This window comes from Vulpes vulpes, chromosome 7 (assembly GCF_048418805.1).
Source record: "Vulpes vulpes isolate BD-2025 chromosome 7, VulVul3, whole genome shotgun sequence".
Lineage (NCBI taxonomy): Eukaryota > Metazoa > Chordata > Mammalia > Carnivora > Canidae > Vulpes > Vulpes vulpes.
The window spans coordinates 24,265,719-25,419,151 of record NC_132786.1 but is presented as its reverse complement, the minus strand read 5'-3'; the positions used below and the strand labels follow the sequence as shown (position 1 = coordinate 25,419,151).

Here is a 1,153,433-nt window from a genome sequence, read left to right as displayed (position 1 = left end):
ACAATGACCATGTGCTAGTGCTTCACATTGTAGGTAAACATGAAACCCAGATGGCTGAAGGAGTTATTATACTAAAAAGCAAAACGAAAAAATTACTAAAAATGAGATCCCTGGATGGCTCAGCAGTTAAGTGCCTGCCTTCAGCCCAGGGCGAGATCCTAGAGTCCCGGGATCGAGTCCCACATCGGGCTCCCTGCGTGGAGCCTGCTTCTCCCTCTGCCTGTGTCTCTGCCTCTCTCTCTCTCTCTCATGGATAAATAAATAAAATATTTTTTAAAAATACTAAAAGAATCTATAGGTGAATTTCTCTATCGTTGCTTGAGACAGTTCTTCCTAACCTTAAAGAAAATAGCTTCTTTTACCACATAGAAGTTCTTACACTGAACCACATTTTAAGGTTCTGCACATCAAAAAAACAAAAAACAAAAAACAACATACTAAATTAAAAGGCAAATAATAATATAGAAAAATACTTGCAAGAACTAGGAAAAGGACTGAATATTCTTTAGTTTCAGTCAATAAGCAAGCTACCAAGACTCCGTGATTATTTTAAAAGCTAAGCCACAAGATATAAATAAAAGTACCTAATAAATATGTGAAAAGGGTTCAACTTCACAAGAAAATAAAGCGATGCATTTTTATTTCCTAATACAATAATTTGTAAAGATAAATAAGTACTATTCCACATGCAATGTTACTGATAGGACTAAACCAGCCCAAAATTTCAGGAAAGTATTTTGGTAAATACAAGCAATAATTTCAAAAATGTTTGTGAACTTGGACCAAATAGTTTCACTTCTCAAAAATCTATCCTAAGCAAATAAACCCTGTGTTAAGCAAATATTTACGTACAAAGATGCACACATGGCAAGATCTTGAGAACAGCCTGAGGCTGGGAGGAATGGCTGGACCCCAGTGTGCCCTTTACGGGGAGATCATGTGACCAAGGACATTTACAAACTTCTAGTGATAAAAGATAATGCTTAGGAGGTTAAGTGGGAAAAACAGCACATAAATTGTGTATAGAATTCTTCATTCCTATAAAACACATTAAAATATTAAAAACAGCTAAGATAGTAAGGTGGCTCTTCTTGGATGTAGCATTCTTTCATGTTCAGAAATTCATGCTTCCTTGCTTCCAGCTAACGTGTAAAGTGCCTTCGATTCACCGGTCAGGGATCTTAGGGGAACACTGGGAACTCAAATCACCTGCCTCCCTGGCACCCACATCCCATCAGGGAAGAGAGCTGGGAGGAATAGGTCAGAGCCGACTGCAGCCAATGTCCTCCACACTTACTCTACAAATCAGGGGCACAGAAACATGTCCAGTATGGGGATGGAAGTTCCCCAGCACCAAGGAAAACAGAATGAACACAGTGGAAATAAAACTTCTAAAAGTCTGTTTTACCACAATTCCTTACCAGGTAAAGTGCCCAGAAGTGATATTCTTGCCGTTTACAATGGACCAATGTCACTGAGCACCTTAGCTCCCCTAGATGCGCACCACCTACCCCGCCTGAGGTGCGGCTGTGACAAGTAGAGACAGTGCATATAAAACAGGACAAGTTATTAATAAAATGCATGCTTGGGAAGTTATAGCCATCATCGTTCTGTTAAATGGAAATGAAATCTTACCATTTTGTTCAAAATAATTTGTTTCTTATGAAGTTACTCCCAACCAAGAGCTTAATTTCAGGCATTGGCCTTAAAATACAATCCTATGTCCACTTTGTGGCAATTCATCTTCATCTTCTCCCCTGGAATGACTGTCTACAAGGAACTGGCCTTGCTTGTAGGGGTGATGGCGTGGCTGCTAGACACTCCCTTCTTCCCGCCGTACACAGGAGGTCTACTCCTCGGCGTGAAGGGAGCTGCTGACAGTGAAGGATCGAGGGGCAGAAAGGGCAAGCTCTTGACTAACTTTAGTGATAAATGAATAAAGTATTTACTTTGCCTCCTTATTTACTTTTTTACATTGAATTTCATGTAGTATTCTATGCACATGGCTTTAAATAAAGAGGAAAGCTTCTTTAAGTAATGACAGATATGAATAATATTAATTTTTTTAAAAAAACAAAGAGCCAAATCAATAAATCATGTATTTTCTTGCGATTAAATCGCCTTTGCACAATTCAGATCATCACGATTGGATTTTGTGATAATTCGGATCAAAAGTATAGGTAAAGTATGTCCAGCAGTAGTAACTCAACTTCAAATTACTCTTCTAAATTATCTGAACCTTTTTTTGCAATTAAAGAAAACCTCTACAAACATTGAAACAAAGTACATATAAAGGTTAAAAACCAAGTGCCCCTCAAATTTCTTTGCAAAACTACATGTCAGATTTATACCCAGGGAAAACCGCCTCATATGTGAACTGGACAAGATAAACATTCAGAAAATATAAACTCAGATGTCAGCCAGGGACTCTAACTTACTCTTTTAATGAAGATGTTTGTGAACTGTTGGACAAAGAAAGAAAATGGAAAATTTCAAGAATGAGAAAATAACAATGTTTAAAAAAACTGTCAGCAACAAATCAGTTGATATAGAGACAATCTAAATAATCACATTGTGCTTGTAAAGTTAAATACAAATGTAAGAAAATCCTCAATAGGGATGCCTGGGTGGCTCAGCAGTTGAGCATCTGCCTTTGGCCCAGGGCATAGTTCTGGATTCCCGGGTTCGAGTCCCACATCGGACTCCCTACAGGGAGCCTGCTTCTCCCTCTGCCTGTGTCTCTGTCTCTCTCTGTGTGTCTCTCATGAATAAATAAGATCTTAAAAAAAAAGGAGTCCAGAAATCAAAAACAAATTTGTGTCTTTGCCAAAGTGGCAGCTCTGACCCAAAGCTGACGAGCTCTAATCAGAAGTTGAGAGTGGCCTGTGTGGACCTATGTCCATGGACAGTGCCCATAGGGCAGAATGTTCTAGAGTGGCACCGTGTCCAAGCTGCTGGCCTCCTGGAAGTCCTCACCGTGGCACAGAAGGCACCTTGGTGTGGGACCCTGACCTCTGGGTCAGGTGGGCATCCTCCTCCCTGAGTCCCAGGGCCTTCTCATGTCCCACGACACAGAGGCCTCCACAGATTCAAGGACAGGCAGCAGGCCCAGCCCTGACCCCACACACCACTGAGCCGCTAGCCTGGAGGACTTCAGACACGTAACCCAGGAGAGCGCGAGCCACCTGGAGGCAGGTGGGCCAGGCGAGGCTGCTCAGGGGAGCCGTGGGAGCTCCCCGGCCCAGGTCTGCCTGTGGGTGGCCCAAAGGATGAAGTGCCGTTGGAATCCCTCCCCGAAATGCTGGCGTGGCTCTAAAGGGGAGGCTTGGTCAACATGAGCATCCGTCCTTCATCCCTCACAAGGGCTTAGGATGGCTCACAGACCTGTAAACTCTTGGAAATCCAGAGATTAGCAGCTCCAGCAGCAAGCAGAGGGGTGCAGGGGGAACAGCGTGGGGTCACGTGGCACGCAGGGTGACCTGCCCGTGGGCACCCGGCTTCCTTCTCACGCAGCTCATAAGCTCACCCAGTCACACCCTTGGCCATTACCATGATACACTCTGAAATCTAGTGTGTGGTGCATCCAGCTTTCTTCTTCCTCCTCAAGGTCGTTTTGGGCTATTCTGGGTCTTTCCTGCATCCATACGAATTTTAGGATATTTTCCCTATTTGTAATAAAATACTTTATTCTTCCGAAAGCTGTTGTCAACGGGACTGTTTTCTTGATTCCCTGGTCAGGCGGCTCCTTGTTCCTGTGCGGGATGGCAGTCAGCCCTCGGACGGCCGCTTTACTGACCCCACGGTAGTTCCGACTGAGGGGTGGAGCCCTCAGGTTTTCCCACCTACAGAGTCACATCGTCTGCAAACAGAGATGCCTTTACTTCCTCTTTCCTGGGGTGGATGCCTTGTGTCCTCCTGCCACCTGCTTGCTCTGCTGGGATCGCAGCTCTGTGGGGACTGGTGCCTGCCTGCCCCTGGTCTCCAGGCCGTACTTCTCAGGGTAATGCTCACGGTGAGCTTGCCCCCATGGCCTGGGGGACTCAGGCCTCTTCTAGGCCTGCTCATTGATTATTCTTACCGGACTGGATGGCACATTTGCTCAAATGCTTTTTCTGAAAAGTAGTTCTGGTCTTTGGGGGCTTCTTTATTATTTCCATATGAACCCGAACCTTTTGAATGGAGGGAGCAAATGTCCTGAGGCACCTAACGCATCCCACCCACTGTGACACATCCTCGCCGTCAACATCAGAGATCTGGCATTTTCTGGGTTTGCCTGATTTCTGAAGACAGAGCAGTAACCAGCTGGGCCCATCGAGGACTCCAGTCACATGTGAGCAAAACGGCCAACAGTGCGATCTCAGCTTGACCCTGAGACAGGCGTGGGTGACCGTTCTCTCCAACTCCTCGAGCAGATGGTGGCAGGTCCTGAAGCTTCTCTTCTTAAGGCACTGGGAGCCTTTCCCAGGACACCTCGTCTTCCCCGCGATGCTCTGGCCACTCCTGGCCAGCAGCCAACTCCAGCGAACCACTTTCATCCCGCAGATTCCATCACAGGATCGAAATATAGATGGTTTTCATTTTTTGGAGACTCTGAACAGGCAGTGCACGACATGATCCCACTCACAGCTGACTGACTACAGTTCAGAGGGACAAAACCATTCAGGGCCGACGTTCACTATGTGCTCACACTTGGTGCTAAGGCCCCGTCGCCCTGAGAGAAGCTCTCCCCTTCACTCCTGACGCCATACACTTTCCCTCCCTATCTGACTGCTCTTCTCATGGAGACACAGGCCTGGGCACCAAGCCTGCACTGCCACACTTGCTCTGTAAGCCACAACGATGCCCTGTGATGGGCATCGGTGCTTCGTGGCCACCCCCGGCCCCAGCCCTGCACTCCCCCTGCAGGATCCCAGGACTCTCCATCCCGTTCTAACCCCCACAAGCCTCTGTCACTGACATTTGGATGTGCATCCAGGGCTGTTGCTGTAAGAGTGTGGGGCCACTGTCACTCATAGCAGCACATCCCATCCTGGGAGCCCCAGAGGCTGACTGTGCAAAATCCTAAGAACTGTGGCAGACAAAATCAGTGGCATTTTTATACACTAACAATGAGACTGAAGAAAGAGAAATTAGAATCAATCCCATTTACAATTGCACCCAAAAGCATAAGATAACTAGGAATAAACCTAACCAAAGAGGGAAAGGATCTGTACCCTAAAAATTATGAAACACTTCTGAAAGAAATTGAGGAAGACACAAAGAGATGGAAAAATATTCCATGTTCATGGATTGGAAGAGTAAATATTATGAAAATGTCTATGCGACCCAGGGCAATTTACACGTTCAGTGCAATCCCTGTCAAAATACCATAGACTTTCTTCACAGAGCTGGAACAAATAATCTTAAGATTGTGTGGAATCAGAAAAGACCCCAAATAGTCAGGGAAATATTGAAAAAGAAAACCAAAGCTGGGGCATCACAATGCCAGATTTCAAGCTGTATTACAAAGCTGTGATCATTAAGACAGTGTGGTACTGGCACAAAAACAGACACATAGATCAATGGAACAGAACAGAGAACCCAGAAATGGGCCCTCAGCTGTATGGTCAACTAACATTCCACAAAGCAGGAACAACTATCCACTGGAAGAAAGACAGTCTCTTCAATAAATGGTGCTGGGAAAATTGGACATCCACATGCAGAAGAATGAAACTAGACCATTTTCTTACACCATACACAAAGGTAAACTCAAAATGGATGAAATATCTAAATGTGAGACAAGAATCCATCAAAATCCTGGAGGAGAACACAGGCAACACCCTTTTTGAACTTGGCCACAGCAACTTCTTGCAAGATACATCCATGAAGTCAAGAGAAACAAAAGCAAAAATGAATTATTGGGACTTCATCAAGATAAGAAGCTTCTGCACAGCGAAAGAAACAGTCACCAAAACTAAAAGACAACCTACAGAATGGGAGAAGATACTTGCAAATGACGTATCAGATAAAGGGCTAGTATCCAAGATCTATAATGACTTTATCAAACTCAACACCCAAGAAACAAAAAATCCAGTCATGAAATCGGCAGAAAACACGAACAGAAATTTCACCAAAGAAGACATACATGTGGCCAACAAGCACATGAGAAAATGCTCTGCATCACTTGCCACCAGGAAAATAGACATCAAAACCACAATGAGATACCACCTCACACCAGTGAGAATGGTGAAAATTAACAAGGCAGGAAACCACAAATGTTGGAGAGGATGTGGAGAAAGGGGAACCTTCTTGCACTGTTGGTGGGAATGTGAACTGGTGCAGCCACTCTGGAAAACTGTGTGGAGGTTCCTCAAAGAGTTAAAAATAGACCTGCCCTACGACCCAGCAATTGCACTGTTGGGGATTTACCCCAAAGATACAGATGCAGTGAAAAGCCAAGACACCTGCACCCCAATGTTTCTAGCAGCAATGTCCACAATAGCCAAACTGTGGAAGGAGCCTCGGTGTCCATCGAAAGATGAATGGATAAAGAAGATGTGGTCTATGTATACAATGGAATATTTCTCAGCCATTAGAAATGACGAATACTCACCATTTGCTTCAACATGGATGGAACTGGAGGGTATTATGCTGAGTGAAGTAAGTCATTTGGAGAAGGACAATCATCATATGGGTTCACTCATACAGAGAATGTAAGAAATAGTGAAAGGGACTACAAGGGAAAGGAGGGGAACTGAGTGGGAAAAATTAGAGAGGGAGACAAACTATGAGAGACTCCTAACTCTGGGAAACAAAGGGTAGTGGAAAGGGAAGTGGGTGGGGGGATGGGGATGGGCACTGAGGAGGGCACATGATGGGATGAGCACTGGGGGTTAGACTATATGTTGGCAAATCAAACTTAAATAAAAACAAATGGAAAAAATTATTAATGGCTTATTTTCTTATGAACAATGGTTCAATATGCTTTCTGGGATCGACTTTAATGTAAAAACATCTAGGTCATTAAGGGAACCTTGGCTCCGGGGCCAAAATCCTATCCACAGAAATCTTATCGTTTTCATCTGTGGCTCACAGTTATGACTCACACTAGTGTGTGTGTGTGTGTGTGTGTGTGTGTGTGTGTGTTGCTGGTCGAGGATGAAACTTTGTGCAGGTTACCAGTCATGTGCTCAGATATAGTTCAGCAGCAGCTCTAACAGTTCAGCGTGCATATCACGAGGATCAAAGGACCCACCCCCCCAAACCCCCCAACCCCCACATTGAAGAGCTCTTGGAAGCCGAGTGAGTGCTCAGTGAACATCAGACACTCCCCTGCCATTTCACTTGGCAGGTCTCGCTTCTCCTTTTCGTGGTCCTGTGTTTCCCATCTTTCTCTCTTTACAGTAGAAAGCATATGCCTTATTATTTGTTCTATTTGCCAGAAAGAGCTTCGAATGTTTTCAATTTTAAATACAAATAACATTTTTCTGGTTAAAATGTTTAAATTTCATTGTTTTTAGCTTACGTGAACCACAATTTATTTGCGTCTCTGGTCAAGGTCATTCCAAGCAATGTGGTCTCTCCTGTTCTAAACAAAAAGCCTACAGACAGACCATGCACCGGGCTCCTGTGCCCACCCCGAGCGCCCACTGAGAAGGCCACTTGGCGAGTCTTATTCGTGAGAAATCTCAGACACACACCGTGGAGAACCGCCTTCCTTGAATCTGTCTCCGACCCACGCCTACATGGCCCAGAAATGCAAGCTTGAGGCTTTCTTGCACAATATGCTTTAACTCAGTTTTTCCACTTCTCCCTGGTAAACTAGGACAGAAACAATTGCTGCCAGCCTCCCTCCCTGTGAGAAGGAGGGACAACAAAGATTAATGTGATAACGTTCAAAGAACTACCTTAAGAACTTGGAACAGAAGCAGGCAGTACATGGAAAAATCCATAATCATATCTCAAAATTGGGCTTGTAGATGGTGTCAGAGTACATATTTTGCAAATGCTGTTTTTCTCCATTATTGGCATTCAGGGATCAAAATAGGACTGTAAATATTTGAGTTCATTTGTGAAAGAGAACGCATAGAGAAGAATGTGCAGCTTTCCCCTGATACAGGCTACATGTGTTCCTCCGCAGAGGTGCTTATAACGTCAGGAAGGAGACAGCTGGCAGACTTTGTCCCTTCACTTGCCCTCAGAGGGAACCCCAAATCAGCACACACACTTCTCTCAACACTTGCTTTTGATTACTTTCTATTTTAGTTTTCAGAAGATAGTTGAGATATTGGAGGACAGATACAGACTTCACCTTCATGAACGTGCTCATTTCAAAGCCCAGAAGGCCACCCTTAGCAAAACACAGGTTCCAGAACCAAAGTAGCCCCACCTTTGGCTACATTGCCTTGTTCCATGGCCTCACACGCTCTGAATTCTGACCAGGTACCATTCTTTACCACAAGGTGGTAGAGATGGGAGACTTGGATGGGTTTATGTAAACCCGCAACACACAATGGGTATGAAATGACTCAAGGCTCAAACCCTACTGGTAGACGAGCAACATCATCTCCAAAGGTGTCAGAAGTTTCTGCCCCTGTGTGAGTGTTAGTTTGTTATCTTGGTTTTCTCACAGTGCCTTTTTAATTCAAACAATTTTTAAAAAACTTAAAATAACAAGTCAAGTCCTTCATGATACCATCTTCCAGAGATAACCACATACAGTGAACAGTTTGGTTCATGTTCAAATATCCATACACAGAGTCTGGAAATACCTTTGAAAGTTTAACATAAATTATTTTTTTTATAAATTTATTTTTTATTGGTGTTCAATTTGTCAACATATAGAATAACACCCAGTGCTCATCCCATCAGTTCCCGTCACCCAGTCACCCCCACCCCCTGCCCACCTCCTCTTCCACCACCCCTAGTTCATTTCCCAGAGTTAGGAGTCTTTCATGCTCTGTCTCCCTTTCTGATATTTCCCACTCATTTTTTCTCCTTTCCCCTTTATTCCCTTTCACTATTTTTTATATTCCACAAATGAATGAGACCATATAATGTTTGTCCTTCTCCGATTGACTTATTTCACTCAGCATAATACCCTCCAGTTCCATCCACGTCAAAGCAAATGATGGGTGTTTGTCGTTTCTAATGGCTGAGTAATATTCCATTGTATACATAGACCACATCTTCTTCATCCATTCATCTTTCGATGGACACCGAGGCTCCTTCCACAGTTTGGCTATTGTGGACATTGCTGCTAGAAACATCGGGTGCAGGTGTCCCGGATTTCATTGCATCTGTATCTTTGGGGTAAATCCCCAGCAGTGCAATTGCTGGGTCATAGGGCAGGTCTATTTTTAACTCTTTGAGGAACCTCCACACAGTTTTCCAGAGTGGCTGCACCAGTTCACATTCCCACCAACAGTGCAAGAGGGTTCCCCTTTCTCCACATCCTCTCCAACATTTGTTGTTTCCTGTCTTGTTAATTTTCACCATTCTCATTGGTGTGAGGTGGTATCTCATTGTGGTTGATGTGTATTTTCCTGATGGCAAATGATGTGGAGCATTTTTTCATGTGTTTGTTGGCCATGTCTATGTCTTCCTCTGTGAGATTTCTGTTCATGTCTTTTGCCCATTTCATGATTAGATTCTTTGTTTCTTTGCTGTTGAGTTTAATAAGTTCTTTATAGATCTTGGATACTAGCCCTTTATCTGATAGGTCATTTGCAAATATCTTCTCCCACTCTGTAGGTTGTCTTTTAGTCTTGGTGACTGTTTCTTTTGTTGTGCAGAAGCTTTTTTATCTGTTGATGTCCCAATAATTCATTTTTGCTTTTGTTTCCTTTGCTTTCATACATGTATCTTGCAAGGAATTGGTGTGGCCAAGTTCAAAAAGGGTGTGGCCTGTGTTCTCCTCCAGGATTTTGATGGATTCTTGTCTCACATTTAGATCTTTCATCTTTGTGAGTTTACCTTTGTGTATGGTGTAAGAGAATGGTCCAGTTTCAATCTTCTGCATGTGGATGTCCAATTTTCCCAGCACCATTTATTGAAGAGACTGTCTTTCTTCCAGTCATTCCTGCTTTGTCAAATATTAGTTGACCATAGAGCTGAGGGCCCATTTCTGGATTCTCTGTTCTGTTCCATTGATCTATGTGTCTGTTTTTGTGCCAGTACCACACTGTCTTGATGACCCCAGATTTGTGGTACAACCTGAAATCTGGCATTGTGATGCCCCCAGCTATGGTTTTCTTTTTTAATATTCCCCTGGCTATTCAGGATCTTTTCTGATTCCATACAAATCTTAAGATGATTTGTTTCAACTCTCTGAAGAAAGTCCATGGTATTTTGATAGGGATTGCATTAAATGTAAATGGCCCTGGGTAGCATTGACATTTTCACAATATTAATTCTTCCAATCCATGAGCATGGAATATTTTTCCATCTCTTTGTGTCTTCCTCAATGTCTTTCAGAAGTGTTCTGTAGTTTTCAGGGTATAGATCCTTTACCTCTTTGATTAGGTTCATTCCTAGGTATCTTATGCTTTTGGGTGCAGTTGTAAATGGGATTGACTCCTTAATTTCTCTTTCTTCAGTCTCATTATTAGTGTATAGAAATGCCACTGATTTCTGGGCATTGATTTTGTATCCTGCCACACTGCCAAATTGCTGTATGAGTTCTAGCAATCTTGGGGTGGAGCCTTTTGAATTTTCTATGTACAGTATCATGTCATCTGCAAAGAGGGAAAGTTTGACTTCTTCTTTGCCAATTTGAATGCCTTTAATGTCTTTTTGTTGCCTGATTGCTGAGGCTAGGACTTCCAGTACTATGTTGAATAGCAGTGGTGAGAGTGGACATCCCTGTCTTGTTCCTGATCTTAGGGGAAAGGCTCCCAGTGCTTCCCCATTGAGAATGATATTTGCTGTGGACTTTTCGTAGATGGCTTTTAAGATGTTGAGGAATGTTCCCTCCATCCCTACACTCTGAAGAGTTTTGATCAGGAATGGATGCTGTATTTTGTCAAATGCTTTTTCTGCATCTATTGAGAGGATCATCTGGTTCTTGTTTTTTCTCTTGTTGATATGATCAATCACATTGATTGCTTTATGAGTGTTGAACCAGCCTTGCATCCCGGGGATAAATCCCACTTGTCATGGTGAATAATCTGCTTAATGCACTGTTGGATCCTATTGGCTAGTATCTTGTTGAGAATTTTTGCATCTATGTTCATTCATCAGGTATATTGGTCTATAATTCTCCTTTTTGGTGGGGTCTTTGTCTGCTTTTTGAATTAAGGTGATGCTGGCCTCATAGAATGAGTTTGGAAGTACTCCATCTCTTTCTCTCGGAACAGCTTTAGTAGAATAGATAGTGTTTCTTCTTTAAACGTTTGATAGAATTCCCCTGGGAAGCCATCTGGCCCTGGACTTTTGTGTCTTGGAAGGTTTTTGATGACTGCTTCAATTTCCTACCCCTTTATTGTCCTGTTCAGGTTTTCTATTTCTTCCTGTTCCAGTTTTGGTAGTTTGTGGTTTTCCAGAAATGCATCCATTTCTTCTAGAATGTCTAATCTATTGGCATATAGTTGCTCATAATATGTTTTTAGGGCAGCCCGGGTAGCTCAGTGGTTTAGCGCCGCCTTCAGCCCGGGGCGTGATCCTGGGGACCTTGGATCAAATCCCAAGTCAGGCTTCCTGCATGGAACCTGCTCTTCCCTCTGCCTGTGTCTCCGCCTCTCTCTCTCTCTCTCTCCTCTATATATTCTCATGTAAATAAATAAAATCTTTAAAATATATACATATATATTTAAAATCATTTGTATTTCCTTGTTATTAGTGGTGATCTCTCCTTTTCATTCATGATTTTATTAATTTGAGTATTCTCTATTTTGTTTTTAATAAGGCTGGCTAATGGTTTATCTGTCCTATTAATTCTTTCAAAGAACCAGCTCCTGGTTTTGTTGATCTGTTCCACAGTTCTTCTGGTCTCTATTTCATTGAGTTCTGCTTGAATCTTTATTAATTCTCTTCTTCTGCTGGGTGTAGGATCTATTTGTTGTTTTTTCTCCAGCTCCTTTAGGTGTAAGGTTGGCTTTTGTATTTGAGTTCTTTCCAGTTTTTGTATGGATGCTTGTATTGTGATGTATTTCCCCCTCAGGACTGCTTTTGCTGTATCCCAAAGATTTTGAACGGTTATATCTTCATTCTCATTAGTTTCCATGAATCTTTTTAATTCTTCCCTAATTTCCTGGTTGACCCTTTCATCTTTTGGCAGGATGGTCTTTAACCTCCACATGTTTGAATTTTCCAAATTTCTTCTTGTGATTTAGTTCTAGTTTCAAAGCAGTATGGTCTGAAAATAGGCAGGGGACAATCCGAATCTTTTGGTATCACTTGAGACCTGATTTGTGACTCAGCATATGGTCTATTTTGGAGAAAGTTCCATGTGCACTTGAGAAGAATGTGTATTCAATTGCATTTGGATACAAAGTCCTGTATATATCTGTGAAATGCATCTGGTCCAGTGTATCATTTAAATCTCTTGTTTCTTTGGAGATGTTGTGGTTAGAATATTGTCGTTTACAGAAAGTGCCGTGTTGAAGTCTCCCAGTATTGCTCTACTATTATCTAAGTATGTCTTAACTTTGGTTATTAATTGTTTGATATACTTGGCAACTCCCACATTCGGGGCATAAATATTAATGATTTTAGGTTCTCTTGTTGGATAGATCCTTTAAGTATGATATAGTGTCCCTCTTCATCTCTTACTACAGTCTTTGAGATAAACTTTAATTTACCTGATATGAGGATGGCTACCCCTGCTTCGTTTTGAGGACCGTTTGAGTGGTAAATGGTTCTCCAACCTTTCATTTTCAGGCTGGAAGTGTCCTTACGTCTAAAATGAGTCTCTTGTAGACAGCAAATAGATGGGTCTTGCTTTTTTATCCAATCTGAAACCCTGAGCCTTTTGATGGGATCATTAAAATGGCCCATTCATGTTCAGAGTTACTGTTGAAAGATATGAATTTGGTGTCATCATGATACCTATTCAGTCCCCGTTTTGTGGATTGTTTCCTAGGGCTTCCTCTTTCTTTTACAGGGTCCCCCTTAATATTTCTTGCAGAGCTGGTTTGGTGATCACATATTCTTTCAGTTTCTGCCTATCTTGGAAGCTCTTTATCTCTCCTTCTATTCTGAATGAGAGCCTTCCTGGATAAAGTATTCTTGGCTGCAGGTTCTTCTCATTTAGGATCCTAATATATCCTGCCAGCCCTTTCTGGCCTGCCAGGTCTCTGTGGAGAGGTCCGCTGTTAACCTAATCCCTCGCCCCATCAAGGTTAGGGATGTCTTGTTTCTTGCTGCTTTAAGGATCTTCTCTTTTTCTTTGGAATTTGCAAGTTTCACTATTAAATGTCGGGTTGTTGAACGGTTTTTATTGATTTTAGACGGGGACCTCTCTATCTCCTGGATCTGAATACCTGTTTACCTCCCCAAATTAGGGAAGTTTTCATCTATGATTTGTTCAAATACACTTTCTGGTCCTCTGTCCCTTTCAGCGCCCTCTGGAGCCCCAATTAAATGTAGATTTTTTTCCTTCTGAGGCTCTCATTTACCTTAACCTTTCCTCATGATCTTTTAACTGTTTTTCTTTCCTCAGCTTCCTTCCTTGCCATCAACTTGTCTTCTATGTCACTCACTCATTCTTCTACCTCATTAACCCTCATCGTTAGGACCTCCAGTTTGGATTGCATCTCATTTAATTGATCTTTAATTTTGGCCTGATTAGATCTAAATTCTGCAGTCATGAATTTTCTTGAATCCTTTATGCTTTTTTCCAGAGCCACCAGTAACTTTCTAATTGTGCTCTGAATTGGCTTTCTGACATCGAATTGTAATCCCAATTCTGTAACTCTGTGGCAGAGAGTACTGTTTCTGATTCTTTCTTTTGTTGTGAGTTCTTCTAGTCATTTTGCTCAATGCAGAGTGGCTAAAAACAAGTTGTACTGGAAAAAGGATGGAAAAAAGAGAAATAAAGAAACAAGGGGGAAAAAAAAGAAACAAGGGGGGTAAAACAAAGAAAGGAAGAACAAAAAACAAAAAAACAAAAAACAAGGAGGGGTATCCTCTGATTCTATATACTGATACTATATACTGTCTATATACTGTCCCTCGACTTCGCCTGGAGCTTTCCAACACTGCTAGGTCAAGAACTTGCTCTTCCCCTGTCCTTCTAGCTGGTTTTCTGGGGGAGGGGCCTGCTGCTGATTCTCAGATGTGTACACCTGGGAGAGCTGCCCCGCCCCTGCCAGGTGCACGGCTCAGTGGGAGCTGTTTATCCTGTGAGGTCCTGTTCCCTGGCAGCCCTGCTCAGTCCCAGGTACAAGGTGACACAGGGAGAAACAAGACTGGCGGTGGCCAGCTCTCCTGCCCTGCTCCCACAGTAACTACCGCAGTCTCCCAGTCCGCAGGGGCCTGGATGCTCCAGGGGTGGGGGCGCCGATCTGCACAGCTCAGGGGCGCCGGGCAGCAGGAGCGTCCTCGCTGTCCTGTGCTCTCCTGGCCTCCACCTGTCCCAGAGGGAACGCAGGATCTGGGTGTGTTCCTCGGTGTCCTGGGCTCCGGGGCCTGCACTGCTGGAATTGCACTCCGAGGGCCGCGCAGCCCCCTCTGCGGACCCGCCACCTGAGCTATTCCCAACGCCCTGCCGGACAGGCGCTCCAGCCCTTTACCGCCCTCAGCCCGCGGGGTGTGGCGCGCTCTCCCCCGGGGCGCCCCTCCTCTGTTAGTGCCCCTGGGACCCTGAGGGCATCCCTGCCCCTCCTGGGATCCTGCCCGAGGCAAGCGCCTTTCCGTCCGGGAAGATTGGTAAAGCTCCTGCTTCGCCGGGACTGGGCTTTCCTGTCCTGGAGGCTCTCCCAGCCTGGACCTTAGACCGGCTCCTCACCGGGGTGCCTTCCCCACTGGAATCTTTTTAAAATTTTTTCCTATCTTTCCTACCTTGATAGAAGCGCGAACTCTTCTCACTGTAGCATTCAAGCTGTTCTCTCTTTAAATCTCAGGCCGAATTCGTAGGTTTTCAGGATGATTTGAAAGTTATCTAGGTAAGTTGGTGGGGACAGGCGACTTGGGGACCCTACTCTTCCACCATCTTGCCACCTTTTACCTGCTACTTTACTTATTAGGTAATTTTGACTGCCTGTGACTATTGCCATTTGCATTACATATTATCTTTTGAAAAATCTCAGTAATCAAACTTGCCAAAAAGAAATGTAATAATGAACACAGAATTCAGCTCTGTAAAAATTCATCTCTTAAAATGGGGGAATGTCCACAATCTCCACTACTGGCCAACATCTTGCTAGAGATATTACTCAATGCAATTAGGTAAGAGAAATAAATTGAAGGCATAAAAATGAGTCAAGAAATAAAATTATCCCTACTGGCTGATGATATGATGGCAAACTTGAGCACATAGCAAGATACCCTCTATTCTTGATTAGGATGATTCAAAATTACAAAGTTTAATTTATTATTTTAACATAATTCCAACAGAAATACTGACTTATAGAGTTGGACATGTTGTTACTAAACAAGCATGTAAAAACAGCCAAGAAATCTCTGATAAAGATAAAGCTATGTGTAAGGACAGGCCCAAGCAGACATTAAAACATGCTTTAAAGATACTTTAGAGCTTCTGCAATGAAAGCACTTTACTACTGGCATGTAAATAGACAGATCAGTGAAATGGAAACAGAGAGAGCCCAGAAATAATGTAAGCACACATGGAAACTCAGCAAATGGCAAACGTGGCCAGCAGTGCAAAGATTCACTTTTTCATAAGTGGTGCTGGAACAGCTGGTTAACCAATGTGGAAAATAAAACTAGATCCATACCTCACACCACACACAAGAATAAACTCCCAATCAGATTAGAGATGAAATGTAAAAAATGAAATAATACAAAGCCCAGAAGTAATGTGTGTAAATCCCATTTCAACCATACAAGAAGAATTTCTAATTATGACTCAAAAATCAAAGGCAATGCAAAAAAGAGTCGATAAATTTGACTACAGTAAAATAATTTTTTAATTAAATGTTAAAAACAGGATCCCTGGGTGGCTCAGCGGTTTAGTACCTGCCTTCAGCCTGGAGTGTGATCCTGGAGTCCCGGGATGGAGTCTCACATCAGGCTCCCTGCATGGAGCCTCCTTCTCTATCTGCCTGTGTCTCTGCCTCTCTGTGTGTGTTTCATGAATAAATAAATAGTCTTTAAAAAATTAAATGTTAAAAATGTCATTTTAAAAAAAGCAACTAACATCCCAGGAGAAAATATTCACTGCACATATCACAGATAAAGGGCAGATACACATAATAGATCAAGAACTCTTAAAAATATGGGATCAGAGGGCCCAAAACCCAATAGAAACATGGGAAATTGCAACAAATAATTCAGGAAAAGAGATATAAAGATGGCCCTCAAGCATATTTTTTTGAAGTGTACAACACATGCCTTGGGTGAGGATGTGGGACGAAATGTACTCTCATATGTTGGTGGCAGGAATGCATCTGGTACAACCCTTCATGAGGGAGATCAAATCCTCACAAAACTGCATACACACTTACATTTGATCGACCCAGCAATCCCACTTGTAGTAAATCCCACTGAACCCTAAAATATGCCTCCAGCAATACAAAAATGCATAGACACAAGATTATTCATTGAAGTGCTATTTGTAGTTGCAAAATACTGGAAACCACCAATAGGCCCACATGAAGCCACATGTTCCAATCAATGGAGTGCCTGATATGATGTAGTGAGAAGGGAATATCACCTCTGCGATGTTCTTCTTAAACACACCAACTTAGTCTGATCATGGGGAGATATCAGACACACCCAAATCAAAGGAGGTTCTATAAGATGTGCAAGTAGTACTTCAAAGAGCATCCAGGCCCTAAAAGAAAAGGAAGGCCATGGAGAGTCACAGGCTGAAGACAGCTGGGTGGGACAGCGGGACCTCACCACATGACCCAGTGATCTTCAATCAACATCGTAACCCAGCCAATAGCACTGCACAGGGGGATGCCCTCCTTTGACAACTGTACAATGTCCATGCCAGATGTTCACATCAGACAAAGCTGAACAAAGGATACAGATGACTCTGTATTCTTTTTGCAACTTTTCTGTAAATCTAATATTATTTCAAAAATTTTCTAAAACTCGTAACTCTATAGACCCATCCAAAAAAAAAAAAAAAAGAGAGAGAGAGAAAGAACCAGAGGGAGCCTGGTTTTCTTGGCTTGCTTGTGTTTGTTCAGTTTACCCTTATCAGCTGTGTTAGCCTCCAGAAGCACCAGCCTCAAGGTCTCCCGAGTCTCTAATCCATGGAGAGGTGTTTGTTTGGCAGGCAGGGGTGGTTGGGGGGAGATGGGGCAGAGTTTTCTGTATTTGCTTTAAATTTTTGGTGGGGGGATTCAAATCCCTCAAAAACAGAAAGGCAATTTTTTATTTTTTTAAGATTTTATTTATTTATTCATAGAGACACACAGAGAGAGGAAGAGACACAGGCAGAGGGAGAAGCAGGCTCCATGCAGGGAGCCCGACATGGGACTCGATCCTAGGTCCTCAGGATCACACCCCGGGCTGCAGGCAGTGCTAAACCACTGCACTACCGGGGCTGCCCAGGAAATTTTTTTAAATCATAGAATTGACGCATATAAAAAGGAGGTGTAAGTAGAAATAACAAGAATTTTTCCTTCCCACCAAGGATGCCACCCTACAAAGGTTACCTCTGTCAACCGTGGGAGGGTGTTAATATTTAGATACATGAGATCATATGGTACAACTGCAATTCAACCTGCTGTTTTTCACTTAGCATATTTGGACCTTGTACAGTTCCTAATGGCTGGTTCCCTACTGACTGACACCTAAATTGACACACAAAATTCCACAACCATGTGTGTATGTACTTGTGCATTGCTGTGAGGGCAGCAAAGAAACAAAGAATCTAATCATGAAATGGGCAAAAGACATGAACAGAAATCTCACAGAGGAAGACATGGACATGGCCAACAAGCACATGAGAAAATGCTCCACATCATTTGCCATCAGGAAAATACACATCAACCACAATGAGATACCACCTCACACCAATGAGAATGGTGAAAATTAACAAAACAGGAAACAACAAATGTTGGAGAGGGTATGGAGAAAGGGGAACCCTCTTGCACTGTTGGTGGGAATGTGAACTGGTGCAGCCACTCTGGAAAACTGTGTGGAGGTTCCTCAAAGAGTTAAAAATAGACCTGCCCTACGACCCAGAAATTGCACTGCTGGGGATTTACCCCAAAGATACAGATGCAATGAAATCCGGGACACCTGCACCCCGATGTTTATAGCAGCAATGGCCACAATAGCCAAACCATGGAAGGAGCCTCGGTGTTCATTGAAAGGTGAATGGATAAAGAAGATGTGGTCTAGGTATACAATGGAATATTACTCAGCCATTAGATACCTTTCTTTTTTTAAAATTTTTTTATTTATTATTTATGATAGACACAGAGAGAGAGAGAGAGGCAGAGACACAGGCAGAGGGAGAAGCAGGCTCCATGCACCAGGAGCCCGACATAGGATTCGATCCCGGGTCTCCAGGATCATGCCCTGGGCCAAAGGCAGGCGCCAAACCGCTGCGCCACCCAGGGATCCCTACTCCTGGGTGGGATTAGAAATCAGCCATTAGAAACAACAAATACCCACCATTTGCTTCAACGTGGATGGAACTGGAGGGTATTATGCTGAGTGAAATAAGTCAATCGGAGAAGGACAAACATTATATGGTCTCATTCATTTGGGGAATATAAAATATAGTGACAGGGTAATAAAGGGGAAAGGAGAAAAAAATGAGTGGGAATATCAGAAAGGGAGACAGAACATGAAAGACTCCTAACTCTGGGTAACGAACTAGGGGTGGTGGAAGGAGAGGAGGGCAGGGGGTGAGGGTGACTGGGTGACGGGCACTGAGGTGGGCACTTGACGGGATGAGCACTGGGTGTATTTCTGTATGTTGGCAAATTGAACACCAATAAAAAATAAATTTATTTTAAAAAGGAGTTCTTTCTAAAAATTGAAATCATTGTTCATGTTTTGTAATGTACGCTGATGCTTTTTTTATTTAAATACATTTGCTGTCTGACTAAATGTCCCATAAAACCGTTAATAACAACAGAGGGTCCTATTTTATGGCTATACCACAGTCTAACCCAACAGTTCTCAAGCCAAGTCTAGCTCAAGGTCCATTTTTCTGTGCAGGCTAAGAATAGTTTTACACGTTTAATGGTTGTGAAATCCAAACAAGGAGGTGAAGCTGAGGCCCTATGTGGCTGGAGTGCTTCCTGTCTGGCACTTCACAAAGAGCCAGCTGAGCCTTGCTTAACCTGCTGGTCAGCACTTACCATGTTCACAGACTTCATTCCCGTGTGTGCTGCCCAATGACCATCTGATTCCAGCTCCACCAATATCATGACCAGGAGTCCTGAAGATCCTCTCTGCAAACATCTAAGATGCCATAAACGTGTAACCAGTATCCCTCGGAGCTCTCAAGAAAGAAAACCGCATGGACACACCTGAGAGAAAGAGGGGCTCAGGCATGGAGAGGGGGCGGTTGACAGGAGCTGCGTTCAGCTGGGCAAGAAGGGCCACTCCGCAGATAGCGGATGGCGGCTGTACCCACAAGCAGGGTGACAAGGGAGCTCTCTGGCCTTGGGAATTTGCAGGCCAGGTAGACGCCCTATGAGGCTGTGACACCTGAATGTCTACCACCGGTATGGAAAAATGTACCGAGTCCTCACTGCACTTAGTAACCTGGTTATCTGCGTTCTGCTGGCACAAGCGCACACCCAGCTCCACCAGCTGATGTCATTCTAATACAAGCAAAGAAACCGTTTTCGTTAACTCGTGCTGCCTCCTAAGTGTGACCTCCGCTGGACTTTGGGGATCTTGGGAAACAACCCTGGGAACCACCTGCCTCCAAACTGCCTTCAAATACAAAATGGTAGACAGTGATTTTGGCTTCTAGATGCCCGCCCCCCCGCCCCCCGCCCGCCCAACACTAGCTCCCTATGTGATTTTTCATTGCTGGAACTTCCTGTTGCACTGATTTTGCCTAGGACTTCTAAAATTATGTTCTTTACAAGAAAATACCCTTCAGGCAAGATCAGAAAAAGCAATGAAAATTCATTTTAAGATTTTATATTTTTTTATTTATTCATAGAGAGAGAGAGTGGCAGAGTCACAGGCAGAGGGAGAAGCAGACTCCATGCAGGGAGCCTGACGTGGGACTGGATCCCGGGTCTCCAGGATCACACCCCAGGCTGCAGGTAGCGCTAAACCGCTGAGCCACCGTGGCTGCCCTCAAAATTCATTTTAAAATATATTCACCAAAAAATAAATAAATAAATAAATAAATAAATAATAAAATATATTCACCAAGCAATTTGCTCTTCCAACTACATTCATAAACCTTTGGAACAGTGAACAAGCAGAAAAGCTGCCTGAGCGTGGGAGCGCCTGGCTGGATATTGGCTTTTCTTGAAGAGAGAGCTTTCTCGCCTCCCATGATCTCTGCCAGCAGCTGGCTGGGAGTGGGGAGGGGGCGTCCAGCCCTCCTTCGTGCGCAGTTCCCATGAGCAGGAAGCATGCTCGTCACACTGGTACATCCAGAGGCTCTTCTCTGCAGACAGCTTGCAATCATGGATCTAAGGATGGGGGTCTTTCTCCCCTCGCACCCTTTTCCCTATCTTGCAGGTGAAACCCAGGGGGTCGACCTGCAAAAGCACAGCTCTGTAAGGCAAGGAAAAAGGGAGGACCCTGATCCCAGAACCTGTAGGGTAGGCTCTTTCCTTTTTTTTTTTTTTTGGGGGGGTAGGCTCTTTCCAAACTGCTCACGAGAAACTGTCCCCACTGCATCAGAAAGCATGGTGTTGCCTTTGGGTTCTGTTATTGTTTTTGGAGCATCAGAATAGTACCCTACACATGGAAGTCTCTCCTAAGACAAAAGTAGTTCTTAAGGCCCAATCTCCCCTAGCCCTCACCTGATGGAAGAATTCCCAATGATTTCCTTGGATATTCTTGGCCTGGCAAGAGCACATCCCCACCCATCCTCAACAGGGGTCAGAGGGGGGCCCATGCCACCTTCTCAATGGGATGGGAATGGCCATTGTGTCCACTCATGGCATGAAGGTAGCCAATGCATTGCCTGTAGGGTACTGGGGTCAGGCCTGCAGGTAATGAAGCTCAGCAGGAGCTTTGACAAGACTTTGGAGACAAGGCCCTGCTGCATTCTCTCAGCCCTGTGCCCGGTGGCTCTTCTGGCCATATTTGATCCATCTCTTAAAATGGGCTCTCTTAGGGAGCTCTGTATGAAAGATCTCAGTGAAGCGAGCTGCCATGTACGTAGACATGGCTACCGACAATTTGCTGGGCTAGTGATTTGAATGAATCTGAACAGCCCCTCTGAGAGCACATCTGGCCAAACAGAAGCACTGGAAATCCCAGCTTTCAGCTCCTGGCTGCAGGAGCGAATCAAGTCTCTTCCATGATTGTATGTCTACACCAGCAACAAGCGTTAAACAAATACAAGATCGTAAATTCATGCCACTTTGGAGAATGAAGAGAATCTAAAATAATGTACCCTGACCACCAGGGCAGATAGGGCAGGAGGTAAGTCCCTGCCCTATCCACACTTCTGACTGAAACCCTTGAGTTCATCCTCAGAAAGAGAGTTCTGTCGCCTGAGCTCCCATGGAAGTCTCCAGGGAAAATTCGCCCGAGGTGTGGCGTACATGAAAGTGTAGCCATTTGCTTGTTTGGCAATTGTGACTTATATATGCAAAGTCTATGCTCATCAGTGAGAATACCCAATATGTTATCACTACATACCATAAAATTATCAAAAATAGCTGGTTTAGGGGTTTCCGCCTGTCCCAACAGGTAGAGCAGGAGACTCTTGATCTCCTGAGAGTTTGAGCCCCACGTTGGGTATAGAGATTACTGGCAGAAGGAGCATCCCTGGTGGCTCAGCGGTTGAGCATCTGCCTTTGGCTCAGGGTGTGATCCTGGAGTCCCAGGATCTAGTCCCACATCGGCCTCCCTGCATGGAGCCTGCTTCTCCCTCTGCCTGTGTCTGCTTCTGTGTGTGTGTGTGTGTGTGTGTGTGTGTGTGTGTGTGTAATAAATAAGATCTTTTTAAAAGACAGAGAGAGAGAAAGATTACTGGGGGGGGGAGGGTGCTTTAATAATCTGTTCTGATTCTCTGAAGCAATGCTTATAATCTATACGTTAATTTTTATCCTTAAATATCAGTGGAAATCTTGGAATTCTGGTGCTATAGAGAAAGAGAGTCTGAGGGTAAGAATTCAGAAGGTCAGCAGATCAAGTCATAGAGCCTCCAGGCACTTTCATGGGAAATGATGTGGGATTTCCTAGTTCAGCCTCTCCCTGGACAGATGAGGGAACGAGCCCCAAGGACATGGGGACTTTTCCACAGGCTCCTCTGAGGGGGGTCCAGAACTCCATGTATGAAGTCATATCAGTATGCAAACCCCAGCATCTTTGCTCTGAGGACAGGGTATTATATGGAGAAATTAATTCTGATAATATTCCATAAATAAGGTTAGAAAGGTTGTTTGGTAGGCACCTGCGTGGATCAGTGGTCGAGAGTCTGCCCTCAGCTTAGGGCACGACCTCGGGGTCCTGGGACCATGTCCTGCATCGGGCTCCCCATGGGGAGCCTGTTTCTCCCTCTGCCTATATCTCTGCCTCTCTCTGTGTGTCTCTCATGAATAAGTAAATAAAATCTGAGAAAGAAAGAAAGAAAAGAAAGAAGAAAGAAGAAAGAAGAAAGAAAGAAAGAAAGAAGAAGAAGAAGAAAGAAAGAAAGAAAGAAAGAAAGAAAGAAAGAAAGAAAGAAAGAAAAAGAAAGAAAGAAGAAAGAAAGAAAGGAAAGAAAGAAAAAGAAAGAAAGAAAGAAAGGAAGGAAGGAAGGAAGGAAGGAAGGAAGGAAGGAAGGAAGGAAGGAAGAAAGGAAGAAGAAAGAAAGAAAAGTTATTTGGGACAGCCACAGGGAAATGCCAAGAGGAAATGAGGAGGGAAAGTTTATCCGACAAGCCTGAAATGTAGAATTTAGTATCCAATAGACAGTTTGAAATCACTCTCTCTCACAGGAAGACATTATCAGTCACTGCCAGGCAGACCAACTCCCAGGACAGACACTAAAAATGCATATTATCCTCATGCCAAAAACCTGTCTGCTTCAAAATAGAAAAATAACATTTTCTGAGGTGCAGCAGGTGTGTTTGGAAAGAACAGCAACAAATCTCACTTGACTATGATGAGCATGGCCCCTTTCAGAAGCAGGGGAGAAGGATCTGAAGCAAGGACAGTGGTGTTTGCTGAGTGCCTGACATTTGCCAGGGGTGTGCAGACATGATGTCCTCCGCTTCTCAAAGCAAACCTGTGCATGAATAACCCCCTTTTGCCGATTAGGGACAACTGCAGCTCTGAGCAGCAGAGCCAGGGCTCTGAACCCAGCTCTTCCCCATCCAGGGTCAGAACTACAGGGGCCAGATGAAGTACGGGGGGATAGGGGGCTCTAAAGTTTGGATCTTGTTTCTGTGTGTGATGGCTAATGGAAAACTTATAACAGCTTGTTTTTAACCTTTTGCCTTTGCACCAAATTACCTGGAAACACCTTGAAAGGAAAGAAACCATTTTAGCAGCTCCCTGAATATTCACCCTGAACTCAGCACCATGATGATGTAAAATATCAGAGAGGCACAGGATGCCAGGCTTCCCGAGGTGGTGCTACTTCATCTTCGGTGACCAGCACGTACTTCCAGCAACACAACAGAAAAACAAGATACAGAAAAACTACCTAACCGTGGGATCCCGGCTGTCTCAGGCACACACCAACAGGGCAATGGACAGTTCATCCTAGTCTTTGAGAACACACCTGGTGCCAGCTGCCCTCCAATTGTGGAGGGCCGTGGCCTCAGCACCTGCACGCTCAGGAGCCAGCCCATCCAGAACCCGTCCTAAGACCAAACCACGGACAGTTGCCTTGACCATCACTTCATACTTAAGCCTCCAGATAGGAGAGTTTCCTTCCTGAAACCCTACTCCCCAAGATAGTATCTATCACAGTGTGGGTCACATAGGAACACACGAGTATCTGTAAAATGGAAAGATGAATAATAACATGAAGGAAAAATCAGAAAATGCTACTTCCAAAATCAGAAATCAAAACTAACAAGAATCCAAGCAAGAAGTCAGAGATCAGTCAGAGATTGCAGAGATGCAATCTTCCCAGGGGTTGTGTCCACCCCAGGGGACCACAGGGTGGCTAGGTAAAGGGAGGAATGTCTCTTGAGTGCCATCCAACCATATGAAATCACTGGACCTTGGGACTGCATCAGAGCACAGATTTCAGGGGTCACGAGCAGCATGAGGAGCACGGGACAGCCTAGGGTTTGCCATTCCCCGGTTTTGTGGTATCATGTGAGGAAGCCAGGGCATATGATACTGTCTCTTTGTCAGAAATATCTCCACAAAGAATTAATATTGTGAAAATGTCAATGTTACCCAAGGCAATTTACACATTTAATGCAATCCCTATCAAAATACCATGGACTTTTGTCAGAGAGTTGGAAAAAATTATTTTAAGATTTGTGTGGAATCAGAAAAAACCCCGAATAGCCAGGGGAATTTTAAAAAAGAAAACCATAGCTGGGGGCATCACAATGCCAGATTTCAGGTTGTACTACAAAGCTGTGGTCATCAAGACAGTGTGGTACTGGCACAAAAACAGACACATAGATCAATGGAACAGAATAGGGAATCCAGAAGTGGACCCTCAACTTTATGGTCAACTAATATTCTACAAAGCCAGAAAAGAGACAGTCTCTTCAATAAATGGTGCTGGGAAAATTGGACATCCACATGCAGAAGAATGAAACTGGACCACTCTCTTGCACCATACACAAAGATAAACTCAAAATAGATGAAAGATCTAAATGTGAGACAAGATTCCATCAAAATCCTAGAGGAGAACACAGGCAACACCCTTTTTGAACTCGGCCACAGTAACTTCTTGCAAGATACATCCACGAAGGCAAGAGAAAGAAAAGCAAAAATGAACTCTTGGGACTTCATCAAGATAAGAAGCTTTTGCACAGCAAAGGATACAGTCAACAAAACTAAAAGACAACCTACAGAATGGGAGAAGATATTTGCAAATGACGTATCAGATAAAGGGCTAGTTTCCAAGATCTATAAAGAACTTATTAAACTCAACAGTAAAGAAACAAACCATCCAATCATGAAATGGGCAAAAGACATGAACAGAAATCTCACAGAGGAAGACATAGACATGGCCAACACGCACATGAGAAAATGCTCCGCGTCACTTGCCATCAGGGAAATACACATCAAAACCACAATGAGATACCACCTCACACCAGTGAGAATGGGGAAAATTAACAAGGCAGGAAACCACAAATGTTGGAGAGGATGTGGAGAAAGGGGAACCCTCTTGCACTGTTGGTGGGAATGTGAACTGGTGCAGCCACTCTGGAAAACTGTGTGGAGGTTCCTCAAAGAGTTAAAAATAGACCTGCCCTACGACCCAGCAATTGCACTGCTGGGGATTTACCCCCAAAGATACAGATGCAATGAAATGCCGGGACACCTGCACCCCGATGTTTCTAGCAGCCATGTCCACAATAGCCAAACCATGGAAGGAGCCTCTGTGTCCATCAAAAGATTAATGGATAGGGCTTAAATTTTTCATAAGAACTCAGGAAAAACATGGGGAAACAAATATCTTCTGCTGAACGGTCTTCCACATGAAGAGGCTCAGGCAGGCCCACTCAGGGAGACTTGCAGCGATGGCACGGGACAGAGCCCTTGGCAGGGCGCCCAGGGCAGAGGGAGCCAGCACATGTTAGAGATGCTGCTGAAGTTGGTAGATGCTGTAAACACGTGGAGAAAAAGCACTTGGGCGACTGTAGGAAAACCTGGAGCAAGGATGACATAACTGACCTCCATCCTGATAGCCCTCTTTGCAGGATGTCGTCCTGAACCCAGTGAGACCCTGACAAGACTGGCATATGAATGCTGGCAGAAAACTTCATGGTACACGTTTGCCCTCCGGCTTTCACCCTCCTTGCAAAATTGCCAAATGAGATCCATAAGAGAATTCCATACACAAACCAGATTGCCACGAATGAACTGACAGTATCATCTGGGCTAATCCAGGGGCAGGCAGACCCAGGTGGGCCTGGGGACCGGCTGCCCAGGACCTTCCTGCCCAGGACCCCAGCCCCAAGTCTGCAATAGCCGGGATGGCAGATGCCAGCAGAGCCCGGTCCCCTCTGAGAGCCAAGCACCAGATTTGTGGTCTTGGGCCCTCTTCATAGGCAGCACCTCACTTTGGGCTCTTGTATTTACAGGGTTTTCTTGGCTTACAAGTCTCCATCTTCCCCCTTCTTACAGACGAGCCCTTTCTTCAGTTACATTCACCTTTAATCAAGTTGCACACAGGTTTCTGCCTGGGACATTTGGTCTATGAGGTCACTTTACATGTCTTTGCTTTGATCCATGCTAAGTTAATTCTCAGAAGGCCACCAAGTTCCTGCTTGAGGGAAGTCTATCAATATGACATGATAAACATACACATACAAAACCAACACTAGCGATGCATATACAGTGGAACAGTAACATTCATGAGGCTGTAGGAGTCTGGGGGGACTGCAGGTGTACATGGGAAGGTTCCAGAGGGGACACCTTGACACGGAGTGTTAAAACACAAGAAGCGGCTGCCCCGTGAAGTAAGTGGAATGGGCGTCCGAGGAGCACTTCCAGGCTGACCAAACAGTAGAAAACTTCCAGGGATCCACAGTAGTTCAACTTCTAAACTTCAACATCTTTAAGGGGAAGACTTGTATTATTCACCCCTGTTCATTGTAGAAGAGTTCACTTATAGCAGAGGCTCAAAAAATATTGTTGAAAGTTGAATGAATGGGTCCTAGGATGCATGTGGCATATGGTGAAAAATGAAGCTATGAATATACATAGCATTCATCCATAAAGCCACTTGTTTAACATGCCAAGCAGTCTGGATATTATGCTGGAAACCATCGGAGATTTCGAGCAATGAAAGTAACATGATCTAATGTTGCCATGGGAATCTGTGGGACCAATGAGAAGGGCCCAACGATGCAGGTGGAGATGAGGAGATGGATTCAAATGAGTGTGAGAGGACTTGTATGGATGATAAGTAGAAGTTGTCCAAGATGATTCTCTAACCATGAATGTGGACAGCTGGACAGGTAGCGGTATTACTCACTGAACTAAGAATTAAAGGCAAGAGTTCATTACCAAACAAGATTATATTTCTATTATCGATTAAGATTAATTTCTATTATATTATAATAAAAAATTTAGGCATGGAACTTAAGAGAAGAAAGAAGGGGAAAAGGGGATGGATGGATAGATGATGGATGGATGGATGTAGGACAGATGTTTGATGGATGAAGGATGGGTGGCTGATAGATGATGGATGGATGATAGGAGGATGATGCATGGATGATGGATGGGTGGATGATGGATGGGTGGATGATGGATGGATGATGTGTGGATGATGGGTGGATGATGAGTGAATGAGGGGTGGATGATGAATGGATGGATGGGGGATGAGTGGATGATGCATGGATGGTGAATGATGGGTGGATGATGGATAGATGACAGGTGGATGATGGGGGTATGACAGATGGATGATGAGTGGAGGGGTGGGGGATGGGTGGATGACAGGTGATGATGGGTGGATGATGAGTGGATGATGAGTGGATGAAGAATGGATGGGTGGATGATGGATGGATGATGGGTAAATGATGGGTGGATATGGGTGGATGATGGGGGGATGATAGGTGGATGGCGAATGGATGGGGGATGATGGGTGAATGATGGTGGATGGGTGGAGGATGGGTGGATAATGAGTAAATGGGTTGATGACGGGTGGATGATAAGTGGATAATGGGTGGATGATAGGTGGATGATGGGTGGATGATGGGTGAATGTTAGGTAGATGATGGGTGTGTGATGGGTGGATGATGGGTGGATGGTGGGTGAGTGCTGAGTGAATGGGGGGATAATAGGTGGATGATGGGTGGATGATGGGTGGATGATGAGTGGATAAAGAGTGGATGGGTGAATGATGGGTGGATGATGGGTGGATCCTGGGAGGATCGAGGGTGGATGAGGAGTAGATGGAGGGATGATGAGTGGATGATGGGTGGATGATCAGTGGATGATCGGTGGATAATGTGTGATGAGAGGTGGATGATGAATGGATGAGTAGGTGATGGGTGGATGTTGAGTGAATGAGTGGATGATGGGTGCATTATGGGGGATGTTGAGTGGATGAGTGGATGATAGGGGGTGATGGGTGGAGAGTGGATGGGTGATGGGTGAATAATGGGTGGATGCTGAATGGATGATATGTGGACGATGAGTGGATGGGGGATGCTGAGTGGATGGGGGGATGATGTGTGATGACGGGTGGATGATGAGTGGTTGATGAATAGATATGAGTGGATGGGTGCATGATGGGTGGATGATGGGTGGGTGATGGGTGGATGATGAATGGATGATGAATGGATGGGTGGGGAATGGGTGGATGACTGGTGGATGATCGGTGGATGATGGGAGGAAAATGAGTGGATGAGGGGTGGATGACAAATGGATGGGTAGGTGATGGGTGGATGTTGAGTGGATGAGTGGATGATGGGTGGCTGATGTATGGATCTGTGAATGATGGGTGGATATTGTGTGGATGATGGGTGGATGAGGGGGAGATGATGGGTGGATGATGGGTGGCTTATGGGTTTATGATGGGTGGATTATGGGTGGATGAAGAGTGGATGGGTGGATGATCTGTGTATGATGGGAGAATGAGGGTGGATGATGGGTTGGTGAGGAGTGGATTGGTGGATGATGGGTGGATTATGGAAGGATGATGGGTGGCTGATCGGTGGATGATGGGTGGATAATGTGTGGATGGTTGGTTGATTTGTCTGGATGTTGCATAATGGGTGGATGATAGGTGAATGGGTGGATGATGGTTGTATGTTGGGTGGATGATGGGTGGCTAATGGTTGGATGATGGGTGAATGATTAATGGATGATGTGTGGGTGATGAGTGGATTGGTGGATGATGAGTGGATTGGGTGGATGTGGGGGGATGTGTGGATGATGGGTGTATCATGAATGGTTGATTAGTGGATGGGTGGATGATGTTTGGATGATGGGTGGTTCAGTGGATGATGGTGAATGATGAATGGATGATGAGTGGATGAAGGGTGGATGTTGGGGGGATGATGGGTGTATGATTAGTTGATGGGTTGATGATGGTGGATGATGGGGGATGATGGAGGAATGATGAGTGGATGAATAGTGGATGGCTTGATGATGGGTGGATTATGGGTGGGTGATAGGTGGCGATGGGTGGATAATGCATAGATGATGAGTGGATGGGTGGATGATGGGTGATGATGGATCAATCATGAGTGGATGATGAATGTATGGGTGGATGATGGGTGCATGATTGGAGGATGATGGGGGGATGACTGGTGGGTGAATGATGAGTGAATGTTGGGTTGATAGAATAATCCACCTCTTTCTCTCCTCTACAAAAACCAACATGTGCATTTCTAAGCTGCCTTTTTTACCAAAGGTAAAGTCTCTTTCCCATATCACCATCCAAATAATTCCTTAGAATATTACTAGCAAGCAGTTTTGAGCTAGCATCCACTGAGCTTATGCATTGTTAAGCTTTTTAACAAAGATCATAATTCAAGTATAATTATATTTCTTCTTGAGAAAATTCAGTAAATATTTGTTTGCTAAATAGCAAGATGTCATTTCTGAAACTACTGGAGCAATTGGATGCTCCTCAGAAGAACATCAGACATGCTCCTAAATCTGCATAACTTGCTTACATCTGTCAGAAGAAAGCTGAAAGTACCAGAGTGTGAAATTTTGAGCAATGGGTCCCCAAATGCTCCAAGAGGTTTTCTAATTGCATATTCTTTATGAACACTTAATTAAACTTGTCACATTAATTTTTAATTAAAGAAGCACATTAACGTTTCATCTGCATGAACATTTGTGTGGACACAGTCCCTGGGTGATTAAAATCCAGGCTTCACTTGGAGGACACATGCACTCTGAGCTCTGTGCTAATGAGCAGGTGAGGGCAGGACAATCCTGAGAGCATGGCAGCATACAGGGAACCAGGAGCCTTTCTGGGTCTGGCAAGAGCTGCTCTCTGCCTTGGGCCTCAGGGACAGCTCTCCCCGTGGGGCCTGCCCTTTACTTTTTCCTAAAAACCCTCTCTTCTCTCGGGATGACCACCGTGCTTGGGCCTTCCACTTCCAACATTAGCCTCCTAATGAAATTGAGTTGCCATCCGGAGAGCAACCCTACAGAGGAAAATGCACACAGAAGATGCCCAGCTGTGCAGAGCCAGTGTGGAGAGGGCAATGCTGCTGGTCATGCTGACCAACAGGCCTTTGGCCCCTAGAGGCAGGCAAGGGTGCTACAGGGAAGACATGGATAGTAGCTGAAGTCAGTGTGTGCTTCAGCAGCCCGAACCCCGGGGGAGACCAGGACCTCTGGCCCCTGCACCCAGTGGGCTCTGTGAGCTCTGAAGCAGGCACGGGCCAGTTATAGGGCCTGGGAGCAGCTCAGATGCTAACGGGACATGCCAGAATAAGGAACAGTTTCTCCCCTTGGGGACATCCACCTCCCTGTCCACTCCAACTTCTCTTGCCTCCATCCAGGAGGGCAGTGGCGATGGTTTTGGGGAGTGGGGCTGTACAAGCTGTGTGGGGTTCCAGCCCCTCCCACATCAGTCCCTTGTACATTTGCCACTACATGCTCTGGGTGCTTGGAAAGATGCTCCGCGCAGACTCTTTCTCCCACCAGCATTATCAGAAATAAATCCTAAGTAGCATCTGTCAAGTGCCAGACCCCGTGTCAGCACTGAGGCTATGTCTGTAACCAGAAGCGCAGAGAGACTTTCATCCTTGAGGAGTTCTGTGGACCTCAGAGCCTGCCCCATGCCCCTTACAAGGATCATGCCAGCATTTATTTCACTCTCTCCTTAATGGGGGCCCTCAGATTCTCCCAGTTTTTCATTAGTATAAACAAGAAAGCTGTCAGTAGCCTGGTGTAGAACTTCGGAACAAGAAATCAGCCTCCATTCAGAGCAGCTGGACAACCAGCTGTCCCACTGTGTGGGACCCAGTGCCAGGGGCAACCTCTACGCAGATAGGGCCATGCACTCAGAGTTACCCACAATCTGGCTTCCATATCCTCACTCGAAAAACCAGCAAGTTACACCAAAATTCTAAACACTTAAGCTAACATCCTATGGTCAGGACTCTGCAGTACCTTTTTTATTCCTCCACAAAATCAGGAGTTGATGGTTTTGGAAAGGATACTAGTGGATGGGCAACGTGCACCCTTAGATCTGTGAGATTCTCCAGAGAATTTTCTTGCAGAAACCTCATGAGCCAGTTGGCCAACTCAGAATATCCACATGTGACTCACTCTGAACACAGGGCTCACCGTGTGACCCTGGGCACTGTCCTGGGGTATCCCTTGGGTCCAGAAAGCAGTGGGGGAGCACGGAGCTTCGGATGCACAGCAGGAGGACCACTTTGGTTGGGCAGACACTGAGCCAGCCTCTCCCCTCCACACCCCCGGCACCACACTCCCCCCATGACTTCTCCATGGGACCCCAGGCCCCAAGCACAACTAGCATAGCTGATGCCATGGGGGCATGAAATACTGTCAGGGAATCATGGGCAAGCAATCTGAGCTTCACCCCATATTGGTCTGGGAGGGGCCGTGGATGGGACAGATGGGGGTCAGCCTCACAACCTCCTCCTAGGGCTTTCCACGGGGTGGGGTGGGGCGAGGCTGTCTCGCTTCCGCCTGTAGAAACAGCTTGGGAAATTCGATCTCCCACAACCTCACCATTAACTACCTCCTGAGGCCCCTGTCCTAAGTGGGGTGGCACCAGACCCCCAGCCCTGCACAGGGGTCCTTGCCAGCCCCTCATGTCCTCACAGCTTGCAGTTCCCTCAAACTCCAGGTGTGGCTCATGCTCCCTTACCGCCTCAGGCCCCACATACATGCCACCATCCTGGGGGCTGCCTCAGGGGGTCCCACCTGGAAGAAGCAGGTCCTCCAGCCTGAGACAGAAGCTACCCCAAGCCCCCTGTGCAGCCCATGCCCTAGACTGGCCTCCCAGCCGGCCTGGTGGCACTTTTCTGCACTTCCTGTATGTGTGTCTCATCCCTATGATTGTAAAATCCAATTATAAATGGTCCAGGCTTGGGTGTCACAGTCCAAGGCTCGATGCCACCATCCACAGAATTACCTGGACACCAGGCCACCTGGTGGGAAACTGGGCTAATGCTTCTGTGGCTGGTGGCCAGGTGACCCAAAGAGAGCTTCCAGATCATCCAATATAACGCTCGGCTACTTCTCCATGGGTTTTTTCACCCTTGGCAGCGGGGCCTTACAGCGGCTGGCACACTGGTTATCAGCATGTCTTTGCTAATAAGAGAACACTGTATGGTGTTGCCAGGTCCAGCGGGTCCCCCATCCTTCAAGGACTCTGTCTTATAAGGTCGGCACCATATCAGCTTCGAGGGTGCCAACCACAGCCCCTTGGCCTTCTGGGCGAGCCCACTCAGCCATCCACCAGTGGCTGGGGGAACAGGTATCCGAGGCCCCTGCCCCACCTGAATGGACAGCCCATGCCCACAGTGCCTGCGGGTTAGGATCTCCCTGTGACATCATGGCTCCTCCCTCCTTAGATTTGTTTGTTTCCCACTTTGGTCCATGCTTTCTCTCAGAGCCGGGACAAGGAGCCTGCAAGGAAGGTCTTGGCAAAATACTTGCTTATAGTTCCCATGTGAACTTACACAAACCTTGGATGCCTGGCTGGCTCAGTTGGTCAAGCATGGCTCTTGATCTCAGCTCGGGTCTTGATCTCAGGGTCGTGGGATTGAGCCCACCTTGGGCTCCGTGCAGGGCGAGCAGCCTACTTAAAATAATAATAATAATAGAAATAATAATTTACACAAACGTCTGTGGGGTCACCCCAGGGCAGTACTCTGACAGGAATGTTGGAGGTAATTGGACTAATTATAAAGGTCCTTCCTATTGTTTGTCATGCTTTAGTTGGAAAAATCAAGCCAAGTCTGGTCACAGTGAGGGAAGTCATCACAGAAGCCTCCCTTCATTGTTGAGGCTCAACAGGGGTGCTTCCAATCACCCCCCCCCGCAGAGCTCCCTCCTCTGCCTGGATCCTGGAGGGGTTTGATAAGCTACTGAGAAGGGATGAAAACAGGGCGTCAGATGGTGTGATTCACACCTGCACACGCAGCCTGGCTGGAGGGGGTGAGGCGAGAGCCTCCCCATGGCAGGAAACCACTGTGGGCCAAGCCTTGAGCTGCAGACTGGAGCTCCACTCCTGTGCATGCTGACCACCCAGGGAACATTCCACCTCTCAGGACATCTCCCTGGAAGCTGTCCAAATTGACTTGTTACAGGAGGAGGGCAAGATTTGGTTCTGTCGGTGCAGAAACAGGGCATGTGCAGCCTTCACAAACATTCATTCCCCAGGGTGTGGAAACCCCACCACGGCGTAGGGGCCATGCAGACCATGACTCCCTACTGACCTGGGGGCAGGTGGCCCCCTCCACCCACTCTGTTCTCTGGGTCTCCCCTCAAGCCCACTGCCGCAAGCAGGTCCAAATGTCTGTCCCTTTGCTAACACTTCTTTACTCTTCAGCAAACACCTGCTGTTTGGGTAAATGCCACTTGATCTCATTGTGGGCTTTTCCTGGCTTCTAGCAAACGTGTATCAGGTTTACCAAGTGCAAGACACAAAGTCGCCATTTATAACTCTACTACTCTGCCATCACATGGGGTCCAAGCTTTGAGAGGTAACCTCTGTGTATGCAGGGATTTCTCACTGTGCTTTGACCCCTTACTCAGGGTAATATGTGGCCCTGGAAGTACTATGGCCAGAGATTTCACTGAAGTATTTTTTTACCTTCTGCTATAAAAAGAAAAATAGCATTTCTGTCATTTTAAAAGATTCATTCAAGTTGATGAATCTAGAAACATTGGCCAAGGCATCAAATGGGGATATGCATTACTCTTGCCAATGACTGTGACCAGAAATAATGGCAGCATCTGGTCATATAGGGCCCAAAACTAGAAAGAAGCACTGGACCATAAAAATAAGCCTCCAGGGCACCTGGTGGCTCAGCTGGCTAAGCATCCGACTCTTGCTTCCAGCTCAAATCTTGATCTCAGGGTCATGAGATTGAGCCCCATGTCAGGCTCTGTGCCCAGTGCAGAGTCTGCTCGAAATTCTCTCTCCCTCTCCCACTGCCCTTCCCCACTGTGTCTCTCCATCTCTATTTCTATAGTAAATAAATAGTATCTTTAAAAAATAATACACCTTCAACAATATATAAGGAACTCTAACAATTCAACAACAAAAAGCCAACAACACAGTTAAAAAACGGGAAAAGGACAGACATTCCTCCAGATAAAACATAAAGATGATGGAAAGATGCTCAACATCAGTAGTCAGTGGAGAAATGCAAATCAAAGCCACAGAAGATACCACCTCACACTCACTAGGATGGCTTTATCCAAAAAAAAAAAAAAAAAGCCAGAAAATAATAATAAATATTGGTGCAAATGTGGAGAGACTGCAGCTCTGGCACGCTGTTGGTGGGACCGAGGCTGGGAAGGGGGTCAGGGAGTCAGCACAGAGGGAGGACAGGGTTTCAGGTCGGGAAGATGAGGGAGTGCTCAAGATGGGCAGTGGTGATGGTCACACAACAGTGAGAACGTGCTTAATGCAACTGAACCGGACACTTAAAAATAGTGAAGATGGTCAGTTTGTGTTAAGTGTATCTTAGGGGAATAAAAAGGAGCCCTCATGACCTCGGGAGGAGCAGGTGGTGCCCAGTGAGAGATGGATGAGAGGGAGGCCCGTTGTGGAGACAGGGCAGCCAGGCACCCAGAAAACACTAACAGGATGCCACCCAGAACGAGGCATAGGAGGCTCCTCCTCACCCAGATTCCATCTCTGGGCACCGACTTGCCCAGGCCCGACCTCGGCAGTGTTTCTCATGAGAGGATGTCGGGAAGAGGGCTCGGGGGAGCAAGGAGAGGCCACATACCCAGGGCCAGCAGCCCCTCCACATCCTGCCCCTGACTTGGGCCCACCCTTGGCATCCTCTCCAGCTCCCACAAGGCTACTGCTCACGGAAAACCATGGCAGCAAACCAGGAGTTCCCGGGGTTGCCACCATGGACGCTGTAGGCAGCTGCACGAAGTGGAAGTTGCCAGAACCATTCGGGAGACATGAGTCTTGGACACAGAATTGTTTTTGGCCTAGTGACCAGGCCTGGAGCAAAATGGGGGAGGTGGTTCCTCCCCTGCCCGGCCCCTAGGTCCCCCAGCTTTGGGGTCCAGGTCCCTGCGGGGTTCTGCTGAGGAGCGAGGAGCTGGCTGCAGCAAGCCCAGGGGGTGGGCTGCGTGAGGACCGCGTGGGGGCTGCCTGGGGGGCTGCGTGGGGGGCAGCCAGGCCTCCAGGTGGGTGGGAACGAAAGGAAACGCCCAGGGTGTTCGGGTTGACAGATAAACTCAGAGGAGGAATGAGGAGTTGCTGCAGTAGTCATGTGACCCAGAGCAAACCAGCAGCCAGGAAAAATGGTCTTATTCCCAAAATAAACATCTCTTTTCTCCTCAAAGACTAGAACATGCAAGGGCCCGCTAATGACCAGAATGGCCATCAGCAGACTATGTCGCTCTGGACACAGGGTAAAGCTCCAGGGGCCTCGGGTCACTTGAACTCCGCTACCAGAGGATGTGCACATCGCCACACACAGCCCTGTAGAACCACCTAGAACCTTCTAGAACCTGCACCAGGGCCAGACTCCCACTCCCTGTCCTTTCCTGACGGCTCTGCATATGCATGGCCAAGTTCTACATTTCCTGCTAATGTGCAGTGTTAAAGGACGCAGACGCCAAGACGCATTTGTAAGATCAGATGTGAAGCCTGCTGCTGGCACCAAACCTCCCATGCCCGTGACTAATGACATTGGAGCAGCTGCCACTGCGCCAGAATGAGGGATGTGACTCTCAGAGCGTGGAGTTCACACGGCAGGTGACGGGTAGCTGGCAGAGGAAGGTGCATGGAGCTATTTCTGGAACCCATCACACGAGACCGAAAGTGCAAGTTCATGGGGTGCACGACGTGCCCTGATGCCGGCTTCGCCGTGTACCTGCCGTGTGCCCCCATGTGCCCTCCCTGTGCCCCTTGTGCCCACTGTGTGCCTGCCCTGTGCCAGCTCCCATGCAGGCATGCTCGCAGGAACCTGTCAGTGCAGACACCACATGGATGCCAGGGAGACCCCACCACCCTCACGGCTCCCCACCCCGGGAGACAGAAACCATGAGATGCTAAGCAACGAGCTAATCGCAGGCAGCAGTTGCGTAAGTGCCATAAGCGGGGAGCCCGGGCACACCACCGGGAGGGTGGACGGAAGGCCCCTCGGGGCAGGTGAGCTGCCAGGAGCCGAAGGCAGCAAAGGAACCAGCCACACCAGCAAAGGTGTGTGTGTGTGTGCAGGTGTAGGTGGGAGTGGTGAGTGTACACGCACGCAAGTGCTTATAGGTGGATGTGCATGTGTGGAAGGGTGCTCCAGGCAGAGGGATCCACACATGTGGATGAGCTGGGACGTCCCAGAAATGGGAAGGACTGTTGTGCCCAAGATCGCGAATCCGAGAAACCACCAGGAGCCGACACTGATGCAAACACATGAGGGTTGATTTACAAGCTCGAGCTTGGGTCCAAGTGTACCCGACACAGTGGAGCAGGGACTTGGACCCCGAGACTAAGAGGCGTAGCAGCTTTATAGGGGCCAGTGGCCAATGGGATACACAGAAAGTTGCACAGCCCTGTCGGTCCACACGCAGGTGGCCGATTGAATTACACCTTACCCTATAGTATCCACTTGAGCTGGCCTATTACTTTGGTCAGAATCGGCGCGCAGTTTTGGCGGGCACAAGGCGGGGTTACATTGTTATGAGCCGATTTCCGATTAGGGTGTGCCCTGGGCTTGACTAGGGTGGGGCAGCACCTTAAGCAATAAACAGGTCATGTGGGGGTCACACAGGAGGTGGCAGGTGTAGCACAAAATGGAATCAGTCCTGCTCTGCTTGTCCAGGGGTAGGAAATTTTTGTTAAATTTCCTGGGTCCCACAGGACGCCTGTGTGACAAGAATGCGATTTCTCCAAAGGCCAGGGAGGCTGCCAGGCAGGGCAGAAATGAGATTCCGCCAACATTTAGAACAGCTGCTCCAGCTCCGTGCGTCCAGGGCATCCCTTAGGGGGCCCTGCTCCCCCCGTGCCCCCCACCGCTCCCCTTGGCCCCCGCACCCTCCTGCTCCCCTGCTGCTGGGGCTCCCGTGTTAGGAGGGAAGGAGCCCAGGTTCAGGGTGCCCACCCAAGGGCCGACATCTCCGTGTCCCCTCGCCCTCAGACATCCCCACCTGCAGCTGCGCACACTGCTTGCGGGGACATCTGTAGGCAGCGGTCCAGGACGGTAGCAGTGGAGGTCATCCCAGGCCCCACTGGGTCCAGGCTGGGGAGGGGGCCCTGAGGAGCAGGGACAGGAGGGCCCTTCCCGCTCCAGGTCTTCGAATGGCCTGTCCGGTGGCACCAGGGCTGCTCGTGACACTGGGCAGGCTCAGTGGGCGAAGCCTGGAGGGGGCGGAGCAGGGCTGAGGGGCCCTGGGCAGAGCACAGGAACATGCCCCAGAGAACAAGGTCAGTGTGTGACCTGGCACCCCGTGATCCCAGACACCCTGCCACCGGATGAGAAGCCCCTGCCTTCCGCAGACCAACAATGACAAATGTGCTGCTGCAGAATCGACAAGCACCCAGGCTCCCACGGCACCCCCACCGGCTGCCCCCGCCCGCCACCCTCCAGAGACACTCGCCAATGTCTCCACCCTGAAAGTCTCTACAGCCCTGCTCTCCATGAGGACAGCATCCCTCCCCTGGGCTCCAGGGCCTGGAAGGCCAGCAGATCGCCCGGAGAGCGCCGCGGGGAAGTGTCCACAGTCCAGGCCTCTGTGTGGGTGAGGACCCCCAGAAGTAGGAAATGGCATTTTCATAAGCCTGGTCTTCTGCAGCGCCCACACCACCGGTGAGGTTGGTCCCATGGAGCCCATCGCAGTGACCCCAGGCACCCCAGGCCCAGGTGGTGGTGTCCCAGGCCCGGTGGACACAGGAGGGAGTGGTGCAGCGGCTGACATGTTGGAAGGGTCCATGCCAGAAGACAAGCTGCCCAGGGACCCGACACCTGTCCCTGCCCATGCTGGCGGCAGCGCCAAACAAGGGGTCCCTGCCAGCTGGCATGGTCCAGATCCCCCAGAACCTGAGCAGCAAGTGGCACCAGTTCCCACCACCTGCAGGTGGGCTCCCTCTGGGCACTCACCTGTTACCCTGGGACCTCAGGGTCCTGCAGCAGCGCCCTCATCCCCCCATGTCACCTGGCCACCTGTGCCCTCCCAGGCCCCTCCACCCTCTGCCTCCTGGCAAGTGGTGCAGGAGGGAAGCGCATCGGGCTGACCTCACTCCATCAGCTGCTCTCTTGTCTGACAAGTGGCTTCGATCCTTGAGGATCATCCCCAGGAGGCACAGTGTCTATGAAATGGCAGTTGTAAGCCAAGAACCTCTCAGATGTGGTGCAGGTGGTGCTGCCCCCAGACGGGCTCCAGGCAGCAGTGCCCTGGGGAGGCTGCAACCCAGCCGTCAGCCAGGCCGCATTTGGACAACGGGGGTAAGTGAAGCCCTGGTGACCTGGGGGATTGAGTCCTCAGTGTTGGCAATGTTATGGGTCATCCATGTCAGAGGTGTGGCCCCTGCCCTGGCTCCCCTATCCCTGAGACTATCACCCAAGGAAGGAGAAAGGGCCCCAAAGCCACTTTCAGTGGCTCCCCCCACCCTGGGTGACAGCCCTGCTCTAACTGCCCCGGATTCACCCCCTGAGCTCGGGGCTCCTCTCGGGGCTCCCCCTGCAGTGGGGACCAGGCCTATGGCATGCTCCCCAACTCCACCCAGCATCCCACCTTCCAGGAGCGAGGCTCCTCATTCCCAAGGCACCTGCCCCCCTCCTGGCAGCTTCCCTTTGCACAGAGGCAGCCCCTGTCCTTCCCAAGGCTGAACGTGCCATGGTTGGGAACATAGCAGCAGAATTCTAGGCTCCAGCTGCTCTGACCCTCTGTTTCCTTATTGAAGGAAAGCTCCTTTAGGACCACAGGCAAGAGTACAGGGCAACTGCATACCCTGCCTCACACGCAGAGTCCCCATGTCCTTCACCGTCAACACTATTTCCTGTCTCCACCAGCACGGCCCGCTCTTCCACCACCCGCCCTCCTTCACCTCTTCAGAAGCCTCAGCCTCGACCAGCCTCCTGAAGAGCAGCCAGGCTTCGCGTGTCCCTGGGTCTCCCCTTGTCATCAAAAACTATTCTAGATGTTTCTGGGATGGTGTCTTTGGATGGGATTGATATCTACATCAGTGGACTTGGAGTAAAGCCCTCACTACAGTGAATGGTCCTCATCCCAACAGACTAACGTCTCCATAAAGAGAACATGACTGTGGTCCCAGGAAAACAGAATTCAGGCGGCAGACAGGCTTTGGTCATGGCACAGTCTTGGCTCTCTTCCAGTCTGCAGCCTGCCCACCACCCTGCCGTACAGTCAGTGTTTGTCATGCGACTGAGCACATTCCCAGGAACACGAGGGTGTCACATGTGTTGCTAACTCCTCCAACATGTGCTTGTTGAGGGCTCACCACGTCTGGAGCACAGGACGGGAAACCGGTGGCACCATGGTGTGCTCCTGCCCAGGATGGGGCCATGGAGAGGCCCCAGACCCTCCCAGAGAGACCCAGACTGTGCTGCGGGCAAAGGGAGTGGTGGAGACCGAAGAGGAACATGAACCTAGCAGATCCAGACAGGAGCTCTGGCCTTCTGCCCACAGGACTTCCCACGCTGGGCCCGTGGCTTCACCTCCTGAGTTACAGCAGACGGGGTGACCCTAGGTCATAGGAATCCAGCAGGGGGCCTCGTGTGAGGCCTTTGGAGGGTCAGTCAGCTGAATGCTGACTCCCGAGCTTTAACATAGAGAAGCCACAGGGGAAAAGAGAAAGCTGCTTCAGTGATAAAATCCAAGTTTTAAACTCATGAAGAACAACCATCATCGCCTTCAGAGGTGAACACAGTAAATGTCCTACGACTTGAAGGAAGTGATTGGCCTGCCCAGGGCTGCCCTGCAATGTCCAAGCTGCTCAAGGACCCACTCGCATCGGCCTCTTGGGCAGCAAGGACGTAACACCACAGTGGTGCACAGGTGCTGCAGAGGGAGGGGCTGCTGAGCCACGGAAATGTGTTTCCCACAGATCTGAGGCAGGAAAGCCAAAGTCCGGGTGCTGGCAGGCTGGGTGTCTGGTGCGAACCTGGCCTCCTGGGATCGTGGGTGGCACCTTCTTGCTCTGTCTGCACATGGAGGCGGTCAGGTGGGCTGTCTGGGGTCTGTCTTACAAGCCACCGACTCCATCAGGAGAGCTCCACCCTCGTGACCTGGTCCCCCCTGAAGGGCCCCACTGCCAACACTGTCACCCTGGGGATTAGGAGGTCACCACATCACCCACATGAACTTTGAGAGGGACTCAAGCGCTCAGTCCATAGCACCATCACCTGCGTGGAGCTGTTAAAGAGAAGGCTTAGAGACAGTCTGTACCAACAGGGAAAGGTTTAAGTTGTAGCACTAGGTATGAAAACAAATCAGCACCCACAATTATAGACGAGTGCAGCCCTGAGATGCCCACGCCACCACCAAACTGTGAACGCACACATGGTCAGGAAATCAGTCTACATGAAGCACTTTCTTCTCTTTCAGCCATTCCAAACCCTTCATATTTCATGACCATGAACTATGTTTATAATGGAAAAACAAATAGTAAACCATTTTTTAAATAAGTTGCAATTCTGAAGAAGAAAAAAATCAAGTGGGTAAAGAAGTCTTAATAATGAAATGGCAGATTCCTCCTCACAGAGTGTTTAAGGAAACTTTTGATTTGGAGATTTTGTGGAAGAGAGTCACCAGTTTACAAGAAAGGTGCCTTCCAACGCTAATACTCTGAAATTTTAAAATACTTTATTTTCCATTATCAGAAGAATCTTCAGTCCTTGATGCTACTGTATAAATTAAAAATATCACTTGTGGGCCATGAAAAAATTAAGTTAGGGACATTGTTTTCAATATTATGTTGTTAAGTCTTCATTAATCTAGAATATAAATGCCTTTACTTTGCAATTTCTCTTCCAGCAGCTAATTTTCATTTTTTCCCACTGTAAGTGAGCATTTGCCTGTGGAGAGAGTTTACATCTGTTACCAAATGACAAAGACTTCATCTCAGATCTGTGATGAACTCGAGATAACTTAAGGGTTTTGGTGCCATTTTAATATGAAAGTTTCAATTATTGTTAGCAGGAGAGAACACATTTAAAAACATTAATGACAAAAAATAAGAAATAATTAAAAAAAACATTAATGACAAAATTACCCATCTTCTGCATTTCCTCTTTTCAGATCTCTGCATTGTTGTCTCTATTCTAAGCAAGACATCACGTCCCCATTCTGAATTACATGTCTTAAGAGCATGTTCTCTGGCATTTTAGGCCATAAGTGAAGAAACCAGTGTAATTGGTTAGTCAAGAAAATAGAAAATAGGCGTTCTTGAGTCAAGACTCAAGAAAATAGGCGTTAGATCCCAACTGCCTGAACTAGCTTCCTTGAAACGCCATGTCTGAGAAATCTGGGGGTAATAGGGAAAAGTGATAGGTGGTGTCCTGGGGCTTGAGGAATTTTACTTTATTACTTTTAATTTATTGTTTACATATAATATTATCCATGCACGTGTACATATAATTTATATATTATTTTGCTACTTTATTATTTTATTTACTTTGGAGATTCACACCTCACATTAACCTATTACAATCTCTGAGAAGTCCTGCCATATAATAAGCTCTTTACCTATCTTCAGGCCAGTATTTACAACACTCACTGTATTTCATCGAATCTAAGAAGCCATTGCCTGAAAACATGTGGCTGTTTGGTGTCCTAAGTAAGAAAGGACAAATAGGGGCGCCTGGGGGCTTAGTTATTTAAGCATCTGCCTGTAGGGGCGCTGAGGAGGGGCAGCTGTGGGGGGACCCGGCGGCCTTTGCTCCCCGCCCCTGCACGGCCCTCAGAGATATCTTTTAGGGACAATTTTATTTCTGACTTTCCTCCTATTTCTGGGTCAGTGTTTGTTGTTCTGTTGCTACGGAAACACTAAAATCTGGATCCCGCTTGACTGGGAAGCTGATTTCTTGGGCTTGGCGGTGAGCAGAACATGCGGGCAACGCTGCCCTTTACTCTCCCCGTGGAGCCTGACGCTGCGCAGAATTGGGGGCCTGGACCCTGCCCAGGCAGCCTCGGGCATAGCGAGGCTGAGCACTACACCCCGCAGGCCGCACCCGCACCCGTGCATAACCCCCACCCCCTCCCCTGGGAGCAGGCCAGGAAACAGGCCAACAAAGCCCAGGTGCCGAGTCCCGTGTGGCTCCAGGAGAAATGAGTGTTGATCTGAGGAAGGATTTTGTCCACTGACACCAGAAAGAAAGAAACGGGAAGGGGAGGTTGTTGCAGTCCCCGGGAGGGGGGAACGCTCTGAGGCAAGGAGATCTTACCAGGCTCCGCAGTGAACCCAAAACTGGGCCATTCCCAGCTGCCACCCTGGAGTCAGACGCATGCACACACCTGGACACAAATGTCTATCTATACAACTCTACACAGGTCGGGGGGCGCCTGGGGGCTCATGGGGCAAGCATCTGTCTCAGCTCATGGCGTGACCCCAGGTCCTGGGGGTCCTCCCTCTCTCTCTGCCCTCCCCCTGCTCGTGCTCTCTCTCAAATAAATAAAATCTTTAAAAAATAATAAATCTATAGCAAAGGAAACATCACGAAGGTCACTGGGACCAAGCAGGGTTCAAGCCTGAGGAAAGCGGTGGAACTCTGTAAGAGAAGACAAAGTGTCCAGATGGAAAATCTGCTAACTGGCTGATTGTCGAGGAGAATCTTGTCCATAGAAACTAGACAGGTTTAGTGGTCCCCACACTGGCACACACGCAGGGCCCCATACAGCACATGCGTGCAAGCCACACACACACATGCACACCAGGGCAGGGACCTGGGACTGGCTGTGGGGTGGCAAGGCTGCAGTGACTCGTCTCATCAAACTGCCAGGCCAGGGAGGCCCCGCCGTCAGTGCTTGGCTGCCCCCTAGCCCGCGCACAGTCTGGACCTCATGTGCATGTGGCCTCTTGGGGACTCACAGTGCCCACAAGTACGCAGTTCTCAGGGACAGGCCGATGCGCTGCCAGGGCTGCATCTGAGCACAAGCCTCGCTTGCCCCTGTTCACATCCATCAATCCCAGCTGCTCTTACATGGTCATATAACTTCTCCTGGAGAAAATGCTTGGTTTGTTGGCACAAAGCCCACCTGCCATTTATTTTGAGGCCCATCAATCATGTGTGCGCCACACCTGGAGGCTAAGCATCTGTTTGGTTTTGTTGTTTAGCTGAAAACCTGAGTCGAGGAGCACCAGTCATGCATGCCTTCTGTGACAGGGGCATCTGGGGTGACAGTGCTAGAGACACACTTGGGGCAACAATCTTGACTTAGAATTTATAGCAATAGGGCAGCCCGGGTGGCCCAGAGGTTTAGCGCCGCCTGCAGCCCAGGGCGTGATCCTGGAGACCCAGGATCGAGTTCCACATCGGATTCCCTGTGTGGAGCCTGCTTCTCCCTCTGCCTGTGTCTCTGCCTCTTTCTCTCTCCGTGTCTTTCATAAATAAATAAATTTTAAAAATTTTTAAAGAAAATTCAGAAAAAAAAAGAATTTATAGGAATAAAACCTCTCATCTCCAGCCCTCAGGCATAGGCCGAGTCAGAGAGGTGGGGGATTCTCTGAATATGGTGTGAAATGAGGGAAGGATCCTATTTTTCTGAGCTGCTTCTGCTGGAGACAGAAAGGATGACCCATGCTCCACGGGAAGGTAGCCACGGCAAGCACAAGCGCTTCCTTTACAAAACTCAGCTATGTCATGCAAACATGTCTAGAAACCAAATACATCTGCCCAGTTCGTGGAGAGCTGTGAGGCCCTATGAAAGCACAGAGACTCCGCAGGTGGGGAAGCTGCATCAGTGCACATACATGGGCACACTGACGAGGGCACAGTGACAAGGGCACACTGACAAGCACACGTGGGCACAGTGACGTGGGCACAGGAGAGAGGCAGCGGCCCAGGCACTACATGTCCAGGGAAGGCCAAGCTCCAGGTTCAAGCACTAATAAAAGCTCTTTTCACAGAGTAAAGACAGAATTGTCACGGGGGTGATCTCTCATTGCTCCAGCAACTGCCGTGGAAGCTCCCCTCATGTCTCCGCGGCTCCCCAGCTGCGCAGGGATGGGGTCTGACTGAGCTCTCACGCCTTGGGAAGTTATCAGGTGGCATTGGGCAGGCAAGTGGTGGGTGCAGCTCAAGCTCTCTCTGGCTGCTTTCAGGCTAGAGGAGGAAGCATGGACACCTGGCGACACACTACCAGCCACCCTGGCTGGGACCACCCGAAGCCTTGGCGGAGGCACCCGAGAGGAAGGCTTCTGCTGGGCAGGGCCAGGGAGGTGGGGGGCCAGGGAGCAAGACCAGCTAGGGGACGTGCACAGGGGGGTCCATGAAGGAGGGACACCCAGCCGGAGCCGCGTGAGCCAGCTCCCTGTGACGAGAGGGCACTGCATGCCCTGAGCCCAGAGAGCCCCACTCGGGCAACAGAGACCCAGCGGCCTGTCCAGCCTGTGTCCTGGAAGAACCAGAATCCAGGAGGAAGAAGAGGGGAGGAGGGAAGGCACAGACAGGCACCCCTGAGCCACCACACACTCGCAGACCCAGGCGGGGCCGAGCCAGAGGAGATGGGGCTTGGACTGATGGGATGAGACCCAGGTCAAGGTCAAACCAGGCAGCAAGGCCTGTCCAGGACCTGGAGTCGCCGAAATACAGCAGGATCCACCTCAGATACCTCCCAGGCCAGGGCTGACAGCCACAGAGCCATGAAGACACTGGGATTGCTCTTAAGTGACCTGCTGTCACAAGTCAGCAGCAGAACATTGTTAGGTTTTTTAGTCCATTTGTCAGTTTTACAAGAATACGGGCCTCGTGGCTTGATGTCCCCTCACCTGAAGGAGAACACGAATACCATGCCAGAGAGCTCAGAACGTTCGCCAGGCAAGATGCCAAGTGCATCAAACAAGCATCAAGGATCGTGGAGCGAGGGAAAGGCTCGGCAGCTGCAACCCAGAGGCTCCCCTCCTGCCTCCTCCTTACCCAAACTTTCATTCCTGAAAATGAATTCCCCACGTCCACCCCCTTGGCACCTCCCAATGCTGGGGGGTTCTCCTTTCCAAGTAAGACAATAAAAGCTGGAGAGGTCCACCATCCCTTCACGTGATGAACGAATGGTTCTCTGCTGACAGTGTGGGAGACATGGACTTGAGATCCCAGAGACATATTTAAGGAAATTTAGAATAATATCCATTCAGAAACCCAGGACCATTTGCATATATAATAAATCACAGTTAATTCAGGAGAAAAAGGCTCTATTTGTGACAGGTCACACACACAAAAAAACAAAAAACATAAGTTAAAACATGAGTCATCTAGACATTTGGCATGGGGCAAAGATAAAAGAACATTTTAAAAAGTCACCAACAGGGGGGAGGGGCAAGACGGCGGAAGAGTAGGATCCCCAAGTCACCTGTCCTCAACAAATTACCTAGAAAACCTTCCAATCATCCTGAAAATCTACGAATTCGGCCTGATATTTAAAGAGAGACCAGCTGGAACGCTCCAGTGAGAAGAGTTCGCGCTTCTATCAAGGTAGGAAGACGGGGAAAAAGAAATAAAGACACAAAAGGCCTCCAAGGGGGAGGGGCCGCGAGGAGCCGGGCTGAGGCCGGGGCGAGTGTCCCCAGGACAGGAGAGCCCCGTCCCGGAGGAGCAGGAGCTGCACCGACCTTCCCCGCGGAAAGGGGCTCCCGGGGAATTGGAGCAGGATCCCCAGAAAGGCGGGGATGCCCTCGGGCTCCCGGGGACAGTAACAGAGGAACTGCGCCCCGGAGAGTGCGCCGAGCTCCCTAAGGGCTGCAGCGCTCGGCGGGACCCGGAGCCGCTCGGAGGGGCTCGGGCGGCGGCTCCGCGGAGGGGGCTGCGGGGTGGGAGCGCGAATCCAACAGCGCAGGCCCCGGAGCACAGGGCGCCGGGACACAGCCCAGGATCCGGCCTCCCCCCGGGACAGGCAGAGGCCGGGAGGGCCCAGAACAGCGAGGACGCTCCTGCCTGGAACTGAGCAGATCAGCGGCCCCGCCCGGGAGCCCCCAGGCCCTGCAGACGGAGAGCCCCGGAGTTACTGCGGGAGCTGACTCCAGGGCTCCAGAGCTGCCCCCGCCACTGTGGCTTCCTCCCGGGGCCTCACGGGGTGAACAACCCCCACTGAGCCCTGCACCAGGCAGGGGCAGAGCAGCTCCCCCAAGTGCTAACACCTGAGAATCAGCACAGCAGGCCCCTCCCCGAGAAGACCAGCGAGACGGACCAGTTCCAGGGGAAGTCAAGGGACTTAAAGTATACAGAATCGGAAGATACTCCCCCGTGTTTTTTGTTTTTTTTTTGTTTGTTTGTTTTGTTTTGTTTTGTGCTTTTTTTTTTTCTTTCTTTCTTCTTGATTTCTGATTGCTTCCCCCACCCCACCCCACCCTTTTTTTTTCTTTTTTCTCCTTTCTTTCTTTTTCTTCTCCCCCCCCCCCTTTTTTTTTTCTTCTTTCTCTTTTTTCTTTTTCTCTTTTCTTTCCTTCTCTCTCTTTTTCTCCTTTTCCCAATACAACTTGTTTTTGGCCACTCTGCACTGAGCAAAATGACTAGAAGGAAAACCTCACCTCAAAAAAAAGAATCAGAAACAGCCCACTCTCCCACAGAGTTACAAAATATGGATTACAATTCAATGTCAGAAAGCCAATTCAGAAGCACTATTTTACAGCTACTGGTGGCTCTAGAAAAAACCATAAAGGACTCAAGAGACTTCATGACTGCAGAATTTAGATCCAATCAGGCAGAAATTAAAAATCAATTAAATGAGATGCAATCCAAGCTAGAAGTCCTAACGACGAGGGTTAACGAGGTGGAAGAACGAGTGAGTGACATAGAAGACAAGTTGATGGCAAAGAGGGAAACTGAGGAAAAAAGACACAGACAATTAAGAGACCATGAAGACAGATTAAGGGAAATAAATGGCAGACTGAGGAAGAAAAACCTGCGTTTAATTGGGGTTCCCAAGGGCGCCGAAAGGGACAGAGGGCCAGAATATGTATTTGAACAAATCCTAGCTGAAAACTTTCCGAATCTGGGAAGGGAAACAGGCATTTAGATCCAAGAAATAGAGAGATCCCCCCCTAAAATCAACAAAAACCGTTCAACACCTCGACATTTAATAGTGAAGCTTGCAAATTCCAAAGATAAGGAGAAGATCCTTAAAGCAGCAAGAGAAAAAAAGTCCCTGACTTTTATGGGGAGGAATATTAGGGTAACAGCAGACCTCTCCACAGAGACCTGGCAGGCCAGAAAGGGCTGGCAGGATATATTCAGGGTCCTAAATGAAAAGAACATGCAACCAAGAATACTTTATCCAGCAAGGCTTTCATTCAAAATGGAAGGAGAGATAAAGAGCTTCCAAGACAGGCAGGAACTGAAAGAATATGTAACCTCCAAACCAGCTCTGCAAGAAATTTTAAGGGGGACTCTTAAAATTCCCCTTTAAGAAGAAGTTCAGTGGAACAATCCACAAAAACAAGGACTGAATAGATATGATGACACTAAACTCATATCTATCAATAGTAACTCTGAACGTGAACGGGCTTAATGACCCCATCAAAAGGCGCAGGGTTTCAGACTGGATAAAAAAGCAGGACCCATCTATTTGCTGTCTACAAGAGACTCATTTTAGACAGAAGGACACCTACAACCTGAAAATAAAAGGTTGGAGAACCATTTACCATTCAAATGGTCCTCAAAAGAAAGCAGGGGTTGCCATCCTTATATCAGATAAATTAAAATTTACCCCAAAGACTATAGTGAGAGATGAAGAGGGACACTATCTCATACTCAAAGGATCTATCCAACAAGAGGACTTAACAATCCTCAATATATATGCCCCAAATGTGGGAGCTGCCAAATATTTAAACCAATTAATAACCAAACTGAAGAAATACTTTGATAATAATACACTTATACTTGGTGACTTCAATCTAGCTCTCTCTATACTAGATAGGTCTTCTAAGCACAACATATCCAAAGAAACGAGAGCTTTAAATGATATACGGGACCAGATGGATTTCACAGATATCTACAGAACTTTACATCCAAACTCAACTGAATACACATTCTTCTTAAGTGCACATGGAACTTTCTCCAGAATAGACCACATACTGGGTCACAAATCGGGTCTGAACCGATACCAAAAGATCGGGATAGTCCCCTGTATATTCTCAGACCATAATGCCTTGAAATTAGAACTTAATCACAACAAGAAGTTTGGAAGGACCACAAACACGTGGAGGTTAAGGACCATCCTGCTAAAAGATGAAAAGGTCAACCAGGAAATTAAGGAAGAATTAAAAAGATTCATGGAAACTAATGAGAATGAAGATACAACCATTCAAAATCTTTGGGATGCAGCAAAAGCAGTCCTGAGGGGGAAATACATCGCAATACAAGCATCCATTCAAAAACTGGAAAGATCTCAAATTCAAAAGCTCACCTTACACATAAAGGAACTAGAGAAAAAGCAACAAATAGACCCCACCCCCAGCAGCAGAAGACAGTTAATTAAAATTCGAGCAGAACTCAATGATATCGAGACCAAAAGAACTGTGGAACAGATCAACAGAACCAGGAGTTAGTTCTTTGAAAGAATTAATAAGATAGATAAACCATTAGCCAACCTTATTAAAAAGAAGAGAGAGAAGACTCAAATTAATAAAATCATGAATGAGAAAGGAGAGATCACTACCAACACCAAGGAAATACAAACGATTTTAAAAACATATTATGAACAGCTGTACACCAATAAATTAGGAAATCTAGAAGAAATGGACGCATTCCTGGAAAGCCACAAACTACCAAAACTGGAGCAGGAAGAAATAGAAAACCTGAACAGGCCAATAACCAGGGAGGAAATTGAAGCAGTCATCAAAAACCTCCCAAGACACAAAAGTCCAGGGCCAGATGGCTTCCCAGGGGAATTCTATCAAACGTTTAAAGAAGAAATCATACCTATTCTACTAAAGCTGTTTGGAAAGATAGAAAGAGATGGAGTACTTCCAAATTCGTTCTATGAGGCCAGCATCACCTTAATTCCGAAACCAGACAAAGACCCCACCAAAAAGGAGAATTACAGACCAATATCCCTGATGAACATGGATGCAAAAATTCTCAACAAGATTCTAGCCAATAGGATCTAACAACACATTAAGAAAATTATTCACCATGACCAAGTAGGATTTATCCCCGGGACACAAGGCGGGTTCAACACTCGTAAAACCATCAATGTGATTCATCATATCAGCAAGAGAAAAACCAAGAACCATATGATACTCTCATTAGATGCAGAGAAAGCATTTGACAAAATACAGCATCCATTCCTGATCAAAACCCTTCAGAGTGTTGGGATAGAGGGAACTTTCCTCGACATCTTAAAAGCCATTTACGAAAAGCCCACAGCAAATATCATTCTCAATGGGGAAGCACTGGGAGCCTTTCCCCTAAGATCAGGAACAAGACAGGGATGTCCACTCTCACCACTGCTGTTCAACATAGTTCTGGAAGTCCTTGCCTCAGCAATCAGACAACAAAAAGACATTAAAGGCATTCAAAAAAAAAAATAAAAATAAAGGCATTCAAATTGGCAAAGAAGAAGTCAAACTCTCCCTCTTCGCTGATGACATGATACTCTACATAGAAAACCCAAAAGCCTCCACCCCAAGATTGCTAGAACTCATACAGCAATTTTGTAGCATGGCAGGATACAAAATCAATGCCCAGAAATCATTGGCATTTCTATACACTAACAATGAGACTGAAGAAAGACAAATTAAGGAGTCAATCCCATTTACAATTGCACCCAAAAGCATAAGATACCTAGGAATAAACCTAACCAAAGAGGTAAAAGATCTATACCCTAAAAACTATAGAACACTTCTGAAAGAAATTGAGGAAGACACAAAGAGATGGAAAAATATTCCATGCTCATGGATTGGTAGAATTAATATTGTAAAAATGTCAATGTTACCCAGGGCAATTTACACGTTTAATGCAATCCCTATCAAAATACCATGGACTTTCTTCAGAGAGTTAGAACAAATTATTTTAAGATTTGTGTGGAATCAGAAAAGACCCCGAATAGCCAGGGGAATTTTAAAAAAGAAAACCATAGCTGGGGGCATCACAATGCCAGATTTCAGGTTGTACTACAAAGCTGTGGTCATCAAGACAGTGTAGTACTGGCACAAAAACAGACACATAGATCAATGGAACAGAATAGAGAACCCAGAAGTGGACCCTGAAATGTATGGTCATCTAATATTCGATAAAGGAGGAGACTATCCACTGGAAGAAAGACAGTCTCTCCAAAAATGGTGCTGGGAAAATTGGACATCCACATGCAGAAGAATGAAACTGGACCACTCTCTTTCACCATACACAAAGATAAACTCAAAATGGATGAGAGATCTAAATGTGAGACAAGATTCCATCAAAATCATAGAAGAGAACACAGGCAACACCCTCTTTGAACTCGGCCACAGTAACTTCTTGCAAGATACATCCACAAAGGCAAAAGAAACAAAAGCAAAAATGAACTATTGGGACTTCATCAAGATAAGAAGCTTTTGCACAGCAAAGGATACAGTCAACAAAACTAAAAGACAACCTACAGAATGGGAGAAGATATTTGCAAACGACATATCAGATAAAGGGCTAGTTTCCAAAATCTATAAAGAACTTATTAAACTCAACACCAAAGAAACAAACAATCCAATCATGAAATGGGCAAAAGACATGAAGAGAAATCTCACAGAGGAAGACATGGACATGGCCAACATGCACATGAGAAAATGCTCTGCATCACTTGCCATCAGGGAAATACAAATCAAAACCACAATGAGATACCACCTCACACCAGTGAGAATGGGGAACATTAACAAGGCAGGAAACAACAAATGTTGGAGAGGATGCGGAGAAAAGGGAACCCTCTTACACTGTTGGTGGGAATGTGAACTGGTGCAGCCACTCTGGAAAACTGTGTGGAGGTTCCTCAAAGAGTTAAAAATAGACCTGCCCTATGACCCAGCAATTGCACTGTTGGGGATTTACCCCAAAGATTCAGATGCAATGAAATGCCGGGACACCTGCACCCCGATGTTTCTATCAGCAATGGCCACAATAGCCAAACTGTGGAAGGAGCCTCGGTGTCCATCGAAAGATGAATGGATAAAGAAGATGTGGTTTATGTATACAATGGAATATTCCTCAGCCATTAGAAACGACAAATACCCACCATTTGCTTCAACCTGGATGGAACTGGAGGGTATTATGCTGAGTGAAATAAGTCAATCGGAGAAGGACAAACAGTGTATGTTCTCATTCATTTGGGGAATATGAATAATAGTGAAAGGGAATATAAAGGAAGGGAAAAGAAATGTTGGGAAATATCAGGAAGGGAGACAGAACATAAAGACTCCTAACTCGGGGAAACGAACTAGGGGTGGTGGAAGGGGAGGAGGGCGGGTGTTGGAGGGGAATGGGTGACGGGCACTGAGGTGGACACTTGACGGGATGAGCACTGGGTGTTTTTCTGTATGTTGGTAAATTGAACACCAATAAAAATTAATTTAAAAAAAATAAAATAAAAAGTCACCAACAAAATGTGTCTTTCTCCTCGTTTGGAATCTGCAGTTTACGGCTCCAAGACAGACACGGAACATGGAGAAGGATAATGAGCACACGGGGTTTTCAATAAACACTTGCTTAAAGGAGTGTGTCACCATTCTCAGCGAGCACCTTCATTCAGAAAACACACGCAGAGCTCTGGGAATCATCACTGCAACGTCCAGGAAACCACACCTGAGTAATCCACCCGGATTCCGCACACTCCGCAGGGAAAAGGCATTCATTTCCATGGACAATTTATTGCAAAACAGCTGAACAGGGATATTGGTTAAACAGAAAGAATTATGACAACAAACAGAGATACCAACCGGCCACTGATTCCTCGTCTACTTCCTGCAGCTACACAGGGTCAGGCTCTAACAGCCACCATTAGTAGGAGAGCCTTACAGAGAGTCTACTCTAGGGCCACCCCCCTGGGGCGGGGAGGCTCAGCAGTGAGAGTCAGCCTTCAGCTCAGTTTGTGATCCCAGGGTCCTGGGATCGAGTTTTGCATCAGGCTCCCCGCAGGGAGCCTGCTTCTCCCTCGACCTGTGTCTCTGCCTCTCTCTGTGTCTCTCATGAATAAATAAGCAAAGTATTAAAAGAGAGAGAGAGAGAGAGAGAGAGAAAGAAAGATTCTACTTTAATAAAACCAATCAATTCAACACTAGGCACTTTGCATGTAAATTGGAAGTATCATAGACACGAGTCCTCCCCCCAGCCCCCGGCCCCCATGCCCAGTCTGCTGCGGCTGGGGAACCCAAGGCCAGGCTTCCAGCTTGTTTTTGTCCCCCATGTCGTTCTCTTCCTCTGGCACATTTCCCGGGGTATTTATACAACTGCCCCCAACTCCAAGGTCTTATGAGTGGCCTTGCCATGCAGGCCTGGGCTGGCCGCAGCCCCTAGGTTATCCAGACCGGCTGCCACCCTGAGAAGCGCCCTTGCCCAGCAGAGAGCAGAGCCCGTGCAGATCCTGCCCTTGCTGCCGGAGCCAGGGCTGGAAAGCATGAAGTGGCTCTGGCATGGAGGACGCAGCTTCTGGCTCAAGTCCGAGAGTAGTCAGGTCTGTATGAATGGAGCGGCAGGTCTTGGCGACACCCGGGCAAGAGGCAGTGGTATGCACTTGAGTGGGAATCTGGTGGCCCTCCCCCATGGGGACGTGGCCCCTGAACCTGCACTCCTCTCAGATCAGTTTCCAGGACCAAGGAGAAACCCCAGGAAAGGGTCCCTTGAACCAGGAGCCACTCAGAACAGAGCCATCCTCCTGGCAGGCCTAGGCAGGGAGCCATTCTCCTTGAGCCAATGCCCGCAGATGGCTTATGACCTGCAGACACACCTGGCAGTCCTGTGTGGAGCAGCCCAGTCTCTCAGGGACCCCACCTGATGCTGTGGAGCACACAGAGCAGCTGCACTTGGCTCCTCCAGGGCTGACCAGATGTTGGCCTCATGAGCTGTGAACGTCAACCTTCAGAGTGACAAGGAAGTCTAACATCATCTCATTGCTCTATTCCACATGCACGGGGCTGAGTCTTTGCAGCAAACAGTCCATGAGTCTCTGACATGCTCCATGGCTTCACTCCCTCCCTGATTTTGCACCTATTGAATACCGGGCCCGCTGCTGAGGATGCAGCTCCCTGTAGCACCCCGCAGGCAGGCACAAAGGAGGAGGTCCCCCCACCACCCTGACAACAAGACAAAGGAAGGGGATGGAATCGCCCCAATGGTGGTGAGAATTAAGTTCTGAGCAAGTGTTAGGAGAAGAACCATATTTGTAGACACTGATGGGGGGTGAGGGAGCCTTTGGTAGAGCCCCACACCGGTCGGCTCCATGCAGGTCTTCAGGGGTGGCTTGGATATATTTACACCCACCCCCAAATTACCCTGAGCTTCCTGAGTATGTGGAGCCAAGATGCTGTAGGGAGCAGAGCCAGTCAGGAGGACAAGGGAGTAAACATTTGGTCCTGGTCAGCAGAGCACGGGCCAGAGTCCCCAGGGCTGCCAACGGCAGGTAGAGGCAGAGAACCGCCAACATGAGGAGGAAAGGGGGGCTGTGCTTGGGCTCTCTTGCCAGCAAGGGGCTGGAAGCCAAGACGTCAGAGTAAGACAATGATGTGCTGCCAAAGACAGAGCAGGTGCTCACTCGCATCTGACAACAGCGTGGTTGGTATTCGGCAGTCACGAAGCATCTCGTCATCAATGCCGACAAACCCACCAAGGCCGTGCTCATTGTGGGGGGCAGGTGCTAACCCCCAGGCTCCCAGGACCTCCGTCCTACGGCCAGTCCGGGTACTTGGATTCTTTGCATCTGTATAATTGTGATTTCAGTTCCAATCCCTGGTTACAATTGTAAATAGTTTCAAAACATACTCAGTTTGATGCTGTAAAATAAAGAGCAACTATGTGCACAGGTGACTGCCTATCACGGGCCAGACAATGAAACTTAACAGGAGGAATTTCCAAATATCTTAGACACACCACAGAATTTTTAAAATTAAAAGGGTTGGAGGGCATCTGGGGGGCTCAGTGAGTGAAGCATGTGCCTTTGGCCCAGGTCATGATCTCGGGTCCTGGGGTCAAGCCCCAAGTTGGGCTCCCTGCTCCGCAGAGCACCTGCTTCTCCTCTCCCTCTGCTCATCTCACCCCCCTCTCTCTCAAATAAATAACATTTTTTAAAAAATTAAAAGGGTTGATGTGACACATTCTTGAAAGAAGACGTTTCCCCCTCTGAGCAGTGGACGTGAACTAAAGCTATCTATCTATCCACCAATTCAGTCAGGGAGACACGTGGAGCTGCCTGAGAGACAGGGAATGCCGGGTGCGGGCCATGCATCCCACCTCAAGCCGGGCCACGGGGGCCAAGGGTGCAGGAATGGCTGCAGGAGGACAGAGGAGCCCCGGATGGGTCAGCCTCAACCGCAGGAGCCAGTGAGACCCCATGTCTGCATGATACCGAGGAAGAGCATCCCCTGGGGACCGTGACTCAGTGGCCCTCTTGGGGACAGGCTGGATTTGCACAGGAGGGATGCCAGCCTGCCATCACAAACCCTGCTGGAGGGAGACCACAGGAGGTCTCGCCGTCAGGGGCGACATTGGGGGCAGGGGACAGGCTGGGCAGAGGACACCACAGTCCCTCTCAGGGGCCCCTCAACTGTCTGGAACGTTCTTAGAACCACCGAAGGCCCGACACGGTGGTTTGGGTGCAGCTGGGGCCAGGGCACTTTCACGACTAGGTGCTTTGAGTAAACAGAGGCCCTTCCTGCAGGATAGCAGAGGGTCTCAGGAACACCAGGAGGAGAGGCTATGGCTGGTGGCCCGGGGAGGAGAGGAGTGGGTGCGTCCAAGCAAGGCCCACGGCCAGGAGGTATCCACTTAGAAAGTGCACTTGGTGGAGTGTGGCTTCCTTGGTCCCTGGAGGAGCCAGCATGAATTTCATGTGACCCTCACCCTGCAGGACGCAGGGATCCGGTGTCTGTGCCCTGGGCTGTTGGACAGCTAGCAGCCTGGGCTCCAGGTGCCTGGGGTCGTGGGGTCACGGGGTCCCAAGTGATGGATGCATGGTTCCAGCCCCGCCAAGGCCCTGACGTGACTGAAGTCATCTGTTCAGTGAGGATAAGGAGCAGCGACCGTCCCTGTGGATTGGTTCCCATGGGCACAACCAACAGGCGTGTGATGACCTCACAGACGCCCCTGCGCATCCCTGGATGGCCCTCCGACCTCAAGAGCCAGAGCCATAGGTCAGCACCATAGAAAATGGAATCTGAAAACGTGTGTCATATAAATCTGGACATGAGGAAGACAGTGGTGGAGCCCCCTTGGGGTGGCCTGTCTTACACAAGCGTAGACACCACAGATTTCTAGAAGCAGCAAACCAAGTGGTGTTCACAGAGCACAGGTAAGAAGCAGCGGCCTCAGGCAGGTCCGGGGGAGGCAAAGTGGCAGGCAAAGCCATGGAGACCAGGGCTACAGCGCAGGGTGGGACGACAGGGCACCACCAGTGGGACAGGTGGCTGCTGTGCTGCAGGGTTGCCGGCCCACAGACTGCAGGCACGCTGCACCCCCACCCCCGCTGTCCTGCGTGGGCGGGGCCAGGGCCTACGGCATCGAGCTCCCATGGCCACAGACACTCACAGGACGAGTGCAGGGACAATGCTGCCCCTGCTCTCATGCGCCTGGCAGGGCCGCAAGCGGACCGACTTGTCCGATCCCAGGAGTGGGCACCTCAGCCTCCTGACCCCAACCCAGCTTCTGCCCACCTGTCCCCTCGCGGCAGCACAGGCTGTGGGAATGGCAGAACAGGATCTCCCTGGCATCCCTGAGGAGCGCCTCTGCTGGGAACAGGCCCTGCCCTTCAGGCGGACGGCTTCCCCACAGCACCCCAAGCCTGGCTCCCATGGGGCAGCCGCCAACTGTTCCCACTTCCTCCTTCCCCTCCTGCTGCCTCAGCTGCGGCGGCGACGTAGGGGGACCCAGGGCACAGGAGGCCAGAGCTTGTCACCAGGAAGTCCTCGGTCTCCGTTGTGTCCTAGGCCAGGGCTCCAGGAACCTTTCCTGTGACCCTGAGGATAAAGGACCCCCACCATCCCCACAGCACTGACCTGGGGCCGGGGCTGTGCCTGCAAAGCCACCTGCCCAGGGGTGGGCTGCCCTTGTGGCCAGCCCGGCCCACGGACAGGAAAACAAAGCCGCTGGCCCCAGGTCCTCACAAACCCTACAAAGAAACCAAATTCGACCAGCGTGAGGGTATCTGTTCCAAAGCTATTGACACATTAGCAAAATGGTTTCAAGGTCGTGCTAGATGGACCCGCAGAAGGGCCCCAGCGCCCAGCGGCACCCGGAGCTCCCAGGCTCTGGCTCCTGGGACCAACACCCCCACTGCCTCTCCTGAGGTTGGGGCTGTGCCACCTCCATGGCCCAGGCTGGCTGTTCACACTGTTATCACACCCATGTCAGAGGCCATGGTCAAGCAGCCGCGCAGGGTGTGCAGGGATGGGTGGGGCTCCAAGGACCCCAGCCCCTGGGCAATCTCCAAAGTCAGGCATCTGGGAAACACAACAAAGGTCAAACACAAGGGTTCTGCACACAGGACCCTGGTGACACTGGACTTGGGCCTACACTCAGGCCTGTGTGCACACTTGCTCACATGCTCACACGCACGGACACACATGTACATAGCCTGGTACCACGGACAGAGGTGGTGGGCAGGCTGTGCCCTCCCATTCCCTCAGTCCCCTTGGGAGCACAGTCCCTGCATCCCTGGCCAAGACCTCCTGTCCCCTGAGGTCCCCTGGGAGCACAGCCTCTGCATCCCCAGCCAAGCCATCTCATCCTCAGGAACCTGCCCCGGGAGAGGTGGGTCTGTCCAGGGCCCCCATCCCCCCAGTCCGGGGTCTGGTGCCAGGAAGCCCATGGACCACAGTCAAAAGCCATAGTCTGGTCGATTTTCACCCAGTTGAGTCCAAACCCCATCAGGGAATGAAGGGGGAGTATTTGGTCCCTAACACAATAGTAGGTGGACACTCATATTTGAGCAGACAGTGGACCAGGCAGGTAAGGCCTAGATTGCAGTGTTCACACCCAAACCTTGGGGCTCCGTGTCTGCTGTCCACGGTGCCCTCACCGAACCCCTTTTATCCAATGCCCGGAGGAGCCCAGAGGAGCCTTTGCCTGGGCCCTACCACAGAGTCAGCACTCAGTAAGATGGAGTGTCATCCCTAGGGGAAGGAGAGCCCATCCTGGCCCTCATGGGCCCCCCACCCTGCACAGCCACCTGCTGATGGGCAGTGCAGACGCAGAGCAGCATGCAAACCCAGACACCCGGACCCCCTGCCTGTGTCCCAAAGCCAGGTGTTTCCTCGGACCTCATCCTAACTCTTCAGAGGCCTGAGACTGGCCATCGCGATAGCAGGGACGGGCCAGGCCTGCAGCTGCAGGCTTTCCTGTGTCCTGTCACCACTACATGCTAGGAAGCTCAAGGACAGAGCCACTCAGCCATAATCCACATACCCTGGACCTGGGCGCCTGCTGATGGGCCCCACTCCTGCGTCTTCACCTGGGCAGTGGTGCACGGGCCCTGAGCCTTTCAGTGAAGATGTTTCCTGGTCTATGCAGAACTGCGACCCCATCTCATCTGACTTGGATTCAGTCTCAGGAATTAGAGTATAAAAGACAATGAACACAGGTCTTTTAAAATTAAAAAAAAGAGGCGGGCAAGATGGCAGAAGAGTAGGGTCCCCAAGTCACCTGTCCTCACCAACTTACCTAGATAACTTTCACATCATCCCGAAAACCTACGAATTTGGTCTGAGATTTAAAGAGAGAACAGCTGGAATGCTACAGTGAGAAGAGTTCGCACTTCTATCAAGGTAGGAAGACAGAAAAAAAAAAAAAAATAAATAAATAAATACATACATAAATACATAAATAAATAAATAAATAAAAGGCATCCAAGGAGGAGGGGCCCCCCACGAGGAGCCGGGCTAAGGCCTGGCGTTGAGTGTCCCCGGGACAGGAAAGCCCAGGCCCAGGGAAGCAGAAACTTTACCAATTTCCGGGTTGGAAAGGTGCTCACAAGGAGCTCGGGCAGGATCCCAGGGGATGCCCTCAGGCTCCCAGGGGCACCAACAGAGGAGGTAGGCCCCGGGGAGAGCGCGCCATATGCCACCGGCCGAGCTCCCTAAAGGGCGGCAGCAGCTCAGGTGGCGGCTGAGGGGGCTGCACAGCCCCAGTTGTGCGATTCCAGCAGCGCAGGCCCCAGAGCCCAGGGTGCCAGAGACACAGCCCAGGATCCTGCACTCCCCCTGGGACAGACAGAAGCCGGGAAGGCATAGGACAGCAAGGACGCTCCTGCCGCTGGGCAGCCCTGAGCTGTGCAGATTGGTGCCCCCCGCCCCCGGAGCATCCAGGCCCCCGTGGACTGGGAGCTTCAGTAGTTACTGCGGGAGCTAACTCCAGAGCTGGAGAGCTGCCCAGCACCACTGTTGTTCCTCCTGGTGTCACCTTGTACCTGGGACAGAGCAGGGCCGCCAGGGAGCAGGAGCCTCATAGGGTAAACAGCTCCCACTGAGCCGTACACCCGGCAGGGGCGGGGCAGCTCCCTCAGGTGCATACACCTGAGAATCAGTACAGCAGGACCCTCCCCCAGAAGACCAGCTGGAAGGACAGGGGAAAAGCAAATTCTTGACCAAGCAGCACCGGAAAGTTTCAGGGGAAGTCTAGGGACTTACAGTATATAGAATCAGAGCATACCCCTCTTTGTTTTTGTTTGTTTCTCTCTTTTTCTCCTTTTTCCAGTACAACTTGTTGTTAGCCACTCTGCACTGAGCAAAATGACTAGAAGGAAAACTCACCACAACAGAAAGAATCAGAAACAGTACTCTGTGCCACAGAGTTACAGAATTTAGACAATTCAATGTCAGAAAGCCAATTCAGAAGCACAATTAGAAAGCTACTCATGGCTCTAGAAAAAAGCATAAAGGATTCAAGAGACTTCATGACTGTAGAATTTAGATCTAATCAGGCAGAAATTAAAAATCAATTAAAAGGGATCCCTGGGTGGCGCAGCAGTTTGGCACCTGCCTTTGGCCCAGGGCGCGATCCTGGAGACCCAGGATCGAATCCCACGTCGGGCTCCCAGTGCATGGGGCCTGCTTCTCCCTCTTCCTGTGTCTCTGCCTCTCTCTCTCTCTCTCTCTCTGTGTGTGTGTGTGTGTGTATGTGTGACTATCATAAATTTTTAAAAAATCAATTAAAAGAGATGCAATCCAAACTGGAGGTCCTAACGACAAGGGTTAATGAGGTAGAAGAATGAGTGAGTGACATAGAAGACAAGTTGATGGCAAGGAAGGAAGCTGAGTAAAAAGGAGAAAAACAATTAAAATATCATGAGGATAGGTTAAGGGAAATAAATGACAGCCTCAGAAGGAAAAATCTACATTTAACTGGGGTTCCAGAGGGCGCCGAAAGGGACAGAGGACCAGAAAGTGTATTTGAACAAATCATAGATGAAAACTTCCCTAACTTGGGGAGGGAAACAGGCATTCAGATCCAGGAGATAGAGATATCCCCCCCCTAAAATCAATAAAAATTGTTCAACACCCTGACATTTAATAGCGAAACTTGCAAATTCCAAAGATAAAGAGAAGATCCTGAAAGCAGCAAGAGACAAGAGATCCCTAACCTTTATGGGGCAAGGTATTAGGATAACAGCCGACCTCTCCACAGAGACCTGGCAGGCCAGAAAGGGCTGGCAGGATGCATTCAGGATCCTAAATGAGAAGAACATGCAGCCAAGAATACTTTATCCAGGAAGGCTCTCAATCAGAATAGAAGGAGAGATAAAGAGCTTTCAGGATAGGCAGAAATAAAAGAATATGTGACCACCAAACCAGCTCTGCAAGAAATATTAAGGAGGACCCTGTAAAAGAAAGAGGAAGCCCTAGGAAACAATCCACAAAAACAGGGACTGAATAGGTATCATGATGACACTAAACTCATATCTTTCAATAGTAACTCTGAACGTGAATGGGCCATTTTAATGATCCCAACAAAAGGCTCAGGGTTTCAGACTGGATAAAAAAGCAGGACCCATCTATTTGCTGTCTACAAGAGACTCATTTTAGACGAAGGACACCTCCAGCCTGAAAACAAAAGGTTGGAGAACCATTAACCATTCAAATGGTCCTCAAAAGAAAGCAGGGGTAGCCATCCTCATATCAGATAAATTAAAGTTTATCCCAAAGACTGTAGTAAGAGATGAAGAGGGACACTATATCATACTTAAAGGATCTGTCCAACAAGAGGGCCTACCAATCATTAATATGTATGCCCCGAATGTGGGAGTTGCCAAGTATATCAATCAATTAATAACCAAAGTTAAGAGATACTTAGATAATAATACACTTATACTTGGAGACTTGAATACGGTGTTTTCTACAATTGATAGATCTTCTAAAAACAACATCTCCAAATAAACAAGAGCATTAAATGATACACTAGACCAGATGGATCTCACAGATACTTAACAGAACTTTACATCCAAACGCAACTGAGTACACATTCTTCTCAAGTGCACATGGAACTTTCTCTAGAATAGACCACATACTGGGTCACAAATTAGGTCTTAACCAATACCAAAAGATTGGGATCATCCCCTGCATATTTTCAGACCATAATGCTTTGAAACTAGAACTAAATCACAAGAAGTTTGGAAGGATTTCAAACATGTGGAGGTTAAGGACCATTCTGCTAAAAGATGAAAGAAAGGGTCAACCAGGAAATTAGGGAAGAATTAAAAAGATTCCTAGAAACTAATGAGAATGAAGATGCAACCATTCAAAATTTTTGGAATACAGCAGAAGCAGTCCTGAGGGGGAAATACATCACAATACAAGCATCCATCCAAACACTGGAAAGACCTCAAATATAAAAGCTAACCTTGCAGCTAAAGGAACTGAGAAGGAACAGCAAATGAAACCTTCCCCCAGCAGAAGACAGTTAATAAAGACTCAAGCAGAACTCAATGAAATAGAGACCAGAAGAACTGTGGAACAAATCAACAAAACCAGGTGTTGGTTCTTTGAAATAATTAGTAAGACAGATAAACCATTAGCCAGGCTTATTAAAAAGAAGAGAGGAAAGACTCAAATTAATAAAATCATGAATGGTATTTTGATAGGGATTGCATTAAACGTGTAAATTGCCCTGGGTAACATTGACATTTTCACGATATTAATTCTGCCAATCCATGAGCATGGACTTTCTTCAGAGAGTTAGAACAAATTATTTTAAGATTTGTGTGGAATCAGAAAAGACCCCGAATAGCCAGGGGAATTTTAAAAAAGAAAACCATAGCTGGGGGCATCACAATGCCAGATTTCAGGTTGTACTACAAAGCTGTGGTCATCAAGACAGTGTGGTACTGGCACAAAAACAGACACATAGATCAATGGAACAGAATAGAGAACCCAGTGGACCCTCAACTTTATGGTCAACTAATATTCGATAAAGGAGGAAAGACTATCTGCTGGAAAAAAGACACTCTTTTCAGTAAATGGTGCTGGGAAAATTGGACATCCACATGCAGAAGAATGAAACTAGACCACTCTCTTTCACCATACACAAAGATAAACTCAAAATGGATGAAAGATCTAAATGTGAGACAAGATTCCATCAAAATCCTAGAGGAGAACACAAGCAACACCCTTTTTGAACTCGGCCACAGTAACTTCTTGCAAGATACATCCACAAAGGCAAAAGAAACAAAAGCAAAAATGAACTATTGGGACTTCATCAAGATAAGAAGCTTTTGCACAGCAAAGGATACAGTCAACAAAACTAAAAGACAACCTACAGCATGGGAGAGGATACTTGCAAATGATGTATCAGATAAAGGGCTAGTTTCCAAGATCTGTAAAGAACTTATTAAACTCAACAGTAAAGAAACAAACAATCCAATCATGAAATGGGCAAAAGACATGAAGAGAAATCTCACAGAGGAAGACATAGACATGGCCAACAAGCACATGAGAAAATGCTCCGTGTCATTTGCCATCAGGGAAATACAGATCAAAACCACAATGAGATACCACCTCACCCCAGTGATAATGGGGAAAACTAACAAGACCGGAACAACAAATGTTGGAGAGGATGTGGAGAAAGGGGAACCCTCTTGCACTGTTGGTGGGAATGTGAACTGGTGCAGCCACTCTGGAAAACTGTGTGGAGGTTCCTCAAAGAGTTAAAAATAGACCTGCCCTACGACCCAGCAATTGCACTGCTGGGGATTTACCCCAAAGATACAGATGCAATGAAACGCCAGGACACCTGCACCCCGATGTTTCTAGCAGCAATGTCCACAATAGCCAAACTGTGGAAGGAGCCTCGGTGTCCATCGAAAGATGAATGGATAAAGAAGATGTGGTTTATGTATACAATGGAATATTACTCAGCAATTAGAAACGACAAATACCCACCATTTGCTTCAACGTGGATGGAACTGGAGGGTATTATGCTGAGTGAAATAAGTCAGTCGGAGAAGGACAAACATTATATGTTCTCATTCATTTTGGGGAATATAAAAAATAGTGAAAGGGAACAAAGGGGAAAGGAGAAAAAAATGAGTGGGAAATATCAGAAAAGGAGACAGAACATGAAAGACTCCTAACTCTGGGAAATAAACTAGGGGTGGTGGAAGGGGAGGTGGGCGGGGGTGGGAGTGACTGGGTGACGGGCACTGAGGTGGGCACTTGACGGGATGAGCACTGGGTGTTATTCTATATATTGGCAAATTGAATACCAATAAAAAATAAATTTATTTAAAAAATTGAAAAAAGAATAAATTTTAAAAAAAGGAAAAGGACAAACATATGGTTTCATTCATTGGGGAATATAAAAATTAGTGAAAGGGAATAAAGGGAAAAGAAAGAAAATGAGTGAAAATATCAGTGAGGGAGACAAAACATGAGAGACTGCTAACTCTGGAAAATGAACAAGGGGTAGTGGTAAGGGAGGTGAGCGGGAGGTTGGGGTGATTAGGTTATGGTCACTGAGGGGGGCACTGATGGGATGAGTATTGGGTGTTATGCTATATGTTGGCAAATGGAACTCCAATAAAAATTTTTTTAAATAAAAAAAATAAAAGAACTAAGAACAATCAATCAATCAATAAAAATTTTAAAAATGGGCAGCCCAGGTGGCTCAGCAGTTTAGCGCCACCTTCAGCCCAGGCCCTGATCCTGGAGACCTAGGATTGAGTCCCACGTTGGGCTTCCCTACACGGAGCCTGCTTCTCCCTCTGCCTGTGTCTCTGCCTCTCTCTCTCTCTCTCTCTCTTCTGTGTGTCTCTCATGAATAATTTTTTAAAAAGATTTAAAATTTAAAAAAATTAAAAAGATGTCTTTTTCCCTCTCTCCTTCCTATGTTTTCCTCTTTCCCATATGTTCATCTGTTCATCTGTTTTCTAAGTAAAAGTCTTGAGTTTGCAATGACCAGGTGGTGCGTCCCAATACTCTGAGGAGACCCTGTTATCATAGGTTTATAAATGTCATATCAGCATGAAGCTGAACCATCAAGATTCCAAGTTCTTTCTGATGGTAGCTTTTTAATTGCCTTGGGGTTGTTTTGCTTGGGGTCTGTTTCCTGTTCTCGAGGCTAATTCCCCCATAAACCATGCATAGGGCAGGACCCTGCTCCCCCACACTACACCCCTGATCAGCACTCCAAGGGCAGACGGGAGACCCCTCCCCAGCTGCGCTCACCCTCCCCCACGTGTAGAGGCCTCAGGGGCATTCTTGAGTCAGGCTGAATGTCTGGCATGCTCAGAAAACCCAAGAACTGTATGGACAGGCTTTCTATAGTTCTCATCTCCATTCCTTATTCCATTTGGATTTCTTATAGCAAAGAAACCCCTTCATGTATATGGAATCAACAGTTTATAACATTTTCACAAGGCTTTTTTGGGACTACAGTCAATGATCAGCAACACACAATAGCGGCCCAACTCTCTACATGACAATCACTAGACAAACTGGACACCCTCTGACATGTGTACACATCTGCATGGAAAAGTACTATGTTTTAGACTTGGACTTGTGTACTTTATTTCCCCTCTCTAGTAATAGTAAGAAATGACCTGCACTTTAATTTGCCAAAAGCAATGCTTGTATTCTGGCAGCAACATGCTACTTCTATTACATAGTAAAGTGAATACCAGAACTACAAAGGCAGGAGGTGTAAGTGAATTTTTATTGGGAAGGGAAGTTGTCAACTTAAACAGCAGCAAATGAAGAATGAGTAAGGAAACTTCTTGTATGGAAACTTACTTGACCTGACTGTGGGTTTTCTGAGTATTTCACATTACTGCATATCAAAAATAGAAGATCTTTCAAAAAAAAAAAAAAAAGTAATCACCCCCTTGATATCACCCTGAACAGACTGGATCCTGGTGGGTGTCTTTAGAATCATATTTCTTAGAGGAGAGCTCTGGGTTGTACTCTCTTTGCAAATGTGTGTGGTTTGGGGATCGTACATGCAAGCTCTGCAGTGAAGCCCAGGAGGTGGAGTGGAGGGACGGCCGGAGATGTGCTGTCCTGCAGGGCTCACTCTCTCACAGCCCATGTGCCTTCTGCAGATGCCCAACCCAGAGCATCCGTGAGGAGTGCGCTTGTGTTCAGAGAGCTCCAAGCAGCACCAACAAGCCACCGAGGCTGGGGGAGCAGCAGCCTATGCCCACGTAAGAGCTGCAAGTACACACGTCCTCAGGCCCAGCCACGGGCTGGGGAGACCCAGGAGAGGTAGGGACCCGAGTTGGTGACCTGTGCCAGGTCAGGGGCATCTCTCCAGGCTTCTCTCCTGGACTCCTGCCCTGGGGACTGGCAGATGCATGGCCCTGAGACCATCCTCCTGGTGACTCCTGGTGCCAAGCTCCCCGGGGCTGGGACCTTCACGATGTCTGTCTACAGAACAAGCCTTAACCTGTCAGAAGGCACACTCTTCAACAGGATGCCTAAAGTCCACAAGGCAGGAGACAACAGGTGTTGGGGAAGACATGGAGAAAGGGGAGCCTCATGCACTACTGGTGGGAATGCAAGCTGGTATGGCCACTGTGGAGGACAGGGTAGAGGGTCCTCAAAATGTTAAAAATAGAGCTACCCTACAACCCAGCGCCCAGCGACGGCAATGCTGGGAATTTACCTCTCAAATACAAAAACACTGATTCAAAGGGATACATGAACCCCTATGTTTAGAGCAGCATCTACGATAGCCAAGATATGGATACAGCCCACATGCTCGTGGACTGATGGAGATGGAAGATGTTGTATGTAATACAATGGAATATCACTCAGCCTTCAGAAAGAATGAAATCTTGCCATTTGCAATGACATGGATAGAGCTAGAGGGTATTATGCTCAGTGAGATAAGTCAGTCAGAGAAAGACAAATACCATGTGATCTATCTCATATGTGGAATTTAAGAAAGAAAACAGATGAACAGATGAACATATGGGAAAGAGGAAAACATAGGAAGGAGAGAGGGAAACTAGCCATAAGAGACTCTTACTGAAAGAGAACAAACTGGGGCAGCCCAGGTGGCACAGCGGTTTGGCACCGCCTGCGGCCCAGGGTGTGATCCTGGAGACCTGGGATCAAGTCCCACATCAGGCTCCCTGCGTGGAGCCTGCTTCTCCCTCTGCCTGCGTCTCTGCCTCTCTCTCTCTCTGTGTCTATGAATGAATAAATAAAATCTTAAAAAAAAAATGAAAGAGAACAAACTGAGGGCTGCTCGAGGGAGGAGGTGGGGGATGGGCCAGACTGGTGACGGGATGGAGGAGGCACCTGTTAGGAGGAGCAATGGGTGTCGTATGTAACTGATGAATCACTGAATTCTGCTCCAGAAACCAGGATTGCACTGTTAACTACCTAAAAAAAAAAAAAAAAAAAAAAAAAAAAAGGACTCTCTTGGTACCCTCACAACATAAGGGATGATCATATAGCTAGGAGGGAAAGATAAAAACAGGGTCCCTGGTAGGGATGGGTGAAATAGGTGCTAAGTTCAGGACGTGGCCAGGAAAGCAGATCACCCCTGAAACGTGGTGCCAGGGCCTGAGGCAAGGCTCCATCAAGACAAAAACCTGAAGTCCACCCTACAACAAGTCAGCAAGCATCAAGCAACAAGTCACCTGCTGGAGGACAACAGAGGGAACCCCAGCTGAGGATGGAGCAGACGCTGAAGCAAGGCTCTCACAAACAAGCACTATCCCCCAAGACCCACAGGATCTATGAGAGAAATCGGTAGCAACAGCAAATCCCAAACACATCCAGCCCCGATGAGACTGACTCAAGCCCCAAGGGAAAGAAAGGCCTGGCAGAAGAGAAGGTCGGCCACTGCCAGGCCTTGGTCTCTACTGTCCTACACCAGATATGCCACTTCCAACAAAAAACAAGAGGCCTACACAAAAGGAAGAAAAAAAATATGACAGTGATGTGGCAATTAGCCGACTAGTTCACAGGGAGGGAACTTAAAATAACTATGATCAATACATTAAGGGTTAAAATGGAACAAGTGGACAACACACAGGATCAGATGGGTAATTTCTTTTTTTTTTTATAAATTTATTTTTTATTGGTGTTCAATTTGCCAACATACAGAATAACACCCAGTGCTCATCCCTCAGATGGGTAATTTCAACAGAGAGATGGAGACTATAAAAAAATTAATGTGATGTAAATGCTAGAAAAGAAAGACACAGCAGCAGGAAAAGAATGCCTTCAGTGGGCTCATCCTTAGACTCAACATAGCCAAGGAAAGAATCCATGAGCTGGAAGACAGGGCAAGAAAGTTACCCAAACTGGAACAGAAAGAGTGGGGAAAAAGAAAAGGAAGAAAAAGGCAGGATGGTCGTGAGATAATATCAAACAATCTAATGCATACATTCCTTGAATCTGAGAAGAGAGAACAGGGAAAAGAAATATTTGAGGAAATAATAGCTGGGGACTTTCCAAAATTAATGACAGACACCAACCTGAAGATCCAAGAAGTTCAGAGGATGCTGAGTAGGGCGGGGGGTGGGGGTGGGTAAGGGGTTGGGGGGCAAGAAACCCACACATCATATTTAAATCGCTGGTAAAAATTAAAATGGAAATCCCGAAAGCAGCTGAGAAGAGGCCTATTACTTACACGGGGACAAAGATGAAAATGTGGGCATCTTCTTTTCAGAACTGGCTGACAATGGGGGGACATCTGTACTGAATGAAAGCACCAAACCCAGGAAGGGACTGCTGCACTCAGTGGGGATGCATCTCAGAAGAGGAGGGCGCCTGGGAGCTCAGCAGGGGAAGCGGCCGACTGTTGCTTTCAGCTCAGGTCCTGATCTCAGGGTCGTGACATCAGGCCCTGGGTCGGCTCTGGGCTCAGTGGAGAGTCTGCTGGAGAGTCTCTCTTCTCTCATAAAAAAATTGTTTTTAAAAAGTGGAGAGGGGGATCCCTGGGTGGCGCAGCGGTTTAGCGCCTGCCTTTGGCCCAGGGCGCGATCCTGGAGACCCAGGATCGAATCCCACGTCGGGCTCCTGGTGCATGGAGCCTGCTTCTCTCTCTGCCCCCCTCTCTCTCTCTCTCTCTCTCTCTCTCTCTCTCTCTCTCTCTGTGACTATCATAAATAAATAAAAATTAAAAAAAAAAAAAGAAAAAAAAAGTGGAGAGGGGCAGCCCGGGTGGCTTAGCGATTTAGCATTGCCTTCGCCCCAGGGCCTGATCCTGGAGCCCTGGGATCGAGTCCCACATCAGGCTCCCTGCATGGAGCCTGCTTCTCCCTCTGCCTGTGTCTCTGCCTCTATCTCTCTCTGTGTATGTCTCTTATGAACAAATAAAATCTTTAATATAAATAAGTAAATAGTGGAGGAGAAATAAAGACTTTTCTAGACAAACAAAATTCTTAGGAACATTAAACGCCCAGGAGGAAGAGGGGGGTGGGTGCCCTGCGCCAACCACCGGGGGTATGATACCATCTGGGGCAGACTCCCGTTAAACACATGCATGTTGTAAGCCCTCAGGCAATCACCAGCAACTCATTAAAAGAGATATTAAGTGCTTAAGTCAACAGACATAAGATGGAATCATAACAAAAATGCTCCATTAACTAAAAAGGAGGGAAAAAAAGAAGAAAAATAAAATTTGTTTCCTTGACGCTGAAAGCACACTGATGGCAGACGCAAATGCTGACCTTGTTGCTGTCTGTGGAGCACCTCCCAGTGAGCCTTCTGACTCACGTAAGTAGGTCTTTTATCAACTCAGGGAGTTCTTCCTACAATTGTTTATTGTTACTTCTTTTCCATTTGTTCGTCCTTGGAAACACTTAGAATTCCTTGTCTGGACCTCAGGTCTTCCACTGTTTCCTCAGTCTGTCCCTCTGCACATTGCTGAACCATCATTCCTTGTGGAAAATACACACTCATCATCCTCAGTGTGGGTTAACTCTGCTTTTACACATTGTCTCTAGCACTTAATGTTAAACCTGGTTTCTCCTGTGGCTTTCTAGACCTTCTCACAGAAGCCATTTCTCCTCGTAGCCTATCATTTTGCCATTGTTTGCTGCTTGCCCATTTTTCTTCCTCTGGCTAACTGTCTGCAGAGCTCTGCTCTTTCTGAGTCCTCAGGATGAGATCCCTTCGTCTGCCGTGTAATGTATTTCACAACACTCCAATCATCACGAATGGTCTACCGCTCCTCGGAGTCTGGCTGCCAAGAGCAGGGTCCAGCGGGACCTTCCCTCCTAGACACTGGGGTCAAGTGTACACAATCCCAGCCCAAAGCAGACACACTCTGGCACAGAGCCACTGGAATCAGATGGGGCCTCCTCTTCTGTCCTTTTGTCTCCAGATGCTCTAAACAAGCTCTTCAAACAGCAGCTCCCACCCCAAATGGGCTTCTCCAGTATAACTGCTGGCAGGGCCCTTCCAATCCCCATGCCCTCAAGGGTAATTTTGACAAAATTGTATGTTGGCATTGATCTTCCTCTTGGTGTTTCCTCGATGTGGAGGGGAGAAAGGAGGTGCCACTGGTGGGCATGGGAGGGCTTCGCCTGTGGAAGCAAGGGCAGCCACTGAGGGAGGAGCAGTTCTGCAGGGATGCAGCAGGGTGCACACAGGAGTCTTGAGTCTAAGACCCAGGCTTCAACAGGAGGACCTTGGTCCTTCAATCCACTTTTCAGGCAGAGTCCAATGATGCCACATCTCAAAGCTGCTCCTAATCAGTGGGCCAGTCTTTGGTAGCCATTTTTTGTCTCTTCTGCATCTTCTTGAGCCTCTACTGGGATTTAGAAGAGTTAGTGTGTCTGCTAACTTGATGCCCTCTTACTCTGGAGGCCGCTGGAGGTTACTGGTTATCACTAGAGAAGCAGTTAGACTGCTCTCAATTCCACTGTAGGTCAGATTTCACAAATAAGGACCTGAGAGCTGGTGGTGGATGAGGGGCCGAGGGGCCGGGCCTGTTTCCAGGATTAAAATCTCCACACCCAGCTACTTCAGATGGCAATCTGACAGTACTCTGCTCTGCATTAGCGAGAGCCACATGGACCCCTCACCCAATGGCCATGCTTTCCTTTCTTCCTTCTTTCACCATAGGCTGAGCACCTACTGTGTGCGAGGCAGGCACACAGCCCTTGGAGATGATAGTGACAAGAGACAAGTATCTGTCCACAGAGCTCCCGGTCCAGTGAAGGAAGCAGAGGTCAGCCTCCTGGACACCAGTTCCACAGTGAAACCCTCATGTTGCTGGCCAAGTGGAAGCTCAGTGTGGCCAGAGAAGACAGAAGCCCTGCCTGGACCCTCGCTGACCATCCCACCCTCACTGAGCCAGGGACACTGGGGGTGGGACAGGGGCCATCCCAGACTTTCTTGGATCTCATCTCAGAATTCGAGAGAATTTATTTATTTGTGTTATTTTTATACATGGACATTTTAAAATACTAAAACATAATGTAAAATGTGTCTGACATTCAAATAATGTGAAAAAAAAAAAAACAAGAAAGTTTTAAGAAAACACGGTTGACAGAGGTTATTTCAATGACATCACTCCTTTAATTTACACCTGAGCATGTCCTTTTCTGTAGGACTAAGAAAACTGTTCATTAAAATACATTCATGGTACATAGTTTAAAACATAAATGTGCTAATATTTTAAAGCTATTCAAAGAATAAGTAAAAATATTCTCAGAGAAGAATATAATCGACATGACTATTTCCTCTCAAGTTCAACATACACTAAAATGTTTGTTGTTTGCGTTCAAAAATAGTGATTTATTTACTGGGAACACTGAGGTAACATTCTTATAAAACAAGTTACACACAGAATCCACGCCTTCTATCTACATCAATGTACATGCACTCAGATAGAGCTGAGGTCTCTCCACATGAGTCATCACCTGGCCCTGTCCCTCACCTGCAATGAGCACACCTGCAGCCCCTCCCCTACAGGGCCTCCTGCAAGAGCCGCTGCAGCCTCCTCAGCTCGTCGTGCACGGGGGCCACCCAAGGCCTCCTCAAGTACTGGATGTCCACGCTGCCAGAGGCTCTGGCCAGCACCAGGGCCAGGAAGCTGCCGCTGGTCTTCTCCGCTTCACCCACGACCGTCATGGCCACCAGTCTGAAAGCAAGAAGCACAGCTGTGTGACTGTGAGTCTCCCAAGTCATCCATCCTCCAGGGAGGGAGCAAAAAAGGAAGAGAATTCTAAAAATTTCAGTGTCAAATGAAAGGTTAGGCCAGAAATAAACGTATAAAAACCTATAGAAACCACTTAGAAAATGCACTTCTGCGGCTGACCGTTTGCGAGCTGACCGGCCACAATGAAGGACATGCCAGGTCAATGCCCCAAGCACTGGGGCCTTGTCCAGCCTATGCCTCCCAGTGACGGGGATGCAGGTGGCCCTACAGTGCCCGGCAAAAAGCCTGAGGCCAGCCTCACAGCCCTGACTTTGCTTCCGCCACCCCCTCACTGCCACCTTCTCCGTTCGGGTCCAGTCTCCAACCTCTCCCCTCCCAGGCCACCGGCAGACATGCAGAGGCGTGCACCCCGTGTGCACTAGAGGCCTGCTGGCTGGTCAGGGCCAACTCCACCCCAGTCCCCACACGGCTCCGATGGGCAAGACTCCTGGGACATGATCTCCCGTCTTCCTCTGGTCACTGAGAGGATAACTCTGAGACCTGGCTCAGTGGCATCCTCCCCACCCCGAGGTCTCCCCCAGCCCCTGACCGTGCCTGATTTGGTTGGGGGTCCCCAGCATCCTGGGAATGCCCGTCACACACTCATCCCACCTTACAACTCACCAAGGAGCTAAGGCCACGCCTGCCTCATGCCCACGCCAGTGCTCCCGCCTGTCGTCTCCTTGCAATGACCAGAGGCCATGAGCTGGGAGTCCATGGCTGGCCTACGAAAGGAGTGGTGAGCCTCTCGGGGGTGCCAGCACTCACGGGTAGCAGGGAACCCCGCTGTGGCCCCCCAGGGTCTGAGCGCCCACTGAGGTCCTGTAGACTTGCCCCACGGTGCAAGGCTAGCACGGCACATCCTGACGGGGACCGGGCCCCTCGGAGGCAGCTCAGCACACACCTACCCGCAAGCCAGCTCTGGAGTGCCCCACACGTTCAGGGCAGCTAAGCCAACCAGGAAAACTTACCATCACAGAGGGAGGCAAACCAGGGGTGACTCCTAATCATAGCGACATGCTAAGGGTCACTGGAGGGGGTGGGAGATGGGTCACGGGGTGGGGCATAGGGGAGGGCACATGATGGGATGAGCTCGGGGTGTTACAGGCAACTGACAAGTCCCTGACCGCCACCCCAACAATGATACTACACTGGCTGTGACTTAAATTTTAAGTGATTTAAATTTTAAAAAATTACAAGAGTCACCTGAACACTGTTCAACTACTCGTGTCAAATACAGGTCAAACTTAGTTGCCACAAACTTGGGGGCATGAGTACAGGTGACAAACACGAAAGGCCCCCACAGTGACTGCAATGCATGCCCAACATGGGCTGCAGAGTCCACGCGAGCACCAAGAAGACACGCTAAGAGCACATGTCAGCACCACAGACCTCAGTGGAGAGCAGGAGGCAACGCCCGGGCTCCACAGGCAGCCCAGCCCGAAGCTGTGCTGTCCCCTGCCCGCAAGCCAGCAGGCAACTCATCACCATGGGCTATAAATTCGCCCAAGATGCAACAGATTCTTCCTTGATCCTAAGCTCCTGCCTGAGATGTCTGGCTTCCTGTTGTTCTCTGCAGCCAAAGACAAACAGCCCCCCTCTCCCTTTACAAACAGAACACGGCCACTTACCAGAGACTAGAGAGGTGCATCTGGGGAAAACTTGCATGCCCCTCCCTGCTGCACTTTGGCAGCTGCCCAGTCCCCACTGCCACCGCCCCCCCCCCCCCCCGGGACTGCCAGCCCCTCTGTGGTAGGACCTGCCCTCCCCACTCCATCTAAACTCCTGACACTCTTCTGCCCACACGGGATCCCTCCCCATTCATTTCTCTCTGTCACGGGTGGTGGGACTTGCTGGTTCATGGTATTCCATGTGCCACCCACCTGGCCCCTCAGGACGTGAGCCCACCACTGGTTCACCACAACCCCTGGTGCCCGCACAGTAGGCACTTAGTAAACACTTGACTCACTAAGTAACAGGCAAACTTTTGGGAATGAACTGTGTGTGCATCATGTGCTTCTATGGGAATCACAGTCTGGAGTTCGATGATGTACTGGTCTAAGAACTAGAGTAACGTTAAGAATAATGAGTTCTGGACCTAAACAACTGCGGTTCTTGTTTTCCCAGGTCTTATTGGTGTGTCCCACGTTCTGTCAAACTGTGCCCTGGGTTTGATCATGGCTTGTCCTCTTTCTTCCACAAAGTGGAAGATGCTGGGTGGCCTCGTCCTCCCCAAGTCACAAGGAGCCTCCATTTCACAGCAGGAATATAAAATTCCAAGGAAGAAAATAGGTATAGAGACAAAGTGGGGACAAGAGAGAGCCCTTCATAGTGAAAACTCATTACATATTTCAACTTTGGATTAAACATAACAAAACGGAATTATTTAAAGCATCAAGAACTACTCACATGAGTGTGTTTCACATTAAACTGTGCAGAGGCTGGGTGGACTGTGATGTTGGTGTAGGGCCGACAATGACACTGATGTGAAATTAAGGGAATTACTGACTCCCATGGAGCATTTCTTTTTAGAAACTAGAAGGAAGACTCTGTATGTTACTCGGCCAAATACTGAATTTAAACATCTAGTAAATGAACATAACTAAGGAACTCACAAAAAGTGTTTTGTTTATAGAATGATGATCAAGGGAAAATATTAGAGTGTGAATTCTCTCATTCAGACTTTTCCGGATGGGATATGAAATAACATTTTCTAAAGTGGTTTTCAAAATATTAAATATGTAACTATAATAATAGTTAAATTTAAACATAAGTAACCATGTCTTAAAGCATAGTTACCTTACACATGAGACCATCCAGGATGCTTCTGAAAGGACGTGCCTATGAAGGCACATCATGGGACTCACCTGTCTGGAGAGATGAGCTGTTTGGCCACAGGACCCAGGTCACTTTCCAGCAGGTCCCAGATATAAATACAGGATGTTTCATCCTGGGCCAGGAACACAGCAGGTCTTGTCAAGGACCAGCGGAGGCCGGTGACCGCGTGGCCCTCGGTGCTGCCGTCCCACTGCAGGAGAGGGCACTCGGAGGTCAGCTGGTGTAACCGGATGCTTCCATCTGAACAGCCAGCCTGGGAACAGGGGTGGAGATGGTTGGTCTCCGTTCTCTCTTCCTTTTCACTCAGATTCAGTAGCGGCAGACACTTCAGAGCATTGGCTCTGTCCTCACAAACCGTAAGGTGAGCACTCACCCTCGAGATGCTGATACACTTTGGACCCCTGCCTCCTTCCCGAACAGTCAATACTGAACTCAGCAAATATAAAAACAGGTGTTTATCTTTAACAAAGTTGAATTTTGCTAATTCAACCATCAGCCATTAAGACTGGCCCTGAAGAAATCATTTACCCACCTTTTTAAAAAGATTATGTAAGTCTAAACCATTACTGTGGTTATATATTCCAGTTAGATTGAGATTTTTATAAAACAAAACTTGGCTGGTTTAGTAAAAGCCCAAATTTTTAGCTTAGAGAAGCTTAATTCCTATTTAAATCATTCTCTTTAATCCTTCACATCCTTCCTCCAAAACGGCAGTAGCAGGAGTTAACAACCACGAGATGGCCTGTGTGCTCTAGGGTCGAGCACATACACATACAGTGTGGGCAGAACAAGCCGGGCCTCCCGCTGCCAGGCGAGTGGAGGGAGCATTAAAGGTGCACGGCCAGCACTGAGTCTGTCAGTGGGTATGGAGCTGTGTCTGTCCACATCTTGGTTTCTTGGTATTTTTCTACTGACGGGAACCAGGACTGCTTGGAGAAGTGGCTGATCCCAGAGTCTGCTGTCCCAGAAAGCATAGAATGAGGTCAGAAAACACGAGAACCAGCCTGAAGGATGTGCCCAGGACAGTTTGGGTGGCAGGGCAGAGGATGTAACCCAGCGAGGAGAGGAAATAGCCCTGCGTCCACTTCCTGTCCTAAAGGCACACAAGCAGGCCTGTGGAGGACAGAGGGGAGGCCTTCCACAGCTGATAACGTCACACTAAGGGCAGGTCTAGAAAACCACCATCTGCCAATCACCCAAAAGACAGAGGCAGCCAAGCCTGGACGCCAAGTTCAGCAACGGACTCTGGGGAGCTGCGCAGGGAGCTCACACACACACACACACACACACACACACACACACACACGGGAATCAGACAGGGAACGCGGGGACCCCACATGGAAGATGCTGCAGAGAGGACTCAGCACAAACCCAAATCCAGTCGGGGGGAAACATCATGCAGACTCAAACTGAGAAGCACTGTATGCCCTTCAAAAACATCAAGGTCAGGAAAGACTGAGGCACTGTCCCACAGCTGAGTGAGCTTATGCCCTGGCTGTGATTTTATTCTAACTCAGAACATCATCGACCCACCCATCAGAGAGCAGGGGCTGCACCGGGCCTAACTTCCTGGTGGTCGCGGCCAGACTGCGGCTGCAGGACAATGACCCTGCTTTAGAAAACTACACCAAACCATTTAGGGACAGAGTATCATTTCTGCGACTTCCTCTCAGGTGGTAGGTAAAGCACGTGCATCCACACAGACTGGGAGGGTGAGGACAGAGCCACAGAGGTCAAGTGTGGTGTGAGGGGCTGGCGATCGTAACTTCTCTGTAAGCCCAAATTATGGGAAGATAAGGAATTTTAAAGCCCATTCTACAGCCACGTGGAATGACCTGCATGAGCTGCACAGAGGACGCGGTCTGCCACACCGCCCATTGGCACCAAAGTGATCGACTTTAAGAATAATCCCCAGAGATCACAGCCGAGTTTTGCTGCCCAAAAAGAAATGGTGCTTCAACCAACAGCTTCTTTACCAAGAAGACTGGTTCTCCAAATGGTGAGAAGTCAATCACGTTCACTCGGACGGGTCTCACATCGTGTTGCTGAGGTTTGTACAGTTTGGGAGATACTCTCAGATCTTGTCTGGTGCCGTGACTTATCAGACCCTGGGAGCAAAGAAGAGCAGTGGTGACCATGGAGAGTGAGGCAGGAGGTGGGACAAGCATCTGTTCTTGATACAATGGTACAGCATTGTCGTAACAGAAGCAAACAAGAAGTTAATTTTGATATTAATGAAGATATTTGCCAATGAAGATATTTGCCAAGCGACCAGGGAAGGAAAATGAATTAGAGTGAGATTTCAAGTCTTACCATGTCTGTGCCGACAATGAAGTGACTAGGGTCTGACGGCAGGAACTTCACATTCAGGGTTTGTGTGCAGCCCCAGAACTCACAGCCCTTCTGACACAGGCTGTAAAGTAACAGCAAAGATGAGCAGATGTTTGATCCTAACCCAAATTATGTGTCAAGCGACTAACGGTGATGTACAGTTTCAGCGCACATACAGATTCCTCACTACGACCCAGACCTTCTAAGAAGAACCATGCTAATACAACAAATTCTCCAAGGGAAAATCGTATGCTGGTAACCCCCAACAACAGATGGCAAAAGAAAAGATGCTTGGGAAATAAATTTACACGGAATATATAAATACCAAAAGCAATATACGAATATTTAATATTTGTGTCACATAAAGTGATAGGAGTAAAAGCAGAAATTAAAATTTCTGAATAAAACTTTCATATTGAGGTTTGTTTCTTGAAACTTACCTATTTAAGTTCAGAGTTATGTGAAAACTTGGTGAAAAATAGTCAAATTGTACCAATTTATAAGATAGAAATTATTTTAATCAAAGAAAATATCGTTAGCTCTATACCTGGGAACTGTATTTACTACAAGGACTCATTAATATTAAACTAATTTAGCAAAAATAATGTGAAAGGCTGGATTTTTCAGCACGCAGCAGAACATCTTCTGTTGATGCAATTACCTAATGTCACTTCCTTCTGTGGGAAATCGATCCTGTGAGAGGAGGGGATGTCCTGACCCAGAGCAGCACAGGCTTACCTGTCGCTCAGCTGAATCGTAGTGCTGTGCACCAGCTTTATCCTCCCTCCAGGTATCAAGCCTACGAACAGGAAGCCATAAAGAAATGTACCTCTTAATACAAGTTAAATCAGAATCCAACTGGAGTTGCCTGAAATTGTTTTTCATTGTTTAAATATCTGTGTTAGGAAAAGATGCCAAAATGTGGCCCATGAAGTGTTCCCTCCCTCAAGCAGGCACGGTTCCTGCAAACTGAACTAGAAGAAAGGAGTGTGAAATCAGTCAAGACTCCTCTACATTTTTAGATTTGATAAAGTAAAATAATGGCAGTATGCTAAGCAAAAAAAACCCTCCAAAACCCCAAGCCCTCAAGTCCCAACAGGAATTCGTTGCTGTAAATGCCCACTGGAGGCCCCACGCTGGTCAGAAACTCCCAGGACCTCCCTCCTCACTATGCGAGGCATGCCCCATGGGCCTGCTCCTCAGCACTGGCACCCCTTCCCTGGACTCCCAACCCCGACCCTCAGCCCCTCACAGGCTTTGCCTCCTTTGTCTGTTCTCAACAGACTCCTCCTTTTGTGTAATCACTGCAAATGAGGGAACTAAAAATTTATGCAGATGGAAACCCAAGTTCTGGGCAAGGTATTGCCTAGAACCGTAGGAGTGGGGAGACCGTAACCACACAGGTAAATTCCACTGGCAATGGGGCGGGGGGCGGGGTGATTCCTCACACGTGACCAGCTCCAACACAGTCTCGACTGTGATATTGAGTACTGCTGTTGCAGACTTGAAGCCACCCTCCCACAGGAGCTCCAGGGCTGAGTCTCCCCACGTCACAACCTCATCTGGGAAGCCTGCCCTGCCCTTGGTCCTCCGCAGAGCAAGGAAAGATGGTGAATGATCAGCTCTAATTGTGACCTGAGTTACACACACATGAGAGCTTGGAACTACCCCCAAACACTCCCGTGGGCACCTAATGGCCAGCACTCCTTCACTGAGTTCTGGTACGAATGTCATCCCCTCTTTTCCCAAAAGCAAAGTGGAAACATGGTGAGAGTTTGGGTAAGTGGTCCTGTAGATAAAAGGAGTTTTTATACAACAACACTTCACAACAAACTTTCCACATCACTACCAAGTATTTTTATGGAAAATGATTTTGTCTCTATGGGCAGATCACAAACTAACCGTGGAAGACACTCTAAGTCCTCATCACCATCTAAAATTCCTAAGAAACGCCCCGGTAATGCCCAAATTAGCAACAGCCGCGGGATGTGCTCGAAGGCCACAACGTCCTCGAGCCCAGGGCATACACCCGGGTGAAGGCAGGTGAGCCTGAGCCTGACTGTGAGCCCAGGGCCAGGAGCACCTCCTTGACACCCACCTGCTCTGACGCTCCCAGGGTCTGGGGCCCCCAGAGGCTCCACACACTCAGGACAATGGTCTTGTCATGAGCAGACTGGATGCTCGGCCTTACATGTGTTAGCAGTGAAGTCAGGAAAATGACCCCGCCCCGTTCTCATGGCCAGCCGGGGGCACAGTCCACTGGCACTGGTCCTGACATGCAGCACTGGCACCTGCTGCATCCCGTCTCTAAGTCCCTGATTTCTAAACGGTGGGAAAAGATGCATGTTGGCCAGGCTGGTCCCTGGAAAGCCAGCACTGACAGCTCACGATGTGAGGGCAAGTCAGGGAACGCCAGACCGGAAGAAGACTCAACAATTCCCCCAGATGCATCCTCCTTGGAGCGGGGCCTGGATGCCACGGCCCAGAAGCAGCAAAGTGCTGGAGCTGCCACCCACAACTGAGGCACAGCAAGGAGCAGACCGGGTCCCACCGGGGACTCCTCTCAGGCCAGGGCCACCTGATTTTCTAGCCTTTCCCACGGGAGCTGCCTGCTGCCAGAAACTAGGCAGTCCCCAGAAGCCACAAGCTCCCAACAAGCCCCCAAGACCCAGTCTGACCAGTGCACCCCCATCCGGCATCCCGGACCAGTGCTAACCCTTCAGCATCTCAAAGGGGAGTTCAGCTGTGAGAATCTGACCAAACCGCTGAGCCAAGATGGACCCCAGCACTGACCCTTCACCTACATCCGCCTCATAATCATACTGAAAATCACACCCAGGGATGGGGACATCACATGCTAACTAGACACATAGGGTATGTAGCAGCATAAATAAGCATGACCTGTGAGTGTGCCCTACACATTTACATGACACCCTTTCCCCACCAGAGTTTCTTCAAAGCCATGGCCAACAGCTCCTGGGAGCCAGCCTGAGGACCCTCCGCCATGCATCCCGATGCTCTAGCACAGGCCCCAGCAAAGCCCCGAGGTCCCTTTGGGGCTCCTGGCCATTTCTACCACTCTCAGCACACACCGCACTTCTGACATGAGGCCCTCCCAGCGCCCTGCCAGCACCACCTGCGCTGATGTCCCAGGATGAGGGCTCGGGCCCAGGGTGACTGACATGTCAAGAACCAGAGGGAGACAAGCCACAGTGATTGTGTGTCAAGCACTCAGGACAGAATAACACACACAGACAGGCAGGACCTACAAGCCCACAATGATGCGAAAGCACCGTGAGCTCCAAGGAAGGTCACTGAGTTATGTGGAGGTGTCCACCCAGCAGCAGGTGAGGTTACATGACACTCAACTGTGGCGCTCTTCTTCAGGCAGCTTTGTGCTTGTTTTCAGAGTGGTTGTTGAGATCTCTAACCTCCACTCACTGCAAAACACTAACTAAAATTAAGTCTTTATGTCACACTTACCTAAGTCACTCACTGAACCCGCGATATCTGCCCTGGGTAATTCTACCACCACCTAAAACAGAACATTGACATATTACCACGCGTCAGGGGTGACGAGGCCACAGCCTGATGATGTGCAGGAATAACCAGGGCCACGTGCTTTCATCAGTACTAAAACACTTCTCTGCTCCAGAGAAGAGACTGATCGCTGACCTCGGAACTAGTATTTTCAATGTCTTGAATCCCTTTCTTTGACCTCTTTTCACATCTCTTCACTCAAACCAGTGGCCAGAGCCTCAGTGCTACTTTGAGAGCCCCGCCCCCTCCCCAGGCCCCGCCCCCAGGAAGTCATGCTCTCTAGGCATGTCATCCTGTCATCAGGTCACCGTGTCATCGCAGTCCCACCAGCAGGTGCCAACCCGGCCTGGACTGCCACAGGGGCCGGCGGGCAAGGGGCGCAGGCCTGGTGTGAGCCCAGGGCATGGCCTACTCACCCAAACGTTGAGCACCCCACTCTCATCCAGGGAAGCAACGTGGAAGGACAAACCTGACATTTCTAGTGGAAACAGAAACAAGAATGGCTTATGAACAGGAATCCACAGTTCACAACCTGCTTTAAGGATTTTTACAGAAACGAAAGTCACATACCTTCTTGCATAGAAAAGGGGGAAAGCACAAAACTCTGTTTTTTGTAGACAGACGTGGAGATGGATTCTACCGCTTGGATGGGACTGCAGTGATTCACAGAGGTCAGGACACCATCTAGGGTTAAAGCACACAGGACTGATGAGGGAGTCGAGTCACAAGCACGACTAATGCTGCGTGGGGTATGGCCACCCTGACGCCGCAAGCAAACCACGTGTGATCATGGCACTTAGCGTTAACTGTGAGGCAGAGACCCCAGACCTCAGCACACCCGGAAGGAGACAAAGGACTGATCAACAGGTCCCAAGTCCACGGGCACCAAGGGCCGGAGGAAGTGAAGGCTCTTGTGGGGGAGGGGCCGAGGTTGAACAGAGATACTAGCACCCGCAGAGAGAAAATCCACCTTACCGCGCAGGCCCAGGGTGTGGGGGGCTCAGCAGCTCCAGAGAGGAATGGAGGAAGGCTGGCAAGGGGGTAGACACCCACCTGCCTGCCCAGGACAGAAACAGCACTTCACAAACTAACTTCCTGTGACCTACAAGAGCCATCCAGAAAATGTCCAAGAGGAGGGAAAAATCAAGACAAACCACATACAAAAGTGCAGAAAAAAGAAATACAGGATGCAAATCAAGACACTGAGATGAAAATTCTCCTCCCCCAAATCTGCACTTAGCAGAGCCCAGAAGTCACGACTACAGACGAAACCACACCTGTTCAGACACTACCTGAAAATGCTCTCAATGCAAGAAAACAGACACACCTGACACCAGACCCAGGACGGACGGGATGGGGGTGGGCTGAGGCTGAACCCCGGGAAACAGACAGGGGAGGACACACCTGATACCAGATCCAGGACAGACAGGGATGGGGGGGCACAGGAGGGGCTAGGGCTGAACCCCGGGAAACAGACAAGGGAGGACACACCTGACACCAGACCCAGGATTGATGGATGGGGGGGGGCTGGGGCTGAACCCCGGGAAACAGGGGAGGACACACCTGACACCAGATCCAGAATGGATGAGATGAGAGGGCTGGGGCTGAACCCCGAGAAACAGACAGGGGAGAACACACCTGACACCAGACCCAGGACAGAAGGGGATGGGCGGCTGGGGCTAAACCTCGGAAACAGGGGAGGATAAGACTGACCCCAGACCCAGGACAGGGGAGGGGACGGGGGGGGGGGGGGGCTGGGGCTGAACCCCGGAAAACAACACACAGGGGAGGATAAGACTCCAGTTCCTGGAGCTGGAGGAGGGGCCCTGGAGCAGCATCTGGGCAGCCCACGTACTGGGAGGAGCACAGAGGAAGTGAGCACAATGAGGGGAGCACACTGGGGGAGCACACCAGGGGGAATCACAGTGGGGGAAGCAGTGCAGGTAGCACAGTGGAGGCAGCCACCAGAGGGAGCACAGTAGGGGAAACACACTGCGGGGAGCACAGTGATCCATCAGGAGCACTTACAACCACACCATAAACGCAATCCTCTATGACAGCACCCAGCCCTAGGGTACCTCTAAACCCCTGTATCCTCAGCAGCAGCATGTCTTCCCCAAGGAGCCCCCCGTGTGGTGCATGTCACAGACCCTGACCAGAACCCTTCACAGGGACCCCAGGGAAGGATGGTCCCCGTGTCTCCTGCAGGATAGCCACCCCTGCTGCAGCTCAGCCACTGAGAAACTTCCAGGAGCCTGAGCCCCTGTGAGCCCCTACTTCTCTTCAGCGACTTCCCTTCAAAATGACCCTCCCACATCCTCCTCCTCCAGGAAATAACGTCCCTCCACTCTGCTTCCCGCACTTGCTAATAGATCCCACTGAATGCCTGTCCCGGGTTGCGACCCTCTGCCATTCCCAAATACATCCACCTGTGGTGGTACAATAACTGGCAGCTTTAAGGCTCAGTATAAAACACAGCTGTGCATGAAGTGAGCATTAAACACACATGCAGCAGATGTGTGCTGTTGTCATCGGAAGGGAGGATGGAACAGAAAGCTTAAAGGGCTACGAGCCACAGCCTGGGAGAAACACTCATCTGATGCAAAGGTTATCCAAAAAAAAAATTTTTTTAAGGAAAGAAACTTCTTAAGAAAGCAACAATGAGGCAAAAGCAATCACTCCTTAAAATGTGCAAAAGATCTGAAGAGACACCTCTTCAAAGAAGACACGCAGGCCTGGGTGGTGCAGTCTGTTGAGTGTCCGACTCTTGGTTTCAGCTCAGGTCATGATACTGGGGCTTGGGGTCAAGCCCCACGTTGGGCACCCCGCTCACCGGGGAGACTGCTTCTCCCTCTGCCCCTCCCCCAACTTGTGAGCGCGCTCTCTTTCTCTGTCAAATAAATAAAATCTTAAAAAAAAAAAAAACCTAAAAGTTATTTGACAGAGGACTTATTTAGAGTCCAGATATTTAAGGAGAAGGAGCATTCTAATCTCTGATGGCCACAAGCTGAGCACTGCCTCGTAGATCCTTGTTCTTACTATTCACCCAATGCTTCTTTTGCTCCTAGGTCAGACCTCCTCCTCTGGGGTGATCTGAATGCACAAATGCATACGCCCCTCAGCTCTGTCGCAGCTTTTCTACAAGATGCCTGATGAGCAGGTGGGCATCACTGACCAGTAGAAAATGTTGCCATCCTGAACGTCCAGAAGCAATCACCCAGCTTCACATACTGGTGTATTCTGGAATCTTCCCGTAGGTCCCACAGGATGATGGAGCCATGTGCTGTCCCAGCAAACAGTAAAAAGGCTTTAAAAGGGCTAAAGCAGCAGCAGGTGACCTAGAATGACACACACAGAGGCTGAAGGCCATAGTCCTAGGGGAACAGCCCTCCCACACCCCACGGTGCCCCATGTGCCCTCCACCCGGGAGCTATGGGAGTCGGTGTTGGCTCTGCGGGGAAGGTAGGGAGGACAAGCTACACCGCAGGACTGGAGTTCACAGATAAGAGTGCCACACACATAGCTGGCATGGGGTGTGCACCACCATCCCTCTGTTCAACCCACATAGCCAGGCCCAGGGTAGCACAGCCATGTTTGTCAAGACCTGATTTTTGAGCCTCAAAACCTATTACCTGTAAAACTTATTCTTCTTCTTTAGTGAAAATCAGTGACTCTGAGATCAAAGAACATATGAACAGGAAAATACAAATATGTATTTTCCCAGTCCAAAAGGAAGCAAACCTAGGGGCTGGAAGAAGCATGAGAGGCCTCTGAAGACCTTCAGGCCACCGAGAAACCCCTAAGATACCACAACTCAAGTCATGGAGGGCAAAAAGGCCATCCTGGGGCCCCAGAGCCACAGCAAGGGCGGCCAACCTCTGGACGTCTGTAGCTACACTGATGCCCACTAGTGCCCTCGGGCCCCCAAAGCTGTGATAACCCGGAGTTCTTCAGTCTGAGCTGAGTGTTGAACTAACAATTTCCAGAGTCACAGCAGATGGAACAGGGCCGAGCTGGGAAGTCCCTGGGGTCCAGCACTGCCATCGCCTGGCACCCCGCCCACCCCTCCCACAGCCCGGCCCCATCTCGGGGCCCCTGGACTCTCCTGTACCTTCGACTCACACAGCAGGACCTTCTGGGGCCCTGAAGGTTGTCGGATGTCCCACACGCACAGCACGTGCCTGCTGTCCAGCGCAGGGGCAAAGGCCGCTGCAGGCAGCCCGTGCACTGACACCACCATCTGTCTCTGCACCTGGGAGGCACATAAGCAGGACACTTTTCGATCTGGGGGTAGAAACGAGGAAAGTGTTTCTGCACGTTAGTGTTTGCCAGGAGCCATGTGATATTCACAAACTGAGCAGTCAGATACGTCCTGCTAATGACGAAACAAGCAGAATCCTTTCAGGGAAGCCTGGGCCAGAGGCAGGCTTTCAACAAGCGGCCACCACTCTCCTGGAGAAGCCGAGCGAGCCTCGGGGTTTTCGACGCCAGCGCAGGCTGCACCTCATCTACTAGCTGCTCCCAGAAGACCTAGTGGCCCGGACGCCGTTGTCAGGGGTTCCTCGATCCCATGGTCTTCACACAACGAGGCCTCCCCCAAGAGCCGAGAGCCCCCCACCCCCACCCCGTGCTGTCCTGGGAACACAAGCATGATGCACAGCACCCTCGCTGCCTCAGCCAACAGGCTCGCATTGGCCGCCCCCTCTGCAGCACGTGTCCAAGGAGGGCGGAAAAGGGGGAAAACAGGACCCAGTCCCCCAGTTGCAGGTGAGACCCACTCCTCACTCTGTCAGGCAACCTGTCATCTGATCTCATTTCCTTCTGTTACCTCAAAATTCATGTCACTGAAGGGGCACCTGGGGGTTCATGATCTCAGGGTTGTGAGATCAAGCCCCATTGGGCTCTATACGGGTGTGGAGCCCACCAAGGATTCTCCTCTCCCCTAACCCCTCCCCATCACCCTGCTCTCTCTGGCTCCCTCTGAAAATAAAAATGACTGTTACTGAAACACAAAACAAGCGCAGTGCTGACACAGGGAAGCCAAGCCCGCCTCCCAAGGGGCTGTCCCATGTCCTTCACAAGTGACTCTAGGTGCACAGACACCACCCAGCCCCCTCTGGTCTTGGGAGCTGTGCTTCCTCATCAGCGCCTGGAGGAGGGTAAGGTGGAGTGTGGGAGCAAACAGGCACACTGTGAGCTACAGATACAATCACCGCTTTTCTCATAGAGTAACTCCTATCTTTTGAAACTAAAACATTCTCAAAGAATACAAGTTTTTTAAATTAATAATGCCACATTTGTTGATGTCAAACACAGAAGGAACAATTGTGAATCTACATCTCTAAGCAGTGGGCAGCACAGAAGACGCAGCTCCAGCCAGGGCAGCAACACCTGGCTTCCCCCAGGCCAGGGAGCGGGTCGCAGGGGCCCTCGACTGGAACGCGACAACCAAACAGTCCCGTCCTCCGAGGACCACAATGTGCCTTTACTGAATTCAATCCTAATACTGTGTAGCTGCCACCATCTCACTACAGGGTTTTTATTTACTGTCAGTTCAGGCACTGAATACAGTTTCATTCTTCGTACAAGAATAACTCTCTCTGTACATACAATACAGCAAACAAGTTATTTAATAAATTAAAAAAATACCCTTCCTCTCCTTCCAAAGGCAAGCCAGTACCAGGCTGTGGCAACGACCTCACCAGCCAGAACCACAGCAGAGAGGTGAGCAGGTCAAGAAGCATGAATCTGACCATGTGAACATACTTTGCTCACAGCAATGTAAACGGTTGCATGGGGGGCATGTGGGTGGCCCAGGGGGTTGGGCCTCTGCCTGGGGCCCTAGGATCAAGCCCCACATCGGGCTCCCTGCTCCCTGGAGCCTGCTTCCCAGAGCCTGCTTCCCCCCTGCCTCTGCCTGCTGCACCCCCTGCTTGTGCTGCCTCTTAAATAAATAAATATAAATCAGGAACATGACAGGGATGTCCACTCTCACCACTGCTATTCAACATAGTACTAGATGTCCTTGCCTCAGCAATCAGACAACAAAAAGAAATAAAAGGCATTCAAATTGGCAAAGAAGAAGTCAAACTCTCTCTCTTTGCAGATGACATGATACTCTACATAGAAAACCCGAAAGACTCCACCCCAAGATTGCTAGAACTCATATAGCCATTTGGCAGTGAGGCAGGATACAAAATCAATGCCCAGAAGTCAGTGGTGTTTCCATACACTAACAATGAGACTGAAGAAAGAGAAATTAAGGAGTCAATCCTATTTACAACTGCACCCAAAAGCCTAACATTCCTAGGAATGAACCTAACCAAAGAGGTAAAGGATCTATACCCTAAAAACTACAGAACACTTCTGAAAGACATTGAGGAAGACACAAAGAGATGGAAAAATATTCCATGCTCATGGATTGGAAGAATTAATATTGTGAAAATGTCAATGTTACCCAGGGCAATTTACACATTTAATGCAATCCCTATCAAAATACCATGGGCTTTCTTCAGAGAGTTGGAACAAATCATCTTAAGATTTGTGTGGAATCAGAAAAGACCCCGAATAGCCAGGGGAATTTTAAAAAAGAAAGCCATAGCTGGGGGCATCACAATGCCAGATTTCAGGTTGTACTACAAAGCTGTGGTCATCAAGACGGTGTGGTACTGGCACAAAAACAGACACATAGATCAATGGAACAGAAGAGAGAATCCAGAAGTGGACCCTCAACTTTATGATCAACTAATATTCGACAAAGCAGGAACAACTGACTATTCACTGGAAAAAAGACAGTTTCAATAAGTGGTGCTGGGAAAATTGGACAGCCACATGCAGAAGAATGAAACTAGATCATTCTCTTACACCATACACAAAGATAAACTCAAAATGGATGAAAGATCTAAATGTGAGACAAGATTCCATCAGAATCCTAGAGGAGAACACAGGCAACACCCTTTTTGAACTCGGCCACAGTAATTTCTTGCAAGATACATCCATGAAGGCAAGAGAAACAAAAGCAAAAATGAATTACTAGGACTTCATCAAGATGAGAAGCTTTTGCACAGAAAAAGAAACAGTCAACAAAACTAAAAGACAACCTACAGAGTGGGAGAAGATATTTGCAAATAACCTATCAGATAAAGGGCTAGGATCCAAGATCTATAAAGAACTTATTAAACTCAACAGCAAAGAAACAAACAATCCAATCATGAAATAGGCATAAGACATGAACAGAAATCTCACAGATTTCTCTGTGAGAAATGCTCTGCATCACTTGCCATTAGGGAAATACAGATCAAAACTACTTTGAAATACCACCTCACACCAATGAGAATGGGGAAAATTAACAAGGCAGGAAACAACAAATGTTGGAGAGGATGTGGAGAAAGGGGAACCATCTTGCACTGGTGGTGGGAATGTGAACTGGTGCAGCCCCTCTGGAAAACTATGTGGAGGTTCCTCAAAGAGTTAAAAATAAATCTACCCTACGACCCAGGAATTGCACTGCTGGGGATTTACCACAAAGATACAGATGCAGTGAAACACCGGGACACCTGCAATGTTTATAGCAGCAATGTCCACAATGGCCAAACCATGGAAGGAGCCTTGGTGTCCATCGAAAGATGAATGGATAAAGAAGATGTGGTCTATGTATACAATGGAATATTACTCAGCCATTAGAAATAAATACCCACCATTTGCTTCGACGTGGATGGAACTGAGGGTATTATGCTGAGTGAAATAAGTCAATCGGGGAAGGACAAACAGTATATGGTCTCATTCTTTTGGGGAGTATAAAAAAAAATAGTGAAAGGGAACAAAGGGGAAAGGAGAAAAAATGAGTGGGAAATATCAGAAAGGGAGACAGAACATGGAAGTCTCCTAACCTTGGGAAACAAACAAGGGGTGGTAGAAAGGGAGGTGGGCGGGGGTGGGGGTGACTGGGTGATGGGCACTGAGGGGGGCACTTGACGGGATGAGCACTGGTTGTTATTCTATATGTTGGCAAATTCAACACCAATAAAAAATAAAATATATATATAAATCTTTAAAAAATAAAAAATGCATGGTCATGCATGTTAATGGCAGCTTGGCTCCCCTCGCTCAGCATCTGGTGCTCTGGGGCCAGCTGAGGTCTGAGGACCAAGACCCATTAAGAGCAGCTCTCATCTTTAAAAAAAAAAAAAAAAAAAAAGGGCAGCCAGGGTGGCTCAGGGGTTTAGCGCTGCCTTTGGCCCTGGGAGACCCGGGACTGAGTCCCACATCAGGCTCCCTGTGTGGAGCCTGCTTCTCCCTCTGCCTTCGTCTCTGCCTCTCTCTCTCTCTCTCTCTCTCTCTCTCTCTCTCTCTGTGTGTGTGTGTGTGTCTCCTGAATAAATAAACTCTTTAAAAAGAAAAAAAGCGGCTCTCATACGGCTCACTGGACACCCACTGCACACTCCCTTAGGCAGCTCCCTGGGGCCCTCCCCTCCGAGAAACCAAGTAATAGGACTGAGAAAGACACAGGACCTGCACTACCCACAGTAGCTCAGCCTCTGCTCCCTTCCAGGACAGCCTCCCCTGACCTTCGGCAGTGCCTGCAGCTCTACTTGAGAGCCAGCCTCACGCTTCACTGCAGACACTGAACGTGTTCTGTATTCAGTAGACCCCGTGACGTGGGCACAGGACGCAACAGGAGGGGTCACCACTTTACCATAGATGCCTGCTATCAGACAGACAGCACAGCAAGGACAGACCCTTACCCTGAAGGAAGGGCAGGCTGGTGTTCAGCTGGGAGGAGCTGTCACTGATGGCCAGGGTGCCGTCCACTGCCCCGGGGCTCCAGCTGGGCTCTGCGGCCACACGGTCCTCTTCCAGCAGAACCGCAATCACCTGCATTTCAAATACATTCACTTTGATAAGAAACACAAAGCATGTATCTTGACCTACACATCTCTCCATTCCTGACAATGGCCACTGACCTCCAGGACATCACAGAGATGGACAGAATGAAAGGATAATGTTCTTTCTGAAAGTAAGAGACTAACAGGTAAAGTTCCACGAACACAAACTCCACAACAGAGTCATTATTTAATGTTAAATGTCATTTTTTATAGTAAATGCTCTGCTAAAAATAACAGGAGGGGAAAACAGTCGACACCCCGGTTTCTTGATTAAAGAAGACGTATAGGGATCCCTGGGTGGCGCAGTGGTTTGGCGCTTGCCTTTGGCCCAGGGCGCGATTCTGGAGACCCGGGATCGAATCCCACATCAGGCTCCCGGTGCATGGAGCCTGCTTCTCCCTCTGCCTATGTCTCTGCCTCTCTCTCTCTCTCTCTGTGACTATCATAAATAAATAAAAATTAAAAAAAAAAAATTTTAAAGAAGACGTATAAACACTGCCAGGCACACACCAGCACCATCTTTCCCACGTGGCCACGGCAAGGACAAAATGAGCAGTGCCTCGCTAGAAGGGCTCTAACAGAGTCAGGTGCACCCAGGCAGGATGGAGGCACCAGCATGGGAGGCTGGGGCAGGGGAGGAAGTACAGCTGGGAGGTCGAGATCAACCCTGACCCCACTGAGCTCCAGGCCTCATTCATTCCCACGCCAGCCCCATTTCCCAAGCGCTGTCTCTTCGTAGCTCCCCAGGGACTGACCCTCCAAGGGGAAACCACGTCAAAGCATGATCGCTCCATAAAGTGCAACTCTCCGTGACACAGCACAGGGACGAAGGGGCCACCACGTGTGCAGAACATGGACAGAAGAACAGGCTGCCTCCAAATCCACAGGTCAGGGTCCACTCATTGCACACGGCAGACAACTGAGGACGGGGGTATTGGGAATGCTGATCCTCTGGACAGACACACGGAAACATGGGGGCCGAGTGTTCAGAGACAGCTGGGGGCGTGTGACAGGAGTGCAGGGCTCAGACAAGGCCGCAGCCACGAGGTGATAACCAGCAGCTCACATAAGGTTCCACAGCCATTCCCATTATCTTGTATTTTGTGAATTTACACCATCAGCTAAAAATCATGGATTTGCTCATTTCTAACGCCTGGTGCATGCCTGCCCTGACAGCATGCTACGCCTGTTTCTTAGTATTTATTTCAAGAATGTATTTGGTATTAAAGCACAGAATCCAAATCCACAGTCAGTGTTGTGGGCCGATGAGCGTGGACAGACATAGGGCAGTGCGTACCTGGCAAGCAGCGCGAAGGAAGCTGGTCAGCCTGGGCGTGTTGACCTTCGGGGCTGCGGCCACCTCACGGACATCTCCACTCCCGCTCCCTAGAGAGAAAGGGACTGAACTCACTGAGCTGACCCTAACTTCATGTCTTACAACACACCTCAGGGACCAAAGAGCTGTTACCAACTTTTCCCTGGAAGGAAAAGCCAGAGAATTTACACTGTACTCTCTAGATTTACCATGATGCTTCCAAAAGCAGCTACATCTTGTTTCACAGAAGGTCTGGACACAGAGCCCTACTCACAAGCACTAAGTTAAAGGCATCAATTCAATCACTTTGCAAGCGTTTGGTGGGGGTAGATCTGGGGATCTTCTGCGCTCAGGGTGTGGTCTCCCACAGGAAAAGGAGCGCCAGCGCCCGGGGCACACAGATGAGTCCTCAGATAGGCTGGCAGGAGGACGACGCTGTTGTGCAGCAGGATACCAAGCACTCCTGGGGTCCATTCTTTGCACAGAAGTAACACATCTGCAAACTGTGCCTGACACATGAAATTCTCTATTAATGAGCACAGGCCCATTTCAAAGTGCTTGTTTGGGACACAGACGCCTCTGTGTTCAGGAATAAAGTGTTACAAACCCCGGTCAAGGGGCGCTGGGCCTTTGGCTCCAGTCATGACCCCGGGGTCCAGAGATCGAGTCCCACATCAGGCTCCCCGCAGAGAGCCTGTTTTCCCTCTGTCTGTGTCTCTGCCTCTCTCTGTGCCTTTCATGAATAAATAAATAAAATCTTAAAAAAAAAAAAACAACAGTCAAGGGACACAGTGGGCCTCCTACTCAAGCTAACATGGGGGGCTCCTGAACACAGGTCTGCTCTCATGGAGAGTTTCGGGGGCCCCCAGCCTCACGCTAACAACCACATGCAAACCAAATGGGTACCACACGGTACCGGTGGGGGAACACACTCAACACCGGCACCAACACAAGGACGCTGCACTGTGAGTGCTCACCCCCTGACACAGCCGTGCCCTCTCCGGGGTGCTGCGTCCACACCCCCCTGGTCTCAATCTCTTCTGTCTGGATGTCTCGGTCAACATTATCCTCATTGTACTGAACATAGGCCTTAAAGAAGAGAGAGATGCAGGAATTAGCACCAGGTTTCAACTTCAGAGCAATTTCTCATCACTGGAAAGAAAAAAACAGTTAAAATGATTAAAGTTAATAATGTGTCTTCTTACCTCCATCAAAAGTATTGTGGTATAAATAACAATCATGCAAAGACCACTTGTCCTAAATGCTGATAGACAGAGGCCTAATTTTTGAAAGTCTTCAAAAAGTCACACTAAACTGTTGGGTAAAACCTGGACAGAGCAGTGGAGGGAGTGCGCTGAGGCCGAGGCAGACTCCCGAGTCCCTGAAGGGAACTGATCCAGGCAGGACTGCGACAACCAAGGCTCCACGTTAAAACCTGACGTGGGGCTGATGACAGAGGGCTGCGGGTACGGGGCCTGTGCCCCTCATCTCCGCCCCAGGGGAACCCCTAGACTCAGCAGGAGGTTCCAGTACAAACCCAAGGACCGGGGATGCCTCCCTCAGACAGCGCTCCTCCCGCCCCTGCATAGCCAACAGCATCCACCACCCCTACTCCAACTTCACAGACTCCTTGGCTTCACAAACTGCTTTACGCTTGCTGCCTTCCTCCTGGAGCTCTTCATCTGAGCACGGACCCCCACGTGAATCTTCTCATGGGGGATCAAGGACCCTGGAGACCGCCACTCACACAAGGCAGATGCTCCCACATCCCTGGTCTGAGAACACTGCCACCTCACCCCCCAGTGTTCTAGTCTCTGATGACACACTCTGGCTTTGCAAAACTAAACACATTTCTTTATTCTTTTTATTTTTTTAAAGATTTTATTTATTTATTCATGAGAGACATAGAGAGAGGCAGAGACACAGGCAGAGGGAAAAGCAGGCCCCATGCAGGGAGTCCGATGCGGGACTCGATCCTGGGACTCAGGGATCACACCCTGAGTTGAAGGTAGACACTCAACCACTGAGCCACCCAGGCATCCCAACACAACATTTCTTATCTCAAAACGGTACATGCTTCCATAAAGATGATTTTGTTACTAATAGCTCCACGATGAGGAACATGCGCAAAACAGCGAGGTAATCTTCCCTAGGCCAGGAGGACCAGCTCTGAAGCCAGGGCGTGTCGGCTTTTGGAGGTCTGCCCTGGCACCTCTGTCCTGCTGAGAGTCTTACACCCGCATTGGGGACAGAAGAACACTATACGAGAGGACTCCCGACTTTAGAACCTCTACGGTCTTGCTGGAAGATGGACAGCCATGCAACTAATGCCTAGGATACTATGGGGAAGTACAAAGTGTGGAGTGCCCCAATCCACCCCTGGGGGGGTGGGCATCTGCCCACATTCAAGCCTGTGTGGCATCTGTGGGTATGTGCACAGTCTCTCCATGTTCACGAGCACCATACAACCAAGGGGTTCTCTTTCCCTCAGGTCTCTACCCCCTGCACCATTCCCCGGCTCTAATATCCACAAGATGCAGAACGGCATAAGCACACCTTCCTGCACTTTACGTGCTTTTTGTCACTTAGTTTACACACCTTCCACTAACCTGCTTGGTGTTTTTTTTCCCAAAATTTCTGATGTACATGTCATACTCATTTACTGGCGGTAGATCCAAGAGAGAGAAGGTAAATGAAAAATCCAAGTCAATAAGCCGAAGCAGTTTTGTACTCCGCGTCCTTTAAAATAAATTGGAAACGACAAAAGTTAAATTAATACTATGCAAAGGAAAAACAAGGAGAGTGTAAGGAATCTCATGATCCAATCAGGTAATCGTCAAGGCCCACTGTGTGTGTGGGTGTAGGTCTGAGGTATTTAATAGTTGCTGACAATAAGACAGTCAAGCACACACTACAAAGCAATTATAGGATGAAACAAACTGTTGAGTATTCTAATTCCATGCACCTAGTAGCAAGTGCACACCTAGAATTTTCATGGAAAGCAACCACCTCACTTCATGGATTGACATCGTGGTCAGAGGCTCACATTCTGTGATGTCACCTGGGTCATAGCCAGGTGCATGCTGTTCTCTGGGCCGCTCCTCTGAGATGACGGGACAGGAAGTGGCCAAGCTGCCTCCGACACAGCTCATCGCCCCCTGCCCAATGGGCCTGCCCACACACTGCCTGCCCGTGCGTAGCTTTCCCGGGCCTCACACTGCTCCTCGGCCACTGGAGCTGGGCTCTCCGTCCTTCTGGCTACCCTGATGTGGCATGCCCAGGGACCTCTGCCTGGCCAGAGTGTTTTCTCTCTTTCATGGACTGTGATTTCCACAAGCTGGGGCTCAGCATGCATGTGGGCAATGGTCCTCCACCACTTGGGCATCTTGCAAATGGGATCTGCTCCCTCTCTCCCTGTGTTCGTTCCCATCCTTGGGTTTTACCAAAAATGCCATCTTCCCATAATCTTACTCTCTGGCCATTGTCACCATCCTCCCAAATCAGTCCCTTCAGTCCTCCACATGTAGTATAATTTCTGACCTGAAATAATTCACATAATACACATACGCACCACGTATCATAATATGGCAACATCCCAGGGTCTGCTGCCCAGCGCCAGGTGACCTGCACCCACAGAGGGCTCCCCCTACCCCTGACAATCACTATACAGAACTTGGTAACGATCATCTTCATGCTTTGCAAAACATGGTTTTATCTTACATTTATATATACCTAAACATCACACTGTGTGGTTCTGATGATCTCTGAGTTTATAAAAATTATGTTAAACTATATGTAGTTTCCAAGACTTGAATGAGGTGAAAGCAAAAACAAAACCCAGCCATAGAGGCAAAAACTGGTTTTGCTACCTCACTGGGAGGCCCAAAATATGAGGACAACAAAAATGATATGAAAACTTACTCTTATTATTCATGATTCATTTGTTCATTAAGCAAAGTTTCCTGAGGACCTACTAAGGCCACGTACTGAGCTACATGAAAACCATTTAATTTTTACATTTACTCCTAAATCATATTTGAGTTTAATATGGCAGACCCTTGACTCGAGACTGTATCCTTGACTTTTATAACCTTCTGAGCTGTAAGCTCAGACCATGACCTCTGGCTGTCCTGGCCCAGGACTCAGCTCCACTGCTCACCAGATGTGGACCTTGAGCCCACTCTCCTCATCTATGAAGTGGGGCTCTAGGAGCCTGGTGAGCAGCTAACCCAGGAGGCCCGTGCCCAGGGCACAGGAGGAAAACCGCATGTCATGTTTTCCCAGCTCCTAGTCCTCCTGACCCTTACAGCTGCCTCAGCTTCCTCATCGGAGAAACAGATACAGGGACACCGAGCTCATCCTGGGCTCACCCTAAGCTTGCAGGTGTGGAGCACAGGTGATGCTGGCTGTGCCTCAACAGGGAGCAGCAGCGAGATGCGGCGAGTGCCATGCTTGCTCGGTTCTGGGAGGTACGGCCCTGGGAGCCTGCCTCTGCCACCACAGAGCCTGATGCCTGGGCTGACTAGAATCTACAAACACTAAACACCACGCGGCGGGAGACAGCAGTGCATGCTTACACTGTTACACCATATCTGAACATGGACAAGTGTAGCACAAATTTAAAAATAGGGATGAAAATAAAAAGAAAAGCTCTATTTTTTAACCTACGTCAAAGTCTATTAAAACTCCATGATACCCCTCACAAATTCCTAACACACCTACTTTTGCTTCAGGGCCTGAGTCCGACTCTTCTGACGGCGTGAGGCTGTTGCAAAATCCACGAAAATTCCACAAACAGGGGCTCTGGAAGGGGAGCTGTTTGCATCTGTACAAAAAAGAAAGCTATTTTGTGAAGCTGAACTATTTCTTTCAAGCAGGAGCTGCTCTGGCTACAGAAACACCGGTTTCACTCTAAGCTGAGGGCACTCGCCAGCTCAGTTCCATTGCCCGTGCGGTAGGCACAAAGTCCAAGGGTCCTGGGGCACCCGGCTGCCTCTGCTGGAACAGGTGACTTCATCTCCTGGTCATGAGTTCGGGCCCCATGTGGGGCGTAGAGATTACTTAAAACAAAACTTTTAAAAAAATGGGCTAATAATCATCCTGCCTGATCTTTATTTGGATTATTATATCGTATTAATTACTAATCATCATTAGTTGTATTAATCACTATTTTACTAGGTAATTTAAAGCAGTGTCTTATATAGTAATATTTTTAATATTATCCTAATTGACGTTTTGTGCTATATTTAATGCTATTTTATCAGAATGTCATAGCTTTCCCTTTAAGCAACTTTAAAATACTCACTTCTATTCTTTTAATTTAATTTAATTTTTTTATTCATGAGACAGAGAGAGAGAGAGAGGCAGAGACACAGGCAGAGGGAGAAGCATGCTCCATGCAGGGAGCCTGATGTGGGACTCTATCCCGAGACTCCAGGGCCACACCCTGGGCTGAAGGCAAGCACTAAACTGCTGAGCCATCCAGGGATCCGCTACTCACTTCTATTCTTACACGTGACTTTATCACACCGCAATGCCAAGAATTTTTGAGAACACATTTCTAATTTCGTACAGGATATCCTTAAGGAAGGGCCCACTAGGGAGCGCTCATGAGACACGTCCAGTGGGTCACATTCCTCACTGCAGCCACGGCCCACATCTGCTCTGAGCCTCCCGCCAGCAGGTCCTTTTCCTTGTGAAACGCAAAAACGGTGGCACCAGAAAACAGGAGCACACAGCGCAGACGGACCGCTCCAGGGCCACTGGTTCCTGCGTGGGTGCCCGGGAACGATGTGTGCTCACAGCCACCTGCAGGCAGCAGGCATGAACCCAAGCAGGGAGGCCACGAGCAGCTTCTCCACCCTGCACACTCATTGCCAGAGTCCTCTCTAGCACCACTGCAGGAGCACATGAGGCCTGCATCTCTGCCCGATAACAGTGACTCTGTCCACAAGGACTGTGCAGGCGTGGCGCCCTCTGTCCTGAGACACAGATGCATGTACCTGTCTCTGAGCTCCTCTCACCCTCCAGCAGACCTTGCTTCTGCGATAGTCTGTAGGACAACTCGCCAATCCTTTCGTTTTCTGCATTAATGGCTTTATGAATTTCCTGTATCTCCCTTTTTCTGGCCAGAGGAAGCTCTTCAATCTTCTCTTTCAGTTCCAGCTCGTTAGAGCTATCATCATCTCCATCACAAACCTCAAAGTCATCTTCATAGTCCTACAAACAATAATCATATTTTTGGAACATTTAAGACAAACTGGCTTTAAAGCACACACATTTGGAACAAAACATACAATTTAGAATTTAAAACAGACAAAACACTCATTATGGCTAAGAAAGATTTTCATAGTTTACAGATGTCAACGCCACTGAGTTATAAATCTCTATAAGCTGCCAACTTATCCTCTAAAAATGAACCACACTGTATAGATTTATGTACACAGACAGCCATTATAACGATAAAGTGCTCACATTTTTGTGCTGAGGCTGTGACAGTGTGTGTATATATAAACACATTTACAAATATACATCTGGAGATCCCTGAATGGCTCAGCGGTTTAGCGCCTGCCTTTGGCCCAGGGCATGATCCTGGAGTCTCAGGACTGAGTCCCACGTTGGGCTCCCTGCATGGGAGCCTGCTTCTCCCTCTGCCTGTGTCTCTCTCTGTCTCTCTGTCTCTCTGTCTCTCTCTCTCTCTCTCTCTCTGTCTTTCATGAATAAATAAATAAAATCTTTAAAAAGTATATATACATCTGTTCCAACAGACACATACATGGTTGGATGCAGTGCCCTTAATGGGCTAAATTGTAAAACCATGTAATCACACCACATTGGTAATAACCCTAAATCAAACAGACATGGACTATTAAGAGCAACAAAAAGAGAGAAATATCAAGCTATGTAGTTACTATACTTAAGCAGATTGTAAGAACAAATTATTTTTAAACTTGGAAAAATTTTAACTTTTATACAGACTTCAAAATCATCTTCAAAACAAGCTGCATATTCGTCAGCCCCAGCATTTTCTGAATCAATGTCCTCCTTTTCAATTTCCTAGAGGTAAAAATCAAACACATAAAAAAAAAAAAATCAATCATAAATTTGAATCTTGCAAATAGGCTGGGAAAATGTTTTCCAAGATTAATTTAATATTGCTAATTTTAAAACATATTTATAAAACTAACATAACCCGGGACACCTGAGTGGCTCAGCGGTTGGGCGTCTGCCTTCGGCTCAGGGCATGGTCCCAGAATCTGGGATCGAGTCCCACATCACGCTCCCTGTGAGGAGCCCACTTCTCTCTCTGCCTCTCTCTCTCTCTCTCACTCTGTGTGTGTGTGTGTGTCTCATAAATAAAATAAAAAATAAATAAATAAATAAATAAATAAAATAATAAATAAAATAAATAAAATAAAATAAAATAAAATAACAACTAACATAACCCAACTTCAACTTCTTTAAGAAATCCCATGCCAGCTAGTAGATATAACCATAAAGAGAAAAAAGTTCATGAATTTATCATTTCTGACAAACCCTAGAACTCTGACAAAAGCTGTAACAGGAGGGTCTTAGCAAGGGCAGATGAGCTGTGCCCCTCAGAATCGGAGCGCACCCCCACCACCTCATTACTCCAGGCCTGGGGATAGCAGGGGTTCACTACGTCAGGCTCTGGAGGTGTAGGGAGGCTGCACGGATACCTTACAGCCATGTCGTGCAGGAGTTTTCAGCAAAACTCACAGCATCTTGCTGCTGAATCCTGTTTCAGTGACCCGGACCCCTGACACACACACACGAGGGGACTCTGCACCACGTCCAAGGCTGCATCCCCAGTGTGTGCCAGGCTCCCTGCCGGGGGTGGCAGAGCTGACACATCACCTCTTTGCAGAGCTATAGTCCAGGCAGGGATGATGACGACAAGGTGCCACCAGCAGCAGCTCAAGCACCCTTCCTCCGTGGCATTAAGCAGATTGTATACTGATTGGATCTGGTCTGTTATCAAAGATCTCCTCCTAGAAGTAGTGCCACTTCTGCAATCTCCCTGGTTTGGTGTATATTTCTGGAAATAATCTGCTACTTGACTCTGACTGATAACAAAGCACATGTTTTAGGATGTGTCTAGTTAGTCTCTTCAATTCTCCTCAACTTTCCTGAATTTCAATACAGAGCAATGATGAAAAGGTTGGTGAATCCCTCAGCTGGAACTATGTCCCTGCCACACTCCCTGCAAAACCTTCCGTGTCTCCACAGAGAATGGCTGTGGTGTCCCTGTGCACACAGCGAGTCACACCTCCTCCAGGCTGGAACCAAGACACCTTTAACACCACCCCGGACTCTCACATTACAATCTGCCTCCCCTTCGTGTCAATACTCTGCTGTCTACAAGGAATAATAACTACCCTGATAAAAGGTACGAGCAAAGCCAAGAATCAGGAGTAAAAGCGCATCTTTGGAGAAGAGCGCCAAAACACACTCTCCTCACCACCCTTTTTTGTCTTCCTTGCCTCCAAGCAGCTGGGGAGGCGCCAGTCAGCCAGCAATAACCCAGTAATCCAGAGCAGCCCCAGACCTCACCTGGCCCCCACAGAATTGCTGCCCTCAGTGGTTGAGGACTGGGATTTTGGCCCTGAGGCATACAAACACGGTCACCTAGGGCAAGTAACACCTGTGCCTCGGTTTTCTCTTCTGAGAAATGGGGACAGAACAGTACAGTGGTCCCCCCACCAGGGATGCAAGCCAAGACCCCCCAGCAGATGCCTAAAACTGTGGATGATACTAACTCCCATACACATTACATTTTTCCTACTCATACGTACCTACGATAAAATCTAATTTAAGGTGAACAAATAATAAAATACAACAGGGCAGCCCGGGTGGCTCAGCGGTTTAGCGCCGCCTTCAGCCCAGGGCATGATCCTGGAGACCCAGGATTGAGTCCCACATCGGGCTCCCTGCATGGAGCCTGCTTCTCCTTCTGCCTGTGTCTCTGCGCCTCTCTCTCTCTCTCTCTCTCTCTGTCTCTCATGGATAAATAAAATCTTTAAATAATAATAATAATAATAGTAATAATAATACAATTATGATAACCTGTAGTAAAAGTTCTATGACTCTGGTCTCTCTCTCTCTCAAAACATCCCCCTGTCCTGCACTCACCCTTTTCGGGATGATGTGCACTGATAAGATGCCTATGTGATGACATGAAGGGAGGCGAGGGAAGAAGGCATGTGACACAGCGCTAAGCTACTGCTGAGCTTCTGACAACGCGTCAGGGGAGCATCATCTGCTCCCAGACCACTGCTGACCACGACATCTGAAACTGTGGGGAAGGGGGCACCACTGGACCTAATTCCTAGTGACAGCGGCTGATAAAGTGACCCAGCAAGGGAAGCACTATTTCCATTCCTGTTGTGGTCACTGGCATGAGACATCAATACCCACAACTATTCAGTGGATAAAACTGGGGACACCATGGTACATTGCCATGAAGAAAATAAGGAGCTTTCCATGTATCCAGAAAATCATCCTGCATATTATAGGCTTCTCATAAGGCTGAAGACTTAAAACAAGATAAACTCAGTGTTGATGCTCTAAAACGTAGGACCTAATTATAAGCAAACGCGAGCTATCAAACACATTCAAGAATACTTCAGGGGAAAAATATATCACATATTTTCCTCTGCTGGCAAAAAAAACAAAACAAAACAAAAAAAAAACAATGTAAACTATATCTTATTGATATTTTTTATATTGATTACCTGTTGAAAGAATATTCCAGAAGAGCTGCATTATATAACATGTTATTAAAATGAATTTTGTTTCTTTTTGCCTTTTTAATGTGATTAGAGAATTTATAATCATAAATGTGGCTCACATTATAACTCTAGTTAACAGTGCTCAACCAGAGCTCACAAGAATTGGAAGACATAAGGAAAACACTATAAAAAACACTATAAAATCTATATATTTTCATCCAACAACTTCAGTTCAATAATTTATCCCCAAAAGGTGTGAGGCAGATCTGCATCATTTGAACAATGAATTGAGAAAAACAGGAGGCTGCATGGGGGTGGAGTGAGGGGGGTGCATGTGCAAAACAGAAAAAAGGCATCACTAAGTCCCAAATACATAGACTAACATACAGTTGTAAGTAAAAGATAGTATAGCAAAAAGATTACCTAGGAAGAAGCTGTTGTAAGGTTAACTTTTTTCCTTAGCTGCGGCTTTACCTAGATGATGAGTGATCCACCTCCCTCCCCCAAAACTGAATGAATAAAACATACCCACATCGGAACAACACATGCCCTGTGATCTACTTGACATAAAATTCCATGTGTTCGCATATAGAACAGAGATACATAAAAACATGGCACAAAATGTCAGATGATTATCTCAAGGTCACGGATTTCAGATAACTACCAAAGAAAATGACAGAACAAATTCTTCTTCAGAAGTAATAACCCAAAGTTGCTTGCCACATAATAACAAAACAACAGACGGGAAAATGGCTGGATGATAATTAAAACCTAAGGCCCACTACTTTGTAGTTCCTAAATATGCACCATGAGGACTATTGTCATGGTACTAATGATGATGTGCTCCGAAACACAGGGACTGGGAATGGCCCTCCATCCGCAGCAGACGGCTGCGGGAGGGTGGACCACACGTGGGGAGCCGGTGTTGGTAACATGTGGACAGAATGTGCCCACAAGGTCATCGGACACTGGGTTTCCTGTGGGAAGACTTTACCACAGAGGCAATTTCCTTACTTGCCAGGTTTCTGACCTCTTCTGGAGACAGCCGTGGTGATCCCTGTGTCCAGGAGCTTGCTCCTTCCCCTACAGGGCCTAGTGCACTGGTGGGAAATGCTGTCACTCTATCTCCTAGTGAAAGGCGGCCCAAGTCTCTACAATCATAGAATCTCCATTTCTCCCTTTAACTCTGTATTTGGAGGCTTTTGTTGGGTATGTGTTCATTTACAACTGTGACATCTTCCATCATCACAAAGGTCCTTACTTTCACTAACCTTCTGTCTCAGGGTCAATCCTGTCTCACTCTAGTGAAGCCACTCGAGCTCCAACACAGCTGCCACATGATGCTTTATCTTGTCCAGTTTTCTACTTTCAATCTATTTGAGTCTTTTAATCTAAATACGTCTACTATGTCCTCAAGTAAACCCATCTGCAGGCAAAGCCTATCTCAGGCTCTGCCTCCCAAGGGAATCACAAACTGAGACTCATGGCTAACCTGGCTGCATAATAAAATTGACATAAATGTCTTACCTTCCTTCTTGAGTCTTTATCTTTTCCATTATTTCTTACTAAATTCTCTGTATACCTAGAAATTATGATCAAATTCAAAATTAATTTTAAACAAAGACTTGAAACATGAAGCATTTTACATTTCAGTGAAGGCCCTTACCAATATCTGATGTGACTAAGGGCTGCAATAGCCTGACAAACTTCTGAAGCATGTCTCATTAGAACTGCAGACACTAAAGTCCTTCTACATGTTTAGTATTTCAGCAGCAATTCAAGAAAGAGAATATCCTCAGTAGAAAGAAGAAACTATGTGTTTTAACGAAGTTGTATGTATGTATGACTCTCTATCCTTATGAGTTCTACAATACTCCTGTAATTTTATTAGTCAATCCCAAATATTATTTTACATTTAACATATTTGTATTCCTAAGGGAAAGATTTAACTTAAAATACGTTCTATTTTTAAAAAATCTTTAAAGATTTTTACTTATTTATTCGTGAGAGACACACAGAGAAAGAAGCAGAGACAGAGCAGAAGGAGAAGCAGGCTCCCTACAGGGAGCCCGATGTGGGACTTGACCCCAGGACCCCAAGATCACACCCTGGGCGGAAGGCAGGTGCCAAACCTCTGAGCCACCCAGGCATCCCACATTCTATTTTTTAAATCAGATTTTATACATTGGTGAGGGCCTAAAATTTAGGCTCTCAGAATTCCAAACTGATTTTCCATTTTCTGAAGACACAGAGAAGTGAGAAGCCCTGTGCAGCCCAGCAGGTCTGCAGCACAAAGTCTGGGAACCTGCATCCCCAGTGTAAGTGCTAGCTTTGCTCAGACTTCAAAATTCAGGCAAAGTACTTTTAACTCGAGTTTCCCTGATCTGAAAAGGAATTATCAAATGTGGGTTGTCATAATAACAAATTAAAATCCAGAGAGTTTACACTCAAACTCTACTCTGTAATCTTCATCAAAATAAAAGGCTTCCTCACAGCAAAGGAAACAATCAACAAAACTATGAGGCAACCCCCAGGATGGGAGAAAATATTCACAAATGTCTTATCTGATAAAGGGTTAGTATCCAAAATATATAAAGAACTTTTAAAACTCAATACCCCCCAAAATTTCAATTTAAAAATGGGCAGAAGATATGAACATTTTTCCAAAGGACATCATATGGTCAACAGACACATAGATGGATGCTCAACATCTCTCATCATCAGGGAAACGCAGATGAAACCATGATGAGCTATCACATCACACCTATCAGGATGGCTAAAATCAACAACTCAAGAAACAAGAGGTGTTGGGAGGATGTGGAGAAAGGGGAACCCTCCTGCCTTGTTGGTGGGGATGCAAACTGATGTAGCCACTGTGCAGAACAGGATGGATGTTGCTCAAAATTAGAGATAGAGCTACTGTATGATCCAGTAATCATATGACTGGGTATCTACCAAAAGGGTACAAAGATATGGATCCAAAGGTGCATATAAACATGCGCCCAAAGTTTATAGCAGCGTTGTTCACAACAGCCACACCACGAAAGCAGCTCAAGTGTCCCCAGGCTGATGAACAGAGAAAAGATGTTTTATATATACACACTGGAATATTACCCAGCCACCAAAAAGAGTGAGATCCTGCCATTTGCAACCACATGGATGGAGCGAGAGTATTATGCTAAATGAAATAAGTCAGTCAGAGAAAGACAAATACCATATGCTTTCACTCATATGTGGAATTTCAGAATTGAAACAAAGAAGCAAAGGGGGGTAAAAAAGGGAAGCAACCAAGAAACAGACTGTTAACTCTGTAGAACACACTGCTGGTCACCAGAGAGGAGGGGACAGGGGTAGGTGAGACAGGTGACAGGATTGAGGAGTGGTGTATGGAAGTGCTGAATTCCTACATTCTACACTTGATACTGGTATTTCACTGTGTATTAAGCAACTGGAACTTAAATTAAAACTTCCGGGCAGCCCTGGTGGCGCAGCGGTTTAGCGCCACCTGCAGCCCGGGGTGTGATCCTGGAGACCCGGGATTGAGTCCCACATCGGGTTCCCTGCATGGGGCCTGCTTTTCCCTCTGCCTGTGTCTCTGCCTCTCTCTCTCTCTATGTCTCTATGAATAAATAAATAAAATCTTAAAAAAAAAAAAAAAAAACTTCCAAAAAAAATCTAGAGCTTATGTACAAAATGAGAATTTACCCACAAACTCTCATTTGTAATCTTCACAAAACAGGTGCTGTTATGAGACTTTTGCCAGTGAAGAAACCGCTCTGGAGGGCTGCCCAACATGCCAAGTAGAGGCAGGCATGCCATTCCTGCAGGTCATTAAGGCTGCAAGGCCAAAGAAAACACATTTCATTTGTTCTCTGACTTACAGACACTGGTCGGGGGGCACTGGCTGGCAGAAAGAGGAGCCAGGAGCCAACTGCAGAAACTGTACCCTCTCCAGCCATTGAGTTCAGCAAGGGCAGGGGCCGCCTCTCACATATGCACACCTCAAAGTGAATACTGATTCTCAAGTTGGTGTGAGCAAATATAAAAAAGGCAAAGTAGGACTAGTAATTTATAACAAGTTCCCAAGCTTCCCTAGTGCACCTAGAATATAACTTGGAGGGGCTGTATCAAGACTAAATGAAGTATATCTATAATTCACTCTCATTCACTGGCTATAATCAGGCCCAGTAAGAAAAACTCATTTTAAAGCATTCTATGAGAAGCACAGTGCACAGAACAGTCACCAGAGAGCGCATGTTCCTTCCTGGCTGCCGGCTGGATCTCTCCTTGAACTTGCACCCCGATTTCTGTGCTCATTGTTCTATGAAACAAAAAATTCCATGACGCTCATTAGTATATCATAATGAAGTAACTACTAATAAACTCCGTAAAACAAGCATGGACTCAAAATTTAATAAAAGCATCTGCACCACAGGTATCTTCTGAAATAACTGTTTTTACCAGCTATCTTCAGTAAATTACATAATGCAAGGAAGATGAGTAAAGACATACTAAAAGGTGATTATACATTACTTTAGTAAGTAAAAGACATCTATGCTTATCAATGTCTCATTACCTCAGATACATTTGACTAGTTCCTCATACTGCTTAAAATTATGAACTTTCACAATTAATGTGGCTATTTCATAGATCCACCTACCTATAGAAAGTAAAATTCAAACAACTGATCTATAAATTCTACTTCTGTAATTCTCTTGAATTAAGTGAATTTGTTTTTTTTTTAAGTGAATTTGTAAAAATAAAATTAAAACCATCAGATTGCAAAACAACATATCTAAGTAGGTCATTTAAAAAGAGAAGCATCGGGCAGCCCAGGAGGCTCAGCAGTTTAGCGCCACCTTCAGCCCAGGGCCTGATCCTGGAGACCCGGGATCGAGTCCCACGTCAGGCTCCCTGCGTGGAGCCTGCTTCTCCCTCTGCCTGTGTCTCTGCCTCTCTCTCTCTCCTGTATGTCTCTCATGAATAAATAAATAAAATCTTAAAAAAATAAAAAGAGAAGCATCTGTGAAGTAAGTGCTGGCAGGAAGCATAGTCTGGAGGAAGATCATGAGGCCAGAGTGTGACAGGTAAAGAGCCCAGGGGGACCAGAGGCATGCCTCCCAGGAGCAGAAAAAGCTCAAAGACCTGGGGGCCGATCCATGAAGAGTGCAGAACAGAAGAAAGTCAGTCTGAAGGGCATTATCAAAAGCTTTAAAAACAGTTAAAAATATTCAAATAGTTTCTTTAATCTATAAATACTTCTAGGAAGTTATTGCTATAAAACAATCAAAGAATAAATAAAATCTGTATTAAAAAAATGGGGGGGGGGACATCTGGGTGGCTAAGCGGTCGAGTGTCTGCCTTTGGCTCAGGGTGTGACCCTGGGGTCCCAGGATTGAGCCCTGGGTCAGGCTCCCTGCTCAGTGGGAAGTCTGCTCTCCCTCTCCCTCTGCTCCACGCCCTCATGCTCTCTCTCCCTCAAATAAAATCTTTAAAAAAAAAATCATATGAAGAAAATGAGAGAGAACCCAGGAGAACCCAATCTGCAGGACTGGTCCTGATTCATACCTGTGGCCTGGCATAGTTATTAGTAGTGCCCCCTTGTAATTTATGGTCCCCTCAGCAGCAATCACATCCATCACCAGGCTAACACACTAAGTTAAAAAGCGTATTTTGAGCATCTGAAAGTCAAGGCAAAGAAAGATGTGGAACACGTAATGCTCACTAGTAATTCCTCATATACTGCATACTTATTTATTTCCTTATCATATGGTTTCTCCAATGGAATATAAGCGCCACAAAAATAAAAACTTCTGGCCACAGCTGGGTCCTCAGCACGTAGAACAAACACTGGCACAGAGAGGCTACGCCAGAAATATAAACAAATTATTGAAAGAAAAGAAGTTTATCATCCATGAGATTATGTTACCCCTTATGGAATGAGCACTCTTGAGGGCAGTAGCTTTATTAACAAGGGGCCCTTCTTACATCCAGCCACAATAAAAGCTAAATGTGTAAACTGTGACAAGTCTCAGGAAGGCATTTCTGGGGGAAACCAAACAGGCTGTTCCTAGTGACTAAATTGGATCCAGGGAATGTAAAATAGGTAAGTTTAATGGAACGCTAGTGGTAGGATCTAGGTGGCAGAAACTTGTCAACTTTGCTGTATGTTTAAAAATGTTCATGACTAAAAATTGGGAAAAACACACTAAAAAGACCCTGTTATAGGGAAGGAGATTTAAAGCACAAGAGGACACATGCCTGTTTGTGAGGGTCCATTCTCACCTCCGGCCTCCCTGTGCTTGGTCTGGTGATAGGTCTCAGGTGATAGGGTGGGGGTGCAGCCCTGCCCAGAGGGAAGGATGGGCAAAGGCAAGGAGGTGGCAGGTGCAGGCATCATTTATCCGCTCGGCAAAGAGCCAGCCAGGGTGGGCACGAGGCCAGGCAGCAACTGCAAAGATGTTTCAGGACATCCTTAACAAACGCTCCTCAACACACAAGGACACACACTTTGATGGATGGCCCCACTCAATCAGAGGCCCCAGGCTTTGGCCCCGGAGGCCTGACTCTCCTGAGCCTCACGGCACCTGACCCTCACTTTGCTTCCACCTGAAAGGAAGCACCAGCAACAAACAGGAGAATGAAATCGCTTCCCTTCAGAGTCTGGAAAAACAGAACAGTGGAAGTACATATGTGAGCACGGAAGATACACCAGTAGAGGAAAACATCAAGCAACTGCAGAAATTACGTCAACATATGTGGGAGGAAAATTAGACCCTTTGCAATCAATAGTTTTATTTTTGTGTCTGTTGGTATTGCAAACTTACACTACTAATTCTGATTCAAACATTTTGCTATTTTGTTCATTTTTCCACTTAATATCATCTCCTTTTTTAATGGTTCAAAATTTCAGTATTATCATAGATTTCTGAATATACATTAAAAGTACATTCACAATATAATCAGAAAATCTGACTTCCTACTAGATCAGCAATTTCTTTACACTGATCACATTGCACAGACGTGAACCAGGTTTTTGCCCTGTGGTCTTAGGGGCCTACAGAGCCGAAGGGGCATCAGAAATGGTACCTTGGACTCCCTTTTCTTAGGCTCTTCTCTTGGCAGCCTCTCTCTTTTATCGGTGCTACTGTGGTGCCTCTCTTCATCAAAATGAGAGCCTTCCTTGTGGCGTTTATCCTTGTGCCTTTCTTCCCCTTTCTTGTCTGAGGACGAATTACTTTTTTCTTTGGCATACTTGTCTCTTTTTTCCCTTGTGCTGCTTTTTTCTCGATGTTTCTTTTCTCGATCTGGTTCTTTCTGCTTCCTGTGTCTCCTTTCACCTTCTTCTTTATAAAGCCAATACTTAAGAGGATTGTCTTTACTGTCGCCGTACTGCAGCTTTGAACAGGACATATTGAAAAACGCATGAGCATCCGAGCCACGGGTAGCTGTCCTTCACACGTGCTACAATCAAGGCGGTGAGGCTGCATCGCCCCTCACTTCACTACCCTGACTCTGAGGATGGCCTTCTGGAAAGAAAAACCCACTGCTGGTCATGCAACCCACAGGACGGTGGCCACGCTGCACACCTGCCTCCCCCCTGATGTGGAGAGGCACATCCAAAGTCCTCAGCATGGCACATGTGCCCCCTCCCCAACTGTGAATGCACCCTGAACTCCACCAACCACAGTCCTGCCTGTGAGATGTGTGGCTTCCGCGAGCAGAGCACCACGTGCCCTGCCAGTCCCTGATGTTGGTAGTTCACAGGGAGATTCTTAAAACTGGGCACCACCATTCAGTCATCTCTGTATCCCCGAAACCACCGTGGACACTCAGGAATGACTGGGATATCCACCCCACAGTGACACAGGGCTCTTTGAAGAACACGCTGCTGATACGTCACATTTTTGGGTCAGACTCACGGTTTGGGGAGCATTGCCAGTGTGCCTCAAGAGAATCCCAAATGGAACTGCCCTTTCCTTCCACCCAGGGCTTTCTCTACTCACAGCCAACAGTGGGTCTCTGCTCCCTCTGCAGCCACTGGGTGCTTACCTCCTCCTTGGCTCAGCACCCCCACTCCTGCCACTCCTCCTGGGGCCACCCAGCAGCCCTGACTCCTCTCCTGCCCCCGATGCCCACCCACCCTGTTCATCTCTGCCAGGATAACCTCCCATGCTGGCAAGCTCCATGGCCAAACTCCTCAGTTGTAAAGTCAGATTACTACCACACACTTGTCACCAAAATCAATTCTATGGAGATTAAAGATTGAAGTGCTAAAAAAATTTTAAGGACCCAGAATAAAATACAAGTGACCACTTACATTACCCTTATGGGGGAAAAAGGCTCTTTAGCATTACGTTAACAACCAAACAATAAAAGACATACCTGACTACTTCGTAACTTTAAACTTACTTACAAAACAAAGATTTCACAAGTAAAATTTGAAACAGAGATAACTAGCAGGGAGTTTATCTTGAAAGTACTCTCAGAATAAAATGCTCCGTGAGGAAAGTAAACAAACGTACAGGGAGTAACTAACAACAGGGCGGTAAACCCTTTCATAAAATGCTAAGAAGTACTTTGTTCTGAATCAAATTAACAAAGATTAAAAATTATGACCATGCCAGTGGCTGCTTAGCTCAAGCTTATCATCACACTCTGATGATATAATCACAGCTGGTCTGCAGTGCAAATGGAGTAAGTTTACATTTACTTTCATCCAGTAAGTTCATTTCCAGAAATTAATCCATAGGAAAATAATTATGAATGAATGCAAAAACTTTACCCCACAGATGTCTTTACAATAAAAAAAAAAAAAATCAGAAGCAACAGAAGTGTCCAACAAAAGCAGAGGTATCAAGAAAACTAGGACACATCTGCATCAGTGAGTGTTGTCTTGTGCAACCATTAAAATATTATCAAGAAAAAGGACTTAGAAAAATGCTCCAAGTGTATCCAGTTTAAAGTTTATAATAAGAGTAAAAATCCAAAAGTGGGTATATATGTACGTTTACAAAAATGCATACATAAAACCTACTTTGTTAGGATATATACTTAAATATTATCAATAATTGTCTCGGGGTAGAACTTGTTTTTATTTTCTTCTTCTTATTTATTCATATTTTCCAAATAGCCCAAAATCACCATGTATTTCTCCTGGAAAGAGAACAACATGTAAGGAAAGTGGCTGAGAATTTCCTCAGACTTTGAATCCTGTGTGACAACACTTTTCAAAAATGCTCCTACTAACAATGCGTGAATGGCCTCCACTCTACAGACGCCAAGGACCCCTCCAGCTTGCCCACGTACCTTTCTTTCTCTGTATCGTCTTTCTCTCTCCTCGTCCCCCCTCTCAGGGTCTTGATCTCTCTTCTCCTTCTCTTCTGTTCTCACTTTGCTTACTACAAAAATAGAACATTATTTTTAGCATTTCCAAACTTGACCACATCATGATGATCTTCTAACATCTTGCATTAACAATGTACTGTATGTTAGTTAACACATAAGAAAACATTCTTCAATTAAAACACATCCTCCAATATCAAGCATGGAAAGTTCTAGAATCTAATAAAATGGGCTAAAGAGGGAAATCACAATGGCAACAGCGACTTAAGCAACCTAGAAAATATAGAGTGACCCCCTGGAAACTCAAGCCCACACACACATGCCTAGTTCACTATGAAGAACCAGCTCAGTTGCCAAGTGCTCGGAGGCAAAGAAACACCTGCCTCGGAGACAACAGGGGAACTGCGCCAGCCCCACAGCCTCCTCGAGCCCACTAAGGGTACAGTAGGTGGAGGTGGCCCCTATGAGAAGGAGGCAAAGTGCAGCCCACCTGCCAGCACACACATCTACCCACAACTTGAGATCTCTCCCTGATGGTGAAAGGAGAGCTTCACTTTTGAATCTGTACAGACAAAAAAAAAAAAAAAAAAAGTCATTAGACTTAAAATGAAGAGAATCAACAATTTAAAAGATGAGGATGAAATTAAAGAGATCATTGAGACACAGCTCACTCCTTCACGAAGTGCTAGTGGAGCACTGACTGCTATTCTGGGAGCCTGGGACTCAAGAGATCAAAACAACAGGGCAGGGAGCAAAGGGCCAGGCTCTGCTGACTGCAGAGGAAAAGTGGGGTCCCACTGACCCCCAGGTTTTCCTGCCTGACAGAGGGAAGGATGTGGTTGCCATTGACTAAAATGGGGGAGGTTTTGGGGAAGCAGATTTGTGGGAATTCCAGAAGCTGTCCAGGACCCGCTAAGTTTGCAACATCTATCAAACATCAAAGGACAAGAGGATCTGTGAGCCCGGAATTCAGGGATGAAACCTAGGCTGGAACCAAAACCTGGAAGTCAAGAACAGATGACCAGCACCGCAAATCATGAGAAAGGGTGCAGTCACTGAGGGAGGGAGCAGCCACCGAGGTCCACAGAACAAGGCCACACGTCACAGCAGAGGAGGCTTGGAGGACATGCAAAGAGGCACAAAAACAGACAAGGAGGGGAAGGGACATCAGAGAGCCTAATCGTGTAACTGTTCGCATCAATGATGCAGTGAAGGAACGAGATCAGGTAGCAAAAAAAGAAGATCTGAGAACAAAAACAATTCTATTAGAAATACACATGAAGAACATCAAAATACTAACCCTACAAAGAGGCAATGTACAGTAAGAGAGATGCTGTGAAACATGCCAAGTGGTGACCCCGTGAGCCCACAATCCCACCCTAAGTCCCTCTAACCCAAGAGCAGTGCACACATATACTTTGAGAGCCTCACAGGACGCACACCGTGGACACACACAGGGCCCCCCCACCCAGGGACACACACAGAGCCCCCCAACCCTCCCCCCCACAGGGACACACACCTGCCCACGTCTTGCCCCCCCGGTCCAGGAGCGGCCGGCCCGGCAGACTCTGGCGGACAGCCGTCTGCCGGAGCTCCTCCTTCCTGGCTCTGCGGTCTCTGTCCTTCTCGCGGTCTCTCCCTCTGCCGTGAGACTTGTCTGCATCTGGCTCCCAGTGTCTGTCCTTATGTCTCTCTCGGTCCCGGTCCCTGGAGTCCTTCTTCCTGTCCCTCAGCTTCTCTGGGTCTCTCTCCCCGAGAGCGTTCTCCCTGTCGCCGGGCCGGTCCCAGGCCTTGCTATGCTTCTGATCTTTGTACTCGGGGACATCCAGGTCTGCCTCCTTATGCAGCCTCTTTTCCCTGTGCTTCCTGTCATCCTTGGGACTGCCCGACGGCACCGCCTATGTCAGAAGAGGAGAGTGAAATGCAGGGTACGGGTCCCCCTCCCCAAGGGTCTTCCCGCTCCCGCAACTGCTTCCCCCAGATACGTGGGCCTGGGAGGGGGGCTCTGAACACAGGGGCTGGCCCGTCCCCCCCAATGACCATGGGGCGCTAAGGCTGGCCCAAAGGTCCCAGCCCCACAACCTAGGACAGCACATACGGACTCCCGCAACAGTTTCGGGGGTCCTGGTCTCAACCAGTTAACCTTAAAATAAAACCGCCAGTGGCTCTATCCCGGGAACTGGGTTTGTGCGGGAATAGCGGAGAACTGCGGTCTGCAACAGCAATGCCATGGCACGACCACAGGTGATGCTGCAAAGACAGGAGGCTCTCGTACAGAGGGTAGGGGGACTCGGAGGGGCTTCTAGTGGCTACACGTCCACGAGTGTAAACCGGGAGCCAGGAAGCATCTGGCTTCCCACCACGAGCTGCTGCCAGGGCAGGAGGAACCTCCCTCTCTCCATGGGTATATAGCCCAGAGGCCTCCCCAGGAACACGCACGTTCCCCTTCGGGTCTGCAGCCTCCTGGCTCCAGTCCAAGGGGGCTTCTTTCACACGTTTGCACAGCCCAAAGTGCCTCCATGCACACCACACATGCACACACTCACAGAGACCACACGCGTGTGCACACACCACATGCACACACCCTCACACCACACAAGCATACACATGCACACAGAGACCACTCAGAGAACACACACATGTGCACACACCATACACACATCTACACATGCACACACTCACAGAGACTACATGTGTGCACACACCACACACACATATACACATATGCGCACACTCTCACCCCAGAGACCACATGCATGCACCCACACACAGACACACATGGCCCAAGCCCTGAACCAAAACAAAAACCTGACAGAGCTGTGCACCGCTAGGCTGAGCAACCCTGTGCCTCCACAGTTCTGACCTAGTAACCACAGGCCTTTATCTCATCTCTGGAATGAGCCACATATAAGCAACATTGAAAACAAGATAAAAATACCCAAGAAACCATCCAAGGTCCAAAGGACCCCAACTCAGATCTTTAAAATACGGTACCGAAAGATGTCTTCTGAGCTCATCTGCTTTCCAAGTATCATCTTTTGTTCTTCTCTAAAAAGAAAAGTATAAAGTCAGAATTTTTAAAGTTTAAAAAACTACTTTTGTACAGTCTAGTGAGCTGCTTTTTCATTAGGCCATTTAAGTCAATGGCAATTAGGTCTTGACATGCCAGAAATCACTACCTTCTAGAAGAAAAGGTAATAGTAATAAAAATTAAAAAAAAAAAAAGGATTCCCTAGTCCAAAATTACCTATAAACAGCTACAGAATGTGTTCCTCTGGCTACTTCATCAGTGTACATAAGCCACACTCCTGCCTCCCCATGTCACCCACTCCCAACAGTGCTTCCGGCAGCCAAGGGAGCAGATGCCCTTGGAATGTCCCTGCCTGGCAGGCCTCCCCCCACCCACCCCCAGGTACTGAGCACACAGCAACATGACTCCTCCGTCAGCACACATATAGTCCATCTGCCATGCGCAAGACTTATTTAGATAATGAAGGAGCTCATTAAGCAAATTAAGGATATTTCCTGTAGACAAAAGGCAGATTTATCCAAGTTCTCTCTTTTTCCCTTGGAGAAACACTGCTTTGAGGGTACAAAATAAGTAAAATTTTCCTAAGTTTCAGATTAAAAGCAAATGTAGTACAAATGAAAAACAAAAACTTATTCATGGATAAGCCACCAAGAATCATCCTCGTGTTGTAAAAATCCGGGAAACAGAGTTCGCAATAGTTCATAAATACACCTACTAGAAATAAATAAAAAGCCATCAATGATAAGAATCTAGCAAATACATACCATAACCACAAACTTTACTGTTATCTACTATAACAAGGAAACATATTTTTTGATAAATTTGTTGATTTAACAAAATGGGACCTCAGTAAGATACGGTATAAGATGATGAGCAATCAGCACAGCTATCACAGTTTCTGAAGATTGAAATTTTCCTTCTCTAATTCACTGCCCTGGGTAGAGGTTTTATACAGGACCTTTTCCAATCAAATGGTCCAGACCCCACAGGGAGCTCGTGTGCCATGAGAGAGACCCCTACAGCGTGGAAGGGCACCTCCAGAGCCCAGGGGCAGACCTCCTACCACCTGTAATTACATTACTTTTGCTGATAAGTAAAAACCACGAAGGCAACAGCTCTCTGATAGACCACAGGATCTTCCTTCCGCCTCTTGCAAGATCAGAACAACAGCTTTGCTCAGCCCTAAAGCTTTTTCTTTTTTTCACTTTTAAATGTTTTATGTTATAAAAAAAAATTGTTTTATGTTGTAAAATAACACACAGTTCTCGCATGTCCTATCACACTCCCGTGTCACACCTACCTTCAGGAATTCTATGTACATAAGTACTTCAGACAAGGAGCCTTTTGTCTTTTTCACCCTACACTTGGCCAAGGTTTTTTAAAGACCAAGTCCACCAGCATTTCAACCCCTGCCCAGTGGACCAGAAATTAATTGGTTTCTCCATGTACAGAATAGAAAGGCAAAGTCAGGAGAGCTGCCTATACATCAAAGTCTTCAAGCTACAGAATTACTCACTCCACACACAGACAAACCTGAGAGGCCAATGTCCACACCAGGTGACCCCGGGGTGCGTGTCTGCTGTGTGTAAGATAAGCAGCGACTCCCGAAGGAGCCCCAGTACAGCCGCCGGCACCTCACATGAGCCATCTGGTGAACGGGCTGAGTGAAGCTCTCTGGAGCACTGTGCAGGGAGTCTTGGACAGCCTTCAAGGTGCTGTCCATCTGCCCCTAGAGTATAGCAGGACTTCAATGGCATTCCCTGCTCTTCTCGTCCACTTCATGCTGACAGTCCAAGAGACCCAGGAGGAGGGTGTGGGAGACGGGCACCTCGCCCAATGTCCTCTCAGGAGGCAGGGCCTGCAGAGTACCTCCTCCTGGGCCATTGCCCTTTCCCCTCATTACACGATGTACTATTTATTCTTGAGCCAGACTCAGGTAGGAAAGCCAGAGCCTCATTCTCTGAGTCATGCTCCAGGCCTGTTATCTCCAGTCATCCCTCCAGCCCCACTTCCCTGTTCCCAAAAAGCAGGTTCCCCAAAGCACATGGATCCCAGAACACTGCGCCCCAACTAAACAGCTCAGCCACCTGGATCTGCCTCCAAACCCCTCAGTGGATGTAGTTTCCACCAGTTACACCCACCAACCCAGGAGCTTCCAGGGTGTCCTGGACGGGCAACCCTGTGCAGCCATCCGATGCCCTCAACACTCTGCACCATCTCAGTAGAGCAAACGCTCATGCGCTTGCCAAACATTAAAGCTAAATGTCAGTTGAACCAGTTAGTTGCGTGTTAACAAATGCTTAAAAGTGTTGTTTTGTTTTCCATAAATTCTTTGAAAATGGCTGCCCCAGCTCCTGATACCTGGGGGCTGAGCACCCCTGCCTTCAGTACACTAGTTGCTGGTTGCAGCGGCTGGGCTGTATGCCAGGACTGGTCTGGTGGGCAGGGTACCCACATTCCATTCTCAGGTCAGAGGCAACCCATCACCAAGTCCTACTATTTCTTCTTGTAACATGTTTTCTAAAGTGAAAGAAATCCATAGTCCCTGTCCAGTCCAACTGCCCCAAACCCAGCCCAGACCTTCACGTAGTAGAAGTCACATGTTGTGTATCTGCAGCACCACTCATCCAACCCAGGGGTTCTTGTTTAGAGCGCCCAGAGGTGATGTCCTTCGTGACATCAGCAGGAATGTCCAGAACTACAGGCTGGAATGAGCAGGGATACTGGAGGCCACAGAAGGGTGGCCACCCAAGCCCACAAAGTGACTGACTAGTGTATTTGCCTGAAGACCCAAAGGGGGGAGTTGGCTCTCACACAGCTCTGGGACTGAGACATAATCTACCTCTATCTTATTCAAAATTATCCCTTATGCTAGAAGATGTTTTATATTATCAAATTTGATTACTTAGGGGTGCCCAGGTCGCTCAGTGGTTGAGCGTCTGCCTTCGGCTCAGGGTGTGACCCCAGGGTCCTGGGATGGAGTCTCGCATTGGGCTCTCCGCAGGGACCCTGCTTCTCCCTCTGCCTGTGTCTCTGCCTCTCTCTGTGTGTCTCTCATGAATAAATAAATATATCTTTAAAAAAAAGAACTAATTCAAAGGGATACATGCACCCCAATGTTTACAGCAGCATTAGCTACACTAGTCAAATTATGGAAGCAGCCGAAGTATCCAATGATTGATGAATAAAGAAGATGTATATATACACAATGGAATATTACTCAGTCATAAAAAAGAATAAAATCTCACCATTTCAAAAGATGTGGATGGAACTAGAGAATATTATGCTAAGTGAAATAATGTCAGTCAGAGAAAGACAACATGATTTCACTCACATGTGGTATTTAAGAAACAAAACAAATAAGCATAAGGGAAAAAAAGAGAGAAATCAAGAAACACTCTTAATTATGGAGAACTGATGGTTACCAGAGGGGAGGGGTGGGGGGATGGGTCAAACTGGTGATGGGATTAAGGAGTGCACTTGTCTTGATGAGTGCTGGGTGATGTATGAAATTTTCAAGTCACTATATTGTACACTTGAAAATGATTTAACATTGTATGTTAAATACACTAGAATAAAAATTTTTTAAATTTTTTTTCACTTTTAAAAATGAAAAACAAAAAACGCTTCCTGTTCTAAGCCCAAGGGAAGACAGTGCTTCAAGAGCTATTTCCCTCTTTATTTAAAATAATAAAAGTTGTATGATTTCAAAATTAATTAAATTAGAAATAAGCCGATGAAGCTAACAATAAAGTTGGAAAAATCAGAATATAGAAAAAAAAAAAGTCAAGGAGATGGAAAACATGAGCCATGAATTCAACATCTAACAAGAGACTGAATCAGAGTTCAAGAAAGAATGGGGGGAAAAGAAAGAAGAAAACGTAGAATACAAAAAATGTCCTAGAAGTAAAAGCAGGCTTGAGTTTTCATTTTGAAAGGGATACTTAAGTGTTGAAAATAATGAATGAACAAAAGATCCACAATACACATACTGCCACGTATGTCCAGAAAACCAAGGACTAAATCTTCTGGAAAAAAAAAAAAGTTACTTTCAAAAATATCTTATCAGCCCAACTGGTTGACAGAAGATTAAAGAATGCCTTCAAAGGGGGATCCCTGGATGGCGCAGCGGTTTAGCGCCTGTCTTTGGCCCAGGGCGCAATCCTGGAGACCCGGGATCGAATCCCACTTCGGGCTCCCGGTGCATGGAGCCTGCTTCTCCCTCTGCCTGTGTCTCTGCCTCTCTCTCTCTCTCTCTGTGACTATCATAAATAAATAAAAATTAAAAAAAAAATTTAAAGAATGCCTTCAAAGTCCTGAGGTAAGTATGGGGCACATAGGTGGCCCAGTCAGTTAAGTGTCTGACTTTAGCTCAGGTCATGATCTCAGGGTCCTGGGACTGAGCCCCATGTCAAGCTCCCTGCTAGGGGTGTTGGCTTCTTGTTCTCCCCCTCCCTCTCTGTCTTCCCTCACTCATATGTGTGCGCTCTCTCTCTCTCTCTCTCTCTCTCTCAAATAAACAAATAAATAAATGAATTTTCAAAGTCCTGGAGAAATTAATTCTGATCCTAGAATTCTATGCTAAGCCAAAGTTTCAAACAAGTGTATTAGTATAATAAAAAAACTTTCTTAGAGTACAGTTTCCTCCCTACATATTTTAGTTAAAAAGGTACTCGAGGGAAAAAAAAAGGTACTCGAGGGAAAAAAAAAGGTACTCAAGGATTTACTCCAGGGAAAAAAGGGAGGATTTCAAGACTGCTGATGACAGTGGATCCAAAAAACAGTACACCTAACCCAAAAGTACAAAGAAAAGAAATTCCCAGATGATAGCTCTAAGAAGATCTAGAAAAAAAAATTAGCCATAATTAGAACAGAAAGCAAACTCTGGAAAGAATTTTTTAAACCAGATTTTATTAAACAGATAATAGGGCAGCCCCGGTGGTGCAGCGGTTTAGCGCCGCCTGCAGCCCAGGGCGTGATCCTGGAGACCCGGGATCGAGTCCCGAGTCCCGCATCAGGCTCACTGCATGGAGCCTGCTTCTCCCTCTGCCTGTGTCTCTACCTCTCTCTGTGTGTGTTTCTCATGAATAAATAAACAAGTAAATCTTTCTAAAATAAATAAATAAATAAACAAACAGATAATATGACTGATTAAAAAGCTAAAATATGTAAGTGGTAAGGTTAAGGAAAAAGGCTTACATTTTGCCAAAGAGAAGGCAAACACGACCTACAGGAAAATCAAAGGACCACTTAAGAAAGGCAGGGTCCAAATATGAAGTAAACTACATTAAGGTACAATTTATTGAAGGCAAGAACATCTGATCTATTGACTCTGTTCCCAGGAACATCCTTCCTTGAGCAACACAAGCTGAGGGATACAGGACCACATTTCTCTATCAGCCTATTCGCACAGCTTACTTAGTTTTGCACTGAATATTGCTTATACAACCAGGGTATCACAGTACGCACAGATTTTTTAGTTCAAAAACGTTACGTATAAAAAAGTCAGAAAACGCAAGTTAACAATGATTTTTGAAAACATAAGGGAATGGCACAGAAAGTGACAGAGGCCAGTACGGTGGAGGACTTAAAAGACAGACGGAGGGTGGTGGTACAGGGTAGAAATTTCCTGATCCTAACCAGCGGGAAGTTCAAAGATACTATCTAAAGTGGACATAACACAAAATAGAAACAAAGAACATTATCTAACATTGTCAAAGTAAATGATAGAAAAAAAAACAAAAATAATAGGAAAGGTAGGAAACGCAAGGGAACTAGAGCCCTCGCCTTTCAGTGTTCATCAATCAGTACACAGGAAACGGCAAACGGGTTAGCGAGCCTGCGGTAAGCTCTTTTTTTTTTTACTGATTTTATTTTTTTTTTGTTTTTGTTTTTTAAATTAATTTTCATTGGTGTTCAATTTACCAACATACAGAAAAACACCGAGTGCTCATCCCGTCAAGTGTCCTCCCAGTAAGCACTTTCGTACGCGCTTCTAAGACACTCCTGATTCGATCCTCATAAACACCCACGAAAGTCGCTACTGTTATTCCCGTCTCCAACCAGAAAAGCCGTGTGGTCAGTTTCCCCACACAGAGAAGCAAGCTCAGGAGCCAGAATTCACTCCGCCGCCGCCACTGCGACCTCCCCAGCCCACAGGGCCTCGGCCTGCAGCCGCCGCCAGGGGGAGGGCCGCTGAGCCCCGGCGGGGAAGGGGCGGGGGACCCGCACTCGGCCCGGGAGGGAGGAGGAGCCCCGCACTCGGCCCCTGCACTCGCCCCCCCCCCCCGCACTCAGCCCCCGCACTCAGCCCCGGGAGGAAGGAGGAGCCCCGCACTCAGCCCCGCACTCGGCCCCGCACTCAGCCCCGGGGAGGGAGGAGGAGCCCCGCACTCGGCCCCGGGAGGAAGGAGGAGCCCCGCACTCAGCCCCCGCACTCAGCCCCGCACTCCGCCCCCGCACTCAGCCCCGGGAGGGAGGAGGAGCCCCGCACTCAGCCCCCCCGCACTCAGCCCCCCCCCCGCACTCGGCCCCCGCACTCGGCCCCCGCACTCAGCCCCGCACTCCGCCCCCGCACTCAGCCCCGGGAGGGAGGAGGAGCCCCGCACTCAGCCCCCCCGCACTCAGCCCCCCCCCCGCACTCGGCCCCCGCACTCAGCCCCCCGCACTCCGCCCCCGCACTCCGCCCCCGCACTCAGCCCCGGGAGGGAGGAGGAGCCCCGCACTCAGCCCCCCCGCACTCAGCCGCCCCCCCGCACTCGGCCCCCGCACTCAGCCCCCCGCACTCCGCCCCCGCACTCCGCCCCCGCACTCAGCCCCGGGAGGGAGGAGGAGCCCCGCACTCAGCCCCCCCCCCCGCCGCACTCCGCCCCCGCACTCAGCCCCGGGAGGGAGGAGGAGCCCCGCACTCGGCCCCGGGAGGGAGGAGGAGCCCCGCACTCGGCCCCGGGAGGGAGGAGGAGCCCCGCACTCAGCCCCCCCCCCCCCCCGCACTCCGCCCCCGCACTCAGCCCCGGGGAGGGAGAAGGAGCCGCACTCAGCCCCGGGGAGGGAGGAGGAGCCGCACTCAGCTCCGGGAGGGGAGAAGAGACTCCTTCCCGGCAGCACCGCGGTCTCTCCGCCCCCCCACCCTCACCCCCACCCCCACGCCCGCGCCCGCGCCCCTCTGAGGACTGCAAGTTCATGGCCGCACGACTCCCGGGAACAACCCCGACACCGCCCAGCGCGCGACACCACCACGGCGGGAGGGAGGCCAGGACACCGACAACCGTGCGCCCCAGGCCAACGGGAGACCCCCGGGCCCGCCCCGCGCGCCGCCCGCTCGCACCCACCTTCCCAGGCTCCATGGCAGCTGGTAGGCCCCGGAGGCCCGCCGGCGTCCCCGGCTCCTAGCAACTGGCAGGCCCTGGCAGCCGAGCGCCGAACGACCGCTGTCCGGCATGCCGCGCGGCGGCCTAGCGCGCTCGCGCCACTTCCAGCTCCGTGCAATTGGCAGGCTCGAGCAGAAGAGCGCCGAGCCATCGCTGTCCCAGAATACCCCGCGGCCGGCTCCTAGCAACCGACAGGCAGAAGCGACGGAGGGCCGAGCCGTTGCTGACCCCGTAGATTACCCGCCTCCCCCCCGGGTCTGAGCGGCGGGCTGCGGGCAGAGACCCCTGTGGGCTGGGAAGGTGGCGGGGGCGGGGTGAAGCCCCGGTCAGCGCTCGGTTGGCTGGAGGCGCGGGCCTCCTCCGTGCGGGAACCGAGGCGGGCTGACCCTCCGGCCTGGCTGGGACGTCCGGAGTTACGACAGGGAAACTGAGGCACGGCTTCTGAGCCGCCTGCTACCTCAGCAGCTCCCTCGGTTCCTGGGTGCCTGCATCCGCAGAGCCCACCGACCGGGTGTACGAGCCACGACGGGGAAACTGAGGCACGGCTGCCTGCATCCGCAAAGCCCACGGACCAGGTGCACTCAGGTTCTGGAGCAGCCTCAGGAACCGTCTCTCGTCCCACCTCTTAGAAGCAAGAAAATTAGGCACCCTAAACTCGATTGAGCAAATACACAGCAGATTGGGAGAAGAGATTTTCCTCTCTGCGCTCGGCACCTGGAGTGTTTGCCGGTTTCGCTATAACGCAGGATGCTGCGGATCCCAGGTATCTGACAGCTGGACGCACGGCTTCACGGTTCTTTATCTAAGACGAGAGGACTGAGACGTTGAGAGGGCTATTCTGCATTCCAGGTTTACTTTACCAGAATTATTTTATTGGAAGGTTAATATAAAAGCCCCCTTGAGCCTGTACCAAGGCGGGCGGTGTGACCTCGGTTACTGTTTCCACCACCTGTATGGCCCAGTCACCACAAGTGTGACAGACTGCACTTGGGTTCTCAGGCACACAAGCAGAGTAGACTCTCAGATCATATTAACTGTCTGCCTTCCTGCAGATAAAAAATGTATTCTGCAGATGTGATCATTTTGAATCACATGGTATTTGGCCATTTACCTAGCTTCTTGCCTGAGAGACACGAATAATGGATACAAAGAGTGTTTGATATTCCACTGTACTCTGGTCCCTGGCATATCAGTGCCCCCTTTTCATTCTCGCTCACGAACACTCCTGTGTTAGGAAGAACGTAACAGAAGAGATCAGTTGGAAAGGCAGTTTCAGTGATGGCTGTGACACGGGGAATTGCATGTTACTGTTTTTCCGATGAGGAGATGGAAGGCCAGAAAGGTTAACGCACTTGCCTAAACTCACAAGGCCAGGGCAGCCCCCCTGGCGCAGCGGTTTAGCGCCGCCTGCAGCCCAGGGTGTGATCCTGGAGACTCCGGATCGTGTCCCACTCGGGTTCCCTGTGTGGAGCCTGCTTCTCCCTCTGCCTGTCTCTCTGAGTGAATAAATAAAATAAATCTTTAAAAAAATAAATAAACTCACAAGGCCAGAGGGTGGATGTTCTGATGCCAGAGTCCACACTCTTGTCAGCCCAGGAAACAGCTGACTCTGGGAAAGCCTCGGACCCTGTGGAACAGGAGGCTGTGGTCATGCACTCCACATGACCAACTTGGGTGTGGCCCTGAGACCCTGCTCTGCTCCCCCAACTCCCAATGCAGCCAGACTCCTTCCCAGATCACTCGGTGCTGACTCTGCAGCCCCCCTGTGTGCTCACTCCCTGCTTCCGCGGCCACCAGCTCTCCTTCATGAGCTCCTCAGATGCATCGTGCTCACAGGCTTGGTGGATGCTGTGTCCTCTGGCTCATGTCCCCACCACCAGTGCCCAGTACATGGCTACCAGCCCATCTTTCCTCACACAACCATCTTCTAAGTGATGCATTTGACAGTCCCACTGCATCCTGTAATGTTCTATTGTGTTTGTGTACTGGGTAGATGCCTTCCTAAGTTCATCTGATGACCTGGAAAGCTAGAGACAGGAAACTACATAAACACTGTCTAGACCTCTGGAGGCTCCTAATTGCTAGGACACAGAAACAGGCAGGCAGCTGCCCAGAAAATGCAAAGCAAGGGTGTGAGGGACGGCTGTCTGGAAGAACTGAGGTCAGGAAGGATGCATAATTTCCCAGACAGACGGGCTGGGAAGAACAGTCTGAGGGCCCAAACGCAGAGACAGGAAGGGCTCCAGAAAATAGGGTGACTGTACCTGTAACCGTGCTGCCAGTGGGAATATAACGTGAGCCACGTACATCATTATCAATTACCTAGCAGCCACATTTTAAAACGAAACACACAAAATCAAATTCAATGATGTATTTAGCCAAATACACACAAACATTATCATTTTATCATATTGATTTAAAATATTGACTTATTTTACATGTTTCTTACATCATCTTCAAAACCTAGGGTGTATTTTATTCTTGAGGCACAGCTCAGTTCAGACCAGCCACAGTTCAGGGGCTCACACCCCCATGTGCAGCAGGGCAGGTCTGGAGCGCAGGGTACATGTGTGGAGGTTGCAGGGTCCTAGAGAAGCATGAGGCGGGCAGAGAGGACGCTGAGAGGAGGACATGGCCATTTGGGGAAGGGCCTTGAAATGGCATGAGGTGAAGACTAAAGTGCTCCTGGGTGGTGGGAAGAGAATGCTGTGTTTGAGGCTGAAGGACAGGGCTGTGGCCAGCCCAGGGTGGGGCCTCCTGGTGGCTCTGCTCCTCTGCCCTCCCCCAGCCACCTGTGCCCCAGGCCCTTGGAGCCCCAGCAGCAGCACCTTGCACACCCTCCCCTGTTGACGCTGGTCCCACGTGTGTGGTAGATTTCTCCTACATCCTTTTTCTAGAATTTAAACATGTCTGTCCCTTTCCTTTGCTGGACTGTAAGCCAGTTTATGATTCCAAATTATGATAAAAACAGGACCTTTATTCACAGTAATAAGCAACTTTGTCACAAGAGTCAAGAACTTTCCTTTCCCGGCCTTTTTGGTTTTGGAGGTCAGGCAGAGCTGGTGTCACTCCCAACGTCCCATATACGGGCATGCTACAACACCTGCCTGTGGGATTAACTGGGATTAACTGTGGAGGACCAGCCTGCTCATGGAGTCTGGTGGGCCCTTCACTGGCTGTGTAAACCAGGTGGTGTGTTTCAGCACCTCGTGCTTCAGCCAGAGCCTCAGGACCTGGGGATCATGAGGTGACCCTCCTGTACAGCAGCCATGAGCATGACAGGAGCAATCACGTAAAGCACCCAGAACAGCACTGAGTGCAAATGCAGCACAGGGCCTAACAGGTTTACCACTGCTACCAACAGACTAGCACTGGAGTTATAAACACCTAGGGCAGGTGAAAATAGGTAGGTGCCAGATTCGGGGCCTTCCTTCACAAACATATAAATTACCTGCTACTGCCTGGAACCCTAACTGGAGCCCTTCCTTCAGGAGTCCTGCCCCTGGCATCCACGCCCTGCCCTTGGGTGTGAGCAAGACCTGTTGAGTGTGACGGGATCTACTCCCAGGGCCAGGCTACTGGTCAAAGGGGAGGTAATCCTATGTGGGCCACTCCTACTGTCTGGGAAGAAGATGAAGAGGCCAGAGGGGGCATATGTAAGGAACATAGGTGACCCCTGGCTGTCACCCAGCAGAAGTCAGGGACCTGTCCCTAGAGCTGCAGGGAACTGAATTCTGCCAACACCCTGAGCGAACTGGGGAGGGGATCTCAGATGACAGTCTGCAGAGGTGACCACAGCTCAGCCAACACTTGCTTTCACCTAATGAGACCTGAGCAGAAGCCCTCATGAAACCATGCAAATATCATCTGCAATATCGAAAAAAAAAAATGGAGTGGGAGGGACACCTGTGTAGCTCAGTTGGCTAAGCGTCTGCCTTTGGCTCAGGTCATAAACCAAGGGTCCTGGAACTGGGGTCCCCACTTGGTGGGATGCCTGCTTCTCACTCTCCCTCTGCCTGCCACTCCCCCTGCTTATGCACGTGCTCTCTCTCTAATCTTTTTTTGAAAAAATACATCATAAAAAAATCCTAGAATGTGGCTTGTGACTTCTAGATGGCTCCAAGTGGGTGCTCTAACATGTACCATCTAATTCAGACTCCCCCCTCCCAAGAACATCAGAGCTCCCCCTCACCTGCATAGAGCTGCTTCTGGGGCTCCTGAGGGCTGAGCTGTATTCAGCAAAAAGTGTAGTCATGGAAATATGCATAAAGTATACAAAGGACTAACTTGAGGAAGGAAATACCACAAAACGTTTCACAGAAGTGGAGATATACAAATTGTTTTTGAAGGATGAACAGGAGTTTTGCATCAGGACAGAGGGCGAAGGGTAGGCCAGATGGAGGAGGGATGGGCAGCAGTGTAGACCCTAGATCGGGAGGAGAGGTGAGAAGCAGGGTCAAAAGTGGACAGGAGCCTGTCCCGCACAGGAGCCATAACTTCACATTAGAGGCAAAGGAAACATAAGGAGGGAAGAGATTCAATCAAACCTGCATTTTGAATTGGCCATTTGATAGAAATATGGACTTTTACCAATGACATTTGAATTAATTTCATACTTAGAGAAGATATGCAAGTACAAAGCACTCCCCATCTCCGTTGCCCAGATTCCCACCGTGAACCTCCCGGCACATTCACTCCACTTGTCTATCATCTAGCATTCATCCGTCTACACATACACTTACCCATTATCGTTAGACTTGTTCTGAGTCATTTGACAAAGAGCTTCAGCTATGATTACTCATCAGTCTGAAATACTCCAGTGTTTGTTTTCCCAAAACAAGGACAGCCTCTGCTCCACAGCCCTCCCAGTCAGAGCGTCAACATGGATACAGGTCTGTTGTCCAGTCCACAGGAGCCCCTTGTTCACTGTCCCCAAAACATTCATTTTCCTTCAGATCCCACAGAGGAACATGCATTTCACATAGTTGTGTCTCTTCAGTCTCTTACGATCTGGGATAGTTCCTCAGTAAGAACACAGAGGGGGGATGCCTGGGTGGCTCAGTGGTTGAGCGCCTGCCTTCAGCCCAGGGTGTAATCCTGGAGTCCTGGGATCGAGTCCCACATCGGGCTCCCCGCATGGAGGCTGCTTCTCTCTTTGCCTGTGTCTCTGCCTCTGCCTCTCTCTGTCATGAATAAATCAAATCTTAAAAAAAAAAAAAAACCCACAAGGGGACCCACACTGTATCTGTCCCCAAGTCCCTAGGCCATAGTCAGGTCAAACTTTCTCATGCTCTCCAGCAAAATGCCCCAGAAATGCTGCTCTGCTCCTCTCCCTTCACAATTGATAAGTATCTTGTAGAAAGTATTCCAGTATTATTCCTCATCAAACTCACCTACCATCCTCAGCCTGTCGATGACTTGCTCTTGCACTACAATGACAGCTCAATGATGACCTTCCACTTCTTTCGCTCTTATGATTTATTTTCCGTGCATTCCTCACTCACTCATTCATCTACATCAGAATGGACTCATGGGTTCCTGTTTTACTCCCTGGCTTGTAATCTGCCAATCCCCATTGATTTTGCTGTTCAGGTTGTCCCAGACTTAAACAGTGAGAGTCCTTCACGTTGCCTCCATGTCCTTTGACAGCAGATGATTCTTTGAGCATTTTCTTACCTCCCAGCACAACAAGATATTCCAGGCTTGTCATGTACTTTCACTGCTCCAGCCCTGAAGTCAACTATTTCTCCAGAGATCTCTGGTTTCTTATTAGAAAATGGTATTTAGAAGCCAAGATCTGGGAGTTACTTTGCTTATTGGTCCTGGGGTACCATTGCTTCTGGACACTCTCAGTAGACAGCAATAGAGAACATATAACATAACCTATAGACACACTAATACAGACAATCTGAAACTATTTTTGGGTCTCTCTACATATATGTCAAACACATGAGTTCATACCTCCTCCAAGTTCAGCCCAACGCACAAGGGTTCTTTCTGGACTCTCCCTTTCCACACTTGTATGGTCTTCTCCAACAGCAAGAACCCTGGCTCTCATTATCCTCAACATTATGTGCTGACTTGCTAATATAACCAGGCTAAACAAAGTCCACCTGTCACCCCAGATAGGCCTGCCTCCTCCATGGTGGGGAGGGGAGTTCTCTGTGGACCTTTTAGAAAGGGCAGGATTAAAGGGCTACCAGTCAAGTAAGAGATTTTTGTAATGATCTGAGCAAACAAGAAAGGACCAAGCCTTTTTCGATTCTTCTGGTCACATAGCACAGAAGCCCACTCAAGTAGCTCCAGTAATGAATGTATGGTTGTGTCACCAAAGGAGAATCTCAGAAAAGATTGGCATCTTGGTGAGCAGTATGAAAGGAAGAGAGCAAAGTATGCTCCCACGGTCTACAATGAAACCTACGGGGAGGTGAGAGTGAAGGAGCTAGGGCAGGTAGTTGGTAAGGCCCAGACTCAGGCGAAAGGGGATGTGAAACATAGCAGAAAGGATTCAACTTCAACAGAAGGCAGCTCTTTCCTCTGAAACTGGAAAGGTTGAGGGCTGAGACTGACACTTTATAGTTTTCTTACATCACTCACAATGACGTTCTTTCCTCTGAAAGTAGTACCTTTCACTGGAGAAATGTCAGCACAGAAGGTAAGGAAAGAGGTAACGGGGATCCCTGGGTGGCGCAGCAGCTTAGCGCCTGCCTTTGGCCCAGGGCGCGATCCTGGAGACCCGGGATCGAGTCCCACGTCGGGCTCCCGGTGCATGGAGCCTGCTTCTCCCTCTGCCTGTGTCTCTGCCTCTCTCTCTCTCTCTCTGTGACTATCATAAATAAAATAAATAAATAAAAATTTAAAAAAAAAAAGGAAGGAGGTAACGTGGAGAGCTTGCAGGAGATTGGGAGGTTTAAAAATACTAGCAGAAACCCAAGAACCAAGCTGCACCTGTTGCTAGACTCTACAGAATGAGAGGGCTTCTGGCTCGCTGGGGTGATTAGGACAGGAAGGGGCCAGGCCAGGCACTCTTGGCCGTGAGGGCAGCTCAGTGCTGTGCACCGCAGACATGTCTCTTCAGGGCACCTCACATCCCTAGGCCACGCAGGTCAAATACTCTACTGCAGAGGTGCAAGATGTTTTACGTGGCTTGTGTTCCTTCAAATCTTTATAGGATGTGAGTCTACTGCTCTTTGCAGGAAAGACCGCAGGACAGAAAGGTTCATGCCCCTTCCTGTGTTCAGAAGGGAATTAAGGATCTGGACTTTTTTTTTTTTTAATTTTTATTTATTTATGATAGTCACAGAGAGAGAGAGAGGCAGAGACACAGGGGCAGAGACACAGGCAGAGGGAGAAGCGGGCTCCATGCACCGGGAGCCCGACATGGGATTCGATCCCGGGTCTCCAGGATCGCGCCCTGGGCTAAAGGCAGGCGCTAAACCGCTGCGCCACCCAGGGATCCCGGGTCTGGACTTTCTAACAGTCTTGAGTGAGACTTGGTGTTAGGACATTTAGCTGTTGCACAGGAAAAGGTTTGAGATATGCCATTTTCTACACTTACAATTTAGTGCAATTTGGGGACAAGCAAGAAAAGAGAACTTCTTCCCTTGCTTGAGGTTTGTGTCCCTGCCCAAAGTTGGGTGTCCAAGACCCCAAGGCAATGTTTCTGGTAGGAGCTCCATTGTCTACCTCTGTGGCCACCCGCACATATACATACGGAAGACAGGGCGGGGGTATCACTCACCCAGGCGCGAGCCAGCCTGAAGACAAGACAGACATGACACACTAATAAAACAGGCTGCTTGAAGCACTGCGGAGACGGCGCCTTGCCCTGGAGGCATGCAGAGGCCGCCTGGAGGGCTGGGCCGCTGCAGTGGTCCCTGACCATGCTTCCCCGTCCCCTCCGGGCACTGCGGCGGGGGTGTCCCAGGGTCGCCACAGACACCAGGGTCCCCACGGGGGTCTGGGCCGACCTCGGGGACACGAGGCGCACAGCGGCCAGGGCCAGGGCGTGCACTGGCCGGAGGTGTCCTGTGGTTTGTGGGGCCCCGCCCTCCCAAGGGTAGGAGGGCAAACTAGCTCTGCGGTACCCAGAGGGACCTTGGTTGGAGTTCATGCGCCGAGGACAACCAGCGGGGAGTGGCCCCGGGTTTCCTGGACAGTCGAGGACCCACGCGGTGTGAGTGCGCCTCCAAAATCGCCGGGGGACCGGCCTGCGGGCGGGCGCGCGCCTCCGCGGGGAGCCAACCTCCCCGGGACGCCGCTGGGTTCCAGTCCCCGGTCGTCGTGCTCTGTAGCCAGAGCGGATGGGAGCAGCCCACGGACCGCCCCACGGAAGGGGACGTGCCCCACAGAGGGAGAGAGGACCGCCCCACGGAGGGAGGAGGACGGCCCCACGGAGGGAGGAGGACCGCCCACGGAGGGAGGAGGACGGCCCACGGAGGGAGGAGGACGGGCCCACGGAGGGAGGAGGACGGCCCATGGAGGAAGGGGGACGGCCCCACGGAGGGAGGAGAACGGCCCCACGGAGGGAGGGGGACCGCCCATGGAGGAAGGAGGACGGCCCCACGGAGGGAGGAGGACGGCCCACGGAGGGAGGAGGACGGCCCACGGAGCGAGGGGGACCGCCCACGGGGGGAGGAGGACGGCCCCACGGAGGGAGGAGGACGGCCCACGGAGGAGGAGGACCGCCCACGGGGGAAGGAGGACGGCCCCACGGAGGGAGGGGGACGGCCCACGGAGGGAGGGGGACCGCCCATGGAGGAAGGAGGACGGCCCCACGGAGGGAGGAGGACGGCCCACGGAGGGAGGAGGACGGCCCACGGAGCGAGGGGGACCGCCCACGGGGGGAGGAGGACGGCCCACGGAGGGAGGAGGACCGCCCACGGGGGGAGGAGGACGGCCCCACGGAGGGAGAGAGGACGGCCCCACGGAGGGAGGGGGACGGCCCCACGGAGGGAGCGGGACCGCCCACGGGGGGAGGAGGACGGCCCCACGGGGGGAGGAGGACCACCCACGGAGGGAGGAGGACGGCCCACGGAGCGAGGGGGACCGCCCACGGGGGGAGGAGGACGGCCCCACGGAGGGAGGAGGACGGCCCACGGAGGGAGGAGGACGGCCCACGGGGGGAGGAGGACCGCCCACGGGGGGAGGGGGACGGCCCCACGGAGGGAGCGGGACCGCCCACGGGGGGAGGAGGACGGCCCCACGGGGGGAGGAGGACGGCCCACGGAGGAGGACGGCCCCACGGAGGAGGACCGCCCCACGGAGGAGGAGGACCGCCCAAGGAGAGGGGAGGACGGCCCCACGGAGGGAGCGGGACCGCCCACGGGGGGAGGAGGACCGCCCCACGGAGGAGGAGGACCGCCCAAGGAGAGGGGAGGACGGCCCCACGGAGGGAGCGGGACCGCCCACGGGGGGAGGAGGACGGCCCCACGGGGGGAGGAGGACCACCCACGGAGGGAGGAGGACGGCCCCACAGAGGGAGGAGGACGGCCCCACGGGGGGAGGAGGACGGCCCCACGGAGGGAGGAGGACGGCCCCACGGAGGAGGAGGACCGCCCCACGGAGGAGGAGGACCGCCCACGGAGGGAGGAGGACGGCCCCACGGGGGAGAGGAGGACGGCCCCACGGGGGGAGGAGGACGGCCCCACGGAGGGAGCGGGACCGCCCACGGGGGGAGGAGGACGGCCCACGGAGGGAGGAGGACGGCCCACGGAGGGAGGAGGACCGCCCACGGGGGGAGGAGGACGGCTCCACGGGGGGAGGAGGACGGCCCCACGGAGGGAGCGGGACCGCCCACGGGGGGAGGAGGACGGCCCCACGGAGCGGGTCCGCCCACGGGGGGAGGAGGACGGCCCCACGGAGCGGGTCCGCCCACGGGGGGAGGAGGACGGCCCCACGGAGCGGGTCCGCCCACGGGGGGAGGAGGACGGCCCCACGGAGGGAGGAGGACGGCCCCACGGGGGGAGGAGGACGGCCCCACGGAGGGAGGGGGACCGCCCACGGAGGGAGGAGGACGGCCCCACGGGGGGAGGAGGACGGCCCCACGGAGGGAGGGGGACCGCCCACGGAGGGAGGAGGACGGCCCCACGGAGGGAGGAGGACGGCCCCACGGGGGGAGGAGGACGGCCCCACGCCGCGCCCTCACAGCCCGCACCGCACCGCCCCTCGGGAGGTCCTCGCAGGAACAGGCGCACACGCCACCGGGACGCGCCCTGCTCGCGCCGCACGACCCAACCGCCGAGCTCAGCCCGCCCTTCGGGTGACGTCACTCGTAGGCCTCGCCCCGCCCCCGGAAGCGTCAGCAAGTCGGGCCCGCCCCCGCAGCCAAGGGATGTGCCCTGGCGCAGGGCCGCATCCAGCGCCGCAACGGCGCGCCCCGCCTCGCCCGCCTCAGGTGACGACTCTCCGGGCCGCCTCAGCGGCGCCCCGCCCGCCGCCTCCCACGTCGGCCCCACCCACTCCCGCCTCCGAGGGCGCCCGCCCCGCCCCCGTGATGACGCCACATGATGGCCCCGCCCACCCGCCGTGGGTACGCGGCTCGGGTGCAGAACCGCGTCGCCGGCCCCCCGCCCCCCCGTTCGACGCCCCACCGGGCGATGACGTTCACGTCGACCCCGCGTTCACTGTTGCCTCCGGGGATGGTGGGGGAGCGGCGCCCGCAGGATGACGTCACCCAGCAGGCCACGCCTCACTCCGCGTGGTGATTCCCCGGCCCGGGCCGGGGCCGCGTCCGCCGCCGGCCCGCCCACCGTGCGTGCTGACGTAGCACGCCGCCTGCGGGCGGAAGCGCGGGCGGGCGGTTGCGGCGGCCGGGTCCCCTCGGAGGGGCGCTGGTGCGCGGGCTGAGGCGCCGCGGCCGGGTCGGGACTTGAGCGCTGCGCGATGAGCGGCGCGGGGGCCCGCGGCCCCGAGGCCGGCGCTGCCCGGGCCGAGCCCCCAGGAGCGGGGCTGAGCGTGGACGTGGCGGGGCTGCTGGCGCAGCTGGCACGCAGCTTCGCGCTGCTGCTGCCGGTGTACGCGCTCGGCTACCTGGGCCTGAGCTTCAGCTGGGTGCTGCTGGCGCTCGGGCTGCTCGTGTGGTGCCGGCGGAGCCGCGGCCTCAAAGCGACCCGCCTGTGCCGGGCGCTGGCGCTGCTGGAGGACGAGGAGCGCGCCGTGCGCCTGGGCGTGCGCGCCTGCGACCTGCCGGCCTGGGTGAGTGCGCCTGGTGCCCCGTCCGCGGGGACCTGCGGGTGTCCCGAGCGCCGCCAGGCTCCCCGCCCCCGTTATCTGGCAGGTGTCCCCGCGGCCAGGGCCGCGCCCGCCCCTTCTCCGGGTCCGCAGACCCCCACCCGCATCCCCGGCCCGCAGCCCGGGCAGGCCCGCTTGGGGGCGGGGGGCGGCTGGCCCCGGCCCCGGCCCCGGCCCCGGCCGGCCCCGGCCCCGCTGGCAGTGACTCGCGCCTCTGGAATGCGCCCTGGGAGGCGGCGGCGGGTGCTGCGCCCAGCGTCCGGCCGGGTCCCGCCGCCCTGCCCAGCCCTGGGACCGTCGGCGCTCGTGGTCCCGGGGAAGGGAGCGGGGAGGGTCCCCAGAAGGGGGCTGCAAGCCCGTTTCACTCTTTTCCTCTGTAGGGTGGACGTGACTCCTGCATGAGTTTCGGAGGAGGGGTCAGAGCTCTTGGGCACTTGCACTGACAGCGAGAGTCTCGTTAATTGATTGCTTTTACCCGGGAGGTCGTGTGCAGGGTGGATTTCTGCAGTGAGCACAGGAATGCACTGGCTTCCCCCGTTTCTCTGCTCACTCCCAACTCTTAAGCAGGAGTTGCTGTGACAGCTTCAGATGCAGGGAATCGTGGTCATTTTACGATAAACGGCGGTCCCCGTAGGCTTGGGGTGACCGTGGCGTGACACGGCCAGCCAGTGAGGTTCGCAGGGGTGGTTGTTTCTTGGAGGAGCAGAGGGCCTGGAGAGGAGCGGCTGTTTGCAGCCCCCAGACCCTTGCGAGGTCGGGCGTGGGGTGTGAGAGCCGGGGTCAGCCGAGGGCCAGAGCCTGCTCGGTACCACCTTGCGGGGCAGACCACGCTTTCTGTTTCTTTCGCGTAAAATCAGCGAGTCACACGGTTTGAAGTGAGGCTCGACAGGAGGAGCAGCCTGCTAGGAGAAAGCGAGCATTCCTCCCATCTTGGCAGTACTGGGGCGTCGTTCTGGGGCTCCTGAACTTCAGGTGCTGCCCTGCTGTGAATAAGATGTGCGTGCACGTCTTCGTGGTGTGTCATTGACAGCGGTGATTCATCGTGGGGTGGACGCTAGCAAGTCATGAACCAGCGGGTACCCACTTCCTAACCCGCTCTGGTTGTGTGCATCCATAAAGTGATTTATGCAGGGTGTGGACGATTGGGGTAGGGTTACTACTCTGAGAAAGAGCATGTACACTTTTGAATTAAGGGGGGCGGGTGGGGGGGGGAGGGCTACCGGGGTATGGAACATGGATCTCACTTAACCCTGTGAAAGTTCTGTTAGGCCTTGATCCTATAGCTTGTATATAAACCGTGTTGTTACTCTACACTGTTTTCCCGGTCAACAGGGAAAATGCTTGACAAGTGTGGATCGGTGGATGAGGACTGGCCTTTTGTCCAACAGTGTTAATTGGGCCCTGTAAAATTAGACCAGGGGTGAAGGGAATATTATTGAAGAATTTTTATAGAAATGAACAAGGACAATTTTCCAGTGAGATTTTTAATTGGAAATATTAGAACTTGTATGGTGAAGTCTGCCCCTTTCCTGCTTTTACGGCTGTCCATAAATGCTGACTCGATGGCTGCACATAAGTAGAAACTCAAATCTGGCATATGCAGTACTACTTAACTGTTTTGACAGTTGGTCTTTTATCGCTCTCATACTTTGATGATTAACATTTAAAGCAGCCAGCTTCCTTATTAGGCAGTTGTGTACTCTTAATGTACAAGCTTTTCTTTGGGGAGAGTTCTTTTTCCTGTAGTTATTCTGGGAAGTCCAGGAGAATTTATCTCTAGCCAAAATTGAGTTTGTGTGGGCTAAGAAACGAACAAGAGAAAAGAATACACTTTGGTCTCATATGAAGGAGGACAAATATTTTTTATTCTTAGTGTTAATCATTGACTTACACTTTAATAAAATTTGGTGAATACTTGTAAAAAATAGTCACATAGCTATATAAGGAACCACGGTTTACCTCTTTTAAACTGTGGTTGCCACTTTATAGTTAGCTCTTAGAGCAATTATGTGCTTCCAGAAGATGTTAGAGACCTACCTCTTCATGCTGTGAAGGAGATGTGGATGCTGCTTTAGTGGTTTTTGTTTGTTTGTTTACTTATACTGGTGCTTCTGCTCTAATTTAAAAAGGAGGAAGACTGAATGTTGCTCTGAGTTATTTGGTCTAAATGCTTCATGAAGTTAGAACAGAATGCCTCAAGAGTACTAAACATAGAGTAGTAATGTCTGGTTTTTTTTTTTTTTAGTTTGAAGTAAAAAATGGATTTAGAGTTAGGATATATGTTAATATATCAACTTGTATGCTCTGGTTTTAATAATACTTGTTTTAGATTAATAGTCTGTATTTCAAGATGGGAAACTATAGAGCTAGTACTGAACTATAAATAAATTTAGGAATTAGAAATATATGGGATATGTTAAATTAATGTTATATTAAGTATATTTATATACTATAGCTCTCTATCTTGTAGAGAACCAAAGAACCGAAGTATGAAAAACTGAGTTAGTAATGTGGTATTTTTGTTAGGTCTAGTGAACCTTTTATCTTTTCTGTAGACTTTCATGATTTTTACACTGATCCCAACATTTAATTTAGAATGATATCACAGACGTTGTGAATATGCTAAAAACCATTGAATTGTACATTTTAAATGAGCAAATTGCAGGGTATGTACATTATATCAGTAGTGCTATTAAAAAGTATTATAGATATTGAATTTCTTTTAAAAATAAATGAAAAGGGTAATTAGTTACAATACAAAGTAAGCCACACATATGCCCTTGCTTATGGAATTTCAGCAGAAACTATTACAACTCTTTTTAAATTTTATTAAGCTTTTTAAATTCTAGAGTAGTTAACATACAGTGTTATATTAGTTTCAGGTGTACAATATATTGTAAAACTGCTATAACTTTTAAAAATTATTGTTCCCAGAACACCTGGGTGGCTCAGCAATTGAGTGTCTACCTTTGGCTCAGGTGTGATCCTGGGGTCCTGTGATCAAGTCCTGCATCAGGCTCCCTGCAGAGCGCCTGCCCCTCCCTCTGCCTAAGTCTGCTTCTCTCTCTTTGTCTCTTATTAATAACTAAATAAACCTTAAAAAAATTATTGTTCCAACTTAAATTTCAAGGCATTTACATTTTAGAGAATGTTTGATGAAAAGTGGGGGCTTATGAATGAAAACTAGCAAAATAAATTTTTTTACCTTAACACTCATGTTACCATAAACATTGGCTAGACAAACAATTTTGGTAAATGATGCAGAAATCATGCAGAGATATAGACAGCTTAAATGTGTGTTTTTCTGTGATTATTCTAGACTTTGATTCAAGGTATTGATACATAATTATGTATAAAATTTTAGGGTATAGATTGGTTTTATATTAGATTCATTTTATCATAGCATGATTTTAGAATGTTGTTGAGTCTTTATGGCTTTTAAAATATTTTATTGATTGATTGATATTTATCTATTTACTAGAGATACAGAGAAAGAGGCAGAGACACAGGCAGAGGGAGAAGCAGGCTCCCTGCGGGGAGCCCGATGCAAGACTTGATCCCAGGACCCTGGGATCATACCCCGAGCTGAAGGCAGCTCAACCACTGAGCCACCCAGGTGTCCCATATTATTTTATTTTATTTTATTTAAATTCAGTTGATTGACATAGTGTATTATCAGCTTCAGATTGTTATGGTCTTTTGTGTTTTACTATATTTTGTTAAGTTACTATCTGTTTTGGTTTCCGTGACACAGTGCTACCTCAGATGAATTTTTTTTCTCCATTTAAAGATCTGGGCACCTACTGTATGCAGAAGTAGAAGAGGTCATCCTGCTTTCATGTGTGTGCTGTCTTTCAGGTAAACACAAGGCAAGATGTGATGGCCCCAGTGCCCTAGCTGTCAGAACAGAGGATGGGAGGTGTTTAGTGGTGAGGCAGTGCATATAGACAAATTTTGTGGACATTTAAGAATAGAGGAACGTACTCTATGGAAGCAGCACAATAAAGGTGCAGAAGCAGGAAATCAGGCATATCCTGTGGCGGGAACATCAGAGCCCACCTGGACTGTCCCATCTGGAGGAAGCTGTTTGGAAGGAAGGTGATGAATTGAGGCTCAGGGGTGAGAAGCAGATGTGTTCCATCCAGCTGGGGCGCAAGTTCTCAGGGCAGCTCTCCCAATTCACAGGGAGCCTGTATTGGTCATAAATATAAATAACTGCTTTTTTAAATTCAGTGTTTTAGCATGGGAGAAAGGGGAGATAGTGATGTATTCAGAATTAAGCTTCTGAAATCATAAAGTAGAAGCCCCTGTGCAGTGGGAGTGGTGTTCTCTTCTTCCTTTAGCTGCCAAAAAAACAAGCCAAGATTATTGCTGGATTGTTGTGCTTTGCCCCAGGAGGTAGCTTAAAGTACCCAGCCACCTTCCCCCAAATAGACCATTCTCTTTTACCCTAATGATCTTATTGTGCTTATACTGAGTCACCTTGTGTTCTTTTGGAGTTGGGTGGGGCACAGTTCTTACATAAACAGTATCAGTGGTTTCTTTTGTGTGGAGTCATTTTTCTATTAAACGTGTTTTACTTGAGAGTTTTCTTGTGATCTTCCTCCTGGTCACTGACTTTTCTTCATTTTTCTTAGCTGTTACAAGAGTCTAATTTTTCTTTTAAGGAAACCATTTATTTTTTTAATTGTTCCTGGAGTAGATTACATTTTAAGGAAGTAGTAGTTCAATTTACATGTAGGGATTAGAAATGAGCCTTTATGGATTCATCGAGTTACTCAGCCCACATTTATTAGCATTTGCAATGTTCAGGTCTCTTGCTAGGTGCTAGAGATGGACATGTTTAAGACAGGCCTTAAAAATTCAAAATTTACTAGCTGGTAAGAGCACAGATCTGTGTGTAATTCTAGTTTTAGTCATAGTGTGCTTTTGTAGTTCTTTTTTTTTAAAAAAAGTAATACAAGCTCATTTTTTTTAATCCTGGAAAAAATCTATTAAAAACATCATAATTCCAAACCACCCATAATTGTAGTTTATGGAGAATTACAACAACCTTGAATGGAATTGTTATTGTGACTTTTTTTTTTCTGTTTGTGATAAACCATACTGAAAATAATTTGTTCAGGAAAATGTGGTTTAGATTTTAAGTTTTTTTTTTTTTACTTTTAACTGTGTATGGAAAAAAGAAAGGCAGGCCTTTCTTAGGTCTTTCTGTTGGTAAAGTGGTATGCTCATTTTCTTAAAAACTCTGCCATTTAGAGCATTTTGCACATTTTCTAAGGTAAATCTGGAGTTGTTTTTTTTTAAGATTGTATTTATTTATTCATGAGAGACAGAGAGAGAGGCAGAGACCCAGGCAGAGGGAGAAGCAGGCTCCCCATGGGGAGCCCGATGTGGGACATGATCCCCCAACTCCAGGATCACTCCCTGAGCCAAAGGCAGACGCTCAACCACTGAGCCACCCCGGTGTCCCAAATCTGGAGTATTTAAATCAATGCATTTGATAATTATTATTTTTTAAAATTTTATTTGAGAGCGTGTGTGCATGCACGCACACGAGCAGGGGGAGGGGCAGAGGGGTTCAATCCCAGGACTCTGGGATCGTGAACCCAGCCAAAGGCAGATGCTTAACTAAGTCACCCAGGCACCCCTAAATCAATCTATTTTAAAACAAAGATTTTATTGGTGAGGATTAAAACTTTATTCTAGGTTTTGTTGAACTAGCTATGCATAGAAGTCCAGTTTTACGCTCTTGCTGTCTTTGCCTGCTTTGTGAAAGGCAGTTTTATGATTATTCACAGTGGACACCTCTGTGAGCCACAGTTCAGCACCTGGCGGATTACAGCAGGGTATGCAGATGAAAGTATCAGTGCAAAATAACAGCACATTTTGAATGCACCCGCGTGTCAGGAGCAGTGCTTTGTTTCCTAGTGACTACATATGGGAATTGGCAACAGCCACACCAACAGCAGATGTGGAAATACTAACCTGACAGTTCACACTGTGCTTTCCTTTTTGTTATTTGCAAGATTGTCATTGAAGTTGAACTTGAAGTTCTTTTCTTTACTCAGTGAAGTTCCTCTTACCTATTTTTAATGAACACACAGTTGTGTTTTTATGTCCCCAAAACATACAGTCTTTCTAGTATGAGGAGAAAGCAACCTCATTGTAGAACATTTCAAGCTTTGGAGAAGAGTCAAAAGGAAAAAGTCACCTGCATCCTACTAACTAGTGATGACCACTGTTAACCTTTTGATGATTTTCTGAACCTTTAATGCATATGGATATGTGTGTGTGTTGTATCTTTCTTCATTGTGCATTATGTTGTGGACATATGTCATTATTCAGAATATGACTTCGGTTATTGCAATATTACCTATTTAATGGGGATGCTGGGTTTTATTTAAATGATGTCTGATAGATTTCAAAAACAAGATTGTTAGATATTATATGGTGAGAAAGAAAACTAGAGTTTGAGACATATCCAATATTCCGTTCTTTTCAAGTTATAAAATATTATTTGAGCTATATATCAGATCTGTTCTGGGACACATGAACTATTTCTGAACTCAGGAGAATAGCATGATCATTTTATATAGAGAAAACTCACTTTGGAGGACCATGTTTCATATGGTGTTGATGTTCAAATGCATAGTCGATTCATCCAGATGCCCTCGTATGTAAATAACCTTGAGAAGGAAAGCATTCCCCTCACGAGGAGTCACAACTTTTAAGTAGCTTTTTCTTTGCTGTGTTGGGATATTAGTTTGTTAACAGGAAGAACATTTTAAACTGAAGTAGCGGCTTCAGGTAGCACAGTGTCCTGATGGCTACTGGAAGGTTGCTGAGAAGACTCCCTGGGTTGTCACTAGCCATGTGACCAGTTAATCTGGCAGCCCTTGGTCACTGCGTGGTGTGTGGCACGACCATTCCGACACGTGAGGACATCACTACGTGGGCGCATGCTGGAGAAGCAGATTCTGGCCCTGGTAACTGAATCCAGTCCTTTCCTAACTGTGCATGTGGGCAAGTCGGCCACACCTCATAGACCTTAGGTTTCTCGTCACTAGGTAAGCATTGAAATGAGCTGTGAAATGAACATGGTGTGGCTATGAGACTGGAATGAGGAAAGGCCCAGGGAAGTGCTGGGCCTGGGAGGGCAGTGGCTGCCCAGGGTGCCCTTGAGCTGGTGACTTGAGTGGCTCCTGCTTCCTAGCAGTTGCCCTTGTGTTGCTGCCAGTTTCCTGCTGCCTGAGTCACTTCTCTTACCCACTTCAACTGAAAGGGGGCAGATGAGACCTAGAGTTTCTCTTTGTTTCTGTTTGCTGTGGTTTGTTTGTTTTGTTGCTAAGAGTTTATCTACATTAATGCTTTGTTATTGTTCACAGTGGAAAGTACTACTACTAATTTCTCTCTTCTCTGTACTTCTCTAAAATGATAACCAAGGAACCTATGTTATTAATCTGCTTCCCTCCTGGTGTTTCCTTACATGCTACCCTGAGGACGTGGTTCTGCTTGAAGCAACTGCCCTGATGCAGTAGATAACCATAGTTGCATTCCAACCGTATCATGTTGTAAAGTTGGTTCATTCTCACACTCATTCCCTTCCTCTTGTGAATAAGTGTTGGTTAATGACTAAAGTGGGGATTTGAAAATCTCCTATTTCTGGGTCAGTTATAGTATCTGTGGAGTCGTTCCCTTCTGTTAGCATCTGAGGGGTGATATGTGTTAGGTTTCCCTAAAATAAGGTAGAACTGTGCTAGATAAGCCTGATAATGTGGGAGGAGAACACTGTCCAACTTGTTTCATGCCATAAATACTGCACTGGAGTACATGTTATAAGCTGGTTTTCAGTTACGCTGCTTACATTCTAAGATACCAGCACCAAACTGCTAAAATTATTGATCTGAGCAATACTCTTATTTTCTATTTTCTTAATAAATGTTGCTTTCATATTTACTAAAGCATTTAGTTAAATCTGCTTTGTCCTGTACTTGTGTGTAGAATTAGGAGTTTGAAGACAAGGACTTTTAATATTCATTATAGCATCTAGCAGAATGCATTTATATATAATTTACTTGGTAAACCTAGGAAATTTTTAGAATAGTGAACTACTGGTTGCTTGTTTCATTAGGACTTCCTATACCCAGTTTGTACATTGTTATGTAATGTCCATGTTGCCATTATTGTACATGTTTGAGGTGAACTGTCTACTGAGCTAATTTATTAGCTTCTGCTATAAGTATTTAAATGGCTAGCAAATGAATACATGAGATCTGTTAATAGTTTTTAAGTTAATGTCTAAGTACTGGGTTTCTTTTTTTTAAATATTTATTTATTTATTTATTTATTTATTTATTTATTTATTTATTTATTTATTTATGAGAGACACAGAAGGAGAGAGAGGCAGAGACACAGGCAGAGGGAGAAGCAGGTTCCATGCAGGGAGCCTGATGTGGGACTCGATCCTAGGACTCTAGGATAACGCCCTGGGCCGAAAGCAGGCGCTAAACCACTGAGCCACCCAGGGATCCAGTACTAGGTTTCTAAAAGCAAAAGCCCAAGTGTAACTCAAACCATAATTCAAACCATTGCTTTCTGCTTTCCACCTATATCAAATCTCCCTAGGCTCCCTCTCAAAAGGATGCTGTGATTGTGTTATGGCATACCTGGATTATCCAGGATAATCTCCTCAACTCAGGATCCCTAGTTTGTCATGTCTTTTTTGCCATATAAGGCAACATTCACAAATTCTAGGGATTAGGATATATATATGTATATCTTTTGGGGGGCCATTACATACGCTGCCCTGTGTCTTGGGATACCCGGCAACCAGGATGGCTAAACCATGGTAATTGTGGCTCAGCCATAGTTCATCAGTTCTGAAAGACACTCCCAGCCCCACCCCCCACTTCCTATCTGTGGACTCAACTCATAACCATGTGTCATTGTTGAGTTCAGCATGCTCTTTCCTTCTTAGGGCATAGAAAATAATGTCTGTTTTATAATTGATCTCGTCTTGGATTCAACACTATGGCTATTCCTGTTCTCTCTGTGGCTGAGAATTATGTGTGGTCTTGAAGAGATGGTATAAGTAGAAACAAATGGGAGAAAGAGCTGAGCCTTTGGAATAAGGGTGGCCTACAAGTGGCAGTGTTTTTGCATTGTAGATGACGAGACAAGCACAAGAAGCAGGGCCTTGCACTGTGTCAGTGTAGACATTAGGGAAGCATCAAAACGTTTAAAAGAGTGGTGTGTCTCAAGTTTAAAAGGGGGCCTGTACAGGGTGATGTATGAAAGTGTTAAATTACTATATTGTACCCCTGAAGCTAATAGGACACTGCATTGGAATTAAAAACTTTTTTTAAAAAACTTTTTAAAGTAATTAAAAATACTTTAAAAAAACAAAAAATTAAAAAGGCATGTGTAACAAGATACATTTTGGAGTGATATCCAGACAGACCGAGAGGACAAAGACTGTGGTTGGTCTGAGCATGTGGAAGGAAGGAGTGCCTGAATCTCAATGGAATCACATTGAGAAGGAAGGAAGAAGAGGCCATGGAAAAGTGAAAGATGACTCCAGGTTACTTGCCTGAGCTCCTGGGAGAGGAGAGGATGTTGCCATTATGCCAAGAAGGATATATAGGAGCAGCAGTTTGGAGGCCTAGGGCTAGGGACAGGAGATTATTAATTTTGTTTTATAAATATGTCAGGTGTAAGAAGCCTAGGGGAATTCCAAGAGGTATTATCCAAACATCAGTCAATGAGAAGTAGATGAGATCAAAGAGACACATATCAGCATGTGTTCAGCTCACAGGTGATGGGTGGCTGAAGTCATGCTTGAAGAGGGAGATGGAGGAAGCGCATGTAGATAGCATAACAAGAGCTGATGGCCTGGGGCACACCCTTGGTGATTCTGGAGGAACGCAGAATGGGAAGGTAAAGAACATGGTTAATGCATTTAGTGCTTATACTGTGTGCTTATCTAATGCTCTATGTAGAACTCATTTAACCCCCACAGACCTGTTACCCTCATTTTACAGATGAGAAACTGACACCATGCTAACTCTTGAGAGGTTCTGTGACTTGCCTTTGGTCCCAGAATCTGAAGTGACAGGCGCAGAATTTGAACTGGTACCTTTGCTAGCTGTTGCTCCATTGTTTTTCTGCTCTCCACTTTCTCTTGATAATAGTGAAGAAGATACTGGGGATTAGACATTGTCTTATCTAGTCATTTTGATAATTTCCACTTTTCAGAGGAGGAAGCTAAGGCCTTAGGAATTCAGCAGTTACCCACAGTCACACAAGTACCAGAGTGATGCTGGGCTGCGAGGTCAGGTGTCCCTGCCTGCCATACCCTTTCCACTGCTCTCAGGGCCCAGAGAGCTGGGCCCAGGCACCTGCAAGGGTGAAGGTGGCCTTGCTGCCAGTAGAGCACACTAACACACTCTCATGGCCTGTCTCAGGAGCAGATTGGACCTTCAGTTTATATAGCATTTTTATTTTTATTTTTATTTTTATTTTTATTTTTATTTTTATTTTTATTTTTATTTTTATTTATTTATTTATTTATTTATTTATTTATTTATTTATTTAATTCAGGATAGACATAGAGAGAAGGAAAGGCAGAGACACAGGCAGAGGGAGAAGCAGGCTCCTCAAAGGGAGCCCGATGTAGGACTCAATCCTGGATCCCCAGGATCATGCCCTGGGCTGAAGGCGGCGCTAAACCACTGCGCCCCCTGGGCTGCCCAGCATTAGCATTTTTAATTATTATGTTAGGGGTAACAAGTGGACAGGGGTGTATATTTCAAATGTTTTTGATCTATGCAAGTATTTGGGACAAATAATAGAAACATTCTTCGTGGTCTTTGTTTCCTCCTTACATTTCCAAGTTTTTGTATGGGATCATTTTTCTCCTGACTATAGAACTCACTTTCATATTTTTTTTTTAGTGCAGGTCAGCCAGCAGTGACTTTTCTGTTTGTGTTTGTTTGCAGAAAAAAAATGAGCAAATAATGCAGAATTCTCATATTCCAACCTACATACAATTTCTTTTTTTTTTTTTTTTTTAGATTTTATTTATTTATTCATAGAGATGCAGAGAGAGAGAGAGAGAGGCAGAGACACAGGCAGAGGGAGAAGCAGGCTCCATGCAGAGACTGACGTGGGACTCAATCCAGGGTTTCCAGATCCCGCCTTGGGCTGCAGGCGGCGCTAAACTGCTGCGCCACCGGGGCTGCCCCATACAATTTCTTATATTAACATATTGCATTAGTGCCGTGTTATTTGTTACAATTATTGAAACTGTTGATTCTTTTAGCTAAAGTCCACAGTTTACACTAGGAGTCTCCTTATTTATTTTTTTAAATTAATTTATTTAGAGAGAGCATGCACACATGAGTGGGTAGGAGGAGCAGAGGGAGAGGGATCAGCTGACTCCCCCTGAGGGCAGAGCCCCTGCCAGACTCAGTCCCAGTTCCTTGAGATCACCACCCCAGTCGAAAGCAAGAGTTGACACTCAACCTACTAAACCACCCAGGCGCACCAAGAATCTCTCCTTATTTTGTAGAATAGTATCATTGCCCTAAAAATCCCTCTATTCCCACCCTCTTCCAAGCTCCTGCGTGGTTATTGGTCTTTTTACTGTCCATAGAGTTACCTTCTTCAGAATGTCAGGTAGTTGGAATTACGTAGTCTGTGGTTATCTTTATTGCAAAAATATTCAATAACAAAATTAACTTTTAAAACATGTGCAGTTCGGTGTCATTTAGTACCTTCACAGTGTTGTGCAACTATCACCTCTGTCTGGTTCCAAAACATTTTCATCACCCCAAAAGAAACCCTGTGCCCATTAGCAGTCCCTTCCCACTTCGCCCTCCCCCTGCCCCAGCAGCTGCTGATCTACTTTCTGTCTCGTGATTTTCCTATTCTGACTATTTCCTGTAAATGGAATTATACAATATGTGACCTTTTGTGTCTGCTTTATTTCACTTAGCATTATATTTTCAAGATTTTATCCTAGAGTATACACCATTTCTTTTTATGGTGAATAATACTCCATTATATGGATATACCACAATCTGTTTATCATTTATCATTCCATCCATTGATGAACATTTGGGTTGTTGCTTTCTTTTGGCCATTGTGAATTGTGCTGTGAACATATGTGGACAAATTTTTATTTGAATACCTGTTTTCAATTTTGGGGGGCGGTATATACCTAGAAGTGGAATTGCTGGGTTTGACTTTTTGAGGACCTGCCAAACTGTTCTCCACAATAGTGGGACTATTTTACATTCTCACCAACAATGCAAAAAAGTTTCAAATCCTCTACATGCCTGGCAACACTTGCTATTTTTTAAACTATTTATTCAACTTTTTAAAAAAAAAGATTTATTTATTTATTTATGATATATATATATATATAGAGAGAGAGAGAGAGAGTGTGAGGCAGAGACACAGGAGGAAGGAGAAGCAGGCTCCATGCTAGGAGCCTGACGTGGTACTCGATCCAGGGACTGCAGGATCACGCCCTGGGCCAAAGGCAGGCGCCAAACGGCTGAACCACCCAGGGATCCCCTATTTATTCAACTTTTAACCAGTGGGAACTTACAAAACTTTTTTTCTTTTTAGTAATCTCTGTGCCCAATGTGAAGCTCAAATTCAAGACTCCAAGATAAAAGAGTCACTTGCTATACTGACTGAGCCAGCCAGGTGCTCTGAACACTTGTCATTTCATTTTTTGTCTTTTTGATTATAGCTATCCTGGTAGATGTGAAGTGGTATCTCATTGTGAGTTTATTTGCATTTACATAATAAGAAATACCACCTTTATGTGATAATGTGCATTTCTTCCCAACTCCACTTTTTTTTTTTTTTTTTAAAGGGAAAGCACTTAACTCCACATTTAATGAGTTTTTTGGGGTAGTTTTATTTTTTTTTTATTTTTTATTTTTTTATTTATTTATGATAGTCACAGAGAGAGAGAGAGAGAGGCAGAGACACAGGCGGAGGGAGAAGCAGGCTCCATGCACCGGGAGCCCGACGTGGGATTCGACCCCGGGTCTCCAGGATCGCGCCCTGGGCCAAAGGGGGTAGTTTTAAAATTGGCTATGTTGAGAATATTTACATCCTAGAGTTGGCAATCTCAGAACTGGTCGTAAATGTGTAGCAGCATATCACTGCTCTGAATGATGTTCCCCTCTTCCAGACAGGGCTCACCTGTCCTTTAAAGGCAGAATGGGAACAGGTCACCTTAATCTAATTAGGTTCTGAGTTAGGCCCAGGGCAAGTTGCAGGGAAAAGCTCTATCTCGTCTGATCTCATCCACTTTCAGGCATAGCTCCCCAAATGTTGTAACTAGAGACATGCTGTGTTGACTAAGTCCCTCTTCATTTAATCTTAGGGTCCACATTATGCTTTCTCAGTATAAGGAACCTGCCAAAAGCTCTGTTTTGCTTGTTAGAGGCTAGTTCCTGGTCCTGAGTAGTTTAAGAATTTGGCAAACATCTCAAGGATAAAACTATAAGAGTAAGTTCACTTCCCTCTGCCAAGGATCTTGAACCTGGGGTCCTCTTGCTCAGCTGACCCCACCCAACTCCCCATTCTTGACTCTTGTCTTGTGGGATTTCCATTACTCTGGCTTCTCTGCTTCTTAGGCATGTTCTCAACCTTTTAGACCACACCCCTGGGGGAAGACAGCCTTGGAACGTCAACTCACCACTGTAGTGCCTTCTCCCCTGCATTTTAGCCCCTCTGGCCCTTCTTGCTTTGGCAGATTTCCAGCGTCTTCAAGTGCATATATGCATATGTGAGAATGTGAACATGTGTGCTGAGTTTGTTTTCATCTGGCTTCTCTCATTAGTCTGCTGCAAGGTACTCCTATCCTCATAGCTTGAAGCCAGTGTTATGTTTAGGGAAAAATGGGTTTGTGAACTCCTAGTATATTGCCCTGTGAAAATTAGAAAAAAAAGTATTTTGTTGACTGTGTGATTTGGAAGTGGGATGGGAAGATACATTCAGGAGAAACGGATTAGGGGTCAAGTTTTTTTATTTTTAAGATTTTATTTATTCATGAGAGAGAGAGAGACAGAGAGAGAGGCAGAAAGATACGCAGAGGGAGAAGCAGGCTCCCTACAGGGAGCCCAATGTGGGACTCAATCCCAGGACCCCAGGATCACGCCCTGAGCTGAAGGCACTCAACTGCTGAGCCACTCAGGCATCCCATAGGTGTCAAGTTTTATTCATATGATTTTATTTCAAAATGTTTCCCTGGGTAAATATTTTACATTTATGTGGGTTTCATGGTACTTTTCCCCTCAGCTTTTTATTTAAATTCCAGTTAACATAAAGTGTAATATTAGTATCAGGTGTACATATAACACCCAGTGCTCATTACAGCCAGTGCCCTCCTTAATCCCCATCACCTATTTAACACATCCCCCCAGTGACCTCCCTTCCAGTAACAGTTTGTTCTCTATATAGTTCAGTTGTCTGTTTTCTTGGTTTTCCTCTCTTCCCCTTACCCTACACTGTGTTCATTTGTTTTGTTTCTTAAATTCCACACAAGAGTGAAATCATATGGTTTTGTCTTTCTCTGAATGACTTAACTCACTTAGCATAATATTCTCTAGTTCCATCCATGTCGTTGCAGGTAGCAAGGTTTCATCCTTTTTTTATGGCTGAATAACATTCCATTGTATATGTTGAGCATATTTTCATGTGTCTGTTGGTCATTTGGATGTCTTCTATAGAAAAATGTTCATGTCTTCTCATTTTTAAGCTGGATTGTTTGTTTCTTGGGTGTTGATTCTTGTAAGTCCTTTATATACCTTGGATACTACAGAGTACTTTCTAAAAAATTTTTAAGTAGGCTCCATGCCCAGTGTGGGCTTGAACCTGTGACCCTGAGATCAAGAGCAACACGCTGTACCAACTGAGCCAGCCAGCCATTTCAATTTTTAATTGAAATTTAAAATTAATTAATTAATTAATTTATTTATTTTAAAGATTTTATTTATTAATGAGAGAGAGAGAGAGAGGCAGAGACACAGGCAGAGGGAGAAGCAGGCTCCATGCAGGAAGCCTGATGTGAGACTCCATCCCCGGACCCTGGGATCACTCCCTGAGCCAAAGGCAGATGCTCAACCCACTGAGCCACCCAGGCGTCCCTAAAATTTCATTTTTAAATGAAAATACTGTTACTGTTAGCACTAGGTGTGAGGCAACCTGTAAATTTTAAGTGGTAGAGCTTGAAGTAAACAGATATAGAAAAATCCAGTTTGGGCTTCACTTATTTTACCTGTGAAATGGTACCTGACAAGTTTGGTAAACTTGGGAAATACGTGTCAAACATGACCATTGAGTGAATTTATGTTTTCATGGGTCACAAGCACTGTTTCATTTATTTTATACTTTATAGTTTCAGGAGGAAGACAGGCTGAAGATACTGGTAATGTGAATTATAAGTAGAGGAGAAAAATGGATTTTTAAACCTTGACATGCGTCCCATTTGTTGTATATAAGGAGGGGAGGGAAATCTGGCTGCCCTACAGAATAGTTTGGCTAGCACTGCCTCAGGGGAGCTTGCCTGGTGTATGCTCTGGATGTGGAGTCAGGGTCAGAGTCCAGACCTCCATGGACCCCAGCTCAGTGGCTCTTGGCCAACATCAACCTATTGGGGCTCAGATCTTTCATCTGCAAAGTGGTGAGGAAGTGCATTGGTTGATCTGTCAGGTCCATGCACCCTCTTAAAAATAAAAATGTACCAGGAGCAAAGGATGAGAGTGGGAGAGTAAAGGGGTGAGGTGGTGAAGGAGTTGGGGTTGAGGAAGGGAAAGAGTAGGTTGTGCTGGGTAAGTATAACCATTGGTTGTTAAATATACAGCCTATGATGCAGTAAAACAATTTATTCATGTATCTTTATGGCCTCACCAAATAGCTCTGACATGTATACAAGTTTGTAACTTCAGAAACAAGTTAGGGCCATAGTGGCATGACAGTGTTCCTGCTTCACTAACGGTTAGGCCAGGCATCCAGTAAGGGCACATAGATCACTGATATGTCCTTGTTTGTTGGCTTATCCACTGACAAGGAACCTTCCATCAGGCTACTGTTTCTAGGCCTTTGGAATTACATATTTGGTTCTGGTATTATTTGGGGAAATATCAGAATAAAATATATGAAGTATGGTAACACTGTATATTCCAGGGAATGGAATATTCATTTCCTTTTTAACAGCTGTATTAGAGATATAATCCACATACCATACAGTTCAGCCACTTAAAATATACCATTCATGGTTTTTCCATGACTGTGGAGCTAAAATCACCAGTGTCTGATTTCCATGATTGTGGAGCTAAAATCACCAGTGTCTGATTTTAGGATGATTTCGTCCTCTGTTAAACTCCACACCCACAGGGCACCCAAGGGCCTCAGGTCATGATCCCAGGATCCTGGGGTTGAGCCCCACGTCTGGCTTCCTGCTCAGTGGGGAGCCTGCTTTTCCCTCTACCCCCCCCCCCCATGTTCTCTCGCTCTCTCAAATAAATAAACATCAGCAAATCCATGCCCACTAACGCTCATTCCCCGTTCCCTCCATGTTTCTCACACTAGCCCTAGGCCACTACTGATCCATTTTCTGTCTCTATAGACTTACTTGTTCTGGACAGCCTGAGTCCAGACGTCAGTACGTGGTTTTTGTGACTTGGACTACCTGAGTGATAGAGAGGTAGATAGATGATAGAAGAGTCAGTATGTGGTTTTTGTGACTTGGACTACCTGTGTGATAGAGAGGTAGATAGATGATAGAAAATGAGAGGTGATAGGTGATTGATAGAGAAGTGGTAGATATTATACCCAGTTCCTGATTTTGAGGGTGCTCTGTAGTTGTAGAAGATACACTCATTGGGGAAACTGGGAAAGTGCACACAGGACCTTATGGTGCTTTTTGCAATGCCTGTAATTATTTCAGAAGAAAAGAATGGGGTGCGTAGGGGGCTCAGTCGGTGAAGCATCTGCCTTCAGTTCAGGTCATGATCTTAGGGTCCTGGGATCAAGCCCCACTTCGGGCTCCCTGTTTAGCAGGGAGGCTGCTTCTCCCTCTCCTTCTGCCCCTCATGCTGGAGCTTGCGTGCTCTCTTTCTCTCTCCCAAATAAATAAACTAAATCTTTTTTTAAAAAGGTAGAAATTATTGAAGATGCTCTTGGGATCTAGTTATTATTTCTGCGTATAGTTACACATATAGAGTGAATAAACAGTGATCTTATCGTTTCTGTATGTAATGATGCACATATAGTGAATAAACTAGTGGGTTTTCTAGGGAGAATTGGAGAGAGCCCAGGATTTGATCAAGAAATGTACATTTTTTGTGATTATTTTCTCCAAGATTTCCATCATTAAGTCTCTTATATGGAAAAGAGACTGATAGAGTAAGCCTGTCATATTTCTCCCTGGGAAATCCTGTAACATCAAAATCGAAGGTGTGGGTTTTTGGGGTGCTGTTTTTTGTTTTTAGGTGTTTCTGTCACAGTTGATGACAGGCATAATGGGAGGTGTATCAGAATCTTGGTTTCAAACATCTAGTAAAAATGATATTTAGGAAAAAAGTCCTAATGTTTTCAGGTGCCTTATTATTTATTGTTCTTCATTGCATACCAGTAAGGAATAAAAAAGAGAGAGAACAAGTAGATTTTGGGTTTGTAAATGTCTTTGACTTAATTTTTATATTTTTAAATTTCATTTTTATAATGCTTCAGATATATAGTTTGTGTGAGAGAATAAAATTAAGCTCTTAGAAATATGTAAACCTGTTTCTTAAAAATGAAAAATTCATAGTAAAATTTCAAACATATAATGACCTCTGAGTCCATGTAGATGTTTGGTATTCCTGTCAGTTCCATACTCCAGGGGATTTTATTTTATTTATTTTTTATTATTTTAATAATAAATTTATTTTTTTATTGGTGTTCAATTTGCCAACATACAGAATAACACCCAGTGCTCATCCCGTCAAGTACCCCCTCTCAGTGCCCGTCACCCATTCACCCCCCCACTCCCCGCCCTCCTCCCCTTCCACCACCCCTAGAGTTCGTTTGATCAAGAAATGTACATTTTTTGTGATTATTTTCTCCCAGAGTTAGGAGTCTTTATGTTCTGTCTCCCTTTCTGATATTTCCTACCCATTTCTTCTCCCTTCCCTTCTATTCCCTTTCACTATTATTTATATTCCCCAAATGAATGAGAACATATAATCTTTGTCCTTCTCCGATTGACTTACTTCACTCAGCATAATACCCTCCAGTTCCATCCACGTGGAAGCAAATGGTGGGTATTTATCGTTTCTAATGGCTGAGTAATATTCCATTGTATACATAGACCACATCTTCTTTATCCATTCATCTTTCGATGGACACCGAGGCTCCTTCCACAGTTTGGCTATTGTGGCCATTGCTGCTAGAAACATCGGGGTGCAGGTGTCCCGGCGTTTCATTGCATCTGAATCTTTGGGGTAAATCCCCAACAGCGCAATTGCTGGGTCGTAGGGCAGGTCTGTTTTTAACTCTTTGAGGAACCTCCACACAGTTTTCCAGAGTGGCTGCACCAGTTCACATTCCCACCAACAGTGTGAGAGGGTTCCCTTTTCTCCGCATCCTCTCCAACATTTGTGGTTTCCTGCCTTGTTAATTTTCCCCATTTTCACTGGTGTGAGGTGGTATCTCATTGTGGTTTGGATTTGTATTTCCCTGATGGCAAGTGATGCAGAGCATTTTCTCATGTGAGTGTTGGCCATGTCTATGTCTCCCTCTGTGAGATCTCTGTTCATATCTTTTGCCCATTTCATGATTGGATTGTTTGTTTCTTTACTGTTGAGTTTAATAAGTTCTTTATAGATCTTGGAAACTAGCCCTTTATCTGATACGTCATTTGCAAGTATCTTCTCCCATGCTGTAGGTTGTCTTTTAGTTTTGTTGACTGTATCATTTGCTGTGCAAAAGCTTCTTATCTTGATGAAGTCCCAATAGTTCATTTTTGCTTTTGTTTCTTTTGCCTTCGTGGATGCATCTTGCAAGAAGTTACTGTGGCCGAGTTCAAAAAGGGTGTTGCCTGTGTTCTCCTCTAGGATTTTGATGGAATCTTGTCTCACATTTAGATCTTTCACCCATTTTGAGTTTATCTTTGTGTATGGTGAAAGAGAGTGGTCTAGTTTCATTCTTCTGCATGTGGATGTCCAATTTTCCCAGCACCATTTATTGAAGAGACTGTCTTTCTTCCAGTGGATAGTCTTTCCTCCTTTATCGAATATTAGTTGACCATAAAGTTGAGGGTCCACTTCTGGGTTCTCTATTCTGTTCCATTGATCTATGTGTCTGTTTTTGTGCCAGTAGCACACTGTCTTGATGACCACAGCTTTGTAGTACAACCTGAAATCTGGCATTGTGATGCCCCCAGATATGGTTTTCTTTTTTAAAATTCCCCTGGCTATTCGGGGACCCAGTCTCCTATAGTAGTAGTAGCTACTGCTGCTCTTCCTTCAATAGTAGAACAAAGCTGGATTGATTCCGTGTGGTATATAGAACATGTGCAGTTAAGTCAGTGCTATGATTACGTATGTATCTTCTGGTCCGTTTCAGTCAAAACATAAGCATATAAATTTGAATAGTAGCATTTGATTTGAATTTAAGACCAAAAACAACCAGATTGTCTTAAATGTGTTAGTGAAGGAGATGAGAAGACATGTTTCCTATTCTTAGACTCATTTTAGTTTGTAAGATTGATGTAATTTATGCCAGAACCTCAATTCTAAATCAAGATTATCACATAATCTGTCTGACTTTCTTTAACAGTTGCAGAAAGAAAGTCTAAATGACTTTAGAATTTTGTTAAATTATGCTTCTAACCCTTGAATAATATCCATGGATCTGCATCTGTATGTAAGGCATTACATAAATCTCTTGACATTAGTATTTTGATAAGGGGTATCTAATTGTTGTCTGGGTAGAAGTTATGAAGTGCCCCTGTTTTGACTCTGCCATTGAATATTAGCCCTGGCTTAAATTCTCCCATGCATGCACTGAAACTTATGCCCCTCTCATCCTTCAAAAATAAATGGATGAACAAATAGTTCATCTAACCAGGGCAAATAATACTATGTGAAATTACAGAAGGCTTCATAGTAAAATTTCTCTAATGTATATATTAGTGAATTAGAAATAAGAATTGGTTTTCAAATGATTTAGACAGCTTGGTTAATTATAAAAGATGTGCTGGGATAAACCTAGCTTTCTAGTTTGGTTTTACTTTTTCCTGATTTACAAATATAGGTAGTGATCATTCATATAATAACAATAGTAATGCATTATTGTAGATAAACATGCTTTAAGCAAACATTTATTTATGTAAATACTTCCCCTCTCTGCCATTGCTTGAGCCAGAAGAGTGTCAAGATCATGGAGCTGAGGTGTGGTCCATACTGTGGCTCTCCATTGGGGTTTCAACCAGACTTCCTTTGTCAGCAGCTAGTTCTTATTTCAAACTGTTAAGAGTTTGAGACCACAGAAGAAAGCAACAAATTTACTCCATTAGGTATGTGGTGAGCATAATAAAAAAGTGATTACGTTACTGCCTTTGGTCTAAGGTAAACACTGCAGGAATATTAGTGCTTCTCAGATTTCTGGTGAAATTTCTTGTTAATGTAAAAAGCACCAAGGAGAGAATTTTTAAAATGTTTCCTGGTGGGAAAAGGCCCTTAAACAAAGGTGGATTTTCCAGCATGACCATTGTATTTTAATGTCTTTGTGCAATATTATTCCTTCTAGTGTATGAAATTACACTGTTACACAGTAGTCCAGTCCAAATCCACGTGAAGTGGACCCAAACTACTGAGAAAGGTACAACTGTGTGGACTTTGAGAAAGGTTAATTGCCTTCTTTACTGCGTGAATTAGTTGATTGCCTCCCTTTTATGTAGACAAGGAATAAGTAAACCCAGTTATTTTGTAGTTTCTTTTTACCATCTAAATGACTAATTTGACCACTGTTAATATTTCATTACAGGATTGTTAGGTTTTGAGAGAAACATTCCTCTTTCATGCTTTTAACCTTGAATATTTTCTTTGTAGAGGTAGCTTTTAGGAGAAAGCACCCCAGTATCTTAGAGAAAATTATTGTATTAAGATTTCTTGACTCCAGTTTTTAGAATTTGCATCTGTACGGAGCCTCTGGGGAAGGTGGGAGCAGGGCAGATTGTGAGGAAAGATAGAGGTAGTTTACAATAACCCTTCTGGGAAATAGGTGAAGAAGTTCAAATATAAAAAGATTGGAGGGCACAAATTTATGTTGATACCAGTTTCACTGGAGTCATTTTCTCTGGTATGTTCAGCAGCCAATCTGTCAGAATGCTCGGAGCTCCTCACTGATACGTTTACCAAGAGGTAACATGTACACTGGAAGATACTGATGACTTACAGTTTAAAATTTTTGAAATCCTTTCATTTGGAAGTTTGTCCAGTGTTAGTACTTAATACTTTTTCTAATGCCTTTTTTTTTTAAAAGATTTATTTATTTATTCATGAGAGAGACAGACTGAGAGAGAGGCAGAGACACAGGCAGAGGGAGAAGCAGCAGACTCCTCACAGGGAGCCCGATGTGGGACCCGAACACGGATCCCGGGATCACGACCTGAGCTGAAGGCAGGCGCCCAACTGCTGAGCCACCCAGGCATCCCTCTAATGCCTTTTTTCCCCTTCATAACTATATAAGAGGAAGAAATTGTAGTTTCTTTCCCCCCTCCAGGTTCTGTGGAGAAGTCCCCAGGTCCCCTCCACTTATCTCAGCAGGCTATACATATTTTGTTGTCTGTGTCTGTCAGGACTGGAAAGCACCGGCATGGAGAATTGTACATGTCCACTTGATCCAAGGTCAAGAGAGTGAGACCAATTTCTGACACTCTTGTACTGGTGTTCTATACTTCCATCTTCATTGATAGCAGTTCCAAATCCTGGATTCTATACACTGGGTCCTTGGACTCCTTTTGGTTGGTTTGTGAGTTAACCGGAAATTTTCTGGGTAATTTTAACTTGCTGCAAGTCTTTTTCCATTTGCATTGATTTTAAAATTAAGCAGTATGCAGACAAGACAATATTAAACATTTGAAGATTTTTAGTTAGTATCTCCCCAGCTTATGAACTGTTTGAGTGCAGCTCAGATCTATTTAAGTAAACCTGCTGTGTACCCCCAGGCAAAGGTATGCGTTATTACCTAAAGGTTTTCTGAAAACAGAGTTTCTTTTGTGATATAATGAATAAAGTATAGGCATATCATGTTTTCTTAGAATCTGTGGTTGTCCTGTTATTGCCTAATTTGATCTTATTTTTGAGAGGCAAATGTTAATTTTAGATAAGGAAATTGCTGAAAAGTCTTTTTTCAATTTGTAGGCTTACGTAGAACTCATTGCATGGTGTAGGAAGGTTGGTGTTTTGGGACTGCCTATATGTGGGTGGCTCTCACTTGTGCTGGATGGCTGCTGAGGAAAGGCTGGCTTGGGTTTGTGCTGGTTGGGACCTCCCCCAGGTTCCAAAGGCACACTCAGAATAGCTGTATCAGAAGGACTGAATTCCTTTTTCCTTTGCCCCGAAGTAGTGAAAGAATTCTTTCACTAGAACCAGTCACTGCTCCAAGTAAGAATTTAGTAAGTTTTTGGTATTGGGTATGGTTTTGCTATTGGTTTTTATTAGTTTTTGAGTAGTGCCTAAAGGACAATGCAAAAATGAGCAAAGCTCAAATCTTTCTTAGGATGAGGAAGAACCTGAACGTAAGTGAATTTGATGAACTTAATTGGCCAGTTTCCTGTTTGAAGTTTAATGACATTTGGTTTCCAAAATGATCACTTTATTCATTTATTCTTTTACTTAAAAATATTACATCAATCATGCTTCAGGTGTCATAGATACATATCTTCATATTTTCCCAGAGTATGATTACCTTATTATAGATTCTTTTTTTAATAAGGGAAGGAGTCCACAGCACTTATACTGTATGTTTCAGTGCTGGTACCGTGAGTGAAGTTTAAAAGGACACCCCACACTCAGTGTGCTTCCTGTGTAGTTGCTGGTGCCCAGTCCTCTGCCAGTGCTGGATTGAGCACTCATGTTCCACACAAGTGCTAAGTGTCCACATTGTCTTCAAGGGGAGTACTGTTTGAAGAAAAAACTCAGTCCTTTAATTGAACTTCAATTTTAAGTGTTAGCCTACATTATTTGTAATGCTCAGAAATGGGGAAAAAGATACCGTGAGAAAAGTTTAACTGTGCTCCGACTTGCAGCACCCTTTGTACTTCAGCAGGTGGGACAAGGAGAGTCTCTTCCCTCCAGCCTGTTCCCCGGTGTCTTTGAACAAATTAGTCATCCTCTGTGAGTCTGTTTCATGACCTATTAGATGGAGCCACTGATGGTTCAAAGTGTTGGGAGGATTAAACAAGATACTGTATGTTCTTGGCACACAATGTTCTGTCTTTGTATATTTGGTTTAATTTTTTTTAAAACAAAACAACTTTGGTAATATCAACATCATATTAGAATCCAAAATATGTCTTTGTTCTTTTTAAAGATTAAAAAGAGATTTCTTGTGTAGTGTCAACTTTTAAATATAGTCAAAACTTAAGTAACCATACAATGATTCTTTCTAGTTTGTAGAGATAATATAAATAATAAATACAAAAACTTGTTTTTTAATTGGACTTAGGAAATTTAAGTGGCTTTTGTGTTTTTTAAGTTCAAAGATAAGATTTAAAACCAAATGATGTGTGTTCATAGATTCTTCTGTGATATAGGAATGTGTTTTCTATTTTCTCTGTACATTCCAGTTTTTATCTTCGATGTTTTTGCTACTTTAAATTCTGTTTGGTGGAACAGAAGCAAATGTTTATGAATATGTATTAGAAGCAGATTTTTTGACTTAGTAAATAGAATTAAAATTTGGTAACAGATTTACTTTCTTTAATTCTGATATATTTTTCTTTGACACTTTGAAATAATCCCTTATAAATTAGAAGTCTCAGAACTATTGAGTGCTTTGGGATCCTACTACAAGGAGATGGCTTGACTCTCAATGCCAGCTAGTTCACTTGCGTTGAGGGCTTATTTGTACGGGTGGTTTCTCCTTTCTTATATTTTCAGAATAGATTGGGGGTACTGCAGAAGTGTTTCCTTGAATGCTAATCTTCCATCATTTCTCTACTGAACACTCTAGCATTGACCCATTGCTTGTAGAATAAAATCAGCACCCCTTTGCACAGCATTCAGTCTGGCCTTGACCTTATTTTTCAGCTTCAGCATTTACCATTCCTCCCGTCTCCAAATCCAGCCAGCATAAATTGCATATGCTGTTATTTCTGCTTAGAATAGTCTCTTTACATAGCAAGCCCCAACTGATTTTTCCAAACCAATCTTACACACTGTTCTTCCCAAATTTCTTATGGACTCTTCCAGGCAGCATCAGATAAATTCCTTGGGTTCCCAGATCTTCCCTCACAGACCAGTGGTTACACGTTTCCACACCAGCCTACTCCACCACCTGTGAGCTTCCCAGAGACAGGAGTGTGTCTAAGTCTATGGTAGTATCCTTAGCTCTGAGGACAGAGTCAGAAGTTAACTGGTCAAAAAATGGCTGCCTCAGTCCATGCTTCAAAAATGCAGTCTATACGTGTGCAGTAGTTTGAGAAATAATAGCATGGTGACAAATGCAGTAACAAAATCAGAATTCACACTAGTCAAACTGTATTTCTGTTCTGGTGCATGATGGTGAGTTAGAGAAGCTTTATTACATAAATTTAAATTCTGTAGACAATTTGTGGGACTGTTGTGTGTTTTGCAGGAAAAGTCAATAACCTTATAGGGTTACTCGGTTTTGTTTTGTTTTTGTTTTTGTTTTTTGTAAAGATTTTGTTTATTCATGAGATACACAGAGAGAGGTGGAGACATAGGCAGAGACAGAAGCAGGCTCCATTCAGGGAGCCTGATGTGGGACTCGATCCCAGAACTCCAGGATCATGCCCTGGTCCGAAGGCAGACACTCAACCCCTGAGCCACCCAGGTGTCCTCGGTTACTCTGTCTTTAAGTACCACAGGGTGAGTAGGAACTTGTTAGCATACCATTGGACCCAATTTGAAAAATACCAGTGAAGTTAAAGAAACCAAATAATGTTAGAGAAGGCACATGACTTCATTGTGGAATGTTTTTTGCAGAAGTCATTTTGTATTTAGTAAGTTGCTTAGAAATGGGATTGCTGGGTCATAGGGTAAATATATTTGGGATTTTATCATTACTATTTAAATATCATCGCCCTCTCATGCAAATGTTAGGTAAAACCAGTCTTTAAATTGCACTTTTCTTAGTCTTGGGTGAAATACTGGGTCTAGTGATTGTGTTTTATTGTAAATTGCTATCATGCTTGCTGAACTTTGCTATCAGCTATTTCAGGACTTGTACTGTATTTGACATCTAGAGTCCAGATAAGTAGATCACTATTAAATACAAAATTTTCTACTTCTGACTTAGTACTTCCTATAATTTAAGGCATATAACCTGAGTTTTGAGCTTTACTCTTCAATGGGAGTCTGCCCTACTGAGAACTTGATGTACTCTGGGTTGACTATCTCCATGCCACTCTTTACATCCCTCAGTAATAGAGTGATCAACAGCAGGGGCAGACAGATCTGATTTTCCATCCCCTTTCTGTCACTTAGTAGCTATCCTGTACGTTGGAGGTATTAATGATTCCTATTTGTAGATTTGCTGTTTAGAATGAGCTCAGAGCATTAGAAGGAAAAGCTGACTGGGGTTGGGGAGTGAAGGAGAGGCAGAAATGGTGACTCTGAGGTTTCTGGTTTGCTCATTTGGGTGGATGGTTAGAAATAGTTCAGGTGCAAGGCAGGAGAGAAAATTAACACAGGTCCCATATATGTGACTTGGGAGATGGAAAGCTTCATGGACTCGTTGAGACAATTCCTCAGTCTACTTTGAAGGCAGTTGGATGAGGAGAAGGAAGAAACGTGGACACGTGCACTTCTGCAGCAAATATCTGAGGATAATGGGCATGGATCCATGTCCTGGGTTGTGCAAACTAGTTGTGTCTACCTTATAATCTACAAATACACACACACACACACACACACACAGAATTAGCTCAGATAATGTATTTTGATAGCTTACCACAGAACCTGCCACACACATAGTAGCACATAGTACTGCCTGACTAACCTGGTTACCAGTTACTTCTGTTATTTCCACCAAGTATACTTGGGTTTGAAAACTCATAATGCCCTTAACTCATCTTCCAGAAACACGGATGGACAGAGATTTATTATCTGTTCCTCAGCCGTCCAAGGACGGGGTCTTCAGCATCTGCCTTCCTTCACCTTCTTCAAACCTTTTATATGAAAGGCTTTGAAGGGACCTCAACCTTATTGACTACCTCATCATATGATCTTAGCTTTCTTGGATTTGTGGGCTCTAAAAATCTGATGATTTATCTTTAAGTAAATTTGTATACATACAGCTTTGTGTGTGGATTCCCAGACAGGACCCTAATCTTTGAGCTTTAAATTTGAAGTGGGTAGAAAATCTAGATTAGTCAAAGCTTTCTATGTGTGAGGCATTGTACTTAGGATAGGTGGTTATGGGCTTTTAGAACTTAGCAAGAATTCAGTTCTTCAAAGAAACTAAAGAATCCTAAAGAAAAAAGTGAAAACTGCTATAAACACATTTTATCTCTCAGTAGTAGAAAGAAAACCTTTTGCACCTACAGAGAACGTTTCTCTGAAGTATGTGTGATTAATAGATGGCTCTCTACCAGTCAATGAAAAGGAACTGACCATTTACCTCCTCCCTGCTCACTGGAGAAAGATGCAGCCCATCTGGCCCAGATGTGTCTGGGAAGACCTGAGTCTATCCCGTCTCCTGGTTATTGAGGGATATCCATCTATAGAGGTGCTGGGACCAGCCCCCCAAGAGCCTACCATGTTCTCAGTAGGGATGGACATTCTGATGTTTGCCTTAAGTGATGATTTGCGGCATCACAAGCTTAGAATCACAACAGGTAAAGTCATTGTTTTCACAGATGGTGTTTCACTTGTTTACTGGGGATAAGGTATAAATGAACATATCCTGTCACTTCCTAATATTTGGGAACAAAAAAAGATCTGAAAACAGGTAAAAGGAAGTCTTAAGTGACAGATTAAACTCATCTTGCTGTAACTTGACATTGGGAATATTTCTTTATGAAGCAGAGCAGCAGTTTAAGATTTCTAGAACTGAGGCCATACCTCCTGTGCAGGCCTCTCTCACTGACATCCTGGCATCATCTGCAAGCCCATGTGGTCCTAAGGATTATCTTGATGTGGATTGCTGCTATTTTTATTCAGTGTGGAATAATACAGAATTTTAATCTAAGTCCAACACTGTATTGTGGTTTTACCCTTCACATGACATTAAAGTAGAGAAATTTACAGAAGGAATTTACAGTAATTTCAGTAATATTCTAAATAGCCACAAATATAGATGTCTCTGAAAAAGCAAAGTCCACACAAAGAGTCAGGAGTGTTGTTATTAGGTGGAGTGTTGAGCAGTCGGTCAGTTCTGAGCAGCCTCTCTTTAGAGCATCTCTCTAGAGACACTTCTTTCCTTTGTACAAGTATGTTCTGCACTGGGCCAGAGGGAGGGGTTGGGTACACACAGAGTGATTGTGACAAATGCAGATTTCTGGACAGAACCTGAGTGTGACTGTGCCATGGGGCTGAGGAGTGATTGTGAATGGTGACATGTTTGCGAAGTTGTTTGGAACTGAGGTGAGCTGATTGTAAGGGGAAATGGCCGAGAGGGGAAGTTAGGAAAAAGGTAACCAGTAAATAAAGAAGAATATATTTCTGCACAAAGGAGCCATTATTGTTTGGTTGAATTCCACAGGGCTGTGATAAAGACAAGATTTGGGCATGGCAAGTCAGAAAAAATGATTTGAACCAGGTCTTTGATCTCCCGATTGATAAACATGTAGGAGTTTATGGCCTTCAGTGAGGGTAACTGAAATGGAGCTCCTGTGTTCCTAGAGTTCTAGAGCTAGGCAAACTAGCATCATGTGTGGCTGGGAAGCCGAGCAAGGCCTCCCTGTGAGTGGGTGTCAGCAGCCCGGCATCACCAGGAAAGGCAAGCCTGCCGCGAGAATTGCCGACTCTATCGTTTGCCCTGAAATTGTAGGAGAAACACACCTACAGTGAAGGGGTTCTGGCTCTCCCCTGGTAGGTGCTCTGCTTGTGCTTTTGGTCCTTCCTGTTGCCATTGTGGCTAGTTGGATTCAGAGGGACAGGGGCCAAAGGGAAGACCATCTCTGTCCTGTGAGGGAGCAGCAGAGCACACAGCAGAGCACACAGCTTCATTTTTGTACCCCGCCCAGTCACTCTAACACGCCCCCAGATTTTCAGCTTCTTTGCAGAAAGTAGTTCCACAGGGGTTTGTCCTCTGGATTTACACAGTCTTTGCCAGCTGTTCTCTTCCCTAAATCATTGCCTTCTTGAATATTATCCCTCCCAACTCTCCAGACTTTTTCTTAATTCTGGAAGGTTGCCTTCCCTTTGGTTTTGTCCCAGGATGGAGTCAAGCTAACTGACTTAGAAGGCATTATTTCCGTTCCCTCTAGCCCACCCTCATTTTTTGGGTATCCTGAGTCTGTGACATGGAGGGGTGGGCTGCTCAGGCACGTGGACAGACACACAGGAGGAGGAGGAACCTGCTGTCCCCTCTCGTGGGGCAGTGATGTGGCCTCCCCCCAGGAACCAGCTGCGGCTGCTGCTTTGCTCCTCAGGACGAAGCATGAGAGCACTGTCTTCCTGGGAACCTCCCTGCCCCCTGCCACTCTGTTTTTCTCTGGCCAGCTCCTCTGAGCTGGACTGTGGGGTGGGGGGTTTGTCTTTCACTGGCTGCTAGTGTGGCAGTTCTCGAAATCAGAATGTTTCTCAGACCATCTCTCAGTCATCCTTACAGAACTGCCTGTGACCCATTGTACCTCTAAACCAAAAATATGGTTTTCAGAACGTTGGTATGGCCTGTATGGTATTCTTTCTTTGAGGAAGTACCTAGCATTTCTCAGAGGAGAACTCCTTACCCAAAACAGCTTTAGCCTTCCTCTGCACAAGGTTTTTATTTTAACAGCAAAGAAAATACCTTTTCATCTTTTTTCTAAATAAGTTTGTTTCTCTATCTGCAAACACTCATTTTCTGCAGTTTACAGGCCCTACTCATGGAGAACTAGAACTATAATATTCATTTAGGAGATGGTGTGAGAGGAGCCAGTTACAGAAAAGCATCTGCTGGCTGGTTTGGGCCAAAAGAGGAAAGTAAGAGGGAAAAGTGGGTTCTTGAAGCCTGAGAGCATAGATGTTTGGATACAGATGGCACTGCTGGCCATGGAATGGAGAAATATGTCTCTTCAAAAGGAAGAGGTTACAGCGGAATACTCTTCCCAATGTTGAGCTTCCTTCTGGACCTCAGAGATACAAAGAGGGGACTGTGGCATTGGTGGTCACTAGACTTTTCTGCCCCAAAGTGGTGTTGGGACATAAAGAACCAGAGTGTGACACGTTTCAGTTTCTCCTCAGAAGCCATTGTGCAGAACTTCAGAGGGGGGCAGGTAAAGAAGCATTATCTAAACAAGCATGCAGTAACAATATCAAAGAGCCTGTGTGACATTTTATGTACAGTTCCTGGGAGTCCATAAGTCATGTGTATGTTTTTTTCTCTTAGGTTCATTTTCCAGACACTGAAAGAGCAGAATGGCTAAATAAGGTAAGAGTAGAATATACTAAATACCAGATTATCAACGGGAGTTAGAAGATGAGTTGCCATCTTTCCATTTTGGGGAATTTGGATGTTGACAGTATGTGAACTCATTTGGACTTAGTGGGCTGGCTCCTGCTCCCCAAAACACTGAGTCATAACTAATATATTACTTTCCTAAATGGTGAAAACTGTGTCTTTAATGTAAAAAATTGATTATATATTCATAGTTGTGTTTTTGGTCTTGTGTCTACTTCCCTGGTTGGCTAGTCCTCAAGTCTATTAATTTATAATAATCACAAGCACAATTTTTTGAAATACTACAAAAAGGAGTATAACTACCAAGAAACTTAGTAATTAATAATTATTTTTAAAGGTTATTTTTTAAGATCATATACTTTGAAGTAGATGTTTGTCCCTGTATTTTATATGTTCTTAGAGCTACAGAGTAGGAACTAATTGATGTTTGCCTTACAGCACCAGAAGTTAGTCCATTATTAAAGAAAACTCATTAATGTTTACTAAAAAAAAAAGCCTAAAAAAAAACAGATCTGTTTTAGGTTTTTAAAAATGAATTGAAACCACAAGGCTTTCTGATTTTTTTCCTAAGCAACTTTATTTATTTTTTATTTTTTATTTTTCCTAAGCAACTTTAAATGTACTTCTGAGTGCTTACCCAGAATAACTAATTTCTGTAGCATATTAGTTTTTTGTTGAGGTCCATTTTTGAAATTCAGATCATGTTATTTTGCGTAACAAAAGTAGACACTCCCCGCTCTTTTAACTTTCAAAAATTCTGGTAAACTATAGAGGTGTAATTTTTCATGATGACATAAGTACATTATTATGTATTAGAGCATTTTGTTTGACATGGGTTCTTTCTTCTTTACAGACTGTAAAACATATGTGGCCTTTTATTTGCCAGTTTATAGAGAAGTTGTTTCGAGAAACTATTGAGCCAGCTGTGCGGGGAGCAAACACCCACCTTAGCACTTTCAGTTTCACAAAAGTTGACGTGGGCCAACAGGTTAGTTTCTTAAGTATTCTCAGTTGTGCGTATGGTAGAATTGGTGTGAAAACTTAAAAAATATATATATTAAACTACTTTATGGGGATCCCTGGGTGGCTCAGCGGTTTGGCGCCTGCCTTTGGCCCAGGGCGCAATCCTAGAGTCCCGGGATCGAGTCCCGCATCGGGCACCTGGCATGGAGCCTGCTTCTCCCTCTGCCTGTGTCTCTGCCTCTCTCTCTCTCTCTGTATGTCTATCATCAATCAATCAATCAATCTTTAAAAAAAAAAAAAGGAAAAGAAAACTACTTCAAATTACTTTCTAGAGAAAAACCTGTTCCTGAGGAAGGCCTGGCAGGGTGTCTCTGCAGCTTGTCCCTGTGCTACCTCATGTGGGACACCCTCCCCTCACCTTGTACTCATTCTGTTCCTGCTGTCTGTGGCCAGTTCAGTCTCCTTGGGCAGTTTCTCTCAGTTCCCAGTATGTCCTTGTACCTTACAGCCTTCTGTCAGAATTACCTTTGCAGTTTTTTACAATCTGTCTCATTGGAAAGGGAGTTTGTTATGTGAATTCATAATAAAGGTTTAATAATTGACAACAAACTTAAAGGCATTTACACCTCAGGACATTTAAAATCAGCCATTAAGGACTCTGGTGCCAGGCTTGTAGAATCACATTAACTATGTGGATGAAGGGAAAGATAGATTTTGTTATTAGAATCATACAGAAAGAAAAACTGCTAATTCCTAAACTAGTGAAAGCCTCAAGACAACATCTAAATTAGTTGAGCATAGCTGGCTTCCTTTTTTATTTAAGTCAGTGTTTACAGTGATTAGCAACAGTGAAGGTAACATTTTTCTTAACTGAGGTATAATTGACATGTAACATCGTATTACTTTCCAAGGTAACATTGTTTTGTATGCCTAATGAAAATTCAGAATTCAGTATTACTTTTAAATACATACAGTTTACACACACTTAGTGCTCGTTCATAGAGCCAAACAATACACCATCGCCATGTGCTGTAGTTCAGATGTCCTTGCTTCACACCATTAGGGTTTTAATAAATGTGGCCAGGAGTGTCTGACCTGGTTGCGGTGTTATGTTGTCAGTGCTCCCAGGTCCATTCCCATCCTTTACTCCCTAGGCCATCTGTCACCTTCCTCCAACACCAGATGATTTTCTGTGTCTGGAGAATGCTCCATCTTATCTGCAGTTACTCAAAAACTGGGGTCTCCACTGCAGGCACATGTTGTACTTAGCCATCTTTCCTCTTGGCTATGAGGTGTCCAAATATATTAGAAGCCCGGGATCTGATCGTCCTCTTGTTGAAGCGCAGAAGTGCCTGCATAACCTAACACTTACCTTCTCTGACCTAAAACAATAACAGCAGATAGGAAAACACAGTTATAGGTAGAATGCTATGTGAGTATGAAACAAGAGTTGACACTTTTTCTGTAAAAAGCCAAGTACTATATGTTTTAGGCTTTGACAGCCACATGAAGTCTTTGAGGCATATTCTTCTTTCCCCCCATTTGTTTTATAATTGTTTATAAATATAGAAACCTTTCTTAGCCAAAGGCTAAATTTAACCTGCAGGCCATGGTTTGCAGTCCCATAATGTAAGATGATATGCTTGTGTTTATGGAGATTTAGAATTCTAACCCCAGCTGGATTTGTTTTAGGGAGAATTATGTTCATTTTCTATTACACACTCTGAGATTATCCTTGGGAAATAGGAAGAATGATAAGTCAGCATGACTTATCAGAGGCAGCATGGCATCGTTACCAAGTGCCCCAATATCTTACAAGTACAGGTGAACCCGGGCTCTCTGAGGAAGGAACAGGCTAGAAGGACATGCAGAGCCCCGAGCAGGGTGCTTTGTACACACGTGATGTCAGCGGGGTTCTATTGCCTTCAGGTGTTCACTCTGTTGAGCTAATGCCCAGTCATCTGGAGTGGGGTTGACCTTGCTGCTTCTCCTTATCTCATATGTCATGTTAAGGGGATAAAGGGAATATTATCTAATGCAGACAGTTAAACTAAAGGTCCTAAGCCCCTATACCCCATTTTCACTCCTCAGCATAATGATTTGAACTGTTAATTGTGATTCACTAGGGAAAAGGCTGGGAACCTAGGGCAGCAGGAAATGTAGATGCACAAAGACTTAGAGATTAGTCCTCCAGCTAGTTGAGGGGTAAGATGTTAGGGCACCTAAACCTCATAGTAAGCTCTAATACTCCAAAGGGAAGGCATTTCTTCAGCTTGAATGTTTGATGCTCAAATGTGAGGTTGAGAACCTCTCTAGAAGCAATCTCAAAGTGCTAAAATGAGAATAGGTTATTGAAATGGTATTAAAGCTGGGTCCTTGAAACATGGCGTGTATTATTATCTGCTGTTTCTTCTTACAGTCATGTGATTTTTGTCTCTGTATCATGTATTAGATTGTATTGATTAGATTAAAATCTTACCTACAGCCAGTATTTTTTATTTCATTCAAAAAGCCCCATTTTGTGAAAATTTTAAGAAATGAAAAATTATAAGACCTAAAGGGAAAAAAAGCTATGTTTCAAGCCATGTCAGGACAGAATAGAGGGAAAAGAGGTCTGACCTCTAAGCGCTCACACACCAGACACATTCCCTCTGTCCTTTGATTTCACAGTAGCCTTGTGAGATAGATGCCATTGTGACCCATACTTCACAGATGAAGACCTTGGAGAACGGAGGCCTGATAACTTGTACTTTGAAAGCAGAAGTTTAATTCCTATAGCCTAGGGCTAAATTTGTCCTCATTTCTATGCCATATTGCAAAGTTTGGGTTTTTTTTAAAATAATTTGCCTCTTGTTTCAGCCCCTTAGGATCAATGGTGTTAAGGTGTACACTGAAAATGTGGACAAAAGGCAAATTATTTTGGACCTTCAGATTAGGTAAGTTTTTATTTGTGTTATATTTATATCATAGGTTAATGACATACAATGTCATTTAGCTGTACCCATAAAGTGGAGGATATAATGAGCCCATTTCTTACCTGTTTGGTGGAATTTGACTAAATTGTTGAAGACCCAAATTTATTTACTTTCTGTGTCTTAATTCTTGAAAGCCTAGATAATTGCCAACATAAGCATGTTAAATTAAAAAAATTAAAGACAGGGTGCCTGGGTAGCTCAGTCGGTTAAGCATCTGCCTTCAGTTCAGGTCATGATCCCGGGGCCCTGGGATCGAGTCTTGCATCAGGCTCCCTGCTCAGCAGGGAGTCTGCTTCTCCCTCTGCGTCTGTACATGTGCATGCTCACTTGCCCTCTTTCTCTCTCACTCCCTCCCTCTCAAATAAATAAATAAGTCATCTTTAAAAAAAAATAATAAAGACACTACAAGAAACCTGCAGGCCCATATCTGATGCCAAATTCCTCATCAAAATACTAGAAAACTGAGGGATACCCAGGTGGCTCAGCGATTGAGTGTCTGCCTTTGGCTCAGGGCATGATTCCGGAGGTCCAGGATCGAGTCCCACATCGGGCTTCCTGCGAGGAGTCTGCTTCTCCCTCTGCCTGTGTGTGTGTCTCTCTGTCTCTCTCTCTATCATAAATAAATAAAGTCTTTAAAAAAAAAAAAAAACTAGTAAACTGAATTCAGCAGCATATTAGAAGAATTATATACCATGACCAAATAAGATTTATTCTCAGGGTGCAAGGATCCTTCAACATATGCAAATGAATCAGGCACTACATTAATAGAATGAAGGGGGGGAAACCACATGATCAACTCAGTTGATGTAGAGAAAGCATTTGAGAAAATTCAGTTTTCTTTCATGATAAAAACAGTCAACAAACTGGGAACAGAAGAATAAAAGGTATAATAAAGGGTAAGAGGTGTGTGGCTGGCTAGTTGCAGGAGCGTGTGATTCTTGATCTCAGGTTCATGAGTTCCAGCCCCACTTGGATGTGGCAATTACTTAAATAAATAAATAAATACTAAAAAAAAAAAAAAAAAAGGCCTATGTGAGAACCCCCCAGCAAACATTGTATCAGTGGTGTGAGACTAAGCTTTTCTTCCAAGATCAGGAGCAGGCATGCCCACCTCCATTTAACATGGCCCTGGAAGTCCTAGCCAGAGCTGCTAAGTAGGAAGAAAAAGGCAAGGCATCCAGGTTGGGAAAGAGGAAGTAAAATTGTCTCTGTTTACAGGTGGTATGATCTCATATGTAGAAAACCATAAGGATTCCACAAAAAAGCCTCGGAGAACTAATAAATTCAGCAAAGTAGCAGAATATAAAGATATAAAGTCAGCACACAGAAAATCAGTTATGTAACAATGCACAGTCCCAGAATGGAGTCAAGGAAAGTCTTGTTTACTTTAGAATCAGAAGAGTAAAATTTGTAGGAATTAATCAAGAAGGTGAAAGACTTATACAAAGAAAACTATAAAACACTGCTGGGAGAAATTATAGAAGACTCAAGTAGATGGAAGGCATCCCATGTTCTTTTTTTGGAAAACTTAATATTATTAAATGTCAACACTGAAAACAGTCCATAGAATCTGCACAGTCCGTATAATCACATGTCAGGTAAGGGTTTAATATCTGAGGGTGTAAAGAACCCCTAAAACTCAACAGCAACAAACAAGCTGATTTGGAAATGGACAAAAGGTCTTGAATAGTCATTTCTCCAAAGAAGATATACAAATGAGCAGTAAGCACATAAGATCCTCCCCTCAATACTAATCAGGGAGATGCAAATCAAAATCATGATCTACTGCCTCATACCCATCAGGATGGCTACTGTCAGACAACAGAAGGCAGCAAGTGTTAGCATGGACATGGATAATCTGCACCCATGTGCACTGTTCATGGGAATATAAAAATGGTGCAGTTTGCTGTTGAAACAGAATAGTTGTCCTTCAAAAAATTAAACATAGAATCACTGTTAAGGCCCAGCAATTCGGGATCCCTGGATAGCACAGCGGTTTAGCACCTGCCTTTGGCCCAGGGCGCGATCCTGGAGACCCGGGATCGAGTCCCACATTGGGCTCCCGGTGCATGGAGCCTGCTTCTCCCTCTGCCTGTGTCTCTGCCTCTCTCTCTCTCTCTCTGACTATCATAAATAAATAATAAAAAAAAAGACCCAGCAATTCCACTTCTGGGGCTATACCCAGAACCAAAAACAAAGTTTCAAAGAGATAATCTGTACACCCACATTTGTAGCAGTTCGTAACCATTAAAATGTGGAAGCAACCCAAGTGTTCATTGACAGATGAGTAGATAAGGAAAATGTAGTCTGTACATGTAATGGAATATTACTCACCTTTAAAAAAAAATCTTCATGATGAACACCAGATGATTAAAATAAAAACTTATAAAAGACTTTGTGACTTTGGGATATTGCTAATTAATACCATCCTAACGCTAAAGAAAATAGAAGGAAATTCTGACACCTGCTGCAACGTGGATGAACCGTAAGGACATTATGCTGAGTGAGATAAGCCTGTCATAAAAAGACCAATACTGTATGATTCCACTTAGATGAGTACTTAGGTTAGATGCATAGAGGAAGAAATTGGAATGGTGGGCATCAGGGTGTGTGGTAAGTTGCTTCACAGGGATATTCAGTTTTATAAGATGAACAAGTCGTGGAGGTGATGCTAGTGATGGTTGCACAATAAGGTGAATGTGCTTGATACCACTGAACTTAAAAATGAGTAAGATTGTACAACATACATTCTGTGTGTTTTACCACAATAAAAAGTAATTGAGAAAAAGATTGACAGTCTGCCGGGTGCCACACCTGGCAGATAAAGGTGGTTTTGTTTAGTTTTTGTCCTCATTCTTTGTGCACTTTCTCATGGCTTCCTGCATCTCTCTGAGGCCTTAAACAGCTGTGGAAGGGGAGCTGCTGAGGTGTCAATTGACAGACTCCACTCATAGCTTTCTTTCTTTTGTCCTTGACTGAGGATCCTTTTGTTTTATAATGTCATCTTTGAGTTTCTAAAGTATATAAATCTAGTAAACGTACAGAGTTTATACCAACGACCTTTACTTTAGAAAAGAGCATTGACTGCCTCTAATGATCTGATTGAAAAATCTGTATCTTTAAAGTATCGGGCATTACTACAGACACTGTTGTCATCAGTGGGATAAAAGGAAGCCCTATGTCTTCAGCTTGGCTGTACCCTGGGACTGTCCACTAGGCTGATAATGAGCTTCATGAGGATGGAAACTTTGTTCTCTGGTTCCAGCACCAAGGGAGGATTTCATACACATTTATTAAATAAACATTTGAATGTATCAGTTAATAGACGCCATTGTGAAGACGCAGTCTGGCTTTCATGGTTTTAGCAGTCATAACAACATATGCAGATTATGCTGCTCAGATATTTATGTCTCTAAAAAAAAAATCTGCATTCCACTTTTTTGTATGTTCCAGGCTGGAACTTTAATTAGGTTATTGGCAGTGGAGATGGGGAAGGAGTAGTTGGCAGATACTAGGAAATAAAAAGATCAGGTCTTAGGGTGAAGAGGAGAAAAGTTTTGAGATGGGTTTTTAACAGGTGATTTTATCAGCTAGATCCAGAATCATGCTCAGTAAGAAGAATCCATAGATGCTGGCGTTAACACCAGGACATAAATATTGAGAGAATTCATCCCAGATGCCTTTCATTAGTATTTTACTTGTGTGTTTATTTAAAAAAAAATTTTTTTTTAATTTATTTATGATAGTCACAGAGAGAGAGAGAGAGAGGCAAAGACATAGGCAGAGGGAGAAGCAGGCTCCATGCACCGGGGGCCTGATGTGGGATTCGATCCTGGGTCTCCAGGATCGCGCCCTGGGCCAAAGGCAGGCGCCAAACCCCTGCGCCACCCAGGGATCCCTACTTGTGTGTTTCGATATTCTCTTTACAACATCTCTCAAACTGCCCCATGTTCTCAGGCAGGAACAGGAGCATGGTGTGCTGCCTTTGAAGGTGGGAGTCAAATCAGAGATCCTGCACAAAACATAGATGATGTTTCATGTTCATACTGAGAATAGCAAGCCTGGCATTCAGCATCATACTCTGTTCTTGTTTCATTTGTTTCATTTTGTATTAATGATTGAAATTATTTAGTCATTGAGTAAAATTGGTGCCCCCAAAAGATTTATCATTTCTAACCTTTGATGTCACAGAGCCCTGGAACATTGTTGGTAGTTTTCTCACTACCAGGGAGCATAGGTGTAAAATTTACTTATGGTGAAATATAATATGAGATTTTCTTTATGTTTTAAACAAACTCAGTTGTTTATAAAACAAGTGAAAACTACATTCCATCAAGAAACAGATCCAGAAGTTGCACTTTGAGAAGTGACATGTGTAATTGGTGTGGCTGCGTCGAATCTGCTAGTGGGGATGCCTGCGATTCTGGGCAGTAAGATACTCGGGCATGGGCCTCAGGTCACAGTTTTGCCTGTAGGCTGATTTTGGTTGTTCTACTATCATTTTACTCAGATTATATACCTTGCATGTCTGTGGTGATTAAGAGACAGTAATACAGAACTTTTTCTTGCTAGTTTTGTAGGAAACTGTGAGATTGATTTGGAGATCAAGCGATATTTTTGTAGAGCCGGTGTTCAGAGTATACAGGTAAGGTTTTTAAAGTTTCATAGTCTTCTGAAATTCTGTATGCTCTGTTCAAAATGAAAACTGTCAAGTTTTTATTAACTCAATTTCTTTGAAGTTAAGTTTTTTATTTGTAGGTTATACTTGAAGTCAGATGCTCAGAAGTCACTGAGATGACCATGTGTCCTCTTTTTTCCATCAGTAGGTGGCCTGTGGGTTTGTCTTATGTGACATGTTCTGATTTCCCGTTTGAATTTAGATTCATGGTACAATGCGGGTGATCCTGGAACCGTTGATTGGAGACATGCCCTTAGTGGGAGCCTTGTCCATTTTCTTCCTTAGGAAACCAGTAAGTCAACATTAAGTTCATTTTTCCAATTAACTGACAAAGATATGTAAGGAGAGAAACATAGTTTGTCCTTCTCTCACTTTTCCCTTTTCTGTTACATGAATCCTGTGAGTGTTTTTATGCTTCTTTATGCTCTTAAAGGAGGGCTTCATCTCTTAATAGACAGCTTTTTCCCCCCTGATTATAAAAGTAGTATGTTTCTTACAGGAAATTTGAAAACTTAGATTTTTTTAAAAGTGTGGGTTGTAACTAACATTCAGCTCCTATCACTGAGTGTGGTTGATAGATATTTGCTCATCTAATCCTCATTAACTCTGCAGTTGAATACTAATGTAGGTTCCTTTTACTGACCAGGAACTGAGAGTCTAATTTGTCAAAGTTACAAAACCAGTAACTCCAGGAGCCTAGGCTGACAGTTGCTATTCTCATACTAACCCATAAATCTCCTTGGCAACTCCCACGAACAAAGGCTGCCATCATTCACATGCATTGTCTTTCTGTCGTGGTATGTTTAATGAACTACATAGTGCATGGCTTTTAAGATTCATAAAGGTTTTGGAGGGCTTTTTGACTGAAAAATATATATATATATATATATATGATATTTTTAAGTAGGCTCCACTACCCCTACTGAATTATATCCTAACACTTGGATACACGATAATAATCATCAGTTCACATTGTTAGGCATATATGTATATTCCACATTTTATTATAAATAGTCAATACTTATTACTCATTATTAATTCAAAAATAAGACAACAAAAATGTCTTTCCTGCCTAATCTCCTCCTCACCTTGGCCCCTCCCACTCACCTGGGTGGCTCCTTACCTACCAGGCTCCTCCTGATGTGGCCTCCTACAGCCTCTGACTGGCTTCCTGCCTTGACTCTGTCCTCAGTAGACTTCACTAGAGTTAACCTCCCAGCGTGCACACGGACCATAGGAACCATCTCTTTCTTGCAGACAAGCATCATAATCTAGGTGGGGTCTCTCTCCAGCCTCATTTCCTGGCACTGCTCTGATGAGCATCCCAATTTCCAGCCACAAGGAAGAATCATAACCCAAGGATTGTACTGACCCCCCTCATTGCTCATCACCTCCCTTTGTCTTTTCCTCCTCCCAGAACATTGTCTTCATCCGTTTGTGCAGTCCCTTCCAGAGACACAGGAAGTCAGCTTTCACCATATTCCCCAGTGCCATAGTGGCCTCTATGTTGTGGCATACTTCTCATGAACTCTTTGAAAGCTACAGCCAGATCTGTCTCCTACAGTTTAGTAAATGTCTGATGGATGAATTGATCTGTATCTCAGTTATCTTTTCATAATATACCCTTTTTGTAACTTCTGTGAGTCCTTTTCTTGAGGTACCGTTAACATCATGTATAGTTTAAAAAGGGAATATTAATTTTTATAATTTGATTTAAATAACTTAATACAAATTATTGTTAGGTTTTTAATATACAAGTTTGCTTAGACCAAACTACAAGTGGCATTTTTTTATGTGTAAAACCACAAGACTTTTGTGTCTTCACTTTGTTACCTCTAAAAGTATTACTCTGATTTGCTTTTTATTGTTTAAATAACAGGCTTATTTTGAATGTATTTTAACTACATAAAACACAGTAAAATTAAAAGGAATAAAAGAATTTCTTGTAAAAATTTAATTAAAATTTTGAGAAATGGAGAGCTTCATAAAAGATTTAAAATTCATGTTTCTTCCCCCTCACCTACCAGTTGTTTAAAAGCCATTATGCTTAAGAAACTTCCTTCAGGGCAGCCCCGGTGGCTCAGCAGTTTAGTGTTGCCTTCAGCCCAGGGCCTGATCCTGGAGACCCGGGATCAAGTCCCACGTCAGGCTCCCTACATGGAGCCTGCTTCTCCCTCTGCCTGTATCTCTGCCTCTCTCTCTCTCTGTGTCTCTCATGAATGAATAAATAAAGTCTTTAAAAAAAAAACTTCATTAATGAATATAAAAAACTAATCTTTAATAAATGGCTAAGTATTTTTGATTTACAGAGAATTTTTAATAGTTAAAGACCTTTTTTTCAGTTCAGAAAATAATGAAATCTGAGTCTTTAAATCTCCCTCAAAACTTAGTAGTACTCTTCCTTAGGTTGGGTCCTCCATAGGTATATTTACTTTAAAAATAACATTGCCATGTAACTTCCAGACAAAATCTTAGTGTCAGAAATGGATGAGGCTGTGAAAAGTTCAGAATTATTCATTTCCTTATATGGTAAGTAAAGTCACCACACATATGCTTTGAAGAGAAGGGAATTTTTTTTTTTTTTTTCAGTTATTTTTGACTGGAAAATATGAGAACAGAACTCACTACTGGTTGCCAAGAAATTCTTCCTCACCCAAAGGAAAATACAGCTACAAAGATTTGGGGTTTTTTGGCTATCCAGATGATTTAGAAATATAGTGTCAGAGACTCTTATGAAACCTTTGCACATTTTTGTTCTTGTTGATTTGTTTCAATTAGGTTTGATGATATGCTACTTGTAAAAAAAAAAAAAAATTCAAAAGTTACAAGCTTTCAGAGCACAGTAAAAGCAGTATATATGGTGGTTAAGTGACAGACTTGGGTTTCTCCAGCCTGGTCTTCCGCACCTGGATTTTCTCTTCTGACCATGTGCCTTGTGCTGTAAACAGTTTGTTTAATCTAAGACCAAATCTCCTCATCTGTGACATGGGGACCACATGTCAGTGGGCATCTCCTGTCTGTGACATGAGAACTACATGTCACTGGGCATCTCCACATCTGTAACACGGGGACCACATGTCAGAGGATGTCTCCCCATCTGTGGCATGAGAATTACTGTCTCACAAGATTAAATGTTAGTAGGTATAAAACAGTAGGTGCCTGGTGCATGGTAAGGCGTAGTAAGTCCTCAGGCTTTTAAGATATTAAGTATTTTCCTACACATAAGTTTAGCATTCTGGTGGGTCTTAACACTAGAAGTCAAGTTTTGGTTAAACAGAGAACCTTGGATAAAGGTTCTGGTAAGGGCCATAACAAGCCAGTGTCTCCCTTTGGGCGTCTCAGGGAATTGGTCACTCACTCATGCTAACCTGACTGTTGTTGAAACTGCCTCTGGCATACACTGGGAGAGATGTTTCAGAATCCTCAGTTACTTGTTAGGTCTATTCCAGGATTACAGATTAGCCTCAAGTAAATCCAGGAGGTTTCTTCCAGAACTCATTCAGAAGATGATCCAGGGCATGCCCATAATGTGTTTATCCTAAGACAGTCCTCCCGGCCAACAGAGTCTGAACCACAGATTGCATTTCTCCATCTGTAAAAATGGAAATATCTTTATTTTACAGCAACCATGAGAAGAACTTGAGTTCTGTTTGCTACACATCCAGCAACTGAGATACTTTGATCAAAGGACAGGAAAAAGGAAAGGCTTTATTTAAATGAAAATAGCATGTATTGCTCTCTCATGAAACCTACTGGAATGCAGAATTTGAAAGCCTTTGTGACTGTCACACAGGCCTGATATGCCCTTGCTGCATTCTTTCTTCCCTTTGAGACCAGCTTCCTCTGGTTCTCCAGTCCACATGCCAAAAACAGGGCTGCCAGTGCACTCAGGAGGTAGTGGCTCTTCCTGCCTTCCGTTCCCTGCTCCATTCCCCACTCCAGCTATGTCAGATATAGACTCCTAGACTGTTGGGAGGAGGAAGGTTGCAGTGTTTGGATCAGGCTCCCAGAAGCCAGTTCTACAACCCTATGTAGACGGCAGCAGTGAGTGGAGAGGCAGGGCTGGGCAGACAGGTCCACCAGGGCCTGCCAGACTGGGGAAGGTCCCAGACTTAGACCACACATTAAGTCATCTGGGAGCTTTGGGGGTATTTATCCTGCCAGGTATTTGGTATCTTTTATTATTTTGGATAGTTTTGCCCTACCCCCATTTGGGACCGGGGAGCTCCTCATTGCCCTGACCTGTACTGGGCTTCATGGCTGGCGCCCTTTCAAGTGACCTTGCCTTCTCCTTTTGCTTGTGTCTTTGGTGGGTCTTATGTAGGAAAGAGTCTGCACATCCACCTCTAGTAATACAGGATCTGTAACGGTCAGGGCTTGAGATGGTGTCTTCTCCTGTCCCCCAGCTGCAGTGAGCCTTCTCCTCTGTGTCCCTGTTCCCAGTGGCTTCTCTTCCTTACCATGGAAGGTGGAGTTTGTGTCCTTCCAGCAGCAGCTGTTCCCTCCCTGGCCTCACCCCTGCTAGAAGTGTTCTCGGTAGTCTCTGTAGAACGTGCTCGCTGCTCAGCCCATCAGGGCAGGGCAGTTGCAGATGCCCTGTGTCTGGATTTCAGAGCGCTTACTCTAGCTCACCTGTACTTGGTCTTTAGTGATGACGATCCAGCTGGAACCTCTCAGCTGCCCTGGGGTAGCCATAGCCACCCTGTAAGAAAGGGTTTGGGGCAGGTGGCCCTGTCACTCAGTTTTCCTGTGCATTCAGCAGTGGTGCCTTTCCAGTTTTCAGCATCCTAGGTGGAAGCTGGAAGTCCCAGGAGTTTCAAAATAAAAGCATTCTTGACCTTTACCACCAGTGAAAAGTGACTAATTGAAAAACTCTGGAGAAGGGTGGGAGCCTCTGGTCTGTACTGTACAACTTAATGTACCTTGAACACCGGGCGTATCGTAAGTGCTGAAATAAACAGTTGAACTGTCCATCTCCCTCCGTCCATCCAACCATGCATTGATGGAAAAGCAGAGAGGAGATGGGATGTCTGTGGTTTTCATGAAGTACACAGATTCATTTGTGTTGTTCAGTTGAGTTGTAACCACACTACTGCTTCCATTTGTCCTAGAAGAGCTGCAGCAGCCCAGAGGGGTGGTTGGGAAACATCTCACTGTCTCTTCAATTTGTCCCAGTGCACTTAAGGTGGGGGCAGGGGCTCTAGGGGTGCTGCTTTTCCCAAGCATTGCCTTGCTCCCTGCCCTCTCCTGGCTTCCCCCTCTTTGTGCTCACTTTCCAAACCTCTCTCACTCATTCTCAGGTACACACACACTTGTTCTCACGTGTGCTTATATTCATCCTCGTTCTCACACGTGCTCACTCCCACATGCTCTCACACACTGGCTCACACACAAGCTTGCTCTCCCTCCTTTCTCACTACCCCTCCTCTGTGGCTCTGGACTCTTCCTCCTTCCCTCCCCTGTGCTTGAGCTCCTCCCTTAGGCCTCCAGTGGCCCCTTCCCTGGGGGCTCCATTCTTGGATTTGGATCTCTTCTCAAACGCAGCTGACTCCTGTTCTAGCCTCCCTGGTGTTGTTTCTCTGAGCTTGGGTAGCATTTAAATGTATCTCCTCATTTTGACAAGGGTCATAAAAGGAAGCCCTCTTATGTTAACAGTTTGCACACCAGTCCTGGAATCACCTGCTGCTTCACAATCCCTTGGAAGATGTATTTAGAGATCATGATTAGGGTGCTGGCTGGCCAGTGCTGGTTGTCCCAGACTGCCATTGCTTCCACACCTGTTCTTGGGGGATGGGGGGGCATAAGGGCACCAATATGAGTTTGTACTGATATTTGCAATAAATTTACATTTCATTTCTCTTATTCTGAAAAATCTTAAGTCTTTTAGGACTTATTAAAAAAGAATTTCCAGTTTTGGTCTATCCAAAAGAATCTTGACTCTTCTAGTTTGTATTTATTTATAACTGTGTATTTCCCAAAGGGATTTGAGCAGTTTTATTACTGTAACTATATGGGTAATTGAGATCATGCAATCTCAGCATTTTTTCTACAAATATAAAGCACAAGTAATTTTATTATGTGTAATATACACTTTGACAAGAAAGCAGTGTTTCCAATCAAGCTTTTTTATAAAACCCATCTGTATCCAATAAATAGAATCTTATCTTAGCCAACTGTATAGGAATTATTCTAATACCCAAATACCTACTAGAAAATTGAGCAAATAAAATACATATGTTGACTGAATGGATAGAATATGTTCCACTGATACCAGGAAAATGCAAATTGAAACAGGGATAAAGTACCATTTTTAAACTACCAAATGGACTGATTTTTAATATGTTTTTGGTGAGAGTATAAAAAAAGGACGTTTTTACATTTAGGGTGGGAATATAAATCAGTACAGTATCTTGTTTATTAAGGCAATTGGGTAGCATCTGTGAGCATAAAAAAATGAACATGTACACAATGGAATATTACTCAGCCATTATAAATAACAAATACCCACCATTTGCTTCGACGTGGATAGAACTGGAGGGTATTGTGCTGAGTGAAATAAGTCAGTCGGAGAAGGAAAAAAATTATATGGTCTCATTCATTTGGGGAATATAAAAAATAGTGAAAGGGAATAAAGGGGAAAGGAGAAAAAAATAAGTGGGAAATATCAGAAAGGGAGACAGAACATGAAAGACTCCTAACTCTGGGAAACGAACTAGGGGTGGTAGAAGGGGAGGGGAGCAGGGGTGGGGGTGACTGGGTGGCGGGCACTGAGGTGGGCACTTGACGGGATGAGCACTGGGTGTTATTCTGTATGTTGACAAATTGAACACCAATAAAAAATAAATTTATTTTTAAAAAAATTAACATGTAAGGGCACCTGGCTGGCTTGTTTAGTGGAGCAAGACTCTTGATCTCCGAGCTGTGAGTTTGAGACCCGTGTTGGGTGTAGAGATCTTTTAAATAATCTTTGGGACGCCTGGGTGGCTCTGTTGGTTAAGCATATGACTCTTGATTTTGGCTCAGGTCTTAATTTCAGGGTCGTGGGATCAGTTTGAACGTCACATGGGGCTTTGGGCTCAGTGCACTCTGCTTGAGGTTCATTCTCTCCCACTCCCATCTGCCCTCTCCGCACACACACACAGATGTGCACTCATGCTCACTCACTCTCAATATCTTCTAAAAAAATACAATTTTTTTATTTATTTAAAAAATTTTTATTTATTTGAGAGAGAGCACAAGTGGAGCAGGGAGAGGGAAAAACAGTCTCCCTGCTGAGCAAGGAAACCAATGTGAGGCTTGACCCCAGGACCCTGAGATTGTGACCTGAGCTGCAGTGAGACACTCAATGGACTGAGCTACCCAGGCACTCCCAAAACAAAAATTTGTAAAAGAAAAAAAAAAATATATATATATATACACACACACATATATGCATATATATATATATATGTCTTTGACCAAAACTTTTACTTTTTGAGTACTAGTTTGCATGTGCTATAAGAATGTGTATATAAGAAGATATTAACTGAATCATTACTTATAATAAAAATTATAAATATTCTAAGTGTCCATTAATAGGATGAAAGGTATATAAATTACTTGATTTTATCAGAGGGACAGATGCTATCAAAAACACACAAGAGAGAACACTCTGCGCACCAACAAAGGACAATGACTTTGATATTTGACAAAGTGAAAAGGTGTAGTAGGACAGTGTTATGAACTCATGCATTTTGTTTATAAAGAAACCTGTATGATTTGATTTGATAATTGGAAATAATTTGGAAACTTAATATTTTGCCCTTTTCTTAAACAGCTTATAGAAATTAACTGGACAGGACTGACTAATCTTCTCGATATCCCAGGATTAAAGTAAGTATGATCTCATGCCCTAAGGTTAGCTTGTTGATGGTGTAATGTGCGTTTCTAGTGTCATGAAAACACAGAATGGGCACCAGGCAAAATCCATGCCCCTCAGGCTGGCCCTTGTGTACGACTCAGGTGAAGAGATATGGGTAGGCTCCACACTCTTGTCTGCATCTGAGACGCTGGAAGGAGAGTGAGTGAGGGGGTTCAACAGCATCACTCACCCTTCGTTTTACTTTTCCTTCATCATGAAGCATCTTTCCAGCTTTTGTTGTTTCTTTTCATTTTTATTTTTTAAGTAGGCTCCACATCCAGTGTGATGCTTGAACTCAGAACCCTGAAATCAAGAGTCACATTGTGAACTAAGCTAACCAGGTGCCCCAAGCATTGGTGTTTGAGAAAGGTGGCAGCCTTTTAATATCCTTCAAGTTAATTTTTAAATTTGTTTTTTCTTATTTTCCCAGAAAAATGGAACTTCAGAAGTGAATTTATGAAAAAAAATTTTTAATCTATAAAAAAATAATAAAAAAAGTGAATATATGTTTCAGAACAGGCCCTTTGGATTCTTTTCAGGCTGTGCTACTGCCTTGCATGCCTCCAGCAGCTCCTCACAGAGGGGTAAATGTAGGTACCAGACCTAGAATGTATAGGGTTGGCTGTGAGAGCTGAGAAACCTGGACTTTCTGCCTCACATCACTGGAGTCTCTTCATTATTCTGTTGGAATGTCACATCTAAAACATGAGGAAATTTGCCCATAATAAACTTAGGAGACCATGAAGGTCACATCCCTGCTGTGAGGAAAGTGAAATCTTCCTCAGGTCACAACCATCATCTCACCTGATGGAAGGTCCCTGTGTGCGGTGAACCTATTAGTTGTTGCCAAGCAGGAAATTCTGGAAACATGCTTTTGTGGTTTACTCTTATATTATTTGAAGGTTGGAATACATTACTTATTGGTTACAGTTAACTATGTTCCTAGTAGATAACTTGTCTAATTGGATTTTCTTTTTTTCTAAACTAGGTCAGAAACTAGTCTGTTTTTTTTCTGTTCCCATGTGTTTGTTTAGGTCCCTAAAATGACTGCTAGAAAGAGCTTTATTTTGTTTCATCATCAGGGAAAATTTAGGACTTTAATAAAATGAGGCATGGTCCTAATAATAAAAATATTTCTTAGATACTGTGGTTTAATGGACATAGAAAGTACTGTTCATCTTTAAAAGATCTTTACAAAGAAAGGACAACTTAAATTGTTGAAGTATTCATTAGGATACTTGGTTGCAAGCTACAAGTCCAACACAAGTAGTCTTTTTTAAAAAAAAGTAAATGAGCAGGGAGTATTTGGCTGCCTCAGTTGGAGGAGTGTGCAACTCTGAGATTGAGGTCCAAGGCCCATATTGGATGTGGAGATTGCTTAAATAAATAAACATTTTTAAAAAGTAAATGAGTAAATAAATACTATTTTTTATTCATTTATCCAACATGTAGGTATTGAGTGCCTGCTATGAGCCAGCCACTTTTCTGTGCTATGGTGTAGCTGTGAACAGAACTGTCACACCTGCTCTTGCGGGGCTCCTGTCACACTGGCTTCTTCCTAGCTGGTGTCACTGAGCAGTCTGGAGCACTCTCTGGGTGAAATCAGTCACAGGCAGGCATTGTTGTCCATGCGATGCCCTGAAGACTCCCTGCCCAACTCTGGTTTTCTCTGCGTGGGTTTGTTGTTAAGCACGCCCTTGCTGTGAATTAGCAGCTTCTACCTTCTGTTCTTCATGCTTAGCAACTTCAGTCTGAAAAGAACCTTCTTCTGCTAGTTCTGGCAAAAGTCTCAGAGCTGACTTGTTTGTCCACCCATCCTTGGACAAACCCTGTGATTCTGATGATTAGGTGTGGGTCTCATGCCCATCCCGAGGAGAAACAGGGGCACCAGGAGAAACCAAGGAGGAACTTTCACCATTACTTGCATCTGTGAGAACAGATGCTGATTAGCCGCAAAACAACAAACCTGCTGTTTAGTGTAGAAAATGTTTGAGGTGGCTCAGTTGATTAGGCAGCTGACTCTTGCATTCAGCTTGGGTTATGATCTTGGGATCCAGGGATCAAGCCTTACATCGGGCTCTGTACTCAGCAGGGAGCCTGCTTGAGGACTCTGCCTCTCCCCCCGTAGACTTTCTCTTTCTCAAATCAATAAATCTTTTTTTTTTTTAAATGTGTATGTTCTGCTTTCCTGTTGTATGCATCATGGGAGGACTGAAATAAATGCAAGCTTGTCAAGCAGCTACCCTGTAAATAGCATTATATTAGTTCCCTTAGAGAGTGAGTCAGAGGGCATATTTTACCTTTGACAAGCCTGCTGCTGGGGGAGTCAATCTCAAATCATTTATTTAAAAGAGAGAAACCTGGGTGGCTCAGCTGGTAGAGCATGCAGCTCTTGATCTAGAGTTTTTGAGTTCAAGCCCCATGTTGGGCATAGAGCCTACTAAAAAATACAAAATACAGTGAAAGGGCTCCTGGGGGGTCAATTAAGTGTCTGACTCTAGCTCAGGTCATGATCCCAGGGTCCTGGGACCCAGCCCCATGTTGGGCTTCCTGCTCAGTGGGAGTCTGCTTCTCCATCTCCCTCTGCTTTCTCATGCACGCTCTCTCTTTCTCTCACAAAAATAAATCTTTAAAAATAAAGTAAAAGACAAATATATACACACACTCGCACATATATGTCTATACACATAGAGAAACATATACACTCAGTTGTATTTAATGATAATGACAGATTCTCTATACAGTAATAGCTTCAAGCTATTTTATATATAGATTTCTATGCACATATATAAAATATATTTAGTATGTAGAGAATTATATATGTCATTAAAAATATATACTCATGTATATTATAAATGTAATATATACATTTGGAAGGAAATACACGCTAGTTCGAACCAGAGCTATGATATAAAAGGTATATATAAAAACATCCCCTTTAAATAAAATTATATATTTATATAGGATGTATATAATTTAAACAAAATTATGTAAAATTTATGTAATAAAAGATATTTTATATTTATATAAATGTTACATAATATATACATATATACTTAAAACTTGGGCTGTGCTTTTCTCACTTAAAGATTTTCTAGCAATCACTGCTATGGCAAATCTTACAAGAGTAAATATTCAGTAACTTTGAACCTAACACATTTTGCCCTGAGGGTTACAAAATGAGCATCTATTTGCTGTATTCATTGATTAAAAACAGAACCCCAGGGCACATGGGTGTTTCAGTGGGTGATGCATCTGCCTTCGGCTCAGGTCATGATCCTGGGGTCCCGTGATTGAGCCCCACATGGAGAACCTGCTTCTCTCCCTCTGCTGCTCCCCCTGCTGTGCACTCGCTCTCTCTCCCTCTGCTGTGTGCTCTCACTCTCTCTCTCTGTCAAATAAAATCTTTATGAAAAATAAAAACATAACCCAAGGTATTATAAAGTAGCAACACTGCCTGAATTACTGTACTTCACCATAAATTGGCTACCCCTATCAGTGAAGAGTCCTAAACTCCGTGCTAAAGGTATAGGAAGGGATGAGAATTATGGTAGAAACAGAAATAAGGGCAGCCCCGGTGGCGCAGCAGTTTAGCGCCGCCTGCGGCCTGGGGTGTGATCCTGGAGATCCGGGATCGGGTCCCACGTCAGGATTCCTGCGTGGAGCCTGCTTCTCCCTCTGCCTGTGTCTCTGCCTCTCTCTCACTCTCTCTGAATAAATAAATAAATCTTAAAAAAGAAAAGAAACAAATTGATGAACAGGCAGTTCTGAAAGACAGAGGCCTAGATACAATAGCTGTTCCTGACCATGACAGCAGCCAGGACCAGCAGAGGGGCCTGCTATATGTTGGGAGTGATTAGGAGCAGCACTGCAGCCCTAATGCAGCTCTGAGGAGGCTGGTGGATGTGCAGTAGGGTAGAAAGGTGAGCAGGAGTGAGGCATCAGAATGGGTCTGCTGCTGCTTTCCTGGGTGTTAGGCCTCAGTCTGTATGGCTGGGTGGTGGTGAGGTGGTTGGCCCAAGGCATTTGAAGCATATCATCATCAAAGGATCTTCTGTTCCAGCAAATTTTTTAAATATAAACAAACCCAGTATTTTGGGGAGGAAATGACTAAACTGAGAATATGCTTGATCTTGAAGCTCTGAAGGCCCACCTCACACTACTGCTTAATGGACATATCTGACTACCTGCCAGCTGAAATCCTCTCTGTCTCTTTTGAGTATTAATGTCTAATTAACTGATCTCTTCATAAAAGAGCAGTGTTTTCTGTGGGGTTTGGGGTATTTCAGTCTTTTTTCCATCTTGAACTGAAATGTCCTAAGTAAGGTAAGACCTCTTATCTTGTTACTGTGTTTGGATACCCACCTTCCAGTAAATGTTCAGTTATTACTGCAGGACTGTGCCTTTCACTCTGTCCCAGTAGGTATTTCTCTGTGTTCACATCTCAGAAGTATGGGCAAGAAGTAAGATTATCTTCAAACTTCTCAGTTCTGATTAAAAGTGTTCTTCTGCATCAGTGAAACTTCATTGATGTGTGCTTTCAGAAAGAGTGTCCTCAATGCTCACATTTACCCCAAAGAATAGCCAAAAACATGTTTATTTTCTACATTTTATTCATGTTACTGAGTTCTCTGTGCAGTGGTAAATAGAATTTCAAAATTGTGATAGTATTCAGTTCCCAAATACAGTGTGAAGAGAGAATAAACTAAATTATTCTACTTCTTTGGGAGCTGTGAATATATAAGGGGAGAAATTTAATGTAAGAAACATGGAATGAGTAGGGTAGATGTTTGTTACGGTATTCCTTGCAGTTTTTTGGACGTTCGAAATATGCTTAAAAAAATGTAATGTGTCTTAGTCAATATTAAGTCAATGATGAAGTTATGTAGGGATATATGAAACATTATTTAGAATATTATGAAATGTAGCCAGAATATTACCGCATGTTCTCAGCTATGTATGTATCCCACATAATAGTCATCGTAGCCGTATTGCAGCTAAAGTATTGAACTGCTTGTTTTAAATATTGTCTTTAAGAAATTAGACAATTCTGTCTTTGTAAATGGGGTGTTGTTATCATGTTTGTGCTAAGTTAACTGTTAAAAGTGTGATAACTAGTGTTGATATGCCTGATAGTTGGTTTGTTCTTTTTACTGCCCACCTGATAGTGGTCTGTCGGATACTATCATTCTGGATATAATATCAAACTATCTGGTGCTTCCCAATCGGATCACTGTTCCTCTTGTCAGTGAAGTTCAAATAGCTCAATTGCGGTTTCCTATACCAAAGGTAAGTATGCCTGAGCACTCATTAACACTTAGACATAGACACAAAGAAGCTTATCACATATTTGGGTATTATAACTTCCTGTGATTTTCTCTCTCTCTTTAGATTTATTTATTTGAGAAATCACCAGCAAGGGGGAGGGCAGAGGGAGCCCAACTCCAGACTCGATCCCAGGACTCTGGGATCATGACCTGTGCTGAAAGCAGACACAGTCACTCAAGTCACACAGATGCCCTCTCATGATTCTCTTAACAGTGACCTTGCCACGAGGATCTTGATATAGTAGTTTGTCCTATCACACTCCTTAGGAGGTTGGCTAGTGTGCATCTCAGAGACTTCAGGGCAATTCTTGAACCCAAACCGTGAACATCCAAGGTGCTTATAGGGATTTAATTCTGCAGATGTTACTGCAAGTCATGAAAGATCACTGTGACAGCTTAATTACCTCAGAAAACACGTACTATTTGTGTTATCAGAACATAACAGCTTAGTCTAAGTGATGGGCACTTTGTATAATGACTGTTTTCTCTCAGCTGTGAGAGTATGGTTTACCTCTGGAGTCATTTCATAAGCACCAGGGCAGAGACAGTGCTGGTGTTACAGCTGCCCTGGACGGGATGGAAAAGGCAAGGCGTGGATCTCAGTCACAGCCCTGGAGTCTAACAGCAGCTTTGCTTTTTGGGCATATTATTTGGCGTGTGTGAACCTCAGTTTCTTCATCTGTAAATTCGGGGTGATGCTTAGCACACACAATTAGGTCACAGATATTGGGGTTGCCTTCAATTACATAAACTACGTAGCCTCAAAGACAGAACTTGCCAGTCAGGGACAGAATTTCTTCCACTGGTCAGAGAGAAGGTGCTTGGCGTGCATGAACCCTCACAGGTTAGTGAGAGCATTACCCTTAAAAGTGAAACCCCCAGGGGTGCCTGCGTGGCTCAGTCTGCTAAACATCTGATCCTTGATTTCCACTTGGGTCATGATCCTCAGGGTTGTGGGATCAAACCCCGCTTCAGGCCTGCTTAAGATTCTCTCTTTCCCTCTCCCTGCCTGCCTGTCTGTCTCCCCCTCCTTCCCTCTCTTCCCCCGCCGCCTCCCTCTCCACTCCCCTTAAAAATAAAGGGAACCGGAGCCAGGAGGCCGCAGGGGGTTCTGGCACCACTGCCCCATGTCTGCTGCAGACCCAAAGGAGGAGACCCGTGTGTCCCTGGGGAGGCCGCTGGGTTGTCCCCGAGGTGGGAGGGAGGTTCCTCCTGCCTTGGCAGCAGCTGGGAAGCCAGCTGCTTCCCTGCTGCCTCGCTGATTGGGTCAGTACTATTACCTGGTAATTTTAAAAGGGTTTGTGGAGGACAGTGCTGCCCTGTGCTAATGTTACCGCCATTGTTTGCCCTGAAAGAAGTGTGAGTAAATATTTTTTATTTTACCAATTAAACATTTTAGGAAAAGAAAATTTTGCTTTAAACTCCATGAGTAGGGACGCGTGGGTGGCTCAGCAGTTGAGCGTCAGCCTTTAGCTCAGGGCATGATCCCAGTCCTGGTGGGGAGCCTGCTTCTCTCTCTGCCTATGTCTCTCTCTCTCTCTCTGTGTCTCTCATGAATACATAAAATCTTAAAAAAAAAAACAAAACTCCATGAGTAGTATAGTATGTATTTCAAAGTTTTAGTTTCCTATCTGTAAAATAAATATTACAACAGTACAGTTGCCCCTTGAATAACACGGGTTGGGCCACTGACACCCTGAGCAGCAGAAAATCTGCATATAACTTTCGATTCTCCCAGAACTTAAGTGGTAATAGCCTAGTTTTGGCTAGAAGCCATACCAATGACAGAAACAACGCATGTTTTGTATATTATGTACTATTCTGTATTATAATGTCAGCTAGAGAAAAAATGTTATTAAAGCTATAAGGGGGGGATCCCTGGGTGGCGCAGTGGTTTGGCGCCTGCCTTTGGCCCAGGGCGTGATCCTGGAGACCCGGGATCGAATCCCACATCGGGCTCCCGGTGCATGGAGCCTGCTTCTCCCTCTGCCTATGTCTCTGCCTCTCTCTGTCTCTCTCTCTGTGACTATCATTAAAAAAAAAAAAAAAAAAAAAAAAAGCTATAAGGGAGAGAAAATTTATAATTGTGTATCAAAAAAAATCCATGTGTAAGTGGATCTGTGCAGTTCAAACCTGTTTTGTTCCAAGGTCAATTGTTTTTCATGGGATTGTTGTAAAAATTGAAGTCATGAGTGCCTGTCGAGGGCTTAGTAACACCTGAGACTTCCTGTAGTGGTGGTTCTCAGTGACTGTCTTATTGAAATGGATGGCTGTTGGGTGAGCCTTGGGGCTCTGCAGCTCAGGCTCCTGGAGCACACACTCCCCTGGGCCCTGCCAGAAATCTCCCCAGGAGGCTCACACCTCACCCCCCTCCCTGGTCTGGCCTCCCAACTCAGGATCCTATTACTCGAACACTGTCATCTCACCCTGCTTCGTCTCCCTCAGCACTGCCACCTGACACATTGCACATTTACCTTATTGCTCCCTGAGCAGGAAAAGGGTCTTTGTTTCATTCCCTCTCTGTTCTGTGAGCATGCAGTCATTGTTCCACGTCTGTCAGATGACCCAGCAAACCATCCACACATTCTTCTCCTTTTCAGGGTGTTCTAAGGATACATTTTATTGAAGCTCAGGATCTTCAAGGGAAAGATACTTATCTTAAGGGACTCGTCAAGGGAAAGTCAGACCCATATGGAATTATTCGAGTTGGCAACCAAATCTTCCAAAGCAAGGTCATCAAAGAGAGCCTCAGTCCAAAGTGGAATGAGGTATATGAGGTAAGATATGTCCAGTGGCATCAGTTAGCTTCTCCGCACGTTCTGATTCCACTTCTGTGACACAGGAGTGTGGTTGGTTTAGAGGGTAACAAATCATTTTTGCTTTAACTTCCCATCTTTAAAGTATTGTACCTCTGTCCCTACCTTACAACGTTCTTGTTGTGCTAACACATAAACAACACAAATTTTAAACTTTAATTGCATTAAACTGTCACAGTAAATAATTGACAAAATGATTTCTGTGGTTGTTAACATATGTAACCATTTACAAACATGAGATTATGTTTTGTAAATTCTCATTTAATACATGTAGACATCTCTGTGTCAGTACATAGAGATGGACCTGACCTGTCATTGCCATTCACTGAGTAGATCCCATCATTTCTTTACCCAAAGAGATCCTGGCTGTCCATGTCAGCATTGGAACCACTGCTGTTACCAATGCGACGTGAAGGTAGTGTTCTTCACTTGACCACTTTTCTCCAGATCAGTCTCTCAAAGTGGAATTACCACCTCATTATGCTTTTTTTTTTTGCAAAATTTTTCCCAGAACAGTTATCCACTTTATACTTCAGCAGCTCCCCATCTTCCTGATTCTGTTTATTGCTAGATGTCTTACTCTCTAAGTGGTGGTAAATGGAGCACCACTTGTAGCTACCCCAGGAGCAGCACTTGACCAGAGCTGCTTTAGGACTACAGAGATGTGCCAAGCCTGTACCACTCGTGGGTGCTGCCTTGGGACTTCATTTCGGAGCAGTGGAGACGCAATCCCAGAAAACTGGAAACAGTAGAATGTTACTATGTGAGCACATATTTCATCATGATTTCCCATGTTGGTTTGACGATGATGTGAAAGTGCTTTACAACTACTTGCATGAGAGAGAAATACACCGTGCTGTTAACTATCATCATCAGCTGCTGCCAACGTTAGTAACAATGTGAGATAACTACTCATTATTTTTTCAGGCTTTAGTCTATGAACATCCTGGACAGGAATTAGAGATTGAGCTCTTTGATGAAGACCCAGACAAGGATGACTTCCTAGGAAGGTAAACCCTTGGGGAAGGACAACACAGGGTACCTTTCTTCTGAGTGATCACACATAAAACTAATACTGCTTCAAAAAATAGGCCTATGTATGTGTTGCATGTATTTTTACGTGGCTCTTAGGTAAAATATTTGTTTCACCTTAAAGTTCTTCAAGTATGTTTTATTCCTAAAACATCTTACATTTAAGGACAAGAAGGAAAAATTCTAGATCTGTGTCTGTCACAGCAGCTACTGGCCACATGTTGCTATTTAAATTAATCAAGTAAATAGAATTTTAAATTCACTTTTATAGTTGTACTGCCCCCATTGAAGTGCTCATAAGCCACATGTGGAGTGTGGCCCTGATGCCTATGAGGCTCTCCAGCTCTCACACCATGCTGGCAGCTTCACTCTAGATTGAAGAAACGAGTTTTTAAACTTTTTCCATTTGTTGAGTTATTTAGGGAGCAGGAGGGATAGTAATTTATACCGTGCCTACACATTGGAAAAATAAATTTGACTTGCTTACTTAGAATAACCACTACAGCTAAAAAAGAGATTTTAAAAAATATATCTAACCCTGATCTTTATTACTTAACTGAATTTCTTGTAGCAAAAAGAAAAAAGGATAGATGACATTGGACAGGTTTGGCCTCTTCAAGAATAGCCTGTGCTAATGACTTCAGAGTTCATTCATGAAGAGGTTTAACAAGGAGTGACCGAAAGCTTATAAGCAGGGCAGTGACAGATCAAATGTACTTTCTAATAAAGCCACTGTGTGGCCCAGAGGACCAGGGACTGAGACTGGGGGTTGTGGCGATAGCTCAGGAAAGAGGTGGGTGGGCTCACCTGGTGTAGGGGCAGGTGCTAGAGCAGATGGAATGCCATCGTCCCATCCTCATCTCCCACTTCTGCAGGGGGAGCTCCAGGCTTTGCGGTAGAGCAGGATTCTTAGGGGAAATGGAAGGGGCTCTCAGTGGAGCCAGAGGCCCCTGTGGGGCTCCAGAGACCCGATGGTCCAGGGCTATGGAGCGAGGATGGGAAGGCGGCCCCAGTGACTGCCCTGCAGTGACGACGAATGGCAGCGCTGAGGGGCTTGCAGACATTTTTGGCACATTGTAAATAGCTACATTTTGGGGCGGACCGCAGTTTTTACACCTGATCCTGGCTTTGCCAAACTGAGGGTCTTCACCTCCCAGAGACTCACCCTGGCTTGTTTCCTTACTTCTTTTCATAGTTTTAGGATAAGCATGAAGAGCTGGAAGAAGTTTTTTCTTGATAAACTGTAGCATTTTGATGCATTTCCGGAGCACTTTTTGTAGACAAATGTTTAAGGTTATTTCAGTTGTAAGAAGTGTGTTTCTATGTTCTAAAGTTGTTGTGTTGTTATTTCTATAGTCTTATGATTGATCTTATTGAAGTTGAAAAGGAGCGCCTTTTAGATGAAGTAAGTTTTCTTTGAGTATTATTCTATTTCCTGAGCATTGATAGACCTGCTGCCCCCACACAATGTTCTGAGAACTTAGGCCTTTTAGTAAAAACAAAGTGAAGAGAAATAAGTTCAACAGCTCAATCAGATAGTATGTACTGAGTGCCCCCCCATGTGCTAGAAATTCATAAGAGTACAAGCACAGACCTACTATTTCAGGCAGGCGTGTGCTTCCTTTGGGAGTCAGGATAGAGGCTATGAGAAGCCCCCTAAAAGTGGGCTTTTTAAAGAAAGCTAGAGTTAATAACAGCTAGCACAGTGCAGTTGGTGAGAAATGGTCACGTGAAAGCTGCCTATAAATACAGTGAGAATTGACAGTAAGCAGACACTACTTCAAGATATTGCTATCAGAATAAAAAATATTCTTAAAAAAGAAAATTTTGAGGTGGCTTCTAAAAGATGGATATAATTGGGATAAGTAGGGCGTGATTAACCAAGTAAGTGTTGAGGTCCACTGCTTTCAGAGTAACACATTTTCCTTCCTCTGCACTCAGGGCAATCTCTCAACACTGAGATTTGGGGACTATCTTTGATTAATTGCTTTGTGGTTTTTAAGCTGAAATAGTCGTGTGCTATTTTATTAAGTAGTATAGTGGTCGTTAAAAACAAGCATGTGAACTTTTTTGATAATGAAATTCAGTATTTGGGATCAGTGTTCTATTATCTCCTGGCCCATAAATTCTATTAAATCTATGCATGGAAGCCTGATAATACTGGACTGTACTAGAGGACATTTGAATCTTGTGTATAAATTAGGGATGAAAATAGTATTTACTCTACAGTGGTTCCCTTCATGTAAGTGAAGCATTGAGCACGGCCCCCAGCCAGCAGGCTGTCCTGGGCTGGTTCCAGCCTGCTGCTGCTGTGTCCTCTGGGGCCATTGGCTCATTGGAAGGACACAAAGTGAACTATGGTAGGCCTTGGTCCTTGAGTACTAATCCCCAACTGTCCGTGCCTCATGTGAGAAGCTCTTGATGTTTGTGGAAGCTGCTTGACTGGAAAGATTGACTCAGGAGTACTTGTGTGAACGTTTGCATTCTCTCCGCAGTGGTTCGCCCTGGACGAGGTCCCCAGAGGAAAGCTACACTTGAAGCTGGAGTGGCTCACGTTAATGCCAAATGCTTCAAACCTTGACAAGGTGCTGTGATGTGTTTCCCATGACAACCACCACCCTTCATAGCTAAGAGTAGTTTCTTCAGGGTATTTTGCTACTGGCTTAAAAAATAACAGCAGTAATTTTGATTACTGTGCTGTAAGTCACTACAGTCATGTCAGGGATAAAGATAATGGAATTTTTTTTGAAAGACAGATTTACAGGTCATTCCCACCTGTTTTATGAGATCTTCATGCTTTGTGCTTGATATATTATGGAGGCTGTGGAGAGCCACAGATTATCTTGCTTTCTTTAGTTGATTCATACAGATTCTTGTCATTAAAAGTATATTTATTGTGTTCATTCTCTTTGTGTTGCATGTATTGGATGATTTATTTCCCCACCCCTCTTATTTTCTTGAGCATTGCAGACATAATCAGGTAGAAATAGTCTAAAATCTTATGGAAATACACCTGCTGAGGCTTCTTGTCCTTTCCTCATAGGTGCTAACAGACATCAGGGCTGACAAAGACCAAGCCAATGATGGTCTTTCCTCTTCATTGCTGATCTTGTATTTGGATTCAGCAAGGAACCTTCCGGTAGGTAATGCCATGGGAGCTCCCTTGGGTGCTCCTTTCCTGGTAGCAGATGTTGCTGCATTCAGCCACACTGTGTCACCTGTTACTATTCCTGTGTTTTCACTTCACTCCCACCTGGAGAGCACCAAAGGGAAGGGATCAGTGTGTATTTGCTTCACGACTATAATTTATGTCTATACACTTTACTGATTTATCCGGATGTTCAGAATTATTTTTACTCTGACATGTTTTATGAAGACATCTCCGTCACATAGGAAAGGAATGTTCCTCGTAGTTAGAGGAGAAGATATTCTGTAGAAACTCACTAATTATTAAAATAGAGTTACCTAAAGATGGAAGCTGTCTCTAATTGTCATGAAAGTAAAATGAAGCAGCTCTGCCTACAAGCCCAGAGTCCATCCTGGCTGTAGCCTGGCAGGATGACAGACAGGCAGCCTGGAAGAGCAGGGCCGCGGAGTGCAGCCTCTGGTGTTCCCCGCTGGTGCACACTGTCCTGGTTATCTGTCACACTCAGCTCCTGGAGCTCAGAGCAAGTGCCCCTACTCATTTGCATCATAACTGTTTTGCTCTTAGAAAAAACTGTGAAGTACAGCTTTTGAAGGTAATGACTGTGGGGAAGAAAAATCATACTATTTTCATTCACGTGAGCACCATACTTTTTTTTTTTTATTAGAGTTCAGTTTGCCAACATATAGCATAACACCCAGTGTTCATCCTGCCAAGTGCCCCACTCAGTGCCCGCCACCCAGTCACCCCAACCCCCCGCCCACCTCCCTTTCCACTACCCCTTGTTCATTTCCCAGAGTTAGGTGTCTCTCATATTTTGTCACCCTCACTGATATTTTCACTCATTTTCTCCTTTCCCTTTTATTCCCTTTCACTAATTTTTATATTCCCTCAAATGAATGAGACCATATAATGTTTGTCCTTCTCTGATTGACTTATTTCACTCAGCATAATACCCTCCAGTTTCATCCATGTCAAAGCAAATGGTGGGTATTTGTCATTTCTAATGGCTGAGTAATATTCCATTGTATACATAGACCACATCTTTATCCATTCATCTTTTGATGGACACCGAGGCTCCTTCCACAGTTTGCCTATTGTGGACATTGCTTCTATGAACTTTGGGATGCAGGTGTCTTGGTTTTTCACTGCATCTATATCTTTGGGGTAAATCCCCAGCAGTGCAATTGCTGGGTCATAGGGTAGCTCTATTTGTAACTCTCGGAGAAATCTCCACAGAATTTTCCAGAGTGGCTGTACCAGTTCACATTCCCACCAACAGTGCAAGAGGGTTCCCCTTTCTCCACATCCTCTCCAACATTTGTTGTTTCCTGTCTTGTTAATTTTCACCATTCTCACTAGGAGCACCATACATTAAACTCACTATTTAGGATAGTGTGACCGTTATATAAACATATTGTTTTGATCATTTCTCCTGAGTGCCAGTTCACTTATTCAAGAGATGGCCATTCTTTATTTCATTGTGTCAACCACTAGTTTTGTGAAATTTGGTGAAAGAAAGACCATAGACTATAGCCATAAGGTACAGGTTGTTTTTCTCCCAAAATTATAATAAATTCTCACCCGTCCAGGTGCATTTGCATGTAATCTCCCCTTGTGCTCCCCTTGTTGGCATCTACTTGGTGGAGACAGACAAGAAAACAGTGTGTTCACTGCCCTTCATGGTTTGCATCTGAGTGTCATGTTGGGCTGTTTCTACCTCACCTCACACAGCTAATTATCTCCTTTATCTCATGAAATGCCCTAGTTTCACTTAGCACCTTTCAAGGTTTTAAAATTGTGTTTTACTTACATTTAGCTCAAAAAGAAATAAATGTACTTGGTGCATCTCTTTGTTTTAAAGTTTTTAACAAAATGTTAAAAATGATCATTTTTTTAATACCAAGAAGATGTAATTGAGCACTGTGTGTAATTATATGACTGTACTCTTTCAGTGAAGAGTACAGATTGACTGATTTTAACTTTGCAAATCCTTATTTTTTCTTAAAGTGTTACTTAACCTTTTGGCCTGTCTTCCAGTTAGAACTCTGTGACTTTTTCTGTTATAATTTCAATTTGGGGAAAGTTGTTATTTAATTTAACCTTCCTACAGAATTTCTCATACAGCAGAACTTTGTTTATAATCATAGTAATGTTTGTTATAAAGTCTTTTATAATGCCTGATGGAAGTGAATTTGTTGTATATTTTAGGATACAAAGAATAGTAGTAGTTAATTGGCAAGAAAGAATTAGGCCTCTTTCAAACTGTATATTTTGTCACGTTAAATTGAAATTTGAATAACATCACGTAAGCAAAACAAAAGCAAAAGTGAATTTATTAATCTATTAAGATGGCACTGTGTGCATGAAGTATGCTCTGGGTGTCAGAGGCAAAGGATCTTTGTGAAACCGCTGCCCTGTTGGGTGTTTGTTTTAAATGGGAGCATTTGCCCACCGGTCCTCCTGCGTTTCTGTGGGATGCTTTGACTCTGCCGTTGCACTCCTGTTTATTACGGCTTCCTGTGCGTTCATTGACCGCAATCCACCGTTCTTTGCTTTCTCCTCCTGTTTCTACTCTCCTAAGAGTATCTACGAGGGAAACTTTGGGTGTGGCTACTTAAAAGAGAGGCGAGCGTCGGGACTAGTGTTTTGTGAAAATACTACCTCAGTCTATAGAGCACTATTTGTGAGTTCTTCAGTGTTCTTTCTTCCTTTTGTTTTGATGGAGACTGCTAGAATGTGGGCTGGAACTTCTAATGCCATCAACGCTCTGGTGGAATGGTGTGGCATGCTTTTTAAACTTTCTTGCATGATTTCAGTTACTGTCCATGTGTTTCTTTTGTGCTTGTTTTGTAAAAGTAACACTGCTGTAGCCAACTTTGGTGACTGCATCTGATGATGAGATGAACAAACCTGGTGAGTCATGAAGAAGCCACAGTGGTTCATCTCAGTGTGAGATGTAAATATTTTTTTTGCAAGCTTTCAAAAAACTTCCTTAAATCTACTTTTTCCTCCTGACAAAACACAGGAGTGTCAGAACTTGGCTTTCCCTAAAGTGCAAGCCGTGGCCTCACGGATAGTCAGTGAAGACAGAAGTCCACCTGTCACCCTGGAAATTTACCTTCTCCCTCACTTTTTACCCAGAGCTTCTACGGGAGAAAAAAGCATATTGGGTTTGGGATTCAGCTTCTTTTAAGGAACTTACAGAATTTCCAGGAGTGGATAATTGAACATTTCTAACCCTTCTCTGGGAAGCTGATTCTGATCTCATTATGTCTGTTTCCTGGGGCCTTGATTCTCAGTACTGTTGGTGCTTTTAGCTGACAGTTATTCTTCCTTGCTTTGAGGTCAGAGAAGGTCACCAATGGCTTAGTCATCAGTCTAGAAAGTTATTCTTTCCAGACTGACTTAATTCAATAAATAGTGAGGTCCTTAAAATTCTTTAGCCTTTGGATCTAATAGTGGTAGTGCTTTGCATTTTTGAAAAATTTCCATTTCTATTTCCACGTGCATTTTCAGTTTATTCTTATTAAAAGAAAAGAAGGGTGGGGCAAAACTTGAAGACTAGGTGTTCTGTCCCATTTTATAGCCAGGGAAATAAAGACCCAGACCCTGAAGGCTTTGCTGCGCTGTGGAGAGTCACAGAGGCAGGAAATGGTAACCATGGACGGGCTCCTCACTCTTAGCTTGTTCCTGTTAAAGGCATTTTAAAAGTCAAAATGAGACCACTGATGCATATGGCAACCATTCTCTGCCATGTTTTTATAAAATGACTTTGTTTTAGGCATTTCTTTAGTGGAAGATGGTCCTGTGAGCTGCTGCTGCTGCTGCAGAAGCTCCAATCTACAGCAGCTTTCCTCAGTTACTTCTCATTCTCTAACTCTTAGGAAATATTTCTGACCTTGTGTCAGGATTTTTTAATTGCTTTACATGATATTTAGCTCCTACATTGCTGGGTTATCAAAACTAGCCCTCCCACATTATCAAAATCACATACTAGTACTGCCTAACTATTCAAATATAGGCATTAACAAAATGTTTTATAAAATAAATTTGAAATTATTTGATTGCCTTTTTTCTTTTTTAAACCCATTGGTGTTCAGTGTGAAGTTAAATCATTGCTTTCTCAATTTTCCCTCAAAGGCCTGATACCATTGGTATTTCTAATAAAGGCCAGCCCCATGAAGACTCTTAGCTTCTACCTATTGAGAATACTTAATTTCCAACCCCAGGCATGTGTTACCACCACTGAGGCCATCTGCAAGCCCTTAGTGTTACAGGACTTTCTCCTCTTGGAAAGAGCTTCTTGACAATATAGACTGTCAGCACTTTGCCTCTTTCTTTTGATGAAATTTCAGGCTGAATTTGAACCTGGAACATGGAGGGTGTTCTCTGGCTCCCAGTGGCTGGCTTTACAGCCTGAGACTTAAATGGTAGCATACATTTGCTAAGCACCTTCTAGGGGCTCTACCTATATGGCTCACTTAGTCTCAGGCCCTCGTGATCACTTTCAGACAGCACATAGAGTGGGAGGGACTGAGGACAGACCCAAGGTCACAGGCAGAATTTAAACTCAGCTGTCTACTCCTTCCTAGTTTAGAGTATATTTGTTATCACTTCAAGTTTGTAAGTTCATAGAGCTGTCCATGGAGCTTATCTGAGATGAGTGTTCTATATACTTTCTACTTACTATATAAATATGCTAGCTGATGTGAAGACCACAGGGTGTGATGATGCCAGGTGCCATCTCACTTTTAAAAAGTACAGGTGGTATTACTTAAAAATCTTTTAAAAACAAAGCAGGGGCACCTGGCTGGTTTAGTTGGGAGAGTGTGTGAGTCTTGTTCTCAGGATTGTGAGTTCAAGTCCCACTGGGGGGTAGAAATTACTTAAAAATCTTTTAAAAGTGCAGGTAGCTGTTACAGTGAATAGCCCAATGGCAGAATATGCAGTGACACCCAGGGCTCACCGTGGGCTCCTAGTGCAGTGGTGTGATCTGGCCTGCCTGTCCCTGAAGCCTATACAGCTTTACACGATCTCACAGTGCTCCGCTAGCACCCTGACCCACACCACGGCCTCTCTCCTCATTTTGCTTTCACTGATGCATGTTAGAATAATATATACACTTAGCCTAGATCACATCCATCCAAAGTGAAATTCAGAAAAGGTTTTTATGACACCTGAAGATGGTCAGTCCTCACACCTCAGGGCAGTGGTTCCCAGCCTCACCTACCCCGACTCCCGGGGATCTGATGGGTCCCATTTTTAAAGCTCCACAGGCCACCTCAGTGTTCTGGCCTTTATGTCACATTAATTCCTTATGGCCAAATTTTTTTTATCTTCTCACCTGGCCCACCTGGCCACAGGAGACAGGGAAGCCAGTTGTCCATCTTTCTTCATTATGAAATCTGTTTAATGAAAACATAATAAAAAAGCAGTTTGTCATATGAAGTCCATAAAGGAGCTTACAGAACAACTTAGTCACCCTCTTGAAGCCAAGAAATCAATTAATTTAAAAAGTCGATAAAAGTAGAACAAAAAACCCATAATAGAACTTTAAAGCCAGGACAAACTTTCGAAGTGATATGATCAGAAGATGCCTCTGCATTTGATGCTTAGGAGAGAATGGGAGTGAAGTGGAGAAGGCCCACACCTGCTGTGGGTTTGCACAAAGAAGGAAGTAAAGTTGCATCTGCTAGGGTAGGATATGATCTGACTTGCGAGCAATTTGGGCATTGACAGCCCATTCATTTGTAGTTCAGATAAAACCTGTAGTGTGTTTATGGTTGATATTTTAGGGTTTTATTCAAGTAAAGGATAGTAAATAGAACCCTTTCTTAAAGTGTAACTCCTGGATTTTTCAAATCCCAAAGAAGAGAGGGCTGGGAGTAAAAAGAACAGTGATCCTAAAGGATTGTAGTAATCATAGAGGAAATGTGTTTTGATATTTATAGATTAAAGGTTTATTCTCAGATAAAATCTTAGTCATAAAGAAGGATTTTATGTGCTAACAATCAGTTTTATTGGTTTTTTTGTGTCATTCTTGTTGGTGGTTTTCATTTAAAGATTTTTTTTGTTCTCATAAATTTTCATGTCATTAACCTTACAAAACTCATTGCATGTTTTATTAACCCTTGGTATATTCATTTTCTTCTGACTTGAAAGAGTAACCCATTAGAATTTAACCCTGATGTCTTGAAGAAGTCTGCAGTTCAGAAAGCTTTAAAGGTAAACTAAAGCTTCCCTTTGAAAAGTTAATTGAAACATATTGAAAGAGATGATGCTTTTTAACTCTCATGGGTCTATTGACAAATTGCCTCCCTACTAATGTAGTAGTTATCTAATTAGATGCTTTTTTGTTACCCAAGAGTTGTTAGTTAGAATTTGTCAACTGTGAAAATAAATTTTATAAAGTACCAATATGGTAAACTAGACTTCTGTCTTATTGGCCTTAGGCAGCAGTATCTAAGGTGGTTTTAAATCATCTGCATTTTATTTGGATTTAAATTTGTGAAAATGGTGAAATAGAAGATCTGTTTAAAAACTTAACCAATTTCTAGATTATGATTTCAAGATATTCCTTCCTTGTGCAGTGTGACTATCCATTTAGAAATCACCTCTTCCAATATGCTGAGTTAGGGCTGTCTCTGAGTTGGTTGCCTCATGGCTTTTGGTGCTGCTGGGTTTGGGTGACAGATCTTTTGAGAAGCTTTACATTTCGTTAAATGAGGTATATTGAAAACTAAGCTCCACTCCCTAAAACAACATGAACATGTATTTTCTGGCTAAATTGTTTTCTATGACTTACAGTGTTTTATTTCTCTCTGATTTCTTTGAATGTTTAAGGCTTAAATATTGGGGAGGGGATGGATTAAATGTAATTGTCTTAAGAAAATTCTATCCAAAGGAATCAGGAATGGCTTTTAATCAGCTTCATCTAGAAGAATAGTTCAGTTTTAAAAGAGAGGAAGACAAACAGTGTCTACTTTCCAATATAATATTTATTAAGCCCTTACCTACCCTGAGATGAGGTGTGGCCTAGCAGTGAATTACTCCTTTTCAGTACTAGTTGGCACAGCAGTTGAAGTAACTGCCCCCAGTACACTGGAAGGAATTAGATTGACAGTCTCTCTTCACCATTTCTGTGATATTGGAGGGTCATCGGCCAGCGAGACATTATGGTTGGAACGAAGGCTCTAGGTCATGTCTCGGTGTGAACACTTACCAATGTGACCTATGGCAAAATGTTCAATCGTCTGTTAATTAGAGACTGGTAATGATACGATCTTTTTTGGAGTATTGAGTAAGATTATGCATGTAAGAGAGCTTAGTGTAGCTATTGTTAGGACATCATTTCATTTAAACCTAACAAGGCTTTGGAAACTGTATTGTGTACATTTTTTAGACATGAAAACCAAAGTTCAAGTAGTTGAAATATGTATGTCTCAATCAATTGCAAACAGCTGAAATATAATTCAAGACAGTCTAACTTAAAAACTCATATTTTCGAGGTACCTGACTGGCTCAGTCAGTAAAGCATGTGATTCTCAATCTTGGGGCCGTGAGTTCAAACCTCCTTTGGGCGTGGAGCCTACTTAAAATTTAAAAACTAACAAAATAAAAATTCATGTTTTCATTATACTTGTATCTCTGACTCATGCTCATACATTTTAAATATTGAATCACGGTAGGAGACTTAGTGATTTAACCTTATTTCATGGAATCTAAAACATCATGCATTAAAAAATACACCATTATTTTATGTACTACTAAAAAAAGAGAAAAAAGGTCCAGTTAAGGTTTGATAGTGTTTATGTTTATTAGAAGAATTTTTAGGTTTAGGATAAATACAGATTTTTGTTACATCACACACAACAAAAGGAAAATAGAAGTAAAACAAATCAGTTAAAGTAAGAACAGCTGTCTCACAATTGGGACCTGCTCAAAAATAAATACATAAAGTTACCAATTGTAAGTTGCATTCTGTTTTCAAGAGAGGTTAGAAAGTAAAAAAAAAAAAAAAAAAAAAAAAGATGTGTGTCTCAGAATTGATAAGGTATAGTAACTCAGGAATGAATGCCTGCTTTTTCAGAGATGAAGTAACTTACATTAACCGTGAAGTAGTTTCTATATCAAAGCAGCTGATTTATCAGAAGGTGCAATAGCTTAAGTAAGACAATTTTATTTCCCTATAACAGAATCGTGACCCAGGGCTCTGCCGTCCTATACCTCTAGCCCAAAGTGGCACTGTGGAGGGCGGTCGCCCCTCATTGAAAGCCGGACTGTTATCTGGCCACATCCAGCTGCACGGGGAGTTCAGAAATAGAATTTTCAATTACAGAGCACTTGTGCTCTGCTGGAACTCCAGGGTTCCAGTATTAAAGGAAGGATTTAGGAGAAAAGTTAGTATTCTCTACCAGTAGTCTATAGCTTTGGATATTTTTTTTAACAATATTTATTTCATTTTGCAGAATTTATTCACATCAAAAAGATGAACCAGAAAATAAATTGTCACAGTATGTTTGGGCTAATAATATTTTATTTTGGTGATAATATTAATTCGATGCCTATTTTTATAATTGCTGCAGTGTTGAGGATCGACTCTGAAATTGTTTAAAAAACATTTTTATGACCTAATTAATTCCCACTAACACAGATATTTAACTACATCTTGTGGGGCTAAGTTATAAATAAACCTCATGTCCCATATATGTTGTGTTTTACCGTGTTCTGTCACCTGTTTGCTAAAGTATGCTTCTTACCATTTTTTCTCATTCTGGGATATTTCTCATATTTATATCTGCTTAATTTAATGCAATTCTAGATTGATGTTTATTCTTCCAGTCAGAATTAACTTAGGAGCTGGTAAGCAAGATTTAATACCTGATAGCTACATGTTTGCACAGAAGGTACTCAGTTAAAAACATGAAGAGGTCTCTGATACTTTGTAGTATTTTTATTATTCCAACCAGGGAACTGTTCTGAATTGTACTCTACCTTTGCCCTTCCTCATGCTTTTCTGTTTCCATTCGCTGCAATTAATCATCCTCTTATCCCAGTAAGATAAGTTTTGAGAACTGGAATTAGCATTAAAGATTTTTTGGCAGATTCTATTTTTCCAAAATAATTTGCTTTAAAAATGAAGGACTTTAACATTTAAAAAATGCATACAAACAGGAATTTTTTAAATTTATTTCATGGTAGATACAATTATGCTTCGGGATATACTCAGCAACTCTTTTCCAATTAAATTATTCCCAGATATTCCTTGTAACTGAAGTATCAGAAATAAATAGAAGTGATTATTAATATGAGCCAATAATCTCATTTTTAGTAAGCCCCATTTCAAGATGTATGCTTACTTATTTTCTCTTTTTTGTTTTTGTTTTTGTTTTTTTTTGGATAGTCAGGGAAGAAAATAAACAGCAATCCAAATCCTCTTGTGCAGATGTCAGTTGGACACAAGGCCCAGGAGAGCAAGGTAAAGCTGCCCACTAGTTTTCTGGGATGTCACTGTTGCCGGTCTCAGATGAGAACTGTTGTCAGCTGGCTGATGGTGTGGGCATGAGATCATTGATTTCCATATTTTCTCTTGTTTTCTCAAATCAGTCATCTCATAGTTAACCATACTTCTTTATTGGTCAACAAACACATTGTTCATTTTTAAAAATAGCATTAAAAATACATGTTTTTTGCTTAATTTTGTGAATGAATGACATAGGATAAATTTCTGAGTTTCCTTGGAATGCTCTTTTATTTTGTTGGAGAGATAATCAGCAGTCCTTAAAATTCAACAAACACAATTCTGCTTAAGAATTGAGAGGGCATTGCTGTTGCTGTAATGCCTTCCACTTTCCTAATATAAGAGAAAACATTTTGTGAATTATTTAAAGCTACAGGCTATTCACTTTTTTTTTTAAGATTTTATTCATTTATTCATCAGAGAGAGAGAGGCAGAGACAAGGCAGAGGGAGAAGCAGGCTCCATGCAGGGACCCTGATGTGGGACTTGATCCTGGGACTCCAGGATCACGCCCTGGGCTAAAGGCAGGCGCCAAACCGCTGAGCCACCCAGGAATGCCCCCATTGTTCACTTTTAAATGTTCACAATTTAGGAAGCTTCCTGACTTACCAGCATTTTGTAGTCCCTGGGGAAGAGGTAGGACAGCGGCCAGACAGAGCAATTGAGGTTGTCACTGGGATGGGCACACAGTTGGGATTTCATAACACTTCATTCCCCTGACCCACTCTGAAAACTTTGGACTGTACCCACCTTTGAACACTTTTCACAACTAATATGTAATAATACATGTTGAGTAAATAAATGTCTTGAAATTTAATTAAAGTTATCCTAAGCTTCCAAACACAGTAAATGAATAAACACAGTTTCAGTAGCCCTTTTCTGCAGAAAATATCACAGAGCTGATACTTGGTTATTTCTTTCAGATTCGATACAAAACCAATGAACCCGTGTGGGAAGAAAACTTCACCTTCTTCATTCACAATCCCAAGCGCCAGAACCTCCAAGTCGAGGTATTTTATTTGCATTTTTAAATAGTTTCATTGAAATATAACCAACATAAAAGTTGCTGCACAGATCTAAAAAGTACAGTTTAGGGGACCCATCACTGTAATGGACATGTCTTTGTCAGATTTATCCCTAAGTATTTCATACTTTTTGACATGTAAATTCTTTTTTCAAATTTCAACTTTTGATTGCTTGTTTCTAGTATTTGAAATGCAACTGACTTTTTGTATATTGATATATTATTGTTCTGAGTTGTTCACATAACTTATTATGGATACTTTAGGGTTGTCTTCAATCTGGCAGTCATGTTTTCTGCTAATAGTGTCCTTTCTGCTTCTGTATTTCTAATTTGGGTGCCTTTCATTTCCTTTTCTTGCCTGTCACCCTGCTGTGGCCCTCCCACCTCTGGAGTGAATAGTCCCCTCCACCTCCTTCCTGATCTTAAGGGGAGAGCCTCAGAGTTTCACCATGAAGTCTCTTAGGAAGTTTCCTTCCACTCCAGCTACTAACTAGTTTGCTGAGTGTTTTTTTAATGAATGGATGTTGAATTTTCTTAAAGGCTTTTCTACAGCTATTGAGATGATCATATGGTTTTTCGTTTTATGTTTGTAAATAGGGTGAAATATGTTGTTCATTCTCAAATGTTAAACCTTCCAAACCTATATGGGGATAAGCTCCACTTGGTCATGATGGTCATAGGCGTGGAGCCTACTTAAAGAAACAAGGAAAACTGTGGGGAAAAAAACAACCTAACAGGAATAGTACCTGTTACAGAAATAATGCTGAAAGATTATTCAGGAGACAGAAATTACCATGCATTTATTTATTTTTTTAAAAGATTTTATTTATTCATGAGAGACAGAGAGAGAGAGGCAGAGACACAGAGGGAGAAGCAGCTTCATTCAGGGAGCCTGACATGGGACTTGATCCCCGGTCTCCAGGATCCCACCCTGGGCCGAAGACGGTGCTAAACCGCTGAACCACCGAGGTTGCACATTACCATGGATTTAAGTGGATACTGTGAATTTTCGAAACAAGCAGGTAGATTTTGAATAGAGAATGCTTAAAAGGTACTTAGAAATGTTTTTCTCCAAAAGCAAGTATCACCAGTAGAAACTTGGTAGACACATCACTATGAATGTATATTTGTCATCCTTTTCACAGACTTTAAGACATTTCTCCCTAATCTTCAGATTTGAATAGACTACTGTCTCTTAACTCACGCTTCTAGTGGATTCCTTAAACACAGTATTGTCTCATGCTCATTGTAACTGTGTGATCAGGAGGTAGCAGGCACTTGGGCTTGGGCACATTGTAACCTCACTTGTCACAGGATTCTGAGGGGTGGCCATGGTGTCCGTCGTTTATGAGAACCTACTTAGAAATGGTGGAAGTGTTTTTTAAAGATTGGATTTTAGATATTTATGCATTTTCTGTCTTTACCTTCAGAGCTAAGTGTGTTGTGTCGTGTGTCCTGCAGGTCAAAGATGAACAGCATCAGTGTTCTCTGGGGCATCTGAAGATCCCTCTCAGTCAGCTGCTTACCAGTGATGACATGACCATGAATCAGCGATTCCAACTCAGTAATTCAGGCCCCAACAGCACTCTAAAGATGAAGATTGCCCTCAGGGTACTGTCGTCTTCTGCATCATGTCCAGGAGTGGATGGGCTCGTGAACACTGCTCCCGAGTGTGGTAACAGGCATGGAACACTCGTGGATGGTGATCACGCACTTGTCTGGGAAGCAGGGAAACCACTGCTGGCAGCATCTCAGTGCCCAGGGGACATCCACCCAAGTTGGTATTTCCAGATTGCTTAAGCAGACCAGGTTAAAATTTTAAAGGTCATTCAGGAGAGAAAATTTACTAAAACTCTACAGGGTGGTAGAAACTACAAACAAAATTTTTTTTTTGTCCAAGATAGACAGTGATTCTTGTGTGCCTAAGGAAATACTCAAATAAAAATGCTAAAACTCACAGATTTTTAAAATGCAAATTAAAAAGAAGAATCCACTTTTAAAAAAATTAAAGCAAACTTAGTCTGTGGAGAATGCAGTGTACGTGGTCTCTTTCCACTTGGCCCCAACCCTGGGGATCAGCACAGTTTCTCCAGAAAGGCCTGCAGTGTCTCCAGGACTTAAATCATAGAGCCCTTTGAATCAAGAACCCTTTCTCTGCAAATCTGACTTTCCGTAAGAAGAAATGCAGACAGGCCATGAACATAAAGCTGTTTGCCACAGCTTCATTTTATAAAACTGGGAAAAGGTGACACTGTCACAGTAATGCCAGAGTGCAGGGTTTGTGGAATATAGGCTCTGCTCAGTGAGTGTGAGTATTGCACACTTGACATAGGAAAGCCAGCTAAAGCAAAGGGTCCGCATGCTCACACGAGCCTATGAGCATGAGGCCTGCTCCTGCATTGAGGCTGGTGTGTATGGAGGCCACTGGGGAAGATGTCCTTGCCTCTCATCCTCTCTTGGGGGCACTCAGCTCAGGTTTACCCAGCAGGGACATCGCTTCACAACTGTGCGAAAATGCGTGCAAATGGAAGAGGCTGAGGAGAAACACAGAAATGACATTTCATGACGAAAGTGTGATCCTTTGATTAGATTTCCTTTTCTAAACTGTAATACGGCATTGCTTCAGTAATAAGAGTTGTTGAACGTACTGACAGGTATCAGGCTGTCCTAGTGTCGCTGATTTTAATTTCATGTTCATTTCCACCTCTAGGTACTCCACCTCGAAAAGCAAGAAAGGTCTCCCAACCACCAACACTCAGCTCAAGTAAAACGACCTTCTGTTTCTAAAGAAGGGAGGAAAGTGTCTGTCAGATCTCATATGTCTGCATCACCAGGTTCTGGTGACAGCAGCACGGCCCCATGCACACCAGTCATTGGGAGCAGTGATAAGCCTGGTGTGGAAGACAGAGCCCAGCCTGTGGAGGCCAGCCCCCAGGGGCCCCGGGACCTGGGCAGGAGCTCCTCCAGCCTCCAGGCTGGTGCCACCTGCTCCCCAAGCCACATCTCCGTCAAGGAGCCCACCCCAAGCATTGCCTCTGACATATCACTGCCCATTGCCACCCAGGAGCTTCGGCAGAGGCTGCGGCAGCTGGAGAAGTAAGTAGACACCCTCTTTGTTCTTGTCAAGTCAGAGTACATGTCTCTCATGCTGCAAGGATGGAACATCGTCTTAAGTTAAAAGAACCTACAGTGGCCTTGGCCTTTTACTCAGAGTCTTTGACTTTTAAAATAAACCTGCCATTTTCTAGGACCTAATATTTGACTCATTTAAGGATCAGGAAGCAGTGGGATGGCAGGTTCCATGAATAGGAAAGGGTCCGAAGCCACAGCATTCCTGTCCTCATACCAGGAAGGCAGGACCCTGAGCTGATGTTTGCTGTTAGCACTGCGATTGTATCTGTGCTCCCAGAAAGAGTCCTGTTTGCTCAGCATGGCGCCACTAGCCCTATGTTATCTAGTCTCTGGATGCATATTTAGGCTCCAGAGTCTTCAGAGGAGGAGGAAAATAGCTGACAGTTGTCACAGGCTTCAGACCTTAGCCTTTAGCTTTCAGCAGAAGGAATAAATGTGCACTTGGAAGCTACTATTTCTGTTTTTATTCTCAGAGGTGTGTTGAGGAATCAGAAATGGAGGCAGAGATAAAGGTTGTGCTCCTGAGTCTAGAGGGAGTATGCAGGTCTGTGATCCATACTCAGCACAATTTTCTCCTTCAGACTTTCTTGGGTTCACTATTTTGGGGGGGGGGGTAAAAAAAAAGCCAGTCCTTCCTCTCTTGCTTTAAAAGGAAATAGAATTTTAAATAAGAAAGTACTTTTTCTGGGGCACCTGGGTGGCTTGGTCAGTGAAGCACCTGCCTTTGCCTCAGGTCATGATCTCAGGGTCCTGGGATCAAGCCCCACATCGGGGTGGAGGGCTCCTTGCTCAGCATGGAGCCTGCTTCTCCCTCTGCCTCTGTCCCTCCCCCTGCTTGTGGTCTCTCTCACACACGAAGGCGCTCTCTCTTTCTCTCTCTCCAATGAATAAATCTTGAAAAAAAAAAAAAAAAGAACTTTTTCTCAGGAGCCAAATTTGGGGAGCAGCTGGGATAATCCTGGGGGGTGTTACATCTTGAGAGTCTGTGCCTCACCCCTGAGAGAGAAAGCCAAGAGGTGGTGCTTCATCCAGGAGGCTGCCCATAAAAATCAGAGCAAGCAATGTGTGTGGGGCTCTGAGAAGACATATGTAGGTTTGGGTACAGATAGGCCAGACGTTGCTTTGCGGAGACCAAGGAATTACTAGGGGACCTCTGAGTCTCATTTTTACCATGGGCCTTAACTGAAAATGCTGTCAATGCTGAATAACTCAGTTATGTTGAAACCTTGTTTGAAACGTGAGCTCAGCTGGTTGATTCCAAGTTCAAAGTTTAAATTATTTTCAAGTCCATGGGTAATTTGGTTCCTTTTTGTGCCAGAGACACACACCCCTCAGTCCTGAGGAGAGCTGTAATTCTCTGCTTTGCTTCCCCAGTGGGATGACCCTGGGGCAGTCGCCCCTGGGGCAGATCCAGCTGACCATCCGGCACAGCTCACAGAGAAACAAGCTGGTGGTGGTCGTGCACTCCTGCAGGTGAGCTTGGGCACTAAACAGGTTGCAAAACACTTAGTTGTAGCCTCACCAACTAGGTGAATTTATTTTATCTTTAAAGAACAAAGTCATGAGATTATACCATAACCGTAGTATTCAGTGTTGTGTTCTTGATATTTGTTTCATAAGTATTTTATATTCATAGCCATTTTGGTTGCTTTGAAATACATTCTTGAGCTGCCATCCTGGATGTTTAAATTGTCCTATTATGTGTAACAAAGTAATGAACATATGTTTCTCTTCTTTAACTGTCTCTTTAGGATTAACTTTTCAGGAATAAGTTTATATCAATTCAAAGGATCCAGAAAACTTTATAGGATCATGTTGGTATTGCCAGTAGTCTCTGTAGACTGTTTCTGGAGCAAACCAGTTGACGTTGGCACAGAGTGTACAGGCGTGCCTTTCCCACCCCCAGTCAGGAACAGTTCATTGTTCAGTGTACTGATCTAGTAAGTGTAAGGACATGACAGTGTTGCTTTAATTTGTATTTGATTGGGATGCCTGGGTGGCTTAGCCGTTTAGTGACTGCCTTCGGCCCAGGGTGTGATCCTGGAGTCCCAGGATCAAGTCCCACACTGGGCCTCCTGCATGGAGCCTGCTTCTCTCTCTGCCTGTGTCTCTGCCTCTCTTTCTCTCTGTGTCTCTCATGAATAAATAAATAAAATCTTAAAAAATAATTTGTATTGGATTAGTGATGATGATATGAAGCCAAATAAATAGTTCCCTTTTAGGAGACTTGTCCATCCCAGTAGAAGGTATGATGTTAAGGTATGACATAAATATTTGCATCTTCTAAAAGGCTCTTAGAAGCCCAGGAGTTAAAGTGAGTGACATTTAGAAATACATATATAAATGTAGAATTTAGTTTCATACCTGTTTATTGGCACCTTATGCATTCTTGCTATGAGATAATTTCACCAAATAGTCCCCTGACTGGATTTCCAAGGTGATCAGTAGGTGAATAATTTGAAGTAGTTGCTGATCATTAAATACTAGACTGTGTTTGGCTCAGACCAGTTGTCCTAGGACAAGAGCAGCATGAGCTGCACAAAGGAGGTGAGGGGTTCGGGTGAATGGAGGGTTTGTGGGCTGAGCAGCCCAAGCAGCCATACCCGTGGAATGTGGGTGTCCTTGCTGGGGTGTCCCAGCGGGTGCTTCCCTTAGCTGTGAGGCCCACCATTCTCCCTCAGGAGAGATGGCAGCCAGGGTAAGTACCGTGGAAAGGGAAGCAGCACATTCTGCTCTGATGCCAGCAGAGCTAAGTGTCAGAATGTCCTCCAAATAAATACTGGGCTCAAGAAATGGAGGCAGAAGTCACCTCCGCCAACAAGCGAGCAGAGTATGAAGACAGGAGCGCACTTTGCTCCTTTGTGCTGCTCAGCATTTTAGATAAATAGGAATTCAGAATAGTTAATTTGAATGTGACACTAATTACTATTTTCCTAGATTCTAATATTTAGTGTTCTCTGGTTTGTGTCATAAGAAATCTCATTGCCTTCTCTGAAGATGGCTCTGACCCATATGTCCGCATGTATTTGTTACCAGACAAGAGGAGATCAGGAAGGAGAAAAACACACGTGTCAAAGAAAACACTGAACCCTGTGTTTGACCAGAGGTATGGTGTTCACTGGTGAGGGGAGGGGGGCAGGAAGGCTGGATCAGTGCCTCTGAACCCCTGATGCATTCAAACCAGTGCTCTGTCGGGAAGTATCAATAAAAAGTCACACTAGCACCATGGCTAAGCTAAGAATTTAAAAATAAGTATATATTAATTTTTTTCTTCAGATTTTTATTTGATTTCTAGTTCATTGACATACAGTGCAGTATTGGTTTCAAGAGTAGAATTAGGTGGTTCATCACTTATATACAACACCCAGGGCTCAATTTTAAGTTTTATTATAAATAACAATAATTAACCTATAACATCTTAAAATATTCTTCTGAAAAACAGCTAGTTTCCAAAACAATAAAAAAAATAGTAAAAATAAATGGCATTATTTAACATTTTTGCAGATCTCTTTATGTCTTAATGAAGGTCCTATCTGCTTCTGCTGTCACTCTGATGTGCTCATCTCCAGAGAGGGCCTTGGGGGCTTGGGAGCCTCAGGAGCCACATTTAAATAAGCCTCAGTCTGTGCAAACTGGGTGCCTTACAATTAGAGTCTCCATAGCTAAAAGTCCACCAGCATTTTGGGAAATAATAAAGTCAAATGGTGTCAATATCTGTCACTTCTGTTTACATTTATCTGTAAAAGGACTGGTCCTTTATCATATTTTCATGCCAACAGCTCTGTTTAACCGACAGAGACTGACAGGTGTGGGGCACCTGGGTGGCTCCATGGTTGAGGGTCTGTGTTCGACTTGTGACCCCCGGGTCCTGGAATCGAGTCCTGCATCAGGCTCCCTGCATGAATTCTGCTTCTCCCTCCTCCTATGTCTCTACCTCTCTCTGTGTATCTCTCATGAATAAATAAATAAAATATTAAAAAAAAAAAAAAAGCTGACATGTGCACCAGATCCTGGTATGAGTGTGTCTTGACTGTGTTCTCATGAAGCCCCAGCATTTAAGGTTTCAGAAACCTGACCTGCCAGGTTCCTAGCTACTCTAAATCCGTGGACAAGCCGGCCACCTTCCAGCCATGTCCCTGTGGGGCTGGGGGCTCTTTGTCCCCTGGTTTACTAGAGACCCCACCTCACAATGGCCAGACACCAGCCAGCTTTGAGGACGTGGTTCCCTGCAAGCATTTTGGTTTGCAGCCTCTGACTTCAGCCATTAGAAAGTGCACTGGACATCTGTTCCCTTCTGTGAAGCTCTGTCACATAATACCTTCCTTCAGTTCACTCACCCAGGCTTTGTAATCACTGTTCTTTGGTTGTTAGGCCTGGATGAGAGAACTCATCTGCACTTCCTGCCGTGCCCTGTAACATCCACAGGCACAGCCTCCATCCATGATGGAGGCTCAGGTGTGGATGTTCCAAGAACACCCCTCCCCACACATGAGGGCCTTTCCCCTACTTAGAGCCTCACATTTGGAAAATGATGGGAAAAATTTGTTTTTGAGTCTTTATGAAATGCCAAATCCAAACATTGAACAAAACTCAATTGTATAATAAAAACCAGCATAAGATTCAGAACTGTCTCATAAGCAGAAATGTCATTTTTAGTCATAGTAAAATACAACAAAGTTAAGGGGAAATTTAAGGAAGGTCCTCTTTTTTCCATGTCAGCTTTGATTTCAGTGTTTCATTACCAGAAGTACAGAGGAGAACGTTGGATGTAGCAGTAAAGAACAGCGGCGGCTTCCTGTCCAAAGATAAAGGGCTTCTTGGCAAGGTAAGTTTGAAAACTATCCTTGGTTAATTCCTATTTTTTTATAAATAGTAAACACTTAACAAAAATGCATTTTTTTAGACCATACTTAAATAAGTGGAAAGGAGTGAGCTCCCTGTGTGATTAATGCTTATTTATAAAATAATAGACAATAAAAGACTGTTGTCTTAAATCTGAGTACATTTTCAAGATTATTTTGTTTTCAATGTTTTTACATATTGATAGCATATATTCATCTAACAAATTAGTGGCTTTATTTCTCTGAATTTATTCTAGTTTTTGTGTAAATTCACACGTAATTCTTACACAAGATTGCATATTCTTTAATATTAAATGTACCCAGAGGTCAGGTTAGGAAAGAGGAGTTTTCAGCTATCGATAGCAGTTACCGACTGTTCATACCAGCTGTGCTGCCATGAGTGGCATGTGAGCCAGTATCCCAGTAAACTATCTGCACTGGTTCTTATCTGCATTTGGAGCCTGCTGGATACGGGGTGCAGCCCTTGGACCCAGTGACCCAGGGTCTCACACACGGAGGAGGGGTTCCACTGCGGCAGGAGGAAAGGCCGGGAGGCTGGCGGAGGGTGAGTGGGGCTGCTCCACCCACTGCAGAAGATGTCGTTTGCCCCATAGGTCCTGGTGGGTCTGGCATCCGAAGAACTAGCCAAGGGTTGGACCCAGTGGTGAGTTCCCCGCACAGACAAGCCTGGTGTGTTTGCTGCACAGCACTCTCCCCAGCTGACCTCACTTCTGTCCTCATCCCCTGTGCGCCCCTAGGTACGACCTCACGGAAGATGGCACGAGACCCCACGTGGTGACATAGTCTGTGCTGATGTGAGGAGTCTGCTGCGCTGTGCCCTCCACCCTCCCACACGTGTATCAGGACTGCGTTTATAATTTCAGTGTATTTAGTTACATAAATCTTAATAGTTTTATAAGCCATGTTGACATTTTAGGCATATTTGGCCAATATTACCGTTAGATTTTGTATGTTTAATTTTCTGTAGTATTTCACCAGTTACTATAGTATGTAAAGGAGTAGCAGCTCATTACTGTGTCTCATAGAGCTGTGTGTCTGTCAGTCATGTCTACTAGGAAGCAGGTGTATGTACATGCTTTACTGTTGCCTTGTTTTGTACACACTGAGGTACATTATGCCATGTAAATAGACTATTTTTTATAATCTCTACATGCTGGTTTGAATTCTGAAGAAAATGGATTAAGGAAATATATTTTTTTCTTCTAAAATGTATTAAATTCTTATGACAGATAATCATTTTGTCTTTGCAGGATAAAGTTCTCAGTGACCAATTTTATGGTGTTTCTTTTTAAAAAGAAAAGCTGAAAGATTAAATATTAGTATACTTCTGCCCGTCATGAATGATAAAAGTATTCAAAATATTACCAGTTTTATGAATGTAAAGATGTATTATTGAGAGTTAGTTGAAGTGCTTATAAGGAAAAGTGTGTAACTGAGTAATACAAAATACTAAGAGCATTGTCATGGTTCATAAATCATGGTGCACTAATTTGAAATTCTTTATGTAAAATGAAATGTCTTAAGTTTATTTTTAATTGCTTGATATAACTTATTCCTAAATAGTACACAAATACATAATTATACTTCCTAAAATATAATACAGATTTTCCGTGTTAGCAGTTAGGCTGCCTGTAATAGTCGGTCATGAGCTTGTTGATTTTCAGTGTTGTCCCAGCCTGTGAAGACAGGCTCACGGGATCACCATAAAGTTTGTGGGCTAGATCTGAGGAAGCAGGTAGGAGGTGGTTTAAACACCAACAGCTCATTGATTTTCCATCAGTGTGACATCGTACATTGGACCCCCTGCACGGCGCTCAGCTTCTGGCCCCTGCACAGAGGGCCAGAGCGTTCCAGCATGGCGGCTATTGACTTGTAAATAACCTTTTCCTGGGTCTCCTCATTTATGCCATGACTGACCTCAGTATTGGGATATTGTTATATCGTTTTTATTTTGTAATTTTTTTTCCTTTTTTGGATCACTGTAGCATGTTTTATATACTCGAGTCCCAAACTTCTTGGGGGATGAGTTTCTGCAGCAGTGTTGTAAGCTGTGCACGTCTATGAGAAACGGATGCAGAAAGAGTTTTAAATATTTTAAGCTGTATGATGCAAATGACTTCCTTAGCCATAAGAACATTCTAGAATCATATCTGACTATATCGGGGGGATAGAGCTTTGTGACTGAAATTGGAGATCTTACCATAAATCGTCTCATGGACTCATGGACTGCTCATATGACCAAACATACCAAAGTGCCTGTGGTGGACGCTGATTGTTACTTCTGCACACTTCTGCCTTCCAGCAGATTTTTAGGTTTGTTTTGATTTACCCTTGGAGCCAGGGGTTTATTTATAATGGAGTCTATAGTTCACAACACATTTCATGTAATCATAAAGACTAGTATAATCTCATTGTTTCCTATTTAATGAAGCCTCACTATAAACCATTTCCAATGTTAATGTACAGGAGGAAGTTTATTAATATTGATGCACACATGAACATATATGCACACAAAAAATTTAACAGGTATTTTAGTAGCATGATAAAGGCAGGTAACTCCTTACTATATCTAGTTGCCTGCTCATGGTATTAGATTTATTGAAGATTTGTTTTCTTAATTTGGTCTGTTGAAAGGCTTCTGGCATAATTAAAAAGAGAACCACTCACTGAAATTCATCATACCAATAATTTTTAGCAACATCCTAAACATTTGGGTTTTGCAATCATATGCTCACCTATTTGGTACATATTTACATTATGGAATGCTTAATTTAAGCAGCTAGGCAAAATAAATACAACGGAAGATATAAAGCTAGTTAGCATGACCCCTGCCTTGTGACGCAGGGACAGGGAGTCTGGGAACAGACCTGTCTGCAGGTCCTGAGGCCTTTGGCAGCAGGCTTCATTCTGTTTAGAAGGAGAGAGAGAATGGAAAGGGATGATTCTAAAGACATAAAACGTTTCCAGATGTGATTCTGACTTTCGTGGCAAGATGAGCATTCAGTGGGGAGCTCTTAATGCTCTTTGGGGATGGGTGAGAACCCACTGTTGAGGCCACACCCAGTGCTGCAGGGTGAGTTCTCAGAATGTTCATCACTGGTTCTTAATCATTGCTTCATCCAGGAAAAGGGAACATTGACTTATTTATATTGAGCCAAACCAATGGGAGGAAAATTAAATGGATTTTAATTCTGTGAATGTGTACACGTGGGTGGTTTATCCTGTGCCTTAAAGTATGGAAGTGCTGGTGGTGTTTCCAAATCTCAGATCACAGCTGTATTCACTGCAACTTAATTGTGTACTTGGAGAACTCATTCTGCAGACATACTTCATTGGGAGGTCAGCTCTTCAAGGACCGCAGCTCAGTGCAGACCTGTGTGTGTGTGTGTGTGTGTGTGTGTGTGTTTATACTCGGGTTATCACCCGCTGCAAGTGGAGAACGGCAGAGGGTTTTTTATTATTATTAGAAAATGTCCTTTTTGATCAACTAATTTTACATGACAATGCATGTATTTATTCAATAAACTTTTGTGTTAGCTCACTTGGGATTTGTTTTTCCTTTGTGTTTTGAAATGAAGCTTTTGGTGTGGGATCTAATAATTTGAAAAGTAGATGCAGTATGTTATTCATACGTGCTAATTGTGAATTCTTTCCTTTTCAAAAGAAGGTGGGATGGTTGACATTAGCCCTCACATTCCCATCTGGAAGCCCTCGGCCGGCCCACTGGTGCCTGCGACCACGCCAACACATAGGCCTCCCCTCTGTGCTGTTGGTTGCCAATGAAGCTCACATACCACCTCCACCTTGTAAGTGTGGACGGACACATGCTTTGTTCCTGTCCCATTTTTGGGATTCACTCTACATTCTGCTTGTAGCACTGACATGCTGTGGTTTTGTGTATCTGCAGTGTATGCCGCCGGGCCTCGTGTGCCTTCCACACGGTGTCCTGTCCACCTGTCAGGTCTGCCTGGGAGCCTGAGATGGAGACCTCTGCTGTTCCCATGTTCAGATACTGGGTCCCTGCGTTCTGCTAGAGTGCACCCTCTCGGCTCCTTTCTCCTGCCTGTCAGCTCCGTGCAGCAGCCGGAGGGATCTTTGAAAACACGTCTCTGTTGCCAGAATAAAAACCAAGAGCATATCAGGCCATGGGAAGCTCTCACCTGTATTTCCTTCCACGCCGCCGCTCGCCATAACGCTTCCTCCCATTGCTGCACACGTCCACCTTGCGCTCCTTCCCACCTCTGTGCCCCCAGCGCATTCGCACGTGGGCCTGGCCAACTCCTGTTGCCTTTGGGTTCTCAGCCCAGGGTGCGTTTCCTGGGCCACCCCTCACAGCACCCCCCATTAGCCTCTCAGCACCTCATATGCATGCTTAATATAACCACCCCAGCTGCCTGTGAGCCCCAGGGGCAGAGGTTGGGTGGTGGTACATCCTTTTCCAGCTCTTAAACTGCTCTCAGCCCATGGTAAATAGCTGCTGGATGAATTACGTCTCAAGTTTGGCAGATTTGTCCTAAGTTTCCATTTAAAGAAAGACACCTATTGACAGTTCTTAGTAAAGCCTAAAGAGAAAGGTATGATGAACATGAAGAATAGGTACTATTGCAACAAAAAGCCAACAGTGTAATTATCTGAAACAATTGAGCACAAAGGTGGGAAAGGAGCGGAGAAGTCTGCCTTTAGTTTGTGTTCTGGAAATCCTGGGCGATACGCTATGAGACAAAAAAAAAGATGATAAATGGGAGAAGTTGTTTTCAAAATACGAGATTGTCTACCTGTAAAATCCAAGAAAATAATCTGAAAACTTATTAAAACAAGTGTTTAATAAGGAGCCAGTCATGCAAACATACAAATCTCTGCCTCATATACTATTACCAGCTACTAGACAATATAATGGTGGGCGCCTGGCTGGCTCAGTGGGTCCTGAGCTGGGGGTTGTGAGTTTGAGCCCCACATTGGCTGTGGAGATTATTTAAAAAATTCAAACGGAAAAAAATATAATGGGAAAAGTCATGCAGCAGCCTTGGGACTCTGCTAGTGGTGACCCCCAGGCGCCCTCCTCTTCAGGGAACTGCCCTCCATGACCTGTGTGGCTCCTGGGAAAACTATCAAAAACCCTCAGTGGCATTTATGCAACATGGTGGTTGCATGGGGCAGGGATATCAGTCAAGAAACATGAGGCCAGCCAAAACAAGGGAAGTCTGGAAAATGAGTTGCACGTGGAGGAGGGCGGGGTGCACCTGCCGAGCTGGGTGGGGCCCAGAGAAGCCCAGGGCCCAAAGAGTCACCATGGGTGTTCTGTCCTTAGTCAAGGAAATCCCTCCAATCCTTAGCTCCAAACAGCCAGCTGGGCAGACTTCAGAGCCAGCTTTTAGATAATTTGCCCAAGAAAGTTGTTAAACCAGAAACAACAAAGTCAAGGAGTGTTCTTACAGAGTTGTCATACTGTGTCCAGTTTTCTTTGTATTATATTTATTATTTTATTTTATTTTATTTGAGAGAGAGACACCGGGATAGTGAGAGAGCACCAGCGGGGAGAGGGAGAGGCAGGAACACCCCCACCACCGTGAGCACGCTTGCTCGCTCGCTCTCTCAAATAATGAATCCATAAATCTTTAAATAACTAGATCATTCTTCGTAAAGTGAAATGCCCTGACAGCCCGTTACATCAGTTATTCTTTTACTAAACTGTCCTATTATCACAAATATTTAGACCATCCTTTGCATTTAATTATGCAGTAACAGCCAGTAGGATGATAGTCCATTTTCTAGCTTGTAAATGGATAGGAAATTTTCCAAAAGAGTATAGGACAGAATATATGACACGAAGTGAGTTAACAAGTCAGCATTTATTTGGATAAAACAAGACTAGTCTAGGAGCCACATATAATCAGTACACTTGGAATTTATGTACCCAGAAGGTTATGAAAGGCAAATGTGACTTTTCCGTAAACAAGACATGGATGCATGACAGTAAGGGATCAGTGGCCACAGGTGTGATGACGCTGCTGTGGCTTCACCGGGGTGCGTGCCTTCCTGGGGTGGTGCAGGGAGGGCCACTCACCAGGGTCCCTGCCAAGCCCAGTGGATGCTCATCTTCCGATGCATTCAGTGAGTGCCTCCTGTATGCTGGAGTGTGGAGAACAGTGTGGGTCCTGCCCTGTGGGTGCACAGTGACCCATGCCAGGCCCTCACCCACCATCAGGGGCTCTAATCAATGAGCCTGCGGGACCCAGGGCACTCTGGGGGGGGCCGCTCTCGGCCGCCAGGGACGCCCAGGCAGCTGAGCCTTGCTGGGCCTGTGAGGGCAACGGGGGCTCAGGCCCCCAACCCACCCCAGAAGGGGTGCAGCCAGGCTGAGGACTGGCTGAAGGGGGTGGCCATCCACCCACAAGGTTTAAAAGGAGAAGGAAGAGGGAAGACATTTATAGCCAATCTCTGGTCAGTTAGGAGTGAAATTTTGGGTGCGAGGTGGGGGTTCGTGCTTTCCTCCCCCCATGTACCCAGGAGGCTTCAGCAGGGGACACTTCACCTCTGCACCCTCAGGGCTTCCCCAGAGCTCATGTCCATGCAGGCAGGTGTGGAGCAGAGAGGACAAGTGAGCGCCGCGAGGTCCCAGTTGCTACTGCTTTTCCTTCCAGGGTTCAAACACATCCATAGCCACGTTTCCCTGGTTCAACATTAGAGATGCTACAGCGTAAAAGCATGAAGAGGAAGGGAAGTTTCTGTGGCCTCCTGGTGAATCACCACCCCACCCTCTTTCTTGGAATCCAGACTCAAGACTCATCTGCGGGTTCCCCCTGGGCCGGTGTGCCCGGGATGCCTGTGAAATAAATGCTACTGGCGTCAGCACCAAGCTGATGATCTGACCAGTGGCCTCCTTCTCTTTAGATTATTTTCCCAGTTCTGAATATGATGATTAAATGACAAATCTTGTGTTTTCTTATGAGGCAGAGACTATTTCTGGAAGGATAACCAGGAAACTGGTAACAGTGGTTCCCACTGAATTTGAACAATGTGATATTTCTTACTTGCTCAATACAAAATAATTTTTAAAAATATTTTACTTATTCTTAAGAGACACAGAGAGAGGCAAAGACACAGGCAGAGGGAGAAGCAGGCTCCCTGTGGAGAGCCCGAAGCTGGACTCGATTCCAGGACCCCAGACTTGATCTTCAGCTGACCCGGGGTCAGCTGAAGGCAGGTTCTCAACTTCTGAGGCACCCAGGCATCCCTACAAAATATTTTTTTTTAATAAACCTGAATTTTATCTTCAGCCTCAGTTTATATTGCCTTGCCATGGGGTCCAATGTTAATCCTCCACCTCTTCTCATTACCACATGGTAAGGTTCTCAAAAGACAGATCACTCCAAAACTCATTCATTCATTTATTCTGAAAACATTTTCTTTAGGCAACTAAAATGGGGCGGGGGGGGGGGGGGGGCGGCGCGGAGCCTGGCTGCTCAAGCAAAGCATGAGATCCTTAGTCTTGGGGTGGTAAGTTTAAGCCCATGTGGGGCACAGAGCCTACTTGACAAAAACACACAGAAGCAAGGCTGCCAGACTCACTGCAAGGCTCTAGGGCTGAGTAGGCTGTGGTGTTGACACAGGGGCACAGACAGGGCTGTGTATGTGTGGGGTGCTCCAAGGGCTCAGGACAGATGGGAAGTGTCAAGGGTTTCCAGGAGGCCTGGCTTCATCCATGAGGAAAGGTCCACTGTGTGTGTGAGGGAGCCAACTCCGGTCACCGCCTGTCCCATCCCAGGTCATACCGATGGTAGTGAGGGGCACAGCTCAGTGCCCAGATGGTGTGGGTCCAGACCCCCACCCCAAAGTGTCTGCTGCTTCTTCAGGAGGCAGAGCCACCAGAAAGAGGTAATGGGGTGCTGTGAGATGGAGCGGAGATGGGGCAAGGCTTCCGTGGCTGGGAGGGGCAGCTGGATTTCAGGTGTGGCTATCGGCAGGTTGACCGAGGGGTGGGCAGTGAGGGGGGGGGGCTCCACAGCTCCCAGATGGCAGGTGGTGCCCGAGACAGGGCAACAGCATCAGGAAGGAGCCCAGGGTGCCCGGGGCTGGGAGGAGATGCTGCTCTGCGGTGGGAGTGGTGGGCCAAGGGGTTGGTGCTGGGGTGACATGGGGGCGGGGGGTGCACAGAACTTCCCAGGCTATCATCGGGCCCTTCCCTTTGCCTTGTGGCCACCAAATTCCCCACAGACCAGTACCCTGCCCCAAAGCCCAAAATTTTATATTGCTCAGTGCAATGATAATAGTTTTGATTCATTTATTCTTTTAATAAAGTACGTGATTAAAATTTGACTTTTTTAATAGATTTATTTATTTATTCATGAGAGACACAGACAGAGAGGCAGAGACACAGGCAGAGGGAGAAGCAGGCTCCCTGCAGGGAGCCCAATGCGGGGATTCTATCCTGCATCCCAGGATCACGACCTGAGCCGAAGGCAGGCGCCCAACTGCTGAGCCGCCCAGGCGTCCCTGCTTGACTATTTTTATTTTCCCTGGAGTGGCAGCTGGAGGTCTGCAGCTATGTCTGTGGCTCGCGTGGTACTTCCACCCGGCACCCCTGGGCCAGGACAGCCGCGGCCACTCGGCCTCGCGGCGGCTGCAGTCGGGACAGCAGCATCCCCTCTGGATCCTTCAAGCATGAGGGAGCCACGTCCTCGTGTGGGACCAGCAACGGTGGCAGCAGGGTGGGCTGGGCGCGGGGGCCCAGCTCCGGAGAATTCGGATGGCACTTCACATTTGTGATCATGGGGCCACCTTAAAGTCAATCTTTATTATCACGTTGAGATGGCAATCAGTTCGGCTGTGTAAACCAATGATAAAACATCGAGACTTCAGACCGAAGAGGCCAGACCTGCGCAGAAGCGGAGGGGTGTGGCCGGCGGCGGGGCGGGGCCAGGAGCGGGGGGGCGTGGCCAGGAGCGGGGGCGTGGCCGAGGGCGTGGCCGCGGCTCCACCCGGGCACGCCGGCCAGCCGCCCCACCCAGGCACGCTCGGCTCTCGCGAGAGCGGCGCGCGATGACGCGCGGGCCGGCAGAGCGCGTCCGCGGCGCGGGCGGGCGGGTTTGAATCTGGTCGGAGCGCGGGAAACGGTGGCCGTCCTGCACGAGGTGAGCGCCGCGGTGCCGGCGGGCGAAGGGCCCGGGCCCGGGGCGGGGGGCGGGGGGCGGGACGCGGCCGGAGCCCGGCGGGGGGGTGGTCCGCGTGGGCCGTGGCCCGAGCCCGCGGCTGGCTGGCGGCTGTGAGGCGGCCCCGGGCTGAGGGGAGAGGACCGTGGACCGGCCTCGGGGAGGACCGCCCCGCCCGCGCCCCCCGCCCCCCGCCCCCCCCCTCAGCTCAGTCCCCAGCTCTGACCCCGGAGCCCCGCTTCGGGACCCTGTCCGCACGCGTCTGTGAGGACCCGAGCAGGAACGGCCGGCTCGGGGGGCGGTCGGGGGCGTTGACCCGCGGTGACCTCGGCGCACGCCCGCCCCCGCGAGCCGAGCCCCCCGCGGTGGACGTGGCTGCTCCCCGCCAGCGCGGCGTCCCGCGGGAGCCCCGAGGGCACAGCTGGCGGGGAGGGGCGGTGTCCCGGAGAGCGGGCCAGAGTGTGGGGTTAGTCATCACCGCCGGGGCGGGTCCTCCCCGCCGCGGGGCCGACGGACAGGCAGCTCGCAGCTCGCGGAGACCGGGTGCCGTGCCGTGACCACGGGGCGTAACTGTTCCCGCCGGTGCCGCTTGCAGCCCCTGCCCCCGGGGGCTCCTGCCCAGTCTTGCAGACGGAGCGCTGCCAGCGGCTGTGAGTGCAGCAGAGCATCCCCCGGGGCCCCGGGCGGGGGCTGCACACAGGCCCCCCAGCGGGTGGGTGGAGCACGGCGGAGCACGGCGGAGCACCGGGGAGCACCTGCCGCACCTGCCCTGCCAACAAGCTCCCTGGTGGCCGCGCCGCTGTGGCGGTGATGGTCTTGTCAGAGGATGGCGGCCTTCAGGATCTAGCAGCGGAGGTCAGCCTCTCCCTTTGTGTTTTTTCTTTTTTCCTGTTAGTACCTTCTTTCATTGACTCTAACACTTTGTGTTCCTGTTCTGATGGGATCAGCCTCCTTTTTCTGAGCTGACTCAGACCCGCCTGAGCATCTTGGTAAGGAAAGGAGAGAAGGTGAGCCTCCTAGAGCCTTCGTTGGTCACGTCGTTAGTAATGTTATGCTGATACCATCCTTGCTTGATAAAGTAATAGTTATTTTTTAGATACGGTAATGTTTGTGTCATAATATTGTTAGAAGCCGTTTACCGTAGATGTTACGGGATCTTTTTTTTTTTTTTTTTTAAATTTTGGATGTTAGTACCAAATTACATCTTATAGGAAAAGTTATATTTGCAAATTCAAGTTTCAGTATGACTGTTTTCTGCTAGGGTTACAGAGTAAATGCCACATGAAAAACAGTTTCATCTGTCATGGAAAAGCGAGAGACATTTGTACAAGCAGTGTCTAAGGAGCTGATTGGAGAGTTTTTGCAGTTTGTTCAACTTGATGTAAGTTTTAAGTTTAGTTTTCTTATGATTTGGTTGTTTACATCCACAAATGAAATATAATCCTCTCAGTGAATCCTTAGGGACCAAAGTCTATTTAAAAAAAAAAAAAAGAACTATACTCAAATACACCTGCTGATGGGCAGCGATGCACACACTGTATTTCCTGCTTCTTTTAAGAGACTTGTAAGAATGCTAAGTGATGTAGCACAAGGTGCTTCTATTTACGTAAATATTTATTGATCTCTTGCTTTGTGCATGGCATGAGGAAGACAACTTTTTTGGTCCTCAGGTTATTTACAATGTTGTGGTAGATCCAGGTGTGTAAGTGTAGCAGAGTAACAAGGCTAAGCTGGGGCAAGGATACGGGAGGGGGCCCACATTCAGCCACGGACTGCTTCCTGTCCCAGTGGAAAGGGTATGGAAGCTGTGATTAAAGAGTAAACAAGTCAGCCAGTCAAAGAGGGATGTGGGGAAGGACCTCTCCAAGTAGAGGAGATAACTTTAAAGACCAGAGAAGATACACTGTGTTTGAGCTTGAAGATATTTGGTAGGGCTAGGGCATAGAAATGCCAGGTCAGGCAGAAGAGGCAGGGGCTGAGATTTGGATTATGACAGCCCTTCTTTACCATGTTATCCTGAGAGGAATGGGGGCTTGTATACACATAGGTGGAAGATGGCAGCAAGAGCCTGGAGAGTAGTGAAGAGGCTGTGCCCTGCACAATGGTGGTTGCATTAGGAGATGTGGGTGCCTTTGCAAGCTGTCAGGTTGCAAGGTGGTGGTGCTCTTGACTGGATGTAGGCCACGGTGGATGCCAGGTTCTGACTTGTGGTGCCTTTCAGTGGGAAGAAGGCAGGTTTTAGAGGACGATAGGCTCCATTTGGGACATTGTGGATGACTGCCAGGGGGATATGCACACGATGACCAGTAGGTGGATCAGTAGCTGTACCTAAAGCCCAAGAAAGAGGCCTGCATAGAGACAGATTTGGGTGTCCTCAGCGACACTTGGAAGCTTCAGTCATGGGAATGCAACGGGACCATCTGTAGTGTAAGAAGAGAAGCCTAGGACAGAACCCTGAGGAACCCCAACAGTAAAGGTATCAATTCTAAAACACTTGTGACTTTGGGTCAGAAGATGCATATGTCACTTGTCTTGCTCATGCAGTGAAAATTAAGTTAGTAGTAATTAAAAAAAAAAAGTAGTAATTAAGTGGAGAGAAACCTAGTAGAAAATTTGTTGCTAGCAACATTTATGAAGTTTTTTTTTTTCTTCTTTTTTAAGAGATTTTATTTATTTATTCATGGGAGACACAAAGAGAAGCAGAGACACAGGCAGAGAGAGAAGCAGGCTCCCTGTGGGGAGCCCGACGCAGGACTCTATCCCAGGATCCTGGGGTCACAACCTGAGCCAAAGGCAGACGCTCAACCACTGAGCCATCCAGGCATCCTGGAATTATTTTTAAGAGGGAAATGAATTATGATATGATTTCATATTGTAAAATAGTACCTGTACCTGTAAACAAAAATAGTCAGTACAAACTCACAGGCAGCACATCTCAGAAGTGTCTGTTGAGAGCACACTATTTAGATGTTATATAAACACTTGTTTTAGTAGGAGTGTAGATGATATGTGTTCTGTTATGTGTGCCATACACGTGTGTTTTAAAGTTTACAAGATTATTGTTGCAAACTTTTGTCATAGTATTAACTACTATCACAAACTAAATTGATGATGATGAAGCTAGTTAATATTAATTTAAAATCAAAAGGCCAAAATAGCAACATCTGGGTAGCACAGTCCCTACAGGATCAGGCTGATGTTGTAGTGACAGGGCGCCCTTTGATTTCCTTGTCCGCAGCTACCCCTGGTCACATGCCCTAGTGCCTTGGACTGTTGCTCAGCAGCACATATCTCAGGAGGATGCTGAGTTAGTCATTGTATTCATAGTCATTCCTTTTAGCTTATGAGTAGCAAGCCTTATTAACACTTAATTATTTAGTATCTTAATCACCGTGTAGCTATTAGTTAAACACGAAAATGAGAAGATGTAGGATTATGCATCACTTGTTTTCTTCGAGTTGAATGATATGAAATGCCATTCTGTAGGTCAGAATAGTTGAGTGTAGGCAGCTGTTTGGTGGCATATCCTTCGGTTTGCTCTTCTTTGATGATTTGGTTAAATTCATTTTATGCGTTTTGACAGGAGCTGCATAAGTGGTGTTTTGTCTTCCTCAGTGGAGGCACATGATGTCCATTTGTCCTGTTATTGCTGAGGTTAGTTTTAATCAGTCACTTAGGTTGGGGTATACCAGATTTCTGCACTGTCAAGCTGCTGTTTCCACCTTCATAATTAATAAGTGATCTTAATTGGGGAAGTAAGTTGAGATTAGGTAAATACCCTGCTCTTCATCAGACTTGTACCTACTGGTTTTAGTATCAATTGATGATTCTTGCCTGAAACATTTATTACTATAATGGCTATTATAGTATATAGTATAGAAAATTGTGATTTTCTAACCCCATATTCCTTCCATATTTATTCATTGGTGATCTATAGCATGCTGATGCTGTTTGTTATTTATTTATTTATTATCAGTTTCGTTGCACTGGTTATTGATTGGGTTATAATCCGTTACGGTCACTTGTTTGGTGCTCACGTTGGCTGCACGCAGTCCCTTTAAGATGAATGCTCTACCCCTTTGGTAATGGTTTCTATTTGCTGTATCAGAGAGTAAGCTCATCAGCTCAGAGTGAGAAGAAATGGTTGGCTCGGAGGTTTTAGGGATAGTTGAGAGGATCTGATATAATCTCACTGGTTAAAAGAAGAGAATGATGTCTAGAGATGAGTAAGAGGGGGTGTTGAGGGTCCAAGTTGGGTTAGAGATCAGCAACTTCAAGTATACTCAGTTGGCTTGGCTGTGTTGTTGTTATTGTACAGCTCCAACATACTTTGTGCCCTGATGATAGGCCTGGAGTGGTGGATGTCTGGATGGATTGATTTTAGAGAGGATATTTCTAAGTGGGTAAAGTTTTAAACTCCAAAGACTAGGTTACTAGGGCTGAATATGTAGATGAGAAACCTGCTACTTTCTTATTTTACTTTTTGAATTTACTTATTACACTGAGTGAGAGTGTGTACACACAAGTGAGGAGAGGGACAGAGGGAGAGAGAGAAGCAGGCTCCACGGGGCTCCATCCCAGAAACCTGGGATCACACCCTGAGCCAAAGGCAGATGCTTCATTTACTGAGCCACCCAGGTGCCCTGGCATCTGCTACTTTCTGTCTCATAATTCCTGTACTTTTCCACTTAGGAAAAGTATTTCAAAACTACAGCTCAACTCTTGAAATGATCATTAGCTTAGCACTTAATGAATGCACTTAATTTAGCAAAACTTCCTTTTGATGCCATTATAAAGGGGATAGAACTAATTTTTGTAATTGAAATATAACAATTGCTATTTATTTTGCAGAAAGATGCTTCTGACCCTTTCAGCCTAAATGAATTACTAGATGAATTATCAAGGAAACAGAAAGAAGAGCTATGGCAAAGGCTCAAGAATTTATTAACGGGTGTATTGTTAGAAAGCCCTGTGGCTGAGTGGCAGACGTTGGAAGTCCAGGGTGAAGACATTATGGAAACAGAGCATGAATCAAAAATGGTAGTAGTAATTTTTCAAATAGAAAACCTGTTACCTTTAATTTGTTAAAAAAAAAAAATATATTGTATGTAATTGAATTTTAAGTGATGAAAAAAAGCTAGAATTTAAGAAAGAATATTAGGAGTATGTTTATTATAGTTTTACTTTAAACAATCCTGCCCATTATTAATCTGCTATTCAATGTTGCTGTTCTCTTTGGACAACTGACCTGTATTCAAATTTAATTTACTTTTTTGAATAAGCTAGAAGTGTGGGTTAATTTTTATAAAGTTAGTAACATTCACATTTCTTTTGAAAATTCTATTTTAAGTTGATTTTAAGTCACTTGAATTTGAATTTTTTTCATTTGTAGAAAAACAGCATAGAAATAATTCATGCAATTACATGTGTGGTTCTTGCTTCTGTATCTGTAATAAATGAAAGTGAGAACTATGAAGACTTACTGGAATGTGCAGTGATGTTGAATGGTGAGTTGCATTTGTGATATCGTGGCATGTTTAGAGGTGGGCATCTACTGGTTCTCTGTGGAAGGAGCCAGTCTTCATGTAGAAGCAGATGTATTAAGGTGTAACTTTACTTTTAAGCTCTTTTACTTCAGCTAGAAAAAGAGCAAAGAAGTATTCTTTTTTTTTTTTTAAGTTTTTTTTTTTATTCATAAGTGACACAGAGAGAGGGGCAGAGACACAGGCAGAAGGAGAAGAAGGCTCCCTGCGGGGAGCCTGATGTGGGACTCAATCCAAAGACCCCGGGGTCACGCCCTGATCTGAAGGCAGATGCTCAACCCTTGAGCCACTCAGGTGTCCCAAGAAGTATTATTTTAAGGGCTATCCTGATGCACTGATTTAGAATGTAAATTACTGAAGAACTGACTGCTGTTCCCAGATTTTCCAGTACGTCTTTTTTGACCTATGGGAACAGTGGTAAGAGCTTATTAAGGAAAAATGGTCAGATTATAAATTCCTCAGTTGGTGATTACTGCCAGAAAGTTTCAGTTTAACCAAGCATTTGTGACGCTGCATCATTTTTTAAATATGTTATGAAAGTGACCTGAGAAATAGTTGTTGACAATTAGGGAAACTTTACTGTTAAAATTTGTATCATGGTGCTTTTCAGATTTTAATTAAACTGTGAAACTGTAGTTTCTAATTTAGGAGGAACACTAAGAATTAATGAGAATATCTAATTATAAAATACAGAAAACTATTTTACAGATATAAAAGATGCACAAATGATTTTAAGTAATGAGAAGAAAAATCACCTAAGTGTCCTCACTTTCACATTGTAATTAATTCTGTTTGACACACTTTCCCATCAGACTTTTCATTCTTAGTGCTAACACTTAGATGTATGTAGATGTTTTATTCAGAATTCTTGCATTGAAATACAATGTCTGATTAAGATGTTAGCCCTAATCAGTATATAAATAGTTCCCAGTGTTTTGTGAATGTAACCATAGTTTATTTTCAGTCTCCAAATAACTTTTATAAAATGATTAGTGCTGATATTGTAGTTGTTTCTTTTTTCTTTTTCTTTTTTTTTTTTTTATTTATTTATGATAGTCACAGAGAGAGAGAGGCAGAGACACAGGCAGAGGAAGAAGCAGGCTCCATGCACCGGGAGTCCGATGTGGGATTTGATCCCGGGTCTCCAGGATCGCGCCCTGGGCCAAAGGCAGGCGCCAAACCGCTGCGCCACCCAGGGATCCCTAGTTTCTAACTTCCCATTAATTCAGGAATTTAACGTGTATGTAATGGCATTCAGATATCTATGGGTTATAATTATGAACATATTATTAGTATTTTCATTTCATTCTTGAGCTTTTCAATTAATAAAAGCACTGCAGTTTTTGTATTCATTTTAATAATTCTTTTTTTTTTTCATTTTAATAATTCTTTTTTTTTTTTTTAATTTTTAAAATTTTTTTTTTTATTTATTTATGATAGTCACACACAGAGAGAGAGAGAGAGAGAGAGAGAGGCAGAGACACAGGCAGAGGGAGAAGCAGGGTCCATGCACCAGGAGCCTGACGTGGGATTCGATCCCGGGTCTCCAGGATCGCGCCCTGGGCCAAAGGCAGGCGCCAAACCGCTGCGCCACCCAGGGATCCCCATTTTAATAATTCTTTTACTGTTTTTCGCCAGTGAGCCAGAATTTGAGGCCAACTTATGAAGGACAGTTGTAGTGGGTTACTGGTCACCTGACCTGGGTTTGGTGTTGAGTATTACCTGTGGGTGTTGTAGTGGGTGGGTAGTGTGAATACCTGCCTCTCTTAAACAAGGGGTTTGGACAGTGTGACCCTTCTGAGTCTTACAGTACTAAAATTCTGTATTCTATTGGATCTGCTTTTATAACAGTAGTTAACAGTTTTTTAAAAGTTATTATCATTTGTATTCTATAAATAATGTATATAAATTTCTGGCAAGTTAGATGTAAACTAATGTTTGCTTAGCAAACCTTTGTGAGTCATGGTACTTTACACTATTGACTCTGAGCTAATATTAGTTTATAGTAATTTACTAATTGAGCATTTACTGTGCTCTGTTTTAGGTATTTTATATGCATTACCTGAATCTGAAAGAAAGCTGCAGAGTTCCATTCAGGATTTGTGTGTCATGTGGTGGGAGAAAGGTCTGCTTGCCAAGGAAGATATGGGAAAGACTGCTTTTATCATGCTGTTAAGGAAGAGCCTGGAGACTAAAACAGTATGTTTACTTTTTAAAATAGTGCATGTGTTTATACCAGTTATGAATTATGTTCACTCATAAGTGGCCTGACTGCAGTTGCTTCCCGGGTTAGGGTCTTTTTTAAGATGTTTGGGGGAGGGCAGCAGGCAATGGCTCCACATTGCAGTTTCATGCAGGCTTTCTCCTCTACCTTCCAGGGTGTGTTGTCCTTGCCCTCTCTCACCACTTCATGGTAGCAAGGCGGCTGCTCCACCTCCACTTTGTTGTGTGAGTTCCAGGCTGGAGGAAGAGGCAGGGAAGCAGCAAGGGCCAGAACTCAGAAGTTCTTAACCTGTAGCCACATCTATCTGCTGCAGATGGGATTTTGAAGGGTTACATTGCCACTGTTAGCAAAAGTGGATATTTTTAGTAGCGAAGAAGGGATGAGATAAGTAGGAATGGCTGCCCATGTTAGTGTGGTCCTCTGAGACTGCATAGGATTGGATGTGTGTGGTGAAGGGTGATGGGGCAGGAGTGGTAGAGAAAGTCCTTGGGCCCACGTGGAGTACATCCACACTTGTAGGATGGGGGTCGTGTCAGACTAAAGCCTAGACCTAAAGTTTTAGAGAGCAGGTTTGAGGATTGGATTTAACTTGGTGCATTTCTCAGCCGTTCATCTTTGGTGTGCAGTTAAGATATCCAGAAAGAGAACTGTTTCTGTCCCCTGATCAAGAGAACAACAGATATTTAATGTTCATCTTAGAAAATTGGACAAGTGAAGAAGGGAAAATGAGGAAAATGAAATCCTCTGTAATTCCACTATCTAAGGAATTTCCATTTTAGGGATATTTAGGAATTTCTCTTCCTCTTTCTTCCCCTCATACCTTTACTTTCTTATGACAGATTCTTAGAAATGAGATTCATGGTTAGTGGGTTTGACCTTGATACTCATTGCCAATTTCATAGCAAGCTTGCACTTCATCACACTCCCACTATCTGGGTCTGTCTCACCACGACCTCCAAGGAGCCGCCAGTTTGATGACAGAAAAGACTGTCTACTCCCACAGTTTGTCATAGGATTGTCATTGTTGGTTTATCTTTTTAAAAACTGTTTTTAAAAAATCATTTTTCCTGTCTTTCTGTTTAGCTATTTATTTATTTATTTATTTTCTGTTTAGCTTTTAAATCAGGACTTAATGTCTCTAGTGTTTTACACCTGTGTGGTAGCGTGTGGGCGCCACCAGCAGCACAGGGCTATTTAAGTTTCACTTGTAGTGAGGAAAACTAAACACCAGGTCCCTCATCGTATTAGGCACACTTCTGTGCTCTGTAGCCTAACAGGGCTGGTGGCTGCTGCACTCGGCATTGCAGAAACCAGATAGTGCTGCCTATTGGTGCTTCTCTTTGCTTTTGCCATGGTTTTTTCCTTTTTGATGAATAATCTAGAGTTGTAATTATTTATTACATAAAGTGTTTTTATTGTAAATTTGAAATGTGACCTTAATTGTTTATTAAAAAACTAACATTTTTCTTTATGTCATTCCTAGGGCACAGACATATGTCGGCTTTGGCGTATTCATCAGGCTTTATATTGCTTTGATTATGATTTAGAGGAAAGTAAAGAAATTAAAGATATGCTACTTGAGTGTTTCATAAGTGTTAAATATATCAAGAAAGAGGAGGTAACCAGGTTTTTCTCTTTTGGTGTTTTTGTGAACTGCTTTTTAATGGTTGTTTTTTCTCTGGGTTCATGTAGTTGCTCTTGTACCACAGTCAGTGTTCTAATGAAAGAGTCAGCTTAGCTCTCAAGAGTTGTTATATTTTTACCACATAGTAGTATTATGCATACATTTTATAAATTGTTGCTTATTTCATCATTAAGTCAGATGGTAATAGGTGGCTGTGAATCCTAGGGGAGCTGGGATTACACTTTAAATTAAGAATGATCGGGGATCCCTGGGTGGCTGAGCAGTTTAGTGCCTACCTTCGGCCCAGGATGTGATCCTGGGGTCCCAGGATCATGTGCCACATCGGGCTTCCTGCATGGAGCCTGCTTCTCCCTCTGCCTGTGTCTCTGTCTCTCTCTCTCTCTGTATCTCTCATGAATAAATAAATAAAATCTTAAAAAAAAAAAAAAGATTGGAAGATGGGCTAGATGAGTGATGGGCATTAAAGAGGGTACTTGCAATGAGCACTGGATGTTGTGTTTAAGTGATGAATCAGACCAGAAACCAATATTGCATGGTATGTTCACTAACAAATTTTTTTCTTAAAGATTTTATTTATTCATGAGGGAGAGAGAGAAAGAGAGAGGCAGAGACACAGGCAGAAGGAGAAGCAGGCTCCATGTAGGCAGCCCGACTTGGGGACTCGATCCCGGGACTCCAGGATCATGCCCTGGGCCTAAGCCAGGCACTATACCGCTGAGCCACCCAGGGATCTCCTCACTAACAAAATTTTAAAAATAAGGTTGAGAAAGCACTTCCCAGTGGATTGAACCTGACGCTCTGCCCTAATCCTGGCTAACTGGCATATACTCAGAACCATCATCACATAATATTCTCAGATTTCTTTTTTTCTGCCATCCAGTCAATCCAAAGAGCAGCTTCTGGCCACTGCTGCATGGTCCGTTTTGGTGGTCATTCCCACATGAGGCTACTGAGCATGTGGACTGTGGCCAGCAAATTATAAGCTTCATGGATTCAAAATTTATTATGAAAAAGAATGTAAAATAGCTCATTAGCTATTTTTATATACTTATTACATATTTAAATGGAAACAATTTGGCTATGTTGGCTTAGGTAAATATATTATTAAAATTAATTGAATCTTTTTTCCTTTTATTACTGTGGCTATTAGAAAATTAAAAATTGGGGATCCCTGGGTGGCTCAGCACTCTGGCGCCTGCCTTTGGCCCAGGGCGCGATCTTGGAGTCCCGGCATCAAGTCCCATGTTGGGCTCCCAGCGTGGAGCCTGCTTCTCCCTCTGCCTGTGTCTCTGCTTCTCTCTCTCTCTCTATCATGAATAAATAAATAAGTAAATCTTAAAAAAAAAAAAGAAAATTAAAAATTATGGAGTGGCTTGTATAGTTCTCTTGAACAGTTCTGACTTGTTATCTTAGGATTCGGATGTAGTCCTTTACTGAATGTGGACTATATTCCCATGCTAGAAGTGCAAAGAAGAATGTTTATATTACAGAAAATAGCCTTTGTTTGGTCATTGCCTCATACATACATGAGGCAAAAGGAGGAAGTCGCCACTCCTCCCTGAAGTAGGTGAGAAAGACTTCTTGGATTTGAGGTCCATAAATGAAGGTCCTACAGCTAGTCAGGAGCAAAGACATGGTTTGACCTTGCTTTGCTTACTCGAGCATACCCTCTCCAGCTAGAGAGGTTAAAAGGGCCATATGTGGTCACTGATCATACTGACCAGATCCCTGTCAGTTCACCTACTAGATGGTGGCCTTAATGAGACTACTTTGAACCTTTTGTTTCCTTCTGTAAAATAGGAAGCACAGTGGTTCTTTGTCACGGTTCCAGAGGGACAAAGTGCTGTGCATACATGCCTAGAGCCATTAGCATAGCGCCTGGCAGGTTCTGAGCACGTGGGAGGTATTCCAACTGCTCATTGCTGTTACCAACTCATCGTCGTTGGTAAAGATGCCTCAGGCCTGTGCCCTCAGCATCTCCAGGACTGTGATAGAGTGTGAGGCTCAGAGCCAAGCAGCAGAGGGGGCCAGACAAGTCAGTTCCACTTACAGTGACTTGTACATAGTGGGTGCTGACCTGCATGTCAGCCTGTGTGTGTGTGGAGGTGCAATTGGTAGTACAGGCATAAACGTATGTCTCTTTTAACACTCCCCTTTTTTTTTTTTAAATTGATGTCTTTTGAATTTATGATATCTAAACTTAGTTTCCTAATGAGTCCTTACTTTGGTTAGTTCATTCTGGATAAATGACAAATATCTTGTGCTATCATGGCAAGTACTTATAGTAAATACTTTTTAAGTATTTAAAAAGTATTACCCATGCCTTTGCAAGCATGGGTGCCCTGCTATTTATATCAAAGTGTGTTGCATTTCTATGGGATTCCAGAGACAGTACTGGTGGACTGGTAAGCAGTAAAGAGGTGAGGGTATTGTTTGCAGGAAAAGTTTTAGATATATTTTATGTGCTGTGTAGAGTGTAAGTATCGTATTACTGCTTTTTAGGGCCATGTGTCATCTAGTAGTATGCATATAAACTAACACGGGGACTGTGTGTATTTGAAAATTCTAGTTTGGCAGATACTAAGCCTCTTCACAAGTCCTCACTTTTCTCATTTATAAAAGATGAAATGAAGGATTCTTTGATTTTAGCCAATGTAGACAGAGCCAGAATGAAATGTTTGTGGAGCATTTACAAATTGAGCTACTGAGCAGCATGGCACATGTCTGTGCAGTCCTGTGGCTGAGCACAGAAGGAGGTCAGTGCTGGACCCTCCAGAGGGGAGATCCTTTTGCCGTGGCCCTGCTCCTGAGCTCTATCCCTCCGACACCCCCACTGAGGCCCTGAGTTGTAGTTATATATGCTTCCTTCACTGAGAATAACAGACTTTTCTGTTACTAACATCCAAGGAATTGTTTCCTTTTTAGTTATCTGAACTTTTTATTTGGTTGCAACATTGTATCTTATTTTTCTTTATAGGGAAGAAGATTTCTTAGTTCACTCTTCATTTGGAATGTAAATTTTATTAAAATGATCCACGAGACCATTAGAAACCAGTTACAGGGGTTACAAAAGTAAGTATTGAGGGCAATTGGTATTTTGTGTTGTCTTGATGATTTTAGAATATGCTATTTGACCTGACTTTTAAAGTTATATTAATTGGGACAGCTGGGTAGCTCAGCGGTTGAGCGTCTGCCTTCCGCCCAGGGTGTGATCTTGGAGTCCCGGGATGAAGTCCCACATCCAGCTCCCTGCATGGAGCCTGCTTCTCTCTCTCTGCCTGTGTCTCTGCCTCTCTCTGTGTCTCTCATGAATAAATAAAATCTTAAAAAAAAAAATAGTTATATTAATGTATTGGAAGCTTTAAAAATTATCTCTTAGATTATATTATTTGTGATGTACTGTTTTTACTATGTGTTGTTTTTAACTACATATTATGTATTATTGTATCACTGTATAGTTTTTTCCCCGCTGTAGGAAGTCATTTTCAGTAATGACATTTAAGTTAAGATTTTAACTCGTGGTTGTTCTTTAAATAGTCAAAATATTTACCAGTTAAATCTTAGTCTCAGTTGCAGTATGGACATGGACACGGAATAAATTCCATGTCACAAGTACTTCTGATACCATTTTTTTTTTAAAGGTTTTATTTATTCATTCATAAGAGAGAGACAGAGACACAGGCAGAGGGAGAAGCAGGCCCCATGCAGAGAGCCAGACGTGGGACTTGATTCTGGGTCTCCAGGATCACACCCTGGGCCGAGGGCAGGCGCTAAACTACTGAGCCACCCAGGGATCCCCTTCTGATACCATTTGAATGTAATGTCTACTTTCCTGTTTACTGTGGACTGAGCTATGTGGTTGGGTGGGAAGAGTCCTGCAGGCAAATAGTCTAGGGATGCATGCACAAGTCGGAGCTCTCAGCCTCTTGGAACCTCACAGCAGTTGGAGCTGTCACGGTGAATGTTTGAATGTTTTCTGTTTGCCAGGTGTAGAGTTCAGTGCGTAATCTGCTCTGCAGCTGAGTACTTAGTGTGCATTTTCAAATGGAATCCTTCAACTGTTGAGGTGGGCTTGGTTGCTGAGTTCCCTCTGTCAGGCAGCTAGCTTTGGTTAAGTACTGAGCTGAGATTTGACTCTGACTCTATGACAGAGCTCCTGCTGTTTGCTAGAATGCTTTCTCCTCCTGTTTCCCTACTGGCAGAATATTGGGGTTGAACTAAGAGATACCCAATGTGGGGCTCAAACTCATGACCTCGAGATCCAGGAGTCCCTGGCTCTGTCAGAAAAACAAAATAAATAATAAACTTAAAAAAAAAAAAGTGTAGTGGTTTGAACATGCATTAACTTTCTTTTCTTTCCCATAGAAATTTGATGGTATACATTGCAGAAATTTATTTCAGAGCTTGGAAAAAGGCCTCAGGAAACATATTGGAGGTATTTTCTTTTCATTTTATTAAATGTTAACATTCATTTTTGTTGTATTCTAGTAAATAATAAGTTGTCATGGATAGTCATTTAATATCTGTGTTGATGCTCTTTGTCAAAATAAAGTCAGATAATGAGACTCCATGGGATGGAGATTTCATTCCCATTCCCACAAATGTTCATGCTCAGTCTGAGACCCAGGATTCCTGCCACTCATTGAGATGTGTGGTTTGAGAGAAATCAAGACTTGCCCCATATCATTTTGGTAGGTTTATTAGATCTGTAATGTCCACCCACCTGTAGCTGCCATGCACGGGGAATGTGCCTAGTCTGAGTTGAGACGTGCTATAAGTGTAAGAAACACACCAGATTCTGAAGACATAGTGGGGGAAGAAGAATGTAAAATATCTCAGAATGTTTTAAAAATACTGCTTGCATGTTGAAATGATAGTGTTTGGCTATATTGGGCTGAACAAAATATATTACTAAAATAATTTTGCTTGTCTCTTTGTTTTTAATATTGCTATGAGAAAGTTTTTATTTATGATTTTATTTACTTGACACACACAGAGAGAGAGCACAGGCAGGGTGAGCTGCAGGCAGAATCAGACTCCCCACTGAGCAGGGAGCCTGAGGTGGGGCTCCATCCCAGGACCCTGCGATCATGACCTGAACTGAAGGCAGATGTCTAAATGACAGAACCTACGAGGCACCCCACCACTAGAAAATTTAAAATTGAGTTTGTGGTTAGGGTTCTGTTTCTGTTGGGCTTTTTTGCTCTGGAACCTCAAACTGCCTCTTTCAGTTACATTATTGTTGAGAAATTAAAGACATTTGTTTTGAATTTTGGCTAACCTTGAATGACTGTGGAATATCTGCATTATGAAGATGTGGCTGTGTAATTCACAATCACAGTAAGGCTCAAAGGCTCTTTTGGAAAAATATCAGCATACTTTTTGTCAATATCCTTTGTGTTTTTCTTATACGAGGCTGTCAAACATGTTTTCTTTCTGAGAGTAAAATTTTTAAACTAAGTCAGAGAGGGGAGCAGGCCCTGAGCTGGTGGGTTGGGGAGAGCTTTACTGATCTCTGGAGCTTCCTTCTGTCCACTCTGCTCCTGTGCAGCTTAAACTTGGTTTATCACTGACTTCTGCTTCTAGAAGAGAAAATGATCTCTCATATCCACTGCTGACAGCATCTACAGTCATTTTGCAGTGTAAAAGTTTTTGGAGGAAGGGACAAAACCAGGACATTGCTATACATTTTTGCAGTTTTATTATTCATGACATTTGTTCATAGGAAAGAATATTGGTCCCCCTTTTCTCTAATAGTGGATTTATTTGTTTGTTTACTTAAAGATTTTAGTTACTTATTCATGAGAGGAGAGGCAGAGACACAGGCAGAGGAGAATCAGGCTCTCTGCAGGGAGCCTGATGCAGGGCTGGATCTTGGAACTCCAGATCATGCCCTGAGCCAAAGGCTCAACTGCTGAGCCAACCACGTGTTCCTCCAATAGTGGTTTTAAAAATAAATGTTGGGCAGCCCGGGTGGCTCAGCGGTTTAGTGCTGCCTTCAGCCCAGGGCGTGATCCTGGAGTCTTGGGATCGAGTCCCGCATTGGGCTCCCTACATGGAGCCTGCTTCTCCCTCTGCCTGTGTCTCTGCCTCCCTCCCTCTCTCTCTTTCTCTGTCTCTCATGTGTAAATAAATAAAATCTTAAAAAAAAAAAAAAATGTTTGTAGGGGTGCCTGGCTGGCTCTGTTGGTGGAATGTGCAACTCTTGATTTCTAGTTGTGGGTTTGAGTCCTGTATTGGGTGTAAAGATCACTAAAAATAAATAAATCCCAATTTAAAAAAAAAGTGTTAATAGTTGCACACATAATTGATTCAATCTGTACTGAATTTTAGTACAGTTCTGTACTTCTCAGGCTCGGCTTCCCTCTTCCTCCCTCCCTTCCAGTTTTTCAAGCAAGTTCCAAATAGGACATCTGATATCTATGTGCTTTAGTATGCATCTCTAAGGAATAGGGTTATGTACGGCCTTTAACATACTTAACAAAATTAACAGTTTCCGGGTATTTTTTAAAACATTTAAATTTCTCTGCTTTGTTTCAAAAATGTCTTTTTTTTTTTTTTTTAATTAATTTTTATTGGTGTTCAATTTACCAACATACAAAAAAACACCCAGTGCTCATCCCGTCAAGTGTCCACCTCAGTGCCCGTCACCCATTCCCCTCCAACACCCGCCCTCCTCCCCCTCCACCATCCCTAGTTCGTTTCCCCGAGTTAGGAGTCTTTATGTTCTGTCTCCCTTCCTGATATTTCCCAACATTTCTTCTCCCTTCCTTTATATTCCCTTTCACTATTATTCATATTCCCCAAATGAATGAGAACATACACTGTTTGTCCTTCTCCGATTGACTTATTTCACTCAGCATAATACCCTCCAGTTCCATCCACGTTGAAGCAAATGGTGGGTATTTGTCGTTTCTAATGGCTGAGTAATATTCCATTGTATACATAAACCACATCTTCTTTATACGTTTAATGCAATCCCTATCAAAATACCATGGACTTTCTTCAGAGAGTTAGAACAAATTATTTTAAGATTTGTGTGGAATCAGAAAAGACCCCGAATAGCCAGGGGAATTTTAAAAAAGAAAACCATAGCTGGGGGCATCACAATGCCAGATTTCAGGTTGTACTACAAAGCTGTGGTCATCAAAAATGTCTTTTTATAGTTTTTTAGGGAAACAGGATCCAATAAGTCTATGGCATTTCCTTGTTATGTCATTTAAATCTCTCAGAGCATTCCTCCCTCTCTCCTTTTCTGTTTTTAAAACCTGTGCCCTGCATGAATATGTTGAAGAAACTGGGTCGGTTGTCCTGTAGAATGTCCATATTCTGATAGTTAACTCTAAAGGTTCAACTTTTGTGGCACAAATACTTAGTAGGTAGTGCCATGTATCCCATGTCAGCGTGTGGTTCCCCGTTGGTAGTGATGCTAAGATTAGTGGCTTCAGGTGAAGGAAGTATTTTCAGAGATAATAAAGGGGGGTAATAGTAGTAACAGGCTTTCCTGATGTCCTTCTCTAAAGCCATGGGAACCTAGGGCTTGGAGGCAGAGTCCAGGGTAACAGACCAGAGGATCTGCAGGGGATTTCGGCTGCTCCTGGTGGTTGGGTCTGCCTTATCTGCCCAGTTCTGGAGGTTGTAGGTGTTGTGGGCTAACTGAAGAGCTCCCTACAGCTAACTCCCTGCTGCCCTCCATGGAAGCCCTGAAAGATGTTGTTTCAGGCACTTTGGAGTCCTTGTCCCCATCTTGAGGGTAGTTCAGCGTCAGCTCTGGGGAGGCTCTTGGAACAGACTCAGTCCCTAGGTCGTCTGGTTCAGGATGACTCAGAAGAGAGGCCCTCAGGGCACGCTCAGTCTCTGAGCCATCTGGCTTGAACTAGCCTCAGGTGGTAGGGAGAAGCTTGCTGTGCCACCTGGCACAGATTTGGTATTTCATCAAACAAGGTAGAAGAAACCAAAGGAATATCAAAACTAAGGGGATTCCAAGAGGTATAGATTTGAAATAGGAATGCTCTGAGTGAGGGATCCTGGTGCTTTCCCTCATGATCTAGAGGACCCATGGAGCCACCTCAGTAGCTATGCTGCCTGTCCTGACCTCTGTCGGAGCACGTGCGCCAAGTACTAACACTGTGTTTGCCATTCCAGACCATTGAAAACAGGTGCATCCAGGACTTCATGCACCACGGGATCCACCTTCCACGCAGGTCTCCTGTGCACTCTAGGGTGCGTGAGGTGAGCAAACCATTGTGGTACTAGTCATGGATTTTTTGATAAAGCTGATAAGTCCTAGCTTTGTTTTTAGATTATTGTTTTTGTTAAATTTAAAAATTAAGTTAACCCCTCTCATGCATCAGCCTAAAAGACTTTCTCAGAGTCTTAGTATTTGGTATCTGGCAGTTTTAACTAGAAGAAAGGTATGTTATTGAGAGTCAGAACTTTTTTCAAATAATCTTTAAATTCTTTGACAGAAAAATGTTCAGAATCATTATTTTCTAACTGCCATACCACTTTTTCAAAAACAGAATATTTGGAATTATTTTTATTATTTATTTTCATACGTTAAATTTTCGTTTTGATATTCTGTAAACCAAATGGAATAAATGTTTGGGTAGTTTCTTGTGTGTTTTTAAAAGCTAATCTCAAGGGTGCCTGGCTGGCTCAGTCAGTAGAGCATGTGATTTTTTTTTTTTTTAAGATTTTATTTATTTATTCATGAGAGACACATAGAGGAGGCAGAGACATAGGCAGAGGGAGAAGCAGGCTCCTTGCAGGGAGCCTGATGTGGGACTTGATTCCTGGACCAGGATCACGCCCTGAGCCGAAGGCAGATGCTGTACTGCGGAGCTACCAAGGCTTCCCCAGAGAATGGGATTCTTGATGGCAAGGTCATGAGTTTGAGCCCCATCCATGTGTAGCGTAGAATTTACCCAAAACAAATTAAAAAAAAATTTTTAAAGCTAGTCTCAGAATTTAGATGTGAATTTTATACTTACATTGTAAATGATCTGACTAAATAAGGCTTTATTTTCAATGTCTTAATGACACTGATAGGTGTTTGATAATCATAATGATCTTGGCAGATGGAATTGGGAAATGTGGTCTGTTTAGGACACAGGGTCAGTGTCCTGAACCAGGAGTGATGCCTTGTGTGTTTGCTGTTAGTTTTGGCAACTGTGTATCAAGAAGCTAAATGAATAAAGACTTATCTTTTTAGTGTAGTGAAATTACTATTATTTATAGAATGTAAACATACATTAATTCTATTAAGCTTGAAAGGATAAGGAAACATTTCTTTACATTATTGATACTTTACTTTGAGTTATCCAAAGATAAACCCAGAGATAAATATATCCAGTTGATGCTAGACCTCCAGCCCCAACGACACACAATCCTAGTGTGGCTTCAGTAAGTTGTAGGTCAGCTTGGGTCATTTATTTGGTGTTTCAGATTCTCTCTCTCTCTCTCTCTCTCTTTTTTTTTTAATATTTTATTCATTTATTCATGAGGGACAGAGAGGCAAGATTCTCTTTAATCATAAAGAATGATAGCATGTTAAATTAGATAAATTTGTGATGTTGATTGCTTCCTTCTTGGTACCAAATAAGTTAAGACTTTTTTCCCTAAGGCTTCTTTTGATATTTGATTTTTTGCTCTGGTAATCTGAGTAATTAAGATATAAGTATAGATATCACTGATTGGTAAACTATGGGAAAATACATAGAATTAAAAGAAGAGCATTAATTATATTTCACTTTTTGAATGCAGTATGTTCCTGGACTTTTAATTCTTATTGTTGCTTACAACACATTGTAGCTTCTTCCTCAAATCCCTTTTTTGGGTAAACATCACATTTGTATAATAAATTATTTTACTGATATGTTGAAAGAAGGTTTAGGAAATGCTTCAGACATTTGAAAGTAAAAATCCCTATACTGTTGATGAAAATCTTCTAACATTAAGTATTTGGGTTTTTTTTTAAGATATTTTTTATTTATTTGAGAGAATGAGAGCACACAAGCAGGGGGAACAGCAGAGGGAGAGGGAGAAGCAGGCTCTCCGCTGAGCAGGGAGCCTGACATAGGGCTCCATTCTGGGTCTCTGGGATCATGACTTGAGCAAAGGCAGATGCTTCAGGCAGACTGAGCCACCCAGGCACCCCTAAAATTAGGTGCTTTTAATGGTTGCCTAACTCTGGGAATATATACTAAAGGCCACTGAATTATGTACTTTAAAAGGGTGACTTTCATGGTTTGTGACTTATAACAATAAAAATGTTTAAAAATCTTCCTGTACACATTCAATGCAATCCCTATCACAATACCATGGACTTTCTTCAGAGAGTTGGAACAAATAATCTTAAGATTTGTGTGGAATCAAAAAAGACCAAATAGCCTGGGGAATATTGAAAAAGAACCAGAGCCGGGGGCATCACAATGCCAGATTTAAGTTGTACTACAAAGCTGTGGTCATCAAGACAGTGTGGTACTGGCACAAAAACAGACACACAGATCAAGAGAACCCAGAAATGGGCCCTCAACTCTATGGTTAACTAATATTTGACAAAGCAGGAAAGACTATCCACTGGAAAAAAGACAGTCTCTTCAATAAATGGTACTGGGAATATTGGACATCCACATGCAGAAGAATGAAACTAGACCATTCTCTTACACCATACGCAAAGATAAACTCAAAATGGATGAAAGATCTAAATGTGAGACAAGAATCCATCAAAATCCTAGAGGAGAACACAGCCAACACCCTCTTTGAACTTGGCCACAGCAACTTCTGGCAAGATACATCTATGAAGGCAAAGGAAACAAAAGCAAAAATGAACTATTGGGACTTAAGAGAAAAAGCTTCTGCACAACAAAGTAAACAGTCAACAAAACTAAAAGACAATCTACGGAATGGGAGAAGATAATTGCAAATGACCTATCAGATAAAGTGCTAGTATCCAAGATCTATAAAGAACTTATTAAACTCAACAGCAAAGAAACAATCCAATCATAAAATGGGCAAAAGACATGAACAGAAATTTCACCAAAGAAGACATACACGTGGCCAGCAAGCACATGAGGAAATGCTCTGCATCACTTGCCACCAGGAAAATACACATCAAAACCACAATGAGATACCACCTCACACCAATGAGAATGGTGAACATTAACAAGACAGGAAACAACAAATGTTGGAGAGGATGTGGAGAAAGGGGAACCCTCTTGCACTGTTGGTGGGAATGTTAATTGGTACAGCCACTCTGGAAAACTGTGTGGAGGTTCCTCAAAGAGTTAAAAATAGATCTGCCCTATGACCCAGGAATTGCATTGCTGGGGATTTACCCCAAAGATATAGATGCAGTGAAAAACCGAGACACCTGCATCCCAAAGTTCATAGCAGCAATGTCCACAATAGGCAAACTATGGAAGGAGCCTCGGTGTCCATCGAAAGATGAATGGATAAGGAAGATGTGGTCTCTGTATACAATGGAATATTATTCAGCCATTAGAAACGTGCTTCAGTGTGGATAGAACCTGGAGGGTATGATGCTGGGTGAAGTGAGTCAATTGGAGAAGGACAAACATTATATGGTTTCATTCATATGGGGAATATAAAAAATAGTGAAAGGGATTAAAGGGGAAAGGAGAGAAAAATGAGTGGGAAAAATCAGAGAGGGTGACAGAACTTGAGAGACTCTTAACCCTGGGAAGCGAACAAGGGGTAGTGGAAGGGGAGGGGGACAGGGTGACTGGGTGATGGGCACTGATGGGGGCACTTGACAGGATGAGCGCTGGGTGTTATAGTATATGTTGGCAAATCGAACTCCAATAAAAAAAAATATACAAAAAAAAAATCTTTCTATAAGGAGCATTTGGGTGGCTCATTCAGTTGAATGTGTGACTCGTGGTCTCAGCTCTTGATCTCAGGATCATAGGTTCAAGCCCTGAGTTGAGCTCCAGGTTGGACATGGAGCCTACAAAATAAATAAATGAATGAATAAATGAATAAATACCTACCAACCTACCTTTCTGTAAAGTGAGTATACGATTGATACCAAAACTTGATAATATTTTACACACAAAAGAACTGTAGTCTAATATCACCACCATCAATAAAAATTTCTACATAAAAAATTAATCAGAAAATAATCCCCAGACTGTAGTTCGTTTAGGATAAAGTTGATTCAGGTTCAAACACTTAAAGTATAATCTATTGTTGGATAGCTTAACTTAGTTTTTATTTTCCACTTTTCACTAATAGAATTTTAATTCTAAAGAAGAGTGGTGAATTAAGGAATTTTGGCAAAACTGAGTTGCTGGAGACAAGAGTCTGAAGAGTTATGGGAAGACTGGCTAGTGAAGAGGGCAATAGGACAAAGGAGTGGAAGCTGAGTGTACAGCCCATCCTTTGATTGTTCCTAAGCTTGGGGATGTTCAATATCTAAGTTAAGCTGGTACGGTAAAGGCTCACGGAGCAGTAACACCCGTTTTGAGATATATGCATGTTTCAGATGCTCTTCAAGGTTCTTTGAACCAGACACTTGTAGCCAGCTCATTTTGGAACCAGAAGGGGCTATAGAAACCATTCAGGCTGACTCCTTTACACACACTCCTCCACTTCACCTTGAAGGTCAGAGGTCTCTGAACTCATTTTGAGGTTATTTGACTTTTGGTAGAAGGGTAGAAACTATGACCCAAAGTCATTGATCTTTGTTTCTTCATAGGCTTCTTTCATGTGATTTCTCTCATGTGTTTAGTACAGTCAATATCTATTGTTATATCTTCTCCTCTTAGGGAAGAGTTGTCAAGACTTGCGAAGCATGAGGGCCTGTTTTGGTGTAGAGGACAACCTGCCCTCTCTGTTCAAAGTAGGATCTTAAATGCTCTTTTTGAAAACATTACCTTTCTTTTTTTCTTTTCTTGGATCTCAGGTGCTGAGTTATTTTCATCATCAAAAGAAAGTTCGTCAGGGAGTGGAAGAGATGCTTTACAGATTGTATAAACCCATCCTTTGGAGAGGACTAAAGGTACACCTATTAAATACTCCATCCATGTTAAGAATGTGCTCATTATGCTTTTGAATTTATTGTGCTGTAATCAGGCTTGTGATAAGGCAGTATAAATGATACTGGAAGCTGGGGGCTTTTTGAAGTTTGGGACACATTTTTTTTTTTTTTTTAAGATTCATTCATGAGAGACACACAGAGAGGCAGAGACACAGGCAGAGAGAGAGAAGCAGGCTCCATGCAGGGAGCCCAATGTGGGACTTGATCCCCGGACTCCAGGATCATGCCTGAGCCGAACGTAGACGCTCAACCGCTGAGCCACCCAGGCATCCCTGGGACAAATGTTTTATTCTTGTATTAAAAACATTTTTAGGCCTATTAGACTGGGAATTTGAATTGGTTTAGTGCAGATTCCACAGCAGGAAGGGCATTTGTCATGCCATATAAACCAGCAGAGGTGTTGAGGTTCTGCATAGCTGAACTGGGCCATCCTGGCTCTCAGAACCTTCTGCTTATGACTGAGACACAGAATCACAGCTGTCGGGGAGTGATGGAATTAACATGAGTGATTTTCTACATGGTAAACCTAGTGTTGGAAGAGAGAGAGTCACTGTTTCTTAGTGACATAAGATGGGCTCTGAGATGAGGAATTGGGTCTTTATTTTTTTTTTAAAGATTTATGTATGTATTTTAGAAAGAGTGTGTGCATCTGTAGGGAGGGACAGAGGAAGAGAATCTCAAGCAGACTCCCACTAAGCAGGGAGTCTTACCCCGGGCTCAATCTCACAACCTATGAGATCATGACCTGAGCTGAAAGCAAGAGTTGGAGGCTTAACCAACTGCACCACCAAGGTGCCCCCAAAACATGTGGTTTGTACCCTCTTTCTGTCTTTCTTTTCTTTTCTTTCTTTCTTTCTTTTTTTTTTTTTTTTTTTTTAAGTAGGCTCCACGCATGGAGCTTGAACTCATGACCCTGAGATCAACACCTGAGCTGAGATCAAAAGCCAGATGCTTAACCAACTGAGCCAGCCAGGTGCCCCCAGGCCTTTTAATATCTGTCCTTACTGAGCCAAGGGTTTGATTTAGCCCATGGATTGTCTAAGTTTGGTCACTTTAAAGGTTGTAATTGTCTTTAATATGTAAGTAATTCTATATTGAGATACTTAGAACCATTTAGGAAATCTATACTGAAGCCTTTGAATGTTTGCTTTTTGGATTCTGAAATACTCTTTTCTTATTCCAGGCCCGAAACTCTGCGGTCCGGTCAAATGCTGCCCTACTGTTCATTGAAGCATTTCCTATTAGAGATCCAAATTTCAATGCTATTGAAATGGATAGTGAAATTCAGAAACAGTTTGAAGAACTCTATGTATGTATTGCATGTGACTGAGTCCTCTATGATGTCAGCTATGTCTGGGCCTGTTGTGGGTCCTGGCCCCCTCCTCCCCCACCCCCACCACTCCATAACTACCTGTGTGCTGCCCTCTGATGGCAGGCTTTCTAGATCTTGACACTTCATAGAAATCCATGTTCTTCCTGGTGCCTTCTCTCACAGTGTGGACCCAATAGTTTTATTCTTTTTGTCACCTTTGGAACATCTAATTATTTATTATTCTGTATAGTTTTAAATGTTTTCCCTGTCTTCTTGTGTCCCCAGCACGGAGGCGGTATAATATGTAATTATAGTAGATTCCCAGATTTGATGCTACTTCTCTATAATTGTTATCACTTTGGGCAAGCCACTAACTTTTCTGTCTTTATCTGTGAATCGGGGATGTTGGTATTGCCTGCTCTCAAGTTATGGGGTAGTGTGGATGAACAAACACTGGTGATGTTTTAAGGCAAGCCTGTGAATAATGCCTGCTGCAATAGATTTTTCAAATGACTGATTTTTTTTTTTTTTTTCTTCTGACTGATTTTTCAAATGAGACTTTAGAGCATTAGGATGCCACATTTATTTCCAAAGATACATGGATCTTCTTCATCTGGCTGGAAAGTGCTATCCTCTGTCTATTTCTCTACCTTCCCTTACATTTTCAGGGCTTCCTAACACAAGCTAAAAAACATTATTTATTGTCCTAGTTAGTAGAATAAAATTTTAGGAAGTAATAGCAAAAATGCCATGATAAAGGTGGTTAACCATGGCATTCCCAAAATACTTCCTTTTGTTGGTTTCTTTTTTAAGTTTCAGGATTTTTTTTTTTTTTTTTTTTTTTAAGAGAAAGGGAGCTAGTACGAGTTGGGGGAGGGACAGAGGAAGACAGAGAAGCAGACTCCCTACTGAATGCAGAGCCTGACATGAGGCTCAGTCCCAGGACCCCGAGATCATGACCCAGCCAAAGTCAGATACTTAACTGAGCACCTTGCTGCCTGTTTGTTTTTGATTTAATGAAAAATCTCAGACATGCAACAAGTTGAAATAATAGTATAATGAATATGTATAGACTTGGCTCTTTGTATGCACATACATATATACATATGTGCACACGTGTGCATATACGTACATACACACCTCCATACAGACACACATCTAAAATGAAGTGATTGGTATTTTGTGATTGGTATTTTGCTATAAGTGCCTTATTTGCATGTATATTTATGTAAAATTCCCCTTGAGAATCATTAAGTTTGTGGGGCTAATGTTGGTAGGCAAATCAAAGCTAGATTTTGGTAGTTTTTAGCCAAAAAATCTATGAAAACTTTTTCTTTTCTTTTTTTAGTAGAGATTTTATTTTATTTATTTGAGAGAGAGAGAGATCATGAGCCAGAGGAGGGGCAAAGAGGGGGAGAAGCAGTCTCCCTGCTGAACAGGGAGCTTGACTTGGGATTTCATCATGACCTGAACTGAAGTCAGGCACTTAACTGACTGAGACACCCAGGTGCTCCAACTTTTGCTCTTTTTAACTCAGGTGTCCAAATCTGTGAACCACTGTTGTTTTTAAATGTGTAAATGTCTGCCTTGGATGTGGTGATGGGGTGTGTGCTGCCAGTTTTCTACAGTACCTGCCATTTCACACATGCACAGGGAGGGTATGGCCCCCATGCTCCTGAGCAGAACACGTGCAAGCAGACTGTATAGATATCTTGCTGGGGACCTCCTTAGCCCTAGTGCTGGGCAGCAGCACACATAGCGATGGAGAGCATGGAGCCACACATTTTGTTTTGAATCCCACTTAATAAGTTTGGTCTTCATCAAATTGCATAACCTCTCTCTAGTCCTGTTTTTTCTTTAAAATTAGAAATAATATTCTGTAGGATTATGATAAGGTCTCAATGAAAAATTATAAGTGAAACATTTAGCTTAGTCCTAGCATTAAGATGACAGTGGTTATAAGTGAAAGGGATTTAGAGTACACTTATCTTTATAAGCACCGAGTAATATGTAGAATTGTTGAATCACTCACTATATTGTACACTGGAAATTAATAACACTATGTTAACTACACTGGAATTAAAATAAAAAAATATTGTATAAAAAATGACAGTGGTTGTTACTGTCCATAGGATCGTTGAAAATATGTAAAGTGATGTGATTATCCCATATAATATGAAGAGCATATTGGTGAATCCTATGTCTCTTGTACTAGAAACAAATGAATTTCTAGAGGTGTATAGGGAGCTGTTAGTCTCTTAGAGAAGTAGATGCCATCAAGTACTTGGTATCTTGGATATTCTTAGAATATTGGCTAGTGATTGGTGTAACTATAGCTCTTTCTATTCCATTAAAAATCCCTTATGTTGTAAGTTGGAGAAATCGTACTGTGAGAACCTCATAGTTGGTAGAAATATTGTTTGAATAAAAATGTTTCCAAACTACAGAGGTTCATATAATTTTAGCAAATGTGTGATATGTACATGTTAATAAGTTTAAGAGGCAGGACCTATGAAATAATTGTTTTACAATGAAAAATAAATTAGGGGGATCCCTGGGTGGCTCAGTGATTTTAGTGCCTGCCCTTGGCCCAGGGCACGATCCTGGAGTGCCGGGATCGAGTCCCATGTCGGGCTCCCTGCATGGAGCCTGCTTCTCTCTCTGCCTGTGTCTCTGCCTCTCTCTCCCCCTATGTCTATCATGAATAAATAAATAAAATCTTTAATAAATAAATAAATAAATAAATAAATAAATAAATAAATAAATAACGATGTGGAGTACTTTAAAAAAAAAAAGAAAAAAATAAATTATATATAGGAATGGAGATTCTTAATAGAGAAAATACCTAAAAGAAATGCCAAATCTCTGTTAGATTCTAACAGGTAGGCCGTATTAAGACTAAAACACAGTCATCTATATTCAGATTAATCATTGTTAATTTTGTTTTTGTTTTATTACCTATTAAAAAATAAAAATTACCTAATGTTAGGAGCACCCAGCTGGCTCAGTTGGTGGAACATACAACTTTGGATCTCAGGGTCATGAGTTCCAGCCCCAGGTTGAGTGTAGAGATTACTTAAAATCTTTTTAAAAAAATTATTAAATGATATTTTATTTGAATAGAAAGGAAGAAAAAACTAAAAGATGATTGAAGTTAAATGTTTTTTCAGAACAAGAATTAAGTTCTAAATGACTCCTCTAAGTTTAACAGATAGAAAACACCAGTGGTATAGTTTAAAATTATGTATTTCTGGGCAGCCCCGGTGGCCCCGTGGTTTAGCGCTGCCTTCAGCCCAGGGTGTGATCCTGGAGACCCCGGATTGAGTCCCCTGTTGGGCTCCCTGCATGGAGCCTGCTTCTCCCTCTGCCTGTGTCTCTGCCTCTCTGTGTGTCTCTCATGAATAAATAAATAAAATATTAAAAAATAAAATTATGTATTTCTTAGTGATGTGTTTGTGTATTTCAAGTAGCAAAACTTGGCAGTCTCATAAAAATGAGATATCAATGTCTAAATGGGTTTTTAAAATAATAGTTTCAAAATTGAACATAATAATAGTCTCTGCTCCAGCAGAAAAGGACTGGTGTGTGAGCAACATATCCTGTGGAGGCTGTGAATCACGTCTGGGGGTGAAATGAACCCGTGGGCAGTCATCAGAGCTTTAGGAGCTGAAATAGTTTCCATCAGCCCTGCTCTGCAGCAGGGTATTTTTTGGAGGCATAGATTTCTGAGTATTTGAATCCCAAAGTATTAATTTTTTCCCCTAACACCTAATTTGTAGTTTGGCCAGATCGAGAGAATTTTTTTATGTTCAAAATCATTTTTTTCTAGGACTGTTAAAATAGTCTCTATTGTTTTCTAGCATCAAGTGTTTCTGAAACTTTCAGGATGTTTTTCTCTTTTTTAAGAGATTGGACAATAATAGTCTCTAAAGTTCTTTTTTTTTAAGATTTTATTTATTTATTCATGAGAGACACACAGAGAGAGGCAGAGACATAGGCAGTGGGAGAAGCAGGCTCCCTCTGGGGAGCCGGATGTGGGACTCCATCCCAGGACCCTAGGATCATGCCCTAAGCCAAAGGCAGATGCTCAACCACAGCCACCCAGGCGTCCCCAGGATGTTTTTCTGTGTCTTGATTTTTTTCCTCCCCTCTGCTGAGTTTACCAGGAATCTTAGTCTATTCGTTTGAATCTTAGGCAAATGAAGCTTTCTTAGTGTAATCTCTTTATTTTCTTTTTCTCGTTGCCTGTTCTTTCCTAACTCCTTTTAGGAGGCAGTGCAGTATAATAAAGAGCAGAGTTGGCAAACTGTGTGACAGGCCAGATGATAATGAGGGTAGGTCCGTGGACCATGTGGTCACAGCCATGGGCTGCATAGAAGTGAGTGAGTGTGGTTTGTTCCAGTAAGACTGTGTTTGAGAACACCAAAATTTAAATTTCATGTAATGTTCACATGTCACAAAATATTATTATTCTGTTTTTTTAAGCATTTAGAAATGAAAAATCATTCTTAGGCATTGTGGACCACACACAGACGGGCCTGGGCTGGATTTGGCCTCCAGGTTGGCTGAGAGTTCGTGATCTTTTTGGATCAGGTACTGAGTAAATGGAAACAAGTTTTCGTGAGGACTGATAAAGGAGATAATCCAATACGTAAGAGCAGTGATCATTTCCTGGTGTCCTCCATGTGCCTTAGCTGTTCTTTCATACTTTTGTTCTGTTGGTGTTTCTCAAACTTGAGTAGTGTAGAGAGTTTCTTTTGAAGTTCAAATGTTGAAGCGTCCTGTGAGCGTGTGGGTGTTGAGACACAGTGACTCTCCTGGAGAAGCCACATCACAAGTGCCCACCCTGAGTGACTTTGGCAGTCCTGGGATTGTTTGGGGATACAGAGATGAGCCCAGAACTCGTATGAGACTGTGTGCTAATTAGCTAATTATCCAGAGTATATTTTTGAAGAATGACATTGAAAGTAATTCATAGGAAACAAAATCTATAAAACCTGTGAATTCCAAAGATAGTTCTTCAAATTGCAAAAGTTCTCTCTCTCTTTTTTACCCCCTTTTTATCTTGCTGTTTGTTTTTTCTCTGATGACCTATTACTTTTCTGTCCTTATTTTTGAGAAGAGTTGGGTGATGAGGTGGTTGGCAGGGGTTTTTCTCTAGTTGGGTAGGCATTTTCCTTGTATGGTAAGTGGCTTGTTTTGCACAAGTGGGCAGGGCTTGTCAGCAGATCGGGTTCCCTTTGGGTTCTGTGGCTGAGGGTTACTTGAGGCCAGTGACCCCAAGGTAGGGGAGGGGCCTTTCCTCCTGGTGGCTTTTTTGGGGCGGGGGGGGGGGGGGGCAGGTCTGAGCTCTGGCAGGGTATAGGAATGTCTGATCACAACCTTTTCTGCTCTTTCTATGAAATCTGTTTTTACTTTCCTTCTTGTAGAAATCTCTAGTTTTAGAGGCACTTGGGTGGGTCAGTTGGTTCAGCATCTGCCTTTGGCTGGGGTCGTGATCTTAGGGTCCTGGGATTGAGGCCCACGTTGGACTATGCTCAGGACTATTCCCACTCTGTGCACTCTCTCTCTCTCTCTCTCTCTCTCTCTCTCAAATAAATAAAACCTTAAAAAAAAATCCTTCGTTTTCAATGTTACTATCTCTACTACTTTGTCATTTTTGTCAGATTTGGGGAGGAGAGGAAGTAGGTGCTTATTCATCTTAACTTGAACAGCTTTTTTCCCCTGATTACAGAGTAAGAATTATTTGTGCTTTTAAACTTTTATAATAGAAAAATTTGCACATAATGGTAGAAAGCCTAGTATGATGAACCCTGTATACGCATAATACAGTTTCAGTAATTACTGGCCCAAGCCTAATCTATTTCTTCTTTGTTTTTGTTTTTTTTTAAGATTTATTTATTTATTTATTCATTCATTCATTCAATCATTCATTCATTCATTCAGAGAGAGAGAGAGAGGCAGAGACACAGGCAGAGGGAGAAGCAGGCTCCATGCAGGGAGCCGCCCCTATGGGGGACTTGATCCCAGGTCTCCAGGATTACACCCCGGGCTGCAGGTGGCACTAAACCGCTGTGCCACAGGGGCTGCCCTTCTTCTTTGTTTTGAAGCAGATCTGAGATACATCATTTTAATTCTTAAGTATTTCAGTAGAAATTACTTAAAGATAGTGATATTTATTTATTTATTTTTAAAGATTTTACTTATATATTCATGAGAGACACAGAGAGAAAGGCAGAGACATAGGCAAAGGGAGAAGCAGGCTCCCTACAGGGAGCCCGATGTGGTACTCGATCCTGGGACCCCAGGATCACACCCTGAGCCAAAGGCAGAGGCTCAACCACTGAGCCACCCAGGCATTCCAGTGGCTTTTTTGTTTAAAAAGGATAATCATGCCATCATCACAACTAAAGAAAAATTATTAATTGAAGTTATCAAATATTGAGTGGTGGCTTAGTTTTTTAAACACTTAAAAATTTTGTTTTTAATTTTAAGTAAACTCTGTGCCACATATGGGATTTGAACTGAGGACCCTGAGATCAAGAGTCACACGCTCCCTTGAACCTGGGCCAGCCAAGATTCTCCTGGGTCATTGTTTTTGAGTGATATTTTATACAGTTTTTCCTGTTTTGTTTGAATCTGTGTCTAAGACCCACGCATGTGGTCAGCCAATATATTGGTAAGACCTGGTAGCCTCAGGCTCTTTCTCCTTTTGGCTTGCTATTTTTGTTGTTGTTGAAGAAGCCAAATTATTCTTTTGTTTCTTTCATTCTGGGTTTTATAGAACATAGCCCTGTGGTGTTGCGTTCCTCTGCCTTTTGTCTTTCCTGAATGTCAATAGGTGTAGAGTTGATGGGTTATTTTTGTGGGGAGTTTGTTTATTGTGTCAGATTCTTCATGGGGCTGTTGTATACTTCCATTCAGAGATAAACAACATCTCGTTTATTTTTGTATTTTTTTTAAAGGGGAGGTGACGGGTAGAGAGAGAGAGAATCTTAAGCAGGCTCTACACCCAGCGTGGAGCCTGACGGGGGGCTCCATTTCACAACCCTGAGATTATGACCTGAGCTGAAACTAAAAGTCGGACATTTAACTGACTGAGCCACCTAGGTGCCTCCTCTTTTTGTATTGTTAGCAACCACTAATGACTGTTTCTTGGATTAATTCATTACAGGTAGAATTACTTTATTTTGGGCTTAGTGCATTACAGAATTTTGGAAATTCAAGAGAGTGGTTTACATGGGCTGTGCCTGTAGGATCGGCTGAAGTCTGCATACCTCACTGAATGTGGTATTTTAGGCTCTGCTGTCAGCAAAGTCCTATAGATGGGATTGACAGATATGGCACCACACATGAATGGATTGTCCTCTTTAAATGCTCAACTATAGAAATGATAGTTGATATAGAATGATAAATAGAAATGATATAGAAATGATAAATAATGTGTGAATCTGTATAGGACCAGTATTTCTGTAACTTGAAATGACTGCTTCTTTGTGAATGCACAGAGTGCTAATCTGTAAAGCCAGTATTGATATTAAGGAAACTGATTTAAGATCTTAAGTCTTTTTTTCCCCTCCAACTTATAGAGCCTATTAGAAGATCCTTATCCGATGGTCCGTTCTACTGGGATCCTTGGTGTTTGTAAAATAACTTCCAAATACTGGGAAATGATGCCTCCAACCATTCTTATTGATCTCCTCAAGAAAGTAACTGGGGAACTGGCATTTGACACAAGCTCAGCTGATGTGCGCTGTTCTGTCTTTAAGGTAGGATTTAAAATGATAAAGCAATATTAATCACAGAATAATGAAAAAATACAGAGAAAGAACAATTTTTAAATCACTTGTAATTTTGCTCTATAGATATAACTCTGGGCACTTGTAAGGAATTGTAAATGTCTTCTACAAAAAAGACCTACTGGAAATAATACCAGTTTTTGATGTATGGCCAGGATGGGTAGGCAGTGCTTTTAAAACAGGAACTGTATGTAGTACTTAAATTTTTTTTTTAATTAATAGTTAAAATTGACTTTTTTGGTGTACCATATGTACTTTTAACAAGAACCTACAAAACTGTCCTTTCTCCCATCATCTAGTTTCAACAGTTGTCTAAAATACATCTCGTCTTGTTTCATCTTAGGCCAATCCATTGTCTCCCACTATTGGTTACTTTGAAACAAACCCTGGACATTGTATCAGCTCATCTGTAATTATTCAAGTATGATGATTAAAACATAAGGTCTCGTTATAGTTAATGATAATAATATTGTATGGTGCAGATGGTAACTACACATTTTGTGGTGAACATAGCATATGTATAGAATTGTCCAACTACTATGTTGTACACCTGAAACTAATGTAACATTGTATGTCTATACATACAATGTCAGTCTATACAACTGACTATAATTCAAACAAAAAAGAGGTCTCTTTAAAAAATTGTTTTTCCTAATAAGTGGACAAGTGAAGGTGGAGTATATCAGATATCCAGATTGCTGCCTGGTCTGAGCTTGGGGAAGTCACTCAAACCACCTGTCAAAGGTACACATGTCTGTAGGTATGCATTATGAGTGCCCCCGGCGGGTGTTCTGTAATCTCTGGTTGTCATGTAGGATTGAGTCAAGAAATAGGAGAATTCATGGGCTACTAAAAAAATGTGAAAGGATTGTTGAATCCTAGCTTTGGACACAAATTGGCTTTGGAGCCCTCCACCAGCACTTGTTCTGTATTTCTTTCAACTCTGAAATCCTTTAAAGTTTGGCTAAGAGAGGTACCTGGGGAGCTCAGTTGTTGAGCATCTGCCCTTGGTTCATGTTGTGATTTCAAGGTCCTGGGATCGAGTCCTGCATTGGGCTCCCTGCAGGGAGCCTGCTTCTCCTTCTGCCTGTGTCTGTGCCTTTCTCTCTGTGTCTCTTGTGAATAAATAAACTCTTTTTTAAATCAATCAATCAATCAATCAATCAATAAATAAAATTTGACAAAGAGAAAGCATTTCAGAATTATTTCATAACTGCTTTAATTTTGTTTGGGTGGAACAAAAGATGAGCTGATTATCAGTGTTGAAACTATACTAATTCATTAAAAGTTTGCTTTTTATATGAAACAGTTTTATAAGTTTCCTGTCGGTATATTTATTTCACTAGTAGTTCACTAATAAAGATGGAACTGAGTATTTTCTTAACTTTTTATTGTTTATATTCTAAATTTGAATTGTTTCTATTTCTCCTTTTTGATAGTGTCTGCCGATAATTTTGGATAACAAATTAAGCCACCCACTATTAGAACAGCTTCTGCCAGCACTGAAATACAGTCTCCATGACAATTCAGAGAAAGTGAGAGTGGCTTTTGTGGATATGCTGCTGAAAGTGAAAGCCGTGCGGGCTGCTAAGGTAGGATAGGCAGGACTTTATCATCGAAGATGTGAAATTAAGAAGTATATTCGTTTTCATCAGCAAAAGACAAAGCAATTTTAATTCCAAGAGTTTTACTAATCACGTTTAAACTAGTGGATGTGTGGTATGTTCTGCCAATTTATTTGTGTCATAAAATTTTGTTTTGTGATTTTCACTGAAGTTTCTAGAAATATCATCAGTGTATTTTCTTTCTGAAAGACATTAATGTAAAACAACCCCCATCTTAAGTTTTATTTTTTTAATTTTTATTTTATTTATTCATTTATTTATTGAAGATTTTATTTATTTATTCATGAGAGACACAGAGAGAGAGAGAGGCAGAGACACAGGCAAAGGGAGAAGCAGGCTCCACGCAGGGAGCCCGATGTGGGACTTGATCCCAGGACTCCAGGACCACGCTCTGGGCTGAAGCCAGGCGCTAGACCGCTGAGCCACCCAAGGATCCCTTAAGTTTTATTTTTATCATATGCATAAAAGCTTTTGTTCAAATATTGAAATGCTTGCCACTCAGCAACGACTTAAATATTACTAGGAGAATTCCCTTCATTTTATAGAAGGAAGGAGTAATTGTGCTGTGGTGTACATTTAACATCATGTAAACTTTGACAGTGAGGGTGTGCTCCCTTAGCTTGAATCCAATTTAGCTTTTGTCTCAAAGTATTAGATTTTTTAACTTCATTTGTTAACGCTATGTCTTTTCTTCCTCCACATAGTACTTTTCTGATATTGACTTTAAAATGCTATTTTGTCCCAGCACAGAATTTGGGAAGAACCTGACACGTCCAGTAGTCTCGGGTTAACCATATAGACCTGTGCTGTGTTCACAGAATGAAAGAACGCTATGTTGCAAGCAGTGTAGCAAAGCAGGTGAATGGTGAATCCATGCATTGGCCATTTGGTCTTGGGTTGAATCTGCTTCTGTGGTGATTGTGAATTTGCACTGCATAGTTAGGTGCACTGGAGTGTGTTGGCAAGTGTTCTTTGCTGGTGGTGTTGTTAGCTACAGATGTGCTGTTCAGGATTACAGCTCAGTATACCCAATAGCCCATCTAGACTGACACGCAGGCAGAAGGGGAACAGGGAAGGTAAGGGAAGTTGTTAGAGTTGTCAGATCCTCAGACTCATCACCCCCCTTCTCTTAAACCTTGAAAGCACTGCCTCTCACCCTTGAGTAAAAGTCTCCAGTCACCTAATTGCCAGCCTTAGTTTTGTAGTTAGTTGGCTAGACGCTCCCCTCTGAAGCCATCTGGCTCTGTGGGGCAAGGGCTGATAGAGAGGTGGGCCACCATGCCATCCTCTCTGTTTGACTTACTGCTGGCAGCACTGTGGTGCTCTTTGCCTCCCCAGAACCAGCCGAGTAGACTGTGGGACTTGGACTTATTGTCTTTACTTCAATTACTTTTTTGGAAATACTGAGAGGTATGAGTGGAAGTATCCCAGGAGGTTTCCTGGGTAAGTAATCAGTAGTGTCAGATACTCAGAGATTTCCTGGAAGGGGAGGTATGAATATTTTCATCTGGATTTTCCATAGAGGCCATTAGGACTTTGGCAAGAACAATTTCAGTGAGAGTAGAAGCCATGCTACTGTGTGCTGAATTATAAGTGGGGTGAGGAAGTGGAAGTAGAGAGGCAGAGAGAGGTCCCAGGTGGAAGGAAAGGTGAGCTGCAAGGAGTCAGGAAATTGAGTTTTGGGGGAGTTTTGTGGGGTGGTTTTTCTTTTAAGAGTTAAGATGACCTGAAAATCTTTCATTGCTGATGAGAAAGATCAGTTGAAAGTCCTGGAAAGGAGACAAATTTTTAGAGCCAGGTCCTTGAGGAGAATGCATGTCAGTAATATTATCCCCATTATACAGAGGAGGAAACTACCCAGACATAGGTATTTGCACCGGATTGCCAGCTGAGAAGTGACTTAGGACAGAATTTGAACATTTCACCATTATAATCTATTTCTACTACTATTTTTCTCTTGTCTGAAGTGTCTTGCCTAGAAGTTTGGCCCTCTTCTTTAGGCAGTAGATGACTTTGAGGCTTTTGAGCAGAGGGATTATAGGACAGTTGTGGTCAAACAGCAGCTGTAAGGTGGGCTAGAGGAGGCTGGTGTGGTCCTCTAGGCAAGCTGGCCCTGCAGAGGGGGAGGCCACGCTGTGCCAGAGGGTTCCGCCCACTGTGGGATGCAGACCAGGTACCTCTGGGGGTCGGGAGTGATGTCTCTGTGTCTCCGACTTAGGGAATGGCATATCTGCTGTAGCTTTCTATGTCCAAACTGTTGTCAATTTTTCTATTCACTGTTCACATTAATGGGCCAAAGCTTATGGTGTTTTAGGAAATTTTTAAATTTTATGACTGATAATCACAGCTATCATTTGAAAGTTTACAGCAAACATGTTACTAACAAGTTGTAATTAACCCTCCCAAAAGTGTTATACTTAGGTACCTTCTAATGTCAGTGCTTCTTACGATATAAATTTATTCTAATTTCTTTACGGAAGAGTCACAGGTTCTGGTATAGTCACTTGAAATGAGTTCTCTTGAATATAAAAATTAGTTCCTTTTTTACTTTCCTCAGGAAATTTTGCTTAAAAAGTGTTTTTAAGACTGTAGGGACAATTGACTATTTCCTTCTGTGTGTGTGCTCCATACATAGTTTTGGAAAATATGCCCCATGGAGCATATTTTGGCTCGTCTGGAATCAGATTCCCGGCCAGTGTCTCGGCGCCTGGTGAACCTTATCTTCAACTCTTTCCTGCCCGTGAACCAGCCGGAGGAGGTGTGGTGTGAGCGCTGTGTCACGCTGATCCAGATGAACCATGCAGCCGCCAGGAAGTTCTATCAGCATGCCCATGAGCACACCGCCTGCACTAATATAGGTATGGGACACCTGCATCTCAGTGCTTGTTATGTTGTCTCCCTAAAGCATAAGCAATGCTATGTAACCTCAGCATTGGTCATTTTAATAAGCCTCGTGCTTTAGTGCATTTCTTAATGATTTCCCTTGAAATAATACTCTCGATGGTTTGGGATTATAATTTTACTATTAGAAAGACCATTTTTTTGAAGAAACATACGTTAACTATTGATTATCTTAAACATTTTAGCAAAGCTGATCCATGTGATTCGCCATTGCTTGAATGCCTGCATCCGGAAGGCAGTGCTTGAGTGCCACGAGAGCCATGAGGAGAGGGAGAAGGAGAACGTGAGTGTGGTCCGTTTTGCCCTGGCTCAGCCATGCCTGTGGCCATGTTACCTTTGAGGCAGACAACACCTCTGTGCTCCATGCTTAGAGACAGGCAGAATGCTAGATCAAAGCTGGCATTTCCATGGACTGTAATGTTGGCAATATTTTTATTTCCCATTCCTTTAGTATTGATAATTCAACTAATTATTTTAGAAGATCATAAATAGTGTTTTTGAAATAATTGTTCTGTATCCTTTGTAGTTCACTGTGGAATTGGGGCAGATTTAATTCAGAGGAAAATTTATTACTGGTAACACTCCCAAATATTCTTGGCCTTAAGCTTCTCTGTGTATTTTATTCTGACTTTGATGTAGCATACACCTGGATTGGATTCTGGATGTTACCAAATTTTATAATTCATGAGTGTTATTGTTCTTAAGGACTTACTCATAGCCACTATTGTGAGATTCTACTAGAAACATCTGGGGGTTGAATATCTAGGAATGAACTTTATTTAGAATTGCCTTTTAAAAAGTAATTAATTGGGGCCCCTGGGTGGCTCAGTCAGTTGAGGATCCAACTCTTGATTTTGGCTCAGGTCATGATCTCACAGTCCTGGGACAGAGCCCCAGTCTGACTCTGTACACTGGGAGGTCTGCTTGAGATTCTCACTCTCCTTCTCCCTCTGTCCACAAACATGCGTGTATCCTCTCTTTCAAATAGATAAATAAATCTTAAAAAAAAATAAAAGTTTAGAAAATAAAAAGTAGTTAATCAGAAGGACTGGTTAGCTGCTATTTCTTCAGAATCCAGAGTGACCACTTACAAGAAATTTAAGGCTTAGACATATATTACTTATAAGCATCGTAGTCCCTTTTCAGGAAGTTGTCTGTAGTGGTTGTTTTCAGGTTGTCAGACTGTCTTGGTACAGTCCCATTATAGGACTGGCTAACAGACCCCATCCATGTGTGTCTGAGCTCGTTGTGTTCTGGGGCTTATGTTCTGTGTAGAAGACTTGGCCAGAGCACATTTGTGGTTTAAGTGGAGCATTCAGAAGAACATAGTGATTATTCCTTATGGCCAGCATAACCTCAGATATGAATGCTATGTTATTTTAGAACAGACTGAGGAGGCCAGTGATTGAGTGGGAGTTGGTCATCATCAGCCCTCAACAGGCCTGCAGAGTGAAGTGGCTGGCAGACAGCCTGGGGTGATCTGATGGTCCAAGTGTGTAGCTGACTCTTAGTAGCAGTCACATCTAGGTAAATTCTTCCCTCCTCCCCCAGTCTGTTCACATCAAAGTTTATGGCAGGAAGTAAATCTTTTTTTTTAAAGATTTTTTTAAATTAATTAATTAATTAATTAATTAATTCATTCATTCATTCATTCATTCATGAAAGACAGAGAGAGAGAGAGAGGCAGAGACATAGGTAGAGGGGGAAGCAGGCTCCATGCAGGGAGCCTGATGTGGGACTCGATCCCAGGACTCTGGGATCACGCCCTGATCCAAAGGCAGACACTCAACCGCTGAGCCACCCAGGGGTCTCTAGAGATTTTCAAGTAGAGGATAAAGTCATTTTCATGAAATGAAAATAGACTTGATAATCTTTTATGTTTCTGCTTTAAGTCTGAAATTCTGAGATGTACTTTTAAAGATAGAGCTGTTGTCATAATAATTGTTCTGATTTAATTCTTTCACAATCAAATTATTTGTGTCTTAGGTTCTGGACAAAACACTGTCTGTAAACGATGTTGCATCCATGGCCGGTTTGCTAGAAATCATTGTGATTCTCTGGAAAAGTATTCACAGAAGTATGGAAAATAATAAGGAAGCCAGAGTTTATACCATTAACAAGTTTGCCTCTGTGCTTCCTGAGTACCTGAAAGTCTTCAAGGTAAGCCTGCTCACACTGTGGGTGGGTGTATTAAGATTACATTTGTGCAGTGTTAGCAGAAGTGTTCAACACACTTAACCTGGCAGGACCTGGTTGGTCATCTGTAAGGGCAGAATGCTGAGCCAGCACATACCTGGCAGGGTAAGTGGCCTCTTGCCGTTTTTGCAAGTGGAGGCCATGTGTCCTTCTTTTTTTTTTTTTTTTTTTTTTTTTAATTTATTTATGATAGTCACAGAGAGAGAGAGAGGCAGAGACACAGGTGGAGGGAGAAGCAGGCTCCATGCACCGGGAGCCCGATGTGGGATTCGATCCCAGGTCTCCAGGATCGCGCCCTGGGCCAAAGGCAGGCGCCAAACCGCTGCGCCACCCAGGGATCCCCATGTGTCCTTCTGTTCTATATCTCCAGCACTCAGAGAAACGTGGCGTTGAATGCTCTGTTTTCCTGTCTTCAATGGTCTATAACGCTATTTGAGAATCTAGTTTGATTCGCTGGGAATTGAGAAGGAAGAGTTTGCAAACACAATATCAGAGTGGCTAAGTTTCGTGGGCACTTTCAGGCATTTGATGGTGTAAGCAGATGGGCTTCTGTAGTGTTTGAGTTGCGTCTGCAAATAGAACCATGCGTGTAACTTCTATTTGGATGAAGGAAACTTGTTTCTTGACTTTTTACTTCTGAGAGAAGTTCATATTTCCAAAACAAATAGAAATAAGACTGAGCGAGAGATGAAAATGTACTCCCAATTATAAAGCAGCCATGGTTTAAGTATAGACTATAAGGATCCTAGGGTTTGTTTTTTTTTTTTTAAGATTTTATTTATTTATTCATAGACACAGAATGAGAGGCAGAGACACAGGCAGAGGAAGAGAAGCAGGCTCCATGCAGGGAGCCCGATGCGGGACTCAATCCTAGGTCTCCAGGATCACACCCCAGGCTGCAGGCGGCGCCAAACCGCTGCGCCACCAGGGCTGCTCAGGATCCTAGGTTTTATGAACCATCCTTCTCTTGGTGAATTGTACTTTGGGGCTCTTCCCAAACTGCTTATGTGACCTTGACCCCTTAGCTTTTCTGAGCTGCATTTCTGTGACTATCAAGTCTCTAAGCTTCATTATGTCCCTGAAATGCAACTCTGACCTATTCAGGAAGGTAAATAATCTAAATTGCCACTATTAGTACATTTAAAAGCTTAAATAATTACATTGGATTGAGAAAACAGCACTATCTCAAAATTGTCAGACCAGAACACAGAAGCCCGTGGTATATTGGATGAGATGATAGATGAGCAGTGTGGCCTGCAGGTGTCTAGGGACCCAAGGAAGGCCATTCATTTCAGATGATTCTGGCAAGTGGTCGTCTCTGCCCTCAGTTGCTCTAAGGACATTGTGCTCTTCTTTTTAAGAGAATAAACAGTCTATAACCCATACAGAGTGGAATTAGTGGTCATTTTCAGTCTACTTTTGTAACTATAAGAAAACATTTTCTGTATTGGGACTTGGGGCGGGGGGGAATGAGTCCACTCCAACCAGATGCAAAGTGCAGGTCAAATTTCAGTGTTGTTTCTGCTTTTGTTCCATGTATGTTTTCAGGAAGTTTGTAATTTTTTTTTTTTCCTGTTAGAGTCCACCATCTCTTCTCTTGCAAAACAAGGATATTTTCTATTAAGTGTTCTTGATTGAGCCTGGTTTACTCTTTGTTTTAATGGGGAATCACAGTAACACTGGTGTGGCTATAGCTTATTAAGTGCCACTGAGGATGGGGTGCTGTGGTGTGCCTCACTGGGTCCTTCCAGCTGCGCCCTCCGCGTTTGCAGAGGAGGAGGTGGACCTCACTGCTGCCTCTTCCTCAGTGCTGTTTCAGCTGGTAAAACTGTGGAGTCTGGTTGGACCTAGATTTGGCTTGGTACCTCCTAAGCCTAAACATTTTCCATTGAACTATACTGTCTTTCCAAAGATTTTCTGACTATTTTATGGAAAACTTTTTCTCTGACTAGTTCATTCTCTTGATATTTATGTTCAGGTTACCAAGTGGACAAAGTTCATTTTTTCCCCCTTTCATCAGTATTATTTCTAAAATAGGAATCAGTGCCTTGATAGCAAAGGATTTGTCTATTCTGTGTACGGATAAATTCCCCGAGATCTAGGTTGGCAATTCATACACAGTACATGCTTAAATATGGTCACAAATTAATAATACATCACACACAGTGGTAAAATGTCATTTAAAACTTTGAAACTGCTTCTCAAATATGAGGCTTCCCAGTAGGTTTAAGTGTCCCATGACCACTGACAGGAGTGCTCTAGTTCTTACTGGGTGTCTCTAAAGGTAAGTTATTAGGAAGTTAAATGGACATCTTTTGAAAATGTCATTGCATTGAAATACCTTTTTCCCCCTTTTTATGCTTTTAGGATGATCGCTGCAAGATCCCTTTATTTATGCTTATGTCCTTCATGCCAGCCTCCACGGTGCCTGCATTCAGGTATTCTCTCTCTCGGGAGGTAGTGAATGGGAACCCTGCATCCCTGTGCTTGGTTATTAGTGTGGCATTCAACAGATTGTCATGCTTCAGTTTTAAGTTCACAATGGTGGCGGGAAAGCAGCAGGATACATTTTCCAGCGGGCTCTGGAGTTGCTAAGGGATATAGAAGAGGCTACATGGAATTCAAGCAGTGTGCTTCCAAGCCCAGCAGGAAGGGCCTTAGGAGTCATGCTGCCTGTGCGTCTGGCATGGCGTGGGTTCAGAGTGTACGTGGGCTCGGGGCCTGGCCTGGAAGGAGGAATGTGAGGAGCCGGTGGTTTTCTGTCAGTTACACCTGAAGACAACATTGTGGAGACAGTGGGTTAGAGAAGATACATTATTGAAATTAATTGTACCTGTTTTTCTTTACTTTTTTAAAGGTGGCTACTAGAAAATTTTAAATGACATAAGTAGCTTGCTTTTGTGGCTCATGTTGTATTTTTTACTGGATGGTGGTGTTCTAAAGTGTTGGTTACTATCTCAGTAAAAATGGCTCAGTTTTATTCATATTTATGGAAAATATTAATGTTTTGATGCTAAGCAAAAATTATTCTCCAAAAAGTAGGAGTCTCTGCTCTGGAGTCTTACGCAGATGACAGAGAAAAGAAAAGCCAGGGGTTTTATGGAACTGGCATGTCCTTGATGACTTAATACTCCTATGGGACTGCCTTGACTTCCGTGTTCCTGAAGCTGCCTCAGATTCCGTATTTCCTGTTGGAACTTACCCTGTGTAGTAATTGTGGGGAAACTATGTTTATTCCTGCAGTGGAGAATATCCAGGAGTACCCTTAGTTTTTAGCTTCCTTATTTTTTTTTCACCTTTTTGCAATGTGGGAAATTGTTACTGAAATGTTAGATCTGATTTTATATATTTGACATTTTTAGCTGTGGTGTGATTTCCACATTAAGAAACCAGGAAGAAGAAGCAGCAGACAAGCGTTATTGTACTTTGTTGGACTGTCTCTGCTCCTGGGGACAAGTGGGACACATTCTGGAACTTATCTTTGACTGGCTACCAGAAGAACAGCCCCAGAGCAAGGTGTATTTCTGTTATGGTTCTTTAAAATTGCTGAGTGAGGATATGTGTGTTAGAAATCATATGCTTTCCTGAGAACATGTATTTTAATTGTTACTTTATCACTCTGTTTTTTCAGAGTAACTCAGCATCTAAACGGAAGGTGAAAATCCATGATACACGCCCAGTAAAACCTGAATTGGCTCTGGCTTACATAGAGTATTTGCTGACCCATCCAAAGAATCGGCAGTGCCTGCTCTCTGCTCCCCAGAAGAAACTTAACCACCTTTTGAAAGCACTTGAAATGTCAAAGGTAATTTTATAGAACAGATATGGACACTGTGAAAGTTGTCCATGTAGTTAGTAGGAGTGACAAAATAAGCTCTAAATTTTTCATACTTAAGAGTATAAAATTTTGGGGGATCCCTGGGTGGCGCAGCGGTTTAGCACCTGCCTTTGGCCCAGGGCGCGATCCTGGAGACCCGGGATCGAATCCCACATCGGGCTCCCAGTGCATGGAGCCTGCTTCTCCCTCTGCCTATGTCTCCGCCTCTCTCTCTCTCTCTGTGACTATCATAAATAAATAAAAGTTAAAAAAAAAAAAAGAGTATAAAATTTTTCCGTCTGGAAAGGAGTTAAGAGTTATCTATCCCTCCTCCTTCAATTTGCAGGCTGGGACGTGACACTCAGGTGACTCACTGGCGGGGCAGGGGAGGAGCCAGCTTACAATTTGGGCCCTTGGTTAACCCTGTTTCTCAGAACATGCCAGTCTAAAGGAAGACTTCTTCCTGCACTTCCCTTGCTGTACTCCTGCACATTGATGTGGGAATACTAGGAATCTTTGAAGGGTGTTTCCTGTGAATTCATCATCTCCTTCTTTCTTACTGGCTCTCTGGCCGTCTCCTCCAGGGCCAGCCCTCAGAGACAGCATCTGTGACTGCTGCTGAATTTGGTCATGCCAGAGGCAGAGTATCCAGTACTTAGCATCAGCATCAGATGGGGAAGGGGAGGGAGAGATCTGAAGGAGGAGAAGGAGGCTCACAACTGTCCAGGAGAGGAGATGAGCCAGGGCTGGCTGCCCCACATTTGTAGGCAGAGCTGGGATTTTGCCCATGGACAAGGCTGGGCACTGGCTGTGCTACTGTGCAAAAGTAAGGCTGCCTGTGGGTTTTGGGAAAGACGGATGGGTGCATTCCCATGAAGGCTTTGCTATGAGGGGGCACAGATGACATCCCTACCTACTAATGCCAGTGGGACCTCCTCCCTATCTGTGTGACAACCAAACACAGGCTTTCCCAACACTAAGGTGCTCCTCCTTTTAGGGTACAAGGTTACGGAGCCATGAGCACGCTGAGGCTCTGACCCTGCCTGGGTGGTGACAGCATTGTTCCTGGGAGGAACTGCCTTTCTTTCTCTTCCTTTTTTTTTTTTTTTTTTAAAGATTTTATTTATTTATTCATGAGGCACAGAGAGAGAGGCAGAGACACAGGCAGTGGGAGGAGAAGCAGGCTCCATGCAAGAAGCCTGATGTGGGACTCCATCCCGGGAACCAGGATCACACATGCCCTGAGCTAAAGGCTGATGCTCAACCTCTGAGCCACCCAGGCATCCCTCTTTCTCTTCCTTTGATGGTCTTCTTGCTCTCAGCCTCCTGACTGGGAGCAGGTCAGAGTTTGCCCCAGGGGCAAATACTTTGTGTGCTTGATCCTGATCAATAACAGGAGTTTTTATCTTGTTCTTTAGAAGGAAGGATCTGCTCCTGAAACCAGGAGTACACTGTAAACTAACTAGAATTTAAATAAAAACTCAAAACAAAAAAAAATAACAGGAGGATCTGTTGGGGCAGGGAAGGAAAAAGGGAAAACCATTTCTCAGATGGTTTTGTGGTTTAGTTAAATCACCTCCGATGGCAGCTATGTGTCAGGTTCTCCAGATGGTCCTCACTGTACACATCTCAGTTGGAACATGGCCACATAAGTGTTTTATTTTGTAGGCAGATCTGGAATCGATTTTGCTGTTGCCAGGTGGGAAACCTCACAACTTTAGTGAAGCCATGGCTCTGCGAGCCTTCAGCCTCCACTGCCGGCTGAGTGTCCACCTTCAGCACCAGGTGAGTCTGTCCCCCACTGCCTGACCACACACGAAGCATGTTGACAAAGCAGGGTCCGTTACTAATTTCTCTTTCTATTGTTATTGGACAGTTCTGCTCACAGGGGAAGGTTTACCTGTCTATTTTGGAAGACACTGGGTTTTGGTTAGAAAACAAAGTTCTGTCTTTTATCCAAGATCAAGAAGAAGAATATCTCAAGCTTCATAAGGTGGTTTATCAGCAGATCATCCAGGTTAGAAGTCTGACCACATGGAAGCCTTCTCTTCACCAAGTTTGAGACGTGCTTCCAGATTTTATTTTCTGTTTTAAAGTTATAACTTTAGATAGTAATATTGTTCTCCAATACTCACAGCATCATTCAACATCCAGAGCTTGTCTTTTCCCAAAACATAAGCATGAAATAGGTTTTCATTCATGTTTGTGGAATGGCATAAAATGAGTTTCCATATTTCTTATGGAAATAAAAATGAGAACTAATGTATCTTTATGAAAATTCCTTTGTAAAATATCTTTATAAATACCTGCTTTAGGAGATAATTAGTAATACAATAAGATATTAGAAGCTTTACCAGGCTGAATTTATTCTCCTTTCTTGGCTCTCAGTTTCTTGGTAAATCACACCAGCACATCTGTGTCTCTTACAGACCTACCTGATGGTGTGTAAAGATGTTGTGATGGTTGGCCTTGGCGATTACAAGTTTCAGATACAGCTTTTACAGTGGAGTCTCGGAATCATGCAAACAGGTATACTTCTTTCATTAAAGGACTCATTTAGAGCATTCAGTCATCAAACCAGTCATCTCCACCTCCTTTGCTTTGCTAATTGGGACTCTTGATTTCAGGAGACAGATACATAACACAAACTAGCTAATACCAACAAAGGAATTCCTATGCTGCTGCAGCTGGGAAGCCCAAGGGTGTTTCTGGTGTCAGGCAGTTCCTCTCCCAGATTCTCCGCCCTGTGCTCTGCCGGGTGGTGGGCGGGGCAGTGGCAGCTCTGAGCCTATCTGCTCACCATGTGGGGAGTAAACCCCCCTCAGGACCACTGGGAAGTTGCTGCTTCCCTGAGGGACAGGGTGATGGTGGGACCCACAGGAACGAATACCAAGGGGTCTTTGCTCAGTGTGGTGAGTGAGGGGTCACCTCCTTCCAGAGGCCCTGGGGCCAGATTCTCACAGCCAGTGGGGGAGTGATCCAGGCTTTGTCTCCCGTCTGTCTGCAGAATTCAGCTGAGCGTGTTGCCATATGACCCCACTCTCCTCGACTACCTCCCCCTGGGTATAGAACTATTTCTGAATTGCTCTCACTGTACATCCTGACGCTATGTCTGGTGGTTTCTGCCTGAAGAGGTTGAGAATGATGTCATCATTTGTAGATTCAGTGTTGAGGTTTGAACATAGAGCTCTTGAGTCGTGCGTGGTGGTACTGACCCCGTGCAGGCAGCCTTGGGGTCTGACAGGGGGTCGTGCTTGGGTGGTGCTGAAGCTTGGGTGCCAGCCCCTCTGCTCTGCTGTTCCAAATATGCACTTCTTGAAATGCACCTGAACTGCAGGGAAGATTGTGGATGAGTTGTTTAAATATCCACAGGTAGAAACTGAACAAATACTGTTTCAGAATCTGGCTTTTCTTCATTAAATCTTGTATCACTTTTACTTTTTTTTTTTTTTTTTACTTTCTGTTGTGAAACATTTTTGACTTAAGTTTAATGATTGAAACAATGAAAAATGATTTGTATTTTTTTAAGGTTTTATTTATTCATGAGAGACAGAGAGGCAGAGAGAGGGAGAGAGAGAGAGAGGCAGAGACACAGGCAGAGAGAAAAGCAGGCTCCATGCAGGGAACCCGACATGGGACTCCAACCCGGGTCTCCAGGATCATGCCCTGGGCTGAAGGCAGCACTAAACCTCTGAGCCACCTGGGCTGCCCTGATTTGTATTTTTTTTTTAACTTCTAACTTCATTTAGAGTTTAGGAGTTGTTTTCCCCTAAGGACTGAATCTACTCTTAGTATTTATAAAATTTGTAATTCCAAGCGTTAGCTGGAAGTTTAGATCTCTGATGTTGCCAGTTTCATTACGTAAGGGGTATCTGTTCCCCCAAAAAAAGACCGTAAGCTGCTGACTTTACCTGAACCAAACTGAAGTGAACTTTGCATTTATATATTCCAACATTTATAGGCTTCCCAGGGGGAATCAACTGTGGCCATCCTTTGTAACCCTGTCACAAAATAGGGTTATACTTAGCAACTTAACAGGGTGCCCCCAGAGTCTGTTGTTGATGGGGCTCTTTGCTCTACTTGACAGAATTCTAATAAAACATTTAAGTTATAAAACCAGTCACATTTATATTATTATTGTTATAATATGACATTCTCCATGCTAAAGTGCATATTTAGAGGAGGTGTCCTTGAAAGGAGCAGAGTCCCCACACAACCCAAATATAAAAATCTAAGCTCACACAAATGTAGGTGTTTCAGCTATGTACATTTTGAAAACAAACAAACAAACAAACAAACACCATGTGTTCTGCAAAATCAGTGACTAAAAAGTAATGGCTGGTGGGAAAACACAGTCTCGAGCAGGTTGTTAAGAGAATGCTGTGTGCCAGAGCACTAGGAGATGGTTATCCTGGCAGAAAGCCAGCCTGTTTAAAAAGGAAGGTTAGGGGGATCCCTGGGTGGCTCAGCGGTTTGGCACCTGCCTTTGGCCCAGGGCATAATCCTGGAGACCTGGGATCCAGTCCTGCATCGGGTTCCCTGTGTGGAGCCTGCTTCTTCCTCTGCCTGTGTCTCTGCCTCTCTGTGTGTGTGTGTCTCTCATGAATAAATAAATAAAATAAAATACAAAATGAAAGAAAGAAACAGTGAAGATGCTTGAGAAGCTTCCTGGAGGATGAGACCCCTGGCTCTGGCTTGTTTATTTATGAAAGAGAGAGAACATGCGAGTGGCGGGGGATGCACAGAGAATCCCAAGCAGGCTCTACACCCTTAGCACGGAGCCTGACATGGGGCTCCGTCCACAACACTGAGATCATGACCTGAGCCTAAATCAAAAGTTGGACACTCAACCAACTGAGACTCCCTGCCACACACACTCACCCTTCCCTGGCTCTGTTTTTACAACTCAACTTAAAATCAAGATTTCCAACTAAAATACATTTTTGAGAATGCTGATTTTGATTATATGTAGATGACAGGGACTTTATACTATACTTTATACAGTATACTTTATACTTTTCATTTCATCTGAAATGAAATTCAAGATCTCTAGGATGAACTGGGATTAAGCTCACATGTGGAAAATGCTTTACCAAATTGATGCAACATATACACACACGTAGTAAAGGAAGTGATTCAGAAGAGAAAATCAGTACTAAACTACAAAATGTTGGAAATTTAACACAGTTGGCCCATGATATTTGTAAATCACATTTGAAATCTCTTGGGCCATCCCTCTCAGGCTTGTGCCAGTAGAGCTGGTGTGAATATTGCCATTACCTAAGAGAATGAGACACCTTCTCTAGGCCCGGTGTTCTAGGGGCCACACTGTCCAAAAGGGTAGTAAGCCCACCAGTGATCAAGTTAAATAGATTGTTACTGTTGTTGAAGGTATTGCTGTTCTATTTAAAAGGAACAAGTTTTTAAATTTTATTATTTTAAAATTTGTGCGTGTTAAAATTTAGATTAATCTCATCAACCTGATATTGGCTTATCAGTAACAATTTAAGTTATCATGATACACATGTATTGTGTGAAAATGTAATAATTTAAGCTAACTTTTATGGTTAGATAACTGATGTTTCCAATATTCTTTCTAGTGAAGGGCTTCTTTTATGTGTCATTACTTCTTGGCATTTTGAAAGAGATAACTGGAAGTTCCTTGAAGCAGACACCAGATTCAGGTGAAGAAGTTGCCACGCTGTTTGATATGGTCCAGAAAGTATTTCAGAAAATGTTGGAATGTATGGCATGGAGCTTCAGGAAGCAACCAGAAGAAGGCCTACGGGTACTCACGCCCTCCCAGTCATTAGACCATGCTCACCCAGAAGGCAAGGGTGCATGGGGATGTGTCACCTCACACACAGGCTCAGCCAGCACTTGCTTGTGCCGTTGGGCTGTTGGGTGGGTCGTACCCCCGTATGGGAGACGATTACCAGGTGCCGACCTTCTTCAGTGTGTGGTGCAGTCAGAGAGGTGGTGCTGTCTGCACTGGGGCAGGATGGCTAGGCACCCACCTTTGACTCTTAATCTTAGAACAGGTTTTAATAAGCCCAGGTAAGCAGGCCTTCTGCCAGAGAGGACAGGAGACACATAACACATTACATCTGGCTTGTGAATGCTCAAATGTTATTTCATAGAGTTTTCCAACTAAAATACATTTTTGAGAATGCTGATTTTGATTATATGTAGATGACAGGGACTTTATACTACTTTCTATCATCATCATGTGTCAACTTCCCCCTTATTGGGAGTGAGAGCCACAAAGCTGGAGGGGCAATGATTCCCTTGCTGATCAAAGCTCCTGTGAAGTGGGACTCCTGAGTAGCCAGTTCATGTGGCAGATACTGACCCATGTGCCACATTTGCTTTCCTTCTGAAGTCATCCTGTCATCAGAGGGTGTCTGTTTTTTGTTTTTTTTTAAGATTTTATTTATTTATTCATGAGAATTACCCAAGAGAGAGAAGGGGGAGGGGCAGAGACACAGGCAGAGGGAGAAGCAGGCTCCATGCAGGGAGCCTGACGTGGGACTCGATCCTGGGTCTCCAGGATCACGCCCTGGGCTCTAGGTGGCACTAAACCACTGATCCACCGGGGCTCCCCCATCAGAGGGTGTCTTAAGTAGTGGTTTAAAAATGCAGATTAGCTGTTCTTTTTAAGTGAAGCTTTAAAAAATGATGAAGTGGGAGGTTGTTATGAAACATTGAAGACTTTCAATTTTTTTCTGTTCTTAGCTGATAGAAGGTGATGGAAGGTTGCTGGCCATGTTTTTCCTAGCTTACCAATTCATCTTTGAGTTAATTTGAAATGTTTCTTTTTTTGATGAGTTGGTTCAAGTGTCTTATCTATTCAGTTTGTGCCAGAATCTTTTACTTTCTCACCAGATGTTTTACCATTGGCTGTGCAGTTCCTCTCAAAACACATGGCCTCTTGGTTTTCTTTTATTGTTAGTGGTATTTCTTTATCTTTTCTTTATTTATGTTATTGGTGTGTCTATTCTTGGCGTTTTTTTCTTTGCTTTTGGGAAAAGAATGGTGTAAAAGTAGCTCCCAGTAGGCTTTGGTCCTGTCTGTCCTTTTGTAGCCACAGTGCCTGAGAGATCTGAGTCAGCAGTGGCAAGGGCAAGAAATAAGATTGGGGATTCCTGGACCCCTAGGGAGGACAGTAGGAACGCTTGTCCTATAAGATGTCTTTTTTTGACCACTAAAAAATGACTGGTGTGTTTTCTCGTAGCTTCTTTATTCAGTTCAGTCTCCACTTCATGAGTTTATAATGACTCTTCAGTCTTGGCACATGGACACACCCGTCCACCGGGGCATGCTCTCAACTGTGATCGCTGCATCTGTGGTGGAGATAAGTCACCAACTACGAAAGGTGAAGTCTGTTTATCCTGAAACCACCCTGTCTGCTCCTGACTGTACAACATGCTATTCTCTATTAGCAGCACATTGTCATGTTTTCCCAAGTATTTTTTAAGAGCTCAAAGTTTAGTAGGTGTCCTGCTCCTCCAGCCTTCACAGTCCTCTCACAGTTCCATAGCTGGCTGGTGACTCAAGTCATGTGACTACTGGGTACATATGTTAAGGGTGTTGTCATCTTTGATTAAGACCAAGCTAGTACTTCCATTGTGAACTTTTTTTTCCTTCCTGCATTATATTTTTATTTTTTTGAGATTATTTATTCATTCATTCATTCATTCATTCATTCATTCATGAGAGGCAGAGACACAGGCAGAGGGAGAAGCAGGCTCCATGCAGGGAGCCCAATGTGGAGCTCGATCCCGGGACTCCAGGATTACGCCCTGGGCCGAAGGCAGGTGCTAAACTGCGAGCCACCCAGGTGTCCCTCCTTCCTGTATTTTAGAGATCTACCTGAGTGATATATTTAAGACTTCCTGACAAGGCGAAAGCAGCCATCGTCAGTGGAGCAGGGTAAGGATGGTGCTTGCCCTGCAGTTTGGGGTAGTTTGCACCTGACAGCTTTGCTGGAGGATAGGCCTTACATTTCTTTTTCATGTCTAAACATAGGATATGTGAACTTTAGATAAGAGTTTAAGCACAAAACTTATTCATTTCTTATTCATTTCTTATTCATTCTTATTCATTTCTACTCTATTATATGTAGATGACAGGGACTTTATACTACTTTCTATCATCATCATGTGTCAACTTCCCCCTTATTGGGAGTGAGAGCCACAAAGCTGGAGGGGCAATGATTCCCTTGCTGATCAAAGCTCCTGTGAAGTGGGACTCCTGAGTAGCCAGTTCATGTGGCAGATACTGACCCATGTGCCACATTTGCTTTCCTTCTGAAGTCATCCTGTCATCAGAGGGTGTCTGTTTTTTGTTTTTTTTTTTTAAGATTTTATTTATTTATTCATGAGAATTACCCAAGAGAGAGAAGGGGGAGGGGCAGAGACACAGGCAGGTAAAGGACTGGTGTTTTCCTAGCAGTTACATAGTTTTTACAGTTAGCCTAATTGGGTAAAGATTGATAAAAACAAAATGTTAATTCATGTGAGAACAGAAAGCTCTGTTTCTTCAGTGAAATCCTCGAAGCATGGAGGGAAGGCACAGGGTAGTGACTTAGAAGATAGAAAGGTAATGATAAATGTTTCTCAGTATGAAAAGATGGAATCTGATAGTCAGTGGCATTGTGTTATATAAATTCTGTACCGTAAGACCATGAGTATAAAAAAGCCAACTAAATTCCTAAAACATTAATAGAATTTAGGGCTCTCCTTAAAGCTTGGTTTAGGAAACTAGTAACTAGATTATATATAGAATAAGAAGTAGAATTTATTAACTCTGTTGAGCCTTATAGCTAACAACTATAAATAAATCAGTGGCCCCTGGGCCAGGCCTGACTCACCAGTGACTCTGTTTTTTTAAACGAACTTATATTGTACACAGCCACACCTACTACTTAGAGATTTTCTGTAACTGCCGAGCTGAGTAGTTCTGACAGAGCCAGTATATTTTACTACTTTATGGAATATATTTGCCGACCTCTCTTCTGTATCCTTAAAGATTTGTGTCCTTGTTCCAATCATGAGGAGTTAGCTCCGTGGTGGACTCGTCCCTTTCCGTTAGTTGGCATGTATGTAGGAGCTTTGTTGGTAGGTGCAGACGCACTCAGGACTGCTATGTCTTTTTTTTTTTTTTTAAGATTTTATTTATTGGGATCCCTGCGTGGCGCAGCGGTTTAGAGCCTGCCTTTGGCTCAGGGCATGATCCTGGAGCCCCAGGATCGAATCCCACGTCGGGCTCCCGGTGCATGGAGCCTGCTTCTCTCTCTGCGTATGTCTCTGCCTCTCTCTCTCTCTCACTGTGTGCCTATCATAAATAAATAAAATTAAAAAAAATTAAAAAAAAAGATTTTATTTATTTATTCATGAGAGACAGAGAGAGAGAGAGAGAGAGAGAGGCAGAGACACAGGCAGAGGGAGAAGCAGGCTCCATGCAGGGAGCCCGATGTGGGACTAGATCCCGGGACTCCAGGATCACGCCCTGGGCCAAAGGCAGGCACCAGACCGCTGAGCCACTCAGGGATCCCCAGGACTGCTATGTCTTTGTGATGCGGTGGCTGTCTGATTGTTTAGGAGATGGCTCTTCTTCCTTGTATTCTCATTATAGTCTGCTCTGGCATTTTTCAAGGGTACCTAGCATCTTTTTTTTTTTTTTCTATGCTTTTACTTTTAACCTGTTTTTCTTTCCCTTTATTTTTTTTATTTTTTTTATTGGAGTTCAATTTACCAACATATAGCATAACATCCAGCGCTCATCCCGTCAAGTGCCCCCCTCAGTGCCCGTCACATGGTCACCCCATCCCCCCACCCACTTCCCTTTCCACCACCCCTTGTTCGTTTCCCAGAGTTAGGAGTCTCTCATGTTCTGTCACCCTCACTGATATTTCCCACTCATTTAACCGGTTTTTCCATGTGTTTGAGTGTTTCTTGTAATCACCACATGGGCAGCCCTTTTTTTCTTTTGGTCCAGTTTTATAGTCTCTGCCTTTTACCTGAGGTGCTCAGCCCATTTGATTTTAATGAGATCTTTGACATGTTTGGGTTTTATTTGACCATTTCAGTGTTTGTTTTCTATTAGTCTCCCTACTTTTCTTCTTTTCCTGCCATTTGATGGATGAAATGTTTGTAGTGTTCCATTTTATCTTCTCTGTTGGCTTTATATTGACCTTTGTATAGTTGTTTTAGTGGTTTTTCTGGAGATTTTAGTATGTTCATTTAACTCACCAGTCTCCCTACAGAAATTACAGTGTCCTTGTGCATAGTAAAAGTCTTGTAACAACGTTCTTCCAGTTAGCATTCTCCTCCGTGCTGTTGTTCTGTATCTTACTGCTACATATGCTAAAAATATCAGGATATATTTTTTAAAATTTATTTTGTTTTAAATATTTTATTTATTCCTGAGACACAGAGAGAGGCAAAGGGAGAAGCAGGCTCCTTGCAGGAAGCCTGATGATGAGCCCAATTCGGGACTTGATCACAGGACCCTGGGATCATGACCTGAGCCAAAGGCAGAAGCTCAACCACGGAGCTACCCAGGCATCCCCCCTCCCCCCCCCCTTTTTTTTTTAAAGATTTTATTTATTCATTTGACAGACAGTGAGGGAGAGGGGGAGAGAATCTGAAGCTGACTCTGCACTGGGCTCAGAGTCTGACATGGGCTTGGATCCACTGCCCTGAGATCATGACCTGAGCTGAAACCAAGGGTTAGATGTTTAACTGGCTAAGCCACCCAGGGACCCCAAGATACATTTTTATTTTAACACATTGATAATTTTTTGTCTATCAGAAATGCATTTATAACATTTAAGATGTTTTAATGAGAAACAGCTATTTCAAACATAATGATTGACTTTGATATCCATGTTAGTATTATGAATCCTCCAAAGGGCATGTGGAAAGGCTCTTTAGGAGTACTGTGTAGTTAGACCTGAGTCGAGTCCTCTGATAGCCAAGTGGTAGGTGAGAGATAGTAGTGGGATGTATGAGGGAGGAGGTGATGGGGGTAGAGTGGGGTCAGGAAACAAAGACATAGGGATTCCTGGGTGGTGCAGCGGTTTGGCACCTGCCTTTGGCCCAGGGCGCGATCCTGGAGACCCGGGATCGAATCCCACATCGGGCTCCCGGTGCATGGAGCCTGCTTCTCCCTCTGCCTGTGTCTCTGCCTCTCTCTCTCTCTCTCTCTCTGTGACTATCATAAGTAAATAAAAATTAAAAAAAAAAAAAAAAAAAAGAAACAAAGACATAGCTCCTCGCATCCCTGGCCCCCACCCCCTCCAGAGCATGGTTCTGGATTTAGATTTTCCAAGGAGCCATTTGCACGTGGAGTTCATTCACCACTAATGGGTGACTTTAAACTTGTAAGGTTGATGATGAGGGGCATAAATCTAGGCAGAGCCCCTACGTGGGTCCAGGCCAACATTACTGCCCTATGGCTGGTTCTCTGGAGGACACTGGCAGTGCCTGGGGCGGGGGTGCTCCTGGCCAAGGACACTGCTCAACATTCTGCAATGCAGAAGATGCCCCACAGCAAGGAATTATTCAGTCCAGGATGTTGGCCATGCTGAGACTGAGAAAACCTGATCCTGGATGAGTAAGAATAGCTAGTTAGACTTGCATAAAAACGCATTATTTACAGAAAATACTACTACATTAAAGGCTATCTGACAAAAGGCTTATTGATTGTGTGTATCTTTTCATTTCCAGCTGATGAATAATATACCCCTATCTACAATAATAGATTAATCATAATTATTGTACTCATTTCAACAGTTAATAAAAACTGTTCTTTTGAGTTTTTGGATGAAAATCCACAGCAGTAGAAAACAAGTGATTAGCTCTGTCTCAGTCTCAATTTAGAAATTACTGATTTGGACCTTCTTTTTAGATTTCTAATATAGAAGAGCTCACTCTTCCTGAGGGGCTGTCAGACCTCCCACCATTTTCAAGGTGTTTAATAGGAATAATAATGAAGTCTCCGGATGTGATCAGGTAACCATGCTCCCTTTATTGCTTTGAGATTCTTCTTGTGACTGAAGCTCTCGGTAGATTTTGCTATATTCCTTCAGCTCTCAAAAATGCTTTTTTTTTTCCATGAGAAAAAGGTTTCAGAGAATTTTCTCTCATCAGCAATTAAAAGTAGTTGCATTATTTAAAAATTTTGCATTATACCTCTACAAAGAGAAATTCTAACTTTCTTTCAAATACGTCTATCTGAAAAGTCCCTGGTTATGCTTACTAAGTATACCCCAAATGCCTGATGAAGTCAGTGCCCTTGTGGGTTCTTTGGGCACATGGCTGTTCCTGTGTCACTTGGCTGGAGCTCCAGGGCTTGTTGTGGCAAATCCAGGACTGGTGGCCTAGTTGTCTGATACCCGAGGAACCGTAATAGCAGGTCTATTCAACGAAAACTGGAAAATCATCATACTTAGCAGCTGTGAGTTATTTTTCGGTGATACTCAACTTTTTGTGTGTACTGTGTGTATACAGAGTAGCTGTTTTCAATGACCAGAACGTCCCTGTTCCCCTTCTAAGAAAGCATCATCAGATGTTAATATCTTACCTGTGTGATAGTGAGAATTATGAGAAGAGTTGAATCAACTTCCCATGTTACCTGAAAGTTAGAATTCATGGTGGTTGATGAATCTTAACGATCTTAGTCTTTCTATAAAGTATTAGGATTTATATACTATAGAATAACTCCAGATGTTTATTAATTTGTTTGCAGGTCATTTTTAGATGAATTAAAGGTGTGTGTTACTTCTGATGATATTGAAGGCATTGTGTGTCTCTCAGCTGTTATGCGTATTATTTTGGTTATTAATAAAGGTAGGTTAAACTTTCTCTCCTACCATCTGGGTTATTGTTGGGTGTGATCCCACACAGAACTGTTACAGGGATGTTTAGGAACTCTGTTCCATGTTTGTTGCGTCCCCTGCCAATCAGACTCCCTCTGCTCAGCTAACCCTGCTCTGGCCTGGAAACAAGTCCTATCCACACCTGTCTCCCTCCCCCACTGGACTGACTACATGTCCCTCTCTGTCCTCAGAATTGAAGTTCTATTGATTTGTCATTTGTTACCTGTGCTTAAAAGTCTGAATTTACTTTTGCTAATGATAGTGTTTTGATCTTAATTTTTTTTTAAGTTTTTTTTTTTTTTTAATTTTTTTTTTAATTTATTTATGATAGTCACAGAGAGAGAGAGAGAGAGGCAGAGACACAGGCGGAGGGAGAAGCAGGCTCCATGCACCGGGAGCCTGATGTGGGATTCGATCCCGGGTCTCCAGGATCGCGCCCTGGGCCAAAGGCAGGCGCCAAACCGCTGCGCCACCCAGGGATCCCTTTTTTTTTTTTTTTTATAGAAACACACAGAGAGAGAGAGGCAGAGGCAGAGGCAGAGGAAGAAGCAGGTTCCATGCAGGGAGCCTGATGTGGGACTCGATCCAGGGTCCCCAGGATCAAACTCCAGGCTGTAGGCGACACTAAACCGCTGCGCCACCAGGGCTGCCCTTGATCTTAATTCTTAACATACTTGTTGTTCCACTTAACCTTATACCTGCCTGTTTTGAATATCCCACCCAGTTGAAATAGTACTGTGAAAATAGTTGGGAGACGCCTCTAAAATGCTCACCTCAGTATAAAGTGGAGTAATGTCCCTGCATATTACTGTTGAGTTTCTATATTTCTTACTCAGTTTTACTAATGTTGAAATAATTTTCTAAGACATAACATATTGACATAGTATAAGACATAACAGATAGTGCTTCTGTCACAGCAAGCTGTCCCCATAAGTCTGATCAGGTGGCATGTCTACTGAATTAGGATACTACTTTGTTACCCAGGGCAGACATCAGAAAAGACTTCTTTTTTTTTTTTAAGATTTTATTTATTTAGGGGATCCCTGGGTGGCTCAGCGGTTTCGCGCCTGCCTTTGGCCCAGGGCGCGATCCTGGAGTCCCGGGATCGAGTCCCACGTCAGGCTCCCTGCATGGAGCCTGTTTCTCCCTCTGCTTGTTTCTCTGCCTCTCTCTCTCTCTCTCTCTCTCTCTCGGTCTATCATAAATAAAAAAATAATAATAATAATAATAAAAAAAAAAAAGATTTTATTTATTTATTCATAGAGACACACACATACAGAGAGAGAGAGAGAGGCAGAGACAGAGGCAAAGGGGGAAGCAGGCACCATGCAGGGAGCCTGATGTGGGACTCGATCCAGGGTCTCCAGGATCATGCTCTGGGCTGCAGGCGGCGCTAAACCGCTGCGCCACTGGGGCTGCCCAGAAAAGACTTCTTTAAGGGACTGAGCTGAGGTCTGGAGAATAAGGGAATATTCCCTACAAGAGGGAGTGATGGTGGGGTGCTGATGAGCACCTAGTACTTAACTTCATGCTGCACAGATGATGACACTGAAACGTGGTAGTTGTGATCTGTGGCGGAGGTACAGGTGAGGATCCAGTCTCTGATGGCATAGACAGAACTCACAGGATCATGTCTGCTGGAGCTGTCCCTCAGAGCTGATGAGGTGCTTCAGAAAGCATCTACTTGACCTTCTCACATCCCTGTTGGGACAGTTACTGTTGCACAGGTCACTGGGTAGATGGACTTGGAGGGTGGGGAGGCTCCGTCTTCCTGGATTTGACCTACACTGATAGAGTATGCTTGTGTTACCACCACAGTGCCCACGTTAAAATCTTTTCTCTGTTTTGGTTATAACTTCCCTGTAGGTAAACAGAGGAGTTCAAAAATGAAGGATGTTGCAGCCACTGTTCACAGAAAACTGAAGACATTCATGGAGATCACGCTGGAGGAAGACAGCACAGAGAGGTAAAGCACTAGATGCACTGGATGGATGTTTCTAAGAGCTGTGGGTACTCCACAAGCACATTTACAGCCAGGCAGTGAGAAAACAGGATTATAAGGACAGAAACATCTCTTTTGGAAAACTCCTTGAGCATATGTTTAATTTACCTCCTAATTTTGTCTTTAAAAACAAAAACAAAATTGTCATCTGATAAATATTACTCCAGAAAAGGCATACAAACTTATTTTATATGGTTTTAAAACTAGACAGATTATTGTGAGTGGTTTGCTGTTTGTGAAATCGTGGGCATTTCTAAGACATAATTGCCCAGTCCCCAGGCATCCACAATGAGGATGGGGAAGGTCCCTCCAAAACTTTGAAGAAATACTGGTCATTTCTTGCTTCCTGGGTGGCCTGTTGCTGCCACAGGACTGCTCCCAGGAAGATGTTCACTGGGCTCCTCCAGCCAAGTGTGTTTATTGTTGCATTTGCTGTTTGACATGCAATATGGCTTTCTATAGACACTGTTGTTACCTGTGTTTGATTCTCAGACCAACTGCAAAAACAGTGTTTTTCGTGCTGTTTTATGAACCTCATAAAGTTAAGTGCTATAGAGCTCTGAACTAGGTAATAGTTTTAGGTATGCCTGGGAAAGTAGCCACTTTTTCTTAGCTACTTTCTCCTTTGAAGAAAGGCTTCAAAAACCTAAATTGCTAACTTATGAACAAGGACTGTTTTAGCTCTTTCTTCCAATCTGTACACCTTTTATCACTGCATTAGCTAGGTTGCCCAGTGCAGTGTTGAAAAGCAGTGATGAGAGGGGACATCCTTGACTTGTTCCTGATCCTAGTGGGAAAACAGCTAATTTCTCACCATTAAGAATGATGTGAGCTGCTGATATCTTGTGGATGTTCTTCATCAAGTTGAGGACGTTCCCCTCTATTCCTAGTTTATTGAGAGTTTTTATAATGAATGGGTGTTGGATTTTGGCAGATGCTTTTTTTGCATCTACTGATGTGATCGTGTGCTGTTTCTTCTGTAGACTGTTGTTGTAATGGATTATACTAAATGATTTTTGAATGTTGAACCAGCCCTGCATACCTAGAAGGAATCCCACTTAGTCTTGGTGAATACTTTATACACTGTTGTTATTAATTGTATGCAGTTGATTAATGGTGCTGTGAAGTTCAACTATGTTCTTAATGATTTTCTGCTTGCTAGATCTGTGCATTTCTTTCTTTTCTTTTCTTTTCTTTTCTTTTTTTTTAAGATTTTAATTTATTTATTCATGAGAGACAGAGAGGCAGAGACACAGGCAGGCAGAGGGAGAAGCAGGCTCCCCAGAGAGAGCCCGATGTGGGACTCAATCCCAGGACCCCGGATCACAACCTGACCCAAAGGCAGATGCTCAACTGCTGAGCCACCCAGGCATCCTGAGATCCATGCATTTCTGATAAGAGGGATTTTGCCTCATATCTTTTGTGATCCTGATTGTAGGTGCATATGAATTTAGAACTCCTATATCTTCTTGGTGAATTGACCCTTTTATTTTTATGGAGAGTCTTTATTTCTAGAAATGCTTTCCCCATAAAGTCCACTTCGGTATTAAGACAACAGTACCAGCCTTGTTTAGTGTTTCCTGAGTGTTTGTGGCATTCCAGTCAGAAGGCAGAAACCAAATAGTGACTAGGACAGGGAAATCTCTGTGTCGGAAATTCTTAGGAGGGTGTTTTGGTATAACAGGTTATTGGCTAGTGAAGGTTAAAGCCAACCTTAAAGCAGAGAGAAAAAGCAGATGTGAAGAGCAACTGTGCTCTTAGGGAGAATGCACACCCCAGGCTGAGACTGCTCCATGGATGGAGAAGTCCTGAGGCCTTCTGATGGGACTCACTGGATTTCCGGTCTCCAGGGGGCAGGGGAATGGCCAGGGGAGCTGCTGGAACCAAAGCTGGAGCCTTCTGCCAAGCCTGTGAGCTTCCATGTGCTGTTCCAGGCGTGTAGCTGCTGGCTAGATAGCCGCCGTTGGGAGCCCAGTGGGGACAGTGGCCTGAGAGTCTCCTGGAGAAGGCTAGGCCTTGCATGACAGGGCACTGCAAAGTCTGGTCTCTACAGTGATCAGAACTGGGAAGAGAAAGTCCCCACAGACCAGGTCATTGACTAGGGCACTGGAGTAGGTAGGGGTTTGCATGACCTCGGTTGTGAGCAGAGGGAATGTATTCAATTATATACTTCATCCTAAAAATTAATGAATATTTACCATGTGGTTTTAATAAAGGCAGGTTTGCCACCGCATATGAGATGGAGAAACCCAACAGACTCTTAGGTTTTATGAGCTTGTTTTATTTCTAGACATTTATGGGGGAGAGGGGAGTGATCTTCTGATTTGGAGGAAGTGAGGAATGTTTGTATATTTCAGAAAACACATGGCAGTATAAATAGTTTTACTAGGTGCATCAGACAACCTATAGGGCAGCCCCAGTGGCTCAGCAGTTTAGTGCCGCCTTCAGCCCAGGGCGTGATCCTGGAGACCCGGGATTGAGTCCCACGTCGGGCTCCCTGCATGGAGCCTGCTTCTCCCTCTGCCTGTGTCGCTGCCTCTCTCTCTCTCTCTCTCTGTCTCTCATGAATAAATAAATAAAATCTTTAAAAAAAAATTATAACCTATATAAATGATAAGTTATTTTCATAGGATGTGATAACAATCTCAGAAGTCCAAGCAGTTTTTAAAATATTTTATTTATTTATTTAGAGAGTGTGAGCTGGGGAGGTGGGGACACAGAGGGAGAGAGAGAATCTTGAACAGAATCCATACCCAGTGAGGAGCCCAAGGTGGGGCTCAATCCCACAACCCTAGATCATGATCCGAGCTGCAGTCAGAGTCACACTGAGCCACCCAGGTGCCCCAGAAGTGCAAATATTTTACAAGATTTCTTTGTTCTTAGAAATACCATTTGCAAGGATAACTTTTTTGGGTGTAGAATGCTGTGTGTGTACTATTGTGAAGATGTTAGAGAACAGGGCTATTTGCTCCTTTTTAGAAATTTCTTTTATTCCCACTTGCACAGAGTTTTAAGGTAAGTACTTAAATCACATTAGTTATATTGAGAGAGAAAGAAAAGCCTTAGAAGTTCAAAACTTGGGGCATCTTGAGTGACTCAGTCAGTTAAGCATCTGACTCTAGGTTTCGGCTCAGGTCATGCTCTCAGGATCGTGGGATTGAGCCCCACGTTGGGCTCCCTGCAGATATTAACGCTGATACAAAGATGGCAAAAAGAGTTCTTCCCTTTAAGGAGGGAACATCCAGTAAAAATAGGACTAGATCATGAAATTTGGGCTTCCTATATGTGCGAGAAACACGCTGTAGAAAACCAGCATCTAAAGAAAAATCATTCTAAAACAGACAAGATTTAAGACTAAATACAAAAATACTACTGATTTAATGCTGAGGTAGAGACATTAAGGCAAGTTAACCTCTCTTTTAAGACTCTGGAAACCCTTTGGTCCAATTAATATTTTAGGCAATGGGGCATTAATTCAGAAGCCTTATTTTCTTTTTCTTTGTTTCTTTCTTTTTTTTTAAGATTTTATTTATTTATTTATTCATAGAGACACAGAGAGAGAGGCAGAGACACAGGCCGAGGGAGAAGCAGGCTCCATGCAGGGAGCCTGACGTGGGACTCGATCCTGGGTCTCCAGGATCACGCCTCAGCCCTCAGGCAGCGCTAAACCGCTGCGCCACTGGGGCGGCCCAGAAGCCCTGTTTTCTTGACGAATGCACTACTTTTCTCTCCAACACTGTTAGTATTTTGTTAACTGGTCTATTGGGCGCTAAATAAAAAATTCTTCTCATTGCATTTTAATTGCCTCACCCAGTATAGCATAATGTAAACTGGACATAATTTCTCAAGAGGAACAGCATACGTTTGCCAGCACAGTAGTGCATTTAAATGCCAAGTATGTTATATTTATTACTTTCATAAATAGTATGGAAATAGCAATAAATTTATAATTAGAAATTTTAGAAGTATAAATATTTCTTATGGCTCAGGTTATATCATGAATTTTTCCCACCAAGTAAATGGACTGTAATCATAAGCAAATTACTTGCCAATATTAATTATGCCTGTGTGTAGGCAACTTGTATAGTGTCCAGCATAAACCTCCAGCATTAAGCCTTGTTATTAGAACCTGAAGGGAAGGGGTTCTCCATGACAAAATCACCTCTGTTTGGTTATCAAGCATTTTATTCTGCTGCATGAAATTTTAATAGTCTTTTTAAAATGATTTTGGGACAGGATGCTTTTTTATACCTCATTTAGAAGCAAGCTTCTGTCATCATCAATGCCCAGTGGACCTTGGTATAGATAATTTAAAACTAGATGTAAATAAAAACAGGCATTGTTTATCTTATTAATTGTTTTTCTCGGAAAATTGATTTTGTCTGCCCCTCCTGTGGCATGTTGGATATTCTTCAGCGCATGAACACACCACACCCTACTGGAAGCCGTGGGGCCTGATGGTGGATGGGGTCAAGTCTCAGCTGCTGAGAGAGATTTAAAGACTTTGAGAAAAAAAAAAAAGACTTTGAGAGCTCAGGTAGACAAGCATCTCACTTGGCTTCAACATCTCGTCACAAGAACCCTGGCCCAGGGAGGTCATTTGGCTAAGGCTTGCCGCCTCTCGCTGCTATGATAGTGACCTCCACAGGCCTGTGCCTCTCACTGTCCACCATCCTGCCTCTGCGGTGTCACGAGGGCACGACAGAAGAGCCACACATGTAGGGTACCCCAGCAGTTAGAAAGTCAGAACAGCCATTGCTCAAGTAGCAGGGGGGGGGCACAATCAGACCATTAATAATATGATCTTCAAAGGAAAAATCAATTATACCCAAAAAGGCTGAATTAGAACTAAAAATCCTAAATTAAACATGTCCCTGATGCACTGGAGAGATGTCACTGTTGAGACTCAGATTCCAGATGGTCTGAAAGATCATGTGGTAGGAGAACCTCAGAACACAGGTCTATGGATGAAGAGGAGTCATGGGGTAAAGACAAGTGAGAAATAGACCCAAAAAAGCAGTCATTTAACAAATAGTAGGAGAAAATAACAAATAGTAGGAGCAGCTAGAGTGGGCTCAGTCCAAAGCTGGTTCTGTGGGATAGGGAGGAGCAAGTATCTCCTGGGACAGGTGTGGGGGAGGGCCAGGGGAAGTGAGGTACGTTGAAAAGTGATTGAAGTAAGTGTCAGTGTAATAGCCAGTCTTGGGGAAATAGTTTCCATTTGTTTTGTGTTTTTGTGGAAGGAAATAAAGCCCACGACTGTGAAATGTATATTTCATATTGAAATGAATATGAAATGAATATGAATATGAAATTCATATTTATGAATCTGCTGTGTATCTGAGTCATGGTTTAATCCTCACAAATGAGAGTACTTCTGAGAAAATAAATAGGAGGTCACCTATAGGAAACCTGGCCTGGTGTTTTGTTTGCACGAAGAGTGCTTTGGGTCTCTGTGAACTGCTGTTGGCCACAGGAGCAGTGATGACGACTCTGTCCAAGTGTGGTTTCCTCTGATCAGGATTCTTGCTCCATTTTACATATGAGAAGCAATTGGTGAAAGTTACTGAGTATTTCAGCTTTCTCTCTCAGTGTGTATTCAGTTGTGAAACGTTTCTAGGTTTATTTTGTGAAAGTATACGTTAGGGTATCTTGGTCGCTGATTTCTGTTAATTGTCTTTCTTTGTGTTTTAGGTTTCTCTATGAATCATCATCAAGAATTCTGGGGGCACTTTTGAATTCATAACTAAGCCAACATCTATGATTGTGTGAAAACAGAGAAAAAGGACTTAGTAAAAATGAAATGAATGTGTATTTTCCTAGGTTTTTAATATTAATAACCCGTATCATAGGGGTGGGATTTATTTGGGGAATTATAAGTAGGAAACTCAGAGGTTCTTACGCTTTTGCCAGGTGCCTGCATAAATAATATATTTAATATAAAGGACTCTAGGTATCATTGGTGCAGTGCAGAAACCTGTGGTGCAAAGAAAAAAAGACACTTTTCTAGCGAACATGGTTGTTTTAAAAATTACTTATATATGTGCTTGTGTGTGTATACATACACACATATATGTGTGTGTATATATATATATATATATATATATATAAAATGTTGCTTGAAGCTATGAGTAATAAAGCGATGAGAACATCTGTTTGTGTACCTTATTTAAAAATATTATATGGGAATCCCTGGGTGGCTCAGTGGTTTAGCATCTTTAGTGCCTTTGGCCCAGGGTGTGATCCTGGAGTCCTGGGATCGAGTCCCGCATTGGGCTCCCTTCATGGGGCCTGCTTCTTCCTCTCTGCCTGTGTCTCTACCTCTCTCTCTCTCTCTCTCTCTCTCTCTATCATGAATAAATAAATAAAATCTTTAAAAAAATATATATGATGCTTCCCTTTTAGAGACAACAGTTGAATTCTGCCAAGTAGAAGGTGTTAAAGCAGAGGGAGTGGCTGTGCCAGATGTAGGGAGAGGAGCCACATGTGGGGTCCTACAATGGCCTCCCTTCCCCTTCTGGTCTTGATGCTGTTTTACTGGATGTCAGGATGGGCCCAGTGGCTCTAAGTATGAGTGTCAGAGAACAGAGTCCTTCAGCCTGGAGGTGAATCACTGTTACTTTGTCTTTTTTTTCTGAGAGCTGACATGGTGCCAGTGGAGGACCAGCCCATCGTCCAAGACCCTGGCTTGTCTGCTCCCAGTTACCAGGTCTGTGAGTCCATTAGCCACGGGCCCCGTGTCGTGGTAGAGCAGCCACCTGTGATAGATGGGACATGAGACTTTAGTTGCTTGCTCATTCTGTCCTCTGCCCCCAGCAAAATGGTAAAGAAACACCAATTTCACTATTTCTCTAAGAAAGTACCATAATGGACTGCTTACCATAGTTAAAAGCAGTTAGGGTAAGGTTTTTCTGAGATAGCTGAGAAGTGGGAGGTGAGGGTTACTTATTTTAGCTTTTTTTTTTTTTTAAGATTTTATTTGTTCATGAGACACAGAATGAGAGAGGCAGAGACCTAGGCAGAGGGAGAAGCAGGCTCCATGCGAGGAGCCTGATGTGGGACTCCATCCCAGGACCTACTCTGGGATCATACCCTGAGTCGGAAGCAGAGTTTAAGTGCTGGACCATCCAGGCATCCCTCTTTTAGCTACTTTTGAACAAAGACTTTTATTCTGTATTGGCAAATGTGATTTATTCTTTCTTTTTTGCCCTTGCTCATGTTTATTTTAGTATTAAGAAATGAACTGAGGGGCTCCTGGCTGGCCCCATTGGTGAAGCATGCCACTCTTAATTTTGGGATTGTGAGTTTGGGCCCCATGTTGGGCCCAAGATTTTAACAAAATCTTTAAAAAAGAAAAGAAATGAATGAGGAATGCTCTGTCTTTCTGGATTCCTGGAATTGTCTGGATTTCTGTTAGAAATCTGTAAGATTAGAAATAGTTCCTTGGATTTGTTATAATACTCAATTCAGTCTGTCTGAACTTGGTGTTTTCTGTGTGGGAAGAGCTTGGTGTTTTCTGTCTTTAATTAAACATTTAATTAGCTTTTTAAGTATATATATGAGTTTTCGGAATAGTCAGGTTTTCTCTTTACCTTGTGTCAGTCTTGATGGGAGAAATAATCCAATTTGTGAAAAAATAATTTCTCTCCGGCCAAAACAGTTGATAAAATCCTAATCTAAGTATAAATCCTAGAGGAATCCTAGAGGAATCCTGTGAATGCATGAGGACGCTCAGAGCATCAGTGTCTACAACAGCTGGTGGAAGTAGTGAGCAAGGCAGCCCTGGGGTGTGGGGGAACGTGGCTTCTGCTTTGTTAGGGATGACGAGGTGGGGATGGGGAGGGCACTTCAGGAGCATGGTATCGAGGGAAAAAACAAGTCACAGACTAACATAGTGTGATTTCATTCTGGAGAGTTTTTTTTTTTTTTTAAGATTTTATTTATTTATTCATGAGATACACAGATAGATAGAGAGAGGCAGAGACACAGGCAGAGGGAGAAGCAGGCTCCATGCAGGGAACCCTATGCGGGATTTGATCCTGGTTCTCCAGGATCATGCTCTGGGCTGAAGGCAGCACTAAACCGTTGAGCCACCCAGGCTGCCCATCATTAACATATTGATAACATCAATAAGCAAGGAAAAATAATTCAGAATGTTGAGTATGGAAGAGAAGGGTGGATAGCATGTAAGATTCTTCAAAGCAAATGCAGAAATAAACTGGAAATAGATATTTGTGTGCTCGTTTTACTGCTTATAACCTTACACACATTATATTCTTATGTATTCACTATTTAACAACATAAACAGAAACAAATGTAAACAATCAAATGTAAGGAAGAGAAAGCAAACATATCTTTGGCACAGGACTTGGAAGCATTCAGATACAGATCTCTGTACCTGTGATCACCACTAGGCCAGCTCTAAGAAGTGATGGCCACACACAGTGAAGATGCCAGAACCACTGTGCAGACAGTGGAAGGAGGCTCAGAGAGCTGCCTGTGTCAGTGTGGGCACTGCTTAAGGCAAGGTAACCCCCTGTGGGGCTGTGTTCCATGGGGGGACACAGCCCTCGCTGAAGCCAGATGTCTACCCTGGGGGCAGGCCTCCAGGGCCACACAACAGGCCAGTAGTGGCTCCCTGGCTGACAGGACAGCCCGCTGAGGAGCCAGGCTCTTGGACAGCCATGGCATTACAGGGCCGGGAACAACAGGACCCGGTGGCAGCAAGTGAACGTCGGGCAGGTGGGTGCAATGGTCGTAAAGACAGCGAGGCTGGAGGTCTTGTTCCTGCCCGGGGGAGTCGGGATCTGAGGGGGGTCCTGGATCAGTGTCCCACTGTAGATGGGCAGCCAGGGCTCTGGTCAATCTCTACCACCTGAGGAAGTCTGGGGTATAGCCAGAGGCCTCTCAGAAGTGGCTCCCAGTGAAAAATCTCAATCCTTGTCCAGGTTCCAGACTTGAGCTGTGAGTTACCAAGGGGCCAATTCCCCAAAAAGAAGATGTACTTAGTCTCTCCCCAAAGAGGCCTGTGACTGCTCTGGGACTCTACGAAAAGGTGATCCCCAAATATTGTGAGGTCCCTGGGTCTGAGCTGACCTAAGTGGGGAGCAGCGCTGGGCTGCAGGTCATAAATGGAGCCTGGCCAACTGACCCACAGGCCTCAGAAACAGCCCTGCCCCACTGAGCCAGCAAGTGAAGCATGAGATGTCAGAGGAGTGGTGGAAATAGTGCCATCAGGAAGACCTGAGGAGGATAAATGGATGGAGCCATCCCCCTTCTCTTTAGCTCACTGCTTGGCTCCCACAGAGCCAGATGGATCCTGGAAGACGAGCGTGGATGCTGCCACCTGGTCTAGGGTTAGCAGATGGCCTCGGACTTGGCCTTGGTGGGTTCTGGTGGGCAAACATCTCTTCCGTCCTTATTTGGAAAAGAATATGAGGGATTCTTCACATATGAAATGAACAAAAATCTACATAGTTTTCCCCTAAACTCGTAACCTTCTCACCGTCAGTCCAAAGAAATCCTACGTGGACATGTTGCTGGAGGCCAGCCAGTCTCACGATTCTAGGGCATCATGTTGGATAGGGCCTTGTGAGCAAGAGATGGCTGGGTGTGGGGCCTTGCGCGCTCTGGGGTTGGGAAGTAAGTCTTGGGCGATTAAGGATGTGCCATGTCGTGCTTTTGTTCATACACCGCGGCCTGGATCCCTCATGGCCAGTGAGGGAAGAGGAAATTGGCTGTGCTAATGTTCTGGGTGTAAGCCCAGTTGAGTAGGTGTAGTCCTCCCTGTGGACAGGGCAGGACTCGTGCCCCACACGGGTCAGCCTCAGAGGACAGTGGTGAGGGAGTGTCCTCCTGAGGACAAAGCTTCTGCTGGTGCACATGGCCATCCACCTTCAGTACATGCCGAGCCCCTTGGGGTGGCCAGGGTGCAGCAGCCGGGCCTTCTGGAGGCCCAATTGGGGCGGTCTCCCGGTGCAATACATTGTGTACGAGCTCAAGAGGAGCCCTGTCTCCATGGGCACAGCTGAAAGGTGGCCAGCTGGTCAGAGGCCAGAGGTGTGTGCATGGACGTGAGTTGGCCAGGCAGCAAGAGGGACGGAAGACCTGGCACCACCTGTTAACATCCAGCATTAAGCCTTGTACCACCATGTACGCATACCCGGCTTCACACCACAGTCCAACAGCAAAGCACCCTCCAGGGATGAGGCAGCAAACAATGGAGACAACGTGACAAGGCCTGATTGGTCATGTGACCACCTCACTCATCAGACTCCCGGGGCTGGCCTGGCAGCACGAACACCAGCCCCAGGGCAGGGAAGGGGACCCCCTCGTGCAGAGGCTATCCAGTGCTGTCACTAACCAGCAGCCCTCGTTAGGGGACCATCTGGCACGCTAGTCAGTCCCCTGCTATCTACAGATCCGTGAAGACAGGTGGCTGTTCTTTAAAAACTGCCTTAACACAAAACAGTAAACTAGAAACTGTTCCTCCAGGAGCACATGCTGGCTGAAGGCCCTGTGGTCGCCCCTCAGGCCCACGTCCTCACGGACCTTCTGCCAAATTTTTTAGCCAACTCATGTCTGAACCACACCTCTTTGTAAAATAAAGGACATTTCTGAAGGATTAATCTCAGCAGAGGTGTTTTCATTCTCCTGCTAACATGTTACATTATGTGGCTTTTCTGTCACGTTGCAGCCATTTTTGGTGTTTCTTTTCCAGGAAGAGGAAATTTTTTTTTTTTTTTAGCAAGAGGAAATTTCCCAGTTTACATTTCCCCATAGATTCCTGGCACCAGCATTTGACAGGGAGTCCTGTGTCCCTTGGGGACATCTCTTCAGCCTATCACTCATGGCACATGAAGCACCTCCCACTGCTGACACAGCAAACAACAAATGTGAATAAGCTGCCCGAATGTATTTGAGAAGCTCACGCAGAACCGTTTCTAAAGGGTTCTGGATCTCCTGCCTTACAGACTGATGGGTGCAGTGTGTAAATGTGTACAAGGGGCAGACATGAGCCAGGCTTCCAATTCCTGCCCATGAATCAACTCACACAATAGAATGGACTCTCGCTCCATGGCCTCTCCAGGTTCCACTGAGGCAGTCTTCACCCCAGCTCCTCGGTTGCCCCCACTGAGCCTCAGGGACCCCACAGTGTGCTGACCCCATGCGTCATGACCTCCATGACTCTCTACCTTCCACGCCTGGGATGGGGCCCAGAGGGAGAAGAGTTTCCTCTACTTACGCGGTACATTGTGGCCATGCCAATTTGGGCCTGTCCTGAATCTGGTAGAGGGGCTGAAAGACCATTGTTAAGTTTCTAGGGTAGATTGTTTTACAAGACATAAATAAATTCCTGGGATAAACACAGTGTGTGGATTCATGCCCTCTGAGGGGCCCCGTGGTAGTCTGGGTAATGGCCCCACATTACGTGTTCTAACCCCTGGAACCTGCCCATATTACCACACATGGCAAAACAGATGTTGCAGATGTGATGAAGGTCGAGATCTTGAGTTGGGGGAGGTGATCCTGGTCTACCTACAGGCACTGATGCCACATCCCAAGGGCCCTTATCAGGGAGCCAGGCAGACTGGCCACACGCACAGAAGGCAGAGTGACCACAGGGGCTGACACGAGGGATGTGGCCACGAGCTGAGGGCTGCAGGCAGCCAGCGCAAGCTGCCAGAAGCATGGAAGGGGCCTTCCACTGAGGCTTCAGAGGCAGCGTGGCCCCACAAGACCTCGATTTAGGCCGGTGAGACCGCTGGCTGCTGGCCTCCAGAACCCTGAGAATGCATTTGTGTTTTAAGCCCCAAAGCTTGTGGTACTTTGTCGTCGAAGCCACAGGAAATGCACACGGGTGTAGGAAACTAGGATGTTGGGCAGCTTCCCCAAAAAGATGCCAGTTGCATTGTGCTGCACCCTTGTCCTTGGCCACCCGCTCCTAAGGCTGTTTCTGCCAAGTGCTCGAGGAGTGGAGCAGGGTCTCCTGGCCAACACGGGGAGGCAGTCCTGCATCTGAGCTGCCTCCCCAGCAGGAGACCCTCCTGGAGGGAGCTTCTGGTCCCCTTCTAGGGCTGCCTGGACGCTGCCCGGTGGTGCTCTGCTTGTGTTCAGCTGTGGGTGACGGGAAGGGACCATGAGATGCACGTGGCATGAGGGGAAATGGCCTAGGGCCAGCGCTGTGTGGTGGCCGGAGCTCTGTGACTCCCTTCTTGCACCCATTCCACAGCCCCCTGGGTGTCTGGCGAGGGTCTCCTGCGGGGTACCCTGAGGATTAATTTCTGAGGATCCATGGCAAGCCGAGATAATCTTCTCCAGAATGAAATAATCACTGCGAAGTGCCTGCTGGTGCTCCAGACGAAGGCGCTCCGGCTGGCGTCATGCTACCCTGTCTGCAGCAGCGTGCAGGCCCACCTGTGCAGCAGCCTCTGCCGGCTGGCTTTAGGGCCAATGGCAGAGCAGTCTGCCCTGTGGCTGGAAGACCTTGTGCTTGGAGGGCATTTAGGGTTATCCGGGACCTGTAAGAATGTGCAGCTCCCAATCCTGAGAGTTTCCAAGGACTACTCTTCCTTCTAGGTGCTGGGCTGTGCCAGCTCCCGTGTGTCCACACAGCTCCCCACACCACTCGCGGGGCCCTCCCACGTTGGGGTCATGCCCACCTGCTTCTTGGCTTGGCTGTGCGTTGTACTCTGGCTGTGGCATGATGCGGGCGTGACCCTCGCTGAGTTCAGACTCGGGCCTGTGTCCTGCGTTTTTGCTGTGGTCATGAGGATGTTCCTGCCCTCCAAGACACCTCTGCCTGCTACGCCGGCCTTGCTGGGGGGTACAGGTCATGGGGCGGGAGTCACCACCTGGAGGTGTTCCAATCTTTGAGGACAGGTGTCTGAAATTCTAGAGAAATTATTACTTTTTAAAAAACTGAATGAATAACTTACATGTGGTAAAACTCACCAATCCTAAGTTTACAGTTTCATGAGTTTTTAAAAGTATATTCAACAACACAACTCATAGCCCCCTTCCAATGAGGACCTTTCCATTGCCCCAGAAAGTTCTCTCCTGCCCTCAGTCCTGGAGGTTCCTGTCACTGGGTGGTGTTGCCGGTTCTGGAGCTTCATGAAATGAAATCACACAAATGTATTCTGTGTCTGGCTGTTTCCCTTTATGCACGTCTTTATTGTTCATTCTTTATCGTTGAGTGCTACTCGATTTTATCAAGATACCACATTGTTCACGTGTAGTATTGGTTTTGATTCAATATCTTTGTAGGGAGGGGGTGCAAAGAGACTTTCTCTTTGCTTCCAGCTTCAGAACCTGTTCTTCCCACGGCAGGGGTCTAATCTGTAGCTCCCAGCACTAAGGCTGACATCCCAGGGGTATGCTCAGTTACCCGGGAAACGACATGGGGTGTGTCTGGTGGGCTGTGGTGGCAGACCACAGTGACACCCTGGCTCGCCAAGGGGGTGCATTAGCCCATAGTGCTGCCGTCCCCAGAAGTGTTAGCACTCACCCTGCCCAGGCCCGGACTGGTGCTGATGGCCGTCCTTTAGCTCTCTCTGGAACAGTGCTCAGCACCCACATGCACAAGCATGCTCCCACGGAGGCACACCCGGGGAGCTGGTCATGGGACCCTCCCAGGGCACGTCAGCAGGCCTCCGGTGCTCCTCTGTTCTCCCCACCTTCCCCCGGCCCTGCAGCACACTCAGTATTCTATGGCACTGAGAAAGACATAGGTTTTTTGGTGGCATCCCGTACAGTGGGGGCAGCTGGATGTCACCCAGGCCTTCACTGAATGGAGGGAACCAGAGGGCTGTCTTGCCCTGAGCTGTGCTGTGGTGGTGGAGGGGGGCGTCTCCAGTGCACCCAATCATGAAGAATAACCATTAATATTATTATTATTTTGTGCTCCAACAACATGCTGGAACTTCTCCATCAGACCCCTGGACTCCATAAAGGCTGTCTCTTCCATGGGTGATTAAGGTGAGACACTAGAAAACTTTTTTTCTGCCATCGTGATGATGTCCTGCCCCATTTTTTTTTTTGAAGTTTTTAATTTTAATTCTAGTGTAGTAGTTGATGGACTGTGTCGCTGTGTTGGTTTCAGGCACGCGGTACAGGATTCAGCAACTCTACAGGGCACTCTGCTCCTCCTGGTGAGGGCTGCCTCCAACCCTGTTTCCTCCACCCCCACCGCTCCCCCTGCCGACCACCGGGGTGTTCTCTGTAGCTAGAGTCTGTTTCTTGGTTTTCCTATCTTTCTCCCTCCTCCCCCCATCTCTCTCGCTCTTTCCTTTGCTCCTTTGTTTTATGAAATTCCACATATGAGTGAAATCATGTGGTATTTGTCTTTCTCTGACTGACTTATTTCACTTAGCACAATACCCTCTTGCTCCATCCGTGTAGTTGCAAATGGCAGGATCTCACTCTTCTTTATGGCCAATACTCCATTTGGTGTGCATGTACATACATATATCCCACTGTGTACCCACACACCACATCTTCATCCATTCCTCAATGGATGGGCACCTGGGGTACTTCCATAACTTGACCATTGTAAGTATTGCTGCAGTAAACATAGGGGTGTGTGTATCCCTTTGAATTAGTGTTTTTCTGTGTTTTGCCGTAATACCCAGTCATGCAATTCCTGGATCACAAAGGTAGCTGTATTTCTAACTTTCTGAAGCCCCTCCTTCCTGTGCTCCACAGAGGCCACCCCACTTTACATCCCCACCAACAGTGCAGGAGACTTCCTTCTTCTCCACATCCTCCTAACACCTGTTGTTCCATGGGGTTTTGATGTTGGCCATCCTGACAGGTGCGAGGTGGGATCTCACTGTGGTTTTGATCTGTATTTCCCTGAGGCTAAGAGATGTTGAGCATCCATTCATGTGTCTGTTGGCCATCAGATGTCTTCTTTGGAGAATGTCTTCTACCCATTTTTGAAGAGAAAGAGCGCATGCGCAAGTGGGGTGAGGGGCAGAGGGAGAGACTCTTCAGGCAGAAAGTGGTCCAGTTTCACTCTTCTGCAGGTAGCTATCCAGTTTCCCAACACCACTTGTTGAAGAGACAGTCTTTCTGCCATTGGACATTCTTGCCTCCTTTGTCACAGATTGATTGACCATATAATTGGGGTTTTATTTCTGGGTTTCTTTCTTTTTCTGGTCCATGGATTATGCCCCTGTTTTTGTGCCAGTGCCACACTGGTTTTCTTTATTTTTTTTTTGTTTTTTTTAAATCACAACAGCTTTGTAGTATATCTTGAAATCTGGGATTGTGATACCCCTCTCTAGCTTTACTTTTCTTTTTCAGGATTGCTTTGGCTATTTGGGGTCTTTTGTGGTTCCATACACATTTTAGGATTGTTCTAGTTCTATGAAAAATGATGTTGATGTTTTGATAGGGATTGCATTATATGTGTAAATTGTTTTGGGCAATATAGACATTTTAACAATATTTGTTCTCCCAGTCTATGAGCATGGAATGCTTTCCCAGTTGTTTGTGACATCTTCAGTTTCTTTCATCAAAGTTTTATAGTTTTCAGAGTACAGGTCTTTCACCACCTTGTTTGAGTTTATTCCTGGATATTTTATTATTTTTGGTGCAATTGTAAATGGAATTGTTTTTTAAATTTCTCTTTCTGCTGTTTCATTATTAGTATATAAAAATGCAACAGATTTCTGTACATTAATTTTGTATCCTGCTCTACTTTACTGAATTCACTTTACTGAATTCATTTATCAGTTCTAATAGATTTTTGGTGGTCTTTAGGGTTTTCTAGGTATTGTATCATGTCATCTGCAAACAGTGAAAGTTTTACTTCTTCCTTACCAATTTGGATGATTTATTTCTTTTTGTTGTCTGATTGCTTTGGTTAGGGCTTCCAGCACCATGTTGAATAAAAGTGGTAAGAGTGGACATCCCTGTTGTGTTCGTGACCTTAGGGGGAAAGCTCTCAGTTTTCCCCTGTTGAGTATGATGTTCACTGTGAGTTTTTCATAGATGGTCTTTATTATATTGACGTATTCTCCCCCTGGACCTACTTTATTGGAGAGTCTTTATCATAAATGGATGTATTACTTTGGCATATGCTTTGTTTGCATCTATTTATTTATTTTTTTATTTAAAAATTTTAAAAAGATTTTATTCATTTATTCATGAGACACACACACACACACACACACACAGAAAGAGGCAGAGGGAGAAGCAGGCTCCATGCAAGGAGCCTGACGTGGGACTTGATCCTGGATCTCCAGGATCATGCCTTGGGCTGAAGGCAGGTGCCAAACCACTGAGCCACCCAGGGATCCCCTGTTTGCATCTCTTTAAATGATCATGTGTTTTCTGTCCTTTCTTTTATTGCTGTGATGTATCATGTTGATTGATTTGTGAGTATTGAATCACACTTCCATCTGGGGAATAAATCCCACTTGATTATGTTGAATGATTTAAAGATTTTATTTTATTTTAATTAATTAATTAATTTGACAGAGAGAGAGCATGAGTGGGGGAGCAGCAGACAGAGGGAGAAGCAGGGAGCCCGATGTTAGGACTCGGTCCCAGGATTCTGGGGTCATGACCTGAGCCAAAGGCAGACACTTAACTGACTGAGCCATCCAGGTGTCCTGTGGTGAAGGATTCTTTTTAAATGTATTGCTGGATTGAGTTTACTAGAATTTGTTGAAGATTTTTGCATCTATGTTCATCAGAAATATTGGCCTGTTGTTCTATTTTTCTTTGGTGTCTTTACCTGGTTTTGGTATCAGGGTAGTGCTGGTCTCATAGAATGAATTTGGAAGTTTTTCTTCCTCTTCTACTTTTTGGAATAGTTTGAGAAGAATAGATATTAATTCTTTAAATGATTGGTAGAATTCTGGGGCACCTAGGTGACTCAGTCAGTTGGGCATCTGACTTTGGCTTGGGTCATGATCTTGGAGTCCTGAGATCGAGCCCCATGTCATGCTCCCCACTCAGTGGGGTGTCTGCTTGACCCTCTCCCTCTACCTTTCCCCTGCTTGTGCTCTTTCTTTTAGATAATGAATAAATTTTAAAAAATCTAAAAACCTAAAAATAAATATTTGATAGAATTTGCCTATGAAGCCATCCAGTCTTGGACCTCTATTTGTTGGGAATTTTTTGATTACTAATTCAGTTTCATTGCTGGTTATCAGTCTGTCCAAATTTTTAATTTTTTTCTGCTTCAGTTTTGGTAGGTTATATGTTTCTAGGAATTTATCCATTTCTTCTAGGTTGTCCAATTTGTTGGCATATAATTTTTCATAATAATGTTACGATTGTATTTCTGTGGTGGTGGTTGTTTTTTCTCCTCCATTTGTGATTTTGTTTATTTGAATTCTCTCTCTCTCTCTGTCTTTTGAGTCTGGCTCATAGATTATTAATTTTCTTGATCTTTTGAAAGGACCAGCTCCTGGTTTCATTGATCTGTTCTATTGTTTTTTTTAGTTTCTATTTCATTTATTTCTGCTCTGCTCTTTATTATTTCCTTCCTTCTGCTGTTTTGGTGTTTTGTTTGTTTTCCTTTTCCTAGCTCCTTTAGTTGTAAGTTTAGATTGCTTGAGATTTTTCTTGCTTCTTGAGAGAGGCCTGCTTTACTATAAACTTTCCTCTTAGAACAGCTTTTACTGCAGCTTGAAGATATTGGATCATTGTGTTTTCATTTGTTTCCATGTAATTTTTTATTTCTTTGTTTTCTTTTTTTAAATTTTTATTTATTTATGATAGTCACACACACAGAGAGAGAGAGAGAGAGAGAGAGAGAGAGAGAGAGAGAGGCAGAGACACAGGCAGAGAGAGAAGCAGGCTCCATGCACCGGGAGCCCGATGTGGGATTCAATCCCGGGTCTCCAGGATCGCGCCCTGGGCCAAAGGCAGGTGCCAAACCACTGCGCCACCCAGGGATCCCCTATTTCTTTGTTTTCTTGGTTGACCCATTCATTGTTTAGAAGGTGTTATTTAACCTCCATGTATCTGTGGTCTTTCCAGACTTTTTTCTTGTGGTTGGTTTCTAATTTCATAGTGGTCTGGTCAGAAAAGATGCATGGTGTGACTTTGGTCTTTTTAAATTTGTTGATGCTTGTTTTGTGGCCTAATATGTGGTCTATTCTGGAGAATGTTCTATGTGCTAATGAAAAGAATGTGTATTCTGCTATTTTAGGTTGGAATGTTCTGAATATATCTGTTAGATCCATCGAGTGTTGCTTCACTTTAAACGATCAACATTTGATTATTGTTAATCTGGATCTATTATTTTACTAGGAGTTACAAAATGCTGATTTTCTAAATATGTCTTTCTTTCTTATTGGTCACCTGGGTGTCTTCTGCAAAGAACTTTCCTTCAAAAATCATTTGACGCCTGAGTGGCTTAGTGGATGAGTGTATGACTCTGGCTCAGGTCGTGATCCCAGGGTCCTGAGATAGAGTCCCACAGTAGGCTCCCTGCATGGAGCCTGCTTCTCCCTCTGCCTGTCTCTGCCTCTCTCTGTGTGTGTCTCTCATGAATAAATAAATAAAATCTTTAATAAAAAATCATTTGGTTACCCTGAAACATTATTCATGCAGAAAAGTCAGGATAAATGCTTTGATTTCTTTATTTTCCAATTTTTAGGAGAATGAGTTGGTGCCCTAGCAGCTATTTTTTTTTTTTTTTTCATGAGAGAGACACACACAGAGAGAGGCAGAGACCCAGGCAGAGGGAGAAGCAGGCTCCATGCAAGGAGCCCAACATGGGACTCGATCCCGGGACTCCAGGATCATGCCCTGGGCCAAAGGCAGATGCCAAACCACTGAGCCACCCAGGGATCTCCATCCCTAGCAGCTATTAAAGGGTTATTAATGCTTTCTTAGTATCATTGTCAGCAGTGCATTTTTATAAGTCTGGCAAATTTTAATCCATTGCACTCGTGGTTTTTTGTTTTTGTTTTGTTTTGTTTTGTTTTTAAGATTTTATTTATTTATTCATAGAGACACAGCTAGAGAGAGAGGCAGAGACACAGGCAGAGGGAGAAGCAGGCTCCATGCAGGGAGCCCGATGCAGGACTCGATCCCGGGGTCTCCAGGATCACGCCCTAGGCTGCAGGCGGCGCTAAACCGCTGCGCCACTGGGGCTGCCCTGTTTTGTTTTTAAATGCTCAGATTTTCCTGTCTTTGGCCAGTAGTAGCCTTTTTCAAGTTTGTTTTTGTGGCCTTTTGACATGACTCTGGTCTCCTTTAAAAGTTTCCACACTAGGAGCATCTCAGTTCTGGATTTTTGTGAGACATTATATGTCAACTTATAAAAACTTTCTGAGCCTCACTTTATCTCTAAAATCTGGATAATAATGCTCATCTCACATCAGTGAGGTTATAGATATGAAGTGCATCTGAAACATTTCCCCTTTCCTTATTTCAGAGTATATTTCTTGACATCCCTCCTATGCACTGTAGTGTTTTGCCAAGTAGGTGGTAGCTGTGTAATGAAGCTTACCGACTGATAATTTACACATGGTGAGGCCATTAAGGTGGTGCTCGGGAAGGTGTTATTAATATCTTAGAGTGTTGTGTGAGTGCATGGCATTCAAATTGGGATTTCCTCTCTAACTCATTCCCAAAGCTACTTGGTTTTCAAATGATACCTGTTGGGAATTAGAGTCTAAATCAGATGTAAGTGCCCATCACCCAGTCATGGGCACTGAGGGGGGCACTCGATGGGATGAACACTGGGTGTTATTCTACATGTTGGCAAATTGAACACAATAAAAAATAAATTTATAAAAAATATAAAATAAATAAATCAGATATAAGGCTGTGTTGGTTTGGCTCTGCCAATAGGTATCATTTGAATTCTGATTTGGGACTAATCCACCACCCCATGTGGTCTTAGCTCTGTTCCATGTGGTCAGAGAGATACTTGCCTTTCCGGAGGGGACTGTAGTTTAATTAATTGAGGCTTGTAGGGTCTTCTATAATCCTTAGGCTGAAACACAAATTGTAAATGAGGAGGCTCTCTCATTACAAATGAACCAATGGAGTCTCACTTTGTGGGAACTCGAGTTCTGAAATCCAAATGGCAATACTCATAGTTACTCTAATTGAATGTGGCCCAAGGACCCTCAAGCTGGCACATTTAAGACACATCAGATTGCAGATGGTTGGCTTCCAACCTGGCCCAGAGCCGAGCTGGTCAGAGAACTGACAGGAGGCCCCGGGCTGTTTGTAGCCCTGGTCTGAAGTGCTTGACCACACCAGATATTTTCTTTGGCACAGTGGTCCCTCTGGGTCCAGGGGCATGAACTCTGGCTGATAACCTGAGGGAAAGCAGGTAGTTGGAAAAGGTCTCCCAGAGGTGAAGCAATGTCCAAGGCTGGCTTAATCTTTTTTTCTACAACTGGGAGACATTCAGCCAGGTCCTTGTACGACTCATCCATCTAGAACATGCTAGGAAAGCACCATAGGATATGGATGTCCTCCAGAAACAGACTGATTAGCCAGCTTGTTGGGAGAATGTGACTTTCTGTGAAGCTTAACTTTTGGTCAAGTTCGCTAATGGCACATTGCTTCAGATGTTCCCTGATGCATCTCCTTCTGACTCTAAGTTAAAAACCAACACTGATTTAAACATGAAGCCCCTCGTGATGCTAAATGTCTCTAGCATCACCACCCTAAACAGCACCCAGTCAGTGTCCTGCTGGGCAGGCTGACCCCTGCTCTGGAGAGCACTAGATGCTATCACAAGGATTGGCTTGTGATAGCCAGAACTTTCTCACCAAACTGTCAGATGGTGAACCAGGAGGGCTGGCAGCGGTGGGATGTTAGACTGCGGCGAGATGCTATGGATTTGAACCCTGATGTTTTCACTTAAACTGGCTGTAGAATCTTAGGAAGATGGTTGGGTTCTCCTCAGCTTGATCTCCTCACTTGTAGAATGGGGGTAGCCACAGTGCCCATCCGTCACTGCAATCACTGTCTGGCATCTTGCTGGTGCTTTATAAAATTGGGCATTTCTCTCATAATTATATACTCATGACTGTTTACTGGCAATAAAGAATCTGAGGCCAGCTCCCTCACACAGGTCTGCAAGCCTATGAGCAGAGGACTGAGAGGCATCCAGCAAACCTGGCAAAGCGAAGGGCTGCATGGGAGGCAGGGAGCCTGCAGAGCCAAGGAAGACCCAGATGCAGGCCTGGGGATGGCACTTGGCTTCAGGAACCAAAAGGCGGTCCCCGAGGGCCAGCACTGCACGTTTCTAGCTCATGTCACTCTGATGACCCAGGCTCCAGGACAGAGCATCTGCCTGGGCTTGTTCACACCTGAGTCGTTACCTGGTGGAACATCTTGACAAACACACATTTGGTGGGAGAAGGCCCACAAAGACAAACAGGACTGCCGTTGGCCACAGGAATGGTGCCTGCAGACAATGTGAGCTGTATGCCACACAGGGTCAGCCGGCCCTCCTGCCCCCTGGGCCTCTGCTGACTGGCAAAAGGCCGGTAACACAGTATCCCGTGTGCCCAGCCCAATTCTTCCCAGTTCTGGGGTCTCAGAGCAATATTGGGGATGCAGGTTCCCTCCCCCTGCTCTGGGGCTGCCCCTCCTGGGGGACAGAGAGGTGTGCTGCGGAGGTGAGAGGAGGCGGGTGTGCTTGTGACTAGAGCTCAGGAGTGGCCAGTGCTTCCCGGTGACAGAGAGCTGTGTGGGCTGCCTCATGTGCAGCAGTGGGGGTGGCAGTGGTTGGTTCTGGCCCTCGGGTGCCTCTCTGGGGCCAGCAGCTGCCTTTCTTCTCAGGTGCCACTGGACCGTCAGATGACTCACATGCTGTTCACAGTTCAAACAGACACCCGGCTAGCTAGCTGTGTTTAAGTGATGAGAATGAGCCAATTACAAACGGCCAATCTGGCAGTTTTAACTGTTTTAGTCAATACTTCCAATTTCGTCACAGCTAACCAAACTGCTATGACGTTCAGGAAGGGCCAAAGTGCATCTAATAATTGAGGATGTGTGTTACCCCATATTCGGGTGCCTCCATTCACATAGAATGTGCAGAAGTGGTCTGTGCTCACCCGGAATCACAGTGCAGATCTCTCCTCCTTGAGAAAGCCATTCCCTGTCGAGTGGGAACCCAGTGAGCACACTGAACACTTGGCTGTCCCCTGAGGGACAGGGTAAGGCCGGACACAAGCCCTGCAGTCAGCGACTGAGCTCTCACCATCCCATGGAATCCCCCACAGCTGACCACCTTCTCAGTGTACAATCAGAGGCCCAGCTGCCCCGCTGGGAATATTCTGGTCCTAAACGGGTGTCAGTTATTCTGTGATGTCAACTCTGATGTCTCCCAAGTTCCTGACCGATGCTGTCAAAACTGTCAGGTTGGTTTGATCTGTCACCGCTCAGCAACATTCAAGGCCACAGAGCTGGCACAGGCGGCCTCAGAACTGAACCCTGACCTCCCAACCCCAGGCCCCATGTTCTCCCTGGGAATTCCACCCCACTTATCTCCTCAGCCTAACAGGAGGTCCTCAGAGAAAGGTGAGGATCAAGGGCTGTGTCTGAGCTTGCAGGTCTCCGTGGATGAGGGACTGACCTATGAATGCGAATATATTCTCATGTGACCTGTAAGGTGGTGCCGTGCAGAGCAGACCGTGGCACACTGTGCGTATATATCATCAAGAGTAAGTGTGACAAAAAAAAAAAAAAAGAGTAAGTGTGACAATAACGGACTAAGGGATTTCATCAGTGAAAGCCGCCAAGTGTAAGTGCAGGTAGGGATGCCGCTATGTAAAGGGCTCAGGAATGAGCAGGTGTTGGAAATGCTGCAGAGCTGTACACACAGCAGACAGATGCATTCGTGTGCCTGGTACCGCATCCAAGCATGTTTTCACACGCACACTGGCTCACGCACACGTAGCACACACGAACATGCACGCACTTCCACATGGTGCAGTCATATGTGCACACAGGTGCACATGGATGCACACGCCCACACATGTGCTCACAAGGACACGCACCTGCTGCCTCCTCGTGTGTCTGGGTCGTGCACTGAGGATTCCTGTGGTGACCATCTGCCTGGCTTGTGCTCCAGAAAGAGCCATGGACAGCCCTGTTTTAGATCAGAAAGCTGGGCTGCCCCACACTGAGCCCTGGACCCGGCCTGTGCTCCTTGGCTCTGCTGTCAGCTGCTCCTGTCATTTCAGTGGCGTGGAGATCTCGTGGCATGTGAAGCAGAGCCCAGCACCTGGGAAGCCGTCCACAGTGCAGTGGGTTTTGTGCTTCCTCCAGTATTTCTTTTCTTTTTAAAATTTGCTTAAAAAGATTGATCGATTTTAGAGAGCGAGTCAGCACCAGGGTGGGGGAGGGGCAGAGGGAGCCTCTCTGGCAGACTCCCCTTCCCCCAAGTGTGGACCCCAGCCTGGGGCTTAATCTCACAACCCCGAGGTCATGACCTGAGCCAAAACCTCAGGTGTACACCAGGCCCTGCTGGCAGGCCAACTCTGCCCCCCAGGCGCCCCTCTTTGCCTTCCCTACTCTGCTTCTATGCTTCTACTCTCCCCTTCTCAGGCATTGACCTCTAGCTGTGCAGACCCTGCAGGAACCCCAGTGCTGCATCCCTTGGGGTGAAGCAGGCTTGGGGGCAGGAGACCACCGTCCAGAGCCAGCAGACAATGAGAACACCCCAAGCTCTTCCTGGGGGGGCTGCTCAACGATGCCAGGGATGGTCCCCCAGGATGCAGGCTCAGGAGGGGCCCATGGCTCCTCCTTGTCCTTCACGGGAGATCCTGCCCAGGGTGAGCATCCCAGTGAGCTCTGTGTCCAGGTGGGCACAGGTAGACCCAGCTGGCGCCCTCTGCAGCTGGACCGTGGTGACCGTCACCTACAGCAGAGAATGGGTAAGTCCACTTCTGTCTGCTGACGTATCCCTGGGTACCACACAGTGACGTCATTGACCAGTCACCTGTAATACCCGCATGCTTCTGCATCACCCTGTGGGCCTGTCACAAACATGCTTTACCTTCTGGCCCATCTAGATCCTATTTTCCTTCTCGTTGTTTCTGTGGCAGCTGGCTCTCTGTAGTTCGGACAAAGGTGGAGCAGGAGGACGATGGTTGCTCCTGCTCTGTCCCCACACGGTGGACCAGCGCCCTCTCTTGGGGGCAGTTCCCCAGGCCTTTGGGTGACAGAGTCCCTGCCCGTCAGATGGAGACAGAAGGAGGAAGTGCTTTCTTGGGCACAGGAACAGAGGGTTAAGCAGGATGGGATGAGGAAGGGCCCTGGCATCAGCAAGGAGGTAAACGCTGGGGCAGTCAGGCCCACTATCTAGTCCAACTGTAGATGGCTGGGGTGGAGCCGAAGCCACCTCACCCTCTACCCCACCTGCCCAGACCAGCCTTGTTGGGGTGATAAGGGGCAAGGAGGGAGAGGACACAGGGAGGCTGGCCGCTGAGAGGCAGGCGGCAAAGACAAACCTGCATGGTGCATGCAGCAGGAATGAGCTTGACCCAGGCCAGTGGGACCCTGGGGGTGAGAGGAGAAAGGAGCACTGACCCAGGCAGGGGGACTGCAGGGGTGAGAGGATGAAGAAGCATTGACCCAGGCCAGTGGGACCTCAGGGTTGACAGCTGGAAGGAGCTTTTCCCCAGCTAGCAGGACTGCAGGGGTGAGAGGAGGTGCAGGCCTCCCCAGTGCTGAGTGGAGCAGGTGGGGACTGGGACGTCCAGGGGATGGACACACAAACCACACCGGCACACAACAGCCACACACATAGGACTCTTCCTGGAGACACTCACCCTCATACTCACACAGCTCCCTCTGATGCCTCAAGCCCCCCCAGGACCCCTGCAGCCCTGTCCAGGTTTTCAGGGGTAGAAGGCTCCTGGGAGGAGCTCCACGAGCGCCCCCCCTCCCCGTCCCCTACAGACCCCTGGACGGTGTGGGGTGGGGTGGGGGGCGGCGGAGACTGCAGCAGAGCGCCTGGGGCCGCAGTGTCCTCCCCCCACTTCCGCCCCGTGGCCGAGGACCCCACACCCCCAGACCCGGCTCCAGGCCCCTTTCTCGCGGGCTCATGACGCTGGGCACTTACATCCACATAAAAGAAAACTCCCTGTGGGCACCAGCCACGTCCCTGCGTGGGTCGGCGCGGGTGGGCACCTGCCCAGGCGCCGAGCGGAGCGGAGCAGGGCCGGGCTGGGCCGTGCGGTTCTGTCTCCGGCCGCGGCTGGGGCGGGGCAGTGCGACCTCCGGGGCGCCAGGACCCCCACGCCCGGCCTGGCGGGGCAGGGGTGCCAGTGGAGGGGGCCGAGGGCACGGGGGCGCCGAGGCCGCTGGGCTGCAAGGTTGGGGGGATCGCGGCGGGGCGGGGCCGGGCCCGGAGTGGGCGGGGCCGGAGTCGGAGTGGGCGGGGCCGGGGTGGGCGGGGCCGGAGCCGGAGTGGGCGGGGCCGGAGCCGGCGCGCGCGCGCTGCGGGGCCGAGGCGGGCGGGGCCGGCGGGGCGGGGCCGGCGGGGCGGGGCGGGGCGGGGCGGGGCGGGGCCGGCGGCGCTGTCCGGTGCTGAAGCGGGGAGGAGCGGTGCTCGGCAGAGTCGGTCCCGCCGCCCCCGCCGCGCCGCCATGCGCTGAGCGCCGCCCGCCGGGCCGCCGACATGGGGCCGCTGGCCGCGCTCCTGCTGCTGCTGCTGGTGCTGCCGCGCGCCGCGCCCGCGCCCCGAGCCCGGCCGCCCCCGGGGCCTCTCGGTGAGTGCCCGTGGGTGTGGGGTGTCGGGGTCCGGGGGGGGAGGGGACGCCGGAGTGGGGGAGGGGCGGGCTGCGGGGAGAGCCGTGGGGCGCAGGGCGGGGCCTGTCGGCGACGGGGGAGGGGAGGGGAGGGCCGGGCCCTCGGGCGGGGCGCGGTGAGGGCGTGCGGAGGGGTCTCGTGGTGCGGGGGGCGAGTGCGGGGGGCGGCGGGGGGCGGCGGGGGGCGCGGGGCAGCGCCTGCTTGTGCGCCTGCCTCAGTTTCCTCGGCGGCGCCCCACCCCTCGGGATTTCCGCCCGGGCGGCCCCGCGGGGCCTGGTCTGGGGGCGGCGGGGCGGGGGCGGGGGCGGCGGGGGCTGTGGCCTGCGTGGTGGGCGCGTGACCTCTGCCGCCCCCGGCCTCGCCGCCAGCCCGGGCCGCTAGGCAGCGGGTCGGGACAGGTCCGGGGCGCCCCCCTGCAGGCCGACCTCGGGCCCGGCCCTCCCCGCACCGCCCTGCTCGCAGGCTTTGTGGAGACGAGGCGGGATGCCGGGGTCGGTAGGTCCGGACGGGCCTGGGGCGGGCCGGGGCGTGCAGAGTGCGCGGGGCTTGGCGGCGGCGGCTTGGGCCTGGGCTGGCCCTTCCCGGCTCCGAACAAAGGCTGCGGGGAGAGCGCAGGCTGCGGGCCGGGGGGCGCGGACCAGCGCCCTGAATGTCTGCGTGTGGTGGGGCCTGGGGCCCGGCGGGCGGTGTGGGCCCAGCTGGAGGGCGAGCTGCTGGTTGGAAGGGCGCCCCTTACCCCTTACCCCTTACCCCGCGTCGGGTGCTGTTGTCAGCCCCGTGCCCCCTGAGGGCGCCCTACCAGCCCAGCCGGGTCATTCTTTTGCGGGGGAGGGAATCCAGGTCTCCGGGACCCTGCCCCAACCTGGGGAGCTGGGGAGGAAGGTTGGTGGGACCCGGTGTGAGAGCCTTTGGTCAGCTGGCCAGGTGCGGCGGCCTCAGGTCAGGGAGAACCAGGCTCAGTGGTGTCTTCTAGGAGGGCAGCTCGGTGGGGTTTGCGGGACCCCGTCCTTGACTCTTCCTTCTGTGTCAGAATTCCAGGTCAGAGCATTTTGCTTTAATCAGAGAAAGGAAGAAGGGAGAGGTGGCTGAGGGAGGGAGCTAAGGAAAACCCAGAACTGGAAGGCTCTCAAGAGAAGAAAATTAACCTATCATGGACGATATTGCACAACAAAGCAATGATATCTTGGCTCCAGGCTGCCTCATTTTCCCTCCATGCTGATACTTCCAGGGAGCGTCCCGCATGTGGGCTCTGTTTGGGGCAGGCGGGCTCCATAGGTGTTTCAGGTCTGCTCAGGGGCTCCAGCTGGTGGGTTAACCTGCTACTTTCCCATGTGATTGGAAGTGCCCTGGCAGTTCTTCAGAGAGCAAGCGCTAGGTGTGGTCTTCCTGTGTGGGGATCCAACCTGGAGCGGCACGGAGCTCTGTGCACCCGTGTGAGGCCCCCACGGCCTATGCACCCAGAACGCGGCTCCCGTGTTCTCAGAATTCATGTACGGTCTCCAGAAAGTGCAGGGCTCCGGAGCCGCGATCACCCCTGGAAGGTATACGTCGCCATTGTTCTGTTCCGCAGCCGTTGGGATCTCGTCTGTGGTCACACTCAGTATGTTGGTCCAAATCACAATGCGATGCACAGTGACCATGACCGGTCACCTGGAGACCTTAGTCTTGGCCTCAGCCATGCCATTGGTACCCTGTTTACTCATTTAGCTCAAGTCAGTGCCTAGGGAACACACCGTTCAGAGAAACCTGACTTTCTGCTCCTGGCTTGCACCTAACCTAACTTGTAATGTTGTAGGTTAGAACAAGGGGTTCGATACCGCTGAGGCCTGAGACCAGGTCTTGCTGTACAGGCTGTCGTGCCTGGAGCCAGACAGGGAAACCAGGATCAACAGTAGTAAGAGCGAGTTTGTTCTCTTTGTTCTCAGCCACGTCCTGTGACTCTGTGTTTGCACAGCAGCTCCTGGCAGCATCCCGGTGCCGTGGACACCCCACCTTTGCCCTGTCGTCCAGGGTACCCTCCCCCATAATCGCTTTAGCTCCCTGCTCGTGCCCATGCGTCCATGTCATTCTGGTGCAGGAGGCTTCTTTGTGACACAGTTTCCCATCCTTATCAGCCACACGGTGGGAATCGTGGCATCCCCGTTAGAGAGAAGATCTGACATTGCTTCCAGTCAACATCCCATCGCTGTGTCAGGCCCTCGTCCAGGATAGCGGAGCGGTTTTGTTCCATCTTGGGGGCTCCTTGGCTCCCTCCCCTTGCCTTTCTCTGTGGTTTCAGGGCCTCCTTTTGGTCAGGTGTTCAGGAAGATGCACTTCTGATTCAAGTGTAGGCTGTTGGTCTTTAAGCCATGCTTCAGTCTTGGGAAGCCAGTTCGTGAACCAGCTCCAACAGCCCCTACACTCAAGAGCAATCCTATAAAAGACCCTTCTCTTGCTAAAGAAATAAGGACCCTATTTGCCAAAGGACAGAGTCAACCTTTCACGCACATTTTTCTGGAAGAATCCGAAGTCAGAGGTCACGGTGTCTCTGGCTTAGAGGGAGGTGTTTCGTTTGTGCCCCTGGGCCTGATTTGTCCCCGTGTATTTGTCACTCCCAGTGAGTCCCCTCAGAGCTGGGGAGGGGGCAGCAAGGAGCAGGAGGCTTGCTCTGGGAACTAGATAGTGAGATTGTTTACTTGAAATCAAAGTACCCTTGCTGCTGCCAGAGCACCCATCCACTTTGTGTCCTTGGGTCCATGGCTCTTGATTCTGTGGTGCGTGTGGTGAGGAGTAGCCCTCCCCTCCCCTAGAGCACCCCCTTTTCTGGCTGCGAGCCATCTTTGCCTGCTCTGTCCCCTGCTCTGGCTCCTCCAGCATCCGTAGCTCCTGTCCCCATGCAGAAGGGAACCCGGGCTTCTGTGGAAGGGAACTGGCAGACCACGGGCTTCTGCAGGGCCAGGTGCATCGAGTGCTGCCCTCTCCCGCGTCCAGAGATGCAGTTGCACGTGTCAGACTCTGGAGGAACGTGCAGGGAATAAAAAGAAGGTTTTGAGATGGCTTCCTCTCAGCCAAGCTGTGCATCCCTGCATCTTGCAGCTCTTCTTTAAGAAGCCACTCTGTGTTTGTACCTGGTTCCCAGGACCTTGGTCCTGGTGTGCACCAAGTAGTCCAATTTTTGGTAGTTGGCTTTATGGCCTCTTCTGTGGTGGTGCCAGGCCCTGTGGCGTGTGTGTGCAGAACCTGCGTAGGCCCTAAATGTGCAGACCTGTTGGGTCTCTGGCTCCCGTGCAGAAGGGTAAACCCACGGTCAGGCTGGGGTGTGCAGCCAGGCCCTCGCTGGGGAGCTTGACAGGTGACAGCAGTCACTGTTTCCTTTACGTGATAATAATTGCTGCATTCTCATTTTATTTTGATCTCCTTTTGTTTTCTTCTTCTTCTTCTTCTTCTTCTTCTTCTTCTTCTTCTAAGATTTCATTTATTCATGACAGAGAGAGAGGCAGAGAGGCAGAGGAAGAGGGAGAGAAGCAGGCTCCACTCAGGGAGCCTGACGTGGGACTTGATCCCCGGTCTCCAGGATCACACCCCTGGTGGAAGGCAGCACTAAACTGCTGGGCCACTGGGGCTGCACCCCCCCCTCTTTTTTAAAGCAGACAGTATTACCTAAATTGTGAATGCAGTGATTTTCCCCCCTTTTTAAAAATTTTTTAAAAGTCAGGAATATGCATTGAGGAAGAGGAGAAGTTTGAAAGAAGGATGGGCTTAGCTGAGTGGTCCTTGTACATGGTGTTATTAAGAAATGTTTCTGTTGGGGCACCTGGGGGGCTTAGTGGGTGATCCCGGGGTCTTGCTCCATGGGGAGCCTGCTGGCCTGCCTCTCCTTCTGCTCCCCCCTCCCCATGCTCACTTTGTTCTCTTTCCCTCAAATAAATAAATAAATAAATAAATCTTAAACAAAACAAAACAAAGGTTTATATGACCATGATCTCTTGGAACATTACATTAGAATATCAGAATTCCTGATGAAAAGATGTTTGTGACTAGATGTAACCCAAACTAAAAATAACCCTTTGGCTGAGGGTGGCATATATTTAAGATACTCTGGATGTATGTACATACTGAGAGTTCAAGGATTCTTTTATGTGTGGAGAGGCAAAAACCAAAACATAAAAACCTTAAGAAATGGGCAGAAAGGGTCTGAATTCAGATGTATCCTAGTAGACGCAGGCCCAGAGAGGCTCACTTCACAAGAACCTGTCTTATCGTTACTGACAAAATGTTCCGTTTCCTGAGAGAGCAAACAGCTGAATCCATAGCAGATAACTCTCTGCTCCACATAAAAGCACCTGGCAGCTGTTTCCACATTAGTCTAAATTGACCTTCATGAATATGAACCCAGCTGGACTTGTTTTTTTTTAAATTTTGGTTGATAGGGGGCCAGAAAAGCCAAGAAGCAGAAAATAACCCCGGGCACTTTTCTGGTGGCTGGAAACAGTTACTTGTTGAAGGAAGAAGGAAGTTTTTTTCTCTTACGTCGTGCTGTCTCCAGCAGGTTGGCCACAAGCGCTATCTAAATATTTAGGGCAGGAAGTGAAACGGGGTGCGGTTCTCTTGGAAACACCTCTGTTCACTTGTTCAGTGAGTCTTTTGTTTGTTAGTGGCTTCTGGCTGATGAGTGGACACGCCGCTGTACGTGGAGGGCTCTGAACTTTGGACAGAGGGGCGGGGGCAGCTGATGTGTTTCTGTCCTTCTATAAGGCGATTGTTGTGTGTGCACGATGTGAACAAATAAGTAAGCTCGGTGACCATCGCTTGGCCTCACGTCTGCGGGAGGAGATGGAAAACAGGGTGCTGTGGCTCTTTCCTCTGTCCCCTCAGCTCCTGCCCATGGTTCAGAAACTGCAGGGATGCTCCCCGTCAAGACATGGGGCTGTGAGGGCCGTGGAATGGGCGGGGGTGGTGGGGGTGGGGAGGGGGTAGTCAGCAAACAGATTGGGGCACTTCCTCTTTTTATTTTATTTTGTTTTTCACTTTCTCTTTTTACATTTAATTAGAAGTGAACGTACAGTGAAATGGAGCTTTTTGTTTTGGTGGATTGTTCCAGATATAGATTCTGACGGCAGGCGATAGAACAGCCCCTTCTGGCCAGCGTGGCTCTATGCTCTCTCTTTGTGGGGACAGCCTGCCCTGTCCCTTGAGCCCCTGGCAACCTCTGGAACCCTCCACCTGCCATCACAGGTTCTAGCCAGAAACACCCCGATAAGTGGGCATTTGCATCTTCCGTTTTACAGATGGAAAGACTGAGGCTTGTGGTGGCCCAGCAGAGTGCCGTGAGACGCTTGGTGCTGGGATTGGATCCTGGGCCCCGAGTCTCCTCCTTGCAGCGGGCAACCCCAGGATGAGGCAGGGATGGCCCTGGGATGCAGAGCCCGGCAGGAGGGACTTGAGCACTCTTGCAGCAACGCGTCTCTGTAATGCCACGGGGACAGGAAGGTCTCCCTCTTACTGTTGCCGGGTCAGAGGGGTTTCCACTTGTCAGGTTGCCTTTCCGAAGGAGCTTCAGGGCCCGGGGGCTCTGTGGGCCTGTTGGACAGAATTTGAAATTGCTCTTTGGTCCAGAGTGGCGGGGCTGGGCTGACTCTCTGGCTTGGCTCTTGCCTCTTGCTCCAGGTGTCAAGTTCCAGGACCTGGTTGGCCTCTCTGAGGGAGGCTTGATGGTCAGATATGGAAACTGGATTTTGCCAACTCCCACCGTTGGCCTCCCCTGGGGCAGGAGTGCAGGGGCCACCGTAGTGTTCGCGGCCTTGTGTGCTCATGGGTTTCCTTGTCTCCATCAGTCATCCGTGTGGTAATACGACACTGGGAAGCAGACCTGTGACAAGAAGAAGCCTGCTTCAGACAAAAGGGTGAGGGAGGGGTTGTTCTCATGAGAAAACTGTACGCAGAGAGTCCACCTGAGCTGGACATCGAGTGGCGCCCAAGCCAGGGAGACCTTCAGCCGCCCCGTACTTTCCAAGGCATCTGGTAGAGGAAGGAACAGGATTCCTGCGCACTGTCCCCCCCCCGCCCCCCGCCCCCGCCCGGCACACGGGCGTTCTGTGTCCCCGTGTGTCCTGAAGGGCCTTTAGGCTCTGATGCAATGTCTATACATGAGGTACGAAGGGTGTTTGGAAATGGTTTGTTTGGTGGAAGGGATTTTCAGAAGGAAGGCCGACCTGGTTTCCAAAAGGAGAAGGACTTCATGTTAATGGTGCGAGTCGGTTCTGAGTTGAGCAGCGAAATACGGTCAACTTGTCAGGGGACAGAGCTGCCAAGAAAACTGGCCACGCGAAGCTGATGCTTTTCCATTTGGGGCAGTGGCTTCAATGCAGTGCAGAGTGGTAGTTACGCTGAGGTAGGGCCAGAAGCTGGCGCGGGGAGTCGCGTGTCCCCTGACACAGCCCGTGTTTAGTGGTGGCAGGCGAGGCACCAGCGGGAGCTTAGTGCTCAGGGCCACGCAGGGAGTGGGGTCCAGCCTGAGGAGGGGCATGGCACCTTCCCCCCCTGCAGGCACATTCTCTCCTGCAGAAGCACACGTGCTCTTACCAAAATAGACCGCACGACTTCCTCAGTCTCTCTCCATTTTTTGCCTAAAAACAGGTCTAGGTTAAGGTCACTCGTCTCCCGTCCAAGTGTTGTATGAGCAGCATGTGGATCGGCTTCTAAGTCCACATGGGAAATACCGAGGATGGGTGTCCGTCTGTGTGACCAAGCCTCACCGTGGTCCCGTCCTTGATTCCGTGAAATAAGAAACACGGAAAGGAAACAGGTGATTTCTGAAAACATGGTGGGGATGAGTGGATATGGGTCCAGAACACAAATTAAATGATAAAAGATAATGTTTCCATGCAGCACGTTGGCAGACTGAGGGGTTGCTTGTCTTCCCAATCTGGTAGTCCTCACAGTTTGCACTTAAATTAGAGGTCAAGGGGGAAAAGTCAAGGGAAAAGAAAGGACTTTACCTGTAATTTTTCTGAATTTATACCATGAGCAAAGTACCGAATTCTTCATGTTTTTGAGAGGATTCTATGAGATGGTGCAGATCCTTGGTAATGGCAGGCCCAGCTGTTACTATTCTTGCAGGTTCCATTTTTTTTTTTTCCCAGTTAACGTTGGAGTTTGGTGGCCACACAGGGTGGAATATTGTTATTATTGAAAATATTAGTACTGTGGTGAGTCCGAGTCTCAGCTAAATTGACTATTGAGATTTTTTAAAGCATTACCAGTGCACTTTATTTTTTAAAAAGATCTATTTATTTTAGAGAGAGAGTGTGCATGTGCACACATGGGGTGTGGGGGTGAGCGAGAGCTAGAGGGAGAGGCAGAGACTCCAAAGCAGACTCCCCACTGAACTCAGGGCTGGATCTCATGACCCTGAGGTCATGACCTGAGCTGAAATAGAGTTGGGTGCTCAACTGACTGAGCCCCCCCCCCCCGGTGCCCCACCACTGTTACATTTTAAATAGTAATATCATTTAGGTTTTTTGATAAGCATGTTTAAATAGCTAAACAGTTTGGGGGCAGACCTGATCATGTTGTAATGAGCATGACCAGTGGTGAGAGCACCTTCTAGCATTTATTTCACATCATCCCTTCAAATAGCAGAAAGCCCTTGAATAAAGGAACTGGCTTGAATGGTACTTGTGCATGTTTCTTACATGTTTGAGTGGAAACTAGAATAAAAACTGTGTGTACTCCCTCAGGTACACTAGAATTTGCTTTTAAAATATTATGTAATATTTGATAAGTGCAAAAATCAAAGTACTTCTTTAGTATATTTGATGCGTTTAGGTTGCATTGTTTTTAGATGTTTGGATTTTTGTCTTATCACCGAGGCATGAAAAATATTAGGACTCACGTGGTCTTGTAAAAGCATCGAGGGTCACACCGGAGGGTCCCGCTGTGGTGTGCGTATCTACCTCCCACAGCCGGGGATAGCAGGTGCACACAGTGAGGGGGAGACCCCAACAGCATCCCCTACCCTGGAGCCCCTGTGGGGGACAACAGGTAAGTACTGTGAGGGGAAGACTCTGATGGTGTCCCCTGCCCGGGAGCCCCCGTGGGGGACAGCAGGTGCACACTGTGAGGAGGAGACCCCAATAGTGTCCCCTGCCCCGGAGCCCCTGCGGGGGACAGCAGGTGCACTGTGAGGGGGAGACCCTGATGGCGTCCCCTGCCCCGGAGCCCCTGTGGGGGACAGCAGGTGTGCACTGTGAGGAGGAGACCCCAATGGCGTCCCCTGCCCTGGAGCTCCTGCAGGGGACAGCAGGTGCCCCCACTGTGAAGGGGAGACACTGACAGCATCCCCTGCTCCTGGAGCCCCCCACGGGGCACAGCAGGTGCACACTGTGAGGGAGAGGCCCCGATGGCATCCCTGGAGCAGTGTGAGGGCTGAGTCTTCTCTTGCCCCACGCAGGCCTCCCAGGTCTGCATGGTCTGTACTGCTACCCGAGGCCTTGGGGGGTGAGGACGAGCTCAGCTGTGCCCTGGGCTCTTCCAGAAGAGGCTGTGGTGGCCACAGGGGTGGCGTCCCAGGGGTGGGCCAGCGCCTCTGGGGGCTCAGACTCCAGAAGCTTCTCTCTCCATGGGCCCTGGGCTTGGATGTTGTGGTTTGAGGCTCAGCTGTGGGCCTGCCAACCGAGTTCCCCTCCGCAAGTGCTCTGACTTCTCAGACGGCCTTGGTGGTGTCCAGCAGCCGCCACCCCCTGCTGTGTGTCCCGCCTTGCCTGTCCCTGCACCTGGGGCACTCCCCACCTCCCCTGCTAATGGGACCCTGCTGCCTGCCCAGGGTGCAGCCGGGGGTGAGTCTCGTGGGCTCAAGGTTGGGCTGGCCTGTGGGATGGCTGGGGGGGGCCCCCATGGTTTGGGTTGTTACCATCCCGTGCGCCCTTTGACCTGCCTGGGGCTGCTCATAGTCCTGGGGAAGGTCTGTGGCCTCTGGGGCTGGGCCTTATTCCATCATTTGTTCCCTGTATTTACTGGGCTCTTCCCCACAGCCTCTCTCTCAGAGAAAAGATGAGCAAAGGCTGTTCCCCTGCTCCTCTGGCCTTTGTGAGGTTCCCTGGATGTTTGTGGGCCACCAAGGAGGCTGGGAGTGAGCCATGGGTGCCTAACACCTGGGCGCCACTCTGCTCCTGCATGACCACAGCCTTAACATTCACATGCAAGGGATGGTGCACTTGTGTTTTGTTACTGTTGGTGAACTTCTGTCATGTGCAGCTTGTGTCTGCAGCACCTGAGTCCCCAGACTCGGGCTGCCTGAGTCTCCTGGCAGGAGTACCTGCGGGAGGAAGTGAGCAGAGGTGCCAGTCAGGTGCATGGGTTGGGGGCGGCCGGGGCAGCCCCACGAAAGCCTCATGCTGGGGGGCCAGGCTCTGGGACCTGCCCAGAAAGAACCGCCAGGTTCTGAGCCCCAAGGACCTGTTAATGTCTGTTTCAGTTCCCGTGGAAACTGGAAATGCTTCAACAGAGGGCTTTGTAACAATTGAGCTGGAAAAGGAAAACTATGATGTCAGAAGGAAAACGGTGCAGAGGCTGAACTGCCTCCTCCAGTGGACCCTGTCCGGCAGGGTGCTCAGGCACGATGGCTGGCTTCTCCTCGGGGTCACTGAGCACATCTTCTTGGCAGCGACCATGCTGGGCCTTGGGTCTCCTGTTTGCTTGTTTTGTTTGGAGCAAGAAGCAGGGACTTCAAGAGAGCTTAGTAAGTGTGGATGTTCAAAACCCAGTTCTTTTTTTTTTTTTTTTTTTTGTATATTTTTTATTGGAGTTCAATTTGCCAACATATAGTATAGCCTCCAGTGCTCATCCCGTCAAGTGCCCCCCTCATTGCCTGTCACCCAGTCACCCCATCCCCCCTCCAACCTCCCCTTCCACTCTCCCTTGTTCGTTTCCCCGAGTTAGGAGTCTCTCATGTTTTGTCTTCCTCACTGACATTTCCCACTCATTTTCTCTCTTTTCCTCTTTATTCCCTTTCACTATTTTTTTTATATTCCCCGAATGAATGAAACCATATAATGTTTGTCCTTCTCCGATTGACTTATTTCACTCAGTATAATACTCTCCAGTTCTACAGAGGATGCTGTTTAACATGAAGTTCTAATTGCTTGGAGTCGAAACAGAGGGAAGCATTCTGACCACTTGAATAAAGAAACCTTTCAATTTTTTTTTAAAGAATGACTGTTTTACTTTAGAGAGAGTGAGAGAGTGAGCCTGAGTGGGAGGCACAGAGGGAGAGGGAGAGAGAATCTCCAGCTGACGTCATGCTGAGTGGAGAGCCTGACACAGGGCTCGATCTCACAACCTGACATCACAGCCTGAGCCCTGAGCCAGAGGCAGGCACTTACTCGACTGTGCCATTAGGCGCCCCAAGAAACCTTTTTAAGTAGAAATATTATTTTTCAGAATAAAGATTTGACTTTTAGTTTAGCCCCCTAAGAAGCGAGATCTACTTCTTTTCTTTTTTTTTTTTTAAGATTTTATTTATTTATTCATGAGAGACACAGAGAGAGAGGCAGAGACACAGGCAGAGGGAGAAGCAGGCTCCCTGCAGGGAGCTTGATGTGAGACTCGATCCCATGACCTGAGGCAAAGGCAGCAGATGCTCAACCACTGACCCAGGCGTCCCTTATTTTCTAATTTCTATGACAATTTCCAATAATTGTCTCTTTTTCACATATAGTGAACTTATATTTTCATTTATTGTTGTCATCGAGGATGGGGGTCTACGTGTGCAGATCGAGTAACTAGAAATGAGTAAGGTATGTTGCTGGTTGCTGGAAACTATCATTCACACATGGAAAGCCAACGTCTAGGAGGATGGACCAAGGCAATATCCAAAGAACACTGTGGGAATATGAATAATTACTGGTAAAAAGCATTCAGACAAAAGAGGACCAAATGTTAGCGACGACATGAGATCTTGCTTCATTATGTGTATTTTGTCTTTTTGGGAAGTAAGATGCAGTTCTGAAAGAACATCTTGATTTAGTGCTATTCTGAGAAGATAAAAATGTGCAATCAGGCTGAAAATTTGGGTATTTATATAGATATGCATGTTCTCATTTTTCAAAGGTTTTGAGGGATTAAAATATCATTGTGAAACCTATTTTAGGATAGTATCAGTGCATTAATGAAGAAGTCATTAGTTAAAAAGTGATGTTTTTGGTCTTAATACTGTTGAAGAGCATACAGTATTTGTTGAATAATTAAATATTCTTCATAAGAACTGTGAAAGAACACCAGACATCTGGGGTAGATTTAAAGTCAAGCACGGTAGAAAAAATAATGTTCTAGACTGTTAGAGGCGATCTTACATAAACTAACATGTCTCACAAAGATTGTGATTAAACGGGTACTCACTCCAAAATCAGAACCTTATTTTGAAAGACTCTCCCTGGGTCTGGATGTATTGTTGTTGTGTTCCTGTGGTTGTAGTTCCTCCAGAATTATCAAAAGACGCTGCTGCTTCTCCATGTCAAATAAGTGAATGCTGGAAGGAAGGACAGGCTCTGAAGAAGGGACAGAGGGTTGTTCTGACTTGCAGCCTGGAGGATATGCAGGTGGGGAAGCTGGTGGTGTCATGCTGTCGTCTACTATCTCAAGTCACAAGATGCTGTTAGAACAGTGCCTACTACTGATGATAATATAGACAAATCCACATTTGGAAAAGTCTGGAGGATGATTTATGATCTTTTTAGCCACCTTCTGTTTGGGTCTAATTAAGTTTGCTCTGCTTTTGACCTCAGCGTGTGACTAGGAGAAGAAGATCACCCCACTGTCTGTCCGTCTGTGTCTGTGGTCGTCAACAACGCGTCATCTCTTTGCAAGAATCCGTTCGAATCTCTGCTGCATATTGAGTTAGTTAATATGGGTCCTCTGGTCCGTTTTGGCCTCACCAGGCACAAGGCAGTACAAGGAGCTGCTGTGCATTGTGAGGACCAGAGGAGGGGCTTCTCTCCTCCTTCACCAGACCTCAGGGGACATCCTAAGGCTGTGGGTTAGTAGACACACATATCGAGTCTACTTAATGATGAGTCAGTGTTGAGATGGGCTTATCCCAATACATACACTCATTGACTCTGCTGAATAAGTACAACAATCACAGACTTTTACTTATTTTTTATTTTTTAATTTTTAAAAAGACTTTTAAAATTTATTTATTCATGAGAGATACAGAGAGGGGCAGAGACACAGGCAGAGGGAGAAGCAGGCCCCTTACAGGGAGTCCGATGTGGGACTCCATCCCAGGACCCTGGGATCACCACATGAGCCAAACGTGGATGCCCAACTGCTGAGCCACTCAGGCATCCCAATCACAGACTTTGAGAACTGGAAAAGGTCTTCTGGTCCGGTGTCAGCAAGTTATCAGTACGAAGTGAGGAGATTCAGATTGAGGGACGCCAAGGTCGGGCAGCCTCCCAGACTGACCCAGACAGAGGGACCGAGCAGGGACATCTTCATGTGACAAACGAATGTGCTGGGTGTGGGGAGCCCTGGCTACAGTCAGAAGGTGGCCTCATGATTCTTTAGGGCCCCTCTGGTTCCCCTATGGTCAGACTCTGTTTTCAAAAGTGATACTGAGAAATGACTATTGTCACAAATAACATCATCTTATCTTGAAAATCTCTTAACTGTATCTGGCCTCATCAACACTAAAAGCTGATGTTTACTTTTTAAAAAGTTTTTTCATTCATATTTTATTTATTTATTTGAGAGGGAGACAGAGCACGAGTGGGGGAGGTGCAGAGGGAGCAGCAGGCACCCCCACTGAGCGTGAGGCCTGACACGGACCCGAACTCAGGACCCTGAGGTCATGACCTGTGCCAAAGGCAGAGGCTGTGCCCACTGTGCCCCCCAGGCACCCTGAAGGCTACTGTTTCCTGCATTTCTAGGGCACAGATTCCCTTTCTCATCCCCTAGCCCATTTCTCTGTAGACGAGCATAAAACGTCAGTGAAACATGACAGAATGTTGGTTATCCATTGAGGCATCTGTACCAGGAGCAGTCATTCATTCATTCCTGTCCCGTGTTTTTATAAAGCTAAGATGAGGGCAGGAAATACATTCCCGGATGTAAACATCAGATTTCCTTTCTTTTTCTTTTTCTTTTCTTTTTTTTTTTTTCTCTTTGAACTTTATTTTATTAAAAAAAATTTTTTTTATTGGAGTTCAGTTTGCCAACATTTAGCATAGCGCCCAGTGCTCATCCCACCAAGTGCCCCCCTCAGTGCCCGTCACCCAGTCACCCTCACCCCCCACCCACCTCCTCTTCCACTACCCCTTGTTCGTTTCCAAGAATTAGGTGTCTCTCATGTTTTGTCACCCTCACTGATATTTTCATTCATTTTCTCTCCTTTCCCCTTTATTCCCTTTCACTAATTTTTATATTCTTTGAATGATACCATATAATGTTCTTTTCCAATTGACTTATTTCACTCAGCATAATACCCTCTAGTTCCATCCACGTCGAAGCAAATGGTGGGTTTTTGTTGTTTCTAATGGCTGAGTAATATTCCATAGTATACATAAACCACATCTTCTTTATCCATTCATCTTTCGATGGACACCGAGGCTCCTTCCACAGTTTGGCTATTGTGGACATTGCTGCTAGAAACATCGGGGTGCAGGTGTCCCGGCGTTTCATTGCATCTGAATCTTTGGGGTAAATCCCCAACAGTGCAATTGCTGGGTCCTAGGGCAGATCTATTTTTAACTCTCTGAGGAACCTCCACACAGTTTTCCAGAGTGGCTGCACCAGTTCACATTCCCACCAACGGTGCAAGAGGGTTCCCCTTTCTCCACATCCTCTCCAACATTTGTTGTTTCCTGCCTTGTTAATTTTCCCCATTCTCACTGGTGTGAGGTGGTATCTCATTGTGGTTTGGATTTGTATTTCCCTGATGGCAAGTGATGCAGAGCATTTTCTCATGTGCTTGTTGGCCATGTGTATGTCTTCTTTGGTGAAATTTCTGTCCATGTCTTTTGCCCATTTTATGATTGGATTCTTTATTTCTTTGCTGTGGAGTGTAATAAGTTCTTTATAGATCTTGGAAACTAGCCCTTTATCTGATAGGTCATTTGCAAGTATCTTCTCCCATTCTGTATGTTGTCTTTTAGTTTTGTTGACTGTTTCTTTTGCTGTGCAAAAGCTTCTTATCTTGATGAAGTCCCAATAATTCATTTTTGCTTTTGTTTCTCTTGTCTTCATGGATGTATCTTGCAAGAAGTTACCGTGGCCAAGTTCAAAGAGGGTGTTGCCTGTGTTCTCCTCTAGGATTTTGATGGAATCTTGTCTCACTTTTAGATCTTTCATCCATTTTAAGTTTATCTTTGTGTATGGTGTAAGAGAATGGTCTAGTTTCATTCTTCTGCATGTGGATGTCCAATTTTCCCAGCACCATTTTTGAAGAGACTTTTTTCCAGTGGATAGTCGTTCCTGCTTTGTTGAATATTGACCATAAAGTTGAGGGTCCACTTCTGGATTCTCTATTCTGTTCCATTGATCTATGTGTCTGTTTTTGTGCCAGTACCACACTGTCTTGATGACCACAGCTTTGTAGTACAACCTGAAATCAGGCATTGTGATGACCCCAGCTATGGTTTTCTTTTCTTTTTCTTTTTTTTAAGATTTTATTTATTTATTCATGAGAGACTCAGAGCGTGCACGAGAGAGGCTGAGACACAGGCAGAGGGAGAAGCAGGTTCCATGCAGGGAGCCACATGGGACTCGATCCGGGTCTCCAGGATCACACCCTGGGCTGAAGGCGGCACTAAACCACTGCGCCACCCGGGCTGCCCTATGGTTTTCTTTTTTTAATTCCCCTGGCTATTCAGGGTCTTTTCTGATTCCACACAAATCTTAAGATGATTTGTTCCAACTCTCTGAAGAAAGTCCATGGTATTTTGATAGGGATTGCATTAAATGTGTAAATTGCCCTGGGTAACATTGACAATATTAATTCTTCCAATCCATGAGCATGGAATATTTTCCCATCTCTTTGTGTCTTCCTCAGTGTCTTTCAGAAGCGTTCTGTAGTTTTTAGGGTATAGATCCTTTACCTCTTTGGTTAGGTTTATTCCTAGGTATCTTATGCTTTTGGGTGCAACTGTGAATGGGATTGACTCCTTAATTTCTCTTTCTTCAGTCTCATTGTTAGTGTATAGAAATGCCACCGATTTCTGGGCATTGATTTTGTATCCTGCCACGCTGCCAAATTGCTGTATGAGTTCTAGCAATCTTGGGGTGGAGTCTTGTGGGTTTTCTATGTGGAGTATCATGTCATCTGCGAAGAGGGAGAGTTTGACTTCTTCTTTGCCAATTTGAATGCCTTTTATTTCTTTTTGTTGCCTGATTGCTGAGGCTAGGACTTCTAATATGTTGAATAGCAGTGGTGAGAGTGGACATCCCTGTCTTGTTCTTGATCTTAGGGGAAAGGTTCCCAGTGCTTCCCCAGTGAGAATGATATTTGCTGTGGGCTTTTCATAGATGGCTTTTAAGATGTTGAGGAAAGTTCCCTCTATCCCTACACTCTGAAGAGTTTAGATCAGGAATGGATGCTGTATTTTGTCAAATGCTTTATCTGCATCTATTGAGAGGATCATCTGGTTCTTGTTTTTCCTCTTGTTGATATGATCAATCACATTGATTGCTTTATGAGTGTTGAACCAGCCTTGCATCCTGGGGATAAATCCCACTTGTTGATGGTGAATAATCTTCTTAATGTACTGTTGGATCCTATTGGCTAGTATCTTGTTGAGAATTTTTGCATTTGTGTTCATCAGGGATATTGGTCTATGATTCTCCTTTTCGGTGGGGTCTTTGTCTGGTTTTAGAATTAAGGTGATGCTGGCCTCATAGAACGAGTTTGGACGTACTCCATCTCTTTCTATCTTTCCAAACAGCTTTAGTGGAATAGCTATGGTTTCTTCTTTAAACATTTGATAGAATTCCCCTGGGAAGCCATCTGGCTCTGGACTTTTGTGTCTTGGGAGGTTTTTGATGACTGCTTCAATTTCCTCCCTGGTTATCAGCCTGTTCAGGTTTTCTATTTCTTCGTGTTCCAGTTTTGGTAGTTTGTGGTTTTCCAGAAATGTGCCCATTTCTTCTAGATTGCCTAATTTATTGGTGTATAACTGCTCATAATAAGTTCTCAAAATCGTTTGTATTTCCTTGGTATTGGTTGTGATCTCTTCTTTCTCATTCATTGAATGTTATTAATGTGAGTCTTTTCTCTCTTCTTTTTAATAAGGCTGCTAAAAGGGATGCCTGGGTGGCTCGGCGGTTGGGCGCCTGCCTTTGGCTCAGGTTGTGATCCCCGAATCCAGGATCGAGTCCCGCGTCAGGCTCCCTGTGAGGAGCCTGCTTCTCCCTCTGCCTATGTCTCTGCCTCTCCTCTCAATCTGTGTCTCTAATGAATGAATAAATAAATTTTTAAAAAAATAAGGCTGCTAATGGTTTATCTATCTTATTAATTCTTTCAAAGAACCAACTCCTGGTTTTGTTGATCTGTTCTGCAGTTCTTCTGGTCTCTATTTCATTGAGTTCTGCTCAAATCTTTATTAATTGTCTTCAACTGCTGGGTGAAGGTTTCATTTGCTGTTCCTTCTCCAGCTCCTTTAGATGCAAAGTTAGCTTTGTATTTGAGTTCTTTCCAGTTTTTGGATGGATGCTTGTATTGCGATGTATTTCCCCCTCAGGACTGCTTTTGCTATATCCCAAAGATTTTGAATGGTGGTATGTTCATTCTCATTAGTTTCCATGAATCTTTTTAATTCCTCTCTAATTTCCTGGTTGACCCTTTCATCTTTTATTTATTTATTTATTTGTTTGTTTGTTTGTTTATTTATTTATTTATTTTGACCCTTTCATCTTTTAGCAGAATGGTCCTTAACCTCCACATGTTTGAAATCCTTCCAACTTCTTCTTGTGGTTTAGTTCTAGTTTCAAAGCATTATGATCTGAAAATATACAGGGGACAATCCCAATCTTTTGATATTGGTTAAGACCTGATTTGTGACCCAGTGTGTCGTCTATTCTGGAGGAAGTTCCATGTGCACTTGAGAAGAATGTGTATTCAGTTGCGTTTGGATGCAAAGTTCTGTGAATATCTGTGAAATCCATCTGGTCCAGTGTATCATTTAAAGCTCTTGTTTCTTTGGAGATGTTGTGCTTAGAAGACCTGTTGATTGTAGAAAGCGCTACATTCAAGTCACCAAGTATAAGTGTATTATTATCTAAGTATGTCTTAACTTTGGTTATTAATTGATGATATACTTGGCAGCTCCCATGTTCAGGGCATAAATATTCATGATTTTAGGTCCTCTTGTTGGATAGACCCTTTAAGTATGATATAGTGTCCCTCTTCATCTCTTACTACAGTCTTTGAGATAAGCTTTAATTTACCTGATATGAGGATGGCAACCCCTGCTTTCTTTTGAGGACCATTTGAATGGTAAATGGTTCTCCAACCTTTCATTTTCAGGCTGGAGGTGTCCTTACATCTAAAACGAGTCTCTTGTAGACAGCAAATAGATGGGTCTTGCTTTTTTATCCAGTCTGAAACCCTGAGCCTTTTGATGGGATCATTAAAATGGCCCATTCACATTCAGAGTTATTGTTGAAAGATATGAATTTGGTGTCATCATGATACCTATTCAGTCCCCGTTTTTTGGGATTGTTTCCTAGGGCTTCCTCTTTCTTTTACAGGGTCCCCCTTAATATTTCTTGCAGAGCTGGTTTGGTGGTCACATATTCTTTCAGTTTCTCCTATCTTGGAAGCTCTTTATCTCTCCTATTCTGAATGAGAGCCTTGCTGGATAAAGTATTCTTGGCTGCAGGTTCTTCTCATTTAGGACCCTAATATATCCTGCCAGGCCTTTCTGGCCTGCCAGGTTTCTGTGGAGAAGTCTGCTGTTAACCTAATACTTCTCCACATAAAGGTTAGGGATTTCTTGTCTCTTGCTGCTTTCAGGATCTTCTCTTTATCTTTGGAATTTTTTTTAATTTTTTTAAAAAAATTATTTATGATAGTCACAGAGAGAGAGAGAGAGGCAGAGACATAGGCAGAGGAAGAAGCAGGCTCCATGCACCGGGAGCCTGATGTGGGACTCGATCCCGGGTCTCCAGGATCACGCCCTGGGCCAAAGGCAGGCGCCAAACTGCTGCGCCACCCAGGGATCCCTATCTTTGGAATTTGCAAGTTTCACTATTAAATGTCGAGGTGTTGAATGGTTTTTATTGATTTTAGGGGGGGATATCTCTATCTCCTGGATCTGAATGCCTGTTTCCCTCCCCAAGTTAGGGAAGTTCTCAGCTATGATTTGTTCAAATACACTTTCTGGTCCTCTGTCCCTTTCGGTGCCATCTGGAGCCCCAATTAAACGTAGATTTTTCCTTCTGAGGCTGTCATTTATTTCCCTTAACCTATCCTCATGATCTTTTAATTGTTTTTCTCCTTTTTCCTCAGCTTCCTTCCTTGCCACCAACTTGTCTTCTATGTCACTCACTCGTTCGTCTACCTCGTTAACCCTTAATCGTTAGGACCTGCAGTTTGGATTGCATCTCATTTAATTGATTTTTAATTCTGCCTGATTAGATCTAAATTCTGCAGTCATGAAGTCTCTTGAATACTTTATGTTTTATCTAGAGCCACCAGTAGCTTTATATTTATAATTGTGCTTCTGAATTGGCTTTCTGACATTGAATTATAATCCAAATTTTGTAACTCTGGGAGAGAGGACTGTTTCTGATTCTTTCTTTTGTGGTGAGTTTTTCCTTCTAGTCATTTTGCTCAGTGCAGAGTGGCAAAACAAAGTGTACTGGAAAAAGGAGAAAAAGAAAAAAAAAAGGGGGGGGGAACAAATAGAAAACAAAAAACAAGGAGGGGTATCCTCTGATTCTGTATACTGTAAGTCCTTAGACTTCTCCTGGAACTTTCCAGCAATGCTTGGTCAAGAACTTCCCCTGTCCTTCCAGCTGGTCTTCTGGGGGAGGGGCCTGCTGTGCTGGGGATTCTCAGTTGTGTGTACCTGGGGGAGCTGCCCAGCCCCCTGCCAGGTGCATGGATCAGTGGGAGCTGTTTATACTGTGAGGCCCCTGCTCCCTGGTGGCCCCGCTCAGTCCCTGGTACAAGGTGACACCAGGAGGAACAACAGTGGTGGTGGCCAGCTCTCCAGCTCTGGAGTCAGCTCCCGCAGTAACTACCGCAGTCTCCCAGTCCGCAGGGGCCTGGATGCTCTGGGGGTGGGGGTGCCTATCTGCACAGCTCAGGGCTGCCTGGTGGCAGGAGCGTCCTCCTGGCCTCTGCCTGTCCTGGGGAGATGCAGGATCCTGGGCTGCGTCCCCCGGTGTCCTGGGCTCCGGGGCCTGTGCCACCCGAGGTGCTCCTGGGCCCCACCAGGTGCGCGCTCCAGGCCTTTAGGGAGCTCAGCCACGGTGTGTGGCGCACCTCCTCTGTTAGTGCCTCTGGAAGCTGGAGGGCATCTCTGCCCCTCCTGGAATCCTGCCCGAGTTCCCTGTCAGCGCCTTTCTGTCTGGGAAGATTGGTAAAGCTCCTGGTTCTACGGGACTGGGCTTTCCTGTCCTGGAGGCTTCTCCACCTGGCCTTAGCCCGGCTCCTCTCGGGGGCCCCTCCACCTTTTTTATTTATTTTTTTCTGTCTTCCTACCTTGATATAAGTGTGAACCCTTCTCACTGTAGCATTCCAGCTGTTCTCTCTTTAAATCTCAGGCCGAATTCATAGGTTTTCAAGATGATTTGAAAGTTATCTAGGTAAGTTGGTGGGGACAGGTGACCAACATCAGATTTTCTTGCTGCTGTTCATTGTGTGTCACTCTAACCTCTGGAACAACCCTTTAACATTTAGGTTCCTAGCCTAAGAACACTTCCAAATAAGTTAATGACGATTCTTCAGCCTAGACAGTGTCAGGGAGTGAGATTTACTTTTCAGTTGGAATAAAATGTAGATCACTCAGAAAATATAAATTCTCATTTTCCGAAGAACAAGTTCTGAAGCCATTTCAGTGGCAAAGATCCTGGATAAAGTTCCGTGTCCAATAGTGGTGGATGGTGGCTTTCACTAACCACTGAGAACATAAGAGAATCCAGGCCAACAGGAGGAAATACAAGAAGGGTCAGAGTGAAGACTTTGGGGGTTGACACCTAAGACAGGAAAGAGCAGCATGTCAGTCAGTTTTGGGGAGGGACCACAGGGGTTCCTGGTGTGCCTCCTGGAGGGGAGTTGGGGACCCAGTGGGCTGCACACTGGGAGGGATGGTCCAACGAGGCAGGCCAGCTGTCCTCGCAGGGCAGACACCTGGGTATGGGTCATCGTAGTTTCCGGTTGGGCCCTTGGATCCATAGCCACCAGAACCTGTCGACTTTGGAAGGCGATGGCATCATTAAGATTTCCCGGCAGCTCCACGGTTTTTCATGTTGATGCTCGGGACCAAACAAAATGACATTCTGCGGGGAATTCAGACGCTTATCCTTTGCCCGGTTTCTTCATTCTATGAACAAAGAATGCCAGCTTCCCACTGACCTATAATATTAGGGAAGAAAACCTCTGGTCAGTACTGTGGGCTGAGGACCTGCTATACGCCAGGCACTATCCTGGGCATTGGAAATGCAAACATGGACAAGGCAGTGTTGCTGCCTTCCAGAACCTTCCCTGTGTTTCCTCCCTCCAGAACTTTCCCTGACTCCAGAAAAATGTCTGTCTTCTAGAATCTCCCTGCCCTCCAGAACCTTCTTTGTCTTCTAGAACTTTCTCTGCCACCCCAAACCTTCCCAAACCTTCCCAGCCTTCCAGAACCTTCCCTGCCTCCAGAAGCCCACCAGGACCTTTCTTGTGCATCTTTAGTGCTTATTCTACAATAAAAATTTTAAAGGTAATTTACTTAATTCTGGGGAATATTCAATGTCACATATCCTGTTTTTGGGTTGGGAAGTTCTTCTCTGTGTGGCAAGATTTTGGTGAGTAAACACTACATTTTTTATTCCATGTACATTTATTTCATTGTGTTTCCTAGTTCTTGCCAGGAAATGGAAGCAGCACCCGTGAAGTTGTCTTTTTACCTTTGGGGACCTGTAAACAGATGCTTTCTGTTAGACGTTTTCCAAGACGCAGGCCTCATCACAAAGTGTAATGTGGAAATATTTTACGAAAGGATCACAGAATAAAGTGAAATGCTATAGGGAACTGATTACAGATTGAAGACACATGAGCTGGGTTGTCAGGTCCAGCTTGAAAACACCGCCCGAGAAGCTCAGGATGTCCTGGCTGCAGGGCAGTGGTCACTGGGGTGGGTCCTACGTCGCGGCCTTTCTCCCTCTCCTCTTCCTTGTTTGTGGTGCCGTGGCTTTGCGTGGGGTAGCTGCCCCCAAGGATATGACATCATGGGTGTGGTGCTGTGAGCTGTTTCCTGGCCGCAGGCTGTGGCTGACCTCGGTTCTATGATGAGCGTCAGGGCTTGAGGTCCCCGTTGTCCTCAGTGTCTGTGCTGGGGTGGTGAGCGCAGGGGCTTGTGTCTGCGCTATGGCGTGGCAGCCGGGAGGGGCCGGAGGTCATGGGTCGTGCAGCCTGAGGGATAGTGGGCAGGAGGAGCTCTGATGCAGGCTTGATGGCTGGGCCATGTGGCAGGGGTGGGGGTGCTCAGGGGGCCCTGCTCTCTCAGTCATGACCATCTGGGCCTGGGGTCCAGGCTGTGAGCGAGTGAGTGCAGTGCTTGACTACTGGATTGGGGCGCATACTCGGGGGTTTCATCCTTGGTGACCTGGTGGCTCAGAGCCCCTGAGTTTGTGGTATGTGGGTCCCCGGGCTGGGGCAGCACCCCTCAAGGGGTAGGTGGAGGGGCGTGGGTCCAGGACTGAAGTGGGGGCAGAGGTGGGAAACCCAGGACACCTACTTTATGATGCGTGAAGGCCCCGGACACTGGGCTCGCCGTCCAGTTTCTGTAACCCATAGAGAGGAAGGAAACGTTGCCCTGAGGCAGACGCTTTTCCATCTTCTGGAGCCACCTCTGCCCTTTTGTCCCAGCTTCCCCTGTGTGCGGGGCTGAAGTGCCTGGTATGGTGAGGGTGGGAGGAAGGGGGACACAGTGTCCCGGCTGGTGCGTATATGTATGCTTAGGAAATCGAGAAGGAGCGTAGGGGCGGTGGTGGGGCTGTGGCCGTGACCTGGGATTGCTTGTTGCTGGGGAGCGGGAGGGCGGCCAGGCCCTGGGAGCTGGGGAAGGGACAGGCACCCATCCTCCTGGCCTTCTGTGCTGAGGCTCTGGCTTCCCCCTTTTCTGTTCCTTCATCTCCTCTACAGTGTGACTGATTGCATTGCTTCTATTACAGCCAGCGGCCTGGTACCTTCTTTGTGGGAAGCGAGGTGGGCGGTGCACGGCGGTCCTGCACCCACAGGCTCACCAGGCCACCCCGTATCCGGCCGTCTGCCCCAATTCGCAGCCGTGGACTGGCATTAGGTCCTAAAGTGGCAGGCAGTGGAGCGAAGCACGTCCAGGGTTGCCCTGCGTCTCCCCGAGGCCCCAGTGGGCTGTGTTTCCAGGAGATGTGTGGTGATCTGGTTCTGGGAGGTCAATGCACATGCCCTGAGAGGCCTGGTCTGTGACTCAGTGGCCGGGCGGTCCCCCTGGGGAGTGCACCGTGTGGATTGCTTGCACTGAGCCGGTGGAGGCCCAGACCCATCACCACTGAGATCTGATGCTGCAGGTCGGGGAGCGACTCCTTCCCATCAGGTCAGATTCACTTTGAAAGACTTTTTAAAGTTCTGAGATTTTTTAAAAAATTTATTTATTCATGAAAGACAGAGAGAGAGAGAGAGAGAGAGAGAGAGAGGCAGAGACACAGGCACAGGGAGAAGCAGGCTCCATGCAGGGAGCCCGACGTGGAACTCAATCCCAGGACTCCAGGATCACGCCCTGGGCTGAAGGCGGCAATAAACGGCTGAGCCACCCGGGGATCCCCCTAAAGTTCTGAGATTTTATTGATTTATTTATTATGTTGTGGTTTGTTTTTTTTTTTAAGTGATCGCTCCACCCAACCCGAGTTCAAGAGCCTCACACTCTTTCGTGTGAGCTGGCAGCCTGCCCGGTTAGGGGTTGTTGATAGCAGCTGGTAGGTGTGTATTTTTAAGTATTCTAAATTGGAAATCTAAAGATTTGGCAACTTTCTGTAGGTTCCTTTGAAATTAAAAACAAACAAATATGGTTACTCATCTATAAAATCAAACAAAAATAGAAACCATTATTTTATGGAGTATTCTTTTCTTTCAGTTTTTTTCACAGGCAGAGGGAGAAGCAGGCTCCCTACAGGGAGCCTGATGCAGAACTCGATCCCAGGACCCTGGGGTCACGCCCTTAGCCCACTGCAGGTGCCTCAAACACTAGTTTTTATTAATGAGAGTCACCCTGTTGAATGCACACGTCAGCAGCAGTCGGGGATGGAGCTGGTTGTGTGTCCCTGCAGGATGACCTGCACCTCGTCCTGCGTGTCTGGGATGGCGTTGGGCCTGTACGCTGACACTGCTGCTCCTCCCTGTCAGTGCCCTGTCCCCTGCCTCTGTCCTGCACACGATACCTCCCGTGCCTTGTTTTGGAGGCCACGTCCATGCCTGATGCCTCCAGCACCTCCCGTGGGTTGATTGACTTGGATGTTGGGTTGCCTGCTTTGGGGGGTGGGCCAGCTTGTGCATCACATGGCAGGGACTTGTGCATTTGTCAGATAATGAGGGAGCCTGCAGGTCTGGAAGGAGCCCGCTGCGACTCAGCCTTGACATTTTACATTGCCATAATGAAAAGCCTTCCTAAAATAAGTGCTGCCTGCGTAATGTCTAATATATTCTGTTTGGAGGGTGGAAAATGCAATCGCAGGCACAGCCCAGTCTCAGCCAGCCTGTTTGTCATGGTGACAGGACGGCCTGTTGTGAGCTCAGGAATTTTCTGGCCTAGGAGAGATTGGAATAAACACCATAAATATCCAGGGAGGTGCAGTGCAAGTTACATTTCATTCATTCGTTGGATGAAAGCCATTTAGCTTTCTTTAATTTGTTATCGTTTCTGTGGTTTTAGTGTTTGCCATCGGACCTGCCATGATGTCAGGATGGTCAGGGAACCCATGGGGACCAGGACAGCTAACTGGGGAGGACAGACGTGACCCTCCTATGGGGTTGTGCCCACCCACCTCCCACCAGATAAGATGCTGAGGAAGATGTGCTGCAGACGCTTAATGGGAGGAAGCCGAGGAGCTCAGAAGGGCCCCTTGTATCAGCAGCCTGGGGCCCCTCACTTTTAGGCACTCAGGGTCCTTGGGTCCGTGGCGTTTTGGGGCCATGCTGGCCAGACTGCCGGGCCAGTGGTGCTGGGGCTGGGTGCCCCTGCTGACCCTCTGGCTCCTGCTCTCCAGGTGCTCATGTTTGTGGACAAGCAGGTCCCCAATCTTCAGCGCCAGCAAGGCTGTTCATAATCCCAGGGAGGGGCTTTATGGGGGACAGGAGGGAGGGTGGCTGGGATACAGGAAATAACCTATGGGGACAGAGCAGTGGCTAGGGAGCGGGTCCAGAGCCTGGAGATGCGGGAGCCTCCCAGCACCTCTGTGCCACAGCCTCAAGTGTGAGGGAGCAGTCGTGCTGAGGCCCGAGGCAGGTGTTTTGGTGGTTTTGGTGCCTTGTGTGGATGTGAGCCCACAGAGGGGCCTCCTGGCACCCCAGTACCCAGTGTCCATGCCCAGCGGGTTCTGCTGTGGCCTGAGGGTCCTCATTGCACCAGAGTCCAAGGGGAGCTGCACCCACGTGCCCACGGCCCCTCAGCACCGGACCAGGTGGAGCCCGACGGCCGATGGGGTTGGGACTGGGGTGGCCCCATGTCCCCCCAAGGCTGTGCCTCGGCCTCTACGCTGTGCCCCTTACATGGAAGTGGCTTCCCTTGCTCCATCCTGACGGTCGGTGTCAGTGGTCCAAGTGATGCCCTGTGAGCCATGGTGCTCCAAATGCCACCGGATCCTGGGCCTGAGATGCAGGTGTAGCCAGGCCGTCTTTGGTCCTGGGCCCCCGGCTGTCCACCCCACCCTGTGCCCTCCCTGCAGTCTGGTTCTCCAGGCCTCCTCTGCCTCTCACAGGGTGTGTGCTTGGTACAGCTGCAGCCGGGCCTGCACCAAGGGTCTCCGGGGCTTCTCATGGGTGCACGTCCCACCAGGGAGCTGGCATGCACACAGAGGGGTGTTGGGCCCCCGCCTGTCCTGCGGCCCAACCCTAGCACGGCCTTCATCCTCCTTGTCTTCCTCGCTGATACAGGCTGGGGAGCCCTGCTGGGGCCTGGGGAGCCCCTTCCTCACTGGGCCCCACCTGTCAGACTCTTACCTGCCCTGCAGACAGGTGTGTGCCGGGTGAAGCTCCAGTGGAACAGCTCCACACACACATGGGGACTAGGTGGGAGGTGAGGGGATGAAAGTGGGTGCTCCCGGTGTGCTCAGGGGTTGGGCCCTGGGGTAGCAGGCTGGCAGGCACCCTTGCCTGGTCTCTGGGTGTGCCAGCCCAAGGCTATAGGCTGCTTGTGTTCGCGTGTGACCCCCAGGCCTCACGGAGCACAGGGGTGTCCCCACTTGTGCCCTCCTGGTGGGGTGCAGCCTCCTCACCTCTTACTGGGTGTCGATCTTATTCACCACAAAACACACCACCGTACAACCCCGGGTTCCACTTGTGGGAATTTGCCCCACGACCACTGGTGTGGGGAGGACGCTCAGTGTGTCTCTCCAGGATCTTTGTTGCTGGAGTCATTGTTATAACACGAGGAGCAACGTCATGTTTTGTAACCTTTTGTAACCGGAGGCTGGGTAAGTGTATCAGATTCATACAGAGAATCTTGCAGTTGTTAAAAAGAACAAGGTGGAAACTCTGCAGAGATCTCATTAGTAACAGAGTGACTGGCATCAGGGCTCCATTCCCGTTGTCTCCTGTGACATGCAGGACCAGGCGGGAGAGTCTGCGATGTGCTTCAGATGCTCGGGCACTGGCTTCAGAGCCCTCAACCACCATAGTAAATATGTAGGTGTGAACTCACTGCCAGGCTTTAAAAATATGCACTGGATCCTGTAAATAAGGAAGGTCTTTTATTTAAAACCAGGAATCTTGGGGGCACCCGGTGGCTCAGCGGTTGAGCTTCTGCCTTTGGCTCAGGACATGACTCCAGGGTCCTGGGATGGAGTCCCACATGGTCCTCCCTGCATGGAGCCTGCTTCTCCCTCTGCCTGTGTTTCTGCCTCTCTCTGTGTCTCTCATGAATAAATAAATAAAATCTTTGATAAAAAAATAAAAAATGAAAACAGGAATCTTATCAAAGACCCCCCCCCACCATCTTTTCAGTGTCTTAGGAGCTAAGAGGAAGGTGGGTGAGACTGGGCCTCTGGAGGCCCTGCAGGGTCGTGGGACCCCCTCCCCTGGAGCCACCCCACTCACCTGGGTCAGGCCCTGGCACGGAGGGTGGCCTGAACCTGCCCGGATGCCCAAGTGTTGGCGGCAGGAATGCACGTCCAGGGTCCTAGTCGTGCTGCCAGGAGCAGCTGAACGCTGTGTAATTAGCTCTGTCTGGGAGAGATCTCTGTTGTAATCAAGTTGTATTTCCAGGGTTTTACGGCTCAGTCGTGTTCTCTGCTTGTACCAGCGGGGGGTTGGCACCGTCTCACCCCAACGGCAGATTAGGAAGCATCAGGGTCCATTTGCAAACTGCTGTGTGAACCCACTTGAATTTTGTGGTTCTCTGCCCCACCCCCGTGTGTGTTCCATGTTGACCTTTCCCCTACCAGTTGTGAAGAAAAGGCCACTGGTGAGTTGTCAATGCTGGACGATCAGTCCTAGAGATTCTTCGCCCAGGAGGCTTATCCTCTCTGGGTGTCCCCTGCCCCTGCCTGTAGCTGCGAGTCTGTAGGTCTGCTTCCACGGCAGGGGTGTCGCGTTCCCTCCACCAGACACCACCTTTGTCTGCAGGTGGCAGCGGGCTCCGTGCACGTCTGGCGCAGCCTCGGTGGGCCGCTTGTCTGCAGCCTGGAGGCCGCTTTTCCCGGAGCAGAGATGGGACTTCAGCCTGTGCCACACTGACGCAGGGAAAGACCGGGAAACACTGCATTTCTGCAGGACCTGATCTCGGTATAAAGGCTTTTTATGTCTTTGGTTCAGTGTTGAGTTGATTCACTTTGTTCACATGTGGAATGTTGAGCCCGGTTCTGTGATGCTCTGGGATGGGCCCCAGCAGTGCCCGTCATGGCATGGATCCCGAGCTGCCTGTCGCTCTGTGGATCCCATGGGGTGGGTGGCATGGAAGGCACACTTCGTGGACTGTGAAGGCCGCGGGGACCACTGGGCCTCCTGTGTGGCTCCGTGTGCTCCCCAGGCCTCCAACACGTGGGCCGTTTGTGTGAGGATCAGTGCCACAGCCTTAGGAGCTGCAAGGACTGTTTGTGACCAGGGGCTTTAATGTGTCGCTGACTGTGGGATGCAGAGGCGCTGTTGTGGCGTGGGCAGGCCTGGGGTTGTTGCACCTGCTTGGCTCTTGTCTTCTGCCATCATCCCTGTTGGTCTCACAGGCGCTTCTCAAGCAGAGGGAAGGTGAACATGGGCCATGTACTGTGTCCCCAGCCCCGAAGACTTGCGCCAGGCTCATGAAACCCCTGGAGATGCGCATCCGTGGGCTTGTTTGCTTCCACGTGGCAGCAGGGAGAGGGAGGGACATGGAGGCTGAGGTCTCACACCTGTTGACCATATCTTGGGGCTCTGAGGCCTGGGACTATCCTTGAGGCTCCTCTGTTGTGACCGAGCTCTCACTGCCCCCCCCCCCCAACCCCGGTGTTAACCTAGTAGCAGCATCGGGGACACCAGTGATCTCAGGCGTGTCTGCTGCCCCTTGAAGGGGTCCTATCTGGCATGGGGCTTCTCAACTGACATGTGCCCGAGTTGAGGGGGAAGCATGCAAAATGCAGTTTCTGATTCAAATTTGGACCCTCAGGGCTGCACTTCTGGAGCCACACTTTTTTAAAATTAATTTTTTTTTACATTTTAAAAAATTTAAATTGAATTTGCCAACATGCAGTATAACACCCAGTGCTCATCCCATCGAGTGCCTTCCTCAGTGCCCGTCACCCGGTCACCATATCCTCCTGCCCACCTCCCCTTCCTCAACCTTTTGTCTCCCAGAGTCAGGAGTTTCTCATAGATTGTCTCCCTCTCTAGTTTCCCCTCTCCGTTCCTGTCCTTTCCCTTATAATTCTGGGGCCACAGTTAGAAAGCGAGGTTTAGATTAATGTTAGAACCAATAAACTAGGGATCCCTGGGTGGTGCAGTGGTTTGGCGCCTGCCTTTGGCCCAGGGCGCGGTGCTGGAGACCCGGGATTGAATCCCACGTCAGGCTCCCGGTGCATGGAGCCTGCTTCTCCCTCTGCCTGTGTCTTTGCCTCTCTCTCTCTCTCTCTGTGTGACTATCATAAATAAATTAAAAAAAAATTTTAAAAAAAGAACCAATAAACTAAGCAGTAAGAGCCTTGTTATTTGGGGATCAGGAAAAACATTTCCACTTGCTTTAAAAGAAAAAAATGAAATAACACTAAGCCCTGCTGGTGTGTGTGTGTGAGGCCACTTGGTCTTCTCTTTAAAAAAATCTATTGTACAGATTTTGGAGGTTGTCCTACATTCCCCAAATTACTAAAGAAGGTGGAGAAACCACTCCCAGACATCAGCCAGAGGCCAGTTTTCCAGGCAGGTCTTTACCTTGTGCACTGGAGGTGCTTGCTTTCCTACAGCGATAGGTGTTGCAGATTTATAATTTGAAAGACTTCCTGAAATGTTAGTGAGACTTGTTGGGGTTGTTACTTCTAGAACCATAGGAATATTCTGGCTTCCAGGAACTATGGGAATAATCATGCTTTCCTGATCCCCTTAATCTTTCTGAGTTTTTGAGATTTATTGACATAGTCAAGTTTGTGAGGGTGGGGGGATTTAAGACCAGAACCTAGGGCTCCTGACACCCCAGCCTGTTCACAGAGCTCTGTGCAGGCTGCCTCCAGGTGCCAAGATTGTGAGGCTTCTCGATGTGGACGGACCAGCCATCGCGGTCACTGACCAGGGCCCAGGCACAGCTGAAGGGACGCAGTGGTGACTTTAGGTCAGGTGGTGCGGAGGTCAGGACAGCGGACTTCTTGTAACAGGGCATTTGCGGCAGCTCTGCATTCATTTTTTGGCGATCCGGGTCTTCTCAGCTCTGCCTTTGGGGATGACGCGCAGTTGCTCCCTGTCCAGTTCTGTTCTCAGAGGGCAATCGATGAATTCCTGTAAGAGCCCCGTACTCTTTATGCTGAGCGTGGTAGGTTCCCTCCACTGGAAGCCAGGTGAGGACCTGTATCTCAGGGCCACTGTGAACATTAGATGAAATGCTTCATCCCAGGCAGGCAGTGGGCAAGGCCGGCCATCGCCCATGCTAGGCTGACAGTTCTATTCTGAGTCACTTCACAGTAAATGTCAGTTCCTCTTTCATCTAACCATTAATTAGAAAAAAATGCCTTTATTTTGTCCCCTGGATAGGTCAAAACATTCCCTTGCTCCTCCGCAGGTCTCACAAATCATCAGAAGCCACACGGTGTAAGAATCGACACGTGCCCCCTCTGGGAGCTGGACGTGGGGTATCATACACCCTGCTCACAGCAGCAGCACTCAGTGGGAGCAGCCCGGGTGTACTGCTGGGTGACGGGATGTTGCTCAGCCTTAAAAACAGGAGGAAGTTCTCACACTTGCTGCACCATGGACCAGCCTTGAGGATATATTATGCCAAGTGAGATAAGCCAGCTCCAGAAGGACAAATACTGTATGATTCCACTCTCTCTAGAAGGTCCTAGAGTCGTCAGGGGCCTAGAAACAGAAAGTAGAGGGAGAGGGCTGGGGGGTCAGTGGCCTAGGCCATGGCTCAGCCACGGGGGTGGGAAGGGGTGTCGGGGTGCGAGGCGGGCAGGACTGCATTTGGTCTTAGGGGCACAGTTGGCACTGGGCTGTTGCAGCTCCCACAGGGAGGCCTTGCTGGCAGTCACCGCAAGGCCAAGTGCGGGATGTGGGCTGGGCAACTAGTGCCTTACCCATGGAGCAAACAGCGGAGGTGTCTGTCTGCAGGAAACATGGGAAGAGCAACTCAGCCCTGTTCGCTTCTTTTATGTGAGTAGTGGGATGTTGGGTGTCGAGCAGCTCTGGGCGCTCATGTGGACCTTGCAGGGGTGGGTGGTCCAGGGTGCACACTGATTGAGCAGTTTCCTGTAGGGACACAGCAGAGCATGTAACAGGGAAGCAGAGCCAAGGATTCTGCTCTCTGAGGAAGGACCATGCTTCTACCGCATCCTTAGTCTTTTGGAAGAGAATAAAAATACAGAAACGGAAACTGGTGTGATCTCTGAAACACCCATGTTTGTGGACCCACTGCTGCGTCCTGGGCTGGGCTGGCAGCAGATGCATCCCTACCCTTAGGAGGCCAGGTTTCCCCGACCTGCTGGGTTTAACGTCCTACATCTTGTCCTAAATTCTGGGTTTAACGTCCTGCATTTTGTCCTAAATTCACCACTTCTGAATTCAGGGGTAGCCTCTCCACCATCTCTCCTGCAGGCGCCCTTGGTTTTGTGTCTTTCCTGTCGTCTCATGGTTTTGTTGCTCTGGATGAAGAGCTGCTCATGTTGAGCCTTGGGATCTGTCTGTCTTATGGAGGCAGCTTGCTGATTCTGGGGTCCCTTCCACTCCCAGGTCCTGCCCTGGAGCCCCCCACGCCCCCAGGGTCACCAGCAGCCAGACCCCGGGGCAGTGGGGCCTTGGGGGGATGTGGCTCTTGTTGGGAGCTGCTCAGGAAAACCTGAGGCGTCATCTGAGTGCGGGCTGTGTCTGAGCACCCTGGCTCGACAGACAACCCCAGCAGCAGGGACTCCAATTCCAGGTGATAGTCCGCAACCAGGAGATTCCACTGGAGGATGCGGCCCTGTCTGTGCTGAGCCCCTCTGGCACATCCCCCCACAGTGCAGTCCTAGGTCTCCAGGGCTCGTCATGGGCAGCTCATCATCCTGAGCAACTGGGGAGAGGGCTCGGGGGTGGGTGGGGCAGGAAGGTCCCCCCGGATCCCCATCCAGGGCTCACGATCCTTCTGGACCAGAGATGGAAGCACATCAGAGCTTCAGGCTCTCAGCTGTGGCTCCAATCAGCCCCCGGGCATCAGGCTAGAGTTAAGGGAAAGAATTAAATCTCTCTCTCTTTTAAGATTTATTTATTTATTTGAGAGAGTGAGGGTGCGCAGGCACATACGGGAAGGGCAGGGGGAGAGAGGGTCTCAGGCTGACTCCAGGCTGAGTGTGGGCCCGACGTGGGGCTCGATCTCAGGATGCTGAGCTCACGACTGGAACCAAAAGCAGGAGTCAGATGCTCAACCAGTGGCATCACCCAGGTGCCCCAGTTTTGTTCATTTTTAATTATGTTCTTCCCGGGGTCTCATTGGAATTCCCGGTGGGCCTCCGAGCCCTGCATGAGTTTGGAGGGTGATGATGGGGCCCCTCTTTTGGGGGCAGTGGCTTGACTGTGGGGACATGGCCAGGGACTGGCTACTCAGCTGTTCCCTGCTGCTGGGCCCTTCGTGGCCGGAGGCCAGTTTCAGTGCTGTTGTAACTGATAGCAGGCCTCATTCTGTGCCATCTGGGTTTCCTCCCCTGGAGTCTATAGGCCTGTTGGCCTGTCGGGAATCTGCTGCCCTTGCATTAGTCACAGAGGAATTGGACCCAGAAAGAAATCTCCTGGAGGGGGAGAAGCAAGGGGTCCGTTTTGTGTCTCTGCCTTCCGAGTGCACACATGACTTAGAGACAGATTTTATGCTGAGACGAGAGCACCCACCCCGTAGACCTGCAGCAGGGAGAGGCCTGGGCAGGGGGGCCAGCGTTGGTCTTGGCTGCCGTTGCCTGGGTGCCACAGAGCCACAGGTTGGCCAGCACCCTCCTGTGCCCCATCCCAGCCCCACCCAGGTCTGGCCAGCCCTGTGGGTAGAATGGGATGGGTCTTCAGCTGATGTCACGGGGCTCATTTGCTGCCAAACGGTGGTGGGAGGGATCATGCCCGAGTGACTCACTGTGGGAGGTCCATGTCAGCTTCGGTTCCAAAAATAAGATTCTGTCTTTCGTTAAACAAAAGCCTGAATCATTCATGTAAACATTATCTACCTATCTACCTTTCTCCCCTGGAACCCTGGGGCCTCTTGGTGCAGGCCAGGCCTGGCGTTGGACAAAGGGAACCTACAGATCAGCCTTAGACTCTGTCCTCAGGCCTCTGTCCTGGTGCCAGCTTTCTGCTGCCCCCCGCCCCCCCGTGTCAGAGAGTGGCTCTACGGCAGATGGCTGGTCCTTCTCCAAGGGAAGGAGGCTCTGCTGCCTTGAGGAGGAGCCAGGGCAGAGGGTCCCACGAGGCCCATCTTACTGTGTACAGTCCTAAAGCTTCCCTTCCTGGTTCAGCCCCTTTAGTCCTGTTGCTTCCTAGGTGGTGGCCAGGGCAGTGACCACCTCCTCTTGGTCTGGGTGTTAGGGAGGCCCTCAGCCTGGGGGCCTCTGGGTTCATGCCAGCTGCTTGCTGGGCTTCTCCCTGGCTCCTGGGTACCCAGCGCTGTGGGTAGGCAAGGGTATGTCCTGCCTTGGAGTCACGGCTTTTTGAGGGCATTTTGATTAGTCTTGATGTACGGTCCTTAAAAAGTGTCTACAAAATACTGTGGGTGGAGCAGTGCCGCTGGGCAAGACATGTGAGGCAGATTCATAAGCCGGACAGGGCCTGTGGGCATCCAGCCCTGAACTCAGCTTTCCTGGGAGTACTTTTCATCAAAGGGTCCTTGTGTTTCCAACATGATTCAGCTGCCTGACCCGTTAGAAAGTCACAGGAGTGTTTTTAAGGGGCTCTGCTCTCCAAGAAAAGTAAACGGTGATAAGTCAAGCAGTAGCAAGGAGGTTGACTTTGCACAGAGCTCAGTGTGATGGGATTGAGTCTCCACGTTGGGGTGCAGTGTGCAGCGGGAAGAAACCTCTGTGGACAGGGTCACTGCCTGGGGTCTGCAGATAGGAAAAGCAGGCATGAGGGTAGCACCCTGAACTTCTGGGAGCTGCTCAGTTGTGTGCCCCACAACTTGGTCTGGATTCTGTCACCTGGGAGGTGAGGGCACTAGAGACGCCTGGGCTGCCTTCCTGCCCAGCTGGTCTCATTCATACCCCCTGCAGACACCTCCCTGGATGGTGATTGTGTGATGATGGTGGCCTCAACGTTAGAATACACGTGAGCCCTCATGCCTGCTGGCTGCTGGCCCCGGAGGCAGCTGGGCCTCTGGATGGGGCCAGTGGCTGGGGTTTCTATCCAGGATCATTCTGGCCACTTGCTTTCTCTTTAGTTGGCCTTCTAAGTGCCTCAGAGATAATGCACTTGTTATAACTCTGGGGACAGAAGCTGTGTCTGTCCAGTGACCACTTGCTCGTGGAGAGTGACACTTGGACTCACCTGTAAAGGCATTTACATGTTGCTGGCAACGATTTATGACAAGGTTAGAGACTGTGCTCAAAGTTCATGCTGCAAAGACCTCCAATCTCTGGGGCAAGTGGAAACCTCAAAATGCCAGGAAGTTCTCTATGTGCTGAACTGACGCCAACTCCTCTATACCTGGCACCCAGGAGGGTGAACTAAATGACCACAACTCCTCCTTTCTTCTCCCAGAGGGAAACAGATCCCTTGTTTCTTGTCAGTGAGCTCCTTCACCATCTGAAAGTCCCCGTCAAGACGTGAAGTAGGTTGGATGTTAGTCTCCAGCCACATTGCGTCCACTCCCAGGTGCTGGTGAGGGACTCTGTGTGCAGCACTCTTGTGATGTACTGGGTGTTAGGGTAGGACCTGGAATTCCTCCTGGCTGTGGGTTGACGTGCGACATTTCTGAGTCTCAGTTTCCTCAGAAGGAAATTGAGGACTGAGGGCCTACCCTGTAAGGCTGGGGAGAGTAAAGAAGACAACGTGGAGCACATCACAGACCCGAACTACTCAGTGGGCCATAGGGTCACTGTCAGTGAGCTAGTCATTTGGGGTTCAGTTGCCGGCTGCTCACGGCCGAGCATTTTGGCAAAGGCCTGGAGTGCAGATGTTGCAGTGGAAATGCTTTGTCAATGGTGGTGACACAGTTGTGTCTCGATAAAGGGAGCTCTGATCTTGCTGGCAGCCAAAGCAAAAAGCCCCCAGACTCAATAGGTGACATAGTTGGTGCAGGCTGCTCCAAGAAAACATTACAAAGAAACTGGACATGTTCTTCTGTTTGGGCAAAATCCCCTCCTCTGGACACGGAGTTACCAGTGAGATTGTGAGGAAGCATTCACAGAGTTGGCCTCAGGTCAGACCTGAGCCCTGTTGGGGGATGTGTGTCCAGCTGCACAGAGGAGGACACACAGTGAGGGTGGAGGGCCAGGTCCAGCCTCAGCGGCCTGCTCCTTTGTCCAGCGGGCCCCAGTTCACCTGGCTGAAGTGGTTCCAGGCATCTGCCCACATTTGGTTTACAGCCCTCGTAAGAAATTACTGCTAAATTACATCTTGTAAAACGTGAGAGTCTTAGAGGAAAAAGGAAAATAATAAGATGCCTGGTGCCAGAGAATGTGCTGGTCCCTCCTTCACTGCAGCTTCTTACTTCCCCATCGAGGGTCTCGCATTGCTGCACCCCTTTGTTCACCAGCACGAGGGGTCAGTAAGCAGTTCCATGGATTAAACTTTGAGATGGCCCCACAGGGGCCAACCTGGGACAGACCATATCAATCCTGGGAAGCCTGTAGAAAAGAGAAAAAAATGACACCATGGAGCGTCTGCATAAGGGATGAGAAATCTTCCTGGAGTTTACATGTAATCTGATAAGTTATTTTGGGGACAGATGAAGTGTTTGATGAACACTGACATGGACTTAGCCAGTGGCTGTGCCCTGCTCTTTGGACCATCATTGGCTCAACTGGGTGTTGGCTCGGTGGTGGCAGCATGAGCTCGGAAAGGCTGTTGATGGAACCATGTGTACCACCTGCCTGTCTTGCCTCTGGAAGGATCCTCTGGTTCATATCCAAGTGTGCTGATGAGAGCCAGACAGGAAGCAGAATGATTGTTCCCCAAAAAGCCAGATGACTTCATGTTTTTTTACATGTTTTTCTTTGTCTAGCTGCTCCCTGATGTTACTCACTGGATAGAGGGTTAAATACTGAAGATTTGGGGAGTTAAACTATTTTTGTTTAATTCTTTAGAAGGATGGTGGTGAGATAACTTTAGAAAAAATTAAAAACTTGAAAAAGGGACTGGTCAAATTCCCAAACAAAGCTAACTAAATGAGGAGGCTCCTGGCCTTGGTGCTGAGGGGTCATGACCAAGTTTGGGGAGATGGGCTTTCTGAGCAATGGTGAACCAAGACTCATGAGAGATGTTGGATGGCTTTGGACATTTGGATTGGGCAGCTGAGGCAGCATGGTGTATCCTCATCTGGGGCTTGGGTGGCTGGGGGCTCCAGAGTGAAATCTGTACAGACCACTTGTTAAGTGCTGTGTTTGTAGAAAACCCCAACCAACCCCTTGCCTTTATTCCTCCCCGAAGAAGATGATGCACCTTGGCCCCAGACACCTGTTTGAGGTCTTGGCACTTGGAGTGCCTTCTGGGGAAGGTGGGCACCAAGTGTGGGGTCATGAGTTCCGGTGTCTAATGATGAGCATCGTGTGGGGTGGCGGGCTGCACTCCTGTCTTAGGGACAGCCTCTGAGGCTGTTGAGAAGTGTCAGATATGTCAGCCCTGCGTGGGGTAGTCTTAAAGCTTAATTGTGCCTCTGGCGGAGGCGGGGTAAGTTTCCAGATAGGACATAGAATTGGCTCCTCACGTTAAGGACTGGGTGAAGGATATCACTAACTTCCTCAGGGGGTCCTGATGCCTTCCTCTGGTGGGCTCTCTGAGGCCACTTACAGATCTACACGTAAGGGTTTGTCCCCCTCTGAGGCATGTTGGGCACCCTGAACAGGGCTTGATGTGGCCTATGAGCAGGGCTCTGAGGATTTGTATTCAGTATTTCCTGGTATTTATCACATTTGCAGTTAGGCCTCATACACATAAAATGTGGTTTTGGATAACGCAGCACTTGACGTAGGCTCATGTTCGTATCTGCAGAGCCAGTCTTGTAATTTTAAATTTTCTGCCATCTTGGTTAGAGATGATGCAGTTACCCTTAATCCTATGTTTTCATCACATATCAGGAGGTTTTCAGTTGCCATAAAAAGGGATGAAAAACAAAACAAAACAAAATGCCCCATTTGTAGACTGCAGACCTTTTGGAGGGTTTTATGAAATCAAACCGACGATCAGCGAGGAGCATCTGAGTGGTGCTGTTGCTCAGGCCTCTGAGCTGTGTCCCGTCCACTTCTTCACCTCTTTTCTGAGTGGCCTCCATGGGTTGAGGGTGGGAGAGGCTGTCCCTGGTGAGCACGGCCAACATGGAAGCATCAGCTGGGAACCTTAGCTACACCCTAATCTCTTCAGGTCTCATTTTTCTTGTTGGAAAGTGGATTGATGAGACCACTGTTCCTAAAACAGAAGAACCTGTTCTTCCTTCAGATGAGCGGTTTAAAATGTGCATGTCCTCCAGGGCACGGAGCTCATGGTCGGGGGGCAGTCACCATCGCAGGGGGTGTGCCCCTTCCCTGTTGTGGGTCCCCTCCTGGGCAGTGCCCTGCAGACTCAGGGATCCATGAGCTCTGATTTTCAACAATGGTCTGGCTCTTCCTTTCATAGAGACTTCTGGAATTCCACAGCAAAATCCTCAGCAGTGGGAAAGGGGCACCGGTTTGCTATCAACATGTTAGTATTGAATAAAACAGAATTTTGAAGTTTTTCATCATTAACATTTGAGAAACTGAGAAAAAAAAGTAATATTAGGAGAAGAACAATCTGGTATGCGGAGTTTCCAGCAGCCTAGGCCTATTGGTTTGAGGGTGTGGCATGAGCAGATCCTCGTTCCAGTGATGCATAGCAGAACCATAAGGTGGGTGGCAGGGAGGCTCCTCTCACAAACCTGACCTCCCGAGGCATGAGTCCCTCTGTTCCTCGGAGGATGGAGAGTGTATGCAGCCTGGCTCCCTGTTGCCCTGAGGCCCAGTCTGTAAACCTGTGGTGTAGATGAGCTAGTGCAGCCAACCTTCATCACAGCCTGGGAAGCCTGGCTGTGGCCAGCTCCTGCGGTCTGCGCCCGGGCCCATGGGTCTTCTGTTCAGATGTGATGCCAGGGACCCAGGGGAGGAGGACCCTGCAGAGTGAAGGGCCAGCAAGAAAGCAGAGAGGAGAGGTGTGTCTGGGGCCAGCCAGGATCCTAGGCGTCCTCAGGCTGTGGGGGACGCAGGTGCCCAGGCGTGGACCTGTGCCTGCTGGTGGATGGTACACTGTGAGGTTTCCCAGGTGCCTCCAGCAGATGAGGCAGGTGCATGGAGATGGCTCTGCCCTGAACCTGAGCCCGAAGGAGCCACTCCCTGTGCTCAGCCCCTCTCCTGGAGTGGACACCTGGCTGCCTTCTCTGCTCTGCCAGGGGCCGACCTGCAGTCAGAGCTGCACTCTGTAGGGGTGGGGGGTGCCACATGATGAGGGGCCTGTTGGGACTGGGGAGGCAGGATCAGGTGCACGGCCCGGGTCAGTATTCCAGTGTGCAGTGATGAGCTGCTCATGTTTATCTATCCATGGAGAGAAAGTGCATACTTTTTTTATTTTTATTTTTAAATATTTTTTTCATTTATTTTAGAAAGAGAGAAAGTTGGGGGGGGGCAGCAGAAGGAAGGGGAGAAGCAGACTCTCGGCGGAGCAGAGAGCCCGATGTGGGACTTGATTCCAGGACCCTGAGGTCATGACCTGAGCTGAAGGCAGACACTTCACTGCCAGACACATGAGACGCCAGAAGAGCCGGATGCTTTAACTGACTGAACCACCCGGTGCCCCGTAAAGTGCTTAGTTTTAAAGGAGAAACCCCAAGGATATTTAAAAGACAAGCAGCAGCAATCCCACCAGTTTGCAGGGTAAATCTATGATAATCAAATGTGCACAACCAATATTACTGTTACTTGCAGTGAATGGTACTTCAGACGTGAATAAGATGAATAGTAAATCCACACCTTAGTGCATTTGAATATAAATTTTAAATGATTCTCTAGCTCATTAAAATTCATAGCATATTTTTAGATGAGATTTAGAGAAATAGTTCGTGAGAAAATGTGCTGCTTGTTTAACCCAATGTAGTTCTTTGCAGTTTCTAACTGTGGGGAATTACAGCCAACACTCAGAGCATTATTATCCATGAAACATTTCTGGATCTGTAATTCAGTTTCTTTAAGAACCTTGAGAGAGCAAAGCATGATGATCTCCAAGCTGTACTTGGGAAGACTGACCTGCAGGGATGAGGTTGCTTCCTGTCCAGCAGGTGAGCAGGCCCAACTCAGGTGTGAGACCTGAGGGTGTGGGCTGCCTTCCTGGATGCCCCCAAGGCTGTGGGTTGCATGAATTGCCTCAAATATGTTTGCTTGTCTGTCAAATGGGAATAAAATGCCGAGTTCGTGTGGTTGCTTCCTTTACGAGGTGAGGATGTAGAGCGTTGACGGGTGCGCAGTCAGTACTCACGGATGTTGGCAGGCCCGGCCACTCTGCCTCGTCATTCTGTCCTCAGGTTTGGATGGTGCGGTGGGCATGGGCACGTCCAGAAGGGGTGCAGAACAGACTCAGCCTGTCGCAGGGGACGGCACCTGCTGCTGTCCTCACTGCACGGGGCATGGGGAGATTCAGCTCCTGTGGAACCTGGGCAGCCTGGCGAAGCATGAGACTCCGCGGATCGAATCCATCACATCTATTAATTGATACAGATATGGAGAAATATGCTGGACACCTGCAGGATCGTGAAATACGGGACGTGGTGCTTCTCTGGAGACGCAGTGACACCCCGATTAGTAATGCAGACACATGAAACAACTAGACTCAGATTTGAGACCGTACCCTGACAGGTTTCCACAGGGAGACCGCAGCACAGTAACGGCAGCAGTTGCTAGGAGAGAAAGTACTGAAAATAAAATGTTTATGATTGTGCTCATCGATTGTTTGGTAAACAAAGTAGAGTCTTGAAAACAGCTTCAAAATGGGATGCCTCGGACAGCCGGGCCGTGAAACAGACGCAAGGCTCCTGAAAACCTTGACACCTGTGTGACTGTGGTTGCCACCGTGCAGATCCTCATCCTCATTGCCCCAGGAAGACTGCAGGTTGCCCTGGTGTCTTACTCTCTTCAGGTCTTGGGAGGCCAGAGGTTTGCTTCCAAAGCTGGAAGAAATGAATCTTGAGCAAAGCCACTATTTTCTCTCTCCAGGAGGATGACATTTCAGCATTTTGGAAAAGCAGTTCTTTTTTTTTTTTTTTATTGGAGTTTGATTTGCCAACATATGTATAGTCCCCAGTGCTCATCCTGTCAAGTGCCCCCCTCAGTGCCCATCACCCAGTCACCCCAACCCCTTGCCCACCTCCCCTTCCACTACCCCTTGTTCGTTCGTTTCCCAGAGTTAGGAATTTTCTCATGTTTTGTCTACCTCACTGATATTTCCCACTCATTTTCTCTTCTTTCCTCTTTATTTCACTATTTTTTATATTCCCCAAATGAATGAGACCATATCATGTTTGTCCTTCTCTGACTGACTTACTTTACTCAGATAATACCCTCCAGTTACATCCATGTTGAAGCAAATGGTGGGTATTTGTCATTTCTAATGGCTGAGTAATATTCCATTGTATACAGAGACCACATCTCCTTTATCCATTCATCTTTCGATGGGCACCAAGGGGTCTTTCCATAGTTTGGCTATTGTGGGCATTGCTGCTGTAAATATTGGGGTGCAGGTGTTCTGGTGTTTCACTGCATCCGTATCTTTGGGGTAAATTCCCAGCAGTGCAATTGCTGGGTCGTAGGGCAGGTCTATTTTTAACTCTTTGAGGAACCTCCACACAGTTTTCCAGAGTGGCTGCACCAGTTCACATTCCCACCAACAGTGTAAGAGGGTTCCCTTTTCTCCACATCCTCTCCAACATTTGTGGTTTCCTGCCTTGTTAATTTTCCCCATTCTCACGGGTGTGAGGTGGTATCTCATTGTGGTTTTGATGTGTATCGGAAAAGCAGTTCTGCTGCTAGAATTGGAAACAACACATAAAATGTGGGAGGTCAAGGGGAAACTCGCAAATATTACAAGGAAAGGAGCATTTGTAGATGCAAGTGAAGGGACAGTCATATAGCAGAGAGCTAAGTAAGACATGACCTGATAGTTCTGGGAAGGAAAACAAGTAATACGGGGTAATATGGCCCAAGTATTTGGATTTCTATGCATGCAACAGGTTGGTGGGAGAGCCCGGAGCCGGCGGGTGGCTCCATAGGCGGGTGGGAGGTGGCCTGGGGCCTCCATGTCCCCTGGGGCACAGTCCGCCCTCCTCCCCGGCCCGGCCTGGGCCTGCACCTGTGCTGAGCACCCCTCGGCCCTCCCCTGCCATAGGCCCCAGTCTGCTGGCAATGGGAGCCCCGCACCGAGGAGGAGGAAGGATGCCGGGGGTTTCCTCCTTGACTCTTTCTCCATGGTGACTTCCCTACCTGCCGGCGGCCCTGGGCTGTGGGTCAGGGCCCCCGTGCTGTGTTGCTGCCAGCCTAGGTCTGCTCCTCTGCGGTTTGAGCGGCCCCAGACACTGCACACCCCCTGTGAGGACTCAGTTCCCCTATTGTCACTTGGTGCCTTCTGAGAGACATTCATTTCCCTGAGCCATCTGTCTGCGGAGCAAATGCCTCAGCCTGGGTGGCTGCAATGGCACATTGGTTCCTCAGCTCTGGGCACTAAGTCCAGAGTCAAGGTGGCCACAGATTTGGTGTCTGATGTGTGTCCTCCGGGCTTGCAGATGCTGCCACCTTGCCTGGTGTGCTCACTTGGCAGATGGGGGCAGAGCGGGCTCCAGTCCCTTCCTGTGACCCGGCTGGACTCTATCCTGGGATGCCAGCCTGCATGGCCCAGTCCCCACCCAGAGGCCTCACGTCTGAGACCGGGGTGTGAGGCTGGTTACTGTGTCCTCCTGGGAGCTTGGGAGGAACCAGGCAGGCCATCCAGAACTCTATGAGCCCTGACCTGCCTTCCTGATTGCTGGATCCAGCACGTCTCTTCCTGGGTTTGATCTCGGCTGACAGGGGTTCTCAAGTCCAGGATGGCCCGGCTGCCCAGGTGGCCTCCTCTGCACCTGTTGTGCAATAAAGACTTGGCCCAAGCAGACTCGCTCATGCACTTTTTCTCTTATTTGCTGTGTTCTTGAAAATGACAGTGATATTATGAGCCCTATCAAAGCCTCAAATCTAAAATCTTCTGTTTTATTCAGCAGGCCTCTGTTCATTTACCCAGCCCTGGACCCTGACCCGCAGTGAAGAGCTTTCACTGAAAAGGCATTTCAGACATTTTGGCTCAAGTTTTCATGTTGTCATGATGATGATGACGATGATGATGACGGTGATAATAATTAGTTTTATGATTAATATTTTAATTGACCGGATCAATGAGATTTTGGGCCTTAACATCACCGACAACAACAACAAAGCTCGTCTGGGGCTGGTTTGGGCGTGTAGTTGCTTTAGAATATTCTAGCCTTTTGGGTGAGCTAAAATCTAATTTTCCTGTTCATCTTACCTGGTATGAAACTGGGCTTTTGGGTTATTCATGTTTGAAATATTCTTTTTTGATATAAAAATAACAGAGGCACATGGTAGAGCATTAGATGTCTATAGAGAATGAAGAAGAGAAAAACAATAGCACCATGTGTAACCATGATATTAGGGTTTGGTGTGTGTTTCCTGTCTTTTTTAATGCTTGGTTAAAGAAATTAACATGGGGAGGCCCAGGTGGCTCAGCGGTTGAGTGTCTGCCTTTGGCTCAGGTCATGACTCCGGGGTCCTGGGATCAAGTCCCACATCGGGCTCCTGCATGGAGCCTGCTTCTCCCTCTGCCTGTGTCTCTGCCTTTCTCTCTGTGTCTCTCATGAGTAAATAAATAAAATCTTTTTTTTTTTTAAATCAACATGGTTGAGGATGCACGATATCTACCATACATGTCCTGCTTCTTTCCTCTTACATCAGGTAAGCAGTTTATCAAGTAATTGAAAAGCTCTTCATAATTTCATCTTCAGTGTGGTTGCCCAATGGCTGTCTTCATACGTTTTGAGTAAATAACCCCTGTATGTCATGAGAAAGGGCCGATCCCCCGGGACATCCTCAGGGTTCCTCTGCTCTCTCTACTGAGCATCAGCCATGGGAGGCCAGATTTCAGAGGCAATTGAGTGTTGGGAGAAATGCAACGAGGATACCAGAAGCACCCGGCCAGGTGCTGCCTCTAAGCTCGCATCGTAATCAACACCACAGGGGCTCCCGACAATCATGATGTAGGTCCCAGCAAACCCCTGTTTTACAGAGAGTGAAACTGAGGCCCAGGATGGTATGAGTCATCTCCCCAGGTTTACACAGCTGGATAAGGGTACAGTGGGGATTTAAATCAGGTTTGTTTGCTGGAAAGCCCATTGTTTCCTGCCAGACTATTTGCCAAGAGTATTAGAGGCCGAAGCTGCCTTTCTCTTTGACAGCATCGTAGACAGAGGGCGGTGAGCCTTTGCTTCAGGTGCCTGGGAGCTTAAATACTTCCCTGAATGTGTGAGCTAGAGCTGCCAGGAGGAAGCCCTTAGGGCCTTGAGCACCAGATTGTGAGATTGTCTGGGTGGTGACACAGGGATGCGGGGGTGGCTCAGGCCTCTGAGGGCTTGCATGGGTGCTCAGCACTGACAGGGAGTTGGGTCCGTGTTGGCGAGTCCCGCTTGTTCCTTAAACCATCAACATGAAACCTTCTGCAGCCCACCCGCTATCTTGGTCTGTCGTGCGCTTCCTGCCTGACCTCGGGGCAGGAGAGATGGAGGGACTGCGGCTCCTGGTCTAGCAGCACATCTTTGCTGATGAGCCGTGCGGACCCGTGGGATGTAGGAAGAGTGTCTTGTCTTCAGGGGCTTGTGGCACACTGGACATCAAATTTCATGTTGGGAAGGCTGCCAGTGACGTTGGGCGGTGACTTGGCTCTGGCCTGGCTGGTGACAGCCACGCTGGCAGAGAAGCATGTCCTGGGAGGTGGTTCTGGCGGTGGCCTGGGTGCACCTGTCCTACAGATCCATGGGGGCTCTCAGGAGTGCGAGGGTGGCAGGGTGGGCGGAGCCACCTTTGCTAGTCCACTGGTAAGCTCCCTGCCCCTGCCCCTGCCCCAGGGGGCGGGGGTGGTGAGGACCCCACAGCAGGCCCTGCACACCGAGGGGATGGGCAGGGACATCTCCAGGCATTTCTGGGCAAGGTGTCCCTCCAGCAGGCTGTCTGCTGCAGGAGGGAGACCGGCCAAGGGCACAAACTGTGGGAGCCCCATTAACTGGATGTAGGCAGTGGGGGGTTTGTCATTAGTATTGTCGCTTGTATGTTTGGTCTGTGTGCTCAGCGTCTGTATTGCGGGAGGAAATTCCAGAGACATCTTGCAGACAGCCTGTCGGGGAGCCTTGGGGAGCTCGCAGGGAGGGAGCCGTGTGACGGCCGACTGGCATGTTCCTCATCGCACGGTCCCATGAACCCCTGGGTCCCAGGCACTCCTGTGGTCTCCACAACAGCTCAGTGTCCACAAGGAGCTGGTGGGACTGCAGGGTCCCCGGGACGGAGACCCCTCAGGTGCACAGGGCATCACCCAGCGCCTCCTTTTCTGAGGACCTCTCCCAAACACGGGGTCCAAGTTTGTGGATGAACGTGTCCCTTTTTCTTCCCAGCTTTGTAGTTTTTAATGCAGCATAAACTGATTCTCAGAACAGAATCAGCGTGTTTATGTGATCGGTGAAATGGGAGGACCCAGACTGCTTTGGTTTTTTGCCTTTTCTGTTCCCGTAAGAGAACAACCACCATGAACACTCGGGCTTCTCAGGCCCTGGGTGAACATTTGTGCAGCAGGTTTGTAAGGATGGGTCCAGGATGGTTCTGGAAGGGGTGGGGTGGATGGTGACAGTGGCCTTACTGTGTTAGTTGCCAGCGTGTATGTGATTCGGTACATATTTGTATAAAAATGAGATAAGATGTGCTGGGGCCTAATCATGATCTCTTATTATCTACTACAGGCTGGGGCGGCCGTGTGCTGGGATTGAGCTGGTGTTTTACAATTGTTTTCACGTGATAAAAACTTCCTTAGTTATTTTTCCAAGGATGATGTTTTAATGGCTCATTGGTTTTGTGTTTTCCTGAATCCTCTGAGCCTGTGAGGGCCCGGCCCGGCCTCTCGGGCTTGAACGTGGCTGAGGACTGGAATCGGGTTGGGGGGCCCTTCCCTGCCTCTGTTTCAGTCCACAAGGCAATTGCAGCAGCAGGTGGGGCAAGGCTGGAGACAGTTGGACGATGTGGTAGGACCGGGAGGGAGCGGGAGGGCCCGAGTGAGCAGGCCTGTTACCCAGCCACCCCTGGGGAACGGAACATGCAGTGTGCTGGCTCCTGCGAGCTCTGGAGAGCCACCTGGTCGGCGGCCCCCGGACACTGAATCCACATGGAGACCTAAGCTTCATGGGCCAAAGTACGGCTTAGGGCTTCTTGGTCGAAACACGGTCTTGTTTTTGGTGTTTGTTTTTGTTTGTTGTTGGCCTTTTGGCTTGAGCTGGAGTTAGAGTGTTTCCCATGGATAAGCTTACATGCTCATCATGGGGAACACAGAGGTGAAACAACCTGAGGGTCGCTGGAGGGGATGGGGTGGGGATGGGTCCCTGGGTGTCGGGCATGGAGGAGGCATGTGACAGGATGAGCACCAGGTGCTGCATGATACTCTACCTCTGATACCAATAATATGTAATATGTTAATTAATTGAATATAAAGAAAATAAAAGAAAAAGAAGTGCTTACTCAGTTCTTGGAGCAGAAGAGAGAGACATGAGCTCCATTTGCAATGATAAAGTTTCTTTTTTTTTTAATTAATTTATTTTTTATTTATGATAGTCACAGAGAGAGAGAGAGAGAGAGAGAGAGGGAGAGACACAGGCAGAGGGAGAAGCAGGCTCCATGCATCGGGAGCCTGATGTGGGATTCGATCCTGGGTCTCCAGGATCGTGCCCTGGGCCAAAGGCAGGCGCCAAATCGCTGCGCCACCCAGGGATCCCAACGATAAAGTTTCTTACTGGTTTTTCCTTTATTTTTTTTCTCTTTTAAAATTTTTAAAAATTGGAATGTGAAACAGCTCCAAATTGGAGCTCCAAATTCCAAAAAATTGGAATGTGAAACAGCTCCAAAGAATCTTCTTTGGCTTCTGGATTCAGTTGCTTTGGTCAAGGAAATAGTGGTGCTTGACCTACGAAGACTGGTTGTGTCCACACAGGTTGGTTGTCCTGTACTTTCCCTGCTCCTGCAGCAAGTGCTCTCACATGCATGCACATGAATACGTACATTTGGAGGTGACTCAGCCACATGGTCCCCCCACAACGCCAGCAGGCCTGGGCTGCTGTGAGTGAGAGCTGTCATCGGGAGCTGGAAGGAAACTACCTGACTCTGGATCTTTTTACCTTTTCCCCTAAAAAGGGGGAAAAAATGGGGATTTGGGTGTAAAGTCTGTCTCAAGAATATGTGTTTCTTTTCCTCTGCTTCCAGCTCTTCGTGGTGGAAATTCCAACCACTGTATTCTCTCCTTCATTCTGTGTGGTGATCACTTTCCTTGTTCATAGGATCCTCCTTCCCTCTGGGGCCTCTGGTACAGGGGGTCCCAGGGGGTCTCAGCCACCTGCTGACCCCTGGTACGGGGTCCTAGGAGGTCCTGGCTGCCTGCTGACCCCTGGTATGGGGGATCCTGGGGGATCCTGGCCACCTGCTAACCCCTGGTACAGGGGGTCCTGGCTGTCTGCTGACCCCCTGGTACAGGGGGTCCTGGGGGGTTCTTTCACGAGCTTCAGGGAAGCCCCATTCAGATGTCCCTAGAAACTGGGGTCTCCTCAGGACTCATGGACGTTCATTTCCAGCCCTTGAGGAGGAAGCCTGGTGTGAGCAGGTGGCTTGAGCAGAGCCTGGGGTCCATGGCAGCCATGTCCGGAGGGGAATTTGCGGGCCTGGCCCTGGGGGTCCCTGGCTTTTAAGCCCCAGATGTATGGAGCCTTCAGGTCAGCATGCTGGGCTTGGGGTGGCGTTTTAGGGCGACATGTCTCTGTGCTGTCCCAGGGGCCTTCTGTGAGGCATGGCCTCTGGGGACGGGGTGGCTGGAGGCTGTAGCTCAGGATCTGGGAGGGAGTGATCCGCAGAGGTGTTTGCTTGACATGAGGGTGGACGGGGAGGCCCCTGAGTGGGGTGCTCTGGACTGAGCAGGAGAAGAACTTCAAAATCCCCATAATACATCTAATTATACTAAATAGTAATTAAACATTGCATCTATTAATACTCGCATCGCAAGAACTTGCAGTTAAGGGGGGTGGGGGGACTGGGAGCAGCAGGTGTCGCCCCCTGAGGACACAGGAGCCGCGGCAGGAGGACACCTGTCCCCGTTTCTGCTGAGATGTGCACACAGCTACAGAGCAGAGTGGGTGCCAGGAGGGAGTTCAGTCTCTATGTCCAATTCCTCCCTCTTTCCTTCCTCAACCTGGAAGGACCCCCAGGGCAGAAGGCTGGAAGTGCAGGCTCGCTGCACACGCCTCCGGGGGCTGAGGCTGTTGTCCCTGCCGCTGTCCCTGCCAGTCCTGCTCCATGTGGGGCAGCTAGGTGTTGTTCCCGGCAGGGACCTGGCTTCCCAGACAGCTTGACCTTAGCCCCAGACCATGTCCCAGGAGTAGCTCTTGTCCTGCAGAAGCACGAGCAGGACCCAGTGGAGGGTCTGGGCCTAGGCTGGAGAGGCCCCAGGCTCCCCCGCCCCCATTCCTGGGGTGCTGCTTAGGCTGACGTTTGCTCTGATGTCCTTGCTGATGGTGACCAGGCTGACACGGGCTGTATTTCCAGAAGTCACAGGGGTGGGCACCGCATCCCCCTTTGGAAAGGCAGTTGGATCCTGCAATGTCCATCCCGGGCATGCCCATGCTCTGTTGCCTGCTCCTGGCACCGCCTTCTTTGCTCACACCTGCCTGTGTCTGCCCAAGAGGCCCCTTCCTCTTCCTCCTTGTGGTGGAACCTGAGGGGACGCTCTCTTGCCACGACCTCATTTTCCACCCGGGTCCCCTCAGGCTGCTGCTGTGACAGACCCCACAGACAGTGGGCTGGACGAGACAGCTGTCTGGTCTCAGTCTGGGAGCCAGAAGTCCAGGAGCAGAGTGGCCGGCCTGGCTCCATCGGGGGCTCTCAGGGGATCTTTCCGGGTTCTCAGCTGCCTTCTGGGGTGGTTGCACCGACCCTTGTAGCCGCGCCACACTGAATCTTTGCCTTCCTTTCCACCTGGAGTTCCCCACGTGTGTCTGGGTCTCCCCGGCTGGGAACACGGCCTTGTCGGGTCGGGCCCACCCTGAGGACCACATTCACTTCAGCGCATGACGTCTGTGGGGCCCTAGCTTCCACCGGCGGCCGGGTTCTGAGGTGCAGGGGACTCGGACTGCAGCCTGTGCATGTGGGGGCGGGAACATAGTGAATTCAGCCTATGACCCCCAGAGAGGTGCTTTCGCGTCTCACGTCCCTAGGGAGACGTGTGGCAGCTTCTCTCTGGCCCTCCTCTGCCTCCCTTGCCCCGTTGCGTGGCCTGCTGCTGCCACACACCTGTTCCCACCTCCTGCCACCAACTCCGTGTACCACACTCCTGGATCATCCTGGCCTCTCCTAGTTGGTTCTTGCCTGTGCTGTGTTGCCCTTGTTCCCCAGAAGCACACATGCCTCCCTCATTCTCGTCTTGCTCTTCTAAGGCCTCATCTTACAGTTTTTAGACACCAGGAGCCACCTTAAGCTAGAGACTCCCAAATCTGAGTCTTGTCCTCTCCCCTCAGCCCTTGGCTACTCTTGGTGTCTGTCATCATCTTTTTTTTTTTTTTTTAAGATTTTTTTTAAGATTATTTATTTATTCACGACAGATAGAGAGAGAGAGAGAGAGAGAGAGAGAGGGGCAGAGACAGGCAGAGGAAGAAGCAGGCTCCATTCAGGGAGCCTGACATGGGACTCGATCCCAGGTCTCCAGGATCACACCCTGGGCTGAAGGCGGCGCTAAACCGCTGAGCCACCCAGGCCGCCCAGTGTCTGTGATCATCTTAGACACAACCATTCAAGGGGAGTGTGTCATTCATCCCTACCCAGCAGCCTCTCTGTCCTCTTAGTCTCCACATCCATTGCTATGGAATTGGATCGCGTGGAACGAAGGGTGAAGTTGGCTAGAAGGAAGATCTTGTGTGATGAGCAGTGTTAGGGAGGAGGAAAGTGGACGCTGAATTCTGTGCGTAGAGCTTGCCTAGTGGGTGCTGTGCCAGGGCCGTTCCCTCAGACACCACTCACCCCATTCTGTTCATGCCCACGGTCAGCATCTCCTGCAGCACATCCTATCTCGTTGATGCACTGTTGGCGGTGAGGGCAGGCTAGAGGAGGATGGTTTACTTGGATGCACACGGGTATGTACCCTCCCAGACGGTACATTATCCTGATGTGGATGGTCCTTTCTGAGCCATTACCCATCAACGTATTCTTTACAGTTGTCTGCAGATCGATTTTGGGGTTGTTATAGCTTCAGTATTTTGCTGGGTGTGAATAGGCCTTGTGGTTAGAGTCAGAAGCAGAGGGGAAAGCCATTTAGTAGGAATGGTTGGCTGCCTGGAAGCAAGAGGCCTGGTTCTTTGTCGAGCTCCACAGCCTGTGGGGCCCCTGTGTAATCGGCCCAGGGGCTCTCTCAGGACCCTCTGGGTGGTGGCAGTTGGACTTTATTGACCATTAGGGTAGTGGTTATGGCATAAGGCATGATTTTTGTTGACAAAAAGCATCATGCATTCAGTTAATTCACAGGGACCCGTGCTCTGCGGAGCCAGGCCCTTGCCTGCCTTCCCCACCAGCATCCCCGTGTGGTGCTCGAGATGCTCCGCGGAAATCTGCTTTTTGTAAAACAAATGAGTCAAAGTTTTGTATCCTTTCTTTGAAGGACATAGAGAGCAAATGTTGTGAATGCATTTCTCCCTGGGGCAGGGCGGCTGTGTGCAGCAGGGTCTCCCTTAGCCTGGGTGTTGCTGACAGAGATGGGCCTCTAGCGGCTGCCTCACAAAGGAACAGCTCCGGGAGGGGGTGAGAACTCGGTCGGCCTGACTCGTGTGCGTCTGTAACCGGAACTTGGAGTCTAGATCCTGCTCAGTGGCCAGTGGGTTCACACCTGTTGCTGGGTGGGGGTGAGGGTGGGGGGAGAAGTCACACATGGAGGGTGGGGTCTCTGGGCCACAGTGCTGAGTGGGCGGGAGGTCCACACTCTGGCTCTGGAGACTCTTGCACTTGATGCTAATACTCGGCTCCTGTGAAGACGCCGACGCGTTGGGCTCTGAGGGCAACATGCAGCTGTGACACGTTCTGTCTGGGGCCGAGAGGGTCACAAAGCCGCAGTCTTACACTAGGTGTGACGTCAGGAACTGCGGGCCGTTCACAGAGGAGGTGTGCAGTGTCCAGATTGGGCAGGTGGGTCGCTTGCTTTATGCGGTTGGCAAGTTTCCAGTGAGGGTCAGAGCGCAGACTCCTGGGGGGCTGAGGACACCCAGCCCCCATCTCGGGAGGCTTAAGCAGCCGTGCTCCTTGGTGGTTCCATGGAGGGAAACCTGCAATCCCGTCCTGGTGGGGACACAGGAGTTTGGTTGAGTTCTCTTGTCCGTAGAGCTGAGGGAAATCCTTGGGTGGGCATGGCAGCGATGTCATCGTGGTCTGTGTGGCGGTGTCTGGTGGGCCCCGGCTTTCCCCAGAGCATGCCCTCCACTCCTCTGGCAGCCTCATTATAGGTGGGAAACCAGGAGAAGCTACAGGGCTGGGTTGGGCAGAAACGGTCTCTGACCCGGTGCCTCTCTCTGCGTCTTTGTATTTCTGTTTCTGTTGGCTACACATTTTTTAAAACAAGGAGCTGCAGCTTTTTTAAAAATGTAAATGCTATTTTAGGTGTGTTGCTGCCATCCCACAGAATAGCTAGAGGCCATGATAGTTCAGGGCGGTGGAAGTCGGGAACCGCTGCTCCCAACGGGGCCCCTGCACCTGCCCCTGCACCTGCCCCTGCACCTGCTCCGTGGGCTGTGCCTGAAGGATGCTCTGCTGGAGGTGGGAATCCGTGTCAAGCCCCTGGGGCAGACCGCTCTGGAAACCACCTCCTGGAGACTACAAATAATTTCCTCATAGCAGGAACGTGGATAGGAGATGTTCCCCCCAGACTGATGTGAACGCTAGTTTCTATGAAGGACTGAACTGCTTGGTTCTTTAATTTCGGGGCGAGGATGTATTTTGTGGTCGTTTAAGCAGCTCTCCCCCCACCCTATCCTGCACCATTGCCCCCTAGCCATAGGGCGCTGGCGGGGTTTTGTTTGAGACTCCAGACTACACTTCCTGCAGGGATGGGAGCCCCGTGGCCCCTGCGTGTTGTGCTCTTCTCAGGGGCGGAGGGGGCGGCCTCACAGCTGGATGTGTGCTCCTTTCTGGGCTGTGGTGTTTTGTAAGAAGAAAGGTCAGGGGATCCCTGGGTGGTGCAGCGGTTTGGCGCCCGCCTTTGGCCCAGGGCGCGATCCTGGAGACCGAGGATCGAATCCCACGTCAGGCTCCCGGTGCATGGAGCCTGCTTCTCCCTCTGCCTGTGTGTGTCTCTGCCTCTCTCACTCTCTCTCTCTGTGTGTGACTATCATAAATAAATAAAAATTAAAAAAAAAAAAGAAGAAAGGTCAGTGTTGAGCTGGGGCCGCCCAGGCATCTACAAATCGCTGTGTGTGGCCTCAGGGAGGCCCATCACCTGCTGTGTTTTCTGTGGTCCACGGCTTTCCTGGGACTCGGCGTCTGGCAAGGGTGGCTGGTGCCATCCGCTGTGACGATGCGGTGAGAGTGGTGATTTAGTTTGAGGAGCCCTGCTGCGCTGGCCTCACCTGCAGCAGCCAGAGGAGGCAGTTGGATCTCCCCCAGCCATGTGGCTCTCCCACTGCATTTATGGGGAGACATTTTGGGAGCACTGAGGAAGGAGCCCTCTTCTCCTTGGGGACAGTGTGTGGCCACTGATTCTTGAACACTGTTAGGACTAAGTTCCAGAACCATCCAAACCAGTGCAGAGACTGGTGCCTCTAAGATGCCCAAAGCCATCAGTGTCACACAAGGAGGGTGTGTAGCGGGGTGCAGGGGTTAGTGAGTCTGGAAATGAGCAGGACCAGGTCCTGTCTGGCTTGGCCTGGAATCCCCATCCCTGAGGCCACGACTCTGACTTTGAGGCAGCTGGAACCCACTGAAGGTATTCCAGCTGGAGAGTGATGCAGTCCCTTTTGCATTTTATTTTTAAAAAGATATTGATTGATTGATTAAAGAAAGAGAGAGAACATGAGCAGAGAGGAGGGGCAGAGGGAGAAGCAGCCTCCCCAGTGAACAGGGAGCCCGACGCGGGGCTCGATCCCAGGACCCTGGGATCATGACCTGAGTCCCCCAGGGGTCCCCACTTAAGCGTTTTATAAAGATTGTTCTGGAGACCAAGTGGGCAGTGAGAGGAGCCGGGCAGCAGCTGGATGGGAGGTGGTGGCGGAGAGAACGGACTGCTGAGATACCCAGAAAGCAGAGGTGATAAGATTGCTGATTGTTGGGAGGTTAAGTGCAGGGTCGTCCTCTGGAAGGTCCTGCGTGTGGCTGCACTTGTAGGGAGAAGGTGCTGCTGCCCTGTTTCCTCTGAGGCCCTGGGGGCTGCTCAGCACAATACAAGGGGATTGGCAGAGGGATTAAGGGAAAATACCTGAGAACTTGAGTGCCTGTGTCAGCCTGAGTGTGAGGTGCTGAGTGAGGTGAGTCCCCCTGGGCTCTACCTGTGGGCCACCTGGGCTGGGTCCAGCAGCTCGGGGCTTGCTGTCGCCTGTGCCAGGCGGGCTGCCTGTGGGTGCGGGGTTAGCCTACAGCCCATGTTCACAGGGTCAGTGAAGACACGGAGGTGGTGGGAGTGTGGAGGCTGTGCCTCCGAAGACGCTGCCAAGGAATGGGGAGTGATGGTCCTGAGGTGAAGGCAGTGCAGCAGTCATGGGGGCCTTCGCAGTGTGGAGACCATCCTAGCCCCGGGGAAACAGCCCTCGTTTCCGGCAACAGGATTGAAAGAGGTCTCGAGAATACGAAGGGCAGGCCCCTGACGCACAGAGCCTTGAGGCTGCCCCTCGCTCCTGGAGGTTGGCAGGCCCTGGGGGAGGGCAAGCGCGTGGCACCCACTCGGCTGGCACGTTCTGTTCGCTTGTCTGTCTGCCCGGTGCATGTCTGCTCCATGCCCTGTGGGGTGGGCATGCCTGGTGCTCAGGAACCTTCTGAGCTCATGGGGACACCCCTGGGTGTTGCAGCCTGGGTGTGGCAGCCTGCTGTGGCGAGCATGGCCGGGGGCAGGGGGAGGGGGGCCCACACAGATGGGGAAGGTCGGGGAAGCCTTCCATGCAGGCCGGGGCAGGCAGGGAGGAAGGTGCCACAGAGCCTGGGCAGAGGGTGCCGGGGCCTGGGGAGGCCACTGCCCACAGTTGGCTGGGGGGAAGGGTGGAGGGTCTTGGTGCTGGGCAGGAGGGCCTGTGGCTCTTAGGGATGTGGCTGGCCGGCACTGGGGGCTTCTGTGGTCCCAGGGAGTGTGGCCAGAAGGGAGCAGACAGGATGGGTTAGGAGGCCGTGTGGCAGCAGATGGTGACAGAGGCTGAGGACAGGCCTTTAGAGGGGCCACTCCTGTGGGCCGGGCCATGACCGTGGGCTATGCAGCTGGACTGCACATCTGGGGATCTTGGCAGAGTTTAGAGGCATGTTTAGGATCCAGGTTAGAGCCGTGGATGTGGAAAGTGCGCAACATGCAAGGAAGAAGAATCAACAATAGAGTGTGGGCGACACTGACATTTGGGGGGCCATGGATGGGAAAGGGCAGAGGGCTCGAGACCAGAAATGGGGTTGGGGAGTGACTGCGGGGGTCATCAGGCCTTCACCTAGGAGTCTGCACAGGTGGGGAGGGGGTAGCTTGAGACCCCAGGTGCATCCGGGAGGGGTCGGCACAAAGCAGTTGCCTCGAGTGGGAAGGGTTCCTCTAATGTTGTGATGTCACGCTGCCAACAGTGGCATCACCGGTGGGGAAGGTATGCTTGGCGCTCCGCCCAATTGGGACCCCTGCTCCCCACCCGCCCACCCTCTCTTGGCACTCTTCTTTTCCGTTCCCACATTTCCTCGTCACCTTTACTGAGCCTGCATCGTTAATTGATTGATTAAGACAGAGTGCTGAGGGAAAAAAGTATGGATGGTGCGGTGTGGATGGCATTGCTTTCTTCTGATTTTCCCGTTGACTTGCTAGAGACTTTCGTGATGAAAGAAAGCAGGTCCAGGAGGTCACTGAGCCTTGGACGTGCCACAGACAGTTTGGGCAGGTAGATGATTATTTTCTTTGGAGAAGTCAGCCATGAACAGTACATTCGTGAGGTATTTTTCTGCTCCAATCTTCATTTTCTTTATTTTAAAAGAAATTGCATATTTTGAAAGGTAAATTTTTAGACTGGCATAACTTTTAACCCTGAAATTCTACAGAAAGTGTCTCTATTTTCTTTTTGACTAAACAGATGGGGCAGATTGGTTGTCTTATGTTCTCTTTTCATAAATATTTTCAAATCATTTCATTAATTTCAAGTGAGGAAGAAGCAAACACAAGTAAACAGGTGTTTGCTTGTTGACGGGAGATGTGTTTTGCAAAGTACACCTGATTCTTCTCGCCTTTGCTTCCATGGCTTGGCCTCTGGGCCTTCAGGGACCCTGACTGTCCCATGAGTGTGGCCCTTGCTACTGAGATGATTTCTGGGCCAGTGGGGCCTAGGGCTCATCTTGGCCATGGGGCTATCCCACCCCTCAGGGATGCCCAGCTGGATGAGCAGGGACAGCCCTCCGTTGTGGGCTGTGCAGGTTTCATGGCTTTGCAGACCTCTGAGGTGCGCCTCTGCAGGCCCCATGCTTGCAGGGCGTCCTCCTCACTGCCCTGCAGCCTGTGCTCCCCAGGTGAGCCCTCTCGCTGGCTGCCGGGTGTCAGGGAGGTCCCCACGGAGAGGTGGCCCTGGGAGTGCAGCTGGGGTCTCCGCAGAGATCCCTCCTGGGGTCAGGCTCCGATGGCAGGAGATGGTACCATGGTTCTAGCTTCTGCTTCTTGTATCTGAGTTTCTGAATTCAGGTTTATCAGTGAACTGCGTTTGGTGATTTAAAGGTAGGCCAGACCTCTGGGGTCTTCCTGTGCTAATGGGTAGAGTGAGTACACAATGAAAATCACATCTCTCAAACTTGGGAAGAAATCAGGATTGTTTCCTGAACCTCTTTTATTCGGTGATGTTTATAAATCCAGGAATTGATAATGTGTAGAACATTTCATATTACAAAGATGGTAACGTTCCTTGGAGAAAATTTAAAACATGGGTAAGCAAAGAAGAGAATAAAATGCTTATATATTCCCATTGCCCAATGTAGAGGACCATCAGCGAATTTGGTGCTTTTTACACCCCAAATGTTTGAAATGTTTGTAGATAGCTTGTAGCAACATACAGCGTTCTTGATGGTTTCTTAAGTTCCTTTGTGTGTCCATTCTATATATATATAAATATATTTTTGAAGATTTTATTTATTTATTTACTTATTCATGAGAGACATAAGAAAGAGGCAGAGACACAGGCAGAGGGAGAAGCAGGCTCCCTGCAGGGAGCCCGATGTGGAACTCGATCCCAGGACCCCAGGATCACAACCTGAGCCAAAGGCGGATGCTCAACTGCTGAGTCACCCAAGTGTCCCTAAATATATTTTTTAAACACCTTTTTTTGTTTGTTTCAAATCTTAAATTCCAATTAAGGAATTAAGGGAGGCTGGTGTTGCAGAGTAGCCCGAGGCAGCGACGCTCTTCTGCAGGCCTCATGTTCTAAGATGTTTTGCCGTCTTCTGGCGATGTCCCTGAGTTCCCCCAGCGCCCCTGTGATGGAAGGAGGGGGGATACTTGATCCTTCAGCGAATTCAGAAGCGGAGGTTTCTCACTCGCGTTATGTGGGTGAGAGGCTGTTTGTAAACATCTTTCTAAAATCTTAACACATGACACCTTTACAAAATCTGGAGGTCTTTTTTTTTTTTTTAATTTCATTTTTAAGTAATCTCTATACCCAGTGTGGGGGTCAAACCCACAGCCCTGAGATCAAGCGTTGCCTGCTCCACCCACAGAGCGAGCTGGGCGCCCCTGGAGCTCTTTTTGTAGGACTTTAGCGTGAGGGGAAGGGAAGCAGCGCTGACCCCACAGCCTGGCAGCCAGGAACTGACTACACAGTTCTGTGTGGTGGGGAAATTGGAAGATGTGTGAGGTCACTTCAGGACGGAACTGGTTAAAAAGTTGGTGTGCACGAGTAGAGCTCATTATTTTGTAGTGATTGACATTGATGACAGTAAGAAATATCAAATGCAGGATTGTTTACAATGTATTAAAAGCAGTTCATAAAATCACGTGCACGGTGTGATGGCAATTCTCTGACACATGCCAGGAAAGGTGCCTGGAAATAGGGATGTTACCTCTGGATGAGGAAGTAACTAGTACGACTTCCTTCTGAGGATTTTCTGCATTTTCTCAATTTTTGAGACTTATATGAATGAAAAATCTCTGATAATAGTTTCAGTTTAAGTAAACAGGTGCTCAGAGAATGTGTAGTTTGTCCATGGACATGGGACTGATTTCTGGCACCTTCTACCTCTAAGCAGGAGCCCTTTCCAACAGTTGAGGTTGGATTTTCGGTGTTCAGTTCCATCATTCCTGTTTCCTTGTCATCATGGTGCCCACTATGACCCTCCTCAGAGGCCTGCAAGGAAGGGGGAGCTTCCATCATGGAGAAAGCCGAGCTGCTGGGTGGGGACAGCTCCGTCCTGCACCCCCCAACCTCTCTGGCCTCTTCTCCCTCTTTCTCAGCCCCCCAGCCTTGCTGCCCCCCAGCACCCTGCAGGTGTGCAGCCACAGCTCACACACAGATGGGAAACGTCTGTTTAGTAAATTTGCACAGGATGCACAGCTGGGAATCCAGAAACATGTAGGCTGGGAACAGGGTCAAGGGGGATGTGACCTCCCAAGGGAATGAGGACAGAGTCCAGTTCTTGGGGTTGGGAGGTTGGTGGTGGGAATGGTCAAGATGGTCTGAAAAGAAGACAGCTTGTGTTGTCACATGAAGTCAGGTCCATGGTGTGATGGGGCCTGGGAAGGCCCCGGGCAGAGTCCAGGTTCAAGGGTACATGGCTGCCCATAGGAGGATGTGCTATAGGTGAGGCTGGTCATGTGCTCCTGTGACGTCTGAAGCTGGGGCAATGAGAAATGGGGACCCGGGGGACAGCGGTGGGCCAGGCAGACACAGAGCCACTCACGGAGCTGTGTGGGACCCTGTTTTGGTTCCCGCCCATTTCTCCAGGCCAGCTTTCTAGCCCCCTGTTGGTCTTCTGAGGAGTGTGCACCGCTTCCAATGAGCCAGGGCCAGCGAAGTATTTCTGTGAACAGTCAGGGCTCTTGGGGCTCCTGGTGTGTATGTCTGGGACTCGGCTATGGCAGGACGAAAGCAGCCATTCACCAGGGTGAGCAGGGAGGTGGCTGTGTTCCAGTAACACTGTGTTTACAACAAAAAAACAAGGCCGTCTCGCCTGCCCTGAGCAAGCCACTTGTTCTTCTGTCAGAGTGTGCTAGAGTTGAGTGCTCTCGCAGACCTCTGGCAGCTACATGGACTCCAGCTCTGGTGATAGGAGGGGAGAATCAGAGCGATGGGGAAGAATGTTTGTGCCCCCAGGTGGCTGTGCCAGTCCTGAAGCTCCGTTCAGCTCTGACATGTGCACCCTGTTTCAGCACAGATCCACACAGGCAGTGCTGAGAGCAGGGAGGTTAGGTGGGCAGAATGGTGTGAAACCATATTATGTGACAGCTGCACATGTTTTAGTTAAAGAAGAACAGATCCAGACATTGGAAAGTCTGCCCTGTGGAAGAGGGGAGAGGGAGAGGAGCATGCATCCACTGGGAGATAGATAATGTAGGCTTGTCACTCTGGGGGGTGTTTTGTTACCTCATTTCAACAGGGAGAGGCTTTGCTCTGTGGAATGCCAAGTATTGGGAGCATCTGTGATGGAAGCTTCCAGGAGATAGACGTATACTCAATAGACTAAAACCTTAAAATAGAGCTGTCCCAACATGAGTTGCCCCCTTGGTCATGAGGGATGTTTCTATCCGGACTGGTTGTGTCCCTCAGGGGGTGGCCTACCCAGGGATGTGGCTTCTTTGGGAGGCAGGTGTGGCTCCATCAGCCACAGGACCTTCTCCTTGGCGATCACTCCAGAGCTTACAGCTGTGCCTCTTACCCACACACAAGAGTAGCTAGTGTGTGTGTGCTGGAGGTGGGAGGGGGAACCCAACAGTTGGGAACAAATCTGTTCTCTTCTAGGATTCCTAGATCTGGGCTGGGGGAGGACCTGAAAGAATAGAACCTTGCCCTTGGATTGTATGGGCTTAGCCATAGGGATGCCCAGCAGAAGGCAGGCTGATCTCACACTTAACAGCTGGCCCAGTAGTCACATTCCAGGTGGAGAAGCCATGAATGCCGTCTGCAGATACTTGGAAAACCAGTGGTTCTCAGATGTTAGAAGGCACTAAGCATGCATAGTTTGCTTGGCCACAGCAGAGAACAGAAAAGGACCTGAGAATAACACAGATTAAACTGGATGAGGTTATAGAGGGAAGAGTTATTTTCACAAGGAACTGGTGATGACTTTCCCTGTGAGGTCTCAGGTTGTTCCACGGTTGAGATCCCACCTCACACCTGTCAGGATGGCCAACATCAAAACCCCAGGAAACAACAGGTGTTGGGAGGATGTGGAGAAGAAGGAAGCCTCCTACACTGTTGGTGGGGATGTAAAGTGGGGAGGCCTCTGTGGGGCACAGGATGGAGGGGCTTCAGAAAGTTAGAAATAGAGCTATTCTGTGATCCAGGAATTGCACAATTAGGTGTTTACCCAGAACACAGAAAAAAAATAATTCAATGGGATACATGCACCCCTATGTTTACTGCAGCAATACCTACAATGGTCAAGTTATGGAAGTACCCCAAGTGCCCATCCATCGAGGAATGGATGAAGAGCATGGTGTGTGGGTACACAGTGGGATATATGTATGTACATGCACACCAAATGGAGTATTGGCCATAAAGAAGAGTGAGATCCTGCCATTTGCAACCACACGGATGGAGTGAGAGTATTATTCTAAATGAAATACGTCAGCCAGAGAAAGAAAATACCACATGATTTCACTCATATGTGGAATTTCAGAAACAAAACAAAACCAAGAAGAAAGACAACAGCCCCAGACTCTTAACTAGAGAAACCAAACTGATGATCACAGAGGGTTGGTGGGTGGGGCCCAGTGAAACAGGTGATGAGGATTAGACTGCATGGACTGTGATGAGCCATGTGATGGTCATGCATGGAATTGTTGAGTCACTGTATCATACACCTGAAACTGTCATGATTCTGAATGTCAGCTGTGCGGGAATCAAAAAGATGGGAGAAGTTCCCCTGTGATGTCCCCAGTTGCCTCTAGTTTCAGATCAGTGTTCAAGGGTGTGTATGTGTCTCGGTTTCCAGTGTTGGGGGCAGCACATTGCCATGTGTTGTTGGGGGCAGCACATTGCCATGTGTTGTTGGGGGACAAGTGCTCAGAAACAGTGGTAGAAACACTTTTTATCTCATTATTTATAAACAAACCCAGAAAATTGTCAGTGCAAGAATTCTTATATTGGGCCACGGGAGCAGGTTTTGCTTTTTAATCCTCATTACGTTACTATGTACATTAAACATACATCTAGTCTTAACATTGAACTTAACTCGTGACGTCTTGAGCATGGGGTGTTTTCTGCGTTTGATGAGTCACTGAACTCTACGTCTGAGATTAATGAAGTCTCTATGTTGGCCAGTTGGATTTAAATTTAAAACAATTGAGCCCAGTATAAATGTAAAAGTTAGTTTACATATAATTTTTCTTTTTCTTTTAAAGATTTATTTACTTTTGAGAGAGAGAGAGAGAGAGAGAGAGAGAGAGAGAATGCTTGTGCCCCGGGTGGCGGGGGGTGCAGAGAGGAATCCCCAGCAGTGTCTTCTTGAGCGCAGACCCCAACGTGGGACTTGATCCCAGGACCCCAAGGTCATGACCTGAGCTGAAACCAGGAGTTGGATGCTTGACCGGCTAAGCCACCAGGCGCCCCAACATATGATTTAAAAAAATATTTTATTTATTTATTTGAGAGAGAAAGAGAGAGAGAGAGAGAGAGAGAGAGAGTGCAAGCAGGGGTGAGGGGCAGAGGAAGAAGCAGGTTCCCCACTGAGCAGGGAGTGGGACATGGGGCTTGACCCCAGGCCCCAGGATCATGACCTGAGCTGAAGACAGATGCTGCACACTGATGGAGACTCCCAGGTGCCCAATTTTTCTTACATAATTAATTTGAAATAATTGTGCCACTTGTCATTTGGGATGAGAAAGAATTTGGCTCCAAAGAAATAAACTGCAGAGCGTTTGTGATAGTTACTTTATGATACAACCATTACTGATATGCTGATCCCGGTTTTTATTTTATTTTATTTTTTATTTTTTTATTTTTTAAAAAACATTTTATTTATTCATTCATGAGAGACACAGACTGAGAGAGAGGCAGAGACACAGGCAGAGGGAGAAGCAGGCTCCATGCAGGGAGCCCGACATGGGACTCAATCCCAGGACTCCAGGATCACACCCTGGGCCAAAGGCAGGCACTAAACCGCTGAGCCACCCAGGGATCCCCTATTTTATTTTTTTTTAGATTTTATTTATTCATGAGCGACAGAGAGAGAGAGAGAGAGAGAGACAGACAGACACAGAGGGAGAAGCAGGCTCCATGCAGGGAGCCCGGTGTGGGACTCGATCCCGGTCTCCAGAATCATGCCCTGGGCTGAAGGCGGCGCTAAACCACTTCCCTAATCCTGGTTTTTAGATGAATATTATTTCTATAAGCCCATGCCCTTGCTTCATGCGGGAGATGGAGAGCTGTGGGCTCTGAGCCAGGTCTGGGGGGAATCAAACGTGTACATCATCAGGACCCCGCTGACCTGCGTGGACCTTGAAATAGGACACATGCCACGTTCTGTCATGTGATGAGGACCAAGTGACCTCGATCTCCCCGGGAGGGTCCTGAGGTCACGTGATGGTCACAGTGGGCCTGCACCCAGGATGGCTGAGGGTCCAGTGAGTCGGCCCGGCACGACGGAGAGGCTCGTTGCCCCATAAGCCACGCACCTCACGTGTCCAGGCAGGTGTGGCTGTCCCGCCCGTGGGCCTGCCCCTCAGTGACCCTAGATTTCACTTTGCCCTGGCCTCCCTGAGGCTCCCCATGGGCGTGCGCATGACCGTCACCCCGGGGCTCCCTGCAGCAGCCTCCCTGCGCCCGGTCTGATGGTGAGGCCATGCGCACTCTCCGTGTTTGATGTTGGAGGCTCTAGTTAGAGACTGGCTGGGGCTTTCCTGTATCTACGGAAACAAGCTCAGAAATGCTTCTTAATCCCACAGAACAAGTCAGAAGATGCCCTTCTCTTGAGGATATTATTCCATTTCAGGAAACTGAAGACAAACGCCGAAGGGCCGAGCGAAGTGTCCCTCAGTACACGTCACAGATTAGATGCATCAGCAAGTTGTTAACAGCAATGTCCTAACTTCAGTGAGCCGTGTTGGAAACACTGAGGTAGTAAAGCAGGAGCGTCACGTGTTGGCAGCACGCTTCCCGATAATCGGCTCCTGCACCTTAAAGATAAAACACAAAGTTATTGTAGAAACCCTGAACTTGGAACAATTGTCACTCATACATACATTCTTGTGTATTTATTAACACACACAGTTAGGAACTTGAACTCAAGGAAGCTACTCAAGATTAGAAGCTACTTTTTCTGAGGGGTGTCTGGGGGGCTCCATCGGTGGAGTGTCTGCCTTCAGCTCAGGTCACAATCTCAGGGTCCTGGGGTCGAGTCCCCCATCAGGCTCTGTGCTGGGCGGGGAGCCTGCTTTTCCCTCTGCCTCTGCTCGTGTGCGCGCTCTCTCTTTCTCTTTCAAATAAAAATAAAGTTTATAAAAAGAAAGGAATTTAGTTTTCCCTTATTTTAGAAAACCGTCAGAGAAGCCACTGGCTGGCGGGTGGCAGCTGCAGGCTGTCCCCCGCGTGGTGCTGCAGTTCCATGTGGGAGAGGCTGATTTTGCAGGGGGCCAGCAGGACAAGGGTCAGGATCGTGGCCCCTGCCTCAGACACTAGCCATGTTCTCAGACACAAGAGGATGCGTGTGTCACACCCCATGGATGCAAATGTCACCTGCAGGGATGGAGCCAGCAGAGCTGGGTGGGGGGGCACTGCGGTGACCCGGTGACCAGCCTGGTCCCAGGGCCCCCTTCCCCCCCGAGACGGGCACCAGCTCACACACGTGCGTGTGGCTGTGTGGCTGACAGAGAAGAAAGCCTGGGCTCTGAGGGCAGTGGCTACGGCCCGCAGGTCAAGGTCAGGGAGGTCGGTGCTGAGGTGCAGTGAGTGGGTAGTTTGTGGCCCCCACAAGGGAGTAGGGCCATGTGTCTGCTGCAGGGCCTGCTCTCTGCTCTCCTGGGCAGGTGGCCGCACAGCTGCAGGGCCTGGGACCTCGCTGGCCCCACTGTGACCAGACTGGGTCTCAGGCCCCCCAGCAGCAGGCCCAGAGGCCACTGTCTTCCTCGCCGAGGGACTGGAGCGCACTGGGGTCACTGCAGCAGGGGGGCAGTGCCTGCAGAGGATGAGAGGCCAGATGCCCTGCTGCTCTGAAAGCACAGGCCTCTGGCGGTTAGGGAGGGGTAGCCTACATCATGTGGCTTTGCCGTGCGCGTGTTGTAGGGAAACCCTGGGACCCTGGCCCGGCACGCAGAGAGCTGCACGTGCTGCCACTGAGCAGCCTGGCATCCCTACCTGATACCTGTGTGATGGCATGAAGTCGGTGTTCGATCCTGGGAACTGGTAGTGACAGACCGGCCAGCACTGGGGAGGTGGCTCTGGGTACAGGAGCCTTCCTGGGTCTGGCTGTCACCCTACCTGCCATGGTGGAGCCCGCCGTTCCGGAGCTTCCCCAGTGGCTGTGCATGGCAGGAGCGACAGTGGGCTGCTTGGGGAGCACTGGACTGCTTGGAGAAGACGTGGCCCGCAGACCCGGCAGGTGGCAGCCTGGGCCCCGGGTGCCTATGGGCAGTTGCTGGCTGTCTCGGCCTCACCAGTACCGGCTGGTGTTCTGGTGCATGCTGTGGCTGGGGCTCCCATCACCTGGGCACAGGCCTCTGCAGAGCTGAGTGGACACCTTATACAGAGGCTCCTTTGTCCCTCGATGGCTGTCAGCTCCCACCCGCGGCTCCCAGGAACATGAGCCCTCCCTGCCTGGGAGGACTCCAGCGTCTGCCCCTCTGGCCCTCAGGGGGCTGCCCTCGCCCTGGGCATGTGGGTGTCCTGCTGGAGGAGGGGGGCTGCTGCCACCGTCGTGCACCCGGCCCTCTGCCTGCACGTGGGGCCACCTCCTGCTCTTAGCAGGGGGCGGGTTAGGGGCCCAGCACAGGGAGGGGGCACATGTGCGGGGCATTCTTCCCTTGGAGGCGGGTCTTTCCTCCATGCTGCAAGGATGCCGATGCCCAAACGTCTTGTAGCTGCTGAACTGAAGGCTGATACGGTTGAAATGTGGGCTCCCATCTGGGAGCTGGGGCTCTGGTGGGTGCTGCTCAGCCTCCTGTCCCTACAGGCTGACACCTGAAGCCTCACGCACTGAATCAGCCCCATCACTAAAGCTTCCTGCTCTGGGGCTCGGTCTGTGATGTGTCCGACTCTGTTTCAGCTCAGGTCTGATCTCAGGGGTCGTGGGATCGAGCGCAGAGCCCACTTGGGACTCTGTCCCCATCCCTCTGTCCCTACACCGCCCACTAACACCAACCAGTGGATCTTCCAAAGAGAAAGGAGAAGCGTGCACAGGAGCAGGGCCCCCTTCCCTGCAGGGCGAGCCACAGCCTTGACTTGCCTCCTCCTGCCTTCTGATCCCCTCCAGGCCACAGAGGGCGTGGGTAGTGGGCTGAGGGTCTGGGCGCGGAGCTCCGTCAAGTCCCTGGTGTCACGTGGCTCTGCCCTTGAGGGACACACGCCCACCCCCTTACCTGGAATCGCGGTGGAGCGGGTGTGGGGGGAGACGGGCCGGGCTTTGAGGATGCTGCAGGTGTGCTGGTCACTATGCTGAGTTGCAGGGCCCTCATCTGCGAGGTGGGGTCCTTGGTGGGAACTGGGCAAAGTTGTCAGGTTGTGCGGGGTCTACTGGGGAGCGCTCAGTGGGAAGACGGAAGGGACCCTGTGAGAGAATCCACACATGGGAACACTGTTCCTTTTGAGAAATTGCCTTTGGGATGAGGTAACCTTGTCGTTGCTGACGTGCATGTGCGCAGAACCTGCTGCTGGCTGGCTGTGGTCGTCGTCTTATTTGGCTACGATACTGAACCATTTCTGGCTTAGTAGCATTATTGGTTCTCAATTTTAGGAAAATCTCCTGAGAGTTCTGGGTTCTGAGAATCTTCCGGTGGCTTTGAGGAGATGCGGCCACTGCCCCTGTTCCTGGGGCCCTTGTGACAGAGACGGTTTTGTTATCTGCTGAGAGAACCTACTTCCCCTCCATCCTTGTCTCCGTGACTTGGTCACAGATCCTCCCTATTCTGCTCTCAGGCGTGGGCTCCATCCCTGTGCTTCTGCAGAATCCTGGGTTGTGGGGGGCAGCGGGAAGAGCAGGCCAGGTGTGAGGAGTGTACCTGGGGGGCGAGGAGTGTGCATGGCGGGGGAGTGGGACCGTGCCTGGAGGGGCAAGGAGTGTGCTGGGGCATGTGCCTGGGATGGCTGGGCCCCAGTGATGGGGCGGCCATGCACCCTCTGTGGCAGCGTCACAGCCTGGAGGGGGACTCTGGGCACAGAAGGGCTGGCGTGGGGTCCCGGCAGCGGGGGGGGGAGGTGTTTCTGCTCACAGGGGCATCTCCACCGCAAAACACAAATCCCTGAGCACCTCAGGAGGATGGGAGGTGGGGGGGAGGGGCCTGGCTCCGGCAGAAGTGCTGTGTTCCCTCTGTTTACAGGAAGAGAAAGAGGCGTCGAGACGGTGACACAATCTTGCTTAGTGTTCTGGGAAAATAAGGAAGAGAACAGAATTAGACCTAAACAGGGCTGGTATGTGTGTCTGTGCATGTGGTTGTGAGTGCGGCTGTGTGTGTGTGCCTGAGTTAATGTGTGCATGTGTGCGGTGCATGTGTGCGCATGACAGCAAGTGCGCATGTGCGTCCTGAAGCTGGCAGGAAAGCTGTGGTGTGACGAGTGGGGTGCACCCAGCTTCCCAGCCGAGTGCCGGGGGTTCAGCCAAGGGGGCAGTGTGAGCATTTTGGGAACATTGCCTCAGGTTCATGGGAAGGGGGGGTAATGGCCTTAGGACTGAGGCACTCGGGTTTCTGGCACCAGGCATGAAGGTGCACACCCAGGATCTTGCTTCCTGCATGGGACGGGCTGGCCCTGCAGTGGGGTTTGGTCCTGGCAGCATTCACGAGCCCGACTGTGAGACGAAGTGCCAACAAATTGGGTTCAGCGCTGCACCCAGCCTGCGGGGGTGGGGAGTGGGTAGAGATGGAGTGCGTCTCACGGAGACCCCGGGGCGGGGCAGTGTGTGCCACATAGATGAGTCTTTCTTCTGTGGTTCACAGTCACAATTAGTATTAGGAGGCGGCTGGTACTTAAAATGAAATGTGGCCTCTTATGACTTGAGCAAATAACAACATGAATAAATCCATAAAATTAGCCCACGCCTGCTGGAGCAGCACTGCTGGCCGACAGCTTCACGTGCAGCGACATCTGTCTGATGCGGTTGTCCTGGTTCCCCGGGTGCACAGGGTGAGGCCCCTTGGCAGCAGGCGGTGGTGCCGGAGCCGGGATTCAGGGCTTCATTGTGCTGCCGTCTCGTTCCTGTTGAGTCCAGCTGCCAGCTGTGGTTAGCGGGGCTCGGAGAGCGAGTCCAGGTTTCTAGCCGCGCCCTCTCCTTGCAGGACCTGTTGTCTGTGGCTGCCACGTGAGCAGTGCGGGGTCGTTCGTGTAAGTGAGTCAGGCTGTGGGCCCTGGAAACGCCCGGAAGGATCCTGCCACGGAAGAGGGATCGTGCGGTGTCTGTGAACCTGGGTGGAGGGAGGGGCAGCAGGACCTGACGCTGCAGAGCCCCTTAGGCGTCTACCTCCTGTCCTCCCCGCAGACCGTCCCCGGGCAGCTGGAGGGGTGTCTCCAGGGCCAGCAGCTGGGCTCTGTTGCTTGTGACACTGAGCCTGGCCGAGCCCTGGGCCCTCGCAGGAACAACACTGGACGCAGCCTTGCTAGTGCCCAGGCGACATGCTGGCTGTCGGGCAAGTCCCGGCTGCTTTCCCGCCGGGCCTCCTGGGCCTGGCTTGGGTTGCAGGTGAGACAGGAGTGGGAGCGAGCAGCTCTGGGACAGAGCTGTGCGGATGTGGCTGTGGTGGACGGCTCAGGGTGGCTCACGGATGAGCGGGGGTGGACATGCGCTCCAGCCACCCCTGGAGGCGTAGGAGGGTCTGTGTTCCAGGGAAGCCGTCCTTGCTCGGGGTTGCAGTCCTGGGTGGCCCGCCGAGGAGCGGCTCCTGGGACGTCTCCTGGGGGACACGCACTCTACAGTGGCTGTGATGGCAGATGACCTCGTGACCTCATGGTAACCTGTCCCCTGACTCCATGCCTCTGGTTCCGGAGCCACATGTGCTTTTGGGCCTTGCCAGCCCTTCCTTGTTTCAGAGAAAGCTTCTGACTCCAGGGGTTTTAGAGCATGTGAGTAGTAGGAACTTCATGGTGATGCGAGGGATGGATTCCTCCAGTGGAGATGCCCCTACCTGCCGTTCCTTCCTGTGCATCCGGCTCCGGGCACCTGCTGCGGGCCGACCCGGGTGCACAGAGGAAATGGCAGAGGATCGAAGGACGCGGTTATGTGGTTCCTCTGTCGGGAACCTCCTGGCCGGCAGAGGAGGGTCGGCCCTATGTGGACAGTCACCGCAATGTGCAGGGCCGGTGGCCAGTGCTCGTGTGCTGGTCGGGTTGGGAGAGTCCACGGCCTGGGTGCGCTGAGTGGACAGTCAGAGTTCGTTAGGAGGAGCCGCGGGGATGCAGGTGCTTGTTGGGAATGCGCTCCCCGCGTTGCTAGAGGCCGAACGTGCTCAGAACACATCCGGCTTTGTTGGCCTGAGGGCTCCCAGCGGGGGTGTGTGGCCAGAGCATCCGAGTCTCGGCCTCCCCCTCCCCTGGGTCTCCATTGCACCCTCCCTGTCCGGCTCGCCCTGTTTGACATCTGTCTTCTTGGACCCTCTGTGGTGGGTACAGGTATTTGGGGTCACACTCCCCATTCCTGACTGTTTCTGGAAAATGAGAGGCCCCTCCCCGCCTCCTCCTTGCGTTCCTGGCAGTACCTGGGGCCGTCTGTCCACGTGGGGCCTCATCCTGGGCATTAGGCTCAGTGCTGGATGGGATGACCCAGCGCTGTTGACAGGGCTCCGTGGGGCCGAGGATGTGTCTGCATGGACGCCCTCTCCCCAGCCCCCTCCCTCTGCTGCTCCCCTGGCGGAGATAGGAGGTTTGTGAGTGTATCCTGGCGGAGAGGCCAGGCCGCGGACACGTGTGTGTCCTCTCATGGACTCGGACCAGGTTCCCGAGTTCAGCTTTATCTCACAAGAGCCAAACCCAAAGGGCCATTGGGTGGACGCGTGGGAGTCTGCGGCTGGTACGGCCAGGGCAGCGGCACTTACCCCCCCTCTCGCTTGTCCTCCCCAGGCTGCTTGCTCCAAGATGGCCTCTGCTCATCGTCTGAGACCTGTGTGAACGGTAAGTGTGTGGGGCAGGTGTGTATCCACCCTGCGGGCCTGGGGCGGGCTTGCCACATGGGGCAGACATTCGGGGTGGGTTCCTCTCCCCAGCACTCCTAGGGCTGTGCGGCCGAGACCTCTCTGGCGTGGTGGACGCGCCACATCATTTGCAGGCGGGGGTGGGGGGTGGGTGGGTGTCAGTGTCACGTCTGCGAGCCCCCAGGACTTCCTGCGAGTTGCCCACAGTAGGTGGGGGTCTGGGCCCCTGCCCGCCCGCAGCCCCTTCTGTGCCTCTGGCAGAAGCCACGCATCCTCTACACCCCTGGTTCCTTCCCTCACAGGCACAGACAGATGTGCTCGGGGTTCTGGGTTTGCAGGGCTGGTGTCCCCCCAGTAGCAGGGTCGGGGGCAGCCCCAGGGCTCCCCGCTGCAGTGGCCGGGCCTCTCCAGGCAGCCCTGGCATCCTGTTTGCTGGCTGGAGGTCTGGGCGCCGCCAGTCCGTGGCGGCCCTCACCTGCTGGGGGAGGACTGAGTCCGACACCTGCTCGGAGTTTTGCCCGGCACTGCGGTTCCTGGACCCCACGGGTGTGCAGCGGCCTTGGGTTTGTGGGAGGAATGAGTGTGACGGGTGTGGCCGCTCCACTCCTGCTGTGCTGGTCTCTCAGGTCATTTGTGGGCGTGTTGGGCTCCCTGCTGGGTCCTGGCACAGGTGCCGCTCACTCCCCCAGGCGTGTGTGCAAACGAGGCCATAGGTGGGGCCCTGTTCACAGGGGCCCGGTCCCTGGAGGCTATGCACGAGCCACAGGTGCTGTTCACTGTCTGGCTGCTGGGGGCCTGGCCGGTTGTCGCAGGGCTGGCGTGGGGCAGCCCTGAGGGTCCAAATGCCAGTACCTGCTGCCGTGAGTGTCCCAGGAGAGGATGGGCCTGTGCACCTGGGGTTTTGGGGCTGCCCACACTCCTGCTTTGTCCTTGGGACGAATGGCTACAGCTCTGCACGGTGCTGTTCTGTGTGGTTTAGGGGAGGGTTTAGGGAAAGAATTCTGTGCAGATCACGGTGCCGGTGACCTGGGCAGGGGGGTGGGGGGAGACAGTGAGGTCAAACCTCCCTGATGGTGGACGCAGGGGTCCTGCTGGCTGGGTGCCTGCGACCCTTCCCCGTGGTCGGGCCTCCCCCTCAGCCTTACACCCCCACCCTGGGGGTGGCTTGTGAGTTCACCTCATGCAGCTTTTATTTGGAGATGGCTTTTAAGAAATCTTGTTTTTAAAAATCTGCCACCTGCCCTTGGTGAAATTTGATTATGAAGGAAGCAGATGGGTGTGTGTTTAAGTTGGAGATGTAAGTGGCCCCAGCATAGTTAGAACTACAGTTCTTTTCCCATCCCTCGTCCTCGACAAGACCTGGCCTCAGGTCATGACACTGTGGGGGTTTCCTTCCCTGCTTCCTTCCCTGCATGGAAGCATGTTGATGTCATGCAGGATGATGGCTGTGACTTCTGGGGTAGATGGCGTCTGCTGTCTTTCTCTACAGTTCGGGTCTGGGAGGCAGCAGGGCAGGCGTCATCTGGTCTTAAGCTGTGTCTCTGAGTAGCTAAGAGGGAATGAGAGGAGGACGAGGCGGCCACTGCATCGTCCAGGCCGCTGGCTCCAGGGCAGATAGGTGTGACCTCGCAGCTCTGGGGGCATGGGCGGGCCACCCTGTGGAGTCCAGAATGTTCTGTGGCAGACACAGCTTCCCTCTGTTCCTCTCCACTCCTCTCCTTTCCTTGGAAACAGAGATAGGTAAGCCTGTTAGCCTCAGAGATGCTCTCCAGTGTCCCCCAGGCTTTCTGAATCACAAGCCAAAAGGTTTCATGGGATAAGATACTTTATAAAGAAAGACAAAAGATGAACATACTTACACCTCCCAGGACGGTTACTGTCAAAACCTAAAATAGAAACAGGAAGGAGTGTGGGTGAGGCTGTGGGGAAATCTGACCCCTCGTCCCCTTGAGCACCATTGGTGGGAGTGTAAGGCTGCACCCCTGCCAGCAAGGGGTGTGGAAGGTCCTCGGAAAGTCTGACGTAGGGTCACCATGCGATGCCCTAGAGGGTGGCAGGCAAGGACTCATGTAGTCATGTGCATACCCGGTGTCACGGTGGCAGCGAGCATGGCAGCCAGGAGAGGGGCAGCGCCAGTGTTCAACGCAGTAAACACGGGGCCATGTGCACACCGTGGGTTCATGTCAGCTTCGAAGGGGAGGGATTTCCAACACCTGCTCCGACATGGATGCACCTTGAGGAGCTCAGGGATATAAACTAGCCTCGAATGGTGCGTGCTCAGGGGCACTTGGGGGCTTGGTTGGTGGAGGGTCTGCCTCTTGGTTTTGGCTCAGGTCCTGATCTCAGGGTCATGGGATTGAGCCCCACGTTGGGCTCCCTGCTCATCGGGGCATCTGCTGGAGATGCTCACCCTCCACCGCCCCTCCCATGCTCACTCTCTCTCTCAAATAAAAAATTCTTAAAAAATATCGGGGGCGGGGGTGCAGATGCTCTGTGATTGCATGTCATCGAGGTCCCTGGAGCTGTCCGATCCATTGAGGCAGGTGGGCAGCAGGGGCCTGGTTGGTGGGGATGCAGTTTGTGTCTGACAGGGACAGCATTTGAGTTTGGGGAGATAGAAGGTTCTGGAGATGGCAGAGGTGATGGTTGTACAACCATGAGAATGTGCTCAGTGCTGCTGAACTTAGACATGGATTCAATGCTACAGTTTAGGTTACGGATGTTATGTTATCTAATGTCACAATTAAAAAAGAAAAAAGATAACCAGACTGGGAGAACCATTATCGGTAGACCAGAGAGTCTCATTCTTGCGAAGAACTCCCACTCCTTATGAGAAAAAGGCAGAGCCCTGAATAAGAAATTGGGGCAAAGATGCAAATGGTGATTTGCAGAAGAGGAAATGAAAATGGTCCATGTGTTCAATGGAAATGTTTACCCTGAAGATGGTTTAGGGAAATTTAAACATAAACCACACTCAGCAGATTAGCAGATTAAAAAGATAAGTGACGCATCCAGTGCTGGTGAGAACTCGGGGAAGTAGGCACAGACCCCCGTGGAGTATGAGGTGGTCACAGTCTCTGCTGTATAATCTGGTGATGTCCATTAAGTGACAAATATAATAATATCATAACTTAATATATTATGATAATACAATACAAAATAACATAATAATATTATATAATAATATAGTAATAATGTAATATAATTCAGTTTGTTTGGGGGAGTCACATAAATAAAAGCAGAGCTGTGTGCCCGTATTTGTGGTGGCAAACCCTGTGACACCTGTGAGTCCACTGATAGGGGAGAGGTCTTGTGAATTATGGACGGGCTGCAGCTTGAGAAATTATGTATATACTTAAAAATGACTTAAATATCTGTTTGCTAACCAGGAAAATGTCTTAAAAGCAACTGTCAGAGCAGCAGTCATGATACGATCCTGTTTCTAGGAAAGCCTGTGTCCATGCCCCTCGGTGGATGAACAGAAGGGAGCTTTGCTGGCCAGGGTGCCGCCAAGTGCTCAGCCCCACAGGGGCATCAGGTGCAGGCTTGGAGCTGGGCCGAGTCCAGAGAGAGGGTGGCCGGGGTCGGTCCACAGCCTCATTCCTGCAACGGTGCTTCCCGGGGCATGGAAGCTGGCCCCTGAGGGCACAGGCTGAGCCCCGACATGTGAAGGGGCCTCCCTCCCGGGACTCCTTCGTTTTTCCTACTCCTTCCTGTGTCCTTTGTTTCCTTCCAAAACTTTCTTAGGCTGTGAAGGAGGACGACCAAATAAATGTATTTGTTGAAAGTGCTCACAACACTTTTTTTCATTTTCGTGTTTAGTGATCATGAACTGGGCCTGTCAGCAGCAGGTGCTGATCTCCTGGGTGCCCCACAGGCTCCTCTGGTTTATGGCTCTGGAAAAAATAGGATAATAGGAAGCTTTAATTTGACACCAGGAACAATGAAAAGTATAGTCAGCTTGAAGAGATTAGGTAGTAGCAGGAGAACCTATGCCCCGACCCTGGAGAGGCTGGGAAAGCCTGTGGGATCCAGACACCCCTGAGGCCCTGGTCCCTGTGGGACCTGCACACCCGAGGCCCCGGTCCCAGTCCTGTGGGGTCTGGACACACTGAGGCCCTGGTCCCTGTGGGATCTGGACACCCCGAGGCCCTGGTTCCAGTCCTGTGGGGTCTGGTCACCCTGAGGCCCTGGTCCCTGTCCTGTGGGGTCTGGACACCCCGAGGCCCTGGTCCCAGTCCTGTGGGATTTGTACACCCTGAGGCCCTGGTCCCTGTCCTGTGGGGTCTGGACACCCCGAGGCTCTGATCCCAGTCCTGTGGGGTCTGGACACCCCAAGGCCCTGGTCCCTCTCCTGTGGAGTGTGGACACCCTGAGGTCCTGGTCCCTGTCTTTTGGGGTGTGAACATCCCAGGCCCTGGTCCCTGTCCTGTGGGGTCTGTTCACCCCGATGCCCCTAGCCAAGGAGGTTCTTGGGTACAGCTGGCTCTGTGGGAAGGGCTCTGCTCACCGGGAACCCAAGCTTGGTGCTCAAATCCGACTTCTCTGGGTCATTTCAGGGAGCCGAGCAGCGGGTTTTGTAAAATGGATTTTAAACATCAGCTTTGTGGGAACCTTTTCACTTGTGTTTTGGAAGGAGGTACTCTGTCTTGACTTTTTAGGTCATAAGGCCACACTGTGGAGCTATTGGCTGTCCTGACTGTGCTCCTAGACGCCAAGGACATAGACTTGATAATGTTTTTGTCTGGATAGACAAAAATTCTGGATAAAGGTGTTGGGGAAGGGCAGCCCCGGTGGCGCAGCGGTCTAGCGCTGCCTGCAGCCTAGGGCGTGCGTGATCCTGGAGACCCTGGATCGAGTCTGATGTCAGGCTCTCTGCATGGTGCCTGCTTCTCCCTCTGCCTGTGTCTCTGCCTCTCTCTCTCTCTCTCTCTCTCTCTGTCTGTCTCTATGAATAAATAAATAAAATTAAAAAAATGAAGGTGTTGGGGAACCCAGCAACATCTGTGAAGATCATTTTAATGGCAAGATGTAGAGGCCAGATCCTCAGGGTTTGACCTTCACTTGCTTTTCTTGGGCAATTCCTGAGCATGGTTTTGGGGGTTACCAGGTGAGCTTTGTATGGCAACCCGTTATTCAAGGCTAGGGGACGTCTGCCATGAAGTTTCCTGGCCTTGCAGAAGTGATAACTCGTGGCCATTCAGTTTTAATTTTATCCAGTTGCTCAACAAGTCCATTCCCCCTGGAGGCCCCCACTGGGCATGCCGTGGTTGCCATGGTTGGCATGGTCGGCATGGTCACTATGGTCACTGTGGTCCCTGTGGTCGGGGATGCGAGTGAGACTCATCCTGAGACCCCAGAAATGAGGAAAAAGTTTAGGGTCTGAATATTCTAAATCCTTCCCTTGGGGGCAGCTTGAGGGCTCTCAGTGATCCCCGAGGCCCTTGGACCCACTGAGGGGCCGGTATTTCCTTGGCATTTTCCTGAGTCTCAGGGGGGAAGCCGCACTAAAGGGCTGTGTGCCCAGGGTGGCTGCTTGACCTGTGTTGGATTTTCTTAAGTGTCCTGGGGGCTTCTCTGCCTACGGAGGAGAAAGAATTTCTTTCAGGAAGTACGACTCTCCGCCATGTGCCTGCTCCTCCACGATGATCTGCCCCCATGGAAATGAGAGCAGGGAGGGGGTTGACCCAACCATGGGGTTGGGGGACTGCCTCTGGACATGAGCAGGGAGTGCAGGCCCCACAGCTGCCCCAGGGGCTTCCTCTCACCAGGCCCCAGAGGGAGGGCTCTGTCCTTACAATGACCTGCTGACCTGTGGGAAACCCCACATGGGCCCAAGTCCCCAAGGCCTTTCGTGTGACTAGGCCGCAGCCAGCTGAGCAGAAAGCGGGCAGGCAGGGGCTTTGCTGCCGGCTCAGCGCCTCTTGATGCTTCTGGATCCCTCCAGCAGACAATGTGGACGTGCCCGTCTGCCCGCACCAGCTGATGGGCTCACCCTGTGCCCGGGCCCCGCCTGGACGCACGTCCTCCTCCTCCTTTCTGCTTCGTTAGTCACCTGCTCTCACTTCTCATCCTTTGATGGAGATGTGCTCACGTCAGAAGCTTTGAAAAAATGGAAAGTAGCAGGAAAGCAGAAGGCATTTCCGTCGACAGTGTCTGCTTGTGGTTTAGCAGCATTGCCTGCGGCCTTTACCCCATGCTGCAGGTGCGGGTCCTGGGTTGTCACTTGCCCTTCCAGCACCAGCATTTTCTGAAGCTGTACACAGCCATCTGCAAACCTGCTTTGTACTCTGTGCTTGTGCTGGGAGCTCCCGAGTATAACATAACCTTAAAAAACATTTGCATCTTTTCTAATGTTTAAAATATGTTCACATATCAAAGCAGAAGAGAGCTTTGTGCTTGATGTTTTCTTTAGTATTTTGGTTGTTTTCCAATGAGATATTCTTACAAATCAGATCAGTGCATCGTGGACTGTGGGGCTTTGAGGGGGGGGGGGATGAATGATTATACCTTCAGAATCTGTTTTTAGGACATAGCATCTGTGTTTGCTTGTCTCCCATTTAGGGTTATTGGCCATGGACCCAAGTCCACTAAAAAAAAGAATTCAGAAATCTACCTTCATAGTAGTTAGGTCACCGGTACCGCTTCGTGTAAACGCATTTCTAGAACCTTCTCTATGTGGACATGAGGGTGGCACTTCTGGAGCTCTGACAGCTCTTTTCCAATGGCCAGAATTACCTGAGTTTGCTCTGTGACTTGTGCGTCCTGTTTGTTTCCTCCTTGGCCTTGGGTCCCCTGGTGCACACGTCCCACGGTTCCTGCCAGCTCTTCTCGGCAGTGGTGTCTGTGTCTCACCTGTCTCGCCCTCTTGTCCACTCCTCGGGGCCCGAGACCCACCCGTGGGGTGAGGTCAGACTCCAGAGGCCAGCCTGGGTGTTTGAGGTCACAGCCAGGTGGCTCCAACATCAGGGGTGCGTGGCAGCAACCGCCCTGTATCTGGCTCTGTCTCCGTTGCCCGCATGCCGTCCGGTTCCCGTGTCCCGTCACCCTTGCTGTCCGTTCGTGCTCTGACTTGCCTGCCTTCCACTGCTCAGCACCAACACTATGGCTTGTCCTGCTCATGGCACTTGGCACTTTAACGTCCCTTCCAGACTGAAGATTTCCGAGAAGCCCCGGAGTGCTGCCATCCTGCTGCTCATTGCTGTGTGCATGTGGGCACACTCACGGCTCTGCTGACCCTGTGCCTTGAAGTGCAGGGGGTGGTGATGGGCAAGGGCACGACCCTGTGTTAGCCTAGCTCATGTCTGCGGGAACATGCCCAACTGCTCTTGCCTGCTGTTTCCTCCTCACCCTGCCCTCATTCTCCAACCCAGGCACCTGCCTGTTCCTGTCACTGGGCCTCCTTCTGTCCAGGCCACAGTTGGGGCACGAGGAAGTTGTGAGCTCGCTCTCCCTGCTCTCGGGGTAGCCGATGCTGGTTGGGGCTTGGAGCTGACTGCTCTGCTCAGAGGGCATTTCTGTGACTTCCCTGCTTGGGGTCAGACAATAAGACTGCATGAGTGTGGGCCTGATGGCGGCTCTCGGGGGAGCTGCAGGGAGGGGGACGCCTGAGGAGGGTCGTGCAGGGGGTGGCTCACATGTGCAGTGCAGGGGCAGCCCTCCCATGTCCTGCTCCGGTGTTGGGTCTTTCTTGCGTGTTGGTTGAGTCCCAAGGGTGGAAGCGGAAGGTGGGAGAGTAGGGCACCTGCGCAGCTCATGTTTCTTCCCGGATGGTTTCCATTTGGTGGGTGACCCAAAGGTGAGTCTTTGTTCAGGATGGGGTCTGTGCCGCTGCCACTGCCACCGTCACATCTGCCCGCTTTCTGTGGTCGAGCTGCTGCGAACCTGCGATCTGTGGGGTTCAGAGCCAGGCAGCGACACTAATTGTCCTCTCTCTCTGATGCATTTTCAGGGGTTGGGTGTGGGACAGTGGGGCCCTTTCCTGCGGCTTCTCCAGCCAGAGCTGTTAAATCTATTTAGATTTCAAGAAATGTGTAGAAAGGACATATTACGGGGATTTCAAAGATTTTTGTTTGTTTTATTTTACTTTAATAGAGAATTTGGCACACTTAAAAAAACCCAACAATTCAGATACTTATGTTTGTCGGTTTGAAGCTGAATAGCTGTTTGGAGAGTAGGAAATTGAGGAGCCACCACACACGTATTATCCCTAAAATGCAATGCAAAAATTATCTCTCAAACTACATGGTGATTGTTTCCAGAACTTTCTCACATGCCTCAGTTTTCCGGAGACATGCCCACCACGAGGAAGCACCTTTGGGGACCTGAGAAGGATGTCACATTGTGAAGTGAACTTAGAGAAAACTTATTAATTTCTAATTGATGTGTTGTTTTCTAGCTGACACATGCCATGGACTGAATGTTACCATGGTGGCACCAGGACTCTCCTCTGTCAGAAAGTCTTCCTGGTTGACCTAGAATCCCCTCCTCCTCTCTGAGAAGGCAGCTCATGCCCCAGGTGATTGATTACCCAGTGCTCATGTGCTCCTGAGGTTGGGGAGTGTCTGTGCTCTGGGGGCCAGGAAGCCACCTGACTGCAGGCACCAGTGGTGTTGGCAGATCGAAGGAGGTTGTAGAGATCAAGGAAGGGACAGAAAGGCGTAGTCCTATGCTCAGTCACAGTGTATAGGTTCTCACAATGTATACTTGCATCTGTTACACAGATTTTTAAAATAAAAGGTTTTATTTATCCCCTGGACCACCCCCAGAGGGATCCATCCATCTCTCTTGCTCTCCTGGGAAACCCCCTCACCAAGCCCAACTCTGCTGATGTGAAAAATGAAATGAAATATATTGACAAAAAATAAAAAGGAAATAAATCCTTAATAATAATAATAATAATAATAATAATAATAATAATAATAATAATATTTGTTTTCCTAATGGTGACCTATAAAATCTGGAAATAAAGACTAAAGGACACAAAAAAACTACCCCAAAGATAACACCATAACTCATTCTAGTTCTTCCTTTTGAGCACGATGTCTTTGTTGTTCTGAAATGTTCAATATGGGGACGCCTGGGGTGGCTCAGTGGTTGAGCATCTGCCTTCAGCTCAGAGCATGATCCCGGGGTCCTGGGATCAAGTCCTGCTCCCTGCAGAGCCTGCTTCTCCCTCTGCCTGTGTCTCTGCCTCTCTCTCTGTGTCTCTCATGAATAAATAAATAAATAACATCTTTTAAAAAAAATGAAACGTTCAATATGTACGTTCGACGTGCTCCAATCACGTATGTGAGTGCCTGGTGTGCACCGCCTGGTGGGAGAAGGAGAGCATTGTCATTAGTGGAGCCACTTTGGAATTATTTTGATAATAGAAGATGGAAGCAAGTTTCGTTTATAAAAAGAGAAAGTGTTAATCACTGGGGTCCTTCCCTTGCTTTTAGGTTCATCACATGTTGCTTCAAAAATAAATTATGCCAATAGTGTATGGACATATTCTCCTGGAAAATGAACGCTTTGGAAATACATCGACCCCAGGGGAAAGATCTTCCTCCGTATCCCTTCCCTCGGCCAGCCATCACCCCACCTGCAGGCAGTGGTGGTTACCAGTGGCCGCGTGCCCCACCTGGCTGATGTCCATGCCCCTTAACATGGAATGTGCCAGGCGCTTGTTCATGATAAGGGTCCAGCAAGTGCAACTCACTGGTCTTGCCCCCTGGACTGTGCTCAGTGAACTTATTGCCCAAACAACACGTACCACCAGGGGCTGTTCCGTGGGCAGGATCATGCCCCCTCGTCCTCACGGGAGGGCTGTGGGATGTGTGCTGATACCACCCTGCGTGACCAGGAGGCTTGTGGTGCTCCTAAATGCCAATTAGTCAAACCTAAAAGGAATGGAAATTAATTACTGAGTTAAACAGTGTGAAGCAAAATTTCATCTGGCTTATTAGCAGGAAGAGAAATGCAGTTTTGAGCCTCTGCATTAATCACTTGAGTTAAGCTGGATTCAGCTCCATTTGTGCACCTGTGCACATCTATAGATGTATGTGTTCCCACCCGTGCACAGCCTTGGACGTGCGTGTTCCCACCTGTGCACACTCACACGCAGCATCACAAATACGGCCCTGGTTAGTCCTACTGGGTGTGTCTGTGTAACTAAAATAACCAGTAGTGGGGAAATAACGTGAGCACGTATCGTTCCAAATAAGCAGTAATAGCGGGTTTGGGACTGGGTGTGTACCTGCAGCTCGGCCTCCTGCCCCAAGGCTGGGTGTTGAGGACGTGGGCTCTGGTGGATTGTGTTTCTGTACATCACGGTTCTGAGGACTGGGGCCCCAGACACCTTCCTGTCACACTGCCTGCTGACCCTCACAGAGACGTGTCTGCATCTTGCAGCTTGAGGCGGTTAACCAGGACCCAAGATGGGCCCACAGGGTCGCGTGGACTTTGCCGTCATCATTGCAGTGGCTCCTTGGCCCGTCCCCAACGTGCCATGGGGGCCTGCCACAGCTCCTTGTCGCTCTTGTCCTTAGCTACTGGGGGGCCCCCAGGATGCTGCCTGCGCACACCATATAGCTTACACGTACCACCTGCTGGCTTTGGCCTCCTTTGGCCTTGCCTGGACCCTTCTCAGGATGCTTCCTTCAGCTGAGAGGCCGGTGTCATCCAGAGCCCGGCACCTGCTTTCCTAGCTGCTCACATGTCATCCTGCCATGGAGTCCCTCCTGCCTCCCCTGAGAGGCCCCCCCACAGAGGCGGTGGGGCATAGGGGGGCTGCCCGGGGCCCGCTGGTTGCTGACCTCGAGGACCGTGGATGTGCACATTTCTAGGACATTTCTGAAATACTCTTTTTCCCTTGTGTCCCCAGTTTCTAGGGTGATATACTAGCTCATTGAATCACTCCCCAGTCTCCACTTGTGAGGTTGGGGTAGGACAGTCAGCTGTCTGGCAGAGGAGGCCCGTATGCATGTTTTCCAGGGCACATCCAAACCCAGAGCCACTGAGGGTGTTTCTCCAGGGGGAGTTCTTGGGAAGTGCCGGTTACACTTGTGTTTCCTGCAGCATCCACAACCCGTAGCCTTCACGCTGTCGCTCCAGAAGCTTCATCAGCGTTCTGATGGGTGAGCAGATGCCACGTAGGGAGTCTCCAGATACACCAGGCCCCCTCCGTCTGGTTCAGAGTTTGGGTGATGCATGGTCAGCTGTGCATGGGTGACACGGCCGAGGTCCATGAGGACTGTGACCACCCCCCACACTTGCACTGCCTGCCTTTCTGGCCCAAGTCTGTGCTCTGAGGTCACTTTAGTGTTACGGGTCCTAAGGATGCTACCAGCACAGAAGGAAGGAGATGCTCTGCTGTGAAGGAGCACTCGGTGCCTCAGGGGACAGACCAAGCAGATTTAACTAAATCAGAGCCAAGAATTGTGGGTTACAGTCATTTCTGCTTTGCAGGTTTTTTCTTTTCCTTTGAAATGCTTAAAACAGTTTGTTTTTGTGATACTTGCAGCCAACCTGATGTTTATTTTATTTTATTTTTATACAAAAGGATTTATTAAAAAAAAAGGATTTATTAAAAAACCAGTAAGACACTACTACATCATGACACTGTCACACTGGGCTTTTAACACAAGACTTGCTCTACAATGCTGGGGGGAGGGGCATAACACACAAGTTGATTCTGAAGCATAGCAATTAAGAAATAAAACAATGTAAAATTAACATCAGAAGCAATAGCTCATTCTTGTCCACATTGTCACGGTCACCATGAGGGCTGGATGGCTTGGGCTGTCTCTTAAAGCCAAGACGGCGGTTCCATCAGGTCACTTAGGGCCACATTGGATCTTCCGAGTGGGTGGCTGTGCTCCCCAGAGCAGCCTGAGTCTGTGGTCTGTGTGGCTGTCAGTGCTCAGAGCGGGGAGCTTGGCTTCCTTTCCTCCCCCACCCCAGAGTCTGGTTGCCATGGAGATCAGAACACCCTCCAGAATGGGGGGGCTTAGTGTCCTGCCTTTTCCCACATTTTCCCACGGCGCAGTGGCACCTATCCGTCTCTGACACGGTGTGTGCATTCATGTCCGACCACAGGCCCCATCTGCTCTCCTGAGGGCCGGCCCACTTGTAGGCCGTTCCAGGAGTGGGGTCATGCGGGCCAGCTGGGGGGACACCCACATGGATGCAGCCAGTCCCAGCGCAACGTATGGACAGAGAACGGACATGGGTTGTGGCAGGAATGGTTTAGAGTTTTAACGTATCTTCAAGGCTGTTCCTCCTCCCTTACTAGGACGCTGAGAATAGAATTGCAGTATTTAGAGGAATCTGCTAAAGGCTGATTTATTTATTTTTTATTATTTTTATTTTTATTTATTTTTTAAATTTATTTTTTTTGATGTTCAGTTTGCCAACATATAGAATAAGACGCAGTGCTCATCCCATCAAGTGCTCCCCTCAGTGCCCATCACCCAGTCACCCCCACCCCCTGCCCACCTCCCCTTCCACCACCCCTAGTTCATTTCCCAGAGTTAGGAGTCTCTCATGTTCTGTCTCCCTTTCTGATATTTCCCACTCATTTTTTCTCCTTTCCCCTTTATTCCCTTTCACTATTTTTTATATTCCTCAAATGAATGAGACCATATAATGTTTGTCCTTCTCCGATTGACTTACTTCACTCAGCATAATACCCTCCAGTTCCATCCACGTCGAAGCAAATGGTGGGTATTTGTCGTTTCTAATGGCTGAGTAATATTCCATTGTATACATAAACCACATCTTCTTTATCCATTCATCTTTCGATGGACACTGAGGCTCCTTCCACAGTTTGGCTATTGTGGACATTGCTGCTAGAAACATCGGGGTGCAGGTGTCCTGGCGTATCATTGCATCTGTATCTTTGGGGTAAATCCCCAACAGTGCAATTGCTGGGTCGTAGGGCAGGTCTATTTTTAACTCTCTGAGGAACCTCCACACAGTTTTCCAGAGTGGCTGCACCAGTTCACATTCCCACCAACAGAACAGTGCAACAGGGTTCCCGTTTTTCTGCATCCTCTCCAACATTTGTTGTTTCCTGTAAAGGCTGATTTAAATTTGATTCAGTTTTGCTGGAGGTGTTGGGGGGAGACATGAAATTGGCATTAGGGATCAGAAGCTGTTGGGGGGCTTAGGGGGCTCAGTGGGTTGAGCATCTGACTCTTGATTTCAGCTCAACTCATGACCATAGGGTTGTGAGATCGAGGCCCAGGTCAGGCTCTGTGCTCAGCAGTGAGTCTGCTTGAGAGTCTCCCTCTCCCTCTGCCCCTACGCCTGCCTCTGTGCTCTCACTCTCTCTCGCCCTCTCTCTCTCTCTCTCATGCTCTCTTGCTCAAATAAATAAATCTTAAAGAAAAAAAAAGTTGTTGATATTTTCAGATACAACCAAGAAGCTGGATTAATGATGAAATCAGTGGTTGTGCCACTTTGAGAAGCCCCAAAATTCTTTATCCTTAAAGCAAAATTTTACACTGAACTTTCGGTCTAAAGATTATACTTAAAAAAAAAAAAACCTTAATTTTTGATGAACGGGAGACTGTTAGCCCTGTTCCAGTGGTCAAGGTAGTGGTGTGTTGGTAAATGTCCAGCAGCCAGGATCGAGGGGCCAAGGAGGCTGATTTCCAGCCAACATGATGCCACTACAGGTGCTTTGAGAGGACATGTGACATTCAGCATATGGGGCCCTGGATGACCCTTGGCGCCTTGGGGCATTGATCTGGAGGAGTTTGGAAGCAGTTTCCACAGAGGCTGGGCTCCCAGTGGAGCACCAGGTAAGGGGCAGGCGGCCAGAGGTCTCTGTTCACGCTGACGCAGGTGTTCCTCACTGCTGCTCAGCTCAGGAGATCAAGCTTGGCTTGGGACCTGCCGCACTTTCAGGGTGCGAGTTTGTGAGCTGTTCCTCCCGGATTATCATCCCACTGGTCTCTTGTGTTGCCGAAGCATCACTAAGCAATAATAATAGTGTGTTTGCATGGGTTATACGTTCCTGAGTGTTTTCACATCTGTTGTTAGATTTCAGCAACATCACTGAGCAATTTTTTTTTCTCCCTGAGGCATTTTTGTTCTCATTTAACAGATGACAAACTTGGTCCCTTGGATGTTAAATGTGGAGACGCAGGAACCCACAGTTGACCCAGCCCATGGTTCTTCTGACTGAATCATGTACCTTAACGATGCACGTTCTAGGTTCACCATGAAGATCCACATTCTAGGTTCACAGCGAAGATCCACATTCTAGGTTCATGGCAAATATACATGTTCTAGGGTCACGGGGAAGATCCATATTCTAGATTCACCTCGAAGACCCACCTTTTAGGTTCGTGGCAGAGATCCGTGTTCTAGGTTCACCATGAAGATCCACATTCTAGGTTCTCTTTGAAGATCCATGTTCTAGGTTCACAGCAAAGATTCACATTCTAGGTTCTCTGCGAAGATCCATGTTTTAGGTTTGCTGCGAAGATCCATGTTCTACGTTCTCTGTGAAGATCTATGTTCTAGGTTCCCTGTGAAGATCAATGTTCTAGGTTCTCCACAAAGGTCCACACTAACCATTATTTGCCTCGTGAACTCTTTTTGAAGCCAACAGAAGAGGAAACAGTCATGTGTGGGTTAGATGAGTGTTGAAGTGTGAATAATCGCATGCCCAACACCCTCTGCAGGAACCTCCTAACTCCTGCTGCCTCTGCAGGCTGCCTTATAACTGAATATCTCTGTTTGCCTGAAAATGAATTTCAGGGGCACCTGGGTGGCTCCACGGGTGGTGTCTGCCTTTGGCTCAGGTCTTGATCCTGGAGTCTTGGGATCAGTCACACATTAGGCTCCCTGCAGGGAGCCTGCTTCTCCCTCTGCCTGTGTTTCTGCCTCTCTCTGTGTGTCTCATGAATAAATAAATAAAATCTTAAAAAAAAGAAAATAAATTTCATTGAGAGTGAGTCAGGAGTCTCCCTGGACAAGTTCTGTGGCCAGGCTCCCCACCCGCTTGGGGAGGTTCTTGGTTATTTTTACATTTAGAAATAAAAGTAAACAAAGGTCTTCCTTCTATTCATTTGGCTTGAAATCCATATTGTTTGTGTGGTTTTAAGCTTGTTTTCAGAACTGGAAGAAATCTCAGAGACTGGAAAGTGGGTAAAGGTGCACGTGTGAGGCAGGTTCACACTGCTGGCGGAGCCAGAGGCTTGGTGGTCGGCGGGATGGGAGCCAGGGACTAGTCCTGTAGGCCTCCTGCACATGCCGGGAGAAGGCCCTCCGCTCTGCGGGCCCTCAGCATCTTTCATGGTGGAGAAGAGCTGTTCCTTGGCTTTCCTCTGGCCTCAAGTCCTGTGCAGTAGTATGACGGGGACAACTTACTTTCCTGTTTGTGCCTCCATTTTGGGAAACAGACAAAGCTCTCATATTTTTGCTGAAAATAAGACTGATCATCTGAAAGAAGAGGAGTGAGTGAGGAGGGAAACCCCACAGCCTGAGGGCTCTCAGCATCAGCAGCTGGTGTGGATGGCCCTGCGGGCTCCAGAAGGGGGGCCGTCTGTCCATGCAGAGCCCAGGTCAGCTCCAGGCAGAGTGTTGGGTGTCTGAGCAATGTGACATGGTGAAGAGACTGCAGCTAGTACAAGATGATGGACGCGCTCAGGTAGTGATCACCTGGTGCCCTGGCTCACGTGAGCGCTGGCCTTATCAGAATCGAGGATGGCCTTCAGGTTCCTCCCAACAGGGAGCGGGAGATGGTGACGCTCTGATCACCGGGTAGGTCCTGTGGCCAGTGGTCTACCCTGGAGTCCCTGGGGGTGGGGTGCTGCTTACCTGGGAAGGAGAAGACTTCCCCCCCCGCCCCCCGCCCATGTCTTCTCTGCTTTCCCACCAGGAGGCATCCCAGCTCATCCCTCGTGTCCTCCGTGGCGTGCACTCAAGGTGTGTCCTGCCGGGGGTGGTGGGGGTGGTGCGACTGGTGTCGTCCTTTCCCTCCCACAGTCTCTGGGCATCTGTTTGCTCCTGAACACTAGTCTGGGGGAGTGGGTTGTGTTCAGGGCGTTCCCAGGGTTTGGAAGCTGTAAGAAGACTGCTGGGAGTGCCCTTGTGTGGGCCTTTGGGGACCTGCTGACCTCGTGAGCTGGAGGGGGGTGCTTAGCTCGGGAACCACCTGAAAGTTTCCTTCATTCAGGTTAGTTGAGAGTCTGGAAGGATGCAGAAATGTAAGAAATAAAAGTAAATACGTAAAAAGTAGATGGTCCCATGAGCCACTAGAACCACACCTCGTTGTCTTTCAAGTCGTCTCTCCTGCTGTTCAGTCTTAGTGTTCCGGCAAAACAGAGCAAATTATCCTTGTTTTTCCAGTTGTTGAAACAAAACATTGTAACCATATTTGACGATAATCTGTGTCCAAATAAAACTCTCCCACTTCGACTTTATTATTTTCCAACAAGTCAGATCCCATTGTGATGGTCGGGAAACTCTCCATTCCTTATGGTTTCCTTTGGCTAGGTCTCTGCCTCACCTGCTGTGTGGCATGAACAAATGTTCTTCGGCTACTCTGATGACCTGGGTAAGAATTTACTTTTCTTGTTTGTTTCAAGGAACAGAAATTCACTTAAGCATTAATAAGACCACTGTGGGTGACAGGGGAGCAGCACAGGGCTAGTTGCCATGTCACGGGTGCTTGAGTCATCGGCTCTGTCTGTTAATCTGATTGGCTCAGGTCGGTCTTCAGACTCCAGCCACTGAGTCACGTGTCTCCTGGTCCAGTTGGGTCAAAGTCGAGGGAGTCTTGAGCTGCTCACACCCCCTTTTCCAGCAGGGCTTGTAGGCTTCTCTCTACCAACCTTCTGAAGGTGTATCAGCAGTTCATATTTTGTTTCTTCATTGTCTGAAAAGAAACACAAAGCAACTAGAATCAAGCTTCATACCTTTTTGAGTCTGTTTATTGTGAATTCACATTTTCACTTTCTTAACCTGAAAGCACATGCATATGTGTACCATTGTGCACACTGTGGTCACCATCTCTGGTGCAGACATATTGGCCTGGAGGTCAAGAACGTGGGGCCAGTCTGGGATACCAGCCTTCTTCTTGAGCTTCTCTATTCATGTCACTTCTCCATGAAGATGCTGGATTTCTCACCTGTAAAGTGAGGAGCTTGACTACATCGGAGGCTATCAACCTCGGTTGCCCATTAGAAACACCTGGAAGCTTTTCAGTAACACTGGTGCTCGGACATGGCCTGGCAGACTTGAATCAGAGTCTCTGAGGAGTGGGGCCTGGGCACTTGCTGTCTTTTCTTCCTTTCTTCTTTTTTTAAGCTCCCTGAAGTGAGCTCCAGTGTGTAGTTAAAGTGGAGAAGCACTGAGCCACGTGATCTTTAAAAAACCTTCTGGCCCTAAAAATTCCATGTTCTCTGCACTAAAATGCCAGCTGTGCTTTGTGCGATGAAGCCAAAGGCATGGGGGAAATTCAGTCTCCTCATTATTCCTTCTGTGGTTTGTTAGCAAGAACAGCACCAGCATAAACGATCTTTCTCTGTGGACACACAAATCAATGCAGATGACTAACTTGTCATTTAACAAATTGCAGATGACAGTGTAAAATCGTCTTAGGTAAATAACCTGAGTCTAATTGAGTGATGGCTTTCTGGTTTTCATTTTTAAGGATATTAGCATAAGACACAGGAAGACTATGAAAAAACTAGCAGTTGTTATTGATACCTGCATGGTGTTTCACAATTTATAGGAGATTTTGTATGCTTTATTTCACTGGAGGCACAAAATTCCAGTTGTATCTTAGATTGGCTGCTTGTCAGCCTGTTACTCTGTCAGCTGGAAGTAGGACAGGGTAGTGGGGAAGCAGGCAGGTGAGCAGTTGGCTACAACATGATAATACAACATAACAAGACCTACAAGGTCTTTAGCGGTAGAATTAACCAAGTTATGGAGGCTGGTGACTTAACATATACCATGTAAAGTGAGGAGATAAGCTCTGTGTTTGCTTTATGGGGTCCTTTTGATTACAACATAGATGTGTCATGCTATGGGAAGACTCCTGGGCAACATGGGAGAAGATCTGGGTTCCAGGCCTGAAACTGTATTTCTAGGCTGAGCAGCTGAGCACACACGACCAGGGCCTCCCTGTGCCATAGGCTCAGGAGGTTGGAGGTGCTGCCCAAGTCTAGCATATGCCTGGCATGTAGCCGGCCCTTAATGAGCATGTCCTGGAGGCTGTTGGACACATACTCAGGGTAGTGTCTGGGGCAGTGGACTCGGTAATGAGCGTGGGCCGTGGGGGTCCAGCAAGACCAAGAACTGAGTCTCCTAGGGACTCAGAACTACTGCCTCCTTCTAAGCCCCAGTTTGCTAGTGAGGATGATAATATCTTCCTTGTACAAAGGTGAAATGGGGTATTGCCAGGAAAATGTTGAGTATCTAGTGGCAAGTACTGGACACTCAGTGAGTGTGGGTAAAACTGTTATGACAATAAATGTCCACAGTGAACATCTGTCTATGGACGGAGAAGCAGCACACGATGGGTGTGTATGTGAAGTTGGGTTAGGGAAGCTCTGTGAAGGGGAGGTCAGGAGCGACATCAGTGAGAATCAAGACAGACTCAGGGAAGGGGAGGAAATTGTGAAGGCTATAGAGACACCACTGTGTCTCTTCACAGCAGTTTTTTGAGGTGGGCGCTCATAGTATCTTCCCATGATAGGCAAGGAGGCCCAGGGTAGTTTAGGAACTGCCCGTGATCACACCACTAATTAGTGCTGGAATCATGATTTGTACTTGTCTGTAATCTGGGCTATTCTATAGCCTAAGAGACTCTTAGAACTTCAACTTCCTTATGTCCAAAATGGGGATAATACTCTTTATCTGAAGGTTAAGTGATAAAGAGCATAAATGGTTTTACATAGAACCTGGCACACTGGTGATTTTTAGTAAATGGCACAGTAACTCTGATGATGATGGTGATAATGATGACAATATGATGGTTACGATGGTGGTGCTGATGGTGATGATGATAAGAATGGTGATGGAGATGTTGGTGATGGGGGTGGATGATGGTGATAGTGGTGATGATGATGGTCACGATAGTGCTGATGGTGGATGATGATGATAAGGATGATAAGGAGATGTTAGTGCTGGTGGTGATGGTGGTGATTGGGGTGGGTGATGGTGACAGTGGTGATGACAATTTGATGGTCATAGTGGTGATGATGGTGATGCTATTGATGCTGATGATGGTAGTGGTGACGATGGTGATGACAAGTGGGATTAAGAAACTGGGAGAAAGTGGAGGTAGGAGATGATGGGTTCACCTGGACTCTTGGACTTCCAGTTATTTACTTCTTTATTGAAGGGCGTGGTCTGATAGTGCCTGCTGGGAGGGAATTGGAGGTCTTGTGACAGGATCCGGTCGAGAGCATTGGCTGCCGCGAGTGAAGGTCTGCACCACTTTTGAGAGGTGATCGATAAGTTCACCCAAGCACCTGCAGGAAAGTCTAACAATTTGTTTAATGTTTGGAGAAATATGGGGAGGGTTGTGATTTAGGCATGGTGGAAGGTGATCCAGCTTAGGGGCTCTGCTGTGTGGACACAGAAAGGAGAATAGCTGGGGCGCCTGGGTGGCTCAGTCTGCTGAGCATCTGCCTTTGACTCAGGTCATGATCTTAGGGTCCTGGGATCAAGCCCCATGTCAGTCTCCCTACACAGTGGGAGTCTGCTTCTCCCTCTCCTTCTGTGTGCTCCCGTGTTCTCTTTCTCTCTCTTGAATATAGATAGATAGATAGATAGATAGATAGATAGATAGATAGATAGATGATAGTAGATGATAGATAGAAAGGAAAGTAGGGAAGGGTGTGAGTGAGTCAAGTGGGGGAAGCACAGACGGTCCATGCCTCTGAGGAGGAATGCACATTGGAGAGGCCGTGGCTCTTCTACCAAGTTGGGGAAGATTTTCACCCAGATGCTTGGTACCTCAGTAAGCTGGAAGTCTAATATGCGACTAATGAGAGAATTAGTTGTTTTTCGTGGAAGTCCTAAATACACTACTACTTTTTAGACTCAGTAACTCAGATTGGAGTAATTTATCCTAATGAAATGTTTTAAAATACAGGGTTGAAAACTAATGTGTAAGGATGTTTAACAACTTTCCTTATAATGTAGAAAAACTAAAACCACTCGTGTGACCAGTACCAGCTGAGATGAGTTGCAGGAGAGCTGCCGGCAGCCTGCAGAGCTGGTTGTGAGGGCCCTGCATGGCCCAGGGAGCGTTCGCGATGGAGTGTGATGTCTGATAGGGGAGGCAGGGGGCGGCCTGCAGTTTGGTGAGCTCAGCTATGTCTAAAAATGAGTAATTATGCAGAGAAGAACATTAAAAGAAAATGTGTCTATAATGATTTTTTTTGTTCATGCTTCTCTGCATACTCCAATTTTATGCCGTAAGATTTTATTGCTCATATAATGAGAAAAAAAAGTCATCAAAAACTGGGAATTTGGCAACTTGAGGTCTCCTCTGTGCTTTTTTACAAGGGGATCTCTTAACCTTAGGTGAAACCGCATGGCCTTTGGGGACACTCGTCCTTGTAGGAAGTACTGTGGTTTCTTGGCAGCGTGTCGTGGGGATGAGGAAGCTGGTGCTCCCTGTGTGCAAGGAGGTTCCTCCCCACAGCCTCTGTGGAGAGTGGGGGTCTTTCTGTCCGCCTTCCCCTTCCCTGACCCCTGCTCGGGGCCCGCCCCCCGCCCCCAGGCCTGCGGTTCTGAGATAGCCTGCCCCCTCAGGCGCTGTGTCTCTCACCAGCCTGCAGGGTGGAGGGTGGAGTTCGGTGGGCAGCTGGGAGGGCTGTCTGACGTCCTGGGGACCCACCAGGGCCAGCGCCTCTAGCTGCACAGCTCCTGTTTGTCCTGAAGAACTTTTGTGTGCAGGTGGCTGGATGTGGAGAATCGTCTGGACTCCTGGCAAGAGCAAGAACACGGATGTCTCCTGGGGTGGGTGCCTGGCTGGTCAGGGAATGCCCCAGGCGCCTGGGGCTTGGTCTCCTTGTTGCTGTGAGGGGTTCTGTGAGGGGAGGTGGAGGGAGAGCCGGGCCCCCAAGGGACATCCTGTGGTAACGGGGGAGCACCCGCGGGCAGTGGGGTCCTGGGGACCCTGGCTGCAGGGCTTCTGTGCGACCTTTGTGCACAGAGAGAAGGCCTGAGCACTGCTGGTCTCGGCAGGATGGTGTGGACCCGGCAGGCGTGGTGTCCTAGGGCCACAGGGACTCCAGGTTGCATCCTCTGTGCTGCCGTGTCTGTGGGCACCTCCGGCGAGTCGTGTCCTGCTGTCTGTCCTCAGGGTGTTCCCTGGAGGTGGAGACATTGGAAAGTGTGGTCTCCACAGTCCTTGTCACCTCGGATGTGTGGTGAGCGCAGCCTGGGGCGGCCAGGCGGAGGCCGCGCTGTCACCGGGTGATGGCCTTGCTCTATCTCCCCACGGGTGCTGCTCCCTTGTGCTCACACCCCTCCTGCTCCCTGCATATCCCCCCTCCTCTCTAGCTGTGAGCATCATCTGCCATTGCACGCACAGAGCCATGGTGCCCCCAGAGCTAAGCCACTGGCTAGTGATAGGGTGTGATCTGGATCTGCTCTGTGCCGGCTCAGCCAGACCCGAGGCCGCTGCGGGGTGTGAGGCTTTGGGAGCAAACCCCTCCTAGGGGCGGAGGGGGAGCTGGCAAGACTGGGTTCTCTGGGCCCCAGGCTGGATGGTCAGGCCTATCTGGGCTTGAATCCCGGGACTGCCAGCCAGTTAGCCTCTCTGGGCCTCCGTTTGCTCACGTGGAAGATGGGGCACCCCGGGGTAGTTGGGGCAACGGATGAGGATGAGCTGCGGGGCTCCCCCCATGGCTCCCGCCCTCACCTGGGGACATGTGTGGGGGTGGCATCTGAGTAGGAGAATGTGACAGCTCCTGGTCCTTGGGCCACAGCCTTGTCAACTAGGTCAGAAATGGAGGTGAGGCCCGAGCTCCACAGGTGCCCACAGAGCTATTTCTGGAGTCGCGCTGGGGCCCGGCGCCAGACAACAGGAGGGGCAGGCAGGCTGATGCGGGGGGGGGGGGGGGGGGGGGGCTGTGCCCAGAGAGTCTGCACTGGGGTTTGCTTCATCCAAGTTTAGAGGCGGAGTCACAGCGAGGCCAGGTGCCGGGGAGAACCTCCCCCCCCTCCCCCCGAGCCCACTCACTCCCCTTTCCCAACCACTTCTTCCAACTCCCAGATTCTACAACCAAAGGAAAGATGTGAAAATCCACCTGTGCAGAGCTGGGGGAGATTGGGAATATTTCCAAATGGAAGCAATTTAGGCACAGATGTGTGAGGCTGTGCTGAGAGGTTCAAGATGGGAGTAATGCAGTCCAGATGATGCAAACTGTGAGTCTGTTCTTTTTTTTTTTTTTTTTTTTTTTTTTACATTTTTTAAATTTATTTTTTTTTTAAAATTAATTTTTATTGGTGTTCAATTTACCAACATACAGAAAAACACCCAGTGCTCATCCCGTCAAGTGTCCACCTCAGTGCCCGTCACCCATTCCCCTCCAACACCCGCCCTCCTCCCCCCTTCCACCACCCCTAGTTCGTTTCCCCGAGTTAGGAGTCTTTATGTTCTGTCTCCCTTCCTGATATTTCCCAACATTTCTTCTCCCTTCCTTTATATTCCCTTTCACTATTATTTATATTCCCCAAATGAATGAGAACATACACTGCTTGTCCTTCTCCGATTGACTTATTTCACTCAGCATAATACCCTCCAGTTCCATCCACGTTGAAGCAAATGGTGGGTATTTGTCGTTTCTAATGGCTGAGTAATATTCCATTGTATACATAAACCACATCTTCTTTATCCATTCATCTTTCGATGGACACCGAGGCTCCTTCCACAGTTTGGCTATTGTGGACATTGCTGATAGAAACATCGGGGTGCAGGTGTCCCGAGAAAATGCTCTGCATCACTGTTAGTCTGTTCTTACCATCCCTCCTGGGAGGCCCGGGTCAGGTACTTGGGAGGGGGTTAGAGGACATCCTCCTTGTGGGCTCACTGTGGGGCTGCCAGCATCCCCCCCCCACCCGTGTCAGCATCTCTGCTGTTGGGCCAGTGATGTGGTGGGAGCTCCTGCAGGAGGGACCAGCAGCATCACTGAGAGCTGCCAAGGTGCAGGGGTTTCCATCGTTGGTGATTCCAGAGACGCTCTGCCGGAGTGGAAGTAGGAAACAATGATAATGAGAATTTTGCAGTCAGATAGTGAGGACTTTACGAAGTGAAGATTCTGGGAAAGGATTCAGGAAACTCATCATCAACCAGTTACAGTTCGTCTGGTACATACTGAAACAATAGGGCTTACTAAGTCCATCCTGTATGTAAGATATGTGGATCTTGTTAGGTTCTTGAGTCAAACAATTCAATTATAAGATGATATTTTTATTTTTCATAAAATTTTTTATTTTATTTTATTTTATTGTTTTTAAGATTGTATTTATTCATGAGAGACACAGAGAGAGGGAGAAGCAGGCTCCCTGTGGGGAGCCCGATGTGGGACTTCATCCCAGAACCCCAGCATCACAACCTGAACTGAAGGAAGATGCTCAACCACTGAGCCACCCAAGGTGTCTCATTTTTTTTTATTTTTGAAAAATATTTTATTTATTTATTTCAGAGAAAGACATCGTGTGTGAGTGGGGGAGGGGCAGAGGAGGGGGAACCTGCACTGACCCAAGACTGGGCACCATCTCACCGCCCTGAGATCGTGATCTGAGCTGAAATCAACAGTTGGATGTCACCCAGGTGCCCCAAGATGACATTTTTAAAAAATATTTTATTTATTCATTAGAATACACAGAGAGGAGAAAGAGAGAGAGGCAGAGACACAGGCAGAGGGAGAAGCAGGCTCCATGCAGGGAGCTCGACGTGGGACTCGATCCTGGGTCTCCAGGATCATGCCCTCGGCTGAAGGCGGCACTAAACCACTGAGCCACCAGGGCTGCCCTCAAGATGACATTTTTAAAAGTTAATTGGGGAAAATTTAATAGTGACTGGATACTAGAAATTTATTAAGGAACCATTGTTCATTTTGCTAGATGTGATCATGGGTTTGTAGTTACATCTTTTGAAGGCACGTATGATGTAATAGGTCTCCTGTGACTGACGCCAGGTCCTCCCAGGGGCAGGGTGGGAAGCAGGAGTAAGATGAAGGAATATATGTCATCACATTGTCCACCCACTTTGGTGTGTGCTTGAGACTTCGTGTGCATGTCACCAGGCTGGGTGCTCTGGTCCTAGGGCAGTGGGTTTTGTTTCTGCAGGATGGAGTGGTTGCTCCTAGGCAGCTCCCGGAGGTGGGGGCGAGGTGGACCCAGAAGGGAGTGGAGCCTGGCCACCCGTCTCTTGTGTCTTCCCAAAGTGGGCTCTGCACACAGCAGTAAATAAAGGGGTGGGGACTGCATTCTTGACACTCTGCAGGTGGGGCTAGGTGATGGCCACGGGCAAAGCGTGGGAAGTGTGAGTGCCCGCCCATGGAAAGGCCTTACCGAATATGTTCATGGATGAATTATCTATGCTTCTGGTGTTGGACGCATTGACAGGAGTGGGGTCTGTTCCTGCAATTTGTTTTGACGATCTGACGAGTGGCTGCACTTCTTCTGTGGCTAAAGATAAATGGAATTGTCATCTTTGACATTTGGTTCACTCACTTTCCCCTGTTCACTTGCTACTCACCGAACACTCTTGAGTGAACAACGTACCAGGTATAAGTGAACGATTGGTGCTGTGGCTGCAGCGTGTTGCTGCAGGTAATTGAGGGTGGCCGTTGCCACAGAGTGGCCTCTGGTGGGGAGTGGCCCTGGTCTGCAAGCCAGAGGGTGACGGCCAGCTTGTATGTCTGATGGGGGCCAGAGAGGGGCAGGAGGCTTGGCCGTATGTTGCCGTAGTTATTTGTGTGACTCTTTCCCCAAGAGGCTCTGTGCTGTGCTTGCCCATGCTCTGCTCTCCAGGGAGCACCCTGGATGTGGGAGGAAATATGTCAATATTTTGTGGTTCAAGAAAAGGAATAGTTTTTTTTTTTAATTTTTATTTATTTATGACAGCCACAGAGAGAGAGAGAGAGAGAGAGAGGCAGAGACACAGGCAGAGGGAGAAGCAGGCTCCATGCACCGGGAGCCCGACGTGGGATTCGATCCCGGGTCTCCAGGATCACGCCCTGGGCCAAAGGCAAGCGCCAAACCACTGCGCCACCCAGGGATCCCGAAAAGGAATAGTTTTAAAGACAATTGTATCATCATGTGGGAGTGTTGTGCTGTCCCCACCATGTGGTTCCTAGGGCAGCTGCACCATGCAGTGATTGTGTCCCCATGGGGCTGGCTGGTCCAGGCTGGGCTCTGAGTGATGGGCGCCTGGGAATCTCTGAGCCCAGCTGTGCTGGGAGGGATGAGAGGGCAGTGCTTCCTCACTGTCCTGGGAGCCAGCAAAGGGAGAGGTGGTGTAGGTGATGCAGGTGACACAGGGAGAGGTGATGCAGGTGATGCAGGGAGAGGTGATGCAGGGAGAGGTGATACAGATGATGCAGGTGAGGCAGGGGGAGGTGATGCAGGGAGAAGTGATGCAGATTATGCAGGTGATGCTGGGAGAGGTGATGCAGGTGATACAGGGAGAGGTGATGCAGGTGACACAGGAAGAGGTGATGGAGATGATGCAGGGAGAGGTGGTGCAGGTGATGCAGGGAGAGGTGATGCAGGGAGAGGTGATACAGATGATGCAGGTGAGGCAGGGGGAGGTGATGCAGGAAGAAGTGATGCAGGTGATACAGGGAGAGGTGATGCAGGTGATGCAGGGAGGGGAGATGCAGGGAGGGGCAGTGAAGGCCTGTCTCCCTGGGGTGGGCAGCCTCTGGCATCTGCCGGCTTCAGGTGTGCACCATAGTCTGGGTGAATGGGTCGCCGGATCTAAAGCACAGATATGCCAAGTTGGGGCAAGGGTGTGTTCTTTGATTATTTCCTTAGTGGATTGTGATTCAGTAAGTAAAATAATTTCTTCCTGACACATCAGCCTGAGGTACCTGTTAAAACCACTCTTGTCACAGAGACAAGCAGCTTTAAGAATGTTACTCCGTCTCTGTGTCTTGTTTCCGTTTCTTGCCAGATTTACACAAGGATTTCCTTTTTCTGTGTGGTTTTACCTCAGGCAGAGGCACCATCTCCGCTGGAAGCTTCGCTGCACACGCAGGCTTGCCACACAAGTGATCGTGGGCCTCTTGGCTGGGACTTCTCAGTGGTTTATCACAGTTTGTATATTTGCCCATCGAGAGACTCTTTTTGATTTTTACCTCCGGCCCTAGACCACAGCCTCCTGCCCAAGCCTCTGCCCTCTGCATCCCCTGGAGCCACTGCCATGGCCATGATGCAAGTGTGAGGACTGGGCGCTGTCGTTTGTTGCACTTGCCTGTCCCTTTGATCCTCATTCTGCGGGTGGGATGGTACGTGTTTGGCCGACGGCCTGCTGTTTGCTCCACTGCATCCGGCTGGGACCTGGGTGGGGTGCATGGAGGCCCGGGTGCTGCGGGCCGCGGGGGTCTCCGAGACTGCTGCGTGGGAGCATGGGGCACCTTGCTTCTCATCCGTGTATCTGGCACATTGATGGAACGGTTTGCACACATGTCGGCATTACCCCGCTGTCTACAACTGGAACACGATCCCCAGGCCTGTTAACTGCCACCTTGCCGGGAGCCACCCTCCTTCACAGGGCTTCTCTGCGAGCTGGCCATTCCAAGTGGCCGCCACCCCTGTGCACCCCATCTGTGCTTCCTCATCCAGGGCTCTTGTCACAGTCTGGATGTCACTGCACCGTCTGCCATCTGGAACGTGAGCTGCAAGGCTGGGGGCCTTGCCCGTCCTGCCGTCTGTGTCCCCAGGTCTGTTCGGCCACCTGCCGCCAAGTTGGGGCAAAGCACCTGTTAGTCAACGGTTAGGATTTATTTCGTGTGTATGAGACACATTGCTTTAAATTTCCTCTCAATTAATTTGACCAAACTCATGCATATAAGTGGTTTTAAACATTCAGTCCATGGAAGGCGACGATCAAAGCAACAGACCCCGCCCCCCAGGCCCCCCGGGTCCCCCAGCCCTGGGAGCACTGCTTGTCCATCTCACCGCACGCTGTCCCCTCTTCTTGTGGGCCCCCTGGCCCTTCCTCGTGGAGTTCCCCCAGCTCATTGCTGCCTCCCACAGGGACCCCGTCCTTCCCCGTCCACTTCCTGGGCCATTTGGCCAACACTGTACTTCACCGTGAAGCCCTAACACCTGTCTGTGACTATGGCTGCAGGCGGACCTCGGGCCGGTTTCTGACATCGTGGCTCACTGGGGTGTCGAGTCCTGTGCCCTCAGTGGGGGCTTTGTCAGCTCAGATGGTCTCTGTCTCCCTTCACTGTTGCCCCAGTTGTGCCTCTAGGGGTTTGAGTTCCAGGGGCTGCTCTCTCAGTTTCATTTCTAAGCTCCTGGTTGCTTTACCCGAGTGTCTCCATCCTTGTCCGTCTGGCCCCTGCTCCCACCCTCCGCTTCTCAAGTCCTGTGCCCACAGTGTTTCTTCTTGGAATCTGGGCTCTTGGGCTCTGGCTCGAGCTCCATGTGGGCCCTCCTCCCGCACCAGGTGTCAGGGGGCTTCTCGCACAGTCTGTGAGTGGCAGGACATGGGCTGCAAAGCCAGGGCCTGGCTGGGATGGGCGAGGACCCCACTTCCTGCATGTGGAGCACAGGGCTCAGGCTGGGCCGAGGGGGTGAGGGCTGCACAGCCCCCGGGAGGTAGACTGGGCACTGTGGTTATGCCTGGAGGGCAAGTCTCACCCTGTGGAGCGAGGCCGTGGGTGCCCATGCCTGATGCCAGGACTGGCCACGGGGCTTTAAGGTGTCAGTGGGGCGTGGCCGATCTGCACCCCAGGGCCCTGCCCCTCAGGGCATCTGCACCAGCCGAGGTCTGCTGACCCTGGGGTGGCAGGGGCATTGCCGTGGGGACTCCTGGGACTTGGTGGGGGGTTCCTGGGGGCGTGGAGAGCACAGGCATGGTCAAGGTGCAGACAGGCTGCAGGGAATTCCTGCAACGTGGAGACAGGGAGCAGAGAAGAGCACGTTCTCCTGACAATGGGGGAAATTCCGGTTTTGATTCTTTGCTTGATTCTTAGCGGCTCATGGGTGGGGCTTGTCTTCAGGTAGGGAGGACAGGTTAGGAGATGGGGGCCAGGCTGAGCTGTGGTGCAGAGCCTCTAGTGCCGCCTCCTGGCCCTCAGGGCCATGAGACATCACCTGCCCCTGCGCTGGCGCATGTCCCCTTCTGCTGAGGAATGGGGGGGTTGCTCAGCTCTGACACCACGTCCCCTGCCTGCCCCCACTATCTGCTGGGAGTGCTTGCATCCCTAGGAGTGGGCAGTGTACCCATAACCCCATGGGCCTGCTGCCCACTGATTCTGCCAAGCCCTACTTCAGAATTTCCCAGCTACCTGTCTGGGACAGAGCAGCTGTCATCACGTCCTGCAGCCCTGCTGACCACTCACACGTGGGGACCGTGCTTTGCAGTGTCTGCCCTTGAGTTCTGCTGAGAAGCAGTGGAACCCTCACCTGCCCCTCACCCTAGGCCTGGTGGGGGTGGTGCAGCATCCCTACCAGGATCTGCAGGAACCAATTCATCTAGAGTCCGTGTGGACTCCTGAGAATATTCCCCATAAGTAGTGCACTCAGTTCTCGGTTATCCATCCTGACATGGAGAAAGCGCAAGTCGAAACACAGTGTTAGAGGAGATGAAGCCTCCTGACGTAAGTACTTCGCCTCTTGTGACCATTAAGTTTGTTTGCTGAACATTGTCTTTGACGACGAGGATGGCATAGGAGGAGGCTGGATACTGCGTGGAGGTGAGGCCCAAACAAAAAATTTCTAATCCCCACAGACTTCTCTGTTTGCAGAAAGAGGTAAAAATGTGTGATACAGACTAATAATTATTAAAAGTCGTTCAAGAGTGATTTTGTTCTATGTGATCTTGTTCTCAAATTATAACTGATTTTTTGAGATTGAAGTTTCATAAAAAATAAAAATGTACTTTGTTTTTCATTTGTTTCCATTTATCCTGAGGCAGACCCCCTTTCCACTAGTGTAGAAGGCAGCACATCATCCTGCACCTGCAGAATAAGGGGCTTGTTTGCTTATGAAGCAAAATCCAAAGGGCGGAGTTTTATGCAAACTTTATTTACTTTTTTCCATTCTAAGGGTAATATTCTTTATTAAAGAGAAACTGTCCAGAAAAGCAAGAAAACAAAGGGATTCATGGTTCTGTCACTTGATACAACCATTGTTGCTTGCTATTTTTTTTTTCTTAAAGATTTTATTTATTTATTCATGAGAGACACAGAGAGAAAGAAGCAGGCTCCATGCAGGGAGCCTGACATGGGACTCGATCCTGGGACTCCAGGATCACACCCTGGACTGAAGGTGGCACTAAACTGCTGAGCTACCCAGGCTGCCCACATTGTTGCTTTCAACCATTTTTTTCCTCGTATTTTTACACTTGGACATGGTTTATGCATTTATAAACATAATCGTTATTAGAATTCTGTCTTGGAATTATGTAATAAATATTTTCCCATGTTATTTCATGTTCTTTCTAAATATAACTTTCACCAGAGTCGTTTGGGGCCATAAAATTAATGTGAAAATCAAAATCCCCTTTAACTGGAAGATTCATTCACCATTGTTTTAAAAGATTCATTTATTTACTTGAGAGAGAGCAAGAGAGTACACATGTGTGCACGTGCCAGGGGAGGGGCACAGGGACAGGGAGAGAGAATATCAAACGATTCCCCACTGAGCACAGAGCTCGATGCAGGGCTTGATCCCAGGACCCTGAGATCACTACCTGAGCTAAAATCAAGAGTGGACACTTAACCCCCTGAGCCACACGGGTGCCTTTGGCTCACCGTTTTGTGAGGAGACTTTTGTTGAGCAAGTATCAGTGCCAGACTTCTGAGTAACAACGATGGGAAAACACTCTGCTGACCTGCTGACTGCACGTTATGGGGAAAGAGGAAAGTTGAGGCGTGGAGCCTTAAGGATGGGGAGAAGGAGAGCAAGCTCTAGAGGGAAGTTGTAGGCAAGCATTAACTTAGCATTTGCAAGCTGTGGTCACTGTCTCATGGACTCCTCCCTGATCTTATGCTGGTTGTTTGTATCCGTGTTCTTCCCCCAGGGTGGGGGAGTTTCCTATCTCCCACCATCCAGGGCAAGGACATGGAGGCCAGTCATTTGGCTGCGCTGCAGTGTCTTCACTGGTGCAGTGTGAGAAAATGGAGGCTTTCACGGTCCTCAATTCTGTGTCCAGACAATCCTCCATTGTCAGTAGGGCCATGGTAGGTATGCTGTACACCCATCAGTGCTCACTTTAGAAGAAATGAAATGTGTAGGACAAGTTAATTGTGGAGACATCATTTTAAAAATATCACCTTCCTTTTGAACTTCCAAAGAATTGATTAATCCAGCGGTAATTAGACAGCCTTGGAGCGTAGACACACACACACACACACACATACACACACGCACACACCTTTCCAATTCCCTATTGCAAAGATAGCATTGGTAGGAAAGCTGTAAAATTAACACACATTCAGATGATGCAGTACAGCGCCACTCAGATATTCTTAAACAATTCCTACACAAAATATTAACTAATATAATCCAGTAGCACATTAAAAGGATACTATGTCAGAACCAACCGTAGGCTCATTCCATAAATAAAGAATGATTCAATAGTAAGCCATTAATACAGTTTACCCTATTGATAGGTTAAAGGAGAAATACAGGTGTTTATTTACAAAAAGATTTGAGAAAATTCAACATCTGTTTCTTGATAAAGATTCTTATTAATAAAAGGAAGAGATGGAAAATTCCTTAACAGGAGAAATTTTATAGGTAGGGAGAGAAACTGATAGAGCAAGTGTTAGAACCCAGCATAATGACACGGATTCCAGCATTCATATGTGCATACACGTGTGTACATGTAGCTATAAGCTATCAACTGTTATTTAGCATTGCTTTGGCAACATCAACCCATGGCAACTCACCCTTGCTACTGGGAACTTTTGCTGCTGGGCATCACCCGGGAGCTTTTAAGAGCTTCAATTGTCTCCATTCTGCCTCAGGTCACTGGAATCAGAATCTCTGGGATTGAGACCACTGTATTAGCAAATTCAATAAATATGAAAAATTTAAGAGGTATAAAACCAAAAGGAAGAGACAATATGATTATTATTTCCAGGTAATATGGTTATATACCTGGAAAACCAAAATGAACCCATTAAGTAACTATTGCCAGTATTTGGTGGGGCGATTGGTTACACATTTAATATAGAGATGCAGAGCTTTCCTATATATCAACAACCAACAGAAAACACAATGGGAGATGCTTAAACCGTCTGGAAATAATCTGGAGGATGTGCAGGTCATGTATGGAAACCCTCTCAAACTCTGCTGAGGGACTTCTGGTCTGAGTATGGTGACCAGCCTGCAGTGGACTTTTACCCTAAAGCTAATAGAAAAGCTGGATGAATGACAGAAAATTACCTGTGGAAGATACCAGCGAGGTACAAAGATAGCCATGGTCGCAGGAAGTAGAACCAGTTCAGGTGACCCACTGTCATTGTACTTGCCAATCAATAATCAATGCTGGCAGAGGGAGGGCAAGAGAGAAAGCAGCTGCTGGGGGTTTCAGAGTGGTCGTTCAGGGCCTGCCAAGGTGTGAAACACCCTAGGCTTTATGTAAGGACCTCTGGAAGGCTGGGAGTACCTACAGCAGGAGAAAGGATGGATAGAAAGAACCCCATCTCCAGTCGGCCTGGCTGCAGAGGCTTGGGTAATCTGCCCTGCACTGCTGGCTGCCAGAGATGAAGACTAGCTCTTTATGGGGTAAGATATCAGCTTGAGTCTCTTCTATGTTTCACACACAATATTGGCATGTGGTCAAAACTGCCCTGCCTGGGGAGTGACAGAACTGAGACAGACCAGCCAGACAGCAGAGACAGATGCAGAGGTGATCCAGATATTGGAGTCATTAGGCTCTGACACTGAAATAATGGTGATTAATATATTCGAAACAAGTTGATCAGTGGAGAATTTCAGAAAAATACAATCATCTATAGAAAAGAACCACATGGACATTCTAGCCCTGAAAAATGCACTACCTAGATTTAGGAATACAATCTCTGGGGTTAACAGCAGACCAGATAAAGTGAATGTGAAGTAGGTCAGAGGCCATATCCAGAGAGGAAAGGATGGAAAAATACAGAGAAGACATATGGACATTGCAAGGAGGTAATGTACTGTGGATTGAAGTCCACAAGGGGGAGGAGACAAGAATGGGGAGAAGCCAGTTTGAAGGGGCAAAGCCTAATAGGTTTCCAAAATGTGTAAGAGACATCAAGCAAAAATTCAAGAAGCCTTATGAACCCTAAGAAGAACACACACACTCATACACACACGGGAACAGTGTAGAAAAATTGCTGAAAATGAAAATTTAAAAATAAGACCTAAAAACAGAAGAGACACATAGCCTCCTAGGTTATGAAAGACTCCATGGCAGATTGCATATCTACCCCACATCTTCCTTTTTTACCTGCACACATACCTATTGTGAGTGACCTTGTGTGACAGATGGCCCTCCTGCCTACTGTTTTATCCTGGGCTCAGTTGCTAGTGTGGCCAGTCTGAAGAGGAGGAAATAACAGAGGTGCTGGTTTTGACACTGGGGACCTCTCCTGCTCACAGGATGGTCGTTTGAAGTCTGTGGATCCTTCTGCATTTGGGAGCTGACCTCCACAGGAGGGGCAACGAGAAGATAATGGAGGAATATCTTTAAAGAACTGAAACAAAGTAGCTGCCAACCTAAAATTCTATACCCAGATAAATTAACTTTAAAAAGAAGGTGAAATAAATGGATAGATTATCTGTGGCCTGAGAGGGAAGCATGGTGGAGAAGAGGTGAAGAGGGTTGAGGAGGTAGATGCATGGGCAGATCCAAAACTCCTTCTGAGAGGCATGAGGACAGCTGGATAATTGGCAAGACAGTGTTTCTGTGTAGGAAGATTTAATATTATGTCAGTTGTCTCCAAATTACCTTTATGTTTAAGCAATTATGATAAAACAAGAAAAAATTATGTTAAAATTAAGGAAGCTAGTCTCAAAGTTCATGTTGAGACATATGTATGAGGCTGAAAGTTATGAGGAAAGTTACAAAACAGTTATGTTGTTTGTTGGGTGTTGACTGACCATCCCATGCAGCAGTGTTTTGTGATGATGGGGTGTTCAAACCCAAGTGGTTGTGATCATAAATAGGCAGGCAGATTGAAGGAAAAGAATAGAAAGTCTAGAAATAGACCTGAATGCATATGGGTATTTAGTATATGATAATCATGACATTTGAAATCAGTGGGGGAAAAGATGTATTATTCAGTAATGATTTGGGGACAACTGGCCAGACATTTGGGAAATACAGAGCTGGGTTCCTCCCAAACTCCTAACCCCAAAATAAAATCCAGATGGTTCAAAGATTTAAAGTTTAATGGGATTTTATAAGTACTAGAAGGGACCTTGGGGGAATTTTTAATAATTTTGAGAAGGAATAAGTATTTTAAGCAAGACAGAAAACCCATTAGCTATGAAAATTTAAAATACATATACTTTTAGTTCATCATTCCCACTCCTACGAAATTACATGATGAATATGCTTAAGTGTATGCATAAGGAATCAAATGTAAAATGATTCTTTGGAACATTGTAATAGAAAAACCATGAGCATCTTAAGTATCCTTCAAATTATGGCTCATCCTGAAGCTGGAACTGCATATGTGTTGATTTAGAAAGACCTCAGAACATTTTGAATGAAAAACGAAGATGCAGAGTAGTTAGGATCCATATGAGAAAAAAATGAAATTGGAACTAATTTCTTGTAGAAAAAGTCAAGTCCTATATGCTTAAGTGTGAAAGGCAAAATGATAAAGACTTTAAGATGCAAATACAATGATTTTGTGACTCTGGTAAACAAAGATTTGGAAACAGGACCTAAAAAGGACTAACCACAAAAGAGAGGAAAGCTAATTTCTACATTAAAATCAAGAACATCTCTTAATTAAAAAGACACTAGAAAGAGAGTTAAAAGACAGGTAACAGAATGGGAAAAGACATTTTAAAGATCAATCGATTAGCTAATTAACTAATTTTGAGAGAAAGAGGGAGTAGAGGGGGGAGGGTAGAGGAATGGGAGAGAGAGTATCTGAAGCAGGCTCCACTCCCTGCTCAGAGCCTGACCAGGGCTCGATCTCATGACCCTGAGACAATGACCTGGGCCAAAATCAGGAGAGGGATGCTTAACTGCCTGAGCCCCCCGGGCGCCCCAGGAGAACACATGAAGCCATATGAAATAGAGTACATCAGTTGCTCAAACTCGCAAAAAGTCGAAGTTTACAAATTTTGGATGTTTCTGAGAGTTGAGAGCATGAGAACTGGGGCCTGGTGGTGGAATGAAGGCAGAGTAAACAGGCGGGATGTGTCCCCGTGTGTGTGGCCAGTGTGTGTGTGTCCCTGCGGGAAGGTGTTCAGGACGGTGCCAGTAATCAGCCGGCAGAAGTCTGCAGCCTGGGTGATGGAATAGGAAGAAAATTTATATTTCTTGTAAATTCTTTTTTGTGTTTTTGCTTTTTCTTTTTTTAATGGGAAAAGAAGTCACTTTGGACTTCTACAATGCATATTAAAACCATGTAATTTCAAATATTTAAATGTGATGCAGCTTCCCTGCATATATCTCAGTACAGGCCTGGGTCTTGCATTCCTGAGTCGGGCATCTGTCCATGGCGAGGCCAGGGTCTGCATGGGTTCTGCTGCTGGGGCCGCTTTGGGACATGCTGGTGCGTGCTGCTGGGGTTGAACACGGCAAGACAATCTGTTGGAAGAATTTCTGGAACCTGAGCTAAGTGTGCCCTTGGTGTTGCTCTTGGCAGTGACTTGGCGTTGCTCTTGGCATGACTTTGCAGGGTGCTCAGGGGGCCAGAGTTCATGTCTGAGCTGCACCATGGGACCCGTCCTGAGAGAGACAATGTGCCCACCCAGGGTCAGCTCACTGTGATCGTTTCAGCACATGGCCCAGTGGCTCTGTCTACACTGTAAGCTCTGCACTGATCTACAGTGGGTGTTTCTCCTTGTTCTGAGCAAAGGAAACAATTTATTGAATTAGCTTACTGTTTCTGCATGTCCAGCAGACAATAATGAGTATGTTTACAACTAAGAAGTAGTTTATGTCTAAGTTCCTTTTTGTTAAAAAAAATATTTTATTTATTCATAAGAGACACAGAGAGAGAGAGACAGAGAAAGAGAGAGGCAGAGACACAGGCAGAGGAAGAAGCAGACTCCATGCAGGGAGCCCGATGTGGGACTCGATTCTGGGACTCCAGGATCATGCCCTGAGCCAAAGGCAGATGCTCAACTGCTGAGCCACCCAGGTGTCCAGTTCCATTTTTAAAAAATCTGTTTTTCTGGAGGTTCGATTTGCCAAGATACAGTATAACATCCAGCGCTCATCCCATCAAGTGCCCTCCTCCATGGTCTAAGTTCCCTTTTAAGGGAGAAAAACTAATACACAAAGATATGCTTGGGTCTCCTCGTGAGTTCACAGGGGACCCTGCTGTTCTGTGCAGGGTCAGGTGTGGTTCTGCTGAGCAGAGAGGGGTTCTCGGAGAGCAGTCTTCTGAGTCCTTTCTGCCTCCCAACAGTCTCTGGTGATGTGAGATGAGCAGACATTGCCGATGCACTAGCATGGCTCGTGTTCATTGAGCACCTACTATTGTAGACAGTAGAATTGTAACGTAAGCAGTGGGCTAGCCTTTCTCTGTGATGGACTCTTCCAGGAGACAGGCAGAGAAGCAGCTTGTCACCTGTCTCCTCCCTGCCTTGTCCCCAAGCTTTGCAGTGCTCGTTGCCACATCCTGAGGTCACCTGGATGCTCCTGAGTCCAGGCAGTGATCCGGGTGAGGCCTGGTGGCCAGGGAGCCCGAGAGAAACTGCTGCAGGCTCACTTTCGGGCATGTTCACACTGCCGACACCTTCGTCACCTCCCAGCCATCGTCTAAATCACACGCATTTGAGGTTTCCTTTTTGGGACATTGTAAAGCTGGAGACCATAAGAAGACGTCACCTGGTCACAACTGTATTGGCCCCTTGGCGTTCCTCCCATAGGACGTGAGGGTCCCAGGGATGAAGGTGAGGATAAGCTGTGGCTGGGGCATGAAGGGGACACGGCCTGCGGGTCAAGCTTGTGCTCAGCTGAGCCCTTCACCCCGCTGTATGACTTGTGACACCACTGAGGAAAACCCACAGCTTCACAAGGTGAGCACAGACACGGGCAGGTGGGTGTGCGTGGGAGGAGAAGGTGGCAGATACTTGTTGCCCTCATGGGAAAGGTATGGTCACGTATCTGGAGGCGGAAGGGAGGGACATGTGCGGCGATCATACTTCCCTGAGCTGCCGTCACTTGGCCTCTCTGCCGACGTGGCATTGGAGGCGGGTCCTAGCTCTGCCATCTTCATTTTAATTCCAGCCGTAATACAACCTTGAAAACCTAATAACTTAGGAACAAAAGGAGATCTTAGTGTTTCTGTTTGCTGGGAAATCACAGAGGGTTACATGACTGCAGAAGTGAATTAAAGGTCACAAGTGTAGTTAGTTTATTTGAAGGAGGCTCCATCCCAGCACAGGGTCCGGCATGGGGCTTGAATTCAGGACCCTGGGATCAACACCTGAGCTGAGGCCAGGAGTTGGACGCTCATCTACTGAGCCCCCGGGCGCCCCCTGGTCATGGGTTTACATAGTGCTGAGAACTTGCACCTCCTTAGTCCCACCATCTAGGTTGCCAGTGTGTGGAAGGCAGGTCTCCGCCAATGCTGCTCTGCTTTACTACATGACCGCGTGGCGGAATTTCAAGAAAACTGAGCCAAGAAGAGTCCCATGCCCTGATGCCTGTAACCTTGTCAGGTCAGGCTCCAGCTCCACTCACTTGCCACATGGACATGGCGGGGCCCATATGTGTCTCTGCCTGGGGGGACCGGAGGTGTGAGTCTGTGTGTCTGTAACCCCAGGGGCGGCCGAATGCACAGGTGTTTGCTTTCCATGTGTGGTGATCCCAGGGCATAGCCGATTTGGGGACCATCTCAGGATGTGGTACCCTGTGGGACACTGTGGGTGTGCAGCTGCCATCAGAACTGTGGAAACATCACAGTTCCAGGCTTGAATGTTCTGGTAATGGGTGATGGGGAGGGTGAAGATCAGAACACGATTTTCTTCTAGAACTTCCAGCAGCGTGGCACACTGCCTTACCCTGTGACTCTGCAGGGACCCAGCACCCACTCCAGGCAAACAGAGGCTTCGCAGAGGCACCTGTCGGAGGTGGGGCCTGCTCATCCCCTGTTCGTGCTCCTCCCCTGCTCCTCCCCTGCTCCTCTCCTGCTCCTGCTCCTCCCCTGCTCCTCCTCCTGCTCTTGCTCCTCTCCTGCTCCTCCCCTGGTCCTCCCCTACTCCTGCTCCTCTCCTGCTCCTGCTCTGCTCCTCCTGCTCCTGCTTCTGCTCTGCTCCTGCTCCGCTCCTGCTCCTGTTCCACTCTTGCTTCTGCTCCCGCTCTAGCTCCTCCTGCTCTAGCTTCTCCACTTCTCCTGTTCCTCCCCTGCTCCTGCTCCTCTCCTTCTCTGCTCCTACTCCTGCTCTTCCCCTGCTCCTGCTCTAGCTCCTCCTCTTCTCCTGTTCCTCTCCTGCTTCTGCTGCACACTCAACATAGCTGGCTACTTGCACTTCATCTGGAAGATTCCTGTGGACTTTGGGTTTAGCCTGGATCCAGACAAATTGGCATTGTTACATAAGAAGCTCTTATCAGGGTCTCTGCCTGAAAATCACACCCTCCTCTGAAGCTTGCCCACTCGCTGGGGCGAGAGGGGCCTCTGTCCAAGATTTGGGGGTGGGAGTGGTCAGCAGACACTGTTAAAGGGCATCAAGCTTTCAAATGCAGGTCAGGTCAGGTTTTAGAGGAAACATGGATGTAGGTGTCTGGTGGGAGCTTGCTGCCTGTAGGGAGGGCTTGTCTAGAGGTTGAAGCTGTGGCTGAGCTGGGGATGGGGTGGGAAGGGACCTGGGGTCCAGTTGCTTCACCTCCACCTGGAGCTGAGCATGTCTTGCAAGGCTAGTGACAGAGTACAATGGCTGCAGAACCCTCCACCCAACCCTCAGGCCAGTGCCGGGTGGGAGAGGACTCGGCATCCTGGCGGGAGAGGACTCAGCATCCAGGAGGGAGAGGACTCGGCGTCCGGGAGGGAGAGGACTTGGCATCTGGGTGGGAGAGGACTCGGTGTGGCCAAAAGAGGACTCAGTGTGGGGCAGGGGAGAACTCAGAGTCCAGATGGGAGCACTTCAGGAGTGAGGGGTAAGCCTGCTGTAAGGGTGCCGTGATGGGACCCTGGGATGTTCTGGGCATGCAGGGTGCTCCCCCACCTGTGAGTGGTTGCACTGTCCACCGCACTGCCAGTCACCCTGGCTGCCCTCGGACTCAGCACCTGGGACCTGACCGGGGCCTCACACACTCGGGATGCTCCGCTGTAGTCCAAGTGACTGTGGACTTCTGGGGTCATTTCTGCTGAGTTTGACTTTCAGGAAGGGACCCAGGGGGCGGGCTTTAGGGAGATGGTGGCTTGCCAGGTGGGGACAAGTGGCTGCTGATGCCCAGTGACAAAGAGCTTGCCTGAGCATGGCCTAGACACTCTGCCTACACCCTTGGCCTCCAGCTCCCCAGTGAGATTGACCGGGTGGGCAGGGAGCAAGGCCTTAGTTCGTAAACATCTGTGGGAAGAATCTCATTAATTCTCCCTTGATTCATTGGATCCTTCCCCAAGAAATTCAGTTTGTGTATCAGTTTGTTACCAATTGGTGACTGGATGTATGGACAAATCAGGCAAGAGGAGATGACTGAGGCTGTAGATGCCCTTTGAGGTGCTGCTGGAGGCGCAGCGTCTTCTGTAGCATCAGTACATAAATTTCTGGGCTGACGAGGACCAATCTGGCCCATGATCTGGATCATCCTGTAGAAACAGTAGTTGCTTACAGAGGAGGATTAAACAGAACAACTATATATATCTCCGTCCTGCAAGGGCTCTGTTCTGCTTTAGTGCTTATGTTTTATATTTTTGGACCAATGCCTTTGACACCTGGTGTTTTTTTTTTTTTTTCTCTTTTAAGTCCCCATGCCTGGAGTGGAGCCCAGTGTGGGGACTGAACTCATGACCCTGAGATCAAGACCTGAGCTGAGATTAAGAGTCAGATGCTCAACTGACTGAGCCACCCAGGAGGCCTGACACTTTGTATTTTTATTTTTTATTTTTATTTTATTTTTTTAAATATTTATTTATTTATTTATTTATTTATTTATTTTAATTTATGATAGTCACACACACACACAGAGAGAGAGGCAGAGACACAGGCAGAGGGAGAAGCAGGCTCCATGCACCGGGAGCCCGATGTGGGACTCGATCCTGGGTCTCCAGGATTGCGCCCTGGGCCAAAGGCAGGCACCAAACTGCTGCGCCACCCAGGGATCCCACACTTTGTATTTTTAGCAATTTTTTTTAACCAACTAATGTGGGAAGTTTGTGTTTGGACCCTCTCCTCTTATTGTCTCCCGTACGGTGGGAACAATGGAAGTAGATGAAATCTGTTTTAATTATTTCAACAATGGAAATGTATTATTTTGCTTTCAGATAAAAAAAATATCGTAGATACATTTCCTTCCATGCCTTTTTCATATGCAGGTTTCTTCTAATTAAAGCATTTTACACAATAAAAAAGGAAACATGCCAAATGGTGATTATTTGGGCAGTACAGAAAGGTGTAAGGAGTGAGATCGAAATCACTCACTTTATCCTAAAATACCAAAATAATCATTGTGAATTATTGTAACTGACATTTGAGTGAATATCCTTTCAGATACTTTTCGGGGCACAAAAATAGAATCCTATAATTCTTTAGATCTTTCTTGTCCCTTGTAAAAATACAGACTCCTTTACCCTGGTCTGCTGAATAGTGTTCCATGGGCAGGTACTGAGAGGTAGTGCCCATTATATGGAAATGTGGATATTTACTGAACCAATCCTCTAGTGATGAATTTGAGTAACAGAATACTAACCATTAATGAGATCTGTCCTAAGCCCTTGTGTATTTGCATGTGGAAGGGAACAGGTGGAAAATACTGTGGGTTTCAGTGTTCTCTGTTCTATTTCAGCCCCTTTAACCAGCATATGATGAGGTTCTCATCTCCTGTTTGGGGAAACCATAATTCTCAGTTGTTTAACTGTATCAGGTGGCCAGAGAATGGTCTCTATCATTATCAATGTTGAGTGAGTCGGCCTGGTGCTAGGCCCTAATGTACTCATTCATGTAAAGTCTATGACCCTTCCTAGGTACCAAGGTCTCTCCAATTTGGAGCCTTTATGGAAAGCATCTAGCTCTTAGGAGCATCAAGCCCTTGGAACATATGTTTGAGGTGGTGTCTTTGCCGACAAGAGAGAGTTTTCTAGTATGGTTCTTCACCTTTGTGGGCTGTGGCCACCATGTATCCTGGTAGGTTTAATGTGTATTCTTTGTTCTTATAGACTGAGTCTGGGGAGAGTGTCAGCTCACAAGTGATGACATGTTGGAGGGCAGGAAGTTGTCAGGACCCAGTAGGATTCATGTGAATGCATGTAAATGAAGCTGTTTCTTAAGTGATTTAATACATTATGAGAAGGAAATGCAGATTGTGCTATAGCGTGACACCACAGAGTCTGAAACTACCCTTCCTGTGGTTCAGTCCTGGTCACTCCCAGGACTCAACATTTCCACCTTCGAAAATGAGCTCCAGAAGATCTAGCCTCCCTGTAAGTGCTGTGAGATATACCACTTAAGCCCAGAAGGCTTTGCATATTGGGTAGTTCTATTGTTAGGCTTTCAAAACACATCTTGCAATTAATATAAAATTATTTCTGTATCCTATACTTTCCATATCTATTTAACAGATATTTAATATTTAATATCTATACTAACACACACTAAGAATTGGTACTTAAATTCCCCTAGAATTGGGGTTGGCAAATTTTTCCTATAAAGGGTCAGACAATAAATATTTTTGACTTTGAAGGCCATGTAAGGTCATTGTCTCTTCTTCCTCCTCTTTTCTTCATCTTCTTCAACCCTTTAAAAAGGCCCTATAAGGAGAGACCAAGGCCAGGGTTGGATCTGAGGGCTGTACTTTGCTGACTTATGGTCAGAGTCTCTCCTACAGAGTCATTGGCAGTGGAAGTTCTGCTGATCCCTGTGTCACTCAGCTGAGCAGCCTCACCAGGGTTTTAAAGGTTGTTTTTTCACACAGTGTGTATTCATATTTGGCGATTTCCAAGAACATTTATGGTCATAAGGATTCAGCTACAGACTTCTCTTTTGGCTCGGGTGACCTAGTTTGCAGCAGAGCAGATTTCCTGCAAAGAACAGCTAGAAAACCTGGATAACAAACATAGGATTGAAGGGACTGGGCAGCTGCTAAAGCAACTAGGAGTGGGGAGGCCTATATCCAACAGAGATGGGGCCAATAGAGAGCCAACATCTGCAAGCTGCTCTTTCCCTCCATGCATTTGCAATTCTTGGAAAATGAGGCTGAGAAACTGGGGAGGAGTTGTTGGGGAAAGGCATGGAAAAGAGAGAAAGCAGCAGAGCATTTTGTCATCCCACTCAAATGTGTAATTCTTCAGATTGTGAGGAGAGGTAGATGCAGGAAGAGAGTCCAGCACCTATGGCTTTCTCCCCTGAGGCATTTGCCTAATTCTTAAGTTGCATGGCTGAAGGCAAATCCAAAGGATTCAGAGAGCAGAGAGAATTTTTGGCAGTCTCATGATACCAAAGAGAGAAAACTGGAATTCCAGAATTTCTAAGAAAGGGGGGTCAGAGCCCACATCCTAGGTCTTCTCTGAAACCCTGGATGAGTTATACCCAAGGTGTGGGAATAAACCAGAGATAGAATAACCCTTACGGTGATGAGGAGGGTTAGGCCTTGATTGAATTAAGCAAACTGGCCATACTCTGGCTGGGTGACCAAGGAAGAAGGTAAGAAGATCAAGTCGGTCAGGGCCTCTGCAGGTTCATAGATGATGTCTGGTATTCAGTTGTCAAGAATGAATGGCCAAGACCAAAACACAAGCACAGATAATAAAGAATTCTTATAGTTATTGTGCTTATCACACTTAAATTTTAAAGTAACTGTGATAGCTATGTCCAAGAAAATACATGACAAGATAGAATATTTTACCAGTGAAATGGATTCTTTTTTTAAAGAGATAGATAGAGCATGAGTGTGTGTGTGTGTGTGTGTGTGTGTGTGTGTGGTGGTGGTGGGGGGTAGGTTTGGAGGGGATGAGGGAGAGGGTGAGATAGAATCTTAAACAGGCTCCAGACCCAGCACAGAGCCCAAAGTGGGCCTTGATCTCACGACCCTGAGATCATGACCTGAACTGAGGTCAAGAGTCAGACACTTAACTGAGTCACCCAGATGCCCCCAGGGAAATGAATTCTGTGAATAAAATAATCAGATTGAAATATAGGACTGAATGTAAAGATTTAATGATGGGTATAACCAAAGATTAGACATGGCTGAAGAGCAGATCACTGAAGTGGAAGTAGGTCAGTAGGAAATAACCAGGCACAATGACAGCCCAGTGGGCTCAGTCAGAGGAGCATGTGGGCTCCTTGATCCTAGGCTTGTGAGTTACAGCCCCACATTGGGTGTAGAGATGACTTAAATGAATAAATAAATAAAACTTCAGAAAAAAGAATAATAGAGCAAAGCTGATAAAAACTCTAGAAAAAAGTATGTGAATGTGGGATATGCTTTTAAGGTCTAGTATGTGTGTTCTCTAAGTGGAGTCCTGGAATAGAGAGAAGCCAGTGCAGAGACAATGTCTGAGGAGAGAATGTCTAAGATTTCTTTTTATAACTGAAGAAAGTTTACCAAACCTTGGATATTAAAAGAGCTACTAAATAGCCATTATATAGGCCTGGAGAGGTTGACTATTGGCAGTTTCATGTGGTTCAGCATCATAGAATGAATTCAAATCAAACCACACCTTTGAATATCACAGTAAAATGAGTAAAAAACCAAAGTTGAGAAAATCTGGAAAGCAGCCAGAGAAAATATCTGTCGACTCAGAAATATAATGCTCACTGAGATTATTTTTCAAATATAATGGTAAAATAAAGATACCTCAGACAAAACTGGAGATGTTCCATCAAGAGGAGACTCTCACAGAAACATCAAGGGGGGTTCTTCTGACAAAGAAGTTCCCCCTGACAAAGTGTTCCTTGTGGAAGTGGGAAATGCAGGCAGAAATGCAGAGCAGTGAGGGAGGCAAGTAGGTGGCAGACTCACCCAGATGCTGACGGGGTGGGAGTGACATGTCCTTAAGTTCTAGCACGATGCTGGGTGCAGTGTGTGTTGATGCTGTCATGAGTCAGGGGTCCTGTTGTGATGTCTAGGGTGGTCACAAAAACCATATGCTAGTAAAGGGAAACAAGGAAGTAATAAAAATACTCAATCTAGAAGGAGGCATAAGGGAGAAGATAAAAGGAAACATAAAGCAGGCAGGACAGATAAAAAAAAATCAGTGACAGGATGGTAGGTACCAATGCCAACACACCAGTAATGGCATTGAAAAGAAATGGGTGTGGGGGGGGGCGCCTGGCTGGCCCTGTCAGTGGAGCATCTGACTCTGATTTTGACTCAGGTCATGATCTCAGGGGTGTGAGATTGAGCCCTGTGTGGGGCTCCGTGTTGGACATACAGCCTACTTGGGATTCTCTCTCTCTCTCTCTCTCTCTCTCTCTCTCTCTCTCTCTGTCTCTTTAAAAAAGAAAAAGGAAAGAAATGGGCTAAATATTTCTTTTTCTTGTCTTTTTTTTTTAAACAGAGAGAGACTAAGGGGTTGGGCAAAGGGGCAAACAGAGAGGGAGAAGCTTAAATAGGCTCCATGCCTAGTGTGGAGCCCCACATGGGGATCAGCTTCACAATCCTGAGATCATGTCCTGAGCTGAAACTAAGAGTCAAATACTTAACTGGCTGAGCCACCCAGATGCCTCTGGGCTAAATATTTCAACTGATAATTAAAGATTGACATTCATAAATTCAACTGTATTATGTTCTCTTACAAGAGGCCATCTTAAATGTTGGGATATACAAGACAGGAAAATAAAAGAATGGAAGAGGGTACCCTGAAAACACCTAAGAGGACTGGAATAACTGTACTAATATATAGAGTTGATTTTGAGGGGAAACATGTTTAGAGATAAAAGAAATCAGAATAGAACATAGGAGTCTGTTGAGCAGGAACACACAATATCATAAATTTAATGCCTCTGATGTAACTTCAAAATATATAAAGCACAAAATTGAGAGAATCAAAGGAAAGATGGAAAAAATGAGCACAGTTACATATTAGCATATCTTTCTAAGTAATTGATAGAACAAAGAGACAAGACAAAACCAACCAACTCATTAAATATGTGAGAGATTTGGAGAATAAGGCGAGCAAACAATGTGACACCCACAGAACACTGCACCCGCTCAAATGGAACACGCATTCTCTTCAAATGGACGTCACCATAGATCCTGTAGATCCTGTAGGTGTTAATAAGACAACGAAGGAATATCATGAACAGTTTTGTCTATAAATCAGATAGAGTGGCAAACTTAGGTGCATGTATATTAGGTGTGTATTCCGAACAGAAGTGCAAACATAGATACATGAGGGCTGTGTACAGGAGCGCTCCTGGTAGCTCCATCTCTAACACCCCGAACTGGAACATGTTCAGTGTGTCTATCATTTATGTACAGAGGGTGTGTAAATAGATGTGTTCACACAGCTGAATACTATAGAGAAGATACACAAGAACAGCCAAAGCGTCACATGCAACAGTATAGATGAATCTCACAGACACAGCATGGAGCAGAGGAGCTGGATGGAAAAGAGGACCTCAGAGCATGATTCCACTTACGTAGGGTTCAGAGTTGAGGTGGAACTTGGGTGCTGTTATTCAGGGTGACGGTGGCTGGTGGGGATGGGGAGCGTGCATGTGGGTAAAGAGCCGGGCTCCCATGGATGTGGCACTCTGTGAGGACCCATCTGGCTGGATGCCTCTCATGTGCACACTGTTTGGAAGGCATGTGGTATTTTAATGCTCATGAAAATATTTCTCTCACTGTGGTTTGCATTCATAACACTCTAGACACATTCCGTGGGCCGTGAAAAATATTTTCCTAGCTGATCCCCACAGGGAACCTTGCAAAAGGAGACTCTGAGTGTTCAGTGACCTTCCCGCTCCAGGGAGGATGGCCTGAGGCAGACGCACCCTAGCTCCAGCTATCGTGGGCGTCCCCGCTCCCTCCCCCAGCAGCCATGGCCTGAGTGAGAGGTTTGCTGTTAGTGCCGTTCCGGAGCTGGGTTCGTGCAGACTCGTACTTAGGGAACACCGTCTGAGCACCTGTCCCATGCCCTGCGCAGGCCACCGTGCAGACGCTTCTGCATAGCACTGCTTTTAGGCTCCAGGGTATCCCTGGAGAGCACACACGATGATGACCTCCCCAAGCTGCGTTTTCTCTCCTCCTTCCTGTTCCATGAAAGGTACGCACAGTCGGGGAATCTGGGAAATGCACCGGTGTTACATTCCAAGGCCCTGGGTGCAGCAGTTGGCTCAGGAGGGGTCATGGGACCCACGCTGATCCAATCAGAGTGAATCATGGGAGTTGGAGAAATCTGGCGAGAGAGCCCTCTGTCTCCTCAGGTGGACAAGGAGGCAGGTGTGAGAGCACGCAGGTGCGCCCGAGCCATTAGGTGACTCCCGAGACACACGGGCAGATGGGGGAGAGAGAGCGCAGTGCTCTGGTAGCTTGGTGGAGCTGTCAGCCTTGGCCCCCTGGTGTCAGCCCTTTTCTCCAGTGCTTTGGTTTGAGTGAACCAGCATGTTCCTGATGTCAGGCTGGTGTTCCCACGCCCTGATTGTTCCAGGGATGAAGATTCTGATTAGCTCTGACTTGTTCAAGACCACACCACTGACGGCGGAGCCAGGAATCAGAGGGTACGTGTGTCTCAGTCCCATCCTTTCCCACTAAACCGTGTCAGCAGACGTGGTGCTGGCACTCATGGAGCGGCCCTAGCTCGTGGGTGTGGAGCCCTCCCAGGACAGCTGAGCCCATGTGAGCCTGTAAGGTGTACATGGCACTGAGCGTTCTCACCCCTGCAGGTCTCGGAGGCCACGACACCTGCTGGCAGGGGCTGGCGAACCGCCCTTGCTGCGTAACTGAGGCACTTACCATCAGTGTGATTGTCCTGCCTGTTGGGTTCCTTACGGGGTACAGTGGTTGGAGCAAATTCCACATTGCATGAGACAGCTTCTTAACCTCGTGTTGTCTTAGGGGCTGCTGGCGAGGTCTGGGGAGCGGGCCTACATCTCTGCCCTCTGTGGATCCTTCATATTCGACCCCCTTGCTTGTCTCCTTCTAAGTGATTGCTTTTCTGTGGAGGTGTAGGCTTCCCATTTCAGACCCCGTTAGCTCCCAGTCTGTGGCATATGATGGGAATCTGCTCCGGCATCAATTTGAATTTAAATCGCATTTAGTGAAAAACCAGAAAGCCAGTCTACCTCCATCTTTCCGTACATTTGCATGCTTGCAGTTCTGGACTGGAGCATTTTCCTCTTGGTTGACTCTGCTGTTTGGAAGGGCACTTTGTGCCCTGAGCCCTGGGCAGCATGGGAAAAGGTAGCCAGGATAGGACCTTGAGCTGGAATGGGGTGATCCCGGGGAAGCCGAGGTGCCTGCGCAGTCTGGAGAAGCTGAGGACCGGGGCTGAGGACTAGAGCTGATGGGACAGTGGCTGGGACATGGAGATCATCACGGAGCTGGGGGTGAAGTGTAAGCCTATAGGGCAACAAGCTGGGAGAGCAGGTGAGTGCTGGAGCGCCTGGGGGCATCACATCAGAGGGCGGCATCTGGAGTGTGCATCAGGACCCTGCTAATCGGCCTCCCTTGAGGCTTCTTGGTGCACAGCCACCTCCATGGACCTGCTAGAATGTGCCATCGGTTTGGATAGAAGTGTGTTCTTCCTGGAGACACTGAGCAGCCTGTCCTGTTGTGAGAAGGGGCAAAACCAGGTTCCAAGTGGTTCTGGTGCTGAAAAGCTGTCCTTCCCATGGGTAGATGCTTGTCCTTGGCATGGCCCCTGGAACCCACTGCAAGGCACAGACTGGATCAGGAAGCAGATTCTTCGGTAGCAGAGCAGTTGTATAACATTATGAGTCATTAACAAAAGAGCCAGAGCTAGGAGTCAGGGTCTCGGGTCCCAGGACAGGCCTCACTGCCAAGTGTCACGTCACCCCAGAATGATCCCATCTGATCTGGCATCTGTGGAAGAGTCCAGGTCCTACTCACTGGCTGCTTTTCTTGCCCCTGAGATGTGCTGACACCAGGTGACGGAGCAGGGGGTTGGGCGGTGAGTGCAGGACATTTTTTATTTTTAACCATAGATCCTTTTATTGCTATAAATCATTATTGCTATAGAAAACAGTTGTTTTTCTTAGAAAAGACCCCAAAAGAAATGATTAAGTAAAATGCAAACACAAATAAACTGAATTTTCCCAGGAAGAGCAGGAATGACAGTCACAACTGAACTGTGACTCCCACAGGCCACTCAGGGGATCTACTAACTGGACATCATTTACCTTGGCAAAATGGAGCATGGTGAACTAGGAGCACATGACGGGTACTGTGTGCCATCGAAAGGAGTTCTTAAAATTATTTTTTTAAAGTTCTTAAGTTCCAGTTAGTTAATGTGCAGTGCTGATATTAGTTTCAGGTGTTTTTAAAGTGATATTGATAAAGAGTGTTCCAAGGACATAAGGCAACACTTAAGAAATGATGTTAAATGAAAAAGGCAGCTGTAGGATTATAGAAATAATGTGATCTCAAATGTGTAAAGAGTGTGTGAATGGGAAAAAAAGGAACTGTGCCAGAATGTTCATGGCAGTTCCTCCGGTTGGTGGTTACGAATAATTGTAGTTTCCTTCTCTGTATTTTCTGTGTGTCCAAACATTCTTTAAAAGAACAACCTAAGCGACTATCCAGAAAGGCTTTTTAAGGGTCTCGGCATTGCTGCCTGTTTCTGAGCTGTGGAGAACAGACTTTTTGGAGCTGAATCATACCTTCCCTTTTGTATACCCAGCACCTCATGCTTCCTTATTTAAAAAACTACTTTTTAAAAATTTTGGCCTGAAATAAAATGCTCGGTGTCCAGTCTTGTGGGAGCCAGTTTCACAATGGCTCCCATGAAAAGATTCTCAGTGGGTTTGTTGGGTTCCATAGCACCGCACCTAACCCGTGGTCAGAGGTGAAGAGAACACTGAAACTTGGAAAACAAACAGAATTTAAGGCAGATTAGATATGGCAGCATTAGCTAACAAGGAGCAGGATTTTAGCCTCATTCTGATGGTGAATCAGGGTAGAGCTCCAGGGCTGCAGCCACAGACCCGTTCTGGCCTCTGCAGCCTTTCCTCCGTGTGCACTTCTCCAGCACACATGCATGTCATCCCAGGAAAGCCCCTGTCTCACCCACACCCCAGACCTCTGGCCGCACACCTGCTCTCTCTGCACCTGCACCTTCCCTTCCTTACCTGAGACATCTGCTTGGTCACCTACTCAGTGCGCCCCCTCCCAGAGGGTTTCATGAGGCTGCCCCTGTGCACTCGGATGCACCTCCAGGTCCGTGTCTGTCTCTTGTGCAGTATTTTGTTGTGACAACGTATTTCCATCTCTCTCTACCACTGTGTCAGACAGGTTTCCAGAGAAACAGAATCAGTGAGGTGTGTGTGCACACCTGTGTGTCTGTGAGGAAAGTTATTTTAAGGAATTGGCTCATGTGATTGGGGGGCACAAGTCCACCACTTGTAGGGCAGGTCTGGGTCTGTGAACTCAGGCCAGAGCTGATGTTTCCGCACGAGGTGGACTTCCTTTCCTGGACACCTCAGCCTTGCTCTACAGACCCTCCACTCGCTGGCTGGTGCCCACCCATGTTATGGAAGGAACAGTGGTGGTTGGTGCTCACAGGTGCTCACATTGGAACACAGTGGTACAGCCACACCCCCACATTAGTGTTCGCTTAAACAGCTGGGTGCGGGGGCTTCTCCAGGCCAACCTCTGTAACCATCATCCGGGACCTGTAGCTGCACCTGCAGTCCCTGGCGGATGGAGGGTGGCAAGAGTGCCAGGTCTGTCATCACTCTTGGTCTCCAGCACCCATGGTCCAGCTTTGTTCCTGCATGGAATGCAGCGCTCTCCCCCATGCACAGCCAACGCGTTCTAATTACAGATTCTAGGAGTAGGCAAGTGTTGATGGGCAGAGTGAAAACAATGCCCCACTTTGCTCCTTGACTGAATCGCATTAGAGTACAGGAGTCATTGATAGGGCTTCTTGTTTATCGGTGCTTCTCTTCCACTTGGGCCACAGTTTAATAAAGCCACATGGAGAATGGGCTGCCTAGTGAGTAGAGCTGGTGATACCACCCATCCTGCTGCCTGGGCCTCTGTGTCTGCATGGGATGTCTGTGTGGGGTGATCAAGTGGGTGTCCACGTGGGTGTCTGCGTGGGGTGTCCACATGGGGACACTATGCACAAGGCACAGGGCACTCCTGGGCCACATGTCACTGTATCTCGCCTTGTGAACACCATTCAGTGTCTTGAGGTGGGAGAGACAGCCTGTTTGGTCAGTGTGGCATGGCCATTGGGGCATGGCCATTGGAGCGTGGCCAGCGGGGGGTTGGCCCAGCAGGTGGCTCCCAGGGCGGCCTTGCCAGGTGGAAGCTCCTGGATGTTGAGCATGCTCTTTATGTCCTCCAGCTTCATTTTCCTCATCCATTAAGGCAAGTAAGAAATTATCACCTCACAGGGGGTGTAAGGGTGACATAAAATAGAACAAAGTATCGAATACACAGACTCCGTGCATCCCAGCAGTTTTTATAATTAAATTCCCGTCTGGCCTCAATCATCTGGTCTTGGCGGGTGTGTGGCATTTGTGTAACCTTGTCACCTAGAGGGGCCACCAAGCTCAGCTCCAGGACCTGCTCCAAGAGGCATGTGGGGCCAAGCGGAGTGCTCAGTGATGAGTCAGAGTTTGGGACCCGCTGATGGACAGTGAGGCCCCTCGAGGGGGATCCAGTGAGATCCCTGCAGATTTTACTGCCCAGTGCCCCAATGTCCGCAGGGTTCTGTAGGCCCCTGGGCAGGTGGGGCCCATGGTGTTGGGAGAGCAGCCTGCCCTGCCCAGGCCTGTGGTGGGGGGGGACCCAGCCCACAGGAGAGACGCGGGTGCACTTTCTCCCTGCTGCTCCCTGTTAGCTCCTCACTTACCTTGGCATCTACAGAGTGATGACAGAGAATGATCGTGGGGTCTCATGTGCAGGTTAAGAAACAAGACAGAGGAGCAAGGGGTCAGCAGGGCATGGTCAGTGGGGCGTGGTCAGTGGGGTGGTCAGCGGGGGCATGGACAGGGAGGGAGGAGGAAAGTCAGGGGGAATCAGAGAGGGAGGCACCGGGAGAGAGTCTGACTCCGGGAAAGAGACGGAAGGTCCCTGGGGGTGTGTGTGGGGGGATGGGTCATGGCGGGGGCTTGAAGGGTGACCGGCATGTGGGAGTGCACATGATGGGACAAGTCCGGGGTGTTGCAGGGGAGTAATGAATTCCCTGACCTCTACCTTGAAACAAAATGAAAGAGAAAAGAAGACAAAGTGACAGCATGTAGGGTGAATTTGCACAAGGAGCTGACGTGGGGTTTCTTGTTGCACTGGGGTGACAGCACAGAAAGAAGCTCCGCTGGTTAGAGGGGGCTCCGGTGGGAAGCTGGCCTGTGCCCCACGGCTGCCCCATATCATGCGGTCCCAGGAGCACCCAGGGCCACCAGTGGGGGGGTCTTGCTTCCCCACCTTCCGTGCAGGGGAGACCCCTCCAGCCCTAAGCAAGCGAATCGCCTGTGCTCCCACCTCAGGCCCCACTCCGTGCTGCAGGCGGCATTTGCTGCTCCTCTCTTCCTTTTCCAGTCTTCCTTTTATTCAGAGTTCTCTGAGACATGCCAGGCTTTGTGTATGCATCAGAATTTGCCAGCTCCTTCCACGTCCATATTTGTGCTTGGTGAAGTCCGATGGCTTCTGGAGCTGCCACCGAGGGGATTTGCTGGTACCTCTGCACATGTGTCTTCCCCTGTCCTGTCCCACACGTGGGGATGCTGTCCTTGCAGATCCCAAGCCTGCTGCAGGTTTTCAACATCATAGATTGTTCTCGGTGGCCCTTGAACCTCTTGTAGGCCAGCGCTGACCTGGTTGTCCATCTCGGAGGCAGGGCTCAGCCAGCTTCCAACAAAATTGCATGTTAACGACGCTTCTTTTGTAGGTTCTCTTTGGATAGTGGATTCTATGGGGTTTGTGTGACGAACCTTGATTGCTGACGACTGAACTGCCTCTGTTAGAGTGACGTGGTCGGCAGCCTTAGCACCTGTGCTGTGGAAGATTTCACCCACGCCCCTGGAGAGGGAGGAAAACCTGCATTGTTGGTTGTTAACATGGCCTCATTGCTCTACTCCAGACCTTAGGGATTATACTGATTCTTTATTTTCTCCACAGCTATTGATGAATATGTGGCAGTAAAATGTTTGATCATTACTTCTAAATGTAAGAATTTTAGATTTCAGTTATCTCCCATTTATATCAAACAGAACATATGGCTCTCAGAGCAGCGCAGAACATATTGGAGAGAAACACAGCAATTTGCTCCACTATTCAGCTTCATTTTTTTTTTCCACTTTCATGGAAACCATAAGATTGTTTTTGTGTTTCAGATCAAACATGTTTTTGAGCAAAGAGTACATTACCCAGCTGTCCTAAAAGCCATTACTTATCACTGTTCAAATTTAATCTGAGCCATCTGTTACATTTCTTTCTTTCCATTTATTTTTGAGGCACATCATGGGAAAGCTGCTTCTTGACATATCTCACTTGGAGAAATTACAAAAAGGAAAATATGTCAGAAACTTTAGATAACATTTTGTCGATGCATTTTGCATAAATAATTAAGTTATATTCCACTTAGGATTCAATAACTGCTCTTACTTCAACTTAAATCTGAAGTCTTCAAGAAACAAAATAAATCTTATATTAATATTTCTTAATGGGTTGAGTCTCAAAAATAGACAACAGGTTAAATTCCTCCTTTTAAGGGGGCTGCGCGGCCCAGGAGCAGCTCGGAGGGGCTCGGGCGGCGGCTCCGCGAAGGGGGCTGCGGGCCGGGACCGCGAATCCAACAGCGCAGGCTCCGGAGCACAGGGCACCGGGACACAGCCCAGGATCCGGCCTCCCCCGGGACAGGCAGAGGCCGGGAGGGCCCAGGACAGCAAGGACACTCCTGCCCCGAGCTGAGCAGATCAGCAGACCTGCCCCGGAGCCTCTAGGCCCTGCAGACGGAGAGCCCCGGAGTTACTGCAGGGGCTGACTCCAGGGCTCCAGAGCTGCCCTGCCACTGGGGTTGTTCCTCCTGGGGCCTCACGGGGTAAACAACCCCCACTGAGCCCTGCACCAGGCAGGGGCAGAGCAGCTCCCCCAAGTGCTAACACCTGAAAATCAGCACAGCACGCCCCTCCCCCAGAAGACCAGCTAGACGGACCAGTTCCAGGGGAAGTCAAGGGACTTAAAGTATACAGAATCAGAAGATACTCCCCCGTGGTTTTTTTTTGTTTGTTTGTTTGTTTTTGCTTTTTGATTTCTGTTTGCTTCCCCTACCCTTTTTTCCCCTTTCTTTCTTTTTCTTTCTCTTTTTCTTTTTTTCTTCCTTTTTTCTTTTTTCTTTTTCTCTTTTCTTTACTTCTTTCTCTCTCTTTTTCTCCTTTTCCCAATACAACTTGTTTTTGACCACTCTGCACTGAGCAAAATGACTAGAAGGAAACCTTCACCTCAAAAGAAAGAATCAGAAACAGTCCTCTCTCCCACAGAGTTACAAAATCTGGATTACAATTCAATGTCAGAAAGCCAATTCAGAAGCACTATTATACAGCTACTGGTGGCTCTAGAAAAAACCATAAAGGACTCAAGAGACTTCATGACTGCAGAATTTAGATCCAATCAGGCAGAAATTAAAAATCAATTGAATGAGATGCAATCCAAACTAGAAGTCCTAACGACGAGGGTTAACGAGGTGGAAGAACGAGTGAGTGACATAGAAGACAAGTTGATGGCAAAGAGGGAAACTGAGGAAAAAAGAGACAAACAATTAAAAGACCATGAAGATAGATTAAGGGAAATAAACGACAGCCTGAGGAAGAAAAACCTACGATTAATTGGGATTCCCGAGGGCGCCGAAAGGGCCAGAGGGCCAGAATATGTATTTGAACAAATCCTAGCTGAAAACTTTCCTAATCTGGGAAGGGAAACAGGCATTCAGATCCAGGAAATAGAGAGATCCCCCCCCCAAATCAATAAAAACCGTTCAACACCTCAACATTTAATAGTGAAGCTTGCAAATTCCAAAGATAAAGAGAAGATCCTTAAAGCAGCAAGAGACAAGAAATCCCTGACTTTTATGGGAAGAAGTATTAGGGTAACAGCAGACCTCTCCACAGAGACCTGGCAGGCCAGAAAGGGCTGGCAGGATATATTCAGGGTCCTAAATGAGAAGAACATGCAACGAAGAATACTTTATCCAGCAAGGCTTTCATTCAGAATGGAAGGAGAGATAAAGAGCTTCCAAGACAGGCAGGAACTGAAACAATATGTGCCCTCTATACCAGCTCTGCAAGAAATTTTAAGGGGGACTCTTAAAATTCCCCTTTAAGAAGAAGTTCAGTGGAACAATCCACAAAAACAAAGACTGAATAGATATCATGATGACACTAAACTCATATCTGTCAATAGTAACTCTGAACGTGAAAGGGCTTAATGACCCCATCAAAACGTGCAGGGTTTCAGACTGGATAAAAAAGCAGGACCCATCTTTTTGCTGTCTACAAGAGACTCATTTTATTTTATTTTATTTTATTTTATTTTATTTATTTATTTTTTTTAAGAGACTCATTTTAGACAGAAGGACACCTATAGCCTGAAAATAAGAGGTTGGAGAACCATTTACCATTCAAATGGTCCTCAAAAGAAAGCAGGGGTAGCCATCCTTATATCAGATAAACTAAAATTTACCCAGAAGACTGTAGTGAGAGATGAAGAGGGACACTATATCATACTTAAAGGATCTATCCAACAAGAGGACTTAACAATCCTCAATATATATGCCCCGAATGTGGGAGCTGCCAAATATTTAAACCAATTAATAACCAAAGTGAAGAGATACTTAGATAATAATACACTTATACTTGGTGACTTCAATCTAGCTCTTTCTACCCTCGATAGGTCTTCTAAACACAACATCTAAAAAGAAACGAGAGCTTTAAATGATACACTGGACCAGATGGATTTCACAGATATCTACAGAACTTTACATCCAAACTCAACTGAATACACATTCTTCTCAAGTGCACATGGAACTTTCTCCAGAATAGACCACATACTGGGTCACAAATCGGGTCTGAACAGATACCAAAAGAGCGGGATAGTCCCCTGTATATTTTCAGACCATAATGCCTTGAAATTAGAACTAAATCACAACAAGAAGTTTGGAAGGACCTCAAACACGTGGAGGTTAAGGACCATCCTGCTAAAAGATGAAAGGGTCAACCAGGAAATTAAGGAAGAATTAAAAAGATTCATGGAAACTAATGAGAATGAAGATACAACTGTTCAAAATATTTGGGATGCAGCAAAAGCAGTCCTAAGGGGGAAATATATCGCAATACAAGCATCCATTCAAAAACTGGAAAGAAAATACAAAAAGCTCACCTTACACATAAAGGAGCTAGAGAAAAAGCAACAAATAGATCCTACGCCCAGCAGAAGAAGAGAGTTAATTAAGATTCGAGCAGAACTCAACGAAATTGAGACCAGAAGAACTGTGGAACAGATTAACAGAACCAGGAGTTGGTTCTTTGAAAGAATTAATAAGATAGATAAACCATTAGCCAGCCTTATTAAAAAGAAGAGAGAGAAGACTCAAATTAATAAAATCATGAATGAGAAAGGAGAGATCACTACCAACACCAAGGAAATACAAACAATTTTAAAAACATATTATGAATAGCTATACGCCAATAAATTAGGCAATCGAGAAGAAATGGACGCATTCCTGGAAAGCCACAAACTACCAAAACTGGAACAGGAAGAAATAGAAAACCTGAACAGGCCAATAACCAGGGAGGAAATTGAAGCAGTCATCAAAAACCTCCCAAGACACAAAAGTCCAGGGCCAGATGGCTTCCCAGGGGAATTCTATCAAACGTTTAAAGAAGAAACCATACCTATTCTACTAAAGCTGTTCCGAAAGATAGAAAGAGATGGAGTACTTCCAAATTCGTTCTATGAGGCCAGCATCACCTTAATTCCAAAACCAGACAAAGACCCCACCAAAAAGGAGAATTACAGACCAATATCCCTGATGAACATGGATGCAAATATTCTCAACAAGATACTAGCCAATAGGATCCAACAGTACATTAAGAAAATTATTCACCATGACCAAGTAGGATTTATTCCCGGGACACAAGGCTGGTTCAACACTCGTAAAACAGTGTGATTCATCATATCAGCAAGAGAAAAACCAAGAACCATATGATCCTCTCATTAGATGCAGAGAAAGCATTTGACAAAATACAGCATCCATTCCTGATCAAAACTCTTCAGAGTGTAGGGATAGAGGGAACATTCCTCAACATCTTAAAAGCCATCTACGAAAAGCCCACAGCAAATATCATTCTCACTGGGGAAGCACTGGGAGCCTTTCCCCTAAGATCAGGAACAAGACAGGGATGTCCACTCTCACCACTGCTGTTCAACATAGTTCTGGAAGTCCTAGCCTCAGCAATCAGACAACAAAAAGACATTAAAGGCATTCAAATTGGCAAAGATGTCAAACTCTCCCTCTTCGCCGATGACATGATACTCTACATAGAAAACCCAAAAGCCTCCACCCCAGGATTGCTAGAACTCATACAGCAATTTGGTAGCGTGGCAGGATACAAAATCAATGCCTAGAAGTCAGTGGCATTTCTATACACTAACAATGAGACTGAAGAAAGAGAAATTAAGGAGTTAATCCCATTTACAATTGCACCCAAAAGCATAAGATACCTAGGAATAAACCTAACCAAAGAGGTAAAGGATCTATACCCTAAAAACTATAGAACACTTCTGAAAGAAATTGAGGAAGACACAAAGAGATGGAAAAATATTCCATGCTCATGGATTGGCAGAATTAATATTGTGAAAATGTCACTGTTACCCAGGGCAATTTACACGTTTAATGCAGTCCCTATCAAAATACCATGGACTTTCTTCAGAGAGTTAGAACAAATTATTTTAAGATTTGTGTGGAATCAGAAAAGACCCCGAATAGCCAGGGGAATTTTAAAAAAGAAAACCATAGCTGGGGGCATCACAATGCCAGATTTCAGGTTGTACTACAAAGCTGTGGTCATCAAGACAGTGTGGTACTGGCACAAAAACAGACACATAGATCAATGGAACAGAATAGAGAACCCAGAAGTGGACCCTCAACTTTATGGTCAACTAATATTTGATAAAGGAGGAAAGACTATCCACTGGAAGAAAAACAGTCTCTTCAATAAATGGTGTTGGGAAAATTGGACATCCACATGCAGAAGAATGAAACTAGACCACTCTCTTGCACCATACACAAAGATAAACTCAAAATGGATGAAAGATCTAAATGTGAGACAAGAGTCCATCAGAATCCTAGAGGAGAACACAGGCAATACCCTTTTCGAACTCGGCCACAGTAACTTCTTGCAAGATACATCCACGAAGGCAAGAGAAACAAAAGCAAAAATGAACTATTGGGACTTCATCAAGATAAGAAGCTTTTGCACAGCAAAGGGTACAGTCAACAAAACTCAAAGACAACGTAAAGAATGGGAGAAGATACTCGCAAATGACGTATCAGATAAAGGGCTAGTTGCCAAGATCTATAAAGAACTTATTAAACTCAACAGTAAAGAAGCAAACAATCCAATCATGAAATGGGCAAAAGACATGAACAGAAATCTCACAGAGGAAGACATAGACATGGCCAACATGCACATGAGAAAATGCTCTGCATCACTGGCCATCAGGGAAATACAAATCAAAACCACAATGAGATACCACCTCACACCAGTGAGATTGGGGAAAATTAACAAGGCAGGAAACCACAAATGTTGGAGAGAATGTGGAGAAAAGGGAACCCTCTTACACTGTTGGTGGGAATGTGAACTGGTGCAGCCACTCTGGAAAACTGTGTGGAGGTTCCTCAAAGAGTTAAAAATAGACCTGCCCTATGACCCAGCAATTGCACTGCTGGGGATTTACCCCAAAGATACAGATGCAATGAAACGCCGGGACACCTGCACCCCAATGTTTATAGCAGCAATGGCCACAATAGCCAAACTGTGGAAGGAGCCTCGGTGTCCATCGAAAGATGAATGGATAAAGAAGATGTGGTCTATGTATACAATGGAATATTACTCAGCCATTAGAAACGACAAATACCCACCATTTGCTTCAACGTGGATGGAACTGAGGGTATGATGCTGAGTGAAGTAAGTCAATTGGAGAAGGACAAACATTATATGGTCTCATTCATTTGGGGAATATAAATAATAGTGAAAGGGAATAGAGGGGAAGGGAGAAGAAATGGGTAGGAAATATCAGAAAGGGAGACAGAACATAAAGACTCCTAACTCTGGGAAACGAACTAGGGGTGGTGTAAGGGGAGGAGGGCGGGGGTGGGGGTGAATGGGTGACGGGCACTGAGGGGGGCACTTGATGGGATGAGTACTGGGTGTTATTCTGTATGTTGGTAAATTGAACACCAATAAAAAATAAATTTATTATGAAAAAATTCCTCCTTTTCACTGTAATCCAATTGAAATTTTTATGCAAAGACCTGAGGTGAAATTATAGTATGCAGTGTATGTACTAACGTATCAGTAATTGGTAATGTGACTGGTGAGTGTGTATAACTGGTTTATTTTTATTCCAAAGCCTGGATGAAAATCTGAGCCACACAGGCTCAGTCGATACAGTTTTGTCACTCCAGCAATTAACTTGGATTCACTTAATTTTACCACAGGAGGACCTTGGCAGAATTGGGCATGTGGTTGCCTTCTGAAAGCTGCACAGGTTTTGGAAATTATAAGAAGATAATGGGTCAACTTTCTCTGTATGACTCTTTTTGGAACCTAGGGTACTTTATTTGTGAGGACCGAGGCCCCATTGGCCATGACACCTCTGTGACATGGCCATGCTGGGGACAGGGCCACAGCTCACTAACCAGAGATGGGGTGGGGATGGCCTCATTCCACTTATGGTCATGACAGATGCCCTTGCAGTGCATATGTCATGGTCGGGGATGCAGGGGAGGGAGGCGAGGGCCGTGTGGCAGGGATTATTTTTTTGGAAAGCCCGTTTGGTTGAGAATGAGGATCCCGTTTTCATGATTTACACAATCCCCAGTCTTTGGGAAGGGAAATCAGTGAGATTATGCCTACACGTGTGAATTGATTAGGCATGATACCCGTTAGGCCTCCTCTGCCTGGAAATATCTCTTTAATTGAAAGCATAAGACAGCTTTGCAAATAGGCCGAATCTCATTTGCCTTCTAGGAAGAGGGAGAACTCGAGCTGACTCTTCAGCTGGACGCTCCCACCCTTGGAAAGACGAGCTCAGGGTTTGTACTCTGAACAGAGCCCTTGAGGGACCAAAGGCGCAAAGGTCTGAGGGAATGCTTGGCAGCAGGACCACTGCCCCAAGGGTTGGTTTCCCGCCGGTGGTCTTTCCCGGGCTTCTGCTGCCTCTCCACGGGCTGTGCTGGGTCCCAGGTGAGCTCACTGCATTGTGAAGAGAAGCAAACAGTGGTATTTTGGGGGAGACGGTGCTGCTGCCTGTGGTCCTTGCTCACTTGCTATAGTGCTTGTATGCAGATGTGGCCAGAACCAGTTACAAGGTCGCTCTTCCCTTGGAGACATTTTCCTACGAAGTTTTTTAATTCCGGTGTAGTTGACGGACTGTGTCGCTGTGTTGGTTTCAGGCACGCGGTACAGGATTCAGCAACTCTACAGGGCACTCTGCTCCTCCTGGTGAGGGCTGCCTCCAACCCCGTCACCTGTTTCCTCCACCCCCACCGCTCCCCCTGCCGACCACCGACCACCGGGGTGTTCTCTGTAGCTAGAGTCTGTTTCTTGGTTTTCCTATCTTTCTCCCTCCTCCCCCCATCTCTCTCGCTCTTTCCTTTGCTCCTTTGTTTTATGAAATTCCACATATGAGTGAAATCATGTGGTATTTGTCTTTCTCTGACTGACTTATTTCACTTAGCACAATACCCTCTTGCTCCATCCGTGTAGTTGCAAATGGCAGGATCTCACTCTTCTTTATGGCCGAGCATAAATACTGCTCCTTGTAGATGATACACCACATCGTTCTCCATTCATCTATCAATAAACACTTGAGCTGCTTTCCTAGTTTGGCTGTTTTAAATACTGCTGCAGTAAACATAGGGGTGCATTTCCCCTTCAAGTTAGTGTTTTTCTGTGTTTTGCAGTAATACCCAGTCATGCAATTCCTGGATCACAAGGGTAGCTCTACTTCTAACTTTCTGAAGCCCCTCCTTCCTGTGCTCCACAGAGGCCACCCCACTTTACATCCCCACCAACAGTGCAGGAGGCTTCCTTCTTCTCTACATCTTCCCAACACCTGTTGTTCCTTGGCCATCCTGCCAGGTGCGAGGTGGGATCTCACTGTGGTTTTGGTCTGCATTTCCCTGAGGCTGAGAGATATTGAATGTCCGTGTGTCTCTTGGCCATCTGATGTCCTCTTTGGAGAATGTCTGTTCATGTCTTCTGTCCATTTTTAAACTGGATTATTTATTTTTATTTGAAGGTTTTTATTTGTTTATTCATGAGAGATAGAGAGAGAGAGAGAGGCAGAGACACAGGCAGAGGGAGAAGCAGGCTCCATGCAGGGAGCCTGATGTGGGACTCGATCCCGGGTCTCAAGGATCAGGCCCCAGGCCAGAGGCAGCGCTAAACCACTAAGCCACTGGGGCTGCCCTGGATTATTTATTTTTTTGGTGTTGAGATGTATCGCATATATATCTTAAATATTTTACTTATCCATTTTGACAGAGAAAGAGTATGAGAGAGAAGAAGCAGGGGGAGGGACAGAGGGAGAAGAAGGCTCCCTGTTGAGCAGGGGGCCTGATGTGGGGCTCTATCTAGAGTCTCTGGGATCACAACCTGAGCCGAAGGTAGATGCCCAACTGATTTAGTCACTCAGGTGTATCAAATTTTTATATATTTTGGGTACTTACCATTTATCTAGATATGTCATTGCAAATATCTTCTCCCATTCCATAGGTTGCCTTTTAGTTTGTTGATTGTTTCCTTTTTCTTTTGCTCTAGTTCCAACTTTATTTTTTGCTTTTGTTTCCCTTGCCTCAGGAGACCTTTCTAGAAAAATGTTACTATGGCTGATGTCAGAAATTACTGCCCATGCTCTATTCTAGGATTTTTATGGTTTCAGGTCTCACATTTAGATCTTTAATCCATTTTGAGTTCATTCTTATGTACAGTGAAAGACAATGGTTCAGTTTCACTCGTCTGCAGGTAGCCGTCCAGTTTCCCAACACCATTTGTTGAAAACACAATTTTTTTGCCATTGGACATTCTTGCCTCCTTTGTCACAGATTAATTGACCATATAATTGTGGGTTTATTCTGGGTTTTCTGGTCCATGGATTATGCACCTGTTTTTGTGCCAGTGCCATATTGTCTTGATGACCACAGCTCTGTATTATAATTTGAAGCCCAGAATTATAATACCTCCAGGATTGTTTTGTTTTGTTTTTTTTCAATATTGCTTTGGCTATTTGGGGTCTTTTGTGGTTCCATACACATTTTAGGATTGTTCTAGTTCTGTGAAAGATGATGTTAGTGTTTTAAAAGTGATTGCATTAAATCTAAACATTATTTGGGGCAGCGTAGACATTTTAACAATATTTGTTCTCTCAGTCTGTGAGCATGATATGCTTTTCCATTGTTTGTGACATCTTCAGTTTCCTTCATCAGCATTTTATAGTTTCAGAGTACAGGTCTTTCACCTCCTTGTTTAAGTTTATTTTTGGGTATTTTATTATTTCTGGTGCAATTGTAAATGAGTTTGTTTTTTAAATTTCTCTTTCTGCTGTTTCATTATTGTATATAGAAATGCAACAGATTTCTGTACATTAATTTTGTATCCTGTGACTTTACTAAATTCATTTATCAGTTCTAATAGATTTTTGGTGGAGTCTTTAGGGTTTTCTAGGTATAGTGTCAGGTCATCTGCAAGCAGTGAAAGTTTTACTTCTTCCTTACCAATTTGGATGCTTTTTAAATTTCTTTTTGTTGTCTAATTGCTTTGGCTAGGGCTTCCAGCACCATGTTGAATAAAAGTGGTGAGAGTGGACATCCCTGTTGTGTTCATCCTGTTGTGTTTTCCCCTTAGGGGGAAAGCTCTCAGTTTTCCCCTGTTGAGTGTGATGTTCACTGTGAGTTTTTCATAGATGGTCTTTATTATATTGAAATATGCTCCCTCTGGACCTGCTTTGTTGAGGATTTTTTTTTTATCATGAATGGATGTTTTACTTTGTCAAATGCTTTTTCTGCATCTATTTAAAAATGATCATATTTTTTTAATCTTTTCTCTTATTGCTGTGATGTATCACGTTGATTGTTTTGTGAATATTGAACCACCCTTGCATCCAGGGAATAAATCCCACTTAATTGTGGTGAATGATTTTTTTTTGAAGATTTTATCTGTTTATTCATGAGAGATACACAGAGACAGGAGAGATGTAGGCAGAGGGAGAAGCAGGCCCCATGCAGGGAGCCCGATGTGGGACTCGATTCCAAGACCCCAGGATCACACCCTTAGCTGAAGGCAGATGCCCAACTGCTGAACCACCCAGGCGTCCCATGGTGAATGGTTTTTCAAAATGCATTGTTGGATTTGATTTGCTAGTATTTTGTTGAAGATTTCTGCATCTATGTTCATCAGAGATATTGGCCTGTTCTATTTTTCTCTGGTGTCTTTATCTGGTTTTGGTGTCAGGGTAATGCTGGTCTCATAGAATGAATTTGGAAGTTTTCCTTCCTCTTGTAATTTTTGGAATAGTTTGAGAAGAATGGATATTACCTCTTCTTTATTTTTTTTTTTTATTACCTCTTCTTTAAATGTTTGATGGAATTCACCTGTGCAGCCATCTGGTTTTAGACCTTTGTTTGTTGGGAGATTTTTGATTACTGATTGAATTTCATTGCTGGCTATCAGTCTGTCAAATTTTTATTTCTTCCTGCTTCAGAGTTGGTTTGTTTCTAGGAATTTATCTATTTCTTCATAGAAATTCTACGTCAAATTGGGCGTATAATTTTTCATAATTATTACAATTGTATTTCTATGGTGTTGGTTGTTATTTTTCCTTTTCCATTTGTAGTTTTGAGTTCTCTCTCTTTCTCTCTCTCTCTCTTGTTTGTTTTTTGAGTCTGGCTATAAGTTTATTGGTTTTCTTTTTTTAAATAATAAATTTATTTTTTATTGGTGTTCAATTTGCCAACATACAGAATAATACCCAGTGCTCATCCCGTCAAGTGCCCCCCTCAGTGCCCGTCACCCATTCACCCCCACCCCCTGCCCTCCTCCCCTTCCACCACCCCTAGTTCGTTTCCCAGAGTTAGGAGTTTTTATGTTCTGTCTCCCTTTCTGATATTTCCCACACATTTCTTCTCCCTTCCCTTATATTCCCTTTCACTATTATTTATATTCCGCAAATGAATGAGAACATACAATGTTTGTCCTTCTCCAATTGACTTACTTCACTCAGCATAATACCCTCCAGTTCCATCCATGTTGAAGCAAATGGTGGGTATTTGTCGTTTCTAATGGCTGGGTAATATTCCACTGTATACATAAACCACATCTTCTTTATCCACAATAGCCAAACTGTGGAAGGAGCCTCGGTGTCTATCGAAAGATGAATGGATAAAGAAGATGTGGTTTATTGGTTTTCTTGATCTTTTCACAGAACTAGGGCCTGGATCCATTGACGTGTTCTATTGGTTTTTGTTTTTGTTTTTTTAGTTTCTTATTGTTTATTTCTGTCCAATCTTTATTATTTCCTTCAATCTGTTGGGCTTTTGTTTTTGTTTTGGACTTTATTTTTTTCCTAGCTCCTTTAGGTGTAAGATTAGGTTGTTTGAGATTTTTTCTTGCTTCTTGAGAGAGGCCTGCATTACTATGAACTTTCCTCTTAGAACAGCTTTTGCTGCAGCTCAAAGATTTTGGATCGTTGTGTTTTTATTTTCATTAGTTTTTATGTAATTTTTTATTTCTTTGTTTTCTTAGTAGACCCATTCATTGTTTAGTAGATATTATTTAACCTCCATGTACCTGTGGTCTTTCCAGATTTTTTTCTTGTGGTTGGTTTCTAGTTTTATAGTGGTCTGGTTAGAAAAGATGCATGATGTGACTTTGGTCTTTTTTAATTTGTTGACACTTGTTTTGTGGCCTAACATGTGGTCTATTCTGGAGAATGTTCCATCTGCTAATGAAAAGAATGTGTATTCTGTTTTAGGTTGGAATGTTCTGACTATATCTACTAAGTCAATCTGGTCCAGTGTGCCATCCGAAGGCACTGTTTCCTTGTTGATTTTCTGTTTGGATGATCATTCCGTTTATCTAAGTGGGGCATTACACTTCTCTATTACTGTATTTCTATGGATTACTTCCTTTGTTTTGTGTATTGGGGTTCTCCCCTGTTGATTGTATAAATATTTACAGTTGTATCTTCTTGTTGAATTGTCCCTTTTATTATTATACAGTGTCCTTCTTTGTGGAGATATTTTGGATGAAATTCTGTGCACGAGAGCATAACAATTAGCAACATATTGGGCTTTCAGTGAATCCCTGTTGAATAAATAACAGGTAGTAAAAATCTTTGACCGTTCATTATGAGGCTCTACAGAAGGTAGATTTTATGTTTGTCTATACTGGTGGGAAAGGTCTTCTCCTTCAAAAATAACCTTTGGAAAAGAGTCTACTCCTTGCTTCTACATTTGGAGATGGTAAAATAATAAAATGCTAAGCTTCCAAAGACATTATTTGCAATCTTAGAAATCTCTTGTTGGTGAATATTGGCAAACTAAAGCAATATAGTGGGCTTGTTAATTGTACTGTTTACTTGGAGCGCTCAAGACAAATATATCATTTTAATTCTGCCTGGCAGTACATTGCTGACTAGCCTGGCATGAAGTGGAAGCGGGAGTTCTGTGCGAATCAGTATCAATTCTTCAGGAATAATGAGGGAAAGAAAAAGCTGATGCTCATTTGACTTTCCACTTTAACAATGTTTTTGTGCAGCCCTGCATTTTTCTGAGTCTTAAGGGCTCCCCAGTGCCCTTGATACAGACTTCCTGCATCCACGGCGCGTAATTAAAGTAGAGAAGGGATGTTGGCTTGTTACAGTGTGTGTAATGTTTGCAAAACAGCTGTTTCTGAAATGGGGCCTCCTTGGCCAGAAGGGCTTCATGTTAAGAAAGATTCTTAGGCTTGTGCTGTCATCCTAGTGATGTCTCCAAGTGGTGGAAGTGCACAAAGATGCTCACTGGCAGTCGGTCATGGGAACCATGTTGCCCAGGACATGGGCTTTTAGCCCGGACAGTCTTTCCGTCAAAGCCCGGCAACGTTGCAGGTGTACTTGGATGCAGGGCTCAAATGGAGGGCTGTGCAAGCTGGCCAGAGAGGCGGAGTCGCTCATGGAACCAGAGCCAGACCATCCCTGCTCTGCCCCACGGTGCAGGACCTTTCCCAGGACCACCACGCTGACACTGGGCCAAGTGATCGCTAGTGATCAGTGGGGGTTACGGTGGCTGGAACTCTCCTGCTGGTTGTCAGTGGATACGGGTGTGAAAACCACTAACATTGGTTTAGGAGGGTGGGACTTAAACCATCAGAAACATTGAGAGTTAGTGTCCCGAGTCTCCTTTGGACTGCACTTTCTGTCTTGTATTCTAACTCGGAGATCCGAAGTGAGCATCTTTTCTGTGACTGGGTAAATTGTCATGCACTTTTCTAAGTTTGGATCAGCTTCCATCAATTTATCCTTTGCATGTTGAATGTTGTGGAGTATTCTCTGAGTGTTCCTTTAATGTATTTTGGCTGGTTCCATCTCCTCTCTGCGTCCCTTTCCTCACAACCACATCCCTCATTTATGTGGATGACTTTTTACTACTTCCTACAGCTGCACAACTAGTGTCCCTCAGATGAGGCTGTATCCATATTCACCAGGCCAGCTGTGTCTTCTCCAATTCCACTGGCCTTTGGTTCCAGTTTCACTTCCTATACTATGAGCTTTTACTTCTTTTCTTCACTCTCCTCTTTCTTGGTTGGTGCCCTCTTTCTGGGTGTCCATTCCTGCGAAGCATCCTGTGGTTTATCAGTGGAAGATAAGGAGCCAGCACACCTGCCTGCTTTGCGGGCTGTGTGTGAACAGGAAGAAGCAAGCACGGTGACCCATCACTGACGATCTATGGCAGGGGTGCCGTGACTGGCCATGGTACAGTACTGTTTGCACACGGTGATTTGTTGACTGAGGCCTCTCTCCATCTGGCGACTGTCCTGGCTTATATCCCTTGAGAAATGGAATGTGAACCACACTCTTGGGTGCTGGTGCTGGGTAGCTAAGCTCTGGTGACTGTGCGTTCTCAGCTGGTGGAGTGAGTATTGCCTTAGGCCCACTATCATAGAAGGGCCCCAACCTGGCTGATGACTGAGTGTAACTAAACTGTATACATATATCGACAGTCTCAGGACAGCTTTGATGTGTCATCAGGTTTGGGAGACATTGATGTATGGGATCTCATGTTCATGAAACCACTGGCAGAGTTGATCTGGAAGAGAAGAGAGCAAGAGCTCGGTGGACAGTGATTGCTGCTGGAGATGTCAGAGATGGAAATGACAGGAAAATGTGCTCCAGGGCGTGGCCCCAGAGGGCAGGTGCAGGAAATTCTAGCTCTTACAGCTGCAGCTCTTTGAGGTGACTGTCCAGCTCCTACGGATCATGTTCTCTCATTGAAGAGCCTCGTAGAGGCAGTTTCATAAGCTACTCTGAAGTCGCCTCTTGGTGACTAAGTCTAGGCTAAATCACCCGAATTAGTTTAATTTTCCTTAAGACTTTTCTCATTTATCAGGCAAGGAGCCTGGTGGAGGGTCTTTGATGCAGGGTGTCCCCATGTGTGGGATGGCGATGAGCACTGGAGGGTGGGGAAGAAGTTGGCAGAAATAATTCTGACGTGGGAACTGGCCTGTGATTTGTGTTGAGAAAATAGGGCAGTGTTGTCTTTACTGCTTCTGGAATTGGTACGGGGAGCTTGGTTCCTGCTTCACGGAGTCGGAGAATGAATCTCCTGGACAACAGAGAGTCAGTAAAGCAATAGAGGTTTATTAAGCAGAGAGAGCTCTCAGGAGTGAGCAGGGTCCCGACACAGTTGCCACCAAGGGCTTGTAGGGTCAGTCTTTTATAGGAGACTGACGGGGGACTGGTAAACTTCTTATCAACATCGGGGTGGGATCTAGAACAAACACGTTGGGCTTGTAACAAACAAGATGGGTCTTTGTAAATATGCTGAGCGCAAACAAGGGCTTCCTGTCTCCTCCATAACATTTATTCTCTACATCTGAGGTCTCTGTGATCACTTAGGAGCTCTAAAAGGGGGAGACTCCCTAACACTGTGGCGCTGGGGAGCCAGGTTTATTTTTCTGTTTTTACTGTCTTATCTCTGTTTCCTTGGGATAGGTAGGAGCCTGACTCTGGGCCTTTTGGTGTCCTTGGGGCTTATGGGAGCCCACAGATTTCTGGAAGCCTGACTTTGTGCCTTCCCCTTATCTTTCCCTGCCTTGCCCTATTTGCCCCTAATTCATCCCTACATCAGAATCACTCGGGGAGGTTTTAATGAAGCTGGCACTGAGGCTGCCCCCAGACCAAAGACGGAGAACCTATGGAGGTGGGACCCAGGTGGCTGGTGTGTGCAGCTGGGGCTGAGGAGCATGGTGGAGGCTTTGGGGGCCAGCGTGTGGGGCCTGGGGGATCCCCCAGACCCTGCGGCAAAGCACTGGTCGTCTACCCAGCTACAGCAGGTGGGTTTCTTGGGTCGATGTGCTGGAGGATTTTGTTGTTTGGCTCTCATTCATTGGGTTTCCAGCTGTTTGCCAATGTGGTTGAGCGGTCAGAGGGTAATCAGAGAGACAGATGAATTAGGAAAGATGAAGTGGAAAGTGCAGGTTATAGCCATGCAACCAGTTGGGAAAGTAGACTGAGCTGCTTGGCTTCTGTTGCATGGAATTATGTCCAGAGCACCCCCCTCCATTTCAGTCCAGGCCAGAGGGTCTCTTTCTTGTCCCTCAAATGTGGATGACTAATAACGTTCTCCTCCAGCAAGCTGGTGGCTATTCGTCAGTGTGATGGATTTGGGAAGGATGGATATTGCACTGTAAGGCTGTCCCTGGTGGATGCCTTGCCCATCCCCCCGACCTGCTTTCCACCGCCCTTTGCCGTGCTGGTGGGAGCCCCTGAAGCAGCGACCATGTCGGTGTGGCCTGGGCAGGGGAGCAGTGCAGTGTGGACAAGCGTGCTGCACTTCAGACCTCACGGTGAAGGCTTTTTTGGCCAGAGAAAGGGGGTAGCTTATTCTCACGGAGGATCCTCAGTGGGTGGTTCTGATGCGTTACTTACAGTGGAGCCAGGAGAATGCCGCATCTCTTCTGCAGTCCTTTTGCTCACACATGCAATTACTGGAGTGAAATTTGGTCTTGGAGGATGTGATGAGATTCTATTTTAAGGTTAATTCTCTCTGTGGTGAAGCCTGAATGGCCGTTGTTAACACCCTGCTACCCTCCCGGATCTGTCCTTTTGGGCTCAATGCCTCAACCCGTTACCTTCTTTTAAATTTCTCCCAGGTGATCACCCCAGTCAGCTCCTTCGTCTTACCCTCGGGGTTCAGGGCTGCCCACCTGACTTATGCGTGGCTGTGCGGGTTGCCTCTCTGCTCAGGGGTGGGCGGCAAGTTACTGGTCCCTGCAGGCCTCGCTCTTAACAGAGCACTCTGGCATCCTGCATCACGCCAGATTTGCTGGAACATGGCTTATAGCCCTGCACACAGTAGGGGGTGGGAGGGAGTAGGGGGTAGTGGAGGCTGGGGCCCTGACTTCAGGGTCAGGTGCAGCCAGGCAGAGGAGGGAAGTGTCAGGAGCAGCAGGTCCTTATGGGTGCAGCACTGGCTGAGCCTGACAGGCAAACTCCCAAGTTCTCAGGTGGCCTTACCCCTCACGTAGGGCTCAGGGATGAAGAAGAACCTTGTGCACCCTGAGCTAGTAACTCATCTGAGCTTTCTGTGGGAAGAATCTCCTCACTCGCTGCTGCGGTGACCAGGGGTGCTCCAGCTGTGGCCCTGGCCTTGGACATGCTGCGGGTGCGCAGGCTGGAAATGACAGAGGCGTGGTCGTTGCCCCTTCATCAGCCTCAGGTCTGGATCGGGCAGGAGGAGGGGGGCAGCCAACCAGATGCACGTTAGGCTCATTTACATCATGTTTGCTCAGAGGTGATGTTTTATTTCAGGTTTGTGTGTATTGTGTTCGGAGGCTAAGTGAGCTGCATATTTATAGGCACTGAGCAGCTGGGCTCCCCTCCTCTGTCTCCTACCCCCTACAACTTGTTACAAACAAGAGACAAAGGGTGGTTTTGATCCTGAGCTACGCTTTAGGTGCAAATTTGTCTGTCTTGCTGTGGATTATCCACTAGGTCTTCAGCTAGCTGTCGATCTCTTAGATTGCAGTAAGAAAGCAGATGAATGCTCTGTGGGCCTTGGAGAAGCAATTGCCCTTGCGGGGAGGCCTGAGACCCATGGAGTTGTTGATGGGCCTCCCCTGGGTCTGGGCGCCTGTGAGCCCATGTCGTGTGCATAGCACCCTCAGGAGATGGGGCCATGGTCTTCCTGGGTTGCAGACTCCCTTACCCAGGGTCACACAGACACTGTCCAGGCTGGCTGTGCGCCCCCCAGGAGCTCTGCCCTGACCTCCAGGGCAGCGAGAGAGCCTGTCCCCTTGGGGGGGGGGGCGGGGGCGGGCAGCTGAAACTCTGTGGGGAATCCTGACCTCTGTGGGTGAGGCTGGAACCTTGGGTGGTCCCGACCTTGGGTGGGGGGTGCCGACCTCTGGGGAGAGCTCAGCTTCCAAGGGAGCCTTGACCCCAGAAGGCTCCTAAGCTCAGGGCAGCTCCTCACCTTGGGCTCCTGGAGGGGCAGCAGGAGCTGGGGGGTGGTTTTTCCACCCAGTTGACTGTTGGCTGAGTTTTCCAACATGAGGTACAGAGTGCTCTGAATGTCAGGGGAGTGAATCTGTGTTATCTCCTGACAGCAGCCCTTTTTAGCAGGGCGATCACATCTCAGGGACCAAGAGGGGCTCTCCTCAGGCTCCCTTGGGCCTGCACCTGGCATAGATCCAAGGGTGATGGCAGTGGGTGTCCAGGCAGCCTTGCTGTTCTATTGGGGACACGAGTGCATTGGGAGGGAGCAGCCAAGCGGCTAGGGACACCTGGGGGCTTGGCCCACACTCTTGGCAGCAGAGGAAGCTTGGCCTGCAGCAGGCTGACTGACTGCCATGTCTTGCCCATGATCTTCTGATGCCTCGGTCCTTGGAGAATGCCCAACATCTGCCAGCCTTGCATAAAAAGCAGTGCCTGTATTTTTAAGAATAATGAGCTTCCTGGTACCAGATAGGATTGTTTTATTAACAGACAATACACTAATGAGTTGCTGGTCTTTTGGCCTGAAAATAGTGGCTTTTAGATGCTATTTAGAGTTGTTGACAAATGCGAGGTTCCTAACAGCTGCTACGGCAGGACACTGTGGGGGCCCCTGGGGTGTGAAGTATGAGCTGACCCATTCATGGCCACACTTGCACATTCAGTGGCTGCAAACCACCGTTGCTGTTGACTGAGGTCTCGTGGGCACAGACCTAGCTGGAAGCTGCCCTGCCCTTGGCCTCGTGGTTCTGGGCATCTGGGCCTGGTCCCAGGCAGGCTCAGGGCTGAGGACGTGTGGCGAGGGGTCGGGGAGCACATTCCTCACAGAGCACTCCTGCCAAGCTGTTCCAGCCCAACTTTGGGTAAGCCTAAGGAAGTGTGACCTTGAAACCCAAGCCTGTAAGAGGCTTTGTGGATGACTCAACCAGTTTGAAGTGGTTTCTTGAGGATGTCGAGGACTGGCATCAGCCTCCAGTATGAGGTCTGACCCCTGGCCCCACGAGGGCCGTGCAAGCCTGGCAGGCTGCTCAATAGTGAGCACAGCAGCTGTGGCTTCTTATCCCATATGTGCTGTTTGGAGGAACGATGACAAGGGGTGACTTTTCAGGACATGAAAACCTCTCTGGGAAGGTGGAGCCATGAGAGACCCAGAGCCAAGAGAAGTACGGTTCTGATTTCAGGGTTATAACCATGGGCTTTCAGATGTCCTCATGCAGGGTTAGGAAGAAACACCTCCCCCTCCCAATGGAAAAAGCTCCAAAGAAATGCAGGAGGCAAGAATAAAGTTGAGTTTTCATTGTAGTGTACATGTTGTTGGCTGGCTTACCACCAACTCCACAAACTACTGAATGTTTGCTCTATGGAAAGGTTATGCTGAATGCTGCGGAAATCAAGGAGACAAATGCGGTCTCGGGAGAGCCCACAACAGTGAGGAGAAGATGGTCTTGTGTGTACGAGGACAGCCCAGGCTGCCAAATCGCTGAGGCATGACACCATGCAAATGGCTTCTCACACACATTCCTTGTCTCAAAGGCCCCACACCATCACGTGGGGACCTGATGACCCAGGATGGTCACATGCCTTTTCTGTACTCCGTGTGTCTCTTCTTAGAAGGACACAAGTCATTGCATCCTGGGCCCACCCTAAATCTAGGGTGGTTGCATCTTGAGATGCTTGACTAATACCAACTGCAAGCACCCTGCTTCCAAGTGAGGTCATGTTCTAAGGTTCTGATTGAACACAAATTTTGTGGGGACCCTATTCAACCCATCACAGGACCTTCTTCAACCCATCACAGGACCCTCTTCCCAAAGGAGTAAAGAGCCACTGACATTTCTGTTCTCACTTTAGGTTTAAGGACACAGATACTTGGAGAGGATGGTCTTGCTCGGAGCCTTCAGCCTGTTTGGGAGCTTCTGCCGTTTATTGTCCACAGTGCATCCCAGGGCCGAGGAGCCCTTGCTGGAACTGGAAGTCAGAGGGCATCTACTCCATCACTTCCGCTCTGTAGGAGTAGGGAAACTCGTTAGTCTAGGATTACCTGGCAGGACAGTGATGGAGTCTGGTGTTCTGATTTGTGCTTGTTTGATCCTGCTTCTACCCCAGGGGACAACACCCATGTTCTCATCATTGTATTAGGGTGATGCTCTGATTTTGGGAAGTGAACTATAGAAAGAAGATGGCATGCTGGGCTGGGAGTGCCCCCCAGAACACGCCTGAAGGTGGGAGGGGTGGGCCAAGGTGATTTGGCAGTGGGCTGTGTTTTTCTTAAATGATGCTGGATGGGTAAGGTATCCAAAGACCTTGGCAGTCATCAGCAAAAGCACTCCAATTATGCTTGCAGCCTCCAGGGGAGGTCCAAGATGAAATTTGGATCCTGAACCTAGTCAGAAGACTTCTCAGGTGGGCATCTGGAGTGGTGGAAACCATGTAGACACGCTCCCCATCCTCAGGAAGCTCTGGGAAACTAGTGCATGGCATCTACTCAAAAAGGCAACAGCTTTCTTTCTTCTTAAAACTGGATTTTTTGACAGGCGATGTCAACACATTTTTCTCAGCTCTTGACTTCAGTTCTTAAAATATTTCTCAGATCCTGCAGGAAATGTTCTGAATGTCTGTACCTCTACAAGAGCCCCTCTTTGTCCCCAGCACTGGCTTTGGAGGAGCCCTGAGCCATCAGCTCGCCAAGCCCCTGCCCTTAGGCAGGTGAGGAAAAAAGCCAGCCAGATGTTACCTGTTCCTGAGACCTCCAGGGCCGTCCTTGACCTTCTGTTCTGCTCAGAGGATTAACTTGTGATGCTTCCTAAACTCTTGTGCACAGCCTGGTCTCAACAGCTTGAACAGTTCCCTCTGGGCCTTTTCCAAAGTATGGAAGATGGCAGCAAGGGCAGCTGCAGGAGAACCTGCCTGACTTTGGTTGGTTTGGTTTTAGCTGTGAGCTGCCATTTTCTTTTGTGTGAATGATGGTCTGTGGCTGTCCCCACATTGCACCTGGATGAGGCCTCGGTCCTAAGGATGAGGGATTGCTGTCAGCCTAACATGTGGCAGCAACTAGAGAACATATGCCTGCCCTGCTGCCCATCCCCATCCAGCCCAGCTTGTGTCCAGCCTCCCACTGCTCAGAAAGGGAGAGCGCTGCCCACGGTCCCGCAGCTGAATCGTGGCAGAAGCCAGCTAAGAAATGGAGCCCTGTGTGTGGTCTTCTCACACACCCAGGTGTCTCCTCCTAGGCCCTTTGACAGGTTTTCTTGCTGGTGACTCCTAGCCAGCAGTGCTCATAGCCAAGGGATGTGGGGACCATGTTAAACATATCTAACCAACGGGCAGGCACATGAACCCTCTCTGCAGGAATGATGGGCAGGCTCTGGTCAGTGCCCCTCCGTGGGGTGACACACAACACATCCCCTTCTCAGGTGTGGGTGACTTGTGTGGAGGTCGGCCAGTTTTTCTGCCTTGCTGGTGTGGCCTTGGTCATTTCTTCAGAAGCCACAGCAGTGCGAAGGTGCCAGGCCTGGCTGGAGGCAGAGCTCGGGTTCGAGTCATAGGCGCATCAGCGCCCAGCCTGGGTCAGTGGCCCTGAGTCAGGAAGAGGTGGAGTGTATGATCTGTGCATGTTTCTGCACTTACCTCACCAGGCCCAGGAATCCCTAATCATGGGCAGAGTGGTTGGTTTCCAGCTATGGATTTTGCCCGGCCAGTCCTGAAGATCTCCCATTTTCAAGAGTCCCCTTTGACCATGCAGCAGGCCTGGGTGAGCCCTCACCTCTTCAGGGCCAGAGAGGTATTTTCAGGGCCACCACAGGTTTTGTTAACTCGAAGGGATTGTTGCTTGCAGAATGAATCTGGGGGGTAGAGGTTTGGAGGAGAAGCTGGTTGCTTACACATAGCCTTCCCTTCATTTCCTGCCATTTCGTTGTCTTGGGAGTTGCATGAGCCAAGAGGAGTCGTCATGCCAGCACTAAGTGGAGTGATTCTCAGTCGCATTAGTGAGGCAATGAGGCAAGATCAGAGTCTTTGGTTTTGTCATTTGTGGTTTTGCTCATTCTCAAGTGCCTTCCAGGTGTCAGGTACCCTGTTGGTCTGTGTGGTGACCCTGACATCGCCATCCAGCCAGAGCTGCTGAGGGACCAGGCCAGACATCTCAGTTCTGACTGTGGACAGAGGATGTGGCCCTGGGCAGCACAGTAGCCAGCTGGTGGGCCACTGCTTCTTGAGGGAAGCAAGCTCTGCACACTGTCCAGAGAGCAGGTATTGGCCTGAGCACAGGCCAGTGTATGTGAGTGCAGAGGGTGGACACTGAGATGAGGCCCGGTGGGTGGGAAGGAGAGTTTGAGTCAGGTGCTACCCCTGCAGGAGGCCTGGAGGATGGAAATAGTCCCCTAGGGCCAGAGAGTAAACCTAGGATGTTCATCCACTTGTGGAGATGCCACCCATTCACTGTAAGATGGGAATTCTGAGTAAGGATGTGTAGCTTCTGAGCGCTGTGATAATTAAGACTGCATGGTGAGGGAGATAGGATGATTACCTTTTGATGCCTTTCTCTTTTTTACTTAAAGAGGGTAAAGTGATTGCTAGAATGGGTGGTGAATATGGAGATTACCTCTGTATCTTCTAAAATAACATTGTTAGAATTCCAAACTGTCTTTCGTATCTATAGGAATATACAAACAGATGTACATATTACTGAGGAAGTCCAGTGTTTATGCCAGCCGTATTTTATGTAAACATATTTGACTTTCGGGACACCTGCCCAGCTCAGTGGGTGGAGTGGGAGATGCTTGATCCCGGGGTTGTGAGTTTGAGCCCCACATTGGGTATAGAGATGACTTAAAATCTTAAACAAAACACAAAAAACACTTTTCACCTTTGATCAAAATCTGAAATTTTAATCTGACTCCCCTTCTTCCTCCATCTTTTATATTATCACCATAGTCAAACTGCAAAGACCTGGTTATATGTTCAAGTGTAGTTCAGCAAACACAGGGGAAACATTTATATTCTGCAGTTACCTTTTCTTATCATTTAGACTTTTTTTGAGGCCACCGAATTACCCATTTAATTTTGACATATATAGTAATAAGTATCATTTTGCAGAAATAAGTAATAAATATCCACTTCCTCCCAATTTCACTCAAAAGGAGAAGAGCTTCATGTAAGATGTTGATGAACAGGGTAGCCCAGGTGCCTCAGTGGTTTAGTGCCGCCTTTTAGCCCAGGGCATGATCCTGGAGACCCGGGATCGAGTCTCACATCAGGCTCCCTGCATGGAGCCTGCTTCTCCCTCTGCCTCTCTCTCGGTGTCTCTCATGAATAAATAAATAAAATCTTAAAAAAAAAAAAAAGATGCTGATGAATGGTTTTCACAGAGGGGAGGCCTATGGGCTCCTGCCCTCAGGGACTGATTGCTGCTGCTTTTTAAAATTCTATTTGAAGCGTTCCACTATAGAGGGAGCTACTCTAATCCAAGCTACCTTAACATGGTGTGGCCTAGGAAGAGGAAAATTGTGCTTTATTCCTTTCGTTTATTAAAAATATGTATAAACATATTCTTATTCATTTTTTCATTATTTTATTATTATTTTATGATGCCTCTGATGGTATTTTGCTTTCAATCCCAAAGATACTGTAAGGATGTGTTTTGGTTTCAGCCTGGGAGTATTTCCATCTGGTATAGGAGACCACCAGATGTCACTGTAACTGAACGAATAAAATCTCATCGTGTTGGTGCCTTTGTCATTCTGTCTACGCATGTTTCTTTCCTGTTCCGACTTCTCGGCGAGGAACAGCTCTAGGGAGCATGCATACACGTCCTCATGGCCGCTAGTTTGTGGATGTTGTGGGAGACATCTTGCTTTCATGCTCTTGAAGGCTTGTTTCTTAATAAATGCATTGTGAATTTGTTCTCCGTTCCTCTCAGCAATGTGATATTTTAGGATCAAGGTTTTGTTGAACCATGAGCACTGGCTCCCAGGTCAGGGTCATGGTGGGTGCTGTGCCTGGGCTTTTGGGGATCTTTGGTCTTACTCTGGGCCTAGGACCCAGAAGGTTGAGCTCATCCCAAGTCTGAGAGCTCTGGGGGGCTGATGGGGAGGGCTGAGGGTGTGCACTTATGTGCTTTCTGGGGCCAGTGGCAGAGTGTTACCTGTGGGCAAGGACATGTGCACTGTGTACTTTGTCCATTCTGTGTCTGTAACAGTGTCTGCAAAGTTGAGCAAAATCCCTTTGCCTAAAGTCCCGTCTGTGCCTTTCTGAAGCTTTGCTGTCCACGGTGTCTGATAGCAGGCGACAGAGACAAACCTGTAATGGAAACAAAAACCAGGAATGTGGTTTGAGTACAAAAGGTGGCACAGAACCGAGGTTAGAAAGTGCAGCAGGACGGCGAGGGGAGAAAGTGACCTTTCAAGGGTGTGTAGACAGGACTGCCCTGGACAGGACTGCCCTGTCACTGGAGAAGGTAAAGGTTCTTTCACATGTGTGTCTCATCATCTGCAGCCAGGACACAGTGTGTTTCTGCCTCCCAACTGGGAAGGTGCTCAGTTTCCCCAACAGAGCCTCCACAGTCAGATGAGTTCTACCTTTTTAAGATGGAAAGGAATACAGATTTGGTTGAGGTCAGAAAAGCTCATGCAGAGAATAGCAGATGCTGTAGAACTAGCTAAATCCTGCTTTGCAGCAGGGAGAATTGTGTAGGTAAAATACTGTTCATTAGAAAAACTCTTGAAAGTTGTTTGCTGCCTGCCAATTTTGGAGGCAAGCCCGCAGCACATCGAGTCTCTAGGCAGGTGGGTGGTGAGAAGCATTCCCTAGAGGCCTGTCCTGGAGCTGCAAGCTTTTCAGGTGCTCTCAATAAGGAGACCTCAGCCCGTCGGAGTCAAGCCCAGAATGCTGGTTTGCAACCCAGTGAAAGATTTGGAGGTTTTACTCCAGGCCATGCAAACTGTGGCCACATCTGCTCAGCTCCCACTGTCTGCTCTGCCAGAGGGACGTGGGACAGGCGCACCCCCAGAGAGAGGGCTCATGGCGCCCTTCTGGGCAGAGAATGCAGGGCCACAACATAGTGCCCTGCCGCTCGAACAGGGACAGGTCCCGCTAGGTGGTCAGGGCAGCAGTGGGATGTTGGATGTCCTGCGGCAGAAACTCTGTGTAGGGAATACAGCCAACAGGTGCCTGGAGCAGGGCCTCCTGGGGGGATCTGGACATGTCTTCATCCGAAACCTCAGGCCTGTCTGTTGCCCAGGGACAGTGGCAGCAGCGTCAGCAGGTGCAGGAGGGACTCTTCCTTGGGAGACTGAAGATTATGGATTGTGTTCTGTCCTCGGGCCCGCTGTCGGGCTGTCATCGCTCTGATGGGATAAAGTACCTCTAGTGGTGGCTCCTGTGTGTGCTTTTGGCTCACAGCATTGCTTGTAGAACATCCTAAGTTCTCCTTTGGTGACTCATCTTGACCTGCTTTGTAGAAACTCCCGTTTTATTTTTCATTGTGCTATTAGTTATCTACGACTCTCCCAGCCCCAGTGTTGGGGCATCGCATTTATAGTGAGTAAAACTGATGTTTAAAATCTTTGGTGGGGGGACGCCTGGGTGGCTCAGCGGTTTGGCGCCTGCCTTCGGTACAGGCGTGATCCTGGAGACCTGGGATCGAGTCCCATGTTGGGCTCCCTGCATGGAGCCTGCTTCTCTCTTTCTGCCTCTTCTCTCTGCCTGTGTCTCTGCCTCTCTCTCTGTGTCTCTCATGAATAAATAAAATCTTAAAAAAAAAATCTTTGGTGGGGGTGATAGTACACTCGGATTAAGTGACTTTTGTAAAATTGACTTTTCTTATTGTTCCAGTGGCACCTGTCATTCTGGAAGGTCTAGAGGACTGACATGATCAATTAGACGTAGGTCACTGTGGGCTCTCCCCCGTCCCTCCGGGTTTTGTTCCTGTTTTCCCATGTGTCTCGTCTATACTTCTCGGGCGGGTGCAGGAGTACTCACAAATGTGAAGTCACAGTGAACTTGGTGACTCTTTTTTTTTTTTTTTTTAATTTTTTTATTTATTTATGATAGTCACAGAGAGAGAGAGAGAGAGAGAGGCAGAGACATAGGTGGAGGGAGAAGCAGGCTCCATGCACCGGGAGCCTGATGTGGGATTCGATCCCGAGTCTCCAGGATCACGCCCTGGGCCAAAGGCAGGCGCCAAACCGCTGCGCCACCCAGGGATCCCGAACTTGGTGACTCTTACCTGCATTTTAAATGGTCTTACATTGATTAGTTGAATTGTTATGTTAACCTAAGAGGTAAGGCAAATACCTTTCAATTTGCTCCCTTTCAATTATTGCTGATTTTTTCCGAAGTTCATTGTCCTAGAATCAGAATTTCAGAACTGGGAGGATCCAAAAGATGTCTCAATTCTGTGGCACTCTCAGGTGTGGTTCCTGACCTGTTCCCATCGCCCACTGCTGTCACTCCAGGCCACCCGTAGGTGAATGTGTTGTGGTGAATAAACTCTCTCTCTCTCTCAGGAGTTTGAGCTTCATAGGAGCTTGCTGTGGCCACAGGTTCTCAGAACTGCTGCCCGGGAGAGCCCAGTCTGTCTGCGTGTTGCCGTCCGTCCTTGTGCACAACCAGGCAGGAGGGGGCTCTTCTTGGTTACGCTGCTGTCGGGCTGTCATGCTGGAATTACTTTTTTAAAAAACTGGTATGAAAAAGGAAATTCCCTAACAGGTGTTTTTGTGTGATTTGTTCCATTAGCACAAAAGGCTGCTTCCCCTGTTTTGCTTGGGAGGCCCTTTGAGCACCATTGCTGGGCAGGCCTGTTCCTGTTATGGGCCTGGATGTGGGTTCTGCCCTGCTTTGCCTCCTCTGTGCACACTGTGAAAGCACCACGATGTCTTCATGGGAGAGGCTTTACCAAAACCTCTGAACAGCCTTCCCAGAAAGGGGCAGAATGCCTGTCTTGTCTGCCTCGGGTAGGGTGCATGTAGAACATTCTGGGTCATGGCAAACATGTCAGGGACAGAGTAGCAGGAATCTTGGTGACCCCACATATTTGATGGAGATGCTTGAAATCAGGATTGGTGTAAAAGGACAGATGTGTCTAATAAACAACTTTGCTCTTCAGTTTTTCTGGGTGATAACACTATTAGGGGCTATAGTGTGTCTCCCTCCAAATTTTACATTTTGAAATCTTCACTCCCGGTACCTCAGAATGTGATCTTATCTGGAAATAGGGTCATCGCAAATACAGTCAGTTAAGATGAGGTCAGTAAGGCAGACCCTGATCCAAATATGACTGATGTCCTTCTGGAAAGGGGCCATTTGGATGCAGAGACAGATGCAGAGGGATAACGATATGAGGATACAGGTAGAAACAGCTGACTCTGCACCAAGCAGAGCAGCCTCTCCAGAAAGCAGCCCTGCTGACACCTTGGCTGGGACTTCCAACCTCCAGGAGGACTGGGAGAAATAAATTTCTCCTGTTCTGAGCCCTACTGCCTGGGACTTTGTCATTGCACCCCAGGGAACTAACACCAGCTCTAGCTCTTGAGCTGAGATTTAGCCCCTGGTCTATTTTGGGATGTCAGCTTACCTTCTTGCTTCTCTCCCAGCTGCCTTTGGGTCTCTGACCTCAGATGGTCACCTTTTCTCACTAGCTCCTTGCCTTCCTGTCCTACACCCAGAAAAACTCAGCTTTCCACTTGAGTGGGGAAAAAAAATACTCACTTAGTTTTGGTCCAAAAGCATCTCTTTTATTTTTTATTTTTTTGAAAGTCTGTGCAGCCGTTCTTAAAGTGACAAGAGGAGGCAAAATCAGTGAAGTGCTTCCCTTGGAAGCAGAATTAATGGACTGACAAGGTTGCCACATCCATCCTGTGGTGTTGGGAGCTAATCTCTGAGAGTTTTAAAGTAGATACACACAGAGTCATGTGTTTTGGAAGGAAAGAGAAGTTGCAGATGAGGCTGCAAGGCCAGCCCTGGAGCCTCCCCGGCATCCTTTGACACTGGATATGAGGTTGTGTGGGCCTTGAAAACATGGGAGTGGGGAAGCCTGGCTTTTCTTTCAAGTCACAAGCTGTGACGTGGCACCAGGAAAAGGCAGCGGCCACCTGTGTCCTAACACATACTTGATGTCTGGCTGGTGAAGACCTGAAGGCCCCATGCTGGGACCCAGAGGGGAGAACCATGGATAATCCACTTAAATGCTGGGTCTTGAGAAAACTCTCAAGTTTGCCTATTTCTTGTTTGGTGAAGGACTCCCATTTCTTTCTTTTCTTCAATTACTGCAAACCCTGAAATTAACCCAGAATCTGCAGCCATCAAGAGAAGATACTAGTGGGTGGCATACTGTAATTTGATGAAAGGAACACTTCCCCTTCCACACTTTTAAAACTGGAATTTGGACATATCACGTGTTTCATCTCTCCAGTGGCCCATGCATGATCGCATGATGCATGTAGTCTTCTGTATAACAGAGCGTCCACATGTGTGCACGTCCGCCTGGCTGGCAGAGATGTGGGGTGGAAGGGGTAAGTTCCCTCTTTCCACCTGTAATTATCTTTCTGCTTCAGATGGCACCTTGGCGCTAGTGCTGCACATGCTGAATACACTTGGAGGGTTGAAATGAAAAAGGCATCCGTCATGATACCCTCCTGGGAAGCTGATGGGATGGAGACTACAACAAGGTAATTGGGTTGCAAGAGGAGCATCTGGTTTTCTGCCTCTTTGCAATAACTGTAGAGGTAGTCAGATGGGAAAGGAATTTGGAGGTGAATAAACAACCGGTGCTCTGAATTATACTCTTGCTCAATCACCTGAAACTTACAGGAGGAAGAATGGGAACTCTGGCATGCTCTACCCCATGTACAGTCTGAGACACAACCAACCGCACTGCTGGCTGGGCTCTCAGACTGGAGGCCAGGCCATCAATCCACTGTGCATGAAGCCTTGGAAAGGAATTTTATCTTTTGTTTTGCATGGTTTTTCAGCCAACCTGAATTTGGCCATGAGATAGTAAGGTGTATCGTAGAAAATGGCACTAATGGCAGGCAGTCACCTGAGGATCCTATTTTAGTTCTCTTGTGAAGGATAATTACTTATTATCTCAGGAAGGACCTTGTACTATAATTATATCTGCAATTACAAGATGTGAAAATTCCAACTAATTTTCTAACAGCCCTACTTGCAAAGTGTCATTGCGAAGACACCCGTACCTGGGAAGTTCAGGCCCGTTGTTATTCTCTGTTGGCCCCCATAATGCCGAGGGAGTGGTAGTTTAGGCCAAGTAAGGGGAGATTACAGTTATTACAAGGCTGACTGGGGATCGCTAATATCTATCCACAAAACACTAAATCACATAATCTCTAATTACATGCAAATATTGTCTAGGGCCATTCAGTAGTAAGTCTGAGAATCCTTGGAGAAGTCCAAGCTCAGTTGAGGAGATAGTTTTACAAAAAGCAGGCAGAAGGGTTCTGGAAAGATGACAGAGCAGGAAGCACCAGGCAGATGCCTCGCACCTGGACAACAGCTGCACTGGTAACTCTGGAGTCTACTGAAGGCTTGGACTTCCAGGGGAAGTAAATTGGGGTTAATTTTGGTCAGTTTCAGCTAAATTTCAGTTTAGCGCAAGAGCAGCTACCTGTCACCCACCCTCAGTCCCTGGCAGGCAGCTGTGAACGCATTCTGGAAACATTTGCACGTGGCTTGTGCAAGCCGGGGTGGGTAAAATGCTTTCAAATACTGAGTGTATGTGTTCTAATGACTGATTCTGCTTCTGATCACAATTATGCAGATAAGGAGGAGGTGGCCACTCTTGCACCTCCCTCTGTTCCAAGTCCCTCCCCCTCCAGCTTGTGACTTACACGGGATTTAAAGGGCCAGTGCCTCATTTTTACTCCCTTCACCTGTCACTTTTCACCTTTTGAGAGACAGACATTAAGGACTAGAACATTAGAAAACAAGACATATATGGGGAAAATATATTATACCTCTGGCTGATCCTTGGCACAGAGATAGCCCACAACAATAAAAAACCCAAAAACCAAAACAAAAAAGTAACAAAGTCCAGTGAGTCTTGGGGAAGGAGAACATGATTTCCAGAATTACCACATTATTAGATTCAGATGTCCAGTGTTCAACAACAACAATGATGGCAACAACAAAATCACAAGACATACAAAGAAACAGGAGAGTATGGCCATTTCAAAGGAAAAAAGATAACTTAGCAGAAATTCCCTGAAAAAGGTCTAATGGTAGATCTACTAGATAAAGAATTTAAAGCAACTGTCTTAATGGAAGATGCTTAAAGAACTTAAAGGAAGATGTGGAAAAAAGGAAAATGATGTGTGAACAAAATGGAACTTTCAAAAAGAGATAGAAAACATGAAAAGAAATTATGGAGCTGAAAAGCACAGTAACTGCAGTGAACATTTTACTATAGGAATTCAAAGGCTGATCTGAACAGCCAGAAGAAAGAAACAGTGATTGTGAAGGCAGGACAATGATAATTACTGAATCTGAGGAACAGCAGGAAAAACATTTGAGGAAGAGTGAACAAGCCTAAGGGACTTGTAAGAATCTAGGGAGAACAATATACCCACTGTGAGAATACCAGTAGAAGACAGAAGGGCAGAGAGAATATCTGAAGAAATAATGGCTTAAAAATACCTAAATTTGATGAAATACATAAATATAAATGTACAAGAAGGTCAATAAACTCCTAAGTAAGATGAACTCGAAGAAATCCACACTAAGACCCATTATCATCTAACAGTGAAACAACACAAAAAGTGAATCTTGAAAGCAGCAAAAAAAGAAGCAAACTGTTGCATATAAGGGATTGTCAATAAGCCTATCAGCAAATTTCTCCTCAGAAACTCTAGAGACCAGAAGACTGTGGGCCCATTTATTCAACATGCTGACTGAAAACAGCTGTCTACCAGAGTTCTATATTCTTTTTTTCTGTATATATATTTTTTATTGGAGTTCGATTTGCCAACATATAGCATAACACCCATTGCTCATCCCATCAAGTGCCTCCCTCAGTGCCCGTCACCCAGTCACCCCAACTCCCCACGCACCTCCCTTTCCACCACCCCTTGTTCGTTTCCCAGAGTTAGGAATCTCTCATCTTCTGTCACCCTCACTGATATTTCCTACTCATTTTCTCTCCTTTCCCCTTTAATCCCTTTCACTATTTTTTATATTCCCAGTATGAATGAAACCATGTAATGTTTTTCCTCCTCTGATTGACTTACTTCACTCAGCATCATACCCTCCAGGTTCTATCCACGTTGAAGCAAATGGTGGATATTCATCGTTCCTAATGGCTGAGTAATATTCCATTGTATACAGAGACCACATCTTCTTTATCCATTCATCTGTCGATGGACACTGAGGCACCTTCCACAGTGTGGCTATTGTGGACATTGCTGCTATAAACATTGGGGTGAAGGTGTCTCGGTCTTTCACTGCATCTGTATCTTTGGGGTAAATCCCCAACAGTGCAATTGCTGGGTCGTAGGGCAGGTCTATTTTTAACTCTTTGAGGAACCTCCACACAGTTTTCCAGAGTGGCTGCACCAGTTCACATTCCCACCACCAGTGCAAGAGGGATCCCCTTTCTCCACATCCTCTCTGACATTTGTTGTTTCCTGTCTTGTTAATTTTGACCATTCTCATTGGTGTGAGGTGGTATCTCCTTGTGGTTTTGATTGGTATTTCCCTGATGGCAAGTGATGCAGAGCATTTTCTCATGTGCTTCTTGGCCATGTATGTGTCTTTGGTGAAATTTCTTTTCACGTCTTTTGTCCATTTCATGACTGGATTGTCTGTTTCTTTGCTGTTGATGTTAATAAGTTATTTATAGATCTTGGATACTAGCCCTTTATCTGATACGTCATTTGCAATTATCTTCTCCCATTCTGTAGGTTGTCTTTTAGTTTTGTTGACTGTTTACTTTGTTGTGCAGAAGCTTATTCTCTTAAGTCCCAATAGTTCATTTTTGCTTTTGTTTCCTTTGCCTTCATAGATGTATCTTACAAGAAGTTGCTGTGGCCAAGTTCAAGGAGGGTGTTGGCTGTGTTCTCCTCTAGGATTTTGATGGAATCTTGTCTCACATTTAGATCTTTCATCCATTTTGAGTCTACCTTTGTGTATGGTGTAAGAGAATGGTCTAGTTTCATTCTTCTGCATGTGGATGTCCAATTTTCCCAGCACCATTTATTGAAGAGACTGTCCTTTTTCCAGTGGATAGTCTTTCCTGCTTTGTCGAATATTAGTTGGCCATAGAGTTGAGGGCCCATTCCTAGGTTCTCTGTTCTGTTCCATTGATCTATGTGTCTGTTTTTGTGCCAGTACCATACTGTCTTGATGACCACAGCTTTGTAGTACAACCTGAAATCTGGCATTGTGATGTCCCCAGCTGTGGTTTTCTTTTTCAATATTCCTTAGGCTATTTGGGTCTTTTCTGATTCCACACAAATCTTAACATGATTTGTTCCAACTCTCTGAAGAAAGTCCATGGTATTTTGATAGGGACTGCATTGAACATGTAAATTGCCTTGGGTAGCATTGACATTTTCACAATATTAATTCTTCCAATCCATGAGCATGAAATATTTTTCCATCTCTTTGTGTCTTCCTCAATGTCTTTCAGAACTGTCCTGTAGTTTTTAGGGTATAGATCCTTTACCTCTTTGGTTAGGTTCATTCCTAGGTGTCTTATGCTTTTGGGTGCAATTCTAAATGGGATTGACTCCTTAATTTCTCTTTCTTCAGTCTCATTGTTAGTGTATAGAAACGCCACTGTATTGCATTGATTTTGTATCCTGCCACACTGCCGAATGGCTGTATGAGTTCTAGCAATCTTGGGGTGGAGTATATTGGGTTTCCTATGTACAGTATCATGTCATCTGCAAAGAGGGAGAGTTTGACTTCTTCTTTACAATTTGAATGCATTTTATTTCTTTTTTGTTGTCTGATTGCTGAGGCTAGGACTTCTAATAACTATGTTGAATAGCAGTGGTGAGAATGGACATCCTTGTCATGTTCCTGATCTTAGGGGAAGGACTCTCAGTGTTTCCCCATTGGGAATGATATTTGCTGTGGGCTTTTCGTAGATGGCTTTTAAGATGCTGAGGAATGTTCCCTCTATCCCTACACTCTGAAGAGTTTAGATCAGGAATGGATACTGTATTTTGTCAAATGCTTTCTCTGCATCTATTGAGAGGATCATCTGGTTCTTGTTTTTTCTCTTGTTGATATGATCTATCACTTTGATTGCTTTGTGAGTGTTGAACCAGCTTTGCATCCCGGGGATAAATCCCACTTGGTCATGGTGAATAATCTTAATATACTGTTGGATCCTATTGGCTAGTATCTTGTTGAGAATTTTTGCATTTGTGTTCATCAGGGATATTGGTCTATAATTCTCCTTTTCGGTGGGGTCTTTGTCTGGTTTTAGAATTAAGGTGATGCTGGCCTCATAGAACGAGTTTGGAAGTACTCCATCTCTTTCTATCTTTCCAAACAGCTTTGGTGGAATAGGTATGGTTTCTTCTTTAAACGTTTGATAGAATTCCCCTGGGAAGCCATCTGGCCCTGGACTTTTGTGTCTTGGAAGGTTTTTGATGACTGCTTCAATTTCCTCTCTGGTTATTGGCCTGTTGAGGTTTTCTGTTTCTTCCTGTTCCAGTTTTGGTAGTTTGTGGTTTACCAAAGTGCATCCACTTTTTCTAGATTGCCTAATTTATTGGCATATAGCTGCTCATAATACGTTTTGAAAATTGTTTGTATTTCCTTCGTATTGGTTGTGATCTCTCCTTTTTCATTCATGATTTTATTAATTTGAGTTTTTTCTGTTTAATAAGGCTGGCTTATGGTTTAATCTATCTTATTCTTTCAAATAACCGACTCCTGGTTTCATTGATCTGTTCCACAGTTCTTCTGGTCTCTATTTCATTGAGTTCTGCTGAAATCTTTATTAACTCTCTTCTTCTACTTGGTGTAAGTTTTATTTGCTGTTCTTTCTCCAGTTCCTTTAGGTGTGAAGTTAGCTTGTGTATTTGAGTTTATCCCAATTTTTTTGAGGGATGTTTGTATTGCGATTTATTTCCCTCTTAGGACTGCTTTGCTGTATCCCAAAGATTTTGAATGGTTGTACCTTAATTTTCATTAGTTTCCATGAATCTTTTTAATTCTTATCTAATTTCCTGGTGGACCCATTTATCTTTAAGCAGGATGCTCTTTAACTTCCATGTGTTTGAGTTTCTTCCAAATTTCTTCTTGTGATTGAGTCCTAGTTTCAAAGCATTGTGGTCTGAAAATATGCAGGGGACAATCCCAGTCTTTTGGTATCAGTTGAGACCTGATTTGTGACCCAGTATGTGGTCTGTTCTGGAGAAAGTTCCACATGCACTTGAGAAGAATGTGTATTCAGTTGCATTTGGATGCAAAGTTCTGTAAATATCTGTGAAATCCATCTGTTCCAGTGTTATCATTTAAAGCTCTTGTTTCTTTGGAGATGTACTTAGAACATCTGTCATTTGCAGAAAGTGCCGTATTGAAGTCTCTTACTATTAGTGTATTATTATTATCTAAGTATGTCTTTACTTTGGTTATTAATTGATTGATACACTTGGCAGCTCCCACATTAGGGGCATAAATATTTATGATTTAAATATTTATGATTTATGATTGTTAGGTCTTCTTGTTGGATAGACCTTTTATGTATGATATAGTGTCCCTCTTCTTCTCTTACTACAGTCTTTGGGATAAATTTTAATTTATCTGATATGAGGATGGCTACCCCAGCTTTCTTTTGAGGACCATTTGAATAGTAAATTGTTCTCCAACCTTTCATTTTCAGGCTGGAGGTGTCCTTAGGTCTCAAATGAGTCTCTTGTAGACAGCAAATAGATGGGTCTTGTTTTTTAATCCAGTCTGAAACCTTGTGTCTTTTGATGGGAGATCATTTAGCCCATTCACATTCAGAGTAACTATTGAAAGATATGAATTTAGTGTCATCATGATACCTATTCAGTCCCTGTTTTTGTAGATTATTTCTTTGGGTTTCCTCTTTCTTTTACAGGGTCCCCCTTAATATTTCTTGCAGAGCTGGTTTGGTGGTCACATATTCTTTCAGTTTCTGCCTATCCTGTCCTGGAAGCTCTTTATCTCTCCATCTATTCTAAATGAGAGTTTTGCTGTATAGAATATTCTTGGCTGCATGTTCTTCTCATTTAGGACCTGAATATATCCTGCCAGCCCTGTCTGGCCTGCCAGGTCTCTGTAGAGAGGTCTGCTGTTAGGCTAATATTTCTCCCCATATAAGTTATGGATCTCTTGTCTCTTGCTGTTTTTAGTATTTTCTCTTTATCTTTGGAATTTGCAAGTTTCACCATTGAATGTTGAGGCGTTGAATGGTTTTTATTGATTGGGGGGGGGGTACCTCTCTATCTCCTGGATCTGAATGCCTGTTTCCATCCCCAAGTTAGGGAAGTTCTCAGCCATGATTTGTTCAAATACACTTTCTGGTCCTCTGTCCCTTTTAGCGCCCTCTGGAACCCCAATTAAACGTAGATTTTTCCTTCTGAGGCTGTCATTTATTTCCCTTAACTTTTCTTCATGGTCTTTTAATTGTTTTTCTCCTTTTTCCTCACCTTCCTTCCTTGCCGTCAACTTGTGTTCTATGTCACTCACTCTTTCTTCCACCTCATTAACCCTCATCGTTAGGACCTCCAGTTTGGATTGCATCTCATTTAATTGATTTTTAATTTCTGCCTTATTAGATCTAAATTCTGCAGTCATGAAGTCTATTGAATCCTTTATGCTTTTTTCCAGAGCCACCAGTAGCATTTTAATTGTGCTTCTGAATTGGCTTTCTGACATTGAATTGTAATCCAAATTCTGTAACTCTGTGGCAGAGAGTACTGTTTCTGATTCTTTCTTTTGTGGTAAGTTCTTACTTCTAGTCATTTTGCTCAGTGCAGAGTGGCTGTATGAGCAGGCTGAGTCATAAATATCAACCATGACCTAAGTAAATTTCACCCTAGATGATTCTGGCGAGGTCAAAGACCAGAAATTGAAAACAAATATCAGAATGAAATAAAAACAAAAGGACCACTAAAGTGAAAAACAAATTTTAAAACAAAGTAGTAAAAAATAAAAGGCCAAGAATCCCAAAGAGAAGAAGAAAAAACAAAAAGAAAAGAGAAAAAAGCAAAAGTAAAGAGGAAGAAAGAGGAGAAAAGAAAAAAAAGTGGGGCTACTGGAAGATGGTAGTGGTGATGAAGTTGTAGTGGAGGGAGAATGTAGTCTACCTTGAGGGGCCCTAGAGGAGGATCCTCTTGGTTCTGAGTATATTATGATCTGTATGTTAGAAGATGCTTATTCCCAAATTTATATAACCCAGAAATACTTGTAGAAAGCCCCAACAGTGACCACCAAAACATAAATGAGATAAAAGAGAGGGGCAGAATGGGAATGAAGAGAGAATATAATCTCCCAGAATGAACCAGCATGGTATACCACTTGATTCTGGGTGCATGCTGGTCATGTTTTAGAATGTATTAACTTCCACCATTGTAGAAGAAAATGAGGTAGAGAAAACAAATAACACAACACAAAACATGGGATCTCTGGGTGGCGCAGCGGTTTGGCGCCTGCCTTTGGCCCAGGGCACGATCCTGGAGACCCGGGATCGAATCCCACATCGGGCTCCCGGTGCATGGAGCCTGCTTCTCCCTCCGCCTGTGTCTCTGCCTCTCTCTCTCTCTCTCTGTGACTATCATAAATAAATAAAAAAAAAAAAACAAAAAACAACAACAAAAAAAAAACACAACACAAAACAAAAAAAAAACGTATCTTGTATATCTCCCCAGGTTAAGTTGAGTATTTTGAAGGGAATCCAGAAGTGGAAAATATATCTAAGACCTGTAATTGTAGAAATATGAAAGTCTAAAAGGAAGAAACTTGTTAGAAGTGGAAACCCTTCTCTCTGTAGCTTTCCAGCTGTCCTCTATTTAAATCTCAGGTTGAATTCATAGGTGTTCAGGATGGTTTGAAAGTTATCTAGCTAAGTTGGTGGGGCCAGGTGAGCTGAGGACCTGTAGTCCTCCACCATCATGCCCCCTAAAATCCAGAATTCTATATCCTGCAAAACTGTCCTTAAGAAGCGAGGGGAGGAATCAGGACTTTCCCAGGTAAATAAAGGCAGAGGGGGTTCATGACGAATAGACCTGCCCTTCAAGATATGCTAAAAGTAATCCTACAAGGTGAAATGCACGCAGACAGCAGACACTAGACAGTAACTCTAAGCTGTATGGAGAAATAAAGATCTCAGAAAAGGTAACACATGAGCAGTATAAAAGCTAGTATTTTAACAGTGGTTTGTTTTCTACATAGTCTATTTTATTTTTTTATTTTTATTTTTTAAAGATTTTATTTATTTTATTCATGGGAGATGCAGAAAGAGAGAGACAGAGACACAGGCAGAAAGAGAAGCAGGCTCCATGCGGGGAGCCTGACGTGGGACTTGATCCCTGGTTTCCAGGATCAGGCCCTGGGCTGAAGGTGGCACTAAACCACTGAGCTACCAGGGCTGCCCATTTTCTACATAGTTTAAGAGACTAATACATTTAATGGAAAAACTCCAATTACCAGTATAAAAGCTAATACCAGTAAAAAGTAATAATTGGTATTTCTATAACTTTGGTTTTTAACTCTGAACCTTATTCTCTACATAATTTACACAATGAATGCATTTAAAAATATTATTTTTTTGGCATATAATATATAAAGATATAATTTTGTGACAGCAGCTGAGAGGGTTGGAGATAGAGCTATAAAGGAATGGAGTTTTTTTTTAAATTTATTTTTTATTGGTGTTCAATTTACCAACATACAGAATAACACCCAGTGCTCATCCCGTCAAGTGCCCCCCTCAGTGCCTGTCACCCATTCACCCCCACCCCCCGCCCTCCTCCCCTTCCACCACCCCTAGTTAGGAGTGGAGTTTTTATATAATATTAAAAGTTAATGTATTATAAGTTCAATTTAGAATGCTATAATTCTAGGATCCTAAATGTAATCCCCATGGTATCACAAAGAAGATAGTTCTAGAATATACACAAAAGGAAATTAAGAAATTGAAGCATTTCACTACAAAAAAATCAACTAAATGACAGGAATGCAAGACGTGAGGGACAAAGAGCTATAGGTCACATAAGAAGACAAATAGTATAATCACAGAAAGAAATACCTCCTTTTCAGCCATTACTTTAAATATAAATGATTAAACTCTCCAGTCAAAAGACAGAGAATGGCAGAATGGATAAAAACACATGATCCATCCGTATGATATCTACAAGAGACTCACTTGAATCCAAAGACACAAATGGGTTGAAAGAGAAGGGGTGCAAAATGATACTCAACGCAAGCAGTAATCAAAGGAGATCAAGGGTGCCTATGTTTATTTCAGGAAAATTAGGCTTTAAATCAAAAAGTTTACAAGAGACAAGGAAGAACATTGTATGTTTAGAAAAGTTTCAATAAAGCAGTAAGATACAACAAGTATAAACATGCACCTAATGACAGACCATCAAAATCTACAAAGCAAAAGCTGACAGAGTTGAAGGGAGAAAGTGGAACAGTAGTTGTTAGACTTCAATACCCCACTCACAGTAATAGATAGAAAAAAGCAGAAAGAAAATGAATAAGGAAACAGAGGACTTCAATACACTATAAACTAACCAGATCTAACAGACATTTTATAGAACCCTCCACCCAACAGATACACACATCCTCTTCTCAAGTGCATATGGGACATTTTCGAGACCATACGTTAGACCAGTTAGGTCTCAATCAATTTTAAAAGACAGGTATTATATAAAGTATCTCCTCCAGCCACAACAGGATGGAGCCAATCAGTAATGAATACTGGAAAATTCACAATATCGTGGAAATTAAACCATATACTTTTTTTTGTTTGTTTTTTGTTTTATTTTATTATTTTTTTTAATTAATTTTTATTGGTGTTCAATTTACCAACATACAGAAAAACACCCAGTGCTCATCCCGTCAAGTGTCCACCTCAGTGCCCGTCACCCATTCCCCTCCAACACCCGCCCTCCTCCCCTTCCACCACCCCTAGTTCGTTTCCCCGAGTTAGGAGTCTTTATGTTCTGTCTCCCTTCCTGATATTTCCCAACATTTCTTTTCCCTTCCTTTATATTCCCTTTCACTATTATTCATATTCCCCAAATGAATGAGAACATACACTGTTTGTCCTTCTCCGATTGACTTATTTCACTCAGCATAATACCCTCCAGTTCCATCCACGTTGAAGCAAATGGTCGGTATTTGTCGTTTCTAATGGCTGAGTAATATTCCATTGTATACATAAACCACATCTTCTTTATCCATTCATCTTTTGATGGACACCGAGGCTCCTTCCACAGTTTGGCTATTGTGGCCATTGCTGATAGAAACATCGGGGTGCAGGTGTCCCGACGTTTCATTGCATCTGAATCTTTGGGGTAAATCCCCAACAGTGCAATTGCTGGGTCGTAGGGCAGGTCTATTTTTAACTCTTTGAGGAACCTCCACACAGTTTTCCAGAGTGGCTGCACCAGTTCACATTCCCACCAACAGTATAAGAGGGTTCCCTTTTCTCCGCATCCTCTCCAACATTTGTTGTTTCCTGCCTTGTTAATTTTCCCCATTCTCACTGGTGTGAGGTGGTATCTCATTGTGGTTTTGATTTGTATTTCCCTGATGGCAAGTGATGCAGAGCATTTTCTCATGTGCGTGTTGGCCATGTCCATGTCTTCCTCTGTGAGATTTCTCTTCATGTCTTTTGCCCATTTCATGATTGGATTGTTTGTTTCTTTGGTGTTGAGTTTAATAAGTTCTTTATAGATTTTGGAAACTAGCCCTTTATCCGATATGTCATTTGCAAATATCTTCTCCCATGCTGTAGGTTGTCTTTTAGTTTTGTTGACTGTATCCTTTGCTGTGCAAAAGCTTCTTATCTTGATGAAGTCCCATTAGTTCATTTTTGCTTTTGTTTCTTTTGCCTTTGTGGATGTATCTTGCAAGAAGTTACTGTGGCCGAGTTCAAAAAGGGTGTTGCCTGTGTTCTCCTCTAGGATTTTGATGGACTCTTGTCTCACATTTAGATCTTTCATCCATTTTGAGTTTATCTTTGTGTATGGTGAAAGAGAGTGGTCCAGTTTCATTCTTCTGCATGTGGATGTCCAATTTTCCCAGCACCATTTATTGAAGAGACTGTCTTTCTTCCAATGGATAGTCTTTCCTCCTTTATCGAATATTAGATGACCGTACATTTCAGGGTCCACTTCTGGGTTCTGTATTCTGTTCCATTGATCTATGTGTCTGTTTTTGTGCCAGTACCACACTGTCTTGATGCAACCAATGGTTCAAAGAGGAAATCACAAAGGAAATTAGAAAATACTTAGAGAATGAAACAAAACCACAACTTACCAAAACTTATGGGACACAGTGAAAGTAGTGCTAAGGGGGAAATTTATAGGTACAAATTGTTACGTTAAAAAAGAAGGATAGGGATCCCTGGGTGGCGCAGCAGTTTAGCGCCTGCCTTTGGCCCAGGGCGCAATCCTGGAGACCCGGGATCGAATCCCACGTTGGGCTCCTGGTGCATGGAGCCTGCTTCTCCCTCTGCCTATGTCTCTGCCTCTCTCTCTCTCTCTCTCTGTGTGTGTGTGACTATCATAAAAAAAAAAGGATATCAACAACCTAACTTTATAACTAGGGAATCAGTAAAAGTGTACACTAAAAGCTAGCAGAAAGAAGGAAATAATAAATATTAGGGCAGAGGTGAGTGTAACAATAGAGACAATCAATGAAATCAAGTTTATTCTTTAAAAGATGAACAAAATTGACAAACCTTTAGCCAGATGGACTAAGAAGAGGGAAGACCAAATTTCCAAAATCAGAAATGAAAATGGCTGATTCTACAGAAATGAAAAGGATCAAGATGATTCTATGAATAATTATATGCCAAGATGTTGGATAATCTAGATGAAATGGACAGATTCCTACAAACACAAAACCTACAAAGACTAAATCTCAAAGAAATAGAAAATCTGATTAGACTTTTAAGTAGAAAGGAGGTCGAGCCAGTAGTAAAAATCTCCCAATAAAGAAAAGCCTCGGGCCTGACAGCTTCAGTGGTACAGTCTACAAGCAGTAATGTCAGTCCTCTCAAACTTCTCCAAAAAAAAATCAAAGAGGAGGGAATACTTCTAATTTATTCTGCAAGGTCATTGTAGTCCTAATACCAGAGCAAAAGATACTAGGAAAGAAAGCTATAAACCAGTCTTCCTTAGGAACCTTGATGCAAAAATGCTGGCAAACTGAATTCTACAGCATTCACAGGGATTTATCCTGGAATGCAGGGGTGGTTCAATGTGGGAAGCTCAATCAGTGTATTATTCCACCACATGAACAGAATGAAGGGAGAGAAACGTCACATGGTCATCTCACTTGATGCAGAAAAAGCATTTGGCAAAATTCAAAAACATTTCATGATAAAAATAGTCAACAAAATCTGGTTGACCCTTGAACAGCATAGATGTGAACTGCCTTGCTCCACTTATATGCAGATATTTTGGACAAATACAGTTTCTTACTGTAGGTGTATTTTTTCCTCCTTATGATTGTTCTCAGTAACACTTTCTTTTACTTTATGTGAGAATAAAGTGTATAGCATATAAAATATGTGTCAAATGATTGTGTTATCAGTGAGGCTTCTGGTCAAGATTAGGAAATTAGTAAAGCTTTTGGGGAATTAGTAGTTTTACTCATTTTTCAACTGTGTGGGGAGTTGGTGCCCCTAAACCCCATGTTGTTCAAGAGTCATCTACCCTCCACATAATGAAAGCCATATAGAAAAATCCACAGCAAACATAATACTCGATGGTGAAAGGCTGAAAGCTTTTCCTTTAAGATCAGGTGCCTACTTTCATCACTTCTATCTGGCATAGCACTAGAAATCTGGTCAGAGCAATTAAGAAAGAGAAATAAAAGGCATCCATATATAAATCTGTATGATCTAAAGACTCTCTTAAAGAAAGTGTTAGATCTAATAAATGAATTCGGCAAAGTAGCAGGATACAAAAGCATACAAAAAATAGTTTCATTTCTCACATAAGCAATGAATAATCTGAAAAGGAAATTTTATTTTTTTAATTTTTAAAATTATTTATTTATTCACGAGAGACACAGAGAGAGACAGAGACACAGGCAGAGGGAGAAGTAGGCTCTCTGCAGGGAGCCCGATGTGAGACTCAATCCCAGGACCTTGGGATCACGACCTGAGCCGAAGCAGAACACTCAACTGCTGAGCCACCCAGGCATCCCCGAAAAGGAAAATTTAAAAACCAATTCCATTTACAGTAGCATCAAAAAGAATAAAATACTTAGGAATTAACCAAAGAGGTGAAGACTTGTACAATGAAAACTATAAAACATTGCTGAAAGATATTAAAATAGGAGATATAAATAAATGAAAATATATCTCATGTTCATGAATTGGAGACAATATTGTTAAAATGCCAATTACCCAAAGTGATCTATAGACTCAATATGATTCCTATCAAAATCCCAATGACGTTTTTTGCAGAAATAGAAAAATTTGACCTAAAATTCAAATGACATTTCAAGGTATTCTGTATAGGTAAACAATCCTGAAAAAGGACTAAAACTGGAAGACTCCTACTTTCTGATTTCAAAAGTTTGTGGTAATCAAAACAGTTGTAGTATCAGCATAACGATAGATATATAATATAGACCAGTGGAACAGAATAGGGAGCCCCAAAATAAACCCTCATATGTATGGTCAAATGATTTTTGACAAGGCACAAGGAGCATTCAGTGGGAGAAAGGACAGTCTTTTCAACAGGTGAAATCTGAAAACTAAACATCCAGATGAAAAAGAATGAAGTTAGGACCTTTGCTTAACCCCACATACAAAAATTAATTCCAAATGGATCTAAGACCTAAATGTAAGGCCTAAAACAATGAAACTCTTGGAAATATACAAAATCTACATAACATTGGATTTGACAGTGATTTTTTTGGATATGACACCAAAGGCACAGGTGACAAAAGAAAAAATAGACAAATTATGCTTCGTGAAAATTTTCAAAAATTGTGCATTAAAGGACACTGTCCACAGGGTAAAAAGGTAACCTACAGAATGGGAGAAAATATTTGAAAACCCTAGGCAATGAGGGGTTAATACCTAGAATATACAGAGAACCTCTACAACTCAACAACAACAACAACAACAACCCAATTCAAAAGTGGGTAAAGGACTTGAGTACACATTTCTACAAAGAAGATATACGAATGGCCAAAAAAGCACATGCAAGTCTACTCAACACCACTAATTATCAGGAAATGCAAATCAAAGCTGCACTGAGGTACCACGTCACACCCATTAGGGTGGCCACTCTCAACAAAAGAGAAAACAGCAGTAGTGGCAAGAACGTGAAGATGTGGGCCCCCTGTGCGTTGTCAATGGGAACGTCCCACCTTTGGTGCAGCTGCCTTGTGAAATAGTGGACATTGCTCAAAAAGTTAAACCTACAATGACCAGCTGTTTCACTTCTAGGTTTGTACTCTAGAGAATGGAAAGCAGGGTGTCGAAGAGGTACCGGTATACCTTCGTTTGCAGCAGCATTATTCACAACAGCTAAAATGTGGACATAACCCTAGTGTCCACTGATGGATGAGCGGATGAGCCAAATGTGGTATATCCATACAAGAGTATTTTTTGGTCTTAAAAAGGAAGCAAATCTTTTATTTATTTATTTATTTATTTATTTATTTATTTATTTATTTATTTATTTATGATAGTCACAGAGAGAGAGAGAGAGGCAGAGACACAGGCAGAGGGAGAAGCAGGCTCCATGCACCGGGAGCCCAACGTGGGATTCGATCCCGGGTCTCCAGGATCGCGCCCTGGGCCAAAGGCAGGCGCCAAACCGCTGCGCCACCCAGGGATCCCAAAAGGAAGCAAATCTTGATACTTGCTGCCACATGGATAAACCTTGACGTTATGCTCATGAACTCAGCCAGTCACGAGAAGACCGATTCTGTGTGATTTCGCTTCTGTGAGGTACCCGGAGAAGTTGAGACCATAAAGACGAGAAGTAGGATGGTATCCCTAGGGGTTGGGTTGGGGGAAGAATGGGAGGTCAGTATTTAACAGGTGTAGCGTTTCAGTGTAAGAGGCTGAGAGGCGTTACGGGCATGGATGGTGGTGATGGTTGCCCAGCAGTGTGAATTGTTTAATACCTGTGAACTGGACACATGGAAGTGGTTAAGGTGGAGCATTTTACGTTGTGGGTATTATGCCACCATAAAGGCAGGAAAAACAAACAACTGAATCGATATCATTATAACGTACTAAGATATGCAGGTTTTGAGAATGGATTTTGATGAATTGCAAAGGCAACCAGGCCTTTAGGGAGGAATTGATTTATTTGCATAATCTGATACAAGAACCATAGGTAAAATGGTCCTAAATGATCTTGAGTGGCTGGTCATTCATTAGCAGACATGTGTGGGCGGAGGGAGAGCATGAATGAGAATAACGAGTCCTAATGACTGCATTGATCCAACTGGAACTGGCTGATAAGACGTGCCCATCAGTTAGCACCCCTGCCCACTCCCTCTCCTACCAGGCAGTGACGCCTGACTTGAAGCCAGTGATGACTTATTTGAAGGTTGTGAGGAGCCTTAAAAGGGACGAGCTGGTCGGTGCCTTGCATCCCCAGCAGTAGGATGGGATTAATAAGACGGATCTCCAGGGGTAGTGTGAGGCCCGCCTGTGGCCCGGTTATCCCTAAGGCAGAGGGGAGTGAGCTTGCCCACGTGTGCCTGGCGCTGCCCCAGCACACATGGGGGCCTTCTGCGACAGGAAGCTGGGGTGGGAAGGCCTGCAGAAGCCACAGGTCTGAATTTCTGTGGTTTAGGACATGGCCTCGGCTAGCCTGGTGTGGGCAGGGCCTCGGGGAGCAAGTGTGGTGTGCCTGGGGTTGCCTGGACACCCTGCGCATGTCCCTTGCCGGCCCCTGGGACTCCGGGCCATCTCGAGTGTCCTGCACTTCCTGTGCTCACCTCTGCTGCCCTCAGGTTTACCTCTAGTGGGCACTCCCCTGTGGCCTTGCCAATGTGCTTCTCCCTGCCATAGAGGGGTGGCCCCTCCGGTCCCGCTCAGGGCCCTGGTTAGGCCAAGCTCCATATGGAGAATGGAACGAAGAGCTGGGGGAGTTGGAACCTGGGTGCAGATGCCCTTGGGGTTTTGGGTGTTGTCCTCATGTGTGCACATCGGGGGAGTTCTGTGGGGCTGGTGGCTGTGACAACGGAGGGCCTGGCAGCTGGGAGGGCTCTGAGGTCAAGATGGGTTGTTACCCCCGCCTCAAGTAGAGGTGGCCTGTAGACTCGTGGATGTGGGGGGCGGGCAGGTGGTGGGGATCATCTGACCATCTGACCTCTGAAGTTTGAGCAGTATGTCTGTACTCCAGAGCTTCCGGGCTTCCGTCGGGCCTGCAGGTTGCACGGTGTCCTGTCCTAAGCGCACTGGCTCCGTGAGCCCTGGAACAGGCTGGTGCCAGCGGCAGGGACACCACACTGGGTGGCGTCTGGTCCCCGCACTCGGTGGCCTGCAGCATTTGGCTCCACGCCACTACCTCCCGTGTCTGTGCTGTCAGGCCTCCCCTCCACCAGTGCTTTGGGGTGGCCACTATACGGGAGCACTGAGCACTGCAGGTGCCCCCCAGGGGCCGGGCCAGGGTTTGGGGGGGTGGTGAGGTGCTGCGGGGCTCAGGGTGCTGGGGGGTGGGATACAGCCATGTGCAGGCTGCTGTGCAGCCCAGCAGTGGGCCGGGTCCTAGGTGCCTGCCCATGGCCGGGGCACCCGGAGTGGGGGAAGCAGGTGTGGTGAGAATCACGTGCATGCCCCCCTCCCCTCCTCATCCCTCCCCACTCTGTCCCTGGAGCTGGGTGGGGGGGGGGGGGCGGAGGGAGGGCAGGGCTTTATTCCCACAGCTGCGAACGGGTCCCTAATTTACAGGTTACCTACTTTAGTGAGGACCTTGTTGCTCTTATTTTAACCTGGGAGGAGTTCATGGCCTTTCTCCTGAGGGTGACTGTGTGTCTGTTCCTCCGCACTGAGCGCTCCTGAGAGGAGCAATGTCCCTTGGGTCCTGTGGGCCCGGGGCCCCAGGACCTGGAGCATGTCCACTGTGGGCCACACCATGCATCGCAACCATCAGCGCATGGCTTGGGCCTCCCGGTGGTCACTCATGTCCCACTTGGTCTCCCCTTTCCTTCATACCCGCCTCTGTTCCCTGCTGCCTCTTGCTGCTGCTCCATGCTCTTCTTTGTCACACCGTGTTTGCTGTGGCTGGATGGCCTCTGTGCCCATCTGTCCCTGCCCCCAGGGCAGCCTCGGTCTACACTGGAGCTGTCCAGTCCATGCCATGGCAGCTGTGGGCAAGTTCAAAAAGGGTGTTGCCTGTGTTCTCCTCTAGGATTTTGATGGACTCTTGTCTCACATTTAGATCTTTCATCCATTTTGAGTTTATCTTTGTGTATGGTGAAAGAGAGTGGTCTAGTTTCCTTCTTCTGCATGTGGATGTCCAATTTTCCCAGCACCATTTATTGAAGAGACTGTCTTTCTTCCAATGGATAGTCTTTCCTCCTTTATCGAATATTAGATGACCGTACATTTCAGGGTCCACTTCTGGGTTCTCTATTCTGTTCCATTGATCTATGTGTCTGTTTTTGTTCCAGTACCACACTGTCTTGATGACCACAGCTTTGTAGTACAACCTGAAATCTGGCATTGTGATGCCCCCAGCTATGGTTTTCTTTTTTAAAATTCCCCTGGCTATTCGGGGTCTTTTCTGATTCCACACAAATCTTAAAATAATTTGTTCTAACTCTCTGAAGAAAGTCCATGGTATTTTGATAGGGATTGCATTAAACGTGTAAATTGCCCTGGGTAACATTGACATCTTCACGATATTAATTCTGTCAATCCATGAGCATGGAATATTTTTCCATCTCTTTGCATCTTCCTCAATTTCTTTCAGAAGTGTTCTATAGTTTTTAGGGTATAGATCCTTTACCTCTTTGGTTAGGTTTATTCCTAGTTATCTTATGCTTTTGGGTGCAGTTGTAAATGGGATTAACTCCTTAATTTCTCTTTCTTCAGTCTCGACAAATACCCACCATTTGCTTCAACGTGGATGGAACTGGAGGGTATTATGCTGAGTGAAGTAAGTCAATTGGAGAAGGACAAACAGTGTATGTTCTCATTCATTTGGGGAATATAAATAATAGTGAAAGGGAATAGAAGGGAAGGGAGAAGAAATGTGTGGGAAATATCAGAAAGGGAGACAGAACATAAAGACTCCTAACTCTGGGAAACGAACTAGGGGTGGTGGAAGGGGAGGAGGGTGGGGGGTGGGGGTGAATGGGTAACGGGCACTGAGGGGGACACTTGACGGGATGAGCACTGGGTGTTATTCTGTATGTTGGTAAATTGAACACCCCAATAAAAAATTAATTTATTAAAAAAAAAAAAGAACCAGTTGTGGGAGCTGCAGGGACGATAGCGGGTCTCTGGTGAAGCCTGGAACAGAGTTGCAGCGACGCTCCCAAGGCCACCAGCCAATTAGCCTCAGGAGATTCATGATGCGGTCCTGTGAATTTTGGGGAAGGATTTAATTTATTCCAGCAATTATCAACCGAGCCCCTGTCACGGAAGATACTGGGATTCACGGGTGCCATGGCATCATGTGCTGCCTCCAGGTGTGCGTCCTCCTGAGTGCCTCCTAGACCCTCATTCTAGCCTCTGCAAACTGGCCAGAGTGGAGGGTGTGGGGTTTCCACCGATGGAGCAGTGTGGGCATGGTCCTGGGTGGCCTGTGTTTTCTGCGCGATGCCCCCTGTCCTTGAGCAAGTATGCATGGGCCGGGCCCCCAGGTGGGCCTACTGAGGGTGGCCCCGAGGTCCATGAGTCCAAGACACGAAGAAGCCAGGTCAGCCCGGGCGCCTGGTCCTGTGAGGACAGTGGTCAGTGCTCTCCCCAGGTTGGGCTCCAGATTCCTCCGGGTCCCGTTGCCACTGCTTTTGGAGTGAGGGCTGCTGTGCAGACTCCCTGTCCTGCAGCTCAGCCTCATGTGCTGTACCTCTCCCATGCCCTCCCCTCCTGGGCTCCAAGCACATCCTTCCCCAGGCATCTGGCTGTATGGCAGGTATGCCCAGATGGGAACGGCCTGCAAGGTGTGCTTCATGCCCCAGTTCTGCAGTCCTAGGTGCACCCAGGGTCCCTGCACATCCCATCAATACAGGCCCCGGGCCTTCCACCACCTGCCTCCTGGCGGCCACGTCAGGCCACGACTTAGAGATCATTTTCTCCGTTAAAATACATCGAGGTGTTTTGCTAATCACGAATTTTTCCATAAGAATTTACTCTTGGCTATTAAACTGGCATTTTCTCCCCCTACTTGTGATAACAACGGCTCTATAGAAGAACGTGTTTGTGACTGTGACATGGCGCATAGGGACCTACAGCGTCACGTGGGCCCCAGGGACACCCTGGGCCGTGACCTGCCCCCTGTGAGTGCTCCCGTCACCGCCCTCAGCCTCTGCTCCCCGAGGACCCAGGTGCTTCCCTTGTGGCAGCAGAACAGGAAAGAGGCTCTAGTCCATGAAAGGTTCCTCAGCACCAGGGGATGGGATGCCGCAGAAATGAAACAGGAGGACTGAGGTCTCTGGTCTGCACCTTTCTGTGCCCCATGGGATGGAGCTGGTAAGAAGCGGTGAGGACCTCGTGAGTTTGGGCAGCCTCAGGCCACCTAGAGTCCCTGCCAGCCGCAACACTGACCCTGGTTCCTGCCCCCGCCTCCCCCATTCCCTGTTCTGCTGCCTGTCATGCAGTATGTGCAGAAGCCACCCCTCTGTGATGTACACAGCAGGATGGAGTGCGTACAGAGGGGTCCAGCTTCACTGCTCGGCTTTGGCTCAGAGGGTGAATATCCTAAATCGGGGTATTTTCCCAGGATATGGGGGAGGGGAGCCACTGGAATGGGGGTGATTGCTGGATTGGCGTTTGAAGTGCTCACCCTGCTGCACCCTGCCTGCGTTTGTGGCTGGGGGTTGCCACCTCGTCTGGTGGCCTGTGACTGGTGAGGTGTGTCCCGGCAGCTAGAGAGATGCCGCTTGTGTTAGGAGACGGGGAGCTTGCGAGGACAGTGCTTCCAGTTATTCTTCAATTTGGTATTAATTGAAACCAGACACCAGAGGTTAATGTAGTTTTGTTGTTTTTATTAGTTTTGCATTGACTTGGCCCATGTGACATTATGTCAAGACAGCTTTGAATCTCAGAGAAATGGACTTGAGAGATCATAAAGTGATCCTATTGATTTTTATGGTTGTTATTTTGTTGCGATATGAAGAAATTTTCCTGGGAGGGTTTTGAGGTGTCGTATGTCTGATAAACACAACAATACACCAGAATAAAAACAAAACCAAAAATCTGTGCAAACCTGAAGTAGGGAGATAATAGGAAAACATGTTGTTTACAAATGCCTGTTTTGTCCAAATAAAGTAGCATATGAGTTCGTGCTCCTTTTAAAAATCTGATGGATTGATGAATTGGTCCAAAGGTGACCAAGATAGTGGCTTCAGGAGGAATATTAATCACTTGTGTTTTTTACTTTGGGAAAAACACATGAAATTGGGGGGAACTGTTTAGCTTTTTCATTTTTTGTTTTTTTGTTTTTTGTTTTAGAGATTTTAATTTATTTACTCATGAGAGGCACAGAGAGAGGCAGTGATAGAAGCAGGCGCCCTGCGGGGAGCCCAATGTGGGACTTGATCCCAGGACACAGGATCATGCCCTGAGCCAAAGGCAGACACTCAACCACCGAGCCACCCAGGTGTCCTGAACTGTTTGTTAAATAGAATGTTTAAAGGTTAAGTTTTGGGCTGTCGGAGCAAAAGATACATTTTTAGGATGTTTTCCCTTCTGGCCCTTTGCTTCCTGGAGTATTTACATGAAAAAACCTATCACACTACCAACTCTACTTAACTACCTGAAATGAAGGGAAGTATAGGTGCAATGCAGATGTGGTTTTATTTTTAATCAGATGTGTTATAATCAAAGCAGATTTTTAATATTACAGATAGTTTGAAATACTGGTCTGGCAGGTACTGATGCCTCAATCTCATCCCGTCAGGGCATCCCCCCACCATCCCCATACTGTATCTTCCCCTCATTATGATCCTTTGACATTGCTCCCTGGTGGGATTAAAAGTTTGGAGGACTAACTGCCTCACTTGCTGCCCCTCTTGCCACAGAAGCTCCAACTAGTGGCCGAGGGAGGATGGTCGGGTATAAACGGAGTGTGATTACCCCTTGGTGGGATGGTTCTGATGTGCATGCTCACAGATTCTCCATGGGGTAATTATGCTCCGGGCACCCACAGTGATTGCTGGCTGGACAGCACATTCATTATTGGAAGTCTGACCTTTCTTGTCTCCCTTCCCCAGTGTGGTAATTTCTTATCCTGCTTCTAGGGAAATGGAAACAAGGACAAAAGTTTGCCCATCGAAAGAGCTTAATGTGATTGCCTGTAATGATACCACTATCACCAATTCTCCAGGCACACACAGTTCCCAACTGGCTTCTTCTTGCCTCCGTTTTAAATATCAGTAGGGAGCCCGGGATCATCAGACACTTACAGAACGCCTATGATAAAAGATAGGAGCCTCCCAGAAAACACAGAGAAGACGAAATGGTCAGACTGTGGAAACCAAGCAAACAAATAAGATATTTATAACTCTGGGAAAATCAAAAAGGAGTACAAGAGAGGAATACTAATCAGGGTATACTACATGGCCTAGCTGGGAGTAGCATTTACAAAGTCGTAATGTTGTAAGGGTCTAATATTAACCTGATAGAAATTGTAATAAAACTGAATGGGACTATAGAGAACGTGTGTGTGTGTGTGTGTGTGTGTGTGTGTGTGTGTGTGTGTGAGAGAGAGAGAGAGAGAGAGAGAGAGAGAGATCTGGATATATTTGTGATTGAGAGGTAGGTCCCAATCTTCATAGTGTAGAAAAAGTCAATAGAAAATGCCTAAATCTGAAAACTTGAGAAGTAGCAATATAAGTGTATCATTCAGAGAAATGGAGATGAATACCAGAATATTCAATTAAATGCACTGAAAATGTGTTCCTGTAGGGAACAGGGCAGGTGTTGGAGAGTTAAGAGGTTTGTTAGTTTTCCTAACAGATCTAGATTTTTCAGTTTATAGGCAGCATAATGTTGAAAAGTAAATTCTAAAATAAGAGGAGTTAACTTTGACAACAGTAATGACCACAAAGCAAACAAATACAATATATATGTTCTTTTTGTTGTGGCGGCAAATGTGTCAGGAGCCTCTGCCAGCAGAAGTCATGGCTGCTGTACTTGTACTGGCAGAGGCCTGGTGGATGCTCAGCAGGCCTCAGCTCTTCCCTGGAGCTGAGGGAATGGGGGTGCAGAGAGGGAGGTAGGTGGCCAGACTGCAGCCTCCACCCTTGTAGAGCTGTTGGGGGTTAAACACAACCCAGTAATGGGACACCTTCTATTTCTGATAGGATAATATCTAGTATTTATTGGGCATGATGTATTTTGCTGTTCCGTCTGCATTTTCAAAACAGATTTGTTCCCGTGTGACCGATGAGTTGGGGGAACACATCGAATGTGAGGCGAGTTTTGGGTTGGCTTGTGCACGATGACTGATATGTTTCTAGTCTGGTTAAATATTTACAACTAGAACCACCTCCCCTCAGGACCCTGGGAACTTAGTATAAAACGTCCACGCTAAAGAATCCTTGAGGGGTCTGAACTCCCCCGACCTCAAAATCAGACAAGTCTTATCATCATCTTTTACGGTTCTTGGCCTTGGTGTTGGATGAGTGAGGACCTCCCTCGGCGTCTTGCTCTGTCACCGTCCTGTGTGCGTGTTGCTTCACGATTCCCAGGGTTTCCTTACTTACCACACCATCCCATGTGTGCCTTTTAAAGGGTGCTTTGTTTTGTCTCTACGTGTGGAGCTGTTTATATTTCATGGTTATACTTTTATTCTCTATTTGTTTCTCGTATCTTTTTGGTTGAAAGGCCCTCCAAAGGCTCCTCCCCTCTCGTGGGTGAGGAAGCCAGCCCTGAGAAGAGTGGGGTGCTCGTAGGAGGCAGAGGCAGGGAGACATTGAGAGATGGTTCCCACGTGGCAGAACCGAGGCCCAAAGTCGTGTTTTGGGATCTTGAGACCAGCATCCTCCTTTCAGTCTCACTCCCTAACTTACTCCTACGAGTTCTAGTGGTGAATTGCTAAGATGTGAGAGTCCCAAATAATGCAGCATCTGGACCTTTTCTGGGCAGTCCTCTTTTAAACTGGGACACAACAAGCTGTCCCTCCGGGAAGGAGGGCAGAGGTTCTGGGACAGGCTGGGGAATTGGGGCTGTGGGGCCTATGTTGGGCCAAGCGTCATGCTCCGAGGCCAGGCCTGCTGCTGACCCTGTGGGAGGTGTGGGAGATCCAGCTTTGCTGCATCTGTTAGTGGGATGAGCTTCTGCAGCCCGGGGTTGAGTCCTGACCCCCCCCCCCCCCCCAACAGATGCTGGGGTGGAATCCCCAGGCCAAGACTGCAGAGACAGCAAGAGGGACACCTGAACACAGCAGAGTCAACTTAGTGAGCTCACCCTTCCTGTGCTCACTTCTGAAGGACTTTCTGTTTGGGGCCATTTTGCATATTTGAAAGAAAATATGTACTGTAACCTTTATCTCAAAATACTGTCGTTCTATGTTTCAAACAGTTTCTTTTTTGGTGAAAAAGCTCAAAAGGCCTTTGATACTGACAGAGAACCAGCCTGGTTGGGACCAGAGTCTCTCCCAGGGCCCTCGGCCCTGTGGGCCGCAGTGACTTGCCACATATCCTGAAGTGGGACTGGGCTGTCCCTCGAGCAGGGTCCCCAGGCTGTCCCCACGCTGTTCCCAGGCCATCTAGAGGCATCATTTAGCCTCCCCTTCTAAGAATTTGGGCAGTTTGGTCCCAACATGTGGAGTGCAGGTCACAGCCAGCCTGAGTGTGAAGGGTGTCTGGGAGGGAACCGCCTTCCCACCACACTTACCTGGGACTTGCCGGAACCACCTGGGCAGCTTGAGACTGTCTCCTCCTGGGCCCTTGGCCAGAGGGTCCAGAGGTCTGGGGCGGCCAGTGATGGGGACCTGGCCTCCCACCATGGATGGCCAGACAGGAGCTGAACTCTCTCAACTTGTAGCCCGGGGGCGGGCCTGTGGTCCCACACCCTCCGCCCACTCAGACCAGAGGGGCAGATCCCTCCTGACCCGGTGCCATCTCGTGGCCACGTGCTGGTATTGCAGCCTGTGGCCCGCGCCACCCAGCGGGTAATGGTGATCCTGCCTCAGACCTTGGAGACGCCTAGGAATAAGGGAGACCTGAGGCTGCCTTGTGCTGGGGGGCAGGGGGTGCTGCTTGGCGGTGGCAAGGGGGCATTGCTGGGGCCGGTGGGGTGGCTGGTCTGAGGCTGCAGGGGCACCTCAGGAGCAGCGTCCTGTGTGATGGCTGGGGCATGTGTTGCTTGATCTGCTTGATGCTGACCTGGCAGGAGGGCAGGACTGAGGAAGTTCCACTGATGACCAGGTCCTGGCTTGGGCCATAACAGTGTGGCAGGTGGCATGGGCTGCCGTCCAGGGCAGGACGGGATGTTGGGGCCTCGGGAGGTTTCGGCTCAGGCCAGGCAGAGGCAGCACCCACCGTTTCTCTCCGTCCTCCATGGCCTTCGGGTCCTTCTCATTCCTGCAGGAAGAGTTTCCCCATCCTCCCATCTGTGCCTTCATGGCCTCCTTCCTGTGTTCTGGGTGGGGCAGGACTGTCACCAGGCACAGCAGGTTAGCAGCCCCGGTACCCACAGGAGGAGACCAGGCATGTGGCCCCTCCGTGTGAATGGAGAGCTCGGAGCCGCTCCCCCAGCACAGCCTGTCGCCTGTCTGCTGGGAGTGATGGCCACATACTCCTGCTTGGCCTGTGGCCTGTCCCTGCCACCCTGAGCTCGGGATGGGGCTCTGCCCGGGGGATTGCCCACCGTCATCAGGTATCCTCTGAACTGCTGCCTCCTCCCAGAACATCCCCTGCTCCCACTGGCTCTGGGGTCTCCATCCCCAGTGCTCTGTGACTGAGGTAGCTCGGTTGGGGCTCTGTGGGCCTAGCTGGTCCTGTGAGCTGCTGCGGGGCCACCTGGGGGGGAGGTCAGGGGGAAGAAGAGATGGGAGCAGAGCTGTGAAAGCCCCGGTCTGGGTTAGAGCTGGGGGGGGGGTAGGGAGGCACTGGGGCTTGAACCCAGCCGGCGGGACCTGGTGGAAGATGTAGTGGAAGGTCCCTGATGTGAGGAGCTGGCGCCTTGGGGCTGTGCGGCACAGTCACACACCATGACGCCACTGCTCAGGGTCAGACAGTTGGGCGCTAGTGACCACCCTTACGGTGACTATAGCATTTGCAAGGATCACCCCCTAACCTGTGAGAAGTTGCTTTGAAAAACAAGAAACTTCATCTGATGAAAATTACATTTGGAGAATTTTGGTTCCCAGGTCCAAATTCTGCAGAGTGAGAGACTGCAGCCCCCAGGGGCACCAGGCAGGGGCCCGCGTGTGCTCAGGGACCCCTGCAGCACCCGACGAGCCCTGCCCTTGTCCCCTGGGAGCTGTGTCTGCATTGTCGGGGGTCCCCTGGGCGCCCCGGGTGCTCTTGTGGGACAAGCTGCACTGGCTTCCTGAGGGTGTGCTCAGACAGGGTGCCACACTGGCTTTCTCAGCTTATCGCCACAGTGTTTAGGTTTCTCGGAGGTCTGCGGGAGATCTGAACTCAAGGTTGGGGCCAAGAGAAGCCGTGTTGTTGGAGTATGAACACTAGCAGCTCCTGTGTTGTCCTGGTGTCATGTCTGGGGAGGACCTTCATGTGGGAGCTGCTGTCAGGGGCAGGCATGCTGCTGAGGCCTGGGGCGAGCCCGCCTGGGGTGTGGGCTGTCTGGGAGCGTGGCCGAGCTGCATGGGGACCTGGGGACGCCCTCAGTGACCCATGGGCACCTCACCAACCTGGCAGGGCGCTAGCTGCAGGTCCTTCCGTGTGAAGGGTCCTGAGCTACGAAGTTTAGGTAACTGCAGTGGAATCACGGGCGTAGGGAGAGGATGGCCGCCAGTCCTGGGGAGCCCCTTGCATCCCGCTGCCCCCTTCTGTGTCCCCCCACCATCCCCCCCCCAGGTCCCTCTACCTTGTGTGGTCCCTGTGAGCTGGTCTGGTTCCCATGGGGTAGGGAGGGTGCCTGACCGTGGCCTAGGCCCACCACCTCCAACAATTGCTGAGGCAAGCCCCTGCTCCCCTGGGGCAGGCTCGGGAGCTGCCAGGTCAGGTGGGTGTCCAGGGGTGGGGGAGAAGGCACGCTGCCATGGCACACGTGGGGACAGGAGAGGGAGGCAGGAGGCCGGCGGGTGGATGGAAGTGCCATGGCATCAGCTGCGGGAGAAGCACCCGGGCTGTGGGGCTGGCCAGGTCCCAGGCCCCAGCTCTTCCCCGTCCCAGGTCGTCTGTCTGTGGAAGCTGAGAAGACGCAGCAGGAGGACAGTGTGAGGGCCTGCGCCTCCCTCCCTGCTGTCCTGCTTCCCTTGGGAGCTCTGAGGGCCACCACGTGCACTGACCATGGGTCCCAGGCAGGTCCTCTCGAGCTATCAGCCGCTGGGACCCAGAATTGGATTTGTGAATATGGCATCTCTTTATTTTTATGTGTGTTTCCCATTTATCGATCTCGCACAGATGCCATTATGTTTAATTTGCTTAACAAAAGGAGTGTGTGTTTCATAATTCAGAGGCGAACCGTGATGATTCACACAAGCTTCAGTATCTGGGGGGGAGGGGCTGCCTGCGCCTTGATGACTTCCATTGCTCAAAGACCAGACAATTAATTGAGATGCCACCACAAACAGAAGGCACAATACATCTCTCTGCTAGTGAATTCACTCTTCAGAGCTTAAATCTGAAATAGGTGCCATTTCCAGTCATCGTGCACTTTGCTTTGCATGGCTGATGAAGGCAGGGATGTGTCATCCGTGTGTTTTCTAACGTCTGTATGGATTTTTTTTAAGATCAGGTAAAGCAGGTGTGTCTAGGAATCGCTAACCAAGATGCGGGAAAGCTTGGTGGTATCACTTAGGCTCTGCGTTCACCACCTGCTTCCACCTCTGTCCCCACGTCTTCTGTTGGGAAACGCTGGGGAAGCCGTCATCATTGGCCGTGTCTTCATCATGTGGGGTTAATATCCCATCCCTGCAGGATCCAGTCACCCTTGGGGAAAGCCCATTCCTTCAGGTCTGCCGTGGCTGAGCTCGGCAATCAGGATGCAGAGTAAAGAGAAGTTTAGTAGAATCTGGATGCAGTCTAACAAAAAAAAGATATATTTGGTCTTTGTGTTTGAGTACAGACTTTGGTTTTTAGGCCAGTTTGAGGTTCACGGCAAAACCACGTGGATAGGGCCAGTTTCTCTCATACCCCACCCACAGCACGCCTCTGTGTGGACACGTGTCATTGTGCATTTGTTGGAAACCCGCAGGGAGTGAACCTGTGTGGTGACCCTGGGCTGCAGCGCATTGGGTCTCAGTTCTGGCTCCCAGGGTCCTCGCTGTCTCTGAGTGATGAGTGTCTCTCATAAGCTAATGTGATGGCCTGTGGCTGTGCCCCGATGGCTTCAGGATGGGAGCTTGTCCCCAGAAAGACTGGGGTGATTAAAGGATTGGAACTCCCAGCACCACCCCACCTCCAGGGAGGGGAGGGGGAGCAGGGGTTAGATCAGTTACCAGTGGAATATTACTCAGCCATCAGAAAGGACAAATACCCACCATTTGCTTTGTCGTGGATGGAACTGGAGGGTATTATGCTGAGTGAAGTAAGTCAATTGGAGAAGGACAATCATCATATGATTTCACTCATACAGGGAATATAAGAAATAGTGAAAGGGATTATAAAGGAAAGGAGGGGACCTGAGTGGGAAAAACTAGAGAGGGAGACAAACCATGAGAGACTCCCAACTCTGGGAAACAAATGAAGGGGTGTGGAAGGGGAAGTGGGTGGGGGAATGGGATAACTCAGTGACGGACACTTGACAGGATGAGCACTTGGTGTTATACTATATGTTGGCAAATTGAATTTATTTTATTTATTTTATTTTACTTATCTATTTATTTTTTAAAAGACTTCATTTATTTATTCATGAGAGACACAGAGAGAGAGGCAGACACACAGGCAGAGGGAGAAGCAGGCTCCATGCAGGGAGCCCAATGTAGGACCCGATCCTGGGATGCTGGGATCACGACTTGAGCTGAAGGCAGACGCCCAACCACTGAGCCACCCAGGCTTCCCAAGGCAAATTGAACTTAAATAAATACCAATAGCTAATGACTTAATCAATCATGTCTATGTAGTGAAGTTTCTATAAAAACATCCCTAAACCCAAACTGAAGGGATTCAGAGAGCTTCCTGGCTGGCACACCTGGAGAAAGGGCATGAAGCTCTGCACCCACCTCCATACCTGGCCCCAGGCATCAGCTCCATCTGGTGCTCCTGAGTCATATCCTCTGTAATAAATAAGTGATCTAGTAAGTCACCTGTTTCCCAGAGTTCTGTGAGTGACTCTAGCACATCACTGAACCAGGGCGTGCTGGGAACCCCTGATTTATAGCTGGTGGTCAAAGCTCATGGGATAGCCCGGACCAGTGTCTGGTTGTGGTCACCCACAACCTGTGACTCCAAGGCCTTTGTTGCCTCAATTTCAAAGCCTCTGATTTGAGTATCAGAGTAGTGGTAATGATAAATGTTTATGGGCTCCATAGTGTCAGGCCAGGCGTGGGAACGTTCCTCCTCACAAAGCTCCTTGTCTGCTTGGGATCATTTCGCTGCTCTGAGAGAGAGAAGGGAGGGAGCCCCAACTGCGAGAGCCTGCGGCGGTCCACACCAGGGTGAATCTTCCAGACCCCCTTACAGGCACGTGGCAACAGTGGACCTGGTGGGGCGAGTGTGCGTTTTGGAAGGCGTTGTCCCCCAGCCCTGGGGAAGATGCTCATTCACCCCAGTTTTGCTCACAGATGCGACATGAGCCACGGTGACATACTGCCTTCCCTGAAGGGAAAGTCGCAGGGGAGGGAAAAAGTGTTCATTCTATCCAGGAAGAGTCATCTCAGAGGCTGCATGGGCCATGGGGCCCTGCTCGGGGTGGGGGGGGGGTGCACGGCGTGCTGCTGGTTGAACTCCGCAGGATGCAGCCACATCAAGGCCACCAGGAGAAGCCCAGAAGCCACTACAGTATGAGAACGGAGGGTGAGGGCAGAGGAGATAAATGATCTCTGTGTTCTTGCAATACAGGCAAATATTGGGTATGATTAGGTGCACTTAAATGCACATTCTTTATTCACAGATAAATTTCTCTTCCCCTTGCCTTGGTTTGGGGGAGTACGACAGGCAAGTGGGAGAAACACATTCTAAACTCTCATGAACTAACGTACCACGAGTCCACACTGACAGCTGGAAAGAAGGATGGGGTGGGGTGGAGGCTAATGGTCCCAGACAAACCCTTCCGTTGGACGTTTGTGCTTAATTTAGTAACAGACATTTGTTGGAGGAGAAGAAAAACACTCATTAAACTAATGAAGTATCAACCAACTGTGGAGAATATGAATAGATGAGAGAGCTCCAAAATTGCACGTGAGGGGCGTTTCAGTTCCCCCCAAACCATATTTAATGATCTGGTAATACATCCCACTATGAATACAGGAAATAAGGAAAGACGACAATAGGAGGTTGCTTATAATGTCATCTGGGCCACAGACGTCAGCAGCTGTAGATGCGGTGCTGAATCCGAAGCTTCAGGATGCAGCGCTTAGACGTGCTTCTCACCCCCGTGTGGTCCTTGGCAGGTCGTACGTGTACATTTGGTGACGGGGTTGTTTCCCTTCAAGGTAGGCTGAGGATCAAGGGATTATTTTAATCACCGGCCAGGGCAGAATTGTGATCCAAGACACCTACTTGAACAGATTCTCGGGAGCCAGTGCCTTTTATAGGGTCTGCAGTCCTGTTCAGGTGCTGAGAAGGTTTCTGCATAATCGTCCTCTCAGATGGAGGGATGAGTTGGGGTGAAGGGCTGCCCTCCAGAGTTGGGGGTCACCATGCCCAGACTCTGCTCTGGGGAGTAGGGCCAGGGCCCACCCCAACCCCCTGTCGGCCCAGCAAGTGCAGACAAAAGGAAGAGATGGGGATTTGTCTATCAAATGTGGGGGAGGACACTTTGAAGCACACTTAATCTGGGGAGAAGATTTTGATAAATAGGGAGATCTCAGTTTTCAGGAGAACAGCCTGAAGTTTCTGTTCCCTTCAGGTGGTGCTGGGATGGCCAGAGTTACCATCCTAGCCCCTCCCTGTGTTGAGGGTGTGCTGATGAAATGGGGGAACGGAGTTATCTCTGACCCGATGGTCTGAGGTCTCCTGGGAGTTTGGGGGTGACCCCGGATGTCATCACGTAATAACTTCAGCCAATGTGGCAGGGCCTCTGTTACCTGGAAAAGGACAGTTTTTTGAAACTTGAAAATTAAAGATGGGATGACTTGACGTTATAATCACCGAGAAAAATGCTATTATGATCTTGATAGTAGTGACTCTGACGTTCTGTTTACCGAGGATGTTTTACATTTGTGTGGGAAAAGGTGGGTTTTCCATTAGATCACCTCCCAGCCGCTCTCTGTGGTTGCCATACAGAGACATGTGTTTTGTGGAAATAAACCTAGACGTTGACTCTGTTTTGGTTGTTTCATGTGTACTTTTAGTGTTTCCTCAAATCTTTGGAAAGCTGAAATTTCATCAGAGTAAATTTTCCTGGGTGCAGTTAAAAAAATTTCTCTGTGGCGTCTTACTTTAGTTGAAATGGAACAAAACCTGGTCGTCAGAGCTGCCCGCATTCAGCAACTTTCTGTAATTATGGGACTCCAGTGGTGTTGGTCTATGTGGACAAAGTTGAGGTTCTTGTCTGGGTCATCAGAAGAGAGTAAATGGTCTTATCATTACCATCCAGAGGCCCAAAGGCATCAAGGAAGCAGAGAATAGGAAACTCACAAGTAAGAAATCCCCATTCAGGGAAGCGAAAATACTGAGTGGAAGCTGCTCCAGTGAACCCCAGTATTTTAAAGATGTGGAGGTGGGCAGCCCCGGTGGCGCAGCGGTTTAACACCACCTGCAGCCCAGGGCGTGGTCCTGGAGACCCTGGATCGAGTCCCACGTCAGGCTCTCTGCATGGAGCCTGCTTCTCTTCCTGCCTGCGTCTCTGCCTCTCATTCTCTCTCTGTGCCTCTATGAATAAATAAGTAAAATCTTAAAAAAAAAATAAAGATGTGGAGGTTATACTTTTGAGAAGCAAGACCCACTCAGTGCTTAGTTGATACCATCTACCTGTGTTTGGTTGGGCTCTGACTCATGAAAATGCCTTCTGAGCATTAGTACCTCAACGTCTGTACTTTTGGTACCTTTTACAATAAAGGCATATTCAAGAGTTACATATAATCATATTTGGTAGATCAAATTATTTTAAACATATGATGGGCCTTCCCTATGCGTATAGAGTTTGTGGTGACTTTTGATAAAAGGAAGATTCATTTTGTCCCATAAATGCTCCTCTGGCTCAATCCCTTCTCTGAAGTGGGGTTCCACTATTCAGAACTCATTTGTATTGACCTAAGCCATGATCTTCCCCATTGTTTTCATTGTGTGCTTTGGTTTATATTGCCGAGATTTTGGTCAGGGAACCCTCTCCCCTCACCATAGGGGACAGGCTTAGCTTTAACTCCTCTCAGTAGGAAAAGCTCGTGGACATGGGATCATTGCTTCTGTAGTCCTGAATTCATGATTTTATGGCCCTGGCCCCAGAAAGTTGGGTACTTGCTCCCACTGTTGTTTGTCTCATGAGTTTGAGATCCATATGAGGATGGTCAGGGGTCTTCTCTGCTCTCTGGGCTACCGTGGATCTTCACAGCGAGCCTACTCCTCTGCTTTGAAAATTTGTGGTGGTGCAGACTCTTGGCCAGGCTTTGTCCTACGTGGTGACTTCAGACACTGCTCTGTAGGTGATATCTGTGGACACATACACATCCCGCAATGTTGACTGAATAAAGGCAGAGTGTGTGATGGTGGCCACGCATAAGTCACTGACATAGAATGTGTGGATGATCCATGATAGAGCAGGGGATCCTTTGGGGTGATTCCAACAGAATTTAATGCTCGCTGTGATCTCTTATCTGTAAAACCATTTATGTTCTTCATTTAAAATGTTCTTTACTCTGAAGATGTTTGGGGCTGGAGTTTGCAATAGAAAGCGATGGTGCAAAATGGAGAGCGTTTTCAAACCAAGGATTCCAGCAAAGATGATTCCTCCAGTGTGCTCAGACTTTCTGGATAATAGTGATTCTTTTATATTGGAGGATTTAAAAATGTTAATGACCATTGCTTGTTAGCGTCTATGCATCTCTTAAGGACTTAGACTTCTGCTTCATGAGAAAGAAGATTCCACTTGAGACAGTACGCTGCCACAGCCCCCATGTCCTGCCACCCAGGGCCAGGTTAATGTTTTTGTAAATTCCCATTCTTCTGGCACTTGAATGTAGATTGATGATACCTTTCTTTCTTCACACTCAAAATTCTTCTGTGAACTTCTGTCTTGATAACTCTATTGAGAGTATTATTTTGACTCTTGAACTTCAAATTAAATTTTTAAAAAAGATTTTATTTATTTACTTGACATAGAGAGAGAGAGAGAGAGCATGAGAAAGAGCATGGACAAGCAGGTAGAGGGAGAAGTAGGCTCCCCATTGAGCAAGGAGCCCAACGCGGGGCTCAATCCAGGCCCCTGAGATCATGACCTGAGCTAAACGCAGATGCTTCACCAACTGAGCCATCCAGGTGTCCCTTCAAATTAAATTTCTGATACTCTGGCTACTTCACTTTTAACAATTATTTCTTAGATTCTCTGTGGGATATTTAGCATCTTTGATTCCGTGTAATCAATAAGAAAAGAAAAGCATGTACTCTACCAAGTGCTACACCTTAAACTGGCAATTCCATGGGCTCTTCTTTGGAAGGTTGTACTTCAAAATTTTAAGTGCATGTTACTTTCTATTCTTTGATGAGAGTGATCCTATTTATATCGTTGCTGTGTTCTGAAGCAAATATTGGTTCCATAGATTAAATCAAACAGGTAGATTCAGTAGTGGAAAAGCAATGCCTTGATCTATCTGTCATCTTGCCTATGATCACGTTTTTGGAATGAGTTATAAAAATAATTCTTCAAAGCTGTTTAATAAGAATTTTTTAAAAATATATTTTATTTAAAACGAATTCTTTTTAAAAAGATTTTATTTGTTTATTTGATGAGAGAGAGAGAGAGAGCATGCATGAGTAAGGGGGAGCAGAGGGAGAGGGAGCAGACTCCCCATTGAGCAGGGAACCCAATGTGGGGCTCAATCCCAGGACCCTGGGATCATGACCTGAGCCGAAGGCAGACATTTAACCCACTGAGCCCCCCAGGTACCCCAGATTAATAATTTTACATTAGGTTTGTCTTTTGAACTCTGGTCAGATGTTCGGTTCAGGAGATGTGTCTTCCAGGTGCCCTGATATATACCATGCACGTTAATGTTCTCCATGTAGCCTGCAGTGATAAACACTGATACACTAGGAGGATGTTCAAGGGAGTGAGCGTTACTTATTAACATATTCTAAGAGGAAAGACAAGAGAGAAAAATGTCTTTCTCTGGGTAGAAAAAAGGCTTAAGCATTTCTTCTTTCCTACCGTGGTTTCCTGAGTGGGAGAAATGGGGTAGATTGGAAGAAGACAAGCGTTTATGGAGACCTTGCAGTTCAGTGTGGTCTCACCTACTTCATATTACAATTTGGGCAGGGTTACAAGGCTTGCCTAGGGTCCTCAGGGGGACCCTCAGGGGGGCAGTGGAGGTGGTTTTCACCCCAGGTGTCTGTTACCACAGTAGGGGACCCTCAGCTCTGAGATACAGTCCTAAGACCTGACCTCCTTCAAGACCCCTCGTGCTACTGTACATGGGGCTTCTGGAGTTGCCAAGGCCATGTCCAGCTGCCTACAAATGTATCCCATCTGAGAGGCAGAGATTGGGCTCAGCTCACTGTGTTTCATCTTGAGGCCTGGCTCCCTGGGCCTCTTGTGAGGGGGCAGATTTGGCATCTACTTAATTTTAGAATCCGTCTCCACGCAACCCATGTCCCAGAGAACCTGTTGTGGATATGTCATTTATCCTGTTGAAACCTGTGTTTCAAAGCATTTGCTTTCTTGTGCCATTTCTCATGACTCCTCCCCCATCATCACCATGAATTCGAGTCTAGACCTGCCTTCCCTTCCAAAATACTTAGCTGCTCTCAGATGCTGTCATAAATAAAACTTTTCATTTGTCCTGGGCCAGTAGCTAAGGGTAAAGTTGCTGGGCCAGGCAGAAAGTGTGTGTGTCATGTTATGAGACAGCTGCAGTGTGCTCCCGAGTAGCTGTGGAACCATTCATGTTCCCACCAGCGGAGTAGGACAGGACCAGTTGTACCTGGGCACATTGTATGCAGCTTTCGGCTCCACGCAGTGGGTCTAGTATCTCATTATGGTGATCATTTCCTTACGACTCATGCTGTTGACCATGTCATCATGTGCTTACTTGTCATCCTGTCTCTTCTTTGGTGAAGGCCAAGACACTTTAGATTCAACTCTTTCCCTCTTTTGGGTTTAAGAATATGTGCGTATTTTATTAACATGGATGATCCTAATAGTTACCATACTCATGATACTTTTCTCAGGGAAAATTGTAGTTTTTAATGGACTTAAGTCTATGGGATTTAGAAACACAAGAGATCCTGTCCGATCCCTGATGCTAGTGGGTCTGGCCTTCCTGTTGGCTCATGCCTGGTTGCTCTCCACCTTCTGCTGGAACGTCTGCTGTGGACATAAAGGTGGCCCCCATTCTCTGTGCCTGCCTCCCAGACGCTCAGTCAATATATGTTGAGTGAAGGGATAAACCAGCAAAGCGAGTGCACAGGAGCAAAACCTCTGCTGGAATGCTGGCCCCAGATGGCACCTGCTGGGAGCGATGAGGCCCTGAGCTCCCGCCATTCTAGCCTTGAGTGTGGGAGCTGGTGTGGATCCGGTGGGTCAGGAGGATGAGGAGCCCCCTGTCACACATCCTGGTGCCCCCCCCCCAAGGTGTGTTCTGCTTTTCTGACCTGCATGCCCTGAATGTCACCACAGCCTCGCTACCAGGTAGACCGCTGAATCTTCCCGTCTGACCATTCTGTGCATCTGCGGTGCTGCCAGGCTTTGTTTGCCATTTTGCTTCTTCATTTTTAAACAGGAAGAGACTGGATCCCTCTCCCTCCCTTTAGTTTATTATTTGTTGTTTACGTTTTTCCAGTTTTTCATATAGTAGAAATCTACATCTAAGCACAGTCCTGTGAACTTTTGCAAATACACACATCACGTCATCCCCTCCTCTATCAAGCCATCATCTGTAAGACTCCTTGTGTCTCTTTCCTGTCAGCAGCGCAGCCAGGAAATGGCCTATCTCTCCTACTACACACTAGTCATGCCCGTGTTGACACATTGTGTAAGTGGCTTCCTCTGCACTCGTACGTGGGTCCTGCTTCCAGCCCAGGTCACTGTGTGGGTGGCTCTGTGTCACAGTGGCTTCTACTTATTGTGGAGCCTCATTGCGCTATACTGACACACCACAGTTTAGAACCCTGTCTTCCTGTTGGACGTTCTCTTTTTTCAGTTTGGTTGTTAAGAAGAAAGTTCCTCTGAAAGTTCTCACATGATAATTTTTACAGACATGTTTCATTTCTCTGGGCAGGTATCTGGGAGCAGAATTGCTGGGTCCTGGGTATGTGTATGTTTATCTTTTGAGAAGGGCAGATGGTTCCCTGTGGTGGCGAGCTCTCCAGGTTTATCAGGAACCCATGTGTCTGTTTCTCCAACCTGTTACCGGTGGAGTTTTCCATCTTTGTGGTAGCTGCTCTGGTTGGGATGCGGTGGGATCACATGGTGGTTTTAACTTCCATTCCCAATGGCCCAATGTAGTGTGGCCTTTTCTCAACAAAAGAGCTTGGCATAATTCTGATGCATTTGCTCCATAGTGGTTGGGTGCTACCCGGTGCAAGACAGAAGGCCAGGGGCAGCCTGGGTGGCTCAGTGGTTTAGTGCTGTCTTCGGCCCAGGGTGTGATCCTGGAGACCCGGGATCAAGTCCCACGTCGGGCTCCCTGGATGGAGCCTGCTTCTCCCTCTGCCTGTGTCTCTGCCTCTCTCTCTCTCTCTCATGAATAAATAAAAAATCTTAAAAAAAAAAAAAAAAAGAAGACAGAAGGCCAGGCTGGCTTGGGAGGCAAACCTTGGAGCAATAGGTGCATTCCTCACCACACTCTGGGTTCCCAGGAGCCTGGCCTTTGCCTAATGGGGCCACCCTGAGTTGTGTCTTTCTAGAACATGGTTGTCATTCATCTGGATGTTTCCGAATCCTGTTTTTCCCTTAGCTCCCATTTGTTGGGAGTTGGCTACAGTGGAGTATAATTCTCCATCTCAGAGATGGACAAATCACATTAATTCAGCAGGCAACAGCAATCTCCAAACCAAAAAAAAAAAAAAAAACAAACAACAACCAATAACTGTGCCAGGAGAGACAGACTTTATTTGATCAGGTGGTACCTGGTGTATTTTTTACTCTGAGGAGATGAAGGGACTCTTAGTGAATATACGTGTGTTGCAGAAATGGTCTTGCAGCCTTTGGGTCAACTAGTTTACTAAAAAGGAATATATTTTTCTTTAAATCAATATAACTTGCTGAAGATGAATGTATTTAAGAACATGGTGGGTAATGCTGTGAAATTAATGTCATTCATACTCAGTTGGAATAGAAATGCCTTCAACCTTTTAGCAAAAGCAAGAGCAAATTATAGCAAAAATTTCATTTCAGAAGTCATCTTCATTTAGAATAGGCTGGGCCCCGAGGTCAAGTCATCAATTTTGATATTCTATTTCCATAATGCGATTCTGCAGTGTATGTGCATTATGATGGGAGCCACATTTGCTTCCATATTAGTTTTATAAATGGCTATGTTAATAGTCTTTTATAGACAAAGCTGCCTTTGGCTCCTATCAGCACAAGTTTCTTTTGCGTGAAAATACTTGATTTAAGATGCCCCTGGGTCTAACTCCTTGAGGTTCTGCTTTTGCTGAGCGCCGGGCCCTGATTGCCCACCTGTCAGTGGACTTGGTCCAGCTTCTGCCTTGATTTTCAGTAGGACTGTCCTGACTGGTTCTCAGTGTCTGGAGCCACCAAAAAGGCACTGTGTTTGGGGAATTTGGGCAGCTCCCACCGCCTGACCGCTGACTGAGTGCTAGAGGGGCTATTTTGGACCCTGGCTCACCACACAGCTGTTCCTGCGTGTAAACAGTAGGCAAGGCTCAGTTCTTGTATCTTCACTTTTGCACCACAGATTCCTTGTCCTAAAATCATAGTTTTATTATTTATTATTTATCTGTGAAGGTCTCGTGGGGCTGAGCACCGGGAACAGCCCAGGCACTGGGGATGGATGGTGCGGCCCCGGGGTGGGGGGGGTGCAGAACCCTGTCTTCCCCTCCCCATAAAGCTGCACTTACTGGACGTGCATCTCATGGTCCAGCTGACCGTTGCCAGCTCCTGGTTCCCTCTCAGGTCCTGATCGAGGACGGGAGAGTTTGGCGCTTTCCCAGGTGGGCTTGTTGTCTGACATTTGCTGTGTATGGAATTTTGTCAACTTGATATTTCTCTGATAATTTATCAGCCCGAGGTGTGACACTGGCAGGAATAAGAAATTTTTCTCAAGGTTTGGGACAAAACAAGAGCTATGAAGCATCAAGATCTGGTTATTTAAAGTGAGCACTCTCAATGTGTGCTATCTGAAGCTCCCATGACAGTTAGGGGACCATGGTCTGTCCTGGCTGGAGGCGGTGGTGGTTGCTGGGTCCCAGGAGGTCACCAGAGAGCTGGGTTCTTGAGTCAACACACAGTGTGAAACCTTGTCCTGTTACAGTAGTGGATGCAGCGTGTTCCTTAGACAAGGAGCAATCTTGATGTGGTTACCCCCCCCACCGGAGGTTTGTGCTATATTATGATACATCGGTGGCTCCTGATGTCTGCCAGACCTGGTTTGCTCCTGAGTGTGCGCCGTGTCACTAGGTTGGTTCCCTGGGGTGCATCTAGGAGGGAAGGTCAGACTCGCATTCAGCCTGTAACAGCAAGAAAGTGGCCCCGTGTCAAGTGTCTGCCACTCGCACTGTTTTGCTGGCGCTCTTGGCTGTAGCCACCCCGAAGATCGCTGGGGTCCTCAAGCCTCTAACATGAATTCAGGCTGTGGAAGCTGCATTTCCACGGGAAGGATGTGGATGTGCAGAGGGACCCCTGGCGGGAGAGGGTCCTCTGATGCCAGGAAGGTGTTCCTGGGGCGCTTTCCCACTCTCAGGGCAAAGCCTTCTCAGAACCTACCTGACCTGCCACTGCCTCCACTCAGACCGCCCCTCTCGTCCTTGCCCCAGAGCAGCTGGATGGGTTGCTGCATGGACGGCTCCACAGGACTCACACACAGCAAGCGTGCTCACCATGTGTGTGATGTCCTGGCTCGGTGTCCGTGGCCCTGCTCCCCCTGCTCCTGAAGGCCCCAGGCCCCTTCTGGATGAGCACCCATCAGGCCCCATGACGCAGGAGCGCAGAGACCTCCTCTCACACAGTCCTCGCCTTCTGGGTGGTGTGTGGGCTTGGAGGAGGCTTGGGGGAGGCCTGTTGGAGGCCACCTGGGAAGCGTGCCCAGCTCAACCCACCGACAGTGGCCTTGCCAAGGGGTACCACGCCCTCTGGCAGGAGGAGGCTTCTCCTGATTGCTGTGTGGTGGCTCCCGAGTGGCAGGGCCGTGTTGAGTTGGATCTTTGGGGTCCCCTGCAGCCAAAGTTTATCTCTGTCATCCTGTGTGAACTTGCCTTTCCTGGCAGTGCCCCCGGACCCTCCCCATCCAGTGCGGCCTGTTCACATGCTACGTGGGAGAGAATGGCTGCCTGGCCTGCGACAGCCCTGCAGGAACTGCTTTGCTCGTTGCTCTCCTTGAGACTTCCTGGTTACTTTGCAGGTTTCTTTCCCATAGCAAGGCCCCTGAAGCAGGAGCCAGCTGAATGGCAGCTGTGCTGGGACCTCCGGTGACCAGAGGCAAAGCGGAAAATCCAGGTGAAGGGCCCTGGCTGCAAGGACAGCTGGCTGTGAAAGGAAAGTGTCCTTGAAACGAGTCCCACCAGATGCGGCGGGAGGAATGCCCACGATGGCATGGTTTCCTGTCGGTCAGTGTGTGCCGGTCACGGAGGTGCTGCTGAGGCACCACGTGCAGAGAAACGAGGGCAGTGGGCACTGCGCAGGGTTGCTGTGGGAATTCCTCATGATTGCCAGGCAGCAGAGGCTGGTGTGAGATACTGACAGCTGATGTGTGTCCTGCTGCTTCTTCCAGTAATGATCGTGCGCGCGTGTGTGTGCATGTGCACATGTGCCTGTGCGAGTACATGTGTGCACCCACAGAAGCTTCATTCATCAAGGAGATGACTCTGCTCACTGCCACTCGTCATGGGTTTTCTGCCCGGGTAGATGCCGCTCCGGGCGGGGCAGGTGTGTTTCCCAAGCACTGCAGCTGGTTGACCAGAACTCTGAGAATCATGGAATAGATGTACCATGATTTCTTATGTAAAAAGATGGGGAAGGATGGGAGGAGAGAAAGGAAAAGTCTCACTCTGTGGATTAGAAGGAGCTTAAAAAGTCTCATTTTTCAAAAGTGCCAAGTCTAGCTGCTTGGAGCCCTGACAAATCCCCAGTGACCATTCCAGCAAGTGGAGACTTTTTCTTCTGGTTGTGGGCCTCCCACAAGGCGCTTCCAAGGGGGCATTTCCACCCGTGTGCCTTCCGGTGCTTTCTTCCTTTCCCCAGTTCTCACTGACCCAGAACTGGGGTATTGCAGATTGCCTGTGAGGGGCAAGGGATGATGCATGTGGGGAGAAATCACCCTGAACCGACTCTCACTTTAGGACAATGACAGGAGTGTGTTTAAGGTGAACACAGAGAAACACGGACTCAACGAATCTGTCACCGTAGCCAGAGCTTCAGCTCTGGCTCTTGTTCTTTCCTCGTAGAAGTCAAGCCTGTGAATCTACAGATAATAGTTCATGGCAGGGGTGTGTATATTTAAAGATAAATGTGTCATGGTGATCTGTGTGCAGAGAACCCAGACAGCGGGTGTCAGAGGCGGGCCCCCACACATCAAGGGCATGGGTGATGGCTTCTAGCTGTATGGGCAAAGCTCAAGTGGCTGGATGCCTGAGCAGGGAATTATGCATGGTGAGCCTTTTGCACGGTCTTTCAGTGTGAAGTTTGATGTTTAATTGAACATCTACCCAGCTTTAATACGAACTTCTTTATTAAACTTACATGTGACTCTCTGCCTCTTTACTTCTATTCTCAGATCTTGGGCAATATTTAAAAATTGATTTGCTACAATCTGGAAGAATGGATAAATTCCTAGAAACACACAGCCTTCTAAGCCTGAATCATGAAGAAATAGAAAATCTGAATAGATTGATTATAAGTAATGACATTGGAGCACTGATTTAAGAACTTCCCCAAAATAAAAGTCCAGGACCAAGTGGCTTCACAGGTGAATTCTACTAAATGTTTAAAGAAAAGTTAGGACCTATCCTCCTCAAGTTATTCCAAAAGATGGAAGAGGAAGGAGGGCTTCCAAACTCATTTTTCGAGGCTGGCATTGCTCTAATTGTGAAACTAGACAGAGCTATCACAAAAAGAGAACTACAGGCCAATGTCTCTGATGAACATAGATGTAAAAATTCCTCAATAAAATACCAACAATACATTTAAAAATATCATTCAGCACAATCCGTGGGATTTACTCCAGGATTAGTTCAACATCCACACCTTAATCAACATGATTCACCACATGAATAAGATGAAGGTTAAGAATCATATGATCATCTCAGTAGACACAGAAAAAGCATCAACAAAATTCAACATCCATGCGTGATAAAAAAACTCTTAACAGAGTGGGTACAAAAGGAACATTTAACTATAACAAAGTCCACATATGACAGCCCATAGCTAACATCATAGTCATACTTATCATACTCAGACAAAGCCTTCAGTCTGAGATCAGAGACAAGACAGGGATGCCCATTCCTACCACTGTTATTAGACATTGGACTAGAAGTTCTAGACACAGCAATTAGGAAATAAAAAGAAATAAAAAGCATCCAAATCGGAAAGGAAGAAGAGACACTGTCACTATTTGCAGGTGGTCTGATGCTGTAGACAGATTCTACCAAAACACTATTAGAATGAACGCATGGATTCAGTAACACTGCAGGATGCAAAATTAACACAGATAAACTGGTTGTGTTTCTAGATGTGATAGTGAGCTCTCCGAGGAATTAGAAAAACAATCTCATTTATAGTCACATCAAAAATAATAAAATATTTAGAAATATATGTAACCAGGGAGATGAAAGACCTGTACTCTGAAAACTGAGATATTGATGAAAGAAATTGAAGAAGACATAAACAGGAAGATACTCTGTCTTCATGGATTGGAAGAATTAATGTTAAATCTTAAATCATGGCAGTAAAAGGCCAAATAACTAGTGTATAAAGGAATACTCACCTTCATTAGTAGCCATTGCAAATCAATAGCCACATGCAAATGAAAGGGAGTTATCACTTCATATCCATCAGTTTGGAAAAATGAGGAAATCTAAACACAGAGCATTGGCAGGGAGACAGGAAAGGAGGGGTGTCTGTCCGCTGCTGGGGCATGGGGAGAGGTGCATGTGTCCAGCAGCAACCTGGACGATTCATGTGGTGATCAGTGCTTGGTGCTTGGTGACTTCCAGAATGTGTTCACCGTGACCCTGTGTCCTCCGGCAGCGCCCCCCGCCCCTGGCTGAGAGTGTGCCCCAGATGTGTGCAAGTTCTCGGGGGTCCTGAAAGCTGCCCCTGCGAGTACGAGGTGGTCCTCACAACACCGAGGTAGCAAAGTAGAAGAGACTTCTCACAGCTTTTTAAATCCTGTATCAATCCATGTAGGCCTGGAGTATGAAAATATATACCTCTCCTCTCTAGAAGCTTTTTGAAAAAACAGTGTGCCTATCATCTACTCTCTGTAGGAAAATAAAGCACACTTGCCAACCTGGAACACGGAACAAAAATAACATCTCACACTTGCAAATGTGTTATTTTCTTACAGAATTAAAAGGAATTTTTCTTACACAGCTGAATGCTCCCTATAAACCAAGGCACTAAATATCTTAGTCTTATTTGAATGTGATAGCAATGTACTTTGAGATGTTATTTAAGGAATCTGGAATAATTTATTCAAACTGCAGACCTAAAAAAATAAATAAAATTTTAAAAAGAAAACCCTGCAGACCTTACACTGTTATTGTCATGACAGTGTGATGACAGCAGGAGAAGGCAGCTTTTCCTAAGGCTATACTTACTGGGGTCATTTAATAACAGTTCACCTCTGAACCATGTTGCGGCCCTATTAGGTAAGTCCTGGGCTCCCCAAAATTACACACACGGGTGCTCTGAGTTTCACCAGGTATGAGGCTCTGCATGCTCGAAGCACTTTAAGGAAAGGTTTAGCTCTTGTAAAGGTTTCTGATAATATTGTAGAACTGTCCTTCAGAAGGGGCGTGTCTCACGCACACACTTTCCAACAGTAATTATGTGGCTTTAAAGTGGACGAGCCTGTCATGCTCGTTACACAGCAGCGACCCAAATCAGCATCACACGAGACCTGGTCCGATGGGCAAACTTGTCATGTTACCTTAGTTGGCAGCTCTGTAATTACAGATAAAGTAGGAGAGTTGTTCCTTTGTGTGTGTCCAGTGATGCTGCTGATGGAGCAGCGTTACACCAGGAGCACCCGGGCTGGGGGCTCCTTCTGCCTGTCTCTGCTTTCCAGCTCCATGGACATGGTGACGTTTAGTCGGGGCTGGGTGGCCGTCAGCTGGCTGGGCGTCTGGGAGGCGGTGGCAGGCTCAGTGCCACACTCGGCTCCCCAGGGCCCTGGGCCAGGTGGGGGGTGGTGGCTTCCACACCTCTCCTGTCTGCAGCTGGATCGTGCTTTCATCGGAGGGGTCGGTGGTGGTACAAATAGGGGTGACCTGTATGCAGAGAGAGCAAGGGGAGACCAGACACTGGTGAGAGGGAGAAGGAGCCTGAGCACCAAGCAGGGAGGTGAGAACGGAATTGGATGGACGGGGAGAGGTCAGGAGGTGGGCCCAGGGCAGGCGCTGGATGTGCTCCATGCTATTGCTGAGAACATGCACTGGATGGCTCTGACGTGGACGCCGGGAAGGCCCAGTTTGTGTCGTGGCCCCAGGATGACCAGACATCGGTAGGGTGCAGGTCGTCTACCCCACCTGAGGGTGCCTCCTTCCAGAGCCCCAGTGGGGTCCCTGGTGAGGCTCAGGGGGCACCAGAGGCCAATCTCCTGGTGACTTTGCATCCACATCTGCGCCAGGACCCTTCCGGAGGGTCCCCTACTCTGACCCTCCCTACGAAGGGTCAGGACCCCGCTAGGCAGTGCCTGCACTGAAGTAAGACCAACTCTGATATCAGAAGCCTTGCAGGAAGCTGCTCTCCGAGAGCAGGGCTCCCTTGGCCTGAAAATTAGACCCCAGGCCTTGGAGTATCCCAAGTAGCTGGAATCCTGTTGGAGGCATCTGTGCCACCCTGGGTGTGAGTGGAGACTTGGCCTCCCTGTCATCCTGGTGTATACGGATGCAGCTGGTGGCCGTTAGAGGTTGCTCTGTGGAGAGCTGGGTCAGTGAGACCCCGCATGGGTGCACTTACCCTTGGACGCTCCACTCCGAAGTGTCTTACGGGTCATGAGGTCTGAGGGGACGCGCCCAACTATTAGTGAATTTCCTTTATATTAAAAACTATCAGAGAAGGAAAGCAGTTTCACCAGGCTCCTTGGTTAATGAGAGCAGGTTGCATGTCGGGCGCTTTCCTCAGGCATCTGGGCTCTTGCACGGCCTGCCATTCTTAATCATATTTTAATTTTCAAATAAATTGCTTTCATTATCCTTTCATTTACAATACTGTGTGTGCATCACTGCTCATTAATGTTTGTCAGCACTTTGCTGCGGTGGGTCTTTAAATAGCCATGGCTACAGTGCCGTAATTAAGGATGATCCATGTTGGTTTACAGGGATTATTATTTTTTGTAGTCTTTGGGAAAACAGCCTTAGAGGGCTGCTGAAATTGGGCCTTGCAATGGAAACACTTGAAGGCCACATGAGGATGGGAACTGTCCTTGACCTTGATCTGGAGAAGGTTTCCATGGTTCCCCTGGTCCCTTCATCAGAAGGTTCATCTGGTGTGTCTGGCACGGCTGGCGTCGGGCACGTGTTCCTGGTCGTCAGCCTCACCGAAGATCTCTTGCCAACACAAAACCAAATTAAGTTGTTTTTGTAGATCCATTATTAACTCATTCCCCTCAAGAGCTGACCTATCCAGATTGGAAACCAAGATATTTTAAAAGTGAAGAGCTTTCTACTGGATATGCTTGTTTCTAATGAAATTTTGGGATGTTGATAATGTATTTCCATCTCTGCATGGATCAGTTTGGACTGTTGGGGTTCTGGGGTGTGGGCTGGTCAGAGGCCTTCCATCGCTCTTCCTGAAGTGGGGGCATGTCTTCTGTTCAGTTTTTCATTCACTCACTCAATTTTTTTTTCTCACTCTTAAAACACTGCAATAAAATAGACCTATGAAATGTACCGTCTTTTTTTTTTTAATTTTTAAATTTTTATTTATTTATGATAGTCACAGAGAGAGAGAGAGAGGCAGAGACACAGGCGGAGGGAGAAGCAGGCTCCATGCACCGGGAGGCTGATGTGGGATTCGATCCAGGGTCTCCAGGATCGCGCCCTGGGCCAAAGGCAGGCGCCAAACCGCTGCGCCACCCAGGGATCCCTGAAATGTACCATCTTAACCATTTCTAAGCTCGCTGGTCAGGGCACTAAGTGCATTTGCACTGAGGTGCGACTGTCCCCGCCATTATCTCTGGGGTGTTGTCATTGTCCCCAGCTGAGACTCCGTCCCCATCAGACACTGCCCCCAGCCCCCTCTCTATACCCCGTGTCTATGGATCTGACAGCTCCAGGAACCTTGGATTCTGGAACCACGCAGCCTCTGTCCTTTTGTGTCTGGCTTGTTTCATGAGCACAGTGTCCTTCAGGTTTATCCGTGTCATGGCAGTTGTCAGGACGTCCCTCCTCTTTTAAGGCTGGATGCTATTCCATTGGGTGGATCCAGCACGTTCTCTTCACCCATCATCTGTGGACATAGGTGTGCAAGTGTATCTTTGAATCCCTGCTTTTGATCTGATTAATTCTTATGAGGTCATTTCTGTGGGCCAAGCATTGTGGGAGATGGGACCCAGCCTTCCATCGTCAGAAGGACTCAGGTGGGCGATCAGGTGATTCCAGATGCAGGGCTCACAGGGCTCGGGGTGGGGGTGGGACGGGTGATGCTGAGGTCAGAGGAGAGAGTCCTGGGGGAGGGAGGCACAGCCCCCACAGCGTTCCCAGCCTCACACATTGAGGTGGATGGATCAGCTCCCAGCCTATGTGGTGGATAATTGGCCCAGACTCCAGATGGTAGTAGTTGTTTCTAGTAGTGAAAAGTTATTTTAAATACAGAAATGTGCTTTGTACAGACAGAATTGAGTTTCTTCTAATAAGTTAGTATTTCCTAAGACTTTGGGCTCACACCTCTGGGCAGGCTCTCTGAAGCCTATTTCTCCTCAATGACCATGCACTGGGGAAGGTACACGGAGGCAGCCATGCTGCTTCACAGGAAGACATTTGGGGGAAGGACAGGCTTTCAAAACTGGGCCATTGGGCCGGCAGGACGTGCGCCCACCACCCTCTGCCCATAGTGGGCTCCCTGACGTGGAGGCCATGAGGGGTTGGACAGGCCCTCCTGGGTCTCCTGGACTTGGTGGCCGTGTTTCCTTGGTGTTCCAGGCCCCTGGGGTCTTGGGATCACCCGACCCCATTGTGCCAGTGCCGGTGGCTCGCTAGGTCACGGTGGTCAGTGAGGACAGCATGGCCACGTGGGCATCGCTGTCTTGCCACATTGGCAGAGGACCAGGCCCTGGTGGGCCCAAGGGCAGGACTTGGACTTAGGGCTGGGGGCCGCAAGGCTGTGCGGAAGGATGCGGCTCCTGGCCCTTCCCACAGGCCACCCCTCCACCAGGCCCCATGTGTCCTGCCAGTGAGAACAGGGCCAGGGGCAAGGAGTGGAGGGGGCCCTGGGTTGGGTCACAGGAGGTCAGGGTGTCCTCCTGAGGCTCATGCGGGGGCAGGCCCTGCAGGTGACCCAGACTCCAGGCTCTAGGGGTGTCCAGGTGGCTGGGACCTGGCTGTGCCCCACGCCAGGTTGGAGGGCACAAGTGTGGGTGACTTGGAAGGTGGGACCTGCATCCTGAGGAGCTTCCTGAAGCCTGTGAGAGGCGAGGGGCTGGGGTAGGGGAAGGAGGGGAGGAGATGGAGCAGGGGGAGGAGGGGAGGGGTGGGGAAAGGCAGGGGGGAAGAGGGGGAGAGTGGAGCAGAGAGGGCTCCCCACACAGTGAACCTGGCTGATTCGCATGCACCCATGGGCTCCCTTCCTCTCCCCTCCTTCTGTCTCTTGTCTCCACCCCTCCCCGTCTCCGTCCCCCCCCCCCCCCTCAGGTCTCTGTCCCCCCTCCCAACCTGGGCAGTAGCCCTTCTATTGCTGGAGTCTCTGGGTGCAGGGGTGAGGGATGGATGGCTGCCAGCACCCGTCAGAGGACGACTAAGCATCTCTTTCCCCTCATCCTGCATCATGTGCCATTTTCCTTCCGTGCTGCTCGCAGCCCCCATGCCAGCCTCTTGGTTCTTGTCTGAATAGTCGATGGAACGTTAGGGGCTGATAAGAGGAGCGGCAGGTTACCTGGCAACGGGCTGGAGCGCAGGGCTGCTGATGGGGAGATTAGCCGCAGATAAACCGCCTCCTTCCTCCCCTGCTGCTTATCTGTGGACCCACAGCAGACAGAGCCCGTGGGGTTGGGTGGGGCCTGAGCTCCTGACTCTGAGGCCAGGGGAGCACTCTGGGGCCTGCCTGCTGGGGAGGGGGGATGCACCCCTGGGGATGCTCGTGTGGGACCCTCCCTTGACCTGGCCCCAGGTGCCTGCTCGGCTCGTAGTGGGGGCTGTATCCCTCCGGTCGCCTCTGGGAACAGAGCATGGCAGGCATCCTGGAAGTGGAGCTGCTGTGCTCGCCCGACCTAGGTCCTGCAGGAAAGCAGGGCAGGCTTGGGGCTTCACAGCGGAGGCACTTCAAGTGGGCATGCCGCCTGCAGAGGCCTGCACACGGGCCGGGCTGGTCTGGGTGCTGCCTCTTCTGTGTCCTAACTGGGTGGTGCTCCCAGCAGCCTCCCTGGTGTGGGTGGGAGGCTTGAGGCCCAGCTATGGGGGAGCACACCTCCTGCCAATGGCCCAACCACTGGACTTGGGCGCAGAAAACGCATTCAGACCACTCGGCTCCTCCCATGATGTTCAGAAAGAAGCAAACACAGCAAACGCCAAGGCCTCACCAACCAGAGAGACTGACCAGCAGAGGACGGTTACCCAGCATGGCCACAGGGCCAGCTCCTCCTGCCCAGGGTGCTGGGAGGCCACTGTGTACCCAGCGGCTGGACCCCCTGAGGCTGCAGCTCTGGGCTGGGAGGGCTGCTCCACTCTGGGCCCTCGTGCGCCGACGGGCGCAGTGACAGCCTTTCTTGGATCTAGGGACCTGGGTTCAGGCAGCTCATGGCCCAGGTGCTCCCTGCAAACAGCACTTGAACCAGGAGAAAGGCCCCCAGGAAATACCTCCTCCCGCGGGTACACCATGGGGAGCTGGGGCCTGGCGTCTTCGGGCTGCTCTCGTCCCTGCCATTTGCTCCATGGTGTTGCCCCGTGGTGAACACAGAGGACGGCAGTGACCGTGGGCGTGGACCCTGAGCCCTGCCGTGGCAGCGAGAGCACCAGTTCTGGCCAGCGGCCCGTGGCACTGTGATGTCCCCACTCAGGCCCTGACTGTTGTTTCCTCCTGTTGGCGGGCACCTGGCTGCCGGAGCATCCTGGCAGGGTTGTGGGGTGGGGGTGGGGCGCCTCGGGCAGCCTGCTGGTCCCCGACGCAGGCCCATGCTTTCTCATCTACACAGCATGAGGGCCTTAGGGACGTGCACACCCTGTTGTCTTCCACTGGAAGCAGAACCCAGTTTATTCCTCAGGTGCATGGCCCAACCTGCCCACCTGCTCCCCGGGGCCATGGGATGAGCCGACAGCAGGGCCATGGTGTCAGGAATGAGCTGCGGCCGGCAGAGCCTGGAGCGCGAGGGGGCCGATAGCACAGGATGTGAGTGTGTCCATTCGCATGTGCATTCCTGCTCACACCTGCTTGGTGACAGTAAGAGGGGAGCTTACTCGGCGGGAAGGGCTCGTGCTTTGAGGCTCAGCATGATTCACGTTTGTGTATCAGTAAGGGCAACCTGCGCCGGCTGCTCTCCCTGGGAAGCCCTGGGGCCCAGAATGTTCCATCCTGGTGATTCCACTGCTCCAAACGCTGCAGGGCCAGCCTCCTCCCAGGGGTCAGAAATCAGAAGTCAAAATGCAGCTGCACGTGACAGCAAGGCTGTGTGGACCTGATCCTGCTTGGTTCTCCAGGCAAGCAGCAGCAGGAGAATGTTCTTCTGGGCATGGCTGCGCGGACATCTCAGCATCGATGGCGGTGGCTGCCGGAGACAGGGGCAGGGGCTCCTTCTCTTTGCAACACCAGAGGCTCCTCTGCTGCGTCCCTGCAGTTTTCTCCGCAGCCTGCATCTGAAGGCTGGAAACAAGGTTCTCGAGTCATGCCGCGCATGCTCCCCAGATCCGCATGAGTTCAGGAAGCTGGTTCCGAGTGATCATTCTTGGAGGGCTTTCCAGAGCCGACTGCACCGTCCCCACCTAAAGGTGTCCCACGCAGGTCCCCAGTGCCTAGGGCAAGCTGGGAGGAGTCCTGGCATGCTGAGTGGAGCTGGCCTCTCCCTCAGACACAGACCCTGTGCTCTGGGCCGTCCTGTGCACAGGCACTGCAGCTCGCAGCGTCCCGGGTTGTGTCTGAGCCTGGGGTCTGGTGGGCCAGGGTCTGCGTCCCACCTGGAGCTCAGCCGGGGCAGCATCTGTGGTAGGTGGGCTGCTGGGTTCCTCCTCCCCGGGTGTGACTTCAGGTGATGGAGGACGCTGTGGCCAGAGCAGGTGTTTGAGGGCAGGATGATTCCAGGAAGCTGCTTGTGTGCCACAGGGTCTGTGCAAGGCCTGGGGCTCCTTGCCAGATGGGGCCCGGCTGCCTCCCGGTTCCCGGAGCCTCACAGGTGCCGCCACCGTATGCTCTGCACCCCAGGCCAAGCACCGTCGGAAGATGGAGGTGCCACCGCTGCCTGCACCCTGGCCCTCCTGGAGCCGTCGTACTGGGGCCTCTCTGGTCTTCACTGACCACTGAGCGGGCAGCCTGGCTTCCCAGGCTCCTGTGCGACCAGCCAGCCGACACTCCCAGAGCCCCTGTGTCAGGTCCCAGGGGGTGTCAGCTGGATTCACCCCTGATGCAGATGCCGTGAGCAGTTGTTTACTGTTGACATAGGGACATGTTGTCGGGGGGCAGACGTGAGGTGGCCCTACTTCTCCGTGACAGGCTGGAATCGCCACCCTGTCACACCAAGAGTCCTCGGAGCAAAGCGCACTGTCTCCAGGTGCTTGCGGCTCAGACAGCCCTGGGCTGCTGGACGCCTGCCCTCGGCCCCAGGAGGCTGTGGAAGAGCAGCTGGGAGCCTGGGGCCTCTCAGCCCCCTCAGGTAGGCAGTGATTGTGTAGTGCCCTGGCCTTGCCTCCTCCAGAAAGCCCTCTTGGATCAACCCTGACTTCTTCAGCACATCGGGCTCTCTCTGGGCATGTGCAAGTCTCTTCAAATGTGGGGGGTGGTGTTTCCCTGAATTCCAGTGGCTGGGCCCGGCGTGTGGACAACAGCGTAGGTGGGCGCAAAACCTATGCTCATGGTCTGAGCTACAGTTAATTCGAACTCGTCTGGTGATTGGACGTGCACACTGCCCCCAGGCGCACCTATCGCCAGGCGGGTTGTGGGGGTGGCCCTGGCAGCAGGTGTAACTGGTCTCAGGAGCCCACGCAACTGCTCCCTGTGGACGTGGCCCTTGCCACGTGGGCTGGCTTCACCCTGTTCCTCTCTGAGCACGGGCTCGTTTAACTCTTATTTCCAGTTGTGTTTTTTGTGGAATTTTTAAGTTATTTTCCTGTAACGTAATTTAAATTTCACCACATCAACCTTTTTGAAATGTACAACTCACGGTGCTAAGGACATTCCTACTGCTGTTCCACAGCTGCCGCTGACTTTCCTCTTCAGAACTCCTTCCGTCTCCCCCAGCCCAGGCTCTGTCATCATTAAACACTGACCCCTCTGTGTCCCCCCGGCCCACATCCTCCTGCCCCAGCTCCTCTGCTGCGTCTGTGAGTCTGACACTCCGAGGGCCTCGGGTCAAATGGCACAGCATCTGACCTCTTGTGATGCTCGCTGGGTGGCAGGTGGCAGGATTTGCTCCCTTCACAGCCTGAATAATGTTCCATTTTGTGGACGGACCACGCTTTGACAACAGACAACTGTTCTCCTGTTGCTGGACACCTGGACCGCTCCTGCCTCTTGGCTACTGTGAATAGTGCTGTGGGGAAACAAGTCAGTCTGCAGTCCCTCCTTTTAATTCTCCTGAGTGTAAACTCAGAAGTAGAATTGCTGGGTCATGTGGTTTGATTTTTTTTAGGAAATGCGAAATGCTGTCTCTCAGCAGCCGCACCACTTATATCCCCTCCAACAGTATGTGAGGATTTTTGTTTTTTTAATTGCTTTTTATTTATTTACTTTAAAGATTCATTCATTCGTTTCTGGAGAGAGCGCGTGTGCATGAGTGTGAGCTGGGCGTGGCTGAGGGGGAGGGTCGAGCAGACGCTCTGCTGAGCAGGGGGGTTCGATCCCAGGACCCTGAGGTCACGACCTGAGCCGAACATACAACTGACTGAGCCCCCAGCTGCTCCTAATTATTTGCTTTTTAAGGAAAAATCACATTTGTCTAGATGCTTTACCAAGATTGTTAGCCTCTTGCACTCTGGGCTTCCTTACAGCTCTTGGTTCTTTCAGACACTTGTCGGGGCATATGTGACACAAGTTCTCGGCCCTTGTCTCATTCTCTGCCTTGAGCAGAGCTGGCAGTGTCTAGGCTGCAAGCTGTGCCGACCCAGGTCTGAGCAGCAGGCTTGGCCCGAGCACCTGGGGGGGTTCCCGTGTGGTCTGTGCATCAGTTACTCAGGGTGGCTCACCGCTGCCAGAGAAAGTCCGGGACTCCTGCTCACACCCATCCGCATTGTGCGTTTGGGCTCCAGGCTGCCGAGAGGAGCTCTGGAGGACCCTGGGGGCACTGACCCCACAGCTGGTGTAAGGGTGGGGACCACCTTTGGGAGGGCCCTGAACTCTCTGGCCGGGGTGGCTTGTCACGGTGCAGAGAAGTCCACCCCAAACTACTGCTAGCATCGTTTGGCTAAAAACAGCTGTGTGCTGGTCCTTCCAACTCCTTCCTCAGGACCTCAGTGGGTTATGTTTTTCTGATATGGGCTTAGGTGTCTGGTCCTGCTTCCTCTGCCCAGGCTGGGGGCCGGCTGGCTCAGCTGCACAAGAGTCACGGCGTTTTAGTAACAGATGGCGAGCAGCCCTAGGCCAGCCTCCCACAGACTGCGTGACCTGCAGCAAGTCACTCAGCCTCTCTGGGCCCTGGTTTTTCTGACCAGGGCAGGAGACCACCGGGCAGCGCACTGGGGAAGCCAGGTTTACCTGGAGGGGGAGGAAGGCTGGGGTCTGAAGGGGCCTTGGAGTGCAGGCCAGAGAAGAGGGATGCGTGGGCACGCCCCAGCAGCACACCCATGCCGGGGTCTCTGAGCTGGGTGAGGTATCTGCCTGCAGATGGAGGCCCTTGGCCTGGTTGTGAACCTGTGTGCACCTGTGTAAGAGTGCAAGCGCATGGGCCTGTGTGGTGTGAGCATGTGTACACATGCAGGTGTGCAGGAACGTGTTCACCCTGCCCCTGCCTTGGGGGACACCACCACCGTCTCTCGGCGGGGCTCCAGCCAGCTCGTGGGGCTGCCCCACTGGGTGCACACAGGGTCTGGGCCATTGTGGCTTCTCTGGAGCTCCCCAGGCGGCCGTGGCTGATGAGGACGCGGTACTGCGGGGAGGTGGCCACGAGGGGTCACTGTTGCTGCTTCATCCTCGAGGCTGCCTGGTGCCAAGTGGGATGGGGGGGTGCAGGTTGCGGTGAACAAGGTGTGAGATACACTGTACTCCCTAGATGGCGGCTGTGGGCGCTCGGATACCAGATATGGCAGTTACAGCCACGGGGTCAGGCATGGGGATGGGGCTCCCTGGAGCACATCTCTCAGCCTGTGTGAATCCCTGGAATGTTCCAGGAGGTCCCAGGTCAGACCTGGGCCTGCTTCCTGGGCTTCCCATGCAAGCTCACGGGAGCTGTTCTAGACAGAGCCCTCTTGCACCTTTTGTTCCGCGGGGGTGGCCACCATGTCATAAGGTGAATGAACGCATTTGGTGTTTACTGGATATAGTATGTTGAGAACCTGAATGCATGTCACAGGCCATCATTTCTGTGATTGTGGAAAGAAGCCAGGCTGGTCCCTTCACTAGACCCCTGAAAGCTCTTGTTTTCGCCCCTGCAGGGAATTCTGCATATGGAGGATTTATATAATGTTCCCCCTTGCCCCGTAATAATAATAATAATAATAATAATAATAATAATAATAATAATAATAATTTTTTAAAAAGACTTTATTTATTCATGAGATATACACAGATTGAGGCAGAGACTCAGGTAGAGGGAGAAGCAGGCTCCATGCAGGGAACCTGATGTGGGACTCGATCCTGGGACTCCAGGATCACGCCCTGGGCCGAAGGCAAACCCTAAACCGCTAAGCCAGCTAGGGATCCCAATAATCATAATTTTTAAAAAGTAGTCTCTACACTCAACGTGGAGCCTCACACAGGGCTTGAACTTACGACCCCAAGATCAAGACCTGAGCTGAGATCAAGAGTCGGAAACTTAACTGGCTGAGCCCCCCAGGTGCCCCTGCCCCATAATGTTTTGAATACCACCTCCGGTACACCCTCACTTGCAAAGGCTTTATAATTGTGACACCTTTTCTGCCCCTCCCTTCTTATTCCAAGAACATTGTTCTTAAGGTTTCCAGGAAACTGAGATAATAAATTTACACATGTGTATTGTTTACATGAATAAACTATTTACACAAATTATTGAACAGGTATATGCATTGCAAACATTTCTAAATGTGCCCTAAACGAATTATCCCACCCTGAACCTCTAAATACAGTGATCACATTGTGTTTCTGAATTAGCTGGTCTTGTTATTTCTTCCTAGAGGAATGTAACAAAGTTGTATAAAAAATAAAAACAGGTAAAGACTTTAGAAAAAGAAGAGAGGATTAAGTATCATGGGTGCAAAGAACACGGTTACTTCCTTGAAAAAATACTGCCGGAGCCCGCATGGTGAGAAGGGTCAGCAATGAGGCGAGAGCAGGCAGTGAGGCCCCAGGAGGCAGAGGGTGGGTGCCTGTGGGCCTGGGGCTGGGGGTTCTTCCTGGGATGGGTCTTTTTGAATGAGTCTCTGATGATACTGTGAGGGGCATCTCAGCAGGTGTACAATTTAGGCTCCTAGGCTTTTTTTTTCTAGAATGTCCTTTAATGTAAGCCTGAGGCGAATTGCATAAGGGAAAGTGAATAGAAGTGTTCCCTCCTGTAGAGACCTAAACCAGTCTCTTCATGCCCATGGCCACCTGGAGGCCTGACACTCAGCAGCCCCCACAGCCACAGCGTCCTGAGAGCAAAGGCCCAGGGTCTCTGGGCGTGAAGGCCCTTCCCCAGAGCAGGAGTACACTAGGACCGCCTCCTCCACATATGAGATTGGGAATGGACGTGCTGGGGGAGAACCAGTGCCCTGAACCCAGAGTTCACAGAGGAGGAGGAACAGGGTTTGTGTGTTTGCTGAGGAAAGGTAGAGGCGCATGCCCTCATTTGCAGGCCCCACCATGAGCCTCCTGGGCTTGGTCTCAGCTATCCCTGGTCCTTCGTCCAGCCTGGTCATCTGCTGGGAGATGTAGACATCTAAATCAGTGCGAGATTTCAGAAAATTATAGAGCTAGCTAATGGTGTTATAAGTTTCTGTGGGCATCTCAGCTTCTTCTCAGGCAGATGGAAAAACACCAGTTAATCAGTCACAATTAGTTATTGAGCCCTCAGTGGGTACAGACTATGGTATCAGATGTGGGAGCTGTAAGAGGTGGAGCTGCGATGCCTGCCTGCAGGATCCCATAGAGCCCTGGGGTAGAGGAGAGTGTTAGTGCCAGAGGGATGTGCAATGTGTGTGCACCTGTGTGTGCACCGGTGTGAGCCATCTGTGTGTACACCTGTATGAGCATCTGTGTGTGCATCTGTGTATACAGTCTGTGCGTGCAGCTTGTGTGTGCACGTGTGTGTGCACCTGCGTGTGCAGCCTATGCATGTAGCATGTGTGTGCACCTGTGCATGCACCTGTGCTTGCAGCATATGTGTGCACTTGTGTGTGTACCTATGCATGCAGCTGTGTGTGCACCTGTACATGCAGCCTGTGTGTACACCTGTGTGTGCAGCCTATGCATGTACCAATGCATGCACCTGTGTGTGCAGCCTGTGCGTGCACCTGTGTGCATATGTATGCACCTGTGTGTGTAGCCTGTGCATGCACCTGTGTGTGCAGCTTGTGTGTGTACCTGTGTGTGCAGCCTGTGCATGCACCTGTGCGTGCAGCCTGTGCATGCAGCTTGTGTGTGTACCTGTGTGTGTGGCCTCTGTGTACACCTGTGCATGCACCTGTGTGTGTATCTGTTTGTGCAGCCTGTGCATGCAGCCTGTGCGTGCAGCCTGGAGATGCTCAGCCCCGCACATCAAGGGAGAAGTGGTCTGGGATGAAGGCACTGCCCCAGGCCCCCGACAGTATTTAAGGGACATTGATGTTTATGAGTGAAAATGACATTTGGCGGTGGGACTAATGCTCCAGGAACACTGGTTACGACAAACGTACAGACAATATTATACAAGCTGTTTTCTCCCATTTTTCCAGAAATCCAGCAAAAACCCCCATTGAGGTTTCTCTTTCTAATGGAAGATGCTAGCTACCCAGTTGTGGTCAGTGATGCTTAGGGGGTGGGGAGGGGAGTAGCACCCACTTTCTTAGCACCACCACATCCCCTCTTTATTGGTGTTTAAGACCGTGTATTTTCCGGTGTCTGGAAGCAGTGAGGCCCAGTCTTCTGCTCTGTGAAACCAAGGGGGGATCACCATTCCAGAAATTTGGACTTGGGAGCATGGCCTTAGAATTCCACTGAGGTCAGCAGATTTGGGGGTTAAGAGTATGTGTCCCGATCTGTGGTTCATGTGGTCGTTGCCCATGCAGGTCTGGAGGTGACGCCCCAAGGAAGGATGCAGTCACCCCCTCCCCTGCCCAGGGGCTGTTGGGTTGTCAGCTTCCTCAGCTCTCTAGGTGGCAGCGAGACAGATTACTAATTTGGAAGAACTCACGTTGTGTGGGCCATCGTCAGGGTGTCCCCTTGAGCCCCGGAACCTCTCTGCACCACGGACGCATGGAAGGGACTGTCCTGTGGCTGGGCGCATTGGCATCTTCTGAGTTCATCTCTGATGGGGCTGTGGATCTGTCCTGCTCTCTTGTTCTCTGGCGGCCACCCTCGCTGACCCATGCTCCCCTGGACAGGCAGCTCCTGTGACCCCATGACTCCTGACAAAGTGCAAAACAAGCCGTCAGGCCTCAGCAGCTGGCGGAGGTGGGAGGCTGATACTGCCCCACGCCCTCAGGCCTTGTGGACCCTGCTTGACCTGCTTCACACCTGGAGCTCTGTCCCTTGGTCCCGGAGGCCGAGGGACTGGGTGCTTCTTGCCCCCCGCCCCCCCCAGAGCCTGCTGCCTATCTCGCATCCTCCCAGCCCCACACAGGCAGCCCTGCTCTGCGGAGGTTAAAGCTCAGCCAGATGCCACTTTCTTGGGTGAGGTCAGGGCCCCTGCCGCATGCTGCCCTCTGGCACATCCCTCTGTAGCTGGTATCGCAGTTACAAGCAGATAGTTTGCATGTCTGCTTCCGCCCCAGATGCAAGACTTGCAGCTGTTCATCTGTCCAGCAGATGGGAGGTGGGAGCAGGGCTGTACGTTTCCTGGGGCCGGAGTACCAGTAAGAGCTGTGTGGGGAGGGACAGGATCTACCCTTTGGAAGGGGAGGAAGTGTTGCAATGTGCAGCAGATGGGGGCCTGGAGGTAATGAGAAGTATGTTGAGAGTGTGCACAGTCATCCCGAGGACACAGAGAAAGCTCGTGGAGTTGTTTGTTGAGAAGTAAATATGGAAATCCGGTTTCAAAGTAGGGAAGTATTAACAATATCTGATTCTCAGATGTACTCATGATGTTGGAATAGTAGTATCCTTGGTTCTTACATGCGGTTTGGCAATTAAAAAATTGGTAGAGGTGGCCCGTGTGTGTATGTGCGCACACACATCTGTAAATACATGTCACATGTGCACAGCACAAAACATGGAAACAGACACATCCATGCAATACATATGTAGGCAATGTGCACACACGTATACATGTGCAGATGCAAACTTACATGCTCATGAAAATAACGCACACATGTATGCAGGTCACAATACACTGTATATGCACATGTAGATGCACGCATGCACACACAAACACATCCACACGTGTGCGTCTACACTGTGCTGTATTTCTAAAGAAAATCATCTTTGTGTAAAAGTGGACCTAGAAAGTTCTAACTACTGTTGTTCAAGGGTCAACTGTCCAGGACGTTCTGGAAAAGATGCTAGTGGAGATAGTGAACTGATCAGTGGCTGTTGGGGGGTGAAGGGGTTACAGGGATAAATAGGTGGCGCACAGAGCACTTTCAGGGAGTCATGCTGTATGACACCGCAGTGGTGAACATGCGCCATCGTGCATCTGTCCATAGAATGTACACCACATAGAACGACCCTGCTAAAAGCTGCAGACTTCGGGTGATGGTGACGAATCAATGTGGGCTTATCAGCTGTGGCTGAGGTACATCCCTGGCAGGGGCTGCTGATTATGGGGAAGGGGTGCATACGTGAGAGCAGGAGGCATATGGGAAATCTCTGTACCTTCCCTTCAATTTCATTGTGAACCTAAAACTGCTTTAAAAAAATAAAAAAATAAAAAAAAATAAATAAAGTTCATTCGGGGCACCTGGGTGGCTTAATCAGTTGAACATCCAACTTGTGATTTTGGCTCAGGTTGTGACCTCAGGGTCATGGGATGGATCCCCGTCTTGGGCTCCCTCTCCCTCTGCCCCTCCCTGCACTCAGGCACACGCACTCCCTCTCTGTCAAATAAATAAATTAACTAATTTTAAAGAAGTTTAAAAGAAAAAATTTTTTAAATGTACCAGGGAAAGGTGTGACCTACCTCCTCAGCTAGGCTGTGGTCTAGCAGCAAAGAGAATTAATAGTTTAGTTTCAATGTTCAAATCATTAAAACCAAATTTTTAGCTAAAACTAATTTTAAAAGCACGAAAAGATCCAATGTATTACATTATATATATGTGTGTGTTTTAAATACCTATTTAAGAGAAAGATTTCAAGGACATCCAAAAAATATTTTTCTGAGAACATATTTACAACATTGTGCAGCACAGACCAAATTGAACAAATGATGCCTTTATAATTCAGAAGGGAGTTCATCCGCTTGGGATACCCCGAAATAGGCAATGTCTGTGGCGGTTCTTCTCCGGTGAGGACGGCCACCGCATATCCGGAGCCGGATTTCTCTTGCCCCCGAGGCCTTGGTCAGGATGCCCACCTGTGAAAGTGGGGTCAGGCCATCTTACTGGTCTAGTCCCCATGCGCTGTGGTTCTGCCCTGGAGACCCTCCATCTGCAAAGGGAAGAAAACATGTCAGGTGCATTCTAAAGAGTTCTTCGTTTTTCTCTCATAAATGTGCCATCCACAGGCACAGAGTTCTTTGCACAAGGTAAAATCAAGGACCAGAGACACGTGCTGTGTTTGTGTGGAGCAGGTTGCCTGTCATGGGTGATGGCAGGAGGACAGGGCCCTTCCTCCGAGATAACGAGGGCTGGGACTCCCTCTGGCTCACGGTGGCCATCCTGGTGGTGGAAGCGAGTCCCTGAGGCAGAGGGTGACGCCGTTGACCCCAGCGTGGCGGAGGTGGCTGCAGGAGCTTTGACTTCCCTCCACGGCCATTGTCTGCCTGCGCCCAGCGGTCGTCCTCCCAGAGCCACTGGGTTTTGCAGAGTCCCCTTAGAAATCCACGACGTGCGTCCAATAGTTGAGGTGATTTCCTGCTAATTCCACGGCCCTGACCGCCCTGAGCACACACGTAATATCAGACCAGTAATTACCCAGTCAGCCTGGCGTTGGGCAAATGTGTTTCTGCTAATTAAACTTGTTGCATTTGAATGGCTTTCTTCGGCTCTACTTGGTGCAATGAGACCGTGGTAAACAATAAAGATGTGTTTCCCCTTCCATCCAGGCCTGAAACTGCAGATGGCTGCCCTGTGGATGAAGCACTGGCCCTTGAATTAGTCTTTTGTGTGTATGAAAGACAGTAATTAGGAAGTTTGAACCCCCTACAGGAAGCTTATTTCAAAGTGAACAATTTGCCGAATAAAGACTAATTGGGGCCTAAATTAATTAGAAGGTGTGGTTTGAAAAGATGGTGAGCAGAGTCTGTCATTTTAGACAAATGGAAGAGAGCTAGATAAATGTGTCCCCGTCCTGGAGCACCTCTCCTTGGCCACCTTGCAGAAGGTTCCCTGGGAACTGACCTCGCTGCTGTCCCCAGGTTGCCCCCGCCCACTCCTGCATGGCAGACAGCCCTTCCACCCCGGTCCTCACAGCTTCTGCAGATTAATATTTATATTTCCTGGGTGTCCTGTTTCTCATCTGGAAAACCGGCCCTGAATGTTATTGATTTTTGTTTTTTTTTTTGTCATGGGACTGTCAGCAGCAAAGCTTCGGGTCAGAGAGGGGACAGCCAGGGGCAAGAAATGATAAAACATGAATGGTGGGGAGGGCCAGGGGGAAGGGACGGGAAAGTTGAAGAGAAAACGCAAACTCTCCCGAATGCACGTCCTCTTCTCTCTACCTTTGCAGTTGTGTTTTCCACGATGGTCTCTTATTGAAGTAAACCATCACCTTCCCAGTGCTCTGAATTCTTAATGAGTTGTGGTGACTTTCTGGGGCCTCGCTGCCGTGCATAATTAGATATATTGCAAGGATGTGTTTAATACCTTTCTTCTCCCTGAAAATGAAATGTCACTTTCCCTTTCTTCTCTGCTTCCCTTCTCCGCAGACGGAGTGTTCGGAAGATGCCAGAAGGTTCCAGCACTAGACACGGACCAGTATGAAGTGCCACCGGTGGTCCTGCAGCGCCTGACAGCCACCCTGCAGAGGCTCTCCCACACAGGTAGGCTGGCCTGGCCGAAACCGTGCCCTGGGACTGGGCCAGGCGCCCGGGCGCACCTAGTGGGCCTCGTAGGTGATGAGGAATTACAAGGACTGACTCTTCAAAGTTGCAATGGAGAAGAGAGGGCTGGGAGCAGGCCAGCTTGTTCATGGAAGGTTCCGGCAGGAGTTGGAGGAGGCCCCATGGGCTGCTGTATGGAGAGGAACCATGGTGATTCTGTCATGCTTCAGGGGACGGGCTGGCAGCCTGTTCAGCGCTGCTAGACGGCGCCCCACCCTGTGGCTCCTCAGCCTCCGGAAAACCAGTTTGCCCCCAAGTACAGTGATTATGTAGGTTTTTGTTACATGATTTTGTCACAGGAGATACCTGTTCCCTGTTAACTTCAGGGCCTGCTAAGAAGATAATTTTAAAAATGACAATAATCTAAAGATTATCATGCATGTTTATAACATGTGTAATTTATATCATGTATGTCATCTGTAAAATGGAGGGGAAGCCACGTTGTATCCGTACGTTACTGGGATCTGTTCCTACTCTGTGCGGCCTCCCTCCTGGGCCCCAAGAGCTGGGGCAGGAGGTCGACGGGAGAGCGGTGGGGGCACAGCTCCTGTAAGGCGAGGTTGCCCATCTCGCGGTCGGGGGCCAGGAGAGCCACGGCCGTGCCCCTGAGCCTGCTTTCCTTCTGCATCACGTCCTATGGGGCTTATCTGTGGCTCCATAATGAAGACAATCTGTGGTCCAGTAAGTTTGGGAAACAGGACTTGCTCTGTTTATAACGTACGCTGGCCGGGTAAGATGCTGGAAAGTTCTGCGGGAAAGGGTTATGTTCATCCAGATGCACTCGGGGGGCTCCACTGGTGAAGCCTGTGGTTTTGTAAGTCCAGGCAGTCCTACCACCTTTCCCACCAGAAGGGCCTTGGCTCCACAGGTCAAGGAATGAGCCTGGGGATCCCGCCAGCTGCCAAGGGTGTCTGTGACCATTACATGTTGCAGAACTGGGGAAATAACTACAGGGTGGATTTGGTCACCTGACCCCTGTAAGCCTCTGCTCTGACCAGTAGACCAGGGCGACGATTTGGGTTTTCTGCTCTTGGTGTCAGTTCGGAGTTGGTGCTTGGCAACCATGGAAAATTCTCATTCTTTCCTTCTCCCGTGTGCACAGTCATACTGGCGGAGGCCACAGGTCCTTTTGGACAAGGTTGGGAGAAGGATAACAGTGGGAATGTATGGCTCGTGTAGCCTTCAGGGGACCTGCCCTCAGCTCCCCATCATCCATGGGCTCTGGTCTGTGAGATGGGGTTGCCAAGTCTGGAAATAGCTGGAAGAGCTATGACTCTGTCTTGGTGATTCAAGCCAGGCCTCAGTTGAGTAGATCTAGAACTTTCCTGTTCATGCAAGTCGTTAAGACTCCAGGAGACCATCTATCTGTTCCTGTGTAACAGTGGAGGGTTGGGTCTCAATGTCCCCCCTCAAGCAGTGTGCAGAAGACCTGTGAAGCTGGGGACCCACTGGCCTTGCAGCTCAGTCCCCTAGGGGCTGGACTGTGTCTTTAATGTCCACGTGAGTAGGAGCCACACAGATGCTACTTTGTGGACGTGGTTAAACATGGAGGCAAATAGCTTTTTAATTAGTGGATTTTCTTTTTTTAGAGCCAGTTTAGAGTTACAGAAAGGTTAAACAGTCGGAATATACTCCCTTATCCCCACTCCCGGGAGATTTCCCCGTTTCTAGCATCTTGCCTTGACGCGGTGTGTTTGATGCAATCGATGAGTCTGTGCTGATATAATTAACTAGTGTCCGTGGTTGACATTAGGGTTGGCTTTTTGTTTTGTACGCTCTGCGGGTTTGCACGAGTGTCCAGTGACATGAGCATCATGAGGACCCTACAGAGTAGTGTCACTGCCCTAAAAGTCTGCCCTGTTCGTTCCCCCCACCCCCAAACCCCTCCAGTCCTCTGGCGGCTGATCTCTATGCTGTCTCCCTAGTGTTGCTCTGTCCCGAGCGTCATGGAGTTGGAGTCACACGTGTACGAGGCCTCTTCAGACTCAATTTTTTTCACTTCGTCCTGTGTGTCTAAAGTTCCTCGTGTGCCTCCATTTTCATGGTTTGACAGCTCATGTCTTTTTAGTTCTGAGCAATATCCAGTTGTCTGGAGGAGTGGCCTTGGTAATCTGTCCACCTAGCTCAGGGCGTCCTGCTTCCTTCCGTGTTTGGCAGTTGTGAATAAATCTCTGAAGTGTCTGATGTGGACGTGTTTTCAGCTCCTTTGGGTCAATACCAAGGGGTACATTTCTGGTTCATATAAGGGTAGATTTACTTTTATAAGAAACCACCAAACTGTCTTCCAGAGGAAGATGTGGAGGGGTGGTGGGCGGCAGGGGGCGGGGGGGTCACTAAACCTCCTGGAGGTTCAATTTCTCCATCTGGTAATGGACAGTCTAGATTGCCCAGCCCTCCCCTGGGTCACGAAATCCTCAAAATCCTCCCTTAGGTCACCTGGCCCCGCCCCAGGTCGCCCTGCCCTGCCCCATGCTATGACACTTAGTTCTGCCCTGTGACATCTGTCTTGCTTTAGAACCCCTTCCCCGGTTCCAAGTTGAACCCCTCTGGTGGGTCCTGGAGCAGGTGCGCAGATTCCTCGGGAGCCACCTGGCGCTGCCTATAGAGGCTGGGAGAGGTCTGGTGGGGATGGGGTTCTGTGTTGGAGGTGGTAGGTTGCTTCTGCGGCAGGTGTCACCAGAGGGCATGTCAAGTGATGGACTGGGTCATGGAGGTACCCCTCCCTCCATTAGCTTGTTCTTGGGTGCCACATTGCATCTCTTTTTGTTGGCTTGGGAGTCATGTCCCAGTAGGGCCAGGGCGTGAGTGTGAAGTGGGCTTATGGTCTAGCCTCCTGGGAGTGTCCTTGTGCTTTTCTGAAGCACACTGTCCTAGAAATTTCTGGAATGATTTTGTAGTCCCTTTGGGCTCCCTGGCAGCTTCTCACCCCAGCTGGTTTCCCCCCTGCCCGCCTTCCCGCTGATGGCTGGATTCTCCTCTGTGCTTCCAGCCTCCCCGGTCAGTGCCCTGGGGAACCGTGGCCCACGGGGCTTGGGGTGGACTTGCCTCCGAACTGTGGCAGGTGGGTGTGGCCCCAGGCCTTGGGCTGGGCCTGCAGTTCTCACACGTCGGATGAGGGCTCTCTGGGAAAATCACAATGCAACTGGAGAGGGTGAGGTGTGGGCATGCATCTCAGTTGCTCTTCATGAGGAGCTGGAGTTGGAGTCCTGCTTCGGGGCAAGACTGGGAAATTTCCACAGGCTGTCTCCCTAGGAGCTGCCCCGCTTCACTCTGAGTCCTGTCTCTTCCTTTAGCAGACCCAGGAGGGACAGGGAGACAGAGGAACGGCACTTCCAGGTGGCAGGATGTTGCCCTGCCCCAGGCTGAGGCCCCTCTGGCTCTGCTCCCTTATGTGACTGGGCGCCCCTGGCTTCGTCTCAGCCCCCTGCCCAGCCAAGGCCTGGCTCTGGCAGCCGACAGGGAAGTGGCCCCGGAAGGCCGGGTGGCACATACTCTTCACTATCTTGCTTGGGGCCTGCCTACCTGCTCGGCCTACACCGTGGACCATCTGACCTTCCTGATGCTCTGTGAGCCTTGAGATTGGCTTCAACTGTTCCTGTATCACCAGTGGAGGCTCTTGGAGACAAGGGGCTTCTCCTTGGAGCCAGAGGGCACAGCAGCCAAGCGGGGTGCAGAGCTACACCCACTGAACATCAGCCCTGCTGTGTCACAGACAATAGGACATGAGCACAGTGGCCGGACAGCCAGGCCTTTGGGGATGGCCCTGACCTAGGCCTGCTCTCCCAGCACCGTCGGCCTCCCACTTGTGACCTCTCTTTCCTGTGGCTGTTGGTTTCCCTAGACGGAAAACTCATCCTTGGAACTTGGAAAATGCAGGTTTAAGGGCCCCCATCCCAGTGGTTCTGAGCAGGGCCTGGGAGTCTGTCTTCAGTGAGCATGGGGACAACCTGTGCCCGGATGGCTTGGTCCTCCCTGGCCCTTTGCCATGTCTTAGCCTTCTGCCTAGACCATGTCCGAGGGCCCCCCTGCTGCTCCTGTACATGAATGGGGACAGGTCCATGTCAACCCGACCAGCATGAATTTATTTATTTATTATTATTTAAAAAATTTTTTTTTTTCCAGCATGAATTTAAAGTTGGGTAATTGTGACCCTGGATTGTTTTGCCTGATGTTTGTCCTACAACAAACCTTAGTGTGAATGCAGTTCGCTGCTGCTCAGTGGGGGTCACTACCTCCTCTCCCATCGACACCTGTGTGCACACACACACATCCATGTACACGCATGTGTGAGTATAGTCACGCATACGTGTGTGCACGCATGTACCACGACATGAACTAACGCACACACATCCATGTGCACACACGACCACAACCACACACATGAGCACTGGCATGTGCACACATGGTCACCTACGTGTGCACACATGTACCACGACATGGGCTAATGCACACACATGCACACACGCACGCCCACACATCCATCTGCACACACATGGCTGCACACGAACACTGGTATGGTCACCTACATGTGCACACACGTACACACACATGCACACATGTATGTGCCCCCACCACTTTGGAATCCCTCATCTACTGCTTGCTTCCAGCAGCACCATATAATCTGGACTCTTTCTCTGATTTTTTTCGATCAGTGGTGTCTACTGTCTTCTCCAAATGTTCTTTGGCTGTTTTGGGTTTCTCACCCTGGTCATGAAAGGCTCACTACGGGATGACACTCTGGAGGTGTTGGGGAGTTTAGGAAGGAAACAACCTTTAATCCTGCTGGTTTCCTGAACTTGGTTAGCCTGATATGAGATGGTTTTTAGGGAGGGAGCTTTCTGAGAATCCCTTAAGATCATTCTACCCAGGCAGGTGCCTTTGAAGTAGAGCGGGTTGCAAGTTTTACACATTAAGGCTGCTGTTTGGTGACATGGTTTTGCCGGTCTCATTGATGGCTGCTTGCAGTGCCTTTGGGGAGCCTTCCTCATGAAGAAGGAAGGGAAAATGTGATTTAATTGTGTAATTTTCCTTTTCCATGTAAATACATACATCAAGGAAAAAATATGTTCACTTTCTGCTTACCATTCTTGTGTCCTACAAGAAGGGTTCTTTTCCTTGTTCTCTCATGTATTAAATTTTAAAAAAATACATTTCACTTCTTTTGACAAGCCCATTAAAATCCAGCATTTAAATGTCACTCGTTGGCACATAATTTGCTGTCATGAAAACAACTATGGATTTATTTCCTGGCAAGAATCTCCTGTTGTATTGAGCTGTACGTCAAAACCAAAAAGAAAATTAAAAAAAAAAATCTAATTCAGTTTTATAATTCCTTAAGAGAGAAGGAAGAGAGATCATGTAATGGTGTGGATCACTGTGATGGCCACACTTGATGACCATCGGAGGAGCTGGCTGCTGGCCCTGCGTTACATGCACGCTCTACACCAGGTTGCTTTGTGCAGCAAGTCAGTTAAGCTGAGCTTTGGCCGGCTTCTTCATTTTCCTCCTTGATCCATCTCTGTGTGCAGCCAACCCCCACTTACTAACCCGTCCTGTCTTGTTCGGGAATCTGCACTCTGCCCCAGTGCAGGTTCCTTTCTGCAGAGTGCAGAGTCCTTTCTGAGGCCCAGCTAAGGCCCGCCACCCCATGTTCCAGGCAGATGCGGGGCAGGGAGATGGAGACGTGCCCGTGCAGGGCACGTACAGTTGCAGAGCTGATACTTGTCCTTCCCAGGACATCCGCACATGGTGAGAAGCTGGTGGAGGGGCCCCTGAGTGTGAACTACAGGAGGTGAAGGGAGAGGCCATGAGAGGGCCAAGGGGACAGAGGGGCAGCTGGACTGTTAGGCCCAGGATGTAGAGAATACTCCTAAGTCAGGAAGAAATAAAGTCCACTCAGCCTCACTAGGAATCAGAAAAATGGACGGTCAGATCGTAAGAGGTTGTTTCATTAACTATAAGATGGCAAAAATGAAAGGACCTGACAATCCCAAGTATTGGCCAGAATCTAGGGCTCATTGGAAATTCTTAGGCACAGTGGATTGCAGCCAGTTTGGAAGCTGTTTTGGCAGCAGCAGAAGTGATGAAGTGAATGTCCTGCATCCCGGCTGTCTGCCTCTAGTTATGCACTCAGATTATATATCTGCTCCATCTGCACCGGTCATTGCCACCTCAGTGGTGATATGGACCGATGGAGGTAACCTACCCGAGCACCCATCAGTCAGGATGCGATTCCACGCTATATGTAACCAGGGCCAACAGACCGGAAGCACGTGTATCAGCATGCCTGCATCGCACAAACATGTTGAGCAAGTAAAGCGAGGTTGTACCAGAACATGCAGAGCCTAAGACTACGTGAAGCGGACAGAGGAGAACCGCACCATCAGTGTTTAGGAGAAGTCACACATGTGGCCCATGTGGAAGGGAGGAAACACGAGGCCAAGTACAACGTGAGGACAGCTGTCTCCTCTGGGGTGAGGCAAAGAGAGAGGTTTGGGCAGGCAAGGGTCTTGAATACAGAGCTTTCCATCTTACCTGAAACAGTGGTGAGCGCAGGCCAGTTATGAGGTTATTTTATTCCTGTTTGTGTGCACGAAACACTCGGCGATACAATAACTAACAAGGCTGACAGCGCACAGAAGATATTACAGACCAGGAACCGATGAGGGAAACAGCAGGAAACAAGGAAGGGCTAAAGAAATCATAAAAACATCAAGGAGATAAACAAACAGCTGGGGTCTTCGACATGACTTATAAAGCAGAGAGACCCCCGTTTGACCAGGATCAGGAGTAGGTGCCCGACAACGGAGAAAGAGGCGTCAGGGTAGGTGGGCTGAATGTGGACGTGACAGGAGGATGGGCTCAATTGCTTTGCTCTAAGTGTGTGAAAAAAACAGCCTCAAAAACCAGTAAGAGTGACTCAGAATGATGTACAACACCTGACAGGCCTAAAATCGCTTAAAAAGTCACATATGTACATTTTCAAGAAGTTGGTTTTGTGAATTCAGTGAACATTATCTATATTGTGGGGAATCCATTCTGTTCACAAACTATCCTCTCATGACAGAGGACCAGCCACATGTAGAAGAGGGCACATGCTGTAGACACACACAGCCTCCAGTCTGTGTTCCTTTATTTTATTTATTTTTTTAAAAGATTTTATTTATTCATGAGAGACCCAGAGAGAGGCAAAGACACAAGAAGAGGGAGAACTGAGCTCCATGCAGGGAGCCAGATGTGGGACTTGATTTCGGGACTCCAGGATCATGCCCTGGGCGGAAGGCAGATGCTCAACCACTTAGCCACCCAGCTGTCCCCAGCCTGTGTTCCTTTAAATATGCAGGTAGCAGCCCGGAGTCCGCCACAGCCTTCGTGCAATCCAACACTGACCATCCTCTCCTGTTGGGTGAGAATCCTCCTGAACCACATTTTTCTCCCAAGTCCGTATTTGCTTGCAGCCTCTCCTCCTTGTCTCTCATGCACCCCTCCCTCTTGGAGGGCTCTGCAATCAGAGGCGAAGTGAGGGGTCTTCATTCAATGGAAAGTCCTTCCGAGACAAACATTTTCTCTCTAAAGAAGTAGAAATAATAGTCCAAGGGAGCTTGGTGCATGGTGGGCCAAGGTTGGCCAAGCTAAGAGGAAATGCAGCGTCAGATGCACGGCCCGCAGTGTCATTCACACGGCCTCTCCACTTTCCCGAAGCATTCTTGGTGGATTTCCTGTGAACAAAGGGCTCCCCTGGTACATGTCAGTGTTGGTTTCCAGATTATTGATACCAGGACAAACTTGGGACAGCTGAAGACTTAGCAGCCACTTCTAAATGTTGATTATTTGGAAATAAAGAGAAAACAGTTCTATAGTCAGAAGGGAAAATATGATAGATTTTTAAAGCTTCATTTTTCCTCAGCTCCTTAGAGCTGTGATGCCAGAAACTACATGGTTTGAGCCCATTCCTCTAGGAACTCCATTTTCAGAGAATCTGCCTTTCTCCGCCTGCCGCACTTCCACTGTGGTCTCTGGAGGAGCAGAGTAACTGGGAAATGTGTGTCTTTGGGGGCAGAGAGCTCATATTTTCTGTGCTATTCTAGGGCGTCCAGAATGTTGCTGCTGGCCATACTCCAGCTGTGCACCTGCCCCCTCCCCCCACGGCTCTCCCTGTTTTGTCCAGGAGGCTGCTGTCCTCCCAGGAGCATTGGGTGCCCCGGGGATCGACCTCGGTGCCCATGTACCACTGCATGCCCTGTTGGCAGCCTCCAGAAGGTAGACACAGCTAATTCCAGACGATGGGTTAGGAGGGCTTGGAGTAGCTGATGGATTCATCTTCCACATGTGGGACTGTGGAGTCACCTCCTCCGTGGTATCTGATAGTTGCTGAAGAAAGCTGGTGGGATTTGATGACTACCAGCAGACCTGGCCCCAGTCCGTGTTACGGTGGAGGTGCAGTGGCACACGCACACAGGCAGGCAGGGGTCAGTGGGCACGCACCTGGTTCTCAGTAAGGAGAGGGGGGATGTGGAAGGAGCTGGGTTCCATGACCTGTCAGAGTTTGTCTTCTCCCACTCTCCTTTCATCCCCCTGGTTCTCAACTCCAGCCTGCGTGGTGGCATCCCCGCAAGGGCTCGTCTACACAAACCTGCGATGTTGCGCATTTGGGAGCTGATAGTGGATAACTGCATGACTGACTCTCCGGGCAGAATAGATGCAGGAGACAGGAATCAGTCTTCCTGGGCTTGGATGCACTTCGTTGACACTGGACGGAACCTTTCATTACCTGGAAGACGTACCACACATGTGGGAATGGAGAGAGAACGAGGACCTGCTTGTCCTTAGGGGGCAAACCAGAGTCATTCTCTATGCATATTTGAGAATCAGGGTTTTGCCTTTTAAAAGATAATGGATACCAAGAAATAATCCTTTGTTATGATTAAAAAGTAGATTTCTTAACTTTGGACACTGTGAAGGCTTGCATTTTTTTCTCATATAAGCTAGAGATTTTGCTTTTTAATTTTAATGCATGAAGCCAGATAGCCTCATCCCTGTTAAAACTATGAAAGTGAAAGTTTCGTTGAGGGTGCTCTTGAGCATTAATGGAAACGACCTCAGGAAGCTGCTGGCATCTGCTCTAGAAACCCTGGGTGAGGACCATCTCTGCCTCGGCCCCATCCCGCAGGAGGGTTAGATGCACCCCTGTGAGGACTGTTTCTGCCTCGCTCCCCACCCGCCGGCGAGGGTTAAATGCACCCCCGGGTGAGGACCGTCTCTGCCTCAGGCCCCCCTGAGGAGTGTTAGATGCACCCTCCAGGTGAGGACTGTCTCTGCCTCAGCCCCCCCCAGAAGGATTAGATGCATCCCTGGGTGGGGACCATCTCTGCCTTGGGCCCCCCCAGGAGGGTTAGATGCATCCCTGGGTGAGGACCGTCTCTGCCTTGGGCCCCACCCCCAAGAGGATTAGATGCACCCTTGGGACAGCGGTTGAGGCCTGGACATCCTGGGAGCCCTCCCACCCCCAGTGGGTAGCACACTCTGCATGTGGAGAAGCAGGAAGCAGGGGGCCCATGGGCTGCTTTGCGTGTTACATGTGTCAGGGGCCGGCAGCCATGGAGCCAATCAGGCCTTTGTGAGGTAGTTGGAGCCTCAGGTGCGGGGTTACCTATCTCATGGGACAAAAGCCTTGGACTCAGGTGGCAGAGAATCACCACGAACTCTGGACCTCTTGGTGGAAAGGGTTTTATTCATCTTCTTTCTCTCCCTCATTTACCTCTCTCATCTGGACTAAACTTCTTGTGATTTTGTCGGTTTCTGGGGGTGATCTCTGGTCGCAGGCGTGGATGTGAGGCTATATGAAGAGGCCATGAGGAGAGTTATGAAGAGCAGACATGCGGTGTGGATGGAATGCTCGCAGCGCCGGGATCTCCTGTGAAGAGCAGTCACCAGGTCCCTCCAGGATCTCACATCTCAAGACAAAGGGCAGGTGCATGAGCACCTTAGGGAAAATACTAGAAACTACCCAAAACCTGGTTTGTTCGCCAAGACTCAGAGCAGAGGGTCCCCAGACCTCAGGGAATTAAGACAACGCAAAACAGAAGCACACGCACACCTGTAGGTAAGTGCAGTTTCGTCCTCGACTATCCAAAATCCTCGAGCTTGAAGACAGTCGTCCACAGTACCAGTGACAGAGCTAGGTCCTCGCCAAGGAGGTCCTTGTGGAGGTCAGCAGGCCGACTGGGTGGCTGCAGGAGGAGAATTCCAGAACGCATATAGAGGGAAGCTGCTATGTGACCTAACAACAGGATGGGGATGGACACGCCCCCCAAGTGGACACGCTTCCCGCTCCTGGCTCTGTGGTCACCACTCCTGGCCAAGTGTCCTACAGTTTATCCTCCAGCTTCCTTAGGGGTCAGATGCCCCTTCCCCTAAACACTTCCCAGTAAACCCCGTCAAGTCGATGTGAAGCATTTAGGGGATGCTCCCGCTGTTCCTGGATGGGGGAAGGACAATCACGGATGTCAGGAGCAGGAGGGTATGGTGCTCCACCGGGCCATGTGGAAGGGGCTCACTGGTCAGGGCGTGGAGTGGTCGCAATGGGTCCTGAACGTCATCAGGGCATGTTCATGCTCTTGGTTTCCCTGACCACTAGGAGTGGCTTCTGTGTGATGGTACGGAGGGCAGACGGCGGCTGAGTGCACGGCCGCAGCAGTGACTACGTGCATCCTCCAGAGGCCACAGCAGATCAGCCTAATGTTGGCTGAGCTTCCTGGCTTAAAGCCCGGTGTCCCCCAGCGGCACCTCCCAAGGGCTGGTGCCATGCAGACGGGGGGGGGGGGGGCGAGGCGCCCCGTTCTTATGTGGTGCCAGCATCCTGCTCACACTGACAGGGTCACGACAGCTGTCATGCCATGTGCAGAGATAGGGAGAGGGCAGGGGTCCCGAGGAGGGCAGAGAGGGGCTGGTCCCACCTTGGCCTGTAGGGCTCCTCAGGAGGCCCCTGGTCCCCAGGCCATGCCGTCGGCTGCCGTTTCTTGCCACCTTTCATTACCCCGTGACGCCTGGTCCTTGGTCTTCCTTGTTCCTCAGCATCTCGACGGGGGTGTGACAGCGGGCTGAGTGTGGTGGCAGGGAGCCTCGCCAGGACAGCAGGACACGGGGCAAGCACACCTGAAGTGGCGAGTGCTGGCGGGGAGGTGTCATCACTGCTTGGCTGTCCAGGAGGGTTAGGTTGGCAGTGGGCACGGAAGATGGTGTGGAGGCAGGTGCACAGAGAGGGCATGGTAAGGAGGCCAGGCATGAATGAGGTATAGACTCCTCTGGTAGCCTATTCAGGGCTGCTATGTGTGCACGGGTGCCATGTGTATACAGGTGCTGTATGTATACAGGTGCCATACATAGACAGGTGCCATGTGTGCACAGGTGCCATGTGTATAGGTGCTGAGTGTGTATACAGGTGCTATATGTGCATAGGTACCATACATGCACAGGTGCCCTGTGTTTACAGATGTCACATATGCACAGGTGACGTATGTACACAGATGCCATATGTATGCTAGTGCCATATATACACAGGTGCCATACATATACAGGTGCTATGAAGCCTTCAAAATCATTCCTGTGTGCCGGCCTGGGCCCTCTCCGAGTTGCTTGGGGACATTGTGCTGGAGCAGCGGGAGAGGACGTGAGCTCCTCGGGGAGGCGTGTATGGGGAGAGGCAGGAATCAGTGACCACTGTGGGCAGGGGGGTCAGGGCACCCTGCGGGGGGCTGGGAATTGGGGCCAAAGATCAAAGCCTGAGGAGGGCTGCCAAGCTGCGTCCCCTATGCGGTCGTGAGGAAATGTGCTGACAGGTGTAAGGATCTTCAGTGTGTCTGTGGTGTGGTGACCAGGGCCCCGGAGACTGCTGGGGTCAAGTCCCCTCTCCGTCCTAGCTGCCCGTGTGATGCTGGGCTTGCAGGCACTGTCCTGCGCCGCTGCCGTCCACTCAGTAGGAGCGGGACTTGCAGGGACGTGCAAGAAGTGCGGCAATCTGTCGGCTGGCCATTTGTTGGGATTATTACTCCTTTAAGGCGTAGCTGGTCTTGAGTCCTGTGGGCTCAGCTTACACGTGGATTGTACACATAACACCGATGAACACACATGCACACGTGTGTCCATGTGCTGGGGAGAGTCCAGAATGTCTGTCACGGAAACACAGTTTGGATTGGCTCTTTTTTTAAAAAAAAGATTTTATTTATTTTTTAGAGAGAAAGAGCTTTAGAGACAGAGCAAGCACAAACCGGGGGCAGAGGCAGAGAGGGATGCAGGCTCCCCGCTGAGCAGGGGCCCCAAGACAGGACTGGATCTCAGGACCCCAGGGTCATGCCCTGAGCCAAAGTCAGGCACACACCACGGAGCCCCAGGTGCCCTGGGATCATCTGTCTAGAGCATATTTTAAACATGTGATTGATTAACATATGACCTGATTTTCATTTCCTTAAATGAAAGAATGTTTTAAAAGCAGAACAGTCATTCTGCAGAAAGTGCTGTTTCAGTTTTTGCTTCTCTGTGATGTGGACTCAAGGACGCGGTTGGTCGAGGTAGCTGCTTGAGCTGCATTTCGGTCCACGTCTCTCCCTGGTTCCGCCCTGGTGTCAGGGAGACTGTGGCTGAGCCCATGTGTGCCCTGGTGCCATCCCTGAGTGCCCGCTGCCAGCTGGCCCCCTGCCCACTGCTTTGTCCTCCCGCCTGGGGGTCTGGGCTGCCAGCTCCATCCCCTGAGACGGGCTCGCTGTCCTGCTGTGGAGGCAGCACTGTGATGAAGAGTCTTGTAGGGACGAACATAGGATTGTAAACGGTAGGAGCTGATGTGGTCTCCTCTGCATACACGGTGAATACAGCCTCCAGGGGAGGGCACACCCATCTCCCCTTGATTTCCGAGTCTTTTCCTTCCGGGGGCCAAAGCTGTGCTCGGGGGGGTAGAGAAGGGAGGCTCTGGTCACTGGACGGGCCACCTGTGTCATCGCGTGTCAAAGTCTGAGCTTTACGGATGTGGCCAGGGACCCCAGGCAGCTGCCTTTGCCCCCAGCATGGTGCTGACTCTTCCACGCCTGCCCTATAGCCCCACGTCTGCCCCACCCTTGATGTCAAATATGAGATATTCCCTTTCCCTATTACTTTGGGTAATAAGTCACTTTTCCCAAGACACAGAGAAAGGCTAGTGAGTTGGTTTGTTTTTTGGGATGATGTGCTTATGATGTGGGTGGGAATTTTTGTTTACAAACAGAAAATGTACCTGAAGCTTCGTGGGGCAGATCCCAACCCTTGTGCTCCATGGGTGTACACAGACGGAGCCAGTCCTGGGGGCACTTGGACCGCCCATGATGGGACGGTAGTTGCAGGCTCATTGGGATCTTCCGCAGGCTTCGCAGGGATGGGCCCAGAGGCCAGAGCCGCGGCTCAGACTCGGCGCCCCTGACCTCGTCTAAACCTCACCTCACATAGGTCTCTTAAAAAAGGTGAGTTTCCACGAGGCCACGAGTTTGGAGTTACTGCCAGTGGCCGGGTGTGACCCAGGGGCCCCGCTTCTCTCCCCAGGAGAGGCGAGTCCACAGGGCCGTCAGAGACCCTTTACGTCTCAGGAGAATTAGGATTTACTCTGGTTTATATGTCGTTGACCCAAAGCCTTGATGGAGATGCGCTTCTGCCAGGAGCCTAGATGGGGACGTGGCCCCTTGAGGACGTGCTGCCAGGATGCACTGCTCATCTGGCACCTGTGTGGCTCAGAGGAAGGAACTAGGGCAGACTCTCAGGTCAGGGGAGCCCAGCTCCAGGACCCCCTGCTCCCTGGCCTGCCAGTCTGGATCTGTTGCTTCCTCTGTCAAATTAGGAGAATTGAAAATTAAACTTACGTGGTTGGGGGATTGTGGGAGATGAGGGCATTACAGGGCTTTCCTACAGGTATCTCTGTGCACATGGCTGTGGCCGACCTCTGGGTTTGTTGGTGACCCATCCTCCCTGAACGAACCTTCCGGGATGCACTCAGTATTCTCACTGGACCTCAGTGTTTAGGAATGCATACTGCCATGTCCTTTGTGTTTCCAAATCCCAGAAACATGGGATGCAGGGTAGAAACAACGGGTGTGAGCACTGGTTGTGTCCTTACATTAATGCCTGGTTCAGGGCACTCCCTCGGGGGCCTGGAGACCTGGGGTTCTGGGGGCCTGGGGGTCTGGCAGTCTGGGGGCCTTGGGTTCTGGGGGCCTGGGGACCTGGGGGTCTGGCGACCTGTGGGCCTGGAGTCTGGGGGCCTGGGGTCCTGGGGATCTGGGAGCCTGGAGGCTGGAGGCCTGGGGGCATGGGAGCCGGGGGTTTTGGAGGCCTGGGGTCCTGGCAGGCACTCACCACAGGAAGGGATGGGCAGCAGGTTCTCTGGGCATCCCCACGCCCCCGTGTTCCCTCTCACCCCCACAGGCTTTTATTTCTGTAGTTTGAACCTGGTAGTTAAACTCTCTCTGTAGAAAGCACTTCTTCCGTTGTTCACGTTTGGGCAAATTTAAAGATTGATAATGTCATCCTCAGAAAGCAAGAGGCTTATGATTTTCCTCCTGTTCCATTAGTCAAGTGGCCGGGAGGATCCAGCAGGGTAGAAACACCAGAGGCCGGCCTGGCCTCCGCGGGCCTCCTGCCTGCCTGCTCTTCCTCCTTTGTTGTTCCCACACTCCTTTCATCTGCTGCTCCTCTTTTCATCTGCTCTGTTCTCCCTTTATCTCAAAACCAGAATGAAAGGCCTTCAAAGGCTGAGTTTCAAAACACATCCCCCAGAGAGGGCCAATTAAACACATAAAGATGGTCCGTGTGCAAAGACTGGAGTCTTCAGGGTCACAAGATTATCTTGAGTTTGCAGGTGGAGGGCCCCTGCTGCGCCCTCCTGGCCTCACCCTCCCGGGTCCTGCTCTGCAGACTGTCCTCATGCCACCGGCTGCGGACCCCATCCCCACGGGGCCGCCCGCAGCATGCCCCTCCTCCTTCCAGGCTGCGCCACTCTTAGTGTCACTTGGCTGGTTTTAGAGCTTGGGCTTTTGCACGCGGAGCTCCAGCTTCTGGCAGGGCCCCCGCATCGGACACAAGGCAGGCACACACGGGGCATGCGGGCCTCGGGTGTGTGGCGTTCTCACGTGTGCACATATACCATCTGTGGAGAGCAGACTGACTGACAAACCCAGCCTCAGACACCTTCAGCTGTTTGCAAACACCTTATTGTTTGGTGATGTGGGCAGCTCGAGCTGTCAGGTCACGCGGGGGCTTGTGCAGCTGGGTATGCTGGGGAAGTCAAGCACGCAGGTCAGCTCCAGTCGGGCAGCGAGTGGCATGGTTTTGGTCACTGATTGCATCAATTATTGTGATTTGACCTTGACCCTCATCTTCAGGAGCGAGGTGGGAGGTCACCTATAGGAGGCAGGTGGTCCCCGCACTACTCGGTCCCACTGTTTTATTTGTGAGGAATTGCCTTCTGGAAGGGTGCTCCCCTATCTATCTATCTTTCTTTCTTTCTTTCTTTCTTTCTTTCTTTCTTTCTTTCTTTCTTCCTTTCCTTTCCTTTCCTTTCCTTTCCTTTCCTTTCCTTTCCTTTCCTTTCCTTTTTTCTTTTCTTTTCTTTTCTTTTCTTTTCTTTTCTTTTCTTTTCTTTTCTTTTCTTTCTTTTCTTTTCTTTCTTGATTTTATTTATTTATTTGTGAGAGACACAGAGAGAGGCAGAGACACAGGCAGAGAGAGAAGCAGGCTCACTATAGGGAGCCCGACGTAGGACTCTGGGATCATGCCCTGAGCTGGAGGCAGATACTTCATCGCAGAACCCCCCAGGCACCCCTGCTCTGTCTTTCAGGAATCATCACGGGGAGGCTGGGGGAGCAGGGGGCTTCCTCTGGCTGCCCGGGGACCCCGCAGGAAGGTGCCTTTGAGCGGGACATGGGGCTCTCTCCAACACTGGGCTTCCTTTCCCTTTGCTGAACCTGAAGAGAAGGCGTGGGGACCACCCTGCTCTCCTCACATGGGCGATCCCCCCGCAAGGACTCTGTGGGGGGACGCCATCCAGGGACGAGCTGTTGGAGCTACAGTGGGAGGGGGAACAGGCCAGAGGGGAAGGGGGCTGACAGGTGCGGCCCTCCCTGCATGCGTGTGTCCCCGGGTCAGGACCTCACGGGACATGACCCCACAGGTCAGCGAGGAGGGGCAAATGGATGCTGGGAGGGGCAAAAAATTAGAGACCCGAGGAGGAGAGAATATTTGTTTATTTTTTCCAGCTCAGTGTTGGAGCCAGATGTCTGGGCATGGGGTAGGGGTGCTGTGGGAACCTGCCGGTGCACACGCCAAGTTCCCCGGGTGGGGTCGGCTGCAGGGCTGGCTATGTTGTCCTTCGAAGTCACTCAGAGGTGCCGCCTGGTGGTGTTTCTGGTTGGGCGGGGGGCCTGCTGTGTTGAGATGACACGTGGAGCCCACAGTGCCCGTCCCATCGCACTCCCGCTCGCCCCTCCTGGGGTCCTGCGCTGTGGTTACCAGGTCCGTCTCCTCTGGAGAGCAGCATGGGCTTCGCGGACTCAGGTGGACCTGGGGGATGACGTGCATGTCCAGGCTGGGCACTGAGCGGGTCCCCTGACCCAGGACACGGTCACCACGTAGCCGCCCCACCTGGGGGTGGGGCTTGGGCTTCTCATGGCTCTGGTTGCTCCTGTGCACATGTGTCCCAGGAGCCACACAGGCACTAGGGCCAGTGGGTTTGGGGGGCACTGTTTCAACGCCAGACTGCGGGGTACTGCATGTGTGTGTGTGGGAGGCTGGGGCTGCCATAGAGGCTGCTGGGCCCCTGTGGGCGGCAGTCAGTGTGGGCCCCCCGCAGCTGGCTCCCTGTGCCCCGGATCAGAACCTGGCGTGCATCAAGTCCCTGGAGCTCTGAGCACACTTTGTGCCAGGACAGCGGGAGCTTCAAGTGGCTGTGGGGGTGGTTTAAAAGGAGGAGGGGAACCGAGAGGCCTGCAGTGGGGACAGCGTGGAAGGGAACTGGGCCTGGGTGAGGATCTCCTAGGGCACGAGAGACTGGGAGGCCCCTGGGGAGGAGCTGTGCCTTCCAGGCTGCAGGAGCTCTGAGGGGAGAGGAGAGCGGTGTTCTGGGGATCCCACAGCAATCCTGGGGACTCTGCTCTCTGAGAACAAGAGTAGCAGAGTCAGAGGGGCGGTTCTAGGGCTAAGGTCAGGGCGATGTGGGCGGGTGAGGCCATGTGTCCTGGAGTCTCTGGATTCAGGTGAAAGCCCAGGTCCACCCTTCTCAGGACGTGGATGGACGGCGCCCTGGGACACTGCTGTGCCCTGCCTCATGTGACTCCGGAGGCAGTGGCGGACCCCCTGAGCCCAGAGGCTTTCCTGCTGGGTGGTCTGGCTGGTGGGTGGCTGTGCCCCTGGTGGTGCCTGAGGGGGGGCAGCTCAGAGGCTGGTGGAAAACAGCACCTTGCCTCTTACCAAAGAACAAAAATTACTCACTATTACATGCAATTAGCAATTTTAAATTATTAATGGTGGTAAAAGAATGTGTCTATTCAACAAGTAATTTGTTGTAATTTTTAGTAATTGAAAGTAATTTCTAGCAATTAAATCCCAATTTAGTGCATTTTCTGGGTGATACCCTTGTTCCAGGGGCTGCGTCTGATTGTACCACTGGGCGCTTTTCTCCAGGCACTTTGTTCAGGAAAATGCGCCGGGTGGGATATTTGGGGCGAGTGAAGTAACCAAATCTTGGAAGTACGGCGGAAATCCAGAACTGCCACGGGCCGAGGCCCCAGCACTGCGCTTGGCTTGTGGGTAGGACCGTGTGCCATTGGGGGGCCCAGGCCTTCCCCCCCCCACCCCTGCCCGAGCTGCCACCCCTCTGCTGACTTGCAGGGTCACCCCTGGGAGCTGGACCCTGTGAAGAGCCCACTTGTCCATCAGGGCGCGGGGTTGCAGTGAGCTGGCTGGGGCAGCAGGTGGCCCGCGCTGGGGGCTGGGCCTGGGAGAGAGGGCAGTGGCTGGACACCAGGCTGCGTGGGGTGGACCCTTGTGACTTCCCCCCTGAGCTCTGGGGGCAGGTGTGCTGGGAGGGCTGGACCAGTGAGTTAACCTAATCACAGCAGATTTGCATGTGAAAAGCAGCACAAAGACTGTCTTTGCCTTCCAGGAGGGGATCTTACCCCATGAAGTTTGTCATCTCCTTTGTCAAGTAGCAAATAAATGTTCCGACTAAATTCTTCAGAAATGAAATGACTTGGTATATCTGGGAATGTGCTTTATTCCCCTTGCAAATCAGTCCTTTTAACCACGCACAATGACTGCCCACTGCCCAGGGTAGTAATTGAAACCGTAGAGTGAACGGCCTTCCTGTATTTATCTTCTGTTGGTGTGAGTGTTGCCCTTGCCTCTGTGCACGATGCTGGCTTCTTGGGGGGCGGTCCAGGACTTCCTGGGCAGCAGCCCTGTCCCCTAGGTGGACGGGGTTGTGCACCCAGCCCCTCCCAGTCCCTGGGCCAGCGAGGGTGGCATGTGTGTCCCTGGGGGTCCCGTCCCCACCCCTGCCCCCAGGATCCCTGTGCCCTCAGGGCTCCCCTGCACTGTCTTCCTCCTGTTGCCTGGGATCCTCTGCCAACTCCGAAGTTCCCTCCTGGCCCCTGGCCTGAGCTCCTCAAGGCTCAAGTCTATGGCGGCTTCCGAAAGTCTCCCCAGGATCTGACGTTGGCTCCTGTGGTGAGTCTCACTTCCTCAGGACTAGGATCCTATTTATAGCAAACACTTGGAATGCCTCCTCTCCTGCTTTAATATGAAATTAATAACAGAATTCCCAACATGCGATGATTTAAAAAAAATGAATATATCGCTAGGATGTAAAGAGAGCTGGAAGGAAGACAAATGAGCGTAGGCCAGCATGCATCTTGGGCACGTGCATGCACTGTGTAGACATGGTCTCGGCTGGAACGAGATGCTGGCCTGGGATCCCAGGGGATGGCAAACTCAACGCAAAATGATTCCCGAGCGTGCTGAGGGCCCAGCACCATTTCTGGGCTGTGATGCATACTTGGTACAGGACGATGGGGAGGAGGGATCTGTGTCCTGGAGGCTGCAGTCCTGCTTGAGATTTCACATGGGGACTGGATTCTGGGTGCGCACCAGGGCCTGTGTGTGTCCTCCCTGTGATGTGCTTCCTCCCGCCACCAGGAGCCCTTCCTTCCTCCGCTCATGTTTGTGGCTGGGCTGCCGGCAGGCAGTGATGGGGACGCCACAGGGCCACCAGGAAGCCAAGCTAGTTTCACTGGGCAAGTCCGCTCCATGAATTACTGCAGCAAGAGGGGTCCTCCCGCCCCGGAAAGGCCGCAGGTGTGGTGCTCCCTGTCTTGGATCCTTTGTTAAGGGCAGTTCTGTGCGGCAGCCTGGGAGCTTGGGCAGGCTCTGACCTTTTCAGTATCTGTTGACTCGGTCTTTGAGTAGAAACAGCAATTGCACCTGCCAACGTCTCTTCACGCAAAACAGTTAGGGGGGTGCAAGGCTAGCAAAAGGCAGTAGACTCCCCTTCTACAGAGTTGAGCAGAGAAAGCAAAGGTAAAGACTGAAGATCAAGGACCAGCCTGTGCTCTCAACATAGAAATGAAGCAAAGACAAAAAAGAAGAGGTAATGTGTCTTTCATGAATAAATAAGTAAAATCTTTTAAAAAAGAAAGAAAGAAGAGGTAAGAGCCTGTGGAAAGGCCCACAACCCTTCCACCATTCTCTCCACAAATGCTAAGCACACAGTTGCATCTCATTTTTTCCAGCAGATGTTTGCTCACTGCCACCGTGTGCCCACCTTGCATGCCAGTCCTTGAAGTGGGCTAAGGAAAGGTGACCTTGGGCTGGCGGGGCTCCTTCTGGTCCCATGGTGTCTTGGGGCAAAGTATTAAACCACCACCACCACCACTACCACCACCACCCCGCCATCCTCCTCTGTCCGGTGAGGATGCTGAGATACAGGCCATGGAAGGAGGCATCCCGGGAGCTGCCCGGCCCATACAGGCTCGCGTGGACCAGGTGCGAAGCCTTGTGTTAAACCGCGGAAGTGTTGGGGTTAATTTGTTGCCATAGTGTCACCCAAACCTGACACAGAGGAAACTCACAGTCTAAGGGAGGCTGACTTACAACACATTGTGATGGCACTGCAGGGCGATTAGAGCAGAAGCTTGGCATTCATGAGGGAGCTGTCCTCAGAGATCCCCAGAATTTGTGAATTCACACTGAGGCTGTGTACTCTGTTCCTTAGTGGCTGTAGTGTGATGTGAGAAGTTAAGGGAAATTTGGGATCATTGGATAGTTTTATAGAGTAGGACTAAGCACTGGCCCCCGAGCTGGGCAGGCTCATCCCCAGGCGGTGATGTTCCCCAGGCTTCAGTGTCCAGGGGCCCCTGACCTCTGGCTGCAGACGTGTCTCAGCCTAGATCCTTCCCTCCCCCAGCATTAGTCTCCTATACGTGCACCCAGGACTCCAGGACAGATAGTGCAATTGGTCCAACAATCTACTCGTAAGAGCTGAGCGTCAGAGCCCCGTGCACCAAGCTGGTCGTCACAGGTGGAAACGCTCCCACAGCTGTCAGATGCCCGTACCCCTTCAGGCCAGCAGACAGGACAGTGACAGACCTCAGTCCCTGGGCTGCGCCGGCATCAGAACACCTCTGATACGTGTGTGTAGGGGGGTGTCAGCAGTGCTGGTGGTGGATGTGGGTGTTCAGACCTGTCCCCAGAGTCATTCCTGGAGGACACAGTGAGGAGGGCCCGGGGAGCGGCCAGTCCTCTCATGCTGCTCGCTGCTCCCAGACACTCGCTCCCCTCCTTGCTTGTGTTTGTTTGTTTGTTTATTTGTTTTAATTTTTATTTATTTATGATAGTCACAGAGAGAGAGAGAGAGAGAGGCAGAGACACAGGCAGAGGGAGAAGCAGGCTCCATGCACTGGGAGCCTGACGTGGGATTCGATCCCGGGTCTCCAGGATCACGCCCTGGGCCAAAGGCAGGCGCCAAACCGCTGTGCCACCCAGGGATCCCCCTTGCTTGTGTTTGAATGTCATTAGCGGGCCGAGCAGAGGCCTGTGCCTGAGAGGCCGTGAGCTGTGCTCTTGGACGGGTCATTCTGGGCTGTGACATGTCCGGTCGATGGATGTGCATTCTGTGACCTTTCAAGAAGTTCAAGAAATTCACTGGGCATATCCTTAAAAGGTACCTACGTGGGGATTCCTGGGTGGCTCAGGAGTTCGGCGCCTGCCTTTGGCCCAGGGTGCGATCCTGGAGTCCTGGGATTGAGTCCCGCATCAGGCTCCCTGCATGGAGCCTGCTTCTCCCTCTGCCTGTGTCTCTGCCTCTCTCTCTCTTATCTGTGTCTATCATAAATAAATAAATCTTTAAAATAAATAAATAAATAAATAAATAAATAAATAAATAGTACCTACGTGTGTGAACAGTCCAACTGAGCCATTAACGTTTGTGGAACTTGGCATGCAAGGACCCACCCTCAACGTCTGCAGAGACGCCTGAGCACCTGCCATCCACGGTCACCCCCTGCAGGCTGCAGAGGGGCCCGGACTTTGATCTGTCAGGTCTCCTGAGGGCTGCCCTGGTTGGTCCAGGCTCCTCACAGCCAGTTATACCTCGACCCGCTTCCTTGTGACGTTGCTGTGAGGCCAGCTCTCCCGGCTGTTCAGCAGGGACAGGCAGAGTGCTGGGACGCAGGTGTGTTCAGAAAGCACATGTGGTCGTAGAATCCTGGCTGGAGGTCCAGGTGGATGGGGCAGGTCCTCTGTCCTGTGAGGTTGGCTGGCGGCTTTATCATGGACCCCTCTTTTGGGAGGGACAGGGGCCCAGGGATTGGCCCTTATGCAGCCAGTCGTGGCCAGGACTCCCAGCGCTGCTGCTCTGATGAACTCAGGCCCCTGTGGCAGTGAGCCCGTGGACTGGGGTGGTGTCTGAGAGGAGCACCCACGTCCCTACAGGAGGGCAGCTCTGACCGTCACCTCTGGGGAGTGTGGTGGTGTGCTCCATGGGTCTCGCCCCGGTCCGTCCCCTGCCGCTGGCCTGTGGGATCAGCCCGGGCAGCACACACCACAGCCTGGCCTCCTGTCACAGGCCTCCTGAGCATCCCTCCTGCAGGCTGGCCCCTTGTCTCCTGTTGTGTTGGCCCCAGCTCGCCCCCTGTGTGTCCTGGGTATCCAAGGGTCTCACCCTGCACTGCTGTCCATGGGTGACAGCCTTCCTGCCCATGGCAGGTCCTGGTCCAGGGCATGTGGGCAGGGCCGAAGGTCCTATGAGGCCACACACAGGCCGCAGCTGCAGCCCTGGGTCCATCTCATGTCAGCACAGAACGGCCACAGCCTCCTCAGGGGAAGCCCGTCGCCTCCCACGCTCAGAGCTCTGCCACTTGGGCCCGAGACAGAGAAGGACAAGAGGCCCTTGTGTACGCCGCCTGCAGACTGCGTCCCCCGCTCTGTGTGGGAAGCTCACCCACGGGCTCCTGCTGCCCGGCCGGCTGTGTTCTCTCGTATCCTGTCGGCTCGTCCTGCCAGTGGCTGTTTTGCCACTTGTTTCACTCCCAGGACAGAACGTTTTCTCGTTAAAGCACCAGCTGCTCTCCTGTTCTCTCCCTTCTCTCAGGGACTGAAAAACCCAATTTGAATTTGCTCAAATAGCTTTAAAATCAGAGTTTACAGAGCATCCTCCTTGCACACGAGGCCTGCTGGGTACAGCGTTTTGAAGGCTTCCATGAAGGAGTACGTAGACACGGTGGGTTAAAGTCACAGCTGCTCTTCATGGGAGAAGCCACGGGGAGGCCAATGGGGCAGCTTATAGGTCAGAAGAGGAGGTAGATGGTCTGGGAGCCCTGGACAGGCCCTTGGAGGGGAGGGTAAGCGTTGCTGCCCTGTGAGGGTCCACTGAGCTGCACAGCAAGTCAGTGCCCACCTGAGGCCCCAGGGGGGTGTGTGGGGGGGCGTACCTGTGCCGCTGCGTCCTTGTGGGTGCCCCCCCCCCCGGCCCCATGTCACTCCTACCGGGTCTAACAGCCAAGGAGTCTCCCTGTCCTCAGAACCCAGCCCTGTACCCCCTAGGAGGAAGGAGAGGGACACACGCCTCTCTCCTGTTTCTTCCTTGAGGTCTTGGTTCTAGAGCTGGAGCAGGGCCTGGGGGCTCATGGGCTTGGTGAGGCTGGAGCGAGGAACAGACATGAGAGAACTGGGATTCCAGTGAACAGGCTGTAGACACCTTCGAGAGGCCGTGATATGTCCTCTGGAAGGATGCTTCCTGCGTGCTGTCCCCCTCGGGCAGGGCACCTCTGCCCCCTCTGGGCCTAACAGCTAGCCCCTGGGGAGGAGCCGGGCAGCCATACCCCACAGCAGGCACTCTGGTTCTCGGCTACATGTGCTAGGCTTTGGAGTCTTGACGTGGCGCCTGTCTGGGGGTGTGCATGGCCCCTGTGGAGCCCAGCCCTCCTCCTGCCTGTCGTCCCTTCATTCCTGTCCCCCTTGCTCATGAGACCAGGCTGCAGGCGGGGCCCTCGTGGGCAACACGTGTGCAGTTCAGGCTGCCTGCTCCAGGAGCACGTGTGAGGGGATGGCGGGAGCCCTGGGGCCCCCACGGTGGACGGACGGCACGGCTACAGCAGGATCAGGTGCCAGGGCAGCAGGGAGGGAAGAAGGCCCACCTGTGGCTGGCACAGATGCCCGTGGGATGTGTGGTGGCAGCCCTTGTGGTGGGCGGTGCATGGGGCGACGGGGGCCAGGCTGAGGAGGCTGCTGCAACGTCCTGAGAAGCGTCAGGTTGTGGGGACCTTGGAGTGTGCAAGTGGTGCCCAGTGCGTGAGTGCCTTGATGCCCCATCACCGTGAGGGGAGCATGAGCAGAAGGCTGGGAGGCCCGCCCTGGACGTCCCAGCCCTGCTCCCCCGCCACAGCTCCGCCTGACCCTGGAGGTCCCTATGTGCCGCACACCACCCTGCACGCCTGCCCCGAGCTGCCCATGTGCAGGTCTCCTTCACCTGGGACTTCCGCAGGCAGGGAGGCCGACATTCTGGCCTGAGGCCTCGCTGGGAGGGCCCTCCCCAGGACACGGGGCGGGGAGGCTGATGGCAGGGCTGGACGGGGTTCAGGAGGGTTGGGAATGACCTGCAAGGCCAGCACCGGACACTGAGTGCATGCGGGCAGAGGTGCTGGCGCCACGCCAGTGTCCCCACCGCGTGTCCTCAGGCTTCCCGGTTGTTCCCACATGTCTGAACGCTGTTGGTCCTCTGGAGACTGGGCTTTGACCACGGGCACCACTGGGCCTCTGGGAGGGCAGGGCCCGGGGGAGCCAAGCCACACATGGCGCTGAGCAGCCCACAGCTTCGCCCACCTGCAACCAGAGCTAGAGCTCGCAGGTGCAAAGCCCAGATGCCACTTGGAGTGGAGGGACAGCCAGCGACAGCGCTGGAGCTGCCCAGGTGAAGGAGACCTGCACATGGGCAGCTCGGCCCCACCCACCTGCCTGTGGGTGGGCAGGGTCCTTCCTGACAGCAGCTCTGAGGATGCCCAGGCCGGGGTCATGGGGTCACAGGGGTCACAGGGTGAGAGAGCACCAGCCGTGGCTGCAGGGCCTGCCTACTGCCCTGAGGCCCCCGCAGCCCCACTGCCCTAACCTCACCTTGGCAGGTGGTGTGTGTGTGTGGGTGTGCGTGCACACATGTGCTTTCGTGTGAAAGTACATGTGGAGGCATGTTTGCACATGACTGAGTACGTCAAGCCATGTGAACGAGTGTGTACATGTATTTGTGTGTCAATGGTGTGGGTATGATGTACCTGCTGTGCCTCAGTGACCCCCCATGTGTCAGTGTCCACCCCATGCCTCAGTATCCCCCATGCCTCAGTATCCCCATGTGCCTCAGTATCCCCCCATGTGCCTCAGTGTCCCCTGTACCTCAGTGTCCCCCCTGTACCTCAATGTCCCCTGTGCCTCAGTGTCCCCCATGCTTCAGTGTCCCCACGTGCCTCAGTGTCCCCCCTGTACCTCAGTGTCCCTCACGTGCCTCAACACCCCCCCAGCACCCTCTCGTCCTTGCCGGACGCTGGTAGGATTTGGACAGCCTTCCCTCCAGTTGCCCTGGGGGAGGGAGGAGCCGCCCCTGGTTCCATGGCCACCGCTTCCCGGGGTCCCCATCCTGCTGTCACAGCCCCCTGTCCTCGGTGCCCTCCCAGAGGCATCTCCGCCCACCGAAGCCACCCTGCTGGCCCACTGAGTACCAGCGCCATCAGGGAGGAACCCACTGTCCGCGGCTCATGGAAGTGCGGGCGTGCACGTTGCGTGCGGGCAGCTTCTCTGGGGCATGCAGCAAGGGCTGTGGGTGTGGGCTGGCCCAGGGCTGCAGGGCATCCTGCAGGGCCCACCGGCCGCCTCCTGGCTGCTGCCCTTGTGTTCAGGGAGGCAACGGTGGGGATCCACGGCCTTCTATCCCCTCCCTGCCCATGCCGCTGAGCACCTTCTGTGCTGGTCTGGGCTGTGGGTTTCCACGCCCGCCTTCTCCCACAGTCAGGATGACGACCCCGTGTGCCGGTGCCACGAGGGTGGGGTGTCCAGTGGTGGTGGCTGGGCATCCCCGCAGACCCTGCCCTGGGTCAGGGCTATCTCGCTGCGATCGACTCCCAACGCTGCAGTGGGACAGCTGGTGTGTATTTCTGCGTGAGTGTGTTAGGAGTACGGGGATTTGAACCTCAGTGTAAGAACACGTAAGAGGGAATGTCAGGGTCACCTTTGCGTGGAAATCCTGAGAGCTCACGTGTCAGCTTCACAGCCCTCCTGGGCTTCGGTCAGCGGACTGTTTCTTCAGGTTTTCAGGAAGAGCTATATCCTGCCGGGGCCATGGCTTCCCTCATCTGTGATTTATGACAGTACATGTTCCTACACGTTACTGACAAATTATTTATGAAGCAAAGTTTTGTATATAAAACCTTATTCCCCCATGGAATTATTTATTACACTTGAGCTGTGTGCTGAGGAGACAATCTCAGGGGAAGCCACAGGAAATCTTGAGCCAAGCCAGCAGCAAAAATGGGAGGGCAGTTCCGGGCAGCGCCCTTGCTTCAGAGCCCGCAGTATTGAGAATCCACTTTGGTGAGTTTTGGGACCTCTGGGGGCTGCCCTGATGTGTGCCTGGGAGGAGCCCACAGATGGAAGAAAGGCGTTTGCCTGGTAGACATGTAGGCATTCCAAATCTCTTAGGCACATTATAGTCTCCTACACATGTGTGCACATGCATGTGCATTCACACACAAAGACACACCCCCATGCAGACAGACACAAATGCACATGCATTCAACACATGCACACACATGCATAAAACACACATACATGCATGCCCATGCACATACAAATGCACAAACCTGCAGACACAAAGACCCTCATGCAGTCCATACTCATGCAGATAGCATGAACACACAAATGCACATGCATGTTACACACAAATGCACACATGCTTACATGCACTCACACAGATAACATGCAACAAACAGATGTGTACAGAGATGCACACATATATGCCCCTGTACACACAAGACAATATATGCACAACAAGCACACATGCACAGGCATACACACATGAAGACAAATGCACACATGTGCAGCCACACACATGCTCACACAATGTACATCTATATAACAGACACGTGCATGCACAAACACATGTACACATGCAACTGCATGCACACACATGCTGCTCTTTGGTGGAGGTTGAGGGAGTACATCGCCCTCATCCCAGCTTGGGAGGAGGTGGGATCAGCAGGAAGGGGGTTGCCACTCCTCTTGGGACTCTTGGGGGGGTCCTCCTCGCAGACTTTCCAAGCCATGAAGCATTTCTCATTATGCAGTTTCTGAGGTGACAGAAATGTTCTGCTCTGACTTCCCACGGGGGTATCTCTGCTCTTGGTGAAGAGCCTGATGCCGACATTCTCAAAGCCAACGTAGGTTCTTCCTCTTGCCTCCTATGGGGTGTCCTGAGCTTCGTACTGCTTCCTGCAGCACGTGGTGGGGGCGATGGAGGGCACGGGGTCACAGACTGCTCACCCTCCCTGCGTTCCCCGCATCTGCTTCTCAGTGTGTCAGCCATCTACTGTCCTGGTGCACTGTGGGCCATCCTCTACTTCCCTGAGTTCCCCTGGAAGTTCTGTGTCCACTCAACTGAAGCCCGTGATTGTAGAAGTGCTCTGCCTTGGAAGGAGCAGGCACAGAGGGGGCCTTCCAGAGCGCAGTGTGCGCAGAGCTGCTTCCCGGAGGCCTTCCCGGGTACCCCACTCCTGCCGTGTCCTGCTTACCGTGTTGGAATTATTGCGTGCCCTTTACTGCATCCCATGCCATTTCCTTCCCGACTGCAAAGGCCAGCAGGGTGCTCCATGTGGGGCTGCCGGCGCCTGATCGTGGGAGAACCCTTGTGGTGGGGGCTTCTGGTTCACACGGCATGTGAAACCACGTCTCAGAGCATTTCCCCAAAGTTTCACAAGATGCAGGACGGGCAGGCTGGAACAGACAAGTACATAGGAACAAGGAAAACCGGTCCTAGGAAGGATAGACCCACAGTCCACTTGGGCCACTCCTCATCCTCCCAACAGGATGCAGGACCGTCTTCTGTGTGTGGTCACCAGGAAGTCCCCATGGGGCGCAGAGCAGAAGCCCAGTGGACAGCAGATCCATTTCCACCATGCAGGAAGTTTCATCAGGGTGTAGACCATGGGAAGCAGAGAAGGTCTTCTGTGAGAACCAGGGCAGGGAGGAGGCCTCCCTAGACCAGGGCAACCAAGGGCAGCCTCCCCTCTGGGCTCTCTACCAGGCTGCATGTGGGAGGCTGACGGGGACCCGGAGCTGAGGTCAGGGGCACCGTGAGGAAGCCATCCCTGGGGGCAGGGACTGAGGTCTTCGGTGGAGTTTTGGGAACGGGCCCCCAGCAGTGAGTGGATGAGACATGGAGCATGGATGCTCAGCAGAGTCACAGGGGAATTCTGAGTGAGAAGGGCCTCGAGGACGGTCCTCATGGACAGCTGGTGCCTGACCTGGGGCCCCTGCCCTGCCTGCAGAGTAAAAGCTTTCTCATGAACAGCTCCAGGTAGAAAGGAATGAGGTGGCTGTGATAAAAGATTTGTCCTGGCAACTGCTGGGCTTTGGCTAAAGCAGGGCTCAGAGGAAGGGCCATGGCCTTTATTGCCGACACTGCTTTCTGGGCAGGGATGTTCTCAGCACAGTCAGGGACTACCAGTGGAGAAAGAGTCATCGCTGCCCCAGCAGGAAGTTGCGGGTGATGCCCGCTGACCAGGCCAGGCCCGGCGAGGTCAGCGAAGACCCACTAAGGCCCCGGTGTTCTGTGGCCCGGCAAGGTCAGCGAAGACCCCACGCATGCTCCTGTGGTCCATAGCCCTAAGCATATCAGCTCTTCTTCAAGCTTCTCATCCTTATTCCTGTTACCTAATGACCCTGAATGTCTGTGCTGTTCTGGCATCACCTTTGTGACAAACGAGGGAAGTGCAGAGACAAAGCACATCTGTCCCCTGAAACTACTGTCCTTTTCAGCAGCCAGGTCGGGTCACCGCTGACCTCCAGGTGGGCGTCCGACCGTGATGGGGAAATAAGGGCTGAGACAGCGATGGTACAGGTTAGCCGTCAAGAGTTGTCTCCACATTACCTGAGACACGCAGGTTAGTAGTGTGTGGGTGACGTGTACGAGTCAAGAACTTGGAAAAAGAATGAGATGCACTTGAGGAAAGCATAAAAGGGCGCCAGTCAGTTGAGTGTCTGACTCTTGATTTCGTTGGACTCAGGTCATCTCAGGTGATCTCAAGGTTGTGGGATCGAGTCCCTGCATCAGGCTCTGCGCTGAGTGTGGAGCCTGCTTGGGATCCCCTTTCCTTCTACTGCTCGCTCCCCACTCATCTCCCTTGCTCTCTCTCTCTTTCTCTAAAAAAATGAAATAATAAACAAATTAATGGATGAGTTAGTTATAGAGACTCAGTAGAATTAATGAATAATGATAAAAGCCAGTCCTTTAGGATTCTTTAGGAGGAAAAAACAAGAAAACAAATAAACTGTCAGCCTAATAAAAAAAAAAAAAAAAGAGAGAGAGATGACACAAATACATAAAATTAGGTGCAAAACGTTATTAAAATAGAATAGCGTAATAGTATTAAAGAAGATGATTGCAACTGAGTACTTTGTAAGCACATGAAGATGCATTTAAAAAGTTTGAATGAAATAAATTCTTGTTTTAAAGAAACAAGTCATAAAATCTCAGTGGAGACCACATAGGCTGCCTGAGCGACCACAGCTGCTGGATTTGCCCCGTGGCCCACTGGGCCTGTCAGTCCTACAGGTAAATTATTTCAAGTCTTCAAGAAATTGGTAATTTCAGTGCCATTGAAAGTATTCCAGGTGATAGATAGATATTGGAAATTTTAAAGTCAAGCACTTTTGTTTCATAGTGTTTTGGTAAAACAGCAGAATCCAGAAACAGACTCAAATACACATAGAATTCGAGTATGAGAAGGATGGATTTTTAGATCTATAGGAAGAAGACAAATTGTTCAATAAATTGGGTTGTAATTGTTTTGGGGGAAAGTATCCGAGTTCTTATTTTTTTTAAGCAAAAATGAGTTTTAATTGGACCAATAACTTAAATGGATGACTGTTGTAGTAGAAAGTATGCATTCGATGTATTGGGGGGGGCTTTATAATTGTGACCCAGAAGTGAGAAGCCATCAATGGAAAGACCAGTGCATTTGATGATACAAAACTTAAAAAAAAAAATTGAACAGAAGGAGGCTTTATATAAAAAGCTGCAAGAGTAGAGGACTGGCAACAATGCAGCCTTTCAAGCAAGGGTGCCTTATACCAACAGACGTGAAAAGCAGGACAAGGCAGTCAGAACGTGGCCGAGCACCAGCAGGCGGTTTTCAGAAACAGGACCTGAGTCACCTGTACATACATAAGACATTCAGCCTCACTCATAACGGAAGAGAAACAGACCAAACAACCATGAGATACGAGCGTTTACATAACAGATCAACAAAAGGAAGACTTGGGGTTCTGCCCGGTGCTGGGGGGAGGGAGGTCCAGATAGTCCACCCGCCACTGGTGAGGCTGAGCCGGCAACTCCCAGAGGAGGCTCTTCCCTGTTCAGTGTGAGTCTCCCTGGCACCTGACCTCGTATGCCTCCACCAGGAGTCCACCTGTGCTACCTGCTGGTAACCAGGATATCCTGGTGGGGACCTCCCAGCATTGCCATGTGGCCAAGAGCTGGCGGTGGGCGTGGCGTCCATCCATGATTGCAGATCCCTAGGGGCCGCAATCCAGAGCACAGCCCCAGCCTTCATTGTGTTCTTCTTTCCCTCTGTCCCCTTGCCTTCTGCCCTGCCATCTGGGTCCCCTCAGCCGCTCTGGATGGATCCCCTTTCCTCCCACCCATATGAGGCCCCATGCGAGGCTCCCTCCCTTGGCCTGTGTTCTCTTTCTGCCTGGATGCCCCAGCTCACTGTCCGAGGGTCTCACCTTTGTGCTCCCTTCGGGGGGCGAGGGGAGGGGGGTTATCTCAGATCCCTCCCAACAGTTTGGACGCTTCAGTCCTGAGGGAGCACCCCTCACCCTGCAGCCCATCCTGCTGCGAGTAGCTGCCCGGGTGCCCGAGGCATGGGGTGGACCGCCCCTGCATGTGCAGACCCTGTCTTTCTCATTCCATGAGCCCCCGGCCCTTTGTTTGCCCGTTCCTGTTTCTGTCTGTATTCTGACTTGCACCATTTCCCACCCATAAGCTACTGGAATTTAGAACTGCCTGTGGTGTAGACAGTGTCAGGGTGCAGATTCCATTTGGGGCCTCATCCAGGCATTCCTAAGGGAAGGGCAGGGCCTGCGCTCCTGCTCATGGATCTCTGGGACACGCTGAGCAGGAAGGACACATAGGGTCTACTTTGTGTACATGTGGAGCCGGAGAGTCCCCTTTGACAAACTCGCTCTTGGCTGGAGCCGACCTGTGTTTGGGCAGGACATCAGTGGTGGGAGTGGGTCCTTGGGCAGCCTCAGCTCCCGGGAGGGCTGCGTGGGCTGGGCAGGGGCTGGGCAGAGGCTGGGCAGGGGCTGGGGAGGCAGCAGGCTAGTCGACGTTCCCCAGAAACCCCAGGTTAGTCAGTGTCACCCTGGAGATCTCAGGCTAGTCGGAGACCCCAGGTGGGAGGGGCTGTGATGGAGCGAAATTCAGGGGATGCCTTCCTCCAGGTTACCAAGGGCCCGGAGACAACAATGATGGGTGGCGGGGGCAGCGCTGGAGTGGGCAGGGAAGGGAGGAGACCGTAGACCCAGGCTGCCTAGTGAGCTGGGGGTGGGGGGTGGCTGGGTCTGGTGTCCTGGGAGCCTGCCGACCTGCTGCAAAGGGCCTTCCCAGATCATGTTTGGGCAGGATCTCCGGGGACAAAACAGGACTGGATCCTGCCGAGGCTAGAGTGCATGGCCCACACCCGGCATGCCGGGCAGACGCTTTCAGCCCCTGGACTCTGAGGACAGAGGCGAAGCTCTGCAGGATAAGACTTTCAGGGTCCATGGAGCTGACACAGGCAGGAAGTGAGTGACAAGCTGGCGTCCCTATGCCATGGGCACCTGGGTGGCCAGGCCAGAGGACGCCTGTGTCGGGACCCGGCGATGCCAGTAGGTGTATTGTTGCATCAGCGCATCATATCGCAAGCTGGGCTGGCAGATGGTGGTGGGCATCCCTCTGCGCATATTCGCAAGCATGAAGCCTGGGTCCCGGGAGAACGGGAGTCCAGCGCCCCCCATGACATGCCTCCCACGTGGAGCTGCTCCTGCCATCAACAGTCTCCCTGGTGGCGGTTCGGTCGCTTGGGGCCCAGCTTGGCAGAGCTCTGGATGCTGTTTCCTCACCTGAGAGGATCGCTGCTGCCGGCTTGTGAGGCGCCTGCTGTTGTTTCCGGGCTTTGTTCTCCTCTTGTTGCTGTGGGGCTGCTCCCGGCCTCCATGGAGATGCCCATCATCGTGCCCTCTAGGTCTCCCTTGAACACGAAGCTGTGCCATAGGAAGGATTCTAAAAGTCTTAGGTTGTGAGCTGCTCTGCCATTGGACATACCGTCCTGCCATGTGGCCCCGGTGAGCCCCTTGCATGGTTTCTGGCTTACTCTGTGACATTAAGCATTGGTGACAACCGTAACCGGTGGCCTTGCTCAGAGGGCACCTCATCAGGGTGATGGGAAACAGAGGTGCCATCCTGTCCTGTCTGCTGGCAAGGACACAGAGTGGAGGCCGCCAGCCTTTCCCTTGGTCTGTGTATGTTAGACCCTGAGTCCCAGGAGGGCAGGTACTTAGTTGGGGGGAAGCTTGGTCACCTGGGGGTAAATGACAAGCATCCTACGTGCATGATGACGTGGAGGCGTCCACAAGGTTGTCTTCTTGTGGAGACTCTGATCAGGAACTCTCCAGGGGACCAGGATGGCCCATGGCTGAGAGCAAACAGCACAGACACGTGTGGAACCGTGATCACTATGCCCCCAAATACGCATGTGGAGAATGAGCTGGTGGTTCTAACAGGTTGGGTCTGAGTGGATGTTTAACAGGTTCTAACAGGTTCTAACAGGTTGGGTCTGAGTGGATGTGCCACTGGGGTCACGAGGCCGGTGACTGAGACTCGACTGGTAAGAGGCCTGCCTTGGTGCACTAAGCAGGCTTCCTGAGATACCATCTGCCCAGGGTCACTGGAGCCCGCCCCCTGGGGCACAGCCCGGGCAGGGGGCAAGGGAGGGGGCAGACGGGGGTGAGGACCCAGCACCACCTCTGACCCTTGGGGCGGTGGGGTTTGCATTGTCAGCTCATCTGAGGCTTCAGAAAGGGGAGAATCCACCCGTTGCCTGTGTTCCCACAGCAGGGGCTCCCCTGGGTCTGCCCCAGGTGTAGTCCCTTCTTCAAGCCCTGGGCACTAGCCAGGACCCACACGTGCAGCTGTGGGGAGGGTCAGTCATGCCCCAGTGGCCCTCCATGTACGCTCCAGGGAGCCCCACTGCTGCTGGTCTTTTCATAGGGAAATCCTCACCTTGGGCCAGCTCCGTGGACAAAGCGTACACTCCCGTCTGTGGCATGTGTGCATCTGTGCAGGCATGTCCGAGTGTGTTTGCATGTGTATCACGGCGGGCTCTGTCCCAGCAGCCTCTCTGTAGACGTTCCCCTGCAGCTCAGGGCCTGTCGTCGTCCTTGCATCAGCAGATGTGTCCAGGAAATGGGTCTGAGTGATGGAGGAGCTGAAGGAGGATGGCTTTCCAGGAGTTGAGTCCCTGCAGTCCCTCCCTATCCTGCGCGGTTTGGGGTCACCCACTCCTTCCTGAGTGTGGGGCCCTGGGCAAGTGGGGCTGTCATGTCCTGAGCTGCCTCTGTAGGAGAGGTGAGGCCGTCAGGTTTGGGGGAGCATGTATGGCTGTGGTCTTGTGGCCTCTGCGCTGTTGCTTTAGGGGCCTTAGTTTGCCCTTTTTTGAACCATTGTTCTCAATCTCTTCTTCTTTCCTGGAGGCTTTTTTTTTTTTTTTTTTTTTTTAATTTTGGAGAGAGAGCATAGCGAGGGGCAGAGAGAGAGAATCTCCAGCAAACTCTGTGTGGAGTGAGGTGCCCAACGCAAGACTCGATGTCATGACCCTGGGATCATAACCTGAGCTGAAACCCAAGAGTCAGCCACTTAACCTACTGAGCCCCCAGGTGCCCTTTTTGGGAGCGTTTTACAGGCAGATCCTGTCTGCCTATCTGGACGCACGGCAGTTTCCCTCCAACATCAGGCAGACGCGCGGCCACCGGAGTAGGAGGCAGGGGAGCAGGGGAGGCAGGGCCAGTGTCCTGGTTGAGCTGGGTTGGGGTCCACCAGGTGCCCCACAGACCAAGGGGAACAGTCCCATGTGATGTTAAGCTTTGTATGGGGTTCCTTGTGAACGCAGCACACATGATAGCTCCAGGGCCTGCTCAGAGAAGGAAGAGGACAGTGTTCTCTCTGTTCCCAGAAATCCAACCTAAAGAAGGTTCTGTGGTCTCCTTGTGGGGATGGTCACAGACTGGCTGAGTCGCCAGCTTCATGGTCAAGCACCTGCCTCGGGTTCCGAACAGCGTTGGTACACGAGGCTGGGTTTAGGGGATCAGAACGTGAACTTGGCCAGAAGAGATCTGCAACATCTGGTTAGAGTATTGGAAGCAAAGAGTCATATGTTTATTTTAAATTGTCCCAAGATTAGTGCTTAGTATGTATTTAAAGCACTTGGCAGTGGGGGGGAGGCGGGGGGGCTCAGCAGTTGAGCATCTGCCTTCAGTTCAGGTTGTGATCCTAGGTCCTGAGATCGAGTCCCACATTGAGCTTCCCACATGGAGCCTGCTTCTCCCTCTGCCTGTGTCTCTGCCGCTCTCTGTGTCTCTCATGAATAAATAAATAAAATCTTAAAAAAAAAAACTTAGGAAAAAAATAATTCTTGTTTGTTTTTTTTTGAACAGGTAAGTCCTATTAAGGAAATGGTGCCTTCTGCATACCGCATCTGGTTCTTAGGTTCCGGAGGGTGGATAGGGGATTTTGGATCGAATTGCCTCTCAAGTAGCCAACCTCAGGTTTAGGGAGGAACGACCAGATTTCCCTAAATAATCGGTGTCCATTTGAAAAGCGGTTTGCTTCTCCAGCACCTCTATCTTTCACATCATCAAGAAACCCCAACAGCGCAGGTTGGCCTGGAACAGAGAGAAGCGAATTGGGGCACGTGGCTCTGGTCAGGGAGCCTTCCATCTGGTGGGTGCTGGGCAGTCATGGGGCTGGCCTGCCGCTGGCCGTCTCCTGGAGACAGGCTGGCGGGGGACTTGCTGTCAAGTCCATGAGTTGCTGGGGGGTGTGGGTTGTCGCTGGCTGGGATCAGGCAGGCAGAGGTGAGGTGGGAGTGGCAGGGAGAGCTGGGGATGCTGAGCCCGAGGATGCTGAGCCCAGGGATGCTGGGCTCGGGGATGTTGAGCCCACGGATGCTGAGAGCTGGGGATGCTGGGCTGGGGATGCTGAGGCTGGGGTTGCTGAGCCTGGGGATGCTGGGCCCGGGGATACTGGGCCTGGGGATGCTGAGAACTGGGGATGCTGAGCCCGAGGATGCTGAGCCCAGGGATGCTGGGCCTGGGAATCCTTGGCCCAGGGATGTTGAGAGCCAGGGATGCTGAGCCTGGGGATGTTGAGCCCATGGATGCTGAGAGCCGGGGATGCTGGGCTGGGGATGCTGAGCCCGGGGATGCTGGGCCCGGGGATGCTGGGCCCACGGATGCTGAGGTTGGGGATGCTGGGCCTGGGGATGCTGAGCCCGGGGATGCTGAAGCCAGGGATGCTGAGCCTGGGGATATTGAGCCTGGAGATGTTGGGCCTTGGGATGCTGAGTGCAGGGATACTGAGCCTGGGGATGCTGGGCCTGGGCATGCTGGGCCCAGGGATGCTAAGAGTCAGGGATGCTGAGTCCGAGGATACTGAGCCCGGGGATACTGACCCCAGGGACGCTGGGCCCGGGGATCCTTGGCCCAGGGATATTGAGAGCCGGGGATGCTGGGCCCGAGGATGCTGAGCCCAGGGATGCTGAGGCCAGGCATGCTGGGCCCAGGGATGCTGGGCTGCCATGGCAATAGGGAAGCCGCTGCTCAGCCAAACAATACAGCAAGCCTCACTCTCCATCAGTCTTTTATGTTTTGTGAAATAAGAGCATGATGGGAAGTGAGAGGAGGCCAGACTGCTTGGTTGAGGATGAGTGTTTGCAGGCGGGGAAGCTGCCATCCTCACCATGGGGGCAGGTCTCCTCACCTCCTCCTGGGTATTCGTCATGTGTGGGCGGAGGTGCCAGAGCCCAGGAGTCCCGTGCTCCTACACTCACAGGCCATGTTCTGAGTCTGTCAGTGTCTACACACAGTGACAGCAATAATGTCCACGTGAAGAGAAAGGCGGTTATTTCCCAGTTCACTGCTGGTGACTGTGAGGTCCCAGTGACAGTGACTGGGGTCCTCCCTCCCCACGTGCGGGATTTCCTTCTGCCCCGGGTCTGTGTCCCTGCCGTGCCTCGAGGTCCCGGGTGTCCACGAAATGATGCCACACCACCCGGGCCTCGTTACCGCTGCTCTGCCCTCATGCCTCTACTGTAGTCGAACTCGATTTCCACCAAGATTTCAGCGCTGCTTTAATCTCTGTACCTGTTATAATCCAGTCACAAAGTAGTCACATCACTGTCAATATTTCGTCTTCTTTCAGGAAAATTTCCCACAAGCATTTTATTAACAAGTGAATTGTTAATTTTTCCCCTACCAGATAGCATTTCACAGAAATTGTCTTTCCTAAACCACACAGTTCACAAGGCAAATTTATAAGTGGCTGAAAAATGATACAAAATAGTGGTGTCAAGTTGTAAGAAAATACCAAGAGTACAGCTCAAAAATTAAATGTGTTTTGTGTCATATCCAGAAAGAAACAAGAGAGTGAAAACTGTAAGAATTCAGTTAGAGTCATAAAGATAAGCTTCTCTCTTATTTTTAATTTATTTCTTTTTAAAGATTTTGTTTATGTATCTGAGAGAGAGAGAGCAAGTGAGCAAGAGCAGGGGGAGGAGCAGAGAGAAGCAGACTCCCCACTAGGTAGTGAGCCTGAACCTGGGACCCCAGGATCATGACCTGAGCCCAAGGCAGACGCTTCACTGACGGAGCCCCCCAGGTGCCCTGAAACTTCTTTTTTTGGGCAGCCTGGGTGGCTCAGCAGTTTGAGTGCCTGCCTTTTGCCCAGGGCGTGATCCTGGTATCCCGGGATTGGGTCCTGCGTTGGGCTCCCTGCGTGGAGCCTGCTTCTCCCTCTGCCTGTGTCTCTGCCTCTCTCTCTCTCTCTCTCTCATGAAGAAATAAATTAAAATATTTTTTAAAAATCTTAAAAAAATAAAGATTTTTTTTCTATGAGAATCTTTTGTTTTCTCTTTCTTTGCAGATGCATGAGTGTTTGTGTGCGCATGTGTGCTATGTGTGTGTGCATGCTATGCATGCGTGTGGTGTGTGCAATGCATATGTGTGGGATGTGCCATGCATGTTGCTGTGTCTATGTCGTGTGCATGTGCTCTGTGTGTATGTATACCATGCATGCGTGTGTATATATACTGTGCATGCATGTGTGCTGTGTGCATGCAGGAAAGAGCAGAACATAGCCCTCTCTGTTTTATAGAACTTCTGCATTGCTTTGGTTTTAGTTTTGTTCAATACACATGCATTATGCCTTCAACATATGAAAATAAAGGAAAATAATCCATGATCACTGGAAACTACAGATAAGTGGAAACTAGAGAATGTCTGCATGGACTTCTCCCAAAGGTAAAGGCTCCTGGCACCTCACCTTGTCTGCACCTTGATGCAGAGCTGGGGCCCGCCACAGCTGCCTTGGACACTATCTGTTTAACTCACCTGACGGGGTGAGCATGTTCCGTGTTATTATAGCATTTTCATGAATATTTTAATGATTGTGAGACATTTTGAGTTGACGTATGATAGTTCATGTAATATTTTATTTACTGTCAGGCATAGAAACAATTTTTTTACTTTTATAAATAATATTCACTACACTTCTCAACATTAAGTTTAGAGAATGTGTGCATGTGTGTGTGTTTCCTGTTTACCCCACACTGCATGGGAGGCTCTTGGCGTGTCTTGTCAAATTAGGGTAGAATTGTTTACAACTCACTAATGAGCGACTGCTAACGAATGCATGTTGGTCACCGCTGACCAGCCGCCTGGTGGGGACGTCACAGAGGGCTTGCAACAGGCTGTGCTGGGCCCTTCCCAGCCCCGAGGACTCTGGTAGTTCTGCTCCTAAACCACAGCCCAGCTGGCCCAAGAGAACCCTCTTCAGGTTTTCAGTTGTGCACAAGTTACAAACCAGAGGCTTGCAGGCCGACCCAAATCACAGGTGGTGGTGTGCACGTGTGTGTGCAAGCATATGTGCAAGGGACATACACATACATGCATGCATGTGTGTATGTGTGCAAGCATGCATACAATGATATATGTGTATATGCGTGCATGTGTGTGTGCGCAAGGGCACATGCATATATGTGTACGTGTGTGTGTAAGGCCATGTGGGTGTATGTGTGCATGTGTGTGTGTCTGTGTGCAAGGGCACATGTATATATGTGTGCATGTGTGTATGTGTGCAAGCATGCATGCAAGGGCACCTATGTATATGTGCACAAGGGTGCATTTGTGTGCATGCATGTGCATGCATATGTTTTTGTTTTGTTTTATTTGATCTTACGTAGTGTTTTAGGAATTTTGAGTTCATTGCAAACATATTAAATCGTTCAAACAGAAATAACTCATGGGTTCTCTGGAGAAGGCAGAGGCCTGGCCCACTGAGCCTGTGCTCCTCTGGACAAAGGAGGTGGCCCTCCCCGGCCTGAGCCTCACTGCTGCCTGATGACCGTAGCTCCGAGGCACACACGTGTTGGCTTCCCGCTGTCGGGAGCTGGTGGCCCTGGCCCCGTCTTGGTGAGAGCCAGAAAGGGAATCAATATTCCACCTTTGCTTTTAGCAGGATGTGCTTGAGCCCCAAGATGCAGGAGGTGGGTGTAGATGCTGGCAGATGCGGCACCAAGCCAGGCTGACCTCACAGACCAGGTGCCTGAGTCGGGAGGAGGTGCAGGTCCCACCCCACAACGCCCTGTGCCTCTTAGCCTCTACAGGCTCTTGACTTGGGCTCTGGATTCAAGATTTTACCTTAGAAGCATGTCAGGGCATTGTTCCTTTTCTCCCCTTGCGATGATCCCTCATCCTGTATCCTTGGGAACAATGTGTTGTCATTTTACGAAGTAAGTTCATAGTTTCCTCTGCTGGTAGTAGTTGTGATGATACTATAGTTTTTCTCCCTTTCCCCTGGTGCTCGTCTCTGGGTGGGCATCTCGTGCGCCCACCCCGGGGCATGTTGTTGCACTGCCGTTCCGAGCCGTGAGCCTTTGGGCATGTTGCTTCCTAGGCGAGGGTCCCAGGGTGCCCATCTAGGCAGCTCATGTTCGTCCTGTGCAGTGGGTGCCCCGAAAGGCGTGTCGGAACTGTGGGATGGCGCAGGTGCGATGCGCATGTCCTGTGTGATGGGCCCACTCTCCTGCCGTCCCCTTGGAGCTTCCTTTGCATTTCCTGGGGAGGCTGCCAGTGTCTGCCCCTTTGTGCCACGCAGCCCTCCCTTGAAGGAAACTCTACAGGTCATGGGCACCGCCCTCCAGAGTGGTGCCTACACGGCTTCTTCCCACCTCAGCCCCAGACAAAGTCCACGTTTGCCTCGGAGGCCATCCATGTCTCGGCCCCTGAGAGCGTTTCTCTTTGCGGGTACTTGCTGGCAGGTGCTCCAGCCACCGAGCAGCAGCAGTGGCGTGCCAGGGGCTGCAGTGGTCAGCGTGCAGGTCCCTACCCTCCTGCGATCACCCCACACCAGGAACGGCTCCCTGACCACTCCCTCCATGCCGCAGGTGCTTCCTGGCTCAGGCCTGGCTCCAGGCCTGGTCCCTCTGCTTGCTTCTTGAAAATGCTCCCCATTGTCATTGGAGCCGTGCTGTTGACGTCACTTTATTATGATCCATCAGCACACGTGGTGCCTCGCCTGCCAGCTCAGTGGGGCTGAACGACTAATACAACCACGGACCATCACTGCCCTCTGCATGTAAGTCCTTTAACATAGTCAAAGGAAAAAGGCGAATGCTTGAGGACGTGAGTCATCTGACTTTGGGGAGTCTGCTGGACAAGATGACGTGGGGCGAGCTGGAAAGTGCTCAGGCTTCAGATTCAGCTTCTTCTTTTTTTTTTTTTAAATTTTATTTATTTATGATAGTCACAGAGAGAGAGAGAGAGAGAGAGAGAGGCAGATACATAGGCAGAGGGAGAAGCAGGCTCCATGCACCGGGAGCCCGACGTGGGACTCGATCCCGGGTCTCCAGGATCGCGCCCTAGGCCAAAGGCAGGCGCCAAACCGCTGCGCCACCCAGGGATCCCCAGATTCAGCTTCTGAAATGCAGTGACCCCTGCTTGAGGGTCATGTGCACCCCTCAAAGGAGATGGCGTTTTCCTCAGGAGGACACACGGGTCAGAGTTGGGAATGGTCCTCGCCAACTTCCGCATTTACAGATGAGACTCAGGTGCGAAGGGTGAAACACCTGCCTACGGTCATGCCATGTGGTAATGGCAGCATCTTAGCTCCAGGTCTAAGCCTGTGTCTCAGTTGTCTTGGGGTCTCTGATGAGATACCACCAACCTGTCTCACTGTCGGGAGGTTGTGAGCACAGGTATGGGTCCCGCGGCCAAGATGAGCGGGGAGGGCCTCTTTCCGTCTGCAGACAGCCCCCTCCTGCCACAGCACTCATGGGGGACGAAAGGCTCCCCCTTCCTTACTCTTCTTGTCAGGGCGCCTCTGCCGTCACACTGGCTCTGCCATCACAGCCTCAACCATACCTGGTCCCCTCTGAAAGGCCCACCTCCCAACTCCTGCTACCTGCTGTCCTCTCTCGTGTGGGTCTGGGGCACCACTCAACGCACCTCTCAGGCACCAGCAGACTCACCCCAGCTTCACGATAGCGTTTATGCACCAACACTGCCTTGTCCCTTCCTAGAAGATCTGAATTCAGCTCACGTGAAGCGTTTGTGTTTTGCTGCACAGACCCAGAGGCTTAGAAAACGTGTATTTTAAGTAAGTCTAATAAATACATCGATTGCCTGCAAATGCAACCTTGGCCGGAATACTCAATGAGTTTTAATACCGCACCATCTTGCGTCATTACTGGACGATGACATCACGTGGCATTCATTGCAGCAGGTGGAGAAGGCGTCTCACAGTCCCGCATGGTGCCCTGACGTACCTGGAAGTCATGTAATGGGGAACCACTTTCCAGGGAAGCCTTTTCAGTCTAACAGAGATGGCCAGGTCCAGGTGGTGCCCATGGAGTGGGTGGCTCCGGCGCCCAGTGGGTGACAGGGGGGCCTGCGCCTGGAGAATGGACTGCGCATGATGCCATCCCGCTGCTTCGTGTTCTGGGCGGCCAGTTGTCTGTAGCCACTGCGCAGCACTTCCTAGAGCAGGGAGCAGTCAATGGTCTGCGGGACTCCTACGCCCTGAGTGTGGACATGCGAGTTCCATGCACGTCTTCTCTCAGTCCAGGCAGGAGGCTCACTAAGCCCAGTGCACACACCTGGTGGGTCAGGCCTGTTCCCAAGAGTGGACATGTTCTGTCTCAGGGGATCCACGCACATGTGCTCTGACACCTGCTGTCTGCCAGCGTGATGAGGACAAGGCCTCTGACGTCTTGATCAGTAAAACCCAGCTGATCCTGAGTCCCTGTCAGATGGACGGGGTTCAGTCCCATTTAACCAAGCTTAGGAGGTACTCAGTACTCAGTCCTAAGGAGAGACAGCTGCTCAGGAGGTACTTAAGACTCAGTACTGCCTCATGCCAAGTACAGAGTGCTGTGTAGGAGGTACTCATGACTCAGTACTGCTTCATGCCAAGTACAGAGTGCTGCATAGGAGGTGCTTAGTACTATGCAACAGCGGCTGCTCAGGAGGTACTTATGACTCAGGACTGCTTCGTGCTGAGTACAGAGTGCTACATAGGAGGTGCTTAGGACTCAGCAGTACTTGGTCCTCGGCTGAATCTGCTACTTAGGAGGTACTCAGTACTCAGAAGTACTCAGACCTAGACTTAAGTAAGCTTGCTCTCTCTGTGCAGGGACCTGGCCTCCTGGGTTCCCCAGCTGAGACCCCAAGGCCTCTGTGGCGAGTATGGCTGTGGCCTGGCCTGGGCTACAGCATGACCTGGACACATGAGGAACCAGCTCTCCATGGGGCTTTTCCTCTCACGAAGCAGCAGCAATGGCTTTCCGTGTTCTTTGCTCTCTCATTACAGGGCTGAGGCTGGACACAGATCATATGGGAGGCCACGCTGTGGAGAGCTTTCACACAGACCGGGCAGGAGAGCCCGTTGAGCTGCGCTGGTGTAGACACTGAACCGTGTTTTCCTCTTGCTTTAATTCTGAGGAGGAGACACTTTTTGTGCTCTGACTCTGGTGTGTGAAAGCCCAGAACTTTGCTGGCGCTCAGCTCTCCTTGGAGGCTGGGCTTCTATTGTAGCAGCCCGTGCTGCATGGCGGAACATTCCGGCCCCACCTCCGGGGCCAGCAGGTCTTGTTTCCTGTAGGGAGTTGAACCCTGGTGTCTACTCCACTTCTGACCCATGGGGCTGAACCCATCTCCTGAGTAACCGTTGTGTGGACATCTGGGCTGCATAGGACCTTGAGCCAAGCAGGTGGGGGGTTTGGCTCCAATTGCAGCTGGGGAGATGTGTGTGCAGTTAGCTGGGGTGAGGCAACGACAGGGCTGGGGAAGGCCATGGAGGCTCAGTGGGCAGCCCTGCATCTCCGTGGGCTTGGGGGTCACCGGGGCCCCCAGGCCTTAGGATGTAGTTTGGGTCCAATCAGAATCAATGAAGATCTGAAAACAAACAGCAGCCAAAACAAGCAACCGGCTTGGCAGGAGGAGAACACAGGGTCCCTGTGAGACCACGTCTCATGTCTAGACCATGACAGGAAAGGGGTGGGTCAGAAGCTGGAGCCCCGCGGGCCTCTCCTTTCTCAGGTCACTGTGCTTTTGTAGGATCATGGGAGCCATATGGATCATTCCCTGGACGCTCGAAAAGTGTCCACATATATTTCCTTAGTTAGCTGGGGGAGGGAGTCAGGCAGTGACGTGTCACCAGGAGTGCCGAGGGTGGGCAGACGTTTACCTGAGTCCCTCCTAGGCTGAGGCATGACAGACAGAGGCAGACAGGGCTTCCTTTCCGGGTGGAGCAAAGCCAGAGGGAGCAAGGATTTCAGGACATGAGATCATTCAGGCCAAGTGTGCTGGGATGATCCATCCTTCCGAGGCTGTAGCAGGGGAGGTGAGAGATTTTAATGAAAACATAAAGTTTGTCAACACATCTGAGGGGAAATATTGCTAAAGCTGGGGCTGCGGGGGCACAGTCGGGGGGAGGTTGAGAATCGACCTGGCGTTGGAAAGATTTATGAGAGATCACAGCTGGGGAAGCTTTGATGGCTGTGCGGGGAAGGAGGCTGCACAGGGAAGGAGGTTGTGCAGGGACAGAGGCCGCACCAGGAAGGAGGCCCTGCCGGGATGAAGGCTGCATCAGGAAGGAGGCTGCACTGCATGGGCAGTTCCAGGGCCTTCCTGCACCGACCACCCGGCCCGACCCATCGTCCACCTCCCGGAGGCCTGCGGTCACCTACGGCGCCTTCCCAGAGCCTGGCGGTCAGGTTCGTGTCACAGTGCAGCCAGCGGGGCAAGGGGCCTGTCTTCTCTCTGGGGACGGCCTTGTGCCCCATCCCGGCACGTCCCCTCTTCAACCCTGATGACCGCCCTGCCTGGGTCCCAGGGTGTTGCCTCGGGCCTCGCGTCTCCAGCCTGAAATGTTGGCCCCTTCCCATGCTCTATGCCCACCCCTCACCGCCTTATGGTTCCAGGGTGGTTAGCCTGGCTTGCTTCTGCCTTGAAGCCCCTGCCCTGCTTGCTCCCTGCCCCTCACACTCCAGCCGTTCCTGCTGTCTTCTTAATGGGTCCTGTCCACTGTGCTTCGCCTATCCACTGTGCTCACCTGTCCACCGCCCTTGTCTGTCTACTGTGCTCACCTGTCCACCACACTCACTCTTCCACCGTGCTCACCTATCCACACTCTCACCTGTCCACTACACTTACCTGTCCACACCCTTACCTGTGCACCCACTCACCTGTCCACTGTGCTCACCTGTCTACACTCTCACCTGTCCACCATACTCACCTGTCCACTGTGCTCACCTGTCCACATCCTCACCTGTCTGCCACTGCCCATCTTTCTTTACCCACTACCAGTTTGCTTTCTTTTCAGCACTTACCACAGACCAATATTTTCTTATCTGTGAGTTTATGATTATTGCGTCTTCCTCTGTGGGAATGTACGTTCATCAACAGGAGTAGGAATTGGATCCTCCTTCACACTCTGGTCTCCGCCAATGGGAGCACTGAGTGCTGAATACACACCTGACTCCCTCTACTTTATCCATTTATTTCCAAATATTTAGCAAATTCCCATCAGGTATAAAGGGCTGGTGCAGGTCACGAGCACACAGGGTGGACATCAAGTTTAAATCTCCTAATGCTGCTTCAGGGGGTTCCTTTTTTGATGAACCTGATGTTCTAGCGGTGACCAGTAACAGTGATGGCATTTACTCTGCTGCTGCGGGGGTCCAAGGTGAATTCACATTCTGTTGAGATCTGGCATCTTGCAAAGTGCGTATTACAGCAGAGTGGGCACCCTGGATGTTTAATTAATTGGCTTTTTAAAAAATGATTTCATTTATTTGAGAGTGAGCATGGGGGGAGGGGCAGAGGGAAAATCAGGCTCCCCCTTGAGCAGGGGCCTCTCCCCAGCCCCCAGCCCAGTGTGGGACTCGACCCCAGGACCCCGGGATCTTGCCCTGAGCTGGAGGTAGGTGCTTTATCGCCTGAGCCCCACAGGCACCCCTGCACTGGAATTTTAAACAAACATACCTGAGTATGCAATGTATTCATGTAACATACTTTAGTTTTCAGAGTTTGCCCTGGAAAGATGTGTCTTCTTGCTCAGAACACTTATGAGCCTTCTCTGGGCTCTTTCTTCACTGACATGGGTGTCTCTGCATCTCCCAGGCACGGGGCCTCTGCTCGTGGGTGGCAAGTCTGTGGGCAGTGGCGTCAAGCTCTCTGGTGCCAGGTGGGGCCCAAGGTGTGCACCCCAGCTCCGCAGGCTGCTAGTCACACTGCTTCCCATCTGGAGATAGCTGTGAACGTGTGCCAGCCGCACTGGTTTCTTGCGTGGTTTGTAAACTGTCTTTGAAAACATTTTCCAAAGAGGCTGGGGCTCTGTGTTTGGAAGTGTTGGGTGTGTAGGTTCCGACGTGACTTACAAACAAGTCTCCGTGCCTCACAGTGATGCTTCAGTGTGTTCCAGGGGCTGTGAACGGCGAGTCAGCCCTACCCGGGCACCTGGTGGCCTGGCCTCTACACGGGGCTCATGTGCTGGGCCTCAGGGAAGGCCTGCTCGAGGAGAGCCCTGCTGACCCCTGGTCTTCCACTTCACACCACCATGTTGAGAGGACCTCTCTCTGCTGCCAGCCCTCCTCGTGCTGCCGCTCACCAGGACCCTCCTTAGTGGAGGTTGAAGGATGCCCACTCTGGTGCTGCTCACTGGTGTCACTCTGTGGTCCTCCTAGCCATGTCCTCAGATGTGCTGCACATCCCCCACCTCATATTATAGCCCCGACTGTGTTCACGCTCTGCTGACTGACCAACTAGCAGTATCCCTTGTGAAATAAAATGCCAACTGTCTCCATTTTTTATTTCTCCCTGGGTTTTATCGAGCTAGAAGTAACTCCTCTCCCTCACCCCCGGACAGTCTCCTCCTCCCAATTGTCTCTGTCTTTGGTTTCCTCCTCCACCCTGCACCCTCTCCTCATGCTGGCAGAGCCCTCTAGATCCTTCTCCCAACACTGACAGAGGACCATCCATGCCTCTTTCCTTGGACAGACGCTCCCCTCTCCATCCTCCCATAGCTCCCCTCTCCGTCCTCCCATAGCTCCCCTCTCCGTCCTCTCATAGCTCCTCCCCTCTCTGTTTTCCCATATCTCCTCTCTCCATCCTTCCATATCTCCCTCCTCATCACTCTCTGGGACTCTTGTTTTTCTACATGGTTTGAGGAGTGCTTTCGAAGGCTGTGGTTGTCACATGATGTTGGGGGCAGGCTCTCTCTCTCTGGGTGTTTGCTTGGGGTGGGTGACACCTCCTGGAAGTTCCTAGTGGAACTATGATAATTCTTCCAAAGCTGTTTGTTTGCCCCTCTCTGCACTCTGCTCCTTGGCCTGGCACTATCCCTCCAAAGGGACCTGCCACTGGTGGGCGTACTTGCCAGGCTGCAGGCCATGACCCAGTGAAGACTGTGAAAGTTTTAGGGTGTTGCAGCTGGAAGTTCTAGAAAGTAAAGTAAAATAGAGGGAAGAGGAGAAAGCAGGACCAGCTAAATACGAACTGCAAACCAGTGTTGAGGGAGTGATAACAGGTGCTTGTACTGGGTCTCACCGTCAAATGCACACCTTCTCCTGACACGACTAGGAGAGTTGAAAGCCGTGGTCTTACTTTCTCATGGGAAGTTCAGACATCTTTGTTGTGTATTCTGTTGGTCATTGGCTGACTTATTTCTTGCCCAGAAGCAGGGCCTCTTCCTCTAACCTGCTGGTCTGCCAGCTTCACGCTTGGCCCCCGTTGACTCACCTGCCCCCTTCTGTGTCCTTTGCCTCCATCCTCAAATCAATCCTGTTGAAAAACAAACACAGGGTCTATGCACAGGCTAGTGTGCCCCCTACCTCGTCCTCCTTTGGGATTCCCTATCTCCCGTGGTGCGGCCACTGGCCTTGACCCCTCCTCCTTCAGTCCTGCATGGAGTGGATTGTTCGTGCTTGGCCGTCTTGCTTCCAGAAACTCTTGAACTCTGAGTTATAGCCACAGTATCTCTGGGGCAGGCTGTGTTTACACCCCCTTCCCTTCTCTCTACTTCCTTCCATTCATTATTCACAAATCATGAGGATTAAACAAGAAACACTTAGCACAGGGCCTGGCCTGGCCCAGCATTAAGGCTCAGTCGGTAGATACTATTATTTTTTACAATTTCTATTATGTTCATATTGTTATTTTTATCACGCTTGCAGGACACAGTTGGATATTTATGTCGAAAGCTCTTGTGGCTCCACAAGAAAGCAGAAGCCCTTCCTGGTTGGAAAACAGGGCGTCCTGTGACTGCACACTGTCCCCTGACCCCTCTTCTGGCCCTCAATAGACTCACAGCCTTCCCACCATGTCACGCCCTGTCCTCAGGGCACACCACGTGACATCCTAACCTTCACCTCTTCTCTTGCTCTCCGGTTCTTCTGCGATCCTCCCCCAGCCTCGTGCCATCTGTTAGAATCCTATTTCTCCTTCCTGCCTTGGTTCAGAGACGATTTTTCTCTTTGAAGCTTTTCCTGGCTTTGCACCCCAAATGAATCTCTTCATTCCTCTATTTTCCTGTAACTGTTTACTTGTAACTTTTTTGTGTAATTGCCACACTCTGGCTGAGTTCTGAATGAATTATGTACCTGTCTGTGTCAGCACTACACTACGACGGGTAAGAGGTCAGGAGTCATGTCCGTTCCCAGGTGACATGTGTCTGATACAGAGCATGAAGAATGGGGCTGGAGGAGGGAAATCACATGGTGTGTGACATCTCTGGACTGGCTTTCTCACTCAGCACGCTGTTCTGGGGACCCGTCCAAGTTGTGGCTGCACTGGTAGTGTAGCTATTGGTCTCGTTGCTGAGGACCACTCCACCGTGGGTGCAGCCGTAGTCTTTTGACCCACTTACCCATGGAAGGACATTTGGTTTGTTTCTGACATTTATATACAAGTTGTATGTGACCATGTCTCTGGGGTAAATGGCGAGCTGTCATTTGCTGGTTTGTGCGAAAAACAAATGTTTAGTTTTTAAAGAACCACCAAACCCTTTTCTAGAACAGCTATGTTGTTTTACAGACCCACTTGAAATGAAGAAGTGACCCCATTTCTCCACGTCCTTGCCAGAATTTGGTGGTGTTACTTTTATTTTTAGCCTTCCTGGTAGAGTGATGTGGTGTCTTGCTCTAGGTTTAAGCTTGCATTTCCCTGATGGCCAACAGCGCTGGACAACTTTTCATGAGCTAATCTGCCATCTTTTGGGAAATGTCTCTTTGTGTCTTTGACTCTTTTTCTAATTGACCTTTTAAAATGTTCACTTCTGAGAGCTCTGTGTTCCAGGTCCTGGTCGCTTCTCAGCTGCGTGGCCTGTCCTGGTCCTTTGTGTGAATATTGGGGTGGTCCATCCGGTCTGCCATCTTTGTCCACGCTTGTTTGGTGCTGAGCCAAAGGATGCTTTGCCTGCCCTTGGTCCCAAAGATTTTCTGCTTTTTGTTCCCTAAAATGTTCATTGTTTTATGTTTTACATTTACATCCATTATCTATTTGGTTACTTTTTTGGTGTAAACTGTGAGGCTGATGTTGAGGTTTCTGTTTTTGCCCCTGGGTGTCCAGTAGCCTCCACACCATTTTGTAAAAGATAATCTGTCAAACATTAGGCTACTTTTGCACCTTTGTCAAAAATCCATTGGGCATATTTGTATGGGTCTATTTCTGAGTTATTTTGTTCTATTGATCTGTTTGCCTCCCCAATACTATGCAGTCTTGATTACTGTACCTGCGTAACAAGACTTGGAATTAGTAGCATGATTCCTCCTGCTTTATTTTTCTTTTCCCAAATTGTTCTGGCTACTGTGACTTCCTGGCTCTTCCATATAAATTGCTTGTCTGTATCTGCAAAGAATCTTACTAGGATTTTGACGGGAATTGTGTCGAACTGCTATAGCAATTTGAGGAGGATTTTCATCGTTATTATGTTGAGACTTCTGACTTGTGAACATGGCATGTCCATCATTCATTTAGATCTTTGATTTCTTTCATCCGTATTGTAGAGTTTTTAGCACTCAAGTCCCGCACATGTTTGTTAGATTTACATCTGAGTATTTAATTTCTTGAGGGACTATGAATAGTATTTTAATTTTACTGTCAATGTATTCATAGCTGGTATGTAGAAAAATAGCTTGTGTGTTCGAGGAGTGTTTTGAAGATTCATTGGGATTTTCCATGTAGAAAATCACATCACCTGGAAATAGATAATTTTATTTCTTCCTTTTTCATATGCTTGCCTTTTCTTTCCTTATCTTGCCCTGTTGTCCTGGATAGAACTTTGAGCTATGTTGAAAAAGAGCAGTGAAGAGGAGGCATCCTTGCCTTTTCCAGATCATAAGCGGAAAGCCAGTTTCTCACCAGTAGGTATGATCTTAGCTGTAGGGCTTCTGCAGATGTTTATGATCAAGTTGGTCAATTTCCCCTCATTTCCTATTCTTCTGAGAGTTTTCATCCTGAATGAGTGTTGACTTTTTTCAAATACTTTTTCTGCATTGATAGGATCATGTGCTTTTTTTTCTTCTTCTTTAGCTTATTAATATGGTGGATTACATTGATTTATTTTGGAATTTTGAACCAGCTTTGCATTTCTGGAATAAACCCCATGATTTAATAATTATTTTCATATATTGTGGGGTTTTATATACTAATAATTTCCTTAAGAATTTCTATATCTGTATTCATGAGGGATACTGTTCTATGGGTCTCTCTCTCTGTCTCTCCTCTTTGGTCTTTGTCTGCTTTTGGTATCAGGTTAATCTTCACTACACAAAACTAATTGGGAATTATTTCTTCTTCTTTTATATTCTGGAAGTGATTGCATAAAATTCATATTAATTGCTCCTTAAATATTTGGTAGAATTATCCAGTGACATCAGCTGGGACCACACATTTCTTTTTGGGGAGGTTTTAAATTATGAATTCAATTTTCTTAATAGTTGTAGGGCTATCAAATTATCTATTTCATATTGGATGAGATGTGGGTGTTTGTGTTTTTTGAGGAATTGGTCCAATTCATGTAAGTTGCCATGTTTATGTGCATAGACTTATTTGTTCCCTTATGAGGTCTTGCAGGGTCTGTATTGATATCGGTTTCGTTGCTGATACTGGTAATTTGTGATTGCTTCATTTTTTCCTTTGTCGGTCTTGCTAGAAATTTGTCAATTTTACTGATCTTTTCTGGGAACCAGCTTTTGTTTTCACTGACTTTCTCTGTTTTTCTTTTTTCTGATTTGAGTTATACCAATTTCTGTTCTTTATTATTGCCTTCATTCTGCTTTTGAGTTTATTTTACTCTCTTTTTTCTAGCTTCTTGATTTGTACATTCAGATGATTGATTTGAGACTTTTTCTAATGTAAACATTTAGTGCTAAAGAGTTCAGTCTTACCACAGCTTTTACTGAGTCCTGCAAAATTTTGGTTTGGCATTTTCATTTTTATTCAGGTTAGTGTATTTTTTCCCTTGGATTTTCTTTGGCCCATGGATTATTTAGAAGCTTTTGGTTTAATTTCTAGGCATTTGGAAATTTTCTTCTTATAGATATGTTATTGATTTCTAGTTTGACTCCACTGTGATAGAAGAATGCACCTCAAATGATTCTGATTCTTTTAATTTTGCTGTGATTTGTTTTATGGTCCAGGATATGGTCTCAGTCTGTGTTTTGTGGGCACTTGAAAAGAGTGTGTGTTCTGATCTTGTTGGGTGGAGTGTTCTATAAATGCCGATTAGAACTATTGATTGATGGTGCTGTTGAGTTCTTCCCCAGCTTTACTGATTTTCTCTTTATTTGTTCAGTTGCTGCAAAAGTGATGCTGAAGTCTCAACTGTAAATGTGGGTTTACCTATTTCTCTTTTCAGTTCCATCAGTTTTTGCTTCACATATTTGCAGCCTTGTTGTCTGGTGTATATGTATTTAGGATTCCTATGTCGTCTTGGTGGATTTACTCTTTTATCATTATATAATGTCTCTCTGTCCCTCATAATTTTGTTTTGATGAGTAATTTATCTGTTATTACTGTAGCCTCTACTACTTCCTTTGATTGATACTTGTGTGATACATCTCTTTCCAGCCTTTACTTTCAGCCTGTCTGTAGCATTATATTTGAAGTGAGTTTCTTATAAACGACATATAGTTGGATCATACTTTTTTAATCTACCTAGTCAATGTCTTTTCACTGGTATATTTAGCCCTTTTACGTTTATACATTATTGATATACATTGGTCCTTTTACATTTATAATTATTGGTATGTTAAGGCTTAAATCTCCTATTTTACTATTCTATTTTTTTCTGTTTTATTTTTTCTGCACTCCTTTAGGGTTATGTTGACTTTTTTTTTTTTAAGAAATCCATATTGATTTATTTATAGTGTTTTTGAGTGTATCTCTTGATAGCCTTTTTAGTGGTTGGTCAAGATATTGCATTATATATACAAAACTAATCACAGTATACTATCATTGTTTTACCAGTTCGCTTTATGGCTCTTCCCCTGTTTATTATAATTATCTTGAATATTTCTTCTGCATATATTTAGAAGCACAACAGACAGTATTGTTGTGTCTGCCTCAGTTGTCACACATAATTGACAAAAGTCCAGAGAAGGAAAACTCATCGCCTTTACTTTCATTCTTTTCTCCTTCCTCGTGTTCCAGACTTCCTTCTTCCATCTTTGCCTTTCTGTTTAAATAAGTTCATTCAGCAATTGTTTTTGGGCAGGTCTGCTGCAAACAATGCTCTCATTTTCCCCTCTTTTGAGACTGTCCTAATTTCCTTGTCAGTTCTGAAGGATGTTTTTGGTGGGTATCTGGGTAGATTTTGGGATTTGGGGCTGGTGGTTCTTTTCTTCCAGTGCTTGAAGGATGTTGTGTGATTTCCTTGTGGCCTCTGTGGTTTCTGATGGGAAATGAAATCCTTTGTCATTCGGATTGTGTTTCCCTCAAAGGTGTAAGGTATCATTTTTCTCTGGCTGCCATCAAGATTCTTTCTTTACATTTAGTTTTCAGAAGTTTAACTGTGTGTCTTCTAGGAGATTGAGTTTACTCTGTTCAGGTGCTCAGCTTTGTGGATACTTAGGTTTATATCTCTTGCCGTAGTTGAGAAGTTTTTAGCCATCATCTTTTTGAATGCCCTTTCAGCCCTGTTGTCTTTGTTTCCCCTCCTGAGACTGATGATATGAATGTTAGATCTTTTGTTATAGTCTCACACTCCCTGAGGCTCGGTCCATTTCTTTTCCAGATTGTTTTCTCTATGTTGTTGGAATTAGGTAATTTCTGTTATTCTCTCTTCTAGTTTATGGATTTTTTCCCTCTGTCTCTCATCCTTCTATTTAGTGCATCTGCTGCATTGCTTATTTTGGTTATTATATTTTTCAGTTACATTATTTCCATTTGGTTCTTTTTATATCTGTGTATTTACTGAGACTTTCTATTTCCTTGTTAAGCCTTCTAGTTTTTTATTTCTTTCAAGTATGTTCATAATTGTTCATTGAAGCATTTTTATTATGGCTGCTTTACGATCTTTGGCAGGTAATGCTAACATCTTCAAGCATCAGTGTTGTGGCTACAGATTGAGATATTCCCTGGTTTTGGTATGACAAGTGATTTTCTCTTGAACCCTGAACATTCTTTGTATTCCATTATGAGACTCTGGATCTCATTTAGGCCTTGTGTTTTAATAGCTTTTTCTGACACTGCTCTGCCAAGGCCTGGGGAAGGGGTCTCTGTCACTAACATGGGGGTAGAAAGAAGTCTAGGTTCTCCACTAGACTTCTGCTGACATCTGAGGGAAGGGGTCTTGTCCATATGCTGGGCAGGGTAGGTGGTGGGAGTTTGAACTCTGTATGTGGTCTCCACTGGGGCTTGACATGGGGGTGGGTGGGTATACCATCCCTTCCATACTTGGCCATTCTGCTGACCCTGGCAGGTTCGGGGGGTCAGAGGGCCTCATTCCAGCTTCATACGAGAGGATGCCCAGGGTCCCCTGGCCTTTGTTAGCTTGGCTGTGGGTTGGCTTCTGCTTTTTTTGGTGGTGTTTGATGGGAGTAGAGCTGTTATTATCTAACATGTGCCATGTTGGTCTGGCCCGCTGGCTAGGGAGAGGTGACCTGTCAGGGCTTCACCTGCACTTGGTACTCCCAGATTGCTGACTCAGCTCCAGTGTGAGGAGGCACGAGGGCCAGAGGGCAGCCCAGGGAATGCTGCCTGTGTGGTTCCTCGGATTCCATGGGAGTGCAGCAGTCTGTCTGCCGTCCTCCCTTCACAGCCCTCTGTGCACGAAATCTCCAGGGATCTCATCGTGCCTGGTGGGGAGGGCAGGGAAAGTACATCTTCCCATCTCCCTGTAAGCAGGTCGTCTTTTCCCAGTATGCCTTAGAGATGAGTCCAGAGAGGGCATCTGACCCCCAGCCTACGCGTTGCTTTGGAATCCAAATTCCCAGTTTCTGCGTGCTCCCAGGAAAGCTTAGAAGCCAGTCTAGGGGTTTGGGGTTGCCCTCAGATTGCCTGTCTGTAACACCTTTGTCAGTTGGCCAAGTGTTGTGACTGAGCCCTCCTCACGGACCCCAGAATTGACACAGCTCAAGACTTCTGTGCTCCTTAAAACATACATATATATCATTGAGGTTTTGTTATTTTAAATTTTAAAATTAAAGGTTTTTTATAGGAACTTCCTTTTTGTGCTCTCAATTTTTTTGGTTTCCTGATGGATATTAAGACCACCCTTTTGGGAATGGCACGTTTAAACTATGCTTATTTTCTAAATCCACAATGCTAAATATTATGCTAATACTACAAATGTGCTTTCAATTGAGAATACTCCTGGGAGGGAACCAATGGTTAACAGCCACATAAGCATGCATTTCTTATGGGTGGTTTTTAAGTTGCTTTTGGCAAATGGAAGATTCTTGCTTATTATTAAGTACATTTAATCCCAAAGTAAGCGTAACAGTGATTGTAGGGCTGGGTCTCCCTGCAGCAACCTGTTCTCTAAATGCCATATTCAAGCAGAGCTGCTTGGAACAAGTTGCCATAGGAGGCCGGCCTGTTTGCTGAATTTTCTCATCAGCTTCCCTTTTGGGTAATGCCACAGAGCCTTTGAGACTTAGAAATGTTCCAACTGTTTGAATCTTGCCATTTGTAAGTATGAAAAAAAATGTTAGATTTACATTTGAAAAAAAGAATTCAAGTGTGTTCGTGAAGGCGGCTTCTATCTGCTGAGTCCTTCCTTCCCTTTATTCCCCAGAACATGTGTTTCTCAGCAAATTCTGGACTTCCCTGCACTGCACTCACACACACAGGCACTGAGCTGTCCTGATCTGAAGATTTTGGTAATGTGTTTTTGAACAGGGCATAAAAATATATCTCTGTAATTACATGATATTTAGTGATTAGATAATTATGGATAATTGCATGGGGTAGTTCTAAGTGCTAAAGTGTTACCATAAGATCTAAAATGTACAAATTGCATAATAATTATTCTTGGGAGTTATTTGGTAATTCTGAGCATAATTATCATGTGATCTGCAGTGCATGTAATTAATGCATAATCACATGGATTTTGCCTTCATAACTACTTCACTCTTGTTATAAAGCTCTTTGTCATAACATTTGCGTATAAATATAATGTAATTGGCTCCCAGATACAGCACATTAAGCCCTGTGATAATTGCCTTCACAGTAACAATATTCTTATTTCATCACAATTGTGTGGCTCTTCGGCAGGATGGAGTTAGAATGAATTGCCCGAGATTGGCCGTGAGTGGGCAGGACAGTGGCTGAGCACATGTGCTAGGAACCTTTCTGTGAGAAAATCTGTGTCTTTCGCTGGGGTACATTCATCTTGCAGATGAAACGACACCTGCTCAAGGCCTCCTTGCTGCCCAGCCACGGACACTACTGAGCCTCATGTTGTTCATCTAGTAAAGTGCCTGTCTTGTTTCTGGGCCAGATGTCTCAGAAGACGGGGACTTGTATGAGAAGAGACCTTCTTAATAAACTGCAGTGAGAGGGAGCCCTGGGTTGTTGATGGCATTGAAGACAAACTTTGAAATGGCAGAAGTTTATCCTGAGACTGAAATAAGACCTTTGGCTCAACTTCTGGGTTGATAACACAGCTTTTGCAACTTCCGCCAGGCTTTAAGTGGCAGGACGACTACACCCAGAACATGATGGCCCAGGAGCTCTCAGATCTTCCCCAGACCTACCCGCGACACCTGGATGCCCCTAGCACAGCCAGGTAAGCAGACGTGGTTATGTCTCCAGGCTCTCTGCCTGCAGCCTGCATCTGTCAAGCTTATTTTGTTTTTGTTTTTGTTTTTTTGTTTTTTTGGTGAATTTTTGTGTTCTTTTTATTGTTTTACAAGTTTATTTATTTATTTTTTGCTTGTTTGTATATTTTGTTTTTTTTGGTATATTTTTTATTGGAGCTCGATTTGCCAACATATAGTATAACACCCAGTGCTCATCCTGTCAAGTGCCGCCCTCAGTGCCTATCACCCAGTCACCCCATCCCCCTGCGCACCTCCCCTTCCACTACTCCTTGTTCGTTTCCCAGAGTTAGGAGTCTCTTATGTTTTGTCTCCCTCTCTGATATTTCCCACTCATTTTCTCTCCTTTCCCCTTTAGTCCCTTTCACTATTTTTTATATTCCCCGTATGAATGAAACCATATAATGTTTGTCCTTCTCCGATTGACTTACTTCACTCAGCATAATACCCTCCAGTTCCATCCACATTGAAGCAAATGGTGGGTATTTGTCATTTCTAATGGCTGAATAATATTTTGTTGCATATATAGACCACATCTTCTTTATCCATTCATCAAGCTTATTTTTATTCGAATTTATTATCTTTCTGGTGTAGAGGGTCCGGAGGGTTGGAAAGTCCAAAGAGGAGCTGATGGGTGCTTCCCTCTTCACCGTGTCCTAGCCTGGGGAGCAACCTGCCCTGGCATGACCCTTTACTCAGATGCCATCCTCACTGATGGACGTCCCAGGGGCCCTTCCCCTCCCTTTCCCAAGACCCTTGGAAAGCCCTGCATCTTCAGAGACTTGGCCAAAAGCAGAAAAGTCAAGATTTCTCGTCTCCCATTTCACTGGGAAAAAGGAAAAGGAAAAGGGCCTTCCCCAGACACTTAGGGCAGTTTGGAAGGTCCATTGTTTTCAGAGACTATTCTGAAAGTTTAGTTAGAAAAATCTCAGTAACACAGAAATGAGAGTATCTGCCTGTAGCTCATGTTCTTCTCATAAGTGAAGCAACTAAGCAAAGAAGTTCATTTGCAAACCAGTGAGATGACGTGAGTGGATGCCCATGAAGAATTAATGTGCACCGAGGACACATTCATTGTCTTGACCCCCTCATTAGCCAGACGAGCTCCTGGAGGGGAGAAGGCATATCCTGCTTCTTGCGCCCAGCCTGGCCACTGGAGCGCCTCCTTTGTCGGAGGATGTGCCGTGACCGCCCATGGGTGTGTGCAAGACTCTCTGTAAGAAGAAACCACCACCAACCAAAGTCAGGCTGTCTTGAATTTCTGTTTCTGTCTCGTGTGATTGCATGCTCTTTGCATGGTCTTTAAATCTCACTTGGGCGTTTCTGTGCTGCCCACTGCTCCTTCCTTCCTTGTGAGGGCTTAACTTCACTAAGTGTGAAGCGCATTGTCCTGGGTGACCTTGAACTCCACAATGAACAAAGAATGGCTCCCTATCCCACCAAGGAATAGGGCGTCACTCAGGGACCCGTGTTTGCACACAGGTGAGGCCACTGGATGGACACGTAGGGGCTGCCTTCTTACCGGCATCAATATTGTGATTTTTTTTGGCTGGGTACAGTATACTTTATTGATGCTACATGACAAGGTAGGGCTCCCCAAGTCCCTCCCCTTCCTCGGGGGGTCTGGGATGTAAATTGGAGGTCAGGAGATTCTCAGTGTGTTGGGGGATTAAGTCGGGGCAGGGACTCCCCAGCAGCTGAGGGCCTCCTCTTCTTGTGCCTCTGCTGGAGCTGGTGGTCAAGGGGCCTCTTACTCCATGGAGGCCATGTAGACCATAGGGTCTACCACTCAGGTGTTGTGGTCAAATTCATTGTCGTACCAGGAAAGGAGCTTGACAAAGTGATATTGAGAGCAGTGCCAGCCCTGACATTGTAGGCCCATTGACATGTTGGGGGATGGGGACACAGAAGGCCAGGCCAGTGAGCTTCCCATTCAGCTCAGGGATGACTGTGCCCACAGCCTTGGTGGTGCCAGAAGAAGCAGGGATGATGTTCTGGGCAGCCCCTCGGCCATCACACCACATCTTCCTGGAGGGGCTGTCCACAGTCTTCTGGGTGGCAATGATGGCATGGACCAATGGCCATGAGTCTCTCCACAATGCCAAAGTTGTCATGGATAACCTTGGCTAGAGTGGCCAAGCAGTTGGTGGTGCAGGAGGCATCGCTGACAGTCTTGAGGGAGTTGTCATACTTCTCATGAATCATGCCCATCGCAAACATGGTGGCTTCAGTAAAAGAGGTAGAGACGATGACCCTCTCAGCTCCACCCTTCAAGTGAGTCCCAGCCTTCTCCATGATGGTGAAGACCCCAGTGGACTCCACAGTGTACTCAGTACCAGCATTACTCCATTTGATGTTGGGGGGATCTCACTCCTGGAAGAGGCTCTGGCGTCAGGCACATGGAGGTTGCCACACTGCAGCTGTATCGGCACGAGCCATGCCCACAGTCACTTCGGAAGCCTGCCTTGGCTGCCATTAATGCCTTTGGTCTTGGAGTCCGTTTTTCTAAAATTAGTGCTGCGTTCCTGTTTTCTCTCTTTTTATTTGCTGCTTCGTTGATCTGGCTGCCCTTTAAAAGTCCACCCTTTGGATTCTTCCATTTTTCCATGCAGCCTTCCTGGGAAAGGCAGGTGGCAGTTCCTCCTGCCCCCGGGGGCCCTGGCATCTCTCCTCTGGGGGGCGGGATGAATGTGCCTCTCTTGTCTTCAGGGTTTGCATTCAATTCGTGACCATCACTGTTTGGGTTTGCAGATATTTTTAGAGCACAGGTTGAGTCATTATTGGCAAAGAAGTCACTGCTGTCTATCACCCTGTGTGCATGGCTGCCTTCTGCCCCCCTGGCATCCCTGCCGGTGCTGCTTCCGGCACAGAGCTCCAGTACCTGGCCCAAGCCTCTCACCAGGTTGACATTCGGTCGATATTTGCTGAATCAGTGAAGGAAGGAGAGAATGAATGAAAACTACTGGTGACTTTGAATTATTTATGGGTAACTCCGCCACCCATGAGCCCTTCCTTGCTTTTTTTACTGCACAGGGCAAACGCATTCTGCTTACACTCTGCAGAGCATTCTGGATAGGTTGTGGGTATCTGCAGTTGGCCAGAAACACACTCAGCATGTTTCCTACCAGACAGCTGACCTTTAGAGGAGTGAGCTTGCTCGGATAAAGCTAGAACCATCTTCTGAATGCCCAGCCCTACTCAAGCTGACAGCAAGTGAAAGCCAGGGAGTGGGCCCAGAGGTAATTAAGGAACTGAGAGGAAGCGTTGGGAGTCATGAGAACATAGGAAGGAAGCTAGCCCTCTGCTGACACTCCCATGGGCAGGAGGCCAGTGTGTATGTAGCTCCGGCGAGCTCCCACGGGGCTGTTGTTAACCACAGTTATCATGACTGAGAGAGGAGTGACGACCAGGTTCACCGTGTGCTCTCTGTGAAGATTTTGTTCCTGGTTTGGGTTTTTTTCCTTCAACAAATTGGGTGACAGCTGAAAGCCTCTCTATTATTTGGAGCCAGAGGCCGGTGCCTGCAAGTGCAAGAGGGTAGTGAAGTCCTACACGGAAAATATTTTTACTTTTCTTGAAGTGGAAAATATGTACTTATGTAGTTTTGACCGACTTCAAGCTGAATGACAGAAGAGAGCCCCATTTGTAAGTTAACTGCTCCAGGGTTGACAACGGGTGTGCTCATCAGTGTTGCATCTCACAGGGTCGTAAGCAAACCCACCAGCAACAGTCACCCCAGGAAGATGAACAAGACAAGTTAGAGGCTCGTTTATGAGGTTAGCAACTCATCCTGGGGGAAGACAAACTCCTGGAGAAGTGAACTGACCTGTTAAAATTACCCTGACCCACAGAACATGGGATCCATCCAGGCAGTGATGGCCCAAGAAATGCTAGCCATGCTTTGAGATCAAAGACCTGTGACGTCCTTATTGGCACACCTGTGAGGTCTGATTACGTGTAACTTAAAAGGCATGGGAAATAAAAATAGGACAACTTTATCTGATTGAGATAATTAAATGTAAATAAGAGGATTTTCTGTGAGTCCCAGCTTTTTTTTTTTTTTTTAAGATTTTATTTGTTTATTCATGAGACACACAGAGAGAGGCAGAGACACAGGCAGAGGGACAGGATCCCTGTGGGGGAACCGGATGCGGGACTTGACCCTGGGATCACGCCCTGAGCTGAAGGCAGATGCTTAACCGCTGAGCCCCCCAGGCATCCCTGTAAGTCCCGGATTTTATGAAATATAGACAAATACCACACCTAATGTCAGTGATCCGTTCTTAGAAATCAGACTTCCTATGTGAACAAACTAGCTGGGATCCTGCTCTCCATTACTTTAAGTGGAAAATCTATAATGAGTTACACACCCACCTTAAGCCACGTTTCCTGAAGTATGTCAGAATCACACCAAAGACCTACATGTAAGGAGCAGACTGTCATGTTTATATAAACTACTCAAGACACTGTTTCCTGGTCCCTGAAGGTAGATACTGTTATTAGCACATTGAGCATTTTATTTGTGCTAACACAGCCTGCAAGACATCTACACAGACCAGATGCACAGGGGTGGATGCACAGGTATGGACACACACATGAACACACCCTGAGACACACAGACATGCATGTACAGACACATAGACATACACAGACACACACACGACCCTGAGTGGGACAAACCCCCTGCATTCTCAGGCTTCAAGCTGTGCCCCCACTTCTCCTGATTTGGGCTCGAAGGCCTATGTCCTGTGCCTGGGGAACCAAGGCCCTCCTGTCTGCACACCAGAACACCTTGTTTCTAGGATCGTCATGAGACAGTTATCATAGGTGGTACACGTATAAATAGAAATGAAAATCAAATGATTACGTAAAAGTTAAATCTCTCCAAATGAAAAAAAAATCTCCACAGAAAGGACAGGAAGAAATGAAAAACATGGCAGGTGAGTCCATGCCCTTGTGTGCACTGATTTTCTAAAACTGCGTCTGGACGTTGGGTAAGCTGTGCTGCCTTCCTAGCAGCCTGGGGATATTTTTGTTCAACGTCAAGGCTACTTCTGGCAGATAATTAAAAACAATACAAATTTTAAAACCCGGTATTTACTTATGTGAAGGTCAAATGCATTTTAGTATGTGAAGAAACCCACCCACGTATATCACTACGTAAATGTCAAAGCTGTAATTGCTTACAATTGTTTATTATTCAAAAATCAGCTGCCACATTGGGGAGCATGCACTACAGAGGGTACGTTTGAGGTTGTGTAGAGTTGCCATAGGAAATGTGCCCAGTTCTTTGTACACAAAGCAGACTTCTGGTTGTCAAAGGTGCCTAACAGAGGCTGGGAAATTATTTTCTATATTTTTAAGATTTTTTTTTTAAGATTGTATTTATTTATTCATGAGAGACACAGAGAGAGGCAGAGACACATGTGACAGAGGGAGAAGCAGGCTCCATGCAGGGAGCCCAATGAGGGACTCAGTCCCAGAACTCAGGGGTCACGCCCTGAGCGGAAGGCAGATGCTCAACCACTGAGACACTCAGGTGCCCCCCAAACTTATTTTCTTTAAAAAAGAAAGGAAATAAGACATTCTCCTTTCAGACCAGTCCATAATTTGATCGCCCCCACTACACCACAATTACCAGTTCTGTTATGCTGAACTCACTTTCACTGACAATAGTTTTTAGATTTCAGAGGACAAGTGTCATTTAATAGGTTAGTAAGGTGAAGTGCTGGTGTCTGGGGCTACCCCTGCGGGGACTTAGAGGTTAATGGCTGTATCTGTGCTCACTCATTCGGTCCATGTGAACTCACAGCGGCTGCTGAGTTAAGCTCTGCATAATTCTGGGCTTGGAGCAGAGAGCAAGAGCACGTGGAGGGACGTGACCTTTCCCCTCAGGCAGCTTTCATTCTGGTTTAAGGACATACAGCAACAAAAAGCACACGTTAAATAAGGAAAGTGTTTCCAGCTGGTAATAAATGTGATCCAGACCGTGATTTCAGGGACGTACTAGACGGGGACCAGGACGTCGTGGAGGGTTGGCAAAGGCATGTGTGGGCCACAAAGGGCATGAATGGCCTGGGACGTAGGACGTGGTTGGAGCTTTTCCCCGTGAGTGATGGGACCTGGTGCACTTGCTGCAGAGGCTGCGGGGCTCCAGGCAGGGGTGTGACAGTAGTAGCACCTGCACCCTCTGCCACACGGCCACCCACGCATGGCCACACGTGACCCAGGGAGGCAGCAGTGCAGGCAGGAGCCAAGGGTGGATACGGGGCATGTTTCCAGGTCCCATGAAGGACGGTGTCCATGTGTGAGCACAGAAGGGAGAAGAGAAAGGGGAACAGTGCAGCCTGCAGCCCCAAGTCTGCTGCTTCCACAGCGCACATCTATTGCCTTTCAGTTCTGGAGGCAGAGGCTCTGCCCGGCATCATAGCCTCAACACCTTCTCTGGGGCCAGGCCACGAATGTGTTCTCCCTGGTGCATTCTGTGGCTGGATGTCTCTCTCCCCGACATTACTCTGACCCCCACCCGGCCTCTTTTAATGCCCTGTGATCACATGGGGTCACTAGGTAGCCCAAGGTCTGGGAGCAGCACGTCCTGCCACCTGCTGGCCCCGAGCTGTGGCACCCCACTGTTGGCAGGGCTGGGAACGGTCTCTTGGGTTTGCTGTGTTGCAGCTGCGGGCGCCTAGCCCTGTCCAGGGGTTTCCCTGCTCCGTTGCTGTGGCGCCCCTGGATGGCTGTGCATGTGGGGTGTTCCCCTGGGTGTTGGGCAGGACCCGGGAGCTCCATCCCAGGGCTCTCCTGCACCGCTACACATGCCTCCATGGCTGGGGAAGGCCCACCTGCCCTGTGTGTCATGAGGTCAGTGGGGGTCAGCTGTCCATTCTTCCTCAACCACACTCAGACCTCAAACCCCCTTCCGTGGAGACGTCCATGCCCGCGGCTGCGCGAAGCCCTGCTCTCTGCTTCTCAGATTCCCGTTGCACTGACAGATGTCTGTCAGCTTGTGTCGTGTCCAGTGGGTCAGAGGGGCCACGTTGAGAATGTGCTCCAGGCCTCACCCGCCTTTGGGGTCACTCAGGTCCCCACAGCAGCTCGGGGGGCGCATGACAGATCCAAGCCCATGGCCAGGGGGCACAAGAGGGCAGGGACTGGCCCTCTAGCACCAGGTGAGTGTCCTCACTCGGCCCCCACACCATCCGCGTGCATTTCACATGAAGCCAAGGCCCAGGCGGCTCATTATTGTGAACAAACATATGACCAGCTCGTGGTTCTCTTTTGTTTTTCAGGACGTCAAAGCTGAGCATGGATCAGGACAGGCGGTATGGCCTAGAGGACGACCGTGCTCTGGCCAAGGCCGTCCAACGCTACCTGCAGGCCCTGTCCCAGGCTGTGGCTCTGAACATGCGCCCCAGGACAAAGCATGACCAACCACTGACTCAGGTGACTCTCATGGCTTATTCTGCGGTCTGGGGCATGTGCAGGTTCCTCTGGCATGCACGGGGTTTCTCTCCCATGTCCCAGGCTTTGGGTGGTACACGGAGGGCCTGGCACACACAGACATGTCCTGGACCCTTGTGAGTCACACACACATCAGGAGCCCAGCAGTGGCTGTTCCCCCACCCCCCAATCAACACTGGGCCAGCCAGTGGTCCAGGCCCCTTGGGGGGGAGGCTCCTCAGGTTGTCCTCTTCGGGATGAGCCAGGGAGCTGTAGGAAGCTCACCACTAATCACAGACGTGAGCCCTGGAGACAGCAGAGAGGGTGTTTCCACCTTCACCACCTGGACTTGGGCAGCAGTGGATATAGCTCTGTGGGGGTGGCCGGCTGTCCCTGAGTGCCTTGAGCCATGCTGGGTCACACTGCATGTCCATCCTGGGGACACCAACCGGGGCAGGCATCCCACGTGGTGCGGAGTGGCTGGCGCCAGGTTCCTGGGTAGACGTTCATTCTGTCCCAACACTGAAACTGCCCTTGAGCCATTTCAGGGTCTTCAAAAGATCATTTTGAAGAAACAGAATGACAACTCTCAGTTAGCTTCTAGGCTGGAAGACTACCGCCTGTGACACTGGGGTTGCCGGGTTTTGACTCACCTGGAAAGAGCAGGCACAGGGTGCTGGCGACCCTCAGAGCCCGCGACCCTCCCGCATCCCAGGAGGGGGTTTGGGCAGCATGTTGAAGTCTAGAGTGACCATGGGCATGTAGGGTATCTGCTGCAGTGTGCACCTTCCGGTTTCAGCGATGGCCACTGGGGGTTGACCTATTTTCCTTCCCGCAAGTGATGCTTGGTGGACAAAGGTCCCCTTCCTCTGAGGCTTCATCAGAAGGTGGTCGTGGCTCCGGAAAACATGGGAGAAGCAACATGGGTCCCTTCGTTGATGATTTTCCTGCCAAGAAGCCACAGAAATGATTGAAGCCCACCCGGGCTGGGATTCTGGGTAGTGGTCACATAAGTTCCTCATAGAGGGTGCAGTGCCGATGAGGCCTCAGAGTTGCCTTCTTGTGGGAGTGATTGCTGAGGGGGGATGTCCAAACCAGGTGCATGTTTTCCTGGGTGCTGCGAGCCTGTGGGGTGAGGTCAAGGTATTGTGGGCTGGGGGTTCCTCCTGAGTCACGTTTCTATGCTGGGTCATGGGAACGTGTTTGCCCAGCTTCCACCGTAATAGTGAGGCCTTGGGTCCCCACAGGTGAGCTGCTGGCGAGAGAGAGTAGGAGAAGCCGGGAGGGCCCACTGTGCCTGGTGTGAGCCCCTGACAGCCTGGACCCTTGGCCAGCTTCCCAATGTGGACCTTAACGCTGAGTAAGCTGGGTCCACTTAACACTTTTTTAAAATGTTAAGATTTTTTATTAATTCACTGATACTTTCTATGAGCCAGATGCTCCACTGAAGGCTTGGGTGAAGGTTGGGATTGTTAGGACCTCTTCCCGGGGACGTGGGGGTGCGATGCCAGACACCCTGGAGCAGATTCAGACCTGGATCCCATCCATGTGGTGTGGCCTCAGGGCTGCTGCTTGGCCTCTCTGCCCCAGGACCTGGCTTGGAAGTCAGGCTGTAACCATCCTATGGTCATTGTGAGGATTTAGCAAGATGGCACCTGTCGAGCTCACAGGGAAGGCCTCAGCTAATGGTCATTGTTACCTCTCATCATAAATGGTCTTCAGATCCATGGGGAAAGTGGTCAGGAGTCTAGAAAGCATAAGCTGCTCCGTGGTGGGGCCCCCATCTCCTGAGGAGAGCTGAGGACACGGCTGTGCTGACAAGGCCACTTCCAGCTGCACCCTGGCACACAGAACCCACAAGCTCTGCGGGTCTTGCTTGTTGACTCCACCACACACTGGACCTCCAGTGTCCCCCCAGTCCTGAACATGGGTGACTCAAGTCCATATAAATGTAAAATCATCATTTTGTCAGCCCCGTTGCCCCTTGACATGTCTTTGTTGAAAGGGACATGGACCTTCGTGCTCCGCCCTGGCTTCTGCTGGGGTTCCTGGGCTGCTGCAATGGAGACATTGCTGCATGTCCCTGTGTGTCAGACCTGGACATGGCTGTGGCAGATGGAAGGGCAAGGAAGTCATTTATTAAAAGTTCCCGAGACCCAGAAGATTCAGAAGACGCTTGAATGATAGGAACCTGCTGAAATCTGCCTGTGGGATGGTTTACCATGTTCCCCTGACCTTCTCTGGGACCTTCTCTGCTGGCTCCAGGACAGCCACTCACCTCTGTGCCTTGGGACCCTGGTGAAGCCCCATCAGCTGTCCCCGTCCAGTGCAGCTGTCCCCGTGCAGTGGGAGCCTCAGTGTCCATTCTAAACCCAGCACCATGATCCTCTGTAATGTGGTCATCTACTCACTTAGCCTCACACTAAAATGGGAGAGTCCAGTTTAGAATAGAATTTGCTCCCTGGACGTGGAGGGGCATGGGCAGCATCTGGGTTCTCTGCTATTTTGTCTTGCTATTGGCACCTGCTACGAGTGACCTGAGAGCATGACGTCAGGATCAGATAAACTGCACCAACTGTGGAGCCTTGGGAAGTGGGGCTTCTGAGACTGTGGCAAGGTCTGTGCCACAAGTGTTGGGAGCAGCTGTGGCAATGCCATGGGAGGTGCCCAGTGGGAGCTCCTGGGGGCTCTCAGGGTAGACCCAGGGGGTGACCTCCCAGGTAGTAAATAACTGCCAGCTCTGCCTAGTGGGTCCTGATAGGCCTGGGCGTGTGTGTGAATCTGTAGCTTCCTTACACTTGCCAGTAGGATTTGCTGTGGTGTCTCTCCAGGCCTGGTTCATGTACGCTGTGATTCCACCACTGAGTGTCTGGATGCATATCCTGGGATTGCTCCTGTTCTAGAATGTGTGACTGGTGTCTTTGCATGGACCCTAATTCCTTTGAGAGCCTCTGACTAAGATGTGGGGTGGGCTGAGCTCTGAGACTGTGGGGCCCTTGCCTCTGACTCTACCCAAGGGCCACTGAAGGCATAGGGAGGGGTGGTATCCATCCCTGCCTGTGCTCCATCTCAGGAGAGAGAAATGGGAGAGAGGGGCTGGCACTGGTCTTACCACACATTCCATCCATTTGACATGGCCAAGTTTGGCTTCCACAGTCCCCAAATACCCACCCAGTAGGATGGCCACATACCATGGTTTGTCAGGGCACTTTTCCTCACAGATGTCTCCGGGTGAATCATGAATAAGTGGTTGTCCTACCACATGGCCATTTTAGCACCACAGTCACAAGGACTATTCAGAAAATGAGCACTTGGGGAAAAAAGAAGAAGAAAAGAAAATGAGTACTTCGTGGCATTTTTGGCTTAGGCTTTTTTCTTCTATGTTGAGATAAGTGCTTTTCAGTATTAAAAAATGCATGAAAACTTAGAACTTATTATTTTCTCTGTCCAGTGTAATCTCTCTAATGAACAAAGCCTGGATAAAGTCTGAGAAATCCATAATCAGATGTTACCCATCTACACAAAACGCACTTTTTTTTTTTTTTGCCACAAAAGTATACCCAGTTAAGGCTTTGAGCAGTGTTTTCTGATTTCTGCCCTCTCAAGTGTTGAAAATCTTAGTTGGAAATTTCAGCTTTATACACTCATGATCTTTCAAGGTGCAACCAATTTCCAATGAATTGTTTTATAAATAGTCTTTTCTTTCTGTGTTTCTTTTTTTTTTTTTAAGATTTTATTTATTTACTCATGAGAGACAGAGAGGGAGAGGGAGAGGCAGAGACCCAGGCAGAGGGAGAAGCAGGCTCCACGCAGGGAGCCCAACGCGGGACTCCAAGCCGAAGGTGGCGCCAAACTGCTGGGCCACCAGGGCTGGCCTCTTTCTGTGTGTCTTCAAAGATCTAACTCTAGCATAGAGAGAGAAACATTGTGAATTTATTATCTTCAGAGGCATTAATACTCTTTACTTCATAACAGAAGCAAAGGGAGTAGAACAGGAGTGCTGCTCTGTTTTCTCACTCAAGCAGCATCCTTGTTCCCTGGGTGTTGTTGGGGTGGAGGCAGCTCCTATCTTTATGGACCACAGCAGCATTGGTTAAATGTCCTTGTAAGTCACTCTAGAGAACACAGTAAATTCTTAACTTACACTATGCTGTAGAGGAGATTAAATCCTAAAATCATTACTTGGAAACTGATTTATTTTGTAAACATTGTCTCAGCATTTTTCATGTTCTATAGGCTGTGCTAGGAGCTGGGATTAGAAAGATAAACCCTAGTCCTGCTGCTGGGACCTCACAAGTCCTCCCAGGTAAGGGAGACACGCAGGTACAGTTAAAGGTGGAGCAGCAAGGCAGTGCAGGGAATACTCAAAATAAAGAAGGCCTGTGAACCAGACGATGAGTGGGTCAGTGAGGGCTTCTTGGGATGGATACTGGAGGAGCAACTAGAAGTCACTGGGTAGACTCAACGTGCAGAATGTCAGCAGACCCCCCCACCCCAGTCCCACCTGAACAGCATGAACAGGCCAGGTGAGCGACCAATCCTAGCTTTTAGAAAACCTCTTGGATTGCTGATGATACAAAGAAACCCAAATGAACTGAATTCCAAAAACTATTGAGGTCATTCTAGGGGAGAAGAGGCCCCACTACTTTTATATTGGCTGTAACAGCAGGAGGGGAACCAGCTGTAGGAGGGATGGGAAGAGCATGGCCCCAACTTTAAGGAACCACTGACAGTGCATGGGGACTGGCATGAGGGGCAGGAGCCCCAGGAGCAGCTGCACAGAACACTGGGTGTACAAGAAGACAGCATACTGCAGGGGGAGACTGGGAACACCAGACCCTCCTGAGCACTCTTCAGCAGCCCTCTGGAGGCTTGGGACAAGGCAGAGTAGTAGGATAAGTTCCACTGATGGGGAGTAGAAAGGTGGGGCCCACAGAGCAGTATTGGCTATAAATCAGAGATAGCTCCCATGGTCATAACAGTGGCAGCTGTCTGCAAAGCATAAAGCCATCCTCAGAGTCACACTAGGGCTGAGGTCCCAGCGCTGCTGAAGAAAAGGCCTGATCCCATCCTCAACATAACTATCACCAGTAGGTTACTGAATCTGACTCTGCAACAAAACCAACACCTTTGTCAAGTACATCTCACATGAATTCAGCCCCACAATAGCAGACCAACAGGAGAAGGATCTGCCCTTTCCCAGGGATAGATATTACTTCCTTCATTCTCTGTTATTCTTCATATAAAACCCAGCTTACAATCAAGAACAGGGAGACACGTGAAGGGACAAGATGTGACTCATGGTCAAGAGAGGAAAGAGGCAATAAAAAAATACCCAGATGTGACTCAGGTGTTGTAATGATTAGGAAATGATGCTTTAATAATGAAATATATTAAAGGATTGAGTGGGAAAGGTAAAAAAAAAAACAAATGAACAAATGGAAAACTGCAGCAGAGATAGAAACAATAAAAGAACACCAAATTGGGATGCCGGGTGGCTCAGTGGTTTAGTGCCTGCCTTTGGCCCAGGGCATGATCCTGGTGTCCTGGGATCGAGTCCCATATTGGGCTCCCTGCATGGAGCCTGCTTCTCCCTCTGCCTGTGTCTCTGCCTCTCTCTTTCTCTTTCTGTCTGTCTCATAAATAAATAAATAAAATCTTGAAAAAAAAAAAAAAAGAACACCAAATGGAAATGCTGGAATTGAAAGCAATAAGATCAGAAATAAAGAATTCATTTGATGAGTTTAGTAACAGACCAGACACAGTAGAGGAAAGAGTCTGTGAATTTCAAGTCAGATCAATAGGAATGATCGAAAATGAAACATAAGAAACATAAGAGGTCCCTGGGTGGCTCAGTCAGTCGAGCATCTGCCTTCGGCTCGGATCATGACCCTGGAGTCCTGGGATTAGGTCCCGCATCAGGCTCCCTCCTCCACAAGGAACTTTCTTTTCTTCTCCCTCTCCCTCTTCCTGCTGCTCTGCCTACTTGTTCTCTCTCTCTCTCTCTCTCTCTCTCTCTCTGCCAGATAAATAAATAAACAAATAATCCTAAAAAAGGTAAAAAAAATGAAACAAAACATCCAAGATACATGGGGCAATATTAAATACTCTAACATGTATAATTACAATCCCAGAAGGGAAAGAGAGAAAGAGATGGGATAGAAAACATATTTGAAAAAATAATGCCTGGGATTTTCCCAAAATTGATGGAATATAGCAAAACATAGGTGCAAGAAGCTTAATGAACCCCAAGGAGGGTAAACAGAAAACAAAATCTAAGGAAAACCAAAGTAAAGAGAAAATCCTAGGGGTATTTCAAAGGGAAGAAAAACATATTAAACAATTTGGAGAATAATTATAAGAATGAAGTCTTACTTCTCATTAGGAGACCAGAAAACAATAGAACATCTTTAAAGTATTGAAAGAAAAGAAAAAAGCTGTCAATTTAGAATTCTATGTTGTTCAGAACTATAGGTGAAACAGGGAAAATCTTTCTCTGGAAGACCCCTACTACAGAAATGCTAAAAGTATGCCTTGACTTTAAGAAAAATGATGTCATAGAGAAGCCCATATCTAAAAAATAGAATGAAAATGACCAGAAATGGTAAATTTTCAAGTAAATATAAAAGATACAAATACATAAGATGTACAAAATTTTGATAAAGATTATTGAATATTTAAAAGAAAATAGTAAAAATTATTGTGAGGTTTGGGGCACCTGGGTGGCTCAATCGTTTAAATGTCTGCCTTCAGCTCAGGTCATAATCTTGGGGTCCTGGGGTCGAGCCCCACGGCAAGCTCCCTGCCCAACGAGGAGTCTGCTTCTCCCTCCCCTCTGCTTCTCCCTGCTGCTCATGTGCTCTCTTGCTCTCACTCTCTCTCAAATGGATAAAATCTTTTAAAAATTGTATTATGGATTTTATAGCTCATGTGGAAGAAAAATATATGGGAACAGGAGCATAAGAGTGATTTGTGAGGTCCTCTAATATTATATGAAAGTACATTGTAATAAATTAAATATATACATTATAACTTACATAGCAAGCATCTTTAAAAATAAGCAAAAATAGTTATACCTAAAAGTCAATTCAGAGATAAAATGGAATGCTTTGTTTATCCATATGAAGAAAAGAAAGGAGGAAGAGAGAAATGAAGACCTTATGAGCTGAACATAAAACAAATATCAAGAAGGTAGACTTAAGTCCACCCATATTGATAATTTTTTTTCCATATTGGTAATTTTATCATACAAATGGAGTAAGCCCTCCAAATTAAAAGCAGAGAATTAATAAAAACAGAAAACAACTGTATTCTATTAAAGCTAAAGCACATATAATTAGAAAGACATATATAAGTTGAAAGTAAAAGATGGAAAATGTGTACAATAGAAACTCTAAGTATCAAAGTTGCTATGACTATGTTAATTTTAATCAAAGAACACTTCAAGACAAGAGCGTAATCAGAGATAGAGCAGTTAAGAATGACTAAATGATCAATTCATTAAATGACATAAAAATCTTTTTATGAACCTAATGTCAGCACTTCAAATACATAAAACAAAAATATGAGAAAATCAAAAAGAAAATCAAACAACTATGCCCGTAGTCGTTTTTAGAGATTTTAACTCTCCTCTTTCAAGCACTTCCTTTTTAAAAAGATTTTTATTTTTATTTTTATTTTTATTTTTATTTTTATTTTTATTTTTATTTATTCATGACAGAGAGAGAGAGGCAGAGACACAGGCAGAGGGAGAAGCAGGCTCCATGCAGGGAGCCCAATATGGGACTCAATCCTGGGACTCCAGGATCACGCCCTGGGCCAAAGGCAAGTGCTTAACCACTGAGCAACCCAGGCGTCAAGAACTTCTTATACAAGTAGATAAATTAACATTAAGGATATAGAATATTTGAACAATACCATCAAGCAACTTAAACTAATTGATATTAATAGAATGTGTCTAAAAACTGCTAAATACACATTAATTTCAAGTATACACAGTACATTTCCCAATGTAGATCATGTCCGAGGCCATAAAATAAATCAATAAATACCAAAGGATTAAGATCATACAAAGAAAGATAAAGGAAAAGAAAACTTCAGATCATTATCCCTTAGAAATACAGAAGCAAGAATTCTAGACAAATTTTAGCAAATCAAATCCAAAATTATATAAGAAAGGATAATACATGGTGGTACAGGGAAGTTGTCTACATTTGAAAGTTATTCAGTATAATCACATTAACAAGAAAAGGAAAACTATACAATAGTTGTAAAAGATGCATTTGACAAAAGTCATCAATTTCATCAATTTCTGATGAAATGAAGAGGACTGAATACTTTCTACTTAAAATCGAGAATTAGACAAGGAGGACTGCTCTTGCCTCTTTTGTATTGGAGAGTTTAGCCAGTGCAATAAAGCAAGAAAAAGAAATAAAAAGCATCCAGATTACATGACCATCTTTGCAGAAAATTTGGTGGAATCTACAAAACAACTAAAACTAATAAATGAGAATGGAAATGCCATAAAATGCAATGTAAATGTACAAAAATAATTGTATTTCTATATACTATCCATAAACAATTTGATACTAAAATTATAAGAAGTCATTTGCAATAGCATGGAGATTATGAAACAATTAGAAATGTAACAGAGTATGTGTAAGGCTTTGTATACTGAGAATTAAAAAAACATTGATGAGAGTGCCTGGAGAAATTCTAAATTAATGGAATTAATGGAAATAATTAATATATGTCAGAAAGCTCAAAAGTGTTGAGGTCCCCCTGAGTGATGTATAAATGCAACACCAAAAAGTGTAGTCGATAAGAGAAGAATTCATAAGTTGGACTTCAAAAGAATTAAAAATTTTCTTCTTTGAAAGATCCTGATAAGAGAATGAAAAGACCCAGGATAGGCTGGGGGGAAAACTTTGTGAATAATCCACCTGAAAAAGTACTTTTCTCTAAGATGTATAAAGAGCTCTCAAAACATATTAAAATGCAAAAGAGGAGGCAAGTAATGAATTGAGCAAAAGGTTTGAAAAGGGACTTCACCAAAGCAGATAAATGGTAGCAAATAAGCTCGAGTGGAATGTTCAACATTATCCATCAGGGAAATAAAATAAAACCATCTAAGGAGCTGCCACCAGGCACCTGCTAGAATTTAAATTTCAGCTGAAATTTAAAAGAGCGTCCATACCACGTGTTGGCCAGGCGGTGGAGACATGGACTGTTACCCACTGCGGGCTGAGATATGCCCACTCCATGATGCAGCCACTGTCACACTCCTCTCCAAGAGCCATCAGAGCTTTGTCCATTTGAAAACTGAACGTGAAAATTAACAAAACAGGAAACAACAAATGTTGGAGAGGATGTGGAGAGAGGGGAACCCTCTCACACTGTTGGTGGGAATGTGAACTGGTGCAGCCACTCTGGAAAACTGTGTGGAGCTTCCTCAGAGAGTTAAAAATAGACCTGCCCTACGACCCAGCAATTGCACTGTTGGGGATTTACCCCAAAGATACAGATGCAATGACACGCTGGGACACCTGCACCCGATGTTTCTAGCAGCAATGTTCACAATAGCCAAACTGTGGAAGGAGCCTCGGTGTCCATCGAAAGATGAATGGATGAAGAAGATGTGGTCTATGTATACAATGGAATATTACTCAGCCATTAGAAACGACAAATACCCACCATTTGCTTCGACGTGGATGGAACTGGAGGGTATTATGCTGAGTGAAATAAGTCAATCGGAGAAGGACAAACATTATATGGTCTCATTCATTTGGAGAATATAAAAATGTGAAAGGGAAAGGAGAGAAAATGAGTGAAAATATCAGTGAGGGTGACAAAACAGGAGAGACACCTAACTCTGGGAAATGAAGAAGGGGCGGTGGAAGGGGAGGTGGGTGGGGGGTTGGGGTGACTGGGTGATGGGCACTGGGTGTTATATGTTGGCAAATTGAACTCCAATAAAAAAAAAAGAAAAAAAAAAAAAGAAAACTGAACGTGAATAGTCACGGCCGCTGTAACAGTAATTCCTAACAGCTGGAGAAGCTTGAATGCCTATCAACAAGCGAGTGAAGAAACAAGTGGCATGCGACTCAGCAGTTGAGATGGATGAATTATTGATGTGTGCCATAGCTCAGTGACTTTCCGGATCATTATGCTGACAGACAGAAAGAACATGCACACGCTTATAGTTTTATTTGTCCGCAGTGTGAGAAAATACAAAGTAGTGTAGGGGCGACGGAAAGGAAATCGATGGTTGCCCGAGGGTGAGGGATGGACACAGTGGGAAGGAAGTGTTAAAAGGGGAACGGTGTGCTCTTTGGGTTATTGGCATTCACTGATTTTCCTCTGCTCTTGGTTTCATAAGCATATGGTTGTGTTAAAACAAGTGTGTGCTGTTTATTGTGTGTAGTTACACCCTAGTAAAGATGAAAAAGAAAAACAGCTGCGCCAGCCAACACAAAATATTGGGGAATTTTGAACAGATACCTCATTTGAAAAGACATGTAAGTGGCCGATAAGGGCATTAAAGGTGCTAGACATCAGTATTCAGTGGGGAAAATATGGCATAACACTGAGAAGAACTACTACTTCCTGTCCACTAGATTGGCTAAAATAAAAAACTGATACCAACTCTTGGTGAGAATGTAAAGTCATAGGGGCTCTTGAATTAGGGGAAATATAAATTGTTACAGCCACTGCACTGGCAGATTCTTTACAGTTGAACACCCATCTGTCTTGGACACATTAGAGGAGGGACAGGGTGTGTTCATGGCAGCCATCTCCCCACGGCCCCGGCCTGGAAACCAGCCAGGCATCCTCTGCTTCTGAGGAGGTGCCTCCTTAGCAAATCCGATCTGGGGCAGAGGGGTCAGGGTTCCCTCCTGCCCTCCTCTTAGCCGTGCTGCTGAGACTAGTGTGTGCCAAGGCATGGAGCCCCGAGGACTGAGCCATATCCACGATGTTCATTTGGTTAAAACTTGCCTTCTCATGCCGATCTGTACCAATCTTCGGTGGGGAGCTGCGATCTCATGGTGGAGCACTTCCCAGGTTTGTCCTACTGTGTCGGGAGGGGTGAAGCAGAGTTACTAAGACTGCCAGCCCACCCCACACACTCAGCCCTGAGCTCTTTGGGCGGACAACCTACCTGTCTCTGCACATTTGCCCACCTGGCAGGTGTGGAGCATCTGAGGCGTCAGTCACCAGGGCGGGAGACCAGGTGGTGGCCACAATGTGGTATGTTTGCCCACACACCATCTCTCCCAGACCTGTGGCCTGACCCCATCCTGGCTCATGCTTCCACCTTCTGTCCTTAGGACCCCAAGCCAGGTCCTGCCTAGAGGGAGGCAGCCAGCCCAGCCCTCCCACAGCTGCCCTGCTGGTGGGAGAGGACAGAGCAGGAAGCCACGAAGCAGCTTTGTGAGGGGTCATTAATCCTTGCTTTTCTTTCATGTTGGATCTGTGTGCGCAGAAGATCTTCTTTTTCTGTCTTTAGTTTTGATCTAACTTCCCATGTGACCGTGTGAGAGAAGCTTCTCCAGTGTTCTCTGACATTTGTCTGCTTCTCTCCTCTGGACTCTTGGGAGCAACTGAACAGACGGAAGAGCCTCAGCCTTGCAGTGTCAGGCTGACTGCACTTTCTGTAGACTTGTTCTTTGTGAGGATTGAAGTTCCCAGGGATGTTTCGTGGTTTATAGAGGGGGACGTGGAGGCCGAAGAGGCAGAGTGACATGTCCACTTTCAAACTCTTACCTGGTGGCAGAGCCCTGAACTCTCATCCAGAGTTTCATGTTTAGTCTTTAAGCCAACAATAAGGTCACCAGGTTTCCTCCTCCATACTCCATGGAACAGCAGGTCTGTCCCTTCCTCCAGACAGAACGAGGGTGAGTCTGAAGCCAGGTGCATGGGCTATGCCCCAGGCCCACTCCTCACTTGCCAGGACATCAGCTTTGTCTCCGTAAAATGCTGTGGCTGTGTCCACACCATAGGGTTGTTGAGAGGGTCAAAAAGAATTAAAACACATAAAACCAAAGAACAGCCTGGCAGCAGCACTCCAAGAGCAGAAAGCCCTTGGCGATGACCCGGATGTATCCTGGCCGTCACCCCCAGCATCAGGCCTCCGACTCCATGCCTCACGCTCATCCCCGGGGACAGGACTGGGGATGCAGCTCTCGGCCTCAGTCCACTCCAGGTAACCTGTGAGCTGCTGTGTGTGAGGCTGTCTGGGCAGGTGCTGGGAAGGACAAGTACAAACTGGGCAGCAGGCAAAGTGGCTGTGACAGGGGGGAGCAGCAGGGTGGGTGGGGTAGGGAGGAGGAGCAGAGGTGTTGGCTTCGGACCACCTGCTGTTTCTAGGAGCATCCCACACGGGCATCATGCAGGATCATCGCACACACTCCCGATTTAAAACCCACAGCTCATATTACCCTCAACTTTCTGCAGAATTCACTGGTCCTGAGTTTAGAACCAAACATCTCTTCAAGCACATGGAGATTGTGAACTCTGTAAAAAGTGCCTGGGGACGATATTTTTAAGTGAAAGCTCTGGGTCTCAGCTGCAGAGAAAGACAGATCAGTGTGAGTCTCCCCTAAAGGCAGACGTTTCTTTAGTCCTGGCAATGGTGCTCCTACGTGGGGCAGGCTGGCTGCTTGGAGCCTGAGGACCTGGACAGGATAGCCTTCTCTGTGTTGGAGGAAGAGGTGGGGCGGGGGGGGGGGGGGGAGGGAAGGAGAGAAATAGGGAGGGGAGGGGAGGAGAGGGGAGAAGACAATGAGGGAGAGAGACAGAAGCAGAGACATTGACAGGGAGGAAGAGACCAGAATCTTCCTCTAAGGCCCGAGCACAGAAAAGCACAGCAGGGTAATCCCTTCTTTACACTGATGAATTGGAGGTGGGGGCCCCTGGCCCCCATGAGGATGCCAAATCTTGCCCATCCAGTGGCATCATGGGTCGCCTCAGTAGGAAGCCTATGAATGGTCCCAGTGTTGTGGGCCTTGCTACCAGCAGCGAGCTCATCTCGATCAAGGGGCTTGTCAATGCTGCCTTCAGGCTGTGAGACAAATGGGGGACACTGCTGTGTGGTCAGAGGAGGCCCAGTCTATTTCCTAATTTGTTTTGGGTCCCCAGCCTACGAGCATACCTGCAAAGCATTGGAGACCAGTGGAGAGACAGGAACCTCGTGCACTCCAGGTTTGCAACGTGAGGGTGGCTGAGAGCCTCCAGGCCTGCCTGGCTGTCTGAATCCATAATTGTACTGACTGGGCCTGGAGTGGGCAGGTGCCGGGAGAGGAGGGAGGACTGATGTCTGCTCTGGTGCCCGGGTATGGTGAAGCTGGGAGGAAGGGGAGCTTCATGCCCATTTCAGGGGTGGGCAGAGGGGTGCCGGGTGGGCTGTGGCTCTAGGAAGAGCGTCAGCTGGCTCCTCACAGCCGCTCTGATTTCCCTCTGACATCCAAGTCGATATGACTGGGCCTCCTTACAAACAGACTTTGAATGTTACATAGTCTGTGACCTAATTCTTACTTCCGTCTGCGGTTTGTCTGAGACCTTCTTTCCCCAGAAGGTAGTCCAGAGATGACGCACCACATCCTGGTGCTGGTGATGCTGCTGATGGAGATGATGAGGGTGCCGTGCTGAGGGTGCTAATGGTGGTGCTGCTGATGGAGGTGATGGGGGCACAGTGCTGAGGGTGGTGCTCGTACTGATGGTGATGATGTAGGTGAGACGAGGGCGCAGTGCTGAGAATGGTGACAGTACTGATGGTGGTATTGATGTAGATTATGTGGGTGTAGTGATGCTGAGGGTGGAGATGGTACTGATGGTGGTGATGATGGAGGTGATGAGGGCACAGTGCTGTGGGTGGTGTTGGTACAGATGGTGGTAATTATGGAGGTGGTGGGAGCACAGTGCTGAAGGTGGTAATGGTACTGATGGTGGTGTTGATGGAGGTTATGGGGGTATAGTCATGCTGAGGGTCATGACCGCACTGATGGTGGTGCTGCTGATGTAGGTGATGAAGGCACAGTCCTGAGGGTGGTGACGGTACTGATGGAGGTGATGATGCCCAGTGCTGAGAGTGGTGATGGTACTGATGGTGGGATCATTATGGGGACCGTGTTTTTCAGAGGTGATGAACCGTGGTGGTGGTGATGATGCTACCACCTACTACACGTGGATCACCTCCTCCAATTTGTGTGCTGAGCCTGGGGACCCACCCGTTCACTCCCTAATCCTTGGTCCTGCTGGAAGAAGTAAAGTAACTGTTTCCTGGGTTAGACATAATGGGAGGGAGGCTCAGAGTGGCATGCCGAAGCCGCTGTGCTGGTGGATCAGGCTGTCCCACAAGAGCAGTATGCCCCCAGTTTATTCAGAAGTTGGTTCTACTCCTCTCCTGCAGCCTCACTGTGGGTAAAGGACGTGCCAGGATGAATGTCATTTCCGGGCAACATTTGCCGGGCTGTGGTGGCTGTTCTCAGCTGCCTTTTTTAAAAAATTTTTTTCAATGTATTTATTTATGATAGTCACAGAGAGAGAGAGAGAGAGAGAGGCAGAGGGAGAAGCAGGCTCCATGCACCGGGAGCCCGACATGGGATTCGATCCGGAGTCTCCAGGATCGCGCCCTGGGCCAAAGGCAGGTGCCAAACCGCTGCGCCACCCAGGGATCCCCTCAGCTGCCTTGATCAACGTGTCCTGTGCCAAGGATGCCCTGAGAGATTTCTCTAATGGGTGACACAGAAAATAATGCACCTGGAGTGGCCCTACCATGTGCCGGGAAGTGGCCAACTTTTGTCCCTTTATGTTGCTGATTTCCAGGTTTGGGCAGCTATGGTCCTAAAGGGGTTTCAGCATTATTTTAGGGAACCTGACATCATCGGTTTGTTCAATTCAGACTTAAAACATCTTCCAAAGGGGGAGTGGCTTCTGCTCAGTCAGTCCGTGACTTCCTGTTTTTTTTTTTTAATAATAAATTTATTTTTTATTGGTGTTCAATTTGCCAACATACAGAATAACACCCAGTGCTCATCCCGTCAAGTGCCCCCCTCAGTGCCCGTCACCCATTCACCCCCACCCCCCGCCCTCCTCCCCTTCCACCACCCCTAGTTCATTTCCCAGAGTTAGGAATCTTCATGTTCGTCTCCTTTTCTGATATTTCCTACCCATTTCTTCTCAATTCCCTTATATTCCCTCTCACTATTATTTATATTCCCCAAATGAATAAGACCATATAATGTTTGTCCTTCTCCGATTGACTTATTTCACTCAGCATAATACCTACTGTTTTAAAGTAAATGAAAGTCCCAGAAGGTAAAGTGAGTAACAGCAGTAATCACAATAGGAGCAATTGCCACTGGCTCTCCCGGCAGGCACTGTGCTGGTCATCCCATTTTGCAGATGACCCAGAGGTTAAATAAGTCACCCAAGCATGGTTCTTGGGGCTTGTGAGATCAGAGGTGGGATTTATACCTGGGCATCCAGCCCCACCCGCCGCTCTCTCCTCTAGGACCTGCCACCAGCGTGAGCCTACTCTTACTGTGAGTCTCCCAGCTGCCGGCGCTCCTACATGTAGTGTGGGGCCCCTGCCCCTGGGTCCCCTGAGCTCCCCTGAGGACACCATCATGCTACCTGTCCTTTGCAGAAGACCCAGTATGACCTGTAGAAACTGATGTTTCTCTGTTATTTCTACAGCTTGCCCATGGAAACACTCTTTTCCCCACTTCTAATTGGGTTCACGGATAAACAGACCCCAAAATAGACTGTTTGTCCCCATCGACTATATGGGTGACGTTCTCAGCAATTTGTTGTGCACGGTGCTCAGCCTGGTTTGTCCCTTACCTGGAGCCTTCCTCTTGGACCATAATTAAAGGCCCTTTGAATGGAAGCTGTGGGTTAGGCTGCACCCATAGCAAAGAGGAGAGATGCTGGTTGGCACATTAATGAGGCACTTGGACACTCTCTGTGGCCCCCAGCACCATGACCTGACGGGGTGTTCAGAGGCAGCCTCTCTGAGCAGGAGTTCGGGCTGAGCTCAGGATTGACACTTGCACCCAATTTGTGGGAAACTGCTGGAGGGGCTATTTGTGTGGTAGCATTTTATTTTCCTCTCCCTTTCCCTAATGAATCTCACTTCCCCCTTTTCTAAAGGAAAAGCAGTTGATTTTAGCTGTTACTTGGACAACTTTAAACCATTGTGATGACCAACACCAAGGAAATACAAACGATTTTAAAAACATATTATGAACAGCTATACGCCAATAAACTAGGCAATCTAGAAGAAATGGATGCATTTCTGGAAAGCCACAAACTACCAAAACTGGAACAGGAAGAAATAGAAAACCTGAACAGGCCAATAACCAGGGAGGAAATTGAAGCAGTCATCAAAAACCTCCCAAGACACAAGAGTGCAGGGCCAGATGGCTTCCCAGGGGAATTCTATCAAACGTTTAAAGAAGAAACCATACCTATTCTACTAAAGCTGTTTGGAAAGATAGAAAGAGATGGAGTACTTCCAAATTCGTTCTATGAGGCCAGCATCACCTTAATTCCAAAACCAGACAAAGACCCCACCAAAAAGGAGAATTACAGACCAATATCCCTGATGAACATGGATGCAAAAATTCTCAACAAGATACTAACCAATAGGATCCAACAGTAAATTAAGAAAATTATTCACCATGACCAAGTAGGATTTATCCCCAGGACACAAGGCTGGTTCAACACTCATAAAACAATCAGTGTGATTCATCATATCAGCAAGAGAAAAACCAAGAACCGTATGATGCTCTCATTAGATGCAGAGAAAGCATTTGACAAAATACAGCATCCATTCCTGACCAAAACTCTTCAGAGTGTAGGGATAGAGGGAACATTCCTCAACATCTTAAAAGCCATCTACGAAAAGCCCACAGCAAATATTCTCAATGGGGAAGCACTGGGAGCCTTTCCCCTAAGATCAGGAAGAAGACAGGGATGTCCACTCTCACCACTGCCATTCAACATAGTACTGGAAGTCCTCACCTCAGCAATCAGACAACAAAAGGACATTAAGGCATTCAAATTGGCAAAGAAGAAGTCAAACTCTCCCTCTTCGCCGATGACATGATACTCTACATAGAAAACCCAAAAGTTTCCACCCCAAGGTTGCTAGAACTCATACAGCAATTTGGCAGTGTGGCAGGATACAAAATCAATGCCCAGAAATCGGTGGCATTTCTATACACTAACAATGAGACTGAAGAAAGAGAAATTAAGGAGTCAATCCCATTTACAATTGCACCCAAAAGCATAAGATAACTAGGAATAAACCTAACCAAAGAGGTAAAGGATCTGTACCCTAAAAACTGTAGAACACTTCTGAAAGACATTGAGGAAGACACAAAGAGATGGAAAAATATTCCATGCTCATGGATTGGCAGAATAAATATTGCGAAAATGTCAATGTTACCCAGGGCAATTTACACGTTTAATGCAATCCCTATCAAAATACCATGGACTTTCTTCAGAGAGTTAGAACAAATTATTTTAAGATTTGTGTGGAATCAGAAAAGACCCCGAATAGCCAGGGGAATTTTAAAAAAGAAAACCATAGCTGGGGGCATCACAATGCCAGATTTCAGGTTGTACTACAAAGCTGTGGTCATCAAGACAGTGTGGTACTGGCACAAAAACAGACACATAGATCAATGGATCAGAATAGAGAACCCAGAAGTGGACCCTCAACTTTATGGTCATCTAATATTCGACAAAGGAGGAAAGACTATCCACTGGAAGAAAGACAGTCTCTTCAATAAATGGTGCTGGGAAAATTGGACATCCACGTGCAGAAGAATGAAACTAGACCACTCACCTTCACCATACACAAAGATAAACTCAAAATGGATGAAAGATCTAAATGTGAGACAATAGTCCATCAAAATCCTAGAGGAGAGGGATCCCTGGGTGGCGCAGCGGTTTAGCGCCTGCCTTTGGCCCAGGGCACGATCCTGGAGACCCAGGATCGAATCCCACGTCGGGCTCCCGGTGCATGGAGCCTGTTTCTCCCTCTGCCTGTGTGTCTGCCTCTCTCTCTCTCTCTCTCTGTGTGTGTATGTGACTATCATAAATAAATAAAAATTTAAAAAAATATATTTAAAAAAAAATCCTAGAGGAGAACACAGGCCACACCCTTTTTGAACTGGGCCACAGTAACTTCTTGCAAGATCCATCCATGAAGGCAAAAGAAACAAAAGCAAAAATAAACTATTGGGACTTCATCAAGATAAAAAGCTTTTGCACAGCAAAGGGTACAGTCAACAAAACTAAAAGACAACCTACAGAATGGGAGAAGATACTTGCAAATGACGTATCAGGTAAAGGACTAGTTTCCAAGACCTATAAAGAACTTATTAAACTCAACACCAAAGAAACAAACAATCCATTCATGAAATGGGCAAAAGACATGAACAGAAATCTCACAGAGGAAGACATAGACATGGCCAACATGCACATGAGAAAATGCTCTGCATCACTTGCCATCAGGGAAATACAAATCCAAACCACAATGAGATACCACCTCACACCAGTGAGAATGGTGAAAATTAACAAGGCAGGAAACCACAAATGTTGGAGAGGATGCGGAGAAAGGGAAACCCTCTTGCACTGTTGGTGGGAATGTGAACTGGTGCAGCCACTCTGGAAAACTGTGTGGAGGTTCCTCAAAGAGTTAAAAATAGACCTGCCCTACGACCCAGCAATTGCACTGTTGGGGATTTACCCCAAAGATACAGATGCAGTGAAACGCCGGGACACCTGCACCCCGATGTTTCTAGCAGCAATGTCCACAATAGCCAAACTGTGGAAGGAGCCTCGGTGTCCATTGAAAGATGAATGGATAAAGAAGATGTGGTTTATGTATACAATGGAATATTACTCAGCCATTAGAAACGACAAATACCCACCATTTGCTTCGACGTGGATGGACCTGGAGGGTATTATGCTGAGTGAAATAAGTCAATCGGAGAAGGACAAACATTATATGTTCTCATTTATTTGGGGAATATAAATAATAGTGAAAGAGAATAGAAGGGAATTGAGAAGAAATGGGTAGGAAATATCAGAAAGGGAGACAGAACATAAAGACTCCTAACTCTGGAAAATGAACTAGGGGTGGTGGAAGGGGAGGAGGGCGGGGTTGGGGGTGAATGGGTGACGGGCACTGAGGGGGGCACTTGACGAGATGAGCATTGGGTGTTATTCTGTATGTTGGCACATTGAACACCAATAAAAAATAAATTTATTATTAAAAAAATAAACCATTTCGATGAATAAAGTGACATTGCTTGAGACATAAAAACCATCTCAGAGGTGATGTCCAGGCTCCTTTGATGGAAATTGAGTCTCAGGAGGTCAACAGATTTGCTCAAGTTCACATATGAGAACAGTAACGAGAACCCCTATCAACCCTAGTTTTCGGATTTTTGACTTGCTACCCCCTAAATCCCTCTCGGATGACTGAACCCACATATCTTTGAAAATACCCAGACTTGGGAGTCTGAACCATGTGGCTTAAATTCAGTGATGGCCGCACATCTTAACTAGATCCCAAGGTCTGCTCACCACTGACTCGACATTGACCTTGGCCCCCCAGTGAGGTGCGTTTAGAAAATGTGAATGGGCAAGATTTAAAAAATGTATGATTCATGGAGCCATTGCAGACCACAAAGGGGGCTCTGAATAATCCTGGGACAGCTATAACTTCCCTGAGAATCTTCACGTTGGAAATGTCTATGTTGGAAATGTCTATGAGATTTTGATGGTCTCATAGTCGGAAGTGGAACAGTGAAATTCCTAACATGTTTATGGCTGTTCCAGGGTGAGGACCACTAGGCCTCGATTTGTCTAATAGCAAGAGTCTGATGAGAAGGTCCCTTCCTGGGAAAATGGACACAGTGAATGAGGAGGACCTACAGGTGGGGACTCCGTAAGAGGCCGTGCTGGTTGGATCGTGGACTTCGTATCACATCTAGTGGTTAAAAGGGAGACAGAAAGGAGTTGGAGTGAAGTGAAGACCATAAGACAGAGAGGTAGGTGCTTCTACTGAAAGACAGTCAGTCACGGATAGAGAGCTATTTTTGCAGCAACAACAAACACCAGGGCAGGTGAAGGCCCTGGAGAAACCTTTCTCTGCATAAGAGAGAAGGCCATGAAGAGATGCTCCACGTCGTTAACTGTTGGGGAAATGTGAACCACAGCCTCATTAAGCCACCCCATCGCCCCCACTGAGGGCTGCAAGGAAGCAGATGGCTGATGACAAGTGCTGGCCAGGAGCAAGGGAGACGAGTCCTCACACTTTGCCAGCGGGAGCGTAACGCGGTGCACTGTGTTGGAATCATCCTGGCATGCAGAGATGCCATACTACCTGGAAGTTTCATGTCTGGGCATAAATCCAAGAGAATTGGAAACATGTGTCCCCCCCAAAACTGGTAGATGGACGTTCATAGTAGTATTATTCATAATGGCCCCCAATAAGAAATCACCCCGACTGATAGAAAACGTGCTTTCTCTGTCCAACAGTGTTTTTTTCAGCCACGGGAAGGGATGCAGTACTGGGTGTGCTGGGTGCTGGGAAAGGCCACATGGTGTACAAGTCCGTTTACATGACCCGTCCCAAATGGATGACTCCGTAGATACAGAAAGTGGACCGGTGGTTGCCTTGGGCTGGGGGAACGGGGGCAAGTGTGAGGTTTCTTCTGGGGTGATCAAAACATTCTGGAATGAATGACCGTGTGGTGCTCTCACTACCTGGATATACTGAAAACACCGAGTCGGGTATATTTTGTGGTCTGTGAATTCCGTTTCCATAAAGCTGATGTTAGAAAACCAGTGCCAGATGGATACGGGCCTTGGAGTTTGGTCTTTTGGGCCTAAGGATTGGGGTGGGCATTTCAGAGATGCTGGTGCCACCTGGAGCCTTGAGCACTGAGGTCAGACGCCCTCTCATATGGTTGACCCGGAGGCTTACCTGCTGTGTTTGATCCTTGGCCCCTGCAGGGTGAGGACCCCCGTGCGGACAGCGTTCTGACCTTCATGGCACAGACCTCTGCCCTGACTTATGCTCCGGGGCCCCGAGCCAATCACCCCGGGGGCCGCCCTTTGTGGACCCGTGGCCAGCTGCAGCCTGACGAGCTCAGCCCCAAGGTGGATGGTGGTACTGACAGGCAGAGCCTGGTTGCTGCACTGAGCACCTCTGCAGCTCGGAAGTCCCCAGCACCCCACAGTGAAGGCGACCTGGGGCCCCAAAACATGCCACGTGCACCCTGGAAAGCAGCAAGGGTCCTTTCGGCCCCGGAAGCCCTGCAGAAATGGCCTTCACCTCCAGGAGACCCCAAGAACCCCCCTGCCTTGGGCGATGGTAAGTCAGCCTCCCAGCCCCCTGGGTTTTTGTTGTTTCTGTTCCTCTGGCACCCGCCCAGGGCCAGTCCTTTGTACTCTGCCCGTCCTGGAAATGGCTTGTGATGTGGCAGCGTTGCCCCCTGGGTCCCGGCTGAAGCCAGTGGGGTGTGAGGAAGGGCCACCCACCCTCCCGTTCTCTGCTGCTATAGCAGAAAAGATGGACCTAGTCATAGCCGGCAGGGTGGCGGGGGCACAGGGGACAGGAAAGGGCCCTTCCAGGGTGGCTGAGGCACGGCTGTGTGGGCCCTGGCCTTGCAGTGTCCGTCTCATTGCTTCACTGATGAAGGTGCTGCAACAGGGGAACATGGCCAGATATGGCACCCAGGCCATGTTGGCCACAGAACGTTTTGGAAAATGGAGCATGACGGCGTTTGGATTCAGCATAGGTCATGCCCACACTCCTTCTGGTCCGATGCTGGCCACCTCCCAGAGTTATGGTTGTTTCCTGTCCCCAGAAGGACCCAGTCTGAAGCTAACACCACCCACCCGCAGTGAGGGCACCATTCAGGCTTTCAAAGTGACTAGCTTTCCATGCTGCTCCTTTAGGGCTGTCATGCGGGTTATGCCATTGCACCCTGTCCAAGGAAAGGGGTACGAACTGGCTCCCACGGCTCCATCTCTGGTGTCTTTATCTTCTAGCAGCCTTGTTCTAAGACCATAAAAATAGAAAATGAGACTGATAATATAGGTCTTTGTCTTTGAAGATACACAAATAATAAAATTGAGCAGAGAGAAGGGTTTCTAAACTTCTAAAAAATGAATCGAGAATCACATTAACACCAGCAGTTGGTTTTCTCTAAGTGACGCCTTAATTGGATTTGCTCTTGCAGTCATCTTTTAAACCTATGGCTGCTCTTCAGCTAAGTAGGTCCCTTGTTCTCTCTCTCTCTCTCTGTCCGCAAAGCCATGATGACACCTTCTAAATGGAAGGAATGCAAAGTCATAATCAGAGGGAGGCGCGTGTGGCCGTTACCAGTGCTTTCTTCTCATACTCGTCTTGGGAAAGAATGCAGACTGCACTTGCTTATGACTTGTTTGCCCATGAATGCACCGCTGGTGGGACAGGTGCTCCTCTGAGGAAGGCTGCCACCTGGACCAGCACCTCTCCCTCCTCTGGGGGCTGCTTCTCCTCTGCGTTAAGCTGTGTGCTGCTCGGAGGAATCCCTTTCCCTGGCTTGCTGCCTTCTGCACCCTCCTAAGAACCAGACTCTCTTGGTGGGGGGGGGGGGGGGCATCATCCGCTGATTTGGCTTTCCCATTGTCATTGCACCTTCCATCCCCCTGGCTCAGCCTCCCCTGATGCCTCTGCTGTGAACATGCTGCAGAAAGTCACGCCCAGCCACCCTCTGGCCACCCACCCACCAGCCACCCTCCGGCCAGGCAGTGGCCTCTGCGCCCATGTCTAGGCCCTCTCCATGGTGCTGACCACCCGTGTGCTCTTGAGCTCCAGACTTTCCGATAGGGGCTACTTGTCTCTGTAACCACCCCTCTCTGTCTCCTTTCTATCTCCTATGACAAAAAAACCCCACTTATCAGCTACTTCTGTCTTAATTACTGGACATAGGGAGCCCCTACCGAGGGGACTTAAGTCCATTAGAGAGCCAGATGTGTTCATGGAACGTGGCGTACTCTGTGTGTCTGCTGCTGCCCGGGGTGGGGAGGGGGAGGGCTTCCTGCCTCCCTGTTATTTTGGCACCTTCCATTCTTCTTGGTGTCTCCAGAGGTGCCGATCTTTGAGAACATTGTCTCTGAAAACACTCTCCACGCTCCTCTGACCCTTATTAACTGCATTTTTTTTCCATGCTGTCTTGCAATGTTGGTTATCTTCTTATGTACACGGTCTTCCCAGCTGCACTGTGTGCTTTAAAAAGAGACATGTAAAGTGTCAATCATGATGTGAATAGAGAACCGTAAGATGAACCTTGTGTGCTGCATCCTGGGGCTTTAGCAAAGGGCAGCTCCTGCTCTCTCCTGCTACTTCTGTGCACCAGTCACCATCCCACCCTCAGCTGGTCCCATCCGTATCTCAGTACCACATTGCAGGAAGCTGAGAATGCATGTACAACCCTAACCACAAGAGTCTTACCATGTACTAAAATAAGTACTAGTGTCTTAATATGATTACCCTATCAGCGGTCATGTTTCTTAGTGGTCACGAATGTTCTTCACAGTTGTTTTGTTTTGGTTTTGAAGCAGGATCCAGAGAAGAGAGCCACTGAAGTGGCAGGTCTATAACCCTGCAGAAGGGTTCTCCCCTTCTTCTTCATTTCCTTACAATATTTTAAAATTTATTTTATTTATTTATCTAGTTATTTTTCTAACAACATTTTTTAAAAAACACATTTTCTCGTAGAGTTTTTCCACATTCTGGTTTTGCTGATTGTGTCCTGAAGATAACACGTACCTTGTTCCTTTGCTTTGTACTTTGTGTGAACCTGGAGCTGTAGGGGCTAGCCCAGAGATTTGACCGTGGTGTTCACTGCCCAGAAAGAAGGCTTCAGAGGCCATGACAATGTGCCCTTCTGTGAGGAGGACACAGTCTCCTGTGTTTTTTTTTTTTAAAGATTTTTAAATTTATTTATTCATGAGAGACACAGAGAGAGAGAGAGGCAGAGACATAGGCAAAGGGAGAAGCAGGCTCCATGCAGGGAGCCTGACGCGGAACTTGATCCCAGGACCCCGGGGTCACACCCTGAGCTGAAGGCAGACACTCACCTGCTGAGCTCCCTGGGCGTCCCTTCTGTGGTTGTTTTAGCACCTGTAGCCAAGGGCTGCCCGACCTTGCTGGCAGACTTCGGCTTGGCCGTTTGAGCGTGATGAGCTTGTGGCACCGTACCTTCCCCAGAACACATCTCACAGGGTGTGGCGTGGGGTCATTTGATAAATGCTTCTCTCCCCTCGTAGACTGTCAGCTTCGGAAGGTGGCACACCCTCCCCTGTCCCTGTCTGTATCCCAGCACCCGGAGCCTGTTTGCTGAGTGAATGAGCCAGTAGTTTCTTCCATGTAAACAGCCTCATTTGATTTTCATATCACCCTTAAAATACCGTATTATTTTCAGCCTCATTTTGCTGTTTAGGAAGCTGCAGCTCAGAGGCTAAATGGTAGCACCCACCTCGATGTCAGGTCATGGAAGACAGAACTGGGGTCACCCTGACATCAGGTCACTGAGAACAGAGTTGAGGTCACCCCCATGGTCAAGTCACCAAAGACAGAGTTGGGGTCACCCCGACATCAGGTCACTGAGGACAGGGTTGGGTCTCCTAAGAGGCAACTGTATTAAATATAGATTTGAACACAGTTTACTTTGTTTCTCTGGCTAATTGTACCTGGATTCTAAAGCTGTAAATAACCTTTCAGCTGCACAGTTTAGCTTTCTCTGCTGTGCAGAAACATGTACCTCATAATTACTGAACTCTACATTGAATCTAAGTATGTACTATATTGAATTAATTGAATTTTTTAAAAAAGTTTGTGTGTGTCCTCTAGCGGGAGCAGCATAGAGAAGATCATGTGGCAAGGTGTCCAGTGTCGGAGGGTAAAGATTTCTCTTCTTACATATTTAGTGGAAAAGACCAACTTTCCTCTAAATTTGCAGTCTAGAGGCTTCCTGAAAGTAACTCTCTGCCTCAGCGCACTCCTGGGATTTAGCTGGTGTTCAGGGAGCCGACCGCCTGGAGACCCCTGGTGCCACTGGCCAAACAGCCGTGGCCCCGTAGAACGTGCGTGCCGGTGGATTCAGTGCCTCTGGGCACAGCGTCTCCATGGGCCATTCTCAGCAGAAACCCTGTTTCTCTGGAAGCAACTGCCGGCACGTCAGAGGGGAGGGTTCCACAACCCCTCAGGGTGGTACGGCCTGGCCGGCTGGGTGTCCCAGAGCCCTGGGGCATGGCTACCTGGAAGTGGGTGGTGCTGAGGGCCAGGAGCACCTGTGTGACCCCGCAACAAGGCTGCTTCTGCAGCACGGTCGAGTCCTACCACAACACCAAGTTCAGGTTTTGCATTGAACCAGGGGAAGACCCCACATACCCATCACCAAGGAAGCGATGGAGAAATCCACCTAATTTGTGTGGCAAATACTCATTTGGTAAAAATTTTGGGTAGAAAAGAGGCTCTCTTCCTTCAGTCACTTGTTAGCGACACCTTATCCTCTTAAAAAGCTTTACGGTGGGGTAAGCCTGAAAGGAAAGGAGACAGCATGGGGCAGGGCTCCCAAGCAGGGTTCAAGCTTCCCTCGTCTGGCCTTGGCCATGAGGGACAGAGCCCTGGTGGCCGCCCACATGCGAACTCCTCCATAGACTGATGTCTGTGTTTCCGTGATGATCAGTTTGCTGTGGAAATTGGTTTGTTAGAGATGATCTGTTGTGCTTTCCACCCGTTACAAAAGAACAAATGGTTACCGTGCAGAGGATGAATAATGGGTGTGTAGAAAGAAGACAAAAGTCACATCCGTGTCTCGTCTGAGGTGAGGGCCATCACAATGGTATGTCCACCCCTCTAACCTCTGTGTACTTGTGGCCCAGGGCTAGTCCTTCCTCCAGCCAGAGACTACCACTCAGGCAGGTCCTGGGAACTCTGCACATCCTTACATGATAAAAATGGACCATCTTAACCATTTTAAGTGTACAGTTGAGCAGCATTAAAGGTATTCAAGTAGTTGTACGACTGTCACCACCATCTCTCCCCAGAACATTACATCACCCCAAACTGGACTCTGTCACCATTAAACAATGACTCTCTATCTCCCTCCCCCAGCCCCTGGCATCCACCCTCTACTTTCTGTTTCTATGGGTTTGATGACTCCAGGGACCTTGTAGAAGTGGAATTGCACAGTATTTATTCTTTTGTGACGGTTTCATCTCACTTAGTATAAAGTCCCCAGGGTTCTTCCATGTTGTAGCAGGTGTGAGAATTTCCTTCCCATCTAAGGCTGAGTGATAGTCCATTGTATGGATAACACCATATGTTGTCTGTCTACTTACGGACACTTGGACTGCTTCTACCTTTTGGCTATCGTGAATCCTGCTGCTATGACATATTTGAATTTCTAAACTAACTTTTGCATTATAAAATTTGCATATTTCAGAAAGATCCAAATAGTACAGAGTATACAGAGTGAAATCTGAAGTGTCCCTCCCCATAACCGGTCCTTCTATGACTGCTCCACGCTCAGATGTAAATGCCTGTCCTGTGTGTCTGTGTCTTTCAGATTTCCCACCCAAAACCAATGATCCATACATGTACCCATACATTTGTGTTTCCACAAATGGAATCCTAGTGTTGAAAGATACTGGAACTTGCCCTTTGAGTTTTGGATAGTTTGGGTGTCCCTCTGTGTTAGTATTTCTCGACTTGCCTCCTTGCTGGAGGATGCAGTGTCCTTCATATCGCTGCTCCGTTGTCCAGTTAATGACCTTGGAGCATTCTTGTTTCATTGTACATATTAGTTAGCATTTTGCTGCATCTCTAAATGTGTTTCCATTATACTTTTTATGGAGGCATCACAGTCTCTGTATGTATGTACCGTAATACACTTAAATTGGTTCTGTATCTATGCTGTTGACCCTTGAACCATGTGGGGATTGGGGGTGCCAACCCTCTGTGTGGTTGAAAATCTGCACATAACTTTTGACTCCCAAGACCTTAACCACTCATAGCTTATTGTTGACCAGAAGCCTTACTCATCACATCAACAGTTGATTAACACATATTTTGTATGTTCTGTATATTACAGACTGTATTTTTGCAATAAAGTAAGCTAGAAAAAAAAGGAAATATTACTTAAGAAAATCATGAGGAAGAGAAAATGTATTTACAGTACTCTGTACTATAAAAAAATCCATGGATGGTGGACCTGCCCAGGCCTAAGCTATGTTGCTCAAGGGTCAACTGCATATCTATTAAATATATATTGTTGTTGATCTTTGCTCTTCATATAATGCTGTAATTAACATCCTCATGCATAAATCTTTTCAAACCATAGAACCTCGATTGTGGTTTTTACCAGGCTCACTGGTCACTGAGTTTTAATGAAGCCCTTTAAAGTCACTATTTTTCTTTTTTTTAAATAGACTATTTTTTTTAGAACTGTTTTAGGTTCACAGCAAAGTGAAGTGGAAGGTATAGAGATTTCCCATATAAATTCAGGCCTCACACATGCAGAGCCTCCCCCATAAACAACATCCTCTAATCCTCTACCAGTGTTAAATTGGTTACAACTGAGGAACCTGCATTGACACATCACTATCACTGTAGTTTAGGGTTTCATTAGGGTTCACTCTTGGTGTTTTACACCCTTGGGCTTGCACAAATGTACACTGACATGTCCATCATGATAGGATCCTACAGAGTAGTGTCACTGCCCTAATAGTCCTCTGTGCCTCCTGGTTCATCCCTCCCCATCCCCAACCACTGATCTTTTTACTGTCTCTGTCTCCATAGTTTTGCCTTTTCCAGGATGTCTTAGAGTTGGAATCACACAGTGTGTAGTCTCTTTAGATTGGCTTCTTTGACTTAGTAATATGCATTTAAAGTGCTTCCATGTCTTTTCATGACTTGACATCTCATTTCTTTTTAGCACTGAATAATATTCCATTGTCTGAGTGTACAAAAGTTTACTTTATCCACTCACCTACTGAAGGACATCTTGTTTGCTTCCAAATATTGGCAGTTACAAATAAAGCTGCTGTGATATAAACATTCAGGTGTGAGTGTTTGTGTGAACATAAGTTTTCAGCTCCTTTGGGCAAGGAATGTGGTTGCTGGATGTAGGAGTTTTATATTTTTGTGTTGTACAATTAGGCTTGTAATACATTTTGAGTTAATTTTTGTGAAGCATGAAGGCCTGTGTTTAGATTTAGTTTTTTTGCATGTGTATGTTCAGCTGTTCCAGCAACATTTGTTGAAAAGACTATCTTTGCTCCGTTGTATTGCCTTTGCTCCTTTGTTAAAGATTAGTTGACTAGTCTTATGTGGGTCTGTTTCTGGGCTCTCCAGATCCATACATCTGTTCATTTACCAGCACCATACTGTCTGGATTACTGTAGCTTTATAGTAACTCTTGAAATTGAGTAATGTCAGTCTTCCATCCTTTTTCTTCTTCAATATTGGGTGGCTATTCTGGGTCTTTTGCTTCTCCATATAAACTTTGGAATCAGTTTGTAAATATCCACAAAATAATTAGCTGGTATTTGGTTGGGATTGCATTGAATTATAGATCAGTTGGGAAGACCTGACATCTTGACAGTATTGGGTTTTCCTATCCATGAACATGGAATATCTCTCCATTTATTTAGTTCTTTGACTTCTTTTGTCAGAGTTGTGTAGTTTTCTTCATATGGGTTTTATAAGCATTTTGGCTAAAGTCACTCTTCCAACTCAAGTCTCAATGATGACTACTAAATAATTATGCAAACCACCTGAGGGGATGATGATGCATCATCTACAATTTTCTAAACAGTTAACTGGAGCTAATGACAAATAATATGCAGTATGTCCACTGGTAGAAGCTCCCAATCTAATTCTTGCTCACTGAGAATACTCAAAACACAACCACATAAGAAACAAAACTTCTAACCAATCTGTTGGAATTTTTTCTTTATCATCTTGAGTCTACATCTTGTGGAGCCTGGACTAGGAAATAGGATAATTTAATTCAGAGTATTGCTCTACGAACTTTTGGTCTAGGTATTTTGTATGCTAGCTTCTTCCCAGCATGCCTTGTTGTTTCTCCTAGTCAGGTGTCTTACTACATTATAGTGTGAATGGCCAAGGTAATGAGTTCTCCACCCCACCACCACCTGTACTAAAATGGATTCTGTTGTGCTGATATGTAACATTTACTGGGGTGGAAGTCTGAAGGCCTTTCTTTACTGGCTGTGCAGTTTTCTATGTGACTCTTAGCAAGTTTACTCATGAATTCACTCATTTGCAGAACACCTGCTGAGTGCTAGCCAGTCACATAGCCTTATTCTCTTCCTTCATTCAAGATAAGAGTGTTGTGATAAGTATATTTTTAAGCCTCTTCGAACTTCCCATGATTTTGAAGTCCTGCATTTGCCAGTTGTATTGTTAACTTTTCTATTTGTGTTGATGGTGGGAGTCCCAACCTAAAAATTCATACAGAGCAAAGAGTATACCCTGCATCCCTCAATCTCAGGAGGGTACTGAACCAGGTCTTTTCATAGATTATAATATTGACAAACCAGATTCAAGTGCTTCTATTGCCCTGGAGAATATATGCCCACAATTTTGCAGTCATTTTCACTTTAAAGGAAGTACTGCTGCCTTTTTCATTTTCTAAAAAAAAAAAAATCCATCCACATTTGAGTGAAGACCAGTGTTGCTCTAAACTTTTGATTAAAAAAACAAACAAACAAACAAACAAAAAAACCCAAAAAACACAAACAAAACAAAACAAAAAAAAACAGGACCAGATTGATCACTTAGTCACTGGAGTAAAGAGTCTGCTTCTCGGAGCCTGCTCCATGAGGAAGTGTCAATAAATTCTTCATCCTGGCTACATGCCTTTCCCTGGGGTTTATCTAGGACACAAGGAAGAAGGCACCTGTGTTACCAAAAATCCTCTCATTTCAGTGGAATTTAGTCTCACATTTGGTATAAAATGCCTAAAGCTTTTATTTTAGCTTATCACCATGTTGTGGGGTCAGCAAATAGTCTACTCTTTCCCAGGGTGGAGGAGAAGCAGAAGCAGGGCAAGGGAGTCTCTGGGTATCAGTCTGTGGCTTATGCAGCAGGAAAATGGCTCCTCTTATCTTGTCTTCTGATCCCACCCAACCTGCCCAGTATCCTTGAAGTGGGAGGCACCTGAATGGGGGTGCTCAGCTGTGCAGGGAGAGCAGCTGGTGTGACCAGAGATCCTAACTCCACATCGCCCCAATCCCATGCCTTCCTCCTTGCCTCAGACACCACTTTCCTTGACTTCTGCACCAGCAAAGATTCACTGCTCATATTTGAAAGGAGCCTGGGGAGTCATACACTCTGCTCCCATATAACAACATATCTGGCAGATGAACCTACAGCCTTCCCTTAAGCACTTGTGACCTCATTGCTTCCCTGGGAGGTCATTCCATAAGGAACCGGATGTGTTTTCTAGAAAGTTCTTTATATAGAGTAGTATGGAGTTAAAATTTGCCTTTTTAGATGGATAATGGGTAGGGCACCTAAAGATAACTTACTACAACCATTATTCCTGTTGCTTTCCACCAGGAAGGCCTCCTGGAACAACACAGAACAAGTGCACTCTCCTTGCTGCCTATCAACCCTCACATATAATGTCAGCTTCCTGACACATTTCCAACTGAAAACTCTGGGTTAGTGGAGACCACTGAATCTAGTGATTTTTACCTTCCAAAGGCATAGAATGGGTCTCAGGAAAGAGCTGAAGGGTCAGAGGCAACTTCCCTTTCTCTCATGTGAGAATATCAGTGGCCCCCCACAGAGAGGAGCCAGGGTGTTGAGTCCCCAGGGCACTGTGGGGTAGTGACTGGTTTGGATGTGATCATAAGTTGAGTTCTTAGCTACAGATATGTATTAACTGTGCACACTGGTCCTCCACCAGATAGAGCTACTAGGAGGGAATTAACAACTCTTGCCATTCAGAGGGTGTTTCTATGACTGGGATCCAAATATTCTGCTGGTTAGCTTATTTGGCTAATGTAGAAAAAATTCAGTTAGTACTCTTGGCCATCTCTGTACAGTTTTATATCCTAGTCTGGCATTTGCCATCCAGCACATGTCCAGGCCACCTTCCCTTGTCATAAGTCAGTTACCATTTTGAGTATGAAGGTTTTTATTAGTAGGAATTTCAATGAAGCATCCTTTAAGAAGGCAATCGGACCACCAACTCCACCACCAACTGAAGTGACACAGTTAATCCAAACCTAATTTGATTTTTTTTGTTCTTTGTCTTAGTATTACATGTAATAGAGAGACTGGGTGATGGTGATGATAGTGGTGGTGGTGATGATGGTGGTGGTGGTGGTGGTGGTGGTGATGGTGATGGTGAGGTGATGATGGATGATGATGGTGGTGGCGATGATGGATGATGATGGTGGTGATGATGATGATCATGATGACAGTGGTAATGATGATGGTGGTAGAGATGATTCTGATGATGATGATGGTGTGTGTTTGGACATGGCTACATTGTATACTTGCATATATGCATGGTGATAAAGGCATTTAAGAGCAAGAGCTGTTATACATGAACCACATCTTCCTTGTTAAAGCAATTTTGTAGTGAGATTATCCACACAACATTGCTTATTCGCTAAAGCTTATAACATTTTGTCTGAGGGACCCTATTAAGACATATAATTTCAGTAGGTCAGGCTTGTAGCAGTTGTGCTTGTGGGTTGATCTCTTACTCCAGGACTTACATATTTGATGTCCTGACATTTGTGTAATTGCTCTGCTAGAGCCCACTTGGAGCATTGAAAGCTACTTAAAATGTCATTATTAGCTGCCCGGGTCTCAGAATTATATGGTGCAGTTGATGGAACAAAAGAATGTTCCACTTTGATGCACGTGGTATTTGATTGTGCTCTGGGCCACGGTCCCTCTTCAATCCACCAGGGATAGCTGGACTTTTTAAAAAGGATTTTTGATTTCTGTTCATCTTCAAATGATTGACAGTGGATGCCTTTGAGATAACTCAGTGTGGTTTACGGAGGTGGCATGAGAGATGACTTCTGATATGTGTTAATTGTTCTCATCATAAGCTGGTCAGCCACTTTGAATGTTTTTAAAGTTGTTTTTCACTAATGAAACCTGAAAGGTTTCTTTTTTGGATGAGAGGAGACAATTTTGGGAATTATATTTTATTATTCCATTTTGGAGACAGATATTTCATATTATAGCCATTCTAAGAGACCCATTACAAGTCTTCCCTGTTCTCTGATCTTTATCTTAAAGAATATGAGTTTTATCATGTGGGGATCTATTCCTGTTCTTCTCCAGATAATGAGAACAGACTGAAGGAAGCTGAAGAAAAAAAGATGTATGGTAACAATAAGAATTTCTCTGAGTTCTTAAATGTTGGAACAGATTATTAGAAGAGGGACACAATTTCACATTCACTGTATTAGAAATGTGGTAGACAATCTACACACTTTAGTTTTTACAGTAAACCTTTCAAGTGGGAATTATTGGCTTCCCACCTCCCCCATCTTCCAGACCCTGCATTATTTTTCCATAGCTCCTGTCAGCACCAGATATTCTATGTATTTGTGTTTTCAGTTGCTTATTTTCTTTCTCTTCTGATGTGGATGAATGTTTCATGAAAGCTAGGGCTTTGTTAACTGCCTTATTCCTGCACTTGAAAAGTAGCTGTGCATACAAAATGTGCAAGGGAAGAAGGAAAGAGAGGATCTCCTGAACTCTTCTGTTTAAATTCAAGTACCTCTGGGGGGCATATATCACTGACTATCAATAACCTTAGTGAGACCTGGAATGAGTCACCCATACCACGAGCAACACAGAGAGAGGCTGCCTGAAGAGCAACCTGGGTGGGTCAGTGAGGGCAGAAGGGAGGGGCTGTTTGGACACCTGGGGACATGACCAGACCTTGGACTCCTACACAGAAGATGCACAGAGTGAGGGGTACAAACCTTGCCACACACGGGCAGGGATGTGAGAGTCTAGCCTGCTTCACAGCTTCATCCAAGGCCAGTGTGCTGCAACCCAGGATCTGAATCATCACTGTGATCATTCTTCTGGCCCCTTTACCTGGTAGTTCCAGCCCAATAATCCCATCAGGGTGTGTTCTTACATCTGGAGACAGTAGGGCTCTGAGAGGAAATGTTCTGCCCAGGTAGACAGTAAACTTTGACTCAGGGGCTTAATTTAGTCTGCAATGTTGCCACAGGGAGGTATGTGATGTCCTCTGCCCACTGCCATTAGGTGCAGAGTGAGGGTATGCAGGGATTCCACCTTGAGGAGCCCTGTTAGGATAGATGGGGGTGGTCTAACAGAGACTGGGCATGAATCCTCGGTTAAACAAGGTGCTTGGGAATGGAATGTTTTTATCCAGTGATTTTTCTGGTTGAGTTTGCATTCACCAGAAACATATTTTTGATTCAACACCTGTTAAAAGTTTCTCATAAATGTGTTTCACCTTGGTGAATATCTGGGGGCATTGTGGTGTGTTCTTCAGCACACTGCCCCCCCTCAAAGGAGGGGGGCACACAGGGAGCATCACCCCACTGTGACAAGCCTTGGCCACCTGCTGCATGGTCTCTAATTTTAGGTGTTGCCTTTTCTCACCTTCTATGCCATCACTGCAACAATGCAGGCCACTTGAAAGTGGATGTGTTGATACTGCTAGAGATATAATAAACAGCAAAGACCTGTGCTTGCTTTTTAGTCTAGGTTATTGTTTCATGTTTTTTATTGACTTTCTATTTGAAATACATTCTTGTCATTTTTAATGGAATAGTTTTGCTCAGGGTACTTCAGACCCCAAAATTATACTGTAAAAATTTTTTTAAAGACATGATTTGGGTTTATCTTTTTTAAAAAAATCAGTAAATTAATTGGGTTACCTTCATTAGAAATTATAAATAATAAGAGGTGCCTAGGTGACTCAGTCAGCTAAGCATAATGGATGAGTAATTGAGTCATTACCTCAGGGTCCTGGGATCAAGCCCCATGTCAGGCTCCCTGCTCAGCAGGGGGTCTTCTCTCATTTCCTCTGCCACTCCCCCTGCTTGTGTGCTCATTCTCTCTCTCTCTCTCTTTGTCTCTCTCTCAAACAAATAAATAAAATTTAAAAAATTATAAATAAGAATTTTTAAAACTTTATTTTAGCAAAAGCTAAGTTTTATATTTTTATATTTTACAAGTTTTGTAAATGACTTTGTCAGATCTAAGTTTGTCAATTTAATTGTTGATTTCTTTTTTAAAAAAAGATTTTATTTATTTATTTATGAGAGACAGAGAGAGAGGCAGAGACATAGGCAGAGGGAGAAGCAAGTTCCATGCAGGGAGCCTGATGCAGGACTCTATCCCTGGACCCCAGTATCACAGCCTGAATCGAAGGCAGATGCTCAACCACTGTGCCACCCATGCATCCCTAATTATTGATTTCTGAGAGTAAAATTTAAACGTAGATTTAAAGTTTGGAGGTTGTTTGGTTGAATTTCAGGAAAGACATTTGCCTACAGATGGGGTAATAAGTGACAGTTTGAATAACATGTCACTTCAAATACTTGTCTGTTTTAGGAGGAAAGTAAAATGACTTCTTGAGTTGTGCTGTCCTTTGATGTTCTTACATGGTCTCTATGGTTGGTCTATCCCATATATTAAGTTTGCTTAATACTCTCCAGTAGACAAGTCTCTCTGGCTTCTAAAACATTTTGATATGTATGTGTGAATCCTATTGTAGCTCTGCAGCAAACTGCCTTTAATTCATTATCCTTTCTCATAGTGATTCTTACTCAAGGTTCTGAACACAATAAGTACCCAGTACCAGTTAGTGAAGTGAAAAGGTGAACGGATGGGTGAATGGGAGAGTGGATGGGTGGGTGAGTGAATAGGTAAATGGGTGGGTGGGTGGCTGGATGGGTGGATGGGTGAATGGATGGTTAAATAGATGGACAGGTGTATGGATGGGTGAGTGGATGGGTAGTTGGATGCATGGATGCATGGATGGATAGATGAGTGGGTGGATGGGTGGATGAGTGAATGGATGAGTAATTGAGTGGATGGGTAGATGGATGGGTGGGTGGATGGATGGGTGGGTGGATGAATGGATGGGTGATGGATGATGGATAGATGGGTGAGTGGGCAGATGGATGGCTGAATGGATGGCTGGACGGATGGATGGCTGGCTGGATGAATGGATGGGTGGATGGGTGGGTAGATGGATGGATACATGGATGGGTATATGGGTGGGTAGATGGAGCCTGGGATCTGACTTTAATAACTGAGGTCAACAGTTTTTTAAATGAGGGTTAATACTTTGGAGAGAACCATCTCAGAAAGCATAATCCTAAATTGAATCTTGAAGAAACTGGGAGGCAGTAGTCACCTGGCACAACTAAGCATTCTGATGGACAGGGAATGTGTTCTCTGCTTTTTGTGTGTGGATTATGCTGAACTGTAGCTAGCACTCACCATGGACATCCAGGCTGTGTATGTGCAGTGGACTATAAGGGATGAAAACCAGTGGAGGGCTAGGTTATTCCTGACCATCGCCTCATCATCATGATAATAGTTCTGGCTGTTAAGCACTTATGGTATGCCTACCACTGGATAAGTGATTTCTATGCCTGCCTTACTTGTCCCCGTCACACTTAAGGGGCCTGAGCTCCAGGGAGATCTAGGGGCTTGTCCAGGACCACACAGTGGAAGAACTAGGGGAGAGAGGAATCCAATGGCAGCGCCATCAGCTCTTGGCTTCCTGAAGAACGTTTGGGGTGCAGTGTAGTGCTCTTTCTCCTAAGTGGCCACAGTGCACGCCCCACCGGAAAGAAGTCCACATTTCTTCATGTGAATCCAGCTCACCAGCTCAATGGATGTGATGAGACCAAGGAGAATTTTGAATGTGTCCTGAGAAACCAGTGTCTCAGCCACAGCTGTAGCCAATAATAATCCTGACAGAAATCCTGCCACAGAACACCCCACTCCCTCACCACATGCACCCCTGCCCGTTCCTGCAATGCGGGGACACAGGGATATGGAGAACATGGTGTGTGGGACAGGAGGGCACAGCGGCTGGCGCAGGAAGGAGGCAAGGCAAGAGTGAGCAGAGGCCTTGCCCACTGAGGCAGACAGGAGGACAGTGCAGGCCGCATCTGCTCTCTGTGTGGATGACATTGGTCATGAGCCCTATTGCTGCGGGCAGGGGCTTCTTGTCCACTTTCTCAAGCCAGGTAATTCCAGAAGCTATGGAGGGCGATGTATGTACCCTGGGATGCGCAGATGCCAAGAGCGTTGGTGTGTGTACGTGTGATGGACGCGTGAGACATCCCAGTCACCTCTGAGGGTCCCTGCCCCCGCCCCCCGCTGGCCCCACCCAGTCTTGAAGTCCCCTTCTTCTGAGAGGATCATGTGTGCTCTTCGGTGATGAAATCCCTTCTGGGCTCATCCCTGTTTCTGCACGCATCAGTTGCTCATCGTTGCTGACGCAGATGGATGGCGGGCCATTCATCCTCTCTCCTGTTGGTGGACTCAGGGGCTTTGAGAGGGTTTTCTGTTTGCTTAGCTGTTGTGAAGAAGTCTGCTTGACACGGTCTCCTGGGCATCGTTGGTGGACAATGGATCTTGGACCCATTTCTAGGTGTACGGAGGGCCACGCTCACTAAGTAACTGCGGACAGGACATCCTGGGGGCTGTAAAGCTTCCACCTCCCGCCACCTGGGGCGAATGAGGCCTTGGCTCCACGTCTTCTCCACAGTTTGTTCTCAGTCTCTTAAAATCGAGTCATATCAGCAGGCATGAAATATGGTTTTAATTAGCCTCTCAGGGATTGCTCATAGTCCTGTGCACTCACCATGCACTCCCGGGCCACTTGTGTATTTTCTTTGCTTATTTTTGGGGTGTTTCCCTCTTTATTATTGATTGTCGTTATGGGAGTCTTTAAATACACATTCTGGACAAGAGTCTTATGCCAGAGATTTTTGTTTCATCACCTTTTAAGAATGCATTTCCTTTTTCCGTTGAAATGCCTTTGAATTAGGGAACCTCGTTGGAAGTAGTCTGTGTAGAGTCACCGCTGCACACCGCATGGGAAGTGCAGACCAGCCTTACAATAGGTGGTTAGGTCCTCCTCCTGGGCCATGAAGTTTACACCAACACGTCCTATAAAGCCCACCTTCAAGAGATTGCCCCTCCTTGTGGCATCAGCTGCCCTCAGGGGCATTGAGGGAGGCTACGGTCCCCGCACCTGCCATCACTGTGCAGCTTTTCTGCACCTGCTCCAGGCCTGTTTACAGCGGGCATCACCCTCCTGGTCAGCTCAGCCCCTGTCATGTGGACACGTCTTCCCCTCACCCTTATGCTTGAAGGGCATTTTCACTGGATACCCACTTCTGAATGAAATGTTTTTTTTCCTTTAACACTTCAGATATGTCATTTGTGTGTGTATGGTCAACTACGTGGGCAAGATGATGTCAAAGACGCCATCCCCACAGGACGTGTACTGTCCCGGGCTCTCTTTTGCTTTAAGTTAGCCATGGCCTGCACCCTGCCCCTGCCCCTGCCCTGCCCTGCCCTGTGCCCTCCCTCCCAGTGCCCTTCCCGCGCCCTCCCTGCACCCTCCTCCCCCACCTCCCTGGCGTCCTGGGCCCTGGCTGCCATTGGGGGTCTCCTCCACCTGCTGTTCTGACAGTCATCCTGTGCTTCTCCTTCCTTCTCTTCTTTCTGAACTGCATTCAAGCCGCAGCTTCTGAAGTTCATGGTCTTCACCAGTTTGGGGATTTGCCAGGGTTGGTTGTTCCCCTTCAGTTCTCTGGCCACATTCTCTGTCCCATTTCCTTCTTGCTCCATTTGTCTGTCATGCCTGATGTGGTTCTGCAGGCTGCTGATGTTCTGCTCCGTCTTCTTCGATTCTTTTATTCTTTTAATAAAGATTTTATTTATTTATTTGAGAGAGAGAGAGAGAAAGAACAAGGAGGGTGAGGGGCAGAGGGAGAAGCAGGCTTCCCGCTGAGCAGGGACTGGATCCCAGGGCCCCAGGTCATGACCAGAGCCAAAGGCAGACACTTCACTGCGGAGCCCCCCAGGTACTCCCTTTCCACCCTGTTCTTAGATAATCAGTCTCTTCTCTACATTCACTAACCATCGCCCTCTGAGGCCCGTCTGTGGCTGGGCCCCTCCAGCGAGTGTTTAAATCGCACATCTGTGCTCGTCATGCATAGAACCTCCGCCGCTTGCTGGTCGAGCCCTGTGTCCCTGCTGACCTGGCTAGTGCCCCCAACACCCCTGTTTGCATCACTCGTTTATCTCCTTGCCTCCTGGTTCCAGTGCTGACTGTTCCTTGCTGGTGTCATCTGTGCTCACCTTTCTGTGTCCCCAGAAGCACTGATCCAGAGTCTCCTGAAGGACCTGGGAAAGCCGCCAGTGCGTGCAGAGGGTGTGAGCCCCCTGGACCTTGGCAACATGGCCCACATGATTGCTACCGCCATGCAAGGTGTGGGTACTGACCCAGAGCTTCATGGTGCTGAGAAGGGAGCCCCAGGAAAGCCAGAAGAAGCCATGCAGGGTGGAGACGGTCTGCTAGGTGAGCCTCCCAGCCTGGGTTATGGTGGTCGGTGGGGTTGGGGGGTGTGCCATGAGGCTGCATTATGCAGGGCCTGGCTCACCAGGCCGTGAAGCATTCCCTCTGCCGCCAGGACATGGATCTGTAGCAACAGGGTTTACCTGTTTGAACGTCCTCCTCCAAAAGCTGTCATAACAGGTGCAGCCTGTGAAGCAGTTATATTGGAAGACAAATCACTTTTGGTGCTGAGGCTCAGAGTCAGGGACACACGGGAGTGATAGAAAGTGTTTCTGTTTGGATTGTGCGAGTGGATAGAGTCGAATATTTGAATAATACGTGAAAAGGCTTCATTCAAATGTGTGCTTGAGGCTCAGCCTCTGAGGCTGCTCCGGGGACAGAGCAGAGCAGAGACTGCCCCTCCACCCCAGTCCCCCATGCCCGCGAGCGCTTGTACAGCTGTGGAATCCCTGGAGCTGAGGGCAGAGCAGGGCTGAGCACGGCCTTGTCTCTGCCTAATTGCTTCTTGGAGTCACAGGAACCAAATGAAAGCATCTGTTCAATGCCTGGCACGCAGTAGGCGCACAAACATGTGTGCCAAAGCACAAGTGGAGTGGCGCATGGCTGTGTCCTCCATCCCTCCCCCTGGGGACAGGCTGGCCTGGGGCTGGAGGCGGGGCGTGGAGAGGAGCCAGAGCTCCAGCAGGACCAGGTACTGCTAGTCACTCAACAAACACGGAGACGGGTGCCTCTGTGCTGGTGGGGGGATCTCACCGGTGCCCGGGCTCTGGGGCTTCACCTACACACGTTCCGCACCGACGGCACCGCTGATGGAATATTTAGAGAAACAACCGTCATGGCAGAGTAATGGGCTCTGAAGATGTCCTAACCTGCGGGGTCTGGTGTAGATGCCTTGGTCTGCTCTTCTGTAAGTCGCGGTGGCTGCGGGCGCCGTGGGGACCAGCGGAGACCCACCGCTGAGGGTGGCGCACAGCTGTATGCTGCTGGGGACGCAGCTCACAGTGAATCCACGTGTTGTAGCTGGTGAGGCCCTCGCCATCCATGACATTGATGGAGTGCTGGTTGTGCTGTCGACAGGAAAGTGCTCCTTCCTGGTGGCAACCTGGCTGGCATTGCTCTGCCCACCCTTCTGTCCCGGACCGTTGGGTCCTGCAGTGTGCTGCTCCACCGACGGTGGTGTTCTCCACATGGGTTCTGATACATGCTTGTGTCTTTCACAGGTGACCGAGTGCCCGACGGGGAAGATGCACGTTACAAAGAGGTATGCTGGCACGTGTCTGCATGTTGGGCTCACCCTAGACCTAGAGCTGTCCTGGTAACCTTTCTGTTCATGCTTTGGGGACATGTGCATGATTCAAACGTGTGTTAGTTGGTTGGGTTTTTTTCAGAAAACCTTGGAAAAACTCGGACATTTCTAAATTACGGAAAAAGCATAAAAAGAGCATAAAAAGCTGTGTGCATTTCGATCTATACTCATGTCTACTTTCAGATTGTATAGTAATATTTACCTGTTGTAGAAATATGGAAAATAGGGTTAATACAAATGAAAAAAATAATATTCCTTAGAATTTTCCTCCCTGGGGACATGGGCTGAGACCATCCGCATCCCCACTTACATCTTTGAGATCATCCCATGAGCTCTGACACCCGAAGTTCATTTAGGTCAGACCTTCACAGGCCCTGGGTCATGTAGACCCGCAGTGTCTCATGTGGTAGCCACCAGCCCCATGTGTCTATTTAAATTTAAATTCAGGGATCCCTGGGTGGCGCAGCGGTTTGGCGCCTGCCTTTGGCCCGGGGCGCGATCCTGGAGACCCGGGATCGAGTCCCGCGTCGGGCTCCCGGTGCATGGAGCCTGCTTCTCCCTCCGCCTGTGTCTCTGCCTCTCTCTCTCTCTGTGACTATCATAAATAAATTAAAAAAAAAAAAATTAAAAAATTAAATTTAAATTCATTAAAATTAAGTAAATAAAAATGCAGTTCCTTAGATGCTCTGGCTGCACTCAGGTGTTCTTCATAACGTGTGGGTGGGATGGTCCAGATAGGGGATGTCTCCTACTGGTCAGGAAGGCCATACAGAACTGTGCTCCATCACGGGGGACACCCTCACAGGGCTCTATGGGCGCTTCCCGCTTGGGAACCTTCGCTCCTTGATAAGGACGCGGAGTAATGACAGTGTGTGATGTGGTTCCACGAACCCCTCTCTCGTAGTGTGGGAAACATGTCCTGGTGAGCACTTCTCTTTCCAGGTCATCTTAGGGGTTTTTGGTTTAGTGCCTTGAGTACATAGCAAGAGTACACAGAGTACAGGGCTCTGTGGTCCTCTTTAGCATCTCCCGGAAGTGGGGTGCTGTGTCTCAGTGAGGAGGGGACATGGCAGTTAGGGCGAGACGTGGGCCACGCTGGCCGAGCAGCAGGAGCCAGGGCTGCGGCCGACACTGATTCTGTGAACATCTTGGGGGTCTGAGGCCCCTACCTTCACATCCTGAAAGAGTTAGATTTTGATTCATTTTTCTGTTACTTGGGGTACGTTTTTAAGCAATTTTTTGGAAAGGGCATCTGAGCATCGTATTTTCTGAGCTCTTGCTTGTTCATTAACACCTGTTGTTTCCTCATCTCATGGAGCACAGTTTGCGTGAAAACACCACTGTCTTTCCTTCCAAAGCCTGAGGACGGGGCTCTGTCCCTCCCTGCTAACTGGCACCATTCAGGATCCAAATTGGAGCAAATGTTTTTATCAAAATACTATTTTCTTTAAATATTTCAAGACACAAAAGGAAGAATGAGGTCCCATATCCAGTGAGCAGGGAATAATTTATTTCCCTTTCTAGTGCTTCCTTGTTTCCTAAAAACCTGTGATTGGTGAGGGTCCGGGGATCATTCTCTCATCTCTCCGTGTAACCTCACTTCAGAGGTGAGGTCTCACAATGGGAAGGAGGCACCTGCCCAACAAGCATGACGCCTCACTCTCGCTAGCCTCTGGAAGTCTCCTGTGCAATAGCGGCCCTATGACTGCCTGCTTCCCAGGACGCAGCGCTGGAGGCTCGGCTCATGGGCGCTGTGCCCAGGTAGCACCCCGGTGAGAACTCTGCTCACCATCGGATCCGCCAGCCTCAGCCTCGGTGATGTGGGGCCGACGAGGAGGCCCTGTAAGCCCCGAGGTTGCGGACTAGACATGAGTCCAGGACGAGCCTATGGCTGAGGTGGGGAGGGAACGTGCACTGAGCACAGAGCCTGGCGCACCGTCTGCGCCAAGCATGCGGGACAATGGTCCCCTTGTGCAGGAAGTGGAGGTGAGGCAGGGAGCTGCTGTGGGGAGGGACTCAGGTCCCCCAGGGGCTGTAAGGATGCACGTGTCGCCGTGTCCGTGCCCTTGGGGGACAGGCAAGCCAGCTCCTAGCACAGGGCATTGGGGGGACTTGAGGGCCAACGGCTGGGGTGTCTGTGCAGCCATGGCACCCGGGGGACGTGATCCTGTGTCTCCGGGTGAGGACGGCAGCTCCAGATCCTCAGGGCCTTGGTACTTTGCTTTTGGGTGGTGTGTTCTGTGTGTTTGTTTACGGATTTTATTTATTTATTAAAGAGAGAGAGGGAGGGGGAGAGAGAAGGAGGGGGAGAGGGGGAAGAGAGAGAGAGGGAGACAGGGACAGAGGGGGAGAGGGAGAGAGAGAGGGGGAGGGAGAGAAAGGGAGGGGGAGGGAGGGGGGATAGATAGGGAGAGAGGGAGAGGGATAGAGAGGGAGGGACAGAGGGGGAGAAGGAGGGACAGAGAGAGGGTGGATGGAGGGAGAGAGAAGGGGGAGGTATAGATAGGGAGGGGGAGAGAGAAGGAGAGGGAGAGGGAGGGAGAGAACGAGAGAGAGAGAGAGAGAGAGAGAGGATTGAGTGAGGGAAAGAGAGAGGGACAGACAGGGAGGGAGACAGGGGAGAGAGGGAAAGAGAGAGGGAGAGGGGACAAGATGGGGAGAGAGAGAAAGGAAGAGAAGACAGAGAGGGAGGGAGGGGGAGAGAGAGAGATAGGGAGAGAGGGAGGGACAGAGGGGGAGAGGGAGGGAGGGGGAGGGAGAGAGAGGAGGGAGGAGGGAGGTAGATAGGGAGGGGGAGAGAGAAGGAGAGGGAGAGGGAGGGAGAGAGAGAGAGGATTGAGTGAGGGGGAAAGAGAGAGGGACAGACAGAGGGGAGAGAGGGAGGGAGAAAGGGGGAGAGAGGGACAGAGAGAGGGAAAGAGAGAGGGAGAGGGAGAGAGGGGAGAGAGAGGGAGAGACAGAAAGAGAGAGGGGGGAGAGAGAGAGAGAGTGTAGGAGCAGGGGAAGGGGCAGAAGGGGAGGTAATCACTCGCAGAAGCCCCACAGAGCTGAGCGGAGTCCAATGTGTGGCTGGATCCCAGGACCCTGAGGTCATGACCTGAGCCAAAAGCAAGAGCCAGGCGCCCAAGCCCCTGAGCTCTGTAGTCCCCCAGGTGCCCCACGTGGGCTGGCTTTGAAAACATAGATGCCAAAGACCTGCACTGATTTTATACAATGAGATTCTTTATGAAAGTGTGTGTGTATGTGTGCGAGACAGAGACCGAGATGGAACAGAGAGACAGATAGAGACTGAGACAGAGATACAGAGATGGGACAGAGAGACAGAGATGGAGAGAGAGATGGAGAGACAGAGATGGAGATGGAGACAGATGGAGAGACAGAGGAGCAGAGACAGAGATGGAGGGACAGAGACAGAGACATAGGGACAGAGACAGACACAGAGATGCAGAGACCCACTGGCAGATGCACTGCAGAGTAATGCAGACATGCGAGGCCCTTGTCCTCCCCTCAGCTGAACATGTCCCATCCAGATGTGACTCTGAATATGGCCATGAGGGTGCCACCCCGCCCCTGCCGCCCCGCTGCCCCCCTCCCAGGCTACCCACCAACTCCTGAATGTCACCTCACTGAGCCTCCTTTCTGCAGGTCCATCGTTTGAGCCTTGAACTCGGAGACCAGCTGCTGGATCCTGGATCCCAACTCTTTCTGGCCACCCCCCTCCTCTCGGAGACAAAGAAGTCAGAGACCCCACAGACAGTCCCGACATGGGAGGAGGAGGGCGCAGGGGTGGAGGACGTGAGGAGTCAGACCTACTCCAAGGAGCGGCTGGAGAGCCCTCATCCTGCAGAGTCCAGATGGGGCAGCTCCAGCGAGCTCCAGCCCTGGATTCTGGGGCCCCCACAGGATGATGCCCCCCTCGATGCCCAGGGGCGGCCTGGTGAAGGCCTACGGCTGGAGGTCAGGCCCTCCCAGGAGGAGCTAGGCTACATCGTGACTGGGAATGAGTAAGTGGAGGCTCTGGTTCTTTCCTGGCACCCATGACGGCAGGGGGGTGGGGGGCTCTTCATCTGGAGACACGGGATGCATTCCGGGTGTCATAGGGGCAGGGGGCAGCCGGGATCCAGCCCGTCTATCACTAGAGTGCGACCTATGAGCCCAGCTTGAGGGGATTCTCCACAAAGCAAAGCCACTCCCAGCCTTGTACCCGCAGCCTGGACTGTGGAGCCCGTGGACACGGCTGCCCCTGGCGGTGGCTGGGCCTGGGATTGATGCCCGTGTGCTGCCTCCATGCCTCTTGGAACCCCAGCCAGTTTTATCTGTGTCACATGAGAGCTGCCCAGGCGCTGGGACTCACTCTTGGGAGGACCTGCTCGCGGTAATGCGGTTCTCCTCCTCCTCTTGGTTCTGAGCTGCTTGTATTGAGGGCCCGTCCCCACACTGCATACCCAGCAGGTGGCGCATGCTCAGCCCCGTTTTTTCAGGTCCTCTCCCTAATGACTCTGGCTTCTGACACTCGGTAAAGACAAAACTATGTTTTCTTCAAGTAACAGAAAACACTGTTTCAAAACAAAAACATATCTGGCTGTACACATGGGAACATGTGCTTGTGTGTGCATGTGCGTGCATGTGTGTTTGTGTGCATGTGCATGTGCAGGCATGTGTGTGATGTGTGTGCATGCTCATGTGTGAGTACACATGTGCTGGCTGCTGTGCATGAGTGCACTGTGTGCTGTGCATGTGTGTGGTGGGTGCTGTGCTTGCACACACATGTGCATGTGAATGTGTGCACGATTGTGCCCATGTGTGTGTGCAGGCACGTGTGTGATGTGTGTGCACATGTGTGGTGGGTGCTGTTTGTGTGTGCAGGTGTGCAAGTGTGTGCATGTGCACAGACATAGCTATGTAAGATCCTGCAGTTGCGTGACAGTGTCTGTGGTCCAGCCATGTCCTCCTCAGCAGCTTTGAGTTGCCCATGTCAGTGACTACTCAGAGCGTAGGACTCCCACTCACAGCCCCTCGTTTCTCATGTTGGGTCTGCACACCTTTGTTCTGTGCTCACACCTCCTGACCAGTCCCTCCACTGACGTGCAGCACTGGTCACAGTGCAGATGGTAGGTTTCATCATTAGCCAGAACTGAGTTCTGCTCCTGGGCGGGAAGTATCTTATTTTCAGCTCAATCCACAGACCACATATCAAAGCCAGCATAAAACTCAAGACTTCTGAGCTCTGGGTGTGTTTTTACTTGTGTGTTGACAGAAGTCCTCAGAGCTGACACCTCAAGCTTGCACCAAATACCGACTCCGTTTTCCCGAGTACACACCCCCCAGTCTCTGAGCTCTCTGCCTGGGTGGGGAGTTCCGTGCACCCATCTCCGTGGTCACACCCCCATCCCAGGGAGGGAAATCTCGGGGGTGCATGTACCTTCCAGGGAAGCGTGATGGGAGCTTGGGCATGTCCTGTGGGGGGCACAGCAGGACACCTCTCGGCTCCTCGTGAATCCAACCATCCTAACAACAGTTACTTATTCTAAACTGTCAAAAGCCCTTTGTGGACTTTTTCCTCCTTTGGGAACTACAGTACGTGTGTGTGCACAGCGTCCCTGGGAGTCTTCTTGCCCCAGGACACCGGTCCCCATGTTCCAGACTCCCAAGGGCTCATCCACTGTGCAGGGAGGTTGCTTGCAGGGAGACGTAGCTCCCGCTCCAACATCTGGGGCCCGGGGTCTCTGCGGCCTCATGAAGGCGGCAGACGCCCCACATCAGGGCCAGGAGAGGGGTCTCATAGTCTGTCAGATTTTTCCAAGTGGCAACCGCATGTTGCCATGGACGACAGCAGATGGTGCCCTTAGAGCAGTCCAAGCCCTGGACCTCAAGGCGACTCTCAGAGGGATAACGACCGGGTTGTGAGAGGTGCCAGCACTTCTCAAGTGGAGGGACCACCGCATCTGCCTTTCCTCTTGCTCCCTGGCTTCCTGGAGGGAATGAGGCCACCGGTAGGGCAGGTTTGTCTTTGCATTCAGAGTTTATTTTCCTGTCGCGTCCTCCTGGGCCAGAACTTGGGGACTTGGACGCTTACCTGCTACAAGCCTGGGTCAGAGAGAAATCATTATCGCGGCTCATTTCCCTTTTCTTTTGCACCCTCAATTGGATGGAAGATATACGGTGCTGATAACATGGCCTCACATCAATAATTCTGTTTGCTCCCTCCCTTCTGTGGAGACAGATTGCGGTTTCCGCTCTGTTATCATATCAGTCGGTGATGTGGGATTCTCTGGGACAAGATTTCCCAGATCTCAGCTTCAGCTTAATGAATCAGCTGTTAATTGACAAGAATTTGATGCTGTTCTTTAAAAAAAGGACCTCCGTACACCTGGTGGTCCTCATACCCATGATCTGCATCTGACCCTGTCCTCCCCGTGGGGGCTCAGACCGGGCAGCAGCTTCCCTTGGACTGGGCAGTGGCTTGGCTCTGCGCTGCTGTCTCTTTCGCCTTCTGATAGAGCGTCGCTTCTCCTGCTGTGCACGATCCTGCCCTCTACCCCCCGGGGGACCCTTCAGACTGGCTGCAGGTCCAAACGGCCGCCCCGTCCTCCAAGGCTGATTTTATAGGTGCTCTGAATTCAGAAGAGATGGCACACGGAAGGCGAACTTGAAGCCAAGGGACCCATTTGGGTCCTGGCAAAGGAGAAACCACTTTTTATGCCTGATGAGATGCTCAGGAGCGTGTGGCTCTTCTGGTATTGGGGGTGGATTCGTGTGGATGGACATTTGCATGCACAAGACTGGCTTTGGGGAATCGAGCGCCTGTGGGGTTGGGGGTGGGGGCTAGGCGGCTGCCAGGCTGATGCAGGAGACAGTGACTACTGTCCTCAGGGCGGCAGCAGCTCGTGTGGGGACCATGAGAAGCCCTGCACAAATGCACCAGAGGGCCTGCTGCGTGGTCCAGCTTTGGTCTGCAGTTGCCCTTCAGCCCCAGGGGTGGGGATGGCCCGGCTGCTGGGGTGGCAGGGGGGAGTTGGGGGGAGGTGCAGGGCAGTGGCCCCTGGGCAGCTCCCTCACCTATCAGGTGGTGCCCCAAGGGCCTCTGGGAAGAGTGGTTGACACAGAGAGCCTCCTGGCTTCGAGCAGGTCGTGGCCGAGGGTGGCAGCCTGGTGGCAGGGAACAGAGAATGCAGCTGGCCTGGAGATAAAGGAGCTTCAGTCTGGGGAGAAGGTTGCAGGCTGAGTGCCAAGTCCAGCAAGGGTGGTGAAGAGGGTGGCCCTCGTGGAGGGGCCCCAGGCACCTGCCAGTTATGAGGAGACCCATTGGTTCCACATGTTCCCTGGGGTTTTCTTTCCACCACATACCCTGATGGAAGCACAGGTATCGTGACGAAGTCCTCTGACAGGCTGGCTGCAGGTGCCTAGGCAGCCATCCTGGAGCCACCCACCGTGTCCCTAGGGCCTGGCTTGTCTCCAAGCACGTCATCCAATGGCTCCCCTGGCCATTCAGGTTCATATTTTTCATGAGGCAACAGATGGCCATATGTCTCACTCTTTATGATGCAGGACTTCCAACAGCGCAGGAAGACAACGACCCAGGCCCATCCTTGTCCCATCTGCCCCCCATTTGCTCCCGCCCCTCATGCCACTTTCAAACAAACCCCACTTTCTTGGAAGCATCTCGGGAAATAGCTCTGAAATATAAGGAGCCTCCTTTAACCTACCACAATGCCTCAGTAGCGTCAGGTGCAGAGCCCGTGTTTAGCTCCGGTGTCACATCCGCGTCACAGCTTTGTTCATTGGTTGGCATTTGACACCGGATCCAGATACGTTTCACCCCCTGCCCCAGCTGTCTGCTCTCTGGTGCCCCTGACTCACAGGCCTGCTTTCGCCCCATTGTCGAGGTTCAGGTGACGTGTTGGATTTCAATGTCTGTTATGGGCTGGGATCCTAGAACTGGAGGGAATTTCAAACCTGTCTGACCTCTGACCATGGTGGGAAGCACAGTGAGGAAATACCATGGAAATGCAAATACGATGGGTGTTAAAGACAAGTCCAGGGCCTCTTGGACCAAATGGGTTCCTGATTTGGCTTAGCCATGTCTCGCCAATCAGGAGATGCCTGAAGAGGTGACACCACACCAGGAAGGGGCTCTTTAATGGTCCCAGACTGTGGACCCCCCTTTCCCACATCTGACACTCTCTGTTACGGCAAAAGGTGAAATGGTGGGGGGGGGAGGCTGCACAGAGGAAAAGGAACGACTGGAACCGCCCAGCCCACTCTGACCAAGCCTGGGACCTGGACACTGTCCACTCCAGGGTTGTCCTTGGTAGGTTCTGCAGCTCTGCTTGGGGGCTTAAGATGCAAGAGGGCCTCAAAGGGTTCTGGTGATGCTGGGACTCCATGGGCCATGCTCGTATCTGATGGGTCAGCAAGGGGGTCACCACCAATACTTGCCTCTACATCTGTGTCTATACCTACATCTCCAGGGTATATCTGCACCTACACCACATCCACATCCACATCATATACCTGTGTCTGTACTGAACTGTATCTCTGTCAGCATCTGCATGTCTATACCTACATCGGGTATAGACACGTGTGTCTACACCGGGTCCGCATGGTCTACCTGGGTCTATATCTGTGTCCATCTACATCACGGATCTCAATCAGCATCTGCATTTCTGTATCTACATTTATGCCCGCATCCAAACACGTGTGTCTCCTAATCACGTGTGTTGGTATCAGTACCCACATCCACACGTGCACCTCCCTCTGTGTCTACACCTGTATCACCCCTGATCTACCCTTAACCTTCACATCTGTGTTATCTTTTTCAGCTGTGTCTGCTCCACCTCTGCCCGTATGTCTGCCTCGTCCCCGTGGCAGGCAGTCATGTCTGCCGTCTATAGCCGCACGGCCTGGTTTGGTATCGGATTTCTATAATTGCTGGGGAAGTTTTGCTTTTCCTATTCAGGAAAAGCATCCATAGTAGGAATCCCCGGGGACCTTCAGAGCTCAACCACAGCAATTGATTTTTGAAAAGTGTCATCTGCTTTATAAGTTGACCTCCAATTAAATCTGTCTGACTTAAGCAGTTTAAATATCACTCCTATATGGGAGAGAGGAAAAAGGGAGAAACATATGAAAAGAGATTCGCTAGGCTGTCAAAATTGAAGTAAACTGCAGATGACGAATGAAGGCAGAAGGAAAAGGAAGAATTAGAGAAGGTAGTGTCCTCACGTAGCTCAGTTGTGGAATATTGGCTTCCCTGGGACTTTAATGACTTAAAAAAAATGAAAGAAGAACGTCTTTGGGAAGAGCTGGCCATGGGTTATTGAATTCCAGCACAACCTCCCGGATTCTAGTTACGTAAAGGTCCTGTTCAAGCTTTTGATGGACTTGTCTGGTTGTTACTGCAAGCTCTGTAGGGGCGGGGGGCAGGTGGGGGAAGGAAATCATGTCAGGAGGAGCGTGGACACCTGAGGAGCTGAACTACAGCCGTGGGAAGGTGGGCGCCGTCAGTGCGGGGGAGGCTGGTGAGGCTGCGGGGCCCCAGCAGGGGTTTGGGTCCTGGCCCCCCGCAGATGCAGGACACCGCTGGAGGTCACGCCGGCAAGTGGTGGGGTTGGGGTCCCCTGTCCCAGATGCTTCTGCTGCCGAGTGGAGAAGGGATTATGAGAGGAGGGTGCAGAGGAACGGAGGGACAGCAGGCGTGCTTGGGCCACTCCCCCAGCTCTGTCCCCACCACCCCCCCCCCCCACGCTCTCTGCACCATGAGGCTGATCTGCAAAATGTCACCTGCGCTTACGAACTGGCCCAGATGCCTCACTACGGCTTTCCAGACAGTTTTACCAATGGGGCTTCAGGCGAGGTCCAGGGGCTGCACTGACCTTTCCCCCCACCATACCTGCCCTGATGAGTTTTTATCATGAATGGATGTTGCATTTTGCCATGTGCAATTCCTGCATCTACTGGGAGGATCGTGGCTTGTCATCCCTCATCCTGCTGGTGTGCTGGGTCACCTTGTCCAATTTGCGGATGTTGAACCATCCTTGCATCCTTGGAATAAACCCCACTTCATCATGGTGTGTGACCTTCTTCCTGTGTTGTTGAACTCATTTTGCCAATATTTTATTTGTAGATGTTGCATCTGTGCTGCATCGGGAATCTTGTCCCGAGCTTTCTTTCCTTGTGGTGTCCTCATCTGACTTTGGTATCAGGATGATGGTAGCCTCATAAGATGAGCTTAGAAGTGCTCCTTCCTCTTCTGTTTTTTGGAAGACTTTGAGAAGGCTTGGTGCTGATTCTTCTTTGGACATTTGGTGGAACTCACCTGTGGAGGGGGCCATCTGGTCCTGGGCTTTCCTCTGTTGGGAGATGTTGGTGTACTGGTTCAGTCTCTTGTTGGCATCTTCAGATTTTCTCTTTCTTTGTGGTTCAAGCTCGGTTGGTTGGGTGTTTCCAGGAATTTATTCTTTCTTCTTGGTGGGAGGTCTGTTCACATATAATCGTTCCTAGTTGTTTTCTTACGACCTGTTGTATTTATGTCTCTTCTTTCATTTCTGATTTTGTGAGAGTTCTTTTTTCCCTTGGTTTGTCTATTTTATTTATCTTAAAAAAAAAACAGCTCTAAGTTGCATTTATCTTTTCGATTGTCTTTTCAGTCTCTATTTCATCTGTTTCTGTTCTGATCATTATTTCCTTCCTTCTGCTGACTTTGGCCTTCATTTATGCTTCTTTTTCTACTTCCTTGCATTGTAAACCCAGGTTGTTTACTTGAGATCTTTCTTTTTTCACAGTGCTGGATTCGTCACCATAAACATTCCTCTTGGACTCTGTTCTGCCTCCCACCCATTTTGGTGTGTCACATTTCCAGTTTCACTTGTTTTGGGTATTTTTTATTTCAGCTTTAACCCATTGGTTGTTTAGCAGCATATCATTAAATCTCCATATATTTGCGAATGTTGCAGTTCTCTTATTGATTTCTAGTTTTGAACCATTGTGGTTGGAAAAGTTGTGTGGTATGATCTCAATCTTCTTAAACTTAGTAGTATTTGTGTGTGGACTGTCATGTAATCTGTCCTGGAGAATGCTCCACATGCTGGAGAACAGTGTGTATTCTGTTGCTACTGGGTGGGAAGTCCTTCATGTTCTCTTAGGTCCTTCTGGTCCCTGCTATTATATTGCTGTTTCTCTCATCAGATATGTTGGTATATGTTATGTATTTAGGGGCTCCTGGGCTGGGTGCATAAATATTTTTCATGTTTTATTCTCTTGATGAACTGACCTCTTTATTATTATATACTAATCTTTTTTTGTCTTGTTACAAACTTTAGCTTATAGTCTGTTTTGTGTAAGGAAAGTTTGTCTACCCCGTTCTTCTCTGGCTCCCTTGTCATGGAACGTCTTCCTTCGTCCCCTCACATTGTCTGTCCCGCTCTCCTCTGGCTCCCCCATCATGGACCATCTTCCTTTCCCTCATATTGTTGTTTACCCTGCTCTCCTCTGGCTCCCTCATCATGGACTATCTTCCTTCCCCTCATGTTGTCTACCCTGCTCTCCTCTGGCTTCCTTGTTGTGGGCCGTCTTCCTTCATCCCCTCACTGTAAGTCTGTCAGTGTCCTCATTGCTGAATGGAGTCTCTTATAGGCTGCATGGAGTTGGGCACTGTTGAGTTTTTTTTTCCCTATCCATTCAGCCACCTGTGTCTTTTGATCGTAGATTTTAGTCCATTTACATTTAAAGTAATTACTGATAAGTATGGGCTTCATTTTGCCATTTAGTAAATTATTTTCTGTCTGTTTGGCAATTCCTTTGTTCCTTTCCTTTCTTTCCTCCTCTGTGATTTGATGATTTTCTGTAGTGTGTGCTTCCATTTCTTTCTTTTTCTTTTGTGTACGTATTAAAGGCTTTTGCTTTTTGGTCAGTATTAGGCTTACATGAAATACTCTATGTCTAGAACAGCCTGTTTCAAGCTGATAACAGCTTTGAACACATACTAAAGCTCTACATTTTTGTGCTATCTCCCTCATTTTATCTTTTTGATGTCAATACACTTTGTGTAAAACTAACTAAGACATTGTATACTTAGATTTGTGTTAGGCTGTTGGCAATTTCCGCCCCCCAAAGTTGAGAGAAATAAATATACTTGAAGTTGTTGAAATACAACAGTTTTTCACCAATTGATTTTTTTACCTATGAAGAGTTGGTGGCTATCAAAAGCTTTGCTAGTAAGAATAATTCAGGGTTACTGGTGCCACCACATGAATTTGAATGTGCTCTAGAAGCCTGAAGGCTCAGCAGTCAGAAGAATCCGTTTGGTTGCACAAATGACCATGAGCTCACTCACTCATTCTCCAGAAAACATTGGGCTTTATTTCTCTGCAGGAAAGAAAGGTAGCACTGAATTAGAGTTGGGATTTTGAATCATGACAGCTCCTGTCTCATTTCTCCTCATCAGAAACATCTTTTTTCTGCACTGGGGAGAATTGTTATGGATTAGTAAAAGTATAACTAGCTTACAAGATTATTTAAATAGAATGAATATCATTAGTCATTAATAACAATATATGTGAATTGCTGGAATAACTGGGGAATCCCATGAAAACCTCATTCTATCCATTGGTTTCAAATATCTCATCAAAAAAGATTGTATGAAAGTTGACTGTTATCATTTTGGTTTTTTTTTTTTTTTTTTTTTTTTGGCTGTTATCATTTTGCAATCCATCATCATCTGGTTCCTTACCTTGGGTGAATTATTGAGTGAATAATAAAAATAATCCGAAATCAGGAAGTGAAGCAGCATAAGGATAAAAGGTCAGCCTTTGAATGTAGAGTCCTAGGCACGGATGTGTGGTTGGTAGGACTGTGTGGGCCCATAAGGAGGAGACGGGAACACCGTTGCAAAAGCAGGACCAAAAGCAGGAGAAACGATGGGTGTAGGCACTCCTCAGTTTAGTTAAAAGGTAGAGCACAGGGATCCCTGGGTGGCGCAGCGGTTTGGCGCCTGTCTTTGGCCCAGGGCGCGATCCTGGAGACCCAGGATCGAATCCCACGTCGGGCTCCCGGTGCATGGAGCCTGCTTCTCCCTCTGCCTGTGTCTCTGCCTCTCTCTCTCTCTCTCTCTGTGACTATCATAAAAAAAAAAAAATTTAAAAAAAAAAAAAGGTAGAGCACAGGTGAGGATGTGGCCCTCACCTGGGCTTGCCCATAGCCTGGAAGCCCACATCACAGCACTCACTGATGAGTAACATGTGGGCTTTGGGGCTTACTGGTGGCATGACCCGGGGCATGAATTTAATTTCTCTAGTCTCAGTTTCCATCCATCATTTCCAGAATGAGGTTAATGACAACAGCTTCATCACGAGTCTGTTGTGCATGGAGAGACACTGGTGAGAGGTCTTGGCACAGGGGTGCGCGTGGGGGAACCCTCACAGACTTCCACGGCCCCTGCTGTGTGTGGCATTAAGGCCCTCATGAAAAATGGGTGTACGGTCACTTCTCATCTGGGTGTCCCATCACGTGAATGGTGTAAATGCTTTAGATTTTCTCCTATTTTGCTTATTTAGTAGGTCCCTAGGGGCATCTGATTCCACAGTCATATTAACACATTGCTCTGCCTCAGTGAAAAAGCCTTAAAGGAGATTGCATCCAGATTTCGAGAACCCTCTCTGCCACTAGATGTCGAGGCTGGCAGTGAGGACCTGAGCCGCCAGTGCTGCATGTGTCTCTCCCTCCACAGCAGTGTCAGGTGTCCAGGTAATCAGGGTGACAGCTGTCACAGGCACACAGATGCAATTGTGTGTGCCATATCTGTCCATTGATTTTTGAGATTAACTCCAACTGCTTTCTAAGGAAGTTCAGATCATGAGATGACAGATGATGGCCATGTATTTTAAAAATAAAATAGAAAAAAAATAAAATAGAAATAACTGCATGCCCATTTTGAGGACACTCAGCACCATCTTAGTGGTCTAATTATTGACCAGACCCTGTATTGTCGTAAGCCATCTGTGCTCCATGCTGCGGCCCTGACAGCATGCAGCAGCAGCCCAGGAGAGGGCCAGGGCCTTGTCGTGGAGGTGGGGGCGCTCATACATGTTCTCTGAACCAGTGAATTTCATCATCTTTAAGGCTGTTTTAAATAACCTTGTTACGAGAATGAGTGCTAACTGTGCATTATGGAGTGAAGGAACATAGGGGTCAGGAGCTGGTCATGAGATTGGAGTGGGGCTAGGACTCATGGTAGAGCGCCTGGCGTCCCCCCACATCATGTCGCCCTTTGATTTAAAACAGGCTAGAGTGAAGTCTTTATGGGGTCCGGTAGGCGACCTGGTTGGTTCGTGTTCAGGGTGGGGTGGTAGGCAGTGGATCAGATGTGATTAACGCCTTTGCTGCATCTGCAGTGGAGTAGGAGTAAAACACGGGAAGTGATTGAGAGACCTTCTATGGTAAGTGGTGGCCTGGGTGCTTCCGAATGGCAGCAGAAGGCATTTTAGGAAAAGGAGGGAGTCCCCCAGGGCTCTGTGGTTAGAATTGGTGAGGCCTGGATGTTGGCCAGGATGAAGGGAGGAAGCAGTCTGTGGCATTTTGGGTGTGGAGCATGCAGGGGGCTGCAGGAGGGGAGCTGAGGGTCCCTGGGAGGAGGGGGCAGGCAAGTGGGCCTACTAGTGCCTGTCATCCCCACAACCTCACTGGTTTTAGGGCTGATGCCCCTGTTGGTGAGAGGTGCGTTGTTTCCTGCACACAGCCGCACACACATCCCCCTTCAGGTATGCTGCAGCCTCTTGGGTCCGTGCATGTGTGTGCGCAGACCTGGGGTCCTAGGAGTCTCACCAATTGATGCCCACTGTCCCAGCCCATGTGGAGCTGCCTGCCGTGCTCGTCTTCAGTGCAGGGCCAGTGCAGGCTTGCTTTTCCGAGTGCAGGCTCGGGGGGAAGGCTGTCTGGGTGACCAGGGTTTGTGGCCTCACAGTCACTGGGAGGCCCCTGCACACCAGCCACTGACCATGGCCTTGGCAACACGCAGGCACATGTGCAGGCACAGCATGTCCTGAGTGACCACAGGAAGAGGGTGGCCTGACAACCGTTGAGCAGGGGTGTCATGGAGGAATGGGCCTGTCGGGGGCACCCTCATGGCATATGCGGCAGCAAACTGAGCCTCATTTCTCCTACTCCTTACCAAATAATTGTCACCTGGTGGGCCATTTTCCTAGACCCACCTGTCATTCATGTCCGGGCTGTGCACCTGCTGCCACCCCTTAACTGAATCTCTTTGCTTGGCCACATACGGGTACTCCTCCCCTCCATTCAAACTTCTGGAGACAGGAGGGCACGGGGCTGAGACCTTGTAGCCCGGTATTCTGTGCACACCTGTGCTCTGCTTGCTGGATGCTCGGGGCCCAAACCTCCATCCAGCACTGGGAGGTGCCCTGCCAGTCCCCGGGGACATCCAGGGGTGGGGCGGGAAGGAGTAAGTGAAGCGTGGGCCATCAGCAGGAGCCAGCACATGCACGTCACTCGGGGCACTGCCAGAGAGCATTTGCGGGGTGTCTGCCTGGGGACCCGGGCACATTCTGGTAGCCACAGCTTCCGCAGGCGTTGCCCAGCCACGACCCCCTCCACACAGACAGGATTTCTCCGGGCGGCACCTTAAGCTATTTCATTCAGGAATGTTCACATGCCTGACCCGGGTGGAACCCTCTGGGCTCACACAGTGACCCTGGGCATGACCCTGCTCGTCTCTGTCACTGTGAGGACAGCACCCAGATGCAGCACATCAGGCCCTGTGGTCTCTCGGGTGATCGTCAAGGCGACATGTGCAGGGCCTTCTGTCAATGCTGCATCTCAGACTCCTGCTGCCCCGTGCCCACTGCGGGCTGGACAGTGTTTCGGGACTGGCACTGCCTGGGTGCAGATCACGCTCCTTCCTGGGGAACAGGCAGTGAGAATGGGCAGGAAAGGAATACGGCAGGTCCTCCTGCTCCAAGGGCGACAATTATTTTTTGATTGTCTTCTTGCCAGCTACGTGGGACTCCTTTAAGAACTTACATTTTAATGATTTTATTTATTTTTTATTTTCTGTAAAGATTTTTATTTATTTGAGAGAGAGGGAGAGAGAGCATGAGTGAGCAGAAGCAGGGGGAGGGGCAGAGGCAGAGGAAGAAGCAGGCTCCCCACAGAATAGGGACCCAACATGGGGCGCGATCCCAGGACCTGGGGTTATGACCTGAGCTGAAGGCAGACACTTAACCCCTGAGTCACCCAGGCACCCCCACTTTAATGATTTTAAATGTCAAATTTTTGACATTTTCTCGTGTACTCACACATCTGTGCTGTTAACACATCCATCACGTCTGCTTGTGTCGGTGACTAAAGCCTGAAGCCCACACAATGAAATGAAAGCCTTACTGTCGGCACTGCCATGAGTCCATACAGGAGCCGGCCTCTCAGTTGGGTTGTGGGGCTGTGGAGGGAAGATGAGCCCCAATGCTAAGGCCTCAGTGGCCGCTGTCCTCATGCCCAAGGTCAGCGGGGCCCGGAGCGGAGAGCTGCCAGGTGGGCAGCAGATGCAGTAGGCGCAGGTGGCAGGCTTGGCTGTCAGAGTGTGGTGGGGCCGGGCCTCTGGGGGCAAGCCGGGAACTGAAGGGGTGGGGTTGGAGTGGGGGTCCCTGAGGCCAGGCCAGGTCCTGCGTGGGCGTCTGGCCTGGGGGATGTGTGCTCAGGAGTGCCCACTGCCCTCGTCAGGCCCATTCACTCTCTTCTGCAGATGCTGTCCACCCACCCTGTGCTGGACTTGGTCCTGGGGACAACAGCCTTCAGAGGCGCCGTGGGCAGGGGCATTGGAGCTGTGGCCTCGCTCTGGCCCTGCTGGTGCTGCCAATGCCGACATCATAGAGGAGGGCTTGGTGTGGCTGTGGGTGGGACTTGTAACCCGGGTGACACTGCTGACCCCCTCTCTGAGTCCCCACACATCATACAGCTCTCCCCCTGCACGGCTTCCTGAGGCTCTGGGGCCTGGGGCTCATCCTCCCAGAGCACACCTGCCCCCCTCAACAGGGTCCCTGCACAGTGTCCCCTGGTCTCCCCGTTTACCTCTAAATGTATCCCATCAGGTCTCTGTCCTCAGGACATCACTCATTTTAGAAACAAGTCCATTTAAAATTGTGTTTCCTTTGTATCTTTGAAGCCCACCCTGGATTCTCAGCACCTGCTTCCCTTCCATCTCCTTTCCCCTCCCCCTCTCCCCCCCATTATATTTTTTATTGAAGGCCGAGCTGAGCCATTGCAGGATCATGGGCCCATTACGCCCCTAACAATTCCATTTGCACTGTATTGTTTGTCTCATTGCTTGGAAATTCAGGTGATTCATCATGCCTGAAGAAGCACCTGATCCCAGCTGCCCCAGGAGCCTGGTCACTATGTGACAGGAATGCCATAGGCGCTGAGGCGGGGGGCGCGGGGGCACGCGGCTTCTCAAGTGTTGATGAGTTCCATTCTGTGACGCTGCCCCCGCTCTGTCCACAGCCCCCTGAGCCCAGGAGATGGGAAGGAGCTGCTGGTGAGCGTCGCGCGTCTCCTGGAGGTGCCGATGAGCGTCTTCGCAGACATCACGTGAGTGCCGGGCACGGGGTCTTGGGGTTTTATTCTCCACGCGCATCAGGTTCTGTTTCATAAATTGGTTTGCAAGGGAAAGAACTGTGTGCCTGGGGTTCTTGTTAATTATATCAGAGAAGCTGTTCAGGAGAGAACCAGAAGGAGAATTCTAGGTGGGTTTGGTGAGTTATTTGAGCACAGATGATACAAGAGCATAATTGTAAAAACTATAATCTGGAGGGGCAGTGCCCACCGGAGCTGTGGTTCTCAGCCCTGCTGCACCTAGTATTGCCTGGGAGGCTCTAGAACTTTCCAGCCTGGGCCCCACCCCACTGCAGATGAGTCAACCCAGGGAATGGCACATGTCCACGAGAAGTCAGCACTATGGAGTATCTACAGTGTATGGACCCTGCCATGTGCTCCCTGTACCGGGTCACCAGAGCACGACCAGCCTCTCTGGTCATCAGTGCACAGGTTGTAGGCAGATTTGATGACATGGAGGCTTGGGGTGCTGGCCCGTGGCACGTCAGCCATGAGGGGCCACTGCCTCCACATTTCTTGAGGAATGCACAGAATAGGAGCAGGTGCCTGGGAGAGGAGCAGGTTGGTGCATAAGTGAGTGCAGGTGTGGACAGATCCGCATGTCCCAGGTAGGGGAAGGGGGGTTCTGGATGTGGAGGTCAGTCCAGAGGGGAGCGTGGGGATGGATCTGTGTGTGAGCCAGGACCACTCAGACCTGGAGAGAAGAGGCTCAGCTGAGTTGTCTGTTGATGTGGATGGCTGGCCTGGGGCCTTCAGTCCTGGAGGTTCATCTGACCGTCAACAAGTCTTGCCCACCCACCTCGCCGCCGGGGCCTCCGCACACCCTTCCCTGCTGCCATCAGCTCCTGTGTGGTTCATCCCCTTTGAGTAGGAAGGAGCCAGAAGCTGGGAGAGAGGAGCCAAGGCCAGTCCTGGACTGAACAGGACCCCAGCTTCACATCTTGGGCTCCTTGCAGCCGACAACTGTCCAGCCCATGTCCACCTACTGAGGGCGGTTGGCCCACGTCTGCCCTGGCAAACATGACCATCTGCATACTTTGATTCAACAAACATTCATGGAGCACCATGCCAAGGTGGAGCAGAGAGCTGACATTCTAGCAAAAACATGCAGAGTGGAGCTGGGAAAGGTCAGGCAGCCCTAGTCCTCGTGGAAACAAGGGATAGAGGCTGCGGGGCCTGGGGAGCGGGTGCGCGGCCAGGAAGGCCACCCACAGGCAGGAGGGACAGGTGCTCTGTGCGGACAAGCAGGGCAGCTCAGGTGGCCCCTGGTCCTTTGTGAGCCCGTCCTTCTGTGGGCTGGGAACCCACCAGGAGCACCCACCAGGGGAGCATGTGTCCAGCTATGTGAACAGTGGATTACAAGGATGCAGCGGAGGCCCAGGGACTTCTAGCTGAGGGCTAGTGATGCTGACCCTGTACCAGGTAGACACTGTGGGTGTGGGCAGTAGCTGTGAGGTTGGGAGACATCCATTACCCTGTCTGGTAACACTGCATGCCAGGCGCGTGGGAGCCACTCGTATTCCCACCTGTCCTCCCTGATGCCCTCGAGAACACCCTGTGTCAACGTGTGCTCCTTTCCATGCAGAAGTCCCTGCCAGGTGCACTCATGCATCTAGGCACTGCTCATCCCCATCCGACCCTGTGGAAGGGGCTTGGCCGTTGGACACGGGCACTTGGCGGCTTGCAGCCCTTGGCGGCCCATACAGGTCCTGTGCCCGGGGCATGGTCTCTACAGTATGCGGTGAACAGGATTGCACAGGCAGAGCCAGGCCTGACCTGGTGGCACTGGCTGGCTGTTCCCTGCAGAGAAGCAGAGGGAGGTCTCCAGAGTGTGCCTGTACCTCCCACATGGCCAGTCGTCTATAGCGTCCACTGGTGACCTGAGGTCAGGGGTCACGGCAACCCCTGGCACGTGTTCACATCGGGCACCTAGCGCCATGACTGTGCCTGCAGCAGAGTGAGGACTTGTGGAGCCAGGACTGGCCTCCCCAAGTAGGGGGGCGCTGCTCACCCCTTGGTCCATGAGTAGGAGACGCCAGGTCTGGCCCCTGCCTCCATGGGCTCAGGAAATGCAGCTGCCACGGAGGGAGCAGGCAAACGAATGAGAGCCGCCACCATCAAAGGGACAGAGGTCGTGGGAGCCAGGAGAAGGGGTAACAAGACACGTCTCCAGGAGGAGCTCAGGGAGCAGCCAGGGTAGCCCAAGCATTTGGACGATATTGCTACAGCTTAGGCCACGATCGAGAACGTTTGATGCAAAGTAATCGGGCAGAGAGGCGTTAGTGTGAGCTTTGGCAGGGCTGACTTGGTGAGGCTGCCAGGGAGGGGATTCGTTGAACCATCATTATTTTCCCTTTGCCATCGGTGCCAGCTGTGCCAGGCCTGGTGCCTCCTGGAGGCGGCGCCTTGCCGCTGCTCATTCCTTAGACATGCCCGTATGTTCATGCAGTGGCCCAGCCCTGTGCTGCAGGTGTCGCAGGTTGGGGGGGTGGGGAGGTGTGTGCAGAACAGGCGGGAGCGTGTGGGCTGGGGGTCTCTGGACGTGCAGCTCTCCAGGCCGGGGAGGGCCACCGCGCTGGGGCCAGGCTGGGAGTTGGGTCAGGTCAGCCGCTGAACAGCCCAGGTCCAGGTGGTAGCCATGTGTCTATGCCCCTAGGGCAGCAGCAGTTGGGCGTTTCCCACTGAAGGAAGGGGTCACCACAGACAAGGAGACGCAGTGTCCAAGGTCCAGAGGACATTTAGCCCTGGATGGGGTCTGGATCCCTCCTGATTCTACACGACCCACCTGCCACCTCCCTGTCCTCGTGTACTCAGGGCAGCAGCCGGAGGTCAGGAGGGCAAGTCAGGCTCCTGGAGGGGCTTCCGATGCAGGCTGGGGGGTGGGGGGTGCCCTGTGGGGTGTCTGGTGGGGGGTACCCCATGGGGTGTCCTGTGGGGTGCCCTGTGGGGTATCCAGTGGGGGGTGCCTAGGGCAGGGGCACCCTGTGGAGTGTGTCCTGTAGGGCGTCTGGTGGGGGGTGCCCTGTGGCACATCTGGTGGGAGCTGGCTGCACTCCATCTGTCCCTGGCCCGTAACTGGGTCTGCTGCTTGCTTACATGTCTCTTACATGTTTCAGCCCTTTCCCCCTGCACCTGTGTCATGTCTGAGGATGATGGGGACACAGGCTTCCAGGGAGCACTTTTGGGTGGAGCTGGTGACCCAGCAGGTCTCCTGCCACAGTCTCTCCCTCGTCAGAAAACAGGGGGCTTCCTCCTTCCCATGGGGACCTGACAGCATCACCCGGTCTTTGAGCTTGTGTGAGATAGTTCCGTAGCTCTCGGGTGAGCAAGATGCCCAGGGATCCTTTCCCCAGCCCCGCCCAGCACAGGGAGTCCCCAGTGTCCCCTGCCGTCGTGTCTCTCACCCATCACGGGTCCTCCAGGTGCCAGGGGCTTCTCTGCAGCCCTAGTTCTCCCCATTACTGTGGGTGCCGCAGCTCTGGCCTGTCCTTACTGTACATGCACATGCACATGCGTGTGCTTGGTACCAGCTGTGCTCCTGGGCTCAGTGCACAGGCCAGAGGGGGCCTGGGGCCTCGGGGAGGGGCCACTGCATGGCCCACACCGGGGCATCCACGGACACGTTCTCAGGGCTGCCGGCCATTCCAGGAGAGGAGAGGGGCTGCTGCGCAAGTTGGCGCTTTCAGAGACCGTCTGCATTTTTATGGAAGCACCAGTGATACTTAATATGTTTTGTTAATGGTTATGTAGCTGTCAAGTAAATTCCATTATTTCTTATTACATCATTAGAGACCATTAAAACAGCATTAGCATGCTGATGTAATTACGCCAGCAGACACACCACAATCTCACTTATAATTTTATAATCTAATCATAGCTGTCCATGGCGGTTCTGATGGATGGCGGTCCGCTCCCTCCAGGCTCGTTGGGTGGGCGGTGCCTCGGGGATCCATAAGGAGGCTCCGTGGTCGGGGGGGGGGTGCGGTGAGGTGTCCACACTCCTCCTCAGGGGCTCAGCAGAGCCCTCAATCAGCCCCGAGAAGGCTCGGATCAGCCTGGGGCACTGCGGGAGAACAGCCTAATCCTGTGATCAATCTTCCCCCATCTCTTGGTGCAGGAAGCAGTTTAGTTTCTCATCTGCATGATCCGTGGACTTGAGGAAGACATGGCATTCTTGTTGTTCAAGATGGTTGCTGTAGGAGCGGTAGTGGGGACGCACAGCCTTGAGCCTTCTGGTTAGGGCCTTGGTGCACAGGGCCAGGGCGGGTGTCAGCCCAGGTCGGGCCCAAGTCCCAGCCATGCAAGGCCTCTTAGTCCTTCCTTCCCAAGCCGCCCCCCCCCACACACACACACACCCATCCACTGGTGAGAGGATCCGTGGGAGTTTCTGTTCCCCAGGGCAGAACTCGGCTTATTTGCCTGCCATCTTGTCTCTGATGAATGAAGCCTTCAGAGAAAGGGTCAGGTTGGCCTTGACCCCACTGTGTTGCGGCCCAAGCGATGACAAAGTTTTGGATACTTTGGGGAGTCTACAGGGCACTGCAGTGACAGAGGCAGTGCTTGGGATAAACGAAGATCACCCACAGCCAAGTCCCCTGCAGTAAGGCCTGCAGCCCCATGGGAGACCCAGGGGAGGGGATTGAAGCCCTGCCAACTGCCCGCTGCCTGCCTGCACTGCTGATTGCAGGGGGACATTCTCACCTTGCTCCGCTTGCTCCAGGGTGTTTTCCGGGATGCTACCTTAAGAAAGCAGAGATGGAGGGCCTCCTGTTCGGGAGTCTGGTCTTCCCGGAGCAGGAGCACGGGCTGTGCCCTGTGTACACGCCACAAGACCGCCAGGGTCCCTCAGAGTGCTACACATGGTGCCCCATGGGCCCTGGGGAATGTCATGGTGTGTCAGAGCTGCCCTGTCCCCCTTGTTAGACTGAAGATGAGAGTGTGGGCAGGGCGCATGGGCAGGTGTGTTCACAGCTGGCAGTTGTCGGGTGACAGAGGGCCTTTTCTCATCTTCAGTAAATCCCTGTGCTTCAGGTAAAGATGTTTATAATTAAAGGATTGGTGGAGCATCTTTCCTATTGAGAAATGACATCACAGCTTTCGGGAGAAGAGTTAAAATGCTTCACCTTTCTAAACCTCAGCCTCCCTCCCTGTAAAATACGGATGGTCAGGGTGTCCCGTGGGCTGTGATGTGCAGTCCTGCTCTGAGGAGGCCCCCACGAATTGCATAACCGGTTCTAAGGCTGGCAGGGTCTCTGTGCAGATCCTAGAAGCGATCCCAGAGCCATAGGCCCTGCCTGCATGTAAGCATTCGGCTTGACAGGCCTGTACCGTTTTGCTAACATTATCTCCATTGTTATTAAACTTCCCAAACTCCTAACTGTGAATAGATTCGGTTGTCAAGGGATCCCTGGGTGGCGCAGCGGTTTAGCGCCTGCCTTTGGCCCAGGGCGCGATCCTGGGGACCCGGGATCGAATCCCACGTCGGGCTCCCGGTGCATGGAGCCTGCTTCTCTGCCTGTGTCTCTGCTTCTCTCTCTCTCTCTCTCTCTCTCTCTGTGTGTGTGTGTGTGTGTGACTATCACGAATGAATAAATAAATAAAATCTTTAAAAAAAAAAAAAAGATTCGGTTGTCAAGAAGAACCCACTCAGTCCCATTTCCCAGGCTTGTGCTGACACTTCGAGTGTGAAGCGTTGGGTAGGTGGTGGAATCATGTGTTGGACTGCATGTCTCAGTGTTCGGGGCTTCTTAAGAGACACCGTGGTTCCTTCTAATGATCCTCTGACCTGGAAGCGTTGAGCCTTCATCTGCCCCAGGAGATGATGCTCTCCTTGATGGCGAGGCCTGGGCCTCTGAGACTCCGTGATGTATCTTTAGTGTCTACAGTGGTGTCAAGTATGTGACAGGCGCTCAGTAGTTGCTCAGTCACTGAGCGAGCAGTGGATGAATGAGCCAGTCTATCAGTGTGGGCTGAGTGTTTAGCCATCTTTCCGCTGCCCTGAGATGTTGGGCGAGCTGCTGAAGTTGCTCTGCCTCCGCTGGCTCGCCTGCAGGCTGGGCGTTGTGGCCCCTGCAGGGAGCTGTGGGATGAGCGCTAGGCATGTGCAGGTGCCCAGCGCTGGGGGGAAGGGTGCTCTGTGTACAATATGCTAAAAGACATGAAAATTATGTTTAAACCATGAAATGTGTAAGCACGTGAAAGCAGTTGTGCTTATACTGAAATAAAACTAAACACCGTGGTAAAATATGGATTTTACTTATTGCCTGTGCTGTGAGTGGCCGTTATCTCTGCTCAGCTTCACCCTTATTTCTCTCAGGAGGACAAAGTAAAACTTATTTTTGCTCTCCTGCTTTCCACTCTTGAGTCAGAGATGCTTTGGGCCTGCTGATGTCCCCGAGGCTGTGCAGGAGGCAGGTCAGGATGTGTCCTGAGAAGACACGTTAGCATCTGGCAGGAGGCCAACCTTCTACTCGGGAACTAATCTCCGTGAGGAAGGATGGGAGGAGAACACAGTGTGGCCTCTCCTAAGTGACAAATGCAGGGACTCTTTCCTGCATGGAAACCAGCCCCAGTGTCGCATCACTTCATGGATTAGGAGCTGATGCTCAGATGAAGGCTGGGCAGCCAGCGGCTTTGGTGCCCAGAGAAACAAAACTGAACCAAGGAACGGAGCAGAGTGAGCGTCGTCGGCACCAGGAGGTGCTGCGGGTCAGGGCGGGGTGCAGCAGGCTGGCAACCCTGTGTGTCGGGTCAGGATTTCCCGCAGCGCTGCTGGCCCTTGGCCTGGTTCCTGGGGCCAAAAGCCTCTGTCCAGATTTTCAGGTGCTGCCTTGGTTTCTGAATGTTTGTCACTAATAATTCAGTTGTTTATTTGTTTGTTTAATTCATGAATCCTTAAGCACCGTGGGAGTCGAGGTGCAATGGGAGGTCCATCCCCACAGGCCCTGGGCCCTACAGGCTCGCAGGCCATGCTCCCTCGGGTCACCCGGGCCCAGCGGCCACCACAGCTCTGCTGCTGGAGCTCCACTTCCTGTGACCAAACATATCACGTCCCACATCTCCCAATTGGAAAGCAGTAAATTGTCCTGGGATTTACAGACTAAATGCTTTAGGAGTCCAAAGTCACAACGTGAATATGGAATATTTCTGTTTTCTTCCAAATACTTCATGGGAGTGCAATGTGAGGCATTCTCTGACCACAAAGAGGAATTCCCAAGTTTCACGTGACCACATGTGATTGCACATAAGAGGCGATCTGTGCAGCAAAGCAGCTGCTCGGGCCTCAGAAAAGATGGAGCATCGTGATGGTATGTTTTGGTGAAGGCTCGTATCACGTCGTCGTGCAATGACTCCTAAGCCTCCACCTCCTCATGCAGAGAGGAAATGACCTGTTCTCTTGTCTTCCCTCCTGGTCAGCCCTCAAATCAGATATTTTGGAAAGCAATGGCTTAATGTGTGTGCAGAAAATACAGTAATGGAAAGTATGCTTTTGGAACATTCGCGTGGATTACTTTGCTATTTCATGGAATTCTAGAGCTTTTGCAATTTGACAGGGAAGGGATGAGCTATGTGAGGATGATGCCGTAGCCACCATTTTTCTCTTGGTTTTCTCTTGGCGGCTTGGGTCAGTCCAGGACCGGACTGCGGGCTTCTCTGGGGTTAGGGGCAGCAGAGGAGGATGAGCAAGGTTATTCTCAGAAACAGTTGAGGGTCAGTAGAGGCCTCAGGGAAAGAGGGCAAGCAATGTGGGTCTGGACCCAGGAGGCAGGAGGGGCCCTGGCGGAGGCACCACAGCAGGGTGGGATTATTAGTGGTTCTCTACAAGCTCTCAGGGGAGAATCCAGGAATCTCTTTTCCCACGGAGGCATCTCTGTTAGAACTGGACTCTGGGGCAAGTCCTTAAAAACCCATGGTTTTAATTCATCTATAGACTGAGGGCATTGCAGGTGAATTGCTTTGGGTCTAAATTATGCCATCACGGTGCTCAGCTCTCCACCAACACACCCTCCCTCTGTGTACACGCGTGAGGCCAGCAGTGGCACGGGGGTGCCTCTCCGGTGCCTGAGCATGGAGGCTGGTTGACGGGCTGGCTTAAGAAGCCCCTCAGACCTGTGTGTGTAGACACAGAGATCCTCTTACTCTTAGGTGGCCTCAGTTGGTGTTCGGTCAGACACAGCCAATCTCCTAGATGACTGATTTTGTTTGCTGACTTTGGGACCTGTGTTAGCATTTTTTTTTTTAATTAATAATAAGGTACAGAATGAGCAACTTACCAAATGTATCACCTGTGGATGAGAAAAGTTAATGTAAAAGGATTCTTAAGCCATAGATAGGATTTTGAGGAAATGTCTTATGTTTGCATTGCTATCGGGGTGCTCCCTCTCTTTGTATATATGAATATATAAAATCCATCTGTCATGTATCCATTATCCATTATCCATCAGCCACGGTCCCTCCATCCTGCCTTTCCTCCATCCTGTCCACCTATCCATGTTATGGGTTTTGCTCCAAATCCAGGATCAAACAGACAAAGCACAAGCCAAGGTGGAGCATGATAGTAAAAAATGTTTAATTAAATATTCCATCAGGAGTATTTTTTTTTTAATTTCTAAACATCTTTCAGGAAAGTGCATTAGTTGAAGATGCAGCATTTACTTTTATGTTAGTTGTAAAAGCTTCAACATTAACTCTATAACTGTTTTTTGGTGTCAAACAGGATTTGCCATCTTCTATAATCCCCAAACGTTGAGAGGGCCCAGTTTCCTGAGGCTTGTCTCTATTTAAATTTAAGTACAAAGGGCTGTTTAGCCCATCTTTACAAGGAAAACTGTCATCATATTTGTTGTATTCACGGTAGACCATGAAGGTCAACCTGATGCAAATAATCCTGTTCACAGGGACATCTGGGTGGCTCAGCTGTTGAGTGTCAGCCTTCAGCCCAGGGCATGATCCCAGGGACCTGGGATCAAGTCCCACATCGGGCTCCCTGCATGGAGCCTGCTTCTCCCTCTGCCTGTGTCTCTGCTTCTCTCTCTCTCTCTGTCTGTGTCTCTCATGAATAAATAAATAAATCTTAAAAAAAAAATCCCGTGCATGTATAACCTACTGCTGCACAGGAGAAGCAACACCCAGATTAAGCAAAGCAAGAAGAATCCTTAATTGATGGGAATTTTTGAGTTCTACGTTTTGGAAGTGGTGTTTAAAAAAAAGAGAGAGAGAGAGAAATAAGATTTCATCAGGGAATCACTTGCCTTCCTCATTCTCCACTGAAACATTGGTGTGAGCACAGGGTCCTCTGACTCGTGTGACTAGGGTCTCATGTAATTACAATGAGCAGGTGGACGATCTCTTCAAGACACAGGATCCTCAAGAAGACACGTCTGTCAGCATGTTGACACCATAAAGGCAGAACACCCGAGTATGCAAAACGACTCCAGCAATAAAAGCAGGAAAAGAGGATTTCTGAAGTCTCCATGTAAAGAAAACACCATGTAGGCAGAGCTGTCACCCCCAGCACTCGGGTTAGCGGGGGTTTTGTTCATTCCATCCTCTTCAAATGATCAGGTGGGAAACACCAGAAAACCAGCAAAATATGTCAATATTAAGATGCTCAAAGTTACTTCTGTTCTTTGTTAGCCTGTCCTGGGACCATGAAACAGGAGTGATTGTCAGTGTTATGACTGATGCATGATTGCATATATGATCTTACAAATACATAACCACGTGTTATAAATACATAAACATCACATATGATTGAAATTATAGTAACTGTCAAGTAGAAACATTGAGTCTTACACAGCCTCAGGGCCCCTTGGACTTCCCTCTAACACAGAGGTGCCTCCAGCTGGAATGGTGGTGATGAGACTTCCTTCATCTCTGCACACGCACGTGCTGGGCTTGAATTGGTTAGAGGGAGTTTTGAATCAGTGAATGAATTTTGAATCAGTGAATGGTGCAAGATCTCAGGAAGATACCTTTTCTTTCTTTTTTTATTTATTTTATTTTATTTTTTTAAATTTTTATTTATTTATGATAGTCACAGAGAAAGAGAGATAGAGACAGAGGCAGAGTCACAGGCAGAGGGAGAAGCAGGCTCCATGCACCGGGAGCCCGACGTGGGATTCGATCCCGGGTCTCCAGGATCGTGCCCTGGGCCAAAGGCAGGCGCCAAACGGCTGCGCCACCCAGGGATCCCTCTTTCTTTTTGTAAAGACTTATTCTTTTTTTTTTTCTTATAAATTTATTTTTTATTGGTGTTCAATTTGCCAACATTAGAATAACACCCAGTGCTTATCCCGTCAAGTGCCCACCTCAGTGCCTGTCACCCAGTCACCCCCACCCCCCGCCCACCTCCCCTTCCAAACATTATATGGTCTCATTCATTTGGGGAATATAAAAAATAGTGAAAGGGAATAAAGACTTATTCATTTATGAGAGACACAGAGAGAGGGGCAGAGACACAGGCAGAGGGAGAAGCAGGCTCCCTACAGGGAGCCCGATATGGGACTCCATCCCAGGACCCCAGGGTCACGCCCTGGGCCAAAGGCAGATGCTCAACCACTGAGCCACCCAGGTGTCCCAGGGAGATAGATACCTTTTCATCTTGTTTCCAGCTTGATGGGGAATTAACTCCTCATAACGATGTTTCTCTGGGAGGGGCCTCGGCAGCATCCCTGGGGACCCGCATACCCCCTATGGTTTCCTAGGCTGAGACCATGGAGACTCTCTCTCACTAGAGTGGGAAGGGTTTGTGTCTGGGCAGGCAGGTTCCACCCGTGGCATCTCTTCCACCACAAATGGGAGCCCCTGTCACAGGAAGTGAGTTGGGCGGCCAGAAAGCCTGCGGTCCTACAGGAAAATGGCCTCCAGTGGCACGTGTGCTGTCAGAGCAAAGCACCTCATATAGGTGATGTACAGTGCACCTGCCCACTCTGCCCGTGGCAACCCCACCAGACCCATCACGAGCTTGCCATCCTGGAGCCGGAGGGTCAGGTGAGAAGTGGCTGACCTTCCTTGTATCCACCCTGTCGTTCCAGACGGAGGATGACCTCCTGGGTTGTGAGGCTCCATGGCCAATAGCAGTGCTGTGAGCCCACGAAGGCCCAAGGTGTGGACCTCTCCAGAGGGTCTGGGGGAGCAGCAGACGGCTCTAGACGGATAGGGCAGAGGGTGAGGGGGTCGGTTTAGAGGACACCCAAACACCCCTCTAGGTATGTACTAATATCCTCACCTTGCAGGTTATCGAGTGTCCAGTGCTGAGAGCACACAGCAAGGAAGGGCAGGTGCCAAGGGGGTCTCAGGCCCCGGCTCTCTCTACAACAGTCTGTGTAGGATATGACAAGAACAAGGTCACGGATGTGTGTGAACACAGACCCCAGAAGACACGGTGCTCCCCCACTGTTTGTGATCCCATCTTTGCGGATATATGGTAACCCCGAAATCTGTGCAGTGCTCCCGTGGTCACGTGAGGACAGGCACAGGGGGGCAGGGAAGAGCCCTACTGTCTCATACACTCCCGGCTGAGTTTGAACTGCAGCACCCACATTTCTGTGTCAGCCCACACCGTAAACACGCACTTGTCACTGTTACTGCCACATTCTCCTTGTCATCGTGCCTTCTGTGGGTGATTTCCTGTTGGAAACGGCCCCCACGTGCACATAGTGCGTCTTACGTACCGTGTACGAGGAGGCTGGGCCATGCTTTCTGCAGAAAACGCCATTATGGGGTAGCTGAGGTCAGGCCTGAATGACAGGTGCTACAGGAGGTGGGCTCACTGCTTCCCAGGTAGCAGCATCTGTCAGTAAGCTGTGGTTGTACGGACACATGCAGAAGCCTGGGGCACACTGATGGGCTGGTGGGAACATGGTCAGACGCCAGCAGGCCCAGCCCGGGCTTCCCCGTGTTCCCCTAAACCCACGCTTGTGGTCACCTTATAAGTCAAACTCTGCAAATAACAAAAATGTACGGGAGCATGTCTCCAGCGGTTACAGGGTGACTCTGACCAAGAATCTGAAAGCCAAGGAATGAATATCTCTGTTTTGTAGGGAAACATAGGTTTTCCCTTATAATCTGACATTCATCTTTCTTTGTGTCCGTTTCAATAATTTCTTCCCAATCTAAACAGTTTTTTTGTATCCGTAGAGTTGGCATATGGTGCTTGCATGAGAAACTCTCATTAAATCATTTATTTATAAAAAATGTAATAAATACATAAAATAATTTATATTTATTTAATAATTTGTTTTTTAAAAGAGACAACTCTGTGCTCTGTCCAACTCCAATATCAGGTGTTATATTTCCTTTTCAGAGACTTTGCAAGGCTTTGGGCACCGTTTTTATTTTTTACTTTCTGGTTAAACACAGGAATTGTCCTTTCTGCCATGTTATGCATACGGGACTGTTCCTGTCAAGGATTTGAAGAAGTAGCTCTGAGCAAAGGGTCGGGACGGCCCAGGCCACGCGGCCCGGGAGGGGGACGGCCGCAGCTCCTGGCGCTCACTCCCACTCCGTAGCCTGTGTGCATCCTGCTCAGCCGGAGCCGCACGCAGAAGCCTGGGGCACGGGGAGCCCTGCTGACTGGGTTTGCGTGGCAGGTATCCCCCCGGTGGAGGAGGCCCTGCTGCTCACCAGCCTTGCACACAGGCGTCCTGCAGAGCATGGAGGGAGGCCTTTAGTGTTGATAGCGCCCAGGCCTAGGAGAGGATTCTGCCCCCAGTAAGAGTGCGGAGCTGAAGAAGGAGGAGTGAACATCTCTACAGGGTCTTGCCAGCCTCCACGTGGAACAGACGTCCTGACTGAGCCCCGGCGACCACAGAAGGGTCTGGAGCATGCCTTCCCTGCGGGGGGTGTCACCTCCCGGGGAGAGAACATGGGACCCGATGAGGAGGAGCCCCAGCTTGGAAACAGGCACAGGTGTGTCTGTGGCATTAATGTGTCATGGACAGAAGCCGCTGGGGGGCAAACGTCTGGACCATTCCCCTAGGGGGTCGACGAGGAAGCTGGGTGGAGAACCCCGTCGAGGAATGGAACCCCAAGGGGGAGGGGCCATGGTGGCACCTTGTGCCAGGTGTTTGGATGCACAGCTGTTGGATGCCCTTGGGCACGGTGCTGGCGGCTGGTGTCCCTGCTGGTGCCAGGATCTGGAAAGGACGCCACACCCTCTCTGTCTCTGTCCCTGGAGGGCATGGGGGCCCACAGCACAGCCGATAGGCTGCCCCCGAGTGGCTGCTGTGACAGCAAGGTTCCAGGAGGTCCACTGTTTGCTTCTGAGTTCATCTTTTTTTTTTTTTTTTTAAGATTTTATGTATTTGAGAGAAAATGAATGAGCAGAGGCAAGGGGCAGAGGGAGAAGCAGACTCCCTGCTGAGCAGGGCACCCAACATGGGGCTCGATCCCAGGACGTGGGATTATGACTTGAGCCGAAGGGTGATGCTTCACCGACGGAGCCCCCCGGGGCACCCCAGAGTCTATCCTCTGGCTCCCAGGAAGGACATGGAGCACCTCACCCAGGGGATGCGTACTCCATCCTTGGGGCGACGCAGCACTTGGCATGGCGTAGCCCAAGGCGCTAGCTCCCCCAGGACGTATCCCTGACGCGCTGCACCCACTCTGAGCTCTTCCGTTGTTTCCTGACACCATCTTCCTTTCCCTCCTGTCACCTAGAAGGTCGCTGATCTCATTGTTCCTTGTCGCTGCCTGCCCAGGGACGCCGAGCTGGCCTCAAGCTGTACCTGCTCCTCAGCTGAGCCCCCGGGGAGTACGGGAACCCTGACGGCCAGAGAGGAGCATGCCCAGGGGCTCACACTTAGGTGCACTCCCGCTCGCCCTCACCCCTCGACCCTGCCCACCAGTCTCACCGTGTTCCTCTGTCAGCCACCACGTCTGTGCGCTCTGTCCACCCTCCGCCGGGATGGGCCTGTGCTTGGGGGGGAAGGGTAGGCAAGGCATCCCTTCAGGAATTAGTCACCAAGTCATTTCTGCGTCATCTGGCTGCTGCCTCATCCCCACCCACAGGATAGAGAGGGTGACCGTCGGCAGTATGTTGCTTTTTATGGCTGAGAGCAATGTAAGGCTCATAAAAAATAGCAGCAGAAGTACTGAGCTGCAGCAGCGCCCCCCCCCCTAGGGTCTAGTGTGGCACTGGCACGTTGTGGGGGGCACCTCCACCCGCTCACCTTGACGGAGGAAGCCCAGCAGAGCCGGGCGGCAGCATTCTTACCATTTCTGTGTCTGATATTTTAAGCCCTTTCCCAACACAGTCCTCCTTCTCCTCGGCCTGTTTCCTGGGCCTTCAGCCTGCACCCCAGGGCCGAGGAGTTCCCCCACCCTTCCCCAAGGAGAGAGCCTCTGCGCCCTTGGGGCTGGGATGAAGCCTGTGTCTCCACCCGCTATTTGCAAACAGGCTCAGAAAGCACCCAGGAAGGCACTGGACTGATGGGAGTTCCCAGAGTCACAGAGCAGAAAGGGGGGGACCACTGGGAGGACTGGCGCTCCGTGCTGGATCCTGCAGGCCCTCCAGGCGCTGCTGCGGGGGATTGTGGGCTCTGGCCAACGTCTACCACACAAACTTTTGTTTGAGGATCAGACACTCTGGCTACGGGTCCCTGGCACATGACTGCCCCTGGGGCCCGGCTGCACTCCTTCAAGGGCTTCACATTTTAGAAGGGAAGCTTGGTGTGCTCCTGTGTGGTGGGCAGTGGGGTCAGAGGGCCATGGGGACACGTGTGGAGCAACTGACCACGGCCGAGGACAGTGGTCCGTGCTCAGCCCTGGACACCCTCCCTCTCTTCCCTTCCTGGTGCTGCAGGATGTGCTCCCCGCCCTGGCGCAGTCAGGCTTCCCACGGCAGCTGCTGCAGGCAGGTCCGGAGCCCCTTGGCCAGAACATGCCTCCCCATATGTCCGAGGGAATGGAGGCCAGAGCTTTAGAGGGCGGGGGGGGGGGGGGCACAAGAGTGACACAGGACATAGAGGTGTGGTTGAGGGGTCTGGAAAGAGACTGCCATTTCCATGTCAGTGGGGGTGTTGGGGAGGGTGTTGGGGAGGGTGCAAGGCCCTGTCGTGCCATTGGGCTGGACTGCGGAGCCTCTCTGAACCTGCTCTGCACGGTAGGTTTCCTTCCATCCCAAGATTCTCACAAGTCCCAGAGGTGATGGGCCAGGGCTGGGCGGGTGGGGGGGGGCAGCGATCATCACCAGCACTTTTGTAACAGCCTTGGTGACAATGATGCCAACATGTGGGAGTGCTCCCGAGAGTCCTAGGTGCATTCGCAGGGGCAGGGGTGTCCTCCTGCTGTGCAGGGAGAGGAGGGTGTGACTGCACACTGCTCCCTGACCTGCAGCCTCTGGGGTCTTGAGAGAGGCCTCCTGGCAGCTGGGGGAGGATTTAGGTCCAGATGATTGCTCGGGATTTCTCAAATGTGTACGATGGATTAGAGATGCCCCCCCACTTGAGGTGTAAACTGAGGTCAGGTTGTGAGGCCGCTGAGATGGCAGGTGAGGCCTGTTCAAGTCACCGAGGCCCCTCCCAACCTCCATGTAGAAGCAGGTATGTGCCATCATGACTCAGGCACAGCCGTGGTCTGTCCTCCCACTTGGGTGTGAGGTGCTGCCACAAACTCCCCACAGCCCCCAGAGCCAACCGTGCCAGGAAGCCGGGAGCATCTTATAAGATCCCTGGTGCTAGATGCTCAGTGCGGCCATACCTGCCAGGCGGTCTTGGGGAGGGTCTGCTGAGGTCAGGGCGTGATAGTGGTCAGGGCCTGACAGTGATCAGGCCGCAGTCAGCATGATGATGGTCAGGCCACAAGAGGTGCTGAGGGGCGCTGGGGCCTCACTCACCGGGCAGCGGGAGAGGCGGCAGGAAAACCACCCACGTGAGCCATGGAGGCAGAAGCAGCCATGGTTCCAGGGCCTGGGGCTCCCACTGGGAATGGGAGGAGGGCAGCCTGGCGACTGGGGGCTCCAGAGGGGCCTGGGACCCCATGTGCCGGAGGGCAGGGATGGCCATGGGGATGTGTGGGGCCAGGACGTGGCTCCGCCAAGACGCGAGCCAGGGTCCAGTTGTTGGTGCCGGGGACACGCGGGGAGGAGGGATGTGGTCGTCAGCGCTTTGTGACCATGCAGACGTTTCTTGTGCAAGGAGGTGGAAGAGAAGGTCTGTGGGCTGGAATGGGTGGACGCGGAGCTGCGGGAACGGTGCCAGGGGCCCATCCCAGGTCTCGTGGGCCTGAAGCCACACTGGGCCTTCTGTGGGAAGATACATCCTAGGGCCATGCTGGTGGCGACTGGGCAGCAGAGGGTCTTCCAGGGGCAGGGCCTTGGGCAGCAGGCTGGGCACGGGGATGTGAGCCGGACCCCGGGAGGAGCAGGTGCAGGGCAGGGACCACGATGACCTGGGAGTGGTTCCCGAGGCCAGAGCAGGACTGGTGGGGAGGGCAGGGCATCCTCTTCCTCCCGTCACCCTCCCCTCCCTCCTCCCCTCTCCCCCTCCCCTCTCCCTTCCCCTCCTCTTCCCTGCCCTTCCCCCTCCCTTTCCATCCCCTCCCCTCCCACCCTGCCCCTTCCTGTTCTCCTCCCTCCTTTCCTCTTCTCTTCAGATGAATAAAATTACTTAAAAAGTAATATATTTTTTAAGCTCATGTGCAACATAGTATTTAAGGAGCTTTGAAAATTTTAATCATCCCTATCTGGCAATTCCCTGCTAGTTATTTTTATAGTAAATAGTTCTTAATGACTGATAGGTTTTTAAATGGTTCCTGTCAAGAGAAATTTAAAAACCCCAGTGTCTTTCCTTCCTGCTTTTCATCCCTGCCACTCCCATGGGGCCGAATACTCAAATCTGTTTCCATCGCAATTTTCCCTTTTCTGCTTGTTCTTGGTGGTTTGTTGAGGGTGATCTGAATGTTTTGTAAGTTGCTGTGTGTGGGTCTGAGAAGCACCACTTACCGGTGGAGTTGCTGGAACGTAGGGGGGAGAGTCACGGTGCCCAGGACTCTGGAGCCTGGCCGAGGTCACGCGTGGTGTGAGCGGTGGCTCTGACACATGTGTGCCATGTTGCGCTGGGAGCACCTCAGGATGCTGGGGCTGTTCTGAGCTCCTCTCTCCTCCTCTCTTTCAGTGTTCTGGGCCCAGCGGTGACCTTCAGGGTGAGCGCCAGCATCTGGAACCTGACGACAGCAGACGTGGTGCAGGCCACAGGTAAGGCTGCTCCACGCACCCTGTGGACAGGGAGGCCCAGTCTCCCCAGATCCCCATTGCCACCATCCACAGGCCTGGCTGCGGGGCAGGGATGTGTGTAATGAAGACCATGTGGGCCCTCTGAGATGGAGGGGCAAGGGTGGGGGAGCAGGGGCCGCGGCGGCCCTGTGTGAACAGAACACATGCCATTTGCTTTAACCCCATGTCCCTGGTGTCCCACCGGTGCATCTTCTGTCAGGGTCCTGCATGGGGCAGGAAGGACGGTTTAAACAGGGAGCTGTGTTCCAGCTTCGCCCTCGAGGCTCTGGAGATTCCTGCGCACCTGCCTTGAGACCCAGCAAGCCACCTCCAGTGGGATGGTGTCGGCAGGGGTGTGGGCAGCTGGGGGGCTCCGGCTGCTAGAAGTCGGGCTGTCTCACCTGCTTTGGTTGCTGGTGAACTTGACTTGCCAGACGTCTTGGTGCCCTTCATAGCTCTTTTCCTGAAAGTGATGATGTTGGGTCCCAGTCCCGTCTGGTAGAGGGAGGATTCTTACCAAGTTGCCTTTCCTCCAGGAGGCTCTGTGGAGTGCCGAGGGCCCCAGGCTTCCCTCTAGGGTCCTGTGTGACCATTAGGCCGCGGGTGTCGGGCTAACTGACTAGGAGTATGGGGGCAGCTTGATGTGGCCCCGGCAAGGGAGGCCAGCCACAGTCATGCAGACACGCTGCCTCCCAACAGGGAGTGGGACTCGGTGTCAGCAGCTCCAACCCCTCATGACCACGGGCTCCCTCCTTCCCTCCGGCATCCGTTTTATGGTCCTAGCTGCTCAACAAGAGATTATTGAACATGTTTGAGGCCAAATCAGTTACCGGCGTTTTCATGCAGAGACACAGACACACATTCACAGCTGTTGTGTCCATGGCCATTCCTCCCAGCGCTGGGCGGTTGTGCTGTCAACATTGGGTTCACTGGCCCGTCACATTGCGGTGACGAGCAGAACACAGCAGAAGGAAGCCTTTTCCTCTTTGGTACCCATGGTGACGCGCACTCACTGAACAGCCTTCTGTTTATTTTATTGCTTTCTGGGGAAAACAAGGTCCGTTACCTAAAATCTAGTTTCTCGGTTATTTTAAACGTGTTCGTGATGTGCACCGAGGTACTGTGTGCTGACGGGATGTTCCCCATCGATTGTATGTTTGAACATCATTGCAACAACTTTCCATACACTTGAATCAACTGAATTACAGCATGTGCTTGTATGGGCTCTTGTAGCTGTGCAGGCTGTAGCTCATCAACCACGTGCAAAAGGACATATATATCTAGTCTCAAAACTTAGTTCTCTTATGTTGTGAGTCCTTTTATGATGTTAAGAGCATAGCTGATGCCACGTAGGAGAAAGAGGATGGAAAGTACATTTGTGACTATCAGGGTTCTGTGGTTTGGTAGTAGATATGCCAATGCATAGCAGGTACCACGTGCCAAGTCCCCAGGGGAGTGAATGGGTCCCAGGAAGAGAACCGAGCTCACCAAGCATGAGGCTTGGTCACGTGTTAGCAGGAAAAGAACTTGGGTAGTTTCTTGTTTCAAAGACGGCATGGAGCCCTTGTTGGTGCGAGCGGCCCAGTGGCACTGATGGGGTGGACGCTGTGTGCTGGGGGCCGTGGTGGTGGTGGTGGGCTGCTGCCTGTACACCCAGCGCCACGTCTGGTCCCCTCTGGCCCGACAGCCGCACCAGGGGCACAGAGGTGGCACAGCCCTGCTGAGGGGACGTACAGGGAGTTCTTGTGCTAATCTCGTGCAGAATGGAACAAACCAGAATGAATAGGGGTGCAATCAACACCACATGGCTCCTGTCAAACATGAAAGCTGTGTGCCTGAGGGGTGGATGCAGGGGCCTTCCGTGAGTGATGTGATTCTCTTCTGGACATTCTGCTGAATTTGTGAACCTGGGCATGAATACATGGTGTGCCTGAGGTGTGCAAAGGCAGTGGGTGCCTCCTGGCGAGGCCCCCCTGTGTCGCCGGGTGTGCAGGAGCGCGCCCACTGTCCCCATGTTGTGCTATGTGTGTGTCGGGCATGTGGGTTTATAATCAAACATCTGTATGCACCACGAAACGGTCGCAAGTGGAGGCGTCACACCTGGTCGTGCCCTGTAACCTTCCCAGCCGCGCCATCTCAGCGTCTTGGGCAGGACAGAGAAATCCCTTCCTACCCCGCATTTCCTTGGTCTTTCACTCCAAGTAGTGTATTTCTAATCGGTTTTTGCATTTCTCCTTCGAGAGAAGGTTTGGTTAAGTCCCATCCTAGGAGAAGTGCTTCCTTCCCGTCGGCAGCAGCACAACACACCCCGTGACCCTGGGCCCCATCTTCCTGCCGGGAGCCACCTGGTGGGCTGCCCTGCCTCTGAAATCACCTGATCCTACAGCCCCCCTCATTTTCCCGTTGAGCACCTGTAGGGTTAGTGAGTCTCCTCTCTGCTGTGCTGCTGTCCTGCTTCTGATGGATGCATCGTCTGCACAGAAGAGGGCAAGGCCGTGTCTCCTGTGGCATCTCTCATGGACACTAGCTCGTGGCTCAGCTCTGGACTCTGAGGCTCCGGGAGCGTAGGTTGGGGGCTCGCCTCCATACAGGAATGCTTTAACACACATCAAATGTGGGCTACAGAGTGGGAGGTCAGGCAGCTGTGCCTGTGTGCAGGGTGTTCGACCCCAGAGCCCTGTCCACAGTGAGTGCTGCCCAGCCTTCTGGCATTTGGGTAAAGGGGGTGGGCATGTTTATTTTGGAAAGGATAATGGAGTCGCACCTGGCCCAGTGAAAGGAGCCCTTCTGAGATGCTTAGTCTGACCATCTAAACTGTCTTTCCAAGCGAGCCTTGTGCTTCAGGCTTCCTTAGGTTTTCTCCCAGGGGAGGCACTGCACAGGCCTAGGCCGTGTCAGCACCCAGAGGACAGCAGCCTCCTCAGGAGGAGTCGGCCTGCCTTCCAGAGGCCTGGATGCAGTGCCAGGTGCCCAGGGGAGGGGCCTCACCAGGTAAGGCCACCCAAAGAAGCTGGCCTCGGGTGGGCCACCAGGAGCAACCTGGCTCTTAGGTGGGTGGGGAGGTGAGGACAGGCAGCCACATGAGGGACAGGGCCAACGCACGGGGCCCACCTGCCAGGGACAGGGTGGGGGCTGGAATCCAGGGTCAGTCCTGAATCAGGCTGTGTAGTGTGGGGTGTTGTCATTAGCACCTACAGGGAGCCCTCAAGTTTGGCTTACCTGTGGCTGAGGGAATGTGCTTTCCTCCCGGTGATGGCGGGCTGGCCAAGGGCCCACGGGCAGAGAGGGGGACCCTGGGTGGCACACACACCGTGTGCCATCCACTCTGGGCCCCGGTGAGCACGCAGGGCTGCATGGTGCAGGTGTCACTGGTCGGGGGGTGGGGGGAACCCGTCTGCAGTAGCTGCAGTCCCACTGTGGCTGGATCGCATGCCCTGTAAGACGGGCTGGTGGCCCTCGGCAGGGAGGGGGGCTGAACTCCTCCAGGGAACAGGCAGGGTGCTCTGGAAATACTGGGGCCCATGTGCCAGGAAGATCTATGCTCGCCTGCAGGTGAATGAGATCCCTGTGAAAGATCTGTGATGGTAGAAGTTCTCAGGGACTGTGCACGTTTCTGAGACGTGACTCCTCCCAGAGCAGAGCCCCAGGTCATGGCAGCCGGCGGGGTGGGGGTTCTGAGGTGCCGCGGGGTGCTCCCAAAGAGGCCCGATGTGCCCGTAGCAGGAAGGATGGGACAGGCTCACCTGTCATTTCTAGTGATGTGGGACTGCTGCTCAGACACCAGCCTTGGCTGAGGGTCCAGGGGCACTCAGGGGCGGGGGGGTGCTCCTGTTTGTGCAGCGGCTTCTGGCAGGTTCCAGCTTGAGGGGTTGCAAGGCCTGGCTGGCCTGCGGGGTCCCAGGTAGTGGTCAGGGTCTGCCAGTGAGGCTAGCAGGCAGCATGCTGCTGGTGGTGGATGGCACGGGAGGGTGAGGCCACTGCGTCAGCATCTGCTAGGCCTGTGGAACTCCAGAACGAGGCATGGGGGAGTTGCCACAGGTGGCGGACAAGGACACAGAAGCTGTGATGCTGGGAGATGGGCGCCTGCCCGGAGGCAGGACATAGAGAGTGAGGTGCACTGTGCAGCTGGAAAGGGTCCTCCCGGGAGGGGGTGCAGCCTGTGCTCCGGCTCCGGCCGCTCCGTCCTATGTGGTTGCTGCTCTACAGGAAGTGCTGAGCATCCATGGAACTGACAGGTCACAAGTTTCAAAAGCAAAATGTAGGAAGAGGCCTCTCATCCCTTTGAAGATCCTGAGATGACACATTGGTCTCGTGGGGCCCGGAGAACAGAATTGTGTCCTTCAGGGCACTTGTGAGGCTGGGAGTGGCGGCTTTCCCTGGGGTGCTGCCCTGATGAGGACTTCCCACTATTTCATGAGGACGAGAGCAGACAGATGGAGTTGGGGCGCCAGTCCTTGTTCCTGGGGAGTGCAGAGCGGGCGATGGGCGAGGGGGCCTGGACGGGGTACGGGAATGATGGGCCTCCTGTTGCTGCAGAGAAGTGAGATCATGGAGTTGGCCACAGGGTCGTCTGGGGCCTCAGGAACCTGCTGTGGTCACGACAGGGCATACTCTCCTCTTCATGCGGGCACAGCGACCTCTGCTTCTGTGCACGGGGATGTCAGAGACGCCCCTCTCCCCTCTCCCCTGTGCTGGCTGTGTCACGTGCCGCTCTGCCCACCCAGCAGGAGTGGACGGGGACCTCGCTTATGGTAGGGGCTGGCTTTCCTCCTGACGCGGGGACTGGCCTATGCAGACCTGGGGTGATGCGTGGTGTTGGGAGTGATTCGTGAGCTGAACATGCACAGGTGGTCGCCTGGCTTCCTGGGCACATCAGGACTTGGGTGCCGACATGGAACCACCGTAGGGACGCAGCAGGGTCACACTGTGGGGCAGATCCAGAAATGTGTTTCCGGGGCTGGGAGTGCTGGGGAGGCAGAAGTGGATTCGGGGGTTGGGGGATGCATTGGGGGTGCAGCAGGGGCAGGCAGGACCCAAGGAGCCACCCAGGGTGCATGTGCAGGACACCTGGCCCAACCTCAGCCACAGGCCAGGTCCTGGCCCTGCCCCTGCTTCCTCCCTGGGCCGCGGGCCAGCATGGGACCCAGGCAGGAACCTGCCCTGTCGGTGAGACACTTACCCAGGGTTAGTGAGTCCCGTCATCTCAGGGTCAGTAGATCCCCTGAGTCGCCTTCGCAGTCAGAGTCCAGTTTCCTGCGCACTCGCCCCCCAAAGTGTCACCTACTGGACGTCAGCCTCGCACCAGGAACCGTGTAGCAGCAGCACCACTGGCTGAGTGAAAGTGACTTTGCCCTTGTAGAGGCTCCCCCCAGGGAAGGTGGAAGATGAGTGAGCCAGCGGTAATGGGACATGGCATCATGGGGGGGGGTGACATGTTGAGTGTGACGTGGCAAAGTGGACGCTGAGGGGACAGTGTTACATCAGGTAACACAGCACAGCCAGTCCAGCGTGTGCCCCTGCCATGTGGTGCTGAGTCTGAATGCCTCACGCGCAAGGATGGAAGCGCGATGGGGTGATGCCCATGACCTGTCGCATTGTCATCAGGAAGCACCAAGCATTCTGAGAAGGAGCCGGGCAAAGGCGAAGGGGTGTCTCTCAGCCGAGGCAGCCAGCCATCCTACCTCGGGAGGCGTGCAGGCCTGTCCTGGAAATCCGGGCTGTTCGTGGGCTGAGGGGGCTGGGGGACCTGACCCCGTGGGGCCAGGGGGGTGCCATAGGGCTGGTTAGCAAGGGGGGCCTGAGAACCAGTGCCCGCCGGCTGCGGCCTCCAGGAGGCAACTGGGTGAGGGCGGGATGGGCGCTGGCCCCTCCCTTGTCCTGCACAGCCAGGTAACTGCTTCTGGCACCTTCCCAGCATTCACCGGGAGGAGGTGGTGCCAACAGCACAGCAGCCCCACTGGACAAGCCTCCCAGAGCCGCGTTTCTCTGATTAGAGGCCAGTTCTCCTCACGGTATCACCCTGAGCGTAGGGGAGTCGATGTGGCCGGGGGTTCCATGGGTTCTGTGGGCAGTCACAGGCGTGGTTAGCTCTGCTCGGATCTGTGGACAGTGCTCCAGCAGGGCCGGGGTGGCATGTAGACCAAACACGACAAACCATACTGTTCGATCCACACTCGTTTCCTCCCAGACAAAGGCCGACACAGAGTGACATGTATGCTCCGTGGGAGGAGTGCGTGCCCCCTGCAGGTGGCTGAGTGGGTCACAGCTCTGTGCCACAAGGTCCCCAGGGGTCGGTGGTGCTCACTGGGCATTGGCGGTCCTGGACGCTTCCTGCTGTTGCTCCAGCTTCTGCGTGCTTGCCGCCCCTTTGGAGGGTGATGGGAGCTGGAGCCCCAGCCTCTCCACCTACGGCTGTGAGAACAGCCCACCTACCTCGCTGGCCCAGCAAGCCCCTGTCTGCCCCCACAGCTGCGAACAGGTACCTGGGGGCTTCCCAGGCCAGATGGCGGGGGTGGGTCCCAGGGGTCCCTCCTCCCCCGCCGGACACACAGTGCTCAGTAAATGTGCCCGCCCTACTCCCCAGTCTTCACCCTGTTGGTGGAAAGTGGCCGAATTTAACCAGCAGGGTGTATGTGGAACCCAGTGTGTGGGGTGAGAGCTTGATCCTGCTGTGTAAACCCCCAAAGCAGGATGGACATGGATGGGGTCCAGGAGAAGGTGCCTCACCTCCCAGCTCTGGCGGTTTGGGAGATTCCTAGCTTCTAGGTACCCTCGGTGAAATGGGGAGCACACTGGCCTCGCAGGGCAGGGTGGGTCAGACAGGGCGGCCTGGCCTGCTCGAGCTCCAGCACGGCCCATCCTTGTGATGACCTCTCTTCCCTCCATGGGGAACTGCAGCTGCTGCATTTGTAACGGAGGGCAGTGTTTGATCGTGGACAGTCAGGATGGCACTGGTGAGCACTTTATGGCGAATCTGTGTCAGCACAGGTGACCCAGGCGTGTCGCCAGTCAGCTCTGTGACACAGCCCTCCCTGGACGGGTGATGCCCTGGGGTGCTCCCCCGCACTACGGCCTTTAGAGCCTCTTCCTGATCCACATCCGAGGGCTGCGTGTCCAGTGGGACTTGGGCATTTATGTCGTATGAGCTGAGAAGCTGCGGGTGTGACGTGAACCTGAAAACCTGAACAGGGTTGGTTTGTGTGATGTGCCAACCAGGCATGAGGGAAGGGAGGTCACAGCTCCGGGAGGCAGTCCTGGTCCCAGGCTCCGTAGGCTTGACTGGGCGACAGCACAGATGCTCAGGGTGGAGACCCCCAGGATCGGCGGGAAGAGGCTGGATGTGCGGCGCAGGAAGCAGAGACCCAGAGTGTGGCCCCAGCATCTGGGAGTGGCTCCCTGGAGGAAGGGGGGCTCTGGGAGCACATAGCAGGTCACCGTGGACGGCATCTCTCTGTGGGCAGAACGAAAGTGCAGACACACGTGTGGATTACAGCCACGTGTGAACAAAGGGAGGGTGGGGCAGGCCCGAGGCCCAGGTGCATGAGGTGGTCGGACCTCACCCACCAGGAGGGATGCAGGCACCTCACAGTCAGCCGGCTGCGCCCCATCCTGGATGCGGGAGGGGGTCAGCGGGTTGGTGGCCATTTCTTGTCCTTCCCCTAAATGAGGAGATAGAATCGCAAACAGAGGGCAGTGGTGATGGCAGCTCCTGTGCCTAGTGGCCCTGATAAGACTGGACAGGCCAGCCTGAGCCAGCCAGAGGCTGCAGGCTCGGAGCTGTCCCTGCGGGGGCAGCTGTCCTGTCATGGCCACTGTGTCCGTCTGCAGCTCGTCTTTGTTTCTGAGCATTACCAGTTCTACAGACACATGCCAGATAAACATGAAATCCCTGAGTGTCCAAATGGCACTTGCCAGAGGCACGCGGCCACCATCTTAACAAAAGGTGCTGACGTTCCTGGTTTTCCATATGTTGGGCAGTTGTTTCATGTCTTCACTTGAGAAAACTCTGGCCTGTGAACAATTAAAGGAGGAGCTCTGTGATGGTTCCGGGGGTGTTCATACAGTGAGCACTGTCGGCCACGTTCTCAACTGTCGGAGTGACTGGGTGTCCTGGAACAACCCTTCAAATTAAAAACAGCCCACACGATTTAACTGAGGTTAATAGTGATGCTGGAAAATTGAATGAGCAGAGAAACCAGTGTGGCAGACTCCTTCTCCTGCGGTACTTCGTTTTGTGGAGAAGTGACCCAACCTGTGGCTCGTGAATGTACCCTAGCTGACCCCTGTGACCCTTCGCAGCATTTTACAGGCCAACCCAGCCCTGGGCCCACGGCTGATGTGGTTCTGTTGAAAATGGTGCACTCTTATAAAGTGGTTTTCCCAGTGCCTGCGTGTGGCCCACGGAGGTGGATGGAATGAGCCCCTGTTTCCCATGATCCTGGGGAGCTGCAGGCATGGCTAGCTGGTGGGAGACAGACTTTGCGCCACTGCACACCAAGGTGTCAGTTGTTAAGATGTGATAATCCATATTTATGGAGCATTGTTAAGGGGATCCACCTGAGTCTGGGGGAGACTGACCACTTGGGGGTACAATTAGCAGCTTGAGGGAGCCGGCACAGCTGTGCAAGTGTGGGCAGGTGTCCCAGCTGCGGTAGGCGCCACGACGGGGTGCGGGAAGGCTGGGCTGCCAATGGCTGTCCTCTGTGAACAGCTACAGGGCAGGCAGGGCTGGAGAACCCCAGGAGGAGTGTGGCTTGAATGGGTGCTGGCAGGTGGGGCTCAGAGCTCCAAACGCAGGCAGGAAGTGACAGGGGTAGGATTTGGTAATCGAGGGGATGGAGGAAAAGACAGCAGTGAGGGTACAATCAGGAAGGAGTGGCTGCCAGGCCCCCAGCTCCATTCACATTGAGGTATGGAAGCCACGGTGGCCCCATGAAGGGATGGGAAGGGTCAGGGCCTTGGTGCCTGCAGAAGAATCTGTTCTGGAGGCACAGGTTGTGTGTGAGGCCTGGTGCGTTCAGGTGGACACATCAGACCCCACAGCCTGGCCTGTGCAGGGGCCTCTCCCTCTGGCCCCTGAAGGTGTCTGAACACTTGCATCCTGGAGGAGAGCATGTGCATATCCCCAGACCACACTCCCCATGGAGGCATCCTCCTTCCCTCCCTCCCATGGCCACCCAGTCCCTCTGGACATGGGTTTCTGTGCTACTGTCCTTGGTGGGAGTAACGCCCACAGAGGCAGGTGCCTAGGAAGGATCCAGTGGGGATGCCCTGACGGCGGCCACCCCCTTCACGTGCACCCCAGCTGGGGGTCCCTCTCAGCCTAATTTGGAAGGGAGTCTCACGGGGTCCCCTGCTTGCTTGCTCTGGGGCATCTTTCAGTCTTCGTTGGTGGGCTGGAACACTCCTTCCGTGAAAGGGGACTTATTTATATGCAGCTTTCTGGAACATGCCTATTAGGTTTAATGCCTTTCTTTCACCACATTCATCAAATTTAATCTCTTTATTGGTTTATGATAAGGCACACTAAGAAAATGTGTTTTCTGCTTTGTCCTAAAGCTCATCCCTCTGCCGAGCTCCCTGTTCGGTGTCAGACGCCACGGTTGGCCCTGAACATGATCCCCTCCTCCTGTACTGTTTCCACTGATTGAATAGTTGAGCTTTGGCAGCAAAGTGACGTGAAGAGGAGACGCAGAGGCCTCCCCGTTTGTCCTCCAGTTAAGCCCAGACGTAGCTGAAGGGCCGCCCTGAGTGCCGGGCACTCGCCTGGCACTTACCCGTGGGGCGTCTGGCCTGCTGCAAGCTTGCCTGCACCCCTGCTGGTTGGAAGCCTACTGCCCTAGTGTTCTCTGAGGTTCCCCCACAAGCAACCATACGTCTACCCAGCCACAAACCCCTTCCTGGGTTAGTTCATGAAAATCACTTTCACTGACCTTGTTCGTCATTGAAAGGGTAACCCACCCACAAGATGATAACCAGAGAGCAGAGCCGTGTTTGTAGCAGGTGACATGCCACTTGGGATGCTGGGAAGTAGGTGTGTATGGGGTCAGATGGAGCAAATGATTGCAGGGTTTGTGAATCAGGCAGAGGAGGGTGCAGCCCCCGACACAGGCGGGTCTCAGACCCCCGGTCCATGCCCTCCATCCTGGCTGGTGGCTACTTGGGGAGGTGTGGCCCCAAGGGGATATGCCTCGAGGGGGCGGCCATCGGTGCTGCCAGGGACAAGTTCTCTGCAGGAGGCACCCAGGTGTGACAGAGAAGTGACAACACCCACCCCATGACCACAGACCCAGGGCTTCCCCCAGGAAGTGTTTCTGGCTGTTCACCAAACTTCATATCATTTGTGATTTAAAAAAAATTCCCCCAAATCACCCACAAAAGCTGCGGCCACCGTGGCTTTTAGAGGAATTCAGGGAAGGCTTTTCCATCAACGCTCACGATCTCGTCGTCATCCTCAGGATTTTGCTCCCTTCTGAAAAGAGTGTCAGAAACCAACGAACAAATGAATCAAACATCAAAGGAGATCACTTATGATAAGAAAATGTTATGCATAATAAACATTAGCACATGTTTAACAAAAAAATTTCCTCTTGTAGAAGTCATTCCCATGTTAATTTAATCCTGCTGTCTAAGATAATATAATCTCTTTGAAACAGCCTCAATTCTAGTGCCCAGGGACCTTTCCTGGATCAGAGGCTGAATTTCCATCACCTGATGAGCTCATCTGATGTGACAGCCTTGGATGCAGACGGGGAGTCTCCTGTCAATAGCTTTTCGTCAGAGACAAAGAGAGGCAAATGTCTATATTCATTTTCTCTCCTCATGCATGAGTAACACCAGCTCTTTCCTCTTCCTCTGTCTCTACCTGGTCGTCATTGCAAATTTAAACTTCAGCTTTTGTGTTTCAAGCTGGCTGTGCCTGCAAAGCTGTTTATGGACGCCTGGCAGGCTTGTCTATCTGTTTAAGTTCAGAGTGTTTTGACATGTAAATTTACATGAGGCATATTTAATCAGTCACAATGATATGCTAATTGGATTCATCTGTGAACTGAATAAAAAGCACATTTGAAGAAAAATGAAGTGCCTTATTACCAGCTGAGGCACTTTGTAATCAGTGCTGTGAATCATCAAAATGTGAAGATAAAGGTGCCAGGTATTTGCTGGAGGGAACATGCTGGCCCTACTTCAGGTGAGCTTTTCTGGTGGCCCTGGCACATGGGCAGGGTTCCGTGTGTGCATAGTGACCACAACAGGCGTGTCATAGGTCTTTTCGGTGCTGGCCCTCAAGATCACTCGGAATAACTTTACACCAGAACGACTGGTAAATCCATTGAGTGTGCACGCATGTACAAGCATGTGGGTAAGTCTGTAAGTGAATGTGAACATATGTGCGAGTGTGAGCATGCTTGTGTGCAAGAGTGTGAGTGCATACAAATGTGTGTGTACGTAAGCATTTGTCGGTTTGTGAATGTGTCTGCAACTGTGTGCACATGTGTGTGCAGAGGCATGTGTATGTGGGCACATTTGAGTGTACAAGCATGTGCGAGTGCACGTGAGCCTGCTGTGAGTGTACACGTGCAGGCAAGTGTGTGTGGCCATGCAAGCATGTGAGAGTGCTGGCATGTGAGTGTGAGCCTGGTGTGAATGTGTTTGAGTGTATGTAAGTGTGTGTATAGGTTTGTGGAGGCATCTGTGTGCAAGCATGTTTGTTCACTGTGTGGGTGTGAGCATGTGTAAGCACATGAGCTCCCATGAGCTTGTACATGAACACTTGTAGGTGTGTGTGTGAGCATGTGTGAGTGTGTGAGGATGTTTATACACTGTGAGCATGTGTAAGTACATGAGCTCTTGTGAACTTGACATGAACACTCGTAGGTGTGTGGGTGAGCATGTGAGTGTGCGAGGATGTCTGTACACTGAATGAGCACGTAGAAGCACATGAGCTCCCGTGAGCTTGTACGTGAGCACTTGTAGTGTGTGTGTGAGCATGTGTGAGTGTGTGAGAATGTTTGTACACTGTGTGGGTGTGAGTGAACATGTACAAGCACATGAGCTCCTGTGAGCTTGTATGAGAGCACTCATAGGTGTGTGTGAGCTGTGTGAGTGTGCAAGGATGTTTGTACCCTGTGTGAGTGGCAACGTGTAAGCACATGAGCTCCCGTGAGCTTGTAAGTGAGCACTCATAGGTGTGTGTGAGTGTGCGTGCAGGCCCAAGTGTGGAGGAAGGGGCCTCCCTCCCTGCCGCTCCCCAAGTCTGGTCTCGGCTTAGCGAGTGTGAGCGGGCCTGAGGTCAGGCAGCCCAGCCCCCGCCCCTCCGACGCGGCTGCTGCCCGGTGCCCTGCTCACCCCGCCTTCGGAGCCTCGGCTCGGAAACCCGCAGCAGGAAGCAAACCAGCCAGGCTCCTGGGCCCCGTTGTGCCCGACGGGCGTGGGGGGCTCAGCGACCCTGGATTCTTCACCCCATGAGCACACGTGCCTGTGTACGTGGCTCACGCAGCACGCGTCCTGTGCAGGGGTGGAACCCCGGCAGGCTCCTCAGAAGGGAGCCGTGGGTGTGAGTGGCGGGTCTGGTGCAGCTGCGCAGCGATGCGGTGGGCGGCGACCGCGTCCCCAGCGTCCTCTTCCCGCCGAACGTGAGAGACCTCCCCTTGGCGGGCCAGCCCGCGGGGCACCGGCGAGCAGGTCCAGCAGGGCCGCGGGAGGGAGGGCATGGTGGCGGGTCTTACCAGCCCGGCCGCAGAGGGAGGGTCCCGTCACCTGCACCGCTCGCAGGGTCGAGGTGTGGCCGTGCCACCTGAGCCTGGGCGAGCGGGGCACCGGGTACAAAGCACGGAGCATGTGGGTACTGGAAAGGCCTGGAGCCAAGAGTCGGGAGCCCGGCCCACAAGCGAGCCGGCACTCGCCGTCCTGTGTGCACGGCCAGAGGACTTCCTGGAGGCGGCCGGCATGAGCCTCTGAGGTCAGCATGGAGAGACGTGTCCACGTGGACGTGAGCTTGCTTCCACTGCGAGGGCTACAGGAGCCTGAGCCCAGAGGTTGAAGGAAGCCGTCCACAAGTAGTGATGACACGCATTTTAGTACAGCTTTTGTTCTGTGAATTACAGTTTTCTCTGAGTCTAAGTGAATGTAAAAATAAAAGCATAATTGCTTTTAAAGTGAATGACCCATGAAAGTCTGCATCCGTTGAATGCTTGTGCTCTTTCAACATAATTCTGTCAACAGTGTTTTAAACGGTAACTTAGGCCACTTAAGAAGTAAATTGGCTTGGACATATCTTTTCAGAAATGTGCTTGTTTTAGGAGTTGGGCTGCCCTCTGCTCTTTTTCTTTTTTGGCCTAATAAGGTGGGATGGTTAACAGTGGGCGCTGTGTGCCTGGACCACTGTCTTCTCTTAACTCCTGCTGGCACTGAAGGCAAGTGGACAGTGATGACTGAGCACCGGGTGTCCACCCACAGGCAGCGCTCTCTGAGGTGCACAGAGGGTTGGCCAGTGGCGTGGTAGGAACCATGGACTTGGCCAAGCTCCCCGAGGAACTTCAGGGTCAGCAGAGGGTCCGGGCCAGTGAGTCCTGGCTTCTGGTCCATGGGTCAGGAGGAGCAAGGAAGGAGACAGGGCAGGAGAAGGCGGGGTGTGGGCAGCCTCCCCAAGAGGGGTCTCCGGTCTCTGCAAGGGCACCATGGGGATCGCCCTTGGGCTGCCCAGGGACATGGGGCCTGGGGACAGCAGGGCCGGGAGGGCAGAAGGTGAAGTGCAGCAGGCCCAGTCACTGTGGAGCCAGAGGGCTCTCGACCGGAGACAGCAGGAGGAAAGGCTGGAGGGGTGACAGGATGGCGGGCCTGGGGTGCTGGGAACGGAGGGGCGTCCATGGAGCCTTGGCATTGGAGACCTGAGCTGGCAGTTGTTACCCCTTTCCACACCCACTTCCACCTCCAAACATTATAGGAACAGTGTCTGCACGTGGCAGCGGCTTAGGCATGCCAGCTGTCATCATCAGCATGGTGGCCAGTAGACGAGCTTTGGATTCACACTGGACCCCAGAGACGGAGAGGGGCCACCCCACCACGTGCAGAGCGAGGCAGAGTGGTTTCTATCCCTGAGGTGAGGGCGGGGATGCTGCCAGTAGTGGGAGGGTGCGCACGTCACACCGGGTCGCTAAAGTGCCTACACGTGAACTGTCACATCTGCGGAGCCAGGAGCCAGGCACGCTGCCAGGCCGCTACAAGGACTGGGTCTGAGAAAACGAGGGCCGGCAGGAGAGACCTGGCAGCCCCTGGGAACATAGTGTGTCCCCCTGAAGCTCCGTGTGGCCGGAGAGACAAAGCTGCCATGTGCATCCCTCATTTTCTTCCTGGGCTGAGGCCCACCCATGAGGGGAAGGAAACAAAGCACCTGCCTTGGCTCATCTCGTTACTAAGTGTGGTGCTTGTTTTCCGGCTCCGATTCCAGTGGCCACGACACCTCCCTCTGCGTCCCTCAGAGACAGCGCCCAAGTGTGCGGGGTGTGCTCTGTGTAGGGCAGGCACCCACCAAGCACTGGGGGATGAGTGTCCCTGGAGGATCCACGTGCAGGGGCACCAGGCCTCCCCGCCACTCCCCTCCCTCGTTATTACTCTGCTTACTGCCCCGCAACTGATCTGGAAGGATTAAGGATAAATTAAAAGGAAGCATGTGACAGATGTAGACGGACCTCCCAGCAGGTGGGTGGCAGGCGTGGCACGGGGGGCGCACACGGTGGGCACACACGGCGGGAGGGCAGAGGCGGTGGAGGGATTACTGCTGAGAGGTGCGTCCCCACCTTCCCCGGGTGGGGGTTTGGGAAATGTGCTGTAGGACACGCGAGAGCTGAGATGCACCCCTCGCAGAAGTGTCGGCCGGAGGAACCTGCCGCAGGGGGACCACCCCCAGGTCCCCAGGGCCAGTGCCAGGGCTCCGGGACCTGATACTCTGCTCCAGGTTGGCCGCCACCAGCCTGCCCACCATCAGCAAGCCTTTACTCTCTTGCTTGTCAGGCTCAAGATGCATTAATAGGAAGATTTCACTGCACCGACTCCGACAACTGCTCCCGCCCCCTCCCCTGAACAAGTGGCTGTGGTGCCAAGTGCCCACGCATCCCCATCTCTCCTCTTCCATTGACCCAGGCCAGGAGCTGGGATACTGCAGGTGGCGTTACCCAGGTTGCTGGGACCTTTACTGCCAAAAAGTGAAAAATAGGAAATAAGAATTTGAACATCTTTCCAATTTATGTTTTTTAATAAAAACCTTAATTCTCCAGCCGTGTGGAGCCTCGTGGCATGGGGACTAGCTTAGCTTTACTCACTCGTGGCATCTTTGCCAGAAACACATGCATCCTTGCTGCACATGAAGTGACTGGTTTCTAGAAAGCCCGAGTCATGTCCCGGGTCTCCAGTTGTGTGTCAGCCATTGGAGGGTTTAGCCTGAGACCCCGGTCGCTTTGGGGCTGATACCCGTGTGTGTGTTCACCCCTGGTGGAACCACAGACCTCGCTTTGTTCTTCAGATAGGGGCATTTACTGAAAAACCCTCCAATGATCATCCAGCTGGATCTCAGTCATGTCCTAGGAGGTCAATGGGGTTTCACTCAGCGTCTCTGGCTACTCTCCACACCTGCCATCTTCTCAGCTAGCACGCTTCTTGGAGTGGCTTCCAGGTGGTCCTTGTGAGAAGGCCCAGTCCTAGTGTCTTGTCATGGTCAGGCTGGACATTGGCAACCTGTGTGCAGAAGAGGACGTCATCTGTGCCGCATTGAGGCTGGTGACCAGGGACATGAGCAGCCTGGGCGCATGGCTGAGGGAGTCCCTGTGCTTGTCCCAGAGTGGCCCTGGGTCCCTGTGGAAGCACAGCCTCCTGCCCCATTGCAGCCTGGTCCACGTGTTCCTGTGGAATATGGGGTGCGGGGCCTTTTCACAGGGACTGGAGTGCCCTGCCCCTCCTGCCGTGGCTGCCCCATCTGCGCCCAGGGTGCAAATAATGTAGAACTGGCTCCTGAGTGTTCCCTCTGTAGTAGGAACCGGGACACGTGTCGGATGCTGCTGTTTTTACTGTCTGTGGAGGTGAGGCCTCTGAAGGGTGAGGGAGCAGGACTCTGACGGATGGAGCCTTGGAGAGGACCACCCCCTGCCCCCCTACCCTACCCCCTGCTACCCCCGCCCCCTCATCCCCCTGCCCCCTCCTCCCGCCCCCCCCACCCCACCCCACCCCGCCCCGTCCTCCAGCTCATTCAGTTCCCAGGCCCTCTTCCTCCCTTCCTGTGCATTTCTGCCTCCGGTCATCTTTCACTCAACCAAAGGCTGCCATGCACATGGCATTGGCTCTTGGCTTGTAAAATCCTATAACTCAGATAAAGTTACTTTACATTTCCTGATCTTAAGCACCCCACAGGGTTGCTTTGAGGGTTAATTACTTTTATAACTGTGGTGCCATGACGTCCTATAAAAAGGTCAGGTCTACTCTACTGACCTGTCATTGCCAGCAGTGCTGGGATCTGGTCCATCTTCCACCTGCTGCACCACATCTGCACCTAGTAGGTGTTCCACACACCTTCTGAGGGAGTGACAATGAATTAATAGTGCAGGTTTTACATAACAGTGAAATACCAACCCCATCGTGTGCATCCTGCCCTCTCGGGGAAATGTCCTCGTGGAGTCAATCCTGAGTGGCCTACATTGTAGAAAGGCTTGCTCACTTGGCTGCCCTGGGATTTGGGACAGACTTCCATGAGCAGGTTTGTACCTGCCCCATTTCATTGCCGGTGATCCTGGCTGTGCTCTGGAGCCCGTGTCTATTGTAGACAGTGTGGGGGCGAGGTCAGACCCCTGTCCCCGTTGCCCAGACGCCACTCCTCCTGTGTGGAGTTTGCTGTGGGGGACACAGTCTTGCAGATGATTGATTGTTTTTGTGGAAAAGCTTAGCAACCTTCATGTCAGGCAGCAAGAGTGAAAATCCTGCTCACATCCCCAACCTGCATAGCTGGACACCCTGGACACAATTACGAAGGACCACAGTCTTGTCTGCAGAAGGTAGTAAAGCCTTGCATTTGTTCACGAAGATCAGAGGAGAGCTTTCCCCTTACAGGGTGGGTGATCCTAACTCTCTGGGGCCTTGATCTCAACCCGCTGGGGCCACGAAGAATGTAGCTTCCCTCGCAGTCTTCCACCTTTCTCACAGCTGTGGAATGGCCAGATGATTCACAGACCTTCCAGAAACTTCATGGGTATATATTTTTGTTTCTTTTGTACAGAAATATGGAATTTACCAATGTGGAAACTACAAGCTTTCCTTTCAGTAATGATAACAGAGCATAGGGGACACTTGGGGGGCTCAGTGGTTGAGCATCTGCCTTCATGACCCCGGGGTTCTGGAATCGAGTCCTGTATTGGGCTCCCTGCATGGAGACTGCTTCTCCTGCTTGTGTCTCTGTCTCTTTCTGAGTCTCTGATGAATAAATAAATAAGATGTAAAAAAAAAAAAAAATAATAGAGCATAATATAAATCCATGCCTAGGTAGTCTGTTAGAATGTTTTCCAGTATTGTGTCAGCCACCAATCTGCACACAACCCTCCTCTTTGTCCAGTGGAGTGGCGGCAGGTGTCCATCACTGTCGCCCAAGGTGTCAGTCAGAGGTCCGTTGGGATTCTCAACCAAAAGGTGTTTCCTAAGCACTTACTGTGTGCCCCGGCCAGCCAGGTGCACAGGGAGCAGTGGGCCTGCAGCATCCCTGTTCCCGGTGAGTTTTCCCTGAGGAGGTAGGAGCAGCAGCAAGGAACCGTTGAGCAGTACGTGGTCCACAGTGAAAGGATGTGAGGAAAGTATTAAGAGCAGTTTGCGTAAACCCAAGTGTTGGTATCTGTTACGTTCGGTCTCATTTACAGCACCCAAATCTTACATTCCTTTTGGCCTTTGTCATCCCCGCCATGGAAAGGGCCTAGCCTCTCCCGCCTGGCACCCACATGGTCGCAGGTGTCTTGGGCTCAGTCTACAGTGACTTCTTGCTAACTGGAACTTTAACGGACCAGAGCTGCTCCTACATCACCGTGTGCGGTACCGGCGGGTGTGCTGTTCCTCCCCGGCCTCTTCATGCCACAGGTTTGCAGATCCACTCACTTGTTTCTCTGGATGTGACGTCTCCGCGCAGTTTAGGTGCTTGGCGGGTGTGCTAGGCTGCATCCTGCCAGCAGAGAGGGATGTTGGCATGTGGTTCCAGGGACACTGTGTGAGAAGGAGTTTGGAGATGGATCAGATGAAGATGAGATGGAGGAATCTGAACTCAAAGATGGGCACGAAGGTAAAGACAGTGATGAAGCTGAGGATGCTGAGCTGTACGATGACCTTTACTGCCCAGCATGTGACAAATCTTTCAATACTGAAAAGGCTATGAGGAATCATGAAAAATCAAAGAAGCATCAGGAAATAGTTGCTTTGTTAAAACAACAGTTGGAGGAGGAGGAAGAAAATTTTTCAGGACCTCAAACTGATGAAAATCCATTGAATGCCAATTCTGAGGAAGAAATAGAAGATGTACCAAAACAAAAGCTTTCTAAAAAGCAGAAGAAAAAGAAACAGAAACCAGCACAGAATTTTGATAATTTTAATGAAAATGGAACTGAAGAAGGAGTAAAGGTTGAATCAGAAGATACCAATTTAAATCAAGACCGTGCCAAAGAACTGGAAGGTAGTCCCCAAGCAAATAGCAGTGTCACAGAGACTGTCCAACTCTGTGATGATCCAAAAAGTGAAGCTAAGAATGCTCCTAAACCCAAAGCAAAGAAAGCCAAAGATATTAAAAAATCTGTCAAAGTACCTGCTGAACCACAGACAGTGGGTGATGTTCTTATCAGCTGTACAACCTGCCATAGTGGATTTCCATCCTGGAATAAACTTTTCGACCATCTGAAAGCCACAGGTCATGCAAGAGCACCTTCATCATGTTCTTTAGGCAGCGTAACAAGTAGTCGAAGCAAGAAAGAGAAACGTAAAAACAGAAATTCTGCCAACACTTTTTCTTTTTGATTGTCTCTAGATTTTGAAACCAAAAACTGAACTGAAATCATCTAAAGAGTTAAAATTTCGGTGATCTGCAATTTATTGCATTGTGGAAGATTATTTTTTATCTTGTAAAAACATTTTTTTGTTTCATATATATTTTTTAAACATTTCATTAGTGATTGAATTCTACTTTGCCGTCTGAATTGACTTGAATGTCTCAGAACAGGTAAATGCTGTAAAAGTACGCATTCTTGATTTCTGTTGGCTCACGTGGACAGAAATGTACAGGGAGAATTAAATTATTTTAACACATACAAAAAAATGTCAGAATCTCAGGGTTTTAATTGCATCCCCTCCTAATACAGATGTCTTTGTTTCCACATTGATCTCTCGAAGGCTTAATACAGGTAATATCTAGATACAAAGAACTCGAACCATGAGATTAATAAGAGCGCTGCAAGACACAAGAATTAATAAAGGAGCGAGACGTGGGTTGAAATAAGTCTGTCTCTTCAAACATGGACTTAATCATTTGTCAGAGGGGACGCGTTACAGGAGAGGATGCTGACCTTATAAGAACCAAACCCACCTAAACTCAGATCCTTTTTTCTGGGCCCAATTATATCCTCAGGTGTCTCTTTGGCCATGGGTTTCCCAAGAGGATAAATATTGACTATTTGCAGTTTTCTTTTTTTTTTTTAAGATTTTATTTATTTATTCATGAGAGAGAGAGAGAGACAGACAGACAGACAGACAGAGGGAAAAGCAGGCTCCATGTGGGCAGCCCGATGTGAGACTCGATCCTGAGACTCCAGGATCACGCTCTGAGCTGAAGGCAGGTGCTTAATAGCTGAGCCACCCAGGGATCCCTATTTGCAGTTTTCAATTGTTTCTTTATGTCAGTGGTATTAAGAACTACTTGGGGGGGGGAATAAATTTTTATGCAGGTAATGTATTTTTATTCATACTTTTAACTTCCTCTAATAATGAATAGGTCTATTTGAACTACCCCGGCTTTTCTGCTGTTCCTGAAACATTCCGAGCAAGTGCCCCATGGCCTTTGCACTGCTCTTCCCAAAGCCTGGGATGCCTCCCCTTAGATATTTGCATAGCTCTGTACATAGATTGGATTTTCAGCTATACTGTTTTCCTTCCCTCTGAAGAGTTTCCTGTAACATTTCTTTCAAGGCAAACCCACGGTTGACAGAATCCATCATTTCTTTGTTTATCTGTAAAAATATTTCTCCTTTACTTGTGGAGGATGATTTCACTGAATACAGATTTGCTAGGTTGGTGCATGTCTTTTAACACCTTCAATATTTAGTTTCATTTTCATCTTGCATGGTTTCTGAAACAAAGTCATTGGAAGTCCACCTTTGCATTTTGGTAGGTTAGGTGTGTTCTCCTTTGGCTTATTCAAGACTTTCTCTTTGATCTTCTGCAGTTTGAATATAATATGTCAGGATAGACAGGGGGTGGGGGGGTAGATTTATTCGGATGGGTGTTCTCTGAGCTTCTGGCATCTGTGGTTGAGTGTCTGTCATTAGTTTTGGGATTTCTCAGCCATCGTTATTCAAAGTGTTTCTCCTGCTCCTTCCTTCCTTGTCCTCCTGGTAGTCCCATCACACGTGGGGCAGACTCCCAGTAACCTGCCCCACAGCTCACAGTAACCTCCCCCTGTCCTCTTCATATCTCCCCTCCCTGAAAGGCACTTGTGGAAGTTTCTGCCAACGTCTCTCCGAGCTCCCTGGCTCTTCTATCAGCCATGCCCAAGCCCACCCGTGAGCACATCAAAGGCAGTCATTGTTTCTGCTGCAGCATGTTTGATTTCCAGTATTTTAACAACTATTTCTCGGATTTTCCATTTCTCTGCTTACATTACTCATTGTTTCTACAGGTTGCACAGTCTTTCCAATAGAGCTCTTAGCATAGTAGTCACCGTGATTGTGAGTTTCGGGTCTGATGGTTCCAAGATCTCTGCCATGTCTGAGTCTGATTCTGACGCTTGCTTTGTCTCTTCAAAATGTTGTTTTGGCTTTGCCTTTTAGCACACCTTATGATTTTTGTTTAAAGCCAGACGTGGTCTACCAGACAAAGTAACGGGTACATACATGGGCCTTTGGCTTGAGGCGTGTGTGTATCCGGCTGTGTGTGCTGTGGCCATGGTGGCAGAGGCTGGGATTTCTTCTTGGGTCCTTATTTTGTTTCCCTCCTTTCCTGTGGGTTTCCCTAGGTCTGAGCTGGGGGTTCTTGTAGCTGTGATTCCCCATAACTGTACAGGAAGGTCACTGATGTGGGGGGAGGGGGTGGGGCAGCCAGGGCTCATCGCTTTTGAGTGACCAGCACCCTGAGGCTGTGAGTTTCCCATGTGCCCCTTGGGCCTCTCTCCCTGAGAGGATACAGGTGGGCTGCAGGGGCTGGAATGAGCCACATGTGTGCAGCATCTGTAAGGTTATAAATGATAAGACCTTGTGTTTGTGTTTTTAAGGTGTGCTAAATGTTATACATTTATACACACTCTGTATATGTAAACACTTTGCATTACATATAGCATAAGATTTTTTCATATAAATATGTAGTATTATATTTGGACAATAATCATTTGTTAGTTAATTATGTATATTACAAAAATAAAGATACAGCTCATGTTTTTTCTTGTTATACGGTATCGTTTATTGCACAGAATTTGTTAGAAATTAATCTTATCAAAATTGATCAGTATTTTCTTTAGAGTTTGGGCTTTTTGGGTCTCCATCAAGGTAACTTTTTCTACAGTGATGTCAGAAAAATATTTGTCAGTATTCTCTTCTAGAATAGTCTTTAATCCATCTGGAATTTTTTTGCTGTTAATGTGAAATAGAATTTTATCTTTTTCTACTTAGTCTACTTTCCTGGCACTTTTCCCTGAATGGTTTAAATATCCTCCCTTCCTTTGGTGACATCACACCTGTTCTGTGATATCACATGTGACATCACGTCTGATGAGTACCCCAGTCCCACATGCAGGTTCTATCTTCCTAGCTTCTGAGTTTTACTCTGTTGGGTGTATTTATCGATCTTCCCAATACCATGCTTATCAAGTTTGTAATAAAGACTGATTAGATTTTTTAATCAGAATTCTATTTATTGCATATCTTAGTTTGGACAGAATTGGCACATATACAATATTAGGTCTTCCTATCCATATAAATGGTGTATTTAGGTTTATATTGCCATTTATTTAGTTATTCCTTTGTCATTCAACAAAGCTTTATTATTTTCCCTATAAAATTCTTAAAATATTTTGTTTAGTTTTTTGAAGTACTATAACATGGAGTGTATTGTTTTTAAATTAATTTCTAGTCATTTAAAAATAATTTTAAATCATTTTAAATATTTGTTAAAAATAATCTAAAATTATTTTGGTACAGGAATTATGGAAAACAGTATGGATGCTCTTTAAATTTTAAAAATAGAGCTTCCATATGATCCTGCAGTCCCATGTCTGGGTATTTATCCAAAAAACCCAAAATGGCATTGTTGAAGAGATAACTCACCCCTGTGTTCATTGAAGCATTATTTGTAATAGCCATGACATGGAAACAGCATGTGTCTGTTGATGGATGAATGGATAAAGAAAATTTGGCCCACACACACAATGGAATATTACTCAGCCATTAAAATAGGGAAATCTGCCATTTGCAACAATACACGTGAAGTTTGAATGTGCTATGCTAAGTGAAATAAGTTAGGCAGAGAAAGACAAATGCCATATGATCTCAGTTATATGTGTAATTTTTAAAAACCAAACTTATAAAACAGTAAAATGATGGTTGCCAGAGGCTGGGAGGGGCAGTTGGGAATGGGGAGATGTTGGCCAAAGAGTACAAACTTCCAGTTATAAAATGAATAAGTTTTGGGGATCTAATATACAGTGTGGGGACTGTAGTTAATAATACCATGTTGTGTGCTTGGAAGTTGCATAGACAGTCGATGTTAAATGTTCTCACCACATGAAAATGTGACCTGTGAGGTGATGGAAGTGCTCACTTACCTTGTGGCCATCATTTCACAGCTTGCAGCGCACCGAATCTTCACATTGTGTACCTTAAGCTTACAAAATATTATATTTCTTTTTTTAAAAAAATATTATATTTCAATTATATCTCCATAAAGCTGGGGAGATAATAAACAGTTTAACAGCTTAATTTTAAAAAAAGAAATGTACAATTATTATTTTATAATTAGTCATGGCTGATAGAGAGGCACATTGTTTTCTGCTTTGACCTTGTGTCTTGCACCTATGAAGAAAATTCCTATTAGTTATAATTGCTTGATTATAGGTTCTATATGTAGGAAAGCATATCTCCAGCTTAGAGTTGTTTTTGTTCCTTCAAATCCTATATATCCGGTTTTTTTTTTCTTAATTACATAGGATTCTGTAAATAGAAGGAGTGATGGCAGGTGTCAGTGTCTGTGTCAGACCTGAAGAAAAGCTCTTTCAGTATTCCATCCTGACAAAGGACGATCTTTGCTGAAAGACTTGAGTAGATAACCATTACTAGATTAAGGATGTTGTACTGCCAGTAACTTAAAATTTAAAAAAAGCTTTTTTGAATGGATGAAATGCTTATTCTTGAATCCTGAGATGTTATTTGGGTTTTCCTCTCTTTAATCTCTTAATAAAGTGAATAACATGGATAGACTTTATTTATTTTTTATTTATGTGAGAGAGAGACAGAGCATGAGCAGGGGGAGGAGGCAGAGGGAGAGGGAGATGCAGACACTCCACCGAGCAGGGAGCCCCACATGGGGCTCCAGCCCAGGACCCTGGCTCATGACCCAAGCCGAAGGCAGGTGCCTCACTGACTGAGCCATCTGAGCGCTCCACATTGACAGACGATCTGATGCAGATTTTTGCCTTTCTGGCGCAGACTGTTTTTGGTCATGAAGTTTTGTTTTCCTTCATTGGATTCAGTTTGATAATATTTTGGGGGGATTGAAATTCACTCATTTTTCTTGTCCCGTTTTAGTATAAGGTAACACTAACCCCATAGGGTACCTTGTGCCTTCAGCTGGGAGACCCCTGCCCAAAGCAGGGAGGGGCCGTCGCTCTGAGGCTGGCTGTCAGGGCCTGTGGCCCTCCACGGGTGCTACGGCGTGAATGCTGGTGTCCCTGGCTAGTGGCTTTGTACAGTCAGGTTCTGTTCTTTTTGATTCGATTTTGGTATTTTTGGTGTTTCCCTCCTAAAAATCATGCATTTCATTTCTGTTCCCTGATTACATTTGTGCTGTTCATGGCATTCTTTCCGTCTGTAAGTCCCTGCTGTAGAAGCTGTTATGTCCTTCTTCATTCCTAAAGTACTTATTTCTACCTGTTTCCATTCATGATCATCTTGATAAGCTGTTTCCGTGTTTTACTTATCTTTTCAAATAACCAGCTTTTATGTGTTTGTCAGTGTTTTTTATTGTTTTTCATTTTATTACTTTTTTGCTATTAGTGTCTCTTTCAGATTATTATATCATCTCGATTTCTTATGGTGTTAATTCTCTTGTTTGCTTGTTCTTTTGAATTTTCCTGAAACTTCTTCATTGTGGGTTGTTCCTTATGATGTTTATGGGTTTTTTTAATTGTAATTTTATCTTTGATGCCTTTTCTTATGAGAATCCTGTGGAAGTCCCGAGAACCCTCATTACTGAAAATGTTCCTTTAAAGTGATTTTAATTAGAGTGATTCTGACTAGACTATTACGTTGAGTATAGGATGATTTTATCATACTAGGGTGTGACACTCCCGTGTGGTACAGACTCTAGGTTTCTCTTTCTCATGGGCGATATTTTTATTTTGATCCAGAGGCTAAAGAAAAGATGGGAGGGGAAGGGCAGGTTGGAGGCCGTGGTTGGGAGTCGGCCTGGCTCGCTGCCATGGAGCCTGCTGCCCACAAGCGGGTGTCAGCCCCGCGCACATAGACTCTCCACTGGGGCAGACACCACCTGCTCCCTAGCCTGTCTCCGTGCATGCTCATCAGTCCAGCCTTGGTTTGCTCTGTGTTGGGCATCTGGGGGATTCCCTCCCTTCCTTGCAAGTTCACTTGTGTATCAGAGTCTTTGTTGTGTTGTATTTGGATTTGGCATATTGATGCATTTGACACTCATGTTGTTTTTGCTGTTTGCTTCCATCTGGAGTCCCTCTTGACTCTATGGTTTCAGAGTTAGGATGCCTGTTGATGACAAAATTAGAGCATTTCAAGGTACACACTTTCACCACATGGATTCTTAAAAAGACCCCTGTGCATCTGAGATTTTTCCAGTCTGATCTCAGCCTTCTGGTTCTCCTGAGCTTACTGTGTCAGCCGGGCCATGTGTTCTTAGTCCAAAAGAAATGGTGACTAGTTTAACAAGAGTCACTAAATAGATCCCAGCTTTCAGTGATGCCATTTTGTTTGACGGAGACAGCAGAGAAGAGCTCTGTGTCGATTCCAGGTGTAGGTATATAAGCCCCCTCCCTGGAAATGACCTCTATGTGCCAAATGTTGACCATCCCACGGTCGATATCCTGCCTCCACTGCCATCGGTGTGAGAGGCCCCAGGAGGCCCAGCCTCTGCGGTGACCCCAGACTCAACTCAGGCCCATCAGGTTTTGGGAGGGCGAAGGAGCTGGGATCAGGAATCCAGCCACCTACCCTGACTCCTGGTCCCTGGGTCCCAGCCCCTCGGGGATGGGGGACATCACAGATCAGAAACTGCAGAGGCTGCCGGGCAATTCTGGCTCCAACTACTCAGAATTAGCCAAACTTCAGGGGTGACGACACCAACCCCACAAGACTCCCCCACTCAGACACCGGCTGTAGCTGGTGGGGTTCCCATGTCCCCCTCAGGCTTGAGAATTCCCTAGGCTGACTTGCAGAACTCAGGAAAGCTCCATCTATGATCACAGCTTTGTTACCACAAAAAGGTACAAACCAGGAAAGAAGAGACACATAGGATGAGGTCTGGGTGGGTCTCGGCATGATGCTGCCTTGTGCTCTCCCTGTGGAGCCCGACATCCTGTTTGCCTAGCATGTAGACTCACAGAGGTTTGCAGGGTCCTGCCCACCAGGGAAGCTCACTTGAACCCGTGTCCAGACTCCTGCCCATGAACCAGCAGCCGGGGGATGAGTGTGGTCTCCAGGCCCCTACCTGGGGGCCAGGCTGCCACCATGTGGCTCAGAGCCCCAGCCTCCATCTCATGGTCCATATCTCTGGTGTGGCTGCCCCACCTCGAGCCACAGAAGGAGACACGTGACTCCGTGTTCCCTATTCGACAAGGCTGTGCTGGGTTCCACTGGCAGGCCAGCCCCCACCCTGTGAGTTTACATCCATGCACACTCAGGGTTCTGTACACTTGCAGGTGTATAGACTTGCTGCCTGCTGTCTTAAGTGTCCAATATGACCCCCACCAGGTCCGAACTAATTCTAACACACGCAAAAAATGCTAAATATGCCCTTGAGTGCTCTGTACATACAACTCAAAGCTGTGTAAGCTGTGTCTGACACTTCTGCATTCATGTTTTCAGACAGAAGAACTGTTGTTGTAGACTTTCTTCCATTATTCTGATGTGCCCTGCCATCCTCAGACTTTATTTTAACCCGAGGTGTGCATACCTGTGCACGCACAAATGTACCTGGCAGCCGAGGCACAGAAACCGAAGCCGGTTTGGTTCCCCAGCATCCCCCTGATGATGGAACTAGAAACGCTCACTGTTTTTTTCTGGAAATAATTATGGGTTCCCAAATTAACTTGGAGGTGACCTCAGCACCTGGAAGCCCCTAACCGTTGAATTGTAAGTCATCCTGGGATTTTTGCTTCTCATTGTTGCTGCAGGGAGATTCAGAGTGCCAAGATCCCTACCTGCCCGATGACACGACAGGCCCTGCTGCTCTGTGGTCCTTGTATCTTGTCCAGTGTCTACATGACAGTTTTGGAAGAACTGGTCCAATAAATATTTTCAACCGTAGGCACTTACAGGGCCTTGTTTAAAAGATACTAATATATGCTTTTGGTTAATTGATTCATAGAGCTACGTTTTATACACATAAATAAGTGGATTATGAGAGTTTATTCAACGGCCCGGTGTTACCTCCTTGGGAGCTGAGAGAAGTCACCTGTTATGTGGCCCCATCACATCATGTCTACGTGAGATGGGATTTCCTGCCTGATCTTGGGGTGCATCCAGTGGGGGCTGTGTCCCCATGAACCGTGGTGTAGCTGTGTGCTATGACCAGGGTGGTGAGCAGGAGGAGCCCCGGACAGGGTCTGCTATGAGGTGCCCTGGGCTCCCTCTGGGTCCCCTCTGAACTAGCAGAGGCTGTGCTTCCTCGAGGTCACATCCCACACTATTCTGTTGTGAGCTACCAGAGCCCACCTGGGTGCGGCATCTCTCCCACGAGGGAGGGTGCCAGGGGGCAGTACCCATCCTTCATCAGGGCCCACCTGAGTGCAGCATCTCCCCCAGGAGGGAGGGTCCTGGGGGGTGTACCCACCCTTCATCAGGGCCCGCCTGAGTGCAGCATCTCCCCCAGGAGGGAAGGTACTTGGGGGGGGGGTACCCGCCCTTCATCAGGGCCCACCTGGGTGTAGTGTCTCCCCAATGAGTGAGGGTCCCAGGGGGCGTACCCACCCTTCATCAGAGTGCACACACCCCCTCCCTGGCCTTTACTCATGGGAGCATGTGATTACGATGGGTACAAGTGCCCCTTGCTCCGCTGGAGCTGGCTCCTGGAGCCTGGCAGGAGCAGGAAGGCCCCGTCAGCGTCGGCCCCGGGTCTGGGGATGGGCCCCAAAGCTCCACATGGCCTGTATCTCCAGAAACATATCTTTGTGCACATCCTGCCTCAGAAAACATCCAAAGGTCCCTTGAAATTGAAAGCTCAGCTGCTCAGAGCATCCTCCTGAATCAAGAGTAGGAAACAAAGGACATGGAGAGACTTCAAAGGTTTCTGGGGCCTTCGGAGCTTCCAGCTTCAAAGCAGACTCTCTCTTTTGTAGTTTTACTCCAACGATAATTAATACATTTTAAATACCGTCCCATAAACAGCTCACCTTCTGATTTCGGCCCCCCTGTCCTCCTGAATGATTTAAACTGTTTTCCGGCTTTGTCACTTTTTAGTGGCTCCTGACCTTTTTCCTTTTCTTTCTTTCTTTCTTTTTTTTTTTTTTAAACAAATGAATAGTAACATCCACTGAAGATTAAAATGCCTTTTGAAAAGTTTATGTGAGAATGCTATTCCTAGAAAAAATCCTTTGCTGCTTGCCCTTCATTTATTTCTTTTTTCTGAAGTCAGGAAAAGCATTAATTTCCCAATTCCTAAAATGCATCATCATTATATTTCTCCATTTCAAAGATAAACAGAAGGCAGCAGAGAGCTTCACAGCACGTGGACACAGTTCCTGCCCAGAGAGGCAGGGCTGCTGCAGACACTCTGGCGGTAAACACCTGTCTTACGAAAATGAAGGGCATTCCTGAGGGGGTTACTGTTTGCTGCTCTACCCTGTGGTGAGACCTGTCCTTCCTTGAAAACAACACAGACCCCGCACATCACATGTGAGAACTAGTAAGCGCAGAGCACGAGGAAGAATGAGACAGGTGTCAGGACAGGTGTCGGGACAGCTTCTCCTCTCCAGGACCATGGTGGTCTGTCATCAGAGAGTCTTCTAGAATGGACACTTGCTTCTGTTAGTAAATTTGGGAAAACCAGGAGCATGTTGAAGACAGCAGTGGCCCCTGTGGCTGAACGGTGGTGTTTCTGCATCCCCTGCTGTGGCCTTTGGGATTTAACGTCATCTTTGGGGGGTCAGCATGTGGTGCAGACGACCTGAAGGTGTGATGTAACACGCATCCTTCTCTTCCATCTCCACTTCAGTGCACACAGAGCAGGAAAGAAAGACTTGCAGCCCAAGAGCACCTGAGGGTCATAGGGATGGCCCGGGGTGCCCCTAGCCGGTCCCCAGCACTGCTGACTCCAGATGGCTGAGGTGCTGGGCTGGGATGCTCGGGGCCTGAGAGCCACAGGGGTGCCCTGTGTCACAGTTCCCAAGCCCGTGGGTCTGCCATTAGGGTGTCAGTAGGGCTCTTGGGGAGGAGATTTTCGTTGCTGACAGGGCTTGGATTCTTTCTTGTAGATGTACCTGTCTTTACCTGGCCATCTTCCCCATGTGTCCCTGACCCCGTGCTCATGCGGACACCAGTCATCTTGGATCAGACCCACCCAATGACCTCACTTTACCCTGTCACCTGTGTAAAGATCCAATTTTCTTGCAGCCTCGGTGACAGGAACAGCATGTTCGGGTCCAGCGTGCCTCTTGAGGGGGGCAGCATTCAGCCCAAAGCAGAGCTTCAGCTCTGTAGTCACAGAGGGCACAGGACTGTGCTCTGTCCTGTTCATGCCACTTGCCTCTGGGAGGATTCCTTTCTGTACTGTTCTGCCTTTAGATAGTACCTGGCCTCAATTAGAAGGTAAGAAGGAACAGAATATTCCCATTTTCATCAGATACTTTATGCTTTGGGGGGAGTGCAGAGGAGAACCACGTGGTCTGGTTATTGCTCACTGCTGGGTGGACCCAGGGAACTGAGCTCCAACCCTGGGATTTATGCTCACTCCCTGGAGGCGTCTGCTGGGGGCCAGTGGGCACAAGCTCTCGCCCTTCCCAGTGTTCATGCCATGTTGTCCAGTGCCACTTGTCCACCTCTGCTTGGACCTGAGCTGACAGTAGGTCCCAGTGATTTGGCCTCCTGAGCAGGAGCGGAGGCTGCTGTGATAGGGCCGTCAGTGTGCAGTCTGGCTCCTCCATCCTCTGCTGGAGCATTTTTGACTCTTCTTAAGGGATGAGGACGGGCCAACTGCTTTGAATTCATAGCCCGATGCTCTGGTTTGGATATTACGATAGCTGTTTTCACTAGGTTGATTTTCAACAGGTGACCTTTGCCATGTTGGCAGGGCTATAGCCTCATCCCTCTCAGAGGTCCTGGTCGCTTAAGGCAGAGGGAAAGACGTGGCTTTCTTATGGTTTGTGCTCACTCCCCGTTGTGGGTTTTGTTTTTTTTTTTTAATTTTTATTTTTATTTATGATAGTCACAGAGAGACATTGAGAGAGGCAGAGACACAGGCGGAGGAAGAAGCAGGCTCCATGCACCGGGAGCCTGATGTGGGATTCGATCCCGGGTCTCCAGGATCACGCCCTGGGCCAAAGGCAGGCGCCAAACCGCTGCGCCACCCAGGGATCCCCCGTTGTGGGTTTTGGATGCTTCCCCTACACGGGTGCTCACTCCATGCTGGTGCTACTGGCTGCCGCTGCCCCTCGCTCCATGCAGGGTTGGCCCCTCCCTCCACCCAGGTGATGCCCCTCCCTCCACACAGGTGATGCCCCAGGGCAGGACACAGGGCTCTGGGGAAAGAGCAGCCCTTCAGTCAGTGTTTCACCAGTTCAGGGCCTGCCTCCTAAGGCTGCAGATGTTCAAAACTACTTGTTCCTTCCAAAGCTCCAGTCTTTTCTTCCCCAAATAGCATCAGTTAATCTAATTCACTTCTCTTTTTCTTGTTTTTAATTTCCATCCTATGCCTCACAATCCTTTGTGTTTCTAGGTTGTGTTGGTATCCTGCCTGTTGTTTTTTTGCCTGTTTTCTTCTCTCTCATCTGGTGGCTCTCTTCAAGGATTTGGGGTGGAAAGTGGATCAGCAGGCCCTGCTGCCACTTCATGTTTCAGCTCCCTCTCTTCACTTCGCTTCTTAGTTTTCATGTTTTTGACTTATTCCATTCTCCTCCTCCTTTGTCCTTCAAACACATTCTTCACCTGTTTTTGTTCATGTAGGTTTTCAAGAGCCTCTCCTTCAAAACAGTGTACCACATAACCTGATCCCTGGAGACTTTAGGGGAAAAAATCCAATAATGACAGATGTTTTCGTGGGGTTTCTAGTCATAGAAACGTTAAGAGAATTTTAATATGATCAGGAGAGAAGACGTCTGAGTGGGGAGACCAGCTGGCACCCTGGGACCCTAACAGTGGGAGGAGACAGCAGTATGGGCAGACCAGCTGGTATCTTGGGGACTCTAACACTGGGGGAAGATGGCAGGATGGGCAGACCACCTGGTATCCTGGGACCCTAACATTAGGAGGAGATGGCAGGATGGGCAGACCACCTTGTATCCTGGGACCCTAACACTGGGAGGAGATGGCAGGGGGGGCAGACCACCTTGTACCCTGGGACTCTAACACTGGGGAAAGATGGAAGGATGGGCAGACTACCTGGTACCCTGAGATCCTAACACTGGGAGGAGACAGCAGGGGGGGCAGACCCACCTGGGACCCTGGAACCCTAACAGGGAGGAATTAGCACAGGTCACATTGGCTAGTACAGTGGATCTCTAACACTGGAAGTAAGGAGGGGCTACAGGGACTCCTTCATTCAGCCATGTTTTTGTGATATGCTAGTTATTTCTAAAAATGTTCTCTGCCAGAAGCTCAAATTGGATGTATTCTCTGTTTAGTTTAAATTTTTAAAATAAAATTGAAGCTTCCAATCTTAGGACTACTGGAAAGTTGAGATTTTTAATGCTGCTTTGAATGTAACCAGCTCAGAAATGCTGCAAATTTCTTGGGTCTGAATAAAAAGACAACACCATGGGGTGGGGGTGGGGGGTTTCCATCCTGATCATGGCTACATCCTCCTCCTCCTGACTTTATGGGTGCTGTCACATCTGGCTCTCTTGATGAGTTACAAATGTGCCAGACATCCCTAGGAGTTAAAACATCCCTAGGATGTTAGGACAACCCTATGGTTAGGACATCTTCAGTGATTAGGACATCTGTGTGCCTTAGATATCCTTGGGTAATTAGGAATACTTGAGTGGTTAGGAGATCCCTAGGTGATTAGGACATCTCTGGTAGTTAGGACATCCCTAGGTAGTTAGAACATTCCAGGTAGTTAGGACATCCCGGGTGGTTAGGACATCCCTAGGCAGTTAGGACATCCCTGGTGGTTAGGACATTCCAGGTGGTTAGGACATCCATAGGTAGTTACGATGCCCCTGGTGGTTAGGACATCCCTGGTAGTTAGGATATCATTGGTGATTAGGATATCCCTGGTGGTAAAGACATGCTAGGTGGTTAGGATGCCCCTGGTGGTTAGAGTATCCCTAGGTAGTTAGGGCATCCTAGGTGGTTAGGATGCCCTTGGTAGTTAGGATATCCTTATGTAGTTAGGACATCCCTGGTGGTTAGGGCGTCCTGGGTAATTAGGACATCCTAGTTGGTTATCTTGGTGTAGGATTTGTTTCCTCTCTAATAATAAGATTATGGTTTTGTATTGTGGGCTGTAATCACTCGTGATATATTTCACAGGAATAGCATTGTTTGTTTTATTGGAGAAATGCACTTCACAGCCTTGGTTTCAAAATGGTATTTTTAAAAAGTGTGTCTGGTTGACTTACACACCTAAGAACCTTTAGAGAATAACACAACAACTGTGAAAATATGGGACTAAGCAAAAAGGAGGTGATGTGAGAGATCGCAAGCTGTATAGGGGGTCACCAAGTGGTGGTGAGGGGCCTGTGTGTTTGGATCATAGTTGCCTCCAAATTTGTTGCTCAAGTTTCTGACCCTGTTTCCTTAGCTCTGAAACTCAGGGTTTGACCAAGAGCAGTGGCTCTTATATTATGTCCCTGGAGCCCCAGGGGTCATTGCTGGGGCCACAGAAAGTCCTGAGACTTCCCACAGCTGCTTCTCCTTCCTCCTATCAAGGTCTAACAAACACCTGGCCTTTTATGTCTTATCTGTTGAAAGTCGTGTCCCATGAGTTCATTCTACTTGAGTTCCTGTTACTGTTGGTGGAACCAGTGGATGAACTGGCTTCTCGGGGTCCTTCTTCTGCATCACTCATTTGTCTCCTGCATGTTGCTGTGGGTTCCAGGCTTGCCCATGAGCAGTTCAGATGGCCTGTGGGGAGCCCAGATCAGGGCTGTGGTACTGTGGGAGCTGCTGGGCAGCTGCCGACCTCCTGTAATTAGCTGCCCAGGCTGCCGCCTGAGGGTTTTATACCCCCGGCCTGGTTCTGTTGCCCTGTTGGGGCTGTTCAAGGACCTTGGGCCTGGGCATGTCTGCTTGAGGGGGAGGTGGGGTGGAGGGCAGCGCCAAGTGCCCATGGATGGCAGCCTGCTGTCACCCACGTTGCCCCTCCTGAAGGCATAGGCCCCCAATGTGGGTACTGCAAGCCAAGTGCTAAAGACGCACCTGACTGCGGCAGATGTTACATGGTGGAAGCCAGACACAGAAGCTCACAAGATTAACGGGGTGGTCGAGGAGAATGACAAGCAGGCATGTGACACAGCTGCAGTGGGGTCCTGGGGACAACATGACTGCCTTTCTGGGGGGTGATGTAGAGGGTGCTCGGGAAGGTCTCACAGCGAGATGGTGCCGGGCTGGAAGGGCCCAGGGTGCTCCAGGCATCAGAGAGCTGGGGCAGCTGTGGGGATGCCCTCAGCAGGAAGCACACGGGTGGGGAAGAGTCTGGTCATGGCAGCTTTGGCCCCACGTCCCAGAGGTTTGGGCCTGACCCTGGCAGCAAGTGGAGTGACCAGTGGGTACTGTGTAGGGAAGGTCCATGGTGTCCCATTGTCAAACCCCTACTGTGGTGGCTTTAATCCGAGATCATGCATGACTCCGTCCTGCAGGCACCGTGCCCTGTGGTCCCCATCACCGGTGTCTGAGGACCAGGCCAGTCCCACCCTGTCTTCCAACAGCTCACCCTCTCCGTGTGCCCCGTGTTATGTGCCATCTTCAAAAGGGCCACTCATCAGACCAGACCCTTCCCCTCGAATATGTGGATGTGCAGATTCCATCATCCCTGGCATTTTACCTCAAATTAACATTTTTGGGAAATACATCAATAGGAGGGATATGGATTCTCATTTTCCCTAAAAAAGACACTGCTCCAGATAGAACCACGAAGTCTAAATAATGTATCATCTTGGGAGAGCCAGTGGAGTTTCTCCCACCACCCTGGCCCCCGTTCCCACCTCAATCACTATGAGTGGCCTCGACAGTGCGCAGTGTGTGCGTGTGTGGTACAGAGAAACAGCTGCGCTCCCGCGGCCGTGGACAGGGACTCAGGAAGCTGCCCCTCACAAAGTGACCACCTTTGAAGACTCATACTCACTGTCAGTAACAGCTGCTGCCGTTGTTATGAAAGTGATAGAAGGTAAAAATAAGACCCAGACAACAGGACTAAGCCAGGGCGCAAATCCTGCCCTGGACGTGCCTCACGTGCAGCCCATGCATTTGTGTGGCCTGGAATTGCAGACCCAGCCTGACCCTTCCTGAGGGTTCACCTTCTGAGTAGGGGATGCAGATGTGCAAACCATCATCCTCCCAGAGCGTGTCTGCATGTGTGCACATGCTTCAGTTTCTGTGAGGTTCTGAGAAGGCTGTGCTTGTTCCGTGTCCCAAGGCCTCGTGTACAAGTTGCACTCTTGCAGTGACCAGACAAGCCCACAGGCTGCACAATCCAGGATCTGAATATCCAATACCATTGTCTGGGGTGTGGTGGCCACAGGGTGGGCGAGAAGCCCTCAGACTTGCGGGTGAGTTTGTGACCAGTGCACTATCCCAAGGGGTAGTTGGAAACAAAAGCCAGTCCAAGTGTATTGTCCCTTTGAGATTTTTTGTCTGCATTTCTTAATATGTTAAAAATATTTTTTAGACCTTCAGTAGCAGGGCAGGTGAGGGTGTGGCTGGCTGCTGTTCTGCATGTCAGTCTGACCAGTACCCACCAGCCTGACGTCTCTCGGTGGGTTGTGGGCAGGCACATCTCTGCCTCTGGAATCATGCCTCCTCCGGGTTCTGCTGGGCTGTGACAGGCTGGGCATGTCTCTCCGCCTGCCAGTGGAACCAGAGCACTCATCCTCAACCCCTGGGGCACAGTCATGGCAGGCCCTGCTGCCCTGAGTGTCTGGGAAGAGAACATGTCATTTCAAAGCCACACAACTGCCACCAGTAAGGCAAGCAGGTGCCTTGTAGCACCCAGGCCCCACTAAAGCTTTGTGTTCTCGCTTTGTTCTCGTTCTGCTTTTAGGTAAAAGTTGTTTATTGAGAACCTAATGTGTGTAAGGGCAATGGCAGGAATGAAGGAAACAGTGGAAAGCCACTTGGGTCAAGTCTGAGAATGACCGAGTTTGCTGACATTCAGTCCTGGGGGCCTTCTCAGCCCTGGCTGCCAGCAAGGGGTTTCATCCCCTGTGTGGTGCCGAGGAGATCTGCAATCCGGTTTCCACTGGTCATGGTTGCCTTAGCCTCTGCCCCCCAGACGGGCACTCCCGGGGGCCATCAGCCGGGCCTGGGAAGGCACATCTGTCCCAGTTGTGCCCGTAGATGCTGGTGCATGTGCAGGGATGAAGGCTGCAGGGATGAAGGCTGTGGGCCATGTGGGGTGTGTTTGTGCCGCTCAAATGCTGAGTCCAGGTCACATCGTTATGCCCCTTTCAAGTGCCATTGGCAGTCTTTTGGCAATTAAAAAAGAAATCAAATGCATGTGTCTCCCTAGGAACCTTTGGACTCAGGAGCCAGCGAGCAGACATGTCAGTCGAGTGGACTGTTCTGTGTAGCCAACTCTTCCTCTAATTGATCTGCTTCTGGGAATGAGCTGACTAGGGGTGTGGCTGGTCGGTTATATCCAAGCCCAGAGCCCATCCAGACGCAAGGGCTCTGGGTGCAGGAGCACCCGGTGGCAGCAGGTATTCCTCCATCACCACCTGCTTTGCTGGCACACTCTTGGGTGTTTTCACAGAAGATGAAAGGGGCCCTTATGCTTCAAGGGGAACTGCTGGGTGTGAGCATGTAGCCGTTCCATTAGAGGTGCAGGTTGCACCTGCCAAATACAAACCTCTAGTACCTTGCTGCATGCACACACGTGTAAGCGTGTGTGTGCACTTGCGCGGGGAGTGGCATTACTTGGGGAAGGCGGTCCTGGGATGGAAATGGGGAAGCCAGGCCTTCTTACTAACTGCAAGACTGGCTCGTGTTATGAGCACACATACCCACCAGGTTCAACTTCAGAGAAACTCGGCCCTCACTCCTGCAGCCTTGGAGATGCTCTCATCTATTGGTGCAAATCCCAGGGCAGTGGGCGGGGCATGGAGAGGAATCACTCTGCGTGCCTCTGCGGGTAGAGGGGATAGGCCTGTGTGTTGGAGAGGTTCTACTTATTTGAAATTACAGAAGTTCTTAAAAAATTAAAAAGAAACATTAGTTACTACAAACAAACAGAACAACAAACATCCCCAGAAGACGTCAGAGAGGTGTCCCCATGAGTCTGAGAGTGTGCTGGGCTGACAGTGTGGACGTGGGAGGCAGGATCATCCTCTCAGGAACCAGGGCTTGGCTGTCCAGTGATGAGTCTGTTCATCAGTAATGCATCACGGGGAAACAGCTGTTGCTTTGGCAGGTGGACCTCAGTTTATCACCATGTGCTTTATGCTTTATGCCTTTTTACTTACTAGAGATAAACCTATGTGGAGAAGGAAGTCCCTGATAACTTCCCACCGATGCCTGGGAAGCAGGGTATGCCACTGTGAATGGGAGATGCTCAGGGTCGATGGAATCTGGGCTGTGCGGGCTCTCGCATGGCGGTTCCTGGTCAGCTGTCCATGGTGGCAAAGACCTAGGGAGCAAACTCTGCTACTGAGGGCCAAGGTTCCGTGTCAGGCCTCTCGGCTGCTGTGACCAGACCGCACATGGGGGCTTGTCAACCACGGGCGTTCGCTCTCACGTTCTGGAGGCTGGGAGCTGGAGATCGGGGTGCAGTGTGGCCTGGCAAGGGTCACGGGTACAGCTTCTTGCTGGGCCCTCCCCTGGCAGGAGGGAGCATTCAGGGTCGTTTTCATAAGGGGGCCAGCCCCATTGAGGAAAGCCACTCCCCATGATCTGATCGCCCCAAGGCCTTGCCTCCTACTGCCTCAACCCTGTGGGTTAGGACCTGAACATGGCTTTGGGGGGACTCAAACCTTCAGATGGCCCCAGGGCCCAGGGGGCTCCATAAGCAGGTGGGATGTGGTCATCCTTGCTGCTGTGCTGTCAGTAAAGTCAGATGCTACCTCTGCGCCGATGCTGGGCGCTAGTGCTCGGCGATCTGCGCAGACGGGCTTGACCTATCTCCATCGCTAAAGCCCCTGGGGGGCAATGGAGCTGAGTGGGGAGGTATTCTTGGGTTCATAGCACACCTGGCCACGGGCTGACCACAGAGGGTGCCATGAGGATGGAGGCTTCAGAGCTCATGGGGAACGTGTCCTCACACTCTGGAGGATGCGCACAGTGAAAGGGTCACACCCCGTGGGTCGGTGCCAGAGCATGCTGGTCTCCCCGAGTCTGCCTGTAGCTCTCCTGCCAGCAAACCAGGACTGGTGCTCTGGGATTCCCATCACCTGTCCCCCTGCGGAGTGGGAGGCCCAGCAGGTGTTCGTGCTAGGCCTGCAGACGGGGCAGGGGCATCGACCGCCAGCCTGCTCTGCACGCCTGTCTCCCTCCCCCAAGGGGACCCCAAGACAGCGCCTCGCTTGGGCTTCAGATGGTCTCCAACTTGGAGGCTAGGAGACCCTGGCCCACAAGCCAGGCACCTGTTAGGGAAATAAAGCTCTATCGGAAATAGTGTTCCCAAGGCTGCCCGAGCAGGAGCCCACTCTGGGTGCTGGAACCAGAGAACACAACTTGTTTACAGTCCTGAAGGCTGAAAGTCCTGAACAGGGTGTGTCAGGGTGGACACAAGCTTCTCCTGAGGCTTCGCCCCCTGGGATGTGGGTGTCCATACTCTCTCTGTTCTCCCGGGGTCTTTTCTCTGCGTGCAAAGACCTCATATCCTCATATCCTTTTGTGTGTCCACATTTCCCCTTCTTAGAAGGACCCCAGTCAGATTAGATTAGGGCCCACCCTCACTTGACCTGAACCCCCTTGTTGTTGGAGGCCCAGTATCCAAACATAGCCACGTCCTGGTGTATTGGGTCCTGGTTAGTGCTTCGGCATATGAATTTTGGGTTAGCGGGGGACACGATTCATCCCATAATGTCACTTTAGCAAATTAAAATACGGGATGCCAATTAAGTTGAATTTCAGTTAAACAGCAAGTTATGCATAGAACAGAACATACGTATCTTAAAAAATTGTTACTCATATGAAATTGTGGTTTGTCTGGAAATGTCACTTTATCTTGCCACCCTGATGAGAACATAGTCACTTCTCTTGTGCATCTTTAGCCTCTATTTTCATGCATCAGTGGCCAAGCTGAGGCGCAGAGGCTGATCTCAAGTCCTTTGAGTGTCCATATGAAAGCCACCACCCTGGGAAGCAAGAATATGGAGCTTGTAGTGACTCCCAAGGACCAGGGTTTGGGCTCAGAACAGAACCCACAACAGTCCATCCATGCAACACTCAGTATTGAGTGTGTGTCCCCCTAAAGCATTCAGATTCGGTGGGGGGGAGGGGGAACCTCAGGGCCTCCACTCTACCATTGGGAATACGTCCTCCTGCTTTCTGTAGGCACCTCCTGACAATCTCTCCCTTGAATGTACATACTTGGCTTTGACCAACATCCGTGATTGAGTTTCCCACTGTCTTGTCCCAAATTAGAAAGTGTTATGTCCACCAGTGATTATCACAATTTCTTTTTCTTTCCCCACTTACATACTGTTTTCATTGAAGGTATTTGTTTAAACTTGTTTTCTGTTATGCTTCCTGTGGCGTGGATCCCATCCAGCTCCGTCCTCACACCTTCTGCACTCTGACAAAGTAAATACAAGGCATTTAAAACCTGAGAAGCCAAAGGGTGTCAACAAATTGGAGGAAATTTAGAGAAAAGCACAGAAATAGTTAAGAAGCTGGAGGATTTTATCTGCCAGAAAAGCGTAAATGAGCCAAGTGCATTAGCCTTGGCCAAGGGGTGACCACGGCGGGGTAGAGACACTGCCAAGAATTTTAAGTGTGGCAATCCCAAGGACAGAGAATTATTTTAGAGTTGTAGAGTAAATTGAATCACCAGGAGAGAAAGGAGCTGATTGTGCAGATGTCCATGGTGGAAGAATCCCTCCAGGTGACTTTGGGTCTAGCCCGGGGTGGAGGGGGGGAAGGGGGAGGAGAAGAGACAGGCAAGCCCCCACCCCTACCCCAAGATGCAGCAGGAAGTGAAGGCAAGGGAGAAGGGGGTAATTGCAGTGTTGAGAGGGAACGCACCTGCCGTCAGCAGGCAAGACTCAGGGTGGCTGCCTGCACCTGTCTCCGTCCCTGATCCCCAGCCAGTATCCGTGGCTGCCTCAGTCCTCAGGACACTGGCCGGGCCAGGCCTGGGAACCTCACCAGCTGCATCAGAAGGCCCGATGCCGTGCTGGTCTTGCCTCTAGTGGTTGTGGGGCCCACTGACCACTGACTGCATGCCTGGTGCAGGCCCCGACCGCGGGCAGCCACCTGCCCCTCATCCAGGCCCCCTAACTCTAGAGGAAGAAGGGGCAGGGGATGGGCAGGGAAGTGTGAGGACACACAGCTCCACCTGGCTGGCACCTGCGGTTCGACCATCAAGGGGTCAAGCAGCGCCCTGAACCTCCACACAGAACCCGCCGGTGTCTGCACTTTGGGCTCCCCCAAGGACGCCTGCCTGACTGGGGGACAGGCCATGCTTGTGTCTGGCCCTTTACCAGCTATGCCCTGTTGCTCGATTACTGTCCGTGCATTTTAATGTGAACTCACACAGAATTGAGGCAGTTACTGCAGAAATGAGAAAAACGTAAACTGCTCTGGGGCATTTTATTTATTTATTTATTTATTTATTTATTTATTTATTTATGTTTTATTGGAGTTCAATTTGCCAACATATGGCATAACACCCAGTGCTCATTCTGTCAAGTGCCTCCCTCAGTACCTGTCACCCACTCAGGCATCTTAAACCAAAGCTGAACCCGGACAGGGCCACAGCCCTTTGGGAATCACTCTGGCCAGCTCAGATCACAACCCTTTTGTTCTCTGAGGAGCCGGTTGGTTCTGGGATACACTTGTCCGAAGGTGCCTGTGTTCTTTTGCAAATGCATTCTTCTGTGATTTCAAAGCAAGAAGTGCATTTCAAGAAGAACCATCCTGCTCTTTGCCATAGTGTTTGTTCACATTATTAATCTGATTTAAGTGAAAATGATCCTTTGTATTGCTTTGCATATATACACACTTCCCCCCCCCCCCCCCCCCCCGTTTAAAATGGAAGGTTATGCCAAACGCTGTGTTTTCCTTTCCTGTAAAGACGTGTCGGGCTGTTTTAATACAGATTAGTGGAAGTGCGATAGAGGAGCTCCGTAGGTGGTAAGACTCAGTTATCATTTGTATGATTAGTTTCACCTTGTAGCTGTGTCTCCGAAAATGCAATTAACAGTTTCATATTCAGCATAGCTAGCTTTTATTTCTGCTGCATGCTGCGCAACATTTGCATCATAAAAAAAACTAATTGGTAAACACAGTCTTGCCAGCTTCTCTGGATCCACCCAAGTCTCTTCCTGTTAATTGGCTAAGCTCCAACACACACGGGGTAGGATTTCAAAGGATGCCGCAGATTGGGAGGCCTTGGAGCACTTGTGTTTCACAGAACCGACTCCAAGGAGGCCAGGGAAAATATTTTAAATTAATGCCGAATGCCGGCAACTTGCTCTGTCCAGGCGTTGCCACGGAAACCATTTTGCCTGCTAATCTGATGAGGGTGTGTGTGTTCCCTGGGACTCGTCCCTGGTGACCTTCAGGGAGGAAGTGGGCTGCAGAGACTCTCTTGCCCCTGGCGGAGGCCGAGCCACAGCACTCGGAGCTCCCTTCACAGTCGCTAGACTGGGGCTCCGCGTCTCTGCCCTGCTGCCACTGCCCTGCGCGCCAGCCCTCCTCGTGTGGCCTCGGGTAGTGCTGTGGTGCCACACATCCTGCACAAGCCATGTGTGTGGCTGGGGAAGTGGCGGAGATTCAAGGGGCTCCGTGTGGAGGTGCGGAGACGTCACCGTGGAACTCCTCCCACGCCTGCCTACCCAGCCTCCTCCACCTCTGCACCATCCCTTCCCGTCCCTTCCCACTCCTGAGCCCTCGGCGTAGTCACATGGTGCCTGCAGAGGAGCCTTTCTCTTCGAGAGAAATCAACACTGTCTGATTTGTTGGTTGTTCGCTTGAATAAAAGCGTTCCTGGATGTGGTTGCTGTTCCGGGTGTCATCCCCACAGGGCTCCTGGGGAGGCTTGGGTCAGAGCTGGTGTCGTCGACACTGCTTCAGCTGCCGCCCCGGGACCCACAAGGACAGAGACCGAGCTTGTCCAGTGATGTGAACAAGGTTTCACTAGCCAAACACTTGTTTTTCCCTGTTCTTCCCCATCGCCTGTCCTCCTCCTCCCCCTCCTGTCCTCCCCCTCCTTCCCCATCCTCCCCCTCCTCCCGTCCTGCCCCTCCTCCTGGACCCCAGGGTGCGTACATTCTGTCTAGATGACCAGGCTCTACTGAACAGACATGCCTACCTCAGTGTTGAACGTGTTGGGGACTATCAGACGCCCTGTGATAGATGGACACCTTTGTTTCCTGTTTTGAACTCCTACAAATAGATAGTTGCTTAATTGCCCAAAACCCCCTCATATGTTGTATGCTAGTGGCAAAAACAAAAACAAAAACAAACAAAACAGCTCTTTTTAGTTAAAAAATAACAAAATGAACCACTGGTGAGTACAGAGAAGATGGCAATGGGGCCTCTGAAACTGGATTCCAAATACGTCCCTGGAGAGCAAGGACCGGGGGGCGGGGGTGTTCACCTGTCCTCAGCGGGTAATATAGAGCGGCGTGAAACAGAGCCTGATCGTACTGGATGCAGAAGTGGGACAGACTTCCAAGGAAGACCTGCAGGTGCTTCCAGCTCCAGCCACTCGCCCCGGCCTCATCCTGGGACACACACTCCTGGCTTCAATCCTGAGCCGCGCCCCATTTACCACAAATTATCTCAAATACCTTCGATTTTTTTTCTTTTATCACTAGACTAGAAATCTGTTTATTTAGGATTTGGGCTTACAAACCAAACGAGCAAACAAAACAATGAGCACCAATGGAAAAACGGTAGCTGAAGGTATTGTAGCTTAAAGAAGTGGACAGACCTGGGGTGGGGGGAGGGAGTGGTCAGAGCCACCAGCTGCCCACAGGGAACTGCCTGCTGCCTGCTTGGGCTCCTTGGGGCCAAGGACTGATTTCCTCTGCTCTGTATGAGCCTCCCTTTTCGACTTCCCTCAGTGTGACTTGCAAGATAGAAGGGAAGGAGAAGAGGAACAAATAAGAGAGGAAGAGGGGATCCCTGGGTGGCTCAGCAGTTTGGCGCCTGCCTTTGGCCCAGGGCGTGATCCTGGAGCCCTGGGATCGAGTCCTGCATCGGGCTCCCGGCATGGAGCCTGCTTTCCCTCTGCCTGTGTCTCTGCCTCTCTTTCTCTATCATGAATAAATAAATAAAATCTTTAAAAAAAAAATGAGAGAGGAAGAAAGTTATTCTGGAGTTTGTGTCCTCTTAAAAATTAGGAAGTGAAAGTACATTTTTGAATTTTGCATGAACACGGCAGCCTCAAATCTGTGCTTGGAAGAAAGGAAACACTAGATGTTTGGCGGTGGGCAGTGGCCGTCATGGCTGCTTGCCCATCCTGCTTGGTGGTGACTGATGAGAGCCTGGATGAGCTGGGGAGACCCGGGCCCAGCATCAGTGCCAGCACTCGCCCTCCTTGGTTTCTGCCAGCCCCGTGGGGTCCTTCCCGGCTGGTGGGAGGCTCCCCAGCGTGGGTAGGACCCATACCCCCATAGTGGGCATCCTGCCTCTTGGTCATGGACTGAACAGTGAGCTCCCCTGATGGGCGTCATCTGCAGGTTCTAAGGGATGTGTGTGTCCCTTCTGGATCATGGCTGAGAGGACAGACGTGAGCGTGCCTGGCATGGCTTGCATGAGGGGTGCTGGGTGCGTGGACTGTCTGAAAGCTCTGATTGCCATGGACTGAGCCAAATGTTGAACTCCCGATACGATATTAGTGGGGGCCCTTAAGGAGATGATTAGGTTTCAAGAGTGGAGCCCTCGTGATGGGATCCGTGTCCTTAAGAAAGAGGAAGAGACACAAGACCCTGCGCTGTCCCATAGGGAAGAGCATGATGAGAGGGTGGCCGTCGGCAGGCGGGAAGGGGCCTGTGCTAACACCCAGCCTCCTATGTCGTGTGAGATGCACGAGACTGCCGCATGGGCCCAGTGGTTGTTTTTGCGGCCTCTCCTGTGCTTGCAGCCAGAGCGAACACTCGCAGGGGCCGCGCCACACCTGCCCACCGAAGCCTGCCCACCGCACCTCGGCTTAAGTACATGATATACTTTAAAAAGTCTCCCTCTGCTTTTTGTGCATCTCGGTAATTCCTCCCTTACTTTAAAGTCTTCTGCCGTGGATTACTGAGCATTGTAGCCTTTCTGCCTTTGAAACAATGCCACCTAAATCACGGAGGCATGCCTGCGTCAGCCTGCTGACTCCGGGGGCGTCTGCATGCCGCGTGCCGTCACCCCAGCCTCATGGTCACATGTCCGTTCTTGGATCCTTCTCTTCTTCCCTCACCCACTTAGCAGAATTCTCAAACATCTGTTTTATGGAAAGTGCATAGGAAACACCATGAGAACACACACGAATACGTGAGCCATGGGCCCCAGGCTCCCGCATCTGCAATCGCTGGGGGAAGGTTCTAGAACAGTCACCCAATAATCATGTAACAAGTGAGCTTACGTGAAGCAGAAGCAGGAGTGACTTTCGTTAGAGCCTCGAATTCATCCACAAGCAGTTAAAAGCTTCTGTTCTCTGCCCCAGGTTTGGTTGGAAATCCTTGGTAAATCATTTCTCTTGGCATCGTATCCTCCAAGGTCATCCACGTTAGTGCGCATGGCGGGATTTGCTTTCTAAAGGCTGAGTCATACTCCGTTTATACGAAGCCACATTTTCTTCATCCCTCCGTTCACTGACAGACGTCCAGACCGTCTCCTTTTCTCACCTGCTGTGACCAATGCTGCGGTGAATGTAGGCACAGACACCCCTGTAGATGGCAATTTCGTTTCCTTAGGGCGAGTACCCGGCAGTGGGATTGCTGGGTAGTTCCACTCTTGATTTTCTGAGGAAACTCCATCCTGCTTCCCGTGAAGGCTGCACCAGTTCACACCTCAACCAACGATGTACAAGGTTCACTTTTCTCCACCTCCTCGTTACAATAAAACTGGGGGGGGGGGTGGAGATTATTCTTGCCCATATCTTCATTTTCTCTTGAGATTCAGTGGAACTTCTTGGGGAGAAGATCCAGGTTAGACAGAGGGCTGTGGTCTGTTCACACTGTGGGGCCTGGCCTACCCTGTGTCACCGTCACCATTTTGGAAAGTGAGTTCCCGTAAGGAGCACAGCAGACAGGCTGCAAGGCATGGGTCCTACTTTTGTTTTTGCGTTGGGTCCTATTGTCTCATTTGTCTCATTTCTTTCCCTGCCTGTGTCTCCTGGAGAGCCCCAGTGCCATTATGCTCCTTTCCCGGTCCCTGCGGTTTTCCATTGCTGAGGGCGCTTATTCAGGTTCCGATGATGATACAATTGTTCCGAGTTTCTTTTAAACACGTGCTCCCTCTTCTGGTTGGATGGATGCTTCAGACTGGAGTGGAACCAAACACGCGTGCCTCCCTAATTTAGGACGTCGGTGCCTTCAAATACTATTTGCAGTAGAGGGTTTCCAAACAAAGATGATGGAGCAAAGATGATGTCCCAGCAGAGACAATAGCTCCATCCTTTTGTGAGTCCCCCCTTCTCCGTGTGTCGTGGAGAAGCAGAGGCCCACCTTGAATGTTGTTTATGACATCGGAGGCACCGGTTTCCTTGAGCGATGACATGCAGTGGCATTTCGTTTTGTGGCGACACCATGGGGACCCCCACAGTGGTCACTCTGGTCATTTTCAAGAATACCATGGCCATCATCTGCCATGATCGCATCTGTGTTCCCAAGTCGATGAGCCCCTAAAATTTTCTGCCTATAGAAGTGATTTTTACTCAGAGACGTTTTGAAAGTGGGGCTGGTCCTCCCCTTTCGGGGCTGGCGAGGGGGGACCATCTGGGGCTAGAGGTGCTGGCCCTCCTGTCTGAACACACCCCAGACCCGCAGCATGGCACCAGAGGGCCCCTTGCCAATGTTGGAAGTGAGGACTCTGAGTCCTTGAGAATGCTCAGGATCTGTTCTTTCCGCCACAGTTAGGGCGGCACAGACATCAGTGATTCAGCAAATACTTTTTAAATACAGACTTCAGGTTAAAGCATATATGCCTCTCAGGCACCTAGGTAAGGATGTCAAGTTACCCTGGAAACTCATGGATCTGGAATAACTTTTCCCTAATTGACGCTAAATAAATGAGGTGCCGTTTCTCCAAAATGCAAGTTTTCAGTATTTGTGAAACTCGTTGTTGAGGCAATGGGCCAGGGTCACCATGGACCGTGGACCGGAGCAAGCTTGGACGTTGGTGGGCATCACCCTGAGGTTTGAGTGAATCCTCTGTGTGAGGCTCCGCCCTGCACCCCCACCCGAACCACTGGCCTTGGGATTCTTTCCAAGGATAGAAAGTCCATGTGTGCGTCGCCTGGGAGGCATCCAGAGCTGTCAGCCTTCAGGAAGACGGGGTTCGCCTGTCTGGGGACCTGTCCTGGGCTCCGCAGAAGCACAGGGTACGAGCCAAGCTGGGGGGTGGAGCAGTGACAGAAGGAGACCCCCATCCTTTTCCAGCCATCCCGAGACTTCCCCGTGTGGGCCTCGGGCGATGCTGTGCTGCAGAGGGTGGCCCTCCCTCACCTGCACCTCCCGACCGCAGCTGGACTCAGAGATGAAGCCGCGAACAAGTAGAGTTGCCCTTGCAGAGGCTGGTGGTGCAGGAAGTGGAGAGGAAGGGGACGGCCCGGGCCCCACAGGCGGCAAGCCATCTTCAAGGTCAGGTGGGGGTCAGTGGCGTGCCACGGAAGAGGGAGAGCACCCCCTCAGTAGGAGGAGGCCAGGTCAGAGAAGGCCGTGGCGCCCCTTAAGTAAAGAATGTGAGAAGTCAAGGTCGTGTCAGGTGTACCATGAAGGGTCATCAGCTGCATTCCTAATCCCAATCTGGAAAGTGGGATCCAACACCTGGTGCTGGGCTGTGGTCTCCCCTGGAAGTTTGACGAGAGATCTCTGGGTGGTGCCTCATCAGCGTGGTGGGCTGCACCTGGGCGGGCGCTGCAGGGACGACAGAGAGGACTCCCTGGTGCATGGGAGGTGCTCGGGGAGTGCTGGGCCCTGAGCGGGTGTGCCCTCTGGCCAGACGTTAATCGTCCCCCGACTTTCAGTAAGATGTGAAGACTGGACTCACCTCAGACATTTGGTGAAGATTGCCCAGTTAATAATCATTCATAACCACTGAAAACCCATTTATCTTTTATATGGTTAGTGTGGCGTTACCTAGTGGGCTCCACTCCCTAATGCCGAGCTGACTTCGTCTACATTTGAAGTGAACAGGTAACAGCAAGCAGCTATGGACGGAGAAATCCCTGAGCAGCGCTGGACTCAGAGGCGCGGTGGCTCCTCACAGGACAGACTGCATGTGCCTCCAAAATGCTAGACTCTGGTTAGGTTGGGACACGCTCCGTGGTTAAGGACGGTGCCCGCAGTCTGGCCACGAGATGTGTGAGGCCCGTAGTCGGCTGACCGCAGACTGGGGACATGTCGTGGGCGGCCTGGAATCCAGGGGGCACCCGTGGACGACACGGGCGGGTCTGCAGGCCTCAGCCTCCCGATGGCTCCAGCTCTGATGGAGGAGCTCACAAACCACGGTGAAGGGAGAAAATCTGTGTCTTCACCTTCAGAAGAAGGTTGGGAATGTCAGTGTTCTTGACAAAGTCACCGAGCACCGTAGGAGAAGAGGTGCTCATGGCAGGGAGGGGGTGCGTGAGGGGCATGGTCTGACCACAGACATCGGGAGTGCCTGCCATGGGCCAGGCCTTGCAGACCGATGAGAAGGAGGCTCCCGCGGCCGTGAGGGATACAGCAGCACTGCATGGAGGGCAGCACGGTGTTTTTCTTCCCTTAAAATGATTTCCTTTGTTGTTAGGGTGCAATTTGCAAAATAAATAAAAATCAGTGGAAGACAAAAAGATTCTAAACCTTCCTTGGACAAGATGGCACCTGAGGCATCTGGACCTGGTGCTCCCGGTGAAGTCGGGCAAACGTGCCGTGGGTGAGAGAGTGAAGGTGCGCATGATGGGCCGGGGCATCCCACGTCTGCTCCAGGGTAGTCACCTGGCATGAGGCCAGCACACAATTCGGTCAGTGTTGCCCTGGACTCATGGATTCATTCGTCACCTAGAGGTGCTTGAGCATCACGAACGTGCGAAGTTGTGCACACACGCCCACACACATCACGTTTGAACAGTCTCCTGCCCAGTGTCCCTCTTCCTCTTGTGTTCCCGTTTGATCCCTTCATGACACTGGGAACAGCGTTCGATGACAACAAGTGTTGGCACCTGTGAATCCTGGAAGCACCACACACAGCACTGGAGTCACCATTCCCTGTGTACCCATCTGTGAGGCTGTGGGCCCAGGTGCAGCTGGAGAGAGGAGAAGGAGACTTGGACATGGGACACCGCCTGCCTCCCCGTGCCCCATGCTCCTCCCCACCCCCATGTCCTATGCCCCGTCCCCCGCTGGGAGGGTCCCCACCCCCCGCCCCACACCCGCATCCAGGGTCGGCACAAGTCACTCGGCTCCCTGTGAGTTCCCCCTGTGATGGGCTGACTGGTATGTCCCCGAATTCCTGTGTCGAAGCTCTGACTTCCAAGGTGCAGGAGCGGGTATACGTGGAGACGGAAGCTTTGAACAGGGAGGTACGTTAGGGCCATGTGGATGGACTGCAGGCTGATCTGACCCATGTCCTCCTCCTGAGAAGAAGGAATGTGGCCATGCAGACAGGAGAGACCATGTGAGGACACGGGGACAGAGAGACAGCCTGGCCCTCCCATTGGTCTCTGATGTCCTGCCGAGAACAGAGGCGAGCCTGCTGGGTGAGCCACCCTGTCCGGGCCCTCTGTTGCGGTGGTCCAAGCTGGTAACACGCTTGTGAGTGGATGACGCAGGGAACGATCCACACACCGTAGATCTTGCTTGGAAGGTCATATTCCCCTGAGATACCGTGATTGCATGATAGTCCTTGAATTTTCACTGCTGTGTCCTGAACAACTTGCAAGCTTGGTGTTCCCTCTTGGACAGCAGTGACTGCCGGGTGGCACACGGGCAGGTTACACGTCTGTCTTTGCCCGAGGAAGTGAGTCCAGCCTCCTTCTCTTGGTGAGACCAGACCAGAGCCTGCTGACCTGGGAGTAGCCCCCGGCCACACCCTCACCTCCGCTCCCATTCAGGGAGCCACCTGGAGAGACAGTGGACACAGAAGAAGTGTCCAGAGAGGGAACAGGAGGGTCAGTGGTGTGGCAGAGACAGCGTTTCCTTTTGCTGTATTTGCCGGGAGCAGCCCCTGCAGGCACCTGGTGTCTGGGAAACAGGCTGGGATGGCGGGTTCACGTCGTGGTGCCTCTATGTCTGACCGCAGGCCGGTTTGGCGCTCCAGCCACACCACGCCCAGGAGGGCAGGGGCTCAGGCTGTTCTTGGAGAAGTTTGTAAAAAGCTATACATTCCTGGTCACTTCCATTCATGGTGCCCAGGTCACCTCCATCTCGCTTCAGAAAGGAGAACGGTGATGAATAACCTCGCGTGGACCATAGGTCGCTCATCCTGTCACAACTGTCTCCCAGCAGCTGAGAAGACCAGCCGGCCACTTGGTGCGGGGCCCAGGGGTGAGGAGGATGCATAGGGAAGCTGCCTCAGCAGGGAGGGTTTGTGGGGGCAGCGAGTTCTGATGTCGGAAACAGCAGAGGAACCTGAGAACGAACGTGGAAGCACTTACCTGGCCATCCTCGTCCAGCCTTGTGCTGAGCGCTCAGAGGAAACTCCAGTTCAGGTCCCGCACAAGGCCGTCTCAGCCCCCAGGGTCCGTGCATGTGTACGTAGAGTGATATGAGTGTCCGACTCAGGCGGCCCACTGCTGCATGTGTTCCTGTCACCCACACTTGTACCCAGGACTATTCCGGAGTGCGGGCACCACCCGCCGCTGCCATCTGGCCCAGCATGTGTGGCACAGGCATGAGGACGGCCCCAGTGCCTGGGCTGCTCCCCAGCTGCTTGGTGCGTGTTCCCGGCCTTGTTCCGCAGGGGCTGCACTTGGAGCCTCCTTCCCCTCCTGACACCTGCCCCACCTCTGACCTCTCCGGGGATGGCCTGGAAACCAGAACGCCTCTTCTCGTCTTATTTTCTGCATCTGAAGTGGATTCCATTAGCCCTGCTCTTTTGTTTCACTCAGTGCTGGATCAGTGCATTCCAAACTGGCAGAGGCCCCTGCTTAGTGACCATCCCCCCACTGTGTGTCCTAGGGGGAGGCTACACAGGACGATGACAACTTGCTGTGCTCGTTATCATAAAGCTGCACTAACCTTCAGGACCTGTGGGTCCCCAGGTACCGCGCTCAATGGCAGCTGGACGCTGGACCCATTTGCTCTGGTTGGACGTTCACTGGCTCATGGGGGTGAACAGGAAGCCACACGTCCTCGCGTCTCTGCTCTGCTGCTTGTGCACCATGGGCAGCTGGCATGTCCGTGCCATGTCTTCTACCTGAGAGCTGTAAACACGCCTTCACATAATCAGCATCATTGCAGGAAGAATGGAAGGAGGGGTTTCAGAGGGAAACCTTGGTAGCTGGGGTGATGATGCTTCTAGAACCATTCCTTGAAAATGAGCTCAGGGTCACCAGAGTGAGATTTACATTAGTTGGCTGGAAGGACACAGCTTACTGAACCTCTGCGGATCAAAGATTGTCATGAATTTTTTAAAAATGAGAACACGTTTAGGGAGAGCGGAATGTAAGCAGCATTCCCCGTACAAGCATAGCTTGTTATGTGGTCTTGAAAATTAAAGTGTCAGCGAAACGGTAAGATCTGCCTATTTCTGTTGTTTCGGAGAAATATAAAAGAGTGGCAAAACTATGTGGAAAACCATGGTCGGTGTTTCTAGTTGCTTTTTTCCTGTGTTAAGTGAGATGTCATTCACAGCAAAGAGGTACTTGCTCACAACCCTTTATGGGCGTACACCTGTCGGCTCTGTACCTGCTGCTGAGAGAAGTGGCCACCTCTCCGTGGACGAGGACAGTGGCGGCACACAGGTGCAGATGGGCGTCCCGTTACGGGCCATTCTGAGTGTGGCTTACACAGTGCCAGGGCTCCGTCCCGGGCCAACGGCATCAGCGGACATATCCCCCACTACGACCCCTGAGGACCCCACCAGAGCCCTGCATGGTCTTCTCAGACACAAATGTCACTAACACGCTCTTTTTTTTTGGTGACAAAATCCACTCCCCACCCCCCTGATTGGACACCAGAACTGTTAACAAAATAATCTGTAATTTTTCCAAGGATCCAAGCCACCAGGCATCTTAAACAGGAAGCTAAAAACCAGTTTCCCTTCAGACTTGATTTGTTCCGGCTCCATATGGATTTTCTGGGACTCGGTAAAATGAGAAACATGGACCAGGTTTTACAAGGTGCTGACAACTTTCCTCTAATGATATGAAGGCAGCAAATGATTTTTGCAGTTTATAGAATTGTAAATGGAGTTGGCTGATTAAGTCGGCGAGGGTGATGAAATTAATAGATCCTCTCAAAGTAATTAGACAAGCAAGCTATTCTTAAAGAGTGCGAGCGAGCCTGGAGAAATTTTATTCCACTTTATCAATGACCTTAGAAGTGTTGGGTGGGGTGAGGCTGATAAGCACAAATTAAACGCTACAGTGACTGAGGAAAGAGGCCTTCGCAGTGGAGCATGGACAGACCTAGTTAAGGCTTTCTCTCCCAGCCTTGGACTTTCTGGACCCCATGACGGGGTCCCACAGACAAGGCTACTTAACCACAGACATCCATGCCCTACGTTCTCAGGCTGGGAGGTCTGGGCACCAGCAAGGCCAGGTCCCCCCGGGGCTGTACTCCCTGGCATGTGGTCAGCCAGTGGTCCCCGTCCCTCTGTGTCTGCGCTCATGAGGACACCTGTGCCACAACCCTCATGACCTCATTCAACCTTCGTGACCTCTCTCAAGACCCCATCTCCAAACACCATCGCATCGGGAGTTAGAGCTTCAGCGTATGGACCTGGGGAGGGGACGCCGCTGAGCCCGCAGCACAGCCTAGATGTGGCCCACCGTCTGTCCTCCATCCTGCCTGTGCCGGTGACTCCCATGGATAGGAACCCACAGGTGCCAGCAGGCACCCAGGCGGGGCGGACCAGGGCATGCCACCTGTGTGCCAGGAGGGCTGGCACCAGCGGCTTGCAGTGGAGCATCTCCATAGGGATGGTGGCCAAGGCCCGGGTTGATGGACTTGCAGAGGCCCCTGAGGGGCCCTGTCCAGCTCCCCGTTGACCCTCAGATCTCCCTGCAGCCCAGCCCTCATGATCCAAAGGCCCCTCCCTGAGCTGGCACTGGGCTCCCAAACCTGCCAGCGTGTGTCACTGCCCTTCATGACCTGTGTTCACTCCTGGGATCGGCCACGAGCTCCTAGGAGGTGAGATGGGCAAGCAGATTCTGTGTTTGCTCCACCCCCAGATTCCTGTGCATTTGGTCAGAGCCCTCATACACCACGTGGTCATTTGGGTTCTTTATTCATCTGCTCACACATATGCTGGGCTGGCATTACTAAGTGTACTAGATGCCAGCGACAGTGCTAGGGACCTAGGACACAAGGTGATCAGCACCAAGGGGTTTTGCCTCCACCGTTTCTCCTCAATGCTGTCAAGCAGCCACTGCACGACCCCCTGCACCATCCACCCTGGGCACTGTCCAGGCCATCTGGCTTTCCCCAGGCTGCCATTATGAGAGCTGCCCTGTGAGCAAGTGAGCACATGCACCATCATGTACCATGCACAGGGCTGCGTGCTGCCTCTGGTTGTGGGAGGTCATCCCCAGGGGTCTTGCCCAGGTGGGTGTTGTTTGAGGGAAGCTGACCTCGGACAGTACCCTCCCCCCACTGTCCCCTGTGCTGCGGGGCATCCCCTTTTTGCCAGCCCAGCCAATATTCTGGCCCTGGGTTGCCTCTTCCGCAACCTCAGTCCAGAGGCAGGCAGCCGCCCTATGGCCGCTGTCCTCACCCAGTGGTGGCTAGGAGAGGAGCATGGGTCCGTTGCCCACAGAGACCACTGACAGGATTCTTACAGCAAATGAGTAGTTTCCTGGAGGTGGCCGTGAAAAGTGGCCTCAGGATAAGAGGAAGCCGTGATGGTTTCTAGATGGTTCTCAGTCTCAGCTTTAGACACATCATTGTATCAACCTGAGCCACAGACCTGAGGTGCTAGACCTGCCGCGGCCTGGATGGCAGCACCAGCCATGTGAACCACTTAAAGTAGAAAGTCAGGCCGTCCACCGGGCCAGTCACAGTCCAAGTGCTTCGTAGCCACTCGTGGCAGGAGACGCCCGTTCTGGACAGGATGGCGTGGGTGACACTCCACCACCCCAGGAGCCCCGGTGTACAGCGCTCTCTGACGCCACGGGCAGAAGCGTGTGGCCCACTGCCTGAACATGAAGTATGGCTAGTAAGGAGGTTGAGGCGCAGAGACATACAAACACTCATGTTTTGAAGGGTGTAAATGGTGGAGATGGAAATAAAAGGAGTGACGTACACAGTAGGTTCCGAAAGCACTTAAGCTATGAAGGCCAGAGATGCGTCCCTGGGCACGTAGTCCACGCAGGGCCTTCTGGAGTCCGAGTGGTTCCTGTCGGGGGACCTCACATCTAGGGTCCATACCCTGCTGGAGCGCCAGTGCCTAGGTCCTGTCGGGGTCACAGCGGGTTGTGCCCTGGGCTTCTCAGAGCAGTATCATGGGAGGGGGCTGTGACAAAGGACATGCCCTGCCCCTGACCCCACGGCCTTTGCACGTGCTCCTCCCAAGGCTGCTGACTGCCCACCTGCCCTCTGCCCCGACTCCTGCAGCCTCAGTAACACCTCGGCCTCTGCATCCCAACCTGATGGCCCCTTCCTCCTGAACTCCTCATGCCCCCTCATGGCCCCAACAAGGAGCTCCCAGGCCTCCCTCCCACATCCTCTGATGGCGGTTTCAAGGTTAGCTGTCTGAGTAGCCGTTTCCTACCTCCCCCAGGTCCATGTGTCTGGGTTCACTGTTTGATGGCATAGGATAGACAACACAGGCTTTCACAGGAGAGAAGATGGGGGGCGGGGGGGGGCAGGAGCAGATGGACTCCGGGACCGCCCAACTGACCCTTGTAACAGACGCAGACACTGTCAGCCTGCAGAATCGCCAGAGATATGCTGACTGGATGCCTCACGGACACTTGGGGGTCCTGCTGGCAGACACGAGGTGCTTGTCTGAACCAATCGCATGAGCTTCATCTGGCAGAGGTGTGTGCTGGGGAAAAAGGAGGGGGGGGGCACGGGGCTCTGGGAGGAGGGGCAGGTGCACACCACCCTCAGGGGGCCCCTCACCATGGTTTTCCCCAGGGTGGCACAAAGCAGCTGTGGGGGTCTGCTCACCCTTTGCAGAGGGAGGCTGGACGGGAGCCCAGCAGGGCTGGGCCTGAGCTGCCCCTTCCTCAGAGCACAGGAGCCCAGGGGGCTGATGTAGGACCGGGCCCAGGAAGGAGGTCCTGGCTGCCCCACAGGGCATCTGGGAGTGTGGAGCAGGGCCAGGTGAAACACGGGGGGGCAGGTGCCGCTGGCCCGTGGGGGTAGCCCCGCCCTCTGTGCTGTGCAGCTCCTCATGGTTTGGCCGCGGGAGGGAACGCATGTAGGCCAAGTGAGAAAACACAGCCACTGTGCACAGAAGTGTGCGTCCGTGTTGGGTGAGCTTCGTCAAACAACAGACCAACAGGTGTTTCTTAGTCATACTTTTGAAGGACAGGTTCCACTTTAAAGGGTTTGTTTTACGTGAACTTGAGTACATGCCACAGAAGTTGGGTTTTGTGGGGTGGCTTTGCCTCTGTGCATGCGGGTGTTCCGTGTCGAGTGTGTCCTGGTGTCAGGCAGGGACCTGTGAGCCCAGGCTGAGCCCCGCACTGGCTGCTCCTGCTTCACGGACTGAGAACCACCCGCAGCGTTGGCACAGGTGGTCTGGGGCTTAAGACCACGCAGTAGCTCCCGTCCTGAGGTGTGGGAGTTGCTGCCCTGTGGGAATTTGGGATCCTGGTTCCAGATGTCTGGGTGTCTAATAAATGCTGATTGAATCAAGGGGACATGTTCATCTCCCAGATGTGGCCAGGCTGACATGAGTCCATGGAAGGCAGGCAGCCTCAGGACAGTCTGGAGAGGGTAGAGTGTGGTGAGGGCAGAGACCGACCGCCCCACACTGTCGAGTTGGGAGCACGACCATTAACATTAAGAGCGAGGGGTCAGGTGTGTGCATAGAGCTGAAGCCATTGGCCCAGGAGCGTCTCGGGGCAGGTAGGCCCTGCACCCTCTCGGGACTCCCCGGGCCTTCCCATCTCACGTTCTCTCTAGGGACGCAATGCTAGTTTTCCATCAGCGTGTTTGTGTTTTTGTCAATTTTAAGGACAGAAATATTAGGAGGCTTCCCTGGGCTTCTTATTGAAATAAATTGGGAAGGAGACCACGGCAGGCCATAACTGCAGCCAGGAGAGCCAGTGGAGAGAGCTCGGAGCAGGTGCCTGCCCTCATGCTGCATAATTATATTTCCCTCTCGAAGCAGATTATTGGTGGCCTGTAGCAGAGCGTTGCTGTGCTGGAAATACTTAAAGAGGCTGAAAATGTCATTGATATGTTAGGCTCGTTCTGCTGGTTTCAAAGAAATACCCACACATGGTTCAGTAATATTGTGAGCCTAACGATAAATCACGCAGATCACCATGTAGCATGCATGTGCATTTGTGGCGATAAAACCAGGTCCATGCGTGTGGAGGCATGTGACAGGTGCTCATCACCGAGTGCTGGCAGGGCAGCCGGGACAGTCCTCTCCTGGCCATGAGTGTCTAGGGGTTCTTCCTCTGGCTCTGGAGATTTCTGCTCACTCCCGTGTGTGGGCAACACTAGTCTCCCCATGGCCGTATGAACCTGCAGGCCTGGCCTACAGGGGTGGGGAAGGAGATGCTCTCCAATGGCCAGGGAGCCCCCATACCCCCACGTGGCCCTGAACAGCGGAAGTCCTGGCCTATAGGATGGCTGGGGACCTCCACACGGCCCTGAGCAGAGGCAGGGCTGTGGGAGAGGTCAGCCCTCCTGGCTGGGTGGCTTCTGACTCCGCGTCCAGGCAGATGATGGAGTGCAGTCCTTCCTGTGTCCCCTACACATTTGCCAGGAGGCTGCAGGTTTCCTGCTGTGCTTCTCCTCTGCAGCTTCCTGGTCCTGGGTGGATACATCACAGAAATTCCTTTTCTGAAAGGAAAACAAAAATGATGCCCATGGTGAGCACGTCGGCTCCAACCAGGAGCAGGGATGAGCTTGCAGGTCTTTTCTGCAGATGCTCGTTGCTGCTCAGATCCTACTTTTGTAACTTCTCCAAGTCATACCCCTAGGGTAGAAAACCTGGTTTCTTCTGTGGATGCGATCGTCACAGGGACTGGTCCGCCCATACGGAAAGCTGCTCTCCAGAGAAATCTGAATCTATTTATGTTTTGGTAGAAAATCTTTGAGCAGACCATCCTACTTTGTGGGAAAATGAGTTTGAGCTGCTGTCAGGTGGTGGAAGGTGTGGTGCAGCATGCAGTGGAGGCTCGGCACCCAGCAACCATCTTCCCGGGAGTCGGGAGGGCAGGGACCTGGGCCCCGGCTGCTCCGCCTGACATGCAGAGGGCTGTAGGGATGCATCTGCCACCCCTGCACCGCACAGCCCCCCGAAGGCATCCACGTGGACTATACAGAAGATACTCTGATGCTTCCTAAGTGACGACGGGAAAGGAGCTTCTAAGTGGAGCTGTTTGCAGTTATGAGACCCAAACTCCCAAGCTGTCCAGAGAGACCCCCCAGGAACCCCACTGATGCTACTGTGCCTGACCCAGGGTGTCCCAGCTTCCCCCGGCCTCTGCCTCGGCCCACACCTCCCCTCGGGGTCTCAGCTGGGGGACCATGAGCCCTGAGCAAGACAAACGCCGCCTGAACGGTCTTTTCCAGGGAGGACCCTGGCAAGGGGCTTTCACTTCAGCTCCTCTGTGCTGTGTTAACATGTTACTAAAACCTCACATTGGGAGCCATGGTTTCGGAGGTGCTGCCCTTTGGAATGAAGCCCTGCTGATGCAGATCCCAAGAGGACGTCTTCCACGCTGGAGAACCGGGTCTTCCCCTGGACTGCCCTGAAGCTCGGAGGCCGCCCAGGGCTTGCCGCCCGCAGTTGCTCCCAACCCCACGCTCAGGCCAGCCAGTGACCCAGAACTTCATCCTCCGTGGCCCTGTCCCCTGCAGGCGCCCACGCTCACTGGGGAGCCCGTATTGCGGCGTTGTGTTGTCTGCTAAAATCAATAGAACGCTGTGCTTTCTGCTTACCGTTCCCACCTTTATGGTGGCCTTCTTGGGGCGGTGACACAGTTTCCATCACAGTCGTGATAGGCAACTTGCCCATCACGTTAATGTATGGCGTTCAAAGTGAGACTTCCAGAGGCTCGTGTCACAAACGGTATCTTGGGTAGCGTGTGGGTAGGATGGAAGCATCCTGAGCCACCACTGCACTGTGTTCACTCATTTATCCTGAAAGCCACCTCTGGTCTCCAGGACACAGGGGATGCAGCCTTCTGCCAGCACGGAGCTCTGCAAGGTCACACACACACACACCCCCGCCAGGGGCCCCACTTATGTCCCCTCTTGCAGGAACCTGCTCTCCTGGTCCAGGCCTTGTGAGACGACGCTCGCTGGCTCTCCTGCGAATGGATCCATGGGCAGCCCCAGGTCCATCCCAGAAGCCAGGACGCATGCTGTCTCGGGCTCCCGCTAGGCCTCAGGTGCTCAGGAGACCGAGGCTCCCTGACCCTGAGCACACGCAGGGCAGCACAAGAGCCGCTACTTCTTGGGGGGCTTCCACGGAAGATCAGAGGTTGAGCGGGAGGCTTCCCGTAAAGCTGGTGACAATGGAGATGCCACGGAAAAAGGGATCCTGCATTCAGTGGCTGGGCCGCCACAACCTGCAGCAGCAGAACCCAATAGAGTCTGTTTCTGCATAGGAGACGGTATCTCTGAAAGGCTGGCAGTTTCCACCTGGACCTGAGTGGTGCCCAGTGCGTTCCTTGCACAACCGCCTCTGGGGTCACAGTCAGAATTCCAGTGTTTGGATGACAGAGGGGATGGAGGGCAAGCCTGGTCAGGTGCCCCTGGCTGTGTGCTGGGCTCTTCAGGGACCCACCAGGTTGTCCTCAGAGGGAGCCTCAGCCACCTTGGTCCAGGTGGTCAAGCCAGGTGGACACAGAGGCACGGGCACCTGCCCTCCCAGTGGGGTAGCCGTGCCTCTGAGGAATGCGTTGGTGGGGACTCACAGTCCTCCAGGAGCGAGGGACCTGTCCCCGACGGCTCTACAAGGCCAGGGCTCGCATAGCCGGTGTCTATGTTGCAGGCACCCAGGTGTCTACACTGCGAGCACCCAGGTGTCTACACTGAGCATCCGGGGTGTCTGATGCAGGCACCCAGGTGTCAGGCATCTATGCCATGGGCACCCAGGTGTCTACACTGCAGGCACCTGCAGGCATCTGTAGGCATCCACACACCTCATGACTGTGGGCCCCTCACACCACAGCCAGGGGGTTCCCTGGACTCCCAGGGGTCCATGCACGGCTTGTGTCTTTGGCACCTGCCACTGTCAGATGGGCTCAGTGGCCACAGACACAGAGTTGAAACCTGCAGCTTCCTGTCATTGACCAGAGGCTCTGGGGTCCCTCCTCACTCCTCAGGGGAAAGCCCCTGGTTCTTGGTGAACATTCAGACCGGGCTCTTTGTTCTGCTATGTGTGAAGGTGACCATTGGCCCCCCTGCCTGTCCTTGCCCCTGCGGGTGGCTCAGCAGAGCGCTAGGGTCCGGGTCCTGAGTGCTCGGTGGCTGGCACCAACTCTCTGGGGAAGCAAGAACCGACAGGGCACCCTGGGAGCTTGCACCGCCCCTCCCACCCCGTCTTCACTCCCCTGTTCAGAGAACGCGGAAGGACGGCTGTGGCTGTGTGGTGGCTGAGGAACATGATGCCATCCAATGCCCTCTTCACGCACACGTGTTCCTACCACAATGAGGAGCATCACCTGCAGCCCCACAGGTGTACGACGGCCAGGGCCCCAGAGTTGCAGTGTGGCCACGGCCAGCACATCCCCAGGCCCCTGCTGAGGTCACAGCGGGCCTCACTCCCCACATCTCTGAGGTCAAGGGGCTCCTGGGCCTTCCCCGCTGCTGGGCCTGTGGTTCTGGAGCTGCCACAGCCAACCAGCCCCCTGGCTGCCACCCGACCTGGGGCCTGGGGGTCAACCTCCCTTGCCAGTGCTGCTTCATGGGCCGCGGGTCAGCTCCTGACCTCCAGGAGGGGCCTGGGCTCCGAGGTCGGCAGGAGTGGATTCCGAGCCATCCCATTCACCATGTGGGAGGTCTGCTGCCCTGAGTTGCTCTTGGCACTTGGCCTGGTGGCCTCACCCACATGACCTGGAAGGCAGCCTTGCGGTGCGTGGAAACCCCACTGGCTGCATCGCACACAGAAGGAAGAATTGAAGTGAGTAGAGGGATAGGGCCTCTGAGACCACAGTGATGGATCTGAGGGCGATTGGATCTTAAACACAATGCATATTCCTGTCTAACCGAGGGGTCCTGTAGCATGACCGCATTTCTCATCTCTAATCATGGCTGCTTCCTGTCAGTATCTCTTATTTCTTTCCCATTTTGAGTGACACAGTGTGATATGTCTAATGACAACTAGAACAAATTCTGGTAATGAGGTCACCTTGGGCCCGTATTACTGTCTGACTGCTGTTTTCCATAGAAATTATCTGTGAAAGCACACCACGTGCTCGGAATAACTTTCTCTGCACGAGTGTGGGTGTCAACAGGCAGATGTGTTAGAACTTGCAGGAGACAAGTGGCTGGTGCTGGCCTCTCCGGTACAGACCCATAAAAAGACAGCTTTTGCCTCATTGATGGGGAAGTGATGGATTGTGGTTATTTAGTTTCCTTTAGGTGCAAGATTTTTATGCAGATTGTGCATAAATGTGTGGTTTTAAAGTAAAGGGGGCTCAGAATGTATTATTTTTATACTGAGGTTCAGAAATGCAGAAAGGATTATTGTAGTAGGTTCTTGGTGAGGCTCCTGGAGCAAAGGGATGGTGTGGGCACCTGGGTGGACGGGCAGGACGTGGCAAAGGGAAGGGAAATGTAGGCATCGCAGTGAAGAGCTGGGCTTAGGAGGGGCCACAGACCAGGAATGGGGTCAGAGGTGCCAAGGGCAGGGAACATGAGGCTGTGACTCGGCAGAGAGGTCCAGGGGTCTGAGCAGGGCAACATGGGGCGTGAGGCCAGCCCTGTGTGCCTGGTACACCCTGGCACCTGCCTCATCGAGGAAGAAGGTGGGGCCTGTGTGTGGAGACGTGCTGGCAGGAAAACCAAGTTCGTGGAGAAGCAGCCAGAGGACCTGGTGCTGTTGCTGATGAGGATGGTCAAGTGCTCTGGAACTGGCAGGAGGTCAGACACCCGTAGGGATATGTAAAAGGAGCACCATCACAGTGCTGGGTCCCCTGGGCACTTTGGGGGCTGTGTGCTCTGCAACCCGAGTCCAAGCCGCCAGATTCCCAGCTGGGGCCCAGGTCCAGATGGAGCTGAGGGTATGGAGGGCGGCCTTGGATAAGGAGTCCTCAGAGGCAGGTGATGCTTTTTAGACGAAGTCATCATTAGCTAGACGTTGTCTTCTGGGTAAAGAGATAGGACACGGGGCTTAGAGCCTGTCCACAGATAATCACACGTTGCCTCTGTACCTGGACTCACAAGTGCTCAGACACGAACTCTGTTTTCTGATCTCGTAGGCCCTGCGTGAGTCAGGAGGAGTGACCTGGCACCTCATTAGCGTCCCCGTCAAGCTGGGGGGATGCTTGCGCAGTGCCTCAGAGGCGGTACCAGAAAACCCATCTCTGTGGCAGAGCGTCTACACTGTTTGCACCAGGGCCTAGCCTGCACCTTTTGAGTTAATGAACTTCATTATATCCAGTCTCCGTCCCTGACCAATGGTCAGTACCGTAACCCGGTGGTGTTTTGTCCTGAGGCACACACACACACGTGGGTACGTGCATGAGCTCCCACACGCGTGTGCACACACGCGAACACCCTCCCCACCCATGCAGGCTGGCTGCTCCAAACCCTCAGTCCGGGGCTGCAGGCCTCCCAGGGGCTGTACGGCCACGTGTGGCTGGAGGTAACTGAACGGGAGAGCGGGCACAGCCTTTAGAATAGTAGTTGCAAACTTTTGCTGCATCAGAAACTTCTGGAGGTTTTGTTGAAGTAGTGACTGTGACTCCTTCCTCTGCCGGCCAGGGCTCAATGGGTCTGGGGTGGGGCCTCCTTGTTTGCATTTCTGACAGCTCCCAGGTGACACCTGGTCTATGGGCGACCTGCAGAGAACCACTGCTTCACAAAACCCTAAATTGCTTCCTTTGATGAAGGAGCTATAATTATATTAACTTGAGGTCTTCAAATCATAACTTGTGCTGTTCTGAAAGTGCTGTGAATTAATTAACTTGGAAATGGATCACTCATGACAACCAAATGCAATTTTAGAGCAAGTCTTGCCTTATGTGGTAGATACAGGTCCTGATAAGCTAGGAGTCAATAGAATTTTATTGCAGTGAATTATTAAATCATTTGATATTCTGAATTTATTTTTAATGTGGGTGAACTACATTTAAAAAAAAAAAAACAAAGAAATGGAACAGCTCCTTGTAAGTAAAGTAAAAGGGAAAGATTACTTTTAAAACAGTAAAGAGGGATCCCTGGGTGGCGCAGCGGTTTGGCGCCTGCCTTTGGCCCAGGGCGCGATCCTGGAGACCCGGGATCGAATCCCACATCGGGCTCCCGGTGCATGGAGCCTGCTTCTCCCTCTGCCTATGTCTCTGCCTCTCTCTCTCTCTCTCTGTGACTATCATAAATAAATAAATAAAAATTTAAAAAAAAAATAAAAAAAATAAAACAGTAAAGAAATTATTGTTTTTTTAAAATCTCCTACTGTATCTATGACCAGAGTCAGATTTTTTGTACATTTTTAAATTTATGGTTTTGGGGCACCTGTGTGGCTCAGTTGGTTAGGTGTCCAACTCGTGATTTCAGCTCGGGTCATGATCCTCAGGGTTGTGAGATCAAGCCCTGTGTTGGGCTCTGTGCTGGGCATGGAGCCTGCTTAAAAATTAAGTAGATGACAGATAGAGAGGTAGATAAATAAAATAATTTAAAAAGGGGCACCTGGTGGTTCAGTCAGTTGAGCATCTGAGGTTTGAGCCCCACACAGGGCTCCATGCCAAGCATGGAGCCTATTTAAAAAATAAAATAAAATTTGTAAGCTGGTTTCTTTGGCATGAGTTTCATCTGCACTAGAACAGAGCTCTTGACACCATTGGAAGGTTTCCCCATCCTCCATCAGCACACATTACTGCCTCACGGGGTCTCACTGGATGCTACTGCCTGCCAGGTCCTCTTATGAATCTGTGTGAAGACCAAGAGATATAGAGGTTCTCTTAAACTTTGAGGTCACCCTTGGGGTAAGAGCCCATTTATCCCCTAGACTTTGGTGTGGGGAAATCCTTCTTGCATATGACTGATCTAAACTTGTGGTGTCTAAGGGCAACACTACAGAAAGGTATGGTCGGTGGTGGCTCTGTGCATCCCTGGTGTAAGTGTAGGGGCTTTGAGCTGCCCCAACCCTAGTGCTTTGACCTCAACACCTCTTTCTGCCACTTAGGCTGGCTTCATGGGGGGAACGTTTTTCTTGTCTCCATTATTCATATAGATACAGCACTGACATTTCATGCAATTCAGGTCTCCTTGTAGAAGAAAACTCTCATCCCTCTGCTTCGACCAAAACACGAGAGGGCCTGGTGTAAAGGAGGGAGATGGGCTCTGTGGGAAGGTGGATGTTGGCTGGCTGTATCCTGGCGTCCCCATCAGTGCAGGGGAGACTGTTACCTGTCCCCAGAGGCACCATACCAGTGCCCTCACGTGGTATGTAACACCTGCTCAGTCCTACAAGTCTTGCTTTCCCCTCCTCAAAGAACCAGGGTTATGTAGTTTGGTTTTTGAGAAAATTTGACAGATTCTAAGATATTTGAAGAATATTTTCCCCAGAAGTTGGCATAAAAAGAGCAAATCATTTAAGAATTTTCCTACCCAGAGGCAGAGATCCGGGATAAGTCTCAATGTCCAGCCTCATCCATTGGTGTAAGAGTCACAACTGCATAAATTGAATCCTCTGACCACAGTGTTTCATCTTTTGCAGAAAAATCTCAGTGATGTGGTAATACTCTCACCATTTCCACCACTGCTGAATTTTTACCAGGTTATCAAAATGTGATGGTCATTGAACTTTAATGAAAGTAGGATTATATCACATAGGCTAAGAAGCACCCAATGATGATATTCACAGAACTCTCCAGAAGCTCTTTTCATCCATTGAGGAGATATACTGCATTAGTTATCTAGTGCTATATGTCAATTTACCCCAAAACTTGTCAGCTTAAAACAAGAAGCATATTCATGTCTCGCAGCATTTCTGAGGGTCAGAAATCCAGGAGCTGCTCAGTTGGATGGTTCCAGCTGAGAGTTCCTCCTCAGGTTATTGTCAGGCTGCAGGAGTGGGCTGATATCTCATCCGAAGGTTGACAGCAGAAGAAGCCACTTCCAAGGCAGTGCCCTCACACATCTGTTGGCCAAAGGCTCAGTTCTTCACCATGTGAGCTTCTTCAGAGGGATCTCCAGGACAGGATAGCTGGCTGCTCCAGAAACAAGTGCTCTAAGAGAGAAGAGCTAGTAGGAAACCATATGACCTTTTATGACCTAGTCTTTTCCATGTTACTCTATTCATTGGACTTTTGTCATTAAGTCCAGCCCACATTCCCAGAGAATTTGACTCCATTTCTTGATCGGAGCAGTTTTAAGCAATTTGTGGGCATCATAAAACCACCATGCATACCATTGATAAGGGAACTGGAAAGGTAATACTACTCTGCAGTGAGACTATCAGGATTAAGATGCTGGCTTTTCTACATATTAACCAAATAACCTCGGACAGCTTACTTCAGATTCCTCAACTGTAAAATGTGGGTTATAAGAGAACCTCCTTCATAGGATTATGATGAATTTAAGTATGATATAAGAACTTGGAGAAATGACTAGTATGTTGTGAACACTCAGCAAAAACTGTGTTGCTACTGATATCATCATCACCATCACCACTACTTCTTCATTACCATCACCATCATCACCATCACCACCATTTTCATCACCACTGCCATCACCATCATCATCACATCATCACCGTCACCATCATCACCATCACCATCGCCACCATCACCATCATTGCTGTATCTATTGTTATTGCTGCTGCAATGACAATTGTACAAAGAGTGTTTTTCCAGATATTTAAAGTTCTCAAGAGTGGTGAATTTTCCAGAGAAAACCATGGAAGTAAGGATAATTCTAAACTGTACCTTGTAGTTAACATGTATCTCTATTAGGAAAGAAATACCCCGTAGAAATACCCACTATTGGGAGAAACATGTATCCCTGACAACATGAGCATCCTGTGAGACTCAGGAGGGACTAACCCCGAGCAAGCACAGTCCATATTCTGCATATTATTAATAGCACCCTCGGTGCCTGTAGATAGGCAAGTCAATGTACTTCTCTGACGTTCAGACCTGCTGTGTATCATAGAGGTAAAGTACCTGGCCCTACAGAGCGGTCGTGAGGATTAGGTTGTCGCAAAGCACAGAGCCCAGCACACCTGACTGTTCTTTCTACAGCAGCTGTGCTATAGGGGACAGGGGAAGCACATTGGTCCTTCAGGGAACCGTGAGCTAGGCTTCAGGCAACCCAGACACACTTCACCAGGGGCAGCATTGCATCACACCCTGAGGGAGGAATGGAGGAAAGGACAGAAGGGCTGTTGTGAAGAAAGGAAGGAAGAGCACATAGTCCCGTAGTCCCAAGGCCGGCTGGAGGAAGCTGTGGGGTCGTTCCTGTTTTCTAAAGTACCAATCCTTGAAAATATGTAAGATGTGATCCGCTTTCACCTTGGAGGCATTTAACTCTGGTTTCTATTTTCCTGGGTTTGTGACCTGGACGGGTTTGTTAAAGGGGCCAAAATTAAGACCTTTTTATTATTTTCACAAATGAATGAATGGGCCACCTTGCCAGAAACAAGGCCACGGTGGGTGGTATCAAAACCTTCTCAGGAGGAAAAGACTCCATTCTGGAGACTAGTTTCCTCAGTAGTCTGTGATTGTTCCTTGCTTGGGACGTGGGGACATCAAATGTTTTGATGCATATCATCCACGAGGAGAGTTTTGGCTCTCGAAAAAGGAAAGTCAAGAAAAATGTGAGAATGTAACAAGTTTTCATAAGACCATTATAAAGCCTGATGTTGTAAAGTCAAGGAGAGTGGTTTGCACAGCAAGAGGGGACTCTTCAAAGCCCCTCCCTGTGAGGGCATGGCATGGGCAGCACAGGGCAACGCGATGTTGCTTACAGCCTTCCTGGGAGCCGCCGTGCCCAAGGGCATCCCCGTGGCCCCCCTTGGCTTAAGTAGTGCTAAGAATTGGGATCTGCCTGACCTATCATTGACCTCTGTTTTTTTTAAACTTGCTTGGGATTTAATCTTGCAGGTTGTTCATGTGAAACACTGAGAGTCAGGATGGGGCATTTAACCTACTTACAAAAGTATGGGGAACCCGGGGTCTGCTGCCCTGCTGCATCTGCCCCAGCTGTGCCTGGGCCCCCCGCCCCCCACCTCAGAGAAGCAGGTCTTGCTGCCACAGGGAGCTTTAGAGCATACTCAGGTCTTGTGGATGCTGACGCCTTTCACCACTTCCCATCCTGCCGTCCAGCCCTGACCCTGTACCACAGCGAGCCCGGCACGCACATACCTTGACACCCCCTCCCCCTGCATCTACTCTTGAATAGGCAGTCAGCTCGTCCCCACCGTGGGCTCCAGGACTGCAGAGCATATCCCAGAATCTGCTCAGTTGGCCTTGTGCTTTAGACGCCAGCCAGAGAGCCCCTCAGCAGGGTTTTCCTGGCCTCCAGACCCAAACAACCTCCTGCCACATACCCCTAGCATGTCAACCTCCCTTACTCAACTTAGGGCCCTGTCATGAGCTGAAGTTATCTTGTTCACTTATCCATCTGCTTGCCTAGGATCAGTATTGCCAGAGATGAGACACTCCATGCAAGCTCCATGAGGGCAGCCACTTCCCCTGGGGACCCCACTGGGCCCGGTGCCTGGAAGAGCACCTGCTCTCACAGGTTCTGTGAATGTGCTTCAGTTATGCATAGTTCATTACTTATCCCACTGATTAATTATTAATTAGATGCAAGGACAGTTAGCCTGGCTTGTATCCTTGCATCTACCTTATTTTCCATATCTACAAGTGGTTTTGGGGATAACTGCTCTATTTGTTGCTATATTCATAATTACATGCCTTTGAAGTTTGGTGAAATCTGTAACAGCTCACAATGTATGTTACCTTTGTTAAAGACCTCAGGTTTGGTTTAACTAGCTTTTCCTAAACCTGGCTCTGATGATTCTGGGGATTCAGCAAAAGCCTTCCTATGCTCTAGTGACAGTAAGGTGCTCCCACCACGGTCACATAGTTTAAACAAGATTAAATAGGTTTAGATACAATTAAAAACAAAATATTACTTAGTTTTATTGTTAACTTTATCTTGAGCATTTTATCTGAATACTTGTCTGCTCCTTGGAGGCTCAGCTCAGCTCAACACATTTGTTGAGTGCTTGAGCCTCGTGTGTGCGAGGCGCCACCCTGTTGCTCTGCGAGACCCAGGAGAAGTGAAGTGGTTGGTAGCCTGGGGCCCTTAGGACCTGGTTGGGGTGAGAGTCAGTGTGCTGAGGACAGCATCGAAAGCAGAATGTGGGGCATCACGTGAGGATGCCCACCAACTGCTGGGTGCAGAGCTGGACCGCCAGAGACTGCGTGGGAGGCCCTGCAAGATGATGTGGCCCTGGGGAGGGCTCATGGCTGGGGTCTGACGCCCCAGGCAGGAGAAACAGAAGGACAGAGGCACAGACAGCAGCACAGCGTGTTTGGGGACAAGAAATGGCCCAATTCAAAGGGGGCAGTGTGTACAGGAAAGGCCCAACCTGGAGGACCCTGGTTTCCAGGTCTCGTAGCTTGAGAAGCAGCGGCAGCTGATGGGCAGCCATGGAGGACTCCAGATCAGAAGAGCCTTGGCATCAGAGCTCTGCTGGGGGGAGGGAGCATCTGTGTACCCGTCAAGTGGCAGAAGCTGAGCTGAGCTGGCCCCTGACTGAGGATTGGTCTGACTGGTGTCATGTTGGGCGGTGTGTTGGTGTTGTGGCTTTGCTTCCCACCCAGCCTTAGGATGGCGAGGACACTGGTGACAAGTGTCAGGTCAGTGAGGACCCCCATGGCTCAGGGTAGTGAGGACCTGGAGTGTGCCGCTGTATCACTACCAGGCACTGGCTCCTGGGTCCCTCAGCCACTGCCACCTTTTCCCTGCCACCTGTCAGGACAGATGTGCCTCCTCTGGAACTCGGAAGGGAATTGGGGGTAGGAAAGTGAGTAAGAGAGCAGGTGCTTGGAAGTGGTGTGTGGACAGCAGTGTAGGCAGAAGGGGAGCCGTGGACAGGCCTTGGGGACAGATGCCAAGGTCAAGGCAGGGGGGCAGGGGGGAAGCAGAGAACGTGAGGAGTGCCAGGACTGAGGCAACCTGCAGGTCAAGGTTTAGGAGGATGTCAAGGCCAAGTCCATGCCTTTACGTGCTGGGCTCAACCAGAAACACCTGTGCCCTCTGCCCTCAGCCAGCCCGGCCTCTGGCTCATCACCAGCCCTGTTCCAAGGTTGTGTGTTCCAGTTTTCGGACCACAGTTTTACGCACCCTAGACCTTCTCCACAGATCCATCTGTCCTGCCTCTGGTCTCCCTCAGCGCCTCCCACTCCGCGGGGAGGGTGAAAGCATATGAGGGAACAAGGCAATGAATGGAGGGGGGGTTTCTGTGCTGCTGGGAGCCCTGTCTGTGGCCGGATCATGGGCCTCTGGGCTTCCTGGGCACTCCCGGGCCTCATCTCCCCCACTGCCAGGTGCTCACCTGTTCTCACCTGTTCTCTCCCCCACCTCCTGGACATCATTTTCCACCTGCAGCTCTGCTCTTTCCACACTCCCCTCCCTGGTCAGGCTCACTCCAGGCCCCCACCCCTGCATCCCCGACCAGGAGCCTCCGAGGTCTGAGGTCTTGCTCAAACAAGCTGAGTCTGTGATGGCTGGATCCAGACACATCCACACTGAGGATGGGAGGGCATCTCTCCTGCACCACAGCGTCAGGGCCTCCTGCAGACTGGGAGGCCCTGCACATCTCCCTGCCAGTGGGGGGCTCCGTCCTCACTTCACCGTCTTTGTCTTCTCAAGGTAGCCCCCCGAGCTCCCATGGTAGGGCCTTGTGGTTGTAGCACTCGCTACCCCAGAGCTATCTTACAGACTCACAAGCACATCAGAAACCTGCTGTTTGAAATGCTGGACGTTTTTCTGGGAGTTGAGGAGAAAGCCCTGTGGGAACACCTTCTTCATCAAAACCCTGGTGCCAGCTCCGTATCTGGGCGAGAAGTGGTTGTCAGGCCTCACAGTGAATGTGCCGCTCAGTGTTGATCCCCTGGAAAAGCTCGCTAGCAAACCTCCAAAATGGGTCTCTGGCAGGTTCACACGTCGCGAGTCCACTTTTCATTCTGCGTTGTCACAAGGTGTGGCTGTCTTCTTTGGACCTGCTCCCCTGTTTGTGACCCTGAAACAGCTGTGGGTGGGGAGTTCACCTCTGGGAGCATCTCCCCCTGCTCCCCCACTCTGGGGCATCTACCCCCTGCTCCATCTCTCTTGCGGTCTCTCCCCCCCTGCTCCCCTCTCTGGGGGCATCACCCCTGCTCCCCTCTCTGGGGGTGTGGCTTCCCCTCCCTTGTCCCCCAGCCCCAGCCCCAGGCCTGGAGTTCTGGATGCAACCTTGCCTGCCACCCACGAGGAGCGTTCCTCTGGCCCTGGCCTAGCGGGTGGCTCTGCTTGGCCCCGTTGTCCTGCCATGGGTGCTCTGCTCTCCTGCTGTGAAATTCTAGTGGTTTCCCCCAGAGGGACCACAACCATCCTCTGTTGTTTGGCTGGTGTCAGTGTTCTCCTGTCCTGACCGTTTGTCAGTCAGCAATTTAATGCACCGCCTGGGTGCTCCGGCTTCAGCCTTTAAGATCTGCGGCATTATTTGCTGCATTCTAGGTGTCTCTCTGTGTGTCTGTCATCCCTCAGAAGATGCACATTTGAACCAGCAGAGAAAAAAATAGCATGATTGACGTGACTTTTGACATGATTTTTGTCAGGACTTCGGCTTGCCATTTGCTGGAGAACCTGTTCTAATGAATGCCTTTTACACTTGCAAGCTGTGCAATCTTGCCACACGCTCCCTTTTCTCCCACCTTGATAACCAAATGCCAATCATCGGGAAGAAAATTATGCGACTGAATGAGGTAGCATGCAATTTACCCTCTAGAAATTGAACATTTACTTTAAGTGGTAAAAAAGGTGTTTTCTATACCTTGATATAAGTTTGCATATGAATCTCTGCCTCCATATTTCTAATTCCTGTATACGGAACGCGTATCTTTGCAAATTATCCTTTTATTTCACTCGAGTGTTTAAAACACATTTTGAGATTGCTTCTGTACACATGCAGTTAATAAGTTAAAGTACAGGAGAAGGTATTTTCACTTTGCACCTTCCCGGGGGAGCTCCCTTCCTTTCCAGCTCAAGTGGCAGCGTGTGTTGCCGCCGGCAGCGACGGCCCGGACGCTTCCTGGAGGCTTTCATTACTGCATTCCAATAAAGTGTTGTTTTTTCCCTTCCCACCTTTTTTCTTTATTGGCTTGGGATTTGTGTCTTAATCAAAGTGTGCAAGAAATGTACTTAATCGTCAGACACGGTGACACTTTTACATGGTGCTCCAGTTAATTAATGCGGAAAGTTGCAGAAGAACGCGTGATTTTCCATTTACATCAAATGAGTTTGCTGTGATTAATGCTATCATAGGAAATACCAAAGGAATTAATAATGATTAGGCCATTACTTCCAAGTGGTGTTGAACATTCCGAGATCTTTACTCATCACAACAAGAGCTTTAAGAAAATCCACCCGTGTTGGCTTCTCTGCTGTGATGTGTGCCTGTTGGACGTGTAGGCTTCTGTGGAACGGGTCCCTGGACTCGCCATGTGATGTTCGCTTTCCAGTTCATTTTTCTTCCCAAGATTTTCGAATTCAGGTTTGTGATGGGTTAAAATTTTTTCCAGTCTTCTTTTTATTATTTTTTTTGAGGAATTGATGCTTCATTTATTCATTCTTAAACATAGTGAGTACAAATACAAATGTGTACTGTGTACAAGGCCTAGAGTTATGTATTCAAGGGTGATACCAAAGATACATGTAGTGTGGCTGCATTCCTTGAAGAGCCAGGCAGGGAGGCACCCACATAAAAGGTGCATTACAAGCATGTGTTGGTAAAGCTGGAACAGAGACACCCAGGGACCCGGGTAGGAATAGGAGCATCTCTGAGAGCTCACGGGAGCCAGGAAACCTCAGCTGCTCCTGGAAATGAGGAGTTTGCCAGAGACAGAGCCGAAGGAGGTGTGGAGTTGAATGCCTCGGAGACAGGATGACTTGGAGTGTGTCTGGAGCCCAGGCTGTGTGCACAGACAGGTGTGACCAGGAGGGACCACACAGGGAGCCCCAGGGATGGAGTGGGCTCAGAGCCTCCTTTACTCGCGGTGGGAGCAGCAGTAGGGGTGCGTGGGGGGCAGAGCCACGTGTGCACCTGCCCACTACATGGTCAGCCCTGCAGTGCCTGGGGGTCCCTGCATGTCAGAGACCCAGTGGAACAGCACCCAGCGCAGCAAGCAGCTGTCCTGGTGACAACCTGTGGACCCCAAGTGGCTTCCTGACTCTGGAAACCAGTTGGTTGTAAAGGGGAGGGAAGCTTGCTGTCAGTGTCATGGCCCTCCAGACGTGTGGTGTTGATAGATGCTTGGTCCTTCGGGCCTGTTGAGAGCACCTATGAATGGCACGTGGACACACTTGGAGACGGCCGGCCTCTGTTTTCCTGACTCAATTGCTGTCCCGGTTCACAGTGCTTCTCCTTTCACAACACTGAGCTCTTGGATGGGAGTTGACACCTCCCTGGTCTGTCCCTGTATTCGTTGGCTCTGGTTCCCTGGTCCTTGTGAGCAGAGGACCTAGAGCACAGTGGTCTGCCGATGCGTGGACTGGAGTGGGTGCCGGTTCTCTCAACAGCTGAGCTGGGGGGCCTTCACCTTGTAGAAAATTTGTTTGTTTGGTGCCTGTGCTCTCCTGGGTTGGGCCTGTCCCTGCCTCTGGACTCACTTCCTAATTCCTGTCCCTCTGGGGTCCCATGGCTGTGACACTGCAGAGCTGCTCCTCCTCCCCACCCCACGGGCACCCCCCAGAGCCTTCTTCTCTGTCCCCGAGGAGCTCAGGGCTCCCTGTACTTCTACTAGGACACCTCCCTGCCAAAGCTTCCCAGTTCGTCTGCTGCCCAGGCACCTGCTGCCCTTGATGACGGGAGCCCCAGGTCAATCCTCCCTCCCCTCCACACCCAGGCTCAGACCACACACTCAACCTCTCTGCAATCCCTTCCCGGGCCTCCACGTTGCCATGGTTACCGTGGGTCTCCTGAGGCCTGGCAAACCCAGACCTCCCCAGGTGAGCCTGTCAGCTCTCCCGCCTGCCCTTCCAGACCTTTCCAACAACGAGGGCAATTTCATTTCAGGATTTAGAAGAGAGGGAGAACCTGTGGACAAACCCAGAGCAGGAGGTGGGAATTGTGACTGGGTGGCAAGACAAGGCATTCTGCTTTCACATGCAGCTTCTGGCTGGGGGGGCAGCGCAGACTTGTAATCTAGCCTGGATCAAAAGCTTAAACAGCGTATTTAAAAGGAGATCTTCCGTGACTCATGGGACAAAGAGGTGTCCTGTTTTTTCTCCGGCAGCTTCCATTGAGCTGAAGAAAGCGCCCACCTTCACAGGGCAGCCCCACAGGGGTGAGCATGTGGGAGACCCCACTTTCAGCCCCTCGGCATTCCCTGTGACACAGGATTAGTTCCCACGTACGCAGATCACCAGTATCCACTTAAGATTTTCCTCTCACTTTGTCCTTCTTTACCTTCTTATTGTGTATGTGGAAGTACAACGGCCCCAGGAATTCATCTACAAGACACCAGCATGACTGCTAGCCTCCTCCTGGGCCGGCAGGCTGGCTCCTCCATCTCGCTGGTGCTGCTGGAGATGCAGAGCAGGAGTGCCGACATCTGGGGGCCAGGGTGGGAGGCTGGCCCCGGTCCTCGTGGGCAGCACTGAACCCCTGCAGCCTGGGGACACTGAGACTCTTCCCAGTTGTGTGCAGCAAACACGCCTGGATGGCCATGGCTGCCACGCACCCCTCACTGCTCACAGTGTCACTTCTCGCTTGTTCTGCTGCGGGAAAGTCAGCGGAGACGCCCCTGGGCGTGCTGGGCTATAACTGGACTGAGGGCCATCCAGGGAAGCTCTGAGCCGCAGTGTTGCTGTTCCAGGGCTCTGCACCGGGCCCAGACCACGCTGCCTCTTCTCACTGTGAAACCAAATGGTGTGAGGGAGGCAAAGACACCGTAAACCATGAACTGCCACCTGGCTGTCTTTAAGGCTGACTCGAAGGGGACGCCAGCATGGACAGCATTAGGCAGAGGGTTCCTCACCCTGCCCTGCGGCTGGGTGGCCCTGGGTGTGAAGGGCTGACAGCAGCACTGGTGCCACGTGGTGGAGCACATGACAAGGCATTGCAGTACCACCATGTGTGCCGTCCCCTCCCTGCGTAGGGGGAGACACTGCCAAGGTCAGTGGAGTCACTGCTGCAGCCCCCGCCCCATGTGCCGTCCACTTACCTGTCACTCAGGCAGCCCGCGTCCTCATAGCTCTGGGTGCTGCTGGTTGTCAGGCCTCAACAAACACAGGAGCGGCTGGCTTCGGTGCTCTGGGCGAGGAGCTGTGGCATCTTCACTCTAGTTATCTTTGTGTTTCCTGATAACTTATCCCAAGGTCAATTTGTCTTCAGTGACAGGCCAGACAGCCACTGTTCTCAGTTTCCACTCTCTTGCTCGTTGATTTGTCCTGCTTTCTCTCTATTGCTCACAGCTTTCTGGGGGAACTAACACCCCATGAAGGACATATATTCAGCTTGTACCATCTGGTCACTTTGGGATCAAGTAAGCACGTATCTCCACCGTGGGTGCATTTGGCCCTCGAGGGCAGATACCCACTGCTCCTCGGCTGAAACATCAAATTGCAGTTTTCCTAAGGTCTCACCAACAGGAGCAACTAATGCTGTTTACAAATCCAAACTCCTCAAGTGAGGTATAAACCGCCCTGCAGAGACATCCGCCCACACTGCCCCATCCTATTTATAATCATCTGTGTTCAGGGGAGAAGCCCTGAGGTGTTGGAGGCCTGAATGGCGTCTGGATAACCACAGGCGACAGCACAGGGCACAGCCATGTGACATGGTCCTTCCCACCTCAGTGTCACCTGCACTCATTGCCTTCTGTCTCACACTGGCAAAGTGCTGAGCAATGCTGCAGAACCCAGACCACTCAGTGAACCAAAGTCCTTGGCAGCTGTAGGATGCATCGGGGGCACCAGGCTGTCATGCCATATCCTTGCTGGCAGGGCCAGGAGCCCTGAGTGCCGTGTGACAAGCAGCAGCCCTGGTAATGCATGCTCAGCTCCTCATCTGCTTTTATTAACCACGGGCCCCTGACACTAGGGGGGCAGCAACCCCGTGCCCTCATCCTCACTGCCAGAAGCTGTGAGTGTGTCACCTTACATGGCAAATGGGATTTTGCAAATGAGACTCAATTAATGGCCTTGAGAGGGGAGATTGTCCACACAGACCTAGTGTGATCACAGGTCCATAAAGATGGGAGAGGGGGCAACCGACAATAGTGGGAGACATGACCATGGGGGAAGGATGCAGCCAAGGCAACCAGGAAGCATCCAGAGGAGGGCAGGGCAGGGCACGGGGTCTCCCTGAGCCTGCAGAGGGGAGACCGTCCTGTGGACACCTGCAGGCCCATGAGTTTATGGTGATTTGGCATGGCAGCCGTGGAAAGCCAGGACCCATTCAACTCAGGACCATTTAGAATTCAGTCCTTTTAGAAAACGATGTTGATGTTGATGAGGATGAGGAGGGGCCGCAGAAGGAGAAGGAGGAAGAGCTGCCAGGGACCAAAGCGAGACCTTGCTCTCCCATGGGAAGGCAGTAAGCCATGAACGATGGATCTGCCAGGAAAGAACGTGCTTTCAGAGAAAGGACATGCTTTCAGAGAAATTCGTCAAGTTGCTCTAGGCCATGGGGCAGGTCACCTTGGAAGAGCACTGCTGTGAGGACCCCGTGGGGTAAGCTGCCATCTTCTTGTGACCCGTGTGCGGCAGGAGCCCCGCGTCTGTGTCCCCATGTGTGCAAAGCCACAGGGCTGTGTCCTCTCACATGACCCAGAGCAGGCTGGCTCCCGGGGTTGCCAAAGCGCTGGGCACAGCGGAGAAGACAGAGGCTCTGCGAGTGTTCGGGGGTTGTGGAGGCTCCATGGTCTTTCTTTGGAGATGTTTTTGGAAACATACTTTTTAACTTGTTGGTAATAGGGGGGCTCCTCTAGTCGTCATTATTTTGAGAGAGAGAGAGAGAGAGAATGGGGCAGGGAGGGGCAGAGGCAGAATCTCAAGCAGACTCCATGGCCTGCATGGAGCCCGACGGGGGGCTTGATCCCGTGACCCTGAGGTCATGACCTGAGTGGAAATCAAGAGTCAGACACTTAACTGACTGAGCCACACAGGTGCCCTGGGGTGGGGAAGGGGGAGGCTCCTGTTTTTAAAGCAACAGGATCTTCTAAAAGTCATTTAAAAAGGCAGTATGTTATTTGGGCATTGGGACACTGCGCTGGGTGTGAGCAGAGATTGGCAGCAATCTAGGAGAGAGAGATATGGAGAGACAGGACCTCAGACCACGACCCCTGTTGGGCTCTGACCTTGCCTGGGCCCCCGGGGACCGGGTATGGGTAGGAGTTGACTATGTGGGAAGGGACCCAGAGCTTTCCCTCCATGCTAGTGTTGATCCCAGTGCCAGCTTCAGCATTTCAGTTGTGTCTGGAGGTGATGAGGTAAATCCTGGTATTTTCTACTAAATGCAAATGTGGCATTAGGGGTGACCATGTGCCCCAGTTTGCCCAGGGCAGCACTGGCTGATGCTGGCACCCACTCTCAATGCTTCCCTCTTTGGAAGGTACATTGTGTTGTGACCCTATTTGCAGAGAACAGAGTGCCAGCTGCCAAATCTCACACCCACAGTGTGGCTAGGAGACGGGCAAGAGGAGGACATGCCCCTGTAGCTCCCCAAGGAAGAGAGCAAGGCCCGGGGACTGCATGGCTGCAAGAGCCGTGGTCAGCTCACAGGTCTGCCCCAGGCTGGTGCTGATGGTAGCAACATGTGTCGAACGAAGGTGGTCGGCCCCAGATGCTGGTGCAGTAGACTCTCCCCCACGCCGTCTGCACCTGCCCCCTGCACTACGGCCTACACACAGGTCCTGAAGGGATCGGTTGGCCAACTTAATTGATCCTTAGAGTGGGATGCTTCAGATTTCATCAGTTTATATCCAGATTGATGAATTCACCTCAACTTCAAATTGTCCTCAAGTTTTGCTGTCTTGACGGATTCAAGTGATCCTCCTATTTGTCCTAATGGCAGAGCCACAGGCCTAACAAGGGCCAAAACCATCTCTGTAGCTTAATAACCACCCAACCCAGTAGTTCCATCTCTTGCTGCACTTAGGAATTATTTGGGAGGATTTTTTAAATGTTGAGATCCAGGTCCTACCCCCAGCAAGTGAATCAGACTCCAGGCAGTGGGAACTGGCACTGTACCAGGGGCACTGTGCACACAAGGGCAAGATCCCTTGTCTGGTCTGGACTCCTTACAAATGGGAGGATGTCCAGGGACCAGGAGTCAAGTGTGGGCACTGGGGAGGCAGCTAGAGCTCCCAGCACTTTGCCCCCACACTCCCCACAGTGTGCGGGGTAGATGGTTGAGTCCCATGGGAGACGGTGCCACAGAGAGTCCCTCAACAGCCTCTTACTGGTCAGGAATAAGATCTGGGAATCATTTTCATCCAAAAACACATATAGTTTGAACTTAATCAGAGCACACGACATATAAATAGGACTTAGTAGTAGAAATGATGGTTCGTCAGTGTCACAGTCACCACTCAACTGGAAAGGTAAACGGAAGCCTCCTAGTGACTAGAGTTAATCCTGACTTGGCATCCTGAGTGTGGCCCCACCGTGCCGTGGTGCTCAGTGCAAGTAGCTGTCGGTGTGCTTCCAGAAGGAGCTTGAGAACCTGACCAACACAGCCTCAGTCCCTGGGACTTCTGCCCCCAACTGGAACTGTTTTCACTTAAGATGGCCCAGGTGTCATCAGAGCACGTCCTCTGAGAAAACATGAAGCAATTAAATCCAGGCTAATGGGCTATCTAGCAACAGAACTGATGTCTATAACACATAGACCGTGTAATTCTTCTTAAGAACTGAGTCTTAACCACAGCAAAGTCTCTGCTTAGGGAGAAATAATAAAACTGAATCAACTCTTAATTATTGTAGTCCTAGAACACAGGGACGCCCTCAATGCATAAAATCTGCAGATCGCAGAAACATCTTACGTGGTCTTTAGTTCCGACGTGCTCCAGCTCACTATCCCAGACGACAGAATCATCTGCTTCTGTTCTGGTCGGCGCCCCCGCTGGAGCCCGCTGTAGGGAACGGCATGCTGCTTGTGCTGCCACTTGCCCCACGTGGACACACAACAGTCAGCAGGTCGCAGGCAGTGAGCATGGGTATCTGTGGAGCACCAGGCCAAGTGGTCGGTATTGAATGCATGTATCCTCCGCCATCCTAGGACATGAGCACATCATCCCCATGACAGGAAACTGCAGAAGGGATGGGTTCAGTAATGGGTCAGAATCACAAGGTCATTCAAACCGTGCGACGTGGGACCAGGAGTGGTGTTGGGTCTGTGTGTCCGCACAGTCCCTGCAGTCCGTGGTCCCCAGATCAGGTAGTAGAGATTGCCCGAAGCAAAGCCTGTGAGGTGAACTCTTGCAGACCTTCCTGGGCTGTGGTTGAGATTCCCCTGGTTGCTTATTTCAAACTTTTCCCTTGACCTTGTCATGGGGATGTCAAAAGGCAGGCCTCAGGAGCCGTTACTATTCTAGTGGTTGCCATCTGAAAGCCTTCCCAGAGGGTTCTTCCCTCACCGTGTCAACACCCGTTTGTTGAGTTCCTACTATGTGCAGGCTGTGCCAGGCTCCAGATGTGGACGGATCTGTAAAGACACCTGGCTCCAAATTCCAGGAGCTTAGTCTCGACATACGTAAAATAACCCACGCATCAAATCCTGCCTGAAATGTAAACACCCCTGAGTGTCAGCATTTCATCAGTTTGCCCTCTGGTTTCAAAGGACAAAACTTATTATTGAAAACCAACCTGCTGGTGATGGAGCTTAAACATTCTGCTGTTACTCCACTGCATTCCTCTGCGATTGCATTAAAGCCAACACCGAGGGACTGGGCACTGGGAGGTCATGACCTCCCTACTCGTACACATGTGACTTAAAAACAATTTTAATTCCAGTATAGTTAACGCACTGTAATATTCACATCAGGTGTACAGTGTGGGGATTCAGCACTACTGGACACCGCCAGATGAGTCACGACAGGTGTGCGCCCCGTCCTGTCACCTGTCTCACCCATCCCCCACCTCCTCTCTGGTCACCAACCCTGTGTCCTCCATAGTTAAGACTCTGTTTTCTGCTTTGTCTCTCTCTTTTTTTTTCCCTTTCTTCGTTCATTTTTTTTTTGTCTTAAACTCCACATATGAGTGAGATCATAGGGTATTTATCTTCCTCTGACTGACTTATTAAATGTGTACATTTAAATTCAGATCTCATCCTACTTACACCATGATTTCCAGTCACAACCAGAAAACACACAAATATTTTTGGTTGTTTATGCTAATGCATCAACAAATTTTATTTTATTTTATTTTTTTTAACAAATCTTTATTTTTTTTTAATTTTTATTTATTTATGATAGTCATACAGAGAGAGAGAGAGAGAGAGAGGCAGAGACACAGGCAGAGGGAGAAGCAGGCTCCATGCACTGGGAGCCTGATGTGGGATTCGATCCCGGGTCTCCAGGATCGCGCCCTGGGCCAAAGGCAGGCACCAAACCGCTGCGCCACCCAGCGCAGTGCAAAAGTGTGTTTTTTCCTCAAGTACCAAGAAAAATAGAAGACATAATGATTAAAAAAAACACACACACAATGATCCACTTCTTTCTCCTTAATTTATTAAACCATTTAATAAAATCCTCCCATGAGTGAGGTGTCCACTGGGGCAGGCTGAAGGCTCTGGATTCCCACTACACAGTGTCTATGCCCACAGGGCACCATGGGCCTCTTTGTCAGGAATACAACCACTCAGCACTAGCTCCACCTTCCCCTCCCTTAGGTCCCCAGTACCACCATTGCACTATCTGTCTCCATGGATTTGAGGACTCCAGGCCCCTTGCATCAGCGTATTTTTACAGTAGTTGTCCTTTGGTGTCCTTTGGTAGTCTCTTTCTCTCAGTGTAATGTCCTCAAGGTTTGTCCGTGTTTAGATGGGTGTCAGGATTTCCTTCTTTTTTAAGGCTGAATAGTATTTCGTTGTGTGTAAACCACGTTTTGTTCATCTATTCCTCTATGATGAACACATGGATTGCTTCCACCAGCAGCTGTTGTGAATAATGCTGATAGGGACGTATGTGTACAAATACCTTTTTGGGTCCATGCTTTCCATTCTTTTGAGTATATAATCAGAAGTACGATTGCTGGATCGTGTGGCAGTGAGTGTAATGGGGGGAGAGCTGCCATCCTGTTTTCCACAGTAGCTGCACCATTTTGCATTCTCACCAGCAATACACAAAGCATCCAGTTTCTGCACACCTTTGACACTTATTTTTTTCTGGTTTTTTTTTTTTAAGAAAAAATATCTATCCTGAGGGGCATCTCATTGTGGTTATGATTTGCATTTACCTAGTGATTACTGATGTCCAGTATCTTTTCAGTATCTATGTGTTTGTTGACCATTTGTATATCCTCTTTGTAAAAACATCTATTCAAATCCTTTGCCCATTTTTAAAATTGACTTGTTTGGGTTTGTTTGTGGTTGTTGCATCTAAGAATCTTTATATATTAATCCTTTATAAGACACGTGATTTTTTAATAATAAATTTATTTTTTATTGGTGTTCAATTTGCCAACATACAGAATAACACCCAGTGCTCATCCCGTCAAGTGACCCCTCAGTGCCCGCCACCCAGTCACCCCCACCCCCTGCCCTCCTCCCCTTCCACCATCCCTAGTTCGTTTACCAGAGTTAGGAGTCTTCATGTTCTGTAAGACACGTGATTTGAAAATATTTTCTCCCGTTCTGTGTGTTGCCTTTTCACTTTCTTGATATTGTTCCTTTATACACAAAAGGTTTTGACTTTAATGAAGTCCAATTTACTTATTTATTCTTCTGTTACCTGTGTTTTTGGTGTCCTATTCGAGGAATCATTGACAAATCCGACATCATGAGACCTTCCTCCTATGTTTTCTTTTAAGAGCTATAATTTTACCTCTTACATTTGAGTCTTTGATCCATTTGGGGTTTGTTTTTTAATACAGTGTAAGGTACAGGTAGAGATTTATTCTTTTATTTGTGGATATCCAGTCATCCCAGCACCATTTGTTGAAAAGACTGTCCTTTCTCCTTTGAGTATTCTTGGCCACCTTGTCAAAAGTCTTTTGACCTATACGTGACAGTATTTCTGCACTCTATTATATTCCATTGTTCTGATCATCTGTCTTTATGCCAATACCTCACTGCTTTGGTTAATGTTATTTTGTAGTAAGTTTTGAAATCAGTGTGATTTTAACTTTGTTCTTTTTTTCCGAGATTGTTTTTTCTATTCAGGGTCCTTTGAGATTTTATGTGAATTTTAGGATAGACTTTTCCTAAGTGGGGCACTGCAAAAAGTGGGGAACTGCAAAACATTATTTAGAATTTGATAGTGATTGCACTGAATCTGCAGATTGCTTTGGGTAGTATTGACATCTTAACACCATGCAGTGTTACAATCCGTGAACATGGGATCTTTCCATTTATTTGGGTCTTCTTTAATTCTTGCAGCAATGACTAATTTTGTAGTTTTCAGTGTACAAGTATTTCACTTCTTTGGCTAGGTTTATTTACTTAAATAAACCTAAATAAATAAATTATTTATAAATAAGTAATTATAAATAATTATTATAATAATTATAAATGTAATTATAAATAAATTACATCAAATACTTTTGATGTTATTGTAAATGGAGTTTTCTTAATTTCCTTTTCAAATTGTTCATGGTTAGTGTATAGAAACAACTCATTTTGCATATTAATTTTGTATCCTGCAACATTTCTGAATTCATTCATTGATTTTGATAGTCTTCTTTGTGGAGTTTTTAGGGTTTTCTACATATAGGATCATGTCATCTGCAAACAGATAATTTTACTTCTTCCTTTCTAATTTAGATGCTTTTCTTTCCTTTTCTTGCTTAGTCGCTCCGGTAATCACTTGCAATATTATGTTGAATGGATGTGGCAAACATAGACATTCTTGTCTTTTTCCTGATCTCAGAGGAAAAGTTCTCAGTTTTCCCCCATTGAATGTGATGTCTACTGTAGGTTCTTCTATGTGACCTTTATAATATGTGACCTGTAGTGTGTGACAGTCTCCTTCTCTTCCTAACTTACTGAGTTTTTAGATCATGAAAGGTGTTGAATTTGTCAAATGTTTTTTATGCATTAATTGAAATGATTATGTTGAGTTCTTTCCCCTTTTCATTTTGTCAAACTGGTGTGGTACATTGATCAGCCTTTCATACGTTGGCCATCCTTGAATGCCAGGAAGAAATTGCCAAGAAGAAGTTGGTGATACTGTAGAGTTCTTTTAACAAACTACTGACATTTGTTTGCTGGTATCTTGTTGAGATATTTTTTTTAATTTAAATTCAATTTGCCAACATATAGTACCTTAGTTTAAAATATAGTTTTCAATAATTCATTAAGTGCATATAACACCCAGTGCTCATCCCATCACATGCCCTCCCTCCTGCTCATCCTCCAGTTACACTGTCCCACCCCACCCTTCTCCCCTCCAGCAACCCTCAGTTTGTTTCCCAGAGTTAGGAGTCGCTCATGGTTCATCTTCCTCTCTGATCTTTCCAGTTTCCCCTCCTTCCTTATGGTCTCTTGCACCTTCTTATATTCCACATATGATAATTGTATTTCTCCAATTGATTTATTTTACTCAGCATAATACCCTCCAATTCCATCCATGCCAATGTAAATGGTGGGTATTCATCCTTTCTGATGGCTGAGTAATATTCCTTTGTATATATACTGCATCTTCTTTATCCACATCAGTATTTATGAAGGATACTGATATATAGCTTTCTTTTCTTGTAGTGTCTTTATCTGGCTTTGGTATTAAGACAGTGTTTGCCTCATAGAATGAGTTAGAAAGTGTCCCCTCCTCTTCAATTTTTGAAAGAGTTTGAGAAAGATTGATGTTAATTCTGCTTTAAATGTTTGGTAGAGTTCACCTGTGCAACCATCTAATTCACGGCTATTTGTTGGTTTAGAGGTCCCTGATGACTGATTCAATCTTCTTGCTAGTTCCAAGTCTGTTCAGATTCCTGTCTCTTCATGATTTTGTCTGGATAGGTTTTGTATTTCCAGGAATTTATACATTTTATCTAGGTTGTCCAATTTGTTGACATATACATGTTCATGGTATTGTCTTATAATATTTATTTTTTACTCTACCTTTGAAGGTATCAAATATTACTATTTTAAAATATTACTTAATCATTCGATTATTTTTAATTTTTTATCTGTGTGTATTATAAATGTTTTTCTCCAGAGATTGTTTCACCATAGTCTGATTCATTTTCTATCCCGTAGCTATACGTCCCTTTAAACCTCTTACCCACTCACTGCCCAGTCTTTGGTTTATGGGATTCATCCATATGGATCAATACTCAAGTCCCAGATGCCAAATGTAAGCATTTCCTGAGCACAGGGTTGGAATGCACTGTTCTGCTGTGGAGAGTGAGTGGGGATTGGTGTGGGGACACTGCAGATTCTGGGGCACATGTCCAATGAGTTCGTGGGATCTAAAGTTGCCTTGCATTGTTCTGGTCTCCTGCACAAATGTCCAGCGGGCTTAGAAGGATGAACCCCCACAGCTATTCACTAACCCTGCAGGCTCTCACTCGCCAAGACAACAGTTTCAGACACACTTGTGTTCTCTGAGGGATTGTTTGCTTATCTCCTTCTTACATCAGGCAGGATATTCCCTGTTTTCCATCCCATTCCTTTTTAGGGAACCATTACTAAACAGAACAAGCTCAAATTCAGGTTTTCACAAAGGGGTCAATCAGATGTTTTAGCCAGGAAGCATATTTAAATAATCCTTTTGGTTTGTGGCAATGGAAACATTCTTTTTGTGAATCCTTGACATAAATTAGTCACACAAATTAATTCCAACTCACTGGCTAAGGAGCTGAGATAAATCAGGCCCTGTATATAAAAATGCATGCTCTGGGAAAGTAAGGTTTTTATTAAACACTGAAACAGTGACCCCTGACCCTGGGCTGTGAGCCTCCGATCCTCAGGGCTGCCAACTGGACGTGCACTGGGGCAGGAGGGGCGCCAGCTCAGTGCCGTGCTGCTGTCAGGGCGCCGAGGCTCCTCTGTGTGCTTTGCTGTGTTACACGCCTGTCCTGGCGAGTGACCGGAACAGGCTGATGCACACTGATGGGACCCTGAGGACCTGCTGGGACCCTGTCTTCACACACCTGATCCTCACACATCGGGGCCCTTGCATGTGTCCATGTCCGAAGAGAGCTGTGTTCTTCAGCAGCCACTGGCCCCTCGTGGGCCCCCTACCTGCCTGAGACTGGTGTGCAGCCTTGCTTACAACAGCTCGCATAGGACCCTCCCCATCGACTCCGTTTCTGACTCGGCACATGAACCCGGGTGTGGACAGGAGCTGGTCCAGCCCAGCCCCTGCAGATGTGTCTTCCAGCTCCTGCGTGTCCACGAACGCGGGACCTGCCCTCTCTGCTCTGATGCCCCTGCTGCCCCATGCCCCGCACTCAGAGGACTCCCAGAAATGCTCTCAGCTTACAACCAGGCCTCTTCCTCCGTTCTTCTCATGAGGTAGCAGGCTGTTGGCATGGGGGAAGACCAGTCATCACACGCAGGCGGCGGGATGCTCGTAGGGCCAGGAGGACCATGGCAGATGCCACTGTCTGAGAACGTGGCTATCAAAATGTGCATGTGTCCTCTGTGGTCTCCTGGGTTTCTGCTGACCCCTAGAACTCCTTAGAACTTTGCAGAGGCCAATTTAGTTGCTAAAAATTGTGCCAGCTTCTAGACTTTCTCAGAGGTGCTGTTTGGGACCCTGAGCTGCACGAACCCCCAAGTCAGCCCCTGTGCGGAGCTGCAGCACTGACCTTCCTCTCCCTTGTCTTTCTCTTCTGAGTTCGGCCCTGTGCTTAACACAGAAATGATTAGGGGTTGTGTAAAGCTGAGATGTGGTCCCGAGGCCGCTCCTTTGGATGCATGGATGCCCCCGCTGCATGGTGTCCAGAGCCAGATGCGTGGCAGGCTTGAGGGCCCCCTTTTTCCAGGGACCTGAGAGGGGCCCAGGATGCTTTCCTGGGCTTTGCCTTTAGAGGAGTTGAAATGGTTTAAACTTGCTGATGGAGCTTCCATCACCTGATTAGACCTGGAGGTAGCTCCAGCCAGGGAGGATGTAAAAGCCTTTCGTGTAGGGCGCGCGGCTGCAAGAAATCTTAATAATCACAAACATAACTATTCTTCTGGATGTTGTACTTGGAATTGCTTTTCTCTAGCAAACCACTTGTGATCTGGCATAAGTTTAGGACATTTTTGGCAAAAAGGGGGTTGTTTAATTGGCAGGGAAGCAATGTGCCTGGACAGAAGATTCTGGACTACCACGTCATTCCAGCTCATTTCTAGTTGCAAGACAGAGCAGCATTCATGCATGTGCTGCTCTTGTGCACAAGGCTGGCTGCAGTGAATCAATATTTTGGAATATACCACCAGAGGGGTGGTTTTCTCATTGAAAAAAAAAGACTTACGGTGACGACCCTGCGGCATGCCACCTCCTCCCACAGCAGACATGAAGATAAAAATGCAGTGCTTGGTGAAGCCAAGGAGAATTCTCCAGTGTTTAGATTTTAAATCTATACTGTGATTTATTATTCTTTTACTTTATTTTAAAATACAGTTTTGCAGAAATAAAATAATAACTGACAAGCATAGGGGACATCTAAACGCCTCGTCTGCCGGGTCAGGGCCTGGGCATTTCGTTTATTCCTGTTGCCATCCCTCCCAACCCTTGTCTAAAGGTCCTCTAGGCAATTAAGAATAAAATAACAATTTAAGATCAAATGTGCAACATTCACTTTTTAGCTCAGCTGCTAAAACTTGTTCACTGTTGCTGGAACTCCCATTAATGTGGCATTTTTAAAAATAAGAACTCTTTGAACTGCCTTTTAAGAGCATTCTCTAGATGAAACTGGTGTCACATGCTTGTCTTCAAAGGGCACACACATCCCGGGTTACAGGGGACGCAGATGAGCACTTACACCTGGGATTTCTGCTTCCCCAGCACGACCCTCCTCTGTTCCCTCAGTGACAACACGGTCCCTTCCATCCTTGCGCTTACCTTTCCCCCTCACAGCAGATCTTGCCTGGGTGACCCTGCTGAACAGAGCTGCCCCTACCGCCGCTGGGTCCCATGTGCACTGGGAGTCCCTGATGACCGTCAATCCTGGGGGGCCATGGAGAATGTGGGGCACCCTCCTGAGGACTGGGTGGGGCCCAGAAAACAACAAAGCTGGCAGTCACAGAGGGAGAGAGACCCCCGAGGACTGCCTGGTGCAGGGAAGGGTGTCCTGCTCTGGGCTGCGCCAACACAGGTCCATTGCCCCTAAAAGAGCAGGGCCCCATGGGGGGCGTTCAAGCAGAGCTACGTGGCAGGAGAGATACAAGGTCACTTGGGCAGGACGTGATTCTTCCTCCCCTTAACCTGGGTCTGTACCCCCTGGAGGCAGGAGCACCTGGCCCCACCCTGGCATCCAGAGGGACCCTTGGGGTGCCCCAAGTTTCCAGGGACAGTGGTGACTGCAGGTATCAGGCAGGGACCCAAGGTGGCTGTGCGGCTGCAAACAAACCTGACAGGAAGGGAGACGCACAGAGGAGTGGAGCTGCATGAGCTGGTCAGGCCATGTGCGGGGTGCTGGGCTATGTGGATGTGTGTGCCCAGCACTCCTGCCTAGCTTTCCCCATGGTCCGAATGGCCATGGACGGCTCCAGACCCAGGGGTGTCCCGTCTCCCTGCCCCTCCTCCCTCAGCTTTGTATGCAGGTTGGAAGGGCTGGTCTGAGCAGGTGGCATCCAGCAGCATGCAAACTGCAGACCCATGCACATCTGTCCCAGGGCAACTGCACATGCAGCGTCAGGTCTGGCTGCAGTGTCCAAGCAGGAGACACAGGGACCCCACCCAGAAAGAAATCAGAGCATGCAGGGGCCTGGCCTCGTGTATCCTCCGGCACGTGGCTGGTCGCCAGTATTCGCTTCCATGTTAGTCTCACCGTCTCTTGTCCCCTCCCCTCTCTCTCGGTCTCTGGCTTTGTCACCGAGCCCTCCTGCCCCCCACCCCGGCCCTCCTCTGCCTGCCAGGCTTCCAGCCTCGGTGCGCCAGAGCTGCTATGGGTGTGGGTGTGGAGCGAGGTCCAGGCAGCAGACTGGCCCGTGAGGAGCTTCGTGGACGGGCTTTGCTGGCGCCGCTGCCGCCTCCCTTGACTCCCGCCCGGGTTGGTTTGCCCTCTGCACCGTGACTGTAGCCTGTTGCAGGGCGTGCTGAGGCCGCCGGAGAGCGGGACGGCAGGCCTGCGGCCACCAGTGCTCGCGCTTTGAAGATACACGGCAGCAAGTCACAAAGCGAGACCTGACCCGGACAACATGAAACGGCATCCGGAGAAACAGGATCAGCCCCGCAGCCGCTCTGTGCGGCCGTGACGAGAGGGCACCGAACTTCACCAGCGCCTCGGAAGAGCTGGGCCGCAGGCCGCCTCCGCCAGGCTCCGGTCCCCCGGGGCTGGAAGGCAAGCCTGCGGGTCAGAGAGAATGGGGGTCAGAGATGGGAAAGCGTGGATGGGGAGACTGTGGGAGGCCAAGCCGAGTGTGGGCTCGTCGAGTGGTGTAGACGAGCTCAGCGGCCGGCAGCGCGGCCAAACGCACCCTACGGGAGCTCTCTTTGCCCAAACAGGAGTCAAGCCAGCCCAGCATTCCTGCTTCAGTCCTTGTGGAGGTGCATCTCCTGATTCCGGCACCAGGAGCAGGTTGTGTGGCCGTAGTTAAACCAGAGTGGGATCCTCACCAGGATGAGCCACGCAGAGCCGTGCCCATCTCTGCACACAGCGGTCATGGTCTCCAGCTCTGCACTGACCCCAGGACAGAGCCCATGGGCTTGCTTTGCTGATTTTACAAATCCTCAGTGACACGGTGACTGTGCAGTTACCTCTTTTGACCAGAAAGATTCTTGGTGAGGAGTAAGATTCTAATTTCCCGAACGTCTTAAATAAAAAAGGTTTTATCATAGTCGTTTCAGACCACAGGCTACCGTCCCTGAACTGTGTGTTTTGTCCCCGGATTAAGGAATGAGGCTGGAATGTGGGGCAGGCCAGCCTGGGGCTCAGGACCCCGGAGGGTCTTCTGGGGGGGCCCCTTCTGAAACCCATGTGTGCTCCCATTGGGAGGTGGGCCACTGCACACAATACAGCTGTCCTGGGTGAAGGGGTCCGCCAAGGTCAGGCACCCGGGCATAGTCCCCATGAGGAATCAGAGCCTGAGTGCATGGAGGGCAGATAAGACACTTTTCTATTTTATTTTATTGCTAATAAATGAGGAGCCCCTCCATGGGCAGGAAATGGAAATGGGGATGCAGAGGGGCCTCCCATAACCGTGGCTGCCTGCCTGGCTGCACGCTCCTTATTTCCTAGCTGCGCCATTGTCACAACACAGTCTCCATCATTTCTAGAACCCCATCTGGAAAACAGAGAGCTCCGGTGAACGTGGACCTGGTTTGCCTTTTATAAAATAGCTCTCAGGGAATGGCAGCTGAGAACACGGGAGGGTGATGCTAGCGGCAGATGTTGTCACCATCAGAACTGGAGTCACGAGGCCCAGAGCAGACAGAGATGCTGGAGAAGTGGGAGGTCCCAGAGGGGAAGTACAGCCAATGATGCCAAATGTGAGCGAATGTGAGTGTGAATGCTGCGGGCGAGGAGAGGGCCTTGAGCCAGCAGTGGCATGTCATACGCTCAGGGGCTGGACGCCCCCAGGGCTGGAGGTCATGGCCGGGACAGTGGGTCCCGACCCCGCGGGCCTTACGGCCTCGGGGAAGATGGTGAGGAAATCACTCCACTTGACATAGGCATGGGGAGTGTTAAATACTTAATCTGTGGAAACATAAACTTCAAAAATATAGTTTTTTTCACTAATGCATAAAAAGTTGGTGATCCACACACTAGAGAATCAGGGCTGGTTCTAGCTCAATTCTTTAAAAGTTTTGCTCTAATTTAAAGTTGGTGAGGAAGCCGAGAGGGGCTGGAGGTGCTGGAGGGAGTGTGATCCTAGCAGCCGCTTGAGGAGATGCCAGCGCCCTGGAGGCCGGGAGGCAAGGAGGCCGGCTGCTGGTGGCAAAGGCGTCTGGGAGCATGCTTGGTCACGCGGTTGGGGACTTCGGGATGCATGATCTTCGGGGGCCACGGGTTGGGAGCTTCTGGGCCAGCGGGCGGCACATGCGTGAACGAGTGAGGTCTGTGTTCAAGGGTCCCGAGGGGGGAGTGGTCCACATGGCCGCTACAGGGGTCCTCCTGCACAGGTGACCCCGACCCCGGGAGATCGGACGTGTGTGTCCATTAGCCTCAGGGGCTTGGCAGCAGCAGACAAACATGCAGCCAGGGCCAGGGAGCCGTGGGCAGCGGAGGCCCTGACGGGGTTTGGAGGGCACGGGGGAGATGATGGGCTCCATATCCGAAAGACCCAAGTGGCATCTCCGGGGAAGGGGGTGGAAAGCAGAAGCTTCGAACAAAACAACACACTAGAGGTAAGGGTGTGTCGGTGACAGGCAGGGGCCTGGACGACACAGGACAGGTGCCAGGGGTTGCAAGGGCTCAAGAATGTGGGGTGTGGGCCTGGGATCTGGGGCACAGTCTCTCACAATAGCACATCCAGCCCGGCACCAGAAGGAGACCCCCGTCCGTGCTCTGATCCAAGGACTCTGTGACTTTCAGAAACACTGGAAGGTCCCCCAAACCATGAACCAAAGTGGTCTCGTTTTCTTGAAAGTTCCAGAGACCCCTAAAGCAGAGAAGGAAACCTTCCGCTCGGCAGCAAAAGATAGCAGGCTCGGGATACGAGTGCCTCGTGGAAGCCCTCCTTGACCGGCCGTCATTGTCGTCAGTGTGTAGGGAGGGTCAGGGAGGCCTCGGCTGGCGGAGGGGTTGCCCAGCCCACGGGGGCTTGAGTCCCGCACAGAAACCACTCGGGGAAAGTGCGCAAGAGGATGTGGAGGCCACCCTGTGACAGAGGCGCCTCCTCCCAGGGGCTGGCCCGTTCAGGGCCCCACAAACACATGGGGTCAGGCACCATCAGCCTGTGGGAGACAGACCCAGCCCCCAACCTGCCCCCGGAGCTGCGGGGTGCATGGGGTCCACACGTGTGGCTGGCTGGCCCCCACTCACAGGAACAACACAGAGGGAAGGGGTCCTGACCAGTGACCGGCAAGCAGGACTCCTTCGCTGGGTTTGTCCTGTTTCCAGCTCACAGGATGGACTGTGGCGCAGTCATCAACATGTTCCGTTTCCGCTGTAATTATACCGGGCAGGAAGAACGCAACCCGTCTCCTCAATAGTGTTTTAAGAGTTTGGTTTTCCAGCAACACTGGATTTGCTTAGATGCAGTTTTTCGTGGGGCATGGGGCCTCCACAGAACACCCACTGAAGGAGCCCCCCAGACCTGTCCTACTTGGGTGAAGGAGCCCTGGCTCTGGGCCCCCCATCCGTCCATCCCTCCAGTGTTGCCATGGACACTCGTGGCCGCTGTACCTACAAGCATATCTGGGGTTCGGCCCCAAGCCTATAAGCTCCTGGTCTTCCTTGCTAAAACAGAGAGAGGTCAGAAGAGAAGTGACTGGTTCTTTTCTTCTCTGGCTCGGTTTCCACTGAAGGTATCTCTCCACACTGTGGCTGCTGTTCCCAGATGTGTATTCTTCCTATAAAACATGAGCAGCTATTCTGTGTGGGGCCCGCAGAAGACCCCCAAGCTCTCTGGTCTCTGGGGAAAAGGGAGGAGAGCGTGTCTGTCTGCCCCCCAGGGGCTCACACTGTGGAGACGGACACACAGCCACAATGCCAAGCAGATGGCCCTAGGAGGAGCTGCGGCACCGGCCCACGCCCACCATGCACCAGAAACGTGCTCTTCCACCTGTTTGGGATCTGAGCTTAGGGCACCCCTGGGGCCACATTCACTGTATAATCTTGGGTTTTGAGCCAGAGATCTTCTAAAACATGTGCACACACATCTGATGTGATGAGCACTCGTTATCAAGGCCGGCGCATGTGAGCTCTGCATGGAGTTGGTGCCACACCCTCACAGCCATGGGGGCTCCCCCGGGATCGAAGGGCTTCTTGACCAGGGTGTGACCCCGGTGATGCCCCAGGAGGCCAGGCTTGAGATCCTTTGTTGACGGCTCTCTTCACCACGCTGTCCTTCAAGCTGGGTCAGGCAGGCAGGGCTGCTTCCCCGATGTGACGGCAGACAGACATGTGGCAGCATCAGGCCCAGCCTGCTGCCCACTGTCTTCCATGTGACACGATGAGGCCCTCTTGTCAGGACGAGCCTGTGTCTGCCTCAGCCTCCCCTCCCTGACTCAGTGTGTTTCTCTGTCCCCTTGGTCAGTGTCCATCTCACCTGTCTCTCCATCCCGCGTGCCCCGGTGGTCAACCAGCTGCCAAGCCATGAGCTATGACCGTGACCAAGCATCCCCTGTGTGCTCTCAGGCCGGTGGAAATGCAGGCCAGCTGGTGGAGCATACACAAGTCCATGTCCTCAGCTGTAGCAAGATTAGATATGGGCCCAGAGAATGGGCCCGCCTGCATCCTTGTGGGTGGCTGGAAGAAGTCCAGAATGACTTGTGGGCTCCCATGTGTCCCTGGGAACCACATAGCATTAGTGTGGGATACGTCTCTCACCCCAGCGGTACCTGTCTCCAAATGCTGGGTGCCGGGAACCTCCTGGGCAGCAGACATAATAGAGCAGCTGGCCCAGAGCAATGGGTGGGTGCCCCAGGCTGTGCCATGATCCCTGCTCCTGTCCTAGACACCACAGCACCACACTTCTGAGCTTGCGGGGCTCCGGGGCCCCATCACTCGTGGGATCAGCCGGGAGAGATCCCTGATGATGTCCTGCCTCCTGCCGACAGACCCCGCCAGCCAGGTTGGGGGCTGGATGGGTGCTGGATCATGAGGAGGAGGTGCTGGAAGCTTACCCTCAGGCCGTGAGGGGAGCACCTGGGCTCTCGCCACCGTCTGTCCTGCCTGCCTCCTTGCAGATTGCCCTGTGGCCCTGCTGGTCCCCAAGCCCATCAGATCCACCCGCACCCCTCTGCACCTCTGCTCACATTCCTCTTTGCCTGGGAGTTCTGTCCCTCTCTGGCCGCACAGCTGGGGTTCAACTTCTCCTCCCACCCTGGGCCACTGCAAGGACAGGTGAGCCCTCCCTGCTCTGAGTCTGCTCAGCGTTCATTTTCTGCTATTTGGTGTTGTTGCGTGTCTGCTTCACCACCTGTCTCACCTCCCCCACCAAACCCTAAGCTCCATCAAGGTGAGACCCACACTGTCGGTCACTCTGCAACATGCATAGCCCCACAGAGTGGCCATCAGAGCCACATGAGCAGCCTGGGGACATGGCCTCACCATCATCCACAGCTCCCCAGTACACTCAAGAGTCAAAGCCAAGTTCTTTACCGAGATTGAAGCCCAGTGACGTGGGTCCCCACCTCTTAGACCTTGCACGGCCTCTCCAGCCACACTGGCCACCTTGATTCGTGAACATAGAAGGCCCAGTTGTCTTCCTTATACTCACCTGGGGGGCTCCTCCCCAGATGTCAACGTGGCCCGTAACCTGCTCCCCAGATGTCCACATGGCCCACAGCCTCCTCCTGAAACATCCACTCGGTACATGCCTCATCATCTTAGCAAGGGCTCCCCTGGCCACTCTACCCAGAAGGGTAATAGCTTTCCCCTAGCCTATTTCCTATCTGATTTTTTTTCTTTATGTTCATCATCAATTTTTATTTATTTTATTATCTGCCTTCCCTGCTAAAATGTCACCACCATGAGATCAATATTTTGTCTATTTTGTTCTCTACCAAAGCCCCAGACCCTAAAACTGTGCCTGGCACATAGATAGCGATCAGGAAATCAGGAAAATAAAATGGTCAATTAGTCTTGTTTGGAAAACCTGTCGAGTACGTCAAATATTCTATTTTCTTTGGGTGCCATGTTTCTATAGCGACCAGGCCAATCATTTTCTTATATTTGAATATTAAGACTTAAAAGCTGTGAATGAATCTTAGTATTTGTAAGAAATACTGTTAGAAGAAAAACTGAGTATTTTGAACATCATCTCCTTCCCTACCTCTCTGTGGCTTCCAGTAAAGCTAGTATGTTGACTCTGAGTAAAGACAGTCTTGTCGAATGAATATAATTTGTAGGAAAGGTGCACGAGTTTTTTGTTTTCCAGATACGTACACTAGCCCTTCCTCCCCACGTGCGTCCTTCCGTGAATGTGTGTGGATATTTATGAGAAGGAAGGCCTGCATGCCCTCTGGGTTTCCAAACACTTGATCTTTTGCAGTCTTGTTTTTACAACCAAAGATCAGTCACAGCAGCAGGAGAAATTAAGAATCTCCTATGTCACAGACAGAATGGAGTGAGGGCGGGGTGCCCGGGCACCGTCTTGTTCCTTCACTGGTTTGCTGAGGGCTTGGAGACCCTTGGCCCTGTGCTTGGTGCTCTGAGGATGGCACAGGAAACAAAAGCCAGCAGGGCTCACAAACTTGTTAGACTTAGCATGAAAATGGGTATTCTAGAACTTCCTCACAATTGTGCATTTCTGTCTGTGCCATGACTGGCAGAACCACAGCTAGTGGACAAGCTGGTACAGGGAGACAGGCAGAGAGGGGCTGGGCAAGCCCATTGTGCAGGAAGCCAGCCTGCCCTGACATACCCTGGGTCTCTCGAGCCGCATCCTTCTGGGGGCTGCAGTTGTGAGCACCCAAGCAGGGTTGAGCCTCAGCAAGGTCATCTGTGCTGTTCGTTTCATGGAAATGTCTGCACCACTGGTGTCTGAGTCATTCAGTGATGTTGGCCTCATGCTCAGTAGTGCCTTCAACACATATTCTCTGTGCCAGGCACCACATGAAGAGGAGGAAGGCTCTGTCCATGTTTGAGAAAACTTAGAATCTGGAGGAACAAATAAATAGGAAACAATGCAGCACAACTAAGTCAGTGGAGCTTTAAGAAAAAAAAAAAAAAACTTGAGATGAAATTTGAATCACATAAAATTGACCATTTTAAAATGAACAATTTAGCGGCATTTAGTACCGCTAAATGCTGGCACCTCTAACCAGTTACTAAACATTTCTCCCAAATGCATCTTTTCACTTTGAACCTACTTATATCTCTGGATCTAAAGTGGATCTTAGAACACTGGACCAGATGAACTGAATAGATATCTTCAGAACATTTCATCTTAAAGCAGCAGGATATACAGTCTTCTCCAGCGCACATGGAACATTCTCCAGAATAGATCGCATTCTGGGTCACAAATCAGGCCTCAATTGGTACAAAAAGATAGAGATCATACCATGCGTGCTTTTAAACCAACAACACTATGAAATGTGAAGTCAACCACAGGAAAAAAACTGGAAAGACCACAAATACATGGAGGTTAAAGACCATCCTACTGAAGAATGACTGGGTTAACCAGGAAACCAAAGAAGAAATAAAACAAATACATGGAAGTAAATAAAAATGAAAGCATGATAGTCTGAAACCTTTCGGATGTAGCAAAGTCGGTTCTAAGAGGGAGATATATAGCAATACAGGCCTACCTCAAGAAGCAAGAAAGACCTCAAACACACAACATAACCTCACATCTAAAGGAGTTAGAAAAGGAACAGCAAATAAAGCCTAAAGCCAGCAGAAGAAGGGATATAATAAATATGAGAGCAGAAATAAACAATATAGAAAAAAATAGGATGAGTTATCAAAACTAAGAGATGGTCTTTGAAAGAATTAAAATTGATAAAACTCTAGGCAGATTTATCAAAAAGAAAAGAGAAAGAATCCAAATAAAATCATAAATGAGAGAGGATAAATAACCAATACCACAGAAATAGAAATAATTATAAGAGAATACCATGAAAAATTATATGCCAAAAAACTGGGCAAACTGGAAGAAATTGACAAATTCCTAGAAACCTACAAACTACCAGATCTGAAACAGGAAGAAATAGAAGACTTGAACAGACCCATAACCAGCAATGAAATTGAATCTGTGATCAAAACTTTCCCAAGAAACAGAAGTCCAGGGCCAGATGATTTCCCATGGGAATTCTTCCAAATATTTAAAGAGTTAATACCTATTCTTCTGAAACTGTTCCAAAAAATAGAAATGGAAGGAAAAATTCCAAACCCTTTTATGAAGCCAGCATTACCTTAATTCCAAAACAATAGACTGCACTAAAAGGGAGAATTGCAGACCAATATCCCTGATGAACATGGATGCAAAAATTCTCAATAAAATACTAACAACTTCAACAGTACATGAAAAGAAATATTCACTATGATCAAGGGCTGTAGGGCTGGTTCAATATCTGCAAATCATTCAATGTGACACATAAGATTAATAAAAGAAAGGATAAAAACCATATGGTCCTGTCAATAGATGCAGAAAAAGCATTTGACAAGATACAGCATCCTTTCCTGATAAAAACCCTCAACAAAGTTGAGATGGAGGGAACATACCCCAACGTCACAAAGGCTGTATACAAAAGACCCACAGTTAATATCATGCCCAGTGGGAAAAACTGAGAGCTTTCCCCTACAGTCAGGATCAGGACGGGATGTCCACTCTCACCACTGCAATTTAACATAGTACTAGAGTCCTAGCCTCAGCAATCAGGTCACAAGAACAAGAACTGAAAGGCATCCAAATTAGCAAGGAAGATCCCATAGTTTCACTATTTGCAGATGACATGATACTCTATGTAGAAAATCCAAAATACTCCATCAAAAAATTGCTGGAACTGATGCATGAATCAGCAAAGTCACAGGATATAAAATCAACGTACAGAAATTTGTTGCATTCCTATACACCAATAACAGGCAGCAGAAAAAGAAATCAAGGAATTGATCCCATTTATAATTGAACTAAAAACAATAAGATACCGGGATGCCTGGGTGGCTCAGTGGTTGAGTGTCTGCCTTCAGCTCAGGGCATGATCCCAGGTGCGGGGATCGAGTCCCACATTGGGCTTCCTGCAAGGAGTCTGCTTCTCCCTCTGCCTGTGTCTCTGCCTCTCTCTATGTGTCACTCATAAATAAATAAATAAATTCTTTCAAAAAAATAAGATACCTAGGAATAAACCTAACCAAAGATCTGTACTCTGAAAATTATAGAACATTTATGAAGGAAACTGAAGAGGACACAAAGAAATGGAAAAACATTCATTCCATGCTCACAGATTGGAAGAACAAATATTGTTAAAATGTCTGTACTGCCCAAAGCGATCTACACATTCAATGCAATCCCCATCAAAATACCACCAGCATTTTTCACAGAGTAGGAACAAACAATCCTAAAAATTTGTATGGAACCACAAAAGACCCCAAATAGCCAAAGCAGTTCTGAAAAAGAAAAAACTGAAGGCATCACAATTCTGGATTTCAATCTGTATTATAAAGCTTTAGTCATCAAGACAGTGTGGTGCTGGCACAAATAGAGACACATAGATTAATGGAACAGAACAGAGAATCCAGAAAAGGGCCCTCAGCTCTATGGTCAACTAATATTTGACAAAGCAGGAAAGAGTATCCAATGGAAAAAAGTCTCTTCAACAAATGGTGTTGGGAAAATTGGGTAGCCACGTGCAGAAGACTGAACCTGGAACACTCTCTTATACCATACACAAAAATAAACTCAAGATGGATGGAAGACCTAAATCTGAGACAGGAATCCATCAAAATCCTAGAGGAGAACACAGGCAACAGAGTTCTTTCACCTTGACTCCAGAGCAACTTCTTATTAGACATGTGGCCAGAGGCAAAGGAAACACAAAAATGGACTATTGTGACTACAGCAAGATAAAAAGCTTCTGCACAGCAATCAGCAAAACTAAAAGTCAACCTACAGAGTGGGAGGAGATATTTGCAAATGACAGATAAAGGGCTGGTGTCCAAGATCTATAAAGAACTTATCAAACTCCACACCCAAAAGCCAAATAACTAGTTAAGAAATGGGCACAAGACATGAATAAATATTTTTCAAAGGCATCCACATGGCCAACAGACACATGAAAAAATACTCAACATCACTTGTCATCTGGGAAATACAAATAAAAACCACATGAGATACCACCTCACTCCTGTCAGAAGGGCTATAATTGGTGAGGATACAGAAAAAGGAGAACCCTCCTGCACTGTTGGTGGGAATGCAGGCTGGTGCAGCCACTCTGGAGAACACTGTGGAAGTTCCTCAAGAAGCTAAAAATAGAGCTACCCTGTGACCCCCAGCCATTGTACTGCTAGGTATTTACCCAAAAGACGCAAAATATAGATTTAAAGGGGTACATGCAACCTGATGTTTACAGCAGCAGTATCAACAACAGCCAAACTGTGGAAAGAGCGCAGATGTCTGCCACATGGATGGATAATGAAGATGTGGTCTGTATATGTACAATGGAATGTAACACAGTCATCAAAAAAAAAAAAAGAAAGAAAAATCTTGCCATTTGCAACCACATGGACGAAGGTAGAAGGTATTATGGTAAGTGAAATAAGTCAGTAAGAAAAAACCAGTATGATCTCACTCCTATGTGGAATTTAAGCAACAAAACAGATGGACATCAGGGAGGGGGATAAAAAGAAAGAGGGAAACAAACTGTAAGAGACTCTTCACGATGGAGAACACCCTGAGGGCTGCTGGCAGGAGGTGGGTGGGGATGGGCTTCATGGAGGATAGGGACAAAGGAGACACCTGTTGTGAGGAGCACTGGGTGTCATATGGAAGTGACAAATCCCTGAATTCTACTCCAGAAACCAATACTGCACTGCATGTTCACTAGCTAGAATTTCAGTTAAAAATAAAAATAAGGTGGGTCTTAGAGATGGTGTGTGGTTGGATTGTACTTCACATCTGTCCTGGCCAGTCTATCTTCTGATTGGTGGGGTGATCCCTTTACATTTCAGGTGAGGACAGGCCCCTCCCTCCATGCTGCTGGATCTCCTCTGCCTCACACCTGTCCTCAGTCTGTTCATTGTGAACAGTACAGGAAACTCTCTGTACTTGTTAAAGTTGTTTTCTTAAGTGAATACCATGGGACTTAAAACTAACAACCCAAATTTACAATGACCTAGTTGGAATTAATACCAAAGCTTCAAAGCCTATAAAGATTTAAATCCTACATGGCTCTGTCCCCCCAGCTGTATATTGTTATTGTGATACGTGAACTCTTTATCAGCTGTGCACCCATTTAAAAAAAAAAAAGATTATTTATTTGACAGAGAGAGTGCAAGAGAGTGAGGGCCAGAGGGAGATTTTGCGGTGATCAAGGAGCTTGATGGGCAGGCTTGATCCCACAGCCCTGAGATCACAACCTGAGTCGAGAGCAAGAGCCAGACACTAACTGCCCCAGCTGCATTTAACTTAGATTCATAGTTCGTGTGTCATGCATTTGTCTTTTAGATCATTGAGACCACAAATCCCTTCAGTTTTTATCTAGGAATGTCTTGACTTCACTTTCATTTCTGGAGAATGGTTTTGCCAGATACAGAATTCTTGGATGAGCTTCTTTCTTCTAGCACATTAGATATGCCCCCCCCCCCAGAGCCTCTGGCCACATGGCCCCTGGTGAGGAAGCAGCCGTCAGTCTGGTTGGGCCCCTGGAAGTGACAAGCCACTTCTTTCCTGCTGCCTTCAGGATTCTTTTGTCTGTGGCTTATGACAGTTTGATTATAATGATTCAGTGTGGATCTCTTTGATTTTATCCTTGAATTTGTTGAGCTATTTGGATATGCATGTTTATGTCTATCATCAGATTTGAGCTATTATTGGCCATTTTTAAAAGATTTTATTTATTTTATTTGACAGAGAAAGAGAGAGAGAGAGCACACACAAGTAGGCAGAGCTGCAGGTAGGGGCAGAGAGAGATGCAGGCTCCCCATTGAGCAGAGAGCCCCATGCGGGGCTCAATCCCAGGACCCTAGGGTCATGACCTGAGCCAAAGGCAGACACTTCACCAACTGAGCCACCCAGGTGCCCTGTTGTCCATTATTTCTATCATCAACCAGGAACCTGAAAGAGGTTTCCTTAAAGTCTTGGAGCCAGGAGGGGGGAAGTACTCTCCCAGCCTTTGCAGATTGGTTCTGAGCTAGTCACTCCTTCAGCGCTGTGCCCAGCCACCCAAAACTCTGCCTTCACCTTTGTGTCCCATTGTTTAGAGCCCAAAGGTCAAGCGAGGCCAAGGCTAGGATCCCTCCAGGCCTCTCCGAGTGCATATTGGCCCTGGGCATGCATGTCCTACTCCGAATTCCCCGGGGTGTGCAGCTGCCCTCCAAAACCTGTATGGTTGCCCTGCACCTTCCTCTCGGCCTCCTCCTTGCCTCCTCTAGGTCTCTGCTGCTTGGCCTTCCACCATCTCTGGCTCTGGATGGAGCAGTGCTCTCAACATGTACTTCCCAGAAGGCCAATCCAGCCCACAGGATGCAAAATAAAGCTTCCTCTCTGCACTGGTCCCTCGGGGAACCACCAGACACTGCAAACATGCACCACTTTTCTTGAGAACAAAGTCAATATTACCCCTGGTCCCAGCCAGCAACATCTGGAGTACAGGCCACTGTCCACGTGGCCACTGCTGAGCTGGTGAGGGTGTGGAGAGTAGGTGGGTGAGCAAAACACGGTGGCCCTTTCTGCCAGATTACGGTGATCACTTCCTTTTATGACCGTTCTCTTGGTTGCTGTCTGCCTTTTCCACTAGATCCCCATGTTCTGAGGAGTTGATCCTATCCATGTTTGTCACCAAAATCATTACTTCAGTGGGGAGACAGGTCCATGGTGCCATCGGGTTGATAGAAGAACTCCTAACAGACCCATAAGCCCTGCCCACGTCCCCACAGCCCACTCGGCCCACCTGCAGCTCTTGGGTCAGGTCCTGGCATCTCCGTGGCTCAACAGGGACAGCGGGTCCAGGCCCACAGATGGCCAGGGCTGCTCAGGAGTTCCCTTCCTCACAGAGGCCCCCAGGGTATGCGGGATGGTCTGGGGTGCGTTCTGCAGGCTCACAGCACGCATCAGGATGGTCCCATTGCCTATGGTTGCTTATCCATGCACCTTCAATAGTGTCCCCCTGCCCCAGCCAGGGTGCTTCCTGGGATCACCTGCGACAGACCACTTGTGGCCATGTCCCTGTTTCATGTGGAAACACAAACTAAAGCAGCCTCTGCTTACAGCCCTTCGTGTTGAATCCTCCAGTGGTGACATCCCTATACCTGTGGCTTGCGGGTCACCCTTCACCAGCAGCCCTCAGTGGAGCAGGCACTCACGCAAGGGGCCTGGGCAGCTGCAGCAGTTGGCCTGTGCCTGGTTCTCAGGGTTGCGAACCCTTGCTTGCTGTGTGTGGGCCTTGGCATCTGGGTTACGTGTTAATAATTAAAAGTGTCTCATTTGTATACAGATATGTCATAATCCTTGCCTCCAGGCAAAAATAGGCCCGTGTGAAATGGTGTGGAAAAAATAACTTGAAGTATTCTTAGTCTCTGCGGCTTCACTCAGCACATAAGCAATATTTTCCCTGCTGATTGAAGAAATCTTTCTCCCTAAGGACTGACTGGATCATACCTTTTTTTTTTTTTTTTTTTTTTTTTTTTTGCATGTCTTCCTGAGAGAAAGATCTATAAGCTCTCCCAGGAGGTGTAAGCCAACTGGAGGGACGTCAGCTGAGTGGTTTGGTTACCTCACAAGGGCAGAAAAGTTGATTTTTTCACATCTCCCAAGTGAGTCCTGAGATTGGGAGCAGCTGCTCCTTCACCGTGTTCCTCTGAGATGTCATGACTGACTCTCCTCACCTTTCCTGTCGTCTTCTAGCCTCTTGCTGGGAGGTAAGGTTCCTCTCTGCTGGGGCTTCGGTGCCCTGCGCTGAGCCTCGTGACCCAGGGACTGGGAAGCAGGAGGCCACAGCAGGCAAGGTGGGCAGTAAAGGTACAGACCACCCATCTGCAAACAGCTTCTTCGTGGCTTTGCTCCCACCTGTTTACTGGCTGCAGTGACCAGATGGGGAGTGAGGGCCCCGGACCTGGGGGCAGGCCTAGGTCGGGAAGCAGTAGCAGACGCTTGTGTGGGGGAACCTGTGGTGCCAGTGGGCTCCCGGGCCTCCTCTCCCTGGTCCCCCCCCTTCTGGCACATCTCACACCCTCCGCCAGCCGTGTGCGCGCTCCTCGCTATGGGAGCTGCCAATTGGAGGCCCGTGGAAACTGGTTCTGGCTGGCTGCTCTCCTGGTGGCTCACGGCAGAAGGCGGTTCAGCTATGATTTGACAGGAGTCGGTGTCTTAGTGAATTTTCCTCTTGACAGGAGCCTCTGAGAGCAGAAAGATCGTCGTAGAGCCTGTGAGCGCTCCAGCTGAGTCCAGATGTTCGGGCTGCCAGGATCGTAGGACAGGAGACACGGGGGAAGTTAGGTGGCCTAGGTGGCCGCGGGAGCTGTTTCTGTTCCTGACAAAGAGCATCACACCAGCTCTCTGTGGGCTCCAGGCCAGAGGCCGGGGGTTGCGGGGGGAGCATCAGGAGCTCCTAGGGCTGCCAGCAACTGGAAGAGGCAGACTGGGAATCACTCCCAGCAGATCAACCCATGAAGCCCTGGGGCTGGCACACAACATTGGGATGCATGCCTGAAACGAGATTGCAGAACTTTCTAGAATGCAGTAAGACCCTTCCTATGTGTCAGCCTACCTCCCACGGTCATGCCTGGTGCCCTGGGTCCTGGGGGGAAGCCTGGCAGTGCCGCCCCTCACAGAGGCCATCCTCTGCAGGTGGAGCCCCTGAAGCCAGGCCATGTGGTGCCAGTGGGGCAGTGTGGGGCCTGGGGGGGCATCAGCAGGGCGGGGACCTGGGAGTGGGGAGAGGACAGCTTGGAGCAATGCGAACTCCGCAGGTGCAGGGACAGCTCTGCAAAAGAGCATGGTTTCAGGGCCCATGGGGTCCAAGGGGGGCCTGTGGGCTGTGTCGGGGAGGGAGGCTAGCAGGCTGCCTGGCCGGTGGTGGCTGTGAGCCTGGATGTGGTCAGCACCCCAAATCTTGAGCTGGAGAGGAGGGTGGACAAGGCTGCTTTGAGGGACTACTCAGGCGGAGGTGATAGGCTGGGGGGCGGTCTTGAGTTCCTAGTATAAAGTGCAGGTTCTGTGGTGAGAAATAAGATGCTGCACAAGAAGTCACAGCACCATCTCCTTGGGGAAGTCCAGCGTGTCTCCATTCTCTTCTCCAGCTTAACACGACAAGCGCTTCCTGGAAATGCAAGCTCTTTGGAGCCTCAAGACTTCCAGGGAGGGGGCAGCCAGGAGTTCCTGTCCGGTGTCCTGTCTGAGGCTGGGAGTGGTGGGTTCCCTGTTGGGACAGGAGCACAGCTGGGGAGGAGCCATGAGCTTGGGGTCGAGACGCTGAGCTGAGCCACATGTGTGTGGCTCTCTGGGGATGGTGCAGCCACTGGGCCCTGGGGTCGTGGGTGTAGAGTACCCCGTGGGCGTGCAGGACCCTGGTGTGATGCTGTGTCTCCCCTGTGTCTCTGTTTACGTGCGCCCCTGGACTTGGCTGTCCCAGTTCCGTTGCCCGCGTTTAGTCCAGGTGGGAAGTGGACCTGCCCTGCAGAAGTGCCCCCAAGGTGGCAGCATCTCAGGACACACTCAGGTCAGCTGCCCAGCCGGCCTGCAACCAGCCACGGTGGCGAAGCCAGAGCTTGGGGCAGGACTGGGGGCATCAGGGCCCTGGTCCTGCCCTCTATGTGCCCTCTACCATAGAGCTGGGGACCTTTGGACTGTGGGCTGGGGTGACAGGAAGAACTGTCTGGAAATGGTTGAAGGGCCACTGGATGTCATCGTGTTGCTCCACAGGGTCCCTCACAGCTGACTTTTCCCGAGGCGGTTCGAGCCCATCCACAGGGCCTGTGAGGACCCCTGAGAACATGGGGTCCCCTTGCAGCCTGGCCATGGCCTCGTGCTTCCCAGGGGCCCCATAGCAGACAGCAGACACTGCCTGGGTTGTTGCACGACAAGGGGACAGCAGAGCCCAACTGCCAGAGCAGGAGCCATGGTGTCTGAGCCCTGGTCACCTGGAGCTGGCACCCTAGCCTTGCCTGGGACTCCTCTCCATTTCTTGGGATGCCGTGTCACTTGGCCACTGGCGGGGGACCCAGACAGCCAGCATGCATTTGGAAGGATAGCTAACCGTGACGTCGCCCAAGTGTGGTGAAGACGGTTTCTGAGACTCTGACTTGAAACACATTGGAAGTAGTCACCTCTGGTCCTCAGTCTCATATTGAGCCCCCTCAGGAGGGGCTCATTCATGTCCATGAGAGCAGAGCAGGGCTCCCAGGGGGACTGGGGAAGCTGCTCTGTCTGCCGCCAGCCCAATGCCTCGAGCACAGCCAGAGCAGTGTGTCCTGCACATGGCGGTCCCCTTAGCCGGGGCAGGATTTGGGTCAGAACTGAGGGAATTGGGCACAGCGGCCCTTGCTCAGCAGCACGTCCCACTCCTTTCTGTAGAAGGACTATGGTGGCCATCGGGGGCTCGGCTGCCTGTGCGTGTCACAGAGCATGTTGTGCTCCAGGCTCAGTGCCAAGCCCTGGAGATACCACGCTGCATGAGACGTTCTCAAGCCCTGGACAGCACACTGGGGCAGATGCAGCCCACGTCTGACTGGGGAGAGTGCATGACAGGGCTGCCCTGGTGGCCGTGCATGGGCCCCGTGTCCTGCCACCGCTGTGCCCCTGGATCAGGTAGCCCTCACATCCTACATTTATCTTCGCTCTCAAGTGGCCTCTGGTCCCTACAGGGAGCTGCTCTCTGCTCTTCCTCCACAGAAGCAAGCCTCTAAGAGCCTCATGTACCTACATGCCCGGAATAGTGTGCAGAGCCCGGGAACAGGTCATGGGTGTGTGGCAGAGGCCGGGGTGGGTGCATCCCCAGGTGCTAAGGGGCCCCTCCTCACAGGCTCATTGCTCTTGCCAAATGCTCTCCTTCGCTGTTTGTCTCTGGGAAGAGTTGTGTGTTTTCAGACCCGGTCCCCGAGTCGGTGGCCTTGGTGGTCCGTGGGAGCTCATCAGCATGTTCCAGGGGACAGGAGTACATCGACTGCTGGCCCTTGGTGCCACGGACTGGAGAGAACACAGGCCAGGCCAGGGCAGGCAACCGCAGGATGACAGCAGGGCTCCAAGAAGTGCGTAGAAGGGATGGAAAAGTAAAGCACCCACCCGATCAATGACAGGGTAGGAGCTCACCGACACGTGGCAGGTCCAGGGGCACCACCCTGGAGACAGCTGGTCTCCTCCCTCGGGGTGCCCACATGAGCATGTTCTTGGACTCCCACTGGAACCAGACTCAGGGCATGCGTGGTCTCCGCCCCCCATTCACCAGGTGGGCCGAGGGCCACATCTACTGCCCGCCAGCTCTGCACAGGCCTCAGAGAGACCGCAGTCCAGGACCCAGAGGTGCCCGCAGTCCCTTCACGGGACCTGTCTGTCCTGGAGGGTCCCTAGGCAAGGTGAGCTGTGATTGGCGCCCGTAGGCATCGGTCTGGGTATGGACGGCAGGAGTGGCAAGCCGAGCCCACCCTGTAGCCCATCACTGCAGCTTCCGGGTACCCAGCGGTGCTCAAGCCGACGTGTCTGGCGTGATTGAGGATTATGCCTGCTGGCCAGTAACCACCACTCTGCTCTCCACCTCTACAACTTCACTGCCATAGATACTTCGCGTAAGTGAGGTCACACAGCTGTCATCACTCAATGATGACAGACCACTCAGCGTGATGTCCTCAGGGTTCATTTGCGTTGTCCCATGGGGCAGGATTTCCTTCTTTAAGACTAAATGATAATCCCTGGCATGTATGATGCGCACATAGACATGTACGGCGTCTTCTCCATACGTTCCGCAGTTGGCAGACACGTTGTTTGCTTCCCCATCTTGGCTGCTGTGAATGATGCTGCAGAGAATGTGGGGGTGCAGATTCTCCTTCCAGACTCTCACTGCAATTCTTTTGGGTAAATAGCCAGGATTGGAATTGCTGTCGTGTGCTAATCTGACTTTTAATTTGTTAAGGAGCTTCCACACTGTTTTTTCCAGTGGCCTGGTCATTTTACATCCCTACCAGCAGTGCACAAGGGTTTCAGTTTTTCCATCTTTGCCAACACTTGTCTTTTTTGGGGTAATTGCCGTAATTAGAGGTGTGAGGTGTACAAGCACATTTTAAACACCCAGATACAAAAGTAAATTGCAGGTTATCCCTGAAAGAATGCAGGGCCAAGGAGACAAGAGGTCAAATTCTATGTCCATTTCTACCAGAAGCTGTAGGTCACACTGGTGCTAGATGCAAGGCCCCTGGACCTTGCTTCCACTATTCTGTGATTATCGGTTTTGGTAAATTGGATTCATGACCATCCCTTCACTGCAGATGCAGCTCTGCCCATGGAGATTTATTTTATTTTATTTTATTTTATTTTATTTTATTTTATTTTATTTTATTTTATTTTATTTTATTTTATTTTTGTTTTCCTTTCTTTTTTTTTTTTTTTTAGATTTTATTTATTTATTCATGAGAGACACAGAGAGAGAGAGGCAGAGGCAGAGGGAGAGGGAGAAGCAGGCTCCCTGCAGGAAGCCCGATATGGGACTCAATCCCAGGACCCCAGGGTCATGCCCTGAGCCAAAGGAAGATGCTCAACTACTGAGCCACCCAGGTGTCTCCCACTGAGATTTCTGATCCTTGGTGAGCTCCACCCAACATTCCCATTAGCACTTAGGGAAGGACCAGTGCCAAGTGCCTTAAGGCAGCCCTGGCCTGGAACTTCCACAATGATGGGAATGTTCTAGATCTTTGCTGTCTAATATGACAACCACTGGCCACTTGTGATGTTTCTAATATAACTGAGGAGCTACATTTTTTATGTTATTTCATTGTAGTTCATTTAACGTGGATCCATGTGGCTGCAGAAATAGCAGTGCAACTTTGGAAGGTTCACGTTGTGCTCACGCTGTCATCATGGCCTTGGAGAGCCCAGCCCGATTGCCTTCAGTGCCCTGTGCCCATCCTGACATGGCACTTCTCTGTGGGCCACACCCACAGATGTACGAACTCTTTGTTTCACTGTTAGAAATGAAATCATTCTGCCTAAGTGCTGAACCCCCCCCCAAAGGTAGTTATCTTTATTAAAATATTATCACATTTGGCATATCAGAAAGATATCTATCTTTGATATTAAATAGAACTTTGGGGAAGAGAGTGACCCATAATTCTGTCAATTTGATACAACTTGAATATTTAATCTTTAATGTATTGATATGGCAGGTCTACCATTGAAAATGGTGGTATTTGGTGCAAGACAGATCCAGGGTCAGATCCTGCCTCTGCATTTTGTCGAGTGGCAGTGAGAAGATAGATGACCTCCCCGGGTCTCCCTTCCCCATCTGTAAGGGGAGGAGGAACACCTATGCTACGTGCCCGGCACATGGCAGAGCATGGAAGGTGGTCTGCACGTACAATGGCTTGTGTCTCACATCTGTCCCCATCTACCTTTCTTGTTGACATGGCTGAGCAGTCATGTTAGGACTTGTGGCCATAGTCATTGGGCAGACCCAAGTGTCCCTGAGAACTGCCGCAGGTGGCACTCATCTGCCCATTGCTGCACACACATCCTTCTCTTCATCGTGGTTCCCAGTTTGTCCTCTGTGTTTCCCCGCATTTTTACTTTAGTTGATATGGGAACCTCAATCCCGTGGGTGCTCCAATTTTTCTGAGACTGCCAATGCCTCAAAGCAAAGGAAACCTTTCATAAGGCACAGTCTGCCACACGCTTGGTGTCCTCCCGTGACAGGCCCACTCCACGGCCACCACCTCCATCCACAGTGCTCTATCTCACAGAGAATGGCTCTTGTCTTTGAACAGCTGGGGTCAAGTTATGAATAAAATCATATCAAAATAGTCCTACCGTGCATTTCACTTCAGATCTGGAAGATTCCATATATCACCGCTGTTTCCAAATTTTAGCTTGATAGCATCAGAGGAAAATAAAGCAAGCCAGTGAGAGAAGGAACATGTGTCAAACAGTTATTAAGGCCCAAGTCACAGCGGTTGTAAATGGTGCTGCTGAGCAAGATTGCTGCTGGGCTCGTATCATCAGGTTGTGAGGATGTGGGTAAAGATGAGCTAGAGATGCATGGGACTTGCAGACAGACTCTGCGGCTTCCTGAGACATCAGTCCCTCATCTTCTAGCTCCAAGGGTGATGGGTGGTCAGTCCCTTTCAAGCCAGGACTTACCCCGAAACTCAGGGGGCTGTGCCTCCTTCTCTCCATGAATGGGATTGGTGACAGGAACAAAACCTTTGGACTAATGAGTCCAGCTCCTCTCTGGCTTTTTAAGCATTTTCTCCCAAGAGTAGAAGATAAAAGCCTCAGTGTCCGAGTCACCCCAGAGCATTGCACTTGAGGTGTGAAGCCACTGGGCGCCGATGGTTTTATTCTCTCATCAAACACTCTTCATCGGGTTCCAAGGTAGATGATGCCAACTGAATGGGAGCCCACACGATCTGCTCCAGAAATCAGGGATCAGTGTCTTCTCTCTCCTTTTCCTTTCATCATCAATGACCTCGGGTTCCCTCATGCCCAGGTGACAGGAGATCCTGCGTCCCGCTTCACAGTCTTCTTGGGCTTCAGTCACTGACACATGACTAATCCAAGCTCATGTTCTGACTGCTGTCAGGGGCCTTCACAAAGAACCAGCATCTGCTCTCAGGTCGTGGAAGTGCCAGAAATGCTTCCCACAAGGTGCCTGGCTGGATTCTGAAGAATGACATGGGATCACCTAGCATGGGGGGGTTAGCATGGGTGACGGAGGTGGGAGGACACCCTGCAAGAGGCAGGTGTATGCAGAAAGACCCATAAGTGAATAGGAGCATGGTGTGTGTAAGAAAAGTCATGTGGTGGGTGCTGCTGAAGGATGGGGTGAGGAGTGTGTGATGGTGTGCGTGCTGTGCCTCTGGTGATTCTGCACAGGGTTTCATGTGAGTGGGTCCACATTTTAAACACTACACCCCACCCCCCATGGCTTCCACATGAGAAGAGAGGAAGGGTGGGTAACCAGAGAGCTATTGGCGGGACCCTCGGGAGGGCTTGTGGATGACTGGATGTGCAGAGGAGGGAAGGCACGTAGCTGGCAGGTTCCGGTCTGGGAGGCGTGGGCGGCATTGACACCCAGAGAGCCCATGATCTCGTGTGTTGTGTCCTCAACAAAACAGAGCTAAGCTGGTGACTCTCAGGACTTGTTAAATTTGCTGAAGCAGAGTACCTTTTCCTCTCAATTTGACTTTGACATACTGTAGTTGTAGCTCCAGTAAAATTCACCAGCGACTATTAAGCACCTCCGTGTAAGAAAATGTGGGGTAAGTTAAAGCAGGAGAGCATGTTTGCATTTACTGTAGTTAACAGGTTTGCTTTGGGAAGACAAAGCCTGTGTTAAAGTAGATGGCACACACAGTCAGGATAACCAAATAGGTGTAAAGGGGGAAAAATAAATACTAATGAGTGTAGACACCAATAACTCAGTTATTTCTAATTTTTAAAAGAATTAATGAGGTGTCACTAGGTCCCTATGATGTTCTGATCAAAATGTCCAGTATGCAAAAACAAAACAAAAAAAACACTAAATATATGAAGAAGCAGGAAACTGTGATCCATAAAAAAAAAAAGAAAGAAAGAAAGAAAGAAAGAAAGAAAGAAAGAAAGAAAGAAAGTGGTCGACAGACACAGACTCTGGACTTCAAAACAACTCTTACAGATGTGCCCAAGAACGTAAAAGGAAAATATGGGGGCGCATGGGACCTGAGCAGAAGAGCAGACTCCACAGAGGGACTCAGAGGTCTTAGAAAGGAACAGCACGTGTCAGATGGAAGGTTCACTGTGTGGACTATGTGGCAAAAGAAGGGATTGGCAAACTCCACGTCGGGCAGGCAGAAACCATCCAGCCTGATGAACAGAGAAAAATACAGAAAACGTAAAGGGAGCCCAAGTGACCTGAGGAGTGGCAAGCGGACTCCCGTGCCGGTAGCAGGGGTCTTGGGGGCCAGGGAAAGAGCTGGTGTGTGGCCGCCCCCAGTGGTGGGAGACAAACCCCGGGGAGCCCCGAGCCAGATGGACAAAAAGATAGTGGTCTGAGAACATCCGCCTCAGGCTGCTGTGGCCTCAAAGACAGAAACCCTTAGAAACTAGAAACAGCCCAGAGAGACGCACGTTACTTCCCAGGGAGCAGCAACAGGGACAGCAGCTTCCCCTTCTCCCCAGAAACATAGAGGCCTGGAGATAGCTTAACATCTCTAATGTTAAGAAGCAAAGCTCTTCTTCCAAATAAGGGTGGAGTGAGTGGTGTCTTGTTCACACATAGTGAGAGGACCTGCAGCCTTAGAGCATCACCATGCACAAGGCTGCAGGGGGCTCCGCTGGCAGATGGATGCAGCAGGTGCAAACAGGACCCACGGGGCGCAGTCAGGAGCTCGGGAAATGGCAATGGCCTGGTGAACCAGGCTGCAGGTGGAGCTTTGGGCTGCAAGAAGGTGAGGTGATCCTCCTGGGAAGGCGCCCAGTGTGGGTGATGCTGTGCACGTCTACTGAGCCAACAGGCTGCAGGAGACTCCACACCTGAGGGGCGGGGGGGGGGAGGGGGCGCACACAGGAGCAGAAACAGGAAAAAGCTCAGCTTTATTCCTTTAAAGAAACAAAAATAAAGGTGGAGTATTTACTTCAGTGGAAAAGGAACCCAGCATGCCCAGGACTTCCGAGTGCTCGTTTACATGCAGAAGATGGCAGGATAGTTGCGTGTGCAGCTGCTTCTGTTCAGACTCCCCAACCCCCATCCCATCACTCTTTGCAATAAGCATAGGAGTTTCTCATGTTTACAGTCCATAGCCCTTCATACTTAAAGTCTTCTCACATTTGATATCCTTTGTATTAAAATCAAATAAATCTTAATATTTGGTTGAGAGGCGCCTGGATGGCCCAGTCAGTTGAGCGTCTGACTCCTGGTTTCCACTCAGGTCATGATGTCACCCTCGGGGGGATGGTCTGCTTCAGGTTCTCCCTCTTCTTCTGCCCCTCCCACTCTCTAAAATAAATACATGAATCTTAAAAAAATAATATTTGGTTGAGGCAAGAATCATCAATGCGTCCTGAGACGAGTGGGTCAGAGCTTGAGGGGCACCAGGGAGAGTCCCAGCACAAGATGTGTGAGCTACAGTGGGAACATAACACTGACGGTGCAGAGACCTGGCAGCCAGCTTCCTCCGAGGGCGGGAATCCCATCCCCTGCAGGGGGACCGTCAGCCTGTGCCTCTTGATGTGATGCATGGAGAGTAACATGTCCCACTTCTGCATTGTTCTGCCCAAGTGCAACCCCTGCGTCTGATAGGAGGCAATGAGACAAACTCAAAGTGAGGGACACTCTGCAAAATAACTGATCAGCACATTTAAAAAATTTAAATGTTACAGGACGTCTGGGTGGCTCAGCAGTTTAGCATCTGCCTTCGGCTCATGTCATGATCCTGGGGTCCTGGGATAGAGTCCCGCGTTGGGCTCCCTGCGTGGAGCCTGCTTCTCCCTCTGCCTATGTCTCTGCCTCTCTCCGTTTCTCATGAATAAATAAATAAAATCTTAACTATCGGAAGACATGAGGACCAAATGCGAGGCATGATCTTGGCTTTGGTTTTGTCATAAACCATGGTGCTGGGATAGTTGGACAGATATGAGTAAGTCATGTTGATTGGGTATTAGTAGCATATCAATGTCAATTTCCTGACCTCGGGAAGGTCCTGGGTCATGCAAGAGATGCCTCTGTAGGGATGTCATGCTTCAGAGTAATGAAGTTAAAGTGTAAATATCATTATCGAGGGAATTCAGAAGAGAGCATAGTGCAATAAAATGTTACATTTGGGAAATCCAGATGAAGGACATGCAAGGTGCTAGCACAATATTCTTACATCTTTTCTATAAATCTGACATATGTCAAAGTAACATTTTTTTTTTAAATCAGGTGAAAAAGTCACTTAGAGCAGCAATAGAGAACCATGGCTCACTGCAGTTTCCTACCAGAACTGGTTTGTGTGTATACAGCGCCGAGCGCTGCCCTGCAGCCAGTTTTTACCAGATCCTGGTAAAAACCCTGGGTTTTTAGTCCATGGGTTTTCCATGGGTTAGTCCATGGCAAGTTCCAGGCACTTGTGAAGCGTAGTTTGCTAAAGCTTAAACTTTCAACAGTCTTACGACTTACTGGAAATAATCCCTCATCATACGTAAGAGTCCATAGAATCACCCATAAAACAAAAGGGGGAGGAGTCTCATCCGTGGTTCATTCACACACACACACACACACACCCCCCGCGAGCCCCCAGAGCCCCCGGAGCCATGTGCACTGTGCAGGAGTTGAGCTCGGGCCCCACACAAGTGCAGATGCTTCCTGAAAACAGGATGGACTGAGATCAGCTCCCAGCCCAGCTGGCCTTGGTGAGCTGCCTTCCTAGTGTTTATTTGGAGGAACGCTGCATGTCGCATAGACAAGCAGACGAGAGTCACCCCTGTCCTGGTGTCCTGAGCAGGCCTGAACCCGCATGCCCTTCTCAGAGATGTGCCTGCCAGAGGGCACAGGAGCCCCAGCTGCTTAGGACCCAGGGTGTATCAGGGATGGTGTCTGTGCTGGGCCGGTGCTACTGGCAGCCATGGGCTCAGATGGTCCGCTTCTGGGGAAGGGGCTCCCCTAAATAGATCAATCGTCACATTTGTGTCCTAAACTGAGCAGATGACACCAGACTGGTGCCCCTTTCTCAGCATCGGGGGGCACAACTAGTGGGTGGGCGGGTGATCCAGGGAGACAGGAGGCCTGGGCTTGGTCACCCCACCAGGTTGTTGCCCCCTGCAGGCACCAGAGGGCAGGTCCGGGTCAGACCTGCACTGGGGTGTGCACTCCCCAGGAGCTCACGATCGCAGGGCCTGTGGTAAGACGTAGCTTGGGTGATGCCCAAGCAGTCCTGGCACAGAGCGTGTCTGCCTGGGCTCGTGGCTGCTTCCTGGGGTCCACACTCTCGTTCCCAGTGTGTGTGAGGGGGTCTCTGCAAGCCATGAGCTGAGAGCACCTTCACACACAGGAGACACTGGGAAGGGCCCAACCTCATCACAACCCCATGAACTCGCAGCAGAACCGAGCAGGAAATATTCGCTCGTGCTCAGGGTAAACATTTGCATTTGGCTTCCTGCCCCTTACATCCCACCCACCAAGCTTGCCCGCACCACAGCCGGGCCTCTGCATGCAGTCACTCGGCGTCCCCGGGCCTCTGCATGCAGTCACTCGGCGTCCCCGGGTGCTCTGTCCTTGGGGCTCCGCGTCAGGAGCACTCTGGTAGCGGGACCCCAGGAACCAGAGTTCCAGACACAAGTGGAGGCACCACTCACCGGCCTCTCGCCCACAGATGGGACAAACGGTCTCCAAGGTGGGAGGCTGAGAATGTCCTTTCCAGGGCTGAGGAGTGGGCAAGAGAGGGGGGTGCAGTGTGCTCCAAGGCTGCTATCCAGAGACCCATGGCCAGGGGCCAGACCCATAGTAGGACGGGGACTGAATTGGGTGATTTCTAAAATCCCCTCTTGCTCTCTCCTTGTTTCTATGGAGCTGTGGCTCTCCTGTGAATTCAGAGTTTGAGGCAATGCGTGTAAGGCTCTGACACAGTCCCTGGCACATGCTGCATACGAGTGGTCTCTCGTCCTCCGCTTACCGTGGCTGCGGTGGGGGGAGGTAATGGCGTGGCCTGCCGCACATACACGGACAGCTGGACGACGATGGACAGCACGCCATGGGCGGTACATGCGATACACAAAGGAGAAGAGACCCCTCCGTTGGTGCTGCGTGTCCTCCAGAGCTCGGCAGAGTCTATGCCAGGATGTCCTGGTTACACTGCGGGTCCTGACAATCATGAGATGCTGCTCCCAGCTCCGGGAGAAGAGGCTTTAAGATTAGGCAGCGAGGGAGCAATCTGTGGGCGCTCTGGGTGCAGAAGGCTGCAGACACCTACCTGCTCCTCCACCCTTTCCCACTTCTTACCATCGTTTCATGTTTTCCCAGTGGCGCCAGAGTGTGACAGCTGGTGGCTAGCACCTCTGATGCCTCCCTGGCGCTGACCACACTCTGGCTTCCCCCCACCCCCCGGGATGTCAGAGTGGTTGGGAACACAGGGGGATCTCAGCAGCCCCTGCCCCCGGGTCAGAATCTGCACTTTTGCCACGTCCAAGGCCATTCTGTGCACTCGAGAAGCACCCCCCAAGGTGCCCCCTGGCTTCCACTTGCCTCCCCACCCAGGTGGGGCTCCGTCCAGCCACAGGGGCATGGGGGAGCTCAGCCACTGGAGGGCATGTGGCCTAGCTGGCCTGGGCCTGGCCTGAGCTGCTCGGGCAGTTTGGGTGCTGCAAATAGAGGCATCCTCCTCAGGACCCTGTGGGATTCTGGGAGAGGTTTAAGCTCCTAAAAGTGAGGCAATGGGCACAGGTGCCCTGCGTCTTGACTACGTTGCCTGCTGCATTTGCCTATTAGAAGGTGGGCTGCAAAGTTTTTGTCACCTAAAGAGCCATGAGGATTACAAATGTTAATGACGCAAAATTGGACAAGCTGGATGGTAAGCTGTGGAGTGGCGGGCTCCTGCCGGGCAGGGCAGGCCTCACGGCCAAGGGTCCATTAGGCTTCCTGCCCTGGCGTTGCTGGGACAAGCCAGGGAGTCCTCCCCACAGCCCATGTGAACTTGAGCCCATCTTCCTGCTGAGCTCCCGAGTGGAAACCACCATGGCCTGAGCAGACCGCTGCCCGGTGTCCAGCTCCGATCCCTGGGGTGTCTGAGGCCATCCCGGGATGGGGGTTCCGGGGTCAGGCAGTGTCCAGAGGGAGCAGCTGCCTCTGCCAGACCTGCTGTGGTCATGGCTGGCCCCTCTGAGGCCCCCCCCATACAGCCTTAATGATGGGGTGTCCAGCTCTCCATCCTAGTGGTCCTTCCCTGCCACAGGCCAGGGGGCCCCTAAATGGAATTGAAACCATATTCAGGTGGTTTTCTTGACTTAAAGCAATAGATTTCACATCATCCTTTGCAGTTCCCTCTTGTTGGTTTGTTTGGATCCACTGATCTACCTGTCAGGGCCATTTTACAGAAATGACCTGTGTTCCTGGCTTCTCATCTGTTGGGTGAAGGAATCAGGGGTGAGACCCTCAGAAGTGTGATGTTCATTGACTTTGGCCCCCGGATTTTGCGCAGGATCTTCAGAGGTTACTTTCTGGCCCCAGTTGGGACCAACTGGCACATGCAGAGGAACATGGATAACGTCCTCTATGCTTTTTCCAATCCAGTGTGCTTGAACGTCCCACACTGCGCCTCCCATAACACATGAGCTTGGCTCCACACGGCCTATGCCAGAGCTCAGGCAGGTCCAGCCCGAGGTGTGGATGGTCTCTGAGGTGCTGGGGAAAACTTGTCCTGCCCCAGACGCCCCCCACTGGCAATTCCTTGGTCTTGAGCAGCAGCAGGAGTGGATTGCCGGCAGCTCCCACCCCTGCACCAGCTTGCAGGGTGACTCCCCTGATATTTCCGGTTTGGGTTAGAAAACGTCCTGGGGGGTGGGGGCCACTGTACTGTCGTGCACTTTACAGTGTTAGGATAAACATGAAAACCCAGAATGATGTTTTATTTATAGACCTGTATGGAAACACACAGTTTAGGCTAAAACTTTACATTAGACCCTGGTTACAAATAAATGTGTTCACCTGAGTAAACGGTCTCTGGGGTCTTTATTCAAATGGCTTTAAGGAGATGAGGAATGTGTTACGTGCCAGCGATAGGCATCCATGGGGATGGCTGGTCCCGGGCTGGCTTGATACTGGCGCCATCATTTGTAATGTATATTTTCATTTTGCTCCGAAGCAGAGCAAATAGATTTTTGTAAGCCAGTGACCTTACGGATTAGCTGCGTTATTTGTGACTCAGTGAAGCAGTCAGTTGAAATATTGAAAATGTTTTTCCAACTCAGTGTGATTTCAGCGTGGGGTGTGAGGGCATGACATCGCCCCTCCTGATGAATAGGGAAGACCACATGCCTTACGTGGTTTGGAAGGGACAGAACCTAATCTTAGCACACATGCTGCTCCCACTCCCCCGGCGAAGAAAGCTCACCGCCAGAGAGCCATCAAAGCAGAATTGCACGTGGCAGTTTGTCGTCACCAAAGACTATGTTCATCTCACTCCAATCCGTACTTAGCAGGGCTACAGGTCCCTGTGTGGGTCCCACCAGTACTTCCCGGGGGCATCCTGGCACCGCAGAGGGGCATCCTGGCACCGCCGCTGACCTTCAGCACCACAGGCCCATGGACAGGTGCCCCCTCTCTTCCTGCCGTGTTTGGAGGCCCAAGGTATGGCCCCAGGACACCGCAGAGGGGGGCCAGCCACAGCTGTGCCCTTCTGCAGGTGGCCTCTCCTCCTCTGCACCCTGTCTCCTGGTTTCTAAGAATTAAAAAATCCCATAACACGATGTTAGACACACAACACCAGTCAGCTGAGTAGGAAAATGATAATCACGCTTCAAACTCCTACTGGCCATTCCTTTGTAGTAATGATCTTTGTGCGATGGGATGCCCTTTACCTGCAGGTGTCAGGGCATCTGAACTTCAAATAGAAACAACAGACTCTTAACCCTTGTGTTTGTGGGGTTTTTTTAAAATAGGTTTTATTATCAGAGTAGCTTTATATTTACAGAAAGATCAAGTAGCAAGTCGAAAGTGCTCTGACGTACCTCCCACCTGCTCATGGGTTCCCTGTCACTGACCTGTTGCCTACTGTAGGACATTGTTTGGCCTGGACAAGCCGATCATCACGCATCATTATTGATAAAAGTCCATAGGGATACATCCAGGTTCAGTCTTGCTGTTGTACGTTCGGAGGGTTTTAACAGATGTGGAATGAAGTGTCCACTATTACAATGTCGCTGCCCTAAACATCCTTGATGCTCTGCATGTTCATCCCCCCTCCCCTGATCTCTGGTGACTCCGGTCTTTTTACCATCTCCATGGTTTTGCCTTTGCCAGAATGTCTTAGAGTTGGAATCACACAGTGTGTAGTCTTCAGATTGGCTTCCTTCACTTGGTAATATGCGTCTAAGGTGCTTCCATGTCTTTTCATGGCTTGGTATCAGCTCACTCCTTTATCATGCTGGATGACATTCCGTCGTCTGGATGGACGACATCTTATCCAGGATCTTCTGAAGCGCATCTCGGTTGCTTCCAAGTTTTGACAATTATGAATAAAGCTGCTGTAAATATCCACATGCAGGTGTCTATGTGGGTATGTTTTCAGCTCCTTTGGGCGAATGACAAGGAACATGGTTGCTGGATCATGTTGTACACGTGTGTTTAGTTTTGTCAGTAACTCCCAGCACCTGTTCCACATCCCAGCCGCCATGTGTGAGTGCTCCTGCAGTTCCACATCCTCACTGGCACTTGTAGTTGTCATTTCTCTGGATTTTGGCCAGTCTGATAGGTGTGGGTTGTGCTGGGGGGCCCACAGCTGGTATACTGACTCAGGAACATGCAGATTCTGACCTGCCACATGAGGGCACAAGCCCCCCACATGGGGGTGGCAGGTGGCTCCCTTAGCATCCGAGCTTCTACCTTGGGAAGTGATACCCAGGAGGTCATGTTGATTAAAGATACAGTTTCAGTACATCCACACTTACAGGTCCCAGAACCGGAGGTGCAGTGCTGGAGGGAGGGCAGGCGGTCCCCGTAGCCAGCAACAGGAGATGGAGAGCAGGCTAGCAAGCGCCTTCCATCTACAAGGTGGCCGGGATGGAGGTCACTTATTCTTTGAGGCTCAGCTTTAAGTGCTTATTTTGAAATAAGCAGAACCTTGGTCTTGTGTAAATGCCCCAACTCAGTGTGGGCAGGTTGTCACACTGGAAAATGCCTAGACAGGAACTCAGAAAAACAGTTGTTTTTCTCATCCCAATAGTGGTGTCTCGTTAGTTTAATTCGCATCTTGCTGGTGACACATGATGTGGAGCAGCTTTCCACCTGCTTATCTGCCATCTGTGAGCCATCATTGGTGATGGGTCTGTCCATATCATGAGCACATTTTCCACTTGTGTTGTTTGTTTTCTTATGGTTGAGTTTTAAGAGGTTTCTTGTGCACATGTTGTAGGATTTTTATTTTGTGTACATGCAAGTCCTTTGTCAGATGTGTCTTCTACAAACATTTTCTCCTACCTTCTAATTTGTCTTCTTTTTTCTTTTTAAGATTTTATTTATTTATTCATGAGAGACACAGAGGGGGGGGGGGGCGGCAGAGAGACACAGGCAGAGGGAGAAGCAGGCTCCATGCAGGGAACCTGATGTGGGACTCAATCCCAGGTCTCCAGGATCAGGCCCCGGGCTGAAGGCAGCACTAAACCACTGAGCCACCTGGGCTGCCCTAGTTTGTCTTTTTATTCTCCTGACCACTTCTCATGCAGAGCAGTTTTTAACTTTAGCAAAATCCCATTGACCAATGTTTTCTTTTTTTTAAGATTTATTTATTTATTCATGAGAGACACAGAGAGAGAGAGAGACAGAGGCAGAGACACAGGCAGAGGGAGAAGCAGACTCCACTCAGGGAGCCGGATGCAGGACTCCATCCCAGGTGTCCAGGATCATGTCCTGGGCTGAAGGTGGCGCTAAACTGCTGAGCCACCTGGGCTGCCCTGACCAATGTTTTCTTTTATGGATCATGCTTTTGGCGTTGTATTTAAACACCACCCCTAACACAGGTCATCTGGATTTTTTCCCATCCTCTCCTCAAGGACCTTCATAGTTTGGCATTCCACATCTGGATTTAATCATGAATTTGTTTTTGTGGAAGGGGTGAGGTCTGTGCCTAGTTTTGTTCTCCATGTGTGGACATCTACTTGGTCCCATGCCATCTGCTGAAGACCATTCTTCCCCCTGTGACTTGTCGTGGCCCCTCCGCCCTAGGCCAGCTGGCCAGGTATGTGGCAGACTCAACTTCTGACTTAGGAAGATGTCTTGATCAAACGGGTATCTTGCTCAAGAGGTTATGGGAGGCTCCAAACATTTCAGGTCCTGAACATTCGAAGAGAAGAAGAAGAAAGAAGGGAAGAAGAGCCGGACCCCTTTGTTTATAGTTCAATTCCTTAAGAATTCTGAATATTTATACATAAGTAATATTATTAGCTTGTAACTCTAAAATTTTCACTGTATCTTTGGTTACATTTCCTTTTTCACTATTAATTTTGGTAACTTTAGGACTAGAGGTGTTTTATTTTTCTCTGGATTAGACTTCTAGGGGTCCCTGGGTGGCGCAACAGTTTGGCGCCTGCCTTTGGCCCAGGGCACGATCCTGGAGACCCGGGATCGAATCCCACATCGGGCTCCCGGTGCATGGAGTCTGCTTCTCCCTCTGCCTGTGTCTCTGCCTCTCTCTCTGTGACTATCATAAATAAATAAAAATTAAAAAAAAAAAAAGATTCTGGATTAGACTTCTAGGAAGAGTTTATATGTTTTTCTCCTAAAATCTTGCTCTTGGATTTATTCATCAGTTCTGGTTTTCTTTTATAGTTTATACATGCTATTTTTACTTATTTCTGTTCCTTTCCTCAAGTTCTACTCCTTAGTTTGAACACCTACTTTGTTTCCCTTGTTTCTTCGGTGATGATGGAAACATTGCCATCCCACCCCTACCATGATGAAGCTTTGGTTACCTCCCTCCCATAGCTCAGATTTACCGTTTTCATATCATTATTTGCTGAATATTTTGAAACCATAGTTTTGATTTCTTCTTTAACCTAAGAGTTATTGAAGAACGTATTTTTCAATACCCAACTGCTTGGACAGCTTTATTTTCTATGATTACTAATTTTTAATTTTATTAGATTACCTATATAAGATTTACTATTTGGAATTCAAGGCCTCCTTTGAAGCCCAATACCCGATCATCTATATTTTGTTTCTACACCATAGAGTTTGATCTGTCACTACTGAATTGTCTTCTGTACATCCTCCACGTGGGTTCAGTAGACTCATGTCAAGTATGGTCTGCCATTTATTAGCTGTGTGGCTTTAGGGAAGGTACTTATCTCCTGGAGAAAGCTCAGTCTTCCTCCCTCATGCAATGGGACAGATGAAAGGCCCTATCTTGAGGGGCGCGTTGTGTAAGGCAATGAGAGTGCTGGGCACAGTCCTCAGAACATGGGAAGCCATGCATATTGGCTGCCATTGGGTTTTCTGTCTGTCAAGCCAGGGGAAGCACATAAGTTCTTCTTTACTCATTTCAACAGTTTGTTTTATTTCTTGGCATATGCACTGTACCTTCATTTTGTTTTTTTTTTAAAGATTTTATTTGTTTATTCATGAGAGACACAGAGAGAGAGGCAGAGACACAGGCAAAGGGAGAAGTAGGCTCCTTGCAGGGAGCCTGATGCAGGACTCGATCCCCAGACCCTAGGATCACGCCCCATAGCCAAAGGCAGATGTTCAACTGCTGAGCCATCCAAGCCTCCCTCATTTTAGATTTTTTTAAGCATTAATATAAAATTACCCTATTTATTTCACGTAAAAATAACTTTTTGTATAATTGTATGTTGTCTTGGTGTGAATAGCATGGTCCTTCCTTTATTTCTTCCTTTATATTTACCTTATTTTTTCCCAACTCCTTAAATTTTTAACCTTTCTGACCTGATTTGTTTTAGATTTGTTTCTTGTAGATAATACTTTTGACTTTGAGAAACACTTTGTCCTGGGAGTAAAATTTAACCTGTTTACATTTATTTTCATGACTACACATGTTTTTAATTCATCATCTTGCTTCCTGCTCTCCACTGCCTGTGCCTCTTTTCTGTTTCTTGTAGTGTTTGTCTTCAGTCACGTAGATCATGTTGGGTGTCAGGTTGTTCTCAAGTGATTTGGAATGTGCATTCGCCGTTGTAAGCTCTTCAGACTTTTCAAGCAGTTTGGATCCACATATTCTAACTATGAACTTCAAGAGGAAACAGATTCTCTCATCTTAGAAGGGCCCTTGAGGGTATCTGCCTCCTCCCGTACTTTGTAATGTGAGGCTGAGTTTAACCTCATGTTTGCCGTGATCACAGGGTGTCTTTCCGAAGTCTGTGCTGATAATGAGTTTGGAGGCAAACAAAACTCAGGACCATACGCTTTCCGAATTTGGAAAGAGGACTCTGGTGGGGAGGTTCCAGGCCTTATGGGAAAATTGTCAGAAAATGCATTGATGAGATGTGGCTGTTTATCCAGGTACCTTTTAATAATAATAATAATAAAAAACCTTCATCAGATGTCACTGAGATTTGCATTGGGAAAGTCAATTACACAGTGAAATTGGTGGAAAATCTTATTATTAGGAGCACCTCACCCCAGCTCTACCTGCTTACTTTAATGTCTAGAGATAAATGAGAAGGAGATAAATTTCTATTTTTCCAAAGCACCACGGTCCCTCCCTTCCCCGTCACTTTTATTGAACATAGCAGTTCGCCAGGACCCACACGCTGAAAATTGCTGCAGATAAACATTGTATTTTAAATTACTACAGGCAACCAGGCAGGCTGGAAAAAATCATTTGAACAAATTGAAAACTGAAATGTTGATATCAGATATTAAATTAATGTAAGTGAGATTGAAACAATATCTAATTAAAATAATTTGAAAAATGACTTGGAAATTGAAGCTGACATTAGCTTTTACCAGCCTGTCATTATTATTACCGCACAGCTATGCTGCGTTTTCACAGAAGCCCTGCCTGCTCTCGGGAGACTTCACAAGACACTGGCAGATAAAAGTCTCATTTATTTACTCAGTTATGGCTGGAAGATGGGGGCGAAAGAACCTTTCTTGGGGACCCGAGGTGTGGAGTTTGACAAATTGACCTTTCAGTTTCCAAGGAGAGAGTGCCTTCCAGACCCTCTGCTCCAATAGGTACCTTTCTTTGCATTTGAGGCTGGAATGTGCTCACTGCCTTCCGTTTATACAAGGCATTAAAAAGAAAAATAAAATCAAGTTTGGGATGGCAAAGAAAATGAAGCAGGAGCTTCCCTGCTGTGGTGACCAGTGGCAAGTGGGCAGATGTGTGGCCAGCAGCTCCCCAGCAGGGTCCATGCAGGGACAGCAGAAGTGCACACCCAGGAGCTGTGTGGCAAGTTGGGGTGAGCGTCTGTAATGAGGCACCCTCACACCTCCTGAATGCAAATGTAGCGGCACTGACGATGCTCCTTTCATGCTTCTCTAACATCTGCTTCGAGAACTGTCCTTACATCTGTTTCATGAATAAAAGATCATTAAAGGAAAGGATTGTCACATGGGCACACACGCTCCTTCATATCCATGGTGGAGTGAGGCGAGAAGTGGCCTCAAGCTCAGACGTCCAGACTTTGCTTCCTGCAGAACGTGGCAGCACCAGGCAAATGCCAGCCCCTCCGAGGAGATGAGTTTGCTCGTGTGTTAAGTGGGTACTTTGGGGTACAGGCTTTAGATCCAGCAGCGTGCCCCAGGGGTGTTGAAGACAGACGGGGTGTGAGGGAAGTGCAGATTGCAAGCAAGGGAGAGACCCGCGTCCACAACTACAGTACTCTGCAGAGAGGGTGTATTGGCTTTTCCTCTTCACAGTCCAAGCAAGAGTTCCTACACAAATTGCATGAAAACACTAAATAATCTGACAGTTTCATGCACATTTATTTAGTTATGTTTAGTGTAATATAAAATTGCCAAATTATTTAATGTTTTACACACCTTATAGTTTCCCACAAGGTTTTGCTCAAACCTGCATTAATGTTGTTGCTGTTCCATAAGCATAGAGGTTGAGCATGGGGTGGGGGCTTCTCAGAGAATTGCTGGGCTCTTCCTGTTTCCATCGCCTTAACAGAAGAACAGATATGGAGCTGACCCCTGTTCAGAAAACAACCCAAAGGGCAGCCCCGGTGGTGCAGCGGTTTAGCGCCGCCTGCAGCCCAGGGCATGATCCTGGAGTCCCGGGATCGAGTCCCACGTCGGGCTCTCTGCATGGAGCCTGCTTCTCCCTCTGCCTGTGTCTCTGCCTCTCTCTCTCTCTCTCTCTCTCTGCATCTCTATGAATAATAAATAAAATCTTTAAAAAAAAGACTTAAAAAAAAAAAACAACCCAAAATGCTGAATGCAAAGGTATAGATAGCATTTTAATCATAGGTATCTGGCAGTATTCAAATTCTTAGAGATCCTAAACCAAGTAAATACCACATCCTGCTAGGACCATCTCCCTATTTTCCTAATAGGGAAACCATAGCAACCCCTCCTACCCTCCATCTGATCTGGAGGATGTGAGGTTGCAGTGCTGTCACTGGGTGTGCCCTCAGGGCACTGACCACAAGTCAGCACTCACAACAATGTGCTGACCACATGTACACCTCCTGCATGGTCTGTAAAATCTCAAGCAAGGAATTTCATTTAAAGTGGTCTTGAGTTGGCAGGGCTTCCAGAATCCAGAAGGAGGAAATGCAAAGGATTCCCACAGTTAAAATACCAAGAAGTAGGAGTCCACAATAAACAATTTCGGAACATGCCAGAGAACAAGATACCATGAGGGAAGAAAACGGAGAGAATGAAAGAAATGAAACCTCAGATGGTGTGAGTAGTAGATGCAGAACATAAATTCATGTATTTTAGTCATCTAAAGAAATACAATAGGGAGATAAAGTGAGTCCTCAAAATAGCAAAAAAAAAATGTTTTTAAAACAATAGAATTTTTCAAAATGAAAGATATACTAGAAATTCTAAATTCAGGAGGTGAGTTTAGTGACAAGTTAGGTAAAGTTGAAGAGGGAACAAGAACCAGTAGATAGAACCAAGAAATTATCCAGAATGCACCAGAGAGAGAGATAAAAGGAAAATATAGACAGACAAATACACATTGAATGTGAGTTTCAGGAGAGGGGAGTGAGCTGAGGCCATATTTGAAGATAGAATAGCTGAAGAATGTGCGGATGGAAGACAGCCATCTGCAGATTCAAGAAGTCTGTCGGAGTGAAAAGGGTTCAGACAGTGTAAGTGCAGGATGTCAAAGAAAGACTTCCAGCAGCCGAGAAGAAAGACGGCTGTCCAAGTGGAGGGCTGTTTCTCAACAGCCAAAGTGGGAGCAGGGACAGAAGAGCAATGTCTTCGTGTACTGAGGGTGGAACAGTCATCAACCCAGAGATGTTCAGGAGGGGCTGTCTTTCAGTTAGGATGGCTAAAATGAGGAAAGAGGAGGGGAAAGAAGAAGAAACCAATTTCCTGCAAAAACACAGATGCACATTGGGCATCCCTGGGTGGCTCAGCAGTTTAGCACCTGCCTTTGGCCCAGGGCGTGATCCTGGAGTCCCGGGATTGAGTCCCACATCGGGCTCCCTGCATGGAGCCTGCTTCTCTATGTTTCTGCCTCTCTGTCTCTGTCTCTGTCTCTGTCTCTCTCTCTCTCTCTCTTTGTCGATCATTAATAAATTTTTTTTAAAATGTCCTGAACAATTGAATTTCTAACATGAGACAGTTAATGTAATTGACCACATTAATAGATTACAGAATAATCAGGTTTTGTGATATATTTCGATTGAAAATATTCATTCATAATAGAAATGCTTTAAAATAGGACAAGTTTGTTAACTTTATATAAAAAAAAAACTGCAGAAACATCTTCCTTCATTGTGAAACGTTGAAAATATTCCCTTCAATGGCAGAAATACACCAAGGATGTGAGCTGTCACTGCTGTGAGGTTGTACACGGGGCGTTACTCTGAAGGGCAGCAGGTGGTGGGTGCCTGGGGACAGAGACTCAGGACCCAGATGATGGGAAGCCCACCTTCCTGAGGCTGAGGAACTGATTGGGGTTGGCATTGCAGATGAGAGAGGATATTTTGGTAAATTGTCCTGGGAGGACTGGGTGTCCAGTTAAGACATACACAGGATCAGTTCCTGGAATTACACATGAAGGCAAAACAAAAAATCTTTTACAAGAAAATACGTTTATGATCTTGGGATACAGGAGAATATTTAAACAAGGTACCCAAAGTGCAAACCATAAAGAAAATGACAAATTAGAGTGTATTAAAACTAGGATATGTGTGGGCACCCAGTGTGGCTCAGTGGGTAAAGCACCTGCCTTCAGCTCAGATCAGGCCATGATCTCAGGGTCCTGGAATTGAGTCCCACATCAGGCTCCCTGCTCAGTGGGGAGTCTGTGTGTCCCTCTGCCCCTCCTTCCACTCATGTGTGTGGACCTGCACGCATACTTGTTCACACTCTCTGTGAAATAAATAAAATCTTAAAAAAAAAACCTGGAAAATTTATAAAGCCAAATCACAAACTGAGATAAGCTAGTAATAACCCATATACCTGATAAAGTGTTAGTATGCAGAATGTCTACAGGACTCCCACAAAGCTAGAAGAAAAAGACAATTCAATAGGAAAATGGGCAAAGAGGCAAACAAGGATTTTGCACATGAGGAAGCACGAATGGCAAATAGCACACAAAAGACACTGATACGTAATCAAAGGAAAGCTCTGTAAGCGCTGTGAGACAGTGCTGCATCCACCAAACTGGCAACGGTGTTGAAATCTCACGTGCTGGCTGGGTTGGGGCGGTGCAGAGTCTTACAAGCTGACCAAGGGACTGTGGATTGATGCTGTCACAGTGGGACATGTATTCCAGCGATTCCACTGTAGAAAAGCCTGTCCGGTGCTAGAGATGCGAATCAGAATGTTCACGGTGGCCCCGGGCGGGAAGAGGAAGGAACAATTGGGTTGTCCATTGGATCCGATGTTTGCATGAACATAGATGATGGTTCTCGGGGTGCACCTGGAGTGGCCCCGCGGCAGGGAGCACATGCCCACCACATGCACACAGTGCAGCCCCGGGGCAGGATAGAAATGCAGATCGCGTTGCCTGTGGCCTGGGAAACAAGTTAGCAAAGAAAGCTGGTCAGAAAGGGGCGCCTGGGTGGCTCAGCAGTGGAGCATCTGCCTTCAGCTCAGGGCATGACCCCAGGGTCCTGGGACCAAGTCCCACATCGGGCTCCCCGCAGGGAGCCTGCTTCTCCCCCTGCCTGTGTCTCTGCCTCTCTCTGTGTGTCTCTTATGAATAAATAAATAAAATCTTTTTTTAAAAAGCCAGTCTAAGAGAACATACATGTCATTATTCCATATCCATATTCAAACCCAGCAAAACTGATCAATAGACACATGTAGAAAAGTCTACACAAAAGGAAACTGTCACCCCAGAATTGAGGGGAGTCAGGTCCCTGGGGGCTTGTCTTCAAACTGGAGGTGAGTGTGTAGGAAGATGAGCTGCTCTGCAGACACCCTTCCTTGGGGTTGGACTCGGTGACACAGACTCTCTGGCCGCCTGTCATCTTTCCCTGGGACGGATGAGTCCCAGCTCCCTTGCCCGGTGCCCCTGGAGAGCCGAGAAGTGGAGGGAGCACCCGTTTCTAGCCAAAGACAGGACAGGGAGCACCACCCTTTCTGTTTTCTCCTTAGAATCAAGATTTAACTGGTTTCTCCTGTGGTAAATAATTGTCAGGACAGCAGTTAGCTTTCAGGGTTATTTTAATTCTTCCTGACAGTTTGCAAAATTAAATATCCAAATGTTGTGGTAACACATTACTTTCAGACAACTTGAGTTGAAATCAGCATCAAAACATTCTCCTGTGCCTCACGTTACACAGACATGCCCCAACCACTGGGCGGGTCACAAGGGCCAGAGCCAGCACCCTGTGCCCACAGTGGTCCAGGAGTGCTTGGACGGTGACACCCTGGTTTGCTGTGTATGCAGACGGTTCTGTGTGGCCGCACGGGAGATGGGAGACCTGATGGTCTAGCAGCACATGAGGACACATTTGCCTCTGGGCTCAGTCCTGAACCAGAGCTGATGGAGCGGCAGTTCCCATCAGAGAGTGAGGGGATCCCAGGAGCACATCCTCAGTGCCTTTTTGGACAGATGCATTGGTTCCAGAACTAGAATGGCAGGGGAGCAATCAGGTGCCAGTGACAGCAACAGTAGCGGTGAGGCATGGTCATGGTCATGGTGCACTTGCTCATCCATGCCACAGATCGCACGATAGTTCCTCAGCAGGTGGTCACTGGCGTCCTCCTGTGCACCTTGCTCTGCTCTGGGCACCTGGCCTGTCCTACACACACAACAGATCCTGCCTTTGTTGTGCTCACATCCTAGCGAGGGAGGCAGGAAGAAGGGATGGGTGGGCAATCCAAGCAGCTCACATGAGAAGGGGGTGCCCTGCGGGTCCTGGGCCCTGGGAACATACAGCACACCTGCAGTGTGGACCCTAGAGAGTGGGGATCCCTAGGTACAGAGGAGTAACGGATTGACCTGCACTGTCCCGGGGCCACGAGTCCATGGTGCTGCCTGTCAGAGGGACCATCATGCTGGAGGGATCCAGGCACCTGCACGTGGAAGCCCCGTGCCAGGTTTCTAATATTTAAATGTCTACATCAAGTCTGTGAGCTGTTACTAAAGTTTGATCTTTGTACTTTGAAATATGTATTCGTGATATATTATATATACAGAATGAAAAAATGATGTTTAAATGTGCATAGAGGTATATTTTTAATCTCTTAAAATCAACCAAATATAAAAGACAGCTGGATCATGCTCTTATCACACATGTGTGGTTATTCTCTCACTGCGCAAGCGGAGTTTGGTGGGTAATAACCTAAACATGTGTAGTTGCTAATTAGTGCGTATTTATTTATAAATGTCTCTTCTTCCACTTATTTCAGAAAATCACTAATTATATTATTTAGCAAGGTTTCATAAAATCTATGCATTTAGACAGAAACTATCCAAGCATAATTACAAAAAGTATGAAACGTGAAGGTGTTTTCATCAAAAATACAAAATGCTTATGAAACTGAAATTAAAATTGGGTGTCCATCTCCAAAAGGGTTCTTTTTCCTTAACAATACTCATAACGGACAAAAGTATAAAACAAGATATAATAATAGATAACAAAGCTTTAAAGATGTTAATAAAGGTGAATCTTTGATTCTGTATTTTGAGAATTTCGTCCAGTGGAACCATTGGAAAGGAGCACGGTTTGTGCATGTTACGTGTAGACGGACACACATACAAAGTGGTAAGTGATAGGAATCATTTGGTAGTGCAGCGGCTTCTCTGCCACCATGTATAATGGCTCAAACATGTGGCTTACCCATGGAAAATCTCGGAGCCACAGACTGAGATGTGCAGACGAGCATGTGGATGCTCGGCAGAGCTGGGAAATGACGCTTCTTTAGACAAGAATTGGATGCTTTCTGGCTCCAAGAGCTTTGACAAGTTAATTAATGTGTGTCTCTTTCCATCCAATGTTTCTATGGCTTAGACCCTCCCCAGCCCCAGGCCCCGGCACTGGGCGGCAGTCACGTGCTGCATTGAGAGGACAGAGGTGGGAACATGGGGAGCCCGTGTGTCTGACCCCTCCCAGGGGCCTCGCAGGGCAGACTCGAGCCCCAGCCCCAGCCCCCCTGGTGGGGCCGAGCAGAGACAGGACAGCCAGGGATCCCAGGGCACACAGGCCACAGTGGGACACACGGGAATGGGAGGCGGGGCGAGGGCAGCAGGTGCAGCCAGCCTGTGCCCCACACCCACCCCAGGGCACCTGGCGGGCAAAGGAGAAAGATCCCCTCCTGGAGCACAGGGCTCGCTTCCTGTGGGCGGGAGAGGATGCGCACGTCCCCTCAGTGGGAGAGGCCCAGCCTGGGTCTGCTGCTCAGGTCAGAACAACCCAAGACTCTGAATGAGCCATGGACATGTGCTCAGCCCCAGAGCTCTCTCAGGTACCGGAGACAGGACGCAGCATGTTTGCAGGGCTCATTACAGCATGGGTGCTCCAGACAGGGTTCCTCACGAGAAAGCTCCAGGGGTGAGGCCGGGGGTTGGCATCCAGGTCCTGGGGCAGGCTTTCCTGCTCTGCCCCTCCTCCTCTGTCTGTTGTGGCATCGGCCCTCCCCTGCCCCACAGCGCCCTGGCCCTACCTTCAGGCCCCTCTCCCGCCCTCCCACAGGGACAGTGACCCACAGGCCCATGGTTGCTCCCAGGGGCCGCTGCCCACCTTCCCTACATGTCAGGGCTTCCTTCTTCTGCCGTCAGGCTCCTTCCTGGGCGCTAGGCCCTTAGTGGCTGGGCAGGGCTGGCGACGCTGAAGCCACAGCTCTTCTCTCTGATGGAGAGCCCTGGGCTCCTGCAACAGGGGCCTGGCACCAGAGCCTGAGGACTGGGCCCTGCCCTGCGGGAGGCGCACACTGTGGGCCCCAAACCAGACGCAGGTCAGGGTGATGAGGTTCTCCTCCCTGTGGTCTAACTGGCCCCTCACTTGTGAGGGTCGCTGCATCCACCTCCGGGGGACCACTGGGCACACAAGCACTGTAAAGGCCCTGAGAAGGCGAGCAGGTGTGTTTACGTGTACTTCCCTAGCCTGTGTGATCGCCACTTGTCACCAGCACCCGTTTCCATCCGGGGGCACGCCCGTGGGATCTGGAGCTCACACAGAGGCACTCAGCCGGCGCCCTAAGGCGGGAGGGGAATATGGCCCATGGGGCCTCCACAGCTGACTCTGGCAGCTTCTCAGAAAGGGCATTCATGGAGAAGAATAGACAGTAGTTAAGCACTGACATTTTCTATTTTTTTTCTGATTCCTGCACAAGAAGACACTCTGCCTGAGAAGACTGGGTGCAGAGCTATTTCCAGGGCGGTCCCCTCACCCCATGACACTTCTCTGCCCCCATCGAGCACAAGAGGGTGTGTGCAAGGTGGGGAGTGCCTGGGGGGTGGTTGGGGCACCTGCTGCGCCAGGCGGGCCTCGTCCCCTCCCTTCCTGGCTTGGGCTCCAGCTAGGGGTTCCGAGCAGGGAGTCAGCCCTAAGGGAAGGGGACAGTGACCGCCGGACTGTGCTGCTCCACAGGGCCAGGCCCCCAGGTGGAGGGGCCCTGAACTACCCCGATGCTTTGGCTCCTTCGATGACACCTCTATGGCTAAAAAAGTGTGACAGAGGGAATGAGGGTTTCAAAAGCGGAAGTAGGTCCCGGGGCAGATGTGCGCCTTGGAGCAGGGGCTTCAGCTCCGCCAGCAGCTGGACTCCACCTCAGGGGCTGCTGGGCTCCCTGAAGGGGTCACCATCCTGCTCCCACCCCTGCCCCGTCTTTCCCATGGAGCGCAGCCCTCCGGTCCTCCTGTCCCCATTCGGATCACAGGAGACACCTGCACACCCTATCAGGGGCCAAAGAGAAAGACGAAATCACCACACCGCCGCTACGCGCTTAATTACATGGAGTGCTGCATACATTGTCCAGCACAAGGAACTGTTCTGATAAATTAAAACACTAATTAAATAGGCTATTGCAGCATTTTGAGAACATTGTAGGCTTCGGCTTCTCTGGGTAATTTGCATATCCTTCATCTAGCGAATTTAATTTTAAAGGACTTCTTTTTTTGTTTGGAAACCCTTTTTGTCTCCCGTGAAGATAAAAATGGGCTTTGTGCATCGTTCTGGGCTTTATGAAAGTGGCTTCGCCCAGGGTCTCTGCCCCCCGGCCCCCTGGCCAGCCGGGCCCTCCCACCCAGGGTCTGTGCCAGGCCCTCCAAATAACTCGGAGCTGACATTTGACAGAGCATCTGCTGGAAGCGAGGCTTTTCTTTCTCCCATCAAAAAGCTCTAGCCAAAGACTGACAAAAATGGCAATGTCGCTGCAACATTCCCAGAACATGGTCCCTTGGGTACACAGCCTCATGGAGGGAGCACTGGGGCTGTAGGGCAGGTGCCCAGGGATGCAGCACGGGCGTGAGGCAGAGGATATTCATGTCACCATCGACCCTGCAGAGGGGATTCTGGAAGGACATCCACATGGCTGGGGGCACCCAAAAGGAGCCCGTGAGACCGCAGATGCCCCCGGACGGCATTGAGAAGGATGTTGAGAGCCTGGGGGTGCAGATCTCACCGAAGACTGCGGGGTCTGCCCACTTCAGGCCCTTCTGAGCTAAAAAGAGGCAGAGAAGGGCTACGTGCAGGATGCTTTGAGCGCCTTGTGCAGGTGCCGGAAACAGGCAGGGTCTGCGGGGCTCCACTTCTCCATCATCTCCACCAATGAGAGATTTCAAACAACAGGACAGAGTGAGTCCAGTGTTGTCGACGGGTACTGACCCCAAGACCGTGAGGGCACAGAGACTGGAATACAGGTGCACAGCCCCCAGCCGCCCCGAGGCCCACAGACCTGGTAGGAAACCCACCCCAAGGGCACCCCTGGGAATCGCAGGGGACAGGGCCCTGGAAGGTGGTGACTCCACAGGGTGCTGTTGGCTCTGGACGATGACCAAGTGAACCCTGGAGGCTGCCACGTTCTGGAATCAGCAACAGGTGGTATACACGGCCTCAGATTCTGGGCACAGCATCATGATGGCCTTGAGGGCCCTGGGGCCAGGACGGCATCAGCAGGACACCCCGCTGCTCGTAATAGCCTGTGGAAAACGTGCAAAAATGTGCACAGAGGAGTATTTGGGGGTAGATTCACCTCTTCTTGACCTACCGGAGCCAAATAGAGAATCTGAGGGTTAGTATAAACCGGAAAGATGGGTCCACAGTGCAGGACACAGTACCTGGGCCTGTCCTGGTAGAGTCTGCGTGCGCACCCCCGAACACATGCTCACACGGAGGAGAGGCCAGGAGGCCTGCCTGCAGCAGGGGTGGGTGACCTCCTCCTACATCCTGAGTGAAGAGCCTGGAGGATGGAAGGATGGGCTGGATGTTGCAAAGTGAATTATAATGGGATAGACGTAATGGCATGACCAGGGTTGGCAGTGATGGGTACACCCCCTGTCCCGTCCTTTGTGAGTACGCAGCCCGCAGGGCGCACTCATGACTCTCCCAGACTCTTTCAAGGAAGCCCCTGAGCAACCCCGATCCCGCAGGGCTGACCCCGGCTAGGCCACACTGGAAGCAGTGTGGTCATGTCTGGAGGCCCATCCATGGACCTTGGGCGCGCCCATCCTGCCCTCCGAGAGTGTCAGCTCACCAGGCTTGCCCACTCACCACCCGCCCAGCCCCTGGCACGCCGCCCGGCCACACATGCAGAGTGCCAAGTGGCCGGCTGGGGGCAAAGTTTAGAGGACAGACAGTGATTGTCTCCCACAACACCTCATGCTGGCTAACCCTAAAGATCAGCTGGTGATAGGGAGGGATGCACATTTTTAGGAAATATAATTACTAGCCCCACCCCGTGATTTTCTTACTCAAAGGTCTGCTGAGGCCAGCAAACAACACTTTTGTGAAGACCTGAAGTTGAAGCATCTCAGGACCCCAAGGCGAGGACCCTGCAGTGGGCGGGATGGGGCAGGAGGCCAGGGCGGCTCTCAAAGCAGGCCAGGGGTCCCAGAGACCGTGCTGCTGCTGTACTGGCCACACCTGAACCCGGTCACCCGACATGCCACCCATGGAGGGATGTTCGCTCGCCTTGGGCCTTGGCAGTGAACAACAGCAGTGTCAATCGGCATGCTGAGGACGGGAGGCCGGAGATTATTGGCGTTTCAGAACGATGAGCAGGCAGGTTCTGTAACGCGATAGTGGAACTGCTGTCTCACACTGACCCTGACACCGGATGTGAGCGTCCCAGGGCCATCCCGTGAGGGGAACCAGAGCCGGGGGGGTGGGCAGCGAAGCCCTGGTTCCGGACCACCACTGGCTTCGCCTGCAGGCCCTTTGCCCTCTTCTCCCTGGGGACCCACCCTGCGGTACGGCCAGCCATGGCCCATGAAGAGCGGTCAGTAGGTCACTCCAGAACCATGGGTGTCGCCTCAGCCTCTGCCCCTGAGAGAAACTTTCTTGAACAGGTTTTGCTTGGACTTTAAGGCAGAGGCCAGGGAAATGCTGGTGGATGAAGAGCGGCTGTCCCATCCACGCCCAGTTTGGGGCAGCGGCTCTGGGTGACTTCAGTGTCCTTCTAAGGCTGGAGACAATGCTGGACCGCAGAACCAGTCAGGCTGGCGCCGGGTGCCCAGCAGAGGCAGCAGGTTGGGGACATCCCAGGACACAAGCCCCTCAGGGGCAGGGGGAGGGAAGTGGTGCCAGTGGGGCACTGGGTGGGGAGGCTGATGCTCCTGGGTGCCATGGCCAGGCGCAGGGGTGTCCAGGGTCTTGAGGAGGGCCCTGCCGGGAGGCTCCCCACACCTCAGTACCCTGGCTCCACAGGTGGCCGGCCTGTGCTGCTGCGGTGTCGGGTGGCCCTGATGACAGGTCCTCTCAGGCCATGGGGTCCAGGTGGGTCAGCCTGCAGGTATCCCTTTGGAGATATGGAGACAGTAAGGGTCAGATGAAGTCACCAGGGTGGGGCCTAAGCCAGCAGGGCTGCAGTCCCTGGAAGAAGGAGGAGCCCCTCCAGCTGGGGCAGACCCCTGGGAAGGGTACTCAGCCCACACCCACCCCTCAGTCCCCTACCCAGACACGCAGCACCCCTGGGCTCTGGGAGATGCTTGGGGTCCGCGTGTCCAGTGTGAGCCTGCGCTGCTGGAGTCTGACCTGCCCGTGGTTCTGGGCAGTGCCACACTCAGGGCTTCCTCAGTTTCCCCATCTCAGATGGAGACCGAGCCATCTAGATCCCAGTGGGTCTGAGGATGAGCTGAGGCTGGGCAGCGCTCATGCCTGGGGGCTGGCAGTGGTGGTCTCACCACTGTGTTTATCACGGACTTGATGGTTTGGCCTTCAGGTTGATTAGTTCAGGAGAGTGAAGCAGCCCACTCCTCTAGAGAACCTTTAACACGCGGGAAGCAGCGGATTCACCTAATCTAGGTCGTCTGTCTCATTTGCCGACTGGTTTGAACCAAGTGAACTCCACTTGGCAAGGTCGGGGCAGCTCCAAGAGGCTCTGGGCCAGCGGGTCTCCTGTGTACGCCACAGTCACTGTGTGAGCACCTGCAGGCTGCCCAGAGCCTGAAAAGCGGGAGCTTTGCCCAGCAGCCTCTGGAGTGTCACAGCCCACCCCACCCCCCCGGTTCCACTGGGTCTCGGGCACCCTTCCTTTGCTTTAGGACAAAGCCAAGCAAAAGGACCGTAGCGTGATACTTTCCAATCACCCGATCGCTTTGTATGAACGTGGGGCTGGCTCAGAGCCATCACCTGGGGCAGCTTCGCAGATGCCAGACACACATGTGAGCACAGCCCCAGGTCAGATTTCACTGTCCCCCCACCCGCACGCTGCCTGTGCTTTTCCGTCCATTTCAGTGACACCGCATTTCACTGAGAGCCCATCAGGTGGCCGACGCCCCTTCCAGAATGTTCTGGAGCTGGTTGGAAGGTGGCTGCTGGCAGGCATGGGAACGCATAGCCCTTCCCCGGTGACCCCTAATGGCCAGAGTGTGGGCAGCAACGGCTCCCCAGGCCACACCTGCCCACGACACAGTGATGGGTCTGACATGAGGCAGGGAATCGTGACGCATCAGGCCCTTGCCTGGATGTGAACACAGTTCTCCCCCCTGTGATGGAGCCTGTTTTCTCTGTTCACTGGGGCTTCACTGCCATGTTCTCAGTGGTTCTGAGAGCCAGTTGTGATGCATAAAATTCCACACACTTACATGTACGTGACACTGAAAACAAAGGGGCCAGGTGCCTGCATGTTCACCACGTTTTCCTGTTATCTGCCCACTCGAACATGTGCATCACTGTTTCCAGGCAGTGAGAACATGGTAACGACATGGCACCCAACGTTTCCTGGCGTGTGGGAACCCCACCCAGCACAGCTTGAAGACGCACACAGACATGGGCAGGCATCCTCGGGAAGGCCTCCCGGCACCTGGCGTCTCAGCCTGCTTGGAAGGTGATCTTGCCTTCAGTGACCTGAGGTCAGCACTGCATTTCTGGCACAGGGAAAGGGCCTGCCCGATGGCCTGGGGCCCAAGGAGCACCCGGGCCTGACAGACTGGCAAAGCTGTGCATCCACCAGAGACACGAGGGGAGGGCTGGTCCGCAGTAGGGAGGGTCCGCTCTTCATCCTGCAGACAGGTGCCTGGGCAGGAACTGAGGCAGAGAATGGCTAGCATGGGACATCCTGTTCGTGTGGGTGGGGAGGGGCCTGCAGGGCACGTCCCTGGTCACCGTCATACCCTGGGGCAGATGTACTCCTCGGCCTGTGCAGCTGGGGGAGACTGACCACCCGGCCCCTCTGGGAGCTTTGCTGTCGCAGGTCGGGTTGCCCAACATGCTGCAGTTGGATGACTGCTCTGGGCTGACCCCTAATGTCTGTCACTGCTCTGCGACCATAAATGGAGCAGATTTTCCATTCTTACGCATTTTCTGTTCCTCAGCCTATTTAAGAGTTCACTATTATTCCCCCCAAAGTAGCTTGCCATTCAGTAAAATGTTCCCTTTGTTCACAGAAGAACATTAAAATCTATTGCTTTGTACTCTCTTAAGGGGTGTTCTCCTCCACTGGGACTGCTGCCTCTCTCTCCACCCACCCCTTGTGCTCCCGCACACCCATGTGAGGGTCTGTGTTTGCCTCATTCTCTTGGCGCACGGATGATCACCTGCATGTGACAATAACGTTCGTTTGTTCAAAGGGAAAGACTGTCCACGCGAGACGAGGGGAGGCCCCTGGGTGGGGCAGGCGGGCTGACGGGATCTTGGTCGTTTATTCTGCGAGATATGATTCTGTCACCAAGATCAATGTAGGCAGAGGACAGTCAGGTGGAAGTAATCGGTGTTGTCTCACTCCTGTTCGGCCTTAACCACAGTGGCAGGGCGCGCCTCGTTCTGAGGGTCTGCAGTAAAATCCTATTTGTCCTGCTTTTCGTTTCCAAGATGACACGGGCTTTGCCTAAAAAACAGTTTCTACAGATTCGTAAGCCAAGGTCAACTGCTTGGTGACACAACTTCTTCTCGACAAGGCGGGGGCGGCCGGGTCTGTGGTGTTGGCGTGAGCATGAGTGCATTTCCATTTCCATCTGCTAATGGTTTCCGCAGCAACTTTCTCTCGCGCTGATTTGGAGGGTAATTCGTCCACTGCAAGTCAGCCTCATTCTAAGTCAGGAGCGCATGAAGACAAAGCTTGTGTGGGAGCTAAACTGTCACAGAACGATCCTGGTCAGGCTGCGGATTAGGGAAGTGAGCTGCCCCGGTGCCACGGGGTGCATGCACACAGTCCAGGCAGCCTTCCCTGCGAGCTCGGGACGCTGGCTCAGGGGCACGCTTCCCAGTGATAACACACCAAGTAACCAGCACATCATCCTAAAATAATGCACAGTCCTCGCCACAGTCCCGTGGGTTCCCGTGATGGCGTTCAGTGCCGGGGGTGCAGGTTCGTGGGGAGGCTGACCGGCGTCCACCCCGGGGGACTGGCTGCAGGCTGGCTCTGCGGGTGATTAGGCTGTCCCTGCAGCAACTCCATGGCGTGTTTCTCAGTGGAGAGGACGTGCAGGGCGTCTTGAGAACCATGAGCTCTGCACGCTGACCCTGTACCTCTTGGCTTTTCCTAACAGTTAACAACAAGGAGAAACTGGAAGCGGCATCCGGACTGAAAATTCTTCACGTCGGAAGCGGGTTGGTGAGTAGCAGAGGCGCTGTCCTCTCAGACGTGCGTGGTCGGCAGGCGGCCAGCTGCTGGGGGGCCTCCCGTTGCTTGAACACCCTGATCCACAGCACCAGTGTGTGCAATGCCAGTTTTGGTTGCATTTGAAGCCATAATCCCGCGCGTCCCTGAGCAGGAGCCGTCCTGGGTCAGAAAACGCTGAAATGCAGAGAACGCAGGCTTCCTCCTTCAGAGGTTTAGTGACCGCTGGGGTGTGGACACAATCCAGCTGAGGGCGGTTCTCCTCGCAGGGAGTCGTTGTTTAAAGACACGTTGGGGTGAGGGCACTGTGCGCCTGTAGCTGCCTCTGGGATATGACTTGGTCTGTGACGTGGCAGATGTGCCCTCATGGGGCCGAGTTGGTTTTGGGAAGAGTCGCTTGACCAAACACTCCATCAGCCATCTGAGCTGGTAGCAATGCCGCTGGAACCCTGGAACCCAGGCCGCTGCCCGCTCCCTCTCCCTCTCCGTCTTGGGGCAGTGTAATGAATTGTGGGTGGAACGGCAGACGTGATTGCCCACAGGAGAAGCACCAGCCACGCGTCAGGCGGTGTGGACCCGAACCAACATGGGCCATTGCATTTGAAATTTTAGATTTCAGGGCACTCGTGATTACAGGTGATTAGCTGTCCCGGGCAGCTCATTTGTGAGGGCCCGTCGCTTACAAAGCCACGGTGAACCACAGCCCCAGGGAGATCTGTTCCATGGTCATGAGTCCTGGTCTTGAAGTAAGGACGCACTTCTTCACAGATGGGCTCGTGTGCTCGCAGGCAGCAGGCAGGTCAAAGAGCCTTGCGGGGAGGCACCTGGTGCCGGGCACTGGTGTGCCAGTTACGTGAGGCAGGAGTCAGGCGGGTCTGGTGGAAGCCCGTTAACAGAGGCGTGGTGGGACCAACCCACCCCGTGCCTGGTTCTCTCCCAGCCTGCCCGCCTGGGCGGGAGGCGAGCCTGTGTCAGGCAGGACATCTCATCCCCCTGTGCTCCAGGCTTGGCATGTGGTGAGGGGCCGAGGCGCGGCAGGGAGGAACCGGCCAATGGGACGGACTGTGGGCACGAGATAGAGGAGTTCGTAGTGTGCCTGGGCAGGGTGAGTGGTGTGGGTGGGGCTCCGGCGGTGCCCCAGACCCCAGCCTGGGGGGGGTCTGGCACCCAGAGGTCCTCTCCTGAGGGAAACACAGCCTCCTGCAGCATCGGGAAGGAGAGAGGCCATGTGAGGGCTGAGCCCACGGGCTCCTCCAGGTGAGCACAGCTTTCCCGGGAGCCCGTTGCACTGGCTGCTGGACACCGTGACCCCCACGCTTTGGTGGGAGGAACACCTGAGCCCTCGCGAGGCCTGTTGAGGAGGAGCTGCCCAGACCCGGAGGATCTGGGCACTGTGGCTGCGTGTCCTTGCCCCTCCCCTGCATCTTGGCCGAACCCTGCTCCGTGAACAGCCCCTGTCCCCCCACCCCCGCCGCTCACCTATCTGCCCTACACGACCTGCCCGTCTGAGGGACCTGGGGCCTCGTCCTCCTGCCCAGTACTGGACGGACTGCTTTGGCCCCACACAGTCATGCCCATCCTCTCCCGTCTCTGTTCTCACCACCCGACTCCATGTCCTTGGTGTCAGAGGAGGTTGGGGTCACTGGGAAGGGTGGCTGAGGCGCAGGCCTACTCACCGCCCCTACTCGCCGCCCCTCTGCTTCCGCGGCCAGCCAGGGGCACCATCCCAATATCCACTCCCAGACAAGGCCACCGTCCCAGGTTCTGGGCTCAAGGTGGAGCCCCCACCGCCCTGGTGCTATGCATGTCCTCCCTCGTGTGGACACGGAAGCCCAGGCCTCCAGCCCACCCACACCTGGGCCTGTGTGAAGGCACCAGACCCCTGCGATCCGCGGTGACCAGTGCCTGCTCGCGCCAGGTCTTTATTCCCCTGTTCACTCTGGGGTGTGCAGGTTGCCCTTGTTCCGGTGCTTCCCCGTGTCCACAGAGAGGCGCCGACGCCGCTCCAACCAATGCACAGTCCACTCATCCGTAGGATACGAGCCAAGTGCCTCCTGTGCGCTGGGCACGGTGCAGGACCAGGTCTGGCTAGTGAGCAGGGACCACCTCCCACCTTCCATCTCCCACCTCCCAGCCGTGGGGCTCACCCCTCCCCGAGCTGGGGTCCACTGAGGGTCTCCCATCACATCCACTGGGTTCTGTCTTGGGTGAGCAGCCTCTTCTGTCCCTTCCCTGGACGGACTTCACACCGGGCCTCGTCTGGACCGTCCCTCGGGCTTCCTCCTCGCTGCCCCCACACCCGGCCATCCCTACCGGGGCCCCTCCCATGACTTGCACAGCTCTCCACCAGAGTCAGGACCTCCTCCGTCCATTCACCCCATCAGCAAACGTGGAGCACGGCAGCATGTCATCGGGAGTGTCCATGCATTAGTGCCAGCGCCAGTGTTCTTCAGCGCCCATGTCCCACGTCCCTGGGACCCTCCCCATGTCTCTGGGACCCCGCCCATGTCTTGGAGACCCGCCCCCCACACCTCAGCGCATCGCCCCCCACATCCCCAGGACCCTCCCTACATCCCCGGGACCCCACCCTCCACATCTCTGTGCTCCCCCCACGTCTCCATAACCCCCCACGTCCCCAGGACCCTGCCCACATCCCCGGGCCCCCACCCACGTCTGTGTGCCCCCCCCCAACGTCTCCGGGAAGCAGGTGAGCTCCTGGCTTTCCTGCCCCTTCCTTGCTGATTCACCAAACTTGCTGCCACAGACCCTGGAGGGTCACTGCCGGGCTGTCCTTTCCAAGGACGCTCACATGCCCAAACTCCAAGCACTCACTGTGATGTGTGAGAGGCACCTGCTCCGGCCTTCCCGCAGACCAGCTTTCTGCAGCCAAACACGGGGCTCCTGGCTCATTACCATCGGTGTGCAGATTTGCGGGGGTGTTTCCCCCACCACTATGTGAACCACCCCCCGCCCCCAGGCCCCTCTGGTAGCTCTGACCCCACATCCCTGCACAGCAAAGCCCAACATCGCTGGTGCACGTTTCCCACATGCGGCACCTTGCGTGCTTGCCCTGGTGCCCCCGTCACCACCTCGTCTCCACCAGGAGTGGAAAATTCTGCCCTCAGAATCTTTGGGCCTCTGACTTGGGGTCACCAGAGCCACCGTCCCTTCTTAGACTGAGCTTCCTGTCCTCTTAGCCGTTCAGCCTGCTTTTTGGAACCGTGAGCATGCTGAGGGCCCCGCTCTGACCCCTGGTCTCTGATGGGTCCCAGGCACAGTTGTCTCGGTCTTCCCTGAACTGCCCCCTGAGGGATCACTGGGCCCCGGCCTTGGCTTTATTCTCCTTCATTGGATGCTGGCCCCAAATGTAGCTCTGCAGACTGACACAATCACTATGTCTCTTAGCCCCACACTTTTGTCCTTAGAGGGTGAAACAAGGTACCAGCCATCTCTGCCCCAGGCCCCACTGGGTGACAGACACGGCATCACCGTTGGTCACTAGCACTGTCCACGCACTGGATTGAGCCCAACTCCAGGAACTGGACTTGCACTTGGACTGTTTGTGACGATGACTGTTCAAACTTGCAGAAATTGCCCTCCACTCATGCTGGATGTCCGCTCTTCTCACTAGGGGGCAGAGGGGGTTTGCCCAGGTCGGGGGCTGCTGGAGATTTGGCGGGTGGGGGTGAGGAGGGCCAGTGAGCCCACCACCATGGCGCTGCCTCCTTCCTTTCCACCCACCTGGTCTGCTGCCTTCTCTGGTCCCTGAGTGGCCAAAGCCTGACCCACCATCTTCGGGGGCGTAAACACCCACGCCCACGCACTGGAACCTGGCTGTGAGGGCCCCCCACCCCCGAGAGCGCCGTTTGTCCTCCCTGCAGCCCCAGGGCCTCCTGTGTGCCAGAGCTTTGGAGACCACTTCTCCAAACGCTTTCCCCTACCTTGACCCAGAAAGCTCTGGGTGGGGTCTCCAGCCCAGGACCCCTGCATCCCCCTGGGCTTCTGTCAAACCAACCCGTGTTCAGAAGCCGCTCTTGACAGAGACACAGGTGCTCAGAGATCAGGAGCCAGTTTTGGAAACTGAAAATGGGAACAAATGGGGCAAGTGGAAACATTTTTTTAAAAAAGCAAACAATGTGTGTTTCTTGGATGTTAACCACCTCGTGCAACATTAAACCTGATTTTGGTGATTCTGGGTTTTTGAGTGTTATCAAACGTGAGCATCTCCACAGCTTCCTGACTCTGAAGTGCACAACTCACACATGCGATCACAGCAGAACAAGAGCCCTTTAAGCCAAATGGCAATATCTCAAAACAAAATGTAACGGAAATGGACAGATGCACGCACACTACCCTGATAGACTGGGGCTATTTTGATGTATTTCAAGATCTAATCTCTGACATCTTGAAAGTGTTTGCATTTTCTTCAAATTTACAAAGTCGGAGGTTCTGAGAAGATGGCGAAGGTCTCAGAGCTTTACGATGTCACTTGGGAAGAAATGAGAGAGAAAATGAGAAAATGGAGAGAGAAAACTCACGAAACAGTGAGCAAATTGTGGAAGTTGGAGAGGAATTAATTAATGAATATGCTTCTAAGCTTGGAGATGATATTTGGATCATATATGAACAAGTGATGATTGCAGCCCTAGACTATGGTCGAGATGACTTGACATTGTTTTGTCTTCAGGAGTTGAGAAGACAGTTTCCTGGCAGCCACAGAGTCAAGAGACTAACAGGCATGAGATTTGAAGCCATGGAAAGATATGATGATGCTATACAACAATATGATCGAATTTTACAAGAAGATCCAACTAACACTACTGCAAGAAAGCGTAAGATTGCCATTCGAAAAGCCCAGGGGAAAAATGTGGAGGCCATTCGGGAACTGAATGAGTATCTGGAACAATTTGTTGGGGACCAAGAAGCCTGGCATGAACTTGCAGAACTTTATATCAATGAACACGACTATGCTAAAGCAGCCTTTTGTTTGGAGGAGCTAATGATGACTAATCCACACAACCACTTCTACTGTCAGCAGTATGCTGAAGTTAAATATACCCAGGGTGGACTTGAAAACCTCGAACTTTCAAGAAAGTATTTTGCACAGGCACTGAAACTGAACAACAGAAATATGAGAGCTTTGTTTGGGCTTTATGTGTCGGCAAGTCATATTGCTTCTAATCCAAAGGCAAGTGCAAAAACAAAAAAGGGCAACATGAAATATGCTAGTTGGGCAGCTAGTCAAATAAACAGAGCTTTTCAGTTTGCAGGTCGAAGTAAGAAGGAAGCTAAATACTCTCTTAAGGCAGTTGAAGACATGTTGGAAACGCTGCAGATCACCCAGTCTTAAGGTTTCAGACTCTTTCACATTACATTTCACAACTGCACAGTTGAACTTATTGGCCTGTGATTTATTTACTAAATGCCTAGTGCTATTTATATACTAATTTTTGTTAAGAGGGCAATTGTAAAGAAAGTTTATATAAACCTAAAAATGCCTTTTATTGCTAAGCAGGAAGATGGAGAAAGTCCGTGGAAGAGAGATTTGACAAGATTCATATTGATTGTACATCATTGTCTTCATATCACACATATAGAACTTCTTTTAAACCACAATGTGATGTAGAAATCCCATAAATAAATCTTGTGATTTATTAAAAAAAAAATTTTACAAAGTCATATTTCTTCCAAAGGAAACCTACCATGTTACAAGAAAAGCTGAAGTATTTAGGAGAAAAATAACATAGGAGGTTGTCACCAGGAGGGCAGCTCATGAATGCATCTGAAATAAAGAGCCATTTTCTGGATCTTGGTCGTATGATGATATCCAGCTACCAGATTAACCTGCCCAACATCTCAGAGGCAGAGGACGGACCCTCAAAGAGGCTCTGCATCGCTCCCAGGCAGCACACGTCACCGCGCTACGGTCCTGGTTCACGCCAAGTGCCGCGGGTCAGCCACAGAAGGGGCTGCCCTGACTGCCCTGGGGGGTACAAGCACCCCATCACCCAGCAGATTTAGGCCAAACAGGGATGGCTATCTGCTCAGATTCTAAAAAAGGAAGTCTTTCCGTCTTGTATGGGGTGGGGGGAAGTTTTCCTCAACCTCCCAGGGGCCCTGGCTGGGTATGACGGTGTAACCAACAGACAGGTAAGCAGAAGAAAACACCCAAGTATGTTCAGGACAACTTTCAGGTGACTTGGGAACGTAGGAAAGAACCCAAAGGAATGGCGAGAACTGAGTCTGTGATGCTGGATTTGATGCAAAGTAGACAGGTGTGGGGCCCACGGAAGGTTCAGGAGTGTGTGGTGAGGGCAGGACGTGGAGAGACGAGGGAGGCCTGTCGGCTGGGGTGCTGCTCAGGGTCCCTCGGTCCAGGAGATATGGGCTCTCCCTTCCTGTGGGGCAGTGAGGGCACCTGTGTCGTGAGGGTCTTGGGACCTGCTTCAGGGTGAAGGGTGATCACAGCTGTCCTGCTCTGGCACCGTCTCCAACTCCTTCAGCTTCAAATACTTACATGTCAGGCACTGTATTTTGGGGCAGCATGCCCTGAACCCCATCCCCACTGCACTGTGATGTTAGGTGTGGTTTTTTTAATTATTTTATTTTATTTTAAATAAACGGAGTGGATGTGGGAGAAGGGAGGGGCAGGGAGACAGAATCTCGAGCAGGCTCTGTGCCCAGCATTAAGCCGGACACAGGGCTCAATCTCATGACCCTGAGATCACAACCTAGGTCGAAATCAAGAGTTGGACGCTTAACTGAGCCACCCGGTACCCCTAGGCGTGAAGTTTCCATATACATCTTAAAGAGACCTGGGGTGTGAGCACCTTGATGAGTGAGGTGGGGAGGTAGGGACCCCAACCCGACAGCCGCCCCCACTGTGTGTGTGTCCCCTGTTCCTGTCGCTTCTCAGACACGATTTTGTTCAAGGAAGGATTCTGTGGCCAAGACTAGGTTGATTCTAAAAGTTCCCTAGAAGTCTGTGAGTCTATAGTTGTGCTCCCACTGCTGGAGTGAGTGTGCGCTCACCACATGACAGTCGGTGCTATGCAGCATGGTGCAACAACCCTCCTGCACCATTGCCATCCAGTTGCTCCAAGTCCTATGGGAGGCACGTGGGCACGAACCCCTGGTCCAGGCCACCCCCCAGAGGCCCTGCTCAGGGGCTCTGATTGGACTCAGGAGGTAACTTGACGTGGAGGGACCTTTGCCCAAAGGGTGAAGAGAGCACCAGGTCAGCTTCCCCCAAGAATAGGTGGGGGAAATCTCCATGGGACGTCAGGTTGAGGGGAAACTGTCACCCTCTGCATCGTTGATGGCACAGGCACCTGCCTTCATCAAGCCTGGTACTGACTTGCAGGATGGTTGACCCAGCTCTTGGCATGTTGGCCATGACCTTGCCAGCCAGTGGCTGGGAACCCCATGAGCACACCACCTTTGGCCCTGTGGGGAGTGAGGAGGTGCGGGTCGTGGTGGCGCTGTGATGCATCCTAGAGCGCCATCAGGAGCACTGATGGAGTTGCTCAAGGGCCGCTGTTTGGCTTCTGTAGTAAATGGCAAATGTGCTAAGACTCCTACTCTCACCCCGTAGAAGGTCTGTGCCGTCCACACAGTGGGTGCCTCCACGGGGTGGGGCGGTTGCCATCATGAGAGTTGATCTCATGGGAGCTTTGCAAAAAATTAAAATTGAACAAATATGAGACCGTAGGAAGGTAACTAATTACATGGGAACAGGCAAACGGACTGTGATGATTCCCTTACTCGTTCTGAGGACTCGAACCCCTAACCATAGCGGCTGTGGGTGTGCGCATGTGCGGGGCTCAGCGTCAAGCAGAGCTGCTGGGACTCCAGGCAAGTCCTCCCCCTTTCTAGAAGGCTCTTCGGGCTGACGTTTGACTGTTTGAGTTGTTATGGGTTCACAGGGAGAAAGAAGGACGGCGCCAAGATGCCACATGTGCCCTGGCCCTTGTGTCTCCCCACACCAGCGCCCCCGTCACTGCGGGCTGGTAGCAAAACCAGAAGGTAGATGGTGGCTCAGCATGTGCGTAGAGTTTTTTTTGCGTGTGTGTCATTTTATCTTTGATGCCACTTCTTAAAAATTTGATTAAGAACAGACCTGCGACTAAAGTAAATGAGAACATGTTTGTGCTTAGAGATACGTGAATGCCCCAGCGGCTCCATAGGGCTGAGCCAGCCCCTCCTCACCTGTCAGCCTCGTGGATTGTCACAGAGAACACTGATAGTGACCCAAGTCACCACGTGTTTGTCAATGTCTTTGTCTGCTCGGCATCCCGCACAGGGGGGGGCCCCACGAGTAATTTAAAGTATCCCTGGTGCTTGGATGGAGGCACGTGCTTGAAGTCCAGGGGCCAGAGCCATGGGTGTGGGTGCATGCCGGGGGCCAGCAGGGTGGACCGCAAGCACCTACCCAGGCAGCGGGAGCCTGACATGGAGGCGGTGGGTTCTGGGGGTGCTGCTGTCGGAAGAGCAGGAGCTGCGGGCTCTGGCCTGTGAAGGGACAGATGGTAGCATTTTAGGATGGGCGGAATGAGTACGAGAAAATGGGGCATCGGGGTGGACAGGGCCTCTCGGGGAGATGCTAGGAGTTCACTCTGCAATGCTGCTCACGTGTTTTCAAGAGTCCGTGATCCTCCTCCTCCTCTGCATGTGCCACAGCTCCCGGGGGTCCTCTCTGCCAGCCCACGGGATGAGGTGTCCTGCGACTCCATGGACGGGCCACAGGGGCTTTCACAGCTGCCCCCATACCCTGTCCTCACTGCTGCTCCTCGTCCCATCCTCATCTTTCTTAGAACTGAGGAAAACCACACAGATGTGTGTTCAATATAATCAGCGGCACCTGACATGTTGACAAATACGAGTTTCTCATGAAAGAATGTCTTTTCCTTCTGAAATGCGTGTAAATACCATGTCACGTGGACCACGGATGTCGTTTCAATACTTTCCCTGATTTAAAGGCAGGAGAGCCGCCCTGTGATGTGGCAGTTGCTATAGTGACACATTCAAATTTTATTGAATATCAGAGTAAATAGTCACCTGAAGTGAAGTAGGTGGCATCTGGCTGCGGCGGCCCCACACCTCGGCCAGCCCGAGTCCGCGCTTGGCCTCGGCTCGCACCGGCTGCAGTGGAAGCGGGCCGGCCCGGGGCTCCTCCGAGCTGTTGATTTGACGGGGTCCCCGCAAGAAAGGAGGGTCCGTCTGAATAAAGCGTAGAGTTTCCCTGCAGCTGCATCGACAGAGCCGGTTAGTGTGTCCTCAGACGTTACTTTTCATTTAAAAACTAAGCTCTGCAGAAACTCCCGGGAGTCCACAGGAGGAAATAGTTCAGACACCGTTTCTAAGGCTCAACAGGTAAGATTCTTGGAGGAGAATGAAGACGATGGGAGGGAACGGCCACCAACCGGAGCCTCGTCCGGCCCCTCAGGGCAGCCCCACAGCCGCCAGCTGGATGCAGCTCCTACGCAAGGCAGGGAGAGGCCAAGGGACAGAGGTGGTGAGCCCGGCGGCCCCACTCGCACGCCTGCGTCCTGCCCCCTGGGCTGCGCCACACAGGCTCTGAGACCCAAGAGGCCCCAGGTTCGCCCTCTGGTGGAAGGGACCTGGTGGCTCCAGCCCCACGGCGGACAGCTTCACGCTGGCGTCTGGCCCTGCAGACAGACCCGCGTCCACCTGAGATCCTGCCCCTCAGGGGTTTAGGTGGGAACGGAAGAGGAGCCATGTGCGTGCATACTGGGGCGGCTGCCACAGAGCACCACGCACCAGTGGCTCCCACGGCCCTGGGGCCTGACCCGGGGCCCTGGGGGGCATCCCTTTGTGCTTTGTCCGCGTCCCGTGGATGGCCTCCTCGGCCTGCACGCTGCTATTCACGTCCAGTTCACATCCCCGTTCACAGGGATGCCTCTCGTATGGGGTTAGGATGTCTGTACCCACCCTGTGTCCAACGCGGGCCCCGCCCCGTGCCCTGGGAGTTGGGACTCTGACACACCCTCTGGAGGGACACAGGTCGTCCCTGACAAGCTGCTAATCCCCCTCCCCACTCCACCCGAGGGCTTGGGCTTTAAGAAGCTGCTTTCCTGTCAGGAAGGGTCTGGCACGCGCCGTCCGTCCCCCACTGAAAGGACACAGGGTCCCTTGGCGCCTCGGAGCGCAGGGCGCCCGTCCCCTCCTGCTACCCCTCCCCGTGGGGGCTGTCAGAGCACAGTGTGGCTGTGTGATCTCATGTCTGCGCCGTGTAACTGTGCACTCGAGAGTAAAAACGGTGTCCCCAGCAGGCCGCACGAGGCCTGGCACACAGCAGAAACTCCGCTACCATGCCTTGGGGGATTGAGTCGTGAACCCCAGCTGCAGGGTAGATGCCCTGGTCAGCTCGCCTGGCGCCTTTCTGCTCCATCATCCGTGCATCGTCCAGGCTGCCCTTCTCAGGGCTTTGAAACCTCCGCGGAAAACACAGGACTCCTGGAAGGATTCCTCCCTCCTGTTGTGTGCGCTCTGGCCCTTGTCACAGAATCGCACAGGACGCTCTGCTGCACCACAGCTTCTCTCCTGCTAAGCTGGGCTTCATCTCCATGACAACTGATTCGAATACCTCCTCTATGCTTAATCCACGGGTGATTTGGGTTTTTTTGTTTTTTATAAAAAGGTTCGTTTCATCCACACGAAATAATTAGTAATCAATATAACACAAAATATAATCAAATGTGAAATTTCAAACACTTCTATCGAAACATACGTGCAGTCGAGGCGATGGCTGTCGAGGATGGCCGAGGCGGACACGACTCGCAGTTCTCCGCTTATCGGTAGGTGAGCACATGTCCCCGTGGCCAGGATGAGGTCCCTCGGAGCATGGCCCACGTCTCCGGGCGCCTCCCCCCAGCCACGCTGACAACTGTTCACCACCAGTAAGTGCAGGAACACGCATCTGACCGGTGATGAAGGGGGCGAGGTGGCCAGGGCTGGATGACGGGTCCCCGCGTGTGGGGTCGTGCTCAGCATCCAGGGGGCAGGGTGCACGCCTCCTCTCCTCTCATTCCCCCGGGTCCTGGTGCACCGTCCACACCAGCGTCCGCAGTTCCACTCCAGGCCCAAAATCCACACAGGGCCAGGCAGTCCCGCTCTGTCTCTGTGCCCCAAGATGGAACCTCGTTAACAAGCTCTGGCACCTGGGCACCCCTGATGTGGCACCCCCACAGCTGGCCTGCAGGATGGGACTTTTCACCTGCTCCCGTCCTGCATGGGACCTACAGCTGGCAGGTAGGTCCTGCCACCCACCGGGCTCTTGCCAGATCATGACCCCACTGACCTGAGGGTCAGTATCCTGGGACCACTGTGACTGAGGGCCCTAAACTGGAGGCTTAATGGACGAATTGACCTCTGCCCGCTGTGGAGGCCAGAGCCCACCATCCAGGTGTGGGCTGGGCTGGCTCCCTAGGGCTCTGGGGAGGGTCCTTCCTTCCCCCACTGCCCCCACCACCCCTGCCCCTGCCGCCCCTGCCCCCAGTGCCTCTGCCTCTGCTGCCCCTGGTGCTGCTAGCTGGCCTTGGGGGGGCCCTTGGCTCACAGACCCAGCCCTCCAGCCCTCCCCCTGTGTGTCTGCCCTACAAGGACGCCTATCACTGCAGGCTGTGCCCGTCCTACCCCAGAAGGACCTCATCTTAACTCAAATGCATTTCCAAAGACTAGTTTCTATGTAAGGCCTCACTCACAGGTACTGAGAGTTATGAGTTGTACATACCTTTGTTGGGGGGACACATATTAGATCCAAACCACCCTGAAGTCACAGATGTCCCCCACCCTCTGGACTCCAAGCCCCAGCACTGATCCGTGGCTGACCTACAACTGAATTTTTCTCCTTTTGGGGCTACAGTACTTTGCTCTTCTGGTTGTATGAACAGACCTCGCCTCTCTGGCTAAATACATTTCCCTGTTAATCCAGTTTGACCCCCAGACCACACGCACCCCAGACCCACTCCTGTCTGCTGGTGCTGACACAACTGGGGGATCCAGGGCCCGCATGGGGATGGATGGTCCTCATGGATGACACTTGTCCTGTGGAACTTTAAGGAGGAAAAGATACCCAGAGCCCTCTGATAATTCCATGTTTTCAGGTAAACATGAGCAGTAAATCTAATGTTATTTTTATTAAATTAGCGAATTCTTGTACTGTCCTATTGTTATCTTTTCTTGTCAAGATTCTTAAAAGTCATAATCTCCTTAGTTTACCCCTCGGGCATATGAGCACCTGCTGTACTCTATGACAGGAAATTTCTCTTTTTTTATATGAAATAATTTTTAGCTGGAAGGTAGGGTAAATGCTTACATAAAATTTTCACCTGCAAAGTCCATGAGCTACAAGTGCAACACCCTAATTTCCCAGATTCTGAGCAAGCTGCCCCTACTAGGAAGTGGGGCAACTGATGGAGGAGCGCTGGCAGTGCAGCCTTGGGCTGATCTGGTATTGTGCAGGTGTGTCCATGTGCCAACTGGACATTCCTCTTCCCGGGCACCCTATGCAGTCTGGGCCTGCCGTGCACTAACTGCGGGCCAGTAACCAGGGATGAAGAAGGGAGGGGTGCGTCCTGCTGCTCCCACAGGACATCTCAGCTTCCTGGACGCTGGATATGGGCCCCAGCCTGAGGGCTGCCCTCCCCGTTTACACAACGTGCTTTATCATCCTGTGTCAAGGGTTCCTCCAATTTGTTGGGGCCACAGCACCAAGCTACCCAGCAGGCAGGGGACAAGGGGGGCCCAAGCCCCCGGCCCCCAGCCACTCCTCCTCAGTTTGCATGGGCATAACTTTGCCTTTTCTTCCTGTGCAATGAAGCACCGAGTTAGCAGGTAATTAGGCCTCTGAGTTCACAAGGCTTTTTATGGAATTACAGCTGTTTTTCTTCATGAGAACATAAAGCAAAAGGATATTCTTTTTTTTAAAGATATTATTTATTTATTCATGAGAGACACAGACAGAGGGAGAAGCAGGCTCCCTGCAGGGAGCCCTATGTGGGACTCGATCCCAGGACCCGGGATCATGCCCTGAGCAGACACTCAGCCGCTGATCTACCTGGGCATCCCCAAAAAGATAATTCTTGAGAAGAAACTTCATTCCTTTGACAAGCACTTGGACTTAATGCCACACTGAAATAGAAACATCTTTCCTGTCATATGCCAGCACCGTGCCCTGTCCTGGGCAGGACGTACCACAGATACTGGACACCAGCCTGAGGAGTTGTTCCCCTCCCACCCTATTAGTTTCCCGCAGCAGCCTCAACACCGCATGTGGGGTGCCTGCAACACCTGGCCCTCGTTGTCTCACGGCCCGGAGGCCTGGAGCCTGAGAGCTGGGCATGGGCAGGGTTGGTTTGCTCTGAGGCAGCTCCCCTTTGCTGTGTGGGTGACCATGTCCTCACTGGTCCCCATCTGAATGTGTCTGTGTCCTGATCTTCTCTCATGAGGGATCTGTGCCCCACACAGAATGAGGGAGCTCATTCTAACCTAGTCATCTCTCTAAGTCCCCAGCTCCAAAGCGGCCACATTCTGAGGTCCAACGTATGGTTGGGGAGTGGGGGGCAGCTGGGCCTGGAACACCAACCCATAGTCAGATCTGCTTCGTGAGTGTCTGATTAAACTTAGGGTGCCTTGTGCGTATTCGCTCCAAAAGATAGCATTTCAATAAGCTGACTTCGAAGAAACATACCCATGCTGTGTTTCTAGTGTTGAATGACTGTCAGAAAAGGAAAACATTGTACCAAGCCAATGAGGGAGATAAAAAATAAATAAGAGTGTGCATTTTTAGAAACACGATGGGATAGTTTTGTGCACAAACCCATCAAATCTGCAGTTTGATCTAACATCCAGCCGTAGCTATTAAGTAAAAATTACCACATGGCCCAAATAAATTAAGTCTCAGCAGTGGTGGTGTTGAGGTGGGAAGAGCCAGCTGACCTAAGCAGCGGGGTGGCTTGGCCATACTTGGCCTCCTTCCTCCAGCGCGAGATGTAGACACGCCCCGCTAGCTTGCGGTGGGGGGGTGGGGGGGTATGGGGGCCCAAAACATTCTTGACATTAAAACAATATAAATCGTGTTGTGATTTTATTTCCTTGGCAAAGGGTTGCCTGTTTCTTTGTGGCTTATTTACTGATGGAAGCCTTTTCATTTTGGCATACAGCAGGTAGAGAAATGAATTTATTTTAGAAATGTCAGTGATGTTTTATGATGCTGCCTTCGGCAGCGACATAAAAGGGACTGATTGTGAAACAGCTAATTTACAGATCTTCTCTAAGTGAATGCAAACAAATTCTGGTCCTCAAAGCCCTGCTAATATACAATGTTCAATTTTTAATTTCCAGTCCATCTTAGATTATGGGGATGAAAAACAATATTTAATCCCTCGTTAACACATGAATAAGCGGAAGCTGTCATTTTCAACCAGACAATAACGGGATTATCTCAAGAACTGTCAGTTTATGTGAAAACATTATGTTGCCCAAATTTTCATAAAAATTAGCGGTGGATAATATTCAAGATCAGAGCCATGGAAAGAGGAAAGTCTGCATTCATGGTAATAAATATTCATATTTGTCTGCTCAGGAGATGAAAATCTAATCAAGGGGCTATTGATGCGCTGGCTTTTTTTTTTTTTTAAACCAAGATGTTTTATCTAAATTGGGTTTGATATGGAAATGAGTCTCACTGGAGTCCTCCAGGCCATGAGCACGTGGGGATCACGGGGTGGGGCGTCCACGGGGTCAGGTGTAACTGCAGCTGACCACGGCCAGCACCCGCATCGGACATGAGCACCTCGCAGAACTCAGGGTCCTAGGCATTGAACAGGATGCAGTATTCTGGTCCCTCCCTTTGTTTTTTAAGAAAAACACAATATGATTTCATGCCAGTTAACTTCTGGCTACTGCAGGGTTAAAATCATCTGTGTTTTTGCTTTTGTTGACAATTACCATAAATCAGAAGACACTCTGCATGAAGCTTAATGAAATATGTATGATTTTAAAAAGAAAAGATAGTAGCTGCAGGATGTTGTGTATGTGTGTGTGTCCCTGATACTTTTTTGAAGACGACACTTTTCCCCACACGTCAACAAGCATGTGGAAAATCTGAATAAAATGGCCATGTGTTGGCAAACACGGGGCAGGTCGGCCCATGAAGGCATCCCGATCCTGGCCCCGCCAGGGTCACCCTGTCCTCAACAGGTCTGAGTGCTCCAGGCCACGACCAAGGCCCTAGCACCCGGGTGGTCCTGAGGCTGCAGGCCCCAAGCAGAGCAGAACCATTTGCAGCCCTCATGGAAGTTCCTAGAGAGCAGGAAAATGATGTGCCGGCTCATCCTTAGCAAAGGACCAAATATGCCCTTAAACGCAGCAGGGACACGATAACCGTGTGGCTTCACTGTGTATCAACGTGTCCTACTTACGTACACGGGATTTTCTTTAGATCAATGCGATCTGTTAGAGCGGGGAATTCATATATTAATGTTGTTTTCAACATATATGTTAATGTTGTTTTCAATTACAACCCTGACCTCTGTTTCCCATTCACTTGTATCCCCACCCTTTCGGGGGAGCTGATTTAGGGGACGGTCTGGTTATTTTGGAGAAACACATGGACAGCATTCTCTGGATAGAAGTTTCCTCCCACGGCTCCTTCTGTACTGGGGCAGGAAAGTCAGGAAGACCAGAAACCCTTTCCTTCCGTGTGTGTTGCTCAGTGCCTCACCGTGTCCCTAACACGGAGGTCTGAGTCCTACAAGAGCTGCACCCTGTTCCCTCCCGCCCTCTTCCTGCATCGTCAGGACCTGAGGCTTGATGTGGGGTCCACAGATACTTCATTCCTAGACACGTGTAGGGATGCGGCATGAAGAGGGGGCGGAGGGCACGCTCAGGTCTCCTGGGCTCCACCTGTGATTTGCCGACATCCCTTCCCATATGGACAGGGAACTAATGAGTCTTTTTTGGGAGAAAACATTCCTCCTAGATGTCAGGTTTGGTGTGTGTCCCTGCCCACCACTGTCGTCCTCAGGGGTCCCTGGAGTCAGCTCCACACATGCCTGTGTAGATGCTACCCCTCAGGTATGGGGTGCTGATGTCTGTCCCCGACTTTCCCCCCAAGATGCTCCTCCACCCTAGAACGAGCTGCCTGTGTCCTGGAGCCCCCATGCAGGCTGCCCCAACCTCCCCTCGTGTTGACCTTCCCTATGTGACCCTGGTCGTCCCCACAGGTGGCAGGTGAGACGTGTGCTGCACCCTTGTCTCAGGGCATCGTGCTGTGTCATCCTGAGAGATATCAGACCAGATGTGTATATGTGGGGATAGGGGGAGAAAGAGAGGAAAGCCGTGGGCCGGCCTGCCGTGTGGACACCAGCCGGGCCCCGTGCACCGTCCGCAGGCCCCAGAGTCCCACCCGAGTCCAGGGGCCCGGACCTAAGAGCAGGATGCCCGGTGCAGAGGATGCATGGCCAGGTCCGTGGACAGCAGTTGGCCTCCCCCACACTTTGTTCCAACTCTTGACTCAATGGCCAGTGTACGTGGGACCAGAGCACAGACCACCCACAGGACCAGGCCCGCTGCCTCACCCGCCACAACCTCCCGTATCTGCCTGTCGTTTCATGTGTCTCCTGCTTCCACACAAATGAGAACAGCAGCTATGGGGATGGAGGTCAGGCAGCGCTCACACCGTCCACAGCTGTGCAAGGGCGAGGGCCGGGACACGTCCCTAGGGAGCCGGGCCTGAGGTGCTGGCGGGCTCCCTGCAACAGCCAGGCTTCCTCTTTCCTGCCGGAGAACTCACTCACGAGGGTGCACACGCCCAGGTGTCCATGTGCTTGCAGGCTCTCTGTGCACCGGCCACCTGTGGCCTGCACTGGCTGTGTAGGACTGTGGGGAGAGGGACCCTGTATAGGGAGGAGCAGAAGGATGAGGGATGGAAGGACCAAGGTCTCGTGGTTGTGTGGGGAGTGGAAGGTGTAGTCTCGTGAAGGGGAATTTAAGTAAATATTTATTTAAGTTAAATAACTGGGATTATCTGCAGTGGAGCTAATGTTCTATCATTTTAAGGAAAAGGGTAATTCGCCACAGCAGAAAAGTGTTAGGTTTTAGACACACACATGAAGCAACTGTCCTGGGACTGCCACTAGTGAATTCTGCGTCCTTGGTGCTGAGAATTGTTTCCAGCGCCGATTCCTCCCTCAGCGTCCACCCCATGCAGTGCATCCGAGGCCATGGCCAAGAGGGGCCTCGACATGAGGGTCTTCCCACAGGACTGTCTCGTAGCTCACATGGGCACTCATCCCTGCAGCCTGGCTCCCCGGGTGTGGCTGTGGAAGGAGGGGGACTGGGAGGCGGGCGAGGGCAGCTGGAAGTGGACGTTAATGGCTGGGAATCGGGACCTGTTGAGTGGAGCTTGAGCCAGTGCATCCCCAGAGAGAGAAACAGCCAGCACAGCTCGCTGCAGTTTGCCACGGTGCAGACCCCACGCAGCCCCGGGACCCCACAGGGAGCCCCAGCAGCGGCGCCGCCTTCCTTGGGTCCAGGCAGGACCCGCCACCCCTGAACCCCCAGGCTCCCTGAGAGGCCAGTGTGCTGCAGCCACTAGGATCACACTGACATCTCTTACCCCCTTGGGGGGCCTCTGTTGGGTGGTGGGACCTCCACACATTGGCAAGGGGTTTGCCAGGATGGACGGAAGGGGCCATGGGAAAGATGTGCAGAAACTGGAGGAACACACTTACCACCAGTCTCTGGAAAGCCTGGTGGGGCGGCCCCACACTCTGGAAGTCCTGGACGGCTGCTCTCAACCAGGCTCACATCACCCCAGCAGGAGGAGAGTTCCCTGCCTGGAGGAAGGGTATCAGAAACTGCTGACGGGGATCTCCCCATTTTCTGCTATAAGTACTTGAGGCCCAAAGGAAGGAAGTAGCATCTCCCTCTGGCCCACAGAAGCCTGTAAACTCTCTGGTTTCCTCTTGTTCGAGGAACTGGGGAGTCCCTGAAGCTCCTGGGAGAGCACTGACCGCACTCATCACCAGCCTCCCAACGAAAATCCCAAGACCAAAATCCTCATCTCAAAAATGAGTGGAGTGATTGTTCATTTTCCAGGGACCCTGCCCTTGGCAGGAGGATTTTCTGCAGGTTTTTCTACTTATCTATATATGTGTATACATGTGAGCCAGTGCGCATGTATGAGCACATGTGTGCATGTGTGCATGAGCCTGTGAGCATGACCCTGTGTGCATGTGTGTGAGCACTGGGCATAAGCCTGTGAGCATGTGTGCATGTGTGTGTGAGTGTATGAGCTTGTGTGCATGAGTATATGAGCATATGTGCATGAGCATATGAGTGTATGTATGAGTGCATGTATATGAGTGTGTGCGCAAGCATATGGGCATGTGTACACAAGACTGAGCAAGAGCATGTGAACGCTTGTGTGTACATGTGTGCATGAACGTGCATGTACAAGCCTGTCAGCACATGAGTGAGGGTGTATGCATATAAGTGTGTGTATATGTGAACATGCATGTATGAGTATATGTGCACAAGCCTGTCAGCACATGTGTGTGCATGTGAGTGTGTGTGTGAGTGTGTGTGAGTGTGCATGTATGAGCATGTGTGCAGGAGCCTGTCAGCACAAGTGTGAGTGTCTACACATGTGAGTGTGTATATGAGTGTGTGTGCAAGCATGCATGTATGAGTATGTGTGCACAAGCCTGTCAGCACGTGTGTGTGCATGTGAGTATGCATGTATGAATGTGTGCAAGCATGCATGCACGAACCTGTCAGCACATGAGTGTGTACGCATGTGTGTATATGAGTGTGTGTACAAGCATGCATGTGTGAGCGTGTGTGCACAAGCTTGTCAGCGCATGTGTGAGTGTGTGTGCATGAGAGTGCATTGCTCTACTTCTGCGAGCATACCCAGCTGCTGCGAGCCGACTCCAACAGGGCCACATTCTATGCCTTTCTCCCTGTCTCCCAGACCCCAGAGCCCGCCTGTGAGTGAGTCCAGAAGCTTCCAAGATAAAAATAGGGCCTCACTGAAAGAAGAGAGTTGTGAAGTTATCAGCTGCAGGAAGACACTCCAGGGGGAGCCAGACGAGCAGAAGCAGAGAAGGGAGCTGGGGCTGGGAGTAAGTACGTGAGGAGTAGAGGAGAGCGCAGTGCCCAGAAAGCAGGAGGTGGTAGTCGATTTGAGGACAGAGTGAAGTGCAGGACACCATCACTGACAGACATTTGGTGAGTGTGACTGTCCTGTCACCTACTAGCTCACCAGCCTATGGGAGGGACACTCCGTACCCTTCATTCCACAGGGTTCAGCCCACCAGACTCTCGGATTTGTTAGGGCTGAGGCAGAGCCTAAGAATGTGCTCTTCCAAAGTTCTCCATGATGTTGCGACCTGGGGCCCTACTTTGAGAACCCCTGCTCTGAACATCTGGGTCTTGCCTGGTGAAACAGAGAGAAATTGGTGCCTAATTCAGAGGCTGCTTGTGTCCAGTAATGTCTTATGTAGTCAGCAGTGCCATGTGGCACATAAGGGAACAGTCCCCCCACACACACAGAGGTGTGCTGCCCCTGCCCACTTGCACTGAATGAGCCCCTAGGTAGGGCATATTCTCAGAGCCCAGGCTGACCCGTCCTACCATAGCCAACACAATGTATGCTCACCAAGATCTCCATGAATATCTGTTGGATGGATGGGTAGATGATGGGTGATAGATGACAGATGGATGGATGGACGGATGGATGAGTTGATGTGTGGATGGATGGATGGATGGATGGATGGATGGATAGATAGGTCAATGGGCAGATGGATGGGTGGGTTGGTGGGTAATGGATGATGAATGGATGGATGAATGAATGGATGGATAGATAATAGATGTATAATGAATGAGTGCATTGGTGGACGGATGCATGGGTTGGTGGGTGACGGATGGATAAAGAATGGAAGGATGAGGGGACAGTGGAAGGATGAATGATGGATGATGGATGGGTGGTTGGATGGAAGGATGGATGGATAGGTGGATGGGTTGGTGGGTGATGGATAGATGATGGGTAGATGGATAGATAGGTGGGTGGAAGGATAAATGATGGATGGAAGGGTAGATGATAGATACGCTGGTGGATGGAAGGATGGATGATAGATGGGTAGATGGTGGATGGATTGACTGACGGACGATGATGGATGGGTGGATGGTAGGCTGATGGATGGATGGTAGATGGTGGATGAATGATGTGTGGTTAGATGGGTGAATGAGCTGTTCATCTGGATGACTCAGAGTTCATTATCTAGAGCTATCCTTGAACTTAAAATCTTTTTCTATATGCCATATTTTTCTTCCGTTTAAAAAATTATAGTAATTTCTTAAAATTGGTAGTTTTACTGAATTACACCAGAGAGAATATAGGTATTGGACAAGTGCAGCTCTGAAATTCATGGGACCAGTTTCCTCTCGGGGTGGCTCTCATCTGAAAGCAGGGACTTCTGTGGAGCCGAGGACCCCATGGAGTCACGGGCCTCAGTGTGTTGCCCTGCAAAGATGTGGTTCTATCATGGAAACAACCCATCATGGGAACAAACAGGTGCACTGTAACCCTGAGAAGAAGCATCCCTCGGCACACTCCATCCCTCAACATGTCCTGCAGGAGTCACGGTTCAGAGGAGTTGTGGATCCCATGCTCCCCCATCACTTGGCCATGAGTGGGTCACAGTACAGTGCCAAGGCGCTCACCTGGTGGCATCTGGAGAGGAGACGTTCCCACACATGAGCGCTCGGGTCACTGGCATCTGAAGCACCAAGTGAACCTTGCCTGGTTTGACTACATCGCACAATGGTTGGGAAGGTGCAGAGCATCCTCTTGTCTTCTGAAGCCCGGGATGGTGGGCACATCCTACCGTTCCTGGATGTGTGATGGTTGTCGCCAAGACCCAGCTGACCCCAGGAGGGCCTCTGGGTGCTATTCACAAAGTGGCCACCCAGAGGCTGTGGCACCAGTGGTTTGTGCCCTGGGGTCTAGCCCCCAGCTACCCCTCCCTCAGTGCCTCCAGGGCTCCTCCTTCCTTTGGCTGCCCTGGGGTGTAGAGAGCATAGGTCCCAGGGTGAGATTTAGGGAGAGTCTGGCAATCTGTCTGTCTGTCTGTCCACATGAGTGCTAGCACCCAGGCTTCCCCAGCCTCTCCATCCACTTTATGTTTTTGAGATTTTCCGTGTTGATTTGTGTAAGTGACCTCTGGTGATGTGAGCTTTTCTGTCTTTTCCCCCACGAGGATACCACCCACTGTGCTGTGAGCAGGGCTGTGGACACATGTCTCCAGGCACACGGGCTGCACCTCCTCTGGGGTATGAGACCTGATCTCAGCTCCTCCGGGTCAGTGCTGTGGCTGCAGGGAGCGGGGGGTTGCTCAAACACTGAGAAAGGTCCACAGAGATTAGAGCGGGTCATGAGTGTGAGCGAGCACATGTGCGTGTCTCTGCAGTTGCGCCGTGCGTGTTTGTACGTTTGTGTCCCTACACAGGTGTATCATATGCATGTGTGTAAACAAATGTGTGTATGTGTATGTGGGTGTGTGGGTGTGTGGTGTGTGTGTGTATACATGGTGTGTGGTGCGGCAGGGGAGTGTGGTGCATGTCTATGTGTGCTCGTGGGCTATGCATTAGTATGTGTCTGTGTCTTACATGCACGTGTGACACATGTGGTGTGAAGTGTATGCACACTCAGTGTACCTGCTGTTCTCTGGCACTGGGTGTGTGGGTAGGGAGCCCCGGCAGGTGCAGGGGGATGGGAGCCTTGGCCGGGGAGGGCACCCACAGATGACTAGTCCTGCTGCTTGTAATGCCTCTGTCACCAAAACCACGTTTGGATAAAAGGAAGGGAAACAAAAATGGCAGAAGCAGAGCCTCTGACTCAGTTTCTAGCACCTGTCCCACGGGTTGCTGCAGAGACAGGGGAAGGAGGTGGATGTGCGAGGCCTGCAGCCCATGGCCCAGCTGCCAAGTGGCACCCCACCAGCCCCGTGCTCTGAGCCTCCGGTCCTGCTGCGGCTCCGGGTCACCACAGTCCATGCACAGGCTGCCCAGGAGCAGGAGACAGGTGCACGAGGACAGACACAGGTGAAGCCTGAGTTCCCACAGCGATGCTGGGAGGACAGTAGCACAGGGACCTCACCAGCCTTAACTGAGTGGTTCTGACAATGTCTGGGCATACGACGCAAGCCTCCCTTAGTCTTCTCTTGACAAGGCTCTGTGCAGCAGGGCCAGGCCCCCACATGGTGCAGGACCCAAAAATCACACTTGTTCTTAGAAGCCAGAGCACCCATCAGCTTTGGGGCCCCCAGAGCCTGATCCGCAAACCAGGAGGGAGGCTTCTGGGGGGGGCACCCCAGCTGCAGACCCCCCAGGATGGCGGCCCAGATCTGAGCTCAGGGCTTAATCACATTGTGGAGGCAGCTCCTCACCCCCTGCTCCAGCCCCAGGGCCCAGCTGTCACCTGGCCCTGGAGTCACCACCTCCAGGCAGCAGTGGGTGGGAAATGGCTGCGAGGACCCGGCAGGAAGGAGGTGTGTGGGGGCCATGCAGGATGCATGTGGCCCCCATCCCATGGCTGAAGGTTGTCCCGGGCTACGCCACCTGTCTGGGGAGCTGGGACCCGCCAGCCGTGCATCCAGGAGACCAGTGGCATTCTCATCTAGGGACCAGGCTGCTAACCTGCCCACTCCCTCCAGGGGCTGCCTGCGTGGGAGACCCCTGGTCTGGGTGTTTGTGCTGCTCCCTGAGTGCATGTGTGAGGACATCAGTCCACCAGTGACCCATCATCACCTGTGTCACCTCTGAAGAGCCCGTCCCCAAATATAGTCACGTCCTGAGGGGCTTCGGGGGGAAAGGACCGACCATACCAGGGCTGCAGATCATGCTGTGGCTGCCCTGACACTTGCCTTTGGAAGAATCGTGTTTAAGTTATCAGAGTTTTGGGGGCAACTGGGTGGTTCAGTGGTTGAGCGTCTGCCCTCGGCTCAGGGCGTGACCTCAGGATCCTGGGATTGAGTCCCCCATTAGACTCCCCACAGGGAACCTGCTTCTCCCTCTGCCTGTCTCTGCCTCTCTCTCTGCATCTCCTGAATAAATAAATAAGGCCTTAAAAATATTATCAGAGTTTTAGATAATATTATTTTCCTTTAGAAACTACTTCGTGTATAAAGCTGTGTTGGGCACAGGTCCAGTCCAGCTGGCCAGAGGTCAGATGCTGGGAGGACTGGCCCAGCATGACCACAATGGTCCCTGCCCAGACGAGGAGGGAGATTGTCAGAGGCATCCTGACGTTTCCCGTATGTGCTCTCCAGAGTGCCAGCTCTGGAACATTCCAGGAAGAGGGCCTCGTGGTACTAGAAGCATGGGGAGGCCCTGGTGGGACAGCTCAGTGCAGGTGGACTTACAGCAGTGGTGACCTGACTGCTCAAGCTCCCCTGACCCCAGAACCTACTTTTCCTGTGACATTTCTGGGGTCATGCACTGGGGAGTGTGGAGCAGGCCTGGAGGACAGCAGAGCAGGCCTGGAGCTCAGCCCACTCGGGCACACGACTACCCTACCATCTCCTAAGCAAGCAGCCTGTGTCTGGGGCCCAGGCCCCGAGTCCGAGCTCCCTCCTGGCAGCGTCTGCTTCTGAGGCTTTCACAGATAGCCCACCGTGGGAACACATGGCTCGGCTGGGGCCGTCCCTGCCCCCGCTTTCCCTGTTCAAGGAAGAGATTGCTGTGTCTGCACAATGCTGCCAGTGAGCACCCCTATGCGTCACCAAGCAACACTTCCTTCCGGGGCCACGTCTGAACCACGTGCTTCCCACCTGGTTAAAGCTACGCATCTGTGTAAGCTTTGTGATCCCTTCTTAAAAAGCATTTTGTGTGCACAGAAGGCTCTGCACTGCTTTTTTTAGCCCATTTGTGAGTATTAAATATTCATCTGTTCCATAAGGCATCTAATTGTTAACCTTGGGAACCGTGATTGACAAAATGGTGAGTAAACAGCTTCTGTGCCAACCACGCACATGCTGGGGGTTCATTCTCCAAGCACATTCAAGCACGGTGACAGGTACCTGTTAGCTATCTGGGTGCCAATTCATGTTCTAAAAATAGAGGTGAATATAAAACAAAAATGGAAATTCCTGGATCCTGTCCCCCATTAGTCTATAATCTAGTGGAAGAAATAAAATAAATGCCTTTTAAAAATTGGTAAGCAGTGAGTGTGTGATGAGCTAGTATACCCATGGAATTAAATAAGAAAGTCTCTGTTTTCAGAAGAGAGCCTGTGGCCTTGGGGCCTTCCTGACAGAGCAGATCCTTACACTGCCACTGTCACTACCTTATGTCCCCCCAGAGACAGGCTGAAATCCCAGCCCCTGACCTTGGAATGTGACCTTATTTGGGGACAGGGTGGCTCCAGGTGTCAGTGAGTTGAGATACGGGCCTGCTGGAATGGGTGGGCCCTTGTTCCTAAGAGGCCATGGCCACACAAGGACCCAGACTCACTGGGAGATGCACCTGCAGACCGGGCTCTCCAAGGGTTGACCACTGGAGGGGCAGCACGGGGCAAGAAGGCACCTCCGTGGTGCCTCAGAGGGAGCGCCACACCAACACCAGGTTTCAGATGTTGGGCATCCACACTGAGCAGATTTCTGTTGTCTGAGGGATTCTGTTAGGGCAGCCCCTGCAGTAGCGGGACGTTCCCACGCTGACCATTGGAAGAGGCGGGGGCAGATGGTGGGACCAGGGCTTGGAAACCACATGGGGCCCAGCAGGCAGGTGAGCAGGCCTGTCCCAGAACAGGGGGCAGGTACAGGGAGGGGATGCAGCAGCTTCCAAAGGTCGTGCAGGCTGTGCCTCAGGAAGTCCCGTGGCTGTGAGAAGCCAGATGGGTAGGAGGCAGGGACCTGTGGGCATGGAGCAGCCAGGACCTGCTCGCCCAGGACTCCCTGCAGCGGGTGTCCATGTCCTTACCTGACTCGCTCGTTAGGAAGGCGTGAGGATTCTTGGGATGCCAGGGGCCTGGGGAGCCTCATGCCACGTCCCAGGTCCCAGGGCTCCATGCTCCTCCTACTCCCCAGAGCCTGCTGAACCCCCTTAAAGAGGAGAGATGGGTTTTATGTTCTCCTGCCTGTAGCTCCCTTGAAGGAGCCACCTTCAAGTATCCATCTCTGATTTTTAATTAACTTTAGGCTGATCCGGCTGAGCCAGTTCTGGACTCCCATTTCAACAACTATTGACTGAACTGCCTGGTCAGTTCCATGAAAAAATAAAAATAAAAATGAGTCCAACCAGCCAGTTGCTGATTGAATCGATCGGCCCATGCCGGCAGATGATTTGTCAAGCCACCTGCATTAGAGGGCCATGAATGCAGTCGGTTTGTATTTTACTTAAAGGATGTATATTTATATAAATGTAAGAAACTGTGTGCTCAGTGCACAGAGCAATTGTCTACGTCTACCATGTAATTATCTCAATGCGATTAGTGAGTGAGATATTAAAGCAGAAGATTAGATATTAAAAGGCATCATTACAGCACAGAAATGAGATTTGCATAGAGCAGTATCTAATTCGAAACCAGAAATGCACTCACAGAGCACACAATTAGGTATCTGGAGACCCAGCCTTAAAACAACCAGATAGGAAAACAAAGTTAAAAATTCATTACTAGGCCCAAAAAATATGAACTCTTCCATTTTTAAAAAAATGCAGTGTTGTATATCTCCAAGAAGTGCGTGAGTGATGATAACTGATGTGTGATTCTTTTGCAAAATAGCACTGGTCTCCTATAGGGAGAGAAGGAAGGGCGTGGGGCAGGGCCATGGCTCTGGGGTCACATCAGTGTCGTCACTAGAGGCCTCTGTGGTGCGTGGCCCTGGGCCCCTCAAGCCGAGCAGTACAGCCCAGCTCTGTACAGCTTGACTGTACAGCCCAACTGTGTACAACCCGACTATGCAGCCCAACTGTGTACAGCCCGACTCTGTACAGCCTGACTCTGAACAGCCCGACTGTGTATGGCCCAACCGTGTGGTGCTGCCCTGCCTCAGGTGTCGAGCACGTGCTGAACTGGGCAGGTAGTCCTTCCTCATAGGGTCAGCAGTGAGGCAGCTTCCACAATGTGAGGAGCCCCCAGCGAAGAGCCGCTGTCCATCCCACAGACCACCCCCGAAGGCTGGGACCTCTCTGGGACCTTGTCTGGGCCACAATGGGACACAGACCCCCCACTCTAGCAGGGGGCCCTCAAGCCTGAGCCAACAAGAGTCATTTGCAAGCTGCTGTCCCAACCAAGGCTGTATTTAGGGGGACACCAGTGGACTCAGAGTATCAACAGCATCTCTCTCATGCTTAGGACAGGGGCGGGTAGTTGTCACGTTGACCCGGGCACCGATGGGCTGCGACAGGCAGGGGCAGAGTGGTCAGGCCTATGTGGTGGGGCAGGCTCCCCCGAAGCAGAGCCAGGGGGCTGGGGAGGTAAGACGGCAGCCTAGAGAGGGAGGGGAGAGGGAGAAGAGGTATGCTGCCATGGTCCAGCCCAAGTGTGTGCAAAGCAGTGACCGTGAGGCCCGTGTGGTGTGGACTCAGGGAAATGTTGACCTTGACCTTCCTGTCCCTGTAGTGGCCAGCTGTCCAGGCGTACGCCCTCCTGCATCCCTCTCTCCCCACAGCAGGGATGGGCCAGCACGCCGTGCCTTCCCCGAAGCAAGGCGGTCATGCTCGTTGTTCAAACCACCTCCCTCTGCTCGCAGAGACTCAGAAAGTGCATGGAAGATGTTAGCAATGATTTGAAGCAGCTCTCAAAGTCTAAATTGAGGGGATTTGCTAAATGGTCGTGTGAATGCATAAGTGATTCAGACTTTTCTTGATTTATAAACTCATTTTCAGTATTGGCATTTTACTAGACATCTCCACTCAGACCCGGACTTTGTGGGGTGGGGGTCAGGGCCTGTGACTCTGTGGGTTAGGGGTGAGGGTGTGCAAGGGAACCTGCTCGCCACCCCAAGGATCCGGACCTTGTGGGTGGGGGTCAGTGGGCAAGGGGCCATGCTTGCCACCCCGAGAACTGGACTTTGCTCTGAAAGTACCGGAAAGCTGCTGGTGAGTTCAGTTTAGGGCTCATGTTCCCAGCGTGGTGGACGATGGATTGGGGGCAGATCTGGAGACAGCAGAATTCATTGGAAGCCTGCTGGAATGACCCAGATGAGGTCTGAATCAAGGCTTCAGTCGCATCCACACGTGAACAATGGAATAATAATAACAGTAAATCTCAGGACTTTGTGGTGATCAAAGGATCACTGCTTGTGCCTAGAGCTGTGCCTGGTGCTGAGGGCACCGTGCTTCTTTCTGCTCAACAGTGAGAAGGATGTGAGCTTCCTGAAAGCAGGATTTTGAGTATCTCATGCACTGATTTTCTACCTCGTATACAACCTTCTACATATTTTTCTGATAAATGAATAAATGTATTCTTTGAAGATTTTATTTATTTATTTATTTATTTATTTATTTATTTATTTGATGGAGAGAGAGAGGAACAGGGAGAGCACAAGCAGGGGTGAAGGGCAGAGGAAGAAGCAGACTCCCCACTGAGCAGGGACTCAATCCCAGGACCCCAGGGTTAGGACCTGAGCCGAAGGCAGACGCTTCATGGACTGAGTCCCCCAGGGACCCCATAAATGAATAAATGTCTTTTAAAAAAGAGTGACCGGCTTCTCCAGCAACTGCAGTTCTCTGTGGGCAGAATCATCATGGGTGAGGAGACAGCTCTGATGGAACACGAGAGACAGTTCTGGGCACAGTGCAGAAGGAGCGCCACACGTGAAGCCCCTTCCCTACGTTAGTTTAGGGAATGCGGCAAAGAGTTATTTTAGACAATATATTTTTATTTTTAGCAATTATAAACAAGACCTTTGAGCCATGGAATAACCCCTATAATAAGTCTAGTAATAAAATTGGAAGAAACCAGACAACATGTGCCACACAGAGGTTGGCTGCTTGTCCGGCAGACACGGGTGGCCGAGCCACGCAGGCCACAGTCCAGGGGCGCAGGCCACAAATGGAATGGGTGTCCTTGAGCAGACGCGTCCGAGTGAAAGGAACTTCCCGAGTGAGGGTCGTTCAGAGATACTTTCCTTGCCGTGTGAGGCACTTGACAACAGTTTGTGCCCTTTAAAAAATTGTTCATAGTTACATTTCTAAGCACCTCAGGACTTTCTAGTTCAGCATCTTCCCAAGTGATGTGTTTACTGTGCTTAATAGGTGTTAAAATCACAGTGAAAACACAAGAAGTTCTGGTCCTTTAGAAAAATAAGTAATGGACATCAGACAAGGAGAAAAAAATCTGTACAGCTGGTGGCTACGAGACAGATGAATGCCACAATTCAGGAGGCTCAGCTGACTTGTCCCACCTACGTCCGCGTGCACTTTGGGGGCACTCCGCAGCTGCCAGGGCCGCCAGCACCAGCCTGGAAGCACAAGGGTGGAGGAGCAGACCTTCAGTGTCTTGAGGACAAACTATCAAACCAGCCTTCGCAAAAATAATGAAGCGCACGCAACCATATAACTCTCGCTAAAATACTGATTATTAAAGTAGTTCCGGGATCCCTGGGTGGCGCAGCCGTTTGGCGCCTGCCTTTGGCCCAGGGCGCGATCCTGGAGACCCGGGATCGAATCCCACGTCAGGCTCCCGGTGCATGGAGCCTGCTTCTCCCTCTGCCTGTGTCTCTGCCTCTCTCTCTCTCTCTCTCTCTGACTATCATGAATAAATAAATAAAATCTTAAAAAAAAAAAATAAATAAAGGAAAGTTCTCTTTAAAAAAAAAATAATAAAAAAAAATAAAGTAGTTCCTAGAGCAAAATGCCTTCTCTGCCATCACATGATGACATTTTTAAATGCTGCTTATTTCATCCTATTCTCCTCGTGTAAAGCCAACTTCCTAGATGTCCTACAACATACACGTGTGTACCGTGGCAGGCAGATACATTATCAATAAATCAATAAATATTAGCAAGTGCTCAGAAGTTACAGGTAGAAAGCATTTGAAACTGAGCCAGACAGATGATTTATAGTTAACTGAGGGTTGGGATTTTTTCTTGTTCATGTTTATATCTCTGCTGTTTGTGCAACTTCATGTCTGAGCTAGACTGGAGGAGGAGGCGGAGACGGGCCTCCACTGCCCACCTACCCCCATCTCCTGGCCACCCCCTCCGGCAAGCTCGACCCCGGAGCCGCGGCTTCCCCTCAGCTCAGCATTTGCAGACAGCGGCGCCCCAGGGGAACCATCCTCCATCCCGGGAAGCCACATGTGGGACCCTGTAGGCAGGCTGGACCCAGGTGGCCCCTCGCACATCCCACCCTTGTTCCGCTGGGCCCCGAGCAGCACTGCAAGATCAGGATGTGGGGCTCTGGAAGCTGTTGTCTCTGCTGCTTCGGGGGGTGGGGGTGCAGGTGGACGAGGCTGAGGCTGCATCCCGGATAGGACAGGGGACCATTGGTAGAGCGCGCCCGGGGACACCTCCCTCAGGGTGCTCGGGTCTTCCCCACACTCAGGGCCCGCGCAGCCCGGGCCGCCGTCCCCCGCTCTCTGCTGACCACAGCCCTGCTGCTGTGAGGCGCTACGCGCTCCGACTGCACGACCCTCACCCTCAAGAACAGCCTGCAGGCCCCACAGCCATGCCTGGGGCTCCTCTCCTGACCCATCCCCCTGGTCTGCTTCTCGTGCTTCCCCAGCAACGACGCCACTCCGCTCTGCAGTCCCTTCCACAAGCCACTCCTGGTGACGGTGACACAGCAGCCCCCGCCCCCCGTGACGGGAGAGGCAGAGCTCAGAGGCCTGCAGACCATGCCGACCGCTGCGCCCCTGGACAGCAGCGGGCCAGCCGGCAGCCCCAGTGCTTTGCCCGGGGACTCGGGGCTGGCCTGCCCCTGTGCCCCTCGTCTCCCTCCCGCCCAGAGACAAGCCCTGAGGCCCACACTGGTCACTTCCTCTTCCTTCCAGAGCCTGCATGTTGGACTCCGTGCGTCCAGCCCATAAGGCAGCAGCTGGACGCGAAGATACTAACTTCCTTACTTGTACGTGATCAGCCCTGTCGCAAGCCGCTTTTTCCTGGGATGGTGTGAACATGTAGACAGCAGAGCCGGAGAAACATGGGCGCAGGCAGACTGGGGAGGGGGATCGTCCCATAGCTCGTACCCTGCCTCCCAGCCCCTGCAAGCTGCTGCTGGACACCAGGCGCAGGCCCCATGCGGGTCATCAGTGAGCAGTGTCAGGTGTGGGCTGACAGGAGAGAGGACATCATGCATGAGTCCCCACGTATCTGTGACCACAGATGGGGCAGCTTAATAGCAGATGTTCATCTGCTCATATCCTGCACGCGAAGGGGGGCTACCTCCCAGACCAGGTGTCACAGGCCTGGTTCCTCCCGGGGCCGCTGTCCCTGGCGTGTGGACTCTGTCTTCTCCCCATATCCTAGCGTGCCCGTTCCTCTGTGCCTATTTGTGCCCTGACATCCTCTACTTACCAGGACCCGGGCACAGGGTATTAGGGCCACCTGTGTGGACTCGTTTTCACCTGACTGCCTCGGTAGAGACCTTGTCTCCACCTAAGATCACATGCTGAGGTCCAGGGTTGAGGGACCTGGCTCAGCCCCTGACATGGGGGACCACCAGCCATGACACGTGAGAGTCCCGACACAGAGCTTGGGCCCCATGCTGCTTCTGTCCCATCTTCCAGGCCTATCTCCAGTGACACATCACCCATGGAGGTGGCTCAGCTGTGACCTGTGACACAGGGCTGCCCCCACCCCATTGGGAAGGGGTGGAGGGTATGGATCTTGAGGCTTTCCCACTTCTGCAACCACAAAGAAAACTGTGCATTGAGGTGTTTGGGGATGAGGAGGAAGCCAGATGAAGCAAATTCCCCTTCTAGGACCCCAGCCAAGCTCCCCGTTGGCCAGCTCCTCTCTCCAAGGAGAGGTCCCTCCCAGCAGACAGCCTCGTCGGGGGCAGTGGCTGTTGGGGGGTCCGATTCTGCCTCAAGTCCCCCTTGGGTCCCCCTCAGGCTGGCCAAAAGGAGTGGTCTGGGCCCACCCCCAGGAGCTGGTCAGGGTGATGCGGGCGGGCGCACTCACGGGCCCGGGTGAGGGAGGAGCAGCGTCTGTGGCAGCGGGGGGTTCACGGCCCTGTTCATGCCTCGTGTCGGCCGGGGGCTCCCGAGGACAAGCCTGGGGATCGCTGCCCCACCTGGCCTCACAGTGATGAGAGTGCCCTTGAAAGCAGACGCAGTCACGGTGAACAGAGAAGGCATCCAGGGATCCAGGGATGTGTCTACCCTTGCAAACCAGGTGCTTAGCATCAACCGCCTGAGCCCCACATTTCAGTGCTTGGCTGTGGGTGGCCCCCTGGTCGTTCAGAAAACATTTGAACCCTCCTTTTGAACCCCCAACCCTGCCTGGGAAAATATGCTTTTTAAGATAGTTATTTAAACATTTGAGAGTCATCATCTTGGTGGGGAAAGGAGGCTCAGTTCAGAAATCACAGGATTAATATTTCGGGAGCTGGTCTGAGGCCTAGCTGTCAGGGGTGCGTCCACAGGGCTGCCTCAGCCCAGCAGCTGTCATCCTTCTCTTTGAAGTGACAGCTGCGTGACACCTGTTGTCATATTATTTTCGACAGAGATACACAGAGTAACTCTCTAAAAACATGTTAGTGCCTTTGGGTGAAAGCTCAGGTAATCGGACAAAGAATTAGCGGATGTCTCAGAACCATTTTAACAAAATACTTCCTACGTGAGTACAACTTTCCTTGGTTCTGTTTGCCATAACCCTGAGGTAGTTTTAGCATAATTCAAAAATCCAGATGCACAGACAGGCAGCATTCAAAGCAGAGCTGACTCTATAAAATCTGGAAGCTTTAAGGTATAGTTTTCAACACAAAACATCCAACACAGAAGGTTTTGTTTGTTCACTGAGCAGTTACACGTCCTGTTTAAATTACAGTCTGGCACCAAGCTCACTGGCCAATCTTTTAGGGAAGCGGATGTTGTCCGGACAGAGGCGGGTACGCATACCAGAGGCACAAGAGGAAAATACTTCGTTCAATTATAAATACATGAGCACTGAGGTTTGGTGCCAAAGAAATGAAGATCTGCAACACGGGTCTCTGCTTTTTGTGAGCATGAGATGCGTTCACAGCAGAGGCCTTTCCTGAAAGGGTCTCTGTGTCCACAGAGACCCTTTTGCTTCCATCCCAGTGGGAGAAAGCAAACCCCGAGGGTACCTTGTGGAGCCCCCATAACACCACCCCCCACCACCCCCACCCCGTGTCGGGCTCCCACCCTGCTGCTTCCGCATACCTGCCTCAAGGAGGCACCATGCGGTGGGTCTGCCCACACAGCAGGCAAGCCTGTCAGCCCTGCCTGAGGATGGACTCACGGGGTTGTGACCCCGACTGGGTTTGCCGCCTACTATAGAACACCAGGGACACTCGACTCAAGCAGATCTGTGGGTGGGATGGAAGGATGGCCCCTCTGTCGCCAGGACCCAATGCGGGGTGGGGGTGGGGGGGATGCCCAGCAGGTGGGCTTCAAGGGTTCTATGTCGGTACAGGATTCATTCGTGAGCTGTGTTGGCGGGAGTTTTCAGACACATGTTACGATATTTTGAGAAGTTAAGGGATAATTTGGATTCTCAGTCAATGCTCTTTGTATTATTTAAATAATGCATGTGCTTATTAAGCATTAGCTACCACCCCGTGGAGGGGGGACCCAAAATAGCCTCATTAAGAGGATGATGAAAAGACTCTCTTTAGGGCCCTTTCCAGGGCTTGGTAATTACCACTGGCGTTCATTAGGCAAAAGGGAAGGGAGAGGCCTGCTGCTGGTGTGTGTGTGTGTGTGTGTGTGTGTGTGTGTGTGTGTGTGTTTGTGTGTGCAGGAGGCTGAGCTGAGGATGGGGACGAGGGGAGGAGCCTGCGGGATGTCCTGTCCCTGGCTTTGTCCCCTGCCAGCCCCACCTCTGGCCCTGCAAGAACTTCCCTAGCTAGGGGCAAACCAAGAAGAGTGAAGAGCTACAAAACCCTGACGTAGAAGGCGTATTTCAGAGGTGACTGCTCCCTTTCCCAAAAGAAGAAGTGCTTTCTTACAGGCGGGTCCAGCACAGAGCTGCTCCCGGATGCTGTGCGAGCTTACCCCAGATCCCCCGTCTACCCTGGGAGGCAGCCTCCTGCTGCCTGGGCCCCACCTAGACCTAGCCTGCCAATCCCCGTGCGCCTGGCAGCCCACAGCATGCAGACCATGTGGTCCCCCAGAGGGGGGATGAGGGCCAGGGTCTCCCCACAGCCCCCACAGGAAAGAAATATGATGAAGTCCAGCCCAGGCAGTTTGGGCAGGGATGGCTCCAGACGTAGTGGGATGACAGCTTCCCTGCAGAGCGCAGGTGAGGACACCCAGCGTGCCACTCAGAGTCATGCCCCTGCGCAGGGCAAGACCCTTAGCTGGACGAGGTGCCCCATGTGGGGAGTGGCCCACGGTGGCTTCTCAGAAAATTCCTACAGATACAGTTTGCAGCTCCTACTCCTGGAGTGGAGAGAACGCACCGTCTGTTTATTACTATTCCCCCCACCTTATGTGCTTTCAAGCACACCTGATCAAGGAACTCATTTAAACCAAGAGCATATGAACAGAAGGTGGTGTGAACTAAAGTAAGGGAAGTTCACCCGCCTGGATCTGCAAGACCGTTGGAGGCACAGGCAGCCGGGCCGGGTCTCACCAGGAGGCCCTTTCAGCCCTCACACTGTCCCCACCCCTGCCATCTCCCCACCCTTTTGGGCCCAACATGCACCTAGGAGGACACAACAGTGGGTGCACTGCCCGTCCAAGTGGACGGCTCCGGGAGGGACACGGACACCTGCCACTCCCCCGGGCGGTCTGGAAGGCAGATGATGGCTAGAACTTAGGAGGCAGTGAGTCATCAGGGGGCTGAGGCTGGAGGGCAGCAAGAGGCGACCCGGTATCTGGCTGCCCCTCCAGGTTGGCACCATGCAACAGAAGGAAAAAGGCAGCATTATTAGAGCTCTCCTGCTACACACAGCTGAGATCCTCTGAAATGATGCTTCTTCCCGGCAGCAGGTTCTAGGGCTACCCCGGGCTGGCCGTCCCCGGTGCCAAGTTGGGTTCTAACATCAGGGAAGCCACTTGGCAATAACCAGGGGGCCAGCTGGCCTTCTGGACGACTTGGCTCCATGACCTGGGGCAGGTCTGCAATGTCTCAGGAGCTCCCAGTGGCTTGGCTCTCACACGAAGGGGTGCCTGCTGCACACCCCCAACCTGGCCCACCCTTGTCTCCAGGCTGCCCAGTGGGAATGAGGTTCAGCCTCAGTGAAAGGACCCAGAGAGTCACCCATCACCCCAGAGACCTCTGTCCGTCCAAGGTCGCAGAGTTCTGGAGACCAGCCACGCTGGCCATTGGCCCATCCGCTGACCTCGCCCCGAGGAACCGCAGCCAGGTCAGAGTCAGGGTCAGGGTGGGGGTCGACCTCGGGGCCCCATGCTGTGGACGCCTCGCTAGGGAGAGCGGGGCCTGGATGGTGCCCCCAGGGCTGCATGGATCTGGGCCCTACGGGGGCCTGGCCCAGCGCTGCAGCTCTCAGGTGTGTGAGCCCTGGGCAGGAGAGGCAGCCTGCGGGTGACCCTTTGGGAGAGAAGGCTCAGCACCGCCTGCCCTGGGGCCAGAGTCCCGGGGCAAGCTCTGGGGCTCCACTGGGGCTGCTGAATCCAGTGTATCATAGAAGCACTTTGCAAGCATGCACACGGCCGCTGGTGTAGTCATCATGGCAACAGCAGCCCTGGGGACTGGCTCTCCACACAGCTCTTTGACTGGCCCAGGAGGACGCCCTGGGGAGGCCCACCCTGCTCTGGTGCCCCTCGAGGTCCCTGGAGGAGGCCGGGGGTGGGTCCCCATTGCTGATTAAAAAGCTGAGGTCCTCAGAGCATCGCGATGGCAGAGGCAGACAGCGTCCGGTGTGCTCAGGGCAGGCGGATGATGAGGGTCTGGGTTTCCATGATGCAAACTTAAAGGCCACCCGTCCCCAGGCCGCCACCTCCTCTTTGTCTCCCACACACTGGCCGCTCTGCCTCTGTGTCTTCACCTCATCCCCAGGACAAGGGACAGTGGCTGTGGCTGTCCCAGGGGTCGAGGTCAGCCAGCACCTCCCCCTGGCTGGGGATACCCCCCCCTCCATGTCTGGGCGTGAGTTTGCGGCACCAAAGACTCGCCCTCTGACCTAGTCCGCCCTACCCTCCATACCTTGGTGGTCGGTGCTGCACTTGGTTCAGGGGGTATTTACATCTTTTCCTCTATTTCCTCTGAAACATTTACGATCCTGGTTTCCCATTTAGGCTTTCATGTGCCAGGGTTGGTGTCCAAGTGGGGAACCACAGTCCAGTCTGACCTTTTGCGACACAGGGACCCTGACGGGTGTGCTCCTGCCTTTCCCACTGGCCCCGACCTCCAGACACCCTGCCCGAGCTGCCAGCACTGCCATCAAGTTTCCAGGGACACGGGGCCTCACCTGCACCTCTGCTGTGGCTCCTGGGGCTCCTTGCCCTCCCTGCATGGCCCCTGTAGGGTCAGGACAGCGTGTCCTGGTGTCCCAGCCCCTGCTTCTCCTCCGTCTATTTTGGACAGAGCACCGACCACTGGTGGACCAGGAAGCCAGGTGTCCAGGCCTCCCATGGAACCACCAGTCAGACCACCCAGGAACCCACAGAAATAATACTAATAAATTGAAGAAGCAGAGTCATCAGGGGCACATGGGAACGGGCCCCCTGTTGTTCCCAGGACCTCGGAGTGACTAGAGAACCCGAAGGGGCATGTGGGTCCAGCCAGCAGCACCTGGCTGCCCCTGCACAATGGCTAACCCCAATGGGCCCCCGAGCCCAGTGTCCCCTACAGGACACTCTTGGGACTCATCATAACACAGTGATGCTGTGTCCTGGCAAAGAGCATGCCTTCCTCATCTGGCTGCGTTTGTGGTGGAAAGGACATGGCCCCAGTGGCCCAGCTCCTGCCTGCCCAGCCCTGCCTCCCAGCACCCTGGCCGCGGAGGCTCCCCACCTTTCAGCCCACCTGCTGGTCCTCCCTGTGGCCCGCCGGGAAGCCACAGTAGTAGCATCAGATCAAAAGGGTCCCTGACAAGGGAACGGGTTACAGGGGTTGCCTGGAAAGAGTACGGTAACTCCCACCCCGTTCAGCAGCCACCAACACCCTTGGCATCAGACCTCGGCCCGCGGTCTGTCACACCCCAGCAGAGGCTTCTGTTTTCCCAGGATGAGGCCTACGGAACAAGGAGCTGCGTTTATTAGCTTGTTGTGGAGCATTGAGGGGAAAGCCCGAAAGGTGTTTACGGCGGCTACCGCGCCCTCGCTGCTTCTCAGACACCTGCGCGCCATGCGCCGCTCTGGGCTTAGCTCTGCCCTGGGAACCTCGATCCCAGCGGCCGGGAAGGGGGAGCATGCCAGTTCATGGCGTGGGGCGGGGGGGCTCTGGCTCGTCAGGGTTCCAGGTGGAGGAAGGTGGGGATGCAAAGCAAGGAGGCAGGGTGCCTGAGCCGGAAACCAGCCTCTAAAACCCACACGATGGCCCCCTCGGGACCATTAATTCATTAATGCTCCCAGCCACCGCAGCATTGTTTTCTTGTAATTATACACACCTCGTACGCTTGCTTTTGAAGACATTAATTGCATGATTAGTTTTATGATTTCTTCTGATTACCAATTAAGTCACCTTTTTTTTGTATTTCATACATACCATTAGAGTTTATAGTGCCGTTTTTAATTTCTCACCTAGCAGGGGTTCTCACACGTTGGAAGGCTACATTATCCACTCAATAAACAGAGAGAGTTTAATTTTCTGTGCAAAGTATTGGTGTGGACCTGGGAAGGTGATGTTTCTGATATTACACTATCAAGAGTGACATTTAATTTTACAGGGAAAAATCTTGTTTTTCACTGTCATGACGATGTTCACAGAACATGATGTTAGAGAGGAGCGCCAACCAGACGCGGTGATCCTGGGTTAGCTTGGATGGAGTCATCACAGCCCCTTCTCTGGGGAAGACGTTGGCACACACTCTGCTCGTGGTTTCTGTATGCCCTGCGTCCCCCGAAGAGGAACGTGGCCCCGCGGGTGCCCACGTACATGTCCACGGTGCCCACCGCACCTGCCGGGCAGGAGGGAGGCTCTGCATGCCGCCGCTGACAACCCGGGCAACGCTCTGCGGGGCCTCTCCCTGCATCCCTGGTGCGGGGGCGGGGGGGGGGGGTCAGACGTCAAACGTCCAGCCTCCCACCATGGCTCACAGAATGGCTCACAGAATGGCATTCGGGCCCTGCTGTACATTCACGTTCCAAGATCTCTTCTCTTCCCCCAGGAAAAATAAGAGCAAATAGATCTGTAATCAACAGATGGTCAGGTGGATGAGATGCCTAATTGGATTGCACTGAAACGACTCCATAAACGGGGCTGTGCGGGCGGCGGTGCAGTTTAATCGTGTGATTTAGCGGCATCGATTCACAGCTCCGTGCACAAAGGGGCCGGTGAATAATGCCAGTTATAATGCGGTGTATGGGTTGGAGACCTTCACATTGATTTAAGCCATATGTGTGGTTCCAGGGCCCTGAGAGCCATGCCGCTCCCGAGGGGTCACTGCTCCGAGGTCTGAGATACTTTTAATTGGATGTGGCTAGAGAAAGAAAGTTCCAATCTCAGTGTTGATCCTTAAAGTATCGGCCTGACAAAGCGTCGTGTTAGGGTGAAGAAGGTGGTGGGGGCACATCCACACAGTGCCCCCTGCGTCCTGGGCACCCTGCAGCCTGACCCAGGGCAAGGGGTGCCTGTGGTGACCGAGAGAGTGGCCCACACCCTAAAAGCCGACAACTTTTTCATAATTTGTGGGAAACATACTGGGGTTCCTTGAGCACCCTTTTTTTACTCTCAGCTTTACTTCCTTTCTCCTGTTAAGCTGCTGACTCATTGTCCCGCAGGCTCCTGAATAATGCATGAGCAGGCTTGCTCTCCAGGGCACAAAAGTCCCAAGCCAGAGCCAGGGGTTGGTTCAGGGGCCTCTGGGGAGAGGTTATTACCATTCCTAAGGGGCAGTTCCCTGCCCCAGATGCATATGTGTTCTGAACCGCTTATTTAGGGATTTTTAGGAGAGCTTTGTGCTTGTGGGGGATGAGGGGGCCCCTCACCTGAGTTCCATTTAAAACCTAAATACAGGGATCCCTGGGTGGTGCAGCGGTTTGGCACCTGCCTTTGGCCCAGGGCGCAATCCTGGAGACCCAGGATCGAATCCCACGTCGGGCTCCCGGTGCATGGAGCCTGCTTCTCCCTCTGCCTGTGTCTCTGCCTCTTTCTCTTTCTCTCTCTCTCTCTCTCTCTGTGACTATCATAAATTAATAAAAATTTTTTAAAAATTAAACAAAATAAAATAAAACCTAAATACAAGATTTTAAGTTTAAAAGAACTATGGGGAAAGAGAGGACTGCCCTGTGACATGGGCCTCGGGTGTCCAGGCGTGACTGCCTGAGTGGGAACGTCTGCCTGCACCTGGCAGATTCCGTGCGGCACCTGCCTGCCGGCTGTGACAGCAGAGGAAGCACAAATATGGCAATGACACTTTGGGACCTTATGTGCTGTTCAGACAGTATCTAAGGGAACTTAAAAGTACTGCCCCCTAGTCCTGGCCAGCGTCCTGGGCCGTTTCCTGCAGAAGGGCGTCACTAGGTCTCAGAGAGCCCGCTGTCTGCACCTTGTCTGGCCTGCACCACCTGGGGCATGGGGTCGGCAGTGGCAGTGAGAAGGAGCAAAGGGGGGCTGGGTGTGAGCCGGGGCACCTGTTGTAGAAGCAGACGGGCAGCGGCTCCTGGGGGGACCTGGGCCCTGGCTGGCCACCCACAGCTTGGCTGACATCGCTCCAGCTGTTGTTGGTCTTCCTCCGGGGACAGAGGACAGCCAACCCTGGGCCCTCACTGCATCAGGAAGGGGACCCATTCTGATTGCAGGGAGGGGTCAGAGGCCAGGCCTCTGCCCCACAACCTTCCGGGGAGCCAGTTCTCCTTCGCTGGCCCCTGGGCCGGTTGGAGACGAGTAGCAGCCAGGCTCATGGTGTTTGTCTGGAACAGCATCGCCTGTGAACCAGAATGGCCCTCGTGCTGGCACCCCACCCTCCGGGGTCTACAGACATCCAGTGTTCCAGCTGAAGCGGGTTTGCAGCAAAGACAGTGCACTGTCTGTGCCCAGAGCAGACCCTGTGCTGGTAAAAGCATGTGTGCACCTGCACACGCACATACTTGTCCATGCACTGCCATGGCCACACGCAAATTAAATAATTAAACAACAATTAGGTAGGTGCTAATCTGCCTGTGCTGAGTGGGAATCACCAGCTTTTGGAGAGGGTGTAATCAGAAAAGCTTGGGGTAATCAGAGGCAACTCCATGAAGACATTACGGTTTCAGTGGCTGCTGGGAAGAGGAGAGGGGTATGAACAGACATAATGGAGAAGGAGGCACATTGCAGGCAGATTTATCCAAGTGCTCGGCAGACAAGCACCAAGGTGCTCACATGCCCTACGTCAGGCAGGGCAGTGAGGATAAGGTGAGTGGGACCCAGGGCAGTGGGAGCATGGATATAGCCCTGGGGAGTCGCAGGAGGGCATGTACGGGGGACGGCTGCGTGTGCCGGGGGGTGGGTACAAGGTCACTGGCTAAGTCAGCACAGAGGACACCAACAAAGAACAAGAAAGGCCTAGGCCCTGAGTATGCACCTGGGGTGGTTGGGGTGGTGGGTGCCCAGCATGCCTGGCGTGCCCGACATGGGATGTATGTATAGGGAAGAGCCGACTGCTTTCCCTCCAGCTGGCACCCATTAGCCTGCACTTACCCAAGGGCATGGTTGACTGCCCGCGGTCCTTTAGCCTGGCCCAGGGACACCCCGAGGAAGCATCCATTTCGTGGGAGAGAGGGAGGAGGGTGGGGACGAGGTAGAGGGCAGGTGACTGAGGGGTGGATGGGGAAGGGGTGACCATGCAAACGTACATTTGGAGGCATTTATTGGGAAGTCTGTGGAGCTAGACCAGTGGTCCAGACCAGCACCTGTGTCACCATAGTGACCACATGCTGCCTTCTGCGTCTCGGGTCAGGAAGTGCATAGTTCTGTTAAAATGCTTATTTTGCTTTATGGAATACTTACATAGAAAACTTGGGAAATGCAGAATAATAAAATCTAAAAACTTAAAACCAGTGTCATTCTTACAGAACATCGACGCACATAGAGGTGTGTGCTTCCAGCAGCTACACCAGAGCACCAGAGGGTACCATCTAGCTCTTAGCACACAGCCACATCAGATAGTCTCACGTGCTGTCTGGAGGAGCGTGGTTCTCTGTTCAATTGTCCCCTCCCATCTAACCCCTGCCACTACTGGGTGTTGCCAGGATTGCAGTTTCAAATCTGGCTGTAGTTGTACTTACACGCGGCTTATTACATGGTATCACCTCTAGGACGTAAGGACCCTGCTAGATGTGCCCACTCTACTAAGTCTCTGCGTCCTCAGCATCCAGTCCAGTGCACGTCCACCCCGACCATGGGCAGTGCCCACCCCAACCGCGGGCAGCGTCCACCCCAACCGCGGGCAGCACCCACCATGACTGCGGGCTGTGTCCACCCTGACCACGGGCAGCATCCACCCTGCCCCCAGGCCTGTGAACACACCCTCAGCAGCACCGGGGGTCAGACTTTGCTGCCCTTTCTGCGATTCTTCAGGGTAAATCGTGGCATCATATCATTGCTTGAATTTGTGGTTTTCATCTCGCATGGAGTTAGCATATTTATCGTACTCTGTCATTTCCTGTCCCACGTGTGCAAGTGACCCTCACACGTTGCTGCTTACAGTGGATGTGCGGGGCACTTGGCTCACCTGTCACAAGGCTTGGAGTTGCAGACACTGAGTTCTGGTGTCCCCGTGTCTGCCGTTCCTCAGGGACCTGCCGACTGCTCTCACGTCTAGAGCGTCCAGGTTGTACTCAAGCAGACAAATTCTACTCTTCGTCCTTCCCGTCAACAGCCCACGTTGTCCCGCTTCCACGGTCTCACACACCCACAGCATCGCTGGCTGCCACAGCCGGTGCAGTGAGGGTCAGGTATGTGTTGTGCCACGAAGACCTGCGTCCTCCCGCTGTTTCAGTGTTGCCTGTGGCACCATCACTGATTTTGCCTAAAACACCTTCAAGAAGGTAGAGAGAACGTGCCGGATATTTTTTTTAAATCCTTTCGGTTTTCACTCCACTTGTGAGACGTATTATTCCCGTTGGCTGTCCTGACATGTCCCCAGATGCCGGTCCCTCAGGGATGAGTGTCCCCATGCCGATGCTCATCCCATGTTGTTCCAGAAGCTTCTGGAAGCTCCCCAGGCTCACCTCCGACCCTGTGGCAGTCTGCTTGGCTTCCCCTGACTGGTTGGAACTCTGCCCCTGGGGTTTCCCTGCCCTGTTGTCACGTCCAGGTCCCCGCAGGGCTTTGCCCCGTCACCATGTCCCCACCTGTTCCTCTCCACATGTCGTGAGTCCTTGCACCCACCTGTGTCCTGGTGCCTGAGGCCCGTGGGGAAGCCCCGCTCATGACGCCCTCCCGCCGTGGGGCATCCTCTCAGCCATCTGTCCATGTCGCTGGCTCCTCTCTGCAGACTGGCCACTGAGGGAGCAAGGGTCAGCTCAGCAGTCACAGCTCCCAGGAGATGCCCACGAGCCAAAGTGTGTTTCAATCCACTTTACTGGGGTGTGAGTTACTCTCCGTAAAGTTCACCAATTGGCTGGTGGGCAACTGCGAAGTGTCAGACCACAGTACTGGCTATGAGGCCTGGTGACGGCCCTGGGCATGGCCACAGAGTCGTGTGCCTGCCCGCCCTCCCTCCTCCTCCCCACCCCAGCCCCTTTCTGCTCTGACTTTCTCAGACTCATGCAGTTTCAGAGACGCTAACAACTTGGTCCTAAAACTTCTACATAAGAAGGAATGCAAAATACTGGCTTATATGGAGGAAATCCCATATGTGCTCCTTAGGTTCATGTGTGGCCCCTCAGCCTGACCCCAAAACATGGGCTGCACAAGCACCATACCGCTGCTCGTGTCCGGTCATCTTTATGACCCAGCCATGACACCCCACCCCTAGAGTCTCGGGTGAGTGTCTTCTTGCGTCCCTTCTGCAGAATCTGGGCGGATGCAGCCTTTCCTGACTGTTGTCCATCTGTCCTGTCAGGGGAGGCCATGGTCGCTCTTCTCCCTGTGAGTGTCGGCGTGGCCCCAACCAGCTGGTTCTCTCCTTGCCTTTGCTGCTGGGGGGCAGGGAGCCACAGAAATTGCCCCAACCCAGCCCTTAAATCAGCCCGATGCCTGCATGAGATGCACGCGACTGAAAACTAGGACAGATTGTGCATCCCCCACCCACCCATCCCCCATTATTCCTTTTTTAATGGCGATTTTTGTGGTTTCTGGGAACGGACGCCACAAATCTCCGGGTTTTAGGAGAGCTTGAATGCATCCATCACCCAGGATAAAACTTGGACTTTGTGGGCATATCTGTCCACTCAGCTGAACCACTGAACTTTCTTGCCTCCCACCTGCTCCTCAAATTCATATTTAAAATAAAAACAAAACTATTCTGTCCCCCGTTTACTAAAAGGCAGCCATCCCTAACAAGCCCAGACGGATTAGCGCTCCTACATCGGCGGAGCCCACTTAGCAACGCGTGAAACCGTCGCAGCCCAAGGTAATTTGCAAAATGCAGTCGCCTCTGATCAATCTGAAATAATCCTCCTGTTTATAAAACAGAACATGAGTCACCGCACCGAGCCCGACGCCAATTACACCGGTAACACGGTTTCAAAGTAGGGCCCGGGCTGCCGAGCCGAGGGCCAGCCAGGCGTCCGCGCGGGCCCGCCGTGCCTGTGCAGCCCCTCGGTGCCGCCTGGGAGCAACTGCCGAGGAATTAATCACACGGTCACAGGAGCAGCTCTCATCCCCGGGAATTAGCGGGGGCGCCAGACGCCGTGAATGTGCCGAGCGCCACTGATAATCCTGCGGGCGCTGGGCGGCCGCCATCCAGACTCGGGCAGATGCGGGTGGGAGCCGGGGAGACGTCTCCTCCCCCGCGTGTCAGCCTGCGCCACTCCAGGGAGTGGGTGCCACCCCACCCGTCGGGGATGCCCGGGTGTCAAACCTCCCGGTCGTGGTGTCTTTCAGCTCTGGGAACATTCCTGCCCCAGTCCCGCGGGGGTGCAGGCGGCTCCAACATGGGAGCGGGACTGGGGCTACCCTGACCAGAGCAGTGGCGTCTGGCTGCCCTGGGTCACACCCTACACCCCGGGCTGCCCGAGGGCTCCACCTGGCCACTGTTCTCCCAGGGCCAGGAGGACCCCGATGCAGAACCCCTGACAGGCGGCTGTAGGACAGCACGATGCCCTCTGCGTCCAACCAGGTGCAGACTGTTGGAAACCCACCCCGTAGCAGCACCCCCCCCCCGCCCCCGGCGCCCTCGTCACCGTTGCTGTCCCTTCTTCACCCCACGCGCCCGAGCTGCCCACCCCTCCCTGGCTGTCTGGCTCTTCCCTGGAAACATCAGCCCGCACCAGTGAGACGCTCGGAGGAAGCAGCAACCACACCGGGAGAAAGGGCTCCTTACCCCGCAGGAGGCCCCAGCGCAGCAGGTCAGCTCAGGGGCGCCTCACCTGTCTTCATGCTTGTCCCCCAGTCACCGATGCTGGGGCAGAGCCCCCGGCGACCCTCCTCCCACAGTTGGGCTCACCGCAGAAAGGATGGGTCTTTCCTTCTTATTTACTTTGGAAATTCCAAAGTTTTGAATGAGTTGAAAGAACAGTACAATAAACATCCGTTGTTCCTCAGCTAGACTCACCCACTGTGAGCCTTCAGCTCCCTGGTCTTATGCTCCATCATCTGTCCATTGGTCTGCATGGGACATCTGCGTGTACATGTCTCCAAAGAACCTAGATGTGCTGCATCACCCCCAGGACAGGTCAGTGCAGGGCGCCATGTGCCCGGGGACTCGGCACAGGGTCCCCCCACTGCCTTCCTGCGTGTCTCCACGTCCCAGGCCAGAGGCAGAGCTCTGGTCTTCACCTCTCCTGCCTCTGTTTGCTCCCCGCGCGCCTCCTGCCCATCTGTCTTGCTCTGTGGTTGGCCTACTGGTTCTGCCGCGAGTGACCCCCCCCCAGTCCAGGCCCCTGGTCCTATCACGTTCCTCGTGGTCTAGGTGTGCCCATTCCCCCACTGATCACACTCAGGTGGAAGGTTTTGGTCTGTCATGGGCTCCTCCTGTCATGTCAGAGGCATGCCCAGTGCTGAGGGCAGCGACACCTCCTCACTCCATTACAACGGTGACCTTTTTCCTGGGTTGTCAGTGAACCATTCGGAGTGACTTTGAGGCTCTCCTGCCCTCAGCAACGTTTCCCACATGCCTGTTGGAGCCGCTGGAAAGGAGAGGGAGCCAGGGCAGCCTGAGCAGGGAAGCCAGGCGTGTGGCACTGTGGCACCGAGGGCGAGGCCACCCACCAGCAGGGACCTTAAGGCACCTGACAGCCGATGTGCACACATAGAGAAGTCAGTGGCAGGCCTCGCGCCCAGGGGAGCTCTCCATGGGGCGGGCGGAAGGGACCCTGCAGACCAGGAAGCCATCGCTGCTGGAGAGGGCTGGCGCCAGGGGGCCAGCCTGCAGCATCTCTGGAGGAGCGGTGCTCAAGAATCAGGGTGCACCCTGAGAGGGGCAGGGAGTGGTGGTGGTTCCGTGGCCTGGGGGGCCCCCATCTGGGTGAGGCCGCGTCAGCCCGGGGCCAGGGCCCCGACCGCAGGCTGGCACGCATGGAAGATCTGCACAGAGCCTGTCCCCGGCCTGTGGGGCGGCAGGAAAGTGTGCCTGGCCCCTTCTTCGTCCCGTCTGTCATAGAAACACCATCGCTGACCAATCTCTGCTGCTGTTTGCGCCTTTTCGTGAGTCCCCCGTGAAAGTGACTCGCCACTGGACCTTGTTCTTGCTGGAGCCTCTAAAGACAGAGCTTCCCTGGTGGGGTTTTTTTTTTCCCCGCACGTGCCTTTAGCGCCGCATTCAAGCTCCCTGCTCACACGTGTGGACTCCTTCCCAATGCTGACCTGTTTGACCCCAGCGGGAACCCAGGTTCCTCATTCCTACAATTCCTCTTCCCAAGCAACTCTGCGAACCACCAGTAAGCTGGGTGTTTGCTTTGTGCGCCGACCGATTGACCGAACAGGGGCCTGGGCAGCATGGGGCCCACAGGGGCTGGGCAGGGTCCTGGGATGCTCATGTTGGCTTTAAACAGCTGCTCTTTGTGGGAGATGGTTTATTGCGGACTCTCTAAAATACGTTTCTGGGGAAACAAATTTAGTCGCCCTTATTAAAAATGTATCACATATTTCAAATTAAAGCTCCGCTCACGAGCACGCTGTGCCTGGCTGCATCTTATGCTGGCATCAGCACACAGCATGACGGGAAGTGCTCTGAACGCATTTGAAATTAAAATTGTGTTTAGTTTCAAGACGAGGATGTAATCAATTTCCTTTAGAAAATAATAAAAACCGGAACGCGTAAAGAAATGTGGTTTGAAGACATAGTGATGCTATCTTTTTACTGAATTCATGACGTTATTTTATTTTTTTATGATTTTATTTATTTATTCATGAGACACAGAGAGAGAGAGGCAGAGACACAGGCAGAAGAAGAAGCAGGCTCCCTGCAGGGAGCCCAATGTGGGACTCGATCCCAAGACCCCAGGGTCACAACCTGAGCCAAAGGCAGATGCTCAACCACTGAGCCACCCAGGCATCCCTGAATTCATGACTTAAAACAACTCACCCTGCAGATCATTTTCCACTGCGGGCCACACAGATGAAACTGGGACCTATCAGTCAGCTTTCCACCGAAGGCTGCCCTTCAGTCCAGACGGGGACACCACCCCCCAGAGACCCCAGCAGGTCCCGGGTAATTTGTCACCCATTTTGCAGGAAGGTGGTTCTTGGCCTTAGTTGTGTGTTGGCCAGGCTTCATTTGACTTCTCATGGCAGGTATTTAATTATTCACGTGTGCAGTAAGTGGGGCCTCCCGTCAGGAGCTGCATGAGCTACTAGAGCGCCTTTCCCGTGCCCCGTCCTCCATCCTGGGGGTGCTGACCACACAGATGTCTGCTGTGCAGGCGGGTCAGGAGCCCAGGGGCTGGCTTCCTGCAACGCTCAGCCTGTGATGGGAGGGGACTGGCAGCACCCAGATCGGCATCCCATCCAGGGATGGTCACCATCTGAAGCTCAGAGGATCTGCAGTGTCCAGATGGGCACCATATGCCCACAGCTGCCCCGAGCCTCTACGAGGCTGAGTCCCCCGACCAGGACCCCGCTCTGTCCCCACATAGGGAGGGAGCTGAGAATTAATCCTGTGAGAAGGGTGGATGCACATCGTGGGTAGAAGGACTTACCAGGACTTACACGTCATGGGTTGTTGGCGTGCACAACCCACAGCAGCGCCCTGATACCCGGAGAGACAGGCCGGCGCCCTGTGTCAGGGCAGCCCTCTGTGCTTTGACCACCAGCTGCTGTCTCCCTGCAGGTCTGGAAGCAGCCAAGCCCCTGGGGGAGGCAGCTGGCCCTCTGACTCGTGGTCCCTGCATCACTGCCGTGAAGCACTCGTGGGTGGTGCTGGGCTCCCAGGTTCACATTGTGCTCCCCCTGGCATCGTGGTGCAGGACACACGCAGTGGTGCTGCAGCCAGCATCAGCCAGGCCCTGAGCTCAGGATGCCACGGCACCGTCCCACCTACGGCCTCGTCACAAGGCCGTGGAGTCATGCCCATTTCTTGGATGCAGAGCCTGTGGCTGTGGGTAGCTGTGCACTCGCCCTGGGGCACTCGGGCGGGGGGGCAACAGGGGGTGTTGCATCTGTGCTCATCATGCGATCTTCACTGTCAGGGATTCTCCTCCTAAAAAGGCAGAGTCGCTCTGCATTCCTTTAGCAAGAACACCCTAGAGTGCATCCACCTGGCCCCACGTGCACCCCGCCTCATGGTGCCCAAGCCGGCAGCGACCACACCCAGGGAGGCGCCCGGACATCCTGTCCTTCTCTGTGTGAGCCACTGGGATGGCAGATGCCAAGTCTCCCTTGAACCCAGGATGTTGGAGTCCCAGCTCCCACCTGGATGTGGGAAGACCATCGGAGGAAGGAGGAAGTCAGGGCTCACATAGGGCAGGTACCTCACCACAGGGTGTTACTTGAGCCTCCATTTCCCTGTGGGTCTCCTTGCTTTTCCTGCATGAGTGACACGCACACCGGGCCTGCAGGGGCACGGGTCCCACCCTGACCTGGGAGCGGTGCAGAGGCCAGCAAGGCGGCAAAGGCACAGAACCAGCGTGCTGGGCCCTCCCTGCCTACTAGGTTGACTGCCTGCCCAATGGCCTCCTGTGGGCACCTCCAGAATCTGGCCCCACACTTCTGCCCCGTGCTCCTGCCCCAGGACCACGAGCATCAGCGCAGGGTCCCTCCCCAAACCTTCAGCCTTTCTTTCCTCTTCCAGAAAAGGCGTGCGATGACCAGGCTGGACTGTGTTTTCATGTTTTGCTTAAGGAAGGTAACGGCCTTGTACCTAGGAAGACCCTGTAAAAACCCTTCGGTTATTCATTTTAAAGTACTTTTTGTGTATGAAGTCTGGTCAAAGGATGCTTGGATCACAGATAAGACAAGAGCCGTCGCCAGAGAAGAGCAGCTGCGTCTGGGCGGGAGGTACGTCTCCCAGAAAGGCCCAGCACAACCCTTCCCCTGAGGCTCGAGCTTCCCGCTGCAGGTAGGATGGGAAGGGCAGGCTCCCAAGGTCATAGATGTGGGGTTGGGGTATCTGCAAGGCAGGGGGGCAGCCAGGGCCTCACCCTGGAACGCTCGCCGGCACACGTGCCTAGAGGAGGCAAACTCCCAGGACAGAACATCTTAGCGTTGGCCCAGGAGCAACCCAGCGGGACCCTCGGTTCTCAGAGCCCCCCCGAGCATGTGCCTGGCCCCCCTGCCCCACACTGGTTGGGCACCACACAAACGGCTATAGCCTGGCCCGGTGGAGGTGACCCCAGCCCTGCATGGCGGCCTCGCCCTGGCACGAGCCTCTGTCCACGGCGTAAATACTGCCTCGTGGCCAAGCTCAGGCTACCAGCGCTCTAACAGGGGATCTGCACAGCATCCGTGTGTCAACCCGTGGGCTTCGTGGGGCATGGGCCGGCACCGGCACAGTGCAGTAGGTGGACTTGGTCCTGTGGCGTTACCCAGCCGTGCACACCCTGCGGCCCGTCCTACAGGTCTTGCCTCTGCACACTCACTGCACGATCACCACGTGCCCAGCAGGTTGCCACTCCCGTCCTGCATTCCAGGGAAGAGGAGACCCAAGTGCCCGGGGTTGGCTAGTGCCCAGCAGCATGCCCGCGGGTAGAGCCCGGCCCTGGGAGCCTCGCTGCAGGTGGCCACAGCCCAGGGTGGGGGTTCTGGAGCAGTCTCCACGCTGTGCAGGGTCCTCTGGCACCTTCTGACCCCCCACGCCACGCTCTAGAAAGCTGCCTCCCCATTCCTCCCTCCACCCCACTGTGGCTCTCAGTGGGCTTGGGACAAGCACTCCCAGCCCTGGATCCACACTCACCTGCCTGGTGGGACATAGAAAGTATGGTGCGTGTGCAGGCTGATGCCCCAGGTGGAGTCTCAGCCTCCCCAGGGACCTGGGTGCAGCTGGTGTGGCCACGTTTTACAGAGGGGTAAACCGAGGCCTAGGAACCCCGAGCAGCTCACGCCAGGCACTGGGTGAGCTGAGAGCATGAGCTGGCTGCTCTGAGGCCGCCCGGCTTCCCTGAGGGTCTAGGTACAGCTTTTCACATCATATTGTGTGCTTGGGGCTCACCTCAGCAAAAGATCCCCCTGGAGGAGCCTCGTGGGGCTGCCGTGATCACCACTGTCCCCCTGAAATGGTGAGAAAGTAGGGATCCCAACCAGAGCATCATGGCTTGGGGGAGGGCAGAGCAGGGCTGCGGGCCCCAGGGTCGCAGGTTCTGGAATGTCAGGGAGGGTCCCTGGGTCACAGGTGCCGCCTTCCTCCCCATGGCTCCCCTGCCCCACCCCGGGGTCCGGCGCACAGTCCGCCATCTGGGAGGACCACCCGCAGAACTGACATCCCTGGGCTCTCGTGTTGGGGGAGGTCCGCGAGCCCACTGCCCTTGCCGCCACCCGAGCCTTTCTTCGGCACTGTGGGGCACACCATGGCATCTGTCTGCGCCCGCCCTCCATGGCACCTTGCTTCCAGTCTGCTGGATGAGAGAGGCTACAGGGGCACCGTGGGGGCTGCTGAGCCCCACACACAGGGTCTTGTCGAAACTCCCCAGGGAAAGGTGGTTCCAGACGACTGTGGGGTCCGTGGGCCTGACCAATGTGTGGGCTTTCGTTGGTTTACACTCTTTGGAAACATTGATATGTGCTCAGGTTGGATTTGGGGCAATACTTAGGTGTGAAAAGTAAGAGCCAGCCAGCTCACCTAGGGGAGGTGGGACCTCAGGGTGCCAGTGGCCTCTCACGGTCAAGACCAAAGCCTGGCCGAGACCAAAGGCTAGCCTCGAGGGATGACCTGGGCTGCGTCCTCCTCAGTGCAGGGTGCCTGCCGCTGGCTGAGTACTCAGTGCTGGGAGCTGCATCTCGTCTTTGAAATGCTCAGAGGGGCAGGGCCGGCTAGCACGGACCTCCGTGCTGCTGGTGGGTCACCTGTCTTAAACATGGGGTGTATGTGGCACCAAGCTTCCTGCAAACCGGCCTTGGCTCTCTCCATGTCCCATGGTCTCAGGGGTGAGCCCTGCTGCTCAAGCCATGCCGCAGCCCGTGTGCAGGCCACCCGGTCCTCCCCCCGCTGTGTTGGGACTAACCGTTCTGGCTCCCAAGGCTCCACTTCCTGGCTGTCACCTGGACGGCGGGACATTGTGTACGTGGTGCTGGTTTTGGCAGGCACACAGCTAAGTGCACCTGTCGCACCTGCTACGGCATCATCCTTAGCGCCAGCACATGGGATCCCTAGGTCAGGGTTACGTTAGCCCTCGTGCACGTGGGAGGTATATGCACGGGTACCATTCTGTGCCTTCTGTCCGCACCCGAACCGTGGATGGCCCAGAGCTTTCCACAGGGAGGCTACTTTCCATTTCCTGGCACCTGGAGACTCCCGGGAGCCCTAGCGATCGTGCCTGGGAGGGAGACAGGGCGGCCAGCCAGGCACTCCTCTGTAAACCCCCAGAGGCCCAAAGGGCTCCCAGCTCCCCGCGAGCATCTGCCCCCAGGGTGAACTGAATCATGGGCAGCGTGGGGACGGTCTCTCCACTTGTGCTCTTGACATGGAAGCCTTTGCCATTCGCACATTTGGTTTGGAAGCCAACTTGGCGTTTTGATGCATTTGAGAGGATAATCCATTTACCAGCAAACACGTGATTTAGTCACGATCATGTGACTGACACAAAATCCAAAGTAATAGTGGCTTGAACAACAAGAGGTTTGTGTTCATGTCTCGGGGAGAAAGAAACCTGCAGCAGGCCGTGCAGCTGGGTGGCATCTGAGAGCCAGAGATGCCAGCCTGCGGGTCACGGCTCCCACCTCCTGCCCTCTGGGCCGCCTGCCCACGGGACTAGCAGGGGGTGGACAGAGAGCACCTCCCTCCCTCCCACAAGACGCTGCGTGCAGTTCTCACTGCACCCCACAGGCCAGAGTCCAGGCTCACATCAGCCACGAGAGCACCAGCAGGTGTTGATGCCAGGCTTGCAAGCCAGCTGGAGACTGGGGTTCCTAGGAGGGGAGGACCCCAAGGCCTGTACACACCTGCCACCTGATGGTCTGCTGCCCGAGTGGCCCCGGCCCCGGGGGGGGGTCCTCCAGAGGTTTTCCCCCCACCACTACCCACTCCAGGCAAGGTGGAGGGTATCTGGGACTCGGTGCTCATTGGCGGGCCTGGGGAGCCCCCATCCTGGCACAGACATGCTGCTGGCCTGTGAACCCCTGACCTCCCCTCACCGTCCAGGACAGAGGGCAGCCTCCTCAGCCCACCGCAGTCTTACAGGGCCCAAGAGGCTATGCTCACAAAGCCAGCGACAAATCCCCGGGTCAGGACCAAGTGGCACTCACCCTGCCGGGTGCACCTGTCCCCAGGAAGCCCACGCCTGCAGGAACAGGAGGGTCACTCAGTGTCTCTGCCCTTAATGTCTTAAGACAGACTTGCTGCGTAATGTTCAGATTCAAAGCAGAGACCCAGCCATAACCCTGATGGGGAGCCACCCCCCAAGACCATCCCTGTGCTGGACAGACAGGTGGTCAGCTTCCACTCCGAGCACAGCTGGGAAGGCAGGGCGCTGTGCACAAATGCCGGGAACGGACGGACGGAAAGTCTCCCTGGGAGGCAGAGCCGTCCCAGTTCCCGGGAGTGCAGGGCCGTGGACTCCATCTACTCAGCATTGCTGGGTCCGTCCATCCGTCCATCTCTAGAGAGGGCAGGGAGAGAAGAGTGTGGTGCTGCCGCCTGTCCCTGCCCTACACCCAGGCCCCCAGGAAGAAGCAGAGGAGTGAGGGCCTGATGCACACCCTCGGCCCTGGAGGAGAAGGCTGGTGAGCGCTTCAACCACCAGACCATTTCCACCATCAGAAAGAGCTTGAAGTCTCAGGACATCAGGCCGCTGAGGGTTCAAGGCTCACTGGACACCCAGGCTTCAAAAAATTCAATGGAATGCTAGTCGTGGAGTGAAAGAAAAATCTAGAAACATAACCTGCCCTCAGCTGTCATAGGAACTTGATGCGCTAACCGGTAACCTTGGGAGTTAGGTGCCTGGGACCCTGCTTCCAGACACCCTGGGGTGCCCGGGGCTCCAGTTCTGGGCGGGGAGTCTGCATCAAGCAGGTAGTGGATGGAGCCCAACCATCTGAGTGGAGCCTGGGTCCCTGCCCACCTCATGGCCTCGGGTGAGCTGACCAATGCCTCTCATGCAGGGTCGTGTGGCTCTGACAAGGCCACATGTATAAATTCCTGGTGCGTGGTGGGTGCTCACTACATGTTGGAATCTCTTCCTTCCCACATGGCCCTGAGACACAGCGTCTGATGCCACTGCCTCTGCACACAGTTGCTCAGAACACACCTTTGCTCTCACCTTTCCTGGTTCCACATGTGAAACGATGAATTACCCCAAGACGGCACTCAGGGATTTTGGAAACCTCAAATGCAGGAATACCCCATGGGGTCTCTGTGAACACCTCAAAATCTCCTCCATGTGGGTTGGCCTGGCTTCAGGTCAGAGTGTGCATGCGTGCATGTAGGTGCCTATATGTGTGTGCATGTGTATGTGCAGGTGCATGAATATGAACAGGTGCATGAATGTTCTGTGTGTGTGCAGGTACATGAATGTGTGTGTAGGTGTATGAATGTGCTTTGTGTGTGCAGGTTTGTCTATGTGAATGCATGTGTGTGGGTGCATGTACATGTACATGCATATATGCAAGCAGGTATGTGTGTATGAATGCATACATGTATGCATGCATGTGTGTACAGGTGCACATATGTGTGTGCTTGTGTGCGGGTGCATGTATGTGTGCATGCATATTTGTGCGCAGTTTGTGTGTGCAGGTTTTTGTATATGAATGTATGCTGTGTGCATATATGTGCATGCAAGTATATATGTGCATGCTTATGTGCACATGCATGTGTGGGGGTGCATGTATATGTGCATGTGCATGTGTATTCTTGTGAGCCCACGTATCCAGGTCACAGGGAACAGGGCATCCCACCCCCTTCCCTCTCTGCCCATCCAGCAAACTGCCCTGATACATGTCAATGCTGCCAGAGACCGTGGAGAGAGAGAATTTCTGATGGCGGGTACACCTGGTCTGCTCTGGTTTGTGTGTTGGAGGCCCAGTGCCGAAGGCTCCTTGCTACCTCCCTCCTTACAGGCCCTGAGCTGGGCCCACAGCCCTCTTGGTGACTCAGGCCATACAAGGAGCCCTCCTGGTCCTGGAGGCGGGGTGACTGGAACTGGGTCCCAGGGCAGAGCAGCTCGGCCAGGCCTTCTGTCTGATGTCTGGTGGCCTCAGATGGTCCTTACGTGTGGGCATTTCCTTCCTGTGTCTTTACACTGTGCCCCCCCCCACATGTGTGTCCCTGTCCATGTCCCCCCCTTGTGGGGACCCTCATGATGCTGGATTTGGACCCCCCCCCTCCTGAGCTCATCTTCACCCTGTCATCTGCTAAGACCCTGTTTCTTTCCAAAGAATGTTATGCTCGGGGGGCCTGGGGCTCAGAGGATCCACATCATTTTGAGGGGCCACTATTCAGCCCATAGCTCCTACTAGGCCTTGGACGTTCCCTGTGTGGTAACAGTTCTGTACATCACTCCACAAACACTAAACATCACTGGAACAGCAGAGCCCTTGGCCTTCACCTCGCTGACCTGGACCACAGAGGGGTCATGGACCAGGAGAAATGCAGCCGTGGGACCCAGAGAGCCCGGCACCAGAGCCTCTCTCCCTGGACGCTCTGCAGGGTGGTCGCATCCGTCCCCTGCTGGGCAGGACCCCACACAGCCAGCCAGTCCCTCCACACATACCTGCGAGCTGCTCCAGGCATGGGGCGGGTGGGTAGGCTTGGCCATCAGAGGCCCTGGGAGGAAGAGACGTCGTCTAGCCTGTGCAACAGCCACGAGCCCACAGGGTGCTGGCTCCTCCTCCCCACACTCCCTCTGCACAGGGCCTGAGGAAATTATCCTGGCCGAGAGCTCGCCGTGTGAGTGCCGCCTGAGTTTAGGTCCTGTCGACGGGGTAGCCACATCTCACATGCACAAGCGTGTTTAAGGTGCACAAAGGGCTTCAAGCATTTGGGGACAAACAGAGGAGGTGTGGGGTTGGAAATGGTGTCAGAAGGCCTGTCTGCCCTGCCTGTGTGGTGCCAAGGCTGGACGCTGGGTCCCACCCACAGGGAGGCACAGCCCCTCAAGCATGCCAGGTGCTTGTGGGGGTTCTCACTGTGGGTCCCCAGACCAGCACCACCAGCACCCCCCAGGAATTGACGGCAGTGCAGAAACTCTGGGGTATTCCAACAAACCTCCATGACCCCCAACTCACGATCAGGTGCCCGAATCAGTGGAGAGCACACCTGAGGTATAGGAGCTACCCAGGGACAGACCCAGCCCATGGTGCAGTCACTGCAGGAGCCGGGGACTGCATCTTCCCTGGTGGCCACTCCCCTCTGAGGGGGCACAATGTCCATCTGGGGTCAGCTTCCCCCTCTCGAAACACCCACCGAGCCATCCCTGGCCTCCCGTCCGCCTGGCTGACCCGTGTCCCTCAGTCCACTCCGTTCCGGCAGCATGGTTGATGCCACCCCCCTCACCCCAGGCGTCTGCACATTCCTGCCTGAGCCTTCCGGTTGCCCTGCCTTCTGGGGCGACACTCACACACTAGTCATTGGTGTCATGTGGAGTTTCCTAGTTGGGCTCCCAGGCTTCACAGGTACTCTGCAGTCACCTCCTAGGTCCATGAGGAACTCGCTAGGCAATGAGGAGTGGGACCTGCATGAAGACAGCCTGTTGTCTCCACAAGAGGTGACCCAGCAGGGCCACCACTGCCACGTGCCATGTCCCTTCTCCCCGTCGCATTCTGCTTTGCCGTCCTAAGCAACTCTCTGGTGCTTTGTGTCACATCTGCTGCATGCACCAGGAGGAACGAGCCCCGCCCACCAGCCTCTGTAAACCAAACCTCAGCCAAGATGGGGGCCGTGCCGCTGCTCCCAGCTGCAAGGGCAGGTCCAAGGCCCAAGGCCCTGTGACCCACTGAACCAGCACCCGGCTGCCCCGAGCTCCACTGAGACCTGTCAGCGAGCAGGGAGGGGTGCCTCCACCCAAACCGTTACCCCTGGGCCTGGGCAGTACACGACAGGGGCCTGCCCTGTGTTGCCCTGGTGTGCCCCCGCCTGGCAAAGGCGTGTCTTGGGAGCAGCTGCTCTGTGCCAGCCTCTCCTTCTAGAAAGGCAGTGGAGGCGCTGCTCAAGAGCTGGTCCTGGTGGGTCTGGGGAGCCATCCTCACCTCCAACCGGTTCAGTTCTTTGTTGGTGGCACCTTGCCTTAACACCCTTTCCCCACAAAGAGGCAGCTCAGAGTTTGGGGTTTTACTTAAATAAGGTATCTAGACACAGATTCTTAAGATCAAAGAACAAAGCAGAAATGCCCAAGCTGAGGGGCGGAGGGCAGTGGGAGACTGGCGTCCTGACCGGCTGCTCCCTGCACCTGGAGCCCCTCTCCCCCCACCTCCCGCCAGTGTCTCCACACCTCAGTCCATCCTCGGGCACTGGAGCCTGTCGCAAACAGCCAGTGGTGCGCGGGGTCGCAGATGGGCTTAGGCTGGGTAGACGCGGCCCACGTGCTACCCCGAGGCCCAACCCAAGAAATCCACTCGACGTCTCTGAGCTCAGTGCATTTCCCGTCTCGGAGGCAAGCAGAGCCTTAGGTCACAGCTTGGGTGCATTTACGGTCAAAATGTGCAAATTCGGTCATCCACAAATTACATGTCATTTTATAAGGAGCTGATCCTGCTCTGAAACAATGTAAGTCCATTGTATAAATTTTCAGGTATACAAACGTACCCCTCAGAGCAGAGCGTGTTCTTACGGGGAAGCTGTGGCAGTGGTGGACACCCTCTGGCCCCCGGGCCAGGCTCCCGGAGCCCTGCCAACCTCCCTGACCTGCTCACGCCTCTACCCCCTCTCGACACCCCAGCGACACCCATCTGCTGCTGTCCATGGCAGCCGGTGGCACTCTAGCGGCTCTGGGCGCACACACGGAAGTTGGCAGGAAGACCTGCACCCCAGGTGAGAGGCTGCAGGTGAATGACCCCAGGTGCAGACTTCCCGTGGCCTCCGGCGACACTGTGACGTGCAGGCCTCGGGGCCAGGAATGGGCAGCATGTGCCCTGCGGCATGAAGTGGAGCCTCGCGTGTGGGCATGAGGCCAGCTCGCATCTCTGCCCCAGTGCAGTGAGGACGGTGGACCGCACGGCCACTGCGGGCCCCCTGCTCCAGAACTTCGGGCCCTGGTGCGGGGAGTGCTGAGGGGCGCTGCTGGGCTGGTGGGGGAGGCTGCTGCCTCCAGGAAGCCGCAGGGTGTATGTAGGCTGCGCGCTGCCATCCAGGGCCCTGGCAACCTCAGGTCCTCCTGTGTGGCCAGTGTTGAGAGTGCCTCCATGCTCAGGCCATGGAGGAGCCATGCCTGGAGGGGCAGCCACTGCTGCAAAACAAGCTTACAAAGACTTGCAGACCATGTGTTCTGCTGGTTCATGGAGGGGGAGCTGTTTTCCACGTGGTCCTGGAAGGTCCTGGAAAGTCAAGTGAAGGCCAGAGCTCAGGACTGGTCAGGCCCTCATCAGGGCTGTGGAGGATGGGGGCTCTGGATTCTGGGGTCCGCCGGGAGGACAGGGGGAGCTGTTGGGGCAGGTGAGGGCATCGGGAGCTGCAGTCAGACCTGGTAAGCTTGGAGTGTGGATGAACCCCCAAGGGAGGCGCACAGTCCAGGGGAGGACCCTGCTTGCTGGGGCCAGGATAGCAGTCGGACGAGGGAAGGCCCGTGGGCGTGGGGAGGGGGGCGCGGGAGGGGGTCTGAGACCTCCGTGGGGGCCGCCAGGGGGCTCAGGAACAGCTTTGCTGCCTGGTGGACACACTGACCAGGGCTGGGCCTATTGTCTGTGTCCTGAATGTACTGGGAGAGTGGAGAGCTCCTGTCCTCAGGTCCCCGCGCTGATGCAGGTGCGCTCGCCACAGGGGCCTCTAGAGCCGTCAACGCACAAGGCTCCACTGCTGGCTGGGTGTGCTGTGTGTGAAGCTGTGGCAGGTCCAGGCTCACAGGGCCTCCAATGCCTCAGGGCCCCCTGAGCACCCTGACAGCTGCACCCCGCTCTGCAGATGAAGGGAGGGTGGCAGGGTGCGCTCACACGTCTGCCCTCTGGGGGCAGGGGGGCACACGGATGGCACCAGGTAATTAGCCAAACAGCAGAAACTAGCTGTTGGATGTGTTCCCAAACTGCAAGAATGCTGGGTGGGGTGAGGACCCGGACGGTCCCCCGGGGGGTGTCTGGAACCCAGATCATGAGGAACTGGTTCCTCCAAGGCCTCCCTCTGGGGCATGTGGACGGCTGTGTTTTCCCATGTCCTCACGTGGTAGTCCAGCCACGTGTGCCTGTGCTCCTTGCACGAGGACACCAGTCTGGTCAGGGTCACCCCAGTGACCTCATTTCACCCTAATCACCCCTGTAAGGGCCGGCCCTGTTTCCAAACTAGGTCGTGTTCTGAGGTGCTAGGAGTCAGGGCTTCCACAGAGGGATCTGGGGACATAGTTCTGCCCCTGCTTCCTCTCAGGACCCCGACCCATTCCCAAGGGGGTGGTTTCAGCATGTCCAAGCTACCCCCCGGTGGTGACATGCAGGGGCTCTTCCCAGAGCAGAGGACACCGCGCGGCAAAGACCACCCATGGGCAGTGAGCACCCGCTCTCCCGCCCAGCTCGGCTTCTCCAGGTTTAAATGTTCAAATAGTTTAAAAATGATCCACCTTTGAGCCAGTTTATAGACCTTTCTGACCAGAGCGGGTATATTTTGTCTGTGAAAAACAAACTTCGTGATGCTTGTTTAGCAGAGTTGATGGGAGGAGGAGTTGCAGCAGGGAGCATCAGGGATGTGCTCGGTGCCCAAATGCTCATGTTCCTCAGGCTCCATCCTCATCATCATTCCCAAAGCTACCTGCACCCTCAGGCTCATCTGGGAAGGAGAGAGGGAAGCCCCTGAGACAGACTGGACATGGTACATCCCACCCGCCCACCAGGGTCTGTGGGCCCCACCAGCCACAGGCACCTTGGGCGGGGAGCAAAGGCACTGGTGACCACGGAGAAGCAGGTGGCCATGTGGCCAGCAGTCCCAGGTGCAGACTGGACGTTTGGTGCATTAAATCAGGACTGACCCAGGACTTGGCTCCCACAAGTGGAGAAAATGGGTTGGAAAGGGAACCTGAGCCCCGTGATAAGGTCCCAAGCAGCGAACTACCCTCGGGACGTTGTCTGGACAGGCGCCTGGCTAGAAGCCGAAATCGCCTGTTCCTCTCCTCAGATCTGTGGCTGTCTCGGAGCATGTGAATGCTGGTTTGCACCAGAGCTCTGTGAGCTCGGCGGCGTGTGGGCACCTGTCATCTGACACGTGTTTTGAGTGCATCCCCGCAGAGCACCTGCATGGCAGGCAGGCGGCATGTGGGACCTGGGGCCAGCCACAGGCTGACCAGCCTCTGCTCACAACCCCCAAAGTGACGCACCTGCCTGGGGAATGCAGTGAGGGCCAGGAACAACAGAGGATGATGGGAATCTCGTTGTAATGCGAAAACTTGGGATAAAATTACTTTGATACTAAAACACCCCCAGATCTACTAAAACGGAGGTTGATAGAAAGCAGAGCGCAAAAAACCACACCAATTTTAAAAATAAAATAGATGACTTCAGAGCCACAGCTGCCTGCTGTCAGGCCCTCGGGGCTGCCACTGGTGCTAGGGCCATGGACCTGGGGAGTCTCTGGTGGAAGAGCCCAAGCTGCCTGGGGCCCTGCCACAGTCAGAGGTCAGGCCATCTGGCAGCTGGGGCCCCTGGGGGGCAGCTCCAGGACCCTCCCCCTGGGGGTGGCTGTCTCTAGCTGCCCTGGCCTGCCTGGGGCCGGGCAGGTTCCCAGGATAGGGGGCTGTTGGGGCTAAAACGGAGAGATTGTATACATGTATGCACACACACATATGTACTTCCACATGTTTATACACATGTGCACATGCAGACACCCGTCTAGACATGTGCATGGGTGCCTCCTGGGCACTGGGATGGCACCAGGACTGACACAGAACCACATGGGCTTCACAGTCCGCCTGGACTGAGCCCTGGAGCCTCCACTCGTGTGGGGCAGGCTCTCGGCGCTGAGCCCTCAGAACCCCAGCGTCTGGGACCCGCTGTGTCCTCACGTGGCGGCAGAACTGGAAGGAGCACACCAAGTGCCCTGGGCCCTGCCGCCCTCTCGAGCAGAGCCAGGCTCCCCGGATCCTACATGTGGGGCCACCCACAGTGGGACGGCCTGGGTCCCTCGCCTGGCTGGGTCTCTGCCTCTCCCAGGATGGAGTGGCTTCTGCTCTGCTTTGCAAAACATCCTCCTTTCACTGAAGTTAAGTGGTAGAGCTAATTAACAAAGATTTACCTCCTACTTCCTACTCACTGTGTCCTGCCCCTTGACTAGCAAACAAGCCAGGAGGCCGCCCACTGGCACCAAGCATAATCCTGCCGCACCTGGTGTGCCGGGGATTGCATGTCTGGTGCCTGTTCCCTGCATCTGATTTTCCTCCCTGTTGTCCATTTAAATTCTCTGCATGTTTTCAAACCTTATTTCTCCTTTTCCCATTTTCCTGAACTTTATTCTGGCCTAATTTGTAGGAAAAATCTGTCTTGAACTTATAACTAAGCTATTGAAGAATAAGCTACCTTTCATTCCTGATGCGCTGACATCTATTTCTTTCAAACCTTGAATTGCTGGGTTTTTTTCCTTTGCTTCTTAAAGAAACAAGGCCTAACAAAGACCTTCCAGGTGGATAGTAAAAGTACTGCAGGGGAGGGAGATTAATGATTTCATCATTAGAGAAACAAAGATGTTCCTTCTTATGGAATCTGCAAGTGTCTGGTTTTAGGGAGGACGTATCTGAGAGCATTGATCAGGCTGTGGACTGTGTCCTGTGCCATTTGTGGTGGTTTTCAAGAGCTGAAAGAGGGGATCTCCTCACCTCCTGGGATAACCGGGAGCCCCTGGTCCCTCTGGAGCCTGGGACGATGGAAACAAATATGGGAATAGGAATGTGAATCCCAGTAACGTCTCCCACAGGGAAGAGGGAGATCCTGCCAGGGCCCCACAGTGGGGAGAAAATGAGTCCTGTCCCCTGGGTGGGCTCAGACATGGAGCTGGCGGTAGGACAGGGCTCAGACATGGAGCTGGCTGGGGCAAGGGAAAGGTGGCACCAGACCTGTCTGAAAAAAACAGCACTGTGAAGAGTCAGGATGCCTCCAAATTGTGACTGGGTGATGGGCTGTTGGTCTCAACTATGTCCATGGACCACCTGATGGGGTAAGGGCTTGAGGGGAGGAGTGTGCATTGGGTGTGCACACACATGCACCTGAGCACTCACTGTGTGCAGCATGGCCTCATTGAGAGCCGTTTTGCTAGGAACTTAAAATCCTCTCCAGGAGCAAATTCCAATGTTATGAAATTGTTTTGGGAGTTGGGGTAGTTGGTGTTTCTAGGCACTAGCAAACCCTAACAGTGGGAGCATCTCCAGCAGGCTGTCTCCGCATGATCAGGGATGCGCACTACTGAAAAACCCAGGCTTAAAAAAAAAAAAAAAAGAAAAGCCCAGGCTTACACCTGTGTCTTAGCAAGTCCCAGCCCACACAATTCCTTATTCCCATTAACAGGGGTCTTTTATTTCAACTCTTAATTACATTGAGGATACGCTTACCACTCACTCTCGTGCATGTTTACACCAAATAATGTCAATAGCTTCCCTCAAGTAGCTTTTAGGAGGAAAATGTGATTGGCAATAAAGAAATCACACCAAAAGGAAAAGTTGGCTTGTTTTTCTGTCATGAAAAACCTGCCCAGGATGCCCATTAATCACGCAACGCTTCCTGATTTCAAAACCTATTTTGAAGCTACAGTAACTAAAACAGTACAGTAGTCGAATAATAACAGATCAATAGGCCAATGGGATACAACGGATGACCCTGGTGCCCAGGTATAAATCCACACATATAGGACGGCCAATCTTCTGTAAAGGAGCCAGGAATATACACCAGGAAAGGAGAGTGTCTTCCGTTAATGGTGGGGAAACTGAACATACATGAAAATCGACTCAAAGTGGGTCAAGGTTTAAATATAAGACCCAAATTGGAACCCCTGGGTGGCTCAGTGGTGAAGCGTCTACCCACAGTTCAGGGCATGATCCCAGGATCCCAGTATCGAGTCCCACATGGGGCTCCTTGCAGGGAGCCTGCTTCTCCCTCTGCCTGTGTCTCTGCCTCTCTATGTCTCATGAATAAATAAGTAGAATCTTAAATAGAATAAAATAAGATAAAATAAATATAAGACCCAAGTCTATAAAACTCCTAGAAGAAAACATGAGGGAAGAGTTCATGACTCCCATCTGGTAATGATTTCTTGACATGACACCCAACAGCACCAGCAACGACAACAAAATTGGTGAAAGCAGTGAGCTATGTCTAGTTGAAAAGCTTCTGCGCAGCAAAGGAGACGATCTATAGGGTAAAAGGCAGCCTACGGGGTGGGAGGGGATATTTGCAAACCACAGACCTGATCATGGCTCAGTATCCAAAATGCATAAGGATCTTTTACAATCAAAAGCAAAAAAATAAATAAATAGAAATAACCTGATTAAAAATGGTCAAAGGATTTGGGTAGATTCCTTCTTCAAAGAAAATACCCTGATGGCTGACAGGTGACTGAGAAGATGCTCAGCATCACTGTTTATCAGGGACTGTAAATCAAAACCTCACAGCTGTCAGGACGGCTAGTGGCAAGACGACAAGAGACAGCAGTGTTGGTGAGGGTGCAGAGAAGGGGGTCCTCAGGCACTGCTGGTGGGAGTGTGCACTGCTGCAACCCACAGTGGCGTCTCAGAAACCTAGAAATAGACCTCCCGTATGATCCAGCAATTCCGCTCTGCGTGTTTACCCAAAAGAACTGAAATTAGGATCTGGAAGAGTTCTCGGCCCTCCCATGTCCCCTGCAGCATTACTCACCAGCACCCGCACATGGGGATGACCCTGGTGCCCACCGTGGACCATTGCATGGAAAGGACGTGGCCTGTATGCATGGCCAGAGAGTATTCAGCCTTGAGGAGGATGGCATGGGTGAGGCTTGGGGACTTGGTGCCAAGTGAAATAAGCCACTCCCCAGGGCCAAGGCTGCGTGATGGAATGGACACGAGAGGCATCGGAAGTGGTCCCACCGTCGACGCAGAGAGGGGGATGGCTTCATCCATCCCCCATCCCCCGGGGCTGCAGGGAGGAAGTGGGGAGTTACTGGGCCTCAGCGGGTGCGATGAGTAACTTCCAGGCACCCACTGCACACCGGTGGGCTGAGAATCAGCAGCAGGAAGAGGATGGATCCCGCGGGATGTGCCCTCGCCACACAGAGGACCCCCAGGGAAGGAGGCAGACCCACTGTGACACAGAGGCTCAGGCCCCAGACCCGGAACCCAACCCCAGAAGCTCCAAGGGACTGCGCCCCTGCGGCACCGCGACGCCAGCCCAGCAACGCCATCTTGGGCTTCTTGCCTCCAAAGCCGTAAAACAGCAAATCTGCTTTTATTTTTAGCTATAAAAAATGAAAAAGATCATGCGAGTTGTAACAGCATTCTGGAGGGACCCCACGGAGCCCAAGGGCCGAGCACTTCCCCGTGCACCCTTCTAGGCCGGCGGCCTCCTTCCTGTCCCTGGTGTCGCCGACCTTGCTTCCCCTTGAGCACCCAGCAGCCACTTGCTTTCTGTGGGCTCCCTCACACTTCACCTGGAATAAACAGGATCGAGTCCCTCAAACGCTTGCCGGGAGTAAGTAATCGTCGCATACCTGTGAGATGGTGGTTCTGCCCTTCTTCCGAGATACCATTTGTTTTCAAACGGCCTGGAAAACATTTGTTTTGTGCTGCACCCCGTCACCCACAGATTTCTCCAGCCAGTGAGGCGGCGATGGGGACTTGCGCTGCGTTCATGTGGAGTCTGACATTTAAAAACACCTGTGCGGCTGCCCCCACAGGGGAGCGTAAGGCCTCCCTCTGACGGATTAACAAGTGACTCCCACGCCACATCCCCAGGAAGTCGAGAGCCCTGGTGCATAAATCACCACGGTTCTTCCTAGAGACAAGGAGCACCCAGGAGGCCGGGCGGTTGATCCGACTTGCCGCCATCACCCAGAACAAGAGAAGCAGAGGGTCTGGGGAGGTGCTGAGCAGAACCAGTCATTGCCCCGTCGCGTTTCAGTCTCTGGTTTAGAAGTGACTGCCACCTGTGTCACTTAATTGGGTTAGATGCACAGGACATGCTCCAGCAGCCCAGGGACACCCCCATGAGGAGCCAGCTGTGCCTTGGGTCTTAGAATGTTAAGGTCATTTTTAAACCCTCTCTCTTGAACAAAGTACTGCTTAAATTTTAAATGAACACGGAGTAAGTAAGCTGAGAAGCCAAACTCTTTCCACGCGGGGCTCCCTCATGACGGGCCTGTAATCCGGGTGTGCTCACCAGGGCTGGGGACTGGGGGCGTCCCTGGGGGGCCTGGCTCACCCCGGAGCTGAGACCACAAGTAAGCAGAGGGACAAGGTACCGATGGCGCGTGAAGGAGCTGCCACCAATGCCCCACAGGCAGGACACCCCCAGCCAGAGAGTTCTTTGCCCTGAACTGACCAGGCGAGATAGCAGGGGGCCCACCCGGAACACAGACAGAGCTGGGCCAGACGTGGCAAAGCCAATGACCAGAACTTGCTGGGCACTGAGTGACCTCGGATGCTGCGCGTCCCGGGCCGGGAAGCTGACAGGTGTTCACACCACGGTCAAGGTGCTGATCAGGAGCAATGTCTGCTGTCCCTGCAGGGAGGGACCGTGGGAAGTAGGACACCAGCAGAGGTGGGAGCAACTGCTGGAGCTCTGAGGCCATGCTCTGCCACCCAAGCCAGCAACGAGTAGGGATAAGTGAGCTCAGAGGTCAGCCAGGGGCAGGGGGCAGGACTGGCTGTTGTGCGGTGGGGACGAGGAACCAGAAGCCCCTGGGTTTTAGGCTGAGCCCCCTGGGTGAGTGATGGCCATGCCACATGCTGAGAGGGCTGCGGTCAGCTCTGGAAGGGCCATGGGTGGCTGCGCCTGGACTGTCACCTTCGGGACATTCTCACAGGCTCTGGGAACAGTGGACAGACTCGATGCCAAAGATGTGCACCCCAGTTGTCTTGGGCCCAGAACTCAAGCCAGCAGGCAGCTGGGTCCCAGCCCCTGTGCACAGTGCACCTCTGGACAAGACGCTGACTACCCCTCTTCCCGTGTGTGTCTGGTGCCATCACAGGACCTTCTGCCCAAACCATGCTGTGCTTCGTGTGAGTCTTTCCACACCGTCGGCCGGCCTGGGGGCATCGAGCCATCACAGGCCTCTTCTGAAGGGATGAAGAATCGGGGCTGAGGGCAGGTCACGAAGGGGAGAAGGGTGGGAGGGTGAGGGAGGTTTGGGGAGCCCCTATGTGGGAAGTCTCCGGGGCAAGAGCAGCACTGTCCCTACGCATAGCGGGCAAGGAGGGAGGTTATGCCAGAGGCGGGACCCTGCAGGGGTGCAGCTGAGCTGACGTTCCTCCTATGTAGCCTTCCGGAGGGAAGAGCCAGCATGCTGGCCATGGAGGCCACTATCTGAGACATGGGACGGAACAAGCGCCTGGGACCCGGGGCAATCACGGGGAGCATGATCCCAAAGGGCTGGGGGTCATGGGCTGTGGGTGGCATCTCTGGACATGTTGTCATTGGGGATGGGGCAGAGAAGAGGCCTGGGGAGCACCTGGGCCTCGTGGTCAGCGTGGTGGGCTGCCAGCTTCGTGGCTGCATTCCCAGGAGACAGGCTTGGGATAAGGTGACACTGGGTGAGAAGATGTGTCCCTGCATACAGGGAGTAGGGCGACAGTCCCCCCTCGACTCACAGCCTGCTGGTCCAACGTCTTGTCTTCAGGAACGTCAGGTGGGGAAGAGTCGTACTTTACAGCCTGGGTTCCGTTCCTATATCTGCAGCAGGAAAGAGGTGATTAATAAGGGGAACGTGAAGCTCTGATTATAGCTGTAAATACTTCCCCTCGGCATCATTAAGATGAGGGACGGGTTTTGTGAGGAGGGGGAGAGACGGGGCGGACGTTCTCCAGCTGGATGTGATGCGTGTGTGGGGATGTGCACCAGCACGTGGACAGGATGCCGCCAACTGGGGCACAGAAGGAGGATATGGCCCCAGGGCACGAGGGTGGGGAAAGGCACTCCCCCCACGCACCACCCCGCATCTCCCGGAGGCGACATTGCAGGGTTGTCTTAGGGGCAGTTTCACTTTCCGGAGACAGGAAGGTAATTCCTAAAAACAAGGCAGGAACACAGACCTCGGGTCACGGCCCCGAGTTCACAGTCCTGAAGCCTCGAGGGGCCCCTGAAGGTCATTCGCAATACAAACCCGCACAGGGGACCAGTGAGGATGGAGGTGAACTGGACCCAAAGAAGGAAGCAGAGATATGTGGAAACATTTTTGCACAACGATGAGGAGGCCAGCACGGGTGGGTGTGGCCCCAGGCTGTGCTCTCAGGGGTCAGGGTGATGGGACCTCCTCTCACCCCGGCCAGCACGGTTCCTGGCCGACGCCTGAGTGTCTGTCCCCTGGGACCCCAAGGATCCTCTGCCCGTGAGGCACCCCCTCCCCCACACATCAGATGGGGTCACCCCCTCCCCCGCACATCAGATGGGGCAGTCGGGCACGCCCTTGGTGGCAGTGGGGTGGGGGGTAGGCAGGTGTCTAGCCCCCAGCCTTGGAAGGGGTATGAAAAGCAGACAGCCCCTCAGTGCCTCTTGTGAAATAGCTCCGTGCATGACCCTTCTGGAAGGTCTCGACTCCCCATACGAGGACCCTCATCCCTGACGCTAACCGGGTCTGGGGTCAGCACCTCTCGAGGGGATGGTTAGGGGTCCCAGTCCCAAAGGGAGTAGGGAAGTCTGGAACCCAGCTGCTGCCTCTGGCTATGGCTGAAACCCCAATAGAATGAGACCTGAGGAAAGTGCCAAGTCTGTGGCCAGAGCAAGAAGAGGGCCAGAGAGACGCCTCCACCGCAGGCATGAGCATGACGCCCGCCCAGGGACAGTTCAGCCCACTCCTTCTGCCAGGAAGACGAGGCTCACAGGGGCTGGAGCACGGCCAGCAGGTGCACATGCGGTGCAAGCAAGTACAACTGCAGAGGGCCCAGGAGCCGGGATTCCCAGGACTGCAGTAACCTCGTCCTAAAATATGGGGCCTGTTCTGGGTGATGTGGGAGAGAGGGGGTGCCACACAGGGACAGATGTGGGGATGGTTCATTTTCAAGGGAAGGAATTCGGAAAATCACCCCTGAGAGCTCAAGCTAACAGGTGAGCCAGTGAAACACCTGTGCCAGGCATGCAGGAGAACTCGGAGAACTGTGTGAGCCCAGGGCACCCAGGGGTCACCAGGTGTATGTTCCATCAGGGGGCCCAGGGGAATACCGGGCATACATCCCGTCATGGGGCGCAGGGTGCCCAGGGGGTCACTGGATAAACGTCCCGTCGGGGGACCCACAGGGTCCTTGGTCATACGTCCCGTCAGGGGGCCCAGGGGGTCACTGGGTGTATGTCCCGTCAGGGGGCTCAGGGGATCACTGGGCATACATCCCGTCAGGGGGCTCCTTCCACCGTTTTCGGGTCTCAAGCCTCACCCCTGGCCCACTCAGCAGCTCTGCTGTTATGTTCTGCAGGGAAACAAAGTCATGGGTAGGACCACATCCCCTTGCAGCCGGTGGAGGACCAACGAGCACTGGTCAGTGGCCAGGTGGCAGCTGTCGGACATCCCAGGGGTGGGCTCCAAGGCTGGGCTTCTTAATAACCTCTGTCAGTGACTCAGCAAACATGAGGTCAGTACTGTCGCTCATAGGAAGTGAGGCAGTGTCGCTCATGCTGAGCCCGGGCACCCTTCCTCCCAGGGCCTGACCGCGTCCTCAGTGAGACATTCTGGGGGCTGATTCTACATCTTGCCCGTTTGCTGATTCCGCGTCACACGTGCAGTTTCATACCGAGGGTCTCACTGCTCCTGCATGTTACACAGAAGCTGGAGGATGGGCATCCTCTGTGGGGCTTTTTCTTTTCTTATTATCCTGAGTGAAGAGTTCGTGTTGGTGTCTTTCTCTCCCCTTGTTTGTTCATCTGTTTTGTGTCTTACATTCCACACACAAGTGAGATCATGTGGGATTTGTCTTTCTGTGACTTATTTCACTTAGCACAATACCCTCTCGCTCCATCCAGGTCGTGAGTGGGAAGGTCTCATTGTTCCTCACGGCTGAGTGATGTTCCAGTGAGTGTGTGTTGTGGACACATATGTGTGTGTATGTGTCGCATCTTCTCTCTCTGTTCATCAGCCCGGGGACACTTGGGCTGCTTCCATGGTGTGGCTGTTGTGAACAACGCTGCTATAAACTTTGGGTGCATGTACCCCTTAGGATCCATATCTTTTGTACCCTTTGGGTAGATACCCAGTCGTAGGATTACTGGATCACAGAGTAGCTCTACTTCTGACTTTCTGAAGCCCCTCCTTCCTGTGCTCCACAGAGGCCACCCCACTTTACATCCCCACCAACAGGGCAGGCGCCTTCCTTCTTCTCCACATCCTCCCAACACCTGTTGTTTCCTGGGGTTTTGATGTTGGCCATCCTGACAGGTGCGAGGTGGGATCTCGCTGTGGTTTTGATCTGCATTTCCCTGAGGCTAAGAGATGTTGTGCATCTGTCCATATGTCTGTTGGCCATCTGATGTCTCCTTCGGGAAAATGTGTGCTCACGTCTAGTTTTTTTGAGAGCAAGAGTCTCTCGGACCCTTCTGTGCCTTCCCAGGGCCGGGGCGGTGACCTCCACATCTGAGTGTGGGACTAACCACCCAGCTGACCTGGAGCCACCAGCCCAGGAATACCACTCACTTGTGGAGGAGCGGCACCATTTGTCAGGAGCGTAAATACACCCGGGCTGAAACCCTATGAGCGATGCCGCTGTGCTGGTCAAATGTGTGAGCCATCAGCAGAGAGGAGAGTGGTTTGCTTGGCGCACATGTTGATAGGCAAGTTTGTGGGGAGGCGAAGTGCCGTAGCACTTGCGGAGAAGCTAGTGGCCAGGGCTCCGTCCTGAAGCTGGTGGTGATATTCATGTCTTTCTGATGGAAAGTGATGGGATGTGCCATCCCCTCTGATTTATATGGGAGCTGTATTCCCAGGCCTGGAAGGCGTGTGTTTATTTGCTCATTCAGCGTGTTGGGCACTGTCTACAGCCAGGCCAGGTGGACACAGGCCTGTGTGGCTCCATCCACATCTGCCCTGCCACAGGCTGCCCCCCCATCCCATCAGCGTGCTGATTATGTGCAGCAGTGGCCCATCCAGCATGTGGTGCCCTGTGCCGTTCAAAGCCATGATGCTTCCAGGGCAAAGCAGGAGTTTTCAGGGGGGAAGAGGGTAGGACCCTCACGGAGAGGCCAGCCTCCACCTTCAGCCCTGCATCGTGGCTGCAGGAGCATCATCACATCATCAGTGATGCCCCTGAGAGCCCCACATCCTTTGCCCTTTTTGCCCTTTGACCTGGGCAGATGAGTCGCCCGGGAGCCTCGCCCACTCAGGCCCGATTGGTATCTCAGCGACAACCTCTCACCCTTGTGATTGGGGGGGGCAGCTCATATTTCCAGCCCCTCAACATGGTCACCACCCCAGGGTAGGATGGGCCTACCCGAGACTGAGTCTCAGTCCTCAGCGGATCCCCAGACCCTCACCCCCTGAGGTGCAGGGATGCGCAGATGCTGTTGTCTGGAAGGAGTTGGCACCTGACCGTCTGATGGTGTGCGTGCTGATCAGAAGAAGGGGGTGGGTTGAGCTGGGTGGCCAGCATGTGGCCGTGGCGGGAGGCCCTGGCAGGAAGCCTGGACTTGCAGGACAGGCAGCTGCTTCTCACCCAAGGAAAAGGATGATTGGCCTCAAATAATTTGTGCATCAGGAAGAAGCATCACCAGCAGCCACGAAGCCCCAGGACTTTGGGCGGCAGACACTGAGCTCCTGGCAGTGGGGTCTGGAGTCCTAATTTGGGCAAAGGGAAGCCATGGAACTTTCATAGATGAAAGCCCTGGTCTCTTGTAGGAAGATGCACCAACAACTTAGGACCATCCTCCCCAGGTCTTGTGCATGCCCACCACACCCTCCTGCTCCCTGGACAGGGAGTCCCTGTCCCACAATGGGACGTACACTTGATGCTCTCTGGTCACCACTCCGGCGGCTGCCCTCCCATACCCGCCAGCTTCCCAGGGATGGGACACAGATGCGGCGCCAGGTAGCCCCTGAGTGGAGCTCAGCCCTCCGTCTGGACCAGTAGCCTCCTCTGGGGAGCAACCAGGGCAGAAGTGAGCAGAGGGGGAGAGGCCACTCGGCCTGGGCATGGCACCTGTGGGGAAGGGGACACTGCAGGGCAGGTGAGGCCTGTCAGCACCACCAGCTGGGTGCTGCACAGACAGCGTTGTTCCTACGACCTACGCAGGGACCTGGGTCCAGATGGCAGTGTCCCCCCCGCCCCCCACAGGCAGCCCTTGAAATCTCTGTGCCAGGCACTGGTGGGGGCACATGTTTCAGTCCTGCTGTGTCTCACCTGTCTTGGAGACTGAGAAGATAGGGAGAGGGACAGGAAGGGGGCCTCAGTGTCGCAGGTGCCGACCTCCAAGGTGTGAGAGACACATGGGTCCCACGGCTGGACAGGCTGGGTGCTCTAGCGTCCTTGGGCCTCGGCGCCTCCCATCTCACCTCCTCCCCTGGCCCAGGAGCTCATGGGTGGGGACCCCTCGGCATTTCCTTTGACAGCTATGTGGTGGAAAGCCAGGCCCCACAAGGGAGGCGTCGTTGTCATTAGTAACATCGTGAAAGTTGCGTGGAGCCGGGTTCCCTGAACAAATGTGAGATGGGTGGACCTCGGGGATGGGCAGAAGGCGCTTGTTCAAGGGTGTCTGGAGCTGTGCCACGTCTCCGGAGGTGACACCTACCCGCCTGGCCCCGTCCTGGAGGTGGCACTCGGGGCTTCCAGCAGCCAGGTGAGGCCTGCGCCCAGGCCTAGGCCCCACGGACATCTGGGTGAGCTCGCGGCCTGGAATTCCTCGGGGGCAGATGGCAGGGCGTGAGCGCTCATGACTCCTGCTGCAGTACTGGGAGACATTTCGCTGGAAAGGTTCACAGGGAAGGAGAGGTCCTGGGACCGCGTGCTGGTGAGATGGGCGCAGCCGCCACCAAAAAGTCCTGGGATTTCCAGGGTCCTCAGGCTGCTTCGGAGTAAATGACACAATAAAAAATCCAAAGTGCATTGGGCATCAGTTTTTCCCTTTCGTGCTTTTACTGTGTGTGCATCTGAGCCACGGAGACATGGGACCCCAGCGTGGGGAGGGCAGCTGGAGAGCTGGGGCGATGGCCCGAGCATGGTGACCGCCGTTCCCTCAGAGCGGGAGAGCCTGTTTTCACGCAACCACACCTGCAAAGCCTTGGGGACCAGGCTCTGGGGGGGACAGTCCCTGCGTCCGCCGTGCCGCCTGGAGCCATCAACACACATCTCCCTGGCCCCTAAGGGGGGGACCCTTGTCCACACCGCTCATTTGGGGTCAGTTTCTCACCGCCGAGCCTGGCAAGCAAATGCACTTTCCTCTTAAGAATTGGAAAAGCACCCAAAGAAAGAAAGAGGAGATGGGCTTAGCAGCCACGCTCTGAGGCCGCCCCAGGCCCCCACAGCCCCAGGGGCACACACGGGCACCCCACACCAGCTCCAAGCAGCTCGAATCTTATTTCTTACTGGACTTTGTTGTTTTCAGAAGGAAATCAGCTGTTGGCCACCGTCCTGTGATTGTCCCTAAAACACCAGACAAGTCGCCACAGAGCAGGGGTCTCTCCTCCCATCAGAACCCCGAGACCACCTCCCGGCCGATGATGTGAGACATTTAAATATCCTCACGTAGCTCATTGGCTGTTTCGTTCGCTGTTGCTATTTCTGTGTGTAATCTTTGTGAGTTGGCTCGTAGGGAATGTGGGTCTGTGAGGAGCATGTGTTTCATTGCCAGCTCCCCACCCCCCCAGAAGGGCTTTCCCAATGCAAACACCTAATAGTGGCGTGTGGAGAAAGGATCTCATCAGGCTTCTTAACTTCTGCCAACGTCATAGGCAAAACAATGCTTGATTTTTTTTTAAGAATTTTATTTTATTTTATTTATGATAGTCACAGAGAGAGAGAGAGGCAGAGACACAGGCAGAGGGAGGAGAAGCAGCCTCCATGCACCGGGAGCCCAACGTGGGATTCGATCCCGGGTCTCCAGGATCGCGCCCTGGGCCAACGGAAGGCGCCAAACCGCTGCGCCACCCAGGGATCCCAATGCTTGATTTTTTATTTTGTAATGATGACAAAGTCACACGTCTCTACAAACTCACTTCTGTTTGTGTGTCGTCTTCTGTGATTTACCTGATTGTACTCCGCACAATTTTTCTTTTAATTTTTTCCCCCACTGATTTGTAGGAACCATTCGTACAGCAGTTGTAGTCACTGTTTAAGACTCCTGGATTTTTCCAAATAGCTTGGGTATTGTGATAATCGAGCCCCAACATAAGCAAGTATTTTATATTTCCTCCCAAGCATTTCATAGCTATTTTTTACAGTTAGGTTTTTTTTTAACTTATTTATTCATGAGAGACACCGAGAGAGGGGCAGAGACACAGGCAGAGGGAGAAACAGGCTCCCCACATGGAGACCGATGCGAGACTCGATCCCCGGACTCCAGGACCATGCCCCGGGCCAAAGGCAGACCCTCTGAGCCCCCAAGGAGCCCTTTACATCTAGATTTTGATCCGATTGTTTTATGTGGTGGGGGGTTCACCTCATTTTCACTTCTCAGCTGTACTTACTGGGGAGTGGGTTCTTCGCGCATGGGTGTGAAAGGCCACACTCGAGTGCAGGTTCCGCTCCTGGCCGTCTGTCCTATCCCTCATGTCGCATCACCTCCTGCTTTGTCACATAGCTCAAGATCTGCGCACGGGTTGCTCTTTCTGTTTCCCCCAACTTCTTTAGGCCAATCCTAAATGTTTATTCTTCTGGGACTCGAATCCAAATGCTCTTCAGAACCAAAGTACCAAGTCATGCACTCACACTCAGCTCTAGAATCTCCCTGGACATGTGTCCTAACTATTGACATTAGGAAGTTATTATTGGCCTGGCTTCTCATGACAGAAACGTTCCCATGGACAAACGACTTGTTCTGGGTTTTGGGAAAGCCCTTTCCCCGATGCCGCCTTCTGTGGGCATGGCCACCCGTCCTGGGAATACAGGCCACAGAGCACAGGTGCCCCAGAGATCCAGGGCCGGGGGCAGGGGACAGGCCTGTCATCAGGCCTTGGTCCCTGCAGCCAAGTGGGCAGCGAGGCTGGAATCCACAGGGCTGCCCATCAGGCTGGACGCCCCAACAAGGTTGATGCTGCCACCAGAGTCCAAGGGCCACCTGGAGACAGAGCTCCCACTTCTTCGGGGCAGGTGGGTCCTGTTTCTCTTCATGACTTCACCTGATTAGATGAGGCCCACCCATGGTGTGGAAGGCCGCCTACTTTATCCTGAGTTCACTAATGTCGGTGTTAACCTCATCTAAAAACCCCCTTCATGGCAACATCTCAACTGGGGTTTACCTACTATCTAGGTCCCACTGCACCTGTATGTAAAACTCCCCATCACGTCAGCTGCGCAGCCTCTGTCATGGTCCTTGCTGGGCACACAGGCATCACTGCTCCTTAAAGGTGCTTCTCCGTGGCGGCAGACCCAGCTGTTGGCTCCCCTTGCCCCCCACCCAGGGGCAGAGTTCACCAGCCCCCCACTGCAGACCATGAAGCCCCCTGCCAGGGCCACCTACCCTGGAGAGTGTGCAGCACAGCGGAGGGGCAGGCAGGTCCCACGGCTGGTGGTCAGAGCACATGCTTCCCTGCACTGTGTGCTAACCCTGCCCTCTGCCCCTGCTTACTCACACAGGCAGGAGGTCCCTTCCGCGCTGTCCGCATCCTGATCAGTCAAGGTCAGAAGCCAGCTCCCATCCCCCGGCCCCGCTGCCCAGGTCACCCCTCGCCAGCCCGGCTGCTGCCTGATTTAGTGTCAGGGGAGGTGGTACTTGGCTCTGAAAGAAGGGTCACCTGTCAGTTTGACAGGTTCTCAAAAACATCCCGACTCCATTACCAGTCTGGCCCTTGGCACCTGGAACCGACACGGGGCAGGGGCATCGACCCTGCGGCAGCGTTCCCTGTGGACAGCAGAGGCGGGCCTGCGGGCTTGCTCTGCCATCCGAGCCGTCGTCTGCACCAGAGCCAGCCCAACCTGTGTACTTCCTCCTGCCAGATGCGGCTTGGGACCCAGGGGCCCTGGGGTCCCACCGATTCCGGGTCTGAGTCAGCAGGCTGAGGCTGGAGGAACGGGGAGGGGAATGAGGGGGAGAGGAGACAGAGAGGAGGAAGATGGGAACCCACATGTGGCCAGGGGTCCCTGCTGGGTGAGTGGGGCTCAGCTGCATCCATGGTGGTGCCCAGAGCCTTCTCAGCATGCCGCCCCACCCTGTCCCCCTCAGTCAGGACATTGGGACCCCACAGGGGGGTGGGTGCCAGGGCCCCTACCTCATGCACTCCAGGCTGCCCTTCCCACGTGTGTTGAGGGCTTGGGAGCCATTCAAGCCAGAAGCCACGTACCGTCCGAGCCTTAGCTGCTGCCAGAATCTTATTGATGACCAAGATTTTCCTGGAGGAAACCTGTTACTGACTGGATCGGTGAGCTTGGGTGTGGACCTGTCGGGCCCTGTAAGTTCTGAATTAGCAGAGTGCCCACCATAGGGATCGTTTTGGACTCCGTTACATCCACGCAGTGGCGCTCGGCAGCGGCACCTGTGCACTCCTTCATGCTGAGCCAGTCCTGAGGCTGAGCAAGCCCCACTGCATGGGCCGCAGCCCCAAGGCATGTCCAGAATGCTCCGAGGCTTCCAAGCGTCTCACTGGAAGTTCTCGTTGTAACACTTCCCAGCGACACAGTCACAGAAGTCACACTGACTGCCTGTAGGCGGAGGAGGTGGTACACACTGCGTTCCGTCTGTGGAGAAGCCAGCTGATTCCACCACTGGGTGCCCTGCTCCTGAGGGAGAGGATTCCATTTCCTTCCTCCTGTTCTGGCCTCTGACTCCTCCGAGCTGGAGAAGAGGACGTGCTGAAAGCTGACGAGGTGTCGTGAGGTTGTTTCCGGGGTAGTCGCTTGCTGCGTCGTTTCTTTGGGGACAGAAACCAGAATCTGTCTCTCAGGGGGACGTGACCTGGGCATGAGTTCCTCCCTGTGTTTCTGTTGCTGTGATGATTGCACAGGACACAGCCTGGTGTCTGTCACCAAGCCACTGTCCCTGCCGGGGGCCGGGGGGGCCGGGCGGCGTGCAGTCCTGACACTACCTCCCATGATTGCGTCTCCCCTCCAGGCGCTGGCTCCTGCCCTCCCCGCCTCTGGTGCCCAACTCGCCCCCTTGCTCAGCTGGTTGGAGCACTGGGGCCTGGATCTGAGTCCAGCACGGACCAGCTGATGACACTGGGTGCGACATCTGCATGGTCAGATGCGCAGGTGCTTGCCGGCAGTGCCTTCCAGCCGAGTCAGGACTGGCAGGGTGTGCATACAGGCCATTGGGGGGATGGCCCCCTCACCATCTCCTCCTTCCCATCTTCCTCCTCTCCGTCTCCTCTCCCCCTCGTCTCCCTCCCCATTCCTCCTCCTTTCAGGAGAGTTTTGTTCAGTTCAAGCAGGGGAGGGGGGAGGAATCAAAGCCCCCTTCCCACCTGTCCAGGACTGTGCTCCCCCAGCGAAGCCCCCCTCAGAGAGGCGGCTCTGTGTGACATCCTGGAAAGCAGGACAAGCTGAGGGTCCGTCCCATACTAACGTCCTGCAAACCCAGTGTGCCCTCCGTCCCTGGGGCTGCTGGACTCTCCGGTCTGGGCACTGGAGCTGTCCTGGAAATGGGGCCACCATCAGCCATCACCCATGCCCCCAGAACCAGGCCAGCTCCTAGGGCCACGCGTCTCGGGCATTGTACCTTCTCTGCCTGTTGCATCCCCGTGGTGGACAAGGTGGTGTCCATGCAGAAGCAAACAGCTCAGAGGTTCTGCTGGAGGTGAAATCCTCTAAATTTTACACCTCGAGTCTCCCACTCCCGGCAGCCAGCAGCGCAGAGGAGCGGCCGACACCACTCGGCCCCTTGGAGCGGCGTTCCTGCCCCAAGTGGGATGAGCTAGGATGTCGCTGTCCTGACAAATGGAAGCATGCAGAGGCCGTTTCTGTTTTCGTGGGGCATCCCTCCAGGCCCAAGGGGCTCTGGCGTGTGAGAGAGTGCCACCGTCACCCCCTCGGGGTCCCCACCTCGGTTTTCACTGAGCCCCCTGTCAGCTGGGCTGCTCACCTCCCAGAAGACCTGTCCCCCAACCCACCCGTCCCAAGGATGCCTGCCTGTGCCAAGGTCCAGCCAGCCCACCTCCTCTGCGACATCTCGGCCTCGGCAATTTCTCCTGATGCAGGCCGGCTTCCACAGCTGGGGTGTTGGGCACCCCATGTGCACCCCGTGTCCGACACAGAGCCCCCAACGCCGGGCTGGGCACTGACCTGGAGGCCACGGGGCCCCGTCCTGCTGAAGTCACCCCACCTGGAGCTCTGGTGGCATCTGGCTGAGCAGAGTCACACTGATGCAAGGGAGCCTGAGCAAACCCAGCTGACCCCTGGTGCACCCCTGGGCCCGGGCTCCCCGCACCTCTGAGGCATGTGCCCAGGTCTTGAGGGCACCCACAGGGCTGAGCTACTCCGCTATGGGTGGCCAGCAAGCCGTGACTGCTGCCTCCTTTTGGCTCGCCAGTGAGGTCCCAGGGACCCCTGGGGTGGTTCTTTTTAAAATACAGGCATAGTTATGCTTTGTAGCTGCTCATGTCCCTGCTTGTCTTTGTTGTTTGATTTTCACCTCACCCAGTTTTATGGGTCCTACTTTCCTGTATTGTATGCGTCTTTCTGGAATAACGTGAGGCATAAATGAGAAAACAAGTCGCCAGCGCCCCATGTGGCCCTTAGGAAGAGCTGCGTGGATCTCTGGGTTGGGGTTACAAGGTCTTCCGCCGCCGGCTTTGGCCCAGACCAGCCCAGTCATGGCCGCTACCGTCCAGGGGCAGGACGGACATGGCCTCCGCCTACCAGGAGCTGCTAGTTGAGGATGACGCCGGCGGCACCGGGTGAGGATGCCCAACTGCTGCAGCCCCTCCTGTGGCGAGCAGATGCCCCGTCCTCTGAGAGACAACGTGGGCGATGCGGGGGTGGGGACGGGAGCAGGGCCCCAGTGGGCTGTTGGGCAGGGGCAGGACCTATGGCTGCAGGCCCCCAGCTTTCTTTTTTTTTTTTTTTAATTTATTCATGAGAGACACAGAGAGAGGCAGAGACACAGGCAGAGGGAGAAGCAGGCTCCCTGCAGGGAGCCCGATGTGGGACTCGATCCTCGGTCTCCAGAATTACTCCCTGGGCTGAAGGCAGGAGCTAAACCACTGAGCCACCCAGGAAGCCTCAGGCCCCCCGCTTTCTGAGACACAGCATCCCCGTGGGGAAGCAGGAGCCATCTGTCTGCCTTGCTCACGACTCCTCAGAGCTTCTGCAGACTGTGCTCTGTCCCCCGTACCTGCTCATGCCGCTGCCATCCACCCCGGACACCGGGAAGGCCATCCTGGAGCGTGACCAGGAGCTGTTCGTTCTGAAGACCCAAGAGCCAGAAAAGAGGGAATCCAGGGCCTGTTTTTGTTCTGCTAGAAACACCAGACAGAGGCCTCACCAGGAATTGCCAGGAAGACCCGATGTCCTGCACGGAGCCTCCGGCTGAGTCTGAACTGGCGTCGGCTCTGTGACCTCCAACCTGCGGCCTGTGATGCAGGTCCCCAGGTTGGGGGCTGGCTTGGTGGGAGCCACGCTGCCCCCCTGAAATGCACGGGCCTCAAACGTAGCTGGCCAGAGAGTGGAGACCAGACGAGGAAGTTCCAGCAGGTGATGCAAGGGAGCAGCCAGAGATTCACGGATTCATCTGAAGAGATGGTCAGCCAGTCCTGGGAGACCTGGTGGGGAGATCTGTGCTGCTTTCTGGCTCCTGTGCTCTTCATCTCCACCTGCTCCTCCTGGAGGGAGCACATCACCACTGCAGCGAGCTGATGCGAGAGCTTCCTGCTGGTCTTAGCTTCTGACCTCCCTCCAGCCCACAGTCCCAGGACCCCCGGCCATGAGCGCTCTAGACACCACAGCCTGGTGCTTGGCGGCTCTGCTGCCCAACATCATGTGTCCCGTTTCTCCACTCTCTTGGGGCCCGGCCACCACAGCCACCCGGAAGGATCTGTTTCAAGCACACTGTTCTCTTTTAAAATACAGACATGCTCAGGAGGGTGGGCACATCAGGCTATGGCCGCGGGAGGTCTGAGCATGGCCATCCGTGGGGACAGACCATGGAGCCTACAGCGCAGAGCCCAGGGAGCATGGTGGCCTCATGGGGCGGTGGGGGGGGGGGGCTTGTACAGCAGCCCCACCCCCACCCCACGGGCAGAGCAGGACCTTCCACTGGCCGGGCCCTCCACCTATACACGCTCACTGGCTGCTCCTGCCCCAGAGCCTCACAGACCTCATCCTCCCAGGCACCCGGGCTGGTGGGGTAGGGAGTAGGGGATCAGCAGATGTACCTGCGGGCTCCAGGCCTCATCTCCTCATCCAGGCTGGGGATGTGGGGACAGACTGCCTCATGAGAGCATTGTGACCCCCCATGGGTGCTGCATGCAGGCGGGAGCATCTAGGCCTCACACCGTCATTACTATTCTGTCTCCCTAGACCCTACTTCTTTCCAAGACACAAAGCCTTCTTGAGTCTCCTTGGAGGGAATTCCATTCTCTGTTTCTCTTTCTCCCTCTATCTCTCCCTCTGTGTCTCTGTCTCTCTCTCTCTCTGTCTCCCTCCATTTCTGTCTCTCACTGTCTCTCTCTCCGTCTCTCCCTCCATCTCTCTCTCCGTCTCTGCCTCTACCCTGACCTTGGCCGCATGATGGGCCTCCTGCCATGTCTCTTCCCTGCAGCTGTGAGTTCCTGGAGGGCTGCCCACATCTTGCTCAGCGTGAGCCCCCAAGCAGCACAAGGCTGTGGGGCTCTAGTAGGCCCGATGGAACTGGGCAGGAAGGGAAGATGCGGTGCCACAGGCCAGTGGGAGGGCTGAACCGGCCATGGGATCCTGGGTAGTGCAGGTGGAGCACTGAGCCAGGGAGGTGGAGGCCGTGTCCCCATAGTGCATCTGCTGGTGCCGGACAGGTGGTCCTGAAGCTCAGGGGCCGCTTGTAGAGCTGATGTTTCCACGGGGATGGTGGGGATGGCTCCTCATGTGTGGCCGGGGCTGGAGGGCTCACCTGCAGGGTGGCCCATCTACATGGCTGGCTGGCGGCTGTCTCTGCGACTGCCTGGACTCCCTGCCAGGGTGGTAGGAGCATCCAGGAACAGGTGTCCAGGTCCACCCTTCATCCTCTCGAGGCCCGGAGCCTGGCGGTGCAGCACTTCTGGGACTCAGTGGCTACTTGGCGAGGACAGAGGTCCCGCTTGGGGCAGGAGAGTTGGGATGAGTCGCCTCTGCCTTCGCTCAGCAACGCCGATACAGCTGGGCCATGGGGTTGGGGTGGCCACGGGGTCAGGGTGTCTATGGGGTCAGGGTGGCCACCAGGTTAGGGTGGCCACGGGATCGGGGTGGCTGCCGGCTGTCCCCACACACATCAGTCTGGTGTGGTGGCTCTGGGGTAGCCTGTGGAGGGCAAGAGGAGTGGTTCCAGAGAACCCCTGTTGTCCGAAGGCACCTCCTCCACCCCCAGGGTTTGCAACCTTGTACGAAAAGCATTTCCCTGGAGGAGAGAGTCCCACCTCCCAAGGCTCGAGGTTCCTGTGAAAGAAAATGAGAGAAATGAGCTGCCCACATCCATGATTCCCACGTTCTTGGGGAGCCCGGAGCCTGGTAGCACAGAACCTCACTGCTCAACAGACAGAGCAAGAGGAAAGCTGCTGTTCCTTCAGCACAGAAGATGCTTAATTGAAAATGTGGTTCCTCTCCATATTGCTGTTAAGGATACTTAATTAGCATTACCACGTTGGCGGTGACGACATGATGCGTTCTGTGACAGATCCACGTGAGCCAGCAGAAGCCTCCAGTTCTCTCTGCAGACTCGCTGCTCGAAGGCCAAGCACAGCTCCAGGATGTCTCTGAAATTCAGTTCATGGGTTAGACAAATAGCATCAAGGGTGCCAGAGCTCCATGCCTAAAGGACGGGTTGCATGGGACTCAAGGACGTTTCCCCAAAGTAGGCACCCACCGAGGCCACAGTCTGCATGAGATCCCCGTGCAGCTCACCTGGTGCAGGATGTGTCTGCAGCCGATGGGGGCCTGCCGGCCTCTGGGGCCCGCCCACGGTCAGCCTGTGGCCCCTGCGATCATGGCGCCGCCGCCCCCTCCCTCCCCACCAACTCCTTTGACGGGCCTTCAAGAAAACGAGCCTGCCCCTGAGATCTTGCTGAATCACAGCTGGGATGAGCACATTTCCTCCAGACCTTGTGACTCGTGTGCGATGGTTCATCATGTTGGCCATGAGCTCAGGCTCAAGTTCTCAGCCCAGGGTTGGGCAGCTGCGCGGGATGGGTGCACAGCCTAAGCAATCACTGGAACTCCTTCTTTCTTATTTTTATCAATGTTTCCCCCAGACCTGATTTTTTTTAATTACATGCTTTTCCAATGTATGGGATGTATTCATGAAAGTGATATTTTTAGAATAAGATATAAACAAATACTAGTGCCCAGATAACTGGGTATGTAAGTAAGCCTCCTAACGTTGGTGACCGCTGGAGGAGTTGGCCATTGGGTATGCATCATGCCTGTAATGTTTCCTGGCAAGGGCGTTAACTAGGGCAGCATGAAGACCATGAGTGGTGTTTATTCACTCAACAAACGGCCACTGTCTACCCCCTGCTCGGGGGGAGATGCCAGCCGCAGCGGTGTCTACATGTGACTAGGCCCTGCTTCTGTCCGACCTCTGCTGAAGCCTCAGGGTGCACCCAGAACCCCCCTGACCCATGTGGCCCCTTGGGGGCTTGTAGGAGCAAACATCCTGGATGCCTGCACTCGTAAGCATGCCCTCGACGTGGTCAGGATGCACGTTTGCGTTTAGTTTTCTGACCTTCACGTCTCCGCAGCTGCTGCGTCATCCATTACACCTCAAAACCAACACAAGCAGCTTTCCGGGACCTGAGCAGAGTGGCTGGGGGTGGGGTTGCAGGAGGAAAGGATGGCTGGGGGCCCGACAGGGCGAGTGGCACCATTGTTGCTCGGATTGCTGGCAGCTCATTAGCACTGCCCCCCCCTTCAGATTAGCAGTAATTAAACTGTGAAATCAGAGCAGTGCCTTAAGCCCAGACACCATACCAGGCTGTCAAGAGGGATCGCAGGGGATAAATCACCGGCCCGTGCACAGCGTCTCCCTCTTGGCACGGGCAGGGCCTGCGGGAGGCAGAATAATGAGGACATTCAGCCTCTCCTCTCGGGTGGACACTGGGCAGGCGAGCTTTCAAAGTGTTGTCATGACGATGTCGGGGCATGGGCAAACTTCCTCCCGCGAGCTGCGGTTAATGTAGACGGTCGTGAAAAATTATGCCAACATTATGGCCATTTCTTGTGTGCTGACTGGCACACGTAACCTCGCACCCAGTGGCACCATGCAGTGGTGACAGTAATTGTGCCTTGACAGATGGGGCCGGGATGCCGGGAGATGTCTGAGTCGCAGACATGCGCGTTGGGCGAGCTGAGCGATCCCTTCCAGTGAGTGCCTGCTTTGTTCCCCGGACCCTCGGTAGGTGGCATCAGACTGTGGGTGCCAGGAAGCGTCTCCAGCCACGTCTCCTTGTTTACCGGAGAAGAGACCACTAGTAAGGCAAAAACGCCCCCCTTGATAGAATGAGCGAGAACAAGATGAATCAAAGTGTTTTTAGATTGTTTAGATTGTTAAAGGGATCAGTACGTACCATTTCCAAGTGATTATTTTTTTTATTAGTGGCTTTTCTCTTGACTGAAACATTAGGGGTGCAGCCGGGGCTGGGACAGGGTAGCCACCCTCTGTGGCTCATTGGCCTCTGTGGCTCCCCATGAGCCCAAGAGAGTGCCGCATGTGTGGGTCACGTCACCTGGGAAGATGACCCCGCTAAACTGAGGGGCGCAGGTGCCATGTGCCAGGGACAGAGTGTGTCCAGGCCAGAACCATGCTGTCACCATGCTGGGGTCACCTGCTGGGGTCACCCGCTGGGTCCTGATGAAGGCAGCACATGTGCGCTCTGCACGTGCATGCCGTGCCTGAGTAGATGTGCTAAGAGGTGCAGATAAATGCAGATGAGCTGCTCAGGGGAGCTGATGACAATTTATTTACTGCAAAATGAACTAGCAGGGCTCGTTTTCCTCACACATCCAGGGGCTGGACTTGTGGTTCTGAGGGTTCGGAGAAGTCGTACAGATCCGCACACAGAGGCCGTAGCCAGCAGCCAGGCAGGTGTGCCCACATGTAGGGCCACGTGGTCTACCACAGCCAAGGTACAGAGGCAGCCCAGGTGCCCCCAACAGATGAGCAGAGAGAGAACAGGTGGGACACAGCGTGGAGTACTACGCAGCCATCAAAAGGAGTGAGATCTTGCTGGTTGCAGTGATGTGGATGGACCTAGAGGGTCTCATGCTCAGTGAAATACGTCACTGAGAGAAGGACAATTACCAGACGATTCTACTCATGTGGAATTTAAGGAATAGAACAGATGAGCAAAGGGGGAAACAGAAGAGAGAGAAAGAAGCCAAGAAACAGACTCTTAACTGTGGAGAACACACTGCTGACACCAGAGGGGAGGGGGCATGGGGGATCAGGGATGCAGGGGGGATGGGGATGGAGGGGAGATGGAAGAGGTGCAGATGGAGGGGGGGGGGGTCAGGGATGGAGGGGGGTAGGGATGGAGGGGGGCACCTGCTGTGTCATGCGCTGGGTGGTGTATAAGGAAGAGCTGACTCACTATTGTACACCCGAAATCAACACGACACCGCATATGAACTAATGGAAATTTAAATACAAATCCTTTAAAATGTAGGCGGGAGCCTCACGCGTGAGGTCTTTTTGTTGTTGGTTTGTTAAACGAGGGCACATGCACAGTGGTACACCTTTGGCAAGGGCAGGACTGACTGCCTCGCTGCCACACGTGGTTGCCAGAGCCATCCTGTTCCGGGCCGGCAGGGATGGCACGTGGCTCGCCCTCCGTGTTGTCGAGTCCTGGACGCCCCTCCGTGGAGCCCGCTTGCCAAGTCCACCCACCTTCCCACTTACAGCATGGCCAAGGGCCAGGGATCCACGGCTGGAAGCCGCTGCTTAGGCATGGGGGCACCGTGCTCGCCACCACTCCCTCCACCCCCTTCTGCTCCTAGAAGGAACTGGAATCTGCAAGGGTGAGGAACTTCTCAGCGCACCCCCGAGTCCCAGACACAGAATAGAGCAGAGCGCTAGTGTGCGAGAGCGGAAGGAGGACTTGTCTTGAGTTGGAGGAGCTGGTGATCCTGGCTTACGCACCCACTTGGTGCCATCAGTGCTCCCGGGCGGGTACCCGGAAGCCTTCATGACTCCCTGCACACATCCTGTGAGGGGTCATCCCAGTCGTGTATGTGCAGAAGCACTCAAGCAAAGGCATGAAGCGTGAGTTACCCCAGGAGGTGCTCACCCTGAGGAAGTGGGCCCTGGGTGGCCAGCCCCATGCTCACCGACGATACTGTGAAGACAAGGGAAGCCCGCTTGTGCTCACACGCCAGCACCGTGTGTTTGTGCGGGTCAGTGGTAAACAAACATGAAGGTGATCTTTGAACTGCCAAGTGCTCACTGGGTGCCGCCTGCTGCCCGATGTCACCTGAGCCTCACTGCATCAGGCAGAGCAGGGTGCCTGTCACCCCTGCCCCGTAAATAAGGGAGGCCCCGCCACCTGCCTGGAGCTCTCGTCTACATGGGCAAGTGGCAAGGATCCAGGTGCTGTGTGCCAAGGCCTGGCTGGTTACCAAGTAGAGGAAAGAGGAAGGGCGCATGGTGCCACCATCAAATGTTGTTGGGCTTAGGAGACAGACAGGTGCTTCCCACTGGGGTGCAGACAGAACCCAGGACACAGGGGGGCTCCTTCCAGCACATGTAACCGAGAAACGGTTCTTCTCGTGCTGGGGATCCCATCAGCTGATGAGCAAGGGACGGGTTGTGTGTCACTCTGGCTGCAGTGGGGTCCATGAGGACATGCTTCAGAAAGCTGGGAAGGAAGCTGGGGTGATCCCGGAGGGTTGGGGGCAGAATGTCACGAGCCACTGAGGTTTTGTGGGCTCAGCTTGTGTCACAACCAAATGCGGAGGATCTCGTGTGAATGGCTGGCCTGCTGTGAAGCACAGCAAGCACAGGACCCACAGCATGAGGCTACATGGACAGACACACACTCTGCACATGACACAACATCTCCCTGGAGTGGAAGCTCCCTGCAGAGCTGTGGTTGTGTCCACTGCTGTGTCTGCCATGCAAATGCCAACTGACTGGATGGACGGACAGTCGGATGGACAGATAGATGATTGGATGGACAGACGGATGGATGGTTGGATGGATGGACAGACAGATGGATGGGTGGATGGACTGACAGATGGACAGATAAGTGATTGGATGGATGGACAGATGGATGGACGGACAGATGGATGGATGGATGGATGGATGGATGGATGGATGGATGGATAGATGGATGGATGGATGGATGGATGGATGGATGGATGGACAAATAGATGGACAGGCAGATAGATGATTGGATGGACAGATGGATGGAGAGACAGATGATTGGATAGATGGATGAAGAGATGGATGAATGGACAGAGATGGACTGACAGATGATTGGATGGACGGAGGTATGGATGGATGGACAGACAGACAGATGGACAGATGGATGAATAGATGGACAGATGGACAGACGGGTAGATGAATGGACGGACTGATGGATGGATGGACGGATGGATGGCTTACATGTTACATGTTACAAATGGCCACAGCCTCTGTGGAGACCCATGACTCCTGACGAGCCTGCCTCTCTCCTGGGTCCCAGGGCTGAGGGCGCTGGGAGCACTCTGATGCCCTCCTCCACATCACTGTCCGTCCCAGGTCCAGAACCCTTCCCCTTCACCCAGCAGCTCACCAGTAGCCGAGGGAGCCCTGAGGACATGCGTGCAGCCCTCAGGGAGATGGGGCTATCCAACCCTTTCCTGAGAGTAGCTAGCTGGGGGGCAGCTCAAGCCCCGTGACACCATGGGGGTCAGAGCAGACTCTGTTCTCCAAGTCCAAGAGCAGCCTCACCCACACCCCGTGCAGTTCTGTTGTGGGGCCTGGGGTTCAGCTTCCCCGGGGGCAGGGGACAGGACCTCCTGGGTCCAGGTGCAAGCTCCCCGCCTCCCCGCTGATGATCTCCAGGGCACAGGATGCTCAAGGCCCTCCCCCCAGCATCCTCACAGCTCCGAGATGTGGAGGCTTGAGAGAGGCAGCGGGTCCCCATTCCCTTGGCCAATGTCTGGCCAGAAAGGGGGCAAGAGGGCAGGTCAGAGATGGCATGAAGGTCACACAGGTTGATTCTCTAACCCTCCCAAACTCTCTGGGGAGGACAGTCTGAATAGCTCCCTGTGGTCACAGTGAGGAAACAAGCACAGCCTGCTGGGTGGCTGGCCACCCTGCTTTCCCATTAAGGCATCTGGTGTGGCCTCCTGGGCCCATGGCTCATGCTGCTGACATGAATCCCCCAGAGGGTCTGACCTACCACCCCAGGAATGCATCGGGGGGCCTGGGGCTCCAAACCCAGGAGAGCCTCAGACAGAAGAACCAAGGTCCCAGCCTCCCCACCCTGTCAGCCACCATGATCCTGTCCCTTCCTGTCTCTTTGTTGTGGTAAAACATGTAACATGAAACCTGTGCTCTCAGCTATCTCTGAGTGTAGCATGAGGCACATCCACAGTCGTGCCACCACCACAACCATCACCCCCAGAACCTTCCACTGTCCCACCTGAAGACACTAAGTGCGGCCCCCTCCCCGCCCCGGGCGCCCCCACCCTCTGCTCTCTGCCTCAATGGGTCTGACAGCAGACCTGGAGTCACAGCATTCATCTCCGTGTGGCTGGCTTATCTCAGTGTCATGTCCTCAGGGTTCATTCATGTGGTAGCAGGTGTCAGGATGCATAATACTGAGTAATACTCTGTATGCAATGGACGCATGGGTCAGTGGACACGCGTGTTGTCTCTCCCTCCTGGCTGCTATGAACATAGGTGAGCAAATATCTACGTGAATCCCTGCTCTCCACTCTTTGGGGTGAATGCCCAGAAGTGAGATTACTGGGTCGTGGGGTAATTCTCTCTCAAATTTTTAGAGGAGCCTCCACAGTGTTTTCCTGGGTGGCTGTACCTGTTTGTGTTCCGGCCAATAGTGTGCAGGGATCCAATGTCCCCACATCCTCCCCAACACCTGTTCCTATTTTTCGTTTCTTAATAACAGCCCTCTGGGGCGGGGGGCTGCTTCTCCATCTCACAGGGTTACAGCTAAAGCCACACGGTGCCTGGGTCATGGGGAACCTGGGAAGGTCATGGGGTAGGTCACAGGTTAGGTGCTGTGGTTTGTCTGAGGTCTGAGCCACAGGATTGTGCCTGTGTAGCCGCCATCCACATGCATGACCAGGGCGCGAGAACATCAGGGGCCGTGCCCTCCATGGGCATGCAAGGTCCCCCAGCAGGGCCCCCCACCCCGCAGCCGAGCAGCCGAGCAGGAGGCCACCTTCCTGCCCAGGACATGAGGGCCGGGGCTGCCCTTCAGCAGGCTCTTGTACATGACCCTGGAGGGGAGGGGGGAGGAACGTGTGCCAGGCCCACCACCCAGGCGAAGAACTAATTCCTGATGGAGAAACCGACCAATGAAGCCCACTAAGGCTTTAAGAGATTTTAATCTGCGGGCAGATGGCCGTCCCAGGGCCACTGGGGCACCCACCTCTGGGTGGGTAATGGAGGGCCCTGTTCCTAGCTCTGGGGCTGAGATGAAGGTTTGGAGGGAGCCTCTGCTGTGCTGCTGCAGGACAGGAACCAGCCCCCAAGGGGCACTGACTCCACCCAGCCTGGCCCACTCGAGGATCTGTGCTCCGGGGTGGCCACACAGCTGTGGTTACGACCTGGCACAGCCAGAGCCACAGCCACAGCCACAGCCACAGTGACCAGCAGCTGGGGAACCCCCTCCAGTCCAGACCTATGGCTTCTGGGGAGCTGAGCACTAAGCTGCTCCCCATCTCTGTACTGAGCAGCAGGTGCTTAGCACACAGCAGGTGCTCAGCACACAGTAGGTGCTCTCTCATTGGAAAACGGGAGGGAGGACAGGGACGGCAAAGGTGCACCCACTCAGGCCACAGCCTGCAGAGGCAGACCAGAGTGAGGCTGTCGACTCCGAGTGTGTGGCACCCCCTCCTCGGTCGCATGACTGGGCAGCCATAGGATCGGGGGAAGGGCAGGGTTGTCACCTCAGGCCTGGCCGAGGGGCCTGCTCCTATGGAGGTGCTCTGGCACGCCACCCCCTGGACTTGCCCTCACAGTCCACTTCCTGGGCTCTTAATGGTTTTCCTAAATTGCAGTTGAGATGTTAGAAGGCACGTATCCCAGGAGGTCGCCATGGGCTTGGACCACTGAACGACAGGAGCGAGGCCAGGAGACAGCGAGGGCACTGAGAGGGTGGGGCGGCAAAGCCTTGGTTATTCTCCTTCAGGAGGTTGGGAGTCAGCCCCTGCCCGGACAGTGGTGGGTTCAAGGGCACACGCGCGGTTCCGCCTGCATTGTGAGCATTCGGGAAGTCTGGGGTCACGTTTGTGGAGCAGGGCCTGTGTGTGTCTCTCTGGAGGAGCGAGAGTGCTATTCTCACCCCCGGCCACATGCCCCATGTGGACAGGCCTAGAGGGACCCCCTGTGCCCACGGCCGTAGGAGACACCGGGCAAGTGGGGCGTGAGCACTGTTGGCAGGGCAGTCACAGGAGCTCAGGGGCCATGTGGAGACCCCTGGGGCAGCACGGGGTAGCCGGCCCCACAGCCCCTATGGTTCCTGGAGGGCGGACTCGTGCATGCACACAGCCCATGGCCCAGGGCTCACAGCTCACAGCCCACAGCTCATGGCCCAAAGCCCATGGCCCACAGCTAACAGCCCAAGGCCCACGGCTCACAGCCTAAGGCCCACGGCTCATGGCCCATGTCTCACGGCCCACAGCCCACGGCGTGGCAGCTGGTCTTCATCCCCGGGGCCCCACCTGGCTTCCAAAGGAATGGACGTTCATGCTGGCACTTTGATGTACATGACCTGCAGGGGCCTGAAAGCTGCCTGACAGGTGTGCCTGGGTCCCCGAGGGTGGGGCAGGTCAGGACGGTGCTCCCTGGGGCTGGAGGGGTGGGGGGGGTGTTCTGAAGGACACGATGACCTTCAGCACAGTGGCTGGCCCAGGTGCCCATCTCGGCATGCAGGTCATTTTAAAGTGTTTTTTTAAACCTCTGAGTCACAAGTCCAGCATATGCAGACCTCAGCGTGAAAGTCATGGGCCAATGAATCAGCGCTGAGGACGAAGGGCCCCCCACCCACCTCTGGAGCTGGGCATCCCTGCTTCTGGTGGAAGGAGCCATTTGAAGGGCGAGCTCCTTGCTTGTTCCAAGTCCTTTCCTATTCCCGCGGTAGCTGTGGACAGGACGGAACACTCGGCAGAGAGCAGCCTTCCCGGGGCACAGGATCAGCTCCACCTGGTGCTCCATGGGCACAGGGGCATGTCCAGTCTGGGTACCAGGCACCCAGCACACTGCACGCAGCCAAGAACTAGGAGAAGTCACGATCCCAGATGAGAGCACATCAGCCCTAGAAACCTCCTCAGCCCATGGAGTCAAACCCGCTGCGCCCATGGGATGGGTAGTGCACTGGCGCCCATGTGACTGTGACCCCAGGACTCAAGTCAGAAGCCCCTCTGCACCTGGATTTCCCCACACTCACTGCACCATCGAGCTGCGTGGCAAGTGGGGCCCTGCACCCTCCCTCCCCCCGCCCTAGAGACTCCAGGATGCTGCCTGTTGGCCTTTATGAAACAACGTCCAACTTAAAAATATAAATAATATGGCCAAGTCATTGGTAGCCATGAGCCTTTCAATGCAATTTAGCCCTGAAATAATCACAGAAGAAGCAAATAGAAGGAGCTTGGTGGCTGCACTTGCCATCGGACGCACAGGTGAGTCGGCCCTGGAGATGGGACTTGGGCTCCGAGCAGAGGACACTCACAGAGCCTGTCCATGCTCCCTTGTTTCTGCTGCTGGGAGTTGGGTCTGAGGAGCCGCATCGGTGACCAGGTCTGTGATGGTGTCGGTGCCCTGAGGCGCATGAGAGCTCCCTCCGGAGGGGCCACACGTCTGCACCCCACACACAGGACAGGCCCAAGGGGCCTGAAAACAGTTGTGAGTGGAGGCCTGAGTTGCTCCCTTTCATCCTAGAAATGTGTGTCCTGTTGCTTGGGCTACATTCAGTGTTTGGACAGTTTCCTGGGAGAGGCAGGCAGGGAGCAAGGAGACAGGCTCCTGTCACGGGTGGCAGAGAGCTGCACAGAGAGGACACAGTGTGGGCCAGACCTACCCATGAGACTGCCGTGGGAGGGCAAGGGCACCGCAAGGTGGCCTGAAGGCTGCATGTCATGGGTTTACAGGCCAAGGAAGAGTAGCACAGGTACCTGCCTTTCCCTCTCCTGTGAAGCTCAGCTGGCGTGACCTATGAAACTTTGAGAGTGAGAGAAACTGCTAAGTATGAAGACTGAGGAACGGATCACCCCCTGGATTATTCCCCACATCGGCATGAGGCGGGAGCTGGCGGGCCAGGGACCAAGTTCGGGGCTGAGCAGGTGCAGCCACGAGGCCCCTAGGGCAGGAGAACCACTGCCCATGATGTGACGCAGGGTGTCCAGTAGGGATCGTGGTCGTGCCGCTCAAAAGCCACATCTCTGGGGCAGGTTGAGGTCATGGGAGTGGAGAAGCCCTAGAAGCCACTGCGTGTGCATCAGGGAGATGAGTCCCACGTCCCTCAGGTTGGCCGGCAGCGGGTGGGCGGTGGGGAGGAGCCTGGATGAAGCTGCCATGGGCCTGGCTACTGTCTCCATGGGCCCGACCAGAAGACACAGGGTGTGGAGGGGCAGAGTCCTAGACACCTGCCCAGGACCAGGGGCTGAACGGGGCAGGGGGGGGGGGGCATCGTGGGGACCCAGGGGCTGCAGGTGCCCTCAGGCAGGGACACCCGGGCTCTCTGGCCATCCCCGACGTGGCTGTCGTGCTACCTGAGCCCACTGCCCTCACATCAGTGCGCCATCCCAGGAGCCCACCCGCACCAGCCCCACAGGGGAAACAGGGCCCCAGGGGATGCCCAGCTCAGCCAGGGGCACGGGCATGTGACCCCCACAAACCCGTGGACTCCCTGTGTGCCCTCTGGGGCCCATCCTTCCTGGCTGGATGCTCCCAGGCAGCACAAGCGAAGGCTCCCAGAGCACAATGAAGCACCATGGGCCACGGTCTGCGTACAGTCCACAGTCAGCACTCAGTCAGCGGGTAATCAGAGCCCTTCCTCCCACCAGCAGGCCCACTCCATGCCGGTCACCCCTTAGACGCGCCGCTGCTTGGGGGTATCCGTCCCAGGCACTAACTTCCCTCTGGGCTCTAGGGCCTCAGCTCTTAGAGGGGGTGTTCTCCACTCCCAGGGATCCCATGTCTCCTTAGGTGTCCTTCCCCCTGCCTGGCCTCACCATGTCACCTGGCCCATCACGGGGGAGGCCGCGTTGGCAGTGGGCGCGCGACAGTCCCTCCTGGAGGGTTGGGGGTCTGGCTCCGTTCATGCCCAGTTGCCCACCTGGGTCTCTCCACATGCCCTGCTGGGCCCCCCCCCCCACTTCCTGCCAGGAGCTGCAGGCCTGCCCCCACGCCCGGCCCCTGGCTGTCCCTGCAGCCCAGTTGTGTGCCCACGGCAACCTCCTCCAGCAGCCGCGATCTGCGGTCCTCCTTGGTCCCTCTGTGTCAGCTCAGGAGCAGCAGGATGGGAGGCAAGAGCCATCTGTCTGTCTGTTTGCCTCCCCCCCCCCACCCGAGGCCTCTCCCGAGCTCCCGCACACAGGAAGAAGTGCAGCCTGTGGGTCAGCGCCCTGAACACTCTCCTTTACCGCCCACCACTCTGTCACCACCTTGAGGAACGAGGGTCTAAGGTCACGGTCACTGCCTCCCGCTTGGGGCAGGACTGCACTGCGGACACCTCTGTGATCCCCCAGCACTGTGCTCACTGTGGAAACACCTTTGGGAAATACCGGTGTTCCAGAGAATTCCACTCTAGAAAAGACACACGTAGCTATGTCGTACCCTAAATAGGCCTTACATTGGCACGATGCTTTGAATGTTTTTTTACGTGTTTTTGCTTGACGCTACTGTCCCGTGGTGACGCCGATCTACCCACCAGCTGTCAGAGCTGTCGGGCCAGCCGTCCGTGTACCTGGGCCCCCCGAATCCCCACCCTGGCACTGCCGGAGGCCTGCATCTGACTCTGCCGCCATGGGCCGGTTGGGGGCTGCCCAGATGTCGAAGACGCTCCTGTTTTTCTGCCAGACAAATGGAAACAATTGCACGTTTACCAAACCCCCCGGAGACGCGGACACTGTGACTGTGAAGCTCTGACGAGTGATCCGCTTCCCAAAGGAAGGTTCTCTGGAAATGCTCATCGGCAGCTCAGGGCTAACCAGTTCAAAAATAACAAACCTGTTAGAGGTCAGCGCTTCCCATTACAGCTTTTCTTGTCTCCTCAAATGACTAGAAGGTCTCAGACTCCTGTGGATCATCTTCCTGGCTCGTGGGATAGAAAACGTCAATGTTTGCAATTTCCAGGAAGAATTCTTCCACAGTAAAACTTTATAATGTTAGACGTTGCTAGCGTGGATGCAAACCTACTGCAGGCTTCAGCACAGGCCTTGAATTCCACGTCAGGAGTGGTTCTAAGTTTTATCCTCGACTGTGGTCAGCCTCACATCACGTGTGCCCCAGGAAGTGGGGCTGCATCCTGGAGGAGACAGGGAACCAGCAGGCAGGGCATGCAGTGTTTCCGGGGCCTGCCTGACCTCCGGGTGCTGGTTCTGAATGCTTCTCCTGGGACCCACGGGGAATAGGACCATCGCCTGCTGTGTCCTCACGACCCTGGATGACTCTTTACTGCATGGCCAACTGTCCTGACCCCGCAGGTCACCGGCTGCTGGGAGACAGACGGGGGCTGGAGCAGCCGGCTCTCCGAGGATGTGGGTCAAGGCGTGGGCCAGTGCGAGGGTGGGCAGGAGGGCTGTGGGGCTGGGCCAGGGTGGACGTGTGGACGCTGTACTAAATGGACAGGTGCTCCCGTCCTGGCATGGATGGTGCCTCAGTAACAAGGCATCAGCGTGAGTGTTGACTTCTGCCGTCAGCATGCAGCAAGCAGGGGCTCAGGTAGTGAGGGCCTGGAACTGGGATCCGAACCCGGATTTTGGTGGAAATGGAGCTCTTGCTGTACCGATCATGTTTATGGTGCGCTTCCTTCTACAGCCACATTCTGATGGCATGAGGGAAAACATCCTGACGGAAAAATAAATTGATACACGGTAAAAAAGTCATCTTTATTCGTGACAGTCCAAGTCCCCTCCAGGACCCTTCATATCTGCAGGGACCCTCTCAGCGCCCCCCTTTCTTGAGGATCTGCACTGTACCCTGCACAGGCCCTGGCAGGGTGCCCCGAGGTGGCCCCGAGAACCGAGGAGCCCATCCTGCAGTCTGGGCCCAACACCTGGGCCCCAGAGGAAGCTGCGGAGACTGTGTGTGCTGTCACCTCCCCCGTGCACAGGTGCCATGACCATGCAGACCTGGGAGCCCAGTCGGGGTCCCAGGACTCCTGGGTGACAACCAGGCCCGTCCAGCTGCCCCCACTCCCCGGAGACAGACCCGCCTCTGGTTACCATGGTTCCCAGGCCGCTGGCTCACTGCCTTCGTGCTCATTTGTCCTCTCAGAGCTGGATGCTGGTGGCAGGAGCAGAGGGGGAGCTGGGAGCAAGCAGCACGACTGCCCCTAAGGGGCCCATGTGGTCTGACAGGGCAAGAGCTACATGCGGGGAGGAGTCAGGCAGTGACCCCGGGGGTGGGGTGGGGTGCAGGGCCAAGCGCAACCCTGGAGAGGCTGCTGTGCTGGGCCTGACCTCTGGGACTCACAGGAACCTGCTGCCCCATCCTCCCGGGAAAGGGTGGGATTCAGGGGAATCACTACGCTGCGGGGGCAGCACCCTTGTGGCTCCCTCTGCCTCCGTCCTCCTACTGGTGACCCCCGGCCTCCCCACGTGGGTGGGTTAAGTCCTTGAGTGAGTGCAGGCAGGGGCGGGGGCCAAGAGGGAGAAGCAGAGCCATTGCTGGGAGCCGGGGAACTGGGGTTCATTGGAACACATCAAAACGGGGTTGGAAATCTTGTGAGGCCAGGTTTTCCAGCAGGACTCAGAGCCCCGCACACGTGTGATGGGCTCGCTGCAGCAGCCATGTGTGTGCCCTCCCTTTCTCGTCCTCAGCTCCTCCAGGAGGACATGCGGGAAGACTTTCTCATCCCGCAGGCACCCCAGTCCTCTGTGTGGGGTGACGTTGACAATGAAGGGCTCGGTGCTGCTGCACTACCCGCTCGCTAGGCTCAGAGCCAGGGCGAGCCTCTAGAACTGTAGCAGTCAGGGAGTGAGGGGGCGGTGGCCTCTCCTGCTGCAGCCGCCCCCCAACTCCCCACCCCCACCCCGATCCTCACCTCCATGGAGGCTGCCCTAGGAGAGGCCGCAGGGCCCAGCTCCAAGCGGGGCTGGGTGGTGGGCCGTGGAGGCAGCAGGGAGTGGCTCCGAAGTGCCATCCGCAGGGTGCACCCCCCCCCCAGCTGCGTGATGCCTCTGTGCTAAATTGTTTCTGACGTTTAATTTAAATGCCCAGAGCCTTCCTTCAAAGCCGCCCCCGCTGTGCACAGGGCACTCACGGTATGGATTTTTCCTTTTGGCCCGTCTCCCTCGTTGACCCCACCCTCCCCCTGCCCAGTGCGCACACACAGGGCCGCAGCCGTCTCTTTAGGCTGGATGTCACCTCCATGCACCCCCATCCCAGAGCTTCCCTCTGCATGTCAGGATGTCTCCATCTGCAATTTGTAACCGAGAAAGAAATCAACCCACCCGTATTGCTGCCACGCAAGAGCCCCCGAGCCCATTACCAGGCGTTTGGAACGCCAGCTCCTCTTCCCACCTCCACGATCAGCCAGGCGCAGCCGGCCCAGCCACACGGCAGGTGATCTGCCCCCATGCGGGTTGGGGGTTGGGTGCCTGCTGCCAGTGATGTGTTCGGGAACCTCTGACCCAGTAACCCTTTCCGTGCAGGCAGGAGACAGGGCCCAGGACTCCCTGCCCCTGAGGGCGGGCTCCATCCTGTCCAGCAGGACAGTCAGGCACCCTTGCGCCCCGAGCCCCCAGCGCCCCAGACCTGGATCGGCCGCATTTTGCACCACAAGCACATGGCGCCTCTGCGAGTGAGATTTCATTTGGCTCCGTCATCTCAGAGACACTCTAGAACGCTCGGGTTGTAGCTGCTTCTGCCCTGAGCACCTCCACACCCTGGCACACCTCGGGCTACTGGGAACAGTGGGCTGGACACCAGCCAGGAGCCAAGGGGGGTACTCCAGGAGTTGGACACCAGAGGCATTTCCAGCTGTCAGATTCTGTTTTCTTTTTTCTTTTTCTTTTTTTTTTTTTTTTTTTAGGATTTTATTTATTTATTCATCAGGGACACAGAGACAGAGGCAGAGACACAGACAGAGGGAGAAGCAGGATCCCTGCAGGGAGCCCAATGTGAGACTGGATCCCAGAAATCCAAGATCATGCCCTGGGGCAAAGGCAGATGCTCACCCGCTGAGCCACCTAGGTGTCTCTCAAATTCTGTTTTCAAAAGAAATGAAGACGTACCCCAATAAACGGACACTGGATAAAATGGAGTGTGCCCTGGGGTTGGGTGGGCAAGGGTCTGAGACCCCCAGTGGCCTCCTTCCACCATTGCCCTCTTACTGGGCCTTGTGGGACTGGCGGTGACACAGCCAGGAGCCTACTTCATTTGCAAGTGTCACTCATCCAGACTGAGGAGTGGGTCCCCAGAGCAGGGTTGCCTGCACACAGCTGAGCACTTCCCTCCCCTGGACCTGGAGGCACCATCAGCAGGTAGGGAGGAAGCCACATCCCCTGAAGGCAGAAACCCTTCCCCTGGGCTCAGCGCATGGCAGGACCTGGGCCCACTTAGCGCCTTGCTGCAAACCACGGGAGCCACTAGCTGCGGGACTCAAGGTCTCAGGCACCATGGAGAGGCCAGGGCCCAGGGGTGGATCCTTTGGCTGAGGTAGCACAGCGAGTTGCAGCAGAGGGGTGGTCTCCCGCACCCTTCAGGAATAAGGGAGTCCACGGGATCCCTGGGTGGCGCAGCGGTTTGGCGCCTGCTTTTGGCCCAGGGCGCGATCCTGGAGACCCGGGATCGAATCCCACGTCGGGCTCCCGGTGCGTGGAGCCTGCTTCTCCCTCTGCCTGTGTCTCTGCCTCTCTCTCTCTCTCTGTATGACTATCATAAATAAATTAAAAAAAAAAAAAAAAGGAATAAGGGAGTCCTGTTGGCCTCAATGCGCACTCAAAATATGTGTTTAAACAATTGTAAATAAAAAACTTCCAACGACGCAGAGTGTGGGAGCCAGCGTAGCACAGGGCTCTGATCTCTCCCATAGTGATTCTCAACGGTGACTCCGACACTTGAAACACCAAATATCAGACCGTTTCGTTTAAAATAACAAAGCGTGGGTGCCCGAGTGTGAGCTGGGTCTCCTGCAGACTGCAGCATCGGCCACACCAGAGGTGACCCTGGGCCACCGCAGCCCAACCTGGAAGCTTCCTCATTCCTGAACAAGGCAATGTCAGTGGGGAGAGCCATTTGTCTGGTGGGGGCTCTGTCAGCGGGTACCCCACCCGGACAGGGATGTAGAGATTGGATGTGTGTGCTAGTGAGAGCTCAGGCTTGGACTCCCTGCTCTGTGAGTGCCCCCTGCTCTGTGTCATCAACACTCAAAGTGGGTCCATCTTTGGTTTTCCCACAAACACCAATATGGTGGCACTAGGGGTGGTGGGTTTGCATGGTGATGGAGGTGAGCGTCTCCAATACTTGGTATTTGACCTGGTAACAGCCTTGTGGGGTCAGCGCTTGAGAAGGAAGAGGCCCAAGTCCCAGAGCTCGGGGAATTGGGTCAGCCACCCAGGGCTGGGGTGTTAGTGGGTCCACTGCATCCACAGAATTGAGGAAAGATGATCGTCCCCATGCTCCTAGATGTCGCCCTCGGCTTCCTGCTGGTACCTGGTACCCTCAGCTCTTTCACAGGATGCCTGTCTCCTCCTCTTAGGAAAGAATGAGATGGAACATGGGAGGTAGCATAGCGGCCTGCAGTCCCAGGTGCGAAGAGCTCACAGCACTGCGCTCTGTAGGGCCATGGAAGGCTCTGGAAGCAGGCATCAGGAAGCAAGGGGGACTGAGCACAGGCGGCCGTGCCACTGACACAAGTGGTACAAGTTTGACAGCCGTCCCTGGGGTCGGCCCAGGCCGGCGTGACATCTGCTGCTTCTCACGTTCGTCTTGAGCTGCTATTGTGTGGGCCACGCAGAGATGAGACGTGGGCACAAGGCCGGCAGACAGCCCCAGGGCACCTCCACCTCCAGCTCAGCGTGGCTCAGCTGTGTGGCCCCGGGCAAGGCACGCACCTTCACCCCAAAGGGCTTTGCAATAAACACATCCCTGGGTCACAGGGGCGGGGGGGCATGTAAAGGTCAAGATCCTGGGAGTCCCTCCCTGAGTAGGACGTGCCTACAAAAAGTAACCTGGTGCAAAGCGAAGCCGCTCGTTCCAAGGGGTGAAGGCGGCTCCCTGCCCTCCCCTTGCCCCTTCTGCTCCCGACGCCCCCCGTCCTCCTCAGCGGACGCCAAGGTCTACCAGCGGCGGCGGACAGCTGGACAGTCGCACTTTGACTTGTGAATGCCTCAGGGGTCTGCCCCGACCCCTTCACAAAACTAAAAATGACACGCATGAAACCATGAACCTGGGTCTAGAAGGAGCAGAGCCCTCCTCTTGCCCAAGATGACTCACACTGATGCCTAAAACACCACACACCAAGTTATGTCATTTTAAATAGCACAACGTGGGTGCCCAAGCACAAGCTGGGTCTCCTGCGGGCTGCACATTGGCTGCGCCAGGCGACCCTGGGCCGCCGCAGACCGAGCCTTCCGTCTTCGCAGCTGGGCTAGCCATCTTCTGTTTGGGCTCAGAGCAAAGGGCACGCCAGTGACCTTCCTCAGAACCCCAAACCCCACACCGTATCCCCAACCCCGCATGTGCGTGTTCCCCCGCCCTCTGGTGGCTCTGCTGGCAAACCTCCTGCAGCAGCTGTTCATGCCCAGTGCATCCGTGCCCTCGTCTCCTTGTGCTAGAAACACTTAGACCCCAAAGGTAATAGGAGGAAGTGCTGGCTTTCCTGGCGCCCACGCGTGTACCGTCTGTGCTTCACGCGTGGGACTCCCACGGGTCCGTCATCAGCTGGCGATGATGGCCTCGTTCCAACCGATGCAATGAGCAGTTAATAGATTTTTTTTTTAAGTAATGCAGTTACTAAGAGGACTTCATAGTGTGTAAAAGGGAAAGCTTTTATGGTGAAATGAAATTTAAAATCCAGAAGAACAAGCGAGGCCTTTCGCATAGGAGATGCAGGAGGCTGGGCCAGGGCCTGGGTGGCCAGCCCCCCCAACAGCACGTGTGAGCAGGGTCCTCACTAGGGCCACGCACATGAGGGTAAAGAGCAGGGCCTTCTCCTTTCTCGCCTGGTGTCATGTGAGCCAGCTCCCCTGAGGCTGCTGGCCGAGCCTGGCCCGCTGGAGCCACAGGTGTCGCACGGCATCGAAGCCTCTCAGAGTTCTGGCACCGCCTGAGACGCAGGGAACTGCTGGAGTCCGCGGTACTGTTGGTCAGTCGATGCATGGTGTCCTTGGCACATGAGCAGGAGCCCTTCTAGAGATTCCAGGTAGCCTCTGCAGGACTCACAATGCATTTTTACCCTGGACATTACGGCCAGTTCTGCAGCCAGGAAACTCTAGATGCACCAGGAGATAAATGCACATGTCCCCTGTCTGCCACCCCGGACTCCCTGTGGGAAGAAACAGGTTCCACCCTGACCTGCTTTCCCTGGGGACCCCCATGCCTGTTGCATCTTCACTTCCTAGAAGCTGAGCCCCAGTAGTCTGCTGTCCCCAGAGCCCCGCCAGGTCCAAAGCTCAGACACAGCCTGGACGTGATCGCCGACTACCCTGTGCCTCTGGCTCTCCCTCATGCTTGCAGACTCCCTGGGTGTGGGCAGGGCTGATGTCATGGGGGGATGCACCCACCCCCAATACCCAACTGTATGGGGCAGTGGTGGGGGACTCGGGTTTCCTGGCGCTTCTACGACGCAGAAGGGGAAAAGGCACAAAGATGAACATCAGGGCCAGCCTGAACGTGTGCGCCGGGGCCTCAGGAGATACTCGTCATGTTAACTTTTTAGGCGGTTGTGTGGAGCTCATGCTGCTGGAACCGGGCCTGAGCCGGCCTATGTTCATCCCAGGTGCCTGGTGTGGTGGTTCCGGAGCAGGTGGGCCGCCCTGAACGCATCCTGCAGCCTCTGCCAGGGGCAGCTGAGGTTGAGGCACATGCCCTCCATCACCTAGAAATGCCACCTCCAGTCTCACCAGGAGGGAGAGGAGCTGTTGTTCCTGGGAGAGCCACTACCACGTGGCTCCAGAACCATGTGTGTCCACCTCCCCTACCTCAGGCAGACCCTCTTCTTTTCTCCAAAAGTGGAGAGCCCACACTGAAGCAGATGAACAGCAGAGGAGACACAAAGAACAGGAAGCCGGATGCGTCATGAAGCGTGGTGCCAGGGGTCCCAGGAAGAGGCCATGCGTGCCTCACCTGAAGGTGGACACTGCATTACCCAAATGCACAAGGCTGATGCCCTGTCTTCACTTGGGCAGCCACGTAACAAACACACACTGATTTGCCCGCAGTCCAGGGGCAAGAGGCCCACCCCAGCATGCCGCAGGTTGTTCCCCACTCCCCCACCCACGCCGCAGCCTCTCTCCTTGATGTGCAGGCAACCGTCTCCCCCGCCCCCCCGTGACCCCACAGGGTCGTCCCTCTGGGTGAGCATCCCTGGCATCTCCGTGTTTCCTGCCACATCGAGGGCCTACCCAATGACCTCATCTGACCCTAAGGATCTCCTTAAAGGCCCATTTTCAAATACAGTCACGTTAGAGGGTCAGAGTTTCGTCATCAGGACTTGGGGGACACAGCTCAGTCCATAGCACTCTCTAGAACAGCAAGGCCCATGCTGACAGGCTGGCCTTCCAGCTGACCGTGCCGTCCCCTGGCAGTGGTGGCAGCGGCAGCTGAGGGGAGCCCAGGGGGCCGGTGAAGATGGGCCATCCATGCCTCACAGGGTCATGGGAGTCACCCCCACCAGAGACGCTGGGACAGTGCAGGAGGCCCACCCCGCACACCCAGGACACCACGTCGCCTACCAGGCATACCACGCTGACAGCAGTGTCCCAGGCCCCCACCCTGCACAGCTGTCACCACCTCCTGCTATGAGGCCTGTGTGAACTCCGGACCGTCGTGTCCTGACGCTTGCTGATCGTGATCAGGGTCGATGTCAATACTGTCCTGGGTGCACATGTCCCCCAAAGTCCTCTGACCCACATGTGTGTTGGGAGCTCCCCAGCGGGTGCTTCTGGGTAGACAGGTGAGCGGAGGACTCATACTGCATGTCTCCTGTGGGGATGACATCAAGATGGGCACACGCCACACATACCACCTGCCCTCAGACCTTAGAACCAGCCCAGGAGTCACATCAGGTTCTGTCATTTCAAGTGTTTTGAGGCCATTGGATCTCTTTGTGTTTCTCAAAAATATTTTTTTTAATAGATGTCCGTCGACTTTAGCCCCAGCTGCCCCTTTAGAAGAGCTCACTTTGGAGCGCCCTCTGCATCTCTGGGGGCAGATTCAAAATCTCATCTGCAGACCCAGCTCACACACAGAGTGCATTCCGTGGCTACCGTCTTGGTGGGAGCACGAGCTCCCGGACAAGATGCAAACTGCCGTGCTGGGGACCTGGCAACCCTTTCCAGGCAGCTGATGCCCCTGGCACAGGCTGGGGATTGGTTCCACCTAACTGACTTGTCGGTCTATTGGTCCAATGACAAGTTTGATGGATTCTCCAAACTCCATCAAGAGTTGCTTGGCCTGTTTGGCCACCACAGCCAATCTCGCTGCAAATGTTCCACATCCTGTGGTGGCAGGGCCCCGGGGAGCAGTGGTCAGTAGAGGTGGCTCGACTGCGCAAGAGGCGTGCCTGCATCCACCAAAGCCGTCTTCAAGTGATGCCCACGTGTGCTGCCTACTGGCAGCATTGGAGATGGGGCCAGTGTCGGCGGGGTGCTGGGCTCTGTGCTGGGTCCATCAAGGTCCGCATGCCCGAGGCACTAAATCAGTACACCGTCTGGGGCATGGTTGGCATCAGGTCTGGAGCTTCCTTGGGGAGATGACTCCTTCATGGGCCAGTGTGTGGCTTCTATTTGGTAACAGGGCATATGTGTCCCCTGGGAAGCCACGTGGCTGGTTCCCATGCCAACACGGACTGGGGAGGGACATTGGCTGACAGCCGACCACCTTGGGTTCCCTGTGGCCGGCTGACCTCCTGGCCCTGTGCTCAGCGTCCCCTACCTGGCGGGGTTGGGGGGTGATCACTGGCAACCCACGTGGCTCTGGGTCATCATGACGGCACTTTACTACTGTTTCAAAGCTAAGTTAAAATGTCTGTTCCCTGTGTACAGCCTCGTAACATTTCAATAAGACAGGAACAGAGTTAAGAATAGAAAATTATGTATTCGGGGAGTCTCGGCTGAGTCACCGTTTAGTCACTGGGATGTTGTTAAAATATTTGTACATCTCTGGGAGTGGGAGATGTTGGAGCGGTCTTTGTCTCTCTCCCCCTTTCTCCTCCGCAGACCCAAGCAGCTGCAATCCACTCCAAAGATATACCAGTTTTTAAAGTTCACATGTTGCTGAAGTGGGTTAGAAATGGTTTTTAAAGATTAAGTTGGGGGATCCCTGGGTGTCTCAGCAGTTTAGCGCCTGCCTTCGGCCCAGGGCATGATCCTGGAGTCCCAGGATTGAGTCCCAGATTGGGCTCCCTGCATGGAGCCTGCTCCTCCCTCTGCCTGTGTCTCTGCCTCTCTCTCTCTCTCTCTCTCTCTCCCTCTGTCTCTCATGAATAAATAAAATAAAATCTTTAAAAAATAAATAAATAAAAATAAAGATTAAGTTGTATCTTCCTGGGGGGAAAAAAAAGGAAAACCATTGCAGAGCATTCTCCCCTGTCCACGACATTGCTGAATGCTAGAGACACCGAGATGAGTGACACAGAGTCTCTGTCCCCAAGGACACCCCATTAATTAACTTATTCATTCCTTCGGCAAAGTTTCATTGAGCACCTGTTACATGCAGATGCTGAGCTGGCAGCTGCCCAGTCTGTACCATAAACAAGCAGCTGCCGCAGGATGCCCTCTGCAGTCGTAGGCCTTCCTCCATGGCACAGAAATGGCAGGATGCTGCCAAGGTCAGCCGGGCGTGCTCCAGGGCGGACTGCAAGGAGGATGATCCACGGGCAGGGTCTCGAATGTTAAAAGTGATGTACGAGTGGGTGTTGCTGGCAAGAGCCGCATCGGAATGAGGCGACACAGGGAACTGTCAGTGCCACCCTGAGGGGAACGTGGATTTGCAGGCGTGCCCAGTTGAGGCGTGATGGCCAGAGGCTGGGGAGGCGACTTTCAGGTGGGCTCGAGGATGTCCAGCCACGTTGGGAGATCAGACGTGTCTGCCTGGGGACGGGGTGGGGGGAATTTGCTCAAAAAGGCACATGAACAGACTGGCATCTTGGGAAAACTTTGGGAATCAGCTAGAGACCAGGGAGGCCGACACAGGGAGGCCAGTCGGGGTGATGGTCCTAACTAGGAGGGAGGAGTGAAGCCGGCCTAGAACACCGTGGTACTGAACAGAGAAGACACAGAAGGAAGCACGCAAGCCACCGAGCCAGCCTCACCTCCCGACAGCGATGCATCCGCCCAGAGCCGCTGAGTCTCGTGCAGCGTGGAGGGGAGGGGAGGCCCCTGATGGCCACGTCCACCCCGGCATAACTCTCAAACTGATACCGGCACCAACAAAACACAAGTGAGGATGAAGCGCCATGGAGTAACACGGTTGACCAACCGGGCCTGCGAGTCATCGTGTGCAGCCACGAGCCCAGCAGACGAGGTCCAGTCTGCCCGGAGTGACACAGTTCTGGGCCGGCAACCTATAGGCCAGGCGCCCCAGAGGGAGGGCCGTGCTTCCTGGCCTCGGTCTCCTGCGTCTGCATAGCCGTCCAGGGGCCTGCCAGGGGCAAAACCCACGACGCCCTGGATTGTCTGCACTTGTTCTAGTTTGTTTTTACACAAGCCAAGGTGTTTGTATGTCATGTAGGGAGGGGGGGCTCCATGCGGGAGGAGACTACGGGGCTGCAGGGGAGCAAAAAGATGATGGAGAGGGGGTGAGATCGCCATCAGGAAGCAGGCGCCCAAGGGGAGCCTGGGAGAAGCCCTGAGGGGAGAGATGCTCTGGGAGCCGTTAGGGCGGGAGACAGTGGCGGGGGAGGCCATGCCCAGGGGAGGCCATGCCAGGGGAGGCTATGCCCAGGGGAGGCCATGCCCAGGGAGGCCATGCCAGGGGAGGCTATGCCAGAGGAGGCCATGCCAAGGGAGGCTATGCCAAGGGGAGGCCAGGGCATGGCCACAGGGCGGGATTCAGGCGGCCATCCCTGGCTCCAAGCAGGCTGACAGCGCTGTTTCCAGGGACCCCGCGGATCCACCCAGGCCTGATTACCTCGTGTGCATTCCCTGGGTCGGACCCTTTATTGGAAGCGGTCTGTAGCATTGCAGGGAAGTTGAGGGAATTTCTGATCCCGAGTAAGAGAATCACAGCAGAAGCAGGAAGGCCTGACCTGGTTCCAGGGGAGCTCTGGGCGCTTGGACCCCAGGATGCTGTGACCCCAGGAAGAGCCATGCCCAGGCTCCACACAGCTTGCCTCATGGGGTCCACATGACCTGCCCCACGGGGTCCACATGGCCTGCCCCAAACATCTACATGGCCTGCTCCACAGGGTCTGCATGGCCTACACTGCGGGCAGGACCCAGACGCCACAGACCTAGAACCTAGAACTGCTGGACCGTCCCCTGCCCTGGGTGACGTCATGTGTGTGACGTAAAAATAATTTCCCCAAATCTTCTGATAACCTGACCCTCGAAGATGGTGGACACATTTACCCGGTGGCTTCAGGAGCCTTGAGGAGTCAGACATACATCCTGCAGTCTTGTAACGCATGAACTTTGTTTTCTTCCAAAGGAGAGAGAGGGAGGGAGAGACCTGGCGCCTCCTCCAGGGTGTCCCCCCGGCCCAGGGCAGCCTGTTCCTGCAGAGTGCCCACCCATCCCAACCCATGGCGCCCCTGCGGGGACCACAGCAGTCACAGGGGATAGAGTCTGTCCCACACTCAGATTTCCCGAGCTTGGCATTCTAGCCAAGGGCCGAGGTCACAGGTTTAGCAGTAGCAGCCACTCCTCAGGGAGGAGCTTTCTAGGATGAGAGTGCTGGAGGGTTGAGGTGGGGGGCTGCCCAGATGGCTGTGTGTGGGGTCCCCGCAGGCCTCTTGCCCAGGCTGGACCTAGATCAGTGCCCAGAGTCCCTCCTTCAAACATTGGAAGTGGCAGCGGTGGGCACTTGAAAAGTGAAATACTCTGTGTTGTGTCTAGTGAAGCTTGTACCCCAGGAAGACTTGTGCGTCAGGGTGATGCCCAAGCCTCCCGTCCCTCCCATGTGCCTCCCTGTCTGTGTCCATGGCCCTCGTAAGGTGACACCCGGGACCTGTCATCTGTGCTCTGGGGACTGGCTGAGCCGCGGCTGTGCACACCGAGTCCACCCCGGGCTGAGCCCCCTCTGCTCCCAGGGGAACGGGGGACAGGAGAGCCATGATGAAGGCACCCCTGCTCCCGGGACCTGCTTCCCGGCAGCCCCCAAGAGCGTGTGCTGGGGCCTGGAGGTCTGCACTAGCCTGAGCATTCGGTCCTATTTATCCCGATTTCATTAACCTCATACAAGAAGCAGGTGAAAGCAATTTATGCAAATCCTTTTTTTCAATCGTCTAAGACTTTTACCTTTTGATAATAGGCAACCGGCCGGAGGGAGAGCTGCACGCAGGCAAGTTTTGAGGGCCCAATTTAAAATGTGAGCTCCCTCTTTTCTCCCCCCTCACTTCTTCAAAAGCTTTTCTGAGGATAAGATAAGAGTGTAATCCCTTAGTTTGGTACAAATGTTGTAAGACTTTGTGTTTCTAAAATCCAATTTGAATTAGCCTTGAACTTTAAAAGCTGTTTTGTCTACCGAACCAAAAGATACCGTGTGACACCATCATAGCATTGTGCGATCTCCGTCCCTCCCCTCCGACCCCCAATGGGTGCAGGCCAGGAAAATCATCCAGAGGCAAATGTCACAACTTCAGAAAGCTGCAGCTCTTGCCTCCTTTCAAACAAGATTTTCTCAGCTTCCCTCCCCATGGACTTGAGGAGTCTTAACATCTGAATAGCTAGCCGTGGGGTCAAGCACACATGCACAACCTTGGCCTTGCTCGTTGGGAAGACCCCTGGGAGTAAGCAGACTCTTGCCACCCAAGCTTTGGTACAGGGGTGCGGGGCAGAGAACACACTCACCGACGCAGGCTCCCGCGCTGAAGACATACATGGGGGGCCTGCATGAGCCTGTGGCCCATCCACGGGGCCAGCCAGGTAGAACAAGGGCCCATGGGATCCCCAGGGTGGAGCCCCCAGCAGAATGGGGAGGGGTGACCTGCTGGGCACTAGACACAGCCAGAGACCCAGGCTGCTGCCCTGCAGAGCTCAGAGATCATCCCTGGGGTGCTGGCTGGAGGGTGGGGCAAAGGCTGGGTCAGCAGGACTGCCCTGAGGCCCCTCAGCACCACCCCACCTCACTGTCTGCTTCTCCGCCTGTCAAACCCTCTCTCAGGAATGCCTAATCTGGAGAAGCCCCTTACTTGCTGTTTTTCCCACTCTTCTATCCTATCTTTCCTTTTTTTTTTTTTTTTTTTTTTGTCTTTATTCTGGTAAAATTATACATGACCTAAAATTTACCATTTTAGCCATTTTTCAGTGTAAAGTTCAGGGTATTAAGAATATTTGCATTGTTGTGCGACCATCACCACCATCATCTCCAGGATGTTGTCATTGTCCCCAGCTGAGACACTGTCCCCCAAGTGTCTTTTTCTACTTTAGTTGCCAGTAGCCACCCTCATCCTGTCAGCAGTATCTCTTTTGATTTGCATTTCCCTGACAACCATCCTCACTTGGGCATCTCATCCCTGTGCTCTCTGTCCAATTGTACCTTCTTTGGTGAAATGTCTATTTGAGTCCTCTGTCCATTTTCGAGCTGGGTTGTTTATTATAGGAGTTCTTTATATATTCTGTATACTAATCCCATAGTAAGGATATCATTTATAACTGTTTTCACCCATTCTGTGGTGTGCCTTTTCTCTCTCTCCCGTGGTATCCTTTGATGCGTTAAAGCTGTTAAGTTTGATGATGTCCAATTTCTCTTTTTTTTTTCCTTTTATTGCTTGTACTTTTGGTGTCATATTCAAGAAATCATGATCAGATTCAATGTTACAAAGATTTTCCCTCCCTATGTTTTCTTCTAAGATTTTTATATTTTTTCCTCTGACCTTTAAGTACTTGATCCACTTTGAGTTGATTTTTGTCTCTGGCATGAGGTAAGGTCTAGCTTCTTTCTGTTGCATGCAAATGTCCAATTTTCCCAGTATCATCTACAGAGAAGATGGTTCTCCCCCTCAAAGGTTTTTTCAAAGTCAGTTTATTTTTGTATAGTATATGGAAAAAACAAGTAATTTTTAAGTAAAAGGAAGTTTTGTTTCAGATTGTATATTTTTTTTAAAGATTTTATTTATTCATGAGAGACAGAGAGAGACAGAGACACAGGCACAGGGAGAAGCAGGCTCCCTGGGGGAATCCCAATGTGGGACTCAATCCCAGGACTCCGGGGTCACACCCTGAGCTGAAGGAAGATGTTCAGCCACTAAGCCACCTAGGTGCCCCCAGACTGTATATTTTTTAAATTACATTATGAAGTTCATTTTAGATGATCTTAAAAATATTGATAATCTATAAAGCCAAATATTGACTTTGCCCCATTTAACATATGAGGAGTACTTTCTAATTTGTCTTAAATGAATAATCTGGGAAAAAGCACAACTCATGAAAAGTAAACCCAATGGTATGTCATGTTTAGTTTGGGAGCTGGATACATATTACCGTGTCAATTGAAATTTGGGTGTTGGGATCCCTGGGTGGCGCAGCGGTTTGGCGCCTGCCTTTGGCCCAGGGCGCGATCCTGGAGACCCGGGATCGAATCCCACATTGGGCTCCCGGTGCTTGGAGCCTGCTTCTCCCTCTGCCTGTGTCTCTGCCTCTCTCTCTCTCTCTGTGACTATCATAAATAAAAAAAAAAAAGAAAAGAAATTTAGGTGTTATGGCCTCGCTATTAGACAAAAGATACTTTAATGATCTGATGCTTGAAATGTCTTACTTTTTCAAACAGAAAATTTTTAATATTTATCATTCCTGTATTTTGCTTATGAACTATAAAATGAGAAGTTTTAGCAACTACTTGCGAGTAAGCTTCTGCAAATAAACACACTTCAGTCATGGGAAATCTAAATCCTTACTAAATTAGAAGCCCGTTTGGATATATTCGCCTTTAACTCTTCAGCCCTGAGTGCTGGTTTTGAAGCATGAGCATCACCTGGGTGCACCTTATGCACTGGGGCAGGATGAGGCGGGACGAGGCAGAACGAGGTGGGTCGCGACAACTGTGGGGAGCCTGCAGGAAGGCGGGCTGCTTCCCATCTCACCCAGCACACTCGGGCCGCTCTACCCCTACCCCACATCTGCTCAGTGCTCCTTGCAAGAGCTGACTTCACGACATAACCCTGGGCCTGTCGTGCATCCTCCAGCCAACACAGGCAGGCGGCTTTGGGGGCACCGGGAGCTGCTGCCCCAGAGCTCAAGGCCAGACACTCAGAAGCCTGAGCTTGCAGTGGCGGGAATGGGGTGGGAGCAGCTGTCTGGGAAATAAAGGCTGCGAGGTGTGGCAACTGCTGGACAGGACGAAGGGAAGGAGGGCAGAGGTCAAGGGCCTCCAAGGGCTGGTTTGGGCTAGGTGCCACCCCCCATGGGCGGCTGGGCCAGGGTAACACTGCCGTGAGCTCCGTGGGGACTGTGTCCTAAGAGGCAGAGGGGACACAGAGGGAGGCGTGCAGCCAGCGCAGCGTAGGGGGAGCCCAGGGACCAGGACAGAGAGTGGAGAGCAGCCCTCTGCTACCCGGGACCCCTGCAGCCTGGCCCAGCCCTGATATTCCATCCTGACAGAGGCAGCTCTTCTTAAAGAGGATTTCTTTTCTTTTCTTTTGAAATCCTTATTGTATTGTTTAATTTATTTTATTTTTGTATATTTTTTATTGGAGTTCAATTTGCCAACATATAGTATAACACTCAGTGCTCATCCCGTCAAGTGCCTCCCTCAGTGCCCGTCACCCAGTCACCCATCCCCCCGCCCACCTCCCCTTCCACTACCCCTTGTTCGTTTCCCAGAGTTAGGAGTCTCTCATGTGCTGTCACCCTCTCTGATATTCCCCACTCATTTTCTCTCCTTTCCCCTTTAATCTGAATAGTCCTTAATTCAACCTTGAATTTCCAGCAGATCTCCCCTCATTAACCAGAACCAGGTGGCCATCCAAATGAGGAAAAATCCGGGTTTATGGAGATCTTTGGGATATGCTCTGCGATGCAGCGGAGGCATGACATGTGCCTAGTGAGCCGTCTGATAGAGTGGTGTGTGTGAGCGAGTACAGCGTGATGCATGGCTGTCTGCCCGGCCCCCTGCAGGGGTCTTGCACATCAGGAAAGAGCGTTCAGCCCTGCACCTCGTGCAGGTCACATGCTGGCCCAAGGGAGAGAAGCACCCACCTCCCCGCAGCCCCTCCGGATCCTGTCCCATCCCCACTTCTCCTCTCCAGGACAAGCTCTGGGTCGAGGTGTGAGCTCCCTGCCGACACTGGTGACCCCATGCTCCCCTCACCGGAGACACAGCCTGGCACCCCACAGAAGCCTAAACACACTCGCCCCCTGCCATCCCTGCTGCATTGGGTTCCACCCATGCCCATGTCTGTCCCTCCAGTGCCTTTCCTGCTCCACATGCAAGAAGGCGGGTTCTCTTCCTGCTAGGGCAGCCACCCTTCCCGTGGTCAGACCTCAGCCCCAGCAGCATCCCCTTACCCCCGTTGACTCACCCTCTTCTCAGTGCCACGGTGTCCCTGCCATCCTCAGAGTCCCCAAGGGTCCCAGGCAGACTCTCCCCCGCCCCTCAGACAGCCGAGGCCTGCATTCCCAGCCCATCCAGGAAAGTGTTGAAGCCGGAGACCCCCAGGCCCTGGCCCTCCTGGAAGCAGGGTGCTGTCCCGGGGCAGGCCTGTGTAGCGCAAGCCGTTGGGGTGTGCTCCTTCAGACCTGCGTGCCCCCGACCCCAATGTGCTCACCATTGTAAAAGCTCATCGAGGCACAAACTTGACATATGCCCGCAAAAACGATAGAGTATGATTCACTTTTATTGGCCAAAACCAAGTCAATGTTCTAAAAAAAACATCCAACAGATTATTTCTTCCTTTTTGGTGATTCTTTCCTCAGTTTTCTCCTGTGAGCTTTGCAAACTGGAGAAACCTCTTGGGGGGGGCTTGTATTCCCCCAACACCTCATTTCCAGTGAGGACTTCCTGTTGATTCTCCCTCTGGATTTCTAGCTGGCTGTAGATACACGTAGGCATCACGAAATTGCTTCGCCAACAGTCCCATCCTAGCGAACTTTCCTCTGCCTGCACTAGGCCCCGGCGCTGCCCCGGCCACAACTGAGCATGTGCACACACACGTGTGTCCTCTCATGGTTTGGACACCATCGGGAAGTCTGAAATCAAGGTGTTGGCAAGACCCGCTCTCCTCAAAAGTTCTAGATGATCTTTTTGGGGTTTTGTTTCTTTTTTTGGTGAAATCATTTAAGATTTATCCTCTCAGAACTTTCGAGTATATAACACGGTATTATTGACTACAGTCATCATGTAGTACATGACACCCAGGACGTGCTCATCTTACAACTGAGATTTTATACACTTTGACCAATGTCTCCCTGTTCCTACCCCCTCCACCTGCCCCTGGCAACCACCATTCTGTTATTTCTGAGTCTGACTTCTTTTTTTTTACATTCCACATATAAGAGAGTTCACACAGTATTTTTTTGTTTGTTTGTTTGTCTGACTTATGTCACTGAACATAATGACCTTAAGGTCCATCCACATCATTGCAAATGGCAAGATTTCCTTCTTTTTTGTGGCTGAGTAATATTCCACTGTATGGATACACATTACATTTTCTTTGTGCATTCATCCATCCCTGGACATTTAAGTTGTTCCATGTCTTGGCTTGTTGAGAATAATGCTGCAGTGAACACTGGGGTGCAGGTGTCTCTTCCAGATACTGATTTCAGTTCCTTCAAATAGATGCCCAGAAGTGTGAGATTGCTGGATGACATCGTATTTTTAACTACTTGAGGACCCTCCATCCTGTTTTCCATAGGGGTCATACCAATTTACACTCCTGCCATCAGTGCCCAAGGGCTCCCTTTTCTGCACATCGTCACCGACACTTGTTATTTCTTGTCTTTTTTATAAGAGCCATTCCAACAAGTGTGATATTTCATCGTGGTCTTGATCCGCACTTCCCTGATGATCGGTGATGTTAAACACCTTTTCATGTTCCTGTTGACCATCTGTGTGTCCCCTTTGGAAACATGTCTGTTCAGAAGGACCTTCCTTGTGTGTCATGGGTTCTGGTGGTTGGCAGTACCTGGTGTTCCTTGGCTGTACCCCTGCGGTCCCTACCTCTGTCCTCACATGGGGCTCTCCCAGCACCTCTGTCCTCTTATAAGGACATTAGTCATATTGGATCAGGACCCATCCTATGACCTGATCTTAACCAGCTACATCAGCCACAATCTTACTCCAGATAAGGTCATGTTGTAAGGTACTGAGATGTCTTAGTCTGTTTTATAAGTAACAAAACACCGCAGACTTGGAGCTTCAACAACAGCATTTACTCCTCACACTCTGGAGGCCCAGGTCCCAGCAGATCCATTTCTGGTGAGGGTCCACTTCCTGGTTCATGGACGGCATCCTCTTACTGTATCCCCGCCCAGTGGAACAGATCTCTATGAGGACACTCATCCAATTCCTGAGGCTCCACCTCATGACCTAATCACCTCCCAGCAGACCTGCTTCTCGATGCCACCACCCCAGGGCAGAGGGGTGGGGTAAGGATTTCAATCCATGAGTCTTAGGGAGACACGAACTCAGTCTGCAACTTGAAAGTTAGGACTTCAACCTACGTCTTCCTTGGAGGTGACACATCTCAACCCATGACAGTAATTCAGAGTGCTGTCTGCTTTTGTACAGGGGAGAGAAATTCAGGAATACATTCTGATATTTTAGTATTGTCTCCAAACGGATAGGGAATACCTGCCAGCAGTCACCAGCACCACTTCTGCCCCCTAACCTGAGTCCCACCCCAGACCTAAGACAGTACAAGGATGCACACAGGGCACTGGACCTGCTGGACACTGAAGGTGTTTGGGACTGGCCCCCACCACGCTGGAAAGAGTCCATCATAGGAATGATTTTCTGACCCCCAGACAAAGGTGTTGTTCTTTCTTCTGGGTTCCAGAGGAATTTTGTTTCCTCTAGCATTAGCTCCCGCTTCCCACGCCTCAGGGTCATTGACACAGACGGCCATATGCCTGCCTCCCTGGACAGGCAGATCCTCAGAAACAGCTTCCCTGTCTTACTTACCTTTACAGCCTGCGTGCCTAATAAATACAGAATCAGTAAAGGTTTGATCAATAGGCACCAGTGAACCGATCAGCTGACGTGCTGCCTCCTGTGTGATATGGGCAACACATCTCTCATCCAGTCACAATGAGGAATGAGGGAAATAGGTAGAAATTTCCAGAAGGCAAGTTAGTAAAGGAGGTTTTTCTTGGGAAAGGAGGTTCGTGACACCCACCCAACCTCGCCTGTCTGCCTCATCCAGCGTGGCTGACACACGAAGCCCCGTGGAAGGAGGAATGGGAGGTGGCCCACTCACCCTGGCGAGTTTGCTTCTCAGCGTCGAGGCACAAGTTCAGTCCAGAGACCCCACCACGGTCCGTGGCATAGAAGAGACACCAAGACCAAAGAGCTCTCATTTGCATTCTGGAAAACGTTTCTACCAGCCCCCCCTACCTCCCTGCTGCAGCCTACCCCCACAGCGAGGGGCTCCCATTCCCGTAGCCGGCACAGCCTCTAGGTGCGCTCTTCTCTCTGCCACCCTTTCTGCGAAGCTTTTACCTGCTGAGAACCAGGCAGTAGGTGGGAGGTCCTCCTGCACCCCAGAGCAAGAGGTTGGTCCCCCAGATGGGACTGGCAGTGGAGGTGGCTGTACCGGGCTGCCTGGTGGGATGCGGGCAGCGCAGTGCTGGAGTTGGAGACGACAGCCTGTGCTCCCGCAGGTTCCCTGCACTCCCACTGGGGGGGCTCTGCTCCCCAAGCCTGGAAAGAGGGGGTTGGGGGGGCCGATCCCTCACCTCCTTCCCTGGAGTGGATCCAGAAGAAACACGCGTCTGTAGAAAACCTTGCCCGAGCAGCCCCAGAGCTAACAGTACTCGGCCTGTGGAGCCATTTAGCTTCCAGCCGGGTCTGTGGGTCCTGGGGGAGTGAGCATGTAAAGAAGGCTTTCATTAATCTCTTGTTTTATGTAGCAGCCGCAAAAGCAGAGAAAACGGGTTGTTTTTAAAACAGCCTCTCTCTCTCTGTCCAAGTGATTATCTACAGAATTAGCTGATAGCTCAGAAACTCTAAATTTATTTGCCAAGTTCATTCAAATTACTCTGATCTTATCGCCCTTCCCAAATCCCACACCCACTGCAGATTCATCTTTTGCCGCCTCCTCCCTCTTCTGTACAATGGCCCAGGAGGGGTTCCAAAAGCTAAGTGGTTGGTAGTTACGAAGGAGAAGCCGCCTGCTGAAGAGTCAGGGCCCAGCGGCCTGTGCCCAGGGGCTCGGCGGGTTCCTGGGAAATGGGGGCAGGCTGGTGGCCACCGGCGCGGAGCTGGAAATGAAGTGGTTGCGTGTGTTCCACAGTCACTCGGAGGAACAGTGACAAATGGCTTCATATTAACATCCTAAAGTCACGCAGTGGCAGGAGCGATTAATTGTCTTCAGTCCTGAAGGGTCTGGCCGCCGGGGCCGTGATGAATGCCCGGCACTCCTGAAGGCTTCGTAGCAGGCGCCGTGTGGCGAGCGCGGCGGGGGCGGCCCGGAGCAGTGGGCCGCGGCGTCGGCGTCGGGAAAGCCCGGCCCGGTGGGAAGCACACGGAGGAGAGGCTGCGGGCTCCGGGAGCGGTGGCAGAGGGCTCTCCCTCCGTTCGGAGGAAGCCCCGGCTTCGCACTGGCGTCTGAGCGCGGGCACCTGCTGGGAGCTCGTGACCCAGTGACTCTGGTGGCCTCCGTGCTCCCGTTTCTGGGGAGCCAGCTCCAGGCCACGTCCAGGGCGGCAAACCCCCAGGTTTGTGGAGGCCACCCTGCCCTGCGGGCCTCACCAGCTCAGAGCCAGAGTGCAGATCACTAGCTGCCCTCCTGCTCCACGCGGTCGTGATCAAACAGACCACACGGCTTTACACACCCGTGTGTGTGCGCCTTCTCAAGGTCACGGGCTGATGGCACCGTGGATCATGGCTCTGACTTCTGGTGTTCCATGCAGGTGTCCTGGGCCCGTGTGTCCACCCATCACCTGCACTTCCTCGGAGGAGACCTGGGGTGTCCCTCCTCGGCCCCCCTCAAGGTCACTGCGGTTACCCCCTACCTAGGGCTCCCAAGGCCCGGAGGTCACAGGGCTGTGTGGCCCATGCAGGCTCCAGGGCTTTGTTTTTCATCCCTAGTTTTTGGAGAAGTCCTCTTGGAAGTTGGTCTCTCAGATTGTTTTAGGTTGAAAAAATAAGAGAGAAAACCTGAGTATTTAACCCCAAAGTTCATGAGCACTGCTCTTTGGGCGTCACCACGTTGTGGCTCCTGGCTTCACCCTCTGGGGTGCCCAGCCTCCCTGGGCTGCCCCTCATTTCCCTCCAGGATGTGACCACAGCACAGCCGGGTCGGGGGGCCCATTTCTTTCCACCTTGGCGGGAGTCAAGGAAACCGTTCCCCTGCGCGTGGGGCGCCACGTGCCAGAGCCTACCCTCTCTCCTGGAGCAGATTTGCTCCCAGTCACCCATCAACCTTCTATTGAGCCAGGGCCAGCCTGTTTCTGCCATGGCTGAGATGCAGGGGGGTCAGGCAACCAGCTGCCGTCCTGGAGTGTCAGTGGAGGGGTCGTGGGTTCCGGTCAAACTTGCAGCCCGCAGAGCCGAAAAGCAGCAACTTCATGGAGGGCTATGGGCAAGTGGAGCGGGCAATGGCAGCCTCACCCCTGCCCCCCCAACTCCCTACCCTCCCCACTTCCCCCCTCCCTGTCCCCTATCCCTGTCCCCAGGGCCTCCTGTTTCCTCTGCTTGGGCTCCCTGGGGCTCCCTGGCCAGCAGGGCTGCTCACTGGGACCTGGGGCCCCTCCGTCTCACGGGCCGCTCCCCCCGCCCACTCTTCTCACTTAACTTGTTTCTCTCCCCACCTGCGTGTGAGGCTTTTCTCGAGAAAGATCACATTAAGCAAAGCGAAACTTCATTCATTCAGAATGAAGGTGACACAAAAGACACCAGATATGTCTTATTGGAAAGCTAGACACACAGAGTATTTTTAGGAGAAACACACGAGGCCTGGTGATGAGTTTCCATGGGAAACGGGCTCGCGGCGCTCTCACACCACTGCTGCCGGTGAGCACCCCCGTTAGAGTGGAGGCCGGCTTTCTTGAGGTTGTAGGGTATTGATTTTCTCAGGAAGAAAATAGTTTGAAGTTGTACTCAATAGCAATTATGTACCACAATCTCTAAATTCATGAGCTTTTCTATTTTTAAGCCCTGTCGGGTGCCCTCCAGGTCCCAGGAACGGGAACACGCATCTCAGTTCCCAGGGCCTCCTGTGGTCACAGCCCAGCCCCTGAGATAGAGGAGCAGCCTGAGTCAGGCGGCCTGAGGTCTGTCATCAGTGATGGTATGAGTATGTGGAAGCGATGGTCCTATCCTGGCGTCTGTAGTGCCTCAGTGGGACCTGGTCACGAACATAGGTTTTAAAAGTATTGCTATCCATTTTTATTTTCTTAGCACTATAGCATCACTTGTGAGATGTCTTGGAGGGAGGGACACGAGACTCCCAGCTCACCAGAGGACGGCCACCATCTGGCCATCAGGAGCAGGATCAGAAGAAATGCTTTGGTCTTAGACCCTCTTGGACTTACACCCCTCAGCACATGGAGTTCTACCTATTTCTGCATCTTTCATGAAGGGCAGTTGCCCTCGAATGGGCAGCATGGCTTTGTCACCTGCTCTCATGGATGTAGCCCTGGGCCTGCATTGCAGGGCCACCAGGAGAGCAGGCCAGGCATGCATTTGCAACGGCTTGGGGTGACTCTGGAGCCCCAGCCAGCACACGTGCTCCGATCCTGGCTCTGGTGAGTGTAGCGCAAGTGCAGGGTTTTCAAAATTGAGAAATTTTACATAAAGAATCCGGATGTCTGACACTCGCTTTAAAAAAAATAAAATCAAAAGTTGTGAGCAGCTGCAGGCCGCCTGCCCTCCTGGTATCTGTGCCGAGCAGAGGTGGGGTCCTGGGGCAGGCAGGCACCCCCAGTTCACCCTGCCTTGTCCTACCACTACATGTCTGGGGCTGGCCAGGCCCCTGGGAGTGAGGTGGTCCCAGACCCTGATTTCCACCCTGCTCTGCCCCAGAAAGATTTAAGGCATCTCTTAGAAGGATCATGTGCACTGATGTCAGGATGAAATAGTCAAAGGAGGAGAGAACCATGCCCTCAGGAGTCGGGAAGGTGCCAAGGCAGCCAAGCCATCTGGCAAAACTGCAGCGTCTCAATGAGGGAGACCTGCTAGAGGGTGGGCAACCTGGCACCAGTAGGTTTGCCTTCAGCTCTAGGCCCTGCCGTCCACTGCAGCCTGGGAGGCAGAGGAGAATCAGAAGTAGAGCAGGGCAAATGGGAGGGCAGACAGGGGCCACGTGTACCCCAGGAAGGAAAAGAGGAGGTTAAGGGCCGGGATTAGGGCCTTCCCATCATCAGGTGGCCACTTGTGGCCAAGGGCATAGCCTCCTGGTGGCTGCAGAGGGTGAAGGATCGCAGTGCACACAGGTAAAAAAGCCTCATTTCAGGACTGTAAATATGGGCTCTCTAGGGTCTGGAGTTTCAAGTAATAACACAAGTGCCTGTGGCGTCCACTCACTGGAAGTGGTCAGGCCGAGTGGCCTGGGCCCCAGGGACAGTGTTTGCATGGATGTGGGGGTTAAACAGATGATGTTGTGTCCAGAAAAGATAAAATCCAATGGGTCTGTGAGGTCACAGGAGGAGACAGAAGCCTGCGAGGCTCAGAAGTCTACCTGCGAGATGGCACACAGCCCCCCAGGCCCAGTTTGGTGATGCCAGGAGTTCTGAGGGCCAAGTGATGCATCCTGTGGGGGGAGGGGGCATCCTGGACCTTGCAGGATGTGAGCAGCATCCTCCACCCCGTGGACACCAGCGGTGCCCCCAAAACTGTGCCCACATATGGCAGATGCCCATGCAGCTGCAGAAGCACCCAACCGTCCATGTGAGTCGGCACCGGGTTTTGGCCCAGCAGTCAGGATCCCTGCCCCTGCCAGCACCTTGTACGGGGTCCCCGTAGTTCATCTGCGCAGTGGGGCTCAGAGAACAAGTGGGAAGTCAGAGCTCTGTCACTGCCACCAAACACAGTGGGACGTTGCCCAAGAGGCCTGGGCATTGTTCTTACCCAAGAGAAATGGACGAAATGTCAGCAGTACTGAGGCAACAGACATCAAGCAGAATAACAATACTCTTGGTTTAACGTTCGAGGGGATGGGGATGACCAATGTTTACTCTGCCCAGGGAAGCCCTTAATGAGCACGCAGGTAAAGAGGGAGCCTAACCTGCTTGGTGTGGTAACATTGCTGCACCCGGGAGTCTTTTTTCCGCCCCCATTTGGAAGTCAAGCAAGAGCAACAGAATGTTGGCCTCAGGGGGGCCCCATCCCTCCAGTCCCCAGAGAGGTCGGTGTGCCGCCCATTTTCTCTGGGATCTCGGCTTCCAGGGGGCTCAAGCGCCTTCCCGATTCCTCCAGCAACCTGAGCTGGGCTCTCTCAGGGGGCCTTGGTGGGAGGTGTTGTGTGAGCCCACCATCATCCTCGGGGAGACCGGCAGCAAGGTGGCAGGCAGGACCTGGGCCCGTGGCACCGACAGGGCAGGGACCACAGCTGAGGCCCAGAGCCCTGGGGACCGGGTGCAGATCGTGCTGAGTCAGGGGACCCAGCAGGGAAGTCAGTGCAGGTGGGTGCACGATTGGTCATGTGCTCACAGGTGTGAAAGGCCGGGGGGTGTGCCTCCGAAAGCCCCCACGAGTGGGGGAAGCAGAAGAAGCCCATGTTTGCCTCACTGTAGAGATGCTTCTTGGGTGCCCCTGGCCCCGACGATGTCCAGCCACCCGGCATGGGGATGCTCAATGTCCACATGGTTCACACTCCTCACCTGCCCGTGGCTGCTGCCGCCACGCCTGCCTTGGCTCCTCTGGGGCCCAGAGCAGAACTCACCTTGCATGCAATCTCCCTCCCTCCTCCTCTGCGCCTTGCCACTGCCTCTCGTGATGTGACGCCACAGTGGTGCAGGCCCAGGCCCAGGAGCACACCTGAGGCCTCAAAGTGTTGTGCCCAAGATTGCGAATCCGAGAAACCACCAAGTTGCCGACACTGATGCAAACACACGAGGGTTGATTTACAAGCTCTAGCTTGGGTCCAAGTGCACCCAACACAGCGGAGCAGGGACTTGGACCCCGAGACTAAGAGGCGTAGCAGCTTTATAGGGGCCAGTGGCCAATGGGATACGCAGATAGTTGCACAGCCCTGTCGGTCCACACGCAGGTGGCTGATTGAATTACATCTTACCCTATAGTATCCACTTGAGCTGGCCTATTACTTTGGTCAGAATCGGCACGCAGTTTTGGCGGGCACAAGGCGGGGTTACATTGTTATGAGCCGATTTCCGATTAGGGTGTGCCCTGGGCTTGACTAGGGTGGGGCAGCGCCTTAAGCAATAAGCAGGTCATGTGGGGGTCACACAGGAGGTGGCAGGTGTAGCACAAAATGGAATCAGTCCTGCTCTGCTTGTCCAGGGGTAGGGGATTTTTGTTAAAATTTCCTGGGTCCCACAAAAGGAGGCTCCATGAGGCAGGTGTTCAGGGAGGCCACAGCCTCCTCTTTGAGGCTCCTCCAATTTGCTCCCAGCTGAGGGTGACTGAGGGAAAACTCAGGCAGGCTCGTTTGTAAGGAAGGCAGTTCCTTTTCCCACGCAGCCCCGGTGCTGATGCCAGACATCATCGTACGGTTTGTTTGTCGTGACTTGCCACTCTGGGCTTCCAGGCTCTTCCCTGTATCCCAGTTATTCACTGTCCCAGGCCACTTAGGGGCGGCGGGGTCCTGCCGTCTGGGACTCCCAATTCCGTGCACATCAGGATGATCAGAGCAGTGCGTGAGGTGCCCTGGGCCCTCAGAGCAGGTGCGTCAAGCCCTGGGCTCCCAGCCCCATGGGTGAAAATACTGAAAGCCTCCGTGTTGCTGCGTGTCTGGCACCATGACAAACCCCCTGCAGTGTCTACCGCAGATACTTTCCAGTCCATGTGCTTCCTCTCATGGCCGGGGCTTTCGTTCCTTCTGGAGGGGGGCGGTGCAGGGGAGAGTGGCTGGAAGGACTGTTGGAGGTCAGGGTCTCATTTGCGCTTTTCTTGGGCATAAAAGTCAGCAGCTCCTTGCTGACAATGCGCCCACCGGGAACTTCTGAACAGAACAGGAGCGTGAGGGTGTCATGCTGACCGCGAGGTGTGTATCCAGCCCACGGCTCCAGCAGCCCCAACAGCACATCCCTGGGGCCCCTGCCCGCTACAGGATGCATGTGGAAGCTGCAGTTGCTGCCAGGCCAGTGTCTGCGTGGAGGGACCAGGTTGCAGCCTCGGGCCCCAGGTGGACTCCCCTTGCCCTGGAAGGGGGTTGCTTGCAGGGGACGACGTGTGACATCCAGGCGCTGGTAAAGCAAAGTGGATGGAAAAATGTTTCCAGGTCTTAATGATAACTTCTACTGAGCTGCACTTGGTTTGTCATTAAGTTGTGACCAGGACCCGTATTATGTCTGATATAAAGGATAGAGGAATTATATGCCTACGGCTGATTATATTGCATTGTTTGGTTTATGAGCCTCAGTGAAAAAAGTCCCACAGAGAGAATTACCCATCACAGCCACCTTTAAATGTAGACTGACTTGCTGTAAAACGTGCAACAGGAGAGAGCTGACTCTGTCCTGCGGCTTTGCACAGTTTTGAGCACAGGGGGCCTGGGCCAGCTGCGGCCACGTCAGACGTGGAGCAAAGACCATGAGCGGTCCAGGCTCAGCTGAGAGCTGTTGGGGCATGGGGCATGGGTGCTCTGGGCTCATGGATGACCCTGGGGGGTTTTCAGCCACTCTTGAACCACGGCTGCCTCGGCGGCAGTCTCCAGGGGTGTGGGGGGGAGAAGCAGGCCATCCTAGGTGGTCTCTAGGGGTGTATGGGGAGGGCCGGGCTGTCCTAGGTGGTCTCCAGGGGCGTGTTGGGGGACCAGGCCATCCTACGTGGTCCCCAGGGCTGTGTGGGGAGAGTGGGCCATCCTAGGCCATCCTAGGTGGTCTCCAGATGCATGGGGAGGGTCAGGTCATCCTAGGTGGTCTCCAGGGCTGTGGCGGTGGGGGGGGGCAGGCCATGCTAGGTGGTCTCCATGGCTGTGTGGGAAGGGCCAGGCCATCCTAGGTGGTCTCCAGGGCCATGGGGGGGGTAGGGACCAGGCCGTCCTAGATGGTCTCCAGGTGCATTGGGACGGCTGGGCCGTCCTAGGTGGTCTCCAGGACCATGGGGGAGGGAGAGAGGGCCATGCTAGGTGGTCTCCAGGTGCATGGGGAGGGCCAGGCCATCCTAGGTGGTCTCCAGGGGCTATGGGGGGCTGTGCTGTGCTAGGTAGTCTCCAGGTGCATGGGGGGGGGGGGCATCCTAGGTGGTCTCCAGGGGCATGTGGGGAGAGCCAGGCCATCCTAAGTGGTCTCCAGGTGCATGGGGAGGGCTGGGCAGTCCTAGGTGGTCTCCAGGTGCATGAGGAGCACTCTAGTAGGCACATGTCTCAGTTCTGAAGGACCCTGAGTCTGCACTGGAAAGGACAAAAGGACAAAATGGGTCCCTTCAGCCACAGGACCTGGAGATCGCCGCAGAGCGCCTGACTGCATCCCGCCTGGTCCTCTGCCTTCCCAAGAGGTGCCAGTAGGCAGACAGATGGGACAACCTGAGAACTGACTGCTCCGCCTGCGCTCCCAGCAGAGGGACTGTGGGCCAGCAGTGCCAGCAGCCAGGAAGTCCCCAGATGGAGCCCCTCCCTGAGCAGCCGTCAGACCCTCCAACACAAATGCACACTCCCTTTATCAGGGGTTGTTCATTCTCTTCGTATTTTTATTTTTTTAAAGATTGATTGATTGATTGATTCATCAGAGACACAGAGAGAGGCAGAGACACAGGCAGAGGGAGGAGCAGGCTCCAGGCAGGGAGCCTGATGTGAGACTCGATTCCAGGACCCCACGATCAATCCCTGAGCCACCCAGGTGGCTTTGCCACAGGCTGGACTCACGAGTATTTTGTGTTTCCTCAGTTTTCCAGACTTTCTGGGATATATTCAGGGTGTAAAAGCAGTTACATTCTTTTCCTTAATTTTAGTTTAAGGCTTTCCACAAAGAGTTCCATCAGCAGCCATCTCCCAGGACCAGTCCTATTCCAAAATAACAGCTCCCAGAGTAAGGGCCCCTTGGATCCCCTGCGGACACCCCATCCTCGTCTCACGGACACGCACCCCTCCCAGAGACAGGGACTGGCCGTGGTCACCACGTGGACGGGCTCAGCAGGGCAGGGCCACAGGGGGCCAGTGACCTAGAGTGGATGGCACTGGTGTGCACATGTTGCACTCATTCTGCAGAGACCCATTTTTAAAACCACAGGTGTGTGGAACTGATAAAAAGAACAAAAGCCAACTGTCTTTTTTCAAACACAATTATTACTGTGAATTGTTACTCAAGCAGGATTATTATTACTTTACGGGGAAGCTTGGAGGGTCTCATGGGGTGAAGGGGACTGAGCCTGCCTAGGAGCCTGAGGCCAGATGTGGCGTCTCCCCTACACTGTGTGTATGTGTGTGAGAGCGTGTGTGTGAGGTGCTGTGCGTGAATGTGTGTGTGTGTGTGTGTGTGTGTGTGTGTGTGTATGCCATGTGTGTACATCTAGGTTGACAGCATATATATCTGTATGATGGTGAGTGTGTGAGATGGGACATACGCGTGTGGGAAAATATCACAATGGTGTCTGCATGTAATTGATATGGGATGTATGTGGGAGTGTAAACTGTTCACTGGTGTGTAGGTGATATGTGTACACACCTGTGTGATGGCGTGCGTGCATACATGTGAGGGGAGGACAAACCTGGACCGTTCTACACTCTGCAGCCAAGGGGCCTGGTGCTGGGTTTTTGGTGAGTGGTGAGTGAGGGACTCTGAGCACCCCTGCTCCCAAGACTGGGCTGCATTCAGGGACAGAGCAGCAGGGGCAGCAGAGAAGCAAGGGTGCTCTGGAAGCACGACCACGTGTTGGGGGGGGAGTCAGCAGAAAGAGGGCAGCCAGCCTTCTGTGGGTGTGAGGAGGGCAGGCCTGTGGAGCTGGTGGTGAGAGAAGGGACATAGGCAGATGTAGGCAGATGGATGCGGAGGGGGCTCGAGGAGATGGGACGTGGGGGGGGGGGGGGCCGCAGCTCAGGGCACAGCAGCTGGGGGGGCCCCCGCGGGCCGGGTGGAGCGCATCAAGGCTGCTGAGCAGCAGGAACTGCCCCACAGGGGGCAGAGGGCAGGGAAGCTGAAGCCGCACCCCAAGGTGCACATGGGGTGGAGGGAGTAGCGCAGGGAGGAAGAGTGACTGGTGTGCCAGTGAGCAAGCTGAGACCAGGCCTCCCCTGGGGCACCACTGTTGTGGAACAGCCTTGCAAGAAATATTTAGTGGTCAGCAGCGATCTTTCCTTAAAGGCCTTATTTTATTGTTTTAAATTCTCAAGAAGGGGTGCCTTGGTGGCTTGGTCGTTTGAGTGGCCAACTTAGGGTTTGGGCCCCAGCAGTGATCTCAGGTTGTGATCTCAGGTCATGGGATCGAGCCCCGTGCCGGGCTCTGTGCTCAATGGGGGTGTGCTGGACCTTCTCTCTCTCTCCCTCTCCCTGTCCACCCCCCCAGAACCTGTGCGCACGCTCTCTCTGTGTGTCTGAAAAATATATAAATAAAATACTCAAGTATTTTAGAGAGATCAGGATGCTGGCACGGGGTGATCCAGTTAAGCAACAGAGTTTGCGGGAAACCAGAAGTAAAACATTATTAGAAAATATGAGACTAGATTTCTAGTTTTGTTTGGGCATATTCCAGACAATTTTAATGGGAATTTTAGATAGGATGGAGAAAGGCTGAAGTGAACATAGAATAACTTCCTAAAGGGTTTGAATTGAAAGATGGTGGGAGATATATATATATATATATATATATATATATATATATATATATAATTTTTTAATTTTTTGCTGAAATACATTTTGTTGTTTTTTAATAAAATAGTTTCATGTTAGGGCCAATGGAGAGGGTGTCACCTCTATTTTGTAAAAGACTTCAAATTTTTGGACTTTAAAACTTCCAGGTCAATCTGAATATGAGCCAACATGAGAACTAATAATAAAGGCCAAGTAATTTGGTAATTTTTTTCAATATATATATATATATATATATATATATCAGAGAGGTTTATAAGAAACTTTAAAAGCCGTCTCAGTACGCTAAAGCATCCTATTTAAGATTATATGCTAATTTTGTACCATCCTTGGTAAAATGCCAACATACAGCATCTACAGAGAAGAGCTGAGTATTTTTTATTCACTAGGCTACTTGGTAACTATGGGTGAATTCATACGGAATTCTGAAATACCACTACTGAACTTTTTTGAGGGGGGTGGCTGACCCTGAACCTTCTGGATTGCTCCACGTTGTATTAGAATAAGAAGCGTCCAGCTGTTTCCAGCGCTTATGCCCCGTTAGATCTAAATGCTAGGGCAGCCCTGGTGGCTCAGCAGTTTAAGCTCCGCCTTCAGCCCAGGGCGTTGGAGACCTGGAATCGAGTCCCATATCAGGCTCCCTGCATGGAGCCTGCTTCTCCCTCTGCCTGTGTCTCTGCCTCTCTCTCTCTCTGCCTCTGTGTGTGTGTGTGTGTGTGTGTGTGTGTGTGTCTCATGAATAAATAAATAAAATCTTTTATTTTTTTTTAATTTTTTTAATTTTTATTTATTTATGATAGTCACAGAGAGAGCGAGAGAGAGGCAGAGACACAGGCAGAGGGAGAAGCAGGCTCCATGCACCGGGAGCCCGACGTGGGACTCGATCCGGGGTCTCCAGGATCGCGCCCTGGGCCAAAGGCAGGCGCCAAACCGCTGCGCCACCCAGGGATCCCCCTAAAATCTTTTAAAAAATAAAATAAAATAAAATAAAATAAATGCATGGACACATATTTGCGATACAAAGTCAGGGGACAGCACTCTACAGTGGTTCCCCCTCTGTAGACTCCAGGTAGCAAGGCCCGGGCCGCCAGGCAGGGCCGCTCTCTCCTTTAACCCCAGCCTGTTTTCACACATAAAAGCAGACATCAGAGTCATTCCTGAAAGTATATGTAAACAGCACAAAGCTGAATTACATAATTGAAATAAACATCACTTGAACTGCTGTTCTACTTTTAACTCCAAGCCCATTTAAGGGAAAAAAAAAAAAACTTTTCCCAAACAATTATATGGACCAGCAGCATGCAACTGACAGAATTCATGGAAGAGCTTTTGGGCTGAAAAATAGCACAAACCTGGGCACTCTCCATGGCAGTATTTTGTTTCCCATCATCTGGAGATAATGGCAAAAAAAAGTCAGATTCTCATTCACAGAATGAGTTTTTCCTACAAACATTCACTCTAAGGAATTTTAGCTCAATTTTGTAAAGAAGAATAAAACCTAACCGTGAACATACTACACACACACACACACACACACACACACACACACACTGAGCACCAACTCTTAAATATGTATTTTATAGCATTATTTTTTAAATAACTAAGGTTAGATCTTTACAAAGAGGTGGATGGAAAGTGATAGGCTTTCTAGATTGTAGGGCCTGGGGGTTAAGCACCAGATTAACCTGAAGGGCAGCTGTCTGCAAACATGTGGCCTCAGGAGCAGCCCAGCTCCGGCTGTCCCAGGAGCTACCAAAAGCAACACTAGTCTCTGCAGCTTCTCTTGTTCTCACAGGAATTGTCATTTCAAAGTTTGAGAGAGGAAGTCTAAAAATTCCTACATATTTGTTAACGGCTCTTTCAAGCATAATTTTTTTTATTTTTTATTTTTTGCATTTTGTTGCATACATTTTGTTTTTTGTTGTTGTTGTTCTTTAATAAAATAGTTTCATGTTAGGGCCATTGGAGAGGGTGTCACCTCTATTTTGTAAAAGACTTCCTATTTTTGGACTTTAAAACTTCCAGGTCAATCTGAATATGAGCCAACACGAGAACTAATAATAAGGCCATAGTAATTTGGTAATTTAAAAAAAAAAAGACTATTTTTCTGTTTAGAGTACAGAATTCACATTTTTTGGAAATAAAGTAAAAATATTTGAACCAATAATTTTACTATTTCTCAATTCCTCTCAATTTTAAAGTGAAGGGTAAATATCTTAAGGCTGGTAACATATGAAATGCAGCAAAAGCTTATCCTAAAGAATCTCTCCAGTTGGTGAATTTGATTGTCCCTACTTCCAGCACACAGGGGTGGGTGGCATGCAGGTCCTTCTCCCCACAGTGGATTTGTCTTCTTTCATGATGAATAAGGACTTGCCATTAGTGCCCTAACCCTTTTACAAATATTGCCCTTGTAAACAGCTATTTATTGACAATTAATGAATTTCAATTTAGAGTCATCTATACTAACCTGTGCAAGTATCTTCTTTTTAAAATTATCACAATGACAATGACTATTTCCTCTAGGAAGCTGACCAATTAAAACATCTTGCTTTTCAAAATTCACTCATTGATATTTTTGAAATGTTATTTTAACATTTTACTATGCATGAAAATACCATATATGTATAACTACAGTATTCAAAAGAACCTAATTTCATTTTTATAATTTAAAGTCATTTTTATAAATGGATTTACAAATCGGAAATATTTTAAATATAATTTGCATATAATCATTACAAATTATTGTTTTATTTTTTAAACAAAATTAGTTTAGATTTTCCAAAGTCAAGTGGGTATCCCAGAGGTATTTTTTTTTATCATTTTCTATCTAACCATATTATTTAAAATTCCTGAAATAGGTGTTGTTTTGCTTTATAATAATCATGTTTCCCATGACTGTCTTTCCCTATTTTCTTTAAAAGTACATTTTCTTTGATAATTTAGTACATTGGAAATTTATCCTAATCACTTAAATATGTGATATATAATATTTTGGTGTTTCCTAAATTGAAAATGAGATACTTACCACAGAACATTAGGTTCTACACATAACAAATGTGAACTGCTCTTTTAAAGAGGTATTAGCAGGATCAACAAATCATTTCAAACTATTTATATCGTTTAGATATTTTTTAGATCTTGGGGAATTTTACATATCCTATATTTTTTATTCATCAGCCAAACAATCCTAACTTCTGTATGAATAATGTACTCATTTATCATGTATAAATGACTTCCATCAACATGCCTCTCAAAAACATTTTGTATCATGTTTAAAAGTTTTCTCTGTAAATGTCACTGAAATTGAAAATTGAAATTTATTATTAAATGAGATCTAAGCTCTCATGACCAAAAAAGAAAAAAAGAAAAAAAAAAAAAAAAGCAAACCAACCCACCAGCTAACATCATTCATCCTCCAAAATATTAGCTGAACCTAGTCTCACATGACTGAAAGGACACTTTTCTAAAGTATTTTCAAGAATTAAAAGACACATTTTTTTTTCCCGCCCTGGAAATAAGAAAGGATTTTAAAATAAAGGAAAATAGAATGAAAATCTGGTGGATTAATCTATCAGTTTCTGAAACAGTAGAACTAAAAAGATCAGTACCTAAAACACAAATACTTCCTTTAATGAATTCCCTGGGAATCCGTTTACGGCGAGCTCTGAGCGCGGGATCAGCAGCCCTGCGACGATGTAGGCAGAATGGCGGAGAGGGGGAGGGGAGGGCAGAGGCGAGGGGGGAGGGGGGAGGGGGGAGGGGGCCCACCCAAAAAGACCCAAGGTCAGGGAGCAGATATACCTCTGTCCCTGTGGACACCTGCGTGAAGAGGTCAGGGTCCACCTGACGCCCACACAGGGTACCACCTGCCCACCCACCCTTCCTGAGAGCTCCAGAGAGACAGGTAGGTCATTAAATTCAGATTAAGTCAGGAATGCGGGGCTTTGATGTTGCAAGTGAAACCTTTGGGACAAGTGAAACACTAGCTCGATAAAATAAGTGTAGCCATCTACTCGGGTATTACGTCATGTCATGTTTGCCAGGGCACAGACCAGTCCATCTGGCTTTGAGCTGCGCTCTGTGCTGGTTCCAGCTTCTCCTGGGGTCGCCCACACTCTGGCCACCCCGGGAGCCCTGGACGACGCAGCCAGCACCTCCTGTGGCCGTGGGAGAGCCGGGGTGGCGCTGGGGTCCCACCACCTCGGTGACTGGGGGGTGGACACCCCGGGGCTTCACACCTGCTGGCGGGGAGAGAAACGCGAGGCGCCTATGGGCCCGGGGTGGCCCGCGCGCAGGGTGGCCGCCGAGGCCGCGTCCTGGGGACCCGGCTGGCCTGCAGCGCGCACGGCCCAGCGGCGGCGGCTTCCCGGAGCCTCTGCGCGCGTCTCGGCGGGTCGGCAGCAGGCGTGGGTTCCCCTCGGTGCCCGCGGGCCGGGCCGGGCGCCCCCTGAGGCTGCACGCGGAGCCCGCCGGCCTAGGATGGAGGCGCAGCCGCCGGGCCCCGAGTCCGCCCCGCGAGGCGCCGCGCGGAGTCCCAGTGAAGGCAGCGTCGTCAGCGCCACTCCCCCGATGTCCCAGGGCTCCGAAGCCGGGCGGGCGGGCCCGGAGACCTCGGCGGAGCGCGGGGCCCGGGCGCGCTACCCCCGTCCCCCGCCCCGCGCGGCGTCCCCAGCACCTTGGAGGCCGGCCCTGCGGTCCTGGAGGGGCCTTCCCTGTCCTCCGCGCCCCGGCTCGGAGACCCCCACCCAGGACTGGGGAGGCGCAGGAGCTCTCTGCACACGCGCGCGCGTGCACACACACACACACACACACACACACACAGGCGCGCGCGCAGGCCGTTGCTATGGAGAGGCCGGTTACCAGCGAGGCTGAGGGCGACAGGTCCCCTCCTCCGGGCCTCCCTTCCCTGCCTGCGGCCCCCCTCCGCCGACCTCCACCCTCGCCCCGCCGGAGCTTCCGGGGCCCCTCCCACCTCCTCCGCGGCCCCTGCCTGCAACCCCTCCGCTCCTTCTTCCCTTCCCAGGGCCGAGCCAGGGGTCGCCCCGGAGGCTGGAGAAGTGCGTGGAAGCCTGGGGCCCTCGGGTGCGCCCCAGCCCGGAGGAGGGCAGCGAGGAGAGACGGGAGCCACCACTCGGGTCTTTGCCCAGGGCGCAGTGCCGGGGCACAGGTGTCGGGATTGGACCACCGGGAGGCCCAGCGGGGGGGGGGGGGCGGGGGGAGGTGGCAGGCTGAGACCCGAGGCCCGAGGGCATTTGCTGGGGGTCTGCAGGCCTTGCCCTGGCTCGAGGCTGCGGAAGCAGGGGCCTCCCGGCACCTCCCACCCTACTGGATGTGTGAGGCGGTTGGGGTGCACTGTGGGTGGGGAATCCAGGAGAAGCCCAAGTCTGCCCATTCTGCCTCCGCTGGACCTCATTCTGGAAGCCTGGGCCACCCTGCCCTTCGACCAGCGGGGCCGCAGGGGCCTGCAGGGGCTGGGGTGGAAGCGCCACCTCTTAGCCCAGGCCCTCTCTGAGCGCTGGCTCTCGGCCACTGTAAATACCAAATCAAAGCAGAACCCAGGCCTGGGGTCGTTGGAAGTGAGTCCTTCAGACACTCTTAGAGGCCAGTGGGGACTCCACTCCCATCTGTGTACAACCCCTTCCCCTGAGCCCCAGTCCAGGCAACCCTGGAGAGAAGAGTGACAGCAGGGCAGGTCTGGGGGCAGTGCTCGGGAGGGGAGGGCAGGGCCCAGGGAGGGTGTCTGGTGTGCCCTGGAGGGGAGGGAGTGTGGCTGGGGGGGGGGGGGGGTCTCCGGCTGTGGGCTGAGGAGGGGCTGCCGTCTCCAGCTGTCCCGAGCCCAGGAACAATGGTGAGGCAATGGGAGAGGGAGACAGGGAGGGCGCCAGGGTTTCCAGAAAAGGAGAAACTAAAGAGCCCTGCGCAGACTGTCATCTGCATGTGACAAGGTCTCTCCCCACTCCTTTCTTTCTTCCCCTTGTTCCTGCAGCTGTAGGCCGCTGAGAACGCTTTATACACACAGATGTTGGGTTTCAGCTCCAGGGGCTCGGCTGCTCGCCCCGGGAGGTGCACACTGGGGTCCCCCAACCTGTAGCTGAGACAGGGGTCCAGGGCTTGGAGGGAAAGAAGGGGGGCAGTGGGGTGGCTGCATGCAAGGAGGCCATCCTAGAGCTCAGCGGGCCTGGATGCCCCCAGACTCCAGCAGGGCCCACGAGCAGTGATCCAGGCCAGGCCTTTGACCTGAGGAGCAGGAGGGCAGGTGGACTCCCGGTTTTCACCTCCGCCTCAGACCATCTTTTGGAGCTGGTGGCCTGCAGTGTGCCTGGACCAAGAGGTGGCCAAGTTCTCACTCCTTGCCCGGCCTGCAAGGTGCTTTGTGCGGGAACTGGAGACCTAAACACTTGAGAGTAAAGGGGGAGGGCGGGCATTTCCTCCCCTGTTTCACCAGCGTGATCAGCCTGCTTCAGTTTGGAGAGACAGCAACCACCTGCCCCCCGCCCCCCACCATGGCAGAAGTGGAAAAACTAACTCGAAAGAGCGGTGCCATGACTGCTTCCCTTGCAGTCTCGACCCCCGGCCTTCCCCGGGCAGAGGTCGCAGGCCATGGGGGCCGCCGGTTCTGGCCGGCCCCCCCTCTGCCCCGGGCGCTCCCCCGAACTTGCCGGGTTTGGAGTGCACTCGAGCGGTGCGAGGGAGGACGGCTGAAAAGAAAGAGCCGGCGAAGGCCCGGGCGATGTACGAATGACTGACAAAGCCGATGTCCATTCATAGTCTCGGGCGGGAGAGGGTGTTCGGAGAGCCGCGGCCCCTTAGCCAATTGCTGTCAGCAACATGTGGGGGGGGGACATCGCTATAGCAACCGGTGGCTGGGCCGCGAGCCGCGCCGCCGCCGGCCGGGTGCGCGCGGGGCCGGATATAAGGCGGGGCGCGGCGGCCGCGCTGGATGGAGCTGCGCGCGCGGCCGGTGGCCCTGCGGGGACCGTCCCGCGTCGGCCCCGCGCCCGTCCTCGCCGCGCCCCGGCCCGGAGCGCCTTGTCCCGGGGCCCGGCCAGAGCGGCGCGCTCGGAGCCCAGCGGAGCGGCCGCGCAGAGCTGCCGGCGCCCGCGGGCTCGGAGCTGGAGCCGCAGCCGCCGCGGGAGCCAACAGCGCACCGCACCTTTGTCTACGCCGGCCTCCCGAGAAGTTTGAAGTCGGAAGCAGGATGGACCCGCTCGTCTGTGGCTCCGGCGCAGGGAAACGGCTGGCAGTGGTGATGGCGCCGCCGCTGCCCGCGGCCGCCGCGCCCCGAGGCCGATCGGCCGGGAGCACGCCCCCCCACTCCCCGGCTTGGGCGCCGGGCACCGGCCCCTCTACAGGTAACCGGGAGCTCGGGAGCGGGGCGCAGGCACCGGTGAGGTTGTAGGAGAAAGGAGAGGGGCTGGGGGAAAGGAGGGAGGAGGCAGGAGGGACCCACGGAGGGCTCGGCCGGCAGCGGGGCAGCTGGGGTGGGGGTGTGTGCGGAACCGGAGCCTGTGGAGGGTGGAGGGTGCGCTTGGGGGCTTGGATGGGCAACCTGGACGTCGGAGAGCCCAGTGCAAGGCTAACTCAGACTCAAAGCAGGACACCTGTCAAAGGCTCTGGCTGGCAGGGGAGGTCTGAGGTCATCCCCCTCAGTGGGTCTGGGTGGGACATCCCAGGGTGACCGGGTTGGTGCTGCAAGGATTGGGAGGGGGGTGACAGCTGTCCCGTCCCCCCACACACATCCGCACCTTGGAGACGGGCAGTATTGGCTGGGGCCTTCCCTCCTGGACTTGCTGGGAGCCACTTGGGCCGTTCAGATCGTCAAGAGAGAGGGGCGTGGGGGTAGGGGGAGCGCATGCTGATGTGCAGAGGTGTGGGAAGAGGAGAGGAAACTGAGGGAAGAGCAGCCAGGATGGAGGGGCACCACCGGGGGGCATTTCCCTCCCAGCCCATTTTTGGGCACTGCTCACTGCCTCTCTGGGTCCGTGCGTGTGCAAGCCTGTGTGCAGTTGGAGGTGTTTGGGATGGGGTCGCAGGGAGGAGCAAGCAATGGGCAGGTGGGGCCGTGGTGAGACTGCAGGATCTTCTGAGCACTGCCCCCCCAGCACTGCCCCCCAACCCCGCGCTGGTTGGAGACTCGCCTTGGTGTGGCCACCTCCCCTCCCCAAAACAGAACCTGCGCTTTCTCAGCACCCCCCCTCCCACCCCTAGGTGAGGCAGCTGCGTGCTTGCAGAGAGAAACTTCTCAAGGAGGGACATCATCGCCTGCCTGCCTTAACTACCTGTGTGGTTCTGAACTGCAGCCTCCTCAAGGTTCTAGAGAAGTCTCCCTGGAGGAGTCAGGTGGACCCCAAAATTAGAGGTGGAAACCACAGCGGAACTGGCTTTTTAGGACCTGAAAGGGTCTCCTGCCCTTTTGTGTCACCAGTGCACTGACCTACCGCACTGCCCGCTGGAAGGTTGGGGGATCTCTGGCACAGTTGCCAGGGCTCCCAAATGCACACGCAGGGGTCAGCAAGGACCCTCTCAGCGCTGGTTGCCCCACGGTGCTGGCCCTGCTGTCCCGGCCTTGCTGCTGATCCCCTGCCCCTGTGCGTCCTCCCACTCTGGCTCCCAGTTCCCCGGGCTAAGTCCAAATGTGGCCGTCCCTGTTGGGCACTGGCGGCCTCTCCTCCTGGGGTCCAGGGTGCGGTGTGTCCACGTGGTCTCTGCCCAGCCAGCGTTCCCTGAATTTAGACGCGAGCAAAAGTGCGTCGTGGTGCTGAGTTGTGTGCAGGAGGGGGAGGGACACTCATTTCTTTTTATCAACTCAAGAGGAAACGCCCCCCACCCAAGCAAGCACACCCACTCAGCTGGAGCAGGATTGCCCGTGGCGGGGGGCAGGGGCCACAGCGGAGAGGTGCCTGGCAAGCCTCTGCGGCTCCCGGTGGAAGGATGCAGGCATCATTAGGGACAACACCCGGTGCCCAGCGGCCCAAGTGCTTTGTGGCAGGGAGTCTGGGCCACGGCATTGTCCCCTGGGGAAGGGGGCTGGGGACTTCTTGGAGAGCCTCCTGCCTCGAGTGCTTGTGGCTCCCAGGAGCCCTCGTCGGGGCCCTGCAGCCTGATCCCTTGGTCCTCTGCGGGATTCCTGTAAATGAGATCGCGGCAGGGACCCGGCAGGGGAAGTGAGAGAAACTGCAGCACAGCTGCGCTCCACCACGGTGGGGTCCTGACCACCAACAACCCCCCCCCCCAATCCCGGGGCCAGGCCGGGTACGCTGGCTGGAGCCTCTCGGCCTCGGAGCCAGAGGATGGGCGAAACTCCAGTCCTGGAGAGGGTCTGGTCCTTGCTGGGAGGACTCCTTCCTGGAGACCTCGGCTCCTGGGAAACACCTGACCGCCAAGGCGCGCCAGTGCGCGCGTCGGAGCAGGCCTCCGGGAGCGGACTACCCGCCCGCGGTAAACACGGAGCAGGAGCGGGCACATCGAGTGTGTTGGCCGTGTGTGATGTCTGCGGTGGGAATGCCGCGGAAAACGGGAAAGATGGCTAGGGTCAGGGTTCCTCTGGGGGCCCAGCGTTCCTGGTCTGTTCTCAGCTGGTAGCTCTCTCTTCTCCCCAAGACAATTTGCTATGTATCAAGCTCTACTAAAAATTAGTTCACACAACGGTGGTTTTCCCCCTTTAAACATAAATATCGTAAATCTTCCCTGATGTCTTAAAACAGAGTAGTTCCCCAAAACTGGTGTCCTAGGAGTGCTTAAAGATGGCAAGTAGATAATTTATTATCTTTTGCATATTTATTTTTGTGTCTGTGCCTGAAAAAAAATAAACAAATGGCTTATTTTAAAAAAGGGTATCCCCTCTTATTTTCATTTAGGAATAATTATTTCTTGGGCATTCTTTTCTCTTGCCTATATAGGCCTTTTTTTTTTTTTTTTTTTTTTTTTTGGCTACTTGAATGGCAGATTTGCAAGTACAATTTCATCTGCGCTAGGAACAATGGCTTTCACTTGCACAAAGGATTTCTCCCACCCTGGATTCAGACCGAAATGCCTCTTGCTCTGATAATAGCTTCTGAAAAGATTTTGTAATGCAGAGAATTAATACATGATTATTTCCGCCTGACTTCTCTCATTTATGAGAATTCTGTGGCAAATTCCAAATTAAAAATAGTTCAGTTAACAGCTTTAAAAAATACTTTTAAAATATTTTAAGACATTACCGTCCCCCCTCCTCCATATTTTTAAGTTTGGTCATTCCCATGGCCCAAAAACTATTAAAATTTTTGATCAGCCTTAAAGTGATAGCTACTATATTTTAGTAAATACATCTTAGTAAATCTATTTGAAATTTCCAAATAATCCTAAAATTTTTCATCTGGGAAAGCAAAGACAGATTTGTTGTAGCAACTCATTAGTAGTGTCTAAAATCAAATCCTAAATTTTACAGGGAAAGAGAGCATTACAATCATAGTAACCAAAGTGCAGAGGAGCACAGCATGAGGCTTGGTTTGCAAAGCCAAGTCCTTAGGAATGATACAAATGAAAACATGCACAGACTAGAAGTTTCATATTAATGAAATTAAATGCCTGTGCCCATAAGTTTTGGATACAAGTGTATTTTACAATTGAAGTCAGTGGCTTAGGTAAGGGACTGCTATTGTTAACTGTTCACTGGGCACAGGCTTGGAAACATGCTCAATGTAGCTCCTGGTCCATAAATATTTGTTACTGTGAAGTTTTGTGTTTGTGTGGCTGCCTTAGTCCTCACAACCGCATTTGAGCATAAAATGTTCTCTCTCTCTCTCTCTCTCTTTTTTTTTTCCTCTCTCTTTTAAGCTTACCACATGGACAGCTAAAGAAAAAAAGTTTTGAAGATATTTTGCCATAAATGGCTCAGAAGACAATGTAAAGGAAGCTCCATGCACGCTTCACATTACAAGCACAGATCAAAATAGTTTAAATAGGTCAGGACAACATCTGTAGATTCTAATTTCTAAGAGCAACTCCACAAATTGTCTCTGTGGTCACATTTATCTCAAATCACAGCTTCTGCAATATTTTATATTCTAAACTCAAGAAGTTGCAGGTAGAAATGTTTGAGTGGAAGAAATATGCAATATTGTACTGCAGTTTTCTGCCAAGATACATATAACCTGATCTAAGGTTGACTTCATTATTCCTGATTATTTTTTAAAATCGTACTTTTCCTGCATCTGGAACTTAGCATTAAGTGCTTGTGTGTGTAACTCCTGCATGCTGGGGTACACAGCTACCGGTGCTCCTGTGTGACCTCTCTGCCACTGTACAGAAGGAGGTGTTCCGCTTTTAAAGGATGCCTGACTATAAATGTCAAAGTCATAAATATTTAAGCATTATTTTCTTTCAATTCCAAGCCAAGACTGACAGGATACCTCTAATTAGTCGTGGGCTCTCTGCAGGGCCCAGCCCCAGGAAAAAATTTGGGGAAGGCACAAATAATTCAAGTTTCACAGCCTTGGGAGGGGGGCAAAGAGGGGGGAGCACTGAGCACCCCCCTCCACCCAGGTCACACTTGGAGCAGGACAGGATCAAACTCACTTCCCAGCACATATCAGGCTGGTGGTTAGCAGGGATTCCAAGTTTTGTTTGTTTTCTTAATTCCACAAAAAGAAAGGAGATAAAATAATCAAGTTATTTAAGTTCAATCACTATGCCAAAAAGGAGAGTTCACTTTCCTTAATTTTTATTTTTTTGAAAAATTTGTATAAATTTTCGTTTCGTCCGGGATTCTTAAGACCAGGCTAGCAACCAGCACCAGTTTTTCCTCTCACTGGGCCCTGCAGCTCAGCGCTAGGTAGGTGGGCACCCACTGAGGTGCGGGCTGGGAGCGGGAAGGGACAAGGAAGAGAGACTTTTGGTTCCAGCGGTGGCACCCAAGGCCGGCAGGAGGGAGGGTTCCGAGCCCCGCAGGGACTGGCGACCTCAGCATCACAGCCAGGACGGGAGGGAGGGTGCATGGTGTCCCTCTGGCTCACACCCTCTGAGCCCCCACCCCCCTCCACCCCGAGCCCATGCTTGGGTCACCCAGCGCTTCTGCCATCAGCAGCCTCAGCGACCCCTCTCCTGGCTGCAGGAGGAGCCATCCCCCATGAGCTGCGGGATGTCAGCCAGGGTGCCTCCCTCCTGCCTGGGACCACGGTCACCCTTCTTTGCAGGACAGCTTGGAAGTAGAGGGGACCAGAGAAAATGAGACTCTGTGGGCAGGGGGGTTTCCTCCTGTTCCTCCCCGCCTCCCCTCCTCCCCCAGCAGCACCTGGGACCCGCAGGGGTGGGGTCGGGGGGAGCTGGGCAGCGAGCAGGGAGGAGGGAGAGCAGGATCTCCACAGGAGGGACAGTCCGCCGCTCTCCTTGACATTTTTCTTTGACCTCTGAGTCAGTTTCTGGCGCTGAGGAAGGGGCAGCCGGCAGGCCCTGTTCCAGTCCCCGTGCGTGCCCAGCGCATCTTGGGTCACCACGACCGATGACCCGTCGGTGCCCCGGCCACGGTGGGAAGAGCTTCGGGGCGGCCTCCAAGCTGCATGTCCAGCCTGGGGTCTCTCCGTTGCCCCCGACCCGGGCCAGGTTGGTGTGTGGGCAGCGCCTGCCACTTGTCTCCGTGGCCTCCCGCCCCGTGCCCCTCACACGGTGAGCGCACCCACGGCCCGGTGGTCCCCTGTCGGGTGCGCACCGAGCGTCCACCAGAGGCCGGGTGGCCAGCACCCGCGTGTGCGCTCCGCGCCGCCGGGCAGGAAGGCCCAGAAGTCCCCGTCCCGGGCGCCGGCAACCACGTGAGCGCGAGGGGTCCTCCCGACGCCTGGTTGGCATCCCCCGCGCTGGCGCCCGGCCCAAGCGGGGACACGGGGACTTCCAGGGGCTGCCCCGGGCGGGCTGGGGGGACGCGCCGCGACGGCCAGGCGGACCGAGCCCGTCTCGGCCGCGCCGCCTCCTTTGTTGTGCGCGCTGGTCTGCCGCGGCGAGGCTGCCCGCGGGGGCGCGGGGGGCGCGGGCGGAGGGGGCGAGCCGTCCTACTGGGGACGCCCGTCACGGAGGTGTGCCTCCGGCCTCTTTCGGGGCGCAGAGGGGACGGCCACCCCAGCCGCGGAACGGACCCGGGGCGGCGGCGGGGACCCTGGCCCGAGCCTCGCTGCGCCCTCGGGCGCTAAGCCGCTGCGGGACAGGGGACGGGGACGCGAGCGAAGCATCGAGGGGCCGGGGCCGAGGCCGGGGCCGGGAGCTGGGGAGCTGGGGAGCGGGAGGCCGGGGCGCGGGGACCGGGGCGCGGGGACCGGGGCCGGGGAGGCCAGGACCCGGGCGGCCGCGCTCCCTCCGGCACTGCTGGGCCTCGCTGCGCCGGGCGGGGTCCACGCGGTTTATTTGCCCGGGCGGGGACGGGGTGCGGAGGGGACGGGGTCGGCGGGGCGGGCGGCTGGTCCGCGGCTCCTGGAGCCTCCACCTTCTGGGGGCGGCCGTGCGGGCGCGGAGGGAGGGGCGAGCGAGACGGGGGAGGGGAGGGGTCCCCGCCGGGGGCTACCGCGGGACCCGCCACACAGACCTCCGGCAGCCCTGCCCGCGCCTCCCGCGCCCCCGCCCTCCACCCCAGCCCTCCCCCTCCGCCTCCCTTCCCCCGCCAGCCCTCCCCTCTCCCAAGCCCCCCCCCTCCGTGCACCTCCCGCCGCTTGCCAGCCTCGCCGCGGTCCTCGGAGCCGCGCATCCAGGCAAGAAAATCCAGCGCCTTTTCTCATTTAACCCGCGTTTCCATTAACTCAGTCCCGGCACCAGCTAATCCGCTGCACGGAAGGCAAAAGGAGGCTAATTAATGACCAGCTTTTCCAGTCAAGACCGGCGATAATTGCTTTGGTGGCCTTTATGATTACAAGATAAAAATGGTCCGGCCTGACATAGGAGGCCCTGTGTACACTCGGGGACAGGAGCGAACGAGCGGGTGGGAGGCTGGATACGGAGCAGAAGATTACTAATAGAAGACACATAATGAACAGGCCGACCAGGCATTCATGGGGAAAAATCCATTTTGTTACCACGCGAAATTAGGTGGTGGAAAGGAGTTTGCTAATTGTTCTCGGCTTGTAGCAAGCTGGGATGAGGCGGGGCGCACGTCTCCATTCAGGTCCCCAGGAAGGCTGGAGGGCGCGCTGCCCGAGGGGCCCTCCTCCCTGCCCTGACTGTGGCCAGTACACCTGCCGTCGAGCTGACTGGGAGCGCCAGGCACCTGTCGCCCTGTGGCGGGTGGAGCCTAGGGAAGCACACCTGGAGGCTCTCCCCTGCCCCCAGGGCAACGGGAATCTGATGGCTGGTCTCCTCAGGGTCGGCACCATGAGAAGGGAACTCGGGACCCTCGGGTTGCAAAAGCCCTGCAGCTCCCTCAGGGAAAAGCACTCGGTTCATGGTGCCCTTGGGGTCTGTGTCCCGCGGGTGCTCGCAGGGGCAGGTCGGTGGGGGTGTCGGCAGCCGGTTCCTCTGGAGGCGGCCCCCCTGCAGTTGTCTTCAAGAATGCAGATGTGAAGCTTAGGAGAACCTGCCTCCCCTGTGTGCTGTGTGCGCCTTGACTTTTCTGTGCTCTAGGCACCCCCCCCCCCAAACATTTGTGGTGTGTGCTCGGGATAAACTGCTGTATTTTCCTCACACTTGTCTAGAGGAAGGGATGTGCACTTTTACTTAAGGCAGCAAATCAGCTGCCAAAGGCTTGACGTTGTTATGGTTAGAAAAATGGTGTCCATAAGGGAAACAAGTGATGCTTCCAGGTCCTTTTGAGAACATTGCAGTCTGTAGTGTGCTAGTTTGAGGGCTGCTGTTCTGAATGGTCTGATGGTAGCATAGTGCTGGGCTGAGCCTGACACTTATGTCTCCTCGGAGAAGGGTGGTCTCTAGGAGGTCCTAATTTGTTAGGTCCTAACATGCACCTTCTCTTTGTTCTTCAGAAAAGCAAGCTTAAGTTTCTACCGCAAGGAGCAGAGCAAGAGGACTCGACCCCGTTCATCGTGCTCACCCTGGTCTCTGTGGTGGCCATGGTTGGGGTCCTGCTGGCCTCGAGTGTCATCTACTGCCTGCGCCACACATCCCACTCCAGGCTGCAAGAGAAGCTTTCGGGAGTAGGGGACCACTCTGGCCCAGATGCTACAGCTGCCTATCAGGTATGGGTTCTGTTTGTCCCCTCTGTTCCCAGCGGTTCATTTATTCATAGTTTGCAGCTACTCATCAGCATTCATGTAAACACCCTATAACCACAGGTTTACTGCTTTGTATGAATCCTACTCTATTCTCGGCTAGTCTCCATGAGTCGTGAGAACAGGTTGCTCAATAGAAATGTGGAAAAAAGTACAAAACATGAATTATGTATGACCTGTTATCTTAGTTTGGCCACTATTCATGAAAGATGCCAAAGTTGCAAGATAAATTGGTTATGTAGACATTTGAAGATGTCTCTTAGATCATCAACTTCCTCAGGTCTTATACGAAAAGACCCTTTGACCTGGCCCATCACCACCCCCCACTATTATTTGGGCAATCCAGTGCTGAGCGGTGGGAAGTACACCAAGGACGTCTCCATGAGAGCAATGGTGGCGGGTGTGTGCTGAAACATGCGACCATTCCACACACACCTGGAAACAACTCGGAAGCCCCTGAGAGTGTGAGAAAGGCGGGTGCAGCCCAGAAGGGAAACACTCACAGAATGTTTGGGAGTTCTGTAGCATGCACTTCACATTTAGTGACATCCTAAAGCAATGAGAATGGGCCAGCCCACAGCACATACAAGTCAGGTGACAACAATCAGCATCGTTCCCATTTGGGAAGGTAAAATACTTAATTATCATTTTGAAAATTCAATCAGTATATACTTGTGAAATATCTTCTCTCATTGGGCCAGATTCTTTTTTTTTTTTCTAGTCAGGGGATTATGATGTGTGGCACGTCTGTCTTGTAAATAATGCATCGCATTTTACAATAACATATAAGTTGAATATTCAGTATCACAGTTACACAGGGGGCTCCCAAGCTCTTCCTAGAACCACCCTCCCCCCATACTGTCTTGCCAGGTGCCCCCCCAGAGCTTGTCCGAGCTGGCTGCTTTTGCTCCACTGGCCACCCTGGCGCTGGCCCACAAAAGGAGTTGGATGAATTTATAAAATCACTATGCTTAAAAGAGACCAAGAGATAGCTTCCCCCTGGCCCTTGTTAGAAAGTTCTTGGTATCACCACTGAATAGAGAAAAACTCTGGTTTTCTGGAGGAGGTCGCAAGGCAGGTCAGTAGGATCTTCTCTTATAAAGAAATGGCACCTTCGAATGTGTGGGAGATGGCATTTCAGCCTCAGTGCACAGCTCTGCTTCAAAGCAAAAAAAAAAAAAAAAAAAAAAAATCACGTTTGAAGAAGCAGCCCAGAAAAAAAAAAAAAAGTCACATAAACTAGTAAGAATTTATCCAGAAATTCTATTGAGCAAGACCATCAGTGTAGGATGCCGGGGTTTCTAGGCTGTGTCTGTGCCAGGACATAAATAAATTATCACACCAGTTCTGTTCTGTGTGCAAGAGACGGGAGATCACACAGGGGTGGATTTTTAGAAAGCATGGCATCCTTTGATATACTTTGAAATTCAAATATAAAATATTGATAGAATGGAAAGGTTGGGCTTGCATGCAAAAGTGACTAAGTTTGGCAAGAATGCAGGTTGAAATTGCATACTTAGAACCGAGTTTGTGATAATTAACAGAAAAAAAATCTTCCCGGTGACAGCTCTAATTAATAGTATCTGTAATTAAAATCATGCCCTTCCAGCAGGAAAATTGTTTGAATTTCTTAGAGTGACCTTTCTGCTGTTCCTCCTGGGGGCATGGTGGTTAAGTTGATATTGATTTTATAATGAGCTCTGGTTTGTTTAATAAGAATCTGTAATCCAGACAATAAATGAAATGTGTGCTTTTCTTCCACCCAGATTAATAAAAAGAGGGGGGAAAGCACAGAAAAAACTTTTGCTTAAAAAATACAATCTAGGAAAATTTGGAAATGAAATTATTACAAAGATTTTCTGATGGGCTTAGTTTCCAAATCACCATGAAATACTTTTAGGGAACAACTCTGGTTAACTCTAGACGTTTGACCCAAAGTGGATTCTCTGCTGGGGAGATGTTACTGCTTGAGCTGTTGAGTTGTTTGGGTTTGTGGCTTGCCGCAGAGCAGGACTCAGCAAATGGGGATGGGATTTCAGGACTTTTACCGCTAGATTTCGCTGAGTCATGGATGAAGGCTCTCAAAAGTGTCACTAGAAATAGAGGGTGCTTACATTTGTGAAGGGAGCAGGTATTAACTCAGGAATGCATCCACCCTAACCCTGGCTTTTCTAGAGCTACCACCGTCTGGGTTTTTTAAAGTATTGCAGACATAAAAACAGTCTCAGGAGAAGTTGCTTTGACGCTTTCTTCATTTTTCAACCATTGAACTTTTCTGCGCTCTGCTAATCCTATAATGCAAGTGAGATTTGGATAAACCTCCTGTTAATTCCCGACACCGGGTGATGAGGAAAACTGGCAATTTAACATCATACGTTATTTCATACTCAAACTTTCCAAGAGACAGGTTGGGTTTTTTTGGTGTGTATATTTTTTTACTGGAGTTTGATTTGCCAACATATATTGTAACACCCAGTGCTCATCCCGTCAAGTGCCCCCGTCAGTGCCTAGTCACCCAATCCCCCCACCTACCTCCCCTGCCACTACCCCTTGTTCGTTTCCTAGAGTCAGGAGTCTCTCATGTTTAAGACAGAGGTTATTGTGTACAGAGGTTAAAAGCCTGGGAGTGAGGAGCTGTGGGTGGCAACGCAATAAGTTTTACTTACATCAGATTATCAATTTACCCTTTAAATAGAGGAACTGAGTGTTCTTATCAGAACATGAGGAGCCTGGCTCTGGTCAGCAGTGAAGACGCGGGGAGCTCCGGGCTGGTGGCCTCTGGAGCAGGAGTTCTTCCCAGGGAGCCAAGGATGAGAGTCCGTATGTGCCCAGGTGAACAGCCAGCAATGGCCTCATTGCAAGGGAGCTCAGGTGGGGAGGCCCCCATGCAGCAGACCCTTTGGAAGGCCCTGGTCCTTGCCATCCCTGACAATGCACACCTTCTAGATTTTACCCTCCCAGGCTCCTGGCAGCCGATGCAGAGCCCCCACGTGCTCATAATTCACGGTTTGTGGCTTTGGGTGAGTTACAGGGCATCCAAGAGACTGTTCCAGAATGATCAGTGGGCTTCTCTTAAAATTGTTTCAAAACAGTGAGTCATTTGCATTATTAGGTCCCAGTGCAAACACGCTTAAACATGCTTCCTCTTCTTCCTAAGCATGAAGCTATTTCATAGACAGAGTTAGCATCTCAAAGCTTAGTTTACACACGTGTACTTGTGTGATACTTTGGTCACTCTACCTATTGGAAAATCAAGTATTTCTTGATAGACTCTTACACTTTGACACTTACCCAGAGATCAGTCTTATCAGATAATCTATTGAAGTTTCATTTCCTTGAGCCTGAAAGAATTGGGTGTATTAACTTTCAGAAAAACGGAAGCACATTTTGAAAGGACATTTCTTTTAACGACGGCTGCCAACTTTTCCCCGTTGTGGTTACTTCATGTTATTTTTTCTCCTAAATATATAAAACATAACATGCTTGGATTAAATCTGTACTTCATTATTTAAAAAGATAATTTTCTTATTTTTATTACCCCCCCACACGCACACACACACTGGCATGTTAGGACATAACATCGGTGTCATGTGTATACGTGTGTGCACGTCTACGGCACCTGCTCGAAGCTGGTGGGGTTCGGATCGGTGTGGACGGAGGCGTGGAGCTGTGTCCTGCATGGGATGGGCATCTCCTTGTGGGAAAGTCCTGATTCTGGGGAAGGCCGTTGGGTGACACTGCAGAAAGAAGTGATGAGGTGGTTAGAACACATCCCCCTCCTCTCTTGGAGTCTCTTTGAATGTTGCCTCCGTTTCTCTGAGGCTTTGATCACCTTGGGGCAGCCCCATGCTCCCACCCTGCCTGTCCCCAAGTGAGGGCACAGAACCCTGCGGAAGTTCCAGCAAGCGTCTTTTGATGGTTCGCTTCACAATACCCAGCAGGCTTCCTTGTCCCTGGGAGGCCTTTGGAAGCAGACCCAGAGGAGAGCATGCGTTTGGGTGCGGGGCGGCCTGCACACTGGCTGCGGTGCTCACCCCGCTGGCTATGCAGTAGGTGCGTGGTGGCAGCTGCTTGGGGTGCTCCCTCCGCCCGGGCTGAGGTGCCCTGGGGCCCCAGCCTAACTCCACAGCCCAGGGCCAGGGGAGAGCTTGTGCCTCACAGAGGAGGGGGCATGTTGCCAGCTGGCTTATTCCTCTGCACATTGGATCAAGGGACCTTCTTTTTTTTAAGGCAGTTGAATCTTTTGTAAGTAGCGCAATCACTAGTTAGAGAAGTGTTGTCCAATTTCAGTAGAAAACAGGGAGTCTGCTGACGTTTCCCTGACCCCCACCACAAACTCCTGAAATAGCCCATTACAGTCTGAAAGCATGGCCTTTCTTTGCTTTACATTTAAATTTTCAGGTCAAAATAACTTCTTTCTTTCTTTCTTTCTTTCTTTCTTTCTTTCTTTCTTTCTTTTCTTTCTTTTCTTTCTTTCTTTTCTTTCTCTTTTCTTTCTTTTTGCAACTTCCCATCAAGCAAAGTCTATCCTGCTTCAAAAACAGAAAAGTACCCTCCAGTATCATTAAAGAACTTAACGTTTTTATCCCAACCCAAGCAAGCCTGAGAATTGGGATTCTGGCTCATTTTGCCTTTGCAGGAAGCTGTTAGCACCTGTGGGTCTATAGGGAGAATTCTCTAGAAGCTTTCCAGACACAGAGTCGATGGCTCATCTGGTCAAGGAGAAGCTAGGCTCCTAAGGGGGAGGCCTGTGCTGGGGTGCTGTGCACCCCGTGATCCCAGAGAGAGGCCTGAGCTCCACTGCAAATTAAGTAAAAGCCGTATTGTTGCCTGAAGGTGCCACATGCCACGGCCCCAGTCACGTGCCAGCCTCAGGGAACCAAGCAGGCCCTTGCTCTGCAGAGAGGAATGCCTGTGCGTTTTGTGCCTGTGTGCAGTTTCAAGTGAGGGCCAGCAAGCCCCACAGAATCTTCTAGATTCCTTTGCACTCTGAGTCTGAGTGCCATTCCGTAAGGCATGAATCTCTAGTGCAGCCTTTCTCATAAACCTGAAATTCTCAAAGATGCCGTTTCCAAAAGCCGCAAGCGCGAGCCCATCCTCCAGTCTCTGCCCAACGTGTCTCCTCAGAAATAGCTCCTGAGATTTGGAAATAAGTCTAGAGGAGGCGGAAGGCTGGAAAGATTGCCAAAAACATATCTAAACACCAAACTGAGATATGTCTCTGTCCTAATATAGCAAAGCCATCTCCCTTGATCAAACGATAATAATTAGATCAGACTTAATTGAAAATAACAGACCACTCAGTGAGCTGCTTGGAAGACAAAAGCTTGGGATGGCTGGTGCGCAGCATCCCAAGACCTGGATTCAGGGCTTCCTTCCATCACCGTGTTGCCGGGTTCTGTTGCCGTGTTGGTGGCTGGTTAGCGGATCTGGATGTCGCTTGAATAACTGTCTTTTAAGGAAGGCAAGCGAGGGAGGGGAGGGCACACTAGCTTCACCTCCACTGCATCGGGCCACGTCCCCAAGCGTGGGTCATGCTGTCTGTAAGGGGCCCTGAGGGGCCAGGGACGTCCTGGCGGGGCTGCCGAGGGAGGGCCCAGGTCGGCGCTGGTAACCTGCTCCAGTGCTGGTCTCTGTGGAAGCCAAAGCTGCTTCCATCCCTCGGAGGCTGTGGGAGCTCCTTCGAGGGCACCCTATGTGCTCAGGGGGCTCCTGGGGTCAGACCCTGGGGTTCCCAGCTGGTGCTCACAGTTGCCTGCCAGCACCCAGGGAGGTGCTCTGACAGCAAACGTCGGATCAGCTGTGACTTGTCCCAGTCCCACCGCCGATGGGTGGTGCAGCTGAATTAGGGTGATTTATACCTTCTGGGCCCCAGGCCAGTGCTCTTCCCACTGCCCAGACTATGTCATGGGCCGGGGGGCCCTCACACGCAGAACCTGTCCCTGGGCCCAGACTTGATGGGCCCTCTGCCTCTCTCTGGGTGTACGTGGCCCCGGGGACTTTGGGAACGTCAAAGTCACATCTCAGCTCAGTCTCTGGCTTCTTCAAGGCAAGGAGTCTGCCATCCGACCACAGGAATGACACTGAGACCACACGTGATGACACTGAGGGGGAATGCCATCCCTGTCACTGTGGCCACGTCTCCACAAGGACAGTAGGGCATGGAGGACATCCTTTGTGGGCATCCTGGAGGCAGGATCAGTGTGGACGGGGCAAGTCCTGGCCCAGGAAAGCCCCCAGCCCGTGAGCTCCTACGGGGGACCAGGTCTGTCGTCCTGGGGCCAGGCCGGCTCCCCTGCACTGCGGCAGCCCTGTGGGGGAGCCACCTGCATGCCTATCCTCTGATGCTGCCCTTCCTCCTGGATCTCCTGCCTGCACCTACCTGCAGAATGGGATGAGAGGAGCTGTGGGATCTTCGGGGGCTGCCCGAGGTCACAGGAGGTCACAGGAGGTCACAGGAATATGGATGTATATCAGGTCTGAGCGGTTACTTGTGGTGCTAGTGGTGCCCAGACTCATTGCTGGCGGCTGGGGATTCGGCCTAAGCGCCAGGGTCCTGGCAGGGATGCCTCTCTTCTGGATGTGTACTTCTTACCTGGTCCTCTGTGCCTGGCCCCGATTCGGAGAGGTGGGCACATCATCTACACCAAAGCTGAAGACAAACAGTCTGCAAAGGAATCATGTGCTTCAGGGACATCCAGACGTCTGTGAAGGTGGCTAGGGTAGGGTGAAAAGGGGTTATTCTGCTTCTCCCCCATTTTCCCAGGACCAGTGAGCAGCAAGGCCAGCCCTCGGATACAGCCCTGACGACAGGCGGATGGGGGTGCAAGCCTGGCCCAGGTCACCTCCATCCACCCTGCCCACCTCCCGCCCCCCGGGCCAGCGCAGGGACCCTGTGCAGGGGAGCCGTCCTCGTGCAGGCAGCAGCGTGTGCCCAGGGATGGATGTGTTGCCCTCACATTGTCAGGGGCGAGGCCCTGAATCACAGGGGTGCTGGCAGGAGAAGCTGGAGAGTCAAGTGAAAGATGAAAAATGGGCTTCATGGGGATTGAGGCGAAGATGGCAGGAGCAGGGGGAAGGCATTCTCAAGGGCAACCGCAGGGACCAGGTTGCACCACCCAGTCCAGGCCCTGAACACACACACACACACACACACACACACACACACACACACACACACGTCCCCTTCAGAGGGGCTTATGTCGCCTGGTTTCCCTGCTGGGAGGACTGGTGCCTGCAGGGGGCAGGGCCTGGATGGCTCCATATAGTCAGGCCCTCCCTGTGGGAGAATGATGCCCCCAGGCCTGCAGCCTGACATAGGGACATCCTGGGCTTGGCCACCTGGCGTAGAGTCCACCTGGCGTAGAGTCCGGCCGTCGGGCCCTGCATGCATGCGCCAGGAGGCTGGTGCAAGGACCTGCACTCTGACCCAAGCCCCCAGGGGGACGAGGAAGTGTGTCCCAAGCCCAGTGGCATTGTCCGCAGTGCAGTGCATGACCTGGCAAATATAGGCAAGCCCAGTTGGGCCCCTCCCGTGGCAGGGACAAGGGGAAGCCATCCTGCAAGTATGGGTGGGGAAGGGCCCTCTGCCTCTCTGGGTGTACGTGGCCCCGGGGACTTTGGGAACGTCAAAGTCACATCTCAGCTCAGTCTCTGGCTTCTTCAAGGCAAGGAGTCTGCCATCTGACCACAGGAATGACACTGAGACCACACGTGATGACACTGAGGGGGAATGCCATCCCTGTCATCCCGGGAATGCCCCTTGAGAGGGCCCAGGCCATGTGTTTACACTCCCACCCAGGAGACTCGGGCCGATGACTGTCGTCTCTATATGTCAAGGAGGGACATTCAAGGTCATGAGGGAAGGATCCAGTCAGCCCGCAGACTCCCAGAGGCAAGGGCCCGCTGGTGCGCATGCGTCCTCACCTCACACTCCTCCACGGCCCCCCTGTGCCCCACTGCCCACCTCCCACCCTGCCTTCGTGCAGATTCAGGGTTGGTGGCATGTGGGTCACCCCCAAGGAACACAGTGCCCAAGCCTGGGAAAGGCTGGATGGCCGAACGCAGAAGTGGCCCCATAGGTCTCTCTCCAGAACGCTCATTTCTTCTAATGAAAGAATCACATTTTCTGTCACAAGAAGGTTGGCGAAGACCTTGCTCACACATAGGACCAGCTTATACCTGTGTGAAGCCTGTGCATGGGATGGAAGTGCCGCGAGGGTCCCCAGGGAGCCTGGGGGGCCTGGGAGGGCTTCTCAGAGGAGGTGAGGGAGAGAGGCACTCAGGCGATGATGTTGTGTGGGCAGCATCCCAGTCGTGTCTTAGGCAGCGAGCAGTATCAGCTTTTCCTCTTACATTGGAGAAGCTGCATAATTGGATTTCTCTTCTCCGCCTAATTAGTCATTCTTAAACTTTGTTCCTCAGAATATTCCAATCTCCACTGGGGCTCTCTGCTTTGGGAATCTTGCTGATAATTAAGAATGGAATCTTGGTAGGTCATTTGTCTATTAACCAGGACAAGATGTTCACACAAACGATCTCCAGGTAGGAAGGTGACTTGTGCAAAGTATTCAGTCGGGATTTTTGGTGGTGAAAAATAAATAGCCAGGATGTGAGGGCACTGAGGCCACAACCCCTGCCACCCCACTGACTGCTGGGTTGATCCGGTGGGTCTGGCCGCCGAGGCAGGTGTCCCCTTCCTCCCTCCCTGAAGCCGCGCTGACTGGAGGGGACCCCCTTCCCCTACAGAGGAGGACCTTGGGCCCTGGCACACACGTGGCAGTGGCGCTTGCTTGAGAACACAGGGCTGTCCAGGCCCGAGACTCCAACACATCCAAACCAGGTGCTGCCAGTGTTTAGTCTACCTTTCTTGAAGAACATTGAACGATTTTTAAATTTAAGCTTTAAGAATAAAGCAACCAGCCTGATTATGTGTCTGGGTGTGTGTTTGTGTGTGTCTGTGTGTATGATTATTTGGGAAACAGGGGAAAGCCGACTCAGAGACGCTGCGATTAGCAAGGAAGGCCAAATGTTTTAAAATGCGTGATTCCATATGGTGTTTGGAGAATACGAACATGAGACGGCGTTGGGCTTGGATGGACTTGACGGCTGGCGGAGTTTGGGCGGTAAATGCTGGGGTTGCTAACTGTGCAGGAAGTCAGCACCCATGCGCAGCCAGAGGACTAAGGTTCTCGAATTAACATCAGAAGTCAGGATTTGTTCTGTAAGTGAGCATCGTGTCACTTTGGTTTTCTGTGAAGACAATGGAGCAGAAGGATAACCCAAAAGGGGGTATGCCTAGAATTGCACCTTTCATAAACCAGCACAGAAACCAAGAGGGGGGAAGTACAGTATGGACTTGTTTGCAAAACCAAGTAATGGGTGGGAAGGGATGCCCCACCCAGCTGGCATGTCTTGGGATGGTCTCCCTCTCCCCAGTGTTGCTGTCCTCCACCACAGTCAAGGACAGTGAAAATCCTGAGCTCAGTGGCCCCAAACTTTGAAACCTGAGGGGAAACCAGGACCAAACTTCAGACCGTCCTGTTGGCCTTTTGAGCCATTGCTCTGTGGTCCTGGTGTATCGTGAGTCTGTGCATCTCCGGGGGACACAGAGCTGCCCCCATGAGCCTGGTGCCCTGGAGCCTCTCGGTGCCTCTTCTCCCACCAACCCTGGTACTGGCTCTGCTCAGCTCTCGCCCCAAATCACAGGCCGGCACCCTGGCTGGACTCATGCGACAGCCACTGGAAGCCCCAGCCTCCTCGGAAGGGCAGCACCTGTCCCCATCCTGGACCTGTCTCGGATCCTCATGAGCCCTCGGAGGCCAGCGCCCTTCCTCTGCATCATGCCGGAGGAGGCAGAGATGAAGCTGAGGTGGGAAGGGGCTGGTGGGGGTCACCTGAAGCCACCCAGCCCAGGCCTCCTCAGGACCCTCTTCGGCCTTGTGCAGGCAGGTCACCATTCAGAGTGGTGTCACATGGAATAATTGGGCCCTGGACATGTGCAGCCCCTAAGCAGAGAGGCAGCTGCTGGGGGCTTGCCCCACCCCCAGGCCCTGCCCCCAGACCCTGCCCTTTGGCTTAATTAGGCAACGCTGCAGAATGCATGGACGTGAATACCTTTTGTGTCCCTGGCCAGCTCCTCACAGCCCCTGGAATATCCCCTGTGCTTTTCTGTGTCTGAACCTTTGTGCGGACTATGCCCCTCACACTGAAAGCCCTCCCACTCGTCTTTATCCTTCCAGATCACTCCCATCTGTCAGCCTGCCCAGACCCCACACCCTCACCAAGCCTTCTCTCCTGGCCCTGGGTCATCCTGCCCAGTTCTCAGCACCAGGACCCTTTGTTTCCCCTGACCTTGCCGCACGAGTCCGTGGTCACTTCTCCATCACTGGTGGTTGCATCTGGGCTTCCTTCTGCACGGGGGCTGGCAGGCCTGGTCCTGTCCCTCCCCATCACATGCTCTGCGAATGTGAGGACACCCTGGTTTCCCTGAAATGCCAGATCTGTGTGATGAATGCACAGCGCCCTGCAGGGGACCTTCTGGTGCTCAATAAAAGCTAATCCATATGTTGCACTAAGCTTCAGTTGTGAGCGGGGCCAGTGCGGGGTGTGCTGGAGGCTCTGTGAGCCGTCCCTGGTGATGTGCAGCATCTGGGGGGGCGCCCCGCACAGGGGAGCACCGGGGTCAGGTCCTGCAGGTGTTGCCCAGCATGATGGTGGCGATGACGACAAGGGATGATGATTCATCATTACCTTTCAGCAAGAAGAAAGGACAGTGGCAGACGTTTCTTGCAGAAAACAGCTCGCAGCCCACTCTGCCTGGCCAGGCCAGGAGGCTCTCAGGGTTTATTGGTGATGGATGGACTTGGCTACTCTAACTGGTCCAAATTGGGATGTGCGTGTGGGCCACCCAAGACTGGCCCTGCTCACGGAGGTGGCACTGGATCTGTGAACTCTGAAGGCATCGCAGACTCCTGGGCAAGATGATAACTTAATGGTAGGAGGGTGGCAGGCTGCAGCGGCCTCCAGGCCTGGGCTTCGTGTCTGTGGTCGGCCCTGCCACACACCTGTGGCCAGGTGGGGCTGTGCGGGGCTGTGAGGGCGGCTCGTCCGGCGGGAACTGCCCATCTCCAGGTCCTGTCCAGCTCCAGGTGACAGCGCGAGCGGTCGGGGCAGAAGCCCTCGGTCCCTATGTGCTGGTGGAGAAAGACGTTTTATGGAAACAATGGCTTCCTTCCTCTGACTTGAGCCTGATGCTTATCAAGAGCAGAGCTGAGAGAAATGAGCATACCTCTGCTCTTAAAGGAGAGCGGCCTCCAAGAAGAGTGGGTTTGGCAGCCCCGTGCAGTTTAGGCCACCACATGTGGGTGGACAGAGTGGCGCGCACTCTCCAGTTGCCTTTGGGGCCTCTTCTGTGGGCTGTGTGCCACCTGCCAGGGTCAAAAGACTGTAGGAACCTTCCGAACTTACTAAAGCTCTTGAGCTGCTGCCTGCCGGTGGTAGTCAGTACCCAGGGGTAGGATACCGCCTTCCCCTCTCTGCAGCTGGACATGATGCCGGCTCCCAGGTGGCCCTTCTGTCCAGGGCGGCACACCAACGGTGCACCCCACAAGCAGGCATCTTCTGCAGCCTCCCCCCTGTGCTTGACACCGAAGGAGATGAAAAACACCGGAAAATGACTTCCATTCTCAAGTTTGGGAGGTGAGGTGTAGTTCTTGTCCTGGTAGCTGGAGAATGATGCGTGATGGCTGTTACCTAGGGCCACCCTGGGGGGTCTGGCTGCATGGGGGCAAGGAGTGGAGGGAGGAAGGAGGGAGGAGTGGAGGGAAGAGGGACGATGCCATGGCGCCAGGGCCGGGGGCAGAAGAGTGGAAAAAAGCGTTTTTTTTTTTTCCTTCTGACATTGGATGGCTCAAAGACCCTTCTAAATTCACAAGAGTGTTGAAAAGTATTTTCACTTCTCCAACTTAAAATGTGCCTTTTTTATTTTGAGAAGACGTCTTGCAAAATGGGATAAAATTACTCGCTATTCCTTGGCAAACAACGTTTATCGCGGAGCTGTTTGGGTTAGTTTATGAATGTTGTGGAACCCAGCACTTAAAATAATGCAGCTGCACATTGGACCAGAGGAGCGCCGTCTGCGGCCCGAGCATTAGGAGGGTGTCGGTGGTGGGGCGGAGTGAGCGCCCGTCCTGCCTGGGGCCCTGGAGGAGCATCCCTCCTGGGGGGCTTGGGCCGGACTCCCTCCGTCAACACCACTGAGAAGCCCCCCGGGGGTGGGGAGGTGACGTTCCAGGATGTTCCAGGATGAGCAGCGGTGGCCATGCACCCAAAGCCAGGTCCCATGGGTGAGCTGTGAACCAACCGAGCGCCCCCATCCTAGGAACAGTTGTGGCGAGCCCCAACTCGGTCCTCTGCACGCGCCATCCAGGGGCACCCACAGAGGACAAGGACAGCTCAGCCCCCACCGGGCTTGAGAGGTGGGCCTCCCTGGGTTTCTGCTACGGCTCCGACTTCCGAGGGAGGGGGCAGGAGGGCTCTGTTTGTCACCCAGGAAGGCTGTGGCCGTGTGTGCCCTGTGTGCCCCCCAGAGCCCCCTACCCCATGTGCAGGGGATGCTGGGAGAGCCTCTCCAGCCTGCACTGGGCTTGGCGCTCACGTTCCTCCTCCTCCTCCGCAGCACCAATGATGTATGTGATTTACGGGGGGTGGGGGGGCGTGTGTCGAGCAGCTCTTGTAAACCATCTGGGAAGTCCCAGTGTCAGCGCCATCGCCCCATGGCCCAGAGCGCAGCAGTCCCTCCTAGGCCATATCCGTATCCACGGAGAGGTAACAACCCACCAATGAAACCGCCATGGACAGACACAGGTGATCACACGGGACATTTCCCCGATGTGCCTGGTTTTCTAACGCAACCTTATCGCCACTTTGACAACCTGGGATGTCTCCTCCTGCACTTTAACCTACACGTAGTTTCTAACCATTTCACTTAGTCTTCTTCATATGGAATGAAGAATTTTATGGATTCTGAATGCACCTTGTTCTGGTGTTCTTTACTACAGAAGTCACACATGCTTTATTTAGGGGGAAAAATGAGCAAAATAAAAAAGAAAAGCAAAACTGCCTGCCTCCCCACCCCCACCCCCAGCAGAGCCTCCGCAGGTCCAGACCATCCTGCGTGCACGGTGCCTCCCGGGGATCCCGTGTGTTTGCTCCGGAATCAGAGGGTCTGGATAGAGACCTCCCCGTGCTGTGTGCTCTGTAGCCCCCACGCCTCATCACAGCATGCGGACCCCCGCCCCCCATGAGGCCGCCTTGTGGGTGCTTTGTGCGCCATTGTCGGTGCTGTATTTGTGGGAGGCTGCAGTGCCCTCTGAGCTGGAGACAGGGTCCCTCCCCAGAGAGGGCTGGTTCCTTTTCAGCGTGCTCGCTCAGTGTTTTATGCAGCCTGGAAAGTAATTGGCCTTCCCCCTCCCCGGCACACCCTAATGAGCCACCCCTCCTGCTCTGGCGGCTTTGTGCAGCACTCCTCAGTTCTGCTCTGTTACCACAAATTATGCTCTCCAAATAACCCTAAAACTCCAGCCACCCTTTGTGTACACACTTAGGCAGCGCGCGGCTTTGTTCCGATTGTTCCTTGAAAGGTACAAAGCGGTTTTTCTTAAGCCTTTGTCGTCTTGGTCTTTCTTTTGGCAGAATTTGGGAATGACAGGTCTTTTCTCTTGGAGCGATTCCCACTCTCTGCAATTTTCCCCCATCAGATAAAGATTTGAGAAGTGAGACATTTGCATTATTATGTGTGTGGATGGATTTCTGCCCCCAGAATCCTATTCAACTTATTTTTTGCAAATTGTGTTACAAAGAAGTAGAAAATACTTTGAGGCTCTTGCAGAGATACCCCAGGGCCTGGGCTTCGAGGGCTTCACAGGAGGTGGCAGCCATGGGGTTGAAACGTGGCCTGCAGGCCCGTCTCCTTAGCCTGTTCCCTGAAAATGTGGGGCTGTCTGGGCCCCAGCAGACCCCACGCTGACCCTGCCCAGAGGGGTCCTGCCCCGGGCCCAAGAGTGCGCCGGCTCCAGACATGCAGGAGGCAGCCCTGTACTGCACAAAGGCTGAGGTTTTGAGTTTCCTCAGAGAGTCTGTGGTCACCCGGGCACAGGCACGAGTGTTCTCGTCGCTCCTGACAAATAAGGAAACTTTTGGCCACTTTAAACAGCTCGGCACAAGCTTCTCATGTCTAATTGGTGATTGACCCTTCCGTTTTAGAAATCCTGTTACTCTGGTTGCTACAGGAAGGGTAGAGAGGGAGTCCCCTTGTTGAAGACGGTGGTCAGTGGTCATGCTGGGTTCCACCTGGCCCGTGGGGCCATGACCCGGCAGGGGTGGCATCCGGGCAGTGGGGCCTGGCCTGGTGTCCTGACCCACTCTGCTCCCGGTGGTGAGGGGGTGCAGTGTTCAGGGCCACATCCACACCCGCCCCGAGGATCTGCCCGCCAGCTCTGCGTGACTCTTCCATTACCCCACCTTGCAGTTCGTGAAACGGAGACACAGAGCCGAGCACCTCATCTAAGTCACGCAGCTGGAGGCAGAGGGCAGTCCAGACTGCACAGCTCTGGGTGTGCGGTCCTGGCCATTGGCCCCTGGTCGCTGCGGCAAATGGGGGGTTCATGTGGACTGGGGTCTGTGTCGGACCTGTGTTCTCTGCCACGGATTTTCCCCAAGATGGGAGTGGTCTAGGACACGTGCTTGTTAACCATGTACGGCTGCCCTGGGGAGGTCACCTGCAGAACCATGTCATCTTCTCATTATTGTGCGTGCACCCTTCTCCACAGGAACATGAAATGATTTGCATCTGTTGTTTTCCTCAAGAACCTTCTTCACACCTGGGATGGGAGGGTAGATAACTAAGAAGGGACAGAACAGAGATGCGGAGATGGTCGATCTCTCCAGGAAGACCTGACACCCATCTCCAGAGGCAGACGTCCTGAAGGCACAGAGCTGCACGCTCCGAAAACCAGTGACTTCCCCTTTGCTACCTAGAATCTCTAATTCACGCGTGCAGTGGCGTTTCCTTCTGTGTCGGATGACAACAGAAACCCGCTTTGGTGAAGCCCCCGGGAGGAGTGACTCAGGACCCTCACTGAGCACTCTCAGGGCCAGAGGGACGCACCCCAGGTGCGTATAGGACGCAGCCTGCAGTAGGTCTGGATCTTGGGTGCTTGGGGCAGCCCAACGACAGAGCCATTTGAAGAGGATTAAGTGACTTGCGGGTCGACCCCACGTGTGGGTTTGTGACCTGAAGATCCATGTGATGAGACCTGCCTTTCTTCCTCCTTCGTGATTAACTGCCTCTTGGTTGTTGAATCCCATGAATTACTACGTGAAGATGGTAATTGTCTCGTAAACGAGGTGGTCAAGCGGAATGCTCAGGCCCAATTTCATTAATGTGGTGCTACCCCGAGCATCGTTGAAACATGAGAATGGACTTGGTCTGGACCTTAAATGTTGTTTATTTTTTAGTGAGGCCCTGGAAGGCCCTGCATGAACATCCTTTTCCAGCCAAGTGAAGGTACGTTTGGGGAAAATCTGTGCCGTGCAGAGGATAAGGCGTGACCCACACAGCACGTGCTGGGGTCCCAGAGGCAGTGCTGGGCTCCAGGGTGAAGGGAGTTGAGACTGTGCGGGGTCCATGCCCCCGTTGCTCCCACCCTCGGTTCATGGCACGTGTAACGCTCCCCTAGGAACCTGCGTTCCTGCCAGGATTCTGAATGATACAGATTTCAGAGCGGCATTGGGTGGGTCCCCAGGTTCCTTCCGGGGAGCACTTGCATTATTTATGGAACGTTGCCCGTCCTCCTTTACACAAATGAAACGCTCCCTGTAGATGGCCCCAGCCCTATGCTCTACACTCACCAGATCGTTCCTTACAGAGTGTTGGCTGGGAATGCAGTGTTTGTCAGCGGCTGCGTGAGTTTCTGCTCTGTCCCGCATGGGCCCCCCGCAAGCTGATGGTGAATACAAGGCAGTAAATGCAGGGAAGCAGTACAGGGAGTGGGAACAGTGCTGCGGACTTCAAGTACAGTTTAAATCAGTGTTTATGCCTAAACCATTGCTGGGTCACTGCCTATGGGGTCCAAAGGATCACATCCCCAGGTGTTTCTGTGTGACCGCAATCGCCTTTTTTAGGTTTAGATGAGACTTTTACATGAAGAGTGTGGTATTGTCCAGAGGCCAGCAGAACTTTCTGGTCAAAGGGGAGGCTGGGGAAGCCAGACGGCTCTGCTGAGAGGCTCATATCTGCATAGCGCAGGACCCTGAGCCCGAGCCTGACCTGACCCTGACACTGACCCTGAGCCTGAGACTGACCCTGAGCCTGACCCTGGCCAGACCACGACTAAGTCAGCTCATAGTCTGTATCTTGTCTTTTAAAAAGAAGTTCCATTGTCCTTAGGAAATTTTAATTTTAAAGCAGTGCAGAGACTGGTTAGAATGCAGAATTTCTGTTATTCTTTTACAAACCATAATCAGCCTCAAGCACTAATTAGAGGACACATGGTGATTCCCTCAGAGAGCGCAGCAGGAGAGGAGGGTGCCATCTCCTCCTGCGAAGACGCGCACTCGCCCCCTCCCCGAGACAGCAGGCCGGGCAGGTGTCCTCTCCTGGTGGATGGACAGGCATGGCGTTGTTGTGTCCGGCCTGGAGGGAGACCCCAGGGGCTGGGGCTGGCCCCCCACAGCCACGGAGTTGCCAGCACCCCCACCTTGTCACATGCTCACACCTGCTGCAGCAACCCTGTAACGAGGGGCCAGCCTCCCATTCTTTCCAGAGTCCTAGGTTAAGAAGATGAGGCGGGGGAGGGACACGGTTTTCCCAAGGTCACAGGAGTGGCCTCCTCAGGGCAGAGAGCAGACCCCAGACCACAGAAAGGGCAGAGCAACCCCTGAGAGGAGGGGCTGGTTGCGGATGAACCTCGGGCATGAGAAGTGGTGCCTCGGCCACGGCGGGTTGCAGGCAGGTGCAAAGGGCAGGTGGAATTCTCTTTGGACACGAGCAAAGCCTGGGGGTACTGAGGAGTATGGGGGAGGGGGCTGATGTGAACAGCAGCGTCCCTCGGAGCCTCCACAGCACAGAAAACCACGCCTCCGACTGCATTTCCGACCAGATGGACCGTTCACCCTGCTGTCCACCTCCTGCTCCCGAGAGAGCTGACTACAGCGGGGGCCACCACCCGCAGGCCCAGCAAAGACCTGAAGCGCAGTCTCTGCAGAACACAGAGCTCCAGGTGGGGTCCTCTCCCCTGTGCTCTGGCCGCCAGGATGCTTTAGCCTCTCCGGCGCCCCCCGGCATCTCAGCACACCTGGCAGATCCACCGCGCCCCATCCTGGAGGCCCCCACCTGCCAGCTCCTGTCCCCCGAAAGACCCAGCAGATGGTGTCCATGTCATTGGTGCTGTGCGCAGGTCCAGGAGCCAGGGAGCTTGGACTCGGCTGGTCCTCCTAGACGGGTCTTCCTGGCACCTAGGGACAGTGCATGCGTCGCTGGAGCTGAGTGATTAGTGCTTGCTGTTCACGGGCTGTGCAAGTTCTGAGCACCTGAGCCCTCAGATGAGGACTCAGAGAGGCCAGGTGGCTTCCCCCAGGTCACACAGCCCTCAGGTCCCAAAGCCAGAACCACAGTCAGGCTGTCACTCAGGTGCTATCAGCAGGTGGATGATTTCCCGGAATCCAAGGAGAAGAATCAGCTCAGGTCTCTGGAACCCTGGTTTCTAGGCAGAGCCTCCCCCTGAGACTGCACTCAGGGCCCTGCCACACATGCCCCAAGGCGCAGACCCTCCCCCAGCATGTGCCCCCTCCCCGTCCTTGGGAAGCCCAGGAGCATGCTGCGGGTGGCTGCCCACAGAGCGGGCCTGCAGGGGCTGCACAGGCAGACTGGCTTCAAACCCCAGAACCCATTTCCATCTGAACCCTTGTGTCAGGACACTCCTCGTTTTGGCGGCTCTAAGTTCAGGATGCACAGTCAGTCCAAAATCAAGGTCCACCTGAGTAGGTGGCCCCAGCTGTGACCTGCTGTACAATGTAAAGGATATGGGGATGAGGCCCAGCCTCTGCAGGGAGGCAGTGGGCTTCCTTGGCCCAGGAACGCTCCAGCTCTGCGGGTGAGGTGCCCCCGCAAATGCCACCCCCCACCCCTGCCCAGCCACGCTAGGGCCACCGCCATACTCTCGGGCGCGCACGCTGTTGGATATGGGCTGGGAACCGTTTCTTCTTGGAGCTTTTCCTCTGTTTTTAAGCATTTTGTTTGTTTAAAGAAAGACATACAAGCACTGAGTAGGCATCAGAGCACCGGGCCCCAGGTCCCAGCCTTGCAGGGCCCCGCAGAGCGTCCATAGTCAGCCGCCGCCACATCCCCTGTCCCACGAGGAAGTCTGAGCACACAACCAGATGCCTCCCCAACCCCACAATGCTGTGCTCCCTCGACAGACACCATCAAACTCACTGAGCGCTTGCATGTTCGTGTGGGCTGAGAGCTGTTCTCATTTTTGTTGTGCGAAGACCCGCACTGTTCCCATGATCGACTGAGGACTTTCCCCATGGCAGCGCAGCACGCACGTCTTCGGGGACGAGACTGGTACCTGCATCTTCAAAGTGGAAACAGGCGGGCTCGGGGCTGTGTGTGGGGGCCCACCCTGCACATCCTCCTCCCAGGGTTTGTGGTCGTCCTCCTCTTTCCCTCCACAGGTGTGGGGTGGGCACGTAGCTGGTGTGACCCCGGCTTCTGTAAATAAACCCCAGCCATCGGGAACCTTCCTCCGCCAGAGGTGCTCCTTCCTGGAGGACATGTTCTGAGCACTTCTGGCTGTGCTGCAGGTGTCCTTCTGCTTCCATTGGACTCGCTGCTTACTCTTGCAGGTGAACTGTGTTAAATAAACCACAGTAGTGAGTGCAGACATTGCATTTCGGGTGCTTTCTAACAAAATCCAGTAGGATCCTGCGTGCGTCCATAGAGAGAAGTGGTGACCAGAGCCACCCACCTGTTGGAACCCCCATTGTGTTGGAGGTGGGAGTGTTAAACAACCTCATTGTCTGAAAACCACGTGTGAGCCAGCAAGCACAAGGATGAAGGGGGCGCCACAGGCGTGCGCCCGGTGTCCTCCTCCTGCCCTTCCGCGACCCATCATGTGAAGTCCCCCGGCCCTCTGAATGCCCACAGCCCTGCTCCCCAAGACCCGCTGCTCTGCCAGGAGGAGGGTCCCCGGAGAGTACCTGTGCTGGGCTGTGTGCACCATCTGGCTCCAGGGAGCTGCGCTGAACGGGGTCTTTCCTCCAAGGTGGCAGCCGCCTCAGGAGGGTCTTCAACGCCAAAGGAAAGGGCAGCTGCATGAAGGGTTCCACGGGCCTTACCCTGCCCTGGGGCACCTGAACTGGTGGCACAGGTGACCTGGGCACCCCCCGGGGGAGGACACAGACACGGGAGCCATGCATCTCCCCAGCATGGAAGCTGGGAAGAAGAGGATTCTTCCCAGGAATGCATTTCTGATTCGTCTCTTGGGCTCAGCTTCTCTTACAAAGTTTTTCTTGCTATCATTTTATTTTGGTGGCTCAGGTTCCCACAGTGGATTCAGGGGGCAGGAGGATGGAATTCATCAGGTCATGACACAGGAGCATGTCCAGGGTGTCTTGCTAGTGAGATGGGGGGGTCCCGGCCGACCCACCCTGGGTGACAGCGGCAGCTGGTGTGCAGCTCCGCTGGGTCCCTTGTGTCTGAGCGCCGCCACCCGCAAGCGCCGGGTTCACACGCCACCTTGCGTGGGGACGGCCCGACCCCACAGTGACCCGGCAGTAGCTTCGTTCACCCGACATGCTGGGGTTTTCCTTTAAACCTGGACACTTTGTCTTTAGGATATTGTCAGAGAACTAATCCTTTCCACTGAAGCACATGCTTTCCTATCCATACGTGACATTCTCTGCTCGCTTTCATGTGGGCCCTCATCAGTTCGGGTGTCGTTGGGGAAAAAAGGGAAGAACCAAAGAAAGGTTGCAGGGTTGCTCCTGAACACCCGAGCACAGCAGCAACTTCAGAGCACCGTGTAAACCCCATCTCTCCCTCCGCGACCACGATCCTAACACGGAAGGAAAGACGGCCCCACCTGCACATACGTTGCCTCATTCCAAGGATAGTGTAGCATCCCCGCCCCGGTGGGTCCAGCGCCCTTTTCACTGTCTATGTGTGTGCACTGTGTGTGTTTGTGTGTGTGTGTGTGTGTGTGTGTGTGTGCTGTGTATGGGTATTCGTGTGTGTATCTGTGCGGCTGGGGGCGTACATTCATGTGTGTGACATCTTTGTGTGTGGACATACATGTGTGTATCTGTGTGTATAAATCCATGTGTATTTGTGTATATGGTGTGCATATACATGTGTGCATCTCTGTGTGTGTGTATATCCATGTGTGAGATATCTGTGTGTATCATGCATCCATGTCTACTATTGTATGTGCATGCACACATGTGTGTATCCGTGTGTATGTACACCTGTGCATGTGTGTGTGTGACATCTGTGTAGGGGGGGGGCATGGCCACAAAAGACCCGTGTGGCCCATAGCGCTTCGGTGGGGCAGGGCTGGGGGCACGCAGTAGCCACAGGAGCAGCACTGACCTGCCTTCCCCGTCTCCCAGGAGCTGTGCCGGCAGCGCATGGCCATGCGCCCATCCGAACGCCCAGAGGCCCCGCACACATCGCGCATCAACAGCGTGTCGTCCCAGTTCAGTGATGGGCCGATGCCCAGCCCCTCTGCCAGGAGCAGCACATCGTCCTGGTCCGAGGAGCCCGTGCAGCCCCACATGGACATCTCCACCGGCCACATGGTCCTGGTAAGGGCTGCGGTCCTCTCCACCAGGAACCGCAGGGCACACGCCTGCAGGAGGGGGAGCAAGGGTGGGCATGGGGGGAGGGGGCTCCCGCCAACACACGTCCCCTGATTCCCATCACACACCCAGGCCGTGTCAGAAGCCGCGGTGACAACATGCTGGCCACCGAACCCGACTGGTCAGGCAGCTGCCGGCGAGATAAAACCCAGTGTCAGAGCACCTCAGGCTTGGTCCTCTGGGCTCAGGGGAGGGTGAGCATGTGCACCCGCACACACCTAATCACGCATGGGATTCTGCCCTGGTCATTTTGTTTTCAGTGTGGAATTCGCATCAGTGAGCGCCTGCTGTGTGTGCTGCTGTCGCTCAACCTCTGATCCACCAGGACACAATCATGGTGTCTTCCCCTCCAAGGCAGATCACCAGGTGTGGTCGGGGAGGCAGGGGGTGTCACTGATTCTACTTAACAGTGAGAGGGACAGAGGTAGGGGCTCAGAGCCTTGCTGGTTGGCAAGACACCCCCTGGAGGCCCTGGTGTAGATAGGCCACCCTCCCCCAGGCCCTGGTGTAGACATGCCCCCTGGAGGATCTGGTGTAGATGCATCCCCCATGGAGGCCCTGGTCTGGACACACCCCCTGGAGGATCTGGTGTAGACACGCCCCCCCCAGGCCCTGGTGTAGACACGCCCCCTGGAGCTCCTGGTGTGGACATGCCCCCCTGAGGTATCTGGTGTAGACATGCCCTCCAGAGGCCCTGGTGTAGACACCCCCTCCTGCCTGTCCGGCTCCCTATCCTATCTTTCCCCAAACTGCGCGTTGACTTCAGAGGGCCACATGTGGAGAGGTGGTGCATAGCCGTGCTACACAGTTGCTGTTTGAGTTATGCTAAGAGGTGTCCATGTCACTGGCTGTCTCCTGAAGGCTCCTGGGTCCTTGGGCCACACGCGTCTTCCTGTTGGTGCTTGTAAAGCACAGCCCTAAGCTATTAGCCACGACTGTCCACCTGGAGACAGGCTTCCTGGGGTGATAGGCAGAGCGTGGTCTCCCCACTCCTGAGGCCGCCATCAGGGGAACACCGCACACAGAGCCCTGTAGGCTGAAGCCCAAGATCAAGGGACCACAGCGTGGGAGTCTGGGGAGGCCCCTTCCCTGTGCATAGCTGCCCCCTTCTCGCTGCGTCCTCCTGGCTCCTGGGAGGGTCTCGGGGCGGCCACTTGGCGGTTTGCCACCCAAGCCTTGCGTCTCACATCCTGACCCGTGGTGGGAGCACGGTCTGCACAGTGACATGCGTTGGGGGGCCTCTAGGCACTTCCTGCCTGTGCACCTGTCCTGACGTTCTGTCTTCTGACCCAGCATGATGGGCGGCATCAGGCACTCTGGCCACCCTGTGCTGACCACCCCAAGCACCTCCCCTCGTGGGGAGCCCTGGGCCCGGGGTCCCCGCAGGGAAGGCCACGGGCACAGTGTGGCCGGCCCAGGGCCCATTCCATGTTGCCTGGCCGTGTCCTCCGAGGCAGCCGCTGCAAACCTGCGTGTGTCAGAACCCCAGGGATGTGCCGATGCCTGACCTTCTACCTCATTAAGGCTACAAGGGAGATAATTCTTTGGTGATCAGTCAGCCCAACCCTCCGTGAGGGAACGTTCATGTTTATCAGACAGCAACATGATGATCTCCCCAAACTACATGCGAAGGATTCAAAGACCATCAGATAAAATACAGGAGGTCCAGATGAATCCCAGGAACCAGCTGCTCCAGATATGCAGCTGCACCATGGACGTCATGCACCTGTGACACCTCAACTTACAGACGTGATGGCGTCCAGGGCAGGGTGGCAGCAGGAGCACCCCATAAGATGGAGAGGAGATGGCCGAGTTATCTGGAAAACACGCTCCTCACCAAAACCTGTGGCCAGTGCGCAACAGTGCAACGTTTCCGTTAGCAAAGGATGGAGAGTGTGTTGGAAGGAACAAGTGCGAGGTTAGAAAGGCAAAATGGAAAAGAAAAAAAGAAAGAAAGGCAAAATGGACCTGACACGCTAGAGCACTGTCAGGGGCAGCAGACCTGAGGTGGGGCTGACCTAGAGGCAAGGCTGACCTGGGGGTAGAGGTGACCCAGGGGCGGGGCTGATGGGGGGGTGTAGGGCTGACTTGGGGGTGGAGGTGACCTGGAGGCAGGATTGACCCAGAGGTGGGGCTTATCTGGGGGCAGGGCTGACCTGGGAAGCAGGTTGACCCAGGGTGAGGGTCACCTGGTGAAAGAGCCCCCACCTCCCAGTCCCCAGCCCCCTCTTGGTCTGGTTACTCTGCTGTAGAATCCAGGGTTTCCTGCCTGAAAGCCACAGAAATGGAATTCTAGAAATAAACGTTGCAGCCAGAAAGTGACCAGAGAGAGGAAGCAGGCACTGAGGCTTTGCATGGAAGAAGGGAGATCAAGGGCTGATGGGTCAGCAGGGGTCAGGGGTTGCAGGTCACCCACTACTCCACAGTGACAGCACTGGTGATACTAGCCTGCTAGGCCTGGGTAGCCTTCTTGGGGAAGAGGCTGAGGGGGGGAAGGATTAGTACCCCTGCTCAAGGGGTCCAGAGGGGGGTGGATGGTCCACCCAGAGGTAAGTCAGGGGAGTACATGCTGACCGAGGCCCAGAGACACCACAGGGTCAGGGTTGAGAGGAAAGGCTGGGGCAGGAAAGTAGAGGGAATTCTCTGGCAGCCATGGGGTGAGAACGTGGGGAAGGGCATGGCTGCTCCCAGGGGCATCAGAGCTGCCCTGCGGGGGCACCGAGAGGGTCACGAACACCCCCACCTTCAGCCCAGGGATGGAGGGGGCAGTGGATGTGGGCCCACCTGCTCCTGGAGCCTGCAGAGCGTGGGGCCAGGTGGGGAGTGTTTGCAGGAGGGTTGGGACCCCTGGGAGCCAGGCCCTGGGGGCAAACACCTGGGTCAGTAGCCTGGCTGGTGCCTGAAGGAACGTTTGCAAGGGAGCACGGTAGCGTGTAATCAGGGCCAAGGGCAAAGTCTGAAACACGCAACCCCATGCAGCCTACCTTGTGAAGCATTACAAACATCCTCATACCTTGAGTGTCTGAGGGCAGAGCTGCAGGTAAAGGATCACCTTTGAGGTTAGTATTTTTGTTTTTTTTTTAAAGATTTTATTTATTTATTCATGAGAAACCCAGAGAGAGAGGCAGAGACACAGGCAGAGGGAAAAGCAGGCTCCATGCAGGGAGCCTGATGTGGGACTTGATCCAAGCACCCCGGGATCACACCCTGAGCCGAAGGCAGATGCTCAACCACTGAGCCCCCCCAGACACCTGAGTTTAATTTTTAAAGAAGTCTGTTTCCACATCACACTTGTCCTCAGAAGTTGAGCGTGGCAGCCCTGTAGATGCTGAGATCAGGTCAGCGTCCTGCGAGTTGCTGCGAGTTGCTGATGGCCAGGAGCCTATGGAGAAGTGCCGTGAGAGTGAGTGGACACAGAGGAGCCACAGGGCTCGGCCACACTCTTCTCCACTTCTCTCCTGAGTGCGGGGAGCGGGAACATTGAGCAAAAGCTGGCTTGCTGCTGGCTCCGTTAGTTATGGTGTAAGGATAGATGACCTAACCCAGGACGTGGGTGCTGGAGAGCGTCTTGGTCCCCGTAGGAGGTACGGATTTCACCTCATAGCACCCTTGCCTTCCCTGCATCCTTGGACACAATGCAGCAGGAACGAGCATCCCGACCGTTTAGGGGACAGCCGCCATTTGGAAGCCATGCAGTGGGAGCCGTCGTGCACCCCGTTTCACAGATGGAGACCGCGGGACTGAGTGGTACATGCAAATGACTGTCCCAACCCCAGGAAGAAAGACGAAAGGCCTGGCGTCTTCGAGAACAGAGGGAGTGAGCTGCAGCAGGTGTCAGCTCAGCAGCTGACTGAGGGCTGTGGAAGGCCTGCGAGGGCTGGCGAGCACTGTGCCCACGGTGGGGACCCCGGCGCTGGCAGAGCCCTGCCTCGCCCACGTCTCTGCCTCCTGGGTGTCCCACGTTCCTTCTCCAGCCTCCCCAACCATTTCCATCCCAGCGGCCTCCTGGGTCGAGTGCTCCTTCATACTCCCCAGGCCCCGAGTCCCCTGCTTACCTGGGAAGGCTGGCGGCAGGTGCTCCGACTGCAGGCTGGCACAGCATGGCCTCGGGCAGCTTACAACCAGGACCTCATAGTCTTTCTAAAAGGATGCAGTTCTGTGAGGCTCCTTCCCTCCCTGAGGCCTGAATGAGCATCATGGCACTCTGGCCGCCATCCTCACCGTGAGGTGACTGCCCCTCAATCCCCACCCCGGAACATTATTGTCAGGTGTTTGCTGCTTGGAGCGGAACACAGTCCTTCATGGGACCCAGGGTCTGAAAGGGGACTCCATAGGAGTACATGACTCTGCTCTGCATGTCTTGACAGACCCGTAGTTCTCTGTTACTCCATTTACAGTCAACTATGCTGCTAGGGGTGATTTGGCAGTTTTCAAATTTTGCCACTTCAAACACAGCATATGTGAAAATAATCCCAGGCTAAACGTCTAGAAGACCCTGGGTCATTGAGGATGCAATTTCATTTATTTGGGGAGGTATCAGCAAACTTCCTGCCAAACGTTTGACTGATGGACATTCTACCAGCTCGGTAAAACACGGTGCCTGTACCCCAGATGCTCCCCAGCCTTGGGTATGGCCAGTCTTCATCTTTGCTGCTGGTGTGTGGAAATGATATTTTAAAGCAGGTTTTTTAAGATTTTATTTATTTATTTGAGAGAGAGAGAGAGAGAGAGTACAAGCAGGGGAAGTGGCAGAGGCAGAGGGAGAAGCAGGCCCTCCATGAAGCAGGGAGCCCAACATGGGGCTCGATCCCAAGACCCTGGGGTCACAACCTGGCTGGAAGGCAGACACTTCACTGACTGAGCCATCCAGATGCCCCTAAAGCAGTTTTAATTTACATTTCTCTCATTGTACATAAGACTGAGCAACTCTTCCAACATTTGGGAGCTCTTACTGTTCCTCCTGAGAACGGCTTCAGAAGTGTCCCCTCGGGGCTGCAGGGCTACCGGCCTCTGAATGTGCACACGTTCTGCGCATTCATGCTGACGACAGTGTACCGACCTCGGCACTGTAGTGAAGCCGAGCTGCTCTTGTCCCCTGTGTGGCTGACTCTTCCACCTGTGGGAGGGGCTCTGCTAGCGATGGATTTGGAGGAAGTTTCAGTACGAACCACAAAAATGAACCCTCCGCAAGGTCCCACTGGAACAGAGACATGCGTCACCAGGTTGGGAGGCTGGCAGGCTCCAAGCCTCACAACGTTTCCCGTGCACACCAGCGTTGTGAGGTGGGCCAGGAGTGTCGTTTCCTATTCTAAAAACAATGTCCCTGGTGACATGAGTGGGGAGGGCACCCCCGAAAGTCCCGAGTGCCTGGCTGCTGCTCGGTCTTCCTCCCTAAGGACCTGTCCTGGGGGCTGGAACAGCAGAGATGGACTTCCTCACGGTCCTGGAGGCCACAGTGCTAAGATCCAGTCGTGCACAGGGCTGGTTCCTCCACAGGGCTGGACACCCTCAGTGGGTGTCCCTCCATGTGTGTGTGTCCTCATGTCCCCTTCTTACCAAGACACTGGGCACCCCAGGTCAGGGCCCATCCTAGTGACCTCATCTTACCTTAGCTACCTCTTTAAGACCCACCTCCAAATACAGGTATGCCCTGAGTCCCAGGGGTGGGGGGCTTCCACGCAGGAAGGTGGGGACGCTGTGAGCCCGTGACAAGTGCCGGTGCCTGAACTACCCCATGTCTTCTGTAGCTGAGCCAGGTGCCAGGCCCTGGTCTTTCCCATCGTGTTTCCCATGCACTGCAGGGCCTGAGCAAGCGATGACACTGCCTGTGCCCGGCTCTGCAGCCTGCACACCCCGCACCCTGAGAGCTGCGCAGGGCCCCAGAGATGGGCTGGCAAAGCATTCACAGCTCCTGCTCCTTCCAGGCTCACATTCCCTGCCTCCCGCCCCCAATCCCTACCTCCCGCCCTGGCCCCACCTCCCTGCCTGTCACTGTTACTCTGGGAGAAGGCAGCTCTGCAGGAGGCCACCTGGGAAGGGAAGTAGCCACTGGGCTTTAATTCAGTAACAGCATGTGGCCGCCCTTACATCGGGCCTGACAGTTTCTACCCATGAGCTAGGCCCTGGGGACAGGTGCTCAGGGCAGGAGGGACAGGCCAGGAGCACCTCCTTAGTGGAAGGGGCACAGGGGGGGGCCTGACCCAGCCGGATGTTCTGGGAGCTGAGCCCTGGAGCCAGGTGCTCTGCACCAGAGACGTTCCCGACCCTCAGGTTCCCTGCTGCTGGGGACAGGAGGGACGGTGCCCTGTATCCGTGCTGCTGCCCCTGCCTCACAACCGCTCCTGAGGCACCCGAGGCTCCTTTGGCAGCTGGGACATTGGTGACTCTCAGCAGCTTGATCTTGACACAAGACAAAGAGTGTCATTTCTGTTGTTCAGTCTTTATAGGGACGCGTGGATTATTTATTGTGTTTTTGATGGAGGAGTGTGATCTGCTGTGTTGTTTTTTAACATCTGCCTTATTATTTAAAGTGCTAGGATGAGGCTAGAACATTTCCCCTGCTTGTTAGACCTTCTCGTGGAACGTAAATTGGGTAAAGCAGAATAAGTGAAGTCAGACATACAATTATATTCGTTGAATTAAATTAAATAATCAAACACTGCATTTGGTAGTTAGCAGGTCTAGGAGCTCATGTCTATGAAAAATCAAAATCGGTGCCCAAAACAGGACATGGAGAGTGTTCATTCACATATATGTGAGCAGGAAATACTTTCTGAGCGTCCAGGGACCTACTGGGGCTTCCCTGATGTCAACCTGACAGGATAAGCCACAGAGAGATGCACACACCTCCCCCCATCCCTATCCTGGCCTGTTCAGTTGCCTCTAGACGGTGCAGAGGAATGCACCAGCAGCAGCACAGTTCCCGGCCCAGGATGGAGCAATGTGATTGTGTCTGTGCAAACGAACGCAAAAATTTAACGCTGTCTAAAACGTGGTTCTTGAAATTGCACAGAGCCTGTCGTTCCACAAATAACTCATACGCGGACAAGCATCCATTGAGTTTGCTCATCTTTATGTCCTTGGCATCGAGCACACAGCCGGCATTGGATAAAAATCGTCCACATGCCTGAGTGAAGTAGTGATGAGTGTTTCACTCCGGAGAAGTTTACAGTCCATCTGAGGAGGCGTGGACGTCTAGAAAACGCTGGAACATCCGAAGGCCAAGTCATGCTCTTTTGCTGGGAAGATTTCTTCATTCCCTGTGAAGGTGTGCAGTGGACAGGGAGGCTGAGGGGAGCTGGCCCTGAGGGTACTGACTGCGCACAGTCTTGGTCAGAGAGGAGCAGCTGTTTGGGGTGAGTGGGAGGCAGGGCAGGCAACAGCACAGCTCCTGGGAGCCCTGCAGCAGTCCCTAGGGCCGCAGTCTGTGGAGGACTAAGTAGCGTGAACCCGGGCCACACCCAAGCCAGACTGAGCCACTACGTGCAGGCTCATGCCTGATCCTCACACGATGGCCGTGGCTCCTTGAACAGGAAAATAGGGAAAGCGGCATCCACTTGTCCACTTACCCATGTTTGTCTGCTAGGAGGTGAGAGCACATGTGACAAACAAGCTGGGGACCCACAGGGTCTAGACCACCACACTCTGACGTGTTTGCCTGAAAATGTTCTGGCAAATCCTCCTGCTGGCATAGTAGACTAGCCAGTGGTCCAAGACTCGTTAACTGTTTCTCATTACTTTAAAAATCCCATTATCTGTGATGCCGCAGCCATTGAGGAGGCAGTTTGTGGCCAGCACAGCGGCTGCCATGCACATCCTTCCACTTTCCTCCAGAACCCACTCCCTTGTCCTGGGGTCTTCCTGGGCCCGGTCTTGGTGCAGACCTGTTCTATTCCTACTTTCACTCCAGCCTGACTGAATTCCTCCATCAGAGAATCCCTGTTTTGCATTGGTCCTTGGAGTCCAGGTGGCTCAGCGGTTTAGCACTGCCTTCAGCCCAGGGCATGATCCTGGAGACCTGGGATCGAGTCCCACATTGGGCTTCTTGCATGGAGCCTGCATCTCCCTATGCCTGTGTCTCTGCCTCTATCCTCTCTGTGTTTCTCATGAATAAATAAATAAAATCTTAAAAAAAAAAGAAAAGAAAAGAAAAGAAAAGAAAAGAAAAGAAAAGAAAAGAAAAGAAAAGAAAAGAAAAGAAAAGAAAAAACCGCCATGCATTGGTCCTCAGAAATGACAGGCCATTCACAGCCAACAAGTGACCGTCTGTGCTCTCTGCTCTTGTAGAAGCATCTGGGGCATGTGTGCTCCTGTGCCCTCGCATCTCTTCCACGTGTCCTCTTTTTGTACCCCCACCTGCATTCCAGGGGCTTCCCTCGGGGCTGTTGTCCAGTTTGCACTGTTTCTCTTCAGCAGCGTCTAATTGGTATGCAATCCACCCATTGCATGGATGATTGCAAGGAGCATCATTTTCATTTATGGTTGATCTCTTCGTTCTTTTTCGAATCTGCCCGCCATGCTGTTCTTCTTCTGTTGATCCCCATTGCAATATCTTCAGTCTTCATAGATGTATTATTTGTCTGTTTCTGCCTAATGCTCTGTCATCTAGGTTCTTCTCAATCTGATCCTGCTCTTTGATGTGTTTTCTGAGTTGCTCATGGGAGTTTGTTTCTGGCAGGTTCTGTGACTTCCAGAATTTCATGAAACCATGCTGAGAGTGATCACCTCAAGAGAGGTTCTCGGGTTACTTTGCCAGACACTTTGGGCTCCCGTGGAGCCGGACCATGTTCATATTGGTTCCTCTCCTGGAGGCCTTCAGACCACCCACATATTGTACGGTTGAGCCTCAGTCCTAGACGAGGCCTGTGGTGCAAACACTTTCCCATCCTGAATCCATGTGGAAACAGACATTCTTTCTCATGCCGCAAGCAAGCCCTTTCCCTGGGGACAGGGTCTCACCAGGGCTCTGGTGTGCAAGGAGGGGTAGGGGGTGTGGACTCCTACATCCACCTTCTACCTTCTGCCCCCAAAACCCCACAGGGACAGGAAAGCCAACACCTGGGTTTGAGGTGCAGGAAGTTGTGTGCCCTCCCTTTCTCGGGGGCTTGAGAGCCTTCAGGTCACAAGCTACCCATGTCACTGTCGTCCTCATCCTGGATTTCAGAGGATTTCCCTTCATCTTACGAAAATCTGACTGTGCCCTTAATCAGTGTTTCTACACGTCTTGTCGGGGAGGCTCTTCAGGTCGCCCCATTGCTCACGTCCCTGGGAATAGAAGACTTACAGAGAGTTAAACAAAGGGAACAGGGGAGATGCCCTTTGATTTTGCATCATCTTGACAGCCACACGTGAGAGCCAGCTTCATGAGACCTGTACCGGTGGCAAGCTCTTGTCAGAGGAAGCCAGGCAGTGACGTCGTTCAGACTGGTTCCCACATATCCCTTTCCGTGTGCAGGCGAAGGGGTCACCTTGCATCAGGAGGTGCTCACTGCCCCATGCGTCCATGTTGAGCTGTCTGCAGGTGTGCACTGCCAGGAGCCTTGGCCAGTGGGCAGGGTGGGCAGCCGAGTGGACCCTCAGTGCCGATGGCCAGCAGCCGTGGACGGGATCCAGGTAGCATCCATGTTGCGGCGACAACAAAGGCAGCTGTTGGCAGGGGTGGCCCCAGGTGCTGGAGCTGCATGCACGGGGACAGAAGAGCAGGCGGGATGACATCTGACAGCACAGTCTCACCTCACCCATCAAACCTTGAGGACTCGTGGGTGTAGGGTGCGGGCAGTCTGCCGTAGGATTGGCAGTTAAGCTGGAGAAAGGTTAAAAATATATTTGATAGTCTTATGTCTAACTGTTCACCCTAAGAAAGTGAAGATAATTTCTGATAGATCGCCTCCCTTCTCTTTTCTACCTCACATGCCTCATGTCAAAGGCATCGAATGAAGAACACTTGCCACCCGGCGCCTGGCTGTGGTGGCTGACGACCAAGCCCCACTCTCTGTGTCCTCCCCACACATCAGCGGTCCCGCTGCTGGGAAGCTGCAGGAAAGTAGAGGAGGCTCTGGCCTCGTCCCTCTGAGTGAGAGGGGACGAGAGATGCGGGCTCTTGTATGAGCTTTTCCAGGCATTTGTGCCGTTGATTCTGCCCCATTCCTGTTTACTCCTCACAGCACGTAGCCTTTTGTTTCTAGGCAATTAAAACCTGAAACGTCCTGGATGCAAGGGGCACTTTCAGAATTTTTGTGAGTCTGTCCTGATAACGCGCTGCTATAGGATCCAGCGTCTCCCATCCAAACTCTAGGAGAGAAAATTCGTGTCTGTGGGGCCGGCCGACATTGCCCAGGCTGCACTCGCTGGAACTCTCTTCTCCTAAGCCCCTCAGCAGGGAGTCATCAGGAAAGTCATTGTTGTTGGTTCAGGGCGCCCAGGCACTGCCCAGGGAAGACCTGCCATCCTGTGGTGGGGGGGGCGGCCTGTGCTGCTAGGCAACCACCCTGCTCCTCTCCAGGGTCTTCTGTTAGCCCACCATTGTTGTCTCTGAGTGAAGACGCTGTCCCCAGGGCTGCCTTGTCAGGAGGGGGAGGGCGATGGTGTTGGGCCTTTGAGAAAATCGGCTCCTGTAACAGCGGCCTGGAAGTGGCCATGTGAATTTTGTAGTTGACCATCCACGTGGGGAGGGGGTGCCCGGTCACTCACACGCACAGGCCTGCTGGCACACAGCCTGCGGCCGTAGCTCTTCAAAACCTGCTCCTCAAGGGCTTCAAGACAATGGTGCTGCCCGAGTCATGGATGCCAGCGTGGCCAGAGCAGACGGGGGACCCCGGTTCCTCCATCTCACCACTCCGCGCTGAGTGTTGGCCTCAGGAACCTGCGGGTGCACAGGTGGCCCTGGGTGCTGCCCGCTTTGGAGACCCAGCTTCTCTGCTGGAATTTAACAGGAGGCCACTCCAGGGCTTGGTTATCTTAGAGCTGCATTTCCGTGACTTGTTTCCTCTTGTATCCCTGCCTTTCCTGGCAGCTCTTTGGAACCCAGCATTGGTTTCTTGTTGACTTTTGTATCTTAATGGAATTTCTAAATACCCTGCGGCTTTAAGGATTTCTCATATGTCAAAGGGACATGGCTGCAGCTGAAATCAAAGTCTTCTTTTCTCATTCTAAAGATCACGTATTAATTTATATTGACAACGATTTGTTGTGAAGCCATTTGCAAGCACATTCTTTCAAGTTGTTCAAGTAATTTATAAAACAGAAGTAGAGGGTTGCCTGGCTGGCTTAGCGGTTGAGCATCTGCCTTCAGCTCAGGGCATGATCCCGGGCTCCTGGGATCAAGTCCCCATAGGGAGCCTGCTTCGCCCTCTGCCTGCGTCTCTCCATCTCTCCTAAATGAATAAATAAAATTAAAACAAATAAGCAGAAAGGTAGCTTTGTCCCACAGTTTGCTCTTCCAGTTAAACTCTTCTGACTTCTGTTCTACATCAAAGTGTCAGAAACAGTAACTTCCTTTGTTAAAGTTAGCATCAGTTCCTGTGCTAAGGTGGCTGTGGTCAAGCTTGGATTTTATGGATCGAACGATTTACTTACTGCCAAGCACAGGGGTTTAGGAGATGGGTGAGGAGAGAACAGGGGTGGAGAGCAGCTGGGGGCCGCGTTGTCTTTCGTGCAGATCCTCTGATGCCCATTTGTCTGTCAGGTGAACATGTTGTTGGTAGAAGCTAGACTCCTTAGCAGCGAATTCTTACAGTTGTTTTGAGAGTTCCAAATGCCATGGGTAGACATTTTAAACTCCTAAAAATCAGAAATTAGTAGAAATACCATAAAATTGAATTATCTTTTTCTTTACACTTATGTTAATTGTAGGGGCTGCCGACTAGCAGACAGACATTTAAAAATCACCACATTGTCCGTTGTGGGGTTGTGGGGAGGGGGTGGCGGTTGTTGTTACTGTCTATAGACCAAAATTACAAAAAGAAGAGAAACACACAAAAGATATTTGGTAAAGGCAGGTGGTCTGGATGAATAATGTTCCTTTCATTAACATATTTCCCTTATTAACTGTATAATTAATTGTACATAGCCCAGGGAAGCTGTGGAAATTGCATTTTGAGATGTATCAAAGCGGACTTATGCTTCAGACTTGCATGCAATTTACCATTAATGAAGCCAGAGATGGAAGCCTCAAATCTATAATTATTACTTACTATTTGAATGACAAGCAAAGAATTTTATCAGCAGAGTTTTAAATGAAAGGGGATTAGCAGCTAATGTTGAAATTGTTAATCTTTCTTATGAAAATAATTTCGAAGAAAATGTTTTAGTGGAAAGAGAGGTTTGAGGTTTGAGGGACACATGTGCCATTAAAGCAGCCACTTTCTGCTACTCTGTATGAATTTGTCCCTGTTGACAGCAGGGTGCAAATATTTTTGAAAGTGAATGAATATTTTATAGGCTCCAGAGCTGCTCATGCATTCCAGGAATGGATTATGTAATACTTCCGAATATCCCAGCAAAGGTGAGAGAGTCTGTAAGCCAGCCAAGGGAAAGGAGCCACAGCTGAAACAAATCAAAATATATGAGACTATTCTAAAATAAATGGAAACTTGTCTAATAGTAGAGAAACCTGCCTTTCCCCACTTCTGAGTGCTCATTTAAGATTATAAATAGTAAATATTGTTAAATGGAGCTCTGGTATCCATTCATCCAGGAGGATTTCCTCCAGATGCTGCCGTGGTTCTATCACCTTCAACTCAGGTGCCCCCCATGCAGGGCCAGCCTTAATGCCAGGGTTCGCCAAGCTGTTGCCCATTCTCAAGCCTGGGACTCAGACAACAAATATTTATTGACCACCAAGGCTGTGCCAGGCTCCATGCCAGCAGTGCAGAGACTGTAAGGAGTGAAATAATTGGCCTCTTGGGAGTACCTAAGATGTATCTTATATTTATTTCTTTGTCCTGATTTTTCCCACTGAGCTAATGGCATGGACTAAAATACTAAGTTGATAGCACCATCTGGTTAGACCCAGTGTCGCTATGAACAGGAGGTTCAATGTTCAGGTTTCTAGAAGCCCAGGAAGCTTGGTGTGGAAGGCACGGTCCCTGGGCTTCAGGCCCTGCTGGAGCCATGTGCTGACAGGCGGGCAGGTGGCCCCCAGGGGCTCCCTTGTCGTTCCCGGACAGCTCTGAGCTGCCCTCTATGCGGCGCCCAGGGAGCCCAGGCAGGTGGTGATCGGTGATACTGAGGTGTTCTCTCTTTGCTTCCTAAAAAGTCTCATTTCCTCAAACCTGTTGCCTTCTTGGTTTCCACCTTTAAAATATTCTTAAAAATGTGTTTTGGTGCACTGATGCCATCGTTCTGCTCCAGTTTACGGATCTCCCTGGAATTGTTTAGTGTCATCGGGGAAGCAGGTCACAATGGCAGTGATGACCCAGGGCACCATGGCGGGCCCTCGTGGGCTGCTGGCACTGCCATGCTGGCGTCCATGGGTGCCACGTGATTGCACACCTTTGTGTTTTAGGATCGCCTTACTCATGGACACATACATCAGAGCAGTCCAGGTTAATATAGTTTTTTGATTTTACATTTTGAATTTTGGGTTAAGCCCTTGGCTGTTAATTTTCTGCGGTACTTTTTTTTTTTTTTTTTTTTTTTTTTTATGATAGTCACACAGAGAAAGAGAGAGAGGCAGAGACACAGGCAGAGGGAGAAGCAGGCTCCATGCACCGGGAGCCCGATGTGGGATTCGATCCCGGGTCTCCAGGATCGTGCCCTGGGCCAAAGGCAGGCGCTAAACCGCTGTGCCACCCAGGGATCCCTTTTCTGCGGTACTTTGGAGGCACTGCCGTGATGTCGACAACCAGGTAGTGCTATCAACTACCTGGGCATTTCGTCCAGGCGACAGAAGGACAAAGGTCAATGGAAACACCAGGAGTGTTGATGGAATTTCTCAGATTTTACCTCAACCTTTGACTTGAGGTAGATGAAGACCATGACCTTGCTTCTCAGACCAGATCCATAGGCCCTTGCCCCACTGCAGTTGAGCCAGTCGTGGAATATTTTACAGACTGAATGATTATAGAAATTCAGGCATATAAGGGAGAACAGCTTGGATAATCAAATGAGCAATCTCTATCAAATAGACTAAAATCCTCTAATTTGCTCCGTGAGTGAATCCTGGCAGTTCCGCCTCTAGAATAGATGACACCCCCACTGCATCTCCGAGCTCCCCCCCGCACCCACCCTCGCTGGTATGTCTGAATGTCAGCCCCCAGGCTCATGTGTGGATGGCCCCTGCCTGGAGCGACAATGACCTTTCAAAATCGCTGTCACCATTATGTGCCCCTTTGCTGAAAACACTCTGGTGGCTTCCCACTGCACTCACTGCAGGCCTCAGATGCCTGCAATCTGCCCCCCAACCTGGGGCCCAGGCTCTGGCCACTGCCCCGCCTCCCACCCCTGGCTCAGGCTGCCCTGGCTTTCTCTCTGGTTCTGGACTGTGCCAGACCCATTCCCGCCCGGGCTCTCCACCTGGCTGCTCTGTCTCCCTGTGATGCCCCCAGGGGCTTTGTGTCATGAGCCCTTCCTGTCCTGCAGGATGTCCTCAGGACTCAGCCCTGCAGAGGGGTCTCCCTTCCTGGGATCTGACCCCCTGCTTCCCGCACCCCTCACTTCTTTGTTGTGTGTTCCTACCGCGTTACTGTTATCTTTCTAATGTGTGTGTTTATTTTGTATGTGGTCTGTTCTCCACCTGAACAAACCAACCCCATGAGGACAGAGTCTTTGCTGGGTCCTTGAACACACCAGTGCCCTGGCTCTTCCGACATGCTAACTACGTGAATAACAGAGGAATAAATCACTAACCCACCAACACAGGGGCAGGAGTCTGAAATAGTGTGGCTCGGGTCTGTCTTCTACAGTGAGAGGAGGACTTCAGCTTTCACTCATGATGTCAAGGACCCTCCTTGCCCTAAATTTAAACATCAGTACCCATACACGTGTGGGAAATACGGTATAATTCTCTCGATTATTTTCCATTGCTTGTAAGTATTTATCTTTGTATGTTAAACTGTGTACACATAACCTTAATTTCTAAGATGTTAAATGAGGTAAGATTCAGAAAATTATTTATAAAGCTGGTGGAGCTCCTTGGAGAGTGACATCCTGAAGCCCAGAGCAGCGCACTTGCTGCTACCGCATGTGGCTCCCCCCTCGGTCTCTCTGCAGAGAGCGAGGCGCCCGCATGCACACGTGGAGCACTGCGTCATGCTGCACGGCGCCCCGCAGGAAGCAAACCTCCTCCCTCTGTCCTGCTTAATAAGAGGAGGTGCAAAGGACCGACCTGCTTATTTCTTGAAGTTTATTATTCATCAGAACCTGTCCGGGACAGATTGTGTTTGTTATTAACACTTGCCATCGAGATTTCCGTCATACGTCTTCAGAAAGTTGTGGTTTTCTTTTTCTCCACCTCTGTCAAGTGATGCTTAGTGGAAGTCACGCACGTATTCGATGAGCGGGTGTCATTCCCGCAAGCAGGGGGTCTTCCCAAGGAGGCCGGGCTCCATCCAGCACCCAGGAAGCCCATCCTGCCGCTTGGTTGCTCACTCACTGATTCCGGGAAATGCCCTGCAGTCTCTTTCATCCCTGGTCAAGACCTCGGTATTGTTAATACGATTTCTTGTGACTCTGGACTTTGTTCTAGCTGTAGAAAACCAAGACCCGAGACTCTAATAAAGCTCCCAATTAGTTAAAGTCTGCATAACTCAGATTCAATTTGTTGTCACGTGCCTTTCCCTGGTGGCTTTGCAGAGATGCACCTTGCATTCTCTCTGACCCTCCAAAAGCCCAGGGAATGCCGGCCCCAGACACTCCTGCCCAGGGGGGCTTCCCAGTCGTTCTTTACAAAACATGACATTTTATTTACAGCTTTTATTTTCCTAGTTCTTGCATGTGTTTTATTTTTCAATTACAAAGAAGGATCTTTAAATACAACAGAGAATTCAGTGTTCACAGCCTCAAAGCCAGCATGTTTTATTTTCTGTCCATTCTGCCCGTCGTTCTGTCACCATGTCCACTCCCCTCTGCGCCTGAGCTGAGTGTGTGAGCCAGGCATTCCCTCTCCGAGCCTTGAACTTTTCTCCACTGTGTCCACAATTTTATCTTCCCATCCAGACCCCAGTCTGCTTGGTTACCCTGTGAAGCGTGGGAGTGCATGGCTAGGTCGTGGGGAGAGAGCCCTGAGAACAGCTTTCAGGGACTCCTGGGCTGCAGAGACTGCGTGACCCAGGGAGCTTTCATAGGGAAAATTTGGGGGAAATGATGTCAGTTCACACTTGCTGGTGAAGCTAGTTCTGCTCACATGATGCTCCTGCAGGTCAACTTCACCGGGATAAACAAGGCGAATTACTCACTGCAAATATGCGTGGAACATTTCCCTCCTCAAAACGAATTTCCATGGAAACGATTCTTAAAATGCAATAAAAAGGAGGAGAACCACGTGGCCTTTCATTTATTCCTCACGCATACTTCTTTAGGTTTTTTGTACACATGACCCAGAGGCTGAATGCCAAACTGTGTTTGCTTTTCCCGAGTCAACTCCGTCTTGACAACACAGGAACATGCTTTGAGTTGGCCTTTTCTGGGTCTATGTTTTTTGCCATTTTAAAGGCAAAACATTGTCTATCTGCTGTATGTTTGCAGAGCCGGAGCAATGCGTATTGTAACCACCTAGTGAGACCAGCAGCCCCGTGGCAGGTGAGAAGAAGTGCAGAGGCTGGGCACGTGGAAGAGACACGCTGGGCAGGCAGATAGTGCCCTTGGCGTGGGGCCTCACCTCGTGGCTCTGTCATTTCACAGTCAGGGGCAATTTGAATATAATCGTGTGGTTTATGATTCCTGTTTCTAGCAAATCTTTTCTAAGCTGAGAAAACTACCCTCTGATCATTTAACTAGATCTGTCCTCCTCTGAGTTTGAATGTGCTGTTTTGAATTCCTAATTTTGAATTTCAAGTATCTTCAGATGCCCCCTCATAATGTTAATGAGTAACATATAAAGCGTGTCGGATGCAGCGCTGTGCACACGGGCAGAGCCTCTTTCCTTACCAAGCCGCCAGCTGACACTGCGGCTCCCAGGCTGTAGAAGCGAAGTCAGGAGAGTGGACCCTACCAGAGTTCTCCTTTCCTCTTTTCATATTTTCTGCTCAGAATTCAAACCTCTTACTGTGGGAATTCAAACATTTAACATAAACATTTCCCTTTAATGTATTAATGAAGACAGCTGGCAATGTTTATTTTTATAGAGAGAAAAAAGGCCCACCTTTCCCCCAAATGGCAGCAGAAGCAGCTTACTCCCTGCTTTTAAAGGCATTAATCTACCTCTACCTGATTTTAAAGCACGAGCCTTCTGGTCTTCTCATGAGGAAGGGAAAGGTAAATGGGTTGTATTCTTCACTCTGACAAAAGGTTTGATTGTCACATCCATAAAGTCATGTAGTAATGGGCATCAAGGTAAAGAAAGGAATGGGAACAAAGCTTCCCTCATAAAAATCGGGTCTTCCAAAACCCCAGCCTTCTTTACAATACCTTTGCCACAATGGCCAGGTGTTTCCTTCTGGCAGCGTTGTCGTAAAATGAAGTTTGACTGGGATGCTTTCTATTTGCTTCATATCTGAGGACCCACAGTGCAGTAGAGGTCTCCAGACACTTGTGAGGACACTGTTTTGTGCTAATGTTGACAGTTTTCGTAGATATTGACTGAGGGGACGTGACGCTGAGCGGATGCCATTTTGCTTATTTCCACGTAGTCCTCCATCCTCGTGAGTGTTGGTATTCCATGAAAGCGACGTGTTTCTACTGTTCTCTTTAATGATGATGAATCCACCTGCACTTCCTAGTGCCTCACCCCTCCACTGCTGGTGGTAAGGGATGCCAAAGTAGCATATCAATTCTCTGACATTTAACGGAGCTAAACTTTGCTGTGCCTCAGGCCCAGCCAGCCGCTCCACGTGGATTTGGCTGAGGGCCTTTGGAGGCTATAATCTGTGTGGCCCTGGCACTGCGGCCTGGGTACAGACCACCCTTGACAAGCCTGCATGCTCTGTTACCGTGGCACCGAAGGGTGGACATTGGCTTGTCGCAGGTGGTGAAACAGAATCGTTTTAATAAGTGGGATTATTTCCTTAGTGATCCTGGAAACTGGTCCCTGCTGTTGACACTAAACATAAAACGGTGCCCGTGAAACAGTCTCCAATCAGGCCGCGGTCTGAGGGCGCCAAGTCAGAAGCACCACAGGATTAGCACCCTCTTTCCACACTGGAAAATATCTTTTTAATTAGCAGCTTGATTTCACACCTGCCCTTAGGCTGGTGTTTTCCAGTGACACCTCAAGACTGGCCATGAAATACCTCCCTCTCCAAGCAGTAATCAACAAAAGGGAGCACGTAGGAGGAGGGGGCGAGTTCTGGAACCATCCGTGATTTCATGGTCGAGTGGGTGCAAACTCAACATGGCAATCTGAGCACGTGTTGGCTCTATCCACACAATGCAGAAACTGAGTTTTTTAGGAAGACCGCTGTCCCTGGTAAATAGAATACAACTGTGAAGCTATGAACTACGTGCTTCAATGGAGCTGCGTGTTACTTACCTCTTTGGTAGTATTTACGGTGGTGTCGCTACACTCACAGCGATGGCGCATCCCCAGCAGTGGTGCCTCTGCAGCTGCTCCTGGACTTCTGCATTCAGGCTGCACTACATGGCTGCTATTTCTGGAGATTCACTGGTCATATTTCATTAGGTAACAGGAAGCATTCTCCAGAACACGCAGTGAAGTCACAGAATACAGAAGAGGATTTAAGAGATTCCCTCTTTTTCTGATGAAAAGCTGAGACCCACCATGATCAGCATCCTTCCTGCTTGTATACACTTTATAGTTCAAAAGCAACTTCCCATAGTGACCCCGTCAACCCTCAGAACCACCTTCAGAAATACAGACTATGATCCCCATGTTAAGTAACAGTAAGCTAAGGGTCAGTGAGATGAGGTGGTTTGCCAAAAAGTAGCTGTGTGGGGAGCGACCCTTTGTGTATTACACTGTTGAGAAGGCTTGCAAAATCAAGTCTGGCACCTGCTCCATTTTACTGCTTTCCAATTCAGCAAAAGCTCCTTGAGGCTTTCATAAAGGCTTTGTGGACGGTAGCTAAAATCATCTCCTGAAGATACAAAGTGCTCTTGTGATTATTAATAAAACCTCATCATGCTCCAGAGCATCCCAAATGCCCCATAGTTCTAGAAATTGCTTTCTTAACCTCACAGTGCTGACAATTTGATCAGAAAATGCTGCAGAAAATATTTAAGCTATCTTGACAAATTGTGGACATGTCTCCAAGCAGTAACATTTTTGTCCCAAAGGTTTGGGATTCTGTGTAATATCATCCCATTAAATGTAGAGGCCACTCAGTTTGTCTGACACACGGACACTCTGTCATCTGGTAGCACATAGTCCTTGTGACCTAGAAAGTGCTTATAGTCTCCCTACCAACAGTGTAGTAGCGTGAACTAGAAAAACAGATACAAGATGGGGAACTGGACTCATATGAGGGAGATTGAACAGAACCTCTGACTGGGTTAATATCTCATAAAATAGGGCTTATGAAAGCTGGTGTCATTCTTACTGGGCAAAAAAAAATCAAAAGAAATGCTGGTTCATCTTCAGCCTGCTGTAATTGCTGATGCCATGGAGCCTGAGGCCAGTATCAGCCAGTGTGTGCCAGTTACTAACTCAGAAAACCCACATTCTGGGACCTGTGGGCTTTTTCCCACAGTTTATCTGGGGATTATCCTTTCTGCAAGCCCATTAACTCTAGGTTCCAGGGAAGTATCAAAATTCAAGAAAGTTTAGACAGCTCCCCACTCAGGACTCATCTAAAACCAGCTTGAGTAAAATCCCCCTGATGGAGTTCTTCCAACCAAGAACCTTTGCACAACCTCTACCTCTGTCACCACAAAATATTAGGGTATAGTGAGCAACTCTAAAAGATTAAAAACATGCTTTCAAATGTTCCTTAAAAACCAGCAGTAGCTATCAAAATTAATTGATCTAAGCTCTTCAAATTGAATCAATACTAACCACCAGAACTCTTCATTTCATTTACATTTTCAGAGTGTGCATCATGGCAGGATCCCACCTGCACGTGGCCGGTTCCCTTCTACTACTATAAACTAGTACTGTGAACTAGTATTTCTTGTATCCCAGGGCTTTTTTCTTTAAGTTTCAATTCAGAGGTACAAGAGCCTGGAATGGGGGCTGTGTAAAGTAATGTGGGTACCTAACCAGCAGATGCTTACAGCTCCTGGTGCAACAGGTTCTAGAACATCCCTCATCACACCAGTGACAACACCTATTACATCCCAAACAAGAGGCACTTGCCGAGTGCACAGAGTTCACACGATGACAGAGAAGGACTGGAGGAGACAGTGTGCAGCCTACACTCAGAAGGAAAAATAGGAGGGTTGGGGGGGGAAGAGCTTCCTGAACTGTTGTGGTGCCTCCAAGTTCCTAAGGGTGGCATTACATCAAGGGTGCCACAAGGCGTTAGAATGTGGCAGCACCTACTTGGCGTGGATTATAAAGATGCTAGCTGGATAACCCAGAAAGGAAGAAGGAGGTGAGGAAATAAACAATGAAACATTCCAAAGTCCTTTTGGGGCAATCCTTCCAACTTCAGAAGATTGGAAGGCAATTTTTTGGATGCCATCATTGACATAAAATGTTTATCTGTAGTACAAATTAGTTCTAGAAATTTCCAGGTTATGAGCAGTCATCTAACAAATATTGACTATGGGCCCAAAGCACATGCCAATGAGACATTGGCTCCATTCCCAAAAATCGTAATCTCTTGAGAGGAAGAACATCCTGACACCCCCAAGCTATAGCACAAAGCAAAACGTGATTAATGTCACAGAGACATAGTTTTTAAAATAGTAAGTGTCCGACAAAGAGGGTGGGGTTATAGGAAATGAGGATCAGAGAGGCTGGCAATAGGCACATCCCAGACTCACAAAAGTGGCATTTGCACTGACCTTAAAGTCAGGATAGATTAATTTCAGAAGAACCAGCATAAACAAAGTGTAGAGGATGATGGTGATGTGGAGTGGTGTGCAGTGGGGGTGGGGGGGGTGTCCCAAAACATTGACAAATAGTCCTATTGAGATAGAAAGGAGCAGGTTAGTGAAAGCTTGGACAAAGGACTGTGCTAGTCTAGGCTCCATTGGTAGTTTTTCAAATCAATGGTATCGGGACCAGAAGTGGTGATCTGGTTGCTTTGTGAATGAATTGAGAGGCGGATGTGAAGGTAGGGGTGTGGGGAGGAGGCTGCATCAGGGAGTCAAGACAAAACAGCAGTGTCCCAGGCAGCAGACACAAGCTTTGGTACTGCACCTTGCTGCTGGGGGCTTCAGGCTAATGGTTTAACAGATCTAGGCCTTGGCTCCTCTGAATATAAGATGAAAGTTTCATCTCAGTTTCTTTCCAACTCAGACAAGAATGTCCTAATAATATGGATATTGTCCAAAGCTGAAGTGATTGGTGATCAGCACTGAAAAAAAAAAGAAGAAAAGCAGCCCACACACGTGCCAAGAAGAGTAGGGTTTATTGAAGCCTTTTGGTTAGCTCTGGGTAGTGGAGTTATTAGTAGCTTTTGTTTTCATTCTGCTTACTTTCATTTTCTGTTCTTTTCTCTGAATGCTACGTGTATAATAAAAATGTGCAGTTTATTTAAAAACTATACCCTCCCGGGGATCCCTGGGTGGTTCAGCGGTTTAGCGCCTGCCTTCGGCCCAGGGCATAATCCTGGGGTCCCGGGATCGAGTCCCACATCGGGTTCCCTGCATGGAGCCTGCTTCTCCCTCTGCCTGTGTCTCTGCTTCTCTCTCTGTGTGTGTCTCTCATGAATGAATAAATAAAATTTTTTTAAAAACTATACCCTCCCACCATCAACACCATTCTCACTCTCACATACACACACATATATAAAACAAAAGTATTAGAATGTCAGTTTTTGAAACAGCTCCAGCTACATGCTCACTCTGGGGGAAAAAACATGAGTAGTGTTTCATCACATGTTAATTTACCTAAGTATTCCAGAAGGTGACTATGTCTGAGGATGGTACTATACCTGTTGTAATTCACACTTCTCACACCCTGGAGAGGCAGGACCTCCCAGGATTAAGCTATTGTGGCAGGTTGTTTTTGTTTTTGTTTAAAACATTATTTTACAACCAAGGCTTCCCCACAGACAACATGAAAATATACTCTCATGTCACAGGTGAAAGCATCTTATCCACAAACATGAAAAAGGAAAGTCGCCAAAACCTTGAATGGGGAAATTATATCAGTTTAATATCATAAATGATATAAAATATTAACAGAACAGATCAAATTGAGATAAGCAGAACATGACCAGAGCAGCACGTGCCAAGAGAAAGAAAAAGTCATCTCAAGTTTAACACAATCAAGTGTATCTTTACGTGACTTTGTTCTCAATCTTAAAAAGCCCATATCTACTTTCCTCCCTCTTACCACTCAAGCTTGCTTACTACAGCCCTACTTTGCATTTACTGCTATAAATTTAGAAATTCAAGTGAGCTTGCAGCATGATTTCACTTCCCATTGTGGAGGTAAATGTGAAAATGTAAACACCTGCCATTTACAGGGATTAAGGTGACATCCAATGCCCCTTTTACAAACGATAGCCCATCTTGAGGAAAGTAACTACAGAAATGCTGAAACCATACACTTCAGCCAAAACTATCCCTCCCCACCAGACCCCTCACGCAGCATATCTTAGCTAGACAGATATTTCACAAAACTTAAATGTGTTATATCATGCAAAAATGTGCTTATTAGAATAATTTTGTGGGACACCTGGGTGGCTCAGCGGTTAAGTGTCTGCCTTTGGCTCAGGGCATGATCCCGGGGTCCTGGGATCAAGTCCCACATCAGGCTCCCTGCGGGGAACCTGCTTCTCCCTATGCCTACATTTCTGCCTTTCTCTGTGTGTCTCTCATGAATAAATAAATAAAATCTAAAAAAAATTTATATTCAATATTCCATAATGATTGTCTCAAACAAAAAGCAGTTTACAGTTGATGTTTTCTGGGTTTGAGCCACTTAAATTCACTTCCTCCTCTTGTGAAGAACCCAGAGGGGCTGTCTGGGTGGAGGTCACAGCATAGGGCACTGGCAAGGAGGGTGGGCAGGCTCCTCTCCTTCAGCTTACAGCAGCTGGAGGCTCTGTTCCTGAGGATGGCATGTGCCTCAGAGGGTCATGAGTATGTCACAGAAAAGCATTCAGTGAGTGACTCGTGTGGCTCTCTGCCAGCTACACAAAAGGCCATCCACTGGTTTCCTCCGTGGCTCCAGCAGGGGCCACAGAGGATAGGTGAGAGAACCCGGGGCCCGGCTTCTGGTCACAGCCCATTGCTGGCCCTCCTGGTGATGTGGGCAGGGTGTCCCCATCACCCCCTACCTGCTGAGCCAGGCAGAACCTGCAGGTGATGCCTTCTCACCCACAGCGCCCACCCAGGGCAGCGGCTTTCCATGATTTGCAGACCAGCATGGGTAGAGTTGGTATTTGTTTTTTGTTTTTTTTTTTTGAGTTGACAAGTCAACTCTAGTCCAAACCGTGGTAAGAGCAGGAAGCCAACAAGACCGATGTGCGTTCCCATCTCCGGTGCCACCAAGCCCAGAGCAGCTGCCAGGGCAGAGACGGGGCAGGCCCAACCTGGCCAGGTGCTCCTCAGAGTGAGAGGACAGTGAGGGCCAGCAGGGGCTCAGGGGGCTCAGGTACCAGTCCCTGACACAGGTGCCTAACCATAGGGACCTGGGCCTATGTGTGCGTGTATTATTCTGTTTGTGGATATAGCTGAACACCTGTGTCCATACCCAACACATTGAAGACCCACGAACAAGGTGTCCCAGGGCAGGACCACCATTTCCATCAGGCTGGGGTTTGGCTTTTCCTTAAAGTAATGATCATTTCTCAGCTGCACAGATGGGGATGGGCAGGGACACACAGACAGGGCTGGCCAGCATGGAGGTCTTTGTGGGAGGGAACACTCTGGAAGCGTTTCCTTGTCTGCTTCTGGTGCTCACTACTGATAGACCAGCGTCCAGAAAAATGAAGGTCCGTGCAGCTGGGAGTCAGGCTATTGGGTTCCATTGTTTTTGGTGTTGTTATTTTACCACTACAAGCTGTTTAGCATTTTGCACACATCTGAGCAGTCCTGTATATTAAATACATCACACCCACTGGATTCAGAAAAGTGGGTCAATTATAAGATGACTTCTGTAGACACATTACCTACACCAGCTTTGGGGGAGTTGCTGGGATCTGGTCTACCCGGTGTCCTCCTTTTTCACAGTCAGCTCATAATTGCTGACAAGGCCACATCCCCATATCAGTGTTCTTGCCGCCCAGGCTCTGTACCCAGAATGAACATGTCACAAACACCTGTGAACCAAACAGCAAAATATATGAAGAGCCTTTCCCACATTTGTGCATCTGGCTAGTCTGTGTCTTTCCTGGATCTGGAAGGAAGCAGCTTCCTAACTCATGCACTCAGGGGAGCAAGGGCTGTGATCTCTGTGGGCTGCAAGCATGTCCCAGGTCACGCCAGGGACCCGATGTTGCTGTAGGCAGCAATCCCTGACCCTCTGCTTTCCATTTCAGGCCTACATGGAGGACCACTTGAACAACAAGAACCGGCTAGAGAAGGAGTGGGAGGCGCTGTGTGCCTACCAGGCTGAGCCCAACAGCTCGCTCGTGGCCCAGAGGGAGGAGAATGTGTCGAAGAACCGCTGCCCAGCGGTGCTGACCTGTACGTAGCCAGTGTGGGGCTCCTGGGCCATGGTGGGGTGGGAGATGGGGAGGTGGGTGCTGGGTAGGGCTGGACTGTACCTTCCCATTCTCTCTTGTGTCTCTGCTGCTGTTCTCGTGGCTGTGAGGCTGTCCCCAGCCTAAAAATGGAATCAGTTTCTTCCGTAGTGGTCCAGTAGCACAGCCCAGGGTTGAGGATGTCGACATCCCAACCAACACTTGCTCTGTTTGCCATTACTGCATAATTTGAGAGTCATTTCTTAGTCTCATTGAGCCTCCTCTCTGCCTGTAATTGGGATCCCCCGCGTTGTCCTTGAGATCCTCAGGCCCTGAGGACAGCAAGCACAGCGCCTATCACATTGCGGGCACAACATGAGTGGTGGTGGTAGCAGTGACCTTGCAGCCACACGCTTATCCCAATACGCATGTGGAGGACCCCCTCCCCAGCTGGGAATCACCCACAGAAAGAGACACAGAATGACGCCAGTTCTTTAAAGCCTGAGGCCACCTGCATGGAGTAGGAGACAGGCTCGTATCATATGTGGTGTGTTCCATAAATGACATCCAGATGGACAGGCCCACAGAGGATGCAAACAGACCGGCTCAGCCTGCACCTCCCCAGCCACCAGGGCTCCTTCCGCTCTCGTGTCGCTTAGTGATTAAACGCAGCAACCTCTGTTGTTCTAGCAGGTTCCAGGCCGGGCCTGCACTCTGATTAGTGCACGAGCCCACCCTGCAGAGAGGAAAGGGTTGTGAGCTGTGTTTATGTCCCGAGTGCTGGAAATCAACAGACACTCACCGAATGCTGACTGAGTCAGCAGCAAAAGTGCATGCGGAGTTACCCCGTGGCCATCCTAGTGACTGCAGACAACACGTACTCATGCATGCCTCGAACATCACGACACGTTTGTTGTCGGCTGACAGTTTGGAGGGCACATTAAAGCCACACTCTCTGCAAGATCGGGATCCACGGAGGGGAAGGGAGCCCCTCCCCTCCCGCTGTGTCCCACACGCTGTGTCCCGGCCCTTCAGAGCTTGGTGCCCCCCCAGAACCGGGGCGCAAACCTTCTCCTGACCCCCCCCACACACACCTGGCCCCGCAGAGGCCAAGATGGATGTTCTGATGGTAAATGGCAGGGATCTGATCCAAGTTTACAGGTCCACAAGATTAAAAGCTGGCCCCTTGTGTTGCCTTGGACACTAAGAGGCACTGCAGACCCTTGAAAGCTGAATGCATGTCTGGGCATGATTTTTTCTAACAGTTCAGTGGGGATTCAGGCCAGGCCCCCTGCTTTCATGAGATCTGGGGGTTTTCCCTGAAGAGCTTTGAAAACAGGAGCTTTTATATCTAGAAAAAAAATAACAAAAACCTGCAGTTGACTGACATATTTATTAAGTACCTACTGTGTGCATTGGGGGGGGGGCACTGACAGATGCTGGGCTGTGTGATGATCTAATGGGCCTGCAGATGACCTGGGCTGTGAGGGGGAGGCCTCCACCTGTGTCTTGAACACTTGCTCTTCAGGGCAGATGGATGCGCAGCAGGCTTTGCTGGCGCATCTCCTTGGGTCGGTTGCATACAGGGCCCGTCAGGCGCCCTGTGGTTAAATGTTAAAATTCAGAGCCTCTCCCCCAACAGTGCAAATGCAGACCGCGGTGGCAGGTGCCCGCTGGCTAGGCCCTCAGTGACAGCAGAGCATCCTGCCCCATGGCCCCAGGAGCCCTGACCCCCGCCCTTTGACCAGAGCCTCCTTCTCCTCCTCGTGATGCTGGGGTGAGGTGGCCGGCACCCCCGCCACAGTGGCCTGGCCCAGGGCTCCTCACCATCTGGGGTCGTGGAGGGACCCTTCTGCCGGTCCTGGAAGTCAGGGCTTCAGAAGCATTCTCGTGATGACCCCCAGGGCCCCCCAGGGACCCCTGTGCCTTCCACGCCTGCACCCTGTCCACTTGTAGGGGGAGCCTTCCCACGGATTTCAGCTGTGCCCCTTCCCAGGCGGGACGCAAGGGGGACGGCGTGGACCTTCTTGGTCTCGCCAGGATCTTGGAGCTGCCCCCACGGCTCAGACCTTCTTGGTCTTGCCAGGATCCACCGGAGGTCACTGCCTGCCCTTTCTGAAATCCTGCTTCCCGTGGTCAGGCGCTCACTCTGTGGTGCAGAAGCGGCTCCGTGGTGGACGTGCAAGGTGTTGAGAAGAGTGGGCTCCCTGTACCCCCGGCCCCCACAGGCCCGTGCTGATGTCCATCGGCACAGAATGTACTCCTCCCCGGTGTCCCCCTGCTGTTGCCTGGGGCTGGGGAGGGGGGGGAGCCAGCTGCCCCTGCAGCTGCTTCCTGCGCTGAGACCCTCAGCTCCCCCATTGCCTGGTATGGGGCCTTGGATGCATTGGGCCAGGACCTCCGTGGCTGGGCCTCCCGTCCTCCTGCTTCCATGCCTCCCCCTGCAAGGACACGCTCCTGCAGTGGTTCCTCCACCCAGGAAAGTGCCTGCTTGAATCCACGATGCATGCCCATTGGCATCCACAGTCTACCAGCTGGATTCTCGGGGCTTCCCGCTGCCCCCGTGCCCACCTCAGATGCCTCTCCTGCCTCCTGGAGCTCAGCCCTGCAGGTCCTGTGGAAACTCAAAAGTGGCCAGGACGTGGACCCTGCCAACCCGACAGCCTGGACCTCCCAGCTACTTCTTCCAAACTATCTCTTAAAGGAGAATTTATGAGGCGATTAACTGGCGTTGTGTCATCACAGAAGTTTAAAGAATCTCAGGCGCTTTCTAAATGTGTTTGAATTTTTAACAAGGATTATGCAATATTCTGCTCATCTGCTCTTTAAATTAAGAACGGGAATATGGTGCTATTTTGGTGCATCATCTTAAACAAAAAATATGTATATATATATTTTTAATTTTGTGTGACAAAGACGAGACCAAGAAATAGGTGGAGACCCGGGAATACGTAGAGGGGAGAGCACAGAGCGAGCAGCTCAGGACGCAGAGATGTGGAGACAGAGTGAAGGACACCCCACACAGAGCTGCCCCAGTTTGGCTTTTTGGGGCTTTGTTGCTAAGTGACCCCTGCTCAGCCTGGCAGCGGGGCCAGGCGGGGGTGAGGGCAGACCACGAGAGCAGGGCAGCAGTAGGCTCAGCCACTCGTGAACACTGCCCCCTGAGCAGAGCAGGTGCTGCTCCTTCTCCGGGGAACCCGTGTGAGGCCTATGTCCCGAGCCCCTGGGGAGGTGGGCATCACCCCGCACTTCATAGATGACAACCCAGGGACTTAAACCCATGCCCGCTGCTGGGGTCCATGTGTGCTTGTGCCCTCACCCGGGTCGGAAAAAATGCGCAAAAATGTCAAACTTCCTCAGAGATGAATACCCCAAATTCACACATGACGCTAGAACTTTGAGCCCTGCTTCCCTTAGAACACACGGGAAGTCCTTTCCTTCCAAACAAGCCTTTGATTTACAAGGGTTTTTCTCAATGAGTCTCTGCAGTCTCCCCATGGAGGAGGGACCTGGGTCAGCCAGGGACCCTGGTCTGCCGGTCACCAGGGGTCAAGGGATGCCTCCCGGGTCTGAGGTGGGACCTCTGCCCTCATGTGAAGGGCTCTGCACACACGTCACCCCGATGAGGAGGTTCCTGGGCCCAAGACACTCCTGCACTCCTGACACAGCAGCCGTTGTGAGTGTCGGAGCCGCGAGTCCGCTGGTGCGGAACAGAAGATGACCGGCCAACCGCTGCATCACAGGCCAGAGGAGGCAGAAGTGGCTTTTTGGGGTTTGGAGCTTTGTCTTTAAGGAATGCCAGGAAGAGGCAGAAATGGTGTTTCAGGAGACAAGATGTGGTCCTGGCAGGGCTGTGTCCCAAGGGGCCTAGGAGGGGTGTTCCTCCCTGTCCCCACCTGCCCCAACTCCACCGCCTCTGAGAACAGGGCGGCAGTGACCGTCGGCACCAGTGAACCCCTCAAAGCTCATTACTCGTTCCCTGGAGCAGAGCCCAGCCGCCCCCACGGCTCAGCGTTTGTCACCCAGTGCTGCATAAGGGCCCAGAGTCGGGGGGCCCAGGGCAGGTGCAGGGCCGGGGCCTTTGACGACGGCCGGCAGCTGGCCCAGCCTCCTCTGGACAAGCGCCATTTCCTGGGCCAGAGCGATCCGCCGTGGCTCCTCCGAGGGCCGAGGGCAGCAGGTGTGGGCTCGCATCACAGGCCACGAGGTTGGCTCATGTCTTCTGTCACCGGGTCCCCAAGCCCCACCCGTCCTTGCAGATGTGCTTTAGAGACGCTCTGCATTCCTCTCTGGCAGCAGATCCTTGTTCAGAAACAGGAAGATTTTGGTTCTGGGCTCAATGTAGAAGCAACCCTGTCTCGGCTTTCTGCTGTCCACACATTTTATAAACGTTTATGTGTCTCTGAGTCATCTGTGAAAGCACCTCCGGCAGGTCCACAAGGGGCGCTGCCCCACACAGGCCCCCATCATGCAGACGCAGGCCCATGCCGGGACGGCCGGTGGCCGGTGGCCGTTTGTGCTGCTCCTCGAGTGCTCGCACAGCAGCCACGGGGGAACGCGCGGCAGACTCTGTCTTCACGAGCCTGGGGAGGCTCTGGTTGCATGTTCCCCATGGCAGGAGAAGAGCCAGAGCTGGAGGAGCTGAAGCAGCTTGCTCGGGGCCGGCCTCCTGACTGCCAGCCGACTGCACAGCAGCCACACTGACCAGGGCGGTTCCTGTGGGCAGCCCTGCAGCCCTTTGCAAGCAAGGGACGTCACAGGCGTGGCAGGGTTTTCCTCCACACGCGTTGCTATGGAAGTTCTGAAACTCTCAGAGAGAAATGACCGCAGGGTCCCTGACACACCACCACCCAGACTCCTGGCTGCCAGTCAGGACATGGCTGATTCTGCTCAACGTGTGTGTATCCTCTGTTTGTTTTTTTAGCTGAACTATTTCAAAGTTTTAGGCATCGTGACACTACGTAAAAACGTTAGTCTGCGCCTCCTAGAAGTGAGCGCCTTCTCCACCAGTTGTTACAACTAAGAACGTGAGCTGTAGCTCCCCGACAGCACCCGATCCCTGCCCATCTTCAGGGTCCCCGGCATCCCGGGCACCTCCCAACGGCCATTTGTTGGACTACCATGACCCGACCGAGGCTCATCACCTTTGGATTCTACACCTCCGTAGTCTCTTTGAAAAAACCCCCGTTTGTTTCCTGACGTGACTTGTCCAGAAGGAAGCTGCTGTCCTACTGACCACATTCCCATTCCCGTGTCACAGATGGGCCTTTTGGGAGGCCAGCGGGAAGCTCACCTGCCAGGGTGCAGGCCCGCTGTCCCCTGCCCACCCCCGTTGTGGCCACACAGCCAAGGCGCAAGGCCCAGGGACACCGTGAGGTTGACAGCATCTGGGCCAGTCTCCACGTGGCTGCCGTGAACATGAGCAGTGAGCGTGCTCCTGTGTCCTTTCCTGGAAGACGGGCGGTCAGTGCCCACCCCCTGCCAACCCTGCCCCCTTCTCTGTGCCTCCTGGTCGCAGCAGAACCATGATCCAACCCATTTGGTCTACACTGCCTGTTACGATGCCTTCACTCACACCAACAGAGGTTCTGTCCCCAGTGAGATCTTTAGGTTTTAAACAAACGCAGTGAAGAAGACTGTTTCTGTCACCAACCCACTGAAGACGTCAGCCTGCCTGATGCTGATCCTGTGAGGTTTGTGCCCGCATGTGCCCCCGTCCTGACGTGCGTCTGCACACAGCTCCCTCTCCTCAGCGCCTGGCTCTCCTCTCCATACTTGGGATATTGGCGGTTGTGCCTCAGAGTGTGATACTGAGGATTTCCGTCTCCCTATGGCCGGGCTCCCTTCCAGAGCCCCTGGCACAAGGTTCTCTTATCTGCTTACAGGAAATGTCCATCCAGTGTTTTCTTTCTTGGCAGCCTAACACTTTCAGAGAAGTCGGCCGCTCTGCACTCAGGGTCACCATCCATTTAGCAGGTCTTTTTCCTTATTAGAATTCAGTGTAGGTGAGAAGTGGCACCGGTGCCTGGTGGACTTCTAGAATGCAGGTGTCAGCAGGGAGTCTGGATTTAAAGCTGCACTTCCCCTTCCTAACCCCATGCTCCCCTCCTTCCTTCCCCCTCTGCTTCCCCCCACCTCTGCTCCTTGTCCACGTCACTCCCATTGGCCTGGAGGGCCCCCATGCCCATAGCACAATGAGGTGTCCAGCAAACAATGGCCTTCCTTCAGCTCAGAGGTTGACCTCGCCCACACGGTGCCTTCTGAACAGCGTCACCCACCTGGCCACACGGTCCGTAACAGGCGGGGGAACCTGGGATCACAGAGCCCGTTTGCTTTCAGGAGATGCCCTGAGTCTCCAATGGATTATATGTCAGTTTGCTGAGCGTAGCCAGCAGAGTAGTGGCCCCAAGATGCCCATGTTCCAGCCTCCCAGATGCTGTTACTGTGTCCTTGCGAGGGAGGGGGATTTACGTGGCAGACAGGACAAGGGTCTACTGATCAGTGGACATTGACTTAGGGCAGGGGTGCGTGCAGGAGGAAGGCCAAGGGGAGAGGCTGCAAGCCAGGAACATGGGCACATCTCAGCCAGAGAAGGCAAGGAGGCGCCTTCTCCCTGGACCCTCAGGACCAGCCTGCCTGAATCTCGATTAAAATTCACTTTAGGCTTCTGACTGCAGCCGTGTAATGAGTGACTGTCAGGTGTCTGCAGCCAGATGTACCTGGCCTGTCCACGCCTCTGCCCACCATGCTCTCCTCACCCAGCTGCCGTAGCTCCCACAGAGGACCGTGGAACCGTGTTTCTGTGCAGAGCTTGTGATGGACTTGAAGGAGGAGCCACACCACCTGCACAACTGTCTGCTGGCCCAGACAATGGCCTGGTCCCATCCTGAGGGGCTCTTCCAGGGTCTCAGGTGTAGATGGTCTGGGGGATACCTTTGTGCCTGACAGAGCAGTCACCTGCAGCAGTATCAGCTGAGCTCAGGCCTGCAGGGAGAACCCAGGCCAGTCCCTTGGGACGTGGAGGGCACCCCATATCCCCAGTGAGCAACGTCCACCCAGACACAGTCTCATCCTGCCCGACATCCACCTGCTTTCCAGCAGCTCACTCTCCCTGGTGGCACTAGGCCAGCCACGGTGCTCCCGTGGGTGTGGGGTGCTGGCCACTCAGGCCCTGCTGCAGGGATGGAGGAAGCCACTCCTGCATCTGTTCCATGTTCCTCCGACCCCAGAGCCACACCCCTGGTCCCTCATAGAGGGCTTGTTCTGTGGGTCATCTGGATGCTCCCCCCACTACCCGTCATGCTTTAATCTTCTGTGGTGCTTATCAGTGAGCTTCCTGCTGAGCCTTCTTCTTCCGCTTTCATAGAAGTGTCCTAGTTGGCAAGGCCTGGGGGTGATAATGTCTCAGTGTTACCAAGGTCAGGGATCACTGTGCCAGCCCAGGTCCCCTTCTGGTGTCAGGACTATCCCTGGAGGACGACAGCTTTTGTGCCTGCCCCACCCCGGCCAGCACAGAGGCAGGTGGGATGGCCTGTGTTCTCAACAAAACACAGCTCTCTGGACTCTGAATACACATGATCACCCATCGCCCAGAGGCTGCAGGAGCCACTCACTCTGCCACCTGTAGATTGTGCATTTCCTCAGCTCAGCCACATGTGTTCCTCGTGTGAGTAGATGTGAAATCTGTGTGCCCCGGTTGCTGGTCTCACCGGCTGTGCTGGGTGGTGTCTGTACTCTTGTAACTGCATGTAGACCATCCCCGCCAGAAGCTGGCCTCATCGCCTCCCTCCACATTGGTCTCTGTGCCTAACATGACACCCTGCGTGTGTGCTGTGCACACGAGGCCCCATGACCAGCATGGGAAGGGCACTCACACAGCGCCCACTCCTCCCCTGGGACCCGGCTCACAGGCGCCACAGACATCTGCTGACTGAGTGCTCCCAGCGAATCTTGATTCTTTCCTGCTGGCAGGACCCATCTTAATCATCTGGGTTCTTCTCTCAGAACCTGGGTCAGAGGAGGCGATACAAGCCTGGTGCAGGGCAGGCCAGCCAGTCATGAGGAAGCCAGAGCAGGAGGGAGACCCAACTCTAGGTGGGGGGGCCCGGACACTGTGAGACCACCGGCCTCAGTGGAAACGATAGGCTTTGATTCTCAGTCCTGGAGTGGGACCTCCAGCCTCTCTACTCAGCGTGCACACACATCATTGTCCTCCACATCTGTCTGTGTCCAAATTCCCTCTTCCTGTGAGGACACCAGACACCTCCACATGGGGTCCTGTCTCAGGTACTGGGGGCAGGGATGCCAGTGTATCTTTTGTCATGGAGACCAGGGTTACACGCTCAACTCTTGCCCACCAGGGCTGGATGGGCAGCACCAGGCCATGGACACTGGAACCACTGGAGTCGGCTCCTGCTCATGCCATGCTCCGCACACCAGCCGTGCCCATTTGTGCCCCTTCCTCAAAGCTGTACAGTGGAGGGTGAGGCCAGCATGTGGTCAGAACTGCCTCCGGCATGGGTGTCCCGCTGTGCACCTCCTCATCCTCTGCACAGTTATTCACCTGCAGAGTATGCGGGCAGTCCTATTTGGGGATATCTCTGGGAGCTCTGTCAAGGTGTGAGTGAAAGTGTTGAAGCCACGAGATGGGAGACTGGCCCTGGTGACCAGCCACTGCAGGCTGTTGGGGGACCCTCAGACGTCCTTCTGCTGCATCTGGGGCCATGGGTGCCCACATGAGCCTCTGTGCCGGGTGACGGGCAGAGAGACAGAAGGGATCACAATCTCACCAGCTCTGGAAGCAGGAGGGTGTGATGAGGCTGGGCCCCAAATGCAATACCATGTGCTGGTCCAAGGAGGTACCGAGCAGAGCCCTGTTGCTTTCTCTCCTGGAGGTTTGATGATCTCTGTCATTTGAGCTGAGAATGTCCAGCAGCTCACTGACTGAGGAAGGGAAGCCCATGGGGAGAAGCTTGAGCTGGCCCTTCCAGAGAGGACTTAGGCTTCAGAGCAAGCATGTGCCCTAATCTCACTGTGGTCTTCAGCTTCCCAGAGCTATGGAGGGTCCCACTGTCTGTGAAGCCACTCGGTCCTGAAGCAAACAGTACAGAAATGTATGGCTTTGCTCTGCTATGACGAGTCCCAATCAGTGAGGACCATCAAGTGTGTAGACGGCGAGGATCATTAGAGCAACCTCAACAGCTGGTAGACTGATGGGAGCGGAGAGCTCCAGGCTACGTGCCTGCAGGACACCAAAACACCCGAGGACCCATGAAGTCAGAAATGGTGGTCACAGACACCACTGAGCTTCTTTCTCTGAAGTTAAAGACTCGGAACTCTGACCCCGCAGCACAGAGCGCCAGTGGGTCACTCACCACACCATCAAAGTAAAGGAAACAGCATCCAGCCAGCCTGAGAGAGGGTCAAGACCCCTGGAAAGCCCCATGAGGACATTAGCAAAGCGCTCAGGTGAAGATTTCCCTCGTGCGGAGCCCATGTCCTCCAGAGACCCATGCACACCCGATCCGTAGGCACGCAGTGTCCAGGAACTCATCTGCCAGTGGGGTAAAGATTGCTGACCCATATCCATCAATTCACGTGGCTTGAATGATGTAACCAGGACGCCTAAAACAGCACCACCCTTCGTGTTACCAGACACATTAGGGACAAAGGGAGCCTCCACGCTCCGTCCTTGGGTTTCGGGGGACGTGTTCCAGACGACGGCACATGTGGGGACGTGCCCACTCGTGGTTCAGCCACAGCCATCCAGAAGCATCCAGTCTATCTTCTCGTGTCCTTTGTCCCACTGATAATCAAGAAGAAATTCTACAACTTGTGTCTTCTGTTGGCATTTATGAAAATCCTTTCATATTCACTGATGACACAGCGTACCATAAATAAACTTTGCCAATTTAACTGACTTTTGCTCAGTGAGGTATGTGTCCAGCAGTCGTCTTGAACTTATGCCACATTACAGTGCACGCAGCATCATGGCAACCCCGCAGGCCAGAGACCCTTAGCCTACATTTTGGATGACACCTCTGACACTTCCAAATATTGAATAATTTACCCAAATACCACCTGGCTAGCAGGTGGCAGCGCTGAGATTCAAGCCCCGGGTTCTTAGCTACTGGCTGCATGGCCTTTGCCGAGACAATCAGTGGGTCTTCCCGGGACTTGGTTTCTTCGATCTAAAAGGGGGACACGGCCCCTGTTCTGAATGCACAGCGTTCCAGGAAGAAAGAAGATGTGTGAAACTACTTGTAGGGCATGTAGAGTGCTGGAGGAGCTTGGAATGTCGCCTCAAACAAGGGGTTGAGGAAAGGACCCCGCACCACACTGCCGCATAATCCAACAAGTTTCTTCCTGGTGGGTGTTTTTCTGCTCTCCCCACCCCTGGTGACACTCACAGTCGTGGCTCTCACAAGAGATGACTCCATCTGAGGCCCGGATGCAGACAGGAAGATTCCAAGTTGCCATTTCCCGGCTTCCCAGCAAAGTCTCCAAGGCCCTGAAGGACACACCCCCTCCTCAGCTGAAGTGCAAGCACCCAGGTGGCTGCAAACCCTGGCTGTGTGGCTGGGGTCATTGTCATTTGCTGCCAAGGCAGGCGTGTGTGTTCACACTGGCCGTCCCAAGGAACAGCACTTAGTCTGCTGGGCACAGGCAAGGGAGAGGAGAGTTTGCTCCCGAGCCCCACCCCACCCTTACCTCTAACCTGCTCCGACGACCTTGAGTGAACCTGCAATCCTGCCAGGCCACCCTGCCCACCCTTTGCCTTACAAAGACTCAATCTGACATCAGCTCGTTGGCTTCCGTATCAGCTTTTGTGAAAAAGATGAACAGGACAAGTGAACCACAAAACAGTTGAGAGTTGCCCACCCCATGGAAACACCCCCTGGGCCGTCCCTGCCATGTGAATGTCCCTCTGCCACGCTCTGACTCTTCTAGGTGTTTCAGATGGAAGTTCAGATGGCCCAATATTAAAAACAAAAGAAGTTCACTGTTAATTTTGAAATCGGCGTGTTGCCACAAAATCAAGGACATAATGGGAAGGCACCAGAACTCTGCAGCTCTGGAAGCCCTTGTCCTAGGCCTGCAGGACATGAGCTTCATGGATAGCTGTCCTCACAGCCAAGCTCAGGTGCTCCAACAGCCCATCCCCTCAGCCGCTAGAGTGCCAAGCTCTGAGTGCCAAACAAAAACGTTAGATTGCGTTTTTATTTCACCAAGATGCCCAAATTTGTGAAGTGTTTTCTTAATTTTCTGACTAGGAAAGTCAACTGGCACTTGTTCTCTTGGCCAGGTGCTTTCAGGCCAGGCAGTGCCATCCATCCCCTTGGAGGTAGAGGGCGCCCAGCAGCCCCCAAGCCTGCACCTGTCCAACGGGGTGATGTTGGCGCCATCTCGGAGTGCCCCTGAAGCCAGAGGCTGGTGGCTGCAGTCCTTCCTCCCGATACACCTGCCGTCCCTTGGCCAGTGACTGTTCTTTGTGAAAGGTTCTCTGACAGTCAGGACGGGTCCCCATTGCCACTCTCGGCAGTGCCTGAAGTTGGCTGTGCTGACTATATTCCATGGAGCAGGGCCCCTGGGAGGCCGTCTGGAACCCTCTGGAAGCAGCCAGAAGCTCTGCTTTTTTTATTCCAGCATTCTGTGTAGGCCGCAACAGTAGACCTGGTGCATCCTGCTAGAAGGCAACTGCTTCTGAGCAGCACATCATGGTTCCCATCTTGAGGTATGCATAAGGCCCCCCGCCATGGAACTGGGCTTCCTGAACTTCATTTGGGGTAGTGTGATGGGGTCCCAGCTCATTCCACTCACTGGACAATAGGCCAGTAGGCCAAGAGGCAGGGTGTTGGGGTAAGGAAAGCTGCAGACCAAGATGACAGCCTGGCGTCCTGAAGAACCCTCCAGCCTCAGTACAGATGCCGACATGGGAAGGGGAAGGGCTGGAGTCGAGTGACCGATGACTGCAGACATCCAGGAGCCAGAATGGGTCCGGGGAGGACGGTGAAACTTCTTTGTCCTTGGTCGCCTCATCTCTGGGAAGAGGAATCCAGCTGCGATGCTCCTGTGACTTGGATGGGGCAGCTGCCTTCCATACTTCCACATCTCCTTGGAGGAACATGGATCTCGGGTAGGGGTGGTTTGCCCAAGTCTCAGCAGAAGCCCTTCCATGGCTAGCATGCCGGCGTGCAGGGCTGAGCCAAAGTTTCCAGGCTACCGGTCACAGCAACAAGGGAGCCGGGGGCAACATGGAACCAGGTGCATGGAGCCCTCCCGGTACGTTTGGTAGCATTTGTGGTGTGTGGGGATGTCAGAGTTGACCAACTTTTCTGGTAAATCTTATTTCAATTTCCAGCCACTGGAAATTGTGCCAACATTCACTGCCTGAGCAGTAGGATTCTGTATCACTATTGACGCCTTAGGGGAAGGCCTCAGCAGCTGCCATTGTGATTTCTGAGTGTTTGCACTGCCTTTGGGCGGGGTGGACATGCATATATGAGCACCTGTGTGCTCCTGCTCATCTCTGGGTGCTTCTCCTCTACTGGAAAAAGCCAACGTTGGTATCCCACTAAGACCCCAGGCCAGTGGACTCACCCAAGTTTCCAAGCCCCAGAGTTGTTTAAAAAAAAAAAAATTTTTATATCTCCTAGAGAAATGGAAGAAACCTGAGGCACAGCCATGTCCCCATGCCTTCCTGCCCCTGCTGCCCAAGCTGCTCTCAGGTGGGGGCCTAGAAGCGGATGCTCTGCTAAGATGTGGGTTGGGGGCGAGACATGACCCCGTGCTTCCCTGGCTCCCTAGGCTCCAGCCAGCTTGTCTTCAGTGTCTCAGAAGAAATGGGTATTGTGTGTGGCGCCCAAAGGCAGGGACCAGAGCAGAGGGCAGAGTTGAGCGTGCTGCCATGTTTGGTGGCCCTTGGTTCCCAGCTGCACCTCACAGAGGACAGAGACAGTGACCGCAGCCCCAGAGACAATGGGAAGAAGGAGGGGCTGTCAAGGCATCCCCCACACCACCCCGAGCCTGTCAGCAGGAGGAACCAGCACCGCCCTGCTCCCCGCACCCCTCCTCAATGTCCCTCAGGATGCGGCTTAGAAAGTTCCTGAAGATAGGCAAAGTCACTGTCCACGGGGAGGTGGTTGTTCCAGAACCAGAATTAAGAATAATTCCTGTGTCAAACTCCAAGCTTTGACAGCCCCACTCCCTTCACCCCCACCAATGCATCCAGTTGCCACCTCAGTTGAGCCGTCATGCATGTTGGAGGCACGTGGGTGTGGAGCCTCCCCCCTGCACCATCTCTCTTCCTTCTTTAGCTGCGTTGTCTTTTTCTCCTGTTCTCCCCCGAATAGTCCTATAATCTCCTGATTTGACCATTTCCAGAGCACATGAGTGTATGTGGAGAACAGTTGCCTGATATCTTAGTACTCATACATTTGCTATATGCCTCCACATGTGTCTGCTGGTTACAGGGAAACCCTAAATAAAATACTGCAGAAATGGGATGCTTGTGTGGCTTAGCATTTAAGCATCTGCCTTTGGCTCAGGGTGTAATCCTGGAGTCCAGGGATCAAGTCCCACATCCGGCTCCCCGCAGGGAGTCTACTTCTCCCTCTGCCTGTGTCTCTGCCTCTCTCTGTGTCTCTTATGAATAAATACATAAATCTTTAAAAAAAATAAAATAAAATACTGTAGAGGAACGCCTGATCCTGGTTTGAGGATTCTGTGTAAAAAAAAACATAACAATACCTCAATTCTGCAGGTGAAACCTATGCGCCCTGTTGCTCCGCCCATCACGGGGAAGGAGCTGGATGGAGGATGGAAGGGCAGGGACACAGAGTCCCAGGCAGGGCCACTGGGGTCACAGCGAGCAGCCCTCGAAGCGTATTTGACACCTGCTGTTTCCCTGAGTGGCCCCTCGTGGACACAGGCCTGTATGCAGATCTAACTTTATGCCTTTGGGGTTGCTTGCAGATGATCACTCCAGGGTCCTGCTGAAGTCAGAGAACAGCCACAGCAGCTCAGACTATATCAACGCCAGCCCCATCGTGAGTACCTTCTGGAGGGCCCGCTCCTGGGGCCGTGAGCCCGGGGGATCTCAGCAGGTGACTGGGCTCAACTGCGGGTTAGTCTCAACTAGGCAACTAGTGAACCGGGTAATTAGTCTTAACCAGGTGACCAGCTTTAAGCAGCTGACCTGGGCTGGGTCCTCCCCAGGCGGGAGCAGCCCCAGGTCCGCTGGCTTGAGGGGCCCAGCAATGGCTGCAGCTGGTTTACTGCTGTTTTACTGACTGGAACCCGTGACTTTTAGGAAAATCCGTGGTGGGTTGCATTCCTGTTTTCTAGACCCACTGGTTCCCTATGTATTCAGGAGAAATGGAAGAAATGAGACCCAAACTGTGCCCTTGTTAAAGACTTGGAGGGTCCAAGGCAGAGTGCACGGGCCGGTCCCCAGGGGTGTTTCCAGGCAGGCCTTCCCGTCAAGACAAGCAGCAGCCATGCACAGGACCATGCCTCCCGGGGCCGGGCTTTCTGTTTCTGAGAACAGAGCACCCGGGAGAAGAACCCATAACCCCCAGGCACTGGCTTCCAGAGAGTCCCCTGCAGCCCACACCTGGAGCAGTGTCCCCTGTCATGAACCCCACGGGAGAGCAATAGGAGGGAAAGTCAGAGCACCCTGACGGTGACCAATCCCATCTCCAAGGTCAGACCCAGGTGCCAGCCTGGCTCTTCCACGTGGGGCAAGAATGATTGTACATGGAATGAGCATCCATCCACGGGATGAGTGTGTTAAGGAGCGTGGTTGGTGGCAGAGACTTAGGGAGCTGGTGGGGCTTCTGCAGGAGGCTGGGTGTGCCCCCACCCCCTCCACACCCTGTAAAGTGTGTATGTCAACCCTGGTCATCAGAGAAGTGTCAGGATGTCGCACCAAATCTCAAGTTTGCATGTGGTAGAGCCAGGTGTGGAGGGTTCCAGCCCTGGGAGCTTGCTGGGGGCACGTGGGGGGCTGGGTAAGGCAGTGAGTCATACCCCGCAGTGCCCCAACAACCCCACCTGCCCCAGATCAGGCTTTCTGTGAGAACATCCGCCACCTGATCTCAAGCAGCTGCTGCTGCTGCTACTAGAACATTCCTGTAGCCACTGGTTAGATTTGTATCAAGTGTGTTCTTAGGAGTCCGTATGCCAGGGTCAGATCCCTTCTCCCAGCCCCTCCCATGCACAGCGAGAGCACAGTAGCATCCTCACTGCCAGAAACTGGGTTAAGGGCTGGTCGGCTGCCCCCTCCACACTCCCTGAGCCCAGAGCTCAGCTCCTGCAGTGATTTTTAAGGAGTGGCTCCATTAGGTCCAGCATAGGAAACCCCAAGGGCCAGTCCCATCTGTGTTCCCAAAGCTCTCATCCAGAGCCGCCCTGTCTTTCTCAATAAATGCCCTGCTGTGCTTAGTATTTTTCCATTAATTCTGATTCAGAAATCAAGCCAAAGCCTCATTCCATGGGTAGGGCATCGTCTCTGGTGAGGCAGGGAACTGTATGTGCCTCAATGGGGTCCCCACGGGGCCGTGGTGATGGCTTGCAGATCAGCCCAGAGAGCCATGCCCTCCTACTGGCGGCCTCATCTCAGGCACGAACCATGTGACAGGGCTGGGAAGGGAAGCAAAGCAATTATTTTCAAGTGTAAAAGATGAACGTCCAGGGCTGGGGCATGCCCACCCCACCCCCCATTCATGGGCTCTAGCTTCCTGCTGTCGGTCACCCCCAGCTGCAATGCAACATCAGTGCAGGAGCCGCATCCTCCCCGGGGGCCATTCAGCAGTGAGGGTGCTCCGGAACCTTCCGCCATCCCCGCCACCCTTCCCTTACGGGAAACGCAGGATGGCGCCCCCCACCCCAACCCCACCGGGCAGGCACTCGGTCCGGAGGCGCTGCCAGGGAAGAGAAGGGATTTAAGGCAACCTTTCTTTCCCCTTCATTCATGCCACAATTCTCTTTTCCTAATTTGGGTTGTGAGGATGAACCGCGGTACATCCTCTTTCTGAAATAACCGAAGGTGCCGTGATAACAAGCTTCCTAGCAGCATTCCCAATGCAAAGCTAACAATTATAGCCCAAGAAGACCCTGGCTGCATGGAATAAAACTACAATAATTACATCTGTCATATTTGTACAAGGTCCTCATTAAATTCCAGGGAAGTCATCCAGTGGTAAATAACGTGCAGTCTTTGCTTTGTGAGCAAAGGTCACCAAAGTAAATGGGAATTCTGTTTTCCTGCACAGCATGTGTGTGGGGCAGCCCATCAGCACCGCCCAGGCCTGCAGCCTGGCTGTTCCTGAGGATGCATCCAGGCACCCCAAGCAGCACACAAATGTCCTTGCCGGGGACAGGCCTGAGATGCCTCCAGCCCTTGAAACCACACTTCTCCTTCATTCCTCTGTTTATGGAGGGAGGGGGAAAAAATGGTTTGACATTTTAATTCAGAATGTGGGTAGGTGTACGTGGGCTCCTCACGAAAGGGTGACCGGTTAGATGTCCCGAATATCAGGAGAAATTGGCCAAATATGGGGGCCAGCTTTCTGGTTCTCAGGAAGTATTTGCAAGCAGGCATCTATGTGTGTGTGTTACATCCTGTAATTTACTTAAATCTCAACTCAGAAGAAAATATGAAAATAGCTTCAGCTCCTAAGTCAGCCTCTTTTGCTGTGGATTACGGAAGCCACCGTTTCTCAGTAAATTCCTATAGGAAGACTGGACATCTAGAAAATAACTTGTAACATGAAACCTCTGGCTTGATAGTCACTTGTTTTTAAGAAAACGTTTGGTGAAATTTGCTCTAAGTGTCAGAAAAGGCAGGTGCAGGGGCAGGCAGATAGACGAGAGAAGGAAAACATGCACGTTTACTCCCCGAGATTTCAGAGTAAGAGCATGTGTGCCCCTCCTGGGGTCACAGTCATGGCAAGGCCATCGGGCTGGACAGAGCTGCTCTCCCCACAGGACATGGCAGCAGCCCACCTGCTTCTCTGCCGAGCTCTTTAAGCCTCAGGACGCAGGTCCCTGGTCTTGACATGATGAATGCTCAAGTTTAAAAACCTTTTTTTCTTTGTACTACTGGGGAAATTATTGCTGAGTGTTTTTTTTTAAAGATTTTATTTATTCATGAAACACATAGAGAGACAGACACAGGCAGAGGGAGAAGCAGGCTCCATGCAGGGAGCCCGATGTGGGACTTGATCCCAGGACCCGAGGTCATGCTCTGAGCCCAAGGCAGATGCTCAACCACTGAGCTACCCAGGTGTCCCTATTGCTGAGTTTTTATTTTATTTTTTTTTAAATTTTTATTTATTTATGTATGATAGTCACAAAGAGAGAGAGAAAGAGGCAGAGACACAGGCAGAGGGAGAAGCAGGCCCCATGCACCGGGAGCCCGATGTGGGATCCGATCTCGGGTCTCCAGGATCGAGCCCTGGGCCAAAGGCAGGCGCTAAACCGCTGCGCCACCCAGGGATCCCTATTGCTGAGTTTTTAATGCAGTTCAGAGTTTCTAAAAACCACTCATACCTATTTAATAAATGCCATTCGCAACTTAGAGCAGACGGCTAGGTGTGAGGTGTTGTGTCGGTGCGTTTAAACATTGACAGGAACACCCTTTTCCCATACCTGCCACATAAGAACCAGCCAGCCACAGGACATGGGATTCAACACCAACAGTTTCCCTTTTTCTGGGGGAAAAACAAACAAACAAACACAGTAAAAGCAAAATTGTGTCTTCATCGTACTTGGGACCCGGCACCCTGTGGCCTGGCATGACACGTGGTCCCGTGGGGAGGGTCCTGTCTGACGCAGTTCCCCAGGGCGAGACGTGGACCCGCATGGGCTTTCACGGAGAGCTTCAGAGTTACACACTCCCACAGGCATACAGATGAGTGTGCACATATCTGCACATGGAGTTTCAGAGCCAGCAGGCCCCAGAGGTCCTACAACTGTCCCCCCACCCACCCCGCTCCACCCTACAGGCACTGGGACTGAGGGCCAGCGACAGGAGTTTATGTTTGGGGATGTAAGGGAAGTGCAAGTAAAGAGCATTGTACGCAGAACAGGAAAGCCATGGGGGGTGGGGAGAGAGGCAGCCTGGGGCTCTGGGAGCTGCAGCCCCATGTTCCCCGCCCAGGGTCCACGTGCTGGGGTCCCGGGCCGGGGTTCCTGGTGGAACAGGTGGTGTTGGTAGAAGCTTATCTCATTGCCTTTCATTACACTCATCTTGCCTTGGAAATCTTAACCATAAAGCCTCTGTTCATTTAGTTAAATATATGCTTTACTTTTTTCCGGCCAAAGATTGCACCAAACAGCGAGAGGGCCACGTGCACCGAGTGCTTCTGCCCAGAGTTATTTTCTGTTCAACAGAGTGTGCACAGGATGGAATAATTCTAATTGTCTTTGAATCATTGTTAAATTGATGACACTTTGGCTGCTCTGTGATCGTTAAGGTATCTACCGCCCCACACGTGGCCGCCGGGGGCTGCAGCCGAGGGGGCTGGGAGGGCGGCAGCCTTGCCTGGGCTCCAACGGGCGCACGCAGCTGAGACCCCCCTACACTAGGCTGCCTTGTCTTACCCTCCCAAAGGCCTGCTCATTTTTTTTACTATTAATCACATATTTCTCAGCTTGAAAGCGACTAAGTGTGCTGCTATGAACACACTAACGATTTTTCAAATGTGGTGCTCTCTAGATTGCTCTGGGCGAGAAAGAAGAAAACCAGATTTCAAAGGGAGGTGGGGTTTTTGCTCTTTATGCAGAATTGTTTGCTAGAAAGAGATGGGGTTGTTGTAAATAGCTGTCTCCCCCAAATGCGTATTTTGAAAAATCAAAACTCCCTTCTTTCTGCTAAGCTTTTTCTCCTGAAACATTTTAATTGGGGCTTTCAGCCAGAGTAACGTAATTTTACCTGTATTGTGTTTGTTGTGGTGCATTTGGAAGCGAGGTCCAGTTTTAATTGGGAATCGCTAAATTGGAGACAGAGAAAGCATTTCCCTCCTCCCTCACCAGCCAGCGTCCCACCGTTGTCATGTGGGAGTGACTTAGATGCTCTTCCCATAATGTGCGTAATTATAAGGTGCGACGCGCACCCTTTTATGCTGACAGCCATCCTCTCGGGAAGTGCTGGTGGGACACTCGCGTTCCAGAGACGGCGCCTCTTCGGGCTGCCCCCCGAGGCGGTGCAGGGCCATGTGGTTTAGGTGGCTGCGGGGCGCACAGCCCGTGTCCTCGTGTGTCACCGTAACACCACACATGGTTGAAACCCCCTCCTCTTTCACTGTATTGGGAAATGTGTTCTCCACAAGTGTCTTTAATAAGTACAGAGCGTCTTACACCTTTAATCAAGACCTGCTAGCAGCAGAGTGGATTCCGGCGCCAGATGGGAAGGAATCTGGTCTGACAGGTGGACAGCTGCCTGGCACCTGGGGGGAGGGTCCCGGGTGGGGTTCCTGCACGAGGCCCCATCTGCCCATCTGGGGTGGGTTCTGCGGTCCTGTCCAGGCTGCCCAATAGGGATGAGATGCTGACGCCCCTGCACTCCGGACCACGGCGGGGCCGTGCGGGGCAGTGCCCTCCATCTCACGGCTCTCAGACCACACTTCCACCCTACTGCCGTGCCCAGGGTCTGTCCCGGGGCCCATTTTCCTTCTTTTCCCTGCTTAGACGGTCTTTGCGTTGAATGTTGTAATTAAGGTGTTTAAGGCCAGCTCCTGTGAGGCTCGCAGGCTGCTTGTAATCAACCAGCCAGGAAACCCACAACCACGTGCTGCCTTTGGTGCGTTGTTGGCCCCTTGCCCAGCAGTGAATCAGGTGCGACCTGCTGGAAGGTGGGCACATCTCCCCTGGAGTGCCCGCACACCACGTTCACAGACCCCGGGTGACCCGGCAAGCCAGCGCCCCTTTCCGGGTAATAGAAACAAGCTCCCGTATGAGAGGAGCTAACTCTTCGTGGGAGGCGGAATGCACTCGTTCATTAATTCTTCCAGGAGCCCGAAGGGTGGTTCAGGGGCCTGGACCTTGACCACAGAGAGCCGAGGTTGCATCTGTCCCAGAGGTCCTGTGGATTTGAACCTTGCACGTGGCCTGTAGTGGGCATGCAGGCTGCTCACACTGGCAGGCAGCTGGGGTCAAGGTTCATAGCTAGAGTGGAGGCCACTCATGCTGGCAGGTGCCCTGAGTAGAGGCCTGTGGCCAAGATGGAGCCCATGTCCAGAGGGAAGGTTGCTCATGCTGGCCTGTGGCGTGGGGGAGGCCAGTGGCTGGGGTGGAGGCCACTCATGCTGGCTGTAGCTGAGCGCTCTATAGCCGCAGACCCCTGGTGGCACCCTGCCCTGTGCTCCCGCACCCGGCCTCGGCCCAGCCTATTGGTTTACTGGCATCTGGTCTCTTCAGTGGCCTGGTCTCCATCTTGGCTTGTGCTGCCTCTGCCACTCCAGTATCAGGGATAAAGAAGGCTCGCCAGTGCCGTCCCAGGGCTCCAGGTGCAGGGCCCCCGGGGCTCCGCCTCAAAGCCCAGCTCCGTTGGAATCCCAAGGGAGAGCAGGAAGGCCAGTCTGCCCTTGTCATGCCCGCAGGCCTCTGGTGCTGACGCGGCTGGCACTTGGCATATGCGACATGCCACCTCCACTTCCTCCATAGCCCCTGCTTTCTTTCCTGGTTTTTACTAGTTTTTAAGCTGATCTTTGTGCCTATCATCTAATCCCTACAGATGGATCACGACCCTAGGAATCCTGCCTACATTGCAACCCAGGGCCCACTGCCTGCTACCGTCACCGACTTCTGGCAGGTGAGTCTTTTGTAATCAAAACTTTTTCTGAAAATGGGATCTTGATAAATTGATCGTGAGTAAGGCCATGGGTTCAGTGATGTAAATTTAAACTTGTTTATAGGTGGTGCTCATCAGATGTTACAACCTCAGGATGTATGGGAGTCCTTTAATGTTTTTTATTATCAGTCTCTTGTTTTTCAAAACTGGAGTATGAATGTCCCCTCTGAGACATTGAATGCTCTAGAGACTCTTGCTTTTCTAACCACTGTACAATTTTCTTTCATGAAACGTAAAGAAGTGGAGTTAATAAGCGTTTAAATGATTGTATTACATTCAAATGTGTCCTTATCTGTTGTTCTCTCCTATGAGGGGAGAGAACAGTGCTCACATGTTAGTTTCTGTTCCTTGTCGATGCTCTTTAACGCATTCAAAAGGCCAAGCGAGTGTGTTTTGTCCGGCACAGTCCTGGTCTCCTGGACCGAGGCTGGGACGCCAAGAGCATGAGCCACTAGGTGCACAACTGGGAGAGGAAGAGGCCTCCCTTCCTGCCCCCGCATCCTCCTCAGGCTTCAGCCATGCCACAGGGCCAAGCGGGAATGGACTTTGAAGGTGGCACGGTTGCACACTTGCCCCCATGTGTCAGGCACGCCACTGGGCTTCCGCCCAGAAGAGCCAGCAGGGGACAAGGCTGAGAGAGCAGCAACAGGTAGGGTGGGGCACCTGTTAGGCCCAGGACGGCCAGCCCTGCACCCATGGCCATGCAGACAGAGCACCTGTCAGGCCCAAGATAGCCAGCCCCACACCCATGGCCACAGGGTGAGGCATAAAGTCCAGGTGGTTCCAGATCCCCAGTGGTGATGCCAGTATCTGGTGTGGCAGCTCTGAGAGTAAATGCCTCACCCAGCTGAAGGTGCTCCCCTGCTTCCCATTCCCCAACTTGCCAGTCAGGCCTCTGAAGCCTCTCCACCCATGAGAGGGCAAGTGTTCCTGTCTCCACTGTGTGGACGGCCTGGGCGGGGAGGAGGGGGGTCCAGAGACGTCGGGAAGGGCTCCAAGACCATCTAAGTGTGTCGATGCATGCATACAGGACAAGCAGACACCAAGGTTGGGGCACATCTGCCCAGCCCCTGGCTCTTCCTCATGGCCTTGACACTCCCGGAAAAAAATAAAAAAATAAAAACGAACCTCAGCATTACATTGTCCAGACCTGTGATGGTGGCTCACAGCCCTTCAACTCTGGCATTAGAGCCATGTGGGGACAGGCTGTCCCATTACCCTCAAGGCACCGACTTTCCTCTGTGTCACACCCAGCAGGTTGTCCCTCCCAGCCCGGGGAGCTCAGCACCCCTGGGCCGTCTGTTCATGTAGGACTTTCATGCTGAGGTTCTCCAGACACTTGCAGGAGCCCACCCAGAGACCCCGCTGCGTACTCTGCCACTCACTTGTGCTTCCCTGGCCTCTGACACTCAGGAGGAAAGGGCACAGAGGGCTCCAAGCTGTGTGGCAGAGCAGGGGAGACCCACAGGATTCCAGCACTGGCCATCACACAGCAGGCACTTCTCCCAGCTGTCGGGGCCAGCCACCACCTTGCACACATGGGGCTCTCTAGGGCACTCAAACACTGGACAGTGGAACGGTTGCTCATATCCACCAGCGCCAACTGCAGACCAGGTCCATGTTGAGGACTGTGTGTGTTTTGACAGTCTTTGCCGTTGCAAGACATCGAGGCTCATGCTTTGCCCAACGCCATGCGGTTTGCGAGTGCAACGGCTGCAATGCTTTTCTTGCCACTTGTTATGGACGGATGTGGCTGTTGGGGTGAGTCATCGGGTCAGGGTCTGCGGTCCATAAGGTGGCCTCCTGAGGGTCTGGAGGTCTGATGTCGAGGGGCGCACGTCCATGGGTGCAAGAAGCCATCTTTAAGTGAAGTAAGGTGAGAAAGATGACCAAGTGCAGGACATCGGGAGCCACTCCCGGCATTGGTCACGCTGCCCTGGAAGGATACCACGGGCATCCTTCCACATGGCAGCAAGTGTCCCGGGACAAGAAGGCTTTGCGGGCAACAGCCTCGCCCTCCTGGGTTATCATACACAACAGCACATCGGGGCTGCTGAGGAGTCCCATCGGAACTTTGTCTCATCCAAATGCCCTTGACCCAGACGCCACAGCCTTGAGGAATGCGGGGCACAACCTCTCCAGGCTGCCTGCCGTAACCACAGGAGGCCAGCAGCCTGAGATTCAGGCATGGGTCAAGGGGCTCCACCCAGAGGCTTCTCGGGAGAGCCTGTTCGCGCATGTGTCTCCAGCTGCTGGTCATGGCCAGCCCTGCTCAGCATCCCCTAGTTCACAGACACATCACTCCTACCTCTGCCCGCATCTGCATGCTGGCCCCCCACAGGGTGTCTGCAGTTCTGTACTCAAACGCCCTTCCTCTTGGAAGGTCCTGGTCATTAAACATATGGTCCCTCTGGCCAGCGTGGCCTCCTCTTGGGCGCACCTGCAAGGCCCTGCTTCCATAGGTCACAGCCACAGATTCCAGGTGCATGTGACATTTGGGGACACGATCCTGCCTGTTACAGAGGCTCAGAAAAGAGCATTGATGGAGGCTAATACTCTGCTGCTGTGACAGACACGTGGGCATTGTGGGGATCGAGAGAGGCCACTGGGCTGGGGCAGGGGGGTGAGGAGCCAGGCAGGAGTGGGAAGCAAGCCAGGCCTGGCGCATCCAGATGCAGAGGCTTCCAGTACTTCTACATTGACTTCCAGGAAGGAGATGACACCTGGGGCTGCCTGCAGGCACCCAGAAGCTCTAGTTGTCGTCCTCCATGAGCTGCGTGGGGGTGGGGGAAGTCAGGACAGGAGGGCAGAGGAGGAGGAGGAAGTGGTGAAGGTCATCTGTCCACGGGCCTCACTCCTGAGGCTGGAACCAGGGAAGACGTCCCCATCTGTGTAATGGGTGCTGTGTAACTGCCCTGAGAGACACACGCACACGTTGGGGTGGGGGGTGGGATGTCTTTGTCCAGGTCATGCAAGGAAAGGAGCAGGAAGAGAAGGAAGTAACTCCGAGCACTTACTGTATGTGACCCCTGCACCGGCACTTTGGGTATGGGGACCTTGGACCGTACCCCTGAGAACCCCCAAGGACCTGAGCCCCAGGGTCCCCCCCACGAGGTCTGAGCAGAATCAGATCCAGGCAGACAGGAAGTCCAGGGTGGGTGCCAGAGGAGCAGAGTTCTGGAGGTGGGAGGAAGGTGGTGATAGTTGCCAGTGGACCAGTGCCACTCAAGTCTGCATTTACAAATGCCGAAGAGGGTTCATGTCATGGTGTGTGTGTTTTACGGCAATAAAAGCAGATCACGATCCGCATCCCACTGACGGCTGGTGCGCGGGGCCTCCTGATGTCCCAGATCTACACAGCCTGCTGCAGGCCGCCCAGGGCTCCCCTCAGCTCTGTGGGACTCAGGTGCGTTTTACTCCACACATTCCTCAGAAAGGAGAGAAGCACCGTGCTGGGGGCGTGGCTTGCGGGCATGCCCACTAGGGTCTGATGGCTGGGACAGTCCGCGTGCACAGAGGATCGCCCCGTCCCTGACCAGGTAGCTGTGTTGTGCGCCATCCCCAGGCCTGGAGTGTAGACATTGTCTCAAGCGGCCACGGGGTGAGCTCCGTGCACCTGCCAGGGTTATAGGCCCACGGGGCAAGGGCATTGCCAGGACGGCCTCCATGGAGGATGGACATCTCTGTGAGGCATAGCAGGGACCATGGTCCATGGCCAGGCCACGACCGGGCTACAGGAGGAAGGGACAGCCCTGGGGACTTGGCCCATCACTGCCATTCCTGCCACAGGTTCCTATATCCCGGAACAGAGCTGGAGCTCCTCCTGCGGCCCCGTCACGCCCTGTCACCCACCTCATCCTCAGGGACCCTATCTGAGAAAGGAGGTCACCCCTCCTGTCATATTCCATGTGCTTCCCTCGGTGGCAGCTTTACTGTATCACCAGCACAGGGGGAGGGGTCCCTCCAAGGCGGAGACCAGGAGCTTCTAACCCAGAAATTCAGGCAACAGGGCACCAGGTTGGGGTCCATGAGGGCTGTTTACAGATGCGGAGTATAGCTGGGTACTAAGTCCCCAGGAGGTTACAGCAGCACCTCCGCCCAGGAACCGTGCCGCACCCCACTGGACGTGCACAGGACACCATGCCCTGTTCTCCACAAGCCAAGACAATTCATGGATCTCTGGGCTTCCATCCTGCTTGACGGGTGAGCTCTTTGGGATAGAAACCTCGGCCCGGTCCCGGGGTCCAGCCACTGCCTGGGGACGCCTCATGGACACCACTATCAGCATGTCACCAAGAAGAGGCCGCCCATGGTTCCACATCCCACTTTCCAAAGGCGTGCTGCTGGGAGGCTCCCAGGAAGCACACTTTCTCTTCTCCCACGGTGACGGGCTTGGTTTCAATAGTGATTGTATCTCTGTGTCCCTCGATGACCAGCTCCCACGGCAGGGGAGGGGATGCCAAGAGCACAAGCACCAGGCACCTCCTCAGGGAGCAGAGGCAGGGGCAGGGGCAGGAGGGTAGGTGTAACAGGCCCAAGCAAGCGGCATCTCCCTTCCTTCTCCCATTCCCCCTCCTCCCTCCCTCCTCCCTCTTCCTCTCTCCCTCCAACCTCCCTCCCTGTCCCACCTGCACCTCCCTCCCTCCCTCCTCCTCCTCTGGGTTTCATAGCTCCATCTGATGCATTGGTATCAGGTTCTCATCTCAGAAGGACAAGTGACAGCCTGAGTGCACTCTAAGGAAATGTCTGGATATTTAACCTGACAGGTGGGCAAGGCCAAGGGACTGTGAGGGGCCCTAAGTGGCAGTGCTCCCTGGCACCAGGGCAACTTCCTGGACGTGAAGGCCTATGACGAGTGCCCTGCGGTGACTGCACAGAGGCCAGGTGAACATATCCGGCCTGGAAGTATATGGCCTGGCTCTGGAGTCCCCTGAGTGATGTGTTTACATGCAGCCACATGGAATCTGCTGGATGCGCGGCAAGCCCAGACACCTTTGCAAGCGAGCTCCTACCAAGTTCCAGGGACACAACAAGGATTTCTTACATGGATGCTTCCTCCTTGCCCTGGGCAGAAATGCTTCTGGTGGGAAAGGATTTCACAGGTGGAGGTGCCACTCGTGGGCTGTGGAACTGGTCTGGGTGCTGGGTGCCCTCACCCCTGCCCTAGTCTGCTCAGCAGCCGAAGTCAGCACAGCCTGCATGGACATGCGCTTGTTGCCATCACCTCATCTCTAAGGGAAGCCCATGCTGACATACCTGTGTCCTAAAAAGCAGGTCAGGTGGGTGTGCAGAAGACGTAACAGAGGTTTCCTTACCCATCCCCAGTTTCACCATCCTCCTCAGAGTGTGTGGTTTGATGCATGCCCACGACCCTCTGCAGCCTCAGGAGGCTTGCTACAGTGCACCCAATGGGTGTTTGGGGCAGGGGGAGGGCAGGCTGGGGGTCCCCACTGCAAAAGGCATTACAGACACTTGTTCTCTCCTCACTTGATCTATTTCCGACCCCATGAGAGCAGAGTGATGTCAGTGAGCTCAGAAGGAGCAAAATGCAAATGTTATTAAACCTCATTAACTGACTTCTTATTATTTTAAAATATGAGTCAGCCTCCTCAGGGCCAGACTTCAGATTATCTCCATTCAACCTATAAAAATAAGTCTTCCGCAGAAGCACACGGTACAGTAAGGGTTGCAGGGGGATGCGAAGCCTGCTCCAGGGAAGAGCCAGCTGCCTCACATACCAGCAGCTCCAACAACGCAAATGGTTTATGTGCTAAAAAAAAAAAAAAAAAAAGAAAAGAAAAAGAAAAAACTTAAAAAAATAAAAAAGCTTTTCTGCCCATTAAGCAGGTCCTGAGAGAACTTCCAGGCATGCTTTGACAGCACGTTCTTTGAGTTTTCTCTTTTTAAAGAAATATTCAAATAGTCTCTCTTTTTTTTTTTTAAGATTTTATTTATTTATTGACACACACACACACACACACACACAGGCAGAAGGAGAAGAAGCAGGCTCCATGCAAGGAGCCTGACGTGGGACTCGACCCTGGGTCTCCAGGATCACGCCCTGGGCTGAAGGCGGTGCTAAACTGCTGAGCCACCCAGGCTGCCCCAAATAGTCTCTTTTAAACATACGCATTGTTTTCAACTGAGCATCCACTGTAATAAATCACCATCCTGGCTGCCGTAGGAGGTGGAAACAGTGCCCAGACCAACATCTGGTCTCCTCGGAGATGCCAGCCTGGTGGGAGAATGACAGGAGCACATGATAAGGACGGTATGAGGGAGAAAGGGATGCATCACAAGAGGTCTAGGTAAAGGAAGGTGCCTGACACAGAACATGGCCTGGGCCGCTGGCAATTTCGGAGGGGTCCTCCTTCCTCTCATCAGGTCTCAGCAGGGCTTTGAAAGAGTCAGGTTTGTTGAATAGTTAGCACTCAAGAAAGACTCTGGATGAGCAGAGCGAGGTTTCTTTCCACCTACCTCAGTCCAGTTCTTGGGTGTGCCCTGGAGCTGGCAGGCCTGTGCTCGGGCACCGCTGGCAGCAAGCACAGCTGAGGCGGGAGCCAGGCTGAGCTGCCTGGGGTCTCTACAGGTGTGTCTGCCAGGAGCTCTGCAAACATAGTATCTCTTCTGTACAATTTTATTAATGATACTTTCTTTCTCCAGCTTATACTGTAAGAACATAGCAGACAACACGTGTATAACAGATCAGATACTAGTCAATCTGCTGCATATGTTATTGGTAAGACTTCCAGCACCTCTGGCTCTTAGCAGTGCAGCTTTGGGGAGTCAGAGGCTAAGCATGCATTCTGCGCCGCACAGGGGCCGACACCCTCATCCCCGCGTTGTCCAGGGGTCAGCCGTATGATTTCCTCAAGCTGCCCTAACCATTTACCACAAGCCAGGGGGCTTCAAACACCAGGTGTGTATTCTCTGAGAGTTCTGGAGGCCAGAAGCCTGCAATCAAGGTGGCGGTGGCTGCGGTGTGCCTCCTCTGAGTGCTGGGAGGGGCATTGTCCTCTCAGTGTCTGGGGCCCCTAGTAGGCCTGGGCCATGGCCGTGTCACTGGCTTTCTGCCTCCTCCATCCCCAAGGCTTCCCACTGTGTATGGGTCTTGGCACAGGGTTTCCCTCTTCTTATAGGGACCCCGGTCATGTTGGATTAGGGCCACACTACTCCTGATTAAGCAACATCAGCAGAAACCCCCTTTCCAAATAAGGTCACATTCACAGGGCCCAGGGGTTAGGACTTTAACATATATTCTTGGTGGGGACAGAATTCAGCCCATAAAACAAGCAATATGGCATTTCTTTTCAAGTCCATAAACTTACTCAGTTGGGTCGAATAGCAGCCAAAGCACCTGAGCCACTGGGTGTTCACTTACCCTCCAGCTTGGTGCTGAAAACCACGCGTGGGTCCCTGTGGGCAACAATTTGGCATGGAGAGTATGTCCTGGGCGGGCTCCTGAGCATCGGCAGCAGGTGGTGGCGTATGACACCAAGTAGACCACATCCATTCCTGCAGCATACCGTCACCCAGAAAGAGGCTGCCAGGGACCAGAAACACCAAAGGCCGCCTTGGCTCCTGCCCCAGGCATTTGGGCCTTCCGGGGGGCTCCTGAAGCATGGCACTGGTGCGTCTGAGAGGATGCTCAGCAGAAAGGGGGGACTGGCGGGGCTTCCCCGAGTGCAGCACTGGTGTGCTTCGGGGCCCCAGGATCCCGCTCACTTCTAATCTGTTGATGGCTTTGTTTCCATCAGGGATGGGACCACCTGCTTCCTGGGTGGGAACTGACCCACTTGACACCCGATGAGGGGAGCTGTGGGCAGGGCTGCAGACTCCTAGGGCCGCAGGATGCTTGTCCCCACCCCATGCTCAGCAGCAACCTTTACTCACCTCTGAGTCTCCTGACTCAGTGCTGGGCACTCTGGAAACCAGGAGATGACCAGAAAAGTGCTGTAGGAATCACCATGTCTGGCATTCACACATTTAGCTCATTCGCTCAGCAAACCTCCTCCATTCTGAGATCCAGTGGAGCCTCTGGGTGGGTAGCTGCTTCCTAGAAGAGAAGGATTGGGGTTTCCCAAATACGAGTCACACAAACAGCCCTTCCTGGAGGGGATGCTGCCCTGGGGGAGAGGAAGCAGAGAACCTTGTCCCTGTCTTGAAATTGAACTGTGGAGGCACCTGGGTGGCTCAGCAGTTGGGCATCTGCCTTCAGCTCAGGGTGTGACCCTGGGGTCCTGGGATCAAATTCCATATCAGGCTCCCCACAGGGAGCCTGATTCTCCCTCTGCCTGTGTCTCTGCCTCTCTCTGTGTGTCTCTCATGAATAAATAAAACCTGTAAAAAATAAATAAATCAATAAACTGATCTGTGGCATCCTGGAGCCCACCAGAACCCACAGTCACTTTTCAGCCTGTCGTGAAGATCAGCTGGGGGCACGAGATGGGTGGCAGCCAGAGGGAAGTGCAGCGAGGACACCCCCAGCGCCCTGCACACCCACTCAGGCCCTGCACGTGGACACACTCAGAGCCGTGCCTGGCCTTGTAATGTTGGCACCCGAGTGGGCCACCTGTTTGTTTGATTTACTAAATCCCCCTCTCTGCTCTTAGATACAGTGACCTGAAAAGAAATATCCCCAGGAGTGCCTTTGGGATTGTTTGTTTAAATTTTCATTTGGATTTAATCTTAACTGAGTCTTCAGAGAGCTGCGCGGGCTCCTACATGGAGGGACCGCGTGCACGGACCAATGAGGCAGGCTGCCCGGTTGGGAGGACCCCTCTTCAAATGAGGGGCTTCCTAATGTCACACTTGGGTGGCACACGCAGAGTGTTAGATGATTAGTTTATGGTCTAGATCATTGTATTTTTATTACACTCATAAAATCTGTGTTTCTCCTCATTTTCGTAATGGCTTCAATGAGCTTCTCCACCTTCTAAAGACACATTAAATTGTTATGTTCTGGAAGGGCCAATTTAGTGGGGCTGGCTTGACAGCCTGCAAGCTGCAAGTGAGACGCATGCTTTGAATTCTCATCTTGGCGTTGGCTTTGCACTAAGGATAAATGAAGGTGTACGGGTTTGGGCATAATTTGTATTTATTTGCGGGCTGTTTCATAAACACCAGCAACCTCCATGAAATTCCAGCACAAACAGGACACGATGCGGTGCCGAAAAGGCATCAACTATTCCTATCACATGGGTGTATAAATCAATATTCAAGGGGGAAAACATCATAGACGTGTCTCTCTTTAAAATATAATTTAAAGGGGGTTATTTAATAACGTGAACTATGAAGGAAAAGCATTTTATATTTGAGATGTGGGTTTTTTTTTTAATGACAAGATTTTAATTGGATTGTTATATCTGTCTTTAAAAGACACAGATGCTGCCCCTTAGATCCTAAGTTTACATCTAAATGCGGTTGCTTATAAACATTGCCGTGGAGTCACTATAACCTGCCACGGAAAAGCTGACTCCTCTTCAATCTATAATTTAATACGTTAATATGAGCCTGTGGGGCCACCTCAGCATGCCCTGTAGGATGAACGGTGTTGGGGGTTATGCTCCAAGTATGAGTATGCAGGGCCGCAGCCCCAGGGCCAGGAGTCAGACTGGCAAGGAGGGCCCATGGAGGCCTCGGTGGCTGCCCTGTCTACCTGTGGATACACGTCCATTAGTTCACCATGTCCGGGAGATGCTCTGCAGGGAGCTACCACAAATTATTAACTGGATTCTGTTTTCAGAAAAGGCACGGCTGTGTTGTGTGCATGTAAGTGAAACCCCAACCCTGAAACTGCTCCCTGTAGCAGGAAAGCCTTCCAGTAGGATGGCAGCCTCACAGAGCAAAACGGTTTTCCGGTCATGCAGAATCAGGACAACGACCAAAAGACGATCACATTGACCAGGTTCAGCCCGCACAGAGGCGTAGAGGGGCGGCCGTGTCCAGAGCAGTGCCCACCTGACTGCCCACCCACTGCTGGGCAAGCACCAAAGTCTGGGTTGTCTGTTTGTTGTACAGAGTTCCCTTCACCAAGGTGGGAAGCCAAGCCACAGAGTGGGGATCGTAAAAGGTCCTAAAAGGCAAGGGACGAATCCATGGTGGTGCTGGTGGTGGTTGAACATCTCATGGGATGGGGAAACTCTGGGGCCATCATATTCAGAGATGTGGGGCCCGCTGTGGAGGGAAGCTGTCTGGTGAAAGAGCTGTTTGCGCGGAGCACAGCCGGCCTGCATGGCGAGCACGGGGGCACACGTGCTGTGTGGGGACCCACCCATCACACTGTGGCCGCGGGCCTTTCTCTGTCTGCAGATGGTGTGGGAGAGTGGCTGCGTGGTCATCGTCATGCTGACCCCCCTCTCGGAGAACGGTGTCCGGCAGTGCTACCACTACTGGCCAGATGAAGGCTCCAACCTCTACCATGTCTACGAGGTACTCCCCAAATCGCCTACTTGTAGGATGGCAGAGAATAGGAGCGTCCCCTCCTGGAGCTGCCCCCGACCCTGGGAAGGCTGTAGATACCCAGACCCTCCAAACAGCTCTGGTGGAAGTAGTGTGGTCTTCATTTTTTAAATTGTATGATTCCAAATCCAGACAGAAAGAACCAAAAAAAAACCATTTACCTTCATATTACATTTATGGGGAGGCCCACTGAGCCAGGCCCCGAGTGATGGGCCATCAGTGGGTCTGTTTTAGGAAAAGCCCTGCTGCCATGTGGAGAACTCTGGGGCCCCCACCTGTGCCATGCCTCCCGCGGCGTTCAGGGCTGTGTGCCTGTAGGTCTGACCTTCGTCGAGGGTCACCCACTGGCAAGCTTACTGCTCCTGCTGGACTTTCCACCCACACCAATGATGTCCTGAGTGAGCTCGGGCAGTTCAGCCCACGCCAGCATGCATCCGTTGTTTTGCATTAAAAATTAGTCAGCATGCCAAAGTCCCTGGGTGGAAGTGTGAAGATTAATCCTAAATCACGCAGTCGTGGCTTTTAGGCTGCTGAGAACGGGCTAGACCCTGAGCAGCCTGGGTCCCCCCCGTCTGTGAGAATCCGGTGGTATCCCCTCCACCTCTAAGTGATACCACCTACAATGGGATTTCGGTTACAGTGGAAGCCACTAGGGTTTTTGTTCAATAGTGCAGCTTTTCTAGAAGGTTTATATAGCTTAGAGGTACGAAAGATGAAAGCTGATGTAGTTGTGGGTGGTAACAGTTTTCTAATAGTTTGGCTGGTGCACCAAGGTGACATTAAAAACCACAGTTATCTTTTGCTTAAAGCATGTTGGAATGGAAACAGTGGGCAGGGCCACTAAGCAGCTGCTGACCCGCAGGCCAACCTCAGGCCGTCCTCGCAGCCCTCGCCCTCCGCTCCCCCATGTGGCCCCTGTACTCAGACAATGCTTTACATTCCCGATGCCCCCCTATCCTCCTGCCCAGGTAAACCTGGTGTCTGAGCACATCTGGTGTGAGGATTTCCTCGTGAGGAGCTTCTATCTGAAGAACCTTCAAACCAATGAGACACGCACCGTGACCCAGTTCCACTTCCTGAGCTGGTATGACCAGGGAGTGCCTTCATCCGCGAGGTCCCTCCTGGATTTCCGCAGGTATGACAAACAGCACGCTTGGCAGGGTCATGCGTTTATGAGAGTGTGGGCGTCAGGTAGGAGGGAATGTGGTCTGTCACCAGACCTCCCATGTCTGAGAGGCCATTTGCTGGAAGATAACGCCCTCTGTTTGAAATTTACGTGTTGTGACTATACAGCTGATCCTTGAACAACACGGGGTTGAGACACCACCCCCCCACACACAGCTGAACAGGCATGTTTAACCTTCGACTCCCCCAGAACTTAACTACGAATAACCTACTGTCGACTGGAAGCCTTGCCAATAACATCAAAAGTCAGTGGACATGTATTTTATGTGTTCTCTGTATTATATGCTGTATTCTTACAATAAAGTGCACTGGAGGGAAAAAAACTGTGAAGAAAATCACAAGGAAGAGAAAATACATTTTCAGTGCTATCCTGTATTTGTCGAAAAAAATTCCCATGTAAGCGGACCAGTGTGGCTCAAAGCCATGCTGTTCGAGGGTCACCTGTATCCACATCATATATAGGAAAGTGGAGGGGAAGGAGAGTATACTAACGGTGCATATTAACTGCAAGATGTTTTCTGGTTGTACAGGCATTAAAATGGGGGGGGGAGTGCGCAGATACCTTAGAATTATATAAATGTGGTCATTATTTCTGATAAGATTATCTGAGCAGTAGAGTCCCAAAGTTCAAAGTTCATGCTTCGTAGCCTGATGAGGAAAAGGCAGATTCTTAGTTTGGATACTATGTGGTTGGACATGATAACGAGCCTCGGTGACCTTAGACCTCAGGGGAGAGCTGTATGGAGTTAGCGCACGACTGCAGATTTTAGTGCAGTATCAAAGCGGACAATTGAAAACATCCCACCCCTGTTCACACTAGGGTCAGCCCATCACCCCCCGCTGTCTTGGATTAAAGTGGGTTTATGGAACTGTTGAGAGGGATGCTGAGCTCCATCTTCCGGGAAGATACTGACCAGGCAAAAAAAAGGGGTGGGGGGTTAAGATGGAAGTTTGTCCGTTGGATGCGGTGATCACAGTGGTCGGCGTTGGCTGTTGCACATGGTAAAGAATGAGCAACCGCCGAGAGGGGGCAGGTGTTGGGCAGCAAGGCCTGTAGAGCCTCTCTCACGTTTGACCGATGGAAACCTGCCCCATAACAAACGCAAATACCCAAAACAAGGACGAGGAAATAGAACTCACCTTAATCCAGTATTGTGCGCAATCACAAAGTGAGGTGTGCCTGAACAGTTACCCATCCCTGAGTCTGCAGCTGTGTCGCTCGAGGGAGTGGGGGTTCAGGCTTCTCTCTGGATTTCTGGAATTTGTGTGTTAGACATTCTCAAAGTTATCGTGATACTGTTTCTTTTGCCTTTTAGTCTACTTTGAAAAGCAAAACAAATGTTTTATTTGAATAGTTTTTTGGATCATAAAGCATGTGAAAGAGCTCACGGAGAGACATGCATGAGGCATCACAGCCATGGTGCACGTTCGGTGACAACCCCCCCCCCCACCCGGCCCCAGTCCTGCTCCACCATCTCAGCCTGGAGAGGCAGAGCACGCACAATGCATCGAGTCCTGAACGCATCCCCAAACACTGACTACACAGAGCTCCCTCTCAATCCATCGCAGTGTCCTGGCTATTATATACCTTTTCTTGATACAAATTTATTTCAAAGACTCGCTATCTAAAAATCTTAACCCAGGGCATATTTCCTGAGATAGAATCTTCAAGAAACAGTCATTACTGGCAAAATGGATGCAGCTACAAAGATAGCAGTTCATCTTAACCCCTGTCTTTACGCTCATCCAGTGTGTTTGTGCATATATGCATATGGGTGGACGCCGAAACCCATATCCATATATGGATCTGAACAATACACAACCAACCCTCTGTGCTTACAACCTGTCATGAAGAAACACGGACTCCCCGAGTTCCCTTTCCCCAGAGGCTTAGGAGATAAGACTCCAAAAGGTTTTTATTAAATTGGAATTTGCAAGCCTGCTAGCACCGAGAGCCTGGCTTGCTTGCCATACTTGGCAACGCCCAGCATCCAGGCCGGCCTGCCTGCCGTGGACAACGGGCGTGAGCAGGCGCGTTCTCAGGAGCATCACACCCAGGCACAGATTGCCGCTTTGCGGTTTTCTGTGTAAAAGAGCCATCCAAAGTCCAGCAATCAGAAAGGGGCATCGGCTTCCGAAGACACTGGTCACCCTCCCCGCAGGTCTCTCCCTCCATCCCCGCCCCAAACGCTCGCTCAGCCTCCCCGTGCTCTGGCCAGTGTGTGCGTCAGGCATTGAGACGTGTAATTACACACTTCTGGAGCCCAGAGGGAGCATATTTACACTTTAAAGAGAAGCTGCTAAAGCCAAGAGATAATTAGCATCACATGTGAGGGCTTTGCTTTTACGGATTCTCTCGATCTTTCTGTCTCTCTCTCTCTCTCTCCCTCTCTCTCTCTCACTTCTTGCTGTGTGCAGCGGCACTCACAACGCTGATCCCTGTAGACATGGACAGACCCTTACTTTGCCAGCTAATGAGCGGTGGCCAGTGTCATTTTTGTGATGTTGCAGCTAGTAATATGAGCCCAGTTGCATAGTCACAAAAGTGATCATTGGAGGCTGTGACTCTGCTGCAGGGCAGTGTGGGAAGCCCCCTGTCTGAGCCTCTAACGACCTCTGACCTTTGCTTGCGGTTGGTTGCATGACGGTCCTTCTCACTCAGTGACCCGTGGGTTGGTTTGTATTACTAACCGTTCTTTCTCAGTGAATTCCTCCTGTTGAAATATATATAATATCCATTTCTCTTCATGTTTTCAACCTTTTGCTCACTGCTGATTTGTGCTAATCGCGTAAAACAAGACAGCTGTGTATTGCTCATCTCCATGAATAATCTGCATCTCTATCTGGGGTCAACCAGGTGAACGCTTTTGTTGACTATGTGATGCTTTTTCTTTTCTCTTTGTGATGGTTTCCATTGTAATAAATACCAGCACCTGATTCTTTGTGAATTAAATTCTGAACCCCGGCAGCACATGGTATTTGCACCGCGTGGGTCCTGGATGGCCTGTGGCTGTCTGCACATGGGTTGAGCCGGGGCGGGGCTGGCGTGGAGCCTCCCTGGGTCCTGCCGAGGCAGCCAGTCTCAGCGTGTTGGAGGAAATACTGTTTTAAATGTTGTGTGACGCAAGGGCAGGGAGCACAGGAGAGGAGGGTGGCTTGCAGCCAGAGATGCCAGGACTCCTTTGTGGGCCGAATCTCTTTGCCAGGAAGGTGACCCTTAATGCACTTGACCTGAAATGGGGCTGCCCGGCTGTGCACGGGCTGGTCTTTTTTTTTTATTGTGCTACTTTTGTGCTTGGCCCCATCAGCAAAAATGACCAAAATCTAGGGACTGAGCAGCGTGCGAGCAGGCACACATTGAGGTTAGCCAGTCCGGACGCGGCCTGGATGGCCAAGAGTGAATGTAACAGGATGGTGGAGGTGCTCACCTAAAGCCTTCAGCGCCTGACAGCTTTCTAGTAAAGTCTTCTGTGTGAATGTCAAAGGCCCTACAGAAATAAAGCCGCCCTTGATCTAGTCTGCCCCTGACCTTGCTGGATTCTGCACATGTACACACGCATGGCAGGTACATACAAGGCACACACAGGATGAGTGTGTGCACACACAGGCACACATAGGGTGAGCACACACATGTACGGGCACACTGCATATACACACACAGGCACATACAGGGCAAATGCACACAGGAAATAGCACATGTGCACACACAGGCACACACAGAGCGAGTGCACACGGGCACACAGTGTATGTGCACACACAGGCACACACAGGGCGAGCACACACAGAAACACAGTGCATGTACACACACAGGCACAAGGTGAGTGCACACAGGCACACAGTGCATGTGCACACACAGGGCGAGCACACGCATACACAGGCACACAGTGCATTTACACACATAAGCACACACAGGGTGAGCGTGCACAGAAACAGCACATGTGCACACACAGGCACACAGAAGGCAAGCACACAGAATAGTGCGTGTGCACACACAGGCACACACAGGGCGAGCACACATGCATAGGCACACAGTGCGTGTACACACAGGCACACACAGGGCGATAGCCCATGGGCACACACGGCCTTGGTTGAGCTGGTGGGCCTCAGGCCACCCACGTATCAGGTACATCCTAGGGGTCTGGCGTCTATGTTGTCAGACCGAAAGCTCATGTTGCCTTTACAACGTGAGTCAAGAATGCGAGTTTTAAGATTTTTTTTTCCTTAATTTTTAAGTAATCTCTACCCCAACCTGGGACTGGAACTCACAACCCCGGGATCAAGAGTCACACGCTCCAGGGACTGAGCCAGCCAGGCGCCCCAAAGAATGGGAGGTTTTAGGAGAAATTCATGGATGTATTTTCCAATCTGTTTTATTCTCCGAGGCCCCAGAACCTTTACAGCATTCTGGCACACCGTTGATTTTAGCAAATTTGCTTGTACTTCCTTCACTTTTCCCCCAAACCCCAACATCGTGGTGTACGTTGGAAGAAAGAGAAAGCTCCAACGGACATAGTGATGTGGCTGCAGGGACACAGAGCAGCTTGTTTTACCCACATTTCTGGGTCTGCTCATTTTTAAGACATTTTGGGTGGCCCGCAAGCTGCAGACGCTGCAGGAGGCAGCCAGGGATGGCCTGCCGCCCTGGGGGGCGACGGTGTGGCCCATCTTAGGGGCACTCACACCCAGGCTCCTGTCCTGCCATTTGGGAGCGTGTGGACCTCACTCTGTAGGAGAGTTGGAAACAACCAGCCGTGCTCTGGGGGCAGACGTGACGGTCCCCGCTGGGCGCCGAGGCCCACTGCCAGCTCCCTCCTCCCTGCTGCCTGCCATCCCTCTCAGCTCTGGGCCTTCGAGACCGATGACAGCATGTGCACTTCCCGCAGACCCCTCGGTGCCGAGTGGGCAAATCTCCACAGAGAAATGGGACGTGTTCTTGTGTCTGGTGCAAGGACAAAGATTTTTTTCTGCACCGTCATTCTAGTTTTGAATTTTGCTTCATGTCATACATGGTAGAAATCAACATGGAGCATTTTAGAACACAGCCCTTGCACACGTTTTTTTTTTTCCATTTACTTTTTTCAATTCAGAAATATCTTACCAAAAATTTTCATGTACTTTGCAAACATGTTTACTGGTGTCACTGGCTTTAAAAATTTTGGGGAAAAAGAAACCATTTTGGAGCTTATCCAGTGAATTTTAAATCAGTGCTTTGTTTTGATTTGGAGCTTGTTTACAAAATAATCTATGCTTATTGTTAATTTTCATAAATTCTGGTCTAAAATCTGCATAACAGAGTTGTTTGTAAACATATGCAGATTTATACAAAGGAAGGACTTGTCTCTGTGGCTTCTCCACAATTCAGAGCTCCGACCAAAAGAAAGGATCAAACAGACCTTTAAGATGCAGTTTTGAGACCAGAGAGTCATATTACATTCCAGTAGGATGTCTCAAATGTAAGAAATTTTGAGCATAAATTGCAACACTTAGCAATTGTAGCAAAGCATCTAGATACTCATGTCACCACCCAACAGCCCAGCCGAGCAAGTGGAGCAGCAGCCCAGGAACAGCAGCCTAGGGTAGAGGGGTGGGGGGGAGGCTGGTGATGGAGGCCCCGGGTTCTCGCCTGGAAAATGAAAGGGAAATTGTGAAAATGTCAGAAATGTTTTTAAAGCTCTGTTTAATACTTTATTTTTTTTTTGTTTAATACTTTAATATCGAAAAAGAAAAATAAATCTCTGAAAATGTGTGTGTAATTTTGATTTGCTTTGTCAAAACAGGCTATTATTACAAAACAATGTGAAAGATACAATCTATTTGTTTTGGCTTAGGAGTTATTTTGCAAGACGTAAGACAAGGAAGACAAGGGTCGTGGTGCATGACTGTGATTTCTGTCTCTTTCTGTTTCAGAAAAGTAAACAAGTGCTACAGGGGCCGCTCTTGTCCAATAATTGTTCACTGCAGGCAAGTACGACTTTTACATGGATTCACCAGTGTTCGCTACCTCAGAAGGAGCCACAGTTAAATATGCACGTCGAGCTTTCTCACTGCTTCATAAATGCACCTTCCTGGCACTTCTGAGGGAAAGCAAGGACACAGATGGGGTGTTGGCGGCAGTTTGGCCACATGCCGTGTACGTGCCGCATGCATGCTGCAGGCTGGGCCTGCACAACCTGCCTGGCCAGACACCACGTGGGTACTGCCCACAGGGTACTGCCCTTGGCTGCCCAGCGCTCCGGTCCACCCACCGAGTGCCTGCTCGGGCCTCCTGCTGCCCCCGCACAGAGCCCTGAGACGGTAGTGCTGACAAGTGGCGCAGTGGCAGCCACGAGCTGGCTCAGCTGAGGTGTAGAGCCCAGATGCCGAGACACGCTTGGGGCCCATTAGCCACAGGGATGCCCCCAGGTGGTGCGTGAGCCTGGCCTCTGGGTACAATCTGGGGGCTCCTCAGGCATGTTGCACCCACACCCATAAGCAGAGGTCTGCTCATAACTCCCTGTCCAGGTGCCCCCTTCCCCCGGGGATCACCCCCACCGCACTTCACACCCACTGTGCTTGGGTGGAGAGCCACACTCTGTGCTGTGGGACAGTTGTGCATATGTTCCTTCCTGCTGAGATAGAAAGGAAATCTGTCTCCAAGGATCAGACACCAGGGCCTGTGCATCAGGGTGTGCGGCATGGAACTATATCTGTGGAGGGGGTGTGTGTGTCGGTGTCTGTAACTGCAGGTGTGTGTATCTATCAGGTGTGTATGTGAGTATGTGTGGGGGTGTAACTGTGTGTCTGTTGGGTGTGTGTCCATATGTCTGTCAGTGTGTGTCCGTGTGTGTGTCTGGTGGGTGTGTGTCCATGTGTGTCCATTTGTGTGTGTCTGTGTGTATGTCCATGTGCTGGGGCATGTGGCATGTCTCTTTGTGTGTCTGTGTGTGTCCGTGTGCAATGGTGTGTGTGTCATGTCCCTGCCTGTGTCCGTGTGTGTGTGTCCATGTGCTGGGGCATGTGGTGTGTGCCCATATGTGTCCATGTGAGAGTCCATGTGCTGGGGTATGTGGCGTGTGTCCGTGTGTGTGTCCATGTGTCTGTGTGTGTCTGTGTATGTGTGTCCGTGTGCCATATCCCTGTGTGTATCTCTGTGTGTCCGTGTGTGTGTGTCCATGTGCTGGGGCATTTGTCTGTGCCAAATGCTCTGTGCCAAGGACCCAAGCAGGCTGCGGGCCCTGGGAGAGTGGAGGACCCAGCCTAGGGCACAGGTGTCCCTGTGGCCATGGCGGTCGCTGGGTGTGTGTTGGCATCACAGCGGCCATAGAGGCGGGTGGCGGGGACAGGGTGGCAAGCGGGCTATGCACAGGGACCTACAGGTTGGGCCTGTCCCGGGAGCTCCTACAGCCACTGCTCCAAGGGCCCTGTAAAGCCTGTGAGCCTCTGCCCAGTGTCCGGGTGCTGCTCATGTCCTTCCCCACCCTGACATGGCGCCCCTCCAGCTCAGGAGCTGCACCAATTGTATCCCCAGCTCCCAGCGACTCACAGCCTGGTGGCAGGCACACTCCCACGGGACATGTTCTCACATGGGGCACGCTCCTCCACGGGGCACACTCTGCCACAGGGCACACTCCCCCACGGGGCACACTCCCCCACGGGGCACGCTCTCACGGGGCATGCTCTCACACAGGCCACATGCTCTCACACGCCTCACTAAACATAGCCTTCCCAGAAAGGAGGCTCCCTGCCCTCTGCCCAGGGACCCCGCAGTCACAGCTGCGATGACCTCGTACCCCACCAATGCAAAGCCTGGACACAGACATAGCCAGACTCATCCTTTCTTTATTCTGATGAAATTTGCCAAAGAGGGAGAGAACGGGAGACCAGAGCAAATCGACATGGTCACCATAGCTAATCCACACTGCTGCTGCTGCTGCTGCTGCTGCTGCTGGGTCCCCTCCCCTCCTCCGCCTCCTCCTCCTCCTCTCCCTCTCCTCCCCTTCCTCTTCTCCCTCCCCTCCTCTTCCCCTTCCTCCTTCCCTCCCCCTCCCATCCTGTGATCCTTCCTCACCCCACACTCTCTTTCTCTCAAAACTACACCTTCCTCTCCCCTCATGAGCCCCACTTAAACACAGAGGGCCACATACTGTCGCTGGCTTTGGTGGGCGTAGGGTTCGTGTGGTGGATGGTGTTCTCACCTCTCCTCTTCCATTGGCAGTGATGGCGCAGGCAGGAGTGGCACATACGTCCTGATCGACATGGTTCTCAACAAGATGGCCAAAGGTGAGGGGCAGAGCGTGGCTGCTTTGTTGCAGCTGAGCTGGGATGGCGTTGCTGTGGCAACCTGGGTGGGGGGGGCGATCCTCTCGGCCTTGGAGGAAATTAGCCCACTGTTGTCCCCTTCCTGGGTCACGTGAGCACTATTTGCAGTGAGCAGGGTATTTCCGAGGCTGCTCCTCTGCTGCCCGTGTGGCGCTTGGGCCAAGCGCACGGTAAGTGCTAGCTGAGTCCCCGCTGCATCCATAGGGCTCACATCGCAGTCAAGGCGAAGACGGCCTTCGGATCTTTAGGTGCTGTGGCATCAGGCGTTTGGTAGGAGCCTTCCCTGTTACTAAGGCTGTGTCTGCACACCTGGCACGGCCTTATCTCCCTGAATGGCCTGGTAAAGCCCTGAACAGCCTGGTAAAGCACACTTGCACCTACGCAGCCTCTGCACAAATAGGCCTTCCCTGCTGCGCACGGCACTCTGGCACTTGCATGGACACATCCTAATGAGAAGACAGGGTGCACGTCCAGCAGCAGTGCACACAGGGCTGGCCTGGGAGCTTCTCCTGGGGCAGAGTCTCACGCTCTGGCCCTTCTGCTTCCATGGAGGTGTGGATGCTGGGCTAATCCAGCCTCTCAATTGTGGTCCCTGGACCAAAGCTGTGAGGTGTCTCTTTAGAGACAGGGAGCATGCTCCACGGTCACATTCGGGGAAAAACTCATATTTTGGACAGTCACACGCAAATTACCATGGCAACCAAGGAATCCCACAGCACTTCTAAGCCTCTCCGAGAAAACTGCTTCTCCCCAGTGCACGTCAGCATCCCATGGGACTTGCACGGACATCCAGCCGAGGTAGGCACGCCTTCCATCTCTCTCACCCACAAACATGACGTTCTCTCCACCTACACATGCACGTACACACGCACACACATACAAACACACGCCGCTGCACGTCCTCACAGACAGGCCCCTGCCTTCCAGAATACCCATCCTTCATCCTGTGCCCAGAAGCAGATGCTGATTATAGAAATGAGATTCAGTACATTTTCGCACAGCTGTTGGCGACTCTCAAGCATTTTCCTTACTGCCCTTTTTTCTGGTTGAAAAGAAGGAGAAAAGTAGGACACATCTCTAGACTGAGGATTTGCATGCTTGAAGATACAAGCTTAGCCCACCACTTTATGCCTGAGGACCAGCACCCTTGACCTACCTAACGCCACCCAAGCAGCCACTGGAGGACCAGGACCAGACCAGCTGTGCAGCCCACACCCTGCTTTGTGTGTGCAGCCGCCCAGGCTGGCCGCTGGGGACAGCAAGACATTGGCTCTGCACCATCAAATCTTATTTTAAGCACCCTAAATTAGCTGAGTGCTGGCAACACGCAAACAAAGAAACCAAAGCAGAAAGACGAATGATCTGATAACTGTTTTCAGTGACGTACTTTGATTTTAGATCATAACACAACCCTGACCTTTTTAATTACAAGTTTCCTGTCCATTTAATACCTCTGTGTCTGTGTCAAATGGCATCTTTTCCTTGGCAAATTTCCAATTATTGGGAGTTTGGAGCTCTCACAGGAATTTGTATTTCTCCCCCTATACCTGCCGGCCCTTCTGCCTGTTGCACATGTAATCTTTCCCTTCTGTTAAACCAAAATTCCTTCCGAAGGACACAGACCGCCATTCGTCTTTAAGACGACCCCTGTGTTGATGACCAGCAATGTGACACAATAAACCCCGGGTATGCATTTGCATCAGAATGGAACCGGCTCCCCCGCTGGCAGCGGGGTGGACACCGCTGCTTTCTCAGTTCTGTGGGGGTCACTTTGGTGTCCTGGATTTTCAGAGGTGCAGGCCGGCTTCACAAGAAGCAGCCGTGCAGAAGAATGTTCTGGCCCGAAGAGCTAGCTGGGGGCGGGGCTGACTTCATTGTCCGAGCCCTAGCCTGCCATTTACTGGCTCCACTGTCACATGGAATGTCAGATTCCACTTCGGGTGTGGGCAGCGTCCAACAATGGAGCGCAGCCGTGTGGAACCAGCCCCAGAAGGCAGGCTCCAGGCTGTAGCTGAGATGGGTCACCCCCATCCTGTTCTTGACCTGCTCCCCTCTGCCCGGGGGGGTGTGCAGTGTGAAATCCTCTGACCTAGGGCCTGGGCCGGTCTCAGGAGAGATCAAAGGGCAGGCGGCCCCTCGCCGGCTGAGGTGGGTCTTTCCCAGGCCGACACACTGCGCCACTGCCCAGGGTTTTGTTCTGGCGCCGCAGACCCCTCGTTCATCAAATGATCAAAGGCCCAAAGTCTGGGCTCGAAACCTTTCTTCCCATTTCCTTTTCTTAGAAGGAATGAATTGCATGAGGACCAAAGAATGCCTTTCCAAAGCTCTCCTGCACGGACTGCACGGCCGCCGAGCCTCCAGCCTTGCCCGAGATCGCTCACTGGGCCAGCTGCTGCCACAGACGCAAACCCCACTCATTCACACAGGCTCTTGGGGATTAAGGCCTGCATCCTATTTAGAGGCCTCTGAGAGTGAGCGAGGCGTAATCCGGGCTCTTTCTCCGCTGTCTAGTTTATTAGCAAGCAGACAACAATGCAGTCGGAAATCAAAGCCCACGGGCTCATGCTCTCTGCCCAATCCATAAAACCCTCCTGCACATTTCTTCCGTTGCCATGAGTGCATTTCGCACTCACAGTTGATATTTTCATGGGCACCGTTTCCGGGAGTGTGCTCGTATGCTCCTCTCTCATGGGAGAACGTGGCTCAAGTGTAGCCGTGATGCTTCTGCAGCCAAGACGTTTTCCAGAGTTGTGCCTTGGAAATCTGTGTCCGTGACATCTCCTCGGCCAGGTTTTTTTTTTTTTCTTTTCGTCGCAATTTTTTAAAGGAATGGTAGTGGGTGGGAAGTCGTGTGTGCTGGTTCGCAGGCGGCCGCAGCTAGTTGGCCATGTCACTGTCAAGAGGGCCACTACAGAAACCCGCCCCCAAGCCTCAGCTGTGGGGCACTGAGGCACTCGCAGCCTGAGGCACTCGTGGCCTCCCCCCCTTGGCTGGTATTCAGGAAGGCCCCGAGTGTGCTCACAGAGGCCTGTTCCTTTGTCTGTCAAGGGCCTTGGGCCTGGGGGCCTCACAGTACAGGTATCACCTGCCCCGCCGGTGCACACAGATGTGCCGGGCTGTGACCATGCCGTGGGAACGTGGACAGGTGTGCATGCCCAGGCAGCTATGTGTCTAGCACCCCAGTAGGCCTCAGCAGCCCGACCTGCTGTCCTGTTCTGTGTCACATGGGGCACCTCAGTCAACAGCTGCTCATGTGAGGGGATGTATAGTCTCCCTCCTGCCCGCTGTGCTGAAAACTCCTGGTGCTGGGACATCACGAGTGCCATCACATGGCGTGTGTCCTTTTGGGACGGGATTGGCTTGCTTAGCATCATGTCCTCAGGCTCACCAGGTCGCCAGTGGCAGGACTTCCTTCCTTTTCAAGGCCAGATCATAGTCTGTCGTGTGGATTTCGTTTACCCATCACCCCCTGACGTACACTCAGGTTGCTTCCAACCTGCAGCTATCATGTGTGATGTTGCCGCGTGGATGCACAAGTATCCTTGGAGCCTCGGCTTCCACCTCTTCTGGGTACAGACCCAGCGTGGACTTGCCAAATCATGAACCAATTGTATGGTTAACTTTTTGAGGATGTGCCACACCGTTTTCACCAGCGGCTGCACCGTTTTACATCCCCAACAACAACAACATACAAGGGCTCTAATTGCTCTGCGTCTTTTCCAACATTTACTATTTTCTTGTTTTGGAAGTAACCATCCTAATGTGTGTGAAGTGGTGTCTTGTTGTGTTTTTGATTTGCATTTTCCTAATGAGTGTGATGCTGAGCATCGTTTCATGTTTGTTGGCTATTTGGATATTTTCTTTGAAGAAATGTCTATTCAAGTCATTTCTCCCTTTTTTTTCCAAGTTGTTTCCCCATTTTTTAATTAGACTGTTTGCTTTTTGTTGTTACTGAGCTATAGAGGTTCTTTATATATTCTGAATATTAATCCCTTACAGATATGTGATTTGCAAATATTTCCTCCCATAGAACAGGGAAATTCTGTGGGAGAAAATATTTTCATTCTCCTAATGATGTCCTTGGTGCACGAAAGCATCTAGTTTTTATGAAGTCCCATTTGTCTATTTTTCCTGTCGTTGCCTGTGCATTTAGTGTCCTATCCAGGAAATCTTTTGCCAAAGTCAATGTCATGAAGATTTTCCCCACGTGGATCACTATACTGTCCACCTCAAACTAATGTAACACTGTATGTTAACGATGCTGGAATTAAAATTTAAAACACAATAAAATTTAAAAACACAAATAAGGAGACACTGCAGACCCAGGACAGCCTGGAGGCGGTGACTAATAGCTCAAGTCAATAAAAAACGGCCTCCAGCAAAACTCCATTACAAACGATGGGAAAGAAATAGAGTGGAAAGAGTGAAAAAGTAGAAGCAGCAGAGCCTGAAGAATTTGTGGTGGAAAAAGTGCTGGGACAATGTGTAGTGAATGAGAAGAATTTTATAACCAGGGACAAACCCATGTTGTTTCTGGGATGCCATCATTTTCGGGGACTTAAGAAATAAATTATTTAGGGGCACCTGGGTGGCTCAGCAGTTAAGCATCTGCCTTTGGCTCAGGGCATCCTCCTGGGGTCCTGGGATGGAGTCCCACATTGGGCTCCCCACGGGGAGCCTGTTTCTCCTTCTGCCTGTTTTCTCCTCTGCCTCTCTCTATGTCTCTCATGAATAAATAAAATATTTTTAAAAATTAAAAGAAAAAAAATAAATCAGTTAAACTAAAATTTTTCCTGAAACCGTAACCTTTCAAATTTTGTAATTAACCAATTTAAATATAATGTAGACAGTTTAAATCAAACAATTTAAAAGCAGCCATGTCAACCCATATCCATATTTACAGTCATATAAGTGCAAGTTTATTTGTAAAATCCCTTAAAGGAGCATTTTATCACCACCAACAACCTCCCCACCTGAAGGACAAACCCAGACAAGTCCTGGTGTATTTTAATTAGGTGAGCAAACTTGGTTGCATGGACATTGAAAGCCTCCTTCTGGTGAACCATTCCTTCCCAAGAAGCTGAAAGTCCCTGTGCTGCGTTGACAACAAAGTCACAATTCGTGGACCGCCTAAGGAGTTGCACATGGAAACCCAACCATAATCAGATGGTTAGAAACGTTGGCAGTTTCACCTGCTGGAATAAATGGGCAGACAGACTTCTAGAACCCACGTTCTTGACCTCCAAGTTTTTTCATGGCCCCAACTCATTCCTGATATGTGAGCTGTCTTCTCAGTATTTGAGCTACTGGTTCAGCAGAAACCAGGAAAAACAATAACATTGTAGTCAGAATGGTATCAAACTGTATATTGTTTATTGTAAATACTGGCCCACAGGGGGTCAATAAATAGTTTTACATTCAAAATAAACACAGGAATAAATAAAAGCAGTGACATTCACATGCCTGTCAAAGAATCACCGAAATATATAAAGCAAAAAAGGGCAAGTTTTCTCACCTCCTCGCCTTCATCTGCAGACGGGATGAGTCTTGAGTCTGTAGTGTGCATCACTTTAGACCTTTGTATATGAGCATGTACAACTTTTACTTATTTAGCTTGATTAGAGATATTTTCCCTAGAGCACATTGTGACCAATATGGAAAATGCACATGAGAATAATTTTTTAAAACCTGTCCCCAACTTTGTTTCTTATGCACTTACATTTAAAGTGGTGATGTACCATGGCTCTGTGTGCTCTAACACTTGGATTACCATTTCCCAGGTGCAGACAAGTGGGCTGACCTCCCCCAATGTCACACAGCATCAGGTGACCTCCCTGGGATGTGATGTCACAGCCTGTGTCCTTGATAGCCATGCTGTACTGTTGCCTCTTCCCTGCCAACCAACAGACCCACCCCATTTGTAAAGCCCACAGCAAATTGTCTGGTGTAGGAAACGCGGATCAAACCCACCATGAGCTATCATCTTATACCTGTTAGGGTAGCTGTTACTTTAAAAGAAGGAAGGGAGGGAGGGAGGAAGGGAAAGAAAGGGAAGAAAGGAAGAGGAGAAGAGAAGAAGAGGAGAAGAGAAAGAAGAGAAGAGAAGAGAAGAAAGAGAAAGAAGAAAAGAAAGAAAGAAAGAAAGAAAGAAAGAAAGAAAGAAAGAAAGAAAGAAAGAAAGAAGAAAAAAGAAAAGAAAGGGAGAAGAAAAGAAAGAAAAAGAAAAGAAAATTTCCCCCCACATTTTCTCATAAGAGATGTTAACTTTTAATAGCAGGTCAAAATAGGGCCATCTGGGGGGCTCAGTTGGCTAAACCTCTGACTCTTGATTTCAGCTAAGGTCATGATCTCAGGGTCACAGGATCAAGCCCCACATTGGGCTCCACCTTCAGTAGAGAATCTGCTTGGGGTTCTCTCTCCCTCTCCCTCTTTACCTCCCCCTTCTCTCTCTCGCTCTCTCAAATAAGTAAATAAATCTTTAAAAAAATATATCAGTTAAAGGTAGAAGGTGGAATATTAGCTTTGGGAACCATGAGAGATGACCAAGCAGAAAGATTAAATGGATTAGCTGAGTATCCTGCCCGTACACCATGACTCACTCTTATAAGTAATGATATCAAGATGACTTTTTTTAAAAAGCTTTTAAGCTTTTCCCAGCTTTAGTGAGATATACTTGGAGTAAAACACTGTATAAATTTAAGGTACACCACGTGGTGAATCGACAAATGTGTGTGTTATGAAACGATGGCCAAAGTAAGGCTAGTTAGCACCTCGTCTGCCTCACATGGTTGTGATTCTGTTTGTGGCGAGAACGTTTAAGGTCTGCTCCTTCAGTGACTGTCAAGCATGTAATCGTGCTGTGAGCTATCCAGATACCTTTCCTGACTAATAATAGTTCATGGCTCCTTGAGCTTCTTGAAAGCTGCTGCTCCTCCAGAGATGCACTGCGCAGTACGCAGCCATGAACCCCACGTGTCTACTCAAGTGAATTAAAGTTTGGGAATCGGTACCTCCATCGTGCTGGCCACACATCTCGCGCCCAATGCCACACATGACTCGTGGCTGCCACAGAGGGTGACATAGCACCTCTGTCGTCACAGGGAGCCTCACGGGGCCATGGGGCTCTAGGGAACTGCGCTGAAGGTGGGCATCCCCAGGTACCCGCCACCCCGTTTTCTCCAGCCCCACAGCAGCAGCCTCTGGACTCATCCCCCAGCTGGGTTCTGACCTCATGTGTTCTCCACACAGCATCCACACGGCATCTACTTGGCGTCTGAAAGAGCAAGCCCTCAGAAGCCTTGCTGACTCTCGCATCTCACCACTGCAGCCTCTGACTGTGGAGCTCGGGGCCTTTGCACATACTGCTCCATGGCTCCCCAGCTTCTTTCTCCTCTCATGGATCCTGCTCTACCTCATGGCCACGGTCGCCATGCCACGGTGACCCTCTCGTGGCAAAGCCACGGAAGTGTTGTTTCAGCCTGGCATTTATTGAACACCTTGCCAGGGTTGGTGTCAGGGAAGGGGGTGAACAAGGCAGGACAACCCTGTCATCCTCCCTGAGGTTCTCCCCTATGGGGAGAAACAGACGGAGCCCAAAACTGCGGTCTGCAGGGCCATGAGCACCAGGAGTACCCTCACCTGGGTTGCAGGGCCCTGGGAGGTACCTCACTCCCCACCCGGGGCAGAGCCTTGAGCAGGGCTGTGGACTCCTGTCTTCGGAGCAGAATGGGATATGAGGCTCCTGCGTTCCAACACCTTGTAAACTAAGGCAACAGAGCTCAGAGGTTTGGTGATGGGCCAGAGGGCCCCCCAGCCGACCAGGTCAACATAGATCCCTGGTCTTTCTGCAAATGGCAGAGCCGAGGTCGAGGCACTAGAGGGCAGCCAGAGCCCCAGAGTCAGCACTGCAGAAACTCAGGCAGCAGGAGTGGTCATGAACGCGGGAGCAGGGGAGGGGCCCGAGGAGCCTGCACAGGGCCCGGGGTGAAAGGACACCCAACCTGGGTCAGTCTGGAGCCACCAGGGAAGCAACAGTGCAGGCAGGGTCTGGACAGGAGAGCTGGGGTGTGCAGTCTTCCGTCATCTGCTGTCGCCGCATGTTCCGCGCTTCCCACACCAAGCTGCCAGCACACGGGTCAGACAGGGTCAGAGGCGGCCATGGAGCTGGGACCTGGCCAGACTGGGCAGGGGAGAGAACGAGACACCACGGGCCGGGTACTCCCAAGATCCTACGGTGGCTCCTAACTGGTCTCTGGCCCAGGGGCCTGGCAGCATGGACGAGCAGCGCGGGGCTGGGTGGATAGCTCAGGGCACAGACTTGCCAGCGGGTAGATGCATTGCCCGCTCCCCCAGCCCTCCTGGGTCAGGTCTGCTCCTGGAGTCGCCCGCAGTCCCCTGCCCAGGCCGGCCCGTCCATGGGGGCACGTGAGAAAGCACAGACCAGCTCAGCCTAGCCTCACTCAGTTGGTGTTTAGGCCCAGCCCTTCTGGGGACCATGGGCACCAGCAGCCAATCCACCTGTCCCCACCCCCGTCCCTGCAGGCATCACCACCTGTCTGTCCTGCCAGCCCCACGGGCACCTACAGAGCCTGCTGGTGCCGTGGCCCGCCCTCTGCGGGGCCTGGGTGTCTGCCCCCGGCCAGGAGCCTCTCCCTGGAGACCCCTGCGCCCAGCCCTTCTGGGAGCTCGTGCTCACTTCCTCCCCACACAGCCAGGGCGTGTCCCGTCCTGGTGGCAGGGAGTCCCCAGCACAGCTGTCTGGGTTGTTGGGCAGTGGCAGCTCACGTGCTGTGCTCAGTAGGATCCTGAGGCTTCTCACGGGAAAGGGCGCTGTCTGGCTGGGCTGCAGTACTGGGGACAGTGCTCTATCCCACTGAATTAGCGACTCTTTCTAAGGGCCTCCCCCCAGTCCCCTGGGCTGACCTAGGAAGGACACACCCCATAAGTGCTAACAGTCCCGCGCTGTCCTGACGACCTCCAGGCTCTCTCCCGAGGGGTGAAGGATCTGATCTCCTTCCTGAGGCTGCAAGGAGTCAGAAGAGGGCCCAGTGCTTCACCGTTGGCACCCCACCCCCCCACCACCCCAGGCCGTGGCTCTGAGAGCCCCTCCCCGTCCCCCCTCCCCCCGTGGCCACGGCTCTGAGTCAGAGGTAGCCCTGAGACCAGAGCGGGGATGGGCTGGGGACCCTGTGGCGCCGTTCCGGAGTGTCCCCACCACTCACAACCGACCGCTGACTGACTTAGTATCACAATCCTAGCAAGCAGGGGACTGTGAGCCATCCATGCCAACAACATCGCTTCCCAGAATTTAATTCTGGACGTTTCTAAGCGTCGGTTTGACTTTCCTGAGTGTCCGACTCTGGCTCTGCGCTAGCCGCCCTCCTGGTCCCGGGACAGCCCATCAGACGTCCCCTCCTCTCCCACCCTTCCCCTCTCAGGTGCTGGTCCAGAGGGCATTACTCGTAGCATTTCATCCAAGGGGCGGGTTGGGGCGGCCACCCAGGAGGGAGGGCGCATGTCCCCAGCCCTCTCCTGTGGCTTCCAGCAGGGACGGTCCACAGGGTCCCAGCACACAGAGCAGCCCTCAGGATACAAGAGCTGCTGGAAGAGGTTTTAACAGCTCCAAGGGGGGGGGGGGGTCAGTCAGTGGAGCCTCTGCCCTCGGCTCAGGTCATGATCCTGGGGTCCTGGGATGGAGCCCCATGTCGGGCTCCCTGCTCAGTGGAGAGTCTGCTTCTCCTTCTCCCTCTGCCTCTGCCCACCCCCTACTCATGCTCTCTCTCTCCTCTATCTCTCTCTCAAATAACCTTTAAAAAAAAAAAAAAAACAGCTTCAAGGACTAAAAGAAAGTGCCCTAAACTGCCTTAAAATGAGAGAGGTTTTATCAGAGTCTGGATCCCACACTAAACCCTCAAGACTTCTTTCCGGAAGGACTAGGCCTCGGTCTCTGCCTGCTGCACCAGGGTCCACCCCACACCAGAGGCTCCAGGATCTGTGACTCCGGCCATAGGAGGGAGCAGCCATGGGCGTGCCTGGAAGCCAGTGTAGACCGTAAATGAGCAGATTCTCCCTCGGGAGAGCCCAATCTCGGAATCCAAGAGCTCCTGACATGCTATGGGTGCTGAGAATTCTTTTTTTTTTTTTTTTTTTATTCATACTCTTACACACACAGAGAGGCAGAGACACAGACAGAGGAAGAAGCAGGCTCCACGCAGGAAGCCCGACGTGGGACTCAATCCCAGGACCCCGGGGTCACGCCCTGAGCCAAAGGCAGATGCTCAACCACCGAGCCACCAAAGGGCCCGGTGCTGAGAATTCTAACAGCTGGTGTGGCACTGCGTGAGACCCTGCAAGGAGCCTCAGGCCGGGGAAGAAGAGCACCTGAGCCCCATCACCAGCCCACGGGTGGGGGACAGTCCCACAGAGCCCACACTCGGGGCCTCCGCCCAATGGCCCCCAGGGTGCTTCTGACCACACTGGCTAGAGAGAGGCAGCGCCGAGTGTGGGGTGTTGCAAACCGTCTCCCCACCCCCTCCATGTAGGCTTTAACCTTCCTACTGCAAGCCCGTTCCTGGAAGAGGCCAAGTCCTGTGTGCCGTTGCCCCCGAAGTGTGCATGTGGCCCCAGACGCCCGGCCTACTCCGGAAGCAGCAGGGCCTCAGTCCTTGGCCGCTGTGGGGGACCCCACACCCAATGACCCCTGGACCCGCTGGCCCAGCGCCCCCTCATCCCCATCTCCCCACTGGGCAGTGGGGCAAACTCACCCTTTGTTCCAGGCTGTCTCAGGGGCACAGGTTCCCTTTATTTCTATTTACTGTTTTCAATCCATCATTGAACTTTATTTTTCTTATTTAGATTTCAGTGACCACACAGAACAGTGTTGGCTCCAGGGGCAGAAATTAGGGATTTGTCACAGTGCTCCTCTGACAGGTGCCTCATGCATGCCCGTTCCCCATGCAGCCCAGCCCAGCCACCTCCTCCAGCCGCCCTCCAGGTGTTCTCTGTCTCACGACTCTCTTCCCCCTCTCCTTTTTCTTCCCCTTCCCCTGTGTTCATCTGCTTTTGACAAAACACTGTTAAAACGTCCATACTACCCAAAGCAACCTGCACATTTAACGCAATCCCTATCGGCGTACCACCAGCTTCGTTCACAGGACAGGAATGATCCTAAAGTGCCTACAGGACCAGGGCCGACCCTGAACAGCCGAGCAGGAGGCATCACGAACTGGACTCCAAGGTCTATTACGAAGCAGCTGTGATCATCAAGACAGTGTGGTCCTGGCACAAAAACACGCAGAGCAACGGAACAGAACAGGGGAAACGTGGGCTCCCTTTAAAACAAGATTAGATGTGTTGAGGCCTTGCTGTCAGCTTCCCAGGACTTGAGTCCTGTCTTTTCCTGGAATGAGTTTCTCCGGGGACCCCACCTGCCCAGCTCCGTGAGGGTCCATCTGGCTGCTCCAGGGAGAGCTTTCTCCTCCTCCCTGCGAAGGCCCTGACGTAACACGGGGGAAATGTGTAACGCTCCTGCGCCCATAGGGTGCATTCCTTACCTGGAAGTTTCCTGTAAGGCCACCATATTGGCTGGGAGCTCACGAGGGGCTGAGCACCATCCCCACAGCCTCAGGAGGGGCAGGCGCTCCATCCTGTCTGCTCAAGGACGGGGACTAGGGATTGACACGGGTGCAGGTGGCCATTCCGCCATCCCTCCTCCCCCAGGGGACACGTTGCCAGAGACAACTGTTCCCTTTGTGCTGGTACATGTGGTTCAGCCTTGTCTCCTCCCACCATCTCCCTTGCCCACCTTTGTCCCTCTCTACCTGTCTCACCTGCTGCGCCGGGAACACATCACTGGCAGCTCGGGCGCCACCAGAATACGCCACTGAACCGCAGGACTTTCAAACTTATGACAACCTTGGAAATCTTCACATTAATCTCCTGGCTCTGTGCCAAGGCAGCGATGCACTCACTCAGATCGTGCAGACGAGCAGGGCCCCTTCCGCCTGGAGCAGCCTGGCTGCCGATGATGGCAGCCACCTGCTCTGGTGACCAGGGATACACCGTCCTGCCTAGACAAGCAGGAGCAGGGGCAGCTCCACCCTGCTGTGAGTTGAGATGATGCGCAGAACGTGGCACCTCGTGTGGCACGTGGGTCCTCGTCTACCTCGGAGGCAGCCACCCACTCCCACATTTTGCATTTTTGTACTGGTGGATGTGTCTCAACTCTTTGTCTCCTAGAAATAGAAAAACAACACACGTTGAATTAATGAAAAGGTCAAAATTTCAAACCCAAATAGTATTATTTCTGTGAAGCTCAGATCCCCTGTTGTGAGACGATGCTCTCTGGGGAAAGGTCTGTCAGTGACGTTCGGCCAGTGAACGCATCCAAGGGCATCATTACCTTTCCTTAGCATTTGAAACCCTCATTGGATGCCTCGTCTTTAAAGGCCAATGTAATATAACATTTATTAGTCTAATTTCTCATGACTCAAAAAAATTTTTTTAATCCTGTGCAGTTACAATTAAAGCTTATATGCTTCCTATTTCAAAAACATTCTTGGAAACACCACCACAAGGGGATCCCTGGGTGGCTCAGTGGTTTAGCGCCTGCCTTCAGCCCAGGGCATGATCCTGGAGTCCCGGAATCGAGTCCTGCATCGGGCTCCCTGCATGGAGCCTGCTTCTCTCTCTGTCTGTGTCTCTGCCTCTCCCTCTCTCTCTCTCTGTGTCTCTCATGAATAAATAAATAAAATCTTTAAAAGAAAAAAAAGAAAACGCCACCAAAAAAAAAAAAAGAAAAGAAAAAGAACAGTAAGTTGTAGCTTCTAATGGTGATGAGCATGGTCAGTAACCTAGATGGACCCCTGACAGCAACATCTCAGGCCGCGCTTCTGAACCGATGCACGCGGGAACTGCTGCCTGTCAGGCCTGCTGAGGGAGGAGTGTAGTCACCTCGACTTGGCCTCTTAGCCCAAAGCGAGCCCGGCTACAGGAGTGGGACAGCCTAGAGTGGTCACCTTGTGTCTGAGCTCACCGCCATCTGTGTGTTGTCTGTTGCAGGCGCTAAGGAGATTGATATCGCCGCGACCCTGGAGCACTTGAGAGACCAGAGACCAGGCATGGTCCAGACCAAGGTACTGTTCACCAGTCCTCAGGGGCCGCAGGGCCGTCAGGGGCGGCCAGTCCTCAGGGACTATGGGGTCACCAGGGGCAGCCAGTCCTCAGGGGCTGTGGGGGCGTCAGGGGCATCTCTCTGAGGTTCCTTCCGAGCAAGGCAAGAGAAGGGGACAGGGGACTCCCACACGCAGGTCCCAGGCAGGACACAAGGGCCCCTCCTGGGAGGGAGACCAGTGGTTCCAGCAACCACCCTCATTTCAGCACAAACAGACACAGTAGAGTCTTCAGCCTGTGGAGCCTTCCCCCCACCAGATCTGGGAGGGGTGAGAGCATCACATCTTTATAAAAAGAGGTTGGTGATCGGGGCACCTGGATGGTGCAGTTGGGTAAGTGACTCCTGGTCTTGGCTCAGGTCAGCATCTCAGGGTCGTGGGATCGAGCCACACTGGGCTCTGTGCTGAATGCGGGGTCTGCTTGGAATTCTCTCTCCCTTTGCCCCTCCTCCCCCTACATGCGCTCGCTCTCTTGCTCCTCTTGCTCTCTCTCTCTCTCTCTCTCTAAAATAAATAAATCTAAAAAAAAAAAAAAAAAAAAAAGAGGTCAGCGGTAAACCCCAGCACCTTGTCGTGGAATGTTCTAGATTCACTCATCCCGCCAGCCTCCCCCACCTCTGGCCCTCGGAACCACAGCTCTGCTGTGTGGTCATCAGAGGTCCCCGCGGGGTCCTCAGGGCCTCCAGTGCCTCAAAGTAGCTGGTCTGTATACTTAATGAAAAGGACTTATGTGCAACGAGAATAAACACAAGATTGCGGGGTGGCTTTGGGTTACGCAGAGCTAGCAGCAAGGGTGGCATGATGTTCCTCCAGCGTTTGGAAAATCCAGCGTCCACGTCTGTTCCCTGAAAGGCCTGAGCCATAAGATACCAGTCTTGTCTTCCTCAGGGTACTCTTGACGCCTGGTGCTGCTAACACCTGCACAGAAGACCAAAGTCAGTAGCAGAAGCCCTCGCAGAACCGCTACTTCCTGCCTAAGGGGACTTGAAGCCTTAAACAAGCGCTCCGGAAAGAGGAGCTGGCCTCAGGGCCCGAGGATGGGCTTTGGCCTGGTTATCCCGCCCCCGGGGTCTCACTGTTCCCCCTGGAGCATACCAGCGGCCCCCAAGTCCCCCCTCTGTCTAAATCAGACATAACCCAGTCTGAGCTGGGTGGGAGAGGAGACAGCCAAATCCACACATTCTGCTGAGAACAACGAAGCCACGCGCTTCATAGGGCTACGCTGCGCATTTTGAACTGGAACCATAGCTCACGGGTCCTTCCCCAGCACCATGTGCCTGCCCCATCCCCACCCCCACAGGTTGTTATGAGAATCACATGTGATTAGCGTGAAGACTTTATCGATGGTGATACATTTTGTTTTCTTAGGGTTTGTTTTTTAATTTGCAATTTTGTAATTATTTTAGACCTGCAAAACACTTGCAGAAATAATCTGCGTCATTGGCAGACGCCCTCAGGCTCCCCCTGCCAGCGTCACCACAGGAGATGGAGGCCAGGAAGCCATCATCAGTATGAGCTACTGACTCAGGCATCGGCCATGTCCCAGCTCACCCGTGTCCCCAGTGAGCCCTTGCTGGACAGGACCGCCCCCCCATGCATTCCGTGGTCATGTTCTGCCCCCCAATGCATCTCCCTAGTGGGACGGCTCGGTGGCCTCAAGAGGTCTTGGAGAGCTGGGCAGGCATGGCTTGGGGTTGGTAGACTGCCCTGCTTGGGTTTATCTGACGTTCTTGTGATCGTTCCAGTTGTTCCTATTGGGCAGGAACATCCCAGAAGGTCGCACATGACCCTGTTTTCTCTCCTTGGATTGCTCGGCTCAGGGGGCATCCACCCAGTTATTCCTCTTGGTAATGGGCAGTGTCCTGCAGGAGAAGCTTGGCGCCGCTCATGTCTCTCTGCTGTCTCGCTGTCAGACTTCAGCAGGTGACTCTGCCTCGGTGACAACCTTTGGGTCTTGTGCTCACGGAGGGTCCACCCAGTTGGCGGAGTGGGGTCCAACACGGCAGGGTCTGGTCACCACCCCTGAAGGGTTGGCCGCACCTGGTGGCTGAGATGGTGGTGGGAGAGCAGCGCCACCTGTCAGCAGGGGTGAACCACAGATCCTGCATCTGCCTGGATCCTGGTGCTGCCTGGGACTGTTTCCTGCTCTACTGACAACCTGCAGGAAACCTCAGGTGCCTCACCTCGCGCTCCCCGCCCTGGGGTGCACCTCCAGCAGGCCTCCTACACCCCGGCCAGTGCAAGGATGCCCCAAACACACTCCGGGGTGGGCCTAGCAAACTACAGGGACGATGCCCGACTCAGCACAAAAGACATTCAGACCTCTGGTCTGCGTCCAGTTTGATAAAACGGACTCTGGTGCCCGGGGCGAGGGCCGCCAGGCCCTGCCGGGAAGGAAGATAAAGCTGTAGTCGTGACCACTGTGTGTCACAGAGCTGCTCAGGTTAGTGACTGACTGAGTGAATGACCAAACATTCGCGCTATAGCACCTTGGGTCAGATTACTTAGCTGTCGCTTGTCGCCCAGACGACAGAGCACCTGCCTCCCCAGCCTCCCTGCAGGAACCCACCCTCTTCCTACAGGTAGGGGTTTAAAAGTTGTCCTACGGTGTGCGCGTAGAGGTAGTTCCCGAGATTTTCACATCAAAGCTGACATCCCATCCTAGTTTATGACAGCTTCACCCAACATGACTCCAGGACACTGAACTTTCCCTAAGGTTCAACTTAACAAAAGGAGAATTTCTGTGGGAAACGATAGTGCCGCACGGCCCAAACACTCTTCCATAGAAGCCAAGAGAAGGTCTCCCGTGGGCCGTTCATTCAAACACGGTGGTCAGGTTGCCCCACATGAAGGACAGATGGTGGGCTCCATGGACCAGGACCCAGCGGAGCCCCGACCCCGGCACACAGCATGACTGCACAGCCTCATCCGTATGTTCAGAGAAGCCACCAACAGCTGCTTTTCCCCCTGGACACAAACCCTTGGCCGAACAAAACATGGACATATCACACGTGTCTACCTGAGGACAGACACGGAAGACACAGCCCTGGCCATGCAGCTGGCATCTGTCACAGGGATGAGACTCCAACAGAAGGACGTGTCCCCCGGTCCCCATCGCCACGCATTTGTCAGCCTTGAGCATCCATCGTCCACCGCCTGTGTCGGGACAGGCTCCCCCAACCCCCTGCAGGGCATCTCGGGAGAGGTGCCTCCTTAATCAAGGCCTGAATGCTCTCCATAACAACATTCCCTTTTTTACGTTGGTCACTCTTAAGAATGAAAGCTCATTGACCTGTGTGTCCCCAGGAAGCAGTGATGTCTGGTTGGCCCGGGGCGGGGGGGGGGGGGGGGGATGCACACCGTGTATACAGGCAACGTCCATGCCCCCTGCACCTCCCTGGCTTGTTTCTGCATTTGGATTTCACCCTGTCCATGTTCCACTCCACAAGCACGTCTCCCTAAGGCTGGACTCACCTTCCTGGAGACAGGGCACCGTCCCACATGTGTTCACACCTCCCCATAGTCTGGAGCAGCAAGTACTGATGGAAATGAGTGTAATCCGGTGCAGAGCCCTTGGCCCCGCCCCTCCCCTGCTCCATCACAACCCACCTCATCACTTTGAGATCATCCCCTCCATCCCTCCTTGTGTCTGTCTCCCCTGTGCACCTACGTGTACATGTAGACGTACATATGAACACATACATGCATGCATACAAACATGGATGCACTGTATAGACATACACATGTGTGTGCCCTTGTGCATATATGTGCGTATTCACATGTGTGCACCTGCATGTATGCACACACAGTCCTGCATTCATGTGCACGTACATACACGTGTGCACACACTCATGCATGCACAGATGTGTGCATGCATGCAGGTGTGCACATGCATACACAGTTGTGCATTGTGTGTGTAATGCACATACACATGTGCACATGTGTGCAGTCATGTACATGCACACATGTACATGTACGCACTCATGTGTGCACATGTGCACACGTATGTACTCGTGCATACACACGTGCACACCCATGGACGTGTGCACACGCGTGCACCCTATCCCTGGCCTGCTGTGCTAACACATGTCAAGGACGGAGCCAGGGCTGGTCCCTGTGGAGGACGGCTGCCCCCGGGGAACAGAGGGCATGCTGTCTGGACCGGCCTTATGGGAGAGGCGGGAAGTGCTGCCCCTGAGGGGTCGTTGGCCCTCCATGGAAGACAACAGCCACTCGCTCTGGCTCCCCTTGAAATTGGGAACGATGAAAGTACTGTGGGTCCAGCCAGCCCTTTGTGCGAGCCATGAGGATCCAAATAGGAATCTGAGTGTAACTCTAAATGCAAACACACACACACGCAGCCTGCCACCCCCAACACCTCCAATGACCCTCGCAGCCACCACCACAAAAGCACGTCAGGTGTGGCGTCTGCCCAGCCTTTCTTCGAGGCCCACCCAAACAACTGAGGGGCCAGCTCAGATCTGTCAGTGGAGGTGGTGCCACCAAAAGTGGGGGTGCCTGGTCTCCACCTGTGACCAGTGAGGCACTGGCACCACCACTCCTCGGAACTACCACTCGTGGACATGTCTCAAGGCAGGAGCAGGGTGGCTGATGAGCCCTGACCCATCGCCCACCGGCCCTGAGGAGCACCACACGCCTCTACCGCAGGCCCTTTGTCACAGGAACTGCCCCCCGCCAACAGCCGATGCACCCAGAGCCGCCTCCTGTGGCAGGACCCAGCGCCATGAAACCTGTGCATCCCAGAGGCCCATCCACTCCAGGGGACACACGATCAATACTGTAACAATTTAAGCCACGCCTCCTGTCATGTGTCACACATCCTGCGAACACAGTGTCTGGATGATTATGATCAAGGCACAGGTGCAAGTCTGCCATCTGCTTTTGCCACTTGACCTTGTGGCACACACATTGCCTCCCTGCCTCCCCACCAGGTACTCTTGACAGCTGCATAGGACTCCAAGTGCGTGAACACACATCTGTCTTCATGCTTGCCCACTTTCCCATAAACGTTGTCTTGGGATGGACTTCCGGTGTGTCTCAAGCTGGAAGCAGGCATATGACATATGACATGAGAGTTCCAGGGGGTCTCTTCATTTTTTTCACATTTTAAATCATCACAAAGCCTTGGTCCACCCATTGGCAAGCAAGTGTTTTGGGAAGAAATGGTCTGGTGTGGCTGTTCACACGTAACAAACCCGGATCCTCCAAAGGACACATCCCACTGAACGAGCTGTTAGCTGGAGAGACGGTGGGGCATCTCTCTGAGGTTGCTTCCGAGCAAGGCAAGAGAAGGGGACAGGGGTCTCCCACACGCAGGTGCCAGGCAGGACACAAGGGCCCCTCCCGGGAGGGAGACCAGTGCTTCCAGCAACCAACCACATTTCAGCACAAACAGGCACAGTAGAGTCTTCAGCCTGTGGAGCCTTCCCCCCACCAGATCTGGGAGGGGCAAGAATATTCCGCTTTTGTGGGGTGAGCTGTGCACCAAGGCCCAGAGCGTCAAAGAGTGATTGCAGGATCCCGGTGACACGCTGGGGCCATGGTGTGCGCAGTGTCCTCGCGTCCTCTTCTCATGCACATCTGCGCAGTGTGAGCGCAGGCGCAGCCCCGAGGACCCTTCCCTCCTGGCCTCGGGCTCCACCCCTCACAGCAAACCAAGGCGGCTGCCTCCCCCAAAGGACACACACTGGTAGCTCGGGACATTTCTCCCCACAAAGGGGCCGGCGGTATGGGCGGGGCGCTGTGGCTGGTCCTCTACCCCCCTCAGCCACCCCAGCCCCTGGTAGAGGCACTGTATTAGTCCATGCAGGTCATCGCTTTGATGCCAGTGCAAGGAGCATGCCAGAGGACACAGCCTGTTGTCCCAGAGTGAGCACTGAATTACCCCGCAGTTCTATTGTTTCTGCTACTTACTGGGTATCCACAGTGGACTTTGGTCATGATTTTTTGGATCTGGAGCTACTCTGCCACTTGAATTGTCAAGTATTAAGCCATCAGTGGGGCTTTCCTTGCCCAGAAACTCCCAATCGATGATGGTGGCCATCATTTGCCAGTCCTGGGCTTCGCTGGTACGATTGAGATGTGCCCACAGCCCACCTGAAGTTTCTCGAGCAGCGTTGGGGGTGTCGTGTGGCAAGTGTGTGCAGGGGAATGGTCTGTGACCCTCCCGTTGCTGAAGCCTGTGCTCCCAGAGGACAGAACAGTCCTGACAGTGCCCTCATGTCTACCTCCTGGTCTTGCAGGGTTTGGCCTGAGGCAGCTGCCCTGTCCAGCGTGTGGCTAGGAGCACGCATGTGCACACGCACGTCTAAGGCTGGCCACGCCGCGGGTGAGGTGGGGTCTCCTGGCAGATGGAACAGGGTGGGGCTGATGCCCGTGACAGCGAGGACACTACCCTGCTCCCTTTCCGAGGGGCAGTGGCATGGCGGGTTCCACGGCGGGTTTGCACGCAGCTGGAGGGGAGGCTGGAGCTCAGAGCGCCAATGTGGCATCTGCCCCAGGCCTGCACTCCACCGTGGTCATTGTCACCGCACAGTCAGAGGGTACCAAGTGGGGGCTTCTGCTTGCTGGGGCCTCGGCAGCTCCTCCCGGTAATGAAAGATGAGCCTTTCCCACGTGACGAATTCTAATCGCCATCAACATGGGGTATTTTTTTTTAAGATTTTATTTATTTATTTATTTATTCATGAGAGACGTAGAGACACAGGCAGAAGGAGAAGCAGGCTCCATTCAGGGAGACCGATATGGGACTCGATCCCAGGATCCTGGGATCACTCCCTGAGCTGAAGGGAGACACTCAATCACTGAGCCCCCCAGACGTCCAACCCGGGGCCTTATCTTGCAAACCACTGCCCTCTCCTTTCTGTGGAGATACATGACCTATGTTGTTTTTGTTGTTTTTTGTTTTTCTGAACTATTTCTTTCTGCAAAATAACACAGCAGAGCTAAAGGGCGGAGCTGAGAGGAAAGTGGCCCCACTCACCTCTTCTTCCCTTTCTTGTCCCTCCAGGAGCAGTTTGAGTTTGCACTGACGGCCGTGGCGGAGGAGGTGAACGCCATCCTCCGGGCCCTCCCACAGTGAGCGTCCACCTCCACCACTGGCTGGGAGGACCCCACACCCCTGGCCGTGTCCTCGGTGCCCCTGCCTCATCGCCATCACCGTCAATGCAGTCTGCCGGGTACAATGTGCATCTGTGTTCAGCCAAATCATAATTGGGAGAGGTTTGTGGGATCGTCCAATCACAGGGACAGTCACTTTTTCTGTGTTCGCTTCCTTGAAAGAAAAATTACTTTTCCTTAAAGCACATACTCACCTTCTCAATTGCAAACTGTGTCGTAGCAATGACGCAGTCCTATGTGTCCTGGACTGTCTCCAGGGAGCGCTGAAGGTTGGATCAGCTGTGCAGGGAGGGGACCCAGGGAAAGCTGGCCGGGCACCGCCTGAAGGCCTAGGGCACCGCAAAGACGTGGCACTTGTCTTTAGGACGACTTATCACTGGGAGGAACCCCTGGCTTATTCAGGAACTAGAGCAACAGACTGTTACTGCCCTGCTGCTCTGGGGTAAATAATAATAAAACCGTCACTGCTCCCCCCCGTGCTCCCCACGCTCCCCGACGCCCACTCCCGGCACTGTTGACACCTGCCCCGGGATGGGCAGGGGCCCCAGGGCACCGCCTCGCAGGCCAGCCACCCCAAGTGAGGCCTCACATCGGCAGCCAGTCTAGAGACACACTTATAACTTTAAAATATGGGTTTCCACACTGCAAAAGCAGATGCAGCCAACAAACTCTTTCCTTGGGGGTAAGTAACCAGAATCAGGGGAGCCGGTCTGGCAGGTCAGAAGCTCCATGGCCCCCGAGGAGCATGAGGAACCCCCGCCACCATCAGGCACCTCTGCTGCCCTCCCAGGGTGTGTCCTGGGCCCTGTGGCTTCCAGAGCAGACCCTGGGTACCCCATTCCCAGGAGGTGACGCAGGGTGACATGTATTTTTCTGCTTTGCTGGGTGTGACATCATAGCACCAGGGAGAAAAGTGGAGATGGCAGTGCCAGCCCCGGGCCTCCTCCCCAGTCACCTAGGTCAGGCACTTGTGCAACTCGCACAGACGCGAGCATCTAGGGGTGATTCCGATTTGCCCCCCACCCCCCAGAGACGGAGGAACTCATTTCTCTGGGATCGGGACGACAGTTTCCAAGAAGGCGTGCAGATAGCTCCGGATGCTGCAGCTTCCGTTTTAGGAGTGGTTATGAGCACATCCCGGTCCCTTTCCACGTCCTGCTTCCTGCGCACATTCTCTCCACCCTAAATAGATTCTACGTCCCAAAAACCAGTAGCCTTGGGAGAGCGGCCTGTGCCTGGGGAGGAAGATGCCAAAATACTGTTTGTGTCTTTAAGTGGTACCGTCATGTCATCTGCTCTATAGATCTATAGTTTTTGCCAGAGTCGTTACTCCCTATCTGGAATCTAAATAATGAATAGAAACTAATTTATCTGAGTATAGGAATCATATACCTACTTGTAATTTCTAACTCCTTATGTTTCGAGAGAGATCCTCCAGCGTGAGATATATGAATATATTTAATTGTGTCAGATTAAACTTTTGATTTCACACTCGAGTGGTCTTCATTTGGGGAGTACAGAGCAACTCTCCCTGCCCATCCTTTGCCCCCAGATGTTGGGGAGCAAGTCCAGGCCTGAGAATATTCCGCTTTTGTGGGGTGAGCTGTGCACCAAGGCCCAGAGCATCAAAGAGTGATTGCAGGATCCTGGTGACACGCCGGGGCCATGGTGTGCGCAGTGTCCTCGCGTCCTCTTCTCATGCACATCTGCGCAGTGTGAGTGCAGGGGCAGCCCCAAGGACCCTTCCCTCCTGGCCTCGGGCTCCACCCCTCACAGCAAACCAAGGCGGCTGCCTCCCCCAAAGGACACACACTGGTAGCTCGGAACATTTCTCCCCACAAAGGGGCCAGCGGTATGGGCGGGGCGCTGTGGCTGGTCCTCTACCCCCCTCAGCAACCCCAAAGACACAGGGCTGCATGTGTCAGCTTGTCCGGGAATTAGGTAACGGCTAACTGTGCCTGCCGGCGTGAGGCTCTCCGCGTCAACCCAAGCACTGGTGTGTGTTTCTCAAGAGATCAGCCCCCCAGGTCTCGCTGGGGGAGCACCCAGCTATAAGGCCTCTTAGGCTCCCCTTTCCTGAATCAGCCTCGCGTTCAAACCCTGCCTGGGTACAGACTCATGTTCCCCACACACTGTAAGTTACTGACGCTGGGGTCACTGATGCTTCGCAGATGCAGGCATCACACAAGGGAGGCTGCTCACACCAAGCACGTGTCTGAATGGGCACGTGGCAGGCTGCAGAGCCATGAAACGGCTCCCTCCCACCAGGAGCATGCAGGAATGCTGCACAAAATACTAATACGTGGCACACACCAGCTCTAAAGACAGGACGTAGCCGGGACCGGGGATCGGTGTGGGCAGAGTGTGGACACCCAGCCGCACCAGGGCTAAGGGTTCAGAGCTGCCCACTCAGACCCTGCATGGCGGCCCTGGGAGGCGGCGTGTTCGAGAGCTGTGTCATCCCTACGTGTCCACTGCAGAGGTGTGCCGAGCTCGTCCTAGATCTGCACCTGCCAGCACAGAGTAGTAACACACCATGCCCCCTTCACAATCAGGGCCATGTAGCCCCGTCTTCTCCACCACCCATGATGATTGTCTGGAAGTCAACATAATGAGAGATGAATCCCCAGACTGTCGTACCTGCTGATCTCTGTGATGGAAATACCCTCCCGAAGAGTGATTCCCACAAGGGAAGGGCAGGGAGTGGCCGGAGTGGCCAGAGACTCCAACACAGCTCCTGGAGACAGGGGAAGGCAGTCAGAGTAACTGGGAAGTGGCCCCTCGTGTGTGAATATAAATTTTTGTTTAACACAGTGTCATTTTGGGAGGATCCCTGAGTGGCTCAGCGGTTTAGCACCTGCCTTCAGCCTAGGGCATGATCCTGGAGTCCCGGGATCAAGTCCCACATCAGGCTCCTACATGGAGCCTGCTTCTCCCTCTGCCTGTGTCTCTGCCTCTCTGTATGTGTGTGTGTGTGTCTCTCATGAATAAATAAATAAAATCTTTTTTTTTTTTAAGTGTCATTTTAGCAGCTGTATTTAACAACCAGGTTGTGAAACCCCTTCCAGCTGGAACCAGTCAGTGGTGGCACATCCCTGCCCTGGGGCCGGACAACCAAGGGTGGACTCTGGACAGTGGCCAGCGCAGCTGTCCTGCTGGAAGAGAAGGGTGCCATGAGAAGGTGTGAGGGCCGGGGTGCCCCCGACAGCACGGAAAACCCACACGGAATGAGTAGGGTTAAATGTGACGTGAGCCCAGTGGAGCCCTCGGTGCCAAGCACCAGTGAAGGCAAAACCACTCGGTGGACAGCCAAGTCCCCAGACAGACATGCCCCAGGGCATCGCATGGCTCCCCACAATGACAAACACACGAGGACCAGGACCACAGCAGCAGAAACAGAAGCATCTGATACGGGGAGAGATGCAGGGACATCTGATGGGGGAGAGATGCAGATAACACAATACAAAAAGGCCATAAAAGGAGTTTGGATGTTTCAAATGGCACATGGGAATAGTGCGGGGGAAAGGAAGCAGATTTGAAAAAGAATCCAATGCAACTTCTTTTTTTAAGATTATTTGAGCAGGAGGAGGGGCAGAGGGAGAGGGAGAGGGAGAGAATCTCCAGCAGACTCCACACTGAGCACAGAGGCCCCCCTCCACCCCTGTGGGGCTCAATCCCACGACCCTGAAATCGGGACCTGTGCCAAAACCATGAGTCGGCCGCTTCGCTGACCGAGCAGCCCAGGTGCCCCCCAACAGCTTCTGGAAATGAACTCCAGAGCAGCGATCATTTAGAAAGTGGGGAAGGCACGTTGAGGTGGTCCGAGCTGAGGTAGACACCTCTGCCTGGGTAGCAACAGGTTGGGAACAGCAGAGGACAGAGCCGGAGACCCTTCGTGAAACGAAAACATGCAAGAGAAGTCATGAAACAGGATGGAGCCGGCATTCTGGAAGGAAACAGAACGGGCGTGAGGACTCCCTGCAGACCCTTTGCTCCAGCACTCAGCCAGCAGGCGACCCCACAGAAGCCCCTGTGACCCCAGGGCCCAGCCCCCCGCTGCTGCGACACCTGCTGGGGTCCATGGGATCACAATGGCACTTCCTTCTGGACTGACCTGGGATGTGCATATCTTGGTCATGGGGAGCGCTTTCCTCCCCCTGACCATATCCAGCACTTAGTGTGCACCAAGTGTATACTCTGGCAGAGGGCAGCTAAAGAGAACAATATGTGCACTCACCTGGCCCCAGACCCTCACCAGGGGGCAGTGAGCTCGGTGCTGGAGCAGGCAGGGCACAGTGAGCACTGAGTCACCCACCTTCCAGAAGGCTCTCATTCACCCGCCTCCCCCCCAACCCCGTTACATCTGGGCGTTCTAACCAGTCCCCTCTCCACACTGTGGGCCTCACCGTTGAGCAATTCAGGGATGCATTTTTATGAAATTGTTGCTTGAGACTTTTTTTTAAATAAAAACTGTTAGATGTAATTTTATAGAAAGGAAATGGAACAGCTGTGTGCTTCAATTCTATAACCTGAGCAATTCGAGAAACACGTCGTTTCTCTGTGCTCTGGGTACTGGAACCAGGGTCACCGCGAGTCCTTGGAAATACTCACCTGTGTGCTCACAGGCACACCTGCTGCGGGGTAACGTCCCAGGACCGTAAGGGTACTGGGCTCACAGCCTGGCCGTCTCATGCCACACTGAGCTCTGCTCCAGCCTGGCCTGCTGAAGCAGAGCTCCACACACACCCCCATGGCCAGCTGCACTCCACCCTCACTGGCCGGACCCACGCAGCTTTGTCTCACAGGCAGCGGGGGCATGTCACTGCGGGCACAGTCTGTCATCCTCCACTAAAGACCCATGGTCATGGGGGCTGGCACAGCCCTGTCCACTGACCCCAAGTCCACTTGCCGCAGCACCCACCCAGAGCCAGGTCCTGTAGGGGGGCTGGGGCAAGTCCATGTGCTGCCCCTTGGCTGGCAGGAGCATCTGCTTCTGCAGTGTCCCAGGTGACCGCCACAGGTCGCCAGGCCCTTCCCAGGCATCGGGGTAGGCTCGGGGACTCCCCCAATGGGACCTCAGGTTTGAGTGTAGGAGGCTGTATGTTCCTTAGAAAGTTACCTTTGTGCATTCAGGGGCTCCTTGGGGACTCTGTCGCTGGCCAGCTGCCACGGCTCAAGTCATTATGCTGGAGTCCCGAGGCACAGCCCCACGAGGGGCTCCCTGCTCAGTGGGGCATCTGCATCGCCCCACTTCATGCACACTTTCTCTCAAAGTAATAGATAAAATCTTTAAAAATATATTTCAAAAAAGAAAAAGGAAAGTAGTCTCCATGCTCTCAGAGCTGCTCTGCGAGCCCTCTGCTCTGTCACTGTCTTTCTTGCCATTGTTCTCACATTCACTCCGTGGGGAAATGACAGTAATATTTTATGTGATCTGTGTTGTGTGCTTTATTAATCAAGTAGAACAGTAATAAAACCTTCGTAATTAGTGGAATAGGCATTAATTCAAAGATGTTTATTGGAATAGAAAATTAGAATTTGATGAGACCTTTGTTCCTACACAGTGGCTGGGTTTCCTTTTATTTAGGGTATTTGTTTAGGAAATGGCCTTGGCTGTTTGTTAGACATACGGCGATTTCGGGCAGGTGCCCTCGACCAGGGGTGCCGTCCCCTGCTCGGTGCTGCTCCCTGGGGCAGGGGTGAGGGAGGGACGCAGCCCGCTGCTCCCCGGACACCGCCCCCTGGAGCAGGGCAGCCCCCAGTGATGCTCACACTGCGGCCAGGCGCAGGGCATGTGCGGGGGCCGCGCTGCACAGACACGCACGGGGACACGCACGGGGACACACACGGGGACACGCATGGGGACCGGTCCCCGCCCCCCGGAGAATCTGCAGGCCTGAGAACCACCCGGCACAGGTGGCCTGGCAGCCTCCAGGGTCCGTCATGCACCTTCTTGGGCTGCCAGGGTGTCAGGGTGAAGGAGGCAGGTGGGATGATTCTGCTCTCCCAGGGCCCTGCCCTCCCCTGCTCCCCACCCCCTCACACACACCTGCCCTGCACACAGCCGTCTAACAGGTGCGCTCACACCTGTACACACCCGCCCCCGCACGCCCCTGGGGGTTTAGACACAGGGCAGCCCATCTAATGCAATCACCTGGAGCAGAGATGTCCCCTGCAGGGGCTCCAGGCCCCAAGCCTCTCTGGGGTACCGCTGAGTGCCTCCCCTGCACAGCGCTGCATCATTCCTGGTATAAGGTCCCTGCGCCAGCTTCCTGGAGAATGCGGGCACCACAGGGCGGCTCCCAGGCTTCCTGCTCCACAGGCCGCTCCCTGCCTCCTCCAGCCTGCAGCTCCTGCAGCCCTTGGCCCCAAGGAAGGACTGGAACCAAACCACTGCCTGGAGGGCCCTGGCGGGGCCGGGGGGTGTGTAAGGTGGGGGGAGAGGGTTGCTCTGCCCTCTGGCAATGCCCCCCCCCATCCACAGGCCCTGCCCACTGCCCCCAGCACAGCCTGCCGTGCCTTCCCTTTCCCTGGACACCTGGCCCCAGAGCGCCCCTCTGCCCACTGCCCACCTGGCAAAAGTGGCCCCATTTTGTTCTTCGACTACGCAGAGTGTTTGTGCCTCCTGCCCCTCGTTCCCTACACAGTCTCATTTTCTGTCCCTCGCATTTATTCAACCAGCAAAGTTGGTCCAGGAGCAGTTCGCCCGCAGGCTCTGTTACAACCTGGCCTTTGACCTCCTGCAGCAGACTGTGTGCTCCGGTGGCAGCCCAGGGGCAGGCCCCCCAGGCTGGGGGTAGGGGATGGGTGGCCTGCATGGACACCTGCTGTGACCACCCTAAACTAGGCAGCTAGCACAAGAAGGGAAAGTGGGGAAGCAGGTGTGTGGTCACCGTGAGACCCCCTGGACCCAGCACGTGGGTGGCAACTAGAGCAGGATCCTACTGGAACTCCCACCAGAACCCCCTGGGCTGGTTCAGAAGTGAGAAGAGGTGTTACACATGGACCCACTGCTGACCCCAACCCAGCTTTCTGGAGACCAGGGCCACTCCCATGGGTCCTTGGGTTGGGAGGTGATGGAAACATAGGCTTCACCCAGATGGGTCCCAACATGCCAAATCATGCACGCAGGAACAGGGTAGGGAGCTGCTTCTGACCCACCCAGGCTAGCCCCTCTGTGCCTTGCCAGGCTACCCCCCCCCCCCCCGTGGCCTACCCCCTGTCCCATATCCCCACTCAGCATCAAGCCTGCTCCAGTCCCTATCCCAAATCCTCCTGGGAGGCAGGGGAGTGACAAGGTCCACTCCAACGCGCCTTGGAATGGAGCTTTGCCCACACCTGACTCCCCGAGGCCCTCTGAGCCCACTGTAGCACTTTCTCCCTAGCCGGGCCTCAGGGGCTGGTGGTGCTACTCCCATTGTCTTCTAGGATTGCATCACCAGCCTGGGCATGGCTGCTACTGCTCACTCATCCAGTGGGAGTCCCGGGACCTGGCCCCTCGGTGAGCCTCTCAGAAGTGCTGATTGAACCACTTAGGCCCACCTCTGACACCTGCAGGGCATCCCAGGACACAGCACTGGCCACCCTCTGGGTGCCCCGAGACCCAGCAGCCCTCTCCTGGCTACCCCTTCATGTAGAGCATTTGATGGCTCCCTCTCTCTGTCTCTGTCTCTCTGTCTCTCTATGTCTCTCTTTCTGTCTCTAAATCTCTGTATCTCTGTGTCTGTCTCTCTGTGTCTCTTGTATCTCTATGTCTATCTGTCTCTGTATCTCTGTCTTTGTCTCTGTGTGTCTCTGTTTCTATGTCTCTGTCTTTGTGTTTCTGTGTCTCTGTTTCTGTATTTCTCTTTGTCTCTGTCTCTCTGTCTCTCTCTGTCTGTCTTTCTGCCTGTCTCTCTCTGTCTCCCGCACATACACATCACTCACTAGTTTTGTCCTCAGAAGCTGCAGCCCAGCAGGTGTGGGACTCCCCAACCCAGCAGCTGGGGACCCCCTGGCCCCTCCAGGGGCTAGCTCACACAGGAGAGGCCCAGGAGGAGCCCTGACTTGTGCAAGAGGAGGTGGTCACCCGATGTAATCTCTCCTGGAGGAGCAAGCTCTCTCTTTATCTGAAGGGGGAGGGCGTCCTTTTGGTTTGGGAACAAAAGTTGCCTTTCACAAGAATTGTTTGCTAAAATTAAGCCTTTGTTCACCAGACATTTTTAGACTGAGTAATTTTCAACGAAAGCCTATGATAAGTAATCTGTTTTATTAGCAAAAAAAAAAAATCCTTGTCAAATTTGTGCACGGATCAGGTGAGACCCCCTCCACGGTGGCAGTGGCTCTCCTGGAGGTGGCAGTGCATGGCCTGTGTGGGCAGGGCCGACAAAGGCCCGGGTGGTGCGCTGGCCGCAGGAGCATGGCTTCTGCCCTCAGGGCCCTAGGGAGGAACAGGTGGCTGTGGGAGGGACCTGGGGGGCAGATGGTGACAGGCCTGGGGGCCTGCCCCCCCCAACCAGGGTCACAGCCGCCTGGAGCACAGCCCTGTCACCACCTGCCATGTGGATGTGTGTGGATGCCCTGACTTCAGTGGGTGAGGGGTGGAACAGGAACACAGTGATGACAGTAGCAAGCGCTCGCCCGTGTCCACTGCTCTAGGCCCAGGACCCTCATGCCTGTCCCACGGGACTTAGGGGGACACTGAGGCACAAAGAGATGGGCACACCCCAGGTCGCATGGCCAGTTGCTGAGGACAGGTGTTCGGGGCACCTGCTCCAGACACATCATCCTACTCCCAGGTGGTCCAACAGTAAGCGCCTCAGGAGGGGTAAGTGCCAGGACTAAAGGGCACTAGGGGCCCCTTCCCTAGAAGTGAGGTTGGATGTGACTTCCAGAATGAATGACAGCTCGCTGGAGGCTGGTGTTAGCAGGGGAGGGAGTGGGGAAGAGGGACCTTCAGCAAGTGAGCAGGGCCACTGCCAACAGGAGGACAGGACATGCACTACACAATTGCAATCACGGCAACGAAGACGTATCCCCTGGAAACTAGACAAGTCGGCAGCATGCATGTGACCAGCCTGAAGACGCAAGCATGTGGGCCCAGACTTCCTAAAGCGGCTCTCATGCAGGGAGGTGTGGAGGATGGGGGAGGGCGGGCTGGGGCTGCAGGTGCCTCATCTGCAAAGCAGGGTCAGTAAGTTCCATCTGTCTGTCTGCCCAGGCCACGTAAGTTCCTCCCTTGACTGCCCTGCAGACGCCAAAGCTCTGGGGACAAACCAAGATCCTCCCTGAAGACAGGGTCGGCGAGGGGCAGCAGGCGTCCTTCACCAGGAGCGAGGGAGCAGCACAAGGTGAGCCTGGTCCCTGGGGTCCATCCCTGGGCGCCTCCTACCCACGCTCAGAGCTACCAGGCCCCTGGGAAGCGAGAGGGGTCCCGAAGAGAAACGGGACCCACACAGTCCGTGAGGATCCCCACCAACCTGGCAGGCATGAGCCCAGGAAGCACGCCAAGCTGCCCGGGGCCGGATGCCATCCGGAGCCAGACTGACCGTTTCCTGACACTTCAGGAAATCCCCACCTAGACAGTTTCCTCCCAGTCCCTTTTTCTTTCCTTCTTTGAAAATTAAAAGCATGAACTGCTGCTGAGAAGCCTACAAAAAAAGCAAGAGACACATTTATACAAAACCTCAGAGGTGAAGCCACATACATTTGAAAGTGCAAGCGATGTGTACATGAACCAGTGCCTTTCACCTCGAGAGCCCTTGAGGGGTTCGGACGTCCCCCCAGAAGCACCCCCGACCTGCCCCCACGAACCCTGCATTCACACATCCCTCCTTCTGACCCATGGGGCCCAGAATCAGGCCAACAGTCTCATTCTCCGCCCCTGCGTTCTGCTTTGTCTCATTCCTGACGGTTCAGCAGCATTGCTGCTGCTACTAGAGCTCTCCACAAACGGCCAGAACCTCGACACCATCCGTGACATTGCGTTTGTGGAAAATACGCTCTAAATTGTCAGACAACACTTCCCACTGGGACGCGAGACGCCATTTACATTTTTAAAATTTTTATTCAAATGTATTTAAGCCTAAATAAATTCAAATTCTTTAAGCTAAAACAAAACCACTAACCCTATGGTTCACCCATTTCTCCCGCCCTCCAGCCCAAGCCTCTTGCCATCACCAGTCCACTCTCCACATCTGTGAGCTCGGTCTTTGATTCCACGTACAAGGGAGACCACACAGTGTTTGTCTTTCCCTGACTTATTCTGCTGAGTGTAATGTTCTCAGGGTCCATCTGTATCGTTGCAAATGGCAGACATTGTCCTTCTTTTTATGGCTGAGCAACATTCCATGTTATCTATATCTTCATCCATCAGTGGGCGCTGGGGTCATCTCCACATCTTGGCTATTGTGAGCAATGCTGCAGTGAACATGGGGTGCAGATATATTTCCTAGATCGTGTTTTCATTTCTTTTAAAGACTCAGGACTGCAACTGCTGGTTTATAGGGTAGTTTTATTTTTAACTTTCTAAGCGACCTCCATACTGTCCTCCAGAGCGGCTGCACCAGCAGCGCACGAGGGTTCCCCTTTCTCTGCATCCTCGCCAGCACCTGTTTTTTCCTGCCTTGTTCATTTTAGCCATTCTGTCAGGTGTGAGATGATAGCTCATCATGGTTCAATCTGCATTCCCCTGATGATGAGCGATGTCAAGCACCTTTCCATGTGTCTGCTGGCCACCTGAGGTCTTCTTTGCAGAAATGTCTGTTCATGTCTTCTGCCCATTTTTAATCAAATTTTGTTTGGTTTGCTATTGAGTTGTATGAGTTCTTTGTGTATTTTGGATACAAACCCCTCACCAGACATATGATTTGCAGATATTTTCTCCCATTCAGTAGGTTGCCTCCTCATGCTGTGAATGGTACCCTTCACTGTACAGAAGCTTTCTTATTCTGATGTTGCCCCAATAGTTTATTCTTACTTTTGTTGCTTTTGCTTTTGATGCCAAATTCAAAAAAATCATCACCAAGGGGCACCTGGGTGGCACAGTTGGTTAAATGTCCAACTCTTGGTTTTGGCTCAGGTTGTGATCTGGGGGGTCATGATCTCAGGGTCACAGGGTCAACCCCCATGTCAGGGTCCATGCTCAGTGGGAACTCTGCTTCCCTTTCCCATCTGTTTCTCCCTCTGGCCCTCCCCCCACTCATGTCCTTTCTCTCTTCCTAAGTAAATAAATAAATATTTTTTTAAGATTTTATTTATTTATTCATGAGAGACACAGAGAGGCAGAGACACAGGCAGAGGGAGAAGCAGGCTCCATGGAGGGAGCCCGATGCGGGACTTGATCCCGGGTCTCCAGGATCAGGCCCTGGGGCTGAAGGCAGCGCTAAACCTCTGAGCCACCCAGGCTGCCCATAAATAAATCTTTAAAAAATGAAATGCAAGAGCTCTTTCTGCATTGGTTTTGTGTGCTGCAGGTTTGCTGAATTCAGTCATCAATTCCCACAGTTTTTGGTGGGGTCTGTAGAGTTCTCTCTATATAATACCACGTCATCTGCAAATAGTGACAGCGCTACCTCGACCTTTACAAGTGGGATATGCCTTCTGTTTGTCACCTAATTGCTCCAGGGCGACCTCCAGTTGAATAGAAGTGGTGAGTCTGGGCATCCTCATCCTGTCCCTGATCTTAGAGGAGAAGCTTTCAGCTTTTCACGTTTGAAGAAGACGTTAGCTGTGGGGGTGTCATATATGGCCTTCATCATGTTGAGATACATTCCCTCTATACCTGCTCCATTGAGGTTTTTTTCATAAAGGGATGTTGAATTTTATCAGATTTTTTTTCTGCATCTAGAGATGATCCCATGATTTTTTTTATGCTCCATTTTGTCAACGTGGTGCATCGCACTGGCTGATGTGTGGGTGTTGAGACATCTTTGCATCCCTGGAATAAATCCCAGTAGATTCTGATGAATGATCATGTTGATGTATTCTTTTGTGTGTGTGTGTGTGTGTGTTGATGTATTCTTGAATTTGGCTCACTCATATTTTGTTGAGGACTTTGGCCTCTATATTCATAAGGATATTGGCTTGTAAGCATTGTCTGCATTTTAATTCTTTGGAAACTTGTACTCCATAAGTGGTACATGTAAGAATTTGGGATTACCCAAAATGTTAATTTAACTAAAACAACCCATTTCCTGACCATTTCACTCAGTGGAAGCTACTGTCGCAAAAGGCTCCATCCCCTCAAAGGCTCGGGAATAATGTGCTTCCAGGTTCTGTTGTATAGTAGTGGTTTCAATCCCCAACAATCCCGCAGAGGGCCCGCTACTTCTCAAGTCATGGCTTGGGTTCAAAGCACACCAATTAACAAAGGTCTGAAATATATGGAATCTGTGGCAAACTGTAAAGCTTCTTGAAATAAAGCACAAGGTGTAGAATCTCTGGGTGTCCTCCAAGCACCTCAACCTTTTTTCTAACAGTGAGTTTCCACTTGGCTAACAAAAGATGGAACTCTGAATATTTCAACGTGGAGGAGAGAATCCAAGAGATGGCAGAAACGGGTCACTGCTCTCCTTCCTGCTGTGGAATTGGTGGCCTCCCCAGAGTGGGAACCTTTGTCCGTGAGTGTGTGGAGCGAATGCGCCCGAGCTGGGGGTGGGCTCTGCTGCAGTTGGCTGCTTGCCATGTGACTGTCTGCAGGAGGGGACATACCTGGAGCAGCCCTGTCACTGGATGGAGGCAGGCAGGGCAGGTGTGGAGTACAGAGGTTGATCCAGGGACAGAGAGGAAATGGGGATGAGCAAGCAGGAGGGAAGGCAGCAAACAGAGGTGAGATAATGCAGAAGTCGGGGTGGGCAGAGCATGGCACAGGGGACACAGGCACTCCTGGGACAGTGTCAGGTACAGAAGACGCAGGCATCAGAATTTGTTGATTAAAAAGACTGATGAAATCAGAGAACTTTAGGTCTAGAAGATCTTTCTGAGGCCATCTATGCCCACGTCTTCCTCTGCCACCTCACATGTGCATACACACACACACGCACACATGTATGCACACATGCACATGTACATACATACACATGGCACACCTACACACACGTGCACAAATGGAACGTGCAGGCCCACAGGGGCTACAAGACTTCTTGTATCTGGGTGCTATCTGGGAAGGGGAGAAAATCTCACCTAGAAATCACTAGAATCCCATGTACCCAAGCACGTGCACACTGTATGGATGTGCAATGGCCTTTTCGCCTGGCCTGGGACCCCATGTCCGACACAGCAGCTCACGGGGTAGAGGGCTGCTCAGCCAAAGACTTGCTCCTACCAAGAGAGCTCAGCCACACGTCCCCAAGGAAAAGTGGCCACATCCACCAGCCAGTGCAAGTGGCCCTTCCAAACTGCCTCTTCTTCCCCATGCCAGCTCACCTGGCTCGCTGCCCCAGACAGCCCCTGGGCTCAGGAGGCACCGTGTCACCCACCAAACACAAGAAGGTCCATCGGGGACTGCGTAGTACCTGCAGCATCTGGTGGCATTTCCAGTCCGTTGCCACTTTACAGATGGCAACACTGAAGCTCTGTCTGGGTCATGCAGGTGGCAACACACAGTGCCAGCACTGGACTCGGGTGTGTCCCCGGGGAGGCCTGGCCCATCCACGCCCATCGCTGGTGGTTGGTGACTTAGTTCCCAGGCGTGCCTCTCACACCCGAGAGAAGTGAAGATGGGGTGGCTCACTGCACTCCTTCCCGTCGAGCAACTGGGGCACGTCCTCTCCATCGGAACTGCCCCCTCTGTGCGCTCTTCCTGGCAGAAGCATTTCTATCCAGGTTCGTGGTGTTTTCTTTTGGAAGAAACCAAGAATGTGCTTCCCGGCTCACATCCTCATGGAGCCCCATCTCACTTTGTGCAACATGCAAACTCCAGGGCTTCAGAAGACCTAATGCTTCTGCCGCCCCGGGGGGTGGAACGCTAAAGCCCTTTCTTCTGCCTGAAAGCACGCTGGGCTGGCGGGGAGGGACCGCGGACCTCCGGCCCCTGCGCCCCGCCTGGCGGACCCGGCCCCCTCCGCCGGGGCGTAGCCGCTGGGTGTCTGGGCGCGGGGCCTGGATCCTGCCGGGTCTCCGCCCCCGCTGGCTCCCCCGCTGACTCTGGGGGTCACCTCCAGACCCCCAGATATGACCTGGATATGACCGCCCTGATGTGAGCGGTCAGTAGCTCCACTCACTGTGTGTCCTGTGCTGCAGGAAGGCCGGGGGAAGGCCAGGGTGGGGGGGGGATCACCTGGCGGGGTGCGCGGCAGCAGCGTGGGTGGCCTCTCACTGGCCAATACCTTCCCTAATTCCACAGGCGGTCGGGACCGTCCCCCCACGCCCCCCACCCCGATTCCTAGGTCTGCCGAGAGGCCACCGGGCGGGGGGCGCAGGGAGGGGCGCGCCAGGGCTGCGCGGGGGCGGGACCCGGGGCGGCGGGACCGGGGGAGCGGCACTGGCCCCGCGGACAGGCGCGGAGGGGGCGCCTCCTGGCTCCCGGCTGAGCTCCCCCGCCCGCGGAGCCCCGCCAGCCGCCCGGGTCCCCCAGCCCGGACCGCGGCCCCGGCCGCTCTGCGCCTGCGCACTGGGACCGCCCCGCTGTGGCGCGAACGCGCGCGGCCGAGCGCGGCCCCCCCTCCCCTCCCCCTCCCCCTCCCCTCCCCCTCCCCCTCCCCGCGCGCCCCGCGGGGATCGCCCACACCCTCCGCGTCGCGGAACAAAGAGTGTGGGCGGCGCCCAGGCCCTGCGGAAGGCTGAGCCCCACGCTGCAGGGAGCGCGCCGTGAGCTGAGCGCGGCGTGGGGGGCTCTGGGGGCTGCCCCTGCGCTGCCTGGGGCCTGCCGCGTGCCCCCGCGTGCCCCCGCCTGCAAGGCCGTCCCCGGGGCGGGGGGGGGGGGGGGGGGGCAGTTCCCGAGGCGCAGGTGCGGGCCGAAGGGCAGCCTCACCCTTGCACCTGGAAGGAAGGTGCTGCAGCCTGGGAGCTCCCTGGAGGGGTCACCCGAGACCACCGCGCAGTAAAGCGGGCGTGATGGGGGCGGGGGGCGTCCTGGCCAAGGGAGGCCAAGGGTGCCGGTGCCGCCCTCGTGGGAGCCCTCCTGGGAGCTGCAGGCCCAGCCCCCGCGGCCCCCTCCTGGCCTAGGGCTCTGCATTCGGGCCAGCGCCCCAAGGCCCTACACCTGCCCTGACCTGGAGCCCTTGGAGCTCCCGACCGCACAGACACTAACTTCCTCGCTGTCCCGAGGTCGCAGACAGGGAAGGAATCCTGTCCCTTTCCCGACAAGCGCTGCCTCCCTGGGCGACGGAGTCCACCCTTGTTTCTGACGCTGGGCTGTGGGGAAGGTTAGCCCTGTTTCCCTGGAAGTTACCATTCTGGGTAATTATAGAAGCCGGCTCGTGGGAAGGCTAGAGGAAGGCCTGTAGTGGTGGTGGAGCCCAGGAGGCCCCAAGGGAGACTGGGTGGGCCTCACCCGTCCTGTCTGCGAAGCCTGCGGAGCGCATGTGGCTCTGGCATCGCGGAGGGGTGCATGGACAGGTAACCAGGAGCAGTGTGGGGAGGATGTGAGCAGAAGTGAGCAAACTCCTATACAGTGTTACAACCACGTGTGAAATAACCAGGAAGAAAATCACAGGAGGCCCTGTGCAAGCGGAGAAGTGTTACTTAAATCTATGGGATCGTTCTGTGTGGCTAGAGGTGAGGAAGGTGTCACCCACCTCACGCCGTCCTTCCTGAACATTGGTCTCGGAGCTAAAGCTGCAGACCTTCCACGGAAATCCACTGCCCCGCAGACTCACTGTGACAAAACGAACTCGCCGTCCCAAAGCCTTGTGTTCCAAATAAAGGACATCCCAAGCGCCCAGGAAGGCTCCCCATCTACCCCTCCACCCATCCCCACACCTCATGGCCTCAACACTCGGCTCCCCGACCCCCCAACCTTCCCAACCTCCCCTCTGGCCTCTGCCCCTAATTCACAATTCATGTCCCACGCCATGGCTCCCAAAGGCAACCGGAGCACATCACCTTAGCTGTCAGAGGCTCCCCCTTGTCTGATAACAGGCAACTGAGGCCCGCATGGCTTAGGGGACTATGGGCCGGCAGGGGGCTCCCCATGCTCAGCCTGCTCCAGCCAGGCTGGACCCCAGCCAGCCACCCGCCTCTTCCGTGGCTGTTCCCACACTGCAGGTCTTCCCAGCACCTGTGGGAACCCCATGCTAATCCTCCAGGGCCCCAGCCAGCGCCACCCAGGCTACCACTGGTGGCGCCTGTGCACACCCGCCCCCCACAGAGGCACATATCCCCCCAGCCCTGCTGGGCTGTAACTGTAGGGATTGCATTGTTGATGGTGGGACCCCAGTGCTGCACGTAGTAGGTGGCCGGTGAATGTCTGAAGGTGGGGAGCCACATCCGTCCTGCCCTTCCCCCACATTGGCATCCACTACCTTTAAAACTGTTATTCTATCCTGCCTGTTCCAGAAGGATCTGAGGTAACTTCGATCGAAACTTCACAAAGACTGATTTCCCAAGAGTCCTGGATTAGCTGAGAGCCAGAGGCTTAAAATTATACATTCACCCGTTCAATCAATCAGCAAATATTTTATTCAGCTCTGAGTGCTGAGAACAGGTTCAGTCCACACGGGGCCACGAGTTTCCATGTCCAGCTTCACCCTAGGCCCCTGGGGGGTGGGTGTGAGCTAACATGCTCGCATGTGGTCCCCGGAGGAAGGTGGGGAGTAGCCACTATCCCCTGAGAACCCATTCCCCCACGGGCCCCATATCACCTCCCCAGCCCTAACCCTAAGAACACTCTTCAAAGGAGCTGCTCTGTCCAGATCACGAGCTTGTACTTAGACGGCTCGGGGTCCAGGGGGAGGGGATGCAGAGGCCCTGACTGCCACCCCGCCTTGGGACCTGGGAAATGCAGTCTGCTTCTTCGGGACTCATACCTGTCACCCTAAAGAGGAAGTTGAAGTGGATGCCGCCAAAGTGTGTCTCGGCTCTGGAATTCCAGAATTCTGGAATCCTGACGCTGCGGCTCACACAAGAGGACTGAGGAGAACCTCGTGGGGGAGGCAAGGATGTTCCCGAGATTAATAAAGACTGCCAAAAGCATTCGGCGTGGGACCCGGCCCGCAGAGCCCTTAGCCCCAGCCCTTCAGACCTCTGCGGAGGCCATGCACGGAAAGGCCCCAAGGAAGCTTTGGTCCTGGCCTTGCTGGGAGACGTGTCCTGGACCCTCCCGTGTGAAACTGTATAAGGACGGGGGTGCAGAACCATGGACAGGGGAGCAGAACTCCTGCCGTGGCACATTCCTGCGCCAGGAGACACCTGCTCTTCACAAGGCCAGGCCGCCATGCGCTGTGGGAGCCACGAAGCAGGGTGAGGAGGTGGGGCTGGGGGACCAGTGGCTTCTCTGGGGAAGGGTTGGGGCAGGACTGAGTGGGGAATGGGGAGAGCTTCACAACCCAGGACAGGAGCATGGGGCTGTTCTGCGGGTGTGGGTGCTGTGGTGGCTACATGTGGGAGATGGAGGAGCAGGGAGGTCTCCTAGAGCTTTATCTAGAGCAGCTCAGGGAATGGGGTCAGGATGGAATGCTGGTCTGGAGGCCCTGTTCTAGAACAGTCTATGACTCCACGTGTTCACCTTCTTTTCCCATTAAAAAGGCTGCCGTTCTCTCTGCCCACACTTACCAGCCCTCCTGGTTTCTCCTGCTCTCTGTGGGATCCACCCTGGAGAAGAAAATTAGGCAAACTTGGTCTTTGGTGGCCCTGCCCTGCCACAGCCAGCCATACTTCATCCTGGGTGCCAATGGCACAGGGAAAAAGCCAAACATAGGGCTTGGACTGGCCTGGTGGTCCTGCTCAGCCCCCCTTGTCCAAGGTTTGCGTCCTGCTTCCTGAACCCACCACTCTCCTCATCTTCAGTGACTCTTCCCAGCTGTCCTGGGCTGCTCGGCATTTCCTAGAAGCGATGTGGCAAGGTGTGGAAGCGTGCCCACACCCACATGAACAGGCCCTGCTGGACAGAAGAAGACACACAGCCTGTGCACCTCACACTTTGGGCACAGGACTGCTCACAAGCAAAGGGAGCCCAGCCACAGCCCAGAACAGCCCAGGCTCCCCCAGCAGGCCACCTGCTGCCCATGAGACAGCCCTGCTGGCAGACACCGGGGCTGGTGGCAGCTGCCCGTGGCTTTCACACTTCAAGGGCAGTTCCCAGCTTCCCTGCTGCCCCTGGTGCTCTGGACGGGGCGTTCAGCACCTACGTGGCGGTCCTTAGCTGGATGCTGGAGCACTCCATTAAATGATGGCTCAGGAGTCATCTTTATTCTTAAAGAATATGCAGCTTTTATGAGAATGGTGTTGCCTGGTAGCAGCTCTGGGTGAAGACATCACAACAAAAGACAAGTAAAGAACCATCTGTCCTATGAATATGGAGGGACTGGCTCTCAGCAAAATGCCAGCACAGGCTCCAGCGGCCTACCGCAGGCATTGCACACCATGACCAAGTGGGATTTACCACAAGGAGGCAACGCTGGCTTAACACCCAAACATCAAATAGCGTAATAATATCTCCTATCAGTAGAATAAAAAAACAACTATCACACCATCACTCCCTGTACATAGAGAAAAGGCATCTGGCAACATCCCAAGGTCTTCTCATGATAGACACCCTGAGGGACGAGGGACAGGAGGAACCTCCACCTGCTGCAAGGCATCCCTGGGAGCCATCGCCAACGTCACACCTGACAGGGAAAGGCTGCATGTGTCGCTGGCGGTGTACAACAGAGGGCAGCTGGCCGTGCTCCCCCCGACCCGCCATAACACTCAGGCACACACCAGGAGGGATGGCAGCATGTGCACACCCGACCTGGTGCTCCGACATTTATAGCCGCATGACTCATAACAACCAAAGGTGGACCAGCCTTCAGCCCACTCGGGCAAAGGAGCAAAACGTGGTCCGGCTGCACAACAGCATGGAAGAGTAGTGACACCTGCTACCACGTGCGTGGATCTTGAAAACATTACCCCAGACAAAGGGAGCCAGACACAAAGGCCGGGGCCGCGTGACTCCATGCACACTGAGGGCCCAGCGGGGGGACACTACGGAGACCAGGAGGAGGAGGTAGGTGCTCGGCACTGAGGGGCACAGGTGGGCGGGGGTGACAGCTGCAGGATTCGGGGTTCTCCTTGAGGAGACGAAGATGCCCCCAACTTGTGGCAGCTGCACAGGTCTGAGAAGATAGCGGCGACCAGCTGCTCTGCGCTTGCAGTGGGTGACCTGGTGGGTGTGAATTAGATCCCAATCAACCTGGTAATGTTAGAATGCACCTGAACCCACCCACAGGGTGACCCACCCGATTCCCAGGGCTGCTGGGACGGGCATGACACTGGACGGTGGCCAAATCTCCACCACAGCCTGGGGCCGCAAAACAGAGGGGAGGCATCAGCAGGGCTGAGCCCCCCCGGCCTCTGGTGTCTGCTCCCACCTTTGATGTTCCCTGGCTCATAGACATGTCACCCCAACCCTTGCCTCCACTGTGACGTGGTGCCCCCTGGGTGTCCACGTCCCTCCTCTTCTAAGGATGTCAGTCATTGGACTTAGGACCTGGTCCAGTACAAGCTTGATGGCACTTGCAAAGGCCCTATTTCTGAATAAGGCCAATACACAGGCATGGAGGTTAGGACTTGAACGTATCTTTTAGGGGCACAAAATCCACCCCCCAACAGGCTACAAGAATTTGCCTTTATGGCGCATTTCATTGAATACACCTTCTTGGCGTGGGGAGGCAGGGCTGGGAAGCAGTGGCCTGTGTCACTTCCAAGGGTCCTGCTGACCAACTGGCTTATGTTCCTCATTGCTTCCAGTATTATTTCCTTTGTTTTCATTAATTTTATTTTGTGTTTAATTGTTCAGGGTTTGGGGGGTTTTGCTTCAGGTTTTCATTCTATAAACACAGAGCACTAGACAAGCACAGTGTTTATGAACTACTACATAGTTTCCTTCCTTTGTCATCATGGCTTTGACCTGGGCATCCACCTCAGACAGGATGGTTGAAGGGCCAAGTACCCCTCAATGTGGAGGGGAGACCACAGTCCCCACGCCCACGACCAGAGCGTGGACATCGCTTCCCAGACCGCCGTGCACTTGCACAATCAGAATGAAGCGGGCTCCCCACCCCAGGCCAGCCAACCCCAAATGCTGCGCAGCCTCTGAGCACCCCCAGGAGGGACTTCATGCAGACCGGCCCCTCCCTCCCCAGCTCAGCCCACCTTTCGTCGCCTTTACTTGCTTGCATGTCTGCTCCCCTTGAGGATGAGACGCTCCTGATTGGAACCAATTACATTTACTTCCGAGATGCCCAGAACAGCTCACAGAGGCTCTCCTCTGCCTCAGATGTGCAGACCCCCCACCTCTGCTCTCGTCCAGGACTCACATTCAGCGCCCCTCATCCCTGCGGGACCCTGGGCTGCTCTGATTCCAGACAAGCCATGCTGAACCCAGTGAGCTCCACTCCTGCTCTTGGACCCGAGGGGTTCCACAGGGGTTCCAGAATGCAACCCCTCCACCATGTCACCAGGCACTGCATCCTGGAGACGGGGTCAGACCCTAAGAGCCACCTGGAACCCTGCACTCCCCAGAGGCCAAACCAGCCCTGGGGCCAGGAGCCCCCAAGGCCCCTGAGCAGGTGCCTCTGCCTCGCGCCAAGGGACACGGTAGGCAGCAGGAAAAGAGGACTTGTGGGTTCCAGCATCAGCCCCTGCTTGACTGGGGCTAAGGAAAACAGTTAGAAGGTAGAGGGGTCATTAGCATTTGTCAGTAAGAAGCAATAGGAATTTCTAAGCAGCGGCATCTGGAAGAGCAGAAGAGATCACACTTCAATCACCACAAAAACCTCTGCTCATTACACACAATCATTTTTAGTTATTAATAGACACTCGCTAGACACTGACATTTCACACATTTCCTCCACAATGCGTTGGGGACACTTCTGGCGTTCAGTTTATCATTTTCATCAGTGTCTTCCACGGATTGACCGCCCGACCCCAAAAATCTCACACTGTCACTCATCATAAGTGAATTTATCAACATGTACGTAATCGGAATACACATGAGAGTTTTAACTGTTTGCATACGAAATTACTTCATTCTTCACGCTTCAAAAAAATTCAATTTTGCATAATAAATGATGATAAGGTCCAGTTGACAATTACATAGGTGGGAATTGTGTGAGGAGATGCCTGGAATTTCAATGGGCTGAAAGTGTGTCTGGAGGCTGCTCTCTGGTGCTGGGGGTTAACTCAGAGCCCCCTGCCCCCACCTGGGGCTCCTGTCCCCCACCTGAGGCCCCCTGCCTCCACCCGAGGTTCCCCAATCCCCACCCGAGGCCCCCACTCAAGGCCCCCCAACCCCCACCCAAGGCCCTTCAACCCCCACCCAAGGCCCTGCCCCCACCTGAGGCCACCTCCCTCACGTTGCTGCTGGCATGTCTCCTGTTTGTACCTCCTCCTGTGACACATCCTCCAACTGGCTTAGATGCACAGTCAGGCGAATATTAAAATTAATTAGGCTATTACTGTACTGCAGAGGAACAGCAGCTTGTCAAAAAAATCTTGCAGTGACCACCCCCCCACCTCGCCCCGCACAAAAGTCAGCGACCAGCTTAACCCTGCAAGGAAGACCCTCCAGGACGCTTGGGGTGTGGACTCTTCACATCAGAGAAGAAATGAGAGCAGGGTGTGTTCTAGGCTTTTCCAAGGACAGCCAGTGTCCACCACACATAATTCAGACGGAAACCAGATTTTACATCTGATTACAGCGGTTCAGGGATTGTGCTTCAATGTGGCTCCTTAATGAGATGTGTCCCTCCTGCCCTAACCCACACATGGCATCCATGTGGGGCCCACAGAAACCATTGTCCCCTGCTGCTGTCACTCTTCCCCAACTTCACTGTGACACACTTGAGGGTCAGAGGCCCCCAGTGGCTCTGAGGCTGACTGCAGCCCCCCAGCCCCTCGGCCCCACAGCCCCGCAGCCCCCAGGTGCCTGCATCACAGCCACTCCCACCGCTGGGGCGGCCACTGAGAAGCACAATGATCTGAGAGTCTCAGGAAAACGGTCCTCCACTCCTGTTAAAACACAAATCCATATACTGTGACATAATCCCTAACCCCCTTTCCCATTGAATATCTACAAAGTTGACTGGCACGTTCTCACCTTAAAAAGTTCCTATAATTTTTCCACCCATGTGGCAGCGTGTGACTGCCTTGGAAACGCGAGGTTGTGTGGGGCCCCCACACCCCACCATGGGAGGGACACCTCCAAGTCGGGCTCAGGGGCTACATTCTGGGTGCCCGTGCTGGAGGCTGCATCCTCCCGAATCCACCGCCAGCCCGCGTGGAATGCCAGCCACTGTCATTGCCCCGGGAGTGTGAGAGGATCCCTGCCCGCCCACCCCCACGGGTGGCTGTGTGGCCTCATCTGCTTCCGCCGTGGGGCGCTAGCCACACTCCCGCCAATGGCCTGCCCCCAAAGGCTTTGGGAAACCTTGGGTGGGTGGGGGAATCAGGCTCGTTCCCAGCATTTCCACAGCAGGTGCAGAAATAAATGTCACCAGATTCACGGGATCCAGAAGTCCACCAGGAGAAGGGGGAGAAGCACCTGCCTTCGGAATCTGGCCTCGCTGGATAAATAAGACAATGTCGCATTGACCCCACAGAACAAGATAGTCCAGGAGTATGTGTGATGGGAGGGTGCACCTATACACTACAAGGTGCCTCCCCCGCTGCATCTGACTCAGTGTGACAAGGACACATCCCAAGGATGGATGGCCAGGGGCTCCCTGGAGCAGCTGTCCCCACTCCCACCCACACAGCAGGGCGGGTGACCCCAAGTACATCTCAGTTCTTGCTTAGGAGGACGCACCACACCCGAGAATGCCAGATCCACTGTGACACCTTCCACATGACAGCCCCTCAGTGATGTCCCAACTATGACACCCCCACTGTGATGCACCCCATGACGCCTTCCATGTGATGCCCCCATGGTAACACCCCCTTGTTATCCCTCCCGGGAAACCCTGACACACACATCAAGGTCTGGGGCAGTGTCCCCAAAATGAAGCCGCCATCCAGCTCCCCTAAGTATTGGCCTGCAGGACCCCAGACCCCGCCGTGGTCCCCAAGGATTCCTTTCTGTTAGCACCCGCACCCAGAGCCCCTAAACCCAGGACACTCAATGCCCTAGGGTGAATCCACACAGGTGTACAATTCCACTGCTCCAAACCACTGCAGCCACCACGGGGGCTCTTATAAGGGATCAGTCATAAGAAGAGAACAGAACAGACGCGGAAGGTGGTTAGCATGGGTGCAGTGGGTGCCATGGGTGCTGTGGGTGATTTTCTTTGTTTATTCATGAGAGACACAGAGAGAGGCAGAGAAACAGGCAGAGGGAACAGCAGGCTCCATGCGAGGAGCCCAATGGGGGACTCCGTCCCAGGACCCCGGGGTCATAGCCCTGAGCCTAAGGCAGACACTCAACCGCTGAGCCACCTGGGCTTCCTCAAAAAATGAAGTTTTTTTTAAAAAGAGAGCACTCATTGTATCCATGAAAGAACAACATTTAATACAGGGAATGAAACAATCCCGGTGTGTCAAGCGCCTTGAGCGCTGAGTGATATTTACAGTGTGATACTGTGAGCTCAAGGAATCCTATGGTTGTGGGCTCCAGGGCGGGGGGCGGGGGGGGGGGGTCGGAGGGAGAGGGAGGGAAGTGAGAGCAAAGGCTTCATAACAGGAGCCAATAAGGGAAACTCAAGAATGGCAACATAAGGGATCCCTGGGTGGCGCAGCAGTTTGGTACCTGCCTTTGGCCCAGGGTGCGATCCTGGAGACCCGGGATCGAATCCCACGTTGGGCTCCTGATGCATGGAGCCTGCTTCTCCCTCTGCCTGTGTCTCTGCCTCTCTCTCTCTCTCTCTCTCTCTCTCTCTGTGACTATCATAAATAAATTAAAAAAAAAAAAAGAATGGCAACATAAGCTTGTTATTTACAAATACAGAGTAAATAGCAGGAGAAAGGAAAGTTTCCTGCCTCGTTGTAAAGCAAGATGGTTTTGTGAAACTATGTCCCTGTCAATTATGTCAATTATTTTGATTAAAAAGTAAGTGGCCAAGGTCAAAAATCACCTGGAGAGATTTGGGGGCAGCCGGGGGGCAGGGTGCCCCCGGGGAGCAGGGGTGGGGAGACCAGGTCATACCCCCCCTTCTTCTGCCCCTGCTGCCGTCCCCTGGGCGTAGGAGCTGCTGGAGCCACGGCCACCACATGCCCTCCCCTCAGGAGCAGGTTTTCCCAATGGACACTGGCATGGGGTCACCCCATCGTCCTCGAGGCCCAAGGGAGCCATGGGAGGTGGGGGCGGATGTCATTTCTCTGTGTCTGCCCCACACTCATTTGGCCCGGGCTTAGTGTCCCCAAGGAGGCGTAGACGGGCAGCTGCCACTGCTGTGATTCTCTCTGCTGGCTCGGCACCGCCGGGCCACACGTCTGTGTCCGCGTCCTCGGAAGCCTGGCGGCACTCTCCACCCCAAAGCCCTGGGCATGCACCCCGGCTGCCTACCCCGGAGCCTCCACTGCTCAGGAACACGGGCTTCCGGGGCCCCTTGGCCATCGGCAGGCTCTTCTGTGCTCTCTCTCCTGTTTCTGTGGCCACCGGGGAAATGGCAGCGCCAGGAGTCCCCACGCTGTGCGCAGGAATGGCCCCCCGGGTGGACAGTGCCCGGGCCTCTCGGGAGCGGCCCACGCGCCACAGTGCACATGGGGCCCCGCATCCAGCGAGAGGAAGAGCGGCGGAGGAAGGCCAGGGTGGCAGGTCGCCTCCCAGACAAAGCAGCGGAGGAGCCGAGTCCCGCCAGGCACAACGCAGTGTCCACCACGGCGGCGAAGGTGCAGGAAGCACACGCAGGCAGACAGCTGTGCACTGCAGGTGCATCCTGGAAGTCCCAGTGGAGCACAGGCTGCACCTCCCCACGCTGGCGCCCAGCGGGCACCAACCAGGGCACCCAACACGGAGCAGGGCCCGTCGGAATCCCTCCCTCACCAGGGAGCCGCAGAAGTCAAGTGGGAATGTCCACCACTCATTAGTCACCCTGTCTCACCTGTTTGTCCGAGCAACAGTAGAAGCAGAACCGGCCGCAGGGCGGGTGTTTGTTGGCGGAGGAGTGCCAGGCTCGCCCAGGTCTCGCTCCCGCCCAGCCCACCCATCCTTCCCTGTCACCTGATCGGCATGGACCTTTGTCACAGTGGAAAAGCAGACGGGAGTCTGCCGGTTTCCCTCAAGAACTGTGAGTCGTTGGAGGAAAGGTCATGCTGGGGCCCTTTGCAAATATATGCTAATAACCATGTGTTAGATGAGCTTTATTAAAATTAAACACTGTGTGTCCAGGTGGATCTACTGGAGACATAGAGTCTAGAAAGACAGAGAGGCACGCTGCCGAGCAGTGAGCCAGCCCACAGCAGACGCTGTAACCACACAGTGGCACTCCAGGCGTGTGTGGCCATGTCCACATGGCCAGCGGGCACATTCCTGGTAGGGACGCCTCTGAGTGGCCACCAGCATGCCAGAAGCTGGCAAACAGTCGGAGCAGGGCACAGTAGGAGCCAGGCCTCCAGCGGGGGTGGCCGCCCTCGGCACAGTGTCCCCAGCCCCCTCAGCATACTGCACATTGGGCTGTGTTAAGTCACAGGCCAGCCCTAGTGACTTATAATAACCTGCCCAGCCTGGACCAGCTGGCCTTGGCTGCATCGATGACAAAAGTCTGCTAACCAAATCCATGACAGATCACATCCACAGAGGTGAATTTTGCCTTATTTAATTAAAAAAAAAAAATGTAATGACTTAAGAAATTAAAGTAGTAGAACTTCTGCCTCAGAGCCTCAGAATGGGTCCTGATGGGACCTTCACCCGGTGTCCTCTCAACCTGCAAAGGGGAGAAGCGACTCACAATGAGACGCATGGGTAGAGACCAGGAGTGTCGGCACAGATGCAGCGAGACCAGTTGGTTCCACGAGGATGGGAGTGGGTTGGGAAGCTGAGGGGAGCTGGGCGGGAGGGACAGCGCCCCAACCCACACCGAGGTCCACACGGAGAGCAGTCCCCTACCTCGCCTCTGCCCAGGGCGGCCTCAGAATTCCATCCTGTGTCACAAGTTCAATATTGCTCAACCCCCACGACCCCCTGCCAGCAGGGCAGCCTGTACACAGCCTGCTCAGGAAATGTTGGAGGGGTGGATGAGCACACACACAGGGAGGAGCCTGTGGGGACACGTGGGAATGCGGGGAGCACTGGCCGTCCATGGGGCGGGGAGAGAGGCCTCAGGAGAAACCACCCCCATGACACTTGCACCACGGCCCCCCCACCCCCCACCCCGCCTCCAGCACCGAGAGGGATGAATTTCCGACAATTAAGGCCCTGCCTGTGGGATCTGTTACGCGGCCCTGCAGATGAACACCGGCCCGCAGGAGAAAGCCATTCATGGAGGCCTCCCCAGGGCCATCGGGGCCTCCAGGCAGCAGAGAAATGAGGCACCTGCCTCGGCTCCCCCTCCTGCATGGTAGTGAAGGCATCCCTCAGAGTTGTGCCTGCTCCGGGGAGAACGAGCAGTGCACGTGGGCGCAGTGGGAAGGGCAGGCGACCATGTGGGGGCACGAGTGGGAGGGTGGGGGCCAAGCCTCAGCGTCCTAAGGCCAGGGTCAGGGAGAGGGGCAGTCGAGGCACCAGGGCTCCCAGGCCTTCAGGGTGTCACCGCGGGCCCACGAAAGACGCGGAGACCTGCTGTGAGCCATCCACCACCTGGACCCCCCCAAAATGTCACCACCACTAAAGGCAGCAAAACGAAGTCTGAAGGACTATTCTGGAAGGAAGGAAGGAAGGAAGGAAGGAAGGAAGGAAGGAAGGAAAGAAGGAAGGGAGAAGAGACACGAGCAGTAACATGGTTCGAGGGATCTTTGATTTAAACATTTAAATAGCTTAAAATAGGGATCCCTGGGTGGTGCAGCGGTTTGGCGCCTGCCTTTGGCCCAGGGGGTGATCCTGGAGACCCGGGATCGAATCCCACGTTGGGCTCCCAGTGCATGGAGCCTGCTTCTCCCTCTGCCTACGTTGTCTCTGCCTCTCTCTCTCTCTCTGTGTGTGACTATTATAAATAAATCAAATTTTAAAAAAAATAAATAGTTTAAAATATTTAAAATATCTTGAATTTTAAAAAAATAAAAAAAATAAAATATCTTAAATTATTTAGAGCAATTCCTACAAAGGAGATTACGGACATAACAGCAAAACTTTGAACACTGCCGGATCACAAATAAAAGTATCATTTTAAATTTCCTACATGTGATATTTTCATTGTGGTCGTATAGATGTTCGCCTTTGTTCTCAGGATACACAGTATTTCTAAGCGTCACGGGATGCCTGGGTGACTCAGTGGTTGAGTGTCTGCCTTTGGCTCAGGGCATGATCCCAAGGTCCTGGGATCGAGTCCCACATTGGGCTCCCTGCATGGAGCCTGCTTCTCCCTCTGCCTGTGTCTCTGCCTCTCTCTGTGTGTCTCTCATGAATAAATAAAATCTTTTTTTTTTTTTTAACCAAACAGCAGCTTTTACTAAGCTCCAGGTAGGGCTGGCCTGGCACAGCTAGTGCAGCAGGCTGCCCTCAAGGGCCAGTCTGTGGTGTGATAGGAGATGCAAAAGTGCACACATCAGAGTTGCCCTTCATTGCTCAGTTGGGTGGCTCAGATGGGAGCAAACGCCAGGGTTCTCTGGAGACCAGAACCAGCCAGTGTGGCCCCTCGGCCTATCCTCAAGGCCCAGCTGGGTCAGCCCCCAGGCCCTGAGGCAGCGCCGGCGTCCTGGGCGTGTGGAGTACTGCTGTCCCCACTGCTCCACAGGAGAAAGATGACCAGTAGCACAATCAGGATGATGAGCAGGCCAACGCCCACCACCAGCCCCAAGTAGATCCAGCAACGGACATTCTCCCAGCTCTTCTTCTGGGCCAGGTTTTTGGTTGTCTTGCTGAAGGCTGAGCTCATGTCCAGCAGTTGGTCTGAATGCAGCTCCAGCTCGGCCAGTTTCCCATCGCACTCCAGGACCTTGTCGAAGTTGCTGAGCATGATTTCTGTCACCTCATCCGCCTGCCGCTGGCATCGTTCCAACTCTTTCCCTGCCATAGCTGCAGCCGCCGCCTCGCCAGCCAGCAGGGCTCCTGTGTCACTGCGCAGCCGCGGTGCCAGATACCCAGGCTAAATAAAATCTTTAAAAAAAAAACCAACAAGTGTCATAATATCTGCATCTCACTCACAAATGGCTCAGCCAGTAAAACACATGTAGAGGAGCACACGCATGTGCACACTGGACAGATGACACACGTCAAAATGGCAATAGCAAATCCAGGTGGAAGTTAAGATGTTCCTGTGGGTTTGCAATTTTTCCAAATAAAAGTTGGAAGAAAAGAATGCAAATAAATAGATGACATTTCTGGGGGGAGATAAGCAGGAAGGAAGAAGCCTGTGAGGAGAAAGAGAACCTGCCTGAGTCTGTGGGGTAAGGTGACGACTTCAGGGTCAAGAGCAGTGCGTATGAGGATGACTGGGGCAGATTTATAACCAACAACAACGTCAGGGCCCATACCATGGGGGAGGGGCGAGCGCGGCCCCGGCCTCACGAGCCTCACAAGCCTCACAAGCCTCACAGGTCTCACCATCCCCACAGGTCTCACCATCCCCACGGGCCTCATGGGCCTCACGGGCCTCACGGTGTTGGAAGGAAGCCAGGGCGCTGGGGCAGCGGCGGGAGATGCAAGGCAGCTGTGAACAGGACAGGAGTCCAGGGACTGGAGGCCGGAGAGCACGCCCTGGCCACCTGGGAGGAAAGCCCACAACAGGTCACACAAGCTAAGGTTGTAGACAAAGACCCCAGGCGTCCACTACTGCCTGCAAGGTCACTGAATTGAATCATCAGGTAAAATGGAATCTCCAATCAGAAGTTTCTAAAAAGCATAGTTTATAGAAACAAGTATAAAAGAAAATAATTTGAGACACTGAAAGCAAAGAGGCTCGAAAGATAAATCGGGAAACACTGAGTCTGTGTTGCCCAGGGGGTCAAGAGCCCACATTCCAGAAAGGGAGCCCCACACTTGCCCCACACTCGCCACCCAGCACACCAGCACCAGCGTGTCTGCAGCCCGCACGCTCCCCCAGAGTGCCCTCGTGGAGATGTCCTAGCTCCTCCCCGGGGCTGGCAGCCCTTCCTTCCTTCCAATCTTACTGTCTGGCCCTCACTTCCCGGATCCTGGGGGGGCTAGGGGGGCTGAAGCAGCCATCCCTCCAGGTGGGGGGAGCATGACCACGGACCAGAACTCTCCCTCGCCTTGTCCCCTGACCGGGCTCCAGCCCCCCCACTCCTCCCCCTGCCTGGTGGCTCTGACCCCCACCAGCTCCGTGCGGGCCACCACGCAGGCCTGTCCTTCCGCGCTGCCCAGAGAGCCCGCGTGCAGGCCCTGCTCCCAGGAAGGAGCCAGGAGGTGAGAGGGGAGGACGGACACACTGCTGTTCCTGCCGAGACTGGTTTCTGGGGACGCCACAGAAATGCTGGTGTCCCCGCCTCCTGTTGCACACGCACACGCACATGCAGATGTAAGCAAAGGTTCTGGGGGCGGATGGGGCAAGGGTGGCCCAGGGGTTGGACAGAAGCCAAGTGGAAAGCACTGGGCAAAGCTGTGGGGAGGGACGGTGTGGGAGCCGGGGGTGATGGCGGCACAGAGCCCCCACTGGCCATGCTATTGGTTCAGCGCCCGAGGCACAGACCCCAACTGCGTCCTTGCTGTTGCCACAGACCTGGGCTTCATCTCCCGTCAGTCACGCATTAGCCTCTCGTCCTCCTTCAAACCAGACTCTTCCCTGGGGGGGATCTGAAAGGGATCCCCCACCTGCTGACCAGCACCACACAGACTGTGGCCAGTCCAGACGGCACCTTCTGAGAAGTGCAGAAAGCCCCCTTCTCCTGGCCCCTGAGCCTGCAGGAGCTTGGGCAGGTGCCCCAAGTGCTCCCCAGCCAGGGCGGCAGGTGCCGGTGCACCTGGGTCTTGGGTCCTGAGCCCACCCGGCCTGGGTCTCCTGCTAGAGGCTCACAAATCTGTGCAGGGACCTACCTTCTTTTTTCAAGTTAGTTTACTTTAGTGCAACGTGATTCACACACAGTGTCACGGGAGTTTCGGGGGTGCACACCTTCCCCATCAGGAGCTGCGGGCAAGACAGCCGTGTCCGTAGGTCCCAGATGGCACTTGAGGAGAAGCCGTCCTCCTCACAACAGCCCCATAGAGCTGGGCCTCCGACAACGCCCGCCCTAACCCCTGGGCCCCAATCACTGAACCCGGCTGGGGAGCATGGGTGCTGCCTCCTGCGCGGAGAGAGGTAAGAGATGGCCGGGACTTGTGCTGGAACCTGCAGGAACCGCTGGGTGGCAATGTCTTGACTGCGGGGGGTGAAACCACACCCGCTGGTGCCTGACATGGGGCCTCGGAAACCAAAGGGCAGATCAGACCCAAGCAGCTCAAGCCACTCGTCATGGACCCACTTCTGCAAAATCCAACCAAAGGGGATAATCTGTGAATGATTGTGCCAGACGGAATGGCGGCTTCCAGGGGCGTGCGCCCCCACCCTTCCCAGTGCAAGGAGCACGGGCGTCCCTGGGCAGCGTCTGGGCCCTGCCGCCCCTGGCCCTGTAACATCGTCTGCGGCTGTGAGGTTTACAGAGTTCGCTGGGTTCTGGGTGAGACTTTTGCGGATTTTTGCAGACCTAGTGATTGCTCCCATGAGCCAGTTTATGTTAACATGATTTCAGTTAACAAACATCCAATTTGACTCAGGGAGAGAAGCACAAAGGGCCAAGGTGGTGGGACTGTGTGCCTGTCCTCCCACAGCACCCCAGGCTTGGATGCCTTCTCTGGGGCACGGGGAGCCCCTCTTCAGTGCAGGCCGGTCCTGGAGGCTCTGGTTGCCTCAGAAGACCCAAGCTTGTGTGTCCCCATAGCGAGTGCCCCGAAGCTGGCAAGGCACCACAGAGAGCAGAGCGGGCTCCGTGGGAGGAGGTGTTGGCCACAGGGGGTCTCGGATCCTGCGCTCCCCACGCACAGTTAGCATGGCCTGGCCTGCAGTGCACTGTCCCCAGGATGACCCGTCCTCGGGCTTTGCAGTCATGGCATTCAGTTTGGGTTTGTGCCTGCTGGGCAGCGTGGGGGGTCCCATTATGGGAAACCCAGGGCAGCTCCAAGGACCCCAACACACCGGCAGGAGTGTCAGCCGTAGCTCTTGCTGACCCGCCTCTGCACAGATGGGCTGAGGCCGGAGAGGGATGCAAGCCCCAGGGGCCCACTCACCCCCCTCAGTCCTCTGTAGACCCCGCATGGGGGGGGCGAGCCAGCATCGTCTGGGGGGCAGACCCAGTCCCTCGCTCAGCCTGGATCACCACGCTGAATCGCAGCAAAGGGAATGAACGTACAGAAAGACAGCAAGAACCCAAGCAACTGAAGCAAATCAGACCCAGTAGGTCGTCCTGTCCCCCCGGAAGGACGCTGGGCGCTGAGGTGGCGGGCCCTCCAAGCAGAGCCTCCAGCCCTGCACCCCCCTCCGGGTGCCATTGGGCCCCCCTCGCCTTGGCTCATGCCTGCCACCTGACCCTGCTCCTGACACCTCTGTCTCCTGGTGGTCACACGATCCCAGGAACAGCATCTGGGCGGTTGGAAAAGCATTTGTCTTTGGATGTTTTTCATAAACACGACTAAAAATGGCCCCAAACAGCCCCGGTGGCGCAGCGGTTTAGCGCCGCCTGCAGCCCGGGGTGTGATCCTGGAGACCCAGGATCGAGTCCCACAACGGGCTTCCTGCATGGAGCCTGCTTCTCCCTCTGCCTGTGCCTCTGCCTCTCTCTCTCTGCCTCTGAGAGAGGCAGAGACACAGAGGGCATTTGCTCTCTCTGAATGAATGAATGAATGAATGAATGAATGAATAAATAAATAAATAAATAAATAAATAAATCTTTAAAAAAAATGGCCCCAAACATGGCAAAGTCTCCACCAGAAACGCCCCTCGTCCGATCTTTGTCTCTCTGCTCCGCTGAAGACGCTCTGCGGCCTCGGCCATGTGACCATCACCACCACGCGTGGCCGGCCCCGGTCGCCCCACGCAGCTTCCTTCCAGCTTCCCTCCGTCGGGGCGGTGGCGGGCAACACAGGTCCCTTCCTTCCAGCGCCATCCCTCTGCCTGATGGGTCTGACAGGCCAGAGCTGACACAGAATTAACAACGGTTAATAAGCGTGATGGTCTGATAAACTAACAGGCCGCGTTTCTGTAAGAGGATCACGGCTCCTTGACATGCCGCCTGCTTGTTCTGGCAAATACAGGAATGCAGGCACATGCCAGGTGTTCAGGTGAGCCGGAGGGGTCACTCCACACCTGCAGGACAGTCACAGTCCGCGGCCTGGATGAATTAAACCTGACTTTTCTTTGTCTTATTTTCACAAAAAGAAAACTATGAGGCACAAGGCTTGTTTCTTACAACATCACTTCCCTGCACGCCGTGTCTAGCAGACGCACTGGCGCTCACCCGACGTGCAGCGTCGTGAGCGAGCACAGTCACCCCAAGCCTCAGAAGCCCCGCCTCAGTGGCCCACCTCGTGGGGTGGGGTTGTGCAGGGCAGGGAAGGCAGATGCCAGGCAGAACCGGGCACCCCGCACCGCCCCGTCCCCTCCCTGGGATTTGCCACTGCCCTGGGGGAGCCGTCCTTGTCTCACGCCACCCTCGAGGCACAGACTCCGGGAAGCGAGTCCTCCGGGCTCTTCTCTTTTGCTGCCTTTTAAATTCCCAGAGGGTGGCTGCCCATAGCCGACCACGGATCACCATCGGGGCAGGACCTGAACAGAGAAGGCCACCGGGGTTCTTTGCGAGAACAGCACCCGAGATTCTGGAAATGAACACCCGGACTTTCCCTCCAGAGAATGGAGGGAAAGAGGGGAGGTCAGACACAGCCGGGCAGCCTGGGAAGGAGCCGATCCCGGCAGCGCCTCCCTCCTGAGTCCCTGCCTGCCTGAGACGCTGGCCACTGCCCCAGCCGCGACTCCAGCAATGTTCCCATTGGGGTGACACATGTTTTCACCCAACGTGCTTCTTCACATTCTGGAATAAACACTTCGCGTCTTTGAGATGAAGCTCTTTCTCTCCCCTTCCTCTCTTTTAATAACTGTGGGCCCCCAAAAAAAAATAAAAATAAAAAAAAAAATAACTGTGGGCCCCTGGCAGCGGCAAGAAGTTCCCCACGGCCGAGGCAGGTAATAACAGGTGTTTCTGATGGTCCTGACACCGAGCTCAGCGTTTCTCCAGAAAGCTGGCTTGTTGGTTTAGTGGCGTTTGAGCCCCAGAGCTGACACTTATGGCTCTGTCCCCCTGTGAAGGCAGGGATGAAGTGCTTGGGGCGCACAGCTCTGCCCGGCACTTGCCCATGCTCATCAGCACCCATGTTACCTCCGGCTCTGAGACGTGGAAACAGCAGGACTTGGCCCTCCTGCTTCCTGGCTTGGTTACTGTAGTGGTGGCGAGGCTGTCGGGACAGTGCCCGGCCTTGCCTCTGGCCCGCAGCCCTCCTGGGGGCCTGGGTCGTCCTGGTGGAGATGCCCACCCTCTGTGCCAAGGGGAAGGCAGCACGGCCCCCTGCCCGGCCCTGCCGAGGTGGACATGAGCCAGCAGGTACTGAGAAGGGAAAGGGCAGGCAGGGGACTTGGCCCCCCACCCCCTGAGATCAGGGTGGCGCGGCATCCACGTACATGATGGCAACACGGGCGGTGGGGAACCAGGCCCCCCAGAGAAGGAGCACACAGGCCCCTGCACCCGAAGACTCAGGGGCTCCACGGGGAGTACTGTGCACACTGCACGCCTGGCCTTTCTCAGCCAAGTAGTTTTTTGCCTCTGGGGGTGCAGGGGGCAGCAGAGGGTGCCAGGGAGCAGAGGGAGGGTCCCATCTGGGCCCCCAGCCCCTAGCACAGCAGGCCTAGAGGGAAAGTGCCCAATACTCAGAAAATGCCATTCCTCATGTTTCTATCCCACTTTGTCTCTGATCGCAAGCAAACAAGAATGCCCCCAAAGGGTCATGGAGTTCAGTGAAAATCCTACAAGCTTTTCCAGAACAAATAACAGACACTGACCCCTGGCCCCTCTTTGCATGAGAATTAACATCAGCAAGCCCAGCCTCACTAGCAGCAACCGGGCTTCATAAATGCCAGCTTCTGATTTAAAACTCGGAATTTTTTTTTTTTCTTAAGAAGCCAGAAGAAAAGGGGGCACTCGGAGCTCATCTGCATTACAGATCAGGCCTCTTGGAGAAAATCAACCATCCATAATTCATTACGTGTTCCTGCAGGGGCTGCAGACGGCCTGAGCCTAGCAACAGAGTCCTGGCAACGCGGCGCAGCCAATCCGCGGGGGCCTGGGCTCCGCCGCCAGGAGGGGCCGCCTGCAGCCCGCGCCGCCTGGGCATCTGCACAGGCCTTTTCATGAGCGATTCCGTGGATGGGCCCGGGCTCGCCCGAGGAGGGATGGCAGCCCGAGAACCTGATCCAGAGGCCAGGGCCAGGCCGGCTCTCTAGAGCCACGGCGCGGAGACGAGGCCCCCGGCGCCCCATCCCGTCCCAGGGCCTGGCCTGCAGGGGCCTCCAGGGGCGGTGGGAACCGGCGTCCTGGGCGCCCGGCCTGGAGAGCTCCGCCCAGAAGCGTCCTCCATGTGCCCCAGGCGCCGGCAGCCTCCCCATCACACCAACAGCCCCTCAGTCCTCACGTTTTAGCAGGCCGGGGCACAAAGCGGTGTGAGCAGAGCCTGCCCCATGGACCCCCAGCCCTGCCACCACAGAGGACACACAGGCGAGGGACCCCAGAACCCCTTGGACCCCCTGGAAGCACCCCCACACCTCCCGAAAGGGCCCCCCCAACCCTCCCATGGAGCCCTCCCCTGAAGGCCCCCCTGAATGCCCCTCACGCCCCCCCACACACACACACACCACCCTGGATGCCACTGACTTCCATGAATAGAAAAGGTGGAGTCTTGCTTTTGAAATAATGGATTCATTTTGTCTTTAGAAAGACTCCTTCCGGCAGCCTTCCAATCTTGGGCCTCCTCTGCTAAACTGCCTCCCCAGCCCCGCCCCCCCCACCCTGTGCCCCAGGAAGAGCACTGTCTGAGCCTCCAGCCTCCACCCCATGAAGCACGCACCCACGAGCAGTTTAGGCCGGGCTTCCAGGTGCCACTCTGCCCACACTCAGCTGGCCTATCCTGTCTGCGGTTCTGAATTCTGCTGTAGCACATGCAGTGACACACAGGAACACATGGGAACATGCAGTGACACACAAGAACACACGGTGACACATGGGAACACACGGTGACACATGGTGACACGCAAGAACATGCAGTGACACACGGCACCACCTTTTCCTGCTTTCATGCCAAAGTAATGAGATGACACCTCGTCCGCTGTGGCCGGAGCAGGCCATGCGTCAGTCGCCGTGAAGACTTCCAAAGACGCAGCTCTTCGGCAGCCAGGCCACACGAGGCGGAGCCGCACTCACCTCCCCGGACATAGACGCGAGCCGGTGGCCAGAGCAGCTCGTGGTAGGGCTGCATTCATCTTCCAGGTAAATGAAGAGCTTGCTGGTCTGCCCTGGGGCGGGGGGAGCTTGGCCTCTGCACAGCGCCCGCCCCCCGCCCCGCCAAGCCCTCCGTGTCCCTTCACGGCCCACGTGGTGCAGACAACGAGAGCGAAGCTGACAACGTGCTTTACAGACCCTTCATGCTACATCTGGGGACCCACTGCCCAGTTCTGAGCTGTACTGAACCTGGATCAGCGGGAGCAAGGGCAAGCTGCCAAGAACGAGAAGGAAAAGGCAATGTCCTTAGGGTCCGCCTCCCGCCCCCAACACCCTCCCGGGCAGGGTCCACCTGCCGAGCCTTCTTGAAAGTAGATTGCGTGAGAGAGTATCCCCTCCTTCAGACTCATACTGACGGCCCTTCCAATCCTGCTGGAAAAATCCTCTCATCTCTGAAAACCCAGTGCTTTCTCCTTTGTCTGAAATGGGTACTTTCTCCTCAAGTCCCATGGAGCCATCGCCTGTGGCGACAATTGAGAGTGAAGACCACTCTTACATTTCTGCAGGGTCCACGTGGGCCCCACAGAGCTCACCCAGCCTTAAAGACGCCCAGACAAACAAGCATAGCCCAAAGGTGGTCCTGAACACGGGCATGCAACAAGCTACTGGGTTCTGAAACACAAGGATGCGACTCTGCTTCTCTGCCCTGGACGTCTGCATGAAAATCCCTCTGGTTTGTGGGGCCGGAGCAACTGTGGCCTTGCAGGGTCGGTCAGGGACACCTTCACACAAGCGCTGGGGAGAAGCCCTCACTGTCACATGGCCACTAGCATCACTAAAGCTAATGCAGTGCTTTTCCACTCCTATCAATAAAACAGTATAGCAGAAACCCAAAGATATCAGCTTTAAAAATTTTTTTATTTATTTGGGATAAAGATAAAGAGAGGAGTACAGGGTGGGGGTAGAAGGAGGGGGAGAAGCAGACCCCCACTGAGCAGGGAGGCCCGTGTGGGACTCAATCCCAGGACCCCGAGGTCATGACTTGAGCCAAAGGTAGGTGCCCAACTGACTGACCCACCCAGGTGCTGCAAAGATTATTTGCTTTTTAAGTAATTGTACATTTCTTGTTATCACGCTCTGTGCTCCCTTAAAAAAGACCAAAAAGCCCTGAAACAGGCAGGAACCTAATTCCTAACCAGCCATCGTGCACGTCACCATGGTGAAGAGAGTTTGGACACGCTGACTCCACGATGAAAGGTATGAGTATGAGCACCGGCAGATTGGGGCCGTGGCCGCTCAGGAAACATGAACCACGTCGCCTGAATGCTCTCAGCCGTCCCCATGGCCTCTTTCTAGCCATGGGACAAGAAGCAGGAAACCACAGGAGGCATTCTGGAGGCACAACTGCTGCCCAGCCATGACCAGCAGCCCACGTGGACTCTGGGTCCCCACCGGGTCATGTCAGTAGGCTTTTTGTGACCATGACGTAGGGCTGGGTCAGCACCTCGGGAGCCCCCGTCAAGCGTGGAACCCTCCCAGAGAGGGCGGCCCCAAGTGCCAGTCTTCCAGAGAAGCTCTCCAAGGACTTCCATGTCCGCGCCACATGCCTGTCTGAGCTCGTGCACACACACGCACATGCACACACACCGCACACATGCACACTCATGCATGCACACACACTGCATGCACACACATACCATGCACACTCACACACGTACACGCGCATATGAACACATGCATGCATATACCGCATGCACACTTGCACACATGTATGTGCAGAAGTGCACACAAGCGTGTACTTCTCTATCAGCTGGCTTTGTCACACACAGAGAGTATTGCTGCCCCAGGCGTGAGGGGGACAAGCGGGGCATGTGTCCCCCGACTCACTCCACTGTGACACCTCTGAAGAGCAGGACCTCCACGGCAGTGAGACGGAACGCCCGCTGTGTGTAGGGTTCCACCTTCGTGTGTAATGAACTTGCACACATGGGAAATACGCCAACTAGTCGGCAGGGGATGCGACTGTCCCCATGCATTTCCCACAGTGCTCCCTGGCTGGTGAGGTGACCCACGGTTCTTACAACTGCTCAACTTCCCTGCTTCCCAGCTTTTCTGAAACAAGCATCTGCACTATCGTGGAAGTGCCATTAGCAAGAGCTGGAGTGTCAGACCTTCACCTTCAGTCAGAAAGTTCTAGACATGAGCAGCCAGGACAGAAGCCAACCGAAGCTTGCAGAGGAGCTGGGAACCTGGCACATGGTCCACCATCCCAGTGGCAGGTGCCTCACGGGTGGGGCTGACCCCACAGGCCTTGCTCCATGGTCTCAAGTCATATGTTCTGAGGAGAAGCCCGTTGGAGAGAGAGGCTGGGCACGGCTGCCTGTCTGCACCTCCTCCCAGAACCGGGGTGGCGGGGGGTGTCTGGCCTCAAGGCCTCCCCCTTGCAGGAGGACCGCCTACGGTGGGGGCCTCATGCACATGCACGGTTGGCACTAAAGGAAGTGGCCTTGCTGGCCCTGTTCCTGCAGGTGACCAGGTCACCACTGATCCAAATGCAGACTTTTCTTCCTCCCCAGGCCCAGGGCAGGCCATGCATCCCAGAGCCAGCCTCCCTCTCCTTCCTCCCCTTCTTCCCTGTCCTCCCCTTCCTCTCCATCCTCCCCATCCTCCTGCTCTCATTCTTCCCCATGCCCTTTCCTAGAGCACCAGGGCCTGCCCCTAGGAGACTGCCTGCTGTGCGCCCCACCAAGGGCCGCCCCCGCCTCAGCCCCAGGGATCTTTTCCAAAGACGCTAGGACTCAGAAAGTGTCTCAAACAGGGCGGGGGGGGGGGGGGGGGGGGGGGGGGAGGTGTTCTGCTCTGACCTCTAGTTCTTGCTGCCAGCCAGGGGGATGCTGGGAAAATGACCCTTGCCCCCAGGCTCGGCAGGAGCTCAGGGTCAGGAGAGGTCAGGAAGAAGAGCCCTGAGCCTTTGAGCCTGCACCTTCCCCGTGAGGCTTGGGAGTGCCATCGAGTGGATCTGAGTCCTGTCGCCTGCCCCTGAAATCACACAACAAACGACAGGGCCCAGCTCACATGCAACAAGATGAGTCTCGACTTCCTGACCCAGAAATCAGAAAGGAAATTGGAGAAATTAAATTAAACAAATCAGGACATGGCACAGAATCAGGGCCACCCACTGAAGAGGCGTAATCAAGACTCTGAGCCACAGATCAGGAAGGTTTTGATTAAGGAACAAATTGCCAAAGTATGTTTAAGGAGCTTCTGGGCTCCTCCTTCCCCCAAGTGCTGCAATTTTCCTCCCAGCGGCTCCCAGCACCAAGCAAACGAGGGGTGACACATGATGAGCAAAACCCAGGGGGCAGCCACCTCCATCCCCCACCTTGGAAACACAAAACCCCCCACGAGCCCAGGGACTCAGGTTCCAGGGGGACAGCTGCCCGCAGGGGGCATGTTGGAGCCTCCCAGTCGCACCCCCCTTTCTGGCAGGTTGTGCCAGGAGCATCTTCAGGGTCAGGGACAATTTACCACCAAGTCCATGTCCCACTCATCCTAACCATCAGGGACATGCGCCAGGCATGAACAGGACATCTCTGGTGCAGACCTGTACAGACAAAGGCACAGATAGGAGACAGAGGGCCTCGCCGGGACTGCGGCTTCTGGACCACGGTGGGGCCGGGTGAGCTGGCCCAAGGACAGAACCAGGGACACTGGGGGACACAGAGGGTGGGCCAAGCCACCTGCACGATTCCTTCCACCTTGAGCTACAGGAGGAAGACCCAGCAGACACCTGAGCCTCAGGGCTCAGGCACGGTCTCCACATACGGAATTCCTGCCCTGTGGCGGCTCCATGCCCGGCGCTGAAGCACATGGTGGACACAGGCCACTGTCCTCAAAGAGCCAAACCCACCTGCGGCCAGGCTTCCCCAGCAAGGGGGGCGCTGGCCTGCTGGGCAGAGGGAGGGGCATCCCGAGCACATGAGGTGGGGGTGACACGGCACAAGACCAGAGGGGCACGGACGCTAGAGCATGGGAGGTGTGGGGAGCATGTCCATGGGGGGATTGGGTCTGTAGGGGGACCATGTCCTCGGGGGGAGCACGTCCTCAGGGGGGAGTACATCCTCAAGGGGAGCACATCCTTGGGGGAACATGTCCTTGAGGGGAGCACATCCTTGGGGGGAGCCTATCCTCAAGGGGAATACATTATAGGGGGCACACCATAGGGGAGAGCATTCCCGTAGGGGGAGCACTTCCATATGCAGGAGGGCCAAGACCCTGAGAGGCACGGGGTTAGCTGTTACCGCACAGCCAGAGGGGCCATGAAGTCCTGGGGGGGCATGAGGGGATATATTTGACCCCATGGACCAGGATCAGGAGGCTGGGCATGGAGAGCTGCCTGATGCCCAGATGGGGCATGAGAGGAGCTCGCAGCTCAGAGCCCCTCTCCTGGACTGAGGACAGTCAGACAGCTGGCCCAGGACAGACTGGCCCAGGTGTGGGGTCGTGGCCCACCGCCCGCCCACTCCCCCCAGCTCTTCACTCACCGTCTCGGGTCCATTGGTGCTCACCCAGCACCCTGTCCCCATCCCGGGCTATAAATACTGCAGGGGGCAGCCCGGGTGGCTCAGTGGTTTGGCGTCTGCCTTCAGCCCAGGGCGTGATCCTGAAGACCCCGGATCGAGTCCCATATCAGGCTCCTTGCATGGAGCCTGCTGCTCCCTCTGCCTGTGTCTCTGCCTCTCTCTCTCTCTGTGTCTCTCATGAATAAATAAATAAAATATTAAAAAAAAAAAGAAAGAAAGAAATACCGCAGGCCCGTGGCAGAGCTCCAGCCTGGCCTCCGAGGTCAGTGACTGCAACGGGACTTAAGGACTGGCTGACACCACAGCTAGACGGTCATATCTGACCGGTTCAAACCTTTCCAGAAAAAAAACAAAAATGTATGTATTCAGTATACCAGATGCCATGATACCACAAGCAAGGGAATAGTACTTTAACTTCCATGGAGACGGCCTGTCCCTTGCGACAGACGCTCTAGGCTTCAGGGTCTGCTGGATGGGATGCCAGGCCCAGCCCCTCACAGTGACAGAGCTTACCCGCCACTGGGTGTATCCCAAAGCCAACATGTAAGGCCCGGGCACCCAGCGTGGAGGGTCAACGAACCACCATCCTCACCTGCAGCCCAGACAAGGGGACAGGGTATGTGGGCACAGGTGCACAGCCACAGTCGGGTCTGCTGTCCCCCAGGGTCCCTGCTCCTGCCCCTGCTCTGCAGCCGCCAAGGCCCCACCCACCTGGATTCCTCAGGAGAACCTGGCAGGTAAAGGCCCAGCCTGACCAGAGAGCGAGCTTCATGGTGCCAGGGACCCCCGTGGGGTTGGTGCAGGGCCCTACAGGGGGCAGGGGGGATCTGCCTTCTTTTCCACCTTTGTGTGGAAAACATCTGATGATGTTCCATTATTGAACAGCATCAGCTTTAAAAAGAAAATTTTGGGGTCCCTGGGTGGCGCAGTGGTTTAGCGCCGCCTTCAGCCCAGGGCCTGATCCTGGAGACCCGGGATCCAGTCCCACGTCGGGCTCCCTGCATGGAGCCTGCTTCTCCCTCTGCCTGTGCCTCTGCCTCTCTCTCTCTCTGTCTCTCATGAATAAATAAATAAATAAAATATTTTTTTAAAAAAGAAAATTTTAAATAATTGAAAATATTCAAATCTCTCCTTCCATCCACTCTGGGGTTTCAGGGCTCACACAGCAGGAGCTCAAGTGGGGACAAGGCCTGAGGTGGTTCTTCCCCTGGACGGCACCTGCCCCGGCCCCCAGGCCTCAGCTCCACTGGCTCAGACCGGCCCGCACTAGTCAGACAGCACAGCCAGGGCTCACAGGCCCACCAACCCCTGAGGTCCCTCGTGGGGTCTGAAGGCTGGAAGCAGGGCCAGGGCAGGGGCACCCCCTGAGGCTGCTATCCTGGCTCCAGGATGGTGGCCTACCCCTGTGTGCCCTGGTGTCTCTCTCCTCAGAGGGACACTGAACCTGTGGAGGACCCACACTGGGACCCCAGTAACCTTAATCACATCCCATACATCAGCATGGGGGGGGTTCAGGGCCCCAACCCATGAATCGGGGGACACAGTTCAGCCCATAACCCCCACTGCACAGGGTGAGTTCAGCTTCACCTGCACAGTTGGTCACCTGGATCTCTAAGCCCCACTTCTTCCCCACAGACCCACCCTGGGGCTCCGACAGCTTCACTGACCACCCATCCCCTGCATCTGGAATTCTGAATGGCCCCCAGGATTCCCCATAAGAGGAGGAGGCTGGCAGGGGCACTCTGGGGGAAGGGGGGATACAGGCAGAGGCACCCCACAGGAAGGGGGACACTGGCTGACAGGAACATGGGACTCCGGGGACCTCTTGGCCCAGGAGATGCTGCACCCACAGCTCGGCTAGTTTTACTGACACTGGCCTTTGCTGCTGAGCAGAGGTGACATCCCTATGGCCTACAGCCTCCTAGGACCATCCACGTGCCTGAGCTAAGAGACACGTGAAAGCTTCCAGGATATTCTGAACCACTAAATCCAGGGAGGGGAGTGAGCTGCACCCTGGTTCCAGAACCATTCACGGCCTTGCATCGTCTATAACACAGGGCTCCAACGTTTCAGCCTATTCAATCCTGTTCACTCCCTCCCATCCTATTGGCACCTGTCTCCTGGCGGCACCTCTTACCCCTGCAGGCTCCATGCCACCAGTCCAGCCTCCCAGGGACATTCACGCTGCTTCTCCACCACCCAAATCCCAGGTGCCCCTCACCTCTGGCACTCCCAAGAGCTTCCGACTGTGGATGGTTTGCTCTGCCCACCTATGGATCAACAGCCTCCCTCTGGGACCCTGGCTCCTGGGGGGGCGGGGGTTGGCAGACAGGACCCTCTCTGTGCCCATGGGACCTCAGAGAGCTCCGCAATGCCCCCTTACAGAAGTGTGGCCACAGCACCGAGTGAGGGGGCTGTCACCACAGGTCCCGCCCTGATGTAGGCTCGCCCGCACTCCTGGGGCCCAGAGGGCAGGACCGAGGTCTCGCTGCACCCACACGTGGCTCCCATGGCTGCGCACGCAACTAGCCACCCTCCCAAACCCACTGAGGCACAAAGCCTCAGGGCCTGAAGTCATGACCCCCAATCACCCCGATCACTGAAGTGTTGAGCGTGAACTTGCGGGCATCCGGGTGGGAAGTGCAGCCAGCTGTTCATTTCGACGCTGGTAAGTTCACACTTAGGCCCTGCTCCCTGGGTCCTGGATAAAGGACAATAAAAGGGGGCACCTGCCTCCGAGGGAACACGTGTGCGCACCCCTGAGCAACTGGACGGACCAGCACAAAGAAGCGTGTAGGGAAATGCGAAGTTCAGACTTGTGCCAGGAAGGATAACCGCGGGATGATCACAGCACCCATGGGCAGGCGCCCGCAAGCTGCCTCCCACTCACGCCCCTGGGATTTGCTCACGCTGATCCCCCACCCACGCTGGGGCAGGACGGCTCCGGGCCCCCTCACTGCTCCAGGCAGGCTCCCACTTCCCATCGGAGCCAGGGCCCCAGCCCCAAGTAGGGGCTGTCGCCGCGGCTTTGGATGACATTTGGCAACGAACCGCCACACAAACACCCCCTCTGGGGCGCCCGACCTTGGAGAGGAGCTCCCGTCTCCACCAAGCGCCACCTCCTAGGACCTCGGTGGCAGCATGTCTGCTGTAGCCCAACCCTGGGGAAACCTGTGGAGATGGAGCAGCACCCCAGGGACGTCACCCCACCCCTGGAACCTAGGGACACAGCAGGCTCTGGGCAGAAGGTGCGTCACCAGTGTGAGCAGGGGTCCCGACCACTGGGGGCTGGATCCCATCAGATCCCATCGCAGAGCCCATGGAAGCCTAGGATGGTCCACGCTGGGCTGGCAGAGACGTGGCAGGAGAGGCCAGGGGAAGTGAGGCCACCACTGGCAGACGGGCTGCCAAGAAAGCACGGTCCACCCACGAGGTTGGGACCCCGGCCGTCAGCCCTGGGACCTGCAGACCCCACAGGGCTGGAAGCGGCAGGTGAGCCCAGCAGCGCGGGATCCCACAGAAGGTGAACAGAGGACGCCGGATGAGAGGCCCACACCACCCACAATGCCCCGAAAGAACAAACGCGCACAAAGCTCACACATGCTGTGGTGGGAGCAGCAGTCACAGCAGCTGCGGCGTCTGCTCCGGTCCTGGGGCCAGTAGGTGTACTGCCTGGTGTGTGTGCTGTGCATCCATAAGGAATTCTCTAGAAGACATGGGCCAGGGGCTCCCCCAAGGTCTGCATCCCCCGCCCATCACTGCCACCAGGGCGCACAGCTCGCCCAAGCCTGGTTCTCCCCACGCCGAGGGCTCCCGGAGGCCGCAGTCACTGGGTGGGCCGCTCCCTGGCCCACAGCCCACTCTTGTCCCCAATATGACAGTAGCAGATGCCAGGGGTGCGCAGGGCCTCCACCATCCCCACAACACAGAGAGAAACCTGGAGAAAAGGAAGGAAGCAAGCGAACCACTGGGTGAATCCCTACAGGATGGAATCCCTGAAGGTCAAGTTATTCCCAGACAGGAAAACAGTGCTCTGGGACGCCTGGGTGGCTCAGCAGTTGAGCACCTGCCTTTGGCCCAGGCCATGATCCTGGGGTCCAGGGATCGAGTCCCACATCGGGCTCCCTGCATGGAGCCTGCTTCTCCCTCTGCCTGTGACTGCCTCTCTCTCTTTGTCTCTCATGAATAAATAAATAAAATCTAAAAGAAAAAAAAAACATAAGTTAAGGGGTGTCTGCCTGGGGGGCTCGGTTGGGTGGCCAACTCTCAATTTTGGCTCAGGTCAGGACCCCAGGGTCCTGGGGTAGAGCCCAACATCGGGCACCCTGCTCAGTGGGTTGTCTGCTTTTCACTCTGCCCCTCCTCCCGGTGTACTCTCTCTCTCTCTTTAAAAATAAATAAACAGGGGATCCCTGGGTGGCTCAGTGGTTTAGCACCTGCCTTTGGCTCAGGGCGTGATCCTGGAATCCCAGGATCGAGTCCCACGCTGGGCTCCCTCCATGGACCCTGCTCCTCCCTCTGCCTGCGTCTCTGCCTCTGTGTATGTGTGTGTGTCTTTCACGAATAAATAAAATCTTTTTTAAAATAAATAAATAAACAAATACATATCTTTTTTTAAAAGAATGTAAGTTACAACCAAAGAAGAAAATCACACTGTTCCACTTCCCTACATCTACAGCAGCCTAAGTCCGTGACCTCTCAAACAGGCACGTCCCCCATTGCCTAACACATTGTGCCTGCATCGTGCTGACAGTAGACATGAGGCCAAGGGTTAGGTTCTGGCGACCTGAGCAGTCCTGGAGGCAGGTATTCCCTCCCATGGCCATCTGCGCACCCCTGACAGGACCCCGCAGCCTCAGGAGACACTCCCTGTTGTCCTGTCACCGACACCGTGGAGCAGCCACCAGGGCGACCCAGCCGAGCGCGCAGGGAGGAGTGTATAGCCCCGGGACGGCCACACTGCCTGCCCACCTGGCCCCACTCAGCCCCAGTCTGCGGAGTGTGGCCTGGACTCTGATGCACAGTCCCATGCCCTTGGCTGCACTTTTTCCAGGGCATGGGCTCCGCAGGAGACAGGAAGCCTCGCAGCAGTGTGAGAAGCCAGGGAAGAGCTGTGACAGCACCACCCATACTGCACAGTGAGCAGAGTCACGAAGGAAAGGACACTGGCTTCCCCCAGGGATACGTGCCAGCTGGAGCAGAGCCTCTGGAGATGAGCCCTGAGCACTGATCACCAATCACTGAGCATTGAGCCTGAGCACTGAGCCCTGAGCGCTGAGCCCTAAGAACTGGGAACTGAGCCCTGAGCACTGAGCCCTGCACCCTACACCCTGAGCCCTGAGCACTGAGCCCTTCACCCTACACCCTGAGCACTGAGCCCTTCACCCTACACCCTGAGTCCTGAGCCTGAGCCCTGCACCCAGAACCTGAGTCCTGCACCCTGAGCCCTGCACCCTGAGCCCTGCCCCTATGGCTGTCAGGGGCTGCCCCCCACATGCTGCATCCCTTCAGGACACCAGAGAGAGAGGCCCAGTGTGGTGTTGCAGCCCCAGGCTGGTGCCACGTGGCCACCACAGCTCAGAAATGTCCTGCTCAGCCTGGAGGCCCTCGGAGGCTCAGGGGGTGAGGGGTACGGTGGCGGCCTTCCCCACGTCCTGGTGTCTGGTGGTGGTGGTGGCAACCCTTGGGTGCAGTGTATGGCACCAGCCTGTGCCTCTGTCGTCCTGGGGGAGCTGGGGCCACCCTGCTGTGACCTCTGCGGTTCTGTCACTCTTACTCCATCTAAGGCCACATTCAAATTCTTGGGGTGAGGGTGTCACCCGATCTTCCTGGAGGACAAGATGTGCCCCACCACCACCAGGAGACCAGAAACAATCCCACTCCCAGGACACACAGCAGAGGCCCCGGGCATTGAAGGCCCGCTCTGACCTGGGCCTCGTGAGAGGAGGTCCACCCGTCAGACCACTTCCGGCCCTGAAGACCCGGAACATCTCATCGTCACCGGCTGCGCTCCCCACTCAGGGCGTGGCCGGTTATGCTGCTGTAAGCTGCTCACGAACCTCACACACCTGGTGGCAGGCCAGGCAGGGGCCCGGGGCCCTTGGCTCTGCTCGCTGCCCCGTCTGGTGGCCTCCAAGCTCCCAGGCTTGGACTCTCCCACAGAGCTCAGACTGGCCCTGCCTGATTCCATTCCTCCTCCAGGGCCTGGGCCTAGCTCATCATACCCCTCCGGAGGCAACAGCTTGGGAGAGTAGCACACTGGAGAGTATAGGTCAGCCTGGATGCCACGCGTGTGTGTGAGATGCTCAGACTGTGGCTCTGGCATGCACTGGGGCTCACAGGACACGAGCATCCAGGGGGTTGTGGGAGCTGCATCCCCAAGTGCATGCCCTGGACAGCAGCTCCTGAGAGCCTCCCCAGGAACCAGGAGGCCCGGCAAGGGACCCATCTGACCATTTCACGAAGGGAATTCCTTCCTGAAACCTCCAGTGGGGGCACCTGAGGGGCTCAGTCAGGGAGGCATCTGTTTTGGGCTCAGGTCATGACCTTGGGGTCCTGGGATCAAGTTGGGATCGGGCTCCCTGCTCAGTGGGTAACCTCCTCCCTCTCCCTCTGCTGCTCCCCTCCTTATGCTCTCTCACTCTCTCAGTCAAATAAATAAAATCTTTTTTAAAATTAAAAAAAATAATTTCTAAAAACATGAAACATCCAGCAGCATCCAGGGTGCGCCTTCTTCCCCAACGGCCACCAGACTGCGGGAGATGTATGGCCATGATGACCTGTCGTGGCCCCAAGTTTCCTAACCCTGCTCCCTTTGTGCAGATGAACTGCTGGGCTTCAGGCTGATGCCTGAGGGCAGGGAGGCCGCACACCAGCCACACAGACTCAGCGGTGTCCGTGTGACAGCACCCTGGGCTCTACAGTTCCCCCAGGAAAGTCTGTACTGTTCCACCGGGAGCAGGAACTCCTCCCTCGTCATGAGGATGGTTTCTGGACATTGGCATCATCTGCACAGCCCCGGAAGGGCCCTGTCACCAGCAGAGGGGCAAGAGGTGTCTGGCGCCATCACCGGGCTCCTGCACACGATCAGGCCTGAGCCCCCGAGTGTGCGCACCCCGCAGGCTGGTGTGTTAGCACCAGCGCTCGATGACTCCAAATTGGCAGATTCTGCTATAGATGCATGTGCCTCATACGTCCTGCACCAACTCCTTCCACCCTGAAAAAGGAGTGTTTTCACCTAAGACGACTGGACAAAAGGAGGGGGGCAAGCACACATGCTCTGCATACACGCCGTCCTGGGCATGCTCGCCACAGTTCGTTGCTTGCAGACATCAGCGCATCGAGACGGAAACTGTGTCATCGGAATCGAATGCAGAGAGAAGAGACGAGATTCTCAGTCTGGGGACATTTCTGGAATCACTGGTCACCCTTTCCCGCGCATCTCTGCAGATGGTGTGTGATGGATGAGGAGCCCTCTGCTGCTGCCGCCACTGCCGTGTCACTGCGCTGGCTGCCCGGGCTGCGTCATGCCCGCGTAGCTGCTCAATTTGAGGAAGATTCCTGCATTTTAAAATCAGATTTCAATATCTTGCACGTGATCATAGTGAGTTCTTAGTAAATGGCTTTTAAAATTCAAAGAACGGGGCAGACCTGGTGACCCAGCGGTTTAGTGCCGCCTGCAGCCCAGGGTGTGATCCTGGAGACCCGGAATCGAGTCCCGTGCTGGGATCCCTGCATGGAGCCTGCTTCTCCCTCTGCCTGTGTCTCTGCCTCTCTCTCTGTGTCTGTCATGAATAAATAAAATCTTTTAAAAATAAATAAATAAAACTTTTAGAGTGTTAACCTGGGTCCCTAAAAGCAGTGATAAATTCTATATTTCGGAGCATGACCATCTCATTCAAGGGATCTTAGACTCTGAAATGCTTCCATGCTAATGACTACCATTTACTTTCTGCTGTTTCATCTAAGATCTGACATTTGAGATGTTCTCTGACTGATTCCAACTCTTCCCAACCCAGCTGTGATAAATATAACCGGTGCAGAGACTGCAGGGTCACTTCTGGCAGATTTGATCTGTAGCACTGTCCGGGGGAGAGGCCCACGTGAGGAATTCTACATTCGCCCAGTGATCAGCACGGGGCCAGCCCTGTTGCCCTCATCTGACAGCAGACGGTAGCTCAAACACCTGTAAACTGTGGGGACGCTGTGCAAACACTGAAACCCCCTAAATCCATAGGCAGCCTCCAGATCCGGAATAACATCGGTTGTCCAGCTCTAAGGAGATATATTTAGCTGGCAAATCTGATGCATGCTGACATGTCCCTGGACACTCAGTACTTACAGGTTTGTCAATGCAGCTAAAAACGTAAAGAAAGCATATTTAAGAGCCCATAAAAGGGGTAGAAAGATTAATTTCTTTCCAGACCACGCTTTCATTTTTTTTAGGATTTTATTTATTTATTCTGAGACACACAGAGAGAGGCAGGGACACAGGCAGAGGGAGAAGCAGGCTCCCTGCGGGGAGCCCGATGCAGGACTTGATCCCAGGACCCCGGCATCACGCCCTGGGCTGAAGGCAGGTGCTCCACCAATGAGCCCCCTGGGCATCCTAGACCATGTTTCTATTTCCTGGCTCCTACTCTGGATGGCGAGGTGCACTGCGACTACGATGGCCTCTCTATCCCGAACCCATTGAGAACACAAACGCCGACGGGGGAGCACAGTGCGGAGTGTGCACATGGCCCAGGCCTGCCCTCACCCAAACGAAGCCTGCCTTTTGTGACGCTGGAAGTCCGGGCGTTACTCCCATACCTATTCCTACTTTCAATTTCAACAGTTTTAGGTAAAATGCCTTCAGTTAATAAAGCTGAAACCAATAATAAGAGGTATGTGTTCTCCTGGCCTGGTGGGCGACCACGGACAGTTTTCTTGGGTGTCAGGTCCTGTCTCTGCTTAGATGGGGATCCTGTTCTGAGAGCGAGAGGCCCCAGCAGGTGCATGAGAGTGGGCACTCCACGTCCTCTACAAGTGTAGGGTGGGGGAGGCCAAGCAGCTCTCCCCTGAGTGTGACCAGGACAGGGCAGCTTGGGTCTTGACCTCGGTTTCTTTCCCCTTATTTATGTCTTCCATCGGCGTCAGGTTTTGCTTCAGTTTCAATGACGATTTGGCAGGAAGTGAAGGACGGTAGAGGACATGTGGAGCGTCTCTGATGTCCCGCAGCGTCGGCGTGCCCAAATGAGGACAGACACAAGCAGACTTCCACTGTTACTAGGATATCACTAATTGTAAAGTGCGGGTTGTGAACCAGCCCCATTTCACACCAGGGGTTTCTGAACAACTCCTGGACGGGTCTTGTCAAGCACAAGGATGGAAGGGCCCCTGCATCTGCTCTGGGGTGCGGGCAGGGCTCTGGTCCCCATTGGGGAGATTTGACATCTCCTCCCTACCACCACTTAGCAAGGGGCAGGCGCCCAGCTCTGGGGGCGCTGGAAATATTAACAATAGATTTTATTTTTCCCCGTTAGCCCAGGAAGCCACACGAATTACCATTTGTCAGATGTCACTGGAGTGAAAACTGAAAATATTATTGGCATGTGGGCGTAGGGAAAAAAAATCCCAAACTTTTGGTACAGCCTAAATTTATCTTCTCAAACTGTGTTCTTGTGAGTCCTTTGATGCGTTATTTATACGGTTATGAGACTAGATGGTAAATGTCCAACAAAAATAACTCCCCGCTCTCTAATCAAACCAATTATTTTACTTCACCTAGGGGACCGCACACGGGCTCAGGCCTCCACCCCCTCCAGCCCATTTTAGTCTTGATTAATTGGAACATGAAAGGTTGAGACTAGCCTACTCTGCTGCGTGTGTGCATGCGTGTGTGCAGTGTATGTGCATGCGTGTGAGCATGCGTGTGAGCATGCGTGCACGCATATGCACACACACACCCGGCAGGGTGATGGTGGCAGCTGCCCAGTCCCAGTTTCTTTTATGGAGGCGCCCTCCTGTGGCCACAGGAAACATTGCACCACAAAACCCCGAGCCACAACACACCTGCAGTCTGACCTCCCTTGTGAGCACCTTCGTGAGCACCTTCGGTAAAGAGGAATTCCAACACTGAGCTACAGAAATACAGGGAAGTTTCTCCGAAAATACCCGACTTGGGGTTTTAAACGTTAGGATGCTCAAGTATTAAGCCAGGGAACCCACGTTTTAAGAGGAGGTTCTGAGAGCAGCGTCCGCATGCCATCTGGTCGGCCCTGAACACATCTCCAGGCACCAAGTGCTCATAATGCTGACGCCCATCCCCCTGAGGTCCCTAAAGCAGGTCTGGAGCACTGAGGTCTGAGGTCCAGGCCTGCTGAGGCTCCCCCTTCCCACTTCTTTTGGCTCCGCTGGCACCAGGCACCTCAGGGCTCATGGCTGTGTGACCCCAGGCGTGGCCTCAGTCTCCGCATGGCCTCCTCCTATCCGTATCTGTGTCTCATGTCTTCCTCTCCTCACCTTAGGACACCCATCACTGGATTTAGGGCCACCTTAATCCTCGTGATCTCAAGATCCTTGGCTGAACGTGCCTGCAAAGACCCAGGTTTCACACAAGGTGACCCTCACAGGTCCCAGGGTAGGAAGGGGATGTATGTTTCTGGGGCCACCATCAACCCCTGCAGGTGACATGGGATCTCAGGGAGGGGCTGGGCAAGCAGGCAGCTGGGGTGGAAGGGGGGTGGGAGGAGGGCACCTCTGTGGCCCAACTGGTCCTCTGCCCAGGGAGCTATTGATTCCTCCCTCCAACCACTCTGCTGTCAGGGCCCTTCTCTGCAGAGCAGACCCTCCTCACTGCCTCTATCAAGACCCCAGGCCCTGTTCAGGGTCCACCTGAGGTGGGCAACATGGGACTCGCCTGAAACAGGGAGAACAGACTGCCTTGTGTAGGTCAAGGTCTGTCTTCACAAGGTGACAAGCAAGGGGCTGTCCCCACTCTAACAGGCCGATGACTCTGGGCTGGTTCCTCACTGGCTGCTCCCCAGGTCACGGTCCTGAGGGATGAGGGACATGAAGGAAGGACTTGGGACTCCCAGAGCCAAACGTGACAGGAGAGCCTCTCAGTGACAGTCAATCATCAGGCGGAAAGATCTGAGTGACAGGTGACCACTGTTCACCACAGATGTGATCCTCAGGCTAGGCTCGTTCTCCACAGCTCACTCAGTCGAGCCCCTGGGCCTGGCAGGAAAGCAGCAGCCCGCCATCCTCTCCTTGGAACAGTCTGCGCCTAGGCCAGGCTGGCTCTGCTGGGCTCCAGCCACACCACGTGCTGTATTCAGCACCCACTCCAAGCTCTAGCTGTTGCTGGAGGCTGCCCCAACCTGGCCCCCAGTCCTGCCAGCTTCACCTCCTCCTGTTTCGCCCAAACCCCTCCCCTTCTGCAGGTTTACCTCTCTACCTCCAGCCTGCACCCCAGGCCTTGGCTTAGGCTTCCCCTTGCCTGCACACAGGTCTGGCTGCCTCTGCCCTCCAAAACCCACCTGTGAAGCTCCTCAATAACCCCACCAGCACGAGCTCCTCTGAATTCCTCCTGTGCTGTCTGAGCCCATGGCCAGAGCACAAGGGTAGGGCTGGAGGTGACTTATCCTGCCTGTGGACATCACCTCTTGTCCCCTCTGCAGGGTGGGGCTGCAACACATACAGTTGTGCTTGACACATGTGGGACACATAGTGTGCATTAGACAATGGATGGACAATGGGTGGGTGGATGAATGGATGGATGGAAGGATGGTTAGGTAGATGGATGGGTAGATGAACAGCTGGATGAGTGAGTGGATGGGTGGATATATGGATGGATGGATGGATGGATGGATGGATGGATGGATGGATGGATGGATGAGTAGCTAGGTCAGTGGGTAGGTAGATGGATGGATGGACAATGGGTGGGTATATGGATGGGTAGATGAACTGGTGGATGGATGATGGATGAGTGCATGGATGGATGGATATGGATGGGTGGGTGGATGAGTGGATGGATGAGTATGGATTGGTGGATGGATGGATGTGTGGGTGGGTGGGTAGGTAGATAAGTAGATGGATGGTTGGGTAGATAGATGGACAGATGGATGGGTAGATGAGTGGATGGATGGATTGACAGTTAGGTGGATGGGTGGATGGGTAGATGGGTGCGTAAATTGATGGATGGATGGATGGATGGATGGATGGATGGATGGATGGATGGAAGGACAGAAGGGTAGATGGATAGATGGATGGGTGAATGAATGAGCATACATGTGGGTTGGTGGGTGGTAGTCGGTTGGATGAATAGATAAATGGGGGGACAATGGGTGGGTGTATGGATAGTAGATGGATTGGTGGATGGATGATAGATGAGATGAACTGATGGATGGATGCATCAATGGAGGGTGGATGTGTGGATGTGTGGGTGGGTGGATGAGTGGATGAATGGATAGTGGATGGGTGGATAGGTGGATGGGTAGACGAATGGGTATGTATTGGTGGATGGATGAGTGTGTGGGTAGGTGGATAAGTGGATGGATGGGTACATGGATGAGTGGATAAATGCATAGGTGGATGGATAGATGGATGAACAGGTAGATGAATGGATAGATGGATGGATAATGGATAAGTGGATAGAGGGAGGGTTAGAGGGAGGGAGGGCAGGCAGGCGGCCTCCATGGATGGGTACATGGGTGGATGGGTGGACTGACCCACTGTTGGTGGCCTCTCCTCCACTAGACCAATGACAGTGGGGCTCTGGAAAGAGCTGGTGGCAGAAGCTGGCAGAAGAGAGAAGGGTGAGCTGGTTTCCAGCCTTTGTTAGTCATCCAGAAATCAGGCCTGCAGTTCCTCGGGCCTACAGCTACCCTGGGAAACGAGAACGTGGGGGCAGCTATGTTGCTTTTTCATTTTACTTGTATCACCCCTGAGTTTTTCCCAAAAGCTTTTAACATCTCTGGTCCCTGAGAGCAAACTGATATCCCTTTCATTTTTTTTTTTTTATTTTTTTTTTTATATCCCTTTCATGGCTCAGCCCACACTCTGTTGTCACCACTGGGGCCCTCCATGCCCTCCTATGGGATGGGGTGCACAAAGGCCAGAGCTTTCGCTGAGCCTCTCAGGCCCACCAGGCCAGCCCGGCACACACAGCTACCCCAAGTCCTGGGTAACCCTCGTTAAGTACACACACTCCTCACGATCACCGGTATCCACACCCCTCTGGACAGATTAGGTAGCCTAGATTCAGAGTGTCTGGGACTGACTACACTGGATGCAACACAAGAAAGATCTGAAAGTCTGCACATTCATTGGGGGGTTGGAAAGAGGAAGTAGTTGGCTGTCACGCCGTCCCCAGCAGGGGGGTGGGGGGGTGCACAGAGCACCAAGTGGTTCCTCAGAGACCTGGGAAGGAAAGACGCGTTTATTAGGCTTTTCTGTACAAAGTGCACTTCATGGACCCAGAGTGGACCCAGGAAAATTCATCTTTACAAGATCCCAAGCGAGAAAGCAGAGGGAGAGACACTGGACGCGCACGGGGAGAGATTGCAGCGTGCGGGTTGCTCCGCGGGAGCAGAACGGCCGGCTCCCATCAGGCCCAGCTCTGTGGACTTGAGGAAACCAACATGACATCCTGGAGTCTGGGCTCTCCTCTGTAAAGGGACAGGAGAAGCAGAGCGTCCTCCATGCCCCCGTGCCATAGCCCTCCCTAAGAAACATGGTATCGCAGCCCACACGACTGCCCCAGGAGGGGCAGGCTCTGCCCTCCACCCACTGGGCCTGGGCCTGCTGCCCTGGGATTAGGAGGGACACAGGACACAGCCAGGTGGCAGGTACCCCCAGGGGTAGGCAGGGGGATGTACGGTCCTCCCCAAACCAGGCCCTTGGCCCGGAAAAAGCCCAGGATCTCTGGAAGCCCCACCCCATCCTCCTAGAGCCAGATGATTGACTGCTGCCCCGTATATCACACTCATTTCTCAGGAACGGGAAGATTCATCATCCTGTGTCATCCAGGGTCGCCCCGTGTCACTGCGTAATGGCTAGTCAGTCAGAGAAACAATAATTTTCATGCCATAAAAACTGAATTCTGTTTGTTCGCTAAGAATGAATGGTGCTGATCAAGCAAAACCTATAAAAACCCCCGAGTCAAAAGGTGAAGGGTTAACGCCAGCTGCTGCCAGGCTGTGGTTGGTGTGCCTGTAGACAGCCCAGGGTGCAGCAGGCCAGGCAGGGCCGGGTGGAGAGCCACCGCAGAGAAGGCAGCATAGTGGCTCCAGTGACACGGCCCATCCCTCCTAATGTGGCCACAGTCCAGTATCCAGGAAGGGGGCCCCCTGCTGCTTCGGTGTCCCCAGAGGAACAGTCCGTGCAGGTCTGGGACACATCATAGCTACGGGATTACTTCCTAACTGGTGACAAGATGCTGGGGCCACTTGCCGCCTGGAGCTGGTGCTGAGGTTTCTCCAAGGAGCCATGGGTCAGAGGCACAGACACACCTGTTGAGGCATGCCCAGAGCCCGCCCAAGCCCACACCGGCACCAGGCACCCACCTCAGCACCCATGCCATGCCAAGGCTCTGTCCTCGCGCCTCCCCACACATCCTCAGTGGGCACGGCCCTGGCAGGGCTCCTGGCCACCCACCACTCGATGTCTGCCAGGAACCAGGTCACCCACACACTTGGATGAGACGAGGATGGGAATGTGGGGGCACCAGGTGGCACCCCAGGTGCTGACAGGAGAGAGCGTGACACCAGGGGTGACCTGCGCTGGTCATCGGCTATGGGCTCAGTAGGGGCCAGGGGACCTCAGGCACCTGCACCAGTGGCCTCCTTGGAGGGGCAGCCAGGCCCAGCCTCATTCTTACTGTGGCAACGTGGGAGTAACACAGCCCGAGGGGCCGGGCCCGGCAGCAGGTTCCTAGGGGCAGGGGTAGGTGGCCCTCAAAGGAGCCCTGGGCATGTGATTATTAGGTCACGGCCCTACCTGTCTCAGATGGCACCGTGTCACTCTCCGGGCACTGGGTGTAGCCACCCTGGGCCTGTCTGTGCAAGGACTTCAACATAAATGTGTGAAAATCCCTGTTAAAAGGGAGTTTGTAGCTAAGAAAGGGTCCCTGAAGCCTCGTAACCTTAGCTGGACCTTTTAAAAAGATATTTCTAGCACATATTATAGACGGACAGGAGCTATTTACTTATATCTGTGATGCCAGTTGTCATTAAAATGCTTTCCATGGCTTGAAAAAAAAAAGGGGGGGGAGTTTGCAGGCAGTGATCGTCCTAACCCAGGGGCATGGGCTGGCAGACAGCCGTGGGTACATGTGGGGCCCTTGGCTGGGACCACCTCCCAGCCCACACCCACAAGCTCCAGCCAGCCCCACGCGGCCCTCCGGGTGAGGGTGCAGCAGGAGGAGGCTGGCTGGGTCCTGCCCTCCAGCACCGTCATGTCTGCCCAGCACCCATGCAGCCCCTCCGAGAGGCCACCAGGCACCGGGCCTTCAGCAGCTGCCCTGAAGAGAATTGGGTCAGCCTGGGCGCTGGCTTCCCAGCCTCTACACAGCAGCCCCACTCTGAGGGGGTGGGGCACACACCACATGGGCAGGGGTGATGGGGTGAGCGCACACGCTCTCAGCACAGGCTGGGGGCCGGGTTGTCCCATGCTCCCCTCGCAGCCTGGGAAGCAGCACCTATCTTGCTCTCCAGGCCCGTAGGGCCTCTGTCCAGAGGGAAGCGTGGTCGTAAGCTGCCCGCCCCACTGCAGGCCTGGTGAGGACCAGGGGCCCGATGGACGATGGCAGCTCGCTCTGGGATGACTGGAGGACACACTCTCAGGGACACTTGTCCCGACGAGACCAGCCGTGGAGCACAGGGAGGGTCACGGGCCAGGACTGGGCTTCCCCCCTTCCCCGGTGCCGACAGCAGACTCCCCATGTGAGGATCTGCCATGAACCCCCAAACCAGACGTCCCCTTGGGAGAGGCTCTTTCCTGTGGCCCTGTTATGGTGTGTCCTGGGGCCCGGGACACACACGGCCCAGACATGTCCCGCCTCCTCCAGCAGCTCCCGCACCACCAGCCAGGCTCCTGGGCTCACAGAGCTTGGTTTGGTGGGAGGATGGCCCGAACACAACACCGCATCTCACGGTGACCTCTGAGTCCAGCCTCTTGCCCCACGTATCACTTTATCTTTCACGGTTGAAATGACAGACAGCAACGGTCTTTACTTTTAATTCCTAACAACAGCACAACTTGCAGATGTGAGGAACAATGTCAAGTGAGCGGGACCATGTTGCGTTGACATTTTATTTATGTAGGTAACACTTAAAATACATCACACCTTCCAGGGCACGTGTCCCACGGTAAGCAGTCCACAGCAGTCCACACCGCCACCCCACCAAAGCCAAGCAAAGCAAATTTCCCTCTAACAGTCACCTGAAGACCACGAAGGCTGCACTCATCTCTGGCTCACACGCCCATGACACGGCCACAGGGGGCTGGGCGGGCTAGACACCACCAGACCCAAGTCACCAGCACCCCTGGATCCCGTGCAAGCTCTGCCCCAGGGCCCCTAAGCCGAGTGGCATGAGCAGGCCCGCGTGCTGCGGAAGCGGGCCAGGCAGGGTGCGTGCAGGAGGGTTGAGGCAGCTCAGGATCTAGTCAGTAGAAGGGGTTGAGCAGCAGCTGATCATGCAGAGGCATAAGCACAAAAACCGCACAGAGTCTTGCTGGGCGGCGGGGGGGGGGCGGGGAGGGGGGACGGGGCCGGGGGGACGGGGGGTGTGCAGCAGGGGAGGATTAAAAAAAAATCGTTTAAAAAAAAACGATGTTTGTAAAGGTGTCACTGTTGACAGACTGAAGCATTTCGTTCCCCTTCCTGGTTCACGTCTCACCGTGAGAGGGCGCGTGGCCCTAAGAACCTCGCCTGGCCTTCCCCAGCACCACCCAGCCAGGCGCCGAGACGGCACGACCCAACAAAATTCTGTAGGCTCCTGTGCAGACACTAAGATGAACTATGGGTCCGAAGAAAGAAGATGGGGTTCAGCAAAAATCAAAGCATATTTGAAGTCAAGTTTGGGCTAGAGATTAAAACCACAATAAATATAAGGAATGACTTTATATCTAAGTGATTCACCCCCAGGGACCCCACGGGTATGGCCAGGGCCCTGTGCAGAGCTGCTTCGAAGCCTAACCCCCATCCCCCCCGCCCCCCTGTGTGAAGGACGAGCACCTGGCAGCTGCGCCCTGACGTGCCAGTGCGATCCCCGCCCAGTCACCCTGCCCTTCACCACGCGCTAGCTCCGGGAACTCTACCGCCACAAGTCATTCCGTGAACACACACTCGCTTATCTGCCTGCACCCGTCGCAGCTCTAAAGCTCTACGCGCCTCAGGAGCTGGTGTCGTGGTTGAAGAGTTGAAAAGGAGCTGGGTTCTTAACCACTCCTGAGGAGACACTATCGGATTTAGTGCGGAGACAAGCAGGGACAATCCAGGCAGGCTCCACGCCCGTGCCACCGCCACCCACAGCCATCACTCCCATCTCCTGCCGTCCCTACGCTGACTGATCATCACCAGCGTCCCCGTGCAGAGAAGGTGTGGTCTTGGGACAGTGGCCAAGCAGGTGCCGCTACCTAACGCGTGCGCACTGCCGCACGGAGCCAGCCTGGGCGCCAGCGAGGCCGCGAGTCCGTCTAGTGGTTGCCTTTGGTCGCCTTCTTCTTCTTGGACTCCTCTCTCTGCTTCTGCTTCTTCCTCTTGCCACCTTCTTTGAACCCTAAGGAAACACGGCTCGTGAAACACTGTGCACAACAGCGGCTGCTTCCCCACTAAGAGGCAAACAGGTTTCCAAATTCTCCCCCGTGTTTAAAAAAAAAGACACAGTGAGCGCAGGTGCCTCCACTCGTCTCCAGTCCACGTCTGAAGCTCAACAAAACCATGAGCTGACTTTTTAAATTGCAGAGGAGCCTCTGACATTATTCGAAGGGCGTCACAGCCATGCAGGCGGCAACGTGCAGCTCACACGCCCCTCTGCTCACGCTGCTGAGTTCTCACATCTGCCCTTGGCAACCCCACCCCGCGCCCCCTGGACACCCCACCCCCCACCCTGGGTGCTCCCTGCAGCCCTGGCCAGTCCAGAGTCCCCTCTGCAGGTTCTGGGCTCTCCATTCCCATTTCTCATGTAAGGACAAGAACCTTTCACTTTCCCCATGCTGTATGTTTAGCCTGTGCTTGGCTGAAGGCGGAGGAGAGACAGGTAAACGTGCACCCGCTCACCCCCAGAGGGTTCATCCAACAGCCCCGGCTCCAGTTGTGCAGAAATAACTTAGGGCCCTGTGCTCACTCGTCTCAACAGCGTGCTGAATGATGAGCCAGCAGATGGGCTGGATGCTGGGTGCAGGGCAAAGAGCCGTGTTTGATGGGACAAGGGACCGAACCAGCCCCATCGCTGTGAGGCTGGGACTCATGCACACCCCCGAGCCTGCTCAAAGATCATCTGGAAGCACCTCAGGATTTTTAACTACGAGGCCATGTTCTGGAGCATCACTTCCCATCCATATGGGACACAGACGCAGTCATCAGATGCCACAGGGGCACGACACTTGTCTGTCTGCAGAACCACAGTCCCAGACATGTGGGCTCAGTTCCTCAAACGTGGACCTTCAGCCAATGCACAAGGATCCCCAACACCTGCCCCAGGCCTGGCTAATGGCCTCACCACCTACTGCCAGGTGGACAGTCTGCTGACCCCGTGACAGCACCAGAGACCACACACACCTCGAAGACAACAGGCCTCCGATCCACTTGGTCCTCACGCAAGTGACACAGGAGGCCCTACATGCCCCACTCCTTCACCCCCTGAGGCAACTGGCCACTTTCCCTTGTAGCCCGTGCACCTGAGGTTCCACGCGGCCTGCCTGTCTCACCCGGAGACTGTGACACCTGCCAGATGCTAAGTCATCCAAGGCTGTGTGTTTAGGAAAGCTGCCTCAGAGTTCTGAACAGGAGGGAGAAGACAGAGGGCTAACCCACCCGGCAGGTGAGGGCGTGGGCATGCAGAGGGCTCACCCACAGCCGCACCCAGGGGCGAATCCGGTGAACAGACCCAAACAGCCACAATGGTGGCACAAGAACAGCCTCCAAGGCACCAAACAGGGAACCAGAGCTAGTTTGGGGACATGTCCCTGGGTCCTTTCTCAGATGTGATTACACACGGGAGGTGTGAGGTGACATCAGGATGGGCCATTCGGTCCCGGGAGGGTCTTCTGTGGAGAAACCTCCAGAGGGGATTCTTCCCAGGATGGGCTCCCAGGCCGGCTGTGAGCAGGGCAGCCAAGTGCCAGTGGGGTTCAAGGACACACAGGGAGTGGGGTTCAGAGGCTTCACGGGTGCCTTCTGGGGGTGTGGCCGACTGTGGGGCTGAGTAATAACTTCTTAGATGGAGGGCAGCCCCCTCTCCCCCTACCAGATCCAATTACGCATAAAATAACCCAAGAAGAAAAAGAAAAACCTGCTGACTTCCTGCACGCCCCTGCACTCCCCTGGCTTTACCGAGCTGTCATCTCCTGGCCCGACTATGACAACCAGGAGGAGGAACAGATGGACCCGGAGGAGCACGGGGGGCCCAGGACCCCGTCCTGCCTCCAGGACAGAGCACGGGAGGCCTGCCTGGCCTGGCCTGAGTGCCCTTGTCTGGTCATGAGATCCTAACCCCTGACCCTGAAGGGACCCCGAAGCCCCCAAGCACACGTCAGGCAGAGCTGGGCTCCAGCCATGGTCACCACCACCCTGGCCCCTCCCCAGGGAGCACCCGCTGCCCAGCACAGGGCCAGGAAATACATTTCTCATTAAAATACCACTTCTAGGGGATCCCTGGGTGGCTCAGCGGTTTAGCGCCTGCCTTCGGCCCAGGGCGTGATCCTGGAGTCCCGGGATCAAGTCCCACATTGGGCTCCCTGCGTGGAACCTGCTTCACTCTCTCTCTGTGTGTCTCATGAACAAATAAATAAATAAACCTTTTAAAAAATAAAATAAATAAATAAATAAAATACCACTTCTGCTACAAGACATTTTTAATTTTATGATGACCAAAAAATAACTTGGGACAAACTAAAGGAATTCCAGCACCAATGGCAAGATTCTGGGGGTGTGGAGCTGATGCACACACCCCCAGCAGGTCCTCTGCAGCTGGGGCATGTGGGGGACGCCAACCAGCCTGCGGCCACAGGACCACACTCCAGCACCACCTGCGACCACCCCTCCTGCTTGTTCCCTCAGAGGCCCAGGGCTCCCTGGTCACGACAGACGCAAGTTCCCGGAAGTTTGATTTGCCCCAAGAGGCGGCTCTGACGGCCTGGGATGGTCTTCAAAACCACACAAGGAAACAGGTGCTGAATAAGCAATCCTGCACCTGACCCGGCACACCCCTCAGGGGGCTGCATGCGCACCCAGGGCTCCAACCGAGGGAGCCAAATGCCTGGTGCTCGTGGACGGCCAGGAGCAGGGGCTCCATCGCAATCTGGCCGGGGATGCCTGTCCGAAAGCAGGCAGCCCAATTGCCAGGTCCCCGCCCCTGCCACACCCATGGCACAAACCCAGGGTCACCTGCTCTGCCCCTGACATTGCGGCGGCAAAGCAAACCTTCACCCAGGGCCCCCTTCCCACACGACAAGGCGGTAGCGTGACTAAGGGGACAGAAATGCCCGTCGGATGTTAACGATCTAAAACTACGAGCCAACAGGATGGCAGCGCCAAGGCCAGGCCTCCGAAGGGCCATGGGGCACCAGCGGGCACAGGGGCGGCTCCACAGGGAAGCAGGTTCCTTCAGAGTCTGCAACCGGGACAAGGCCATTCCCCCTGTCAGCCGTCACTGGGATCACCAGGTCCACTGGCCGTCTTCCAACAGGCTCACGCACCAAGCATCGCTCACAGAAGGAAACACTGGAAAGACTCGGTGAAAGTTCTGGGCAGAGAAGCATGTTAGGTTCATCAGGTAGTAGCACTAGAGGGACAGCCCACGAAGCCATGGGCACTGGGAGCCGAGCCACTGCCACCACCGCCTCCGCTGCCCCCTCCTCCCGTGCCCCCTGTGTCCCAACAGCCCCCCCACATTGGGCTCCGTGGGTGGGGCCCCTCCATCTAGTGGCAGCTCCAGCGCTGAGGCACGAGCGGGAGGCACCTGAGCAGCTGGGAACCGAGCTCCTCCATGCACACTGTTTTCCAGAAGAATCCACCCCCAAGCTGGAGGCGTGAGGCCCCTACTGACCACCCTGGGGCCCATGGGCCATCCTGCCCGGGGTTGGCACTGTCCAGGTCTCCAGGGACCCAGCTCGGGCGGAGCTCCCGGGGGGAGCCCCAGCACCATTTTACTGCTGCCTGGTGCCCGGATCCGCAAAGCAGAACCAAGAGCTGCAAAGGGTTGGTGCAGAGAAGTGAAGCACCCTGCTGGCAGGAAGAATGCCCTGAGGGGGGTGCTCCCACCGCCCGGGAAGGCATTCACCAGCTTTGCATCCCACTTTGTGATTTGGGGCCACATACTGGGGACCTCGAGCCAACAAGCGGCCTCATCAGGAAGCCCCAGCCCCGCGCTGGACTCGGGATGTGCCCTCTGGGCACATGGCGCTGGTGACGGGCCCAGGTCCTGCCCCAGATCCTGGCCATCCCTGAGCAAGACCACCAGGGAGGGTCGGAGGCCTGGCCACACTCCTTGTTCTCAGGAACTGGGGTTCGGACCAGGTACGCAGGTTGACGGCGTCCTTCCAACCAGACACTGCTCATTAAAGACCATCGTCCAAATGGTGATTGGTTCAGGCAAACTGAATCCACCACGTGTCCCTTACCAAGACCCCTGGGTACCACGCGGCCCCTTACCCAAACCACACAGTGCCAGGAGCTGACAATCAACTGGGGAAATGTCCATGTGCCCACTCAAGAAGGAACACATCCTCTGAACTTGCACGACCCTGCAACCCCCCAATGTTTCACCCCACGACGAGAAGGCCAATGCCTCCAAACTGTGATCCATGTGTTTGCTCAGCACCACTCTGTGAGAGCACAGCCCCGAGGACGCTCTGGCTAGGGTTCAAAGCCCCAGGACGCCCAGTATCAGGCAGGGGACACCTGCCTTCCGTCCTCAGCAAAACCCACCACGTATCTGTCTGTCCCCAAGAACAGAAGAAGCGTGAGGGGCCAATTTCCCAGGAGAAGGTTCTGGGGGAGGAAGGGTCCGACAGACCTCGGCCTTATCCCCGGCTGCACTGGGGTGCTCCGCCGATACCCAGAAGCAGCCTTGCCACATACCTCGCCATCACCCCGATGTCTCCTACCGCCTAGTGCACGAGGGTCACCATGGCCACTCCCGGGGGGGGGGGGGGGGGTGTCAGCAAACATGGGCGCAGGTGCTTCCCACTCATGAAAAAGTCCAAATAAACAGACCGGACCTCAGAACACAGGTCGAAGCCACAAGCACAGCCAACCTCTCAGAAACCATCCAGAACTTTCAATGGGGGAAAGACTCTTTGAAGACCCTTTGGGGCTTTATAAGAAATTACAGGCCAAGAAGCTGGGGGAGAGCAGAGCCAGGGCTCTGGAAAGATGGGGTCATTAGCATCCAGAGTGTCAGAGGTGGGAGAGGAATCCCAGCCAACGCCCCAGGGGAAGGTGGCGCAGGATGCCCAGGGTGGGGGCGCTCCGTTCTATCTGCAACCCGGGAACCAAGCATGGGTGAAGGCACGAGCGGCAGGAAGCGCTGTGAGGTTTAAGGGGGGGGCCAGGGGCCTGTGTCCTGGCCACATTGCAAGAGCCCAAGCACCAAGTGGGAAGTGACAAAAAGGAACATGGAAAGTAGAAGCAGCGCCTGGCATCCTCTGCCAAGACAACACACTCCATACCGTCGTGGAGGACTGGCACCCCGTTTTAATTGAGGAACCTTGCAGGGGCCCCAACCACTGCCGCCGCGCTCCAAGCAGCCCCCATGCCCCCGCCCAGCCCACCCCATCATCAGGTCAGTACACAACAGCACAGGAGCGATTTCTGTCCTCTCTGGTCCCGGGAGGGCAAGGAGGCGTCCCTGCGGGGAAGCTCTGCCTCGGTTTCCCTTTGCACACCTGCAGAGAGCAGTGAGGGGTCCCAGAGGCTGTGGGTGGCTCGCTGTCGGCCCGGCTCGTCCTCTTCAGCGATGTCATGAGGCTCGGGTTTGGGCAGGGAGGCCGGCCTCTGTGCCCTCGGCGACTGGCCGCTGCTGCCGGCGGGCTGGGAGGGCAGCGCACTCTGGCCTCTGCGCTGGCACTCCTCCAGGAACGCGAGCTCGTCCGCCACACCTGAAAGCAGAGGACGGGGCGGCCGTGAGCTCACGCTGCGCCACCCTCTGCCCCGACCTGTGGCCCCACCTTGGGGCCACCAGAGCTGCAGCCTTCGTGCTTCCGCCAGAGGAGAGGTAAGATGCCACCCAACCTCAGAGAGGAGCCAACGGGCCATGCCGTGCCTCCACGCACAGGGCGCATCAGGTCTGTCAGGGGCCCGACTGCCCACAACAAATTCGTCTGAATCAACCCAAGGTTATCACCCTGCAAGGAAAGGGTGCCAGATGCTGCCTCCCAACCCGCTCCCGGGCAACCTGAGTTCTGGAATCTGTGCACCCGAGACACTGCCCATCCACCCAGATGGAGGAAGGGGCCTGGCAGGCCCAGTTCTCTGCCCTGCACTGGCCATTGGTCACCTCAGGGATGCATCCGACGTGGGACAGGCCTCACTGCTCTCAAGGTTGTGTAGCCACTGGTCTTTTTAAAAGACTTTATGTATTTGAGAAAGAGACCGACCAAGCACAAGCAGGGGGGTGCGGCAGAGGGAGGGGGAGAAGCAGACACACGCAGGGCAGGGAGCCCGACACGACACGGGGCTCGACCTCAGGACCCCACCTCAGGACCCCGAGATTACGACCTGAGCCAGAGGCAGATGCTTCACTGAGCCCCCGGTCCTTTAAAAAAGTGGAAAACAGTTTTGCACATTAGTTAAATACCAGGAATAAAATCAGAAAACAAATTGTAATAGTCACTGAATGATTCCAAGTTTCACTGTCTGAAAGCTTTTGAGGAGCAGGCGAGCACCTGAGAGCAAGGAAGGACGACGATGTCAGGGTCGCCGTCTCTCCAACAATGGGCCTGGGGAGGTCCTCCCCTGCGCCTCATACCCACCCTGCCCCTTAGAGGGAAGAGGGGGCATCTACCATCCAGGGGGCAACTGCCACCAAACACCCTGAGTCCCGAGAAATAAAGAGAGGCCACCCCCATCCAGGGCAAACCCCGGGTGCCTCCCCAAGCACAACACAGTCTCATCCCTTGTTTCCCCCTTCCCATGCTGGGGAGCACGTTCCAGGACGGTCCTGAAGTGCAGGGTCAGGGCTGCACACGGGCACACGGGCCTCACAGTCACACACTCACACCCAGGTGCCAGGCTGGGTGCCTCCCCCGCAGCCCACCAAGGTTATCCTGGAGCACACGAAGGCACTTCTCACGGACCCAACTTCTGAGCTGCCAGGACTAGCCCCCAAGCCCTGGCGCCAATTGTGCCCACACCCGGGGCACCAAAGCCATGCTGGTGAGAGATGGTGGGCTCTAGGGTGTCCCCACCCACACCAAGCACAGAAATCACTTGAGAAACATGAGGTCTTGGGGAAGCCCATGCCATGCAGCTTCTGTTTTAGAGGTTCTCCAAAATCAGATTTGGGTTCCCCGGGGGGGATCTGAAAACGCCCAACAGCTCTGGACACAGTGGTGCCACACAGGTGCACTCCGTGTCCTCTGGCACCTGGAACCCCCGCCCCACAGCCAGGCCTGGCCAAGGGCCCACATCCAGCTCTCGCTTGGGCACCACACACAGCCCACCTGTTAGACAAACCCGAAGGTTCTGGAGCCGTTTAAGCAAGCCGTCATCCAAGTGGGGAGACGGCACCTGGCGGCCCCGAGCACGTGGCCTGGACAGATGTTTCCAGTGAGGACCTCTAAGCCTCAGAGTTAATCCAGTCACCGAGGGGACACAGATGCTCTGGAGCACCCTGTGTCTGCCACGGGAGGGTAGTCAGTGGGGCATCCATGAGCAGGGCCAAGGTCAAGGCCAGAGAGCCCTCATGCGGAGCCCACCTCTCAGGGGTCTGTGGTTTGATGTCTGGTACTGTTTTCTTGGCAAATAAAACAAAATTATGACTTGTAAACACATGCAGTAGGAGCTGCGGAGCTCGTGTTAAGGAATCACCGCTGGACAGTGGCTTGACTTCAAAGCATCTGAGGGGGCAAGTGGCATAGGGTGTGCACCCCAACTGTGAGCCACCCTCAGGGAGGGGCTGGTGGCCACGGGGTAACCCCTGGCCCCTGGATGTCACCCAAGGCACAGGCTCAGCTATGTCCAGCTTGGAAAGAGGTGGGAAACCTCTGCAGGCCAACTGCCCCCTCCTGGCCCTGGCCCCATCCCATCACCCCTAATGCCCCATCGCCCACAGCCCACAGTGAAGTGCTACGCACTGTCCGCCCCAGTTGGGGTCACTGACCTCTCCGTGCGGGCTTGGCTTCATAAGCGGCGAGCCCGGGGTTGGCGAAGAGGGCACCGGGAAGCATGAGGGGAGCCACCGCCTGCCCAGCTCACTTACCGCACCTCGGGAATGCTCAGATCCGAGTGGTTCAACCACGCGATGGAGACAAGAGTGGCATTTCTCCTGCCGCCCCTAGAAGCACCCACTGCCACCATGGGCCACCTCCCCATGAAGAGCAGGGAACCTGTCTGGGTGCAGACCGCCGGCCGGGCTTCCCTCACTTATGGTGCAGGGGGGACACTAGCTCGTGGAGACAGGCCAGGCTCCCCCAGGGCAGGCCAGTCGTGCCCCTCAGTCCAGGGCCGTTGTGCCCACCCCAGCCCCAGGACGAGCGCTCACACCGCACTCCAGGGCCACGTGATGCTCAGTGTTGGCGTTAAGCTCAAGAACATCCTGAGAACGTGTCCAACATGCAGCTCCCGGGGCAGGCATAGCACGTGGACAGCCCCAAGTGGGTGAAGGCGCCGTGGGTCCAGGGTCTCTTGGGCTCTGACCGCTCAGGGCGGACCCCGGGGACCCGGGGACGGTCCCAGGGATGAGGCCACCACCCTAGCTGCCCCGTCTGCCCGCCAGCTCCGCCAGAGGCCTGCGCCTGCCTTGCCCTCTCGGGCACACCCGAGGGCCTCTGCAGCTGGGACCTTGCCCCACGATGCTCCTGCCCTGCAGCCCTGGACACAGCCCCTGCGTCGGGAATCACTGTGTGATCAGGGCATGCCCGGGCCACAGGGACCCTTTCGGAAACAGTGGTAGGATGTGCTGCTGACCCACGTGTCACAGTCTTCCTGACCCTTCCAGGGACACAGTGACCACCATGTGCCCCCAGGTCCCACACACCGCGGGCTCCTGAAGTCCTTGGTCTGGAACAGAGACGAATGAGTCACTGACCCCACAAAGTTCCCACAAAACTTTATAGGGGATCAGGTACCAGGAAAAATAATTTAGGGAAAGAGGATGGAGGAAGGAAACGAGAAGCAAAGACTCAATCATGGTCTCACCCAAAAGTCTTCACTGGGTACTTCCTGCAAGGACGCACTCAACCCACCACGTGCAAGGAACGCCGCCGTGGGTATGGACAGGCATCTGCAACAGGAGGCCACCATCCCCCACCTGCTGGTGGGAAGACATTCCCCCCTCCTCTCCCCCAAGGTTGAGTTAGGTTTGGTTAGAACCAAGGCTACGATGGACTTTGACCCAGGGCCAGGCCATCCCTCCTGGTGGAGGCTCTGGTCCTCCCAAGGTGGGAAGCCCACACTTCTCAGGCTGAGCGCTGCAAACTCCCCAGTGTCCCTCAGTGCCCTGACCTGTGCCGCCTGCCTCCCACCCACCACCCTCCTACTGCTAGGGCTGGACCATGGGGAGGGGGAGCCAACAAGACACAGGAAGGAGAGGGACAGACGAACATCTGGAGGAATGTCCATGCCCAGGGTCAGATGGACCATCAGGACCCCAACTGTCCTGGCCTCGTGGTGACAAAATAGGGAGCTTCTGAGGGAGGGGTGGTCCTACAGGATTGGACCCAGCCTTACCTCACCCCAATTTTAAAGCAGCCTCATCTCCTCCCCCTACACACTAGACCTAGACCCAGCACCTGCCATGGAAATCAGTGCCTGGGTGAGAGCACACCTCTCCCCAGCCCCCTCTTCAGAGGGTCTGCTCCAGCAAGGCTGACCAAAACCCAGACCAAAGCCCAGTGACGCTGAAGAGCCAGGTCGGGGGAGTTCCCACTGCCAGGCCAGGTCCTCAGGCAGCAGCCGCTGGGTCAGGTGGCCTGGGGAGGGGTCACTCACCCAAGCCATGATGACAAGCACGAATCCCCACGGTGCCCTGGCACAACCCTACAACCCTCCGAGATAAAACGGGTGATCACTGCATCCCTACCTCACCCCCTAAGCCAGTGTCATGCTTCCTGAAAGCCACGGCTTTGACTTCTTCCCACGCCGTTTCCCACACGCTCTGTACTAGCTCATTATTCGCTAAACTCTTCCTCTTCTGTGGCATTTATGACCACTGTTCAAACAACTTGAGCTGGTCGGTTTGTGCTGAATGAAGGTAATAACAAATTAGTTGGAAAAAATAGTAAGTCACATCTAGTTTCACATCCCATTTTGGTAGACGCTCTGCATGCCTTTTTTCTTGTGCATGAATTAACTGACCTTTATGTTGCTCCTGACAGTCCAAGCATCTTTTTTCATTTGGAAAACTAAATATACCAGAATCAGTCCTGCCCCTAGCACCAAGTTATAAAATTTGAAAACAAACACACGGGCTGCCAGTGTCCCAGGCCAAAGCACACTGAAATCATCGGGAAGCTATGAAAGGAATGTTCGGCAGCTGCTCCGTGTACACAGCCGTCCTGTCAAATGCCTCCGTTCTTTCCCCAAATGGAGTCCAGATACAGTGAGCGGCATGCTGGCTTGATAATATGCAAATGAAAACAAACTTCCATAGATAAAAACAGGATCACTTTTCCCAAATAAGTACAATCTAAGAGGCCTTGGTGCTGGCCGCTTTCTTGCAAGGGCAGCGTGTCAATCCCATACTTACTCAAATCATGAATACTGCCAACATAACGTGAGATTACACAAACATCCAAAAATGTACCTCTGGCCCATTGGGGGACTCCTTCAAAGCTCAGGGCCTGGGGACCAGCGTGGGACGCAGCTCCTGTTATTACAGCCTCAGAACACGGTGCCATGATGAGGTCAGGGCCGCCAACCTCGTGCCCTGCAAATCCATAGCACAGAGGACCACCGGCCAGTGGGCAACAGCCCCGAGGAAGGCAAAAAGAGATGAGGGAAGGCCACAGGGAGCAGCACAGACTGTGATGTGACCGGGACACGGTACCAAGTGGACCAGAGGCACAAGACAGATTCTACAAGGTCTCCTAAGCCAACGCAGCCTGAGCACCAGCCAACAGGTGGACACATGACACAGAGACAATGTGCAGGCCACACCCAGGAGGCAGACAGGTGTGCTGGCTCATTAGGGGAGGCAAGGACTACTTGTCAAAGTAATGGGACCCCGATTCCATGAAGGGAAACCATCACGGGGATGCCCAGCCCTGGCTGGGAGGGGCTGCGGTGCCAGGAGCAGGGAGGTGCCCACGGGTCCCGGGCTAAGGCCAGGAGCACACACAGGAAGTTCCTGCTGGGGCCCCGGCACAGAAGATGAAGAGTGCATGGGACCCCACGCCAGGGGCCACAACGAGGCAGCCTATGAGGGTGTGGAGGCCCCAGTGCCACGGGCTTCCCTCCAGCTCTGAGCACGTATCAGAACTCCTGTCCGTGTCCCCATATCCCCACACCGGCCTCCATGACCTGCTGGGCCGTGTGGCCGCAGGGCCTGGCAAGCAGCGGAGGGTCCTCAACGGGCCTCTGCTGGGACCTCAGATGCTCGGCAGCAGTGTAGGCCTGATGACGTCGGTTACGGCACAGGGCAGCTTAGCAGCCTCCTGAGGCCCACGCAGCTCCAGCTCTGGATCCCTCCACTAGCAGAAGCGCACCCTGGGGCACGCACATGCGGGTCAGGGAGGACTGGGCTGGAACCCACAGCCCCAGCAGCAAGCGTGCGTGTCACAGGTCCACCCGACAGGGCTGCAGAGCCTAAACACGGGGTCGTCACGATTACCCCGTCACCACACCCTGTGGTGTCCAGGGGGTCAGAGGACAATTGTGATGGACACTGAAGAATACAGGGGCATGCTAGGGCTTCTTCACTATCTGGGCTCATCTGGAGTCAACTCAGCCTCCTCCCTGGAGCCCACCCCCTCTCGAGGGGATCCTGCCTAAACCCCCGCTGCAGGAGGCTGCCAGGCCCCATGTACACCCTGCCCAGGGCAGCAGAAGATGGAGACGATGTGCAGAAAGCAAGCAGTGTGGAAGGTGGAAGGCCAGCTGTGCCCAGCCGCCCTGAGGCCCCTGCAGTGACCCTGGTGGAGGTCTCGGGGCCACACTGCCCTAACTCTAGCTGCAGCAGGGACTCCAGAGGACGGGGTCCGTGTGGGCAAAGGGAAGGAACCTGCCACCTAAGCGGTGACTCATGTGGAAGGAGCTATAAACGCTACCCTCCCCACCAGGCTGGACCACTCGCGGGCCTGGCCTCATTAACCATGGGTCTGGAGCAGGCCTCCTGCCAAGACGAAGGCAGCGGACTTGATTAACAGTAACTAAAGTCGATCCTGGAAAGACACCTTATACGACACAATGAACATTCTATTTCCACAGGTTTGCATATTCATAAAATCTGGTTTTCCTGAAGACATGCAGTTCAAGCCACAAATTCCTAGTTTCCACTCAAAGTGACTCAGTGTTCTATGAAATACATCTGTTACATCTTTCAAAAGCCTATTTTAGATGAAGCGTCTGTGCCACAGACTCCTGCAGTTGTTTTCATCACATCTCACACCATGAGTAGCCCCCAGGGGCTACCAAGCACTCCCACCCCCACCCCGCCCAATAGGAAAAGGCTCAAGTGGCACCAGTCCCCAGCAAAGTCTCCCTTCGCCAGGGCATCACTGCGGTGCCGGGGACCCAAACTCGGCTCCTGTGTCCACACCACACCAGCCATGAGTGAACATGACTCACTAGCAACATTCCCATGAGATTCTCTATAAGAGAAAATGTAAAGCAAAACTAAAGGACATACGAATTTTAAAAGTCGGTTACACAGAGGACCATGAATGCGTGTTACAGGCGTTGCACTGGGCCCTGCTGTGCACAGTATGGCACACTGGAGGCACTGAGGCACTTCTCTCAGGTCGAAGTCCACCCCAGGCCATGCCGCTCAGAAGGCTGAGCCTTTCAATTGCACTTCCAACCCTAGCATGGCCCATGGGCAGGTCCATCCCTGGTCTGCCCTGTCACGCTGTAACTGAGTTGAGAGCCAAGGTATTCCCTCTTTAAAAATTCGTCCTTAATGGAGTTATTCACTATAGGGAGAATTGTGATCTGTGATCTTTAAAAAAAAAAAAAAAAAAAAAAAAAAAACCCGAAGGCAAATTATTAAGAAATCACAACTCACAGTGGAGAAAGGACAGAAGACTTTCATGTGAGAAAATAAAAATGAGACTCCATAACTTCACTTGAAAATTCTAGATGGGTTAATATTTTAAACGTCTATAGAAGGTAAATAATACAGGGACAGAAATAACTAAACCAGAAAAGGAAAAACCCCAGCAAAATAAAGTTCACAGAATCGACTAGGCAAAAACTTGCAGTTTCTGAACACTTCCTCCCAAACAGGTGTTTCATATTTTCCAGGCTGTGTTTTGAATGGAAATAAAAGCACAATAGACTTAAAATCAGCAAAAATGAAGACTGTTTTATACATTGAACTCAGAAGTCAACTTAAAAACTCACATTTGTGAAAAAAGCTGTAAAGAAAAATTCAGACATGCAACTCACAAAGAGAATGGGAAGAAAAACGATTAAAATTAGGTATCTGGGGCAGCCCTGGTGGCGCAGCGGTTTAGCGCCGCCTGCAGCCCAGGGCATGATCCTGGAGACCCAGGATCGAGTCCCGTGTCGGGCTCCCTGCATGGAGCCTGCTTCTCCCTCTGCCTGTGTCTCTCTGCCTGTGTGTGTGTTTGTGTGTGTGTGTCTCTCTCTATGAATGAATAAATGAAATCTTTAAAAAAAAAAAAAAAAAACTAAGTATCTGGGGATACCCGGGTGGCTCCATGGAGGAGCATCTGCCTTTAGCTCAGGGTCTGATTCCGGGGTCCCGAGATACAGTCCCACATCAGGCTCACTGCAGGGAGCCTGCTTCTCCCTCTGCCTGTCTCTGCCTCTCTCTCTCATGAATTAATAAATAAAATCTTTTAAAAAATTAAGTGTTAATAAACAGGAAAACTCTAAGAGCTACTATTTCTAGAAGGACTAAAATAAAACAGGTAAGCACTCGCGGGGAAAAAAAAAGTCTCTCAGCTCAAGTGGACCACCCCTCCCTAGCCTCAACGGGATGGACAATGCTCAATGCAAACACAACTCACTCAACCGACAAGGAGAAAAACAAATCAAACAGCGGAAAATTTTCAAGACCTCAGTAACTGGAAAACGTGCCAGGACCAGAGGACTTGACAGGCAAGGCACTGATTCTCGTGGGGACAGAAGAGCACAGACTGCTTCTCAGTGAAACAAAGATCCAGGCCACACTGTCCTGCACACGCTGGACCCTGGGGACTTCAAGTCACAGAATCCTGCATCAGCAGCCAGCTTTCTCCTTCAACAGGATGGAACAGCAGCACATAACCCCACAAAGCCAACCACTAAAACCAGCCTACTAGACGAACCACCCCTGTCAGTATTCATAATTAAATAAGACAAAATGGGAGGACAGGGGCTAAGAGAAAACTAGTAGGGCTTTCTATCTATAAAAAATAGGTACCTTTAAAAAAAGAGTAAGCTAATGGACGCCTGTGGGGCTCAGTCGGTGAAGCATCCGACTCTTGGTTTCAGTCCAGGTCATGATCTCAGGGTGGTGGGGTTGAGCCCGTTGTTTGGCTCGGCGCTGAGCATGGAGGCAACTTGAGATGGCCTCTCCCTCTGCCTTTCTCCCACCTCTAAAATAGAATAACCCAAGAGTACAGTGAAGCGACCAGATGAAAGGCAATATAAGAACTTATTTTCTCAAAGACAACAACCAATTAGGAAAGGATGGGGAGGAGCTGGCGTTGACTGCCTTTCACCCAAGACAGGTTGGAGGAAGAGCTGCCCTTGCCGGTAACCACAGCAACCGATACAGGGTACTCCTGGCATAAAATACCAGAAGGAGAGAGGAATCCCATAACAGCCACACGTCTAACAGGAATGCGCAAGAGCGGAATACGGAAAGAAACCTGGAGAAAGGGGGTCCCTGGGTGGCTCAGTGGTTTGGCACCTGCCTTTGGTCCAGGGCGTGATCCTGGAGTCCCGGGATCAAGTCCCACATCAGGCTCCCTGCATGGAGCCTGCTTCTTCCTCTGCCCCTCTGTGTGTGTGTGTCTCTCGTGAATAAATAAAATCAAAAAAAAAAGAAAAGAAAAGAAAGAAACCTGGGGCAAAGTCCATGTAAACTAAAGAAGCAGAAATATGTGTGAAAGCACAAGAAAACAACAAAAAACCGTGCTGCTAAACCGAGGCCAAAACAGAGACACCTTTCTGGGGAAGAACAAAGTGACTACACAGTAAGGCCGATGAACCACAGGCCCTGCAAGGAACCATCCCCTCAACGGAGCAAGCCAAGGACGAAGCAAGCACCACAATGGGAACCTCCAGAACCCCCCCCCCCCCACCTGGAAGAGCACACCTTATACTCCAGCCAATTAACTGAAGAAATGCACATTTCAGAAATCATTAACAGTCTTTATAAGTTATGTGAGGAAGCCACGGACGACGGAAAAGTGGTCTCTGTGAAAAGTGATGCCATTTTTCATGCACACATTTCAACCCAAATATTCAACTTCTAGAAACCTAATTTAGTGTAACTACTCCTACTGGAAGTTTGGGTTAAGAACCGCAAACCTTATGGGGAGAAAATACAGTCACATTCTGCTGGGGTTCACAAGACAATCAGGCCAAGATCACAAGGGACTCAAGAGGCACACCAGCACATACCACGCGTAGGCTCAACTGTCCAACCCCTGCTTGACAGAGGACCATGGGAACATTTCCTCACGCCTTCCCAATGCCCTCAAACACATGATTGCAGCTCAACAGACTTTGCATGGACCCTTCAAGTGGTCCACGGGACACGGATGAGAGAGAGACAAGGAGAGATGGGTGGACAGGACACACTGAGCCCACTGCTCATTCTCTTCCAGCTTTGGATTTAATGTTATCAGTGCTCTGGCAACCTATCAAGCAACCCCTAAGTCTCAGATAAGAGGTCATCTGCTCAGGCTTGGGGTTGATGAGCAGCCACGTTCCTAACCTAGGGGCGGGCACAGTGGCTCGGCAGCCTGTCTTCACGAGGCCCTCAGCACGTCCTCCCTGCCACCTCAATGCCAGAGAGGGTCAAGTATGCCACGGGGGCAGTTGGAGGAGATGTTGACTGAACACCTTTGTTCCGGTGGTTCCAATTTCTCTAGTATCTTTGTTAACATATGTAAGTATATGGTGCATATAACATTGTGTATTCATAACATTCAGGATGCAACAACCGATCGATACTGGAAAATACTAGTACTTAGTACCTTCTCAAGGAAATTTACCGCTGAATGATAGGCTGTAAAGTCACTAGATGCTCACTTCAGCAGCACACAGACTAACACTGGAATGACACAGAGAAGATTAACATGGCCCCTGCTCAAGGAGGACATGCAGATTCGTAAAGTGCTCCGTAGTTCAATGAACCCAAGGGAAAGGAAGGAAAAATAAGACAAAAACAGAAAAAGACAAACTATAAGAGAGTCTTAACTCTAGGAAACTGAGGGTTGTTGGGGGGGGGGGCAGGGGGGAGTAACTAGGTGATGCGATGAGCACTGGGTGTTATATGCAACTGAAGAATCACTCAACTCTACCCCTGAAACTAATACTAGTTTAGTAATTACCTAGTTAACTACCTTGAAAAACTACCTTGAAAAAAGAGGTGCGTGGGTGGTTCAGCTGACTGCTTTCAGCTCAGGTCCTGATCTCCTGGTCCTGGGATGAGTCCAGTATCCAGCTCCCTGCTCAGCAGGGGGTTGGGGGAGGCCTGCTTTTCCCTCTCCCTCTGTGCTCACCTCTCACTCTCAAACAAATTTAAAAAAAAATAAAAACGAATTAAAAAAAAAAGAATTGTTTAGGAAAGAAACACAACTATGACTTAGCACATATGTTGAGAATTCTATACATACAGGAATATTGGTGTACTAATACTCAAAACCATCATTAACTATTATTATGAAAAACAAAATGGGGAAAATCCCTGAGAAGCCTCACGCAGGCTTTAGACTCCAAGTACTATGTCACCAAGTGCTTGTCTGGGGACGGCAGGAGGACAGTGCCAGGAGCCATCTGCTTAGGCTGTCATTCCCGCCAACATGTCCGGCAGCCTCCATTAAAGACAGAAATCTAACCAATATCCTATGATCCACCCAGCGCTGCCGAAGCAGCTGGTGCACTCAGTTGTGTCTATGGGCAGGAGGTGGGCGCGGGGGGGGGGGGGGGGGGGGGGGGTGAGGGAGACAAGGGTGCAGAGCAGAGGGTCATGCCCCAGGGTTAGCAAGTAAGGTGGTCTTCCCAAAGCAGGAAAAAGGAACCAATCAGACTCTGCAACATCACTCCAGCTCAAAGGGCCTTTGGCAAGGCTCCCTGCTACCTGCTAGGAAAGGCCTGTGTTCTCCACGTTCTATCTTTGTGTGGAGTGCTTTCAGTATCAGGATGCAAACTCCAGCGGTCAGCCAAAGAGGAGGGTGGGGTGGTGAGATGGAGCATGATGGCAAGACCCACTCTCCTGACACACATCAAGCCCGTCTGTAATAAACTGCAGTTTACTAGATAAGGAAACTCAACGTTTACTATTCAGGGGTCCACACGGCAAAGAAATATCATAAGCCAAGATGCACCCCAAGCCCTACCAAACCAGACCTGGTCATTCCTTGGCATGAAGGACCAAGGGACGATGCTCCCCAGGTCAAAAAGGAGGAACGGAGAGGGACAGCAACCCCACATCAGGCTCAGGAAGCAGTGCCCCCAAGGGCCGCGATTCTCGTGGTGGTTGCACTGTGTTCCAACAGCAGGAAAGGGTCAAGAGTGCAGTCGGGGTTCCCCAATAAATGACTCACCCACCCAGGTAGTCTGAGATTGCCTAACACAAGGGCAAGAAGACAGTATGTGGGATCCCTGGGTGGCGCAGCGGTTTGGCGTCTGCCTTTGGCCCAGGGCGTGATCCTGGAGACCCGGGATCGAATCCCACATCGGGATCCGGGTGCATGGAGCCTGCTTCTCCCTCTGCCTCTCTCTCTCTGTGACTATCATAAATAAATAAAAATTTTAAAAAAGTTTAATTAAAAAAAAAAAAAAGAAGACAGTATGTGCCACCCAAGGGTGAAGAGCGGGCTGATGGGCCTCTTGGTAGACATCCGCTTCTCCCTAACAAGCAAAACTCTGAAGTCCCAGCTAGTTCTGGTCTCTGGAAATCAGTGATCACTGTGACTTCCAGATTTGATTATACTGTTAAGAACAGTTAAAAAAAAAAAAGAACTTGTAATTTTCCCTCCCCCGACCCTCTCAAATCTCAAGGTGTAGTAACTGAGCCAAAAGAAAAGTATCTGGCCTATAGCAGCCCCAACTGTTAGTCATACTAGAGAGCCAAGGTCTACATCTAATTAATGAAACTCACAACTCAACTCACCACTGATGAAGCAAGAACAGAAAGTCATCCACGTGACCAGACTGGGAAAAGGATCGAAAACCAAAGTGAAGCGTTATTACATTGAATATAAGGACACAGGAAATGTTGGAGAATAATTTAGGCCAGTGTTTCTTTAAAGACCTGCATCATTTAATCACCCAACGTTCAAGTACTGACCACCTCAAAAACACCTAAGATGTAACAGAATCGCGTATCTGCATTTTTTTTTTAATATAAGCCATTGAGATCATACATAGGTCAACCCCTCTTGACCACACAGTATCAAGTGTTCAAATTTACTAAGCTATTCTGTGCTTGAATACCTCCAGAGATGGTAACAACTACCTCCACCCTGTTACTGAGCGTGCGGATGGCTAACTTTTGTCACTACCGAGAACCAACAGCAGAGACAATAAAACCAATTGTAAATTACTGGATTCTCTTAAAATAAAAGCATATTCAGTAACTTAAGTAATGCTTCAAAGAAAAACAAGAATAGCAGTCCCTGAAGAAGGTAGTGATAGCTAGTAGGTAGGTCATCAAGGAGCAATTTTAAATGTTTAGAAGATAATAAACAGAAATGACAATTGATTGGAAACATGCTATCCCCCCCCCCCCCCCGCCAGGCTTTGCCATTCTGTATGGAACAGACTTCAACAGACTAGGTACACAAATTCTAAGAGTAACTTTAGTAAAATCTAAAGCTAACTCTATAGAGTTAGAGCCTGGGTGGCTCAGTGGTTGAGTGTCTGCCTTTGGCTCTGGGTGTGATCTCAATGGTCCTAGGATCGGATCCAACATTGGGCTCCCCACAGGAAGCTGCCTTCTCCCTCTGCGGGTCTCTCATGAGTCAATAAATAAAATCTTTAAAAAAAAAAAAAAAGCTAACTCTACAAACTTCCACAATCTATCCTTGAAAGAACTTCACAAAAAAGAGAAAGAAAGAGAAAGAACGAAAGAGAGAGAATAGAAAAAAGAAAAGAAAAAAAAGAAAAGAAAAGAAAAGAAAAGAAAAGAAAAGAAAAGAAAAGAAAAGAAAAGAAAAGAAAAGAAAAGAAAGAAAAGAAAAGAAAAAGAGGACACACAAATCACCATTCATATAACACTGCATTATAAAGTTACTGGGTTTTCCAAACTCACATCTGGGTCCTCTGGAGCTGTAAAGGGCAGGAACAGGAGGCAAAATCCATCTGAACTCAATCAAACCAACAGAGGAATACCATGCGGAGGTAAAGGGAAATACAGCAGCCTTGACATCCCCTCAAAACTTTGCTTTGGAGAATTAAAACCAAAGATGTCCCATCTTCAAAGACCCTAAGGATTCCTGTCCCCCAAAACATGAAGCACACACAAAACAGGACATAGATCATGTGAAACAGACTGTGCACACTGGATGCAGGCCCTTCAAGGCAGGCACTCCGCCTTCCTGTTTACAGAGGCACCCAAGACTCCAGAAACACAAAGAAGTGCAGAGACCAGCATGTGACCAAACCAGCAAAATGTGCATCACAAGCTCTTCTTGAGCATCATTCCTCATGTGAGTGATGTTGCTGATTGATGCCGGGAAGATGCCTCGTGGCTCCAGGCTCAGGGGTCAGTGACTACCTTAAATACCTCAGCAACAGCCAAGTTCTTCACCCTATCCACAAATTTATAAAATGAGCACTCCCAGCAACAACACAAGTGCAAAACAAAGGTCATGTTCTCAAATGCCAATGAACATTTGACTGGGATGCTCCCCACAAAGAAATTTCAGCAGAAAGCCCCTTTGGAAGCCAGGAACCTCGTGTCTGTACCATTCATAGTGAGGGAAGAAGCGCACCCAACAGTCTCCAGTACCCCCCCCCCCCCCAAGAGGCTGACAATGGCAAACCACAGTCCCAGTGCAATGCCTCCCAGGAAGCTCTACTGGAGGATTGGACAAGACTTCTCATCAAGCACCTGGTGTCCCTACAGGACCATCAACCTGCTCCACCCCACAACCCTTTAATGACAACTATAAAATTCCACATGTTTAGTTCCAAATACTTACTGCAGTTTCTCAATGACAGAGAGACCATCTATTCTAACAGCATAAACAGAAATAAGCTTTCAAATATCAGAATTTCAGTTTGTAAACTTCCATTTTACAGGGGCCCTTTCTGTGTGACATACCTCCATGCCTCTCTTATCTAGAGGCGGAGAGCTAGGACAGCACACTCTACCTTTCATGGCTTCCCTTAGTACAACTGTCTTTGAGAACTTATACTTAATTCTGTAGTGCTTTCTTTAGAATAAATTTCTATGAATCTTCTAAAATATTATTTGTTGTCAACAAAAATACATTTGATTCTGTAAAGACTGTATGGTAGTTGGGCAATTTCCATATGCCTTCCGAATGGGCCCGCAGAGAGAAATGTGTCTGTCGTGAAGGAACTACCCTTGCTCCTGTCCTTCTGGCAGGACCATACTGCTTTACCCAAAACAAAGCTACTCAAGTCCAGTTTAACATTCCTCTGGCTGGAATTCTAGTTGTCAATGGTTGGCTATGACAGATTTTACACGTTGAAAAACAAAGAAGACCTTTATTTTTGTTCACATCTATGTCACCCCATTACTTTGCCACATGTATCACATTTTTAAATGAGCCAGCATCAAACTTACCCCAAAAAACTAGAAACTACTTGGAAGGAATGAAAAAGTTATATAGCTATTTCTTCCTTCCCCATAAAAATGTTACCATAGGAGAAGCTTCAATAAATTGCTCATCATTATATAACATAAATAGAAAAATCTTCATAAACCCTCCAAATATACGGAGGAAAAGAAATACATGTAACTTTGTTTTGGCATCCACCTCGAGGAACAGAAATAACAATAATGAAGTGACACTGGAAGCCCAGGAACAAAATCATACACAGACACAAGAAGGCTACAGGCCCCACTCAGAAAAGAATGCACCAAACACATTCGCATTTATTTTTTTTTTAAGCAAATGACAAAGACCCAGTTTACCAGCTTTACTTTTTTTTAAACCTAAGCTTAACATTACATATTTAAACAATTGTCAAATCTTACTAAGTTGCCAGCGTTCATGCACGACTAGAAAAACATCCTCAATTTATATTAAACGAGAAATGTATTACCATTAATGCATTAATATCTCTCACTACTAAATACTGAAAAAATTTGAAATTATTTTTGTGGAAGATTCATCCTGGCAATGTTAATTTCACAGCAGGCTGACTCTACTTGGCTCACGTTTCAAACACAATGGAAAAGCAGGTCCGTGCTGGTGTTAGTGTACGAAAGAGTCACGGCCACCTTGGATTATGTTTAATAAAAAAGCAAAGTGCATACAGAGATTTACAACAATTTTTAAAGACAAAAAAAAACAAAAACAAAAACAAAAACAAAACAAAACAAAAAAACCCCCCAAACAATGGTCCTATTATGTGGTCCCAACAATAAACTCAAAAGTCTATGACAAATAGGGCTCCGATGAGCTGTGTATAAATACTTTAGATTAGGTACAGTTATACTGAAAGTTGAGTTCGTTTGAAATCTTCAAAAAAAAGCGTTCCTGTCAGTCCTCAATGGTGCCCGTTACAGCTAACATTTCTGCTACACGCGTGCGTTGTTACTTGCTATCCAAGCGTAGCAGCTGCTCCTTACCATTTATCGTTAAGGACTTTAACTGGCCGTTCTCTTCAACTTCTACTCTTTCTTCACCATTCTCCACAATTCTGAAAGATAAATTGCATTTCAAACTGTTTTTAAAGTCAGTACACACAAACTGTTTTAAAAAAGCATAATTCCCACTGACGTAGATCAAATCACAAATTTTGAGGGTTAAAATACACAGCTAAAAGCAACCTACTGATAAGACTTCTTTCTTAAAATACATTTATTCTAACAGATAAAAGCTCTGTCTCAGATACTACACAACTGAACACTACATACGTGCACATGTACCAATAATGAAAACAGTAAATGTTTACTGGTTTTTGATTTTATCATTCTAGTAGTGCTAAACCAAAATTACTAGGTATTACTGTTACTGCATATTTTAAATGTGGCTCTAAATAAAGATTACTTCTCATATGTAACATTAAGCAACAGTTTAAAAGGGAAAGCTCTAATTCAGACATTGAAAATAAAAGATCCCACCGGTGCCAGATTTAACATACAACCTGTACTTCGCACTCGGGGGCGGGAGGGGTTGGCAAAGGAAACATGGCACCATGAAACATTCTACCTACTTATTTAAAAAGTGTATCTAGATAACCACTGTACCTCTTTGTAGTGATTTTTCTGCCATTAACCATTTTAGTAGAAGTGGATATAGATTTGAAGTTGCCCATCCCACTACCACCAAATGTCGTGGAAGAGAATGAAGTGAGGCCCCCGTGACCTGGTGATGCGAAGGAAGTAAATCCTGTGGGAAGACAGGAAGATTAGAGACCAATATGTCCATTACTAATATAACGCAAGTATGAGTAACAGGAAAACCACAGGGCAAACCAAGGAGAGCTGAGCCGAAGCAGTGCGGCCACAGAACCATGAGGAGGAGGGAGGAGGGCAGGTGCTCCTCTGGATGTTGGATAACAGGATAACCCCCCACCCCCCAGGCATTCCTGGGTTCTATTTCCTCTCCTGTCTCCCTTAGCCAGCACTGTCCTGAGCCCACTGGCATCTCACCCTAGTTACAGGCGACCAACTCGGCACTACGCACCACAGAGTAGGATGGCAATATGTGTTATGTTGCAGGACAGAGCAGCTTCGCCAGCACAGAATGCCAACCCAACCTGCTTACCTTCTTCTTGCAATGGGACCATGTAAGGGGTCAAACTCTGAATTATTAAAAACCTCAAGTAATTTTAGAAAGAATATTGCCAACCATTACTGAAAAAGTACAGAACTACATAATTCATTTGTGGACAACATTCTCATTTATGGCAATCACACTACGATGCTAAAAAAATCCCTGATTTCCACAAGTTACACTAAAGCTAACCAACATACTGAGACTGTTTTACTTATTTCAAGAGCTTACTACTTGTCCCACTTTGAAAATATTTACCTAAGAACAAATCCCCGGGGCAGCCCCGGTGGCACAACGATTTAGCGCCACCTGCAGCCTGGGGTGTGATCCTTGGGACCCGGGATTGAGTCCTCCGTCAGGCTGAGTGGAGCCTGCTTCTCCCTCTGCTGTGTTTCTGTCTCTCTCTCTCTGTGTCTCTCATGAATAAATAAATAAATAAAATCTATAAAAAAAAAAAATCCCCATACTCCCTCAACAAGGCTGGAAGGTCTGCACCCACACATACCTCATGACCCATCAGCCACACATTTCTTAAATCACGTACTATGTTGTTATTTTAAATCAGCTTTCTTTGACTCCCCCTTAAGCCTGAGCCAAGTCCACCTTCAGCATACCACAGATGTTCCCTAACAAAAGGGTCTGCTGTAGAGGCCACCTACAGTAGCCCTCCCTACCCAAGTCCAATCAAACCAACCATTTACATCCATGGTGCTAACACAGCACTTGAAGGGGAAGAAAACTGTGAACTTTGTGTTGCAGGGCAGCCTTCCTTAAGAAGCACTGCCAATTCCTACCATGTAGCACTTGAAATTAAAAATCAGAGCATCAGAAAAAACAAGAGCTCCTCTTGAGAGGAACTATACAAAATGCAAAGAAAAGATCCTTAATCTTCAGGTAAAATATATTAATTATACCATGCCCCATGTATGTTGCTCTGATAAGCTGCCTTTTCTTTTTAAAGATTTTATTTTTCTTAAGTAATCTCTATACCAAACGTAGAGCTCACAATCAAAACCCCAAGTCACATGCTCTACTAAGACAGCCAGGTACCCAGGTGAGCTGTTTTTAAAAAGACCACTGGCCACTGTGTGTGGGCAGGGCAATCTCTCTCTCTCTCTCTCTCTCACACACACACACACACACACACACACACACACGATTGTAAATCCCCCACCAGTGGACTCCACGTGGCCACAGACACCCACAGACTGGGTGGTGGGGGAGTGGCCAGAAGGGCTGTGTTATAGACCTACCTTCTGATCACATCACCCTGGACTCTCTTAGAATACCACTGTTTTGATAGCTGCCAAGGTTAGACAAAAAAGGAATTCAGAGAGAACAAGTGGGTTTTTTCAGTTATTTACCCCAAATCAATTCCTTTTAAACAGAAGTTTCATTAAATGTTGACCTTAGAAGTGGATTTTCAGGTAAAACATTCCTGGGAACATGGCAGGGGGGGGGGGATGTAGGTTAACAAAGCACAGACTATATACACATAAAACTACACCATGACTATTCTACAAAGGAATAGACTCAAACTGCTCTGAAAATTTATCAGTATTAATGTCTGTTCAGATATTGGACACTAAATCTAAGGATTTAATACCTGTATCAAAAGAAGAAAACCCTCCTCCAAAAGACGGAAATCCACTGAAGGCGGAGAAGAACGACCCCGTGCCTCGGTTCCTGCTCCCACGGGGGCCTCTTCGGCTCCCAAAGAAGTCCTCAAATGGGTCTTCTAAACACAAAGACATACTTTGTAATATCTTTATATTTTTTTCATAGGAGCGCTGCAGTAAGGAGAAATGGGTTAATGCCTTATAACACATTATTCCATCAGAAGCTTAGCTAAAAAGAAACCAAAGTTCATCTAAATAATCAGCAGCTTTACTCATTAATTCAACTACAGCTAGAATACATTAAAGGAGTAAATAACCAGACTATTGATATAATCACTCTATATACAAATATAAAAATCGGATCACTAAAGTGCATATCAAACTCAGAGAGCTGTGGGGTTTTTTCTTTCAAGATTTTATTTAAATTCAAGTTAGCACATATATATCATACTGTTGGTTTCATGGAACCTGGGCTGCCTTACTCAACATAATTCAGAAATAAAAACAAAAATGGATTATTCTAACATTTGTTTACATAACACATGGAGGTTATAGCAAGTGAGGCAAAATTTGACAGCTGAGTCAAAGGGTTTAAGAATTCCATTTACTTTCTTGTAAGACAGAAGACTCAAAAACATTTTAAAAAGAATTAAAGTCAAGGGAATCCCTGGGGTGGCTCAGCGGTTTAGCGCCTGCCTTTGGCTCAGGGCGTGATCCTGGAGTCCTAGGATCGGGGCCCGCGTCGGGCTCCCGGCATGGAGCCCGCCTCTCTATCATTCATAAATAAATAAATAAACAAACAAATAAAAATAAATAAAAATAAATAAATAATAAATATTTTTAAAAAAAAAAAGAATTAAAGTCAAATCTGAATAAATGTTAATTGGCAGACATTATCAACAATGTGCTCTATTTAAACAGAAGACTGGAAAAAAAAATAAAAAAAATAAAAAAAATAAAAAAAAAAACAGAAGACTGGGACGCCTGGGTGGCTCAGTAGTTGAGTGTTTGCCTTCAGCCCAGGGCATAATCCTGGAGACCCAGATAAGTCCCACATCAAGCTTCCTGCATGGAGCCTGCTTCTCCCTCTGCCTATGTGTCTGCCTCTCTCTCTCTCTCATGAATAAATAAATAAAACTTTTAAAAAAAATTTTTTTAAATAAAAATAAAACAGAAGGCTTTACAGCTAGGCACCGTGTTCCTATTAGAGATACCAAAATGCTCCTGAAAATAAAAATAAGATTAGCCCTGATATTTTCTGGTTATCAGTTAGTGAGCTAAAAACGAAGAAATTATACAAACTTTTAAAAAATGCACTGCAGCTCTGTGAATTCATTGGTGGATTTTCAGAGAAATAAAGTAATTCTGCATGAAATAAAACAAGGAACCCCAGTGGAGGGTAAGAAAAAAATGCATGCCAAACAGAAACACACCCCAGGCAGCACAGAAACTACAGAATCAGGGTGGTGTGTTCTGAACCATCCGGCAAGAGTGACCGAAGCATGAAAGCTCATACAGTGGGGTGGAAAAATGAAGGAAAACGAGAGTCCACATGACCAGGCACCAGGTAATGAGGAGTGGCCCCACGCAGAAATGGAGGTTCACGATGCAAGAGGGCACAAACACAGATGTGGCCCCTCAGGGAACACTGCCTCGATCCGCAAAGATGCACAGGAGAGCCAGGGTAAGAACAGATGGCTGGGCAAGGCAGCTTCCAGCAGGTCAGGATAAGGCCAAGGAAAGAGTGTGAGTACAAAAACCTTGTTCTCGGCAGATGTTGGCTGGTCTACTTTATTTAACACTACACATCTAGGGAGATGGGCCTGAAGACACATTTAGAGAAACTGCTTACTACTGCCATCCTGAAAGCTCTAGAAAGGAGATGTCAGGGGCAGGAGGATGGCCTATGTGCAATCCCAGTACAGAGACATGGCCCCATCGGCCCCCGAAGAGACAGCGGGAGTCACAGAGGGTACGGGGTTAGAGGGGCTAACTGCTGGCAAGTCAACCCCCAGACCCCTGGGGTGGCAACTTCATTCCCACCTTGCACAACTAAATGCTGTCCTTCACAAAATAATTTTTTGAAAACCATTTATAACCTACTTTGTAAATGGGGCCACACTTACAGTTCCCCGTAACATAAGTATGAATAGAAGTTCATCACCAAACTTTACTAAAGCAGTAATACTGTGAATTTCTCTGGAGACCTTATTCAAAAAAACCCAAGCAGTCTTTAGAAAGCACTCTTTTCCTTAATACCACAGCTTACACACCCGCAATGCCACATTTTGTCAGTTACCCTGATGTCCACCACTCACATGGAGAAACAGAAACATGACAAATGCAATTTAAGCTCATTGTGTAATTTCTGACTCTCACTTAGAAATGAACACCAAAAAAAAAAAAAAAAGAAGAAGAAGAAGTGAACACCAAAAACGATGTATGCAGCCTGTTTCAGATTTCCAGGGCCCATGCAGGAATCCCCAAAACTACGCTGCTCTGCACCCCAAGACTTCATTCACAATAAATCCTACCAGGTTTGTCCTCCTAACATACTCATAGTATCAGCAAACTCTCAGCATTGTTCACTGTTCAGGGGCCACGTGGAACCACCACCAAACACATGGGCCCAAACACACACTGCTAAATGAAGGCCTGCCACCAGTACATGAGCCCGTTCTTCTGAAGCTACTTCAAAAGCTGGTTTAGAAGGAGGGGTAAGGCTGGTCACTTTTCAGTTTGTATTTTTTCTTTTTTTCTTTTTTTTTTTTTTTTTGATATTTTATCTTGGGATGCCTGGGTGGCTCCACGGTTGAGCATCTGCCTTTGGCTTAGGGCATGATCCTGCAGTCCCTGGATCGAGTCCCACATCGGGCTCCCTGCATGGAGGCTGAGGAGCCTGCTTCTCCCTCTGCCTATGTCTCTGCTCCTCTCTCTCTTTCTGTGTCTCTCATGAATAAATAAATCTTTTAAAAATAAAAATAAAAATGTATCTTTTATCTTATTTTGTTGTTTCTATTAATACAGCCTAATGCTTTTCTACAATTCAGGTAGTCATTTTAGTCTGTAAACTTTACCATCTTTCAAATATTAAAGTTACACAAGTTTAACGCTGGAAATGCAAAGCCTCAGTTACAACAGTCACGATGACCTGAAGAAACATATTTTTAATATCGTGCAGATGTTGTTACAAGTTACCACTGTGAAATTAGACAAATCTTTATTAAGAGATTATCTTCTCTTTCATTTTTTTTTCTTGTTCTCTTTCAAAAAGCAGTTAAGGAGTATGTAACCATGACCTTTCAAAATCTTCAACCCCAAATTAAATACAATCAATTTTTAAAAACTCTTCAACCCAGCAATTCTATTTCAGAGAACATCACTCATCTCAAACATGGAAATACGTCACTGCACTAAGAGAATTCAAAGCATTAATTATGTACTAAAATTTGAAAATAACCAAATTTTCCAAAAGAGGAGGTGGTAAAATCGAGCATTTTAAATGCACATTTATATGCACATTTTTAAATGGTCATTAAAGTTTGGGCTTTAGAAAAAGGCAGAGGAGAACATTTATGTAACACACTACAATTATAATACGTGAAAAATGTTAAAGTGGATTTTTTATTGGTAGCGAGACAAATGTTGATTATCCCTCCTTACATTTCCCAAATTCTTGAGTATGTTATTTTTCAGATTAAAAAGCCTAAGTATTTTATTTATATTTTAGAAATAAATTGTAGTTAAGACAATGTAACATAATCATATACACTATCAAGTATGATTTCCCTTTCAGCCAGTGGGCATATAAACCACAGCCTGCTGAGGTGTCTGCTCAAGGCCAAGGAAATGTGGAGCATGCAGAGGAGGAACAGACCCCTGAAGGATGAAGGGTTAGGGGCGCTGACTCCCTCACACAGTCAAAAATCTGAGTTTAACTTTTTTTTTTTTTTAAGATTTTATTTATTTATGGGCAGCCCCGGTGGCATAGCGGTTTAGTGCTGCCTGCAGCCTGGGGTGTGATCCTGGAGACCCGGAATTGAGTCCCACATCAGGCTTCCTGCATGGAGCCTGCTTCTCCCTCTGTCTGTGTCTCTCTGCCCCTGTGTGTCTCTATGAATAAATAAACAAAATCTTTTAAAATATATATTTTATTTATTTACTCATGAGACACACTGAGAGGGAAAGGGAGAAGCAGGCTCCCTGCAGAGAACCCAATGCAGGTCTTGAACCCAGGACCCCGGGATCACGCCCTGAGCCAAAAGCAAATGCTTAACTACTGAGCCACCCAGGCGCCCCTGACTCTCCAAACGCTTATCTGCTGATAGCCTACCATTGACAGGAAGACTAGAACACTAGCCTAGAACACAGCGGATTCAGATTCTGTAGGTTGTGTTACACCCCGTATTCTTTCAATAATGTAAGCTAGAGAAAACCAAATGTTAAGAAAATCCTAGAATAGATTTACAATACTGTAATCTATTGAAAAAAACCTACAAAAGTGGACCTGCGCAATTCAGACCTATACTTACAAACATCCGTTTCAACCACATGCGACTCCTTAGTAGACCGCCAGGAGTGTCCCCTTTTTATTTTGTTATGGAGGTCTGTGCACATGTTTTAATATGTTAAGCAAACATCTTTGTTTTCTCGCCTTTCCTATCCCCTACCATGTAACCTAAGACACACACCTGTTATAGTATTTCAGGATCTCACCTCCCTATAAGGGGAAAAAGTGTATTTTCGGGCACAGACAGGATAGCTATCATGTTGGGCAAAGAAGTCAGCCTGTGCTATTGTCTTTATCTGGAGTTTAAGTGTCATAACTTAAGGCAATGAGCACAGGTATCAAGTTGGGGGTGGGGGGCGCTAAATTCACAGGTGATGAAATTAATTTCACATGGCAACCTGAAGCGGCCCAGGATGATCAGGTCTTTGGTTAGTTATTACGCTGAGTGTCTCTGAGTGTGTTTCTGATGAGGTTAACAGATCAGCAGAGTGAGCAGCACATACTGGCCTCCCCTGCAAGGGTGGGCCTCGTCCAATCTGTTCAAAGGCTGAAGGAAACAAAGTAAGAAAGAGAATTCTACAGACTGATGGGTTTTCAACTGGTTTTTCCGGCCTCATGGCCTTTGGACTCCAACTCAGACGCAGCTCTACGACCCAGGCCAGACCAACAAACTACATTAAAGCTAAGGATCAACAGAGTCAAGACACTAGCTTCCCTTGGAAAAGGAAGCTGAACACAGGGGGCCTCCCGGGGAGTGTGACTCAAACACGGCATGCAGATCTCCTTACAGGGTCCACACCTGTGATGGGATGGCCAGCCCTGCTGTTCTCATGGCCCAGAGCCCCCTTCTCCAGAAGCCAGCCATTCCTGCTCCCTGCCAGGGGGTAGGGCTAAGGGACTGAAGGCAGTCACAGGAATAAAGGACTCCAAATCCCTACAAAGCACACAGTAAACAAGTGAAAAGCCAAGGATCATGAGCAGAGCATCCACCCTCACTCGCCAGCATAATTTTAAGTGAAGATGAACTATTTCCAAACGCCAGTTCCATATACTAAGAGCAAAAGTTCTCAAATAAGTACAGAACCATACACTGTTACCATAATCTGACCAGAGCACTAGGCCTCCTCCATCACTCCTCAGGACCATGGGCTCTGTGGTCATGACACCAACTATAGCAGGAAACCAGTCTAACACGATGTATTTATGTGGATTTTTAAGTCTAATTCCTTGCCTTCAGTCAAGTTATGCGTGTGCAGGGATGCCCAAGGGTGGAGTCTGCCCCTGAGTAACTACAGGGGGCACCTGCACCTCTCCCACCTCTGACTTTGACGTTCTCTTAGCACATTTCACTTCAAACACTTCCTCCTCCTTTCTCCTTCCAAAATGTGCTGCTTCTAAAGCAGACAACTCTTTATGGAGAAACAACATTATAGGATGGATTGTGGCCCCTCAAAATGATATAGGTCCCCTGAGCCCCAGGCCCCCTGACCGTGACCTTCTTTAGAAAGAAGGCAGGGAAAAAACCAAAAAAAAAAACCAAAAACAAACCAAAAAAAAGAAAGAAGGCAGGGTCTTGGTGGATGACGGGGTAAAGATGAGCTTGGGGGGGGGGGGGCGGGGGGGAGAGTCCAAATCCAGCATCATAAGGGTCTCCACAAGGGGGGGGGGGATATGGACAGGGACACACACACAAGGGGGCACAGTGTGAAGACACAGGGAGGAAATGCTCACACGCAAGGACCATCTGAGGCCATCAGACACCAGACAGAGAGCCTGATGGAACAGACAAGCTCTGTCCTGGGACCTGGTCCTAGCCACCCCCACGCCTACAGGACCAGGAGGCATGGGCTCCTGTTGTCAGTCCCTGGCCTGTGGGACTGCTGCAGCCACCCCAGGACACCATCTGGGCCTGAAAGCACTGGCTCCTGGATCCCGGTGAGCGTCATTCCTCCTAGAGCTACCCACCCCCCCCACCCCCCACCTCCACTCCCTCCAGGCCAGCCCTGGTACCTGAACAAGGACCATCTCAGACACTAGTCAGTGGACACAAACATTTATTCCATATGCACTTCTAGCCGGCCACCCTGCCTCAATGCTGCGCAGGCAGCCCCTCCAGCTCTGGCCCGCTGTCCTCACTCAGCAGCTCCTCGCACTCCTCGCTCAGCTCTTCCTCATCCCCTGGGCTCGCCTCATCCTCGCTGGACACAAACTCCAGCTCCTCACTCAGCAGCTCGCCCTGGCCCCAGCTACAGCCTTCACTTGGCTCATCTTCACTATAGATATCAAGCTCCTCGATAGAGATCACATCCAAAACCTCGCTGTTCTCTTCGCTCTGGGAGTCTTCGGCCGAGTCCTCAAACCCGGGGTCCAAGTCCTCACTCGCCACCTCCTCGAACCCTGGGAGAGCAAAATGACGGGCTCACTACGTTAAAGTCAGAGCTGGTTCTCAACACTTAGCTATTTCCCTCCTCAATAAAATTCCACTTCCCTCCAAAAGCCCGCTTTCCCTGAGGTGACCTGCATGATCCTTTCTCCGTGGCCAAGGATTTTTTCACAGACAAGGCTTACGAGACTGATGCCGTTATGAAAGGAAAACAGGCTAACCTGAATGGGCTCTCTGGACATGGTTTTAGGTTTTAAAGTGTGCCCCTCGCTATCCACCATGAGAATAAGAATAAATAAAAATGTGAAATTATACCCAGACGATTCTTCCCAACAGTATTCCTTCTGGGGCTCTAATAACTATGAGATACTAGTTACTCATCCATCTGAGAGTGTTGAGTAACAGTGCCCTGAAAGAAGTAAATGATGAACAGATCACCCTAACTCAGATTAATGCAATCCCTTCCAATTCACATTTGGACGAGAGCTAGCTCTGGCATGCTCAGGATTTGGGAAAGGATTAGAATCGGCTGCCCGCAAAGGTACGGCTTGCTCCCTGGATCTCAGGGTCAGCACTGCGTGCAGGTTCTGGAAGCCCCGTCACTGCCTCTCTGGTTGGGGAGGTGGGGGGCAGTTGTGGTCACCAGGGCTTCAGAGTCAGCCAGGCCCCAGGCCCAAGTGCACCCCCAGCATGTGACAATTCTCAGCGGCTGGTCCTTCAGCACAGAACTGCTTATACTCCATCCAACACCCTCTACACCTCAATCCTTCCCATGTGCTCGTTCACTAGCTCTCTCAAGTTTTGTTCCCTTTCATTTAGGGAGTCTGAAGTCAGACACGGAATTTTATATTCTGATACTGGCAAAGGGCTTAGATTTTGACTGGAAGGCACAAGGAGAGGAGGGGGGACAAGTGTGAAAAATCAAGACTAAAAACAATGTGCTACTACAAATGGACATCACAACAGAGCTGAGTAAGTAGCATGTAGATGCTGGTTCACGCCAAGTAAACTACTGCCAAAGCCGAAGCCCCCAGCCCTACATGGAGACCCAGACTACACATACCCCCCGCAGGCTGTACCGTAACTTCATACATGTAGTAGCCGTGGAGAAGCTTCTTTTCCTGTGTGGAAATCCTTAGAGCCTGAAAATGGAAGTCCCCTAGAACACCTACAAGAACGGATTGAAAAAGTATCACTGCCACACTAATCATGGGCAATATACAGGAAATGCCTACTGTTAAAATATCAGAATCTAAACCAGAGCATCTCAGTATCTAAACCAGAGGTCCCACAGGCTAGAACTACAGTAAGACTAGTTACCTCTTAAACAGGACTGAGTCCAAAACAAGAAATTTCCACCAAAATGTTCCTTGTGTTCACAATCTCCACGAAGTTCACACGTACATAAAGATTTATACGTGTGTATGTGTGTGTGTGTGTGTATATATAGATATAGTGATGGTGAGGGGCACACTATATCTGTATCTATATATAGACATACACACACACACACATCTCAATTTAGAAGATGTGAAAGTCAGGAGATTTAAATAGCTGATAGTGGGTTAAAAAAAAAACAATTACTTCCTCATTTACACCTAATTACAATCTTCACTCTAGAGAGAACTGCTCAATGAAAGTCATTTTTACTGAGAAAGCTTGGCCTGTCAGACCATTTTCCCAAGGAAAGCAAAATCTGGTTACAATTCAATCACTAAGGGACTCTTCCTCAAAATAAGTCATGAGAATATAAAGCATGCCTGGCCTCAAGCTCCAAGGTCAGCCTACTTTGCCACCCCCACCCCACACTGCTGACGGAAGGAGAACCAAAACCCTCAGGGGCAGAAGATCCTCACTTGACCACCAGGAGATTCACCCCATCCAAACAGGATTTCACCCCACACTGCCCTGGCTCCCCGAAAATACCACATGTGAAGTTGGCTAAAGATTGTGATGAGACACAGAAATAATATTTTTTGAAAGATTTTATTTATTCATTAGATGGGGGGGGGGGGGGGGGGCGCGGTGGCAGGCAGAGACACAGGCACAGGGAGAAGCAGGCTCCGTGACTAAACCGCCAAGCCACCTGGGCTGCCCCACAGAAATAATTTTAAAACAAGAAACATTAAATTCTTTGTATTTTCCTTACAGTAAGATTTCCTACATACACAAAAGCCAAGTCAAGGATATACCTAAGAAATATCATACATTTCATAAGTTAAAGGGGAGCCTTCCCGATCCATCCTCTCTCATGTCTATGGTGGCAGTATGAAAGCAGAAGCCTTCAAAAGACCAATCTCCTTTCCACCCCTACTTTAGCCTCATTACAACGTCTGTGGATGAAAATGCTCATCTATGCTGATATGTGTTATACTACTACCCATCTCCCTCCATCAGCTACTCTTTAAGTCAGGCCATACCGCGGTAAAAGATAAGGAAAATCTCTATGAACCCCCACCTGAAATAAACTCAAGGGCCACACCACTGAAAGGGTCCCATACCTACCAGATATGGCAGTGAATTACTCTCCTTCATGCTTAGGATGGGCAAGGGTCCACCGGTTTCTCCCCCATTATGTGTAGACAGAACCTCTCTTCTCATTTCCCTCCTGGAGGGGTGCAGGTGGTGCTCAGGCTCTCTGACCAGGCTCCAGACCACAACAGACAAAAACACAGGTTGGGTCCCCCACAGGGAACCAAGACAGAAATGGCTGCGCCGGACACAGCGAGCCCTGGCCTCCTGTGTTTCCCAGCACCCCAGACAGCTCTGGAGACGGACAGAGCTCTCTCAACAGGCGGCGCACACCCGCTCCACATCCTGCCTACGCCGCAGATGAAAACCTGGCATCGGGCATCAGTGCCAAGATGTGCAGTTGATGGGAAAATCCATTCTGCAACGAATCATCCGCTGGAACACCACGATCTCCTTTCGCAAAAACTACTCTTGGCAAAGAGTATCTATGCTGCCTTGTTCTAAAGACGTCTTTTCACACAAACTGTGAACTCAACAGTCACAACATACCACAGTGGGAGGAAAGAGCCAGTGTCCTCTGAACAAGATCTGCTACAATACCCAGTGACTCCCCAGAGCAACTCGGGGCAAATTCACACACAATTCCATGCTCAACAGCCAACGGCACTTCCAAGGCCCCAGCATCTGCATCCTTACCATTGTCTGAGGGGAAAAACGGCAGTTAATTAGGGCCATACATAGTGAAGAAAATGAATATGTTCAAACCTTTATTATTGCAATGCGCATGGTATTGAGAATCATCTTCCAGAGAGGAGGAACAGATGTTAGAAACCCACACTGCTTAAACAAAGGCAAATACAGTGCCACGATGATGGAACAGAAAAGGCTATCCATCTCATCAGAGTCATGGACACGCCAAAGGAACAATGAACTTACCAAAGAAGTCAAAGGAAAACGGGTCCCTTCCACCAAAAAATTCCCTGAAGACATCATCTGGGTTACGGAATGTGAAGCCAAACTCAAATGGAGTGTCAAAATGAATTCCACCTACATGATACAAGCACAACTTTTAGTTTATGAATTCTGGTGTTTAGTATGCAGTCACTTATCTACAGAACATTCTATAAAATTGGGACCTTAATGTAAAAGAAAATGGCTCATCCATTCATGGATCTGTTTTGCCACACAAAGACTGCCAGTGGCTGACGGGGAGGTCAGAGCAGCATGGCCACCAGCACTTTCGCACCATCTCTACAACCGCCACCTGCACACGGATAACGTGGTTTTCTCTTCTGTCAGGAAGCGCCATGCACACCAAGCAAAGAAACATTCACTTGCACTCATCACCCGGGTCTGTGCTTAATTAATCTGCAGCACTGACCTCCCAAGGCCCGCTGTGGGGCTGAGGATGCGGGCCATCATGGGACATCTCCTGACACATGCACCTGTGTGAGGCCGCCACAACAGGCAGCAGGTCTGTGGGTATATGTGTTTGTTACGCCCTGAGGACATTCTGACACAGGGTCAGGTAAGTGATGTGGGTGCACAAACTCAGTGCGTTGGAACAGGGCTGTAGCGGCCTCCACACACGGCCAGTCCTCCCCTGCCAGTCCTCCCCTTCCGTTGGTGTGACACCCTGTCACATGGTGAACACGCCCGCCCGATGCAAGGAAAATGCAAAGTCCAACCCCTTGTAGAGACCAAGACCTTCGGTGGCCAGATGGCCTCCTTTGCTCACTACAAAGCCAAGAGAAAAGTCAACTTTTACCTACCTCCACCTCCACCATTTAGTCCTTCTTTGCCGTATCTGTCATAGATGTCCCGTTTTTTTGCTATAAATTTAAAAAGGAAAGAGCATAAGGCAAGACCAAGGTCTTTTTCCCTCAGAATTCACATTATTTCCAAAGCTATAAACCAACAAAACAATGCAGTTTTCAGGGTTTCAGTGTTAAGGAGTTAGGCCTCCCTTACTTTACACAAAAAGGGGGAAGAAAAAACAAAATATATCTCCTTACAAACTCAGAAAAATTTTTAAATAGTGTGAAGTTTAAAATGTGATTATAAAAAAGTACTTCTAAAAATTAAAAATAAAAAAATAAAATAAAATAAAATAAAATAAAATAAAAAATAAAATAAAATAGGGATCCCTGGGTGGCGCAGCGGTTCGGCGCCTGCCTTTGGCCCAGGGCGCGATCCTAGAGACACGGGATCGAATCCCACGTCAGGCTCCCGGTGCATGGAGCCTGCTTCTCCCTCTGCCTGTGTCTCTGCCTCTCTCTCTCTCTCTCTGTGACTATCATAAATAAATAAAAATTAAAAAAAAAAAAAAGCCAGATGATAGGTGCTCCAGTGGCACAATCTGTTAGCGCGTGGTACTTGTAAAAGCCAGATGAAGAGCCAACCCCAACCCCGCAGGCTTAATCCCCTTGGAAGAGCAACAGCCCAACCAAGCCTTGAGGATGCTCTACTGTCCTCTGTCCTCTTGACAAAGAACTGCAACTGCAGCTCTTAGAGACAGACACCTTTTTTTGATACTTCCCCCCAAAGTATAATTTATTTTACCGTGTGGTATAAAATAATAAGAGTTATAGAGGAAAACAGGTGTACAAACAAACCACTGAAAGTTCGGGGTAACCAGAGCACTAGTAAGAATGGTAAGCACACCTGTGAAGGTAACTCCTATGCTGGAGGCTGCATAAGAGACATGAAAATACACTCTCCCTCAGAAAGGGGGAGTAGGAGGAAACAACAGCGTCTTTATGAGAATTTAAACGTTCTCTTCCTGATAAAAATCAAGTCTGGGTTCAACCTAAAAATAGAGAATCAGCTGACTAAAATAACAAAAACAGTTTAGGTTTCCTCCTCCATTGCTTTTAATCATTCCTGGTCTGTGAATCCACAAATCCGGAAGTGTTGATCAGCACAAACAAGGACCAAACAAGACAATAATAACACTGAGGTCCCACAGTGCTCCAAGTCAGTCTGTTTAGAAGCTGCAATCAGGGTGCCTGGGGGACTCGGCAGTTGAGCATCTGCCTTCAGCTCAGGTCATGATCCCAGGGTCGAGGGATCCAGCCCTGCATCGGGCTCCCTGCTGAGCAGGGAGTCCACTCTCCCTGTCCTCTCTGCTCATGCTCCCTCAAATATTTTTAATTTTTTTAATTTAAAAATTTTATTTATTCATGAGAGAGAAAGAAAGGCAGAGACACAGGCAGAGGAAGAAGCAGGCTCCACGCAGGGAGCCTGATGTGGGAGGGACTCCATCCCAGAACCCCAGGATCAACGCCCTTGGACCAAAGGCAGGCACTAAACTGCTGAGCCACCCAAGCGTCCCTAAATTTTTTAAATCTTAAAAGAAGATAAACCTGCTATCAGTTTAAGATCTTAAATGCCACATTTTTAAAAGACTGCAATTATCAGTCTCTATGTGTTTCCTAATAACAAGCTGCTCATGAAATAAAACATCTGGGACTTTCTTTAAAATAGAAGAAGAGACGTATTCACAAATAAAACAAAGATGCTCCACGTATTATTAGCAGCAGTGGAAGGCAAGTGGCAGTTAAACGGAGTTCCTCTAAACTCAGAACTGCCTCTCACTGAAGATCCTGCCCAACGGATATACTTGGAGGAAGCACCCACACCCTGCAGCCAGTAAACCTCACTGGTGACCCTGACCCCCTGTGGATACACTTGAAGGAAGCACTGACGCCCTGCAGCCAGTGAACCCTACTCCGACCTTCTGGTACCCTGCCTTGACTCATACCAGGTCATTCAGTGCTCCTTCCTGGCAAAGCAATGTCAGTACATTTCCAGTCTTCTAACAAAGTTCCACACTGCTCTCCCAAACCCAGGGCCCACACACACTTTTCTTCACCAAGAACCTGCTGATTGAATCTAACAGCTCACCTTCCACTTGATTCGTGAAACCAGACTAATGGATCGGACTTTTCAAAAGCCTACACTTTCCAGTATCTATGCTCTAGACCCAGGGGCGAGGGAAGCAACACCTCAAAGTCTGGAGACGCAATGACCCAGATGGAGTCCTACGCCCTGATCCATCCTGTCAGTCCTCAGATCAGTGTAATTGTTTAAAATAGCCATCCTGAAAGAAACTGCTAGAAGCAGGGTACCCCACAGCACTCACGGGTAACTGTATCAAGTATCTGCCAGGGACATGGGTCAAAGCTTCACAAGGAAAGAAACTTCTCCGTGCCCAAACCTCAATCAGCCAAATCCATACTTCACTAAGCCCTGGGGAGAGTCCGAGCTCTGGGTAGGTTAACTCACCATCTGATAACACCTCATACGCCTCAGCTACTTGCTTGAATTTCCTCTCTGCTTCTTCTTTATTTTCAGGGTTTTTATCTGGATGCCACTTTAGGGCCAGTTTCCGGTACCTTGGAAAGAGTAAAAGGGCACTGGTCACTTCCACGTGCAGGTCACTTCCATGTGCAGAAATCCAACAGCTATGAAACATCATGAGGTTCATAAACCTGTGAGATGAGGGTCAATTCAGGAGTAAAATCTCCCTTTCCCCCACCACAAGACAAGTTCTAAAATCCACACAGCACAATACAAAACCAAGAGATACAAAAAAATGACAACATTTGAGGATCAATATGTGCAGGTGAACTCCTGGTCGTGCAGCTGAGAGAGCAGAGGCAGAAGGCAGCCTTGGTAAGGGGCCAAGGGGCCAGCACCACAGCCCTGGTCCCCAGCCTGTCGCCTCCCACAGCAGTGTGGCAGGGGTGGGCTGTAGCAACTCCATTTATAAAGCCACCCCGTTCTGTGCTCAAGACTCACTGAAGCCTCCGGTTAACAGTAACAATTACAGGGATTTATTTTTTTTAAAAAATCCTTTATAAATACAATAAAAAAAATCTCTTCTACTTAACTAAACATCAGCACCACATATGATATGAGGTGGGGGCGGGCTAGCGGGGGAGGGGTAGGCCCTGCAAAACCTAACATGAGGAACCAGGCAGTCCTCCTCACACCTGCAAGTTGTTAACATAAGGCTATTGTGGTTCAATTTAACATTTTAATCAAAAACCTTGGCTTGAACTTCTTAAAATCTGATTAACACTGGACTCTACAACACTAAAACAATATTTTATCTTTCTATCACCATGGACCTCAACATGCAATAAGCAGACCAAAACCCCTGAAATGCAACAGATCCTGGGCAAAAATTGACAGACCATGTAAAAGACCAAGGAGAAAGAACGGTTCATTTGCACTAGTGTGCTCTTTGAAAACAAAGAAATGTAGCAGAATCCAGGGTAGCTTTATCTGTACAGGTTTTATGAAAGACTACTCAATCTTCTTTGGATTCCAGGCACAATCCATGAAATGGGAAGAGTATCGGATGTCTTTTAGCATCAGCCTCTGGACTGAAGTGTGACTTCACAGCAGTACTTGAGCACCAACGCAGGCAGGCTAACCCGTGGAGCGAGGAAAAGCACAGGGCCTGGGACACAGAGCCAGGTAAGATTGTAGGTTCCTCAGGAGAAATGGTGAGGGAAAGCAGCCACACACGGTTACTCCTCCAATAGAAGCTTTTCTGGTCACTACGCATGAACAAAGCCTAGAATCCACAAAATGGACTAAAAACATGCACCACTCACAGGTCCCGTTCTCATTAAAAATAAATAAAGCTAAATCCAGCCTAAGTTAGTATTAATTTAACTGCACACTTAATGGGAAACTCCTACTCTATTTACAGGAAATAGCATTTCCTAAGTTCATACTTCAAAGCATCCTGAAGACGCCGATCAACCCCTACTCTCATAGGTAACTAAACCAACTACTTTCTGTGTTTAGAGTAACAAAGGCATGTTTTTCCAGTGGTTAATAAAAATAAAAATACTGTGGACATACTATTCAGGAAGAATACGATTATTTCCAACTAGCCACTGTTGCCCGCGAGCTGTGAGCAGAACTGTTAACAGAAGTGAGAAGCCCCAAGGCCCACTGGTGACAGCCCAAAGGCACTTCCTGGGGGCCCACCTACTTGAATTTCCTGGCTGAGGTTTAACACAAGGATATTCTGCAAACAGCTTCAGGTAGGCTGGCTGTAGCAGTCAGGCTACTATCTTCAGCATTTTTCAGTGAACTATTCAATTGGCTCAGTTAAGCATCTGCTCTCCATTTTGGCTCAGGTCATGATCCCAGGGTCACAGGACCAAGCCCCGTATTGGGCTCTGCCTGTCCCTCTCCCTCCTCCCTGCATACGGGCTCTCTCACTCTTGCTTGCTACCAAATAAATAAATCTTCAAATAAAAACCCTTAATTTCCATCTGAGATCTATGAAGTCCAGTAGCATAGACTTGTGTATTAATAAAAATGTTTGGGACGCCTGGATGGCTCAGCGGTTGAGCGTCTGCCTTCGGCTCAGGGCGTGACCCGGGGATCCTGGGATGGAGTCCCACATTGGGCTCCCTGCAGGGAGCCTGCTTCTCCCTCTGCCTGTGTCTCTGCCTCTCTCTCTCTCTCATGAATAAATAAAATCTTTTTTAAAAGTTTTTTTTATAAATAAAAATGTTGGTTCCTATAACAAATTGGAATTATTCCAAGCTGAGTTTTATTAGTCTCTCCAAGCTAAAATCTGTTTCATAACATTTCTTGCTACACATGAAGGTCAAATGAATTAGATCCAGTTCACCTTGGCCACCTGTGCCCTCAGCCTTGCCCTGTACAGGTGCCAGGCCTGGTCACAAAGGCATGGGTAAGGCTGACAAACCGTACCATGGACCAGATGGGTTCTAGTGGTACAGTCAGGGACCACATGACAATGATTTTTTAAAGCAACTACACCAAGGTGGTTATAACACCATACTCTGAAGAGTGCCAGATGCCAACTCAACTCCATTCCAAAAATCCAATGTCAGAGTTCTCCAGGATTATCTCACATCCTCAGTAAGTCTGATCTACTTTAAGCAGCCAACAGAATCCATGTCTCAAGGCAAAGTAACAGGAAACCAGGCGACCTTCTTATTCCTCAATGACAAATGACAGGATGGCCTAGGTCTCAGAAAGCAAGAGTTAATTTGTTAACTACTCTGTCTGGAGGTAAAATTACACAGCAGCATTGAAAGAGTGTTATACTACATGGTCCATTTCGATAGATAAAAAGTTACAATACCCAAGTACCAGTGCACAACAGATTTATTACTTCATAAATATAATTACTTACGCCTTTTTAATATCCTCAGCAGAGGCATGTCTCTGCACGCCTAGAACTTCATAGTAATCCACCATGTTTTAACAGGCTGTTGGAGTGAGTCCTGCAATTAGAAATCCATGGTCAATGACAGGACTGCCAAGGCTGGGTTCATTGTGGGGGGAAGGAACTCCGTGGGGTTGGGGGGGTGGGGCTGGAGGGAAGACATCACCTCACCTGAGCACTAACCACTAGCCTGTCAGACTGGGCCCTTGTCTGGGAACAGATTCCAAGACTTGTGCCCTAAGACCCTTCTAGATATAGAATAAAAAGCCCTGAAATAGCCTAATAATAGCTGCCTACACTAAAACAGAGGACTCTGAGGCAGACACTCAGGGCCCACTTGATCACCAGCTGACAGGCCCTGTGTGAGTATCTTGTTTTCCTGACAAAAGCTGTGCTCAGGGAGCTTTGGTTACCTCCTTCATTCAGTGCATTCCCAAGCCAGCCATTGGGCAAGACTGCACAGCCACCAGAATGAACACACTGTCTCAGCGATATGGGACCCACACAAAGACTGGGGATGAGCTACAGTAACCCCCCATCCCAAAGTTCCAGGGAAAGAAAAAAAAAATGTCTGACAACACAGCTTTATCCCCTGGCTTCCAAGTCCGAGCCATCCACCACACACATAGATTGCTGCCCTGGGGATCCCTGGGTGGCGCAGCGGTTTGGCGCCTGCCTTTGGCCCAGGGCGTGATCCTGGAGACCCGGGATCGAATCCCACATCGGGCTCCCGGTGCATGGAGCCCGCTTCTCCCTCTGCCTGTGTCTCTGCCTCTCTCTCTCTCTCTCTGCGACTATCATAAATAAATAAAAATTAAAAAAAAAAAAAAAGATTGCTGCCCTGTTGTCAACACTAATTAGAAGGTAGCCTTACAGGGTAGGGTGCTTGGGTGGCTCAGTGAGAAAAGCATGTGCCTTTGGCTCAGGTCATGATCTCGGGTTCCTGGGATCAAGCCCCACATTGGGCCCCCTGTTAAGCGGGGAGCCTGTTTCTCCCTCCTCCTCTGCTCCTTCTCCTACTCATGCTCTCTTTCTCAAATAAAATCCTTAAAAAAGGGGGGGGGGGAGGGACAACCCTGGTGGTGCAGTGATTTAGCACCGCCTATAGCCCGGGGTGTGATCCTGGAGACCAGGGATCGAGTCCCACATCAGGCTCCCTGTGTGGAGCCTGCTTCTCCCTCTGCCTGTGTCTCTGCCTCACATGAATAAATAAATAAATAAAATCTATTTAAAAAAAAAAAAAGCATCCATACAGATCACGCCTTCGGTGGCAAACTAGCAGCAGAGATTGGCCTCACTGTTATCCACATCACTTCACAGGGCAGGACAGTGACAGTCGACTCTGCCTGTGCCACCTCTAATAGGGCTGGGCCCTGGAGCCCAGAAACCAAGGACATGCTGCCTCTAAGTGAAAGCTGATGAGCTTACTTCTTTAACTCTGGCTAAAGCAATTCATTCAACCACTGACCAGACACCTACCAAGAACAGGCCTATCCTCTGATGGTCACGCTACCATCACCCAGGAAAACAGGCCCTACAGTCAGGCTACCCTGCCCACAAGAGAAGCTGGGCTCTGTGGCATCCCCAGAAACTGTACTATCAGACTTCAGAGACATTCTGACTCCAAGCGAGTATCTGCAGTTAGTCTTCTTGAGGCTGAACGAGGTCAACTAGCAATCATTCCTACTGCTCAAAACAAGATGCATACACAGTTGTGTCCAATGTTTGGGTAGCAACTCATAGCAAAAAAAAAGTACCTGGTATTACATCATAACTGACATGTACAAGTCAAGCAATTACAGAGAAACTCTGTATTTAATTGGTCAGAAGGTAGCGCCTGGGTGGCTCAGCCAGTTGATTATCCTGCCTCTTGAGTTTCTTGGTTCTGGCTCAGATCATGAGCTCAGGGTCGTGGGGTTGAGCCCTGCTTCCACTTCCTCTTCAGCCAGCTCAGCAGAGAATCTGCTTGGCCTTCTCCTTCTGCCCCTCCCCCTCACTCATATTCACTCTAATAAATAAATAATCTAAAAATAAATAGAAGCAGGGATGCCTGGGTGGCGGTTGAGCGTCTGCCTTTAAATCAGGGCATGATCCTGGAGTCCTTGGATCAAGTCCCGCATCGGGCTCCCTGCCTGTGTCTCTGCCTCTCTGTCTCTCATGAATAAATAAAATCTTTAAAAAATATAAAAATAAAATAAATAGAAGCAGCACATGAAATCTCCTCACTACTAGCCCAGGAGCTCAACACATGAAATAACTGAAAAATGCCACAGGAGGATATATAATAGTTGCCCCCTCATACCTAGAAATGTTAAAAACCAACAAACAGAGTTGAAGAAGAAAGCTGAGCTGCCAGAAAGAGGCGGCTCAAGTGCCAGAAACAACCATGGAGTTGACACCAAAAGTGATAATCCTGAGTGGGGGGATGAGGAGGCCTGTGTTTGCAGGACAGGATTTGCTTTTGAAGCACCGGAAGGAGTGGCTGCACTGAAGATCCAGCCCCCACCCTTATATTGTGGCTCCCAAAGGGCTGTAATTACAAGAAACGGGGAGGAGAGAAACCGCCTCCAACCTGCTACAAAGAGGTGGCAAACCCCCCCCCCCCCCCGCCCCGGCAGTGAAGCCCTAGGACTCAGAGAGAGGCACAGAAAGGATTCCCCTTTGCTATCCTGTGATGCTCCACACATTGCAGAACCACCAAGTGTGACCCTGAGATAATGAGGCAAACACGAGCACCTCACACTACAGCTTTAAAAGCTAAGTCAGAGATCCCAGCAGAAAACACAACCCCTGCTCAACAGGAGCTGACCAGGAAAGCAGCAGGAGTGAGAACACCTCCCAGAATCTGAAGCTAAGAGCTTGAAATGGAACATAGAAAAAAAGGCATTCATAAAATAATCACAGCAACCAGTGGAAACCACACTGGAGAGGAGGTCAAATCTGTTCTGCAAATGATGAAATCATTAGCCTGGCTGCTGCAATTTAAAAACAAATTAAATCGAGCTAAAGAGAGTTGGTGTAGTGGAAGTGTGGCGTGAGGAAGCCATACAGGCTCGCACACAGAGGCGGAAGGTAAAACACAATTCTAAGGACAAGCAGGCCGAGAGCGGAGAGGAGACGAAGATCACGTGATGCTGAACCTGGCTCCTCATCTCCAGAGCTGACAAACCCACAGCATGCTGGACTCTGTCTCCCAGCTGGAACTAAAGTATGACAAATTGTCTAAGGCGCACAACAGGAGGTTCTGATACATGCAGACACTGTAAAATGATTACAGTCAAGTGAACTCACATACCCATCGCCTCAAACAGATACCACTTCCTTTGAGAAGTGAGGATAGGAAGAGCTCTGTCAGCAAATGCCAAGCATTCGGCAGGTTACTAGCCACCCTGGCTGCACCAGTCTCCAGAATGTACTTGTAACTTAAAGGCCGTACCTGTTGACAGACACAGCTCCCCGCTTCCCTTCCCCGACCCATGTTTCTTGGGGAGCTCAACGCTCGTAGATTCCACACATAAGATCATGCACTATTTGTGTCTGGCTTATTTTGCTTAGCCTAACACCCTCCAGGTCCACCCATGTTGTCAACACCACCAGTGTTTCCTTCCTTCTCAAGACCAACTACTATTTGGTTCTACAGGGTCCCCTGGTTCTGTGGGAGGCAAGCCAAGCTGCACGCTGTGGCTTGGGCAACAAGAGCAGAGGGGCACTGAGAGAGCCAACAGAAGCCCCCCATCCCAGGAGTATGGAAGGCATAGAAAGGAACACATCCCAGAGCAGCTCAGGGGTCCATGGAAGCCGGCAAGTCCCAGCTCACAAAAACAGAGCAGAGTGCTGGCCACGAGGGGCAGGGACTGGGACAAGTGGGGAAATGCTGCTCGAGGGGCACAGACTCGCAGTGAGGATTCTGTTCTGGAGCCAACACTGTGGTGAATACTTCAGGGCCGCCAGAACACTCCATCTTAAAAAACGTTCTCTGGATGCCTGGGTGGCTCAGTGGTTGGGCATCTGTCTTCAGCCCAGGGTGTGATTCCAGAGTCCCAGGATCAAGTCCCACACCAGGCTCCCTGCACGGAGCCTGCTTCTCCCTCCACTTATGTCTCTGCCTCTCTCTGTGTCCCTCGTGAATAAATAAAAATTAAAAAAAAAAAAAAAACAAAACACACGTTCTCAGCACAGGAAGACCTGGTAACTGTGATGTGACAAAGTGGCTGGTGACCATACTGTGATACAGAATGTCTCCAGTCAACCACATCTCAATAGACTAAAAAGTCTAAGTGTTCTACAAACATTAACTCATTTAAATACTTCAGTAAACACAGTAACTGTAAACAAAAAAATCAAAGACATCCTAAAATTGAATTTTGATTTTCAAGTTTTAGTAAGATACAACCAAACATACCACAGTTTAAGGTATACACTGTGCACCTTAATTTCACTGAATTCTTTTAAAATCTCCATTGTTCCAAGAGAAGAATTCAAACTCCCATGACATGAAGGGTACACAAGGCAGACACTAGGAAAGTTCGCACAGCACCTGGACTCTAGGAAGGATCCACTGGGATAAGAGATTATTGGGAACAAGAACTTCGAAAGGATAAAATTGCAATACTGCCATAAACACAGCCTCAAAACATCCAAAACGAAAAGAGCATCGAGGCAAACAGAACTTTCAGGATGGAGGCTGGGGAGGAGGAACTAACGTGAAATGGGTACAGAGTTCTGATGCAGGAGAGAAGACGTGGCACTGGAGGCACGACACTGTGCCCTTTAATGCTGATGATGAGTGCACTGAGAAATGGTTAACAAGGTACATTTTAGGTTTGTAAAACATAAATGATGTTAAGATTTACAAATAAAATTAGGTTTTTATAGATGTTATTTATTTACATATTGTTTTTATAAATAAAACCTTCTGGGCAGCCCGGGTGGCTCAGGGGTTGAGCGCCGCCCTTCAGCCCAGGGTGTGATCCTGGAAACCCAGGATCGAGTCCCATGTCGGGCTCCCTGCCTGGAGCCCGCTTCTCCCTCTACCTGTGTCTCTGCCCCTCTCTCTGTGTGTCTCTCATGAATAAATAAATAAATAAAAATCTTTAAAAACAAAAAATCCTTTTAAAAAATAAAAAATAAATAAAACCTCCTCCTTTTTATGGGGGAGGGGGGACAGAGATACAGGCAGACTCCCAAGCAGGATCCACACCCAACACGGAGCCTGACCACAGGGCTCCATCCAACAACCCTGAGATCATGACCTGAGCCAAAGTCAAGAGTCAGATGCTTAACCAACTGAGCCAGGCATGCCAGAAGTTTAAGTAAACTCTACCCCCAACGTGGGGCTCGAACTCACGACCCTGGGAGATCAAGAGTCATATGCTCTACAGACTGACCCAGCCAGGCACCCCAAATAAAAATGTTTTTTAAAAAAGACACATGCAGGACACCTGGGTAAGCTCTGCGGTTGAGCGTCTGCCTTTGGCTCAGTGTGTGATCCCAGAATCTGGGATTGAGTCCCACATCAGGATCCTTGCAGGAAGCCCCCTTCTCCCTCTGCCTGTGTCTCTGTGCCCTCTCATGAATAAAAAAATAAAATTTTAAAAGAAAAAAAGAAAGAAAAAGAAGATCCACGTTCTTGAGGCAGCTGGCTGGCTAATTCGGTAGAGCATGTGACTTTTTTTTTTTAAGATTTATTTATTTATTCATGAGACACAAAGAGAGAGGCAGAGACACAGGCAGAGGGAGAAGCAGGCTCCATGCAGGGAGCCCGACGCGGGACCACCCCAGCAGGCACCAAACCGCTGAGCCACCCCAGCTGCCCAGATCTCAACCTCTTAAGTTCGAGTCCCACACTGGGTGTAGATATTACTTAAAAATAAAATTCCTGGGATCCCTGGGTGGCACAGCGGTTTGGCGCCTGCCTTTGGCCCAGGGCGCGATCCTGGAAACCCGGGATCGAATCCCACGTCGGGCTCCCGGTGCATGGAGCCTGATTCTCCCTCTGCCTATGTCTCTGCCTCTATCATAAATCAATAAATAATAATAATAATTATTATTATTATTATTATTCCTGGGCACCCCTGGTGGCGCAGCAGTTTAGCGCCACCTGCAGCCTAGGGTGTGATCCTAGGGACCTGGGATCAAGTCCCAGGTCGGGCTCCCTGCATGAAGCTTGCTTCTCCCTCTGCCTGTGTCTCTGCCCCTCTCTCTCTCTCTCTCTGAATAAATAAATAAATCTTTAAAAAATAAAATAAAATTCTTATTAAAAAACTTTTTGAAAAGAAAATCCAGGGGCACCTAGGTGGCTCAGGTCATTATCTCAGGATCTCAGGGTCCTGGGATAGAGCCCCATATCAGGCTCCCTGCTCAGCAGGGAGTCTGCTTCTCCCTCTCCCTCTGCTGCTCCCCCTACTTGCACTGTCTGTTCTCTCAAATGAATAAATTTTAAAATCTTAAAAAAAAAAAAAAAAAAAAGAAAAGAAAAAAGAAAAGAGGGGATGGATCCCTGCGGGGCTCAGCAGTTTAGCACCTGCTTTTGGCCCAGGGCATGATCCTGGAGTCCCGGGATAGAGTCCCACGTCGGGCTCCCTGCATGGAGCCTGCTTCTCCCTCTGTCTCTGCCTCTCTCTGTCATGAATAAATAAATAAAATCTTTTTAAGAAATAAAATTGAAAAATTTTTAAAAAAGAAAAGAGAATCCATGTTTTTTATCAAACATGTGCCCATTTGGCAAAGCTTAAACATCTAAGCTTTGGAATGCTTACAAAAACAATGGAACAAAAATGGAAAATATTATCACAAAACCAGAAACAAAAGACTGGGGAAACAAAACTGGTTTTCAGAAAGCCCTTGGGTCAAAGATCTCATATAGGAAATTAGGATGTGTTTAGGTGAAATATATCAACTTGATCACGTAATGAAAAAAAAATTTACAAGGTAAAGTATAACCTCAAATACAGCAGTTAACAGTTCTAGAGGTTGGAAGGTTAAGAACTCAGAAGAGACTTGAACTTGACTTGCCATTTAGAACATCAAAATATGTACTTTTCTCAAATAGATTTCCAGAATTTTTTTTTAATTACAAATTAGAGAAAATTATATTGTGACTATTTTCTTGCAATTCCTGCGACTTAACCTGAAAACCCCAATTAGCTTTGCCAGACACGTAAAATAGAATATTGCGGGGGAGGAAAGGCTGCCTCTGCCCTATGGTCCTTTAGGAGAGCCTAAGAGCCACAGAGACAGGAGCCAGGTCAACAGGAGAAAATCCATTGTCATAGGCGTGGGTAGGAAATTCCAAAGACTAGTAAGGCAGCAGGAAGCTTGTAGGAGCTCAGGAGAGGGGCAGGTCTGAGGGCACAAGGGGGAGGAAGGCGACAAGCAAGGAGGAGAGAAGGTTTGGAAGCCCAAGGTCGCCGGTGCCCACGGAGTTGCTTAGGTGAAGGGGAGTCCCTGGGGCACCTGGGTGGCTCAGTGGTTGAGTCTCTACCTTTGGCTCAGGTCGTGATCCCAGGGTCCTGGGATCGAGTCCCACATCAGGCTCCCTACAGGGAGCCTGCTCCCCCTCTACCTATGTCTCTGCCTGTGTGTCTCTCATGAATAAATAAATAAAATATTTTTAAAAGGGGGGAGGGTCCCTGTTAACAGGCTTAGCCTGGTGCAGGCTCTCCTTTTCTATGTAAATTTAGGCCACAGAGGGGGAGGCAGGGGGCGAGGGGGAGGCAGGGGGCTTCCCCACCACCACCACCACCACCCCACCCCACCCCCACCCCGGGCATCTGCTGGGTTTTGAGGACTCCAATATAAGGTAATGCCAAAGTGGCCCACCTTGGGGCAGCCTGCCATGAGCCCCTCAGTATTAACTGGAGAATGTACCGAGAACATTGTTCACTGCAACACAGCTTCTGCTGTTCTGTTTGAACATGTTCAACATAAAACATAAGGTATTTGTTTGAAAGGCAATCAGTTACACAATATAGGAGTGAGCACCCAATTTTAAAAGTTTCCTCTCTGGCAGTTTCAACATTCAAAGCACACCAGTTGGCCAGTGACAGCAGCCAAGCTCAGGCTCAAAATTCCCAGCTCCAAAAGACCAAGAAGCACAGCAAGCATCCACCTCCAGGAAGTAAAAACCTGACCACCAGCCACAACACAGCAAGAGCAGTCGGAAAGAGCAGAGGAAGCAGCCAGCCCCTAGCATCTCTACTTCCAAGAGCGAGTAAATAACTCTGCCAGATCCCGATCCCCTCTAAGCTCCAGCTGCTGCTGTGACCATCTGCGGGGCACCCCGAGAGTGGCCAGCAGGGACAGGACTTGTCAATCCACCGTTCCCAACGTGGAATGAGACTAGGCTCCCACTCTGTAACAGCTGAACCATCACCAGAGCCACACGTGGTCAGAGGTCATCTGGTGTGTCAGATGCCACTGCTAAGATGTCCTTGGTACTGCTTCAAAGCTGGGATTCAAGTTCGGCAATTTCTCTTTATTTGCACTGATGTGGTGGTCTTTGTGCAAATGAGGACGGTAGTGTGGCAGCAGGATCCCCAAGGCGTCATGCAGATGTGAGTGGGAACATGGCCTCAACCTGCTAGTTGGTATAGGCCCTGGTTACTTTACCTAACATCCCCCAGGGCAGTCACTGGGACAGGGAGAGCACATGAACCCCAGCAGTTAACAGGACCTGGGAAACACCACTTGAATGACACCTATTTGTCCCTCCAAAAAGAAAGCTACCCCTTAAAGAAAATGCAAATGAACTGAATGAGACCAATCATCCGGAGTCCAAAGCCTCAGCTCCACTGTCCCTTCAGCAGGTGGCTGTTGGTACCTCCGCCCAGCCCTGTCTAGCTCCCGCCCAACACCAGTAGCAGGACTAGCAGCTCACTTAGGAAGGTCAAGAGAAAAATCTTTCCCCGTTAACACCTAGCAGACATTTTCAGAGCTCGTGCAGTTTGACTCTCCAAAGCCCTCAGCACACAGAGGCTTTCCAGTCCTGTCCCAGTTCTGGTTTGCTCTCCCAACAAGCCTTGTGAACACAGAGCGGGGAAGCTAGGGTTCAAAACTTCTGCTACTCATGTCTTTTCATCCACTCCTATTGTGCAAATACCATCTGTTTCGCAATGATTCCCAAATATAAGCTCCAATCCTAGGTCTCTGTTTGGCACTTCAGACATGAATAGACAGATGACTACTCGACATAGCTACTTGGCCTTATGACAGACATCCCAAATAGAACAGGACCAAATTTCACTGGATGCTCCCTACCCTACTCCTTGTCATTCTCTAGTAAATTCTGCCTCCCACTTCCACGCTGTTAACTGGAAAGTTTTGCTCCCCTCATCACTGCTATCCACCCCCTCCACCTCCCAACACACACACACCCACACAAAGTAACCACAGTTCTGTCTGGTGTGTCTGGAGCTATCTCAAACCCCTTCAACTTTTCTCTATCTTTAATGGCACCAGCCTCTCCTACTGCTTGAGCCTCTTAATCATATCCTCTTCTCTCACAGCCAAGGTAAGCTATAAATACACAGGAGCTATCAGAGCAGACACAATATGGTGTCCAGCACTGGACATAACCAACTATAAGGACATGGTCAGCTCCACTGGGGATTACATGGAGTGAGACTTTACTTCACTGGCTAATACTAACTCCGGGGCAGGAAAAGGACAAGACAAGCCTAAGACATCCTACTGAGCTCTTCAAGTACAAATGCTAGCAAAAATTATAGGCCTGGTCACAAAAAAACAAAAATAAAAAACAAAAACAAAAAACCAAAACCACAGGAAAGACTAGAACTATAACATCTTGAGGTGACTAAGAATAAATGGCAACTAAACACTACCTGGGCTCTGGGATTGGTGTGTGGAGCAGGGAAGGGACATTAGTGGATTATGGGCAGGATGTGAATAGAGATCAGAGTTAACAGTATTGTAGCAATGCTGACCTCTTCGTTTCAGTGGACAGTACTGTAGTTACATGATTAAGGAAAGTCAGATGAAAAGTAAAAAGAAAATGCCCATACTGTCTTGAGGACTCTGCTGTAAACCTCAAATCACTCTAAAGTTAAAAGAAAAAAGGTCAAAGGAAAGTAAGGCCAGGTCAAAAAGACCTCAGAACAAAATTGATGGAGAACTCACAGACCAGACGGGAATCTGACCATCAGAATGACTACCATGCATTTAAAATACACATAACAGGGATCCCTGGATGGCGCAGCGGTTTAGCGCCTGCCTTTGGCCCAGGGCGCGATCCTGGAGACCCCGGATCGAATCCCACGTCGGGCTCCCAGTGCATGGAGCCTGCTTCTCCCTCTGCCTATGTCTCTGCCTCTCTCTCTCTCTCTCTCTGTGTGACTATCATAAAATAAAAAATGTTTTTAAAAAAGATTTTATAAAAAATAAAAAAATAAAATAAAATACACATACCAGTAAAAGAATCAAGGATTTCCTATGCTACATGTCCTGTACAAACTACACTGGCAACAAAGTAATTGCAGAGCAACATTCTTTTTTAAAGAATTCTGGGGGCACCTGGAGGGCTCAGTCAATGAAGCCATGAAGCTTCTGCCTCCAGCTCAGGTCAAGATCCTAGAGTCCTAGAATCAAGTCCCCTGTGAGGCTCCCTGCTCAGCAGGTAGCCTGCTTCTCCCTCTGTCCCTCCCCCTGCTCATGCTCAGTCTCAAATAAATAAATAAAATCTTAAAAAAAAAAAAAAAAAAAAAGAATTCCACCTAACAAATACAGAAAAAATGCTAGATTTAAAAAACTATCATTCTAAAAATAACCTAGTGCTTTTCAAAGCATAGTCTTGGGCCAGCAGAACCAGTATGTTCTTGTTAAATAAAAAGACTTTTTTTTTTTTTAATTTTATTTAAAAAGAGAGAGACACAGAGAAAGGGGCAAGACATAGGCAAAGGGAGATGCAGGCTCCTCGCAGGGAGCCCAGTATGCGACTCAATCCCAGGACCCCAGGATCACAACCTGAGCTGAAGACAGACTCTCAACCACTGAGCTACCCAAGTGCCCCAAAAGGACTTTTAAAGTAACCTAGTTTCAACTCTGCCTCAAAGCATCCCTACTACATGGGGCAGCCCCGGTGGCTCAGCGGTTTAGCACCGCCTTCGGCCCAGGGTGTAATCCTGGAGACCCAGGATCGAGTCCCACGTCAGGCTCCCTGCATGGAACCTGCTTCTCCCTCTGCCTGTCTCTCTGCCTTCTCTCTCTGTTTCTGTATCTCTCATGAATAAATAAATAAAAATCTTAAAAAAAAAAAAAAAAAAGGCATCCCTACTACAATAACTACTAAGAAGCCCAAACTTTCTCTGCCTGAACAAATTCCAGGGAGCAGCCCTCAACTGTCAACAGTTACTGGATTCTTTACACTGAAAGATGGGGCCTCCGGGGAGTGTCACCCTTTGGTCCCTGGTTCAGGTTACACAACGCATGCTCAATTTCTTTTCCACACAGAGGTCTTCAAACATTCAGGGGCTTTATCTTCAATTTTTCACTCTCAACTAATACAGATTTACATTTCTTGGCAGTTCCTCCTTGAGCAAGCTCCAAGGCTGCAATTTCTGAGTACCCAGAATCCAGCAAGATGATGCAGACACGGTCCAAATGTCACCAACAAAAATGTAAGGAGACTACTGCACTTCTCCTCTGAACCCGGATCATCAGATCATCAACTCTCCTAGGAAACATACCTGAACTCAATGATCAACGTAAGTTGAGCTATGTCCCTGTGAGTATGTGTTCACTGTCCTGCCTCCCATCACGGCCGCTGTGCAACTGTGGTTCTTCAGACACATGAGCTTCACAGCTTGCCCCATAAATTCCACCTTGGTGACATTGGCCCATTGTTCTAATCAATCAAAACCTTTTTTTCTTTTAATCAAAACCTTTTTGATACCAATTCTACCACCAACATATTTACTCTCAAGGAAAACAATGATGTAATTCTGAATGAATTTAATCATACAAATTTACTATTTAAAACAATTGTACACTAGCTCTGGGAATAAGTCACCAAGTTTAGCAGACAGATGCATGAACAAGTTAGTCATGGACAGTTCACATAAACATGCGAGGAGCATGGAAGAGAGGGTATGGAGAGTGCAGGCAAAAAGTGTAAAAGAATACTGCCACTTCCTGAAAAACTGGAAACAGAAAGCAGCTCCCTGTGCAGAGGCAGAATTATCTCCAGCTGAAGCAGCAGCATATGCAGTGACGAAACTATGAAAGCACACGGCCCACTTGTGAAGTGACAATTTAGTAAGGCAAGACTTTTAGTACAAAGCTTACCTCTGGGGCTCAAGAAGAAGACACTATTCAAGAATAATTTTAGAGCATGCCAAAGAGGGCAGCCCGGGTGGCCCAGTGCTTTAGCCTGCCTTCAGCCCAGGGCGTGATCCTGGAGACCGGGGATCGAGTCCCACGTCCGGCTCTATGCAGGGAGCCTGCTCCTCCCTCTGCCTATGTCTCTGCCTCTCTCTCTCTGTGTGCGTCTCTCATGAATAAATAAATAAAATCTTAAAAAAAAAAAAAAGAACACGCCAAAGAAATAGGACATTTTGACTATAAGCAAAGGAGTTTTTAAGAAATGGTATATTAGGGGGATGCCTGGGTGGCTCAGCAGTTTGAGCATCTGCCTTTGGCTCAGGGCGTGATGCCCGTCCAGGGATCAAGTCCCACATCAGGCTCCCTGAGGAGCCTGCCTTTCATGAATAAAGAAAAATCTTAGGAGAAAAAAAGAAAAGAAAGAAATGGTATATTAGAGGTGTATTTGAGAAAAATCACTTTTAAGTACAAGATGAGTAAACTTCTAAAGAAAATATGATTGTGTAGTGTTGGGGAGATCATTTAAAAAGTATTCCAAATGAAATGCATTTTCTGAATCAGAAAAACGACAGTAGGAATGGAGTAAAGTAGTCAAGGGAAGTGAGATTCAGGAACCTGTTACCCTCTAAAGCAGCAGGATTTCATTAATAGGATTCCATGCACAACCACTAACATCTCATGAAAGGTTTTCTTCAACTTCTACTGAAAACAAAATTTTAAAAACTTTTTCATCCACATGTTTGTACTAGTGATGCTGCATTTGGTTTAGTAATAATTCAGGCTGAATCATTAGCCTAATCAGGAGGAAATATGTCCCTGTCTTGTGCCAGGCATTACAAGTACCTATGGAGTCACGACCACAGCCGTGAGCAGCTCAAAGGAACACAGTCAATTGCCCAAGGTTTCCATCAGTTCACATCCCCAAGTTTGAGGGGAGAATTCTCCCGCCTATGTCAAACTGTGCTGTGAGTGTGGGAGCCAAACACTTGATGCTAGAAGGACATTTCTTACATCAACACTACCTTTTCCGTTTCTATCAAATGCCAAAAAGATCAACCAGTTTTACCATAAACTCAAAAATATGGGATCCCTGGGTGGCTCAGCGGTTTAGCACCTGCCTTTGGCCCAGGTTATGATCCTGAAGTCCCAGGATCAAGTCCCACATCGAGCTCCCTGCACACATGGAGGAGGCTCCTCCCACATGGAGCCTGCTTCTACCTCTGCCTGTGTCTCTGCCTCTATGTCTCTCCCATGAATAAATAAAATCTTAAAAAAAAAAAAAAAACTCAAAAATATGCTCTATAAAGACAATAAAAATGAAAATACCCTAAGGCCTATAAATAAAGATCCAAGGGATCCCTGGGTGGCACAGCGGTTTGGCGCCTGCCTTTGGCCCAGGGCGCGATCCTGGAGACCCGGGATCGAATCCCACGTCGGGCTCCCGGTGCATGGGGCCTGCTTCTCCCTCTGCCTATGTCTCTGCCTCTCTCTCTCTCTGTGTGTGACTATCATAAATAAAAATAAAAAATTAAAATAAAATTAAAATAAAATAAATAAAGATCCAAGAAGCCACTTAGACCCTGGGCATCTCCTAGGAACCTGCAGAGTAGACTCAGGTCCTGACACCACAGCATCCAGCATGCAGCATCAGCCACAGGCTGTGTAACCCACCCCCTGCTCACAGCTTCAGAGCAAGTAAGGGTAAGAGGATTAAGTTAAATTTAACAAAATCCACAGATTATCTGTGACTATATATATAAATGCCACATACAAATTTGTATCTGTAATTTCCCTACAGAATACGGTATTTCAAAATATTAACAGCCTTTTCTAAAACAATGATAAATCCATACACTAAACATATGGCTGACTGTATAATACAGGATAAAGAAATCTGGAAAATTAGAAATACTATCCAATTCCAAAACAACTTTACTGCTTAATCACGGGATGTGCAGATAAAGTAGATTTTATATACAATTTCCCTACCCACAGATAAACTAATTTGAATCTTTAATCCATTTTTCCTAAAACATCAAATACATCCATTTATTCTCAAAAAAAAAAAAAAAAATATGTGCGTGGGAACAAAACCTTTAAAATGGCCTTCACCAGGATGCCTAGGTGGCTCAGCAGTTGACTGCCTGCCTTTGGCTCAGGTCGTGATCCCAGAATCCTGGGATCAGAGTCCCACATCGGGCTCCTTGCAGGGAGCCTGCTTCTCCACCCTCTGCCTAGGTCTCTGTCTCTCTCTGGCTCTGTCTCTCTCATGAATAAAATCTTTAATAAAATAAAATAAACAGGGATCCCTGGCTGGCTCAGCGGTTTAGCGCCTGCCGTCAGCCCAGGGCGTGCTCCTGGAGTCCCGGAATCAAGTCCCACATCAGGCTCCCTGCATGGAGCCTGCTTCTCCCTCTGCCTGTGTCTCTGCCTCTCTCTCTCTCTGTCTCTCTTGAATAATTAATAATACACAAACAAAATGACCTTCACCTCTCTCCTAAAATCAGCCAACCATCCCTGCTCCCCAGCTACAACTGCCAGGGAGTGTGAGAGGGGCAGTAAGGCCTCGCTGTTGGGCTGTCACCTAGGACACACACACACACACACACACACACACACACACACACACACACCAGAGTCCCACCTTCCCCATCCCATCTCCCATGCGCAACTGCCATTACAGAGGCCAGGCAACACCAGAAAAATGGAAGCCCTGGGGGTGGGGGGATGTGTGTGTGACACATGCCCCATCATGTGCCTTCTCTTCACAGGGGTACCCAAGGACCAGGGAGGAACATGGTGCCTACCCACCGCCTCCCACTACCTACAGATGCTACCTGGAGAAAGCGGCTTCTCTCCTGCATCCAAGTGCCAAAAAGGAAGCATGTATCACGTGAAAGAGCAGACCATGTACACTAAAAGCACAGGTACCCACAAAGGCCTTAAGCAGGTTCCACTGGGCCCAGGAAAACCCTGAAACCACACTGCCTCACGGCGCAAACTGTTCCCAACAGGCAGCCATTAACTCTGACGTCATTATGATTCAATACAATTAGAAACTCAGTCCCTTAAAACTAAATAAATAAATAAAAAAGAAACTCAGTCCCTTGATCACACTGGCCACATATCAAGGGCCCCGCAGCCCCATGTGGCTACTGACCTCCGTTATGGAAAGCATGGGCAGAGAACAGAGCTCTACAAGGCACAGGGCTGGTCTAAAGCTGCCTAACAGAAATCAATTCAAGCTTAAAGGGAAGTCAGATGAGGAATGGGAAGAGAATTCAATTCTCTCACTACATCTTTCCTAGTGGATATTCTGAAACTTCTCTCATGACCCACTAACAGGACCTACTACTGTATTTTAAGGAAGCTAAAGAAAATCAACACTTTCTACTCTTTCAGTTAAGAACAAATGCTTCGGGATCCCTGGGTGGCGCAGCGGTTTGGCGCCTGCCTTTGGCCCAGGGCGCGATCCTGGAGATCCGGGATCGATTCCCACGTCGGGCTCCCGGTGCATGGAGCCTGCTTCTCCCTCTGCCTGTGTCTCTGCCTCTCTCTCTCACTGTGTGCCGATCATAAATAAATAAAAATTAAAAAAAAAAAAAAAAGAAAAAAAGAAACTAGTCCCTCAAAGGAACTACTTCTAATAAACTTAATAACCCTCAATGCCAAGACTTTCAGAAGTCTAGATCATTGGTACCAAAACACAAGTTAAGTACATCAGTAGGAAAATTCAGTTATACCTCCCCAATACACACCATGATATGTATTAAAAATTACATAACTAAACTATTATGTACATTAAAACCAAAAATAGGGACACCTGGGTGGCTCAGTGGTTGAGCCCCTGCCTTTGGCTCAGGTCGTGATCCCGGGGTCCTGGGATCAAGCCCCCCATCAGGCTCCCTGAGGGGAGACTGCTTCTCCTTCTGCCTATGTCTCTGCCTCTCTCACACAAATAATTAAAATCTTAAATAAATAAATAAAGTTTCCAGGCAGCTAGGGTGGCTTTGCCATTTAGCACTGCCTCCAGCCCAGGGCATGATCCTGGAGACCCAGGATCGAGTCCCATATCAGGCTCCCTGCATGGAGCCTGCTTCTCCCTCTGCCTGTGTCTCTGCCTCTCTGTGTGTCTCTCATGATAGATAAATAAAATATAAATAAATAAATAAATAAATAAATAAATAAATAAATAAATAAATGTATGCATGCATGCATGTGCGTTTCCAATGACAGGATTAAAAATATTTGTAGGTGCTTGCCCATCAGTACGGTTTCATACAGTAATTATGAATATCTCAAGGTACATCTATGGTGAATGTATCTACAGCATAGGAGACGGGGTGGAGTTATAAGTGTAGACGTCATCCCTAAGTCTTTCAGCCCCTTGACCAGTTTACCAGTATCAGACTAACAAAACAGTTGAAGCAAGTTACTATAAAAGTGTTCTTGCCCCAGCACCTACACTACAAATGCTGCAAAATCTATATATGGAGATGATGGCTGTGCCTGCACCAAGCGGACTGTGTCTCTCTGTGCCCAGTTCATCTCAATGGGTATGTGAGGGTGTCAGGATAAATCCATAAGGTCAACATCTTGAGATAAACATATAGGTTTCATACATAAAACAGACATATTTTACTTTCTCTCCTCCTGAAACATACATAAAAATTTTGCTTAAAAACACAAGAACTGGGCAGCCCGGGTGGCTCAGTGGTTTAGTGCCACCTGCAGCCTGGGGTGTGATCCTGGAGACCGGGGATTGAGTCCCACGTCGGACTCCCTGCATGGAGCCTGCTTCTCCCTCTGCCTGTTTCTGCCTCTCTCTCTCTGTCTCTCTCTCGGTCGCTCTCTCATGAATAAATAAAATCTTTAAAACACACACACACACACAAAGAACTAAGCAAAATGGGGATCCCTGGGTGGCGCAGCGGTTTGGCACCTGCCTTTGGCCCAGGGCACGATCCTGGAGACCCGGGATCGAATCCCACATCGGGCTCCCAGTGCATGGAACCTGCTTCTCCCTCCGCCTGTGTCTCTGCCTCTCTCTCTCTCTGTGTGACTATCATAAATAAATAAAAATTTAAAAAATTAAAAAAAATAAAAAAAGAACTAAGCAAAATGAATTTAAATGATTTTTAAAAGAATATTAAAAAAAAAAAATACAAGAACTTCTAGTTTCCAGCCCAGCACATAAGAACCAAAGTAGTCACCAAGCCATCCTCATGAGTAAAAGGTTCAACTGAGAAATCAATAGCTCCTTTGACATCTGCCAACAAAAGTATGTCCCCACACTAGAAACACAGGTGGACAGGACCACAATTTGCACAGTAGACCCCTCCACAGGAAGCAGTGAAGGGTAGGGACATTGAAGTGTCATTAGGGTGGACTGCTAGCAGCTTCGGGTGGACAGGAGGACAAGGCTGAGTTAACATGCCCTCTGAAGTTTCACATCCAGGAGCTCTACCAAGCCCTCCCAGGAAACATGGGAACAAAAACACGCTGGTGCTTTAGGCAAGGGAAGGGGGAAAGAACCATTTAAAAATACCAAAATTTCCTGTTCTTCTAGAGATCTACCATCAGAGGAAACCATTTTACCAAAGCCCAACCCACCTGGGGAAATACCCAACTGTGGTCCTGGCCTCCTGTCTGGCCTGGGTGGAACATGAGGGGAAATACCCGACTGTGGTCCTGGCCTCCTGTCTGGCCTGGGTGGGACATGAGGGGGGTGCGGACTGGAAAGCACCAGTGAAGTGGGCCTGAAGTGGGCCGACAATAGACTGACACCTATGGGGGGGGGGGGACGGAAACCACCCCCTTCCCCCACCTGGCCTCACATGGGAAAGGCCTGTGGGTGGCGGTCCTCCTTGGGCTGGTACATCATGCCCACCCTTAAACATTACAAGGCACACTAAACAGTGAGACCCAGTCTTGACAAGCCTAAGCAGACACAGCAGAAACACTGGAATCATCAAACCAAGAATTTGGTAAAACTAGGATTATTACACTAAAAGCTTAAATGCCAAATGTAGAACCTATGCTAGAACAGATGAGGAATGCAGGCAGAGGTGAAAATTCTAGGAGTCAAAAATGCCAGGGACCAAAAGTCCAGTAGAAATTAGGTGAGCTCATTATCATTAGTAAACTGGACCTGGCTGGGGAATACAACAGAAGGTTAGAAACTTAGAACACTGGAAAACAAGGGGGAAAGCAGGCAACAGGATACCAACAAGCTGTGGGACAGCTTAGCAGGGTGCAGGACAGGTCGAGGGAGTGCCAGAGCAGAAGGAAGAAGTGGAGACAGTGCTCTGAGGCATCAATCAACCCTGAAGCAATAAATGACTGACAATTTTCTCCAAATTCACATCAGGCACCAAACCACACATCTGAGATGAGATAACACCATGTGGGATAAATGCCAAAACGCTATGCATCCACATATCGCACTGAAACTTCAGAAAATAAAAGACCAAAAAATCTTGAAAGAAGCCAGAGAGATTTAAAAAACACCTTACCTCTAAGGAAAAAACTGTAAGAATGGCATCCATGCAAGAAAGAAAGGAGTGAAGTATTTTTACCGGGGGTAGGGGACCAACCTCCAGTGCTGCAGCCTGTAAAACCACCCTTCAAAAGTGAAGACTTCTTGTTGCCAGTAGATCTGCCTAACAAGAAATATTTGAAGTCCTCCAAAGAGAAGGAAAAGGATAGGACAAAAACTGATCAATGCAGATCTATGTAATGAGCATCAGAAAAAAGTGGATATAGGGGCAGCCCGGGTGGCTCAGTGGTTTAGCACCGCCTTCAGCCCAGGGCCTGATCCTGGAGACTCAGGATCGAGTCCCACATCGGGCTCCATGCGTGGAGCCTGCTTCTTCCTCTGCCTGTGTCTCTGCCTCTCTCTCTAAGTCTCTCATTGATAAATAAATATTTTTTTAAAGTGGATATAAAATAAATTTTTTAAATGGTTGGGTGTTTTTTGGTTATTTTTACCTTTTTTTTAAGACTTTATTTATTCATGAGAAGCACGCGGGGGGGGGGGGGGGGGGGGGGCGGGCAGAGACACAGGCAGAGGGAGAAGCAGGCTCCATGCAGGGAGCCCAATGTGGGACTCGATCCAGGGACTCCAGGATCACACCCCGGGCCAAACCAAGGCAGGTGTGCTAAACCGCTGAGCCACCCGGGGATCCCCTGTTTTTTGTTAAGATTTCACTTATTTATTCATGAGAGACACACAGAGAGAGGCAGAGACACAGGCAGAGAGAGAAGTAGGCTCCTGGTAGGGAGCCCAATGCAAGACTCATCCCTGGGATCAGGACCTGAGCCAAAGGCAGATGCTCAACCACTAGGGCTCAACCACTGAGCCACCCAGACTTCCCAACTTTTTCTTATTCTTAATTGGTGCAAAAGAGAACAGTTCAAGTAACAGCAACAACATATTATGTATGCTTCTGTGCAAACTGTGCTATCTAAATGAAATGAACACAACTCCACAAGGCAGGAGGGAATTAGGAGCTGCAGTCCTAAGGCACCTACACTACCACAGCATTGTAGGGTCACGTGACTGTGCACTTGTTAGTTGTAAATATACACTGCAGACTCCAGGGCAACCAGGAAGAATGCTAAAAAGGAAAGTAAATGGAATCACATAAAATGTTCAATTAAAACTACAAAATGCAGAAAATGTGTACAAGACAAAAGCAGCAACATATGAGGCAAAAAAGATGAACAGTGACAATTTTAGAGGTTAATCCAACTGAATCAACAGTCACTGTGGACCTCAATGGCCTGAACAAAGCACTCTCAAATCTGGACACAATCTCCTGTGTTACTGACTGACCCATTCCATTCTCAGCCCGCCTTAACCAATCACCAAGAGCCACCAGTTACCGCCCCTGCCTCCCCACCCCATCCCCTCCCCCCTTTCACCTCTCCCCACCTGTCCTTGAGCCCACAACAGAACCACCACAGCTATACAGCTATAACCACAGTGGGCAGGGCTGAGCCCCATACAAACCCTTCAAGGGTTTCCATTTAACAGACTTTACCAATTTCTGGTCTGATTTGTACTTTTCATGCCTATCATCTGTACTTTTTTTAACATTTTTAAAAATTGATTTGCAAGTAGGTACATGTAATATCCACAAAACCCATAAGTTAAAAATGCTAATTATTTTTTCTAAAACAACTTGGATGCAGTAAGTTTCATTACTTCAGTAGCAAAAACCATCACACCCATCATCTTAGATGGAAAAAGGCATCAAAGGCTGGCATCCAGATTTCATCCTCTGTGCAAAGCAGACTTCACTTCCTGTCTGCACTCTGGCCTGAGTGTATCCTCTGCCTGGAACTCTTGCTCTGTGCCCCTCACAGGTGCACTCCTCATCCATATCTGAAGTCAAGGTTACCTCCTCACCTGAGGACACACTTATGAGTAGCCCTCTTGACCCTGGATTGGATCTTATATAACATTTATCACTTTATCATATCCATAGGCTCCTTGAGGGCAGAACCCACACCATGTTACCTTTGTGAGCTCAGTAATCCAGTCCCCAGCAAATTACGAGGCTTACTGAAAGGGTACAGAGTTACTCTGCACTACCTCAGGGAACTACCAAAGTTCCTTCACATTCCAACAGGTGAGTAAGCTGAAAACCCAGTATCTTATACTTAGTAATATAAATGCTGGTGCATGAAGAGTTTGTATTCCCTAATTAAATCTTCCAACGGTTTCATTTTTAGGGAGACTTATTAGCAAATTAGCAAACATTCTGATTGGCTGCCACTTAGTCTATGACCATGATATGATCTTTTTCACATTCCGTGGGTCCGTAACACACTGAGGACTCTACAGAGACCATCACTACCTACTTGCCTAAGGTCAATTTTTGTGCTAAAGCTGGAAAGGCATTTCTAAAACCATTTCTTCCCAATCTGTGTTCAGCCAAACAACATGCGTATGACTTGAATGCGCCTGCTGCCTACAAGGCTAAACTGAGGCAGTGAAAGCCATTTAAAATAGCATCTATTTAAACTTTACATAAAGCACCCCAAGTTGAATCTGAGGAGAACATTATAAGGTATAAAAATATACAAAGGTAACAATGTATCCTCATAAAGGTATTAACTACACAGCTATAATCACACTGCACTATACAAATGTGCAACACCTACACATACACCAAAAACATACATTACATACCAATTTTATCTCAAAAAAAAATTCAGGATTAAATCACCAAAATAAAATATATATATATATATATGTAGTACAAGAAAGAAAAAAATATGGAAGCAGAGGCAACAATAGCAGAATTAAGGGTCAGCTGGAAAGCAGGCCACAGGCCTGTACACCCAGCTTCCAGGGAAGAAGCCCTACAGTGGCTCAGACACTGACAGGGCAGTTTCAGAACAAACACGTACAGGCCACAGTTTCCCCTTTTACAGGGCAACAGGGCAACAGGCACTGTGGATACGCAAACACCCTGACACAGCTAACACTTGAGCCCATCCTGTGTCCAGCATGTGCTCAGGCACCAGAAGGCCAGGACCGCTGTCCCTGTTGCTGCGTCAGGAAGCCTGAGGTCCAGAGTCATGCACCACAGTGGTGGCGCACCAGGAGTCCAAATCAGCCCCAGGCCCACCACGCAAAGGTCGCCCTCGTCACCACCACAGTGCCACACAAGTATCTCACGAGGTCCGGTGTAGGAATTTCTACCTCAGAAAAATGTGTAAGACACTGCCTATCTGGGTTCTGGGGAGGCTGCACCAATTTACACCCTACCCGGGGTCAGGAGCTCAGAAACACCTTTCCAACCAATTAAGTGAAGTCCGCTCTGTTCTGCACCCACAAAATGAAGCAACTTTTCATATTCAAGAGCTATCTGATGTGGTTCCACTGAACGATTGGATCTGCATCCTTTGCCCATTTTTCTACCTAATGGTTGGTGTTTGTGACCTTTTTTTTTTTTAAACCAAATCATAGAGACCACTAGAAGCCAAGCTTTGTCTCCTAATATCCGTTGCTTCAACATGGGAATACTCGTCAACTGGGCACATGTTGCTAGGGCTGAAAAAAGTGGTCAGTCAACACAGAGTGCTCCTACCCACGTGAGATGGAGGGCAACTCAGACTCTGAAATGAGTCAGGGAAAGCACAGGGCAGGCACCAGAACCGGCCACACAGGGGCCCCAAGCAGCAGTACCATACTGCGGTCCACTGTGACCTCATATTCGTGGCGAAAGAAAAACATCTAATTGAGGATTCTTAGGCCTGATCCAGAAGATGCTATCTCCCCTAATACTACATGAGCCCGGGGATCCCTGGGTGGCGCAGCGGTTTGGCGCCTGCCTTTGGCCCAGGGCGCGATCCTGGAGACCCGGGATCGAATCCCACATCAGGCTCCCGGTGCATGGAGCCTGCTTCTCCCTCCACCTGTGTCTCTGCCTCTCTCTCTCTCTCTCTCTGTGACTATCATAAATAAATAAAAAATTAAAAAAAAAAAATTTAAAAAAATACTACATGAGCCCGTGAATTTGCACTTTAAAAAAAGTACCTCAGGTAGATGATCCATACAAATACTCACATAGAATGCAAACCTGGGGGGGCTCAGTCGGTGAGGCATCTGCTGAATCCAGTTGTGATCCAAGGATCCCAGAGATCAGAACTCTCTACTGGGGAGGTGGGGGAGTCCCTGCTCAGCGGGGACTCTGCTTCTCCCTCTGCCCCCCCCCCCATGCTCTCTGAAATAAATTTTAAAATCTTAAAAAAAAAAAAAAAAAAAAAAGAAATAGAATGCAAATCCAAGGTTGACAGTCTACTTACCAGAATGAATTCTGACTAAACCAAATTGGCAAAATATTAAAATGTTATTGCGGGGGATCCCTGGATGGCTCAGTGGTTTAGCGCCGCCTTCAGCCCAGGGCGTGATCCTGGAGACCCGGGATCGAGTCCCATGTCGGGCTCCCTGAATGGAGCCTGCTTCTCCCTCTGCCTGTGACTCTGCCTCCCTCTCTGTGTCTCCCATGAATAAATAAAATAAAATCTTAAAAAAATATATAAAAAATAAAAAATAAATAAAATGTTATTGCATACTCAACATATGCCAGGTATCATACATTCTAATCTCATCTTCTCATCCAATTCACTGTACCCAAATGATCATGGACTAGTTTCTCTCTGGAAAGAGGACTTCCCATGTCACCTAGGTTATGTGTCCACAGTCCTGTCAACAAGAGACGAGTTCTGGTCTTTGGCTCCTCTGAGGATACAGCTGCGGAGTAAAATCAGTCCTCACAACATACCAGCCCACTAAGTGTGAACACCTTCTCCTTTCAGCTTTTGGATTAAGGGTCACTCTCATCTAACTCCTAAGTGTCCAAGCCTGCCCATTAAGACTCTCACTTTTTCCATGGAGACTACAATCACAACAAATGAATGAGAGTATAAACATACTCAGTACCCAAGATGCTTCCTCGGAGTGAAGGCTAGTAGCTCAAGTACCCACTTCCCTATAGTTGCTTGCTACTTGAACCCACGTACCATAACCTTGATACCAAAACACAGGTCTGATTCCCAAAGTGAAGTCAGCTACCATCATCTCTTACAATTACTCTACAGAAAAATTAAGCCATCTTTATTTACAAGTTTTATTACTAGAGCATTCTTGACTACAAGCAGAATTCTGGGTAAAATAAGTCTGGTCATTTTTCCTAAGTGAAATTTCCCCTTTACTATCAAGATAAAAAATTACATAGAATATCCATCCAAACTGCCTTTACTGACTTCTATTCCTATGAATCATTGAAAAAGTACCAGAAAGGCACTTTACAGGTTCTCGAACCTCTTGGTTACCTTCAAAAACTCACCTTATCCACTTTAAGACTTCCTCTGATCAATCTAATCACTTCATTCTTCTCTAAATACATGGATGATCTGATACAGCCCCTTGAATCAAATACTCCTCAACTGGGATGCCTGGGTGGCTCAGCGGTTGAGCATCTGCCTTTGGCTCAGGGCATGATCCCACGGTCCCCGGATAGAGTCCCATATCAGGCTCCCTGCATGGAACCTGCTTCTCCCTCTGCCTATGTCTCTGCCTGCCTCTCTCTGTCTCTCATGAATAAATAAAAAAAAATCTTTAAAAAAAATACTCAACTGCAGGCAAAACAGTCTGCAGAAAAAGAAAAGTTCTAACTACAGAAAGAACACTCTTGCTCCACAACAAAGATGTAAGTGAAATATAACAGATTATTCAAGGACACAGCTAAGCCAGTACAAAATTACTACCCCTCTCCAAATACCACCTTCCCCCACCTGGCCCCAGAAACTAGCTGCAGAAACAAATGATCTGTAGGGGATAAGGCAAAGATGAGGAAACAGCAATGAAGGTTGGCCTCAGAGAAAAGGTGGGATCAGATCCATCTCGATATCCCCTTTACCCAAAGAGCTTCATGTGATTTTAGGAGGCACTGCTTGGCCTCCCTGTACTCTGGTCCCTGAAACTTCTCTACTATCAGCTTTGACTATAAATACATCAGTTATCTGATGAGCTATGTGAGATGCTCCAGGATGAGTTACCTCTAAAAAAGCAAGTTTTCTGCACAGCCTAGTTGGCCCCCTTCAGTTACGAAACCTTGGTTTTGCTTTTTCTAAAGGAGAAAAAAAACCTCAAGAATGTATGTGCCTTGCCCTGGTGGCCCAGCGGTTTAGTGCAGCCTTCAGCCCAGAGTGTGATCCTGGAGACTCCGGATCGAGTCCCATGTCAGGCTCCCTGCATGGAGCCTGCTTCTCCCTCTCTCTGCCTGTGTCTCTGCCTCTCTGTGTCTGTCATAAGTAAATGAATAAAATCTTTAAAAAAAAAAAAAAAAAAAAAAGTATGTGCCCAACATGACTGCTATATATTAGCCTCTCAGACCTCTACAGACTATCCCTGAGTCAAGATCCTCAAGCCTGGTGGATGACTTGACCCCTCCACAATAAAAAAAAAAAAAAGACCTCTCCACAGCCCAGGATGTTGTTATTCCATACCCCAAATACTGGCCACCTACCACGTAAGATGTTACTGGGCAGAAGTGACCATCTTTCCATAAGACCTTTCGCAAATACCTCTTCACCTAACATCTAAGAAACCTTGCTCTGCTTGCAAAACAAAAACCTCCTTTGTTCCTTTCCAACCTATGAGACTAAATGCTGAAAATGTTCGAGAAGGGAGAAAACCCTCCTTGCACAATGCCTTTTCTTCTTATCCACCCACAGACTGCCTCTCATTATACATTGTTATAACAGAATTCCAGCGAAAGGTCATATATATCCACTGAACACACTTCCTAGCTGTAGCCTAAAAACCCAGCAAATCAAAATACTCATTACTTCTATTAACTCAAAAAAGAGCTAACTGTAAAGAAACCATTTTTATGAGGCATCTGAGTGGCTCAGTTGGTTGGGTGTCTGCCTTCAGTTCAGGTCGGGGTCCTGGGGTCCTGGGATCGAGCCCAGCATTCGGCTCCCTGCTGAGCAGGGAGCTTCACCCTCTCCTCCCCACTCCTGCACTCTCTCTCTCAAATAAGTAAAATCTTTAAAAAAAAAACAAAATTAAAAGAACATTCTCATTTCTTTCTTAAGATTTTAAGTAATCTCTATACCCAACATGGGGCTTGAACTTACAACCAATCCAAGACTAACAGTCACAAGCCCTATGGACTGAGCCAGCCAGGCACCCCAAGAAACCGTCTTTTTAAATGTTTAATTCTTGTATGGCATCAAGCTAATTTAGGGCAATGCAATTTGCTTAATGGAATGGAAGCAGGCAAGACCTTTAATAATAAATTAATAAATCTGGAGAAGTTTCCTATATGTCACTTTGTTACATGAGAATTCCCAGAATACATGGCTGGGGGACGGGAGAGGGGAGGGAACTGGGTTGCACACATGAGATGGGACACAGTCGTGAACTATCACTGCTTATCACAGGCCATCTACTTACCTAGGGAGCCAATATGCCATCAGCTATTCCTGAAATAAGCAAGGACACTATTTCCATTCAACTCAAGATCTGAGACCACTGATCGCCAAAACCAGTAATCAACAACTATTAGACCCTCACAGACATAACTAAGCTCTTCTGGTTAAAATAAACAGGACACATAGCAAGTACACAGTCCCGGTACCTGTGAACTCAAATGGAGTACTTTCGCCCCCAACTCTCCTGAAGTCTGGATTCCATTATGAAACACGAAGAGTAAGCAGGACAAAGATCCACCCCAAATCATGTTTTCTCAGCACTGTGGGCCTTAGGCACAAAGGGAGCACAGAAGTGGCGATTCCAGGCCTACCCTAAAGAAATACACAGAAGGCTCTATAACCACCTGTGCTGGTGAAAAGTAGAGTGAGAATTAAAGGATACAAATCACATGCTACCTGAAGAAATTAGCTTTCCAAATACAACTAATCCTTGCAACTGAACTTAAGAATCCTAAAATAACTGGAGTATTTTGATAAACAAATACACACAAACAAACACAAAAACTCCATGCAGCTCTACTACCTCACAGTCTTTCGCAATGGCTATTGTTTTGTTTTGTGTTTTTTTTTTACTTAAGACTGATGTCAGGGTAACAGTTTTCAGAGAAAACCAAGCTATGCCCAAGAGACAACTTTTGAAATAAGGTATTAGAGGTATATAAATAAAAGATTCCTCTCCATTACGACATAAAATGCAACCCTTAGAAACCTAACTACCGGGACGCCTGGGTGGCTCAACGGTTGAGCGTCTGCCTTTGGCTCAGGACGTGATCCTGAATTCCTGGGATCAAGTCCCATGTCGGGCTCCTTGAATGGAGCCTGCTTCTCCTCCCCTCTACCTGTGTCTCTGCCTCTCTTTCTGTGTCTCTCATGAATAAATAAAATCTTAAAAAAAAAAAAAGAAACCTAACTACTTTATAATTTTTTTCAACATTTTTCAGTAATCTCTACATCCAACACAGCTCCAACTCACAACTGAGACCAAAAGTTGTGCACACCACTGATGGAACTAGCCAGGTGCCCCGTTTATAATTTTTTTCAGAAATTAATTTTCCCCACCTTAAATATGAAGTGAAAAAATAGTAATAGTGAAGTATTTTTTTAAACTTACTTTTCCTAAGCAGGATATTAATACAAGGGGGGATCCCTGGGTGGCTCAGTGGTTTAGTGCCTGCCTTTGGCCGGGGGCATGGTCCTAGTCCTGGAGTCCCAGGATTGAGTCCCACATCGGGCTCCCTGCAGGGAGCCTGCTTCTCCCTCTGCCTGTCTCTGCCTCTCTCTGTGTGTCTCTCATGAAAAAATAAATAAAATCTTTAAAAAAAAATAAATGGTTAAAAAAATTTTTTCTCCAAACGGAGTTATCCATAAGTCATTTTCTCCATTTAGGCTTTAAAATAGTCTTTCCAAAAATAAAATAAAATAAAATAAATAATAATAAAATAGTCTTTCCAGGGGATCCCTGAGTGGCTCAGTGGGTTTACTGCCTGCCTTCGGCCCCGGGGCGTGATCCTGGGGTCCCAGGATCGAGTCCCACGTCAGGCTCCCTGCATGGAGCCTGCTTCTCCCTCTGCCTGTGCCTCTGCCTCTCTTGCTCTCTCTCTGTCTCTCGTGAATAAATAAATAGAATCTTTAAAAATAAATAAATAAATAGTCTTTCCAGGGCAGCCCCTGTGGCCCAGCAGTTTAGCACCGCCTTCAGCCTGGGATGTGATCCTGGAGACCTGGGATCGAGTACCACGTCGGGCTCCCTGCATGGAGCCTGTTTCTCCCTCTGCCTGTGTCTCTGCCCCCCCCCCCCCCCGCCATGAATAAATAAATAAAATCTTTTAAAAAATAAAATAAAATAGTCTTTCCAGGGCACCTGGCTAGCTCAATTGGTAGAACATGTGACTCCTGATCTTAAAGTTGTGAGTTCAAGCGCCGAGTTCAAGGTAGAGATTACAATTAGTCAATCATCCTTCCATTCCTACATTATAAATTCTACAACTATTCTTATCTTCACCAACCTTGCTGTTTTTCTCATTTACCTCCTGAATTTCAAGTTCTCACAAATCTTATTTATCAAAGGTAAACGACAGCATTTGTTAATTCCTGTTGGCCACTGTCCCCATCCTAACTCCCTAATAAACCTGCAATTAGGCCTATTTCACCACTAGGTGGTGTTCTGAACAAATTTAAAGCAAACCAGAGTTCTCAGACCACCCCCACTCTAAATTTTAGATTCATTTCCAAGAAAAAAAGCCTTTCTAATTTACAAATAGAGGCTGATTCCATTCACTTAATCCTTACCAACCTGCAACAGAAAAGGCATGCAATCACCCTCAACCATTAACTAACACAGCAGATGACCTGTAATGGGCAGTCCCAGCAACTGTGGAAGGTAACAGAATATCACCAAGGTAACAGTAATACACTGCAACCCTGAAAAGTGAATTTAAAATAACTCCCTAAGGGCAGTTGGATGGCTCAGGTCAAGATCCCAGGGTCCTGAGATCTGGGATGGAGCCCCAGGGCAGGCTCCCTACTCTGCTCCTCCCTCTGCCCTTGCTGAGCTCACTCTCTCCAATAAATAAATAAAGCCTTTAAAATAAGTTAAATAAATAAAATTCTAAACTTACTGAATTTTAAAGTGCCCTCTTAAATAAAGCAAATACCATCCCCTGCCCCAACCTGGTTTTTGAGTTTGCGAGTCAGAAACTACTAATGGTAGGGAGAAGAATCGTTTTAAAAGTGTCCAAAACAGGGGAGCCCTGGGTGGCTCAGCGGTTTAGCGTCTGCCTTCGGCCCAGCGTGTGATCCTGGAGTCCTGGGATCGAGTCCCGCATCAGGTTCCCTGCATGGAGCCTGCTTCCCCCTCTGCCTCTCTCTCATGAATAAATAAAATCTTAAAAAACATACATCCTTTAAAATAAATAATAAAGGTGTCCAAAACCAAAGTGAATACAGAGGAAAATGGTTCTACTCTTAATATTTACACCTACGAAAACTAAAGGGCTTGCTGAAAGACAAAAGCTATTGTGTGCCACTTAATTGCAGGTGTCCTATCATTCCTCGTCCATAATTTAGTCTTCAGAATATTAAACACCGCTCTCCACCCAGCCCTCCGGATAAGTCTGTCCCGCAACCAGAAAAACCTCTCAAATACACCAATCTCAAATCAAGGAAACAAATTTAAAACACAGATTTTTAAGTGGGTGCTTAACTCCTGTGAAATCCCCTAACGGCTCCTTAAGTCCCAAACCCTAAGCAACAAGTTGAGGCGGCTCAGCCCACTCCACCAAGCCAATGTACTTCCCCAACTCCCATGCGCCTTATCCAGAACATTCCACCGCTTACCGGCTACTATGCATAAAAACCACACACCCTTTTGTTACACAAACACGCAAGTACTAACCCCAAAGCAGTTTAAAGTGTACATTATGAACTTCCCAGCGAACCGGGGGTTGGGGTATCTGGGAGACGCGGGAACTTTTGGACCCGCATCATTATTCGACACGATTACAGCAGAAAAGCAGCAACAAGTTCCACGGGCTTGCTAACCTCTCCTCTCGCTGGCAGCCGACTAGCCCCGGGCAGAGCCGAACCTCCCCCCCAGCCAACCCCGGGCTCGCTCGGAAGACCTTCCGGGACCACACAGTAGGCCACGTACCCCCCGTGCCTCCATTACCCCCTTCCTTGGGCACAGGCTGACGTAAACTTCGCCCCTATAAATCATGACACACTCTGAAGCAACAGACCAAACCGGCTGTTTGGGTGAGATCCGGGCGTTTTGCTCATCCGAAAACTTTTAAATAATTAGTGGGAAGTTCCGGGAACGCGGCTTCGCGTCTCCCGGAGCCGCTTCCTGATCTCCGTGTTCGGGGCGCTCCTCCCCCCGACTGCCACCCTCTGCAGACCTACCTCGTCTCTGGCTTTGGAGTCATGCACGTGGGGCTTTATGAAGAGTAAAAACCTGCCTTCCCGCGGCGGGGCCCCCGCCGAGCCCGCCCTGCCCGCCCTCCGCCCGAGCCCCGGCCCAACCGCCGGCGCGGGGCGAACCAAGGGCGAAGGCCGCCCCGACCCCGGGGCCCGCCCCCGCCCCGGGCCCCGACCCCGCCCCCGCCCCCGCCCCGGGCCCGGGCCCCGACCCCGAACCCCGCCCCGGGCCCCCGTGCACCCAGCCCGCCGCCCACGCCCGCCGCCCGCCCCCGCCGCCCCGGCCTCACCGCCCGCCCGGGCCCCGCCACCCCCACCCCCACCCCCACCCGCCGCGCCCCCGGCCCCGGCCCCGGCCGCCCGCAGACACCCCAGCCCGACGCTCACCTCGGAAGGCCGGCCCCACGGCAGGCCCCAGATCCCCGACCCCCGGCCCGAGCCCCCCGCCCCGGCCCGGCCCCACACCGGTCCCAGGCCCGCCCCCCGCCCGAGGGCGACGCTCACCCAGGACAGGGAGCCGGCGGCGGGCAGGAGGCGCGGCGGGGCGGCGGCCCGGGTCCCCTCGGCTCCGGCACGGCGGCGCTGGCAGCGGCGGCGGCGGAGGCGGCGACGGCTCCTCGCGCTTTCCTTTCTCTCCTTTCTCCGACAACAAACAGGAAGTGCGTCACGCGGCGGCGGCACGGCGACGTACACTTCCGCCCGGCCCTGACGCCGCGCATGCGCCCCGCCCCGCCCGCGTTCCCGAAGGTTCGTCGAGGCCCGGCCTGGGCGGGGGTGGCAGGGAAGGGCCAGCCGCGGCGTCCCGGCGCCCCCGGGGGTGCTGTCCCGCGCCCACCCCGCCTGGCGGCGGCCGTCACACACACTCAGCCTGGGCGGCCGGTCAGGAGGCCGGGCCCGCGCCCGCCGCCCCCCGCGACAGTCCTCTTTGTCGTGTCCCCTCTAGTAGCAGGAAAACAAGGTGACCGCGGCTCCAGGGACCGCAGAGCCCCTCCCCCACCTGCAGAGCCTCCCTTGCCCCCCTCCTGGAACTGACCTCCACCCCCACCTGCAGAGCCTCAGCTGCCCTCCCTGACCCCCACCCCCACCTGCAGAGCCTCCCCTGCCCCCCTCCTGGAACTGACCTCCACCCCCACCTGCAGAGCCTCCCCTGCTCCCCTCCTGGAACTGACCTCCACCCCCACCTGCAGACCCTCCCCTCCCCCCTCCTGGAACTGACCCCCACCCCCACCTGCAGAGCCTCAGCTGCCCTCCCTGACCCCCACCCCCACCTGCAGAGCTTCCCCTGCCCCCCCTCCTGGAACTGACCTCCACCCCCACCTGCAGACCCTCCCCTGCCCCCCTCCTGGAACTGACCTCCACCCCCACCTGCAGAGCCTCCCCTGCCCCCCTCCTGGAACTGACCCCCACCCCCACCTGCAGAGCCTCAGCTGCCCTCCCTGACC

At 50.2% G+C, this 1,153,433-nt stretch overlaps 5 protein-coding genes, 1 long non-coding RNA gene, 1 other non-coding gene and 2 pseudogenes across 40 annotated transcripts; 5 read left to right on the top strand and 4 right to left on the bottom strand.

Annotated features, from left to right (window-relative positions):
- Positions 1-70,832: 70,832 nt before the first annotated feature.
- On the bottom strand, positions 70,833-120,022 carry DYNC2I1 (dynein 2 intermediate chain 1). 5 transcript variants are annotated; one of them, XM_025993724.2, is made up of 24 exons: positions 119,843-120,022; positions 112,475-112,528; positions 111,000-111,378; positions 109,445-109,536; positions 107,225-107,533; positions 104,380-104,456; positions 101,663-101,717; positions 97,362-97,439; positions 96,386-96,602; positions 95,106-95,208; positions 92,993-93,122; positions 91,361-91,472; positions 90,366-90,454; positions 88,928-89,057; positions 84,295-84,467; positions 83,359-83,521; positions 80,754-80,867; positions 80,600-80,661; positions 80,127-80,178; positions 77,382-77,442; positions 76,626-76,725; positions 76,289-76,420; positions 74,342-74,565; positions 70,833-71,417 (listed from the first exon to the last, which is right to left on the bottom strand). In XM_025993724.2, exons 1-24 carry the CDS (start codon positions 119,855-119,857, stop codon positions 71,243-71,245), a joined length of 3,096 nt encoding a protein of 1,031 aa, XP_025849509.1. In that variant the 5' UTR covers positions 119,858-120,022; the 3' UTR covers positions 70,833-71,242. The 5 variants fall into 5 exon arrangements, with proteins under 5 accessions (XP_025849509.1, XP_072619395.1, XP_072619394.1 ...); XM_072763294.1 differs by lacking the exon at positions 101,663-101,717 and having other exon boundaries at positions 119,843-119,995; XM_072763293.1 differs by lacking the exon at positions 104,380-104,456 and having other exon boundaries at positions 119,843-119,874.
- Positions 120,023-130,671: 10,649 nt separating this feature from the next.
- Positions 130,672-212,500, top strand: ESYT2 (extended synaptotagmin 2). 9 transcript variants are annotated; one of them, XM_025993922.2, is made up of 24 exons: positions 130,672-131,077; positions 160,907-160,948; positions 161,832-161,966; positions 164,801-164,877; positions 169,489-169,561; positions 169,797-169,886; positions 177,411-177,466; positions 182,663-182,783; positions 185,422-185,598; positions 186,565-186,647; positions 188,026-188,074; positions 189,165-189,254; positions 189,713-189,808; positions 192,399-192,500; positions 195,980-196,042; positions 199,221-199,295; positions 200,260-200,346; positions 201,822-201,971; positions 203,071-203,456; positions 204,867-204,965; positions 206,467-206,598; positions 208,212-208,317; positions 208,948-208,997; positions 209,092-211,895. In XM_025993922.2, the coding sequence occupies exons 1-24, from the start codon at positions 130,766-130,768 to the stop codon at positions 209,135-209,137; spliced, it is 2,697 nt and encodes an 898-aa protein (XP_025849707.2). In that variant the 5' UTR covers positions 130,672-130,765; the 3' UTR covers positions 209,138-211,895. The 9 variants fall into 9 exon arrangements, 6 of the variants coding, with proteins under 6 accessions (XP_025849707.2, XP_072619391.1, XP_072619389.1 ...); XR_012002540.1 differs by lacking the exons at positions 192,399-192,500; positions 195,980-196,042 and adding exons at positions 212,022-212,160; positions 212,262-212,500 and having other exon boundaries at positions 130,673-131,077; positions 209,092-210,667; XR_012002539.1 differs by lacking the exons at positions 192,399-192,500; positions 195,980-196,042 and adding exons at positions 212,019-212,160; positions 212,262-212,500 and having other exon boundaries at positions 130,673-131,077; positions 209,092-210,667.
- Positions 212,501-217,360: 4,860 nt separating this feature from the next.
- On the top strand, positions 217,361-282,742 carry NCAPG2 (non-SMC condensin II complex subunit G2). 5 transcript variants are annotated; one of them, XM_025993729.2, is made up of 29 exons: positions 217,361-217,485; positions 218,399-218,510; positions 218,765-218,884; positions 222,355-222,543; positions 222,896-223,010; positions 225,091-225,245; positions 226,754-226,888; positions 229,893-229,987; positions 231,281-231,350; positions 235,061-235,147; positions 239,844-239,939; positions 241,162-241,287; positions 248,880-249,059; positions 250,529-250,681; positions 253,350-253,572; positions 253,801-253,898; positions 255,602-255,775; positions 258,179-258,249; positions 259,174-259,327; positions 259,443-259,616; positions 261,297-261,413; positions 261,505-261,645; positions 262,058-262,157; positions 265,229-265,416; positions 266,863-267,003; positions 271,542-271,645; positions 272,382-272,482; positions 274,378-274,477; positions 280,208-282,742. In XM_025993729.2, exons 3-29 carry the CDS (start codon positions 218,807-218,809, stop codon positions 280,257-280,259), a joined length of 3,417 nt encoding a protein of 1,138 aa, XP_025849514.1. In that variant the 5' UTR covers positions 217,361-217,485; positions 218,399-218,510; positions 218,765-218,806; the 3' UTR covers positions 280,260-282,742. The 5 variants fall into 5 exon arrangements, with proteins under 5 accessions (XP_025849514.1, XP_072619385.1, XP_072619388.1 ...); XM_072763284.1 differs by having other exon boundaries at positions 217,371-217,485; positions 218,399-218,492; XM_072763287.1 differs by having other exon boundaries at positions 217,376-217,485; positions 274,378-274,491; positions 282,565-282,742.
- Positions 282,743-300,023: 17,281 nt separating this feature from the next.
- On the top strand, positions 300,024-1,024,052 carry PTPRN2 (protein tyrosine phosphatase receptor type N2). Of its 16 annotated transcripts, none has more exons than XM_072763270.1 (25): positions 300,033-300,228; positions 367,405-367,455; positions 445,632-445,807; positions 447,678-447,791; positions 507,984-508,097; positions 562,923-563,025; positions 570,346-570,499; positions 591,533-591,893; positions 608,971-609,174; positions 610,392-610,432; positions 614,123-614,481; positions 627,989-628,075; positions 645,217-645,296; positions 779,083-779,147; positions 915,433-915,645; positions 936,352-936,546; positions 961,311-961,458; positions 975,429-975,502; positions 982,192-982,269; positions 992,620-992,739; positions 993,738-993,904; positions 999,862-999,915; positions 1,002,149-1,002,213; positions 1,015,312-1,015,385; positions 1,022,452-1,024,052. In XM_072763270.1, the coding sequence occupies exons 4-25, from the start codon at positions 447,770-447,772 to the stop codon at positions 1,022,521-1,022,523; spliced, it is 2,850 nt and encodes a 949-aa protein (XP_072619371.1). In that variant the 5' UTR covers positions 300,033-300,228; positions 367,405-367,455; positions 445,632-445,807; positions 447,678-447,769; the 3' UTR covers positions 1,022,524-1,024,052. The 16 variants fall into 16 exon arrangements, with proteins under 16 accessions (XP_072619368.1, XP_072619375.1, XP_072619370.1 ...); XM_072763272.1 differs by lacking the exon at positions 445,632-445,807 and adding an exon at positions 393,667-393,958 and having other exon boundaries at positions 300,074-300,228; XM_072763273.1 differs by lacking the exon at positions 367,405-367,455.
- Positions 714,285-718,432, bottom strand: LOC140599652 (uncharacterized). The gene is made up of 2 exons (XR_012002537.1): positions 717,609-718,432; positions 714,285-717,298 (listed from the first exon to the last, which is right to left on the bottom strand). It is a non-coding gene; the product is annotated as an uncharacterized lncRNA (long non-coding RNA).
- Positions 779,685-784,635, top strand: LOC140599651 (ER membrane protein complex subunit 2 pseudogene; annotated as a pseudogene).
- A 26,255-nt stretch (positions 1,024,053-1,050,307) lies between the features above and the next one.
- LOC112916280 (vesicle-associated membrane protein 5 pseudogene) lies at positions 1,050,308-1,050,863 on the bottom strand (annotated as a pseudogene).
- Positions 1,050,864-1,079,105: 28,242 nt separating this feature from the next.
- DNAJB6 (DnaJ heat shock protein family (Hsp40) member B6) lies at positions 1,079,106-1,152,682 on the bottom strand. 3 transcript variants are annotated; one of them, XM_072763265.1, is made up of 11 exons: positions 1,152,496-1,152,635; positions 1,144,640-1,144,815; positions 1,121,689-1,121,779; positions 1,118,781-1,118,890; positions 1,116,266-1,116,325; positions 1,115,430-1,115,540; positions 1,105,116-1,105,247; positions 1,102,981-1,103,122; positions 1,102,360-1,102,430; positions 1,085,918-1,086,130; positions 1,079,106-1,080,588 (listed from the first exon to the last, which is right to left on the bottom strand). In XM_072763265.1, the coding sequence occupies exons 3-11, from the start codon at positions 1,121,751-1,121,753 to the stop codon at positions 1,080,506-1,080,508; spliced, it is 987 nt and encodes a 328-aa protein (XP_072619366.1). In that variant the 5' UTR covers positions 1,121,754-1,121,779; positions 1,144,640-1,144,815; positions 1,152,496-1,152,635; the 3' UTR covers positions 1,079,106-1,080,505. The 3 variants fall into 3 exon arrangements, with proteins under 3 accessions (XP_072619366.1, XP_072619365.1, XP_072619367.1); XM_072763264.1 differs by lacking the exon at positions 1,144,640-1,144,815 and having other exon boundaries at positions 1,152,496-1,152,682; XM_072763266.1 differs by lacking the exons at positions 1,079,106-1,080,588; positions 1,085,918-1,086,130; positions 1,144,640-1,144,815 and having other exon boundaries at positions 1,101,630-1,102,430; positions 1,152,496-1,152,654.
- On the top strand, positions 1,096,612-1,096,718 carry LOC112916332 (U6 spliceosomal RNA). Its single transcript, XR_003234281.1, has one exon. It is a non-coding gene; the product is annotated as a U6 spliceosomal RNA (small nuclear RNA).
- Positions 1,152,683-1,153,433: the final 751 nt, after the last annotated feature.

What these genes read in the sequence shown, in the direction of transcription:
- PTPRN2 (XM_072763267.1), top strand. Translation starts at nt 300,138, where the DNA reads ATGGGGCCGCTGGCCGCGCTCCTGCTGCTGCTGCTGGTGCTGCCGCGC. An exon ending in ATGACCAACCACTGACTCAG is followed by an intron (nt 570,500 to 591,532) that starts GTGACTCTCATG and finishes TGGCCCCTGCAG; the next exon opens with GGTGAGGACCCCCGTGCGGA. An exon ending in ACCTCTACCATGTCTACGAG is followed by an intron (nt 992,740 to 993,737) that starts GTACTCCCCAAA and finishes CCTCCTGCCCAG; the next exon opens with GTAAACCTGGTGTCTGAGCA.
- DNAJB6 (XM_072763264.1), bottom strand. Translation starts at nt 1,121,753, where the DNA reads ATGGTGGATTACTATGAAGTTCTAGGCGTGCAGAGACATGCCTCTGCT. An exon ending in GTATGAGGTGTTATCAGATG is followed by an intron (nt 1,116,326 to 1,118,780) that starts GTGAGTTAACCT and finishes TTAAATTTATAG; the next exon opens with CAAAAAAACGGGACATCTAT. An exon ending in ACTAAATGGTGGAGGTGGAG is followed by an intron (nt 1,115,541 to 1,116,265) that starts GTAGGTAAAAGT and finishes TGTATCATGTAG; the next exon opens with GTGGAATTCATTTTGACACT.
- DYNC2I1 (XM_025993724.2), bottom strand. An exon ending in ACTCAGGCCCTGAAGCAAAA is followed by an intron (nt 93,123 to 95,105) that starts GTAGGTGTGTTA and finishes TTTATTTTAAAG; the next exon opens with GACGCGGAGTACAAAACTGC. An exon ending in GGGCACGGCTGTGTCAGGGG is followed by an intron (nt 90,455 to 91,360) that starts GTGAGCACTCAC and finishes CTTTCTCTCTAG; the next exon opens with GGAGCGGGAGTGGAGATGTC.
- NCAPG2 (XM_025993729.2), top strand. Translation starts at nt 218,807, where the DNA reads ATGGAAAAGCGAGAGACATTTGTACAAGCAGTGTCTAAGGAGCTGATT. An exon ending in AGGAGAGGGAGAAGGAGAAC is followed by an intron (nt 253,899 to 255,601) that starts GTGAGTGTGGTC and finishes TTTGTGTCTTAG; the next exon opens with GTTCTGGACAAAACACTGTC. An exon ending in TTTATCAGCAGATCATCCAG is followed by an intron (nt 261,646 to 262,057) that starts GTTAGAAGTCTG and finishes TGTCTCTTACAG; the next exon opens with ACCTACCTGATGGTGTGTAA.
- ESYT2 (XM_072763288.1), top strand. Translation starts at nt 130,766, where the DNA reads ATGAGCGGCGCGGGGGCCCGCGGCCCCGAGGCCGGCGCTGCCCGGGCC. An exon ending in AAGTTGACGTGGGCCAACAG is followed by an intron (nt 161,967 to 164,800) that starts GTTAGTTTCTTA and finishes CTCTTGTTTCAG; the next exon opens with CCCCTTAGGATCAATGGTGT. An exon ending in CCGGTGTTCAGAGTATACAG is followed by an intron (nt 169,562 to 169,796) that starts GTAAGGTTTTTA and finishes GTTTGAATTTAG; the next exon opens with ATTCATGGTACAATGCGGGT.